This window comes from Pezoporus wallicus, unplaced genomic scaffold (assembly GCF_028554395.1).
Source record: "Pezoporus wallicus isolate ANWC-B61680 ecotype Strahan unplaced genomic scaffold, APGP_CSIRO_Pwel_v1 contig_4901, whole genome shotgun sequence".
Lineage (NCBI taxonomy): Eukaryota > Metazoa > Chordata > Aves > Psittaciformes > Psittacidae > Pezoporus > Pezoporus wallicus.
Genome location: NW_026640354.1, coordinates 2,992,142 through 4,145,574, shown reverse-complemented (window position 1 = coordinate 4,145,574; position 1,153,433 = coordinate 2,992,142). Strand labels below are relative to the sequence as shown.

At 38.0% G+C, this 1,153,433-nt stretch overlaps 1 protein-coding gene and 1 long non-coding RNA gene across 9 annotated transcripts; one reads left to right on the top strand and one right to left on the bottom strand.

Annotated features, from left to right (window-relative positions):
- Window positions 1–561,063: 561,063 nt before the first annotated feature.
- On the bottom strand, window positions 561,064–589,831 carry LOC130604382 (uncharacterized). The gene is made up of 3 exons (XR_008973441.1): window positions 589,713–589,831; window positions 568,356–568,476; window positions 561,064–562,947 (listed from the first exon to the last, which is right to left on the bottom strand). It is a non-coding gene; the product is annotated as an uncharacterized LOC130604382 (long non-coding RNA).
- Window positions 589,832–589,955: 124 nt separating this feature from the next.
- ADGRB3 (adhesion G protein-coupled receptor B3) lies at window positions 589,956–1,058,094 on the top strand. Of its 8 annotated transcripts, XM_057418849.1 has the most exons (33): window positions 589,956–590,192; window positions 592,939–593,707; window positions 777,405–777,515; window positions 779,773–779,802; window positions 782,568–782,729; window positions 789,182–789,346; window positions 792,936–793,100; window positions 793,931–794,095; window positions 800,426–800,527; window positions 801,069–801,175; window positions 818,799–818,993; window positions 824,868–824,936; window positions 829,672–829,780; window positions 859,035–859,181; window positions 859,807–859,882; window positions 868,279–868,381; window positions 873,495–873,538; window positions 956,064–956,190; window positions 957,853–957,956; window positions 961,238–961,340; window positions 1,016,364–1,016,514; window positions 1,017,081–1,017,150; window positions 1,022,009–1,022,075; window positions 1,024,258–1,024,343; window positions 1,027,794–1,027,892; window positions 1,028,222–1,028,393; window positions 1,032,678–1,032,773; window positions 1,034,166–1,034,205; window positions 1,036,377–1,037,020; window positions 1,037,179–1,037,292; window positions 1,048,119–1,048,154; window positions 1,055,276–1,055,380; window positions 1,057,295–1,058,094. In XM_057418849.1, exons 2-33 carry the CDS (start codon window positions 592,954–592,956, stop codon window positions 1,057,481–1,057,483), a joined length of 4,707 nt encoding a protein of 1,568 aa, XP_057274832.1. In that variant the 5' UTR covers window positions 589,956–590,192; window positions 592,939–592,953; the 3' UTR covers window positions 1,057,484–1,058,094. The 8 variants fall into 8 exon arrangements, with proteins under 8 accessions (XP_057274832.1, XP_057274833.1, XP_057274834.1 ...); XM_057418850.1 differs by lacking the exon at window positions 779,773–779,802; XM_057418851.1 differs by lacking the exon at window positions 1,027,794–1,027,892.
- The last annotated feature ends 95,339 nt before the right edge of the window (window positions 1,058,095–1,153,433 follow it).

Here is a 1,153,433-nt window from a genome sequence, read left to right as displayed (position 1 = left end):
GGTTGGCAAACCTTTTTCTTTTCCCCCTTATAAGACTGCAGATATAAAGAAATACAGTCTGAAAAAACAGATTTTTTTTTTTTTTTTTTTTTTTGCACATTGCATGATTTTAGATGTGTATTTTGACAATCAAAACATTGCGAGTTGAAGGTGTGTGGGTGAGAATTAAGGGGCAGGCTGGCAGGGGCGATACTGTTGTAGGTGTCTGTTACAGACCACCAGATCAGGGTGAGGAAGTTGACGAGGCCTTCTACAGGCAGCTGAGAGCGGCCTCACAGTCACAGGCCGTGGTCGTCGTGGGGGATTTTAACTTCCCTGATGTTTGCTGGAAGGACCACTCAGCAACCCAGCCACAGTCCAGGAGGTTCCTCCAGTGTATGGGTGATAACTTCCTCCTGCAAATGGTGGATTAGACAACCAGGAGAGGAGCACTGCTGGATCTCATCCTCACTAACAAGGAGGATCTGATTGAAGCAGTAAGGGTTGAGGGCTGCCTTGGTTGCAGCGACCACGAGATAGTGGAATTCAGGATCTTGTGTGGTCGGACTAGTAGAATACCAGGTAGAATTGCAACCCTGGACTTTAGCAGGGCAAACTTTGGCCTTTTCAAGCAATTGCTAGGGGAAATCCCATGGGCAAGGCTGCTTGAAGGTAAAGGGACCCAAGATAGTTGGTTGACATTCAAGGATTGCTTTTTCCGAGCTCAAGATCGGAGCATCCCGACACGTAGGAAGTCAAGGAAGAGGGCCAGGAGACTTGTGTGGCTAAATAGGGAATTGCTGGGTATGTTGGTTGACATTGCTGGGTATGTTGGTTGACATTCAAGGATTGCTTTTTCCGAGCTCAAGATCGGAGCATCCCGACACGTAGGAAGTCAAGGAAGAGGGCCAGGAGACCTGCGTGGCTAAATAGGGAATTGATGGGTATGCTCAAGTGGAAGAGGAGAGTTTACAGGTCATGGAAGGAGGGGCTGGCCACTTGGGAGGAATATAAGGCTGCTGCTAGAGGATGTAGGAAGGCAGCTAGGAGGACTAAGGCCTCCTTAGAATTAAACCTGGCGAGAAGGGTCAAGGACAGCAAAAAGAGCTTTTTCAAATACATGGCAGACAAAACTAACACCAGAGGCAATGTAGGCCCACTGATGAAAGGGATGGGTGCCCTGGTGACAGAAGATAAAGAGATGGCAGAGTTACTGAATGCCTTCTTTGTCTCTGTCTACTCTGCTGCAGGCAGTCCTGAAGAGCCCTGTACCCCTGAGACCTTAGATGAAGTCAGGTCAATGGAGCGGTTTGCCTTAGTCGATGAGGAATGGGTTAGAGACCAGTTGAGCAATCTGGACATCCATAAATCCATGGGTCCAGATGGGATGCACCCGCGGGTGCTGAGGGAACTGGCGGAAGTCATTGCTAGACCACTCTCCATCATTTTTACCAAGTCTTGGGAAACGGGAGAGGTGCCTGAGGACTGGAGGAAAGCAAATGTCACTCCGGTCTTCAAAAAGGGCAAGAAGGAGGACCCGGGTAACTATAGACCAGTCAGCCTCACCTCCATCCCTGGGAAAGTGATGGAACACCTTATTCTTGGTGCCATGTTAAGGCATATCAAGGATAAGAGGGTTATGAGGGGCTTCACCTGGGGGAAATCATGTTTGACCAATCTCTTAGCCTTTTATGAGGAAATAACACGGTGGATGGATGATGGCAGAGCGGTGGATGTGGTCTACCTTGACTTCAGCAAAGCATTTGACACAGTCTCCCACAGCATCCTCACGGCTAAAATGAGGAAGTGTGGACTGGATGATCAGGTAGTGAGGTGGACTGTGAACTGGCTGAAGGAGAGAAGCCAGAGAGTTGTAGTCTATGAGGCGGAGTCTAGTTGGAGGCCTGTAACTAGTGGAGTGCCTCAAGGGTCAGTACCGGGACCGGTATTATTTAATATATTCATCAACGATTTAGATGAGGGAATTGAGTGTACTATCAGCAAGTTTGCTGATGACACTAAGCTGGGAGGAGTGGCTGACACGTCAGAAGGCAGTGCTGCCATCCAGCGAGACCTGGACAGGCTGGAGAGTTGGGCAGGGAATAACTTGATGAAATATAACAAGGGAAAGTGTAGAGTCCTGCATCTGGGCAGGAGCAACCCCAGGTTCCAGTATAGGTTGGGAAACGACCTGTTAGAGAGCAGTGTAGGGGAGAGGGACCTGGGGGTCCTAGTGGACGACAGGATGCCCATGAGACAACACTGTGCCCTTGTGGCCAAGAAGGCCAATGGCATCCTGGGGTGTATTAGAAGGTGGGTGGTTCGTAGGTCGAGAGAGGTCCTCCTTCCCCTCTACTCTGCCCTGGTGAGACCGCATCTGGAATATTGTGTCCAGTTCTGGGCCCCTCAGTTCAAGAAGGACAGGGACCTGCTGGAGAGAGTCCAGCGCAGGGCAACGAAGATGATTAAGGGAGTGGAGCTTCTCCCTTATGAGGAAAGACTGAGGGAGCTGGGTCTCTATAGTTTGGAGTAGAGGAGACTGAGGGGTGACCTTATAAGTGTCTATAAATATATAAAGGGGGAGTGTCACGAGGATGGAGGCAGGCTCTACTCAGTGGCAAACAATGATAGGACAAGGGGTAATGGGTACAAACTGGAACACAAGAGGTTCCACTTAAACATGAGAAGCAGCTTCTTCTCAGTGAGGGTGACGGAACACTGGAACAGGCTGCCCAGGGAGGTTGTGGAGTCTCCTTCCCTGGAGACATTCAAAACCCGCCTGGACAAATTCCTGTGTAACATTATCTAGGTGTTCCTGCTCCGGCAGGGGGATTGGACTAAATGATCTTTCGAGGTCCCTTCCAATCTCTAGCATACTGTGATACATGCAAGGTTATCTCATCAGACAGAGATGGAGAGACAACAATTTGCTGAATGGACCACTCGGTGGATAAATACTGGCTGGATGGCTGCATGCAAAGTGTTGTGGTCAATGGCTCATTGTCCGGCTGGAGACCAGTAACGAGTGGTGTTCCTCAGGGATTGGTGTTGGGACCGGTCTTGTTTAACATCTTCGTTGCTGACATGGACAGTGGGATTGATTGCGCCCTCAGCAAGTTTGCCGATGACACCAAGCGGTGTGGTTCGGTTGATAACGCTGGAGGGAAGGAATGCCATCCAGAGGGACCTCGACACACTTGTGAGGTGGGCTGATGCCAACCTCATGAAGTTTAACCATGCCAAGTGCAAGGTCCTACACCTGGGTTGGAGCAACCCCAGGCACAGCTACAGGTTGGGCAGAGAAGAGATTCAGAGCAGCCCTGTGGAGAACGACTTGGGGGTGTTGGTTGATGAAAAAATGAACATGAAATGGCAGAATGCGCTTGCCCAGAAAGCCAACCGTATCCTGGGCTGCATCAAAAGGAGCGTGACCCGCAGGTCGAAGGAGGTCATCCTGCCCCTCTACTCTGCTCTCGTGAGACCTCACCTGGAGTATTGTGTGCAGTTCTGGTGTCTTCAACATAAAAAGGACATAGAACTGTTGCAACAAGTCCAGAGAAGGGCCACGAGGATGATCGGGGACTGGAGTACCTCCCGTATGAAGACAGGCTGAGGAAGATGGGGCTGTTCAGCCTGGAGAAGAGAAGGCTGCATAGAGACCTCATAGCAGCCTTCCAGTATCTGAAGGGGGCCTATTAGGATGCTGGGGAGGGACTCTCCATTAGGGATTGTAATGACAGGAGAAGGGGTAACGGGTTAAACCTTAAACAAGGAAAGTTTAGATTGGATATAAGAAGGAAATTCTTTCCTGTTAAGGTGGTGAGGCGCTGGAATGGGTTGCCCAGGGAGGTTGTGGATGTTCTATCCCTGGAAGTGTTCAAGACCACGTTGGACAAATCCTTGGGTGAGATTGTTTAGTGTGAGGTGTCCCTGCCCATAGCAGGGGGCTTGGAACTGGATGATCTTAAGGTCCTTTCCAACCCTAACTATTCTATGATTCCATGATCAGAAACATTCATTCAGAAGCCATTTAGAAGGCTTCCTTGTATATTTAAATAAATAACACTTGCTTGTCTTCTCTATAATATTGTCTACTAATAGTAATACATGCAGAAAATACAGAACTGGGAAGCTGAGGCAACAGGAAAAAAATCTTGCATTTGGGTTTTTTTTTTTTACCTTTCAAGGTTGATACTTTATCAACATTTCTGTAGTAATATATTTTCCATATACATAAACGAACACTCAAAATAAGGCTAATAAGCTTTTACAAGATGAGTCTTGACCCTGACAGTTTCTAACAACGCAGCCACATCTCGTTCAGGAAATTGCAGCTACTGCAAACATTGAGCATCCAATCACACCGAGAATTATCTTTTGAGATAAATAAGGAAACATACTGGTGAGGCATAACTATGAGCCTTACAACCACAACCAAACTGTTCATATTTGATGTGTAATGGATGAAAATTGATCTCTAGTCACAATACAGGTATTATTAAAAAAGATGAAACTAAAATTAATTTTACCAGTGCCATAGTTTTTAGTGTTTCTAAAATTTCAGATCTACGCTTCCTGTAGCAAAATAGATCACTATAGTTCTACTCATCATTTAAAGACAGGATGACAGGTGCCTTGTACATTGATTGCATTTCCCAATCCACTCAGCAACCTACATGTTGCAATAATATGAGGAAGGTTGCATCGGAGTGAAGTTGTGAGCTTCTGATATCACTCATCTCTTTGATGGTCTTTGTTAGTTAAATGCACTGCAGTGAATCTCAGGAGCAAGGGAGCAAATGTCAGACGTTATTTTTAACCCTGTTTGCAATATCTCTCTCTAAAAAACACACATACAAAAAAGAAGAAACTTGCTAGAGTATTGTCAGATAAAAGATTTTGGAAGTCAATCATCTGAAGCCTATAGTCATCCCAAAATGATAGGATACTGCTATATCAGTCTGTCATAACTGTCAATAAAGGGAAAGTACTGAGTCAATTTTAACCAGTAGACAATTGTAGTGGACAAGTCCTTATCTGGCAACTGTGACTTATGCTATTCTAAACAAGTGAGAAAATGCTCTATTTGGTTATAGGAGTACAAATCTTTTAACTTGAATTCATTTGAGGGAGATACAGTTGGGAATTTTTTTTTTTTTTTAATTTTACACAAGGATGGGAAGAGGAGATTTAATCTGCGCAGAGTTCCTAAAGAAAACCAAAGACAGGAGCAACTGTAATCTCTCAATCTTTTATTAATTAAACTTAAAAAACAATATATGCAGAAACAGAGTTGGACTAGGTCATTAATTTATGTACTTTCCAACTGGAAGTATTCTATTGTAGAAAGTTCATTCCTGAAAAGGCCATGTCAAGAAAACTTATACAGTCAGTTTATTGTTAAAAAGAAAAAAAAAAAAAGGAGAGAGACTTTCGGGGTGATTTTTGTATAAATAATCAAAAATTCTTTAACTTCATCTTGAAAAACAGCTTGCATTTGCGTTTTCCCTTATTTGAAATAGAGTTAGGATGATTTCAACTTGACAGTAAAGAATTTCCTATCTCTAGGTATACCAAATCTATAGAATGAAATGCTTAGACTCTTCAGTGTGGGAATGTCTCTAAACAGCATAAGTGCATGCTTCAACAGATGTTGTGCAAGCTATCTTGAATGACAGTATAAAGTAGAATAGAGAGTATTTTGCAGTGGCTGTGGATAAACAAATTTTGCAGGAAATAATTTTTCAGCAACATAAGCTTACACATAACCTTTGATACTATAAAGTAAATGAATACATGAATAACTTGACAGCTAATGTATTCAATCCACTGTAGTTCCCAAATTCAACTCTCCACACAACTGTTACAGAATTCATTATTCAGACATGATGATGCTGATCAAAAATGTCCAGAAAGTTTGCTCTGAATTGATCAATTTAATTCAGGTACCATGTCTCACTTGCTTGTTTTCCTTTCTGTGCTCATCATAACAAATTCCTAACATTATATTTCATCAGCTTTTATTGATGCTAACAGGAAGAGAATTCATATTTATTTAGCTTTGCTCAGATGGTTTTAAGAAATTATTAAATCTCATTAATTTTCAGCAGAATTTAGAACTATTTTATTTTATAAATCATTAATGTGTAGAAGTTTCCTTATACAACTAATCATAGTCTTATTTATTGTATGTTATTTATTTCTTTGTGAGCAACTTTCAGTGCAGATTTTCACACTTGTCCTATGAGCTGTTTTATATTATATTCATATTTGCAGAAAAAGGTGTATTGTGTATAAATATGATCTGATGTGACTTGTTAAAAAATTAAGTGTTGAATATTGGGTTACAGATCCAAGGAGTTCAGATTTTCTTGTAACACTGCTGTATTTATACTTTAGGTTCAAAGTGCAATCTGAAAGTTTTGAAAGGTTAAGTAATGCAGCAGAATAAAAAGAAAAAAAAACAAAACAAAACAAACAACAATTTACAAACTAAGAAGGTTTTGAGATTGTCCACTCAGTAGACAAGGTCTGTTGCCCTGTCCCTGGTGCCCATCTATTTCAGTGTATGAGCTTGGAATTTTAGAGAGCCCTAAACATGATTAAATTTATTCTTCTTTCATGATATTGTTTGGTGACCTTGAAAAAGTAAGGCAGTGCAGGAAGCTGCTAACAGAGGGCAACTCCTTTGGGGGGTAATGGTCATGTGATGTATCTTTGAGAATGATGTAAGATCTGATGGGCTTTTGTCTTCTGTACCCAACTTCTCTGCTCTGCTTTTCTCTCTACCCCATCCCCTGCCCCAAAGAGAATCTCTTTTCCCCAGCAGCCGCATGGGAAAGAGGAGAACATGGCTGGAGTCTCTCCATTAATACAGCTAGCTGGTGTAGTAATTCTGAGCAGCCTCTCTCCTTCAGATTAGGCGATACCCTCTTTATGCTTATGACCCAAGCCAGCTTTCTGTATATGTATCCAAGTTGTTTCTGGTCCTAGGGAAAATGTTACCATGGCAGTACTGTATTCGGATTTATAAGACAAAGTTAATTCAGATATTATGGGGCTGAATTACATTATATAAACATACCCTTAATTTTAGAATTAAACCTGCATCCACATGAAGGCTGATTTATCAGTTTCCTGATACCTGAATCCTGTGCTTGGGAAAGAAGAGTTGAGCAGTTCAGAGAGCACTGACAAGAACCAGCATCTTAATCAATGAACTACTTCTACTTAGAAAGTGAGGAAACTCAGGGAAGATTTGTCATTGCTAATGACCTCCTGAGGCCAACTGCCTTATTCAAGGTTTTCATATGAGATAAGCTCCTCAAATGCATCAGCTTTTGTAATATGCTACATTTTGAATCAGCTTTCTGAACTTCTACCTCCAAATTACCTCCCTAGGAGATTTGGAAAACCAGAAATCCTTTGATCAAAATCACTTAGGCCGTGTAGGACTTTTCAGGCCAGATAAGGCAATACTGAAATATTATAAGGAGAAAGCTATATTTCTGTACTTTCTATTAAAGCATCACCAGGGTAAAAAAAAAAAAAAAAAAAAAAGAAAGAAAGAAAGAAAGAAAGAACTTTTGAAGTTAGAAATAGCCTATCTTTCACCTGTTCTTCACGAGTCTCTGCTTTCATGCACCACAATTTCAGTAGGAAAGGAAGAAAATATATTCATGAAAATCTCTTCTTTGTTTGATCTGTGCGTGGAAGAAAAGTTCTCATACTCCAGGATTGCTGAGAATTTAACCCTTTGGTTTCTAGGATAAATATCTTACCAAGTGAGAAACCAATACTTGACACAGGTTGAGTCTCAAAATTTCACCCATCTAAGATCAAATGAAATTCAAATCATAATAGCACTTGTTTCTAATCACATGCAGACACTGGCTGACACTTTGTGATGGAGTTGTGATGTGGTGTCACAGGGCATCGATTTGCTCATTTTCATGGAAGCATAGCATGAATGATGATTTATAGATGTAGGCTGGAGAAAAAAATTATGAACCCAAACAAGAATTTTGAAGCTTACTGAAATGCTGACTGGGGCTATGGGACACAGCTGCTTTTCATGTAAAAGTCTGGATGTAGATCTCTATATTAGAAAGTATTTCAGCAGAAATATGAAATTGAAAGATCTGTTTTTACCATTAGCACTGTTAAGAAAGCATCAATGAATCCTCTGTTTAAAATCTTCAGTCCAATATATCTTCAAGTCATTTCTGACTTTGAAACACTTTAATTTCATTTTATAGTCAGCAGTATCTAGCAGACCTGAGTTAAAAATAGAGAGCAGGGGAGGACAGGAACAGATGAAATTTCCTGATCCGAGGTTTCCCTGATTCTAGTTAATGTTCATTTAAGAAAAATGAATGTAGATGGGTAGTCCATGTCATACACAGCCAGGTCCAGCCAGCTCCAACAGACCCACCACAGGTCAGGCTAAGCCCCGCAGCAGAGGTGGAGGTGCCTTGGGAAAAATATATCTAAGAAAGGATAAAAAACATTGCACTGGAGTTATGAGAGAGAAGTGAGAATATGTGAGAGAACCAGCTCTGCAGACACCAAGGTCAGTGCAGAAACAGAGGAAGAGATGCTCCAGGCACTGGAGCAGAGATCCCCCTGCAGCCCATGCTGCAGCCCATGATAAGGCAGGCTGTGCAGCCCAAGGATATCCATGATGGAGCAGACAGACACCTGCAGACCGTGGAAGACCCTATGCTGGAGTAGGTGGGCATGCCCTGAAGGAAGCAACAGCCCATGAAGAGGAGCCCTGCTGGAGAGGAGGAAACGCAAAAGAGAGAATGAGCAGCAGACAAGAGCTGTTATGGACTGACCGCTACACCCTTCTCCATCCCCCTGCACCACTCAGAGTGAAAGAGTGAAGTTTAGACTGGGAAGAGAGGGACGTGAGGTTTAGTTTTTATTTCTCATCATTCTGCTGTTTTTTGTTGGAAACAAAATTATCTTCCCACAGTTGAAGCTGTTTTGCCCATCATGGCAAACAGTGAGTTATCTCCCCATCTTTATCTTGACCATAAGCTTTTCCATCGTACTTTTCCCTCTGTCCTGTTGAAGAGGAGGAGTGAGAGGGTGGCTGTGTGGGAGTCAGGCAGTCATTCAAGGTCAGCTTACTTTGCTAAATGGCTTAGCCAGACATATAGCATATCCAAGCTTACAAAAAAGTTCTCCTTCCTACATAACTACATGTTCCCACTGAAAATAGCCAACACCTTTTGTTCAGGCAATTATTTTTCTAGAAGAACAGTAATTTTGAAAAACCTGTATGTGTCCCATTTAGATAAAACATAATATTTGTTTCTAAGATATTACCTTACTCACTAACTATTCTTGCACTGGGTGTCCCTCTCTTCTCTTCTATATCACATTGAACATAAATTTCAACAAAGACTTCAGCAATGGCTCCTTTCATAATATGCACGATGGCAAGAGTTCCTGCTTCTCTTTTTTTAGTCTTGCTTGTTAGGATTGTTAAAGATGATAGTTCAACACCCCACACCTTCATATATGTTATAAACTCAGATGGATGAAGGACTGAAGGAAAACCTGACAATATCCAGACAGAAATAATGATGTCTTGGCTGTTGTGCTACTTGTCTGAATCAAGTAGTGAAGACATTTGAATTTGATGCTTTCACATGTTAAGCAAGTGCTCTTAGAACCATAATGTTGCTGGACAAACAGCTGGCCATGAATGCAGGAACTCCATATTTGTCCTGAACTGTATACATGAAGGCCAAATTTTTTGGTGAGTCAGTCTGAAAAAAATTGTAAGAAATCCACAATGCCATGAAACTGTGATAGCAAATGAAGGCAAAGAAGAACAAACTTGATTTCAGAGGGTAGTTAGCTACCTGAAAAAGCAGGCAAGCCTCCAAGAACATTTTTATTATGCCACTAGCCTTTCATTAGCCTTACTGCTCTTGCGGTGACGGTTAGAAAACCCTGAAAATCTCACCAGGCACTTACCTGCCCATTTAGACAACTAAGTATGTCTTATAAGTCTGTGCCAGAAGTTGTAATTGTAAAACCAGCATGATCTCAAGTTGCACATCATTATTAAATAGGCTGCACAGTAGTAAATCAAGTCAGAGTTAGGTGTCTTTTTATCAGACTTTTTATCTATTAGTGATAGTACACATCACAGAAAATACAATGTACATGAGAAGAGCACTAGACTTCTTAATCAGGCTTCTTGATGGCAAATGCACCCAATAGACTATAATTATACCAAAATATGTATACATTTCCTTTACAGTCACGCCTCTACATCTCTACAATGTCTATTAATCCTGTCAGAGGACAAAAAGAAGGTGAAAGGAAGTGTTAAAAAAAATACAATCTGTTCATCCACTAATGCAAAATAATTTTATTTCCTAAAACACATTCTTCAATGTGTTAAAATGTGTTCCAGTTTTCAATTTAGGAAATTGGTAGTGTAGTTTTAACCACTTAATAATTGAGAGGATTATCAGGCTTTGGAAAATAAGTGATAGGAGGGAGAAAAGAAAAAAAATAGAAAGTGTTTTGAACACAGCTCTGTAATCTGTTAAAAATACATAGTCTATTTATGTTTTAAATTTTTGAAAATTCAATAACCACAGATTTTGTCTATTCGGAAAACAACACATTCAGCAAGAAGGCCTAACCATTCAGTGAATGATTTTTAACAGATATTTCGCTCACTAGAAATGAGCCATGGGGTAGCAAGCTGCTGTTGGAATCCAGATCCATAGGACAACTTAAATGCATTTATGCCAATGCCCACAGCACAAGAAACAAACAGGAGGATCAGGAAACCACTGTGCAACAGGGAAATCATGACATAATCACCATCACAGACACATGGCGTTTCTGTTCGCATGATTGGAGTGCTGCAACAGATGGCTACAGGCTTTTCAGAAGGGATAGGCAAGGAAAAAGAGGTGGTAGGGTTGTGTTGTATGTCAGAGAGTACATGGACTGCCTTGAACTCAATGTTGTAAGTGAGAAGGCTGAATGTTTGTAGGTAAGATTGGGGGAAGGCCAACCAAGCAGATATCCTGGGAGTCTGGTGTAGACCACCGAGTCAGGATGAAGCTACAGATGAAGTGCTCTTCAAACAATCGGGAGAAGTTTCATGATTGCTTGCCCTTGTTCCCGTGGGAGACTTCAATCTATCAGATGTTTGCTGGAAGTATGATACAGCAGAGAAGAAAAAATCCGAGGAGGATCTTGGAGGGTGTAGTGAAGGGTGTAGAGAATAAGCCTTATGAGGAAAGGCTGAGGGAACTGGGATTGTTTAGCCTGGCAAAGAGAAGGCTCAGGGGGGACCTCATTGCTCTCTACAACTACCTGAAAGACAATTGTAGTGAGGTGGGGGTCACCTCACCCCACTACAAAGTGGATGAGGCCCTCAGTGATATGGTTTAGCTGTGGTCTTGGCAGTCCTGGGGTAATGGTTAGACTTGATGATCTTAAAGATCTTTTCCACCCTAGCTGATTCTATGATTCTATGATTTAATGATTTTATTTAGATGATAAAGGAGATTCATCAGTATTAAATGTTTTTCAATTATTTAATAATCTGTAGTTTGGGGTTTTTTTTAATTTCTTTTGGGAGTCCAAGAAACCTTAGATTTTCACCTGCGTTTTATTCAGCAGAAGATTAAAAAAATTATGAACAGTAGATTTTCCGTGATATTTGGTGGCATAGCTTGTATGACTCAGTCAGGTTAGCAGCCTATACTAGTAGCATTCTTTTTCATGAGTCATGTTTTGATGAATAATATTCAACAATACAATAACAAAACCTCAACTACTGTCAAAATCAGATTTACTTGCTATACCCTAAGAACTCATGGTTTCTATACAAGTAGAACCTATAGGAGTGTCTAGCATCAGCTTCATTAGTTATTTTTGTTTTTTCATTATGTTTGACATGGTGAGACTGATGTTTGCTATGGATGGCCAGCCATATTCTAAGGAGAGTAAGATTTCAGTGAAATATAAAATGTACAATGAGTCTACAGAATCTTAAAATGAACATGACTGTATTGGTAGATTATCCCAGAGCTAATTTATTATTTGCGACCAAGCGCAGAAGATACATATCTGCAGAAAACTTTCACACTAAAGATTCTTCTTCGCTATCACAAACAACTGAAAAAAATCATAGAACTTAAAATGTTTGAGATTACTCGTTAATTTCATGGGTCAAAAATTGCAGTGCCATTTGAATAAAAGTTTTGTTTTAGTCACACATGCGTGTTTATTTTTCATTTGTGTGTGATGTATCAACTTTTTAAATTAAATTTAGAATTAGGAACTTAAATGAAGTACATATTTGTGTAACCCTTACTTGTAAATAACAATTTGGCAGCAAAGTATTTTATTTAGTCATAAAAAGCAAATAGTATCCTGGAGGAAGGCTATTCAAAGAGGACTCAACAGACTGGAGAAGTGGATAGAAAGAAACACTATAAAGTTCAGCTAAAGGAAATGAGAAGTCTTGCACTTGGGATAGAGTAAGTAGGTGACAGAAAAGGTTGGGCACTGAACAAAGCAGAAAGCAGTTTTGTAGCAAGGGACCCAGATTCACCCAGATGGTGAGCATCATGCTGAACATGAGCCAGTAGTTCACCCATGCAGGGGTGAAATAAAACCACAGATGGGGCTGAATTAATAAAAGAATAGCTTGCAGATCGACTGATGAGACAACCCAGCTTTATCCAGTCTGTGTGAGACCAAATCCAAAGATCCATGTCCAGTTTGGGGATTTTCTGTAAAAGAAAGATACTGGAAGACTGCAGGAATCTCCAAGGAGGGCTGCCAAGGTGATAAAGAGGCTGGAGCACAGGAGGAATGAAGCGAGGCTGACTTTTTACAAGGGCATGTAGGGACAGGACAAGAGCTAATGCCTATAAACTGCAAAAAAAGTAGATTTAGATTTGTTGCAGAATGACTCTAAGAGCAGGACCATAGAGTTCTGGAGGACTGTGCAAGCAAGGCAGGGGGTGGCCCCCACAGGTAGCCGGAGACCGGACATGGGAGGAGAATGTGGAGGAAGCTGTGGGGGGCTAACCAATACTGTTGTGCCAAGAAGGAGTGGCTAAATACCACTCCTATATATGTGTGAACTGTGTCACAAATAAGGTAGAAGTTGCTTATCACCCACATTGGGTTGGCCTGTCTGCTTCTCCTCGCCGCTTACAAATGGCGCCCGAACAGGGACGTGGACTACAGGGCCCTGGTCACTGGGGACCCGGAATACAGGGCCCCGACTAGCAGGGACCCGGATACAGGGCCCCGGTCACTGGGGACCCGGATTACAGGGCCCCAGTTAACGGGGACCCGGAACGGCGAGTGAGCAGCACCGGCGGCAGCGGCCGGGAAGAGCGAGCAATGCTGCTGCGGTGGCGTGATGCACCCGGGTGCTTGGACTAACTGAAAGGAGTCCACCGCTGGGGCGAACCAGACACTGCTGCGTCGGGAGGCCGATCCGGAGACTGAGGTTACAGGACGACCCAGAAGAAGATGATCCGGAAAAGGCTGGCCATGAAAATGGACCGAGAGGTAGCCCTGAACTTTTTATAGTGCTTTTTTTAAAAGAGGGGAATTGAGCCTGAGACTCTAATGCAGCTAGCAGGTCTAGTGGCTGTAGGGAAGGCTAAGGGATTTTTTGTAGATCCTAATACAGTTTTTTAGGAGAGTGAGTGGCGAATGTTTGGTGAAGAACTATTTGACTCAATGCTCAATGATGATAAAACAGCAAAGAAACTCGGTAAACCACGGAGAGAAGTAATAAACTGTATAAAAAGATACAAGGCACAAAAGAAAACTGCTGCGGTAGCAACAGAGAAACTAGGAACAGACGTCCCTGGTCGGTTGAAACCGGGGGAAGATTACAACGCATTTCCTCCAACTCGCGGGAGCACAGGGTTCCCCCCCCCCCCTTTTCTCCCCCCCCATCAGAAGGTGCCGCGGAGGAGGTGTAACCCCCTGCTCCCCCACCACCCCAGTTCCAAAAGTAGGGACTTTGAAAAGGACAGAGAAAGTATATTAGAAGGTATACGCATGATAAATGTCGAGGAATCCAAAAGAAAGAGGGCGGTGCCTCGGCGCTGGATCGATTGCGGCGCCATTTTGAAGCACGCAGTAGAAAATAGGGATCATGCGTGAGCGGGAGATTTAAAGGAACCGCGAGCCTTTCCAACCCACTATGCCCTAGAGTGAAAAAAATTTTTAACTCAGTCACAGAGGAGCCAGGTCTGCAGATGGCTACATACCGAACGAGAGACATCTGACAAGAAAGACATAGCTGCGAGCAACAGAGACCCTGAGTTCGGCGCAGGATCAGCCCCCGAATCCCCTGAATCCAAGCTAGATTCATATCCTCTGCTTCCAGACCCTGACTCTTCGTCCCCCAGGTCGGTCTGCTTGGACTCACTGGCCCTGGAGACGCTCAGTTGTAACAATGGGTAACCAAGGATGCGAACATTACTGGGGAATTTTCTGCAATGGGCATCTTTGCATATCCTGTGTTTACTACACAGCAGGGGGCTAAAGAGTGGGAAGCTCTTGATCTCAAGGTAGTTAAGGAGGCCTGACAAACAGTGACCACGTATGCGTTAAAATCCTCTTACACTCAAGCTGTATATGTTATGATTTTTTCTTGCAATTGACAGGGGGAGCCCATACAGTTTCTCTGTGATACTCATGTACTAGAAGTTGGTAAATATAAGTATGTCTAGCTTTCTATCAACCCTTGGAGACCTTTGTAGATACTGCTGGCCACTTCTTCCAGCACAGGCTGGCCACCTGTGTCGGAATGAGTGTGCATTTTGGTCAGTATAAAAGCCCAAGCCTCATACGATGTGGGGGAGGCAGAGCCTCTGCGGGGATGCCCGCTAAGGTTGAGCCTGCCACCTCGCACTGCAATGATGCTTCTCGGAGCTGGTTTGCTGTTAGTCTCCACAGGGTCCTTGTGCCACGTTCTGTACGTGGGACTGTAGTGGGAGTACTGATGGCTTTTGCAGGGACTAAAAAAAAAAAAAAAAAAAAAAAAGAAAAGAAAAGAGGGGGAGAGAGAGAGTGTAATGATGCTGCACTTAACCTGTCTACTTCTCAAGAACTGAAGAACTGATAACCTGGGGGAGGAGGTATATTTGTGTCCTCCTGCCTACAGGTCCATGGTGACTGCCTGCAAAGTTTGTCAAGCCTTGCCATGAGCTGGACAGACGAATGGATAAACCTGATGCCTCAGCTACAGGAGCTGACCGTGATTACCCCAAGCAGAATGAGATAGAGGAAGAGAAAGAATGATTAACTGCAAAACATCACTTGGGGACAACTGAAAAGTAACATCCTGAATATGTGTGCTTGTAAAGTAGCTATTATTAGAGGTTGTGATTTTGTGTATAAAACCACCTGTATTTACTAGCTAGTTGCTAATAAGAAACTGCACCTTGTATTGTATAGATTTGTCACTTGTAAAAGAGATGTTAGAGTATGGAAATTTACAGTAGCTGCTAGAAAATGCTAAGGCAAAAGCTAGAAAAATTTTAATACAATGGTAGTGTTATAAAGCAGGTGATGGAACAAATTAAGAGAGGGGGAGAATTCCACCGGTAAGAAATTTCTTTGGCTAGTCCCTCACTGCCATCAGCATCTTCAACATGCTGCTGCACCCTGTAATAGTTACTCTGCTAATGTAAATTTGTGTGTGCCTTGCTGTAGTAGCGACTTGTTACTGGATGAAGCAGGTGAAACTGTGCATTGACAACAAGGTGTAAGGACTGAGGCTGACCAAATGCCTGCTACCACAATCAAGGGCAAGACTGGGTTGGCTTCTGTGTTTGCCACCAAGAAGAACCTTTAGCTCCGCTGTTGGCTGCAACCCAGCAGGCGTGGAGCAGTGGGGACACATGCCATGCCAGACCTTTATGTGAAGGATCAGAGAGCTATACAGCCTGTTATCAGAGAGCCATACAGCAGAAAAAAGGGGCAGGCCCAGGCAGCCTCTAGTTGGCATATGTTGGAAATATAATCTAGCCCAGATCCCCTGCTCAAGTAGGGCCACCCAAACCATATATAAAACATAAAGGGGGAAGATGTGGAGACAGTGTTCTCACGGGAGAATGCATAAGTGGTACATAAACTTTGAATAGTCCTGAAAGATACAGCAAGGCCATGGGAGGCCCGAAGAAACTTAAGCAAGCAAGATAAGAGGCTGGAATTCACCAAGTTAATGAGAACTGTGGACTGTTGGCAAGCTTTCAAGGTTGAGTTCTCACACCTGTGTTTAACCAATTATATGTTAGTCACTAAGGGTCTTCAAAACATGTATCCAATCATAATACGCCAAATCACTGTAAGTGCTTCAGCCGGGGCCTTGGCTCAACTAAGCAGACTGGGTTGCTGAGTTGCTAAGCAGACAATTCTACATCGAAGGCAATTTCTGCTTTGTTTTAATGTTGACTCTATAAGACATGCAACACTGCAGAACCTTTTGTTGTTGGAACAGGGACACGGATCTGAGGAGTTTGTTGGAATGTGTTGTATGAGTCTCTGATTATGCTAATTCGATGTACCCACAGCTGAGAACCCTGGCTCAGTTTACCCAGCAGTAGTAAATGAGCAGTATTCTAAGAATAATTAGATGGTTGTCTTCACGGGGCATTACAGGTTGAGTCAAACACTGCGGTTTAAAGTATTGCACTTATGTATCATTGATTAGGTTAATCATCGTAGCTATTAGACTTGTCTATAGTTGTGTGCTAAAACAGGTGAACAGAATAACCCATAATGCCTTGCTTGCACAAAGAAAAAGGGGGGAATTGTTGCAGAATGACTCTAAGAGCAGGACCATAGAGTTCTGGAGGACTGTGCAAGCAAGGCAGGGGGTAGCCCCCACAGGTAGCCGGAGACCGGACATGGGAGGAGAATGTGGAGGAAGCTGTGGGGGCCTAAACAATACTGTTGTGCCAAGAAGGAGTGGCTGAATACCACTCCTATATATGTGTGAACTGTGTCACAAATAAGGTAGAAGTTGCTTATCACCCACATTGGGTTGGCCTGTCTGCTTCTCCTCGCTGCTTACATAGATTAGATATTAGGAAGAAATTCTTTACTGTGAGGATGGTGAGACACTGGAACAGGTTGCCCAGAGAAACCCTATCCCTGGCAGTGTTCAAGGCCAGGTTGGATGAGGCTTTGAGCAACCTGATCTAGTGGAAGATGTCCCTGCCTGCAGCAGGGAGGTGGAAATTAGATGATCTTTAAGGCCCTTTCCAACTTAAACCATTCTATGTTCCACAATTCTATGATATCTAGACAGGACTATCAATATTTGTTGAGAGAAATGGTCTTTGATGAAACATTTATCACTGATATTTGTTATGTGGGCTCTTCTAATGTCTTTAAAATAGTTAGAAGTCTTTATACATGTATATGAGGACGTATACACACTTGAGTGATTTATATGGACATGTGCACTTAAGCAACAAGTAGCACGTAACTAAACATGGGATAAATATCATGATATAATAAGTCAGAAAATATTTTTATCTTACCTTATGATCTCTACTCAATAGTCTATCAATCCAGACTATGTTCATGCATCAGACGTCCACCTAGCTTGTAACACACTCAGTAGAAAGCAAAATAATCAGTTTACAGTTGATGTTTCACTGGACTGAACTGCCCAGAGATACCACTTCCTGTTAAAGGAGTAACAGTGGTCACAGATTTCTAGAGTTCAGGACTTCGTAATGGATATGGCAGTGGGCACTGCTCACCCTAACCATGAATGTCTGGCTTTTTTTTGTTAGCTATCAGAAACATGAAAAACAGCACGCAAAAAATGACACAGCTCATAGTGATAGTACTAGAAGTGATCCAGAAAAAGATTTTTGGTTTTGAAGTGTTATTCTTCTTGATTTAATTTAAATATTTATGATCTGGGGAAGATACGTGCTAGACGAAATCATTTGAAGGCGTGTTGTTACACTCAAAGTCATGTTATAGGCCATAGTCTTATTAATAATGCAGTTAAATTGTGTTCATTTTTGTTTGATTGGAGGTTTTTTAAGTCTTCCTAATGCCTATTCCTTTCTTCTGATGCTACGATTATCCTTCCAGGGTCCTGGGTCCTAATGTTGATATTTCAGCCCCTCTCAAGAAGGATGGGAGACAGGGAGTCACAGTGGCTTGTCAGCTTATGCACGTCCCTGCTAACAGAAGTGTGACATTAAAGTATTCTTTCTACTCAATCTTGGACTTTGCTTAGTGCTATATTTATAGTTTTCCCTGTCACACTCCACTTTCTTCTCCTCAGGCTGCAGCTGCAACAGTGGCCCCCAGCACCCCTAGCAGGGGAGCAGCAGTGACTGCCTCTGGTGCATGGGTTAAACAAGTGACACCCAGCTCAGGCTGGGTAATTCTCAATTTATGTGCCTACTGAGAGGGTATATGAAGTTGATGTGTGTTGGATACTGTCGTAATCATATACTCAGATAATACCATACAAAATTATGACCTGAAAGATGAAATTAAGAATTACTTATACAAGGAAGGTAGGTCAATAAGCAAGGAGTCTGGAATTCAGGATTATAAGAACACAGAAGGGAGAGGCACAAGTATTTCATCTAGGTGTACTAGATTGACTTTCACTGCAGAATGTAACTGAAGAGTTGCAGTGGATAAGAAAAAAAATACATGTTTACCCCCCAGAAATAAGGTGGGAATGGCCTCAGGTCACTGTTGATTCTATCCCTGTTTCATTATGAAAATGGACAGACTTCTGTGTCATCCTTTACTAACGTTTGTCTACTTTGTTCTGAAAGACCTTGAGTAATAAAGGCTTTCTAGGCTCTCTGGAGAATCTGTTCTAATGCTTCACTACCCTTCTTTTTATGGTGGTTTATCTCATGTTCGAACTTCAATACTCTTGGGTTTTTTCTCTGTTATTTAACCCCTTTTTTCTATATTTTCTATTATTCACATGGAGCATATAATTTTTTTTTTGCAACCTTTTATGAACGTATAGACCCTTTGGCATGCTTTTCCTCGTATACTTGCAAGTCTTTTTTTTTTTTTACAAGATAGCAAAATCAGTTTTTCTGGTCTTTCTGGGCTACTAACAGCTCAAGCTGCTTCAGATAATCATTACCAAAGCAATGTTGGTCCTGGGATCACTGGGATGTTTCTATGAGGAACCTAGAGGCTAATAAAATTGGCATTAATCAAGTTATGCTAGGACTTGGCTATTGTAGCAATCCAGGCTGTTTCTGCTGTGGGCTCCTGTAGAGACTTTGCTAACTCCGATCTATAAGATCCCACAAGGAGTCCTATCCTTCTCTTTTCAAGGTAAATAGTACATATCTTGCCACTCTTCACTGCAGAAAGGGATGAGATGCAGCAGACTAGAGGCTAACTAGTGTTATAATAAAGTGTATAACTCTGGGGCACAGGAAAAAAATAACTGATCTGTCAACCCAGCAGGTCACAGACCTTCTCACTGGAACTCAATAATCTCTAATGTTAACTTGTTAACTACAAACATAACCCTAAGCTTTCTTTGAGTTGGTCACACTAGTCTTCACCAAGGAAATTCCCAGGCACAGTTTTAGGGCTAGAAAGGGTCAGGTACCATTCCCAATAGGCAATTTGGATATAGCAACCCTGTTACAAAGCCTTGGGGAATTAATTAGTGTGAGTACCTAGATTCTTGTGGGTGTACCTCAGGGTCATGGAATGAACACTGGTTCTCTTCAGTTGACTAACACAGACACAAGTGTGATGCAATTCTTCTTTTTTAACCTACCAACATATGGGCACCTCACTTCAAAAACATGTCGGATTAGGTACAGCAGAAAACTGTATTCTAGAAAATGTGTCCTATGCAAAATCTAGTATTAGATATTGTACCTAGTGTAAGAGCTGGTATTATATGACTCAAAATAGATTTCAAAATTATACAACAAATTGTGTAATATGTTGTATAATTCCTTTGTTGTGGCAAAGGAGCAAATTACTTTATACACTAAGAACAAGTCAAGAAATAATAGGCAAGGAAGATTAAGCCTGGACAATAAGAAAGGTATCCTGATGTGAAGATAGCTAAGCACTCGAGTTACTTAAGCAGTCTATGGAAATAAGATAGTTAAAGATTTTTAGATATAGATAAGAAAAAACATTTCTCTAGTTCAGTTTAAGCAGAATAAGAAGCATAAAATATCCTGGCTGATATCCAACTATTATCAAGTCCAACTGCTGACTCCACAAATGGCAACCTAAAATGATATATTTAGGAGCACTTCTGAAACATGGAGAGGCCATGCCATGATTACTTCCCTGGATAACTTATTCCAGTGCTTGATCACACTCTCAATGAAGAGCTTTTTCCTAATATCCAATCTGAACTTACCCTGGGAAGATTTAGGCAATTTTCTCATGTTCTACTAGCAAACACCTGAGAGAAGACATCAGCATGTCCCTCTCTGCTCCCTCACAGGAGGAAGGATAGACAGCAGTAAGGTCACTCCTCAATCTCCTTTTCTCTAAGCTGAAAAAAACTTAATATCCTCAGCTGTTTCTCAGACATCACACCCTCTAGTCCTTTCACCATCTCCTTTCCCTCCTTTGAACATATCCTAATATTTTTACATCTTTTTCATAGTGTGAGACCAAAACTGCACACAGTACTAGAGGTGAGGCTGTACTAATGCTGTGGATAGTGGGAAAATAATTTCTTTTGACTAATTATCTATACTGTGCTTAACGCACCCCAGAATACCATTGGCACCTTTAGCTGCCAGAGCACATTGTTGAGTGATATTGAGCTTAATTAATCCTGATTTGACATAGGGGATGCAGCAGATCACCTAGGAATTCTTCTTCCTGTCCTGTTTTCTATGGTACTAACAACACAACTGTGAAAGGGACACTAGGGATGATGCAAGCCCTCCAGCTCTACTGATGTACTTCATGAGAGATTACTGACCAGCTAACAACTCAGTGTTATGCCATTCCAATGCTTCAGTTTATGCTTTGGATCTGATAGTATGCTACTATAGATTTAAGACTACATGAGATTATCTGGTTATGTCTTGCTAGTAACCACTCTTAGTGTGGAATTTCAAAGACAAGAACAAAGTGCTTTGTTAGATAATAGCAGGGAAAATATTTAATCAATGTGGAGGAACAAGAGAGGAGGCGTGGAAGACCAGACAAGCCTGTAATTAACATTGCTATGGCTGGAATCAAGAAAGACCTGTTAAGCCATCATGTTAATCTAGGTTTCAGGAGAATATGAAAACCTGGAACAGAAACTTGAAGTAATGTCGTGGTTTAAACCCAGTCAGGTAATTCGTTCACTCCCCCCCCCCCCTTCTTTCCCTCCCCCTACTCCCGGAGGGACGGAGAGGAGAATCGAAAAGAATGCAACTCCCACGGGTTGAAATAAGAACAGTTTAGTAACTAAGGTATAACACAGATCGCTACTGCTACCACCAATGATAATAATGATAAAGGAAATAACAAGGGAAGAGAATACAACACCTCAGCACCAACCGACCGATCACTCGCCCCCCAAGCCCGACCAAGCTCCGACCGATACCTCCTCCAACCCTGCAGTCCCACAGCCCTTCCGGCTCACTCCCAGTTACATCCTGGGCATGACATGCTGTGGTATGGAATACCTCTTTGGTCAGTTTGGGTCAGCTGTCCTGTCTCTGCTTCCTCCTGGCTTCCCCTCCCCCCTGGCAGAGCATGAGGCTCACAAAGTCCTTGGCCAAACCAAAACATCCTTGTTATGAGCTCTGTTCCCGAGCTGAAATCAAAACACAGCACTGCACCAGCTACCAAGAAGGAGAAACATGATTGCTACTGCTGAACCCAGGACAAGTAAATACAAGGAAAAGATTAATTTGGGCAAAATTTCAAGGCTTTTTTAAAGAAAATGGTTTCTTAGATTGCTGTGGTGGTGGCAGTATAGACTAGTGGGTCTTAAAACTATAAAGAATAGCTTGTTTTTCTGGGTGTCTAAATTAAAAAAAAAATACTTTAAATAATTCCTCTATCCCTGTTTTTCACCATGGAGAGCAACATGCCACTATCTGACATTAAACTTAAAAAAAAAGGGGAAAGTGGATTTTTCTTAGCTTCCTGAAAAACTAAATATACACCCATATTTTAAGGCAGTTACTAATTCTGAGAATATTTAAACCATAGCAAGAGAGACTATTTTAGCCTATTTAAGGTTTTCATCTGAAAACCAGAGATTTCAATGAAATTTCTTAAATAAAATAAAAAAGGAGTTTTTCACCTTCAGAACAAATATATATACATCTTATTTTCTTTGACTAAAAGGTTTGTACTGACTTTGTGGAGACACTGAAACAAGTTATAAATGATGTATGAAATGAAAGCTCACTGCCCATTGCACAGAGAGAATACAAACACAACTTTTCAATCATTGCTGCCTTAAGTTTTATAATTTATTATACTGTTGGATTTTTAGATTCTGTTTTTTTCTCTTCTGAAATGGAGCCACAAAACACCACTGAAAAGAGTCTGAAAAAAAAAATCAGTAAAGTTATTTTTTAAAGGTATATTCTTATATATTTCTTTCCATTATTTTTCTAAGGGCCAGAAGAGCTAGTTCTATTTTAAACCACTTCTGATGTTGCTGTTACTAAGGGAAGTTATAATTAATCATACACATAATTTTTCCACATTCATTGAGAATAATGCCTATTAGTTGACTCTCATAAAATGGAATTTCTACAAGGCATTGGGGAAGTTGATGCCTGACAGATCATATGAAAATATTTAAGATAAATTTTTAGAATACTTGAGGCATTTCTTTTGTACAGAAGACAAATACACTTGTACTGTATTGTTGGATTTTTCTCAGTTAAATGAAAGCAAATCAAAAGTAAATCCACTGAAAATGAGAAGTTTCTAACAGGTTTGGCCTGTTGTATAGCATACGAATCAAGTCCTAGCAAGAGTTAAACTAAATATCTATCACATGTGACTTAAAAGTCTAATGTGCTTATTTTATCATTTGATTCCCTTTTATTTAATTTATGCTTACATAGGAAAAAAAGAATAGAGAATATTCAGAATGAACAAATCAAATGTTTGCTTCCACCTCTCCTATGAATGCATTAATTAGCAAGTTCTGGTGTCCTCAACATAAAAAGTACATGGAACTGTTGGAACAAGTCCAGAGGAGGGCCACGAGGATGATCAGGGGACAGGAACACCTCCCGTATGAAGACAGGCTGAGAAACTTGGGGATGTTCAGCCTGGAGACGAGAAGGCTGCATGGAGACCTCATAGCAGCCTTCCAGTATCTGAAGGGGGCTTATAAGGATGCTGGGGAGGAACTCTTCATTAGGGACAAGGCGTAACAGGTTAAAACTTAAGCAAGGGAAGTTTAGATTGGATATAAGGAAGAATTCTTTAAAGGTGGTGAGTCACTGGATTGGGCTGCCCAGAGAAGCTGTGAATGTTCCATCCCTGGGGGTGTTCAAGGCCAGGTTGGACAGAGCCTTGAGTGACATGGTTTAGTGTGAGGTGTTCCTGCCCATAGAAGTTGGAACTAGATGATCTTAAGGTCCTTTCCAGCGCTAACTATTCTATGATTCTATAAGTATTTTGTTGCTAGAAAAATGATTACTTATTTTATATAATGTAAACTGCTTTCTTATATCAGGATAATTACTTTAAATAAAAAAATATAAAGAATGTTCACATAATCTTTATTGGTTTAGGCACCATGTTAAAACGAATTCCACATTGAAGTTTTTCAATACAATACCAAGTAGGAACTTGAAGAAGAGAATAAAATACTTATAAACATCTCTAATCTATATCCTATAGTGAACCTCCATATTCAATATTTAAATTCAGGTGGTGTCCTAAAAAAAGAAATCCAGGCAAAAATATTTTAGTTGTAGAAAGCCTTCTAGAAACATCTACTTCACTACACAAGAAAGCTATATGCTAATTTCAGAACCTCAGTAAGGCGTCTAGGTATAGGCAGAATGGACTCAGATCTTCCCAGAATTTTTGAATGATAAGTCACTTTAAGTACCATTGTGCCCTTTATGGTATATAGAGTTTGGATCTTTGTGGAAGTAATTCTTTTTGTAGATCTCTTGGGTATGTTAGGAATAAGTATCTTTTTCCTTGCAGCTACTATATATGGCAGACAGGTCTTTTAAGTAATACAGATCTTGCCCATCTCATTTAATACTTATAAAGCATCCAGAATAATAAGGAAACTAGTATTAAGCAATGATATGTGTGATAAAAACTAAAAACTAAGCTGCTCAGAAGTCTAGATTGTCCTTATTTCTTCCTTTGCCATCTAACTCAAAAGGAATGTACCCTGCTCCTGAAACTGGTCAAAAGAGAAGATAATAAAACACTTGATGTGTATGGATTAAATGTAGAATGGAATATATGATCTTGGTTAAAAAAAAAATCTGTAACATTTGTCACACCCATAGAATCAGAAGTGTTAGGCTCCTTATTAGCAACAAAATAAAGAAATTTAAAGAATTAGATCAAGTACCAAAACAAGAATAGCCTTTTTTCACCAGCCTGGATTAGATATTTACACAAGCTATAGTATTTGAATAGCAATGTCAATGACCAGCTGGATTGCATGGAGCTCCACTTGGGGATGGATGAGGACCTGACTGAGGGTTTATGGGTCAGGATTAAAGGGAGGGCAAGGTAGGTGACATTACAGTGCATTTCTGCTACAGGCCATATGACCAGGAAGACTCAGCAGATGAGGCTCATAAAGAACCTCAACCACCCGGATGTCTGCTGGAGGGACAACACAGCACTGCATAAGTAATCCAGGAGATTCCTGGAATAAATTGTTGATAACTTCTTTTTCCAAGTGATAGAGGAGTCAAGGAGGATAAAAAGAATCATAGAATAGTTAGGGTTGGAAAGGACCATAAGATCATCTAGTTACAACCCCCCTGCCATGGGCAGGGGCACCTCACACTAAACAATCTCACCAAGGATCTCTCCAACCTAGACTTGATACTAAACCATGTCATGCAAGGCTCTGTCCAACCTGGCCTTGAACACCGCCAGGGATGAAACATTCACAACCTCACTGGGCAGCCCATTCCAGTGCCTCACCACCTTTACAGTAAAGAATTCTTCCTTATATCCAATCTAAACTTCCCTTGCTTAAGTTTTAACCTGTTACACCTTGTCCTATCACTACAGTCCCTAATGAAGAGTTCCTCCCCAGCATCCTTATAAGCCCCTTCAGATACTGGAAGGCTGCTATGAGGTCTCCACGCAGCCTTCTCTTCTCCAGGCTGAACAGCCCCAACTTTCTCAGCCTATCTTCATACGGAAGGAGCTCCAGTCCCCTGATCATCCTCGTGGCCCTCCTCTGGATTTGTTCTAACACTTCCATGTCCTTTTTATGTTAAGGACACCAGAACTGCACACAATACTCCAAGTGAGGTCTCACGAGAGCAGAGTAGAGGAGCAGGATCACCTCCTTCTCCCTGCTGGACATGCTCGTTTTGATGCAGCCCAGGATAAAGTTGGCTTTCTGGGCTGCAAGCACACACTGCTGGCTTATGTTCATTTTCTTATCAACCAACACCCCCAAGTCGTTCTCCACAGGGCTGCTCTGAATCTCTTCTCTGCCCAACCTGTAGCTGTGCCTGGGATTGCTCCGACCCAGGTGTAGGACCTTGCACTTGGCAAGGCTGGCAAGGTTGGATGCTATGCTGAACTTTGTCCTCACCAACAGGAAGGGGCTGGTTTGGAATGTGAAGCTCAAGGGTTGCCTTGGCTGCAGTGATCATGAAATGGTGGAGTTCAAAATCTTTAGGACAATGAAGAGGGTGTGCAGCTAGCTCACTACCCTGGACTTTGGCGTCTTCAGGGATTTGCTTGGTGGAGTACCATGGGATAAAGCCCTGGAGGGAAGAGAGACCCAAGAAAGCTAGAGAAGAACTTTTTTACAAGCACATGGGCTGTTAGAAGGGCTAATGCCTTTAAACTGAAAGATGATAGATTTAGATTAGATATTAGGAAGAAATTTTTTACTATGAGCATGGTGAGACACTGGAACAGGTTGCCCAGAGAAGCTGTGGCTGCCTGGAAGTGTACAAGGCCAGGTTGGATGGGGCTTTGAGCAATCCAGTGTGTAGGAAGATGTCCTTGTCCATGGTAATAAGTTTGGAACTAGATAATCTTTAAGGCCCCTTCCAAGCCAAACCATTCTGTGATTCTAAGATTCTAAATCAGTAAAGGATAACCCATTCTATGATTCTAAGATTCTAAATCAGTAAAGGATAGCAAACAGGCATGTGAGGCAGTCTAATAAATGAAATTTTTTTTCTTCTTTTAAGCATGGATTTTAACAGGTACATTGGTGAAGCTCATCATACATGAGCAGTGAGAAAAAGACAATGGACTACCAGGGAAGGGAGAGACTAACAAAGGTTTTAAACAAATATTATCAAAGCCAGAGGGAAACAAATAGCCTACACAGGTGCTTACCTGCCAAAAAAATGCAAATAATTAGGAAGCTTCTATCTAACTTTTGTGCCTTTTGTTGTTGTTGAATGTTCTTTTATTAGCTCTTAGGAAATTATATCACTAAACAACCAAAGAATTGCTACACAATAGCTGAGCATTGTGTAAAAAGTGGAAATGTAATTTAACATTTTACATAACAAAAACACTCCTGAAAGGAGATAAAATGTACTCAGTAATTAATTTTTTGTTTATATACTTGTGCTGCATTCCAATGCTTTATTAAAAAATGCAAAATAAAATACTTCCAGAACAGCTATTATGGAACTAATGGAAGATACCAAAAAAAGAAGCAAAAAAATAAACAAGGGGTACAGAGTAGCATTGGTCATCCTATTTTTACTTTAAAATGTGAACCATCTAAGAAAGACAGAAAGGTTTCATTGCTAAACACGAGGAGGGCAATACAAAGTGAAAATACAGCCAGGTGCTTCAAAGTTCAATGTAAAAACTATTCATTTATTTCAGGAATTAAACTTGTCACAGCAATGAATGATGTCCATTGTCTGGTGCACCTCCCTCTTTCATTCATTAAATGAAAATCTAACATGAATCAAATCAAGGATCTTCAACATGGAAAGAATCAAATCAAGGGATTCATTTGGCTTTCTGGCAGATTAATTTCAGAAGCTCTGTGGATTCAGGTTTAAGGAACTGAGCAACATACTGTTTAATATTGGCAGAGAGCACATTTCTATAATTTCCCACGACAATCATATCTTTACCAAACTTTGATTATGTTTCAGTTTGGATAGACTACTTGAATGAACAACTGCTTAATATTATCTATAGAATGTGCAAGGCCACAGGTGGGAAAGGCATGTGGTCAGCCATCCTTTGTATTACTGGATTCATGTGGCTATTGAGCTATTTGAAAACTGCTGCTTTTTGTTAGCTACTCAATCATACCATATTTAATTTTTTAAGAAATAGCATACACTCAGAAATAAACTGAAAAATAGGTATTACCATGTTCTACTGTCAATGCTGTCAATGCACATAAGTACGTATGTATTTTTAAATTTATTTATATGTGCCTGAATGTATGCATACATTCCCTAAAAAAAAAATAAAAAAATTAAAGGTTACAGCATTTCATTACAATTTCTCAAGTATGATACAGATTTTTGGTCACTTCACTGCAGTGATGGGGTAGTTAAAGTGAAATGATTAACATATTTTTTTATTAAACTAATCTGCTTTCTAATGATGAGGTACAGCTGAGTACCAGAACATTTAGTGTTTTGAATGGACCACTATTAAGCATAATGTACCCTCTGTTTACAATAATCAAAGACATTCTCATTGATAATATATATATAATAGATAATATAATAGATAAATTATTTTTCACGACTGATCTCCATATATCAGCATTCAGTACTGATAAGTCATTAAGTCAGCAACTCAGCATGAACTCAATACAGAAGAGCAGATGAAATGTAGCTGCCTTATGATGAACTTACAAATGAATAATTTATTCTGTTTATTGCCTCTTCCAGTTTAAGTCACTCCACAATAAATTATCTAGTAACTCTTTTACAATTCACACAGTTTAACAGCAAAATATAAATGGGCTGTATTTGCAGTGTTATTTTCTTCAGTTTAATTTCCATGGCTAGAGTCAAGACACTGTATTTTATTAGTGACTTGTACAAAAGTGGGAGAAACAGATTAAAAAAATCATGAAACCACATTACTTAGATTAGTTCTTTCTTAAGAATTTATTTATAAATCAATTTCAGGACTTGGAACTAAATTGTTTCTAATTGTTTAAAATTCTTCCAATTGTGAAAACGAGTAAATTTCATTGTTCGATTGTTAAAACTGATCTAGCTGCTTTCAGGCAAGAATGCCAGGAGGCCTGCGTGGGTAAACAAGGATCTCCTGAACAAACTCCAGCATAAAAAGGAGGCCTACAGAGGGTGGAAGAAAGGATGGGTGGCCTGGGAAGAATACAAAGAAATAATCAGAGCAGCTGTGATCAATGGATCAATGTCCAAGTGGCATTCTTCAGGGATCAGTACTGGGACCAGTGCTGTTTAACACCTTTGTTGACAACATGGACAGTGGGATTGAGTGCACCCTCAGCAAGTCTGCCGATGACACCAAGCTGTGTGGTTCGGTTGATACGCTGGAGGGAGGGGATGCTATCCAGAGAGACCTTGATATGTGGAGAGGTGGGCCAATGCCAACTTCATGAAGTTCAACCAAGACATGTGCAAGGTCCTACACCTGGGTCAGGGTAATCGCATGTACAAATACATGCTGGGCAGAGAATGTATTGAGAGGAGCCTTGAAGAGAAGGACTTGGGGGTGTTGGCTGAAGAGAAGCTCAGCATGAGCCAGCAGTGTGCACTCACAGCCCAGAAACCAATCGTATTCTGGGTTGCATCAAAAGAAGGCGTGACCAACAGGTAGAAGCAGGAAAATCTGCCTCTCAACTCTGTTATGGTGAGACTCCATCTCACTCACCAAGTGAGTACTGCACTCAGGTCTGGGGTCCCCAACACAAGAGTGATATGGGCCTACTTGAGTGAGTCCAGAAGAGGGCCACTAAGAAATGTATTACACATGATGAATATCATGTTCTTTATTTTATGGTTCCAATGAAATAGCAGATTAATAAGTCTTTAAACCCAAGGAAATTTCTTGACAAGAAGCTATCAGCCAATGCAGTGTTTTATATATTTGAAAATGAGACGAAAATGCGCACGAGCATTATTCTACTTTTCTTTCCTTAAATGATCTCAAATACAGTTTAACACCCATTATGCCTTATTTATACTGGAGTATATTACTTTGTCAAAAAGACAGATGTCTGTCTTGAAGTGGTGCACAAGTCATTGTGTTCAAGTATGAAGGTGTCCAGCCCAATTGTACTTTCACTGTATTGTCTTCAAAAGGATTACAGAAACGCAGGAAAGTGGTATGAGTTGGACAAATATAAATTGCTTATCATGTAAAAACATCATAGAAAGACAATTTGAAATTAAATAAAATATATGAGTTCAAATGTATTTGGCAATCTATTAATAGTCACTTATGAAATTTTTCAAGAAACAACCAAACATGTAAAGAACACATCCCTCCATAATTCTCTTCTGAAAGGCATTCTGTCAGTTAACTAGAAGGCTCATTTTTCAAGTCTATGTCAGTGATTTTGAATATATGAAACCAGTATTTCTTCTCTCAGTGAGTGATGGTTTATGATTTCATACATATATATAAGATACATACTTCTTCCATTAAAAGAGTATATTTTGTTTCCACAACTAAAAATATTTCTCTTATAAGCAGTGCCTAAGACGATGTGAAAGTGCTCTGCTTTCTTTCCTAAGAGTCTAATATAAATCTGATTGAAGTTAAATCTTTAAGCTGGAAGAAAATATATAAAAGGAACTTTCAAGTTCCTTCCTGATTTGAAGGAAGAAGGCTTTACAAGTGCTTGAGCCTTGGAAACTTCTTTCCATAGAGCATGAGACAGATAGGAATATATTTTCAACTGAACCAATGGTTCTCAAATCTGATGTGGCCTTCTAGAGTTAGTCAATGATTATTTGGTCATAAAAGTTATCAATAAGAATCCTAATCAGAGTAAATTACTGTGTGCAGAAATTTATTTGCAAATATCTATGCTTTACATATGTAATGGTCTCAAGCTCCCACTACCCAAACTGCAAATGTGAGCCCTTGTTAATACTCTGCAATCCAAATATATTCTAAATATAAAACCATGTCCTCAAATTGAAAACAGCTCTCATACCTATCTAGCACCCACTTGTCTCAGTTGATACTATTTCCAAAAGGCGTTTGCAGTAAGATCCTTGCAATCCTTTTTGTTGAGCTGAAGAACTGTAAACTATCTTGGATCCATAGTAACTGGCTTTCTCATTTTAGGTATTTAAATCTACCTTCCAAAACTCAGCCAGACCACGTTTTGCCTTTCTTTTTACTGTTAAGAGAAGAATTAATGATTTATACACTATTCATATGGAGTCTTTTAGAAACAGTGACTGTACTGCATGTCAAGCAACACACTTTACCACTGGTTTATTATACATTCATTCAAATGCTGCATGCTTACTAAAAAGTTGAGTTTCCATACACTCTTTTTGTTCTGGGTAGCTCAGCAGTGGGTAGTTATTATACCATGACACTTTGCTCAGTAAATTTGAAACCAAGCTTCCAAAGTATGCTGAGAGCTACCATGAGTCTTAACAGTTTTTAGAACAGTGGCCTTGCAGCGTAATTCTTGTTCATATTCATATTCACATTCACATACTAGAAGAAACTAAAGCAGGTTAGTAGGCAGGATGTTTTATAGTTTCATTGTTATGGTCTTATATTTAAGTTTGCTTATGCACACAGTAAAATGTGAATTAAAAATATTCTTCCTTGAAAGTATTCATTACAGTAAATTAAAACATAATTAGAATCAGGAGCTCAGTGAGAGTTCATAGTACCTGTGAAGTGGTAAAAAGTCTGAGGAATTTTTCCACCCATTCTCTTTCAGATAGAACACCATTTGTGAATTTATCCTCTGGTGTGTCTCTTTTTTTCATAGCTCTTTGTCGCTCAGACTGTACTTTCCAGAAAATCCTGTAACAGCACCTGCAAAGTCCTGCTCACAGAACCATCTTATCCTGAATACACACATTTTAACAAAAAAATCTGGGAATGTCATCCAGGGATAATGAACATTAGTCATTCCCCCTTGAAACAAGTGTCTGGAGGCATTTCTTAGAAGAAGAAATTCTTGCTTTATAGAAAAAAAAACCAAAATAGTGCAAGTATTGAAAAAGACCAAATATTTCAAATGTCTATATCTACTTTAAAAATGGCAATCAGATAGAAATATCCTTGTGAAATATTTAGGAAACATGCAGTTTGTAACCTTAGGTTTATCTTATGGAGCTCCATGCATGCAAGACCTCTAATAGAACAACAATTTATGGTGTGAACTTGTTTACACCAGGCAGATCATCCTAATTCAGATGAAAACCATGATGTTATTAAGAGATTTCTGTGCTGTTGAGACAGAAAAATAAAAAATAAATGTTGTGTAAGTTAAGGAAATTAAAATTATGGCCTTTGAAAAAGCCCCTCATGAAAAGAAGTCGTAAAAAAATCACAGTTATATGGCACATGCAACATTTATCCTAACTTCTTTTCCAGGTTCCAGGCTCAATATGCACGAGTTGGTTAATTAGCCATTATTATTGGTGCTTTTTATAATACATCATAGGAGGATCCATCAATCCTGCATGGTAAGCATACTTCAAATGCTGAGATTTGTTTTTTTTTATTTTTTATTTTTTTAATTTTTTAGTATCTAGCTATCTGTATTTTCAAGAAAGACAAAAAGTAAGAAATACTGTACCACTTCCTGATAAACACTACTTTGTATAAGCTGAATTAAACAATAGCTGCAGTATTTAAAGTCATTGCAATCCTCAGGCTAATAGCCTCTGGACTGCAACAATGCAACATTAAGCCTTGAAATCACCTTTCCCTAACCCTGAACCACCTTTCCTAACCTTCATCACCTTCACCTTTGTTATGGCATTTTACCTGTAAATTTACGAGGAAATTCCAAATCTAAGCTAAAGTAGCCTTTACTTACACTAAAAGCTAACTGATCCACTTAACCAATGATAGATGCAGCATAAGGCTAAGTAGAAATAAGAAAATAGACATACTGATAGTCATGTACTCTCATATTCAGATTTCATCCTGTTTATCTTTTTCATAGCTCTTTGTCACTCTGACTACACTTTCTATGTCCGGAAAATCCTGTAACAGCATCTGCAAAGTCTTGCTTGCATATGAACCATTGATTCCACCAAACTTGTACATGCATATGCACATAATTCCCATTCACATATTTTTGTAGTCAATCGTATTGCTAGGTAGTATGAATTTATAGCATGTAAAATATGCCTTTTCGATAATAAAAACATTCTTTAGCACAAGAATCTCGAATTTATAATTTAGAATTTTTTTACCCTTGTACAACATAATCATCTCTGCCTCCATCTTTGTTCTTCCTGGTGTACAACATTATTAAAACATTTCCAATTTCTATGTATTCTTACTTAGGAAAGAGTGTCTCAGCATTTCCACCAAATTAGCCTCAGATTAAATTAGTGAGAAACCTACATACTTTGTAATGCAAAATAAAAAGAAAAGAAAAAAGAAAGAAACCCCCTCATAGGTTTTTTAATGGCTGTACTAGATGATTCTACTGCTTGTTCTATTAGCATTTAGACAACAGCTTAATGTAGTGGATTGATAGTATGACTCAAATTAGCACAAAAATTTAGATTTATAAACTAACCACATTTAGCAGTCCCCAAAATATTCTGCCAAGATGGAAGTGTATTACCTTTCACAATAATCTCACTCCTGTACTGCTGAAGGGGATAATCTAACGTTAGAGTATATCTTTTACAGTTACTTTGAAAAATCAATTCTTTTTTGCAAATGTGCGATGGAGAAAATCATCATATTGTCAGGGTTGCATCTATAGATGCAGGCTGCATGGAGACCTCATAGCAGCCTTCCAATATCAGATGGGGGCCTACAGGGATGCCAGAGAAGGACTCTTCATCAGGGACTGTAATGACAGGACAAGGGTAACAGGTTAAAACTTAAACAGGGAAAGTTCAGGTTAGGTATAAAGAAGAATTTCTTTCCTGTGATGGTGGTGAGGCACTGGAACAGGTTGACCAAAGAAGTGGTAAATGCTCCATCCCTGGCAGTGTTCAAGGCCAGGTTGGACAGAGCCTTGGGAGACATGGTCTAGTGTGAGGCATCCCTACCCATGACAGGGGTTTAGAAATAGATGATCTTAAGGTCCTTTCCAACCCTAACTATTCTATTATTCTCTGTTCTACCCAAACGGCAGAAATTTTGAAATTAATCCAGAAGCTATGAGCCCAGTCCAGATAATGATACATATTTTCAGGCTAAACTCCTACAAGTTTCTAAGATCAATTTATTCCTGTTAGCATCCTAGAACGATATATTACCTCCTCCTTTGGATTCTCTCTTTGGTCAGTTATATTTACAAAAGAAAACCCAACATTTTATTAGTGTTACTTCTTTAAAGTTGAAAATGTCATTCCACTGGAAATCAATGTAATTACTGTAGATACCATTCTTAAATTATTTACTTACGGAACATACTATTTTCCAGAAAAATGTTGAAGAAATTGCACATACAACCAGATGTGTAGTTTTCTTATGTCATATTGATATTTTATATGCTATTTATTTATTTAAGCTTAAACACTTGAAAAAAAGTATAAAGCTGTATATTGCATTGGTTTTACGTACAAGTAAGCAGTCATAAATAGATTTTGCTGAATTATTCTATTTAAGTTTGTGGCAAAGAAATCAGAACCTCACTTATTTTATTTTGCTAGTCTGATATAGCATTTATTTGAAACATTTCATTTAATATAGCATATTCCCCCCACCCTCCATAGTCCTCCGGAAGGGTGCTCTGCTGTGTTACATTCAGCTTGTCTGCCTGGAATCTGGCTTCTTTCCTGCAAAGCTACTTTCTGTCTGGTCCCCAGCTTTTCCTCTTGCATGGCATTATTCTGTCCCAGGTGCAAGATTTTATATCTACTTTTGTTGAACTATATGTTTCTTTCTCCCCACTTCTCCAGCCCATTTGATCCCTCTGAATACCAGCCATACTCCGCAGTGTTATCAGCGACTTCTCCCAGCTTAGCAAGATCTCCAGATTCACTGTTGGTGTGTTTGGTCTTATCTTCCCGACCATTAATACGGATGATAATAGTTTGATGGCTGTCACTACTTGTCATCAACTGGATAACAAATCTTTGAGCCCAGTGGTACAGCCAGGTTTCTACCAAGCATGCAGTCCACATCTCGTCAACCTGGATGTAAGAATACTGTGGGGGACCATGCCAACAGCCTTGCTTAAATCACAATAAAGATTATCCACTGCTCTCCCCTTGTTCACTGAGCCCGTTATCATATGAAGCTACCACATAGCTTCAGGCTTGACTTGGCCTAGGTAAATCCATATTGGCTATTCCAAATCACCTTGATGTCCTTCACTGGCTCAGAAATAAATTACAGGATGATTTTTCTAGAATTAATCTTCCCAGGGGCTGAGGTCACTCCTGTAATTCCCCTAAACCTTCATATTTCCATTCTTGAAGACAGGGTGATATTTTCCTTTTTCAAGTCTTCAGGTGCCTCGCTGGTTATTATAGCTGTTCAAAAAGGATAGACACGAGTCTTGCAGTGACAATGGCCAGCTCCGTTAGCATCCTCAGACATACCCATCTGGTTTCAAATCCAGTTAGTTTAAGAAGTTTCTAAATCAGTCTTCCTCTTCCTGGGGGCAATGTTTTCTTCTCACAGACTCTGGAAACAGCTCAGGACCTGAAAGGTTTTCAATTAGAGACCTTACCAGGTCCTAACTAGAAAAAATACTTTGCTGTGAATCAAATGTCAAGTAATAAACCATTTCAGCAAGGGGTTCATTTAGGTTTTCCACTTCCCTAGGTGCCTCACAGGAGATGTACTGACACAAACCATTCTTCACCTCTATTCTTTTTCAAGTGATTGCGTTAGCAGCACTGCAGTTAGTCTGACTTTCTTATTGTGCTTTATAGAATACTACTGTTCAGTTTGTAAGCAAAACATTAGGATTATATTTCAGCTTGGCTGAAATATGGGAATCAAGAGGTAATACACATTTTATTTGAGATGTTATCCTTTGGGTTCACTGTTAGGAAATTAAATACATAGATACACATAGTAATGCATCTGTAAAATATATGCAGAGATACGCATAAAAAGTGGTAGTTTTATTACAAAACCTTTTTTTTTTTAGTACTTCTGGTATGCTCTTTGTTTAGACTACGAATATCTTTTCTGGCTTGCTTTGTGTATCTTAAGGTAAAAGCGATTAGTCTACAGAAGAAGATATTTCACATATTGTAGAAAAATATTCAATAACATTATTGATTACATAAAGTTGAGATATCCATGCAATGGAGCTCTTTGAAAATCTTCCTTATTTTACACTTCAAATACACAGATAGCATAGTCTCAAATCCATTACACTCATTCACTGAAATTGAGTGAGCAGCAGGGATGACAGATGAGATAAACATCTCTGAAACACAGTATTCGCCTGAATACCTGCATTATTGGGATCCAGGAGATCATGCCTCACACACAGACAAAATACTTGTGTATTATCAGATCAGGAGTAATTTGACTCAAATTCAGCCTCTTGGAACTCCTGTTGACTTGTTATTGGTGTGTTTAATTGAGGAAAGAAAAGTACAGGTTGGTGTACCACCTGGGAAAGATAGGTGACCCCTGCTTTGAAGGGTGAAGACATAAAAAGAAGGAAGTCTGCAGCATAATGCAGTCACATTTTATACCTGTCTTGGAGAGCTATAACCTCTCTGAAGCAAACATTCATTTTGATACATTTCATACGACTTTTTCAGGTAGGAAATTCAGTTTGTCAAATGACAGCCACTTTCCCTGATGACATAGTTTTATTCACCCTCCTTAAATGCTCAGTAAGGAGCTGGAGGTTTGTCAGTTAAATATATGACATTGTTATGACTCTTGATGACATGTGCAATGACATGACTTACCTAGGGTTTTAAAAGTCATCTGTCTGTCAAGGATGTGAAGCGACGCAGTGCTCGTTCCACTGCTGGTCTTGCCTTTCCTTAATGAGTATTTTTGCACTGGTTGTGCCAGTGATATGCTTTTGCACCTTTTATGCAGCTCTCATTCAGGTCATGTGATGGCATTGTGAGGCACCATCATGAGTATTTACCTTGCAGAAAAAAAAAGAGGAGTAACTACTCCACTAAATACCCACCATAAAAATTTCAATTTCATCTGGCCTTTACTTATTTAAACAGAAGTCTCAGAGACAGCAAGGTCAGACTTTTTCCTTCAATGCCAATGTTTTAACACTTAAATCTTAGGAGAAAAACTTCAATTAAGATTTGAAAGTATCTCTAAATATTGAGTTTGCTGTGGGTGTGCATATCCCACAGATAGTTTTGAGAATGTAAAAAACATTCTATTATAAAAATTCTACCTTAAATAATAAGATAAAACCTTAACCTAAAGAATAAACATTTTCCTTATAAAAACAATAGAATATTTGATATGCTTACAGCTATAAGAAATCAAAAGGTTTGCTGTTTATTTTTGTTAATGCTATCTGATAGATGAATTAAAATAATTAGAAAACTTGAGCTGATTCACATAGGAGGTAAAAGTAATTTTTGTGCAATAACGGAGAAATGGTTAAAGGATTACGGAATAAACTCCTGGGAAAGGGAGAATCATACCTGCAGTTAATCTGCATGTTTATTGAGGATTTCATCAGTGCTTTTGGAAGCACACTGCTTACTACTTATAACTGTCCTTTGATGTAATGTGCATTGGTAAAGATCCCAAAACATACGTAAGCATTGTGATGCTCAGCACTGAAATATCTAGAAGTCATGTTTTTCTCAGCAAGGATGGAATTTATAACTTTTATTCGAAGCTGAAAAGAGAGAGGTGCCTAAGCATGGGACTCATTTTAGACAGAATACAAAGTGGAAGGGGAAATGTTCCCGCATATCTGATTTTCACCTGCATTTAAACATGTATCTCTAGATTCTAATTAGGAAGTAAAGGAAAAAGTTGCAGCATCTACTTTCTAGACAATAGCAGAACAATAGTAACCCTGTAGATTTCACAGACTGATACTGACTCATGTTTTGATTATGTATTTAAATTTCAATTTGCTTTAAAATTAAGAGAAAGGTTAGAGAGAAGTTTAATAGGTACACTGAAGAATGCATTTGTATTTAGATATCAGAAATATCTTCAAACATTTACAAATATTGTAATTCTGTTCTAACATAAATGTTTGTCAAAAGGTAAAAACACCACAGTGTACCAGTCAACACATATTTACATTTTTAAAACTAAATGGTGTGGTAGATATACAACATGATGTCTAGTGTAATTTGATTTGAACAATGCCCTTTAGCAACACTTGGCAGCAGCTACATAAAAGACAGAAAGAAACATGGTAACTTCTTTCAGAGTTATTAAACAGCTTTCCATTAAGAAAATACAAGTGTATTCTAAGTATGGATCAATCTACTCAGAGGTAAAGTGGTTTCTTGAAACATAAAAGGAAATAAAAGCCTATTTTATTATTACATGGTTTCTATTTATACAAGACAAAGCAAATGCCAAAGACAATATGAAGGGGAGGCCTTTTGACAGTTAAATAATCTGTGATAATAATAACATGAATCAAAAATGCTTTAAAATTATTATTCAGGCATGAATACTGTTGATTTACAGAAAAGATATGTCCCAGATATTCTGGGAAGAGGTACATAATGTGCTATAACACAGGGACCTTGTATAATTTGAGGAATAAAATCTGTTCTGTACAAGGTCAAGTGTGACTCAAACTTGTTCAGAATTATTTTCTAGCAGATATGTTTCATCTCTCAAGATATAGTTAACTAGCAGTTTAGTAAAATTTACTGAAATATTTGGAATATGTTAAGTAGAACCAGGTGGCCAATATTATACAATAACTGACTGCCCTTGATTATACCCTGTAGTTCTTCTATCTCTCCCCAAAATTAGAAAAATAAGACCATGCATTTCACCTTTTGTTTTTGTTATCTATCACATGGAGAGGTATTCCATGATTTTTTTATATTTTTCTGTGTAGGCAGAATCCCTGAGTTAATCCATGCATATAGATCTTAAACTTATTTACCTTTACAGTTACAAGGTAATTCAACCGCATATAGTGCTTAGTGTTAGTCTTATTTACTGTGCTACAAATGTACTTTCTGTACAGGTGGATATAACTTTATTTGCAGGCATGTGAAAACAACATCAAAAATATTAATAAATTCTGAAAGTGACTTTCACTTTCAAGCTCAATGATACATGTTAAAAACTACAGTAAAAGACTACTGTAGCTGCAAAAAAAAACACTCAAAAGTTGGAATAGGCTAGAATGTTAGTATTCTCTGAAATCTTAATTTGTGCTCCTCTGCATTAGTATAAGACAGATTTTAATTAGATACTCATGTACTGTTTTGTCTATGGGACTGTTGCATCATTCAGCATACGTAATTAATTGTATTCAGTAAATAAGTAGCTATTCAATTTTTTTTTTTTCATCATTAGTCACTGTGTTGCCTTAGGCGACTATTCAAACATTGTGAGGGAGAGAGAATTATTAATTTCCTCATGTTTTTTTTTTTTGATGGCAGTGATCATTGTAACATCTAATGCTTCACAAATAGCCATTAATTTACTTTCACAAAACTCCTGTGAAGTGAGAGGGTATTCCTGTTTAATAAGTGGGCAGGTGAGGCACAGATGCAGTGAGAGCTGTACATTACTGGAAAAACAGATTCTAAGGCTAGAAATCAAATAATGAAATACAGATGTCTATACTGCAGATGACAATAGTTGAATTAGTTACATCTGACTTTTTCTAGTTGGTAGAGAGATGTTTAAGGTTTGGCTCATCTCATCTTGAAATAAGTCAGATAAGTCAAATGTTACAAGTGCCTATTTTTCTCTATCTAAGATAGAGTTCCTTTGTAGACAGCTCAGATGAAGATGTCTAAATGTGAGATGAACACAATTAAGTGACAATAAATCCACTACAACACTTCTGTCTGTGATGAAATGATGAGAAATATACCCTGAAAAACTTTATCTGTGATTTGCTTGTCTTGTGGTGCTTGTAGCAAAGCTTGCTCTGCTGGTGATTGTTGTAGCAAAGATGTTAAAACTACTATAGAGTTTCTCAGAAAGGGCATGAGAAAGGATATTCAAGTGATTTAGTCATAATACCTATTTTTCCCCCCCTCATTAAATTTCAGGGGTTTTGCCTTGGTCTTTACTGGCAAAGGCTCTGACCACACCACGTAAGTCTTGGAAAGCAGACACAGGGACTGTGAGAATGAAGACCCTAGGCCAACTGTAGGAGAGGATCTGGTTCAAGACCATCATAAGAACCCTAACGTACACAAGTCCATAGGACCTGATGAAACCCATCCTCGGGTCCTGAAGGAGCTGGCAAATGAAGTTGTTAAGTCACTCTCCAGCATATTTGAAAAATCATGGCAGTCAGGTGACGTTCCCGATGACTGGAAAAAGGGAAATATAACCCCCATTTTCAAGAAGGGAAAATGGATGACCCAGGGAATTACAGCCCGGTCAGTCTCACCTCTGTGCCTGGCAAAATCTTGGAGCAGATTCTCCTGGAAGGCATGCTAAGGCATATGCAAAACAACAAGGTGCTTGGTGACAGCCAGCATGGCTTCACTAAGGGGAAATCCTACCTGACCATTTGGTGGCCTCTTATGATGGGGCTACGGAACTGATGGACAGGGGTAGAGCAGCTGATGTCATCTACCTGGACTTGTACAAAGTGTTTGACACTGTCCTGCACGACATCCTTGTCTCTAAATTGGAGAGACATCAATTTGATAGGTGGACCGCTCAGTTCAGGAGAACTGGCTGGATGGCCACACACAAAGAGTTGTGGTCAATGTCTCAGTGTCCATCTGGAGACCAGTAACGAGTGGTGTCCCTCAGGGGTCAGTGTCGGGACCGGTCTTGTTCAACATCTTTTATGGGTGAAATGGACAGTGCGATTGAGTGCACCCTCAGCAAGTTTGCTGATGACACCAAGCTGTGTGGTTTGGTTGATACGCTGGAGGGAAGGAATGCCATCCAGGGGGACCCCGACACGCTTGTGAGGTGGGCTGACACCAAGCTTATGAAGTTTAACCATGCCAAGTACAGGGTCCTACACATGGGTCGGAGTAATCCCAGGCACTGCTACAGGTTGAGCAGAGGAGATTCAAAGCAGCCCTGTGGAGGACTTGGGGGTGTTGGTTGATGAGAAAATGAACATGAGCAGGCAGTGTGCGTTTGTACTTCAGGAAGCCAACTGTATCCTGGGCTGCATCAAAAGGAGCGTGTCTCTACTCTGCTCTCGTGAGACCTCACTTGGAGTATTGTGTGCAGTTCCATAAAAAGGACATGGAACTGTTGGAACAAGTCCAGAGGAGGGCCACGAGGATGATCAGGGGACTGGAGCACCTTCCGTATGAAGACAGGCTGAGAAAGTTGGGGCTGTTCAGCCTGGAGAACAGAAGGCTGCATGGAGACCTCATAGCAGCCTTCCAGTATCTGAAGGGGGGCTTATAAGGATGCTGGGGAGAGACTCTTCATTAGGGACTGTAGTGGTAGGACAGGAGGTAACAGGTTAAAACTTAAACAGGGAAAGTTTAGATTGGATATAAGGAAGAAATTCTTTACTGTGAGGGTGGTGAGGCACTGGAATTGGTTGCCCAGGGAAGTTGTGAATGCTCCATCCCTGGCGGTGTTCAAGACCAGGTTGGACAGAGCCTTGCATGACATAGTTTAGTGTGAGGTGCCCCTGCCCATGGCAGGGGGGTTGTAACTAGATGATCTTATGGTCCATTCCAACTCTAACTATTCTATGATTCTATGATGCTATAGCTTTTACATCCCAATCTCTTAAAAAAAAAAAAAAAAAAGAACAAACAAAGAAGAAAAAGAATCAAAAAAAAGACAAAGAAAGAAATAGACAGGATTTCTACAGGCAACAGCTTCTACTTAAATACATCACTTGGTAATATGTACTCCATCTCAGCATAAAAGATTAATTTCAGTATCTCTTGTACTCTCTTGTAGATCAAGGGCCTGTATGGACAGCTTTACCTCATCATCATATCCTAGCTCATCTTAATGCTCGTTCTTTTTGCCTCTCTTATTCTAATGCCTTGTAGAATCAGGGTTATTACCCTGCATATTCACTTCCTTTTGTCTAATGAACAAACACTGACAGACCACATAACTTCCGTATGCTAAGATTCTTCACTCAACAGATACCGGTAATCAGTAGTAATAAGTAAGTCATTCACAATGCTAAATTACAGAAAAATTGATAAGGATGGAATTAATTACATAGTTCGCTAAAAGTATTTAATTAATTTTGCTTCTAAGCTTAAAAAATTAAGGCTGTGACTATGCTAACAGATACTTTGTCATAACTTAAAATAATAGGGTAGCTTTTCATGGTAAGAAATGCCTCCTTGTTTTCACAGTTCCTCATGTAAAATTAGTCCCATAAAAAAGCTTCAAAAAATGATTCAAAATAATCTAGAAATGAATCTTTAAGTTCAACATAAATTTTAATTCAATAAAATCTATAACTCCATGGGATCAAAGACTTAAAGTTTATTTCTAAAAATTAAATTTCTAGCTTTATGGTTTATACTTCATTAAGCAGGTTACAATGTTTAGTTCTATAATCCTCTTGTTATATCCGAAATTTGAAACCCAGAGTGTAGTCTAAATGTTACTGAATCTAGTTGCAAAATCTAACCAATCTAATAATTGTTTGAAATTCATAGAATCATAGAATAGTTAGGGATGGAGAGGACCTTAAGATCATCTAGTTACAACCCCCCTGCCATGGGCAGGGACACCTCACGCTAAACCATGTCACTCAAGGCTCTGTCCAACCTGGCCTTGAACACTGCCAGGGATGGAGAATTCACAACTTCCTTGGGCAACCCGTTCACTGTTATACTTACTGTAAAATTCACTGTTATACTTACACATGAATGTTTCATGCCTGTCTACCTTAACTTGCCAATTAATGGAATTAATGGAGCAATCAAGAATTACATTTCTTATATTGAACAGCAATTTTTAGGGTGGCAATTTGTGCTGGTTTTGGCTGGGATAGAGTTAATTTTCTTCATAGTACGTAGTGCATGGCTATGTTTGGATTTGTGCTGAAAACAGTTTTGATAATTCAAGGATGTTCTAGTTACTGCTAAGCAGTGTTTACACAGAGTCAAGGCCTTTCCTGCTTCTCTCCCCACTCACCATTGTAGACAGCTGAGACAATATTGAGTCTTTTCACGAAGTTAACAGTTCTAGCTGTGAATAGCAAATGGAAACATTTTCCTTCATTCTGGATTTTATGTTCTGAAGTCTTCCCCAGAACACAGTTATCTTTGATACTAGATTCCAATTACTAATTCCAAAAAAAGTATTGGAAAATGAAAAATTAACAACATATAGAGCCTTAAGAAATTTAGTGGCTTGTATAAATACAGATAAATGACATAAATTCAATCCAAATAGTCTTTCAAATGCATTACTAAAATGAATATTTAACACTTCAAAACAGGATTGTATATTTGGAATATGAAATAGATTAATGAAGACATAAATAACCTAGGTGTTTTTACCTAAAAAAATCTACCCAGAAATACTGAGTAAGTATGAAAAAATATTCACCCTAAAGCAGAAAAATAATAGATGTTTTTGTACACTGAATTGTTTAGGAATATCATCTAATCTGAGGGTGAATATACTTAAGACTGATCCCTAGATATGCAGAAACATTTTGTCTGAGTTAGCCCTATTATGTTTTAGTATTTGATTGACCCATCGGCAGTTAAATAAGAGACCAATAAAGTGCGCACTTCAAGAATACAGAGGAGCAGCTAGCCTTACTGTATTAGAGACTAATATGTAGATGTTGGTAAAAAATGGTGACAGATTACCAGACATTGCCAACTTAAAACAGTGGTTTTCCTGCTAGACCTGGAGAACGCCATGACTACTTCGCCACAGACTTTAAACAATGTCAAGCTTGTTTTGCTTTGATAATTTAGACTCTTTTATTCAGATATGAATAATAAAATTAACTTGGGAAACTAAATGGCTCGAGTATCAGTTTATACTTGAGCTGAAACGAAGTGTGACTAGCTGACAACAAGTTACTTGTATTTAGAACTCCTACCTGGGGTAAAACACAGTCTGATGTTAATCAAATATCACAGTGATAATGTCAGTTCTCCCAAGACAGATCCACTATTTCTATATTCTTTACTGAGGCTGTTAATCCCTTAATCACTCTACTCTGATTTTCATACGATCACATCTAAAGCAACACTACTCCTTATATTATGAAAGGAAACCCATCATTTTCTTAAATTGTACTTTTAATTCTATTAACATGTGATAAATTAATTCACTGTTCACAGACAAAAACAAACAACTGTCAAAATGGTAACACACAGCAGTGAGGTGAATGTGTTGGCAGATGTCGGAAATAATGTTCCGATGTGTCTAATCAGTTACTGAAGGGCAAAGCAGAGTGAGACTACACTAAAGGAGTATTTATAGCCTTCGACAGTTGTATCAGAATTTAGAGTACCTTGTTTTTTGGACTACAGTGCTGTACATTTGTGAATGATTGGAAAAACAATAGTGAGGATGAGGACAGTGGAAATTCTAAGTAATTATTTGATGTGCTTTCACATTTCACACGACTATGACATATTACATGTTGAAGTCTTACAAATCTACATAAAGCATCGAGAAACATAAAAAGAATATGAATTCAGCTGTATCTGTAATAGGAAACTCAAAATTGCTACCTCAGTTGAGCATACATATCTATTCATGGTGCCTCAACTAATATTTGGACAATACTGTTTTCAGAAAACTACGTAGAAGGTTCAGGCTTTGTCCAAAGGTAATTTATAGTACCTACAATTTCATCTGTTGATCACCAGAGATTATGTTTATTATAAGATAACAGCAACAATAAAATTTTCTCAATGCAGTAAGGATATTTATACTTTTAGTAACAGTTTACATTAGAGCTGCTTGAATAAATCCCTTTTAAAGGCCTTTAAATCATCAACATTACTAAATCAGAATTTGCACTATGACTGTTTTAATAGCATTCTAAGTACATCGAATAATCATGAGTGAATGTTGACATAGGAACCAGGAGTGAAAGACAAGATAGGCACCATCTCACTAATACTAATACTGCTATTTTTAAAGACAGGAAGGTAGAATGAACTAAAAGAAAGAATGGTAGAGCCTTAAATCCCAATCATTTTCTTTGAACCATTCAGAAGGTTAAGGCAGAGATTTAATAACTTCTTTTTTTGTAAGGATGAAAACAAAATCTCTACAAACATTCATGACAGTCACTTCTGAGTACAGCATAGATTTTGGTGTTGCAATTTTGGTGCTACATGTATTCAAAATCTAAACTGCCCCTGACTTGGACAGGACTTAGGAGTTCTGAATTTTAAATGAGAATCAGATTTTGCTTGCATAGGTTTGGTTTATAACTTACAATTTTGCAATGGTGCCTATAGACTCTGACAAAAAAAAAATTAACACAACCCTTTAGTCTGTAACATTACAGTTAAAACAATATAACCTTCTTATTGTAATAATTTTATAGCTCATTCTCATGTGGGAAGATAATATATATATATACAGTTATTAAGTACTTTTACTTCTGTTTTACTTGACTGTGAGAGTAGTGAGATACTGGAACAGGTTGCCCAGAGAAGCTGTGAATGCCCCATCTCTGTAAGTGTTCAAGGCCAGGTTGGATGGGGTTTGGTTCAACATGGCCTACTGGAAAGTATCCCTGTCCATGGCAGAGAGGGCTGGAACTACATGATCTTTAATGTCTCTTTCAACCCAAACCATTTGATTACTACATTCACAGCAGATTTTGTATTGATTGTGGTTAATTTCATTTAATAGTATTGTTTCTCTATGCATATATCTCTGCTATCATAATAAAATATCATTTAAAACCCAAAATGTTTGGGCCAACAAGAAACCCTTGTGTTTGGCTGCCATAAGTGTTATGAAGACAGTGGACCCAGGACTTTTTGTTGGAAACAAGAAGGTAAGGTTTCTTTCAAACTATTAGGTGGGGTTAGGCAAAACAGATGCATTTCAGGGTGTTCATGAATTCCTAACTCGAACTGAATTGAAATAAACAGTGTGGCTCATCAGCAGAATAAACTATAAATATTTCTGATCCAAAAAGAAGATTCAAACTGGTATTTAAACATATTCATTATAGGCAATATAAAGTTTAACTTTAATGACATGGCACTGATTTACTCCCATTGAGCATCTAACACAACAGTTTACACAACTTTGCATATATGAAGAGACTGTGTCCTGAAGATTTTACACTGGCAATATGAAAAAAGTAACGAGTATCACAGAAAAAAGTAAACAAAAAAAAACCAAAACATGTTTTTTCGTCAGAAGTCTGTTCCTGGATGAGGTAAAAATCAATAATTTAGCAGCACTCAATTAAAATACTGGGTTTAGGCAATTCTTGTATTTTAGAGTTATCAGGCCTCTTGCCATCAGTGTGATACCATAAATACACAGGACCTATAGATGTGACATGCATTAAATTTTTGCAGTGTCTTTTATGTATTTGAAGCATCCCTGATTTTCACTTATACAGAATTCTTTGTAGGGATTACTAGATTTTATTATAATTTTTCTCTCTGAAGATGGATATTTCAACCAAAGAACTGTTGGTCAAAAATACAGGCAAATAAGTATACTAAATCAGACATTTAATTAAAGCTCCTCACCAAGAAGGTGGAGAAACGTTGGTCCTTTTCCTCTTTAAATTCTATTACTCCACAGGGAGCATTGTAATGGATTATTCAATGGCTTCCCTTTCTATTTTTCTAGCCCAACTGGGTTGAACACCATTATGTAACACTAACACAGCTGTAATTCCCTGCATGAAGAAATGGTTCTTGATCTTTCTTCAGAATTTCTTTTCTTTCTTATCAATTTATGTCATTATCCTGTCCTCTGTAAATAATTGAGTAAAATAACTCAAGCACATATGTTTCCTAGAAAAAAAGCCTTTATTGTGCAGTTCAATATTCTTTTAAATGTCTTATTCTAAGGCATTTTCAGGTGTTTAAAAAGGTTGACTACACCAAGGAAAGAAAAATTCCACACCTTTTACTACATTTTGCACATTTTTTTTTACAAAAAGTTAATAAAATAGTGAGATATGTAACATATAAAAACAAAAAGCTGGGAAATATAAGACTGTAATTTTTGCTTCTCTGATATGAAAGTATTAATTACAATGTTCTTACAGTCTTTCTACCCTCCTTTTTTTTTTTTTCTCTCTGTGCAGACAGTAAAAAGAAGGTTCAAGAACAGTGTTAAAGGAAAAATTTTTAACAGTGTTCTATGTCCAAGTTGGAATTATATTGTGCTACTACTACTAGATGCAATTTAACATATTCATATATCCAAGAGCTTCTGCTGCCCTAAGTGGCACTTTATTTCATGGGGTTTTCTCATCCCTTTGACTACCTTTAAAAATAAACTGCTGATATACCAATACGAATATATTTATTAATGCCCTGATCTTGATAATTATATATTTGCATATTTAGCTATTCTTGTCCACTGAGCATAGCTGTTTATGTAATCCTACAGTGAGAATTAAGCTACAGGGAACTAAGGCCATCTTATGCAGTGCCCCTAGGCACAGATGGTCTACAAGGAATCAATGAAATTGAAAAACAACAAATGCCAATATCTCAAAAGAATACATTCCATGAAGTCCACAGTAAAACTCTTCAAAAGGTTTCTGCAGGTTACAAAATACTCTGTCAGTATCCAAAACATGTTGTATGATTTGTAAAGGTAATAAGCATACAGTCACATTCATAACCAGAAATTACTTTGGTCCCATCTTGCTGATAAGGAAGAACTGGTTGAACTGATGTAATGTGTCAGTCTTGCTTCCTGAATCCCAATTTTCTAAATCAGTATCAAGGTTTCAGAACCATCCATCAAAAAGAAGTGTGATCCTCTGAGATGTTTTGTTGGTCTCAATAAATTTGCTTACAGATTTAAACTCTTTGCCAAGTGGGACCAAATTAGCTATGGCTGGCCTGCAACAGATGAGGACCTGACAGATAAATTCTGAAGAACTAAAGCCAGGTGCAAATAAAACAACAAAAAACCCTCAAGCAACAGACCAAACCAAACAACCTTAAGGTTAAATCTGCATTAATGCATACAATTCAAATCTATCCCTTCTGTTTACCTTCATCTACTTGTGATTCATAACCATTGTCCCCTTTCTGAAATTAATTAATTGACAGAGTCAATTTCTTGTATTAAAAGATGCTTATGTTCTCCTCTTCATATCAGAGTAACAATGAAGGCTGAGTTTACACTAAAAATGTGAGACATCTGCTGAATTTCTCCCTGTACCTGATAGATACCAAGCCACCACAAAGGTTCCCTAAGGATGAATCCTTAGGCTAGTGTGAAACATTATCCACTATGAAGGAAGGAGAACAAAAGAATACAGCTAGGGGTCAGGGCCCTCAAAGGACGTAAGAGTGCTTTGGATTCCAGTCATTTCTTGTGACTAAGTCATCCTTCTTTTAAAGCTTTGCTGTATGTTTTAGTTTCCAGGGTCATGCAAAGTGCATGGAATTACATTGCCTGCATATGCAGCAGATTAATAATACTGCTCAGCAAGCAGCATATCGCTGAAACTCATTTTGTTCGGCAAAAGCAAGTTTATTTTTTATAGAACTGTCGGAGATAGAGAGAGCAGACTAGGCTATTGGGTTTGGGGGGAGAAAGATTTTTTTTTTTTAGTTGTAAAACATTTGAAGTATTATCTGAAGAAATCTTTCATATTTAGTTCAGATCAAAATAGTCATAAAGGCTTGTGGAAAAAAATTGACTGAGGCAATGCAAAAAATAACCTTGAATGGTAATGTTTTAAGATGAAATGAAGTGTCATACACTGCCACAGGGGTCAGAATCAGTTCTTGTCTTATTAAACATCTTCATTAACAATCTGAAAGTGAGAGTAAACAGCATATAAATGAAACTTGTAATTGAAAGTGTAGTAAGTATCCATGAGAAAGAACACAAATGTAACTAGAAAGGTACAGAAGCATTAGAAGAAAAAAAATGAAAAAAAATCCAAAGTTAAACTGGAAAAAATCTGAAATAGATAGTTTGTAGGAAGATGACACATGGATGATAATAGTAATGTTAAAACAAAGAAATAGTTAAAAATTCATTTCCAATATGATTAAAGATCATCAGAAAATTTCCACTGAATTTTTTTCTTTAGATGAGTTGAATTGTTGATTCTATAAATGTCCTGGGAAAAAATGACTTTCAACATCTTATTGCTTCATACATCTTCCAGAATTATTAAAATATCCTATTTTGACCTTTTACGTACATTCAAAAAGATTATTTTTCTACGTAAAAATGATAGTTAATTATAGCTGGCTTGTCATTTAGAAAGCTAAAATTGCAACATTTGGAAAATGTGAAAATGAAATATTTCAACTGACTTAAACCAGTATGGGGGGGGAGGGGGGTGTTACTGGTTCATTTTTTTAATTTTAATTACTTGATTTTTAAAAAGAAAACCTTTTTCTTTTGAAAATTTTCTGGGAGTATTGGCATTTCTCCTCCAACTCTAAATGTGATATTTAAGTGGAAAAAATAATACCAGTTTTTGAACTTTGAAATTGTGTAAAAAAAAAAAACACAAAACCAAAAACCAAACCAAACCAAACCAAACCAAACCAAACCAAAAACAAACAAACAAACAAACAAAAAACCAAAACAAAATGCAGTTTTTGGTATCATATGCCAAAATGTCAAGTAATCAATCATGAAGGTATTAGTCACTGTCTATCAGATCTGTTATGATTGTGTCTAGAATACTTTATACATTATCAGTGTCTTGGTACCTGACTGGAAAGGGAAGTGAGGGAAAAGGAAATAACTGAATGGAGATCAGAGAAGAACAACCTACATGGCTAGGTTGCTTGAGAAATTAATTTAAGAGGAAAGGTCACAAACACCTAAATATTCACAGTTTGACCAACAATATGCATAGCTTGGCAACAAACTAAAAAATTATAAATAGAAACACTTATTAATACAATTGCCTAATTAACCTATAGGTCACACTCTAACAAGATAATTGATGCTAGATGCCTGAAAGAAAAAGGAAAGAAAGCCCAACATTTCTTGAACAATATTTTACAGCACCAACCATAGAAAGCATACTAAAAGCAAAAGATGAAAAGATTGCAGAATTTCTTTATGTAAGCCTGGAACTTCTTTAAGTATCTGATCCTGGCTAAGGGCAGGAAAAATATGTTGGACTAGAGTCCTTGGTAGGAAATGTCTCTGCTTCTGCAAAACAAAAAGAGAGACACTGCAATGAATATTAATAGACACTGTAACAAATAGTCACTCTAGTGATTATAGTGATGGAGGACAAGGTTTTCTGCAAACCCATAAAGGGAAAATACAGGCCTTGTCAGCCAACAGGAATTCCTGAGGCTCAAGGGCTTCTTTAGGCTCAGTTTTACAAGGTGTCGGGGAGCTACATAGTGTAACAGTGTGGCAGTGTGCAAAAGAGTGTAGACTTTCCCCTGTTTACCCCTTTCAGATGCACAGAGCTATGTTATTCCTTGTGACATTAATAACCATGAACCTTCTTTTGAAAAGAAGTCCACAGAACACAGCTACCTTTCAGTGATGAAAGCTTACTTACCATTCCCTTGTGGTTACAGTGAGCTAGAATGTAACCCGTGATTTGGAAAACCTCACTTCCCATTTCCTCCTTATCTACTAGTTAAACAGGATTGTTTGTTTGTTTTCTTTTTTCTTTTCTTTTTTTTTTCCTCAAATCATTATCTTGGATTTGGAAAAGGAAAGTTCCACCCAAGTCAAGTCCATTATTTCAATTCATTTTAAGATTTGGCTGCTTGTTCCCAGGGAATGAAAGTTGCTGTAGGTGCAGTTGTGCTGATTTTTAAACATTCAAAAGACAGTCAAAAAAAAAAAAAAAATTATAAGCACAAAATGCTAGAAGTAAGTTTAGGTTTCTATCCAGTTCCCTCCCACCAGCTGAAAACTGCTCTTTTCTTTAACTTCCTGGTTCTCACACTTCTGTATGGTATTTTCTGAACGAACTGTTCCCACATATACAGTGTACTATATATTTGGCATGAAATAAATGCAAGTCAGAGACATACACCCGGCACAGGTGCTTTTCTTTTGCAAAATTAATTGGTCACATTAGAAACACATTGGATTCATACTGAGAGGCGTTAGTAAGATTTTGGCCTGAAGGAACTGGAAAATAGCAGGTGTATTGCATCAACACTTGTCCTGGGTTCAGCAGTAGCAGTCATGTTTCTCCTCCTTGGTAGCTGGTGCAGTGCAGTGTTTTGACTTTCGGCTCGGGAACAGAGCTGATAGAGATGTTTTGGTTTGGCCAAGGACTTTGTGAGCCTCATGCTCTGCCAGGGAGGAGGGGAAGCCGGGAGGAAGCAGAGACAGGACACCTGACCCAAACTGACCAAAGAGGTATTCCATACCACAGCACGTCATGCCCAGGATGTAACTGGGAGTTAGCCGGAAGGGCTGGGAGACTGCAGGGTTGGAGGAGGTATCGGTCGGAGCTTGGTCGGGCTTGGGGGCGAGTTATCGGTCAGCGGGTGGTGAGGTGTTGTATTCTGTTCCCTTGTTATTTCCTTTATCATTATTATCATTGGTGGTAGCAGTAGTGATTTTTGTTATACCTTAGTTACTAAACTGTTCTTATCTCAACCCGTGGGAGTTGCATTCTTTTGATTCTCCTCTCCGTCCCTCCGAGAGCAGGGGGAGGGCAAGAAAGGGGGGGGGAAGTGAGCGAACGAATTACCTGACTGGGTTTAAACCACGACAACACTTGAATGTTAATATCTATGTGCACGAGGAGTGTGTTTAGGATTGTTGGTTCATAGATGTTAAGCAATTGTTTATATATTATTGGCCTGGTTATTTGGTGCTGTAATGATTAACCTACTTGATTACCTGACTGGTAGTATTAATCATATTGCACCATAATGCATTCATTTCTTTCCCCAAACAGATTACTGTACTCAGAATTTCAAACTCCTTTTTTAACTATAAAAGTTTTCTATCTTGGTTGTTAAGTGAATTTCTATTGCATCCTTGACCTTGCTTTTGTGTACTTTTCAACCAGATTTCCATTTTATAAACCTCAGAATGCCTGCATCAAAGTTGAAAATCCTGGCCTCTATGACAGTATTTCACATTGATAGATCTTAAGTCTCTACAAGAAATTAGTGACTGCCCCTACTGTGATAGGAGTACAGAGAAAAAAAATTCTAGATTGAGGCCTAAGATTTTACTATAAGTCTCTTTTCATCTCTTGTGAATACTATTTTAATTAATTCCTTCAGGTTTCTTTTTTCTCAGATTTTATTTATTAGGTTATTATGCTCTTAGACTGATGTATTATGTCATGTAATACATAATTGAGTAACCTTAAGGATAGTAGTAGTAATGTTATAGTTGAAGTTAAATTGTCTGTTATATACTGGAAGTGTGATTAATATCTGGGCAATTTCCAATCTCATTTGGAAGAAACTTGAAATAGAAACTGAAAATATAGCTGTAAATCTACATAAAGAGAAAATACTTTCAATCTATCACCTTTTCTAAGACCTGTCTAGGAAAACTTTTCCCCTCTGTGCAGACAAGGAAACTCCCAGCCAAGTTCAACTTTTTTTACTTCCTGGGTTCTTTGGAGCTATGGAATGCTCACACTAACTATATATTTTCTTGGGTCATGTTTTAGGACAAGTAAGATCTCACAAACATGACCTATAAAATTAGAAGGACTTTTGAAATTAAAATAAGGGACGCTAACAGTTTTCCTCTATGAAAGGAAAAAGGAAAAAAATATCTTCCATAAAATTTCATGTGAAGAAAAAGTATAAAATTTTCTTAAACATTGGTAGAGCATATTTGCCTAAAAAGTTCACTCATCCTAAAAGAAGAATAAAATAAAAACTTATAAGTTACTACATATTACAGTACTTTATGATTTTTTTTAATAAAACTTGGAAAAACTTTGAGGTCTTCGTAACACTGTTGAGATTTTAGCAGTCATGTTCTACTAATTATACTAAGAAATAGGTGTAAAACTAAAATCTATAAGGCCTTTTTTTTGAGGAAAAAGCCAATTCCTAAAGTCATGATAGCTAGAGAAAATAATAAAATAATTCTTACGCAGTGATATGTAAGTGATATACAGAGAAGTTGTCTAAAACTTTTTTATTTTGGCTTCTTCTTCAAACAACAAATCAGGAAGATAACCAATATCCATATTTCTTCTCTTCTGTCTCCTTTCCTTGCATAAGGAAAGGCTGCAGATAAATGCACTACAGTAATTCTAAAATCAGACCCATGTAACTATTTTTTTCCCTTTAAAAAATTCTATAATTTCAAATAACCTTTAAAAAAGGAGTAAGTAGGAAATTGTTTTCCTTTCTTAACTGCTTAAGTGTTCAGAGAGTAATCCAAGGAAATTATTTCTCTGAAATGTTTACCTCTAAATGTAAGTTTCCTGTAACTTTGCTATATATCTAGTATGTGTGTATTTACAAATATAACAAGATCATTTCCTATTGCTAATGAGTAACTGATCCCAGTATAGAATATTTAATCTAACATAAGAAATAGTCATGTACCTGTAAATCATAAAGTATTTCTTATAATTGAAAAATAAAATTATAATTTTTAAGAAAACAAACCTTTAAAATAATTTAGGTAGTGTCTCTGGGACTCCCATAGCATACGCTCATTAGGCTGGAAAGCTCTTATATAAAAATCCAGTGTTTGGAATATTTTTAAACAGAATTTTATATCTTATCGGTAAGTGCATTGGATTAAAATATCTTAAAACAGAGATAATGATAAACACTGTAAAGATTTCTTTAGACTTGATTTCACAAGAAGTCATTCTCTTGCGTGCCTATTAAGAGATTAAATTTGTATGAGTTGAAATTGCAACCAAAACTGTCAAACACATGTTCACCAATAAGAGTGACAGCAATAAAATATTCAGTCCAGACCCAGTTTAAAAGAGTCATGTCTTCCTCTTCCAGTGAAGATATGAAAGGAAAGCAAATAAATCTCTCTGAACCAAGGAAGCAACTCTGCCAGTACTCTGATCCTGTTTCTGAAGTGAAAGTTCAAAAGTCTCTCTCATCTTCTGATCTCCTTTCTTTTAGAGAAGAAAACAGTTGAAATAAGCAAGAGGCAAGGAAGATACCAATAAAACATAAGAAACAAACATGGTCAAAGCTCTTTTGCAATTTTGGGATTTCACCAAGCATTCAATGTGTTGGTGATATGTTTGTGGGAAAACTTCTGACAAACACTTCTTGTTGTTCTTTCCTGTAATGTCTTCAATAGGAAATTGATTAAAATCAAATTGCATTTAATAATGGAAGAATAAATACTGGGAATACTTGTTATTTGTGGCAGACCTGCTTTATGAAATTTATTTTTAGGAATAACATCTTCAATAATACACTTTTCTCATTCAAAAAATCCCCACCTTTTAGCATTTTTCTGTATTATAACAAATAGATTTTAAATGCCTACAAATTAAGCTCATCTACATCCTGTTTTAACTGTTCAATATACACTTAAACATATCTGACTTCTAAGGGTTAAGGTAAGATACCACAAGTTTAAGTGGGAAAAAAAACTCCTACTGTTCAAGACCACTCTTGACATGTAATTCTGAGGTCTTTATAAAGACATATTCAGAAAATTGCGAAACCGAATCATGATGTGGTGCAATTACTCTTCTTGACTTTCAGTGTAGTGGCCTCACAGGCATTAAAAATCTTCAGGATTAATCATTGCATTAGCAATTACATTCATGACTCAGCATGCAGAGACAATAATTTTGATTTGGTTGCCATAATTTACATGTGTTTGGGTAAAATAGAAATATAATATACAGCCACTTCAGAAAGGCAAAACTGCAGACGCTGCAAGAAAAGACAAGGTGGGCAAAGAACAGCAGATTGACGTCCAGTTACCCCAGTCAGGAAATTTATTTCTTTTTGTTTCCCTTCCCCTCACCCACCCTCCCTCCATCCCCCCCCCCCCCGAATCAACATTGAGTGAAGGCATTCTAAGGCTTTCTTTACTGAAGTGCATGTTCTTGCTTGAACAGATCATTACAGAGTAAATAGGGGGGCTGTTGTCATAAGTAGGAATTAATTGACAATGATTATGCCAATACCATATTTCTATATGACTAACAATATAAGAATCAATGTGAACGCATGACCTGTCAGGCTAATGTTGAAATATTGAGCCTGGAGGGAGGAAGACATTTTGATGTGGTCCTCTGCATAATACTTATTGCAGAAGTTTTGTCTAAATCTAATATTTGAATTACTTCTATGAGGTTTTCACCAGTCTGCCAATTGCTAACTCAAAGCATTTGCTCTGCCTCAGAAAGAAAGAGCCTGAGGGTCATCCACCACTCTCATCACACATGGCTTTGAAGCAAGACTAGCACAGTACACATGACCAGTGTCATCTGCAAATTCTTACTTTCCTGTGTACTAATGATTTTAAGATAATTAAATAATGGGTTAAATACACCAGAAGATAGAACAATACTCTGATGACCTATGTCAAAATCTTTAAAGAGGGTAAATTATACATTATCTGTGTAGAATTGTAATGGGTCTATAGGTTACTAGCTGAAAATTCTGTATTCTATTTCTATTATAAGCAAAGTATAAGCAAAACATGACTGAGATTGCTGTAATGATCTATTCCCATAAACTAGTTTATAGGTTTACTTCAGACAAAAAACTTTCAAACCCATAAATGGAAGCATCTAAAAAATCAGCCACGATCTACAGATCAAAAATTACTTTTGTTGGTCCAAATCTTACCACTGGAGGTGGGTTGCATGTTTTCTCAAGTTGCTAGATTAAAATCAGCCATGCAAAGGCAACTTGCTTTGTACAAATACATCTCAGTATTTCTCTCCATTAAACATTTAAAAAGAGGGTCTTTCATCTTTTCAGGAGATTGCCTGTATTCTGCAGTTGTAAATATGTAAAAGCCTTGAGGATAAGGTTTACTTAAGATAGAAAGGGTATATGAGAGCATTCCAGGGAACTTCATATCTCTCCTGATGGTTCTCTCATTTCAGACTTCTATTCAGCTTTTCAGTGTGCCGATCAGATGCTAGTTTGGTCTTATGAACCAGTTTAACAGAGTACATAAATTAATCCCCACACATATCCCCAAATCTGATGTTTACATTCACAATCATGATATACATATTTGAGTGACATATTATGAGCTATATTTTGAAAAAAATATAAGTTATACAAAATCCTGAGGAATGATAGAAGAATTACAGTGCTTCTTATTCTTGGCATTTTGTTGCAGTTCGTAGTGTCTAGAGTTTGTGATGAGGACAGCTCATGCAAAAGAGCAACAGTTCTTGATTGCAAAGCTTGACAGTCTCAATGAACTGCATGTGTAGAGGAGAAAAAGAGAGTAAACAGTAATAATTAACAAGGTGATTTTAAGCTAAAAAACTCGGAAAAATACGTTAGAGATAAATGACTATTTCAAGTAAGACTGTTTAAAAAAAAATCCTATCATTAAAAGTACTTTGGTCAGTTTCCTTCACCCTGCCAAAAAAAGTTCCTTTTTTCAGCTCAATATTTCATTTTAATTTCAGATAAGAATTTTTAAACCAAACATCTAAAAGAAGTTAGGTCTATAATGATACCTACATGCTGTGTGATGGATCTATTGAATTGGCTAAAGATGTAAAATAATTATTGTTATAACTTTTGACACAATTCATCTGTAATAAAAGAATCCATTTCATAAGTTTCTGAAAGAGTATTTACAAGTAAAAAAAAAATTTGTAAAATACCTTTATTTACCTTTGAACATTAGAACAACATCCCTCAAAGTATTTTTAGATATGAAATTAGAGCCTAGTAGAACCCAGATATGACAAAAAAAATGTTAGTGTCATTGAGCCAGACTTCTTTTCTTTCAGATGAACAGAGGAATTTGGGATGTTTCTGCTGTCAGTGAGCCAGATTCACTTTTTTTTTGTTAACAGCTATTTGAACACTCAGAGAGTGTGAATACATTTCCTGGTTTTGTCAATATGGAAATACTCTTCAGTAGCTCCCTGCTCAAGTTTCTTTTATTCTTTATGTAAAGAGAACTGTAAAACCTGATTTCTTAAAAGTGGTCCTATTTCTTCTGGGTATGACTGTAGAAACTGAGCTTGAAAGCCTTTTTTTTTTTTCTTACACTTTTTAAAACTATGTGGTTTTGTGTTTCTCCTATTTTTTCTCTCTCCTTCACTTCTCTCCTGTCCTGAAAGGTGTTTGGGAATAGCCAGCATGCCAGCATGTATTCACTGAGGATAAATCATGCTTGACTGTGTCTAGATTGCTATGTCTAGTTTTGAAACACAAATAAAAAAAAAAATTTATAAAGTGTAATGAGTTCAGCCATCTGAGGTGGTCAGGGAGTGCTTCAATAGGACCTAATTGCAGCAACAAGGCTCTAAGATGGCGACTGGAAGGTTGTAAGAGAGAACGGTTGCTGGCAAAAGGCTGGGTGCAATAAAACAAAGCCTAATATTGCAGTACCAGGAATACGGCTAATGTTAGGAAAACCGTCATACACAAAATATTCTCCAATATTCTGTGAACAGAGTTACTGCTCTCATGATCATAGCAAGTAGATTGAGGGAAAATTTTATCCTCATAACTTAGCTTTTTTTTTAAAATACTGTGGCGAGTTTCAGGCCTCCCAATATATGAAAGACATTTATCAGCTGGAGCATGTTCAGTGGAGAGCTACTGAAATGGTTGAGGATCTAGAGCAACTCTTGAACAGAAAATGGAGCTTCATTAGCCTTAATATTAGCTTTTCAACACCTAAAAGATGCTTATAAGCAGATGAAGTCAGACTCTTCACAACAGTGTACGGCAAAAGGATGAGAGATGAAGGGTATAAACTGAAACAAGAGAGGTTAAAAGTTGTACTACTGTTGTACAGTCATAAAAAAGTTGTACATCAGTCATAAAATGTACATAAAATGACTGGTGTATATTACTATAGCTTTTAGACAATTATATATACCTATGCTAGATTGCTTCAACACAGTTTACCTGGAACTAATCCTGAAGGTCACTCAGAAATTCTAGCAACCGAGAAATGAAGCTGTCCACATTCTGAGCAACACAAATCACACACGCATTTGCCATTTCACGCTGAATGCAGTCATATTCCAGGTGAATTTTTTATCATCTTACCTATTTATTGATAAACGATACTGAATATAGCTTTTTAATAGGGTGCTAGCTACGAGTCTAATCATACCTCTAGAACAACAGTGTTGCAAACAGTATTTTTTGCATAAAGGTGCTTTCTAAAGATTTATGTCAAGCAATTAAAGTTAGCGTATTCTTTGAGAGCTCACCAGTACATGAGTCTGGTAAATCAATAAGCATAAAAAATAAAACTAGAAGATTTTAAAAAAGTCATAAAAAAATTAGAAAATTCACTTCTCTATCAAGTCTTTCTTCATGCTTGGGAAGAAAGGGCAAATAGAATGAGTTCTTTGAAACAAAAGAATGACTATTAGTTTTGCAGGAGCCTCATCTGAACATCGCAAGAGCCTTAATTTCACAACTTAAAATTATATACCGGAGATGCATCACCTGAGGTATAGGCATAGGTATAACTGGAAAGCAGTCGTATTCACAGCAAAGTTTGAAGCTTTCACAGTTATTACAAAACAAGGATTTTTCCTGTTAATATGTACATTTTCTAATCTGTAAATATTTAAGCCTGTACATGTGTCTATAAAACTTCAGAGGACTGCCTAAAAAAGCATAGCTGAACCAAACTCTTCCAATTGCAAATGCTGTTTTCAAGATGTTATCAATAACAAATACAACCTTAAGTGTGTACTAAACAATAAAGAACAAACAAATCATGATCCTTGCAGCTGTATACTCAGTTGTTCATGGAAATTTTACCATCTTTAACTTTTTTTCATCCTGCCAATGTAACAAATGATAGCAGTAGGTGCAGTCTCTCTTGATAATGTTCCTTTGTTCTTTGCTATTAACAAGAGTTCCAAAATACATCTGAATGCTCTATTATTTTGAAGTATGGGAAGACCATTGACTCAGTGCTGCTGTTCACTGGTTTAAACCACAACAGTGGTATGTAACAGTAAAGTTGTGATATTTTTAAAATGTTATAGCCAAAATTCTGTTTCACATGAGAAAACGCTATTATTCTAAAATCATAAGTGATTCTCATGAAACAAGTATGTTTCCATAGTGATTCAAAATGTCATAAGGGACTGTTGTGGTTTTAACCTCAGCCAGCAACTAAGGCCCACATAGACAACTGCTCAACCACCCTCCTCTTCCCCCTTCCTAGGCAGGATGGGGAGGAGAACCAAAAGAATGTAAACTCCACAGGTTAGGAACAGTTTAATAACTAAAATAGAGTACAACATAACACTACTACTACTCAGAAAAATAAGGGGAGAGAATACAAAACTAAAAGGGGAAAGGGAAAGAAAAACATGCCAATAAACACAAGTGATGTACAACGTGATTGCTCACCATCCACTGACAGATACCCAGCCCTTCCTGAAGTGCAATCCATCCCTTCTGGATAACTCCCCCCAGTTGATATACTGGGCATGACATGCTGTGGTATGGAATACCCCTTTGGCTAGTTTGGGTCAGGTGTCCAGTCTCTGCTTCCTTGAGGCTTCCCATGCCCCTCCTCCCTGGCAGAGCATGAGAGACTGAAAAGTCCTTGGCAGGGGTAAGTGCTACTGAGCAACAGCTAAAACATGGGTATGTTATCAGCATTGTTTTCAGACTAAAACCGAAACAGAGTACTGCACCAGTTACTAGGAAGAAAATCAACTCTATCCCAGCTGAAACCAAGACAGGAACTTAAACAGTGAAGTTACATGTGCACAGACCAACAGGTTCCCTGGCAGCAGTAGGGGCTTCCAGAAGTCTAGCGTAGGGTCTGGCAGACAGTGCCTGTTTTAGCACCCCAGACAGGGCCAGGGTAGGTGGGGCCACCAAGGACAGCCCCATCCTGAGCATCAGGTAGCTACCTGGGGATTGGGATGGACTGAGACCTGGCTGGGATGTGGGTCTACAGGTAGGGTCAGGATCAAGCCCCATGAGGGTACCCAGGGTCTGGATCTCACATACACCCAGAGTTCAACTGTAGATGCTTAGCCTTAATTAACTCCCACAGGAAAGGGGCTGGCCCTGGCTGAAGACTACAGTCCCACAGCATTCTCTGGGAGTCCCTATCCCAGGTAAGCAAAAATGTCCACCCTCAGCCTCAGCAGCCGCATTGCCAGGAGGGCATGGCTGTCCAGGTAGTGTGAACAGAGTTGAGGTTCACTTGACACTGGTCTGCGTAACTGTCCCATAAGTTTTTGTAGTCATGTTATAATGTTAGGATGATGTTCTGCTTTCAATACTTCTTAACTAAGCTGAGTACAGTAGAGGCTTGATGCAGCAATAGCTGCAATTGCCTGTTCATGATGCTGGAACTGACATCCTATCTCCATGCTGATGACCTGGAGTCAGAAGAAGTAGCCTTCTAACATCCTGGCAGACAGAAATTTTATCAACTTTGCCAGTAGGACTTGAAAAGCTGCTCACCCATGGCTGTGTGTGTGTGGAGCTGACTCTCATCTGCACTACCACAAGGTTAAAGTCTCAACAAAACTTGTCCTAGGCTACAACCTCTCCATCCTCCATATAGAGGTCTCAAATCTACAGCTTTGGAGGCAGAGAGGTTTGTGCAGTTACCTTAGTTTATACAAGTTGCTAGGTTTTTCTGACCATCATCTGTTTTGTATTGATGTGTATCAGCTATAATTTGTAGAAAGAAAATTTCAACTTAAAAGTGGGTTGAATGTTTAAAGGTCAACTTTAAATTAATTATCCATGCATCTTTTTCTCAGATAACTGAACACTTTGAGGTCAGCAGACAATATGGAGATCTTTTTTATGGGCATGTGTTTGTTGCACAGCAAGTAGTTCTCCAGGAAGAATTTCAAGGAGAAGTGTAGATAAGTCTTGATTTTTTATTCACGTACTGGAATAGCATAGAAGAAAAAACAGCAAGAGCTCAACTGGGTGCAAGACCTGAACTTCTTCAAAACTGTTCATAATCTTTAAATTGGATGTACAAATTATGCACATGATGAAATGGATAAAAAGAGTAATGCAAATTACAAATCAAAGACGAGAAATAAATTTATAGCCATTTATAAAGCCATAACTTTGAAAAGTTTGATTAAACATTTTTCAAGTGCCAAAGTTGAATGAATAGAGGTACCTCAGGGTATAACTTGACCTTTATTTTCCTTACAGCTGTCAGAAATACTGAATGAATTTGTATGCTATAAGATAGAAAAACTGCTTTAATTTTGCCCATAGGAAGATAATGCTAGTTTAATCTGTTCATAGCACATGCAGTACTACATTCAGAGCTTTAGGGAAAGTTATATCATAGAGCTGAACTATGACTTATGGTAAATTAAACAGCTTTATACTTCATTAGAATTCTCCTAACATTGTGAAATATTTTGCAGAATTCATTTGGGCATTTTTCAGTGAAAGATTCAACCTATGGGTAAGATTTCTTTGTAAGTGTATTTATTAAGCATAAGATTCTTGTAGTGCCAATGGCTCAGTGGGAGCTTTGCCTGAGTAAGGCTCGTGGAATCAAATCACACTGTAGTGGAAATACACACATGTAAACAAAAATAGGTACATTTCATTAACTATAAAAGAGATGTGTTATATCAAGGGTAAGGAATGTTTTTAGTTACATATATTTTCTATAGTTTAATCCTAGTTTTTTTCTTCATCTCCACATTTCTTTAAATAATATATGTGCATTTAACTTACAGAGAATCCTAAATCTAAAACCAAATTATATAATTTCTATAAAGCTCCTGAAGCACACCTGGCACAGCTGAAGTCCCGAGAGTAATGATTTTTAGTAGAAATACTGCTTTTAACAATCTGAAAAATGTAATAAGTGTAACTGAATGAGATATGAATGGAAAGAGGCTCCTAAAGTGTGCACAAAACTAATTGTTATATTGCACTCAATTTCAGTTTAGTGAGAAAACTAAGCTACAAAATATCTTCCCAGTGAAATACTTGACCAGAATAGAAACAATAATGAATGAATGAATGAATGGATGAATGGATAGGTGGGTGAATGGATGGATGAGGTAAAGAGAGAGAGAGAGATGTCTATGTAAATCAATGCAAAATATATTGTTCAATATTTATAAAACAGTATTGAACAAATAAAGATTTCACTAAATATACTTTTTATGTAAAAATCTGAATTAAATTTCACCAGATTCTGAATGTTGTTTCCCTGAAAATTCGATTTGCTGCTGAAAATTAGAACACAATGGAGACTTTATGACAAATACTGCTAAAGTCTTTATCTTGGTATAACTGAAAAGGCATTTTAACAAATTTCTTTTGATGCCCATCTGATGTTTCAAAATATATGCCACCTAGTTTTCTAATAACTTTAGAGTTACTAATGGAACTTCTCAAATTCTTATTCCATGCTTTCAACATCAATATATTTCTTTCACTCATGTTTCCATGACACTTCAATTTCCTCCTGTTCCTCTTTTCACTTCCAGGAACTGGATCCTATATTTTTTCACCTCAGCATGTTTTCTTTCAATACCTGTCTTAGAATAAGCTCTCCTGAATCTTAAAATTGAATAACACAAGAAAACCTTTCTTTTCTTTCCCATGTCACAAGTAAATGAGTATGCCTTCTCCATCCACCCTTAGCACGCACACACAGCCCTCCTTTCTTTTCCACTCACCTTCAGGAACCAACCCATTTTTTTTTAAGGTGTAATAGCATTGGAAAAAAAAAATATATATATATATATACACACGGTGAAGCCATGGTTATTCTGACATACAGGTACTTGAGGGATCAGGGTTTTAATGAGTGCAATTACTTACAAGGAACATTCTTCAGTAACACTCTTTCTTCTTTAAATGTTGTCCCTTATCAGAAAGGAAGAATGTCTATCTGAACCTAAATCCTGCACTTCCATTTGCACAAGCTAGATAATCATCTTGCAGTAATAGCTTCTCTTACAAGCCTCAAACACAAGATTTCAGTCTTATGGGGATCTTCCTTGTTCACAAACTGATCAGTAGCAATCAACAGTTCTTCATAAGGCCTCACACTGTTGAATCACCTCTAGCTTTTACAGAAAATTCATGCAGCAGTTCTCTTACTAATGATCATTCCAGTTGAGGTGATGGATACCTGGCTCACTTTCAAAATTCTTTTCATGAAAAAGTTAATTGTAAGCAGAAAATGCTGCTCATCTTCTGAATACTAACTACGGAAAACCCACATGATACAGGTTTATTCCCTTTAAATTCTGTGAATGTGTATTTATACATTGTTTTTTTGTTATTATTACCATAACGATATAGTGTCATTTTGTCTACCTATGTGTATTTACAAATAAGTTTAGTTTATCATTTCCCTGACTGGATTAGTAAACCCCTAAAAAAAACCCTGTATGATTACATCAACTCTTGAAAATAACAATGCTACTGGCCACAAGCACAGAAGGAAACAAAATAATAAATTACTTAATTACCACATACTGGAGGAAAAAGCTGCACTGTCAGACAACCTCTGAGGGATGAATACCGAGGTGTCCAAATGCCAATTCAGAAAAGTTCTTGAGATTTTTATATTAAAAAAAAAAAAGAAAAAAGGAAACATCTGAATCTTTAATAGGTAAACATCTCATCTTAATAAATAGAGAAGATTAAGTCCTCACAGCTAGAAAAAAGTACAGGTAAAATTATTAACGCCTTGACAATTTTAATTATGTAATCAACTACACTACAATAGTGTGGCAAGAAATAGCCAACATAAATAGTAAAAAAAAAAAATTGCATCAAAGAAAGATAATGTTCTTCTATGACAGAAAAACTAGTGACTAAGGATGAAGCAGCAGGCATGACACAGATTTCATGTAATAAAAGGCAGTTCAGGCAACATTGCCATATGTTGCAAGCTAGTGAAATGTGAGATTGATTAAACTGCTCTGTGGTGGGTATGAAAGTGATAGAAAAGCCATCTGTAAGAAGTGATTTAAAAAAATCATTTCTTAACAAATTCTGAGACCATTTCAACAGCAAAACCAGGAGTCTGTATGACTCTCGCCTCTATTTAAAATGTTTGATTTGAACTTTGAAACACTGCGCTGAGAAATTTTGTCAGTCGCTCCAAGTTACACACATTCAGGAAGACTTCTGGATGACAGAATAAGAATTCAAAACAATCTCACAGTGCATTGGAACAATGCTAACAAATCAACTAAAAATTTTGAAATAAAGGGAAATATAGAACACTGTATTCAGAAAGAGAAATCAAGTGTCCACATATAAAGTGAATAATGACTATTGTGGCTTGCAAAAAAATGCCATCTCATTCCAGGATGAGTTAATAGGAATGTTTAAGCAAGACACTAAGATAATTATTTTTCTGTTTATCAGTGTTCCTGAGACCACGTCTGATGTTCTAGATCCATTTTGATCCTATCCACTTAAGAAGGATATTAATAATATATAACTACAGAAACTAAGACAAAATTTTTTTGAGAGCAACTGGTTTGATCGAAGGTTAAGAAAGCATAATCTATGAAGAAAGTCAATTAATATTTGTTTTCTAAGGAAAAAATACTGAAGGATTAATATAACAAGCAAAATACTGTAATAAGAAAGTGAAGAAGTTTTATCCATTGTGCTATACAGATCAATAAATAATTATCTTAAATTTCAGCTAAAAAGTTACAGATTAGAAAATTGAAAATATGTTCTCACTGTAAAATTCATTACGTACTTATGAGGAACATACAGTTATGGAATCAAAGCTTCATTAGGTCTTTCCATAAATAGCTTAGACAAGCATTCATCAAGTATAATCTAGGTGTACTGATATTACAGTGCAGGTGTTGGACTAAATGACTTGAGATTTTTTTGAGTCCTCCATTTTCCTTATTCTTATGTTTTATCAATTTTCATAGTAAAGGGAAAACCGTAGCTAGGAGCAATGAAGAATGATAATTCCAATCAGAAAAGAAATTCTCTGTGACACATTTAAAAACAACCCCAAACACTCAAAACTAATCATGGGCATTCTTATTCTCCAATTTGAAATGGATTTGCTTAGAAAGAATATTTAATAATTTGTACTGTTCCTAGAGCAGTCTGTCTGAAATACAGGCTATTTTCCTGTTTTCCAGATGAGCACTCTATACAATTAATGGGAGAGACAGCGTCTTCCTACTCTTTCTCTGTCCTTCACCAGTTCTTTCCTACATAAAGTGCTATCACTTTATTCATCTGAGGAAATGCACTACACTCCTTCCCACTTTCCAATCTAGTCTCCAGCTTGCTAGTTTGTTTGAAACTCCTAAGGCACAGGAAGCACTCTATTTTCATTTCACAGATGGGAAAGATTGCTCCAGTGTCATGACTATGATACTATTTCCTTATTCATCTGTGTTTTAAAATGAATGAAATAATTTATAGCATGTTGTGAAACTTTTCATCTGCTTTTTATTTTTTTTTTTTTTCTGGTTATACTCCAAGAAATCCTGCTGATAGGACTTAGGAAGAAAACATTTTAGCTATTAAGAAAAGATCTGGAGAAAATTATACATATGTTCTACACATGGATATTCAGGTCAGAATGGAAGCACAGAAAGGGACCATGCCTGTTCCAAATGGCTAAGCTATAAATGTATCCAAAAGTACACCCGAAGACCATACAACCTTAAACACCTCCTTCACTTCACACATCACACTGCTGTATATACAGGTTTACTTAGCTATGGAAAAAAAATTATAATTAAAAAATGTGTGGGTTTCAGACTATTGCAGGATGAGGTTGAAAACAAAACAACTAATTTTATTGTAAACTTCCCTAAAGCTGTGTCAGGAGGCGGCACATTCATATAGAAAACGCAAAAGAGGAAAGAAAACGGAGAAAGAGACTCACTACCCTGTAGATCCAGCAACATTTTCTCAGTCAGTGAGTGGTAACACTTTCCATTATGGTCCTTGGAGTCCTTGTGATGCACTAAGATCCAGGATGAAGGAACACATACCCAACACCTGCAGGACGGTTTTGACAGGGTCAGGGTCTCTTGGGACCCTCCCACAGGTGAGACTCATCTGCAGCAGGATCTGGTGAGTCCCAGACTCAGTTAACTCGGTGCCTGGCAGGCGCTGCAGTGTCTGCCGTTGTCTCCGGGCACTTTGTTGCAGGGGCAGTTGATCTTCGTGGCCTCAGGGCAGACAACACGGAAACCATGTCCCCATTGTGAGCAGGGTCCTGCTCTGTCCCCGGTCCTGGCTGTCTGTCCAAGTGAAAGCACGTGGTGAGTTCTTCCTATCGTTTGAGTTGTTTTGAGATGAACAGAAAAAGGGGCTCTTGACTGTCATAGAGGTCACACAGAATTATGCTTATAAAAGGTTCCTTCTCTTCTGAAGTTTATTTATTTTTTGTAAACAAAAAGAACTTATATGTACCTTTTTTTTCAGACTTTGAAACCTATATTGTTTTATCCAGAGGCTAAAGTAGTTCATCCTCAGAACTGGACTCTGTGTAGTTTTAATTATCTTAGTGTATGAAGTCCGATTCAATAATTACTGGAGAAGTACATTTCTTTATAAACTGAGGAAGATGTGCTATAATAACACAAGGTTTTATTCTCTTCTTCCATTAATCAGTCATGTACTGATCTGAAAAAGCAAACTATTGGAAAGTTTTCAAGGCAAAAAAACAAAAAAAATATTCCATAGTAGTGCTTATTTGCAATCAGACTTGGTCTATTTCAGTGGCTTTGTTTTTAAGTATATATTCTGAGGAAGTTAAAAGCCTTTACTATTTCATAGCATGGAAATTAGATTGGTTATAGATGAAAAAAGTTAAATATTTTGAGTAAAAACAAATTTTTGCATTCACTGAATTGTCTTTGTCCATCAAGTAGTCAACTTGAATCAAACCAGAAAGTAAGTAAAAAGCTAAAAGCAGTCCATGATAGCTATTTAGTAATCTAACGAGTTTGTGGTTTAAAGTTTTTACCACAGTTGTAAATGTGATCTTGTAAATGCCCATCTGATGCAGTAGGAAAATTGGACGTTGCAAGAAGTTTGGAATTGAAGATCTGCTTCATTTATGCACACCTCAAGCTCATCTCTTACTTCTTCCATCAATCATAACATCAGTAAAATTGTGACATAGTTTGAACTCCTAAATGATGTAATATACTATGAAACACACAAAGGAAATATGTTTGCATTCACTAAACCTATAAAGCCAAAGAAGCTATAGTGTCAAATGTGATCCTGTATTCAAGATAACTGACTTCTTTGTAACAACCTGTCACGTAATGCTATCTCTTCAACTAACACAGAGATACCAGTATGCCTTCTCTGACCACTCTTTCTGCCAACTTTCTTCTTAAAGATTACAAGAACTTTCATTTGGTCTTCATGTTCAATTTTTCAGCAAAACTCAGCCAGTTCCAGATACACTACTTTGTTAAATGTCATTCTTTAGTTATCAGACTTAATACCCAGCATGTCACTGACAGCATCAGCTATAATAGTGTAATTTACTGGATCCAGAATTGCACAGTAAATTTGTTTTCATTACTAGGGAAAAGAATTCATACTGAACCAGCCAAATCAAATACAGATGGTTGGCCAACCGTACAATTAGAAGTCATAAGCACGGCAGACTTCGGTGTTCACCCTTCTGTCCACTCTTTGAATTTCAGAATGGATATTAACTAAGTAGTTGATAAAAGGTGTCTGCTCTGGAAACCGTTATGCTACTGTATCAATATGTTCCTTCCAGGCTAATTTAATTCAGCTTGTTACAATAATGTAATGTCAGGCATTATGCATTTTGCAACAGAATTAATTCTGAGTACATTCTCTGACTTTACATAGAAAACATATGATCCAAATATTTGGCAGGTGGCAGTGAATCCTATGAATTATTCATGAATGGTTTAAATACATGAACTATTTATTACCTGCTTGATACAACTCTATTTAAGTAGAAATTGTAATTACTTTTTCTTCATTTAATGCCTTCCTCAGAAAAAAAAAAATCTTGTGCCTAAAAGTAAGAGCCTGGTTGGTTGTTGTTGTATTGTGTGTAAGCTTTTTATCTAATAAGAAAAAGAAAAATATGTGGATGAGAATTTGTATGTGCTTTCCCTTTCTGTTTGTATTTTGAACAGCTTTCATGGGCACTAGACCAGACTCAGAGAGGTCAGTGACGCATGTAACATAAAGATACTAAAAAGGTATACTAAGTCATCTTCTAGTTCCAAAATTTCTCATATGAAACAGTAATTTCAAATGTCATAATTACAGTTCTAAATATCAGTGTGTCAATTTAGAATGCAGTCATTTTTTTATTGGAAATCCAACATGCATGTACCATTCCTCTGTGGAACTTTATCTACTTTATTGACAGTAAATCAGTGTTGACATTACCATTGTCCCTAGTGATGCAAAGTTATTAAAAATAATGTCAATAAATCTCTCACTCTCTGTTATACTATAACCAGCAGCTTCAGTTGAGCAAACCTCTCGATTGTGTATACAATGTTCTGTATAGAGATTGTTGTCGTGCCTTTGTTAAAGTCAATGACATGTCTCTTGATGAGCTCAAAGAGCATCTGAGAGAGTCCATATGAATTTTAAATAAATTAATGCTATTACTTGGGTGACTTAAAGTAGGGAGAATTTTCTGTATTCCTCCAAAACCATATTTCGGAGAGTGCAATATTATGGTAGTAATTTGGCAAAACACAGGCTTTACTCTCTTCAGAAAGATGAAGACACAGAAGATAAAGTGGATTTGGGAGTTTCCAGAAGAAATAAAATCCCCTAGCCTAGCAGATATAATAAAGTAGGAACAAGAAAAAGTCTCAGTCCTTACACCTTTTAAGGTGAGGACACCAAATGAACTGAAATAAAAATTCTAGTTTCAATTAAGGTGAGATTTCAGAGAGTATTATGCGGAAAAAAATGAGTACAATTTTCCTTTGTGCTTTTTTGGTTACCTTCTAACTCAAGAATATTAAAAGAACTCTGCAGTGTAATATAAAATACATTCTAATCTCTACATTTAATTATGAAGGGTAGTAAATTGATAAGAATAGTCTACGATTAATAAAAAGAAGAATTAACATTCAACTAAGAAGCTGCCAAATTTGCAATCTGAGGACAAAAGTACTTTGAGACATCAGAACTAAGTCTTTTGATTGAAAAAAAAAAGAATAATGCATTTTCTGCTTTCAGAAATAACCTAAAACCTTTTTGAAAACACATTTTTAAGGATCTATATTCTCCTTTAGGTTTATTTGGAAAGTTCCTAAAAAAATTACGTCAGTTTGATGTTCTTTTTGAACTTTAATGTAGTAATAGTGAAAAACTTTGTGATGTTTGTCTTCAACATTTTTTAAAATTTAGCTGACACTAAGCCTATGAACGTTGGTATTCATACTGCAGTTGATGATATCTGCAATCCTATATCAATCAGGGAATTTTAACCCTTGGCTAGAAATATGTAAAACTGACAAAAGAGTGTACTGACAGCTGAAATTAAAAAACGGAATCATAAAACTTACTTCTTAGACACCCTTTTCAAGCAAAATCCTGTCCATATTTTCTCACTGTTCTAAAGAATGTATTTTTTTTGCTTATTAAAATATGTGAATTCACCTGTATGAAACACCTGTATGAAACATCTATTGCAGGTGCAAATAGTGAGACTGTCCATGAAGGAAAGCAAAGTATGTATAAGTTACATTTTGGTTACGCAAAACCTCACTTTTCAGTAAATTTAATCTGTGTTAGTATTTTATTCAGAATAGTGTGGGGTTTAGTAGTTCCTACTTTGAGTATTTTTTTTCTCAGACTCCAGAAAGTATTTTAGGCAGGAAAACTTGATATCTTTAGGAGGAAAAAAAGCTGGAGGTGCCATATCAGATATAAAGAAAATGCTCTATAAACTGTGACAGTTCATGAGATTCCAAAATGACTGGTCTTTTGATCGGTATCAAATTCCGTGTTACAGGGAAAACAATGGTTCAATAAACCATATTAAATCTAGTTTAATCTAATCAATATCTGTTTCAATCCATTCCTGTTGTGCCACATATTTATAATATAGTAATAACCAGGTTTGTTCACTTGCAGAAACATGCAGACATGAATGGCATCTGTAGATAAGCAGTTTTTGACTGCTAGTTCGAAAAGCCTTTTAGTTTTCAAATCAGTACTACAGAGTTGAGAGGAAGAGAGTGCACAAAGATAAAAAAAAGTGACAGAAGGAAAGCGGCTAGTGGTATATTACTACCTTTATATTTATCAGTTGGCAAGAAATGTATATAGGTATGGCCAAGGTGATGTTATTCTTTCTTGTCCATACTTTGTTTGAAATAAAAGTGTGAGTCCATGGGCTGTTTGCTGAATCTGTGAGGACATCATTTTCTGCAACATTTCTTATGCCTAATGTCAGTCTTCTTTAGAATACCTTTTTCCTTTTCCTTTGTCTGTTCTTTTTTCTTTTCATTTTCACTATGATTTGGGAAGCAACACTCAGAAAGCAGTCAGTAAAGTGAAACATCTGTCTGCACTTACAGTGTATTTGTTTCACAGCTTGAAGCTTAGACTGGAAACATCTCTTTATGTGTCAACAGCACAACAAAAATTATAGCCACCAATTTACATCTCTTTAACAAATAGATATATTCCTGTTGTTTACAGGAATCTTTCTTGGAAATATTTTAGTATTCTTACCAAGGAAACATGTCTTCCTATACTTTTTTTTTTTAGTATAGAGAAAATTTTCTATAGCTTGTTTTGAAAGGTTACCACTTACCATTTTCTGTGCTTCCTACCCCTAAGCAAACCAGTAGTTTTGTAAGCCAACACAGATACATCATCGTTTTTGTCAGAAATTTAGATACCAAAAACAGTACAAATGGCCTTCAGAACTAGTATAGGCTATCATAACTCAGTGTTGTGGTTTAAGTTCAGAACCATGCAGCTCTTTGCTCATCCCTCTCCTTCTCCCCCATCCTGAGCAGGATAGGGAGGAAAGACAAATGTAAACCCCACAGGCTGAGATTAGAACATTCTGGTAATTAAAGTATAATATAAAACTACTAACTACTAATGATGATATGGGAATTAACAAGGGGAGAGAATATAAAATTAAAAGGGGAAAAGTTCACAAGTGATACACAATGCAATTACTCACCAAGCACTGACTTGATACCTAGCCCAGCCTGAGTAGTGATCTGGGCCGTCTGGACAGCTCCCCCCAGTTTATATATTGGGCATGATGTGCTATGGTATGGAATAGCCCTTTGGATAGTGTGGGTCAGGTGTCCTGTCTCTGCTTCCTTGAGGCTTCCCATGCCCCTCCTCACTGGCAGAGCTTGAGAGACAAAAGTCCTTGACCAGGGTAAGTGCTACTGAGCAACAGCTAAAACATGAGTGTGTTATTCAGCATTGTTTTCAGACTAAATTCAAAACACAGCACTGCACCAGCTACTAGGAGGGAGAAAAATAACCGTTACAGCTGAAGCCAGGACATTCAGCTAAAACACTGAACAGTTCTTATTATTTTACCATTTGAGAAAAGACTATGGCATATGTCACAGCTACTTTCATTTTCAGGAAACAGAGTTTATAAGAAAAACAATGCTTTAGCTCTTCTAATGTTAGCTCTTCTAACACAAAATATGAAATAATGCAGATAAAGATTAAAAATTAATAGTTGATGTGTTCATTCATGTAACCCTGGATGTCAGGCCCGTATGTTCAGTTTTCAGAATGAGTATTATCTGATTTGAATAAGGGTTTCTGGTGAGAATCTAAACCCATAAACTCTACAAAATACATATTTCAATGCCGCATAAACTCTACTGAAATTTACAGCAAACTGATACCTCTAAAAACACTAAAGTATTTCACCTACTTTAATGGGATTATCTATATTTATTTTTCTGGAATATCCAAGGCCATGGAATGTCTGGCTGTGGCACTTCAGTGTGAATAAAATGAATGTTAGTTTAATAATTCCAAATGCCCAAGTGGGTCATCTAAAAACCAGACATTTAATTCTGAGCAATTCAGCACAAGTTTTCTGAGTGCCAGTCAAGAGAAATAAATCTTCTAGAACTACTTTTATAGATTATTATGTTAAATCTCTTCTAAAACAAATGTGTAGGATAGATCAGGTGAGTAATCCTTTTGAAGTGTTGTTTTCCTCACTGATCATTCAAGCAATAGAAGATAATGAGGTACCATGTGGGCATCTGAAATGATGTATATCAATATAATTCTAAAAAAATTGTTTTCCTCAAAAACTAGGTACCATTAATAAAAGACAGTTTGTAGTTTACGTTCAGGGGTTAAATATGCTTAAGACGAGCAAAGTATATTGTTAATGAAAGTATTCTTCACAAACTGAAAGTATTTTTTAAAAATGAAAGTATTCTTAATAAACTGTTAAAAACATGTTTAAACATCTGTGAAGAGGTTCATGAACATCAGTGAAGAGTCTGAGCTAAGATTTAGTTAAGTTCTGTTAGCTTCCATGTACATCAACAATGGATTTGAGTTTGTGTGTTGACTTAAGTTACTTGTGTTACCTCTGACATCTCCGATGTACAACTTACCTTCTGCCTCCAGCAACTTGACTCATCTTTTTTAATAATTCTAATGTAATTAATATTGGATATTATTTTCACAATGTTTTACATAGAAAGCACAAAACCCTTGCATTTTCATAAACCAAGTAATTCATTAAAGGACTTCTCATCATTTGGGAAGCTGTTCTCTCTTTCTGATGAGCACATTCCACAATCTGGTTGTCCTCTTGAATATTTTACAGCAATGAAAGTTTTTTAAAGATGGAATACTTTCATTTACATAAACGTGTTTTTCTATCACTTATAAATGTTAACTGTATTCTCTCGACTTATTCTTCCCAAAATTCTTTTCTAGGTAATCAGAAGCTGTGATTACCCAAGCCAAGATCTAAAATATAGTATTTCTGACTTAACAGACAACACCACTTGGTATTCAGGTTGCTTTTGGCAAAACCTGGCATATGTCTCCTTTGTGTTAATTTATTTCAAAGAGTAGTGTTTATTCATGTCAAGAAGGAGGAGACTGGAAACATTTAAAAATATTTATGTCTGCAATGTTTTTGGGGAATCCAAATTAGAACCCAAATGGCCCAGATTCCATGCATGAAAATTAAAAAGCGTGGGTCACCCTGAAAGTTTTTGAGACAAAGGTCACTACAACTTTGCATACAGCCCACAGTTACTAAGCCAAAAAGTTCAGATGCTCTAAGAAAAAATAAAAAATGTTTAATATGGTGCATTTAGTAGAAATATTAAATCAATCTAAGCCTAAGTACGGGAGTCCAATATTTAGGTCTCTGAAAACTTTTCTTCTGTTTTAAATAGGACATGAATTAGATTGCTATATCCTTTATAAAAACATTTTTGTTATTTTGATGCTGCAAAACCCAGCCTTCACTTTATTATTTCACAATAATTATGATCAAGTAAAGCTTTTTGAAAGAAAAGATTTTGGGTTTTGTAGTTGGTTTTAATTGCAAAAGTATTTAATACTTATTTCTATATTAAAAGTGCAAAGGAATAGCAGGAGACCTACACAAGCCAAATAATGTATGAAAAACATATCCACAAGTAAAAACAACACAAAAGAAAACAAATAGACAAGCAAAAAAAAGTGAGAGTTTCCCAGGTGATTCAGTTACATAGAGAAACCATGATTCTGGTGTCACAGGATTAGAATTGGAGAGGAAGATAAGGCATGCTTATTGTGAATATGACAATTGACAGCAGAATCATTTATTTTTAGTAGCCTGGGAAATTAAAAACTTACCCGAAGTTGACTCAGTAAATTGTTGTTGTTATTATATTATTTTTCCTAAATGTAACATAATGAATATTGACATCAGCAATTTATGTTTGCCACCATTATCTAATAGCCACGGGATGTGTAGTTCCCCAAACTTCCATACAAATTTGGACATGTGAAAAATCAAATATAAATGTTGAATAAGATGAAGTAAAAAGCCTTACCTATAACATACACGAGCACATACATATCATAAATATATGATTTATCAGTTTTATTTTGTACTGAACACCGGGGAAACCATTTTGTTCTTAAGTGCAGCTGTACAAAGTGTGTAATCCAAACATAATTTTTTCCCACTGTTTATAATATTTTTGGTATTATGCTGTCTATATACTTTCTGGTTCTGATTCCTAATTGTTTCATTCAGATGCAACCTGATGATATATCAATGACATTTGAGGATTATTGTGTACATGTATTAATTTGTGTTTAATATGTGACAGTATTAAACACATTTTTTCCTCTCAGCTTTGATATACATACATATGTATATTTTTATAATTTGTGTTCATATCATTTCCTTCTGAAGTGTTGTTGGTTGTGTTTTTGTTTTAGTTTTTCTTGTTTGTTTTTTTCATTTCCTGGAGAAAAGCAGGATATCTGAGATCTTCAGCTCTTCCTGGTAACTAAGTGAATGAATGAATATCTTACAGATAGGGATCCATTTTTCTCTACTGAAATAGTTGTTCTAAACAACAAGACAAAATTTAAAGGAAAAAGAAGTAACCTAATGTGTAAAGAGGGACAGAAGACCTTTTGAGGAAGGACACCAAAACAGGCAGTTCATGTCAGAGTACAAGAATTGTCCATTTTACAGAGAGATGCAAGACCAGTGTAGCTATAAATGATGACATGGACAAAGGCCATCATTTAATATAATATAAAGATGTCTTATACTGTGCTTATTAATCATGGGAATGAGACCTGAGAAATCTAAAAAACAGTCAAGCTGCTTCCAGGTTTACTTGACAGTGCCTGGACAGCAAGACAGTAAGCAATGCCCAGAGTTCCCACATATAAGGATGTGGTCAGAATGGGAAATTCCACAATGTGGCTCCACAGATAACTCACAAAAGCCAGAGAGGAGTAACTATTTGGGAATATTTTCTCTTCTGTTGGCACTTTTTTTTTTCCATCTAGAGAAAGAAAATCAATACTCATGGAAAGATGAAGGATATATCCCTGACAAGTGCTAGTACACAGGGAAGTCTTAAGCACTCAGTGAGAACATAACATCTGGGTGAGTTGTGGATCAGTTAGGAGAATTATCTGAGTGGATTGCAAAACTAATTGCACCATAGTTCTGGTAGGTGATACATGAACTGTTATTTGGTGACTAGTGGTATCTTCACTGCTCTGTTTTGTATAAGGCCAATTATGTCTTTATCACATACCTGTTTAAAGCCATTCAAAATAGCATTCTATCTGTGCTAATTAACAACAGCCCCTTTCCCCTTATTACATATCCACCACGTGTTCCACTAAATAAAACAGTGGTGTCCCTTAATAAATTTTCATTCTTCAAGTACATTTCTTTTCAAAGATTATCACTGTTGGGGGGGGTGAGGGGATTTGGAGGGGGGTAAGAAGGATTTAGAGGGCGAGGGGGTGGGGAAGCAGTGGAAGGAGGGAAGTTGTATCCAGGCATAAAATTCTCCTTAAAGTACATAATTTAATGTGTTTTAGAGATCATCATAAATTCATGGTGTTCACTAGAGAATTATCCTGAAGAGCACTTTCAAAAGTTCTATATTCAGAAAATAATGACAGTTAAAGAATAAAAAGAATAAGAATAAAGTAACGGAGAATGTATTTTATTAGATCTCCATTTCATTTTCTTCCTCCTAACTTTTACAACAGGAATTTAGAAAACTTGCAAAAAATGGATTCTGTTCACAGCTATGTGCAATTGCAGGTAATTATGACCAAGTCATAGATTTTCAATTTGCACTATATTTTCTGGTTTACTTCAGGGTAAGTCAGGGTTGTGCAGTATCATCTCATATGGCGAGACTGGCTACACAAATGTATGCTTAAATATTTCATAAATACGATACAGCAATTCATGCAATTCATAAAATACGAGCTTTTCAAAATGCAAATGTATCTAAAGAAAACTTAGAAAGATATGAAACAACCTATCCACTTTTTTATATTCAATAAATAATGAAGTATCTCATGATGGTTTATAATACAGCACAGTGTTGTACAAATGATGCTTCATTCCACCTTTTTTTTCATCAGATAATCAGTTTGCAACATGCTTTGCATTAAATTTTATGCTATTATTCGACAATGAACTGCACATTTCTGAAAGGTCCTGCAGACAAATATCTCACAGTCATTGCTGAATATCAGAACTATGGCCAAGAAGGAAAAAAATAAATCAGCTACCCATCCAAAGGTAACACGAAGTCAGCATAAATATGCACAAGTTTCATAGGTTCTGCTATTACTGACTTCTCCCTGAAAGAAAAACCTCAGAAGGACATGTAAAAGAGAAATACTAATGTTTGTGGTTGAAAGAAAGGCCTGAAAGTCTTAAGGTTAATCAGAAGCTGAACCACTGAGTGAAAGATCACTTTGAAGGCATTGGTTTGTATATGTGCTTTGTACAATTTGCATATGAAGTCATTGTGCAAATTCTTGTAGCTTTAATTGCAAAAGGAATTTTGCCTGAGGAACATGGGGAGATCTAAAATGAATGGGAATCTGGAAGGTCAAGGGGGCTATAAACATTGGTTATTCACACCTTTATCAACAGGTAATACTCTTTGCTCACTAACAGTATGTCAGTAATTTCTGGGAATTTATTTGACCTGTACAAGGTGATGGGAATTGGAGACTAGAAATGTGTAGGATTTAGCTTCAGGTTCACAGTGGGTAAGGAAGTAACTAATAATGGCAGCAATTCAAATGTCCAAATTGTTCCAAAAAGCAGAAGCTGCATGACAGAATTAACATGTCACAGAAGCAACTTGATGATTTCCTTTATCCATATACTGAGGTAACAGACTCCTGGATAGATAGAAATAGCTTAAGTAGTTCATGTCAGTCACTGCTGATCATCTGATGAAGAGTGGTACAAATAGATCTCTCTAAGCAGGAAACAGATTTTTCTTTCTTGTATGACTGTTCCTCTGTAGATACAATACCCATTTGAGTTATAAACTACTAGGTAAGGGGCTCTCTTAACCCAATCAAAGCCTTTACGTGATGGCTCCATCTCCAGATTAGGACATATAACATGATGTCTCCCAAAATTTGTCTACTTGTGAATGAGCAAGTCAGTCTATGTAAATCCAGTCAATACAGTCAGTGTATTCCACTAATAAGCCAGAACTATTTCACTAATCATCCATCAGATTAATTGCCCAAAGTCAGGGACTTAGTGCCAGCTGAGACAATCTAGAGTATGCAAGACATACATGGGGCATAGGTCTTCTAGAATGGCAACTGACAGTCAGGTGGGACACCCTAGCACATTTCAAACAAATCAGATGCCAGATTCTGTACAACTGATTCACGCATTAAGGTACTATTTTTTGATAAACTCAATTACTTTCCAAGTTCCATGGACTGTACTGAGATGTGTAATGATTGTAATGGGGTTTATATGTCACACAGAAGTTTTAGAGAATTGGAAATATAAATGTGGATGCTGTAATCTTGAACCAAATCCAAAATGGCTGTGAATCATGTGTCTAGAAACAGACACGTAGTGCCATTTCAGTATCTTGTCTAGCTCCCAGTTGCCACTTCAAAGGAAAATCTATCTGATCATGACCTGTGTTACATCTGTCATTTTCTCATGGCTCTCAGACACCTTCAAATATATCAAAGGATATTAGATAGTTAGGAGACAGATGCCAGCATACTGTTGTATCTTTAACCTCTTATGTGAAGAAAGAAAAAAAAGCAAATTCAAGAAAAGTAGTTACAGATTGCTCTAGAGCAAATTCTGGTAGCAAATAAAGAAGAAAAGTAAAATAGTGTAAAATGAAAACGATAATGATATCTAACATCATTATGCTAGATATCTTAGTACATCCAGAAGTCCTCTAGAAGGATTTGTGAAGTTCCTTTTGTGTTTCTTCCTCTCAGATAAAAGAAGATGTTATGCAGTAATCAGAATATTTAAATACTTTACATATTTTCAGTACTGTGAATTTTATTATTTTTATTAGTAATATTAATTTAAAAATATTCCATATATTAAATAATAAATCTGATATTAGTTATATAATTCTTTCAAAGCTTCTTAATTTGTAGCTCGTAATAATGAATGACATTGTATGGTTGGAATAAAGCTATACATTGTTTTATTCAGAATTTCATTGTTTTGAGAATTTTTTTTCTTTAAAGCTTTTACAAACTGTGTTTGGATTACAATCAATGGTATATTAAAGCACATGTACAAGGCAGTGTTACAAGCTCTTAAAAAGTACAGACACTAGTCTTAGTAGATAAATTATACATGCTTGATGATACTCTACATCTGTTGATTTGCCAAATAGCTAATTAAAATGCTTTAAAGCCATTATACCTTTTAAGGCACATTTTGTGATTTCATAAAATGACATTTATCTGGTGAGAACCATGCTTGTATGAAAATTCATTCCACAAAGTGACAAGGACATAGTTTCTTCATGCAAATGAAACTCTCAGGAAAGGTGCCTCAAACAAGTTTGACCTAGAGTGGATAAAAGACAGTGGGTTACCTCCACCTATGTACAATAAAAACCATTGTAACACTGTAACAAGATAAATTCCAGTGATGTATTCAATACGGCTTAAGGGAAAAAAAAAACAAAAAACATTTGCTTATATTTACCTAGAAGCCTTTAAGTTCCCAATAATGGCAAATTCAATTATGCTGTGACACACTTTCTCCTCTCAGGAAAAAAAAAAAAAAAAGAAGAATTAAAACCCCACAAACCACAAACTGAAATAGGTTAAAAAAAATAAAATAAAAGAAGGAAGTGTCGTCCACATTCATCCAACAAAACACAGCTTATGCTTTCAGGAAGAACATATATGTGATAATACTTTCCTTCATGTAGTATTTTAATCTTCAAAGGACTGCAACAACAATAACTAATTAGTCTCCAAAGTAATCCTGGGAATTAGAAATTGATTTCTTCATTCCAGATGTACAGAAAGAAGACTTGGAGTCAAGTAACTTAATTTGCTGAAACTGCAGCAACCTACACAAAGCTGAATTTGGACAGAAAATATTGAGAGCCAGACTCTCAATGGGTTATAGGAACTATGACATGCAACACTACAGCATACTAAAAATAACCATCTGGTTTTGGAAGGACAGTTCATAGTCATAAGTAAAAACCTGCAGGGAAAAGTTGGAGTGAGATTCACAGAACCCAAAATGAAAAGTGAGAACATGCAAATAGGAACTGAACATAAGGGAAAAAGGGAGTGTCTGAAGTTACCAAACCATATTCCTGCAGAGAGCAGCTGCCCCGTTTTGCAAGACAGCCTCTTGATTATGGAATTTAGCTGGGAAGTGGAAATATGAGTATATCTTAGTCTGAAGAGATTTGGACTGATGGCCAGCAGCGTTCTCTAATGCAAGCCAAAACTAGAATAAAATAAAGCTCCTTCCCCTTAGTTGATGTATAGCACTCTGCAAACAGAAATGCGAAATTCATAGCAGTTGAAAGTGAATAATAATAGACATTCTTATACTACAGTCCAGCAATGAGGATGATTTTTTGCTTGGATGTCAGATTAGCTTAGCTAGCTACTACAAAGTTGAAATTGTGGGATTTGATGCAGTCCTACCTGAAGAGCTGTCATTTCAAAGATCCTGTTTACAAGAAGACTGAAGACAAAATTTACATGTGTTTATTTTACAGATTACAAAATTGCCTTTGTCTGAGATAGCTGTTAAGTACCTGACACACAGGGTGGGGTTTGTTACAAACTGTAATACCTAATTTTAGGAGTCTAAGTATCTATATATGTTCTAAATAGCCAGGCTTTCAGTGGAATCAGTAGATGCTCAGTTAACACAAAAAAAAATTAACTCACTCTAAAATAAATGCCTAGAACTTCACTCAGCTCCTGAAAGACAGACATCTATTCCCAAATAAAACTCAGTAGGATAGTTAAGGTATTAATATAGTTCTGGTAGGAATGACGCTGAACCTATGTGAAAACATGCCTTTCTGGAATGACAGCTGAAAAACTGTTGGGAGACCATAGGTCACTTCAAATCCTATTAGTATGCCCATATAATCAAGTCCCTGGTGGTTAGGCAGATTAATTTCTTTTTAGAAATTTAGTCACTCTTGACTGTATTGATTAGATCCTATTGACTATAAGAGAAGCTTACAGTCAATAAGATGACATCGAAACCTGTCAGTAAACACTTAGGCAATAAAATTTCACCCTAGTAGACACATTCACTAAAACAAAAAATTGGTGTGTAAGGAAATCTTGGGGAAAATACTTAACAATTAAGTGTCATTTCTGTGAACAGTAGGGCACCTATAACGCTTTGTGGATCTGAACATAAGCTTTACCGAAAGACCAGTAGTAAGTTGTTGCTGGGAAAAACTGCTCAGCAGTTCTATTTAAACTCATTTTACAGAGTTTAAATCTCATCAGGATTGATTCATCCATTTATTAATGACATGTTATTAACTGGCAATCAATGAACTATATATTCAGGATACAGCTGATAATCAGCAGTACTTTCACTTAAAAAATTATAATAAACACCTACTGTTTGCTAAACACCTTTATATAACTAATCCCACATTACAGTCATGCACCATAAACACACACATTTATATGCAAACACAATAGATGTGGGTTACACATACCCTGATTGCAGAGTGCAGAGATGCGACAGGGTGACACCCAGCAGTGTCTAGTCATAAGGTTCAGTCTTGGCCACTCAGTATCACTAAACCTGTATCATTTCATTCTACTGTGTTGGTGAGACAGTATATTCAGCTATATCCATCTGTTTCACTACAAGGATAGAATGCAAGTTAAAATCACGTTCTAATTTTTCCACAGTATCAGTGAGGTAATGCAACAGAAATTCAAGCTGAGCTCTTTTCAGTTAGAAATGGCAATGAAGACATCGCACTCTTAATGTACTGTGATTTAAAAATATATCATCAGAATATACAGAATTATAACACTGCACATAAAGAATTTACACATCCAACTCATTGAATCACAGCAAAAGTTTATTCCTCAAATTAAACTTATAAAACCATGGATTCTAATTCCATCTCTAGCAGGATCATATTTTCCATCTGTTTCTTACTTATTTTACTTAATTTTATAATGTCTTCTCTTGAGGTTATTCAGGTAATTTTAATCAATTATTCATATTAATTTCCCATAAAAATGGGTTTGGAACCTGTACATTGTAAGATTTAATTCTCAGACATGCATTTCTCTCAGTTTCTCAATTTGGTCATATATGCAGTGCAGAAAACTGGACTTGGTAGCATAGATGATATCGTACCAGTGTTAAAATAGAAAAATTAATATGTAGTAATAACATGTTGACCATTTCACTGCTTCAGGACAGGATCACTTTAGTGATGCAAGATCGCAGATATTGTGTAACTTCCAGTCCTTTTATAGAGAAAGCTATCAAGTCGCTTTTCTCTGTCCCTGTCTTTATGGAAGTGATTATTCTGAACTGTACTACACTCCACTTTTTAAATTTATTTCAACCTATCTTTACAGATATTTCTTCACTTTTTAAAAATTGTGTTGATTTCCAGCAGTGTACTCACATATGGCATCAGCTAACCCTAGTACTGACAGGTCAGGGACTGATTCTGCCTGCTAGGACCAACTGCCCATGTATGCTGTTTCCAGCTTTCAAGCAAGGAAGTAAATCGAATTGTTCTGAAATCCCATTTCAGAATATGTGTCAGAAAGTGTTAGCTTACCATAATCATATGCTTACTATCAAATAAACTGTTTTAAATAATACTCTTCTATTAATTTCAAATCATGTGGATTAAAGAGCTGAGAAATGAGTTACACTATTTAACAGAGGTAGAAAGTTCATGGGAAGTGTGTAAATCTAATACTAAAGTGAAAAAACTTAGAAAAAGTAATAAAGAATACAGTCAAATACAGACAGAGCTGGTTAATGAAGATTTCTTTTTTCTTACAAATTCAATAATGATGTCCTCTTCCAGAAATAATAATTAAAAAAAAAAAGCCTAAACACTATCAGTGATGTTGGAAAAGCTTCGGCTGCACTTCGTCTTTAACTATGCATTTGTACCTGATATACAGTACAGTCCTTAGTCTCCTGTATCCAGCAGAGACTAACATGCATTAGTTTTAATGAGAATGAAAGCAATTACTCCTACTGTTGGAACAGCTCATTAAACTTTTTTTCTTCTTTTTCCCTTTTTTTAACCACAGAATTGAGTGGTGTACCATTAGAACAATTAAGACTTTGGTGTATTGTATGCGATTATCTGAAACCTCTTTGTACAGACAGATATAGCAGGACATTCTCTCATTTTTCTTTTCTGTCCATGTTAATACCTCCTATTTCTGTTCAAGCATTGACTTGATTCACTTAATTAACTGAAACTTTTTTAAGGCCTCAATAGTTTCTGTATAACAGACATGACACAGTGTATTTGATTTGTTATTCTTACATTCATTCTAATTAAAATGTACTTATTCCTTTTCTAAGAGGTTACTGTTATATCTTCACATAACTCTTATTAGAACACTATCCACATGTCACACAGACACAGGTTTAATGACTTGCAACTTAAAAGAGCTGTTCAAGCGTGTTTTCAGTGTATCAGATATGTCATGAGTTTAGTTTGCCCACTGTGAATAAGAAAACATACCAAAAAAAGAAAAAAAAAGCATCAAAGAGACTCATAATGTTTACAGTTACATTTAAAATATCATTTGGCATAAATAGATGATCATATTTTCATGCTGATTTCTCTTGGGTACATATGGGTTCCAGGAATGAAAGACATTACATTAGAACACTAACAATATTTTTGACATGGAGGAAACCTTTGAATTAATAGTACATACATTTTAATTGTAAAGTTAGTCAGTTCTTTCCATAAATGTGGGAAGTTTCCTACTACGTTATCATTAATGGGGTGAATTCCTTATGTCCTAGAGTCTCACCCTACAATTCTTGCCTGTAAAGCTTCATTACATATAAAGTTGTACAGAGATGCCTACACTAGCATAAGAATCAGTCTCACTTAAGGCTTAGACACCACCTGTCTGTATACACATACACATTCTACGTACACATGCCGGTAATATTCTCATTTCATCCTGTATACTCACAAAACTTGATTATTTAAATTTGGTGGTTCTTTTGATTTCTACAAACCTAATAATGGGCAAACTCCCAAAACCTAAGCTAGAATGACAGTGGTTTGGCTTCATACTCCTCCATAAGGTGTACACTATTGTTACTGGAGTACACTTTCTGCAACTCCAGAAAGGAAAAGGTTGATTTTAGGTCCTTCATCATGTTAATACCTTAAATCACAGATCGAGACAGTGGGATTGAGTGCACCTTCAGCAAGACTGCAGAAGACACCAAGCTGAGCAGTGCGGGTCACATACCTGAGGGGTGGGATGCTGTCCAGAGTGACCTGGAAGAACTCAAGAACAGGGCCCATGTGAACCTCATGAGGTTCAACAAGGCCAAGTAAAAGGTCCTGAATAGGGCAATCCCTGATATCAATACAAGCTAGTGGATAAAGGGATTTAGAACAGCCCTGCAGAGAAAGACTTGTATGAAAAGCTGGATGTGAGCTGGCAATGTGACTCACAGCTTGGGAGGTCAACCACATCCTGTGATACATCAAATGAAGTGTGGCCAGCTGGTTGAGAACAGAGATTCTGCCCCTCTGCTCTGTTTTGGTGAGATCCCACCTGGAGTACTGTGTCACACTCTGGACTGCTCAGCAGAGGAAAGACAAGGACCTATTGGAGAGAGTCCAGAGGAGGGCCACAAAGATGATCATATGGCTGGAGCACCTCTTCTATAAGACAGGCCAAGAGACCTGAGCATGTTCAGCTTGTAGAAAAGAAGGCTCCGCAGGGACCTTACTGCAGCCTTAAAAGGGGCTAATAAGAAAGAGAGGAACAAAATTTTTAGTAGGGACTGTTCTGAAAGGAAAAAAGGTAATGTTTTTAAACTAAGAGAAGGCAGACTAGATATAGGCAGAAATTTTTTATGACAGTGGTGAAACACTAGAATGAATTGCCCAGGGAGGTGATAGATGCCCCACTCTGGTCTGAAGGTCAGGCTGAATGAGGCTGTGAGCAACCCCATCTGGCTCAATTAGAACTAGAATTGTCATAGAATTGTAGAATCATAGAATGGTTTGAGTTGGATGGGACCTTAAAGCTCATCCAGTTCCAACCCCCCTGACATGGGCAGAAACACCTTCCATTAGATCAGGTTGCTCAAAGCCCTATCCAGCCTGACCTTGAACGCTTCCAGGGATGGGGCATCCACAACTTCTCTGGGCAACCTGTTCCAATGTCTCACCACCCTCACAGTAGTGAACTTCTTCCTAATATCTAATCTAGTATCTAAATCCTCTTTCAGTTGAAAGCCATTCTCCCTTGTCTTATCACTACCTGCCCTTGTAAAAAAATCTGTCTCCAGATTTATTGCTTTATTGCCATTATTTATTACTATTTAAGGCTATTCTAAGGTCTCCCAGGAGCCTTCTCATCGCTTCTGGCTGAACAAGCCCAGCTCTCTCAAGCCTGTCTTCACAGGAGAGGTGCTCCAGCCCTCCAATCATCTTTGTGTCTCTCCTCTAGAACCACTCAAGCAGGTTCATGTCACTCTTGTGTTGGGGGCCACAGAGCTGAAAGCAGTGCACCAGGTTAGGTATCAACAGAATGAAGTAGATGGAGAGAATCATGTCCCCTTGGCCTCATAGCCATGTTCCTTTTGATGCAACCCAGCACATGGTTGGCTTTCTGGACTGCAATCACACACTGCCAGCTCATGATGAGCTTCTCATCAACCCTAGTCATTATAGACTTCCTTTACAGTCAGTAGAGAAAAAAAGGACATCTAAAATGAGAACAATTCTGCTGATAGCAGTGTCCAGAATTGGTCAGACCAATCACAGCCTAAAAATGCAAACTTCTACTGACTATAGGTAATTATTAGCTCAGTCCAGAACATCTTCACAGGGAGTATCTAAAGGTAAATATGCTAATTCTCTGGAAAAATTCAAGTATGGAGCTGACTTTAAACACTTGATTAAAATTTATCTGCTGTTTCTGACAGAACAAGTTGATTTTCTTAAGCCAGTGTCATAGATTTTCTTCATACATTTCATGAGAATATATTGAAATGTTTGAATATCAATAAATTTTAAATGTGATCAGTCATCCTCATAGCAAAAAAAGTGTTTCCTGATATTCTAAAGGAATCTACTGTGTTTCAGTTTGTTTTCTGTGCTTCTGGTTCTGTTACTGGGCTTCACTGAAAAGAGCCTGCCTGCATTGTCTTTGCATGCTCTCTTCAAGTATTTATTTCCATCAGTAAGATCCACTCTGAGTCTTCTCTTCTCTAGGCTGAACAGTCCCAGCACTCTTAGCCCTTCCTCACAGAAGACATGCTTCAGTCCCTTAATCATTCTTGTGGCCTTTTTGTTGAACTCTCTCTAGAAAACTGTAGCATATTTAATGACAGCAGTATTTTGTTTGCATTTGTCTTATTTCAGGGTTTTTTTTAATGACCTGTGTAACAGCCTGATATTCCACAACATAATTAAATTCATTAAGTTCCCTGTTTATAAAATCTCTTTGTTCATATTCTTTGTGCAAACCTTATATAATGATTCAAAAAAGAGTCTTTTGAGTAAGTTATCAGCATCCTCACAAATTCAAAAAGGATACCAATAAGTATGGATGTCAAACTTTTTCAAGTTTAGTTGTCAGCTACTTGTTCTGTCAAGATTATGGAATTTACAAAGAAACTGAAAAATTGCACAGTCAGTTCAAATAATTATCTTTTTTTCTAGACAGGTACTAATGAAAGATTTCTATTGCTTTATGATGGCCAATGACACTTCTTGTTTTCAAAGCTACAAAAGGCTGAACAAAGTAGGAAGTTAATTTTATTTATGACATTCTGAAAGCCCAGAACTTCCATCTTTACCATGTTTTGAAAAAGCAGAGACACACACACACAAAAAAAAAATTGTCCAATGCCATTGATGTTCCGTGATTACAGTGACATGAAAAGGAAAGGTAAAACAACCAATTATATTATTAGCAGACCAATATACTTCAGAATCTTTCCTTTCTAGACCATCCAGGTAGATATTTATGGTAGCTTAACCTTGACTATCTGCCAGAAGCCCACAGAGCTTCTCCCTCCCTCCCCTTCCTCAGCAGGACAGAGGGAGAAAATATGATAAAAAAGCTCCTGGGTTGAGATACAGAGATCACTCACCAGTTACAGTCACAGGGAAAATAGACTCAACTTGGGGAAGATTAATTTCATTTATTGCTGATTAAAAATAGAGTAGGATGGTGAGAAATGATAGCAAACTAAAACACCTTCCCTTCACCTCCACACCTTTTTCCAAGTCTCAGCTTCACTCTTTAGATCCTGACTCCTCTACCTCCTCCACTCCCAGCAACGCAGGGGTGAGCAGTCAGACCCTAACAGCTCTTTGCCATTTCTTGTTTTTCACACGTTTCCCCTGTTCCTTTCTGGGTCCTTCTCAGAGGATACAGTCTTTCAAGAACTACTTCAGCATATGCTATCTCCATGGACTGCAGTCCTTCAGGATAAGACTTGCACAGTGTGAGTTCTCTGTGGGCTGCAGCTCCTGCCAGGAGCTTGCTCTTGTGTGGGCTTTCCAAAGGCTGCCACTTCCTTCAGGATACAACCATCTTCTCCAGTTCGGGCTCTCCCATAGGCTACAGTGTGGATATGTTCCATAGTTGTCCTCCATAGGCTGCAGGGGTCTAGATCTACTGTGATGGATCTTATACATTTATGAGATGATTATTTTGTATTACTTGAGTAGTACTGCAGGATGCAACACACTGATGTTAGGCTTAGGTTAGTAACTCTCACTAAATTCCTGATAAAACTAACCTCTCAGATGTCTGTGAACTCCCAAGCGCAGCCAAGAGTTTATTCTCTTCCCATTTAATTCAATTTGATACTGGATTATGCTTCGTCTTAGGAAATCATATTCATTTCAAGCTTAAATTTCCTTGACTTCAAAATCAAGCCTTCCACATCACCTCAGAAGTCTGTAAATAAAGAGTGACAGGAGAAATTTTCTAAAGCCTAATTAGAAGGGTAAATAGGTCACAATTCCAAAGTCTCACACTTTTCCCACAGCTTTTCCCACTTTTTTTCCTCACAGCTTTTCCCACTGTGCATACTGAACTGTAACTATGTTTCTAGCATAAATATTTTCCAGGAGTTTCCCATTCATTTCAGTGAGCTGGCACCACAAGCAGGGCCAGTATCCTAGAGGCTGTCCATTCAAGTGCTACAGAAGGAAAAGCAAAATTGCTATCTCCATTCATTACCTGTTTCTCTTTTTTTCAGCAATTTCATTAGTGTTTGTTGCCATTGCACATCACTCAGTCTGAGGAAGATATCAGACTTCCCATAAAAATTCTTACATAGACAGCTTTATCTAAGACTGTGATCAAATTACCAGATGATTCAAACCATACTCATAACAATAATCTGTTCTTTTCAATGTTTACTATCCCACTGGCTTAGCTTTAAAAGCAAGTACTTTCTACAATCACCTATAATTTTTATTACAATTACATTCAACTGTGCTAAGGAAGAACTCTCCCTAGAGTACTGCTGCTTCTAATGATGTTCGATTTCCTTGATTCGATAACTGATGTTTTCCCACTTAAAAATGACATTTTGGGATCTGCCTTGTGTATTATGAGCAACATAACTGTGCTTTTACCTCTATTCACTCAAACAAATCTTATCACTAGGTCAAATGTAAAGTACTAATGATTTTGAAGTGAGTACGGGAGACATAGAGGGTGAGAAACAGAATATCATAATAAAATGCCATCTTTTTGTCAGCTATTGAAGTTTATCATTATGGAGGGACTTCCTAACAAGTTGTGTTTCTAAAATACAGAATAACTGCCAGGGCCCTGAGGGCACTACAAGGACATCATGTCCCTGCCCAGCTCCTGTCTCAGGGCTTGCCCACCTGCCCAGGACCCCATGCCAGACCCACTCTGGGCTGATCAGTCCCTGCCCCAGCGATACCACAGGAGAGCCTGTCTACCGCTCCCCACAACCCTGCCCTCAATAGTCATGGGCCGAGCTGAGTTGAGCCCACCTGTAGGCCCATCCCTGGTCCAGCCTCATCCCAGCCCCATCCCCAGAGAGCTCCCCTATGCCCAAGGCTGGGGTTGCCCCAGTGCTCCTGGCTGCCCTAGTGCTCCTGGCTGCCCTGCTCCTGGCTGGGGCAGTGGGATGGGCTCTGATGCCAAGCTCTGCCCTGATGGACCCTCCACGGATAGCCCCTAACCCCATGCAGCACCTTCCAATGTAAACTATGACAATAAACTGACATACTGTACATCCCTTGCAAAAAAAGTTTCTTAAGTGGAGTTTGGCAGAGAAAAGAGTAGGAAAATCATAGCTGTTTTGCACAATCCAATAATCAATTAGTTCATCAATTTTTATTTATATTTTTATTTCATTCCAGAAATAGTAACTTTGTTTCAGATCATGAACATCTACCACTGCATAAATAGAATTCTACATTTATAGTTTGTCGTGGTTTAAACCCAGTCAGGCAACTCGTTCACTCACTCCCCCCCTTCTTTCCCTCCCCCTACTCCCAGAGGGACGGAGAGGAGAATCGAAAAGAATGCAACTCCCATGCGTTGAGATAAGAACAGTTTAGTAACTAAGGTATAACACAAATCACTACTGCTACCACCAATGATAATAATGATAAAGGAAATAACAAGGGAAGAGAATACAACACCTCAGCACCAGCCAACCGATAACTCGCCCCCCAGGCCTGACCAAGCACTGACCCATACCTCCTCCAACCCTGCAATCTCCCAGCCCTTCCGGCTAACTCCCAGTTACCTCCTGGGCATGATGTGCTGTGGTATGGAATAGCTCTTTGGTCAGTTTGGGTCAGGTGTCCCGTCTCTGCTTCCTCCTGGCTTCCCCTCCTCCCTGGCAGAGCATGAGGCTCACAAAGTCCTTGGCCAAACCAAAACATCGCTATCAGCTCTGTTCCCGGGCCAAAAGTCAAAACACTGCAGTGCACCAGCTACCAAGAAGGAGAAACATGACTGCTACTGCTGAACCCAGGACATAGTTATACTTTAAAAAACCTCTGGGTTACACTGAGATTAAGCAGGCTGAAGGGCTCCGTGCAGCAGTTAACCACCCTCCCCACAGGTTAGAAGAGGAAACTTTAACACTGTACCTAGAAACACTGTCTCTGTGACTTGTTCAGGATATTCCATGTAGCACTAGGTTTTCCTAACAAGTAAAACTGTTTGCCTGTTATCGTGGCATGAGACTTTATTTTTCTTTCTTTTCAAACTTCGTACAAACCAGTTTCCACAGTGAGCAACCAGTATCCACACTGAGCACAGCGAGTCTCCACAGTGAGTATCAGTGAAGGATAATAGTTATCAGTTTCATCATAAATAGGGCATCACTGGCAATATCCACCTTATCTTGGATAATATTTTTAACTTTTTTGGAAATAGTAGTGACTGTTAGAGGTCCACAGTGCTCTAGAGCAGAGTTTGCCTCGGAAGTTAAGAACTTTGATATGAATATAAGCTTCACTATAAATATCCAGGGAAATACCAATAGTTGTTGCTTTAGCCATACACTACTATGAACTTCCTTACCAAAACATGATTCTCACAGCCATGGCTGGGATGCTGAGCACAAATACTTAGGATTACAACCATAACACCAGTTCTGACCAGTCTTGTGAAAATCATAAATAAAAGCTACTCTCTTCCCACTTAAATCATATACTGACCTGTTAACAGATCCTGTCACTGACATGATATTATTTAAAAAAGGTGAAAAACCTTACTCTCTACATCATTTGGAACATCCAGAAGAAGGTAGCATAGGTATAGGAGTTGACTGTAAAATTGAAAACTACAGCTTTAAAGCTTTTTTTGTCTTTGGAGTAAAATGAGGGGGGAAATAACCATTCCTCCCTGCCATTAACAAGAATGTAATCAGTGTGGTAGTTTAATTCTATTCAGATTTGTTCTGTAAGGCCAGGTTTTCCCCAGCATGTAAATTGTCTTCTCTTTTTTTAAGTTGGTGCAAGAGGAGGCATTGGGGTATGCAAACATGCCTTACTGCTTCTAAGCTCAGAGAACACAGGGGTTACCTCTTCTTTGGATGAAGAGCCATCATTACTGATCATAGAATTATAGAATAGTTAGGGTTGGAAAGGACCTAAAGATCATCTAGTTCCAACACCCCTGCCATGGGCAGAGACACCTCACACTAAACCACGTCATGCAAGGCTCCGTCCAACCTGGCCTTGAACACCGCCAAGGATGGAGCATTCACATTGGAGATATTCAAGGCCCGCCTGGACAAGTTCCTGTGTGATGTACTCTAGGTTACCCTGCTCTTGCAGGGGGGCTGGACTAGATGATCTTTTGAGGTCCCTTCCAACCCTTGGGATTCTGTGATTCTGTGATTCACAGCTTCCCTGAGGAACCCATTCCAGTACGTCACCACCCTTACAGTAAAGAACTTCTTCCTTATATCCAATCTAAACTTCCCCTGTTTAATCCTTACACAGTTTCATGCAAGCAAGCTCTTGCATTTTAGTCCCTTTGAAAACCAGTCCAGGTTCAAAAGGCACAGCTAAATAGGAAAAGTAGCCATGTATTTGGCATGTTTTAGTGTAGAAAAACCACTCTGGTTCAGGGAAGATAAATGAAAAATGTAATGTTGTGATAGCGTGTGGAAAGGACCAGAGTCTCATTTTAAACAAACACAGTTCCAGTCAGATTTCTACCAGAAAACTTGTGAATCTAGCCCAAGATACTGAACAAATTAGGTGGGTACAATACAATAACATAAGTTATTCATTTCACATTATAAAAAAAAAAATAGTCACTCATACACTGGTGACTTACTTAGAAAAGCTGTTGTAAGTTTTTATTATGGTTGGGTTAATCCTCAGAGGATTTCCCCCCCCCCCCAAATTTATTCAAATATTAAAATTTCTGGCATGTTTACATTTAAAGTGACTTTGAAAAGCAGGCAAACATACCCTTCTCTAAACAACACTATTTTGTTGCTCTTGTGTCTTGGGGAAGTTCTTTAAAGCACAGTCACTTAGAACCGAAAGAGCCAAATGAGCGTTCAGAATTCAGTGGAGGATACCAGTGATCAGTTTCATCATAAATAGTGCATCACTGGCAATAACCCCAGAAAGAGGTGCGAGATAGAGATATGTATCGGTGCCAAGAAAAACACTTATAAAGCACAATGGGACAGGAATATTTCACAGGCTTTGTTCTGTTTTTACTGCATGTTTGGGAAATTAAAATGAAGGGGTAAAAAAGACAGCCAACCAAACAAACAAAAAACAGAGCAGTGAAAGAATCAAACACAGATTTGACAGTGAATAAGTTTGAGGTCTGTACACCAAAGAAACAGTTTTGGGTTTTTTTAGTATTCCTCATAATAAATTGAAACAAAGAACCACTGTTGGTTTTTTTTTGAAAGCAATGCAGAAACCTGCAGTTTTAACCAGATGTATTAGTGCCTTAGAGACCAGGACATGGTTAAGTCTTGTGGAAGAACTCTCTCAGCTAGTCATGACGTATGACTCAGTAAACTCTAATCAGAAACCATCTGGTTTAAATTCATGACCCAAAGTATGCAAAATTCTCCCCTTTACTACATATTTGCATCAAGCACAGTATCAAGGTGCAAATTAGCATTGACAGAATCAGATATCCGTTGACTAAAAAAAGAAATGGCTAAGAAGATTTTCCTGGAGAAAAACTGAGATTCCTGTGCCTAGATATTAATACTGGGAGATTGATCCCAGCCCCGAAAAAACTGTAAAAAAAACTGTAGTAAGATTAATTTTAAATTAAGCAAATATATCTTCACAGAAATTAGGAATTGAATCTATTAGTACTTGTATATCCATTAAATATATTTTTCAGCTCCTCTGCCGTGATACAATGTTATTGCTTACTGTGCATTATAACTAAATTAAATGTGGTAGTGGTCTGATCATGTCCTCAAATAAAATGTAAAAATAAGCAAAGACAAAATATGCTTTTTAGCCACAGTGATTTATGTGATGGTGATCGATCTCAACTTATCCATAAGAAAAAACTACCAAGAGTAAATCCCCAGCTAATTACTGTAGAACTGTAGATTTATAAAAATAACATGATGTCAGCTACAAAAATATTCATTCTTGTTATATACTTACTTGCTTTTTAACTGCATCTGTTTCACACAAAGTTTTTAATGAGGAATAAAATCTGTGATTCATAGATAGTCAGTAAAACTTCAGAATTTAGTGTGCAATTCAAATTCCTGCAATTTAAAAGAAAGATTATTTTTCTGAGAGGCTGGAAGAGTCAGGTTATTTTTAGATTTGCAACTTCAGATTCTGAAGCTTGAAACCTGATGAGGCTTTACAGTTTCTAACCCAACATCCTTATTTGCACATTGGTCATATACTTCAAGTACTTTGAGTGAACTATAGTAGGTAACGTAACAACTATCTAAGGCAAAGGGTAATAATCTTGTCACTCCCAAAGGTAAATGAGTACCAGAGATAATGTCTAACCAAAACCAGCAACAAAAATAAACTTGGTAAATCACAGAATTTGCAAAATTTACAGTTCAATATAAACTAGTTCCTTTATCAAATGAAATAACATTATTGTATGGTAACACATAATTGTGTAAGGTATAATTTGACTTATTTTCAGTTTGAGTGGATGCTTGGATATATAAACAAGAAATATTAACTCTCTGCGTGACATAGTGGGTCTGTTCCTGGAATATTTTGTTTTGTTCTAGTGCCTTTATATTGTAATGGAAGTAAACAAATTGGAAAGGAATCTGTGAGCAGTAAGAATTGAAATTTAAGATTTTTACTTTTAGTTTCTTCAAGAGATGATGGCAATTGTGATCTTATAAGATTATTTTTTGCTGCTAGACAGGGTTTTTATTAGAATAAAAGGCCGTTATATAGCCAAATAGCTGTACGTTCCAGTTAAAAAAAAAAATCCTGGACCGGGAATTAGAAACTTTTAAACACTCAGTGGAATCAGAACCTGGAAAATCTTTATGGAGAAAGAAGTAGACATACCATTAGTCAAAGACTTTAGAGAAAAATTATACACCTCAGAAAAGATATGCTACAACTGAAACCTAAGTTCTGATACTGACAACATTTGGTACTGAAATTACTGCATGATGGTTTGATTACTCAGGAGGTCATGCAAGATTATATCATAGCAACTTTCTCTGCCAGTAAGACCTGCCACCCACTGTATGAATTAGCAGAGGATGCATGTAGAAAAATAAAACTGAAGTTTAGGTATCAGCTGCTTTCAAAAGCTTCAGGAGGATAAATTACTCCATATATTCAGGCCTAAGCTTATATAGCTAACATGTCCTGAGTGATAAGAGTTGTATATTCTCACAGCCTGGTGAATGAATCTGCTTTGCATCAAAGTAAGAATAGAGGCTTTTAATTTGGTCTTAGGAAGTTAAAAGGATGATTAGTTAGAGTAACAGCTAAACCTGCCAGATAGGCTTTCCTTGTTAGCCAAAGGCAGGAAGAGTTATTCAGTAAAACCATTTATGGGTTATATTACCTAAACTGAAAAATGACACACATTCAATGCTACTTTGGATGAATTTGTAGAAGACTGTGAATGTAAAGACACTATCAAACAACTGCTTGATGTTGATGAATTATGGCTACAATCACAGTAAAGAACTGGATTCATTTGGACATTTTTAATTGAATTTTGAATATTACATTTGATACCTTCTCAATATTTCATATTATCATTTGTAGATTATTGCTACAATTCAGTCATCTTTTTCTTGTACAGACTGTAAACAGCTCACTGGCATTTTCATTGCCACTGGGCCAGATCACTGCAGAAACATATTTAGCTATCTGTGAGCATATATAAATTCAATTTTCTCATACTTTCACTTAGAAGGGTGTTACTTATACACTGTACCGAGAAGCAACATTATTTATCATCTTTCTACTTGTTTGTATAGGGAAACAAATTTTCCCATCTGACAAAATTTAAAATAAATCCATAAAACAGCTACAACATAACTACTGTGAGTAGCAGCTATTTTCTTCTATACTGGGTTGCTTCTTAGGTGAAAATGTGCCTTACAGATCTTTTCAGCAGACTGGGGAATTATTTTCTATGCCTTGGAAGTCAAAATAACTATTCTTCTACATATTCTTGGGTATGTACTTCAATACTTTTCTTGACAGAAAAGTCTAGTTACAAACTAGACTTCCTCCACTATTTTGGAGAATGTTGCATTCATGAACAGACAAACAGATTGGTTGTACAGATTATTTTTTTTTTAATTTTCAAATTAAAAAAATATCTATTTTACTCAAAGAAGGGTAGCAAGCATCTGACAGGTGAGAGAGATATCAGATTCTCTTTTGATATATCTTTGAAGAAAGATCCCTTCTTAATATGCAAATGGACACTGACTCAGTTTCCTAGCTAATTCTGATATATTATGTGCCTTGAAATACAGTGTTAATTGTAGGCTTGACAGTGAACAGCAACGTAACTGCCATCCCATCATCTAACTCAAAGGCTACATCAAGGAACTTCCCTGAGGCAGTAAGTGTTTGGAAATGCTATCTAAATGAAGAAATAATAATAGCACCTTATTTCTATACAGTTGAGAGAATTAACTTAATTTCATTAAATGTCTTGGAAAAGACAGACTTTCACACTGACAAAAAGCACTCTTAGGATACATTTACCCTATTTAGTGATATTTATAGCTGAATTAAAAAGAAAACGATTATAAAGTCATTTTAACTTGTACAAAAATAGGCAGGGAATAGAAAATACTGCCCTGGCTTGAGAGACATGTTATCCCACCATATTTACATGGTTCTATATGACATAAAGCTTAGTACAGTGTTGTCCATAATGATGAGTTTTAATAAATCTGTCTGAAGTTAGTGCCCTTGAAGTTACTGTGTCAGTTTTACAGAAAGTAAAGTGCATGATAAATTCAAGTTGGTGTAGAGTTTTGAGCTATAACCCACTGAGAGACTGCTATATTTTCATGGAGTTTTGTTTGGGTCTTTTTATCTTCCTCTGAGTTTACAAAAAGTAAAGCTAGAACTTGGGTGCAAAATTCAGAGTTAATGATAACTTGTGACAACAGTTTTCAGAATGGAAGGTGTCAGGACCTGAAGATATGGTTCGTATCCACCTCTGAGACATTGTGTTAACATCACTCTAACAGGAAGTAATCTAATAGGAATTTTTACTTTAAGAATAAGAACTACTGGGCACTGCTAAACATAGTGGTAATTTTTTCATTTAAGTGAATTTATCTGACATGATGAAGTAGTTTAAATTGAAAGCTTTTAATTGATAGCTGACAAATTTTATTTTGCTTCCTCTGTTAAAAGCTACAACTATATACAAACAACTGGGCTTTTACAGGAAGGATTAAGAAAATATTGTCTGACAGAAGTCTTGATGCTGTTTGGCTTCCTCTTGATCAAAATAATTAAATACTTTATTTAAGTATTCAAGTTAATGAAAACTGGATTAGGTTTGGTAGTGAAGCAGTGAATTTAAGATTAAGGTTATACAAATAAATTCTGGTCTTGCTGTGTCTTTATTAAATCAAAAAAATAGCTACAAGTGTATACATGTGCATATAAATTTGTTATTCAATTTGAAATTTTTGACATTTACTTTTACAAAATATCCAGAAATAATTTATGGAACAGCCTTTGGGCCTAGCAGTATCATACATATGCATAATAAGAAAGATTCATTCTAGATTAATTTTAACTATTTTCTAGGTTGAGACTTAAGGAGATTTTTTTAATTAAACATTTCTAAGTTACAAAAAAAGGAGGAAATTACTACTGGATCAGATTTAATCTACAATAGAAAACTATATATATATATATATATATATTTCCAGCTAGGAAGGTCCTGAGATGTGAATTTCAAATTTCTCCTCCTATCACAACAGGCCCTGCTGAAAAGTCTCTCCTCATCCTTCCCATAGGCCCCTTTTAAGAACTGAAAGTCTGCAATGAGGTCTTTTCACTCTTCTCCAGGCTGAATAACCCTAACTTTCTCAGCCTTTCTTCATAGGAAAGGTGTTCAATCCCTCTGACATTTTTGTGGCCCTCCTCTGTACAGACTCCCACAGGTCTGTGTCTTTCCTGTACTAAGGGTTTCAGAGCTGGATGCAGTACACCAGCTGGGGTCTCACCAGAGCAGAGGGGCAGAATCACCTCCCTCGACTTGCTGGCCACGCTCCTTTGGATGCAGCCCAAGATATGATTTGCCTTCTGGGCTGTGAGTGCACATTGCCAGCTCACATTCAACCTTTCATCCACCAGCACCCCCAAGTCGTTCTCCTCAGGGGTACTCTCAATTCCCTCATCCCCAGCCTGTATTGATACTGGTGGCAGCCCTGACCCAGGTAAGGAAGGCGTTGCACTTGGTCAGGATTTTAACAGTTAATCTGGGATCCTAAGAGTTAATCTGAAATTGTCAACCTTTGAAACTCTGTAGAGTATATGCAGAAGTTTGGAAGTAGGTCAAATATCATATAAATCTTTTTCATGGCTCTCCATCCAATTATGCTATTTAGGATTAGCTGTCAGGACTCTAGAGCTTCAAACAAATATTGATTATTTGTCAGATTATGCTAATACAGTCAATGCTATGGCAGATAAATATTTGTACAGCCAAATAACAATTGACAGCAAATACACACATATTGTTTAAGACATAAATGTCAACAAATTCATTCTGTTGATTGACATGGAAGTGTACAGATCATTAAGATGCACCCTTCCCTAATGGTGATGGGAAAATAAAATGCAAAACATGATCAAATTCCCATTTTCTTATCTAGGCTTGTCTGAGACCAAAAAAATAAACTGTAGCTCAACAATGTGGAAGCACAATATTTAAAAGGGAGAGGGAATGAAGCATGTATTTCATACGTTTACACTGCTGCATAGTTAACCAAAGCTACCTAGATCACTTCTTTGCAAAAATTAAATCCTCAAAAATACATTATGTATATTTTTAATTGCCTTTTTTTTTTTTGGTAGCCCTTCATGAGAACTACATTAACAATCCTGCATGTAAAAAAATTTAAATGATACTTCCTTCTTAATTTTTTTCATAGGTTCTAGATTACAGGTTACTATCTTGAAAAGATTTCTTTAGCAGCACTGTACAGCAGTGTTTCACACCTTACAGTAGACATACTTTTCTAGGACACTTTAAAGTTTGTACTTTCCCCCCTCATGAAAAAAAGTATACTAATCAGGTGGTACCTCCTCTGTAACCCTGTTTTTTAGTGTGTATTTTGTACAGTATAAGGTAACAACCAGAGCATGTATTGACTATATGCAATTATTCACTAACAGTTAGTGTAATAAAGCATTATGTAGACTGAATAATATACCTATTTTTGCAAAATATAACTTTTAAAATAGGAAGATATGAAACCAGCAAAACACACAGAAATGCACTAAAAGTTCAATGAAGTTCTAGGCCTCAAAAGTCACTGCAAACAAAATTATTCATAACAGAGACATTACTTTTGCATTGTTGAAGATTTTACCCTGGACTTTTAAATACTTCTACTAATGGACTGAAATATAAAGCTAAGAGTGAATTAACCAGAAAGAACAACATTGAACAAAAGTAGAGAATGCAAAACTGTGATCTTGGTTCTGAAAAAGATTTGGCACTTGTACTGAATAATGAGATCAATATGAATGAACTCCTACAGTAAGGTTTAGGCCCAAAGAGATATAATGATCGTCGGATGTACAAATTCTAAAATATTAACAAGCCTGGACATTAGCTTTGGCTTTGGCTGTGGAGTAACCATTACTGGAACGCTGTTGCAGTGTTCATAGTTCAAGAGGGTGTTAATAAACAGGAGAAAGTTCAAAGAAGAATGCAATAACATTTGATGGTTGAAAAGCATATTTGATACTGAAAGACAATGAGCCAAATCATTTAATTCAGTAAGAAGAGTGTCTAGAGTCTGTTTAGTTCAATATCCTACAAATATTTTTTTTTAAATACCCGAAACAAAAGAGACATGAGGCTCATAGAATCATAGAATCAAAAAATCAACTAGGTTGTAAAAGACCTTTAAGATCATCCAGTCCAACCATTACCCCAGGACTTCCAAGACCACCACTAAACCATGCCACAGAGAATGAGTAAAATGATCCCTCAGGGATCCGTGCTGGGATCGGTCTTGTTTAACATCTTTGTCGCTAACATGGACAGTGGAATTGAGTGAGCCCTCAGCAAGTTTGCCGATGACACCAAGCTGTGTGGTTGGTTGATATGCTGGAGGGAAGGGATGCCATCCAGAGGGAACTCAACATGCTTGTGAGGTGGACTGATGCCAACCTCATGAAGTTTAACCATAACAAGTGCAAGGTCCTACACCTCGGTCAGAGCAATCCCAGGCACAGCTGCAGGTTGGGCAGAGAAGAGATTCAGAGCAGCCCTGCGGAGAAGGACTTGGGGGTGCTGGTTGATGAGAAAATGAACATGAGCAGGCAGTGCATGCTTGCAGCCCAGAAAGCCAACCATGTCCTGGGCTGCATCAAAAGGAGCGTGACCAGGAGGCTGAGGGAGGTGGTCCTGCCCCTCTACTCTGCTCTCGTGAGACCTCACCTGGAGTATTGTGTGCAGTTGTGGTGTCCTCAACATAAAAAGGACATGGAACTGCTGGAACAAGTCCAGAGGATGGCCACGAGGATGATCAGGGGACTGGAGCACTTCCTGTATGAAGACAGGCTGAGAAAGTTGGGGCTGTTCAGCCTGGAGAAGAGAAGGCTGCGTGGAGACCTCATAGCAGCCTTCCAGTATCTGAAGGGGGCCTATAAGGATGCTGGGGAGGGACTCTTCATTAGGGACTGTAGTGATAGGACAAGGGGTAACGGGTTAAAACTTAAACAGGGGAAATTTAGAGTGGATATATGGAAGAAGTTCTTTACTGTAAGGGTGGTGAGGCACTGGAATGGGTTGCCCTGGGAAGTTCTGAATGCTGCATTGCTGGCAGTGTTCAAGGCCAGGTTGGACGAAGCCTTGGGTGAGACGGTTTAGTGTGAGGTGTCCCTGCCCATGGCAGGGGGGTTGGAACTAGATGATCTTAAGGTCCTTTCCAACCCTGACTGTTCTATGATTTTATGATTCTATGTTGTTTTCTGGGAATTTCTACTCAACAGGAATTATTTAATTTATTTTTTTTTACTTATTTAAAAAAAAAAACAGTAATACAAACCTAGATTACCAATGCTTCTAAGGAAAAGCAAAATACTGACAGGAAAATAATAAGAGCTTATTATGGAAATGCATCCACATTTATCTAAAACCTTCAGGCTATTATAATCGTGACCTTATGCAAATTTAACTGTTAATCTGATAACACTGTGACTAGTATATAATCTCAGTAGAATATTTTTTTGATTTCTTTAGAATCACAGAATTATAGAATAGTTAGTGTTTGAAAGGACAAGATCATCCCGTTCCTACCCCCCTGCCATGGGCAGGGACACCTCACATTAAACCATATCAGCCAAGGCTTCGTCCAGCCTGGTCTTGAACACTGCCAGGGATGGAGCATTCACAGCTTCCCTGGGCAACCCGTTCCAGTGCCTCACCACGCTAACAGGAAAGAACTTTCTCCTTATATCCAATCTAAACTTCCCCTGTTTAAGTTTTAACCAATTACCCCTGTCCTATCACTACAGTCCCTAATGAAGAGTCCCTCCCCAGCACCCCTGTGGTTCCCCTTCAGATGCTGGAAGACTGCTATGAGGTCTCCATGCAGCCTTCTCTTCTCCAGGCTGAACAGCCCCAACTTTCTCAGCCTATCTTCATATGGGAGGTGCTCCAGTCCCCTGATCCAGTCCCTTTTTTTGATCCTTGAGATAAAAATCACTTATACGTTATGGTTTTTGAATCAAGTAATAATAATGTTTAGAGCTAGCTTCCTCAATCAAGTACACATTTATTTTAGAATAACCCTACTAGGCTAGCTTTTATGCTCATGACACTGTTTCCCCATGCATTTCCCCTACATCACCACCTCTTTTACATAGTTCTGTAGAAACAATTCCATCAACAGATGAGATTAAGGAGTCCTGTGACACAAGCAACAAGACCTATTGTCTCTTCTTTATGGATCTTACTTTATAATAATACTACTACTACTACTACTAATAATAATAAATATTTATTTGCCAAAGTTACAAAGCTATAAAAAAAATGTTCTGTGTAAGAGTGTTTAGGAGCTTAACTTTCAGTTTAATTCTTTTACAAGGCTTTCCTATTTCTCTGCTCATTACCAGAGAAAGACAAAAAAAATGTCTGGCAAAATAAAGTGTGTTTCATGAAGAAGATAATGAAGAAGATCCCATACTTTACGAAGTAAACAGTAGGACTCTCATCCAGTGAAGTACTTGCAGTGATACCTATAATTCACATAAAACCAGAACAGGTCATACTGCTCCTTTGAAAGGAGCATTAACTCTCCCTTGTGCTAAACTTTTCAATTGAGAATCTCAAAACAGGTTATGAACAGGAATTAATTCAGATTTGGCTTTTGACATTTTGACAGCCAATGTCTGCTGCAAGAGCATAAAGCAGATGAAAATGTTTCTCTTTGTGCAGAAGGGTTAGCATTCTGTATAAGCAGTGCTGTTAATGTCAGCCTTTGGTTTATCTGTCATTCAGATAATAGAAGTGCCTGAGTACTTGAAGGAAGCCATTTACAGCTGGCTTTAAGTTGTAAAATACTATGATGTTGGGAAATAAGAATTTACAAAAACTCAAACAGTCGTCCTCTACTGTAGTAAAACTACAGTTCTCTGCTTAGTTGGGGAAAAGAGTCTTCGGCTTTCTCATACTGAGAACAGAAGGACCTAAATAGCAGACTCCTTTGGACAGACCAAAACCCACATTCTAATTTAAAGTTTTACTAATTAAAGTTTGGAATAAATTAGATACTCAATATAATTTACAGGCTTACTATAAGACATATAGTTCTGACATGCAGTTCTGAGATCTAAAGGTGGTTTCTCCATGGTTGAGATTCATATGCTATGAAATGTTAAGTACCTGTTTCAAGCATTATATATTTGATATTCACAAAGAGAACACTTCAGACCATAGGAGGTGTGATACTGACAGCTCTCAAGCATTAAATTCTCTAATTAAATATAAAAGCCAGTACTGTTGCAAATAAGAGGTATCCAAAGAATAACTTACCTACATATTTTAGCTTCTGTGACCCATTTTATGGGAAGACAATAGCACCATGCCAGTAGATCTTTAGTATTTCTGTCATGCTGATTAATATAATTGGAGAAATACGGATGAGCCTCCCCTGAGGAAAAAACAAGTACAATCTTAATGAGTTTCCTTAATACTGCAACTTGGTTAAATAACATAGGAATATAATTAAGCTTATTCAAATGTAAGACTAAATCAGAATGCCATTAACTATTGTTCAGTGCAGTGAAGTGTGAAATACATGCTTTTATGTTTGCTGCAAAAACATGCACTTTTAACATTAAAGACATGGGATGGAGTAATACAACAAAGAAAGGAAAAGATAAATAATAGATAAAAATATCTTCAGTCTGTGACTTACATGCGTAATATAATACATGAATGCACATGACTAAGGGGAAAATAAGAACCCCAACAAACTACTTTGAAATTGTCGTGCCTTAAACCCAGTCAGGCAACTTGTTCACTCACTCCCAGTGAGTGGTGCCGGCCTGAAAATAATCGAGCCCCCCCCCCCGGGGCTCTCCCCTTCCCCGCTCCCAGAGGAACAGGGAGGAGGATCAAAAGACTGCAACTCCCACGGGTTGAGACAAGAACAGTCCAGCAAGCAATGTACAACACAAATCACCACCGCTACCACCAACTACAACAATGATAAGGGAAAATAACAAGGGAAGAGAATACGATACCACCAGCCAAGAAAACGAGTCCCACCTGGAAGCCCGTGTCCTTCAAGGTAACTCCCAGTTACCCCCCACCCCAGGCATGACGTGCTGTGGTCTGGAATACCTCCCTGGCTAGCCCGGGTCAGGCGCCCCATCTCTGCTTCCTCACAGCTTCCCCTCCTCCCTGGCAGAGCATGAGCCTCACAAAGTCCTTGGTCAGGGTAAACATCACTTAGCAACAACCGAAAACATCGACTTCACCAGCACTGTTCCCAGGCTGGAAGTCAAAACACAGCACTGCACCAGCTACCACAAAGGAAAAACATGACTGCTACTGCTGAACCCATGACAGAAATCCCAACAGAAAAAACAGGGCAGAAATCCTAACTGAGTTATTTGGTCAGCTAAGCTTCTGATACTTCCTGAATTTTATATGTATAACACTTCAAACAGAAGGACATACAATTCAGTAAAGACAATCCCATCCTGCCATCCTATCCTAATGCTCATCAACACCTACCCAGCTTAGGTTTAGACTGGTTTAGCATCTGTGCTCAATATCAGGCTGGAATTATCAGAACTAGATATTGATATGGTCATGGGTCTGTTATAAACAAACAGGCACAAATCACACACACAGAGCTAAGAATTTATTATTAGCCCAATTGATGTTTTACAGTCTAGTAACACTAAAAGTGTCAGTTTGGTTACACAAACATTCACTCATAAGGAGGAGCTGGGGAACAGGTGGCCACCCACTTCCCAGAGAGTCCGTCCCTAGAGCTCCAGAGCTGAAGCTGGAGCAGAGGAGGCAGCAGTCACTGGCCACAAGCAGGAGTTAAACTACTGACTCCCAGCGCAGGCCAAGGTAAGGTGTAGCCACTGCACTGCTAGGCCTGCACATAGCTGGGAGCCTCAGACAAGCAATCATATCTTATTTTCTGGGTTACAGTGTCTCAGACCACTTACATTCACCTTATCAGCATAGCTCAAATGTGAGCTGTTTACCTTTGATTTAATATCTCTGCTTAAATTCTCTAGTTGGCCAGCTCCATCCTGATACCTTAATGAATGTCAGCACAGAAACTGCCAAGAAGTGTGAGCTGGAGGACAAGCTTGATCTTTAAGCTGCCATGACATTATAGACACAGTTTATGATGGGATAGAAATCCATCATCCAAATGAAAAAAGAAAACATCAGATACTAAAAGATAAAAACAGTGATGCACCTCTAAAGACATCCATTGCAGGTAACCTGAAACTAGATACATTTTTCAAATAAGTCATGATGGATGGCAACAAGAACAATTACAATCATAGGCTACGAGAAATTAGAAAATGGTAGTCTTAACCAGATATTTAGCATAAATGTTATGAAGCTTTTTGCTTGAATTTTAACATGGCCTAACATCTAAAGATGAAGAGTCGTGAAGTTCTAATAAAAGCTACTTTAAAAGAGGTTCTGAATAAGTAGGTATTAATTTTATGCATCCATATAGTTTGAGAGACTACCCTTCTGGTTTAGAAAATCTGGTTTTAAGTCTCTGGGAATGAAAGGACAGCTTGAGATTATTTTTGAGTGAAGACACAGGGAATGGAAGAGGTAGCTGGAGTCATGCCACTATTTTGAGAAGCAGAGGCAAAAGAGATGGCTGACATGAGGACAGAAATATTTTGCATCTTGTAAAAAGCTGTAACTGTTACATCTCAAAGAAGAGGTACCTGTGGGGTGTACCTTAAATCCATTATTTCTTCTGCTACAATGCTGAGACATCAACAGACCAACACATATCAGTATATTTTGCACTACAGTCAGCAGAACTTTTCCCATTGACTTGAATGAGCACTAAATTCAGAAGTTCAAGCTGAAGCCTTAGATTATGTCAGGCAATTATTCCACATGTCTAATTAACATTAGACATCTAGTAATTACTTCTCAATCAGGTGTGAATTTGCGGGAAAGAGATGCAACTGTTTTGACTTTATTTTCATGTATTGCTTGTAACCTAAACATTAATTTCTAAGAAAAAATTATGTCTGCTGTTGATTTCTATAGACTGGTATGGTCTTAAACATCCAACTGCAATATACAGTACAGCGGTAGATAAGAAAACTAATAGGAACTTGGAAGAGAAGGGAAAAACATGGCATTCAGTATATACACAAGTCTGGAAATAAGATAACAGCATAAAATTCTTGAAAACGAAGAGAATAGAAATAGAACTGGCAAGGAAAAGGTTAACAGCAGTTTAGGACTTTAAATGAGCTCAATAGAAAGATTAGCAGAAAAATCAATGTACTGAAATCATTGCCCAGAAGAAACTCCTCTATTTACATGGAGAGGTGGCAGGAAATGTCTTGCAAAACCATTCTGTATTAAAAACATTAACATTAAAACAGTAGGAAGCCAATGTGTGGTGTTTAGCACCCTTTTTTTTTTTTTTTTTTTTTTTTTTTTTTTTTTTATTTTTTATTTCCCTCCTCTGACTGATCAGAACCATCAGGTTCTCAAGAGGCCTCAAATTTTTTACAAAGCATATACTTTACTGCTTGCACTTATGAGGCAGCACCAACTCAAACTCCTCCAGAGCCCCAGGTTGGCATCCACAAGAAGGATTATGTTGACACACCTTGCTGCCAGGTGCCCTCCAAGCCATTCTCTTACTTTCCCTCCTCAACAGGACAGGGGGAGAGAATAAGATAAAAAACTCATGGGCTGAGATAAAGGCAGTTTAAGGGAAGAAAGCAAAGGCCACATGTGGAAGAAAAGCAAATACAAAATATTTATTCTTTACTTCCCATCAGCAGGTGATGTCTGACTGCCTCCAGGGAAGCAGGGCCTCATTACAGCAGTTGTTTCAGAAGACAAACACAGAATCACAAAACAGTTTGAATGAAAGCCTCAACCACACACATCACCACCACCACCACACCGCCCACACCCCCCCCTTTCTCTTAGCTTTTATTGTTAAGCCTGACTTCATATGGTATGGAATATCCCTTTGGTCAGTTTGGGTCTGCTGTCCTGGCTACTAATCTCTTGCCCACACCCAACAGAGTAGCCTGCAGGGGGAAGGTTGGAGAGGCAGCCTTGATGCTTGTGTGAGTGCTGCTCAACAACAGCCTAAGCATTAGTGTGTAATCAACAGGATTCTAGCTACAGATAGAAAACAAAGCACTATATGGTCTGTGATGGGGAATATTAACTCCATCCCAGTCAGATCCAATACAGTGACATTTTAATTCTTTGATTCCTCCTTCGTATTAAAACCACTCTGAACCCCAAGAAAAAGAGATAAGAGTATTACAAGCCCAACACTTCTTTTGCAATTAAATCAGAGTTACTGGGACTTTGATGTATATGAGATTTTTTAAAGAAATTTAACCAAAGTGCTTTAAAAAAAAAAAAACAAAAACACATGTTAGATGTGATTATATTACACAAGGATAGGATAGCTTCTAGAAAAATGAGTTTGTAAAAGTGTCAGGAAGTAAATTACATTGCATTTATTTCTACTTACTGTTCTGTTTTATTTGGGGATAGAAGAAGTAAGATATTAATTTTAAATACCCTTCAGAGCTGTGGATTGCAATGCCAGTTGTTTTATATGTGTATCTTCTTTTTCTTAAGTGTTAAGTTATAAGCATTTGGTAATGTGGTTTGATTCTTCAATATAATTTCTAAGTATATGGGGTAATTGTGAAGTAGGGCAGAAAGGGAATGGCACAAAGCTTTGATAATCCAGGTGAACTAAAGATCACAAAGATGTCTGCTTAACACATTCCACCTTCCTCCAGTCTCTCATTATTTATTTTGTCATTTGCCAGTTTTTAATCTGTATTTGATTTTGAACCTATTTATGCTATCACCTCACACCTGCATCTCAAAACATGGACTAAGTACCTGCCTGATTAACTCCCACAGCCACTCTGAGACCCTGAGAAGCCCATTTCCATTAGACTCTCCTGCTGGGCCTTACCCTTCTGCAACCCCCATCCCTCCCCGTGTCACAGTGACTTCACAGTGACTCACACAAGAGCAATGACTCAGTGAGCTCACAATGACTCACAGGAAAGACATAAGGAAATTTTACTCAGCAGAGACGTAAGGAGAGTGCTGCATTTCCAGCCAGCTCCTGTGGATGCTGCAGAAAAATTGCACCAGACTCCCAGCGTATCATAGAGAATTAGACTAGAAAGGACTTTGGGGATTATCTCTTCTGATCTAATGCCTATCTTAAACCTGTAGAAAAATCAATGTATTACAGCATATTTACCCCCAATCCTTACCCCTCTTTTCTTTTCTGCAGCAGCAGAAACCTACATGTACTTCTCACTCCAGCAATAATTTCCCTGTACTTTCATTAGATTACTTGCTTTCCTGAGCTGATTACTTTTTGTCTCATAAACAGCAGATTTCCTTTCTGCTCTTTCTCTTAGGGAAGGGAAATGAAGAAACATCACATATAGAAATAATACAGATTTTTTTTTTTTTTTTTTCCTGGGATTTCAGTCTTGGTACAAATTAATTACATCAGCCCAAGTATCTTTTTCTGAGTCCTAGCTTTGTTGTTGTTACAGATGGATACAAATGCTTTTAGACCAGAGGGAATATTCTTCTTTAATCTCTTATTTCAGTCTGAAACCCATTCTCAGTGTCTGAAACTTTACTTTGGAATTGCTTTCCTCTGGCTATGGTATCTGTCACCACAACCTTCACTAAATCCACAACCTTCACTAAATCTACCAATAGTTAATCCTATTTCCTATCGATACCAGTGAGCTTAACAAAGGAAAAGGAAGCTTCATTCCTGCAAGAGAAATGAATAATGGAGAAGCTCAAGAGTTTGGGTCTCTGTTGTTTGCTTTGCTGCAAGTTTGTTGTATAACTTCGTGTTGTCTTTTTTGAGACATTTTGCATGTTTGAGTTTCTCTGTAAAAAAAAAAAAAATAAAATCTTGATATTTACAGTGGTTTTTAGACGACCATTTGCTTCTCTGTTTTCTAACACTCAGCAATATAAAACAGTTTAATTTGATGGCTACATGTCATAAACACATATATAGAATAATGCTCTTTCTAATAACATTAATATCTCAGCTATCAGAAGAGTGGACACATTAAAATGTATTAAGCTGCAAATAATATAACTGTGAAAGCCATTTTTCACATTAAATACTTCACAAAAATTCACAAACTTTTAAAGGACTTCTAAAATGTTTTCTATGTTTAATCTTTACTTAAAGACACAAAATATTAGTAGGACACAAAATTAATAGAAGCATCAGGAGTAAGGTGAAAGACTGTAAGAAACTGGAAAAAAGATTTAACAAAATACTCTTATTACAAAAACAGAAATAAGGACATACTTGGCAAGAATGGAAATAACTCTTTGCAAAAGAAATTATAACATGGCATCTTTTGTTATTTATTCTCCTAAGAAAATAAGGAGAAGAGAATTGGGTTTGATTTTTTTGAGAGTGGAATGTTGTGTGAATAAGCCAGGTAGTAATGATAGTCTTCCTCTAAGTTGTCTGAAGATAGTTCAACAACTTTGTCTCAGATTTTAGTAAGGAGAATAACACAGAAAAGACAAATGGGCATTGAGTCCATATATTAAATATGTAATGAGAATAGAATTTAAAGGGTTTTAATAAATTTCATTTGATGGACCTGAAAATCTCAATCCTATACTATTGTAAGAATTGGCAAGCACAACCACAGGTTTAGCAAGCAATGATCTTTAATGTGTCTGCTGAACCGGGGTAGTTCTGTATGATAGTAGAATAGTATATATGCCACCTACATTTATGAAGCACCAGACAATTCATAGAATCATAGAATAGTTAGGGTTGGAAAGGACCTTAAGATCACCAAGTTCCAACCCCCCTGCCATGGGCAGGGACACCTCACAATAAACCATCTCACCCAAGGCTTCGTCCAACCTGCCCTTGAACACCACCATGGATGAAACATTCACGATTTCCCAGGGCAACCCATTTCAGTGCTTCACCACCCTTACAGTAAAGAACTTTTTCCTTATATCCACTCTAAACTTCCCCTGTTTAAGTTTTAACCCCTTACCCCTTGTCCTATCACTACAGTCCCTAATGAAGAGTCCCTTGCCAGCACCCCTGTGTTTCCCCTTCAGATACTGGGAGGATGGTATGAGATCTCCACGCAGCCGTCTCTTCTCCAGGATGAACAGCCCCAACTTTCTCAGCCTATCTCCATACGGAAGGTGCTCCAGTCCCCTGATCATCCTCGTGGCCCTCCTCTGGACTTGTTCCAACAGTTCCATGTTCTTTTTATGTTGAGGACACCACAACTGCACACAATACTCCAGGTGAGGTCTCACGAGAGCAGAGTAGAGGGGCAGGATCACCTCCTTCAACCTCCTGGTCATGCTCCTTTTGATGAAGCCCAGGATACTGGGAAATCCTGCCTGACCAATTTGGTGGCCTTCTATGGGGCTACAGAACTGATGATCAGTGGTAGAGCAGGTGATGTCATCTACCTGCACTTGTGCAAAGAATTCGACACTGTCCCACACGAAATACTTGTCTCTAAATTGGAGAGACATCAATTTGGTGGATGGACCACTCGGTGGATAAAGAACTAGCTGGGTGGCCGCATGCAAAGAGTTGTGGTCAATGGCTCAATGTCCGGCTGGAGACCATGACAAGTGCAACATCCTACACCTGGGTTGGAGCAATCCCAGTCACAGCTACAGGTTGGGCAAAGAAGAGATTCAGAGCAGCCCTGTGGAGAAGGACTTGGGGGTGTTGGTTGATGAGAGACTGAACGTGAGCCGGCTTCAGTGTGTGCTTGTAGCCCAGAAAGCCAACTGTATCCTGGGCTGCATCAAAAGGAGTGTGACCAGCAGGTTGAAGGAGGTGATCCTGACCCTCTACTCTGCTCTCATGAGGCCTCACTTGGAGTATTGTGTACAGTTCTGGTATCCTCAACATAAAAAGGACATGGAACTGTTGGAACAAGTTCAGAGAAGGGCCACGAGGATGATGAGGGGACCGAAGCACATCTCATATCAAGATAGGCTGAGAAAGTTGGGGCTGTTCAGCCTGGAGAAGAGAAGGCTGCATGGAGACCTCATAGCAGTCTTCCAGCATCTGAAGGGGAACCACAGGGGTGCTGGGGAGGGACTCTTCATTAGGGACTGCAGTGATAAGACAAGGGGTAACAGTGGAGGTTTAGATTCAATATAAGGAAGAAATTCTTTCCTGTTAGCGTGGTGAAGCACTGAAATGGGTTGCCTAGGGAAGTTGTGGGTGTTCCATCCCTGGCAGTGTTCAAGGCCAGGTTGGACAGAGACTTGTGTGGCAATCTTCAGTGTGAGGTGACCCTGCCCATGGCAAGGGGGTTGGAACTAGATGATCTTGATGTCCTTTCTAACCCCAACTATTTTATGATTCTATGATACAGTTGACTTTCTGGGCTGGGAACACACACTGAAGCCGGTTCATGTTAAGTTTCTCATCCACCAACACCCCCAAATCCTTCTCCAAAGGGCTGCTCTGAATATCTTCTCTGCCTAACCTGTAGCAGTGCCTGGGATTGCTCCTACTGAGGTATAGAACCTTGCACTTGGCATGGTTAAACTTCATGAGGTTGGCATCAGCCCACCTCACAAGCATGTCAAGGTCCCTCTGGATGGCATTCCTTCCCTCCAGCGTATCAACCGAACCACACAGCTTGGTGTCATCGGCAAACTTGCTTAAGACCCCTCAATCCCAATGTCCATGTCACCGACAAAGATGTTGAACAAGACCGGTCCCAACACAGATCCCTGAGGGACACCACTTGTTATTGGTCACCAGCTGGACATTGAGCAATTGACCACAACTTTTTGTGCGTGGTCACCCAGCCAGTTCTTTATCCACCAAGTGGTCCATCCATCAAATTGATGTTGCTCCAATTTAGAGACAAGGATGTTGTGTGGGACAGTGTCAAACGCTTTACACAAGTCCAGGTAGATGTCATCAACTGCTCTACCCCTGCCCATCAGTTCCGTAGCCCCATCATAGAAGGCCACCAAATTGGTCAGGCAGGACTTCCCCTTAGTGAAGCCATGCTGGCTGTCACCAAGAACCTTGTTGTTTTTCATGTGCCTCAGCATGCCTTCCAGGAGAATCTGCTCCAAGATTTTGCCAGGCACAGAGGTGAGACTGACTGGGCTGTAATTCCCTGGGTCATCCATTTTCCCCTTCTTGAAAATGGGGGTTATATTTCCCTTTTTTCAGTCATCGGGAACTTGACTGCTATGATTTTTCAAGTATGATGGACAGTAACTTATCAACCTCATTCACCAGCTTCTTCAGGACCTGATGGATGATGGATTTCATCAGGACCCATGGATTTGTGTACGTTCAGGTTCTTAGGATGGTCTCAAACCAGATCCTCTCCTACAGTGGGCCCAAGGTCTTCATTCTTGCAGTCGCTATGTCTGCCTTCCAAGACTTAGGTGGTGTGGTCAGAGCATTTGCCAGTGAATACTGAGGCAAAGAAGTCATCAAGAACCTCAGCCTTCTCCAAATCCAGGGTAGCCAGTTCTCCTGATAGCTTCTGGAGAGGGCCCACATTGTCCCTAGTCTGTCTTTTATTTGCAATGTTCCTATAGAATCCCTTCCTGTTATCTTTAACATCCCATGCCAGTCTGCCTTTAGTAGTAAAATAGGCTAGATGTAGCCTTAAGTCCCCTGTTTTTAATGAAATGGGCCGAGGGATAGCATTTGCTTTTTGGTCAGTGCTATGTATTTTACAGTTGTGTATGACAAGAACACAGAGCCCACTCTTGGCAGATGGCTTTCATAACAGCAGCTGATATGACAGAAATGTCAGGGTAAGACTGTATGCGTAAATCAAAAATGAAAAACTGACAGGAGGCTTGCCTCTAATTTATAGAGATAAAAAGGAAGTTGATCATCAGCCATATTCAGTATTAGCCAGGGAATTACAAAGAGATACAAAGGATTCAACCTGAAAACAAGTATAAGAGAAACAAAGAAATTTGCAAAATGTGGGGGGAAATGCCTTGGAGCAAGATGAGGAGCAGTGATCCTGGTTAGGCATTGCTGGGCATCACCCTGTGGCATCCCCATCCCTGCCTGGGCCAGACCCAGCACTTCTCAAGGCACAGGAGCAGCTTGCACCTTGCCAGTGACCCACAGTGTGGGAATGGGTTCACATGGGGCTCCTGCCCAGAGCAGGTGCCTTAGGGGGTGCCAGCAGCAGCAGAGGTGCATGCTCAGCTGTAGCACCCTGATCTCTGCAGACCAATTTGCATGTAGTGGATGCTCACCCACACACTAGGTGGGTTGCATCAGTCTCTGTGTGTGCATGTGATTGTACCTTTTGGGGATGATGTACAGAGGGGTTGTCATAAAGCTGAAGGTGTCTAACATTTTATGTGTCAAGTATTGTGGTGTATCCTTTGTACTGCTCCTATTTGTCCTAAAAATATAATTCACTGATTGAAAGATCATTACATGTTGTGACTAGAACAACAAATTACCTCTATACTGATTGGACTGAGCTATATGGACTGAGTATTTTTTTCTGTGAGAAGCAAATTCCAGGAAAAAATGTTGCATATATTGTTTGCTTTTCCTTCTCCGCTTTCCATTTCCCCCTCTTTGCTGTCTTTCAGGAACAAAAGTAAGTATGAAGGGCAAGGAGAGCAACTGCAGAAAGGATCTGACATGTAAAGGCATGACTGTGTCTAGGAGAGGTTGAAGGAAACCAATGACAAGGAACAGAGGTATACTCAGTGACAGTAAGTCAAAGTTCTTTGTGGCTTGACCTCTTACCTGCGTTGTAGGCTCTGGCTTTAGAAAAGGTTTGAACTAAAGGTTGAAGACATAAATGAAAAATGTCATGTAGATTAGTGAATGTGGCTCACAACTTACCAATTTAATTCATCTTTGAAGGACACCAGTGACCTTTTTTAGATAAAAGGAGGCAGCAGATCTTATCTGTCTCGATTTCAGATAAACACTTGCTATGGTGTATGCAGGAAAAACTAAGTGAAGCTGGAGAAAAGCACTGAAAGGGAAAGGGAGCATAGGGAAAGAATTAACTAAAGAATATGCATGGATATGTCATACTGAAAGACAGCTACTAACATGGACAGATAAGTCAAGTGAAGTTTTAATAGTTAAAATTTTGTTATGGAGAAATATGAGTAAAGATGAGAATTCATTTTTAGTCTGCTTAAAAGTTTTAACAATGTAGCCAAAATGCAACAAATACTGTTATTAGTCCAGTTATAGTGATATCGACACTGTGAAAATTATGTAATTAATACAAACCAGATCTTATTAGTAATACTGAAGGTAGAAGCTGCTATAGTTGACAATCTTCCCCTTTTCTGTCGCTTTCCTCTGGTGGTGTGTTCATCTTTCCAATATTCCTCTATTTCCTAAGGATATTTAGCTGGGGGAGGAGGCATGTAGTAAGTTTTCAGTATCCTGATGTCACTTCAAGGAGGCCTATGATAATCAGTGTGGAGATTCCTCCTGCGCACACTTGGGCTTTTCCTGGCGGTAGTTTTCTAAGGTTCTTCATCACAGCCCACTTACCTCTGCCACTGCAGCCCGCAGTGGCTCCCACACCCCCTTCCCCAACAGTCACTGTTTGTCCAGCAGGAACTGGGTATGATGGGGAGGTGTGTGTGTCACCGCCTTCCCAAAGAGACCATATCCCAGAGGGAACAGGGGAGGCAGCAGTCTCTGCACGTCAGGGCAGGGGTTGAATCAGTGAAGCCCAGCTCAGGCCACAGAAAGGCTGAATACTGGCACTGCTGTATTAAAAGACATGCTTTTTTATTGGTAATGGCAAACCTGTATCTCCTAGCCATGGAACTCCTTGAGAAATAGCCACAACATAATTATATTCTGCTTTCTTTTTAATTTTCTTGGCACAAATTTTAGATATGGATTGATAAAATTTCCTGATAGATTACATTAGGAGGAAGAATCTGTTATAGCTGAGAACTGAAGAAACAGAATAGAAATAAACACTGAAGACTACAGTGTCTTTCATTTAGGAACTAATTAAAGGAGTTTTTTCAGTAAGTTGTGATCTCATTAGTTGGAAACTGCTGAGAAATAGAAAAGTCTGCTTGTATTAGTCACTGAAAGTCTACAAGATGCCGGTGTGACATAATAAAAGTGAAAAAATGATCCTGCAATTTGTCAGACTAGGTTTTTCTTACTGAAATGAGGAACCATTAATTTCATTGTCTGTAGCATGAATCTTTTCTGCAATACCATACACAGTTTTTGACCTGCCAAGTAGTTTGGGAAGATTACTGCAAATTGGAACCAGGGTAAGAACACCTCACGGTTGCAGCGGGAGCTTGTGACAGTCAAGTGACCCTTTTTGTGTGCATCTCAAAACAACTCAACCGATAGGAGGAACTCACCGCATGCTCCCACTTGGGCAGACAGCTGGGGTCAAGGGCAGAGCAGGATCCTGCTCACCAAGGGGGAAATGGTTTCCTGTGTTGTCTGTCCTGAGGCTGCCAAGATCAACTGCCCCAGCAACAAAGTGCCTGGAGACAGCGTCAGGACACTGCGGTGCCTGCCAGGCACTGAGTTAACTGAGTCAAGGGCTCACCCGATCTCCCAGCCACCAGCTGGAAAGTTCCAGAACAGGTCATGACACATGTGCAAGGGTGGAAAAGAGTCTCACCTCAAGGAGGGTTTCAAGAGAGCCTGACCCTATCAAAAGGCAAAGATGCCCTGCAGGGGTAGGGCTGAGTGTGGCTGTGGCTGTGGCTGTGGGTGTGGTTGTGGGTGTGGTTGTGGTGTTTGTCTGTCTCCCTACATTCACTGGCCATAACGATGTCACTAAGGATTGTTAAGTACCTCAAAGGACTACAACCGAATTTCAACGGAAAGAATTTCCACTCAGTGACCAAGAAGATACCACTGAATCCACAAGTTGGTAAGCTTATTTCTCTGTTTTCTTTCCTTCTTTCTTTACTTTCTCCTTTTCTACCTCTATTTCTGACTTTTTATAAGAATAAGAGCTTGCCAAGGCTTTTGTTCCCCCGGAGCAGTTTTAGGGAAGTTTACAATAAAATTGTTTTGTTTTCAAACTGTTGAGAGTCTGTGGTTTCTCACGCAGTGTGCAGTAAAAGATCACCTCCTCCCGGCCTGCAGAGTGGATGCGACAGAACTTGATCTTGGGATCAGGGACTGAGCTCAACATGTTGGCTTGGTGAAGTTGCTGTGCAACCACCTATGAATCTGCATGGGAACACTATTGAGTACTGAAATGTGCTGGGAGTTGGTAGTTGCAAGACTCCCTGAAAGGAGCAGCCTCTTTCACCTGCAGGTAGATGGGCTAACTGCAGGGGAGAAGTACTCGGTGACAAACACTAGCCTTGAGGCCTCTCACCTCCCACCTGAAAGCAGTGAAGACCTGTGAGAGTGTGGTGTTTTTCTCTAGTCTCTGTGCAAGCAAAGGCTGCCTGTTTACAGGCAGTTGTTCCCGGCTGCTTTCCATAGCTGAAATCACTACCTATTCCCTTCCAGCTGTTAGATACTGTTGCAGCGAGCCATGTTATCAATATCAAATTCTGCCTGAGTGTAGAAAAGCTGATTATGCTAGTGGTCAGCAGTCTCAACCTGGAAAATTAACAAAACCTTCTGAAATAAGACCCCATGGAAATGTTCCTCTTCTCTGTATCTGGTAGGGAGCAATGAACAGCACTGCTTTTCACTGAGACTTGTATCAGACTATGAATGGCATGATGTTCGGATATTTAACAGCTGCTTAAACAGATGGCTAAGGAACAACAGTTCTTTGAACAGTGCTCAATCATAGTTTTTCTTAATTATTCGCCATTGTGGCTACAGTGTTTATCAACACAGTCCTCAGCACTGCTCAGAGGAGGCTACAACACAGTGCCTCTGACCTGCAAGAATTTCATGTTAGGGAGCATCTCAGATGAAGGTAGAGGCACAAAACTCTTGGGCATAAGCCTCAGTCAAATACACAGTCTAGGAACAGCTCACCTTAAAAGAAGAACAAAAGGCTGACATAAGGTTACTATTTGCAAATGCACAAGGACTTCAAAGAGCTATTTCATGCTGACAAATGAACAAGTAGGTATAAAATTACCAAGAGGAAACTTACCCAAGAAATTTGTACCCTACAGCAAGCCTTTAAACCATGTAGGAAATGTAAAGTCTTATATGCATGAAGACATCTATGGGTCAGACAGCACCTGAGTAGGAAACTTTCCTGAAATGGTAAGGTAAGATATGGGAGATAAAATCCTTTTGTGGGTTTAATCCAAAATCCTTTTGCAATTCTCTCTGAGTTATAAGTGGGGAAAAAATTTAATTCCCATTGCAAAAGTGATCCAAGGGCTGTCATGCTTCTGAGAACAAAGCTAGAGCAAAACCACCCTCAGTTCAAAAACTTGACATGGGCAAAATCCTAGCTGATAATTTTTTGAGTGGATTAGAGGGGATTAGAGAAGAGAGAGAGGTAGAATAAAAATAACAAGATAAGAATTTTTTCTTTCAGTCACTTCTGAGCATGGTAAATTGGTAGTGCTAAGATTCTCACAGTGCCAAATGAAATGCTGTCCTTTTTGACACTTCACAATCCAAATGTCCAGACTGAGTAGCACTTGCATGCTATTCTTAGACTGCACCCAGGGCTCAAGAGAAGGGATTGAAAGTGAAACTGAATACTGGTATTTAAAGATTTTGAAATGACTGCTTGTGCTCTTCTGGTATTGTTTTTGATATTTTCTTGATTTATTTTCTGTGTATGATTAGATAAATCTTAATATTGTGCTGGATGTAGACAGTTTTCTGTCTTAAAATCCCATATTGCAGTCATTAAGGAATGTTGATCTTCCATTCATCATGATAACACGGAAAATTCAGTTCATAGGTCTGCTAATACTGATTTCTTGTTTTCTTTGTGTATGTGTCAAGCCTACTTGGTATCTTTAAACAGTTCCTTTCTATTTGTATGTATGTGAATTGTGCATGTGTTTAGCAAATGAAACATGCTTTTCAAATGTAGACAGACCTTTTTTCTTTTTTTTTTTGTTTTTGTTTTTTTGTTTGTTTTTTTCCCCTTCTAAATATTTATTTCTATTCAAGTTATGGTATTATTTCTTTTCTTTAAAACTGGTGGAGGCCTAGGCTTTGCAATAAATGGAAGAAAAATAATAAGCTGTGGAAGGATGTATAGCAGGTAGATGATATATATGAGGTTTGATATTGGTTAGAAAATACAGAGAAACTTTTTTTTTTTTTTTTTTTTGTTGGGAATCATACAATGGTTTGGGTTGGAAAGGACCATCCAGTTCCAATCCCCTTGCCATGTGGAGGGACACCTTCCACTTGACCAGGTTGCTCAAGGCCCCATCTATACTGGCCTTGAACACTGCTAGGGCTAGGGTGTTCAGAACTTCCTTAGGCAACCTATTCCAGCTCCTCACCACCCTCACAGTAAAGAATTTTTTCTTAATGTCTAACCTTAATCTCCCCTGAGTTTGAACCCATTACCAGACTGGATGGTGCTTTGAGCAACCTGGTCCCTGGCCATGGCAGTGGCATTTGGACTAGATGATCTCTAAGGTCACTTGAAACCCTAACCACTCTACAATTCTGTGATCAAATGGTAGGTCGCTCTGGTGAAGGTGTGCTTGGACTAAATTGAAGTGGTTGAATGGGAAGCCAGGATCCAGCTCTGTTGACTTGGTTCAGGGCAACCTCTGGCAGAAGAGCCATAATAAGTAGCAGTAAAGCAGAAGAAAACAAAGCTTCCAGTTGTCTTTTCAGGGAAAATGAATCAGAGTAGCCTGATGGCTAAGAGTATGTTCAGGAATTTTTATTGTACTCCTTGAGATGAATTAACACACATTTTTGCTTAAATGTTCATATTTGACAAGTACGAGTGAATGATGCATTGGACAGAGTCTAGAAGGAGTCTGGAAAGGTATGTCAGAATCCATTCCAACACTTGCATTAGTGTCAGTCCGGAGAGTGTTGGCGTAGGGTGCCTCAGCCTGGCATTGTGTCCATCCCCATTACCACTTCTGATGCCTAAGGGTGGCCTCTGAACTCTTGCATTCCAGAATGGCTACAAGACTATGCTGTGCCCATTTCTTATCACCAAAGGAAACTTCACTGTTACAGGGAGTAGTTCTATCTCTGGCTTTCCTGATTCCAGCTTGTTTAATTCCTTTTACAGTTGGGCCCCCTTTCTCTCCCTGCCAGATGATTTCTTGGTCAGAAGTTACTACTGCTACTACTACTACTACTACTACAATTTTAATTTCCCTTTCAGGTACCCGGTGTGTACTTCCCTGTTGGTTGATTCCAGTGTTAAAATAAGGATTCCTCTTATATGGCATTGTGTCTGATATTAGCTACACCTGATAATCAGTAAGGACTGAAGACAGGTGGAATTTATGAAGCTCATTTTGTGTCATGTGGAGCCTAGTACTTAATTGCACACAGACCACTTGATACTGAATTAGGGTTTCATTTGTGGTAGAGGAACTCCCTTGCTGTGGTGTATTGAAATCAATCATTGACAATGGTCAGGGGCAGAAGCCTAGGCAAAGACTGTAGGAGATAGAAAAGTGTATTTGTTTGTTTCCTTAAGTAGTTCTGTGATTTAAACTGCCCGTCAGATTTTTTTTTTTCTACTATATGTAGACAGCTTAGAGGTGCCTTAATAAAGGAAGTCCAATACCCTTATTCTTTCTGCTTCTATTAGAAAGGACATTGGAAACACTCAACATCATATTGCAGTGCTCTGGATTTAAAACCTATGCAATCGTATTAAGAGCAGTGAATAGCACATGGGAGCCTTTCCTATGGAAAGGAGACAACAAAAAAGCACCACCTAATAAACAAAACACACATTTGAAACACGCTGTAGGACATCTGCAAAGCAAAATCAGAAAACCTTGAGCAATGCAGTGAAATGGTAGGCCTAATTTGTTTGTTCATAAAGAAACAGAATTATTGACTTTTGAATAAAAATTCCAAATGTGCTTCTTTAATTTATGAAGATTTTTATTGTTCCCACTTTGCAGTGGTGGTGTTATGCTAGAGGGAAAAGAAACAGATTTTAAATAGGAAAATAAGCCTTTTTTCTTTATTTCTGCTTGGCTGAATACTTACATCTTGCTAAAATTCACCCAGTGGGAGAATACGTACATTTTAACTTTAATCTTCAACACAATAAGCTATTTCAGAGAGAACTAACAGTTGATCTAACAATCTATCCATCCAAGTTTGTATCCTAAAATCTTCAGTAAAGTATCCAAAAGCCTCTTTCCAGACATAAAAGTGTAACTATTATGTTTTCTCATTCTGTCTTTTTCCATACCCACTTCATTGCAGTATCAGTAATGGCTATGTAGTTATGAATCATTTTGTTGGGTGGTTCAGATTATTAGATGGTACAAACGAAAGGACTTAGTAGAGCCTTTACTCATAAAACTGCTGAATGCTATTTATACCTGGGGAGGTGGCATAACTAATGCGTAAATGTTTTTCATCATCCATCTATAAGTTCACATATTGGCAGTCTTCACCATATTATCTGAGTGCCTTCATAATGCCCGAGCACTCCTTACTATATTAGGTTATTAATCCTAAGTGTCTGCAGGTTAGATTCCAACCTCACTCTATTTTTTAGGCGTGTTTATTTTTGCAACTTTACTTCAGTAGAATTGTTCCAAGTTAACGTTTGCCTTCACTGGAATAAGCTCTGCATGGATACAAGTGAGAGCAGAAGCATGCTACCCAATATCTTTTTAATTACTCTCATGTAGTACTGCACTCTGAATTTTTTTTTTTCTTACTTATCTAGAAAACGATACATAAAAAATACTAAACTAACAAATAAAATGTTATTTTATGTAAACAAAGTATGTGGGAACATGTGTCCTACAAGGACAGTAGATAATAAAAGGGTGTCCTGGGTTCAGCAGTAGCAGTCATTTTTCCCCTTCGTGGTAGCTGGTACAGTGCTGTGTTTTGACTTCCAGCCTGGGAACAGTGCTGGTGATACCGATGTTTTTGGTTGTTGCTAAGTGATGCTTACCCTGACCAAGGACTTTGTGAGGTTCATGATCTGCCAGGGAGGAGGGGAAACTGTGAGGAAGCAGAGATGGCGTGCCTGACCCAGGCTAGCCAGGGAGGTATTCCATACCACAGCATGTCATGCCTGGGGTGGGGGGTAACTGGGAGTTACCCAGAAGGATACGGGCTTCCGGGTGGGACTTGTTTCTTGGCCGGAGGTACTGTATTCTCTTCCCTTGTTATTTTCTCTAATCATTGTTGCAGTTGATAGTAGCGGTGCTGATTTGTGTTGTACATTGGTTGCTGAACTGTTCTTGTCTTAACCCGTCGGAGTTGCATCCTTTTGATCCCGTACCTCCGGGAGCGGGGAAGGGGAGAGCCCCGGGGGGGGGGGGGGGGGGGGGGGGAGCCTCGATTGTTGTCAGCCCGGCACCACTCACTGGGAGTAAGTGAAGAAGTTGCCTGACTGGGTTTAAACCACGACAGTTCTTTTTGGCGCCCAATGTGGGGCACGAGGGGTTGAGATAATGACAGATCTGACTGGATTAATAGTCATTTGTCACAATGCTGATTTTTGGCTCTCAAGGTTGTTCCTCTTGATCTCACAGTTTCAGTATATCGTATCTTACTTCCATCCGGTATTTGCTGTGTTCGTGTTTTTCAAGTGTGGGGCTTGGGCTAAGGTTTTTGTCTCATTGTACTTTATGGTAATGACTTGTAATACAATAGAATCATTGATCATGAAACTGGTCTGGCTTATGTTCCCAGTGTGGTCACCACCTTTATACTTTGGGAGGTATATGATGGAAGTGCTTAGCAATTACACATCATTTTCTCCTTCTCAGGTGCTCAACCTGTGAAGGAGACATCCTTTTACCCTCCCAGTCCTCCCCCCAGACCATTTACATTTGAGAGTTTTGAATTTTTTGAATGGCCTTTTAATGCTGTTGAGACTTGTTTGCTGATTGTGATGGGGATCACCATGTTGGCAGGCATACAGAGTGTGTTTTGCTCACGACTGATTTCAAGAGTTAAGCAGATTCAGGTTTGGGTCTTGTCTGGGGTCAAATGACGATGTAGGAGGCACAAGAAATTTTCCCTGAGGCTGGAGAGCCATGAGTGGCAGGGTGTGTGGGATAGTATGGGCAGGTATCTAGGTCAGTGGGCCCCTCCAGTATTTTGGAATTTCACCACCAAACAACTTCAAAATCCAGAAGAATTAGTAAAACACTTAAATGAGGTGTGTGGTCATTCTGGCCATACCAGAGATGGACAAATCATGGCAACGTGCTGGGGCTTGGTCTATGCTTACAGGGCCTTGTTCAACACTATCCAGCACCTTCAAAAAAAAAAGTGTCGGTGGATCTGAGGGCAAAGCAACAGTCAGTGCAGCTACTCCAGCTCCAGGCACAGCAGCTTCACCACCCCCAGTGAGAAGTACAGTTGCTACTCAAACGTTGGCTGCAATGAACAACGCAGCTACTCCAGTGGGAAGTACAGCAGCTGCTCAAACTTTGACTGCAACAGACAGTGCGGCTACCCCAGGTCCAAGCACAGCAGCTACACCACCCCCGGCAACAAGTACAGCTGCTACTCAAACCACAGTGATAGTCACTGCAGCCAAACCAGAGGACCAATTCGTACCAATATCAGTTGCTTTTGTACGCATGAGAAAAAGCAAAAAAGAGGCAAGAAGGGTGAAGCAAGATGAAGAAACAATGTATTCACCACCCGGGCCAGCATCTGATCAGGAGTCATCATCACATCACAGTATCACAGTATCACAGTACGTTAGAGATTGGAAGGGACCTCGAAAGATCATCTAGTCCAATCCCCCTGCCGGAGCAGGAACACCTAGATAATGTTACACAGGAATGCGTCCAGGCGGGTTTTGAATGTCTCCAGGGAAGGAGACTCCACAACCTCCCTGGGCAGCCTGTTCCAGTGTTCTGTCACCCTCACTGAGAAGAAGTTTCTTCTCAAGTTTAAGTGGAACCTCTTGTGTTCCAGTTTGTACCCATTACCCCTTGTCCTATCATTGTTTGCCACTGAGTAGAGCCTGGCTCCATCCTCGTGACACTCCCCCTTTATATATTTATAGACACTGATAAGGTCACCCCTCAGTCTCCTCTTCTCCAAACTATAGAGACCCAGCTCCCTCAGTCTTTCCTCATAAGGGAGATGTTCCACTCCCTTAATCATCTTTGTTGCCCTGCGCTGGACTCTCTCCAGCAGCTCCCTGTCCTTCTTGAACTGAGGGGCCCAGAACTGGACACAATACTCCAGATGCGGTCTCACCAGGGCAGAGTAGAGGGGAAGGAGGACCTCTCTCGACCTACTAACCACCGCCCTTCTAATACACCCCAGGATGCCATTGGCCTTCTTAGCCACAAGGGCACAGTGTTGGCTCATGGTCATCCTGTTGTCCACTAGGACCCCCAGGTCCCTCTCCCCTACACTGCTCTCTAACAGGTCGTTCCCCAACCTATACTGGAACCTGGGGTTGTTCCTGCCCAGATGCAGGACTCTACACTTTCCCTTGTTATATTTCATCAAGTTACTCCCTGCCCAACTCTCCAGTCTGTCCAGGTCTCGCTGGATGGCAGCACAGCCTTCTGGCGTATCAGCCACTCCTCCCAGCTTAGTGTCATCAGCAAACTTGCTGATAGTACACTCAATTCCCTCATCTAAATCATTGATGAATATATTAAATAATACCGGTCCCAGTACTGACCCTTGAGGCACTCCACTAGTTACAGGCCTCCAACTAGACTCAGCCCCATAGACTACAACTCTCTGGCTTCTCTCCTTCAGCCAGTTCGCAGTCCACCTCACTACCTGATCATCCAGTCCACACTTCCTCATTTTAGCCGCGAGGATGCTGTGGGAGACTGTGTCAAATGCTTTGCTGAGGTCAAGGTAGACCACATCCACCGCTCTGCCATCATCCATCCACCGTGTTATTTCCTCATAAAAGGCTAAGAGATTGGTCAAACATGATTTCCCCCTGGTGAAGCCATGTTGACTGCCCCTCATAACCTTCTTATCCTTGATATGCCTTAAGATGGTACCAAGGATAAGGTGTTCCATCACTTTCCCAGGGATGGAGGTGAGGCTGACCGGTCTGTAGTTACCCGGGTCCTCCTTCTTGCCCTTTTTGAAGACTGGAGTGGCATTTGCTTTCCTCCAGTACTCAGGCACCTCTCCCGTTTCCCAAGACTTGGTAAAGATGATGGAGAGTGGTCTAGCAATGACTTCCGCCAGTTCCCTCAGCACCCGCGGGTGCATCCCATCTGGACCCATGGATTTATGGATGTCCAGATTGCTCAACTGGTCTCTAACCCATTCCTCATCGACTAAGGCAAACCGCTCCGTCGACCTGACTTCATCTATGGTCTCAGGGGTACAGGGCTCTTCAGGACTGCCTGCAGCAGAGTAGACAGAGACAAAGAAGGCATTCAGTAACTCTGCCATCTCTGCATCTTCTGTCACCAGGGCACCCATCCCGTTCATCAGTGGGCCTACATTGCCTCTGGTGTTAGTTTTGTCTGCCATGTATTTAAAAAAGCTCTTTTTGCTGTCCTTGACCCTTCTTGCCAGGTTTAATTCTAAGGATGCCTTAGTCCTCCTAGCTGCCTTCCTACATCCTCTAGCAGCAGCCTTATATTCCTCCCAAGTGGCCAGCCCCTCCTTCCATGACCTGTAAACTCTCCTCTTCCACTTGAGCATACCCAGCAATTCCCTATTTAGCCACGCAGGTCTCTTGGCCCTCTTCCTTGACTTCCTACGAAGAAGAAGAAGAAGAAGAGGTAACTTCTCGCCCTCGAACCTCAACCGAGCTGTGGAATATGCGAAAAGGTTTTACCCGTCAACCAGGGGACCACATCATCACCTGGTTACTCTGATGCTGGGACAATGGGGCCGATGGTCACGAACTAGAAGGTACAGAAGCCAAGCAGCTGGGATCACTTGCTAGAGAAGGGGGAATTGACAAAGCAATTGCAAGAGAGAAAAAGTCCCTCAGGGTTTGGAGGCGGCTCTTGGCAGCTGTGAAAGAAAGGTTTCCATACAAGGACGATGTTACGAGTCGTTTGGCCAAGTCGACTACTATAGACAAAGGCATCCAGTCTCTGAGTGAATCAGCCATCATAGAGATGATCTATCACATCAAGCCGAATAACGGGGATACACCCATAGATCCAGATGATGTTGAATGTACACGACCCATGTGGCGAAAACTTACACGGAATGCACCGTCATCGTATGCCCATTCATTGGCAACAGTAACCTGGAATGACATAGTACCACTAACAGTGGATGAAATGGTTCATAAACACCGAGAGTTCGAAGACAATCTCACCCCTTCCATCATCTCAGCTGTGGAAAAACTGTCCCAGGACCTCAAACAATTGAGGGACGATCTATCTGATTTATCCAGCTCCTCACGTGTACCAACGCACATCTCAGCTATTAACAAAAGGCGTCCTATTGTTCGAGAGAGGAGATACAGGAGGTATACGCCACAGGCTACCCTATGGTTTTACCTGCAGGATCACGGAGACGACATGACAAAGTGGGATGGAAAACCTCCTTCAGCTTTGGAGGAACGGGTGAGTGAATTGAAGAGGGGAGCAAGGGTCAAGACAGATCATCCCATGAGAGCTATGGCTTCAGTCTCTGGTCAGCAGTTTCCCAGATGGAATGAAAGAGCTGATTTTCCTCCAGCTCCTGTGATAATGAAGAATAATCCCTTTTACCACGACTTAAGTGTCCAACGCTGTGATGACCATTAGAGGGGCCCTGCCTCCAGCCAGGTGGAGGTAGGGGACAATCGGATTTACTGGACTGTGTGGATCAGATGGCCTGGCCCATCAGCCCCACAGAAGTATCAGGCTCTAGTAGATACCGGTGCACAGTGTACCCTGATGCCATCAAGCTGTTAAGGGGTGGAACCCATCTGGCAGAAAGCTCCAGGGGAGACTCAGTGTCAACCCCTCAGCTTTTGGAGTCGGGGATACAGAGGATCTGAGGCCAGCTATACCCCAACTGAAAAAGAGATACTGGCAGCCTATGAAGGGGTTCGAGCTGCTTCGGAAGTGATTGGCACTGAAACACAGCTCCTCCTGGCACCCCAGTTGCCCGTGCTGGGCTGGATGTTCAAAGGCAGGGTCTCCTCTACACATCATGCAACTGATGCTACATGGAGTAAATGGGCTGCACTAATTACACAACAAACTCGAATAGGAAATCTCAGTTGTCCAGGCATTCTAGAAGTCATCATGGACTGGCCAGAGGGCAAAGATTTTGGAATGTCACCAGAGGAGGAGGTGGTGCGTGCTGAAGAGGCCCCACCATATAATAAACTGTCAGAAACAGAAAAGTAGTATGCCTTGTTTACTGATGGGTCCTGCCATATTGTGGGAAAGCATCGGAGATGGAAGGCAGCTGTATGGATTCCTGGATGACAAGTTGCAGAAACTGCTGAAGGAGAGGGTGAATCAAGTCAGTTTGCCGAGGTGAAAGCCATCCAGCTGGCCCTGGACATTGCTGAATGAGAAAAGTGGCCAGTACTTTATACTGACTCATGGATGGTGGCAAATGCCCTGTGGGGGTGGTTGAAGCAATGGAAGCAGAGCAACTGTCAACGCAGAGGTAAACCCATCTGGGCTGCTGCACTGTGGAAAGATATTGCTGCCAGGGTGCAGAACCTGGTGGTGAAGGTACGTCATGCAGATGCCCATGTACCCAAGAGTCGGGCCACTGAGGATCACCAGAACAACCAACAAGTGGATAAAGCGGCTAAGATTGAAGTGGCTCAGATGGACTTAGATTGGCAACATAAAGGTGAATTATTTTTGGCCCGGTGGGCCCATGACGCTTCAGGCCATCAGGGCAGAGATGCAACATATAGATGGGCCCGTGACCGAGGGGTGGACTTAACAATGGACACTATTGCCCAGGTTATTCATGAGTGTGAAACATGTGCTGCAATTAAACAAGCCAAGCGGTTAAAGCCTCTTGGTATGGAGGACAATGGTTGAAGTATAAATATGGGGAGGCCTGGCAGATTGACTATATCACACTGCCACTAACCCTCCAAGGCAAGTGCCATGTGCTTACCATGGTGGAAGCAACCACCGGGTGGCTGGAAACATAACGCTGTGCCCCATGCCACTGCCTGGAACACTATCCTGGGCCTTGAGAAACAGATTTTGTGGCAACACGGCACCCCAGAGAGAATTGAGTCAGACAATGGGACTCATTTCCGAAATAACCTTATAGATATTTGGGCCAAAGAGCATGGCATTGAGTAGGTATATCACATTCCCTACCACGCACCAGCCTCTGGGAAAATCGAAGGGTACAATGGGCTGTTAAAAACTACACTGAGAGCAATGGGTGGGGGAACTTTCAAGCACTGGGATACACACTTACCAAAGGCCACCTGGTTGGTCAACACCAGAGGATCTGCCAACAGGGCTGGTCCAGCCCAGTCAGAACTTTTACATATTGTAGAGGGGGACAAAGTTCCCATGGTGCATATGAAGAATTTGCTGGGGAAGACAGTCTGGGTTATTCCTGCTTCAGGTAAAGGCAAACCCACTCGTGGGATTGCTTTTGCTCAGGGACCTGGATATACTTGGTGGGTAATGAGGGAAGATGGGGAAGTCCGATGTATACCTCAAGGGGACTTGATTTTAGGGGAAAACAGCCCCTAATATCCATCAAATAATGAGAGTGCCATATGAGTTCTGGGTCCATGTCAACATAGCTTGAGCAGAAGTTTAAGGAAATATTCACAAAATGGAGCAGTCACTGTTTTCCAAATATAATGTGCAGACTTACACAGGACCCCGTCATACAGTTCTACTGCTGTTGACATCCTCTTAGAAAAATAGAACTGTTTTTCTGGGTAAACTTTTGATAGCAGAAGAGCTTATTTAGCAAGCTCTTAAGCTATATTTGGCAGTAATTCCATAGTAAGATTACCAAAAGACTAGTTTGGGAGCACAGCCTGGTCCTTGAGAGTATCTGGGATATAGATAATAGAACAGCCTGCACAGATAAATGTAAACCCAAAAAGATCTCCTTGGGTTTGATTGTTTTGGTTTCCACAAGTTTTCTCAAGTACAAGAAACAGTTCTGAAGCAGTTCAGAGAAAGGTAATCACCACTAATGACTTCTTCACTCTAGTTCAGAGGATGTAATTTAACTTAGCCTTCTCACTTATTTGGGAATTGCTTATCCTCTGGGTTCTCAGACTAGTTTTTCTAACTGTAGAAGGTCCAACTCACTTAAATATTTAATAGACATCAACCTCATAACTATAATCCTTTTTGAGGACTAACTGTGAGAGAAAGGCAAAGCTGAAAGTTACTTTCCTATTATCCACTTCTACCTCTCCGTCACAAGCCATCGTTATTAGGAGAGGAAATGGTTTCAGCAAAGTAGTTTTTTTTCTGTTCTCTCTCAGTTGAAGGTTGTAGGCACCAACACATAGTTAAAAGGCTAAGATAGGTGTAGTATTTGCTTTCTCATGATAACATCTGAAGTGTTTTGGTTCTGTTTCCTATCTCACTGGAAAAAAAATAAACGAACCAAAAAAAAAAAAACAACTCAAGACACCCCAACATATATTCACAATATAGAGAATATTCACAATCTAGAGAATGATGTAAAGCAGCTAATTGATCTTCTGTAAACAACAGTAGATAAAACTTCATTATATTTATTTGAAACAGGATTACTAAGTAGGTATCAGTGCTTTTGTGCAAACTATGCTCAGCCTTTACCCAAAACAGAAGTCTTCACCACTTAGTGTTGCCCCTACAGGTTCTAGCAAAGCAAAGACTTCAGGAGAGTAATTGAAGAGTAATTACTCTTCAACGTAATTCCTACATACCACATTTGGAGAGAGAATCTGATAAGCATGCCATGGTTTTCTAGAAGCATGACAGTTACAGCATCTGTTCGTTGTCCCAAGATTATTTTTGATCATTATGTGTGTACAAAAAATACTGTACTTTTGGAAAGCAAATGGGATTCTAGTAGTTTATGATGTCACTCAAAATAGAAAAACAGTGTGTATCTCTACAATCACAAAAAAGGTCATTTTAATCTTTCTATTGAAGATGCCTTTTCCCAGGTGCTCAATTGCACTTGTCATCTGTTATTTTGGAAAATGCACAGAATTTAATAGATGAGGTATATCAAACTAACTACATTAGGAACATACCAGCTGTCAATATGGCTTCAGCCCAACAGCATCTTTTGGGAAAAGCAGATTCTGAAGTGCAGACAGTATACTATTAGTCTGATAGAATGATTATAAGTTTTGCCATCTGTTGCATATTTCACAATTGATTGTGATTTGTATCAACAGTTATCTTCTAAAATCCACATTTTCTTTTTTATATAAGAAATAACAAAGCAGAACAGCAACACATTGTTTCAAGTAATGATTTACCAATGCTGGAGCTAAATCAGATAAGCTTCACCCTGATTTAACAAGGTATATATCTTGGACACTAATTACAGTAGATGTATCTAAAAACATCAGTATCAGCGCAGAAAAATTGCAAACCAGAATTATCCATCGTTGCTTCAAAATTTACTGATTTTGCTTTTCAAGGCTATTCCATTGTGCAGTCATACACTGCTTATATTTAACATTTTGAAGTTCATCAGTTGAATGCTATTAGATTTTAATTACAGGAACCTCTTTAATCAAGCATAAATGTAAAAGCTGCAAACATTTCAATGTTCCATAGCTGTATCTAAACTATAGGGGAATCGCTTGCATGTAAAAATAAATGCCTTGTCAATGCATTTAATACAAAGTATCATGACAGTGTTCAAAGTTACATCAGAAAAAAACAAAACAAAACAAAACAAAACTTACTTAGGTTTGAGTTTGGGGGATTTATTTGGGGTGGGTGTGTGTTATTTTTTCCTTACAATTTTTTCTTCACCTCACAGCCCTAATTTGTTTCTTTTTCATTCTTTCTTTATTTCTTTCAGTGTGATCCACATCTGTTGCCAAGTCAAAGGCCTGGTTCTAATCCCAGCCACTATTCTTTGATTTTGGCTTTTTGCCTATGACATTAACAGGCTCTGTACAGGGCAATAGGTCCATTGCATTTATGTAGACATGAGAAAAGATTCATAGAATCAGCTTGGTGATCAGACAAGTCTAAAATTGTAACATTGAAGCCATAAGTTGTAAAATTTTGAAAGAAGTCCTACAAGTGTTGTTTAAATTGTTTCATTCTCTTAAAAATAATATTTTGCTTCACCTGAAGATAAACCATCAGTCATGTCAGCTTTGTGCAAAAAGCAGGACTTAAAACTAAAGGAGAAACTGTAACAACAGATGCTTCATATTCCTAAGCCTTAAACTGCATTTATAAAAAAACATTTACTTTTCTCTAAAGCTTCTTAGGAGAGGATCCAAGTTACCTCAAACATGGATCAGGGAGAAGAGTACTAATGTCAGACTAAAATGCTATCAGAGATATGCTGTCATTTTACCAAGGACTTCGTATGAGTTCTGTTTTTTTTACTAGCACCAAGTTATGTAGAGCTTTACACAATAAGAATAACATCAGTCTTACCCATTGGTCCATACGTAACTGCATCACTTTCAGGTAATAAAAAAAGAAAGAATAAATGTGTATGGTATGCACATGTGTGTGATATCTTCCTTAATAAGCAAATCGGTGCATTTCACATAGGCCTTAGTTTCCAAATTACTCAGTGCGTAAACTCAAGTAAGGGGACACTATAATAATCTAGGCAGATGACAAAAGCAAGAAATGCCGTACCAAGGAAAGGACGTCAGACAAGAGATCACATCATCTAAGCCAAATACAAGTATTTAAAGCTGCCACATCTATTTTTCAACAATAATTGTGAAGGTTATCTGAAATCTGATTTGCAGATATTACTTATGAAAGAGGGGGAATCAGCTGGATGCATTCAACCTTTGTGATATATTTCTGTTGCTTTATCACAGGATGGTTGAGGTTGGAAAAGGACCTCTGGGGGTTATCTGGTCCAACCCTTAGAGCCAGCTGCATTGGACAGTGTCCAGACTTTTTAAAATATACTTAAGAGAGGAGATTTTGCAACCTCTCTATTTTGCCCATCAACCCCACCTCTATTTTCTCATTGAACTATAGGCAGCTGGCTTTTATCTGTGTTCCAGACAAAACTATAAATGGAGGAATCACTCAATTGCAGTGCTCCAGAGATAAAGAAAAAAATCATTGTCTTGTATTGAAAGAACTGTAATTTCTGCTTCTTCCCCTGTTATTCTCATAGTTCATTAACTGGTTAACAAAGTGAAAATAAAACAGAACTTCACAGAGCCCAATATGAGAGTTCCTTCACTATAGGAAGAGACTGTCCAGTATTCAGAAGTCTATGGAAAATCCAAGAAATAAAAATGAAGCCATCTTAACACAGTAAATTCACTTGTTCTCAACTCGACAGCCATATCAATTTGTGACAGCTCAGATCATTAGACACATTTGACATTTAAACTAGTATAAGGATTTTTTTCATTGGATTTCTTTTTTCTTAGTTTTTCTGGCACGGTTTGTTTTCTTAGATTCTGATATGGTTTGTGGTTTTTTCTTTGCTGTTTAGCAGTCAGTGCAGCAAGTGTTATCTTTTTAGGACACCAGTTATTAATCTAACAACTGTCCTGGGTTCAGCAGTAGCAGTCATGTTTCTCCTCCTTGGTAGCTGGTGCAGTGCAGTGTTTTGACTTTCAGCTCGGGAACAGAGCTGATAGCGATGTTTTTGGTTTGGCCAAGGACTTTGTGAGCCTCATGCTCTGCCAGGGAGGAGGGGAAGCCGGGAGGAAGCAGAGACAGGACACCTGACCCAAACTGACCAAAGAGGTATTCCATACCACAGCACGTCATGCCCAGGGATGTAACTGGGAGTTAGCCGGAAGGGCTGGGAGACTGCAGGGTTGGAGGAGGTATCGGTCGGTGCTTGGTTGGGCTGAGGGGGGGCAAGTTATCGGTCGGCTGGTGCTGAGGTGTTGTATTCTCTTCCCTTGTTATTTCCTTTATCATTATTATCATTGGTGGTAGCAGTAGTTTTGTGTTAGAAACTCAGAACCAGATGAAAAAACTCAGAACCAGATGAAAAACAGGCTTTCAGTTCGCTGGTGAAAAAAAGAAGTGTCCTTTCCAAGATATATGATGAAAGTAGATATACTGACATTAATAGAATTTTTGAGCATTTACTGTGACAAGAACTTCATAAAAGTTCGCATAATGTCCATTAATACAGACCTAACTTCCCCAATTGGTCTTTAAGCTCCATATGATGTTCTATAAGAAATAGAGAATTTGATAGGAAATACATAGAGAAATATCTATATTCCTTTATGGTTTCCTTTACGTTTATAAAAGATTTGATTGACAGAGGAGATTAAGAGGGGTGGCAGGTTCTTGCGTAAGGATCTGTGGTTTCTGCAGTGGTCATTAGGAAAAGTGGTCATTAGGAAAGATCTGTATGTTTCACAAGGAAAGTCACCAGGTCACTAGTGTGTCTGAATGGATGTGGAGAGCTTATTACAAATGCACAGCGGATTTTTGTCAAGCAAAGTTACCTAGACACATTTCAAATGAATTGCCAAGGTTATGGCATTGCTGGCATACAATCAAAAAGCTTTGCTTTTGCCCAGTACTATAAAACTATCTTATAATATTAATTATTAAAATGCAGCATCAACTAAAATTCCATATATGTGTATTTTTGTTTTGGAGAAGATACATTTACAACAGATCTTGAATAATTCTACATTCTGGTGACAAATTGAAACACTATAGATAATATTCTATATGAACGAGACTCCTACTGTCATGCTCTGTTTCTCTAAGGCATTTTGTTTCCCATTGATTGTTGAAATGTCACATCTTTCTTTTTAATTATCAAGGCCTTTAGATTAATATTTTAATTCTTGGTCATTATTAGAGCTACCAGTCAACTGAGATTCATATTCTGGCAACAGTCTTCTCTTTCTGTTCAAAAGCTCTTGAATTCAAAGAGCTGTATCTATCATATTTTCAAGACAGTTACATTAATCTGCTCCTTTTGAATGCCCTTAACATATTTCTGAAAATGAAAATATGTCAGCTCCTAGGAACTGAATCCAGATTCCTTACTTAATGAGAGAACCTGCCAGGGACTTTGCTGCCTCTTGTCACTCTTTTTATCCTTTGCTCAAAAAGCAGCTCCAGTAATGTTACTTGTTCTTTTCTTTCTGTACCTGTCCCTGCTTATGCTACATGGGAATTTCCTTCTTGCCCTTTAGTTTGACCAGCAACTCTCAACTCAGCCCTGCTGGTCTCCAGCCTTCCTTTATTTCTTAAACCAGGGGATTGAGAGCTCTTGCTTTATGGAAAACCTCCTTAAAACATTTGTCAGCTTTGCTCTGCTCCCTTGTCCCTGAGGGCAGTTTCCCAGGTGGTCCTATTGATTAATCCCTTGAACATCTGTAAATATTCTTTCAGGGTCCTGACTTTATTCTTTGCCTGTCCCACCTCCCTCAGGGCTGTGAACTCCACCAGTGTGTGATCACTGCAGCCCAGGCTGCCTTCAATGTTAACATCACCAATAAGCACACTTGTGTTGGTGACCTTCAGGTGCAGTATTGCATCCTCCCTGGTAGGGCTATTACCTGGCTTAAGAAGTTACCCTCAATGCACTCCAGGAGTCTCTTGGATTGGCTACAGCTCGCTGCAATACATTTCCAGCTTATGCCAGGGTGGTTGATGTCCCCCAGCAGGATAAGAGCCTGCGAGTGTTATGCCTTCTGTAGATGAGTGAGAAGGCTTAGTAGGTTCCCCCTGATTGGGCAACCTGTAGTAGACACTAACACAAGGTTCCATTTGTTGCCTTGATCTCTGATTCTTGGCCATCAGCTTTCAACCTGCTCATGGCTGGCTATTCTTCAGAAACAGGTCTTCACACTCAATTTCTCAATATAGAGCGCACTCACTTCTTTGCCTGTCCCTTGTGAACAGTCAATATCCACCAATAGCTGCACTCCAGTCACAGGATTCATCCAGCTTCGTGTTGTTTTCTGTTCTTTGAATCTGTTCTTCCAGGGATTCGCAGCAGCCTAGGCTTTAATTTTAAATGCAGAATTCATGCTTAGGTAAGGCATAAAACTAGTGGCCTAATTATAACTCTGTCTTTTTTTACCTGAAAATCCAAGTGTCCTGTCATTGTCCTAAAACATTTTAGTACTATAACCATGTATCTCACCCATTCTATTTGCAAAGAAATTACAGTGCTACTGAATTCTTGTCCTAAATCACAGCAAGATATTAAATATTTTATTTCACTCTGTGATGAAACGAGTTCTGTAATATGCAATTTAACAGGTTTTGCAGAAAAGGGGACAAAACCCCCCAGACAACTAGGTAAATATAATTCAGAATAGTAACTTAGTTCTTTGAAATTTGAATTGTAAATACTTTTATACCTGAAGTCCTTGGTAATGATTGCTCTTGTATTTTCTGCTATTTTTCAAATTTCTTGCCAGAGGCTGATGAAAGTCCAACTTGAATGAACTGTCAGAGTGAACTTCCCTTCCCTACAGTACATTTCCTGTCTGTCACTGTTATAGCTAGCAAGGAGGTGTAGCTAGTAGGAGGCGCAGCCATTCCACTTTTAAATGCATGACTCCTGAAACTGAAGTAATTTTGTGCATGGCTGCCACTGTATCTGGTGGTGAATCAGGGAGCTTGGATTCCCTGGTCAGAGCTAGAGAAGTTTATGTGTCTGAGTAGGATCAAAAAGTCAGCATGACTTACAAGCAGCTTGTGAATTAACACCAAAACCAAACTGTTGCAGAGCTTCTACTATGGCAGCTATCTCTTCTGCTCCAGTTGCTTAGGAATAAGCAGGATCTGTTTTTAAACCCTACTGCTGGTGCTATTCTGCATTTTTATGCAGCAGATGCCAGAAGCATTTCTGCGGGGGTTTACCTCTGCTCAGTGGTATTTTCAAGACGTGTATTTTCAAGCCTACCCGGGGAGAAGCTTGAGCACTCAAGTGCTGCCAGTGCACAGGAAACACAACATCTGAGTGAAAAAACACAAACTGTAAGACAGAGGCAGAATCTGGAAATAAGGAATCTTTCAGCCAAGCAAGGGCTCAAGACAATATGCTTCTATTAAGATTCTTCTTATGATTGCTGTCCTTGATCTGAGGATTCTTGAGCTGATCACTGTGCAACAACAGCTCAGGTTCAATGAAGACAGGGACAGAAACTGATCTTCTCCCCTCTTCAAATAACAGCCTTAATAAAATTGCATGGAAAATACTCACTTGAATGTTCTCCTCTTTACATTGCATTGCTTTCCATCAAAGCTATAGGAAAATACAGACCTAGACTTCCTGACTGAACTTCTCCCCTAGTAGAAATACAAGTGCTTTTTATTTAAGGATGAAAGAAAGCTGTATGTTAAGTACTGCACCATGATATTCCATAATTCCTCAAAAAAGTGCTGTCTTCCAGGAAAAACATGCTCATATCAGTTTTGGTCCTTCATTAAGGTTGTCAGGGCTAAATTCAGCTGGGGTCAACATTAGGGGTGGGGTAAACAAACGTGGCATTCAACAAGGCCAGGTTGGACACGGCTTTGAGCAGCCTTGTCTAGTTGAGGGTGTCTCTGCCCATGGCAAGGATTTTGGGACTAGATGGTCTTTAAGGTCCCTTCTAACCCTACCCATTCTATGATTCTACCAAGATACAGTGTGGCTTTAACTAGTGATCCAGTGTAATCTATCCAGTGTAATGTGGAAAAAAAAAACACAAACAAAAAAAAAACCCCACAGACCACCTACCTTGATCATTATATCAGCTTTTTAGTCTAGTGTAGTGCCTTAGTGTTTTGTCTATCCCATGAAGTGTCAGTTTCATATGTATTTCTACAGTCCTGTGTTGTCACCAGTGTTGCTTTGATACCTCCATATCATCATTTTCTCCCTGCATTTGGTGAGCAAAGTGGTCAGTGGGAGCCCTTTCAGCCAGACTTGCTAGACACACCTCCTTGTGGGTTTTGATTTCCAGCAGGGATAAATATGCTGTTGAACCACAGACCTGGGACAAAGCCTTCTATTTAATGTCTAAACAACCTTTTGATGTCCCGGTATTTATCTCCATGCTGTCTTTAAAACAGAATGACTCCATGATATTGCTCTTTGATTTATAAAACAGGCTGAAAACCAAATTGAAAGTGAAAAAGCTACCAGCCCAGTGGATACTGGCTTTTCAAACAGAAATTTCATTTAATTCTAGTAGTTCCTGCATACTTGTCTAAGTACGTTTAGAAGTAAAGTTTTGCAAATGAATAGAGAGGCATGAATTGTGACTATTTGCAGAAGCTTCTATTTGTAGAAGTCGCTATTTGTAGAATTCTTGCTGTATGCATTCTTCTGATCAGGAGCAACAGCTGCCAATCTACTTTAAATGTGAACTTGCATATTACTCATTTAAATAACTAAAATGCCTAGCATTTTCCTGGAATAAATGTGTATAGCTACTTAAAATGCTATTTGTAAGAAAAGATTTCTATTTTAAGCTTGTTTACACCTTTAACAGAGTGCTGTGGTATTATGTGTTTTCTTTATATAGGACTTGATTTATCAGTTCCTGAAGCTTCTGTATGATGGAGATCTTACAAATATCATCAATACATCAGGTATTGAAATGATAAAGATGTCCAGCACACCTAAATAAATTCTCTTTGATGTTGATTATAGGAGCTGGAGAATAGAACTCTTGGAGACAAATTTATGAAAGCTCTTCACAGGGCAGTGAAAATATGCTTTAAATATGTAATAAATTTTCCTCACAGATGGTAAAAAAAGCTGCTGCTGCTGCAGAGATAGAGCAGAATAGTTGCTGCTTTTGTCATTCCTTAGAGCCAGCAGTTGTGGTGGGAATGGCATCACCAGCAGTGTCGCCACCAACACTGCTGATAAACATGTGGAGCTGGAAGGAAGCATGACAATATTCAGAGGGAGAAAGCCTTTGAAAAATTAACAAGCCCCTCAACTGTTGGAAAAGGAAGTTTAATGAACATGACATTGCATGAAGGAAGCTCTTATGAAACAGATTAAATTTAGTCTTCAGTCCATGTTTCAGTTTAAAAACCAAGAAGCATGTGTATTTGCAGATGAGATAAAATACCACAATTTTAATGTTTTTCATCAACTTCTGTGGTTACAACTGTGATGGCTTAAGGGTACAGCAGCGTAGGGTTTGGAGAAACAGTAGTACTTTTTGCTAGACCAGTGACAGCTTGGAAACAAAAAAAAAACACCAAATAAATCACCACCATCACAGTTTCAGCCACTCAAGACTTTCTCTGAGCTTTCAGATCTGATTTTTTTTTTAAGACAAGAAACACTAAAATGGGCTTGAACAAAATACGTATGGTACAAAATTAAATATGGTGTTTGTAGCTCATTACTAAGTATTTTTTTTAACATTTTTAGGATAAGATCCTTCTGTGTTCTGACATATAACTATGCACAGAACAACAAATGTAAGAAAAATGAGAATGTAAGTGTCTAGTATTTAGGTACAGTTGCCTTTAAGAAATTGTTCTTACTGCAAGACTAGCTGGGATAGTAAAAGAAATGCTGGTGTTTTATATCTGTGAAATAAGACAAAGTTCTACTATTTTCCTGTTTAATGTTTTATTAATGTAAGGTAATGTTGTGGTTTAAGCCCAGCCATAAATCACAGCTGCGCAGCCTCTCCCTCAATCCCCCCTCCCCCCACCTCCCTTCCTCCCCCCTGTTCCCAGCAGGATGGGGAGGAGAATTGAAAGAATGTAACTCCCACAGGTTGAGATAAGAGCAGTCCAGTGACTAAGGTATAACACAAATCACTGCTGCTACCACCAATAATAATAATGATAAGGGAAATAACAAGGGAAGAGAATACAACCACTCACCACCCACCAACCGATACCCAGCCTGACCCAAGCAGTGATCTAGCCCTTCCGGGTAACTGCCCCCAGTTTATATAGTGGGCATGATGTGCTGTGGTATGGAATACCAATTTGGTTAGTTTGGGTCAGGTGTCCTGCCTCTGCTTCTTTCCCACTTCCCCTCCTCCCTGGCAGAGCATGAGACTCAGGAATGTCCTTGGTCAGACTAAACATTACCGAGCAACAACTAAAAACATTGGTGTTATCAGTGCTGTTCCCAGGCTGAAAGTCAAAAACACATCACTGCACCAGCTACTAAGAAGGAGAAAAATGACTGCTACTGCTGAACCCAGGACAGGTAACAATTGTTTATTTATCTTGTCATCTGCAAGCTTTTTTTGTCAAGTACAGCCGTCAGCAGCAGCTGTCACTGCAGATCAGTTGCAAGCAGTGATATCAGATATACAGGAGCAAGAGCAACTCTCAGCTATACAGGACTTTGAAGCCTTGCTTTCCCCAGTAGTACCTGTACTGCAGTTTGGATCCTTCATTCTAGCCCATTCAGTCTTTGTTGCACCTATAATATCCCTCATTAACCAGCATGTGACACCTTTCTAGAATTATGTTTGGCGCTGTGTAGGCACTTGATATATGAGTAGTGTTATTTATACTTTTCTTCATTTCCCTCAAGGTCAAGCTTTTTCTTAGCATTCCAGCTACTTTCTGAATTCATAATCCATCTTTCTAGCCACTTAGCTGCCTTTCCAAGATTTTATCTTGGTTCTTACCAGTGCACTATTAGAATACATCATGAGGGTATTTATAAATGATGCATATAACCCTGTTCTTTCCTTAGTAATATGAGGGTGTCCTGGGTTCAGCAGGACATGACTGCTACTGCTACTGCTGAACCCAGGACAGAGGGTCAATTTTTATTTAAATGCATATAGGTGAAATCGAAGCTATGGAAAAAAAAATAAATAAAAAATGTTATTACTTAAGTAAGGTTCCAGTGAGATGGACAATTTGGTTATTACTTAAATAAGGTTCCAGTGAGCGATGGGATTTGCATTTAACTGCTTCAGCTTTACCCATATTTTACAGATATTGAAAAATCCACAAAACTAGAAATTTATCTGTCTAAACAAATATTGTGGTAAGTGGTAGTTGTTAATTTTGTTCTTGGATGGTTTGGGGCTTTTTTTTTTTTTGTTTGTTTGTTTGTTTTCCTCGGGTGCGGGATGGAGTTTTCGGTTTTGCTTGTTTGTTTGTTTGTTCGCTTGGGGTTTGTGTGTGTTTGTGTGTCTGTGTGCTTTGTGTTTGTCCTAAGCAACCTCATGGGGCATGTACATACCTTAGCTACATTGGATGTAGGTGTGCCTGTGTTCAGCCTTCTCTCTGGCTACTGTCACTTACTGAATGGCCTTCTTGGATACCATTCTTGATCTGTTACCTTGCCTTACTAGGACTGTGATAGACCCCATCCATGTCATGGAGACAGGGGGATTAAACATGGGTGTCCTGCCCTGGCCTGTTTTGGAGTGTTACCCTTAGCTTCTGGCTTTCCTGTCTTTGTGGAGCCCCACTCTTGCTTCTCCTTGACCCTTGTATGTTCTGGTTTCTTCAGAGCAAACTGACAGATTTCTGCATTATACACCAACTGGAAGAAAAAAAAAGGCAATATAAATGTAGAGTGTATGACAGGAATTCAAGAATAATGTCCCACAGATATAGTTATTAGTCATTTACTGGAAAGTAAATAAAATAGCTAGCAGAACCTTTCCGATCAAGTCAGTCACCCATAGTATTTATTTTGAAATAATTACTGAGGCAAAAAGAAATAATCCTTTTTTGTATTCATACTTCTAGCAAGTAAATGTCATGACAGATATAATGATGATACAAACCACAATAAAAATAACAAGATGATAGTATCACTAAGCAATGCAAAATTAAGTCAGTTATTCATGACTACAAAGCACTAGTAGGTCACAGAAATGTTCTGACAGAGAGTGACCAAAACAGTAGCAAAAGAAACTTAACAGACAGTTGCAAGTACAAGTACAGTCAGAGCAATTATGTTGCTTGCAGTCTTGCACAAGGTGCTCTAGTTGACTGTGCTATGTGCGGGAAGGTGAACTAGGTGATTTCCAGAGGTTGCTCGAAACTATTCCTTTCTGTGATTCTATGATTTCAAAGTTTCATAAGGAGATTCCTCATCCTTCTGACTCTTCCAAAAACACTGGCCTCTGACTACCCAGGTTTCATTTCACTTCTGCACGTACTGTGATGGATATGTACACCTCATACACATGTATGAGATGTGCGTGTAATCACATGTGCATCTTGTATGTTTCAGTTTCTCCTACCAAGCATGTCTAAAGATCTCTCCCTACATCACACCCTTACATTCACGTTATTTCTGTACACCTGATGTGCTGCTTGCTTGCTTTCTGACCCCACCCCTTCACATTAGCTCACATTCAGGACCTAGATATATAATCTTAATTCCACTCAAAGAAAAACTGTGGAAGCTCTGAAATGAATACAAAAATATCTGCACATAATCTTAGCAGTGATTTTTATTTCAAGATCCAGCAGTAACAAGGCTTTATTTATTTCTTACTTGACTCATGGGTAGAGGGAGTTTTCATCTGTTCAATCTTAATTCACAAAAAAAAAATAAACCAAAGATGCAACTTCAGTCTCAGGATTTTGCTGCACTACAGATCACTAGTAAGTCAGAGACCATTCTAGACATATGTCGCCAAAAGTTTTCCATGTTCTTATAAACCTGTAAAGTTATGTTTTTTGGCTACTGTTTAATGATAGGATACTGGACTACAAGGATCTTTGAATTATCTTATGTAATTGGTTTTACAAGGAGAACTTCTTAAATTATAATATGTATAATGTATATGTCTTTGTTTATATATGTATATACCTCTATATAGGTGTAATAATTAATATCTATTCTACTAGTAACATGAGGCTGTCAATACCTTCCCCTAGCAGTACTGGAAAGAAATACCTGTAGGAACATACAGACAACTAGAGGCATTTTTTTAAAAAATAAAATCTTCTTAAAGTCCCAGTATATTGAATAAATGTCCATTCCTTTTTTATTAATTTCTCTATTATAAGTTTATTTAAGGTAAAGAGATTATGATTTTATCATCGTTGTGAAGTACTTTGATATCTACATATGATAATGAGAGATACCACAAAAGACTGTCAACTACATATGAATATCTTAAGTCTAAAGATGCACAATTGTTTATGAGTTCAGCCACCTATCCTTCAGTAAGGAAGATTTTGGATCAACAGGAGCACCCTCACTCACTCAAAACTACCAATCAGCCACATTGCTTTAGTTACCTCAGTTAAAATAGAAGTATACAACAAATTCTGCCCCATTAATGGAATATATAGTTAGAATTTTGTTTGTAGATAATGGATTTAATCTCTGAGTGTAGGACTAATTTTGCTTAGCACCTATCTTCTGAGTTAAATGTTTCTATTCTCATTGCAGAGAAGAGGAAACCATCTGTTTTTAAACATTTGTTCTTGGATGGGAAGAATAACACTATAAAAGTACCAGATTCTCTCTACTGAGTGTGAAAGGTCTAGCCAACTAACAGAAGTGTGTGTACCTTGTAGATGTTAACATCTGTTCAGGTAATAATTTAAAGGCCAAAATAGAAACAAACCTGAAATTAGATAAAAATATTTTGAAGGTGTTTGCTATTTATATACTGTGTCCTTTGCTCTTATGCGAATACATTCAAAACAATCAGCACACAGTTTTATTTATTACTTCTTAGAATAAAGACTGTAGTACTCATTGATTTCCTGTGGAGATAATTAGGACCACCTTGTGTACTACCCAATACCTAGTTACTCCTATGTACACAGAATTAAATGGAATACTGCAGATGAATAATATAAGCAAGGCTCCATTCAGTATTTTATAGAAACAGTTTGAGGTCCTAATTTGAGTGACTAATTCATGTAGACTGTGACTTGAGTTTCAGGTAGTCTCCCAGGTTCACCAGTATACAATGCCTATCTAGCAAAAAGGGCAGGAAGGAGGACCCTAGAAACTACAGGCCTGTCAGCCTGACTCTTAGTGCCAGAGAAGGTCATGGAGCAGATCATCTTGAGTGCAATCACAAAGCACGTACAGGAAAACCAGGGGATCAGGCCCAGTCAGCACTGATTCGTGAAGGGGAAGTCCTGCTGACCAACCTGATCTCCATCTATGATATGGCAACTGGCCTGGTTGGTGAGGGAAAGGCTGTGAACATTGTCTATTTGGATCTTTAGTAAAGCATTTGACACTGTCTCCCACAGCATTCTCCTGGGTTTGCTGGGTTAAAAATTGGCTGCATGTCAGAGCCCAAAGAATAGTTAGAGAGGAGTCTGGTCTGGACAGACAGGTGTGGCTGATTGTATGAGGTTCAACAGATAAAAGTGCTGGGTCCTGCATTTGGGCCACAACAACTCCGTGCAATGCTACAGGCTTGGGGAAGAGAGGCTGGAAAGCTGCTCAGCAGTGCTGGGGTGCTGACTGATGGCTACTGAGCATGAGCCAGCTTGTGCCCAGGCAGCCAAGAAAGTGAACAGCATCTTGGCCTGTATCAGCAATAGTGTGGCCTGGACACTGGTGAGGCTGCACCTTGAATCCTGTGTTCAGTTTTGGGCCTTCACTACAAGAAAAACATTGAGGTGCTGGAGAAGGTCCAGAGAAGGGAAACAGCTGGTGAAGGGTCTAGAGAGTATGTCTTATGAGGAACAGCTGAGGGAACTGGGGTTGTTGAGCCTGAAGAAGGGGACTGTTTCAGTGTCTACAACTGACTGAAAGGAGGATGGAGCAAGGAAGTGGCTGGTTTCTTTTCCTAGGTGGCAAGCGACTGGGTAAGAAGTAATGGCCTCAAGCTGTACCAGGGGAGGTTTAGGTTGGATATTAGGAAAACAAACATTCTTCATTGAAGGGGTGGCCAGGCATTGGAATAGGCTACAAGTGTTCAAAAGCTGTTACAGAAGAGACCCTTAGTGACATGATCTGGTGGTGGACTTGGCAGTCCTGAGGTAAAGGTTGGACTTGATGATCTCAAAGATCCTTACCAGTCCAGCTGATTCTATATTTCTATGACTGGATTTTAACATCCTAGTGAGGAGAATTTCTGATAGAAAAATGTCATTAGTAATTTGTACACAGTAGGAAAATAAAGCATGTTTCTAACTGGCATAATCAGTGTTTCATTATGACTGAAAGCAGCAAAAACATTTAGGCATCTGAATACTTACTCATGTACTTAAACCTTAAAGTGTAGGAGTGTCAAGATTGTGATTAGACATCTTAGGTTCCTATATTTATGTGATTCCAAATATGCCTTTGATAGCTCATCTTGGTTTCACAAAACTTAAATAGGCAGCTGTCAAGAGTGGTTTTGTACATCCTACATACAAAGGATCCCTGATTTGTTCCTATTAAAGGCATATTTCAAAATGTTGAGCAGTCATACTAATCTGATGTATCAGGATTGTTCATTATCATAGTCTGTTATTAGCATATAATATGATTTTAACAACTTCCTTAGTTTAATTTTAAATTTGGATGTTCGTGGGCTGTATTATAAATTCTAATCAGAATGATGACTATTGACACACTTGTTCACCTCCCCATATCACAATTTCTGGTGTTTGCTTTTGCACCACTTACAGAAATGAGGGGAATGATGTGCCTTCACTTGATGCTCTGGCTGTAAATGTCCTATCATTAAGCACCTGACACTCTCCATTTGTGGTACAAAGAAGGTGCCAGATATAGGACTGTGAATTCCATGTGTTTTCAAAACCAGGTGTCTTTAAGTTTTATGCTCATCAGCTCTCAGATACTGAACTAATAGGCTATACATTTATGGCACACGAAAAAATCATTATTTGAAACACTGACCATGCTAATGTCACTGAAGGAGAGTAAGGGTGATTTGGGGTATAGAGGAGTATCTAGATATGTAATAGCCAGCATGAAAGAGGATGAGCATGTCAGAAATTGCGCAATTTTTGTAATGAGTGAAATTATAAAATTCCCATTGACTCCTATGAAATGAGATTTTTTGCTTGTTTGTTTTCTAAAGGTTTCCCCAAGTAACTAAGTTTCTCTGGAAATCATCAGTTCTGAATGTTTTTGTACATTCATAAAATAGATTGATATTTAATATTTGGGGAAAATACATCTGTTAACATTTTCTGCAAAACATTAGTGAAAAGTGTTTCCCAACTGAAGTTTCTAGTTTTCAGAAGAAGTAATGGAGACACCATAGATAATTTCCAGAGACTAAAAATCTCAGCAGGTGGAAAATGTTTGGTTTGTAATTAACATTATGTAGTTATTGTTAAGGAATGTGATATTTTTTTCCCCAAAGCTGACAATTGCATTTGCATATTTCCATTTAAATTTTCTAGTGGGAAAAATTGGATGCTTAGATAAGGATTTGATTCTCATCGACAGAAATTGTTTGCCTGAAAAGATTTGATTTTACTGGTGATATTACATGATGAATAATGGAAACATTCTCAATATACCTTGAAATATATGGTAGCATGTAGCAGGAAATCCTACTTGGAAAAATTCAAATGGGCTTGAATAGAAGAGTAATGGGCTTAGTTGTACTCTACAATCGCTGTAAGAAATGACAGAGTATAGTCAAATTGCCTAACATAGAATTGAATCAGTTAAATTCAAAGGTGATTTAAGAAGCAGATTATACATCATAGAATCATAGAATCATAGAATAGTCAGGGTTGTAAAGGACCTTAAGATCATCTAGTTATAACCCCCTGCCACAGGTAGGGACACCTCACACTAAACCATCTCACCCAAGTCCTCGTCCAACCTGGTCTTGAGCACTGCCAGGGATGGAGCATTCACAACTTCCCAGGGCAACCCATTCCAGTGCCTCACCACCCTAACAGGAAAGCATTTCCTCCTTATATCCAATCTAAACTTCCCCTGTTTAAGTTTTAACCCCTTACCCCTTGTCCTACCACTAGAGTCCCTAATGAAGAGTCCCTCCCCAGCATCCCTATAGGCCCCCTTCAGACACTGGAAAACTGCTATGAGGTCTCCACGCAGCCTTCTCTTCTTCAGGCTGAACAACCCCAACTTTCTCAGCCTATCTTCATACAAGATCATCATCATAACGTCATCATGTTATAGAGTGGAAGAAATAAAAACAATAGTACAAAAGTACAAAATACAGCTATTGCTGATTTGATCTGATCTTTAGTAGAATTTGACATTGGTCTAAAATCTAAAGATGTGAATTTTTGTCACTGATGTCTAGTTTACAAGATTCCCAATTTTTAAAGATTTTTTTGGTTGGAGGGGCTGGGGGGAAGAATATCTTAAGTATATAATGACATGGCTACTTAAATTTCACTGGAATTTCACCTCTGTTGCACTCAAAATATATTTTTTTCTGGAGGAAAGCGAGCAAGCCATTCATGCAGAGAAAAGATTGTAAATCTATTTAAATTCATACTACTCTAACCAAATTGTAGAATCATAGAACAGTTTGGATTGGAAGATACCTTTAAAGATCATCTAGTTCAATCCTACTGACACTGATGGGGACACCTTCCACTAGACCACGTTGCTCAGAAGCCCTGTCTGTCCTGCCCTTGAACACTTCCAAGGATGGGGCATCTACAATTTTTCTGAGAAAACTGTTGTAGTGTCTCATCACCCTAGTCATAAAAAAAATTCCTCATGATGTCAAATCTAAATTTACCCTCTTACAGTTTAAAACCATTGCTTCTTGTCCTGTCAGCAGAGGCCTTGGTAAAAAGACTTTCTCCAACTTTCTCATAAACCCCCTGTATATGTTGAAAGGCTGCAACAAATTCTTCTGGAACCTCCTCTTCTCCAGGCTGAAAAAAACCCAATTCTCAGCCTTTCTTCAAAGTAGAAATGCTGCAGCCCTCTGGTTGTTTTCACAGCCCTTACCTAGATCTGTTCTCACAGCTCCATGTCTTGCTTGTACAAGAGCTAAACATGGTACTCCTCATGGGGTCTCAAAAGAGCAGCGTAGAAGAGCAGAATCACATGCTTCAGCTTTCTTGGCCACACTTCATTTTATGCAGCACAGGATATGGTTGGCTTTCTGGGCTGAAAACACACATTGCTGGACCATGTCCCATTTTTCATCTGTCAGTACATCTGAGTCCTTTCTTTACAGGGCTGTTCTCTATACACATCATCCAGTCTGTACATATACCTGTGGTTGTCTTGAGGCAGGTGCATGACCTTGCACTTGGCTATGTTGAACTTCATGAAGTGCGCATTGCCCTGTTCATCAAGCCTGTTAGGATCCCTCTGGATTGCATCCTTTTATTCCCTCTAGCATACCTACTGCATGATCATAGAATCATAGAATCTATGATCTCTCTAAATTGCATCCTTTTTTTCCCTCTCGCATACCAACTGCATGATTCATGTCATCTGCAAACTTGGAGAAAATAAACCAAAAATGTACATAGGAAATATAGAACAAAGTTATAATACTGTTTATGTAGAAAATATACAACAAAATTTAAACAAAATTGCATGTGTTTATCAAACTGCTATAGATAATATACCTTTTTTTTTGGAGATACTGTCTTTCTGACTTGGAATTTTATCATCAGAGCTAAGGATGTGCTTTCCCAGATAACTCTCAGCTGCATCATAGTAAATGGGTCCTCATTCTAGTTTTTTTCTAATCCAAGTTAAGGTCCTAGCCTCCACTTTGTTAGTATTAATATAAATATCTCTGGAGGCTCAACTAATAGTACTCTCAAAGAGGGTTTATACATTTGGGTGATACTATAGTGGTCTATAGTAGACTTCTACTCCAGCCCCCAGTTTTAAGTGTTTAAAACTGTAATGTCCCACAACAAGAAGAAATTACTATTGTTTCAAATTTTACAATTAAATGGTTTGTATAAGATTAGTTCTTTATTTCTTTAGCTACTTAGACTTTCTAAGCATATCTCTTTCAGGTTCTAGACTTTTTGTTGGGAAAGCAGCCCTGTCTGATTTGCAGCATGCTCAGTTTTTCTCAAGTACCTCAGCCTTTCAAAAGACTGATAAATTCTGATCTCACATTTCAGCATTTGCAGAACAAAGCTCCTAGAAGAGTGGGAGCTAGAAAGACTCTATTCATAGCCACAAGCTACACTGCCCATCACTTCAGTCTTTTACTTTGTTGATAGTTTTGTTTTTCTTTTAAATACAGATAAGCCTTCCTGGTTATAGATTAAATTAATTAAAATTTAATAGAGGCATTTCCTTTTTCATAGGGGACTTTAATAAGCATAAACAAGGACATTCTCAATAAGATCACTCTTCAGCTCCTCTGTAAGACTACCTTAAGGTAGCATATGAAAATCTAAAGTGTTTAGCAGTTACCTGGTAGTGGAAAAGCCACATATATTTTTTATTTGTTGGCATAGTGTATGTTAACATGCTGATAAATAGCATCTTAACAGCTAATAAGATTTTTTGTCTCTCCTTCATAACATTGAAATATTTTAGTATATAAAATATGAGGAGGGTTTTTCAATGTAAGAGTGAAATAGATTAATGAAACATGTAGAGTTGCCAAACGTAATTGAATAAGAAAGGATTTAGAAACCATATAATAAACCCTCTTTTTAACAAAGCAATTTTAACATGATAATACCATCAAGTCATTCGTATAGCATTTTATTTAAATACCTATACTTTAAATCTTAAAATTGTACCAAGTTTTGATATAAGACTACATAATAAAATAGAAAACTAATTTATTTTTTCAAATTGTAATTACTCCATGTTAGTTGAATAAATATTATTAAGCGCAAAAACATAAGGTGGGAGCATATAGTATTAAATATGTCAATGGAAGTTAAAATAAAAATCCCAAAAAGCATCACCTTAGAGTTTTCTGCATGCCTATAGAACACGCAAAAGGAAACATTAGTATTTTTGACTTGATGGTTTTGCAGGTCTTTTCCAATCTAGTTGATTCTATGATTCTGTGATCAATGGAGATGGCAAAGTTATGAAGTTATCCACTATATAAATAGGCATATATTCTCTGCCGGAATTAAAGGAAATATATTTACTTGGTTAATGTACCTTTTCCCTACATACTCAGTTGCACCAAATTGCTGAGTAAGACGTATACATGACTACTTCTAGAAAAATGAAAGACAGTAACTTTGGTCTGCTAATGTTCAGTGAATCTAAGCTGTAAGCTTAGAAGAAAAATTGCCAGATATGGCTGCAGGCCTAGTGGAGATAAAGAAAGCAGAACTATATCATCTATGTAAAGCAAGAAAATAGCACAAGTCATTGAACAGCTGTGATAGAAATAAAACAAGAAATATTTCATAATACTTGTGCTTACATGCTGTTCAGCTTCAATTTCTATGTAAATGATAAGAAACCTGCATGAGGTAGTTACAGATTTGGAAACATGCATCTTTGAAGAGTCTGTGAAGAATCAAAATGATAATAATGTACCTAATGGTTTCAACCTCCAAATCCTTCAGTTATTGGACCATAGAAGCTACAGGCCAAAGCCCTGCCAGTATGACCATCTGAAATGAATTATGTTTTGTTATCACAGCATTCCCACATTTACTAGAACAGTTCTTTCAAGCAGTACATATGTAAATATGTATACTTACTTTTGTGTATTTTTGCTCATGAGCAAGTCATGAGCAGCTCTTAAGTTACTGTTTATTGTTCTATACCCTCCAAAAGGACTGAAAAGCAGATATTAAGTCAGTTACCAGTTTTTTCAGTGATTCCTTTCTTCAACACATGAATCCTGTAACTTACTTGGTATGTGTGACCTTTATCCAAATTCTGCAAAGAAATTGCCCATCTAAATTTCCCTTACTTGGACTTTGATGTTTCATGTGTAGGCTGCTTCTCTGAAGAAATTTCCTGATTCACTGGTTTTTACTTATCTAACTTTTATAAACAAGAGTACAAGAAAAAAATGAAGACTTTTTGGATGTCTTGAGGGCATAAGTGAAACCACCTTTTTGGGGATAAATTTATCTTTACTTTCTTGTGAAGTATTTTGGCTGAAAGTGCAGACACTCCAGATTGTGGTGCTCCACATTTAGAACTGAAAAGAGAATGAAAATAGTTTCAAAAGGTGGGAAAGAAGGCATGAAAAATAAGGAACTGTGATTTGTAATATGGCTTGTAATCATAGAAATATCCAAAACTAAAGAAAGCTATGAATAAAGGATTAAGACAATTCAGCAGTGGAAAGTAATATACCAGCAGATTATGAACACAGTACTCCCAAGAGACTCTATCATAAACCAGTTTTCTTAAAACTGTTTTTAGGATTTTGTGTTACCTTTGGAATTGCTTTCAATTCTATTATGATCTGTGTAATTTAGAACTGCAGCTTTTCCATCTTATCTTCTACTCTATTTTCCACGTTGACATCACTGTAACTGTTTTCATCACATTGACTCATACTGTAATCTGTTGTGCTTTGTTCCTTCAGTAATAGCTATTTCAAAGAGGCTATGAATTATGTTTCACTAAAATGACAGGTAAAAATGTTAGGATTTTTTAATTCTTTAATGACACTTAAATGACTCATTTACTGGCCTTCACAATAGTAGCCAGAGGTCTCTTCCTTGTGCTGTATTTGGATAAGCTTCAAATTAAGCTTAAGGCTAAAGTCATGTTTTGTGTAGCCTAGCAGTTGCCAGAAGAAAGTTGCCATAGTTCTTAGCTGTCAATAAGAAGTTCTTACTTTTCTTTTTTAGTAAACATGAGTTTCTTTACTGGAAAGCATGCAAAATAGAACTGGTTCACAGTGGGTTGATATTAGCTGGCCTCCAGGTACCCACCAAACTGCTCTACCACTCCGCCCTCCTCAACAGGACACAGAAAATATGACAAAAACCTCATTGGTCAAGATAGGGAGATCACTTAGCATTTCCTTCATTGGCTAAACAGACTCAACTTGGGGAAATTAATTTAATATGCTGCCCATCAAATCAGAGTACAATAATTAGATAACAAATCTAAAGCCACCTTTCCACCCACCCTTTACTTCTAACCAGGCTCAACTTCACTCACAACTCTTCTACCTTCAGAAGCAGCGCAAGGGATTGGTGAACAATCGTTGTGATCAGTGCGTAACACATTGTCTCTGGCATTCCTTCCTTCTCCTCCTCCTCCTTTCCTTTTCTGGTGCTCTAGTTTAGGGTCCCTCACACAGGATACATACAGTCTTTCATGAAATTCTCCAGTGTGGGTCCTACCCACTGAGTTGCAGTTCTTCCACAGCTGCTCCATTGTGGGTCCTTTCTGTGGGGTGCAGTCCTTCAGAAACAGACAGCTCAGTGTCGGTCCCCTGTGGGGTCACACGGTCTGTCAGAAAGCCTGCTCCTGTGTGGGCTGTCCATGGGCTGCAGCTTCTTTCAGGGCACATCTGCCTACTCCAGCATGGGGTCCTCCACTGGCTGCAGGGTGGATGTCTGCTTGACCATTGAGGGGACTTCCTTCATCACCATGGTCCACTCCAGAGGATGCCTGGAGCTCCTCTTCCACTTCCTTCTTCACTCATCGTGGTGTCTGCATAGTTGTTTCTCATATATTCTGACTCCTCTCTCACAGCTGCTATTGCATGGCATATTTTACCCTTTCTTAAATATGTTACCGAAGATGTACAACCAGCACCATTGACTGGCTTAGCTGTGGCCAGTGGTAGGTCCATCGTGGAGCTCTGTGGATCTGGCTGCATCTGATATGGGGGCAACTTCTGTTTTTTTCTCACAGAAACCACCCCTGCTACTCTCCCAACCGCCTGCAACCAAAACCTTGCCACATAAACTCAATAAAATAGTTTGGGGGGGGGGGGGGGGCAGGGGGGCAGGGAAGGAAACACAAAGCTGGTTTTTTTTCTGATTTTTAAAAGAAAAGCCCAAACTTTTAAGTCTTAAACTCTTTTGGAGTTAGATTAGTATTTATCCTGCAGCTTGGCAAATAATTAATAAATTTTAGCTTTCAAGGAATTTTATTAACAAATATTGAATGTGATTATAAATATTTGCAAATTAAAGATTGTGTAAGAATTTGGAATCTTTTACTTCCCCCTCTCCTTTTTTAAGTGTCAGTCCTTGCTTCTTGTATCTTTGTATGTTGATTTTCAGAAATAATTGTAATGGAAGAAAAAAAAGCCAAAATGAATATAGTGAATGTACTGTATAATTGCTAAATACATAATTCATTTGTTAAAACCAGTTCAGTCTAAAACTAAAATATTTTCCTCACAATCAGCTTATGCAAAGATACAGAGGGTAACTACACAGGTGATGCAAATATATCATAGGAAACATTTATGAGCTTCAGCAGAGAAAATGTCAAATAACTCTAAAGCAAATTAAAATAAATGTGGATTTTGGCTATTTTTTGTTTGTTGTTGTTTTTTTTTTGTATTAAATAATTTCATTACATGGTGGTATTTCTAGAGCGTGGCAAAATTGCCCATAATTTGGAGAGCGTAGAGATATTAAAGGAAAAGTGGAAACAAGTTAAAATTGCTCCTTTTCCTCATACCTTATAGCAATTTTGTTTTTAGAGCTAGAAAACTTTAACTACTATTTTAACATCCTTTCTTAATATATATAACATATATGTATACGTATGTGAGAAGAATAAGCAGACTGTGTCTTTTACATATGGATCTTTAGAATATACATTTTTCCTAATATGAGATTTGGGCAATGATTCTTAAGTAAATATTCTTAACTTCATAAAATAAAAGTACATTATATATAATACAGTATTTGCAGAATTCATATAGGAATAACATTTTTAGGGGTGCTGTTAAAAAAAAATAGAATTACTAAATAATGAATGTTCCATCTTCATTTCACTGTGTTTTTTGCTGATTACCTCAAAGGAGCATTTTGGTACCACTGAGAAGCTTTTTAATAACAGTGATTTCTGGCTGGTCCTTAGAATGTTCGTTTCATGTGCAAAACGGCATTTAGCGAGAGTCTAATGTATTTCCTCCTTGGAATGTAATGGAATGTATTTTGCTTAGAAATTATAAGAAGATGTGACTCTAATTTGCAGGATATATTATTGGAGTGAATTGCAACATATTTTGTTATTTGTGGAAACATCTACACCAGATCTTCTGAGCATGACTTCATGATATTATATAACAATGTGGGAACAAAAAGCACAACTGCCCAAGTATGATAATTATTGAATACCAAAAGGACAACAGAAAGATTTTATAATGTGCTTATGTGAACAACTTGTTGTGAATAGCTTTTTTTTTTCCCTTTGTTTCTGAAGAGCACTGACTAACATTGAAATACATAAGAGACAGTGAGTATCATAGGATGCCTACAAGCTTTGAAACTTTAAGATGCTAGAATATTCCTTCTGGGAAAATTTCTGTGAACTACAGATTGTAAATTTAAGTTTACTTTGTTACAAAGAGCAAAACCAAACAATGCAATAATTTCTGTATCATCAAATGTAATTTTGTTAAACAAACTACAGCTTCTTTAGTTGGCAGTGGCAGGCAAAAGTGATGTTTACGCAGGTAGCCTTGAGAAACCTTCATGTTTTGGTTAATAAAGGCACAAAGACATGACATAGCTGCTGAACTCTTTGACAATAGTCAAGCCTTTGATATGTCTAATGGAGAATACATTTGGTTACAATGCTGTGCTTTATATCATGACCTTAAGTAAGTGGAAGTATATTGTTTGACCAGGATAACGTATTTGAAAACAAAGATATTAATAGCAGCTAATTAGAAAAGCAGGTTGAGTAGTGAGAAAAGCAGATTAATTATAACTGAAGAATTTAGGTATAACCTCAGAAAACGTAAGTAAAATTCATAGATGAATTCATTAATACATTTCAGTTGACCAGTGCTTCAAGCCCTTGGTTTAATCAAGGATTGGTCAGTATTTTTCTGAACTTCCTTGTTAACATAGCGGTGCAAACATGTTTCATTTTGTTGTAAATCAAGATGAATTTCATGTTCACCTTCCCCGCTCCTCCCATTTGTTGTTTTGTTTTTGTTTTTTTTTCCTTGTTCTTCATACCCTGCCTGTTCTCTGTTGGGAAAAAGCAACTGTGTTATGTCTTGAATACCTTTAGGCTGACTGATATAAGTTGTATTTGATAGGATATTGAAGCTATATGACAAACAGGATTTAAGTTTTTATTGCAGTTAGGTGGGATTCTTTTTTTTGTTTCCTTATTTATATTTGTGTAGAATTAAGAAGTTGTATGTTCTACTTCAAGGATGTGTACTTAGTGTATAGGACAAACTAGACAGTGGTCCCTGCAAAACAGGGTAAAAAAATAGGCCCGAAGTATTTTTAACACACTTGACAGTGGCAAAGAATAGAACACTAGGAAAAAAAACAACCCCGCAACATTAAAAGGACAATAAGTTACTCATTGTGTACAAAGGTTAAATACCACACATAAAGAGCTAATTAGTGTGTTACAGTTTTTAACCAAAATTTGATAGTTCTAGAGCAAATAGTGATAAATCTAGTGTAGAACTCATTCTTCCAGACTGAGAAAACAGCATTCAGAGGCACTGGAAAAGTAAAATAAATTAAGAGTTCAAGAACAATTAATACAAATGAAAATATTTACATTACAGCACTAATCTTTCTTAATGTACATATGAGAGGTTGCAAATCACTGAACATTTCTGAGCAGTGATTTATATAGTTGCACTGTTCCATCCACTGAGCAGCCACTCCACCTAGCATGAGTGAAGGGTTTATAATACAGCCTCTAATTATTACTTGAAAAACTTCTGTCTCTTAAAGGTCAAAGTTAGGACTGTGAGGCAGAAAAGATTATCCTAATATTTTTTTATTAGTGAATCATAGTTAAGTTAGCATAAGAACGAAACATTAAAACTGGTGCTCCAAAAAATAAAACAAACCAAAGGAGAAATGAAGGAAATGGCTGAGAAGGGAATGAAAATGTAGAATAAAAATCAGATTATAAGAATGCCTTTTCACAGCTTTAGTTCATTGGTTTTGTAAAATTGCCTGTTTACTATTTTACATAAAATAATACAAATCAGAATTAGGTTTCACGAAATCAATGCATTTTCAATAACATTAACTTAGTTAAAAGTGACCATCAAAATCAGTAACTTAATTTGGTGTTCAAATTGACATTACAAAACAAATTTCAGCATAATTTCTGTTTAGGAAGAGTAGAATTTTTGACTTGCAATTTGCTGGTTCACATTTACAGCCCTGTCTGCCTGCCATTTTTGCAGTCCAGACTTAAATCTCAAATATTACAACTAATAACTTTAGTAAGGGGGAAAGGGGAAGGAGCAGGAAAGATTAAATTTGTGATACTGAAAAGATACTCGCATAGGAACAATGTGCTCATGCTAGGCAGAAGGAAATAATATAACTAAACAAAATATGTAGAACTCAAACTTCAGAGAGTTTTTTGAGAATTTACAGATGAAATATTGACTGTGCAGAAATTCAGAAAATTTTGAAGAATATTCCAGTCAGGCCAGAATTGCACCCATTTTTAGTAAATAAAAGTAAACTGTTTAGTTCTCTATTGCCCTCTGCTGAAGTGAATTCAAGACTGGCACACATATGCTAATGTCTTGCCTACTATATTACCTGCAATATAGATAACAGAAAATTATATTATCTAATAGAGACTTTCCAAATAATGTTTAGATTACCATTTATCAGATGTTTGGTCATCACATCTTGACATTCAACCAGATATTTAGGGGCATTACAATTAAATCTTGCAATAAACATAAATTTATTCTTATGAAAAAAAAAAACAAAACCAAAAACCAGTATCTCTTTTAGGCCTTTGTGAAAAGTGTTATTTTATTAAAAGGAAAATATTTAACTCCAGTTTCATCATTTTGAATTTTTAATATTCTGTGTTATGAAGCAAGAGTTTGCATCAAGGAATAAACCCTGAAATGTTCTAAAAATGTTGATGTGAACACTGATGATTTCAAAAGACTTCATTGTTCACTAAACAAAAGTGTCAGTAATCTCAGCTCTATTAAGAAAAAAAAAGATATAAACCCTGATTCAAGAAAATTATTCCATTGTGTATATATATATACTGAATCACAATTCAAAGTCTAAACTTACAGCACACTTTCTTTTGTGCTTCTTGTATAGCATATAGGTATTCTACATGGGTCATTTTCAAGTATGGCTGCTGAAATATCCTAAACATATATATTCAATAGTAAACTTATTAACTCAGATGTTTCATAAGAAGATACACTAGACATCAACAATGGTGTAGTAATTTGCATTATCATAATGTCCTGGGTTCGGCAGTAGCAGTCATGTTTTTCCTTTGTGTTAGCTGGTGCAGTGCTGTGTTTTGGCTTCCAGCTTGAGAACAGTGTTGGTGAAGCCGATGTTTTCAGTTGTTGCTAAGTGATGTTTACCCTGACCAAGGACTCTGTGAGGCTCATGCTCTGCCAGGGAGGAGGGGAAGCTGTGAGGAAGCAGGGACAGGGCGCCTGACCTGGGCTAGCCGGGGAGGTATTCCATACCACAGCACGTCATGCCCGGGGTGGGGGGTAAGTGGGAGTTACCCGGAAGGACACGGGCTTCCGGGTGGAACTCGTTTTCTTGGCCGGTGGTATCGTATTCTCTTCCCTTGTTATTTTCCCTTATCATTGTTGTAGTTGATAGTAGCGGTGGTGATTTGTTGCTGGACTGTTCTTGTCTCAACCCGTAGGAGTTGCACTCTCTCTATCCTCCTCCCCGTTCCTCCGGGATCTGGGAAGGGGAGAGCCCCGGTGCGGGGGGGGGGACGGACACGGACCTCGATTGTTGTCAGCTCGGCACCACTCACTGGGAGTGAGTGAACAAGTTACCTGACTGGGTTTAAACCACGACAGTTTTTGGATTAATAAGTCCCAAGTTCTAGTCTGTTTTTGAAGGCATAACTCCTGTGTGATACGGGGTAAATTATCTCATCCTAGATCTTTCAGTCTACTTAGACATCCTTCTTAAGCTGCAGAGGACCTGATTTTACCTTTCCTGTGTTTGAAATGAAGAAAATATAAAGGTTCTGCATTACAGAAGAAATGGTTATAAGGAACAATTGTCTGCAACAATTGAGAGAGATTTAAAAACTATTAACGTACGCCTGCATAATAGTTAAAATATATTTTACCTTCTCTACTTCTCTTTCTGTAAGTACTCACGTACCTGTGTACACATTTACTACAACAAATTAACTGTAAAACAGGTTTAGCCTTTCAGCTAATGTGGATGTGCTGGGTTTAGCAGTAGCAGTCAATTTTTCTCCTTCTTGGTAGCTGGTGCAGCGCTGTGTTTTTGACTTCCAGCCTAGGAGCAGTGCTGGTGATACCAATGTTTTCGGTTGTTGCTAAGTGATGTTTACCCTGACCAAGGACTTTGTGAGGCTCATGCTCTGCCAGGGAGAAGGGGAAGCCAGGAGGAAGCAGAGACGGGGTGCCTGACTCAGGCTAGCCAAGGAGGTATTCCATACCACAGCACGTCATGCCCGGGGTTGGGGGGGGGAGGGGTAACTGGGAGTTACCTGGAAGGACACGGGCTTCTGGGTTGGACTCGTTTCTCGGTGGGTGGTATTGTATTCTCTTCCCTTGTTATTTTCTCTTATCATTGTTGTCGTTGGTGGTAGCGGTGATGATTTGTGTTGTACATTGGTTGCTGGACTGTTCTTGTCTCAAAGTTGCACACTTTCAATCCTCCTCCCCGTTCCTCCAGGGGGGAGCTCAATTGCTTTCAGCCCGGCACCACTCACTGGGAGTAAGTGAACAAGCTGTCTGGCTAGGGTTTAAACCATGACAGTGGATGAATTTTTTAAAAAACCTAGGAACTAACCAAGTCCATTTGAATATGTTCCTCTGAAAGTTAATCTATCTCTTTGATTTTCTTCCCTACAAGATCAAGGAAAAATTTCTTTACCAAAAGTGTGGTCGTGCACTGGAACTGGCATCCTAGGGAAATGGTGGAGTCACCAACCCTGAAGGTATTTAAAAGGGGTGTAGACGTTCGAGTGTACTTTGCCGTTGAACTTAAGTCAGGCTTTTACAAATCCATACTAAAACTATTGTCTCTAATACCTTTGGTGAGACATGTAGGCTAAGTTTTAAGACCTTAAACCACTAATTTTGCGACTTCCTTAAGGATGTGGTTTAGAGGTGGACTTGGTAGTGTTAGGCTAACTATTACACTCGATGATCTTAAGGATCTCTTCCAACCTAAATACATGATTTTAAAATACAGACTTGTTAGTTTATATTATCCACACCTACTTCTTTTGGTTTCTCCTTTTTGTTTCTTTTTCCAAAGAAAAAGACCTTATTTTGCAAGGTCCATCATTTTATTCCTTTCCTTCTGTCATTTCTTCTTTAAAACATTCCTGAAATATAACGTACAACATTTTTTTTCTTTATATCCAGTATCTCTAATGCAGCCTGCCAGTTTGTGTGTTAATTGGTGAACAGAGATGCAGAATTTAACTTCTAGGTACCTCTTTTCCATTTATCAACAAACTTCAGCAGTGTGTAATATCAGTTGCACCAGGTAGCTGTAACTAGACTCTTGTTTTTATTTTTTCCTTAGTTCTTTTCCAGCATCTAGTTTTGTTTTCCTTCTCAATATAGGGTTTTGGTTTTTTTTCTCTCTGTTTCTATTTAAGAGTCAATAAATCAAAATATTTCAGTTTCCATGCTGAAAACAAAGGTCTTAATAATGTACACAAGACTGCCGTCTATTTTCACACCCTGAAGCTCTGGGAAGCTATGAAGAACAGTAGGAGCACTGTAGCCATCTATTCTGATTACTTCCTAATTCTCACAAGAAACAGGAACCATTAATATTAAGGTGAATAGTTAGTGTTTTAAGACTAAAGCTGATAACAAGCTGATCTTTGATACAGAAGAATATTTCAAAACCATATGAAATTGTTGGGTTTTTTTCCAGAAATTTAATACAAATAATTATCTTTTCCCAGGAATCTGAAGCTGCAAGCAACTTTAACCAACAATACAAATGTTTAAGTCTACTTCTGAGAACTGATATACTGATTTTAATAATAAATAAAAGATCAGTTCTGTAAGAGCTAAAAGCACCAATTAATATATAGAAAAAAAGGGTAAATTATGGAATTATGGAAAAAATGCTATACAGGTTAAAGATTACTTGCCTGGTTTCTTAAATAAGCAATAATTATTTTTATCAGTTGCAGTCTTCATTAATTTAACAGTGAATGTTGAGTCTCCAGAGGGAAGCAAACATATTTCTAACTGCAAATTGTAGGATTAACTGAATCAAGGAAACCTGTTAATTAAAAAATATTTTTGCCATCTTGTCAGTTACAAAAGTAAGCCTAAAGCACCCTTGGAGAGTGCAAAAGAGAAGAGAAGAAAATCAGTAAGCTTTGAGTAATCAGAAAGAGCTCCAAAACAAATCAATCTGAATAATGTTTTTTTACAAAACTTGGAAAAAACAAGCAAACCACTAAGATGGAAGGCTTCTATAATTTTATTTTTTCACTCCTTTGACCCTATAGTCTTATAAAAATCATTCCAAAATTGGACCAAAATGAAACCCATGCAAATACCCACAAAAACACATCCTGATTTCAATTGGGATAGAGTCAATTTTTCTCCTAGTAGCTGGTACAGTGCTGTGTTTTGGCTTTAGTCTGAGAATAATGGTAGCACTGATGTTGCTAACAGTGCTTACCCTAATCAAGGACTTTTCAGTTCCACTGATCACTACTTGTAGGAAGGTTGTGTCATTGGTCAAATGGTGGTAGACAATTGTACTGGGCATCACTTGGTATTTTGGGGGTGGAGTGGCCTTATTCTTTCCCCTCTCTATTTCCTATTATTATTTTATATTTTACTTTTATTTCAATTATTAGACTGTTCTTAACCCATGGGTTTCTGATTCTCCTCCCCATCCCTCTGGAGAGGTGGAGGGTGGGTGAATGAACAGCTGTGTGGTGCTTAGTTTAACTGGCTGGGCTTAAACCACAGCAATGTAATACAGAGGCACAATGGAAACACAGACCCACAGATTCAGTCATTAAAGTATTTAAATAATTGAAGTAACTCATGCTAAATAGCATACTCCTTACATTAAAACTCAGTGATGAAAGAAAAACACCGATTTATATGGAGCACCAAGAAAAATCACTAGGGTTTAAGTCATATCTCCAAAGGTATAAATGTGTTTAATAATGCACATACAAACTCAGAAATAAATCTAGTATGAAATTGTTTTACTTTTACCTTGTGTAAGATGTTTTGACCATATACACTAAGACAAAATTTGAAACAGTATTGTAAAGGTGAGTTATCAAAAAAGCTAATTATTGTAATACAAAGAGAAGACTAATAGGATAAGCCATCTGTACAAAAAATATGCTTTTAGGATGAGGGCAGGTGAGGGCATTATAGCCGTTAGTATATTTTTAGATAAATGTATTTCTGACTGAGTACTTAGTGATAAACAAACTTTTAACATAGCCCTGGATCAAAAGGAGAGAGAATGTTAACAGGGTCATAGACAAAATCTTACTGAGTAAACATGCTGCCTGAGGTAATCTGGTATGCCAAATGGTAATGTTCAGCATTAACACAGTGCTTACATTTCTCACATATGCTGCATTCAAAATTATACTGTGGGTAAAATGGGACCACCTTATATGTATACTTTTAATCTAATCAGCGCTTTGTTGCAATCAACAAACAGCTAATTAAAGTATAACAATACAGTTATTATTAGTCCTATAAAGATGATATTAATACAGTCTGAATTATACAACTAATGAACTAGTGTCACCTTCAGCTAAGTTTATCACTGTCATACATAAGCAACCCTTTTCCTATATTTACCTTTTTGTCTCTGGTGCTATATTCAACATTCCACTGCCTGAGGCATCTGATGATACCTGTCTTACCCTAGATGAATACAACGGTTTGTGAAGAATTGCAAATGCCAGAGCTTCCTCACTGGGAGATTTCAGGTTTGAGAGAAAGGGATTTCTTCCCTCTCTGTCTTTGGTATGGTTAGGGTTTTTTCTATGTTTTTGCTAACACAGACTGCTTACTTGCTCTTTCTTCACTGATCCCTTACACAAATTTGTTAAACTTTTATCTTATATGGTATTCATGAAGATAACCAAAACCCCAAAATAGTCAGTCCTTACCTGATCACTAAGCAATTGCTATGACAGCTTAACCAGTCTAAAGTCATCTCAGACCAAGACAAGTCTAGACAATTCTTCAGGCTTCAATGGTTGTCAAAAGCCTTTATCTTTTATTAGTCACAGAAATGACATATTTCTTGGGCTAAAAGAATACAATTCAGATATTAATGAATCCTTTAAAATACCCATTTTTCCTCCTCATGAAACATAGGAAAAAAATGCATTACTAATGGCCTGCATCCACAGGGCAGTGCTGTTAGTATTTTGTGGGTTATTTTTTATACAAACAATGCAGAAGAGTAACAGCTCTTTGAAGTACCATTGCTTATAGCATTATTTGGAGTTAATCTGGTGAATTAAGTCCATATAAAGTGCTTTGATTTGAAAGTTTGTCTTATCAAACTTGATGTTCCTAATAACATCAAGTCCCTGAATTTTGCGGGTTTCTGATAACAGAACTAAAACTGAAGCTTTTGTAGTAGTCTTGCAGTCATGGGATCATAATTTTAGATATGCAAATACACTTAAAATTTTTATCAATCACACAGAATGATTTATCAATCCTATCTCATCTTCCATGTCTTTAATCTGCAGATCGCAGTAAGAAATTAAATCATTAGGAGTAACAGTCTACCTTATTCTGTACACATAAAATTCATTGAGGAAGATAGGAGTTTATGCTGGCATCTAAAGAATGGCCCTTTAGGACTGAATTACACGTTATTTTCAGTCTCTTTTGCCATCACAGTCTCAATGCTATGATTGTAATTAGCCTTCTTTTTACTCTTGACAAGTTATAGACCATGTGAAATCTGATCTCCAGCTAAAAAGCCCAATCCTCTATCACTTAATTAAACATTTTACTCGCAGTTTATATATTTGCATTCTCGTGACTGACCTTGAGAGATTAAATTTAACTCAGTTTAAAATAAAGCTGTCCTGAGAATAACAAGAATTCAAGAATAAGCAGGGGTTTGTGTGTTTAAAGAACTCTAGATTAGGTTTGTAATAACCTCAGGATTTTTGATGTTGGTGTTTCTTGGTTTACATTATATAGTCATGAGTAAATAGGGTTGTTTTTTTCATAGTTTTTAAGGACGACTTATTGTTGACTCAGTATTATTATATAATTATATCTATTATTAGATATATATTAATTAGTAGTGATTAGTTTGGAGTGAACAAAGCTGATCTATATAAATAGCCAAATAAGACAGAGTCTAAGTGCAGTAAATCTGTTACATACAAATCACTAGCTCTATATTCAAAGTAAGTTTAGGTTTTGTTTGGTTTTTTTTTGTCATTGTTGTTGGGGTTTGTTTTTTGTTTGTCTTTTTTTAAGAATATAGTAGAGAAACAATGTTATTACATGCAATAAAGATCCATAGTTCATAGGCAAGAGATCCTTCCATACAAAAAGAAGATACGATGTATCAATATATGACAGAAAAATAGAATAAGATCAATTAATTAAAGACATCAGCCTCATGTTGTCTGTATTCTGTGAGGTTTTGTGATAACTCTTCCCTCTTTTAGAACTAATGGATTTTTAATCCATTTTTAAAAGTCCTACAGACCCATCGCTGTATCTTCGTTTAGGCTATGGAACCATGTACTATGGCGTTATATCCGAGACAGGTTATGACATTGTCTCAATAATACAATCTGGAATACCATAAGCGTAACTTCAAAAGAGTGAAGGATAACAAGCTAGTAAGTTAGCAAGAAATTCAAGCATAAATTGGCAAGTAATAAACATTTTCTTTTTTCCTTTATTTTTTGTCTTCACACTGATTGTCATCCTTAATAATTATGACAAAGAAAGGTCTTACAGATTATAGTAATCAAAATTGGTGCATTCAGTCTTGAAAAGGTAGTACTAAAGTAAGTGACTGAATCTTGTTTCACGAAGCAAGAATAGAGAAAATGCCTTTACTTGTTGCAGGTCTTTCAACATTTATAGGTTGAAGTTCTACATAAAGCATTGGATAGAAAATTATTAGAGTCTACTGGAAGATAAGATAAACTGCTCTTTAAATATCTGTCCATAATATATGAGAATAATACCAGTAGTGAGATTTAATCCGCTTTATTCAAGTATGTATCTTCTCCATTCAGTCAATGAAAAGATTGTTGTCTTTTAGTGCCTTCAGACCTGGACTTAAGCAAACACAAAGGTGTTTTTTAAATAATTGATAAACTTATGAAAATAAAATCTACAAGCATAGGAAACTCCTACCCTTATTTGTAACTACTAGTTCATTAATACTAATTTATACATTTGCCTATAGTGTTGACCTGTCACACTGCTTTCAGATTGTGTTTGTACTAGAGGATCTCCTGAAATCCATTCCAACCTGAATTATATAAACCTTCAATTTTACTCTGCAGAATAAGGTGTGTATTATAGGTGCCTACACCCTCACTGTAGTCCATAAAATCTGGTCATTGCAGCCTAAAAACTATTTATCTTACACCAAATTGGGTATCTACATTTGGTCAGCTTAATAGTTCCTTGAACTCCACTCACTATACTGATTAGATCTCCACTGACTGTAGTAGACAGATAATAAGCATGATCTCTCCCTGTCCTTATCTTGACAGGGACCATTCCTTTTTTTTTTCTCCCCTGTCCAGTTGACTAGGGGGAGTGATAGAATGGCTTCTCTGGAGACACTTGGCATCTAGCCAGGGTCAACCCTCCATGTTGCTCAACATCATTGCTTTCTAAATGTGGGGACAAAGAGCTGTGGCAGCCTTGTAACTGTCAGTTTACTGGGTTTGGTGTCTCCTAAAATAGATGACCAGTGAAGGGAGATAGAAATATTGTATTTTAATTCTTTACGAAAATCAATATATTTAGCTTTTAAAATGATAAAAACATACCCATACTATTGCATCGTAAAATATAATATGCAATTTAGCACAAACCATACTAATTCTTCTGAGTTATAAAAGAAACCCAATATAAAATTCTATTCAGGAATGGCTCCTTTGCTGTGCTGTTCCTCTGGAAATTTTTAGATCCACTTTCATTTTACAAATATGAACACAAACACATACAGGCTACGGCTAAAATGGTAGTGATAATCCTGTTTTAGCTCATCCACAGCTTGTGAATATATCTCCCATTTCAAAGCATTTTATAGATGGGGAATCTTCATATTGCAACTGGGGACATGAGTAAGTTTATTCTGTGATTGGTAAGATGTGAAGCTTGAATACGACTAGACTTTCAGAGTCTCTGTACACACTTAACTATCCTCTTAATCTTTAGGGTCATAAAAAAAGACAGCTGGCAGAGGTCTTAAGAGAAAATATTATTAATTTACTTATTTCCTGCCAGTAAGCTGACACATCAAGAATTTGTATTCAGCAAGGACAAAGGTCAGACGTGGAACTGAAAGCTAAATATTTGGAAACTAGCTGAGCAGTGTACCATAAAGGTACAGTGTGAATATTTAAGGCTTTATTTATCAATACAAAATATAAGCTGTTTGGTTTAAGTTGGCTTATGTATGATGCAGGACATAAGGACTGTTGTACAACAGATAATAAGTCCACAGGGATCAACATAGTATCTCTGATAATGATCACTGAGACAGCTTAGAGAATTCTTTAAAAGACAGAAATGTGATGATACTTCACCAGAAAGTTTTCTCACTCTCAGTATTTTGTGGATCATGAACATCAAGGAGAGCTTCTCTTTCTACCTGGGAAAGTTAAAACGCTTTTCATCTGTCTATTTGTCTAGCTTTTTTTCCTCAGAATTTCTTGAAACATTAGGGACATTTTGTTGGGTTTTCTTTTACATATAATAAAACTTAAATGAAATAAATGTAATTTTTAAATATCTGGTGTTATTGCAGTAGAGTATCTTTCTGCTAAAAACATGCTGTGAACTTTTATGATGTTTGGTATGGGCAGCACAGTTAGATACTTTGTTTCCTGTAGTAAACTCATGCTAGAGTGAAGCTACTGAAAGAGTAATATTTAAAGTGAAGAAAAGGGAACTCGGTGGTTTACTAGAATGATGAAAGTAGTGTTAAGTGAAAGAACATGGAAAGTTTCACTGCGCAATGGCTAGTACCAGTGTATGGGTTTGTAACTATAACTTCATATATTTTCTTCATGTAGATCAACTATACATAATTTGGTGACGTGAATAATATAAGTGGGAACAATAAGTGCTTCAGAAAACCCCATCCCTAAATCCTTCTGTGAAATCTTCTGTGTCCTGAATGAAGGCAACCCTCCAGGCTGAAAGCAGATTCAGATACAGCAGGCTGCTCAGGACCATGTTCAGCTGGAGTTAGAGTATCTACAACTCAATGACTTGTTCCTGGGCAACCTGTTCCAGTGCTCAATCAACCTTAAAGTAAAAAATTACCTTCTTAATTTAAATGGACTTGTGTTTCAGTTTGCGCCCATTGCCTTTTGTCCTGTTACTGAATACCACTGAGAAGGGTCTATTTCCATCTTCTTTACCATCCCAAAAGGTATTTGTACACATTTCTCCATGCTTCTGTTTATTCCTCCCTAATCATAAATAAAATTTAGGAACCTTGTTGCTCAGTGTTTTTACAGGTTACATTGTTATTTTATATAAATACCATATGGTACGTTTAAACAACTCTATCCTGTTCAGATCAAGGAGTGATTAGAAGGTTTAAAAAGTGTTGTGAGAAAATGATACTGGTCCCAGGATTATGTCCTGTAGATGCTCCATTCAAACTTTATTTATATACTTACTATGTATTTATGTACATTTATTGATGTTTTAATTAGTGAAACATTTGATACAATTTCTGTGATTACTTCCACCATTTAATGCTGAAAAATGTACCTCCAGTTCAAAACAACGTGTTATTTCATTAATTTTGACAGAAATTTAGCACAAAATTATTTCAATTAAGCAGATCTACCTTAAAAAAATAGTAAAGAGAAGATGACAGACTGTAAAAATCTGTAGGTTTTTGAAAATTTAAATAATTATTTTTTTGTGCTTGGGAATGTTAAAGAATGCTTAAATCCAATTATAAAAGCTTGAAGGTGCCATTTGAAATCTTATATTTTGCAGTATTTAGCATTTAATTTGCCTAAAGTAAACCAGAGTGCTGTCCTAGACAGGTATGATGGATTCATTTACTTAAATGTATTAGGAGGTGTCTGTAAGTTTACTGTATTCATAGGCAGTTTCTTATGTATCACCCTTTCTCCACTGAAGTTACTCTATTTGCATTTTTATTAATAAGAATAGAATCACAGAATGGCCCTCTGCAGGCTTCCTATTTTGTGTTCGGGGTTATCCAGGAGCTCCTTGTTCATACACGTAGGCTTCCTGGTGGTTTTGCCTGACTTTGCTGGTATTATTAGCTCCTGAACTTAGACAATGTGATCCTTGAATGATCCTTGAATATTAACCAGCTTTCTCAGATTCCTCTTCCCTCCAGGGCTTTATCCCATGGTATTAAGAGGCCAAAGTCTGCTCTTCTGAAGTCCAGGGTAGTGAGCTTGCTGTGCGTCCTCCTTGGATTTTGAACCTAAGGATCTTGAACTCCACCATTGCATGGTCACTGCAGCCAAGGCAGCCCTTGAGCTTCACATTCCCCACCAGCCCCTTCTCCTTGTTGGCTTCTCTAACAGAAGAGAATCACAGACTGCAGGTTCAAAGGGACCTGAAAGATCATCTGGTTCAACCTTTCTAGGCGGTACATGGCCTAGCACCCTGTCCAGTGAATCTTAAAAGTGTTCAGCACTGGGGAGTCCCCCACTTTCTTGGCGAGATTGTTTCAATTGCTGATTGATCTGTAGCAGACCCTCACTATAATGTCACCTGCCCCTGCCCTCCCTTTATGCTGACCCATAAGCTCTCGGTTGGCTTCTCATCCATTCCCAGATGGAGTTCCATACACTCCAGGTGGTTCCATACCCTCCATTGACACAGAGAAGGTGGCACCCCATCCTTGCCTTTTCTTAAAGAGTCTGTACCCTTCCATTCCAACACTCCAGTCATAAGAGCCATTCCAGTACATCTCTGTGATGCCAGTAAAGTCATAGTAGTGCAGGTGTGTGCACGTCTCTCATTCCTCTTGTTTATTCCCCATGCTATGTGCATTTGCACAGAGGAATTTAAGCTGCCTGTTTCTGCCCCAAGAGAAAGGTCTGGGCACTCCCTGTAGCCTGAGGTCTGCACTGCAGCCTCACCCTTCAGCAGCTTCATCTGGGTGGAGACCTTGGACGCTGCTGAAGTAGATGGTGCAGACCCTTCAGCCAGAGCTGTATCCTTTGCTCTTAGATGAGTGCCCACCATTCTGCCTTGAGGGTCAGATAGAAAGAGTGTCCTTGACTGGTGCAAATGGTCACAGAATGGTGCCTGGTTGCTGAATTATATGGTCTTTAAGGCTCTCTACTTGAGCAGTGGAATTTCCCTACTTCAAAGAGGCACCCCCTGTGTGAACACTTAGAGAAGGCACTTTAAGAGGTGGGAAAACAGGCTTATATTTAGCTGTAAATATGTATTTATATTTATTACAGGAAAATCCAACCCACATCTGATTGTTGTTTCTTTTTCATGCATCTATGTGGAGACAGTGTTCTCACAGGAGAATGGATAATTGGTACATAAACTGAATAATCCTGAAAGATACAGCAAGGCCATGAGAGGCCCGAGGAAGCTTAAGCAAGCAAGATAAGAAGAAGCTGGAATTCACTGAGTTATGAGAACTGTGGACTGTTGGCAAGCTTTCGAGGTCAAGTTCTCACACCTGTGCTTAACCAATTATATGTTAGACACTAAGGGTCTTCAAGATGTGTATCCAATCATAATATGCCAAATCACTGTAACTGCATGTAAGAAATAGTATATAAGGAGTTAAGGCTTTGTAATAAATTTGGCAATCGCTTGATAACATTGATCATCTCAGTGTTGTCTGTGACTCCTGCATCAAAATGTCTAGACCCTCATGTCTCTGGCACAATCTTAATTAAAATGTACAGCAAGGTGTGCTAGAAATGACTGCTTACCTTGTATTAGTTACCAGATATTCACTAGCAAACACATGCTTTTTGGTTTTTAATCGGCATGTGGGGAAAGGGATAGCCTTTCTAGCATTCATAGAACAGCAAAGTAGGCTTTGATGAGTCACAGTAAGAATGACAACTTGTCAGTAATTTCCTCCCACTTAAAACTAGAAATGCCAGTTGCTACTGGCATCAACTGTAAGATTATGTTCATGAGAGAGTGAGCAAAACAGAGAAGCTGGGACATAATAGGTATATTTTAGATTAATACAAAGACCCTGTGTAGCTTTTGGAAAGCCATTACTTTTCAGAAAGTGATGTAATGTAATTAGAACATGAAACTGCAGTGAACAAACATGATCAACAGGTTGCTTCATTCTCCAAGTAGCCTCAAGTTGGTGACCAATGTGTATTTCATTACACATGTATAATAAAAGGCTAAAAAAGACATGGGAACATGTGACAGGGTTTCAAATAGACAAGATGCATTCTTGTCACTACACAGATTAAAAAAATTGGGCTTGCCTACAGTTATTTCACCATGAAGGAAAAGTCCTGAGTACATCTTGCAATACTACTTCATCAGCTTAAGCCAAAATAAGGCTGTCTTTTTTTGTCAAAATCATACCCTTGTTGTTCTCAGCTACAGCTTTTGCTGCCTCCCTTCAGCCAATACTAGCAACCATGTGGCTCTACAGCAAGCCAGTATTAATTATGATTGAAAACTAATTGTGGGGAAAAAAACACAATACCAAAGCTAAATGATCTGATTCACCTGATGGCAACTGCTGATGCAAGACTGAGAACAGTAAAGAGCCTTTTTCAGCTTCAGGCAGAGTTTACTTAGCTTAAGACAATTTTAAACTGATAAGTAGCTTTTAAAATGGTATATTGTTAAAAATCTACCAACTCATATATCTGTTTTTCCCAAATTACCCCCACAGTATCTCTGTTGTTTCAGAACGGATAGATCTCTGGGAAGTTCCTACAGGCTCAGGAAGATTTCATAGATGCCTGGTCTAAATTGAATGAAGAATTTCTTAAGTATAAATTCCAAACATAAGCTTAGCTCTTCATCAGGAAAAGAGATAAACCCATATCAACATTAGACATACGAACTGAAGATAGCTATATGCCAGGAAGAAAAGACAGAAAACAAAACTGTCGTGGTTTAAACCCAGTCAGGTAACTTGTTCACTCACTCCCAGTGAGTGGTGCCGAGCTGACAACAATCAAGGTCCGTGTCCGTCTCCCCCCCCCCTGCACCGGGGCTCTTCCCTTCCCCGCTCCCGGAGGAACGGGGAGGAGGATCGAGAGAGTGCAACTCCTACGGGTTGAGACAAGAACAGTCCAGCAACAAATCACCACCGCTACTATCAGCTAAAACAATGATAAGGGAAAATAACAAGGGAAGAGAATACGATACCACCGGCCAAGAAAACGAGTTCCACCCGGAAGCTCCTGTCCTTCCGGGTAACTCCCAGTTACCCCCCACCCCCGGGCATGACGTGCTGTGGTATGGAATACCTCCCCGGCTAGCCCGGGTCAGGCGCCCCGTCTCTGCTTCCTCACAGCTTCCCCTCCTCCCTGGCAGAGCATGAGCCTCACAGAGTCCTTGGTCAGGGTAAACATCACTTAGCAACAACCGACAACATCGGCTTCACCAACACTGTTCTCAAACTAGAAGTCAAAACACAGCACTGCACCAGTTAACACAAAGGAAAAAACATGACTGCTACTGCTGAACCCAGGACAAAAACATAAAGATGGATTCCACCAGTGATATAATGACTATGATGGTTACAATTAAAATATATATCTTTTTTAAAATCCCTGAACACTGAGCTATGGAGGTGGTCTATGAGCAGTCCTTCTAACTCACCCTTCTTCCAGAGCAGTTGACAGAAGTTTGAACTCTGCTAGTATTAAACCTAAGCAGTTTTGCCTGTGTTGCCTGACTTAAATCTTCACATGCAGACATACTCTGACATACTCTGACTCTTCACATGCAGACGTACTCTGCTGTCTGACAGCAGAAAGCAAAGAATTTCATCCAGACAAATTTCTAGTCAGGGTCAACCTGTGCAGAGTCAAAACAAATCCATGTATATCCATTTTTATCTGAACAGCAGAGTGGTATAAATTACACAATCCAATGTAATGCTTATAGCAATAATAAATTAACTATGCAAAGTATTACATTATGTACATGTATAAATTCACTTCATAAACAAGCAATCTGTCATACAAACCTTGAGTTCCTTAGCTTTAATTGAGCTGTCACAAGCCATTAAATTTTACACATAGACAACAGCAGAATATCGTGGACTGATCAGGCCATGAATTCCACTTTTCTGTAAGCCACTAGTTCTCAGTGGGGTCTCAGACATGGCAGTAAGGTCAAAAAGAGCTTCTGAATACAAATAAATCCATATACAGGTATCTAAATGAATCCATCAGCTTTTCAAAGAAATCACAGATTCCTCAACTTTGACTAATACTGCTTTGGGTTTCTCGTATAACTGTCAAATGCTGGAAGCTCTAGGTAGTCAAAACATTTAAAAAATAAGGTCATTTCATTATATAATATGGATATTAGTGCCTGAATTCAGATAGTTGGGGGAATACTGATCTTATTATTAAATCAGTGTATTTATATATTAGAGGCACTAAGATTAAACTGGCTTATTTGTTTTTAGTAAATATATTTATCAGTATTTAATCTGTACTAATTTTTATCTGTATTTCATTTCTTTTATCTGTATTTCTGAGGAACCTGTACAAACACGAGTCCACAGAGCCCAAAGAGATGCATCCCAGGGTCTTGAGGAAATTGGCTGATACAGTTGCAAAGCTGCTCTCTGTCATATTCAAAAAGTCCCCAGTGACTGGAAAAAGGGACACATCATACCCATTTTTAAAAAGGGTAAAAAAGGAGGACCCTGGAAACCATTGACCAGACAGCTTCACCAGTGAGAACCGTTAAGAACATGAAACAGATTCTCATGGAAGCTACGTCAGGTCATGTACATGACAGGGAAGTGATTAGAAACAGCCAACATGGCTTCACAATGGGTAATCGTGTCTGACTAATTTGATAATCCTTCTGTGATGGAAAGACTGTGTTGGTCAATAAAGGAAGAGCAACTGTGATGTCATCTACCTTGACTTCTGTAAGGCCTTTGACATAATCCCACACATCTGTGTTGCTAAATTGGAGCTGTATGGAGTTGGTAGCTGGGCTATTCAGTGGAGCCCATGCTGACTGGGCCTGATGCTCCAGTTTTCCTGCACATGCTGTGTTATCTCACTTGGGATGATCTGCTCCATGACCTTCCCCAGCATTGAGGTCTGTACTTCTGGAATCTTTCTTCCTGTCCTTTTTTTAGAGAGACGTCACATTGTCCAGTGTCTAATCCTCTGGGACCTGCCCACTGGACCAGGACTGCTGATAAATGATGGAGTGTGGCTTGTCAAGCTCCTCTGCCAGCTCCTTCAGTGGCCTTGGATGTAACCCATCCAGTCCCATAGACTTGTGTATGTCTGAGTGGAGCAGGAGGTCACTAACCATTTCCTCCTGGATTATGGGGACTTCAGTCAGCTTCCCATCTCTGCTATCCAATTCAGGAAACTGAGTGCCCTGAAGATGCCTAGTGTGACTATTAAAGACTGAGGCAAAGGCAGCATTAAGTACCTTAGCGTTTTCCTCATCCTTGGTCATTAGGTTTACCCAGTAAAGGCCAATTCCCCTTGGCTCTCCTTTATTGCTAGTGTATTTGTAAAAATATTTATTTTATGGCAGTGGTCAGATTAAGTTCTAGTTGTGCCTTTGCTTTTCTAATTCTCTCCCTGAATAACCCAACAACATCCTTCTAATCCTCACGGGCCAGCAGTCCCTTCTTCCACAAGTGATAGATTCTCCTTTTTTCCCTGAGTTCCAGCGATATCTCCCTGTTCAGTGAGGCTGATCTTCCATGCCAGTTTGATTTTCTACACATGGGCGCAGCCTGTTCCTGCACATTGAAGATTTCATCCTAGAAGAACATCCTGCCTTCCTGGACCTGTTTGTCCTTCTGTTTCCCAAGAGACTCTCTCAACCAGCATACTAAACAAGCCAATGTCAGCATGCCAGAATTGTGCAGATTGTCCCTCCATGTTTCTGTGATGGCAACTATGTCATCATGGCTTTCCTGCTGCAGAATGGTTTCAGGCTCTTCCTGTTTATTACCCATGCTATGGGCATTAGTGTAGATGCATTTAAGTTGCCCTGTGGATCTGGCCTCCCAGTTCTGGGATGCAGTCCCGCAGCTCATTTCAAGTGAGCCTGGTTTTATTCCCTTCCCCCCTTAAAACCTAGTTTAAAGCCTTCTCTATGAACCCTGCTGGCTAGGATCTTTTTCCCATTTTGGGACAGGTGCACCTCATCTGCTGCCAGAAGGCCTGGTGCTCTGTAGACTGACCCATGGTCAAAACCCCCGAAATTCTGGCAGTAATACTAATCCTGGAGCTGAGAATTAATTTGCATGATTTTCATGATGCTTCCATTGAATGACTGACTCACCCATGGCAACTCTTCCAAGCTGGGTGATTCCTTGTCTACTTCAGCATCTTCCTCATTTTCCTGTTCTTCAGGTACCAGAGCCTTGTATCTGTTGTAGGTGGTACTTGGGAAGATGACATAGGCTGGGATGCAATACACCATCCACTCTGAGGACTAACCTGCTTCCAACCTCCCCTGTCTCCTAGGTCCTTTCCATCTGCCTGGTTACAAGAGGGTAGGGGATCCTTAATTTATTTTGTCTTGGGTGGCTGGCTTGCTGCTCTTAGGGGTGGTGGAGTACTGGTACACTTAGTCCAACCGAGCTGGATTTCTGAAGGCTAGATCACTGAATATTAATATTGGGACAAAGAGATGATGATGAAAGCTATTTCTTAAGTTACTTCTTGCTTCCCTTCCTTCTCCAACTGCTTTTTATTTTATTGAACCTTCAATATTAAATGTATCACTATGATATTTAATATATATTTATGTACAGCCAAAGGCATTTCCACCGACACTTCTTATTCTTTTCTTGTGCTTTTAATTTCCCCCCATATCTTCTCACCACAGAGAAATCAAGGAAAGGAAATAGTAGTAGAAAACCTTTAAAGATTAATAACCTAAAAGTCACCTACATTATTTTCCCATTTATAATTTTCTTATGTGCTTTTTTCTGTTGAATTCCCAGCAAGTACTTTCACATCAATCACTTATAAAAAGTCAAAATTTACTTTATGTTAGCAAGCACTGGAATTTGAGTTACTGCAGCTGTTTCAAATACCAGTATGTCTTCGTTAACTTTTGTCAGACATTGACTTTCTAGTGACAGCATTATTTATTTCAGAGAACAGGTCATGCTTAAAAATTCAAATTTGGATTCTGTTTTTCATTTTGCATAGTTTGGAAGGGTTAAAATGCAAGATACAGCTTTGGCAGATTATAAGGATGGTGTTCAAGCAACAACTAAGGATAAGTTCAAACAACAGAACAACTAATCCATAAACTTAATAACTGTCTTTGGAACACTCTAGACAAATGTTAGGTGATTCCTGTTGACTTACGCCTATTGCTGTCTGCTGTAGCTTACATATGTTTCTAAGAAATAACTGTGTGTTCCAGAAGTCTAGAAGAATTCGTTTCTGTGAAAAAAGAAGGCCCTAAAGGAACCATCGCTTTTTAAAGCTGAAGGCAATGGTTTTAAGACTGTTGTTATTTTTAATTCCTAGTTTGCTCTTTGAGAAACCAACAAATTTCAAACTAATTCAAGGTTTTCTGGTTCTGTTCATTACACAGTAAGCTATCTTTTTTTATTTCAGAGACCGTTAACAGAATTTCACTGCTGACCGCAGGCTTGAATTTATCCTATCTCTTATCAGACACATAAAGAGCTATGGTACTTACAGACAAGGACAAGTGAGTAGAAGAGGACTTTCTGGTAGTGTGAGTTATGCATAGGATATGTTAAGTTTGAAGTCACTCAAATCTCATTAGTAATCAAAAAGAAATAATTTTGTTTTTTATTGTTATTCAGATATAGTTACAAGTTGATGACCAACAAGTATTCTTTATCTAGGATACTGTGAAGGCCATGAGAGAAAAGAATTTGTCATATCTGCTTCTCTGCTACATCACCAAGAAGATATGCACTCAGGCTGAACCGAAAAAAATATTGAGTTTTTACCACTATATAAAGACTAAATAGCAGTGGTCTACTGACAAGCAAATTCTTCTTACACCTTTCTGCAGTATGGTTTCCAATGTCTGTGGTGGTAGTCCTCATCTCCATTCAAAAGTTTTGTAGCAGCTTCCTGAAGATTCTTGCTCATATGACTTAGGGTGTTTTAGAAAAGAAATATTTTGTATTTTTTATTAATCTTTTTCAGTGATCTGGTTCTCAATGTTTTTAAAGTACCTACAGCAAAATTTACAACTAATCAATATCCATCGCTATTTTACTTCTGCAAGGATTGTTTCCTCATCAGGTCATACTGCACTGTTCTATTTAATTTGCAACTCTGTGGAAATTATTATAATTTTCCAGTATTGAGTCTAGTTTACTTATGGAAAATTAAGAATTTTAGCATGGTTGGTTAATGTGGGAGAACTTGCTCATGCAACCCTGCGTGTAATAAATGCCACAATAAGCTTTGCATTTAACCATCATATTTTGTAATCTGTCATAATAACAGTTTTCATAAAAGTGTAGTATGTCCTGAAATCACAGAGCTACATTTAGAATATTTTAATCATTTAAAATAATTTAGCTTCAATACTCCTTTGCGTATTTAGATTACTAGGTTTAAAAGTTTAGTTTAACGAGATCTGCTTCTTACAGTATATCCACTGTATGCACACAGCATATAGAATGTATAGAATGAGCTCCATTATTGCAAGTGCATTTTGAAATAGGACTTAAATATGCAGGATTATTTTGTTACTCAGTTCTGATGATATAAATGTCCTACCTGCAAATATATATTTTTTTTACTTATTATGATCAACACAATATAAATGGATTTTAATGTATTTTTTCTACTATTTTACTAAATGAGCATTAGTACAAACATATAATTATTCAATAATTTTTTATTCCCTCTACCACTCTCTACAGAATATCTTGCTATAACTTAGCTAGTCATTAAAATTAACTGTGTGTACACGTGAAAGTGAATCTCTGAATCTTCCAAATTATATTGTCTGAAAACGCTAGCAAAAAACCAAAGGTGATAAAGATGGCGTTGAAAAATTAGTCTTTGCAACCAGAATAGCATGAGGCCATTTAATATTGTAATACACTACATGTAACTACGGATGCAAAGGTAGAACAGGAAGGATTGTTTTATACCATTTTATCTAAAAAAATAAATGCCACAGTACCATGAAGAGCATGTTTGATATAATTACCGGTGCAATCTTCTACGTCATTAATACTTACTGTAATGATTTGGGAATAAATGGGAAAATTTATATTTAGGCATCTTAGAAGTACAGCAAGTTTTCATTCCCAGGAGATAAAATATATGTATATGCAGTGATTGAGTCAACGCTCAACTTTTTCTCTACAAAGTAGAAAGTCTTGACAATAGCAAAATATAGATGATATCCTCCACTCAGGACTCAGTGGGGATTCACATAATTGCCAAAATCTGTGCAAGCACGTCTGATTGAAAAGTCTGGGCCAGATTAATAACAGTAGGACCTGATAGTATTGATTTGGTAATTCAACAATGCCATGTGTTCTACTACTAAGTTTGAACATATAAATAACACACTAATTCATGTGGATATCTTCAGCAGCTGTCAGCCACTGGCAATATAAATATCTAAATTAAATTTTTCTTTAGCAGATGAATACCTGTAATTTTCAAAGAAATTCAAGTAGAGAGGTAATGTAGATATACATACATCCCACAAGAGAGTCTTTCTTATCAAGAAATCTAGAAGAGTCTGGGAAAAAATGGCAAAATTTGCTCAAAAGGCATCTCCTTTGTCCATCATAATTATATGGAATCCCTTTTGCAAGAACTTTGTTAACATTATTAGTCTCTGTTATATCAGTATAGGGAAATTGCCCTTTTCACAGTGGCAAGAGCAGAATCATTAGAAACTGCTTAACCTCTTGTTTCTTTTCTACAGCAACAAACTGTCAGAGTACATATGTATTAGTTTAATCACAGTCTCTAAAGACTGTGTTTCCTATGACACAATATTAAAACAAAAAAACGTTAGCACAGAACTAATCATGTAAAATGGTTGTTTTTTCCTGCAAGAGGCATTGGAGGAGGTGAAGAATTATGGAAATTCCAATAAACTTACTTGTTTCTTAGAAAGAAAGGGCAAATTCTTCTGACCTAGGAAACACAGTCTGAACTGCCCCTTTATTGACATCAGGGAAAAGAAACTGACCAAAGTTTTAAACAAGATACAAGAGTTTTTCCATTGCCTCTATCATCTACAATAGATGCATATACACCTGTAGTTGAATCTACCTGCCATATCTGTTTTTCCAGATTTGTTCTGATTTCTTTCCAGTTGCAGTAATTGGATAGACTGTGAGGATCTTTATAATAGAGACATATACAAAGGAAATAATTGATTGAGAAAGACTCAAATCTTGGAAAGATAAAAGACAAAAAAGGGAAGAAAAAATAATCAGCCTGCAAATTAAATCCCAGCATTTATTACTAGTAGATCCTTTTCATTTAGGATCACAGTTCTGCAGAGAATATTGAATGACTCGTTGGCCAAACATGCTTAAAGACACAATACATTACGTAAAAGCTAAGAAAAAAGTAAGGACTTATTAATTTATTTAGTTATTTTGCTACAACATGAAGTTTAAGAACATAGAAGCTACACTGATTCACTCCCATGTCCTGTAAGCTGCTTGACTATGGTAGTCCAACTGTTTATGAACTGTCCTGAGAAAAGAAGTAAGCAATAAGTGCAGTAAAAAACCTTATTTTTCCCCCTTTTCTTGCAGATTTTGGAGGTACACTTTCTAAGCTAAATACTCACCACCCTTGGGATGAGTATTCTAAACTGTAGACACATATTTGTTGGCAACATGGACAGTGGGGTTGAGTGCACCCTCAGCAAGTTTGCCACCAACACCAAGCTGTGTGGTACTGTTGATATGCTGAAGGGAAGGAATGCCAACCAAAGGGACCTTGACACACTTGAAAGATGGCCAGTGCCAACCTCATGAACTTCAACAAGGCCAAGTGCAAGGTCCTCCTCCCAAGCACAAATACAGGCTGGGAGGAGGATGGATTTAAAGCAGCCCTGAGAAGGACTTGGGGTGTTCAGAAGGCCAGTGTGAGCTGGCAGTGTGCGCTCACAGCCCAGAAAGCCAACTATCTGCTGGGCTGCATCAAAAAGAGTATGTCCAGCAGTTAAACTATTTTATGATTCTATCCTTCTATGATTCTATGATTCTGTTTCTCTACTCCCCTCTCGTAAAACCCCACCTGGAGTACTGCGTTCTGCTCTTGGGTACCCATCATAAGAAGGACAGGAACCTATTGGAGTGAGTCCGTCAGAGGGCCACAAAGATGATCAGAGGGCTGGGGAATCTTTCCCATGAAGACAAGCTGAGATAGAATCATAGAATAGAATCATAGAATAGTGAGGGTTGGAAAGGACCATAAGATCATGAAGTTCCAACCTCCCTGCCGTGGGCAGGGACACCTCACGCTAAATCATATCACCCAAGGCCTCGTCCAACCTGGTCTTGAACACTGCCAGGGATGGAGCATTCACAACTTCCTTGGGCAACCCATTCCAGTGCCTCACCACCCTAACAGGAAAACATTTCCTTCTTATATCCAACCTAAACTTCCCCTGTTTAAGTTTTAACCCATTACCCCTTGTCCTGTCACTACAGTCCCTAACGAAGAGTCCCTCCCCACCATCCCTATAGGCCCCCTTCAGACACTGGAAGACTGGTATGAGGTCTCCACGCAGCCTTCTCTTCTCCAGGCTGAACAGCCCCAACTTTCTCAGCCTGTCTTAGTACAGGAGGTGCTCCAGTCCCCTGATCATTCTCGTGGCCATCCTCTGGACTTGTTCCAACAGTTCCATGTCCTTTTTATGTTGAGGACACCAGAACTGCACACAATACTCCAGGTGAGGTCTCACAAGAGCAGAGTAGAGGGGCAGGATCACCTCCTTTGACCTGCTGGTCCTTTTGATGCATCCCAGGATACGGTTGGCTTTCTGGGCTGCAAGCGCACACTGCTGGCTCATGTTCATTTTCTCATCCACCAACACCCCCAAGTCCTTCTCCAAAGTGCTGCTCTGAATCTCTTCTCTGCCCAACCTGTAGCTGTGACTGGGATTGCTCAGACTCAGGTGTAGAACCTTGCACTTAGCATGGTTAAACTTCATGAGATTGGCTTCAGCCCACCTCACAAGCATGTCAAGGTCCCTCTGGATGGCATTCCTTCCCTCCAGCATATCAACTGAACCACGCAGCTTGGTGTCATCGGCAAACTTGCTGAGGGCGCGCTCAATTACACTGTCCATGTCAGCGATGAAGATGTTAAACAAGAGCAGTCCCAACACAGATCCCTGAGGGACACCACTTGTTATTGGTCTCCAGCCAGACATTGAGCCATTGACCGCAACTCTTTGTGTGCAGCCAGCCAGCCAGTTCTTTATCCACCAAGTGGTCCATCCATCAAATTGATGTCGCTCCAATTTAGAGACAAGGATGTCGTGTGGGTCAGTGTCGAACGCTTTACATAAGTCCAGATAGATGACATCAACTGCTCTACCCCTGTCCATTATTTCTGTAGCCCCATCAGAGAAGGCCACCAAATTGGTCAGGCAGGATTTCCCCTTAGTGAAGCCATGCTGGCTGTCACCAAGAACCTTGTTGATTTTCATGTGCCTTTGCATGCCTTCCAGGAGAATCTGCTCCAAGATTTTGCCAGGCACAGAGGTGAGACTGACTGGTCTGTAATTCCCCGGGTCATCCACTTTCCCCATCTTGAAAATGGGGGTTATATTCCCTTTTTCCAGTCATCGGAAACTTCACCTGACTGCCATGATTTTTCAAACACAATGGCCAGTGGCTTAGCAACTTCATTTGCCAGCTCCTTCGGGACCCGTTGATGGACTTCATCAGGACCCATGGACTTGTGCATATTCAGATTTTTAAGATGGTCTCGAACCAGTTCCTCTCCTATAGTGGGCGCAAGGTCTTCATTCTCACAGTCCCTGCATCTGCCTTCCAAGACTTGGGTTGTGTGGTCAGAGCCTTTGCCAGTGAAGACTGAGGCAAAGAAGTCATTCAGAACCTCAGCCTTCTCCAAATCCTGTGTAGCCACTTCTCCCGAGAGCTTCCAGAGGGGGCCTACGTTGTTCCTAGTCTGGTTTTTATTTGCTATGTACCTGTAGAATCCCTTCCTGTTATCCTCAATATCCCTAGCTAAGTTTAATTCTAACTGGGCCTTAGCTTTCCTAACCTGGTCCCTAGCTTCCCGGACAACATCGCTGTACTCTTCCTATGCCACCTGTCCTTGCTTCCACTTATTATAAGCCTCTTTTTTCATTTGAATTTTCCTCAGGAGCTCCTTATCCATTCAAGCAGGTGTCCTGGCCCTCCTGCTGTACTTCCTTCTAGCTGGATGCAACACTCCTGAGCTTGTAGCAAGTGATCCTTGAATATCAACTACCAGTCTTGGGCCCCCCTGCCCTCTAGGGCTATATCCAATGGAACCTTACTACGCAGGTTCCTGAAGAGGACAAAGTCTGCTCTCTTCAAGTCCAGGGCAGTGAGCTTGCTGCACGCTCTTCTCACTGTCCTGAGGATCTCAAATTCCAGCATCTCATGATCGGTGCATCCAAGGCTGCCCTGGAGCTTCACATTTCCAACCAGCCGTTCGCTGTTGGTGAACAAGAGGTCAAGCATGGGACCTCTCCTTGTCGGCTCTATTAATTGCAGAAGGGAGTTGTCTTCCACACAATCGAAGAACCTCCTGGATTGCTTGTGCCAGGCTGTACCATCCTTCCAACAGATAGGGTGGTTGAAGTCACCCATGAGAACAAGGGCCTGTGAGTGTGAGGCTTTTCTTATGTGTCTATAGAGTGCTTCATCCACAGGTTCTCCTTGATCAGGTGATCTGTAACAGATCCCCACAGTAATGTCTCCCATAGCGATATTCCCTTTAACCCTGACCCACAAACTCTCTGTTAACTGCTCACCTGTCCCCAGACAGAGTTCCATACTCTCCAGCCTATCCCTAACATAAAGAGCAACTCCCCCTCCCTGCCTGCTGAGCCTGTCTTTTCTAAAAAGCCTGTAACCTTCCATTCCAACACTCCAGTCATAGAAGCCATCCCACCATGTTTCCGTGATGCCTGTTATATCATACCCCCGTAGATGTGCACACATCTCTAATTCCTCTTGTTTGTTCCCCATGCTACAGGCATTTGTATAGAGGCATCTGAGCCAAGCTCCAAATGAAGCCGGCTCATTGGCTGGAGTGGCTGGAATATCTCTACATTGCTCCGAGCATTTATTATAGGTGCTGGAAACTGACTGGGTGTGTTGGGATGGAATGATGCCCCCTTCCCCCAACACATCTAGTTTAAAGTCTCCTTGACCAGTCTGGCAAGCCTCCTACCAAAACTGCTCTTTTGCTTCCTTAGACCAGCTCCACCAGCCCCCACTAGACCTGGCCTACAAACTTGGGTCCCGTGTTCAAGACACCCAAGCCCCTGACTGTGACACCACCCTTTTAACCATTTATTAACCTGGCCAATCCTCCTAGCTTTTTTTAGGTCCTCCCCTGTATCCCAGAGAATTGATGAAAAGACTATTTGAGCTTCAGAGCCTCTAACCACCTCCCCCAGGGCTCTGTAGTCCTTCTTTATGTTCCCCAGGCTACTACTATATCTAGATAGTTGGGCTTGTTCAGCCTAGAGAAGAGAAGGCTCTGGGGTGACCCTATATAGCAGCTGCCCAGTGCCTAACGGACCTACAGGAAAGATGGAGAGGAGCTTTTTAAAAGGACATGCATTGATAGGACAAGGGGAAATTGATTTAAGCTGCAAGAGGTAGATTCAGATTAAATACTAGGAAAAAAATTCTTCAGTGCTTCACTGTGAGGGTGATGAGGCACACTGCCCAGGCAAGTTGCGGATACTCAGTCTCTGGAATTGTTCAAGGCCAGGGTGGACTGAGCTTTGAGCAACTTGGTTTAGTGAAGGGTCTCCCTGCCTCTGGCTGGGGTGTTGGAACTAGATGATCTTTAAGGTCCTTTCCAACCCAAACATTCTATGAGTCTGTGATTCTGAGATAGGCAATCTATGTATGTGAGCGATGCCATTTCAGCTTTTTGAGTTTCAGTGAACACCATAAATTGTTGATTTGATTTTTGATGATGTAAAGGTCAGTAGAGGAGTGGAACTTCAGAATTCCAGCTCCCTTTGGTGCTTCTTATGGTCTGTCTGCTTTGGGGAACCCCACCATGCCTTCACTTTCCCACTATTCCTGTTGGGAAAACCCATCTAAGTGCTAATGCTCTCACAGTTAGGTGTCAAAGCCAGCACTGACTTTTACTGACAGATCTGAATGCTTTATTTTTAGGTATTCCAGAGCTTAACATCACAATCCTTAGCTTTCTGTATTAAAAGTCTGTTTAATGCTTATTTAACTGGTTGTAGCTCCTGGCATGAAATGGGAGGATAGGAGTAGTGACATCTCAGCCTGTTTACCCTGTGAAATAAAGATAGATGGGGCGAAGAAATTTGCCTGTAAGGGAAGAGCCGTAAGAGTCTCTCCTGTGCGTTTAGGGATAAAATTAATACATGCTCTTCCATAGCACAGGTAGCTGCTTGCAACAGTGAGCTCACAATTTTCACATTCTTACTTTTAATTTGCTTAAAGTACCTGTTTACTCAATATCCGTCTTGACATATAAGACAGAATTCTGCTAAGAGGCTGGCATAACGAAAGGTAAAGCAAATACCTGGTGGAATTATTCTGTGGTTTACTCATGTCTTAGCTACTTGTAAAAGACTTCATTCACATCTCTTGTTAATAAGTCAGACTGAACACTCTGGTAGCTTAAACAAATTTGTTCCATGTCCTTCCTGTAGCCTTCAGTTACTAGATTTTTTTTCTCCCTTCCATATAAAGCTGGTACCTCATCTTTGGCAGAGTACATCATGTATCTGAACACTGTAGAGGAGTGTATATAACGTAACTTACATTTTTTTCTAGTTACCATTTCAGGTTCAAGGTCATTTGACTAGTAGGAACTTGTATAATGCCATCAACAGCCTCAGCTGACAGCACAACTTGTACCAAGTATGCTGGCGTTTTCAACATCTTCTTAACAGCAGAAATAGCAGAGATATTTTCTTTTCATGAAACAAAGTAAAAAAAAAAAAACCCTCAAAAGGAACCTGGAGATGTTGGTCCCATTTCCCAACAGATCTATTTGTTCCCTTGCTGTCCAAACTCCAGCTGAAATACTGCCTTGAGATTGTCAACACCCTGCAATTCCAAACTGTCCCTAAGATCTGTGAAGCAAATTCTCTCTTGGGAGAATCACCCTTTTCTTTACTTCTTCACTGCTAGCTGGTAGTTTACGGTATCAGTATAAGACGTCATTGTAGTCAAAATCCCAACACACATAGAAGAATTACAATTTGAACTCATGCTTCACACACAGAGGTTTAATTTTCCAGCACAAAATCCCATGTAACCCTGGATATTAAGCAATTTAATTTCTTCAACTAAGTGATAGTTTTTTAAAAAACAAAGCTTTAGAGCTCACCCTCAATAAAATCAAATAAGTATCTCATGGTTTAGAATGTTCTATTGTAATGCATAATCCTACAGAACAGCAGCCTATATAGCCTGCTTGAATTCAGCCATAGTAAATTTTCCCTGATATATGAAAAAGAGAAATTCTACTGATATAAAGTACATTAAGAAACAAATTCTGATTTAATTTTGGCTGAGAAAATAAAAACCAGCAAAGAATGAAGAATGTTTACAGTGAAACTTCCTTATGGATCTTACTTTTATGATTGACAAAAGTTTTAAATCAAGAATCATTGCTGCTAAAGGGTCTGCAGCTCAACAGTTTATTACACAGAGCAGTTTGTATTACACAAAATGATTAACCAAAACAGAGTTTCATGATTAGTTTATCTGCTTCTGGAGTACTGTAAAGACACACCCTAAGGACATAGCTTCTTAGCTGGAGAGACACAAAAAACACCTGTGAACAGTCGATTAAATGCTTGCCTTGCCCATAAATGCTATGTATCTCAGTGTTTGTACACAGTATGTATGTAATATGACTGTGCATGCCAGATAAATATTTTTTCTTATGTTAAATCAGTTAGGACAGTAGTAGAAATTACAACACAATCAATACTATATTTTCATCAGATAACTGTTGAATGCTTTCCCCCAGCTGTTTTTCATTGCATTACATACTTGTTACCATCTAAGCATTATGATACATAACACTAAAGTATCCTTACCCTTCAGTGTGCTTTTTCAGTCATGAATGGGAACAGAAGCAATCTGAAACTAAAAGGACTAAATGTCCTTTATTGTGCATGTAATTCAAAGCTATCAGAATGTAGGCTGTTCCTTACAGGCCTGTCTGAATCACACAGAAAAGGATGCCCAGTAAACCATACTGTGTTACAGTCTTGCTGCCATCAACCATGTAATGCTCCTCATCCAAGAAGAAGAAACAGTTTTCCTATTTGTTTCCTAATGTTATTTCAGGGCTTGCTGCCTGAACCCACACCTAATTCCAAGCTGGTCAACATCTGTATGAAAATGCCACTGTTAGGGGAATGGTGGATTCTTGGAGAATACCCCAAGTGAACTTATTCTGGTAATCTTAAACTGCCTTTTGGAAGAGAAAACCCCAATTACTTTATGGAAATTCCTACTTCTGCGTGTCCTGGGTTCAGCAGTAGCAGTCATTTTTTTCTCCTTCTTAGTAGCTGGTGCAATGCTGTGGTTTTTGACTTTTAGCCTAGGAACAGTGCTGATAACACCGATGTTTTTAGTTACTGCTCATATGTTTGGTCTGACCACAGGCTTTGTGAGTCTCATGCTCTGCCAGGGAGGAGGGGAAGCCGGGAGGAAGCAGAGACAGGACACCTGACCCAAACTAGCCAAAGAGGTATTCCATACCACACAGCACGTCATGCCCGGGATGTAACTGGGAGTTACTGGGAAGGGCTGGTTCACTGCTTGGTCAGGCTGGGTTTCGATGGATGGTATTGTATTCTCTTCCTTTGTTATCTCCTGTTTCATTATTATCATTGGTGGTAGCAGCAGTGGTTTGTGTTATACCTTAGTTACTAGACTGTTCTTATCTCAACCCATGGGATTTACATTCTTTCGATTCTCCTCCCCATCCCTCTGGGAACGGGTACGGGGCGGGGAAGAAAGGGCGGGGGAGGGGTAGACTGCGTGGTTCGGATTTATGGCCTGGGCTTAAACCACGACAATGTGACAGCTTTGAAGGTGATAAAGAGGGATTCTGGATGTAGGATACAAATTCAGGCTGGTAAGATTGCATCAGAGTGGGACGGGCGCAAACTTTCATGTCTGGCACACACTGAAAGACTTCATTTCCCTATGGATCACTCATGTTTTTCAGCCTGCTCAATCAAGGATTGATGGTAGATTTGATGCAAATCAAATGAATCTAGCTTTTGTGCCTCAGAACTCCTTTGTGACTCAAGAAGTATCTCTGTAAAGAAGGCCACTGGGCGGCAGACATTTTGGAACAGCTCCAAAACAAAACATAGCTATCGATATATAATGAGAAAATGGTTTTGAAGGGCTTTCTTCATTATTTTTGTTTGTTTTCTGAAGAAGCTGGAGTGTTTGTCTTCAATTATTAAAAATGCATGCAATAATCCCACACGACATCCTTGTCTCTAAATTGGAGTGACATCAATTTGATGGATGGACCACTCGGTGGATAAAGAACCGGCTGGATGGCTGCACACAAAGAGTTGTGGTCAATGGCTCAATGTCTGGCTGGAGACCAGTAACAAGTGGTGTCCCTCAGGGATCGGTGTTGGGACCGCTCTTGTTTAACATCTTCATCGCTGACATGGACAGTGGGATTGAGTGCGCCCTCAGCAAGTTTGCCGATGACACCAAGCTGCGTGGTTCGGTTGATAGGCTGGAGGGAAGGAATGCCATCCAGAGGGACCTCAACACACTTGTGAGGTGGGCTGATGCCAATCTCATGAAGTTTAACCATGCCAAGTGCAAGGTCCTACACCAGGGTCGGAGCAATCCCAGTCACAGCTACAGGTTGGGAAGAGAAAAGATTAGGAGCAGCCCTTTGGAGAAGGACTTGGGGGTGTTGGTTGATGAGAAAATGAACATGAGCCAGCAGTGTGCGCTTGCAGCCCAGAAAGCCAACCGTATCCTAGGCTGCATCAAAAGAAGTGTGACCAGCATGTAGAAGGAGGTGATCCTGCCCCTCTACTCTGCTCTTGTGAGACCTCACCTGGAGTATTGTGTGCAGTTCTGGTGTCCTCAACATAAAAAGGACATGGAACTGTTGGAACAAGTCCAGAGGATGGCCACGAGAATGATCAGGGGACTGGAGCATCTCCTGTACTAAGACAGGCTGAGGAAGTTGGGGCTGTTCAGCCTGGAGAAGAGAAGGCTGCGTGGAGACTTCCCAGCAACCTTCCAGTATCTGAAGGGGGCCTATAGGGATGCTGGAGAGGGACTCTTCATTAGAGACTGTAGTGACAGGACAAGGGGTAACGGGTTCAAACTTAAACAGGGGAAGTTTAGGTTGGATATAAGGAAGAAATTCTTTCCTGTTAGGGTGGTGGGGCACTGGAATGAGTTGCCCAGGGAGGTTGTGAATGCTCCAACCCTGGCAGTGTTCAAGGCCAGGTCGAACGAGGCCTTGAGTGATATGATTTAGCATAAGGTGTCCCTGCCTCTGACAGGGGGGTTGCAATTAGATGATCCTAAGGTCCTTTCCAACCCTAACGATTCTATGATTCTATGATTCTATGATAATAAGCAGCTATGTGAAGTTCTGTTAAACAGTTCTGGTAAATTGAGGGTAAAATGCGTTAGAGTGCACTGTATCATTTAAAAATTTGTGAAAATACACAAAGTCTGGAGCTTTTTAGAATTGCACTGTAATGTATTTGTATTCAAAATCATCAAATGGAAATAATAAGTAAGCATGTTCTATCTTTATTTTCTTTTTTTTATAGTTATTACTTCTGATTTATGTATTAATTTCAGCACAGTCTACTAAGATGCATCTTTCTATGTATGAGTTTCAAGTTTGATGACTATTTCTGTGCTGTCATGATAATTTTGTGGTCTAGATAACTTTGTAGTGATGCCTGTAAAATAGTTTAGGATTTCATTTCACTTGCATGAACATACTGATAAAAATCTTGTAAGTAAAATTGATAGCAAGTTTGAAAAAAAAAACACCAAACCAAACACAAACTACCAAACCTACAAATAATTGACTTCTTAATTTATTAGCGTAGTTCCAAGAAACTCTCATCCTAAATAAATACTCTTCTTTGTAAGCCAGAACAAAATTTTGTTTCCTTCAAAATACTGTGACTGTGTAAAATGAGAAGCAGCTGTATGGGACAATACAGAGTAAAGATGATATTGGTTAATGTGAGTCATAGTATCAATGAAGAAATGGGTAAATGTTCTTTGTTTCTCTAAATACTGTTGTAATGGAAAATTTCAGAGAGATTTGTAAGAGAATACCAAAGGACATTTTTGTGTGTCTTTTCAAGAAATTCCACACAACTCTGAGGTTCAGCACCAAAACAGTGTTTGAAGTTAAGAAAGTGATCAGTTAAACTATATCTCAAGGCCAAGGAAAATAATATGATAATATATGATGACTAGCAAATTATTTGAACATAAACCCTAAAAGAGATCTAGAAATCATAAAATCATAGAATATCTCAAGTTGGAAGGGACCCATAAGGATCACTAAATCCAACTCCCTGCTTCTTGTAGGACTATCTAAAACTAAAATATACGACTAAGAGTATTATCCAGATGCTCCTTGAACTCTGACAGGATTGGTGCCATGACCACTTCCCTGGGGTGCCTGTTTTAGTGACTGACTGCTTTCTCTGTGAAGTACCTTTTCCTAACGTCCAATCTGAAATTCTCTGACACAGACTCATTACATAATAGATCCTTCTAGAAGCTGTCTTGGATCTAGAGTAGACTGATCATATTAAAGGTATTGGCAGAATTCTGTGGCAAGATTTCATTTAAACAGTTTATGAGACTGCACAGGTTATCTGGAATAAAGGCTTTGTAAGGAAGTTTGTGAAAATACTTCTTTGAACAGATCCTTAAAGCAGTCTTTTATCTGAAGACAGGCTATTTTTTCTCATATCTCCTTTAGCAATCTAAACCCATTCAGCAACAATTTAAGTTCTGCAGTAATATATACTTAAGGAGAAGAGGAAGAGGGTTAGAGAAAATTACATGTAGAAATAAGAACTGGAACTGTGAGTGTGCTTATAAATCATAAAAATGTTACCATAACACTTTTCTTTTTTCTATATATTCATAGTTTTGTTCCGCATAGGAGCACAATGTCTACCCTAATCTATCTATAAAGTCACTTTTATAATAATTGAAACTGACCTACCCTCCCCATTTGTCTCCACGTGACTTATCCATAGTTACTATATTAACACTTTCTGGGGCAAGCCTCTGTTGAATAAAAAGACAATTACAAAACTGCTTCCCAAGTCAGCTCTAAGAGAAAGAAATTCACAATGCATTGCTTAGTGAAGCTGCTGCTAAAATAAATGGAAAACAAAGAGAAAAGGTTTAACTTTTCATATTATTTTATTCTAAAATTGCTTCTTAAATAATACTTTATTTCTGTGTCAGATGCACTGACCCTAAAAAGCCCTAACAAATATTTGACAAAAACCTGTGAAAACTTCCCACTAGAGTTACCTGACACAAACCCACAAAATCTCCCAGCACAGCTCTTGTCACATCCACACAGTGGTCAGATTCAGGTCAGATTCAACCAGAGTGTAAAAGGAGCTCTGCCATAGAGGCATTTTGAGTTGTTCCTCCTTGGAGCAGCAGTTCTGCAGCTGGGAACTCTTCCTTTGCTCTGGGATGTCATCCATAGGAACTCCTTAAGGCTGAGAGCCCTCCCTTTATTAGATGAGTGATTGAACATTTTGCATTGTTTGCCGTAAATCGTAAGAATTAATTACTGAGTCGGCAGTACAATGAGAAATCCATGTGATATCCTGAATCTGTAGTTGATGTTGATGTAGCTTTAATTGAGTTTGAACAATAAATCTTGTTTGGTCTCAATTAATTGAGACCAAATTGTTCTTAATTAATTAATTAATTGTTGGTTCTGCAACAATTTCACAATGAAATTGAATGATGAGTAAATGTGCTAAATTAACTGATCACAAGTTTAGTGTTTTGATACCTTCAGTAAAAACAAAAAGTCAGTATCTTGTAGAAAGCTAGTGCTGCATGTATGTGGCAGGCATCACAAAAAAATTCAAATCCATACTAAAACAATAAAATCAACCATATATAAGACCTTCTTTATGTTGAGGGCAGCAGAGAATTGGAACAGGCTGCCCAGGAAGGTTGTGGAGTCTCTCCAGAGACATACAGAACCTGCCTGATGTGTTCCTGTCTAACCTGCTCTAGGTGGCCCTGCCTTATCAGGGGGGTTGGACTAGATGATCTCCAGAGGTTCCTTCCAACTGCAATGATTCTGTGATTCTATGATATTTTACAATATGCTGCAGTCATTGTATTTAACTTTTCCTAGAATATGGATGTTGTCATGGCTATGACTATAGACTACAAAACTCCTGGATATTCTTGGGTGAGTGTCAAATTATACCTAATTTCCCGTTGTTTTTGTCTTTAGAATATGTTATGCATGCCTTATGAAAATTAAAAAGAGCATGTGTGTGTTTACTTAGAAAACAATAAAGAAATGTGGTCGTAACTTTAATATTAGCTAACACAAATGTATTATTCCTACCCCTGTACTTGAAAAATATTTTAAAATCTCTTGTACATAAAGTAATGAATGCGCACATATTGTGTGTTTGTAACATAAGTGAGAATAGCTGCGGCTCTGTGGCTTGCAGGTGTTTTTAAGGTGGCTAAAAATTAGTTGTGTATTAAAAATGGTTTAGGTATATTTCTGCATTCTTGTTTTTGAGTAACATGCAGGTGGTTTTGGTTTGTTTTGGTTTGGGTTTTTTTCCTAAATAAAAAGCACAAGAAAAAAATCTGCACAACACACAAAATTGAAGAAGAAAATGTCTTCATTGGCTATTGGGAGTTAAATAGATGAGGACTGAAAATTTGAAAAGGAGCTGGAGGTAAGAACTGATGAGAAACAGAAACTCCAAACCAACTGGAAATACAGCCCAAACAAGCAGCTGCAGTACAATAACACAGAGAAGTAGAGATCATCGGGAACTCAGTTTTGTCTTATCCTAGACAGGACATTAAACAATTCATCATTACACATCACATATCATGCAGCACTAGCAACGTCCTTGGGCAAGATGTGAGACTGCTGACTCATGTATTCTGCTTCCAGGAGCTCCTTGGAGGACTCTAGTATAAATACTGCTCACACCAGCTTGTGTAGCTCATGGTTCTGCCTGGCAAAACTTGACAGATATTGACTGAAACAAATCCTATTCCAGCTACTGTGTTGTCAAAATTCAAATGTAAAGACACTGAAGTTTATGACACTTTTTAAAAAACATATTTTATCTCTTTTTTTTTTTTTGCTGGTTACTTTATTGAAGGCCAGCCAGAGGTCTGATCTGTGCATTACCAGACAATAAGACTCTCTGAACAAGATGGTAGCTCTCTCTGCTTTATATTTTGCCAGCTTGCAATATATTCAGGAACTTCTTATCAAAACTCAGTAAGCACTGTGTGAATCATTGTGTTTTCAAAATTTGATAAAACCTCTCAAAAGCCCTGCCTCCTAAAAAAAAAATAACAAAATAAATAAAATGTCTTTTAACAAATAGATATTTCTTTCAGAACATACTATATGTACCATATATAGGGACTTACTATTTGTCTTCCTTGGCAAAGTTTCCTATTTAATGAAATCATTGTTTATTTTGCTTTGAGAATTATTTTCTTCATAGAATAAATATTGAGGTATAAAATGCTGATGTCACTATAAAGCATTTGAGATACAGCAGATCTGGGAAAACATCCAAAGTGCTTCAGACTGACTTTTCTGCCAAGCTCAGGCTTTTTTACCCGAAGCTCCCAGTCTTTAAAAACACAGAGTCATCTTCAAAGATAATGCAGGTGTAATCTGAAAATATTAGACTTGATGTCAGCTCCTTTCATCACAATAGAAAAATGACCTTTCCAAAATCCACTGCTTAATAATTACGTGGACATTTATGATCTAGAAACATAATTTTGAAGCTGTTTGTTTTCCTCACTAATACTAGGTGTTTATAAGTCTCTCACAGCACTGTGCATATTTCAATGAAGGTATGTGTATGGGGAGGTAGCAGGGATACCTTTCATCAAGCACTTTCTCTTTAGGAAACAGTTTCAAAGTGCAATCAGCAAAACTACATGCAGAAAGCAATTATTTAAATTCTACCATTAGCAATAAAAGGGATGTCAAGTAGGGGTCTCCTGAGAAAAATGGTGCCCTACTAGATTTCTATACTTCAGTTGTAAGTCATGCAGCCAGAGAAGGCTTCAGATTTTAAGCTAACCTGTAGAAAACTGACACAGAAAATGCAAAAACAGTTATAGACTGATTCTCAACCAAGAACTTATTTTTTCTGGCTTTAGTGAACAAATTAAGAAGAAAAAAAAAAAAATCCTCAACTGTGAAACTAGGAAATTGACAAAAAAAAAACCAGAAAAATAAATAAATAAATAAATCTCAAGATCCATGAGGGAAAAAAATGGAAAAAGAAAGTTGAGAAAAATATGTTCCTGTGGAGCATGTTTCTAAACTGTGAATTTTTAGCAGATTTGGGCGTACCTGTAGCTGTTACTACCTTTCTTCTAAGGTCTTCTTCTCAGAGATGTCTAACACCCTACCAGGATCTCATGGGAAATGCTACAGAAATCTGCATTGGGCTCAGTAGTCATTCCCTGAAGTGGTAGCATTTATTTTGTTTGTTGCTTCTGAAGAGGAATTGCATTTGTAGTCAGAAAGGATTTCACTTTCTATCCAGTAGCAGATTGGGTCAAGACATTTACTTAATGTAGCTTATATAGAAGGGATGGGGAGGAATTCAAGCCACAGTCTGCCTGTGGTGATGGCACCATCACTCTAACTTTAGTTCAGAGGGATTTCACCCACGTTTGGGAGGTATCTCATACTGGAGCAGGGCTTCATGTTCTGAAATCCTGGGTGTGCAGTGGGCACCTGCTAGATTCAAACAGACCTGTGTTCCTTGTATTTTGTGTTGACTGACAAGTGGCTGGAGCTGTAAGCTCCCAAGATTGTCCCAGAACAGAAAGTTCAGCGTCTTTCTTACTCTGAATTGATCTACCAGGGCCGCTGTATAAGCTCAGTATGCAAACAACTGCTAAACAAATGTGAGAACCTAGGTCAGACTGCCTGCCTGGGACTTACTTTCTGGCATTACAAAATCTGGGATACTTAATTCATCTGGCTTCTAACCCCTCCAACCATAAAATCTAAGGGTGCTCCCATGTTCCATGCTTCAGGTAAATACTAGCGGAAAAAAACGAGTGCTGGGTGCATTGTAAAAGGTTCAGAGGTCTAGTTTAGTTCCGCAGAGCTATCAGAAATCTGCATCCTTCTTTGCACAGTGAGCCTGTGCATGGTAAATAAGTATTTGGTAAGGTTATATCTGAAAGGAAAAGGTTAGATTTGTTCTTTTTTTGTCTCTTTATGATGAATAAAAGAAAAATACAGGATTTTTTGTTTTAATCTTCTCTTTGACTTTTAAATTAGAAAATCACGCCTTTTATAGTTAGTCAACTAGCCAACCAGTGAAGTAGCAACATCATAATAGCAAGAGAGTAAAATTTGAATTGCAAAGTAAAAAAGCTCCAGTCAGGAAGTTAAAATGCAGATTTTTTTTTCTCATTTGTTTGTTTATTTTCATCTACACTTAAATAAATTTTGGAGATTTAAAACTTCAGAAAAAGTTTAAATACTCCAACTATTCATTTAAACAGGTAAAATTTTAAACTTACCACTCTGAAGTTCCTAAGAACTTCTAAGAAGAGAAGGGAATAGCAGAGCTGCTTGGCACTCCTGTTAGATTTCAAGGATTAAAAGCTGAAAAACATAATATCCTTTAAAAAAATTAAGTTCTCCAGATGTGATATAAAGAACTTTGAAGGAAAAGGACCTAAATGTAGGTATAAACTTTTATAAGCCAACTTTCATATTCCTTGTCTGCAAAGTCAGATTGAAAAACTTCCTTCAACAGATTGTCATAGGAAAGACTACAGTGAACATGAAGATATTTAAATCAGGGGCTTAATCACTATCTCTCACAGCTGACAGCCAAATTGCCCATAGACTGTATTGGTATGATACCATCTCTGCTGATTATAAAATATTACAAATGTAGACATATTCATTTGGAGTCTTCCTCTCGAAATGAATTTCACCCTTTGCAACATTATCTGAAGGTCTCTGGCCCACTTACCACCTTAAGCTCTTCCTCTGGAAATACTGAGGGAGAGAACCAAACCAGAATCCTGAAAGGCTCCATATACCTTATAGGTACAGAAGATCACGAGCAGATTCAATTCTTAATCACACTGTATTTATATTCAGTCCTAGAAGGCAAGCTTCCACCAGCCCATCTCCACCCACACTGTTCAACTGTATATGTAGAGGCTGTTTTTTCCATTTGCCTTTCTCTAATTTCTATCTCTTGAGATCAGTTTTGTCATCATCTCCTTTTTTCAAATCTTAAAGTACAAAAACTCCCTGAACAAAACCTCCTTTCCTCAAGTGGGACCCACAGACTACCTTTAGAGTAGTAACTTAAACATTCCTTGCTACATCCCCAGGCACTGAGTGCAGCTGGCAAAAAGCAGTCTGTATCTATGTTAATAAAATGATTTAACCTCCAGAAGAGTGTAACTGCATGCTAAATGCACTGGAAATGGTCTAGAGTGTGTTCTAGCTTCCAAGCTATGTCCAAGAATCATTTTGAAGAGTTCTAGTTTGCACAGACTGAAAACATCAGAGCTTCTTAGCAGTTTAGCAACAAAAATGACTGAGTTTCAGCACCCAGGAGTATTTTAGACAGTGTTTAATCTACAAGTAGAACCACAGCCATATGGTCTCCAACAAGAAGTAGTGCCTAATCATTCTGTCTTGTTAAACTGACATGTAAATCTGCTTACACTGACCAGAAAGACCTGGAGTTTGTTAACCTTATGTTTCAGAGTAGTCTCTGGAAGACTAGAATAATCTTCAGCACCTGTACATAACTAGATAGACTTTAAAAGGCAATATAAAAGTAGCACACAAAGAAGACAAAAGGGAACGGGTGAAAAAAAATACAAAGCAGAACCAACAAACAACAAAGAATGCTCTGAAGATAGTCCCCTGAAATTACTAAGAAGGCAGCTGAAGACACTTTTCCTTGCCTAGCTGAGCTTAATATTTCACTGAGCTCATTAGAGGAATACAAAAATGCTTTAAGTTCTAGAAATTTACTGGCAATTCCTTCTGCTTTAATGAAAACATTCAAAACAGCATATCTGAAAATGGAAGGTGAGCTTCCTATTTTTCAAGGGATAAGCATGGCATATGTATCTATACATAGCCTAAGGCTGTACTTAATCTGATCAGTTACATACTTGTCACCAGTTTGTCATATAATTCTTTTCAAAGAAACAGTACAATTTAGGTTGATGTTAGCAACATAAATTTTCCTATTGAAGGCCCCATGCTAATTCTAGAATGTAACATTTTACTTTAAGCATGTGGGACACTTGTACAATAACTTAACTTCTCAGGTCACCACTGTGTCTCTGGTTGTCTGAGGTACCTGTGTTTTCATTTACAAAAGGAAACTTTGGGAATAAATGAATTAGTTCCCTATACAATGAAAATACTGTATTGTCCAGGGACAGTTAACATCTCCCAACAGAAGGATGAACATAATTCTGCCAATTTTACCTCTCTGCTCTAGTCTTTCAACATAGGAGGATGCAACATATATCTTTTTCTGTGGTACAGAAATACTGCTCTTGTAAACAGCAGCCTATTCCTGAATTGATCAGGAAATCCCTACAAATTGCATTTTAGGGAACAGCACATAAACTCTAGAGGAAATCTGAATGAAGTGCTGCACTGACTTCCTTAGAGAATGCAGAGAGTAGCCACATTTTACACATTTTAACATATGGAGCCAGGAATCCCAGAGTATCAACCCCTAAAATACAAGCATTGCCTGAATATTGTGAAGTACAATATAGATGGTTCACCTTCAGTGACAATGAAAGAAATTATTCTTAATTAACAGCCAGGCTGGCATTTATGGTCTAGTAAGATATTAACTTTATAAAGCCTTTTTTTTTTCCAGCTGAAACAAGATGTATATTTTAAAGGACTGGCTCCAATCTGCTTCAGTATCAAAACAATTTATCTAAATATGCATCAGATGCTTAGTTAAAAAAGAAAAGCAAGATGTGTATATTTAAAAGTTCAATTACCATCCTGATAATTTAAAAAAAAAATATTTAGTATATTTTTTCTAAGACTGAGTATTAAATGAAACTTGTTTTCACCATTCTTTCACAATGTACTGGCTACAGCAGTTTTTTTGAATGCTGTATGATTCACAAAAGCAATGTTCCTTTTTCTTTTTAGGTAATGGAGTAACAGCACTAGTCACGGAGAAAGTCTTCAATCCTAGGGGAAAAAAATATCTCATCTGATATTGAACAATATGAGGTTACTACTGATGAAAAAGGAAGTGTTTAGTTTTCAGCAGCATTGCAAATCCAAGTAAATATGAGCAAGCAAACTTCCAAGTATCTTGCACTTTTAATAGTGTAACATTATATATTGTGTTTGTTAGGGTTTTTTTCCCTGTGTAAAATCAGGCCTATAAATGCTCAGTTCTTGAAATATGTGCAATTTGAAAAGGAGAGACAAATCCTAAGCATAGTATGTTGGTCTTTCTTGTTCTCATCCAATACAGGTGATTTGTTTTGATAGTTCTTTGGAAGTGGGGAGGAAGGTCATTATTATTAGCATTTTAAGTAACTTTGGAGATGCAGTCTTTTCACTTTCCTAAATGTAGGGACTTCAAATGTGCTTCAGGCTATGGAGGTAGAACATGGGGAATTGAACTCTCTTACACTCTGTCCTGTCATACATGACATTTTAGCCTCAACCCATTTTTAACTACTAATCTATCCTGTATCTGACTAGTACTTTTTTGTGATACTCTTTCCAGCGAGAAAAGGTTTCTTGTTTTTTCTGAACTTCCATACTTGTATAATTACTATTATTTTAGTTTTAAGTAACATGAAGTTAGTAACATCTAAATGTTTTTAGTAACATCTGAATGTTTTAGGCAACCTACTAAGAAAACCCAGAAATACAGTTTGTTTACATGTATTTCTGAAGCTTCAAGTTGATGTCATCGATTCATAAGGTTGATCCTGGTAAAATCTTGATGCAGAAATGCATCAGTCTAATTACTTAGATGAAAAGGCAGTGCAGAATCTGCTGTTCCAAGTGAGAAATTCCAAAGACAGATCATGGCACAGCATCCAAAATATGAATGTGTAGTGAAACTATATTTGTGTAGACTTCAGTTTATATTCTTTATTTACATCAGTGTATATGAGAGACGAAGTTGAATCACAACTTGCGCCTTTGAATAGGTGAGTATAAATGAATTCTTGCAACAAGTGAAAGGAAAGCCGTTCAAATACATTTCAACACTTCTCAGTTTGCAAAAGAATAGATGTGCCCAAGTGCAGTGGCAAATATTTCTGATTCAAAATTCATCTTAATATTTGAAGTCTATCTGATCTTGCTCATTAATCAGAAATGATTCCACACGTTCTCAATAATTTATTGTAGTGATATATATTCATCTGATATGTGGGTGCCACAGTGCAACCTATTAAAAATTATTGTACTGTATGTCTAACATTTCCTACAGCTATATACCCTGAAAACAGCATAAAGGAGTCCTCATTATCTTCTGTTTCTCCATATCATTGAAGCTTTAATTTTCCTTTAGAAAGAGTCTTTTTTTTTTTTGTTAAACAATGTTTGTTTTGACAGATTCTTGTACATCATGTTTTCTTTTAGAAGATTTAACTATACAATGGAAAGTATTAAATGGCTTTTTAATGCTTCCTCATTCTCATACCATACCTAGTATTTCTGGCGCTTTGAAATACGTGCATGGTTTTGGTTTGCAGTATCTTTCTTCTGGGGAAATATTTTTACCTACTATTTTAACATACAGTTGATTTGATTATCTCATAGTCTCTAAAATATTTTAATATATATATAAAAAAAAAACAACCCAACACAACCTCCAGAAAACAGCCATAGATAGCTCGTATAAGAAAGAAGCTTCATAATTATAAAAAAACTTTTTAATAATTGAATTTATGAAGATGATTCATTTAGCCTTTGGGAGACATCAGTGGGTTGGAAGGCAGCACTTGTATTGTCTTCGTAACTATATGCAAGTGACAGAATCCTGTACCACTGTACCTCAAGAGACATGGCAGAGTACACGTGGCAGATGTGCTGACAACTGCACAACATCTGGATAAATATGTTGGTACTAGGGAAATGATTCAGTTAACAATGTAAAAAGACAGCTTGCTTGGTCTCCTTGTGTACGGGTGGTCCTCTATTGGAAATCTGTAAGTTGAATCTCTGGGCATTTTCCGAATTATCCCACCACTTTTTTGTAACACTGGAGAATAACATGTGCCCAGGAGCCTGGCATTATCCATCATCCAGACAGTGTGTAGTTGGGAATGACATGGATTTGGTGCCCAAAACCAGTGTCTGACTAGAATAGAACCTGGTTTCCATTCGTCAAATTCTTAAAGCATTATTCTCCACTTACTGAGCAGGTGGGTGAAGTATAAAGGAAAAAAAAAAAGGCACAGATTCTGTGCTAGTTGTATTTTAGCTGTGTTATAAATCCATATAAATAACTTTCATCTCTCAGTGTGGCAGGAATAGGTGATGGTGAGATAAATTTCCAGCACAACTGTTTGCACTTAAAATCCAGCTTTACCACGATTCAATAAGCAGTATAAGAATTCAATTAGAAACAGCAAAAAAAAGTGGGAGAATAGGTATATGAAAATGTAAATTATTGTGAACATTTGTCTTCAAAAATAGCAGAAAATTCTTAGCACACTTTTTGTGGATAAGGAAACTATCCAAACCAAAAATTTAACATTTATTGTTCTTGCTTTGGAATGTCCAAGACGGAGGTTTTTTTACATGTAGAAACATGTAGGAGCTTTTTGGTTTTGTTTAGGTTTTTTGTTTTTTTTTTCAGGACAAATACTAACTCTTCATCTCTGGCTGCTTGTATCCTGTAGAACTGAAACTTCCAGAGACCTAATGAACTTCATCAGGTTCTTCTCAAGCCATTTCTCCAGCCTATCAAGGTCTATCTGAATGGCAGCACAACCCTCTGGTGTTACCAACCACTCATAATGGTTTTATATAATTTGAAAATTTTAAAACTAATTCCTATAGAATCATAGAATAGTTAGGGTTGGAGAGGACCTTAAGATCATCTAGTTCCAACCCCTCTGCCATGGGCAGGGACACCTCACACTAAACCATATCACCCAAGGCTCTGTCCAGCCTGGCCTTGAACACTGCCAGGGATGGAGCATTCATCACTTCCTTAAGTAGCCTGTTCCAGTGCCTCACCACCCTTACAGTAAAGAACTTCTTCCTTATATCCAACCTAAACTTCCCTTGTTTAAGTTTTAAACCGTTACCCCTTCTCCTATCACTACAGTCCCTAATGAATAGTTTCTCCTCAGCATTCTTGTAGGTCCCCTTCAGATACTGGAAGGTTGCTATGAGGTCTCCACACAGCCTTCTCTTCTACAGGCTGAACATCCCCAATTTTCTCAGCCTATCTTCATACAGGAGGTGCTCCCGTCCCCTGATCATCATCATGGCCTCCTCTGGACTTGTTCCAACAGTTCCATGTCCTTTTTATGTTGAGGACACCAGAACTGCACACAATACTCCAGGCGAGGTCTCATGAAAGCAGAGTAGAAGAGCAGAATTACCTCCTTCCACCTGCAGGTCATGCTCCTTTTCATGCAGCCTAGGATGTGGTTGGCTTTCTGGGCTGCGAGCACACACTGCTGGCTCATGTTCATTTTCTCATTGACCAACACCCCCAAGTCCTTTTCCGCAGGGCTGCTCTGAATCTCTTCTCTGCCCAACCCATAGTTGTGCCTGGGATTGCTCTGACCCAGGTGTAGGACCTTGCACCTTTCTCGTTCTCCAAAGGGCTGCTATGAATCTCTTCTCTGCCCAACCCGTAGTTGTGACTGGGATTGCTCCAACCCTGGTGTAGGACCTTGCACTTGGCATGGTTAAACTTTATAAGGCTGGCATCAGCCCACCTCACAAGCATGTCAAGGTCCCTCTGGATGGCATTCCTTCCCTCCAGCGTATCAACCGAACCACACAGCTTGGTGTCATTGGCAAACTTGCTGAGGGCATACTCAATCCCACTGTCCATGTCACCGACAAAGATGTTAAACAAGAGCGGTCCCAACACCGATCCCTGAGGGACACCACTCGTTACTGGTCTCCAGCCAGACACTGAGCCATTGACCACAACTCTTTGCTTGCGGCGATCCAGCCAGTTCTTTATCCACCAAGTGGTCCACCTATCAAATTGATGTCTCTCCAAGTTAGAGATAAGGATGTTGTGTAGGACAGTGTCGAATGCTTTACACAAGTCCAGGTAGATGACATCAACTGCTCTACCCCTGTCCATCTGTTCTGTAGCCCCATCATAAAAGGCCACCAAATTGGTCATGCAAGGCTTCCCCTTAGTGAAGTCATGCTGGCTGTCACCAAGCACCTTGTTTTTCATGTATCTTAGGACATATTCCTGTATAAAATTTAGAGTTTTTTTTACATTAATAGTCAACAATCTTCAAACAGAACAGCACTCATTTCTCTCAGTGGGCAACAGAAAAGGAGCGTTATGCAGCAGCTTTTAAAAAATTCTGATAGCAACAATGTAAACTGCCTATTTCTCCTGTCTTAACCACTAAACACAAAGCCGTGAGGTATTCTATCAAGGATTTCTCTCTTTCCTAGCTCAGCAGGAGTATTTACATCTGCTGTTAGAGCTGGCCCATTCTGGATGAATTCACTTCAGTGTCTGTAAGTATCCACAGTGCTCTTGGTATATGCTTGTTCTAGCGACACAGGACTGTATAAAATCGGTATCTAAGTGCATTAAAAACATAAGCATGGCAAACGAGGTGAATATTTTTTTCTTTTCTTACCTTTGTACTTAATAGAAGGTTAGAAAAACAAAAGTCACAAAATTTACATTTCATATTGTTTTTAAGCAGAAGTCATCTATATACAAAGGGCTACCTCCCGGTCTATGCACACATTCTTATACAAGTCATGTAAGTGAAGTTTGCTGTGCTTTGTGTCTCATGTGTCTTATTTCTTTATTGCTTTCTTGGTGGTGGTTCTGTGCTATACTTTATAGAGAGAACCTTGTTTTCCTGTCACTTCCACAGTATAGAGAAGGTATAATTGCAGGTATTTCAGTAGAGGTATTTCTGATTTATCCTGCCACCAATCACTATTGTTAAGCTCTGAATTTCCCTTAGAAGCAAAAAACTGTCATGATTTTTTTATCTCTTAAATCAGGGTAACTAAAGCTAAAAAGCAAATTTCAGTAAATAAAAAGGCAGACAAGATTCTTAAAGGATTTCTATTTTTTTTCCCCTTTTTTTCTTTCCTTCCAGAAAGAGCAGCAGTTAGAACAGTTGTTACTTTACTAGGGAAATAGGAAGCATGGGAATGTAATCTAAACACAATTTTCAATATCAAAAATGCTGTGGTGGGTTTTTTTTTTTCTTTCGTTCTCTGCCAGCAATTTTAATGTAATAAATGTTTTTGGTTTTGTCACCTAGGTGTGTAAAATGATGGCACATTAGTTTATAACTTCAGCAAATGTTTCACAGTTTTTTGCCTTATAGTTATGACTTGCTATTTGTATTTCAAAATGTAGAATGCCATTTATATTTTTAGCAATACCACTTCTGGTTTTGAATATTATTGGGGAAGTTGGCAGGTAGAGAGACAACTGATGTTGCTGATAATTTGCTCATAATTTAGTAGAGCTTGATCCATAATAGCTTTTAACAAGAGTAACTGAATAATCTCGCAAATCATATCTTAATGCTAACCATGTGTATGAGAGATTATTCTGGAGGTGGATTCTACAAAACTTGTGTATCTTATTGGAATTATTTTTTTTTTTTTCTTTTAGAAACAAAAAAAAAATTTCTATCTTTTTAAATGTTGTTGTTTAAATAATTTTTGTGAACTCTAGCTTCTAATAAATGTAACATATTAGTATTTCTTTCTGAAGCAGAAATGTTTACAATTTAAGATTTTTTTTTCTAGAGAAAAAGAAAGGATTCTGTGAAATATCAAGCAATCAAATTACATTTGTGCATATTTAGTATGCTGGATATCAAAAATATCAAAGATATAAATATCTTTAGAAAAGTTTTCAACAAGCCTACTGACTTCAGAATTTGGAACCCATTAGATACTAATAGGTACTGCATGTTAGAAACAGATATTGGAAAGTTTGTTTATGGTATCCTTCTGACTGTATTATTTTTTTGCAACTTTCTTGTTTATCTTAAGAAGTCAATCAATGTAAGTTGAATTTACGAAATCTTAAATGTATTTCTTTCAAATTTTAGTTCAATTATAATGTTTTACAACTTAGTTTTTGCCCTGAGACATGTTCTAGACATTAAAGGATGAATGGACAGTGTAAAGTGTAGGAAATCACACTACCATTCCCATTAACAGCAACAGCAGCTACACATTTAATTCCTCATTCACCACACTGAAAACTTCACCCTCGAGTCATGAAAGCCAAGAAACCTACCATGAGAATAAAACCCTTGTAATGGACTATATAACTAGGTTTTGATACCCAGAGAGAAAAGAAAATGAAATTTCAGGAGCTGTATTTAACAGATAACATACTACATTCCAAAGAAGGCTATACAAGAATAAGCAGTAATATTAGAAAAATGGTGCTAGAAGCAGTGGTTGTAAAGAAAGATAAAATACAAGGGATAAAAAGAGCCAGTTGTTACCTTTGGGACTGGAAAGGTACATTACACTGCTGAGGGCTAAACATAAGAGCAGTTATTCTTGGATCCCCATTCATGACAGGAGGGTCTCCTAAAGGAGCTTATTTTAAAAAGAGGAGGAAAAGGTGGAAAGCTAGGGAAGGAGGTACAGCAGCCTGTAATGTTGATCCACAAAGAGAAGGAAGGTAAAATGATTCTGCCGATCTCTTATAGGTATATGTAGAAAGGATAAGCGTAAGCAGCAGTAAAGGACTTTACCTGCAAGTAAAAGTGTTAGGATGGGCAATGGGGACCTGCAGTAATGTCTCTTACTTTTACAGACTTTGGATGGAATGCTAGTCCTGTGAAAGTGTAAAGCACTTTTGTAGGTAGGATTTCATCTTATAATTGCTCCTAAGTCTTGCTTTTATCTACACGCTCACTGCATATTCACCCTGTGCATTCTTGTCCAGATTGGCACAAGAACCTCTCCTTTGCAGTTGCATTCTTACATACCACTTCTACCTTATCTCAGTGTTTGAGTTCTACTCATTTAAAATGGCAGTGCAAGTATTTTTCCTTTGTCTTTGATTGCACCATCTGTTTTATTCATTCTGTTTTATTCATTCTGTTTTATTCATACTGTTTTACATTTACTGTTGATACCTATTCTATTTTTTATATACAGTTAACTGAAAGTTACTAGAAAAATAAGTGCAGATGTGCTCATCTATACATAGACATAATTTATTAAAACATAAAATTACAGAGACCAAGACCCATGATTAACCCATCAAAGTATGTTCTTACTTTAAATCTTGAAGATCCTTGGAGTTAACGGCAATATTTGATAGGGGACTTAATAACCAGATTAAAGGTCATTTAAAATAAAACCAGTGCCCAAAATTCATTTGAATTATGTAATAAAATATGTATTATGTTAAAAGAAGAGGAATGTCAAGTCATGAGTGTAGGAACCTCTGATAAGCTCCTGGTTTATTTTAAGGTAGAGAAACTTTATGAGTACCATACTGTATTTATTTTGAGATTTACTATAATTAGTTTTAAATTTCCAGAGTATGCTGTGAGTATCCACTAGTTTCCCACTAGACGCTGTATCTACTAGACAATGATGATCAATAAAACATGCAGATATATACTTCCCTGTTGATTCTCAGCAAGGTAATCACATCATGCAATTTAAGGCATCTAATTTATCTGCTTGGAGTCAACTGCTGATTGTATTAGAAACAAAAACTTCTTAATTTAGGTATTCTGCATCGCATTGAAATGAAACACAAAGTGGGTGATAAGAATAACCTCACTCTTTGGTTTGATTAAGCCAATTTTAAAAAGTCAGTGAGATACCATCAAAAGCATTCAATAAATAACTACCTTGCTTCATGTAAAAACCTGTTCTCTAACATTTGTTTAACAGTGAGAAAATTATTTTTTCCTTAAGAGTGTACAGCTTTCTTAAGTTTATCTAGAGACTGGTGTCTGACTTGACACTGGTGAAGTTATCACTGGTTTTAGGTGATAAGTTCCATGTTTTTTTTTCTGAATAAAATTCTGATTCCACTGAAGTCTCATTATTTTGGTCATTTATTTCATCTTATGTGTTTTTAAAATGTGTTACTCTTTGCTTTTAGTTCAAGAGTAAATACTTCCTCTGGGATCAAGATGGAGCTCAATATCTAATTCTCTCCAAGCAATGGAGGTTTCATCAGGAAACCAAAGAATTCAGCTTAGCCACATGGGAATAAAAATGTCATTTTTTATTTTGGCACATACTGTGCAATCGGTTCCACTGTTTTTGTTACAGATAGAGGAAAGAATCCCTGTATGGATACAAAACAAATCATTCCTATTAGGTAATCAAGATGGGGAGCTGATGCTGTTGCTTGTTTTAATCAATCCGTGAAATGAAAACGATTATAAACCACACCAGCACAATGTATCCTCATGAGCCTCTTGTAATTGGAATGATCATTTAATTGGCACATTCTGCTTCCACTGGGATGTGCCATTTATGAGGAATCTAGTTTACTCTGCAGTTACAGGGCTTGTTATATGAGCTCCTCAGCTAATATTACTTGTACTGAAGAAAGATGAAAAAGATGTATAGACAGTTCATCTTTATTTTGTCAGCTGATTGAACTACAGGAGCTTTGGTTCTCACACTGAGCTGAGAAAAAAAAAAAAGAGACAATTATGCTGTTGAGAAGGAATATACATTTTCCCACTGTGTTAAAAGGATCAAAATCTTCAGTAGCTGCACAATCAGCATAGCTGTATGGCTCAGAAATGAACAGGGATAAACTCAAAGAAAGAGTAATATAAGGGAAAATTAATGAAAAATAGGTAATTTAAGGTAAGTACTGATTCTTGTGCATAGGATTGGATTTATTTATTTTTAGAATTAATATTTATGGGAATAACAATCTATTTTAGGTATGTTCCAATAATGTTAAAAGCATAGGGTTAGATGACTTGTTCTCCTAGCAAGGTGGGTGATGGGGTATTAGGATAACCAAATTAATCTCACTTGTCAGCTTTCAAGCTCTAGTGAATGGACAGGGACTTCTATAGCTAACATAAATTCAGGTATTCAAATTGCCTACCAAGAAGCTTCCAGTTGACAAAATAAATATGTAGCACACACGCATTTTCTGTTCTCTAGCTCACACATTCGTTGCAAAATTAAAAAAAAAACAACCACAAACAACAAAACAAAAACCCCAACCAAACAAAAAACCCACCACAAAAACAAAAAATGCATCTTCTTAAAGTACTTTTCATTCATTACATTCCCCAAGATATATCCTTCTATAGAACTGTGATGACTTACCATTCTATTTGTGATGGAAATAAATTACAGCTAAAAATGTCTGGAATTTGGCTTACACAAAAGGTAATTTAAAAGTAAAGGAAATAATAACATAGCCATCTACATTTCCTTTATGGATAAATTTCAACATTCCTTCAAATGTTTATCTTTTCATTGTGTGTACTACACTTTTATTTTGACAAGTTAAAAGACACCTTTTTCCAGAGCTCTATTGTGAATTGGGAGAACTCCACAACAGTTTATTTTATATGCAATCTGGATAATCTGTTTCCAGGAATACAAATAGAAAAGAGAGGGTTTTTTTTTTACATGCTTATATGACTCAGTAAAGTAATTATGCAATTTTCAGCTGAAATGAAAGTTCAGATCATCTCTTGAAGAAATATCTCTTGGTAGAATTAGTATGGTATTGCCAAACAGACTATAAATTCCAGTGTGTGAAAGGATAAATGCATCTTACAAATACACATTTGGTATATACTTCTGAAAGGTGTATGCTAATGTTTTTAATCAATTTCAGTCTCTAACTGTCACTGAAGCCTATTAACCAGGCTCGTGTCACTGCAACACTATGTCATTTGTGGCGACTGAACTTCAGTGGCTCCCTATAAGCCAGACTACTTGTCTCTTCTGCTCTGAAGATATGCTGGTAAGGAATTCGATTTCCCACACTTCCAGTAGCCTACTCTGCCCTGCTTACATTTTTAAGCTTAAAAACACCCCAAACCCTTCACTTCCCAGTGTTGGCTTCTGTCTGCATATCAGTCACTCCAAGGACTTTCACATTCCTTCTCCAATACATGTAAAAGCCATTATACAGATTTTGTATTGTAGCAGCCTAGAGCTTTATGTGTCATGTTTCTGTAAAAGTAGGTGATATCTTAGCAATATGTCTTTAGTGGATGTTATTCACATGATTTTCATCTCTGTCTAATTCATACCTAACTGCAGGGTACACCACAAGTCCCTTCTTTGTTGCCTTGATTGTCACTCTCACCTTCCCTCATTTCAGGTTTTCCCTGCCATTTCCCATTTGGACACACTGCCTTTTGCTTTTTGCTTTGTTTTTCTTTCACTTGCTTCACTACACAGATGCTTTCCCAACTATCAGTTATTTTGCCTGGTCCTGACATTCATTAGCAAAGAAAACATATCTGTGAAGGCCAGACTCCCAGAATCTATGCAATCTAAAATTTCCAATGCTTTAACAAAAATGTCATTTCAGAAATGTTGAATAGCAGCACTGAAATCATCATCTATGCCTTCTCAGTAGCTAAAAATCAAGCACTGAAGGTAGATTTATGAGAATAAAGCTGTGTATATGGCTTTGTAAACAAAGAAACAAACAAGACCGGAAAAAATGTAAGATGAAAGCACAAAAAAAATAAAATATCACTATTGTGCCAGCCTTTATTTCTCAAAGTTATGCCATATGTTTAGTTTTTAAGTGTTTTCTTCCTCACTGTCTTTAATTTCAGCCTTTACATTTTCCAGTACATTGATGACATCCTATGCCATTTGGAGAAAAGTAGTTTACTGCTAGATTAATATCAATGTCAATATTATTTTTTAAAAAAGGTTGGATTGGTCGCATGAAATGTTGTTTATCAAGAGAGATAATAAATACAAGATATTTTCTCAGTTCATTAATATTAAGAAATAGTTTTTATTACTTAAACCAGGTGTACCAGCATTTTGTTAAATAGTTCCGAATAATTTATCTTTTAAAATGGAATATTATTTCAGATTGATAGGGATTAAGTTGAGTCATATTGGTAAATATAGCACATAATGACCCGATGATATTAGATAGAACTATTGATTCAGCAATGATGTTCACACTCATACTGGAAGGAACAATATTTCCTTTGTATTTTTGCACCTGTTCCAAGGTAAAGTGTCCTTAGCAAGCAAGTATTTTGCATTTTACATGTGAATACATGTGATGTTTACTATTTACGAATTTGTTAAACACAGATGAGCGCACATATTTGTACAATATTTTTTCTATACCTAGACTTTCATTTAAATTTTATTATATTTTATTATTAATTTATTATGAAAATTTATTATATATCTGTTAAAAAGTTTTATTAACTTTGACTGAACCTCATTATTTCTCCAGGAGAAGTTGCCCATTGTGTTTACTCACTCAAAAGCACTCTTCAACTATTTGTGTGATTTATTTATTTATTATCACTAAGTAGTTCAAGCATTGAAACGTTCTTCTCTCCCTGCCCTCCCAGGTTGCAGCTTTTCTCCATATCCTTGTGAAGGAAAACAAGGTTGGATGGTGTGGGAGGGAGGTTGCCTTTCAAACAGTCCAGTATCTTCTGCTGATACAGACATCTATTAAACTGCCTACCTAACTTCTCTACTAAGCCATGTTTTCATAGGGCAATATAGACCAGCTCAGGTCAGGCAGCATTCTGCCCTGCAGTTACAAAACTCACTTCAAAGAAAGAGAATAATGCTGGCACTGTGGCTGTTTTATTGGAAAAGGCAAGACAAGAGACCTTGGAGTTCTATAAGAAATGGTAGAAAATTTGGATCCACCACTGCATGCAATGACTTAAGGTGACAGCTCCTTTACTTCCAGGTCATCAATAAGTTTTAAAGTTAAGCTTTCAATGTGGTATTTTCCTTGTCAACTGCAGTGATGCAATTCTTAATTATTGGGCAGACTGAATAAATATTTTGCCTCCAAGTAATGCAGGGATAGGAGTGGTTTAGTGAAAAGGCTGTCAATTATCCATCACTAGTCCTACCAGCAAGCCAAAACCCTTACAGTGTCCTTTAAGATTTCCAATATAACACACCATTCTGCAACTTGAAGACATGTCTGTTAACTGCTGCATCTCTGCTGGAACTCAAGAAATGGTTGAGAGAATGCCTTGTTCTGGTTAAGGTCAGTGAAGCCAGAATTTGCTCAACTGATTTAATTATCAGATAATTTGATTATACTTTTCTCACGGAATACATACAAGCAACAGTCTCCAGATACTTGTAACTAAAGGAAATTGGGTAGGTGTACCACTGACAGAGATGTTCTTTGCACTGGGGAGATCCACTGCCACATTCCAGATAAAAAATACAGATGTGCTAGAACTCCATGTATAGATGCAAGACATCTAATACTGAGAGTAAATATATCCTGTCTGTCTGTCTTCTCACTAATAATGAGTTTATGGGATGAAGAAATATTTTTGGTGATTTTTTTTTTTTCCTGTAACAGCGCATGCTAGCGATCAAATGCAGAAAATGTTAGCTCAATAGATTGAATTCTGGTAAAATAATAAGCAAATAAAAATTAATTATGCAGTTCAAAACAGGACCTTTTACAGTCATTTACTGGCCCAAGTACAGAATCTCTATTGTTTGGAGAAAAGTGGAAGTTACATTCTAATAAATTTTTCAGTTGGTGAAATTATTGAAGTTCAACCTAACAAAATTATTCAAAAGCAAAGTGTGAATCTGGAAGGACTGAAAGGGTTAAGATAAAACCTGAAACTTTGAATTCTATCGCATTCTGGGACAAAGGGTTTATTCATATCAGGCATTGCTCCCTCTGTGTTGAATATCCTTTAAATAACAGACAAGCTTCTTATTTTATGCAGTTTTATCAAATATCAGTATTAGTGGTTAATATTTTGAGAACTGTTATTTAGTGACTGGAATCTGCCATGACACATTATATGGAGATGTACCCATTGAGTTGCCTTTGACGGCAGCAATTTCCAGAAGGGCTTTAATAATTTTATGACCTCAGTGTATTTAGGGTTCTGGTAGACACCAGCTCTTAAGCAGAAATGCATGGAAATTTGGCAACTATTTGTTGATACATTTCTCCCAGCCACCCCTTTTGTTTTTGAAAAACATGTTGTGTCTTAGGACTGTTCCTGACTACCAGAAAAAAACCTTTAAGTAAAGGCATGAGGGAAGCATAGGCAAGCTCTAGGTTATGATCTGTACTGCTAAATAATAGCTGGAGTGATTAATAAAACCTTGCAAAAGAAGTATATATATATATTATGTTTGTCCCATTAGAAGCTGTGGTTTATTATCCTTCAGAACAAATATGACCAAATACTAATGTTTAGTTTGATTCTCCACAGGATCTGAATGAGCTGAACATTTCTTTAAAATACCCACCAAAGATAGCAGAGCCCCATTTATACACTCTTCATATGTATATGTACACATCTATGGTCTATTAAATTTCACTAGGCTTTCACACCATGGCATAACAGTGAGAGAGGCTCTGAATTTAAAGCACACCGAAGACCTTTGTATGTGTTATTAGATATTAATTCGTGGACATTTGTCACTTTCATCTTCACCAGCTAATGTCTATCCCTTATTCTTTGGCCTTGTCCCTAGCATTTTGTCCTTAGTCCTTTTGATTACTCTTTAATGGGAAAGGACACCCCCATCCACAGCAGTTTTGGCTGGGGTCATATACAGAGGGGAAAAGGAAGAATTAGCACTCAGAAATTTTTTACTTTTCAGCATCTTGGCTAAAAGGCTGTGGGATTTTCATGACTTTTGAAGCAGTCTGTGAGAATATGATCCAACTGGGTACAATACGGTGTTTAGTAAGAGTACTTCCTTAGATGCCAACCTATTAATTTTGGTGGTACTGTTTATTCCTATAACGCTTCAACATTTTTATCTCTCATTTATTAAGTTCGAGACCCTTTCCTTGTAAGTCTGGTGTGTGGGATCAGAGAAAGTGGCATTTCCCCACTTTTTTTTTAGTTAGTTAATTAATTATTTAATTAATTTAATGATGAAGGATTCACTTGGCATAGACAAGTAATTTCAAGAAAGCTTGTTTACAGAACCGTGGACCTCTTTTTCCCTTACAGACTGATTCTTATCAGTTTGGTAGCTAAAGCTTGTAAAAAAAATCCCAGCCATCTCCTTGATGTTTTCTGTTAGTTAATACAAAACTGGAAGGAGTGGCTGACGTACCAGATGGTTGGGCTGCTATTGAGAGGGACCTTGACAGACTGGAGAAACAGGCTGACAGGAATGTCATCAATATCAGCAAAGGGAAAATGCAAAGTCTTAAACCTGAGAAGGAACAACACCAGGCTCATCATATTCTGGAGGCTAACAGACTGGAAAGCACTTTGCAGGAAAGGACCTAGGGATTGCAAGCCTGATGGAACACAAGCCAGCTGCATGAAAGAAGGTTAATGGTGTCCTAGTCTGTATTAAGAGGAGAGTTGTCAGCAGGTCAAGGGAGGTGATCCTTCCCATGTACTCCGCACTGGTGAGGCCATACCTGGACTGCTGTGTCCTATTCCAGACTCCACAGCACAAGATAGATATGTGCATACTGCATAGAGTCCAACTAAGGGTCACAAAGATGATGAAGGGACTAGAACATCTCTCCAATGACAAAAGGCTGAGACCTGGGACTGTTTAGCCTGAAGAATAGAAGGTTTACATGGGATCTTATCAATGGATATAAATACCTGAAGGGAGGATGCAAAAAAGACAGAACCAGGTTTTTTTCAGTGACACCAACAGAGGTGATGGGCATAAACCAAAAGAAAAGAAGTCCTGTCTGAACATCAGGGAACACTTTTTTACTGTAAGGGTGACAGAGAACCAGAACAAGTTCTTAGGGAGGTTGTAAGAGATATCTCCCCTTGGAGATATTAAAAAGCCATCGGTACATGATTGCAAGCAATCAGCTGTAGGAGACCCTGTTTGAGCAGGAAGGTTGGAGCAGGTGGCCTCCATAGTTTCCCTCCAGCTTCAACCATTCTGTGGTTCTGTGATTCTACGACTACAAGGCTCCCTGATCAGTTTATGGATTTGTTATTGTTGCAGTAAGGACCCAAATATTTCCATGCATCATATACAGAATTTCAGATGTATATTTACCATGGTAGATAATATACAAGAAAGGAATGGATTTCCATGCGTTTCCACCTCCTACTTGCTTACTAGTTCTAGAAACTCGTATTCTCCCATCAGATTAGTATGATTCCTTCTGACTGACCTACCTGCTTCTTGAATGCAAGGGACCGGTTACATTTCACTGATCAAAATCAAATAAGGACTACATGAATGTTTGTATTGGAAGGCAGTGGCTAAGAGACTTAACAATCTCAGCATAGGCTTCTACTTTAATATTAAGAGCATTAATGAGATTACTTGATATAAAAAAAAATGGGAGAAACATTTATACACAGGAAAATACTCCTATTTTAGTAATTTGTAGCAAAGCTATTGCATCCTCTAAAATACCATACGATACCATAACTAATTTTTATGCCCATTCTGTCAAGGAAATATGGAATATCAGAATGATTTATTTATGTTATGAAAGAAAATGTTCTTGGACTTACAAGTCTTACAAGTTTGATGTTACCAAAGAGAACTTCAAGCAGTGACTCAATAACTAAAGGAACACACAGCAAAAAATACTAGTGAACAGAGATTCTCTGTGGCGATGACAAACATGTAGCAAGATCCAGGGGCTGAAAACTAAAAATTCTACAAACTCAACTTTGAAATAAGATGTTATTTTCTAGCTGTGAGGTAATTAGATATTAAATAGAGTGCTAGGGAACTAGTGTTATTTTCAGCTGAAATCTTCCTAGAACAGATAATATCTCTTTATCAAAGAATAAATTTTATTCCAGTTTGGGAATAAAAAATGTTTAAAGATGCAAAGGATTTGGGTCCTTGATTGTGATAATCCCTTGGTCTTCAGCTGTGTGTGTGCGTAGGTATTAATCAGATATTCACTGTTTTGTATAAAAGCAATTACTGTAAATAAATTTCCTGTTGAAATGTCTTCTAGCTGTCTGTAAGTTTCAGAAATCATTTTTCTCTTGATGCAGAATTGATCAAATAGATCTTATGTACTTTTCTCCGTCCTCTTTCCTAACAAAGTCTAGTCACTATCAGACAGAAAACATTTGCCAGAGGTAACTAATATGCGGGATTATGTAGACAATCCTGTTTCACAGAAACCTAATCTTGCTTACATACTAAGGCTTATGTTAATCAGTTAATTTATGGTTATGAAGGGATCTTTTAGTCTTGAGTAAGAAGTTGCCTTCAACAGAGAATTTGTATTGCAGTTTAGGATCATTTTTGCATATCTAGTATAAATGAAACCCTGCCATAGAGAGATTCTGGGGATTAGTAGCATCTTGATCTTTCATTTAATTGACCAGACAGCTGCTACTTTTTTTCAAAAAGGAATATACAGTGGTTGGTCAAATGTGAGCACATTAGGGACCTTGGTGTGTAAGAGGTCAGTGGGACTTTGATGTATAGAACATCAGCTTAGATGATCTAAAAATGTTTTCTAACTAGTTTTTGTGAGCTATGGACAGATAGTTTAAAATTTAGACTTGCTCTGACATACATATTACATTCCTTGAACAGACTAAGGATTCAAAGTGTAAGTATGTTGAAGAAACAACATTAGTACAATGATCATATATGTTGAGTATTGAAAGAATAAAAATGCAGAGATTTTTAATAGAAAAATTATGCAAAGCTATCAAAGCAATAATGGAAAAATGTCTAATTCCATTAATTACATTATTTTATTTAAATTTACTATTTTTTTTTTTGGCAATAGTAAAAAAAACAATAAGTAGAAAAAAGAGCGGAAAGTAAAGGATTTAAGAAAGCTTTTTTTTCAGTTAATTTCTTTTGAAATTAACTTTTGACTCTTTAAAAGACTGTAAAGTTAATGCCATAAATATTTTACTGGTTTTGACCCAAAATATAGTGAAGCCTTTACAGATGTTTTCTGTATTGACATTGACTTCTAATGGGTAACTGTTGGTTCACCATAGTTCTAAATAATGGCAAGCATGCACTTTGCAGTGTTGTAATTTTAGTTCAGAAGCTTGCTGTCACTAGGCCCTCAGGCTTACTCTTCATGTGGAATTTAAAGTGTTCTGTTAGCACTGTTAAAAACAATCTGAAAAATGTAAAGAATATCAAAGCACTCAAATGGCTGAAAATTTGTATAAAAGAGTTGCTCATATATATTATCACTGAGAACTCTTTTTAAATGAATATGTTTTTCTTTATGGATTTAGGGTTACTGAGGCACATTATCACATAGGAGGAAACGCAAGAGAAGAGGAGATGGTGTACATGCATAGGAGATGGTGTACATGAGTAGGTACAGAACTGCATCCCATCACCTCACAGAGTTGTGAAGTAGAAAATCTGGAATTACTCATTACAGAAACTACAGGGATTACCTTGGACACAGGTAAATACGGTTATCTGAACTATATAGTTTACATACCATTTCTGGGTAGCAAATATAAAGATAGCAATTTTTATCAGAATCTGTAAGCTTCTCTTCAGTCTCTCTAAAGTGAGAGAAGAAGGAAAGAAAGGAGCTGAAATTAGTCCCTCTCATATTTATAAGAGGAACTTCTGACCATCTTTAATTTATGATTTATGTCCAAATTATTTTTATTTTTTTTTGAGTGAACAATTGAGACTTGTAGACTGCCTTTCTTCCATCATAGATGAATTGCACTACATCCTTATCCAGGGAGTATTGCAACAAGAAATAAAGAAAGGATGGCAAGGCATAATGGAAAGGAATAGATGTACCCTGAAGAAGATTGAGAAGTATCTAACAGAAATAGATAAAACCAGGATTGAATGTAAAAGCATGGAAAATTAAGAAAAACATTATTTTTTACAGTATCTTCAAGTGATTAAGAGCATATATCTCAAATGAGATATTCTTACTTTGAGAAAGAGGGAATTAAAGTGAGTATTAAAAAATTTGCTGAAATTTCAAACTCTCACTGTTGGGTAACTATGCTAAAGAAGGCAGAAGGAGGACAGGACTTCCTTTTTTTTCCCCCTCAATGTCCTTTTGAGGACATTCCTCAAAAGGAGCTAGAAGACCAGAAATATACTGGATCTTAAACACAAAATTTATAGTAGATTTAAAAATTAAGAAATTTCCTCTCTTTCTTTCTCTGTCCCCTATCAGAATGACATCTTCAGTTTAGAGTTGGCAGTAATAGCTGCAGAACACTAAAAGTTACTTTATCAAAAGCAACAGGGGAGAAATGTGCCTGACTGTGATAGACAGTGAAGAGACTGCATAAATTCTAAATCTAAAAAAAGACAGCAGCAACCTAGTAACACAGGTAATAAAACCCAAATGCATGGTGTAACCACATCCAGAGCAAGGAAAGATGAAAGGAGTATAAAGTGGCAAGTATATCCCATCTCTGGTGGCAGATTTGGGGCAGTCAGGAAACAGAGCATCTCATGTAGAGATACTCACCCTGACAGATACTTAACTCTTCCTTTTTCTTTGAAAATGCATGGCCCTGTTCTACTGAAACAAGTTCCCCTTATCTGCAGGGAAATATGTGAAGAAGTTTACAAGCTTCCCTACATTTATAGGGTGTACCAAAACTATCCAGAAAGGGAAGCCCTTTCAAATCAGCCAATCACTTCAGATAAGGTTATTTCATTGCCAGGATATAGACTCAGCTCAAAGACACACCACCAAACAGCTAAGCGCAAAACTGAGCTATGTAACCTTAGGATTATAAGAAAAGGTTGTGCTTCTCCAAAGAGAAATGGTAATAGAGTTGCTCTCAGGAGGAAGCTGATAAAAGTGTGCTAGAGAACTAATAAAGCAGTGCTGTGCAGAGACTTTCTGTTGTAGAAATCATCCTTAAAAGATCCTTTTTTAGGAAAGTCTGAAGAGACTAAAGAGACTGTAGCTGTGTATTCTCATTGCAGTAATTTCATGAAAGGAAAATGTAGGGTGGGTCTCAAGGGCTATTCAATCATGACTTTTTTTTATATGCACTGAAATTGTCACACTTGGTATAAGCTCATAAAATAATGTATACTTCTGGGAATAACGTTGCATTGTACTTGGGATGTAGGTTTTTTGCTTATATCTCAGAGGGATCAGCTGACAAAGAATCTCTTGAGCATCTAAGCATCTCAGGCAGCTTGCAGCTTTCTCTTAAATTTTATTTATACACAACAAGCAGTTTGAGCCTGAATTATTTACACTGGATAGGGAAACAACAGGAAGGATATACAAGTAAAAAGCCTTTGCATACACATGGATACTGGAGGACCTTATCAGGAAGACTATATTCACCTGGAGAGTTCATTATCATGAAGATGACAGAAAATGGATCAAATAGGTGTGCATCCTCTTGCAAAGTTGTTGTAATTCTGAGGTCAAATATCTGTCAATCTCAAACTCCATACAAAGCTCTGAGAAATTAAAATGGGTAGTAAGTATACATTGCTGCAATGAGGCCTCGTTTTAGCTGTCTTTGAAAATAAATCTTCCCAAGACAAATACCCACTCACCCTAAGCAGTCTTAGTCTCATCAGTGACAGGACATATATACTCTTTCTTCCCCAATAACTGATGCCTACATTGACCCTGTGGAGGAAAACTAAACTACTAAATACCTTTATGGACTAGGCCCTTGGAGACTTAAAATCTTGCTTTAAATCTAAACCCCCTCTTCCTGTTTGTATGTGCATTTCAGCCAGCTATAAATTGCCTCAAAGTCTCTGAAGTCATTATTTACAAGAAGGGATTTCTGGTGAAGCAAAGATTTCTCAGCATCTACGTAAAAACAATTTACAAGAAATTCTTCTGTTTTTTCTTGGAAGGAAGGTAATAACATTTAAATTGTACATTTTTCCCATGGGTCTTAACTGTTACAAGTTGCTGAATCTGGTACTCCAACAGAAGCAAGGCTGCCACAGCTCCATGTCCCCAGCTCCAGCTAGGAGTAAATCTGAGTGTGCGCTCCCAGCAGGCACATGTACACATATGCACAGTACATATATACATGGTTAACTGCACAGATAAACACAGACAGAAAACATGCAACTTGTTCAAATGAAGACAGCACCAACACCTTTGTGTTATTCCCTTCTCTCAGCACAGAGATCCACTAGTAGAATATATATTCCTATATGAATATATATATAATGTGGGTGCCTTCAGTAACCGGCCTCAGAGATGCAGCAGCTGGCCCCTGGGTCCTCTGGTCTCCCAGTTCCATGGATATTCTCTCCATTATCTGTCCCAGACCTGTGGCCGTACTAGGAGCTGAACTGCATATTCCACGGTCTCTGGTCCCTTCAGTAGCCAACAAGCAGGCCTTTTGTTCTGTCCAGCACCCAGCCCAGAATTAGGACACCTCCAATATCTGACTCCCAGGTCTCTCTTCCTGCTTGCTGGATACTCCACCCTGATGTTTCCCAATGCTCACACACTGACATAAGCACCCACACCATGTACATGCACCTCAGTCTCTCCAGCTGCTGACTCCCAGACACATGGTCTCATTGCTGGCACTCAGATCAAGCCCCATCTTGTGTGTCCCTTATCCAGGAAATTAGAAATGGAGTTTATAATAAGAAGACAATGCCGATCAGGTTCAGGCATAGCCACACATAAAAATCTCATTACCAATCTTGTTCAGTATCCCAATCCCACAGTACCCCAAGTCAGTGATGTCCCACAGCTTGAGAGATGCCTTTGAAAGCTGTCTCTACTAAATAACTGATGCGGAGTGCCCCCCAGTCCTTGGGGCTGAGGCTTCTCTAGGATAGACCTGGGGGTCAAGTGCAGGGGCTCACAACTCTGGGACATCGGGATGCCCCTGCTCACCACTAGAACCATGTGCTCCTTCATGTGTGTAGATGCAAGCCTTTTATCACATAACCTAACAGTGTCGTGGTTTAAACCCAGTCAGGTAATTCGTTCGCTCACTTCCCCCCCTTTCTTGCCCTCCCCCTGCTCTCGGAGGGACGGAGAGGAGAATCAAAAGAATGCAACTCCCACGGGTTGAGATAAGAACAGTTTAGTAACTAAGGTATAACACAAATCACTACTGCTACCACCAATGATAATAATGATAAAGGAAATTACAAGGGAACAGAATACAACACCTCACCACCCGCTGACCGATAACTCGGCCCCCAAGCCCGACCAAGCTCCGACCGATACCTCCTCCAACCCTGCAGTCTCCCAGCCCTTCCAGCTCACTCCCAGTTACATCCTGGGCATGACGTGCTGTGGTATGGAATAGCTCTTTGGTCAGTTTGGGTCAGGTGTCCTGTCTCTGCTTCCTCCCAGCTTCCCCTCCTCCCTGGCAGAGCATGAGGCTCACAAAGTCCTTGGCCAAACCAAAACATCTCTATCAGCTCTGTTCCCGAGCCGAAAGTCAAAACACAGCACTGCACCAGCTACCAAGGAGGAGAAACATGACTGCTACTGCTGAACCCAGGACACCGTGGTGATGGGACCTGCAAACCATTTGTTAAGGTCTCTAAATAACTCAGTCAAGAAAAAAAAAGATGCTTTTTATGGTAGCTGACTTGTTCTTATTTCAGAATAATTTGTTAGTTGGCATAGTATAATCACCACTCCCTTGCCTGCTATATTTTTTCCTAGTAAGTATAATAAATTAATTTAACTTTATATCTTTTGGAATTTTTTTGACTTCCATTCAAGCTGCTGGTTTTGGGTTTTCAGTAATCTGGAGATTAAAGCACACACAAGAATCAAGTTGTGATCACAAAACTGAGACTACAAAAGAATTTTCTTAAAATTTTTGGGAGGCTGAAATAAAATCTGAATATTCTTATTAGCTGCAGAAAAATATTTTTGTACAAGAAAGTATTTTTACACAGACTGTTCTACTCAATGAGGCTGATACACTCATTATCACATCTTGAGTGGTAATGGTGCCATCTCTGACTCTGCAAAGCCTGTAAAGTTCCCAGAGTAAATGCTTCACTTCCATCCCAGAGATAAAGATTTAGAATTTCTGAATATGGTACATATGATGAGCAAACTTCTATATCTTTAAGAATATGCATTTCAGATTATTTAGCATCTCCATAGGATGATCAATAATTTTCCCATTGGTAGACAACATTGCCATTAAGTTTCTCAGAAGACCCTCACGCACTGACAAGGACCACCTGACAGCATACAGAGAGCTCTTTCCTCCCATACGTAGTGTATGAAAAAAGTTGTGCAACATTCCCAGTACAACAAATCAATTCATGTGAAAAAAATATATCTGTAACAATACAGGAGTTGAGAGAATATGTCACATCAAAGGTTCAGCAACAAACAGTCTATTGAACAGTCACCAGTAAAAACTACTTCAAAGGAAGTTGCAATAACCTAAAATTATCAGTTGCGAAATAGCACATACCCAGGAAAGTTTAGTGTGATTGCCAAGGTTCACATAAGGATGAAGTTGTGCTGTAAAATATGAGCAAAATAGAAACATAAAAAGTTTTAAAATAGTTCATTATTTTTTGCTTGTCTGAAAAACATTGTTTGAATTTAAAGTATAATCAGGTTTCTTCATGTTTCTTCATAAATTATAAGATTAATAAAAATTTCACTGAAATGCATTTTTCAGATCATAATTTATGCATTTTTTACTAAAGACACGTTTTCCACCAGCTGAGAAGATTAAAAGGGGAGAATAGTACAAAAAATACTGCAATATAAGACTTCACTCTTTTTGTAGGACCACAGAGAATCTGAGCAAACCCATGACCACTCAAACCTTCCCCCAGATCACTGCTAACTTTTTATCCAACATTAATAGCACGATATCAATTAACAATTATTGAATTAAGAGTTGTTCTTTGTCATCATTATCAAGTTAAGACTGTTATTAATGCACTTTCAGATGAATGGCAAAGACTTTTAAAAGGCCCACAACAAAGTCTTTAAGATAATGAACCTGAAGTACTGAAGTAGCTCTTGCCTGCAATCATGTTGGAGGTATACATTCCTAGAGATTGCTTGGACTTTTGTATTTGATTGTCCCTCAGTATAATGCATTCAGGATTCACCATCAATATGTCATTATTTACCAGTTGTTACCATGGAGTCACTATAGGTACTTTTTGTTCATGAACTGATATAGGGGAAAAAAAACCAAAACTCCCTCAAAGAAACTACCCCAAAAACCCCAGCCACAAAGACACTTATATATTGTAGGAATTAATGTGAGGAAATGCTGGCTTTTTAACAGTGATGTTAAACTTTTTTTTAAACAATATTTAGCAGCTACCACAAGTCTAAGTGGTAAGCACCTGCGTGTGATGCTACGCAAGGGCATTCTGAGGAGTGTTTAACACTTCCTGAAACAGTAGTAAAATCTAAGAAAAAACAGGTGTTTTCTGTTCACTTTATAATATTCATCTAATAAGCATGGACAATTGATTTCTTCCTTTTTTTCTTTTGATGATGCTCACTCTAGATCTTAAAAAACAGGAGCGCAATGTCATCAATCAAATTGATTTTCTTACTGCATAATTATAAGGTAAGAATTACTACTTGTATGGTTTTTGAATCATTTTCTTTATCTGTCACTTTTTTTATTGTCAATTTGTTTTTTGCTTTACAACATGCAAAAAAAAAAATAATCTTCCAATCCATCCGGTTTGTGGACAGCTCTAACTATTCTTGGTGAGGATTTTGGAAGTAAGCATGTTGGGCGTGGGACTGTCTCTCTCAGCTAGAAGAGGGAGCAATGCCTCAGCCATTTTCCTTATCACTGACAGTGCAGTTGGTGGACTGTGCCACTGAATTAATCAATACATATTTAATGCTGTGTACTCTCCACAGTGGGCTATCACTGAGCCTGAGGTGCAAGCCAATGACTTGGCAGATTTCCCCTTTGCTCTCATGTTAGGCTGTCAGCCTTCTTATTTGAAAAAGATACTAATAAATTATAGTACTACTGACAGCTGCTTCTGCCTACTGCTAGGCTTGTCAGACTCCGTTATATCATTGACAGATAAAAGAACTGTACAGTTTTCAAAATAGTTTCCTCCAAATAGAAACCACAACCACTGCCACCCACTCGTCCTTCCTGATTTCTCGTCATCCTCCCCTTTGCAAACTAGCAAGTAGGCAGAAATGCAAAGCAGTGCACTGAGAGCTATGCCGAAGCAGGCCCTTTTTGAGTCATCCAGTGCCGTGGGGGAAAAGAAAATGTATCGTTCTTATAAAATAGTGGATTTTGGATTAACACTGGCTGTCATTTAAGCCTCTGGAAGTGCAGGCAGGAGTGTGCATGTGCATATATGTACATGTGTATGTGTGTAGAGAGAAAAAGAGGGCACAACACAAACACAACACAAACACAAGGGGAAAAACATGTTTCACAAAATACCATTCTTCAGAAAGACTGATAAATTTACTGAAAAATTACTTCAGTGCAAAAAAAGAGAAAAAAGCATACTTCTCTGTATAAACCTTATCAAAAACATAATAATACATCAATGCAGTTGACAACTGCTTCTGTTTATACTTTAGGCACGTCAGAATTTTTTATGTCAAAAAGTGAGTTGAGGAGCTAATCTTTTAACTGTCTGTTTTTCTTGAAAGCCGGCCTAAATAACCCTAGCAAGGAATTCCCCAAATACAGCCTTTTTTTCACTGGAAAATATTGATTTGTCAAACAGAAATGTGTTGTGAGAATGCTCTGGAGTCCATTAACTTCTGTAAAAGTGAAAACTGTAAACAAACCTCTCCTGCTGGAGGAGCACATTTCTTGGGATGCTAGGTCTTGAGATTGTTTCTTGGTCTCCCCCTTAAAAGTGCTTTCCAGGTCCTCTAGCTCTCAACAAACCATTCTGAATCTTTTTTAGCCCAAGGGAAAAGTGGATGGAGAGAAGGGCCATAGTCACAAGAAATATGATTGCATATATCTGATGCTGTGGAACAGACCTACAGCACCTGAAGTCTGTTGTGGTCTCAAGACTCCTGCTGTTGCAGTGGTACTATGTCATGGTGCTGTTTCTGATTTGGTAAATGCTGTCCTTACTTAATATTTTCTTTATTTTACAAAATATTCTTTATTCTTCCTTCTTGTACCTGAATTTCCTGCTATCTTGGTATTCTTTCCTTCAGTTAGATGCAAAACAGACGGTCAGATTAATTTTTCTTCCCATGTGTGTGTTCTTGTTCTTATGATTCAGATTCCCTGCTTTGCTTGAGGGCAAGGTAGACATTAAGAACAGCCACAGCCAGTTAATAACTTGTGTCTTGATTTTTATTTTCGCATACACTTTGATAATGTGATCCATCTCCTAGGAGACAGTGAGCACTATCAAGAAAGAAAAGTGTACCTGTTCAAAAGCCAGTAGTAGAAAAACTGTTATACATTTTGTTCGCATTAACAGTAGCTGCAAAGCAGGAATGATCAACCTCATTTGTGTTCCACTACTTAAAAATAAAGGCTTCTTTTTCTGTGAGAAATTATAATATCAAATGTTGGTGATAGCATAGATTTTGAAACTGACTTTAAATTTTCTTTCTTGTTTGTAAATTAACATTTAGTCTTAGTGAGCACACTCATGGTGCTAGTGAACACCAAGTTCTGCTAAATACAAAATTTTCAAGAGTTTTGATAATATTTTTAAATAAAAGCACAAAAACATAATGAAAATAGAAAAAAAAAAAACGGTGAATTCTGATACCACAGACTTTTAGGCAAAAAAAATCTTTCTGAAATAAACATTTTTTGATGAAGATACTTTATGAAAAAATTCATAGTTGCTGATGATATTAATGTACTTTTTTCATTTGCTTAAAATTGAAGAAGGAGTCATAAAATGGAGTTATACCCCATTTATTAATTTTTTTTTTTTACAGTATCTGAATAGCAGAGTCTGACCAGACCCTTCACTGACAAGGAGTTTCTTTAAAACGACATGCTGGAACAACATCTTGGTCCCATGATCAGGAAGTTCATAAAATATTTGCATTCTTACAATGTGAATGTTTCTGTAAATAAGAAATTGGGATTTAAATGCTTGTGAAGTACTTAGCAGCTGAAAAAAAAGTCCCCAGATTTTATTGACAAAACTCTCAAAATTAGTGGATTAGTCTTCTGTGATTTTTGTTACCTAAACAGCAGGGTAATGAATAAAAGTTTTGTTCAAATAGGGAAAAAATCCCCCCCACACACACATTCTTTTAGCATTCAGGAACCCTGGTCTATGTAAGAAAATGTGGTACAGTTCTGTGTTGGCTGGACCCAAACGTGTTATGAAGTGTTAAATATTTTAGGGGGGAGAATTTTTAATCAGAAATGTATGTCAACCACAGAGGTTTACATAGATGTGTAAAAAGGCAAAATTCTTACATTCTCATGTATTTCAAAAAGTAGTAACTTGGAGTTACATGGGGTTGCATGGGGACAATTTGTGCCTGTAGTGCAGTATAAAATTTTACTATCAAGAAATTAAAATCTTTTTTATATCTCTTCCCTTCCTAAGCTATTGCAACTTAAACTTCATTTACTGGTGTATTTTATAGCTGCCTTAGCAAATACTGAAATATTTTAGCAGGTACTTGAACATATTGAGCAGATTCATTGCTATATGTAGAAAACACATAATGATGTGACATGGCATACTGTAAGCGTTATGGAATGAGTCCTGTAGTGGTTTCTGCCTGCAACATCTCACCATTTCAGAGTGTTAGAATAATAATAAATACAGTAGTCTATAACTTACTGGAGTTATAGAATGGAGTTGTGTAAATTAAAGAAAATTACAGAAAATGTAGACGTGTTTACAGTGGGCAGTTTAAGATTTTGCCACTGTTCATAAATATTGACGACAATAGTAAAACATTAGAAAGTATAAATAATAACACTATCGTAAACTTTGAGATTTCAAATAGTTTGATATTTAGATGATGCAACTTTACAGTTCTATATAATGCATGTCAAAGAATGTAAAATAATTGTTTTCTTCAAACTATATAAAAAACTCATACTTTGATTTAGAAATTTAGAAATATGAAGAATATTCTATGGCCAACTAATTTACTGGTCTGCTGTGCTCATTGTTTCAAATATGACTCTAATTTTAGTCTGAGATTATCTGCTTCCTACTCACAAATCTTCAGTCTTGGTGTCATGGACTGTTTGACTTCTCAGATGAGCGTTGTATCCTAAGGACCAGAGGAAGCTGAAGAGACTTTTCTGAAACCTAGAAGGGCCCTTATTTGACTGAAAAAAGAACCTATAAGAGTGCATCTCACAGACTTCATTGAGAGACATCACTGCTAGCTCACAATGAGTCCTTCATCTGCCTTGTGAAAAAGGCAGGATGAAGACTCCTAAGTGATTCACTGTGAAATAGCTCTGTAAGTATCCAGCTTACACTTCTCAAAGGAATATTTTTTTATTTGTTGAACTAGCATGAAAGAGAAAAGGTTTAAACCAATCTGAAGATCTTTAGAAACTTTTTGTATGTGTTCAAGAATTTTCTTATGGGTTATATTTGGATAAGTATAGCTCCCTCTGATATTATTCCAATGCTCATTCTGTCATGCACAAATAAGAAAATGTCAATTTATAGACTATTATCTGTTAAAAACAAAAATATTTTTTCTGTGCTTTATATAGGAATTGTTACCTTAGAGTCTTAAATGCAACTATTCTTTCTCTAGGCCTGTCTAGATTTTTTGAAGTGGAATATCTTTATATTCGCACTTTTACAATTACCCAAATTAACTATTCACTTTTAAAAAAGTTTTCAGAAGGAAACTGGTCCTACAAATATATAATCAACCAAGAGTCAATTATTTAATATATTCCAGCCAGTTTTAAATTTATCAATACCACCAAGAGGAATCTCAATGGGGTCTGTAATGACTTGATACCACATACTGCTTTTCTTCCTCATGCAGCTTTTATTCTTGTGCTCTCTTACTGTATTGACTTCCATGGAGCACAGAAGGCATTTAAGCCTTGCTCATTTTTTAAATTTCCCTCCAAATGCACCTGGAGTTAATAATATTCTTAATTGTGAAGCTGTCAATATGTTATGTTCTTTATTCTCTCCCCTCTGTAGTACTGGATAGTAAAAATCATGTCTTCAAACACAGAAATTCAGTTCATACAGCCACCTGTTGTTGTTTATTCCTTCTTTTGTGAACAAAATTTTACTGTTTAGTATTATGTATCCTGGAAGTCATACTAAATCACATTTGATATATTAACAAATGACCATTATTCAACCTCATCTTTCTCACTGCAATACTATTTATAAATGTAAATTACTGTGTGTTAATACTTTTCTGTCCACTGTTTTGCCATTTCTCAATATTCCTCAAAAAAGATATGCATATTTTTCTCCCTCGGTAATGCAGATAAAGTCAGTTAAATAAAATACAGCTCTAGAATCTGTACAAGATTTATCCCTTAATAATCTCTGTGACAGCTTACCTCAGTCAACATGTAGTATTTTCTGTTGCTAAGACAGCATGAAAAAAGCTTGACATAAAAAATGAGATAACTATGATGAAATAATGTCTTCTTCCTTTTTCTATTCCTCTCAGATTGTGTTACTGTTGAAATGAGATTATGGTGTCCCAGTTGTGTACCCTCCTAACTTTTCGTGCACCCCCAACGTACTCATTGGTGGGGTGGGGTGACAAGCAGAAAAGGTCTTGATGTCGTGTTAAGCACTGAGCTGTGAGCAGTGTAAGCACTGCTCAACAATAACAAAAACGTCCTTGTGTTATCAACACTGTTTTCAGGAAAAATAAAAAACTGTGGTGGTTTAAACCCAGCCAGACAGCTTGTTCACTCACTTCCCCCGCTTCTTGCCCTGCCCCTACTCCTGGAGGGATGGAGAGGAGAATCGAAAAGAATGTAACTCCCACGGGTTGAGATAAGAGCAGTTTAGTAACTAAGGTATAACACAGATCACTACTGCTACCACCAATAATAATAATGGTAAAGGAAACAACAAGGGAAGAGAATACAACACTTCACCACCAGCCAACCGATAACTCGCCTCCCCCAGCCCGACCAAGCACTGACCTGTACGTCCTCCAACCCCCCAGTCTACCAGCCTGTCCTGGGTTCAGCAGTAGCAGTCATGTTTGTTTTTTTTTTTTCCTTTGTGCTAGCTGGTGCAGTGCTGTGTTTTGACTTCCAGCTTGAGAACAGTGTTGGTGAAGTCAATGTTTTCAGTTGTTGCTAAGTGATGTTTACCCTGACCAAGGACTTTGTGAGGCTCATGCTCTGCCAGGGAGGAGGGGAAGCCGGGAGGAAGCAGAGATGGGGCGCCTGACCCGGGCTAGCCAGGGAGGTATTCCATACCACAGCACGTCATGCCCGGGGTGGGGGGTGACTGGGAGTTACCCAGAAGGACACGGGGCTTCCGGGTGGAACTCGTCTTCTTGGCCGGTGGTATCGTATTCTCTTCCCTTGTTATTTTCCCTTATCATTGTTGTAGTTGATAGTTGCGGTGGTGATTTGTGTACATTGGTTGCTGGACTGTTCTTGTCTCAACCCGTGGGAGTTGCACTCTTTCGATCCTCCTCCCCGTTCCTCCGGGAGTGGGGGAGAACCCCGGTGGGGGGGGGGGGACACGGACCTCGATTGTTGTCAGCTCGGCACCACTCACTGGGAGTGAGTGAACAAGTTACCTGACTGGGTTTAAACCACGACACAGCCCTTCCCAGTAACTCTCCAGTTACATCCCGGGCATGACGTGCTGTGTGGTATGGAATACCTCTTTGGCTAGCTTGGGTCAGGTGTCCTGTCTCTGCTTCCTCCCAGCTTCCCCTCCTCCCTGGCAGAGCATGAGGCTCACAAAGTCCTTGGACAAACCAAAATATCATTGCTATCAGCTCTGTTCCCAGGCCGAAAGTCAAAACACAGCACTGCACCAGCTACCAATAAGGAGAAATATGACTGCTACTGCTGAACCCAGGACAAAAACATGGCTCCATATTAGCTACCATGGAAAAAAATGTAATACTCCCGTCAAAACCAACACATCTTACCAGAATTAGCAGTGTTGTATTATCCGCTGTTCTCCTATAAATAAATAGTATGGCTAATTGGGCTAGGTAGAAATTGTAAATAATATAATTAAAGACCATTTAATCTTTTATCACCAAGTTTGGGAAAAAAAAACAAACATTTAAATTTCTGTGGAAGGTTATCTCTATACGCAATAAGTATGTAGTGTTTCTATCTTTAATTCTACTGACTTTGTTTCTGAAAAATAGCTGAGAACTGCAAAGACAAATCTGTTTTTCCTTCTAACATTCACATGTAAAGTTCCAAACAATAATTGTTGTATCAACTTGAAGTTCTGTTATCTAAACTCAGCATTCTACTGTTTGGAAATTAGGTTAGATGATAAGGTTTGCTTTTTTTTTTGTTTGTTTTCTATTTTTCCTCTTGCCATATGGTACTGTAACCATTTCACATATGAAGGTTACATCAAATAGCATTGTTTTATAGCTCTGTCTGTAAGGTAATCTGTGAAGTACAGCAAGAGAAAAAAATAATAAGAGAAACTTTTTCTTCTGACTTTAGTTGATTTACATGGAGTTTCAAGGAAGTAAATCATCATGCAACTAAGCCTCTTCTCATTATTAAATCAAGTAATATCGATTGACTGTAGTAATTAGAGTACTCTAGGTTCATTCCAGATACTAAAGAAGGAACAATATGTGGAAAGACAAGCATTGATAGGTTGGGAGAGAAAATTATGTTTTTCTTGGTTCACTGTTACCAGTAGCCAGGAATACATATTTTATTAAAACTGAACTATTAACTACGATGGGACTGTGGACACTGATCAGAAAGATTGAATCAGTAAAAAAAAAAAAAAAAAATTAAATAATTTTTCAGATCAGATATCTGTGATATCTGTGAAAGCAAAGAATAGAGAGGTATAGAGTGTTGAGTTAAATATATAATGGCAGATTAGGTACTAGTAGAGAAGTTTTAATAGAAGACAGTATCATTCAAACTGACAGGCATAGGGGTTTCTGATGAGGTCATGAAGTGGGGATAAGCTTAACTTTAAACACAGGTGAGATAAGCAGCATAGCAATTTCCATTCATACTTTTATGGTGTGAATAAAATATTCTGATCATATCTTCAGATTCCAACAGGGAAAAAGTCTTTCTCAGCCCTCTCAGACTTTTTAATCCTCTTCACTCTTAGTCTGTTCAGCTGAGAATAGAGTTTATAGAAACATAGAAACTACACAAATCATTCATCATTCATTTCTCCAATGTGACGAAGAAAAGAACAACAAACCACAAAACCAACCAACCAAAACAAAACAAAAAAGGAGAGTATTGTCATAAAAAGAATTTTAAAAGAGTTCAGCAACATCTTCAAGACCTGCCCTGACAATTCAGTTCAACTGGAACTGCAGTAAGGTCTGCTGGATAACCTCTTCTTCATAAGATACTGAACATTAGTTCATGTAGGGCTACTTAATAAATGAGACATAAGACTTATGACTCTAAACACTTTTTTCTAATTTCAGAAGTTACATGGGTAACAAGAAGTAAAGCCTGACATAAGTAGAAATTCTGTGCACGATTTGCATATGCCTTGGAAAATCCTGATGGTCCCATTTCCAATAACACTTTGTCCTTCTCCATCACATAGTGTTTAAAACATAAGTCTTGTATATTTGAACACTGGCTAGCTTTACACAGAGAAATACATCCTATCAATCAGTTATGACCAGTCTACCCTTTGGTGAAATTCCCTATTAATCTACAAAAGCAAACACGTTCTAAATTATAAATACCTATTTTTGAGGAATAACACATGATTTATTTTTCTGATGTCAGTTTATTTTTTGCTAATATATTACATATGTTAAGTGAAATTATTTGAATTTTAAGTTTTTACATTTTAGCAACATATTGTGGTCAACTATCAACTCTGATTTATTTATTGACCAGAAAAAATCTTAGTGAAGTTCTAAACTATCTTTTTTTTTAAAAAAGTATTTCATATATGGTATAGATGCAGAATAAAACTTTTATTGAGCATTATGAACACAATTAAGTAAAAAGAAAATTAAACACATCAAAAAGTAATAGCTGTTCACCTTATTCTTGAACCTCTTTCTTCATACAAAGGATTTTCTAGTATCCTTTGTAAGAAAAGAAAAGAAAAGAAAAAAAAAAAGAAAAGAAAAGAAAAGAAAAGAAAAGAAAAGAAAAGAAAAGAAAACAAAAGAAAAGAAAAGAAAAGAAAAGAAAAGAAAAAAAAAAAAAACAGCCTAACTTCCTGAAGATATGTGTATATAAAATAAATTCAATTAATCCAACTAATTTCTCCTTCTTTCTTCCATCTAATAATATTCCAGGTAGACTTGAATGAAACTTCTTTCATAGCTCCTTTCAGACTGTGAATGAGCAGTAAGACAGCTGTTCATTTTTTCCTCCTAGTATCTGTAGTTTACATTATGCCTGGCATACAAACCATATTTGTTTATTAGTCCAGGAAAAATAAAGTGTATGTGTTCTTTGTTTATGAATATGTTGCTGCATTTTTCTGAGTTCTTCTGTAAAGAGATTATTACAAATTCCGAGTTGGAAAAAAAAACAAAAACAAAAACAGAGAAAGAGAATTAAACCTCCAAAGACTGTTCCGTAGTTGACAAACAAAATGCATTTACAAGAAAAAAACAGAATCCATTATGTTTATTTTGCCAAGGTAGGGTCATCTGGATTCTACCTTTTCTGGGACATGGGCACAACTGAGTGCGTATGTGAAATGCATGTAACACATGCATCACAAAGAGCAAATAGGAGGAATTAGAGGACAGTATACTGTGGCAGGGCTACATTTTCTTGGGATCAGGGAGGTGTGGCTCATATGGTTGGAACGCTACCAGAGATAGGTATGAGCTTTGAAGGAAGGAGAGACCAGACAGCCAAGGAAGGGTGTTGACCTATATGCGAGAGAGCAGTGTGGCTATGTGTGGACTTCTGCCCAGAGGCAGATGATAAGCCAACTGAGAGAACAGGGGTGAGGAATGAAGAGGAAATCAAGGTTTGGTTGTCTGCTATGGATCACCTGGGCAGAAATATCTGGAACAACTGAAAGAAGCATCATGTTTGCAGGGCCTGGTCCTCATGGGGGAGTTGGACCATCCTAATACCTGAACAAAGGACAGTATAGAAGGGCAAAAGTTGTCCAGGTTTCAGGTATACATTGATGGCAAGTTCCTAATACAGGTGATAGAGGAGAGGACAAGGAGAGACTTGCTGCTGAAGCTCATGCTAACAACAGAGGAAAAACTGTTCAGCGATATGAAGGTAGGCTGCAGTGATCATGAGATAATAGAGTTGAAGTTAGAGGAGGGAACAAGATAAAAAGCAGGATAACAACCTTAGATGTAAGGAGAAAGACTTTGGGCTGTTCAGAGGTCTGCCTGGAAGAAGTCCAATGAGAAATGTGTCTCTTGACTGGGTTATCAGGGTTCTCAAGCCTGCCATTGTGCTTCTTGCCCCTGGTGTTTTTAATCATGTAACTTCACTGTATTTCCTTTTTGATAGGAAAAGTGATGGTTTTGGAAGTATATGTTAACTGGCAAGAAGATGACAAACATGAAAATGCCACTTTCCATGGTTCTCTGAAAGCCAATAACTTTAATTCGTACCTCACCCAACTTCACCGCTAGTTAGTTAAACACTGCCAATGTGGTCATATAATTTGGGTGGTGCTACATACAATATTTTTCCCCCACAACATTCTTGTGGTAGAGTCAGAAGAAATTCAAAAAGATGCCTCTTACTGCCTATCTCCTTTTCTTCCCACCCCTCTCTTAGGCTTGTAAATTAATAGAAAAGAAATTTCCCTGTCATATTTCAAGCCTTTGCGGATCAGCATGACATCTTATTGCTGTCATTAATTCCTGTGCCAGGTTTTTTGATGCTCTTATTCCCACAAGTCTTATCCAGCCAAAGAATGTACCCAGACAAACATATGCCCTGTTGACAGGGATTTCCCATCCAAAAATTTATCTCACTATATCATCTTTTTCATGTTTGCAATATAACTAATACAAGCCCTGTGTTGTCCATGAGCCCTATAGAAAACCAGTGCAGGCACTTGTACATTGTCTCCACTGTGTTACGCAGTAATAGCACCTATTGCATGATGCCATAAATGAAGTCATTCACTGGGAACATCATTGACTTCCACAAGAACTTCCTCAATTACTGCTTCAGCTGTTCTCCAGTGTCACAGCAAAAATGTTGTGCAGGCATTTGAAAACAAAGTGTTATGTTTTTTTCTTGTTGGGCTCAAGGTTGGTCCTGTTCATATGCTATTTCCTGCAGAACATAAGGGAGCAGGTGGCAGAAAGCTGGGAGCAGGAAGTTGTTCTGAAACAAGCAAGGCTTCCTGCCACTCATTCTTGCGCTTAGGAGGCTGGCAGGGCCAAGTTTTACTTAAGGCTCTGGCAGTTTATTCCATTCAAGGTCCATGACCATTGCTATGCATTTTATTGGTTCTTAAGAAAAAAAGGGTTAAGAGTCTTTTGCACCTTCCTGACTAACATCTTCTGGGTAGACAAGCTTTAGCTCTGACAAGATAATTACCTATTGCGTTTAATATGAATCTGTATGTACTTCAGTATTAAGATTTTTTAATGGCTTATGAAATCAGAACTGTTCTTTCATACAATATTTCTGGTTGGTTTGTTTCACTGAATGAATTGCAGAATAAATGTGGTCCATAAAGTTATTTTAAAATCTTTTTTCCTAAATCATTTTTGTTAGTTTTCTTCCTGGTAATCATTCCTCAAACTCTTGGTTCCTGGCTCAGGTCCAAGGGTCAGCAGTCTGTATACCAACAGAAGATGTTATTCTTCCTGCAATACAGACACAACATCCTAGCAGTCCAGATTTATCAAATCCGTATCCTAATAACTGTGTATAGAGACAACATAATACATTGTCTTATTCTTCAAACTCTACAAAGTTTTTCTCTTTAAGTAGGTCTTCTTCCAGCGCCTGTTATGAACTAATACTTGAGTCTAGATGGAATAATAAGGGTGCTCAAATCCTTTAGTGGGCAATTTCTGTTCTGGATGATTCTGGCTGTTCATATGGGCAAAGCAGAAGTAGTATTATGCCTTTAGGTTATAAAGACATATAGGTCTGGCTGTTGAGCTCTGAAGCAATAGGCATTGAGACAGTTTAGGGAAGAAAAATCTTCCTGCAACAGAAAGAAAGAATTGGACCCAAGTGAGTGAAGATGCAGAAGGAATATGTTCTTGAAAATGAGGGCAACAACATGCTGCTGATGTAAGAGGACTAGATTTTTGAAAAAAGGAAGTTATGATGCAACAGGCCTGCACATACCAGGGGAAGTTCCAGCTACGAATTAGGATAAGCACATAATGGATAAAGTGTTGGACAGATCAGCCCTTCAAGAAACTTAGATCAGTTTTGGTTAAGCAGAACTCCTTAGCCCATTTTGCATTTGCATCAGGGCTTGATCAAACAACCTGGTGCCATGACTGCACATGGACCTGTGACCTTCTTTTGTAAGTAATATAAAAGGCCCTGATTTTTGTATCTTCCTAGAGCATTGATTTCTGACCAGTTAATAGCTTAACTTTATTTTCAGTAACCTATTAAACCATTTGTATGCTGCAAAGGTTTTATGCAAGCATATTTTACCTTCATATTTATTTCTTATTTATCTAAAAAAAAAATCCAACTAGTACAGTATAATTTCTCTAAACTTCCATTATTAAGCATGTGTATACAGTTTAAAAATGTCAGTTTTATTTTAGTTTTCACTTATCAGTACTGAACTTATAGGCTAGGTCAAATAAAGGTATAACAAAATTAAATTTCAAAGAAACTTCTTTTACACCTTATGTGACCTTGGATTAGGTTGGTTTTATTACACTCATTAAAACCTGAGTACAAATTCAGTTAATATTATGAAACTGCTGAAAACCCTGGAAGAATATGGATGCACCTAAACCCATGTTTTAGCCTGTAATACCTGTGAAGAAAAGAAAAATGGGGTTTGATTTCTTTCTTCTTTTTTTTTTTTTTACCATTGTTTTCCCTCTGCATAGTGATAAAAACATGCAGTGGTCCCAGGAAGAGAGGCATTATACATATTGGAACACCACCCTTTCAAAAGCCCTGCAGGGATTTATTGAAGGAAAACAGAAGAAACACTTTATTCCCACCCTTAGTAATATCACCTGCTTTCCCTAGATCATAAACTGCTTTAGAAGATTTTTTCATTTGTTTCCGTCACATATTAAGCCCCCTCTTTAATTACCCATTAATTCCCTGTGACATTTGCACAGCAGGCCCTTGCTCTAGTCTTTATCTGTCACTCTAAGAAAGAATAGGGATCCACCCTCCTATCCTGGAAAGCCTACCAAAGCAGCAACCTGAAGGAAGTAGTTCCTTTCATCTCCTGCTTAGGAAGAAAAAAATTAAATGCAAAAAATACTTAGATACAGAAAATCTGACAATTGGAAAGGACTCATCGGGACAGCAAAGGGAGCAGGAAGGAGAGGTCCACAAAAAGCTTCAGGCAGACTCTAGAAGACTGAGACAGCTCCAATCCTCTGAAACAGAAAAATCAATTGGATACATCAAGCAGAGATGCGATGCACCAGGGGAAAAGGGAAAAAAATCCTTTTTTACACAGAGATAGATGCAGAGGCAAAGGGAAGTAAATACGCACCCGCATCTTTCTCATCAGGAGCAGTCTGAGGGAAATCCACGCTAATCACTCCAAAAAACACAATCAGATTCTTGTGGACTTCTGCCTGAGTCTCAATAAATTCACAGTTCAAGATTTCAAACCCTGAAAGGAATGAATTCCTTGCAGCCATCACATGCCTTCATTCTTGAATCCACAGAAAGACAAGCTAAACTCTTTATTTGTGGAGGAGGTGGTAATAAAAGTAATTAGATCAGGCAGACAAAAAAATCACTCAGTTGGATAACTTGCATGGCATGCAGAATTCTCTGTAACTCCCTTCTCTACTCAGAAGCTGTACAAAACCATGTTAGAGCCATTATCCCCTGAAACTTCAATAATAACAGAAACTTGGACAGAAACTTAAACAATAACAAAACTGCTACTGACAATTGTTCAGTCAGGTATCACAAAGAACTGAATGAAGAATTTGATAATAATTGACCCAGTGAATTTAGCCCCCTTCTACATATTGAGAACAGCTGCAGAAAAATGTTTCAATACTGAATGTTAAAGAGACTGGAAATGGAATGGAAATATGTAACCTTAGGAGGAACTCAGGGATGGAATGGCATCTCCTTATAGCTGGAGATGGTAAATTACTACAGACTCAAGACATCTAATGCATCCTGAAACTCCTTGGGCTACAGTGAGAATTCATCCTTCACCCAGTATAGAATTCTGCATAGAGTTTGGATTCTCTGTGATAGAGACTTGCAAAAATTAAGATGCAAAGTCAGCAACTAAGTTTCCTGGGCAGAACACAGCTACCTACAGTCTCCTATGGCACCAAGTGGGTCTGTTGTTCCTAAGAAGCAATCTTTTTAGGTGTCAAAGGTCTGTATCTGCAGATAACCTACTGCGCAAAAAAGCTGATGCAACTATCTTCATAAGGATGTTTGAGGTTCATAGTTTAGGCATTTGTTAGTTATGTTAGTTATGCTCCCTCATGGGCCCCATTGACTAGGAATGCTCTGAGCAAAGCTAACACATATTGACAATGCTGAGTTCGGCAGAAAATGCAAGTCACAGTCCATTTTATTCAAAGTATGGACGGACATTCTTGTGGTAAAGGTCTTCCTGCCTTGTGAGCAGAAGCTATTTCCAAAATGAGTTTAATAGGAGAGAAAGCCACAGCAAACAGCATTCCAATTTTGTGCTATAAGCACTTTCTTTTGAGAAGGAGATAGTACCCATGTTATGGATTGTAACTGGTTTTATCTTGTATTTGCTTAATTTAAAATACATAAAAGACATTTTTGGCACACAAAAAGCATTTACACTTTTAACTAGATATCCTAACTTTAAGGTTTCTTTATCAGCGTTGTTTTGTTTTTGTCCGTGGAGGGTTGACCTTGGCTGGCTGCCAGGCACCCATCAAGCTCTATTACTCTCCCTCCACATCTGGACTGTGGAAGAGACAACATGACAAAAGGCTTGTGGATCAAGAGAAGGATGGGGAGATCACTCAGCAATTACTATCATGGGCAAAACAGACTCAACTTGGGTAAACTAATTTCATTTATTGCCAATTAAACGGAGTGGGATAATGAGAAAAAAAGCCCATCTCACTCCCAATTTCACTCCTGCCCTTGAACAGTACAGGGCAATAGGGAATGCGAACTGTGGTCATTTCATCACATGCTGCTGGCATTTTTTCAGAGAAGCCACCCCTGCAGTGCCCCTGCTACCAAAGCCTTGTTACCTAAACCAAATATGCTCTCAACAGAAAATGCATTCATTCTTTAGGAGGACAGTGTCTCTTCCCAGTTCCACTAGCTCTCAAAATGGCATTTAGGGTGCTCTCCTGAAAATTTGAACTCGTGTATTAAAATTCTCCTGGAGTGGGAATTAAGACTGCTAGTTGAAAAGCACTTACATTATTAAACATGTACATATACATATGTATGAATATGCATACACATCTATATTGCAAATACCTGAGGATATTTAAAATATGCAGGAACAAACCCATATTCAGAGGTACCAAATTGTCCTTACACCTATTCAAGAGAGACATTTTAAATGCTTTCACCTTTTTAACGGTTTGGGGGGGATTTTTTTTTTTTTTTTTTTTTCTTTCCAGTGTCTCAACCCACAGCTTGCAACTGTTGCTGAGAACTGTATTTAATCTGAAGGAAAGAGTCAGGCATCCAGCTGAGAGCTGTGAGCTCTGTTACCAATCCTGGAGACCTAATTAACAGTTTAGGTGAAAACTGGCATAGCAACATCTAAATCCCCTTTTATATTTGGCTTAAGGCATTAAGGCAAAGCAAAGTGTCTCACTCCATTTTTAACTTCTGACATTCACTCCTTAATGACTTACGAAAGTGTATCAGGAATGTACTTTGCACACAGTAGTGTATAGAAACAAAAAGCAGGAAACATTTCAAGGAACAGTCTACTCAGCCTAACAAGGTACCTAACATTCCCAGTCTTCCTCATTTTCCATTTGCACGTTAATATCATACATAAGATGTAAAAAAAAATACATATTCTTTGGCAGCTTTGTGCATTTAACTAGTGTTTAAGGGGCCTCTAGTACTAATGAATGTATGATTTTTAACCACTGTGGTAAGTTTTAGCATTTATTGCCTGTATGACATAATATTTTGCAATACTTTGCAAACAATTAATAATTCCTCAAAATTAAATTAATTCATTGTCTTAGGAGATGTAATACTGAATCAATTTCCTTTTTCAATTTATATTTCTCTACTTAGCCTGTATAGATTCCAGACTCATTTATTGTATTTATAACTGAATAACTACCAATTATATGTGTAGTATTTGAATTCATTTAATTGGCATACAAAATGTAAACCAAATTGTAAACCAAATATTAGTAAATTAACTCACCAAAAACATTTCAGGATAAGGCCTGACTTATATATAAACATATAATATGTTTCCTTTTATTTTTTCCCTTTTTTTTTCTGCCTAAATAAAAGGCTGAAGTGAACTTTTTTAAAGGTAATTTGAGTTGATCTGCCAGCTGTGAATAAATATTTGCTATCTGCTGTACAGAAATACCTATATCTATATCTGCCCTTCTGTAGTTTTGTAGAATGAGACGTTACTCATAAATGTGACAGCTGGCTTGAGTAGCTAAAATATGGGTTTTTTTATTACTTGCTAGGCAAGACAGAACATAAAACCTCCACATAAGTCACCAAGAGATTAGTTACTTCAGCTTCAGGTTGCAGCAACTTCTGTTACTAGCTTTTGTCAGAATCCTTCCACCTTCTCCCTCTTTCCCACACACATATACATTTTATGTGGGAACAAAAGCTTCATCCATTTTTTATACCTTTCAACTCCGAGAATTAAATTTGAGCAGTGAATACATGATCTTCAGGAGTGTTGAAGACAATTATTTTTTGCACCCTGATAAATGAAGGGATCAAAATAAGGATGATTCTCCAAAACCTGGTAATTAAGTTAAATGTTTACAATGTTACAGTGGCAGTGTACATGTGGGATCCTCCCAGTCTGCTTGCCATTGCCTCTCGCTTCATTGAAGGCAAGTATCTGTTGTCCAAATGTATTTTCATTAAATTGCCATCTAAAGAAACACACAAGGCTATAATACCATTATCAGTGCAAACATATACTTGAAATTAGGACACTATTTCCCCTTCAATAACAAGTTTAAGGAAAAGTTTCGGGGAACAGAAGGTGTTAAATGGTGATTTGGAAATACACTGTTGAATTGTCAGAAAAAGTCAAGTTTCTTTTTGTGAAATTTGCACTAGTAATTTGCCCTTTGCTGCTTTAGACTGAATGGTGTGGAGAGATGAAAACTACTTTTCTTTCACTATAACCTGGTTCCCATTTAGCATCATCTCACACTCTTAATTTCAATTGCTCCTTATAAAAGTTTAAAAGTTTGTTTTTAGGGAGGAATAAAATATTCTAGAGATCTTTTTACAAAGAAGCTCCACAGAAAAGGAGCAAGCTAATCAATAAATTTATAGTTTCTTTTTATTATATTGGCAGATAGATTAAAAAGCTTTACCGGCAAAAGCTTATAGCAGTGGACTGATTTTAGTTAGGAGTCTGTGTTTTCCTGCTTCCTACACTGCTGAATAGATGGTCTAGAATTGCTTAGCAATCTCTGCCTTTACTTCTTAACAGAACATTATTTTAGCTAAGATTTCTGCACTTTTTTTCTATTGTCTGTGTGATATAGCATTTTATTACATGACAGCATCTTAAAGAAAGCCACTAGAATTTATTTATAAGCTTATTTTTATGTATGTGCAACTCAGATCCATACAGCACTTCACAAATCAGATATTAGGGCTCTTACCTTCTTCATTAGCACTGTTTTTTTCCTCACCTTGTTCTCTTTTTGTACCTTTTCCCACGTCCCCTCCAACTTCATGATTATTTTCCTATTTATTGCATTAATCCTAACCAAAGCCACGTATTTCTTAGATATTTCCTTTCATAGGTCTCCTGGTCAACTTAAAAGTAATAGAGCTCCAAACATTATCATACCTTTTTCAGTACTTTTTGCATTAATTGACTTCTGCTGTTCTTGACAGCATTGCATCTTCTCTGTTCTATTGTCTTCTTTTAAATTCAAGGAGCCCCTACTCAACAGTAGATCATTTCATACAGCCTGCTGCTAATGCAAGAAAGCTCAATGAGCCCTGGGTTGTCCACTATTTATACAGTAAGATAATTGATTCGCAGTCATATTTACCTTTCTTCAAAACCTGGCTTGAGTCAGACCTTCACCAGCACTATGGTACATGGGCATGTTATTCAAATCAGCTATTGGCTGTTATGTTGTTACCTGTCTCCCCTGAATCCACTTTGAGTTAGGTGCAGCCATCATGACCTGACACACTTGATACCACTCGTGGTTATCACTTGAGCAGGGTTATAGGAAATAAAGGTCAAGCTGGGGGCAAAGGGATAGCATACTGCTGTAGTAGCATGGACTAATACTCTGCACTAACACCTCCCCCTTTCAACCCAGAGGTGGTGTTTATTTTCTTTGTGTTTCAGTTCTATCTCTAAAAAAGAGGGATGAAATTTGTCCTCTACACCACCAAATATCTACAGCATAAATATATATATACATAGTATGGAAATGATAATATATAAAAATATTGTAAAAGAGGTCATACAGATATATTAAAATTCAGTTAACATCTTTTCTTAATGCCACATCTGACCCAATTTTTGGTCGGTGTCATGGCAACAAAAAGATTAAATTCTATATTTCTGTGTTTCGAAGTAGAAAATAGCAGCATGGTATCCATTAATCTTCAGTTCTATAGAGGAGGATGGGATGTGTAAAATAAAAACAAAACAAAACAAAACACTCCAGATTTCACCTCTCTTTCCCTTGTTTCCTGTTTGGAAAAGATCAATTTAATAGCTCTTGCTCATTTAAGAAAATATAGGAATTAATTATTTACAAGAATGCATTTTAGAAAGAGAAACTCACTAATAGAGTAGTAAATGACCCTTTAGAGATCATTTGGATTACCCTGGATTAACCAACATGTTATTATTTAAACCATAGAGTGGAATATCAGTCTGTCTCACACATCTCAATAATCTGCTCAAACAGAACTGTTGAACTTGGTTGGGTTAAACGGGACAAAAAAGGAAGAGATCTGTTAATTATTTGGGAGCAATGCTTACTCATGTCAGAATCCTTCCAGAAAGACAGAAAAATCACGTTTATTTCAGTGTCTTCAGCTCTGTTTTTGTAGAGGAGTTCTTGTCTTCTTACCCTTCCCAAGGAGCTCCTCAGCACTGGTGTATGCTCTCAACTTTTCCTGGTTCTTTAGTACTTCAAAATAGTGTTACTCCAAGGATGCTTGTGAGAAATGCCTGAAGACGTGATTTCCCCTGGAATTTTTACCTCAATATTTTACATAATTATTCTAGCATACAGCCTTTACAGTCTGGCTGCATGAAAGGGCTTAAGTATAAATTTCCAATTCATCCTGTTCTTAATTGCCATTATAAATGAATGAGTTTAGTCGCTGTATTTAAAAAAAATAGGTAATTAGTTATAATATTCAACAAAGTATGAAATAGTGTCCTGGGTTCAGTAGTAGCAGCCATTTTTTCTCTTTCTTAGTAGATGGTGCAGCATTGTGTTGTTGACTTTCAGCCTGGGAACAGCGCTGATAACACCAGTGTTTTTAGTTACTGCTCAAATGTTTGGTCGGAACAAGGACTTTGTGAGTCTCATGCTCTGCCAGGGAGAAGGGGAAGCCGGGAGGAAGGAGAGACAGGACGCCTGACCCAAACTAGCCAAAGAGGTATGCCATACCACAGCACGTCATGGCCAAAAGGTAACTGAGAGTTACCCGGAAGGCCTAGATGACTGCTGGGTGGGGGCGAGATATCAGTCGGCGGGTCGTGATGTGTTGTATTCTCTTCCCTTGTTATTTTCTTTATCATTATTATTATTGGTGGTAGCAGTAGTGATTTGTGTTATACCTTAGTTACTGGACTGTTCTTATCTCAACCCATGGGAGTTACATTATTTTGATTCTCCTCCCCATCCATCCGGAAGTGGGGGGGAGGAAGTAGGGAGTGAGTGAATGAGCTGCATGGCTGGGTTTAAAGCACGACAAAGGGTGTATTGAGTTTTTGTGACAAAGTTTTGGTAACAGGGGGTATTACAGGGGTGGCTTCTCTCAGTAGGTGCTATTAGCTTCTTGTATGTCAAATAGAGCCAATTCCAGCTGGCTCCATGAAGGACCTGCCACTGGCCAAGGATGAGCCGATCTGTGATGGTGGTAGCACCTCTGGGATTACATATTTAAGAAGGGGAAAATGCCACTGTGCAAGGGGAGTTACAGCCAGAGAAAAGAGTGAGAATATGTAGGAGAAACAGCTCTGCAACCACCAAGGTCAGTGCAGAAGGAGGGCAGGAGCTGCTCCAGGCATCAGAGCCGTAATTCCCCTGAAGCCCATGGTGAAGACCACAGTGATGATGACTGTCCTCCTGCAGTCCATGAAGGTCCACAGTGGAGCAGATCTGCACCTACAGCCCATAAAGGGCCCCACACCAGAGCAGGTGAATGTGACTGAAGGAGAAACTCTGAAGATCTGTTTCCCCTGGGAGTGGACCCATGCTAGAGAGTCAGAAAAAAATGTGTGATGAACTGACTCATTCCCCATCCCCCTGTCCTGCAGGGGGTAAGGAAGTAAAGAAGGGAGTAAAGTTAAGCCTGTGACAAAGGGAGGGGTGAGGGGAAAGTGTTTTTAAGATTTGCTAATTATCCTACTCTGATTTGACTGGCAAGAAATTGAACTAATTTCTTCAAGTTGAGTCTGTTTTGCCTGTGAGGGTAACTAGAGAATGATCTTTCCCTGTCGTTATCTGGACTCATGAGCCTTTGGTTATATTTTATCTCCCTTATTCAGCTGAGGAAGGGAGTGATAGAATGGTTTTGCTGGGCACCTGGCAACTGGCCAGGGTAAAGCCACCACAAAGGAAAAACCATAAAAGACATTCAGTAAGATACTAGGCAAGGGAAAACATTCCTGGAGTTACCATAATATGTCGTGACTTTTACTACTTTTCAGTTTTAGTACATCCACATAAATCACAGTAGCGCCAACAGCTTCAAGAACAAACCTGAACTGCGCTAGGAAAAAGGAGGCCTTGGATTTTCTAGGGGTATAATTTTCCTTTTAATGCACCATCTGGTTTATAAAAAATGCATATATATATATATGTATAAGAAACACGTCTAGTTATTTTCCCCTCTGCAATTACCAACTTCAGAGAATTAAAAATACCCAATATAATTCATTCCTAGGCTAATCAGGAATCCTTACTTCTCTTGCCCTCTCGAGCAACATCTCCACTCTATGTCTACCTTGTAACTCACTCAAGTCTCTCTAGAGCTTGGAAAACAATGTTTTCCTAGCAGTGTTCAAAAAATAAGCAGGAACAAAGAAAGAAACAAAAGAGAGAGAGAAAGAGTGAGATTTATAATGGTCCCTGAGACCAGATCTAGAGACTGGAACTGTAACTATATCCACTTGAGTGATTTCAGTTCAACTCAGAACTGGTGTAAATGTGTTCTTAAATTGATTTATTTGGAAAACTTTGGTGTATCATTAGACCACCCTGTGCCTTGTTTATGCTTTTAGATTGTGGCTGTCTGCAGTTAGGGTCTATGTATGTTTCTCAGTCATACAAAGCATAGAGCATGTTTTTGGTCCACAAAGGTTTACAACTGAAAGGGTACTTTAACCCTTAAATTCTGGCATCCAGATTTTTCATCTATAACCCACTAGTGATAAGAATGTCTCTATAAATGAGAAATTTGCCTTAAGAACCCAACAATCAAGTGAAAATAATCACTTTTCATAGGTCTTCATTTTGGTCAAACTCTCAGGAGCTGTGGTATTTTAATAACTGGATGACATTTAGAGCACAAGTTTACTTTTGCAGTGATATATGATTGTGCAGTATCTTTTCAATTGAACTAGAGTAGCCTAGTGGCTTCAGAACACTTATCAAAATCTGCGTGTATTTCTACAACGTGTGTTGAACATCAGGCTGTGAAGCTTTTAAAAAACATTTTTATTTTCTAGGTGGAGAAAAAGAAGAGGAAAAAAAAATTATAATGAAGCCTTGGGTGAGATATTTTAGCGTGAGGTGTCCCTGCCCATGGCAGGGGATTGGAACTAGATGATCTTAAGGTCCTTTCCAACCCTAACTGTTCTATGAGAGAAAATCTATGCCTGATATTAAGTAACACATTATGGCAGTTATACAGAATGAAACTGGATTTGTTTTACTTAATCTCTATTGGTATATGGCCAGCTTTTTGGAGGGGTGGGCTGTTTTTTTTTCCCCCATTCTGTTCTTTGTCTTCACTCTTGCCTGTCAAAGGGTGTCAGAATTCATTCTGATGACCTGTTTCCAGATGGTCCTCTGCTTGGCAGATTTGATACGCCACGTCACATAAAAAGCTCATAAAACTGAAGTGGCATTCACTCCATATAATGCTTTGATTATCAGCATACTTACAGGGAAAGGCACAGCATCTCACTGCCAAGCACTTAGTGCCCACTGGTTCCATCATCCAAGCTGAGCACAACACAGTTTAACATTTTAAGCGTTTTTGTCACACTTGTATCTACTTGGCTTCTTTTTAAATCTAAGGACAGATATATGCAAATAAATGTTTGGCATACAAAAAAAAGAAGAAAGAAAAATATATTCCAAAGAAATGTCAATTTAAGCAATGCCATTTAAAACAAAGAACTATGAACTTTCAAATTTTACCTCCATTTTCATTTTGTTTTAATATTTATTGTAATGTTTGGTTATATACCTCAGTTTGACCAGCACATAATTCTGCAAACCTTATAGACAACAGGAATACTCTAATAAAGAACTTATTATTTTTGCTGCTGACATTTGAATTAATATTTCAACATACAATAACAGTAAGAGAGTTCTTTCTGTTGACTTTACTTAAGCACTATCAGCAGTAGGCTGGTTACAACAGCCTGGAATTATTTAAGCAGTATAATTCACTACAGATACTTTTTAAAAATATAAGCCCATTCTTTATATGCAGAAACTACAATCTGAATTACATTCTGCTGCTAGAACAACAGCGGGTTTACCATTTTGTAGATGTACACAGTCAGTGCCATATTTAACTACCCTTGTCAAAGCTAACAAGAATTAAAACAACAATGAAGAGTTAGCTTTCCAAGTGAATATAATAAGTACATGAGTTTTAATTCATCTGAGTGGGTTTTCTGTGTTTTATAGGTCTGACCTGGAAAGTAAGAAATTTAAATGACATCAGAAGATTCCTTCTGAAAAACACTTGGATTATTAGCCCCCAGGATTTAGCTACCTGCCTGCTTCTTTCTCTTTTCATTTACCTCTTTAGGCTATGAGCAGTAGCTCTAAAAATAATGTCTCGATTTGGTGGATTTGCAGGCTTTTTGTCATTTTACCTTGGACACAGACATAAATGCCTAATCTGGGAAAATGACATATAGCGCCCCTGGGAAGTTCTCTCTAATATTACTCAGTTCCTAGAAAGTCACACACCTTGTTCTCTCTGACTTGACTATGTGCACAGCAACTGGGCTTCTAAAGGAGGTATTTCAATAAAATGCCTAAAGTTAGAGGCAATAAATCTAAGTTCTGGAATGTGAAAGTTTAAGCAAAATTATATCTTTCATATCTGATTGTAATCTGCAAGTCTGAAGAGGGAGACAAATAGTCTGTGTCACTGAAATTTTGTCACGTTCATGCTTATGTAACTAAGAAGAAATTTATTTATTTATTTGTTTATCTTTTTATTTACTTAACTGTATTTTGGGAGGAACCCACAGGGGATGATTTTTGAGGTTTCTGTATATCAAGGAAGCTCTCACAGAGCCACAGTGAAACAGCTTACAAATAAGCACTATATTTTGCCCAAATAAAATAGTGACTGGGACAGCAGGAAAGAATAAAGCAAAAAAAGCAGAATCTTAAACGACACTGAGAAATAATTATGTGAGCAAGAAGTTAAGACTAAATCCCTGAGTTCTGTTATTTGTATGTTGCCTTGAAATTACACTATAAATTTCTACTGCACAGAATGGAGAGAAAGAGCTTCAGTTGGTTAAAGTAGGTGGATTGCAGTTTTTGATTTCAAAATTATGGATGGGTTGCTACCCAAGAGGTGTTGCCAGCGATGTTAAGAGTTCTATGCACAATGAAGTCACCATGCAGATATGAGATCAATGCCTCATCCTGCGCTGTTGTTATTACGATCTGAATGAATCCAATTCCAAAGTTCTGAAATCTATGTTGAGGTAACACATTACATAATAAATCACTGTTATTAAAAATTAACTACCTATTTCTCCTCCCCTTTCTTTTATGTAATTGGATGAACTGAAGAAGACCAGTATTTATTACATGACCAAAACCTAAAAATAAAACAATGCATAGCTAGCAGCACCATCTGTGTCCATCAATTCTAAGGCAATCTAGTCTTTTCCCTGAAAGTCTCCAGTTGTGGATAACAGAAGGCAATCTGATAATAACCCAGTTATAAGCAGAGAGAAAGAGCTGCAGCCTTGGCTAAAGTGCTTACGTTCTTATTGGTAAGAAACATTGCAGCTACTGCCTACAGACATAATTTTATTCCTGTCTGCATCAGCTTTCACTTGAAAATTTGGCTGTGTAAAAAACTTACAAGCAGCTATATTCCAGACAGGCACAACTGTATGTGTGCCACTGCTGATATATCTGTCGATTGTTCCTTGTGCCAGCAGAATTTTCAAAGCTGGATTTGGCATCAAGAGGCATAATACAAGTATTCTAATGGACAATTAAGAACACAATTTTTCCTCTTCCTCTTTCATCCATAAGTTCTTAATGTACCAATGGATGCTTAGGCTCACAGATATGCTTTAATTCCCTGTGCTGATAATTCCACATGTAGGAAATGCCCATGGTTATTAATCAGTTATTATGCACGGGGGATTTTCCCTTTACCCTATCTTTTTCTTGTCATTTCCTACAAGAACCTCTTTAGTATTAATGATGGTTGCTCCCCAAATTTTGGCAGATAATTCCACATTTTCTCAAGTGCGTATACAAGAGGAATCTTAAGTTCCTGCCAAAGATAGCCATCAGCAACAGGTCTACAGTAGTTTGTCTGACTATGTTAGAGTAAGGGAGCCATGCTTTAACTCTGGCTCATAATAGTTCCCACTTGACATTCCCTATCTGTAGTATATCCCTTGTCTTACATCAGTAATGACTGTCTTCACATGCCTCAGGCTTTTCTTAGACTACTTTCAACTCCTTTTTTTTTCATTTCTCTCTAAAACTTTTTGTGACTTTCAAAATTATCTACTGACTGCAATTACATGACTTCAAACCTTTTAGCCTGTTTTACCTGGAAAGACTTTGTGATTGTATACAACTACTTTACTTCATTAGGTGTTTTAATATGTAGTGTCAGATATACCTGTCAACACAACAGTTATTATTACCTTCAGAAACAGAAAAAAAAAAAAAGCAGTAGGAACTAAGGCCCTATTATATCAGTGAGTGACTTTTAGATACAGAATGAGAAATGTAGAAGCCAAATAATCCAACATTTAAAAGGCAAGTCCAAAAAGCTCCGGGAAGGATTTCACAATACAATGTTTCTGTCTACAGGGTATTTCACCTATGGAAGTGAAATTCAAGGTAGATTACATAAAATATTTCCATATTTGCCATACCTTTCTAAAGAATAATCTAAAAGAAATGCAATTGTGTCAAGAGACATCCAGTAATATTTGAAAATTATATCCAATTTTGGTTTGGTTTGGTTTGTTTTGTTTTTTTTTTAGAAAACTATATATTAAAGAGAGCTGTGAGTTTAATAAAGAGAATGAATACAAAACCAGTGAAAGTATACAGTATACATGTCTATAAAGGCTGCCACTTTTAAAAAGCCATTTTAGCAGCAGCGATTTTTACCAACTCTTATTATTAAACTATTGTAATGTAAGCATCACTTTATGGCAGTCTATGTTACGTATTGTTCAGATTTGATACCAACACAGATAGTCTTCTGCTCTTTTTGATCTGTGGAGACAATCTTCTTTCTTGTTTTGCTCAGCACCTGTAGAAAATGCTTCAGATTTTGAAGTGATGAAGTTCTATCTGATGATTATTACTATTAATCGATATTATGGAAAGATTTAAATTATTTAGCAAGATATCAAAGTCTGTTTCTGCTGCTCCCTGCACATCATTGTCATTAAATATATCCCTTGCACCCCAAAGTTATGAAATTAGAGTAAAATTGGGTGGATACAAGGAATAGTTGAGGAAAGCACAAGGTAACAGCACGACAGTTATGAGAAGGGTAAGAAGCAAAGGTCACAGAACTTCAGCTGCCTAGATAGTTATACATGTCTTCTTTCCCCATATTTCTTTCTCTGTCTTTTAATTAAAAATAAGTGGCCTGATTTTCAAAGGTCCTGAACACTCAAAAATTGCACTGATTTCACAGGCAGCTGTGTGTGTCAGCACATAGGAAAATTAGACCAAAAGTATTATTATCTTTGGAGACTTCATAAGATTTATCCTTTAAATGTGACTAAGGGAAAACCTTGATATCTATAACTTAGAAGAGTAGAATAGTGCAGGCTTCTAAAAAGCATAGTAACTTTAGTATGACACAGTCATCTTTTCTCTCAGGTCTCTCTTTCTTTCCTGGTGTTGCATCTCCTGCTTGACACATTTCTTATCCATTTTGATTAAGGAAAGGGTCTAATAATCCTGGGCAAAGTTCATGTTGTTCTCTCCCATGTCAGGGCAGTGTGGTGATAGGGTCATCCTATGTGTTTTCTAACTAGTAGAACTCACCAAACACTGACAATCAATGTTCATGATTATTCATGCAAGTAAAACATAAATTAATTTCAGTTGCACTTGAGTCACTTTTGTGTTCACTTTCTCTAAACATTGAAGTAACTAGTCATTGATTAATTTTTGGATGTGAAGTTACTGATAACCTGTCTAAAACAAGAAAGAGACCCATATTTATATTTCAGCCTTATGCCATGTATTTTCAATCTTTTCATGTATGCTGCTTACAAAGTGTCTGTTTTACTTTCTTATTTCAGATACATACTAGTTGATTGAGCAATCTAAATAAAAAATATTTGTTTGTTTAGTGGCCTGGAAAATTCAAGTGGCTTGTTTCTTTAAAGTCTGTAATCAAGAAAGGAGCAGGTATCTCCCAGAACTGAAGATGAAAACCCACATATCTCTGTATACAAAGTCTAATTCCACGACGTTATTCAAAGCTATAAATATAATTATTTTCAATATAGATTATTGAGGACTAATGAGAAATGTGGTTTGCAAAGAATTTTTAACATTGACATAAAAATCTGTTGAACTCAGGCAAATGAACAAAACTTCGGTTAAATTATCATCAAACTTTTTATATTGTTCTCTATTCAGTTATTAAATGTCATAACATGCCAGTTCTCATTACACATTTGAATTTTTCTTTTTTCATCTTAACTGCAAACAGGATATACTGAAAGGTCACAGAAATCAGCTGATCAGCATTACCAAAGGCCAATTTAATTCCTTCTGCAGTCAAATGAACTTAGAAGAGAATGGTATTTAAAGCCCATAACCCTTTGTGATTCTCTATCCATCCAAAATGAGCATCTACTACTTTACAATCAAAAAATACAGAAATCTAAAACACAATTAAAAAATCTTGATATGTGTTTATATAGTGCTTTGAACAAAATGTCAAAGAATTAGACGATGTTACAAACATTGATGAAATTGGCATGTTTTGTGTCATAACTTTTTCAAAAATACAAAGAGGTGAGTCACAAAGTTTGTTTTGACTCACAAATACTGTAGAATGGGTTCACGTTGGAATGCCAAAGGCAGGTGGTGCATTCATGAGAATACCATAGAACTTACACAGTTTTCAAAGAATTAGAACTATTTAGATGTTTTTGTTTTATTTGCTTATAATCCCCACTCTATCTGGAGAAAGAAATTCAGATTAACAAACTGGAGTTAATGGTGGGTATTATATTGCCTTGTGCTTTGGCCATTTCCTCAGAGCAAGACATTAAACCAATTTAGTAAAAAAAAAAAAAAAAGCAAAAACCAAAAACAACCAAACAAAAAAACTCCCAACTTTTATCCATCCATCCATAAAAATATTTTTTTTCTATTTTACAAAATATGTATTCAGTTACTGAGAATAAGCTTCATATTTTCACAGGTGAGAAAACAAATTAATTTAGTACTTGGAACTAGAAAAGTGAGCATAGCAGTATTCATAATACACATAATTTGGCACATTCTATTTATTGCAACAAGAAATAATCTTTGAGTTCCTGAGAATGGAATTTTGATGTTTCATGCAAATGTAAAAAAAAATTGGAATAAGGGAAAGTGAAAAAAATATTCTGCAAGTATCTTTTTTTGTTAAAAGGTGCTTAGATAGCATTTATTTCAGACACATATTGAATTTAAATAGATTCTAATGTCTGTTTCAAATCCACTCTTTCTCAGGGGTATTATTAGTAGTAGTTCCACCAAGCAATATTTCTAAAATTTAAGTTTTTAAGAATCCAGCATTAGATCAGTTTGATGGTACTCAAAAGACTGAAGAATCCTGTCTAACTGCATGCACTGAACTGAGTAATTTTGAAACAAATAAAGGACCATGAAGGAACCGAAGATGACTTTATTTCTGTTCCAAGCACCATTGTTAGCTGCCTAAAACAGAGATAGGATAAACTGTCACCAGGTGTTTCACAGTACCTGGAATTCTTCCTCTTTGAGTCTTACTGTTATTATTTAAAAGTTCGGTGTGCTTCCCCTCTGATTTATCCCGCATGATATGCTGTCTTCCTTTAATAGATCTTTCCATTATCAGTTGCTGTATCATAGTTGCACCAGTCTATCTTCTCACATTTGTTCACACATCTATTGTTTGAGTACTGTTTTAACAGAAAAGGAGAAGCAGTAGATCTACTAAGTGCAGTAAGACATTTATTCAATTGTTAAAATAGCACAGGATATTATAACAAATGTAGTGATTGGTAATCTCCACAGTACTTCAGTTTGATGCCACAGGCTTGTACAAGTCATTATATGCTTGAATAAAAGTTAGATGCCATAGAAATTGTCTGTTCTATGGCTATTTTTATTATACTAAAAGGACAGTGACAAAGTTACTGAGCAGCACTCATATGCTGGTGAGAGACAGTAAACAAAAAGTAACATCTTAAACTGTTATAATTTGGATTAACATATGGATGTGCAAAAGTTCAATACAGAATCCAAAATACTCAGGAAACATATAAAAGGATCACTTTAATATGACTTCTTTTGGTTTGATTTATCCCCAGTTTACTGTTTCATTGAACTGAATGGCCCTGTTCTGAGGTTTTGTCTCTTTAGTGTCACCATTGATACCCAGACCACTTTCTCAAGAATAATTATCACTTCTGATTTAAATTAATGCAGAACTTCCAGAATACACTTGAATAGTATGTATGTCATCAACAATGCATGCCTTTGGACTTCTATCCTGGATCTGTAATTGTGAGAATTAGACTAGTATTAAAAATGACATGGTGATTTTTTCATGTTGCTTGATTAACTACCATCAAACTTATGACAACTAGAAAATGTTTTAGCTTTGATAGAGGTGATGATGAATCATTATGAGGTGGCAGGGATCCAATAATGTCATACTGTGAGTTTGTATTGATTTTCTTACATTTAGTGGCTTGTGTTGCTCCACTTATTAATTTCTGTACTTTGGTCTGTGTCAATGTGTGCAACAATTTTATATCTCCCTGTGTTCCTGTTCTGACCACAAAATATTTCTGTGAAATATCATCCTTATATGACACACTAGCATTCTGTTTCCTGCTTTAATTATGGTTCCTGGTTCTTAGTAGGTGCTTGTCACATCTCTTATTACTTAAACTCTGCTTGAATTCCTGTGTAGGGCCTGAAGTCAGAAAACAAGACATTTAACAACAAATGCCGCTGCCCCATTTCACAGTAAACAATAGTAATAATCTGACCATCTTAATCAAGAATTATTCAGGTATTTTATGCAGTCAGACCTAGGAGAACTTCTTTTTTCTGAAAGAGAAAATTTATCCTTGTCATCACTAAAAATCTTCTGTATCTTCATAGCACAAGTTTCCCAACAAGATGGTCAGACTTCTGCTCCAGAAGTCTGTAAAGGAAAACATAAATTACCTTCGCCTCTTAATTATTTTCATCATTATTTAGCATGCAGCAGTGTGATACAACGTAGGTTTATACACACAAATTAAGGTGTCTAGATATAAGTGCCTACAAACACCACAGGTACCTGGGCTTCTATTACAGTCAGTAGGTCTCACTGGAATTTCCTACTTGTAAGTATTTTAGATGCAATTTTAGATGCCCTTCTTTATCAAAGGTGTGCACATGTTACAGTGTGATACAAAGCAAGATCTGTACCATCCCAGTGTTACAGCTGGAGCTGTATTCTATGGCATCTTAAATGTCACTAGACTCTGACGGGTGAACAGTGGAAGACAGCACAAGAGACCTAGTCAGCGCAATCAAAAAGTCAACAAGTCTCGGGACTTTTTCAGCAGAATAGACTCCAGATGTGTGGTTCAGTTGCTCACACAGTGTTGTCTAATGCCATTTGAGCTACTCCAGACTGCCTGTCCTGTGTTCAGCAGTAGCAGTCATTTTTCTCCTTCTTGGTAGCTGGTGCAGTGCTGTGTTTTTGACTTTCAGCCTGGGAACAACGCTGATAACACCGGTGATTTTAGTTGTTGTTAAGTAATCTTTATTCCGACCAAGGATTTTCTCAGTATCATGCTTAGCCAGAGAGAAGGGGAAGTCAGGAGGAAGCAGAGACAGGACACCTGACCCAAACTAGCCAAAGAGGTATTCCACACCACAGCACGTCATGCTCAGTACATAAATTGAGGGGAGTTACCTGGAAGGCCCAGATCACTGCTCTGGTTGGACTGGTTATTGGTTAGTGGGTGGTGAGCAGTTGTATTCTCTTCCCTTGTTATTTCCCTTATCATTATTATTATTGGTGGTAACAGTAGTGTTTTTGTCTTATACCTTAGTTACTGGACTGTTCTTATCTCAATCCATGGGAGTTACATTCTTTCAATTCTCCTCCCCATCCCTCCCGGAGTGGGGAGAGGAGGAAGAGGGGGAATGAGCAAGCGGCTGCGTGATTCTGAGCTACTGGCTGGGCTTGAGCCCTGACACTGCCTGAGGTGTCACATATGTCAGTCAAATATGACACAGGGCCTGTGGGAGACTGCTGCCTTTCTAAGTTTCTACTAAAAGCTAGGCAGCATGCTTAAAGAATTTCAAATTATTCTAGACACCTACACATAGGCAGATGAACCCCTGTGTGCCTGAGGGCCAGCTGAAATTCTTCCTGAACTGCACAGAGTTTAATGACTAGTACTTTCATGACTATGACAGCATGTTAGACTCCTACACGTTTGTAAACCTCTACAAAGAATTAAAAAACTGCTTTATGCGTGTATCTGTTCTTAGACACCATCCTGGTAACATTTTAATTTGCTTAGGTTTTTTCAATAGTCTGGATAAATACTAAACTCTTGAAAATATAAAAATAATAATTGGCTGAGAGAGAAAGATTCTGTTATTTTCTACTGAAGAAATTTTTTTTTTTTTGCTTTAAAATCTTATTTAATATCAGGGAATCATAGAATGGTTAGGGTTGGAAAAGACCTTAAGATCCTCTAGTTCCAGCCCCTCTACCATATAGGCAAGGATGCCTCACACTAGATCATGTCAGCTGAGGCTCTGTCCAACCTGGCCTTGAACACTGCCACAAATTCACAGGAAACTGAGCTGGTTCTGCTACTCATGGTCCTACTTGCTTTTCATATGGCTCTGGAAGTGCTACAGTGCACCTAGTTGTGTGTTACTGTTGTGTCTACTTTGCCATCACTTTAATGCTAGCTTCCCTACCACACAGTATAATGAATAGCCTCTTACAGACTTGATTCCTTATTTGCAAAATTTGCAGCTGTTGCAAGATCTTTGTATTTCTGTGGTTTCCAAGATAACAGTCTCACTTCAAATACATAAAACAAGAGCAATCATTGTTGTGCAGTATGAGGAATAATAACTGATTTTTCTGTAACAGAGAACACAGTGATGGATTAATATTCTTTCTTGGGTTTCTTGAAGAGTTCGTTCAACGTAATGAAACAATTTTTGCACAACTTCTGAAATATCAAGCTGTGTGTATTCTTGAATTCCAGAGTTAAAATACTTTGCACAATTTTCCTGTATGAAAAACACTCAAGTGTTCTTTTATCTATTGTTTTACTATAATACTTCTCAGAGAAAAACCCCTCCGCTAACTGGCTTTGTCATTTCACAGAGAATTTATATGAAGATATTAAAAATCCTAATCAACCCACTAGAACACTAAGCATTTTGAATAATGTTTGTCATTAATGCACACCGTAAGATGTGCCAAAGTCTTCTAAAATATGCATTGTCTGTGTGTATGTTTTCATAGATCTGGTTTCAGCAGTTATTAGAGTGGTTCACGTTAGTGCTGGTATAAAAGTTCAGTTTCCTATTTCCACCATGATGCTTTTTTTGTAAGTTTATGACATGGCTTTTTCCCCCTGATTTCACACATAGTGTCAGCTCCTTTCAAAACTAGGTGATATTCAGTGAAACAATTACCTAGGTAAAGAATTGGGGGGGGGGGGGGGGGGAAATTCTATAGTTTTAAAATGTCTACAAAGAAAAGACATAACATTAGTATATTGAAAATACTACTTTTAGATTTCATTCACTTCTCCTGAACCATTGATTTTTATAGATGAAAAGAATTAAGGTGGCTGTTATTTAGTGTCGAAAAATAGCTTCTGGGCATAACAAGCAGATAGCTTTATGCTTTACCTCCTGCTTTAATAGTTACAATAAATCAGAATGGAACTGAAATAATTCCAATGACATGAATTACCCACTTACTCTAAATCTCAATGGAAAAAGTATGTTTTCATTTTAAATTTCAATTATACAAATAAATGTACAAGAAATAATTGCACTGACTAGCCAATTATTCTAACAATAAAGGAACACAATATTGACTTTTTGATTGAAGGGGGGTCAGTATGCTAACAGTAACAGAACACAGTTCTTATTCTGAGATGGTCCTTTTATTTCATTTTGTGTTTCATACTTTGGCATCGTTAAGACATAAAAAACAGAATTGTAAATGTTATTGTGTAAAGTAAGGTTGGGCATGATTAAGAGTGAAACAAACACTCAGCATAAAACTATTCTCTTACTATGTAGATGATGCTTCCTTGCCCCAAACATACTTGTACTCATGCTGACTGACCACAAGAAAAATAAAACATAGTGAGGTAGTTTAACATAGGAGGTTAGAGGGTGAGGGAGTCAAGATAATTTTTCTCCAGCAACCACTTTTGGCTCCCTGGCAGATTTCTCTGGCAATGATGTAATTTTTCTTTCACTATGACTTTTCCTCTTCCATTTTTTGATGGAGGCTTACTTGCAACTACAGCTTCATAAGATCTGTGTGTGAGATAATTTTTATCTGAGCTCTTTAATAGCCTCATACCAACAAAATACAGCTAAAGTGATCATTTGCTCACCTAGTTTTCTTGAGAGTCAGGAATCTGGTCTTCCATTGCATATTGAGATGCCTGTGTAGTCGTGCAGTCAGGTAGTCTGCAGAAATAAATTATTTTGCTGTGGGCAGAGGCCCAAATCTTAGTAGATGTAGTGTATTTACATTCACATTTTGGACTGGATGAGTAGTCTGATGTGCTTCTGACCACTTTTGAACTTAAAAAAAAAAAAATTAAATTTGGAAGGATCATTTGCAGGGACGTAGATAATACTGAAAGATGTAAATAATGTAAGTTTCCTAGTATGACTGCATCAGTTAAGTGGAACTGTATACATCTATGTTTCATAGACATGACAGAAAGGACAACCCTAATGGAAAGGTGGAAAACTGTAGCCATTTTCTAACCATCACTTAGGTGGTTCAGTCATCTTCATAATCTTTTCTCGATTTTATTCTTAAATATGTAAATTCTGTTGCTCTCTTCTTTTTTGTATATATATATATATTTGTTTGCTACTTACATTAGATTGTGGTTGCATTAGATTGTTATTTAATGTTAAACTCAGTAATAGGAGATAAAATGGTGTGTGAATCCAGAACAGAATAACAAAATTTCCAAATAGATGCCTCACAATCCTCTGCATGTCTTCTTTCTTAAACACAAGAAATCTCTTGCTAAAGGTTCAAGTAATAGCATGTTCTGATGTCAGGATCTGATTCAGATGAGAGAAAACCATGTTACAAGGATGAAGATTATTAATCTTCTACACAAAGTATTGTAGTAACAATGGAGAGGTTAAATGGACTTTTGTTCTTCTACTAGAACCTGTCCTTCCTTTTTTTTTTAGATTACAAAAATAAAATTTTACTCATACTGGCTGTTGTGGTTAAATCAGTTAAATTCACTGAAAATCCTGTGGTAAATTTTGGTGGTTTGCTACAAATTAGTACTTGGCTGAATATCTGAGACTGTATCTGACAAGAAAGATAAATAATAATAATGTCTTCCTAGAATCACTGAAGCATTAGAGAGGCTTTTAGCCAGCTGGTCCACAGGATTAGAGCAAAGGAAAAAGAAAATTAAAAAAAAAAAAAAAAGAAAAGAAAAGAAAAACACATGGTCTTTTTGAGGCAAAGTGGAGAGATATAACAAGGGTAGCAGATCTAAAGGCTATGGGGAAATTAAGATAAAGGTTAAGGAGATGGACTGTAGGTCACATACAGCTTACTTGGGGAAAACGTATCAAAACAGTACTGTTTAACTATGTTGTCCTAATTTAACTTTAAAAATGTGTGCTTCTATTACAAAAAGAAAGGATTGCTTGATCCAAAGAAGAGATTGTAAAAATTGGGAATCTAATGAGACAAAAAATGATGGGAGCAGAGGGCAAACTGAAAGACAACACTCAGCATGAGCTCCAAAGTTAATGTTACAAGGAAAAGATTAATTTAACTCTTTTATATGTTAGTGGGAAAACAGAGTTTAGAAAGTAAGTCTTTTTGCCCAGCAACAGAACTTCTGAGCTGATATGTAAAACCCTTTCAAGATCAGTAGCAAAAAATTTTAAAGCCTGTGCTGTCACTAAGGAAGCCCATTAATAAATACAATTACAGGTACACTTTAGGGGGTGCAGGAAAATCTTTAAGGTTTAAAGAATTGATATAGTTTGATAAGTTTTCTTTAATAAGCATGCAATTTAGAAGCGTCATGATAGCATAAACAGTCTAAAAAATTTCAGCATTCAAAATCTAAACAAAATATTTCAATTTTTTTCCCATTGTGAAGCACAGTTGGTTTTGGTTTTATTTTACATTTCAGCCCCTTTCATAACATCATTCTTTTGAATTTTTCAAAATGATGAAAACTTTTGTGAAATAAGAAAACAATTTCCCTGCCAGGTCTAATAACAGTGCAGAAGCACTTCCATGTGTAGAAAGCACTAAAGCTTTTATTAATGAAACAGAGAAAAGTGTAATAAGAATCTAGGGCTGGAAACTGAAGCCAGACAAATTCAAATACATGAGAAAACAGAGTTTTTTAGCAGTGAGGATAATTAACTGCTGAAATAAACAGTCAGCAGGAGCAAGAGATTTTCCATCACTTAACAGTTTTTTAAATTACCATTAAGGTCCCGATTCAAACTGCCTCCTTTTTTTTCCAAGCCTGTAAAGACAACCTGCCTTGTGCACCATTTTAAAACACCCAACTGATTGTCCTTTCTATAATGGGTAAAAATACCACAGCCTTAGATATGATTTGATGGACTTCACACAAGCCTTCAAGTTTTAGCCTCGTGATCCAGAGTAATATTTAACATGAATATGTAGTATGTTGCATGACTTAGTCAAACAACACAGTACTGATGTGAGGGTTCATTTTGCAGAACTGAGAGGAGCTATTTGATACGATCAACAGAAAACTCAGAGGTGATTGTGAGCATCATGCTAAACTACAAGATTTTCCACCCACTTCAGATTCAAAAGACCAAAACCCTAACCCTTTCACTAGACCAGGTTGCTCAAAGCTCCATTATTGCTTTTTGTTGTTGGGGCTTTTTCTGAGTATAAATGCCCTGTACGATATGAAATAACTCTGGGAAACGGAGACCCGATACCTCAAAGACTGTTTTTAGCATGAAAATATAGTGTTTTGTCTTTGCCTCCTCCCTAAAACATTTCCCTCCTGCCTAAATTAGTTGGTAGACCTCCTACTGAAGAACCTTTAAGTTTCCCCTAAGTAATTTAAAAGGGTCTTTTTATTTTCTGTATCTGTTCTGATATGATTTTCTGTTGAGGCTGCTGAGGCAAATGTCTTCTGTTTTGCTTTAGAATTTATTCACTAATAGCATCACACCTTTATGTAGATGAGGCCAAGTCAGGCTTCTGCATCCTTTTAACTATCATCTGAGCATTGCACTTCAGATTTTTCTCAGCTAAGTCCGCTGATCGGAGTATGCCTCAAAATGACTATACATCATCTTTGAGATGCATTTTACTATGAGTTAAAGGTTAAAAGGCAGGGATTTTTAAAGGAAGTAGGAAGCCCCAGTGAAGAAGAGATGGTTAAATATTGTTTTTCTTTTGTACTATATTATTGCTGTTTTTTAAAAAATGTATTGAAAAGTAGAGGTGTTTAGATCATCAGAGTGAGCCCCTTCAGCATCTACAAGTTCAAAAACTACTCCAAATCTCTAAAGTGAAAACTACTTTCAACATTAAGGACAGCTCAGAGGCCCAAGCCTGACTTGCACTACACATTCCTTTAAATTTTTCAAACACAGCTTGTCTTTGCTGTTACTAATGAACAGATTACTGTAGGATAGTTGCACCCAAAGGCCCCAGTGAGGATAGTGTAAAAATACAGACAAATAGACAGCTCTCACCCAGCACAGTTTATGATCTGAAAGGCACAAAGAGGTACAGGGTTAGGTACGGAGATGCAACTTCCAAGCAAATGAAAACAGTAATGTTTGGCAGAACTCTGTTAGCTGAATCCTTTCTTGCTCATTTGTCTTTTGTAATAGCATCAGAGGTCAAATAAGGAAATGCAGGAATATGAAGGTTAATAAAAGGACAATAAAATAGGAAAAGGAAGGAATAATTACAGTATGCTGTCTGTCTGGTCTGTTCTACCTACAGATTAGGTAGACATGAAATCAGAGGGAGTTTTAAGCAATTCAAAGAATTTTTTCAAGTTAGTCTTCAGATGTGAGCAGATTCTTTCTTCAAAATTATGGAGGAGATGTGGGAACAGGTTATCCTGAGCATTCAAAGCTCTATGCAAGTATTTCCTTAAATACATAGTTTGGTAAAACAATGGGTAAAAAATGTGTCTAACCAAACCCTCAGACTCTACATATGAACTTGCCATATAGCTGAATAATACACTCCTTCAGGTAGTCATTTACTCCAACTCAGTCTACAGTTAAAACCAAAAGTAAAATAAAAAGTAGAACTGATGTAATTTTTAATATGCTTGAAAAGGCAGAAACTGTTAGCCTAGAAACACTAAAGAAGGGCAAAACCTTCTAGAGTTAATTCAGAAACCTGTGAATGCCAAGAGGGATTGCCATCTCTTCTGTCTTACCATCTGGTTTCTGTTATAATTTCTTTAAAGACACCTCTTCTGTTAAATTGAAGATGTGGATTGTAATTTAGAAATATATCAGAAGTGGGAGGGCATACAGCACTGCAACCCACCTGGCATTCAGAGGAGAAATCTACTTAGAACTAGCCAGTAGAAAAAGTTTAAAGAGCACTTCCATTCACTACATAGGTGCCTCAGTGTATTCAAGTGACAGTAATGACTCTGTCCTTGGCAAAGGTCTATAATCCCCTAAGTGAGGTTTATAATTTTTCAAAAGCTATTCATGCCTATCGTTTTAATATGACAGTGGCCACAGTAGCCTGTTTTCCCACTGCTTAGAGTGCCTGTTTAGGATGTAGTGCACAAGAGCTCAAGCACTTCTCATGTCTGAAGGGATTTAAACCCATATTCCCTTCTTCTCCAGTGAAAACACTGTACATTGTCATAAAATTGCTTAGGCTGATGTGACAAAGAGGCAATCTCAGTACTTTCTCTAAATCTTCTTCACCATGCAGAAAATACAAAGACAAAAAAACGTCACTGTTAAGTTGGACTGAAACTAGCATCTGGTGTAAAATTTCAGGAGTCATTTCAATAGATATACTGTTAAAAATTGGATTACATACATTTTGAAAAATTATCTACTTTAATACAAACAATAAGCACATTGATTTATTATGTTAAATAGCAATAATTGCATATTAGCTACCTTGTCTCTGGCTTTAATTTAAATTGTTAATATTGACAGTAGAGGAATGAATTAGCAATTCCACTCCATAGTAAAATTGCCTTAAAAGGGATCTATTTACAGAACAAATAAGCAAAAGAAGAATTCTACCTTCTTTTGTACACATTCTTGTGAAAACATATAACGTGCTCTGACACTGTGGAAATCTTTGTTATCATGAGTGGGTATCTAAGGTATTTCCTTATAGCCTTCCTCTCTCTACAGGAAGCTAACCACTGGCAGGGCAACCATTTAAAATTATGTTACAGATAAAGGAGCAAGGGTTAGAAACAATAAAGAAGTTAAGGGAATTGGACATACATCATGTTAAGTGCTGAAGAGTCTGAAAGTTAGACACCCACCTTAGGAAATTAAATCCGTAAACCTGAATTAAGAGCCTAAGGGTGGTGTTCACTGGTGCTTTCCTCTAGTGGCAAAAGCTGTAAGAGCTTTCTGCTTCCTCCTCTCTCCCAGTTATTCTTAGCGTATACAGCAGTATGCTATTTTCTCAATCTGTTCAGACGCAACTGTCTGCAGAGAATATTGTAAATGGATTCACTGGATTTTAAAAACACTGGAGCTGAACAACAGTAAAGAAGATCCTGTTTTTTAACCTAACCCAGGTCATTTCAGTGATCCTATGTATAAGAGAGACCTTAGACCATCTGCCAAGACAGTGAACTGCAGAGTCAAGATTCATGGCATTTTTACTTTCTGGGCTGAAAGAGAAAATACGTTCCTGAATCCACACCTAAGAGTGGGATTTAAAAGAGGCAGACGTATGAAGGTGTGGTCCTGTAGTAATTTGTGTTTTGTCATTTCATAATAATTTCATACTACATCTATTGCTGAATCAAAGAACTGCAGAAGGCTTGGAGTATAGGACTGTATTTCTGTTCAGGTAATCAGAGCAGATGATGTGAATTTTCTGCTGACTTCATACTTTTAACCAAGGTTTATGCTTGCTTTAAGTTGGTAGATGACACCTGAAGCAGCATAAAAACAGAGTGGTACAGACAGGTAATATTTTATCTAGCATAAGGCCAACAAAAAAAAAAGTTATTCCTTCAAAGGCTTATAAACCTGCTTGTCGATATAGTCATGTGGCTGAAGTCTTTTGTAGTAGGTGCTGTAGAGTAGTAGGTACTCTAAAACCATATTCATCATCACATCAAAATCCAGCATGAAATGGCTTAAGTCAGCACTTAGCTCAGCCAGTCCAATGTGTTAAAAAGGGATCTGGTTGACTTTTCCAACACACACAGCAAGCTAAATCAGCCCTGTGACTGTGAAGAATTTTTTCACTCTTTTCTTTGTAAAAATAGACATCAATGATATGCTTTTCCTCTGCTTTGCATGTAGCCTAGCTGTTAAATTATTTGATTAGAAATTTGAAACTCTGTGCTCCAGTATATCCTCTTGATAAGTACTAAAACTCTTCAGCTGAATGTTTACCTACAGCCCTAACAAAGATGCTGCTGAAGATTCTGAATGGACTGTTTCAGAGTGGGACAACTGGGCACCCAGAAATTATTCATTCAACCAGACAGGAAAGCAGATCAGATAGCATGCATCCATAGCCTAAAGATTAATGAGCTCTGAATGGCTACTTGGGAGTACTTGTTCTTGCTCCTAACAGACTTTGTGACTTTTAATACAGTGATTTTTAGAAGCATAAGGCAGTCTCTGGATTTTCATCCTTTCCTTTCTGCAGTGCGTGACCTGCTAGTATGCTGGTACTCTTTGTGCAGGATTCAGGAAGTCATACTGTGCCTGTTTTCAAGCAAACAAACAAAATGCACGAAACCAAACCAAAACTAAACTAAATTAAAAAAAACAGCAACCTAACACTTTTTATTTTTTTTATTATTTTTTTTTTAATTTATTATTGGGCAGTCCTTAAAGGACCAATAATTTACCACATGACAAACAGAAGCAAAAGATGATCTATTCTTAGTACAGACAAAATTACTTTCCCAAGTTGTATTCAGTGTTCTTCTGGACACAGTAAGGGTGGATGCAATGCTAATCCCTTTTCCTGGCTAATCCCTTTCACAAAACTACAGACAGTTATTTTAGCTGCAGCCAGAAGTGACTCCTTCCAGACCTCATTAGCGCCTTCATAGGTTGGACAGGGGTGATCCATAGCAATACATAGTGCTTATTTCTGACACAGACAATGTGAAGATAATGCTTTTCTTCAAAAGGCGATTTATGACTGCCTAGAGTCACTATCTTAGACAGCACACCAGTGCATATGATATGAAAGTTCTGTATTAATACGATAATAAAAACTTTATTCAACCTACTTACCTGTTCTTTCTTAACTACAGCAGTACATGGGTCTCTCTCAACCTCACAAAATCTTTGCCCAGCTTTCTCGGGCAAAGAAATATAATCAGCCCAGTTTACAGATGAGAACTGCATATCTGTTTCTACTAGAGTGAAATCCATAGCCTCATGTCAAGTATCTAAACTCCCTATTGTGAGTTAGATGCTCAAGAGTAAATTTAAACATTAATTTTGCAACTTGAATGGTAAACAGGAAAACATGCAAGAGGGCGATGGGTCAGACAGATCATAGAAATTTGACTTTAGCATTAGCATGAACCCCAGTAACATGTTGTTCCTAATAAATTCAATTTACATTCAGAACATAGCTCAATCTGCAACTATTTTGTTGTAGAGTACAAGGCATTGTTCTTAACTGTTAATTCAGTGATCTGAATACTCACATAGTTTGAAGGAAAATTGAGTACATCAGTTTCCTCTACCAATGTACAGCTTTAGTTTCCCAGAAAATAATATATAACTTCAAGACTAGACATGTTCTCTGTTCACCAAGAACGTGTGAGAATTCTTTCAATTCTCCTCCCCATCCCACTGGGAGGGGGTGGGAGGGAGAAGGTGGAGAGTGAGTGAGCAGCTGTGTGATTCTGTGTTAGTGGCTGGGCTTAAACCATGACATACATAAATCTTAGTTTTCAGTAAACCTATGACCAATGTTTCCTACTATTGGTATGTTTATTGATGCCAATAAAAGGAAAGCAAGTATAAACTTGAGCAGAAATTAAAATGACTAAGAGGACATCTAAAATGCAATTTACAAAAAAGCACAGGATTTTTCTGGGCAAAAGTAGAGTCCTATATTTGAGATAGTCACCTTAGACTCTATTTGTAGTCAGTGGAGAGAAACTAGTACTTTAGTGGAGAGAAATTAGTACTTTCAAGTAAGTTTTGTCTCATAATTACCACAGAATTGTAAAATACCTCAGGTGATTCTTCTATTTACTGTGAAGGTGATTGCATCAGATGTAAATGCCATCATTGCAGACATCTAAATTTTGTTGATATGAATCACACCCAAAAATGAATTGAAAAAGCACCATATCTTCTACTATTTCTAGTATAAACAATAAGATATTATGTTAACATAATATGATGTGAAAAGATTTGCTGTTCACTTGGGCTACCAGGGAGAAAAATGAATAAGGAAAACACAGGAGCACTACAGAGACTGGTACTGGAAACATGAAGCACCTGGAATTACTCTTCAGAGGTAAAATATATGGGCATTATATCAAATACTGAATCAGCAAAAACATTTACTGTGAGACATTTTCATTCATTTCTGACCATGATGTTGATGCAATTAATGAATTAGTCAGTGCTGCTGGTGTTGATAAATCATTTCTTTGGGCAACAGCCATCCTCTCAAATCCCCATGAGTTGCTGATTAGACAGGTTCCCACTTATTCAAGCCTTGACAGCTTTTCTAGAAAAGTTCCAAGGAAGTTTTGTTGCCTAAGGAATGTGGATATAGATACTTTTTCGTCTGTCACAAAAATGTTTTCACAAAATTCTGGGAAAAAAAAAAAACAAACAACAATCTGGAATTTTATCACATTAGCAAGCCTTAATAAAAAAAAAAAAAAAAAAAGAAAACAGTAGTGATTTCTCAAGTCTATCTAGATAGTTTCCAGAGTCTGAACATTTCCCACCACTTGGGTTTCATAGAATAGAGCCACCTCCTACAAGCAAGTGCTTTTGACTTTTCTTTCAAATGAAAACCAAACAGTATTTGCTGGTGAAGTAGAATGGTACGTGGAGCTGACACTAACGCTTTTTTGATTCCACACAGCAGTTGAACAGTAGCATTCTATTTTAGATCATGGAAATGCTAACTTAATATCTATCTTTACCTTACTGGATTAAAATTCAGTAACTCAAAAAGCACTTTAGCCACCAGCTTTGACTGAACTCTGGAAGATGGACCAGGGCATTTTTTTCACTTCCTTTGGAACTGATCTAAACCAGTTTCAAAGAATGGCTTATCTTTTGGTGCTGGCTTTAGTGGTCACTTATACGTTTTACCTGTCAGTCCTCAGATGAACATACTGAACAACCATTAGACATGATAGCTAGGTTTACATCACCTCTGCTTCCAATACAGAGGACAACAGACTTTATTTTTTTTTCCCTGATGTTGACTTAATAGTATTGCCACCTTAGAATAAGACATTTGGAGATGTGGAACATAAATATTTGAACTCCTATCCACAGCCAAAAACTGAGCTTAGGTTTCTTGTCTGACCATAAGGCCATGGTAAAAAAGGAGCCCTCCATATCTTTGCTTTGAAAAGACAGGTTTACACTTCATCCACAAGGACAAATATCTCCTTATCCTTTGAGAAAGAAAGACTTTTCAATTTAAATTTAAATTTCAATTTTCAATTTAAAATAATCTGCAGAGTTTACTTTTGATACAGCCAGGTTACTCTGTTGTCAAGACCAAGGTATTTATATATGTAGATAGCGTTTCTGGAACCTAAGCAACTCAAATGTAAACCTGTAAGAATTTATGTGCCTACCAGATCTCTAGGCATCTACGTAAAAACTCCTAACAGTTTTAAATACTTTGGTATCTTGAAATCATGAATCTTAAACTTGAATGGTCATATGTAGCTGTCTTTTGTTTCACTGGATGTTTAAGCTTTTATTGATGCTCTCTTTACATAATTCCCACCTTTCTCATGGGCCACTTTGCTTGGGCATCTTTAGCCAGATATGAAGACAGTTTGCAAGTAAGATGTATACAGTCTAAAAGTATAAAGTAACTATGTGCTGGTTAATACACATAACATAAAGAGGATCTAATAAGCTATGAGCATACACTCTGGCATGACACTCAGTGAGCTTTCACTGGCTGGATAAGCATCAGTGAAGAGGGCAGGATCACTGGCCACAGCTCTTGGGAACCATCCTCAGGGGTAGCTTTAATGGTTTGACCCCAACCCAGTAACTCCTGACTGCTTAGTCCAGTGATTCACCCAAGCCACTGCTAGTTGATGGTAAAAAGAATCAGGGAAAGGGAATAGCAGGAAAAGTCTACAAGTTCTGCTTGGTTGCTGCACATAACTCTTAAACAAAATACCACCTAATACATACAAACACAGCACTGTTCATCATACTGAAAGTAGTAGTATGTCCAGAGCCCAGAAATGGCTCACTAGTAAGGCATGGATTGCACAGTAATAAAACCTAAATAGCAAGACAGTGCTAGCTGTCCAGGCCAAAAGGGGAAGAGAAAGGAAATACCATGTTTGTGATATTACCACTGTGGCTTTCTGTAAATGTGTAATTAATGTAACCTTTTGCTCCATTGGGAATTTAGCTCATGAGCTTTTCTTGGAAATAAATGCTAGTCTAGCAATGTCATTGCTCCAAAAGTTGAGAGATCACCACCCTGTGTGTCCAGTAGTTTGTGAAGCCATACATCATATGTGAGGATACAACAATGAATCTTTCATGGCCTTGTAAGGTATTTGTTAACAGACTGGACCAGCTCCCAGCTGAAATGCTTTCAAACTGTGTTTGCTAAAATGGACTGTGAAGAAGTCCTATTAGGTCCAGTAAAGTAATCATTACTTCTATCTGTTGTTTACACAAGTCTGCACTAGAAGAGTGTTCACTCTTTGGATAAGTAATAAAAACTCTTTGGAGTGTCCACTCCAAAGATAAACACATGAGCAGGGATAGACTGAGAATGGGGGATACTCCTCAACCCCTCCTGCAAGGAAAGTCTATAAAACCTTTTTCCCCACCTAATTTGTATGGTAGTTTATTAATTTTTCCACACCAACATACACTTCACTAAGCTGCTTAGACTCAGTGTATTTCTATCCCCCAAAGCTGTCACATTTAATGGGAAAGAATTTGTTTCATTCTAGACAGCTACACCAAATGGAAGTAAACTACCCAACATGCTTGCTGATAAGTTTTTCATCTCAGTGTATTGATTTTAAAGCTTGTACCTATTTCTCCCAAATTCACCTTTTATTTTCTTGAGTTATATAAATAAATAATGTGAAAGAAAGCAAGTGAAACTGAAGAGAGAAAAATCAACAGCACTATTTTGAGATACTGAGCAAACTACTTTGAGCTTTCTTCAAGGAAAAACACTTCTACGTCTCTCATCTCATTTTGCTTTTAGATGCATCAGTTTTACTGATTCCAAGAATATTAACCTGATCAAAATTTAACTAAGATAAACAGAGAGATCGCATCATACATAATACATAAAATAAAAATGCATAAACTACTCTACTGGAATTCTTTTATTTTGATATAATTCTCTGATATTCTTTAACATGCTCATTTCAAATGTGGGACAGATAAAGGATTTATGATCAAAACTCTAAACCTTGGCTCCTACGTCTTCTGAGATACCCTTAAAGAACTGATTAACAGCACTTTATCTTGAAATAGTCACTGAAATATAAACAATCTACTCAATATTGTGTCCAGTGCTGCTGTAAATTCAAACTAAGAAAAAAAAAATGGTGATTATGTTCTCTATGGTATGCTTGGTAGAAAAAAAAAAATAAAAATGCTCTGGCAAAAGTAGTTTAACCTCTTACATTTAACTCAGTGGTGGATCCAAAGTATCTGCCATTTCTTATAGACCTCCAAGGTCTCTTGTCTTGCCTTTTCCAATAAAAGAGCCACAGTGTCAGCTGTCAGCATTTTTCTTCTCTTTCTTTGAAGAGAGTTTTGTTACTGCAGGGCAGTATGGTGCCTGACCTGAGCTGGCCTTATTGCCCTACGAAAACATGGCTTAGTGGAGAAGTAGGTAGGCAGTTTAATAGCTGTCTGCATCAGCAGAAGATACTGCACTGTTTGAAAGGCAACCTCCCTCCTACACCATCCAACCTTGTTTTTCTTCACAAGGATATGGAGAAAAGCTGCAACCTGGGAGGGCAGAGAGAGAAAACCATTTAAACGCTTGAAGCACTTAGTGATAAATTTGAGAGGAACCAAGAGTTCAAGAAGTAAGTGAAGGCAGAAAAAAAAAAAAAAAGGATTTACTTGACTGGTCAAGAATCAGCCACATTTTATTATTTTTATTCTCCAAATTACCTCATTTTTTCCTGTCTTTTTGCATCATCTCTCAGTTCTGCCTCGTTCTTATAATCATTCCCCTGCCAAGTCTGAAGCACTTCGCACAAGAGGGTCATATTCATATAATTTTACCCTTTGCCTAATGGTCTGAAAACTTTGCTGCATCTGGCTCATTTCAGGATCCCCATATATATTTTCCTCTCTGAGGTAATTTCCAGACTTGCAACCACACTCCTGTTTACATGGTTGTAATCATTACCCTAAGTGGGATCATGACTCCTTGTGTTTGAGAATTCCTGTTCTAGGAACTACTGCAATTTAAAGGATAAGTAATCATGAGGTGAAAAAGGTAATGACAAAACTGTCATTGAAAAAAGCAAGGTCATATTAGAACAGAAAGAAGAAAATTACTAAATGAACCAAAACGCAAGGAAGATGAACAAAAAATTAAAAATGAAAAAGAAATTATATGGAGGAGAGTATGTAACTGTCGTGGTTTAAACCCAGTCAGGTAACTTGTTCACTCACTCCCAGTGAGTGGTGCCGAGCTGACAACAATCAAGGTCCGTCCCCCCCCCCCCACCGGGGTTCTCCCCTTCCCCGCTCCCGGAGGAACGGGAAGGAGGATCGAAAGAGTGCAACTCCTACGGGTTGAGACAAGAACAGTCCAGCAACCAATGTATAACACAAATCACCACCGCTACTATCAACTACAACAATGATAAGGGAAAATAACAAGGGAAGAGAATACGATACCACCGGCCAAGAAAACGAGTCCCACCCAGAAGCCCGTGTCCTTCTGGGTAACTCCCAGTTGCCCCCCACCCCGGGCATGACGTGCTGTGGTATGGAATACCTCCCTGGCTAGCCCGGGTCAGGCGCCCCATCTCTGCTTCCTCACAGCTTCCCCTCCTCCCTGGCAGAGCATGAGCCTCACAAAGTCCTTGGGTCTTTGTTACCCTTGGTCAGGGTAAACATCACTTAGCAACAACTGAAAACATCGGCTTCACCAACACTGGTCTCAGACTGGAAGTCAAAACACAGCACTGCACCAGCTGCCACAAAGGAAAAAACATGACTGCTACTGCTGAGCCCAGGACAGTAACATTTTTTAAAAGTGCTATGAAAATATCTCATAATGTAAAATGTTTTCTAATTAGCTCCCAAAACAAAGAATTGCGCATCAGTATCCATAAATATGAAACTTCTTTCATCTTATTTACATAGAGATAAACTATATTACCTTGAATGAATTTGATTCTTGCTCTGGAAAGTGGTTTTTTTCTGAAAGTAAGATGCCTGTAATCCATCTTAATTCTACATCACATCACTTTTAAGAACAAATATATTTTTATTCATCCTTTATTAACTGATACATACTTTATTGACATATTTACAGTATGTTTCTGATTCTGATCAATATTTTAAAATCTAACCCAAATGTGCGCCTTGACTGAATGAAGTTAAGACACTGTTTCACCTCAACAAAATGCAGATCTCTTCCTGAAAAGAGATATTCTGAAAGACAAAAGCCCCTCTGCATCTTAATCTGCACCGTGTAAGAATGTGTGCTGGTTTGTCTTGTTCATATGCATTTCACACTGGACAGTGTGTTAGCTCTAAAAACTGACAGTATCTTAGACTGACCTATTCTCAAAACCTGAATGCTCAAGGACCATGAAAAGGATGAGAAGGATCCCATCAATGTTGTATAGAAAAATTTCTAAATGAACTGTTGTGACTGTTCTCCCTGCCGTACTAAATAACTGTCCAAAAGGGTGAGATTTCAAAACTCTGTTTTTTGCAAAGGAACAGCTAGCTAGGCATTGAAAGGAAATCTTAACTGAAGGAAATCTTGCCACATGTTCCAAAGTTTGTTGAGCCTGTGCTTACTTACTAAGTAACCTTACATTTTATTTAAGGAAGACACAAGCAAAACAGAAGGAAAGCAATAGTGAATGAATAAATTTATCATTCCTGCAAGCAGTTACAAGAAAGTGATCTCTATCCTTAACTAATTCTAACAACAGCCAGCTCTTGAGTCTGACCCCATCCTCTATTTAACAGCCTTGGAAGGGAAGTCTGCCTGCCCCTCTTGTGCAGTGACCTGCAGAGTTGGATCCTAAATACTAATAGACAGGAAGAAAAAGAATATGCATAGATGATAGTGAATTTTGTTTATGTTGAGAAAAGCTGGTCCTATTATACATGCTGCTTCAGTTAACAAAGCAACTGAGAGCATGACAAAAGCCTTGTCCAGCCTGCAAATGAGTCTTCTCAGATTAAGAGGTGAAATATATCTTGTCCAGGCCAAGGATAATAATTAACAATTCTAGTCATAATATTGCAATAAGTATGATTTACAACTTTATATGCAGCTCTCTACATCTTCAGGTATTCAGATAGTAAGTAATTAATTCTCCTGGCAATCCTTTGAAATAGACAAACAGCTCCTTGCTACATATAGGGAAACCAGCAGACACAGAAGCATGATATGATCAGCTAGACAGAAACAATGAGGTTTTGTAGTTTAAGAAGTTACTGGCCACCTCATCTCAGAAGAGATAATTTTCTTCATCGACACTGCTCATTGATTAAAAGTATAAAGTTAAGCTCTAACTCTCACAAAGCTAAGATGAAAAACAGTGAACATTGTGGATTATTCACAATGACAATGACAATGAGCATATCTTAATTGTAAGGTAATAATTTCCATTTGAGGTACACTAACCTGAAATAGTTCAATTGTGTTGATTGTGTATAACCTATGTGTATAACAATTGATTGTGTATAACCTATGTCAGGTCTTAATGGTAAAAATAAGAATTCATTTCTGCTACCCTTCATTTTCATTATTAGGCCATCTAAATGACAAATGTAGTTTTAGAATTAAATATAAAAGTATAAATACAAATGGAAAAATAAACATAAATAGAAATAGAATCATAGAATCAAATAGGATGGAAAATTTCTTTAAGATCATCAAGTCCAACTTTTACCCCAGGACTGCCAAGACCACCCCTAAACCATGGCGCAGAGGGTCTTGTCTACACAGGTTTTGAACACTTTCAGGAACAGTGATTCCACCAGTTTCCTGGGCAGCCTGTTCCAATCAGAGATCACCCTCTCCATGAAGATTTTTTTCCTAATATCCAGTCTAAAAATAATAAAATCAGAAACAGAAATAGAAATAATAGAAATGACACACACATATAATTTAAAAAAAGGACAAACTAATTCAGAGCTAAAAGTTGTTCATTTACACACACAACATACACTAAGAAAGTTTCCAGAGAAGCTTGGAAATTATGAGTAATGCAAGGGTATAGAGTATGGAGTATGCAGTATGAAATTAAAAATTACATATAATTTCTATTGCATAATGTGTATCTCCATATTTACAAATAACAGCACTGTGCCTTGCAGCCTAACTTATACAAAGCCAACTGTTTAATTCGGTGTTAAGCACTGCTGAATCAAAACTAAGACTAAATTTTAAAGTACCTTCCTGTCCAGAGCTGAAATGTAATGTCTTTGTTATTTCAGTCCACAAGTGCAAAATCTCAGAGGTTTGTAATGTCTTTCGTTATCTTGTTATACCTTTCCAAGCAAGCTCGCAAACTGATCCAGTGTCTAAACAGAGCAATGGCACTTTGGAAAATGGTGTTAATACACAAAAATTATATGTACCTATGTTGTGATCCGGATCAGTACTGACCTATATAACACCTCAGCATTGTATTTTTGGTGCCTGTTCCCCTGCAGCTAATATATTTTGGAATAAGTACAAAGAGAAGCTCGGCATTCCTTGGTGTTTTGGTTAAGACAGAGCATATTATTCAGCTGTTCCAAGACCATGTGCATTCAGAAAAACCCCAAATATATTCCTGATATATCCTCTTATTCAGTTGAACAGAAGAAATCTGCCACATTTAACCTGCATTAGGCTACAGTTCAACTGCAAGTGAAGTGAAACTTAGGTATTCTTTATCCAGTCCACAGAATTAACTTAAGTTTCAATTAACAGATGCTAGTATGTGACTGAGAACATTAGGAACTATTGCTCTACAGATGAAGAAATGATGACTAATTTACCATAACAGCTTTAAATACTAAGCAATATTATGTCAAATGTATAGTTTGATCCATATATCAAGACACTTGCGAGTAATTTATGATGTGATATGTCTTCACCTACACTTTTAGTTATATATTAAAAACAACGCCAACAAAAAAAGCAACCCCCAGAAAACCTGCAGTTACCTGCACAAATTCAAAATTGCATTAGTAAGAACAGAATATGCTTTTTTTTTTTTAATATAGATACAGACTTTGACAGTATAATATTGGAGCACTAATAAGTGAATGTTACTTCTAGTATTTTTTATTTTAAGGAAAGAATGCCTCATTCCCGCTGTTGTAGATATGAGATACCAATGCTCTGAAAGAAATTTAAGAATGTCTAAGTCTAACCATAGGAAAAATCATGTTCAGTACACTTGACTATCCAGATATGCAAACATGGATGCTCAAGAATCTGGATGAGTCAGAAGCTAAATGATCTGATAGTAGAAAATTTATTTGTCATAAAGCCCATTTACTTTAGATACTTCTGTGATCCACTACCATTTTATCTGAGTACCTCACAAAACTTAATTATTGTGGTGTCCACTCAGATTCGGAATACTTCAGTCACATTCACACAACATTGTATTTAGAGAAAGTCACATTTGTGTACTCACATCAGTGCGGCTATAAGGTTCCGAAGCTCAGAGTCATGACTGCTGGATTGATTTCAGTTGTTGATTTCCCCACTATCAACTGACAACCACATAATCAACTTTTCACAAGTGAATTTAGCACTCATTAACTGAAAAAGAAAAAAAACCAAAACAACAACAACAAAAAAAAAAACAACAAACCAAAAGAAGAGGAAAAAAAGATTCTATCCACATTCACCTCTGATACATTTTCTACCGCCAGTCTTCTGATGTCTTGTTATCTACCTGTAGGATTAGAACTCTTAAGAAATGCCATTAAAAGGCTTTTTGGCATTTTAAGTAATACTGCCTATCAGGTTTGGTGACCCGCTGATGTGTTTTGCTGTCTGCTTGACATACAACTGTTACTTATGGAAGACAGTATAAGTTGTTTACCCTAGTGTTGTCCTGTATCAACACCGTTTCATTCAATAAAATGATTTGAAGAGGGTGTCAATAACCTAATGCCTAGACAGCTACCATTTGTGCTTTACGCAGTTTTCTGCTATTTTGTTATGAATAGACAAAAGACTCATGAAATTAAAAATTTGTCAGAAGACATCCACATTCCAGACACTGGAAAATATAAAAAGTTTTATGGAGAAATTACAGATTCTCCATCCTCTGTAAGAGGAGGTCCTAATTCTCTTTTCACTTGTGGTGCGGTATTTAGAAACAGTTTAAGGGAATTTATTTATGCAGTAATAAAAAGAGAGCAGATTCCAGCTCAGTTTCCTCCTGTCAGTTCCTTCTCTAGCCCATATACTTTCCCATGGACTTTAAGACACATAATAGAGCTTACAATGTATCAGTTCCTAAGACCTAAAGCTATCTGGAAAGCAAACCTCTTATCTCTTGACTAATTTTGAAGTTTCTTTTCATTCCACCTCAGAACAAAATGTAGCTCTTTTGTAATTTTCTAAAAAGAAGGCACAGAGAATGTAAAATGGATATGCATACATACCAGCAGCTCAGCTGCCATGGTATTCTGAGAAAATAATGAGTCTTTCACTGAAAACTCCTGGAGCAACCAGTATGGATTAATATCATCAGTTTGTTGAATAAGTCTCCATGAACAGTTTAACCCTGGACCTGTAGCTGGTTTGATTTCAATGTCATTTTCCAGCACATATTTGTCAAAGAGGTCTCATTGAGGGTTTAAACATTTTAAACTCCTGTCATAGCTAAAAGAATCTAATCACATTACAAAAGCCTTTAAGTAAGTGTAATGATAGGTGGTTCTTTAAGTGTCTGGTCTCTATAGAATGATGAGAAGGTAACTGTTTATTTTGAATTATAATTACATTTACATATTATAGAGCTAGATTTATATTCACAGCTTTTTCTCTTTTTTTTCTTTTTTTTTTCTTTTTTTTTTTTTTTTAATAGATAAATCCTTGGGGAATTTGTTTCATTTCACACTGGTTTCTTCCGCAAATATATTCATTAGTGGTTTTGAAGCATTTTGCTGCAAAATAATTCTCTTACTTCAGTTAGTGAATGAGATTCTATCAGTGATGTTGAAAGACCTGAAAGCTAATTTCAGGGTGGAAATGCATGTTATTCAGAAATGTCTCCTTTATAAAAGCTTTGTAGCAAAGCATATCAAAAAGATCTAAGAGTCAGTGTAATGCCAGCATGTAGTGTTTATGTGTGCTGCTCCAGCTTTTATTCAACAGCCTTGGGCAGGTTTGCTGTAGACAGCCAGACAATGGTCCAGGCAAAAAAGAGAAAATCCAAAAACCATGTAACCACTGTTACTAGTTTCTCATTCCAGAATTGTAGCAATAAAGCACAAAAATATTTCAAAAACTCCTAAGTTCTTTTTTGAATGCTAACATCTGAGTTGAGCAGTTGAGTTCAATGAAGTTAACATCTTAGGAAATTTTTTTAAGGCTTCTTTTATGGCTAGACAATTAGAAGGTTTCCATACAAGGAGGAAGGTACAGTATATAACAGCTAACAGTTACTCAGCACTACTCATTAAATAACCTATCCACATAAAAAAATATAAGTTTCTAAACAGCATTTAAGAAATACAGAATGTAAGTCCATTGATTCTCCCCTCTGCATGGGCACAGTTCATTTCTGAAGTGGATGGCTTTTTATGTGAGAAATGCAAAACATTTTTAAGAATTTGTTTGTATTTACAAGCAATTAATTGATAAGATATTAATTATCTATTTTCTGATTTATTTTTGTCTGAATGACCACATCAGTTTTACTTATGACTGCCTTAAAAACTTAGTAAAGATTCAAAACACATCTTTTCAATGTATAGAGATTTCCATTTTGAGTCTTATTTACCATCTGCTGCAGCAAGACCAGAAAAGTCAGAACACAGAGAAAATAGAAAGGGAAGGATTGTTTCAATATTTTTGTTACATTTTTTAATTCATCCTTAAGTGAAAGTGCCACTGGTCTCCAATGCGACGCTACTGCTGTTCATTTTGGGAGAAAAAACTTTATATTGCCATTTTAAAGATGGATGAACACCTAAACTGGAAGATTGATATGTCTGAGCCTTTATATTAGAGAAAATGATGGCCTAATGGTAGTTCCAGCCACATCCCAAACTGTATAATGTGAATAGTACATGCTGTAGACCCTAGACTCAGGCTGCAGATCTTTCAAGTACTCTAATACACATATGGCTTTTTGAGCTTCAGCTTGAGATGCATGAAACATGTGGGAAGTTTAAACCAGCATGCACTGAGATGTCTGATGCTATGCTATAGTCCTCTATACCGTAAATTCAGTGATTCAGTGAGAGTAAAGTGCCCAGGAAAATACCAGACAAACTTGTAATTATAATTACAAAACAGTAAGCATAGAGAGAAAAAAAATGGAAAGAGGATATATTTCCCAGAAAAAAGAACACTTACTTTCAATACACTGCCTCTTATGCATCTATCTTCATGTTTTGACAATAACTTACAAGCCACAAAATTACCCAACCCAAACTCTGTTCCACAGTCAACTTTGAACTAGTGAACACTAGTGTCAGAAAATACTTTAAAAATCCTATACTTTTACTGCTGTTTATAACTTTATTAGCTACCTTAGACACAAAAGCTTAAGGTCTGAGATATGCTTTGATTAGAGGCTGAACATAATATTTGGAGGGGAAGAACACATTAATAAGGAGCTTTATTTAAAGGGCAGAATTTATATGTCAAAACCATGTAGTAATTGATCACTTGGAATATACGATCTTAAATAAAGTGTTAGAATGCCTCTCAAACCTTCTGTCTAGAATGACTTTTAGTAAAATACAGAAACATAAAACAAAACTACTGAAGCAATTCTATTGAATAAATAATTCTGCAACGGCACAGACTCTAAAGGGGAATCAAATCAAAGCAGAAAAACTGATATAGTCATGGTGATTTTGATTTGGTTTGGAAGTAAATGTGCAATTCTGGATAATTTTAAACCTTGTAAGACAGCAAACAAATAAGCTTTCTCTGTTCCATTGATTTAGAAAGAAGAAAAAAAAACAACCCGCAAACCCAAACAAGACCTAAATAAGAATCCTGTTGTTCATAAAGGAGATTTGCCAAATACGTAATTATTGTTTCCCATTTTCCAACTTTAGAAACTAGAATTTATCTGTGTTCTGTATCTCCCTTGCTTCTCTTCAGCACTTCAAATGGACATGGCAGATGTAGTTAATCCCCCTTCCAACCATCTGCATCCACAACCATGTGCACTTCTGGAAGAGGACAGAGATGTTTCCCTGTCATTGGAATATGATCATAGAATCATAGAATCAGCTAGGTTGGAAAATTCTTTTAAGATCATCAAATCCAACCTTTACCCCAGGACTGCCAAGACCACCACTAATATAGTATTCCTGATATACAATGTAAACCCCTCTGGCACAGCTTGCGGCTATTACCTCTTGTCCTATTACTTGTGGCTTGGGAGAAGAGACCATGATGGTGATCACATCCTTTCATCTTCTCTCTTGCACTTCTGCTGCATCTGCTCATCAGTACAGCACACTGTGAAACTGGCATTAAGCCATCACAAAGAGAATGATACTGTAGAATTGGAGGTTATCTGCCAACCACTTTGTACACACGTACAGTATTAATATTGCTGTCACCGGCCCTAAAGCCAACTCTTTGGGCATTTGTGGTATATATTGCACATACCACTTCTGAGAATCTGGGTTGGTCTATACATTTGTTCTTGTAGTTCAAAAGTCATTAGATGAAGTAAAATTAAGAAGTTTGTGATTGTCAGTAGGTGATATAACACTTGAAAATCTGGTGCCTATATAAGTAAATATATGGAAATTATTAAGCTGTACTTGTCTGTACCAAATAAAATATCTGTCTGGAATAAGTTGGGAAAGATACCATTTGTTTATTTGACTTCAGATGAGCAGAATACCTTTCCCATGATGACAAGCTGAGAGTTTGGCTTGTTCAGCCTGGAGAAGAGAAGGCTCAGGGGAGACATTAGAGCAGCCTTCCAATACCTGAAGGGGAAATCTGGAGAGGGACTTTTTACATGAGCATGTAGTGACAGAACAAGGGGGAATGGCTTTAAGCTGAAAAAGGGAAGATTTAAATTAGATATTAAGAAAAAAGTTCTTCAGTACAAGCGTGGTGAGATACTGGAATAGGTTGCACAGAGTTGTGGTTGCACAGCTCGTTGTGTTTTAGCTCCCCTGCTAGAACCTCCAAACAAGCTCAAGGTCCAGTTGTGGGAGAACGTAGGGGAGTCAAGCTTCCAAAACTGCAGACACGTACAAGTGAGGCACTGCACATGGCAGTCTGCCATTCTCTCTTTGGCTACTTTGTGTCAGGTGACCTGTCTTTGCTTCTTCCCAGCTTCTGCTCCTCCCTGGCTGAGTATGAGACTCGGAAAGTCCTTGGTCAGAGTAAACATTACTTAGCAACAACTAAAAACATCAGTGTTATCAGAGCTGTTCCCAGGCTGAAAGTCAAAAACACAGCACTGCACCAGCTACTAAGAAGCAGAAAAATGACTGCTACTGCTGAACCCAGGACAATGCCCCCTCCCTGGAAGTATTCAAGGCTAGGTTGGATGGGGCTTTGAGTAACATGGTCTAGTGAAAGGTTCCATTTCACGCCACTTCTATGAGTTATCATTGGTCCCTTCCAACCCAAACAGAATTCTGATTCTATGAAAAGTAAATTAAATTCCCATAATTAATTCTGTTACTGGCACAAGTTACATATTTCAGTAAAAAATTTCCTCAGGTACAAATCAAAGAAACAAAACAGAACTAAATGAAACAGGCACATGTTTTCTAAAGTTAATACTTAAGTACTTAAAGTGAATGACCTAACTATTATTCCTGAGCCTTTGAGGTTGTGTCAGAGAGTATATGACCTCCAGAGTGATCACATGGATGATTCTGCACTACTGACTTTTTAAGCGCTGGTATCTACTACTGCACCTATAACCAAGTAGCATTTTTAATACCCTCTAGCAAATCAGTGTGCTGGGAGGCTACTTGAAAGCAGTAACAATAGGGAAGTTAGAAGTGGCAATGATTTCCAAATTTCTTGAACTAAACAAAAAGTAATTCCAAAAGTGTTTTTACATCTCGGTTGTGTCTGTGTTCACTCTTTTTCACTGTTACACATTTGCTAATAGATGAAATGAGATAATCAACTTAGCTTACTGAAAATGCATGTTTTATGGATGGAATGTGGAATTCTCTATCTTTCACTTTGTATAAAATATTACTTCCTAATAAATATTAGGTTTTCATAGTTAATACTTGTTTTAATTTTCTTTTAATGTAGACCTCACAGATGTAAATTCTAATTTGTATTGCATCCTATAAAATTAATGTTTCAAAGCTGTGATTATAATAGCATGTTACTTATTAAATGATTTTTTTTTGTGTGAATATTCTTAGCACAACTATGATTAGGAAACTATACTTTACATTGTCACTATGTCAAATATAACCCATAAAATAATTCAGTGAAAGCCAGAATTATGATTTGCCTTTGCTCATCCTCTTTGTCCATTAGTAATGCAGAAGCTTCTGGATTCTTTTAACAAATTAACACGCCAGCTGTAATACCTTGTGTAAATATAGCAGAAAAAAAAAAAAAAAGAGAAGAAAAATAGTCATTGTGTATGAATGTGTAGGAGGAGGGAATGATAATACCAAAACTATGTGACTTGAAATTGGCTGAATACTTATATCAAATGACATGGAGAAAAGTCCAGAAAGCCTAACTTCTTAACCTCTGGTGCTTGGAGATTAATGCAAAACAAATGCTACATCACTGTATCTCTGTGGACATTGGATCTCTGAATACTCTATTTGTCTCCCACATTCTCTGTAAGGGTGGCTGGCTCTGTGGCTGCTGTGCTGTGGTTTGCAGTCCACATGATACTCAACAAGTCCATGGGACCTGATGAAATCCATCCGCAGGTCCTGAAGGAGCTAGCAAATGAATTTGCAAAGACACTGTCCATTACATTTGAAAAATCCTAGCAGTCAGGTGAAGTTCCCGACAACTGGCACAAGGCAAATATAACCCCCATTTTCAAGAAGGGGAAATTGGATGACCCAGGGAATTACAGACCACTCAGTCTCACCTCTGTGCCTGGCAAAATCTTGGAGCAGATTCTCCTGGAAGGCATGCTAAGGCACATGAAAAACAACAAGGTGCTTGGTGACAGCCAGCATGGCTGCACTAAGGGGAAATCCTGCCTGACCAATTTGGTGACCTTCTATGATGGGGCTGTGGAACTGATGGACAGGGGGAAAACAGTTGACGTCATCTACCTGGACTTGTGCAAAATATTCGGCACTGTCCCACACGACAACCTTGTCTCTAAATTGGAGAGATACCAATTTGATAGGTGGAATACTCAGTGGATAAAGAACTGGCTGGATGACTGCATGCAAAGGGCTGTGGTCAAGGGCTCAATGTCCAGCTGGTGACCAGTAACGAGTGGTGTCCCTCAGGGATCGGTGTTGGGACAGGTCTTGTTCAACATCTTTGTCGCTGGCATGGACAGTGGGATTGCATGCGTTCTCAGCAAGTTTGCTGATGACACCAAGCTGTGTGGTTTGGATGATATGCTGGAGGGAAGGAATGCCATCCAGAGGGACCTCGACCTGCTTGTGAGGTGGGTTGATGCCAACCTCATGAAGTTTAACCACAACAAGTGCAAGGTCCTACACCTGAGTCTGAGCAACCTCAGGCACAGCTACAGGTTGGGAAAAGAAGAGATTCAGAGCAGCCCCTTGGAGAAGGACTTGGGGGTGTTGGTTGATGAGAAAATGAACATGAGCCAGAAGTGTGCACTTGCAGCCCAGAAAGCCAACCGCATCCTGGGCTGCATCAAAGGGAGAGTGACCAGCAGGTCAAAGGAGGTGATGCTGACCCTCTACTCTGCTCTTGTGAGACCTCACCTGGAGTATTGTGTGCATTTTTGGTGTCCTCAACATAAAAAGGACATGGAACTGTTGGAACAAGTCCAGAGGACGGCCTTGAGGATGATCAGGGGACTGGAGCACCTCCCGTTTGAAGACAGGCTGAGAAAGTTGGGTCTGTTTAGCCTGGAGAAGAGAAGGCTGCATGGAGACCTTTCTTGGTTTAAACCCAGTCAGAAAGCTTGTTCCCCCCCTTCTTTCCCTCCCCCTACTCCCAGAGAGACAGAGAGGAGAATCGAAAAGAGTGCAACTACCACAGGTTAAGATAAGAGCAGTTTAGTAACTAAGGTATAACACAAATCGCTACTGCTACCACCAATAATAACAATGATGAAGGAAATAACAAGGGAAGAGAATACAACACCTCATCACCAGCCAACCGATAACTCGCGCCCCCAGCCCGACCAAGCACTGACCCATACCTCCTCCAACGCCGCAGTCTCCCAGCCCTTCCAGCTAACTCCCAGTTACATCCTGGGCATGACGTGCTGTGGTATGGAATACCAATTTGGCTAGCTTGGGTCGAGTGACCTGTCTCTGCTTCCTCCCGGCTTCCTGTCCTCCCTGACAGAGCATAAGGCTCACAAAGCCCTTGGCCAAACCAAAACATCCTTGTTATCAGCTCTGTTCCCGAGCTGAAAGTCAAAACAGTGCACTGCACCAGCCACAAAGAAGGAGAAAAATGACTGCTACTGCTGAACCCAGGACAAGACCTCATAGCAGACTTCCAGTATCTGAAGGAGGTCTATAGGGATTCCAGAGAGGTACTCTTCATCAGGGACTGTAGTGACAGGACAAGGGGTAACAGGTTAAAACTTAAACAGGGGAAGTTTAGATTGGATATAAGGAAGAAATTCTTTCCTGTTAGGGTGGTGAGGCCCTGGAATGGGCTGCCCAGGGAAGTTGTGAATGCTCCATCCCTGGCAGTGTTCAAGGACAGGTTGGACAGAGCCTTGGATGACATGGTTTAGTGTGAGGTGTCCCTGCTAATGGCAGGGGGGTTGGAACTCAACAATCTTTAGGTCCTTTCCAACCCTAACTATTCTTTGGTTCTAACAGCAGGCAATAGTTCAAAATAATCTCATCTGATTCTGGTGTTCTGACTGTATTGTACTGCCATAGCACAAGAACTGTAGGCACAACAGAAATGTTTGAAATCTTAAATTCAGGAAGTGAGACAGAGTCCTGAGTGTTATGCCAGCTGAGATATTCCTGAAATATTCCTGAGAGACAGAGAGAGGGAAAAAAACCAACATCTGCTTAGCTTGTTAAAATCATCAATAAAAAAGTGAATGCTACAGGAACAGAAAAATAAAAATTAAAACCAAGATTGGGTGATGTGTCTGGCAAAAATAATAAAATATGGAACTATTCCAGAACAAACAAACAATATACTGCATTTTATTAATCAGGAAAAGTATTCAGTGTATATAGTACTGAGACTGAACTTTGAATCAGTTTGTCAGTGTTATCCACTGTGAATAGGTTAGACAATTCTCTGAAATGATTTTTACCTTTGGTTGATTTAAAGTCCTGAAGTGACATTTCAAGTATTTAATGTGTTGTGGATTTAAGCACAAGGTGACACAGATGTTAACATGTCAGTTAGGCATGTGTTTATGTCTTTTTTATTGGATTTAAACCTCATGTTCTATGACTGACTTGAGAAATTTCATCAGTTGTCTCTGAAGCATGTTAAGCAATGTTATTCAGTGACAGACCCTTTTGCTGTAAGAGCTATCAAAGAAATCTTTCTTTTCAAATTGCCATGAAGATGAGTTATTTTCTGTTTGTCTAAGTGTTCAGTAGCTCACTGAAAAATAATGTTTCCTAGGCAGGGCAAACGGGGTACATTTAACATCCTGACCTTTTCATTTAAGAATGAAGAGTTTTAAATTGATGGTAGGTTTTTTTGTATAGGGTCTCTGCTTCAAGTACTGCTTTTATGTAGTGGAATACTCCAGACCCTTGTCTCTGAGGAGAATTTGTAGAAGGAAATATAAAGCCTGGACTCTTTAGACTAATTTCCCTGGATCTCTTCTTTAAGCAAAGGGAAAAGATGTGTTTTCCAGGACAATTCTTAGTGGTTGATTTATATGCCTTCTCTGAATCACTCTTCCAAGGACTTATCCTTGTCCATGGATTACTGAGGAAGCCAAGGGAGGTTAGCCTTATGAGGCCAGTTAGTCTTTATGATTACTGCCTGTAGCCTTATATTATATCTATATATCATGAATCACAGCTGAACCAGTACTGCCAGGTGGTAAGACTTGGACCATTAGTTCCGAAGACAATAAAATACTTACACCTCAGATAATTTTCTTCGTACCATTTTATGAATGACTTCTGAATAAATAAATACACATTTCCTTTATTAAAATATATACTGTGTTACAGTTTATGCAGAAATTATGGTAATATACAGTTCTGCTAATGTCAGAGTATGCTACATGGTTTAACACCAGCTGGCATGTAAGTACAATTCAGACTCTTTCTCACCTCCACCACCACCACTGGTGAGATAGGGAGAACAAAACAAAACAAGCAAACAAACTGACCTTTGGTTCTTACAAACTCTTGGAAAATACAGTTTTTTCATACCATGACACTGATAGAGTATCTCTATTTTTAGACATTGTATTGTAGCAACAAGCTACAAATGTGGAAAGTATCTCTCCTCTTTGGACGCCTATATATTTGATTCAGATAGCTACTGACCTGTTCAGGCAAATTGTCAACCAAAATCATGCTGCCCAGTCAGATGATCTTTTCCTTAATCCTGGTAAAGTCAAGAAATAAGAACCAGTACAGACCATACTGAATAGTGATGGAAATAATTTCTAATGGAATGTACTTATGAGATATTGCAGAAATATGTACATCATTCACCACTAGAAATATATTTTTTTCCACAGAGCAAACAGCATCCTTTAATGAGAATGACCAATCCACTTTGATCTCTCTGTATTCCGTGCATCACACAGCTGCAATATTAACTTGATATCAGAAAGTATCAACACTTTGAAAAACGGTGTTTGAAAAAAGAAATAAAATTGTATTCTTACCTGCAGGACAGGTAATCAAATGTCACAGCTCATTCCTTGTGTATGAGGTGTCCATGAAAAGGAAGACTGTTATTTTTTATTTTTATGCAAAGAGAGTGCACAAAAAAAAAACACACAAAAAAAAACACATTCTGTACAAGCTGGACTGATATTAGCAAACAGTTTAGAATTACTTTTGCAAACCATCCAGCTGAAGTGTTTGCAGTCTCACATTGATTAATGTCCAACATCTGTGTCAGGCAGGCTGTAAAACAGTCTTCTGTTCAAGTCCAGCTGTCATACTGACATGCAAGATAAGAAAATCATATTCCCTGAAAAACGGCTTTATCAGTGGTCACTTGAACTGGAGTTTATCTCCCCACAGAATCCAGAAGTTGATAATAATGTTCCATATTACAATTCCACATGGAACTTCACAAGTGGGAGTAGTAAAAAACATTTTTTCTTTGACATAATCTGATAGCTTGACCTTTATTTAAGATGAAATTTACATGAATGACCGCAGTACTTTGGGATTCCACTTTATCCCACAGCTTCTGTGCATATTTTAAAATCTAACTAATTCATTCTGTTTCAAGTTACTTTGTCATAGCTTGAAACTCCACAGGAAAATTGATTTACTAACGTAAGTAAAAGATAAACAAATTATTTTAAGTTTTTGCAATAATTGGAGTTTTAAATCAGAAACTATAGAGATTGTGGTTAAATTTAATGGTCAACTCTGTAGCATGGAATTCAGAACTGTGTTTTAAGTTCCAGAAGTCTGTAAATTATTTAAAATGAAGTGAAATAGAATTAATAATGACCCCTACAATTGACATTTCCTTCTAAACACTAATATCCTTTGCAGTTAATGTAATATTAGCCCAGCTTTTAAATTATCAGATGTACTCTTTGGTAAATGATTAATCACTTCATATTAAATTACCGATATTCAGAAAAAACAAAATTCCACCTGTGCATATGAAGAAAAGATTTGACTGTAAGACAGAATTTAATTAAAAATAAGAGAACAGTTTTACTTTTAAGTCCTTTTTTGCAAATTAAGATTGATTTTTCATAGAATCTGCCGACTACTCATACAGCTAGTTTATTTGCATTGGAATCTTTGTTAATACCAATAAGAGAAACCTGCTAAGTCATCTCCTATTCTGTTTGCATTGAGATTTCTGCAGAATTGAATCCTGACCCTGAAAAGAATCCGAATGTCAACAGAACCGTTCATAGTAATGTCATTAGGACCATTCATTCAGAAAGCCAAGCATGTCCATAAACATCTGTAGATTCAAATCTGTAAAAAGTCAAAATCAACCCTTCTCCAATTTTTAGCATTTTGCCTAGCAGACCATCAAACACTCAGAAAAAAATGATTTATAAAGTGTGATGGTGGAAAAAAAAAACAAAACAAAAAAACAAACCAAACAAACAAACAAAAAAAAACACAAAAAAAAACAGAAAATAGTGCTTGCAGAATGATTAAAATCCTGTACTAAAATTAATTTATATTCAGATAAAGAGAAAAGAATTTGAGAATAAACAATCTATATGCTTGAAGAGTCAAAAAATAAACATTTAGACATCATCATGAATTTTAGAGGGTTGTTGAAGTTGGTTTCTTGAACATATGAAGTTCTTCCATGCTGGACAATATGAATTTATCTATTAGCTGATAAAACTGCATCAAATAAAAATACCTCTGTCAAGGACACTTTGTCTCCTTTGTGCAAGATAGCACAGAAGTGAGACATTCCTAAAAACTGCAGTGTGTCCTGAGTTATGTAGCTTCAGGTTCATGATATATTACCAGTGTGTATGGAATGGCTATGAGCAATAAAATTTAGAAATTATCTGCAAATGGTTTTCATAGTGTTTTATTGGCAAGTGATTACACTTCTCAACTTGGGGGGAGAAAAAAAACAAAAACAGAAACTACAATTTTTTTTTTGTAAAAGGACAACAGTCAGTTCAGCCTTTATAACCTTTTTTTGCCTAATTTTGCTATCAGTAGTATACAAACCCATTATAAGATTTTCTATTTTATTTATTTTTGATTTTTATGACACTGTTGCATTTAAAATGCACTCAAACCTCAAGGGTGGAATGTTAAAGTAAACACAGGCATTAAATGTGCATCCCTTTAAGGATAATTAAATTATAAATAAACAAATATTGCAAGATAGCAGTGTCATAGTTTCACATAACCATTTCTGGAGTGGTTACACCTGTACAATTAAATGTTGTTGTCTTAAATATTTCCAACTATGCTATCAGGTATGGGCAGCTTCATTAGGTTGTTACACCATTCTGTATCAGTAACTGACCATTTGTAACATCCTGAGATGTCTGGCACCATCCCTTGTCTGTGTACTTGTCTGCTACTTTACATGCTGGGTCCTCAAGCACAGTCCTGAGATGGTTCACTTTCACATTTGTCCTTATTCTGGAGTATTTTACTCCAGTTTCATCCTACATACTAAGGGTTTCTAAACTTTTTTGTGTGTACGTCTGTAGCCCTTTCTCCACTAACTGTTATTTATATGTAATTACAATAATATTAATGGCAATCATCAAAGTTGTTCACTTTAATTAATTTGATTCTCTTCAAGTTTGCAACTCGCTTTATTAACACATTGAATTCACAGTACTAATGAAAGAAATCATAATAATCCTATGGGAGTGAGCGCTGTATAATGAATACTGAAGCAGCTGACATTTGTAATGTTATAAAACTACTGTCTAAAAGCTGCCATTTCTCCATTCTCAAAAGATTATACTTACACTCATTTCCAGCTGATGAAACAAGAATTGGATGCTAATGACAAAACAAAAACCAAACATTAGGAAGATTTCACTTTTGCTACAGAATTACCCCAAAGCATCCAGGATACCTGACCAGTCTAAGATATATTTTAAGAAATACTTGCAAAATAATCACCTAACTAAATCCACATTTTTTTTGTTTCTTTTCTTTATGTCTACATCATTTGTTTTGTGAAATAGTTCACCATAAACTGCATGAGTTGTTGTTTCTAATTAAAATTGTGATCCAGTCCCTCCAAGGTTAGGAAGACCTATAGGTATTTGCTGCATAATTCTTGCTTTCTACAAGATGGAACAACCTGAAGGTCAATTAGTTTCTGAAACTCATTTTATAGGACCACTATATACTGTATATTAGAAAATGTAACCGGCTTATCATAGGTCTAGTACTACTCCCACTCAGCTAGGCATTTACCCGTTGACTCCAGTGGGAGTTCAATGGGACTTAAAATAATTTTGATTCTATTTTCTTAATTTTTCTGTCCTCCTCTTAGGTCAGATCATCCTCCCTGCATAATGAGAAGCTGAAATACTTTCAAAAGTGTAGGAGAGATGCTACAGATAATGTGCAATTTAAATAGCATGGTCCTCTGATTTTAGATTAAATCTTAAGACAATGTCAATTACTTCAGAAAAGAGTAATTTTAACTCTTGTTTGAATACATTAAGTTGACTAAGTAAAGATTTTATCTTTTTTTTTTTTTTTCTGCTTCTCTGTTTTGTAAACATTCACTTTTTTATGATTTTAAAATGAGTTTAAAATTAGGGAATTTAAATGTTTCTGTTTTCATAGATCATTTTTAATTACAGTACTGATGGAGAGAGTACACGGGTTATCAGTTTATTTGCACTGATTCTGATCTCAGAAAAGGCATGGAAAGAAGTAGGTTTTTCATCTTTCCCATCTACAAAGTTTTTATATGGCACAACCCATTCTCATTCTAATTCTGCAGGAATAGCCAGTGCAATTTTCTTCTGTTTGCACAATTACATAAAGACAGGCATTTACATTTTTCTCCAGTTATAAAAGAGCAAGGAGTATGGGAAATAGCCTAAAACCATTGAACCATAAAACCTAAAACCATAACACCAAAATCCTCCAGACTGCCCTAAACATGGACTAGTGGTTAGTACAGGCCAAGTGGTGAGCTGGATGCAGCTGCCCTGTTTTGACATATTAAGACTTTGGCTCACGGGCTATGTTGTAATGTTGTGCCACTTGGTCTCAACATAAGTGAGCAGTACCTGACCCATTTAATGTAATAATCCAAATGTATCCAATGCGTAGAAACAGGGTGGTGTCCCCTGGTCGCTGCTGTCTTCCCTGCCTGGTGGCACAGGGTACTTGGAGTTGTTGAGCCCCCATATCCTCTCCTTGGGGGCGAATGGGGTCTGCTGCCTGACTGCAGAGCAAGGTCTCTGCCCCAGGTGAGTTCCTTTTGTGTACCCCTCAGGTATGGGTGCTCCAGCTCAGGGGGTCCCAGGGCCAGGCAGCACCCCTAGGTGCCTCTGGGCAGGATAGGGGGCACATATGCAGAAACAAAGCAACATTGCAGGTGTTGTGGGAAGCATTAGAACTGCAATGTTGTGGGGATTTGGTGCTGAGACCCTTGTGGGGTTCTGGTTATCCACCCCTTATTCCATACCATTCACGTCGTGCTCAGATCCCACATTTTCAATATACCATCACTCTCCCACATATATACATCCATATACACACAGACCAAGAGAAAGAGATCATTTTCTTAGTGCATGCACCAATCCCTATAATGCTGCCGAGTCCATTCGGTCCGTGATGTCAGGTTCCATCTCTTGTAACAATCTTTCAGGGCAGGAAAGGCTGTGTGCAGTATTGGATCGTTGCCTGCTGATGCTGGTCGTTCCTTTACAACTAACATCTCTTTTACAAGTGACAAATCTATACAATACAAGGTGCAGTTTCTTATTAACAACTAGCTAGTAAATACAGGTGGTTTTATACACAAAATCACAACCTCTAATAATAGCTATTTTACAAGCACACATATTCAGGATTTTACTCTTCAGTTTCCCCCAAGTGATGTTTTGCAGTTATTTGTTCTTTCTCTTCCTCTATCTCATTCTGCTTGGGGTAATCACGATCAGCTCCTGTAGCTGAGGCATCAGGTTTATCCATTCGTCTGTCCAGCTCATGGCAAGGCTTCACAAACTTTGCAGGCAGTCACCATGGACCTGTAGGCAGGAGGACACAAATATACCCCCTCCCCCAGGTTATCAGTTCTTCAGTTCTTGAGAAGTAGACAGGTTAAGTGCAGCATCATTACACTCTCTCTCTCCCCCTCTTTTCTTTTCTTTTTTTTTTTTTTTTTTTTTTTAGTCCCTGCAAAAGCCATCAGTACTCCCACTACAGTCCCACGTACAGAACGTGGCACAAGGACCCTGTGGAGACTAACAGCAAACCAGCTCCGAGAAGCATCATTGCAGTGCGAGGTGGCAGGCTCAGCCTTAGGGGCATCCCCGCAGAGGCTCTGCCTCCCCCACATCGTATGCGGCTTGGGCTTTTATACCGACCAAAATGCACACTCATTCCGACACAGGTGGCCAGCCTGTGCTGGAAGAAGTGGCCAGCAGTATCTACAGAGGTCTCCAAGGGCTGAGAGAAACCTGGACATACTTGTATTTACCAACTTCTAGTACATGAGGATCACAGAGAAACTGTATGGGCTCCCCCTGTCGATTGCAAGAAAAAATCATAACATATACAGCTTGAGTGTAAGAGGATTTTAACGCATACGTGGTCACTGTTTGTCAGGCCTCCTTAACTATTTTGAGATCAGGAGCTTCCCACTCTTTAGCCCTGGTGGCCGGAAGATATCGCGCTGTACGGAAAGATAGGGCCCCCCGTTTGAAAACCAATAGTATGTAGCTTGTGATGTAAGCAGACGGAAGTGACTCTGTAAACCCAGAGTATATAACGCTGTGTTGCGCACTAATAAACGCCATTTGCCGTCCACCACACTGGTGTCTGTGAGCTGATGGCCCGAGCGGCCTGGGATTGGTCGCCGTGCTGCTCCTGAACCAGGTCGTCACGCCTTGCGAAGGCAACAAGTGGTGCCGAAACCTGGGAAACTCGCCTGGACGGGTGAACGGCGGCCAGAGCGGCAGGACCAGCCCGGCGGGGAGGACGCTCCCAGACCAACAAGGAGGATGGAAGCCCTTGTGAAGGTCGTATCACAATTACATAAACACTGGGGTATTGATTGCAAGTCTAAAGATTTTTCTCTCGCTGTTGCGAGACTCTTGCAAATCGGAGTCATTGACCAGCCGGTGGATATACTCCACCCTGAAGTGTGGGATAAATGTACTAAAGCGCTAGCTGAGAAGACGAAGTCCTCGGGTTGTGGGAAAAACCTTAAGTCATGGGGGAAAGTAGAACGGGCCCTGCAGAAGGCAATACAAGTGCAGGAGACCTGGAAGGCGGCAAAGAACTGTTTATTGGCCACCCCCAAACTGGGAGTCGGGGCGGCCACACAGACTTTGCACTTCCCAGACGTGGATGATTCTGCTGAGCCCTGAACCTTTTACAGTGCTTTTTATAAAAGCAGGGAATTGAGCCTGAGACTCTAAAGCAGCTAGCAGGTCTAGTGGCTGTAGGGAAGGCTAAGGGATTTTTTGCAGATCCTAATACAATATTTGAGGAGAGTGAGTGGCGAAAGTTTGGTGATGAACTATTTGACTCAGTGCTTAATGATTATAAAAAGGCAAAGAAACTCGGTAAACCACGGAGGGAAGTAATGAACTGTATAAAAAGATACAAGGCACAAAAGAAAACTGCCGCGGTAGCAACGGAGAAACTAGGAACAGACGTCCCTGGTCGGTTGAAACCGGGGGAAGATTACAACTCATTTCCCCCAACTCGCGGGAGCACAGGGTTCCCCACCCCCCTTCCTTTTTCTCCCCCTCAATCAGAAGGTGCCACGGAGGAGGTGTAACCCCCTGCTCCCCCACCACCCCAGTTCCGAAAGTAGGGACTTTGAAAAGGACAGAGAAAGTATATTAGAAGGTATACGCATGATAAATATCGAGGAATCCGAAAGAAAGAGGGCGGTGCCTCGGCGCCGGATCGATTGCGGCGCCACTGTGAAGCACGCAGTAGAAAATAGGGATCATGCGCTAGCGGGAGATTTAAAAGAACTGTGAGCCTCTGCAACCCACTATGCCCTAGAGTGAAAAAATTTTTAACTCAGTCACAGAGGAGCCAGGTCTGCAGATGGCTACATACCGAATGGGAGACATCTGATAAGAAAGACACAGCTGCGAGCAACGGAGACCCTGAGTTCGGCACAGGATCAGCCCCCGAATCCCCTGAATCCGATCCAGATTTATATCCTCTGCTTCCAGACTCTGACTCTTCATCTCCCGGGTCGGTCTGCTCAGACTTACTGGCCCTGGAGACGCTCAGTTGTAACAATGGGTAACCAAGGATGCGAACATTGCTGAGGAATTTTCTGCAATGAGCATCTTTGCATATCCTGTGTTTACTACACAACAGGGGGCCCTATCTTTCTGTACAGCGCGATATCTTCCGGCCGCCAGGCCCTAACTACGTACAGGGGTGTCGGGTCACTACAAAATCTGTTTCTCAAGGCCCAGGATAGTGTTCCAGGCAGTGAAATGGGGCACAGCGTATGTTTCCAGCCCCCGGTGGTTGCTTCCGCCATGGTAAGCACATGGCGTTTGCCTTGGCGGGTTGGTAGCAGTGTGATATAGTCAATCTGCCAGGCATCCATGATGACTTCTAGAATGCCTGGACGACTGGGATTTCCTATTCGAGTTCGTTGTGTAATTAGTGCAGCCCATTTACTCCATGTAGCATCAGTTTCATGATGTGTAGAGGAGACCCTGCCTTTGAACATCCAGCCCAGCACGGGCAACCGGGGTGCCAGGAGGAGCTGTGCTTCAGTGCCAATCACTTCCGAAGCAGCTCAAACCCCTTCATAGGCTGCCAGTATCTCTTTCTCAGTTGGGGTATAGCTGGCCTCAGATCCTCTGTATCGCCAACTCCAAAAGCCGAGGGGTCGACCTTGAGTCTCCCCTGGAGCTTTCTGCCAGTACATTTTTTACATCTGGCCCGGTCTGGACTGGTCCAAGGGCTATTGCATGAACTATCTCGCGTTTAATTTGCTCAAAGGCTTGTTGCTGCTCAGGGCCCCATTTAAAATCATTCTTCTTCCGGGTCACATGATAGAGAGGGCTTACAATCGAACTGTAATTTGGGATGTGCATTCTTCAGAACCCCACTGCACCCAAGGAAGCTTGAGTTTCTTTCTTATTAGTTGGTGGAGACATTGCTGTTATCTTGTTGATCACATCTGTGGGGATCTGTCTACGTCCATCTTGCCATTTTATTCCCCAAAATTGAATCTCCTGTGCAGGTCCCTTGACCTTACTCCGTTTTATGGCAAAACCAGCTTTCAGCAAGATTTGGATTATTTTCCTCCCTTTCTCAAAGACTTCTTCCGCTGTATCGCCCCACACAATAATGTCATCAATGTATTGCAGGTGTTCTGGAGCTTGCCCCTGTTCCAGTGCAGTCTGGATCAGTCCATGGCAAATGGTAGGGCTGTGTTTCCACCCCTGGGGCAGTCGGTTCCAAGTGAACTGGACACCCCTCCAAGTAAAAGCAAGCTGTGGCCTGCACTCTGCTGCCAAAGGAATTGAGAAAAATGCATTGGCAATATCAATCGTGGCATACCACTTGGCTGCCTTTGACTCTAGTTCATACTGAAGTTCTAGCATGTCCGGTACGGCAGCACTCAATGGTGGCGTGACTTCATTCAGGCCACGACAGTCTACTGTTAGTCGCCATTCTCCATTAGACTTTCACACTGGCCATATGGGGCTATTAAAGGGTGAGCGGGTCCTGCTGATCACCCCCTGACTCTCCAGTCTACACATCAGCTGATGGAAGGAAATCAGGGAGTCTCGGTTGGTGCGATATTGCTGCCGGTGCACTGTTGTGGTCGCAATTGGCACTTGCTGTTCTTCGACTTTCAGCAACCCCACACAGAAGGATCTTCTGAGAGACCAGGCAAGGTGGACAGCTGCTCAATTTCCTCAGTCTCCAAAGCAGCAATACCAAAAGCCCACCGGTACCCTTTTGGGTCTTTGAAGTACCCTCTCTTGAGGTAGTCTATGCCGAGGATGCATGGAGCCTCTGGACCAGTCACAATAGAGTGCTTTTGCCATTCCCTCCCAGTCAGGCTGATTTCAGCCTCCAGCACAGTCAACTCTTGGGATCCTCCTGTTACTCCAGAAATATAGATGGGTTCCACCCCTTGACAGCTTGATGGCATCAGGGTACACTGTGCACCGGTATCTACTAGAGCCTTATACTTCTGTGGGACTGATGTGCCAGGCCATCTGATCCACACAGTCCAATAAATCCGATTGTCCCCTACCTCCACCTGGCTGGAGGCAGGGCCCTTCTAATGGTCATCACAGCGTTGGACACTTAAGTCAGGGTAAAAGGGATTATTCTTCGTTATCACAGGAGCTGGAGTAAAATCAGCTCTTCCACTCCATCTGGGAAACTTCTCACCAGAGACTGAAGCCGTAGCTCTCATGGGATGATCAGTCTTGGCCCTTGCTCCCCTCTCCAATTACTGTATCACTGTATGCTAGAGATTGGAAGGGACCTCGAAAGATCATCTAGTCCAATCCCCCTGCCGGAGCAGGAACACCTAGATAATGTTACACAGGAATGTGTCCAGGCGGGTTTTGAATGTCTCCAGGGAAGGAGACTCCACAACCTCCCTGGGCAGCCTGTTCCAGTGTTCCGTCACCCTCACCGAGAAGAAGTTGCTTCTCAAGTTTAAGTGGAACCTCTTGTGTTCCAGTTTGTACCCATTACCCCTTGTCCTATCATTGTTTGCCACTGAGTGGAGCCTGGCTCCATCCTCATGACACTCCCCCTTTATATATTTATAGACACTTATAAGGTCACCCCTCAGTCTCCTCTTCTCTAAACTATAGAGACCCAGCTCCCTCAGTCTTTCCTCATAAGGGAGATGCTCCACTCCCTTAATCATCTTCGTTGCCCTGCGCTGGACTCTCTCCAGCAGGTCCCTGTCCTTCTTGAACTGAGGGGCCCACAACTGGACACAATATTCCAGATGCGGTCTCACCAGGGCAGAGTAGAGGGGAAGGAGGACCTCTCTCGACCTACTAACCACCGCCCTTCTAATACACCCCAGGATGCCACTGGCCTTCTTGGCCACAAGGGCACAGTGTTGGCTCATGGTCATCCTGTCGTCCACTAGGACCCCCAGGTCCCTCTCCCCTACACTGCTCTCTAACAGGTCGTTTCCCAACCTATACTGGAACCTGGGGTTGTTCCTGCCCAGATGCAGGACTCTACACTTTCCCTTGTTATATTTCATCAAGTTATGCCCTGCCCAACTCTCCAGCCTGTTCAGGTCTCGCTGGATGGCAGCACAGCCTTCTGGCGTGTCAGCCACTCCTCCCAGCTTAGTGTCATCAGCAAACTTGCTGATAGTACACTCAATTCCCTCATCTAAATCATTGATGAATATATTAAATAATACTGGCCCCAGTACTGACCTTTGAGGCACTCCACTAGTTACAGGCCTCCAACTAGACTCAGCCCCATAGACTACAACTCTCTGGCTTCTCTCCTTCAGCCAGTTCACAGTCCACCTCGCTACCTGATCATCCAGACCACACTTCCTCAATTTAGCTGTGAGGATGCTGTGGGAGACTGCCAAATGTTTTGCTGAAGTCAAGGTAGACCACATCCACTGCTGTGCCATCATCCATCCACAGTGTTATTTCCTCATAAAAGGCTAAGAGATTGGTCAAGCATGATTTCCCCTTGGTGAAACCATGTTGACTGCCCCTCATAACCCTCTTATCCTTGATATACCTTAAGATGGCACCAAGGATAAGGTGTTCCATCACTTTCCCAGGGATAGAGGTGAGGCTGACCAGTCTATAGTTACCCGGGTCGCCCTTCTTGCCCTTTTTGAAGACCGGAGTGACATTTGCTTTCCTCCAGTCCTCAGGCACCTCTCCCGTTTCCCAAGACTTGGTAAAGATGATGGAGAGTGGTCTAGTAATGACTTCCGCCAGTTCCCTCAGCACCCGCGGGTGCATCCCATCTGGACCCATGGATTTATGGATGTCCAGATTGGTCAACTGGTCTCTAACCCATTCCTCATCGACTAAGGCAAACTGCTCTGTTGACCTGACTTCATCTAAGGTCTCAGGGGTACAGGGCTCTTCAGGACTGCCTGCAGCAGAGTAGACAGAGACAAAGAAAGCATTCAGTAACTCTGCCATCTCTGTATCTTCTGTCACCAGGGCACCCATCCCGTTCATCAGTGGGCCTACATTGCCTCTGGTGTTAGTTTTATCTGCCATGTATTTGAAAAAGCTCTTTTTGCTGTCCTTGACCCTTCTCACCAGGTTTAATTCTAAGGAGGCCTTAGTCCTCCTAGCTGCCTTCCTACATCCTCTAGCAGCAGCCTTATATTCCTCCCAAGTGGCCAGCCCCTCCTTCCATGACCTGTAAACTCTCCTCTTCCACTTGAGCATACCCATTAATTCCCTATTTAGCCACGCAGGTCTCCTGGCCCTCTTCCTTGACTTCCTACGTGTCGGGATGCTCCGATCTTGAGCTCGGAAAAAGCAATCCTTGAATGTCAACCAACTATCTTGGGCCCCTTTACCTTCAAACAGGCTTGCCCATGGGATTCACTCACCCGTTCCTCCAAAGCTGAAGTAGGTTTTCCATCCCACTTTGTCATGTCTTCTCCATGGTCCAGCAGGTAAAACCATAGGGTAGCCCGTGGCGTATACCTCCTGTATCTCCTCTCTCGAACAATAGGACGCCTTTTATTAATAGCAGAGACGTGTGTTGGTACACGTGAGGAGCTGGATAAATCAGATAGATCATTCCTCAATCGTTTGAGGTCCTGGGACAGATCTTCCACAGCTGAGATGATGGAAGGGGTGAGATTGTCTTCGAACTCTCGGAGTTTATGAGCCATTTCATCCGCTGTTAGTGGTACTATGTCATTCCAGGTTACTGTTGCCAATGAATGGGAATATGATGACGGTGGATTCTGTGTAAGTTTTTGCCACATGGGTCATGTACATTCAACTTCTTCTGGGTCTATGGGTATATCCCTGTTATTTGGCTTGATGTGATAGATCATCTCTATGATGGCTGATTCACTCAGAGACTGGATGCCTTTGTCTATAGAAGTCCACTTGGCCGAACGACTCGTAACGTCGTCCTTGTATGGAAACCTTTCTTTCACAGCTGCCAAGAGCCGCCTCCAAACCCTGAGGGACTTTTTCTCTGTTGCAATTGCTTTGTCAATTCCCCCTTCTCTTGCAAGTGATCCCAGCTGCTTGGCTTCTGTACCTTCTAGTTCATGACCATCGGCCCCATTGTCCCAGCATCGGAGTAACCAGGTGATGATGTGCTCCCCTGGTTGACGGGTAAAACCTTTTCGCGCATTCCGTAGCTCAGTTAAGGTCCGAGGTCGAGAAGTTACCTCTTCTTCTTCTTCTTCATCATGTGATGATGACTCCTGGTCAGATGCTAGAATGAGTGGCAACATGGTGATCCCCATCACGATCATCAAACAAGTTTCAACAGCATTAAAAGGCCATTGAAAAAATTCAAAACTCTCAAATGTAAATGGTCTGGGGGGAGGACTGGGAGGGTAAAAGAATGTCTCCTTCACAGGTTGACCAACCAAGAAGGAGAAAAAAGATGTGTAATTGCTAAGCACTTCTATTATATACCTCCCAAAGTATAAAGGTGGTGACCACACTGGGAACATAAGCCAGATCAGTTTCATGATCAATGATTCTATTGTATTACAAGTCATTACCATAAAGTACAATGAGACAAAAACCTTAGCCCAAGCCCCACACTTGAAAAACACTAATACAGCAAATACCGGATGGAAGTAAGATACAATATACTGAAACTGTGAGATCAAGAGGAACAACCTTGAGAGCCAATAAATCAGCATTGTGACGAGTGACTATTAATCTGGTCAGATCTGTCATTATCTCAATCCCTCGTGCCCCACATTGGGCACCAAAAGAAATGTAGTGGTTTAAACCCTAGCCAGACAGCTTGTTCACTCACTCCCAGTGAATGGTGCCGGGCTGAGAGCAATCAAGCCCTCCCCCCGGGCTCTCCCCTTCCCCGCTCCCAGAGGAACAGGGAGGAGGATCAAAAGAGTGCAACTCCCACAGGTTGAGACAAGAACAGTCCAGCAACCAATGTACAACACAAAGCACCGCTGCTATCACCAACGACAACAATGATAAGGGAAAATAACAAGGGAAGAGAATACAATACCACTGGCCAAGAAACGAGTCTGACCCAGCAGCCCCTGTCCTTCCAGGTAACTCCCCATTACCCCTGCCCTGGGCATGACGTGCTGTGGTATGGAATACCTTTTTGGTTAGTCTGGGTCAGGCGTCCCGTCTCTGCTTCCTCCCGGCTTCCCCTCCTCCCTGGCAGAGCATGAGCCTCACAAAGTCCTTGGTCAGGGTAAACATCACTTAGCAACAACCGAAAACATCGGTATCACCAGCACTGTTCCCAGGCTGGAAGTCAAAACACAGCACTGCACCAGCTACCATGAAGGAGAAAAATGACTGCTACTGCTGAACACAGGACAATTGCTGAAGACACCACCTATCAGACATGACTTCTTCAGAGTGGGGTTGGTTTTTTTTTTAGCTGATTTAAGAATTGCAGAACTAAAGAAGTTGGTTGTTTGGACAAGATTCCAAAAATTCTTGGCAAATTCTACAGAAAATCCTGTATTTTATACTCCAGATCTGCAGCATAGCTTTCACATTTGAGTGTTGATTCTGGGCTCCATTTATAGTAACAAAAAGAGGGACACTTTATGACATGAACCATCTAACGTCTAGATTGGGATGTTTTGAATTGTACCCTAGAAATTCTACTTTTGCTTCACTGGTTATAGACAGAACAGAAGTTATCAGCTCAGCTATCAGTATCTACATCAACTGTCACTTAAGCTTTTGAAGCTAAGAACCTATGTTCTGAATTTTACATGCCTTTTGTTACTTGTTGACTTTGTTCCTCAAAGCTCACAAGAATCAACAAGGTCACACACAGACTTCATACACAGACTTTGGCTGTGATCATGTCTATGTACCATGAGCTGTGAAAATGTGAAAATACTAATGCATTTCTAGAACTTAAAGGGTTTGCCATTTTTATTGAAATAATGTGCTTAGGAATTGAATTGGAATATTAGAACATAAGTGAAAATGAAAACACACAAGTTGTATCTTTCCTATTCTGTCGAAACCAGAGCTGCTTAAAAAAAATACCCCAACATTTTGAGGAAAGTGTTAAATGTCATTATTTTTTTTTTACCAAAGGAGGACAAGGAGTATCTTGGGAATAAAAATGTTTTAAATAAACTCTCCTGTTGGAAGCATAAGGTGATTTTAGTCAGGGAAGGAAGAGTTAATTTTAGTGTTTTTATGATTCAGTTAAAGTAGTGACAACAAAATTTGCACTCCTGATGTTTGAATTAAGTGTGCTCTTTACACTCTATCAGGCATATTCTAACTCAGTGGTTTTAATTGTTTGGAGTAGCATTTTATTTTTTTCACATAACTGTATTTTGCATTGTGTAGGTTATTTCATTTTTAAAAGATCCATTTCTGTGAGCTCAAGTTTCTCATAAAGCCAATATCCATAAAGCACTGGTTTCAGTCCTTCTGTTTTCTTGCAGAAGGATACTTCCTTTATAAGGCAGAAGAAAAAGAGGAAACATTCCTTTGCACTGTTTTTTTCCTTAGCAATCTGGAGTTTCCCTCCAGAAGAATTATGTAAACAGGCTCCAGACATTTTGTGGAGAGTCATTGCCTCTTTCCCTTTGTGGCTCAGTTTTACACAACAGTGCTTGGAGCCTACATTATCGCCTTTGTTTCTTTTTAATGAGATTAACATAAATGGGCTCATGCACGACTTGTCAATCTCCTGTCTCTTGTCCCTCATCTGAATGGAAGCTAAACTCTTGCATACATTTTATATTTTAGTTAAAGTGGCAACATTATTGAGAATTCTGATTTTTACATTTAATCCTCAGTAAATTACTGTCTCTTTGGAAGACAAAATGGTCCGATAATCACCCTATAACGTCTCATTGGACCACTTCACAGTTTCCAGAAGATTGGAGATTCACTGTTGCTTTCACTAATGAGCATCTCTGAAGTAGGCAAATGTGTGCACCAGTGTTCAGTTATGAGGAAAGCAACAAAGTGAAAAGAACCCTTTGGCTCATTCAAGAAACCCCCAGACAAGGTGGAGCCACATTTTTAAAATATGCTGAATGAGCCACAACTGGGATGGACTTATAGAGCACCATATCTTTGTAGGGAAAACAGAGAGAAGAAGTTTCATAACTTCATTTTGGAAACAGTAATGCTTTGGATGTGTTTCCAAAATGTAATCACTCAAACTTCTCCAGCTTTCTATCATCCAATGGTATGGCTATAGCCTCAAATGCAGGAAATACTTATTTCAGAAAATTTTTATTTCCATTGTCCTACCTATGTCTGTAGGGCTGACTAACAATGAATTTAGTAATTCACAGTCCCAGATTCTATATAAATACTTTCTGAATATTTACACTGCAGTTGAAAATCCAGGGGGGAAAAAATGTATTTACATAAGGAAAATAACATTACAACAGAACTATAGCAATACTGCTACAGTAAATACTGCTATTAATAATAACCCATTAAAGACAGCTTTGTTTATGAGTAATTTCAGTAATTTCACTTTTCATGGGAAATACATTGCACCAACAGTATCTTACCTAAAAGCTACTGTCATATACTGTGGCCTGCCATTTAATAATTCTAACCCCATGCTTGTTGCATGTTACTTTGATAGCTGACACCATATTGTTTAGAGATAAATCTAAAAATATCTTTCTCCAAAGCTCATTGTCTTTTTGAAGAATATAGCCTCTCCTCGATGCATGCATGTATTTCCTGGTACTGTTAATGGTATTTTGTGCATTCATTGATAAAGAATATAATTTTAGGACATTAAATATTTTCATAGTGTATAGATAACTTCCATAACTCAAAGTGCTTAATCTAACTTTATTTACAAGGCAGCTCTGAACTTAAAGTAGTTTGACATTAAGATGCATTATTCAGCTACAGAAGGAAAAATACTGGCTAGGCTATCTATAGAAAATATCAGCCAGCCTGATTATCATGACCTCTATCACAACCATCTTTCAGACAAATTCTTAATGTCATGAAACTGGAACACATCCTTAGCTTAGGGGAATCAGTCTTTTTCAACATAACACATTTCTCATGAGAATATAAAGGAGAGAAAAGGGAATCCAAAATATGGTAGTATTTCATGTTTTTTTTGATCCTTCCCAGACTGCTTCTAAGCTCAAAAATTTGATTTTAGGTGCATGAATATGACTCCTGTTGAAGTCTGTGGGATACTTCAATCCACATACACTAAGGAGCACCCTTTGCTTACTGTCTTATCTTTACTTTTCCACCTCTTTCTCTTTATATTAATGGACCTTTCTCATGCTTATGCTATTCCTTCTCCTACCTGTGAATCAGAAATTCCACTTCAACATTATTTAAAATGCCACGACTTAAATACTGCAGATACAGTAGAATTCCTTTGGATACATAATGTATTTCTGCATGGTTGTGCATAGGTGCATGTCTGTGGTTGAGGGGAGCCTGCAACTCGACTGGAACTATGGGTCTTGTGGACTCATGATACACAAGATTCAGCAATCGGGAGTCCTAGCATCCAGGGGCCAGTTATTGGGCAGACATCTGTGTGGTAGATGTGGACATGTATTTCCCTCAAAAGGATCTTCATTCTCATCAGCTACAGAGAGGTACAGGATGAGGCCATTGGTGCTATTTGTGTCTGTGTGAGTGCTGAGTGTGTGATCCATGTTAATCTGTGTGCTTACTGGGAACATACTCAGTCTCACTACTGGCTGGACCTGGAGACATGTGATAATCTCGGCTCATCAACCTACTGGGTTCAGTAACTCCTGACACTTTTTATTATTGATTTTGCAGTATTTCTATATAAGCACCTGTAGTGCCCATAGCCCAATCCTAAAGAATTAATATTTATCCATTAACCTCTGCAAGAAGTGCTGCAACTTTTGCATCTGAATAACAAGCATTTTTCAGTCACCATAGGTTATTTCTTCTTACGAAATAGCCATAAAGTAAATCAAGAAAATTGCTTTTCACTAAATTATTTTTCCTTTCAGTAACAGTGTTAAGTTGATCTCATTACTCTGAACCTTCTTTAGTTATTTACCTCAATACAATCTGAATGTGATGTAGATTATACATGATGCTAGATCAGAATAGCAGCAGTCTGTACTTACTTTGCACAGCAGATGAAGAAAAATGGAAATAGAATCTATGTGTTCATACTTTATTCAATAATTATGAATCCAATTTACCATTTGTTTTAATAGTAGCAGGCAATTTATTTAGCTATTATAGCCTTATAGTTGTTACAAAAGAGACCTCTAGCAGCATCTGTAAATATTTATGCAACTAGTATGCACTTGGGTTTGATGTAAACAGGTCTACTCAAGCCAGCCATGGATATTTACTTCTGAAATTACATATTATTTCACTATTTTTTATAGCACTCTAACAGTCAAAGCTTGAGTTCTTCTGAAGATACATTAAATCAAGATTAAAACATAAGTATTTTTTGGTAATGAAACGTATGATGACTCCCTACATAAATTTTACAGTGTGGTGAATTCTGTGCTGATGGCTAATGTGAAAAAAAAAAACCCTGATCCCGCAACAACAACCAAAAAACAACACACAAACAAAACCCCGGGAAAAAAAAAAAAACAAACAAAAAAAACCCCAAACAAACAAACAAATAAATCAACAAAATAACGCCAAAACCCCCAAAACCAACAAAGCACACATGCACACAAAACAAAACAGAGAAACATCTGACAGGTTAGGAGGACAGCACATTTTTCCTTCCTACTTCTCTCTGGGAAAGTAAGAGAAAGATAAAAAACACATTCTTGAAGTACAGTGTATTCAGGTAATATTTAAAGTGTCAATCTATTCGTAATACTACTGCAACCTTGTTGATATAAAGTTTTCATGTAGCTCCATACCAAACCTTTAGGAGCTATTTATTTTATTCAAAAGGAATAAATGGAAGTACAAAACTATAGCTTTTATGCACTGACCTCAACACTCCACCCCCTCCTGTACTTCCGGGGGGGGGGGGGGGGGGGAGGCAGAAGGAAGTAGGAGAATAAATGAAGGAGTGAAGCAGAGCCTAGAAAAAGAGGGGCAGGGGGAACAAAGAGGAGGTGCAGGCACGGTCTTTTTGCCACAGAGTGCATGCAGCCTGTGGAGAAACCACACCAGAGCAGAAGAACAGAGCATGAAGGATGGAACAGCAGAGGGAAACCTCTACATGCTGGCCTCAACCACCCACTGCACCATCTGTTGTCTCACTGAAAGCACTGAGCATAACTTGTGGCAATACAAGCAGTGCCAAGAGGTGTCTGGACCAAAGCTGAGCCTGGGAAAGGAAGAGGAAAATCTATTTTCCGTAAGGGTGTAAATGGGTTGCAGTTTTTGTTTGTTTGTTTTTCCTGTTTGTTTTGTTTCCCACTACCTGAATCAGTAATTAAATATTTACTTTAATTGGCAATAACTTGAATAAATTCTTCCAAGACTAGTCTGTTTTGAGTACAACAGTAACTGTAATCTCCCTTTCTTTATCTTAAGCCACAAATGTTCTCACTCCCTTCCTTCATATTTTCTCCATCCTGTCTAGCTAAAAGAGAAAATGAGTAGATGGATGGGTCCTTGGTTGCCAGACAATGCTAACCTACCACAGAGTAAGATTTTTCTTTAGAAGAGGTATCATTTAAAAAGCAGACGCTGAAATATTTTGCTTTGATACTCTGCTGAAATAAATTCAGCTACAAAACACAAGGCAAAGGAAACTGTCTGGGGAGCAACTTGGCTACTTACCTGTCCTGGGTTCAGCAGTAGCAGTCATTTTTCTGCTTCTCAGTAGCTGGTACAGTGCTGTGTTTTTGACTTTCAGCCTGGGAACAACGCTGATAACACCGATATTTTTAGTTGTTGCTAAGTAATGTTTACTCTGACCAAGGACATTCTGAGTCTCATGCTCTGCCAGGAAGGAGTGGAAGCCAGGAGGAAGCAGAGACAGGACGCCTGACCCAAACTAGCCAAAGAGGTATTCCATACCAGAGCACGTCATGCCCAGTATAGAAACTGGGGGCAGTTACCTGGAAGGGCTAGATCACTGCTCGGGTAGGGCTGGGTATCAGTCGGCAGGCGCTGAGCAATTGTATTCTCTTCCCTTGTTATCTCCCTTATCATTATCATTATTGGTGGTAGCAGTAGTGGTTTGTGTTATACCTTAGTTACTGGGCTGTTCTTATCTCAGCCTGTGGGAGTTACATTCTTTGGATTCTCCTGCCCACCCCTCTGGGAGCAGGGGGAGGAAGGGGGTGGGGAGTGAGTGAGCAGCTGTGTGGTTCTGAGTTGCTGGCTGGGATTAAACCACGACATTACCCTAATCAAAGCATTCTTACTAATGATAAGCAATAGAAGAAAAAGAATCAAACTAATTAAAAAAAACCTTTAAACAATGGAGAAGTGATACAAAACACAAATGAAACTTTCAGACATCCAGCTTCTGATTAGCGAACACTGAGTAGACTGCCCAAAACAATATATGAAACACCAGTATTTTTTGGATAGACTGTGAGAAAGCCTCTAGGTTTGCTCTCAAACTTATGGAAAGAGGAAATAATGAGAACAGGAAGGACTGCAAATAAGATCACCAATTACTAACCTAATTGTAAGCGGCGAGGAGAAGCAAGACACACCAACCCAATATGGGTGATAAGCAAACTTCTACTTTATTTGTGGCGCACTTCGCTTATATCCGCGTGGTGTTTAGCCACGCCTACTAGTCAGAACAGTATTGGTTGTTTCTACACAGCTTCCTTCACATTCTCCTCCCACATCCGGTATCCGGTTACCTGTGAGGCCTACACCTTGCTTTGCTTGCACAAAGCCTCTAAGGATCCATGGCCTTGCTCTTACAGCCATTCTGCAACACCTAATTATGAGCAACTGGACGATAGATACTTTGCCATAAGTAGCCACAACATAAACATTGCTTATATATACCAGTGACCCATGGAAAGTGCAACATTTTGCTCCAGTGGATCTTCCTTTTGTCTATGTTGTTGAGTTTATGCCTCTTATCAGTCTTCACTGCTTCCGATTAAAGCAATCTGGGTTTAACTGTTAAGAATATCACTATTGTCCACATCTCTTGTATGAACAATTCTTGTAATGTGTAAGTCTTCCATGTTGTATCACTCTGAGGACCTGTCTGACTCAAACTACAAGAGGAAAGATTGTCATCAGAAAGACCATAAGAATAGCTCATTAGATCAGTGAGGATGGTACTTCCCTTAGGATACCGATGGTTTGCATTTTCCTTCATTATTCAGAGCTGAGCTTATTGATTCTTGCTAGCACGCATAGCTGAGTTCTGAAGTTAAATGTATAGTTTTCTATTCTTATTGTATTTTCACTAGATATACTCTCTACTATTTTCCCTTTTTCCTTTTTATTTATTATCTTAACATCAATCCTCGAAACCAAATGTCTCGTAATACTGCTCCATGAATTCCATGTATATCAAATAACTCCATTTTATATATAAATTAAAAAAGAAATGCTGTGAAAACCTAAAATATTTTGCATTAAATAACTGTATCATTGTATTCAAAGATATGAGTGTTTTCCCAAGATTTTACTTTAGAAGTATCCTGTGTGCTGTTCTTTTTCCAAAACACACTATTAGGAAAGTGATTACTTTTTCATGCTTCCCTAATGAAACAATAGGCAACAGAAAAGCTACAGATGTCATCTACCTGGACTTCTGTAAAACCTTTGATACAGTCCAGTCCCCACACCCTTCACCCTAAACTGGAGATACAGATTTGATGGATGGACTATTAGGATGAGGAATTGGCTGGACAGTTACATCAGAGAGTAGTCGTCAATGGCTTAATATCTGGATGGAGATCACTGACAAGTGGTGTCTTAGGCGTCTCTGTTGGAACCAGTACCATTTAGTATCTTCATCATTGACATAGTGGGATTGAATGCACCCTCAGCAAATCTGAAGATAACTCGAAGATGACTGATAAGGTTGACATGCTTGAGGGATGCAGTGTCGTGCAGAGGGACCTGGAAAAGCTCAAGAAGTGGTCCCATGTGAACCTCATGGGGTTCAATAAGGATGAGTGAAAGATTCTGCACGTGGTTTGGGGAAACCGCTGCTCTCGGTACAGGCTGGGGGACTGATGTATTTATAGCCCTGTGGAGTACGTGAGGATACTGGCGGATGAAAAGCTGGGCATGAGCCAGCAATATGCCCTTGCAGCTCTGAAAACCAACTGTATCCTGGGCTGCATAAAAAGAAGTGCAGCCAGCAGGTTGAGGGAGGTGATTCTGTCTGTCTACTCCACTCTCATGAGACTCCACCTGGAGTACTGTGTCCAGCTATGGAGTCCTCAGCCCAAGAAAGACATGGACCTATTGGAGTAGGTCCAGAGGAGGGCTACAAAAATGATCAGAGGGTTGGGACACCTCTCCTATGAGGACAGAGTTGGGGTTGTTCAGTTGGTGAAGAGAAGGTTCTGGGGAGACCTCACTGAGGCCTTTAAATATTTAAAGCGGGCCTTATGGGAAAGATGGGGACAGAATTTTTAGTAGGGCCTATTGCAGTAGGGCAAGGGGTAATGGTTTTAAATTAAAAGTGGGTAAATTTAGACTAGATATAAGGTATTTTTTATGATGAGGGCAATGAGACACTGGACTAGGTTGCCCAGAGAGATGGCAGATGCCCCATCACTGGAAATATTCAAGGTTAGGTTGGATGGGGCTTTAAGCAACATGATCTATTTGAAGATGGGTCCACTCATTGCAGAGGTGATTGGACTAGATGACCTTTAGAATTCCAGTCTAATCCAAACCATTCTATGATTCTATGGAATACCTCAGGAAATTGTCACTTTCCCTCTGTGCATTGCTCCTGCCTGCTATATGTTCACTAGTCTACTCACTATATGACTACTCATGTTTATAGGGTCATAATACAGACTAATACAAAAACTATCCAGACTAAAAGGTGTATATCTACCTGTGCCTGGAAAATGGCCTTCACAGATTGTGATTCTGAGCTCAGACCAGAACACACACATGATTTTTTCAGAAAGCACGCATTTTAAGTTTGCAAAGCAGAAGTTATTCCCATTGTCTCTTCTAAGATCCAAAGCAGCAATCTGTGAACACTAAGGAAATATGAAACATATTCTTAGATCCTGATCCTGCCAACAGTTCTGCATAAACCTAATGCTAAAATTGTGCATAGTTCTGTGTATTGATGAGTAAGTTTTTTACAGACTGAGAGCTTATATTCCACTGCCTACATCACTTGCAAAGGGGACTATCTCTCCAATAATTACTCTATTTTTAAATATTTACCATCTACCATTTCCCTAACAGAAGAATTAGTCTGATTGCATTTTTACATTACATTCATTCACAGCAATAGACCCGTCGCCAGCAGCTGAAGTGATTTTAAAGGATAAGGTTTGTGGAAAAGTAGGTCTTTACGGTTATTCTTTTTTTTCTCAGTACACAAATCAAATTGTCCTCCCAGTTACAATTCTTTTTGATACCCCAATGAGAGAATTACTCTTAATTATGGGATGCAAGGATAGAAACAATGTAAAATATAAATGTGTAATACACATCATTATTATCCATAGATCAAACTGTTAGACAGGATTTATGTTAATCAATACATGTGCTTTATATAGTACCTTCCAATGTAAAATTGAGCATACTGCAATAAATCACAGTCTTCATTAATTACAGGATTTTAAAGTTTTCTTCTGAGGCATTCATCTTCACAGAATGCTATCTTTATCAGTTTGGTATCCATTAGCGTTGCTATTTCACTTGTATTATGATGTTGGAAGCCAGCATTCTTTGTGGGGCTTATAAGTCAGCTAGACAAGTTAAGTTAAAGTTAAAAACCTGTCATCAGAGCCACTTGCCTGCTAGATTATCTATTTTCCTTGTTGATTTTTGCTCAAATTGGCTGAAGATGTAAAATTCAGGAGCTGATCCTGACTGCATTTATCTTATATAAGAGACACCTTATATGTCAAAAGTCAACCTGATTTCAATTTACATTTTAAAACATTAGAATTAATTAATTCTGATTTTCCTAGCTTTTCATTTAACCCTTTTCAAAAGTAAAAATGACAGATAGCGAAACACAGTATATTTTTGGACTTTTCTACAACATCACTATAAATAGGTTCTTATTTGGTGATTTTTCTTTTTTTTTGTCTTCAGCAATGCTAAATTTCAACTGCAAAGAGAAAATACCTGTCATTAGAAGTTTGTGAAACAGACAGGCTGCATAAACAGGCTGTGCAAAGGACAGAAGGGATATAGTAAAAGTCTACAAATCTGTGAGTGGCGTAGTGGCATGGAGAATCTGTTCAGCTGTCCACTCAGTTTTATTGCTCAAGATTGCGACCTTCATTTGAAGCTACTAGAAGCAAGACACAGAATAATCAAAAGCAGCTGATTCTCCACATTATAACAAGCATATCTCTAGTAATCTTTGCCAAATCAAGCCAAAATAAAAAATAATGTATGTAATTATAAGGGGAGATAGAATATGTATTTGAGAAATGCTGAAGGCAAATTTAGGTTGGCAAAGTGTTGACTGTCCCATTACAGCTGTACGTTTTCCCAATTTATGCATCAGAAACAATACACAGTCAATTGCCTTAGTTGAAGTGCATTTCCAATAAACTTTTTCTATTATACAAGAGCTGACTGCTGTTTCACTAGCAGTATCTGTTGTTATGCAATTCAAACATGGTATTTATTAGCTCTTTTCACTCTGAAATACAGTACACTGAAAAACAATGAGCTCAGACTGTGAAAGTTGGCTTATCTTTAAAAGAATTACAATTTCCACTTTTAGCATACTGGCACTGCTACCATAATTTGTAGTTGACTGCTTTCCCCTTGAAACCTGTGACTGATTTATAATCTGAAAGTCCTAGAGGTTCAGAAGAATAACCTTTCAAACTTGAAATTTTAAGGTTTTATTTCCCAATGTGAGACATATGTTTCTGTATCATCACCTTTTGAACTACTTCCAGTTGTAAAAATTTTCATGTGGTCACCTACATATTATTAAGTGTTTTGGAGGTTAAATTTACTTTCCATTTCCACCTTCTGTTATTTTGTTATCCATTAATACTATTAACTGGAAAAATTATTTTTTTCTCCAGTTCTGAAATGAATAAATGTAACACTCAGATTTTTATTTTTTTCTTAAATTTGGTAATCTGTACTTACTCTCTGTATAATTTTTTAAACATATTTGTGTTAATTAATTCCAATTCATTGCTCGGGTTCTTGAAATTGATCATTTTTGGCTGTTTAATTCTCTTTAGTCTACCTCCTTGTAGCCAGTTCTGATCCATTTTTTTTCAATAGTATTCCGTAGAATGGCCAAATAAAGAGTTTTCTTACTGTTGAACCAAGACCTCTATTTACAAAATCTTTCTTTTACTCAAATAGGGCTAAACCAGTGTAATCCCAATATAAAATAAGAAAAACCTACAGCCTTATTCTATATCAGTTTTACTTTCCTCTTCATGTACTGTGATCTGGTTCCTACATTTCATGTTGCCTCTTTGCTGTAAGATTACTTTTTGTCCCATATCCAGATTCATAAAATACTGATTTATGTTTCTTAGTATGTAAAATACTTGTATCCTGGATTTCCTTTTTCCCTGGATTCCATAAACTCTTCATTTTGTAAAATTCTTAATAAGTCATGAAAAGAGCAGACATGGAAAAGGTCATAATAATAATAATTTTCCCGACACTTTTTTAATCATGTTTAGTAAGGGATGATTAACACAGTGTCATAAAAGTATCAGGAGAACTATGGTCAGAATGAGCTGGATATTTAATACACCCTAAATATAATCCTTAGGTACTTGAAATAGCAAGAAATAGGGGTTTTGCTAACCATGTCCATCAGCCAAAGAACAGATTTCCTACTATTACCTACAAATCTCAGCCTGCTTTGGAATGTGAAAGTGCATTAAAGGATTATATGTTTGCTATTTCATTTAAGTATTCTTGGTCACAAGCAATTTATATTATGCTGTTCTCCAGACCATTTTGAGTGGCACTTTCTAAGATCAGAGTTGTTATTATTGTATTTCATGAACAGATTGTGATTTGTAGAAAAATTTAGCCCATCAGATGTGTCAAAAAATTGATTTCTCAGAATGTTAGGAAGGTAGAAAAGCCTACTTGAGTTTTGTTAAATTCTGCAAGTTCTGGCTGGGAGATTGGAAAGGATAAGAAATATACAAGAAATAGGAAAAGTCACTAAATACAGGGAGCAGACATTTCACATGGAAATTATACAGCAAGGAGGGAAAAGTTGGAGGATATTTGTTTATTGACTTCAGATTAAGGAAAAAAAAAACAAAATGGTTGACAGAAATCATAAGGGAAGAATCAGTAATGATGCAGATGTAAATCCTAGGTTTTGGTGCACAAAGGAACTGAACCAAAACCAAGAATCATTGAAAAAAATGTTTTCTATAAGTCTTACAAAATTACACTTGATAATGTAACCAGGGAGCATTGAGGATGCATTTTGACAGCCAAAAAAAAAGATGACAATTTCTTTGTTCAGGCTAGATTTGTACAGAAAACCAAACCCAAACCCAAACCCAATACTTATTTACTAAGCAGAAAACCCATTTCTACCAAAAGGAAAAAAGCCTACAATTATATTTATTTATTTACCATTTTATTTATTCACTTTCACAATTTCTTCTGACACTGATAGAGACTATCCAGACTTTGTTTTTATTGATAACTTATGAGTTGTCGTAGAAATCATACACAGTTACTGGTATTTCAGAATCAGCACAACTGACAATATCTAAGATCATGCATACACTCAACGTAGGAGAGCTGACAAATAACTATTAATTTACCGTAGTGCAGAAAGACATCTGAATTTTAACTTGCAACTGTCAAAAAGGTTTATATTTAAAAGTAAGTCATGTTACTTAGTTTCTAATAAAAGAAGCACACTAGTGAACTGAAACATTGCTGCATTGAAGCATATGGCTTCAATTATATATATATGCATATATATAATCATACAAAACACATGTGTCTACATAACAGTAGGTCAGCTAGTTCACCCCATTAGCCTGGAATGATCAGCTAGTCCATATTGTTCCTATCTTCTTAAAAATATTCTGGCAGTGATAGCCTGTCTAGCAAACGTATCCGAATTCTTAATTACTCTTACAAAAAAAATTCCTCACAGAAATAGTGCTTGATGTAATGTAAATCTCTTATTTCTTAGCTTATCTACAGGTGACATAGAAAAAAACAGTTTATCACCTTCTTCTTGGCACATACCTTCTATATATAAAGGCTGTTATACTATCTCCTTTCTTTCTTTTTTTGTCTAGATAAAATAATCCATTTTCTTCAATAACAGCCAACTGCTCTTCATCCTCATTTCATTCAGCTGATTATTTTCACCTTATAAACACCCTTGTAGAATTGCATCTTTTTTTTTTTTTTTACTGTTTTCTTAAAATTATTCTGAATTCAACTTCAACATTCTTACAGGCTCCAGAAGGTTGATGTCATCTATAAATTTAATCAGTGTATTTGCCATTCATCAGCCAGGCTGTTAATAAAACTGCTGAACTCTACTAGAGCCATCACAGACTCCCTTGGAATTCTGCTCAGTCTACTCTTCAAGTTTAGCAGTAAACCTTTAATAACCATTCTTTTTGTACAGCTTTACAATCAGTTTTTTGCTCACTTGATAGGAAACCTATGGGCAAAATATTGTATGCAGTATCAAAAGAATTGCAAAAAGGAAGCTGCATGGCATCTCATACTTCTCACCTGCGAATCCCTCTTGCTCATTCTTTGAAAGAAAGTAGCCAGAGCCTGAATAGTTGACAGAAGGAAATTAGTCACGTAGTCATCTTTGAAATGATCTGAAAGTTTGATTATTTTGGGTTGTTTTTCTTTTTTAATCATAGGCACAACACAATGAACAAAGCGTTCTTGTATAAATATGTTCTTATAACTTAACATTATAAATTATAGGATCCTTATAACTAAATATAGAGCTTCCGAGTATGTATTTCAATAATATACTTCCAATATGACAACTCTCCCATTCCTTTTTTTAAAATCAATTTCCTTTTAATTATATGTACTACAAAGGCCTTTCCAGACTTTGCTACCTTGCTAATCTTCCACATTTTCATAGGTAACCATTAAGTATCATCTTATAAAATAGTCTGTCAACACAATATGTCATATTTGACCCTTAATAGCAGGTTTTTATAACTCCATAATTAGAATTTATACTGCCAAAACTACAAATGCAGCAAATTCACTTAGCTTACATATTATGTCATTATATGTCATTATTTTCTCTTTGTTGGTCTGTGTATAAACCAGAGGAAAAAAAATAATTAATATGACATATTTAATATGACAGAATATTCAATTATTCTTTGCAAAATGTACTCTAGAAAAGTTAAAACCACTTTTGGAAAATCCAAAGTTTTTTCAAGTGCATATTACCACATAGAATGCTAAGGTGCTTTTTAGTATTTTAAAAACTTGGGGTTTGTTTTTTTGGTTTTTGTTGTTTGTTTTTTTTTTTAACAGATAAGTAAATTATTTCTATATACTTTCTGGATTGTTACTTATAAGATTGGTTATCTCACTAATATGGACAAAGAGAAAGCAAAGAATTTTAATGCCTTCTTTACTTCTGTCTTCAACACAGATGATGGGCCCTGCTATCTCTAGAGCCCTGTATTGGAAGACCATGACTGGGGGGATGATAAATTCCAGCCAACTCTGAACTTGTTCAACACTTTCTGCTCCATCTGGATGCACATAAATCTATAGGCTCCAATAGGAGTCATGCCAGGGTACTGGAAGAGCTGGCTGATGTCATTACATTATTCAGCAGCCCTGGGAGGCTGGTGAGGTCCCAGTTCAATGGAAGTTGGCAAATGTCCCCATTTTCAAGAAGGATAAGAAAGACCTTGGTAATTACAGGTCTGTCAATTTCACTTTAGTGCCTGGTAAAATTATGAAGAATGTTATTCTGAAAAACACTTGAGAGACAACATAGTCATCAGTCACAACCAGCAAGGTTTCATGAGGGAAATGTCCTACTTAATTAACTTAATTGCCTTTAAGGACAAGGTTACCCATTTAGTTGACCAAAGGAAGCCAGTAGATGTGTGTGTGTGTGAGGGGGGGGTCATTATTGTAGTAAAGCTTTTGACACTGTCTCTCACAGTATCCTTCTGCGCAAAACGTCCAGCACACAGCTAGACAAGTCTAGAATATGATAGGTGAGCAACTATCTGATTGGTGGGGCTCAAAGTGTTATAGTAAGTGGGGTTATAGCAGACTGGCAGTCAGAAACCTCACCACTGAGGTTTCTCAGGGCTCAATTTTAGGGCCAGTGCTCTTTAATGTTTTCCTAAAATATCTGAATGCAGGAATCAGATGTACAGTAAATTTGCAGATGACAATAAATGAGGAAATGCTGTAGACTCCCTTGCTGGTAAAGAGGTCTTACAGAGAGGTCTGGATGGACTAGAGCACTGGGCAGTAACCAACTGCATGAAATTTATCAACAGCATTTGATGTCGAGGATCATCTGGATGATGGTCCTAGTCATATAGTTTATTTTTAGGGAGTCCTGCAAGAAACAGGAAGCTGGACTTGATGATCCTTATAAGTGCATTCCAACTTGAGATATTCTGTGATTCTAACTGCAAAACTTTTAGGGACAGTTTGTGATCACTGTAACATTTAGGAATAAAATAAGATGAAAAATCATTTTGTATAATGTATATTCCATAAGTCAGCTCATAGATAAGGTCCCCAGTTTTGTTACGTGTAGCCCTGATTGCACCCCCGAAGGAGATTACACAAAGAGATTGCCTGCTTTTGTAATGTTCCAGCTCTCAATAATTTGCTACATTATAACATAGGTTTCCAGATTGATTCTCAGTATTTTCTGTCTTTATCTGAACTCTACACTGAGTTCTGTAATTGGATTTCTGCTGGTGTCTTCTTTTTCTTTCCTTATTCTAAAATCATTAACCTCAGTCAGAGAAACTGTAGTAAAAATAAGGTATTATATCACCTACTATTTAGTAAAAGTTTATTTGTAATACCCTACAGAGAGCCTCACTGTATAATTAAGAGCAGAACCAGCCCTTGGCATAGATTAACTAAAGAGATGAAAACCTCTGCACTGTTCTGTGGCAACTTACAGAATGTCTGAAAAAATGTAGTGGTCATGAACTCTACTGGATAGTACCTTTTCAAATTTTCTGTGCAACATCAACTTGGCATGATAAATTAACTCTAGATCATGGAAAATTTATCAGGCACTTCATTGCTCAGTAGGAAGCAACTGTTCACATCACCATCCTTGTTAATGCTTGACTTATTGATCAATATAATTCTTTCTGGTTTACTTGTACTGAGAATTTTTTTATGAAACAGGGTTTTGTGATACATTTTTTTATTGCTCAAGCAGATTATGAATCCATTCTGAATGATATTAAAGCCATCTTCTGTTAGACTAGCACAGAAACAGAAGTTCGCAGTCTCACTCTCCCATTTTCTTGAATAATGCTAATGCAGTCTTAAACTAAAATTTTTGGTTCTTCAAGATTTCCTTCCTTCCAGACTTCTTTTTTTTTTTGGACATCACTCCCTTTTACCTGTATTTCTGCTAATACCAATACAAATACTTACAGAAAAAAGTAACTAAAGTGTAACTCTTATATTAAGTGATTTATAATACATGCTAAACTCTGTACAAACAGCAAATAATAAGAGTATTAAATCTACTGAACCTCTTCAGGCATGCTGACATGCTCTGAAATTAAAGATATGGAGAAGATAAAGTCTGAGGGATATAAGGACTGGAACAGACTGTGATGAAAGGCATTTTACAAATATCCTGACTCTAGTCAGATATTATACAAGATTATTCATTGTGAACCAAAGCACCATAACGTGTTCAAAAGACAATGCACTGGATTTAAAAAGGAACATTTTAAATACTTAATAGATAAATATAGGGAACAGCTTGTTGATACTAAAACATACAAGACTAATTTGGTCATGTCTCACAGGGCATCTCTGTGAATATTAAATACACTCTTCATATGCTCTTTAGAAACCAGTTGAAAAAAATTACAAGTCTAGAGCCACAAGAGATCCTATTCACTCCTTTCCCACTGGTCAAAATATGTTCTTGTCTGAGCACCACTTTTAATTCTGCTATTCCTATGCACTTGACAGAACAGCTATCCCCAGATTAAAATGCGCACTATACTAGACACAGATCTGTCAAAATAGACTCTTTCCAATAGGAAAGAGACCATAATCTCCCTGAGTTACATTTTCTTCCTGAGGGGCACTGAAAGCAATGCAAAAATATGGTGGTCCTCACATGGCACACACCATAATCTTTCAAGCTGGCTAACAAATCATAGAGGAATATATCTGGGCACATATTCAGTGCTCTCTTCTGTGTATATTGGCATACAATTTTAAATGTGTTCACTGCAGCTGCTTTCATGCCCCTGCCTGCAAAAACACTTGAAAAAATTAATAAATGTTGGGCAAATATTAATACCATGAAAGAAAGAGAGGAGTGATTTCATAAAATTTCTTGGTTGGTGGCTCTTCCACTCAAGAAATTAGTCTCATTTAACTTGAGAATAGAAAGATGCCATGTGACCTAAACCATTGAATCAAAATTAGACAACGTAAAGCAACGTACACACTTAATAAATTAGACGGTACTAAAAAATAATTAAGAATTATCTTACTGTTAAAAAAAAAAAAAGAAAGGAACAAACAAAAGATCAAGACAGCCATACAGAAGAGACATGGACATCCTGGAGATAACGGACCAAGTCCATCAAAGGGACAGGAATATGGTCAAGGGTCTGGAACATCTCTGATATGAGCAGGGGTTGACTAAGCTGGGACTCTTCAACATAGAGAAGAAAATATTTGTGAGAAGCAAGGAAGACAGACCCTGAAATTTCTAAGTAGTGCCCAGTGACAGGACAAGAGGCAATGAGCACAAACTGAAATACAAAAAACTCCACCTAAAACTTTGGAAAAAATAGATTTAATGTAAGGGTGGTCAAACACTGGAACCGATTGCCCAAACAGGTTCCTGTTTGGACAATACCTGGACAGTATGTTTTTCAACCTTCTGTAGCTGACCATGCTTGAGCATGGGAGTGGAATGAGAGGATCCCTCAAGTTATCATCCAGTATTAGTGATTCTGTGAGTAGAGTTGCACCAGAGCTACCAAATTTCCTGAAACAACAAAAAAATTAGGTCAGAAGTAGAAAACAGATATACTGTTGAAAATTAATGTCAGTGAACATAGATGAATATATAACAGGGGCTTATCTGTAAGGGGAAGCAGCATATAGTCTGCTCTGCCATGTTGTGTTGAAAGCAGTGACCCATGTGGGCCACCAGACTGTGTAAGACTATTGTATGGTTGAGAATCTCGTAAAACATGGTGACTGAACATAGATAATCTAGATCTCAGGAATTATCCAGAGGTTTTTTTTTCTATGAAAAATTGTATATCACAAGAATACCTTGGGTTTATTGCAGTTTATTTCAACTGAAACAATACATGAAGAAGGGTCTGTTTTTACAGTTCTCATGTCCAGCTCCTCAGTAAGTTCTTTCAGAAAGAGGTACACTACTTTGGTATTTTCAAAACGGAATATTCATTTTTCTGTTCAGTAGTTCCCAACTTCAAAAACCTGAATAAACATAACAAATAATGAGATAGTAAAAACCAAAAATGAAACTTCCCTGACATTATTTTTTCGAGATAACTAGTATTTTAGTGTATGTATTTATATTTGTTGTTGTTCCTGTTGCTACTTAGATTTCAGTTTTGATACAACTTTATTACATAAAATAATACTATTGCAGAAAATCTATTTCACAGAATTACAGAATCTCTGAGGTTGCAAGGGACCCCTGGAGATTCTTTAGTCCAGCACCCCTGCTCAAGCAGGTCCAGCTTCAGCAGCTTGCCCAGGGTTATGTCCAGTCTGGTTGTTAATATCTTTCAAGTGTGGAGACTCCATAAACTCTCTGGGTGGTTTGTCCTGGAATTTGACTACTCACAGTAAAAAGGTGGTTTCTTGTGTTCAGACTCAATATGATTTGTTTTAATTTGTACCCATTAATAAGACATCCCTCCAAGCCTTCTGCAGGCTAAGCAGTCCCAGCAGTCTCAGCCTTTCCTCAGACTGAAGATGCTTGTGAGTGCATTAGGCCCTGTAGATTTATGTCATCCATATATAAAATAAACTAGTTTCTGCATAAACAGTTATGAATTACTTACTCAAACATAAAAAATAATGAGTAAATGAAAAATATTAGTTTAATTGATATAGAAAACCTGTAGAAAATATAATATGATACACTTTTTGGCAACAGATTATTTCAATTCCTCGAAATTATGTTGCGGGGAAAAGAGGTGGTTTGTTTTGGTTTTCGGTTGTTGTCTTTTTTTTTTTTTTTGTCTTTGAGATAAAAGTTTCGATTATACTGTAGTTTTTGTATGTGTGAAAGCCTGTGAATACAAATTTAAACTTGGTAGGCTATCATATCATTTGAGGTCATCCTGAATAGAAAAAAAAACACCACTAAGATTTGCTTAAACCAGCTTTAAATACTTTTTTTATAAACTCTTTAAGAATAATCCTAAAAAAAATATTATATCAAACTTAATTATATCACATTTACATTTTATCAGGAACTAGAAGTGACTGATAAGCACTGGTACTCACTAGGCAGTGATAATCACTGATCTGAGCTTATCTTACAACCTGTATGTTAAAAGTCTTCCAGTATCTCAGCCAAAACAAAAATGTTCTATGACATGTGAGTGTATAATTACCCCCAGTCAGCCAGATTTCAGACTGCTCTTGACTTGATCCCTCCTTATCCCTGCATATTTCTTTCTCACACCAAAAAATTCTCTTTATTTTAGAATCATAAAATCATAGAATGGTTAGGGTTGGAAAGGACCTTATGATCATCTAGTTTGAATCCCCCTGCCATGGGCAGGGACACCTCACACTAAACCATGTTGCCCAAGACTCCTTCCAGCCTGGCCCTGAACACCGCTAGGGATGGAGCATTCTTCACTTCCTTGGGCAGCCCATTCCTGTGCCTCACCACCCTCACAGTAAAGAACTTCTTCCTCATATCCAACCTAAACTTCCCCTTTTAAGTTTTAACCCATTACCCCTTGTCTTATCCCTACTGTCCCTGATGAAAAGTACCTCTCTGGAATCCCTATAGGCCCCCTTCAGATACTGGAAGGCTGCTGCAAGGTCTCCACGCAGCCTTCTCTTCTTCAGGCTGAAAAGACTCAAATTTCTTAGCCTGTCTTCACACAGGAGGTGCTCCACGCTCCTTATTATCCTCATGGCCCTCCTCCGGACTTGCTTCAACAGCTCCATGTCCTTCTTATGTTGAGGAAACTAGAATGGTACACAGTTCTCAAGCAGAAAATGGCATGGAGAAAATACAAGGACAGAAAAATATATATGAGACAAAAGGGATAAAAATGTGAAAGACAGAATGACTATCCCAATAGGAATGGGGCCCAAGATCTCATGGGAACAGTAACATAATATTTCTTTACATGTTGGCTTCTTCTCTATTACAGAACAATTACCATACAGATACCAGTCAAGATTTCAGGTATAAAGTGCTTAGAGTTTTGGATATAATACATGTAAAATGTCTGAAAGACAACAATGGCCACAGGCAGATCAGGCAACAGAAATGATGAATATTAAAAAAAAAAAGAAGAAAACCACACACAGTTGTGCTGTCTGGTACTGGGCTCTTTGTTTCTGCGTGAACTACACCGATTCACTTCTATCTCTGCCCAATTTCATGATTCATTGTCCTTGCTAAAAGAAGACTGGTTCCAACTTCAGTGTCCTGTACAAAAGAACAGTCCCTCTTTCCAAACATAACAAATGACTGTTAGCCCTTACTGTAAGTACTAACACTAAAGACACTGGCAGGTTCACAGTTGTGGAGCAATGCAAATCTGTCATAGTCATACTGGGGTTGGTCAGTAGCTGTTATTTTTTCTATCACTGTCAATCCTAACACTCTAAAGCAGATGATGAACACATAGCCTAAAAGCAAGCCAACATTAATTTACAGTTTCTCCTCTATCTGTTTCTATTCTACTATTACATCTTCTGCAAGACAGTGCATATTTTGAGACAGACGTAATGGCTGGTGGATGGGGAGTGCAACATTTGGCTGTTTGAGACTGGGTCACCATTAGTATCTTCGCAGAACAGAACCATATCAGGGAGATGGTGTCTGAAAGAGGTTCAGATATACCAGGAAGAATTGAGGATCTTGGACTATTGTAAGAAACACAAGAAAATGGAGATATGATTGTTGCCTGGGAAAAACTTTTTCCTTTCTCATTCTTGAAAGAAGCAGACAGACACTGTAACAGAATTGAAACAAGTTTGGAAAGAAGAAATGTAGCCAGTATCACCACAGTGTGGACATGGGAGGTACAGGAACCTGTCTCCACATGCATGTGATCTTTCAATGAATAAGCTGTTCCTTCCTGTGCAATTTGCATATGGCTTTCCAACATGACCGATCCCCTTTTTGAAGAGATTCTGGTAGCCTCCTGTGTCTTAGAACAATTCGGAGGCAGTAGAGGGTAGCATGTCTCCTGCCCCCTCATTTGTTATAATTAATATAACTGAATAACTTCATGTGTGAGGAACAAAATAAGTAATGTATTACTACGAAGCAGAAAGCAGAAGAGCAATGTCAGAGTTGAATTTCTGTGGAGAGAGCAAAAAGTTTCTTATTGCTAAAAATGGAAGAGTGTTTCTGTAAGAGCATATTTTTACACTGTGGTATCATTTTTTGTCATTGTACTCTATATGTTCTCTGCAAAACTTTGGTGTGCACAAAGTTAGTGCACTCACTTTGGTGTTCCACAAAGTTAGTCCATCTCAAAAAAATATGTAGAAAATTCAGAATAAAGAGACTGCCTCTTCTTGGCTTTTAAAGAAAATAGAATAACAATGTTTTTAAACTCACTGGTGCTAGACATTGTCACTTGGCACCAAACTGTATACATAAAATGCGTTTGAGTTAGTAGAACCTTTTTAAAATGTGTATATGTAACACCAGCAACAGATAAGTTGGATCAGAAATAACAGTGCAACATTGAGATTGCTTTTTAAATTTTTATTTTAAGCAAGGGAAAGAGTTTAAATAGCAATATATGAATAAGAAAGAAGATGAAAAGATGGATAGATGAACTACAGCACAGATTAAAAGTTTTGGATTTAGTATTTCCATTAACCTAAAAAACCCTTATTCCAGTAGTTCAGAAAAGCAAATGTTTTGTGTTAGGGTTGTTTTTTGTTTTGCTTGTTTGGTTTTCTTTTGTTTATTTGTTGGTTTGGGGTTTTCTTTCTCTCATCTATAAGGATATATCTGAGAAATTATCCTAAGCAGTGTAGTGTATAATGTATTGGACTGCATAGTACAACCTAGTGTATTCCCTCTAAAAGCAAGATCTGTGCCTGAAACAATGCAACAGCGTAAAAAATAATCTAGCCCACATTGATGAGGTAGTCTCAGGACCCCAAACATATTGAGGTCTTATCTAACAAAAGAAATGAAGACTGCATAAGGAATTCTGGAAAGACAATCTGATTCTGTAAGGAGTGCATAGTATGAGAAAAAGGAGGTGACACAGCAGTTGGCACAGTACTGAAAAAAATCTGGAAAAATGCTGCAATATGATAATCACTTCGAATATGTAATTGAACTACTTATTCTGACCTTGTCCTCTTTCATTTTAATTCTTTTGGAAATCCTTAAACAAAACATCACTTTCTCTGTGCAGTTAAACAGTCCTCTAATATTAAATGGACACTAGTGTTTACTAGAGTGGACCAATGGCTTGGCTTAGAATTGTAAATATATTATTATATAATCAATAATATGACATTTAAAATTTCAGCTTTTGTTTCCATTTGTGGACTTAGAAAGCAAAGAAACATTGCAACACATAAGCCGGAGTGGCCAAACATTAAAATGTAAAAATAATGTTTTCCTGTTGCTGTTATTTGCATCATGTAACCCACACATTCCTACCTAAATCAGTACATCATTAAAAGAAGTAAGCTGAAGGTATTTCTACAATCTATTAACATTTTGGCTTCATATATCAAGTAGAGGGACAGTTAGTCAAAGATGGGTTCAACTAATAAAGAAATAGAAATTTCTCTAGGTTTAAAGTTTCAGTATTGGTAAGTAGTGCATGTTAACTGCTGAACTGCCTAGGTAGCTTGCAAGCAGGTATGAATCACACTAATCTGGACAAGGGGAAGAAATGGTTCACTGTGGATAAGGTAAAGGATAATTTAATCTACTTTATGGAAGGTTTTAGTTAGAACTTCCAGTGCCTGGCTGGAAGGACTGCTAACTTGTGCAGACAACTGGGTGAGGAATCACTAGGACAGGATGATTTTTAAGAACAGATTAGACAAATATCAGACAGTAATTTATACCAAATGCTTTCAAATAAAGACAAAGAATTATTACAATCACTCAAAGATCAAATGATGAATCAGCCCTCACCTGGCAAGTTTTACACAAGTTTGGTAATGTTGATTCATGGAATATGTGTGAAGAAGATCTACTGGGAAGATTTGCACTGTGAATAGAACACTTCTTTTAAGACAGGAGAGGTTGTCCTGTGTTCAGCAGGACCCCATCCCTCTGGGAGTGGGGGAAGGAAAAAGGAGGGGAGTGAGCAAACAGCTGCGTGGTTCTGAGTTACCTGCTGGGCTTAAACCATGACACAGGTATTCATCTTTCTGAATGGAGAAGAGAGAGCTTAGGGGTATCTTAGCAATGTGTATAAATATCTAAAAGGAGGGAGTAAAAAGATGGAGACAGGCTGTTTTCAGTGGTATTCAGTAACATGATAAGAGGCATATATAGGCAAGAGGCAAGAGGCATAAATTGAAACACAGAAGTGCCACCTGAACATAAGGAAACACTTTTTTACTGTGAGGATGACTGAGTACTGGCACAGAGAACTTGGAGATATTTAAAAGACATCTGGGCGTGATCGTGGGTAAATTGTTCTAGGTGGCCCTGTTTGAGAAGACGGCTTGGACAAGATGACCTCCAGAGGCCTCTTCCAACCCCAACCATTCTGTGATTCTGTGATACATATCTAGGATAAAAGGATCCATTTAAATTAGAGAATTAAATATGAATATTATTATAAGGTCAAGCAGATGGCTGTAAGAAAATGCAGACTGAAAACAATTGTCAACAACAAAAAAAGTTAAGTTCTGGAATGATCTTCCATACTGGACATTGTAAGCAAACAATCTACTTAAATTTAAAACAGAGTTTAACAAGCTTAGGAAAGAAACTATATTAAAAAGGAGTATTCTTTGGATTAGAAATTAAGATATCCAATATATCAGCATCATCAAAGGAATCTGTTGGTTTTAGCCCTACTTACACTGAGTTAAACCATGATTTGGGATTTTTACTAATCATGTATAGAGGCCATAAAATACTTTATTTCCCCTACATAGTTTTCCTTGTATCTCTCACCTTATTCTGACATCTTCACAGAAGTTTTCACAGATGAAAAAAGAATAGATGGACAGATGTATGACTATTTCTGGTAGCACTTACATTTCTGAAGTCTCTAATATTCTCTCCTGTTAATATACTTAAGTTAAAATATATCATTAATGTGGGGTAAATTTTTGCCTTCCAGACAAGATTGACAGGGTACAATAGACTATTTTGATTCCATGATTCTATGATCTGTTGTGTATTGCTGGATATGGTTTACTTTAGGACCAAGATTGCTCATGATTCTGTCACATCTTTCTGGCATTTTACAGTTTGGTCTTGTACTATAGTTCTTAATATTGCTAAAGGATCATAGGTAGAATTTGATGGTCTGCAGTATATCACATAGCTATGAACAACATAATGAACATCTATTTTGTGTTGTCTCCAATGATAAAGACAGCCCTTTTACCTCCCAGTCTTATGTTCCAAGGAACAGCAAGGAGTGGACTACATGGCCTCTGTTAATCATCTCCAGCCTTAGCTTGTAAGACTTCGAAAGACATACAAGAATTTCAGCATAACCAAATTTGGTCTTTACTCTAAAGAGTCCTGCTTTGTGCTCTTCTCTTACATTTCCTTGACCATTAAAGACCTGTAGCAGTCCTTCATAACTGGAATACTAAGGCTTACACTAAATGGGAGGTGTTAATTAAAAAAGAAGTATCTGTGTCCAGTCTTGAAACTCATATACAAGTTTCTGTTGTACCAGACCCTACTGATGTTACAGCACCCACACTATTTTTTATTTCTTCCTCATAAAGACTACACAGCTTATAGTAGGAAAAAAAAAAAGGCACAAAATACACTTATGTCTAGGTAAGTGAAATATTGAGCAATCAAGATTAAAATGGTGCAATATAGTTTTACCTCTCAACTCTACTACTGTAAAGAGTACTTGATACATCCACAAGAGCCACTCCTCCTTGGCACAACAGTATTGGTTAGCCCCACACAGCTTCCTCCACATTCTCCTCCCATGTCCGGTTTCCGGTTACCTGTGGGGGCCACCCCCTGCCTTGCTTGCACAGTCCTCCAGGGCTCTATGGTCCTGCTCTTAGAGTCATTCTGCAACAATTCCCCCGTTTTTCTTTGTGCGAGCAAGGCATTGTGGGTTATTCTGTTCACCTGTTTTATCACACAACTATAAACAAGTCTAATAGCTACGATGATTAACCTAACAATCATACATAAGTGCAATACTTTAAACAGCAGTGTTTGACTGTAATGTCCCGTGAAGACAACCATCTAGTTATTCTTAGGATATTGCTCAGTTACTATTGCTGGGTAAGCTGAGCCAGGGTTCTCAGCTGTGTGTGCATCGAATTAGCATAATCAGAGAGACTCATGCAACGCATTCCATCAAACTCTTCACATCCATGTCCCTGTTCCAACAACAAAAGGTTCTGCAGTGTTGCATGTCTTACAGAGTCAACATTAAAACAAATCAGAAATTGCCTTCGATGTAGAATTGTCTGCTTAGCAACTCAGCAACCCAGTCTGCTTAGTTGAGCCAAGGCCCCGGCTGAAGCACTTACAGTGATTTGGCATATTATGATTGGATACATGTTTTGAAGACCCTTAGTGACTAACGTATAATTGGTTAAACACAGGTGTGAGAACTCAACCTTGAAAGCTTGCCAACAGTCCACAGTTCTCATTAACTTGGTGAATTCCAGCCTCTTATCTTGCTTGCTTAAGCTTCTTCGGGCCTCTCATGACCTTGCTGTATCTTTCAGGACTATTCAAAGTTTATGTACCACTTATGCATTCTCCCGTGAGAACACTGTCTCCACATCTCCCCCCTTTATGTCTTATATATGGTTTGGGTGACCCTACTTGAGCAGGGGATCTGGGCTAGATTATATTTCCAACATATGCCAACTAGAGGCTGCCTGGGCCTGCCCCTCTTTTCTGCTGTATGGCTCTCTGGTAACAGGCTGTATAGCTCTCTGATCCTTCACATCAAGGTCTGGCATGGCATGTGTCCCCACCGCTCCACGCCTGCTGGGTTGCAGCCAACAGCGGAGCTAAAGGTTCTTCTTGGTGGCAAACACAGAAGCCAACCCAGTCTTGCCCTTGATTGTGGTAGCAGGCATTTGGTCAGCCTCAGTCCTTGCACCTTGTTGTCAATGCACAGTTTCACCTGCTTCATCCAGTAACAAGTCGCTACTACAGCAAGGCACACACAAATTTACATTAGCAGAGTAACTATTACAGGGTGCAGCAGCATGTTGAAGATGCTGATGGCAGTGAGGGACTAGCCAAAGAAATTTCTTACCAGTGGAATTCTCCCCCCCTCTTAAATTTGTTCCATCACCTGCTTTATAACACTACCATTGTATTAAAATTTTTCTAGCTTTTGCCTTAGCATTTTTCTAGCAGCTACTGCAAATTTCCATACTCTAACATCTCTTTCACAAGTGACAAATCTATACAAGGTGCAGTTCCTTATTAGCAACTAGCTAGTAAATACAGGTGGTTTTATACACAAAATCACAACCTCTAATAATAGCTACTTTACAAGCACACATAGTCAGGATGTTACTTTTCATTTGCCCCCAAGTGAAATGTGGCACAAGGACCCTGTGGAGACTAGCAGAAAAGTGGCTCCGAGAAGCATCATTACAGTGGGAGGTGGCAGGCTCAACCTTAGCGGGCGTCCCCGCAGAGGCTCTGCCTCCCCCACATCGTATGAGGCTTGGGCTTTTATACTGACCAAAATGCACACTCATTCCAACACAAGTGGCCAGCAGTATCTACAAAGGTCTCCAAGGGTTGATAGAAACCTGGACATATTTATATTTACCAACTTCTAGTACATGAGTATCACAGAAAAACTGTATGGGCTCCCCCTGTCAATTGCAAGAAAAAATCATAACATACACAGCTTGAGTGTAAGAGGATTTTAACGCATATGTGGTCACTGTTTGTCAGGCCTCCTTAACTACCTTGAGATCAAGAGCTTCCCACTCTTTAGCCCCCTGTTGTGTAGTAAACACAGGATATGCAAAGATGCTCATTGCAGAAAATTCCCCAGTAATGTTCGCATCCTTGGTTACCCAATGTTACAACTGAGCGTCTCCAGGGCCAGTAAGTCTGAGCAGACCGACCCGGGAGATGAAGAGTCAGGGTCTGGAAGCAGAGGATATAAATCCGGCTCGGATTCAGGAGATTCGGGGGCTGATCCTGTGCCGAACTAGGGGTCTCCGTTGCTCGCAGCTGTGTCTTTCTTATCAGATGTCTCCCGTTCGGTATGTAGCCATCTGCAGACCTGGCTCCTCCGTAATCGAGTTAAAATTTTTTCACTCTAGGGCATAGTGGGTTGGAAAGGCTCGCGGTTCCTTTAAATCTCCCGCTCACGCATGATCCCTATTTTCTACTGCGTGCTTCAAAATGGCGCTGCAATCGATCTGGCGCCGAGGCACCGCCCTCTTTCTTTCGGATTCCTCGACATTTATCATGTGTATACCTTCTAATATACTTTCTCTGTCCTTTTCAAAGTCCCTACTTTCGGAACTGGGGTGGTTGGGGAGCAGGGGGTTACACCTCCTCCGCAGCACCTTCTGATGGAGGGGGAGAAAAGGAGGGGGGGGGGGGGGGAACCCTGTGCTCCCGCGAGTTGGGGGAAATGAGTTGTAATCTTCCCCCGGCTTCAACCGACCAGGGACGTCTGTTCCTAGTTTCTCCGTTGCTACCGCGGCAGTTTTCTTTTGTGCCTTGTACCTTTTTATACAGTTCATTACTTCTCTCCATGGTTTACCGAGTTTCTTTGCTGTTTTATCATCATTAAGCACTGAGTCAAATAGTTCATCACCAAACTTTCACCACTCACTCTCCTCAAATATTGTATTAGGATCTGCAAAAAATCCCTTAGCCTTCCCTACAGCCACTAGACCTGCTAGCTGCTTTAGAGTCTCAGGCTCAATTCCCCGCTTTTATAAAAAGCACTGTAATAAATCCAGGGCTACCTCTCGGTCCATTTTCATGGCCAGCCTTTTCCGGATCGTCTTCTTCTGGGTTGTCCTGTAACCTCGGTCTCCGGATCAGCCTTCTGACGCAGCAGTGTCTGGTTCGCCCCAGCGGCGGATTCCTTTCGGTTAGCCGAAGCACCCGGGTGCATCACGCCACCGCAGCAGCATTGCCCGCGCTCCCCGGCCGCTGCCGCCGGTGCCGCTCCCTCGCCGTTCCAGGTCCCAGTTAACCGGGGCCCTGTATCCGGGTCCCTGCTAGTCAGGGCCCTGTATCTGGGTCCCCGCTAGTCGGGGCCCTGTATCCGGATCCCCAGCGACCAGGGCCCTGTAGTCCACGTCCCTATTCGGGCGCCATTTGTAAGCGGCGAGGAGAAGCAGACAGGCCAACTCAATATGGGTGATAAGCAACTTCTAGTTTATTTGTGACGCAGTTCACACATATATAGGAGTGGTATTCAGCCACTCCTCCTTGGCACAACAGTATTGGTTAGCCCCACACAGCTTCCTCCACATTCTCCTCCCATGTCCGGTCTCCGGTTACCTGTGGGGGCCACCCCCTGCCTTGCTCGCACAGTCCTCCAGGGCTCTATGGTCCTGCTCTTAGTCATTCTGCAACACTGCTCCACAAAAAATGAAATCCATCTTTCAATCAATACTATATTTATTGACTAAACAAACCTTAAAACTGAATGAACAGCTGTTGAAAATGGTAAATGATGGAGCACATTTTATGGATCAGGCCTCTCATATGTTTTAAAGCAGCCCCACAGAAGCCTAAAGTCTACTGGTTCTCAGTGTTTTTTAAAAGCCCTTTTATAAGCCAAATTAATGCACTGGAATAGGAGGATCTGTATGTGTATCAGTGCTATATTTCTAGTTTCAAAAGACATCTGTGTAAAAAAAGCCTTAAAATATTAGTCATTTGATAGGACTTTATATCACCACATAAAGTAAAGCTATTAGTTACCATACAATTACATACAAAATTTACCCCTAACTTCAATAATGTACAGAAACAGACAAAGACTATCTTCAAAGACTAATTAAGATAGAGTGTAATAGCTTTAGGAAGTGAAAATCACTTAGGTGTGTAGAAAGAAATTATAAAGTTATCTCAACTGTGAAAATAATGTTTTCTTCAGTTTCGCCATCTATTTTATGAATCAATAATGATCTGCTTTCCTGATACAGGTAAGTCTAGTCCATCAACTGCCAAATCACAGTCTGAAAAATACTTTAATATCAAAAGCTGTGTTTGCAAACTTTGGAGGGCTAACAAAAGATAAAACTCTATCAGTGAGAAGCTTCACTTTGTTACATTAAAGTGACTCGGTACTAATGGACTGACTCAAATGACTGACTCAGTACAAATGGAATTGGACGTAGAAACTTGTCCATCCAATTTATCTCCACAAAAATGACTGTTATTTACAGAACTGCCTCACAATTCTTACCACAGAATTAAGAGAGAGAATTCTGGCATTTTAAATAAAGACAAAATTGCTTTTCCTCTCTCTAGTTGAATAAAATTCTTGGGAAAGTTGTATTTCCTCATAATTAACAAATGTGGGACCAACACATTCAACTCTCCTAAATTTAGTTGCTTCACTTAGACATTTGAAGTAAAATCTCTAGTCTTAGTTGGAATGAATCTAAGTTTGGTAAACATTTTTAGTTATAACTGGAAACAGAATGCAGATGAGTTTTACTTTCTTCTGTCTGTGCTTGAACAATTTTTATGTGCAAATTTACATAGCACATAACGCTTCAATATAAATTAAATATATATGTACTACGATGCCCTTTTTCACCTCCTTTTCTTGAGTCAATAAGATCAAGAACAGTTTTCATGCAAATTACAAGAAAAACTGTAAAAGTTGAAAATACAGCATATCCCAAACAAAGGAAGTGGTTTTCTATTCCTGCAATCATCCATCCTGAATAAAAATGACAATATAGTTTTTTAAAATTTCAAAGCTTTAAGCTTTCTTGCTCACTTGAATTCCCTTGTATGTGTCTCCATTCCAGTTTAAAAGCATAGTCCCATTGTACAGAGATAATAGGCTTTGTATCAGTCAGTCCCACCCAGATGGTTCCATAAAACTAATTCTCCGACTGAATACTGAGCCATCTTCTCTCCAGTTCATCATTTATTTTCAATCCCACACCTGGTTGTTTACAAGCAGATATCTAACTGAGGGGCAGCACTGTATCATTATTATATCTCCTAGTAGGAAGTTTAAGCACCTCATTAAAGCTGTCTCCCCACAGTCTGTATAGCAGTCCAAAAAAAGGATTATGACCAGTCTCCAAAGTTTGGTTTTTTTTTTAAATAAAAATCTCAATTTCTTGTTCCTTCTTCTGAGCTTCATAGATGAAAGTAATATCAGCATTCTTCACTGAAGCCCTATTTTCAAAGAATTATTCTTACAGAGAAAATTCTCCTCTAAGCTAAAACTTTTCTCACAGGTTTCCAGTCCAGATATGAAATTATTCTTTAAAATCTAAACTATCACTACATATTAGAAGTGAGACTATCGCTGCTTTTCTTTTAATTCTCCAAATCCATGTAGCAGAAGAAAATATTTGTTTCAATAAACTCTATACATTCGAGTCCTTATTTTGTGCTCTTGCATTTTCAGTAATATAAAATCAGTTGTAACAATGGTAAGCTGAAGTTGGCATAGTGGCCAGTAAGAACACATCACTGATCACTAGTTAAGAATTCTTTTCTCTTGTCTTCATATATTTTTTCTGCTGATTTTAATAAATGTTTCTGTGATCAAAAAACAGATCATACATTAGACCAAAACACAATTCCTGCTACTAACAGAATGCCTTTGGTTTATGACTGAACATATTATAGAATCAACTAGGTTGGAAAAGACCTTTGAGATCATCAAGTCCAAGTGTTATTACCATAGGATTGCCAAGACCATCACTAAACCATACCACTGAGCGCCTCATCTACACAGTTTTTTGAAGACTTCCAGGAACAGTGATTCCACCGTTTCCCCATTTCAATACCTGATTACCTTCCCTGTGAAATTTTTTTTCCTAATATCCAGTCTACACCTCCCCTGGTGTAGTTTAAGTCTGTTACCTCTTATCCTGTTGCCCATTACTTAAGAGAAGAGACCAATCTCCACCTCACTACAACCTCCTTTCATGCAGTTGTAGAGAGCACTAAGGTCCCACCTTGAGCCTTCCGTAGACTAAACAACCCCAGTTCCCTCAGCCATTCTTTATCAGACTTGTTCTCCAGACCCTTCACCAGCTTTGTTCCCCATCTGTGGACCTTCTCCAGCACCTCAATGTGAGGGGCCCAGAACTGAACACAGGATTCAAGTTGTGGCCTCAACAGTGCCCAGTACAGGGGGATGATCACTTCCCTGGCCCTGCTGGCCACACTATTGCTGATGCAGGCCAGGATGGTGTAGGCCTTCTTGGCTGCCTGGGCACAAGGTGGCTCATATTCAGCTCTGCCAATAAGTACTCCCAGGTCATTGTCCACCAAGCAGCTTTCCAGCTGCTCTTCCCTAAGCCAGTAGAGTTGCATCGGATTGTTGTGGCCCAAATGCAGGACCCTGGCACTGAGCCTTCTTGACCCTCATACCATTGGCCACAGCCATATCACCTTTCCTCAAAAAAGCACTCACCTGCCTTCTCACACAATGTTTTTTCATTCATTTTATTTACTTCAGGGCTTGAAGTGTAACATTTACACTTTATATTGTGTACCAATTGAATGTTCCTGCACTAGACCGTAACACCTTTACACAAGTAGGTATTTTCTTTTGATTCTATTCACACCACCTGAATCTTTCACAACTCACCAAAGCAATGAATGTTTTCACAGTCTAATACTATAGAAGGATTTTAAAGTCTACTAATTTTCATGGTTGCAGGAACCATCTCATACTACATGCTTTGGTCCATTCCTTTAAAAGAGGGAAAAAAGTTTCATTAATACTCCATTACAAAAAAATAAGTTAAGTGGAATTATTGCAACACCAACACTACTAGGCATTCAAGTATCAAAGAAAAAGGCATGTTGATAAACCATATTCATATTTATACTTTATTTAACAGTGAAAAATTTATCAACTCAGTTCTTAATATTTGCATATTTAAATGTATGAATGTATTATGAATTGTATTTTTCTCAAGCATGGTGTAATTTCTGCTATTTGCTCCTATGAAAGTATAAAACACTAATAGCTCACATATTCTGATGCAATTCTATTTGTAATTGATATGGCTCTACAGTGTTTTTTATCTTTCTATTCTGGACTTTTTTATTTCAGATATGTAAATATCTTTCAAATACATTTTCTTTAAGATCTATATAATTAAGAAAATTAGTATTATTTCTTCTCAATTGTAAATTAGATGATACACACAAAGAGAACTGTGATTGTTTTGTACATATTTTAATGTATAAATTGGGTGATATCCTGTTTCTGGTCATAGATTTCAAAATTCAGCACTGGATCACACAATCCTGACTAACAAAAAGCTGAGTTAAGCAATGAACATTTTGTACCTAATAAGTAATTTGAAATTTGAGATCATAGAATCATAGAATGAACTAGCTTGGACCTTTAAGATCATCAACCTCTACTCCAGGACTGCAAAGACCACCGCTAAACCACGTCAATAAGGGCCTCATCTATGCAGTCTCTGAACACTTCCAGGGACAGTGATACCACCACTTCCCTGGGCAGCCTGCTCCAATGCCTGAGCACCCTTTCAGTGAAATTTTTTTTCCTAATACCCAATCTAAACTTCTCCTGGTGCAGTTTGAGGCCATTACCTCTTGTCCTATCACTTGATACCTGGGAGAAGAGATTGACTCCCATCTCACTACAACCTCTTTTCATGCAGTTGTAGAGAGCACTAAGGTCCCCCTCAAGCCTTCTCTTTTCCAGACTAAATACCTCAGTTCTCTCAGGCATTCTTCATAAGACACATTCTCCATACCCTTCACCATCTTTGTTGCCCTTGTCTGGACCCTTTCCAGCACCTCAATGTCTCTCTTGTTGTGAGGGGCTCAGAACTGAACTCAGGATTCAAGGTGCTGCCTCGCCAGTGCAGTACAGGGGGATAATCACTGCTCTGGTCCTGCTGGCCACACTGTTGCTAACACAGGCCAGGATGGTGTAGGCCTTCTTGGCTGCCTGGGCACAAGGTGGCTCATGTTCAGCTCCGCCAATAAGCACCCGTGGGTCGTTTTCTGCTGAGCAGCTTTCCACTCTTCTCCAAGCCTGTAGCATTGCATGGGGTTGTTGTGAGCCAAGTGCAGGACCCAGTGTTTTGCCTTGTAGCATCTCACTCTTCTCCAAATTGCCACCATATTCATGATTTGCTCTGTGTAAAATAACTGACAGTCTCCCTACGACATTGTCCAATGTTATTATTTAGTTATTACTTTTCATTTTGAATTTAATATGGTTTGTAATAGGACACAGAACCATCCAAATGCAATTAAAAGAATCTTAATGGTTAAAATAGTCTAAAGATTTGTTTTTACTCCTTTTTTTTTTTTGTCCAGGTGAAAGAAAACAATTTTGACATATTATCTAAAAAATGTAATACAGTTTACATAACTTGTGATGAGTAATGTGGAATTCTTACATTTTGACCTCTTCAAAAATAGGGAAAATTCATTAATGCATTTTATACCTACAGAGATTGACACAAAGTAAAGTTACTCATACGGAAAATGCACTCTAAAAATAGAATTCACACTCTCACTCCTACTCACTGCATCACAGGGACTTGTGCTAAATAATGTCAATATCCTGTCAGCAAGACTGTTTTAAGATTATTCAAATGGTAATGATAAATACATTTAATTTATGATAGCTAACTTTTGAATCATAAATCAACAGAAAAAAAGTGCAGGCATGTTTGCACCACAAGAAGGGTACAAAATCCTGTAAAACCACTAAACAGGTTTTTTTTGCACAGGCTTCAGTGCACAAAAGTTATGCATTATGCTAAAATATGGCAGTGGAGCATCTGAGATAAAGATTTTCTGAGTGTTTCTTAGGACATGGATTTGCACTCGTAGAGTGACTACTGACATAGCAGCTTAACAGCTGAAGTTCCTTTCCCGTATATCCTTTTGATTGTACTTTCTAATTACAGAGGGGTTTTATTTGGCTTATATGAGGATTTGCACCAACCAAGTATAGTTTTTTTCACCTGTTACTAGTTTATTTTCTTAAGTTAGGAATAATTTGCTAAAGTAAGCTTTTAAAAGCTCAAATACAGGATGTGTGCAAACTCTCCAGACAGGCTATTTTACAACCTGAAAGGATGCCTTGTCTTTTGTAATGTTTCCTTGTAATCAGTCTACTCCTTTCTTTGTTCAGTGTTATCCAGCTTAATCCTACACAATCTCCTGTTCTTGCTACTGTCATGTTTATACCCTTCAATTACATGCCAGTCTTTCTTCATTGATTATGCTGAGGTTTCACAGTGCAGGTGTTGTGATAATATAAAATTGCCCCTTATTCTGAAAAGCTTCTGTGAATAAGTAACTCCAGGGCACAATAAAAATATTAATAGATTATTTCTTACAACGTTCTGGTGGTCAGTCAATAAATATCGTTGTTTTATCAAAAGAGAAGCTAAGACACAGGATGTCAGATATTTGTTGAGTTCCCTGAACAGAATTTTTCATAACTTTGGATGGTGTGAACAAGACCAGAATCTAGTCCCAGGATCTTCAGTTACTGGTTCAAAGCAGTCAGTAACATAGACAACTTGAGGATACTTATTCTGCAGCTAATTCACAGCCCATTTTACCATGCTGCCACTAAAATGTCTCACTAAGAAGAAAGCAATTAAAAAGAGTAAGAAGAAATGGAAAAAGGAAACAACAAGTGCTGTTTTATATTTTCAAAAATAGTCTTTGTCAGTTTATGGACCCTTCAAAAAAAATTTAAGATTTCTAAAATTGAGCATGTGGAGGGGTTTAATTTTTTGCTTTCTGTTCTTTTATAGTCTCATTGCTTTATGGACAGTATAGCGAATGTACTTGAGATTATCTTTGGTTAGTCTGAAGTATTTTATGAACTGACTCAAAGCAATTAAAGAGAGTAAGTAGCATGCTTAGAGCTACATAACCTGTTTATTTGCTTTTATTACATATTCAATCAAGGTTTTGAGGACAAGAACTTCTCCCTTGAAGAACAACCAGGTGGCTAGTTGTGTCAAGTCAATGTAGACCAAAATTATGCTTATAGACAATGTTGGGAGAGAGAATTAAATTCAAGAATCTCCATGCTGCTCTTTTCAAAGCAGAATAGAGTTATTCATTTGTCTGCAAAGTAAGGAGTTTCTGTACAATACTGTATCATTATAACACTTCATTAAACTATTTTGTCGAGTTTAAAAATGAAATTTTATGTGCAGAGAGGTATTGAGATAAATCAGAAAGGGAGAGAATGAAATAAGCATGAGCTTAAACTATTACTAATATTTTTATTTGCATTAGTCTCTCTACTATTAGTACAGGAGTAACTGCAGAGCCTAACAAATTGTGCTACATTAATGTGTTACACTTGCAAAGTACGAGACAAAAATATGTAGAACATCGGTGCACTTTACGTCTAAACTAAAAGCATCTGCTTGGAAATAAAAGAAAAACAAAGGAAAATACTAGTAAATCCAGCAATCTTTACCTCCAAGTCCTTATTAAATCAAAAATTCAATTTAATCTGTAAGCAACACACTGGACACAATTACTTTGTCATTCTATGAGCCTGACTGATGACTGTTGAAGTCTCTAATGGTGACAGAATTATTATTGAATGATTTCTTCTGAATTAGGGCTGATTCAGGTACATATTGAAATTTTTTTTGCCAGTCTAAACAAGAAGAAAGGCCTTGACAATAACCCAAATTACTTTTCTGGACATTTTTAGCCAGATAGAAACAAGTACTCCTGCACAGAAATTAAAATTCTTTCAATTACACTATTTCCTCTCATTATGAGTCTTGCACCAAGAAAGTCAGGAATAAAGAGCATGGTTTTTCCACTTAAGTATATATTTTATTTTACAATCTCCTGTAATATTAAATAAGTATTATGAAAGACAAGGATTGCTGCCAGGAACAACACAAAGTGAGGATGTACTCAACTGTGATGACTCAGTAGCCCACACACAGTTGTCTAATGCCGTTTGAGATGCCTAAGGTACTGTGCCTGGACTTCATGTCCTGCTTTCGAGTCATGTTTATTAGCCTTCCTGATATAACATCTCAAATGCCACTTAACACTGACATTTCAATAAATGTATCAATCAATCAAGTTTGTTCTGTAGCCTGTACAAAAATTCCTGGCATGAGTTCTAAGCCAGATGTCATTTGTGTATGTTTAGTAACTTCCCACAGCCTCAGTGGCCAGTAAGTCAAGGGACGTGATCCTTCATGTCTACTCAACACAAACCTGGAGCACTGGGTCCAGGTCTGGACTTCCAAATACAAAAGAGACATAGACATACAGGAGTTAGCCCAGCAAAAGACCGCAAAGATGATGAAGGAACTGGATTATCTGTAATATGGGGACAGGCTGAGTAAGCTGGTACTGTTAGGCCAGGAGAATCATAGAATCATTTAGGTTGGAAAAGACCTTTAAGATAATCAAGTCCAACTATCAACCTACCACTGCCAAGACTACCACTAAAACATGTCACTAAGAGCCACATCTACACATCTCCTAAATACCTTCAGGGATGGCGACTTAACCACTGCCCCAAGCAGCCTGTTCCAGGGATTGACAACCCTTCCTGTGAAGAATGTTTTCTTAACATCCAATCTAAATCTCTGGCACAATTTGAAGGCTGTTGCCTCTTGTCCTATCACTTGAAAAAAAAACTGGTAAGTATTCATAAACTAAGCCTATCCTTAGAAAAGTTTTGAAAATCACAATACAGTTATTGACTACAATGATCATATGTAAAGAAAGTAAAATATGTTTCTAAATGCCTGAGGAAAACTTTGCAGTTCAGCTCACTATGAAGACAGAGCAACTCAATTGACAGTAGACCAGAATTTGGCACTTGGTTTAGGGTTTTTCAACACCCAGCAGCATTTTTTAATTTTATTTTTAATTAACTTTCTGATGGAAAATTTGATTCAAGAAAATAATTCTTTTGCTTGATTCTTTGCCATCTGAGTCTGCCATTTGACAATGGCTCACCATATTCATCACAAGGGGTAAAGCATGTGTAATGAAGCAGTTACAAGCTTGCTGGAAACTACTGTGCCAGCATTGTTAGTGAAATGTAGGCCAATCCTCTGATTACAGTTGTCTGTATTAGGGCATTGAATTTGTTCAGAGCCTCTGTCTTAGCTGCACCATTATAGTTCTCAATATTACTATAATAATACTACAAATGTTTTTTCCTCAAATCAAACTATGAAGCCTTGCTTTGTTCACATGCCAAAAGAAAGTTTTTGCCTCAAAGAGCGCACCAATAAAGACCAAGGACAGAATGAAAATTAGTTGATCTACTCATGGAATACTGACACATATTCAGGTTCAACTTCTATCATTTCAGAATCACTTAATCTTTTAATAATCAAAATTGTTTGCAGATCATTTACTCTTACCTTCCCTATTTTAATGAAATCAGAATTTAACTAAAAGAAACTTTAATTCTGCAGAAATATTAAGCAGGGAAAGATTAAGGCAGGAGACACTTTAGTTAAGTGTTGTAGTTTGAGATGGTCTATGCAATAGACAGATTCAGCAATGATCTCTTCTGAGCTGAGGACAGTACATAAAGGTAACATTTTTATTCCCTAATCCTACTACTCTTCTGAATGCTGTTTTCTGTTGAAACAGTTTTGAGGGACATGTTACTTTTACAGAGACTTTGTAGTCTAATGATTATGAATCCTATATATGTTGCTGTACAATAATATTTACTGATTCAATGTTTCGTTTGAACTTCTCCAAAAACTAGGGAGTTTTAAAATGAGATTCTTACAATCTCCTGTACTATTAGGTGCATTCTTTGAGGGGAAAAGATCATCTGAGAAGGCATCTGAATTACCAGTTTTGCTTAATCTTTTGTGATTAAGTATTCAGTAAGTACTACAATGATTCACACATTACCAAATATAGTAAAAAAGTCACACTTCTGACTCATTAAAAAGACCAACAAAGCATTATCTGATATTTGTTAGAGATAAGACACAAATTAATGCCCATTGATATTATTTTCTCTTTTTAACACTTTGCCCCACCAACATTCAGTCTTTTTTTTTTTAAGAGCTAGCAGCTAATTCAGCCCATTGCAACATTTTTATCAGTTAGTTTCCAAATGAAGCTCAGATTCTGATGAAGATGAGCATTACATAATCTAATAAATTTGTCTGAGTGTACAGTAAATAAGATAAGATCTCCAGCTACTATTAATCACTGCCAAGAGAAATGTTGATTTTTATTAAGCATGATTCTGACTAATTATTTGATTTTAAGAGGTGAACAGCAACTACCAGTCTACATCATGCAATGGTACAAGACAAAATAGTGCTACCCTTTTATAGTCTGATTTTGGGAACCTATTAAAATCTCTTACAGAGATAAGAGAAAAAAGAACAAATATTCAATGTATTTAAAGCATAAAATATAGCACAAATTCAGATATGATATCAAATGGCAAGCCAATGAAGAAAAAAACTAGTAAGCAGATTTGCTATCAAAAAAGTATAAAAATTACCTCAACATGATCCAAAATAATCAGTGTTAATATCAGACTCCTCCTGGCAAAGAACTTGAGATGATCATTTGCTATGATCTGCCTCTTCTTCCTGAAAAGAGAAACTGGTTTAACCTACTGTACAATCTAAGGAGTATGAGAAGCATGACCACATGTTACCAGTACCCCCTGCTCCTGATCCTTGCTAATGTGGTTAGCATAACTAACTCTATTATATAAGGCAAGCAGCCATTCTCTGTGAAGGAGTGAGTCATGTATTAGTTCCTCTGCCTCTCACTATCCATCCCTGAAGGTCCTGTGAACCAAGTAGACAAATCAAACATATTTCTTCCTCCACTCTCTAATGGCCTCAAGACTGCAGGGATCCAGGACGATTACTCCATTCTTTACCAGCTTGGAAGGTCCTAGGCACTCGGCCAGCTAAGTGGTGTTGATGACCACATCACAGAACAGGGGAGTGTAACAACACCCAGTGCACCCTCTATAAAATCAAGCAGTTACCAGTCCCAAGTGGAGAACTTGGGTGCCTGGAGGCAGCCTTGGGGGTAGCAGTCAGCAGAGGGGAGGTTAGCTGAACTACAACCTTGGACTTCCAGAAGTCAGACTTTGGCCTGTTTAGGAGACTGGTTGACAGAGTCCCTTGGGAGGCAGTCCTAAAGGGCAAAGGACTCCAGGAAAGCTGAGCATTCCTCAAGAAGGAAATCTTAAAGGTGCAGGGGCAGGCTATCCCAGTGTGCCAAAAGATAAGGTGGTAGGGAAAACCTGCCTGGCTGAACAGAGAGCTTTGCTGAAACTGAGGACAAAAGAGAGAGTTTATCACCTTTGGGAGAAACTTCAGGCAAGTCAGGAGGACTATAAGGATGTCATGAAGGTATACAGGCAGAAAATTAGAAGGGCTAAGGCTCAGATAGAACTTAGTCTGGCTGTTGCCATAAATGATAATAAAAAATGCTACTTTGAATACATCAGCAACAAAAAGAGGGCTAAAGAAAATCTCCATCCTTTATTGTGTGTGTGTTGCGGGGGAACCTAGTGACAAAAGATGAGGAAAAGGCTGAGGTACTTCATATGTTCTTTGGCTCAATTTTTAATAGTAAGACCAGTTTTTCTCTGGGTACAGAGGCCCCTGCAGAGACAGGGAGCAAGAAGCCCCTATAATCCAAGGGGAAACAGCTAGTGACCTGCTACATCACTTAGACACACACAAGACTTATGGGGCCAGGTGGGATCCATTCAAGGGTACTGAGGGAGCTGGCAGAAGTGCTCACTGAGCTGCTTTCCAACTTTTACCAGCAGTTCTGGCTAATCAAGGACGTCCCAGTTGACTGGAGGTGAGCAAGTGTGATGCCCATCTAAAAGAAGAGCCATAAGGAGGATACAGGAAAGTACAAGCCTGTCACTCTGACCTCATTGCTGGGAAAAATCATGTTGCAGATCATCTTTAACTCCATCATACGGCATGGATAGGACAAGCAGGTTATCAGGCACAGGCAGCACAGGTTTATGAAATGAAGGTCCTACTTGACTAACCTGATCTTCTATGACAAGGTAACCTGCTTAGTGGATGAGGGACAGGCTGTGGATGTTGTTTATGTGGACTTCAGCAAAACCTTTGACACCATTTCCCACAGCATTTTCCCAAAGAAACTGGCTGTTTATAACTTGGATGGGTGTATTCTTTATTGGGTAAAACTATGGCTGGATGGCTGATTCCAGGCAGTAGTGGTAAATGCAGTTAACTCCAGTTAGCAGCAAGTCACAAGTGGGGTTCTCAGAGCTTACTGGGGCCAGTTCTGTTCAATATCTTTATCAATGATCTGGACAAGAGGAGTCAACGCAGATGACACCAAGATGGGTGGAAGTGCTGATCTACTTCAGGGTAGGAGGGCTCTAGAGAGGTATCTGGACAGGATGGATCACTGGGCCAAGGCCAATTGCATGAGGTTCAACAAGGCTGAGCGCTGGTTCTGTAGAACAATCTGTAGTTTAAGAGGCAAAGGCATATTTTCTAAATAGTAAGTTTCTTTAGAAAGTGTGGAATTTCAGGACATATTTTATGCTCTTAAAAGTGATCCTTAAAGCGATCTTTAAAATGGTCACAGTATGACCAACACACTCTGCAGGAAGGGATCCTTATAATCAGTATGTGAATTCTGCTCTTTCAATTTTTAATCTGGAAACTTTCATTGCACCTAATGAAACCCAAGCATAAGTTGTTCAAAAACAAAACAGAGAAGTTGAAGCAGAGTAATGAGTTAGAATTTCCAGGTGGTCTGTGGTACCTGCACATGTACTCAGCTTCAGCCTGTCGTCTCAGTGAAGTAACTGAGGTAAACATTTGCCCCAGTGGTAGAAGAGTCTGTTACTCTGACAATCCACAGTGAATCGTTATTTCATATTGATCATTATGTGATACCAACTCCTGTGTCTTGACCTGTCAACATCGTTTTTGGCCTTGTCCAGTGACTGGGAAGAAAAGACATATACAGAGACTTCCTAATCTAATAATACTTTCAAGTGAATTTGGCTAAGAATGTGACTCAGATAATAGCAGCTTTTTCTGTTAGATTCAGAGACTCTGGTTTTAATACCTGCACATAATCCAGCTAGAATCAGTGTTGTATTCATAAAAGAACCTCAGAATTAGCATACTGCTCAATACTGAATATTTTTACATCTAAAATCATTGGTAGATGACGTATAAAATATTTATAATCACCTGTCATCTTGATTTCAATGGGCCATCTCACACCAAATAGAACTTGTAAGCATTTAGGATCAGCCCCAGGCTCTGTCTCTAAACTTTTGTTATGCATAATCAGTGTCTCACAGGCAGAAACATTAAGAGGTTTTTCAATTGCTGCAATGTGTGAAGTAGCGTACATTATTTTTTAATCTTGTTTCTAAGAATTATAAAATCAAGGCCAACTTGTAAAGCTAAAATGTAAATAAGCATTGAACGGATTGCTCAAAGAAGTTATGCAATCTCCATGACTGAAGGCTATTAAGAATAGGTAACACAAACAAGCTTTGGCATAGCTGATTTTACCCTGGGATGAGAGCACTGACTACATGGATTCCTGAAGTCCTTTCAAGAGCTGATCATTTTGATTCTGACATTGAGAGAACCAAAGAAACATAAAGCACTTCTTGCTTCCCCTGTCAGGGCTGCAAACCTGCAGATTTCAGGACATCATTGAGGAGAACAGTATCTCATGGTCAGCAAGTTGTCATGAAGAAGCAAGTAACTATCAGAGACATAATTCAGTTGCTGGCTGTTTCCTCCCTAGAGCAGGAAAGAAATAGAAAATTTATTGCAATTCTGAATCAGAACTAATTCTCTAGCCCGGTCTTGAGCTCTGGTCATATTCTCATTGCTGAAAAAAGCTTTAATGTTGCAACCTATCCCATAGAAAGAGTGTAAGGGGATTAAGGATACATTAAATAATGGTTATATATGGCCTTATAAAGGATGAGAGTAGATATTTGACTACATCTGAAATCAGATTTATTGGAGATGGATGATTAGGAACTAGGATATGTACTGACTGTGTCAGATAGGGTTATTATAAGTTGAAGTGGCTTTTAAAATTGATAGGGCCACGACCAAACAGTATATGTCCAAAAGGGTTAAGGAAGTAAAGAGTGAAATTGAAGAAGCATTGGCAGACATTTTTATATACTTCTGCTCTTCAAAATATATCAAGTGAAATCTAAGAGGACTGGAAAGTAGCCAACATAATGGCATTACTTTAAAATGGCCTAAGGAGAGAAAAGGGAGGTAAAGACTCACTAACTCATTGGAATTCTCAGAGGATATGGCTGTCAACCTAGACAAAGGGGATATGCACATCATATGCACTTTCAGAAAATGTTCAGCAAAATACTGCATTGTAGCTACTGTCTCGGTTGTAGTCAAGAAATGAATTAAAATCAGACATATTAAACTGAATGGGGTAAACCAGCTATAATAAATGCATACTGAAAACAGAAAACAAAGTTCATGAGCAAGTTTTTGACTAAGAAGACTGTTAAAAAAATGCAAAAATAGAAAGTGACACAGACTAACTGCACTTCTCCTTTCAAAGAGTCTTCCCAAAGGCAGTTACTTGCTTGAGATTGACTTGTTAATGTAGCTCCTTTCAGGTTTTACATGTTTGCAACACTGTTGTTCTACCCGCTGATGTCAGAGCTCCCTCCACCATATTGTTCTTCTCCACTTTATTAAAACAGGTGAATTTTCATGTTCATGAAAACACTTTCCTGTCATCTCCAGAAAATAATTACTCTTTGTTTGCACCATGGGGAGCTGCAGCATAAAGTTCCCACACTGTCCAGTGAGACTATGAATTAAAAAAAAAACAATCCTCTATCTATATGCATTTGTTCCATGACAACTTCACTGATAATACTAGCAATGGAATAATTTTACAGGTGAAGACTGTGCCATAGGCTGAGGTCACAAATAAACATAACAAATAAACATATTCCATTGAATTGTTCTCTAGCAAAAGACTCCGGTAACAAGTCAATATAGATTTTGATTAGTAGGAAAATAAAAAAAGGGCTATGAATCTGGCTGCAAATTCCCTGAGTTATCCACTCCTACTATGTTGGTTACTTTTGTTTCTAGACTGCTTTTAAAAGTGGAAGAAATGAGTGTGATACATCAGAGTGATATGTCAAAAGCTTTTATACCTAGTCTTGGTATCACCAGCCTTGCTTACCAAATAAACTAGCAACAAAGAAAGGAATTTATTATCTGCTCAATATCTTTTTATGGCGGTATGCTTGACTCCAGCCTAAGCTTCATTTTCTGTAAGTCTGCTCAAGTGACAGCCATCAGTGGTGGTGGTAATGGATGCATCTGTGTCATGATGGCTGCATTTGACTCAGTTCCGGGGGGACAGGTAACACCATAGACAAGTACTAATATGAACAGTGTACATCGCCACCTCCAGCCATAGTCCTGGTCAAGGTCTGACTCAGGCCAAGTTTCTGCAGTCAATATGCAAACATGACTATGAGTCGATCATCTTTCTCCATAAACAGTGTACAGCCTAGGGCCCATTGAGCTCTCCTGCATGACAGCAGGCTGCATGCCAGGATATCCCCTTGAGTACAGATGCCTCTCAAGGCTACTCCTCAAGGTTGAGAAAATAAAAATATTTTTGCTGGATTTGTGCTCTGAGATAGCTATCTGTCCTTTATAACAGTAATATCCTTTTTGAGGATGGTCAATACTGGTTAGAGAATCATGCTTTTATGGAGGTCTTCTTTTAACATAACTTTGCATTGTGAATTTTAACATTCTGTTTGTATCAGAAACTATAGCAAGGTAAAAAAAAACCAAACACATATAATATATATCAGTTCCCATTCAAGTGATAAATCATATGTTCTTCCATTCCCTTTGAAGAAACTGTGTTACTGACACCAGCTTTTTTGATCTGCAAAGTCATAGAATCATAGAACGGTTTGGGTTGGAAGGGATCTTAAAGACCATCTAGTTCCAATCCCCCTGCCATGGGCAGGGACACCTTCCACTAGGTGAGGTTGCTCAAAGCCCTGTCCAACGTGGCCTTGAACACTTCCAGGGAGGGGGTATCTACTGGGCAACCTGCTCCAGCCTCTTGCCACCATCACAGTAAAAATTTCTTCCTAATATCTAACCTAAATCTAACCTCCTTCATTTTAAAGCCATTACCTCTTGTCTTGTCACAACATACCCTTGCAAAAAAAGTACAATCACCTACATGCAAAATAAATGCATGGGTTAAACTTTTAATTTGGCTTTAATCTAACAGTTTCTTTTTGGCTTTAATCTTACATTTTTTGTGGAGCTGTGTACATGCTATACACATGCAAGTATAGTTCTATGGCCCTAAAAAGTCCTCTCTACAAAAAAAAAACACCCCATCACATACATGTTTAGGGACTCTGTCTCTTAGAAACTTATTCATGTTACCTATCTTTAACCATCAAGATATTATGTTGTACTGGACATAGTTGGCAGGTATGAGCAGTGGAGGGGCTGCAGAGCAGTCTCTGTGAGAACAGCTGGTTCCAGACAGCCGCAAGCAACACATTGCAGGGCACAGCCCAGCCCCGCAGACAAGGTGGTGGTGCCTTGGGGAAATACATACAAGAAAGGAAGAAAATACCACAGAGAGAAGAGGTTGGGAAAAAAAGTGTGAGAAACAGCCCTCTAGACACCAAGATCAGAGAAGGAGTGGCAGGAAGTAATCCAGGTGCTAAAGCAGATGTGGGGAAGACCATGGGGAAGAGATATCCATTCACATTGCAGCCTGCAGAGTACCCTACACCAGAGATAGTAGGTATTTCCTGAAGGACTGACAGCCAGACAAGGTCGACCCACCACATGTGTGTGTAGCTTAAAGTGAACTTCCTGTACTGACAAGAGAGAAGCAACTCTGACTACATGAATAAGCAGAAGAAATGACTCCCTTAAGCATTTCTATCTCTTTTCATTGTCCCTAGAGGGAGCTAAGATTAAACAATCAAATTATAAAGTCTAAGGTTAGGCGATGTGAATTCTACTGTGATTAGCACAACGAGGGTTAGAAAGGAAACAGAAATAGAATGAGTAAATATAAAAAGTGCTTCAGATTTACCTGGTAAGATATGATGTAATTTTCCTATAGCTGACGAATGTTGTAAGATTACATTAATAAGAAAAGTGTGCTAGGTAATGCATTGAGATGTGTCAATAGAAGTGATAAATCAACAGCTAAGAGATTTTCAGTCAGAGAACATATGCTACATTGTCATGGTTTAAACCCAGTCAGGTAACTCGTTCACTCACTCCCCCCCTTCTTGCCCTCCCCCTGCTCCTGGAGGGACAGAGAGGAGAATCGAAAAGAATGCAACTCCCACGGGTTGAGATAAGAACAGTTTAGTAACTAAGGTATAACACAAATCACTACTGCTACCACCGATAATAATGATAAAGGAAATTACAAGGGAAGAGAATACAACACCTCAGCACCAGCCGACCGATAACTCACCCCCCAACCCGACCAAGCACTGACCCATACCTCCTCCAACCCTGCAGACTCCCAGCCCTTCCAGCTAACTCCCAGTTACCTCCTGGGCATGACGTGCTGTGGGATGGAATACCTCTTTGGTCAGTTTGAGTCAGGTGTCCTGTCTCTGCTTCCTCATGGCTTCCCCTGCTCCCTGGCAGAGCATGAGGCTCACAAAGTCCTTGGCCAAACCAAAACATCATTGTTATCAGCTCTGTTCCCAAGCAGGAAGTCAAAACACAGCACTGCACCAGCTACCAAGAAGGAGAAAAATGACTGCTACTGCTGAACCCAGGACATACATACAATGTTTTGTGGAACACCAACCAGCAACAGAAAGTTAAAATGTTTCTCAACTCCAAACTACTGCACTGAAATAAAACAGCTTGTGCTCTTTACAATGGAGAGATCAAATACTGGAGTTAATGCTGCAGTAAAACAGAAGATTAAAATTTAGTTCTATTTCAGTCTGTCTTTGTCATTAACTCCTCTTACTAAGCAGTTATTTTAGGAATCCCACACTACCACTCATGCAGTTATTCATGTCTTGACCATCAGTGTTCCAACACCCAAACTGAAAAGAGAAAGGTTATTAAGAAAGTTATGTAGTTTTGTAAATCAGCCTTCTACACTGGAATTCTCAACTGCCTATGAATTGCAGATCTCTTTTTTATGTTTTCTTTTTTTTGGCAGATAACTATCAACAGATGTGACTATTTTTCTTACTTGTTTAAAAGGGTCTCTCAAGTGATAATTTTTAATACTTTCTGACCCAGTTATTATGTCTGCTTGCATCCTTCTGATTAACTCTGTGGTTTTGCAACCAGTTTTCAAATCAGTCATCCCCTGAAGATCAATTCACCAGCCGTGAACTCTACTAATAGAAAATCCCAATTCAGTAGTGTTGCAATACCAAAATGAATACAGTGAAGGAAGTGAAAATAATTTCTTAAAGAATGCCACATTTCCAAAAGTGTATTTCATCACTGTTACCCACGCCTTCTAAGGTCTGACTGTTAAAAAACAGTATTTCTTTTCAAATTATCTTGGGAATTTACCCCAAAAGAACTAGAAAACCAGAAATATCTCTTTCCAGTTTTTCTTCAATGTGCTAAGATTTGTTTGTAACTCATTCATAAACATGATCTTTTTGTACACAATACAGAAAAAGATAAATAAAACTTTGTCTTCAGCCATAAATATATATAAATTGTTAATCATTAATTCCCAAATGGTAGCCTTTCAGTGCTGTATGCTTAAAAATGTGTCTGAACCTCAAACATTATAGCATTATAGCCCTTGGGAAAAATATACTGACTTTTTATTTTTATAAGATAATATTATCATTAAAGCAATGACATAATAATATCATCTTTATCTAAATGGGAGCACTGGACTGCAAAAAGGGATGAGAAGATGGGTCAATTGCTGAGGTGAGTAGCTTGAGAGAGGACACCTTCAACACCGGAGCGGGGAAGAGATCAGCACCCAGAAGCCTCAACTCAGAGCGACAAGAGCGACCGAGGGAGCCTCAAGTCCTCGACAGGACCTGCCCAGAAGCCAGCAGCTCAGCTGACGAGAGCGAGCAGCTGACTCACAGGGGGCGGAGCCTGAAGCAGCGGCACCAGCCATGACTGGGTAAAAACCTGTCCCAGGGAGCACGAGCGACTAGGAGTGCGGCGAACAGAGCGGGTCGAGGCAGTTCGTGCAGGATGGTGAGCGGGATGGTGAGCGGGATGGTGAGCGGGATGGTGAGCGGGATGGTGAGCGGGATGGTGAGCGCGATGGTGAGCGCGATGGTGAGCACTCGTCCTATGAGCAGGGCCCGGTCCGGGATCTCTGCTCTGGCTGCCCCAGCGGTGGCCAGCGTAGGCCCCCAGACAGAGCCGATGAGAGGGGAGGCTGCAGTGCAGAGCTCGGGGTGTAGAGAGTGCCTGCACTGGTCTGGTGAGGGGAGGGTGCACAATGGGCAGGGCTGCACCCAGTGCTCCCTGGTGGAGGTCCTCCTGCAGCAGGGGCTGAGCTGCGGGATGCTGTTAATAGACTGCAAGATTTTAGGAAAGCTGAGAGGAAGCAGGACTGCTTACTCCTGGCCCAAACTGTGCAGGGGCCTCAAGCTTCACCTCTACCTCATGAAGGAAAGGAGGCCGTTAACCTGGGAAGCTGTGAATTAGTGACAAAAAAAAAACAAAAAACAAAAAAACAAAAAAACAAAAAAACAAAAAAAAAAGAAAGAAGGAAAAGGACAACGAAAAGCAAGGGGCTTCCCGCTAAATCCCCTGTCCCCACGCAGAACCACTTTCTGTCCTGCAGGGGGCTAATGAGGAAATGCACTCGAGCCAGAAACAGCCGGCTGATATCCTGGTAAAGACCTCTACTGGTGCTGCTAGGAAAAACTGGCGGGTCGTTGTAGTAGGGGACTCAGTATACTAAGGACAGAAGCACTTGTCTGCTGGCCAGACCCCGTCTCAAGGGAGGTGTGTGTTGCCTACCGTGGTCACGGATCAGGGATGTGACAGAGAGGCTGCCTGTGCTAGTAAGTCCCGCAGACTATTACCCACTCCTGGTGATACCTGTGGGTGCTAGGGATATAGATAGTAGTAGCCTGGGGAACATAAAGAAGGACTACATAGCCCTGGGGGAGGTGGTTAGGGGCTCTGGAGCTCAGATAGTCTTTTCATTAATTCTCCAGGATACAGGGGAAGACCTGAAAAAAGCTAGGAGGATTAGCCAGGTTAATAAATGGTTAAAAGGGTGGTGTCATAGTCAGGAGTTTGGGTATCTTGAACACGGGACCCAAGTTTGTAGGCCAGGTCTAGTGGGGGCTGGTGGAGCTGGTCTGATGGTAAAGAAGGGAAAGAGCAGTTTTGGTAGGAGGCTTGCCAGACTGGTCAAGGAGGCTTTAAACTAGTTGTGCTGGGGGAGGGGGGCATCATTCTGTTCCAACACACCCAGTCAGTTGCCAGAACCTATAATAAATGCTTGGAGCAATGCAGAGATATCCCAGCCACTCCAGCCAATGAGCTGGCATCATTTGGAGCTCGGCTCAGATGCCTCTATACAAATGCCCGTAGCATGGGGAACAAACAAGAGGAATTAGAGACGTGTGCACATCTACGGGGGTATGATATAATAGGCATCACAGAAACATGGTGGGATGGCTCCTATGACTGGAGTGTTGGAATGAAAGGTTACAGGCTCTTTAGAAAAGACAGGCCTGGCAGGCCGGGGGGGGAGTTACCCTTTATGTTAGGGATAGGCTGGAGAGTATGAAACTCTGTCTGGGGACAGGTGAGCAGTCAAGAGAGAGTTTGTGGGTCAGGGTTAAAGGGAATATAGCTATGGGAGACATTACTGTGGGGATCTGTTACAGATCACCTGGTCAAGGAGAACCTGAGGATGAAGCACTCCATAGACAGATAGGAAAAGCCTCATACTTGCAGGCCCTTGTTCTAATGGGTGACTTCAACCACCCTGACATCTGTTGGCAGGACGGTACGGCCCGGCACAAGCAATCCAGGAGGTTCCTCGATTGTGCAGAAGGCAACTTCCTTCTGCAAGTAATAGAGGAGCCGACAAGGAGAGGTGCCATGCTTGACCTTGTGCTCACCAACAGGGAAGGTCTCGTTGGAAATGTGACGCTCCAGGGCAGCCTTGGATGCAGTGATCATGAGATGGTCGAATTTGAGATCCTCAGGACAGTGAGAAGAGCGTGCAGCAAACTCACTGCCCTGAACTTCAGAAGAGCAGTGTTTGGCCTCTTCAGGAACCTGGTGAATTGCTTAGGAAAAAAACAGCAAAGGAACTGGATATAATATTAAACAAATATCAGAAATTCAAGTAGAACTTTAAAACTACCTCTCAAGGTTATTTCTCCCTTAGCTTTTTCACATTCCTAATACGAAAATAGGAAAAATTTTAAGAGTTTGCATTTATTATGTTCAATATTTATGAATACTGGCACAGAGTTGCCAAAAGTCTCCAGCCAGAATGATTAGAAAGAATCCTGAATAATGCTAATATTCTGTCAGTGGCTGTCATCCAGCCCCTTCTCACTCTTGAAGTATAGACTTTATATATCTTGACTGTGCCCTTGAATGTTTTTCACTTGGAGCTTTGACTTCTCAGCTATTTGAGTAGCAGATACAGGGGTTATTTTCCAGCACACTGAAAGGTCCATATGAGCTATAAAGAACCCATGTATCATAATAACCCCTGTGAAGTGTTATAAGACACAAGACAACACCCCATCAGGCAATTAGGTTATCAAGGTGAGTCAGCAGCCAGCTGAGCATTATGTTATGTGTTTGTTTATTTTCAGCAATGACAGTAAAAGAAATTGATCTCATCCTTGTTCCAGGAAGCAATTAAAGCTCTATCACATTCACATTGAAAACAGTACTCAAGAAATCCTGCGGACTACTGTTTTGTTCTTTGGTAGCCATTAAATAATTTTACTAATCTTGCCTTCAATGAAAAAGTGAAAAGTGAATAACTTCATCCTTTATTATACCCTGAATACTTAAAACTAAAAAAAAAAAAATAAAAAATATGAAAGCTCATAAAGCTCACCAAATAAACAACTGCTAAGAAATAGTACTTTAGTCGAAATGATACATAGAAGTGAATTTCTGTAGAATATCGAACACAATTCTTCATTTGTCAAAAATGTCTACTGAGTCTAGTAATGTGCTATATTAAAAGTGTCCTGATATTACTAATATTCTCACAAAATGAGCATTTCCTATGTAATTCTAAAATACAAAAACAAAAGAAAAAAAAATCCCACACAAATCCAACCAACCCCCCAGAAATGTCAGACAGGCTTAGGTATTTCTAGCTCACACATAGATAGGCTTAATTTTATTCCAGAGCTTGCTAAATTTCTAATAGTTGAGTTTTTGACAACTAAAGATGTTCATGCAGTTGTGTCACTATGGTATGAATTTTTTCCAAAAGTTTAATAATTTTATTCTTATTGCTTGCTTCTACTGCTGTCATATTTGTGTGTGCTTGCCATAAAGTTTTTGTAAAAAGTGAATCATTTACAGTCCATTGTGAATGGCCACTTCAGTTTTTTCTGCTATGCTATGCTATGCTACAATTTCAAGTTCCCCTCTCCTATTACCCTACATGAATCTTATCTTCAGTATACCTTAGATGTTTACTTAAATTATCCAGAACATCAGCACTCATACAAGGTCAGCCCATCACCTGAATGTGAAGCTGAACATCTCCCACAGAGGCTTACACATCATATGTGAACAACAGAAGTTGGAGATGTAACTGTAGTCTATTTCAAGCCTTTCAACTCTTGCTCTAGTGGTACAATTCAATGATTTGGCTCATCATCTGATAGTTATAGCTCCTCCAACGTACATCTGCCTCTTCACATGCCTTGACAGAAGAGTCATCCTTTATTTAGGCAAACAACAAATAAAAGTATTGGCATGCAACTAATCAAATAGAAAGATGTAGAGTTCTATCAATCACCCATCAGCAATGGCTTTCCTTATGCATAATTAAAGTCATACATATACTCTTAGATGGGTTTCTTACCACATTTTTTCATCTGTCTTCCACCATCTCACTGAAATTACATATGTGGAAAACTTCTTACCCTCATCATTATTTCTTGCTTTTTTAAACTCCAGGTGCAAACAGCTGGTTGGTTAATTGGAGAAGGCATATAAGGAGTTGATCATATTTGGAATTCATGTCCTATCAGCAAATACACCTCATGTTGCATAGACTGCTACAGGACAGCTTCTAATTTTATTTTATTTAACTTGGACAAAAATTTTAAACTGCCTTTCAAGCATGGTCTGTAGCACAAGTGACATTAATATGTCACTTCATAATACACCTGACCTACACTAACAACTTTGTGTAAATATGAACATTTATTCATATTCTCATGAGTGCTCTTTTCTTTTGTGGGCACAGTATAAGATGCATCAGTTGATAATGTTTTCAGTAGAATTAAAGAAATATTAATTCTATTGAATATATGCACCAGAGTACAGTCCTGGTCAAGCAAGTTTATGAAACAAAATAAGTCTAAAGAAATCAAAGAGTGGAAAGAGATGGTGTAACCAAGGGAATGGAAAGAGAAGAGAAACTTGGCTTGTTTAACCTACTAAATGAAATCTTAAGAGTTGTATGCCACACGGAGGTAAGACAATCATTTAACTCAAAATAAAACAGCACCAAAACCAAACCAAAGAAGCAACCAAACTCTAGCTGCTTTTAACACAGAGATTTCTGTGTTTATGGGAAGGATAATTTAATGCCAGAACAAGGAGATAGATACAGTGAATTAAGCTATCCCTTCGAGGTTTGAGTTACCAAATGGAGAGTCTGTAGAAATTTGAAACTATTAAATAAAATCACGCTGGATATGTGTACTTAACCATCACTGTATAGCAAGGATGATAATCAGTTTTACATACCATGTGGAAGTTCTAAGAATATTTTAAATCATGGCTTAAGACTTAAGTTACAATAGCATCCATGTGGAGAACTTAGGTAGGAGATGCATCAGAAATGCATAGACTTTTGACAGCTCTCTACAATGAATTCCAAACAAACCAAGCATATTAAATAAGCTTCAATTGAGAGAGGTTTCTTTAGAGTGTGTTCTATAAACACCTTCAAATCTTTCATTGAGGAATGCCCCTTTTTAATTTGCTTCATTTTGCTTTATGTTTAATATGAAAAGAAAGCTAGAGAGGTAAGTCAACAAGATATGTAATGGTTTTATGAGCAGAACCATAAAGAAGGTCTGTAGGGGAAAGAGTCATCTCAAGTAAGTTTACAGTGCTAAAATTATTCCTTTGCTAAAATTATTCAAAATGCTGAGCAATGCATTATTAACTGTATTCAGCTGGGTGCTCCATAAAAACATTCTTCTAGTAGAAATAATGTTACCCATGACACACCAGTCTATAAATTGCAACCAGCTTTTTTGAATGGTTATATGATTTGGGAAACATGAATCCATGCTGCAGTGAGTGAGCTATTTCTTCTTTTTATGGGTTTGCTGAAAAATGACCACATGAAAAATACAGGTGGAAATAAATTGAGTCATAATGGCCTAATCTGATAGGTTCATCGAGACACCAAAAAGATGCTATGGGAGAAGACAAGGCTAGAATACACCATTCTGCTAAATCTTCAAAATATTAAAGCAGGTTGGGGAATCTCAACGTAGGTTTTACTGGAATACCAAATACATTGTAGTTATTTGCACGATAGTCTTTTGCTTGAAATTATAGAGCACGTCTAGCTCATTCAGGTGCTGTTCCACCTCCTTTGATCTTTATAGGAAAGGCAAAACTGTTGTCAAATAAGGTATCCTCAGGGAAAGTTCATTTTCTCTTTATTTTCATCCTGTCAAAATAGCTTTCTAGCATCTTCCAGAATCAGAACCTTCATCTCTCCTTCTGGTCTAAACAGAACAGATATGTCTAACAGGCTGGAGTCTGAAAGAGAGCACTGGACAAAGGATTCAGGTGAAACTGAAGGTATATTAAAGGAAATAAGCTGAGACTGGAAAAAAAGGCATGATAGACTTGTCCAACTGATGTTCCCAAGTAGATATATATGGTACCAACGAGATTTTTTTAACATATATATTAAAAATGAAACCAAAATACAACCAAACACAACAACCGAAAAATGCCTCACTCAGGAAGATGATGAACATGCAGCAGATTCTTTTCATTTAATCCTTTCCTTTATGTGTTCTTTCTTTCATGTGAAATAATATACATACCTTTGTTTTGAAGATACTGATACACATTTTTTGTAGAATCATAGAATGGTTTGTGTTGGAAGGGACCTTAAAGGCCATCTGGTTCCACCCCCCCTGCCATGGGCAGGGACACCTTCCACTAGATGAGGTTGCTCAAAGCCCCATCCAACCTGGCCTTGAACACTTCCAGAGAGGGGGTATCTGCTGGGCAACCAGCTCCAGCCTCTTGCCACCATCACAGTAAAAATTTCTTCATAATATCTCACCTAAACCTACCCTCCTTCATTTTAAAGCCATTACCTCTTATCCTATCACAACATGCCCCTGTAAAAAAAAAAAAAGTTCCTTTCCAGATTTCTTGCAAATCACCTCTGGGAACTGGAAGGCTGCTCTAAGGTCTCCCCTGAGCCTTCTCTTCTCCAGGGTGAATAACCCCAATTCTGAGACTGTCTTCATAGCAGAGCTGCTCCAGCCCTCTTTCTGGTCCCCCTCTGGACTCACTCCAATAGGTCCACAACCTTCTTGTACTGGAGGTCCCAGAGCTGGACACAGTATTCCAGGTCTCACAAGAGCATAACAGAAGGGAAAAATCACATCTCTCGACCTGCTGACCACTGTCCTTTTGAAGCAGCACAGCCCATAGTTGGCTTTCTGGGATGCAAGTGCACACTGCCAGCTCATGTTGAGCTTCCTGTCAACCAACACACCCAATTGTTTCTCCTCAGGGCTGCTCTCAATCCATTCTCCTCCCAGCCTGTGCTTGTGCTTGGGATTGCCCCAACTCAAGGTACAGGACATTGCACTTGGCCTTCTTGAACTTCGTGAGGTTTGCACTGGCCGCTTCTCAAGTCTGTCAAGGTCCCTCTGGATGTGTTGTGGTTTAAGCCCAGCCAGCAACTCAGAACCATGCAGCCACTCGCTCACTCCCCTTCATTCTTCCTCCCCCTGCTCCCAGAGGGATGGGGAGGAGAATCGAAAGAGTGTAACTCCCACGGGTTGAGATAAGAACAGTCCAGTAACTAAGGTATAACACAAATCACTACTGCTACCACCAATAATAATAATGATAAGGGAAATAGCAAATGAAGAGAATACAATTGCTCACCACACACTGGCCGATACGCAGCCCAACCCGAGCAGTGATCTGGGCTTTCTGGGTAACTCCCCCCAGTTTGTATACTGGGCATGATGTGCTGTGGTATAGAATACGCCTTGGGCTATTTTGGGTCAGGTGTCCTGTCTCTGCTTCCTCCTGGCTTCTCCTCCTCCCTGGCAGAGCCTGAGACTCAGAAAATCTTTGGTCAGAATAAAAATTAGTGAGCAACAATTAAAAACATTGGTGTTATCAGTGCTGTTCCCAGGCTGAAAGTCAAAAACACAGCACTGCACCAGCTACTAAGAAGGAGAAAAATTACTGCTACATCTGAACCCAGGACAGAATGGAATTCCTTCCCTGCAACATGTAAACCACACCATGCAGCTTGGTGTCATCAGCAAATTGCTGAGGGTGCACTCAATCTCAATGTCCATGTTGCTGACAATTATTTTGAATGGTGCTGGTCCTAATGCTAATCCCTAAGAGGCACCACTTGTCACTGATCTTGGACATCAAATCAGTGACTGCCACTCTAAGTGTTGCCATCCAGCCAATTCCTTATCACCCAAGTAGTCCATCCATGCCTCTCCAACTTAGAGACAAGGATGTTGTATTGGACAGTGTCGAATGCTTTGCATAAGTCCAGGTAGATGACATCACTTTCTCTCCCTGTATCCACCAATGCTGTAGCCCCATCATAAAAGGCCACCAAATTTGTCAGGCATAAGTTGCCATATTGACTGTCACTGATCACCCCCTTAATGTCTATGTTCCATAGCATAGTTTCCCGGAGGAATGTATAATAATATGTATTTTAAATGTATAACCTTAGCAGGAGGCAACAACAGTACTTTGTCCAGTAAGTCTCAGCTTGTGAGGAAGATCACTGCAAGATAAGATCTGGGAGTAGGAATCTCCCTTCTGAAACTGAGCTTGAGTTGTTGGGGAGTGGTGAAAAGGAGGAGCCAAACAAGGTTGCTAGATTGATTTTTAGAGTTTTTTAAGTGTCAGTCCTAGTGCCTCTCAGATGAAACCAAGATGAAACCACTTGCGGTAGTTATGGTTCTGCACCTATATATAATTAGGTAAGTATTTTAAACATGTTCATCTGATGAAATGTACATGGGTTATCTCTGAGCTATTCAGCATAGCTCCTTCTACCTGTAAGCAGAGATCTAAATCATATTAATGACATCTCAAAAGCAGGTTTTTAGGATTTTTTTTTTACTTGGCTGATAAAAAACTATAGTGTGATGGAATTCAATATAAGTATTTATACAATTAAATTAATATAATTGCAATTATATAATTAAGTCATATCAGTCCCACTGCTTTGGACCTTTGTGTTCAAATCTTGAAATGTTCAGTATATATATATATATATTCAGTCCTATTTCTCAGTTACTGGTTTGAAGAGTTATGCTCTTAATTCTTACAATCTCTGCCTCAGGTCTTTATGTAAAATGGTGTAATTAGTATTTTATTTAGTATTTACAGTGTGATAATTTAAGAAAAATGTAATATTCTTAATGTCTGTCAATATTGGGATGGGGTTAACAATGCAGTGGTTATAACCTTGGAATAAGTATATGCATGGAGTTTCACTCAGCATATTCATATGAATATAAATAGAAGTAGTAAAACTTGAAAAATATTTCTATGCATTCTTCATTTTTTAGTTCGTTTAATATGATGCACACTGGCTTTTCTTGTTATGTCTTGAAACAAGTCATGATACTCTTTTTTTATCCTTTTGCTTGTTCACCTGAAACACTGCTGGTGCCAATATTGCTTCAAGATCTTTAAAAGCAATGGTTGAGGGCCAGAATAGCAAAGACAAGGACAAAATACCACTGCTTCAGGGCTCTGGTCAATTCTCTTTAATCAGGCAGAGCTGCCATTGAAATCACTGACAGCTTTGCTTGAATAAGAAGGGCCAAATAGGGATTTCAGTACTTTTAGTGTGTAACTTAACAACCTGCCCTACATGGCAGGAAAGAACTACCAAAGGAAGTACAAAGAGCTTTTCTGTGTTAAAAGCCACTGCATCCATCTTCTCTGGAATTGAAATAAATTATTACTTTGGTTTTTTTTTGTGGATCATGTTCTTTTCTCCGTTACTCCTCTGCACACAAAGTTCCCATATGGTTCACAATTTATTGTAACTAAGCAAAAATCCCTCGCCCCATCCCCATACATCTCCTACCCACTGCCATGCCCACTTTTGCACAGATGAGTTGCCCCATGTAAGCAACAATCCTATCATGACTTAGTAAAGGCTATGATGAAACCTAAGTGTGCTAATAACATGACCTGATGTAACCAAAGTATTCTGATTATGTACCCCATAACGTTATGCAGGAGATATAGTTTTTAAATCTTTCTTCTTAACAGAAAAATAAAAAAGCTTTTTCCTAAGATATCTTTTGAAGTCTGGGGATATTCCCCAGCAGATTGCTTTGAGTGTCATTGAGTCATAATATTTGAGTCACTTCTTTAGAAGACTCCTAACTGGTAACATGGGAATAAACCACCAATAATTTATTGCCAGAAAATACAGATAGAAAATTGGTACTCTTCTGGGTTTAATATACACATTTCTGCTACCCTTATATTTACTCAGGCATAACAGGATTTGGTGAAAAATATAGTAGCCATAAAACACTGAAAAAGAGTGTGGAATCCACTCAAGTGTGGATTTCCATGCTGCTAAATATATTGTCCTCATTTACTGAAATGACGAGTCACTTGACACTCTCTGGTGCAATATAATTACAGATTTTGCAATTCTTAATCGGCTGTGTAATGCACCGGTCTTCCTCACCCAATTGTACCAATTCAATTTAGGTCATTAAAACTGCCACAAGGAAGCTTTCTTCCTCTGGCATTGACTCACATCTGGAAAACCATGATTTTCTAGCAGTACAAGTAGACAGTCACCTACTGAGAGAGCTGATGTAGCTTTTAAAATCTGGTTCAGCACAAGAACAAAAAGACAGCTGACACTAGCTGTAATTGTCAGAAACTCAAGCACTGTGCTTTTAAATATCTGAGAAAGCCAAACTGGAAAGAGGAGAAAAAAGAATAAAATAGGAGAATAAAAAAAAAAAAAAGTGAAAAAAAAAAGATGTCTAAGAAAGACAACAGAAGGAAAAAAAATTTTTAAAAAAAAGAAGAAATCAAAGCAGAAAGTCCAAGTCTTTACTCCTTGATAGCAAGATTTCAATAATGCAACACTGACTTTCCTCCCTATTTTTTTCTTTTAGTCACTGTCCCTTGAGATAATTTGGTTTCCTCCCCCCCCCCACCTCCCCCTCCCGTGCCCCAGTATTTTTTTCTCCTCTTCACTTGGGGACAGAAGACATTTAATATTTTGTTGAGATGATCTATTGTGTGTTGCTGCTAATGGGCATTAGTAATGGGGACTGTCAAAGGCATTCTGCCTAGCCCTCTATCTGGTACCTTCATCTGGGGGTAAAGGTCCAACTTTATGGACTAAGGGAAACACCCACATGAACACTAGTAAATGAAGGTGGCAATGTGAATGAAAAACGATTATAATAAGGAAAGACAAATACTACTCTGGCTCTGTCCTCCCTGTTTACACAGTCTGTGGCTTAGGGTCCTCCACCCTATTCCCAACTTATGTTTAATAACCTGTAACAAACTTCATTTACCTTCCAAAAATTTTAGCTCTGGAGAGTGTTTGCATCCAGTCTTTGTATGAGAAAACGTCTCAAAATCTAGTGTCACCTTTTCATTCAAGAATATTGAAGGCTAACATGCAAAGAAGTTCAAACAAATCCATAAAGTTACAATGCTAAAATCACCTAGCAGACCTGGAAATATACAGCGCCTCTTTGATGTTTGCAGATGATGCACTAAGCTGAAGAGAACGGACTGGGGCATCCAAAGGAATCCAGTGTATATATAAATCATTCTTTGTTCTTTTATTTGTAATTCATCCTGGTTCATCCAGCAGATCAGTAGACTAAATTTGCTGTAATGGGCTAAAGATAATAGAAGCTTCCTGATGCTGAGGTCTTTTATTTAGAATAAACTGCAGCTTTAAGATCTGTGTAGTGTGGTGTGTGCACTGTGGTGTCCCAGGTTCAGTTGTAAAAGTTATCATCTCACAGAATACCATAATAGCATTTTGACGGCAATGAAAAAAAAAAATAAAAAAAGAATTAGCACATAGAAGATGTTAAAAACAGACTTCAATAACTATCTGTGTCAACTACAAGTTGATTCTCAGGTGATGACATTTCTCGATATGTTTAACCATTTAAAGTTTATAGAATCAGAGAAAAACTAAAAAACAAATTTTCTACAGTTAGATATTAGCAATATATATATATATACAGAAAATTTTATCCAAAGAAGAATGAAGCAGTATCTTGTGTAAGTAACAGAATGCATTACAGTCTATATGTTTCAACTTTTGCCCTGAGAAAATACCAATCAACATTTGTTGCAGTAAAATCTGTTGTTCCACAAAATGGCCCTAAATTTACTTACTGACTAACAATCATATCAACAGCAGGAGTTTAAGGGACCAGTTTTGGGCTTTAAGATATCAAGGAGAAATCTGTAATCAAATAATTTGTTGAGATTCTAAAGAATAACAAACTTACTTCCACAATCCAGGAGGTAAAAATAGTTAGCTGAATATTGTGATTTAACCCAGTAGGCAGCTAAGCACCACACAGCCACCTACTCACTCTCCCAGAAAGGACTGTGGGGAGAGAATTGGAAGGGTAAAAGTAAGAAAACTCACAGGTTGAGATAAAGTCAGTTTAATAGGAAAAGCAAAAGCTGCATGCTCAAGCAAAGCAAAACAAGGAATTCATTCACCACTTCCCACTGCAGGCAGGTGTTCAACTATTTCCAGGAAAGCAGGGCTCTGATGTGTAATAGTGACTTGGGAAGATGAATGCCATCACTCCAAATGTCGCCTCCTTTCTCTCTCTTTTTTTTATTTTATTTTCATTACTGATCAGGATGTCATTTGTCTTGAATATCCCTTGGGTCAGTTGAGGTGAGCTGCCCCAACTATGTCAACCCCCCAGCGTCTTGTGCACCCCAGCCTATTTGCTAATGGGGTAGGATGAGGAGCAGAAAAGACCCTGACTCTGTGTAGGCAATGCTCAGTAATAACCAAAACACCTCTGTCTTGTCAACACCATTTTGGTTAGAAATCTAAAACATAGCACCCTACAAACTGCTATGAAGAAAATTAAATCTATCCCAGCCAAAAACACACTACAATGGAGTACTGCTTCGGCCAAGTGCCTTTTTAGGACAGTACCAAGAACACTGGCTCCAGAATCTCCCATCCCTCCTAGTGATTTATAGAACACCAATAAATAACACCAGCTTTCAGAAGCTGTGGGTATAAACTACCTCAATCTATCAGATCTTGGCAAAGAAGTAACTCTTTCAGACCCCTAAGACTATATAGAAATACTTAAAAAAAATAAAAAAATAACCAAACCAAAACCACAAAACACCAAGCCAACATCAAACAAACCAATCAACCAAAAGCAACAAAAAACCCACCACCACTAAAAATACCTCAATATGTTGCTAGAGAAAATGTAATGCTGCCCTCAAAAAAATATTACATGGCTCCGAAACAGAAAACTGGCCTGGCTCTTAATTAAAAGAATCAGAACCCTGTCTTAGATAAATCGTGAGAGTTACTGGTAACCTACTGAGCTGAACAATTTCTAACTTAGCTACGTTTTGATTCAGCATTTACTGCAACAGATAACCATGAAAACAGCCTAAGTGCCAGATGGATGTAGCACTGACTTCTGAACTTGAGCTTGGATTCCCTGAAAACTGACATATCTCCTATTCTGACTGGAATGGATGACATCTGTTTTATACAAATCACAAAGGACCTGACATTTTGTTGTGGTTTAAGCAAAGCTGGCAACCCAGCTCCACGCAGCCCCCTTCATCCCCCGGCTCCTGAAGGGATGGGGAGGAGAATGGAAAGAATGTAACTCCAACGGATTGAGAAAAGAACAGTTCAGTAGCTAAGGTATAAATCAAACCACTACTGCTGCCACCAATAATAATAATGATAAGGGAAATAACAAGGGAAGAGAATACAACCACTCACTACCCGCCGACCGATACCCAGTCCAGCTTGAGCAGTGATCTAGCTCTTCTGGGTAACTGACCCTGGTTTCTCTACTGGGCATGATGTCCTGTGGTATGGAATACCTCTTTGGCTAGTTTGGGTCAGGTGTCCTGTCTCTGCTTCCTCCGAGGTTCCCCTCCTCCCTGGCAGAGCATGAGACTCACAAAGTCCTTGATCAGAATAAACATTACTTAGCAACAACTAAAAGCACTGACTGCTAAAGCTGAACCCTGGACACATTTCTAGATGCTTATTAAAAACTCTTAGTCTTTAAAAACAAATTAGGAGGAGGCAAACATACACAGAATTTTGGTTCCCAGGGGTTGACTGATTTGGTAGGAAAAAATAAGTAAACCGAGAAGATCCTGTAATAGATAAATCAAATACTACTCTTTATCCATTCTAAGTTATTAAGGCTTATATAATTTTAAACACCATAATCAGCAGATGTGTCATAAGTGGTCACTGTCTATTGGCAAATCTTTGGCATGTCCGATATATCCTTGGTATTAACTAGTCAGTCCTCTTCAAAGTTAACTGAAAACACTGCAACTTCTTCACTTTGCATAGAGGAAGCAATTGTGATAACTTACAGAATACACAAGGTATATGGGCCCTCTCCGGAAGCTATCAGGAGAACTGGCTACACAGGATTTGGAGAAGGCTGAGGTTCCTAATAACTTCTTTGCCTCAGTCTTCACTTCAAATGCTCTGACCACACCACCAAAGTCTTGGAAGGCAGACAAGGGACTGTGAGAATGAAGACCTTGGGCCCACTGTGGGAGAGGATGAGGTTTGAGACCATTCTAAGAACCTGAACATACACAAGTCCATGGGACCTGATGAGATCCATCCGCAGGTCCTGAAGGAGCTGGCAAATGAAGTTGTGAAGCCGCTGGCCATCATATTTGAGAAATCATGGAAGTCAGGTGAAGTTCCTGACCACTGGCAAAAGGGAAATATAACCCCCATTTTCAAGAAGGGGAAAATGGATGACCCAGGGAATTACAGACCAGTCAGTCTCACCTCTGTGCCTGGCAAAATCTTGGAGCAGATTCTCCTGGATGGCATGCTAAGGCACATGAAAAGCAACAAGGTGCTTGGTGACAGCCAGCATGGCTTCACTACGGGGAAATCCTGCCTGACCAATTTGGTGGCCTTCTATGATGGGGCTACAGAAATGATGAACAAGGGTAGAGCAGTTGATGTCATCTACCCGGACTTGTGTAAAGCGTTCGACACTGTCCCACATGACATCCTTGTCTCTAAATTGGAGAGACATCAATTTGATGGATGGACCACTCGGTGGATAAAGAACTGGCTGAATGGCCACACATAGATTTGTGGTCAATGACTCGATGGCCAGGTGGAGGCCAGTAATGAGTGGTGTCCCTCTCTCAGGGATCTGTGTTGGGACTGGTCTTGTTCAACATCTTTGTCACTGACATGGACAGTGGGATTGAGTGTGCCCTCAGCAAGTTTGCCAGTGACACCAAGCTGTGTGGTTCAGTTGATACACTGGAGGAAAGGAACGCCATCCAGAGGGACCTTGACAGACCTAGGACACAGATATTGTGGGGTACTAAGCATAAACCGTAAAAAAAGGATATTGTGTACACATGTTCCTGCTGGTGTACTGAAAATCAAAAGGAGCTGTAACCAATAATTTTTAAATGAAAACATATTTTTTTTTGTGTAAAGAAACCCTGACAAATAAAATACAGCTTATACAAAAGAAATCAGCTGTGATACTTGCAAAATGCTCCCCAGGTGGGTGTTCTTCAGGATAAAGTCTGTAGACATCTTATGGCCTGGGGAATGCCCTTGATTCAGAGGAAATGCCTCTGAAAATGGACATTGCTGGTGAGACAGCATCTAATGTGACCCCAAGGTCTCCATAGAATCATAGAATAATTAGGGTTGGAAAGCACCTTACGATCACTTATTTCCAACACCCCTGCCATGGCAAGGAACACCTTGCACTAAAAAATATCACCCAAGACTCCATCCAACCTTACCTTGAACACTGACAGGGATGGAGCATTCACAGCTTCCTTGAGCAACCCATTCCAGTGCCTCACCATCCTCACAGTAAAGAACTTCCTCCTTATATCCAACCTAAACTTCTGCTGTTTAAGTTTGAACTCATTACCCTTTGTCCTACCATTACAGTTCCTAATGAAGAGTCCCTCCCCAGCATTTTTGTAAGCCAGCTTCAGATACTGGAAGGCTGCTATGAGGTCTCCACACAGTTCTCCAGGCTGAACAGCCCCAAATTTCTCAGCCTGTCTTCATATGGGAGGTGTTCCAGCCCCTTTCAACTTTCATTAGCTGCAAGTATGGCACACTGTCTTAACAGTAAAAAATACAGATCTAGAACCAAAGTTCCCCTTCCTAGCACTAAGAGACAGAAACTGAAAAGGAACTACTGCTTGCACACCCTCTCTGTGACTCTGGAGCACTCTGAGAATATGCTGTGCCAAGCACCTCTGGGGTGCTTCAGTGGGCAACACTCATGACTTCTCTGCACATGGACATGTTTGAGTCATCCTAGATACATTTGTGATACATCATGAACTGGATTTTGTCAGAAAGTCAAATATGAAAGCATCTCTGAAAGAGAGAAACCTCTTTCACAGATCATAACCAGGTATCTTAAATGCCTTGGTTTGTTCACTGACTGCATAACTTTGAATGTGCAACAACACTTCTTCTATACTCTACAGAGGTTCCTTATCAGCATGGCTGAAAAGACCCTTAAGCAGACTTCTGTGTTTAAATCAGGTAGCTGTACATGGTTGCTATGTTGTCACAACTGTTCAGTGGGTAAACATACACAAGAACAACAAATAATACTTGATTATGCAAATAATTGTGCCTGACTCCTCCCTTTCATCTGAAGGTCCTCCTGGTGTTTGTGATCACTACATTTTCAAACTGACTTGCATATCTGTGTTTAAATAACAATGTTAACATTAAAGAGGTTTACCAACATTAAATTACAAATGTGCACAACACTGCAATGCAGCAAGTTTGAGCATGTACAAAGAAAAAAGGATACTTGTAAATTAAAATATTTATGTAAGAACAGAATCTGCAACATCCTTTAATAATATAGATTCACAGTGCCTTATTTTTATGACAAAATATTTCAAATGTTTGTTACAGAGAATAAGTCTCATGTTTCAGACTTTCAAAATAGTATTTTTTCATCCATTTTTTTGATTTTTAAAAAATCCTACAGTATATTTACAGTAAGAGAGCGTTACAAGTGATTCTTCAGTCCCTATTAAAAATACATGTGAGATCAGGAACCCTCAGATACTGTCAGTTTTACAGCCTGCAGTCAAATAAGTCTCTACTAATCTTTTATGAAGGATCCTGTTCCATGATGCCGAGTCCCTCATGATTTGAGGAGTTTCTGAAACACATGCTACTAGTCCAAAAGGCATCACACGCAAAGCTAAAAACAAGGACCTTAAGACCACCCTGGAGAGTCTCAGACTTATTGACTGCATTATACGGATCAAAAGGCTTCTCTAGGATCCATGAATTTCCCTGGTGGTTTCACACTTAAGCCAAAGCCTCTTAATGGATTCTTTCCATTTAACAATTACAAAAAATTCAAACTAACAAACACACAAACAAACCCCAGCATTCTCCCCTGCTCCTTGTTTGTTGGACTAGATCCAAACTAAGTCAAATAGCACTTAAATGGTGGAATCAGTTTCTATTAAAAAAAGCAAGATAGCAACTAAAAGCATTAAACATGTACTCACTAATTTTTCATTGTATATAATCATCAACCTTATTGTCAAGAGTATTAAAAGACTTTTAACCCAAACATGAATGTTTAAGAAGCAATCCAGGACTGTAAATTTGGAAGTAATTCATAAGTTCATTTATTTATTTTGTTTATTTTGCAGACTCTGTCTTTTTCCAAGGATTTTGACAAGGCTTTTTCTCATAAAGATGCTTTTAAGTAAGCTGATAGCATGTAACTAGATAGTCAACATGGACACTCATTGCTTAAATTTAACTGACTGGAACAATGAAGAAACAGTAATCCAACAATGATTTTATCCGCATGATCTATTTCTTGTCTGTCTTCCATTTCATGCCTTTTTATTGTATATTTCCTGTGACTTGCGAGAGGTCAGACTGTAAAATTTTCAAGATGCAAACTAATTATTATTGCTAATGCTACTCTTACCTTACTCTTACTTAACCTCCAGTAACAGCATTATCTTGAACTTCTAAGCAAAATTTAAAGAAGTCATTCTTCATTCATCACTTTCTGTAAGTGGAGTTTCCATTAATACTGCTATGAGGAAATTCTGTTAAGCCCTCACATGTATACACAAAGAGCTGCAGAGAATTTTAAAATTTCAGTTCCATTTTATTTTGCTTAGCTTTGTCTAAAAGATATTATCTACCTTGGTTGGAGGCATAATGTAGGATCTGATGTCATATTGTATTATAGCTTTACATATGGATCAGACAAAGTAATTACAAAGATCTCTTCTGCTTTTAAGATCTCCCTTAATTTATATACTTTATATATGCCAAAGATATTGATACATTTTCTTGCACCACTTTATCTTATCCCAGAATACTTACAATATAGGGACCTGAAAGAGTCCTTTGAAGTCATCAGTTCTTGGGCAAACAACAAATAAATACTGAATTTCATGTTCTGTTCCAGCACTATATGTAACTAGCAGGACTAATGATAGACATATTGTTGTCATCAGTGATGCTAAAGCACCAACAAAAAAATCAAATTATCCAAACAGCCTTTTTTTTTAATATATGTAAGAATTGTACCCTTGCAGAATCTGTTCTTTATGTCTGTGCAATGTTCCTTAAGTTTGGAAAAAAATCAGATTAATGTCTGAAGGCAGTCTCACTTCTCTGTGTGTATTCAGTCAGCATTCTGTAGCAACACCATATCCAAAGGCTAAATAATGAATCGCCCTGCTATCTGGAAATCACAATGCATATAATATAAAGACATTTTCCACAAGAGCTCTTTAAAAATTGCCATGAGGATGTCAACAGGAGATATAATATTCTGCATGTTTTTGTACTGATTGGACTGGAAAAAAACCCTCCAATATGTATTGATGCTTAATAAAGAGAAAAATATAAAAATGTGTGGCTTAAAAAGGGCAACTCAAAAACCTACTGTTTTGGTGAAGCCTGTCTTTAAATTATGACTTTTTTATGCTCCATATTAATAACTGCTTGCTATTCACTAGAAACATTATTTTCTTCCTTTCTTTTGCATGCCACTGCCTTCTGGTTTTCTATACAAGTAGTTCACAGCTCTTCTAAACTCCAATGTCGTATTTGTATAGCATTCAAAAAATTTGTGTGGTTATTTTTGGAATTCCCATTTGAGAGGTCACTACTCAGTTGCTTTATGCAAGATATTCCTAAATCATGACATTGAGTAAGAGGATTTGGAAAATAAAGAACTGAAATAAAAATGTGAGCCCAGTTCTTAACTGGCGCAGCTTCATTGACCAGTCTCTATGATAGTCAGAGGTATCAAATACTACATTAGTGTCGTCAACACAGTGTCTTTATCTGTGAAAGAATTCTGGAATTTAACTTCAATGTCTAGTTATCCAGATCAAAGCAGTATATTGCATACATATATTTGCTTTATGTAGCAACAGTTCACACATGTGACCAGATAATGGGCATAAAGGCCCATGCAGCTGGAAGCTGAATGAAATCTCTGCATAGTAATGGAGTAGCAACACTCACAGTGTTGTTGCAAATTGAACAGTCTGCAGAAGGTTGAAAAGCAAGCCCTCTGGGTATGAATTCATCAAGCCATTTCTCTCACCATGCCTGTGTCTGTCTCATATTCTCACCTTCAATGCAGTTAAGATGCAATCTCTTGTATTCATAGCACTGAGATGGAACTAGGTACTATGGCACAAATAATTACTTCTGTAGACTAAAATTGTACGATTTCCATTCTTTTTTGAGGGTAAAAAACCCAACCAAAACAAAAAATAAAACTTTGCACATATACAGTTCTCCCTCCAGAGTAATAATGGCAATTAGACATGTACATCAAAACAGCAATTCAACTCTGGGAATAAATGCTTCCATTTCCCTCTTAATTTCTACATAAGCTAATAGAAACCTACATGAGGCCTTAAGATGGAAATGCATTGTGCCAGACTGGAACTATGGCTGTGATAAACTGCAACACTTGAAAAATATTTGCCACAATACAATTTTTTTGTTGTTGTTGAACTTGTTCCCCAACATATTCTACATACAAATCTGCTTGGTTAAAGGAAAAACAAAACTTACAAGCAGCAAGCACAAAAGCTCACATCTGCAAAAGCTATTAAGGCACTTAATTCCATTTGTTTTGACAGGTGTTAAGTGTTTAAACACTTGTGTGTACCTTAGACTTAATATTTACATAGCACTCTACTTGTTCAAAAGTACCTCAGAATTTTCACCTAATTAAACCACAAAACACACGTATATTTTCCAACTGATAGCCAAGTAAACTGTAGCACAAAAAAATTACTTGAAACATACACAGATAGGTAGCAGGTACAAAATTAGTACTCAAGACCTGGTTACGCTACACCAAGAACATTCTCCCAAGTCACATAAATTTCAATCATTATCTTTCAATTCTGTAACTGAAAGATAAAACCAATAAAAGCTACAAAAAAAACCCGACACCTTCCCTGCTTCGACCAATATCTAGGCACAGCAGACTTCCATGTTAATAGATTTCATAGCGTGTAGAGTGACGTTTACAAGTTAGAAAACACATGGAGTGTTTCATTCATGGCTGGATTTCCTTGGGTTGATGTTTGTTTCAGTTGTTTTTCTAGCACTCAGCTTTAAAAGTCTCCCTCTGTGGGGTGCGTTTTGGTTTGGTTTTTGTTTTTTGGTTTTTTGTGTATGTGTATGTGAAGATAATTACAGACAGTTTTTGTTATCTGAGACTTTATATTTCATCTTCTGTAATGCAATTCAATTTACAGTTCTTAACAGCAAGGGGTGAGTTTTCTCAGCAGCTAAGTAAAGAGGCTGATAGACATGATTACTCCTAAAGAGAAGGAAAGAAAGAAGAGATTCTGGGAGTGCAGTTGTTTGTTTCTAAACAAGGAAAGTCATGATCCATAAAGCTAATCCAACACAATACAGTTATGAAGAAAATACTTTTGATCATGTTTATGAAGAGTTTGCTTTAAAATTTAGAGCACCAACAGAGAGAATCTCATAAAGCAGGAAACCAAGTTAATTGCAGCAAAGAGAATAAAAGTCGTTCTTGAGCAAAAGACACTAGGACATGAAAGTGCCATTTCCCGACATCAAGAGAATTACCTATTCTGCAGTATAGAGCAGAGACATCTCACCTGGTAGACTACCTAGCACAAGTATGAGGGTTATCATAACCATAGCTACACTGAGGTCTGCACAGGTTGAAAAAACCTGACTGAAGAGTAAGTAAATCAATCCATCCTTAATGCTGTATACATACAGTTAGAGGGCACCAAGACATCTGGCTTCACTTCTTTAGCACTGTTATGTTGGTGTTAAACAGATTTCATTGCTATGACTGCACTAAGGTTACGCATGCTAATTTTTGTAATACAAACATCCCTCTTTTCTGGTAGCTGAATCAAACTGGGATCAAACCATACAGAATCTACAGCATCACTAAATGACTGAGTGAAAAATGTACTGAGGAAGTATCAACCAAATCATCCATATTTTTTCAGACCCTTCTGAATATTGCATTAATTATACCTAAAATCTAGAACTACAGTCTTCTGTTTGATTTTTCACAGCCATAACAGCAATGCTGATCTAAAGGATAATGGGTGATCTGTCAGTGACATAGCTAAGCTGCCAGAAACCCTTAGCAAAGATAAGTGGTATCACCAAACCGCACTTCATGAAGAGACCTTGTTTTATTTGAAGTGGTATAATTAACAATTACAGGGCAAAGTGCAGATTTCCTGATAGAATTTCATGTATACCAAAAGACTTCTTTGCTTGTATCACACACTAGTGTGTTACAGTGTATTTCTAGTGTAGGTCTGTCCAACAAACAGCAGTGATTCTGAAGGATGAAGTGGCTGTGAGGGAAAAATATCAGAACACGTTAAAAACTGTGAATATTCTCAGTTTTGCAGTCCACTGTTTCACAGCTCAAACAAACTATAATTTTTGAGCAGTACTGATGAGTTTATTCAAAAAGTCACAAACGTAAATATTTTATATTCATATATGTTTAATGTTTTGCACATCTCTTACAACACTTGTGAGAAAAGATGTGGAGTGCAGAAACAAAAAGTCCTGATCCAAAAAGATCTAATAGGTACCTTAAATAGGGTTAATGGTAAATTAGGTAAAAACGCTTCCTAAAATCTTAAGAAGAGTGTCTCACCCAAAGTCTTTGACAGTGACCAGTAGGAAGGAAAATGATACAGTGCAAGTATAAACACATTCATTTCAAAGAGAATTCTCTCAATTCTTAGCCCTCAGTCCAGACTTCATTATGGAAATCACCAAAGCCTATAATCAGAAATGCCATTAACTACTTAAATTTTGAACTGAAAAGCTCTCTAGGCCCCTAGATTTAGTCTATGTATGAAAGAATCTTATTTTGGTGGACTGGACACCAAGTGCTTTCCTAACTTCTGTTACAGTTCAGATATAACACTGAGTAACACACAAAGTGCCCCAATTGCAATGGCAGGCATTTTGATACATATTTTCATATCATATCATAGAATCACAGAATATCAAACACACTCCAATAGGACAGAGCCTCCCAGAAAAAAAATATCTCTAGGCATTGCTTTTGAAAGCACATTGCCCCTGATGTCACCAAGACTTTTGGAAGGTAAGACAAGTTTTGAAATATTTAGTTGCAAGAGACACAAGAAATGCAGAACAGTACAGAACAGTACTCTTTCTCACATATACACAGTTTTGGGTTTGTTTTTTTTTGTCTTAAGTCAGCATTTAGGTAAGTCAAACACATCTGTCCTGTCCCACTTGGCAGGTTTGGGGGGAAGCTGACCTTTTCCCGTACTCTGCACAGTTCATAGGAGAAACCACCAGCCTTCCAGAAGCTGAAAAATGAAATAATTAATTTTATTGCAAACTTCCTTAAAACTGTGTCACGAGGTTTCAGGTTCTTATTGTTATAAAAGATATGAAGTAGAAGAAGGAAAGGAGAAAGGCAAGAAAGAAGGAAAGAAAATGGCTCACTCACCACCCTGTGGATCCAGCCATGCCCTCTCCGTCTATGAGTGGAAATTCTTTCAATTGTAGTTCTGTCCTTTCAGTTGTGTTCTTTTTGTCAGATAAGGCCACCAAAATCCAGAGTAGAAGAGGGCATATCATGTAGCTGTGGAACCATTTTGCCTTTTTACAAGGTCAGGGTCTCTTTGGACCCTCCCACAGGTGAGGTTCATCTGCAGCAGAATCTGATGAGCCCCTGACCCAGTTAACTCAGTGCCTGGCAGGCATCGCAGGATCTGTGCCGCTGTCTCCAGGCACTCTGTTGCCGGGGCAGTTGGTCTTCAGCCTCGGGGCAGACAGCACAGGAAACCATCCCCACCTTGGTGAGCAGGATCCTGTTCTGCCCCAGCCTGTCTGTCCAAGCGAGAGCAGTTTCTCCTGTAGTTTGAGTTGTTATAAGATGCACACACAAAAGGTCTCTTGACCAACACAACGTTAAACAGTGTAGTGGTTGCATATCAATACCAGAATTATTTTTTTTCTGTGTTAGTTCTACCCTTTCCAACCCTAACTATTCTATGCTTCTATGATTCAATTCTATGATTCTACTTTATGCAAACACTGGTGCAAGAGCACGGATATGCATGTGCTTGTGAGTACTGTTCAACCTTCACAATTTTACCATATGTGCCACTTGGCATTTTATAATACTGAAAGTGCAAGACATTGCAGTCTAAAGTAATGTGTTGGTCTATTCTGCAATCCACCCAGGCTACTCCCTCAATGTTCTGCTTAGGAGAAGGGAGAAGGGCCTTGTAACAGTTTTAAAATGCAAAGTCAGGAATAAACGCTTTGAATAAGTGGTACTTCTACTAAACTGGTATAATGTATGCTGTAAAGTGAACAGCAAATCTTTATTTTAGGTCATAAGCTTCTGTAAAATATTTACTAAATGGGGGACCACTTGTCTTTTGACAATGTTTAAAACTATTTACTTAAAAAAATTAAAGTCTTTAGTGTGATTTTTTTATATTTAATTCAAAAATAATATATGATGTGCTCAGTACAAGCTACATATTATAAATAAGCATCTATTTTATCACATACTCATACACGAATGATGAGCTGAGAGAAGCAAAAATGGTTCGATAAGGTGACTTCTTAGTCATTTGTATTTCAGTTCTTTTGCCACAAAAGCTACGATTTCTTGCAGTGGAAATAAATGGGGGAAACAGACAATCCACCCACTTTTATCCATGTGTATTGCATTTCAGAAAGAACCTTCTGTTCCCTGGGGCAAATTAATTGTTGTTGGCAATATGTGCTGCTGTTGTTGGTACAAAGGGCAAGGTAATGCAGTAATATTTTACTAGTGTCAGATAGTGTTGTGCAGTAAGAAGCTAGGGCAATTTAATGCAATGCCATTTATTTATAATGTAGGCCTCCATCCACTAAGCTATAAACTTGTATTTTGCTGGATATTGAGTCTATTTCCCTAGATCACTGAAGCTATTAAAATCTGAAGACTAAGTTATTGATATGGAAACCTGTTGCTGAGTTCTTTAGATCTATTTACTTCCCTAGCACGTATATTTTGGAGGTCTTAAATGTTTGTTTCTTTTCCAGGCTTTATGATATACTTAAGCCTGCCATATAGTCACTGTTTATCTTATTCATGAAGTAATAGAATCATGATGTAATAGCTTAATGGGATAGAAGTTCTTAGATGGTACAAACTGATTTCAAAATTAGCACATTCACACTGACCCTGCATGTTTTAAGGAAAAGGTCAGATATGATTTTGCAAGACAAATTTTCACTGTCAGAATCATATTTGTATTCTACAGTGGAAACTGGCATATAATTGTCATCACTGAATTGAAAAGTTTTGTATTAAGTAATATCTAGAAACAATGAAATAAACAATCAAAAACTGTTTTTGCACTTTATAAAAATTTAAGTTATGTAAACATGTAATGCTCTCTCTCTCTTCAAAACACATTGCTACAGAGCATCATTCAAGCACCACAGAGAATAGAGATAAATACACATCTTATTTTGATAGGTGTAATGTACTCATACCCACTGGACAAAAAACTGTGGCTACAATAAATCACACACCGATATGATTTCCTAAAAGAGTTTTATTGTGTCTCACCAGATCCTTAGCAATACCTACTGCCTATGTGGTTTTCTTTCTCACTGCCAAGGAAACTGTTCTATCAGGTGATTCGCAGAAAACTCCAGGAGCAAACTTGCCAACAAAGTTTTCAAGCTCACAAGCAGGTATTCTTTATCGTGGCGCTGGGAAACACAGGGGATAGCTCCTCCTAACGTGTGTCCCCCTATTGCTACACAATAGTCCCTGGGCATACATACATATTCATGAGGCTACATATGGATTCCATCATCTTCCAGAATGTTCCTTGCATGCGCACAGAATTGTGGTGGTGGTCTCTGAGGGTTGTTTACTTCTTCCTGTAAGCGGCGAGGAGAAGCAGACAGGCCAACCCAATATGGGTGATAAGCAACTTCTACTTTATTTGTGACGCAGTTCACATATATATAGGAGTGGTATTCAGCCACTCCTTCTTGGCACAACAGTATTGGTTAGCCCCCCACAGCTTCCTCCACATTCTCCTCCCATGTCCGGTCTCTGGCTACCTGTGGGGGCCACCCCCTGCCTTGCTTGCACAGTCTTCCAGAACTCTATGGTCCTGCTCTTAGAGTCATTCTGCAACACTTCCAACAATCTTCATCACTTCTGACTGTCTTTGGAGCATGCACAGTAGATGCTTATACCAGCTTAATTGGTTTGTTAGCACCAGAGACATAATAATCCTCCTGTCCTCCTACTTATCAGTTAGTTTAACTGTAGCCCATCCTGGACACCTGCCATTCCCAGATACTCCTTATCCCTGTGTCCTGTTCTTCTAGACTGTTTTTCTTAAAACTATGTCAACTATAACGATTTGTCTTGTACAAGAATTCTCAGTATATTCTCTAGCTGTAGTCTACATTTTTCTCTGTGTACCATGCACCTCAGTAATTTTCCACTGCTACTGTTACAAAGCCATCAAACTTAACATTACTTAAAACTGATTCTAAAGGTTTATATATTTCATTTTGTGATTTTGTGCTCCCCCTTGTCTCACAGGTCATTTTTTTTACTTAAGGCAGGGTATGCTTCTTTAAAAATGCCTGCGTGAAACAGAATCTATATCAGAATATGTAATAGGTAAAGATTTACTGAAGTGGGTTTAATTCACAGAGATACTAAATATACCAAGGACAGAAAATTTCAAAGAATGGAAGTAGTAGCAGATGTGTGTATGGTATGAGGACAAAATAGTCCAAAATGCTTTTCCTACAGGTAGAACAAAGGTTTTTCCTACAATGCCAGGCATATCACAAACAACAACATTTTGGATGTTCTTCCACTAGTTCTCCTGTCAGCTAGGTAGAATTCATCCAAATCTGCCCACAGTCTTAAATTTAAAAGCTGGCTCAAATTCCACCTTGGCGAGACCAGAAAATATACCAAAAACTGAGCAAAACTATCTGTTATTACTACCTCCGATGATGCAGGTGGCAGATTGTCCTCAGATCCTATTGGGGTCTACAGTAGTTCTCTGCATGGAGAAAGTATGGGGAAGAACTGTAAGCAAATACATACAGTGTATATTCACGCTCTTTTTTCTCTAGTTACAAAGTTTTTTCCTATTGAAAATGTTTAACTTTTGGAGCAAGTTAATTTTTGGTCTAGGACCATTAGACTCAAAAGAACTGGAAAAAAAAAAAAGATGAAAGTTTGAAAGCCTCTTAATGTTATGCCTAAGGCTGAATCATAGTCAATTGTTACAAGAGAAAACAGAACTCCTACATTTGTCATCATGAGTCCTTAGCTTTCAGCCAACATTAAACAGAGCTGCCTCTTCCCCCAAATATTGGTTAATGGGCTTTTGTTTTCACCAGGACTTTCCATGTCTGCATATTCCATGTCAATGGTTACAGCTCAAGGATGTTGCCCAGAGAAAGGTAACATATACTCCTGGATAATACAAACCTATGAAAATTAAGGACAATATCATTACGAGGGGCAAACTGTATCTGTGGAACCATTTCTGTTTATATCAGATAAGAGCTAGTCTAATGTGCAGCGATATGATTCTATTATTCTATCATATTCCCAAAGGCAATTACCAGCTGTGAATTAAGAATGTATATTCTGTTCATGCAGTGCTTTGCTCCCGCAAGCAGAATTTGGGGTTACTACTCTTTAAATACCTTTTCAATTGTTCATAGCAATTACAGTAATAGTGGTATGGACAAAACGAAAAGCAAATGGAAATGTTATTATATCCAAGTGCATATTTAGCAGGGAAGTAAAAGGGCTACAGATACTTTTCCTCTACCCCTAGGTAGTAACAAGTGGTTCAATATTACTGCTCTCAGAAATTTACTGTGGCTGTACTCACCAAATTTTGCAGCTTTCTTCTTCTTATCTATATTATAACTTCATATACACTATTATAAATCATAAAAGTTATAAGTCACAACCATGCCACCTATTCAGTAAACAGACTTCAGTCCTATAAGATCCAAGCTGTGAAACAGACTGCATGGTTATCATGCCCTGCAATTTTTACTCAAGGCTGGGTACACCTATTTAAAAATGTTTAAAGCCTTTCAGTTGCTAGCCTTGCAATTTCTTTGGTATCTCAAGTTAAGCACAACTCTCCAAAACTGATAGTGGTGAAACTCCTGGGTTTTGTACTCGATCAGCACATGTCGGAAGAAAAAAAGGCCTGACATCTCCCTATCAATGGAGCTGAGACAATAGATCCCATACCTTGGCAGAAGGAAGAAATCAGTAGCGCAGAAGATATGTTAAAATTAAGTAGGTGCAACTATTCTGATTAAGTTAGGCCATCATGTGATCATATATGCAGGGAACACAGGACAAAATGGAAAAAAGGCGCAAAGGAGCAGGGACTCATCCCTGAAAGTTAACTCCTTCAGTTAAATGATGAAGATTCCAGTACTTTCTCACTTTACAAGGAGAAGCAGGCCATCATGTTCTGGGATTGTTTCTGTTTTCAGTGAATACAGACAAAAATCCAGGATTCCTGCCTTTTGGGCCTCCAGACATTCTAGGAAGATATGAATTGATATGAACATTATGAATATTATATCACATGGGGCAGAACTGCCTTGTATTCAGACCCTAAAAAGCAGGACACTTTGTCTCTAATGAAGACTGTAAGGTATGATATAAATGATTCAAGTAAGAATTATTCAGTGTTCCACATTCATTAAAAAAAAAAAAAAAATCCCAATATTGTTCAGGCATTTTTATTTGAGACATTGCTTAAGATGAAGGACTTTGCATAGTGTATTCTTATAAGATCAAGAAGTTAAATCCATTTTTATTCATGCTTAAATGAAAATGAATCAGTCCGTGCATTCTTAATTTTATTGGCAGAATGTAATAACTCTGTAATCTTAAAATTTACAACAGGAATAAGGCCAAATATTTAATAATAAACATCTCAATTGGCATTATAATTTTAAAGACCAGAGACAGCTGTATTCCATCAAATTTTCTTTTGTGTACAAAGAAAGATGTTAATAAAGAAGAAAAAGAACAGTTTAAAATCAATGCTTGTCTAATTTTGTGAAACTATTGGGATCTCTCAGTACTTTGATACTTTATGCATGAAGTCACTCTAAAAGGTCACAATGCTTTGTGGGACATTTCAAGGACATAGTGAAGGAGAATTAAATTATCAAGTAACGTTACTGCTTGTTCTTATGTTTACAAGGGGGGGAGGGGGTAAAGAGAACCATACATCACACTAATGCAAAGTCCATGAAAAATTTGTCCTTCATGGTGTGACTGGACACTGTCAAGCAAGGTTGACAACCTTTTTATCTGTATCTAAGCAAAGCTGCAGTATTTAGTTACCTCAGTTGTCACTACTTACAGTATTTTTCCCTTGTTTATATTTATGAGGAAAAGGAGGAAAATAATTCATCTGTTAAAAAGAAATAACCTCTAAAGCATAACCTCCAGAATCTGATGTACTGATTCTCTTTCCCCAGACGGCAAAGTGGCGAAACAGAATGAAGAACACCCAGAGGCAGTTGCTGCGGCTCCTCTGTGGAGGATTGCAGGAAGGAGAAACTTATGCTTTCGTTGTCCATAGTATTGCTTGGGTTCCTTTTACATTATGTGCATACAAATTCCCCTGTGAAATCTATGAGAAATGAGATTTAAAATAGACTGCAGTCGTGACAAAAGAGCTGTCAGTGAAACCTCTGGTCTTAGTGCAATGCTGTAGAGTAGGTACACACACTCAGATTGAAATTGCACTGACGTAGAACAAAACAGCACTGTAGAGCAGGCTGCTGGACAATAAGATTATGACAAATCCATGATGTTTTATTTTGCAAGAAGGAGTTAATTTAAATTTAATTTCAAGAAAATTTCCTATGCAAAAACTTAATCTTATTTTTACTGATATTCTACCTATTGTAGAAAAGGCCTCAAGCCACATTATTTCCCACTGTTTTTTCCAGCAGCATTTCCATCTCTGTCATTTCATTGCAATAGCTCTGTCTGTTTCAAAGGCAGGAAAGGCTGTTTTATCCCTGCTGCTCCACAGAACTCTCAGCTGTATGGATTGTCCCACAGAGACCCCTATGGGCTCCTAGAAAGGCTTTGCAGCCCACATATGGTCTTTTTAAAGCTATTCTGATCCTTTCTAGACCCACAAACCTCATAGGTAATAAGAAAAAAAAAAAAAATCCTCAGTGCTGCTACAGATCATAAAGGAATATAAACAGATGGTCTTCATGAATATCCTGTTTATTAAGAGATATGGAATCAATAGGATCAGTTCACCTGTTAATGAATCTGGAAGATGCTTGCTTTTCTTTTTTCCCTTTTTCCTTTCTTCTAACAGGGCAAAGAGGATAGTAACAATAGTGAAAACATTCAGGCATTATACATTGGGTACATTTTCTTGGCCAGAATTATGACACAGTTCTGAGCAAAACCTATTAAAATGTGGGAAAAGGATCAAAAGGATGCAATATATCTTGTGAAAACACTTTGGGGAATTTACACTTTTTAAAAATATTTTCATTAAGATAGGATCACCTTTTATTGAAGCATCTGTGCTTAGTGTATTTTTTATCTAAACTTTATTGTGGAGCATCACCTTCAGAAATGCAGCCATGTATCAAAATGTGCAATACAGGGAACTGCTTAAGGAGTTGATTACTAGTTGTAAAACTCAATAGAACCTGGCACCTCTGAAATTTAGCAGGTTCTCCCTTAGCTGTATTAGCTTACTGGTTATGCAGAATTACTATCACCTTTTCCAGGGATTGCATACTTCTCTTACTAACTCCTTTTCCTTAAAGTTCCTTCCCAAGTAAGTATCTGGGTTCCCACTCCCTAATACTTTTTATCTCTGTTTAATACAGCTCAGTATCAGACTGTAGAGGTTCTGTATCAATTACACTTTTCAAAAACAACCCTTACTGAAATTTTACCTTTATATTTCATGGTGTGAAGTCTTTCATAAGTATTTTAGTAAACTATTATCCTGGGTTCAGCAGTAGCAGTCATGTTTCTCCTTATTGGTAGCTGGTGCAGTGCAGTGTTTTGACTTTCGGCCTGGGAACAGAACTGATAGCGATGTTTTGGTTTGGCCAAGGACTTTGTGAGCCTCATGCTCTGCCAGGGAGGAGGGGAAGCCAGGAGGAAGCAGAGACAGGACACCTGACCCAAACTGACCAAAGAGGTATTCCATACCACAGCACGTCATGCCCAGGATGTAACTGGGAGTTAGCCGGAAGGGCTGGGAGACTGCAGGGTTGGAGGAGGTATGGGTCGGTGCTTGGTCGGGCTGAGGGGGGCAAGTTATAGGTCGGCTGGTGCTGAGGTGTTGTACTCTCTTCCCTTGTTATTTCCTTTAGCATTATTATCATTGGTGGTAGCAGTAGTGATTTGTGTTATACCTTAGTTACTAAACTGTTCTTATCTCAACCCGTGGGAGTTGCATTCTTTTCGATTCTCCTCTCCGTCCCTCCGGGAGTAGGGGGAGGGAAAGAAGGGGGGGAGGTGAGTGAACGAGCTACCTGACTGGGTTTAAACCACGACAACTATACAGAATAATAATTTTGATCCTTAATCAGTTTTAATACTGCTTATCTATCTCTAGATTACCAGTAATTGTCATGGTTTAATCCCACCCTGTCACTCAGGAACCACGCAGCTGTTTGCTCACTCCTCACCCTGCTCCTGGAAGGATGGGGAAGAGAATCGAAAGAATGTAACTCCCACGGATTGAGATAAGAACAGTCCAATAACTAAGGTATAACACAAACCACTGTTGCTACCCACCAATAACAATGATAAGGGAAATAACAAGGGAAGAATATAACTGCTCACCACCCGCCGACTGATACCGAGCCCGACCCAAGCAGTGATCTAACCCTTCCAGATAACTTCCCCCAGCTTATACAGTGGGCATGACGTGCTGTGGTACGGAATACCTCTTTGGCTAGTTTGGGTCAGGTGTCCTGTCTCTGCTTCCTCCCAGCTTCCCCTCCTCCCTGGCAGAGCATGAGACTCAGAAAATCCTTGGTCAGAGTAAACATTACTGAGCACCAAATAAAAACATCAGTGTTATCAGCGCTGTTCCCAGGCTGAAAGTCAAAAACACATCACTGCACCACCTACTAAGAAGGAGAAAAATGACTGCTACTGCTGAACCCAGGACAATAATCTAGCTACAAAACATGAAACAAAAATTGTATTGGCCAGAGCAGATATTTTAGGAATCTTGTATAAGGGATGCTGGAGCAATTCTGTGGGAAGTATCACTAATCATCTATCACCCTTCTGGACAGACAACACATGTAGATGAACATCACAGCCTCATGGCCTTTCTCATACTGCACAGCAGTAGTACAGCCATAGGAATAGTATAGGAGCACAGACTTACCAACAGGCAGCCATTCTCTGATCCTTTGAGCAAATTTTTTACTCTAAGAGAGTTTTATATCAGCGGTGGCACCAAGAAATCCTGTTGTTTTAAAAGTAAATTCATCAGACCTTAAAAGTCTTTGGATGTAGACCTACTATAAATTCAGAATGTTCATTTCAAATTCTGTGTTTACTTTTAATGTAACAGTACCATGGAAATTTTAGCTTGATATTTTTGCTGTCTGACACTTCAACAAAGTCCTAACTTGCTGTGCATCAATTTATATAGAGTACCATTCCTTCATGACCTGTGTGCAGAATTGTCTTAATAGACTGCACTCACTGCTATCAAGAGAATATCCCCTTATAGAACCTAATGCCATAAGTGAATGAATGAAGAACTTCGTATATCAAAATACTAGATAGGTCATATGTACCTATGCAATATGTAAGCAATGTTTTGTATAATTAGCTGTCATGACATTTGCATATTTATATATAATTGTCTCATTGTCTTGGATTTTTAACTTATGCTCTTCTGTGGACTCCTCAGACATGTTGAGAAGGGAATAGATAAGTAGATGTGGTTATTCCACATCAGAACATAGATCTAAACCTAAACCAAGGCAGAATTTTTACCCTCCCATTCTGTAACACCAAATTATTCTCTATCATCTCTGTAATTCGGAACCTTAAATTTCAAATATTCTCTGCATGAATTAATTAGCTTTAAAAATGCCTCTGAATCTGACTTGTGGCTTGAGTTCTTCTTCAGATAAAATTTCCATTTTGTACAGCTTGCTTTAGTCTAGTTAATAATACAAGAATGATCTCTAAGATGAAGATATAAATTAGGATTGAGCTGCAATATAATTATACAAAGCTTTTAAATATACTGCACTGTTTCCAAAGTGTCATAATGAGATCATATAGGAAACAAGAGAAGATTACAGATGATGTATCAGCAACTGGAGCAAAAATAAATACTCTTCTCATAAACATATGGTGGAATCCCATATAGTATATTTAACCCATCTGAGAATTATAACATGAACTAGACTGTTTTCCAACTTTATTAGAACTTTATTAGTAACTTTGGTAAAAATTTCTCTATTCACAGTGTAACAGGTATGTCTGAACTCACATGTGAATCTTGAGCTATGTGATGTGATTTTTACACAGGTAGGTAGACAACAATTTCAAAATATATTTTATACTTCTCTGTAAAAAAGAAGAAATAGATGCCTGATTATAGAAACCCATGTGATAATACAGTCAAGGTCAAATCTTATCTATTGCTCTAAAATGCTAAAATAAGTTTTTTCTTGTTTGTTCTTTATGGTTAACGGCAGCCAGCAGGATATCCCTTCTTCAGTTTGGCACAATGTACATTTCCATCAGAAATAAGAAAGCACATGTTAACACATATTTCAGGGTGGCATTACTGGGCTTTTCATTGATGGGTGATCAATTGTCTTGCCCACCTCTCTCATCTCCACTAAACTGAAACACTTTTAAATCTCTTCTGATAAACTTTCAATTATTAAATTGTTTGCCTAGAGAGGACTCCGGATTTCCACCAACCATCCAGACACTAAATACTGTCAGAGCAAGCAACAAAATAGTTCTGGATGTGTTTATGCTGTGCTTAATGCCTCCTGAAGCAAGGTTGCCTCAATTGGATCAAGTAAAAGGAGGAAAACTTTGGAACGGTCAGTTTGACCTGATTCTCTTTTCTGAGTTTCTTGTAGTTCCATATTTTTCTACATCTAAATAGTATTCACACCATTTATGTAAGTTCTTTGGTATATAATCCCAAAATATTGCTTAGGAATAGGCATAGCTAAATAATTTCTAATGTTGCCATTGAATGAGCACATAAACCAAGTAAAGTGAACATATCCTCACTGATTTACCATGCACATCACATAAGGCTGATAAATTTAATAAAATTCTGAAAATAGTTACTCAAAACCACTATGGTGAAAGATCATTTTATTTGAGACAGATACATGGTGTGACTCTTACAGTCCCACAGCTGTAATGAGGATGCCAAAATGTCCTAACTCCACTGTGTCCTAACTCCATGTCCTAACTCCATATACAAGTAACAGGACAACAATGACTCATGCAGACAGGACAGGACTTGTCTGTAAAATAAGTGTCTTCAGCTCTAAGGGAGCCCCTAAGTATCAAAAGTATCCTTATGGGGCTAACAGATACAATAGAGAACCTGTGGATGACCCATACCTAAAATGGCATGGGATGTCCATATTTAGGCACCTGAATCATAGAATCACAGAACCATAGAATAGTTAGGGTTGGAAAGGACCTTGTGGAATGACACACAAGGTGTAGGAAATGCCTGGACAAGCTCCTACAGTAATAGATTTTATTATACATATACAGGTTTTAAAACTTTAAATGATTCTATACAATTGCCTGAAATGTATCTTTATAGCTAATAGACATCATTACAAAAATAAACCTATTCCACCATTTCTTTAGGAAAATATTTGCCAACCTTGATCGCTTTTGTAGCAGTTTAAGTAATGAAAGTGAATACTAGACTTGAAAAGCTAGAAAATGCCAAATTTCCCACTGGAAACAAAAAAAACAGAGCAGGCCTTTTATGGAATTTCTGTTTCACATAATTTTATTAATGCTTCCACTTTTTGCACAATATAACTACTATTTTTGTGCACAATGTACACAGAACATGGATGTATTTCATCTCTGCTACGAAAGCAAGCAGTTCCTAATACATTCCACTTGTCTTGCCAACCCTAAGCCCCTTAACGCTAAAATGGTCTGCTAAATATTTATTATTATAGTCCAGTTTGGTATCTATACTCCAATTCTAATTTTACTTCAAATGTGGTACCTTTTGGAAGGTACTAAGTAAAGGAAAAGAAATTAATCTCCTAGCTGCAGACTAGAATAATTTATTTAGCTTTCCTAATGGCAGGTTCTCTTGTAACCTTTTGTTTCTAGGAGGTGCAGGGGGTATGAAGTCTGAAAAGACACTCAGCATGAGGACTGAGAATTAATGGTGGATCTACTACCTCAGTTTAAAGTCTAGATGTTGTATTTATCTTAAATATATATAATTGTTGAGCTTATTTTGAAGACTTGTATAAAAATGTCTTCCTGGATATATAACAACTGAATTTTCTTTCTGTATTATCCTAATGTTTACAATAAAGACAGAATTTACATTTATTTGCCATGGTGTGCCCTGTTTAATTTATGCTGATTATTATATATCTCTATTCATATACAATTATTAGGCAACATTTTCTTTTTCCTGGCATAAATTGAGTTTAACTCCTCTTGCTTTGATAGACCTTTTTCTGCACATACCGTGGTGGCATAGAGAACAGCGGTTTGCTCAGTGACACGCTGCAGATGCTGTCAAATCTCTTCCTGCATGGAATCAGGACACGGGCAGAGCTTGCAATCTGCAGTTCGGGCTGGAAAGCTTTTGTGGTTTCTCCAGGAGAGAAAGCTTTAATGCTCCAGTTGAACCCTCTCTCCTGACTGGCTTCGAAAGTGCCACAGAGCTTAGAGGTAAAGAGTCCCGACGCACTGAAAATATCCAAAATATTACATGGAATATGATACACACAAAGGCTAACCTTTGGAGATTTCTATAGAAAGGAGTCAGACATGGGTTTCATTCCAAACGATAACTTTTCAAGCCAAACTAATATCAAAGCTTCGTCCAAATGTTGAAAAATAGTAAGTTACCAGAAGAGAGTAAAAGAAACTTAAACAATTTGAAACTGTCTACCTGCTCCACAGGAAACTGCCCTCCTGAGATATTAAAACGGATGTGAGAAATACAGATGTGAGAAATACAGCTCATGCCAAACACAGGACCAGGCTATGAATTTGAAGTATTCATTTTCTAGTAGAATGCAAATAAATTTAAAATAAATAATAAAATCAGTTATTGTAATCTTTAGGATTATTCTGGTTTTGTTGCTTATTGGAAGGAAAGGATGTTTATGCTGCTTATGTCATGGGATGGTGTCCTGGGTTCAGCAGTAGCAGTCATTTTTCTCCTTCTTGGTAGCTGGTGCAGCGCAGTGTTTTGACTTTTGGCCTGGGAACAGAGCTGATAAGAATGATGTTTTGGTTTGGCCAAGGACTTTGTGAGCCTCATGCTCTGCCAGGGAGGAGGGGAAGACAGGAGGAAGCAGAGACAGGACACCTGACCCAAACTGACCAAAGAGGTATTCCATACCGCAGCACATCATGCCCAGGATGTAACTGAGAGTTACCTGGAAGGACTAGGACTTCAGGGTTGGAGGAGGTATCAGTCAGTGCTTGGTTGGGCTGGGGGGGGGGGCAAGTGATCAGTTGGCTGGTGCTGAGGTGTTGTATTCTCTTCCCTTCTTATTTCCTTTATCATTGTTATTATTGGTGGTAGCAGTAGTGATTTGTGTTATACCTTAGTTACTAAATCGTTCTTATCTCAACCCGTGGGAGTTGCATTCTTTTTGATTCTCCTCTCCGTCCCTCCGAGAGCAGGGGGAGGGCAAGAAGGGGGGGAGGTGAGTGAACAAGCTGTCTGGCTTTGTTTAAACCACCACAGTTGGTGAGAAACAAAGAGAAAAACTGAAACACCTTAATCCCACCTTCCTTCTTCCCACCCTCAGCTTTATCTTCCGAGCAGAACAGGTACATGGGGAATGGTGGTTTGTAGTCAGTCCATAACATCTCCTCTTTACTGTTCCTTCCCTCTCACACTTCCCCAGCTCTGGTGTGAGCTCTTCACGGGCCACAATTCCTTCAGGACATACTCACATGCTCCAGCATGGGGTCCTTCCTGGCTGCAGTGTGGGTATCTGCTCACTGCCATCTCTCCATGAGCTGCAGGGGAATCTCTGCTCTGTTGCCTGAAGCACCTCCTTCCCTCCTACTTCACTGCCCCTGGTGTCTGCAGAGCTGGCTCTCTCACATATTCTCACTTCTCTCTCACAGCTCTAGTGCAGAGTTTTTTTATCCCTTCCTAAACACATTTCTCAGAGGCACCCTCACCTTGGCTGTGGGCCTCAGCCTGTCCTGTGATGGGTGGGTTGGAACCGACTGTGTGCAGCATGCAGCAGCCCCAGCCTCTCCTCACAAGAGGAGACCTGCAGACCCCGCTGCCAGTGCCTGGGCACACGCACTCGGTACAGGCCTCACAAACTTCCTTGATTTCCTCTAATAAAAGGTAAAGGTTTTTTCTTTCAATAGTCTCCTATTTAATAAGTCTCCTAGTTAATAAGGACTAGCTTTAGATCTGTGCCTACAATCGGAGGATCCTGTTAGCAATCTCACTGAAATTAGGGAGGACTTAAGCATCTAAATTTGCATATAAAGCTACTTCATAAAAAGTACCTATTTTTTTACTATTTTAAAAAATATTAGATCCATTGCAATTAGCAAAGAAATCGCATGAAACTATGCATATGTCTTGTGAGTCTCTTGGTGGAGACCTGATTTATCAAGGTCTTTTGTCCCATCAGCTGAGTCATAACTGTGATTGGGAAGATGGAGTCAGGGAACAGTGTGAATTCCTTAGACACCTGGGCTAATTGGAAAGTTCTTGTATTTGCTGATTAATTCTTAAAATGCATCATTACATGCAGCATTTTTTATTACAACCATAAAGTATAATGTTGGCCTGTCACCAGAGATGAAGAAATATTTTAAGTCCAACTGGATAATTCTATTCTCCCTAGAAGTATCGTCTTCTGACATGTCTTCATTATGCTTTATGACATTAATTAGAGATGCAATATAGAAAAATATTTCAACTGTCTCAGACACTAGACAAAAGTAACACACTTTTCCCACTAATGTGTACTAACCTCTATATTGAAAGTGCTGCTGGAGCATATGAGAATACTCCTTGGACTATCTAGTCTCTTAACTATTTAAACAATATAGTACAGGTTGTCACTGTTTTACTGGATGGATGTCTTTTACTGTGAAGCAATAACCTACAATATTTCATATTTCAGATGAAGGAAAAAGTCAATTTATTTGGATGAACTTGGTGTCTTTCATAACAATAGAAATCTCAAACACTTATTAACAATAAATCAATTAAAAGTATTTTGAACCCATGTTTACTTAGGGGAATACCTCCAACTTGTGGAAACAGGGCAATTACAAGTAGTTTTTGGTCAGAATAAGATAAAGTACAGTTACCTAGCTGAGCTAATCAAACCTTCAGATACAATACTCTTTCCCTTTAAAATATAATTGGTCTCTAACTGTGTATCACAATGTTAATTGTCTGGCAGCTAAGGTGAAAATATCCACAGGGCCAAAGAACTCTCTGCAGTGAACACTTTAACCTTTTGCAGCTCTCCCCAGGCTATACCTGCAGAATAGCTGCTATAGTCCAAGTGACCTTAATGCTGGATAAACCCAGCCAGCCATAATTGCTCTTTTGCAGCTAGAAAACATTCAGTTATTTGTGTGGCAGATTTTATGTAGAAATTAGCTGTCAGATGATCTGGACTGTGTGGCACAGACACAGATAGAGTGTTAAAAAAATAAAAACTTTTTTTTTGTGATCTTGACACTGGACAACTTTAGCACAGAGAATGAGACTTTGAAACAGGACAGTCAGTTGCTTTACAGGTGGAAAGAGGAACATGTGTTGCAATGCATCTTTGCAATGGAGTCTTCAGCTGGATGGCAGATGTCTTCCTGAATTCCTGTTCTGCTTAGTTTGTAAATTCCAGCTGGTCCATGGTCCTACACCACCACTCCAGCTGTTAGCTATCTTAACTACACATATAAACTCTTCTGTCTTCCATATGTACAAAAGGATGCCCTACATGACTATTTCTGTATCTGCTGCAATCGTCTCTAGTGACCATTTACAGGCTCCTTATCTATGTACAATTTGGTTAGTTCTACAGCAGGAAACACCCAAGAGAATCTCTGGAAGGGTCAGATCCTCCTCTTGGGATTTCAATCAACTTATTTGAGCAGCTGAAATTAGTACAGTCAGAGCAGGGGCTGCCTGGGGGAAATATTCCTGAAAACCTTCTTGAAACCACTTTGAAATCTTCTGCAAAAATTACTCAAATACTTTGTTTTGAAGGATGTGGGATCTCAATCACATTCACGTTCATACGAATATGAACACTCATATTCACTGTATTGTTTCCGAACAAGAATGGCTGGGGACCTTTCTCACTCCTCAGGGAATTAAAGATACAAGTTAACTGAGTATGTAAGAGGTACTACTCTGATACCAGGTTATACAGCAATTATAACAGAAACTTGAGTTTTGTACCTTTAAAATTTATGTACTGTTTGCTGTATTTGCAAATGCCTCATAAAATAGACTTGAAATAACATCAGTATTCCAAGTTGGTTTATAAAGTAGACTATAACTACTTTTCTAGCAGAATTAGAAAATTAGAAATTAGAAAAAAGAATTAGGAAAAAAAAATCAGAATCAATTATCCATTCCACCTCCTAGATGCATTTAGCTTCCATTTGTAGCATATTCCTAAAGTTCTGCAATCCAGTCTTCTTATGCCTATAGAGAGGATATACATGGACTCTCTGCATAAAAACAGAGGAATACTTTGCAGAAGACAATGGACATGAAATGAGGTTTAGCTCATACCTTAATTCCAGTAGACTTGGTACATGTACATGTTAATAACAGGGACATAGTCACATCTCTGCAGGTCTTTTACATCCAGTTCTTTAACCTAACAGTACTGCATACTGCATACTGACAACAAAAAAGCTTGAGCCATTTAAGTTCCAGTGGCAGTCAGTAAAATAAATTACATAACACATGAAACAAGCATGTTAACATGAGGAACTCTTACATTATGTCTGAGCTGAGAAGTTCTTTTCTGTTCTGATTTTTTTTTCTGGAAGTAGCTTGTGATCCTAAGGCCAAATGCTTTGCCTCTCCCACAGTGATATTTTTGGTCTCACCCCTGTCATGGTTTAAATCCAGCCAGACAGCTCGTTCACTCACTTCCCCCGTTCTTGCCCTCCCCCTACTCCCAGAGGGATGGAGAGGAGAATCAAAAGAATGCAACTCCCACGGGTTGAGATAAGAACAGTTTAGTAACTAAGGTATAACACAAATCACTACTGTTGCCACCAGTAATAATAATGATAAAGGAAATAAGAAGGGAAGAGAATACAACACCTCACCACCAGCCAACTGATAACTCCCCCCGCCCCTCCCCCCCATCTCCCCCAGCCCAACCAAGCACCGACCCATACCTCCTCCAACCCTGCAGTCCCAGCCCTTCCGGCTAACTCCCAGTTACATCCTGGGCATGACGTGCTGTGGTATGGAATACCTCTTTGGTCAGTTTGGGTCAGGTGTCCTGTCTCTGCTTCCTCCTGGCTTCCCCTCCTCCCTGGCAGAGCATGAGGCTCACAAAGTCCTTGGTCAGACCAAAACATCAGTGTTATCAGCTCTGTTCCCAGGCCAAAAGTCAAAACACAGCGCTGCACCAGCTACTAAGAAGGAGAAAAATGACTGCTACTGATGAACCCAGGACATTATCCACCCCTTATTCCATACCATTCACGTCATGCTCAGATCCCACATTTTCAATATACCGTCGCTCTTACATATATGCATCCACATATACCCACAGACAGGGAGAAAGAGATCATTTCTTAGTGCATGGACCAATCCCTATAAAGCTGCTGAGTCCATCTGGTCCATGATGTCAGGTTCCATCTCTTGTAACAGTCTTTCAGAGCAGGAGAGGCTGTGTGCAGTGTTTACACTCGTGAATAACCTGGGCAATAGTGTCCATGACTAAGTCCACCCCTTGATCATGAGTCTATCTCTATGTTACATCCCTGTTCTGATGGCCTGAAGTGTCATGGGCCCACCAGGCTCAAAATAATTCACTGTCCCCTTAAGCAGTTTCTGCAGCTTGTTGCTGGGGACTCCATACTGCCTTCCATCTCTGATACTTCCAAAGCACTGGAGGGGCCCAGTGGACTAGATACTTGCCCATGCTGTCCCACACACCCTGCCACTCATGGCTGTCCAGCCTTGGGGAAAATCTCCTGGTCCTCCCATATCGTCGTCTAACACTAGACAAGACCCAAACCTGACTCTGCTTAACTTTTGAGATCAGACAAAATGGTTGTGGGTAAAACACAGTCTGTATGTGTGCCAACATGCTGATCCCCATCACAATCAGCAGGCAGGTCCCAAGGATACCCAAAGGCCATTCAAAACCTTCAGAACTCTCAAACGATGCTGCTGTACTTGTCACTGGGGCTGGTGTAGCTGCTGTGCTTGCTGGCTCTCCCACCACCAGCTTCTCTTTTTCTGAGTCCAGCTCTTCTCCCCTGCCTTGGCAGTAAATGCTGCCTGGTCTCCTGCATCCTCCTGGGGCTCGGCGGACGGCTTCTGGGGGATGCTCTGGGCCATCATGGGGCTCGGCTCTTCCGCAGGGCTCGGCTCCTCCGCCGCCTTCTCCCGCTGCTCGGCAGCCGCCTCCTTCCTCTCCTCGACCGCCACGGCCTCCTCCACCGGCAGCCGTCCCCTCGTGGCCTCTGGCCCCGCTTCCACCACCGTTTGGTCCCCGGGGCCGCTCTCCCAGGCCGCTTCAGCAGCCGCCGACTCCCAGGGCAGCTCCCCCTCGTCTCCCTGCGGCCTCCCGAAGACGGAGGCGAGGATGAGGGCCAAGACAGTGAAGAGCAGCCGGACGGCCAGGTACAAGTCCACGGCCACGTCCGTCCCGCCCTGCTGCTGGAGCCCACCCATATTTCAAGTCATTGACATAAAGTACAGTGAGACAAGAACCTTAGCCCAAGCCCCACACTTGATAAACACTAACACAGCAAATACCGTCTCTAAGTAAGTTACAACATTCTGAAACTGTGAGATCAAGAGGAACAACTTTGAGAGCCAATAAATCAGCATTGTGACGAATGACTATTAATCTGGTCAGATCTGTTGTTATCTCAACCCCTTGTGCCTCACGTTGGGCGCCATAAAAGAACTGTCGTGGTTTAAACCCAGCCAGCCAGCTCGTTCATTCGCTCCCCCCCTTCTTGCCCTCCCCCTACTCCCAGAGGGATGGAGAGGAGAATTGAAAATAATGCAACTCCCACGAGTTGAGATAAGAACACAAGTTTAGTAACTAAGGTATAACAGAGATCACTACTGCTGCCACCAATAATAATAATGATAAAGGAAATTACAAGGGAAGAGAATACAACATCTCACCACCAGCCACCCGATAACTTCCTCCCCCCCCCCATCTCCCCCAGCCCGACCAAGCACCGACCCATACCTCCTCCAACCCTGCAGTCCCAGCCCTTCCGGCTAACTCCCAGTTACATCCTGGGCATGACGTGCTGTGGTATGGAATACCCCTTTGGTCAGTTTGGGTCAGGTGTCCTGTCTCTGCTTCCTCCTGGATTCCCCTCCTCCCTGGCAGAGCATGAGGCTCACAAAGTCCTTGGCCAGACCAAAACATCAGTGTTATCAGCTCTGTTCCCAGGCCAAAAGTCAAAACACAGCGCTGCACCAGCTACTAAGAAGGAGAAAAACGACTGCTACTGATGAACCCAGGACACCCCTCAGAAAAGGTAGATTGGATCTGGCTATTGAGAACAATCTTTCACGTAAGATATCACTAAGCTGTGCATGGTCATTGTCCAGAAAAGTGGGAATTAATAAAACAAAACAATACCAGGAACTATTTAAGAGCTGAACATACACAGAAGTATTAATTAAAGAAAAAGAGATGGAAGTTTTTAGAGGACTGATAAATTAAGCCAGTTTCAAACTTTCCTGGACTAGCACTCACTAATAATAGCCTTCCTGCTAATGGCTAGTTCTTATTATCAGTCATTATCATTATCACTATGTATTCAAAGTAGTTGGTCCTTAACCGTCACAGCTCACACTAGCTGCCAAAATGCAATACCAAGGACCTGATGCCACCTAATTATCACTGATGACTACAGTCCTGGATATTTTAGTCTCCACAGTGAGGGTAAAATGGATATGAAGTAGATCCTATCCATCAAATTTGCAATCTTTTATAAGGCTAGCTCTTTCCCAGCCCTCAGCCTCCACCCCAGACAACATGCTGCCTGATCCTGGGGGGTATGTTGCTTTTCCAGGCTGTGTCAGGTGCCTTATCCTTCTGCTCATCTGATTCTTTCCTTGCTCACCTGCTGCTGCTTTCCTAAAGCAAAGGAAGTCTTTTCCTAGTTCTCTAAGGTTGAATTTCTTCAGTGAGCAGTAACTGCCCACCAGTTGTTGTTAGTAGCTCTGGGGGTGCTGTTCTCAAGCAGTGCTCATATTTTTAAGGTCTTTGCTATTAACCCACACTTATAATGCACTTCATAAAGAGACACCTGGCATCAAGCTGAGTTCACCTCACAGTTTCTTGTAACAAGCTGATAACAAGCCTAACAGGCCAAGACTGGAACTTCACACTGTTTGCATAAGGCATAATAAGCATAAGGCTCTTTGCTAGCAATGACAGTACTATTTTTACTGGACTGGGTAAAAAAAAATGTTTGTGTGTTTTTGCTGTATTAGTGTGTTCCTGTTTGGGTTCAGAACAAGCTACTATTAACGTCTGCTTTGTGTGCTTCTACATTATAGGTGCAATATGCCTCTGATTTAGCTACAGCTGTTTTATTGATTAGTATACTGTAGCACTGGGGACTAAATACTAGTCAATTTTGTTAAATTTATAGATAAGATCATTTAGGAAAAGGAGAATCTTCTCAGGCTGAGTTTACCAGCAGGGAATCCCTTGATTATATTGGTGGCGTATTCCCAGTGTTGACTAGGTCATCTTCAGAAATAAAGCTGATCTAATTTCATACATCTCTAGAAAATCCTGTAAAAATTAAGTCTTATTCCAAACCTCAGGTTTGGACTTTTCTCTAGGTCCTGCTATACCTTTATCAAGCAGCTACAAGCGCCTTCTGCCTCTTCTGTTACTCACTATTAAGCAGACAAACTTTCACAGACATCCTTGTACACGTTAGTTGGCTTCAAGGTACATTCTTCACTTCTTTGCTGTGTTTCAGTGCCATACCCAAATTCCATACTATACATACCCTTTTGTGACTGAGATTGTCAACAGCTATTGAAAAAGCGAGTAATGAGCTGCTACTCTTGTTTTTTGAGCTACATATCCTGCATGATAGTTATGTCACATTTCAAGTATTCACTAGTTGTATCCAAGCATTTTCTCAGCCTCATATATTTAAAACTCTGTGGAATGGCTTAGCACTGTGCAGCTGCTTAGGACAAATTCCAAAACCATCTCTTTAGGGTTCTAAAAATAGGCATTTAAATTTACCTAATTACAAAACATTAGAAACCCCACAGTACTGCAGCTATGTAACCCTGAAGGCAACAGAAATTCCCTATGCAGGTTGATTTAAATTCCCTCATCAGATCACCCAGGCAGAAAGTATGTAGAGGAGTCCAGGCCATTGAACTGTTTCCTCTTGCTTTCCTGCAGACTCTCTCTCATTTGATTTATAATTTCACAGAAAACAATGACCTGGCTTTCATACTCAAGCTTGAGAGCATTTTTACACACAGACTCTTTGATTGCCTACTTGCCTGCATCCAGTGTATTGCTTCATCACTGAATCACTGTACAAAATATGTGCTTTTTTTCTTAGTTTTACACAAAGGACAGAGGGGCTCATCTAGTTAAGGATTTTTCCTCAGAAGACGAACTTCCACATGCTGGCTTCCCAATAGACACAAGTTTTTAAGTCAAGGTTCAGGCTCTGGAGTTGAGTTTCTCTGAAATTCAGTCACACCTTGCTCTTAGTAGTCTTGGCTTCCCAAGGAAGCTCATGTATCAAGAGGGACAATTAATCTCTTAGAAGTATCTATTTTTTTCCATCCAATTTAGCCACCTTGTTTCATCATTTTGCCTGGACAAGCTGGGTGGCTAACACTACCATAGTACTAAATATGGAAGTTGGGGGTACTCATTTTATGAGTTATATCATTAAACAGGATACATGATCTGAGTTAAGGCAAGAATAGCCACAGAAGGAGCATGCTGCAAGCAGCCTTCCCATTAATCAAAGAATGGTGTATTGCATGTTTTCTTTTGCTGATCAATGCATAGCCCATCATTACTGCCTCCTAATGAGTACTAATAATCTTATTCACTACTTTATCTCCACTCTCCATTAAATAACACAACTTGGAAAACATTTAGTCTGCTTTAACTTAATCTCATGTATATAAAAATGACCTTGATTTAATGTGGCAGTCCAGGAGACATGTTAGAAGTTTAAGAGGAAGAATTGTAATGGTCAGCAAAAGGAATCATTCCACACATGTGTTTCACTGACATTAAGCCTATTTTCTTTGTAATCAGGATTGTATCAGAATCCTTTTGTTCTTGTTTTGTTATGGCTCATCTTAATCAGGCAGTCTTTTTAGTATTCACAGAGATCTAGTATCAATGTTTAGCTCATGCCAGATAAAAGTAAATGGATTTCAGTTAGCTTCTCAGATGCCAATCTAATTAAACACTTACTGTAGAAAATTAAAGTGACATATGTAACAGAGCATAGAAGTCTTTATGTAGTTTACGTAGCAGTTTTCAGGTGTAAAACAATGATTAAAGCACTACATTGTGTATTTACTCGAAGTTAAGTATCACTCAATAATGAGCATACAGAAAAAAACCTGCTAAAACAATCGAGCTACAAATTAAACAATTCAATTATCCTTTACAATAGCTGGGTCAAGACCAAGTGTTAATGGGCACTAAATGAGAAGGTGACTTTTTTTCACTGGCTTTGTTGGTCATATTCCATTACTCTTGTACTTTGTTGTTCAGGAATACTGAGGTTGATTGCTAGCAAATGGTTAAGAGTTTAGGCAAAAATAAGAATATCTAGAGTCTCAAACTTGAGTCACAAGCTGCCTGGCATGTCAAGTGGCTTGGTATGATCTAGCCATTACTGGTTGTATAAGAAGCAGAGACAGGAAACCAGAAGAGATTAATAGATGCTCTTTAGAAAGGAGCAGATTGGTTCTAGTTCACTACCATCTGGGTCTCCCCCTTCTTTTAGACTCACTAAATATTTTGCATATACAGCAAAATCCAGTCATATTAAGAAGGAGGCTACCCTTCTGCATCTTTCAAACTCCCTCTTTCCTTTTGCCTTTGCTGAAGCATGTATTTTGTTTGTCTCCATCAGGAGTCCTACCTGTCTCCAGCACAGCATCTTGCTCTCCAGGAATACACTGGGTTCATTTCCACTTTCTAATCAAAAGCAGCAATTTAAGACACCTGATCTTCTCTCCAAACTATGCAACAATTCATTGCTAGTTAATTTGTTCTTCTCATTTATGGCTAACCATGGGACTTTATCCTTACTTTTGTTTTCTGGATTATTTAAAATGATGAATGTCATGGTGCCCAGTTGTCTCAGAAAATTTGTCTCTTATACTCTGCAATCTTCAAACAAAACCAAATGGTCTACATACAAAACTGACCTAGAACTCCCCATTAGCCTTTGAAATTCACAGGCGTGTTTTCTGCTGCAGCTTGTCCCTGTAGAAACAATTTTACATTTACACCTATTGCATCTTTTCTCTTAGAAAAACTGTTCCCATGCTGATTCCTGAAATATTTGAATTGGACTATGCACAGAGCCAACAAATCTGTGCTCAGAAAGCCTTGCACTCACAGATGGTTATCTTCGTTGCCTGACAGGGCTAGCTTATTCATTTCTCCAGATCACCTTCAGTTTGAATAATTAACACATTAAATATAGAAAAATTAAGAATGAATATTCCACACATTCTTATTTACTAATGACTTTTTACAGTGGGCTATCTAGCATAGCTTGGGCTGTTAAACATGAGCACCCCTTCTTTTAGTAGAAAATACAGATTTAATTTATTTTTGTTCCTCTGTACATCAACCTAAATTTAGTCCAGTCTTGGATCTCTTGGAGCATTCCTTCCAGATGTTCTAGAAGGTTTTTTTTTCTAGTGCAAATATAAAGGTGAGTATGCAGCTGATTACTCTTTATATCTATTCAAAGAATATTCATTAGTCAATGGAAGATTATTGAAGTGCCTTGTAATCCAAATGAGAGGACAGTAAATAAATAGTGCCCTTTCCTAACTCTCCAAGTGTTAAAGGCTAAAGTATTTTGACACTTGAGAGATAGGAGTCTATAAGTAATCTATATTTAAATTCAGAGTTCTGGACCTCCAATCTATTCAACTACTTGTCTATAAAATTTGGACATTCTATTTAAAGGCTCTTCATCATCATAGTACATTGATGAGTAATCTATACTTTTACGTTTTTTGAAAAACATCTCCCTCATATTTTAGTGCTCCATACCCCTCCAGGTTTTCAGTTGCCATTTAAGTTTGGTTGCTTGAGATGACATGGCAACATGCTAGTCAGAAAATGCTTCAAAATAATTTCTGAACGTTCAGGAATCTTTCCTATGACTTCTGAGTTCTGACTTTCTGCTTCCTGATCCTCCAAATGATATTATACCTGTTTCAGGTACAGGCTCCTAACACTGGACTAGATCTCTTTCATGATTTATACTACACTTTACAGCCTTCCGGAGCTCTCATTCCCTGGGTACAGACAAGCAGAAGAAGCAAAGAAACAACTCCCGCCTTCCAGTCTCTAACATGTTAATAAAACAAATGCCATTTAATACTGATGGGCATCAAACAATTCTTCCATGTTCACTTGTTTTTCATTTGCAGCTGTCTTCTTTCTTCTGACTTTCATAGACCTTTATATATATATATAAAAAAAATAATCAGAACCATTTCTCTCATTTCACCCAGATGAGCTCTCATTTTCAGATGTTAATTATATGTCTGTTCTACTCATCTGGCCTTAGCCTCCAAATTTCTCCTTAATCTTTTATTTAATTTTTTTTTTTTAATGATACCAAATGGAGTTGACACTGGCCAAAGATAAGTTCGAGTAATGAAAAGTTTGATCACGCTTATACCTATATATAAAAGTGAGAAATAACTTTCTGCTTGTGTAAGTTGATCCTGTGTGAAAGCAATGTTCAGTGATTTTAATTTATTTACTTTTCTATATGTGTTTCTCCTTGAAGAAAAATTAGATGATCTCCATGAGTTTTTGAGAGAGAGCAGGAGGCTCAGAATGGGGGGGGGGGGGGGTGTGCTGTGTAGGCTCCTAACACGATTATACTATGAAGGCTTTCCAACTGATTACTTTGAGCATTCTCTGGTGCTCCAGCCCAGTTAAGATTACCTCAACATATTGGTGATTTATGTCTCTCATAGGATATTCTTCAAAGTATGAAATAGCATAGGATTTGGAAAGTAAATAATAGGAAGGCCTTTCGAGCTCACTTTTAGACAAATTTGCTACAGATGATACTTTATTTTCATACTGTAGTAACTGCTCTGTCTGAAACTGCAGAGAAAAGAACAATGGAATAAATTTTGCTTACTGGGGCTGCTTTTTGATGCATAAATTATTTCCAAAAACCTACCAGTATAGGTATGTGCTGAGTGATGAAATGTTATGTTTGCATCAGGTTCCTTTTTTCCCTATATATTGCAAGCAAAGAAGTGTATGTCCTCCTGTAGGGATTGTTTCTGCATGTACTTTTGTATGTTACCATTGTGATGATTCTACATTAAACCATTTTACTTGCAGAATAGATTCCTGTTTTATAGTCCCACTTATATTTTTTATTCATAGCATGAATATTTGGATTTTCATCGCTTTGAACTCTCGTAGTTTGAAAGGAGTACTCTTCACCTTAAAACCCTTCTTGTAATACCTGATTCCACAGAAATTCTGCTTCTCAGTTTTTTTGCCTTAAAAGATTTTTTTTTATGTTTTTACACCTGTATCTTACTCTTTCCCAGTTGTTCCCATACTCCCTCAAAAGATCCTTGCTTAATTTGTTTTGAGCTTTATTTCAGTCACCATACAAAGACAATTTCTCTGCTAAAAGCTTGAAAATAATGTCCTAAAACACAAGTCCTGTGGGAGATCTGCAAATGACAATCATCTGCTTAAAATATCAGACTTCTTATGCTAAGTGTTTCAGTTCTGAATAATGTACTCCAGTCTTTGAGCATGCAACTCAATTTGTTACTTCTTTCTTGTTTTAAGTCATTCACAGGAATCCACTGACCAAATTCTGTTTCTGCTTTCTTGCCATTCAGTTATCAGAGCGAAATGTCATTATTGCATTTGTGCAAAACAATTTCTTCTTGGATTGTGCAAAGTAACCTTTTTATTTTTTTAATAAAAATATCATTCTGTACATACAGCAAGATCCAATAAATCATTAAATTAAAAACTAGATACTCCAGTATACTCTGGTGTTAGCAGTGCTACTGAATATTCAAGGAAATATTCAGGGCTCAGCTCTGATTAAAAAAATTACTTCTTGTGAAAAAGTGAATACAGGCGTTATACAGATGGGTTACTACAAAGCAAATCTTATTAGGTATATGCCTCTATAGTCTGTTTTTCTGATGGTGCCCACAACATAATTTAAGAATTGGTGACGGTGTCTGGTAACTGGCAGCTGCCTTCTTTTCCTTCTTTTTCTCCTTTGTTTTCTGACTTACCCCAAGGCTGTACAATTACTGATCTACTTTCCTATCACCAATCGTTATCTATTTATTTCATGATTAACAGCTTTTTGCCATTTACAACACTGTACATGTCACAATTTTACACAATCCTTATTGCTACATTTTGCCCTGGAAATTTCTTAGATTGAAATGGGTGCTGAAGTAATTTAGGCTAAGGCAGTAACAAAATGAAGGGAAGATGATGGAGAGATATCATAATGAAGACAATTGTGAGTAACCTAAGGTCAGACTTATTAAATCTCAAATATCACAATAGACAGAAAGGAACCTTGGGCACAATTCAACTTTTATTTCTGTTTTTTCTTAATCATCCTTATATGGAACATTAAATTTTTCATACCACAAAAACCTGAAGAGAACTTAATTAAATGCTCATGCCTATTTATACATATTTGTCTTCATGTGTGTGCATGTGTGCATCTACCTTATAACTAACAAAATCTGTGTGCTTAAAAATATTTGTCTGTTTCTCTGTCAAATTTAATTTCTCTTGTCTTGAGTGAGGCATCATCCAATCTTTTCATCAGTGATCTGGTTGAGTAAGCACAGGGTGTTCTTATTAACTGTTCCAAAAAGCTTAAGCCAACAGGGGTAGTCTAAATGCTGCTGGATTGAAATTAAATTCAAAATAATTTTGAATTTGAAGAAACAACTGGATGAAATTCAACACAACTAAGTGCCAAGTGATTAATCATCTGCATAAACTTATTTCAAAGGCATCTGGTTAGGTAATAGTTCTGCATAAAAGGATGTAGGGGTTGTAGTAGATCATGATCAGAACATGAGTCAAAATGCTGGCAAAAAAAACCTGAAAACAAGCAAAACAAGCTACAACAACAAAAATCCAGAGATTATCATGAGGTATATAAAAAGCAGAATTGTCTGTAAGATACATGTAGTAAGTTTTTCCCTTTGTTATTGTTAGACCTCAAGGCTTAAACACTGCGTTCAGAGGGTATGGAGGAGATCAATGAGAATGATCAGATGTCTCAAAAACATGACCTAAGAGAAAACATTGAAAAAAATTAAATTGTTTAGCCGGAGGAGGAGGAGGACTGGGTGGTTTGAGATAGCCCTCTAAAACATAAAAGGCTGCTGTTGAAAGGAAAGGAATACTCTGTTTATAAACACAGTGGTTAAAATAACTAATAATGGGTTTCAGTTTTAAAAAAAAAATAAATTAAATTTAGGAAGAAAGTGTTTCACAGTAATATTACTGAAGTCTCTTGTGGGACTGTGGCATCTCATCACTTTTTTTTTTTCTTCTTTTTTTTTCTTGTTATCTCTTAGAAATAATTGAGGAAAAGTTGCTGCTGTCTGGGGTATTAAAACCCCAGATGACCTTCTTTCCCAGTGATGAAGTTCCTTCCATCACTATGAATGCACAATTAAAGGATGATTATTTTTCTTTTTACACATTTGTTGTTTCTCTGAATACAATAGATATAACATGCAGAGATGTTTTTAGTAGAGTAGCAGAGCCTTTAAAAAGAACTGCTTTGGGACAGGTGAATGACAAGAGCATTTAAATGTTTTTGCCAGATTAATGTGTGAGCTTTACTTTGTGTTGTACCTCTTAAAACTCAAAAGATCAGGCTGCATCCACAGGCTGGATAGTTCACACATTAATACACAGCACTAGAGTATGTAAAACTTTAAATAAACCAGAATTTACAGGAAAGAAGTATCAAGTCAATCCTTTTCTATCTCATGAATTCTCAAGCTTTTTTTGAACTTCTTTAAAAGTTCACAAGCCTTTGAGCCAGGCTTACATGTCTCCATTTAAGTCCCTGCTGTGTTGAGCATGTCAAAATCCATTGAACTTCTGATGCTTTTGGCTTGATAAACTGAGCTGTTTGTGAGAATTTTATGCATTTGACCAGTTTCGCATTTTTAATGAAATGCCTATGGCTTAACACAGCAGAAAACAATAAAGTAAATGACGCTGATTCTCATACTGCTTACATCAGTTTGTGTCTGAATTAACTTCACAAGTGTCAGTGGAATTTCTTCTGGATTACGCTAATGAAACCAGCTAGAATCAGGCATGCCTTTTAAAACAGAATCAATCTGTGTTTATTTTTTAAAAAGTCTTCATATCAGCAAAATGCTGTAAATACATAATTAAACACCAAGTTAATAGCACACAGCATTGTTCTTCCAACCCCTGGCTCAATTTTCTCACTCTGATTAGCTCACAATTTGTACAATTACACCTAAATGGATGCAGTGCTGATTTCACTGCTTATTTTGCTATAGACCAAAGGCAGGTAGAGAGCTATATGTAATGCTTGTTTACAATATTACTCATATACTCAAAAATAAAGAATTATTTTTCATCACTGTTTCAATTTCCTAGCTTGATTAGCTACCAATCTGCATTAAAACACTGAAGTCAAAAGGAAAAACTAATTGCTCTGAGTTTTTCCAATCGCTTACATGCAACACAATTTATTCATGCTAATGAACTCCAGAACAGGATGGCTTCTCTCTCATAGCTTTTTCTGCCCTTCTACTTAATAATTAAAAAATGCCAATATGAGAAAGTGCTTGTAGATCTGTAGAGTAACTGATCAATCTGACAATACCCTTAAGTCTGTGAAAAAAAAAACACTAAAATCAACGGAACTTTAGGAACTCTAACTGAAAAACATATTTCAGCATTAATTATTCAAAGAAAAAATATGCAGTTTCAGAAAAAAATATCCTCTCCCAATTCCAGCATATGAAGTTGCTCTTCCTACCAAAATTCATCTGATTTTAATGTAAATCAGACTTATTAATTCAAAGCTTCCTGGCTCATGGCTCAATTTTACAGTGGTATCGATGAGTTTGGAGGTTACATTGCTTTTTCCTTTTTTTTTTTTTTTTTTCCTCTCCTTCCCCCAACTCCTTCCCACCCAGGGGAGAGAAAAGTTGGAAATGTTAAAGAAGAGCTCATGAATACAATTTTTGCATGTTCTAGTTGCTGTAGTTTGAAATATCCCCTGATAATAGTTTGCTCACTTCAACAGACTATTTTCCTTGCCTAATGGTTCTTCCTGTTTTCTGCCTTGCCTAATATGCAATGTTCTGCAATGCACAACATATTTTTCCTGCTGTGCAATTTCATACTGGTTCAAGAGAAGGGACATAAGCCTCCCACCAGCCACAGCAGAGTTCATGGCTTGAAAAGGAAAGGCTGCTGAGCCTGGAAAGGCAGAGGCTGGGGAAAACACAGAAATCAGGAATTGGACAAATACCCTAATCACTAAGCAACCGTCCTAAAGCCTTGTACTGATCCGTCTTGCAACACTCTATTTGTGAATCCACGGGCTAAAACATATATAAAACCAAGCCAGTTTTCTCAGTGTTTCAGCTTGCCAGAACAATGCACATGTCAGATATGCAGTCCAGATATAATGAGGGAGAAAACCAAGAATACAGTCCAAAAATGTGAAGGGGCTGATCTGCCTCTGAGATTCTCTGCAAGGGAATTAATGGGGAGGCCACCATTTACCTGGTACACTGTTTGCCTGAAAAGTGTGAGACATGACATCTAGAATCATCTTGGGCTGATGAAGTTAAAAGCTGTAACTTCCTGCAAACTGTCAGCTGTCAGTTGTAGCTACCTTCTACTTTTCCTAATGGAGATGGAACGTTATGAATCAAAATTTTTAATAATCAGGCCCAGAGAAAAATAAGGGAGAATTTTACCTTTATCTTGGATCTGGCTGGAATGGAGCTAGTTTGTTTGTTTTTTTTTTCATAGAAACTGTTATGTTGCTGTGTTTTGGATCTGTGACCAGATTGGTGTTAACATTTTTTTGGTTATTGCTGAGCTGAGTATCAAGGCCTTTTCTGCTTCTCACATTCTTCCCTCCCCAAAGAAAACCTATCTTTTTTTTCCTCCTTTTTTTTTTTTTTCACTCTGTTCCCTGAGCAAGTAGGCTGTGCGTAGGCAAGATATTGGGAGAGGACACAGCTAGGACAGTTGACCTTAATTAACCAAAGTGATATTCCATATCATGTGACATCATGCCTAGAAAAATAAGCTGGGGAAAGGAAGAAGGAGGAGATGTTAGTGGCTTTCCAAAGTGTAAAAGCTTTTTAAAAAAATATTGTGATGGCATTAGAAATTAGTATGATGCATTTTCAGTAAACTTCATCCTGTTTAAAGGTCAACAGTTAGGCAAAGAAAACTAACCTATACATGTTCTATAATGAAATTCTACCCAGAATGAAACTTTAGAGTTTAAATATATTTCAGAATAACTCTTTTCAAGAAAAACTAATTGTAATTCTATTTGGAACCCTTACTTTTTTTATGCTTGTCATGCTTTTTCACTTACATTAAAAAATGGGCATTCTTTTAAAAATCCATAATAAAATTAAATAATGATAAATATTCTAAGCAAAGACTAGTTAAAGATGCTATGATAAAGAATCTTATAAGAAATGGGCTATGGCATCTATTATAGAAGACATCAAAGTAGAAATTACTTGTTTCCCCAACCTTCAAAAATCCCATGATTTTATTTATCTTTAAGAAAATGTAAAAGGAGCTTAAAGTTCCAGCATGTTGAGGTTGTTTCAGGAAGCATACAATCATACAAGAAACAATAGAAGCTAATATTCTTTCTCAAGTAATTCATCACAAGTTGTACAGAGCAACAGACTTGATCTACCAGTTTTATGGAAAGAAGAGTCAGATGTAAGTAGAACTCAATAATGTTGAGATGCTAAGTGTCAATAAGAAAAGATGAAGAAAAGAATATAAATAGAGTTATTGATCCTCTGTAATATCACCTTATGTTAAGTCATATAGGGAATTGAACTCCATGGAATCTGAGCTTTGCTCACTAAATGTTAAATTCGGACTTGGAAAATAAATATATGCAGCCACCCCTCTTCACACGTACCCTAAAAGCAGAGAAATTTTTCATGTTAAAAAAAAAAAGGATGATTATAATGAAAATAACTAATAACATTGAAGACTTCTGAATTTTTCATTTCTGTATAGAAAGGGATTATGAGAAAGTAGGTTTGTACCAAGAGAATGAGAAGTATAACGGGATATTATCAAAAGGCCTGTGTAAATTAACTGACAGCAAGATCAAATAAGCTTGGGAAGGAAAAGTTGGAATATATCACTGAACTGGGTGTCACAAAAATAATTTGCTTAGACATTGTAATAGCACTTTACAAGCATCTTAGTCAAATGGCACACATTCAAAAACAAGGTTTTCTTTGAGAAGAGGCCCCTTCATTGTGATATAGATCACAAATGGAGTCAAAGTTTGTCAATGAGAAAGAAATAATCACTTTTTCATATTAATTACCCAAATAGTGTAGAAGATTATATACATGCAGCTGGGCTACTTCAGCACCCCAGGACAGAAACAGTGTTATCCTAGAATTTGCTTCAGGGCCTTAGTTTCAAGATCCAATTTATTCTTCAAACAGAACAAATCCAGAAGGAATACAAATCAATGCAGTCTCATTAAAAAAAAAACACAAAAAAAACAAACACAAAAAAAGGCTGTAGTCTCTGCAAGGATTTTCCACTTGTTTGTGGTGTCCTTTCAAAATAATATATCTTACTGTAAGAGTTTATAGCATCCTATGACAGGCAGGGAGAGCTTCATCTTCTTTGGTGCTATTTTACCCTGTGCAAGAGGGTATGTCTTCTTTGCAAACAAATGTAAAGGTGTGCTTTTAGCTTTAAGTATTGTAACTGCATTATGTAGCTTAAGCTAAATTAAGAAAGAACTCTTACTTGAAGCTTATAGTATCCTTAAGTATTAAAGAATCTAAATATAGAAAAGATATTTTAAATTAACTCTAGCTGTTAACCCCCACAGATGATCCCCTAGTGAACATTTTCTCATCTTTTGTCCATTTTAATTCAAACACTCCAAAATATAATGGGTTTCCAATAGAATATATATACAACAAAAAGTGTGGAGTTGTCCTCCTTAATAAAAGCTATTGGATAGTAAAATGCATCTCCATGTATTTCAGAGGCAGGTGCCTAAAACCCAATAGTATACTGATAAGGAATATTTCAAAATGAGAAGAATAATGTGAAACAGCATATCTGTGTTCAGAATATGATATCACTGAGTGTTCTTGAAAACATTGTTTATCTACAGGTCACTGAAAAGTAACAAGATCTCCAGTGTGTGTGACAAAAGGCTGTTAGAGACTTCTTGGCATGATTCAGTGCACCATGCACATGGAATATGTGTCTGTTAAGAGCCTGATGCTGCTTCTCTGGTATTAGGTGCTGTTGAATATGATTCATCTGGGAACCTTAGAAATGGTTGTGGAAATGAATACTTACACTAATGCACTGTTAGTTATCTCACTGGTATCAAACTATCTGAAGACAGAAAAAGACACAGCACAAATATGCCGAAGTTATATTCTTTGCACATTTAAGATGGGAGGAAAAAAGCTTTCAGGGTATAATGCAACATTATTTCTTCAGAAACAGGGCAGTTGGTCAACAGAAATACAATAAATTTCTTTTTGATATGTTTGTTATTATAGTGAAGGAGAGGGAGGAAAGGAGTGTGAACATTTTAGCTGTTTAAAAAGAATTGCTTTTAGTCATCTTTTAAACTGCTGGAATTCTAACTTTTGATGAAAAAAAAAAACAAAAAGGGAAAAAATATACATTGGGAAATAATTCTAAAACAAAAAATTGTTGGCTGTTTTGTCAAGAAAATCAGTCAAGCCAACATAGCCAGGAGAGTAACAAAACTGACAAGAAATAGACGGCTGTGGATATAATTTACACATGAAATTTAAGCTTTGTATCCTCTGAAGGAAGCTCTACATGCATTGCTTGGCCTAATCGTAGATTTAACACCTCCTAACTAAAATAATTGAAAACTCTGTCATTATTTTCTTTAAAAAAGAAGAGAACAGAAGGTTAGGAGTGGTCTTGTGTTTTAGTAAATCTTCTGTATAATGGAATGACACAACTATTATAGCAACCAAGCCTTTTCTTTGGACATTCAATTGTATTCACTTAATATGTACAGTTTGATGATTATATTTTATATTTACTGTCCACTAAACTGTAGGTTTTATATTGACAATATAGAACTGCATAAGAAAGTTTTTTGAAAACAGGAAAACTGGACATCTGTCAAAGAAGTAGGAGATTGATGGATTTTATGAAATTATGATTGTGTTATCCAAATGGTATTCTCAAAATAACTGACAGTAATTCACAGTACTGGCTTGTACTGCTGAAACTTTAAAAGGTGGCACTGGGATTAGATTCCGAGTTCCCATTGATACCCTTATACCAATTTTTTCAACTTCTTTTGAATTTTTTTATTATTTACAGTCAACTTTATACAACAAATAAAATAAATGAAGCATCCCATAAGAAAATTCAAGTAGATGGCCTTCATTGATTTTTTTTTCCTTTTAATTATCATTTTCAGTGTTCTCTATACAACCAGAAAGAATTATATTTTCCTGATTTACAGGGTTTCTGATTAACAGCTTTCTCAGCAGTGCAATATGTAGACACACGTTTTCAGAATTAGAAAAGTTTTAGTCCTGCTTAGCTTAATTGGTAACAGAACAAGACCAAAACACTTGAGCAAGTCAGCAGAAGTAGCTCTTGAACACAACCATTGTATAAGTACAGATGCAAACTGTATATTGGAAGAACAGTTTGATGGCAATTTATCATTCCCAGCTCTCAAATTCCTATGAATTTTCTGCTTTCCTAATGGTGTTTTCCTGTCCTTCTCCAGAGACATTATGAATGGGATTTCTTCCACCTAATTATAGATCTGTGTACTGTTAGGCATGTTAGAATCACTCCACTGCTAGTAGCCAAAAAAATTTAGTTTTGATAAAGAACTTTAATCTCTGCTTTTAAATAAGATGATTTTTTCCTTGAGTTTTTCTGCTGATGCTCACCACTGATCATAATGAGATCTTTATGTGACTAGTTCATACACAGAAATGTCTGTGTTTGACCAGATGTGTATGTCCAACCTTGATCCAAAAGAACTGCAGTTTCTAAATAACTAGATCCAATTGCACTTTCAAGAATCAGCTGAAAACATGACATCATCCTTCCTCTCCAAGTGCAACAGGTCATGCTCATTGATCTTACTTGTTGCTCCTGGCAGCAGTTTTTCTACAACACTGTGATGCAAATATTTGTGTGGAGGATACAGGATGCACTCAGAAGGACCCTCAAAAGCAGGTCATATGCTCTGTCAGTACAGAGTAGATGAAACAGTAAAGAAAATTTAAGCTTTTGAGAACAGTAAATAATTAAGCAGAGATTGATTTTTTTTTTTTTTTCCTGGAAAATAGATTAAAAAATTGATTTTGAACTATTTTGTTACAACTATTTGTAGTGTTGCTTCTTAGACAGCAAGCTTTCTGGAAGCTATGAGCCGTACTTAATGAGAATAATAAATTATATTCAAGAATTTCAGTACAATATGATAGAAATATCCTATTTGCTTTTAAATAAAATTAAATAATTTGCATTTCTAGAATGCGTGCAGCTATAAGCAAGAAAAAAATTAACAAAATGGTAAATTGAGTGGTATCAGATTAGACATACTAGAGAATGAGCAATGCAAACCAATTTGTTAAGTAGCTGCATGATCCTATAGCGGATGATAGTTTGGAAAGAAGAAAAAACTAGACAGAATATCACACAGAAACTGCATAACAACAAAGGTTTTAATTTCCCTGTCATCAGCATAATCAACTAAATTCACTCAGGTTGTTTCAATGAAGTTAATGGAACTGTTCATTGAAGACTGCTGTCTGCAAGACTGGGGCCATAGAAGGCAATTCTATTTTTTTAATAGACCAGAGAACAATTTTATTACACAGGCAGAAACTGGTTCCAAAATAAGTGAGGAAGACTAGTCTTCAGTTGCCACCAGTTAACATGTTATAAGTCATCTTGCAAGACTGATTTTATTTTTCTCTTTGCTTTTCGTAAATATTATTTAGTTATTGTTTAAGTTTTTCAAAGACCAACTCAGAATTTTCTGGTATAGTAACTGCTGCAGAGAGGCATAAGGAGATTCATTTCAAAGAGCATATAGTCCCCTAAAGCAGAGAATGAAACAGAAGGAAGAAACATACAAACATATGGGCTGATAAAAAATTGCCAAAGCCTGCACTTAATAGAATAAAACCAGTAAGTGACTAAATGAATGTGATTGAGCAAAATATTTCTACTGGAATAAATATTTATTAACAATATTCAGAAAGTTTGGAATTGATGCTAGAAGTGATTTCTTGCAAGAGAAGCTGCAGGAGCATATGATTTATTTACAGTAAATACTTTTTTTTCAGAAAATTTATAAAGTAAAACATTAGAAGAGCTTATAAACAGTTTCTTTAGTGGTCAGTAAATAAGGTTGAGATAATTCTACCATTACCTCCTGGTTTCGCTTTCCAGGGTGGAAACTGAATGCATCACACTTAACTCATTCATTTTGAATGATGAACATCAAACCCCAAGGCTTTAGTCATTCTGTCCTTTCAAGGTAGCGGAGGTAGAAAGCCATGCCATGAGTAACTAGTGCCATCTTTCGCTGAATCTGCTGCTGCCTAGGATGATTTTAGTAGCACAACACTGTGAATCTCCAAAAAGCATTGAATTTTAGCCAGGGAGTAAACTGTTTTTCTAAATTAAGGATTACAGAAAGGGTGGGTGTCATAGACGTACTTTCTTAATGCTGTCCTGGTGAAAGTGCATTCCTCCGTGCAAGCGGAAGCAAACTGCCTAGGAAGTCCCTGGGCCTGTTCCTTCTAGGCCTGAAGTCTGGAAAATAAAAAAAAAACTTTATCTACTGTTTTATAATGGAGATAAAGTTGTGCAGTGTTCATAACTGTTTGCCAGTACTGGAATGCAGCATGAGGACTTACTGCAGCTTGATTGCTCTGCAGTTTTTGGGGGGAACTCAGGAGTATCTTTCATTTTTAGGTTGATCACCAATCATGCACACTTGTCCGGGATACCTTGTGGTGTTACTCCCTGACATAACAGTGATGGTGTTTCTGTACCCTTTCAGCAAACTTATAAGAACCTTGGAAACAGTTCCTATAAGACAGATGGGCACAACCCTTGGGCCCAAATTCAAAAACGAGAAGATGCACCAGGTAGAAAAATTATTTTTTTAGATTTTTTAAAATAAACCTCCCCTAAAGCTAGAAATCACTTGAGAAAGTTTTGACTACCATCTATTTTTCCTGGGTATCCCAGGAAGCAGTATCCTGGGCTTTGACAAAGATATCTCTAATGCTCCCTGACTTCAAGGGTCTCTCTTTGTCTTTCCAACTGTTCTCTGATTATTCTCAATGCTTGACTACTTCTCTTAACTACTCACCACCATCCTTTGTGATAGACCCTCTGTCTTTGAAACTGTGATTTTCTGCCATGTCTGTTTTCACCTTTCTCACCACTCTCAGTCTCAAGGACTAAACTCCTCTCAGATTCTACCAGCAGGGATTCAAGGTTTACATTCAAAGAAAATTATACTCAGATGAAGGTGAAGCATCACTTAAGCTCTTAATGTAGACTAAAAGCTACATATGTGTAAAAAGACTTTCCCCCACACAACCAAATGATGCTTTCAGTAAGCACCGCAATAGGTAATTTAATAGGTAGCATAAGTTAATGAACAGAAATTATGTGGTTTTGTTTCAAAGTGCTAATCTTTCATGCATTGGCCGAAAAAAGTCCCAAAATCTCCTAGAGGATGTATCTTCCATTAATTGCAAAATGTTTCTTTCTTTTGCAAGCTTCTGAAAGCCAGACAAGGAATCAATATCTCTCTCTTTACCCAGCCTTTCCAAATTCTCTCCGTTGTCATGATCACGTTGCTTCCTCAGCTGCAGCTTTCAAATACTGATAAGCAAAGTCTAGCCCCATGAAACGGTTATTACTGTGTAACAGACAGGGCCTAGGGTTACCATAAAAACACTATAGGGGATTGCATTTATATTTTCAAGAAAATTTAAGTAATTGTAGTATTTTTACTGTGCAAGAGAGGCCATGTCCAATCAATGTCAAAGGTAATTTTAGGGCTGCTACAGGAAAGGATTGTTTACACTTGTGTATACTTATAGCTGATAGTTACAAGTTCAGTTTATTTCCCTTGTAAGTAACTACTCTACCTGTGCATGAAATTTTTTCATAAAAGAGAGAGACAAATATGTTTTTATCTTGACCTACTTTAGCTCTTAGGAAAATGAGTAACTTCTCTAAACACACTTTTGCCTGTCCCCTGACAAACTGTTCTTGCATCTGCTAAACTTCATCCAAACTTACTTTTTCCCTGTGCCTTGGATGACTGCTAAAGCTTGTGTTTGTGAGATCAAATGACGTCCTCCACAACTGCACAGTATTATTTTCTTTTTCTTTTTTCTTTTTTACCTTCCTGCTTGGAAGGTTTTTGTAGTACTGTGTTACATACTTACAATTGACGCTTGTAGTGTACACAGGAACATAAAAGGTAACAGTGGCTCCCTTTTAGCCATTTTTTTTAGATTTAATTACTCCTTCTTAAAAAGCAATACTTTTGAGAGGAATTTTCAAGTTTTGAACCTGACACACAATGGTGTGGATTTCAATCCCTGCATCCAAACTTTCCTGTGGCTGCCATGGGAATTCTTACTGTACCATGTTAGCCAATGTCAGCAGTAGTAAAAAAAAGAAAATACAAAGTCAAAATTTTATTTAAAATCTGCACTCACTAGATATTCAAGCTCTGTCAGACATCTGGGGAAAACAAACTATCCCTGGGCACGGTTAGCAGGCAACAGGTTCTCCTTCTCCTGGCGCTTGGGACATTCTTTACTTCGCAAACTGTTATCATCAGAGATTTACTCTTCCGTGAAATGCAGATTTTACTTTTTTTTCCCTCTCACACTGTTTGCTTGATTCCTTTTTAAGCTTCATTTACCCACTGATACATAACTAAACTTCTGTTATAGAGCATGTTTATTAAAATGCAGTTGCCTTTTATTAGGGGTAGTAATATCTCAGGATCTCAATGGTCAAAAGCTGCACTTATTCTAGCCCACATCCTCCTCTGTGTAATAGATCTTGGTCCTTTAAACTGAAATGGTTTAGTTAATGTATGGTTATAGATTGTTTTTTCTCTGTAAGAGCTTTAGGTCACAAGATTATACAAGGAACACAGACAAAGCCACAAATGTTGCTTCAAGAAAAAGAATACCATTAGCATAATGGTATAGGAACATGCTATTTTTAAAATGGAAATGATCTATAATTGCTGAAAGAATAGTTAGGATGTTAAGTGCAAAAACATAGAATAATTTCTGATCCAGAATAATTCAGTTCACTTTGTCCGACTGCCTTGTGCCCTATTAAATAGCATCACACATCTCTCAGATTGGCCATTTTAGGATAGCTACATACTTGGAGAATTCTTGACAAAGGCAAAGACTGTGTAAATAACAGCCATTTCTAAGTCCTCCAGAAAGCCCACAAAAATGATGAAGACATGATTTTTTTCTTGAGTTCCTGTTTCTCTCTACTGCCCACATAACAGATTTAGTCTCCATCAGGTTCCTTGTTTTCTTTCTTCTTCCCAACATTTATTTAAGATCATCCTGAATGAGCTACCCTCAAAATTCATTCTTGTTTCTTCTGTCTTACATCAGCTTCAATCTGTCCAGAAACACTAGTATATTTCTGGACCTTAGTATCTTTTCTAACCCATGCACTTAGAACTTCCCTTTTCTCAAATCCTGTTTCTATCTAAAGAGATATTTTCAATTTCCTTTGTTAATTTGATTCTGTGTTCTTGTATGTACTGAAAGTAATTTATTTCCTTCAGATGTTCCTCTATGATATTCTTCCTCAGTTATTTAGCTATGCTGCAAACCTTGAATGTGATTATGAAACAACATTTATCTGTGCATCCAGTCTAATTTATAATCCACTCATTATTTTAAACACCCAAACCTGACAGTAAAAAGAATCCCAAACAAAAAACCCCAAAGAAAGCCCAGAGTTTACGAGCTTTACTTGGATTATAAATAAGCGTTAAGTGACTTAGATAGTATTTTTTTTTCATTTAAATGGCTCAATAGAGTCTGACCCAAGAAGCAAGCAAGGTATAAATGAAGAAAAGCACTATAGTTCCTAAGTCTGGTAGCTAAGGGAAAGGAAAACAAAATACATGCCAGTTTCTTCAGATAACTCTGAACTTTTACCCCATTCTGGAAGAAGACAAAAGATTGAATGTAGAGAGAATGTATTTCTACATCCATGGGCTTGAGCAAAGCATCATGGGGTTTGTGTCCAGCTTTAATAAGAAATTAAATATGAGAACCTTATCAGAAGTCAAAGAGGAAACAAACAAATTTTCAGTCCCCTGTTTTGCATACCTCCATTACCATGAGCTCATATCCTCAGACACTGCCCTTGTTGTGTCCCTGCCTTCCAATAGGCTACAGGTGACCAATCCCCCATGGAGGTGAAGGCTCCACTGACCATGGCGAATTCTGTACAGAAATCCAGTCATAGATAGTGGTTCTGTTTTCTCCTGAAAACAGAAAAAAAAGAAAGAGTTCTTAATGAAGGCTTAAGCACATATACCGAATGATTTCAAAATGAAGACAAAGTAGTATCATCAATTATGATTTGTAAAAGTTGCAAATGTGATAAAGATTATGATATCAGCACAATAACCTAATGGTACTACACAGCTTACATCGTTACCAAAGTTCAGTTCCTCAGAAATAAGAATTAACTGGAGAGTGTAAAATAATTGGAAAGAACACGTATACGCATGCCCACACAATCACAAACATACACATACAGGCAGTACCCATTTGTTTCACTTACCTTCCACTTCCCTGTCTATCCCTGTTTCTGAAGAAACTGACTTATATTTAGCCATGGGAAGAAGAAAACGATACTTTTGCAGGATGACATGAGCCTTAAGTGACTTTTTAACAGTGACAGCAGTATGTGTAAAGGAGACTCTAATGTGAAACTGAAAACAAGATGAGTATGGGTTTAGCTGTGGGCTGAGTAAAAAGGAAACAGGGAGTCTGTGGCTCAGTGGTCTGCCAAATACAAGGCACATGCATTCCTAGAAAAAGAGAGCCAAGTGTGGTTGACCTACTTATATCTGATCTGTTTTGATACTGTCTTGTATCTAGTTCTTGAAAGTGTAGATGCTTTCAGGGCCCTGAGTGGCTTGCCTGCAGCCGCCAGGGTCCAGCTGTAGCTTTGTAGATGCTGCTCTGGCTGTGAGAAGACCCAGAGCTGACCTGTCCCCCTGCACCTAGGAGTTACTTTTAAGTTCAGGCTCTCGCCCTTGATCTCAGCCTGAACAGTGCTGCACATATGCCTATGCCCAGTCCTGGACCACCCTGACTCCAACCAAAAGCTTAACTTGCAGGTGTGACTTCATGACTTTTTAGCTTGACCTTGGACCTGCCTCATCACTTAGGACCTTCTTGACATTTCAGACTCTTGGCTGAACTTAATGACCACTGCTAGAGCTGCTTGCCTTTTTTTGTCCTGTGTGGCTCCTGCACTGACACTCTTGCCTGCCTTCAGGTCACCCACCCTTGCAGGAAGGTCTGTCTGCTCTTGATGCTTCCTGACACCTGTAATAGCTGCGGCAGCATAAGCATCTGATTAGCAAGTGCCACCACTTACAGAGCATAAATGTCCTATAAATGGCAGGTGGAAGGTTAATAATAAAAACCCTATAAGAAAAAATAACCTGATTTACTGTAAATAGAGCACTTGAACTTTGTGCCTACTCTGTGGCTGACTAGCCAATAGGAATACGGTTGGGTCGGTTTGGTCTGATTTTGCTTCATTTTCTACTTGTCATACTGCCTAAATTAAGGAGACTTAGCAATGAAGTCATCGTGGAAGTGTTCTGGTGACTGAATGTTTTGGGGTCCCTGAAAGAGATGGGAGACCCTGGAGCTGTTGGCCATTGCCCAGTGTATTGAACAGCTGTGCTCTGGTGTAGGTGGCAAATAGAAAGGTGCCTGCAAGATGCTGAAAGGAGCAGCATATTAGAAAGGCCATATGTTTCAATGTATGGCACATTCTGCATCATGCAATTATATCGTATCTAGAAAAAAAGAGATTCTGGCAGCCCCGACATTTGCAGTATTGAAGAGCCTATGACTCAAGAATTTATACAAAAAGAGAAAAGAGAAGCCTTCTTTTGAGAAAAAAAAAAAAAAGGTGCAAGTATAGAACACCCTGTGGCAAAATTGTCTCATTAGGGCTGTGTCCTCGATCCAGTTGTGTAAAACTATTTGATTCTCAGGGAATTCCCTGCAGTCCTCTGCAAGCTCAAAGTCTTTTAACTCATGGGTCTTCTGCCAGTGTACTCACTGGAGTTGTCTAGCCTAGATCTGGGCAGTAGTCTTCATTTGGCTGAAATCGCTGGCTGTGATCTCTGCTGCTGCGCAACCATAGTGAGGAGTTCAGTGAGAGTGACAATAGTTCTATATTCAACCTAAAGAGGAGAAAATATGAAGAAGTTACCATAATGATAAAAGAGTAGAGAAATCCAGGTAGGTAAAGCCTGCAAGGGAAGGCATTTTTTGTTTCTTTATTCTGTTCAGGGCTATTGTTTGGGAGAGAAGAGGATATTTTCCTGCCTTTGGACAATGTTACAATGCTGACATTAAGAATAAAATATCTTTCTCATGGTAGTGATTCAGCCTAGCAGTCTGACGGGTTAGGCACACATATATAGTGCAGTCTCTGGAAAACAATCCATCTGATGTCAGGTCACATGAATGAGTCATGAGTATTTATCAACATGTCTGAATATTTGTAGTAGAAAAACAAGGTTTGTTTTATATGGTACAATGGTTTTTGTCAAATAAACCTATAAAAGTAATATTGTCATTGCTGTAGATACCTAATTTTACGCACAATGTACATGCTATATGTTACTAAAAATAGCATTCTATTGTCTGGCTTCAGATACAACTTCTGATGTAGCCTGTAATGGATTTATATGAAACCTGAATGTCACTTCCTTTAATCCAGCAGTAACCTTAAATTACTTCATGTCAAGTATGTTGAGAGTCCTCTATGGGTTTCATTTCATTATTTGGCTGTGTATATACCTGCAGCAGAAGCAGTCTTCAGTTACCTGGGGTAATTTTCATTCATAGGTATTCTGTAGACCTGTCATTTATAAATATCTTGGGTCCTTGTACACTCAAGCATAAACCGTTCATTATAGCCTCAATCATTTCACACTTATTAAAGTCAATAAAATGTTGTGTAAAAGATATTGCCGGAGAAAAATGTACACCACTAATATACTTAAACTTATTTATAGTCTTTTTAAACATTCAAATAAGCACTCAGTGCCTGAATTAAATATATCTTTTCTAAAGGCTTCAGAGACTTTTAGATGTCTACATGAAAAACAGAAAATTCTAGTTCAAATTCATGCACAAGTTGCCTAGGCTTGTCTTTGAGATTTAAAATCATAATCTACTAAATTAGAATCATAGAATAATTAGAGTTGGAAAGGACCTTAAGATAATCTAGTTCCAGCCCCCCTGCTGTGGGCAGGGACACCTTACGCTAAAATATCTCACCCAAGGCTTTGTCCAACCTGGTCTTGAACACTGCCAGGGACGGAGTGTTCACAACTTCCCCAGGCAACCCATTCCATTGCCTCATCACCCTTACAGTAAAGAATTAGAATACAATCAAAACTTCCCCTGTTTAAGTTTTAACCCATTATCCCTTGTCCTATCACTACAGTCCCTAATGAAGAGTCCCTCCCCAGCATCCCTATAGGCCCCCTTCAGATATTGGAAGACTGCTATGAGGTCTCCACACAGCCTTCTCTTCTCCAGGCTGAACAGCCCCAACTCTCTCAGCCTGTCTTCATACAGGAGGTGCTCCAGTCCCCTGATCATCCTCGTAGCCCTCCTCTGGATTTGTTCCAACAGTTCCATATCCTTTTTATGTTGAGGACACCAGAACTGTACAAAATACTTCAGGTGAGGTCTCACAAGAGCAGAGTAGAGGGGCAGGATCACCTCCTTTCACCTCCTGGTCACGATCCTTTTGATGCAGCCCAGGATATGGTTGGCCTTCTGGGCTGCAAGCACACGCTGACGGCTCATGTTCATTTTCTCATTGACCAACACCCCCAAGTCCTTCTCCACAGGGCTGCTCTGAATCTCTTCTCGGCCCAACCTGTAGCTGTGCCTGGGATTGCTCCAAACCAGGTGTAGGACCTTGCACTTGGCATGGCTAAACTTCATGAGGTTGGCATCAGCCCACCTCACAAGCATGCCAAGGTCCCTTTGGATGGCATTCCTTCCCTCCAGCTTATCAACAGAACCACACAGCTTGGTGGCCTCGGCAAACTTGCTGAGGGCGCACTCAATCCCACTGTCCATGTCACTGACAAAGATGTTAAACAAGACCGGTCCCAACACCGATCCCTGAGGAACACCACTTGTTACTGGTCTCCAGATGGACATTGAGCCATTGACTACAAGTCTTTGTGTGTGGCCATCCAGCCAGTTCTTTATCGTCTGAGTGGTCCATCCATCAAATTTATGTCTCTCCAATTTAGAGACAAGGATGTTGTGTGGGACAGTGTCAAACACTTTACACAAGTCCAGATAGATGACATCAACTGCTCTACCCCTGTCCATCAGTTCCACAGCCCCATCATAGAAGGCTCCTCCTGCTGCGCTTCCTTCTAGTTGGGATGCAACACTCCTGAGCTTGTAGCAGGTGATCCTTGACTATCAACCAACAGTCTTGGGTCCCCCTGCCCTCTAGGGCTGTATCCCATGGAACCTTACTCAGCAGTCTCCTGAAGAGGCCAAAGTCTGCTCTTTTGAAGTCCAGGGCAGTGAGCTTGCTGCACGCTCTTCTCACTGTCCTGAGGATCTCAAATTCAACCATCTCGTGATTGCTGCATCCAAGGCTGCCCTGGAGAGTCACATTTCTAACCAGCCCTTCGCTGTTGGTGAGCACGAAGTCAAGCATGGCACCTCTCCTTGTCGGCTCCTCTATTAATTGCAGAAGGAAGTTGTCTTCCACACAATTGAGGAACCTCCTGGATTGCTTGTGCCGGGCCATACTCTCCTTCTAACCGATGTCAGAGTGGTTGAAGTCACCCATGACAACAAGGGTCTGTGAGTGTGAAGTTTTTCCTATCTGTCTATAGAGTGCTTCATCCACAGGTTCTCCTTGATCAGGCGGTCTGTAACAGATCCCCACAGTAATGTCTCCCATAAATTGTATTTAGAAAGTTCTACTCAAAGTGAAGACTAAAGAAATCAGCTGTAACAATTAAAATTCCATAAGACCTTGTCATTTTTCCAGTGCTTAAAGACAAAAAAATGCTGAAAGTCAATTAAGCGTAGGGAAATAGTTTAATAGAATTAGGGTAGATGTGTTCAGTTCTTCCTGAGATCACTATTTGCTTGTGAACACTATCCAAAACTCCCTCATATCAGTATTTCAGCTATTACTATTTGCCTTAAAAATAAGAAAAAAAGCCTGCATTGCAAAGAAAAGTCACATTTAAGCAGGAAAATTTGTGAACAGCTTTATTTATTAAGCTTTAGACATACTGTCTCCAAGGTATCTTAAAACATATGCTTTTACAGACTTTCAACAAATGACAAAACAGATTATTAAAAAAAAAAAATCACCATACTTTTGTGTTCTATTCATACCTTCCTTTGGCTCAAGATAAGCCTTTCATACTACACACAGGTTTTATCCATGACCAACTGCTGACAACAACCTATTCAACCTCCCCACAGGTTTTTCTTCTTCCTTACCATTTTACTTCCATAAAGAATTATCTGCTATGAAAAAATTCAGGCTTTCTGCTTTGGTCTTTGTTTCCTCTTTTTGTTTTGTATAACATAACCATGCTAAAGAGGCATGGTCACTTATGACTGCAAAGTTCCACCTGGCAGATAATACATTCATGGTTATAAGGACCATTTTAGGACATCTCATTCGTTTCACAGTAGCAGAATTTCCTTATTTTGCTAACAGCTGCGTTGCTACTAGTTTAAACAAGACACTTCTCTTCTTCAAATATCAGGCTTAATGCTGCCTCAACACATATGTCCAAACCCTGTATTTGGATAGGAAATTATAAATTAAACCCTAGATTTCTAAACATAATTTTAAACACAATTTTGTTACACCTGTAAATGCCATGTCATAGCCATTGCACTTTATTTCATTTCATAGGTTGTGGGGTTTAGGGTGTGTGTATTGGTTGTTATTACTTACTGTGTCTGTCAGAAAAGGGAAAATGTGAGTGTAAAATGGAACCCATTTTCTGTATTATCTTATGAATCATAAGTTAGACTTTACGTCTTAACTTTTCTGTGGGGGTGGTCAGTCCCAGCCTTAATTCTTCTTGATCATGGCCTAGCACAGTTCACGTACTGCTTTTCTCTCAGTCCCAATGACACTTTTCTAAATGTCAAGTTTGCCATTGGCTATAGAGAATTAACATGCAGATGCTCAATATCATTTGTAGGACTTTATGTAATATGATGATAACAACAGGAGAGGTTTTTGCAAAATCTTAATTACCTGCTGCAAAAATACACAATAATATAGGCTCTTCTAGGTTCCTAGAAATCTGTATAGAATTATTGCTAAAGGACAAAAGTTGAGAAGAGTGAAAAAAGTCTGCTTAAGGATAACTTTTGAGAAAAAAGCCCAAACAAACTCTGTACACCACAGAGGTTATGCCTACTGTATGTCTAGAAGCAGCTGCAAAACAATGAAAAATTTGTTTCCATTCTTAGCCAAGATATCAGATCTGTTTGTCTGGCAAAATGTGGATGTTCCACTTTCAGGCTTGGTTTTCCTCTCTGATATAAATTAAAATGAAATATTGTTCCTGTTTGTAAGAACATCTTAAGGCATTTCTTAACTCTATATATTATAATATGAAGAATCTTGCCATGGTTTCTTATTCTAGCTCTATTATTTTTCTTCTGTCTGCATCTTCTTTGGTGTTATGTATTTCATTCTGTTTACACTTTAATTGTAAAAGCATTTGTCAACATTATCTTAAGAGTGTGGGTCAAAATAAAGTAAAACCTGTAATGATTAAATTAATACTGTGGATAATATTTGTAATTTGAACAATAAAGGCTGAGCATAAAGAATAGCTAATCTCTAGCACTGTCTCATATGGACAATAGAATTGTATATGTAGCATATGTGCAAGGCAGATAATAGGTTGATGAGACTGGAAATTATTATATTCTCTTCCATTAACACAAGGTTATTTATTACTGTTGAACACAGAAAGGAGTATGCTTAAATACCTGTGAAACCACATACACACACACACACACACACACACACACACACACACACATACGCACAAGCATTCCAAAAGGCAAATCTACCCATATCCAGTCACAGCCATCTGTTCAACTTCAGAATTACTGAGTTTGCCTGTAGAACCATTTTGATCCTTCTTTGTTTTCTCTCCTAGTCAAAGGCATAAATTGTTTTCCCCAGGAAAGAACTCACTGTCCAAATTCACTGTGCAACAAACTTATTTTAAGGTGAGTCCCATCACTGGTAAATGAAACAGCTGCAAGAACAGAGACTGAAGCTGTTTTCGGATGCTTCTCTGAAGGCAAGTAAGCAGCAGGACCAAGAAATCTGTCAGTACTGTTTCTAAGTGAGTCTTACAGAGATGTCTCAGTAAATATTGGAGTGTCCCAAAAGGAAATTACATAGGAAAATGTATTAGTTCTGTTTAGCTGCCTCTCAAAGTCAGTGCTTTTGTGGTTTTCCCAACTTCTTTGACTGTAAGCTACAATTAATAAACAACTCTGGTGTATTGTGTTGTTCATCCTACGTGGTTATACCTGTACAGAAAGAAGATTAGAGGATCTGATTCAGGGAATCTTCTTGCGTCCTAACAAGAAGGAAATGGAGCAAAAATGCTAGCAAGCCATGAAGGAAGTTTTTAAGGTTCTTTCCAACCCTAACCGTTCTATGAATCTATGATTTTGTAACATCACATCAAGAGCACTTGGTGATTTCCAGCTTACCAAGGAAATAGCTTTTTTCTTTTCCTAATCAGAGTTATTTGAAAGTAAAGTTCCATTTTTTCTCTGATGTGCTGGATCTCATTTGGGAGTCTGCCTCTGGCTCTTCCTTGCTCCTTTACTAGTAGTCATCACTGAACAGTGTTGATGCCATAGGGGCAACAGTTACTTACAGTATGGCTCTGGATGAAGTTCGATTTATACAGACCACATTCGGATTGTTATGGTCTTCCTGAATGCATCTCTATTGTTAGGGTATTTCAGATTTTATTACTATGCATATATTATCAAAGAAAGTGAAAGATAATGTCAGCTAGAGACTGAAACTGACAATTTTTTTTTAATTATTAATTTGGAGCTGCATACCTTTTTGGTTTTGTTTTTTTTTTCTTTAATATTGTGATTTTAAATATGTAAGAATAGGTGTCAGCTTTGCACTGAAAGTAGCATCCACTAAAACACGCTGCATGTTACAGAGGAACATATGCAATGGTTTCTTCTGTAGCTACTCATCAGTATAATAACCCATTAAAATAATGCGGCATAGGTAGAGGTCATTAATATGTGCAGTTGTCTTTTATATATAGGAAGAAGACTGAAGGAAGAAAAGCCACAGCAAAGATAACTGTTAGATGCTGATGGTGGTAGTAGGGGAAAGAAAAATATTTAGAATTTATATATGTAAGACCTAGGCACTAGAATTGCACTTTCCACTTGAAAGTTGCATCATCTAAAACACGGACTGCAGGAGCACGTATTTCTAAATTTCTGCACTACTGAGGTGATCACTGCATTCCTTGGCACTTATTGCTACTTTACATGCTGCTACAATGATGTGGAACCTGATTTGGGAAAGGTTGCTCAACACTCTTAAGAAAAATATCTTGTTGGATGATAGATTGAATTGAGAAATAAGCTGAGACTGTATCCATAGGAGGAGCTGATTAACAGCTGTTTACCAACTGACCATCTCTGTTCTTTATATGGGTACCTGGCTCCACCCCAATAATTTGTTTCTATGTTTAGTCTATCAGCAGTTTATATTACAACTGTTCCTGAAGATGATTTTCAGAAAGAGAACTCTGCATTTCCTCTTCTTGGAGTTTCTTGTCTGTGCAAGAAAATTCAAGTGTTCAGGAAATGCTTGCAGTATTTCTGTAGACCAATGCAGAGCAAAGCCATTTTTATTTCAACTGACTGCAGCGTCTTTAGCTTAAGTTTCAGTATATCTCTTTTGAGAAAAAGAGAGCAGTAATTTACTTTGTCATTATTCCCTCTTGTTCGGAAAAATACACCACCATTATTACATATTCTTAATATTTTCCTCAAATGGGCACATGTCCTTATATAAAGTAACCTGCACATATACATATCTTTTCCTTCTTTGATACTTGAATCTGGCTTAAACCATATTTAAAACAACATTGACTGCCTGTCACTGGGACTAAAAGCAGGGGTGAAAGCTCATGGAAATGGTGTTTAGCTTCAAAATGTGGAATGCTATCTGATGGAGCTGTTCCTGTTTGAAAAAATAAAGATGTAAATGCAAAGGACACACATGGATTGAAATGCTGGATACAAACACATGCAGACTTGAATAGTACCCTGAGAAAAGACCTTTGGGTAAGTGCTGGCTACAAAATGTCTTGGAATCTGAGGAAAGAAATGTTCTCCAGCTGTTTGATTTTTCTTATGGGAAAGAAACGGGGTTTTGTATATACATTTTTTTAGAATATAATAAATATCAAAGACCTACCTACTTTTAGCCATTCCCTCCAGCAATGGGCAGAACAAAACACAGGAAACCCACTTGGATGTACATGTCAGAATTCTGGAGGATAAATGCCATGTATTTTTTACCTCATGGTATTTTGTGTCACATTTTTGTTTGTTCGTTTCTTTTGGTGTTTGTTTCTTTAATCTGGATTCTTATACTGTATTTAGTAGGTAATCACATCTACCAAAGACAAATTTAAGTACTGATTAAATACATTTATACGGAAAAAAATGTGATCACAGTTCGCCTATGTCAGCATGATAACTTCAGAAATAAAGCCTACAGGAACTACAAGTGAGAGGGTTCTGTCAATTATCTATGTTTCTAACTCAAACACTGATGGCTTGTCCAAGACCAAAACAGTAAACAGGGATCAAAGCTACAATCAAAATTCAGGAATTCTTGTTATTTCTATGCTCAAGCAGGAAATTACAAATTCATGGCAAAAAAAAACAAGTAGCGGCAAGTTAAACTATGGTCTTCTGTTTATAATGCGTTGAATCTGTAACAAGTGGAATTAGACTCTAGATTCCAGATTGTAAAGCTGCACATGGCAGTGCCAATATCTTATTTCTAATTATGTAAACAGATTTACAGCTTTGCATGATACGAAAATAATTTTAGAAAGTCTATCTCATATGTTTGGCTATTATGGACATCCAGTATCTGTTGACTGATTTGAGCTGCAAATCTGACCCTTTCAAAATGTTTACAACTGGCACAGAAATTATGGATGCCTCTTGGATGCCTTGTTGTTGCTCTTTAGGTGGCCTGACTTCACAGATGTTTTTTGCTACCTCAGGAAAATAAAAGGAAATTATAGGGATTCTGAAGCAAGGGCTCAGAAGTTAATAGAATATTTTAGAGCACAGAAATATACTTCCTGTTAGAAACATGTGTTCAGACCAGATAGCTGAACAACAGGACAAGACTACTGATTTCTTTGGGTATGCATTTCGTCCCTGTGCTATTTAAGATCACCATGTTGTATCAAAGATTTGCACAAAAATAAACTAAGAATTTTCTCTAATACATCTTTCTGGAACAACATTTCTGAATTGCAATCATATTTTGGAAAGACAGGCCACACCTGATATAAAAGAAAAAAGTAATATGTAAGTAAAATTATTGTGTCAGTCTATTATCAAACTACTTGTACTCAAAATTTTCTCTTAAGACTATGATGAATGGACAATAAGGCAAGCATTAAGGAAATTAAATGTGCAAGGTTGAATTTTGAAAGGCAAACTTTTTGGTCTAGCATATTCAAAATGGGATTAGTTATTGCATATGTTTTTAAAAATATTAGAACAGAAAAGTTCAAGGTAGGTATATTAAGAAATGTTAAATAGCTGATGTGCTAAAAATGTGTATGATACAAGAGAAAAATATACTTCACTGAGAAATACAGAAATTAGATTTGTGAATCTTAAATAATATTACAGCACACATTTCAATTTGCCAGTTAACTCCTGTGTCTTTTCAGCTCTGTAACTGATACTTACTTTTAGGAAATTCTATAAAGCAAGGTTTAACAGAATTAAGGAATGTGCTTTGATGACTTTTCTTGTTCTGTCTTTCCCTTAGTTTCTTCTCTGCTTCCTGTCTGCTCTTTTTATCTAGTTCATTTTTTTTCCCCCTTCATTCAGATCACACCACCAGAATAGATAGGCTATGTGACACGTTTCATTGTGTTCTCCACCCTCTATTCCCACGAAGCTAGTCTTCACTTATCCTCCATTTTTTTATATTAATAAATTCATTGTGGTATTTTAGGTCATGGTTCTAGTTTTGTGGTTCATAGCTCCTAAATTCTAGTTCCTCTAGCCAACATCTTGTTTCAAATACACCTTAAAAATGGCTTCCTAAATACTTCTTCAGTTAAATGACCATAACATAATATAATCAATTTGAACACGATGATCAAGATGTGTTCATATCATAAATGTGGAACTGTGCTATTTTACTGATATTTCTTGTCCTTTTCCTGGGTTCCAAAACCCATGAACCGTACTGACTCTTCCTCTGGACAGGAGGCAGCTTCCTACATGTGGCACTGATACTAATAACTTCTTCTTCCTTTGAATCTGTTCAAATTTCAACAGTGCAGATGTTCATGCATTTTCTAAGAAAACAAAATCTTTTCATAAAAGAAGAATTATTTTATTGTTTGCTTTATTACAGTGAGAATATGTCAGCCCCAGAAGATGTCCCCACATTCAGTTCAAGGTTCAAAGTTTAGTAGATCAGATCAGAATAACTCAAAATAGGGAACTCCCTCACTTCCTCAGTTAAATGGGTATTTTCAGCTGATTAAATTTCACTTTCCTCAGGTCATGAGGATGTGCTTAATCAAGTTTTGTGGTGGGAGAGCAAATAGAGTAGCAGATAAAGTGGCACAGGTAGAGAGTCACATGTGGTTAAGTGATGAGAGGTTTTAAGACACACAGCGGGCAAATAGTATGTCTTCTAAGGGATTTTTTTTTTTTTTTTTAGCATAACCCCTTCCATGAAATGCAGTGCCCCAGCTGTTGTACAAAGCCCTGGTTTCTTGTCCATCCCTTGACCATGTGCAAGGAGCAGCTGGTTACCAGATTAACAAACCACCAACTAACTCTCTCTGGCATGTGAAGTCATGGAAAAGGAGAAAGGCCAAGGCACTATGTTAGAAATACAGGAGAAAATTATGAGAAGGGAGTCAACACTGTGCATCTGACAATCAGTGCGCGCAGTTTGACAGGTTTTGCATACTTGCCAGTATCACAGCTCAGAGCTCATTTCTCTGAGCATCTGCAAAGTTTGGAAAGCTTCCAGCTCACACAGAATTTCAGATTTTCTTGTTTGTTCATTTTGAGTTGATTCAGAACTAAAAACTTTTTTTAGAAGAAATTTTCTGGAAACTGTAATGCTGTGTTTTAGACAGCTCTGATTCATAAAGTACTACATGGCAGCATGGTACACCAATTATTGATACCCTCAGTTTGGCTTGAAAGTGGAATCTAAGTGCTGATGACTATAAATGTCACTCTCAGGAAACACTGCTCAAATAAATTTATCCAAACGAACTATCTAGGCTGCCCGCAGAGTGTTCATAAATTTTAATAGGTATTTTCTCTTGATGATTTAAAAAAAAGAAATATTGTCAGGTGCTCAAATGGAAAAAAAAAATAAAATCTTATCTTTGACATAATGCTTTTAATTTATTTTATCACAGGAGAGTAGTCTAGACATACAAATTCAGCTTTGCTGTAAATTGGTTATTTATAAGTAAAATAAAAAAAGAATATATTGGCATAGATTCTCCAGCAGTTTTGCCCAGGCCAACAGAAATACAAAGCAGAAATGTAAAACTTTCTGGTATATCACCTTAAAATTTTACAGGATTTGCACTGGAACTTTTTTCTGCAACCTCTCTTTTGAATGGTTTTACAAGAGTAGAAACACTCATCAAAATTTGCCACTTACAGGGTAAATTCAGTGTGTTTTATCACAATTTTAAATCAATTTAATTTACCTTGATTCTGAAAAGTCACTGGTGCTTGTAGTGCCAATGTCATATATTACCATGAAAGTATTTAAACAAATGTGCATTATAACCCCAAACAAGTACCACTACCATAGCATTTGTGTAAGACATCGAAACTGCTAAGATATTTTGACAAAAACTAATGTAGTAATTTTCAACACAGCCCAGATGAACACAACTGAGCTTCTTAAAGTATGTCCTGCAAATGGGAAGGTGAATCAGAGAATAGTTGAGGTTGGACAGCATCTCTGGAGATCACCTATTCCAACCTTTTTGCACAGTAGGGTCAGGTACAGCAGGTTGCTCAGGGCCATGTCCAGTTGGGTTTTGAATATCTCCACAGATGGGTCAGCCTTTCAGGGCAGCCTGTTCCAGTGTTTGGCCACACTCATAGGGAAGAATTTTCTTCTCATGTTTAGGTAGAATTTCTATATTTCAGTTTGTGCTCATTGCCTTTTGTCCTATCACTGGCCACCTCTGAAGAAAGTTTATCTCTCTCCCCTTTACTCTTTCCATCAGTTATTTATAAACATTGATAAAATTTCTCTGAGCCCTCTTTTCTCCAAAATGGTCTCATCTCCATCTTTATATACCAGGTGCTCCAGTCATTCAGTGTTTTAGCAGTACTTTGCTGGGCTTACTCCACTGTCTTTCACTCTCCACTGCTAATATTTCTCTTGTACTGATGAGCTCAGAATTGGACACAGGACTTCAGATGTGTCTCACCAGTGCTGAGCAGAGGTAAAAGATCATCACCTCCCACAGTCTGCAGCAACACTCTTACAATAGGTGTCACAGTAGCATATGTATCTTAGTTTGGAAACCACTACTACTTCCTTTGTTGTAAAACAGTTCCTACAGCAGAAGTTTTCAAAATCAACTGATGTACAGTATTTTTATTAACTGTAATAAGAATTCAATGTCTATGAAAAGTAGGACTACTTACATTGTAACTAAACATGTTGTTATTGGAGTCTAGACAGAGGCATAGAAAACTCATGTTTGTAGACCTCCCTAATCCTCCAAACTCTGCCTGCCTAATATTGGCTTTATTTTAGCTTAAAAAATAGGAATTAGCTTCAAGCTTACATAAGTGTAGAAAATTTAAATCAAATCATAAAGTTAAAATTTCTCACTTTTCTTTTTTTTTCCTCATCAAATAAAGATATTCCTTCCACAGTCCTTGAAGCGTATGAAATCTGCTCAGCAGTTCCTGTTTTGGCTGGAGAATGACCTCAGATTATTCACATCACTAGAAAAGTGAGCAAGATGTAGCTGTGGGTCACACTACCGCCATAATACCATGGCCACTACCACTCCTGACATCATCCTGGTCCCAGTCTCAAGTGTGCACATGATCTCAGTCATCTCCTGATTCGCTGTTACTAAATTGAAAATGCTGCTACACCAGAAAGCACATATCCCAGGTGCAAGTTAAGACTAACAGGCATGCAAAGGTTTTCTAAACTTTCACTTGGTTATCCTCTTAAACTTGCCTGTATGTATTAGAAGTGCTTGCATTATTAGACATAATTTTGCATAGCTCAGCATTAAATAGCAGATAAGAGGTAGGATGCTGTACATGCCTCAGTTCTAGTGAAGTGGTGACCATTTCAGCCTGTCACAAAAAATCAAGCAGATTTGGTTAACCTGATTAAGGTTTTTCATCAGCTACCTTCAAAATACTAGGTGTTTTCCCTTCTATCCATTAGCTCTCAGGGAACTAAGTCCAATAAGCTTGGCATATGAATCATATTCTTGAACATTCTTCTTTGGATTCTCCCTAATTAATTGTGGGATTTTTTCAGAATAATTAAAAATTCTGAAAAAAGTGAAACAAAATATGCCATTATAGATTGGGATCATCTACTGTGAATGTAAATTTTTACAGGAAAAAAGAAGAAATGGGCCCTTTTTTGTTGTTTGTTTTGTTTCTCTAGTGAATATAGTGATTTTCCTTTCCCTGATGTATATTTCTCTAGTACAATTACAGGGATTTGGAAATGTCAGTTTTATTTAGTGGGTTCTCATTTTATCACTGATAAGAAAGGAAACAAACAATTTTGATTTAGTTTAATTCTATTCCCATTGATTCTAGACAACACTCGCATCATTTCAATAAGCTTTTGTGCTGTTTTCTAGTGTCCTGGTTACAGGGAATCAAATTTTAAAAAGAAAAAAAAGAAAACTTTTATAAATCCATAAAAAATAATATACTAGAGAAGAACCATAGTCAACCATAGAAAAAATAGTAACCCTTAGAAAGCCAAATTAAGCAACCTGGTCTAGCAGAAGGTATCCCTGTGCACGGCAGGGAAGTTGGAATTAGACCTTATTTAAGGTCCCTTTCAACCCAAATCATTCTGTGATTTTGCTCCCTTCCAACCCAAACTTCTACTTTCCCAACTTTTAATGCAAGAAGAGTTGGGTCTGAAACTTATGTGACAACTTTCAATACTGTTATAAATATTCATAAAAAAAAAAGGCTGATGTTGATAGAATTTTAATTGATTTAATGACTTCCAAAGTCTGATTACACAAAAAATAAACAAAACCCCTGCTTTATTTAATACATTTTGTATTTATTGCTTTTTATTTCCTTTGAGTGTATTCCTTTGTTCGTACTTGACATGAATAAATATCGAATTTTCCTCTTTTTTTTTTCTATTTTGTGCATTAGTACTGTCATTTCACATTTTTATACATAAAATAAACAATCTCAGATTTTTATGAGTCAGAGAATAATAATATTTAAATGCTATTTATCTTTATTTTAAAATGCTGTACAAATACTTTATGTACTGGCTGAGGACAACTCAGATAAACTTTCATACAAGGCCAATTTTTTTTCATTTTCTTATCTTTCTATTACCATATGGTGTTACAATTCAGAATGTAGTAAATTGGGTAAAGAACCAAAGGGGAAAAATCTCACTTCTGAAACGGTATTTAACACAATGAAACTAATTGGTAGAAGTTAACTGAAGCAGTATCCTTATCCTAGATTGTTAGCAAGATATTCTTGTTCAGGATTTTGTTAGTATTTCATTTGCTAGTATTTCAAATTTTGTGTTGACAAGCATTTACACTAGGCATGATTTTACCTAGTGGGGAAACAAGCCTCTCTTGTTTAAATAGACAGATTTGTGCTACTGTATGTTTCTCAAAACAAAAAAAAAACCTAGAAACTCTGATAAAACCTGTCAAGCGTTCAAGCTCTCTTTTTTTGTTTGTCAAATAAAAGTATATTTTAGTTTTTTTATTGTGCTTGCAGTAAAACAATAATTGATGAACACCAGAAAGGCTTTCTGGGACACATTACACATTGGACAAAGTCTAAGTAAGCAAAATAAGAAACCACAGAGCATATTGATTTTCTCTGAAAAGACAAGACAGATATTTCTTTATTTGAAGGTTTTGCTTTTCCACCGAATACTGCAAAGGAAATCCATCATATAAGAAAAGAACTTAAGAAAATGGTATATCATTTAAAAAAAATATTTCAGAACTAAACCACTTCACATGCCACCCTACTGCCCTTAATGGGAAGAAGCCCATTATGTACTTCAAAAAAGACACTTAACACAGACAAATTAAGCCACTTCACATGTGTAAAATTATTATCTTTTCTCTGCTTATGTCTGGACTAACAACCAAGGAGATGATTCTAAAGTGTTCAGAAGTGTTTTCCTTTAAGTAAACAAATATCAGAATTATGAATGGCAACTTTAACACCTCTAACGTGGTTCCAAGCAATGTACTTTTTCTTGGTAAAGTTTTCATAGGTAAGGTAGAATGTTATTGGAGAGACAAATAACAAGACTGTTATGTCTGATGGCTAGGATACAAACATATGGAAGGCTGAGAATCAAGTTCTTACACTGCTCAATTCAAAATAATTAAAAACCCCTCAGACACAGGGGGATAAGTACACTCACCCCACACTGAAAGCTCTGGATTTGTCCTGTATATCAATCTAATATTGTGCTCGACAAAGCTTTCTGTTTTCTATCCAGTGGAGAACAAAAGCAAATTTCAGAATCTCAGAAGTCACCATGCAACAAGATAGTCACCCTGCCATCAGTTGCATAGGGAACAGATTTTCAAAGTCAAAAAGTAGGACACCTTATGCCATCTCCTTTTATAGTCATGAAATACTTACATGCTTGGTCTTTTGGTTCATTTTTTTGAGTTGGTTAAGGAAATCTTCAGAGAAGCAAAGGCATCAAAGACAGTCTCAGCTCTCCAATTTTTCCAAATTTTTTCCTGGGTCCCTGTTGTGTATGAAGTTCTTAGTGTCAGGGAAGAAGAAAATAGAGGACATGGAGATCAGTGTCCTTTTTTAGTCTAGTTCTTCTTTTTCCTTACTGAATGGCCACATCAAGAATTCTGATTAAACTGAGCTTCATCACCGTACTCAAATGCTAATGTTTAGCAGATATTTTTCAGGTATGAAAAGTTCTGAACAAAGCCTGATGCAAAACTTAAACTTGCTACATGATGAATTGTTGCTGTAGGAATACAATAACATAATGGATGATCACCCCAACTAATTTTTAGGAAAAGTAAAATGAGCAGAAATAGAAAATAGGGATAATTTAGCTAGCCTTTACTTACCATAACCTCATATAAAAATTGGAAGTGACTGTAACAAAAGTAGGCCATAGAGCTTCTATGCCTATAAATAAAGTTTCATATTTTCATTACTATTTATCATCAGAACGGCCTTTAAGTTACAGATTATGCTTTCTTAAAACACTCAGCTCTGGCCTGTAACTGTAAAATACTTTCTTCAGCATGAGATCAAACAAGCAAATAAGTTGATTGGGCTATGGTGAAGAATTGCTTCTAGGTAGTCAAAAAGAATCATACTAATTATTTCGTACCTGGCAAAACAATACATTCTTTAAGACATAAATCTGAACGGTATCCATAGCACACTGAGCTGGTGCTTACCCAGTGCTTTAAATGAGGAGACTGCTTTTGAAGCGAATCTGCAAATCTTCCCCACTTACTGGGGGGGAATACCATATCACCCTGTAGTCTTAAAATAAATGGACTGGATCCTCTTCAGATTAAACTTAGCTACATACTCTAGCAGTGCACCTCCAGCCACTAACGAGTGTGCTGGCCACGTGGCCAGACTAGAGCTAGTATAAGCACGACTACTGGAACATGTGCATACTGTAGGTGTCAGGTACTCAGTCCCAAATGTATCACTCAATGTATCAACTTCCACTGCACAGCCCAACTTACTGCTGCAGATACGGCCAGAATCACTATTTCTTTATTTTCGTATCCATCTGAATTCATCATGCTTTCTGCAGCTTAAACCTCCATTGATCACAGTCACAGATTCCTTTATAAAAGCACCCAATGTATCTCTATACTATAGCACAAGAAGCATTATGAAACCCAAGAATTCAGGAAACTGGTTTGCAAACTAAATCTTTCCCTCTGTCAGCTGCTTTGTGATGATACCTGCAGAACAGCATTTGATGTACAATTTTGTATCATTTTGACATACCCCTTTTTCATAAAACCAATTGCCTTATTTTAAAACTTATTATAGTAGAATTCCTGCATAATTTAAATTTCAATATAGGGGGAAAATGTTGCAATCTGTATAAGTTTTAAGGTGTGCATTTACCTGAAACTAGGGGGAAAAAAAAGAAGGAAAGAATAAAAAAAAAAAAAAAAAAAGGCATTTTTTAAATGCTATGCACTAGCTTGCTTTCAAAACTGGAATTCATGTTGGTATGATGTTTACTGGCTTTTCTGTAAAACTCAGTAGCATTTGCTGAGTGCTTATAAAGATTTTCAAAGTTACACTCAGCAATAATATAAATGAAATATCACCAATTTTACCTTAAATAGCAATTTTTCATGCATGATCTCTGCATAATTCTGTCATGTATATGTAAAGAACACTAACTGCTCAAAATATTGCTATTTTTATGCAAGACATTTTGAAAAAAGTCAATAATGTAAGTTTAAAAAGTAATTACAAAGCAATGCTGTATTTATTCCACCTCAGGGATTATATAATTTGAGAGAAAATATATTTTACAAAATTATGATTTTTTTTTTCTTTACTATGTAAGTACTAAAGGTTAACTACATTTAAAAATGGCATTTCCTATCTCAGATTTCTCTTGGACAGTTTTGAATTTATTTTTACTTAAAATGTAACAAGCTACATATGTAGAAGGCAACTGCATGACCTTTCACTGCTGTAACAGCTAGCTTTAGTACTTCATTCTCATCATTGTTTATTAATATTACACTGATTCAACCTAAGAGCACATCTCTCTGCTCATGCCATGTGCACACAAGTGAGCTAAGGTGCTTTGAGTCACCATTCCTGGAGATATTTAAAGGACATATAGACATTGCGCTTAGGGACATGGTTTAATGGTGGAGTTGGCAGTGTTAGAATAACAGTTGGATTTCATCTTAAGTGCCTTTTCCCACCTAAATGATTCTGTGATTCAATGAGAAAACTCACCTTATAAAAAAAGAAATAAAATGAAGTAAGTCTCTGAAGATTTCTGCAACTATTTCCCTGCTTCATTTAAGAATATGGAGTCTTAATGAGTTTTTGAAGTTTTTACAAAAGGCCCAGAAAAGTCTGAATGTGTGGCACCTAACTTACTGTGCAAACTTATTTTGAGGCTGCTTATATCAAACTTACTTATCCTTATTATTATATTCAGAGGGATACCACTAAGTAACCCTGTACATCTACTGTAAAGAAACTATGCTGATCCTCAAAAAGCCTCTTTCTTAAGGCTGCTTCTACATATGGAAAGTACAAAGTTAACCTTACTTTTGCCTATAGTAGTTGAAGAGATCTTCCAACTACTCAAAATCCCCATGATTGCTATAATTATAAAATTGGCATAAAACAGAAAGTCTTGGATTATTCCCTACAAATCAAGAATGTCCTGGGTTCAGCAGTAGCAGTCATTTTGATCCTTCTTGGTAGCTGGTGCAGTGCTGTGTTTTGACATTCGGCCTGGGAACAGAGCTGATAACAATGATGTTTTGGTCTGGCCAAGGACTTTGTGAGCCTCATGCTCTGCCAGGGAGGATGGGAAGCCAGGAGGAAGCAGAGACAGGACACCTGACCCAAACTGACCAAAGAGGTATTCCATACCACAGCACGTCATGCCCAGGATGTAACTGGGAGTTAGCCGGAAGGGCTGGGAGACTGCAGGGTTGGAGGAGGTATTGGTCGGTGCTTGGTCAGGCTAGGGGGGTGAGTTATCAGTTGGCTGGTGGTGAGGTGTTGTATTCTCTTCCCTTGTAATTTCCTTTATCATTATTATTATCGGTGGTAGCAGTAGTGATTTGTGTTATACCTTAGTTACTAAACTTGAGTTCTTATCTCAACCCGTGGGAGTTGCATTCTTTTCGATTCTCCTCTCCATCCCTCTGGGAGTAGGGGGAGGGCAAGAAGGGGGGGAGGTGAGTGAACGAGTTGCCTGACTGGGTTTAAACCACAACAAAGAATTATTCACGCTTAATATCAGCATCCAGAAATGCACTGACTTGTGTTTACCTTTCTCTAGAGCACAAAAAAGTAAGCTGAGTATCTAGGAGTGCTACCAGGACTGGCTAGAGCAGGACTCTAAAGAATCATTCAAAGCAGCAAAAACTGAGCAAGATTTCAGAGAAATCTATTATCAGACACTGGGAAAAGAGACCTGAAACTCTACCTCTTCTACAGAAATGACCAGGGGTTCTTAAGGAAGTCTGGAAATGGATATTACTGTATTTTATGATATGTAGACTTTATCTCACAGGTAACTGAGAATTTTGATGACAGAACCTCCAAAATAAGAAACAAAACCATGAGTACTCAAATCCCAAGACCTAATTTGAAAACAAAGAAAATTATGCATGCCCACCGCACACAATCTGAAGTAATGAAAAACTGAAATTAAGCAATTGGATGCAAAGTCCGTAAAGTGAGTGAATAGTATGATTCACAAGTCTAGCAGCTATACTTGTGCAAAACAGGGGCATTCGTTTGAACTCACTGGGTTTATGACAACTTACATCAGATGTTATCTTTGGTATATTTAGTTACTATTGTTTAGATTGAGAACAATTTTTTTTTTTCAATACAGAATAATGATAAATTTAAGGCAGAGAACATGTACCTATGATTTTTGCTTAGTTTTATACATCATTCCTATTATCACTTTTGATGGATCCATACTTAATAAATGAAGTTCTCTCATAGATAGGCAGATAGATGGATGAGTGGATGGATGGATGGATGGGTGGATGGATGGGTGGATGGATGGGTGGATGGATGGATGGATGGATGGATGGATGGATGGATGGATGGATGGATGGATGGATGGATGGATGGATGGATGGTTTCTGTGTGCATGTGTGTGTGTGTTTTTGCAAAGTAAAACCTAATACAGCTATTGAAATAGGTAAATCTATGTAACGTTACATATGAAAGTTACATATGGAAGTAGACATTAGCTAAGAATGATATGGAACTCACTGAGGATCTGAGAAAAAATGTAAGTCCTGTTAAAATTTACTACCATTTCTGTGTTATTTTGAGTTAAGCTTTGAAAATACATGACTGTATTTGAAAACACATGTTTTGCTGAGATTTTAAGTAGTGTATAGAATTTATTGATTTTTACATACTTGGAAGAACTATGAATCATTTTTAAGAATAAATAATTCATAATAATGAACAGCTCTCTAATACAAATGAACAGGGATTATTTATTTAGGGAGAATACCAGTATTTGGTATTATGCTTTTTTTTTTTTTACCTGGTCTTGCATCTGAATTCAAAAAAGACTTAGGTATGAAGAAACTATAGTGTATTGATCTTACCTTTCCCCTTTTTATGCATTATGGATATAAAATCCAGCATCATAGCTGATGGGAGATCATTTTAAGTCTAGTACTTCACTGAAACTGGCAACCTGTTCAGGAATGAGTAATAGTTTATTTTGACTTTAGATTCTAGTAAACAGACATCAGGAAATTTAGAAGTTGGAATAATTTTTGTGCTCGTCTGAGTTTTTCCTGTGTAGTACCTCCATCTAGTACTGTTGGAGATTTATGACATAGTAAAGGAAAATTTCTGAAAAATTGTGGACTGTTACTATTACAATGTATACAGCAGCTCCATATGTTGAGGCTTTAATGTTAATGACTACTTTTATATACTCCATTTTTTTTTACATCTGAAGCATAAGAATTGGCAGAAATATTAGGATCCTGATGTTCCCTCTTTCTTAACTGTATTGCTCCGCTGGTAATTTTTTTTTAATACTAATTAGTGTACTGTGTTTTAAATATTTATTAATAACCTTTATTTTCATTCTCCTCCAAGAACCTATGAATTGTAAGATCAAAGACTGGTGAAACAATTTCATTTTGAAGGGACCTCCTGAGACTCTCTAGTTCAACCTTTTTAAGCTCATCCTGAGATTAAAAGTCTCATTTTGAAATTATTTTTATTTCTCAGTATTACTTAGTAGTTCAATATGTATATGTTCATATTGTTTATTTGAATTTTAAATAAAAATATTTATTACAAAGTACCTATAAGAAGAAGATATGCTTTCTCCTGATGACTAAGTAATGTTTTAACAACATTAATGTGAATAAATAAGGCAAGATTCCACATCAGCCTTTGTCCCTTTTAAAATATTTTTTTGTTTATGGATATTGTGCAAATATCAGATAAAGTTACATATTTTAGATTTTTTCCTTCATAAGTATACATATAAAACTCTTTACCTTTTACACATTAAATGTGTTCCAGATCCACATAACATACAGCAGAACTCAGACCTAAAATACATTGTGTCATTTTCTTAGAACTGTACTAATGATCCAGACCAGTAGACAGGTAAAACACTAATTGGTATAGGTTAAAAAAAACAAACAAACCAACAAACCCAACCAAACCCAACCAACCAACCAAACACTACCCCCCAACAAAAAAACAACAGAAACTTAGGCATTTTGCATGTAAAATATACATTTGACCAAGTAAAATTTAAGCATCTAGTCTAGACTAGTCACCCTCTTGCCTCTGGTAGAAAGGAATTCCATCTGCAGGGTAAGTATTTTTCACAAAACTTGTCATTCTTTGAGGCTGTTACTGTTCAGTAAATGAACTCCTAATGATACACAGTGATGTCATATCTGCATAACTGATTTAGAAAATTCATGGTGTGTCGTATGTTTAATACAAGGGGAAGATAGATTCATCATCATGCAGAAAAGTAAGTCTATTAATTATTATCCATTTACAAAGAGTACATTGGCTTCCTAAGGATTTCCCACAGGATTGTTTTCAGTAAGTTCTAGTTACACATGTATACAATTCTTAGCACTGCCTCATCTTTACACATCAAAGACATTTGTAGATTTTTTTTTTTCCTCACTGAATTGCTTTTTAAAGAAGTGTTATTTAGTAAATACACTTTTTTCAGACAGGAAACAAAAGTACTGAGTAAAATAGATTATTACTCCAAAGCTGCTCTTACGTCTGTGGATCAGGTGGGTATGACAACTTAGTTTTCAAAATCACTAGTAAATACATTGATTTGCAAATGTCTCACCCTTCATCCCAGGATTTGAAAAAACATTCACAGTAATATCAAAGCAGGTTAAAACATTTTCTTATATTAAGTCCTTTGAGCACTTCAGAAGCCAAAGTAGAGAGAACTAAGAGGATGAGGCAGAAGACAGGTGCAATACCTGAGAGTAAAGGAGGAAATTTCTGTGTGAATCAGCAGAGCATAGGAGTGTCTGTTTGTTTATTTTTTAACATGTTAGAAGGTATTGGTTTCAAATTGAGAAAATCCTTCTCAGTTCATGGATCATTGACTGGGTAGATTGTAACAGCTCCTTTGGAGCCATTATGGTGTGTCCTTTCAATCCAGCCACTGAAAGTCAACATTCAGCCTCGCTGTTCCAACTCCACAAAAAGTGTCAGTGAAATCATTGCTCTGTGTGTTCAGCATATTGTTTTCAAACTTTCACCAAATATGCATTTATTTTTTTTAAATATCATAAGCAGTTAGGCCAAGCTGTGAATAAACTGTTAAAAATGCATGTTTTAAAAGCAAAATAAATTGTATAACTCAAAAAAAAACAACCCAAACCTCTAGAACAAAAACAATCCAGAAATATTTTTAAATTGTTATTTAAATTTAGAAGTATCATTAAGAAAGTAGAATCACCTTTTTTAGACTAGAGGACTGCCATGGTTTAAGCCCAGCCAGTAACTCAGAACCATGCAGCTGCTCTCTCACTCCCCCAACTTCCTCCCCCCTGCTCCCAGAGGGATGGGGAGAAGAATCGAAAGAATGTAACTCCCATGGGTTGGGATAAGAACAGTCCAGTAACTAAAGTATAACACAAATCACTGCTGCTACCACCAATAGTAATAATGATAAGGGAAATAACAACAGAAGAGAATACAACCGCTTATCACCCACCGACTGATACCCAGCCCTACCCAAGCAGTGATCTAGCTCTTTGGGTAACTGCCCTTGGGTTATATAGTGGACATGACATGCTGTGGTATGGAGTACCTGTTTGGTTTGTTTGGATCAGGTATCCTGTCTCTGCTTCCTCCCAGCTTCCCCTCCTCCCTGGCAGAGCATGTGACTCAGAAAGTCCTTGGTCAGAGTAAACATTACTGAGCACCAAATAAAAACATCAGTGTTATCAGCGCTGTTCCCAGGCTGAAAGTCAAAAACACACCACTGCACCAGCTTCTAAGAAGGAGAAATAATGACTGTTTCTGCTGAGCCCAGGACAAAGGCCTTGCCAGGCTACATGGATATGGAGCTGGTTGTTGTTAGCATTCTGAACATGCCTTAGCTCTGACCTTTTTGCTAAACCTTACAACTAAAGGTAAGATCAGTTTCAACAGAGGAAGCTTAAAGTACATGAGAGAAGCCTCAGAGTTGATGAGCATTTAGGAAATATTAAAAAAGTAACTGAACAGTATTTTGGGTAGAAATAATGCTCCATTTGCAAGCAGTGAAGACTGTCCACAAAAAAGATAATTCAGTCTAAACTAGGCCAACAATATGTGTAAAGTATATTGCATGAAATAATAATTCCCAATTTCGTCTCCTAGAACACCTATCTCAGGGAACCTTTCTGTGGTCCAAGTTATATTACAGGATAGCAAATTTCCACTATGACAGAAAAATCAATCACAGCCCAGAATTTATATTAATATTTCCAAGTTTTAGCATGCTATCTTAGGATGCTTAAACAGCAATTGAGTTTAAATTCTTTTTCTTCTCTTAATAAAAAGAAAATGAAAGAGAGAGCATTAACACCAGAAGTGTGTGGAGGTTAAGTCTTCCCATGCACATGTTCATTTTTTCAACTGTTAAGTAGATTCTGGTTTCTAACTGACAAATATACCCAGTACAAAAAAAAAAAACACCAACTATGAAAATTATGTTTTATAATATGAATAAATATTTTCTCATAAAATCTGACAGCAAAACATAGAAAAATAGAATCATAGAATCATAGAATGGTTTGGGTTCAAAGGGACCTTAAATATGTAATTCCAAGCTTCCTGCCATGGGCAGGGACACCTTCCACTATACCAGCTTGTTCCAAGCCCCATCCAACCTGGACTTGAACACCTCCAGGGACAGGGCTTCCACAACTTCTCTGGGCAACCTGTTCCAGTGTCTCATGACCGTCACAGTAAAAATTTCTTCTTAATATCCATTCCAAATCTACCTTCTTACAGTTTAAATCCATTCACCCTTGTCATGCCCTTATGTGCACATGTAAAACTTCCCTCTCCAGATTTCCTTTAAGCCCTTCTAGGAACTGGACGGCTGCTCTAAGGTCCCCTTAAAGCCTTCTCTTCTCCAGGCTGAACGAGCCCAACTCTCTCAGCCTGTCTTCATAGGGGAGGTGTTCCAGCTCTCTGACCATCTTCATGGCCATACTCTGGACTTGCTCCAACAGGTCCACATCCTTGTGTTGGGGCCTCCAGAGCTGAACGCAGTTCTCTAGGTGGGGCCTCAGAGGAGTGGAGCAGAGGTGGAGAATCACCTCCCTTGACCTGCTGGCCACACTCCTATTTGTGGCAGGTGCACATTGCTCAGTGTCATGGTTTAAACCCAGCCAGATAGCTCATTCACTCATTTCCCCCCCCTTCTTGCCTTCCTCCTACTCCCGGAGGGACGGAGAGGAGAATTGAAAAGAATGCAACTCCCCTGGGTTGAGATAAGAACTCAAGTTTAGTAACTAAGGTATAACACAAATCACTACTGCTACTACCAATAATAATAATGATAAAGGAAATTACAAGGGAAGAGAATACAACACCTCACCACCAGCCAACTGATAACTCACCCCCCTAGCCTGACCAAGCACTGACCAATACCTCCTCCAACCCCCAGTCTTCTAGCCCTTCCGGGTAATTCTCCAGTTACATCCTGGGCATGACGTACTGTGGTATGGAATACCTATTTGGCTAGTTTGGGTCAGGTGTCCTGTCTCTGCTTCCTGCCGGGTTCCCATCCTCCCTGGCAGAGCATGAGGCTCACAAAGTTCTTGACCAGACCAAAACATCATTGTTATCAGCTCTGTTCCCAGGCCGAATGTCAGAACATAGCACTGCACCAGCTACCAAGAAGGAGAAAAACGATGGCTACTGCTGAACACAGGACACTGGGTCATGTTGAGTTTCTTGTCAAACACCAAGTCTTTCTTCTCAGGGATTGTCCTGACCCAGGTGCAGTACCTTGCACTTGGCCTTGCTGAACTTCATGACTCCTGCTGAGGTCCCTCTGGACGGCACTCCTTCCCTCCAGTGTGTTGACCCCACCACACAGCTTGGTGTCGTTGGCAAATTTGCTGAGGGTGCACTTGATCCCACTGTCCATGTTGCCAACAAAGACATAAAACACTGGCAGTAGCAATATTGACCCCATGAGGAGCACTACTCATCACTGGTCTCCACTTGGACATTGAGCCATTGGCTGTACGTCTTTGAGTGCAGCCATCCTGCCAATTCCTTCTGACAGAAATTGCTATCTTCAATGAGTCTGAAATAAAGAGCTTTAGGAAAAAATAAAAAAAAAAAATTCAAATTTTATAGCTTTTGCAAAACAAAGCACCTTAACCAGAACACAATTCAAATTCAACTTTGAAATAGTTTATATTTTCCATTAGCTGCCATATCTTTTTATAATCCATAAGAACTGGCCTTGTGATGTGGTTCTAAACTGTTGTATTTACAAATGAATCATGTATTTTCTATTGATTAGAGAAAAAAATCCTAATAAAACACAAGCTGAGTTACAAAAAAAGAGCTGGCATAAGCTGTGTATGACCTGTCTGCTTCCTCTCTCTCCCTGAACTTCCCAACCCTTCATCCTTTCACTGAACAAAGGCAATGCTATTAGATTCATATTCTAAAGAGTTAAAAGTGTACAAAATGTTATGCTCTCAGAAAAAAAAAAAACAGGGCTTTTACTTGTCTAGAATTTAGAGCAACATTATAAATGTGGCTGCTTTTCTGAAGCTGTTACAGATACAACTTCCGATATTCCTTTGAGACTACCATATTATTTCTGCTAGACCTTAGAGCAGAAGCCCAGAGTCATTTATCATCTCTCAATATGACACCTCTCTGACCAATAAGTCACTTAGCAAAATGTCCCATCTGGTTGGGAGTGTTATATGCAAAGAGAGAAGCAAATCCCAGGGGGAAACAAATTCTTTCCTTCCTTTTCTCTTGTCTGAGCATAGATTGCCTGGAAAACAGTTCTTAGGCATCTGTAATTGAATGTGAGATGAACTTCCACAAGCTTTAATGAGGAGTAATATTACTGCCCAGGCAGCAGAAGTTAGTGTACTGCTCCATGTTCCAAATTATTTCATTAATATTAACCAAGGTTTCCAACTCTCCCCAGGCACCAATGCTGTAGCATGGAAGAAAGATGCAAATAAATCTCACAGCTGCCCAACTAATCACCAGAACATGCAAGAATAACAAGTATATAGAAGTGATGTTTTTCAGGTAAGGGAAATAGGTCTTTTCCACAAGGAAAAGAGCTCTTGTTACTGTAGTTATAAATAATATCCTTTTGTACAGTATTTTAGCATTGAAAGTGTACTTTTCTTTTGTTCCCTTTGGTACTTCAAGGAAGAAAAATAATTCCAAATAAAAAGAAGTCATTAATACTATAAACCTTATATTGGAGAGTACAAGCAACAAGAAAATTCTGTTTCATGGCCTGCCAAAATACTCAGTTCAATGATAGAGTGATATAATTTAATTTCAAAAGTAAATTTGAATGTAAATATAAATATATAAATAAAAAAATTATAAATACATTATTTCAATAGATGAAGATAATACACTGTATATATTATTATCTTCATATATCTTATGTATAAAAATATTGTCTTCATATATATTAAGTATAAAATCATAGAATCATAGAATAGTTAGGGTTGGAAAGGACATTAAAATCATTCAGTTCCAACCCCCCTGCTACAGGCAGGAGCACCTCTCACTAGACCAGTCTGCTCAAGGCTCTGTCCAACCTGGCTTTGAGCACTGCCAGGGATGGAGCATTTACAACTCCCTTGAGCAGCCTGTTCCACTGCCTCACCACCCTCACAGCAAAGAACTTCCTTATATCTAACCTAAACTTCCCCTGTTTAAGCTTGAACCCATTACCCCTTGTCCTATCACTACATTCCTGGATGAAGAGTTCCTCTCCGGCATCCTTGTAGGTCCCCTTCAGATACTGGAATGCTGCTATGAGGTCTTTCCATGCAACCTTCTCTTCTTCATGATGAAGAGCCCCTATATATATGTATATATAATGTATATATATTTTGAAGTCAGAAGTCAGGAAGTGCCATGAAAAGTAATTTGACGGGCAAGCAAGTGAGCTCTCAAGGGCAACAGAAGACCCAAATTTGTAAAGTAGATGTGCAAGTTGTTCAACGTGGGTCTGAGACATCCTTGTGCTTCTGAGGGCCCAAATATACACTGGTACTGTATATGATTCATGCCACACTGAATAGTTTCACACTAATCTCTGTGTGAAAGTGAAAATCCTCAGTAATTTATTAGTATAATTTTATATAGATATGCATACTTCTTTAAAATTCTCTTTCTTTTGTCATCTTTCTTAAAACGTGTTTGTTTTTAGACAGTAATATGACTGCAAATCCAGTTTTTGTGAATAGCCTTAATGTCTTACAATTTTGAATAGAAATATTTGACACTACTGGTAACCAAACATCATATGTTTATAACGCAAAGTCTCAGCATGACAGGTTAAGAGTATCTATCCATAGCATATAGCAAATATATATTATTTGTATAGTGAATGTATACATACATTGCAAAAAACTGAGTATAATAGGCTAATATTTATTCCATTCTAGTCATAGAGGGCTAATTTTCTTTGGCATTAATATCTAATTACTTTCACTGTTTCAGAAGATTCAAATATGTAAGGATTTTAAAAATTCTTTTATTGTACCCAGTTAGCCTGCCTTGGAGGAAAGAAGTGGTGACCCTACACAGTAGCTGGCCAGATCCACTGGATATTTCCAAGCAGAGTCTGATTTGTCAAGCCATAAATTAAACCAAGACCTTCTTCCACCAGTTCCTGGTGACTGTCCAAATCTAAAAAAAAAACCCAAACCAAAAACCGAAAAAACCCCACCAAACAATTAAAAAAAAAAAAAAAGCATGATTTGTCACAATAATTTTTTAGGGTTTTTTTTTAGTTTAATACCACTGAAGCCGTTGTCAGGAGTAAAAAGTTTTGCTTTTCCCCCTGCATTCATTTTTCTTCTTAACTGATTACAAAGTTTGGCAATGTTTTTATAGAAATGGCTACTAAACCATTCTACACTCCTACCCCCAATTCTCATTTTCCATGAGAATAGACTGGGTTTGGGAATAAAGAGAAAGGGGAAGGATTTATTACCAAAATGTTCTTCAAAATGGATTATCATATATGTTAGATAAATTGTCAATTATTGTGAGGTCAGTGTATAAAACTAAATGACTCTTGGTTAGACCAGGAGCAGCAGGAAGCTGTTCTAATTTTGCATCTCATACAGGAACTGTTGTGTGTCTCACACTGCTGTTACTGTCTCGCAGTTTCCCTTAGACCCTCTGATTCCTACGCCCTTCTGAACACTCCTTCAGTTCCTTCTCTTCATCCTGTCCCAGCCACATTTTCATCACTGCATCTCCCTGCTGATTTCTACGAATCCCCTGGCAGCATATCACCCTTGCACATGTAATTTCTTACCCTCTCCAGTCTTTAGAGTGGATGAGTATACCTGAAAACTTCCTTCTTGGAACAGATGTAATAAAACACTTTGTTAAAACATAGAGAAATACACATATAAAAAGATAAATATATCAGCAATGAAGAACATAATATTTAGCTTAAAACTGTTGGTCACTGTGATGCTGTGGAAACACCTAACCTCTAGGATCTTCGCTCAGTATCTGAATTGCCAGCTTTCAGTCAGGTGTGGAGACATGAAGCATGAAAAACATCTAGAAGAAGCCACTGTGCTAAGATGGAAGCCAACAGTAAGGAAACGTAAAGGAAAAGGCCAGAAGAGACTTTTCTTCTACGGACAGAGTCCCCTCTCTCCCCAGTGGTACCTCTTTCTCCCTCACCCTGTATTTTTAATACAGAACTAAACAAATTGCCATGGTCATTCTTTTAAAGAGCCTCTCACCTGGAAGAGGACTGGAGGGTTGGGACACTTATGCTTTTGTCCCCATAAAGCTTTGCATGACGCTCAGTATGATAAAACTTGCTCAGACTATGCTCTCTTCTCTAAGCAAGGTGAAACAGCTCTGATTGGAGCAGGTGAAAATGTTCCTGTTTCCTGAGCAGTTTGTAATCTGGTAGTTGGACTACTCTCCAGAGCATTAAGAAATACAGGTTTTCTTGCATAGAAGACTTCAGCCAGGCAAATTCTTTTTTTTTTTTTTTCCCTTTTCCTTTTATTCAGATTTTGAGTTGAGCATTTCCTTCTCTATTATTAAGCTAGCATCCTTGCTATTTCATCCCACAAAATCTTCACTCTACTCTAAACCTAAGATGAAACTATTTCTCCAACACCCTTAACAGCTTTTAATCTATTATTCATTATTAAACCACATAATTGTATTATTTATAGCTTTTCTTGTAAAGTACTGTGGGATGCATTTGTATGAAATACAATTCAAAATAAAACAGTACTGCACTATAGAACAGTTCTCATTTATTTTTTAATAATTATTTGATCTTGCCTTGATTTACTGAGTCACTAAGGTATCTTATTCCTGGTGATTTAAGGGATGCTGTGAAGTTAAAACTCTCATAAACTCACATCCTCAGCTAATGTAATCGGCGAAGTTCCAATGCAATCAATGGAGGTCTGCCAATCCACACTAGATCTGTCTTACAGTAGTTTTTAAAAATCTCTCATCTATGCTTTAAATGACACTTTAGATGCCAAATAATTTCTTTTAATCTACATTGCTTAGCACTATGTAGACTTTATTTTTTACATTTCATCATACTTAGGTAAAGCAGACTGGTTTATTTCTAAAATCCTTCCAGTTCCGCCTCTGATATAATACTATAATTTTGAAATGTTTTCACTGCTAACTCTGCAAGGAAATGTTATAAAATTGAAGCTATATGTTTTGCAAGTTTTATGGGAATGCTTTCATCAAATCATAGTCACTGAGAACTTCCTTATTAATATAACATTATAGTGATCATTCTCAAACACTAGAAGAATATCAAATAATATATACCTATGTCAATCGACATTATTGAGTGAATTAATAATTTTAGGTGCTTCCATTTCCATATATGCAGGTTAAGAAATCATGGGGACACCTGATTTAGCAAGGTTCTGAAAAATGACATAAACTGTGCATGCAAATAGAGAAGCTCAATGTGGAAAAAATAGTGAGGAATCTCTGATTCTGTGCATGAGAAACAAGGCAGGTACTATTCAAATTTTTTTCCACCCAAACTGTTTTTTACATTTTTTATTAATATTGACAGTAAGTTGGTCCTAGTAAGAGATGGAAGAACAGAAATCCTAACTAATCAAGACATCTAGTGATATGAACTACAGCTTTGCATCTTGATAAGCTACATAGCTACTTCAGCTGAGCTCTACATCTCCCTCCAGTATTAATCCTTTACTTTCAGTAGGATCCCTAATTATACCCTGAATCACTATGACTATGCATTTGTAATTTCAAGTGATATTATTTCAATTGTACTTGTGAATTAAAAATAAACAAGTTCAGGTAGATAATACACGCTTCACATGGAGATAGTAAAAATTCTTCACTAATAAAGTTGCTTCCTGGTTATTGTTATTTTTAAATACTTTAAATATTTTATTATGCTGAAGTGCCACAGTTATGTATAATTGGAGTTGGTGTTTCAATTTAACATAAGGCAGGAAAGAAACTAAATTGCACCATGTATCTTCAGACTAGTTTCAATACAAATATCTGGGGGCTTTTTGCTTTATAGAAGGCATATTCTTGCCTTCAATTGTATCATGGTTTAACTCTAGCCCGAAAGTAAGCCCCACACAGCTTTGTTCACTCTCCCCAAGTGGGATGGGGGAGAAAGTTACAATGGTAAAAGTAAGAAAACTCATCGGTTGAAATAAAGACAGTTTAATAGGAAAAGCAAAAGCCACACACACAACCAAAGCAAAACAAGGAATTCATTCCCCATTTCCCATTGGCAGGCAGGTTCAGCCATCCCCAGTTAAGCAGGACTCTCATATCTAGTGGTTTCTTTGGAAGACAAAAGCCATCACTTCAAATGTTCCTCCCTTCATTCTCCCAGTTGTTATTTCTGAGCCTGACTTCATATGGTATGGAATACATTTTTGATCAGTTGAGGTCAGTTGTCCCAGCTGTGTCCCCTCAACACTTCTTGTGCAGAAGAAGTTTTGCACTTCTTCTGTTTTTTGCACTTCTTCTGTTTTTTACACTTCTTCTGCACCCCAGAATTTTTACACTCCTGCACCCCTGACTGCTTGCTGGTGGGGTGGTGTGAGAGACAAAAAAGGCCTTGACTCTGTGTAAGCACCGCTAAACAATAGCTAAAACATCCCTGAATTATCAACACTCTTTTCAGCACCAATCCAAAAAACAGTTTTACAATTTTAATAATTTGCTTTTTTTAAAAGAAGATTAATCATAGAATCATAGAATAGTTAGGGTTGGAAAGGATCTTAAGATCATCTAGTTCGAGCCCCCCTGCCATGGGCAAGGACACCTCACACTAAAATTATAATACATTAATGTCAGCAATAGTGCATTTCTGCATTTGTTGCTTTTGTGGGTAAGGTGGGCTGCTGGTACAATTTTGACTAGCTCTTTTAACTGGTTAACATCAAATGTAAAAATCTGGTAAAAATCTCAGTAGGTCATTTTTCAAGTAAGAGAAAATGGTAGAGAGCAGAAATATGCATCCAAACAGTAGTTCCTTTTGGTCTTGCAAATTCTGTGGCGAGAAAAAAAATAAATTAACTTTTCATATTTTACTTTCTAGCGTATTAGTGCAGTTGGGAATGCTATTAAAATTAAGATTGTGAGCCATCTTAATGATAAAGAACCACTGACATGGTAAATTTCAGGAACTAGTAGATATTAGCAGCTAAGCTAGTCACCCCAAGGTCACTTTACAGTAAAAGAGAGAAATAGGTGCTGCTGGCACATGCTTCACCTAATCAAAAGCAGAATTCTAAACTAGATTTACATTTTCCATTCACTATAAAAAACCCTGGGGTGACTAGCACAGGTGCTAACATCTAAGAGTAAATATCTAGGGCAGGATACAGTTCAAGATTAAAACATTTATATTTAGGTGTCTACATTAATGTGTCTACAAGCACATGAGGTATGAAGACTTACATTGCAGACAATGGAGATCTAGTAAATGCAGCTGATGCATTCAAGAGATCAAGCTAGCAGTAATATGGTGTTTATTTTAGGATCACTTTTACAATTGAGCCAAGCTGCTTTCCATGTGTTCTTTACTGTCTGATAAGGAAGCTTACTTAACTAACTTGTATGACTACCCACTATCACACAGGTACTTACATCACTTTATCTCAGATTGAATCTTGTACCTTGGAATAAGGTTCAGTTATCTAAAGATGGGTGTTTATGCCATTAAAGCACCCTTGAATATACAAGTCTAGCTGCTGATGGACTGCAAGGTGCAATTCGGGACTTGTGGGGGTCTGTGTCCTTTGGGAACAGCATCTGGAAACCAGGAAAGTACCCACTTACATGTGTACCTACTACACATCTGTGTTTAGGCAAACTCTTGAGGTCTTTGACTTAAACCACACACTGAATCATTGTATATTATTGATCCCCATATATCATTAGATGAGAGCTGTAGTAAAGGATAAGCGTTCCAACTCCACTTCTGAAATCAAACTTTATAGCTTCCCTGCTGAGAAACCTGAGTCTCAGTAGGTCTAGCCTATGCTATGGAAAGGGTTAAGCTATATATCTCACAACCACATTCAGTATTATAAAAATGGCTTTATATATTTTTTTCTTTTTTTTTTTTTTAACTATGGCTGATTTTCTGCATTCTGTGTACAGAAGACTGGAAGAATGAATGAATGACTGTAAATTGTAGCTGTGTGAAGCAGCCACACATAAATAAAACCCAGCATACTGGGGAGGAAGAGGGTGTCCTGATGTGTATTATAGCATGTTATTTCCATATTTGAAGTGGGTTTAGATTTCATCAACTGAGACAAATATATTTTAGTTCTTCTGTCTCTAGAGAAGCAGCTAATTGTCATTTACGGAAGGAGATAATAATGGAAAATCAGATAAAAGCGCTGCTAATATATTTCAGAATTACATATCTAAAATTTATAGTAAAGTGGCACAGTCAGTTATTGTCGAGCAGAAAGAAGTAAAATGTCCAATTGTATTGGGTACTGGACAGGAACTTCTCGCTCCAGGCTCTGTTTCTGCCTTTTCCTTAAGTGCTGAATAAACCAGGGTCTTAAGCTTTGTTGGTACACTAGCACAACTTCCAGAGTAATCTTAAAGTTTGTGTACACATATGTACACCTGTTTTATACTGCACATACTATATATATATATATATAAGCATAGCCAAAATTACTTAGAAGCTTATAACTGAGTCATCAGCTTGTAGCTAAGCATTATGTATGGTGGTATCTAAAACTGTGATCCATGTGTGAGTTGTTAATCTGCAGAAAATATGGATGAGAGAAAATGTTTCTTGCCAAGTTTTGCCTCTACCTGTTCTGATTTCCATGAAACAAATTATTCTCTTTCAGTATTCTCTACAAACAAAGGTGCAAGATGGAGCCCCTGCAGACATGTCTGTGCTACCTTTTGGTCAGCTAATCCAGGTATCAATTAGAATAAATATTAGTCTAATATTAGTATAAATATAGCCTAATAAAATAAATTCAGCAGAATTCTAGTGGGACTTGTTTGTTTTTTAGTTAACTATCTCATGATGAGTTCTCTTCTATTAGGCAAGACTATATCTGGTACACAGACCAATAAAAACTAAGTCAAGATATCTACACAAGATTCAGGCACACATTTGACTGGATCATTAATATGATTTTAATTTTGCCTACTGATAGTGCTCTACTTTGCATGAAGAAATGAAATATCCTTTCAGAGAGTGTGAATTATTTATTTAAAACAGCCAGCTGGCAGGCATGGGTTCAGCCCCTACTTTTGCAGGCAGTGGGATGCCTGTTTCGTGAAAGGGTAGAGGTAAACACCGTAGTGTTCAAAATTTAGCATCTAACTATTCAGTTTGACAGATGCTTAAGAATATAAAGTGCCATAAAAGCTTTTCCTTCGAGGTAAAGGGACCTTTTGTCTGCTTAGATGTAGACAGCCTCTGAGTGATGATTTAAAATCTCTATGTTTTGGATTTAGAAGTACAGTCTGTACTTTATAGGTACCTCAACCTTTTTTCCCTTTTCATCCTCTGTCTCTCCAAACTATTTAAACAATAAAATTTCTTGTTTAGTCAGCCTTCACCATATTGATAGATATTACCACAGTAGCTGATAATGGTAAGAATTCCATTTATCTCTGGTAGGGATCTAAGCCCAAAGCCATAAATTTGGCCCAAAGTGACCCCAAAGATGACTGCAGTCTGAAGTTCCCAAACAGTGTTATAAAAACCGTTAAGTGTCTACTAACTCCCAATTAATCTTTGATTAAAGCAGAATATCAAAACAGATACTTGTGGGAGCAGCATTACTACAAAATTAGTTCAGTCAGATGAGTTCTCTTGCTATGCTTATAAAATGAACTCATTATGACAGGATACTTAAGTTGTTACTGAAGTATTTCTGGATCTGACTAAATACATCAAGAAAACAAACAAAGGCACCTATAGCATACGGAGTAATTTAAAGTTTATCACTCAAGGGAGAAGATGTAAAGAACAAAGGGCCATGGTCAGCTTTCAGTGATATCAGAATGAAATTACAAAAGTTACACCAACTTTAGGGGTGCTACAACTGTATTACACTAATGATTACACTCCTTATTTTCTTATCCCAGCAATGCAAGCAATACTTTAACATGTAAAATTGGAGCACTGAAGCATTGGCACTCCCTCAGAGGTCCTTTCCAGGAATCCCAATTTTCAGCCTGGAAGACTGGCTTACTTTGAGAGCCCTGAGTCTGCCCATCTGTGGTCCAGAGATGGCATGACCTGCACAAACTTCCGTTGCACTCTGTCTCACACATGGTGTCCATCTTCAAAAAAGGGCATGGTGAAGATAGGATGAATGACATTAAATTATATTTCCCATTGTTTTAGCCAGGACATGATGGGTTTTGTTCTAAAAAAGGAGCAGAATATATTCCAACTAATGTTTCCATCTATTTTCCAAAGGGGGGCATTGCCTTTCCCTCTTCCTCTCTTCAAGAAGCCATGCTTCCAGGGAAAAAGTCTGAAAATTCTTTTTCCAAGCCACTTGTACATCAAACAAATGAGCAGGTAGAGCTTTATTTGTTTACTTGAGAAGAAAAAATTTATGAATCAAAAGAAAGCTTGCTCAGAAATTTCTGTGTTCACTGTAGAGTTCTAATCCTCTGCTAACAAGGAATAACAAAGTTAAATTTGACAAAATTTTAATTATAACAGCACTGCAAAAGCCCCCATCTATTTCACTAATGACTGTAACTGAAAACAGTGTTTGCTTTGCTCTCACTATAATTGTACTTCTTAACCCCAAGGAGATAGGCATTCAGCTTGTGAAGATGTGTTTTAATAAAAGAGAAATAATGTCAGAAAAGGGAATAATACATTTAGCTTTAGATAGATAAGCTATGCTCCAAGAGCTGCCCAAGCCCTTGGTTAGCCTGGGTACTGCAAGTAAGAATCTCTTGGCACTAAAAGAAGTATAGTTTCCTCAATGCTCTGCTTGAGCATTGCTCAATGCAACTGACTCCACCAGTAGCTTATTTTAAGGGCATGTTTGTAAAGGCACCTTGCTGCAACAATGGAGGTTTCAAATCCTTTGTAATTTTACCATAAAGTCATATGCTATAATACATTTCACAAAATTTTGTGCTCCTAAAAATTCTCAGATACTAACAGCGCTATCATGATAAAGATATTTTTTTACATAACAACAATGCCATTTGACAAAGTGAATTCACAGGATTTTCTATTTAAGATGTTTGTAAAAATATATATTAGCAACATTTATGATTACAAAAGCACATGTCCTATTTGTAGGGCATTGATAAATAGTATATAAGTACACAAGTGAGAAAATGCAAAGATCTGTGGGGTTTTGCTTCCCCAATCTATTCTGCAATTTATACTTTGGAATCCAGTTATAATTCAGCAAGACCTGAAGTTTTATACCTAAAAGTTCTTTGCAGCTTTCTAAATACCAAAGTATATTTTAAAGGATGGCTTTTAGGAAACTAAACAGTTAATTATGACTTAGTGACTTCAAGACACTGATGACCACAGTACTCAAGGGGAAAGTAGTTTTTAAGACCTTGAAGTCATAATTACCACAAGATTGCAGACCTAGTCCTGCTCTCATATAAAATAAGTGTCAAAATTCTGCTGAGAGGTAATGGGAATCTAATCGGGTCCTAAATTTACTGGTTAGGAGATTGGCTGGGTCCAAGAAGCATTTTTATAGAAGAGATAACAGAGCAAAGGGATTTTCAGTCACTTCAAGGAATTAAAATTTAAATCACTTAGAAAATTCTGCCTTTCAGCATGGCACATTTTATACTGGTTTGTAAAGGGGACAGGATTCTTTGTTCAGTAGCTTAATGACTTCCTGGGTACAGTTATCCTCCTGTGCTTCTCCCCCCCCCTTATTTTCAGTTCTTCTAGAAGATAAACTCTGAAACAAAAATCCTTCTGTTCAGATTTTCTAGACAGTAATTTCCATCCATCACTTTTTTTTTTTTTTTTAAGAAAACAAAAAATATTCCAGGCATTCTGGCTTTTGAAGAAGCCAAGATATGAGTGAATATATGTTAGGCAGTGCATCTAACTCAATATCACTTAAAATAAGGTGAAGTTTCTTTTTCCTCTGTAGGAAAGCTTTCCGATGTTCAGTTACTAGTTTTTTTTGATTGTATAAAAAGCAGTTCATGTATTTACCATATTATTCTTGCAGTAGAGGTTTGCTCTTTACACTTCTGAGGAACCTTCAAGCAAAAATGGGAGGAAAAATGAAAAGAAGAGGGAGCTGGAATGACTCATAAATGCAATGCTTGTTTTCCCTCATGATAAATTAAAAAAGAGGGTCGCATAAATTGTTCATGTGTGCTGATGGGATACCAATACAAGCAATGTATCTTATAAATGTACTTTAATTCTTGTAAAATTTGTTCATTTATAACACCTTAATTTTTTTTACAATTAAGAGTAAGAAATGTTAGGCAGACTAGATTTTAGGTTTAAGGAGGAAGAAAGACAAGCCCAACCTGGCATTAGACCAATATTTTTAGATGCTATTTGTCAGTAAAAAAACCTTTTTCTTTACGAGATACTGTTTTTATTGTTTTCTCTTCATGTCCATCCTGTCTGTTACATAGATACGTTAACATATGAGCTCACAAAGTTAGTTCATCTGACCAAGTGCTCCACTTTTCATCAATGCAGTAATTTGAGTTGGAGTGTTAAAATGTAATAGTTTTGTATTAAGAGCTGATGAAAATTATATTTAAAAAAATATAGAAAAGAAGGCTCCAAGGAGATATTTTTGTAGCTTTTCAGTACTTAAAGGGGTCCTATAAGAAAGATGGGAACAAGCTTTTTAGCAGAGCTGGTTGCAATAGGACAAGGGGTGATGTGTTTAAACCAAAAGTGGGCAGGTTTAGACTAGCTATGTGGAAGACATTTTCTGCAGTGAAGGTGGTGAAACACTGGAACAGGTTGCCCAGAGAGGTGGAGACATTCAAGATCAGATGTTCCTCCTCATTAAAGTTGGGTTGGACTAGATGAGCTATAAAGGTCCCTTCCAACCCAAACTATTCTATGATTCTATACTATCACTGAAAATGACCTTCACTTACTTTAATCCTTTTAAGTTGAAATTCAAATATTTTATTCATAAAAAAACTATCTGAAAAAGCCCTACAGAGTTTATATCGCTAATATCACTTGTCTCCAATCAGCAATAAGTACCATTCACACTCCTCCTACACTGTGACCGTCCCCTCCCATTACTATTTCAGGCTTTTGTTCTAGTCATAAGGTTGTTATTCATCTTGTTTTGATCTTATACAAATTTATTAATTTGTTTTATTCAGCTACTATCATGTGAATTGCCATTCTTATTTCACATTCTTTCTTGAAAGTTGGTTCTATTTGATTCATTCTTTGCCATTCCTGTCAGGGTCCAACATTAGACTGGTATTAGATGCAAAAAAAGCAGCAAGGAAAGTCACATTGTATATTTCTCCATAAAGGTTTTAAAAAATACATGTATGTGATGAAGCTCAGGTTCTGGTCCTCCAAGTCAAGGCTAGTTTAAAGCAAAACCACACTTTATTATACTAATTTATTCTTATGTTTCCTTAGTTATTCATGACAATGTTCCTACTGCTCTTGAAATTATTATATTATTAAAAAAAAACACCTCAGGTTCTCTTCAGGGACATTTTAAAATGAAGGCCTCATGTATAACTACAATTAGTAATGTATCAGGCAATCTCTTAAAGACAGTAACAGTACCCGATTTTTATTTAATCTGTTTCTAAAACCATTAATTTCTGAAATTGCTCACTTGTGAATTACTCTCAGAGCTGAAATTTCACAGAGCACCTCAAAGACAGACTCTATTGGATTTGCGTGGAAAGGTTCTGGTAGCTGGGGTCTGCCCAAGAGGTTTCTGTGAGAAGATGCTAGAAGCTTTGCCCATGTCTGATAGGGTCAATGCCAGCTGGTCCAAGACGGACCTGCCACTGGCCAGGGACAAGCCCATCAGCAGTACTGCTAGCACCTCTGGGATAACATATTTAGAAGGAGAGAAAGTTACTGTGAAGGAGCAATTGTAGGTGAGAGAGGGTTGAGAATGTGGGAAAGAAACAACTCTACAACGGGCAGTGCAGAAAGGGGGGAGGAGGTGCTCCAGGTGCCAGAACAGAGATTCCCCTGCAGCTGCTGGTGCAGCCAGTGGTGGGGCAGCTGTGTCTCTGAAGCCCATGGAGGTCTATGGTGGAGCAGATCTCCACCTGCAGCCCAGGGAGGACCCCACACAGGAGGATGCCTGAAGGAGGCTGTGACCCTGTGGGTAGCCCACACTGGAGCAGGCTCCTGGCAGGACCTGTGGCACCGTGGAGAGGGGAGCCCACACTGGAGTAGGTTTGCTGCAGGACCGGTGACCTCGTGTGGGACCCACCTGGAGCAGCTTATGAGAGAACTGCAGCACACTGGAAGGACTCGCATTGCAGAAGTTCATGGAGAACTGATGCCCATGGAAGGGATTAAATGTTGAAGCAGGGGAAGAGTGTGAGGAGTCCTTTACCTGAGGAGGAAGGAATGGCAGAGAGAATGTGTGATAAGCTGATCGCAATCCCCATGCCCCATTCCCCTGTGCTTCTGGATGGGAGGAGGTAAAGAAAGTTGGGAATGAAGTTAAGCCCAAGGAGAAGGAAGGGCTGAGGGAAAGCATTTTTGTTTTTAAGATTTGGTTTTATTTCTCGTCATCCTGATCTGATTTGATTGGTAATAAATTAAACTTATTTCTCCAAGTTGAGTCTGTTTTGCACTGATAATAATTGGTGAATGTTCTCTCCCTGTCCTTATCTTGACCAACAAACATTTCATTGCATTTTCTCTCCCCTGTACAACTGAGGATGGGGAGTGATAGGCTTGGGGAGTGCCTGGTGTCCAGCCAGGGTCAACCCATCACATGTGCACTTGATCAACTGATATTAAGCCCTTTATCATTAAGGGTTCAGAATTTGCATAATTCTGATTCCTGATGCTCAATGACAACAAAATATTTCCTGAATGCAAATTTCAGATTATAGTATTTTTCACCATTAGTGAATTGTCATTAAATTGAATCCATCATGGAATGGAATATGAGTTATGCTACTAAATCAAAGTGAAAGGGCCCTACAAGAAAAAGTAAAGGTGCTCAAAAATGGGAGACTGACATGTTTGATAACCCAAGTGACTAATTTTCAATTTGCAAGGTACTGATTGCAATATCTCCTGGTGGTAATAGATAATTATGCTCAAAATAGAAAGTGCAAATATATTACAAATCAGTGAAAATTTTGTGGTTTTATTACATTGTCCTGTACTTCAGAAACTGTGCTAGTGAAATGGATGGAACTATTTTTTTAATCATAGAATTGGAACTTAGTTCACAATACACACATTTCTGGCAGTGTGAGCTCTCCAGCAGCTTTGCAAAGAAAAAGCTGGGAAAAACCAAATAGAACTTGTTAATATACTCTATATATCAAATACACTGTTATCCAAGAAGCCATCACAAGCTGGGATATATGACAAAGTACTTTGAAAAGGTTGTTCATCTACAAAAAACTATTCAAGGGTTTATAAAAATACTAAGTATTATTTCAGTGATATTAATTTCATTCAGTGTCCCCTGACCTTGAGAGAGAGGTTCAGATTCTTGTCTAATAGAGTCATAATTCTGCATCCCTGTTCGACATTAAAAAAAAAATTACAAAGGTAGAGTTGTATTATAGACAAAGAGATAGTAACAAATCTCAGAAAGTTCTGGATTTTATTTAAAATGGTTGAGCTTGCAAATATTTTCCATTTCCACACTTTCTTTCTGACACACATCAGATAATGAACTGTTCACTCTTGGCAACTTCATGAGTGAAGAATATTGGACTACTGGAGGAATACCAATAACTCTTTTTTCAACCTCATAACTCATCTTTTAAAATAATTTTCAGAGGTGAAGATGGCCCTAGAGGTAGGTTGAAGGGTGCTAATTTGGAAAGTTTACAAAGTAAGCAGCCACTCAGTCACACAGACAGCTCCAAGGCCATTATCTCTGCCATATCAATGAGAAATACTGCATTTCCCAAGTAAACCATTGTTCAGAAGTTGGATCAGTTGTGTAAGATGTGCTCACCACCACTGCCATGCTCCTGACTGTGCCACACATAGCGGGCATACCTGAGAAGGGCAGACAGAGGGATATGGGACAAATATGGATGAAAAAAGCCTGTTATAATGGCCACTAAAATCTGCTGGTTTTTAGAACAGTGCTGAGAAATTGAGACTAAATATAGAGGCTGTTCTCACTTCTTCCCTAGCAACTTCCACTGTTCATGGCTCTTCAGAAAAGGACTTGTGAAATCAAAGCAACAATACAAGGAGAGCTGTGTAGGAGCATAACTGACTAATGAAGTAAAATGTTTTATCAGTTAAGCATTTAGAATGAAAAATTGAAACACTGATATAGGGAAAAATGAGACAAAACCTTTGTTCTTTCAGAAGCTGAGATGTTTACTATAGAGGTTTGTTTCCTTAACCTGCTAAGTGACTCATTGCAGCAGAGAACTGAGCTCTTCACCTTAAACCATCTGCAGTGTAATAGAGTGGAAGAATTAATAGCTGGATGCTGTGATCCAAAGTGATAGTTTTCCCTGTAGTACCAATATATAGGAAAGTTTTTTGAAAAAAAGTTTTAAAATAGCTGAAATTTTCATGTCAAAAGTCTCCACATAAAAGAAAATTATTGAGTACCCTAAACACAGAATAGATAACAGTTATTCAAGCATTGCTTGAATAACGTTTCTTGCCAAAAAAGAGAATGAATATAGAGGAATGTAAGGTAAAACCAAAACTTGATCCTAATCTATACAGTCTAAAGAACTGATCAAGAAATGTTCTTTTTTAAAGAGTGTGTATTCACAAAAAACAACAAATGAGCCAAAAAGGAAGCTTAATTTTAATCTTAATTTTTTATTTCTTTTGTTTAATCTCTTTTGTTTCCAGGAATTATATGCTTCATATAGAAATATTACTCAGTAGACAAACATGCATTACAGGGAAACACTTTAAAAAGTTATTATGATTGTAAAAAATATACAGCATATGATTCTTCATATTTAAAGCTGATGTTTTATCTTATTATTGCATCATTCCCTCTCAGTAATCAGCTTTTTTTTCTCAGACTAGAAATTACCCTGGTGCTTTATCTCTTTATATAGTTTGTATTTAACAAAAGTATCATGTAATAGGATTGTATCATTAAAAAAATAATTTCCAGAGGAAATATTCCTTCTTTAAAAAGCATTTCTATCTTCAGATGTTGATTGCTTTCCCCAGATTTGCCATTTGCTTATATATACTCCTAGCAGTAAGCCCTGCCTAGAGAACTTTTATGTGCAAAGAACTTGAAAATATTCCTCCACATGAAATCCAGTCACAAAATATAATTTAGAAAGTCTTCTGATTTTTGCAGTTGATATTCAAATGACAAATTCTATTCCCTTTTTTACCTGACTCAAAAAAAACCTGTAGCATTTGCTTTGCACAAGAATATTTGATCAAAAAATCTTAAAATGTAAAAAGAATAAATTCAGTATGTGTTATGATTTCAACAGAAGGCTCATGGCAGGCCTACTCTTTTTTCTGTGTTAGTGAAGGCCTCAAAATTTAATTTCATATAATTACATTGGAATTTAGCTAAAAAAGAGTTTTTCATGATTCATTAACATCTATAACAATATTTCCTCATATGGACACGAATATATGCGGACAATAGAAAACAGTATGGGTGATAATAATTCCTTTGGAATTACTAAATAACTGGCAGTTATTATAGTCTAGGACTGTCTTGTCTATTGTACTGGGTGTAGGATTTAAGGTCCTGGCAGTGGGACGGTAGAGATCCCATGCTGGAGCAGAGGAAATGCATGAAGAGAAAAAAGTGGCAGAGAGGAGCTATTATGAAGTGAGTACAACTCCCATCCCCCATCCTCCTGTGCTGCATGGTGGAGGGAGGAGGTAGAGGAATCTTGAGACTGGGAAGAGGGAGATGGGGAGAAGATGTTTAGATTTTTGTTAGTTTTATTGTCATCAAAATCTGTTTGAATTGGCAATATATGGCAAAATAAATGAATTTTCCCCAAGTCAAATATGCTTAGCCCATGACAGTAACTGGTAAGTGATATCTCTCTCTTTTGTTGACCCAGCAGCTTTTCCATCCCATTTTCTCCTCCTGTTGTGTTTGAAGAGGTGGAATAAGAAACCTCCTGGGTGAGCATCTGGCAAACAGCCACAGTTAACTCACCAAAACTGCACAGCCAGGATTTGTGAATGGTTCATGCAGGCACCAAGTCAACTGGATGATGCTATGGCAATCACAGGAACTTTCTGGAATTACTGTGTGATGACAGAGCTACATCAGAGACCCACAGGATATCTAATGACCAGTCATGCTCCAAGGAAAATGCCGTCGCTTTCTGTGATGCATGACTTCTTAGCTTTGTTTGAAGATCTGTTGTACCACCTCTAACTCCTATCCTGAAAAATTCCTTAACACTGAGACCCTAGAACCTCCCTAGGTAGTCATCAAGATGCCTGGTAAATTCAAGTTAAAATCTAAACAAAATAATGAAATAATTTTGTTGCAAAATAAGCGTTTTTTCTCTTGTTCCATTAGTAGACATGAGGTATACTTAATCTAACCCCTCCTTTCCTTTACATTTTATATAATATTTCAAACCCAGTGTCACTTCTTTCCCTTGATGTTTTTATTTTACATCTCTAATGATTTGTATTGCTGTCCTCTAAACTCTCGCCTATTAATCTTTTTTCTTAAATCCACTGTCCAATCCTGAAGGCATTATGCGAGATGTCTCCCACACCAAACAAAGTGTCATAATTACCTTCATTGTCTTACATGCATTATTTCACTTAATGAAGCAGAGGTTGTAGCGAAAGGTGTTTTATTAGCCCCATGAATATAATTTAGATTATCACAGCTGCAATATTACCGTTATGCACTTTTGTAATGCACTGCAGAGATTTCCCCTGTAAAGGAATTATTCCTGATTTATTTGGGCAGAAACATAAATAATGCTGCTAATTTACAGTAAGTTTGCAGTTCACTGGAACACCCTGTTCTTGTCTGCCATAATACTGTCTACTCAATCTCCACTTTTTATTTTACTATTGTATTGCACATTTTTCCCTTTCTTTTTTTTATGTGTTTTGGCTTTTTGTAAGTCTTTTTAGTTTCCCCCCCCGCCCCGCCTCCAGCTGTGTTACTCTTTCTTACTAATCCTTGCCTTATTTAAAGATCATTAGGAGGTCCTAATGCACTATTTAGTTTCTCATTATCTTTCTCCATGTCTGCATGCTTTTGTACGTTCTCGAGCTTCTGAAACTTTTTATTTCACTATTCTGTAGTATTTGCTGATTTATTTCTTCTATATCACTTACAGGCAAGGTATCTTCAGGTCAAAGATTAACCCGTCCTGCCTTTCATTTCAGGTAATTACTCTGCTGTCTGAAGCAAACTTATTTCATATGCAGTGCAAGAACTCATTGAACAATCTTTCATTCGTATTGCCAAATTTTAGGAAACCAACATAATGTCCTTGAGTTGCCTTCTATAGCCATTAAAGGGAGTTTAGTTGCCATTGTGCCTTCTGATCTATCTCTGTGGTAGATATCCATAGTAGATGAAAACGTGTTAAATTCCATTCTTATTGGGCTATATTAGTTTCCTAGCAAATATCCATAAGAAACAGATCCTGTCCTTTGGAACTTTCGTTCAAAAAGAAAAAAAAGTCATGATAGGTAGGTATGACAAGCTTTTCAGGAACAGACAAGACATTGTAAACTTCCCCAAAATGACAATAGCCATTTAGCATTTTTCACCTCTGAAATAGACTACTTTGTCTCCTACTAGTGATACAGGTAGTCACAATCAATTTATTGACTGTTATTTGGAAGTTTCTTTCCCTCAGTAAAACAATAGTGCTCCCCCAAGCATGATTTTATGTCTCTTTTTGATGCCATTAAGAAAAAAACACCCTGACACAACCTTACACAGTTATATTTCAACCTGAAGTGTAGTACTTTTCAGGCAAAGAACATTAATAATTCTGAAAGTTTGCAATACCCCTAATCTCTGACGATGCAGGTACATGAAGCGTCTAGATCTGCAACTTTAAGCTTTAGTGGTTTTGCTCTGGAACCACACTCAAGCTTATGGGTTCAACTATAAATGAGCCCGGATGAAGTAACTAAATGTATCTCCAAATTTTTTTGAATGACTCATAATCTGGACCTATAAAATTTTTCCTGTTGAAATAATTTAGCTTTAATTTTATTGCAACCAATCTATTTCAATCTTTTATCTTTTTTAATATGTATCTTAGTGTTTCTCATATTATATCTGTAAGATAATTAGTTCTGTACATTTGCAATTTTTTTTTAGAACTTTCAATCTGTTATGGATTATTCCTAGTCCAAGAACAGTTTGTCCTACTTGAAACTTATGTTAGAGTCTCTCATTTTTAAATTGGGATGTTTCTTTAATTAAATCATATTTTCAGAGATGCTTTCATATATGAACCCTTTACTACATTTACTTTATTAACATCACCTTTATATTAAATAAAGATATTTGAAGTAACATATTCATGATAATTTATAATAAATACCGCTAAATAATACGTTTACATATTACTATAAATATAGCACACTGCTTTTCAGAGAATAGAGGTACAGCCTGCCATCTTGTTGAGCTGTGATTCTTCTGCTATTTTATTCAAAATAGCAGCTACACAGATATTAATATACTAGGTTTATGAGGATATGTATGAGCTTGTTTTATGTATAATATTTATGTGTATATTTTTGAGAATATTTTTAAGAAGTACATGCTTTGTGAGGATTTTTTTTAAACAATTTTGTAGTCTGAGCCTCAGCAGATGAAAGGTAATGTGTATCCAGTTTCCACTTTTAATTGATAACCTAAACCAAATGCTTTGAAATTTTCAGACCACTTCTTGCTATACGAAAATGAGGCTAAACTCCAATTGTATACATGTCAGTTGTATTTTACCATTGCAACACACCTATATTAGAGTAAATTATTTCCCTCTCCCTTTCATTTTTTTTTATTTTTTTTTTAAATCTCAGTAGGCAGACTATTTGATCAAGCCATCCTCTATGCAGACCCTTTTAAATTTTTTTTTTGGGGGGAAACCACTTATATTTCAAAATTATCTTAATCGTTATGCTAGGTCAGCATAGCTCAGTATCCAGTCCTTTTTTTAATAATGGGTGAAGTTACATTTATATTCAATTCCTGTCCATCTGTTATGATTACCTGGCTTTATATTAGCAAATACTATTTTACTGAAGCCAGCAGAAACATCACTATTCACTAGACTTAGATCATACAGTCATCAACTATAAAACACAGCAACTGGGTTTTCTTCCATTGAAAAACTCAGATAGTAATAACTGTATTTTACATAAACAGTTATATGCAAAGAAAGCAGAACACCAAGCATGCCCACCTGACAAACGCATATTTTTTTCACTTTGCAAGAGTATTGTTCAATCAGAGGATATAAGATATCTCCATGTTTGGTTCAAACTTAAACAGGGGACATTTAGGTTGGATATAAGGAAGAAGTTCTTTACTGAGAGTGGTGAGGCACTTGGAACAGGTTACTCAAGGTAATTGTGAATTCTATAACCCAGACAGTGTTGAAGGCCAGGTTGTATGGGGGCTTGAACAACCTGTTCTAGTGGAAGGTGTCCATGGGAGGGGAGTTGGAACTAGGTGATCTTTAAGGTCCACTCCAACCAAAACAATTCTATGATTCTATGGTTCTGTATTTTTCATTTCACCACTGGAAGAATCATGTAGAAGAATAATGGCTTCTACATCTTGCCTAGTTGTTAGACTATTTAGTTGACAATGAAAATCTCTATTCTGAGAGCTCTTCTTTGAGCAAACTTCAAGTGATAATCAGAGGAAAGAACATAAGAATGCTCACTGGACTATAGTGTGAAGTTCACCATTGCTAGTACTTTCTTAGCCCTAAAATACTTCTTAGAGTACAAAACTATACAACTGTAGAAGATAATCTTCAAATATCGAGTGACGTTGTCCTTCCTGTCCAAAATTGGTATGACCTAACTGGTAGTCTACAGACTTTCTCTTCTGTTCCATCTTTCTGTTTGCTCTCTGACCAAATGTATTTGTATTTCCTGCTGCACATAGACGTATCTTCAGCACGTAACACATAGAGTTTATTCTACTTACTATGTGTAGGGAAAGACAGTAGGAGTAGTTAGTTTTGGACATTTAATATATGAGTTTTGTTACTTTTCAGTAAGAGAAGCATTTGTCTACCAGCTTCTAAATAAAGATTTTTAACAAGCAAATCATCATTTAAAATACATATTCATGTAGCAATTTTTTTATGGATTAAAAATTGTAGTACCGCTGTAGAATTAGACCAAATTTTATCAATGTATGTGAGAAACGTTTTAATAGATTTGTGCCTCTGGAAGCTTAGGATAAGGATAAATACTGTGTCCATTGATGACAGCGCTACATGATGAGGATGTGCAGCACCTACAAATGGGATGAATTAAAGATTCCTCAATTTACACATATAAGGATCTTGCAGGAGGAAGAAAAATGTATCTCAGGTCTAAAGAAAGCAGCAGTGATAGTCTTGCTGGACTGAGAGAGCACGCAGGCACTTGAAACAGGCTTCAAGTAGCACAGTATGGGCTCTGGATCTGTTCAGTAGTACTACAGAAAGTAAATTGACAGCAATATAGTTACAGAATTCTACAGTATGAATTCACAACATGACTTCTTTGCCATGCAGAGCTGACCTCAGGGTACTGTGATTTCCCTGCTATGAAAGAGGTAACTACAGAGCTGTAGATTTCCATGAGAGAACGGTAGCACGCTGGAAGGACTCACACTGGAGAAGGTAGTGGAGAGCTGTTTCCCCTAAAAGGGGCGCTATGCTGTAGCAGGGGAAGTATGTGAAGAGTCCTTTACCTGAGGAGGAAGGAGCAGCAGAGTGAATGTGTGATGAAATGACCATAACTCCCATTCCCCATACCCCTGTACTACTCTGATTGAGGAGGTAGAAAATTCAGGAGTGAAGTTGAGCCCAGGTGGAAAGGAGGGATGGAAGAAAGGTGTTTTTAAGATTTGGTTTTATTTCTTGTTATCCTAATCAGATTTTTTTTTGGTAATAAATTAAACTAATCTACCCAAATCAAGTCTGTTTTGCCTGGGAAAATAATTGGTGAATGATTGTCCTGGGTTCAGCAGTAGCAGTCATGTTTCTCCTTTGTGGTAGCTGATGTAGTGCTGTGTTTTGACTTCCAGCCTGGGAACAATGTTGGTGAAACTGATTTTTTTGGTTGTTGCTAAGTGATGTTTACCCTGACCAAGGACTTTGTGAGGCTCATGCTCTGCCAGGGAGGAGGGGAAGCTGTGAAGAAGCAGAGATGGGGCGCCTGACCCAGGCTAGCCAAAGAGGTATTCCATACCACAGCACGTCATGCCTGGGGTGGGGGGTAACTGGGAGTTACCCCGGAAGGACACAGGTTTCCGGGTGGGACTCGTTTCTTGGCTGGTGGTATTGTATTCTCTTCCCTTGTTATTTTCTCTTATCATTGTTGTCGTTGGTAATAGCGGTGGTGATTTGTGTTGTACATTGGTTGCTGGACTGTTCTTGTCTCAACCCATGGGAGCTGCACCCTTTTGATCCTCCTCCCCATTCCTCCGTGTCCTTATCTTAACCCAAGAGCATCTTGTTACCTTTTATCTCCCCTGCCTCACTGGGGATGGTGAGTGATAGAGGTGGGCACCTTATATCCAGTGAGTGTCAACCCACCACAGAAGGGTAGAGGAAAAAGTAAGAGGAACTCAAAAATCAAATAAACAAGATAAATTTACTTAGGATTATACGCTTTACCAAGTTAGTTATAAACCACAAACATGTCTTACACCGTAACTTAAATTAAGCAAGATTATTTCCAGTGGAAAAATTTTCTGCCTCCAAATCCCCTTGAATGACAGTTTTTACCTCTGGCTTTCATATTCTTCATCTGGGACATTCTCTAAGAGAAACTTAATTCTTTAGAAAATTGCAAAGAAGGACATTATATTCAAGTGGCTTGAAAAATCAGGATTTGGACAACTCTAGAAATGAACAAAAGTCAATAGACAATGCTAACAAGGTAGAAAAGATATTTTGCTCTTGATAAGGGTAAGCAACAGCTAAACCTGTCTGTTCCTGTATGTACAGAAACCTAAAAGCACATGAAAAAATTGGATATTGAGAAGCAAATACGCCATGTTGAATTTGTTGCAGTTTTATACTTACATGTGTGTGTGTGTTGTATCTTCAAAAATAAGTGTAAAGTAGCATTACTCTTTATCAGAATATTTAGAGTCTTATACAGAACATTGAGCTTAGGACAGTTTCACTTAATTGTTATTGTGCAGGTACCTCTGTACATTTAAAGAAATGCTAACATGTGCTAGCAAATTCTATATAATACTATTTGTATCCTGATGATGCGGGAAAATATATGCATTTTCCTCTAGAACTCTTGGCTTATCAAGAGTATTTTAATTGTTCTTTTCAGAAAATGGGAGCATTTGCATATCTATGGCAAGGTATTGGTTTAAGACATATCAAGCTAAGCTATGTGAGTCATAACATGTCAGAACACAAAGCACAAAGGAATAGTAAGTAAATGCTGCAACCTGACATTATATGTCAGAATCAGATTACCAAGGTAATCCAATCTAAGACAACCTCATTATCTAAAATTTTCAATGCAGAGAAAACTTCTTAGCTATGGATTGCAAAGGTCTCTAGTCTTAAAGCCTCTGTTTCTTTGGTGCTATACTGTAAATGATTTATATGTGATGCTCAGAACTACCCTTGTAGGGAGGAAGGTAGATTTTTCTTTACACAAATGAAATAGTTACAAAACAGTAAGATATAACACTGAGATAATGTAACATTTCTCATACATGAGAAATCTTCAGGATCATCAATGTGACACTATGAGAGACTTAAAAAAAAAAAAAGTTTAACAATTGTACATAGTCAAATGTAGCCTTGCCTTAATAAAACAAGAAAATATTCACACAGTTTTATTTGGAGTATTTTATTTTGGCTGCTATTTTAGGTACCTATGATTTATTTATAGAGTCTCTAAGGCATACAGAATACATTTAGAAATCTAAAATAATACCTATTGCCTTTCTCAGGGCCCATTGCTTTTATAGGAAAAAAAGGCCCCTAATTCATCCACCTAGATAGATGTTTAAGTATCTTCTAATATGTTTTGTAGTGAAGTGTTGCTTTTAAAAAAAGACATTTCTCGTTTTTCTGTTATTATAAATTGTTACGACTTTATTGGATCAAAATATTGTAGTATATAGGAATAATCTTAATCAAACACATCTCATTTGGCATGCTTCCACATAAAAGATATACCTTTCTGTATGCCTTCAAAGACTTTATTTTGAGACAGTGGGTACTGAGTACATGAAAGAAAGCTATTTCATTTTACATTTCTCCAGTTAGAAAACCAAGGTAAAAATGCACATTTTTTAAAAATAACCTGGTATGATGACAGTGTCTAATCATGGTTTTTAACTGCTTGCTTTGGACAAGTCCTGCAATTCCAGTCTGAGAAAGAAAATTCCTGAGAAAGCTTCCCAATAGCTCTTTTGTGAAATGAACTTTGAAGACAATTGCCCCCTTGACTTAGAGAGAGGGAGAGAGAGAACATTCTTCCCAACTTTGCTTGCTTGTTTGTAGTTAAGTTTGTTCAGCTGGCCATTTGGATTACTTATTTTTTATGAGCTATTTCTCCCATTTTAGTATAAAGTTGCCATAATTTGGTTTTGTGAGAGCACTGGTAGTCTGAAAACAGGTATGAATCCAACAATAAATATCAATCAAAAGAACAGTCCATATAACTACGTGTACGCCTTAGGAAATTCATACTCTCTCTGAGCATGACAAGTTCAGAAACTGCAGCATGGCCAAACTCTTTGTGAAATTAAACTGTTTAAGTGTAGTGCTCCCAACTCTGTGGAAGTTAGAATTAGGCAGAGAAATGCAGCAAATAAGGTGCTGCTCCGGAGAACTGCAGTGGCTGGTTTAACAATGCTGAAGTTCCTGCATGAAGAGGGAAGAATCATTAGGGACGAATTGAAAAGGGTCTTGCTTATTATTTAGGCTTCTGTTAGGTTCTTGATCCCCTCAGTATGACTACCAATGCATACGCCTCAAATCTCATTACAGACTGCGTTGTTGTGTTCATGGTTTTTTTTTTTACACTTTAAAAATTAACTGACTTTTTTATCTGGGTACATTTGGTACATGTGCCTATACCTTGTACAAACTGGTTGTCCTGTTGAGTGATGCTTACTCCCACTGACGTCTGCTGTGATAAGATGGAATGAGTCACACTAGGTGTTTGTAAAGGTTCAAGAGTAATATATTGAGAGCTGCAGATAAATCACGATGCCCTTCTATGTGGCAGATGCTACAGAGCAAATTGCTAAGAAATGCCTAAAAGAAGGTAAATAAATAGGTAGAATCAGGAGCTCTAAAATAACTTTAAAGGTGAGCTTTCAAAAACCTGAGCATTATCTCTGCACAAATAGCTGCATTGTGAAAGAACACTGAATATTCATTGTTAAGAATCTGGATACACTATAGAAAAAAAGACTTTTTTAGTGCTTTGTCACTGTGCACTAGCAGTGTTAAATGCTGTTCAGATCCTGGTCTTGATCTTTTTACACCATGCCAGATCTGCGCCCTCTCCACAGGATTTTCTAGCCAAGACAAACAGCATAATGGGTCTGCTCTAGCTCCCTGCCTCTCTGCTACAGGAGTCAGAGAGTCAAAATACACTGGGTCTTTTTCCTTTCTTCTTTCATTTTCTCTTTCTTTCTTTCTATATCAAAGGAGCCAGGGAAATCACTGATCATTCCATGAAGGATTTGGTAACTCAGTTTGTGGTATATGCCCTCTAAAACAGCACTTAAGAAAGACTTTAGGTCAATCTGGAGAGGTACTATCAAGCTTAGTAAGGAAAACTTTCAGAAATCATGCAAAAGTGATGTTCTTGTTGCAGCCACTATAGATGACTGCACAGAATTAAACTGGACATTATCAAAACTGTTACCCAGTCTCCTTCCTACAAGGAGTCAAATAGTTCTGACATGAGTACAAGTTGTTACTTTCTGTCCTTGTGTGGCTCTATTTATTAATAAAGTACTAACTCTCCTCCATCCTTTCTTGACATGGGAGTAAAAGATATATAGTCCAGGCTCTGAATTTGCTATGCTGATGTAATGGCCTATTGAAAATTATTGCAAATGGCTAGGCATCTGTTCTCCAAAGCAAGGTCATCAGTAAATTCTGAGTGGAAGGAGGAATATTTACTCCACATTCCCATACGCTACTTGTAATGCACTCAAAACCCTGTATTTCCTATTGGCTTGGTCTAAACAGGTCACTGTGCAGTCTATGCAAGTATTATATCACTCTGTGGATGTTGCTATCGCTGACTGTCTAAAATTGTTCTTCAGAGGCACCCGCTTTCTCTAGTGCTTGGAAAAGGAGTCTGTCTGTTTATCTAATGTGCTATGAATCCGGCTGCCAAGACAGAAGTTCATTCATCAGATATTGTAGCATTTTACATTTCAAAATTCTGACTGCTTATAGTGAATATAAAAGCTTTTACCTGTACAGTTGTAGGATTGTAACAAAGCATTGTAAGTTGACCAATCACTGTATATATACTATTGGTGTTTCAAGTTGTATCTGTTCAGCCTGTCTTTTCAGCTTTAGCCAGCTTAAGATAGACATCTTACATTATGCTTTAGTTCCTCATCAATGGCTTACAAATAATGAGTTATTAACGCAACATAACTGAGTTTACATAAAATAGACATAAAAGCAACAACAATAGTATTTCTAGATGAAAATACTTTTCTAAAAGTTTATTACATAATATCAGAGAATACAAATGAGTTAGAATTGCAATAATACAGTTCTAGTAAGAGTTGTGTTGCTTTATATACAGCATAGTTCTTAGAGAACACATTTTTTTCAGAAATGTATGTTTGTTTCATTTTTTTAATATTTAGAAGAGATACTTAGGAATTTTTATCCTGAAAATGCAACTGAGTCATCTTAGGTAAGTATAAATAAAATAAACAGTTGTTTGATCATTCTTAAGAAGGCACATGCAACCGGATTACTGCCCAATGTAAAATGGTGGGATGATATATCTCTTATAATCTCTTATGAGTCACTGACATCAATGAGAAACTGAACATGAGCCGGCAGTGTGCACTAGCAGCACAGACAGCCAACCGTACCCTGGGCTGCATCAAACAGAGGGCTGCGTCAAAAGGAGCATGACCAGCAGGTCAAAGGAGGTGATCCTGCCCCTCTACTCTGCTCTCATGAGACCTCACCTGGAGTATTCTGTGCAGTTCTGCTGTCCTCAACATAAAAAAAACATGGAACTGTTGGAACAAGTCCAGAGGAGGGCCATGAGGATGATCAGGGGACCGAAGCACCTCCTGTATGAAGATAGGCTGAGAAAGTTGGGGTTGTTCAGCCTGGAGAAGAGAAGGCTGTGTGGAGACCTCACAGAATCATAGAATAGTTAGGGCTCAAAAGGACCTTAAGATCATCTAGTGCCAAAACCCCTGCCATGGGCAGGGACACCTCACACCAAACCATCTCACTCAAGGCTATGCCCAGCCTGGCCTTGAACACTGCCAGGGATGGAGCATTCACAACTTCCCTGGCCAACCCATTCCAGTGCCTCACCACCCTTCAGTAAAGAACTTCCTTCTTATATCCAATCTAAACTTCCCCTGTTTAAGTTTTAACCCGTTACCCCTTGTCCTGTCAGCACAGTTCCTAATGAAGAGTCCCTCCCCAGCATCCTTGCAGGCCTCCTTCAGATACTGGAAGGCTGCTATGAGGTCTCCACGCAGCCTTCTCTTCTCCAGGCTGAACAGCCCCAAACTTCTCAGCCTATCTTCATACAGGAAGTGCTCCAGCCCCCTAATCATCCTCACGGCCCTCCTCTGGGCTTGTTCCAATAGATCTATGTCCTTTTTATGTTGAGGACACCAGAACTGCACACAGTACTTCAACTGAGGTCTCACGAGAGCAGAGTAGTGGGGCAGGATCACCTCCTTTGACCTGCTGGTCACGCTCCTTTTGATGCAGCCCAGGATACGGTTGGCTTTCTGGGCTGCTAGCACACACTGCTGGTTCATGTTTACCTTCTCAGCAGGGCTGCTCTGAATCTCTTCTGTGCCCAACCTGTAGCTGGGCCTGGGATTGCTTTGACCCAGGTGTAGGACCTTGAACTTGGCATGGTGTCCTGGGTTCAGCAGCAGCAGTCATTTTTCTCCTTCTTGGTAGCTGGTGCAGTGCTGTGTTTTGACTTTTGGCCTGGGAACAGAGCTGATAAGAATGATGTTTTGGTTTGGCCAAGGGCTTTGTGAGCCTCATGCTCTGCCAGGGAGGAGGGGAAGCCAGGAGGAAGCAGAGACAGGACACCTGACCCAAACTGACCAAAGAGGAATTCCATACCACAGCACGTCATGCCCAGGAGGTAACCAAGAGTTACCCAGAAGAGCTAGGGACTGCGGGGTTGGAGGAGGTATCGGTCAGTGCTTGGTCAGGCTGGGGGGGCAAGTTATCGGTCAGCTGGTACTGAGGTGTTGTATTCTCTTCCCTTGTTATTTCCTTAATCATTGTTATTACTGGTGGTAGCAGTAGTGATTTGTGTTATACCTTAGTTACTAAACTGTTCTTATCTCAACCCGTGGGAGTTGCATTCTTTTCGATTCTCCTCTCTGTCCCTTCGGGAACAGGGGGAATGCAAGAAGGGGGGTGGGAGTGAGTGAAGGATATCTGCCTGGTTTTAAACCATGACATATGCTTAAACTTCATGAGGCTGGCATCAGCCCACCTCAGAAGCGTGTCAAGGTCCCTCTGGATGGCACTCCTTCTCTCCAGTGTATTGATCAAACCACACAGCTTGGTGTCATCGGCAAACTTGCTGAGGGCACACTCAATCCCACTGCCCATATCACCGGCAAAGATGTTTAACAAGAACAGTCCCAACACTGATCCCTAAGGGACACCTGGTCTCCAGCCGGGCATTGAGCCATTGACCCCAACTCTTTGCACGCAGCCATCCAGGGTCAACTGCTGAGGTGAGTAGCTTGAGAGAGGACACCTTCAACACCTGAGCGGGGGGAGATCAGCGTCCAGGAGCCCCAACTCAGAGCGACAAGAGCCACTGAGGGAGCCTCAAGTCCTCGACAGGACCTGCCCAGGAGCCGGCAGCTCAGCTGACGAGAGCGAGCAGCTGACTCACAGGGGGCGGAGCCTGAAGCAGCGGCACCAGCCATGACTGGGTAAAAACCTGCCCCAGGGAGCGCAAGCGATCAGGAGTGCGGTGAACAGAGCGGGTCGAGGCAGTTCGTGCAGGATGGTGAGCGGGGTGGTGAGCGGGATGGTGAGCACTCGTCCTATGAGCAGGGCCCGGTCCGGGAGCTCTGCTCTGGCTGCCCCGGCGGTGGCCAGCGTAGGCACCCAGACAGAGCCGATGGGAGGGGAGGCTGCAGTGCAGAGCTCGGGGTGTAGAGAGTGCCTGCACCGCTCTTGTGAGGGAATGGTGCACAATGGGCAGGGCTGTACTCGGTGCTCCCTGGTGGAGGTCCTCCTGCAGCAGGTGGCTGAGCTGCGGGATGCTGTTAATGGACTGCAAGATGTCAGGGAAGCTGAGAGGAAGCAGGAATGCTTGCTCCAGGCGCAAACTGAGCAGGGGCCTCGAGCTTCACCTCTACCTCATGAAGGAAAGAAGGAGGCCGTTAACCTGTGAGGCTGGGAATTAGTGACAAAAAAAAAAAAAAAAAAAAAAAAGAGGAAAAGGACAACCAAAAGCAAGGGGCTTCCCCCTAAATCTGTTGTCCCCATGCAGAACCACTTTCTGTCCTGCAGGGGACTAATGAGGAAACGCACTCAAGCCAGAAACAGCCGGCTGATGCACTGGTAAAGAAGATCTCTACTGGTGCTGCCAGGAAAAAGTGGCGGGTCATAGTAGTAGGGTACTCTACACTGAAAGGGACAGAAGCACTCGTCTGCCGCCCATACCCTGTCCCAAGGGAGGTGTGTTGCCTACCAGGGGCATGGATAAGGAACGTTGCAGAGAGGCTGCCTGCTCTAGTAAGTCCCACTGACTATTACCCACTCCTGGTGATACCTGTGGGTGCTAGGGATATAGATAGTAGTAGCCTGGGGAACATAAAGAAGGACTACATAGCCCTGGGGGAAGTGGTTAGGGGCTTTGGAGCTCAGATAGTCTCTTCCTTAATTCTCCAGGATACAGGGGAGGACCTAAAAAAAGCTAGGAGGATTGGCCAGGTTAATAAATGGTTAAAAGGGTGGTGTCATAGCCAGGGGCTTGGGTGTCTTGAACACAGGATGCAAGTTTGTAGGCCAGGTCTAGTGGGGGCTGGTGGAGCTGGTCTGATAAAGAAGGGAAAGAGCAGTTTTGGTAGGAGGCTTGCTAGACTGGTCAAAGAAGCTTTAAACTAGTTGTGCTGGGGGAGGGGGGCATCATTCCATCCCAACACACCCAGTCAGTTGCCAGCCAGCACCTATAGTAAATGCTTGGAGCACTGTAGAGATATCCCTGCCGCTCCAGCCAATGAGCCGGCTTCATTTGGAGCTCGACTCAGATGCCTCTATACAAATGCCTGTAGTATGGGGAACAAACAAGAGGAATTAGACTTGTGTGCATATCTATGGGGGTATGATATAATAGGCATCACAGAAACATGGTACAATCGAAAGAATGTAACTCCCACAGGTTGAGATAAGAACAACCCAGTAACAAAGGCATAACACAAAACCATTGCTGCTAACACCAATTATAATAATGATAAGGGAAATAACAAAGGAAGAGAATACAACCACTCACCACCCGCTGACGAATACCCAGCCCTACCTCAGCAGTGATTTAGCGCTTCCAGGTAACTGACCCCAGTTTATATAGTGGGCATGATGTGCTGTGGTATGGAATACCTCTTTGGCTAGTTTGGGTCAGGTGTCCTGTCTCTGCTTCCTCTCAACTTCCCCTTCTCCCTGGCAGAGCATGAAACTCAGAAAGTCCTTGGTTAGGGTAAATGTTACTTAGCAAAAACTAAAACCACCAGTGTTATCGGCGTTGTTCCCAGGCTGAAAGCCAAAAACACAGCACTACACCACCTACTAAGAAGGAGTAAAAAATGACTGCTACTGCTGAACCCAGGACACCTGGAAAATTCACAAAAAGACTATCTGAGCTCCAGATCCCCTAACCACTTATCCCAGGGCTCTGTAGTCCTTCTTTATGTTCTCCAGGCTACTGCTATCTGTATCACTAGTGCCCACATGGATCACTAGGAGTGGGCAATAGTCAGTGGGACTTACTAGAGCAGGCAGCCTCTCTGCAACGTTCCTTATCCATGCCCCTGGTAGGCAACACACCTCCCCTGAGACTGGGTCAGGCCTACAGATGGGTGCCTCTGTTCCATTCGAAGTAGAGTTCCCTACTAGTATGACCTGCTGCTTTTTCCTGGCAGCACCAGTAGAGATCTTCTTTACCGGTGCATCAGCCGGTTGTTCATGGTGCGTTTCTTCATTAGCCCCTGCAGGCCAGCAAAGTGGTTCTGGGTGGGGACAACAGATTTAGGGGGAAGCCCCTTGATTTTAATTGTCCTCTTCCTCCTTTATTTGTTGTTTTCTCGTTTGTTTTGTTGTGTTTGTTTTGTTTTGTGTTTTTGTTCCTATTTCACAGCTCCTTGGGTTAACGGCCTCCTTCTTTCCCCCATGAGCTACATGGGATGCTTGAGGCCCCTGCTTAGCTTGGGCCAGGAGCAAGCAGTCCTGCTTCCTCTCAGCTTCCCTGACATCTTTCAGCCTATTGAGAGCCTTCCCGCAGCTCAGCCCTTGCTGCAGGAGGACCTCCACTAGGGAGCACCGAGTGCAGCCCTGCCCATTGTGCACCCTCCCCTCACCAGACCAGTGCAGGCACTCTCTACACCCCGAGCTCTGCACTGCAGCCTCCCCTCTCATCGGCTCTGTCTGGGTGCCTACGCTGGCCACCGCCGGGGCAGCCAGAGCAGAGCTCCCGGACCGGGCCCTGGTCATGAGGCGAGCGCTCACCATCCCGCCCGCCTGCCCGCGGGAACTGCCGAGCCACGCCCTGTTAGCCCGCGCTCCCTGGGCAGGTTTTTACCCAGTCAGGGCTGGTGCCGCTCCTCCTGGCTCCGCCCCCTGTGAGTCAGCTGCTCGCTCTCGTCAGCTGAGCTGCCGGCCCTTGGGCGAGTCTTGTCGAGGACTTGAGGACTTCGGTGGCTCTTGCCCTTCTGAGTTGAGGCTCCTGGACGCTGAGCTTTCCCCTGCTGCAGTGTTGAAGGTGTCCTCTTTCGAGCTACTCATCACACAATTCACCTAGCAGCCTTCCAGTATCTGAAGGAGGCCTATAAGGATGCTGGGGAGGGACTCTTCATTAGGGACTGTAGTGATAGGACAAGGGGTAGTGGGTTAAAACTTAAAACAGGGGATGTTTAGGTTAGATATAAGGGGGAAGTTCTTTACTGTGAGGGGGGTGAGACACTGGAACAAGTTGCCCAAGTAAGTTGTGAATGCCTCATACCTGGCAGTGTTCAAGGCCAGGGTGGACAGAGCCTTGGGTGAGATGGTTTAGTTTGAGGTGTCCCTGCCCATGATGGGGGGGTTGGAACTTGATGATCTTAAGGTCCTTTCCAACTGTATTTTATATTTCTATGGCATAGTCCCTTCTTCTGCAGAATTGTCCAATCTCTTACGTTTTCAAGCAGTCTCTTGCTATTATATGCCACCTTGTGCTACTGCTACAAAGCTCTGATTCTGAGAAGCATGAATTGTTCTACTGACTAGAATCATCCAAAAATGAGAACTTGCTCCAGTACAGTTAAATGTGTTATCTTTTGGTATATTATTTCTTGAGATACAGATTGCCAAAATGTTGCAGAATATACTACAAAAGCATCTTCAAAGGCCTTTCCTAATCATGCTCTTTCTGTGTCATCATAGGCAAGATCCTTGAACAGATGAATCTTTATGGTTTTTAAATTAAACCTTTCAAAATTGCCTCATTTCATGAAAACTTGGTCTAACACATTTTTTACCTTTTCAGAAGTACCTAAGCCCTACTTTCAAAAGTGACTTAGATATTTTAGTCCTTAGTGACCTATAGGTATATAGGTGATTCAACAGAAGATAAACACTTTGGTTTTTTGGGGAAACAATGTTAAAAGATTGTTGCACATGCTATACATGTGCAGAAATATTCCAAGTGAAGAAAAAAGAGCAAAAGGAAGGGAATTTTCAAGAGCTGACTATTACTGTTTCACTAGAAAAGTGATAGACTGTAGAAGAGGTTCCTTTCCTTGCTTTTCAGGTATGAGGTAAAAAAAGCAAACTTAGTTAATACGTATAGTGGTTGGTTGTTTTTTTTTTTTACATTACCTAATTATTATATCCTGTTTGTTAAGGCAATAAACAAATGCCAGCCAGATAAATTTATCTGCTAACTTAAGGCAATACAAGAATTAAAGCTCTTTTTCAAGAGCTGTATTTTAAAGCCAGGTGTGAACTTGCTCCCACATTATGTCTATCAGTGCTTCACAGTCTACCAGAAGAGAAACTGTCTGGTCATGGTCATGCCCTATTTAAAGTAAAGGTGGTGATGCTCAGGTTTGCATTTCTTCTTCAGTAGGTGCTATCAGTGTTGTCACATAGAGGTCACATTGTCTGCTAGAGATAAGCAGCTGAGGAAGACAGCAGTCTCAGCTGGGAAGGGCCTAAATAAGTGCTATTTACAATAAGAGATCCACTTTTCAGGGAAGCTTCATAGATCTTGAGACTACTTCCTCTTCATCTCAACTTTCCTAACTTCTCACCATTCTCTATCCCATCACATTTAGTCACTTGCTGCTACTTAACACCCATGCATAAAAACAATGTTAGGTCACAGAATACGGTTAAAACCACCTTAGTCTCTGAAGTCCAGCTGTTGTGCTTTAAGCCCAGCGTGCAGCTCAGAACCGCACAGCCTCTCTCTCACTCACCCACTTCTTCCTCCCCCCGCTCCTGGAAGGATGGGGAGGAGAATTGAAAGAATGTAACTCCCACAGGTTGAGATAAGAACAGTCCAGTAACTAAGGTATAACACGAAACCACTACTGCTAACACCAATAACAGTAATGATAAGGGAAATAACAAGGGAAGAGAATACAACCTCTCACCACCCGCTGACAAATACCCAGCCCTACCTGAGCAGTGATTTAGCCCTTCTGGGTAACTGCCCCCAGTTTATATAGTGGGCATGATGTGCTGTGGAATGGAATACCTCTTTGGCTAGTTTGGGTCAGGTGTCCTGTCTCTGCTTCCTCTCAACTTCCCCTTCTCCCTGGCAGAGCATGAGACTCAGAAAGTCCTTGGTTAGGGTAAATATCACTTAGCAAAAACCAATAACATCAATGTTATCAGCGTTGTTCCCAAGCTGAAAGTCAAAGCCACAGCGCTGCACCAGCTACTAAGGAGAAAAATGACTGCTACTGCTGAACCCAGGACACCAGTTTACAATAGAGATTCTTCTACAGTTAGAGAGGATGACAAACTCTTCTAAGAGCAGAAGTTAACACAGTGCTTTCATCAGGTCATGCAACTGTATTCCAAAACTGTCATCAAGGGCAGTCAGCAAATCAAGTTCCTCCAGCTCTACAGATGTCTGTTATTTCAGAGCAGAGCAGTACATACCGTCATAGAGCTATTTAGACCTCCTGGATCTAATTAAAAGGTTCAACACATGAAGTCGTCAAAGGGAGCAAAGAAAGAAAAACCCTACATTGTTTCAGAAACTTGATGTCACTCTCAGGGTGAGGAGGGAGAACTTCACATTTTCCTGTCTGGGAGCAGATCAGTCTCAAAAGAAAAAAATACACTTCCATTTTCGTTTGTGAGGAGAGAGCACTATTAAAGTTATTAGAAGGCTGTTAGCAATACAGTCAGGGAGGGTAAGTGATGAAGGCAAAAATCACCCTGTTACAACGTATTGTGACAGGGTGATTTTTGACTTTTGTAGGCACATTCCTGGGCTTCTCTATTTGAGTATAAAATTGATTCCATGAAAGAAAAAAAAAACAAAAAACAACACTTTCAACACCAAGTCTTGAAGAAAAGAGCTAAAATAAATTATGTATCTTTTAAAAACAACAGTCTCTTGTTCTTGTCCCCATCATAGCTGCTTTAAGAAGGTCATCTTAGGCTGTCTCTTTACTCCTTTTGGCCTAAGATATTTTTAGTGTTATGTAGTCTTCTGTCATGCTTATCTTTAGCCCTTGAATTACTAGCCACAGTTTGCTCCATTTCTTTGATCTTGCAGATGGACGAATATGACAAAAACAATAAGAGATCATTCCGTAAATTAAATATTTGCCTCACAGTCTGACTGTAATTGCTCAATCAAACTTAATAGTGATTTTTCTTTTTTTTTTATTTTCTTTCTGGAGCCTCTCAGGGTCCTGTTCAGGGACTAAGGCCCATGGTTCAAATAGACATACATAAAATTTTTTAATCTAAATAACCAAAAGGACTTTGAAATTTATAATTTTTACAAAAATGGTAAAACAAAACAAAAACAAAAAAACAAACAACAAAGAAGAAGAAGAACTATATGATCTGAGAAGTCTAAGTCCATCATCCTTGGCTTATCACCTTTTCTCCCATTGCAATTTTTGGTCATGGATTCACTGTACTTGTTCTTCAAGACAAAAGTCTCAATAAATATCAGCACCATTCTTGCTAATTTTGAAACTATGTCCTGGGTTCAGCAGTAGCAGTCATTTTTCTTCTTCTTAGTAGCTGGTGCAGTGCTGTGTTTTTGACTTTCAGCCTGGGAACAATGCTGATAACACTGATGTTTTTAGTTGTTGCTAAGTAACATTTACTCTAACCAAGGACTTTCTGAGTCTCATGCTCTGCCAGGGAGGAGGGGAAGCCAGGAGGAAGCAAAGACAGGACACCTGACCCAAACTAGCCAAAGAGGTATTCCATTCCACAGCACATCATGCCCACTATATAAACTGGGGTCAGTTACCCAGAAGGGCTAGATCATTGCTCGGGTTGGGCTGGGTATTTGTCGGCAGGTGGTGAGCAGTTATATTCTCTTCCTTTGTTATTTCCCTTATCATTACTGTTATTGCTGTTAGCAGTAGTGGTTTTGTGTTACACCTTAGTTACTGGACAGGTCTTATCTCAGCCTGTGGGAGTTACATTCTTTCGATTCTCCAGGAGCGGGGGGAGGAAGAAGTGGGTGAGTGAGAGAGAGGTTGCGCAGTTCTGAGTTGCACACTGGGCTTAAACCACAATGGCAAGATATCATCTGCTCTTCTCACTGTTTATATACTGGGCATGACGTGCTCTGGTATGGAATACCCCTTTGACTGTTTTGGGTCAGGTGTCCTGTCTCTGATTCCTCCTGGGTTCTTGTGCCCCTCCTCAGTGGCAGAGTATGAGACTGAAAAGTCCTTGATCAGGGTAAGCACTAGTTAGCAACAACTAAAACATCAGTGTGTTACCGTCATTGTTCTCAGACTAAACCCAAAACACAGCCTTGCACCAGCTACCAGAAAGAAAATTAACTGTTACAGCTGAAACCAGGACACTGGTGTACCTTGTGGCAAGGAAAAACATTCAATTTGCACTGATTTCTATGAATATTCATAAACAAAATACATATAAACAAAGTAACTTTCAGAAATGGCCATCAGACTTTGGCCTTTTTTTTATGTAAGGCAGTGACCGTATTTCCATGACGTTTAACTACTTTCCATTTAAAAGCCTTTCTAAAAAGTATGTTCTCTGTTTTGAATAATGGTGTACAAAAGCAATCCACCTCAGCAGTTTAACATTCTAAGTGAAACAATAAATTTGAATGACAATATTATTCACCCATAAAATGTATTAACTAATGAAAAATAGACATTTCTCTACGTTGCAGTTACATTTCAGTAAAAGACTTAAAACAGTTGTTTTAATACCTCACAAGCTTTAGGTACGATTAAATATGTGTATGGCTAAATCAGCAGTAAGTGAGTTGTTTGAAGTCTATCAGGGTTGGATGAAATAGCTACATAACTAGAAGTTATGAATAAAATGAAAAAAGACAAAGACTTGATCACTAGTCAGCCAAGCAACAGGATGAGGCATCTTCTGCAGCCTGGAAAATGATCTTTCCCCAGGTTCAGGCAGTGTGTAGCCCAGGGTAGAGGCCAAGGGCTGGGAATTGCCTTGAAACACAACTGTCTTATAAAGGACAAGATTCTGAACTTGGGAATGGGATGTTTACTTCATCCCTGGGTCTTCGGTTGAACAGCTCCTGGGTCTGATCACTTTGGTGACTGCAGACAATGAAGAACTGTGGCTATCTCTGCTTATTACACAGGTCAGCTCTGTGGTGTTGGGTACTCACACCTAATGTTGGGTATAATTGCTAAATATTGATGGCTTTGAGTATGTATGAATAATGGTCGACGATCAGAACCAACCATTTACATGAAATGTTAATGAGTACCAGTCTAGAAAACCTTTGTTTTGTGGTTACAGTCATGATTTATTTGTTTTTTTTAAACCTGCTCACAACAGTGATGTCTGATTCCCTGCCTAAATGTTCTTACTGTGATACATGTATGTATTCCAGTATCTGAAGGGGGCCTATGGGGATGCTGGGGAGGGACTCTTCATTAGAGACTGTAGTGACAGGACAAGGAGTAATGGGTTCAAACTTAAACAGGGGAAGTTTAGGTTGGACATAAGGAGGAAATTCTTTCCTGTTAGGGTGGTGAGGCACTGGAATAGGTTGCCCAGGGAGGTTGTGAATGCTCCATCCCTGGCAGTGTTCAAGACCAGGTTGGACGAGGCCTTGGGTGATATGATTTAGCGTTAGGTGTCCCTGCCCACGGCAGGGGGGTTGGAACTAGATGATCTTAAGGTCCTTTCCAGCCCTAACTATTCTATGATTCTATGATTCTATGATTCTATGATTCTATGATTCTATGTATGTTCAATACATAGCAGCATATTCAGGTGCAACAAACATTTCATCACTAAAGTAAGACGCATTGATAGTAAAATGAAGGAAAGTTGGTCCATGCTGTGCTCCTACATGGTAAAGAGTGAGTGAGTTCTAAGAAAAACTCTCATTTGCTTTATGTGAAAGAACAGTTCTGTAATTCTCATGGATGTCTAAGAAAAACTTTCATTTCAATAACATTTGGATCAATTATAAAATCAATTGTGCAACTCCTTTACAGAACAAGACTGTCGCTATTTTAAAGTATTTCTAATTGACTCTTCTATGAGAAGCCAGGAGCTTGTTAATATTAGAAGGGTACTGTGCATATGAACTGTACCTGTCATTACGGAACAGAATCATTATTGGACAGATTTCAGCTACCATTAATCTGTGCATCTTCACTGATTTCAGAGAAGCCATGCTGGTTTACCATGGTTATGAGTACAGCTTAATGATTCTAGAACTATAAGCCTAAACCAAGAAAATGGCAAGGACTTTGAGATAAAAAGATATGCCTGTGGGCATGAATGATGTGACAGAATTCAAATGCATATCTTTTGGACTACACTTTCTAGTGTATTTTGTCTGAGGTTTTATGATAGTCCTTTGTAATTAATCATCAGCCTTTAAAATGTCAATACATAAGAAGCAGTCCTGTACTGTAGTCCCTCCTGATTCTCCTAATATTATCCTGAAACAGGTTATACTGAAGATCTTCAGAAACAGTTTTATGGTTGTAAGCACAGAATTTAGCACACTCACAAAATAAAAAAGTAGTACGTAACATATGATAGCAGACTTAAGGTATATTCCCCTTAGCTTTTTATCCGCATCAAAATTATTTTACTAATTCTATCTTCTGCAGTATAGTATTTTCCCATAGCTAACCACTTCAAGTACTCTCTTGAAAGATAAGTTAGACCTTCAGTGCTCCCATACGTAGGGAAGCAGTAATTCTATCAAACAAAGATACCAAGTTATCTTGGTATTACCTATCTTTCTAAAGAAGTTATGTTGCTTATTTTTCATTCATTTCTATTTATGTAAGTAATTTCTTCATAATTTATTCCAAAGGTTTCTATTCTATTGAAATCAAGAGATAGGCTCCTATTTCTCTGGGTTATGTTTTTCTTTATATTAATTATAATACAATATTTATTATTTTACAGACATATACTCCCAATTTGATAAATCAGCTATTCTTATAAAAAGTTAGAAGTGTGTTATTTTTTTCATTATTCTGCAATGACAACCCTTAACTGTCTTGATCTGAGCACATTAAACTCTGTTTCCTTCTCAGATGTGGTAATTTCCATTTCTATTCTGTCATTGCCATTAGCCATCCTATCTTCACTCCTGGATGTACTTTGTTCTTACTGAAAGTGATGCAAAGTACAAATAACTTTAATTATTAATAACTTGAATAATTTTAATCTCCTTCCAGACTTCTTTGAGTCTCAAGCCTCTATCTTCCCTTTGTATATCTATCTCTGAAAGACCTAACAACATTAAATGGAGACCAATGACAACTCTAAAAAGTAACTCACCCTACCTAAGGTCATCAGGTACATGACCCTTGGAGAAACCTAATTTTATCTGTTAATTATTGGGACAACCTGGTGGCTGCTTAACTGTTAGCTGACATAAGTTTATCTGAAGGGGTTGACAGTTGAATAAAAAAAAAATAAGAACACAGAAAACTGTTTACTTGAATTTTCCAGTTCTTGTTACTAGTGTTTCAGTCCCAGATGTCATGGGCTCAGTCCAGCTGCCACTGAATTCAGTGACAAATGTTTTTTATGAATTTCACTAGCCAACAAATTGGGATGGAAAATAGGTGTAACTTTCCCAGGGTTTCAAGTAGATTGCTATGCATTAAAGGAAATAAATGGCAGGGAAAAAAAATAATTTAGAGTCTTATATAATTTGTCATTTGAAGCAACAATTCCCCGCTGAATTTCACATGGCACTATGTAGGTACTTAGAAGATTGCATCATAGATTTTGAACAAAGAATGTTCATTTTTCTATTATCATTCATCTATTATATAATAGTTGCTGACAAAAAAGAAAATGTGCTTGAGGAGTAGGATAAAAACAGTAAATACATGTACAGTTACTAGCCATATGAATTGTATTTCTGATGTTGACACCATTAAATTTTGGCAGTGAAAGTGGTGCTAAAGCGACTACTGCAAGCAACTCTTTCTTAAATATTCAAGGCAGATTTTTCTTTTCACAGAGAATACTGATCACAATATACAATGATGAAAGTATTTGAGTAGAAGTTGAGATTGCTTATAGTATGGTTTAAGTCAGTTTTTGAAACTGAATAAGAAGGGTTCAGATTGAGGGAAAGACCAATAGTATGGAAATTATTAGAGCTTTTATTCTAACATTTTGACGAAAAATTCCAGAAGGCAAATGAGATGTGTTGTTCTGGTAAGCACATTTTGATTCTGACAAATTGAGGTCTCATAAGATTTGCTTTCCTGAAAAACAACTGCTACTGGAGGCCAAGATTTTGTTATTAGTTATTCAGAGCTTGTCTAAATTAATTTCATTCTATTCTGAAAGTGACAGTTAAATCTTCTCAACCTCCTATTAAAGGCACCACTAACCTGAGTTTTCCTGTATAGGCACTGATTCCTTATTATCTGATCATTGTGATCTACTCGATACATTATGGATTCATTAATGCATATTTGTATACATTCCACTCAGAGCAGTTCTCAAGGAAACAGTGATCAGAATTAAATAAGCTTAACCCATCAGCTTCTTAGCTAAAAGAGCACTTGCACAAGCCTGTTTTCAGTTCAGCTAATTGCAGTGGAGAGGAAACAAGATCAGTGGAAGAAGACACCAAATAAGTCAGCTGAACTAAAGCAACCATTTCCTATGTTCCTTCTTATCTGCCCAGCTGGACAGTGTTGAGTTTAAACAATTTCCCAGCTGGGGGTGGGGCATGAATTTTCAACTCTTACAAACTTCATGTTCACTGATACATTTCCTCTTAGGTTTATGCAAAGTGTCTGTCTGGAACATCCTGGTCTAAGGTAACTACTATTTAAAAACCACAATTAGGTATGCTGACAAGGAGTGGTAAAAATAATAAATTAACTAGAGAGTCATGTGCACCTGCCACCTTATGAAACATAAATTTTCTTCTGTGTATGCTTTAATTGAAATGAGAATTTAATAATGACAATTGAAAGATCACTTTGAAATTTGTAAGTGGGTAAATAACTCAGTAGGAGACCATCCTAGAGAAACTGCTAAAAAAAAGGAATATGAGGCATCAGCATGTTGACTATAGCAATTAGATCTTAAAATCCATTTGATTTTATTATTAGCGCTTGTCTAGCAGCCTCTCAAGAAGTTATATTGCTTATGCTGATGTAAAAAAACATTCTATTGTAGTCATGATTTTACAAATGATAAGCATAATCAAACTCTACTAAGAATAGCAAATCAAACAGAAAACATGAACAAAACCCCCTGTAATGTTACAGGACCATGTGTCACAAAGACCATATGGTACACATGCAAAAACACTGCAAAAAACACCTTATGGATAAATCTATACACTTATTAATATTTATAAATTTATAAATAGCTGTACAAACAAGAATATACTTACAAAATTCTTAGGCAATCTTATCACCTTGACTAAAAACACAGTATAAAATCAGTTTTATTTGGCTTCAGGGGAGCCAGGTATTAATCTAAGGACAAATAAATTAGTTATACTTTTATTAATAATAATTGTCATTACATATTTCACACTTACTGCAGCAGACTCTTATTATTTTTCTAGACTTCACATGTTGACTCAAAGATAAAAATTAGTGAAGGAAAAAGGTAATGACATAATCTGGAAAGTAAAACCCAGATTATGACTATGTTAGTGGGGCTGATTTGCTCATTGTTCTTGTCGAGTAAGTACTAGAACGTATTTATAGCTTACTGATAGTTCTGTATATGCAGAAGAATTTCTCTTGTCCAGTGCAATATGACTTATGTATTGTAGAAAATGTTGGTCCTCCTAAGGTTTATTCTGATACCACAATAATGAGGGCTAAATAAATTCCATTTTCTATTCGAAGTACATAGGAGCTCTGCTGGAATCTGTCATTTTTCATGTTATAAGACTTTCATTGCAGAAACCAGATCTTCAGGGATGAGCAATGTGAAATCTTTTTTTCTTATACATATATACATATATGTAAGTATGCTGTTGGGCATAATTTAGCGTACACATGCACATACACAGACCCACGTATACCTTGGCACATTTTGCTAGCCATGAATGACTCTTGAAAGTAAATTTTGGTGAATCTACGTTTTACAACTAATTGAGGTAATCAAGCTACTGAGCATTATAAAGTTGTGTCTATTGCTTCCAGAAGTGATCTTCTGATTTCATTAGCTTTTAGAATTAGTACTCATCTCTGATTTTAAATAGACTACAAGCTCTGTACCTTGCATATAAATGTTCAGTGAGTCTGTTTAATCATTCAGCTTCAGTATTTTGCATGATGCCATATGTTCCTGTGACTAAACAATCTGCAGTTACTATTCAAACTGGCTTTTATTTTTGAGATCTCTGAGATTTAAAATTTCTTTACCATGAGTGCCATTTCCTCCATGCCCTCTCAGTTTTACAATCAATGATCCATTTTTGTATTCCCTAAATGAGAACATGGATGGTATCATTTCTTCACTTGATGATGTTAATTACTGTCACCCCATCACACCCATTTGTTCATAATGGAACCTGCAGAGCTACATCTAATTAACTTCCTCCTCTCCTGTATACCTATTCCAAAGCCAAGCAGTGTTATTTCTTGATGATCTCATCTTAGTGTAAATATATTTACAGGATTTCAAAGAGAGCTATTAAAATTTGGAATGCTTTTTTTGTTCTATTTAGCTTGCTTTTTTTCTTTTTTTAAATTAGAATTTATGATATTGTGGGTTGACCCTAGCTTGACATCAGGTGCCTACCAGACCTGTCACTCCCCTCCTTAGCTGGACAGGGAAGAGAAAATATAATGAAAGATCTGTGGGTCAAAATAAGGACACGAAGAGATCATTCACCAATTACTGTCATGGACACAACAGACTCAACTTGGGGAAAATAGTTTATTACCAATCAAATGAGATCAGGATAATGGGAAGTAAAACTAAATCTTAAAAAACCTTCCCCTACGCTTCTCTCTTCTTTCCAAGCTCAGCTTCACTCCCAGCTTTTCTCTACCTCCTCCCCTCCAGCAGCACAGGGGGTTGGAGAATGCAGGTAGTGGTCAGTTCATCACACTTTCTCTCTGCCACTCCCTCCTCCTCAGGTAAAGGACTCCTCACACTCTTCCCTTGTTCCAGCATGGAGCCCTTCCCATGGAAGACAGCTCTGCACAAACCTTTCCAACATGAGTCCTTCCTATAGGCTGCAGTACAGGCTCATTCCACAGTGAAGTGGGGGATTATGGCCTTCATTTGGGGTTCCTGAGGGGAAATCCCAGGGGAGTGCAGAGACTGCCCAGAATCCATCCGCTATAATAGGAGCACTGACAAAGCAAGGACAGGGCCAGGAGTAACAGTGTTCACCCCCCACTCCCGCAGAAGGCAGCCCTAGGGAGTGACTAGGAGCACTGTGAACAGGACAAGAAACATGGCATGGTGTGTCAGCCAGGACATGGTATGGTAGGTTGGAGGGGGTGCATCTTTGAAGTGGGCACATGCCACTGGCCAAGTGGAGAGTCTTGAAGTCCATGTAACCCAGCAACCAGGCTCCATTCTGTGACCATCTGCACAGGTCAAGGGCACTCTTCTTACCTGACCCTCAAGGCAGAATGGCAGGCACTCATCTGACAGCAAAGGTTGCAGCTCTGGTTGAGAGCTCTGCACCATCTACTCCAGCAGTGGTTGAGGTCTGGTCTAGTGGGAGCTGTCCCTGCCCATGGGAGGGGGCTTGGACCTAAATGATCTTAAAGGTCCCTTCCAACCCAAACCATTCTGCGATTCTATGATTATTGAAAACATTTCCAAAATATTCCCCCAAAATCAGACTTTTTGTGATTTGCATTTTTATGCAGAGAAAATTGAAGGCAGTTTTACAGGCCTTAAAAGGAAACAGTTGTCTGACGTTCAAAGGTAGTTTACTCACCAAGGGCAAAATTTACACATTTTTTTTATGATCAAGAAATCAAGAACACGTTACACTGGCAGTTTCTAAGGCTCATTAGACCAACTAATCTGATGCCTTTCTAAATTAAGTTAGCACTGATTATTTCTTAATATCTTCCTTATTCACTTTTAAAATAACCTTTTTTTGGTTTTCATTGTCCTCTGAAATCAGTTTCTGGTTCTGGTAGTACTTAATTCAGCAGCAATGCTTTCTGAGTTGTATCTTTAATCCTTGTGTCAGATTTAACAGCTTCACTTAGTGTTTTAGTTAACTTCTATTTTCAGCTACTTTGCTGTTTATAGTTTCTTCTGCCTCCATCTGCTCTGAATAAAGTTGCAGTAAATCTGGCCTCTTGCCTTTTTTGTCAAGTTCTAAGTGGAAAGAAAGTCTAGAGGGCAGCAGCCCCAGACTTGGAAGGCTTACTTGAAATCCTTGCTCCCTCACAGACCCATGATACATTGAATGAGACAAAACCAGCCTATTAAGGAATTAAGATGCTTAAGCTTTACCATGTCTGGTAAGGATGTGGGGAAAGGAGAAGAAGAACTTGTAAAAGAAATTTCATGAGGATAGGAAACTATCTTCTGCATATGATTATAAACCAATTAGATACCTTAACCTGTCTAATTTGCTGATCGTCTATAACTCAAGTTGGCTTCAGTTATAATAACTCATGTTCCTCTCCTTGTTACTTCACATACTCAAAGTTTTAACCTGACCACTAGAACTAGCTTCTAAAAATTCAAATCTAATTGTTTTGAAAATTCAAATTAAAAAAAAAAAAAAAAGGGAAACCTTAATTATTGATTTTTCTAAGAATGTAAGAAAAAACCTCTTCTTGACTGTGGAGGGTATTGAATATTGCTTGTATGGTTTATTTACTGGAATGTAATCTGATGAAAACAAGTAAGTGCTCATTTAATCAAAACTTTGTTTTCTTTAATCAAGAATGGGAATCACTAATACCTCAGGATGAAAGGGAGAGAGAGAAAAAGCTAAATATCTGCTTTCAATTGTGAAACTTTTTGTACTGGTTACTTCTCATTCTCTCACCTATCCTGCTGAGGGGGAGTGAGCAAGCAGCTGTGTGGTAAATATCTAAAACTAGACAGTTAAGAAAAACCCTCTCATATCTTCTTGGTGCAATACAGTTCTGTGACAGGACATGTAGGATAATAATATGTTTGTCTTACTAATCGCTAAATGGCACAGGGTCAGGCACCATTAATACTGACTTTGAGGTACTACTTTTGTTCAGTTGCAAGCTGCCAAATTTCCATTCATCCAGCAAAGAACTGTTGCAAGCCAGAATTAGTTTTATATTAGAAAGCTGAATGGGTCATTACAGTGATACCACGAAAAACTGAATTATGCCTTGAAAGCATTACACAGACTCTTTACAGAGGCTGTTTAAACAGTTAACTAACAAGATGGCTGTTAACAAACAAGGCTGTTCAGCCTGGAGAAGAGAAGGCTGCATGGAGACCTCATAGCAGCCTTCCAGTATCTGAAGGGGGGCTACAAAAATGCTGGAGAGGGACTATTAGGGACTGTAGTGACAGGACAAGTGTAATGGGTTCAAACTTAAACAGGGGAAGTTTAGATTAGATATAAGGAAGAAATTCTTTACTGTAAGGGTGGCACTGTGAGGCACTGGAATGGGTTGCCCAGGGAAGTTGTGAATGCTCCATCCCTGGCAGTGTTCAAGGCCAGGTTGGACAGAACCTTGGGTGACATGGTTAAGCGTGAGGTTTCCCTGCCCATGCAGGGGCATTGGAACTAGATGATCTTAAGGTCCTTTCCAACCCTAACTATTCTACGATTCTATGCAATATACCTTGTAGAAAACTCATCTACATACCTCTGCTAGGCCTAACAGAGGAACAGCTTCCATTGGGGAAACCTGGCAAAGGAAGGGAACTGAATGGGAGAAGCTGTGATTTGAGTGAGCACCAGAAAATACTGTTCTCTTCCATCTTCAAAAAGTTTTCTGTGCAAGGCAGAGCACTCTACATCTGGAACTTCTGTTTTGATCTCGGATTCATATGTATAACCTAGCTATGCTTCATGTTGGTCCATGTCAGACCTAGTGAGATCCTCATTGTCACTGATAGACCCTTCTTTCCTTTGAAGTAATTCTAAGAAAGGGAAGGGCTGCTGTTCACTGTAATAGGTTCCTGAGTGCGGGCAATAAAAACATCACTGTTGTGGAGCACACCCCAGACTCTACATCCACCTCACAGTATACACATGCTTATTCATTGAGCAGCCTTATTTTAATTCTTTTCAACCAATGTCTTCCTTATATAGAAAATTAAGGAAATTATAGTTAAGCTTTCCTGTAAGTAGGTTCCCTTTAACACTAAGAAAATGTAACGTGAAAGTACTAAGTATTCTTATGCAGGAGAAAGAAGAGAATGAAAAGAAAAAAATACAAAAGCCTAGAAAAGAAAAAAAGGAAAAAAAATCACATGGGAATTAATCTATTAAAAGAAAAAATAGTATGGGCATTGATATAGGGGAAAATATGCTTAAAAACCTGTCCTGGGTTCAGCAGTAGCAGTCATTTTTCTCCTTCTTGGTAGCTGGTGCAGTGCAGTGTTTTGACTTTCGGCCTGGGAACAGAGCTGATAGCAATGTTTTGGTTTGGCCAAGGACTTTGTGAGCCTCATGCTCTGCCAGGGAGGAAGGGAAGCCAGGAGGAAGCAGAGACAGGACACCTGACCCAAACTGACCAAAGAGCTATTCCATACCACAGCACGTCATGCCCAGGATGTAACTGGGAGTTAGCCGGAAGGGCTGGGGGACTGCAGGGTTGGAGGAGGTATGGGTCGGAGCTTGGTCGGGCTTGGGGGGCAAGTTATCGGTCAGCTGGTGCTGAGGTGTTGTATTCTCTTCCCTTGTTATTTCCTTTATCATTCTTATCATTGGTGGTAGCAGTAGTGATTTGTGTTATACCTTAGTTACTAAACTGTTCTTATCTCAACCCGTGGGAGTTGCATTCTTTTTGATTCTCCTCTCCGTCCCTCCGGGAGCAGGGGGAGGGCACGAAAGGGGGGGAAGTGAGTGAACGAATTACCTGACTGGGTTTAAACCATGACAAAACCTCAAATACTAAGCTCCTTATATGCATTACTGAAGAAACTATAGGGGAAAAAAAAAAAAAAAAAAAGGAGGTAACATGATAAACCACCAGAAAAAAAAATGTATTAGATACCCAAATCCTGCTAAAAAGACATTTGATATGTTAGACTTGGACTACGTGGAGATGGGATATCCATTCCTATCCCTCATGAAGTGGGGTATGCTTTTCTCTGGTATGTATTTTAAACATAGCAGAAAATAATTTTGGAAGTGTGATTAAAAATAATCTCAGATGCTCCATTATGATGTAATAAAGCATCATATGAAACTGAAATAGAGCAAGTAACTCATAGGACGTTTCTTAAAAAGAGGCAAATGCACTGGACGTTCTGTAGAACATTTCTTTAATAGATGAAGGGGAAAATTTAAATGCTGCAACTACGTTATTAAATGGTCGTCACTAGTCCAACTGTGAAAGAGTCTTCTATACTTGCAAATGACAGAACAGAGCACAGCCACTATTTTTTCACCATAGCAAAAGACAAAGCTTATGATCCAAAAATAAATTCCACAAGCTCTGACATGCTTTTTTAAAGTGAAATGTATACACCTGATGAAAAATATTCACACTGACAACTGAATAGTTGAAACTGAGGGAAATAGATCCAGGTATCTTGAAGAAATAAAAAAAAAAAAAAACAAAACAAAAAACCCTCTAAGAAATGAACAAATTTATTGTGACAGGAAAGAATGTGTCACAGAAGACTGAACAAACTGTGGGAGATCTAATTTCCATTCATGGTGTATGCAGACATAGGTATTTGAGAAAGTTGCACAGCATTTACTGCCGTGATAGATGGCACAGTTTTAGCTAGTTCTGTTAGACTGCTAAAAAAAAGTCAGTTTTTATGTATCATTACTTCTACAGATAAAGCAAAACAAAATCTCAGAAGAGGTGAAATTGAAGATAAGGTTTAAGAAGTAAAATGTTATTTGATGTCTTGTGGAAGAAAAGGAAGAATTTCAGAGAAATGGGACAGTGGAAATGAAAAGGTGATACCCAACTGTGATTTGTCAATGAGTAAGATGCCAAGAGTGCATAAACAAGGTAAGAAGTTATGGACCAAGGTTTATTATATGAGATCAGACAAATGGATAGCGGTTCTGGAAAGAAATGATGAACCATTTCTTGAGAGGTTAGAAAGGATAAGAAGACTGAAGAAAAGAATGTTGAGAAAACAGCACTGAATGCAGTTTCATTCTTTAAGTGATCAGTCATTCTAGAGCTGGAAAACTAGATTTGCTGAAATTTCTTCTAGAAGTGTTTTTCAGAAAAAAAGTTATACTGATATCTTCAGGAAAGAGGACTATAGACTATAGTGGAGGTGCTGTTGCACTGGAAGGAAAATGCCAGAGAAATATGTACACAAATATCTTAAAAATTAAAGCAGAGGAATAGGAAATATGTGCTAGATAATGATCTAACCTTTAAGGGTGCACTGAAACTACTCATTGTTATCTGCAAGCTAAAGCAGTCAGTATTTTTATAGACAAAGGCAAGATTAGTGCTGCTCAAGGAAAAAAGAAAGTAATGACACTGAGCAGCAATAATGAATGAAGGAGTATGAGAGACAGAGTTTGACATCGTAAATACTACTTTGCAACAGCATTGGCTGTTAGAAACAGTATTAGAAGGGAAAAAGAAATGCAACATGATTTTTCCACAGAGATGTCTCTACAGTCACGACCTTCAAGCTGTGTTTTTTGCTACTTGGTATTATTTCTTTTTAAAAAGAAATGGAAGGACTGGCCACTGTTTAATTCAGTATTTTCCTACTTTAACAGCTCTTTACTCCACAGCAATGTTAATTTATCATGATATACACACAAGCACACATATAAAACAAGCACACACGTTATTAGCATCTAATTTTCTGTTGTTATTTATATAGTAGCTATTGACAAGTCTCTTCTTATTACACGTGCTCCATTGATTATTCTATTTTTAAAACTTTTAAAATACTGTTTTATGACTGTTTTAAATCATGAACTATTTCTGTTTTCAGCTCAAAAATTTTAAGTCTACCTTCTTACTATTCATTCTCCTGTACTGTTTGTAATGGTTAATTCTTTTTCATATGACTAAAAAAAAATAATGCAAGCAAGAAATAAGTATATTAAACGTAGTGAGAGAAATATATAATCTGAATTGATCATACATTTAAAATTAAGAATTTCTTCACCAAGGTATGATTACGGTTTTGGGACACAATGTTTTAATTTCAACAAAAATGGAAGCATGGAAAGTTGCATTCTAGGGTTCCAGGAAGAATTCCTAAACAAGACCTGATCAACTAGTCTGACAGTATTGAAGATTCAGCAGTAGTCTGCTGGAGTATAGGAAAAATCAGAAGGGACTTTTTAAGGCCTTTGATTTGATCAAGCACATGAATTTGAATCTTCTATATCCAAAGTTAGTATTCCAAGTACTGGATATTTTGTGCTAATATCTGTTTAGCTCCACGGAAATAAAGACATTAAAATTAATTCAAGAAAGAAAAAAATATTTCTTGCAAGACCATACAATCCATTTTGTACCATCTGTTGAATTCCACAGCTTGTTTACTACAATCTTTTTGTTGTTGTTGACTGAAGTCTACCTACCTGACTGGCATTCTTCCCAGTCTGAAATGAAGGGTTTGTCATCCACTTCCTACTTGTATTTGCTTTCACTTGCTCTTCCTTCTACAAAAAAAAAAAAAAAAAAAAAAATTCTGTGAAGCTTTTTTTATTACAGATTTTAAATTCAAATAAAATTAAATTCTGCCACTGTATACCAACTAAGGATGCTGGTAAGACTTTGAGGCTGTTATTCAAATTTCAAAGGTTATGTTTTGCAGGAAATTCTCCTTTTTGGTATTGTTGGCTTCCCACATGCTTTTTTGTATGGATAAACATACAATCAGATGCTCAGCTGCTATCAAAGGATGAAAAGCCATCCATGTCTCCTAGGTAATGTAAATATAATGTAATTTAGAAATTTAATTTTTCTGATTTGAACTAAATAAATAACAGTTGAGACTAAAGTTATCTCCAGTATTGCTAGAACAAATTTTAAGTAAGCCTTCTATAGAAGCATTTCTCTAGAGATACTCATCGCAAGACTAAAAATAGAATCAGGGACTTTTGTCCACAGCAGCTACACCTACACCAGCAGTGTGTGCAGCCTGGCAAAAGTGGATCATCAGGATGAAAATGTGGTCCCAAGAACTCTATGTGCTTCAAGGACCTAACTTCTGATGAAGCCTATTCTGTTCCTATTGACTGATACCTTGCTTTGAAACAATGAACGTCCAAAGATGTAACACACATAATCATTTTCATGACATTAAAACAGTACTGTCCAAATGAAAAGTACCTGAGTGACACTTTGACATCAGTTTGCAAAAGAGTGGGGAACAAAAGTGAAACTGATATTTTTTTATTTTACTATCATTAGATTTTCCAGTCATGACAGTATGTGAATACCTTTTACAATCTTGAATCATCTTTGTTTTTCTTCTTTGTTTAAGAATGCTGTTTAAATGTGTAGATATATATCTGGCAACATATCATGAAAAATAAATGTAGAAATATATGACTATGATAAGAAAAATGCCTCATGCTCTTTCTGTGGAGGAAAAGCTTTAAGATGTGAATCTCACTTTATGGAGGGGAAACAGCTGTCTGTGAAAGATTTCCATGCAGATTGTACCACTCAACTCCAGAAATCAAATTAAAAGATGGGTTTACTCATGGCATATGAGAAGAAAATAATAATTAGAAAAAACAAACAAACAAAAAAACCAACCAACCAACCAACCAAAAAAAAACCCAACAAGAAACACCCCCAAGCGTATCCTATTTCTATTTAGGTAACTCTCCACATCTTTCTGTAGAATAATAGAATGGGAAAAAGAAAAAAAAATTTGGAGGAAACTGTGAATTGATCTTCACCCCCTTTAGAGACTTTTTTCAAATTCTGCAATTGCTCCAAGGACTTGAGAAAAATATAAGTAAAAGATTTGAATTAAACTAGTCAAAAATCTTGATGTAGTTTGAGGACTGATGATTTTTGTTGTTTATTTCAAGAACTAATTAATTGTGCTAATTGTAGCCTTAAATGAAAATGCTTTCCAGAACAACTCAATAATCTAATTGTAATGTGTCAGTGACAAATCATGGATAAAGCAATAAATAAGATAACTTTTAATGAAAAAGACAACATTGCACCCTGTAACAAAAGATTACAAACTATGTATAGTGTTCTTTATTGTAAACATAAGTGGTTTAATCAGGTGTTAAACAGATTCATATATTTTGAGCTCTGAGCATGTATGATCACATACAATAATTCTTTGTAATACTTATATAAATTTACATTCCAGGTAGAATCTCAGTCTGAGTAACTGTTTAAATGACAACCCATTAGAAAGTCAATAATAATTACCTACGAAAATAACTTTATTGCTTCTTCATCTTTATAACATTAGCTTGTGTGTCACTGGTGTTTTGATATTATCTGTGTCAAGTTTGAAAAAGCTCGTGCAACAGACCACCTTAAGTCAATCAAATGTAAAAAAAACGAACACAATGTTCTCAACTTGGTTTCGTTCAATTAGCAAACTACACTTGAAAGGACTGTAACACAGAAGTGACCCTTTTCTATCTTTAATTTCCACTTTCAGCTACCAGCCTAAAAAAACTTTCTGAAAATCAAGTATTGTTGAGAAAACCTATGTCATTGCAGAAATAATGCAGAAATTATATTTTAATATTTCTATCTTAATACATTTTGAACTAGGAAAATATAGTCTAAACATGGAAGAAAGTTTTTCATCATTAAATAAATATAAAAACTTTCATAAATTTAAAACTGGGGAAGTAGTTTTTCTCAGCCTTCTATTAGAAACATAACTCCTGTGCTCTAAGAATAGCTACTTCATGAACTTAAATATGTCAGTATGCCATACTAACATGTCAGGTACATTTTTCCAGTCACTGATCATATAGATGAGGTTTCTTTTCAAAATACTATGAATGCTGCTAGGTATGATACGTTTGTGCTTAAAGCAAGGATTGGTTATATTCCTATGGTATTAACTTCCTCTCACACCTAGGAGAACGCAATTATACCTTTAATTGACCCTGTTTACCAATCTGAGAAATCAGGACAACATATTTGGCTGTCTTTATAATGCACTTTGACATCAGTAAGAGAAAAAAGCTGCATACGTGCAGTTCACAGAGTTGCCACCAATGCATACATCTCCAGGGACACACAACATGAGGTGTGTGACTGTTCTGTTTACTTCATGTAAGCTTTTTTTTTTTTTACTTTTACCAATTTTTAATTATGTACTCTTATAAAATATGACTGGAAGGAACCTCACTGGGTTATTTAGTACACAGTTCTGCCCCAAGCCAGAATTAGTTGACATATGATTTTCTATCTTTTTCTTTCCCAGTAGCCACAGAGAATTTATTACCTCTCATTTTTTGACAGAATGATCAGAAAAGGAATCAGCACCAAGCAAATTTTTGCTAATGATGTTTTGTAATTATTGAAATTACCATGTTACTGGACAAAATTACAACTCATTTTTCCTGTGTGTTTCGCATCGAATCCTTCCCGTCCTGTGAACTTCTTTAGCAAGATGCTTAATTTATATAAACAATCCATGAGTCTTAATTTATGTAAAATATCCTTGCCTGTTGTTTGGCATTACTTTTGCCTTTAATAATTTTTTTTTTGTTAACAATAGGCAATATTACCATGAACTCATACATTAAATGCTAAAAAAGGAAAAGCTCTCTTTTTTTTTTCAGTTTTGCATATTACTGCTTATTGTGAAAAATATATTCTATTTCAGCATATTTTTTCAAGTACTTAGTTGCATTATTGCCCCGTATGATGCCTTTATAATAACTAGATTTTACACCATCCTTTGCGCAAAAAGCCCCAGCTGGTAATAACAGTAGTATTTTTATGCCTAGAACAGCAATAGTACTTAGCTAAGGTTAATTAAATATTTTTAAAACTATAGTTGCTCAAGAATCATATCTTAAAAAGACAGCATTTGCCCTGAACTTTCATAGATTGATTTGCTATTTGATAACACATCCTGTCCTTTCTATAACTTGATGCTGAATGATTTTCCTGGAGAAAGGAGCTGCAATAAGGGTGAACAGTCACTTTATTAGACTCTGAATTCTTCCAGTACACCTAAGTAGCAACTTAGGTTACCTCAAAAGAGGACATTCAGTGATGGCCTCTATTAAGAACACTAGCACAGATGAGAGATCTGTCACTGGTTATAGCAACTTTTAAGAAAGTCATGCCATTTTGGAAAATAAATACATAAAAATCCACATCTATGTGTCTCCTTGTTATCTTGTTTAAACTGCAAAGAGAAATATCAAATGGTTGAAGTAGATTTCTTCACAAATACAATAAAAAGGATTTTGTCTCTAGTAAAAATAAGGCACTTATTAAACAGTGCAAACTATTTGTTTCAGAGTACTCCATAAAATTAAATAATTTTGCTGCACACCAACACTGACAAATATTATTAAATTTGCATCACACCCAGGGAATTTGAAGCCAATGCTCTAATGTGATTCATCTGCAGAATTCAGAAAGTAAATCAAAGATCTCAGAGGATTCCAAAGTTCCATCTCTAGCCATTAGGTCATCCTCAAAATAAACCATAAATATCTCTGCTTCATATTAATCAAATTTATGCAATAATTAAAATTTCAAACAACTATTACATCTAACAAAAGTAGTGGCAACTTACAAGAAAAATTATTCTCTTATAAGTAATTATACAGAAGTGTAATAAAAAAAAAAAAAGCAACCCAGACCAATCTTAACCAGACTGTATAATTATTTCTATTTTTAAGAAACAGAGATTATTCCATGAAAGGTTACACAGATAAGGATATTTTTCTAAGCATTTTCAGGGATTATCCTGATGTCTTCTGTTAATGTTTACTATTTGATGCATATTTTGCATGTACTAACAAAAGGCTGAATGATCTAATGAGAATTATTTCACTAAATTTCTTTCCAAGGGGTTGGAAAATGTATAATTTGGGTAAATTGTTATTACTATGTACAGACTATTATCTGGATAAGTGTTGTTTACATAAACAGAAATTTTACAACTAACTGTGTTCAACGAGCTGAAAAGTGGCTCTAAGCTATAGAAGAAAACTTATGTGCTGACATTAGTAACTACAAGGAACTTGTCTTTAAAAGTTTCACTTATAGCAAGTAACCTGAAAGTACCTTGAAAGTCTAGGGATTAATTCTGCTGAAATCTGTTACAGCTCTAGGTGCGCAATATTACTGAACATGTGTTAGTGCCACCAGCATTTTTAGTTCTTTCAGCGGATTGTTGGTCGTTTGCTTTTCTGCAAATCATGCTATTTCTTCATATTCTTTAAGAAGAAATGGAGAATTCTTCATCAGAATAACTCCTGTGTGGTAAAAAGATCATCAGCACTCATAAAAGAGCACAGGGTCACAATGGCAGGTGGGGAAGGCCAGATAATACCCTACCTCAGCTACTCCAAGGCCCATCCCAGGAGCCACCACCTTGCTATAACCCCATCTCCCAATCCCAGAAGACCATACATCCCAAAGGCAGGCAGGAACTCAAATTATAGACTCAGAGGAAAAGACGCCTTGACTGGGCCACTCCCAAAACTGTCCCAGAAGAGCCCTAGTGTCTACATGTGACACCCATCACCATGAGTCAGTTCTGGAGCACCTTTTGAACAGAGTGGAGTGACTGTCATGGGGTATGGGACACATTATGGATGCAGGGGGAGAGCATTTTCAGACTGTACAAGATTTATTATGATCCCATAATTTAAGGAAGGAGCCCAAGGTGTAAGGGAATCTAGAGGATCTGGGTAGGAACAAGTCTGGGAAAACATGGAGGTAAGGAAATAAAAAGGGCTGGTTGCATGTAAATAGCTTGCTGGTCAGTATGCTTTGTCCGGCCATACCCTGTATTTAATCAGCAAAATCTTTGATGTCTTGTTATTAAACTCTGCTGCTAACTGGTTTTCTGTGTGAGAGACTTCCTCTTCTGTGTGTGGGAGGGGGTCTGAATGCCAGCTACAGGCATGGGACCAAAGATCAGGGATGCATGTGCTACTGAACTCGGCTGTCCACAGTGAGTAAAACCCAAGTGCCAGCGCTGGGGTGAGACCAGGGTCAGAGACATATGTGTCCATGGTGCAGCACCTGGAGTGACTCTAGGTGTGGGAATACGTGTGTGATTACTAGTGAAGGTCCAGCCAGATAGCCTGTGACCAGGTGACATGGCCTGAAAGCTGGAGGGCACAGGGTGTCTCCAAGGTTGAGACTGCAGTTGGTGCTCACTTTGAGGGAAAGGGGAAATGCCAGCAGCTAGTGGAGAGACCATAGGGTCTGGAGTCTCTAAGTGCTGGGGTGTGTGTCTGTAAGGGTGAGAGCCTGGGGAGCTTTGCTCCTGGGGACCAGGGGAGTCCCAGTCAGTTTTGGGTGCATGTCTGTATGCTTGTGTGTGAGTGAGGTTGTCTATGCCCGCAACTGGAGGGGAGCTGCAGCCTCAGGGATTTGACCAGGTGCCAGAAACCAGGGACACTGGGACCCAGCTACTGGACAAACTGCACTGAGCCCAGCTGCTGGGGCGAGGTGCAGGGGATGGTGGTGTAGTGTGGATGTTGAATATGTGTATGCATAGATTCCTATTAGCAAACTTCCACCCTGCTCAGCTAGAGACAGGAGCAGGATGAGGCTGTTGATGCTGTCTCTGTGGGAGTGCTCTGTGTGTCTGTGGCCTGTGTGGCCATCTACTTGTGTATACGTGGTGTATACATGTGCTTTGTGCATGTGTGCCTGCTGGGATCACAAGCTCAGCTTTGTTACTGATTGCATCTAGGGAATGGAGCTGCAGCAGCCTCAGCACTCTCTTCAGCTTTTGGATACAGCATGATGTATTTTTCTGTAACAATAAATTTTTAGAAAACAATTTTTTTGCATATTCCCCATATTATCCTGTTCTCTAGAATTAATTTATTCAAGGCTTCCTTTTAGATTGTGTTTTCTAGATCTCCAATCTGTATCTGTGACTGCTTTAATTTGTAAATCTTCTCTTTGGTATACATACTTGTGAAAGTGACCTGCCCAGACAGTACTCTACCTGTTACCCCACTAAGAAGTAAAGTAGGCTTACTTAATACATCTTGCAGACTACACTTTTGATTTTACTTTAACTATGGTGTTTGATTTGTTCACAACAGGAGGATTTTACAAATTCAATTTCATTTTATGATCCATTATAATCCTTGGAAAGGTGGGGAATTAATTTCTGTCCAATCATTTGTTTTTTGTCCAACTTTTGCTATTAATTGTATCTGTCTAAATGTAGTTCCTTGCACTCATGTCTGTTGAACTACATCTGCTTTTTTTCCAGACCATTTCTCCAATTTGTCAACATCATTTTGAATTCTAATCCTATCCTCCAGTATGCCTACAGTCCCTCCCAGCTATGTGTTGTCTGAAAATTTAATCATATGCTCTTGATTCCATCATCCCAGTTGTTAATGGAAAAAACAAACAAAGCTCCTCTCTGTACATCTTTTCATTCTGGAAGTGAACCACAAATAACAATTTTCTGGGTATGGTTTCCCAACCACTGTTTAAGGCATCTGTGGAAAAGTCAACAAAATTCTATTTCCTCACCTGGATTATTAAAAAAAAAAAAAAAAGGTAATAAGAAATAATTTCAAAATACCATAGGCTTATATACAGATTTTTCTATATTGCCACAGCCTCTGATCTTGTAATGAATAAAAAGAAATTAGGAGGGTTGGACCAGTTTGGTTTTTTTTGCAATCTCAGATTAAGTCAGCTGTTTATTATCCTTTAGATACTTGTCCTAGTCTATTAATTCTGAGTTTTTTCTTTGTATAATTCTGTGTCCTTCTCTTATACACCCCTCCTCCCAGATTCTATAATCCCCACTGCATATTGTCTTTTCTTCTATGGTAGGATATATTTCAATGCTAAATTTATAAGGGCATATTAACATGTTTTCATATTTACATATAAATTTTCACAAATATCCAAAGTGTCTATACTCTCAATACTGAGAAAATAGATCCCCTGTATGTTAAGTTTTCCACACAAGTGTCTAGTATCATTTGAGGTCATGCAAGGCTTCCAAGACAGACACCTGTAACATAATACCAGATTAGTGTGAGACCCATGTTCTCCTTAGCTAGCCTGAAGATCTAAAATGATACTAGAAGTTTAAGTTTAAGCAACTGAAATGCACTTTAGGTTCCATTTACTACAGTGGGAATTTAGGACTAGTAACATCTATTGCTGCTTAAGATCCTGTAAGGTATTCTTACCATGCCCCAAATATCTGTTTCAAAAGGAACTGGGCTATTCACAGGTCCAGTATTATATCTGAAGGGCGTATATAGAAATCTGGATACTGAAGAGAACTTCAAAGGGCAGTAGATGCCTAAGTGTGGGTATTTGAATCAAGTACCTGGCACACCTTCAAACACCTACATACAGAAATCTGAATTTAAGGGTTCTGATTTCAAGCTGAATCCCACTTTCAGGCATAGATCCTCCTTGAGATGACAGTGAAATGCACTGAGATGATTTCAAAACTTCTGTGTTATGTAAGCAGTCTCTAGTCTAAATTCCCTAGTCTGATGTCTTGACCTAGATTCAGTTTAAATGAATTGTCCTTGCTCAGACTAAGCATTAGGTATCTATTGCCACTAAGATACTTCTAGGTGTCCTGACTCACCTCTAGATGCCAGTCTTGGAGGGCTTGTGTCATAACTGCTAGGTCCATGAAGATATCACAGATATCCTAAAGCTTATCAAACAAAATCATAATCTGTATTTGGGTAACAGAACTGCTTGTCTTATTCTTTTACAGATTTGTTAAAACATGCTTTTTTGAAAAACCTTTTTTTAATTAGGTCAAACTTTAACAGCTAATTTGAAGTTGTTTTAGCAGATTAATATGTTATTTTAAATATTTCTCATTTATTTGATTTATAAAATGGTACAGAGCTAGTGTGTCCTAGAGTTAAACCTGAGACAGCCTTCAGAATTGTCTGTCTGGAAGACAAATCTGTCACATACTATTCATGAAGAAAAGGCCATACACGTTAGATAGACATGTGTTAAGATATTAAATACAGGCTCTTATAAGAAATCATATTCCCCAGTGATTGAAAGCTAGAACTCCTTCAGTAAACAGGAAGCCAATATTTTCTTGAATGATTGATCACTTGACATCTCCAAGAGGGCTTCCTCTGCCTCAATGACAGAATTCTGGCAAAAATAGTCGCAAAGGCTTCTTGAATCTAGTCACATAGGTCAACAGTTACATCCTCAAAACATTTTTAAAGTGCCTAAGGAGACCTGGCAAATGGCAAACCATCATTGGCTTCATTGTTTCAGTTCAATCCCACTTTATTTGTCCAAATTCTACCGCAAAGAGAATTAGCTCCATGCCTTCTAGGAGAATCTGCTCCAAGATTTTGCCAGGCACAGAGGTGAGACTGACTAGTCTGTAATTCCCCAGGTCATCCATTTTCCTCTTCTTGAAAATGAGGGTTATATTTCCCTTTTTCCAGTCGTTGGGAACTTCACCTGACTGCCACGATTTTTCAAATACAATGGACAGTGGCTTAGCAACTTCATTTGCCAGCTCCTTCAGGACCCGCAGATGGATTTCATCAGGTTCCATGGACTTGGGTACATTCAGGTCCATAAGATGGTCTCGAATGGTGGTACCATAGTCAGGGGTTTCGTTATCTAGAACATGGGACTCAATTTAGTAGGCCAGGTCTACTAGGGGCTGGTGGAGCTGCTCACAACAAAGGGGAAGAGCGGTTTTCGTAAGAGGCTTGCCAGACTGGTCAAAGAAGCTTTAAACTACATGTGTTGGGGGAGGGGGGCATCATTCCATCCCAACACACCCAGTCAGTTGCCAGCATCTATAATAAATGCTTGGAGCAATGTAGATATTCCAGCTGCTCCAGCCAATGAGCCGGCTTCATTTGGAGCTCAGCTAAGATGCCTCTATACAAACGCCTGTAGCATGGGGACCAAACAAGAGGAATTAGAGATGTGTGCATGTCTATGGGGGTATGACATAATAAGCATCATAGAAAAATGGTGAGATGGCTCCTACAACTGGAGTGTTGGAATGAAGGTTACAGGCTCTTTAAAAAAATGGAGAGCTAGCTACCCTGGATTTGGAGAAGGCTGAGTTTCTTCACAGAATCCCAAGAGTTGGAAGGGACCTCAAAAGATCATCTAGTCCACCCCCCCTGGAAGAGCAGGGTAAACTAGAGTATATCACACAGGAACTTGTCCAAGTGGGCCTTGAATATCTCCAATGTAGGAGACTCCACAACCCCCCTGGGCAACCTGTTCCAGTGCTCTGTCACTCTCACAGTAAAGAAATTTTTCCTGATGTTTGCATGGAACCTCCTATGCTCCAGTTTACACCCATTGCCCCTTGTCCTACCACTGGACATCACTGAAAAAAAACCTAGCTCCATCATCCTGACACTCACCCTTTACATATTTGTAAATATTGATGAGGTCACCTCCTCTTCTCCAAGCTAAACAGACACAGCTCCCTCAGCCTCTCCTCATAAGAGAGATGTTCCACTCCCTTAATCATCTTTGTGGCTCTGCGCTGGACTCTTTCAAGCAATTCCCTGTCCTTCTTGCACTGAGGGGCCCAGAACTGGACACAATAATCCAGATGCGGCCTCACCAAGGCAGAGTAGAGGGGAAGGAGAACCTCTCTTGACCCACTAACCACACTCTAATGCACCCTAGGATGCCATTGGCCTTTTTGGCCACAAGGGCACATTGTTGGCTCATGGTCATCCTCCTATCCACCAGGACCCCCAGGTCCCTTTCCCCTTCACTACTATCCAGCAGGTCAACCCCCAATCTGTACTGGTACATGGGGTTGTTCTTCCCTAGATGCAAGACTCTACACTTGCCCTTGTTGAATTTTATCAAGTTTCTCCCTGCCCAACTCTCCAGCCTGTCCAGGTCTCGCTGAATGGCAACACAGCCTTCTGGTGTGTCAGCCACTCCTCCCAGTTTAGTATCATCAGCAAACTTGCTGAGGGTACACTCAGTTGCCTCATCCGGGTTGTTGATGAAAATATTACACAGCATTGGTCCCAGCACTGACCCCTGAGGGACTCCACTAGTCACAGACCTCCAGCTAGATTCTGCCCCATTAACCACAACTCTCTGCCTTCTTCCTTCCAACCAGTTCTTGATCCACCTCACTACCTGATCATCAAGCCCACACTTCCTTAGCTTATCTATGAGGATGCTGTGGGAGACAGTATCAAATGCCTTACTGAAATCAAGAAAAACCACATCTACCACTCTACCATCATCCATCCACCTAGTTACTTGCTCATAGAAGGCTATAAGGTTGGTCAAACATGACTTCCCCTTGGTAAAGGCTTAATGACTGCTCTTAATGACCTTAATGGCTGCTCTTAATGACCCCCTCATCCTTGATATGTCTAGAGATGGTGTCAAGAATAAGTTGTTCCATCACCTTTCCAGGGATGAAGGTAAGGCTGACAGGTCTATAATTACCTGGGTCCTTCTACTTGCCCTTCTTATAGACTGGCGTGACATTTGCCATCCTCCAGTCCTCAGGCACCTCTCCTGTTTCCCATGACTTACCAAAGATGATGGAGAGTGCCCCAGCAATGATTTCCGCCAGCTTCCTCAGCACCCGCGGGTGTATTCCATCCGGACCCATCAATTTATGGATGTCCAGATTACTTAACTGATCCCTAACCCAATCCTCATCCACCAAAGCAAACTCCTCCTTTATCCTGACTCCTTCTGGGGCTGTAGGAATCTGGGTCCCCCAGGGAGAGTCTGCAGGAGTAAAGACAGAGGCAAAGAAGGCATTCAGCACCTCTGCCTTCTTTATATCCTCTGTCTCCAGGGCACCCACCTCATTCAGCAGTGGGCCTATACTGCTTCTTGTGTTAGTTTTATTCGTTATGTATTTGAAGAAGCCCTTTCTATTGTCCTTGACCCAACTTGCCAGATTAAGTTCCAAGGAGGCCTTAGCTGTCCTAATTGCCTCCCTACATTCTCTAACAACTGTCCTATATTCCTCCCAAGTAGCCAGCCCCTCCTTCCATAATCCATAGATTCTCTTCTTCCGCATGAGTTTGCTCAGCAGTTCCTTGTTTAACCATGCTGGTCTCCTGGCTCCCCTACTTGACTTCCTACTCATTGGGACACTCTGATCCTGAGCTTGGAAGAAGTGGTTCTTGAATGCTGACCAACCATCTTGAGCCCCTTTACCACCTAGTACCCTTTGCCATGATACTTCCCTTAGCAATTGATTGAAGAGGCCAAAGTTGGCCCTTCGGAAATCCAGAAATGTGGCCTTGCTAGGTATTCTATTCCTACCACACAGGATCCTAAACTCCACCATCTCATGGTCACTGCAGCCAAGGCTGCCATTGACCATCACTGCTTCAACCAGACCCTCCTTGTTGGTGAGTACTAGATCCAGCAGCGCTCCTCTTCTAGTTGGTTTGTCCACCATTTGCATTAAGAAGTTACCATCAGTGCACTGGAGGAACCTCCTAGACTGTGAATGACTGGCTGTGTAAGTCTTCCAGCAAATGTTGGGGTAGTTAAAATCCCCCATGAGGACCAAGGCATGTAGTCGTGAGGCTGCTTTCAGTTGCTTGTAGAAAGCCTCATCAACTCCTTCACCCTGATCAGGAGGTCTATAATAGACCCCCACAACTGTATCACCCATACCAGCCTGTCCCTTAATTTGTACCCACAGACTTTCCACTTGCTCCTCATCTGCAAATAAAAACCAGACTAGGGACAACGTAGGCCCCCTCAGGAAGCTCTCAGAAGAGCTGGCTACCCTGGATTTGGAGAAGGCTGAGGTTCTGAATGACTTCTTTGCCTCGGTCTTCAGTGGCAAATGCTCTGACCACACCACCCAAGTCTTTGAAGGCAGACACAGGGACTGTGAGAATGGAGACCTTGGGCCCACGGGACCTGATGAAATTGATCTGCGGGTCCTGAAGGAGCTGGCGAATGAAGTTGCTAAGCCACTGTCCATCATATCTGAAAAATCATGGCAGTCAGGTGATGTGGATGGATTTTTAGCAAAGAATGGCCAGGTTCCCAAGTCAGCCAGTGCCTACGTGGAGCTCGACATGAACCAAGGATGAAGGAGGACGTGGGTAAGGAAGCAAGAGTGGTGGTGCAAGCAAGATAAGAAGAAACTGGAATGTGCTAAGATACAAAATAGCGAACTGTTAGCAAGTTTTAAAGGTTAAGTTCCCATGCTCTTATTTGACCAAATGTATACTAGTTGCTGTGTGCTACAAGTATATGTATCCAATTATAATACAGCAAGCTATTTTAAGCAGATGTAGACAACAGTATAAAAAGGATAGATGCTTTGTATTAAACGGCTTTTGTCTGATCACATTGATCTCTGACTGAGTCCATTTTCTGTGGCAAAGTGAAGTTCCCGAAGACTTAAAAAAGTGTAATATAACCTCTCACTATAGCAAATTGAAATATAGGGCTTAATTCATTCTCTAAAGTTAGAGATCCCATAGCGTATGTTGCCTGGCATTCATCTGTTATTTAAGACCTTTTGTCCATAACCTTTTGCAGGCATGTTGTCATAACTGCCAACACATGCAGATGTCAGGATCCTCTTAGTCATCTCAAATGGCAACTTTCAGGGAACTGAACTGAGCTCCTAATGGCAGAAACTTGTATAAAGGATAGCTCAAGCAAATGTATGAAATAAATGCAATTCTTAGGTCAAAAAAGAACATTAGGATTTTTCCACAAAATGGTTTAATCCCATTTCTCTACAAAATGTAAAGCAGTCTCAAATTCAAGATAAAATTATTAAAGTTACTCTTTCTACATTACTTTTAGAACACTTTAGGCTTGACATGATTCTCTTTGGAAGCCATAAGATTCTAGGTTTTGATCTGTTTTTCTTTAACTCTGTTGCATTCCAACACTTCTCAGTTCTGTTGCTACATCGATCTGATCACTATAGCCTTTTTTCATACACATTTCCTATTATCTTCTCTTGAAATGAACTACTAAATAATACAGCATCTTATAGCTTCCCATCAAGAACCTATCCCAAAATGGCAAGTGGTCAAGACGAATTAAATGCATTAATAGACTCAATGAATTACAAGTATTTTAGAGTCACATTTTAAGAGGTTCTATTATTGGCAATTTTTAGCAATGCATCAAGTAACTTTATCACTGAACACAAATAACTTTAGTACTGGACAATAAAATGCATTATAGCAGAGTTGCAAATCTGACCCCTTGTATAACTGAACATCTTCTAGATGCATTGACTATGTGTAAGTGTTTATATTTAGTAATTAGCCAGGAAATGTAGGAAGCCATTAGTCTTTTTGGTTTGCTGTCTGATTGTCTGGGGTGTTGTCTGGTTGCTCACAAAATCCAATCACTTTCATTTCTCATTCTTGCCACTGAAAAATCTCTGTTGGCTTATAGGCCTATATGGCATTTATGCCTTTAGAGGTTTCATGCTCAGAATGGTTTGCATACTATCAGATGTAATATCATTTAGGTACCCTTCATCAAGCCAGGTGCTATGTATCCTTCTTAATATTTCTTTTTGCAACTTTATATTGCCGCACAGTGTTAACTCTTCCCCTTTGCTCCTTGTGTAGGTTATTTTCTGAGTATATTCTACCAATTCTTTACTTGGGTGTGAAGCACCTTCACTGACTTTTGTCTTTATCATTTATGTTGTTTCATAGTCTACTTTAAGAATGTGCCAATTATCCATTTTAATAAGAGAAATCTCTATTCTCAAATTGGATGACAACTAGATAATACTGGAATTTTGATGTCTTCTAATATGCCTAGAAAACTCTAAGTTACTGAGCCTTACTGCAATGACCTGCTTTAATTTGATAGCTATTACTATTATTAATATAAACCCATATGAATTTAGTCTAATTTATCCAGTCTTGTCTCTCCCACATTTTTAAATTCAGTTGAAAGATTTAAAGTGCATCTTCATAGCAATAGTGCCACGCAAATATATCTACTGAATACTTATTTTGAGGTTTGATGCCATCCCAACATGAATCAAGGACATTTGAGAGCGATGATGCATATTCTAAAATAGCATATATATAGAGATATCTTAATTCTTGTAAACAGAAGTTTAAGCTTGGTTTGAATAAGTTTGATTAGTTGATGGAGCCAAGATGTAAAAACAGTCCTTTGGGATAAACTACGGTTCTCCTGACAAAGAGATATGTGGATTTGCGTATCCCAAACCTACTAAATCATTATCTGTTGTTCTCTACTAAGACAAGGCCTCAACATCTTCTCATCCGTTCCATGCTGAGCTTCCTTCTCTCATCTGAGATCCTTTCTCACCATCACCAGCTCTCTCATCACACCCCAAACCACTAATAACCGTACTTTTTCTCCATTTAATCTCCTGCCTACACTTCTACCAGTGCGAAGCATCACTTTCTCCACTTTGTACAGTTTACCTACCAGATCCTCCCCAGAAACGCCACAGGACAACTACTAATCCCTGCTTTCTGAATGTTCCTGTTACCTACACATAGTCAGGTGAGAAAAACTGAAAATAAATGTTTAAAGAACTTGAGGTACAATTCAGATGCCCAAATACAAGCTTCTGTTTCTAGGGCCCCTTCAAAAACCTTTGGTTATCTGAGGTATCTGCAAGGGACTTTTGCATATGAAGTGTGACTTGCAGGAGACATCTTCTGAACAATGGGAGTCTAGACAGAATGTTACATTTATTGTGAAAAATGCTACTGAAAGTCTGTATTTAAGTAACAAAATCTCCTGGTTTCCAATATGTTTCTACTTAGGCATCAACTAATCTTAGACAGGCCAATATCTAAATTGTTACCAATGTCCCTGAGGATATCCTCTCTGACTCTGCACTCCTCTGCACCCCCCTTGAGAATTGCTCACATTTGCTATACGTAAAGTAACAAGTAAAGCTTAAAAGTTCTTACTTATTCTTACTCAGTTTGATGCCAGAGATAATATTACAAATAGATAAAACAAATGAAATGTAGGTGAAAAAACAATTAGCAGTGTTCAGCAAAGAAATGGAAGTTTAAGTTTGTAATTTACAGAACCAGTACCAGGTAACAGTGATTTGTTGACATCCCAATCTTCTCACATCTAAAATATATATATGATGCCCATAATGTTACAAATGTCATTTTGTTTTGAAATATAGGTAAGTTTTCTTTCTCACAGTCACTCAGGGTTTACCTGATCCTAGAGCAGCTCAGTATGCCAAAACATAAGGTAACTCTGCATTGCATGATTTAGTGTACTTAAGCTAAAGCTCCAGGCTAAATAACCTAATTCTTACTGAAAGATGAATAACCTTTTTTTTTGTTTTACCCAGTGAGTAGTGTATAATCCTAGGGGGCAATGCATCAATAACAGGTCCTGCACAGGTGTGCTAGCAGAGTATGTTTCATTTATGGCACTGGGCTAGAAGTCTGAAGTGCCTGATTTAATTTTTTTACTTTAATATTTGTGTGGTTTGCAGTAAGTTTTTCAGTGATCTTTCTGTCACTGCTGTTAATATATACAATGATGAACTTGTTATTTTTAGTTATAGGTATCCCTAATTATAGAAATTAATTTTCTTCCTTACGCCCTATAACTGTACTTCCTGTATTCCCTTCAAATGTGTGAACTCTCTAAAAAAAATACTGCCTTCAGCTTTACCTAAGTACCATTTATGAAAGAATGAGGTCTCATTTTGTTTTGGGACCTGTAAGTACTAGTGTAGGGTGGATGTAAAGATCACATGTCTCTCTTTTGATTCACAACTTTAGCAATAATTTAAAGTTTTTCATTGTGACCTCCTTTTTTTCTATTAGAGCTTGAAAGGAGATTTCAGCAAGGTGTCATGTCCCAAGTAACAAGTGATAAGGCAAGAGGAAATGGCCTCAAGTTGTACCGGGGGAGGTTTAGCTTGGGTATTAGGAAAAATTTCTTCACCGAAAGAGTTGTCAAGCATTGGAACAGGCGGCCCAAAGAAATGGTTTAATCCCTCAAGGTATGTAAAAGAAATGTAGATGTGGCACTTCGGAGACACATGCCTTAGTGGTGGACCTGGCAGTGCTAGGCTAACGGCTGGACTTGATGGTCTTTTCCAACCTAAACAACTCTATGATTCTATGATTCATTCATTTACTAAATCTCCATAATGTATCAGCACTAAATCAATAACTTCAAGTTAACTATTTAAGCAAATAGAGAAAAAAAGCCCAAAGCAACAGAAAGTAATAGAGTTCTACCATTCCGCATTGTGCCTGTCACTAGATCTGTATATGTTTCTATGGCCTTGTATAATACTGTGAGGTAGGTGTGCTCCTTGACGATCCCTTCTTGCATATACTATGTCCAGACTTAAGAGATATACTAAAGCATGGCCCCTTCTTTCCTGCACACCCTAGTTTTCTGGGATACAAAACACCACTTTTCTTCCACAGAAAAAAAAATTACACAGGGACAATGAGCATTCTCGTTTCTCCATTGAAGCAAGTCAGAGACTGACTTCAAAATCTGCAACCTGTAAACCTCACAGCATTTTTCTGCCTCACAGTGCAGATATAGTTTGCTACATTCAAGACCTCATTATGGGTAACAGGAATCCCATTACATGTTTAGGACCCAAGAATTTTAATTAATTAGCCTAATTAAAATATTGTCAGTTTCATTAAAATAAAAGAGCCAGCTATTATTACTCCACTTAGAAGAATGCTGGCAGTCATAACACAAATCAATACAGAACTTAGAAATATTCGTACATTTATTGTATAAGAGAACATATGAGTATCTAGCCCCTTTCTTTTGTATTAGCCTTCCACCATCCTTTGGGACTCCAAGATCAACTTGTTACAGTCATCCTAAAGAAGGATGATGGGAGGAGGTATTTACAAGAAGTCACCAGCATTCTTGAGGTCTCCACCGGTAGTAGTATCATGTCCATGGTGGTTAACTATCCCTTCTCAGCCCTGGGACCTGCTTGCATTTCTTTATTACACTTTCTTAATCCATTCTGCTTTCTTCTCAGGTGTGCCTCAGCCACACCTGCCCCAGGCACACAAAGGGCTGTGTTTTGCCAGGCAGTAACAGGCAGAAGGTGTCACGCCCTCTGCAGCAGGGCCATCTCCATAGCTGAAGCTGGACCCGGGGGGGCAGCAGTTACTGGGCCCAGTGCAGGGGTTGAACTGAAACATATGTAGAAGGTTTTTCACTGAAGGGGACAGCTTATATTAGAAGTTTCTGAACGTGTCCTTGCCAGCAGCACAAGGCACTGTGTAAGATTTTAATGATTCTTTGCTATTCTGATTGTCTTAAATTTGAAGAGAGATGGAGCAGCATCAGTCTGCCTGTTCAAGGCTGCTATATAAACCAAATAAAAAAAAAAGGTTTAAAAATTTATAGTTCTCAAGATCCGTCAGCATTTTGTTTGCATGTACTTTGTTTATTTGGCTATTATTGTTGCTTTGCATGCATTTCCCTCTCTTCTTATTTCCTAGAAAATGAGAGGTTTTTCTACTTCAACTGAGAGGTGCCATTCTTGATTGGAATATCAGGGACACTTTGGAAAATGGGAGGTGCTTTAATGGCTTATAAGCCTCTCATTTTATGACCTTTGTGGAATAACTGTTTGCTTGTAATTGTACCTCAAAGGTTGACCCCACAGACACTGTAGAAAGCTTATGAAGGAATCAGATCCCTATTAACTCCTTATTTGATTGTTATGGCAACTGCTATTACCATGATAAGCTGCAGGCAGTCCTGGAGTAAAACCAGTCAACATTTTCTCACTTTTTCTTGCTCCTCTTCTGCTCAAGTTTTTGTTATGGCAGAAAGCATACCTTATATATAAATCCAAGATTTTACGTGCAATATAAATCATAGAATCATAGAATAGTTGAAATCTTAATAGTCTAGTCAAAGAACTGTTACTAATCTAGGACTTTTTCTTACAAAAAAAAGAAATGTACAGGGTGCACATGTCAAGGAATTAGCCAAGAGGGCTTCAGTGTGGCTTCCACAAGGAGACACTGGGGCTGCCCTGTGCTGGACACAGCCAGTTATGGACAGATCCAAACTACCCACTGCAGAGCATGGCTGAGTCCCACTGCAGAGGTCGGGGTGCCTCAGGAAAATATTTAAGGAAGGGAAGAAGGGAGGGAGGAGGGCGGAGAAGGGAATAATGAGAAGCAGCAGAGGGAACACTAAGGTGGGAGAAGAGGGAGGAGGTGCTCCAGGCACTGGAGAAGAGATTCCACTGCAGCCCATGGTGAAGACCAAGACACTAAAGACAATGCTGTACAGGAGCCTGCTCCAGAGTGGCTCCTTTGGACATCCCCCTGCTCTGGCATATGGCCCCCCATGGGCCGCAGGTAGACAGCCCGCCTCACCATGGGCTGCAAGAGAATCTCTGTTCTGGCACCTGAAGCACCTCCTCCCTTTGCTTCTGCACTGACTTTGGTGTTTATAGAGTTGTTTCTCTCACACATTCTCGCTTCTTTCTCCAATTTCAGTTGCCAGTTGGGTTTTTTCTCTCTTAAATGTGTTATCCCAGAGGTGATAGAAGAATTGTTGATGGACTCATCCTTGGCCAATGGTGGGCTTGCCTTGGAGCCACCTGGAATTGGCTCTCTCTGACATTGGGGAAGCAGCTGCTTAGAGAAGACACCCCTGTAGCCTCCCCCTGCTACCAAACCCTTGCCATTCACACAATATATGTGCGACTAGCAATGACAATAAAGGATTACTGGCCTGCACTCCAAAGAGATAACACAATAAAACTTTGAACAGAAAACTAATTTTTCTAAAATTCTGAAGTTATTCATATTTATTAAGGTTTTAATTTTAAATAACCTGGTTTTTTTTTAGTGCTAAACAAGTGAACACAAGAGACTTGCAATCTACACACACCTACTCCCCTTGACTTAGCCACTCTCACAAATGTGATTACAGAATGGACATAACTCATTCTGCTATTAACTGCTTTGCCCTAACAGGCAATTTCTTGCCCAGGCAGGAAATCTCTAAGACTAAATCTGTTCCAGGTGTTAATGTGTGAATGAAAAGAATAGCTTCTCAGAGACACTAGCCTGAACTGCAATAGCATATATATTGTCTGTGGCCCAAACAGTGATTAGCATTCACAAGGCTTTTCTTTGTCCAAATTGAACACAAGATATTTATCACACTGTTTTCACGAAGGCAAAACCATGTGAAAAGAGGCAAAACAAACATGTCAGGGCTGTATCACTGAAATACCTGTCTTTATATCATCAGAATTATCTTTGTCAGGTAGTGTTTTTTTATCACTTCAGTATGTGTGAAGACTGATTAGCTCACAAAACCTAAGAAATTATAAAAAGGAGCATACTTAGTTTTCCAAAAAGAAATGTTTTTTGTTTCAGAGGAACTTTACCTATATTTTGTTGGCCTTTGATTGATTTTTGGGGTATTTATGCAAGCAAATAAACTGACTATGCTTTTTATCTCATTAATGAGAGAGGACACAAGTGAAAAAATAAAGTTTTCATTACCAAATGAATAGCACAGCAGGGTATGATTTGATAAACAGAACATTTCATTTTACCACATGGGCCCTCCTACTCGAATCCACGTCTCCTAAGTAATTTAATGAACTGCAATGGTTGAACCAGGGCCAGTTTTAATATTCAACATTTTAATCAGCTAGCAAAATAGGTTATAACAGAGCAACATTTGAATAGCAATTGAATGTGTAAGTTATATGTTGCTGAGAATGATGCTAGTGACTCTGGATGAATAACAGAAATTGCTGTCTCTGCCAAATTAGGTAGTTGGACATTTGTGGATTTTATTATTCCCTTTGTGTCAGTCATTTGAATTAGCTCTCTGTAATTTAACCAGGTTTTCTCTGCTGTTCATCTAGTCTTCCTCTCTCTATATTATCTTCCCATTATTTTCTTACCAAATGCTGAATATATTGTTGGCATCCAGTGTTGGTCTGGAGCTGCAAACATACTCATATGTGTACATATGTCCGTTGGTGTGCATGCTTATTAGCTGCAATAATCCAGGCTTCTAACTGCTGCAATAGTAGCATTGTTCAAGAATACCTCCACAGTAGGAGACATTCTTCAGAAGGAATGTTTTTTCTGTCATGTTTTCTCATACTCTTAGTTTCCTATAACTTGAGCCTACACTATTCTCTCTTGTTGCTGGGAAAGGTTGGAGAAAGGAGAATTCATTGTTCTCTAGTGGACGTCTCTAGTTCCCACAATGAACCAAGCTGCTGGATGAAGTTACTGCAGAGAAGCTGGAGCGTGGGTGTGGGGGTGGAGAGGGTGTGCGAGAGGAGGAAGCTGGGGTTGATAGATCTCTTCTTAAATGCAAGAAACAGAAAGAGCAGCAGAACTAAGCTACTGAAAGCCAGTGGCCTTCCAGAAAATTATAGACAGTAGATTCTGGCTTTCTGCTCTCAACCATTCTTTCACTCCAGTGATGGAAATTGCCATGAGAATGACCTAGAGCCTGTTAAATTTGGTATAATCATTTTATGAAAGACTGTCCTACTTTTCCTCCTGCTTGTTTTAGAGAATAATATGAAGAGGCGGAGGGGGAGAGGGGAGAGGGATGAGAAAGAACTCTGAGAAGACAGTGTCTGTCTCTCCAAGTAGGAAATTAACAGAATCCATTTACACAGCTATTTTCTACTTTATGTCTTAGTCACTCCAAGAAAAGGGAGGGGTGAGGAGGAAAAGTGAGAAAGAGTTTTCATTCAAATTAATTTGGAGGGATTATAGTAAATCTATCCCTTTGTCCTGATTTCAGCTGTAAATTTTTTCTCCTTCCTAGTAGATGGTGCAGTGCTGTGTTTTGGCTTTAGTCTGACAGCAGTGCTGATAACACACTGATGTTTTAGTTGTTGCTAAGTAGCAAGGCGGGAGCAGAGAAAGGACACCCGACCCGAACTAGCCAAAGGGGTACTCCATACCACAGCATGTCATGCCCAGTATATAAACTGGGGGGAGTTACCTGGAAGGGCAGATCACTGCTCAGGTCAGGCTGGGTGTTTATTTTTTTTTCCCCTTTAGCTTTATATTCTGTCCCCTTGTTATTTATTTCACATATCATTAGTATTCTTCTTATTATTAGTAGCATTATATTATACTTTAATTATTAAACTGTTCTTAGCTTAACCCATGAGTTTTACATTCTTTCGATTCTCTTCCCCATCCTGCCTGGAGGGGAGAAGGGGGGTGTGAGTTTCTGGCTGGGTTTGAACCAGGACACCCTTATGTTTGTCGTGGGAAACTGACAGGTCCACATTTGATATTTAGCAAATCCTAGGGAAAATGCTTTCCTTGATGAAAAAAAACAAATACTTGTCAGATAACAGCACTTGCTGTTAATTTTGACACATCTCACATTTCAATTCTAAATAATTACATTGATCAAATACTATTCAACCAATAATTTCTGGGATTTATTTCATAGCTGTTTTCAATGATCATTTCTGATACATTACAAAATTACTCGAATTGTATATTTGGACACCTGTCTGACAGCTGTAATAACATATCATAGAATCATAGAATAGTTAGGGTTGGAAAGGACCTTAAGATCATCTGGTTCCAACCCCCCTGCCACAGACAGGGACACCTCACACTAAACCATCTCACCCAAGGCTCTGTCCAACCTGGCCTTGAACACTGCCAGGGATGGAGCATTCACATATGCATTTCCTATTTAAAAGGCCATGCAACTTTATTAATTCATTTAAGAAATACATTTTTTAAAAGTTAGAAATTTATGTCATATTCACAATAGGCTTTTTACAAACAGCCCTTTGGTGTAATACCGAAACCTTCACACAAGTGATAATTGTACTGTAGCCATAATTCATTGTATATTTATTCTAAATTTTCTCCTCCACTGCTTCCCTCTACCCTATTATTTGTCACTTTATTTAATTTCTATGTTTGATAAAGTGCTTATTGTTCTAATGGAAGGTTTCTAATAGCCTTCAATGGGTGCTGGGTTGCACTGTGAGCCTGTGTGTCTGAACAAAAATACATGACAAGTTAATTTGTAAATCAATAACTTCAGAAAAAAACATTTTAAAACCTGAGATTAAAATAATATTTTTATAGATCATGAATGATCATACTGTTCTTATTAAGTTACTAATCTATGATTTAGACAAAGAAAAATAGTCTATTGAGTGTTCACTTTGTAATTTTAAGTATAATTTCAAATTCCTGTTTAAAAAAAAATTGTTTGTGTGTTGGTGCTTTTAAGGATATATTTAGCAGGAATTCTGCCATTGTCTCAACTGCATTGAAGTTCTAACTTCAAAATTAGTCAATTTCTTCAAGATATTTTAATGTAGATAGGTAAGCTATTGTGATGATACTGTTGCTTCTCATGGTTTGATTATGTTTAATACACAAGGGACTTTAGCTCATGTATATTACAGGCTATTAGATTTCACATGGTTACTGCCTAATTGCATCCATGTGCTTCAGCTTACTTATTGCACATCGCATGTTTAACTAAAGCATATCTTTGAAAGCTCCATTTTGGTAGACATCAAAAATCCACCACACTGAAAATTTTCCATACTTTCAATATGTTTAAAATTTGCCTACATTCTTATTTTGTTTTAGTGAGCTTCTTATCCTTAGATTGTTTTATGCCTTTCTCCAAACAGCCCTGAGTCCTTTTACACCCATATCTACTTTTATCCTTGTGAATATACTTATCATTGCAATTAGCTTTGTCTTCGATAGTCAACAAGAATGCATACTAAGAATATATGCAATGCTTCAAAATCACTCATCAGGGTCAAACAGAGCAACAAAACCACCCCTATGATTTTTTTTGCTTTTCCATTTGTCTCTTCTTAATTATATTGCTAATGACCAGTCAAATTTATAATTTCATGAGATTTACCTGACAAAATTTACTTTTTGCAAAGCCCTACTCACTCACTTTAGCACAGTGCTTCTCATCAACCTAGCCCTACATTTAGCACATCATTGTTTATTTGTTTTTTTTTGTTTGAAACTGTTATCTGGAATATTGGCCAGTGCTGTATTTGAGCTGATCAATCACCTGGATTGTTCTTTCTCAGCAGTTACTCAAACATAAGTTCTCCACTGTTTTAGATGTATGTTTCAAGGTGTATGTCGTGGTTTAAACCCAGTCAGGTAACTTGTTCACTCACTCCCAGTGAGTGGTGCCAAGCTGACAACAATCAAGGTCCGTGTCCGTCTCCCCCCCCTCCCTGCACCGGGGCTCTCCCCTTCCCCGCTCCCGGAGGAACGGGGAGGAGGATCGAGAGAGTGCAACTCCTACGGGTTGAGACAAGAACAGTCCAGCAACAAATCACCACCGCTACTATCAGCTAAAACAATGATAAGGGAAAATAACAAGGGAAGAGAATACGATACCACCGGCCAAGAAAGCGAGTTCCACCCGGAAGCCCCTGTCCTTCCGGGTAACTCCCAGTTACCCCCCACCCCGGGCATGACGTGCTGTGGTATGGAATACCTCCCTGGCTAGCCCGGGTCAGGCGCCCCGTCTCTGCTTCCTCACAGCTTCCCCTCCTCCCTGGCAGAGCATGAGCCTCACAGAGTCCTTGGTCAGGGTAAACATCACTTAGCAACAGCTGAAAACATCGGCTTCACCAACACTGTTCTCAAACTAGAAGTCAAAACACAGCACTGCACCAGTTAACACAAAGGAAAAACATGACTGCTACTGCTGAACCCAGGACATTATCCACCCCTTATTCCATACCATTCACGTCGTGCTCAGATCCCACATTTTCAATACACCATCGCTCTCCCACATGTATACATCCATATACATACAGACCAAGAGGAAAAAATCATTTTCTTAGTGCATGGACCAATCCCTATAATGCTGCCGAGTCCATTCGGTCCATGATGTTCCAAGTTCATTCTCTGTTGGGATGATGGCTGGAGGGAAGTCAGGGCCAGTCGCTGGTGACCTGGAGACATCTAGTTGATGGGCTATAAAAGCATTACACAGCAGGCAACAGCATACAATTGAGTTCACTGGCTGTTTTCCCCTAAAATCAAATCCCCTTGAGGTATACATCGGACTTCCCCATCTTCCCGCATTACCCACCAAGTATATCCAGGTCCCTGAGCAAAAGCAATCCCACGAGTGGGTTTGCCTTTACCTGAAGCAGGAATAACCCAGACTGTCTTCCCCATCAAATTCTTCATATGCACCACGGGAACTTTGTCCCCCTCTACAATATTTAAAAGTTCTGACTGGGCTGGGCCGGCCCTGTTGGCAGATCCTCTGGTGTTGACCAACCAGGTGGCCTTTGGTAAATGTGTATCCCAATGCTTGAAAGTTCCCCCACCCATCGCTCTCAGTGTAGTTTTTAACAGCCCATTGTACCGTTCGATTTTCCCAGAGGCTGGTGCATGGTAGGGGATGTGATATACCCACTCAATGCCATGCTCTTTGGCCCAAATATCTATAAGGTTATTCCGGAAATGAGTCCCATTGTCTGACTCAATTCTCTCTGGGGTGCCGTGTCGCCACAAAATCTGTTTCTCAAGGCCCAGGATGGTGTTCCGGGCAGTGGCATGAGGCACAGCGTATGTTTCCAGCCACCCGGTGGTTGCTTCCACCATGGTAAGCACATGGCGCTTGCCTTGGCAGGTTGGTGGCAGTGTGATATAGTCAATCTGCCAGGCCTCCCCATATTTATACTTCAACCATCGTCCTCCATACCAAAGAGGCTTTAACCGCTTGGCTTGTTTAATTGCAGCACATGTTTCACACTCATGAATAACCTGGGCAATAGTGTCCATTGTTAAGTCCACCCCTCGGTCACGGGCCCATCTATATGTTGCATCTCTGCCCTGATGGCCTGAAGTGTCATGGGCCCACCGGGCCAAAAATAATTCACCTTTATGTTGCCAATCTAAGTCCATCTGAGCCACTTCAATCTTAGCCGCTTTATCCACTTGTTGGTTGTTCTGGTGTTCCTCAGTGGCCCGACTCTTGGGTACATGGGCATCTACATGACGTACCTTCACCACCAGGTTCTGCACCCTGGCAGCAATATCTTTCCACAGTGCAGCAGCCCAGATGGGTTTACCTCTGCGTTGCCAGTTGCTCTGCTTCCATTGCTTCAACCACCCCCACAGGGCATTTGCCACCATCCATGAGTCAGTATAGAGATAAAGTACTGGCCACTTTTCTCGTTCAGCAATGTCCAGGGCCAGCTGGATGGCTTTCACCTCGGCAAATTGACTCGATTCACCCTCTCCTTCAGCAGTTTCTGCAACTTGTCGTCCAGGACTCCATACAGCTGCCTTCCATCTCCGATGCTTTCCCACAATACGGCAGGACCCATCAGTAAACAAGGCATACTGCTTTTCACTTTCTGACAGTTTATTATATGGTGGGGCCTCTTCAGCACGCACCACCTCCTCCTCTGGTGACATTCCGAAATCTTTGCCCTCTGGCCAGTCCATGATGACTTCTAGAATGCCTGGACGACTGGGATTTCCTTTTCGAGTTCGTTGTGTAATTAGTGCAGCCCATTTACTCCATGTAGCATCAGTTGCATGATGTGTAGAGGAGACCCTGCCTTTGAACATCCAGCCCAGCACGGGCAGCCGGGGTGCCAGGAGGAGCTGTGCTTCAGTGCCAATCACTTCTGAAGCAGCTCAAACCCCTTCATAGGCTGCCAGTATCTCTTTCTCAGTTGGGGTATAGCTGGCCTCAGATCCTTTGTATCCCCGACTCCAAAAGCCGAGGGGTCAACCTCGAGTCTCCCCTGGAGCTTTCTGCCAGAGGCTCCAGATAGGACCGTTCTCCCCAGCTGCAGTGTACAGTACATTTTTTACATCTGGTCCGGTCCGGACTGGTCCAAGGGCTACTGCATGAACTATCTCGCGTTTAATTTGCTCAAAGGCTTGTTGCTGCTCAGGGCCCCATTTAAAATCATTCTTCTTCTGGGTCACATGATAGAGAGGACTTACAATCAAACTGTAATTTGGGATGTGCATTCTCCAGAACCCCACTGCACCCAAGAAAGCTTGCGTTTCTTTCTTATTAGTTGGTGGAGACATTGCTGTTATCTTGTTGATCACATCTGTGGGGATCTGTCTACGTCCATCTTGCCATTTTATTCCCAAAAACTGAATCTCCTGTGCAGGTCCCTTGACCTTACTCCGTTTTATGGCAAAACCGGCTTTCAGCAGGATTTGGATTATTTTCCTCCCTTTCTCAAAGACTTCTTCCGCTGTATCGCCCCACACAATAATGTCATCAATGTATTGCAGGTGTTCTGGAGCTTGCCCCTGTTCCAGTGCAGTCTGGATCAGTCCATGGCAAATGGTAGGGCTGTGTTTCCACCCCTGGGGCAGTCGGTTCCAAGTGAACTGGACACCCCTCCAAGTAAAAGCAAACTGTGGCCTGCACTCTGCTGCCAAAGGAATTGAGAAATATTCATTGGCAATATCAATCGTGGCATACCACTTGGCTGCCTTTGACTCTAGTTCATACTGAAGTTCTAGCATGTCCGGTACGGCAGCACTCAATGGTGGCGTGACTTCATTCAGGCCACGATAGTCTACTGTTAGTCTCCATTCTCCATTAGACTTTCGCACTGGCCATATGGGGCTATTGAAGGGTGAGCGGGTCCTGCTGATCACCCCCTGACTCTCCAGTCTACAGATCAACTGATGGATGGGAATCAGGGAGTCTCGGTTGGTGCGATATTGCCGCCGGTGCACTGTTGTGGTCGCAATTGGCACTTGTTGTTCTTCAACTTTCAGCAACCCCACAGCAGAGGGATCTTCTGAGAGACCAGGCAAGGTGGACAGCTGCTCAATTTCCTCGGTCTCCAAAGCAGCAATACCAAAAGCCCACCGGTACCCTTTTGGGTCTTTGAAGTACCCTCTCTTGAGGTAGTCTATGCCGAGGATGCATGGAGCCTCTGGACCAGTCACAATAGGGTGCTTTTGCCACTCCCTCCCAGTCAGGCTGATTTCAGCCTCCAGCACAGTCAACTCTTGGGATCCTCCTGTTACTCCAGAAATATAGATGGGTTCCACCCCTTGACAGCTTGATGGCATCAGGGTACACTCTGCACCGGTATCTACTAGAGCCTTATACTTCTGTGGGACTGATGTGCCAGGCCATCTGATCCACACAGTCCAATAAATCCGATTGTCCCCTACCTCCACCTGGCTGGAGGCAGGGCCCCTCTAATGGTCGTCACAGCATTGGACACTTAAGTCGTGTTGAAAGGGATTATTCTTCGTTATCACAGGAGCTGGAGTAAAATCAGCTCTTCCACTCCATCTGGGAAACTGCTCACCAGAGACTGAAGCCGTAGCTCTCATGGGACGATCAGTCTTAGCCCTTGCTCCCCTCTTCAGTTCACTCACCCGTTCCTCCAAAGCTGAAGTAGGTTTTCCATCCCACTTTGTCATGTCTTCTCCGTGATCCAGCAGGTAAAACCATAGGGTACCCCGTGGCGTATACCTTCTGTATCTCCTCTCTTGAACAATAGGACGCCTTTTGTTAATAGCTGAGACGTGCGTTGGTACACGTGAGGAGCTGGATAAATCAGATACATCGTCCCTCAATTTTTCGAGGTCCTGGGACAGTTTTTTCACAGCTGAGATGATGGAAGGGGTGAGATTGTCTTCGAACTCTCGGAGTTTATGAACCATTTCATCCACTGTTAGTGGTACTATGTCATTCCAGGTCACTGTTGCCAATGAATGGGCATATGATGACGGTGCATTCCGTGTAAGTTTTCGCCACATGGGTCGTGTACATTCAACTTCATCTGGATCTATGGGTGTATACCCGTTATTCGGCTTGATGTGATAGATCATCTCTACGATGGCTGATTCCCTCAGAGACTGGATGCCTTTGTCTATAGTAGTCCACTTGGCCGAACGACTCGTAACATCGTCCTTGTATGGAAACCTTTCTTTCACAGCTGCCAAGAGCCTCCTCCAAAGGCTGAGGGACTTTTTCTCTCTTGCAATTGCTTTGTCAATTCCCCCTTCTCTAGCAAGTGATCCCAGCTGCTTGGCTTCTGTACCTTCTAGTTCGTGACCATCGGCCCCATTGTCCCAGCATCGGAGTAACCAGGTGATGATGTGGTCCCCTGGTTGACGGGTAAAATCTTTTCGCATATTCCGCAGCTCGGTTGAGGTCCGAGGTCGAGAAGTTACCTCTTCTTCTTCTTCTTCGTCATGTGATGATGACTCCTGATCAGATTCTGGACCGGGTGGTGAATTCATTGGTTCTTCATCTCGCTTCACCCTTTTTGCCTCCTTTTTGCTTGTTCTCTTGCGTACAGGGGCAACTGATATTGGTACGAATTGGTCCTCTGGTTTGGCTGCAGTGATTATCACTGTGGTTTGAGTAGCGACTGTACTTGTTGCTGGGGGTGGTGTAGCTGCTGTGCTTGGAGCTGGGGTAACCGCGCTGTCTGCTGCAGTTGAAGTTTGAGCAGCTGCTGTACTTGCCACTGGGGTAGCTGCGCAGTTCATTGCAGCCAAAGTTTGAGTAGCGACTGTCACTTTGCCCTCAAATCCGCCGACATTCTTTTCCTTTTGAAGGTGCTGGATAGTGTTGAACAAGGCCCTGTAAGCATAGGCCAAGCCCCAGCACGTTGCCATGATTTGTCCATCTCTGGTATGGCCAGAATGACCACACACCTCATTTAAGTGTTTTACTAATTCTTCTGGATTTTGCAGTTGTTCGGTAGTGAAATTCCAAAGTACTGGAGGGGCCCACTGACCTAGATACTTGCCCATACTATCCCACACACCCTGCCACTCATGGCTGTCCAGCCTCTGGAAAATCTCTCGGTCCTCCTACATCGTCGTTTGACCCCAGACAAGACCCAAACCTGAATCTGCTTAACTCTTGAAATCAGTCGTGGGCAAAACACACTCTGTATGCGTGTTAGCATGGTGATTCCCATCACGATCAGCAAACAAGTCTCAACAGCATTAAAAGGCCATTCAAAAATTCAAAACTCTCAAATGTAAATGGTCTGGGGGGACGACTAGGAGGGTAAAAGGATGTCTCCTTCACAGGTTGAGCACCTGAGGAGGAGAAAAAAGATGTGTAATTGCTAAGCACCTCCATCATATACCTCCCAAAGTATAAAGGTGGTGACCACACTGGAAACATAAGCCAGATCAGTTTCATGATCAATGATTCTATTGTATTACAAGTCATTACCATAAAGTACAATGGGATAAAAACCTTAGCCCAAGCCCCACACTTTAAAAACACTAATACAGCAAATACCGGATGGACGTAAGATATGATATACTGAAACTGTGAGATCAAGAGGAAAAACCTTGAGAGCCAATAAATCAGCATTGTGACGAGTGACTATCAATCCAGTCAGATCTGTTCTTATCTCAACCCCTCGTGCCCCACGTTGGGCGCCAAAAAGAACTGTCGTGGTTTAAACCGGGTCAGGCAACTTGTTCACTCACTCCCAGTGAGTGGTGCCAAGCTGACAACAATCGAGGTCCGTGTCCGTCTCCCCCCCCGCACCGGGGCTCTCCCCTTCCCTGCTCCCGGAGGAACGGGGAGGAGGATCGAGAGAGTGCAACTCCTACGGGTTGAGACAAGAACAGTCCAGCAACAAATCACCACCGCTACTATCAGCTAAAACAATGATAAGGGAAAATAACAAGGGAAGAGAATACCATACCACCGGCCAAGAAAGCGAGTTCCACCCGGAAGCCCCTGTCCTTCCGGGTAACTCCCAGTTACCCCCCACCCCGGGCATGACGTGCTGTGGTATGGAATACCTCCCTGGCTAGCCCGGGTCAGGCGCCCCGTCTCTGCTTCCTCACAGCTTCCCCTCCTCCCTGGCAGAGCATGAGCCTCACAGAGTCCTTGGTCAGGGTAAACATCACTTAGCAACAACTGAAAACATCGGCTTCACCAACACTGTTCTCAAACTAGAAGTCAAAACACAGCACTGCACCAGTTAACACAAAGGAAAAACATGACTGCTACTGCTGAACCCAGGACAGTGTATGAAAACTTGATTTAAAAAGACAGATGTTTCTGAAAGATAGGTATAAGTTACCAGGACCTGTCAATGTATAACTGTAATGCTGTTCTCCAGCATTTTACAAAGACACTAACTGTCTTGAAAGTACATCATTATGTCTTAGATATTACTAGTAAGCAAACAAATAATACATAATTTCTTCACAAATTTTACTACAATATAAATAATAAATAATGACAGGACAAACAAACAAAGCAGAGTAGAGCCCAATTTCAAAGGCAAGTATTTTGCAATGTGACAGTTGTAGAAATCTATGGCCCTGAAACTTTTTGTTGGCTTCAGTGATGATGTCCACATAACCACTCAGATGAATATCTAAATATCAGTTGCTCATTTGTAACACACCTATTAAGAGGAATATCGAACACTATATAAAAGAATGTTTCAAATATGTTCCAAAAGGATGCTGATGTATTGTGAGAAACTATGGCTTTTAAGGTTATGTCTGAGGTAGATATCTCCTGATTGTTTATCTAAATCAATCTAAAAGAAAGGACCATGTACAATTAATATAAGACAATCTCTCACTTCTAACCTATGACATTATTTTAATAGTAGTTGTTGTTTAAAAAAAATAAGAAAAAAAAGCAGATATGGTAATCTTATTCAAAAGAAAAATATATTTTCCCCCAATATTGTACAAATTTGGCAGAGCAAAATGCATGTATATGTCATTTGCCGAAGAGTGAAAACAATGTGGCAAGGACTGGAAGTTATTTATCCTGATACAAAAAGCATGGAAGACAGACCAACAGAGAGTATTGTAAAATTCCATGCAGAATCTTTGTCTGATATAATTTATAAGTTGTTTACTAAAATATTAAACCTTTTTATCTTGGAAGATAAAAGACAGCCAAATTAGATTCTGGCACATAGACTTGTAGAAGAATTAGATAGATTTGTTATTGTCATGAGATCAGAAATAAAGTTTTCTGGGTTTTGTGAATTGTTAATTTAACTCTTGAGAGCAGTTTATATTCAGAAACATTCTGCAGTCCCATTTTTAGTCCAAGCACACCCAAATATGTTCTCTTTCTTAAAAATATTGCTTGCAAAGTATACAACTATTTGGCTTACAAAGAATGAACTTCACTGGGGTTACCTAACAGCTGTCAGTTTTGGATGAGGAAAGAGGATCAGTAATTTAGAAATGAAACATCATAATGTTGCTATGAGATCTTGCCATTAAGCTTTTTGAAAGCTTTTTTGACTGTAAAACTGATTGAACTTTCTAGACTAGTAAAACATAGGTCTTGAAAACATGATCTCTGAATTATTTATTCCATGACACAAGTGATAAAATTACTTTGCTATCAAAATTTTATTTCTGAAATGAACATATATCCCCTTGTCCCATCCATAACTATAATCAGGCAAAAGAGCTCTATCTACAGTGGAACGGTAGGGAGAAGATAAAAGAATCGTTTGGGGTTTTTTTTTGTTTGTTTTTTTTTGGTCTTTCCTGCACGTTGTACTGTGAAAGTGTGAAAGAAGATGACCATCATAATGTGTTTAAAGTGATTTCCCAGTCTCTTTGGTCACTGAGGCTTTTTCCTTGGAAGTCAGCTTTGGAGGGCTTATATGTGAGTGTGTATATTTGTAAATGGGAAGGAATTACACAGCTTGCATACAGCTTGCCCTATATTGATCCTTCTGAAATCTCACAAAGATTTCAAGAAGATTGTGCATTGGGCTTGTCTTGCCTTATGAAGAGATTGTAATCTTTGTGGCAGTGCCACACAGAAAAACCCTATGGTTGTATGCTGCTTCTATGCACAGGTCTCCGAGGAACAATTAGAACTTATAAGATAAGGTGTTCAAAATATTCATCTATAACTAGTAGATATGACAAGATCCATGCTACCTTTTGCAACTAAAGGCTAAGTAAGATATTCTAGATTGTGTTTAATGGCACAAAGCACTTGAGTTCAGGCAACTGAGTCAGTCTTTTCAGCTGCTAAATCCTGAGAGATTACTGAGAATAAGAATGATCAACAAATAACCATCGCTTTCTATATATGTGTTGAATAATTATTTGATGTCAGTGCAGCCTTAATTGGCTGATAGATACAGAAAATATAATATAAAAAATACAACAATAATTCAAACGAATAAGATTTTCTATATGGTAATGGATGGAGTCTCAACTCATACGGATGCAGGGCAACTGGTGATCACTTTTCTAAAAAAAAAACAAAAAAGTAAAATGAAACATCAGATCCATAAATCACAGGTAGAAAAGTCACTTTAAACTGCTTATTGTACTGGCAAGACAGTCTTACTCTAAACTGTGTCTCCCGGGCAGAGATTCAGCTGTATAATTACCTAGCAAAATGCATTTAGCATGCACTGAGGCATGTGAAACACTCAGGTGTGTAATTCCCCAAGGGGATAGATAGAAAGTGCAATAGAGATCTCCAGGAAGACCCCTGCTCTTCTGGAATGGCAGCTAGGGGTCAGGCAGGATACAGGCAGTGTTTACACACCTGAATGCTTCCTATAGTGTTTTTCTCATTCTCATATAAGCATCTCAGATGATAATTTATCAGCTTGGACTATCAGCTAATACAGAAATTCTGCAATTCAGTCTGATTTTCAAACTCCATGTTATTGTTCTTTTCCTATGTTCTTACATCTTTTCAGAATAAGTTTGATCTTGCCTGCTTTAGACTGGAATGGATGCAAAAGACTAGTAGCAATTGAACATAGCAGCTTTCATAACAGCTCAAGAAGCCAGACAGTCTAGAAAATATAGGCACTCCTTAACCCCTGCACCTTGCAGGGAGAATTTTTACTTACTGCTCTCAGCATGTTTTCACATTGTTATTTGTCTTATATAATCTGTGCCTCAGCCTCATCCTGATGAAATCCCTTCAAGAATTTATCATCAAGGTTATAATATTCTCTTTGGCCACAAATTATCATTAGAGAAAAGTGTACCTGTCCTGGCTGCATAGTACTCAGTTGCTGGCTGCTTAAACCATGTCAGTACCTAATAAGGTCAACTGAGACCATGCTGTAATATTTTCCTCAATTAGTTTTTCACTTTTGTTTCCTCAAAAATTGTTATGCTTTCCTGAAAAATGGCTAAACATCTGCCATAGCTGCTACAAACCTATGAAGAAGCAAATTAATTTCTTATTTTGCTTTGCTTAAGCGCAGAGTTTTTGCTTTCCCTATTAAACTCTCTATCTCAACTAATGAGTTTTCTCACTTTTACAATTGTGATACTCTCCCTCATCCCACTATGGTGGAATGAGCAAGTGGCTGTGTAGGGCTTAGCTGCCTACCAGCGTTAACCCACAACATCATCTTAAGAAGGTAGCTTGGGCTTCAGGTAAAGCCAGTACTTTTGATTTAGTTATCAAGATCATTGTCCAGAGTTCTACAGAGAGTGAGATTAAATATTTTCAGAATATATCTGTAATGGATTTACTTTCTTATGTTCTGGTGCTAACAGGTAAGGGCAAAACCATCTGAAAGGAAGGGAGAAATCCAGAAGACATGCGCTCTTTCCTGGAAGAGAAAAAGTATATTCTTTTTTACCTATGCTTTTTGAGTTCAAAGAGCTTGACACAATATGTAAAGTGTGTTACAGGCCACCAGAGCTGTGCTTTGGTAGCACAAAACAATGCACATGCTGGGGCTCTAGGATGTGTTACAGGGATAGTATAGCAGCACTACAGAAGGAAGGAGCAGCTAAAACTAGTGTTGACTCTGTGCTAGTTTGTTTGGGTTTTTTTTTGTTTGTTTGTTTTTGTTTGTTTTTTTTTTTAAGAGGAAATGGGGAAACATGACTACCCCTTGTCTGGCAGAGAGCTAATTGTAGTGAACTGGATGACAGCCGGGAAGCAAGCTGACAATTAGGCAGCGTGGATGGACCAGGGTTCAGTGCTTTCATTTACTCCCTAGTGAAAGTAATTGTCATTGTAGATCTGGAACAGCTGTTTTCCATGTGATTTCTGAAGTGCAGAAACCTGGCTATTACTTACTAACTTTCTTTGAATTCCTTCTTTATCCTCTTCCCCTTAGCCATGAGGACAATAATTCTAGCAAATATTTTAGGATTTTTTTTTTTTCAGGTGACTCTCAGTGACAGCTTTAGATTTAAGAAGCATTCCCAGGAAACCATCTTTACTCAAGAGCTCAACAGTTTTTGTTCTTCCCTTAACAAAAATGCACTCTGCAAATTGTGGGCTATGTTATTTATTCTATAGCAGCCAGGTTACACAGGGGTCGGATTTATGCCACATATGTAAACTCACATGAGGATCTTCCCTGACATTACAATGAGACAAATTTCACACTGAATGGCAAGCATGATTAAAATGTGTACTATGAGCACTTTTCACTGTTAGCCACTTATCAGTCATCAACTTTCACACAAAATTAAGAATCAGAGAAACAGACTTAAGCAGATTTGATCACACGTTTAATAAAAGGATGTTCATCTATTCTTTAAGCAAGCTTAAAGGGGTGAGGAAGCAGTCCAGTTTTATTAAAGTAAAATTCAGCACTTCTTTATGATGGTGAAGCTGTAATAAACAATATATGAATTTACAACATTGCAGACAGACAAAATATATTTAAAAATCATGTTAGTAATTATTCAACAGTGATTTTTAAAGTGTTAAAATAACCCTACAAGTGTAGTCTTTATTCAGTTAAGGTCTTATCTACTTATTGTAGAATTTTTGCTGCATATTCTTGGTAAATATTATGGGTATGATAATATGATCAAATGCACTTGTATTGCCATGGCTTCACAAGCTACTGCCTAGCAACTGAGACAGCTGACCAAATTCTTGATCTTAATCGGTGCCAATTATAAGTTCATTATATGTTACGGCCTTCATTGTATTTCATTATATAATGTAAAGGCGAAAGAAGTTTTGAGATTGTAAATACACTTGTAATAAAATGAAGAAAAAAAGACCATATCTTTGGAAAAAGGCAGAGCCATTTACTTGGCTAAGCTGAATATCAAGCTTAAAAATCTGAATTTTACATCGAATAATAGCTTTTGTTTATTTAAACAAAATCAACATGATTTTCAAAAGCTTAGCAAAGTAATGTTTTTTATTATTATGTAAGTTTCATATATGAAGGAGGGTGTAACCTTTGTACAGGGTTTGCTTTACTTCCATGAGTAGTAACATTTTTTAATGAGATCGCATACCTACATGAATACAGGATTAGAGGATGGCAAAAATTGTATGTGATTTTTCTTTTATTTTCCCCAAGGCAACAAAATAATATAATGCAATGAGTGATAATAAGAAACAAATATTTATCTGTTATCTAAGCTTAAAAATTATTCCCTGGCATCATACACCAAAACTAAGGAAAAGTACACATATGAAAGCATATCTCAACTGTACTTCACATTTAACAGAAACCAGTGAAACCCCCTGCTTGGCAACTTCAAATGTCTACTCAAAGAGATCTGATTTTCTCCAGTAAGTGGTGAGTAACTATTTGAATTTTAAAAGGTGGTATCTAAGCCAAATATGTAGTTGTATATATTATTTATAAAAACATTTTGTCTGACATTGAGGGATATGTTAGTACAATGATTGTAGAACATGTAAGGCAAGTAATCACTTCTCCTGTAAGTTTTTCTATCAAGAAAGCTAAAAATTTAAACACAATTTCAAAGATCTTCACTTTGCAGAAAAGATTCTTAGCTATTTTAATTAAAAAAGTCTTTAGCCATAAAGATTTTACACCACTTACAGGATTATTATATCTGTGACTTACATAAAAAGCATTACACAACATATATTTTATTTTTATCTACAGCACACTGTAGCACATTCAGCCCAAAAACCAGGGGCAAGAGCAAGGAGAAGCAACAGGGCATATGTACTGCAAAGGAAAAATTATCTGTGTGAAAGGAAGTTCTTACCAAATCAGGAGATTAAGTGCCCATTGTACCTGCACTAGCCCTTCAACTTCTGACACATGCACCTTCATGTTTCTATATATGATGTAAAGTGAAGACATAATTTTGCATCAGTTTTATCAGAATACGAGTTCTCCCTTTTTTATTCCTTTACACATCTTTTTAATTATTTATTTAACATAGGCTTTTTAATATCATTTACTACGCAGTTCAAAATGTATTTCCTTCAGTATTGCTCTGTGTCTTCTCTTTTTTAAGCTTTTTTTTTTTTCTATATAGGACCACCAAATGCACCTTATCCAGTATTTTGGTATTAGACTTCTTTTCCATCCATTCTCTTGAGCTATATTACAAGTGCTACCTTACAATTTGATTGTCCTAAATCTTGAAAGTTCACCTGTGTCAAAACCAAGTTCTCACCAACTATATTTTGGGAGCAATTTCTATGGTGTATATGGTCCCCACTGCATATTACCAATAGTCCCTCTGCAGCAGAACTCTACTTCTGGTTCAGACTGGTTTTTTGGATCTTCAGAAGAATTTGCAAAGTCAGCCTATGTCACCTCATTTCTCTCACTTTATGTTATAGCAAGAGGGATCAAAGTGGCAAAATATAGGGAGTAATAAGTATTACAACTTGTGACATCCAGATTGTCAGGGCTTTGGCAGATCTTTTAACCTTCTATCTGAAAGACAATTTAAAGACTTTAAATATAATTTTTTGGAAGATTACATAGTGTTTAAAGAATTTTAGTCACATATTCTGACCAACCAAAGAAAAGGAATATTTCAAATGTTCAGTGACACGGTTAATTTATCAACTCTTCACATCCCCAGTAATCACTAATTCCAATAAATTTACCAGCTACTACTGATAACTATTCACCTACATAATGAACTCTCAGAAGAAGAAATATAGGCAGCTTTAATGAACAAATCTGTTAAAGATATTCCTAGAAAAATGTGACTTATTTAAGTACGGTACATGAATGTTTTTAAATTAAGTAATCTCTCAGGTCATAAGTATTCTGACATTTGAAAATTGTTTTCTTGGCAAAAGACACTTTCCTTCCAATTCAAACAAGACAAAATTTTGCTAACTGTAAATATATTGGCACAATCAATGAGATATTTCTTTGAAAGAGAATGGGCAACTTTATGTACTTTCTGGAGGAAAAAATTTTAATATAGCTTATGATTTGTGCCATGGAACTCTTGTTAATGTAGGTTTACCTGTAAGCTGCTTTGTAGGATCCTGCAACTAATACTTAAGGGGCTCTTCCACTTAAACAGTTTTGAAACTGTACCTTTCTTCCCATTCCTATCTGTAATTTTTCACCAATCTAGAAAGTATTAATTCCTTTCTCACTAATTTTACCTATTTAAATAATGTTATCTCCTCCCACCTCACAGACAGGAGCTATGAACTTGGTCCATGCCAGCTGGTAGAATCTCTGGTGGCTTTTCAAATAACTCTTTGGAGATGCTTTTCCTCACACAAGTTCTACTTCATTGGACATCAATCATCTGGTAAGTTAAAGCAACACATACTTTATTTTCTGAACTACTTGCCAGGTCCCTAAAAATAAATGACACATTTGTCCATAAAGATGCTCTGTGCAGGACAGGACAATTATGTATCTCCCTGCCAAGTACACAGTGATCCAATGGCTCACCTGAGCTTCTCCAGCCAGTTCCTCCTTAATGTATCAATCAAAAAAAAATGAGGCTGCTCTTAATGGGGACACAGCCATTTATTCTTACCAAAATAACTTATCTTCTGCCATCGAGGCTATTCTCATTTACTCAAATTATAGCTTTGTCATAAATCATCCCAATTAAGGGACCTATTTTCTTCCTTTTGTTATATAAAGCAGAGGGATTTTTATTATAATAACTTGCAGTATAGATTTGTCTTTTTTTTTTTCTTTCTTTTCAGCTCCTTGGTACTCCTCTGGATGCTGTTCACTCATGCAGGATTTCTGAGAACGATACAAAAAAGTAGCATGTGCAGTCCCACATGGCACCTGAGATTACAAAAAATTCCTGCTTTATACAACTCGAGAAGCCAGTTTTATACAGAGAAAAACCTGTGACATAGTTTTCTACCTTTGAAAGCATAAAGACAAGCTTAACAATCACAATTTGGCCCCATCATTAAGATAAAGAAATGTTTACAGCTGGCCATGGCAATTTATTACTGTCATTACATCTAACTTTTCTAGTACCTCTTGGTCTGTACCTTTGCAAATGTTCTGTGAGTTGAGCCTTACAACATCCTCATAAATCATGTAAATATCTCATTTGAAAGATGAACAACCTTAGGCACAAAGCTACCAAATGATTTGCCCAGTCACATGACAAGTAAGTGGCAGAGAATAAAACCTAGGAATATTGATTCTCAATTCTGTATTCTAGCTGCTAAACTCACTCATTCATTTTGATGCACTTAAAGACAATCACCTGATTAAATTTGAAAATACTCAGATTTATTTTCTTCTTCATGTGTAATTTTGTTCCTTTTATGTGCATACAAAACATTTACTACATTGTTATTTATTAGCAATGTATTTATGTCCTAATATGCGACTTTTTCAGAACACAGTTACAAAAAAATGGTTGCCAGTAGGGTCCTGTTGCTAAATACATTCCCTTAAGCATGAAAGCAACAGTATGTTCAATTTTTTGAAACAAACTTTCCAAAGATATAGCTTAGCTTTTGAGGGCCATTTGTCCACCACAAAACAAACCCCAAACATTTTTAACACTTCCATTTTGTGTGGTGTGGAGAAGCATTCCATACTTCTCTAAGTAGTAACCTTGTATCAGTGTGAACATTCAGATAGTTTTTATTTTGAAGAAATTTATTTTATTCCTACACATTGGAAGTTTATGGTCATTGTATTCCAACCTTATATTTTGTATAGCAAGATTTACCAGTCATTACTGATGCCCACGCAAAGAGGTTTTAGGATCAAGCTACTTGGAGTCAGAACATTTTGTAGGACTTTAGCAAAACCCAAGTTTATTGGCATACCTAAATAAATAGTGAGACAGTCTGACCACTTTTCCACTGAGCTGAGGCCTAGGAATAGTTTAAACAAGATTTTCTGAGACTTGACCCTTTTTTTTGCTTGCTAAGCAGATATAAACTATAAAAAAAAAGGCTTGTTCACATTGTGTATGTCTCAGTTAGTAGTGTTCTATTTTCTACAGTATCTCATCCTTAGCAACATCTAGATTTCACACTGACTACAGCAGGAGGGATTGGCTGCTCTGAAAAGCAGTAGAGATTATAGAAGTAACTAAATCACACCTTCTTTGGTAGTTTTTGCGTAGTTTTTCATTTCTCAAAAAAACTGCTGGCATAATAACAAATTAAATATGTCACTTTCTTCTCAGATTAAAAATCATGAGTTTGCTGACTATAAAAACAATACACTATGTAAACCAGAGTAATGTTTGGTGGCAAAATTTCTTTTAGCTTTCATTATATTGCTTTTCAATTACTTTCTCATTTACTCTATTCCCACATGGATGAAAGGCAGGGAATAGGAAGGTAATCATCTGAAAAATGAAAGATATTTTTAGGCAGAGACAATAGTTCCTTTAACTTCCTTTTAACAAGAATTTCATGTAAATGCTAACTAGTTTGTTCTTTGCTTATTTTTACCACTGAGCAGAAGCATACATTTTATACCTTCATAGTTGTTTTAATTATTTCTCTGCTTCTATTACCTCCTTCTTTGTTTCCAGACATTTGTCTTTTATCACTCATGACCTCAGGAGAGTATTTTCTTTCTTAATTCCAAGAGTATTGCTATCACAGAAAGCATGGGGGTGAACATGGTTCCTGTATTTAGGAAACTGTGATTTTTAAACTCTTAATTTAACACATACTTCATAGCTAAATTATCTTTTAAGAGCTGCAAAGCTTTGTCACTCCTCATCAGTAGAACTCAAAAAAAAAAAAAACCAAAACAAAACAAAGAAAAACCAAAACAAACAAAACAATAGTGGGTTGGTGGTTGGTTTGTTGTTGGGTTTGTTTTGTTTTATTTTTTTTATGTGGTTTGTTTGGTTTGGTTTGGTTTTGGTTTGTTTGGTTGGTTTTCACTGTGGTCTTGACCTGCGATGAACTTTTATTTGGCAAGAAAAATCTGTTATGTTTTTAGGGGCCCCACAGTTAATGTGTGTAAAATGTTATATTTCTGTCTCTCAGACAAATAGTATGGCCATTGATGCAGTTAGGGACAAATCCTGAGAAAGCAGGTGTTGCAGTCATGTATGTCAGCAGATGCACTCTCTGCTCCGCTAACGTTGCCAGCCACAATAAGATTCCACCAAAGAGAACCTGGGGAATCTGCACTGAGTGGTGCATAATTTAACCCTGCCACTGATTATTCGTTATATGTGTAAGCGTTATATGGATAAGGGGCTGTGAGATATGGGCCAATGTTAGAAACCAGAACTATAATCCTTTAAGCACTATAGAAAGAGATTCACAGATCTTTTGCAAGATTCATAAACCTTCATTTATCTTCAGACTCTCTCGCCTTCCTTCCTAACACAGTTAACAGAGGATTTGCAGTTTTGGTTAGGGTTGTTATTTTATTCTTTTTTTCTGTAAAATGGTATCATATCCAGCCAGAAATAAGATATGAAATATTTTGAATAAGATATCCCAGTGTAAACTTCTATTACAGTCGATTGCAGAAGAAATATTTATGTGTATATAAGGGTAAGATGTCTGGTATTTTCTTCTTTCTTTCCAAGGTGTGGAGAATGTTGAAACATAAACCTTTTGAAACTAAGAGAATAAACTCTGAAGGAAATGGAGGTAACTGGAACATAAATGGTGCATTTTCTGCAGTGCAGCCACAACTGCCGATTCTCAGTCATACCAACAGCTTCTCACTAAATCTGACTAAGATATGTGCAGTTCTCTTGACTTAAGGTTAGTTGCAGCAGATGTCTGGTACTCGCAGTGTCCTCTCATAGGGCTTTCAGACAGATGAAAAACAGGCGTAAAGCTTACAGGGCTGTTTTATGGAAGAGGTCAGAGTAAATGATCATACTAGTCTCTTTTGACCGTAAAACCTGTGAGGCTTTGAACTGTTTCTTAACATCTTCCAGCAGCTCTCCATTTTCCCAGCATATCCTCCACAGTGTAGAGAGAGCTATAATATTACAATATCTCCAAAGAACTTCACAGTCTAGTGATCAAAGGAGGGCAAAATCGTAGGAAAATATTAGAAACCCTACAAAGACTGTGAAAATGAGTTAAGATGTATAAAGTATTTAAAAGATTCCACTGCATTAACCCTTCCCATTATTTCTATCTCTTATTTTGTTGGAAAACCGTATTTCTGTGATCTGCCACAGGGAGTCATTGGTCCATTGCCAGAAGGTCTGTGTCTTCTTAGCTCCTTGATAAATGCAATGGGTCTCTCTCAGTCCTCTTCTCTGAAACTACCTATACAAGATTGCTGACACATTCCACAGGTAAACAACCGAATTCTAATGCTGGCAAAATCAGTATTATAGGAGAAACAGTGCTGATAACACATAGACACACAAAAAGAAAAAAAAAAGAAAAAGAAAAAAAAATCCAACCCAGTTTATTTGCTCACAGAAGAGACCTCAAAAAAATTAACCACACAGAAAAAAAGGCAAAGACACAGCTGTAAAACTGGCCATTGATGCATTTTAGGACACATGTTATATCTATCTCCTTTTATCTCTGAAACATTCAAATAAGGCTCAAAGTCTAGTCTGATTAGATTTCTGCCATTCTGTGAGACTAAAATGGACTGAACAAAGATTTAAAACTTACAGCTAACTAAAATATGAAGTAGCATCCTGTGATAACTTTAAACAACACAAGTTCTTTAAAGTCTTGGTAGAGGTGAAAATTTTCCACATATTACAGAGCCAAAAGGTAGAAGGGAATCCATGTGATACAAAGAATTTACAATTGCAAGAAGGATCTTAATACAGAATTAATGTAATTTTATGAATGTTTTTCCTAAGTCTGAAGAATAAGAACAGATTTTTTTCCTGATTACTTTCCACCTATTTCCTTTCACTGTTTCCTCATTGATAGATATATTTCTCCACCCTGCTGCTCTGCCTCCTTAACTTGTCAGATGAGGGTTAGATCTAATTATTGATTCAGCCAGTTAGGTGCCAGCATAGCACAGGTGGAGGAATGGTGTCCAAAATCAAGAATCAGGCACCCAGACTCTTACCCAATGCATGCCCCATCGTAAGCTGTGCCCCTGGGCAGAAAGGAAAGACCCTGGAGCAGAGAAAAAGTGCACAGGAGAGACACCCAGCTCTACTTGAGGAGCACCAAAACGCTTTCAGAGCTTAAAAAAATTAAATATAAATAAATAAATAAATATCAATGTATTTTAGCAGGGAAGTAGGGGGAGGGGGAAAGATGGACACCAAGAGAAAATAGATATCCTGTGAAAATAATTACTGTAGAAAAATCTTCATCAATTGTCTATGGAGAGTTTTCTAAGAGAAGAACTTTCATTTTTTCTTGTTGCTGCATTACTATAAAAATGCAGACTTAAAAGAAAAATAAAAATTATGACGCCTTAGGTTATATGACATTTTATTTGTTAAAATAGCCCTATCAAGGTCATTTTGCATTAAAAAGAAAGGAGTGATGAAGTTAGAGAAACTGTATGGAGAATTAAGTTTATTTGAAGTATTCTGGGCGCTAGCCCTTTGAAAAACAACTTATCGCAAAAGGAAGCTGTTGCTAGGATACTGTAACCACTGTCATCAGGATAATGTGGTGGGCTTTTTTTTCTCTTTTTTTATATATATTTTAAACAAGAAATCTTGATTGATGAACACAACAGACAATGAACATTGGTATCAAAGCTGCCTGATGTGTTAAAGACTGAGTGGAGCATTCAATTTCATGTTGAAAAGCCAAAGCAAAGTTAAAGTCTTCAAAGTGAAACCTATCAAAGAGTGTTACAAGAAATGAATGGCTGCAAGGCTTGTTAGGTGCTTAAATAGAAGAATACAGACACAAAGCTCAGAAGTAAGCTGAGACAGAGAGACTAAAGAAGTGAACAGATGTTGCTGTGGAGGTGAAGGAAGTCTGCAGCCATTTCATTCTGCTGGAGTCAAAGACAACAAAAACCATAAGGAACAAAAGTGACCGGAAATGGGTGCTGAATTAGTCTTTTGTGTGGCAACAGCTTGCTAGTTGAAATTATAAAAATAGAGGATCAAAGGGGTATGGAAACTGTACAGATCTGAAGACAAATTAGGTTTATGGGCAAAATTAAGTCTGTTAAGTCATCACTAAACCTCCCCTCAACTAGAAGAGACCTTTTGATACTTTTCTATGCATTTTCATGTCAAAGAAATTGTCCAGGGTTCCCTGGGTTATTCAAGTATCTATGCTATGAATTTCAGTGAAGTTTTGCCTTGGAAAGTCTGGGCCAAAGTCAGAGCAGAACAGTTCACAAGCAGCATCAACTTGTATGACAAATTTCCTACTCTGCCTGTCGAAGAGTGCAAAGGTATTCTCTCCTAATTAAAATATGAATGCCATCATCTAATAATCTTCCTTGTGAGAAATAACAAGCTCGCTAATTAAATGTGCAATTTCTTGACATTTAAGCAGGTCAATTTTTTTTTCTAGGTGTCTGTCTGATCATTTATTTGAGGTGCTTCTTCCAGGCATGTTTCTTATACCAACAGTAATTAATAACCAACATAACAGACCCTTCTAAAACAGGAAGGTGAATAATGTAGTTTTGTCCTTTTGCTGAAGTCATTTTTAAATAGACAATAACAATAATTAAATACAGGATAGAGCTTTTATTCCTATTAAATCCTCATCATCTTTCCAGTCTTCCTGTGTCTGTCTTCTGAAATGTATCTTTCATAAAGCCACCTCTTTGTTCCTTTTGGCTTTAATGAATGTTATTGCATAAAACTCCAAGAAGATGGCAAGACGGTCCTGCTTTACTTTACTGATATTATACATGGAAAAGGTGCTGCTGAAGATAGATTTTAAGTTTTGGTATGGATAGAGTGGAAGGCTTGTGGCCACAGACTCTTGCTTTTAAAAGCTTATGTGATTTCCACAACTGTAATAACTGAAAACATAACTTGATTTTCAGCACATTAAGTATAGCATTCAACAAGTCAGTCAAAAGGAAATTTTCTATTTCACAGAAACTTCAAGTATCTTTGAAATTTCCTTTAGTCTGAATGGGATTGAAGAGTACAAGTTTCCATGCATTCTGCAAATCAAAATTCTCAAAGTATTCTCTTTTGGAAGGAGCAAGCTCATTCCCTGTGAATTTACCAAGGTATTCATCTGTCCTGGGTTCAGCAGTAGCAGTCATGTTTCTCCTTCGTGGTAGCTGGTGCAGTGCTGTGTTTTGACTTCCAGCCTGGGAACAGTGCAGGTGATACCGATGTTTTCAGTTGTTGCTAAGTGATGCTTACCCTGACCAAGGACTTCGTGAGGCTCATGCTCTGCCAGGGAGGAGGGGAAGCCGTGAGGAGACGGGGCACCTGACCCAAGCTAGCCAAAGAGATATTCCATACCACAGCATATCATGCCCGGGGTGAGGGGTAACTGGGAGTTACCCCGGAAGGACACGGGCTTCCGGGTGGGACTCGTTTCTTGGCTGGTGGTATTGTATTCTCTTCCCTTGTTATTTTCCCTTATCATTGTTGTCGTTGGTAGTAGCGGTGGTGATTTGTGTTGTACATTGGTTGCTGGACTGTTCTTGTCTCAACCCGTGGGAGTTGCACCCTTTCGATCCTCCTCCCCGTTCCTCCAAGAGTGGGGAAGGGGAGAGCCCGGGGGGGGGGGGTTTAGTTGTTTTTTCCCCCCAAAGTGAGATGTCTGCCAGGGTTTTGACATGTTACCTTTGTATCTATGTTGTGATTTATTAAGAGGTTACAATACTCAACTTTATTACCCTCCTGCAGGGACACAGAATAGGCAATGTGTCTATTAAGTGGTATTGCAGTTCTCAGACTAAGATGATAATTGCAAGCAGTGATCATCTGAATTCATGTGCCAGGTTATGAACTGCAGCAGAGAGAAACAGATATACTGCCTGCTTAGGAAAGAGAGGGAGGTCAATAACCTCATACACGGCACCAGTGGGAAATGACAAAACATGTCAGAGCTCTCAGAAATTATAGTTTTCTATGTGTATCTAAGGTCAACAGTCAACTTTAGTATAATGAAGAATGAATTACTGAGAAATAAAATAATGGTTTCTCTTGATTTTTAATTCCTGTTTTTAATGTGTGATAAGAGACTGAACACTTTACCATCTTTGATATGCTTCAGAAGTATCACAGTAGCAACAGTGGCCAGAAGGTAGCTCTGCTGTTTTGACAGTGTCAGTGATTTAGCCACTACAACAGTAGACATTTTTCATCCAATAGTCTTTGCATTAAAGTGTCTATTATAAAATTACAGTTTCTAGCTTAAGACACTTAAATTGTAGAAGTCTTTACTTATAATCAGGAGAGTTTATTGGTTTCTTTTGGTTTTGTTTTGGTTTTTTTTTAATCCATCTTGGGAAGCATTTTTGTTTTCCAAGAACAGAAAATGGTGAAAAAAAGAAGAGGATTTATTAAGATGAAAACTTTGCCAAGAAAGACTTTGAAAGAAAACTCTTTTCATTTCAAAAAATTATAACATTTAATGTGTAAATTTACTGGTATTGAGCCACACTACAAGTAATAGTACTGTCTTTTCTAATCACACAAGAAATAGTCAGAAATATGAATTTATCTTATCTTTCTTAAACTATCTAAAACCTAAGTATTTTGCTTTGGACATTTAAACTTATCTTAAACTTTTAAGACTTTCCCTATAGTCTGGTGAGTATGAAAGAATTAATGACAGCCTAAACCAGATAACCAAATAGGGCAGAATGAACCCAATAGGTAAATGAGCACTGGCATGTGCTGAGCTGCATTTAAGTCTCTATAAACTAGGCTTCATTAAGAATCACTTTCCTTTATAGCTAGGAAATCCTATCTTGTACAAGGTTAAGAAAATAGTGATTTATAGATATCTGAGTATTTCGTCCTGTACTCTTGGTCATTCATTCCCCTATTTAATTTGTTAATGATAAGTGTTATTTTCCAATATTTCCCTTCACTATAGAAAGATTACCAGCAAAGAAAGAGTTGTCAAATCTGACTGAAACAAACAGGTCATTAGTAGCTAGGAAAATACAGTCTTAGAGTGGTTAATATGATATGGAATGCATAGGAATGCATTATTCTTGGATTCTGTTGACCACGCTGCTCCTACAGATCACAGCCAGTCTGACACAGAAAACAAATGTGGTCTTTAAAATAACTATGATTGAGCACATTCAGTATTTGAAAAACAAATCTGATAGAGCAGTGATGTGATTGCAACAGTGAGCAGTGATGTCATTTGTGGGAATATGCAAAGGAATTGTATCAAAATCTAAGATAAAAAAAATTAAACAAATGTCAAAATTATATTCTATATGCATGCATCCACATATAGTCGTATGTGTATACATATATGCACATACATAAGTATTTAGAATAATTTTAAACTAAAGTCAAAATCATAGCTCCATGTCTGATTTCTTTCCTTATCTGAAAAGTATGTGCCTCCAAAACACGTTTGTGCTTTTTATCACTAAGCTCCATTTGTTAATCTTGATTTGCAGTTGCCAAATGTTTAAAGCTGGGAATGATTAATTTTGTAGGATCATATTTTGAGCTAAATATTGGTTGTAAATAATTAGCTGTTTAAGAAAAATTAAAATATGTTTAATTGAACTCGCCTTCCTACATACATTAGTACATTGGTTTTATTTTTATCTTACAGTCTTTTTGAGAGCCTGTGACAATTCTTACTTTCTCTGCTGTCCAGCTAGAGCTTAGTGATGATGAAAGCACATTTCAGTAATGACATTAATACAAAAGAATGAAACACTGTGTGAAAGTGAACATTCAGGGATGCATGCAACTGACAGTTTGTGGTGCAAATCCTTCTCAAAAGTTAGCTTAGCCTCTTCACTGATAAAGTGATATTCATCTGTGCCGCCCCAAAAAAGGGATTCAAATACCTTACTCTTGGAAAAACAGTTACTGTTCCTGTTTATTTCCCATTGAATATAAAAATTGAAAAATTTAACTGAAAGTAATTTAATTATGTGAATACACTCCATTGAGCTACCAGCTTTCAGTTGCTGCCAGACATTGTTTGTTAACCAATACCCAAATTTAGATCAGTCACAGTCAGTAGAATGCTAATATACAAAAAATATTAGGCTTATTTGCTAGTTGAGCTGTTTGTGTGCTAGAAAGTATCACAGGAAATGGGCAGTGTATATGACAGCTGCAGTGATGTCCATCTCTCAGACAAAAGGGAGTTAGGCAATGCTGTGCCAGGGCTATGATTCCACTACCAGATTTTGAGGTCTATGAGACTAAACTACTTCCTCAGTTCCTTGTTATTGTCAGTATTTCAACATTACTGATATTCATATGCTTTGCTATACATTAAATGGGACTCTAGAGCAGTGTTTAAAGGGAGCATCCAGCACACTCACAAAAAAATTGTACATGTGAGTCACTCCTGAGCTTTCACCTGGAAGGTGCTGGGGAGTGGGGGGGCTTCCTTCTGTCCAAGGGTTACTATATGGGTATAGAGTGCTTCGTCCAGTAGGCTGCTGTGCTGAGCTTGGGGCTAGTTGCTGCTGCTGCTGCTGAGCTCAGTCAAGGGGGAAGCATGACACAGAGAGACTTTACCTACAGTTCAGTGGGAGATGGACCCCCACGAGCCCCAAATTCAGAGTAGCCCCTGCATACATTAGTTCTTTAACTGTATGTGCATGAACACATAAGTATGTGAAGGCTAGAAAACTTACAAAATTGTGAAACACATTCATGAGGTTTGATGCAATATGCAGTTTTGCCAGTGGATAAAGGATTTAAAAATAAAACACGTTTGGCAAGTTCCAATTCCTACTTGCCAGCTTGGAAGGAAGCAGTGTATTCAGGGTAAAGTAATTAAACATTTTTAGCCTTCATTTTCCATGTTATTGTCTTCATTTTATTGCTCAGTGTTAAGCTAGCCTAAATATTGCTTCAAAACATAAGCACTGAGGTCCTCCCCTTCTTGCACTCACACTAGGGGTTCCTAGCCACAGTCTCTAGTCACCATTTGTGAGTAATCATGGACTGCCAAAACTACCATTAAAAACAACAGAGCACAAATCTGGTGTAGAAAAGACTACACTTTATAGCCTTTAGCTCAGCAATAAGATGTTTTTGAGATTCATCGTACAGTGCATTGTAATAGGCTGTGTGATTAACAAGCACCACTGCCAGTGGAGTCAGACATCAGAGCAGAACACTTCCCTGCTCTTGCCAAGCAACAAATTTAGGGCCCAGTTCAGTCTGAGGACAGCCAGTTTCCTTGTTATAGAAGCTGGCTGTGATTTTTACTGAAATAAGCCCCCTGCTTTCAGAATGAAGATGAGAATTCAAGACAAGCTAATTAAAAACATTAATGATTTTGTTTTCAATTGGTGTTTGCTTCTGCTTGACATGATTTAATGTCACATAGCTCCAAGCATCAGAGCTCTTCTAGATGTATGGTTATAGCAAAGGATTCTTCATCCATCCCAGGGACACTTACTGTACCTCCTGCTAGATGGTGTTGGGTTTTTTGGTCTGCTTTTTTATGTAAATCACTTCTTCCAAGATCATGTTCCTTTCCTATTATGTTGCTACTTTCTTAAATATACATCCTGGCTTCCCAGCATAATAAACTCACCTCTTAACCTCTACAAAAATTTTTTATAGTCATTTTGTTTGGGCATCATTAGGCTGGCACAAAAAGACTCTGCAAGCAACTCACAGATAAATCATGAGGACAAAGCAATTGTTTATTGGCCAATGCACATAAAAGACAACTAGTATTTAGTGAGCTAGGACATTAAGCACTGGTGTGCCCACACTCTTGTAGAGCCCCTGGAGAGCCTTTGCCATTTGGGCAGGTGTTGGTGAGGAGGAAAGGGTTGGTGACCACAGCTCCAAAGAGCCACCAGAGTTTTTGCCTTCCTCCTACTCTGTCAGCGCTGCCAGCCCTGACAGATCAACCACAGAGTGGCAGTTCCTGACTGTCCCTGTCTAGACCAGCCTCCAGCTACCCTCTCTGCATTTCTTTTCTTTAAGATTTTATCTTTCAGGGTTGATGTTTTCTCTCTTAAATCCTTGCTCTCCTAGCAATTGTAGATCAGCAGTTCCAGTAATTTTTACCCTTCTTATATCTGTACAGACAGTCTCACAGCTCTGTCTCAGCAGTCTGAGTCGAGGTTCCACATCTACGGTGTACGAAAGCTGGACCCCTTACATGAGTAGCTAAAACCCCGGCAGTAGGAGGTGAACTGACAGCAGGGGCTACAGAAAGAGGGTTACAGTGTGCCATGACATCATCTGTGCTTCTTTCCTGGACACCACTTTATTCCACTCAAACCTCATTCCTGATTATTTTCCTGATCCTTCTGACTCCACTTTCTGTTTTCTCCTTCACTATGGAGTTCTGAAAAACAAGTCTAACTATTAGCTTCCTTCAGAATTCTCCTTTTTGTTTACACTTGCTATCTGGAGCTGACACCAACTATTGTGTTTCTGTTTTCTGGTATCAACTCGTGATCTACTATTTATAAACCCTTGCAACAGAAGAAATGTTTGGCACAAGTTTCTCACTGTAGAGTTATAATGCTCTGTCAGTAGGGAAAGGATATAATTCTGGATATTTTCCCCTACAAATGAGCAGAATTTTAGCCAAGGAAATACGTTTTCTTCTCCTTTAATCCTTTTCATAACAAAGCTCAAGATGAAAGTCCAGAAAGGACACCATATGCTTGAGAATATGCCTTCATATACTTTGTGAGGCCTGTAGTTGTTCCTGCCCTTTAGCCATTAAAAACGGCAAACAGCAGTGTATCTAGATAGCCAGATGATGTTTATTACAGTACCTAAATCCTGTGTGTCCAAACTACCTGATCATGAAGTACAGCAGTAATTTCTCTAGGACTTCCTGAAACCTTTAGCAAGTCAACAAATCCAGCTTTCCTGGGCAGAAAATAAACAATAACAATAATAATAATAATATTAATAATAAAGACATGATATATTTAATATATTTACCTACATGATAAATGGGGATATATGCTTGAATCTAGTTGCAGGAGAGCTTCCAATCTGTTTTCTGTAGTCAGCCAGGATATAACATATATTCAGAGAGGGTAATTTTGATCTGTAGTGGTACACTGTGAATCCAGAAAATTGTGATTTACTTCCAGCATTCCAAACATAAAACTACTCAGGAAAAATGCAACTTATATTCAGATGCTTAATTCAAGAGTCTAAAAATATTCTGGATAGAAACTACATCAAAATCAACAAACTGATTTACTATTCTTGAGTTTCACAATTTTGTCTCTGTGCACTCTGTATACAGAATGCAAAAAAAGCAGAAGAGATATATACAATGGAAACATTAAACTAAATTTATGCCAAAAAATGAATACATAGTGCATAAACATCAGCCCAAATTTGACTGTTTTGCTCATCTAAGCAGAAAAAAGCAGTGAGTAAGAACTTTCAGGAACAACATCCATTGAGTAATACAGCACACAGCTATGCCCAGGGTCTAATCTGAAGGTCATCTTCACCTGATTTAAAATGCAAAATCCACACTTTTGCAGCTTTTACTTTCGGACAACCCTACAATGGTCCACACTCTGCTCCTCAGAGTCCTTTTATGAACAGACCTTCTTTCTCTTTCTGCACTTGCTCTAAACACAAACAAAAAAAAAAAAAAAGAAATAAAAGATTGTAGAAGGCTAGAAATGATAGACCAAGGAATTGCAGAATCACCATTGCTGGATTTACTTCATTTACAACTTTTGGTACATGGACAAATTCCATACACAGCAAGAAGGGCCAGTAGACATCCTTATTCTTGCATTTGTACATTTCTCATAGTGCTGAACTTGAGGTATGGCTAGCTGTTGGGGTTTGATCTCAGGTGCTCTTATTACACAAGATCAGCAGTTACAGGCTTAAAAGTAAATTTATTATTAACCATGACATTTAGTATAGATGTAACTAGAGGCATACAGATGAGTATGGTCTTAGGGAAGAAGTTTCTTCAAAACCATAACCTTTTAAACAATCTATTCCTTTTTCCCCAAATTACTTCTCAATCTAAATTTCCTACATAAATTAAGGTGTAATAAGTTAGAAGAAAGATTACTTAGAGCTATAAATTCTGGAAGATTTTAGGCTTTTTGCTTGTTCTGTGAACAGAGCATGCCTTCAAGGGCAACAAAGAATTTCACTTCCCTTTTCCACTTGAGGGAATCTGAAACCACATCTCACGCTAGTTATGTGGATTCCCTAAACACCTACTGATTGCTCAGTCATTGATCAGTGCAGGAAGATGAACCACAAGTTCCTACCTCTGTACTAAATGTGCTCACAAGAAAACTATTTACCATTATGTGGCTTCCTCAGACACTGAGGTAAAAATTGGTCTTTAAAAGATACCTAAACATTGTTGAGATAGATGGCAAATATAGAATCATAGAATCATAGAATAGTTAGGGTTGGAAAGGACCTTAAGATCATCTAGTTCCACCCCCCCTGCCGTGGGGAGGGACACCTTACGCTAAATCATATCACCCAAGGCCTCGTCCAACCTGGTCATGAACACTCCTTTTGATGCATCCCAGGATATGGTTGGCTTTCTGGGCTGCAAGTGCACACTGCCGGCCCATGTTCATTTTCTCATCAACCAGCATCCCCAGGTCCTTCTCCACAGGGCTGCTCTGAATCTCTTCTCGGCCCAACCTGTAGCTGTGCCTGGGATTGCTCCGACCCAGGTGCAGGATCCTATAACCCAGCATGCAGAAAGTTCCCCCTAAGCACAAAGTTATATTAGATAGTTAATTATTTCAGAATATGAAAAGGAAAAAATTTCTAACTTTTATCAAACACTTAGCAAGCCTAAGGAAATTTCTTGTTTAGAACGGCTCACTGAAAGTTTACAGATTCAAAAAGCAGTTCTGTTTCGTAGTTAAAAATACTAATTTCAGTATTTCAAAAGGAAATATTAAAAATGGACATAGTTGTTTTTGTTCTTAAAGAAAAGTTTAACATTTTATGTTTGGATATCAACAGAAATAAAAGATTTCTCCGGGATTTTAATACATATTCTGCTATAATATTCCATGTGTGCATGCATTCTAGGCTAATAGATGACAATGAAATAAATCAAAATTTAAGCAGTACTGGTTTGTGATTTCATTCCTGTGTGAAGAGCTGATGAAATTGAGCTGTTATGTATCATGCCATTTTGCCTGCATAATGTAATAACTGCTTTATGGAAAATAAGTTGAGAATTTCATTACTTGACCTAGATTTATGATGGAACTTATAAATGTATTTGCTTTCAATAAATCTGACAGAGATTGACCACCATCCTTGTTAACATTTTGATAGACATCCTCTTTTAAGGGCACCTAATTACAAAACAGACAGTGCAATATGCTACTGAGATCAAAATTCAGCCTAGAAATAGTAATAGCTACCAGATTTAACTCATACATTTCTTTTACAGAAATCAGAAATAGCACTTCTCTATTCATATTAGGAAAGCTACTCAAAAAATATGAGAAAATCCATCCCATCTGTCTGTCTGAATTATCCCTAAAGCACCTACTTCCATGATGTCAAAGTGTGAAGAGCTCCCCTGTCTGTCTCCTAAGGAATTCATACTCTTCCTATTACTATATGATACAGATTGTTGTGGTCTGCAAGTGACCCATTCCTGGAATGGCAAAAAAATGCCGGTCATATATTACCTGAAATATCATAGAATTGTAGAATAGTTAGGGATGGAAAGGACCTTAAGATCATCTAGTTCCAACCCCCCTGCCATGGGTAGGGACACCTCATACTAAACCATATCACCCAAGGCCTTGTCCAACCTGGTCTTGAACACTGCCAGGGATGGAGCATTCACAGCCTCCCTGGGCAACCTATTCCAGTGCCTCACCACCCTAAAAGGAAAGAATTTCTTCCTTATATCCAATCTAAACTTCCCCTGTTTAAGTTTTAACCCATTACCCCTTGTCCTATCACTATAGTTCCTAATGAAGAGTCCCTCCCCAGCATCCCTATAGGCCCCCTTCAGATACTGGAAGGCTGCTATGAGGTCTCCACGCAGCCTTCTCTTCTCCAGGCTGAACAGCCCCAACTTTCTCAACCTATCTTCATACGGGAGGTGCTCCAGTCCCCTGATCATCCTCGTGGCCCTTCTCTGGACTTGTTCCAACAGTTCCCTGTCCTTCTTATGTTGAGGACACCAGAACTTCACACAATACTCCAGGTGAGGTCTCACGAGAGCAGAGTAGAAGGGCAGGATCACCTCCTTCGACCTGCATCCAATATTATATATTCTGTAGATCAATGTATTTTACTTAGTTTCCTCAAAATCCTTTTGTTTCTCAATTTGTTTCACACTATGAAATTGGAATTGGAGCATACCCCCATTCCTCACTGTGGCTCTTATCTCTGCTAAAGGAACTGGTGCACAAAGATCAAAGCCACAAACCTGCTTTTAGAATTTAAGCTTTTTCTTAAACAAATCTTCTGTTTTATCAATACTTAGGATGCCAGACATAGACAAAATTACAACATGGTAAACCAGGTAATAGATATTGTATTGTAAATTTATTTTGACAAGTGTTCAGCAAAGCAACATTAAGAGCAAGTTAAATATATTTGAGGGTTGTACATAAAGTTGTTGAAATAACATCATTTAAAATGCACTCTAAGGGCATATGTTTAAAATCCTTTATTGCAACAGTTCACAATGGAAATAGATCAGTTCAGTAACTGACAAGTGTTTCTGCAAGAGAAAGTCTGATTCAGATCTTCCAATATCTTTATACAAATATTTCCAGCACTTCTACCCTGGTTCACACGGATTGAATGATCAGGAGTTGTAGAGTATTCTGGGTGAATATAGAAGTAATAAAGAATGAGATGTTTTAAAAAGTGAAAAATATAGAAATAAACACAGACTTTTTGGACTGAACAACTTCTTATGGAATTTATCAAGAAAACCCATATCTTGCACTGTTTAGGGACTAGTTTTACAGTATTTCAAAATTTGTCATCCATACCATCAAGTTGTATTGGATTGTCTTCAGTTTTTATTTTAGTTAAACTATTGTATATTGTATATCAACATTTCTATGGATGTTTAAACCTCATTTCATCAGGACAGATTCAGATGTTTAACTAAACCATGTTTAATCATACATCTGATTATACTCCTGTACCCTTGAGCATAGATGAGGCCTTAGCATTTTGGGGACTTTGTTCTCATTCCCCATGAGTTATTTTTCTGCCTCCTGCCTGACATCTACTTTACACAATCTCAGGTTCAGGAAACCATTTCTTATTATTCTGTGGGGGTTGAATTTGTCTAGCTGCCAGGTGCCCACCAAACCACTCTATTACTCCCTCCTCCTCAACTGGACAGCGGAAGAAATATGATGAAATGCTCATAGGTCAAGATAAGGAGAGAAGATCACTTACCAATTACTGTCATGGGGAAAACAGACTGGACTTGGGAAAAAGTAATTTCATTTATTGCCAATCAAGAGAGTCAGTTGCAGTCAGCTCGCAACACTTTGACTCTGCTCTTCCTTCCTCGTCATGCTTTTGCCCTGGTCCATCATGGTTTCTCAACCACAGGAGACAGTCCTTGACAGACTTCTCCAATGTCAGTCCTTCCCACTGGGCTGCAGTTCTTTAGCAGCTGCTTTGGCATGGATCCTTTCCACAAGGTCCTTCAGGAACAGACTGCCCCAGCGTGGGTTCTCCATAGGGTTACAGGTCTGCCAGCAAGCCTCCTCCTGTGTGGGCTTCACTCCATGGGCCACAGTTCCTTCTAGGAGTTCCAGCATGGGCTCTTCACAGGCCACAGCTTCATTTAAGGGAAATCTACCTGCTCCAGCATGGGGTCTTCTACAGGCTGCAGGTGGATATCTACTCCATAGGGAATATCCATGGGCTGCAAGACAAAATGCATCACCATAGTCCTCTCCACAGGCAGCACAACAATCTTCTCTGGAACCTAGTGTACCTCCTTAACCACCTTCTTCTCTCACCTTGGCATATGCAAAGTTGTTTCTCTCACATATTCCCACTCCTCTCTCACAGCTGCTGTTGCACTGCAGTTTCATTCCTTTCTTAAATATGTTGTCAGAGATGTGCTCCCACTGTTGCTGATGATAGGCTCAGCTTTGCCAAGCAGCAGGTCTGTCTTGGAGCTGCCTGAATCTGACTCTGTCTGACATGGGGGCAGCTCCTTGTGTATTCTCACAGATCATAGAATCATAGAATGGTCAGGGTTGGAAAGGACCTGAAGATCATCTAGTTCCAACTCCCTCCCATGGGCAGGGACACCTCCCCCTAAACCATGTCACCCAAAGCTCTGTCAAACCTGGCCTTGAACACCACCAGGAATGGAACATTCACAACTTCCTTGAGCAACCGATTCCTGCACCTCACCACCCTTACAGTAAAGAACTTCCTTCTTATACCCAATCTAAACTTCCCCTGTTTAAGTCTGAACCCATTACCCCTTGTCCTATCAGCATAGTCCCTAATGAAGAGTCCCTCTTCATCATCCCTGTAGCCCCCTTCAGATGCTGGAAGGCTCCTATGAGGTCTCCATGCAGCCTTCTCTTCTCCAGGCTGAACAGCCCCAACTTTCTCAGCCTATCTTCATACGGGAGGTGCTCCAGTCCCCTGATCATCCTCATGGCCTCCTCTGGACTTGTTCCAACAGTTCCATGTCCTTTTTATGTTGAGGACACCAGAACTACACACAATACTCCAGGTGAGGTCTCACGAGAGCAGAGTAGAAGGGCAGGATCACCTCTTTCGACCTGCTGGTCACGCTCCTTTTGATGCAGCCCAGGATACAGTTGGCTTTCTGGGCTGCAAGCGCACATTGCCTGGTCATGTTCATTTTCTCATCAACCAACACCCCCAAGTCATTCTCCACAGGGCTGCCCTGAATTTCTTCTTTGCCCAACCTGTAGCTGTACCTGAGATTGCTTCAACCCAGGATGCCACACCTGCAAGCCCCTCTGCTGTAGAATGCAATGAAACTGTTTCAAAACATCTGCAATACGCAAATCTACAGACTGTAACACCAGACAGTCCTATTTTTTCTTGCAGTCTGACTGCTAGTAAAAATGGTCACATAATTTCAGCTTTTGCTCTGAAAATTCACGTTCAGTTCCTGACATAAAGTTGCTTTGTTTTCAACTCAGACTTAGCAGTTTTTTTATTATTCACCGTACTTAACCATATTGAACTATTCCCAGTGACTTTTGACAGCAGCCAAATCTCTCAGATTCCTCTGCAAGCATCAGGAGCACTTCCCATCTTGACTGATTTCAAGCTCCACTGTAGCTGGCCTCCATTGTATGGAATAAGATTCATCTGACATAACTTTAGCTGACTAGCCTGGTCCTGGAGAGAAACAGAAGCTTTCAGGTGGGAGTTTATCTGTCTTAGATGCCATGTGCTTTAGATTCCTCTCCTTATCTTACAAAGTAGTTTATGAGAATAGACTATGAGAATAAGATGATTAACTTCTAAAGCTCTAAGGTTAAATCCATACTACAGATGGAAAAAGCATTGCCCAGTGGTAAATGAAAACTAGCAAATCAGTGGTTCATAAAACAAATTCTTTTAAATTTCCCAATAAATAGAATTTTACAAATGTATTTAAGTTCATATGTTAACAAAGCAGGTTTCATGTCAAGGTGCTACGGTGAAAGCAGAAATATTTTTAGTACATCAACAATAGGCTATAACTAGCAAGTGGCAGTCCAATCTACTTGGAGTATAAAAAGGCTATGCAGAATTGCAGCAGACACATACACCAGATGGCATGTGGACTATACAGGCACAGAACAGAGCCTCAGAACTGTCCAGAAATGCTGCTGACTATAGAAAAACATGGGTATCTTGGTCAACATTTTTTTACACTGTAGAAGTTTTAATATAAACCAGTAGAACCACAGGTATGTAGGACCCTGGATCTCTGTTATGTGTACCTTATATGTGTTAGACCTAATGTCAGCATAGGTCTACTCTGTGCTTGGTCACTAAAACCCTTTAAGATTATTAGGCATAATTCCACAATTCATCTAATCTGTTCTGGAGTTTAATGCAAAGCCTGTTATGTTCAAAACATCCATCTTTTTCCAGTGCTTTGCACATTAGGATGACTAATTTTAAAGCTAGCACTTCCATCTAACATGCAGCATAAGTAAGAAAGTTGAAATATGAAAGTACACAGATCATTTACAAAGGGTTTATACTGTAACATATTAAGTGGCAGTAAAAATAGAAACTTTCTGTCATTTCACCCTTATTACGATCACAGGCATTACAAAGATTTCCTTTTGATTCTGATTTTTACCCTTTAAGCCAAAGGTTAAAGACTAAAATCAACAAAACAATTTTGGTAGCTAAATGAGCAGAAGCTACATGCTAAAGGGGTACCAGGTATTTAAATGTCTTGCAGATGAGACTATGCCCACAAATGTAACAAAACAATTTCCCCAGTTCTCTGAAGATTAGAATTGATTTAAAAAAAAAACACATGATTTCTGTTTCTTCTTTCAGATCATACATCTGCACACTGAGAGTGGTATTAGGTATCTCAAGACAGTCCCATTTTCCTTAGCCCTCATTTTCATTAGCCCTCATTTTCATTTCGCACCTTCGTTTCCATGAATTAAACAGATAAAATAACTCATAAAAGGACAAACCACTGTGGAGTTATACTGCTTCTAAAGCTTTTAACAGCTGCTCCAGGACACTTGCCACTTTGCTGTGCCAACCAATATGCTAGGTGCTCCTGGAGCTGCCTGATGGGCTCTCTCTGCAGGGCTTGAACTCTTTCAGAACTGAATCAGTCACATATAGGACTCTCACAAGTTACTGATGAAAAAGGTAGGGTTCTCAAACAGAGTTTTCCCTTCCTTTCAAAAATACAACAGAAAAATTAGGACTCTTTTTCTAGCTGAAGCACCTTCGTGAGAGGGCTGTAACACTGGGTTAGTCCTCCAGCACTCCCAGCATGAAAAGGTGTTCTTGAAAGTTTTAGCAAAAAAAAAAAGAAAAAAGAAAGTGATCAGTGCAGAAATGTTCATGTTTCCATTTTCCACAGTTTTCCCAGGATTTTTAATTTAATTTTATTTTGCATTTATCTAAAAAGAATTTTAATTGGCTTATTTTTCATGCAAGCAGTCTTCAGTAAAAAAAAAAATTGATCATGACAATTTTGAAAATATCTTGTTTGGAAGTAAGTTAACACTGGAATTCCTCGGTCTATTTAAACTTGTCACCTTCAATTGTTCACAGTGACAGATTTCCTAATGCTCACTAGGCACTCACGCATTTTATGTTTGTTGGAGTGTGCATCTTGTAATGTTCATAGCTTCACCAATTCAATCATTCCTCTTTTTTGCTACTGATTTGGAAAGACTTCACAGTATGGGGGAGAATGAAGGGAGTGAATAGGTGATGCTGACTTCATCCAAGCATTCTTTCAGGATTCATAAATATACAAAAAGCTTAATCTCACCATTTTCCTGAAAGTGATTTAATTTTCATCATTCCCTTGTCTTTTATCAGATTTCCTTTTATTATTACAGAGCATTGAGTCTTAAAAAAGGAATAAAAAGTATACAACAGCCTCTAAGCTCTAGATAAGCAATTGTTCAAGCTGTTCAGCTTTGTCTAAATAGTTCCATACCCACTTTTTGCAGCGACTTCAAAGACAAGGACATTATCAGCCTTTGCCCCTGCCCCTTCAATGAACACATACTCCTTCCCATGAAGCGGAACAATTTCATCCAGTAAACACATGAGTTTCAAAACAGCGTGAGAAATAAGACACCATCAACAGTGACTTGTTCAAATTTCTAGTCCAGTGTTTTTCAGTCTTTTTCAGCTTGTTTAGATGCATAAATTTCGCAAAAGACATGTGGACCCTGTCAGAAATTTTACATGTCTATATAGATCTGCAGCATATATGGACTTGCCTCTTTATTTGCTGTTTTGCAAACCACAGGGTTCAGCAAAGGCTGAAAATCACTCTTCTGGTCTAAATCAGGCATAGGAGATATGCAAACATGCATTTCCCCATTTACGCAGCAGTGTCTTCCTCATCAAATGTTCACAGAGACTGTGCATGAGGACAAGATTGTGAATCAAATAGTCGAAGGGCAGGGAGGAAAATGTGGCTTATACAGCAACCATGAGAGAAGCAAAATGTCTTTACAGTTTTATTTTCCTAAGAAACAACCAAAGGTTGTAAGTTCCTATGATTCAAAATGGGTAAATATTTATATCTTTATAACAAATAGATATAAACCTGTCTGTCAGATCTTTTTATGATCTTGTCACATAATTTGATCTGGTGAGGGCTTAGAAATTCAGAGATCTCCAAAGACAAGAAATGCATGGACTAGATTGCAGTCACAGTATAACTTAAACTATTCCTGGAATTTCTTTGGACTCTTCCATTTTTAATTATTTACTTATAGAATTCGGTTTGGAGGAAAAAGAAAGACAAATACAGATTAGGAACTGCATCCAAAAGTGACAGTGACTTCCAAAACAATGCAACTAAATAAAGACATTCAAGCCTCACTAGGACATTTTATCAATGCAGTGTTCAGGTTTTGACTTTAAGCTCAAACAAATTGAGGCTTTTTCACTTAAGATATTTATACTTATCATTCTTCCAGCTGAAAACACCCATTACGATCTATCTTTATTATTTACATTACCACGCAAACATGTAGACATATGGGCCATATCCTCGAATGGAGAGATGAGAAAATGTTTTGACTCTATTAAGAGGAATCCTAAAGGAGACTGTCATGACAGCTGTTGGTGTATTACCTATTCTGAGGGCTGTCTGTAAGATCTTTGCTTTTCACCATTGCACATAGTGGTCCTCTCAGAATTCCAGTGAAATAAAAGGTTATGGAACTCTCAAAGACGCACTCAGAATCATGGAAGGCATTTTTTTTATCTAACTGACTTATGACAGTAAATTTCTTTCATGCACACAAACTCCACTAACACACCCCCTACCTAATTGCACAAAACTCAGTCAAAATTATCTAATCAAACACTCAGATATCTCAAAACCCCAAACATGTTCAGTACCAGAACAATAAGAATAAATCAACAAAAGGGTAACAAATAATGCTGCCATATGTACCATAGAATGTCAAATGATCATAATGCAATACCTGTATCATGCACAAGGCAGTGTAAATACACATAATAAATTAACAGTTAAAAAACTCAGAAATTGTTCTCTTGTTTAAGAAGATTTAACTGAAATACATCTTAAACAAAACTACAGTGTTTTAAAAAGCAAGCTTGTTATTTACAGAAAGCTCAAACAATATATTTTCTTCCCCATATGCTTTTAGTGCATCATTAGGAGAGTTAAATGTAAAACAACCTTTAAGGGAGCAGGACTTAGCCAAGGAGTTAATGAAAAAGAGCCAAGTAGCTAGCAATCAGGAGAGCAGTAAAAAGGAAAGATTCATCAGGGATCTTACCTAATAAAGATGAAAAAGACCTTGGAGTACCTTGAGTAGCTGTTACCTGAAGCTTTCAAGGACAGGTTAGTAAGTGTCAGCATTTGTCAACAATGACAGGTACAAATGATTCTGCCTTCTATATGAAGTTTGCGTTAGGTTACTCCCACAGCCCTTTCCAGCCCTCTTTTTCTAAGAATCCATGGAGTTGGACTGGAAATTAAAGAGTCTTCATGTCATAACAAACGCTGAGCAATCTTCCTTTTTTTGTGTCTGTTGCTCCATTCAACAAGGTATTAGAGTACTTGAGAGCCTGATTTCTCACCCACACCCAAGCAGGCCTCAAGAGAAATGCCAGGAAACCAAGTTGGTTCTGTGATCCCACACCACAACCAATGAACAAGATAGGACTGGTTTGAGTTTCTAGATTCGGGTTATTACATTGACTGAGACAGTGTACAAAGGTAGAGTGACATGTCATAAAGTCCCTCCTCTATGGTGGCCCTTGGACAAGATAGTGCCCCTGCACACTCTGCTTCTGGCAGGAGGAAAGAGGTAGGAGAAGAAATGAGCTATGCTACCCTCTATATGGATCTTTTATATGAATAAATATAAACTCTTTCTATTTCCTCATGTTTATTTTAATTTATATTTCTTTTTGAAGTACTCCCCCATTTTCAACCCCATTTTCCCCAGGTATTTGAATATTTATGAACCTATATAAATAAGACTATATGGAGACTGAGCATTCCTTTATACAAAAGCGGTGCTAGGATTGACAGAATATTTGTACCTTTCAGTGACTGATGCTGAGAATTGCAAATATAATTTTCCCAGAGGGAACATATGATTCCTGCAAAACCTGCTAGATTTATACGTCACATTTGAGGAAAAAAATACTAAACAAATAAATAAAACCAAAATGCAGAGAGGAAAGCATTAGGTAGTTTGTGAGGCTGCAGCTAGTACTTGCCCTTTCTCAAGCACTTTTCCTGATGCCATTTGAGAAGCAGAGACTGCACTGCATAAAAAGTCACAGTGTACGCAGTTACAATGATCACCATCAGCGTCAGTTTTTTTAAGATGACAGCCTCACACATCCTTTCATGTCATCCTTGTTAGTAATAATCCAGCAGTAGAGCACTGAATGTACAGTTATGTGTGTGGCAACAAAACTATGATTTTATTTCTTTTTTCCTTTGTGTTGCACCTTTCAATATCTACAACTTCCCTGCAACTATCTTCCAGTTCTCTACCGTGCTATCTAAGCACCATGTAAAGAGTTCAACTGCCATTTCATTTTCAGAGTTACTGCTGCCAGAAATTAAAGAACACAAATTGTGCTCACTCTTGAGTTGCTGATTTAGTGCTGGTACAATGATAATGACAAGGTAAGTTCCCCTGTAGCTAGGACTAGGGAATTTTTGCCCTGTGCTATAAAAACTCTGCTCTTTTCCAGGGAAGGTCACTGCTTAAGCTTTTGCTTATAACAGTGCTGAAAATTTGGCAGATTTGTTCATGCAGATGCAGCCACAGAAACCTTGCTTTTGTGTTTCATTATCACTATTTTCCTTAATTCAAAAATAAGTCATTCTAGACTGAACGTAAACATTTTATTCTTTGACTATGGAAACAATGAGATGACAAACCAGGACGAATCACATTTTCAGTAACAAGAGCTGAATCGGTTTACTCAGCATGCATATATTTTAAAAGGCAGTTTCGTAACTGCATTTTACTAGAGGGCAGTAAAACCTTCTGCTTCACTGAGCAGATCCTGTGTCCAAATCTTCATTTACATCCCTGTGTGGGCTGTAACTCTGCAAACTTGGATTTGAGTGCACTTTCCTCCCACTTTCATCTTCTCCCAGCCATTAAAGTTTATCTGAAGAATAGATAGATCTACATTAAGCTAGAAACAGTACCGCTACTTTTGGGCATCTTCTGTTTTGTTGCAGTCTTAGTTAATCTATATATGTGAATGCATTTATTTTTTTCTCTTACTTTTCGTGGATTGCTTGTCCATTTTTGTTGTTGTTGGTTTTGTTCTAAGGATCTTTGTGCTGTAAAAGACTATTTTATGAAATGCACTTTATTTCTAAAAGCAAAAATATCTGTGAGCCTGTTTTATATATAATACATTAAGGAAAGACATCAGTTCTCTTTTCCTGCACTACAAGATGTAGTTAAGAACTAAGGGAATCCCTTTTTACAAAGGTAGATTACTGCCATTTTCTTGCTTCTAAAATGTTGGGCAGTTTTAATCAAATACAGATTTTCTGATTAAGTGACTTGTAATATTCACCCCACACAGAATCATAGAATAGTTCGTGTTGAAAGGGACCTTCAAAGACATTCTCAGTTGTGCATGATAATCTTCTATTAAGATATTTTTCCATTATGTAATAGCCAGTGCTGCATTTGCAGTGTAACTATATTCATTAGCAGAAAAAAAAAAACAACAACCCACAGTTGTATTAGTGAGAAAGATATATTTTGGAAGCATATGGTTACTTAGCAACAGCTTCAGGTATTAAAACTTCTTTCACTAACACTCAGAAAAAAGGATGCTGCTTACTACAGTACATTAGATCAGCATGCTTTGTGTAAAGGATTTTAACAGTCAAGAGATGTGACTGTGTTTAAGATTCCTTTTTCCAGTCACTAGTTCATTGTCAGCAGCAGCTACAGAGCAGCTTTATGTGCATTCAGAGACAGCCAGGAAATTAGTTCTGCATGGCTGACTCAGCTCTGTAGGACTGAGAACAACTCTCACCCACTTCCTTAAACAATTGTTTATTTCTTGGTGTGATAACAATGTTAAATATCACAATGCTGGAGGAAAAAATCCAGAGACTTCGTTTGCATTCAAGGTAAAAAAGTAATAGCACTAGCAAAGTGAATTCTTAGCTCATTTCTGACATTACAACGGCTAGGCTTTTTAAAAGAAATTATTATTGAAAGTTCAGAATCATTCCTGATTGATAGCTTGCTTAGTGCTTTCTTTGAGTCTAAGTGGAACCAAGAAGCAAAATGTCAGCAAATCACAATCAAGTGAAATTAATGGAGCATTTTTAAAGGGAGAAATCTTAAATGAAATAAAATCCTTGAATGGAAAAGAAGGTTTATTAGGCTTTTTACAACAGGAAAACAAGAGAGAGAAGAGAGAAGGAGAACCTTTTAAGGCCTGTACCGATTGAGAATTAAGATGATTCATGGCAAAAGCAAAGATGGATCAGAAGAGAGGTACTCAATAGATTTTTTTTTTTAGTTAATTTTTGCTCAAGATCCTTGGGATTCCCCAATGCTGGCATTTAGCCACCTGCCCCAAGGTAGGCACTGAAAGACCTAGGCAGAGTTTGGCACCTTTGAACATGTCCTGGGAAGGCAGTTTGCTGCCTTCCAAACGCAATGTGAAATAAAATGGTCGCGAAGAAAATACTGAGAACAGGGTGCCTCCAGTACCTCACTCCTCTACCCAAATGAGTTATGAAGACACACAAAGCACTCAGCATTTGTAACACTGAAACCTCCCCTAAAAATATGACCTCTATCCTTGATCCTTGAGCACTGTGATGGCTCACTCATTTCTTTCAAAACCCATCCAGAAGAAACCTTCTGTTTTCCACCGTCAGGATAGTGGTTACAGTAACCATTCAGGAAGGTACAAAGGTGCAACTCTTAAATCTGGGAAATCTTAAAGGAAAAAAATATGGTGCATGCAAAGCTTATGAAATTCCAGAACTAAGTAGCAACTGAGTGGTTTCTCAGCAACACCACTTTTGATTTAGGTAATGCATTTTCTATAAGGCCTGCTGAAAATGCCTGAACCCTTTCATTCTGCTTCTTTCCCAGCTATGAAGTTCAACTGAAAACATGGTCTGTCAGTATTTTGTATTTCTCTTTTTAAACAGAGAGTTCTTTTTCTTATGAGCTTACATAATGTATTAGTGGATAGTGCTGAAGGACACTTAAAAGCACTATGTTTTCTAGTAAAGCTCACTATTACTGATATAGTTTGGCTCCAGACACATGCAGAATATTTTTCAGTATGTTTCTTACCTAAAACAAAAAAGTCTGCTCTTATTTATGGATTTATCTATTAAGTTGGTTACATTTGTTTCCTGTAGCAATGTGCACTGCTTTTTTATTAGAGAATGAAAGAATATTGCTTGCTGTTGTGATAATTTTGCATTTTCTTTGATGTCTGATAAGAGGTGGGTTTTTGTTTATTAACCTCTGGGACAGCAAAGCAATTTTGTGCTGTCAGTAAAATACTGACAAGATTTGGCTTAGAGTTTCCTTTTTTCTACCCTCTTTCACAAAACTAAAAGCAAAATAAAATAAGTCTCTGACTCATAAATATAAATTTCATGACAAATAGAGGATATTCCATACTGGCTCTATGCAGGGAAGAAAGATAATGATGCTTTAGTTTGTTTTTTTTAAGACAGTTTACTAGTATGAGTAGCTGTGTAACCTCAAATACGTCAGTAAGGAATTATCAAGTGATAGAATAAGAGTGATATGTGAAGGATAAAGAAATGTTTCAGTGCAAAAAAATGTGTTATGTGGCAGGAGTGAAGCTATCAATTTGAAATTTATACCACTCTGTCCAGTCCACAATGTCTCCTCTGAAATGTGTGTGTAATGTGCCTTCTTTCAGCAAGGAAGACATGTCATGACAACCAACATGACCACCATCACAGTTATTGCAGGTAAATGTACCTATCAAGCAAAATGTCAATAAAAAGCCAGATGGAGAAATAAAAAGTTTGTCAGATCATCATACTAAACCTGTATTCCGTGCATGGTTCACTAAGGTCATACATGTCCTTTAGGAACTTTAAAACAAATTGGGAAAAAAATACACTTGATTGTAGACATAATAATGGACACCTCTCAAAGTCCTCATTGTAATTTTGAAGAGAAATACATGAATAAGTTTTACCACCAATTAGTGAGATACTACATTTGAATAAATGAAATTCTTAACTAAGTATCCCAATGTAATAAGAAATTAATAAAATGAATCAGCCATGTGCTCTGAAGGAAGAAAGGTCAACAACATCCTGGGCTGCATTAGGAAGAACATTGCCAGCAGGCTGAGGAAGGTGATCCTCTGCTCAGCACCAGCACCTCGCATCTGGAGTACTGGGTCCAGTTGTGGACCCCCCAGTAAAACCAAGATATGGACATAATAGAGCTAATCTAGTGAAATGCCATGAAGATGATAAAGGACTGGATCATAGAATCATAGAATCATAGAATAGTTAGGGTTGGAAAGGACCTTAAGATCATCTAGTTCCAACTCCCTCCCATGGGCAGGGACACCTCACACTAAACCATGTCACCCAAAGCTCTGTCAAATCTGGCCTTGAACACCGCCAGGAATGGAACATTCACAACTTCCTTGAGCAACCGATTCCTGCACCTCACCACCCTTACAGTAAAGAGCTTCCTTCTTATACTCAATCTAAACTTCCCCTGTTTAAGTTTGAACCCATTAACCTTTTCTCCTATCAGCACAGTCCCTAATGAAGAGTCCCTCCCCAGCATCCTTATAGGTCCCCTTCAGTACTGGAAGGCTTCTATGAGGTCTCCATGCAGCCTTCTCTTCTCCAGGATCACCTGATATGTGAGGGGAAGGTAAAAGCTCTAGGACTGTTCAGCCTGGAGAAGAGAAGGCTCAGGGGGGATCTCTTCAGTGCTTATAAATAGCTGATGGGATGGAGTGAAGGTGAGAGAAACAGACTATTCTCTGTGGTACCCTGTGACAAGACAAGGGGCACTGGGCACGAACTGAAATACAAGAAATTCCACTGAAACTTTTTTTTTCTTTTTCTCTCTTTAAGAAGGAATTATGGGATAGGTTTCCCAGAGGGGCTGTGAAGTCTCTGTCCTTGGAGCTATTGAGAATACAACTGGACATCCTGTTGTAGCCAGCCCTAGCTGTGAGTGGAGTGGATAGACTAGGTGATCTCTAGAGATGCTGCTCCACCCATTGCAGATAGACCTTTTAGTCAGGCCTGTAGCAATAGGGAAAGAGGTAATGGTTTTAAATTAAGAGAGGGGAGATTTAGCTAGATGCAAGAAATAAGTTTTCCATGATGAGGGTGGTGGAACAAGTTGCCCAGAGAGGTTATAGATGCCCCATCCTTGGAAACTTTCAAGGTCAGGTTGGATGTGGTTCTGAGCAACCTAATCTTGTTGAAGATGTCTCTGCTCATTGCAGGGGGGTTGGACTAGATGACCTTTAAAGGTCTCTTCCAACCCAAACCATTCTATGATTCTGTCTCTGAAAATGGAGCCTCTGCTTAGGGTTGTATTTAGAACTCATCAATCAGTCTAAAAGTTAATAACTAATATAAGAATACATGCAAATCATACAACACATGACTGATTTCTATGTAGTACTAATTGTGCTAATCTAAGGAGTCATTCCCTGATACAGGAATTAGACCTTGAAAATCTGCCATTTATTGGCTATCTGATATTTAAACCTTTGTCTTCTTGCTTTAATTTAGATACAGAATTATCATACTTATTAGTTTTACCTAGTTCTGAGCTGGTGTTGCACATGCCCTTTTACAATTCAGGGTGATCTGAGGTTGAGTTTGTACATGCCATTACCTGGAAGTATAGTCCTTCATAGTTTTAGAAGTGTTATTAAAAGATGAGCACTTATTTTGCAGTGGGGGTCGAGCTACCACTTCCTATTCAGATCTAGGAAATTCTCTAAAGGCATACAGAATCAAACCACAGAAGCCAGTATCCCCTTAGCATGTTTCATCTACAGGGGGTGAGCAAGAAGAGCCTTTCAGAGAGCAAGAATAAAAGCAAAGAGCTGCACAGTGTAACAAAATTCCACATTTATGTATGCATCTGGCTGTGCAGTAAGGGTTTATATAGGACAGGGGCCTGAATCAAAGCCTCAGTCCAGACCTTGATTCAACATGTAGGTATAGGAGCCCAGCCATTCACAGTAGTGTGACAATTTATGGGGAGATGAGTAAAACTCAGGCCACATAGAACTAGGGGATGCAGCAGTATAAATGTTATAAAATGGTCTAATTCCCCCACTTACTAGCTATCATAAGAGCAACTTCTGTGGAAACAGTTAATCAGACAGCAACAGACCAAATGAGAGGTGGTTGGCTTTGTGGGAACTTAAAGTGTGGTCTAGATGGGAAGCTGAATGAATTCAAGTCCAGGAAAAAAACAAGCAACTTGAGTATACCACAGACAATGGTAGGTAATGATCCAGAAATGTTTTTTAAACATAAAAATCTTGAGATTGCAAGGACTCTCTCTAAGTGGTTTAGTCTACATGCAGGATCAACAGCAAAGTAGATCAGGTTGTTCAGGGCCATGTTCAGTTAAGTTCTGAGTATCGCCAAGGCTGGAGTTCTCACAGCCTTGTGCTTAATCACCTTCCCTGCAATTTTTATTTATTTATTTTTTTTAATATAATTTATGTATCCATGTGGAAGGCCTCTTGCTGCAGTTTGTGTCTATTGCCTTTTGTTCTTTCACTGTGCTGACAGAAGTCTGGTTGTGTCTTTTTCATAAACCCCTTTAACTTTTGGCAGACTGCAGTTAGATTTCCTTGATCTTCACTTTTCCAACTTGAATAACTCCTATTCCATCATCTTTACCTCCTGCATCATGTGACACAGCCCCTAATCGTCTTGGTAGTTAATTGTTGGACTTTCTGAAGCTTGCTAATCTCTGTTGTACAGGAAAAGGTGATACTGGGTAATATGCATGTAATATGTATGACCTCAAAGCATCAAAGTGAAAGGAACAGTTGACTTGCTGATTACACTGCTACTAACATAGAGTGCAGTTAGCTTTCGTTGCTGCAAGAGGATTTTGCCCACCAGGGCTGCACAATCCTTTTCTGCAGTGCATCTTCCAAACTGGTAGGCTGTAATGTTCCATGGCTTTATTCCATCTCAGGTGGAAGGACATTTTATTTGTCTTTGATGAATTCTTGAGTTTCTATTGGTGTCTTTCTTGAGCTTGTCAAGGTCTTTCTGAATGGCAACCCTGCCATCCAGTGTATCAAGCAGTTGTCCCAGTCTGAGGTCTCACATTTACTTAATAAAGAAATATTCTGTCCCCTAACTAGGCTGTTAAGATGTTAAACAGCATCAACTTCAGTACCATCCAATGAACATGGCTCATAACTGGTTGCCAGTTAGTTTTTGAACCATTAATGGTCCAGCCATTTTTTTTCCTGTTTGTAGTTTACCCATGCAGTCCATATCTCCCCAACTTGGATATAAAAATATGACAGGAGACAATGTCAAAAGCTTAGACACTGCTAAAGTAAAAGTTCTTCACTGCTCTCCCTAGTGCCATCAATCTTCTCAGAGAAGGCATAGCCATTGGTATGTCAGAGCTTGCCCTTATTAGACTTACGCGAGTAGTTCCAAATCACCTTCTTGGCCTTGATGTGTCTTGAACTAGGTTCTAAGAGGATTTCCTCCATAATCTTGTAGGGACTGAAGTGAGGCTTACTGCCCTGTTCTTTCCTACACCCTCCTTTTTTGTTCTTTTGAAGATGTCTTTTTTCTATTGAGCAGGAAAAATCTACTAGTCACCATGACCTTTCAAAAGAGGAAAGCCTCAGAATTACATGGGCTCTCTCAGCACCTTCAGATGCATCCTATTTGGTTGCATGGACTTCTGCATATTAACTGGCTTAAAGAGTATGTAACTCATCTTTGCTATGGCTAGTACCTCTCTTCCTCATGCTCCAACTACAGAAGATCACAGAGATCTAGGAGGTCTGAGACTGGTCTTTACCAGAAAAGATGAAACAAAGAAGGTAGACATTATCTCAATCTTTTCTGTGTTTTTTTGTCAGTGACTGACCATACCATCCAGCGGGCCAAAATTTTTTTTGGCCCTCCTTTTGTTTCTGATGTCTTTTTACTAGTCCTCCTTATTTTCCTTCCTATCTTATTCTCCTTCCTATCTGTCTCCATTTTAACTCCATCTGAATTTTCATCCTTCTAATTCCATTTCATCATATCAGAGCATGATTTTATATCCCTTCCTGCCATCCCATCTGTACTTCCATTTTCCATAAGTACCTCCACTTCCTGCATGTAGAGGCAAATATATCCTGTGGGTGATGATTAGCTTCTTTCAGACTAGCCTTAAGATAACAAGATCTCAGATTATAGATCTTCTTTATAATAGTCATGAGAAGTATGATATCTTATTTATGTCTTTATTTGTGAGTGTAGGTTGTTTTTTTAACAGTAACTCTCTAAAGAACTTCTGAACAAATGGAACAGAACGTGTAATTCTCTCTCAAAGCATGTTAAAATCTAGGCTGAAGGATCAAACTTTACCTGCAGTCACCATAAAATTAAAAGAACAATCAGATCTTTCCTTTGGCAATTCTGACATAGTATCCTTTTTAACTCTGTAACAGATGTGCTTCAAACATAGCATGAAAGAAACAAAAACAGTTTCCCAGGTAAAGTTTCAACTTCCTACATCCTCACTGAAAAACAGCTGGAATTCAGATAATGTACACTTCTCTAGTTTCCTATACATTCTCATTATGGTTAATGACCTACTCACTGCAATTTTAAACTTTATCTATACTTTGCAAATATCCATCCATTTCTTCATTTTTTCAGCATTTCCTAAAGTATTTTTATCTTCTTTACTTGCAAATAAGTCCTTATCTGGTCACAGAAAGACCACTTCTGAAAAACAGTCCTGTGTAGTTCCATTACAATAAAAAAAATCTACGTTAAAGAAATTAGGATATTTCAAAACAAGTAAATTGAAGCTTATATGCACTGAACTTTATTTAAATAACCCTTTTTCTTCACATCATTATTTTCACCTTGATGTTGTCAGAGAGCGATGATTCAAAGGGCATGAAACATAATCACGAGATGCATACTGAAATAGATATGCTGGCCCACACATTAGGCAAAGCAACTTTCTGGTTCACGGCATTTCCTACTTACAGATTTCTGAACAAACATAACTATTTGATTCTATGGAACAGTTTTTCTGATTCCCTTCCAGCTCCTTTGAGACAACTTAGAGCTTCAGACTGTACTGAAGGGAAAATTCAGTGAACTGTCCAAATCCATACTTGAAACTACATAACCACAGCATTTTGTACAGGGTCATGACAGTGGTGAGATATTTTACCAGTTGGATTTTAAGTGCTTCATTGGCTTAGATTTTGTAGAATGCAAATGCAAAAAAAAAAAAAAAAACCAAACAAAAAGAGGGAGTTAAAATTACTGTGACAAGAAGTTCAATGTTTTGACAGTGATCCAGAGGAGGCAAATTAGATGAACGTATAAGCAAAATTAAGAAGCTTTGGAATTAAATATCAGAAAGCTGATCTGGGATCAATATAGAGGTCAAGATCAAGAAAAGTCCTAATGGGATTAATCTCATACTCAGAAAGACTGCATCCTGAAGGATCAAATAGGAATGTTAGATGCAGTCAAACAATGAAAATGAATGAGGTACATTCTTGTAAAAATGGAAGCAGAGACTAATTAGAATTGAGTGCAATGATGTTTGACTTCCATACACACGGGCTGCTCTCCATCATAAAACAACCAACACCGAAATAAACAAATGAAGGTGTTTCACAGTTTGAAGCATTGCGGGATACTGCAGATGAGAAAAACTGTAAAGTTGTCCTTAAATTTAAAAATAATAAAAAAAATATTTGTATGAAATTAAAATTCAAAGTAGGAAATTAAGTATTGTCATGTTTTAAAAATAAGCAGAGAGAAGAGCAGCTTTAAATTGGAAATTTTTAAATGAATCAAGCTTTCTAAATATCTGCCCAGCAAAACGAAAAATATTTGTTTTATGAAAGCTCAGGTAGTTACATTCAAAATAGCCTGGAAGACCAGGCATATATGAAGACAAGGAATGGCATTATATCTCATGACTCTATAAACTTGCTTGAAAAGGGTAGTTTAGCAATAGCATAATCGCATCTTAAAGATTATGAAGATTAAAATGTGCTTGTTCAGAAGGAATTTGAATTAACCTAATAGATAACTCGATATATAATTGTGATAAGCCAAAGAAAAAGTGGGTAGAGACAGACCTATTGAGTGTGGAACCTTTGACTGTTATTCAAAAGGGAATCGGGAATTCGCTAAAAAAGATTCAGAGGCCAAATGTCTGGGGAAGTGTCTGAAAGATCAGACAGAAGGAGGAAATGGTTTAATAAAAGCAAAGTTAAGTTAAAGAAGAGGAAGCTCATTAAATGGGAGACTCAGAAATCAAGTCAATGAACTAAGGTGAAATACAAGGAGTGAGGAGAAGAAAAATATGGACTGTGAGATACTGATGAATCTTGCTGTATCAACTTACTGCCAGCTGATCATATTAACCATACACATCCAGCACAGTTTTCAGTTATTTTGCTCACACACCAAAATTGCTTTTCTAAGATAACATTGATGTATTCTACAGGAGTACTGAGTATAAGCTTAAATTAAACATTTTCCCTTGGAAAAATAATTAAACTTCTTATTCATGTTAGAGCATATCATAGTGCATTTTAATTTGGAAAGAAAAAAGGATAACACCAAATTACACTAATAAGCAAAGTAATGCTTAATTAATGCTAATTAATTTCAAAATGAAAAGGATAAAAGTTCATTGATTGTGTAGCACGAGGTTTCATTCACTGAAGAATTTCTATTTTGTGCCTTCCAGGGATTTAGAGTATTTATGTTTAAATGAATTTAAAAAAAATAAAAAAATCCTGAAGTGTCATAATGTGTATATACATAATGCCACAGTGAACTTTATCCTTTCCCTGTCTAGCCTCCACTTCCTCTGCCACCCTGACTGCATACAGCACTTTGCTTGCATGGTTTCTAAAAGGAAGCATCCAATTCATTTTTCCAGAAACAGTGCTCACACCCAGGTAGTATTCCTCAACCTGAACTCAAAGATATGTGTACCTGGAATCACCAAGATCACATATGAACACCTATGATGGGGGATGGGTTGACTTTGGATGGTGGCAGACCTCCACCAGCCCCTCTATCAATCACTCCCCCTACTCAGCAGGACGGGGTGAGGGAAATAAGATGAAAAGCTCATGGGTTCAGATAAGGATGGATCATTTGGTAAGGGAGATCCTTTACGAATTACCATCACAGTCAAAACAGACAAAACCTAAACCATCTTCCCCTCACCCCCACCCCCTTCTCCAACTCAGTGTTCACAGGGCTGTTTCTCAGCTTCCTTTTTATTAACTCACTCCTCTCTGTTGTGCAGTGTTTTGCTCTTTCTTAAATACTTTTTCCCCAAGGCGCCACCACCTCAGCTGTTGGATATCTCAGTGGTGTATTCTACACCCAGATCTTCAAGAAGAATTAATTCATGTTTATGATAAGAATATGTCATGAATTCTCATATGCAAACTGGAATGTTTAAGGTATGAACCCCACACAGATGGGCAAGACTGCATTGTCATAACCACTGTATGTGGTCAGTCACGCTAGTGGGGCACTTATTTGACACCCATTTCTACCAACTTCCTCAAGATACCTTAATGCCTGAAGATTTCAAATGCTGCTCCCTAAACCACACTGCCTGCAGAACTTGCCAAGCTATGCAAAATTCTGCTGCACCCTGTATGGCAAGACAACATCTTCTAATAGTTGCTTCACTCATTTCAGCAACCCAAATGATGGCTTAATTTTCATTAGAAGGTAGACAGGCAAAAAGTCTTCTTTAAAGAAAAATCAAGCTTCCTTCCATATATCCAGCAATTGTAATACTTCTGTCAATATCTCATGCAGTTGAGCTCAGAGTAGAAGCAGATACGCACTGGACATAAAGGTTTTACATGGAGACAGTTAGGAAGAATAAAACAAAGGTTAGAGCTGAGAATAAGCTTTTATGGGACTTAGGCTGAGCATGACATCACTGTAGCAATAGTGAGGAGAATGACAGATGTACTGCAGTAGCTAAGAAAGAAAATTAGCTTCCTCAGGATATAATTTGAGTATACTTGTTTGTTTTACAAGAGATATGTTATAAATACATTCTGAAGAGTGCCAATCACTTGTAAAGCAATCTCAGAATTGTATGCTTTCAATTACAAAACAGTGTCCTGTTGTGAAATCTAAAAGACTTTTTCTTAAGCCATTTAAAACTGGACTATGTAAATACCTAGACAGCACTTTGCAGAGGGAATCATACCCTGAGAAGAGCATTATCTTAATGACCCAGTAGGTGTTTTCATTTTCTAATTTGTATGACAGAATTGTCTCATAGTGTACATAACTAGAGGGCTGTAACAAATACATGCATTTTACTTACTATATTTAGTAACAGCCTCTCAGCAACCTGGAAACATTGATTTCCTTATTCTTCTGTGCTTCTGAAATGTTTTTTCACCATATTTCAAGGGCTGTATTTACAAATGAATTATCCAGATCTAATCTACATTATTCCAGTGAGAAATTAATTCCTCTTTTACTAATAGCAGCATTCAAATATTTATAGAGCTGCTACTCTTTAATCAGTGATCTTAATTCCTCAATTCCTATAGTAAAGACTGAGAAACATATACCAAAGGTTCAGGCACTAAGGATAACCAGGCTAAGGCTACAGTTAAAAGCAATTTGCTTCCTTTTCTTGCACAGCGACACTGCTGGCAATTTCAGCAGACGTCTATATTTTTCTAATGGTACAACAGCCACTGCTGGAGGACAGTTCACTGCTCTTACAATTGGCAAATAGTGCTGCATGGTAGGAGTAGGTTGGCAGAGACAAACAGTTGAGGTTGAGGACTTGATGTTGATACTGTACATGTTTCAGAGATTGTAATGCTAAAAATAGTTTGGTCCGATGAACCAGACACTTCTAAGCAGCCAGGGTGCCTGAGGTATGCAGGCCAGGAGCACATAGGTTCATTTCATCCAAAGGGAGTTTCATATGTGTGCAGGGTGACTGCTCCATGGTGCCAGCAAGTGTAGTTAAGGGAGCTCACTGGGAGATTCACTTTGAAAGTGCTTCTCTGAACTTAACTAAAACCCTAATGTGAACATGTCCTGGCAGAGATTCCTCACACATTTTCAGGTTGGTTTTTTTTTGTTGTTGTTTTTTGTTTGTTTGTTTCTATATGACAGTATCATATGGTCACTGTTAATTTTGTACTTAGTTTCTTGGAAACATAGCTATAGTTAGGGAGTAACAAGGTCCTTCATATAAAAGATCACATAACATTACCCTGTTAGAAGGGCATGATAGCGTGGTGTTTATAGTATGAAAAAAACAATAAAAAAAGACAGTATTAGATGAGGTCAGGCCCATGCATATCCAGGCTTAGCACAAAACATTCTTGGTCTCTAGGTCAAAATAATTCTTGTTCTAAGTCACACTGCAAATGTTACTGAAACTCAGAGACTACAACAGTGTCAGTAACTGCTCGAGGGGAAGCATTAACAAGTGTGTTTTGCCTCTAATACTCCTTCAAAGGCCTGTTGTGCTGGGATTTTCTGTGGAGTTGCAAAACTAATCTGGAAGGGGCAACGAGATGAGCTGTATAACCTTAATGACACCTACATGTCTAGAATGAACAGCCCTAGGTTGGCAAGTGTTTCCATAACATGGAAACAAAAGTGTAAGATTTGCCCTGAAGTACTAAACTAACATGGAAAGTTACTTCAGTACCTCAAAGGTTAGATAATGAAAGCAAGGAACAGAACAAAAGAGGGGAAGTGAGTTGATTTTTTTATTTTTTGCTTTATCTAACCAGAAAAGAAGGATTTTTCATGTTCTCTGCAGCCAACACTGCTTAGGCCTACAAATGCTATTAAAACCAAGAATTTCCACAGGACTTATCACCTCAGTGTTTGCATATTTTTCATATTTAGAGTGAAAGCAATAGGAATTCCTTCCCCAATTCAGTAAACATTAAGAAATATATGGAAAGTAAAAATTCTTAAAATTTGACATATTAAGATATCTTTGACTTATTGCCATCCTGTAAGATTATGCTTTCTTGCATACTATTATACATGTGTGGATATACATACCTTACAAATACACAACCATGTAATACAGAACTATATATTTTATTCGTGCATTACAGTTTACGAACTACAAGATGTGCCCATTCAAAAATGTTTATGAGTTCAAAAGCTTCAAACCTTGTCCAATCCAGACTATTTTTCATGCACAATTCCATTTGAGTTCTTAGTCAATACGGGAATGACCTATGAGAGCAATTGCATTTGTTTGTCTTTGTCTTTGGTAAAGACCCTGGTGGACATGTAATAAATATTTAACCCTTACAATTGGTGTGAGAATGTGACTTGCTTGAAAGATAGATAGTGCGTAATTCTCTCTTTAGGTCTCTTTAGGTCTTTTCTAAAAATTAAAACCTCTAGTTCTTGTCCAGTGTAGAACCTTTGCTTTGCATTAGGAATTGCCAACTTAAGTAAAATTTTAAGACTCCATCTCAGTAAAATAGGAGTTGCAGTATGTGCATAAATTCTTTGGTTTGTGGTTGTTTACCTAACTTACCTATTTAGCATAAGCGGTATGGATACTTCTGAAAAGGAGCTAGTTAGCAGTGGGTTGAGAGGCTGTAAATATTTTGCCTACATATATTCCATATATGAAAAGATTGCCAAAAAGGAAACATAATATACAAGCATCTCTCTTTTTACATATAGCTGCAAGATTTCAGTCTGAAGGCACAGTGGTTTTAAATTGTTAACTGTAATTCCTTTCCATTCTTCATAGAATAATGAAGAGAAATAAAAAGATAGTTCTGTAAAATATTTTAATTTATGCACATTTTAGAAACCAATTTTGCAAATGAGAAATTGCAAGACATCTTCTTCAGCATATTTTCCAACAACTCCAGGGCAAACCTGATGCTGTTCATCATCGCTGCAAAAAGGGTAATACAACCCCCATTTTCAAGAAGGGGAAAATGAATGACCCAGGGAATTACAGACCACTCAGTCTCACCTCTGTGCCTGGCAAAATCTTGGAGCAGATTCTCCTGGATGGCATGCTAAGGCACATGAAAAACAACAAGGAGCTTGGTGACAGCCAGCATGGCTTCACTAAGGGGAAATCCTGCCTGACCAATTTGGTGGCCTTCTATGATGAGGCTACAGAACTACAGAGAGGGGCAAAGCAGTTGATGTCATCTACCTGGACTTGTGCAAGGTGTTTGACACTGTCCCGCATGACGTCCTTGTCTCTCAATTGGAGAGACATCAATTTGATAGGTGGAATACTTGGTGGATAAAGAACTGGCTGGAAGGCCGCATGCAGAGAGTTGTGGTCAGCAGTTCAATGTCTGGCAGGAGACCAGAAACGAGTGGTGTCCCTCAGGGATCAGTGTTGGGACCAGTCTTGTTCAACATCCTTGTTGGTGACATGGACAGTGGGATTCAGTGTGCCCTCAGCAAGTTTGCCAATGACACCAAGCTGTGTGGTTTGATTGATACACTGGTGGGGAGGAATGCCATCAAGAGGGGCCCTGACACACTTGCAAGGTGGGCTGATGCCAACCTCATGAAGTTTAACCATGCCAAGTGCAAGGTCCTACACCTGGGTCGGAGCAATCCCAGGCACAGCTACAGGTTGGGCAAAGAAGAGATTCAGAGCAGCCCTGTGGAGAAGGACTTGGGGGTGTTGGTCGATGAGAAAATGAACATGAGCCGGCTTCAGTGTGCACTCGCAGCCCAGAAAGCCAACCGTATCCTGGGCTGCATCAAAAGGAGTGTGACCAGCAGGTTGAAGGAGGTGATCCTGCCCCTTTACTCTGCTCTTGTGAGACCTCATTTGGAGTATTGTGTGCAGTTCTGGTGTCCTCAACATAAAAAGGACATGGAACTGTTGGAACAAGTCCAGAGGAGGGCCACGAGGATGATCAGGGGGCTGGAGCACCTCCCATATGAAGAAAGGCTGAGAAAATTGGGGCTGTTCAGCCTGGAGAAGAGAAGGCTGCATGGAGACCTCATAGCAGCCTTTCAGTATCTGAAGGAGGCCTACAAGGAGGATGGAGAGGTGCTCTTCATTAGGGAGTGTGCTGATAGGACAAGGGGTAACAGATTCAAACTTAAACAGGGGAAGTTTAGACTGGTAAAAGTCTAAACTGTGTAAAACTTCTTTACTGTGAGGGTGGTGAGGCACTGGAAAGGGTTGCCCAAGGAAGCTGTGAATGCTCCATCCCTGGTGGTGTTCAAGGCCAGGTTGGACAGAGCCTTGGGTGACATGGCTTAGTGTGAGGCGTCCCTGCCCATGGCAGGGAGATTGGAACTAGATGATCTTTAGGTCCTTTCCAACCCTAACTATTCTATGATTCTATGATCACCTCTACAATTTAACACTTACTTCCTCCAACTTTCTCCGTACTTTCGCTGCTTTGTGTATATACATAATCTAAGTATGCCTTACATTTGTTTCTTTTATGCTGATCTTATCAGTCATTTCAATTAATTTATTCGTGACAATAGCTCCATATAATTTTCAGTAATATTGCAGTTATTCCACTTGCATCCTGTTGGAAAGAACTAGAATTCAGAAGGATAATGCTGAGATGTTTTAAGAACTTACTTTTAAAAATATGTAGAGCCAACATATTGGCTGATATTTCAGCACAGAAGTCATTGAGAGGTATCAATTCGAGGAAAAATATTTACGATAAAACATCTTAAAAAGGGAAGAAATATTTTTGAAAAACATATTTTAAGGACCTGGAGAGCCTGAAGTAGAGGGAAAAAAAAAAAAAGAATTGTGCTCTTTATCTCAACATCATTGTGAGAAGATGCAAAGACAATTTGCATCACCTCTGTAAAGTCATCGCCTACAAATCACACAGAAGATCAAAGGTGCTAAAATAGATTTTTGAAAGAGGCATGATACTTTGATCATCCTTTTTTTCTAAAAATTCAGACAAAGATTTAAGGTTTATTCAATCACCATCAAAGGTAAAGAGAATCAGAAAACAGAAAATACAGGAAAAAGAGATAGTAAGCACTGCAACAGTTTATCTTCCAATTTTATGCATACTCTCATTTTAGATTTGGCTTGCAGATAGGAGATGAGTTAATTTTCCTTTTTTATCATAAGAACATTTATTACAAGAATTAAATAATAAGTACTAATCTTTCAGTGCTTAAATCCTTGAAAATTAACATTTACCTTTCAGACTTCTGTTCACTTTTTTTTTAAAAAGGGGACCTTCCTCCTTACCACCCCCACCAAATTCTGACAGAATTGTACTCACTTTTAAAGGCAATGAATTAGATCTAAAAATTTTGCATTAAATCGAATTTACATTGCATTTGAAAAATACATATTTGTAGGATTTCATTATTAATCCTATCACTTATCTACTCTGAAATTAGTCTGTCACCTTTTGCCCATCTCAGATTGCCAGTAACTCAACAAAAACTCCAGTAGATTTTGCAGTAGCAGAAATTTCAGTCACTTGCCTATTAAATAATAAAAAATAAAAGCACTGCTTTGACACAAAGTTCTGAAAATTACCAGTTAATACGGTACCATTTACAACTCCTATTAATGCTGTTAGGTAGCTTTTAATATTACTGCAGCACCAAAAATATTCTCAGTGTTTCCCAGTCAATTAGCAATTGCTAAATCATCTCTCCATGATATATCACTGTACACATTCAGATAAATTGGCAGAATTATGGAAATGTATGCGATAAAAGAATGCATATGAACATCTATGTACATACATCGCTATTGGTTCTATAAAATGCCTTTCAAATATGTTTTTTTATGCCATTTTGTCTACTTTTCATAATTACCAGAACTTTTTTTAAAAAAAGAAAACCTCAAAGATTTGACTCTCATTTGAATAGATGTTTAACATTAAGTTTTTTCTTTAGCCAAACCAAATTTCTAATTACAACTATACAGAGTAACAGTAAAAGAACAATACTGACAAAATACCTTCATAAAAAGTTTTATGCAAACAGCAGCTCAAGGATGCTTGAGTTCATGTAAATTCTAAAGAACTACCAAGTCATTAAAAAAAAAGGTGCAGTTCTACACTTGTATTTGCAGCTTGTTAAAATTAATATTAAAAACCTGTTGAATTGTATTTTTTCATATTTGTTCACTGTAGCTGTGGTTGCACAGATGTGGGGAATGGAATGGCTGTGACCATACTCACATGTTAAGTTTTTTTTCTTGAATGAGAAAAAAAAAATAAAATAAAAAATTGCACACCACTGAATAGACTGCTATTAACTAGTCTTTTTGTTTATTTTAATCTGTCAATGAAGGGATGACTTTGATATTATTAATTGTGTTTGATCAGAGGTATATGTTGCAAGAGATCATATTACATGTAGATCTAACTAATTTGACTCATTTTATAAAATATTTTTCAATTTCATCTCATTGTATAAGACATATTTTTGATCTACTTGGTAAAATCTTCTGGGTGCTAACATATGTGGACGTCTTTAACACAAGGTCACCAAATGTGAGGTCCCTTTCGAAAATCTGATTTCTGTGATATATAAAAACATAAAAAAAAAAATCAATGGGTCAGAGAAAAGGGTCCTTTTTATGCCCATTTTGTGACTGCCAGTCACCAAAATCCTTTTTAGGGAACCACTGATCCTGCAAACTCTGTTTCTTCTAAAAACTCAGCTGGTATCCTTGATATTTATCTATGAATAGTTTTCCTGCTTTGTGCAATAATGAAAGGATCAAGACCTTGGGCTGTACTGTTAAAAAGTGGCCGATTCTATTGCTCCCAGTAAAGCTTTAAAACCACAGTTGAGACATACTGCACAACTTCAAAGTTGCTCCCAAAATGTCCTCCCAGGATGCAGAGAATTGCAATAGTAGTAAGACTGGAGAATGAGTGGGAGTATCTGGATGTGGAAACAGCAGAAGGATAAAAGAAAAGAGTGTTCATGGCACCTAGATGAGCAGGTCCATAAAATCCCTACATTGTTACATGCAGTGTATTCAGGATAAGACAATTAAGGACAGCCCAGACCCTGAACAGGTGAGCACCTTAAGACACAAAGGTAGAGACAAAAGAAAGTGAATCAGTCCAAGTGATAGAGGTTGGATAGGACTGAGAGGAAAATAAACTAAAAAAAAAACCCAAAACAAATAAAAAAAAAAACAAGCCCCCGAAAAGAACCAGAAAACAAACAAACAAACAAACAAAAACCCAAACAAATTGAGGTGAGTTCCTAGGGGATATAAAAAGGATGTTCAAAACTATCATGGCTGCTAATCTAGGAAGAAGCCAAGAGACATGATAATGGCTCAATAGACGTTGCTCCTTGCCCTCCATGTCACGACAAGGAATCCTGGCCAGCCTGCCTCATCCCGTGCTCCTTAATCCTTGAATGCTGGACAGATTACTTGGACAAACACATGCTCTGCTGCTTATGAAAATGTGTGCATGACAGTAAATGAAGCATTTTTGGTTTAAAATACAACCATGTTCACCCTCCTGCAAAGCCTCATGATGAATTTTGTTACACTGCTGTTACCAAAATTTAACATTATTTCCTACAAGATCACAAGGTGCCAAGAGCTAAAAAGTTGTAATCACCTGGTACTAATGATAATGTAGTGGTGTTTAATTAAAATGCTACTTCCCTGCTTATTGCAAGGCCATACCAAAAGATCCCATAAATAAATATCTGTAGAGGGTTGACCCTGGCTGGATGTCAGGTGCCCACCAAAGCCACTCTATCACTGCCCTCCTCAGCTGGACAATGGAATAAAATATGACAAGAGGCTTATGGGTTAAAAGTAGGGAGAGATCATTTACAAATTACCTTCACAGGCAAAATAGACTGAACTTGGGAGAATCATTTTAATTTACTATGAATCAAATCAGAGTAGGATAATGAGAAATAAAACTGAATCTCAACCCTCTACTCCTGAAGTTCTCTACCTCCAATCCCTGAGCAGTGCAGGGGGACAGGGAATGGGGGCTGTGGTGAATTTACCATGGGTTGTCTCTGCTGCACCTCCTTCTTCAAGGGGAGGAGGGAGGGCTCCTCACACATACCCTGTGCCACAGGGTTCCTCACATGGGAGTGAGTCCTCCACAAACTTCAACACGAGTTGTTCCCACAGGCTGCAGTTCTTCATGAACTGTTCCAGTGTGGGACCTTTCTTTGGGTGCAATTCTTCAGGCACAGGCTGCTACAGTGTGGGTCCCCTGTGGGGTCACAAGTTCTGCAGCAAACCTGCTCCAGTGCGGGCTCCTCTCTCAAGGTCCTGCCAGGATCCTGCTCCAGCATGGGCTTCCCACAGGATCACAGACTCCTTTGTGCATTCCCCTGTTCCAGAATGGGGTCCTCCACAGGCTGCAGGTAGATATCTGCTCCACTGTAGAACTACATGGACTGCAGGGGCACAGCCTGCCCCACCATGGTGCAGCTCCTGACCTGAAGTACCACCTTCCTGCCCTTCTTCACTGACCCTGGTGTCTGCAGAGTTGCTTTGATCACATATAGAATCACAGAACACCAGGTTGGAGGGGACCTCAAGGATCATCTGGTCCAACCTTTTTAAGCAAAGCATCACCTAGACTAGATTTTCCAGCACACGGTCTGTTGGAATCTTAAGTGTCCCAGATTCTCACTCCTCTCTTCCAGCGGCTGTTGGGCACAGTTTTTTTCCCTGTTCTTATGTCTGTTATCCCAGAGGCACTACCACTGTTGTTGATGGGCTCAGCCTTTGGTAGCGGCAAGTCTGTCTTAGAGTCGTCTGGCATTGGTTCTATCAGTCATGAGGGAGCTACTAGCAGCTTCTCAAAGAAGCCATCCCTGTAGCCCTCCCTGCTGCCAAAACCTTGCCAACACACTTCATTTTCTGAAGAGAGCCTGCAACTTTCTGTATGCGTCTGTATGGAAACAATCATTTTAATACGCAAAATTAAAACCCATAATTCTTCTGAGTGTCCAGAAGAGTTCATATAAAGCAGTTGTGTAACAGAACAATCTGACATCATGCAATGGACGTTTTAGCAACTGACCCTATTTGCATACTATTTTTGAGCCATTTCTTTTCCACTATTAAAAAGTTCCAGTATTTGGTTTTATTTCTTGTAAGTCTATATAAAATATTAGGTACTTAAGAACAACAGGGGCACAAATCTATTACCATTTTTGTTTTTCAGGGAACAAATACTTCACTAGTATTTTAATGTTTTGATTTAGAACTTGGTTTTGCATGTTATTTATTTGTTTATTTATTTCAAGCAAGAAAAACAATAAACACATGCATTCAAATGCCTTTTGACCATGAAAAAGATAATTTATGGTTTTTGAAAAATATCTTGAAGCGAAAATGATAACATGTAAATAGGCACTATTCTTATATTTTACATGAACACAAACACAGAATGAAGAATGTTTTACATTTGGACTGCAACTCCACCTGATATCTTCAGACAGCTGTGGATAGCCTATGTATATAAATAAAGAAACAGCAGGATCAATTTTGTTTCAGATGGAAGCGTTTTACGCACCGATCTGTGTAACAGAATTGATGTACTTCTGAGGAGCACCATAAAGCAACAGTTCGACAAATAAACGCCTAGCTGCAAAGCTGTGATATGAACAAAAAGACAAATACATGCAAATTAATACTTTTTAAGTGAAAAAAAGGCAAAAATATTATACTCTAGCAATAATTCTTATCAACCTCTTCTAAGAGAAAAGAGAAAAAGCTTTTACAAACATCGCCAGTAACCAGGAAAATGGTCCAAAGTTCATTTATGTTCGCTTAGATTAATGAAAGTGTTCAAGGCCAGGTTGGACAGGGCTCCGAGCAATCTGGTCTCATGTAAGGTGTCCCTGCCCATGGCAGGGGGGTTGGAACTAGATGATCTTTAAGGTTCCTTCCAACCCAAACCATTCTGTGACTCTATGATAGTTGAATCTTGTATATTTTCAAGCTTTCCTGAAAAAAAAAAAAAAAAAAAAAAAAAAAAAGAAAGTAAATAAAAGTCTAAAGGTGGAGATATACAGTCAGCTAAGATCACATTGCTCCATGAAAACCAGAATTGTCTCAAGTAGCACAAAGCCAATGGAAATAGTAAAGATACTACCTGTAAAGATACAAAGAGACAGGGACAGAAGAGATTTTTGTTATTTCCAATGCTAATTAGTTTCAGGTCACAGAGTATGCTTATACCAGAAGTACAGACCTTGCTGTCCTCATCCTGCAAGTGCAACTTAATCTGGAGTCAAGCAGCTGATGCCTATAGACCTTTTAATGCATTTCCTTTGAAAGTAATTAGGGTTTTTTCTTTCTAATAATAGGACATATAGATAGGAGCAACTTCACAGCAGCATTTTTCTCTCAGACATACATATGCAGACACATAAGTACCACTGTCATCCCAATAATGCGTATTTCCCTCCTTTCTCCTGAAATTGCATCCATTCATAATCACAGAGCTAGTGAAGTTCAAAACATAAAAGAACTATTACATTATTTAAACTATCCTTTTGCTAGTGCTGGGTTGTACCTTGTAAATAATTTCCTTTTTTGTTTCAATGTTTCTTTTTTGTTGTTGTTTGTTTTAAAATTTCAAGTCCAATTGATAACACCATGAGGAAACTTTCTATTTGTTCAGTCTAAATTATATTTTTCTTAATTTCACACTTCCATATTCATTTATAATTTCTGTTGTTATACTTTTAAACCATTTTTTTGCTATGAATTTACGACTTGCAGACAGACAAGCTGTCTCTTTTCACATCTGCCTTTGAAAAAATGCTGAACCAAATGAACCAATTTTGTTACAAAAGCATCAGTAAAGCTTTTAAAGATCAAAGGACTTTAGACAATGCATAGAATCAGTTCTTCATAGTCACGTCCTGACTGTCACAAGACAATTTTCACTTTTCTTTGGTCAAAAATCATAAATTATTGTACCTCTCTACAGAGACCCTGTGGTCCATACAAAATTGAGGATTTATTAACACATTATGAATGATATATGCCATGATTTTACCATGAATCCAAAACCTCTTTTTCAAAATGTTGGAAAAAAACAAAGGATGATTTTATTTTATTTGATGAAAACATAGCTCATATATGAACTGTTGATCCACCACATTCTGTCATGCTCTGGAGAGCAAGAGAGTTGCTTTATCTCCATATCATCTACATTTGTGATGGCAAATATCTTAAAAGGAATACACTTTGACAAAAGGTAAAGGAGTTTCACAGAAAATCTTGTTTTTGTGATATCATCTGAAACAGGCAGATCTGGAACCAATTTATTGAGTGTAAATTACTGCCAACTTTGCTTTGAATAACAAAATACTCCAGAGATTTTCGAGATATTTAGCCATAGGGAGCTGTCTAGCTACATAAGGATTTTTATACTTTTTTTAACACATCTTTCAACTTAATCATACACAGTTGTACAACCTAATACTCAGGGAAATTATGTGGATTTGTCACACTGCCTGAAGGACTGTGGGATCAGTGAACCAATGAATGGATTACGCTGAACCATGAATGTGATTTGTTCACCTGTAACAGAAAAAATAGAGATATTTGCCATATTAAAGTTTAAAAATATTGGAATCGTAAATAATTCTAATGGGATTTATTTTAATTTATTCATTAAAAATTAATAATATTCTCTTTATTTTCCAAAACAAAGTAAGATGCTATAAACTGTGTTTATATGAAAACTAGCAGCTGGTAAACTGTACTGCTGAATTATTATGCAACTTCTAATTGTAATGACTCAAAACCTAGGATGAAATGTAAATGCAAATCTTTTATGCGTTAAAATACCAGGTAAAAAAAAAATGCACTGACAGATCTCTTTTCTCCCTGTAATGCATGCTTGGCATTGTTTATCACTGATACAATATTAATCATATTCATATGCTGGTCTATGGTATCAGAGATTAAAAAAAGGAGTTTATAAGTCTGTTCTGGGCCACACAGAATAAGACATCTAGTTGACTTTTAAAAAGCATATAGCAATCTTGCAAATTGGCAAAGAACAGGGGAAAGGAAGGGAAGGGAAGGGAAGGGAAGGGAAGGGAAGGGAAGGGGGAAGGGAAGGGAAGGGGGAAGGGAAGGGAAGGGAAGGGAAGGGAAGGGGGAAGGGAAGGGAAGGGAAGGGAAGGGAAGGGAAGGGAAGGGAAGGGAAGGGAAGGGAAGGGGTTTAACTGAAACAAAAATCCAAAACCAAAAAACCTTGAAAAAAAAAAAATCCACAGGGGAAATTCAAAATAATTTGACTTTGCTTTGCTCTAGAAAAGCAGAAATTTAAATTTTTCTAAACTCCCAATTAAAATTAAAAATGTGGTTTCCAAAAATGATATACCGATACACTTTTTACAACATTTTCTCCCCTGGAATAATGAAATCTCTTTATTTTTTCCTTTAAGTATTTATTGGCATTTCAAGTTTAACTGTTAACTAATATTTCTCAGATACACTGAAACTTTCTGTCCTTGGCATTGCGTGTTTTCTGTTGACCAGGGAAGGAAAAAACCTCTTTTCAGTGAATTATGGGACATCTTTGGATTACTACATTGGTTCAAGTATCATAGAAATCCTTTCCACACTACCCTTGAGAACTTCAGTCTCACAATATACTTTTGTGTCACAGTCACTAGATTTATTTTTGACCAAGGCCATCAAAGTGTATGCTAACTTGAAGCTGAATCTCCAGCTTATTTTCCACACCTTCACCCAAAAGCACTGATGCCAGTTTTAAAACAAAATATAAAGTGTAACACTTAGAAAATAAATACTATTTACCTAATCTAGAAAAAAGTCCACATAATATTTCAATAGTGTCTGCAGATGTTCAGGTATATATGCATTACTTTAAACTGAAAAATTAAGCATTACTGGTTTGCAGAAAAGACTCTGCTGTACAAAATCATTACAGTCTAGCAGAGTATTTAACAATCTTTTATGAGTCTGAAATGACCTCAATGACTTAAACCTGTTAGTCCTGGTATCTTAAATACGAGCCATAGCTTGCTTTCTTCTTAGAAACCTTCCAGCCTACTGGAAATATGATTCATACAATATTAAAATATCACTGCCAAAAACTAGTTAATGGTAATGTAACACAGAAAATCATCTGATCTGTCTTTCAGTAAATCTAAGATACCACAGAAAGAAAAACCTGCCACAGTGCTATTTGTTCTAACTTCTTCACTTCTGCATAAAAGTCAACCTATTGACTGGCTCTGGGCAGCGAACACTGAACAGCATCAGATGAGCTGCTCTGCCACCAAGGTCATGTTCAAGAAACTGAAGGAGACCAAGGGTGACCTCCTTAGAGAAGATATCCTGAGAGGAGGGATTGGCAGAGCCTCAGTTAAAGTAAGAGCTCTAACACCACACACATGGAGAGGAACCCCAGCTGGTGCAGAGATGGGGATGTGGAGGTGACTCAGTGGGAAGGATTAACTGAACTTCATTTTTCCAGGAATCACACATTTCAAGATGTAGGTTAATTTGTGAATTCAGCATCAAATCAGTGAAACCTGAAATGTAGAAATGTATTATTTATGCTTCCTTATATTAATATTAGAGGTATTTTACAATCGTCTTTTGTCTCTTCACCTGGAATAATGCTCATGTCAGGAATTTTCATCCTTCTGCCATCAGAAGGAACAGAATAATTAATCCTAGATAAGTGATAAATGCATTGTCTCTGGAATTTCCTGTGTAGCTTAGAAATCGACAGGAGCCCAAGCCCAGAAGCTCTGCCTCTTACAGGAGCAAATGTGTTGTTTCTGTAACAGTTAGACATTCATGGCCTCCAGCTACCAGTGACTTCAGCAGTTCTAGACCTCATGCCTCCCTCTTAGACAGAATTTTACCTATGTGAAAGTGGGTGTCTAGGCTCTCAGCTTCTTCTGACTGCACTGGTAGCCAATTCCTGCTGAGTTTGGAGTCATACCTGCCTTTTTTTTTTTAACTTGAAGCCCTGAAGATAAGGCACAATTTGATCAAACCTAGCCAAAATTGCTATAAAAATACCCAAAGCAAATTATGTATCAGAGCAGGGGCTTTTTTTGTCTTTTTAATTTTTTTTAATACATAGAAGGCAACCATGCTATAACACTATTCCTTCTTTGATTTATAAGACTGAATTATAGAGGATGGTCTGTGCAGCTTCAGTTAACGTATTGCTTATACTAATTGTGTAAACAATGTCATCTAGATGGTAAGTAGGAGGTCTCACTCCTCTGGCTCTTAAACCTTTGTGCAACTATAACGACAACACAGCCATTAGGACACTAAGAATATTTCTCACCTCCTGAAAAATAGTTAGATAGCCACAGCCCTGCCTCCACTCTATCACAGTTAAAAAGCTGTAAACATTTTTTACCCATGTATTTTACTTGTATATTTAATTTACAGCAGTGCATTTTTACCTGTGAGATGAGCTGTGGGAAGAATATAGTGTTTAACACAGTCTCTGCTAAATATCCAGAGATCCAGCAAAATAGTGCAACACTGTGGGGATAGGCTACAGTATTTTATTTCAGCAGTGAGTAGCAGTGAACCATCCTTCCAACAGAAAGAAGGCTGCTATTTGGGGAAATGCTATTTGCTAACAGTATTCTGAAATACTTCAGAAAGGACAGAGGTGATGCCTTACTTTTCAAGTTCTCATTTATCATATACATACTAGTTGCTTTTTAAAGACTGAATCAGATCTTTAAAAAAAAATCTGTCAGACAAATGTGCTTGTATATGTGTTCATGAAGACACACGCATGCATGTGGGCTGAAGTCTACAGGTTATATTGAGGCGTTATATATGGATAGATACAGAAACAGAGAGGAGAAACCTGTGGAAGGAGAGCTGGCAAATTTTAGGCATAGCTTATCTTGCCTCATTTCAGCCATCTAAAATGTTGGCATCTGATCCAAGCTAGTTGACTGGACTGCCATTGGGGTCAATGGACAAAAAAGGGAGCCCAGGGAAGGGAAACATCCTGTGCTGGAGTGGTTTCTAAGGGATACAGCATGAAAGAATGAATGTAGGTGACTAAGTAGCACCAGAACACCCTATTTTGCCCAGAGTCAGCCAGGGTGATTCCCACCTTCTTTATTCATCAAATAGCTAAAACTGCTTGGTGTCACTGTCATGTTTTCTGACACATCAAATATTTAAACATTTATTAAAAGTTGCCTTTGAACTATTAACAGCCATTTATCAAGGTTTTCATACACAGCATCACACTGAAACTTACTCCTGCAGGACATATCTACAGTCCAAGCCACTGAACAATGTTTGTGCTGCAACAATGGGTTAGACTGGCATGCAGTAAGAGAAGAATTTTAATAGTTTAGCCTCCTTACCAGAATGTGAGGCTCTCAGAATGCATGAAGGCCTCCATCTTTCTGCTCCTGGAGCATTCTCCCTTTATCTTCCTGTCAGCTTGTCTCCCTAAGCAGTTTGTAACAACTGACCTTCACTTTCCTAGAAATCAAAACAAATAAAAATATTTACTAACTGCTTTATCTTTTTGAAGACTACCTCTGTCAAACCAAAGTTTGTATCTTCTCAAACTCAAAATCGCTGACACTAAGAAATTGCAATACCATCCTTCACTTGTGTCTTGGGAATGCTGACAGGGATGGATTGTGCACTTGGTTAGTTTATTTATTTATTTATTTGCGCTTATTTTGCACATAGCTTCCTATTAAGTTAATCAGTGTAATACTACAGGGACTGTTCATAACTCACCTTAGATATAAAGCAATGGAATGTCAGTGACAAAGGCAACCTGATCAAATAATGTAAAAATAATATGAAATGCCACTAAAAAATGCAATGACCAATAATTTTTCATTGGTATTTTAAATTAATATATTAAAACATAGTAATTCCATATCTGTCATAACTTTCAGTGTGATTCTAAGTCACTCATAGAAAGTGAGCTTATAAAGAAACCTCTTAAAAATCCAGTTTTGCAAATCCTTCATTATTATAGGTGTTTATTAATAAGACAATGGTAGACAAAATGCTGAGTGAATTCTATCGGTTCTTATCCCCTCAAGTACAACTAACCCCCTCAAATACTGCTATAGTGTGTATCCTACAAAAATCCCTTCTACATCTCACCAGGGGTCTTAACAGAGATTCAAAATTATGGCAAACTTATTTACAAAATTAATCATAATCAGCAGTTTGAACTGACTTGTTAATCTAGATTTTTACGCTTATTTAATTGCATATTAATGTTGTCATGTAATATGTTCATGGGCTTTTTAAATAACTGCATACCAGATGGTGTTCCCTTAAAACTACCAGTTTTAAATCACTTACATTTAATTTTTTCAAAGGTAAATTTAGTTATACCAATTTTTACCTGGAAAAATGGCTTGCAAAATATAGTAAAGTTGTAAAAATAGACAAATTAGCAAGAAGACGTGAACAAGACCTCTGTAAAAAACCTCAGTATCTATGTATTTAAATAATACTTATTCTTTATACAGAAGCCAGCAAAGTCTTTGATGTCTTGTTTGTTTTAAGTATAAGCTGTAACTTCTCTGTATTCATGGATTTTCATAGTGCATGTTGTTTTTCATCTCACTCTGTCTATTTTCATCTGTTTCAGATGAAATTGTATTCACCTAGTACAGAAGACAAGGACTAGTTGTCCCCTTGTCTTGTTAGAGTTCTTTATGAAGGACATCAAATAATTAACAAAAAAAGCAACCCAAAACCAAACCAAACCAATGTCAAGAGCATGGAATTAGAAAGAAAACAGAAAACAACTCTGATAATGTTGATGTTATCCACAATAAGTTCTCACCCTGAAGGCACTTACATCTGTTAAACTTTATGCACCAAATGAGTAATCCCATTGAGTTCTGAGAAATTACTCCTATGAATAAAATTAAACTTCTACATAAATGTATAAAGAGGTCAAGGCATTCATTTCCTTTCTACTACAGAAGATTTTAATTTTCTTAAATGTCTTATGTAAACACATCCCAGCTTTTTATATCCAGCGTCATGGTTCTGCACAAAGAGCACCACAGGTTGTAGTTGAAGGATAAAGGAAGAAAAAGTTCTATTCTCATTTTTATCTGTTACCTTGGCAAAGTAATTTGACATCTTTGTGTCTATAGAATAGTTACTGTGCTATCTTTTGAAACACTTAAAATCCATAGTTAAAAAGATATGATTATTCAGTGTAGTATCATTAAATATAAGAGTGAAGAAATGGAAAAAAAGAGAAAAACCAAAAATAAGCAATTAGAAAAAAAATGGAGGTGTAGGAGTAAAATAAGGCACATTTGCTTCATTTACAGTGTCTGGAGGTTCCCTCACTCATAAAATCAAACTTTAGGGAATTGCTTCCACTCCCATCCTCATTCCTATTGAAAGAGATTATCATAACACAAAAATACAACAGCACAAAATGACACTTTGGCAGTGGTAGAGATATGTCAAATACTGAAAAGAAATGAGGAAAAGGTACATCTGCAGCACATAACAAGTAGTCTTCAGACATCATACCTCTTCCATAAGCATTCACAGTGTGCCTGCAAAAACCTGTTTGGGGATATATCTGACTGATCTACCCTGTATCACTGCATGGGAGGCAATTTTGTACCAGAGTATTTATTTGGAGGAAGAGACCTGGGCTGGTGACTTTTGCGTGCCCCTTTCCACTGACTTCCAAAGGCCTGTTGGTGCTGATGTCTGAAACTGAAGATATGCTTGTATCTGCAGACTGCAAATTCATCTCACCTAAACATCTCACCTGAGCAGAACAGGTCAGCCTCCATCCTGAACTCTTACGTGACTAGGACACACCAGTGTACCCTGTGGTTGCCTTCATTACCTCCTCTGAATCAAGACTAGGAAGCTGCTCATGCAAACATACAGAGATGCAGCACAGAAGAAGAAAGTCCTCTCTAGGGTCATGTGAATGAGCTGTGTGTGTACACATGTTTCTAGATACACAGAAAGCAAAATATGAGAATCAAGGCATTACTTCTTCCTGTCAGTTTAGGAAACAATACTATGTACATTTATTTCTCATGGAATGTAAAATATAGTACAGGATAAAATACCTTTGCCATTTTCACTCATAGAGATCACGGCCAAAGAACAGGCTGGAACTGACAAGACAAAGAGCTACTTGGACCCAGTGTACATCTCCTCAGGGCCCTGGGGTTCTTCACAGCAGCTACACAAGGCATCCGGCAGAGGACTCTACTGACTCATGCAGCTTCAGCAATAAAGGGAGCACTTACTGCTGAGTCAGCAGGGAGAATGAAGATTAGAAGAAAGCCAACATGATCAAGAGACACTTTGCTAGCAGTTCCTTGAATCAATTTGTAGCAGTAGTATATGTCCATAAGCTTAGAGACAATTGACCAAAAAATGTCATAACCCGATCTGATCCTTCAGATAATGCCACAAATCAAGACAAGATTTGTGAACTCAGGTGTTCACATTGAGAAATTGTAATCATTGAGAAAACTGCACAGGGTAGCCTACTTTCTTTAAGGAAAGACAAACAAACAAACAAGAAAAGGCCTTTCCCTGTGCTTAAAGTCGTTTTCCTGCACTCTTGGTTCTCACCTCACGGAATATTCTGTATTTTAGCTCCTCACTCATTGCAGGGCTGGGCCTTTCAGCAGTTCACTTTAACACTGGTCCAAGACAAATCTGCCTTCCATCTGTACCTGAGACAGAATGCAATCCACAGCCATCTTGGTCACCTACTGCCTTGGTGAATAAAGTGGTTGCAGACCACTTATCAACTCCCATTCCTTTGAGTCATCTTACTTGGAAGACATATAGAGCTGAGGCAAAGCTAGAAATATTTCATTTTTTAGCTCCCTGCTGTAGAAATATAAACAATGGAAATATTCAGGGTGGAAAAGTCTGGAACAGGTACTTCGCTGTTATCCTAGAAGATGGTCTCATTGATTTGTTAAGTGGGAAGGGAAAGAGAGGGGTCCTACTTTACAGTGGCCAGTAGCCACAATCCTGCTGATGCAGTTTTCCTCAATGTCCCCTTTTCTGTGTACACAGGACCTACACATGTCTTTGACATTGCACTAGAAAACGCTGAAAAGATGAACACTGTAATAAGACACTGCACCTGCAGCTGCAGGGAATACTTCATAAGTCAAAAATTGTTTGATGTAATCAGGATAGGGTAATACTAAGGATATTAAGTACTTGCCAGGACTGCTAATCCAGTGCTTTCCAGACACTTTGATTGTACATAAGTATACTCAGTTCTTTCAAAATACTTGTGTCTTCATTGATGCTTTATAAACTGTTTGGTTGCTTTATAATTGGTGCTTTATAAACTGTTACTGACCACTTTCCTTTCTTGTATTTCTGACTGTGGCATTTTGCCTTGTATGACATGCAGTACAAGAACTCCATGAATCCAATGCTTACCAATTTATTTGTCTACTGTTACGGTTTAGTCGAGTAGCAACTGTCAAATCAAACAGGGAAGGTCATTACCTGCTAATTTTGTGTCATTGTCTGAATGTGCAACATTATCTTTTCAAAACATCTTTGCAAAATGCTTTTGGGAAAAAAAAAATCTGACATTCCTACTTAGGTGAAATATTTTTGAACTACTCCTTTTCCCTTCCCATTTCAGGCAATCATGTCCCTTTCCATCGTCACTTATTCATCTGATTTAGCTAAAAACATATAGAAATAGTGTATATTCTAAGCCACGTCTTTATTTCAAACTGCCAGATTTTACATTTATGTGTACCTTACTACCAACCAGCTGGAATAAAAAACAAGTGAGCATCTGTTTAAACTTGCCAAACGATCAGTCAAGATGAAAATGGAAAAAATGCTTTTCTTCAGTATGATAAAGCAAGTACATTAAAAGGTAGTCTGGCAAGAATAAATACTTCATAAAAAATTGAACTGAAGTGTACTGGAGCATGCTTTGATATTCTTTAAAGGTAACGAAATGCATGAGCGCCTTATACCTCATCTGCTTTATTAAATGGCTTAATAATAGAAGTATTAGCAATTTTATTGTAAATAAATGCATATCATTCATAAATGAGCTTTAAAATTATTTTCATTTTCAGCCTATAAAAAATGTTAAGATTTCTTATGTTCTAAACTTCCCTCTATTACTTCTCTTTGCACCAAGTAAAACGTTAAAGTTTTTTAATTAATATTCAGTGTCCAAAAATGAAACAGGAAGAAAAATCTATGTGAATATTCTAAAAATATATGTTTTCATAAGAGACATGGCTTCTATTTTAAAACCACAGCGGTATTAGGACTTTAGTGCAAAGTTCAGCCTCAAATTAATGCCAGTTGGTACCTCAGAAGGCACACCACCCACATCTTTATTTCTAAGTGCCTAATAGCAGTTACTCTACGAAAGCTAACTGCTCAGAGTTTTTCATAATAAAGATCAGACTGAAGAAAAATGTGCAAATTCAGAATCAAAAAGAGTTAATTAATCAATAAACCATTTCGATCAGTATTTATCAATGCATCACAAACCAAAACTTTTAAACTACCAAAAGAAAAGATGAATTTATGGTGAAGTTTCTCCTTTCTATCAGTTACATTTAAAATGGGAAGATTATTACTAATAGTAAAAAGTGTAGCTAGAAGGCCAGACCTTTGCAGCCAGTGCAGCTTATTATGCAAGCATCAGTCTGTTCTGCTCTCAACTGGACATTCCCGACTGTGGCTATACATGTAAGTTGAGAGTTTTATTGTATCTCATGAATATTTTTACATTTTATGCTAGCATGGTAAAAATCACTTCTACAGCATTTAAATTTTAACAAGAGATGTCCCTGGCCCCAAAGGGTTCATGGCTTAAAAGAAACTTGCCAAGACATGTTGGAAGACAGCAACTCAGGAATGGAGAGAAAGGCAGAAGAGTACTGCATTAATGAGGACAAGCAGAAAAGAGTTTGAATTCAGAATATCACCTAAGTTTCCCTAGACCTAGCAGGTAAAAAGCACACACTGACTTCTGCAAGTCCTTCTACAGCAGAAATTGGGAGAGTAGGTATCAGAAGGCCTCATGTGAGCTGGTATATGATTTCCTGGCAGAGGTACGTCACATACCTCCTAAGTTTAGGAATATTTCTAAAGGCTCAGCTTAAATCCTAACAATTCATTTTCCCAAGCAAGTGACAAAATGTCACTCTTCCATACTTATGATTTTTGATAATTTATGGGCAGGGCTTCAGTGACAGATTTTGTGCAGGCATGGAGGACCCCAGAGCCCAGGCTGAGCTTCCCTATACTATGCCAAGCCTGTGGCTGACACCAAGGACTGGGTGGTATTTTCAGTCATGTACCATTGCCTTGCTGGAGGAGTAGGGCTGCAAGAACTGCAGCAACACAGAGATCCTAACTGAGCCTTAGCATCCCGCTGGGTTTCTGCCAGGCACCAAGCCACCAAGCTGGCATGCATCCCTCTGTGTCTGCACCCACCAGCTCCCTGGAGACAGGAGTCAGATTATGGAACCTGCCGAACACAGACAGCAGCTTGCAGGCCATGGGACAGTGACTCCACTGCTGCAGTGATGCCTTACCCTGACTTGGTGTGGGGCCACCAGAAACACCAAGGGGTACAGAGCAGAAAGAGAAAATCGAAACAGGATGAATGAAACCATGGTTCTAAAAGGACAAGATACAGAGAGAGACGTGAACATTTTTCTGATTGCTTACTAGGACTTAAGAAGATTGATCCTCTTTCCCAGACTGACAGGACAGGATCACATATCAGGTCAGAGACCCTCCTAGACAGGTTCAAAGACACAGTTTAAATATGTGTTGTTATACATGGCAGGTGTCCAGCAGAGAAATTTTATAAAAGGTTTGACTTCTGTTCAAATTAGAGACAGAAACAGACCTAGGGAAAGGGGACTCCCAAAGAAACTGAGGACTTTAACAGAGAATTACCTCTACCAGCCCACTATACACTACAGGCAACAGCAGAAATAAGGAACATCTCACATAACTTAAGACATTTACAGCATGTGAATCATCTAACTTCAGCTTCAGATCTACAGCAAGATTAAATGACAAATATTGTAAAAGCACCTGTTTCTATTTGTTGACCATACCAGGAGACTAAGCAGCCCAGATACAGACATCTACAAATAAGACATCTTCCATCTGTCTACATTTGAGCAATCTGTCCAAAACTGAATAGATTAGTTGCAACCCATATCACATTGATGGGCCAGTTTTCTGAGGAATGGTGGGGAGAAAGGGACTAAGAAACACCTCCATCATGCAGAAACACTCAAGGAAAGAACATTGCTCTTCACTGTCTGACATTTTAAGGTAAGTTAAGTTGCTGTTTAAATAAACAATATATTTCACTTCTTATCTGTATTTCTACACAGCTGAAACAATTCTGTGGGGATAGAATTCAAAGAGCAATTATTAGGATGCAAAATTAGAATACAGAAAACTTTCTTATAACATAGATGCTTATGAGAAGCAAGTAACACAGGAGCAAGAGAAGCTGGAGAAGAAACACTGAGCAATGGAAATACATGGTTGGAAGAGGAAAATGAATGCAAGAACTACATAAGAAAAAAGATATGTCAAGGCTCTGTAAATGGGATGAAAAGATTATATTAAATATACTAAGAGAGAAGAAGCCAGCAGAGGCATATAAAAGAAAGGAGGAGAAGAGATTAGAACAGCTTCTTGTCAGTGTATTTGAATATCATATTTTAGTAGTGCCATCATGAAATATTTCTCAGTCTCTTTCGTTCACATTTAAAATGGGCATGAAATAGAGAGCTGATCATATCTAAGCATTTTACTGAAAAGAGGCTACTGATTTTTTTTTTCAACCCTGTGTCACTTTTGAACATACCGCACAATGTATGTATTTAAACTATTTACATTTGATGGCTTCCTTTCTGTATGATATGCTTACTTTTAAAAGCCACGTATGATACACAAAAAATAAAGCACAAAAATCTATTATTACAAATATACAAAAATAATATTACAAATAAACAAAAATAGTTTATGAAGAATAACTTTTTTAATGCATTACTTAAATACATGTATAGTCCTCCTACTTGTGATATCAATGTATAGCCTCTGATCTCATGTTCTCATGATACAGATATTCATAATTGCATTTCTTCCTGACACAGAAAGCAAGCATTAATGTTAATACTCTTCCTTGCCTACTTACATTTATATATATTATACAGGTACTATGTGCATTCATATATATATGTGTATATTCTATAAGAATGTTTACTTCAATAAGCACAAACATCCATGTATTCATGATGCCTAAAATATGAACTTGTAAAAGCTTAAAATCTTCAGGCAGATTCAAACATCTTACACTCTCCTTCTAGACACGCCTATATTAGGAAACTGGATGTGTGCATGCAGAGCGATCAATAAACGAAGAGGAGTTGCCAGTGAAAGAACCCACGTTCTGGTAAAGGTACAATTGGAACACCTCAAATTATCCTAAACTGATGGGAGATCAGATAATCATTCTGGTATCTATGCAGTGGACACTTGAAATTTCATGTGGAATCTAATATTAAATTGAAACCTGAACAGCTCCCATGTCATAGAGACCAAGACTAAGTAAATTTTGTGTCACTTAGTGTGAAGATGACACCCTATAAAATAAATTAAATGCACACTCTGAAGGAACCTATATATAAAGAAGAGCAACCTCGTATCATCTATCTGGACTTGTGCAGTTAGCACTGTCCCACATTATATCCTTTTCTCTAAACTGGAGGGGCATGTATTTGACAGATGGACTACTCAGTAGATAAGGAACTGGCTAGATGATTGCACTCAAAGACTTGAAGTCAATCACTTTGAAGTCCAAGTGGAGATCATTGACAAGTGGTGCTCCACAAGGGTCTGTACCGGCACTGGTGCTGTTCAACATCTTTGTTGGCAACATGGACAGTGGGACTGAGTGCATCCTCAGCACTATCTCTTTCTCAGATATTTTAATAACTTTTATAATATGATGTTAAAAGTGTATATGACACTTATGTTCATAAACTTAACAACAACTTTGTCAACGAAACAATTTACTCTGGATGTCCACCATGGAGCCAAGGAAGTGATTTGGTTAAAAGAGTATACTTTTGCCTTTTTCCAAGTATCCTCATCTGAAATCACAAAGTATATCACTCTGACCTATATGCTTTTGTTCCCAATTCTAAAACATTCCTTTAGCTGAAGATAACCCTTGCCATGTTCAATCAAATCTGAGATACTAGGCAATTTAGAGAAGGACATAACTCTTTCCTTTTTTAAAAACATTGGGAAATGCAGCTAATGCTAAGTATATGTTGTGTTCACATTTCATTATTACATTTACAGAACTAGTTCAGCAGGGAAAGAAGACCTTGAGATTTTCCTTCCTGGGCAACAACTTGATCTGAATCTTAAATATATGCTGCAATTTTTAAATGTGTGCACACACTTTAGGCAATTATAGGCACTCAGCCAATGTTTTAAACCTGAAATACTGATATCTTGACATCCTGGATATTGATGTCCAGTGCTTGACTCCAAATACCAACAGATTCCATGATCTGCATCTTTGAAAACTTATCTCAGTTTTTCAGTATTATAACATCCAAAAAGAGTGAAGATGAAAATGGTTGTCCCAGACCAAACTAAAGGTTTACACAGCCACCCCATAGTCAGCTTCAGAAGTGACTGTAAGTAAAAGCTGAAGGAGTAAAAACAGGGCAAGATTCTCTCCTAATATTTTCCCAACCTCCTTATTTTCAGTTCAGGAAAATTCCTGGATATGATTTTGCACACTTTCTGATACCCCCCCTCACCACTACCATCATTGAATTTCTCTTTCATACACTTGTCTAGTATTCCCAAGACTATGAAAAATTTTAATTATGTATGTCCCGGGTTCAGCAGTAGCAGTCATTTTTCTCCTGCTTAGTAGCTTTGTGCAGTTAAGTGGTTTTGATTCTCAACCTGAGAACAGCGCTGATAACACCGATGTTTTTAATTGCTGCTTAGTAATGTTTAGCCTGACCAAGGACTTTCTGAGTCTCATGCTCTGCCAGGGAGGAGGGAAAGCCAGGAGGAAGCTGAGACAGGACATCTGACCCAAACTAACCAAACAGGTACTCCATACCACAGCACATCATATCCACTATATAAACTGGGGGCAGTTACCTGGAAGGGCTAAATCACTGCTCGGGTTGGGCTGGGTGTTGGTTGGCAGGTGGTGAGCGGTTGTATTCTCTTCCATTGTTATTTCCCTTATCATTATTATTATTGGTGGTAGCAGCAGTGTTTTGGGTTATACCTTAGTTACTGGACTGTTCTTATCTCAACCACTGGGACTTACATTCTTTCGATTCTCCTCCCCATCCCTCCTGGAGCAGAGGGGAGGAAGTGAGGGGAATGAGACAGGGTTCTGTGTTATGGCTGGGTTTAAACCACGACAATCTACAACACCCTTTGACAGAGAATTTCAAAGGTCAATTACCTGCTGCATGAAGAATCACGTCTTCTGTTTTGAGCATGACTCCATCCAGATTTATTTGATGCCTGCTGTTCCTTTTGCTAGAAAAGACAGTGAATAATCTATACAGGCTTTCCTTGCCACTGATGAGTCTGTAGTACCATAGTCTCATAACATGTCCTTTTCTTCCTCCCAGGCGCAAGGTTTCTCGCAGACTCAGCTAATCCTTGAATGGCTTTTCAATTGAAATACTGGGTGTTTGAGAAAATGGTCTCTTTAAACACACAGCATATTAGTTTATTTTTATGAAAATGTATGCATTTGGATCAAAGAAGCATGCAGAAGAGTACTATGGTGAAACTTCAATTCCCATTCATTCACATGGAATTTTGAAGTCTGAACTCAGATGAAGGTTTTCCTTACGGTATGTCTCTTGGGAAGAGTTATGTGCCCAAGAAACCCAGCTTAGTGCGGGGCAACCTAAAGCCCCAGATAACTGGTGATATTCCCACAAAAGATCTGCTTGAAACCTCCCTAAAATTAATTTCAAACTACCACTTTCCAGGTTTATGGAAACTGTGTTTTGAGGAAATGAGCAGGCCATACTTTGTCAACAGCAGAGATGGCAGTAATGGTGACACCTTACTTTTTGTACTTTCACTCACTAGAACCAAAGACATAAGGGAACAAAGGGTCACTTGGATTACGGTCCTAGTTTAGGAAACTCTTTCTATATTTTGTGCTGATTGGTCATTGTGGACTGAGTCTCCCTGAAAGAGGCCTAAGAGAAATAATAGAAATTGAGGATACCCTTGTTAGCCCTAACTAAACACTCCTATCCTTTTTTTTCTGGCTTAACAAGTTATGTGAAGAAAAAACTGCATGTTTCAGAATCTCAAAAAAGGAACTTGAACCCAAGTCTCCATCTAAGATCTTTTTTAAACAAGATTCTGTACTGTTACCTTGAACAACATCTTAAAACGGAGGCCACAGCTGAAACTGGTGAGAAACTAACAGCATGTTTTGTGAATTTTAAACATGAAACTCTTCCTAAGAGCAGAAGGCTAAGCTCTAGGCAGAATTATCAGTCCTTTATTTTCACTAATGCAAGGAAAAATTCAACACAAGACACCATCTTTTAACACTGCTCTTGCAATTAGTGATCTCAGTGACACACAAATGCACAAAATCACTCTTCTCCAGACCACATAAGCAAAATAGAAGACATTAAAGATGGATTCAGCATTAACTCTGAGTTTCTTTCTTTTCAGTAGAGTGAGCCAAAACAATACGGGGTTTTTTGTATTTGTCACAGTTCAATTTGATTAATGACTAGGCAATATCCTAGAGTAGATTAATAACATCAGAGATGAAAGGGCATTTTAAAAATATTTTCCCTCCTCTCAGCATAAAGAGGATTTCAGTGCATTTAGATAATTAACATGAAAACAGTGGCCTTGTTTTTATTCTGATCTTTGCATAAATATTCTCCAATTAATTTGGTAAAGCTTATGATATAGCCCACATGTAAAAACTGGGATGAGTTCTTCCTAGCTTTACAGTCATACAACAGTGCAACTAGTTAGAATCTCATCACCAGAGTAAAAGAAACCCTGAACCAGTGATCAAGGTTTTTTTAAATGACAACCCTTATATATGCAAGATATAAAGTATTGAAAATACAGATTTCATAGATTAGAAGACCAGAAAAAAAATATTCTGATCACCTAATAAACAAGAGCCAAAGAACATGAAGTCACCTAAAATGTTATCGGTAATACAAACACTTCTGAGTATCTATGAAAAATGCAACTGAAGAAGCACAAATTCAGGAGAGATGCCACAGAATGACAACTGGTCAAAATAAAGAGCCACAAATATTTATGTGAAATTATGGCTTAAAGTAAGTGAAATAGATGTCTTTCCAATAGAAAAAAGCTTTATGTTATTGTCACAATGAAAGTGTTGTAGCATAGAAAAATTACTGGATAAACAATTTAATAAATAACATAAATGCAAATCAACAGTGCTTTGATACAAACTATGGTAGAATAACAGAATTGACCAGTCCTGCACGGAATTTTGCTCTGTACATGAGATACAATAAATTCCAGTGTGGAAAAAAAACCCTCTAAGTGAAAAGGGACATATTTGAGAATGGAGTTCTATGAAACAGGAAGGCATGTACCAAAGAATGCAGGTCACAACTAGGATATTAAGTGTACAGCATCAAAAATGGAAAAATGCAAGAAAACATAATGAAATGGGATAATTGTAGATCTTGGATAACCCAATGAGCAACAACTCAAATCTGTAAATGGCAAATCTTGAAGATATAATCTTCCAGAACAAGAGGAAGTTACTTCTTGAAGCATCACAGAATTGAGAGAAGACTATTCTGGGAAATGATTGTCACCTTGGAAGACAAATAGCCTTAAAACAGACAGTTCAAATTCATAGGCTGGAGACCCTTGTTAATTCCATTTTAAACATATCTTTAGATTTCAATCACAATAAGCAGAAAGAAGTCAGGATTAAGAATATCCAAACTAATATGTAAAGTGATACTAAAATAATGAGGTTAAATGCATTAAGTAAGACATAAGATATATAAAAAATGTCATGAGTGGCAGGGACCATACATGTAGCATTCATTTTGCTCTGAAAACCAAGAATATTTCTGCTGATAAATGCACATATAGGGGAAGGGAGGAAAGAAACAAGGAAGGTAAGATGCAAACCAGTGGAGTGAAAGGAAAGGATCTGAGATACTACTTGAGATAAACAGGGAGTTGTCATAATCTACAAAGGCAGCTTTCATCAAATGAGGGAAACAATTGAGGAAAATGAGGGAAAATTTTGTTATTCAACATCTTTGTTGGTGACATGGGCAGTGGGATTGAATGCACCCTCAGCAAGTTTGTCAATGACACCAAGCTGTGTGGTTCGGTTGATATGCTAGAGGGAAGGAATGCCATCCAGAGGGACCCTGACACACTTGTGAGGTGGGCTGATGCCAACCTTATGAAGTTTAACCATGCCAAGTGCAAGGTCCTACACCTGGGTCAGAGCAATCCCAAGCACAGCTACAGGTTGGGCTGAGAAGAGATTCAGAGCAGCCCTGTGGAGAAGGACTTGGGGGTGTTGGTTGATGAGAAAATGAACATGGGCTGGTAGTGTGTGCTCGCAGCCCAGAAAGCCAACCGTATCCTGGGCTGCATCAAAAGGAGTGTGACCAGCAGGTCGAAGGAGGTGATCCTGCCCCTCTACTCTGCTCTTGTGAGACTCCACTTGGAGTATTGTGTACAGCTGTGGTGTCCTCAACATAAAAAGGACATGGAACTGTTGGAACAAGTCCAGAAGAGGGCCATGAGGATGATCAGGGGACTCGAGCACCTCCTGTATGAAGATAGGCTGAGAGAGTTGGCTCTGTTTAACCTGGAGAAGAGAAGGCTGTGTGGAGACCTCATAGCAGACTTTCAATATCTGAAGGGGGACTATAAGGATGCTGGAGAGGGACTCTTCATTAGGGAGTGGTGATAGGACAAGGGGTAATGGGTTCAGACTTAAACAGGGGAAGTTTAGATTGGATATAAGAAGGAAGTTCTTTACTGTAAGGGTGGTGAGGCACTGGAATGGGTTGCCCAAGCAAGTTGTGAATGCTCCCTCCCTGGCGGCGTTCAAGGCCAGGTTTGACAGAGCTTTGGGTGACATGGTTTAGGGGGAGGTGTCCCTGCCCATGGGAGGGAGTTGTAACTAGATGATCTTAAGGTCCTTTCCAACCCTAACTATTCTATGATTCTATGATTCCATGAATTGCAAGCGCACACTGCTGATTCATGTTCATTTTCTCATCCACCAACACCCCCAAGTCCTTCTCCGCGGGGATGCTCTGAATCTCTTCTCAGCCCAACCTGTAGCTGTGCCTGGGATTGCTCCGACCCACGTGTAGGACCTTGCACTTGGCATAGTTAAACTTTGTAAGGCTGGCATCAGCCCACCTCACAAGTGTGTTGAGGTCCCTCTGGATGGCATCCCTTCCCTCCAGTGTATCAACTGAACCACACAGGTTGGTGTCTTCGGCAAACTCGCTGAGGGTGTACTAAATCCCACTGTCCATGTCACCAACAAAGATGTTAAACAAGATTGGTCCCAATGCTGATCCCTGAGGCCACCACTCGTTTCTGGTCTCCATCCAGGCATTGAGTCATTGACCACAACTCTTTGTGTGTGGCCACCCAGACAGTTCTTTATCCACCAAGTATTCCACCTATCAAATTGATGACTCTCCAATTTAGAGAGAAGGATGTCGTGTGGGACAGTGTCTAATGCTTTGCACAATATAGAAGAGGGGTAAGAATAAAATCTGCATAGCAAAGGTAACTGCTGAAAATCAAACATAAATATATAAAAACAAATTGAAAGAAATCCCTTAAATTTATCAAAAGCAAGAAGCTTATGAGAGTCATGGTATTCTGGGAACTTCAGAGTACAAAGGCAGCAATTAGGGAAGAGAAGGACATTGCTAGGAAGACAGAAGATTTATTTGCATCATTCTTCACAACAGAGGAAGTTAGGGAGATATCTACTCTTGGGTAATAAAAATGAGGTACTATCAGATGAAGAGGTGTTGGACCAAATCAATCATTTGAAAAGCAGGAAGCTTTTAGGACCAAACACTCTGAACAAGAAGTCATTGAGCTATGCAACCTCCAATTGAAAAGCAACTCCTGTACTGGAAGGTTTGAGAGTAGCAAATGTTTCACATATATTATAAAAAGACTTTAGGATGATTCAGGAAATCAAAGATTTATAAATCTTACATCTGTACCTGACAAATTCAAAATAAGAAAATAAAACACCCCGAAGACCATGAGATGATAGATTTGCGCAAAGGAAGATGATGCCTCGCTCATGTGTTAGAATGTTTTCAACACATCAGTAAACTACCACAGTGGTCAAAGGACAACCAATTGACATAATTTATTTAAATTTCCTGAAGGCTTTGACAAAGTTTCTCATGGGAGACTGATAAAAGAAGAGACATGGACAGCTGACTGAAGACCTCTGTTCAGTGTAACAGCTACCAGAAGCAGCAAGATATTAAAATGCATCAAGAACAGGACCGAGATGATAAAGAACAACGTTATATAAAGTGCTGCAACCTCATCTGAACTATTGTGTGCAGTGCGGGTTTCTACACATATAGAAAGATATCAAAAAACTAGAGGGTATTTAAGAGGAGCATGATAAGAAAGATAGAAAATCCTTAAAAATCATGGTTTTGTGACAATATCTTAAAAAGGAAATTAAAAAGAGGCATGATAAAAATATGTGACATAATTGCTAGAAATTAGCCAGAATCTCATTTCTCCCTGCTTTAATACAAGGCTACAATGACACCTAATTACATCAAAAGGCAGGAAATTTAACAGAAGTGATACATATCTGTTTTCTACGTAGTATATATTTATTCTCTGGGACTCATTATTTGGTAAGGTTGAGCTAGAGAAAATAAGATTTAAAAGAACTAGATGTTTACATAGGCATCAAGAATGTACGGAGTTAAGAGTATTGCTGGGAAACTGAAACTTATTTGGAGACTTAAATAGATCTCTAAATAGTGCAGACTAAGTATCGTGGTTTGGCCCCAGCCAGTAACCCAGAACCATGCAGCCACTTGCTCACTCCCAGCCCCCAGCCCTTGTTCCTCCCTCAGCTCCCCAAGGGATGGGGAGGAGGATTGAAAGAATGTAAATCCCAGTGGTTGAGATAAGAGCAGTAACTAAGGTATAACACAAATCACTACTGCTACCACCAATAATAATAATAATGATAAGGGAAATAACAATGGAAGAGAATACAATGGAAGAGAATACAACTGCTCACCACCCACTGACCAATACCCAGCCCGATCCAAGCAGTGATCTAGCCCTTTCGGGTAACTGCCCCCAGTTTATATACTGGGCATGAAGGGCTGTGATATGGAGTACCTGTTTGGTTAGTTTGGGTCAGGTGTCCTGTCTCTGCTTCCTCTCAACTTACCCTCCTCCCTGGCAGAGCATGAGACTCAGTCCTTGGTCAGATTAAACATTACTAAGCAACAACTAAAAACATTGGTGTTATCAGCGCTGTTCCCAGGCTGAAAGTCAAAAACACATCACTGCACCAGCTACTAAGCAGGAGAAAAATGACTGCTGAACCCAGCATACTAGGTGAGATTTTATGATGTCAAAAATATTCCTACCCTCAGGTTTCTGCACATTCCTCAGGAGTGTTTAAGGGCCACTGTCCAAGGTAGGATGCTGCACAGGCCTCAGATATGACTCAGGCCCCTTCTGCTCATGCACCTAGTGTCACATATTGCATGAATTCCAATGTTTCTAGCCCAGTAATTGTGATTGAATAACAACATCAAACTAGTTAAACACAGTAGAAGAATCTAAAAGTTTTTGTAAAAATCTTCACTGAAGAATCCAAAGAAAGAAGCAAGCAAATCACTGACCATTTTCAAGTTGAAAACTCTCACCCAACCAAAGGGTTGCTTGAAATCTGGAAGGAAATGTCATTTTCTCAGGAAAAAAAAAAAAGTTCTCAAAAGAAACCTGGCATTTTCCCTGAAATTTTTCAATTTTAAAATAGAACTTTTTAAACACCCTTACCTCTGATTATGCTATATATTCTTGAGCACCATCTAGTGGTGCTGCATTATTAATTATTTATGAAAATACAAATCACTTCTCTAATAAAATTCAAATATAATCATATAATCTTTCAAAAGGTACCTAAAATTGAGAAGGCAGAATTTAACCTATTATTTATTGAATTCGTGTTTTCCCTTCAACAGAAAAGAAAAATTGCTATTGGTGAAATTGATTTAGAATCTGAACTAAGTAGAGAAATGCAATAGTTTTAATGGTTTGTAATGTACTAGGTCAGTAAATGTATACAAGGCGATGAAATTATTTCCAATTTACACCTGCTCCCAACCTGCTAGTCCCTGTTAGACTAACAAAAAAATTCCCTTCTTTTCATATTCAGGTATTTATTTAATTTCATACAGCTGTGATATGGCCAGCATCTTCCATTTTATTTCTTCACATCCAACCAAATTAAATAGCATTTCTCTTGAGATGGTCATACCAGCTTGGGATTTAAAATTTGCCCTGACTTACAGCAAGAAAATACTGCTCTAACAGAAATTTGGTGTTATACTTCAGAATCAGTGATGCAGTTACAGGGTCTATGCTTGCCAAAGGGGATTTTGAAGGGCCTGTCTGAGTAAAGCGACATTTGGGGAACAGACCAGTGCCACTTCTATGAAGCTTAAGATGCTCAGTAAAAATACCATTTAACCCTTACCTGAAAGTTGACTCTAAAACTATGGTTTCCATTATTGTGTATAAGGTGACATATCTAAGTGTCTGCAACTCTGTAGTCAATTAAACATGAGGATAACAATGGAGAATGAAGTATGAAAGTCTTTGCTGAAAAGCCTTTTTATGATTTCTTTTGTTTGTTTAATGTGTGACTTCTGTGTTGAAGACAGATTGTCTTATTTGCACAAAGGAGTGACAACTGCAGGCTACAACAGTGACCTTGACTTGGAAAAAGTCCCTCTAGGGGTGACAGGTGATTGAGTGAGAGAACAGTCCACTCTCCAAAGCCACTTGCTTTAAACTGTGGACTCCCTCTAAAAGTTGTACAAAAAATGTCAGTGAATTGTCATTCCTGTTAAAATTGTGTTGAATTCTGTGCTGTGTTCGCAAAACCCGGCCTGAAATCATCAACCTACTGTGACCAGAAGAACCAAAAATCTCAAAGTGCTGCTGTAGATTGGAAGGGGGAGGGGGAAGGGGGGGGAAGGGACCCAAACCAACACTTTAACTTATTCCATTCAACATATTAAATCGGGTAACCCTCATTTTTCTCACTAATACAGAAATTACTTAAAAATATTACTCTCCTTCATCTTTCCTAGTTTGGATAAAGCCCAACGTTGACTAAACAATCACATCAAGTATAGAAAGCAGCACTATAAATTTAGCATTCACTATGTTGTGCCTATCCCTACCACACTACTACCAAGCAACATAACACTTCTTTCAGTGCCTTGATACTTTCTTTGTAGTACAGATGGCATCACATGTCCCATGCAGTTCTAAGAACCCTCCCATGAAACAGTGTGGAATTGTATTAATACCTTATTCTTAGGTTTTAACAGAGGTACTTAACAATTTGGATCTACTCAGTATTTCTGAACGATGTGCATAGATTGACTTTACATCTGCCCTTCAGACTGCAGTTTAGCACTAAATTTACACACAAAATAGCACCATCCCAAACACAAATTATCTGTATGACCAATTTAAACAAACATATTGTTACATTTCTATTTATATATATATTGCAGACTTAAGCATATCCTGACTCTAACTCCTAGACTATCAAAATTACAGGTTTTTGTTATCTCAAATGCAGCGGCATGACACATAGCAAACAATTTCTGAAGTTGGCCTCAGTTCAAGTAGAAAGGGACCTAGAAGCGGATCATGGGTATTTGTGTACTTAAAAAATGGTGTAAAGTTATTTCCAGTGATTAAACCTCACATTGTTCAAGTCTAACTGCAAGAAATCCTGACCAGAAATTCGCGGAGTGCTCTCTGCTGCCATCCCATCCCTGTTTCTCAGCTCCCATAGTTAACCTAAGGATGAGTTGTGCAACTTGCATTATTTCCTAATGTTTATAGACAAGGGGCCAAGGAGTCTTCCCTCACCCATTCCCTCCAGCATTGCCATGTTTTCAGAAATTAGAAAAGTGGAAGTTAATCACCGGCTTGGGATAATTAGGAGATTGCTAAAGACAATGGTTTACCATACATTGTATATTGATTAATTTTTATTTCCACTCACAATTAAAGGAGCCACAACTTGCCAAAACCGCTAGCTTCGTTTCCCAAAAGGGAAACAGGCAAATGTGTTCATTCATAACTTTTTTTTTTTCTGCGACTTACCCTCAAGTTCTTCATTTAATATAAAGGGGGTGAAAAAGATACTTAAACTCTGCATTGCATGTACAACTTCTCTTGAAGTATTTCAGGCAAGATGATGATCACCCACAGATAACATCAAGTGTCACCGAATGTGAGAGAATATGATTCTCCCTAAGCCAGTTTTCATTGCATTGTATTTGCTGGGTGTAGATCATCCACATATCTCACATTTTCCTTGGTTTGGATAGATATTTTTTTGGATTATTTTTACAACAGGGACATAAAGTATTTATGTTTATAAAAGCTAGCAGGAATGTGGTTTATAGCTCATACCTATGGAAAACACACTAAAAAGCTACAACCGTACTTTCCTCTACTTTGGTCACAAGTGGTTTGTGACCAGTAATACCTCTGATCAGAATTTGTGCAGCATGTAATTGTTACCATAAAAGCTCTGTATTACTGGAATCCAAACCTTGCAGGGGCTCGGGTGGAGGTGTGGGGCAGAAAACGGTCTGTTTCAAGGACGGGTTGGTTTGGACCTTGTCCAGAAGTTTAAACTTTGGTCTCATCAGTGTGGGTGGGAGGGCGCATTCAAAGCCACGCAGACGTGTTTCACGTGGACTTTGAAAGCGCAGAGGGGCCGTAGCAGGGAGCCGGACCACACAGGCTCGGCAAGGCTTTGTTCTCCTGGCTGAATGGCAGTGGTGGGAGCGCACAGCTTCCAGGCTTCAAGCCGGTGACTGACAGCAGCATTTATTAAAATGTCATCTCCTAATTTTCACGCCGGATATCTGCTGTCGCGTAGACTGACCCGATCTCTCACGCCAGCGGGAAGGGCCAGAGGACAACCCAACCTGCCGTGGGGAGCAGAGGAAGCGCAGCCAGAGGGGAGAGAGAAAACGCAAATCCAGCCCTACCTAGCTGTAACAACATAAAGTAAAAAAGGAAGGGGGGTCGTGGGGGTGGGGGCGACAGGGGGGAGGGGAGTCAGCCTTCCTTGTGGCAAGGCTCTTTACGCCTATCTCCCCAGTCTTTAGTCCCTCACCCACTGCTAACCGTGATACTTCAGCCGCTGTCGCCTCGCTAACTCTGCTCGCAACCGGGCAGCGAGAGCCTCGCGTTCCGGACACACGGTTCCAGACACCGAGTTCCGGGCACGCCGCCTCAGGCATCGGGTCCCCATCCCTCCCGGTGGTGGACCCGGTGGCACTTGCCGTGCAGAGCGGCCGGAATGAATGCAGGAGCTATCTGGGCACAGCCTTATCTCTGTCAGAGAACAAATACAGCGTTAATTACAGCCTCGCGAAGAAAATTGCTATTGTTTCCAGTCAAAGACAGGCGACAGTTTGAAAGCGTTTATTCTCGGAGCCCTGTATCAGTTAATCTCCACCGACCGCGGTGCCGAACTGACAGCTCTTGGGGCTGCGACAGCGGGGCGTTATGCTTTAGGCGAAGGAACAAGAGGAAGGAGATCAAGCGCGGGCTTCCCCCGCCGCTACCCTCCGCCCCGCCATCCCCGTTCGTTTCCCTGGCTCCCTGCCCTGCGCGGGGGCGCAGCCACCCCCAGCGCTGGGAACGGCAGGCAGACACCCCCCTCCAAACACACACACCCCGCACGCCGAAAACAACGTTTGTGAGACGTGCTGGGCGCCGCGCGAGCAGCCGTGACGCGCGAAGCGCTCGGCGGGCACTAACGCCGGAGCCGGGAGGGAAGCGCCCCACGCACACGCGCACTAGCGCGCACGCACACGCGCGGAGCGGGGCGCAGGCGCGCGCAAGCCGCCACCCTCTCTTCTCCCTCCCCCCCCCCCTTTACTCCAGGAGAGCGGGGCGCGCACCATCCCCCGAGCCCGGCGGAGGGGGAGGCGCGCAGGGGGCGTGCGGAGGCGCGCAGAGAGCGCGCACAGGCGCGCACTCACGCAGCGGCACCCGCGGAGGCTCGGCGCGGCCGGCCGGCTGGCGGGCTGGCTCGCACACACAGACACGCGTGCACATACACACACACACACACACACACACACACACACACACACATACAGAGGCAGCGGCAGAGCCGCGCTCTCTCTCCCTCCGTACTCCCTACGCGCCCGGCGTTCACACCGCTCCCAGGGATCGGCAGCCGAGGACCCCCCACGCCGCTGTCCGGCCACCGGTGTCTGAAGCGGGAGGAGGAGTGAGGAAAGAAGAATAACTCTATTAGTAACAACAACAACAAAACCCACCAATAAATCTGCACTAGCGCCTTAGTCTTCCTCTCAGACCATCGCCTGGCTGGCATCGCCGCTCATCGCGCTGCTGTGCGGAGACTTTGTTTCAAGTAAAAAAAAAAAAAAAAAAAAACCACCAAAAACCCCTTCGCTTGCTCAGCCACTTCCATTTTTCCCCCCGCAGTCTTGCTGGTTTGAGGTGGTTTTTCTTCTTTCCCTTCGTGTGGTTGGATTTGGTGGATCAAGCACCAAAGCTGCTTTTTTTTTTTTTTCCTCGGTAGGGTGTGTGTGTGGCGTGCGGGGGTTTTCTCGCCGCGTTTTTTATCTTCTGCTCCTGTGCTGATTTTTTTTTTCATCTTGGTTTTGAACCTGAGCCGGGGAAAATGGGAAACGGTGCTTCCGACAGAAGGGGAGTCTCTCCATCACTGTTGTTGGGACGTGTGCCTATGGTGCTAGTGTTTTAGAGAAATAGCCTGACAGCTTTCGGAGTGGAAGGTAAGGGTGCCCGGGGCATTTCCATTTCCAGGGATTACGACCGGACAGCATTTAGTTTGGGATTCCGGGGAGGAAGTGGCGGAGGAGGGGGACAGGCTGTTGCTGAAGGATAGAGACAGCACATACATAATGATCTCCGCATTTACTTCAGCGCTGCAGTTTAAAAGTTAAGAGAAGTGCGTTTCGCGACAGGTCTGCTTCCCTGAGAATAATTTCCAGCGAGACCGAGAAAACCTGAGGTTTGTGCAGGATTGGGGTAATTTTGGAGGGGGGAGTGTGATGATGCCAGGTTAATAGGAAGTTAAAATAAGAGAAGTCAGCGGGTCTTCTGTTGGGGGAAAAAAAATAAGTGGAGTGATGGCGCCGTCTATGTTCGGCTAAACTACAGTGTCGCCTAGAAAATCAGTTTGGGGAATATCCAAACTAAACGCCCGTTTGCTTTTCAGCAGAAGAGGATTCTCCCCCTTCCCAAATGGGCAACCTTAAGCCTCTTTGGCCGTTTTTTTAACTCTTTCCTCTATGGAAATGAAAAAAAAAACCTTTAAGTGCCCAATCCTTTCAGTTAGCAGACTGCTCTAGTACTTAGCGATACTGCAAACTAACCGAAATGCTGCCGGCACGCTCAATTGAGTGTGTGTGTGCATCTGTGTGATGCACATGGGAAGAGAGAGATTAAGACAATGCTGTGTTTCTGTAGCCTTGCCTGAACAAATGCACAACTGAAATGTGGGCTATTTGATTACGTTTCTTCATAGAAAAGAGCCTAGCACTGCAGACGTCTTTATTTTTTTACTGCAAATATTACACAGGATGGGAAAAAGTCAGAGGCTTTTTTCCTTTTTCGAACAGAGCAGCAAATAAGCTCCCTTTTTGCTTTCCAGATTGTAAAATTAATCCTTTTTCATGGGTGGAATTCCTAATTTAGACACTTATTGTCACATTGGCTCTCAACGCCTACACCATCCTGAATAACACTGCGCAGAACTGCATTGCCTGCAAAGTGCTCCAGCAAAGGGGAAATTGTTTCCAGAATTCCCAGTAAGTTTCTGTTTTTTAAAACCTGAAATGCTGTACCGAGCCTACTTGGAGACGGAGGACCGTGGTGTTCATTGAGACGGACGCTCAGAAAGGAGGAAATCCGACCGTGTGGATAGACCCATGAGCAGCTCTGCTTTTTTTTTTTTTTTTTTTTTTTTTAAAAAAAAAAAACAACACCTCCACCATAAAGAGGGTTAGAGCTGGTGCTGCTTTACCCTCTTCAAGATCCAGAGTTCGAATTATAATCTAGGAGATACGGAAATCTCTTCAAGGGAGCTTAATCCAGTGATTTGCTGTGTGTTACGCAATGGGAGACAGAAGATGCCTTGCTGTTTGGTGAGGAGATGAAAAGCTAGGCAAAGACACACATCAAAACTCAGTAACAGTGCCTCTGTGTGTGTGTCTGCCTCTGCTTACAAAGCAACAGTGGAAGAGACTGCAATCTAGAGAGTTTCGAAATTGGGTTGGCATCACTCCTGTCTGCTTGCATTTAAAAGGAGAAGGTGAAAAGCTTCTCATTTGTAAGAGATAAGCAACTTCTTAAAGGTTAATGCTGAAAACGTTCAATTTGATTTTTTTTTAATAACATTACAGAGTTAAATATAACTAAGATTCACTTTATTAACCTGGGCCACTGTTAAAGAGAATAGAGCATGTGGAGGCTGTGGCAGTTGACAGGAGCAGGAAAACAGCTTTACTTGAAGATACTAGCAGAGAAAATGTAATATGTCTTTCATCATTCAAACACATGTCTAAAATGCAGGAGCTAATCAGACAGTACAAGATATTTGTAATAAGAGGGCAAGTGCAGTTCAATAGGTGCAGAGATCCTACTGTAGCATTGACGGCTATACAGAGATACTGCTTGTAGGTACTAATACAGTGATCCATTTTATACATCCTTAGGAGTTGAAGCACATTGAAATTCATATCCAAAAAAGCTGGCACTTAGTGGTGGTGTCAGACCAGCACTAATTTCATCCATCTTTGTTTCTTTCTCCAGTAGCCTCAAAATTTTAGCAATACGTTAATCTCAGCATTTCTTGCCTGGGTTTTCTTTTCATAGGGACCTCTGTATACCAGGTGGCCAGGGTGAGGGCATGCAGGCATATTGGAGATACCCTCCCATGTGTAGCAAATAATAATTTGTGTGGTTTTAGTTATGGCTGTAATTCTTCACAGCTACTTCACAGATTTGATAGAAAAATAACACATAACAAGAGATGCTACTGGCTTTCTTATTCTGTGTTCTGTACCGGTGTAATTCTGCATGTGCGTATTGTATATGCAGATATATGACTATAGCAGGCTACTTATTTACTTTTTGAATAAATAAATAAATAAAAAGCCCTTTTATCAGTCTGCGGGGTAAGGCGCTTGGGCTTTTACCTGAGCTGAGCCCTTCTGGTCCTCGCCATGATGACAACAGCCTAGACAGGAGAGGGCATTCCTATTAATAATCTAATAGATGTTGGTTTTGTTCAATTTGACTGTAGAGGCCGTGGCTGTTGCGATGGCCACGTGATGGCGCTGCGCTCACGGCAGCGGTCCCGGCCCTCGCCTTATAAAATACAAATTACCTGCCCTTCTTTCTGAAAGGGGCTCGAACTGCAAGCTTGAAAACAGCTGGCTCGAATATTGGAAAGAGTTTGGTTTTCTATGCGTGAAGAATTCTACTTGCATTTTTATTTCATTTCATCTCCTGCAGGCCAAATGACATAGGATGAAGGCTGTTCGTAATTTGCTGATTTATATATTTTCCACCTATCTACTGGTTATGTTTGGATTTAATGCTGCCCAAGACTTCTGGTGTTCCACGCTGGTGAAGGGGGTCATTTATGGATCGTATTCTGTAAGTGAAATGTTTCCTAAAAACTTCACAAACTGCACTTGGACGCTGGAAAATCCAGATCCCACCAAATATAGTATTTACCTAAAATTTTCCAAAAAGGACTTCAGCTGCTCCAACTTTTCCCTCTTGGCTTATCAGTTTGATCATTTTTCCCATGAAAAAATAAAGGATCTTTTAAAAAATAACCATTCTATAATGCAGCTCTGCGATTCCAAGAATGCTTTTGTATTTCTGCAGTATGATAAGAATTTTATTCAGATACGCCGTGTCTATCCTATTGATTTCCCGGGATTACACAAAAAAGAAGATGACCAAAAATCCTTCTTTGAGTTTTTGGTGTTGAACAAGGTGAGCCCAAGCCAGTTTGGGTGCCATGTGTTATGCACTTGGTTGGAGAGCTGCTTGAAATCTGAGAATGGGAGAACCGAGTCCTGTGGGATCATGTATACAAAATGCACCTGCCCTCAGCATTTGGGAGAATGGGGAATAGACGACCAGTCCCTGGTGTTGCTCAACAACGTTGTGCTGCCCCTCAACGAGCAGACGGAGGGTTGCCTGACCCAGGAGCTGCAAACCACTCAGGTCTGCAACCTCACCAGAGAAGCCAAACGGCCACCTAAAGAAGGTAGGTTCTTCCTGGGGGAGGGGGGGGGGTGGGGGTGGTAGTGGTGTGTGTGAGCTAAATCCCACACCAGTGTGTAGGTCCAGCTACCAGCTCTCCTCAATACTCACATCCTTTTGACCTGCTCTCCACTCTAGCTTGCCTATAGATGAGGTGAAAGGGCTGGAGAAGATGCACTTTCCCTCAGGGCATGGAGGGCTGTATTCCCATTTCTAAACTGGCCTAACCTTCAGTATATAGTTCTGCTAAGCACTGTTGAGGCTCCTCGTAAGTAGATCCATCTGTTTTCAGCTCCCACTTACAGTAATGCCCACAGGTGGTGAGACAGGAATCTCTCTCCCCCTCACCACCTTTTTACTGCAACCACCCGACTACAAAATCTTGGCACTTTTTATATGATCCCTTGACTTCGCAAGGAAAATGTTTCCAAAGGCATGTGGGCAATCTGACTAAAAGACAAAGAGATTTACCATGGTGAGGACACCTGGTTCCAAGTGGGCCAAAGCTTAACAAATCTAAAAAAAAATCGAGAAGAAAATGCAGTTCTTCAGAGTAAACTCTGTACCTAAGATGTCTAGAGACGTGAAGCACTGCACAGTCAGGACATGCTGGGAGCTCTAGAAAGGGGCTACAGGCTGCTGCTGCACCCCTTCTCCAGGCAGCCTTGGCTCCAGGAGACAAGGCTCTGACTCTCATGCAGTATTAGTGTGTGGGAGTTGGTGTCTCGGGTCCCAGCAGCTGCTTCATGTCCCCACTGGAAACATGAGGGTTATAGAAGTGTGGGAAGGCAAAGGGTCCAGCAATTAGAATGGCAGCCATCTGCCTAGCCTCTCTGCTTCATGCCTCCTATTTTGGCCTTCTGACATTTTGGGGAGGTCTGGGGGTGATTTTGGGAAGAACACTCGGGATGGGAGGCAGGGTAAGCATAGGCTGAACCTGTGGGTGAAAAGGTCCTTCAGAGCAGCCATGTGGGAATGGGGGAAGGGGGGAGGGGGATGTGCCCGTGCGGCAAAGGATAAATCATCGAGCCCAGGGTGTTGCATTTTAATGCAGGAAATGTTCTCTCTCTCCTTGTTTTCTGCATAGCCACAAAGCTCCCAGTCTGTGGCGAGGCAGTGCCAAGCTCCCAGCCCCCCTAATAGAAGTTGCTTTGTGGAGGAATGTAACATTGACACGTTGTTAGGAGAGGATTTTCTTTAAGGGCAGCCAAGCCCCAGTGCTGTGGGAGAAGAAGAGCTGGACTCGCTCCAGCTGCCGCGGTGCCAGCGGCCGCGGGCAGGGCCGGAGGGAGGGAGGGAGGGAGAGATGAGGGACCCTTTCGATGCCTTGCGGGTCATCGCCTCTCAGCACCCAACAGCTCGGAGCCCAGAAAGCAGGGGTCTGAAATGAGGGGCGCTTCCCCCGCCGTTCCCCTTCCTGAGCGGCCAGTGCAGCGGCGGGAACGGTATTTAACACCGTTCAGAACTAACGAGCGCCCTGAGAGGGGGAGGAGGCAGCTTCTGCCGCGGAGCGCTGGCAGCAGGGCTGGGTCTGTGCGGGAAACCCAAACGTTGCGAGGGTGCGGGGCTAGGAACTTAAGAGGCTCCCCACCTCCGTCGTGTTTGTCATCGGGGGCACGGGGAAGCCGCGGAGCCCGTTATAAAACACAAACGCCGCAGCCCCAGAGGCGCGGAGGAGGCGCAACCGCGGTGCGCTGCCCACTCACTCCCACGGTGGGAGGAAGGCGCATCCTCCATCCTCCCTCCCCGGCCCTGATTTCCATCCTAAGGTGCCACCTTGTCGGTGGGGCTGGGCAGGAGGAGTGCGAGAGCAGAGGGTGCACCGTGCCGCTCTCAAAACCACGCCGAGTCCCAGGGGGATGCGTGTCTCCCAGTTAAAAGCACCTGTTTCTGAAATGTGCTTAGTGGAAAGGACAGAGAAAGCTTAACGGCAAACACTTTCTTTTCATTTTTTTTTCCCTTATATTTTGAAGCACATTTCCAACATATCTTGCTTCCAATTTCAGACATATTTTCATTCTTGCCCCTACTTGTGGGTTTTCCTGGGTATGAGTTTGAGAAATGGCTTTGTTAGAGGGGGTGAAAATGTTTGATAGCTGGAAGGTTTCCTTCACTTGTTTTTCACTGTACTCAGTGTTTTTCTGGTGTTGCTGAGAATTTGGACATTAATATAATTATTTTAATGTTTTATTTAATTATCTTAATGCACTTTGGAATTTGTTCATGAGATTGTTACTGAAAGTTATAATCAGCAAATTAATCCTCATTGTACTTCTCAGTAGTAGTATGCTCTTCATCTTCCACTCACTATTTAAAGCATTTTCCCCCTTTCCTCAGAATGCTAAAAATCTTCAGGAGAGGTATGTTGAGTCTTTGTTTTCTGTAGATATATACAGTCGCACTTATCAAGCACAAGTCAGTGCATTTGTATGTATAAAGCTGGTTTGTGGTTTGGTTGGAGGTTTGACTGAGGGACCAAACTGTAGAATATTCCTGCTGTAAACATAATGTAATTCATCACTTGTGTCAGTAGACATTTAGGCAAGACATGAAAATTTTGTTTTCACAGGCAGCCCATTTCAAGTTAGATCGGCACAGTAAGCAAAAATAAGGTTGACCAATAACTAAGAGAATGGTTTCTTCTTGTCAGAGTTCATAGTGGCAGCTGAGAGTACAGTTTTGTTAGTGTAAGTTGAGTCTGAAGGGGAATGGAGGTTGCCTAACACAGTGAAAGTGCTCCAGACTTGGTAAGATGGTATTCTATGAATTCATGTATTACTGACATTGCCTAGCAATGACTTTCCAAAAGGAACTGCGAAGACCTGACAGCTTTCTGCAGTATTATGCATACCCTTCCATCCTTCAGATTTGCTTTCATGGAGCTTGCGTGTATGACGTTCAAAATCTTTTCCTCAAACTACTTTCAGTCACATTTTTGAACCATAATGTAAATAGAGAGCATTCAGATTAAAACTTACTGTTTCTTTTTTGAATCTCTGAAGATTTTTACAGCTTTGAATATGATAAATGGCTTAGGAAAATGGTTGAAAGTCAGTATTTTTCCTTTTTAAAGATGTGTTGCATTTTGCAAAAGATGTGACAAGCATACAATGGTTGATTGTGTTTCTAACAGTGCTGAAGTGTTGAACAATAAAAGGAACTAGGTCAAAAAATGAAGCTTTTTTCTTTTTCTTTTTCTTTTTTTTTCTTTTTTTTTTTTTTTTTTTAATAGAATGGTTTGGAAATACACGGTTTAGTCAACATTTTTTCCATAGACAGATCATCTGTGGTGTCACTGATTAAAGCAGTATTGAAAATCGCCACATTTTCACTAAGACTCAGTTTCATTGTAGCTTGATACTTTCCCATAGCTTTACGTCTGAGATGCTTAGACTCGATCAAAGCACTAGCAAATAGATCTCAGTGAACACTCTGGAAGGGTCCTGAATTTAAAGACTTGGGGGAATTTGTCTACTTGATCTTCAGTGCTGTGACTGAAGTATCTCACGAAGTTTCTATCGATAAGAGAGGGCTCAGTTCCAGTCCTAGTGGATCTGTAAGGCCTTTGCATGTAGTCAATCCATACAATTTTCTGAACGATGACACTAAGAATGTAAAAATATCTTTTCTTATTGTGACCATTACAAAGCCATAATATTATTGCGGGGTTTTACAATAGTTAGAAACTAAGACAGCTTCCCCCTGTGTTTTACTGTCATATCTGACAGACAATGAAAACAATTTTTTTGGCATCTTACTCACCCAACAGAAACAAAGAAGAGAGGGGGTATTCACATTAATTCAATATTGCATTTGTCATTCCAGCCTCAATCTTACATATCTTGTTCAGCCAGTCTAAAATAACTGTAGTAGGGATTTCTTAATATGCTAGAAATGCAGCATTGGTCAACTTTGTCACAGATTCTAGCAGCTCACTGTCTACTAGCATCTCTGGATTCAGCAACTGATTTTTTTTTTCCTGATTTCAGATCTGAAAACAACAGGGATACCTTAACAGAAGATTTACTGTAATAGATGTCTCTTTAAAACAATTTATGATACATTGTAGAATAACAGTAAAATTTAGGATGCAGAGAGTTTTTTTTAAGCTTTCATGGCATGTGTGCATTTATTTGTATGTCATTCCATGAATGCCCACTTCCTGTTGCACGCATTCAGGATGAGCTTACAGTATTCATCACATACTCAGAGGTCACTAGGTGGCTGAGTAGGCTGGACATCCCTAGTCAGAAAGTCATAGGCACAAATAATATAGCATGGCTCCATCAGAGGATTAAAATTGTTAAATCAGTGCAGAATTTGTCTGAGAAGATAAAAAGTTACAAAATGCCGTCTAACAACCATATACTTCTACAGGGATATTTAATATTTAGTGTGCAGCAACTATTTGAGACTAAATCAAAATTTAGAAAACCCAAAATAAATAAAACTGTTGTCCAGAATATTGAATGAGTATCGTAACATACTTGGAAGTCTCTTAATAGTATTTATATCCTGCTGCTTGCAATGGTTCTTTTATGCATGAGTTCAAAGGGACAAAGGAAGATGAGCACTAATAGAACAGGCTTTTTAATTTTGTGTGAAAGTTGTTTTCCATTATGAGTTATTGCTTTAAAACTTAAAACTGTTATACTAAAATAACCTGTTACCATGCAGGTCATGAGCAGTTATGAGCAGTTTGACCTCAGTGAAAATGTAGAATGTAAAGCAAAATAATTTCTCTTTAAATATTTTTTTTTTTACTTGGATATTGTTCTTCCTAAAATGTTCATGACCAAAACCATAATGGAAACTAACATAAAATCAGCTAGAGATATTGTGTTTCTTCTTTATAGATCTGGTTCCCAGTTTAAGGAAGTTCCTTCAAAATCTCCTATGGACTCCACTGTGCTTCATATAATTCCCCTTCTGACTTACTTTGCCAAAAGAAAACAATCACCCAGAGCATTTAGGTTCTTAGTACATATTTGGGTCACTCTGGACCACTCATAATAGGATGCTATATCAGAGCCATGCTAGTTTGATTTCAGATTCTCTTTTTTTTTTGTTTGAAGTATGCACTATAGAAAAAGCATTAACTATCTTTTAATCAATACGCCCTACCTTTGTTTTCAGGGATTATATGATATTACCAGTAATGATTGTACTTCAGTTTGTGCTGTATTGATCATTTCCACCTGATTTCCTTCAGTAAACTATGAAACTTCTTGTTCTGTTGCAAAATTTAGAAGTTTATGTGCAAGAGTAATCAGCACTTCACGTATGTGTATTGAGTTTGGTGGGATTTGGATCAATCCATCAGTGAATTTTCTGATACTTTCAAATACTTTCTTTGATACCCAGAGAATTTCCTTTTTGCTAGGAAAAGCCTGTATACATGGCCTTGCTCCTAGTAAATATACTTGGTTATATATATAATGTATGTCTGGGTGATTAGCTTCTTGATATCACACAGATTCTATCAGTATTTTTTTAGCACCTCTCACACTAGCAAGATGGAGTATTACTTTGTGGGAAAGGTCAGCCTACTGCATTGAAGTGTTTGCCTTCTGAGACATCACAAATGTACTGTATAGGATCTGAATACGCAATTTTCATAAGCTCATTTCTTGCTTAAATCATTCATGGCTTCTATGAAATATGATGTTGGAAGCTGTGTTATGACAAAAACCATGATTTTGGTTCCCCAAACTGCCGTTTCTGGTTAAAACCTCAATTTATGTGCATTATTGTACATCAGACGCATTTTCTTTAAATACTTCTACTACATTTTGTCTGGGTGGGCAGAGTATACAATGTGTTCATTGTATTTTAGACCTTGCTCTCTTGATTTGATTGTGCTTTTGACAAATGTGGAAGCATTCACAGGTAGAACAGCCATTAACAGAAGTTAATGGTGATTCTGTTTACATAGTGGTATTTCAGTTATTGGGTCTTAGTGACATTACATGTAATTATATTATGACATAGTGCAGGTACTGCATTTCTTATTATTATGCAGTGTTTTATACCTATGTATTTCCATTTTCTACATTTATTTAATACAGCAATTATATGATCTATTACATTCAATATGTTCTTGTGCTCTTTTTAAAGCAATTTATCCTCTTCTGTTCAAATCTATCCATATTGCTATTTTGTTTAGTATTCTATTTGCAAAAGCATGGAAAAATCTGCTTTGTGTGTTGGTATACACAGAGGAATTTTCAGAGGAGACTTTCTCTCTTCTTAGGGAATTACATTTATGAAGTTTATTCAGTTGTGTTTTATCAAAGGATTCCAACTCAAAGTTGTAGTTTTCAAATTGAAGTGTAGCTGTTCATTTATAAATATGCAGTAATTGTAATAAAACAAAGGTCACTGCAGAATTCCACTGAGCGTTATTTGCATTCACTGTTAACAAGAAATATAAAATGCTCTTTAGGATAGAGAAAGTTGTACATAATATGAAGTACAAATTTACAAATGATGCACTACTGAGTTATGAATATTTCAGTTTGAGCCCTAGTTAAATCTCAAGAGGAAGACAGTAAAATTTTTCAAAGTCATTCTCAGTTTTGTTAATTTCTTAGAGAAGTTATAAATAAAGTTTTGTCAAATTAGACATTTTTTCTGATGGACTAGCCACCATCGGGATTAATAAAACAACCTATAATAACAGTGTATGAGACTGGTGTTGTTATTTTACTCTGCAAAGGCCAAATTTTTGTCCATACTGAAGGCAAATTCCCCATGCTATCAATATAATTCATTCTAAATGAAGATTAGATCAGAACCCACAGAAGCGATGTGAAATAATGGTAGCATGTGTTTCTTCTACCAAAAGCAAATAATTTCATAGTTTGAATTAATTAAGATTTTTTTTCTCTGTAGTTTTACTTTTGAAAACATCCTTGACATTTGGTTAAGTAAATCAGATCTTTCGCTTTTAGCTGGTTAGCCTATATCTTTATGTGCTTTGCTTCAGTTTCTCATTTTTGTTCTCTGAAGGGGAAACAAGGCATATGACTACTCAATATTTCTTTTATGGTCCTGAAAATATGTTCAGTCCAAATTTTATTTATACCTTCTTGAAATGGCAACACCACAACAAATACTAGCTTAAATACCATCCATTTTTTTGGTAGCTTTATAGAAAATTGTCAACAATGGGGTGAGCAATGTGTCATATCCTTTTGGGCAGTTTTCACCAGTTTGTTCTCTTTTGTTCTTCATGAGATGTAAGACACTTTGGGAGCTGACTTCAGTCAGGGAATTGAATTTATGCTATTTATTGATTATCAGGAATAATACTGTACATGATTCATGCAAGAAGACTTAACAATGAAAGGGTTTTGTAAAATTGAAAGTCTGTAGATATCATGTGCAATATTTCTTTGAATCCTATGATTCACTTTTTCATATACAGTGTTTGCTTCTCTATCTTATGAATATTCCTTTTAGTCCCCTCTGTACTCTCTGTACTGTGTATGTGGATTTTAATTGTCTGCAAAGCTGGGCATTTCAGCTTGAACTATAACAAGTTATATTTTTATCCTTGGAAGTGTTTCGTTTGTTCTGTGGCATTTACTGATATCTGCAGTGATTGGCACACATACAGATGCTCCATACTGGTAGGCTTGAAGGTTGATAGATGTACTTAATACTGACAAAAGACAGCAGGAAAAATGTTCAGCACTGCAGGTGTAATATGGGGACAGAGCCTAGTCCAGCTGGTCCCATCTGCACCCAGCGTCTAGGAAGTCACTGATAATACAGAGAGTATCATACAGCTTCACTCTCCTTGGAAGGGAAGAGGGTGCCAAGGCTGGAATATTGGCCAATCCCAACACCTGATAAAGTATGTATAGGGTCATAGGGCTTTAGCTGATGATGCTATTATTTGGGTTCATAAATACAATAGATAGAGGTTTCACTTCTTGAAGCAGGATTATGATCAGAAGAAAAGTTTGATAGTGTTATCCTGGGAGAATGTAATATACCTAAAAATAATTGGAGCTGGGCCTGGAACCAGTGTTTTCCTGTCTCATAAATGAGTGCTCAAAATATTATATATCCATTCTCTTTAGTCCACAGAATTTTTAATTTATCTACAAAAATTGTGGCAGCTTCAGATTTGGGATATATCAAGAATATTCCTCTTCCTTGACCAGACAGAACATTCTGAGAAGCAGAGACACTGAGTCCACATTGCCTCAGGGGCTGCTGTTATTTACAAGGTGTCCAGGTCTGGGTTGACAGTATATACATGGAAGATTATAAAAGGAGGATGCCATTACAAGAGGAGGAAGCCATCTCTGTCTGCGGTTTATGCAAAGCTTGGTCAGGGAGTTGCAATCCAAAACCCCCTTGGACCTACTAGCAAATAGGCACAAGTGATTCTTAGGAGTTTGCTGCTTATCACAGCTAAGACTGCCCATATCTCTGTGTGCACCTTGTGCATGTTGCTTATGACTCTTAAGACACCAGCAGGTATGGGATGCCCAAGGATTTACATTTCGGAGCTCTCCATTTTGGGAGTAGGTCTTGGAAGTGATGATGAGGCATGTAAATGTATTTGATTTCTTTTGTAAGTACAGCTTCTGTGCATGATGTCTTTTCCCTGTGGTATTGTTAGCATAGTACTGCCCTGGCTTCTGGTGCTATTATGAGGATAAATACGTCAACGTTTGTAGTTTGCTCAGTAATTAGCATCATACAGTACTTAAAATATACAGATTATGCTATCACTGCTAGGCATGAAGGATTTTTTTTTCCCCATAGTTCTGATAAAAATAAAATCCACGTTGTCTTCAGGTATTTTCTGGTGCTTGAAGTGAAAGTGTGATTTTATTGGCTGTTTTGCAGATGAAATATATGAAGGGAATAAAGGACCCCTACATTTATTTCCTACCCCATGCTATTTAAGGTTTTGAATAATGTTTTTTTGTCCATGTGAAATCTGAAGTGCTGCAAAAAACCACAGATTTTAGTCTGACAACCTAAGATGTACAGTAACTTTATGATAAAATAATTTATATCATAAATATAAGACATGAAGGGGAAACCACGTATGCCAGGATGTAGCAACTAAATATTTTTCAGATGTGACTAAATTTTTTCTTTTATGTTCACTTGTACATAATTAATCTCATTGAATCAAAAGGATTATTCATGTAAGTGGGATTTAATTAAAAGCAGGTTTGCCAGTAAACATCCTCAGTTAAAAACATGGGCACCTTAGGTAATCAATATTAGAACAGGAAACCATCATTCTGTTATTAACAATATTTCTCTAAATATTATTAAACAAATTAATTCTAATAATAGTAATTACCATCAAAGAAACCAATATTAAAAATATTCATAATAAATTAATAAAAAATACTATATATGTACAGTCTTAAATAAGTTTGATAAATAGGATCATAAGATGGTTTCTATGTTGGAAGAGACTTTAAAGATCACGTAATTCCACCCCCGTGCCACAGACAGGGACACCTTCCATTGGAGCAGGTTGCTCAAAGCCCCATTCAGCCTAGCCTTTAACACTGCCAAGGATGAGGCAGCCACAGCTTCTCGGGGCAACCTGTTCCAGTGTCTCTCCACTCTCATAGTAAAGAACTTCTTCCTAATATCTAATCTAAGTCTTCTCTCTGACAACTTAAAGCCATTCCCCCTTGTTCTGTCATTATGTGCCCTTATCCTAGAACTTAGTTTTGTCCAGTTCCCAGATTTGTAGTGCTTAACTGATTGTCAGTATATTCTTCAATTGTCCTGGGATCCCCAGTGCTATTCTCTGCAGTTCAGTAATCCTGGCTGACCTATACTCCCGTGCACCTCGTCCAGTGTGTACTTCTTGGACACCTCTGCTCTCAAACCATTCTGCCATTGCCATGACTGTTCTCTTCTGGTTTGCATCTTTATGCTGTGAATAACAAGTACATAATTTCATACAGAATAATTGCTTGTTGCTACCATCTATAAAAACAATATGGTTCTACAAAGATAAGCGGAAGTTAAACAAATCAGGCAATATCTGGCATGTCATTAAACAAGCTAAGCAGCTCCCGGAAGAAGAAAATAAGTTCAGACAATAGTTGACATGTTCCGAGGCTTTTTAATGGCAGTGGTGGTGCTGTATTTCTTGGGATATAGGGCTACATAAAAGAACATTTAGAATTAGTCAGCAAGAATGGCACTGGTGATCATCACTGTTTTTTACTTTTTCCTTTCTTATGAATGTGGCCAAGATGATCCATGGAGTTTGTTATAAACTTTCATCATTCTATAAGCCTGTCTCTTTTTTTAGTAGATGAAAGAATAAGTAGTTAATTGCCCTGTTGATATGTGTTTGACAAATGGTATCACACTAGACTTCTATCCAGAAAATGCTTTAGGAGAAGCTGGCTGATGTTTTGCTGTGACTGACACAACTACTCTAGGAATAGATGCTTCTTAGTTCTTGTTCTTGTGTAAATTTGGGTCTGTATTTATCTCAAATTTTTTCTTTCACCAAACATTTTAAGTACATGATATATGTTTGAACACAAAGTTGATAGTCATTTGAGATGGCAGCCACTGTCAGGCAGTTTCTTCCTTAAGAAGGAGAAGGCATTAAATTATGAAGTATTAGAAGGCAATATTCATTGTATCATTGAGCTGTGGAAGAGCATGTGACCCTTAAGGATGTGAGTGCAGATAATAAAGGTTATCAAAAAAACATGACAAGAAGATAATCTTAAGAACAGAATTTATAATTTACTTGGATAGCATGAGGTGAAAACTGCAAAAGCAATCATGTAGGACGTTTTGGTGATCTACCAAACCACTGTCCAGCAATTATTAAATTTCAGAGGTTGTTAATTACCATTTTTTTTTAAATCCCAACTGAATATCTTGCAATAATGCTGTGGCATAGTGTCGAAAGATTTTTTTTATATTTCTGAGGTCTATCTTCTGTGAGGCATATACTTTAGCCGTAGCATTTCAATTCAAATAGTTGGGTATGGAAGAGCTTAGAGAATCATTTTGCATTAAAATGAATTGTGAATATTTTCAATGACCTGGTTGCTATTTTTCTGACAGAAAGAGATCAATTAAAAAATACAGGCAGCAGCAGTGAATGTTGTGAATTGAGTAGCCATATTAATATGGATCTTTGTTACATGTCTAATACCAACCAAGGATTTACAGATTTTGTCCGTTCAGTCTTCCCTCACAGCTCAGTTATCATTACACATTTTGAGCTTACATATTGTGACTGCTTACAGTCTTCATACATTATCAGGGTGAATACAATTAAATAAAGGTGATCTTTCTGGCAAATTAAAAAGAATCAGGTCTATGCGAACCTTAGAAAAAATTAGATTGACAAATTGGCTGAAAAGATGAAAATTTATAAAGCATTTCTGTCTGTTACATAGATTAATTCAAAATGCATAAATAGTGGAGACTAGGCATAATATACTGGAGGTTTCTTGAGGAAAAAATACTGGAGATGTATTTCTATGGAAAGACACAATTGTGATACGACATCAAGATGGCGTCTGGTACTATGATATAGCCCAGAATCCCACCATTTCAGGACAGGGATCTTTCTGGCATGCAGGCAAAAAAAGCCCTGGTATTCTCCTTTGTTCCTTTGGCAGACGCACATTGCTCATCGTGGTAGTGATGTGCTGGCGAAGGCACAAAGTGCTGTGTTGATCAGAGAATACGTTATGTGCATGCTAACTTGAAGGATGATCACACACTGTTCCTCTCATAAGACAGACCCTCAGGCCACAAAGTCCATTTTGGCATATTTGGTATTTGTAATTTGTAGCTCTCTGTTAGAAATTGTCATGTTGCCCTGATGGAGCTTACAGCTAAATACTGAGCAGGCTTCCTGGTTTGCAGCTCATAACACAAAGTTTATACATACTTAAGCTTCCCTTGAAGTTACATTGTCTCTAAGCGTGTTTTTTGCCCTTTTTTTTTCCCTTGTCTCTGCACTTTTTTCTTTTCTCTAGGTTGTTAGCTCTTTACAATACTCTTTCAGCTCAACCCTCAGATTTCCCAGAAGCTTGCACTTTCACAGAACTCCAGTCTTATTAGTACTCTAAGCTTATAGTTTATCCCTTCTGGGACATAAAATAGGTGAAGTAAACAAAAACAGAAGCTTTGTAGGGATTGCAAATGAAAAAAAAAACCAAACTCAGCCAACTAAAGCAAAAGAAAAGAAAAAACTGTCTTTAATTCAGCTACCCCAAGAAATGCACAGGCTTGGGCAAAGAAGTAAAATCCCTGGTTTTAATTTAACCACCAATAGAGTGTGGTTTCCTCTGAGTTGCTTCTGCTGACCCCATAAAACTTGCCTTTGTATTTCATGCAGTGCTGTAGTTTCACAGGGATATGAGAAACATACCTTTGCCTACTAGTGAGGGCAGTATTCCATTAAAGAGAAATAATGGGCTTAAGGTTCCTCAGCCTAAGGATGACTGTGAGTTTGTATCTCTTCCTTCTTCAGAGATGCTTACACTAAGCAGCATATTTATATGTGAAAGGCATATTCCATCTTCCTCCCTATCTGGTATTTCTGAATAAAAGTGAGCAAAAAAATCTTTGGATTCAGCTCAGTACTGTCTCAGATATATAACATTGCCCAAGAGCGTGTAGAGGTTTGGTCATCAGCAGGTTAGATGTGTTTTGGGTTCTTGTCAGTTTAAACACAAAAAAATACTACAAAGAACCACACACACTCTTCAGTTCTCAGTGAAATTTCTAGATTTCTTTATAAAAAACTTTCTCTGTTTACATAAAAGTACAGTTACAAGTTAGTTGCTAGTGTAGGAAAGATGAAAGGGACAGGTGTTATTTAATCAAGATTTTATTTTTCTTATTGCAGTGGTTTCACTGTCACAAATGATTACTAAACTTTTAATAGATCTGCTGTGTGTAAATGCCCTGAAGTCTACTCAAATGTGACTATACCTTAATCTTAGTGGTACAAAAGTCTTTGAAATGGCACGAATTATAAACAACATTGAAATACTTTCATTTGTGGATATGAATTTGTAACAAAGTTATTAAATAGTTGAATGTATATTGTACATTTTCTTGTTTAAATTATTCATAATAAACCACACTATAAGCTTAGAGAAATGGAAATAATTGTCTACATAGGGACAGTACAGTCTAATGATATCATAAGTTATTTACACTTTCATTTGGAAGTTCTAGCTTATCAGAAACTGTTGAAATCAATGCTTTTTACTGCAGAATAATGACTGTCTTCCTTCTAGCTCACTATGTCTGCAATAGCATAGAAATGCTTTAGGTTGTACCCTGGAATTTTATGGGATTGTCTCTGTTTTGTTTGAGGATTATGGAATATTAAATACTGTTAGGAGAGAGTAATCCGTGTAGGCCAGTTGTCACCTCTGCCAGAGAAACAGATGGACTGATGACCTTTTCTGGGCAATGTTAGATCTATGTGCTTTTGAGTGGGAATGGTGCTGGGAGCACTCTTGGTCTCTGAGCTGTCGTTATTCAGGTAATCTTAATTTGTATCACTGAGTAGCTTTAAAGACCAATCACAACATTATATTCCGTTTTTATTTGTTTTGTTTTGTATTCAAGGAAATGCTGATAATTAATCCCTCCCTTTTTTAGTCACCCTGTCTCTGGCATGTTTGCCAGACCTGAATTTGTCCTAGTTCTCCCAGGTGAACATAGTAGCATGAATTTTGAACTCTGGCCAGATATAAATGTCTTTGTCCACACAGGTGTGCCTTACAGCCTTTGAGTGCACATTTCTATTTTCCAAGAAATTTCATTTTTGTGTACACTACTCATTAGTCACATGATAAGCACAACCACATGGAAGTCAGTTTTGTATCTCTTAACGGTTTTTTGTGTTCCATTCGTGTACATATCCATGGTAATCTGGAGCAAATGGATGCCACCTGACTGAGGAATATGTAGTTATAATATTCAAACAATGTCCTAATGACATTAAACAATATCTTCTGAATTGGTATTTTTTTACTAAATTTGCATAGATGGTGTCTATTTTATTCCCATAGGATTGTTTCTAATGTTTTTTGCAGAAAAGTTTATGAGAACAAAAAGAACCTGGTTTGTGAGGCTACCCTCAACCATTTCAGCACTACTAGCATAAAGTAACAAAGTGCTGGTGTTCTTTATAGCAGCCCTTCTATATTTCTCCATTTAGAAAAGAATGTTTATAAATATATGAGCGTTACTTTTTTTTTTTTTGTATTCTGCTCTGAATGCATAGAAAATAGTTGTAAAGTTAGAACTGGGAAAACTCTGGAAAGCATTTGTGAGGTTGGAAGCTGGAATCACTTACAACATGAATTGGGTGAGAACAGTTAGACAATTTTGTTGCAATTTAGCTTCTAGAACAGCTTCTAGAACTAACAGCAGTCTCTCGAAGATCACTTAACTTAGTTAGGAGACCAAACTCATGGTTTGATTATATTTTAGTGTTCCCCCGTTATGATGAGGTGTGCAAGATTCAGATGTCGAACAGTCCCAGAAGACTAGAGCTTAAACTTTTTGACTAAGCATATGATTGAAATAGGGGTGTTTTTTTTTTTTAATGTATGAAAGCATATTAAGGTTTTAATATTTGAGATCAGTTCATTGCTTTCATGTAACTGGATGTAATAATAAATTCAAGAGATTTTAAGCGTGGTGCCTTCAGGCTAATGTTTTCCTTTCAGACCAATTTTTGTGAATAGATTCCAAAATACTTTTGAAATTATGTGAAATAGACTCAAAGATAGATTTAGGTTTGAAGGGACTTCTGAAGTTTCTTATAGTCCAGTTCCTTGCTCAGGGTAAAACTAATTGAGTTGCATATTTCTTTTCAGTCTTTGTTTCATAGTTAGGGTTTCTTGATCTCTAATATTTTGTACATACATCAGTACTCAGCTGGTAGCTAGACCACGACACGGGTAATCAGAGCTAGTGTGTATGTCATCAGTGAGTTTTGCTATTCCTGTCAATCACTGTAATGGTCCATGGTTTTATTTATTCTTTAACTTTAGGTAGTAGTATTCTAATTAAGGGTAAAATTATCTAAAATACAATGACAGTGTGCGGAATGGCCAAAATAGTTAATCTGAAGAATAGCTAGTAAATAATTCTATGGAAGGTTTTAAAAAAATAATTACATCTATGTCAGCCTTAATCTATAGATTTCTGAAACAGTTTGGTGTTTAGCAAGTTGGGTTAAGTGTCACTAAGAGGTTGTATTAAAAAAAATAGCTTCTTACAGCATTTTACTTCACTCACACAAAGTAAGAGCATGTTTGCATGCCTTCCCTTTTGCATGTGATATGTCACAGCTGTACCCTGTACCATGCTGTTGGTAGCTTCTGGCACTGAAAGACAAGATAAGGAATCACTATTGAATAGTGTTCTGGAAAGGGAAAGAGAAGAGGCAGCGAGACAAGAATATTCGAAGTCAAAGCTTGTAGAGGAAAGATAAGACAGTATAAAAAGAAATAGATTAATTCTAGCCAGAGGGGTTAAGATAATAAGGATTTTCTTACAACATCATAGGGAAAAAACAAATACCAGGAAGGGGATGATATTAATCTTATTTAAAATAGCTGAGTTAAAATGCTTCTTTTTAGGAAAAAGAAATTAAGGGCGATTCTAGAATGATTAAAAAGTAAGAAGAACTTCACAAACAAGAAATAAGGTCATCTCTAAGAAGTCTGAATATGCACGAATCCAGCTTTACAGGAAGTATGCATTTTAGACTATAAAAGTAAGTAAATAATGCAGGATTGAATTATCATTTCTTTAACAAGAAAATAGTTAACTTTCATGTGCTGAGAATCTGATTCCTAGACTAGTAAAGCTATTAAAACAAGCTGAAAGGATAATAACAAAATGTTAATAATCATGATTTTCTGTATTATTTAATTTATGCTGCTACTAAATTTTACCCATTATATGTATATATATTTAATTCTAAAATGGGTAAATTGAAGTATTAGATGAGAATGTGTGGATTTTACTCAGACTTTTGTTATGTCCATTCAAAACTTAGTTCAGATTGGTTTAGTTTATCACACATTTTTTAAAAGTGGATTGTCAGCTATACAAAAGATTGTAAATTAATAGCAACAAGGTACTGACTTTTGCATAAACTCTTCACTAGTAATTGAAGAAAGGAAATAATCTATTTGATGAAACTTGCAGGTCAGCAATAAATGAGGAAAAAATACAAATGCTAGTGGGTACTGGGAGAAAAATAAAAAAGCAAAAGATCCCTGCATAATCCAACTGAAAAGGTGGCTTTCAACCTAAATTTGTTGTTCATGGACAAGATATATGTAGTTACAAGTCTTTAATTTTTATACAAAAAAGATCATGGTACATCACAAACTTCAGAGAAGAGTAGAATCATAGAATAGAGTCATAGAATAGTTAGGGTTGTAAAGGACCTTAAGATCATCTAGTTCCAATCTCTCTGCCATTTGCAGGGACACAAAGAAGAGTAGCCACAATAAAGACCCTGAAGTGAATTACTTAGGACAGAAGATTAAAACCAATAGCAAGTATATACTTTAATTAAAAATACCTAGGCAGAGCTAGGAGTATATCCCCAAATATTTGAACAGTATTAAAATACCCTTTCAAGTCAAGGAGAAGATTTATTTATGGAAACACCAAGACACAGAATTAAAAGTAATTAATTGGATAAAGAAAGGAGAAAATCTAGTCTGAATACCAGAACTAACTGCAACATCTGTATAGAAGTAGTATAATTTTCAAAGCCACAAGCATGAGTATCATCACTAGATATAAATAATTATAAATTAAATGAATTATTCTTAGTATATTCAGGGGGCCTGAAGCACTTACAAGGGAGGGTTATAAGACAAAGACCACACTTTCTGAAATATATTGCCTGAATATGCAAGACTGGTGCATGGTGGGATGGCTCCTATGACTGGAGTGTTGGAACGGAAGGTTGGAGGCTCATTAGAAAAGACAGGCCTGGCAGATGGGGAGGGGAAGTTGCTATTAATGTTAGGGATAGGCTGGAGAGTATGGAACTCTGCCTGGGGACAGGTGAGCAGTTAACAGAGAGTTTGTGGGTCAGGGTTAAAGGGAGAACAGCGATGGGAGACATTACTGTGGGGATCTGTTACAGATCACCTGATCAAGGAGAACCTGCAGATGAAGCACTCTATAGACAGATAGGAAAAGCCTCACGCTCGGAGGCCCTTGTTCTCATGGGTGACTTCAACCACCCTGACATCTGTTGGAAGGACGGTATGGCCTGACACAAGCAGTCCAGGAGGTTCCTCAATTGTGTGGAAGACAACTTCCTTCTGCAAGTGATAGAGGAGCCGACAAGGAGAGGTGCCATGCTTGACCTCATGCTCACCAACAGGGAAGGGCTGGTTGGATCAAGTCTAGAAGAGGGGCATGAGGATGATCAGGGGACTTGAGCACCTCCCGTATGAAGACAGGCTGAGAAAGTAGGGGCTGTTCAGCCTGGAGAAGAGAAGGCTGCATGGAGACCTCACAGCAGCCTTCCAGTATCTGAAGGGGGGCTACAAGGATGCTGGGGAGGGACTCTTCATTAGGGAATGTAGTGACAGGACAAGGGGCAACATGTTCAGACTTAAACAGGGGGAGTTTAGACTGGATATAAGGAAGAAGTTCTTTACTGTAAGGGTAGTGAGGCACTGGAATGGGTTGCCCATGGAAGTTGAGAGTGCTTCCTCCCTGGTAGTGTTCAGATCCAAGTGGGACAGAACCTTGGGTGACATGGTTTATTGTGAGGTGTCCCTGCCCATGGCAGGGGGGTTGGAACTAGATGATCTTAAGGTTCTTTCCGACCCTAACTATTCTATGATTCTATAAATCTCTGACTGAAGAGACAGTGCTAAACATGAGCATAAAAGAAGAATATTCAATTAGAATCATGGAATCATAGAATTATAGAATTATATAATATATGGTAAAGTTTCATGCAGAACTTTTTTTTCCCCAGTCCATTAAAGAGAGGCATTATTGTTACACCTTATTACTTAGAAAATACATTATGATGAATTGCATCACATACCTTAAAGACTATAATACACATTTTTTATTGTATATATACACACATATATATTTGCTGTGCTTTTTCCATTCAAAACACTATGATCTGATAGTGAGGGATTTGTATAGTCTAATAAATAAATATGTTCATAAGAGAAGGAAATTTTTGTCCTCCTGAACATGAAATAATTAAGACATGGTAGGCAAACTAGGCTAATACAGTGGTGTTCCTCAGGAGTCAGCACTACTTAACATCTTTGTTGGCACATCTACAGTGAGATTGATTGTGCCCTCAGTGAGTTTGCCAGTGATGCCAAGCTCTGTGGTGGATATGCTGGAGGAAAGGGATGCAATCTAGAGGGACCTTGACAGAGTGGAGAGGTGGCTGGTGCAAACCTCATGAAGTTCAACAAGGCCAAGTACAAGGTCCTGCACCTGGGTTAGTGCAATCCCAAACACAAATACAGGCTGGGCAGTGACTGGATTGAGAGCAGCCCCGAGGAGAAGGATTTGGCTGACGTGTTGGCTGACAGGAAGCTTAACATGACTCAGCAACGTGCCTTGCAGCCCAGAAATCCTGGGATTCATCAAAAGAAGTATGACCTGCAGGTTAAGGGAGGTGATTCTCCCTTTCTGCTGGGGTCTCACCAGCAGAGTGAGTGAGACGCATTCTCAAGTACTGCACCCAGCTCTGGAGCCCCACAGCACAAGAAGGGAGTGGACCTGCTCGAATGAGTCCAGATGAGGGCCACAAAGAGGATCAGAGGGCTGGAGCACGTCTCCTATAAAGACAGGTTGAGAGAATTTGGGTTGATCACTGTGGAGAAGAGAAGGCTCTGGGAAGACTTGTAGCAGCCTTCCAGTACCTAAAGGGGGCCTACAAGGAAGCTAGAGAGGGACATTTTACAACAGCATGGAGTGATAGGACAAGAGGAAATGGCTTTAAACTGAAAAAGGGGAGATTTGTATCAGACTTTGGGAAGAAATTATTTCCTGTTAGGGTGGTGAGACACTCTCACAGGTTGCCCAGAGAAGCTGTGGCTGCCCCATCCCTGGCAGTGTTCAAGGCCAGATTGAATGGGCTTTGAGTGACCTGGTTGAGTGAAAGGTGTCCCTGCCTGTGGCAGGGGATTGGAGCTGGATGATCTTTAAGGTCTCTTCCAACCCAAACCATTCTATGATTCAATGAATTTAGCTCCTAAATAAATGTGTTTTTTTAATGACAGATAAGGTTGATTTGTGAATGATAGAAGGACCAGTGGTTATGAATCAAACAAACCTAAGTGTGGGTAGGAAGATTTAATAGCCCATGGGAGAGCAAATTGGACCAGCCAGCCATCACCACTGCCCCAGAGTGAGCCTTTCTGTTCATTGAGTTTTCCGAGTATTAAACTGTCATTTATTTCAGAATGGAAAAGCAGCTCAAGAATTATATATTTCATTGCTTACAGAAAGCCTAAAATGTCTAACTGGTACATAGTGGTTTTCCTGATTCTTTGTTGTAAGTTGGATTCTATCCTAAATATCTCCAGAAAACGTTTTGGACCGGAAAAGCAAACAGCCTTTCCAGAGATCAATGTTTTCGCATTTGAGAAGCAGACATACTTCACCCTGGAGGGATTCTTAAGGGGTCACAGGATGTACAGCAATCCAGTTTTCTTTTGCAGTAGTTTCTTCTGTGCTATTAAGGTTAAGGCAGTCTTTCAGTTAGCCTCCAGCACTTTTTCTTGTTTGTCTTCTCAATTTCTCATTGCAGGATTGATTCCTTGAAGACTAGAGAAGAATATACTCTGGGGAAAGCCTGCAATGATTTCCTGTGTCACCCCTAGATTGTCTTAGGGCTAAATACACCAAGCATGTCACACCAAAGCAAAGAATTAATTCACTGAGACTGAGATCTTGGTAAAAAGGATTAGACAGCTATGGGAATAAAAGGGAACCTCCCCAGTTATACAAGAGAGGAGTTTAATTCCTTTCTTATGGCACAAAATAATTACTATTTAGATGTTTGGAAAAGGCCTGTCTGCCTTGGATTTCTTCTGACATCATAAGGCTTATCTTAGATTTCAAAGTGTGGTTAGGAGGTATATTCTTATGTGTTCCAAAACTCAATGCTGAAGAAAACTTTAAATTCTGACGTACGCCTGTTGAGTTGTATTGAACCCTAAAAGGCTCACTTTCTTAGCATAATGACAGTTCAGCAACTTTAATACATGCTTTATTATAGTTTGAAGCCACACTTGACATATTTTAAATCCTAGTCAAGACACTTCTAGTAATAAGAGAATACTAAATTAGCTATATCCTTGTTAGATCCAGCATGGTATTTCCTACACTCCTGTGAACAGATGCATAGTGAAGTTGTATTTGAAGAAAGAAGAAATCTTTATTAGAAAATACAATAGATTAAGGTTGTATGTTTGTTCACAAAAACATGGCTTTAAAAAGTATATGTATTTTCCCCCTCAAGGGAATGTGAAATGCCATTTATGGCCTCTGAAATGAAAGAGGAATAAATGATACAAGAATGAGGCCTAGAAATAATCTACTTTGGTACTGTAAGCACAGAGAGCTTCTTTCTATAGAAAATTTTATCTTTTCTGTTATATTTACAGTACATCTTTTAAAGGACCTGCATATTTTTCAGCTCTTCTCATACACAAGAAATAAACAAAAAATACTGGGTTTCTTTCAAAAAAAGCTGGAGTCTTTTGCACAGTAGTTTGCTGGGGAGACATAAAAATAAACTTTGTGCCTGGAGGAATGTGGTAGAGTTTGCAAAATGTCAAGGAAATATTTTAATTTTTTTTTCTTTTTTTTACCATGCTGTGTTCTCTACAGAACAGCCATATAGAAATTTCTTAATTTAAGAGAAAATAGATCTTTCTGAAATCTTTGCTACAGATAAATGCCAGATCTCATCTTTTTAGCAGATGTTATTGCAAAACTCTTTCCAAAGAGAATTATACTTTATATTGAGTACCACATTTACATACATAGCTAATTAAACCAGTAGCGAAACGTTGAAGCAGTGTTTTGTACATATTCTTGGTTTGCACAAGACAAGTTATCTTGCATTTTTTGTTCTTCGTTTATTCTTCTGTAGCTCAGGAGAATACAGAACATGGGTTTATGGAAAGAAAGAAACAAAAATCCAGCGTTATCTTAGATTAAAGCAATAGATGTGTTCTTGCCAGAATTAAACATCATTCAAAGGTTGGTTCTTTTTTTCTGTGTATCAGTAATCGTAACTAGAATTCCACTTCTGCATTGTTAATGTCATCTCAGGTATATCCTACCTTGGGCTCTCAAGGTAAAAGTATGAATTGCATTTCTACAATGATTTGTCTGCAGGAAAGTTCTGCCTTTCAATTTAGATTCCATTAGGTCCACAAAACCAGTAGAATAACAGACATCTGTATCTTAAGATGCTCAAGTGTTTATGTCAAATATTATCATATATATATAAAAGAACTCCACTTCATCTAAAAGCATCAGTAGATTTATTAATTTTTAATAACAATTCCAGCCTCTCGAATATGTACCTCCTGTAAAAGGTCCAGTTTCAATCTATGCTACTGTTCGTGATACTCAATCCAAGAGAAACAGGCTTTGAAATAAAACAGAAGTGTGACATTAGGTTTTATACAACAAAGTGTAGATGTATTTCTTCACCGTTTTACTGAAGAGCATATATTAAAACCACAGTAAGTATACAAAATTAATCATCAGAATAGTGCACAGACTGTAAGCTTACATAATGTTGTCTGCCTGCATATTTTATTTCTGGATAGAGTTTTTATCAAAGCTATTGCTGAACAAGCATCTTTGCCATCATTTGATTGATTCATAAACAGTTTATGTTAAAATTCGTAGCAACTCATGATTCACATTTTTTTATTCTGAAAGGTTTTGCATCCCCTAGAAGTATTATATAATCCTTTTTTTAATAAATCCCAATCCTGTTGTAAACTGCTCAGTCCTCTTTTTCTTCCCAGTAAAGACAGGAATAGTGGGATTTAATACACTGAAGTACCAATAACACAATTTAATTTCTTACAGATAGTATTTATTAGCACAATGCAAGGAATGTGTTTAATGAGCAAGTTAATAGATAAATTTAACCCACCCTTTTCAAAGCAAACTTATGACCCAGTCAGGATTTTAAAAAATGTATTTTTTGTAAATGTTGTATTATGATTTTTATTAACTTTGAATCTTTTTTTTTTTTGAGCCATTTTCCCATTAGCGATTGCTTACATAACTAACATGTAATTTCTTCTGTTCCTTATTTGAAGGAAGAATTTAAAAACTGTTCAAAAATAAAATCAAATCATTTCAACCAAATCCTTTAAAACTCAAATCCAAGAATGTGTGAATCACAGTATCTGTGTAGAAGACAAGTGTATTTTTATTTCACAATCTAAATCTTCATTTCTGTTTGTGCAACTTGTCTGAAAATCCTGAGATACATGAATTTTCATGGCTGTCATTCCATATATCTGATTCTGACTTCTAAATAAGCAGTAGCAGAAGGAAATCTTCAGTTTAACCTTTAGTCTGGTTGAATTAAATTGCACTGCACCTTACTTTATTCAGAATACCAGTTTTTTTAAACTTAGACTCTCAGTACCTTCAGCTTTGTGTCTGTATTAAAAAAAAATTATAAAAATTTTGTCCTTGAAAAAGCAGCATTGATAACTCTACTCTTGCACCTATAGGACTCCCCTAGTCATTCCCTGTCACTCTATACATGGTGACGCTTCTCAGTGTTCAGTAGATTTCCAAAAAAACCAAAAACTTTGGACCAGATTTTATGTTGCACAATGTCTTTTTCTTTTCTTTCTTTCTTTTTTTTTTTCTTTCTTTTAACATGCCTATCCCTTATTTTATAACAATAAAGGCATCTACGTCAAGGAGTTTCACACTAGGGGAAAGACGATAACACTGTAGTCCAACAATTAGGTGATTTGCTTATGATGAAAAATACTAGCAATTTAAGGATGTGAATGTAGCTTCCCATATTTTACAGGAGTACTACAGTGAAATGTAATAAATTCTATACTGTCTGTCTTTTATGGAAAATCTGGGGATGCTTAGGCCCCTCTTGTCCTCATGTACAAGTTATAAGAAAAATATATAAGGTTTTAGTTTTGGGTTGGTTCCTTGTCTACAAAATGCTCTGCAGCTGGATGATGATTTCATTTTATTGAGTGAGATTTCTCATAAAGTTTGAATCAATCAGTTGATTGTCTGAGGTCTCTTAGATACAGTTTAGAAACCACAGAGTAAGGGTATAATATAGCAGGTGTATTATAATGTTGTTCTAAATTCCAATTTTTATTTGTCGGTCGTTTTCTAAAGAGTGTATGCAGGCATGTTATGGGATCAAAAGTTTTACCCTCTCCATCGTAATTAATACTTGCATGTCATGGAAGTCACAGGAGAGAGGAGTTCATGGCATATCAGAACAAACTGTCTGTACTTATTTTCTCAAATTGTCATGTTTGCAGTTTTGACTTGGCAGTTATCATTATACATATTAAGGTCTGGCTGTACTACAGGGCAATACACTTTTTACATTAATTTTGAATGGAAGAAGCACATCTGCAGTTTTATTTTTACAAAAGATAGAATATCTTTCACATCTCAGATTTAGTACTTCATACTGTAATTACCAAAGTGCTTTCACTGAGTGAGTTGATTTAAACTGGATTCTCTGAAACTGTATTTAATTAAGAAAAGAGCTTGGGAAGTCTCTATGTTTCCTCCTTCCCCCCAGAAAAATCTGAATTATAGCTAAATCATTGTTGAGATATATACATCTAACCTGTTCTTAGGCACTGCCAGGAACTCGGATTTCTCAGGCACCTGAGACAAGCTTACTAGCTGTCCCTAATAAAAGTTTTCTTTTCTTTTTTTTTTCCCTTTTTTTCTTTTTCTTTTTTTTTACTCTTTCTATAAAATGTTTCATGTTAATCAGTTCTGTTATTAATAATTTTGAGATACATAAAAAAATACTCCCTTCTTCTTGGTAGATACCTTTCATGTAAGTGAAGACTGGGATCACCCTGGACAGAACCTTGCAAAAACATTTTCAATAAACCCTTCCATCCACAACTCTTCCTTTTTACAGGCAAATTATCTCCAATCAGCGTTTCCATCTTTATGATTTCTGAGTTTTTTTCTTCTGGATTGCCACCAAGTGAACAACCTTCTGCAAGAGCAATTCCCAAAGCAAGATGCAGAACTTATACCAGCTGTTAGTTCAAACAGATTATTCCTCATGTCTCACAGATAACACAGGTGACAGCTATAACATTTAGCTTTCAGAGAAATACTAGGTATTGCTAAGTCTGGTTTTCTTAGGATTCCAATATGACCTCCAGATTTACTCCTGTAGAATTGCTACCTAGTAAGTTGTTCCCCCAATGTCTGTGTAACTGCTGCTTAAAGAACACTGTACTTGCTCTTACTCACCCCAAGAAAACTGAATTCTCATTGTTTTCTACCAGCTCAGAATTACTGAATGTAATCTTTAGAGTATTGTTATCCGCTGTTATTAAAAATATGAATAGAACCAAAGCCCAGACAGGACCCTGCAGAATTCTGCTTAATAAAGGCTTCTATTCTGAAAATGATCCTCTAATCCTTTGAGTACTTTTCCCATTAAGTGTTGCATCTATTTTACCATATGTTACGTTTATCTGGACCTTTTTCTTCAGCTAATTTATAGAATTACAGAATCACAGAATCATAGAAAGGTTTTGGTTGGAAGGAACCTTTAAAGGTCATCTAATCCATCCCACCCTCTGCTGTGGGCAGGGACATTTTTCTCTAGATCAGTTTGATTAAAGCTTCCTCAAACCTGACCTTGAACATTTCCAATGATGGGGCATCCACCTGCTCCAGTGTCCCACACCCACATCAGAAAAAAAATCTTCCTTATGTCCAATGTAAATTTACTTTCAGTATAAAACAATTGTCCCGTGTGCTGTCACTACAGACTCTGGCTTTCTACTTCCTTCAGGGTAAGATACTTAACTAGCATACAGAGACCTGGCTAGCATTTGACACTCCTAATTGTTGGCAAACACTTCAGAAGGTACCCAATTTCCTCACTCTTGCAATTAGTGTGGTGAAATAAACAGCATGTAGAACAACATACAAATTAAAAAAAAAAAGTCTAATAGTATACAATATAATAATATAGTTTGAACTATATTGTACCCTTGTTGCTCTCCAGTGAAAAAAATCAGAGTTTTACTGTCAAAGAGGAGAAAAATTCCGTATGACTTCAGGCACATTCACATAAACGGGTGGAGGGGGAACTGAGCATCTCTGCTTACACTCTGAGCTCTCTGGATATGAGCCAGCTCTGATCCAAAAACGGTGTAACCACATTAGTGAATTTCTGTGCCACTTTGTAAAGCCCCTTTGTTGGAAGGTGGCAGTTTTGTAATGTGACTAAGTGACTTCGGGCCCAAAACAGGCTTATGTCTGACTGTATGGACTGTGAATGGCATTCTGTCTACATTTATCTGTACAGATAAGACCTTAGATTTCCAACCACATATGTGGAGTAGCAAATTGGGAACAGAGCAAATCCTTTTCAGAACCTATTAATCAGAAAGTAATGAATATAAAACAGTTAACTGAGTCCTATGAACAAAAGTGAAGCTTGAAAAGAAAGTGTGATGGTCTTGCATCACTGCTCACAAAATACATTTTTTCTTACACTTGTCACAAAAGCTTCTTTTATCAGGTTGTATGGATATTCCAAATATAATCAAACATGATTATTTCCTCCATTGATATTTGTGGGCATGGTTATGATGGGGCTTTGACTGTGCTTGTTTATTCAAATAATCTGTTTGGGTTTGATTTCTTTATACATAGGAAAAACTGAGCTAGAGTTGTTGAAGGAAAGGAAAATATTGCTGGTTTTAAGTGCTCCTGCTTGTGGTACCAAATACAAAGCCATTTCTCTAACTTACAGTCTTCATCACCACTGTACATCTTTTTAGATAGGAATTGTCAACAACAGTGACAATTGAAATATCTAAATAGAGTTTTGCTCTTAACAGCTTAAAGAAAGGTAACATAAATTATGGTTGGAGGCAGGATTTTTTTGACGGGTGTTCTTAGAAGTTCAAGGGTTCAGGAGCTAAAACGCCACCATGATGTTGCAGCTGAATATATGTATAAATATATATTAGAGATCACTGTGATGGAAGTATTCAGAAGAGCAACAAATCAGAACAGCTTTCATTTGTAAAACTGAACTTTAATTCATTAGCAACTTCTCACTAATGGTCAATTCTTACATAATATTAAATTCATCTTATCACTGTGTATACCAAACTGTTAGTCTTTAACACTTGTATTCTAATTTATCTGTGAATATACAATACCATGGAGCTGAAGCTGTTTAATTAGAGTTAGTCTATGGCCCTTGGTCTCCACACTGGCCCAGGAGATCAGTCTTGAGAGCTCATTGACAAGAAGAGTCAGAACTGAAGTGAGCTTTTCTTCTTTTTTCCTTGCCTGAACCTGATATTTTTAAGCTATTGCCCTCCTCCTGAAAAGGCGGTCTCCTCTGCTCCTGATACTGCTTATCTCGAGATTTTTTTAATCTTGTCAGTCATCATCCTTATCTCTATGGGAACATACCCTGCCTATTTGCAGTCCCTTGTGCTTATTTTGCCCACTCTAGCAACATTTGTTACATAGATGCCTCCTATTTGTAACTACTCGTGCCTTTTTTTTTTTCCCTCTCTGGTGATGACACTGCTCACATGCTCTCTGGCTATGCCATCACAAGTTACCTACATGCCACTGTTAGCTACACTGCTTTTGTATACTCCTATTCAGAACCAAGGCAAACAAATATTAATTATGTCTGGATTAGTAAATTTATAATTCAATGCTGTTACAGGCATCTGTGTCGGCAGTAGTGAAAAAAAAAAAACAAAACAGGTAGTTGTGTCATCAATCTCATCACCAGTTAGCATCTGTGGTGTGGACTGCATGGGATAGATGATGCGATGGAGCAATACCAAGGATTTGTCTCAGATCAGCAGAGACCAGACTTTTTGACTCCCAATTGATGCCTGCCATGCCAGGAAAGACTCTTGAGGTGTTATATTAGGTGTGGTGAGTATATTGATGCTTAGCTTGATAGCATATTAAATCTGATCTATCTTTTGCATCTGTAAGGAAATAAATAGTTACGTTATATTTTCAAGCTGTATGGATTTCGCTTGCTGATTTTTTTGCACATGGTTAAAGATGTCTGACCAAGCCAGTCCAAGCATATATGGATCATAACACATCTCAGGAAAAAAAATCCTCTGAAGAATTTAGCCAGCTAAAAATGTGAACCTAGTGGCTTTCATTTGCTACCAGGTAAAAAATGAGGGGACTAATACTTTTTTCTGTGGCTCACCTATGATTTTTAGATAACCAGTTCTTAAAGTTGCTGATATTTCATGAAGTAGGTTGAAAGGACTTCAGTTAATGAAGGATGTTTTCAGCCCTTCTTTTTTATAAATTTAGTGGAGTGGTCTGCAAGCGTCACTATCAATGTGGTGAAAAATTAATTTGTTATAATTAGACCTTTATGAAGAAAAGAGAAAATAATATTATAGTCTAATTACTGTTATTTAGTAGTGTTGAAGTAATGTTGAAGGGTTTTATGGCAAGTGAATTATTAATTTATTAAAATCAGGAAATTTCAGAAATAAACCCCTCATATTTTTGGAGTTTCATAAATTCAGTTGACTTTTCTATGTTAATTTAAAAAATACACCATCAACAACAAATACAACTCTTGTCAGTGTTCCCAGAACTCATAAACAGAAAGGGTGATTTAAAAAAATGAGAAAATGAGTGGAAGAGGTCAAAGTTTTGGTGATTTGTACTCTATCTATAGGGGTCTGTCTCTTCCTGAGATGTGCTCACCAGCATGTCAACAGCTCACCAAAACTGTCTGTGGTAGAACTGGTTTGGGACAAGGTCATGGGGCAGAGACAGCTGACTGATCAGTAAAATGCTGTCACGGTTGAGTGGCACTGCTTTACAACAACAAATGTAAGAAAAATCATTGAAACACAAAAATACCATTTCAGTGCAGTTTACTTTATGTGAATATTTTTTCAACAGCTAGGGAAATATATTAACATTTTAAGAACTGGCACTGTTTTGGATCCAAACAGGAAAATATTAGAAGGGAGATGACTCAATTTCATTGCTCATTCACATCCTTTTTGTTTTGTCTGTGTAGTGGTTAATAGCCAACATACACCTCTTCCTAATACCAAAATCCACATTCCTTCCCTTGTTTATATATATAAAAGAATTTCAGTAAATTCTTTGTATTACTAGAGCTATCAAAAGTGCTATGATGAGATATACTCAGCTATGAATGCATGAGTAAAGCCTCTTAATGTATGCAGCAGAGCTACACTTCAATAGCTTGGTTTGTGGAGCTGTCTTAGTGAAGTGTTTGACCTTCTGCTGCTCTCAATTCTGTCACTGTCCTGGCTCCCTGATTCTGCAGCAGATTATCGCTGCTCCCCACTACTGAATTTAGTTTCTGGGAAACTAACAGCAGTTCAGGTGAGGGGCTGCTTAAAAGCTCTTTTATATTCTCCTGGGATAAGTATTAAAATTGGCAGGTATGTGCTGGCTATATCATGCAGGATGATCCAGACAGCTGAGCAGTTGCTTAAGGATCTGAATGACAACTGGGGACAGCTTAATGGATGTTGATGTTACCGCTTCCATCTCTTTTCACCACCTGCACTGCACAGATACTGGACTGTCAGTCAGCTGAGGAACTGTCACAGCTTCCATCATGGTATTTTACACTGAACTACTGCTATAAACCACTGGGGTTCAGAATATGACAGCTGAACGCCTCAGAGACCCCAAGAAAGCTCAGGCTGAAACCTCACCTGTCACTGCAAGTTAGGCTGCCGCTGTCACTCAATCCTCAATCCTGGTCATCAAAGAAAATTGTTATTCTAGACTAGAGAAAGTTGTTTTGGAGGACAGTTAGGTATTTCTGCCTTGCTTATCAGAACAATAGAGACAAAAGGGGTGATTTTCATAGAAGCCATTTTATCTCTTAAGAAGCTTCTAACTCATCCAGAATGGAAATCAGAAATTAAGCTATGGCCGTACTTTCGTGTGTATTTAGAAACCTCATTGAGAAATCTGTAAATTATTAGAAAGTAACAAAATGTCTGAAGATTTTAGAGTACTGTGAACTATTTTATCCACTCTACCTAATAATTTTTATAAATTCCAAGGTACTCAGACTAAAACATCTACAGTAGGGAGATTTCAGTGCAGTTTAATTTTCTCTAAAAGCACAAGAGTCAATAGCAAAATTGCACTGTCAGTAAGTTTTACTTGAAAATCCTTTCAGGAGATAAAAGGATTGTAGAGAAACTAATGGAAGATTTGGGGACTGGTAAGAATGTTAGTTATGTAACCTAATTTGATGAGGTACAATCATACAAAGCAAATGTTCAATAATGAAATGCATTGTTTTGACTATTCAGTCTGTTCTAAGATTAACTTGGGTGATGTCAGTAATTTCCATTCATCAAAAAAAACAGACCAGTCTTGCATAGACTAAGCTTTAAAAAAAAAGTGATATTTTAGCTTCTCCAAAAATTAGGAACTTTTTTCACTTTTATTTGGAAAAAAAAAAGGGATAGCAGTAATATTTCAGATGCTGGACTAGGAAAATGGTTCATAGACACTGACTTTTTAATAATAGCCTCTGTACAGACCAAAATGCAGTTACATGAAAGATTTTATCCTTTTTTCTTTTTTTTTTTTTTGTACTGTTGTTTTTTTCCTTTTATCAGCTTTAGACTACCCATAGGCTATTCCAGGATAATTTTTAATCCTCTATTTTTCTCTTGTGGAAGAGCAGTGCAGCAGTTAATAGTACCATGGCCTTAATTAGAAAGCTGTGTTTAATTGGGGGACTTTTTATCCCTATTAGCAGTAGTGACAAAATAGCAGAAGGTGGTATTTTAATATTAGTATTTCTGTAAAGGTAACTGCTGAGTTGCAGAGAGTCTTCTGAATTTTTGTAGAAGTGCAAATGGATGTAGGAAAAAGACTTGAATCCATGCCAGAAATTGAGTGGCTTTTGTGATATTCCTGGCAATTTGCGCTACTGTGTGTCTGCTAGCTTTGAAAGAGAAAACAGGATCAGGCCATATTTAGGTGATTTATACACTTTTAGATTTTATCACAACAACAGAAGCATCTATCAAAGAAGTAAATAGTCTGCAGGAGCATGACAGGGAAAAAACCCCTACAAAACCAAAGCCAGATAAAACCAGAAATGTTAACAGCACTGTGAGCTTACTGACAGTGTCTCCATTAACTGGGGTTACCTTTTCTTTTTAGCAGACACTGTTTATAATCAGACTTGCATCTTTTTCACTGAGAGAAAACCTAGCTAAAAGGCTTTCATAGCTAAGACCCAAAATCCTAAGGGGAGTCAAATGCTCCTATTACATTTGATGGCAGTTACACGTTTCCTGTCTCTCCAGAAGTGTTGGCTAATTCATCATTTACTTACTTTCCCTCTGAATTTTGCTTTCTGAGGAGGTACAGTGTTTTATTTGGGAATGAGATAGAGCATACTCTTAGAAAATTGAGAAAATAAATTTGAGTTAGGAGTGATCTACAAGGTAATTACTGTGCCTAAAGCAAATCAGGATGTACAGTAAATTTAATCTTAAAATACCTTGTGCACCTATACTGTTTTCTTAGGGAAAAAAAAGGATTCTTGCTGTTATGAAATTAGTAATAGTGAATAGTTACTGAAGTCTCTAATCCTAGCTACCAGTTATCCTTAGTCTAAGTTACCTTTTAAAATAGGTTCAGTCTTAGGGTGTTTCCTGAAGATGGATCCATTAAGGTATCCAGTGGGTCCATTTAAACACTATAACCTCAGCAATGCCATTAGCTGTGTTAATGTGACTGCAAGGTATGCTGCCTGAATTGTAGAATAAAATCAGAGAAACCAGATTTACATTTTCTCCTTTAACTGATACAGAACTTTCTTTTCTTGCCTTTAAGTGATACATAAGAACTGTAGGATTTCAATTTCCCTGATGTGAGGTGAGGGCAAAGACCAATCTATTGAAAAGTAGGTGAACAGGAAAAGGGAAGGTAAAGAAGAAAACGTGAGTAGTTGGCTTTATAAAGCTTTGAGATGAACCTATTTATCAAAGATCAGGAAAAGAGAATGAACAAAACTGTTGATAACCTTGTGTGATCGCCTGTCTTCAGGAGATTTCCCAAATATATTTGTCAGCTTTGGATTCCTGAATAATCATGGGAAACTTAAAGAAAATGTAAACAATTGATCAGAAGGCGTATTAAAAAAAGAGGAGACTTTTTTCATTTCCCCTCTAAACCTTCCTTGTGAATCTCAACTCATCAGCTATTGAACCACGGAATGAAGAATACAAATGAGACTAATTTATTATGGAACTAGTCAGGATAGGATCAAGACGGATGAATTAAGCGCTGCCTCTAGGCAGGAGAGAGAGAGCACCTGTACTAGTTATTGTCATTTAGCGACAAGGACTCCCTGTGTATCTGGCATGAGAAAATCAGTTTGTCCAAACAGGCACCAATTAGGATATTTGATCTGCTGGAACTCTGTTGCTATAAATTTCCTTGACTGCATACATGGCCACAGCAAGTAATTGTGTGCTACAAACCCTGTGAGTGTAAGAACCTTTGTCCTTCTGCCAGAGCTCAGGGGAAGATACTGCTATGCTGGGAGTTGGGGTACTAAAGGTTTAGTAAAGGTCAGTAGGAAAGTTTGGAAGTAATTGCTGTTGAGACAGGAAAGACATTGTGCAGGTGTGTGAGGGTGATGATGAGTCTGTGCTATGGAGTTGTGTTTTTTGTTTTTTAATTTAACAAGGAAAAAAGGGGAATTAAAGGCTTTGGGAAGAAAACAAGCAACAATTACTCAGAAATCTTTAAGAGTGTGCCTTCTAGTTCAACATGTAGACATATTCTCTGTAATATAAGACTGAATGAAGAGGAATGTTATTCTCTGTCTCCCAACTTGCGAAAATGTTTAGTCTGTGCTTGGAGGTGAATTCTGGTAATCAAGGCATTACATATATAATACATATAATCATGTAAGAGCTGCAGTGCCTTTCCAGGCACAGGTGATGCAATGGCTTGACTTAGGTAGAATAGTGAGAAACTTCAGTGGGAAACAAAACTAGTTGAGTAAGTATTATGACAGTTAATAGACATGTTAATGCAGGTTGGGAGGAGTAAATTGAAACACTGTTTTAATTTGTTGCATTCTAAATGAACTATATCTGCTAAGAGTAGAAAAAAATCCAAAACTCTAGTTCACAAGTGAGTAGTGGAAGCTTCTGACGTTCTTTAGTACAGAATCAGGATACTGGACTAAGGGGATACTTGTCTCTGTGCCAGAAAGTCTACCCTACTCTGCCATACTTTATTCCAAGGAAATACCGAGCTGTTAGGCATGCTGTCACCCATTAGTGGCAGATCATCTCAGATCACTTTGAAAGTGGTGGTTGTGCTTTTCCTGCTTGTCCCTCTATCCCTTCAGTTCCTGAGAATTGGCTTACTAAGGCAGAGCATGCCACTGTCCACTCACAAAAGCAAGCAGACAGAAAGATACTACCTGCCACATTATCATCATTCTTCGTTAGTGCTCAACATGAGCAGCATGATGTGTTTTAAGCAGCTGAATGTACCACATGCATGCAAGCTCCTGACTTGTACAGCCACATGTTCCTCTTTTGGGTCCTTTGCAAAGTCTCACCCTTTTCCCTTTTCGCACTCCTGATGTGACAAACTGTGATGGTGTGAGGCTGCAGAGTATTTGTTCCTTCTGTATTTGTTCTCTCAAGTAGATGGGGGTTAAGTAGAGTATCAAACATTAGGAAATGTTGTAGTGCCATGATAGTCTCCAGACAGCAGGGGAACTGCAGAAGTACAAGGCAGCATGTTTGTAATTCCTAATAGGGGACTACATCTTCTCTTTTGATCACCATCTTCAGGAAAAAGAGAATTAAGATAAGGCTCTCTCTGGTTGACAGCTGTAGCTCAGTGACCGGCAGGAACAGAAACCTGCTTCTTTTGGAATAAGGAAAACCTTTTGTAGACTCATACAGTTTGCATTCACTGAGATACTCTGAAATTCATAATGCGTACCCATTAGCTATTCTCTCCTTATATTTAGTGTTTGAATAACAAATACGTGTGAAATTGTTACACCAGAATTTATTTGATGTTATAAAATCAGGTAATTATTTTAACTGATTAGCTTCTAGACAAGTGTATGATTAAGTGGTACTTCAAATACATTTTAGTTTCCACATCACATCTGATATTTAAACATCACATTTGTACTGTATACCGGCATCTTTTTTTCTTCATTTAAAAGCTTCCATTATCTTCAACAGTTTAGGAATTTACAAAGCCTTTTCTCCTAAGGAGCATAATGTCATGTTGCAGTCATTAATGAATCATGCTTACAGCAGGCTGAGGTTTTTTTGAAAGGATAATTTTGTACATTTGCCAACCAATGGAAGAGGACCTCCTGAACCAATAATTAGAATGATTGTTTTGTTATGCAGTCATTAAGAATGTGTGCTCTCCAGGGGTATTCTGATTTTGTATGTGACAGATTTCCATGTTTCTGTTTAAGTTTTTTTAATGGCATTTGTTTGTTCCTAGCATTTTGTGCCTGTTTACTTTTCTCGTTTCTAATAATTTCTAACTATATTTTTTTCAGTCTGGCCTACATATGTTTCCTTTTTCTTACTTTAATCTTTTTACCGTTTGATGAGTTGCAACATCTAACATTACATAAAAGTTATATTATTAACATATGATAAAAGCTTATGTGATGAAAGAATAGCAAAGATTAATCCTTGATCTTCCTGGTTAAAAATAACTTCAGTTATATGGATGATGAGATCGTATACACATGCAAATGATATACTGAGGTAAAATAATATCCTGTCAAACCTTTTTTCTATTATTCATCTTAATCAAAGTTTTCTGAACTCCATATTCTAATATCATATGTCTCATGTAAAGTAGCTGAGCATATTAAGCCTATAAGAGTAGATAGAATTTTTCTACAGTTCATAGTACTGGTGTCTGAGGATATGAAATGCATTGCATCCTGTGAATATAAAACCCAAGAAATACAGTTTTGCAGAAGTTAGTGTAAATATAAAATATTCATAACAAGTTCCTTAATGAAGAGCACTGGACATAAACTCTAAATAACAGGTTATAGTATCAAAAAATTGTGAAGTAACTGGCTGAGCTTATACTTACACAGCGCAACACTGCTGACCCTATGCAAGGAGTACTAACATCAGTTACCACTGCCTTATTCTTATTCAAGCTAGCAATACTTCTGGTTTGGTTTATACATTTGATTTTTTTCTGTAATGAGTATGTATTTCAAATACAAAGGTAGGAATGAGAGCATGGGATTATGCGCAGTTAACAGTTTATAAGCAGCACTTAAATTACCTATGGACTTTTAAGTAATTTTAGTGTCAATTTTTAATTTGAAGGAAGCAAAATACTGTTCCTTTTTATGTGTGAAGAGATGGAGATATGTTAAAGATACTCATACTAGGTACATTTCTAATTAGCTAGGTCCATGTACCCTTCAGTGGGACTGAGGCATCTCAATGACAAATACACTTTTCAGGTTTGAACTTAGAAGCTTTTGAAATTTCTTCCCAGCATAAAACCAGTATTTTCTTTTGGAAGGACTCAGATCATTATGAGCTAAGTTTATAGTGCTGCTGCTGTTGATTCACTAGAAGACATTTTGCCTCCTAGAGGTGTGACATCCTGTGAAAAGGGAGGTGTGTAGCAGTGGTCTTGATCGTGGCAGGCCAGTGGCTATCAGTGCAGGGGCATGGGACAGATATTGTTCCATATTTGTTTATTGTTCTTGGTTTGTAGTTTGCTCTTGAATAGAGAACTTGGCAGCAATCCATATACTCCCTTGAGTGCTGGCTAGGAGTGCTGCAATTCTGCATTGCATTTGCAGAGGCCTTGGAAAAAAAGGAGACCCCTTATTCCGTTCCCACTTGCAATTGCTTGAGGGTTCGCTGGATTCCAGATGTGCAGGATTAGTAGTGTTTGACCAGGCATTACATAACACTTCATATGTGTTTGTGGTTTGGTATAATATTTGAAATCATCTTAACGGCAACACAACAAAAATGCTAAATTATTTTCCTTAGATTTGGAATAAATATTTTTGTCAGCAAAGTAATCATTAAAGATCAGGGCTGAGATGAATTGGTGACTATTAATTCTGAAGAAGTAGTACCTGATAGAGAATGGGTAGGATATGACCTGTGCCAACACCCCACCATTGATAAGCCTTTCTATGAGTCAGAACTTGCTGCAGAGTTTTTAGAACTGGATTCTGTATGTTTCGAATCATAAGGAAATAAAACACATCCATGCACCAAATCAGAACAGATTAGATCATTTCTCTGTCTATAAAGGAGCTTCTGTAGTGGCTTCTGTGCCCAAATCCGTGGGTCTTTCAATACCTTCATGTCCTGCTATGTGCAGGTCCTTTTGGGCTGTTTAAAACTAATTAAATGCAGTGAACTGTGTTCATGTCAGAGTCTATTAACTTTCCAAATACAGATATATCCACTGAATGAAGAACAAAACTAATTTTTTCTTAGCACATCTGATTAATTCTGTCTCTGATTTGCTCTGCTTTTGCCTTTTGCTTTATGCTCCATGAAGGAGACAATCTGGCTCCTTTAATAACTTTGACTTTCTTTGTAAATTATTTAGTCTCAAGTGTAGCAGAGTTATTGATGAGAGTATCAAAAGATTTTAATTGACTCCATTTCAGCACTGTCCAAAAATACTGTTCAGAAAATAAGAAGGATTCTTTTTTCTGACTGTTTGAGAAGTGAAAATTAACGCTGTTGATCCTGGAAAAAATGTGATAGCATCATAGCATACTAACTTTTGCTCTAAACTCAAGCCTTTTACTGTTTCAACTTTTATGCAACTTCGTAGATCCATGTGTGCATTTCATCAGAGAAGCAGGTTTGGTGGTGTGAATAATATAATGGAAATGGCTACAGAACTGATGACCAAGGAAGCTGTATGCAGCACTGTCAGACCTACAAACACTGGTATTTCTCCCACTCTATATATTCTATGCATGATACTTACACATAGGATTGTTAAAAAAAACAAGCCAAAACATAACAAAAATCCAACAACCAAACAAAAAAAAAATCAACATATTATTTGTTGTGCATTATTGCACTCCAATGTTTCAAATGGCTTAGTTTTCAAACATGCAGATGCAGACATCTCAGAGGGACATGTAAAATCATTGTGTAGATGTAAGGCATTTATAATGCTCTATTTCATGGAATACAGGCTAAATTTATGGCCATTTTTAATATTGGAAGAGTTAAATGATAATAATTTCACTTTGAAAGCTTGGACACAATATTTCAAGCCTGTCATTTTATAAACAGTAAATATTGTCCATTTTGGCACTTTTAGTTGAAGTGTGGTGTTTTATTTTTTTTTTTTTTGCTCCATTTGTTCATTTGTTTTGGGTTTCTTAAGTTATTTTGGTTGTATGTTTGAGCACTGGAGTTCCCAGCTGGGAATAAAAGAAGAAATTCTATGTTAGTGCCAGTTTTCCCTAAAATAATGTTTTTGAAGGACCAGCCCAGATGATCAGAATATCAGACATCCCTACAAGCAGTGGGCAGACTTTAGGCAAGATAACCAAGGAGACATGAAAAATCTTCCATAGAAATACCCATGTGCATTACATGATGTATATATGGACTGTAATTTTCTTGTGACAGAGCTAGAACTCCATCTATAATATGCAACAGATAGTTTTCTATGCTGTTATGATAGCCATGCCAAGTGCAAGGTCCTACACCTGGATCGGAGCAATCCCAGGCACAGCTACAGGCTGGGCAGAGAAGAGATTCAGAGCAGCCCTGCGGAGAAGGACTTGGGGGTGTTGGTTGATGAGAAAATGAACATGAGCAGGCTTCAGTGTGCACTCGCAGCCCAGAAAGCCAACCGCATCCTGGGATGCATCAAAAGGAGTGTGACCAGCAGGTCAAAAGAAGGTGATCCTGCCCTTCTACTCTGGTCTCGTGAGACCTCATTTGAAGTATTGTGTGCAGTTCTGGTGTCCTCAACATAAAAAGGACATGGAACTGCTGGAACAAGTCCAGAGGAGGGCCATGAGGATGATCAGGGGACTGGAGCACCTCCTGCATGAAGATAAGCTGAGAAAGTTGGGTCTGTTTAACCTGGAGAAAAGAAGGCTGCGTGGAAACCTCATAGCAGCTTTTCAGTATCTGAAGGAGGCCTACAAGGATGATGGAGAGGTACTCTTCATTAGGGAGTGTGCTGATAGGACAAGGGGTAACGGTTTAAAGCTTAAACAGGGGAAGTTTAGATTGGAAGTAAGGAAGAAGTTCTTTACTGTGAGGGTGATGAGGGCACTGGAATGGGTTGCCCAGGGAAGCTGTGAATGCTCCACCCCTGGTGGTGTTCAAGGCCAGGTTGGACAGAGCCTTGGGTGACATGGTTTATTGTGAGGTGTCCCTTCCCATGGCAGGGGGGTTGGAACTAGGTGATCTTAAGGTCCTTTCCAACCCTAACTATTCTATGATACTACGTAGTATAGCCTGACATGGCAATCCAGTAAACATGTGAAAGGAAAGGTGTTATAGCTCAGAGATAGCAAGTCACCTCATTTAAAATTGTAGGTAGAAGAGACAAGGAAAATTATATCTAACCTTAGGGGTTATTCCCAAGTGTTATTTTGGGTTCACTGGATTTTTCCATAAAAGACATATCCAAATTACATATTCATTACGGCATAGCTTTTCACAGTGGGTACCTGTAGAGTGCGTGGTAGAAGTCTCCCACAGCATGTTCATTTTTAATGAGAACAGACCACTTGCATTCTGTATCACAATCAAATCACTTGTCTTTCTGCAATAGGGCAACTACCCACTGAGCGGTTCTCACAGAATGCCTCTTTCCTTTGGGCTAACAGGTAATCTGTGCAAATCACTCATCAGGTCTTAGTTACGTCGTGTGCACAAATTGCAGGTCTGGAAGACAACCATACCATCAAACTGCTGATCACTTTTCTTATTACTTAGGGTTTTCTGGATAGAAATTAAGGTTCTCATGTCAGTTTTCAGATATTAATCTCTTTGCTGTCTCTTTCATGTATAGATTGTGATTGCTTCTTATGACTGATACTAGATCATGCATTAATTGTGCAACCAGGGCTAGCCTTTTGCTGGTGTAAATTGATATAGTTCTCTTGAGGTAGTAGGGCAAGTTTGTACCAATGGAAAAAAAAAACCTGAATTTAATTGTTTTGTAAGATTGTGGATCCACAAAGGGATGAGACACAGCTGCATAATATCATTGTTCCTAACTCATAAACTGTCTAAATCTATGTTACTAAAATACAAAGGCTTTCTGTACAATGTATATCAGAGTTAGGTGTCTCAGAAAACCATTTAGAAAAAGCAGCATGCTGAGCTGAGGGCCTTTAAGTTAGCCAACAGTAAATGCTGAACACAGAAACACATCTTAAATTACCTATCTCGGTGATATTTACGCACCTTACTCAGCACTATTGGAAGACATTACCATTCTGTCAGGATTTAAGTCCTGACTCGATTTCCTGACCTAATGCTTAGGTCATTTTCCTTAGCCTAATATTTAGTTTGTTTAGATGTCAAAGAGATTCAAACCCATGTTTCCATTTTTCAGGATAATGGCCTAATCATCAGGCAGTAGATGTGTCTGGGGTGGGGCTGAATTGTGTGTTTTGTACCCCTTCTGATGAAGCTGTTGCATTCCACACAAAGGAGTTAAAGGTCTTTTGGTCAAAAGAAAACTGTTACGGAAGACCTGCAGTCTGAGAAGACCTTTCAGGTATCTGCATGAAGTAGCGTTTCATTATTTTGTGATTTCTGTGATTTCATCATTGTATTCAATAAATAGTAGTGACAACACCAGTATTTTTCAATCTGCTTTCACTCTCCATATCATAAAACCAGTATAATACCTAGAGAAGAAGAAAAATCTCCTATAATGTTTCTAAACCCAGTATCTATTCCCTTTTCTCTTTTTTAATCAGTGCAATGTACTACAGGCCTTGAACAAAACCCCCTCATCTCTTGCATCCCAAACATGCAGAATTGTCTGTACATCTTTTCTAGCAGTAGGTAATTAAAACTTCAGTCATGTTCTTAGCCCCACGTTGATTTACTTACAGAAATAAGTTTACTAAATGACCGCAGGAAAGCAGTTTTCCACTGAAGTCAGTAGAACAAGTTAATAGATCTGTCCAGAAATCTTATGTAGAAGCCTATTGAATACTCTTTTCCTTGGTATCCTGACTGCAAAATTGGATGCTTACTGAAAAGCTGTGACAATAAATGCTTAGACAATTAGGGAATTGCTGTCTTCTCAGGAGGTCACAATGCCTAGGCAACCTATGCAAACATGTTATAAAGAAAGCAAAACAAACAAAAAATCTTTTATTGAACAGACTTTTTCTTATATGCCTTCTAATACATATTCCGTTATCAATATCATACTTCCAGAGCTTGGAAATATAAATATATTGAAAATTAACATTATGAAGATTATTAAAGTAGCATGCAAGAAGAGTTCAGCTTCACTTTACATAATAAACAATGATTTTTTTGTCATTAGACCTGTGCTGCATTATTCTGTCATCTGGCTGGTGGACATGGTTGTGCCAAGATCATTGATGTTTCTTGTTTTGATTGAGCTGGTATTTTCATACTGCTTCTTTAGACAAGGAGAACTTATAGCTGATACTTTGCTATGGCAATTTTGGCTGGAGGACCCAAGTTTTACCCATTGTGACAGAAGACGACATAAAATCAAGCCTAAAACAAGAATGAATTTGCCACCTTGTTTTGCTTTGTTTTGATTCTTAATGTCGGTCAAAATGTAGTTTTGAAGACACAGGGTTTATGGTAGTTACAATTTACAAGGGAAGATATTTTCAACCATTTAGGAATGAGTAGACCAAACCAAATTATTACCATTTTCTGTGTGATTACTTTCTCACTTATCAAATGGTGCATAATACACTAATGTGGGGATCTTGAGGCTCCTTAGCTAAGCAAAATTCCGTTAAATTTAGAGGAAGTTTTTCTGTGAAAGAAGTGAGCAAATTTTTGGGGATATGAACTTAAATGCCAAACCATTTGATGGATATTGAACCACTACTCACTGAACAAAGCCATAGCAAAGGTTTTCAGAAGTACCATTATGCAAAAGCTTTTTATTTTTTTTTTAGGATATTGGAGTTTCAGTAATTACCTATACTGTTTAATTTTAAGGCAGTGGTGTCTGTTATAGCTGTGTATCAGAATGAAATTTCTTAAGTAAAAATATTATTACCTTTGCTCAATGTGTTGCTAATTTAATGGCATACGTTTTTGCTTGTGTAGCTCATTCTTACCATGATGTTTGAGCAGTATAATAAGTCCTATAATAGGATATTAAATGGATGATCCTTGAGCCAGGTAGACCTAATCTTAGTAAAGCAAGTGAATGAAATGCTGGAGGAAAATATGGCACATATTTTCCCAATACAGTTCAGTTCAAGATATTTTTAGCAGATCATATCTACTAATATTTTTCATTAATTTTAATTATACACAGATGATTGATTTCTTACATATACCAGAAATGAAATAATCTTGAATATATTAGCATAATGTAAGAAGTTACTGTTTTAGTTATTTGAGGTATTAGTTTTGCATCCTTTTTACAGGCTAAGAAGCAGTTACTGACTGCAACTAATTGTAGATCTACTATTGAGGGCTCAGCTATAAATTATAGTGTATCTTCAAACGATTAGTGGCATTTTGACTTTTAAAGGAATCTCTTTACTTACAAACAGTTTTTTAGAATATATTATAATAACACCTGGAATTCAGCCAGCAAACAAGATGTTTATAGACTGTCCTAAGTAAGAATAGCTTTCTGTTGTTTGTTTTGGGGGTTGTTTGTTTTGGTTTTTTTTAGTTTATAGATGTTTTATGGTTTGAAAAGTTATTTCTATTGCTTTATTTTTATGAAGCACCCGTAGTTCTGTGTTCTGACAAAACAACCATCTTATAACGCAAAACTAATTTCTTGCAAATAACTTCTTGCCTTTCTGTCCTTGGTGGTGACTAATCTTGGGGAAGAAGTGTCTGATGGGGTCACTGTCTCAAAGTATGGAAGATTCCTTTCAAAAGAAGTAGTACAAGTCTTGAATTATATTTCTCTTTGAGCAGAGAAACTTCATTATAAAAGTGGTAGTCAGGTCAAACCTTTTTTGTCAGTCATTAGGATATATTGTGCTTTCAAAAACAGCTAAACTAAACCAGCTACTGAATCCTTATGTAGGGACAGACAGTATGAAATCAGTGAAAGTAATGGAATTGATTTTATTCTACCAAATTAACAAAAAGGTAACAATAACTGTTAGATTATATTTATTCGTTTGAGATATGACTTCAATGTATTTTTGCTTTCTTGATGCACAAGCTATCTGGGGATTGATTCTAAGTCATGAACACCTCGTCTGCTTCTTTTAATGAGCTTCCAATGGCTTGCACCCTGTTCTGGTTTTTATGGTATTGCCAGCTCAGGATTTAACTTGCAGAACAGATGGAATTTGTGACAACTGCAACATTTGGAAAGTGTATTTCAATTTAATTTTGCTAGTCCCAGGAGTAAATTTTACTCCTATATATTTGTAAATTGGATTGTTTCCCCTTTTACCAAAGGAAGTAAGGCATTACTTTTTTTAAGCTGCCCTTTCTTGAGAGAAATACAATATTGATAATTCAGTTAGTTAGGACGTTTTCAGAAACCACAGTGTAACCAGCTGTGGGCTGTGCTGAGGCCCTAACTTAGAGGAAATGAGTATCCAGTGAGATCCTTGTATCTGGCTTTACTGGAACTCCAGCAGCAATACATCTTATTACCTCATATTAAGCTTTCTGTTCAATGCTTACTTGTCCGCAGGGTTTTAAAACTTCTTATATTTTACCTTCCTTTTCTGGTCCAGATAAGCACTCTGAGCCAGCACCAGGTTAAGACTGTTTCTGAGAAATGTTAAGCAGGGCTTCTGCAGCACCCTGCCTCCTGCCAGTGCTACAGCAAGAGCAACCTTCATGCATGATTTGTGGAGTTAAGGCTCACTGATTATAGAATGACCATTCCTGCCGTGAGGACTGGGAGAAAGCAGCTGTTGAAAATCAGACAGCCTCCTGCTTAGTGTTAAATCCCCAGCTGGAAGTTGCACTGGAGTTGCTCCTGCTTTAGAGAAAGAGGGCAAATGACAGATGTTCTTGGTCTCAGTCATTACAAGCAGGTTGAAATTTGTGGGTTTTTGTCTTTAGTTTTGTGTGTTGGTTTTTTTTTTGTTTGTTTTGTTGTTTTTGTTTGTTTGTTTGTTTTAAAACACAGTTCTGGCTATCTGCTGAAATTATGGCATAAAATACCTGGGAAAAAAAAAAAAAACGCAGAAGTTCTCCCTATCCTTCCGTGACTCTTGGTTCCTGTTTCCAGATCTGCTCTAGATCTAGGCAAAGGCTCAATTGCTAACGTAGAATATAAAAGCTGCCGTCAGACTACTGATGCTGCTTTCTTATCTTTTTGCTACTATTATTTACTACAGGATGGAAACAATAAACAAGCTGTGCCCAGGTTGTAAGCACTGACAGATCTGCAAGTGGTTTTAGCAGCAGCCATGATAACACTGTTTAAGTCTCTAATGGCTGGTGACTGCAACATCCTGATTTCTGCCAGTCTGAAATGTCTCAGAACTTTATGACATGTTTGTGCATGAAAAACAAAACAAAACCCTGAGTAGCAGAATACTGCTTGTGTTTGCATTTCCCCTGAATCACCATTTTGACCACTGCTGGTATCAGTGCAGCAACAGTTTCCATAGCAGTTAATGCTGCAGCTAATACTGTTAAAAATCTGATACAAAAGGAGAGACTTTAAAAAGGCTACAATACTTCTGCAGAAATCCTGTACATTTGAGGGTTTTGTTTATTAGTTTTCCCCAGAAAATGATTAGGGAGGTAATTTGGCACTTTGGTTTTTGCCTAGCTGCATCATTGAGAACTGCGTGCACTCAGACCCCATAGAAATTTGCATTAATTACTTAAATATTGTTACACTCAAAATCTTGTCTTGGGCAGAAGGAAATGAAATGGGCTGGCAGTGTGCACTTGCAGCCCAGAAAGCCAGCCATATCCTAGACTGCATCAAAAGGAGCATGGCCAGCAGGTCGAAGGAGGTGATCCTGCCCCTTTACTCTGCTCTCATGAGACTTGATTTGGAGTATTGTGTGCAGTTCTGGTGTCCTCAACATAAGAAGGACATGGAACTGTTGGAACAAGTCCAGAGGAGGGCCATGAGGATGATCAGGGGACTGGAGCACCTCTGTATGAAGATAAGCTGAGAAGTTGGGTCTGTTCAGCCTGGAGAAGAGAAAGCTGCGTGGAGACCTCATAGCAGTCTTCCAGAATCTGAATGGAGCCCACAAGGATTCCAGAGAGGGACTCTTCATTAAGGACTATACTGATAGGACAAGGGATAATGGGTTCAAACTCAAACAGGGGAAGTTCAGGTTATATATAAGGATGACACTCTTTACTGTGGGGGTGGTGAGGCACTGAAACAGGTTACCTAAAGTAGTGGTGAATGCTCCATCCCTGGCAGTGTTCAAGGCCAGGTTGGACAGAGCGTTGGGTGACATGATCTAGTGTGAGGTGTCCCTGCCCATGGCAGGGAGGTTAGAACTAGATGATCTTAAGGTCCTTTCCAAACCTAAGCATTGTACAAGTCTATGAAATGCATCATATATACGTGGAAACAAGGTTTTATTGTTAGCCTACCTGAAAACTGAACAATTAGACTTGAAATACACCAAATGGTTATTTTATCCAACTATAGGAATGCACGTGGTTTTACTACCCAAGTAGTACAGTACAGCTTCATTAGGAATAATATCCTCAAAATTATTACACAGTGGGGCTGATGAATATCTACTCTCCCTATGCTGCTATGCTGGGTCTTCTAAAGTCCTCTACGTGCCAAGATCAGGAGTACCAGTGCTGCTGGAGGGACATGCTGGGATATCTCGGGGAGCTAGGTCTTCCCCAGGAGAAGCTCAGCAGCCTTGCTTCCACCTGCAGGTATTTTCACGTTTCCCTGTCACAGCCTGTACACACAAAGGGCCATTGTTTGTCAGGCAGTGACTGCCAGGAAAGTGAGGATATTGGCATCTTCTGAAGACCTCCAGGAGCTATTGTGATAGAAGATGTAATTATCTGTGGGTAGTCTGATAGAGTTGGTAGCTTTTGCTCAAGTGAGGACTCTACTGCTGGACTGGACAGCTGTAAGTCAAAACCATGGGATACTGGAATCAAAGTACAAAAATGAGTTTAGCATCCATTTGCAGTTATGACATTAATTTTTGCCAGGTTTACCCTATTGTGATTCTAGTACTCTTGACAATTTAGGCTTGTATTTGTCAGATATCTGATACATTGTATTGCTTCTACTGACTAAGCAAATCAAATGTATTCACATCATCCACTCTTTCAGAAGTCTGGTTAGGTAGTCTGATTCCCTGTCCTACAGGCACTTCTGTCTTTCTGTATGAGGGTGCAGGGAATTTAAATTCCTGATTTCTTCCAGTATAGTCTGTAGTAAGCCATGTGAATGCCCCTTCTGCCTCCTCCTATGAGTGTTTTATCCAATTTGATAGAAGTTGCTGAGGTAACATTGCTAATACCTTATAAACTTTGCCAAATAAATTTTCCTTAATTAATTCCTTAAATGACCATTCTATGCAATTTATATATATGATATTGCATTTTGAAACAGTGTGATGGGCCTGTGCATTTTTGTAGAGCTTCAGTGAATTCAGAATGAATTGAAAAGTGTATAAATGAATAAAGCACATCTTTATGGATCCATTGGAAAATTGGAATGAAATTATTTGAATATTGATTATTTTTAATTCCTTATGAATGAACATGTAACTCGGAAATTGTATTAACAACCTGGGACAGAATATGATTGTTTAGAATGTCTCGATATTTGGAATTTCACCAAAATCAAAATTAAAGCAAGATATTAGTGTGACACAGAATTTAATATGCTGCTGTAGCAAAAATCTGGGAAAGGTACTACAAAGGTTGTTTTAACTTGTCTAAAAGAAAAAGGATTAATTAGCTTAAATGTGGAAAAACTGTTTCTTGCCAGAAACTGTATGAAGTTTTATTTCAACAGGTCGCAAAAGGGGCCAATGCCCAAAATATTATCCTTAAAAGAAATACTCTGTGAAAGAAGGGGGAACAGAATATAAAAGATAAGAGGAGAAGATCGCTTAAAAAAAAAAAGCTAGACAATGTTTCTGACAACATGAAAAAGATAGCACCTCTTTTAATGATGTCATCTTTGGGGATTCAACGCATCAGTATGCAATGTCTAACAAACCATGGAGACATTCATCCAAGAGAAATGTCATGCCCAGAGGTGCTGCAGTTCTAACAGGATGATAAAAAACATTGAAAGTCAGACAGGTCCAACTGAGGTCCAGTGCTCACTGCCATGGACCAATAAACTTTTTCCTTTTTAGCTTCTCTTCTTTATACTTAATAGGCAATATTAAAAATATGTAAAAATTTAGAATTTTATGCACTGTATTTGTAATGGTTATTGCAGGTTATGCTTGGAAGTTAAAGTATGTTACTTACTGAGATTAAATTTTGTGTTTTGGTAGATTGCTGCCATTCATGAAGGATAATGAAATTTTGCTTTAGGAAGGCAGAAAAAAGGTGAAAGAGTCATCTTTTTTAAAGTCAGAGCATGTGTGTCTTTACTGAAAGCCATGCCACAAAGTTTTTAATGTGAGAAGTGGGTTTGCACAATGGAGTTCTTTTGTTGTAACAACTACATTCAGCTATTCACAAAAGAAGCTTTTTTGACAGGGTTTTGTTTGTTGGTTTTTTTTTCTCAAAAGAGTTTTGAAAAGGTCAAAGCTTTTTGACCTTTTCAAAATGAAAGACCTCACTTTTTTTTCACCAGTGAATGACATTTTGAAAAATAAGCTAATCCTAGTGAAACGATTGCCTTAAAGGTCATAACCAAGTGACCTGGGCCAAATTAAAAAAAAAAAAAAAACAAAAAAAAAAAAAAAAAAAAAAACAAAACACCGAAACAACCCCTAAAAACTTTGTAAAAATTTTAAATGTTTTCTCTTTTACATTCTATTAAAAGGTAAGAAAAATATTTGAAAATTTTGAAGGATTCATAGGATGATGAGAGAATGCCTTTTCCAGATGAACTTTAATCTGTTGAAGATTTAGGTTTTATACATATTAATCATTTATCATTTCTGTATTATACCAAGTTCCTCAGGGACTTTTACAAGTGAGTTTTTAATATCTCCAAGGGCTTAACTTCACCCAGTGTTTGAATAAGCTGTTCCAGTGTTTGACCACCGTTATGGTGAATTTGTACACAATGTTGGAATAGCCCGCGTTTCCTATGAAGAAAAGCTGAGAGAGTTGATGTCATTCAACCTGGAGAAGAAAAGGCTGTGAGGAGACCTTACAGCAGCCTTTCAATATATAAAAAGGACTTCTAAGAAATATGGAGAAACACCTGTAGTAGCAGTCATTTTAAACTGAGGGTAGATTTAAATTGGCTACAAAGAAGAAATTTTGATGATGAGGTTTGTGAGATGCTGGTTGTTCAGAGAAATTGCCCAGTCAAATTGTGTATTTCTTAGGGACAGGGAGCCCAGGGAAATTGTGGCTGCCCCATCCTTGATAGTGTTGTTCAATGCCATGTTGGATGGGGCTTCGGAGCAACATGATCTAGTGATAGATGTCTCTGCCTATGGCAAGGGGGTTGGACTAGATAATCTTCCAACCCAAAGCATTCTCTGATTCTGTATTGCAACCTGTGTCTGTTGTTTCTCATCATACTGCCATCCACCTGCAAGTCTGCCTGTCTCTGGAATTGTCTGTAAACTTTTCAAGAGTGAGCTCTAACCCACTGTCAATCCCAGGGATGCCTCTAATTAGCCAGCTGCCAGCCAAAACTTGTGCCACTGACTGCCCTGTAAGGTCAATATTCCAGTCAGGTTTCTATGCACCTTTTTATCCACTTAACCAGTCTGTATTTCAGTTATGTGATGACAGGGATATTATGGGAGTGAGTGTCAAAGCATGCCTTCTTAACATCAAGGCATGGGACATCATGGATCACATAAGCTCTATTCAAGAGCATGATAGAATATTATATCTCTTACAGTAGTTTTGAATGAGTAGTGCTGCACTGAAACAGTTTGCTGAAAGGCAGTTAAAGTTTTCCTGTGTAAACCATTATAACTCATTTCAGCTCTCTAAAACATATATTTTTAATACAGTCCATTTAAAACAGGACCTTAAAGAAATAACCTTTAAATATTTAATTAAACTGATTCTGAGAACAAGTGAGCATTGGAACTATTACGACAGTTTGTAAATTTGTGAGATATGTATAATTTTATAGCGGACTTCTTAAAGAAGGTTAGCAGAATAAATTTCTGCTGCGATGAGAACTGTGATATTGCCAGAATTGTAACAAGTGTTTTACTGTTCAGGGCAATTTAATTCTAAGTCTGTATGGCTTTTGTGTTAGATTACAGCAGTGGCAGTGTTCATTATGATCCTAATAAGAAATGTACTCAGACTCCATAAGATATAGCTGAGAATACCACTGTCTTGGTTTAAGCCCAGCTGGTAACTCAGAACCACGCAGCCACCTGCTCATTCCCCCTTTCTTCCCCCGCTGCTCCAGGCGGGATGAGGAGGAGAATTGAAAGAATGTAAACCCTTCTGGCTGAGATAAGAACAGTCCAATAACTGAAGTATAATACAAAACTATTACTAGTACTAGTACTACTACTACTAATAATAATAATAAGGGAAATAACAAAGGGAGAGAATATAAAAATAAAAAGGGGAGGGGGAAAAAAACCCAATAAACAGAAGTGATGCACAACAGCTCACCACCACCCAGCACGACCTGCGCAGTGATCTGGGCCTTCTGGGTGACTGCCCTCCATTTACACACTGGGCATGACATGCTGTGGTACAGAATATCCCTTTGCCTAGTTTGGGTCAGTTGTCCTGTCTTTGCTTTCTCCTGGCTTCGTGCCCCTCCTCACTGGTAGAGCATGAGATTGAAAAGTCCTTGATCAAGGTAAACATTATTTAGCAATAACTAAAACGTCGGTGTGCTATCAGCACTGTTCGCAGACTAAAGTCAAACCCACAACACTGCACCAACTACGAAGAAGGAGAAAAACAGGTGTTGTATCTGAATCAAGGGCAACCATTTATTGGCACTAACAGAAAAATGAAAAAGAGGATAGGTGATCTCATAGAATCATAGAATGGTTTGGGTTTGGGTTGGAAAGGACCTTAAGATCATTTAGTTCCAATGCCTGCCATGGCCCGGGATGCCTCACACTAGACCATGTCATCCAAGGCTCTGTCCATCCTGCCCTTGAACACTGCCAGGAATGGAGCATTTACCATGTACTTGGGCAACCTGTTCCAGTGTTAATGTCCCTCTGGATGGCATCCATTCCCTCCAGCATATCAGCTGAACCTCACAGTTTCGTGTAATTTGCAAACTTGCTGAAGGTGCACTCAATCCCACTGTCCATGACGCCAACAAGGATTTTGAGCAAGACCAGGCCCAACACTGATCCCTGAAGGACACCAGGTCTCCAGCTGGACATTGAGCCATTGACCACAACTCTCTGCATGCGGCCATCCAGCCAATTCTTTATCCACCAGGTGGTCCATCTATCAAGTTAATGTCTCTCCAATTTAGAGACAAGGATGTTATGCGAGACAGTGTCAGACACCTTGAGCAAGTCCAGGTAGATGACATCAACTGCTCTGCCCTTGTCCATCAGTTCTGTAGCCCCATCATAGAAGGCCACCAATTTGGTCAGGCAGGATTTGCCCTTAGTGAAGCTATGCTGGCTGTCACCAAGCACCTTGTTGTTTTTCACGTGCCTTAGCATGCCTTCCAGGAGAATCTGCTCCAAGATTTTGCCAGGCACAGAGGTGAGACTGAGTGGTCTGTAATTCCCCAGGTCATCCATTTTCCCCTTCTTGAAAATGGGGGTTATATTTCCCTTTTTCCAGTCATCAAGAACTTCACCTGACTGCCATGATTTTTTAAATATGATGGCCAGTGGCTTAGCAACTTCATTTGCCAGCTCCTTCAGGACCCACGGATGGATTTCATCAGGTCCCATGGACTTGTGTGCATTTGGGTTCTTAAGGTGATCTCAAACCTAATCCTTTCCTACAGTGGGCCTAACTTCTTCATTCTTACGGTCCTTGCATTTATCTTCCAAGACTTGAGTGGTGTGGCTACAGCACTTGCCAGTGAAGACTGAGGCAAATAAGTCACTGAGAACCTCAGCCTTCTCCAAATCCAGGGTAGCCAGTTCCCCGATAGCTTCTGGAGAGTGTGCACATTGTCTGTCCTTTTTTTGCAACATACCTATAGATGTCTTTCCTGTTATCTTTGACATGTGTGGTCAGACTCAATTCTAACTGAGCTTTAGCTTTCCTTTTTCCTAGCTTCCTGGATCACGTCTGTGTATTCCTCCTTGGTCCTTCATGTAAGAGAACCCCAAACTATGCTGTGTCATAAGGTGGACCTCCAGTCTGGACACAGCAGATCTTGTCCATGGAGGGGTTCACCAGCATTGTAGTCTCTAGAGTTCTAGTATTTTCTTGAAAGAAAACTACTCTATTCATCATTTCTACAATGAAACAAATGGATATTTGCATAGGAACTCACTGCTTCACTGTAAGAAAAAGACAAGGAGACCCAGGTGACATCATCAGTGGTACCAAGGGTGAGCTGCCAGCAGCTTCCTTTGTTGCAATTAGCCGTGTAAGTTTATCCTGCAGCCAAGGAATAAGTGCAACACTACGTAGGCCTAAAAGCCATGCTGCGTATGCAGTGTAGTATAGGACAGCACAGGCATGTTTCCTGTTATGTGGATCACTAACCCTTCAATTTACAGTACTCTTCCGGGTGGAATTACTACACCTCCCATGTTCTATTTCATATTCTTTGGGCTGCTTCAGACATTGCTGTGAAATAGGTGTCCTTTTTTCAGCTGGAGACAAACAGGAGAAGCAAATGAAATTGAATTGCATAGACAATTTGTAGTCTTCAGTCTTCTCCTTGGAGAATGTTCTTACATCATCTTTGCTGTATCTTGTCTTTGTGTGAAATGTTAGAGATACCTGGAATCCAGAACAAGGTGTTTTTCACCTCTGTGGAAAAGGAATTAATACCAGTTAAAAGCCACAGCAGGTTTTGGCACTCCACCATCTATAGAGAGGATTGGATGCACACTGAATTGCTTCTCCAAAGAACAAGAAATGTTGAAATGAGAAAAAAGGAACTGGAAAAGTTCTATCATTTTCCAGTCTGTAACGCGAGGGTAGTTACCAAGAATTCCGATAAACAGACACAGATGAAATTCAATAAAGTAGAAAAAGTGTGGGCTAAATTTTTATTATTCCGGTATTACTGTGAATCTACTCTTGTCAGATTAGTCACTGTAATTTACAGACTATGGGGAATAGAAAAAGGAATAGTTGGAATCAAGTTTAGCTGGTAGTAGGTTTATTTGTCTGTCTTCTCTTTTGCTCCTTCCAGTCCACTTTTTACTTTCCCAGTAATTAACTTCCATGGGTATTTAATTTAATTCTCTCAGCATCAGCCTTTCTAGATTATTGGTTTTCCAACATTTACTCCCTGTATGATGGCAGTCCTGGCTTGTTCAATTATCGTTAAGGGTGTTTCAGTTTTTCTTACTTTTTTTTGTAGTGCTTTACAGCCAAGTACTACAAGTTTGATTAAAGTAATAGTTTGGTCTGACTCATTTATGGGCTTTATATGACTTTTTCTCCAAGTGCTACGTCTGAAAGCTTTTTCTGGAGTGGGAAGGGGGGAGTTGTCTGTTTATTTTGAAGTGTAAGGACTAAATTTGGCCTTTATGCAAACAAACTTTAACTGAGATTGATGAGTAAAGACTGCATTATTTGTATCTAAATCAATGGATTTTTCATGTTTGTGCCGTCAGTTCCTATTAAGAAGAGTGAAATAAAGTGTGCTGCAAATGAAAAATTGTATAAAATATTTAATCTTCCACCCTTACGGTTTTGATGTCTTACGATGCCATAAATTCCTGTCAGAGGTACTGAACAGGGAGAAATTAAGGACATTATTAGGCAGGAGCAATAAAAGTAGCTGCAGAAAGAACAGCAAGACAAAGGCTAGCATGAGATTCAGTAGATCACAACCTCCCCTCAGATGTTTTTGGTGACAGATACTTTGCATTGTTCATTCTGGAATGAAAGCTGTCCCCTTCCATTAGGCCCATGGATGACAATCCCTCACTCAAAAAAGTTGAATTGTTAATATGTCTCTGCATTAGATTCTCTGAATTAAGAACATTATGCTCAAATAAGAAAGAAAGGCTCTAATTTTTTGTCATTTAAACAATGGTAAATGAGGAATAATTCTGAAGGAGGAACTGCAAGCACAAATGTCCGAGAAAATAGACGAGTTTTAGCTCTTCAATTTTAATAAAATATATATGCATTTACAGCTTAAACTTATCCTAATCTCTGCATGTACTTTTGCTTATTTGCTTAAGTTTCATTTTTTATTACGGACAAGATTTTGTAGTGTGTTTGTGAATTTCTGATTTTTGTCTTCTTAAAAGACTGTCTGTTGTGTAGCAAATTCTGAGAATAGTCTCATTCTTAATATCTGAAAAGTACTACTTATGAAGAAACCAAATCACATCTGCATATTGTGTCCAGAGGCTCAAAATAATGACTTGGCATTTGGTTGATTGGTGGACAAATGTTGAGTAACTGAATCATTACCCCTTAAGTTAAGAGACAGAAATACTGCAGATGTAGCTTTTGCCAGTTATGACTTTCAAATATTCCTTGGGACTCCTGTGCCACCAAAGGCAATTGTCAACTGACCCAGAAATTTCATGGCTGTTTATGTAATTAGGCTGTTCACTCATGATGGTATTAAATGCCACAAATACAATAGCATATGGAATGATCCTGTTTGGTTTGCAGCTTTAGCAAGGGATCCTTTAAGTAGCATAGAAGAGTAGGGGCATTATTACGTATCCACAGATATTTTTCCATGACAGATCCTCTTACAGACATGTACAAGCCAAGCAACATTTTGGCCAGACCTCAAAGCAGAGCTTTTCAGAGAATAAAAATAAAATACCACAGAGTTTCTCAGGACTTTATAGTTTGTTTGAAATAATGAAGAAAAAACACATTTTGTGTGAGAAAAATACTGAAAAAAAAATCTTTTGGCAGTTTTACATGTTTAGTTGTACTTTGACCTTGATTAAAATTCTGGGCAGAAAGTAATTAAAATAAAATTGAAAAGCTTGGCTTAAAATATATGTTTCAGAATTGTTGATTTGCCTTTTTCATTCTCAAAAACGTTGCAGTAACATTGCAAATTATGGTTATTGTGAAGAGAATTATTTATTACCAACTGCAGTCCTGACTCCCTTATGAAGAAAAATAAAGAAAATGTTATAAAACATTAAATTAAAAAAAAAAGTAGTGTTTTTATTTACCCACAGTAGAAAATATAATTAATATAAAGCAAAATATATAGAGGAGTGTATGAGACTATAAAGAAAGTTTAAGGAGTAATTATTCTAAATGATGGTGAAGCTCATGTATGTTGAAGTGCTTCCTCATCAAATACAGATCAGTCTTAAAAGTGTATGTGAAAAGCAACCACCAGTTTTTGCCAAACATGACATCTGAGATGGGTATGATCTGTAACTTAGGCTGTATATTCAAATCTCTCCCACATCATCCAGGGAATGGTGTGTCATCAGAATTTGTCTAATTACAGAACATTACTGATCAGCTGTGCTCTCACACCAAACAGTACTGAGGTCTCTGCCAGGTGGACTTGGAAGGAAAAGTAAGGTACCTTGAAAATACATGGGACTTTCATGGCCATGACATATTTCATAACTGAAGTTTGTGGAATCAAGGAGTAACAGCACTGATAGTCGCACATACTGATATCTGAAAACTTTACTAAAGCTTATGATATGTCTTTAGGCAATGACTATGTCTTCTATCACATTTTGCAGCGTGCATTTTATTCATCTTTTCATGTTTTACATTCCCAATTTTATTTTTTTTTAAAGAAAGTTAGAAGATGTTGATGGATTTAAAAGAATACAAAAGCTGGAGCTTTAGAAGAGAAACTATGATGTGAGACTCCCTGTAAAACTGCAAGATTTTTAAAAACAGCAGGATTAATGAATAGCCTAATTCTCATTTTTGATGGCAGAATCTATCAAGGTAGCACTTTTATATTTGCTAGGGGATTTTCTAGGCTAAGGAGAATATGTTACAGAATTACTGATGTGGATTTTTCAAAATTATGATCAATGGGGTAGCAGTAGAGTTTGGTCTTTTTCTCCAGGCTCCACCGGCACTACTAGCTTCCCAAGGGAGTTCAGATGTATTACTCAGAAGTAGACACATTTGCATATCCTGATTTTGAGCTGAGCCTTATGCAAAGTGCTGAGAAATCCTAACCCCCTTTTTTTCTTGTTTTAAACATTACAACGTGTGACGCCATTCACTGTTTCACTGTGGGACCCAACCTTGCTGTTCTCCTTTGTGTTGGACTTAGACCCTGCATATTTTGCAGTCACTTGTAAAGGAAAAAATGCCTTCTAAAGTATATGAGGAAGGGAGTTTTTTTCCTTTTCTTTTTGCCATTTCATTTTTTTGATGCATTTTAGCAGTGAATATGGATCAAGATTTTCCTGTAATGTTTCATTAGTTTTTGTCAAGTGTGCTTTGTGGTTTTCATCTGTTTAAGGTTACTCAACCAGAATGGCTCTTTACACAAAAGAATCATTTCCTAGGGCTATGAATAGCAGGACATGGACCTTGAACTGGACTCTGAATTCAGAGGGAATTAGCACAAAGAAAATGAAAAAGTGACATGTCTGTGACAACCCATTTTGCTTAGCAAAATGGATTGCAGTTAAACCGCAATGTTTTGTACAAAGTGGAGCTTTTTAAATAAGCTTGTCTCCATTTTTGAGTGTGAGGTGCAGTAATCAGATCTACAAACCAAGAATGAGTGGATCAGGCTGTGACGTATTATTTCTGAGTCAAGAATATAGAGCAGAGTTCTGTATAACGTGCCTTTTTCTCTCCATCATGTCATCTCATCTTTGGTATGCTCAGTATTTTTAAAAAGGTGAAATGTGTTGGAACAATGGAATAGCTCTACATGTCTGGCGTTCTAGCTTGTGTTATCTCATCATCTTTATTGGCTCCTGCTCTTATCCTACCTGCCACAGAAAATATATGGACTCAGTCAGAGATCAATATGATCAGACAAAAAGCCGTTTATTACAAAGCCTTAACCCTTTAAATACTATTTCTTACATGCACTTACAGTGATTTGGCATATTATGATTGGATGCATGTCTTGAAGACCCTTTGCAACTGGCATATAATTGGTTAAGCACAGGTGTGGGAACTTGACCTCGAAAACTTGCCAACAGTCCACAGTTCTTATTACCTCAGTGAATTCCAGCTTCTTCTTACCTTGCTTGCTTAAGCTTCCTTGGGCCTCTCACGGCCTTGCTGTATCTTTCAGGATTATTCAGACTTTATGTACCAATTATCCACTGTCCTGTGAGAACACTGTCTCCACATCTCCCCCTTTTTGTTTTATATATGGTTTGGATGACCCTACTTGAGCAGGGGATTTGGGCTAGATTATATCTCCAACATATGGCAACTACAGGCTGCTGGGCCTGCCCCTTTTCTCTGCTGTATGGCTCTCTGGTAACAGGGGGTGCCATCCTTCACATCAAGGTCTGGCATGGCATGTGTCCCCACTGCCAACAGTAGAGCTAAAGGTTCTTCTTGGTGGCAAACACAGAAGCCAACCCAGTCTTGCCCTTGACTGTGGTAGCAGGCATTTTCTCAGCCTCAGTCCTTGCACCTTGTTGTCAATGCAGAGTTTCACCTGCTTCATCCAGTAGCAAGTCACTACTACAGCAAGGCACACACAAATTTACACTAGCAGAGTAGCTATTACAGGGTGCAGCAGCATGTTGAAGATGCTGATGGCAGTGAGGGACTAGCCAAAGAAATTTCTTACCGGTGTAATTTTCCCACACTCTTAATTTGTTCCATTACCTGCTTTATAACACTGCCATTGTATTAAAATCTTGCTAGCTTTTGCCTTAGCATTTTCTAGAATCTACTGCAAATTTCCATACTCTAACATCTCTTTTACAAGTGACAAATCTATACAATACAAGGTGTAGTTTCTTATTAGCAACTAGCTAGTAAATATAGGTGGTTTCATATACAAAATCACAACCTCTAATAATAGCTACTTTACAAGCGCACATATTTAGGATATTACTTTTCAGTTGTCCCCAAGTGATGTTTTGCAGTTATTCGTTTTTTCTCTTCCTCTGTCTCATTCTGCTTGGGGTATTCACAGTCAGCTCCTGTAGCTGAGGCATCAGGTTCCTCCATTCGTCTGTCCAGCTCATGGCAAGGCTTCACAAATTTTGCAGGCAGTCCAGGTTATCAGTTCTTGAGAAGTAGACAGGTTAAACTGCATATTTGCAGCATCATTGCTCTTTCCCCCCCCCCCTTTTTTTTTTTTCTAGCCCTGCAAAAGCTGGCCTGCTGGGCAGCAGCTACAGCTGCCTGCCTGCTTCAGCAGCAACTATAAATACCTGCCGGCAGCCGCACTTTTACATTAACTGTTTCATGCCCAAAATGTTAAACAGCTACCTGTTAAAACCTTTTACATGAACCCAACAATACACAAAACATCGATTGCCCTCAACACGCACACACACATGTGGGATCCCACAAGCACACTCCACACAAGTACAATATTTGAAACACAAAAAGACAATTATTACTCCCACTACACGGTCCCACGTAAAGTACGTGGCATAAGGACATTGTGGAGACTAACAGAGAAACAGCTCCAAGAAGCATCATTGCAGTGCGAGGTGGCAAGCTCAACCTTAGCGGGCATCCCCGCAGAGGCTCTGCCTCCCCCACATCGTATGAGGCTTGGGCTTTTATACTGACCAAAATGCACACTCATTCTGACACAGGTGGCCAGCCTATGTTGGAAGAAGTGGCCAGCAATACCTACAAAGGTCTCCAAAGGTTGCTAGAAACCTGGACATACTTATTTTTACCAACTTCTAGTTTATGAGTATCACAGAGAGACTATATTAAATGAGTCACAGTATGCCAAATACCCCTGATAAGAACATATGAAAGACCTTCCCACCACCGAAAACGCACACAATAAGCCTTTATCCCGTGTTTGTCTCGCTGTAGGTTCGGGGGGGTGGGTGGGGGGTGGTGGGGGGTGTTTTTTTTTGTGTGTGGTTTTTTTTGTTTGTTTGTTTTTTTGGTGTTTTTTTTTTTTTTTACTTTAACATAAAAAAGGTTGCTCCCTTCACTTTTAGAAGGACTGAAAACATCCATAAAACGGAAGTCCTAAGCTGAAATTTCAATTAATTCAATCACTGACAAGGCGGGTGTCCTGGAGCAGTGCTCTTTCCAGGGTTTCACCCACCGAGCTGGCACCCACTACAAACCGGAATCTGTAATTACACACATATAACCTCAACCAGTTAGTTTTACTTCCGCAGGACCTTTCCAAATGCCGGTTTCCAAGTCCTTATACTGGACCAGAATACCCGGAGTTTTAGTCATATAACCTGAACCTAATGCCTGACCATGTATTATAGTGGGGGGGGGGGGTGTCATTAAAGTCTCCTGTCAATTGCACAAAATTCATAACTTATACAGCTTTCTGTATCCTTGCTACCGGTGTACGTCCTTCTTCCCCCCTTTTTTGTTTTTCCAACAGTTGTTTCAAAGTTTGAAGTGTTCATTCAATAATAGCTTGTCCTTTAGTACCCCCACGATCACCCTGACCTTGTTGTAGAAGGGGTTTAACAGCAGCGGTGAAGGCAGTAGCCGTGTATCCAGCCTTTTCCTCTGCTGTGTCCACTTTAGAACATGCATCCATCATTTCTTGAAGACCAGTAGATTTTGGCAAAACCTGCAAAATACGCTTACAAGCTGGGTTAGCATTTTCCATAGCCAGAGACATAAGCATCGATTCTTTAGCATTAGATGCCAGATCAATATTCTTTTCAATAGCCTCCGTCAGTCTGTCAATAAATTGCATATATGGCTCAGTAGGTCCCTGCTTTACTGATGTATATGAAGGATTAGGTTTTCCTGCTTCCAGCACAGCTTTCAGAGCAGCTAAAGCCAATTGCTGAGCTTGCTGTAAAACTTCAATTTTCATACAAGCTTGTACTCCATCAGGGTGAAATTGTCCCTTTCCCAATAACATTTCAGATGAAACACCGTGCAAAGGGTGATGAGGATTACACTCTAAATTCTCATCTTCAGCCCTTGCAGCAAGCTCCTCAAACCCACTTTTAAAATGTAGGAGCTGTGAAGGAGTTACACTCTCCTCCTCAGGAGACTCCCACCCCGGCAAAAATTCTTGGGGACTAAGTTCAGGGGCAGTAGCAGCACAAAAAGGGTTAACATCAGTTTGTTTCGGTTGCTCAGTAACCACTACTGGCTCCCGAGTATCAGCTGGAGCTACTGCCGGTAAAGGCGATGTTCACACAGGATAGGGGAAAGGCGCAGGGTCCTCAAACTTTCGTACTGTACTGCGCGCCGTTTTTTGGCCAGAATGTTTTATGCCTGAAGCAGACAACACTACCATGGCTGTAGCACCAGGTGCTGAATCTAATGTAGGTGCCGAGCCCTGCTGTTGTGAAGGCGAGTCAGAGAGAGCTGTAAAAACGTATTTTGCCGCCTGTTTCTCAGCCTTCGTTGCGGCTAGAGTCCCTTTTAGTAGTAACCAGGGGGCAGCAAGAGACTTTGCATCTTTAAACCCACAAGTAACTTGATCCCACAGGTGTGCCCCAATTTTTTTTCAAGTCCTGAGGTCAAAAGCTTCGTTAACACCCTGGATCAGCTCTTTTTCTTTACTCCAGAGCAACAATCTTTTTAACAGATTATTGTCATATTCTATCCTTCTCACTGAGAGGATATGCTGGAAGAGCTTAAGGATAACCATTTTTTCCTTACTTAATTGATTCCCCATCCTAACCCTCTTCCAGACCCCATTGGCTGTTACCTTATTTGCACTGGGCAGTGTCTTCTGGGCTCCGTTCCGAGGCGACTACCTCCCGATCCTGGTCCTGCCAGATCGAACCCAGCCGACATCCCTGCAGCTCCACGTTTTCCACTTTCTTTGGTGCCACGCACTTTAATTCCTTCAGTTTCAATATGAAAAATATGGGGGGTCCCTGTTCGGGTGCTATTTGCCACAGAAAATATATGGACTCAGTCAGAGATCAATATGATCAGACAAAAAGCCGTTTATTACAAAGCCTTAACCCCTTAAATACTATTTCTTACATGCAGTTACAGTGATTTGGCATATTATGATTGGATGCATGTCTTGAAGACCCTTAGTGACTAACATATAATTGGTTAAGCACAGGTGTGGGAACTTGACCTCGAAAGCTTGCCAACAGTCCACAGTTCTCATTACCTCAGTGAATTCCAACTTCTTCTTATCTTGCTTGCTTAAGCTTCCTTGGGCCTCTCACGGCCTTGCTGTATCTTTCAGGATTATTCAGAGTTTATGTACCAATTATCCATTCTCCTGTGAGAACACTGTCTCCACACCTACCCATCCTCCTATCTATGAGATACACTGATCTAATTCCAAATATGAATTATCACCAAGAAAATAAATAGGTTCTCCTTCTCAAATGGGAGTTTGAGTGTCTGCTGCATAAACGCCTATTTGGTTTGTATTGAAATTTTAGGCACATGCATTTTACCTCACATTTTAAGATCTTTCTTTCATTTTTTATTAGGATAATGTCTTTCAGGTATGGAATGATTTTATTTTTTTTTGTTACAGTGTGGGTGATGACTATGTTCAGTTTAATGGTATTCAGCCAAAATGTACCAAACTTAATCAGTGGGTAGTGAGCAGAAACTGTTTGAATTAATTAGGAAATAGGTGTCTAACCCTGGTGATGCTGCCACTTTTGTTGCCTGAAGCATACTACCTGCCTGTTTTCTGCTGCTGTATCTCTGAAGTGGGAGGGAAAGGGGCATGCAGTGGATCTTCACATGCTGATTTGATGATAATTAATCAAAATCTTGTAAGAAACACAGCTTATGTTGACTAATATCGAAAAGAGTAGCAATGGCCTACTAAGTGCCCCAAAATACTGATAACATTGCAAGATACACTCTATTAACAGAATACACTGAAATAATATCCAAAGAGGGAAATATTCAGATTTTTAAACCAGTCAAATCTCAGTTGTTTCAAATTTCAGTAACGCTGCCTTACTGTGCCTGTATTATATTTGTCAAAGACAAAAAAAAAAAAAGAAGAAAAAAAAATACTGGTATATATTGTATCAAAGGAGTACCTCTAAGCCTGACTGAAGAAACTGCATTTCACTGACCCTCAGAATGCTGCGAAGGACATCTAGTCATCCAGCACTCTGCTTCTGTGCTACAGCCATTCATGCAAATTAATGCCGCCTGCAGGCCTGCTGCAACTTGCAATATGCACATAGCTTTTCAAAGATTTCTGAATATGTGCAAGTAGATTATTTGGGTTAACTTTCTTTTCTAGTTCTTCTTTTATTTGTCAGTTTGAGATTCATGTTACCTCTACCCTTCTTCATCTCGTACCACACACCCAATTTGCACATTCTACAAGAAAGAATGACTTTTTTTTTTGATTTAAAGTAAGATGTGGTCAAAGGGAAAAATTACATAAAGGGAGGAAGAAAACCTAGAGAAAGCACTAGTATGCGGCTGCCACAAAAACGTAGTTTGTTTGCTTGAACAGTTTCAGTGTTTGTTGTTGCTCTCATAATTTTGTTATCACTGCAAGCAGCAATGTAAGCAGCATTTTGAATTTCACTCATTATGAGCTGTGTTATAATTGTGTTGTTGCTCATTTGTGGCTGCATAGTAACTGAAACAGATGTGGCTTTTTGGGGTGAGCATCACTCAGAGGCTTCTATATTTATGATGGCTCAGGGGGATGATGGATTCAAAGGAGGTGACTCAATGCTATGGCAAAAGAAGGAAGAGTGAGGGCAAAGAAAGAACAATATAGCTGTGAATGTTGTGGCTATCTATGTAATATGTATTCTTTAATCTATATATGCATTCATTTTCTCATGTCCCTGTAGAGCTTCACATGCAGTAGAAATCATAATAGAGCTGCATTCCTCAACAGAGCTGTCAGGCAGCGCAGCTCAGCTTCTTTTGTGCCATTTCATGAAACTGTTGGGACTAGCTGTCAATGAGCTAATCAAATCTTACCTTCCAGAGAGGGCATGGTAACCTTAAGGGCACTCCATGCTTTTTTATAGGTGAATGAGCTTTCATTTTTGTCTAAATCATACAGTTCTGAAAACTTACAAAGCCAAAGTCACTCTCCTGTCATCAGCCATTTTTTTCCCTTTTTGAAAAGCTGGGAAACTAAACAATATGAAAGAAAACTAACACCAAAGAATGGCAAAACCCAGATACATCCTGTTAAGAAAACAGACTCTTGGATGGAGGTGAAGGTTAGACAACCTTAACCATCTTGAGAGAGAAGAGGTTTAATTTGTTTCTGACTGGACATCTGCTTTGAGCTTCCTCTGTAGCTCATGCATCTAGACTTGGCATCTCAGAGTATCTTAAGATGGAGTAACCTTCTGTTTCTCATTTGTGACTGTTATAAAAGCACTACTCAAAGCCTTATTCAAAGCCCTATTTCCTTCAGAGTCATCTTCCTGCAGTGAATATCTTGTAACTGATGCAGAGACATTTCTGAAAACATTTTAAGTTGTTCTTGTCGTACTTTGCCTAAGTAATTTCCAGTGATTTCTGGCATATCTGTATGTAAAGTGATCTCTACTTATAAACATAGTCAAGAAACTGCCAGCATAACTTCACAATCTGAGCACAGCTTCTTGGGGGTTTTGTCAGTGTTTCGGAAACAAGCTCTTTTGCCTTTGCCAGGCAAGAAGTCAGCCCCTGCACACTAGGAACATGAGACTGGTTCTCTGCCTGCTCCCCTTCTTGGTACTTGAGCTTTCAGGTAGCCTCCTTTCCTCAGATTTTACCAAAAATTAAGTTGGTTTCTGACTGCTTGTAATACAAACTGTAGCAGATAGGAGACTTAAGGGAAGATTTGGGGTTTTAAGTCAGATGGAAGGCAAGTTAAATGTTTTGACCTGATATAGCAAACTGAAATGCTTTACTTTAGAACAGTTAGTCAGTTATTTATTTCTGTTTGAGCAAGTACTTCATGAGAGCTAGAGCTGAGGTGCCTGGATCCCTGAACTTTACCTGTCAAAATCCATTGTAGTTTTTGAACTGGTTGAATCCCTTCTATGGATTAGGGGAAGGTAGTGCCTATAATGCAGCACAACTTTTGCACTTTTCCAAACACACTGAGATCAGCAGCATAAATGGATCTGACTCTGTGTCATTGTTAGTAGCTATCTCATTTCTGCTGTTTGTTGTAGAAAGCCTGAAGACAATTAATGACACAAAAGTGATCTACATGGTTTCAGAGCTTGGTCTGTAGGAGAGAATGAAAGTATTAAGAGCCATGGTAATTGAGGCTGACTTGAGCCTATACCACTTGAAGTGGAATATTTGAAATTGGAAAAAAATTTCTTTCAATCAAAAATATCAAAGTGAGATAGCTTGTCATATCCCTACAGTCATTAAAAAAATAAATAATAAAAAAAAAAAGATTAAATAAGATGTCGAATAACCAGGATTTCCTACAGGATGGCAGGTCTTACTCCTGATAGATTCCAGTTGCATACTTTAGCTCAACTTGCTGAGACTAAAGAAAGCTGACCATAGAAATAACAGTCTATTACTAAAAAGTTATTGTCACTGGTGTCAGCTTTTCTGTTCAGATGGTTTCATGTATGTCATTCAAAATTATTTCATAAAATAACTAAATCTGCTGCAGTTTACATTTGCTACTGTTGGATGTTGTGAAAAATACTACAGATTGAAACAGCACACAAAATCACACATAGCTAAAGAGATTTTTAATTTAGTTGTGCGATGGGTTGGGTTTTTTTTTTTGCGTTATTTATCCTCCTGTCTTGGGGAGTACTTTTAGTTGATCAAGTGCAGCCAGTCTTCACTCAGATCCCTAGTTCCGCAAATGCAACAGACTGAGTTTGAATAGCTGTTTTAGGTCCCTTACTGAATTACTGTTAGTCTGTACAAATAATGTAAATGGTATGGAAGACATTGTCTTCACTTAAAAAAATATTTGCAAAAAATGACTTGACTGTTCAAATTTGCAGGTTCATCTTAAGATGTGGTCAGATGCCCATACCCTTCAGATTAATCCGTTTGCTTTTTTGTTTTTAGAGAACAGCGGGACTTTACAAGTTGCACTAAGGCAAGATGGAGAGACTTTCAATTGTCCTGGAGTTGCAGGAAGTGTTAGGTTAACAAAGTCTAGCAACTTTGCTTGTGCTTCATCAATGTAATTCTAAAAACAAGCTAATGTAGACAGTCTGATTAAAATAAATCTAACATGGTTTTGTTTAAATGACAGTTTTGTACATTTAGGCAATAAATTCTATCTTTTAAAATTGAAGGCTTTCTTACACAGTGGATAAAATGTGTCTGCCTTGTAGACATGTACATCATTATTTCTGCTACTTCAGCAGCCCCTGTAATTTAGTACTCTCCCCAGACCTCTGCTTGCATCACCAGTGATGTTTTATTCACAAAATTTAATGGACCTTTCCTATTAAGGTACAAAAACACTTTCAGATTTTTTTTTCTCTACACTCATACTTCCAGATCAAGCACAATACACCCACAGCCTTTCTACACAGAGAGGAGAATTTGGCTTATCATGAAAAGCAGAAAAAAACCCACAAAGCCAGAGCAGTGCAGTGAGGGGGAGTGCTGAAGCTGTCCGGAAGAGAACTCCAGCAAATAAGTGCTTCCCACGCTCAGTCTGCTGAACTCCTTCTGCTCAATCCACAGGGGAGAGACAGCGATGGGACAGCTATGGCTAGGAGGGAGAATGGTAATGTAGAAGAAAAAGTACCTTATTACAATATCATAGAAGCAAAGATAATAAAAATGCTAAATGTTAAATGTTAAATAGTGTCTAAAATAATAGTTGGAAACTGTGGACACTATCATTTTCTAAGTCTTTAAAAACCCATGCATTTCTGCTTTGATGATACTCTACTCATGCATTAGTACATTTGTGCCAGAGTTACCCAGTAGTGCTTTTCATCTGTTTCCATGCTGCCTAGGGCACTAAATGAGTCCTGCAGAAGTTCTCTTCACTGTTTCATTGAGTTTCCTTTGTGCGGGGAAACTGCCCATATTCCACAAGGCAAAATACATTCTTTGTACAAAAATTCAGGAAAAAAAGAAGGAAAAAAAAAAAAACAAAAAACGCTTGATGTGTAGGAAGTAAATGATGTAATCCATTTCTGCCCTCTAATTTGAAGCTGTTAGGAAAAAAGGCTCTGATGTAGCTAGTGACAATCAACAGTCTGAAAATGGCCGTACACTTACTAAGGCTTATTATTGTCAGAGTTCCAATTACCCTTTCAGGTAAGAAAATTCTCAATTTCGGGCCACAATTCTGTTGTAGGAATCAGTAAACTAACTAAACAGAGCCCAGTGAGCATAGGCAGCCAGTTTCCATCTTTCTTAGTTCAATAAGCACGCACACATTTAGCAAATCGCTGTGCTGGAGCCTTGACAGTCTAGGGATAGAAAAGTGGGAAGATTTGTAGGACAAGGTTACAACTCTCACTGTACAAGCTGAGGGGAGTTGAGGGGAGGAGGGGGTGAAAGGGACGGCAGAGATATTGCTGAACTACCAGGCATACAGGCAGGTGTAAGTGAAGATGGGAAATGTTGCTGTAAACTCACCTTAGATTGATCAGAAAGGCAAATCAGCATGCATTTAAGTGGTCATTTTAGTACAGATTAGGTGTAAATTTTTGACTAGGATCTCCCAGTCATCTTCACTTACTGTGCTTGATCCACAGCAAGGAATGAGCTCAGAATTCATGCCAGCTATTCCTATACAATAAAAGCACAAGATGAGCTCCAGGAGTGCATCTTAATACTCTGGGCCTTCAGTTTTCTGGATCATACCAAAAATAATCCAGCGTGGTGCTTAAAAATTCATAGAGTGTGGACACTGAGTCCTGTGCACCAATTATTTTCTTCAATAGATCAGTTTCTACTAAGTTGCTAAACTACATTAAATAGTTGTTAATATCATAAATTTTAGTTTTAAGCTTCTTGCCTCTGCTTCCAGACAAGGCTTACATGCCTGAAAACATTAAGTTAGGGGAAGAAACAGACATCAATTTGCTGCATCATCATCATCATCCTGTCTGCTGACAAACTTTGTCTTGCATTTCTGATTGCTTAAAAAGCACTGTTTCAAATGTTAATGAAGAGCAGTGGTGGAAGGGTTAAATATGTACATTCACAAAAACATTGGCATCCTTCAGTCTGTGTTCTGAGACATGCCAAGGTAAAGAAATGTGTGAATTATCTTTCTCTAGTGTGAAACTAGCAAGAAAAAAGAGGACAATATGTTCAAAAAATCAGTTTAACGAGATTTGGAATCACAGGCTCTGAAAATCTTAACAGAAACCGAATGGTTTCTTTGTGGTGTTACTACAGTACAAGAATTTAGATTGCATAGGGATTATGCTGTATGTTTCTCTCTTAACGTACTTTAATTTGTTTTCAGTTTAACCTTCACATTGACTTTTGGGGATATTGAGACAATTAGTTTTTCTATCATGTGCTTTATGCTAAGTTTCTGATATGCACTCTCAGCTGTAACTGACTTTTTATTTTCTTTTTATTTTCTGAGAGAAGGATAACAAAGGTTACAGCAGAATTGAAAAAAGGAACAGTTTTCATGAAGGACATATATTAGTGTGGACTAAGGGCATAATTGAAGTTGGCTTTGATGTAGTTGGAAACAGCAGTCTGAGCCTGGTGTACACACATGAAAGCTCTGTTTCTTACAACTGTGCTTACTGCAGCACTATTCATTGCAGCACTGAAGAACTGGCATGTCTGAAGTACTGAGATGTCTGAATTTTACAGCAGAGAGAGAAACCAGAATGAAGATTTAGTGGACATGGGAGCCTGGGGTCATAGATCTCGCTGTGCAAAGACGACTACTGTAAGGGGGAAGTGTGTGTTTTTCCAAAGTTTGCCTTTGCTTGGGTATTAGGAATTGAGAGCTTGAAGTACTTCTGTACATCCTTAAAAGAATCCTGTGCAAGTATGAAGGAATAGATCTGTATATTGTGAATAGTTCTTGTTACATAATGTGGGCATTTTAAGGAAACTGGTGTAGGGGACACCATTTGAACCACCATCTGCTCTGAAAGAGGGATCTAATCTTAAATCAGTTTTAATATACAAAAATATAGAAAGAGAAGAATAAAAATCCTGGAAAGACAAATAACTAAGTTTAGCTATGCATTAGCTTAATTCCTAGTATGTATAAATGACAGTCACAAGTACATGTTTGTAGAAGTAAAGTTTGCTATGACAGATGGCATGAAAAAATTGAAGTGCCTTGTTGGAGTGAGAACTACTGTAGCCTCAGGTGTAAAAGAGACAATTTTATGTGGAAAGCATGAAGGATCAGAGTGGCCTCAGTCCTAGAACATCCAAAGATTAAATACTCTGGACAGGAAAACAATACATGACAAAATTCAAAAAGTAGTTGTAGCAGTAAGACACCATCAGGTTATGCTTCAGCAAGGCCACCGAGTGTGACTCCTCAAGGATTAACTAGAGCCACATACAATTATAGAAAAAAAAAAACTGTAAATCCAATTAAAAAAAAAAGGAAAATAAAGAAGAAAAAAGAAAAAAAAAACAAAGAAAAAGAGAAAAAGGAAAAAGCTTTCTTACAGCGAGTAACAGCCCAATGGCAATTAACAACAAATTCTAGAGAACTCCAATGGGAAATGAATCCTGTAAACTAGACTAGAGACAGCTCATGAACTTCATACATAAAGTGCAAGAAATCATCTCTGTACAACCAGGAATAAGAATCCATTTCAAAGGGAAATACTCTTCATAGCAAAGCTGTGATTTGAAGTCTGTGAAAGATCATTACTGTAGAATCAGAAGAAAACGTTACTGCATATTGGCTAATCATTATGGTTGTTGTGAAACAACTGCACAGCAAATTATAGATCTGCAAACAACTGAAGGTACTGAAACGGACACTGTTGTCACTCTCTGCTTCATACGTTGATGATAATCTTGCATGACCTTTCCAGAGATGGAATATTTATATCCTGTCATAAATCTGGCACCTGACATTTGGCTTTTGCACATAGAGCTAGATGAAATGTTCAGTACACTGATGACTTCTGCAGTGCTATTTTGTCGCTACAGATGGTTCTGCTCAAGCACAGAGGAAAAGAAAAATTCCCGTATGTTCATGAGGGTATCCACATCCATGCAGGAGAGGCTCAGTGGGATGAAAACATTATAACATCTTCCCTGCACATGGCATAAACTGTGACAGTGAGACAGAAAACAGAAAAGGATGGTAATACTTGTAAAGAGAAAAGGACAAAGAACTAAAATTAGGGAAACTTTATTCCCAAGATAGTAGGATTTGGTAGCCTATTTATCAGAATGAACAAAGTGAAGGCTGATTCTATTGGGTTAGGGCAGATAAAAATAATGCCTGCCCCAGAAGTGGAAGTAGAACAATAGTATAGCAATATTATGATACCTGTCTAAATTTTGGCCTCATTTGTGGCCAGGAGAATGTAGACCAGTTTCTGGGAGAGAAAATGGAATAACAGACCCCAGTAATACAGAATGGAGCATTTCAAACTGCAAGATAGGTGACTGAACCCATGATGTTTCTGCTCTGAGCTCCTGGACAGGTGAAGACATAGAAAGAAGTAACACTGATGGAAGGAAAGGTAAAGGAATAGCTGGATTCTTACAGAATTGTACTGTTTAGTGGGATTCAGTGTGCCCCTGTGGCTGGCTGTACCCAAATATAGAAAGAGCTTTTGGCTTAATCGTTTGGGATGAAGTGGTACTACCAGCTTAGCAGTGGTTATCCTGCTGTTAAAATTGATCTCTCAGAATTACAGATGTTCATTAAGGATAACTATTGGAAAGGCCTCCAAAGTGATGTCATAATATGTTGCTATAGCTCAGTTCTAGGAGATTTGGATGATACCCTGTGTCTTTATGATAGTTGCTCCCCAGCCTGAACATTTCTGGACAATGGTAAGCTGCTAAAAAGGTTACTGTGCATCATCTTGACTGAATCAATTTTTCAGTTTTACAAACTAAGCAATAAGGACTCAAAATAGCTATTGAGCGACATGACTGATTAGCACAGCAGGTATAAGTCATGTAGAGTAGAATATGCAAAAAGAGTATTATATTTGCCAAACAGAGAGCTGCAATTCTGGGACATCTTAATCAGGCAAAAGCGTATGTGTCCCACTGGGATTTGCAGTTGCTGGTAACAGATTCAAGAGGGTTAGCATGAGTGCGTGCAACAGATTTTGATGGGCTGTTTGAAAAAAAATAAAAAGCAAGTTTTATGGTAGCCAAGTTAGAGCAGGGAAAACCAGGGAAAGGCAAACACATAAGAAATTTGAAGGGGGTCTGTTATAGCTAAATGCTTCATGAAATTACAAACCAGAGCTATTCAATAACCAGTAGAAACACAAAAGTGATTGCATACAGTTTAACTTTTGGTTTTGATAGGGTCAGAGAAAGACACACGTTTGAGTAAAACAATTGGAACTTTACTGTGGTATTGGCATATTAGATGCATAAGAAATAATCTGTGTGATTGCCATAACGCTTCTCTCCTCGTAGATTAGTTTTCATGCAAATTCTGTAAGTTTAGAAGAGAATAAAATGGTACCAGATAGTGATGTCTGATGCAGTCAGAAAGAGTATAGCAGATGTTCACTTTAAAGTTAACTGAAGTAAAAAAATAAAATTCTGACATTCTGTGGCTTGTAATCACATTGTTGGTTTGAAAATAAAGAATGGGGAAAGGATGTCAGTGATGAAGACACAGCTAAAAAAAACCCTCAGGTTTCAGGAGGGAAAATATTTGGAGAAAGGACAAGAGTTAAAATATAAGTGTAATAGGAGAAAAAGAATGCAATCATTTAATGGAAACCTCACCATATTTTGTAAAAGAAATTGTATTTAAACCATCTGCCTGTGCCTGTTTCCTGATGCTAAAGGAACAAAGCACTCTTGCTGTAGTCCTGACTCATCTTAAACTCTGTGTGTCGAATATGTGATGTTACATCTGATTAAAAAACTTAAAATGTTGACAGTCTCTAATGGCGAAATAAAAATTGTCAACTTGCAAACACCAAGTGTTTCAGGATTTTACAGGCAGCAGAAATGGCTTAGCAAATGGCACCAATCAGTTTCAATGCCTCAAAGTAATCCTTAGAGAAATAACTAGCATAGGCTGAGGTGCTTATAATAGGTTACTTAATAATGACAAAATACTGTCAATGACATAAAAAAAATAATTTACTTTCTCAGGGAACATCTTATCCTAGGTTATGGATATGAGTGTTTCAGGGCTATAACATAGTTTTGCAGGAACTTCTTAGGCTTTTGGGAGATTTTTAAATTGCAAATCAGAAAAATAATAATCTATTTTGAAGTTTCCAGAGAACACTTTATAATTCAAAATCAATTATAAATCATTTTAAGAGTATAATTTTTTAAAATAATATATGTTGAAGGCATATAATCCAATAGATATTAGTCAGAAAATGCCAATGTTTGTAGGCAGCATTATTGAAAGAATGTTTTTTGCCATCTAAATTATAAATAGACCAGAATACTTTTATTAATGTAGAAAAGAACTGAAGGCTTGCTGTGACAGACTTTTCTTCTTTCTTTTTCTTCAAATTAAATGAACATTTACATTTTAAATCATGGTCTGATACAGTCTAAATGACCAAATGCAGCAGAAGAACTCTTAATTAATGCCTGCATTTATTACCAATTTTTAACTTAAAACTGCTGCAATTTGTAAAAATTATTATAAATCACTTGGGTTTATACTCTGTATAAACTCTTATACTGTATTTGGGAGAATGAAAATGCATTTAGCTTTCAGTGCTGATCAATTTTTAAATTAGTTTGTTCCACTTTAAAGCCCAATGCTATGGACATTTTCAACCTATTGCCTCATTAACTGCATTCATATTAAAATACCACTCTATTTAAATGAGAAGATAATTATAATACCTTGAAGCAAATGAGATGTTATTGGAATAATTAAATCTGAAATGAGATGCAAATAGTTTGGATCTTCTGCTTTCCTGGCTCTTTAGTACTAAATACTATTTCCATTGGTCACACTGAATTACAATATTGCATACCAATAACCTGTTAGATTAAAATTGCTCCTGGAGACTATAGGATGAGAATTTATTGACCACTGGATATTTTGTTAACCATTTATAAAACGTCACCTTTTTGTGTGTGTAGATTTTCAGTTGTATATTCCTTTTAGAATATAGAAGAGGGAAAAGAAGCAGAATGCTGAAAAGTTCATTCTATTTCTTTCATTTCTGTAGTCATAGTGATGCATCTCTGCCTTGAATGGTTAAGGATGACATTGTAGGAAGAGTCAAGGAAAAAATCACTTTTTATAAGTTGTTCCCACTGCATTTTCTCAAGACAGAACATACTAATCGTGTCTAGCCCAGGCAGCATTTTTTCCTGCCTTTTTTTCCCACCTTTTTTCCCTAGCTTTTAGTCATAGTAATATGGGGTTCAGTCAAGGCCATTTTTATGGAAGAACAGTAATATATGCATTTTTACAATCAGTTGATCTCATACACCAGAAATTTGGCAGTTCCTTTTATCCATATTCTACCTGTAAATGGCTTCTGTCTTCAGGAGAGGAAGCAACAGAAGATATTGAACATAAGGAAAGGAATTTAGCATTACAAAAACTTGCATCCACCTTTTTTTATGCTTTTTCTCATACAGTTGCACTAAAAGGTACAGACAGATAACTTATATTTTATACGTTAGTCATTGATTGTAATTTTAAAGCTACTGATCAGCATTGCATAAAGACACTATAATTTTGCCATTTTATTGCCCACATATCCCCATAAGAGTACTTTATAAATCAAAATCCTATCAGATTATAAAACCAAACATTGCAGTAGCTTGCATTAGATAATCATAACTTGATTTTTATTTTTTTTTATATGACTGGTTGTTTAAGTTGTGCCACATATAGGGCAGACACATCAAATAGGAAAAAAATGTGTTTTCTATTTCTTGCTTTCTATATACCTTTTATGCTCACACATTATTGTTTAGCATGAAAGGTAGAATAAAAAAATAAAGGAAAAAAAACAAGATGAGATTAAGTGGACAATGCAGAAGGGGATTTTCAACAACATGATTTCCATTTGGCAGAAGGCTATTGCCTTAACAGAAGATGAGATTTTCCCCAGAGGCAGTCTGCTATAAAATCAATGTTTGTAAAAATTTTATCATGTCCCAGTTCGTGGCAGAACTGTGACTATGCGGGTGGTATATAAACTGTGTGTACTACATTTATACTGCTTTAACTAATAGGCAATCTGTTAACTATCAAAGGAAAATTCATATCAGGTAGGCAAGCACATTCACGTCTTGAGTTCCCTGGCGACACAGCATAAATGGCACACTGAGACATCACAGAGAATTAGCTTTCACGTTATAAGCCAGTTACTTTAGGTTTAAGGCTGTATCTAGGCAATACAAACATGCCTTGTCCAGCATCTGCCTGACCTGGGAAGTGCTTAAAACTTATTATGTGTCTTTCTGGTTGGTGTTAAAGGTCTCTAGCAGTTGGTCTGAAGCTGTGCTCTGCTTCCTGTCCAAACATCGTCATCAGGCACTGCCAGACATTCTCCTCCTACTCAAATTTCATTGGGGTACATAGGATGGGTAAAATGGATGTTGCTTCTTGGCCTCTCAACAGGATAGGACCTCTCTTAAAATTCACCTTCAGCTGGTTTCGTATTGCAAGTAGATTCAGAGACATAGGAGAATTAGCTATGCCTATGCTGGAACAAAAGAGTAAAAGTTAGTGATTAAAGGGCTCCAAGGCCAAGAAGAGCTTCAGGTGGGACTGATGACACATCCCAGAGGAGAGCTGGTCATTGCAGCATGGAACTTGGCGTGCTAGGGGTTTTCCTCCACATCGGGAAACAAGGCTGCTTTCCAGAATGGCTGTGGCATTACTGTAAGGAGGAGGACAGGACAAAGACTTCATGGCTGGTGGTTCAGGATGTGTTTGTAAAATACCCATAGATCATTTTACTTCTGCTGCTTTTGGTGACTGGAGAGTGTTTGTTTAGGGAATCCCACTTTTTTTTCCATTTATACACTGATAATTGAAATTGTTCTAATCAAAGCCAAGAGCAGGCAGAGGCATGTGCTTGGATTGTCTTTTATTCTTTGTAGTAACCGTGCACTCTCTTCTAGTTTCTTTCAGACCATTGGCATATATATGACAGATTTTGTGATACTGCACAAGGTTACAGACTTTGTTCACTTGTCTCCCTTTCTACTTCCACAAATCTCATATTCCTTTCACCATGTTGCTGCAGCTTTAACAGAAAAAAAAAACAAAAGAATGCTCTCCTATGCCCAAAACCGTAGGATCACTTGGTGGAAAGTCAATGCAATGGATTAACTCCTGAGTGGACAGAGGTACCTGTCTTCAGCACTCGGTCAGGCACCTGAGTGAAGAGGAGAGCAAGCAGAAGATCAGAAACACTTGCAGTTGACATTTTTTACTGGCTGGTGGAGAGGAGTCTTCACCACAATGTGTTTTTTTATTCAGACAAACTCTTCTGAAACTGTTAGGTCTCCCCTATGTCTTGTGACAATGCTTGGAAGGTAGCTCTGGAAGCTCAAACCCACTTCACAGTTTCAGTGTCTGATCAATTTTGCAGTTTCAGGCATGTAAGCCTTTCATTAGATCTATCTGTGTGTCTCAAGACAGGGTCAACATAAAGATTTATTTTATCTGCTGGAGAGCTTAATTGGATAATCCTAAATGATGAAATACGTAAAAGACTAAAAGGGCTCTCTGAAGTCAACTGTCATTATTTTAGTCTGTACTATGGTATGAGGATTAGAATTTTATATTTTAGGGTCCAGTTCAAATTATAGAACTCTCTGAGAGCCTGTACTCCTTTATTGGCAATGTACAAGTAACTTGCATTGATTGGAAGGGGGTGGTAGAAAACCTGTGCATGTTGTCTTTTGATTCAGCTATATTTGATATTGCTGCTTCTTGGACCTTAAAAACCTCAAGACCTCAAACTTTGAGGCATGTCACCTTTCTTTTTTGATATGAGTAAAGATTTCTTATGAAAACATAAAGTAAATGTACTTGTAGTGAACAATGAAACTTTAAGCTGGTTTTAGTATTTTAACCTCCAAATTATTTTTAGTTTAAAAGAGTGAGTCCCCTGGAAAGATAGTTACATTATTTATAAGGAAAATAATAATCAGGAATCTTAGAATTGGTTTATAATTGTAATGGAGGCCCTGTAATGCAATTCTGCCAAAGAGAACATTTGTGAAATTGCTTTTTTTTGAGGTTATTTCTTAGAAATGTTTCTTTGGCTCAAACATACATGGCCAGGTGGATACAATATGAAGGAAGGAAAGCATACTTTCCTGAACTACAAAACTGATAATGAAATACTAAAATCTCAAAGCACACAAAATATACTTTTTATCGTGTACTTTTCACAATTTCAGTCTAGGACATAGTAGGAAAATGAAGATCAGAACCAAAATCTTAAAGGAGTTTTGGGTGTGATAATTGGTGTTTTAGTGAGAAATGGTTATGAGAATAAGGCATCTTGCATTTATTTTGATGTATCACACGTTGTGAGAGTTTTGATAATTCATATATCTAAGTTATTCCTTTAACTCACAGTTGGCTCCTCTGTGCATTTCTAGAATTTATGTCTTAAACAGCTCATGAAATTAGAATCTCTAAATGTTCCCTCAGTGAAAAATGAAGTGTAAATGATTATTACTTTTTAAAGTAGGATTTACGTCTATTACAATAAGCCTGATACCCACAGATAGTAACCACAACAGGGGCCTATTAATTGTAAACCAGCCTTTACTGCCCCTTTCCTCCTCATCCTCTTCATTCTTTATCCCTATCTTACTCAGCTGGCAAGGAGGTACTACAATAAAATGAAATTTCAAAGCTAGCCACAGTAGGGCTGAAATCTTTTAGTTGTCAATGACAGGAAGGGTGGTTGTACTGAGATAGACATTTTAGCTTGTATTCATATATATTATGTAAGTCAGGATTCTGGCATGAACTGTTATCACTCAGGCTTCCCTACAGGAAATATTTGTCCTAGGTCAGAATGAGCAAACAAACAAGAATCCATGTAGTATGAGTGATAGCAGCATTAAATCCCTTCTGCAGAAGTGTAAAGACTAACTTCACAGTATGGAGGCACCTAATGAAGACTTATCAAGTTGTTTAATAGATCCATAGAGAGTCGGTAAGTGTTATTGGTCTGTTGTGTGTTTGCAATGTCAATTTTAATTTTAATTATTTTAAAAACTTTTAGAAATTAATAATTAAAGTCAATTTACCTGATGTGATTCTTAAATGAACAGAATTCTTTTACTTTGGGCTCTAAATATCATCTGTACCCATGGCTGCAAAAACATGTCAAAAATGTTACTCAGAATTTCATGTCTCAGCATACCGCATGAAGCAAGAGATAACCAGATTTTTCTTACAGTTTTGCTTACAGTTTGCTTACAGTTTTAAAAATAGGCTATTTCCCACTGTGGATCTTTACCTTTTGAAGACTATCCTGTAAAAAGCAGCTGCCCTTTATGTGAAAAATAGATGTTCTACAGTATTTTTCTCATGGGATTATTTTTTTTTTCAATAGGTTTTTCTCCCTAAAATGAAATCAGTAATTTGGATATGAAATTATGCCTTGTATATGGGGATGGGGGTGTGGAGGGAAAATCACTCGTATTTTTCTTCTTTTCACATATCAAATGCTCTTGGCCATTGATAACTGATTATCCTATTCCAGTCTCAGTCCTTTCTACTCCTGTCTGCTTTCACTAGCTGTTTCATCAGCTGGTTTTTACTGTCACCTTTTGTTCGTGTTGCAGCAGCTTTGTTATTTGCAGATGAGCCTCTTACCATTCAGGATATAGGTGCCTTTTTATATGTTTGTTTTAATTCTGAGACTGATAAAAGCATATTAAGGTTAATGGATGCAAAAATTCTCCATCAGTTTTCAGAGATGGGAATGTCAGAGGTTCAAATTGGGTAAGCTCCCTAGTAACAGAGAAGTAATAAACAACATTCAAAATAATATAATCTGAGGCTGAAGTCAGTAATGATAAATTTATTGCAGTTCTTTAAAGTGTAATCTTCATCTTTCCAGTAGCCTGGATATCTTTCTTTTCTCCATCTTATTTCCAGATAGTTATTTGTACTTCAGTATTCATTACTAAATTGTGACAATACCAGTTACTATTTCTACCTTTGTATTAATGTGATTCGAAGCTTTTTCCTGAGCCATTGTCATCTCTGAACAGATTGTTCTGGAACCTGATAATACTGAAATTCTGATGGCCATACCTGCTGCACATTTTGAATGTACCAGATTTTACCAGCTCCCTGACTGGTTTATGGTTCTGTGGCCTCTATACACAAATATATGGTAGCAAGAGGTATTTTGAATAACATGAAGTAGTAGGGAGAGTCCATTGAAACAGTGTTATAGCAATGCAGCTTTATGGAATATTGATGTTTAGACCTGTTAGCCGCAGTTAAAATAAAAGTTTCTTAATTGTCCTAGATAATACACTCCATCTCTGTCTATGTATATATATATCTAAATATGTATATATATGATACCATTATGCCTGTTTTTCCTGCCTTAATATTTAATAATTGATATTGCTAAATTTTCAGAAATTTAGAAGTCCAATTAAAATTAGAAAGCTGAAAAATAACAATTGAGGAAGGCAGGAATTGGAGCAGACATGTTAGATGCCTTAATACATTTTTGCATCCTTCTAGTGCTGGCCTGCTGGTAAAACCGTAGTGATTTAAAAGTAGTTTAGCAAACTCAGAAGGATTTACATGATAAAACTACTGAAGGCTCCCTACCTAGCAGATTGCCTGTAGCACCACACGGCTACAGATATACCACTGGGGTACTTTTTCTTTTATTGTGTTGTGCACCCTTACATCTGTTCATCACGGCTGGCAGTGTGGAGTTCAGAGGTTAGTGTTCAATGGTGTCCCAGCATAGCTGTCTGTTGGCCAAAGTCCTGAAAATTGGAAAGCCTTTTTACATGAATGTAGGACTTTTAACTGAGATATGACTGCTGGAACAGGAGTGAAAATGCTAACGCTTGTGTCAGTATAAGCCATGAAAACAGCATAGTAAATTACCCTTCTGGTCAAGCTGAAAATAGTAAGAATTAAGGCTCTTTTCTCATCCTATGAGATACCAGAATGCCTGTTTCAAGACTAAGATGAAATTAAGACTAAGATGTACAGCTGTGCACAGTGAAATAGTCTCCATTTAAAAAGAAAAAATAGAAAATTATTTGCTTTACTCTAACCAAAGTTTTCAACATGGAAAAACAAAGGCTTACTTTGACTGTTCATATTAATCTCATAGCAGCCTTACAGTATCTGCAGTGGACCTACAAGGATGCTGGAGAGGGACTCTTCCTCAGGGCCTGGACTGCAGCGATAGGACAAGGGGCAATGGGTTGAAACCAAAATGGGAAGTTCAGGTTAGATATAAGGAAAAAGTTCTTTACCTTGAGGGTGGTGAGGCACTGGAGTGGGTTGCCCAAGGAAATTGTGAATACTCCAACCCTGGCAGTGTTCAAGGCCAGGTTGGACAGAGCCTTGGGTGACATGGTCTAGTGTGAGGTGTCCCTGCCTATGGCAGGGTTTGGAACTTGGCCTTAAAATCCTTTCCAACCCTAACCATTCTCTGATTCCAGGATTCTATGATCTTTTGCCTTACTATTAACAGCAGCACTGTACCTTTTTTTTGTTTGTTTTCTTTTAGTATAAATGGACTGTGAAGACATGTCTCACAGTGAAAATCTATCGTTGATTGGCTAATTTCACTCATGTTTATATAATAACCCCAATTAAACAAATATTACATAGAAAGATTTCTCTTTCATTTTACTTTCAGGTTGCTTCTGTTATGGATGATAGGAGACACATTTCATCTGGTCTTCTTGTTGTCCAAGCTGACAGCTTTATCTGTCTAACTTCCTAACAAGCCTCTTTTTCTAGATAGCTAATAATTCATTTCAGTACCTACAGGTGTAATGTATTGGAGATATAATGGATGGACATAAAAATAATTTTGAAGAAGGCATCAGAGCCCAGATAGTTTAAACTAGGGAAGAAAAATTTAGTTCTTGATGGGTTTATTTTCTTTAAAATGAAGATTAGCAAAGTCACCTTCTTGTGACAAAGTCTGTTCTTCATCACTTAAGGCGTTTTCAAGGTAGACGAGGTATTCCTCATCCATTGTCACTCAAGCATGACACCGTAACCTTGAGAAGAAATTTTAAGCTAAGGAAAGTAAACTGGATTCTGTATCAAAGCCTGTACATTGGTCCAAAACCAGGTCAATTGCAGATCAGCTCTTCACATCTTTGTGACCTGCGGGCACAGAAAAGGCATGCCCGATTTTGAAACATTGAATCCACTGGCAATATATGAGCCACTGTGGGTGTTTTACTTCAGTGGTAATACAGTCATTTGAAATAAGAATTAAAAGCAAAATGTCTTACTGTGTTTCATCAATACAATTTAATGGATAAGATTGCTTTTGTCTGGTTGAGAGGCACACCTGAACAGCCAGAGTTAGGTTTATTTGATTTAGCTTTTTGGTGTCATTTTGTAGCAGTGTGACAGCATTGTCAGGCCACCCTGACAAGCATATAGGGCTTCAAGAATCCAGGAGGTGCAATAAAGGTGTTAGTCATGCCACACAAATAAGTGTTACATGCCTAGTTGTGGCCATCAAGGAAAAAAATCTGACTTGGTAGTATTTCGAAATTAAGACCTTCGGTTTGAATTCTCAGCAGTTTGGATACTACAGATAAGCAACATTAATGACAGAACAAATCTATGGTACATAATATTTAATTATGATGTGTATGTATTTGTAACTTCATTATTTATATTTTAAGCCTACATGTTCCCTGGAAACATTCAAGGTAAGGTTTGACAGGGCTCTGAGCAACCTGATCTAGTTAAAGATGTACCCAGTTACTGGAGGTGGGGTTGAACTAGCTGACATTTAAAGGTGCCTTCCAACCCAGCCATTCTGTGATTCTACGATTCTGTTATGTTTGTTGCTACTAATTTTTTCAGTGGAAATACAACTACTTACAGAACTCAAATGGGAAGAAGTTACATCATACTGATAAAATTCTGTTGCTTTTGGATGGTCATGCTATGTGGCAGGCTCTCAGACTCCTTTCAAAGAAAATGATGTAACAGACCACCAAGAGCTCTGAGTATTTACATAGATAGCATCATTGTTCTTTTCTCTGCAAAAAACTTCAAGCAAAGGTCAAGCTAGGTATGAACTGCAAAATCTTTAAGCTGTCCCATTCATAAAATGCTACTTTCTTTCTTTCTCCACACGTGCAAAGAAGAGAAATATTTCATAATAGTGTTAGTTGATATTCCTGTTATATATTTCATGATAGTGTAAGTCGATATGCCTTTCAAATTAATGAAAAACTTTTCAATAATATAAAGGTTATGAAAAGCAAATCTATTTTTAATACATGCAATTTAATCTGAAAATCAAGTAAGAAATTGTCTTAAATACTGTCTTGTAGTTTCTGCATAATACTATGACTCAGGATTAAAAGCATTTCAATCTTGCAGATGCATTTCTGTATCTTGATGTGTTTAGATTTCTGTAAGGGTAACCATTATTCTGCTTTGTAATGGCTGGTATTGGGATAATTATAATAATATTTTTTCCCTCTAAATTATTGATACTCTTAAGTTCATGCAAACACACGTTTTTGCTGGAAGCAAATTACAAGCATGGGTAGGTAGGTCAGTAATCATCTCATTGCTAATGATTATAACTGTATATTGTGCTGGGTCTGGCTAGAATGGAGTTAATTTTCTTCACAGCAGCCCTTACACTGCTGCACTTTAGATTTCTGACTGAAACAGTATTGGTGACACACCAGTGTTTTGGCTATTCCTGAGCAGTGCTTCCACGGCATCAAGGCTTTCTTGTTTCCTGCATTTATGGATGTAGCCATTGCTCAGAGACTGTCTGGGCATCAGTCTGTTTGTGGGAGGTGGTGAGTGATTGCCTTTTCATCACTTGCTTTGTTTTCTTTGTCTTCTCACTTTTGCTTTTCTGAATCTATCCCCCATCCCTCTGCAGCAGGGTGGGGGGAGGAATGAGCAAGCAGCTGTGTGGTTGATTTTGGGTTGTATGCTGTATCTGTCTTTATGTAAGCAGAGGAAATACATACATGTATTGAAGATGTCAACAGATTTCCAAGGTTTAAAAAAAATCCCAAACAAAAACCACCAAACAAAACTCAGCAGCCCTCCTCCTCAGAAACTACTGGAAACTAAAGGAACTAGATTTGTCACAAATAACTATTTTCATGAGAACAGCAATGGCTTATCATCAAAATTTTCCAAAAATTAAGATGGTTGTTTTTGGACATATCACTGTGGGCTTTCTATGGCAGTGCTACTTAAAAATATTAGAAGGAATGTACAAAAGAAAGTAAGTGAAAGAATTTGTCTGTCAGTACTTAGGTATACAGAATGAGATTCATGTCTTCAGTTCAAAGATCTGACTTGATCTTCTGGATCTTTTATTGTCAATGTGTTACGGGAGAAGAATAAATGTCTAGAACTATAGAACAGCCCAGATCAGAAGGGACTTGGAAAGATCATTTGGTCCAGCCTTTAATTCTGAAGTGCCAATCTTCCAAAACAGGCATGTAAAGCAGTTGAGTTGCACTTTAGAACACCCCATTTCTCCTTCTTGATTGTAAAAAAAGACTAGGCTGTGAAGTTGAGATGGAGCTATCTATAGAGTAGCCATTTAATGGTAGATGATATGAATGTTATCTTTAGTGATACAGGGCAAGGACAAAGGGATACTGAGTCTTACTCATGTGTTTTGATGGTGAATGGAATATCTAGACTTCTGTTGTCTATGTGGGGTCATTGCTGTTTGAATGTTCTTTGGACAGCTACAAAAAATAATTTGTTATTCTACATCTTCTCACTTCCCTGTTTTCTGAAATTAGTTTTCTGAGCTTTTTTTTTTAGCTAGGATCTACCAAATTCTCTAGATGTAAAATTTAGTGAGAACTTTATTTTTAGCCTTGTAAAGTGCTCAGTACATTGTTATTATTCAATAATACATATTAATAATTAAAAAGACATGTCTTCTCATTCAAGAATGCAAAAATAGACCTATTAAAGTGGGACTAACAAGCCAAGTGACATCATAATAAGAGAAGAGCAGGTTGCTATCTCAGAGTTCTCCAGTTATGACTTAATTTGTTGTATCACAGCTACATTATTGATGGTTCCCATTAGTTGTACTAACAGAGAGAGTTTTAAAGGAGAGTGTTGCAGATAATACTTTCCAGTAGGAAGTTTAAAGAAGACAGGAAATTTAGTGATACAAAAGTATCTTAAAATAAAGAGCAGTCTACAGACATTGAGAGTAATACTAGAACCATCTTAAAAAACCTTTCTCTGAAAACAACTTTATAGAAAAATAAATGTCCAACATAAAAGATAAAGGAATAAGGAAAATTTTTCAAATTACTGTCAGCACAAAGCTAATCAAGGTGCTACAGAAAAAAGGAAGCTAATTAATCTGGAGCAGAAGTTCAGATGTTTACTACTGAAAATGGTTAAACAGTAGGGAAAGAAATCTATCTGAGCCTCTGATGTTAAAAATCCATTGGATTTTTCTTCAAATTAAGTTATAAGATTGATTTGCAGAAGCAGCTTTGGAACAATAACTACTTAGGGTTTTTTTTAGTTTATCTGCAAATACATGAAACTAAAGAATGCGTATTTCTGTGTGATTTTATTAAAGTACTTACATTTTGATAAACACACATAAATAATAATAATTTGATATATTTTATTGCTTAAAACAGTGTTTTTAAATCCCCTCCAAATTTAAAAGATGGTGATAGGTAAAGATAGAAGATACATATTTAAATCTTAATGATTTTTAAAAAAATTAGTTTCATGAAACTTTTTCTTTTTAAATGAAACAATTTCTAGTGTTTCAGGAAAACTAAAAATCTGAAGATGTAAACAGTGACATAATCGTTCAGATTTCTTCATTGAAAGGTGATTTTTTTTCTTTATTCTAATGTTATCTTTTGATTTCGAATTTCTGCTTGACAACAATTTCACCGTAAATGGATGCTCAGTAAAAGAAACAAAGCTGGATGTTTCCAATAGATGAAACAAAGCTGCTGTTCACCATAGTGTGTTTCAACTCAACTGTCATGTGATCACAGACACTGAACAGATCATGGCTGTGCAAAATGATCCTGAAACACAGGCTAGTATTTTTCATTAGATTTTTATGGCTCTCTGTGGTTCTTTTGATATCTTTTTATAGCATGAGAAAGGCTGATGCGTTTTCTTTTATATTGCATATAGATGAATTCAGCACTTTGTGCAAGTTATCTTAAAGATAACTACTGAAGCATTAGATAGTTTATCTGGGCTTTGCTCTATCTCAAGACCAAAGTTACCAAAGTCATATTAATAGATGTAGTGGACACTATATTAGCCATGCATCATGCTTCCTACTTGTTCATCTTCTCAGTACTTCTTGAAGCTCTTGTCTTATCATCTGTGAGGGCAAGCTCCTTTTTAGGGCTGTATCAATACCACCAAGTGGGGCAGGAGCTGTTTTCTGACCCGAAGGCTGACTGGCATAGCAGTGTTCATATTCATACAGGTAAATCTCTTACTCTGCAAAGCATGGTGGATGCATAAACACTATGCAAAAAGAATGTCTGTTAACACAAGGCAGACCATTATCTGGGTTGAACCAAAACAGTAACAGTGTTGGTGCTGTCAGTATGGCAGTGTAGATAATCATAGGGATGTGCTTTTTTAGGTAGTAATGTTTCTCCTTAGGTAATTATTGTAGATGCTTTCTAGAACTCCCAAGTAGCCTCCATGCTTTGCATAGCAGTGCCCCCTCCTCCACAGTTTTGTGGCACCTTTCTTTATTGTGAATAGCCTCTTTCCAGTCAAAGAGATGTAATTCCTACTGACAGCATTAAACCCAAGAAGTATCAAGCACAGTTTTTCTTACTCCCACTGAATTAGAAAATCAGGCTCAAGACTTACTTTTGTTGCCATGGGTTCAGACTGAATAAAGGAAGTAATGCATAAGGATTTGTGTCAACATAAGCTAGATCATGTCAACTAAATAAACTCCTTTAAATCACATGGAAAAAAACAGGTCTTAACATGCATCATTAACCAGATTCCTAATTGAGTGTTGCCTGTATCCTAGAATCAATTAGGTTGGAAAAGGCCTTTAAGATCAAATGCAACTGTTACCCTAAGACTATCAAGTCCATCACTACATATATTATGTTTTTAACTGGTTCAAATACAAAATTAACTTGTTTACAGAGTTGCCTGTAGTATTATTATGTCATTAGATTTGGATTTTTCTCTTTTTTTTTTTTTTCCTTATTACACATAATGAACATTCATCCTTCTTGCAGTGATAGGCTAAATTCATTTTCTATTCCAATTACCAAAATATTTTTTCTAAATTTTATTCCACTTGTGAGATGGATCATAAACTCAGCAATTCACTGCCATATATGTATTAAATTAGATCCTCAATAGATAGTCTCACTTGGTCTTTCATGCTTTATTGGTACATGCTGACCATCAGGTGCAGAAAATAACGGCATTAATATCCTTCTTATTACAATTACTGATGCATGTATGGAGTTTTTGTCCTCAAAAAAAGAGCATTACTTATGAATGAAGGTCAACAGTTGCTCCCCTTCCTAATTTCCTTCTCTGTGACCTGAAATCTAAACCCATTCCTCTGTTCTTTTGACGTTCTAATCAACTAATGATATGGTATTACTCTCTAATCCTTTCTATTATCCTTATCTCCATTCTTCCATCAGGTTCCCTCTGGGCAGCATGCATGCATTTTTTCATTGCCTGTAACACAGAAAGTAGAACATTTGCTTTAGTATTTTTTAACAAAAAAATCTGGGATATTATTGCAACTATATGATCTTGAGTTACAGTCCCATCCTTCTGATTGTATTGAGATTAGCTGTCATGAAATCTACCTAAATACTATCGACAACTTCAAAATCCAAGATATCATCCTTTGCCCAGTTTTCAGGGCTGTGAATCACATGTATACCTAGATTGGATTGATACATCGCTATTCTGAGAAAACACTTCTCCCAGGTCTGTTTTCATTTTGTATTTAATACTGTGAAATATATAACCTTTAGAAGAATTGAAGAGATGAACATTATGTGCTCACTTGGTGATTACTTTTACCACTATACTAAGATATAGGCCAGCTTGTGTCATAGTGTGTCTGGACCTATGATTCTTGTATTTTAGGTTGCATATTGCTTTAGTTTCAACAGGAAAGGAGAGAGTGACTCCTAATGCAGGATTTCCATGAACTTGTATTTAGGTACTTAGGAAAAATACATGTCTGTTTGGTCTACAACTATAGGACAGAACTCAGGGCATCCAGCTCCATAGGTCAGGCTGGGATCAGATATGTTTGATTTCAAGAGGATGGAAAACCTCCTGTTAACTGTCTGTACTCATGCCTGAGTAAGCTGGCCCCTCACTTTAGTGGGCTGGACTTATTTCTGGAGATACCAGAATAGTACTTGAATCTTAAATCTGCAGTTGTAAATTTTCTGGGCTTTTCCTCTGACTGCCTAGGGAATTTAGACCATTTGATTAGGCAAACAGTATACCTCCTTCTATACCTCCAAGTCAAATCATTTAAGATAGAGCTGAAGTGCCAGCTAAATTCAATACCACCTAGTTTCTTCAGGGAAAGTTTTGAAAGAAAAATGCAGGATTTGATCCATAAGATTGAAATTGTTATTCTGAAATAGGCAAATATTTGGATTAAAAAAAATAAGTACAGTTTGATGCAAAAGTAACAAATAATTGAGTTTCTTCTAAATTAAAACTTCTGAGGAAGACTGTTCTTGCCTGACTGGGCATTAGTTCAAGAAATAATTTTAAAGGAACTGCCTAGGTGACAATCCCATTCAGCCCATATTGCTTTAGCTTTAAATTATCCTGAAATTCATCAATTAAGGTAAGTTTTAATAGCTGCAGTGTTCTACACTGCAGTACTGTACAGTACCCTTGGTAGAAAAAGCTGAGTTAATGAGAACTCATGACATAGAAATTACTTGCTTTAAAGCTACTCTTTTTTTTTTTCCTTCCTTTGAAAAGTCATCCTGACAATTTGACTCAATAGGTCAACTTGATGTAAAACTAGTTTTTCACTAAAGATAAGAAAATTCCATAAATATGGGGATGGATTGGACCCCAAACTTTGATTGCCTGTATTTTTTAAAATATGAATTGTTATACAGCTGAACAAGAGGAAAATCAGTTATGGTGTAATGTCAGTGGTGTATAAATAATTTATACAAACATATTTTTTAAAAGGGAAGAAAGCTTTTTAGGCTGATATGAATGTATCTCAGCATGTGGAGCCCACTAACTGAAAAAAGAAATGAATCAAAGCAGTGAATCATGTAGAACATTCTTTTCTCTGACTCAGGCACTTGGTCTTTCTGAGAATACTACAGGCAATAACTTTAAACAAGACAAATATTCAAGAGATCATCTGAAGATTATTTAATATATATATATAAAGCAACTCATAGGCTTGAACATGAATTTCATGAACCATATTTTTGCTTTATTACAGGGTAAACCAATTTTTTTTCATTTTACAGATCCATTTTCTTGTTTGAAGAATAAAAAAGCTGTATGCAACATGTACACTTGACCTGTGACTTACTACATATGGTTCAGATTCCAGTGACCATGGATTACTGCAGCCAGCAATTTATTCCAGTGGCCATTAATTATCACACTCCACAAATAGTTAGAGCCTTTTCTCAGATGACAAGATTTCAAGTAAATTAGAATGTTAAAAACCTAGGTAACAAAAAAAACTATTTGTAATTTACCAGCAATAATACATTGTGTAGTAGCTTTCCAGTATACAGGTGTTTAGTATCTTTCTTACCTGTGGTTCAGAAATTTTACATATGGCTGTGAGAGAGCAAAGCAAAAAAGGGACATGCCACCTTTGAATAATTCAGCTTCACCAAAGGCTTTTTCACAAACATGCAGCTATACTCAGCACAGGATTGCATAGATCAAAATGAGAGAAATAACAACTGAGGAAAGTCAAGGCATCATATACTAGACAGAAAAAAAACAACTTGGCGAAAGGTAAAACTGCATCCTCAGTCTGAAGAATAGACTCTGTATTGATGATTTTAGCACTGAATCACTAACCTTAACCTAGATAATCATGCGAGGACTTGAGTGTCATGTCAGAAACACATTTGAATAACATTCAAGCTATTAAATACTTCATGTTATCCTGCAACTGTTGAGAGAAGACTGCAAACAACAGTAATCATCTCAATGAGAGAAAATTCCCTGGAGACACTGAGAACTCAGGAGAGAAAGAAATTTAGGGGGAGGAGTAAGGTTGAAGCTGTGTCTCCACTAACAGAAGCAGACACTGAAGCGACTGTTAGATACACCTTTGAGATTTCTGATGTTGTCAAGCTATTTTCTCTTTATTCTTTCCCCTTGAACATGCTTATCACCTACCAGCTAGCTATTCATTCTGATGGAAAAGCTTGTTACCCCAAACTAACTCCTCCTTTCATAGTGTGCTTTTCCTTCCTCATTCCTTTTATCTTCCTCTATGTTTTTTTTCAGAAACTCATAGAATTACTTAGGTTAAAATGCACCTGTGAAGGTCATCCATTACACACTATCTCTCTCCCCCATCCCCCTCAAAGCAAGGCAAAGATCAAAGTTAGATCAATAAACTCCAATACAACATTTAATTTATTCTGTCCTTGAAAATGAGTTTTGATAGACAGTCAACACCTACTGACTGTAGCAGTACCCTCAGCCTTCCTGTCCTGTAGGAAATTGTCTTATTATAGTCAAAAGGAATGACTATTCACTTGGCAATGTCCTGTTTCTTTTCTTTTCATATAACTTTTATTAGACACTTTTCTCAAGTTTGTCAGTGATAAAGGTATTCAACAGAGGACAGTTTGAATGGTCTAAATAAACGTATTCAATAGAAGACAGTTTAAATGGTCTAAATGCTAAAGATTTTGTCATATGTTTGAAAGCCTAAGAAATCTAAAAGATCAGTATTAGCTTAAAGACTTGCCAAAAGCTGAAATGGCTGTTTGAGCACTTGAGGTTTTTGCTGTCATTTTGTAAAAAAAATCAGTTTTACATTTCTGTTGGTGCTGCTGTACTCACATTCATGAGTGACTAGTGCTGGATTAGTCTTGAAAATGAACACATTATAAAGTTTGAAAGAATGTCTATTTGGCCAGTTCAGCTGGGATAGTCAAGGAAAAAGTTGTAGCACAGAAGTATCATAATTCATTGTAACGTAATGATTGCAAGAAGTTAACATAGTCCTTTGTAGAAGCTTCTGTGTGCTTTACAGAAATAGTATGTTTAAGAATGACACAAAATTTCTGTTAAGACCAGTCAGTCTCACCTCTGTGCCTGGCAAAATCTTGGAGCAGATTCTCCTGGAAGGCATGCTAAGGCACATGAAAAACAACAAGGTAATTGGTGACAGGCAGCATGGCTTCACTAAGGGGAAATCCTGCCTAAGCAATCTGGTGGCCTTCTATGATGGGGCTACAGAACTGATGGACAGGGGTAGAGCAGTTGATGTAATCTGCATGGATTTGTGCAAAGTGACACTGTCCCGCACGACATCCTTGTCTCAAAATTGGAGAGACATCAATTTGATGGATGGACCACTTGGTGGATAAAGAACTGGCTGGATGGCCACACACAAAGAGTTATCGTCAATGGCTCAATGTCCAGCTGGAGACCAGTAACGAGTGGTGTCCCTCAGGGATCAGTGTTGGGACCAGTCTTGTTTAACATCTTCATCGCTGACATGGACAGTGGATTGAGTGCGCCCTCGGCAAATTTGCCAATGACACCAAGCTGTGTGGTTTGATTGATACACTGGTGGGGAGGAATGCCATCAAGAGGGGCCCTGACACACTTGCAAGGTGGGCTGATGCCAACCTCATGAAGTTTAACCATGCCAAGTGCAAGGTCCTACACCTGGGTCAGAGCAATCCCAGGCACAGCTACAGGTTGGGCCAAGAAGAGATTCAGAGCAGCCCTGCAGAGAAGGATTTGGGGGTGTTGGTTGATGAGAAAATGAACATGAGCCGGCTTCAGTGTGCACTTGCAGCCCAGAAAGCCAACCGTATCCTGGGCTGCATCAAAAGGAGCATGACCAGCAGGTTGAAGGAGGTGATCCTGCCCCTTTACTCTGCTCTCATGAGACCTCACTTGGAGTTTTGTGTGCAGTTCTGGTGTCCTCAACATAAAAAGGACATGGAACTGTTGGAACAAGTCCAGAGAAGGGCCATGAGGATGATCAGGGGACTGGAGCACCTCCCGTATGAAGATAGGCTGAGAAAGTTGGGTCTGTTTAACCTGGAGAAGAGAAGGATGCGTGGAGACCTCCTAGCAGCCTTCCAGTATTTGAAGGAGGCCTAAAGGGATGATGGAGAGGTACGCTTCATTAGGGGCTGTAGTGATAGGAGAAGGGGTAACGAGTTAAAACTTAAACAAGGGAAGTTTAGATTGGATATAAGGAGGAAATTCTTTCCTGTTACGGTGGTGAGGCACTGGAATGGGTTGCCCAGGGAGGTTGTGAATGCTCCACCCCTGGTGGTGTTCAAGGCCAGGTTGGACAGAGCCTTGGGTGACATGGTCTAGTGTGAGGTGTTCCTGCCCATTGCAGGGAAGTTGTAACTAGATGATCTTCAGGTCCTTTCCAACCCTAACTATTCTATGATTCTATGAATCTATGATTCTATGATTCTCTGAAATGTAATAAAGTGCATACACTGAAGGGTCATGAGTAAATATAACATTATAACATTGAACTGAATGGTGGATCAACTTGGTTTGTCTCAATATAATGATGTGGTTGCAGATATACACCGTTTATAATGAGCAAAGCCCAAGATGTTCATCCACTTCATCAAGCTAGCAGTCAGCTCCAGGGGGAATTCCCTGAGAGTGCTCAACAACAGGAACAAGGGTAGCCATCTACGTGCACAGCTGGAGAAAAACATTTTTGGAATTCCCATTCTTCCTGCCAAAAAATAGCTATTAGCTGTTCAGTCAACTGTTTTTTCTGTATAGTTAAAGCTAGCCCTGGTGTTTATATTTCCCTGTTACAAAAGGAAGTAGGGTCTTTGGAGAGGTTTATATCTTGCCTCAGATACCGCTGCTGTGATCGGAAATACTGTCTGTCCCTATTAGCACAGAACTGGGATGTGAGGAAAGGCATAGCAATGGAAAGGTTGGAAAAGTTCATTGGCTTCCACCTTTATCCTAGGCAGGTCTGCATCTTCTCTCATTAGCAGAAGGCATGAATATTATGAGGCAGGAAACAGTATTTTAAGAAAACACAGGAAGAAGTATTATTGACTAGAGTTAAAATTTCGAAGTTAGCAGTGTTTTCTTCAACTGAAGAAGAAACAGGCAGTGGGAGACAAGGTTAGAGGAGGGAGGGAGAGAGAGAGAGCAGTAACGATCTGCATAACAGAAAGAACACATAAGCTCTTCTGATAGTCCAGGTACTACATTAGTCTTCAGAACTGAATGAAGAAAAAGTGGTATTTCTCTCAACCAGGAAGTAGACGGATATAGCTATTTTAACCATCTGGAAAGCTGAGGGGTTGATGGAAGGCAGCTGGATGAATGGGTAATTCAATGCAATAGCAGCTGTCTAGTGCATTGGTTTGCTTGCTACTCCTTGATCACCTGATGCTGGATTTAGGGAAAAGGAGCACTTTCAAATAGCTATCGTTTTTTTCATGTAATGAAGAGGGTATTCCTTTTCCTTTGAACCATGACACAAAGTAAGAGCAAAACAGCCTTGTGCTGGATGAGGCCAGTCGTCGATACGTCATGGGCTGATGATAGCCTCTGATGGAGAGGTTTGATGATTTGCACTGTACAAGTTATTGCTTGCTAACCCTTAGGTGAATTAAGTTAGTAAGGTTGTGAACCCACCTAAACCACATCTTCATATGGTGTCTGTACTTTGTGTGTCAAACTCAGTGATTAAGCTGCTGCTAGCATTTCACAGATTTGGATAGCCTTTCATTTTCAGCTGTTCTGTTTCCCATCAACTGCTGTACAGTGATGTGTCTCAACATGCAACATGCAATGTGCAGTGTAATTAATGAATGTGTGAGAGCCCTGTATATATTACTGCTATTTGTAAGTAACAGATTAATGAATAAAATCCAGTGGTGATGCAGAGACTACTGTGCCAGGCTTTTGTACCAGTAAAATCTATGACTTATGTAGAGTTTCATGTTGGTCTTGGTCTGTAGAGAAGAATCTATGCTATGCTTTTGGTCTGGAAATTCAGCTGTTAAAACACACAGATATCTGCTTCTGCCTAGCATAGTGACTATTCCCCATTATGAATGATGAACATTACATCTTTAAAATGTTTCTCTGACTGAAGATATGTAAAAAAAAACAACAAAAAAACAAAACGCTATGGAAAGGATTTCAGAATTCAGAAACAATTGTTTAATTTAATTTGAGTTGTATTTCATACAGCATTTCTGCATTTAAAATGTTTTGAAAATGTGTACTCATACATGTATGGACACTACAAATTTTTTTTGTTACTGTTTGTTGACAGAAAGAAATGAGCCAAATCCAATTTGTGTTATTGTAAGGAAATGTCTACTTGTACTTAGAAAACTGTCCAGTATGTGCGGTTGCAGCCTACCATTTTAACATAGATGTTGACTTAACTATAGCTCTTTAGATATCTTCCCATTCTAACAGATCATACATTCAAAGCCAAGAATGCCTCTGTACTTGATAGAACGATGTCAGAGAAGACCAGTGTGTGAGAAACTGAGCCATCCACTGCAGACCTCCTATACCAACCCCAGAGAGCCACACCTTCTCCCTCATCCCCCAGGGCATCAGGGACTGATAAATAGCTCCTGCACCATATGCTGAATGCAGAACTATAGAGCTTTGGTAATTCAACAAGGAAATAAAGTCTTGAAATTGAAGAACCAGCATGAAGAACATCATCTTTGTAGCACCCTCCTAACAGAGGCAAAGGGCTTAGAGAGTTTGCACTTCTCTGACTTGATGCTGGCACTGAGTGCTGCTTCAGCAGCATCCTGTGTACTGACACACAGAATGCTGCTGTAATTTGTTACTGAGCTACTGCTGCAGTTCATAATGTGATGCTGTTCTTTTTGTTTTACTTATCCCAGTGTACTAGTTCATAAATTTTATTCACATTTATTTAAAGCACTGCCAAAACAGAAAAAAACTTTTGTAACCTGTATTCCAGTAACTCCCTTGCAAAATAGTTACTTGCAACGTTTGTTTGTACTATGCACAAAAAATAATGATTTTTTTAATATATACCTAACTCATACATAATTTCTTAAAATTTATGCACCTAAATTTCCCCTAAATTTCCTATTCAGGGAAAAATCATGGTTATCATGCCAAAGAAGGAAATTGTATTTTCTATTACACATAATAACATGACTGTTGCCACTGTTGAACTAAAGCATGTACTAAAACATGCACTAATTCACCTCTTCTCTTCATCCTCCAGTGCATTAGGCTTTCAGGTGGATAGCAATTTGGCCTTTTAAATTTTTGCAGTCTTTTATCGTTATAAAAATCTCAATGCTTAAATAGTATATTCTGTCACTAGTTATAAATAGTTCAAGACTCATAACACCATCAAAACTGAGAATTAAGCTGAGACACATCTATTAAGTTTCCTTGACTCTTACAAAGCTGCTTGTTTAACGTGAAAATCTCAAGGACATTCATCCCCAGGAGTGGTTGTCTTATGCTCCCGTAATGGAGAATTAAATTTGTGGTAGTTAGCTAGCTAGCTCTTTTTCTAACAAGGAAACTAAAATTCATTAAAAACTAATTAGGAATGTATAGGAGGTTAATACTCCATGTTAAGCCTTATTAATGTGAGATAAGTAATTCATAAAGTATCAAAGGACTGCAATGGACAGAATTAAGAAGAATTATACCACCAAAAACTACATTCAAGTGACATTAAGGGTCTTGTTTGAGCCTGAAAAAGCCAGGAATTTCAGAGTTAAAGCTAAATCTCTGTCATTAACTCACTTTTTTATGCACATGATAGTCCTCCATTAAGAAGACTCAGAGTACATCATCAGGTGTTCTTTTTCTGCAACTGAATCTTCACTATTAATTAAAAGAGAAATAAATCTTAAAGAATATGGATGATTGACCAAATGGTTTGACATGCAAATTATTGTCTAGACCTGAGAAATGTATCTTCAGATCATGCTATTACAGTTGCTTTCTAAGCTACAGTTTTAGCAGTCAAAAAAAGCTGTTAGGCTTTAATACTTGTTTTCTGAAGCATATTCTTTTGAATCCTCACGAATTTCTAAATTATAGAATTAATGTAATTTACTTTGAATTCTGTTTTATTTCATAATAGGTTTCCTTCAGTCTGACTTCACTGGATAATTTAAAGTGAATAATATTTCACAAAATTATGCAATAATATCTAGAAAGTTATTCTGATTGTGGTGCTCCAACCTCTGCCTATATCCAGCTTCAGCCCTATAGCTGCAGTGAGGGCCTGTATGCTAATACTCCCCCCCTAAGTACTTCTTCCCCCTTTTAAATCACAGAAGGTGCTGACATAAATGTCAGCCACAGTCCCATCACACTAAAGTACTTAAGTAGTAAGTCTTGTACAAGCTTTCTTCAGCAATGAAAGAATTACTGAAATGACATTTGGGTGAAGGATTAGAAAGCAGCATTTGTGGCATCCTATACTTAGTGAAACCTTGCAGAGTGGGAGGAGAGTGAGGAGGAACAGGGGAAAGGAAGTCTGTGCATAATGAAGCCTTGCATATGTTCATTATCATTCTGGTAGCAAATCCTGAAAAGAAAACCAGACAAATCCAAATTTCATTTTTGACCCCAGCAAAAGGATATTTAGTTTGTGAGTCAGTCAAAAGAACTGCTTTCTGCTGCACATGGATAGAAATGCCAGGGAAAGCTGGCTCACTACAGCATAATGCATAAGTAAGATTAAAGGGGGTATTCTACCCAAGCACCTGCCTCCATTAAAAAATTATGTGCAGGCAATAGATTTTTAATTGAAGTGAATTAGCATTTGTAGGTTTCACTGCAAAAGTGAATTTTAAAGCTGATTTGAGTGATAAGAAAGTAAGAAGATTTGACAACTTAAATACATAAAAAATACTAATACCTTACACCTTTAAGTGTTTTTTTTATCCCAAAGGGACACTAAGTGCCTTAGAAGCTGCATAGATTAATTACTTCATGCATCACTGAAATGCAGCTACCTCTTTCAGTAGAAAACAGGAGCAGCTTTACAGTGCACAGCTTTATGATGCAGCATTGCTAAACAGGCAAAGGAGGATGCTGTAATGGCTCTGAATTATTTCACTTCTTCCCTATCTGCTCAGACAAGAAAATCTTTCACACATCTGTTTTTGTTTCCATCTCCTAAATGGTTCAGTCCAAGGCATTATTTTCAGTACTGACTGCTCCAATATATGAGCATGTGCTTCAGAAGAGAAAATTCAAAACAAAATTTCATTAAGAAGCTGAGTGGCAGCTGCCTGCAGATATATGTTCTGTGACAAGAAAGCATACAAGAAATTGTCTGAACTTATATAGGTGGACCAGAGCCTCAGCTATAGACAGTCCTGAACTTCCATGAGAATTCTTGTAAGGCCAAAGATTTTGCCAGTACAGAAGGCAGGTGAAATGAGCTGTAGTGAGTTTCTCAGGGGGACTTCTCATCTTGCAATTTGTTTTTCTTTGTACTGTGAAGTGTTTTATGTACATTGCTTAATTTCATCTATAAAATATTTCAATGTGTTAACAATAATCTGCATGAAAAGTGGAAAAATGAGATGTCTTCAGACTAAAGAGTAGGAAGATCTAAGTCCACATCATTGGATTTTGCATATTTATAGCCATTATAACATGTAAAGAATCTACGTATAGAAAAGAAACAGGATTTCTTTTGCCACTGAATAGAAATATTTCATTTGTGAATCCAAACTGGCCAAATGGATTTATTTTTCAAAAGGATGCAAAAATGTTGACAAATTATTACAGAATTTGTATCTTTTAATTATTAAAAGATAGTATAATATGCTTTATCGTATTAACAATATGTACACCACACCCTGTTTGTTGTCTGATGTGGAACTGAATTGCTGCTAGCATTTAATAGAAAACCATAAAGTATCCACAGATTCATTTTTCACAACTTTTGCAGAGGAAATGAAGCAGTATTTACTTCTTGTTCCTGCACGGAATCTAATAAATAGATCTTTAAAGAAAGTCTGTTTTAGGGAAAAAAAAAAAAAAGCAAACCAAAACCCCCCAAAACCCTGTGTCATCCTCATTAAAAAAATCCCCCATGATACAGAATCCACTTTGTCACGATAAATTACCATCTCTTTACAGGTATAAGCATCATTTCTAGACAACATTTGTCTCTCATGACCTGGAAAGTCCACAGGGACCTCTACTTTATAATTCTGTAGAGCATGATCAAGTCATCTTTTAGATGGTGTTCCTCAGCATTTTCATCATTCTTATGTCATTTCTCTAAACCCTGACCAATTTTTCAGTATTTTTCCACAGATCAGGCCTCATAGAAGCATAAAGTATACCAGATATGAGCTCACTAATAATGCATACAGTAACATCTTCTCTCATTTTCTTATTGCTTTAGCCCTTTCAGTTTCAGTTTCACACAAAGGGATGCATTTTACACAAATATGCGCATAATACATATGCACAAATTTCTGTTGACAGTAGTAATTTTGCTCATGTTCTGGAAACACAGTTACTGAAAATAAAGCCAAAGAGCAAATCTTAGTTTTACAAACACTTGATTAACAACCTTCCTAACCCCATAGATTTCTCCTACGATTGACAACATGGCTGAGAGTTTTTGCAGCATATTGAGGAGCTCTCCAGAGGACCCAAAAACATACCCATTTTCCTCAGCTGCGCATACAGAGACTTGTCTTAAATAATGGCTGAAGGATACAGCACTTTAAGAGGCCTCAGAGGATCTTAAAAGCTATTAGACTGGTATTCATGGGATATGGTAGGGGTGTCTGTAGAGTATGGCTACAGGAAACATTCTTCTTCCAAAGAAGACTTGCAAAGGTATTCGTCTTCAAGAAGCAACAAATGGTTGAACAATTTATCATACTGAACAGTTCATTATGTGTGTCCAATAAATATGAGATTTATAGAAGCAGGTGATCCTAAATTTGTAGCTTAGGGCATAAAAAGATAAATGTTTAATATTTTATTCCATCCTAAAAGGAATGGTTCATTCATATAAATGTCCCTAGCAGATTGTTTAAATTCCATTTTTGTTGTGGAATATCCAAGTGAAAAATAACAACTATAATTTGTTTATATTGTTTTCTTAGATTTTTACTATAAACAGTACAGAAACTCAGCAGAATGAGAGAGAAGCCCCCCTAAAGAGATACAGTAAACATGAGCTGCTTTGTTTCCGTTGATCGTGCCATTTACAAGTCGACACAAAATGTACTATGGCACATAACACTGTGCATAGCACTGCCTAGCTACCTGAGAAGCACAGGAAGCAAAATTCGCTTAGAATATGCTTGAAGTCTTAAATGCAGGGCTAGTTTACAAAAAAGTAAAATGATGCAGGTAAGCACTTTTCTTAGACATGTTGGATACGTTATCGAAGTAGAAACTCAAACTATTCAAGGACATTTGTCAGTCCTACTGTGATCTATCTGCATTTTCAAATACCTCAGTAACTTTGAAAGCCAATTCCAGATGAAGCGAAGCCATTGTATTAATAAAATAGAAATTTAGGAGGATTTCTTCTTCAGAATTTACTAAGTACCCACAAGACATATTCTGATTCAGTCACTGAAACGAAGGATTTTAGAGAGAGAATATGAAAAGAATATTCCAAATTAAGTTTAATCTCTCCCTTGGCTCACTGAGAGCAGACAAATCAATACTTTTCTCAAATTTAAGTAAGATATCGACTTCAAATTAGGTAGAACAGCTCACTGGGTCTTTGAAATCCTTGTAAGGAGCAGAAGATGGGATAAATATGCTCTCAGAAAAAAAAAACAACTTTCAACTTAAATTCTCTCTTTTTACCGTAGAAGCCTTGCCCAAAGTCACATTCTCAGAAGGAAAATCAGCTGCCACAAGAGCTATTGGCTGGATTCAAAGTTTGAAATTAATTTGCTGTCATGACATGCACACAAAGTATTGTGTGGGGTGAGCGGTTCTTACTGCAAGGGGTGTTGGCAGAGCCTTGAATGTCTCATTTAATTGCCTCTGCATCAAGGGCTTTTGGTAACCCTGTCATCAAGGTGCTTTCTATCTTATATGAAATATATCACCATTCAGTGCAACAACTCAAGTTCCAAGTCTAATGTGATTTCTTTGACATCTCTATGACTAAAACTCATTTGCCGAAAATTGAAACCACACTGCAGAATTCCCTGAGTATCTCTAGTATTTTGGTTTTGGGTTTGTTTGTTGTTTTGTTTTGTTTTTTTTTTTTGTTTTTTTTTTTTTTTTTTGAAATCATTCTAAGCAGCAATGCGCGTAGAAGTGAGGCATCTGACTTTTGAATAGAAATCAGAATACTGACTAAGGAGAATTTAGAGTAGAAATTGCGCAATCTCAGCTTGAAGAGTTGACCTCTTAGCCAGAGTATTCACAATAAAGTTAGCTGACATGAAATAAGGCAGTCAAAACAGCTCACAGAAAAAGGGAAATTGTCCTTTTCTCCCAGTCTTTTCTCCGCTCCTGACATGCACTTTCCATCTGCTCTATAACTCATCAGGCTGAGAGATATCCTATTTCATTCACTATCCTGAAAGAAAAACAACCCAACAAGGAAAGAAGGCCAGTTTTCCTGTAATTCAGTGAGTTGAAGTAGCTAAGGATGGACCTAAAAGTAAACCAGGGCCAATGTGAGGGAGGAAGTCTTGACAGCATGGCCACGAGCAGAGAAGGAGGCATGGGAAAATGAGGTGGTATGTGTTGGGAGCAGCCGAAGAGACACATCACTTTCCCAGCTGGGTTTTTCCCAGTTTCCCAGGGCTGCAGCTACTTGCTTTTGTCAAAGCCTTTCCAGCCCTTAGTTATTTTTACCTTTCTATTCAAATACAGTCAAGTAAGAGGATAGAGAAGCTATGGTCCTGATGTAGTTGGTAAGTCAGCTTTTTTACCAGGTACAGGAATACCTACTTGCACAATCCTGAATGGGTTTAGGGCATAACTAGACTCTCCAGATAGTATTACTTCCAGACAGCAATATAGTTCTAACTTCTTATAACAGATTATGCCAACTAAGGCCAGATACCAAAGGATTTCAGGTTCCCAGGAAGTTTATGCCTTTTTTTCTAATTTATTTTTTTACCCTCACCTCTTTTTAATTTTTAAAATAATTTTTCCTAATTTTTTTCTTGTCTAAATTTCACTTTAGCTGCATCCGCTATTTAGGTCTTGTCCTTTGCTCTGTTTATAACTCTCCTGAATTGCAGAGTAACAGGATGTAAATCATACTGCAGAGACCTTTGGAAGGTAAAAATGCAGTTCCCTATTTAGAAAACATCCACCTAGCCTAGAACATAAGATCTCGTGATAGCAACTAACTGAACAGTTCCTGCTTGTTACCTGCTAAATACCTGCTGAGGGATCTAGTCACTGGTAACACAGAAGTTTCCTGTGTGATCAAGACTGCAATTTATTCTGAAATACTCAGTTGTATCTCTGGGTACAGGAACCTACATATTTTGGAGTATGAAGTACAGCCTAGCATCTCTGATATTTTTAACCCTCTCCCTTTAGAGTCTCAGTAAATATGAGTACCTTCTGAGTTATGTTTTATCATTAAGGTGAGCATTTTAGGTATGGTGCATTTATTTTGCTTGAGAAATGAGCAGAAGAAGCGACAGAGCAGCAGAAAACTGGAAGGTGCCTCAGTGTAGTACCAAGAACAGTCCAGAAGTCACTAGGAAACCCCCTGGAGGCTCCACACAGAGCCCTGGCATACTCCAGCTAAGTCATTTCCCTGCAAGATGTGGTATAATTTTCCCCCTCTACACTGGAAAAAAAAATAGCTACCTTTTATCTCACTGGACACTTGCTGTATTAGCTCCCTCAACTTGAGCCATAAGGGCAAATTGCTGTTCTTTTATAATGATCCAATATTCTTCAGTGAGACTCCCTGATCAGCTTTCATCAAATGATAATAGGCACCTGACAAACGCCTGTTACCAGGCAACCTCCAGGCTAATAAACCAGTTCTCCTCAGCTGAGGCTTCTTTATTATCCAGGGTGATTATATTTCAATGGCCTAACACATAAGTCAATGCCTTTCCGTTGTTAGCCCTGTATGAGACTGTGTATTAATTTTAGTCTGAAATGGAGAGCGGGAAGGACCGATTTTGCAGTCCAGGTAGAGACTGCTGTTTGCAACAAGATAGCATCCATCAGCTGCTCTACACAATAGCCAAGGTGATAGTAAGTGGGACTAATGTGATTGGTACAAGCTAGTTTTGATATCAGATCTGCATTAACAGCAAGCATCAATTAAAGTTATATGCAGTTATAGAGCTGAGCATATGTTTATGCAGTTGACCTCCATGTTTGTCACCTTTGGTACCTGGAACCAATCTTTGCCTGTGGTACTTTTCTCATAAGGGCAGTGACAATTATCACATCATTTGGCTGGTTCCAAGGATAGCCGAATTTATATGAGGGAGCAATTAGAATTAAAAATAATTAATGCAAAAGAAAAGCAACAGAAAACCTGATTAAAAATCACTAATGATCTGTGTGATTTATCTTTCTACAGGCATTGTATTTTGCTTAGTTTGATGGCAAGCTAGAAACTACATGGCAGACTAGGAACTCATTTTTGGGTTCACTAGCTGTCTGACACTTACAAATGCATGAATTCTGCACAGGTGTGTGCTGCCTCAGCCTCACCATTTCCATATCCATTCAGCCTCTCAGCTGAAAGGAGTTAACAAGTACCACTTGCAAAGGATTTGTGTGTGTTTTGTGAAAAATTGTTTTCTAGGGCCTGAGACCACAATCAAATTTCACAATCTGAACTGCCTTCTGATGAGCAATAACTTTTGATTATTACTCATGATACTGCTGGGGGGTGGAAGTAATGTAACACATCATCAATCCAGTCAACTCTGAAGCATTTTTATTTTTTCAGATGCAAAATTAGACAAGCTAATGTAATTTAAGTAAAAATGTTCAGAATAAATCAAGAATGGGAAAAAAAGAAAAAGTCTTAATTAAGGAGTTCTGATCTAAGCAAAGCCAGGGGGAGGAGAGTAAGTTTCATTTCTTTCTTTTAGCTCTGCTTCAGTAACAAAGACCACTTTATCCATGATGGTAGGACAGGGGCTAAGCTTTAGTTGCTGACTTAAAAGCCGACTAAGTCTGAAATTTGTGCCAGCAAACACTTCTTTTTTCAAGAAAAGTGGTTCCCTGTATTATATATGCATGTTTGGAAGACTGCCAAAGCATTAGATGTCTATGGACAGATAATAAAGTGCTTGTATACTCTGCCAACTGTAGATCTCTTCTTTGTAACTTTTGTGTTGTTCTTAGGGAAGGGCAGAAAAGTAAGCTTCATTGTTCTCAGTGCCAGTTATCTCAGCAAGTGCTTTTATTGTTAAGAAATACTTGTGCCCTCTTTGCACCCAGCTAAACTTCAGACATGTTGGATGTTGCAGAAAGGGAGAGATGGAGGGTTTGGATCACTATCCAAATAGTGATGGTATATAAGCAAGGACAAAAGGAAGCTGAAAAATGTAGTTAAAGTTTTATCAACCTCATGTTTGTCCTTAACACAGCAGAGAACTTCATGCTTTTTCTTCTCTTTTCTTGATTATTCTTATGCACATACAAAGTCTTCACATGCACATGTGAAAATGCCTAAGTGCTTGAGTATTCGCAGCCTATATTCCCACAGTTAGTTGATCACAAGATGTGTTACGTCTTCTGATTTGTGAATAAAGTGATTAAATCATTCTACAGAGATAAGGCAGTTTTTTCTTAGCAACAGTAAAATAATAAACTGAAAAGTAAACTAGGAAAGCCACATATAATATAAATTAGTATGTTAAAATTTCAGTTTAGAATTTTCATAAAAACAGAACTTTGGTTTCTAGTATTTGTGCATTTTTTAGGAAAAAGTCTTTTACATTTTATATTGGAGTATAAATAGTTCAGAAAAAGTATCCTGGCAAAGGTATTACTTCTTTATTAGCCCCTGGATTCGTATTTAGTTTGCCATCTTACTGTTACAGCTAGAAACACAATAAAGAATTAACAAAACATGTAAGACATAAACATTTTTTAATTTAGTGACTCAGTGTCATTAATTTTGACAATAGCATTGCACTGTTTTGACTTATTTCCACAACTGCTTACGTGTTTCTAAAGGTATAATTCAGACTTTTCTAAAGAACAGATTTAGCATGTGGAAAAATTACCATAGGTAGTTGTAGACTTTCCTACAAGGATTTCTTATGACTGTATCACTTTATGTTGAGGAAGAAAGGGATTGGATGACATGTTCATAATCCTATGTTGCCTAGGCAATTATATTGTATCAGACATTTTTTCTTGGTTTGTTTCTCTTTTTTAATTACCGTTGTGACTGTAAGAATAAGCTGGTACATTTATTTACCTACCTGTAGACTTTTTATCTTTACCATAGTACAGGGAAACTCTACAAGTTGCTTAAAAGAGTATTCAGGCTTAAAATATATTTTTGAAACATACATGGATTATGTATGAAATAGCAAACTCAGAGCAAAATAAAAATGCTCCCTCTAACTTCATTGTGTAATGCTAGAAAATAAAATTGTTGAGCGCATCACCAGCCATCTGCCAGAGCTGAGATAACAAGCTTTAAATTCTGATTTAGGAGAGTGTGGAAAGTGACCATCTCTAGGTAGAATACTTGATTTATTTATTTTTTTTTAATCTACTTATTTATGTATTGCCCAACCCCCATTAAAAAAAAAAAAAAAAAAAAGATCTTAAGCCTTGTGGTGAAGCACGTATCTGTGTGAATGATGACTGAGGCAGTTTGTTTAATTTAAAGTGACACCCGCAGTTATCATGTGTCTATTTTAAAATGAGGAAGGTCAGTTCACCAAGAGACAGCTGTTTTTTTTCTAATCCTCGGTTAAGGCATTACAACTGGGAAGAAACTAGAGGTAAAATGGTAAACCACACCACTACCAAAAGGGGAAAGTTAAAACATCAGTTAAAGCAGCATCAGGAGGAGAACAAAAGCTGAAAGCGTTGTCTACCTATCTGTTGCCTGGGAATTTTTGCATTTCTACTCCTTGCTTCACCATATGTAAGATATCACTGAAGGAGAACCAAGAGAGACTGTAAATCTTTTCATTCAAACCCACAGCAGACAAAGATAATGTTTTTCTTTTGATGAGATAAAGGAAATTCAGTAGAGACAGGTAAACATCATACAGAAAATTACTTCCTTTTAGCATGAAAATGTTATAGGTGTAGGAAACATCCACATGGTACATTTTAAGTGCCTTTATAGGCAGCTTTGCAGTCCTCTAAAGTGCTTGGTTATGTCTGTTTGAAGATAGCATCCTTGGATGCTTTCCTACCCTTTATCCATTTTGCCATCAATCCTTGATTACTATCCAGTTCTGCTTTTAAAATTAACAAAATATAAAAATATTATACATGACAATATAAAGTGCAGCTTGTTCGCCTGATTATAAAAGAATTTGTAATATAAAAATAAATAAAAAAAAAAAGAGGACAACAATTTGTTTCAAAGCAGAAGACTCTACTGCACATATATATATATACACAAAAGCGTTTTCTATATTTGAACAGCATATTCATGAGTTATCCTGAATATACCTTCTCTTGAAGTCAGAAATCCCTCAGATCCAGACCAAAAGGTCCCAGCTGGAAAACTTCAAAGGTGCAAATTGCTAACTAACTAACATTCAGGGAATGTGAATTTCTGAACTGTTTTATTCTTGTCACATGCATGGGGAATCATGGATTCTATAGTTTTCATTAAGCTTTTTTTTTTTTTTTCTTCCCTGAAATGCAGGAATGCAGGTGATTTCTATCTTCTTCCCTGAAATGCAGGAATGCAGGTGATTTCTATCACTGTAATGTACAGATGTGGTCAATTTTTATGAACATAAAATTCTTTCAGATTCTTTCTAAGAGTACCAATATATATAAAATTAATACTATTTTTTTGTTCAGGAGCAAGACAATAACTTTTGCTGCATACAAGATTTAAAAAATGTGGACATGAGAACACAGAAATTGCTCAAAGAGAAAAGGCTGTAAATCATGCCCATAACTTCCTGTAAACTTGGAATTTTGTACTTGATTCTTGAACTGATTGAACTACTGAATGGTATGAGAGTTTGGTTTCTGATTATAGGAATTCTGTCTACAACTGGAGAAAATCCTAAATTAGAGACATATATTAAATCCATGGAATAGCATCCACTATGCAATCCCACTGGCCTCTTGCAGGACTTCTGGAAGTATTTATTTTGAAATAATTTCTTGGACATATGAATTAGAATCAAGAATACCTCCATAAGCTGCCAATTTCTAATATTCCTAGAAGTGTCACCATAACACTACAGAAAGTGACACATTTCTGTAAATGAGTTTAGGGATTCCATCTGCAGTAACTGGACCTTTCAATCAGTCAGTGGAACTTCCTATTATTGCTAGATTTGTTTCTTCTAGAGATGTTCTTGATTACAAACCTCTAAAGACATTTAAATTTAGTCTGGCATATTCCATCCTAAGCAAATCAGTGTTAGTACATAAAATCTCAGATTTGTTACAGAGTGAAGAGGTAGAAACCTCGAGTCTTCAGGCAGAAATTCAGTCTAATTTTGGTATAAACTTGCTGCTTTTGCTGACTGTTTTATGCTAGAGATTTAAGCATTGATGTATGTAATTTGGATTGAAAGGCCTTGACACCTGCTTGTGATTATAGAATCATAGAACAGTTAGGGTTGGAAAGGACCTGAAGATCATCTAGTTCCAACCTCGCTGCCATGGGCAGGAACACCTCACTCTAAACCATATCACCCAAGGCCTCGTCCAACCTGGTCTCGAACACTGCCAGGGATGGAGCATTCACAACTTCCCTGGGCAACCTATTCCAGTGCCTCACCACCGTAACAGGAAAGAATTTCCTCCTTACATCAAATCTAAACTTCCCCTGTTTTAGATTTAACCCATTACCCCTTGTCCTATCACTACAGTCCCTAATGAAGAGTCCCTCCCCAGCATCCTTATAGGCCCCCTTCAGATACTGGAAGGCTGCTATGAGGTCTCCATGCAGCCTTCTCTTCTCCAGGCTGAACAGCCCCAACTTTCTCAGCCTGTCTTCATACGGGAGGTGCTCCAGTCCCCTGATCATCCTCGTGGCCCTCCTCTGGACTTGTTCCAACAGTTCCATGTCCTTTTTATGTTGAGGACACCAGAACTGCACACAATACTCCAGGTGAGGTCTCACGAGAGCAGAGTAAAGGGGCAGGATCAGCTCTTTCGACCTGCTGGTCACGCTCCTTTTGATGCAGCCCAGGATACAGTTGGCTTTCTGGGCTGCGAGCGCACACTGCCTGGTCATGTTTATTTTCTCATCAACCAACACCCCCAAGTCTTTCTCCACAGGGCTGCTCTGAATCTCTTCTCTGTCCAACCTGTAGCTCTGCCTGGGATTGCCCTGACCCAGGTGTAGGACCTTGCACTTGGCATGGTTAAAATTCATGAGGTTGGCATCAGCCCACCTCACAAGCATGTTGAGGTCCCTCTGGATGGCATTCCTTCCCTCCACCATATCATGTGAACCACACAGCTTGGTGTCATCGGCAAACTTGCTGAGGGCGCACTCAATCCCACTGTCCATGTCAGCGATGAAGATGTTGAACAAGACCGGTCCCAAGACTGATCCCTGAGGGACACCACTCGTTACTGGTCTCCAGCCGGACATTGAGCCATTGGTGATAACTCTTTGTGTGTGGCCATCCAGCCAGTTCTTTATTCACCAAGTGGTCCATCCATCAAATTGATGTCTCTCCAATTTAGAGACAAGGATGTTGTGTGGGACAGTGTCGAACGCTTTACACAAGTCCAGGTAGATGACATCAACTGCTCTACCCCTGTCCATCAGTTCTGTAGCCCCATCATAGAAGGCCACCAGATTGGTCAGGCTGGATTTCCCCTTAGTGAAGCCATGCTGGCTGTCACCAAGCACCTTGTTGCTTTTCATGTGCCTTAGCATGCCATCCAGGAGAATCTGCTCCAAGATTTTGCCAGGCACAGAGGTGAGACTGACTGGTCTGTAATTCCCTGGGTCATCCATTTTCCCCATCTTGAAAATGGGGGTTATATTTCCCTTTTTCTAGTCGTCGGGAACCTCACCTGACTGCCATGATTTCTGAAATATGATGGCCAGTGGCTTAGCAACTTCATTTGCCAGCTCCTTCAGGACCCGCAGATGGATCTCATCAGGACCCACGGACTTGTGCATGTTCAGATTTTTAAGATGGTCTCGAGCCAGTTCCTCTCCTACAGCGGGCGCAAGGTCTTGATTCTCACGGTCCCTGCATCTGCCTTCCAAGACTTGGGTGGTTTTGTCAGAGCCTTTGCCAGTGAAGACCAAGGCAAAGAAGTCATTCAGAACCTCAGCCTTCCCCAAATCCTCTGTAGCCCGCTCTCCTGAGAGCTTCCTGAGGGGGCCTACGTTGTCCCTAGTCTGGTTTTTATTTGCTATGTACCTGTAGAATCCCTTCCTGTTATCCTTAACATCCCTAGACAAGTTTAATTCTAACTGGGCCTTAGCTTTCCTAACCTGGTCCCTAGCTTCCTGGACAACATCCCTGTACTCTTCCCAGGCCACCTCTCCTTGCTTACACTTTTTATAAGCCTCTTTTTTCATTTGAATTTTCCTCAGGAGCTCCTTATCCATCCAAGGAGGTCTCCTGGCCCTCCTGCTGCACTTCCTTCTAGCTGGGATGCAACACTCCTGAGCTTGTAGCAGGTGATCCTTGAATATCAACCAAGAGTCTTGGGCCCCCCTGCCCTCCAGGGCTGTATCCCATGGAACCTTACTCAGCAGGTTCCTGAAGAGGCCAAAGTCTGCTCTTTTGAAGTCCAGGGCAGTGAGCTTGCTGCACGCTCTTCTCACTGTCCTGAGGATCTCAAATTTGAGCATCTCGTGATCGCTGCATCCAAGGCTGCCCTGGAGCGTCACATTTCCCACAAGCCCTTCCCTGTTGGTGAGCACAAGGTCAAGCATGGCACCTCTCCTTGTCGGCTTCTCTATTACTTGCAGGAGGAAGTTGTCTTCCACACAATGGAGGAACCTCCTGGATTGCTTGTGCCAGGCCATACCGTCCTTCCAACAGATGTCAGGGTGGTTGAAGTCACCCATGAGAACAAGGGCCTGCGAGCGTGAGGCTTTTCCTATCTGTCTATGGAGTGCTTCATCTGCAGGTTCTCCTTGATCAGGTGATCTGTATCAGATCCCCACAGTAATGTCTCCCATAGCTATATTCCCTTTAAACCTGACCCACAAACTCTCTCTTGACTGCTCACCTGTCCCCAGACAGTTCCATACTCTCTAGCCTATCCCTAACATAAAGGGCAACCCCCCCCTCCCCATCTGCCAGGCCTGTCTTTTCTAAAAAGCCTGTAACCTTCTATTCCAACACTCCAGTCGTAGGAGCCATCCCACCATGTTTCTGCGATGCCTATTATATCATACCTGCATAGACTTGCACACTTAATGCCAGTTTCCTATTGAAGCATAGTGAAAAAGTTAAAAGTTAACATGTATGAGTTTCAGGTTTATGCATTATCATTTATTTCCTCAAGGGTCAAAGAAGATTGAACCTGAATTTAGCATTCTGTCTGAAGTCTATTCCTACCATGTCATGTATTTGGACATTTTGCTCAATACCTCCTAGAAAGGATGCTAGTCACAACTGAATCCCAGTATCAGTTTTTGGAGACTGAACGGAGGTTATCACAAGGACTTTGCTTGCTCTATTTGTCACTTTTGCAATTTAAAAATATCCATGCAAAAAGTGGAGTGGTTACTGTTGTGTAGTAATATAACTCTTGGAGTGATCATCTCTAATGTGTTTAATTACCTCACAATCACTTTTGCTGAACAATGTATCTTTCTCTTATTGATGTTTTCTTGTTTTCCTAAGCATGAATAATAAATGTTGCTATGCCAAAGATTTTGCTCTTTTCATCTTTTGCTGTCTCTACTAATCCTCTAGTTTTGAATGTTTGGGTTTTTTTTTAAGTAAGTAGTCGAACTATTTGAATTCTGTAGCTTTACATTGCTTCCTCTTGATCAGTAGTCCTCATTTGGTCTGTAATCTTGTCTTTGTTGTTTAGCCATACAATTTATGGGATAGATCAGAATATACCAATAGCTTTAAGCAGTGACATTTTAATGGTAGGACTTTGGTGTAAGAGATGACATAGTTGTTGCTAATTCTATTAAAAAAAAAAACAAAAACAAAAACAAGTTTCCTGTTCTTTCTGTTCTTAAGAATAGTACAGTAGAAACCACAGTTTTCCTCTCTTCTTAATGTACTATTTGTCTCTACTAGTTTAAAGAAATGTGCAGCTCCATGGACATATGTCGTCTCAGACATATTGTCTCAGACAATACTGTACTTAATTTTAGCCCAACTCTTCCTCATGCAGTATTGCACTTTAATTCAGTAAATAGCTGAGTCTGCTAGCTTTCTGTTGCTGTCTTGTTCTTCAGACACAAAAATCCATGTGTGCATATTGCCTAGGATAAGAAAACTGTCCTCTCACTGCTAATGGAAGCAAGTGCAGTATGCTTTCGGGTACCTTACATTTTCAGGAGAAATTTGGTCTGCTTTAAAGTACTGATATCTCACATAATTTTTCATGCATGTGCGCAAAAATAATTTTTTTAGGTAAAGTAATGGTTGCAGTTTTAATTATCTGTCCACCAGTGTACTTTACCTTTGACCCAGAATGTCTTTAGTGTCATTTTAAACAACCATCCTTTAGGTTAAGATTTTACTTCTTCTGACAAGAATTGCAGATCCCTGTTCTTATTTTTGAGCATGAGAGCGTTTGTCGGTAGCATCACCAATCTGGAGATAGGAATATTATGTGCTTTTATTCCTTCATGCACTGTGGGGGAAAGAAAAAGTAAATTGTTCCTGGCAGCTGTAGTTCCAGGAAACAGAAGTCTTTGTGAAGTTACATATTTATAATGGTGTATCAGCTGGCCAGAGGGCCTGTTAGTCGTGTTTGTTCCTATAGTCTGATCCTGCCTCATGAAAATGTACAGAAAGGCTTATATTGACTTGAGAAGGAGTTAGCTTGCTGCTGTAATGACACTGCTGACTAAACAGCTGCAGTTAAATTATCAGGAATAATTATAAAGAATGAAGGAGGGAAAAAACCCTGGAAAAATGTGATCCAATGTGGCGATGAGATGCCTCCTGCAAAGTGCGTACACCATTTGTAAAAGTAATTCTCACTATCAGAGCTCTTAGAGGTACATTGATTTCCCCATGAATTCAAATATTTTCTAATCACAAAGAAATTTTTCAGCTTTCTATTGCAACTAGCATAAATATGTGAGAATGAGATTAAAGCGCTATATGCACGGATAAAATTCAGTCAAATTTTTAAATTGCCCTTGGGCCAGTAAACTAATAAGATATAGTGACCCACTTAAGCAGCTTGTAGGAGAAAAAATCCTGCATAAAGTCAGCAAAACCCCCTTTCTTTGCTGAGATGGTAGTTGTAGTTTGCTAAGCCGGCTTTTTTTCAGCAGCACTGACTTCTTTAAATGCAGGGTTTGGCAGTCTATTGCACAAAAGCTATGGAGATAGGACACCGATATTTACCAGCTGTGAATATGTTTAATTGAAAGATTTAACTAAATTTGGACAATTTATATTCAAGTGCTGAACAAAAAAATAAGTTTTTTGGTTTTGTTTTTTTTGTGATTTTTTTTAAGTATGATTGCTCATTTATTACTAGCTTTCTTTATTTAGGATGAATGAGATCAATGGTTAGTGGAAATTTCAAACACAAACACAAATACATTTTCATACAAAATTCAATGTTTGTGAATGCTTACTACTTTGTGGCACCAGAGAAATTACCTACTGCAAAAATCCATGATGAGCTGGCCTAATGGCCAGACTCTGAGTATAGCTGTGAAAATAAGTGACACAGTGTGATAGCTGCAGACAAAATGCAAAAAACAAAAACAAAAAAGTGTTTCATGGGTAAAGAAATAAAACATCACTCTCAAATGCTCTCAGACGAAATAAACACTACCTATCCCCTCCTGTAAATGAAGTTTAAGGATGACTGGGATTAAATGCCAAGGTAACATTTTCTGTATAGCAATACAACTTATGTTGTAGTACATATAGATACTAAATGTTGTAGTACATATAGATAGATGTTAAAACTGTTTAACAGTAGGCAGCTAACATGGTTGCTAAAGGGCCTGAACCTTGCATATACTTAATGGAAATAGTCAGAAACCTTGAGAGCATATTCTAGCTAGTCAGGAGTCGCAGTGTGATATGAGTAGGACCTTAATTTTTACACTGGACAGACAAGCGATGAGAGGCACACACACTGAGTCATATCCATAGATCATACTGGATTTTACCTCAGTAAATTTTAAAGGGTAGCTATTATCTATCATCTTGTCTTCTGAGGGGCATTTGTAGAAGGAGGAGGGGAGATTGTAAGGAATTGAAGTCCCTGAAGCAAGCACTGTGGTATCTCAGCTTGCCAGTAAGAAAGAATCGTAAAATCATCATAGAATCACAGAAGGGTTAGGGTTGGAAAATACCTTAAAGATCATCTGGTTCCAACCCCCCCGCCATGAGCAGGGACACTTCCAGGGATGGGGCAATCACAACTTCTTTGGGCAACCTGTTCCAGTGTCTCACCTTATAGGGAATAATTTCTTCTTAATGTCTAATCTAAATATGCCCTCTGTCAACTTAAAGCCATTCATTTGTATTCATACAGCAAAAGTAACATGAAAAAAAATGTCCATAAAGACCTTCTAAATGCAGCAGTGCTTTCCAGATGGAAAATTACAAGATGAGATCACCCAAGAACTAAAGAGGACTTTAAAGAACCATGAAATACAACTTCATTAAGGTTCATCCATGTAATAATACACAAGATAAGCTCCTGATGTTTATAGAACACTCTCAAAAATTATCTCTTGTACTGCAGTATACAGTTTGGTGGCATCATTTTAAAACAATGTCTTAGGGGTTATATCTTTTACTTGGCACATAGAGAATGGAGCATGAAAATTCCAGTAACAATAATCAGAGCTGTATGCCTAATTCCTCATTAAAAGAGTTCTGGTTAGTGTATATTCTTTAATGTTAAGGTATGGGTTAGTGTAAAGTAAGAAATGCTCTCCAAACCAATAAAACCTTTACAACCATTAAGTGCTATACTTTTAAAAAATAATTTACCTGTATATAATGTAATTTGAAAACTTTTCCTTTATAGGCATTAAATCACAGGTTTAGGTACTTCAAAAGGTTGATGTAAGAACTGATTTTAAAGTTGGTCATGTTAAAAAGCTTTGGTTAACTTTCTTGCATCTTAAGCACAAATTAATTTGTAATAATCTTTTAATTTAAAATTTTTCTAGACATCATTTAGTCATTTGAAATTCTGTGTTTAATATGACACAAAGCCTAAAATATTTGAAGTGCAGTTGTAAACCTCTGTGTGTAGATACGGGTATACATGTATTGTATCTGTCATCCCCTTATGTTCCTCTATGTGCTTGAAAAATATTAATCCCTTCTGGAAGAGGAAGGAGTACTTACATATCTAATACAGTCTTCCTTAGTCACCTTTTATTTATGAGACCACTTTAAGCAAGTGTTTTCAGACACAGCTACCTACAGCTAGTCATATTTTCTGTTTGCAGGCAACTTGACAGTAACCTTGCTTACAAAAGTGCATGTGTTGCTTTTGGTGCACGAGAAAGTAAGAATTATTTTGTCAGAGACCTTCAGGCTTGGACTTTGGGCTTCTAGGTCCCATCGGGCAATTTATACATTTAATATGCCTGAAAACTTTACATTGCTTGTTAACTTCATTCCATAGAGTGTAAAGAGCTTTTGGAATAGGAGCTCCTATTTCAAACTACTGTCTTACCTTTTTATAGCTGACAATTTTATTTTAATTTGGACTTAAGAAATAGTGATGATAATGAAAGGACAAGCATCCAACTGAAAGTTAACCAGTCAATAAAAATATAAGCAATAGTGCTGAACTTTCCTAAGAGGTACATAACACTGCATCATAATAATGCCTTATTTTTATAACATCCACCAGCATATGCCTTATTTTTATAACATCCACCAGTGTCTTTTCAGATAAAAGGCTGAAAAAATTAATGTGTCAAAAGACTATGTTTTGCAGCCCATAAAGCAACAAAGCATTTCTTCTGAGGGTCAACCTTATCCTATATTGTAGATAAAATTGCACTGACCTTTTATCTGTATTGACAAAGATTTCATTCAATAGAACTGATTCCTGACTTTTATATTTGAAAAACTTGTATACTTTAACAACATGACAATCAGACCTTTTCAGCCTGGACAAAATACACAGGCAGCTGGGGGAAGACGTTAGATGCTCTCTTTGAAGATCAACAGAGAAAGGTACTTTAGAATATTGACAGACTTTTAAGTTTTTCATACCACCGTATTTTGTGGTTTTTTTTTTTTCCAGATAAGACATAAATATACTATGTTTATCAAGGTTTATATGAAACTTCAAAATCTGAAGTTGATCTAACTGTTTTTTTAAAGATCTTTATGATAATGGCTAAAAAATAGCGTTTCTTATTCCTTGGATTTCTTTCTCAGGTATTCAGCTATTCTAACTGTATCAAAAGTGTAACTAAATTGTGAACCAGAGAACAGACAGAGACTGTCATCCATCAGTTTGTCACTAGATACCAAGCAGAGTTGAAGCATAATCTGCTTTACGTGCTGCTAGCTTGTCTGTTGTCAATCCAGTGTCTACATGCCCTGTATTAATGAGTCAGATGAAGCCCTTTCTTTTGTGATACCTGAGACCCTAAATTTTCACTTTTTATATGCTTTTAAAATGTATTTTAATGATATATGGATTACTCAGTTTCATGGAAAACTTTTTTTAGTACGTGTCATCATATGTACAAGATTAGTTTGCCTTCATCCCTGATTCACACTGTTACCTTAGATATAGAACTGAACTACTAAATAGTAGACTTTCTTATTTTTTTTTAAAAATAGAGTAATTCTGGAAAATGTTTACTACTGCAATTTAATGACTATAGATTGGATCTATCATAGAAGTATTAGATATTAAGCATGGTTAGTTTCACCTCATCAAAACTTGCTGATTGACGAAGAACACTCTAGGATGCAACTTAACTTGATATATGAAGTAGGAAGTTGTGTTAAAAACATTATTAAGTTAGGTCTCTCTTAAAAGCAGACCCTCAGCATATGAATATTATGCAAATCAGGTCAATTCTGTCCAAGCAGTGAAGTCTAATGTCAGAAAATACATATTTTAGCATAAATTATTTAGTGAAAAGTTCAGTTCCTTTATAGTAGTGTGCCTGAAGCATTGGAATATGGGCATTTCGTCTGGCCATCATTAAAACATGCCATAGGAGATTTCACTTCCTTCCAGACTTTTGTTTCAAGACTTTCGCCATTTGACATGTTTTTTTGGAAACACAACTTTTTTTCCATTATATTCTCCTTCTCTGTCAACATTCATCTATTGTCATCTTGCAACGTATATCACCAAGTGTATTGGCAATTGCATTTTAAATTGTTCAGCCATTTGAAGGTCTGTTGCAGAAGCACTCCAAGTCTTTCTGGGAGAAGAGAAGAATGGCAGAAAGAATAACTTGATGGTTGCAGGGATAATTTATGTCCTTCCTAATGCTTGCAGCAGGAAACAGTCTTAGCTATACACTCAGTTCTTAGTTTAAGAAAAAAAAAATTAAAATAATTACATTTTTATTTCCTCTAAATAAGTAACTCTTGAATTTCTAAAGTGCACAGATACTTGTATCTGGGAATTTATTTTTAGTTACATCTGAAGAATTCAGCTGAAAATTTCAGCCCAGCAAACTTTAAAAAAAATAATGGGGAAAAAATGTCCTTGAATTCCTGGGGATTTTGTCCCTGGGGAAAAAAAATCCACCCAAACCAACAAACAAATCAACATTATATATTAATAATATTAAGTCTGAAAGAGACCCTGCAAAACCATCTAGTCTACTTCAAGCTAGATTCTGCTGTGACTCTCATGTTTGACACGTATTTCCTGAGCCTGTCCTTTATGATGCCACCATTACCACCACAACCCCATTTGAGCTTTCATGGGCAATATATTCCAGCACTTCACTACCCTTTCCATGAGCAATTTTTTACTAGTTTTTAGTTTGATTCCTTACTGCTGTTTGATTTCTCATTGTAATATCAGCTATAGACATAGGAAAAATATTTCCACCTTTTTGGCAAGAATTTTTTGCATCCTTGCACCTAGTGTCATCTGTGGTCTTAATAAGCATTTTTAATTTTCCATCATCAATGCCATTAATGAAAATATTTTAAAAAGCAGGCCTAAGTTGAAGTGTGTCAAGAACCCTTTGATACTTCCTTCCATGTTGATAATAGACTACTGATACTTAGTGGATATGGTTATCTCACCAGTTTTATACCCACCCATACAGCTAACTTTTTTTTTTCTGTCTCCCATTCATCTCTTATTCATTCATCTACTAGACACGGTTGTGGTTTTTTTCATGCACATCACTTATTTCAATTATGTCAATATTATCATTCTTACTTTTTTTTTAATATTTTGTGACTTTTTTTTTAAATTCATTTGCATGCCAGCATCTAAGACATTGTAAAAATCACTGTTGTCTTCTTGACAAAGTCTCTTATTTTGTCCTCCTCTTTCTTCTTTCTACGTCCATTTCCAAGTTCATATATCTTATACCTAAGAGAGGAAGGGAAGAATATAGCATATAGTTGTGCCTGGTGAGTTGTAGGTACACACTCAGTACATTCAATTTACTCGGTCAATACAGAACTGTAGAATCATTGTGTCAGAAAAGCTGCTTGGAAGGGACTTCTACAGATGTTCTAACATACCCATCTGCTCAAAGCAGCAGCATCCCTGCACTAGGGCAGATCAGTTATAGTTTTGTCTACCTGAATCTTGGAAACCACCAAAGGTGAAGTTTCCATAGCCTCCCTAGGCTGTCTGTTCCACAGATTTTAATGCTTGTTTGTTTGATTGCTTGCTTGCTCGCTTGCTTTCTTGCTTGCTTGTTTGTTTTCTTCTAATGTCACTAAGACTCTCAAGTTTCACTTCTGGGGCATTGTCCCTGGCATCAAAATGAGTTTGGCTCTAGCATCCCCTTTACTGTGTTTTGGATAGTCATAGGCAACTGTCTCTGAAAATACTGGCATTTCTACTAGCAGGAAGAACACACTGAAATAAAATCAATCACAGTTCCATATGTTAAAATGGAATTGTACTATAAAATCCCCTAAATCCACAGTTTAGGGTTTAGATGTCGTTCCCATTTTATAAAGACAAAGCATTTACCAAACTGGACAATATTTCTGTTTATCCATTGACAAAGGGACAATTAAAAGATAAAATTGTAATGTAAATGTAATTGGATGTGAAGAAGCTCCACCCTTCACTGGAAAATGATGTTTATTTTTGTGACTTTTTATTTAAAAGCTACAAGGGTTAGAAGTCCTTATTTTGAACTGAATTCCTTTCTGGTGACCAGACTACCATTTTTTTAAAGTGGGAATAAGTTAAATTCAATTTTATAAATGTATGTGAGACTCTGCCAATATAGCTTTCTGAAATTGTTACAAAAACATCATAAAATAACTTATGATAAACATTGCAGGGGATTTTACTGTGCTAAAATAGTACAGTTTAAAACTGGCTATCTGCAAGGTAGTGATAAAACTGAGCTAAAAATTAAATTCTAAAAATACAGCTTGAAGAATATTAATATTTATATTGAACTTAGTGGCAGAAAAAATGCCCTGAGCAAATTTCCTGCTTAAACATTTATGTCATAATATACCTTCAAGGTAGGGTCTCAGACAGTACTTTGAGTTCACACTTAATGATATTAAATGTAACAGGATAAATTATGTACAGATCTGTAAAAAATAGGAATTCTGAGTGTATTTTAACTGTCTGATGTCAATCAGAAAAGATTCCACAGACTGTATCAGACATACGTCAGTGTAAAAAGAATGGAAAAAAAAAGTTGTTTTTTATTTTTTTAATTTAGATTGTAAATACCTTTCCTAGACCTTGCAAAAATTTTGGTCTGAATTCTTGAAATAAAATATATATATAAAAAAAGAAAATAATATTCCCAATTGCCAGTTACTTTAGTGTTTCTCTGAATGCTTTGTGTACTGCCTGCATTCAAAAGGACCACAGCACTTACTTTAGAGATAAGCTGATGGTAAAGCAAAAGATTTTCAGGAATACACAGCAAAGCTAGGCAACATGAAGTGTAAAATATTTAAATTGTATTTCAGGACAGAAGCTGATGGTGGCTATTTTAACTTTGGAAAGCTACTACAAGAACTTTAACCACAGTAAAAAGAATGCAAAGTGGAAAAATATTGTGATGAAAATGAAAAATTACAGAGGATGAGCAGAAATTTTGGTCATGGTAGATGGATCTGCATGAATGAAGCCTGAGGTCTAATGTCTGATGATAGAAGTTAGGTGAAGTGAAATTAGTAATAAATCACACCTTCTTAGAGTGAAAGTAATCAATCATTGTAATGGTTTATTGAATAAGGTAGTGAACTTATCACTTGGTCTCTTTACCTGTAGTAAAATTTATTTCTAAAACTATGCCCCGTGATGTTGGGCTTGATAGTATTTACTTATGTCGTAGAGAAGAGTACTTCCCTCCTGTGCAAAATTTATGAACTAGAAATGTTGTGTAAGAAGTAAGTCTAAATGACTTTTTCTTACTCCATTTAAATTCTGTTATTCTGAGTGGTTTTTTCAAAGGACGTTAAGATAAAACTAAAAAGCTGTGTTTTTTTTTTTTTAATTGTTCATTTGAGTCTTTTGAGATGCACTTACTTAGGCATACTCACATTTTTTATTGTCTTGTATATTGTACATATGTAGAATGTTTTTCCATGATAACACTACTGATTGCTTACATTCTTATGAATGTTTCTTTAAACAATCATCTAACTGCTTTATTAAAGTTTCTATGTCCATATATATTTGAGCATGCACACATACACTTTCTTTTATAACAGCTAAGGGAATAAAAATAATAAAGGGTTATGATTCCTTGCCTCTTTGTTGGGTTTCAGATCAATGGATATTTCTGTCTTCCTGAAATAATTAAAAGTTGTGCTTCCCTTGGTGTATGACTCAATTCTTTCAGGCTTTATAAATTAGATGAAGGTTTTTAAGATTGTATTGGATCACATATGATGCTATTTACAGTCTATGGAAGGAGTCTGGCAGCTTTCTGTATTCCTTGAAATTAAAATTCAAGGTACTGATATTTTAACAAGTTTCATCTCATTTTTTTTCAGTTTAGAGCTTTAACAAATTCTGTTACTGCTCCACAGAGGAAGTCCACATATACATTCACAGAGGGGTTCTCATTTGCCTTGTCACTCAAATGCAGAATTTTGCTTTTTAACTTTGTGATATGTGCAGGGGATTCCTCACTTCCCCAAGCTTGCAGCCTAAACAAGTTAAGCCAAGCACACAAAGTGCCATGACGGATCCTATCAGCCACTTAGAGGAGTTCTGCATGATCAGTGCTTGTGGGAACCCAAAAATATTTTATGGTGGAGTTGGTTTTCCATCTAAAATTCTTGTTACAAAGGTCCTTTGCTATTCTTTCCTCCCTCTTTCTTCTGGTCTTCTGTTGGTTTTCTTATCCACTGCTACAGCCTCTTTTGTTTGGGTTTCTCATCTGCAGTGTGCCATATACCTTGTCTTCAAATAACAGAATCTACGAAAAAGCTGTAAAGCCCTAAAAGATAACACTTGAAAAAAAACCTGAGAGTTTCTTGACTTCAGTGGCCAAAATAGTGCTGAGAGTCTGTCAGATGTGTTCCTGGATTTGTGATAAAGCGGACAATTCTAATTTTCCTTTGACAGCTCTGAGTCTAAAAGCCCTGGTCACAGTATGCCAGCAAACGGCACTGATGATACTGCGTAGGTGAAAGAACTTTTGTATCTGAGCATCTTACAATCAATGAGGAGTAAAGGGACTCAGCTAGTGCAGGCTACTTCACTGTGCAAATTCATTTTGTTCTGCAGCATGGTACAACTGTAGATGGACCTTACTAATGGACAACACTGATCCCTTGTGGAAAGGTTCCTATTAGGCTTAGCAAGAATCATATGTCTACCTGGCTAAATGCTATGCTCTTTTCCTTATCTTTCCACAAGTCATTTTCCCACCAATCTTAAGTTAATGTTACCCTTCACTAAAAAAATGGATTTTCTTCTCTTTAATTAACTTCCATGTATCTGCCTGTATCATGAGTCTGTAGTTACAGTTTCTATCCTCAAGTCTCAAAAAATACTGGTTAATATATTACTCCAATGCCAACTCTGTTCTCCAGCAGAATCTGCCCCCAGAGCTCCCAGCATCTCTCTCGTTGTGTTGCTGGCACTTTGACCTTGTTGCTCTTCTCAATCAAGGTATTCTTGCTTGTTACAGTTGCTGCTGCCAAAAAGATGACAGAAATACCAGTCCTATGACTGAACCTCGCCAAAACCAGTTATCTTAAGATAGGAAATTATTAAAAAATCATCTGAAATTTTTCAAGGGGGGGATTTTTGAGTTCCACATTAAGCAAGATATTAATATACCTATTTGTTGAGCTAAGACTGTTGTTCATACCCTCAAAATCAAGTGATTCTTGGATCTATATAACATTACTACACCAAGTATGGACTGAAGTCTGTGATGAAACTTACATAATAATAAAATGACACTTAGGTGTCTTTGTATTTCAAGCTATGCCTATGGCTTTTATGAGAAATGTTTTGAAGACTTATTTTTCTATCAGATACTTATGCCTATTATGCCTCTCTGTGGTATGCAGAGCTAATGCAGCTCTTGCTGAATTGTTCCTGTAGTTGTGACTTACATGAAGAATCAGAAATTCCATAATTACCAAATGTATGGGAAGTACTGCTGGGAGTTTTGGAGAGTCTGGATGGAGCTGTTGGTTGGGAATGGCTAAAAGATGAAAAGGGCATTGTATTCACCTGCTATTCCAAAAAGCATGTTGTTCACATGTTGATTTATTTCTCATAGTCTTCCTCCTGTTCTTCAGAATTCTTCTCAGAATTTCTCTCTTAACATTTTGCATTAGAGAGGAAACTGAACTGGTGTTGTCTATACTTTGCCTTATGTGGCTGTATGCCTGCAGAGAGGGCCATAAGGGCTGGGAGAAATCTGCCTGTCAACCACGTATCCCAAAGGACTCTAGTAACTAGTCAGTAATCTTCCCTTAAATAACATCAGCTTGCAGTTTATATTTTGCAATATGTTCGTAAATGCTGAGATGATAATTCATAGTACACTCTGAATTTTGGAAAAAAGATTGCAGTGATTCTATAGGAACAACATGTACCTGAATTCCTCAGATAGCTTTGAAAAAGTGTGCGTGAATCCCATTGTATCATTAAAATTTTAAATATTAAAGCCAGATTCTGCAATTCTGTCTAATATTTCTTCAGCAAGCAATCATCTGGTTTTTGCAGGCTTGCAGGATCTGGACTTCAGTGCTAAAACATCTGTATCGAGCAATGATACTGTTAACTTAAGGGTTATTAGAAAATATTGCTGAGGATATTAATATCTAATTATACTAAACTGATTTGTAATTAACTCCACAGGAGCACAAGAGTAATGCTTGCAGAATTAATTAGGACAACATTAAATAGAAGACATTTTTCTATTTGTTTGGTTAAAGAGATCAATATTGTTATTTTTGGAGGGTTTCAATGTTTTTATGTCTTTAAGCTTCACAGACATGCAGGTTCCAAAGGAAGAAACTATTTCTTTTCTTCTTTTAATCTACCCATTTTATTTATGATCCAGTTTGGAACCAAACAAGTATAAGGATTGCAAGACAGGATTTATTCTTCACCTTAATTAAAGATTCTCCTAGTCTCTCAATAAATGTCCCTTAATTTGTCCTATGTAAGATAATGACCGTTTAGGACCTGAAGGGTTTTTTAGCTGCTCTTCTGGGCTGCTTAGCTTGATATAAATGCAGTTAGGCATGACCTGGTTTACCTCTTGTGGAAATAGATAATAGTGGCAAGATGTCAGTCCTTTATTTAGCTGGGTTTATGCCAAGTTTTAAGGTTTTTCTTCCTCTTCACTGCTGACCTTCAGGATATGATGCAAAACCCTACCTATTTGCCAGGTTTTCCACAAGGGTGGAAGATAAAACAGTTAAGAAAGGAGTGGGAAAGGTCTCGTTTTCTGTTTATTAAGGAAGGACTTTGTTGGTGGTGCCTCAGCTCCTCAGCTGCAGCTGGAGAGATCATGGCACACGGAAAGGATAGATAGTTAAGAGATACTTCAGGACACCTCTGTGTTTTTTTAATCCCTTATTAGCTTGTATAATTTTTCTCAGGCCCCACAAGTTTCAAGGGGTGTGCACAGTGCGCACAGATGTCCTGATCATCTTCCAGGGCCACAAATAAATGCCCACTTTAGGGTTGCTTAGTTCCAGCTGTGCATAGAAAGTAGCTGTAAAATGTTCCACGGTCTTTGCCATATGATTAATTTACATGCACTTCATTTTGTAAAATGTGTTTTAACACCTGTTCATTAACTTAATTCCAATACAGTGTTTCCTATAAAAATTATTTATCTGTATTGCTATAGTGCACAGAGGCGTAATCTTCATGGGGCCTCACTGGAATAAGTTGCTCTACATGTAGAATGTGGTTTAATCCTCACATGAAAGATTTCCCTCTCAAATAAACAATATTTATATTTAAATGTGAACATTTCTAATGTCTAAGCATGAATCCTCTCTATATTCCTTTGCTATTTAGCAGTAGACTTCTGAGATTGGGAAGTGCACAGATCAGATGTTTTCTTGGTTTCTGCTTCCTCTGGTAGGAAAGACAGCAGTTGTTTACAGGTTCCACAGCTCTGCACTAAGATACAGCTGCCTCAAACTCATTTTAGCAAGTTAGAAACACTTTGTGCTTTTTTGTCTGAACACCCCTATGATTTAAAACCTAATGTCTCCATAGTCCCAAGCAGTTTGGCTCACTTGTTTGTCTAGAAAAGGTAGCCATTAAATCTAGTTTTAATGCAAATTGATCAGCAAGAAGAAGAAAGCTCAGAAATGTGGAGTAGACCAGATAAAGCATGATCATTGTGTCATGTCTTTTCATGAACTTTTGAAGATGTCTTCGTTCATGCTGTCTTCAGCTCTTCTTATGGAGAACTTTGTCATTGGTGATTGACCAGGTTGGGAACGAAAATACCCTTTAGAAGAATTGAAATATGGCTGTACATTCAAAACAGTCACTTATAATCACCAATGGTGATAACAGGTAGCAAAGTTATTTACATTTGTCATCTTTTAGTACAACTTGCATCACAGAGTTCAAAGACAACGGACCTCGATTGTTGTCAGCTCGGCACCACTCACTGGGAGTGAGTGAACAAGTTACCTGACTGGGTTTAAACCACGACAATATCTCAAAAGAAAGGTGGTAATTGCCTCTCGTAGATGGCATAAGGATTACTTGATGTTTTGAGGTAGGTTGAGTATGAACAATCCATAGCAGCCTGCAGCAGAGATTTTTCAGGGTATGGTTTTGTCACATTTACAGACTATAGTGCTGACTACACAAGCTACTACTACAGCTTGAAGCAGCTAATGTTGTACATTTGTAATGCCCCCAAAGCTAAAGGTACAGCATTGTCATGGTTTAAACCCAGTCAGGTAACTCATTCGCTCACTTTCCCCCTTCTTTCCCTCCCCCTACTCCCAGAGGGATGGAGAGGAGAATCGAAAAGAATGCAACTCCCACAGGTTGAGGTAAGAACAGTTTAGTAACTAAGGTATAACAAAAATCACTACTGCTACCACCAATAATAACAATGATAAAGGAAATAACAAGGGAAGAGAATACAACACCTCACCACCAGCCAACTGATAACTCCCCCCCCCCAGCCCGACCAAGCACTGACCCATACCTCCTCCAACCCTGCAGACTCCCAGTCCTTCCGGCTAACTCCCAGTGCTGTGGTATGGAATACCTCTTTGGTCAGTTTGGGTCAGGTGTCCTGTCTCTGCTTCCTCCTGGCTTCCCCTCCTCCCTGGCAGAGCATGAGGCTCACAAAGTCCTTGGCCAAACCAAAACATCAGTGTTATCAGCTCTATTCCCAGGCCGAAAGTCAAAACACTGCACTGCACCAGCTACCAAGAAGGAGAAACATGACTGCTACTGCCGAACCCAGGACAAGCATTTAGAAAGAATTATGGTTTTCTATAAATAAATGTTCATTTATTCTGATATTAGTAGCATTACTGCTTATGTGACATTGCATTGTATGTGATATTAATGGGGTTGGGAGTGAAATATACTAAAGTGTGTACACATATGAATGTGTATATGTGCATAGGTGTGTGAAAACACATACATAAAGAACCTTCATATGCATACATATATGAGGGTAGAAAGTGATAATGGAGAGAGTGTAAAAGGTATTTTGCACATTCAATACGTACAGAAAAAGCCCTTCTCTTGCCTGAGAAGCCCCTGTCTTGCTGCCCATCTGCAGTATCTCACATCTGCACTACCTCTAGAGGACATGTTTGCTGTCTATTAGAGATGGAGCACCTAGTCCAGGGGGAGGCTGTGAAGATAATGGAGGAACAAGGGCAGTGGAGGGGAGTGAGCAAGAGGCTGCATGGTTCTGAGTTACCATCTGGGCTTAAACCATGACGCAGTTCTGACCAGAGCACGATTATTCAAAATAGACCCCATGTTGCTTTGGTTAATCTGCTTTCGGTACTCTAGATTATCACCCTAAATGTTGCTTCAAGATAACTGTGTTTGCGCTTCACTTAGTGGTGCTGACATATGGTAAGTTTGGCCATTAATTTATTTTCTTGCTGATGTTTAGTATGATATGTCCTTTCATTTTTCTGGACTGCATTCATCTTTTGTTCTTGATAAAGTTTATTATTTCTTTTGTTTACCTTCAGTAAAATGGCTGTTGTGTTCCTTGGAATTATTTTACCCATCATATCCAAAAATAGTTTGAAAATGTTGGAAGGATATTTGAGACCTGCAATGAGTAAGAAATTGCAGGATAGATGTTCTGTGGCCTATTTCTAGTTTAAAATGCTATTGCACAGGTGCCTAACTGAAGTGGTATACTCAGTTCTGTTGTCCAGTTGTTTCCTCTGAGGCCTATGATCACACAATAGTCTAAATAAAAAAATAAATAAATTACAGTTATTTAATGTCCTGGTAGTTTTCATGTACTAAAAATGTGGATTATGGTAAGAACTTTGAAATAAAGTTCTAATTAAATTCTAAGTATCATTCTTGAGGTTTCAGTCAAGAAATTGCATATAAAAATATAGAAGCCATTTTATTATTGCAATAGCTCTGAGTCTGACAATTTAATCTCTTTCTCATCTTTCAGTAGCCAAATTGTTGTGTGTTAGCTAAAATTATGCATTTATAATTAATGAAAGGAGGATCAGATCTGAGGGAAATGTGACCAAAATACCATCCTACAGTTAAGTGAAAGAAGGAAGTGCAGACAAAATATTTGGAATATGTATTGGAATATGTATAAGCCATTTTTTCAATTCATGTAAAACCTATGTTTGCTCTCTAATAATTACCCCCATTTGAAAAAAGTCTTTAAAATGCTGCCAGAAGTCCTATGTTATTTTGGCTTTTTTCCATTCCCTTTATTCTGTATATCCTTAACCACTTTCAGATATTTTGCGAATTGTTTTTTATTTTCTGTACATATTTCCACACTTTCAGCTAGGTCCTCTAGGACTGCTCTTCCTCTAATCACATTGCCTCTTGCCTTCTACTAAAAGGAAGTGGAAGTTTTTAGTTTTACTGCCTAAAACCCATGCTATGCAGACAGTAGTCTGCGTTGTTAAGGTTCTCCATAGCACTCTTCTTCAATAATTTTTTAATCAAACAACCATTCTTCCAAAGCACTATTTTTTAAAGCAAGATTCAACTCTTACTGGTAAAAGTGAAGTCAAGAGACAAAGGGTCACGAAAAGGGCTAATACAATTTTATACTATTTTCTGCAGTATTCAGAGAAGGTTTGGTGCTTTAGAGAAGAGTATAAAATCACAGAGCACTGCTTGTGGCTGCTGGAGATGAGAAAGTTAAAACTGAAGTTGACAGGGAAAGGAAAGTACGATGTTGCCTGCAGTATATAAGTGCATTGGTATTTTTCTTCACAGGAAGTTGGAGACACTCCTCTAAAGGCTTATCTGATAATGGCTACTGTCAGCTACAGACAATCAATTTACAGGAAGCTCTTATCTGGTGTAAGGCAATTCTTAACATTCAAGTTTCTGAGTACTTCATTCCCTGTGTTGCAATTTCTTAGGTGCCAAAATATGATTCATCTGATTCTGGAATTTAAAAAGTGATGTTACTGAGGAGGGAGAGAAGGGGAAGGCTGAAACTGGATGCCAATAACTTGTGCATTATAAACTATAAACCAGGTCATATTTATTGATGGCACACTAAGCTAAATCAATGAGGAATTTACTTTAGTTAATGTTTTTACTCTATAAGTGCCATTTCTAAGCTGTGCTAGAATTCCTGCTCTCCTTTACACAGGTTGTAAATATTTCTCCCAAACCTCTCATGTATTCTTTATTTGAAATGCTTGGTTCATTAAATGAGTTTCTAGGTTTTGAAGCTGACAGCTATTTATTTATCTCAGCGAGGACTGACAGCAAATTTTGAGTTTCTTCTGCTCCCCTAACCTTTCCATCATGGACCTGACATGATAGCACTGTCCTCAGGCTCCTTAATGAAATTGCAGCAATTTACCTCTAACTTATGGAATAAATCTGTTTGGGGGGCATTTGGATTGTTTGCTTTATTTGTGTCTTAAAATAATAACAGTAGTAATTTTTTATGTTATGGTTTTCTCAGACATTACAGAACAAAACAAAGCAAACCAAAAATCCCACATTTTTTGATGCAGCAAGAATTACATGAAATTTTAAGGTCTATTTCAAGAATATAACTAATCAAATGTATAATTTAGGTGGACAAAAGGAAATATTTTCTCATTAGGTCTTTCTTAATAATTGCTAAATTTGTTAAGGAAAGTAACTGGTTTATGAATAGCCTTTTTATAAAAGTACTTTCATTTCCCTGGCTATGAGTGTGCTTGAAAATGAAATGTGCAAGGGACCATTCTCTCTCTGTCTGGTAAGGTGTAGCTCAATTCTGTACAGTTGATTTTACCTCCCAGCACAAAGCAGTCACACCTAAGCTGCCTACTAGAAATGGATCCTGGCCTCCCAGTCCCTAGCCTTACTCTGGATTCTCTGAAAAGTTCTTCTAGTTGATCCAAGCGACATCTTTGCCAGAGAGTCCCCTAACAATTTAAAAATGGGATAGCTATATTACAGAGCTTAAGCCCTTGGTAAACTATTGCTGTAGTTGTTGACTCCATGGCACACACAGCTTTCAGCAAGACAACAGTAGCTATTTTCCTTATTTTTTCAGTACTTTTTATCCTTCCAAACCAGCATGGCCATAATATGAAATGTATTCTTTTCAGTACCAGTTTTCTCAGTCCTGTTTCCAAAACACTGTGATTATAAATTAATGGTATGGATGCCATAAAAAGACTGAATACATTTCATCTGAAAGGCTATCCTAGTTCTCTGTAAAATAAATGTACACATCATTGGTCTGACAGTACAAAGCAATATTACAGCCTAAATGATAATTTCTCACAATACCTTTTTGTGCATGCTTCTCAGGTACAGATTGCAAATGTAAAATCAGGACACAATCATTATCAAAATTACTACTGGGCTGCAGAGAAGTACTCATACAGTGATATGCTTATTTTGTTCGATACGGTGTTTTGCTGAGATAAAAATGAATTTCTTAGGTTTTTGTCCTTGTGCCTGAGAACCAACAACTATGCTTACTAGAACTGTTTTCTGGGCAGAATGTACCACCTAGGCAGATGCTAGACTCTCCTTATGTCAATATTTTTGAACCTTAAAAGTCATTTTCGGAACCATTAGACAGGTTGAGAACTCAGTTACACCTGTAGCCAATTGCTTCAACTCCTCTTTTTCAAAGTGTGTGTTCACCCAGACATTCCAGATCATCAATTCAAGATAAGTGAGAATCAAAACAAAAAGTAGCTAGCACACAATGGGAGAATGATTACTGTGTGAGCTTACTGTGTGAGCAAAGGTTTGGAAGGAACCTCTGGAGGTCGTCAGATTCATTCGCTATCTCCAAGCAAGGCCAATTTCAAAGTTACATCAGGTTGTTCAGGGCCTTATCCAGATAACTTTTAAAATATTCCAAGAGCTGATGTTGCACAGCATCTCTGAGCCATCTGTTCCCATGCTCCACTACCTTCATTGTACAAGACTTTTCTCCATGTCAGAGCTTCCCTTGTTTCTGGTGATCATTGCTTCTTATCCTTTCACCATTCATCTCTGTGGTCTGCCTCCATGTCTTCTATAAATACCTTTTAAGTAAAAATCTGTTATAGATTGATGATTACCCTTACTTTATCCTGGTCAGCTGAAAAGCTACAAGTGAATGAATTTAGTTTTTTTTCATATCCCATATTTTTCCTATATCAAAAAATTCAGAGCTCGGCTTTATTCGGAGCTTGGCTGAGATGCCTCTATACAAACACATGTAGTATCTGGAATAAACGAGGAACTAGAGATGTGTGCACATCTAAGGGTGTACAATATTGTTGGCATCACAGAAACATTGTGGGATGGTTCCTATGACTGGAGTGTTGGAATGGAAGGTTACAGGCTCTTTAGGAAAGACAGGCCTGGCAGGCGGGGAGGGGGAGTTGCTATTTATGTTAGGGATAGGCTGGAGAGTACGGAACTCTGTCTGGGGACAGGTGAGCAGTTAACAGAGAGTTTTTGGGTCAGGGTCAAAGGGAGAACAGCGATGGGGGACATTACTGTGAGGATCTGCTACAGGTCACCCAATCAGGAGGACTATGTGGATGAATATAGACAGATAGGAGCAGCCTAACACTCAGAGGCCCTTGTTCTCATGGGACACTTCAAACATCCTGATATCTGTTGGAGGGACGACACAGCCTAGTACAAGCAATGCAGGAGGTTCCTCGATTGTGTGGAAGACAACTTCCTCTTGCAAGTGATATTCAAGGATCACTTGCTACAAGCTCAGGAGTGTTGTATCCTGACTAGAATGAAATGTGGCAGGAGGGCCAGGAGGCCTGCATGAATGGATAAGGAGCTGCTGGGAAAACTTGGAAGGAAAAAAGAAGCTTAAAGAAGGTGGAAGTGAGAGCAGGAAGCCTGGGAGAAGTACAGGAGCATTGTCTGGGAAGCTAGGGACTAGGTCAAGAAAGCTAAGGCCCAGTTAGATTTGAGTCTGTCCAGGAATGTCAAGGATAGCAGGAAGAGCATCTTTAAGTATGTTGCCAACAAAAGATATACTAGAAATATGTAATCCCTCTTTGGAAGGAGAGGGGAGAACTGGCTACCCTGGATTTGGAGAAGACTGAGGTTCTCAGTGACTTCTTTTCCTCAGTCTTCACCAGCAAGTGCTCTAACCACTCTGCTCAAGTGTTGGAAGTCTATGGATTGCAGGAGAACTAAGATGCAGTCAAGATTAATTTATGCATAAATATTTGAATAATAGAGAAAAATAAAATGCTACTTAAGTTTCAGAATGTTACTAAATTAAAAATTATTTGAATCCATAGTTCAGCTGGTTTAGATCAACCAGTATGTTCAGTTTTGCATATGTTTGTTATTCAAGAATTTTCTAACCCTGTCTTTCTTTCTTTATGTGGATGTATTTCTAACATCAGAATATGGAAGCTGAGGGATTCTTACTATGATATTAGTGCTATTTTCTTTGCTTTTCTTTTTACCTGCAAGCTTTTATTTGGTGGATTGTTTTTGGTTGGTTGTGTTTTTTTTTTTTCATAATTTTCTGGTTTTAGAGTGAGTCTCATTTTGAACTCGGTGCAATTTAGTTTTACTTTTACAGGTCAGGCTTTGCAGCTGCATGTCAGACACTGGAATAACTCACTGTTATCCAGCTACTAATAGATAACATTACTTGTGCACCAAGGGAGGCAAAGTCTATCCCAAAAGATATCTTCATGGGCTAAATAGGAGAATGAGGTACTCAGGTGCCAAAAATATTCAGTCATTGCCTACACTTTTTCACTGAAAAACTAAACTTTTTCATATGGAAAATAAATTTTTTATTGTGATAAACTTAAGCCATTATATCACACTGGTATGGCAATGATATTCATATCCATGAAATAAGATTTTTTTTTATTGATTTGTACTAGAATTAGGCATAGTGCAGGTAATTAAAAAAGAAAAGTTCTTCTTTCAGAGTGAATGTACTGTGAAATTTCTCTCTAAGGGTTTTTAAGAAAAAGAGTAAAAAAGCCTCTTTTTTTTTTTCTTTAATATAGGGTTAATATCAAACACTGATCATTTACAGAGGACAGTGTTTAGAAAACAGTATACACTACCTTCCAGACACAGGCGGCATGACTCATGGTAGCACCTTCTGTATAAAGAAGGTGAAGAAAAATTTATGAGTACACTCATTGCATTTTTTTTGTTTTAATTAATTTTCAGATATGGCCAAAATTGCATTGAGCAGCTCAGCTTTCTAGTACACTTCCAGTAAAATTGCTTTAAGGCATAACACTGTAATTGAATATATCTTTCCTTGGTCTACTCTTTATAAAATCCTATTCCAGGTGCATCATATGGTTAGCATCTTCCAGTATTATGCATGTTAAATACATTCGGAGACTTGGTGTTTCTGTAGAATATTAAATAACTTTTTTTTTTATTTTAGGTATCATATATGCACACACACCTACAACATATATAATGCTTATAGTCATCATATGCATTCATAATATATATTCATATTTATGTATTAATGTTACAGAAGTCAACTTCAGAAGGTCAAAGAGATCAAAGAGGTTTTTTGGTTTTGGTTTGTTTTTTGTCCTACTTAGAGAAAAAAGTGGCAAGTCTGCTTGTGATACTCTGCTTTCTGTGGGAAGTACCACACACAATTTTAGTCTATGCCTTCAAAAAGTCTCTATTGTAGAAGGTTTCATGCTGTCATTCATATGTCTTTTGTATGATCAGTTTTAACTGCTGGTTGATAAAACAGTATTTTTTAAAAGACAGAATCTCTGAACAAGATAAACCATAAGAGAAAGCTGAAGGAAAATTTTGTTGGAAGTAATACTGCTTGCTATCTTTAATTAGACTGGAATAAAAAATTTCTATTATACTTTGTCCAAAACATAAAAACACTTGGGAAAAAAATTACCTTGCCGAAGGTCAAGAAATAAACAGTACGAGGAGCCAAGAAGCACACTGAAGAAATAGATGTGTTTAAAAGCACTTAAAAACTGACCTTCAGAAAGGATAATGGCAGATGATGCTTTTATTTAAAACAAAAGGTTTAATCTTTTTATGAATCAGATACATTATCATAATCAGCATCAGTTCACAGTCTTCACTGATAAATATTGGTTTGACATTTCTAGACTTAGCCTAGTTTCAGCACATAAATAAAAGACCTTGACTTCCATTGCCTTTGGAAGAACAAAAAATGTATCAAAGGAAAAATACGTATGAAAAGTTACCTAATAAACAAATAAATTAACTTTGTAATTCCTCTTAAAGCAGTTCTTAAATATTAGGTATTATAGCTACTGTAATTCATACTAGTCTTTAGTGTAAAGATGAGCTCTGTTAGTACAGGTCTGTAAACTGCAGTCACTCAAACTTAACTAGTGGACTTTAAGATGCAATTTTCCTCTGTATTGTGAGATCAGGTATGTGACTATATTCCACTTCCAAGCCGTAGTTAATCACTTTGATTTCTAAAAGACTATATGCTTAATTCTTTAGTTTTTATATCCTCACTGAACTTTGGTTTTATACAGGTCAAGGCAAGTGTCTGTCTTTTTTTTTAAAGTTTGCTAGCTCCCTGTTTATAACCCAGTCACACTTTTTGCCAATTGGATGACAGCGTTAAAATGCAAAAAGTGAAATACAAAAGTCAGAGTTCAGCTTGTTCTGCCCACTCAGACAAAAGGACAGTAATGAGAGCTGACATGTAAGGAGTAATTGAATACCATAACTGATAAATACAATAGAACTATGCTTCTCTGTCTTTCTTTGGCTATTCTTTTAATACCGATAATTTTTATTAGAAAGTTGGATACAGTCTGAGTACTGCAAAATTAAAACTGTCTAGTTCTGACACATATGTTACAAATTCTTTCTTCTGCTGCTTGCTGGTATTTCTATATTTCCGAGGTCATAAACATGAGCAGAATCATGTACCATATTTGTTCCTGCAGCTCCATTAGCAAATATGGTACAATTGCCAAACTGGGTTGTCAGAGGTGATTTTGCTGGAGTTTTGAGAGAATATTAAAATAAACCATCTTTAATCTTTAAGGAGCAGGAAAAGAACAACAAATACATGTATTTGTATATACAAATACACTTATAACAAATATATGTATCCAACATTTGTGGATTATTAACAGAATGTTTCTCTTGTATCTACACAATGTTTTCCTAATTAAATCACAGTAGTCTCCTGGTGTGGCGTCAAACAGATATTCTGGAGAAACAATTATTTCATACTCATCATAGATCTGCAAATTTATTCTATCATCTGTTAGTTTCCTACATAGAACATTTTCAATCATCCTGGATTTTCAGTGAGAAAGAGAAGGGAAAAACATGTACCTAAGGGAAAAGCTGTACTGGAAATTGAACCTGAAATCTGTTAAATTCTAGCTAAGAAATCACTGTGATGCTGCTTAACAGACCCTGTAGAAGCAAAGACATGTCTTTGAGCAAGACTCTTCACAGTGGTAAATTGCAACTTCAGTTCTCATTTCCTTTATATGTTGCATGATGACATTACACACTAAGAATTGTCAGGCCTACATAGAATATAGCATCACTCAAATATACAGAGACCTCTCCAGACAGTATAAATTGCAAATTAACCCCAGAACCAGAGTCATGTCTTTCCCAATATCTTGCTTATTTCTAAAGGGAAAAAGAAAAGTGTAATTGGACAAAAGCTACTGTGAAGAATTACCTCCCCAAAATAAGCTGATTTTAGCCTGTATAATTTTAGTGATTCAGGTTGTTGCACAGCTTCAGAAACAACTGTACAAATGTGGAAGAGGAAACTTTAATCACTGGAGCAGGAAAAAGGAGACTGGGGCAGGATGTAATGAAGAAACACTAATATGTTTGGCCAGCTTCACTGTCAAATCCAGTATCTATTTAAGCTGTGCTCCTAGAGACTTGCAACATTTAAGACTTTTCCAAATGGCTCTTGGGCTTCAAGCAAACCCTCTGATGCCTCACTTGGGAAGCTTTTCTAATCTTTAAAAATGAGCTGGTCCAGGCTCAAGACTGTCTGGGTATAAACCAGCTGGATGAGGCACCAAGCTTCCTATCAAACTTTAAATAATGTCTGTGGACAGAACTACTCATCCTTTCTAGCACAAAGACATAGCAGGGAGGAAACAATTCCTCTTTTTTCTTTCTCTTTTTCTTTTTTTTTCCCCCCACTATATTTGGTCACTGCGTAAGAATTGTTAGAATTGATACCGTGAATAAGGGACCACTCCTGTCAAGCAGAATGACAAGGGACTACGCTGCTGGTTTTATGGACATGGGAGATTGGGAAATGGATTTTGCCCTATACAATGTAGCATGGAATCATCATTTATTTTCAAAGCAAAATATCTGAGCTACCTGCTATGTGGCTTGCTGATCAGCAGACTATTTCAGAGTGGAGTCAAGCCAACAGAAAATAAATCATCCAGGAAACAAAATACAATCTTTTCTCAGCTTCTCAGAACTTTCTTTTTAGAAAGATGTTGCTAGAGTAATTTCTGTTTATTGTTTTCCCTGTTTCTAGCTGTTCAGCTTGCCAGATGAACATAATTACAGAGAGAAAATCACATTTATTTAAAAGTAAAATTTAATTACCCTTACCATCCCCTCCCAATCTGTATCTGAAAGGATTGGAAGGGTGTAGATTACAGGCCACTGTACCATTATCGTAGAAAAACCCATGTTTCTCCTTCTTCTACAACTTCTTTCAGATTCCCCTTTCCAAATATCATAGTTTCCATTCATTAACTGGTTGGTCTAGTTATTCCTAAATATAATTGTGCTGCTTTCACTATTAAGGGATGTTAAATTGTGCGTTCTTGGCAGACCCAGTTTAAGCATTTGCCAAATGTACATCTCACCTGAAACCCAGCTAGCTATTGCTAGGTGCAGCACTTGCCTGCATTGCAAACCTGGTTATGACATATCTTATGCTCTGAAAATCTGTCCAAAAAGGACAGATAATAAATAATTTCCTGATAGGTTACTCATTTTTTGTACTTTTTGGTCTCAATAATTTTATGGATGTAAAATGATTTTTGGAATTCCCATATCTTAAGTATGATGGTATTAACTTATTACATTATCAGATGTTCATATTGATAATGTGCAGTTTTGAAAGGTAATAAAGGAGCATTCTTCCAAACGATGAACTGGTTGGATATTTGTATCCATGATTCCTGCAGTGAATAACATGAAGCTCCATCAGTATTCCTTCATTTATGCAGCAGGGACGCTGCCTGTTTACAGGCAGGGGGAGGTGATACCTGGACTTTCTACCCTGCAAATTACAAGGTATTCAGGTTCATAGTTTTGATTCTGATAGCTTAACTTTTTTTTTTTCTTTTTTTTTAGTGGAGCAAACAGGATTGTTTGCATCAGTTAGAGTTTCTCTATGAAACTAATATGAAGTGTTCAAACCTGGAAATGGAAGAATAGAGATCTTGTTCCAGATATGTCATGAAAGACTAAACCCTAGATAAGAACATCAGGCTAGCCACCGTTACCAAATTCTATTTCTTGTTATGGTATAAACAATGGAAAGCTGCCATGCTCAGAGGAGTCTTTAATCTCGTGATTTTCTGTTTAATTAAGGGTTTAAGAAGGTAAAACTTTTTACTTTGAAGGAATTCTTTTCTCCTTTCCTGAAATAATTTTTTCATATCAGAAATAATTAATTCACAGGACTAGGGCAAAGCAAATGTAAATGCGTTGGAGACAAGCCAATGAGTTAAAGATGTGCCTATAAAAATTACCATGTTAGAAGAAGTTAAGATATTGTAAAGTATAGTAATAATGTACCTTTCGTTTGTGGGACTGAAAGTATTATAGCAACATCACTATAGGAAATGTTTACAATTAGATTAAGTGTGGTGCATATTCCCTATAACATTAGAAAAAAAATCTACATAGAATTTTACAGAAGCAGGTAAATTTTCTCAGGTGAATACATTCATTTCCTGCATAAATTACTTTAATTTTAACTGATTGTTTTCAATTCTTTAATAATTACTAGAGCTAATAAACACTAGATGTTCTTTTGAAAGAACGGTAGAGATGAAGTGTTTGGGTCTGGATTTACCTGTACAAGAAATTTCCTCCATCCATCCAATGCTTTCGAGTCCATTCAGTCAGAGGTTTGAGTTATATTCTTTGTTTAACCACATAACCTCCTTGTGTTCAGGCTTTAAGATATTCCCCTAGAAAATTATATAATTTTTTTTTTTTTTGGTGAATAAAAGTTACTTAATTGGTCATGTTGGGTTTCACTCCCCTATTTTAATGTGAAATTGAGGACTACAGAAAATCTAGGAGTCCTAGTTCATTCATAATTGTAAGGTGTTTAGTGATCTTAGTCATTTATTTTTGTTGAGATGGTATTATTGGAAGAAAATTTTATTTTCTTGAGCATTCCCCACCCCTGGCAGTGTTCAAGGCTGGCTGGACGGGGCTTTGAGCAACCTCATCTAGTGAAAGATGTCCCTGCCCATGGCAGGGGGCTTGGAACTAGATGATCTTTAAGTTCCCTTCCAACGCAAACCATTCTGTGATTTCATGATTCTGTATGTGTAAGCCCCAGCACTAAAATTTAACAGCCTGTGTAACATGGGAACATTTGATTTAGGTGTGTCAGGAGCACAAACACCGACTCTGGCTTAGCAAATGAAAGTTACTTCTGTATAGGCCAGGACTATAGCCATTGTTACATGAAATACACAATTTATTTTGAGAATAATTTAAATCGTATTTGAAAGCAATATTGAAGTACTGTTGGCAAAGCCATTCTTTATTTGACATCGTCCTTTCCATCACGATCTATGATCTTGTGATATAAGGCAGAACACTTACCCAAGAGCAGTGATTGTTTACAGAAATAAACTATTATAAGAATGATTTTTCAAAAGAAATTATGTAATCATTAATCATTACATAATTGTACAGTATTCTAAATTATTTTCTATCTTTCTAATTTAGGTTTTTCTTCTGGAATAACAAATGTTTTTCAGAAGATATTATTTAAAGTTTGTATAGATTCAAAGGCATAAATGGAGACCTTCCTGAAATTACAACTGAAAATAGGAGTTTAGAATTAAAATTACCATAAATAATACAGTAGATGCCTATTGACAAAATTATCACAAAACATTCCTTCTCCTTAGTGCTGCATTTTGAAATTAAAGGTAAGAATTTCATATATAGGTGTCACATCTGAATTAAAAATGCTAACACAAAAAAAGAGAACTCTACATGATTCACTTTTCAAAGCAATGAAGATTAAGTTAAATGAGTCACTCTCCTTCTACTGATACATCTTGTCTGTGCTGCAATGCAGCACATATGAGCCACAAGCAACTGTCTAGACATTTACTAGTCCATCAATAGGAGACCATTAAGTGCATCAGAGCCCAGTCTCTGATTTGTCTCCCCAGTAAAGGAGAAGGGAATCATTGAAACCTGTGGGGAATCTGAGAAGAAAATACTATGGATTTCTGTCTAACATTATTGATGAAAGTTAAATGTCCGTTCAGAACCATAATCAAGCTCAGGAGGTGACAAAACATTTGTGAAAGCTGTTTAAGAACAATTGAGGTGAAAAGGAACCCTGTTGTGGAAAAACGGGTTATTTCAGGGTTCGGATCTGACAAATACCTGGTTCTTGAGAAAAGGAAAGAAAGACTTGAAGTCATGGAATGCTTTAAAGAAATTAACTGCTTTCAGCAGTGTACCTTGTAATTGATTCCCCCCCCCACCCCAAATCTTGTATCAGCTGTGAATGTTTTTAATTCAGTGTTCAACAGGCTAGCCATCATAATGAACCTATCCTTGGCAGCACAGCTGAGTTTTTCGACTTCAGCAGTTTCAACATTTCCAGCAGGCTACAGTGTAATACTCTTTTTTTTTTTTTTTTTTAAACAGTCTGTCAATTTGAATGGTTAAAGACATAACACCCTCATTTTTTGCTTCTCAGGGCTGACTGCTTTACAGTACAGATTGGAATTATATGTTCCTTTCTGACTTTTTTAAAGTTTTTTTAATCTGATGGTTCCATTTCAGACAGATGGGACAGCCAGACTCCCATGACTGAGCCAGATGTTGATTTGGATCAAGTTTTTGGCAAAGACTTCATATAAACTTTGTATTGACTGATTCATCTGCATATCATCCTCAGTAATAATGTATAGTATCACTGTGGTGAATAACCATGACCATCTTTTCTGTATAATTATTTCATATGGGCTCATCACTGTCCTATAAGTGTACTGATTCCTACAGATATACTAAGGGGCAATGCCACTTGGGGTCAACTAAAATTAGACAGTAAGATCTTTTAATCAGTTATTTTAAACCTTTACGTACTAAAATCTAGAGTATCCTGATTTTAAAGAAAACACACACCTGCATTAGATGTATTCATCACTGCAAGCAAAGGAACCCAGGGCTTAAATTACATGACTTAGTCAGAAAGGGAGAAATCAGCTGCACAGTAAGTCTTAATTTTCTCCTTCCTTGTGTTGTCTGAGACAAATATGGTAAGGTATTCTTTTAGTGGCGTTCTTATGGAGCATTGAGAAGAAATGGCAGTGTTTGCTAGACTGAAAATTCATTATAAGTCACATGGAGGAATATGGATAGAACACAGTTCAGGGATGCTGTTACACCCAGGCATTCAAGCCATCTGCTGGGCATCAAATATCGTGGTCAGCTTGAACGTTGAGCATTTTGTTTCAGTCACTTTTTAAAATAATACAGTTGGTATTCTGTCTCTGGTTTCCAAAATTTAGAGTGTGAACCTAAGTTTCAGGTTTCCCCCTGTATCAGTGAGAGCTAGAAATTTAATCCATAACTGAGATTCTGACAGGGCACAGTCTCAAGAAGCTGTAGCTTAAAAACTCACAAGTATAGTCATACACAAAATAAAAACTGTTGATAATGCTGCTAGGCAAGAGGCTCTGTAATGTACCACATATTGAAAGGTTCAGTTAGCCCATGAACTGAGCTTATACATATATTTCGGTTTTGGAAGACATAAGTCTGCCTTGGAAGTTTGCCCGAGTTTGCCAATGATTTAGTTTTTAACGATAGGGTTGTGGTTTTTTTTTTTAATGCAAGACTTACATTACCAAGTGTTGTTAGGCTTCATAACACTTGGAAATGAAACAGTTTCAGTTCTTTCTAGACTACAATTGCTGAAATTATTTTAAATAATATATTTATCTCTCTGACAGCATATATGGATATGTCCAGATTTGAGGGAAGATATGTTTTACAGTGCCTGAAGTCCTGAGCTCCTGATTGTTCAGATTAGGGAATGCTTGCCATTTTCCTTCAGGTTTGGTTTCCTTTCCTTCTGTCTGGGAGAGCTTGGGAGAACAGGGGTGTTGATGACTGTTGATGTCCTGTCCCATCAATTAGTTGGGAACATGGCTAATGAATATGGATATGAGAACTGGGAAGTATGCATATAGTACGTCTGCCTACAGTACGTCTGCCTACAGTCAATAGTTTCTCACATTAGATCAGCTGAAAATGAGACTTAACAAAGTTTGGGGCTTACAACATGTCTTCATGATCAGTTACTCCAAAAGTGGAAGCCTATGATTAGTTTATGCCACAGCAGCCATCAACTAGAAAAAAAATTACTATATTCCTCATCTAATATGCCTGACACACAACTCACTGGAAAGATAATTGTCCATGCAACCCTGCCATAATACCCAGATCAACAAGATATTAAATGGGAGAGTAAACTGATTTTGTCTAACCACGACAAGCATGTGTGGATGAGCCGTCAGTGAGCTAACCAGGCTGATAATTGGTGCTGTAACCAGAGGTAGTTTACTGTATTCTGGGGAGTAATAAGGGCTGTTTTCTTTTTCACTCAAACTGTTAAAATATTGGCTTTCACACGCATGCAGTTCAGATTAAACTTTTCTTCTGACATGATTCCAGCAATATCCTTTTAATGAAGGGTTAGAACTAGCAGCTTTTGCATCATTTGACAAATTGGAAGCTCAGTTTTTAATTATAATAGTGCAGTATTGCTATAAAAATATTCTATAGCTTCAGATGAGTCAATTAACCCATTGTTTCAGTTTCCATATCTGAAGACTGGAATAGTAACTTCACAGGAATGTTTAGAGATTTGATTAATTAGCTACCACGGAAGTGTAAGCACGAATTCTCCCATGCCCATCTCCAACAGTTGAATAATTCCTTCAGAGAAACAAAAATCTCATTATTTATTCAAGTTAGAGGACAAATATAGATTTGCAGATGTTCACACATTAGAATTTAGTCAAGCCAGTATGAATAATACTTCTATTTCTGTAAAAAGTGCATATTGAATTGTAATACAGGACCTTTGTTTTCTTATAACTTGGCTTCATTTCAGTTGATATGTACACAATTCATATACGATATGCAATTGTGGCCTATCGATGTATCATTAAACGAATCTGCATTTAAAATATGAACACATTTATTTTACTTCATATACTAGCACAGAAGTTGCTTTGTTCATAATATGTAGTGAGAAAACCTAGATAAAAACAATTTGTATAAAATTTTTACTTACATAGGCAACTTTTCTTCAGATAGGGAACTTACCATCAGTGAGTTCTTGTGTCTTTCTGTCTTTTCCACTGAATTGAATGAAATTTAATAGAATAAAGTGTAATAAGAACTGTTGGTCTTCTGGTAAATTCTCTATTTTAATAACTAGATCTTCTAGTGGGAGCACTGTAATTTTACTTTTCAGATAGTCTTATGTTTCCAAGTCAGGAAGGTATTGCTAAATTTGCTGAATTGCTAACTTTACAATTGATATTTTTATAATGGACTCACTAGTTGCAATTTTCCTCCTTCTCTACATCTCTATTTGAGAAATAACTGAGATGGCAAGCCAGCAGTGAAGACCTTTTAATTGCAATTTAAAAATGTCTTATCTGTGCAACATGCATAGCAGTAATATTTATATGAGAGATAAAATAAATAATTTCTTTTCATTATTGTACTCCATTTATGGAACAAACTAAAGAAAACTTGAAAATAGTTTATAAAGATATTTAGTAAAAAGTTGCAAAATATTTTTGGATTCTATGGGAGGAAAAATATACATATAGTTTTGTGAAGTGATAAAAGTATTAACTTTCAGATATAGTGTCTGTGTCCCTTGTTTCTCAAGTTTTGATGTAGGTTGGGATAAAGTTTTATGAGAGGAAAAGTGTTGTTTGTCATATGGTTGCCAAAAGAATCCCACAATAGCTATCAGGAATTATATTTCAGTAGAGTTAAATAAATATATTTAATCTTCCTCGTAACTGAGTGGTATGGATTTTCTCTTTTAATAAAATTTGAAATGTAGATATAATCCATTTGTGCTAGGGCCAATGCCACATGACACCTTTTTAAAGTGCCCTACTCTGCCCAGAATGCTGTCTGTGCATATTTCAATAGTAAAATATCTCCCCTCCCCCCGCTTTTTTTTTTAGGAGTTCTCCTGCCTGCAGCATTGCACACAGAAACATGCTGTCAAAACCTGGATTACCAATTTACTTGGAAAATGAATTAATGCTTTCCTCATCTGACTTTAATTTAGTTGGAATTGTATCTCAAGTGGAAAATGTTGGCTTTGAGTGCGGAATAATAACAGTTACTTCTTCAGACTCAACAGGCTGAAATGCCAGGAATGGGAAACCATGTCCCCAGTGTGACTGGAATATCAAGTGACAACTTTGGTGGGATGTTTTACTCATGCTGTTCAGTCCTTTGAGAGAAAGAATGAACAAACTCATCAGGATTAAAATTTGTAGTGCATTAACAAAATTTAATGATGAAGGAATCCATATTTGCATATATTTGCATGTTGCTTCATAGAACCTAGGACATACTCACTAGACTGTCACTAATATTTTGTGGTAGGTCTCCAGTTTGCATGAAGACACTTATTCATGAGTGAGCAGCTACTGCTAGCTCTGTAATGTTGCAGCTAGGAACGTCTGTAACTGGCTTATTTTGAGTTGTCCTGTGAATAGTGCAGCAGTGAGCATGGGGCAGTTTTTCTGTACTGTATGCACCTCCCCTGGAGAGGTATTAGTTTATGTGCATTTAAATCATCATTTATTGAGCATTTTCATCTGCAAAAATGTTCTGTGTGTTTTTCAGTTTAGCCCTTGAAATCTCATTTTTACACAGACTGGCTTTTTCAATACCAAATGCTACTGAAGTTTTTACTATCATATCCTTTTTTATGAATACTGGCAATATTTCAGGTGCTACTTAGCAATGTGAAAGATGACAGTATTTCAGAAGATGGGCAAATTGAAAGTGCAAAGCTTCATGTACCAAGAAGAAACAAAGAAAGAACTGCAAATTTATATTTAGCATCATCTGACTCTTTTTATGTTGGTAAAGGATAGCTGACTTTCTAGTTGAGCAATCTAGTTCTTCAGAGTACTTACTCTGCATGTAATGCTTTTCTTCCAATCCTGAGTGCTAATGGCTGTGCTCATCCAGCACGTTGGGGCAGCCAAGAAGGTCGGTTAGGGTGAGTGTCAGAGGAGCCACTGAAGGACTTTTAGGATTGAACTTGGGTGGGCCAGAAAGTTTAGTGTGTAAATAAGAGAATGACAGGAAATTTCTCTGCAAAATTCTTGCAATTCTATCCATTTATTACCTTACTGTCATTAAGACTGTAGCATATACTTATGTCATGAGAAAAATCAAGAAAATTCCTGGGGATTTTTTAAATGGCAAATTAGCGTACAGTTTCACAGATTGATTTTCTCCAAGTGCTTTAGAGCACTGTATAATTTCAAAGCATTTAAAATTAAGTTCTGGACAAAATGGTAATAAATATACAGCAGATTCAATTTGACTTACGTAAGAATAAACTGATGTCTTGTTTGGGTTTTTTAATAGTTTATTTACAAAAGTATGGTTCATAGACATCTGTAAACTACAGGTGATTCACAGAAGAATTCCAAGAGGAAAAAAAGGTACACAAATGAATGAAGAAGATGATGTTTCTCACTCAATAGCTTATAAATTAGAAAATTTGTTCCGTCCTTGTTAATGGTTTTAACATACCTTTTTTTTTCTACAGAATTACAGTAACACAGTACAAAAAGCTATATAATGCTGTAAACGTTATTACAGTCTAATAGGCTTTAAGTAAAACTGTGACAGGTACGTCTATGTAAACATAATAATCTATAACATATGTCAGTTGTCTATGTGCTAGAATTTAGATTTACACTTAAGGCCTCCAGCAGGTGGGTTTTTTTTGATGATGTGTGGTTCGCTTTTTTCAACACAAAATGAATCACAAGATGAATCAGGTCCTAAAAATGCCCATTTCTCTTCATCGATTATAAAATAAGTCTAGTTGTCTAGTTCATTTAGAGATACCTATTTCATGTAGATAACCCACATTTAATCAGTTTCATCTTACTCTCGCTTCAAGATCAAAAAATTGTATATTGTACTAGCACATCTAGGTTAAAGTGTCAACATACTCAATTTGCTGGTCAGACATTTTTGCGTCACAGGGATGATGTCTCAGCAAATTACTTCAGACATTAAAAACGTCTTGCAACAGAAAGAGTTCAAATCTATGAATTTAAGCAGTCTGGATGCCTGCATTTATGTCCCTATCACTTTCTGTATTTGCTGTTTCTCAGTGTTCCTTCTTGTTTTCTGGGAATCTTCAGGCACAATAACTCATAATTTTTTTACATTTTTTTTAATGGATGAGTAAAAAAATATGAAGTGTGCAGCAGTGTTTTCAGTAAAGCTCATTATTAGAAACTGAACTGTATGGTTTAATAAATTTCACCCTATAACGTACAAGTGCTTAACAGTTTTGTTATTGTATTTGCAGCAACAGTGTAGTATAATTTGAAGTAATGACACAAACATGCTAGTCTTAACTCTTCAAAATTACATACTCAGAGATCTGTTTAGAAATTGTAGGGAGTTTATTTTTATTTTTCTTTCATACCATAGTGACTAATGACAACATAGATAAAGTAATCCCTTAGTATTTGAAGGCATGATTTTTTGTCAAGTGTGTTTAGCATTAACATAAAATGTGAGATGGATACCATTGAAAATGGAAGACTTGTACTGTATTTATCCCAGCAACAGACTGTGCAGCAATGCAAATGATAAATTTCTACAATACAACATCTCAGACATGCCCTTGAAAGATTATATGAAACAGAAAATAATTACTTTTGCCAATTGAAACATTAAACCTTTTAGGAAAGTGGCTATTTAAATGTGTTTTTTACTGACCTGATTATCAAATAATTTCAGGTGGTAACATGACCTATTCAGAAACATTCTTAAATAATGTACTTAATTTAAGGCATATGTTTCAATTCTAGCCTCTTTCACATGAAGTAATCATATCCTTGAACGTTTTAGTACGATGGGTTTTTCTCATGGCTGACTTCAGCCAGCCATCACTCAGCAATTGAAATGGGGAAGGTGCCCTCTCACCTGGTCCTTTAGCTCCTCACTCACTGCTACAGAACACACTGTGCTTCTGTTCTCTCTTCTGGGAATTGGGTGAGCATGGTTGAAGGTAAAGGCATAAGGAAAATGAGGGCAGGAAGTGGATGTTTTTCATAACTTTCAACCTATTTTTAATTATTGCCTGCAGTAGTATCCAGATTACTTGAAACTGAGGCCTTTTGCTTCAGGAGATGCCAAATTCTTTGACTATAGGAAGCCATGGACCTTCCTATAAAAGTACTCAGAGTAATTTTATAGTTTTTTAATGATTAATGAACCATTCTATGATTCTATTGCTTAAAAAAAAAACTGTAAGTAAAATAGATGTTGCAAATAAAGCTGAACGTATATAGTGTCACTAGTGTAAAGAGGTGCTAGTGGTTATAGGTTAGTTTGGTATACAGAGGACCCTTAGTTCCATCATCACTGACATATTATGACATTTTGGTATTTTGCAAGATATGTTATTTAAGACACTGTGTAAGAGCCATGGTCATGCTTGCATGTTCTCTTCTTGCCTCACAAATTATTATATGCACAGGAAATAGCTTCAGCAGTTACAGAATGCTTCATTTTTTTCTTTCCCTCTTACTGTATAGCTATTGTGTAAAATACTTTCATGGGAGATAAGAGTTCAGAATCCCCCTGACAAGTATAGAAAATAAAGCTTTTGTAAACCCTACTGTGACTGAATGCTTTAACTCTTCAAATCCCACCTCTCATACTCAACTTAATTAGAACAGAGCACAATAGATCTGCTCCGTTAGGGGTTAACAGATTGAGTCCTTTCTACAAGCATTGCAGGGAAGTATAGAGTTTGTGAAGCCTGATAGGACTAAGTCTAAGATCAGTGCTTCACTCATTATCAAATCCGAAATTAGAACTTTAAGTACCATGAGAGCTTTAATTTTGGAAATTTAGGGCTCTGCAGACTTCAGACATGAGTAGGCAACAGCAAAGTAGGTATTTCAAGAATCTGTGTTTTGTATCTCAGTTCCTAAATCCTGGTTATGTCCCACTTTGGATGGCTATGCCCTTTTTGCAATGTCATGTATAAAACCCATATCTCAAAGGTATAGCTCTATGACAGTATTATTCTCTTACTGGGTTCAATGGAAATTTGCTATCTATCTTTGGGTATCACAGTTTTAGGATGCTAAATCTTATTGAAAAGCATGAGACTTAAATTCTTAAATACCCATGTGCTTCGTAAAAAGAAAGTTTAATTGTGCAGGAAATTTGTGGTAGTTTTACATTTGTAGGTATCCCACTAGCTAGCAGAATCCAATCATTAAAACTGAATTAGATGTCCAGAGTCCCTGTACAATGCCTCACAGGAGAGAGGCACCTGAGGAAAAGGCATATCTATATTACGTTTGTATGCTGCAGAGATTTCCAGTGTAGAAATACCTAGCTCAGGTACTGAAACAGTCCACTGTAAGGCATCATAGCAGCCTTCCAGTATCTGAAGGGGGCCTATAGGCATGCTGGAGAGGGACTCTTCATTAGGGACTGTAGTGATAGGACAAGGGGTAACGGGTTAAAACTTAAACAGGGGAAGTTTAGATTGGATTTAAGGAGGAAATTCTTTCCTGTGAGGGTGGTGAGGCACTGGAATAGGTTGCCCAGGGAGGTTGTGAATGCTCCATCCCTGGCAGTGTTCAAGGCCTGGTTGGACAAGGCCTTGGGTGATATGATTTAGCGTTAGGTGTCCCTGCCCATGGCAGGGGGGTTGGAACTTGATGATCTTAAGGTCCTTTCCAACCCTAACGATTCTATGATTCTATATTGTGCAGACTAATGTACCTTGAGAATATAGGCTTCCTACAGTACAAAGCTAGATCATTTAAAGTGGACTTTGATATCTTCACACAGCACTGTCAGACTCTGCAGTAAATCCAAATTCTGACAATGGGCTTGACAAAACTCAGTGTAGTTCTGAGTGAGGACCTGATTAAACCATTTTATGGAAAATACCATGAAGGGAAGTGGGAATAAACTCTGCACCTTGAAGGTCAGAGTAAAATATGTGTTTCTGCTCAGGGTTTTTGGATTACATGTGAAAGCCAGGTAATGTCTTTCCTGAGAAATGGGTAGTTCCTCCTTGTTGTTCCCAGTTGTAAAAGATGTTAGTTTCCAAATGCTTCAGTGGCCTGATCTCTAAGAGGTTTGCAGCCACCAGACAGCTGGACTACTCAGTTCTGTTGGAGTCATCTTTTTTTTTTTTCCCCTGCATTTTTACTGTTGTTTTTTCTTGCACAATTAACTATTCACTGAAGCAAGACTTTGGTTCTGATTTTCTTCTCCCTAGCTGTTCAGTTTAACAGGTGGATTAGAGTCAGGCAGCAGTACAATATTAAAATTACTATAGAGGGGAATGTGTTTTAGGAGTTTATCACAACCCACCTCTTTTAGCCATGTTTTCCCACCACGTGTCCCATCTCACCCCCTCTCAGTTCTGTCTTTGCAGTTCTTGTGTGGCCATGCTGCAAACAGGAACATTGGGGCACTCCAAAACCTACTTTTAACTCCTGTAATTTTAGCAGTGATGTACTTCGCAGGGCAGTCCCAGACAAGCTACACCAGAGTAAAGGAGGGGGGAGAGCTATACAGGGTGCAGAAGAGGATAGAGTGAATGCCCAGAGGCAGCCGTTGCTGCAGGTAATCCTAGCAGACTGACCAAGAAACAGCTCATGTGGAGTGAGTATGGAAAATGAATTGACTCAGTACTACAGGGAGTGGTTTGTCCAGGGTCAAGATTTGAAATACTTTGGTGGCGAAGTGTATGCTCTCACTGTTCAGGCTGAAATTTTCTTCAGATGAAGGTGACTTTCCTGCCTAAGGCTGTCAATTCAGCAATTTCCCATGAACTGAAAGTGAAAAAAACCCTCAACACTGAACCTTCTAAACTTAGTGGTGTTACCTTCCAGACATATCAACTGACTTTCAGTTTGGAGGTTTTCTATCTTGAAAAGAGTTGAGGTTATATTGGTGTCAGCATAAGCAATGAAATGGAAGCTCATGCTTTCATTTTAGTGTCTTTTAAATTTTTTTGTTAGTGCTTTACAATGAATTTCTACAAACATCTAAGTCACTAGTATATACTTCTTGTGAACTGTTTTTATATGCGGAGTGGATACAGTTCAGCAAAGAAGAATGTGATTTCTGCATGTAGGCAGGAAACAATTAAGTGGATAGAAGTTCTGCAGAAAAAGATCTTAGATTTGGAGTGGATGACAAATTCTGCATGAGTCAATGTTATTAAGCTACTGCAAACAAGGCAGATATCCTACTGGGATATGTCAACAAGAATATAACCTGTAGGAGTAATCCTTCCATTCCGCTTAACATAGGTAAGGCTTCAGCTCAAGTACTCCATCAAGCTTCAAGAAAGATGTAAAGCAATTACACAGAGTCCAGGGAAAAGCAATGAAATGGGCCAGAAATACAGCCTCTGAGAAAAGGTATTTTTAAGAAAGGTATTGTTAATTCTTGAAAAAAGTGGAGAAGATATGATAATATCACATCAGTCTTTGAATAGGTAAATAGAGGCTATGGTGAGAAATGTGATATACCGCTCTCAAATAAGAGGCTTCAAGGACAGCATGGAACACTGTGAAAAACATTCTGGAAGAAAGACTGATTGGGTGTTTGAGAGGAGAGCACTGATGTAGGATTTCTGTAACTGGATGTTTTTAAGAAAAGGTTAGACAAATACCTGTCAGGAATTATTTAGGTCACTAGGACAGACAGAAGAGTGACTTCTTCTGCTGCTTTTCATAACTATGATCTCTATTTCTTCAAGTAAACAGTAGATTCTTTGTATATATACCTCAAGAATAAAATGAACTAATACAATTTCTGCACTGGGGAAAAATACATATATTTCTTAAATACAGTATTAAATAAAAATCTCACTACTGTCAGGTCTGTCAAATAATAAAGGTGAGAGAAAAACATACTCAAAGGAGTCATTCTGTATACACCAGAACTCTGTGAAGGCAAAGTTCTTAGTATATCAAAAATCTAAACTTAAATACTGGTATTGTGTTAAATGTGTGGGAGGATTTTTATTGGATGTGCTTGATAAAATAAATTTTCTACAAAAGAAAAATTAAGAGGATAAGTAAAAGGAATAAAGTCATAAAGCATGATACACTTATAACTGAAGACATTAAGATGATCTTTATAATGAATCATAGAATCACAGGATGGTTTGGTTTGGAAGGGACCTTAAAGAATATCTGGTTCCAACATTGCACAGAGCAGTGTGTTGAGTAACGTGGTCTAGTGGAAGATGTTCCTGCCCATGGCAGGGTTATTGGAACTAGATGGTCTTAAGGAGACTGATTTAGTGTACTGCTATATGTTCAATGCATTCTTAGGTACTATAGCAACGTGGTTAGGAAAAGAATTATATGTCACAATTTGTAGTCATGAACTATTTACTGAAATATTTGGGCATTTTGTTTTTTAAGACTGAAGTACTGAGCTTTTTTATTTTAATATTGGGAAAAAAGAAATACAGCTCATCGTTATGAAACTCAACATCACCTTAGGGGTATTCTGCAGTTTGAGTATATCCTGGTTTATTTGGTCTCGTCACTTTGTGCTGAAGTAAAAATCAGAATGATTTATAAAGGAAACTCTAAAAAATAAACAAAGATCTATTTCAACTGTAATTTATTCAGCACCATTAGGTAGTGTTTACGAATGAGGGTTAAGCTGCATGTGACAGAGCAGTCTATACCAACTAAGCAGCCTATTTCATATATGTGTCAATGAAAGAAGCAAGCAGGAAGGATCCCTGTCTCAAAGTCAGTAGGCTGGTTGTCAGACAGCTGCCTGGGAGGGTTGTTTTCTTGGTCAGTGCACAGCTGTCTCAAAACTTAATGAATGTTTTCAAGACATTGGATTCTTCTTATGTAATATGCATATTTATACGTATATAGAATTATCTATTTTTATAGCAATGACCTAACTCCTCAGGCATGCCTGGAAGAGGGAAAATACTCGTGTTTTAAACCCATTACATAAGAGTTTTCAACTAACAAATTTAAGTAGAGAGTGATTTTAAGGTATACAAGACAAATTATTAAGAATATATTAGTCAGTCATCATGACTATGTCTGTACTAATAAACTCTAAAAATCAGGGTCTGCCCTGGCCGGGGTATAAAGTGGTATGGGTGTTTTCATCCATTTGGCTGAATGCTCTTCCCTTCAAAACTGGCATCAGCAGAAACAATGGGAAAACCCACTGGGGACCAAACCAACATTGAGACAGAATTGCTCATGGCCCTGCTCAGGTGTACGTATGGGAGGCACCAGGAGCCATGGATTTGCATCTTGACATAGGGGTATGCACACCCCTGGTGACTGTGGCTGTGGATGACCCATGCCAGGAGAGGGACAAAAGGAATGGGACGTCAGGACACCCTAGGAATGGAATGCCAAGAAGTAAAGGCAGTAAACACAATGTGAAAGACTTAGCCATAGGGTGGAGGAAAATATTTTGCTCAGAGCAGCAGAAAACTGTTATCCATATATCACCTCATCCTGCCAGCTACCTCTCCCCTCTGCAGTGAAATTTTAGAGGACTGAGCATAACTGGTAGAGAAAATACAGCAAACTGAGACTGTAGAGCAGGAAGAGTAGATTATTTATGTGCCTGTTTAGTTGTTTGTGCTCTTCTTTTTTCTCGGTACCTAAAAGAGTGATCAGCAGTTTGCATCAGAGTCACAGCCCCACCTCAGAGCAAACACCTAAGATCTAGTGAGTAGCTATAATTTTCACTAACAATTTCAGAATTCCTTGCCCTTTCTCAGGACAAGCAGACCTTAAAAGCTCATTGGAGATTTACTGTAGGTTTTCTGTTAAACAAGAGATGTTTAAAACCTCTTAAAACCATAACAGTGCAAACATTTCAGTCACTGTGATGTTTTAGGGACTTTCGAGATAACTTCTTAAGTATTCCCCTCATGCAGGTGTTCTTTTATTATCACTAATATATTGCGGACTTGTTTTAAGCAAAGAACAGATGTTGCATGCCTTCTTTCACCTCATCCCTGCACTGAAATTTCTCATAAGATTTCTATGTGCCTTGTCTTCCTGGACTTTCCTTTTTGTACTTTTTTTTTGCAACAAAATCAAGCTAGTGTCTCCCTAGTATTATAACAGAAAAAAAAATAGGATTCTTCTATACATAGAATGTCTCAATAATAGTAATAATATAGTTTAAATTGTAATATATGCACTTCTCAGTTTCAACCCTTTTCCCAGTGTTATGCTTATCTTTCTGTTCCTCCTCTGGGTCTTAAGGCTAGAATTTTCGGTGGGGTGTCTACGTGAAAGGAGTAACAGCTTGTTAGTTTTTTCTGCATGTAACAATGTGTTATAAAAACAAAAAGAGAAAGAAATATAGCCATATCTTCCTGGTTTGCTGGAAAAACCACTGTAGACAAAAAACTGCTGCAGGCAAGTCAGGAAGTTTGAACAGGGCAAGCCAGAGGCCTTGCAAACTCAATACAAAGCTTATGGTCTCCTACTGTGTTTCAGGCTGCAAGATAATACTAGCATCTAATTCCCAAACCCTAATTCTGTTCTGGCTATTTCTTAAGCATAATTTCTTCTTTGTACATGCTAGTGAAAGCATTCTTAACAGAAGTGTCTGATTGTCTCTCCTAGAAAAAATATCAGAGACTGTGACATGTTTTCTTTTGTAAACTCCCCTGCTCCATTTCCACACATACTTCATACTGATTTTTTTGTTATCTGTTGTCTCCTAGCTCCATTAGTCCTTAATTCATACCCAGCTCTGATAATTCTTTTACATTTTAAGAAACTCTCAGATTAAAATAAATATATAAATAAATAGAGCTTTTATGTTCCATCCACGTGCATGTGAAAATTGGAAATAAATATCTTTCATTACTGCTTTTAAACAACATTTTTATTCCTGGCAACTGTATTAGTGAGGCAAATAACTGAATATGAGCTAAAAATAATATTTCTCATGAACATGTTAAAATGAAGTGCTGCAGTTAGCAGATTTAATTTCTAAAATACATGATTAGAACAGGGCACCTGAAAGCCAGCTTGTGTTTTTATGATGGCAGATTTTATCATAGGAATTGTATTAAAATTTATATTGAGCAATTACACTCATGTAGCTCTGGCTGTGGCCAGCCACGTTTTCAAGCTACATTTTTTCACAACTCCTACATAAAATCTTGTAAGAGTTTTGGGGACAAGGGACAGTATAAATTAACAAAACCTTCTGCAGATACTAAAATCTATACTGAATTCTGAATATACTTTCAGTAAACATCAGCTGTCATGCTATTAACACTTCAAAAGTTAACGAAGTATTAAATTAACAGTGGGCCAAATTCTGCAGTAAGGACACCACCTGGGGCTTCAGCAGAGAGTTGGATCCTTACTAGGACTGATACCACACTGGCTGAAGTTGTGGCACTGGAGCACTGAGATGCTTTAATCCTGAAACAAGGCTAGGGAGGGAAACATCTAGAAACCGCTAGAGCTGACATGGCTCATCGTAAAAAAGGAAAAAAAAAAATAATCCTCCAGTTGTGAATTCTTTTTCAGGCCATAACTCTCTAATTATGAAATGCCAATCTGTATTTTGCTCTCAGATGCTTACGGACATGAGTGCTCCAAAAGTAGTGAGAAGAAGGGATGCCGCGTTCTCCTGCCCAGGAGGGCAGGCAAGCTGGCAGGCAGGCAGGTAGGCAGGCAGGCAGGAAATCAGACAGGGATGGAGACGGGCAGGCAGAGAGGTGGGCAGGAAGGTGGGCAGGCAGGGATTGAGGTGGGCAGGGATGGAGGCAGGGATGCAGGTAGGCAAGCAGCGATACAGGCAGACAGGCAGACAGGCGGGAAGGAATGTGGGCAGGCAGGAAATCCGGCAGGGATGGAGGTGGGCAGGGATGGAGGCAGGCAGGCAGGCAGGAATGGAGGCTGGCAGGCAGGGAGGCAGGCAGGCAGGAAGGCAGGCAGGCAGAGAGGCAGGAAGGCAGGCAGGCAGAGAGGCAGGCAGGCAGAGATGGAGGTGGGCGAGAGGCAAGCAGGCAGGGATGGAGGTAGGCAGGCAGGGATGGAGGCGGGCAGGGATGGAGGGGGGCAGGGATGGAGGCGGGCAGAGAGGAAGGCAGGCAGGGAGGGATGGAGGAAGGCAGGCGGGCAGCCGCTGCCGCTGCCTCATGCGCGATCCCCCGGCTCCCACTAGCGGCGGACGGGGAGGTGGGGGCCGCCGTGGGCCGCCCCAGTGCCGCGGGCAAGGGGCTGTGCCGGCAGCCCTGCGGTTCCCCCGCCGGTGCGTGGGTCCAGGTTTGCTGGCGACGGCTGTTTCCTAAAGAGCCGAGCCCTTTTCCTCTGCGAGCAGATTGCGGGTTGGGTTTTTTAATGGAATAATTCTGAATTTCTCTGTAGATGGATTGCGCAACTGATTATTCAGTTTATGGTATTTATTTCTTGCAATGACTTCTGTGAGTTGTGTGGCATAGTTACTCTTTCTGACTGGATGGCCTCAGCTTTCCAAATAGAAGAGGGATCCTTCTATTTCTCATTGAACTGAATGTTCTTAATCAGTTAATGAATTTATTGTACAAATAATAAAACAGCTCCTCAATATGCTAGTATACTAGTGCAAATACTCTTACATACATGGGTTTACAGAGATTTTGGTAACCATGAATATTCTTTTGAAGTAAAATTGTTTACTGAATTATTCATGAAGAGTTGGAGGAAAGAGAGGCCATGAATATGAACAAGTCTAATTTGGTGGGGTTTCTTTGCAAAGGAGAAGGCAAGCATTCTATTTCACTGTTGTCATGCAACTCTATTTTTCCACCTACAGTGACATTCACATTTAATTCAGCAACTACAAGGTTTACTAGGAAACTGAAACTCAGGTGTTTACCTTTTTTAGTAAATTACCAGTGTTTTTCTGCTGAAGGCTTAGCATATATATGTAACATTATGCTGTCTTTTCAGGGAAGTGTGCACAGTATTGTCCATAGTTTCTTCAGTCTACGAGAATGAGACAGTTATTTAAACAAAACAAAGTACAGTTGCACAGAACTCCTTCTTATTTAAATATATTCATTTTCTGATGAAAGACGTGAGAAGAAATGTTACAGACATCTGTAATTTCTGATAGTTTTGGAAAATTTGGAGCAACATAAATGTCCACTTGATTTAAAATTTTAATACAGTATACAGAGATACAGTGAGAGAAATGAATGAGTTAAAAATACTCCATGTGTTAGAAAAGGTTATCCTGGTCAAACTTGGTATAACATAATTTGGATATATTTAAAACTCTAAAATAAAGATATTTTAAATAATAGAGAATACATTTAAGACGATAAATGGCATCACTATTTACATCACTAAGTCCTGCTCACTTTCCATGGCTACTGGATGCCCATGTGTGATTTTTGAAAATGCCTGCCAATCTGTTTAATTATTTTTAGCAATTAAGGTTGTAATTTGTGGATGTTGCTTCAGCTTCTTGCCATGTTGACTGATGCCTCAATGTGTACAATCTATGTCATGCCATATGTTCCTTGCTAGCTCTTATTAGGCAGAATGATTTTTTCTTTCTAATCAGGTTTTTGCTGGTACATTTCAGGAGAAAACAGAAAATCAAAATGTACTGGGTCTGTTTCTCCACTTCTCTGCTCCTTGTGTCTCTTTCTCCTCAACATGGCAAATGAATTCAAATTGCCAATGAACAGAAAATTCTGGTTTGCATGTTTTTCTATGCTCACTTTGTCCAGGTAGAAGTAGTTCAGAAAGTAATAAGCCATTAAAAGACCAGACTTGTGTGGATCCACTAGCTTCAACAGATTACTCCCAAATTACAGCCATAAACCGCTAATTTTACTCACTCCATAGAAGAAATAAGAATGTCTTTATGGTTTTTATACCCACATTATGAGTAAACTCAGGTATGTTTTTCAAGGTGGCATGCAGTCTCTGTTTTGACTGTAAAATAGAAACAATTGAAGCCAGAAGATGTATACCTACCTGCTGTGGATAAATGAGTGTGCTGGAGCAGACATATTGAGAAGAGAGTGGGTTTAGGAAGTTTGCAATTCTATTAGCTCAATTATTATTTTTGTCAGTGGAATAAGTATCTGGTTCCCATTTTTAGCATGTCTATAAGAACAGAAAAGGGGAATATGAAACCTGTCTCAGAGTTTTTTTTTTTACTTTTCTGGTGAAAACTAACTGCATCTTTACATGCTGATACAGTGTCTGCTACAGATGGTTGCTAAATTAAATTTACTTGATGGGCTGCTGTTTTTATTTGTATAATGGTGTTTTTGATCAAAGATACAGAAAGATAATACATGTGATGATTTTGATTGGTGAAATATAGGAGGCACTTCCAAATGTTTTTCAGGCACCATTTGAAAAAGAAAAAAACTGCAAATATATTAATAACACTAATTAGTAGTGTGGAGCCTTGGATTTTCTAGGATGGAAGACATTTTTATCATTTATTTAGAAGCTTCAAAGTTTGATTTGAAGTGCGTAACTTACAGTGATATGAACCAAAAGGTGACAGTGACAAAGAGTAAACAACATTTGCATAGCAAACCCAATTTGACAACTAAACTTATAAATATTGCAAATAAGAGGGAAAGCTCGTTTCATTTTTAAAGCAAGATCTCCTCCAGAATTTAGTTGTTTTTTTTTTCCTAGTCTTCTATGAAGGGAATTTTATACTGCCCTTTCATATGAATATTATTTCACATGTGCTTTATTTGAAAAGCAAGCTTAGGTATTGAACTGTAACGCAGATCTACATTTGGTAATTGTTTGTGCCAAAAGCTACTAAGGATGAATACATATTCTCAGTTGCACACTACAAATGTTTTTTTGCACTAGTCAGTATCTCTTGAGCATGTTCTACACCTGTAGATGTGTGGGTGCACATGCAGACCTCCCACAGTTTTTTATTAAAAATCCAGTGCTGTGGAACCATATCTGACTAAGATCTACAGTGAAGACCAAAGAAGGTGACATTGTTATGTTCTTTGCATTTACTTTCGTTTGTTGCTGGCAAGATAACCTGGAAGTAGAGGAGTTACTTCTTGTTAATTCAAGTTACTGTTAATTCAACACCTGTAAGCAGAAAGAAGTCTTATGTATTTTTCAGAAGTAATTTACCCCAATCTCAGAGTTATGTTGCAATTTGATCAATAAGAATTGTAATAGAACTATAAATATAAATAATATGAACATAAATATTCCAAGGGGTCACACTTGGTTTTGAGGCAGAAGGCACTCAAGACGTTCCACAGAAGCAGTCTGGAAATCCCCAGCCTAACTAGTCTGGCATACAAGGTCTTATTTCCAAACCTATAACTAAGTCTAGACTATTAAAGTCAGCCAGACTCAAGAGTTTGCTTTGAGATAACACTGACATTCACACATAAAAAAGGCTCTTGAATATAGCTTTGACAGCCACTTCATACTTAAAAAGACAAAATACCAGGGTTGCCTTTCTACTGCCTCCTGAGTAACAGATATGTTTGATGCCATCTCAGACAGCAAACTGCTATTCTTGATCTATGGGCTGTTTCACTGCTGTCCTTGGGTTAGCATGAACTGTAATGTTTCTATTTCCAACACTGCTTCATGAAATCAGAATTACTTGGCCAGCTATAAAATGAGCTTAACGTGTACTGTGCTAATGATTAACTATTAATCAAGTGGATTGTGGCAGTGCCTAGGGACAACTGAGATTCAAGCCGCATTATGTAAGGCACTGTGCAGTTCTTCAAGAAGGCCGTGGATGGATTTTTCCTTCTAAAACCAGCTGTGCTGTTACCACATCAGGCTGGTTCTGCTTTTTACCCTTCTGTCCATCCTTACAACTTCAACACTTTTGGCGCTAAATTCGTTTTGTATGGGTTCATCTGCTATTTGTTTCCTGAAGCCCTGTAAGAAGGGAAAGAGGTGCTGCTGCAAGATGCATCAGCCTACTTGAGAAGTATTAAAATGTAAAGTTCTGATCTATTTGATATCAGATATTGTACTGTAGTTTTAAGCAGCCAGCTTTTCCTATGTCATTGAACTTTTTCAAACAATAAAAAGTTGTAACCTGAAGTCTGATAGATTTACTCCTTTATGGTGCATTTTGGCAGCTGGTATCACTGTCAGCAGGAGAGAGGCTTCCACAAAAGATCCTATGCGCAGTACATTTTTGGCACAGTCAGGTGGCCATCATGAGTCACTAAAGCACCTGCTGCAAATCAGCCTGTTACACTGGCATTCTCAATTGCCTGTGAATTCCAGATCTCACTTTCTTATGTTATCAGATCTTGGCAGATAACGATCAACAGGTGTGATTATCAGTGATGGGGAGCATGTAGGGATGGGGGTTAAAGGCTTTCACAAAGTCCTTAAAAGGACTTTTTTCAAAGAGGGTGAGATATTTTATGGTTAACAGTTGGATTTGATTAGAATCAGACTCTCTCCTCCTGCTGCTACCCTTCCCACTCATCCGGAATCTGAAAAATAAGATGAAAACTGCTGGAGAATACTGACTCTGATGTTATTTTCATGAAATACCGTGGGAACAGTTCCATAATAGAGCAAGTGACAAACAGCCACATTGCAGCTGGTGGGAGGAAAAAAAAGATGGACAAGAAGGGAAGGTGACTGTCTTCAGAAGGAAATATTAAATGAAGAGGGAAAAGAAGAATAAGAAACAAAGTGCAAAACACTGGGGGGAAGCTATGAAGCACAGAATATTGAGGATGGAGAAAATAAGAGATAAGTGAACCAGGTAATCGCAGAGTTTTTTGTGAGGAAAATCATCAGTAGACTTCACACAAAGTACTTAAAAATTGAGGAGAAAATGTAAAAGCAACAAAAGCTCTTGGAAAATTATGTCTAAACAGTCTTTGAATACAATCAATATTTAAAATAATAATAAATTGAGAAGCTGATTATATGTTTTGGGGAACTGTTATAATTGAGATGTTAAACTAGAATAGGAGACCAGAGAAACTCCTCAGCTCTTATTCACCACTTAGGAAATGTTTCCCTTCTAAACAGATCATTCACTAGCATCTAAGCAGTCACCTTTCATTACTTGACACCTATACCCCAGGGAAAGGATCTGATGAACTTGTAAACAAGCACTGTGCTTTGAAGTTGAGATGAGCATGAGGTTAGACAGCAGACATCACATATGTGCACTGACTGTAGAAGTTCATAATAAGACTCCTGTCCAAAAATGTAAATGACTGTTTACAAGGATGTGCCATTTTACTTTTGCTTTCAAGTGCATTAGCTTTGAGGAAAAAAAAACAACGACAAACTAACAAGAACAAAAAAATCCCAGACAGAACAACCACAAGTCTAACAAAGCTGATCAGAGCTTCATTTAGCTTGTATTTCCTTAGAGAGGTGTCAGTTGTACCTGTTCTTTCAAAAAGGTATATCTGTTGACTGACCCTCAGCAGTGCCTGAGGGATACCTGAACACACAGAGTATGACCAGTGCTTGTCTAGATATTCCCAGGGCCTCATGAAAAAAAGCTATGACAAACACTTCTGATACCTCAATGTGGATCCCTTAGCCAAAAAAGAGAAGTTGTAAGAATGTATTTTCTGAGCCTGGAATGTAAATACAAATCTGCTTGAAATCTTTCACAGTGCCAGGGTCTTAACTCCCCAGAAACAGTATTGAAGTGTAATGAGAATAGGTTTCTTGGTAAAGTTTAAGATGTTCTCCACGATCAGTATAACTTCCCTCATGGGTTTTGTTCTTGCTTTAGGTTATAGTTGAAACTAGTAAGATAAAAGAGAGATGATAATTTTGAAAAGTTAATTGAAGTTTAATGAACTTCAGAAGTTTGAAGTGAAGCTGAAATTATATGCAGAATTTTCTGGCTACTTTGTATTTTCTTTTGAATTGCTTATCATTCGAAAATAGATGAATACTGGAACAAAGTATTTGGGTAATGCCTATTGCAGATATAGTCAGCAGAGATATCTTCAAATTTAAAAAATGATGCTTGCACCACCCTTCACTTCTCTCTCATTCTCAGCTTCGTTGCCAGATTCTGTAAGTCCACACTGTATGATATGACTGAGTTTATAGGAGTATGAAAGAGATGCAACATCCTTCTGCTCTCTCATTTCATGGTAGTTAACAGTTACTAAGTTTACATCTGCCACCAAGCGCTAAAAAGGTATCTTCCAAAGATGAGAACACCTGCTTCCATGGTTGAAAGACACAACTGAGGGAAATAAGATGATGTTAAAGATGTTGTCAGTAGCTTTTTGCAGTTTGATTTCTCACAATACTGTAACTCGAGAGCAATACTATAAATTGAGAGCAATTCAAGCCACACAGTTTCAGTATCGTTCCCAACATCACTATAGTTTGGAGTATTTGGTTGCAGAATTTCATTTGGTTTATGAAAGTGCCACAACTTATCTCCATACCTGTATCTTTGAAAAATTCCTTGGGAAATTTGAGCACAGTTGTATACTACTGGAGTAAGCTTTTCTGTTTCAACTAGGATGAGATCCAGTCATCCAGAATTACTTGGGGCTGAAATAAAGGAGGCAACTGAAAGATTTCCAAAGTCAATTCCCCAAATGATTCTTTCATCAAATTGTGCAAGAAGCAGTTTAAACTAAAGCACTTTAAAAGATCTTTTTCTTTTTTCTCAGTGGAAAACTTGGAAATTTGTTGCTTTCTATTCTGACTTTGATTTAAGTCAGACTGAAATCTCCAGAGTAGTACTGTAAGATGAAAAGAAACCTAAAGGAACTGGAAACATTTCCTGGATCATTGAGCCATTGCCCTGTCTTCTCAGGCTGTATATCTGATAATCCTGTGTGAAATAAAATTTCCATCCTTCACACAGCTCTGCCTAGGAGCAGTTCTGCGTTCTGGCTCACTTCTAACAAAACGTGGTCAGGAGCTGTAAGAGAGTGGTTAATCCTTCAGGTCCCTGCTTGATAACAAAAAGACTGTAAAGTATGAGGAAAACATAAAAAAGAATGAGTAAAAAGGTGAATAGGCTAGTATCGTAGTGAGCTGTCACCTTTATGCTGTTAGTTTGGATGAGACGTTGGTGTTCTGCTGCTTCTGCTGCTGAGAGTTTTCTGAATGGTAACGGTTTTGGTCCCTGAGGGACAGAGTAGAGCAGCTGAGACAACATTTAATCCAGCAGATGAAGGTACAGTAAATGCCACAGGCAGTGTTCAATTTTGTGTGTTAGCAGCAAGAGACAGACATTTAAAAAGTGGAGAAATGGCAACCTTGTGTGATGGGATGTGATTGGAAAACATTGTATTTGTCCTGAGTTGGCCTCTTATATAATTAACTACACTTTCTGCTGCTACTTCTTTGTGATGGAAATGGCTAATGAGTAGAAAAAAGAAAAAGTGGTGGCATAAACATGTTTCCCACACATAATTAGAAGGGTATTGTATGACACTTGGAAAAAATATGTGAAATACATCTAGGAGAATCAGACAGAAAGTCATGTTTAGTGCTAAGGGCCTAAAGGACATTCCTTCTAAACCACAAGGAGGGTTGCAGAGTAAGGCTACTAGAATGCTAATTGGTCTTTCATAGTACATTATCAAAACAATTAGAGTTTTACAGAAAAAAGCTTACAGGATAAGATGTCCAAAGTAAACATAGCAGAAAGCATTTGCTTTTTAGTTTTGCTTTGTTTTCTTTAGTCCTCTGTTAGCTTTAAGAACTTGAAACACCTGAAATCTCACAGTGGTTGTCACAAAAAGGAATCAGATCAGATCTATTTTAGTTGTATATTTCCCAAAGAACAGATTAGGCCTTCTTATTCTTTCCATTAGATACATACACATGCAGCGCACCATTCTGAAATCTGTATGCTGAGTTGTGTGCAAAGTGTCCACATAATTCTTCCTGAGCACCCTCAGTACCAGAATCAGTAGGGTAGCATTCATAAAGCATCCACACTACTTAGCCTTGCAAAGGCAGCGTTTCTTTAAGTACATCTAGATGCACACTGGTGTATCTGTATGTAGCTGTGCTATATTGTGCAAGCTTAATGAGCTGGATTGCTGTTAAAATGAGGATCTATGTGGTGCACACCATTACAGACTGTAGAAATGTCCTGTGCTGCACAGCATTATCAGTTGATTGTTACTGAGAACCTTGAATGAAATTCTGACCAAATGAAAGCAGTGGAAAATAATGCCATTAACAAAAATAATGAGTGCCATACATAACCAAAACTTTTTTTATTGTCTATTTAGATCAGTTCCATAAAAAAATACCATGTTCTAGGAAGAGCATGCAGCATTAATTTCTCTGAACAATATTAAAGAAAAAACCCACCCTGATTGTTTTCCCAAGTTGCCAGAGTAATGAATTCCAGTTTTCATAATGCTCAGTTCTGTCCAGACTATTAGAACTCGGGACCAGATTCCAGATCCTGAGTCTAGATTTGTCCTCTGTCTATAACCCAGCCCTGCAGGGGAGGGAAACAGACACAGAAGCCAGAAGGAAGAACAGAGACTTTTCAGACCAGAACTGGAGATACATCTTGGGTATCCTGCTGTACCAAAATTTATCATCAGTCATGTCAACTGCATTGCAGGGCAGCCCCATCAACTAACTGAAAGGACAGCATCTAAACCTATGTATTTCTTTTGGTGGGGACTATTAGCCAGGGTAATGCCCTAGGAGAGAAAACCAGGACTGGAATAAAACTAAACCACACACTCCTTGGCAAATGAAGGACACCAGGGTGCCCATATACAGAATGGCAGGCAATCTTGTAGAGGCTGTCATCACTGAAGTGATTTAATACAGGTATTCAGTAGATATGCTAAAATAGTAACATTTTCTGCTAATAAACAAAGCTTTTAATAACTTTTCATGAAACTTTGTTTTCCATTGATTGGCTGTATGACACTCTTTTTTTTTTTTTTTTTTTAAATGGCTTTGCCTGTTATGTTGATTTTGAAGCATTTACTGGAAATAACTTCCTAAAATCAAAGCCAAAGCAAGGAAATAAAGAGGCACAGCCAATTAAATCTCACGTCAACCTTTCTTCATACAAACTTACATACAGTAAGTTTACATTACGTATCAGCCTTTCTTCATGCAACATTTCATTTTAGCCCATAAGTAAATATATCTGGATACATTAATTCCTAAATTCAGTTTTCACATGTCAGAAAACTAGCAGCTAAGGTCGCAAAATTATACACATTTGGCAAATTCCTTAAGACCAATGCAACTGGGTAATTGGTATTGTTTAACCCTAGACTGTAGCTAAGAAAGTACCACACAGCAACTCAGTCACTCTTCACCTTCCATTCTGGTGGGATGGAGAGCAGATTCGGACAAAGATAAAGCCCACAGGTTGAGATAAGAACAGTTCAATAATTGAAATAAAGTAGTAATAATGATAACAATAGTAATAATTATTACAACAATAACAATAGGAAAAAGAGAGGGAGGAATAAAACCTAATAAACCCGAGTTACGGACAATAAAAGTGCTTACCACCCACTAACTGATGTCCAGCCTGACCTGAGCAGCAATCAGTCCAGGTAACACCCCCAGTTTATATATTGGGCATGACATGCTGTGGTATGGAATACCCCTTTGGCTAGTTTGGGTCAGGTGTCCTGTCTCTGCTCCCTCCTGGCTTTTTGTGCCCCTCCTCACCAGCAGAGCATGAGATACTGAAAAGTCCTTCATTGGGGTAAGCATTACTTAGCAGCAACTAAAATATGGGTGTGGTATCAGCACTGTTCTCAGACTAAATCCAAAACACAGCACTGCACCAGCTACTAAGAAAAAAATGAACTCTATCCCAGCTGAAACCAGGACAATTAAAAGAAAGAAAAAACAAACAAAAAAAAAAACAAACCCCCAAAACAAACAAAAAAACCCAAACAACAAATTATTTTGTTTCACTCTTTTCATTTTGGCTTGCTCATAGTCGAGTGACCCACTGTGCAGTAGAAAGACACTGACAAGTAGAGGTGCAAGTCAGGGATGGAGGAACTACTACTATGAATGTCAAATATATTGGTCTAAAAAGTATTGCCTGTGCTAAGTGCATTGAGATTTTGTTGGGGGAATGTATTAAATCAACTTACAAAATTGGGAGAAAATTATTTTTTTCAGTGCAAAACCCCAGAACTGTATTTTCTTTTTCTACCTTAATTAGCTGGTATAATATGAGGTACTGCTTTTATCTGCAGAACTTGCTTTGCTTTTATTCTCAGACCATGAGGGCTGCAGTGGTACATGAACTCTATACTTTCAAACTTCTCATCCATTCATTTCTTCCAATCCTGAAGTCTAGGTTTCTTCCTTTCATTCAGAGTCTAGTGGTTATATAAGTAATATCTGACAAGTTAAAATCTGCAAAATATTACATCTGTTAATTATAGTATTCTGTTACTTGATTTTAAGGTAGTTTAAAGCATTAATGATGCTTCCTATGTTATAGAATACCTATCCTATGATATAAACCACCTTTCATCAGGTTAATAAAAAGATCCACTTAATTTTAGTGACTGTTTTAAAGCCTCTCTCTTAAGAGCTATGTTGTATGGAAAACTTATCTAGCTCTAACAAAAAAATGTTAGGCAGCATTTTTGGGTGTTTCTTTTCATTACTGAATCTTTAACTTGAAAACATTTAGAGCCAAATCCTTGTTTCTCCCTGCTTATGATATTTGCTTTCATATATAATAGATAATCACAATTATGATTGTTCAAATATATTGTGAATTCTCTGGGTTTTTTTAAGGAATTTACATGGATTACATGTTCAAATTAGAGGAAGCAAGTTTGGAGATTTTCAGTGGTACCATAATTCTGAGTCATGCAGCTCATATAAGTAATTTTTGGCTTGCTGGTTTTTTTTGTTAATTGATTTATAAATATAATGATGTTTCAGTGATATGACTACTGAAGATGAAAACCTTAATGTTGTCCTGTCCTTTGAAAAAAATACATCCCCAAAGTATTTTCCGGTAATTTTCCATGCAGGATTAAAGAAGAATGCATTTTTTTTCTGTGATATTCAAGCAATAACCGTAATGTTGTATTTTAATTCCAACTGTTGCACAGTTGTGAACCTTTTCCCATTTGCTGATTTTTTGCCAGGTTTGGTTCTATTAACACATCTTGATCGTTGTGCTTCATTTTAGCCTTTAGGTGGCAGCATTTGAGAAGAGTTGTGCCGCCATCCATATTATAAGTAGATAGGAGCAGGCAGTAGGTACATTGCATACTCCATGCTCTTCAGTATGCAATTCACAGCAAAGTTTATTCAGAAGCATTCAAAATGTAAATAAAGATAGGTACATATGGCCACTTCCTTCTTAACACTTCTGGAAATATGCTTTTTTAAATAGAAAGATGTGTACTTCTATACATGTGTGTATCTGCGTATGTTTTGAAAATGCTTTGAATCAAAATGGAAATTTGTTCTGATTCACTTAATATGAAACCCTTTATTCCATTCCTGCATCCTCTCTCTTTTCTTTCTTTTTTTTTTTTTTTTTTTCTAAAAAGGTACTTTTATCTAGGAAAGGAATGAGAAATAAAGGATCTTAAGTTTAGCCCTCTTCCACTTATCTTTTAGTCACTTTAGGATACCTATAATCCCAATAGTCTGAATATGATGTGATCAACCAGAGTGTTTTAAAAGATACACAAAACTTTTCTCCATTTTAATTCACTGGAAAACAAATGTATATCTGATGTTGGTTTGTGTATTCCGTATATCTACAAGATTTATTTATTACTTCTCATATGTAGTTAGAAACTCTGGGCTTTATGGAGATTGGGATGTCTCTGTGTGGCAGACAGCTGTGGTGGGATGAGTAGAGTGAACATCAGTACTGCTGTGTTTCACTCTTCAGATTTCTTTAAAATAAATATTGAGAAATTTTATTTCCATAGACTAGCAGAACTCCTGTTCCAGTATTTACACTCTTTCTAATATCTACCCTAAATCTGACTTGTTCTAAGCTTAAATCTATTAATGCTTCTTGTTCAAAACTTGGTAAACGTGTCATCAACTGACCACTGTCATCTTTATACTAACTTTGTATGGTTTTGAGGGCAACTGAGCTAGACTAAAGAAATCCATTTCTTTCTTTTTGTAGGTTATGTTCATTCAAGGGCCACATGATCACAACTCAACCATGCAGCATTCAAATTAGTCACATTTGCAAATAATCCCGCAAATGCCAAAAGTCAGAAACCTGACTAGTTTAAATAGCTGCAAAAATAGTAATGGAAGCCCTTATTATCAAAGTTTCTTAACACTCAGGTTACTAAATTATGAAATTACATATGTCTGTGCTAGAATTTGCTTACTGAAGTACACAACGAAAAAAAAATATCCAAGGAAATTCCAACAAGATTCTGAGAATCTGCTTCACAATGTTTCAAACACCACTGGCCAAACACCAAAATCTTTCTGAGAAGAGTATGTAGGTATTCCACAAGAAACAGGAGACAAGGAGAGCCAGGTCAATCTGTTAAGATTAAAAAAAAAAAGAAGAAAGCCAACCTGCTAATCGAAGGCAGTAGTGTTTCTATCTGTTCCATTGATATACTTTAATTCAAAAGAGAAAGGCTGAAAACAGACTTTCTTCATATTCTTGGCCTTACTATTATTTTCTGCCTTTGTGCCTGTGTTATGTTGGGTCATGCTGAAAAGGCTCTCACTAACTGATGAGTTCCTTTATTTGGATCTCAGAAGAGAAATATTCTGATCATGACAAAATTATGTGATTGGTACACTGAAGGTTTGATCTTTTTCCTTTCTCCTAACTCCTATTCCCCATTCTACGTGGGAACCTGCTACTGAAAAAAGGGAATTTTAAAGATGACTATTCAGCTTAGTGTTGTTCTCTTGAGAACCGTCAGTATCCTGCAGAAGTTTCATTGCAATGAAACTAGAGGTTGCATAGGGAAAAAAAAAACCAAACAGCCACGTTACCCACTGGTTGTTGGATACCTACAGCTTTACTGCTTTGCAAATTACAGAAGTTTAAAGCCATTGAGATGTCCAATACTTACACTTTTAAGAGAGAAGGAAAACATTAGAAGAAAAAAATGTAAACATCTAGTTGGAAAAAAATTACTGCATGCATGGGATGGGGAGACAGATTCCAGGCTTGGTTTTGTGAGAATGCCATAGAAAATTCAAAATCAGCTGAAGATGTGGCCCCAAAGTAAGTTAGTTATTCTACTTTGTGGACAAGTCTCATTCAGAGTTAATGGTTTTATTTTTTTTATCTTAGTTTACCAAGTAAGTGAAAAAGAATTAGGGCCACTTTAATTCTGAATGAATAATTTAGCCCACCAATTTAAGTAAAGCACTTTGGTAGTTATTCATGAGCTAACCCAAGCCTAGCATCTGGACTGTTTAATGGCCAGTGTATTTGTACCTTTCATTTGCATGTGCAGCCACAAAAGCAATCTAAATAAAGCTGAAAAGTTATCTCTTCTGAATTATATTTTTCCCATGAGTGGTTAATATATGATATCCCAGATATGTGCTTAACAAGTCTAACATGCATTGAGGAACCTGATACACACAAATGAATGATTAATACAGGTTTAAAAGCCAACATTTTATGTCATTAAATATAGTACTTCACATTATCTCTAATTCCATACTCAGTATCAGCATATACTATTACTACAAGAGAATGCATAATTGCATATTTAGAAAGCCAGGATGATAAATCAAATGGAGTTATGAGAAGGAATAGGGAGACAGGATCAGAGCTGCATATGTATTGGAATAACAATATACAATCTTTTTACTCACTTGGTCACACAGAGATGCACATCTAAGTACGATAATATGCTTATGTATTAGACGTTTTCCTTTTAATTTAGATAATAGTGGTTCAGAGAATGAGGTTGATATTGACAGCTTCATTGCCATGTGGAATGTGCAATGTCTTGATGTCTCTGGCAATTTTAAAGACAGCCCAACAGAGACTAAAGATGGGAAGCCCTCTTATAAAGTAGTAAATATTGCTAAGGAATTTAGCTTCAGTATTTGCATTTATCTTGATTACTTACATATTTATAAAACTATCAATCAGTCCTGGCATCACTGGAATGAATGTAGATATATTGACAAGTATGATATAGCGCCATGCATAATGGGTTAAGAAAACATGATTATAGTTATTATTATATCTTGGGGTTTATTATCAGAATCACAGAATAGATCTATCTTAGGATCTGTTTGTTTAATAGGGTTGTTCAGAAGCTTTGAGGAATTTTTCCTGAAAATGGATGTGTTTATAAGCAAGCATCTGCCTTTGAGGTCAGGTTTGAGGGAATACTTATTTAAATAAAGCTATGATTCAGCTACAGAAGTCTTAAGCATGTTTGTACCATGATTTCAGTAGAAGATGCAGTAATATGAGAGACATTTCCAGTATGTGAAGCAAAAAATCAGTAATATTTTTTTCAAGTCAAAGTGAAGTACTGTGTTCTTCACCTACACAGCTGCTGTGCTGTAGTTTTTGTTAATCTGACTGTCAGCTCCGGCTCACATTATGACATGTATAGTTTGAATAGTCTTAAGTAATTAGGGTACTTACTGATCCATAACGCCTTGTGGAGCTATTTATCATATGATGTCTTCGTGTTACAGTAACTGCCCCTGCAAAAAACAAAGATTCTAATACCAAAATTTCTGCAAAATATATTGTAGTATGATAAGCATTGCAATTTAAGTGATAGATATCTAAGATTCTTAAAATTGAAGTCTTGGTTGTTGTCTACCTTTTGAAAGAGGGGGTTTGATTAATTTCTTAATGCCATGTTAGGCACACTTCTTTGTAATGCTAAAATAAAATAAACCATGGTCATGGAAGAAATATATAATGAATAAGACAAAAATAGATAAAATTTCTCAAAGATGTGCTCTACTTTTATAAAACAGCAACAAAATCCATGTAATTTGAAGTTATAAAAACTATTTATATATTTCCTAAATATAAACACACAATGGCTTTGTGTGAAGGAGAGATGTGAGGCAAGAAATTGTACATAGAAGGTCATAAAGAGAAAACTTAAAGAACACAAAAACATACCATCTTTGGAAACTGACAGCTTTGTTCGCATGAGATTGCTCCTTTTCCTTTTAGTCATCTGGGCATAATGGTCTTGACTAAGGTAGGTGAGACAGGGTACGAGAAAAGAAAGGCTGAAGAGCTGCAGAGCTGTCAATGTTACTTTCCAACCAGGTGCATTTATTTGCTTTAAATGGCCTATGTTGGGAAAGATCAGTGGAAATTTAATAGACATTGTTTTACATTGCTTTTAGTGTATCAAATGCCTAGTTGTCCACCCTTTATATTTCTTTGTCTGCTTCATAAGTACTTCCTGTTCTCCACTTTCGTTGCCTCACTTTTTTTTTTCTCTGTTTACGTAATGTGTTTAGGTGTTCATATTTTGGAGTAATACAAGACTAGAGAAGATACTTTTTCCTTCTTTGGGAAACAATTCTGCATACCTGTAGAGCAGGAAATACTCAAAAAATTAAATTCTTCCCATTTGAGGTGTCCTTCTATCTCATAGGTTTACTGATGGCTGCAAATGTATATGCTTCAGTATGTGTATTTTTTTAATTACTGAGCAGCTGAAAGGAAAGTTACAGCTCTGTCTAAATTTTCTCTACTGACTGTTTCTCTGTTTCTGCCTGTTCTTGATGTACATTACCGTGTTAAGCTGCACTATATAAGCTATGTAGAATATAAAGGAAGGAGGTTGTAGAAAGCCTTTGTGGAAATGGAACTGAGAGACCAAGAATGAATTTTGGCTTAATGTCTAATGAAGATGTGTCCTAATGCTTATTTATGGATTGCTACATGAGAATTATTTATCATTAGAAAGTATTTTAAAAATTTTAGTAGAACTTTCCTGAAGTCAGTAGTAACTTGGGTCAGAAATGGATTCTGCCATGGGAGGCTTTAATTAGATGTTCATATGCTGTAAAAATAATAGACTTTCATACCTTCCTTTTCCCTCTTGATACTGAAAATCTCCTCTCATCCTATTCTTACATAGTCTAAGTAGTTAGTATAGAGTTGGCCCTTCTCCACTTACTGCCCTAGTACGGTGACATTTCCTACTCTTTTCAGAAAGCCTGTGCATTCCAACTAATTTATTTCTTGTATTTTGGGTGCATTCTAACAGTAATGCAATAATTTAAACTGTTTAACACACCACTAACTTAAAAATTCAGATTTTACTTCATCATCCCTACCTAAAGTAATTTTAGTATTTTTCATGAGTATTCAGTTTTAGTAGAAAACACAATTTCCACCTAATAACTTATTCTATTCCTGATTTATATTTTAGCAAGTGTACTTGGTCCCAGTCTAAAATACCTTCAATTAAAAAAAAAAACACAAAACAAAACAAACCAACCAAACTTCTAAACTAACAGAATATTTCAAAGCAGAATGCAGAAATGTAATATTTCATTATTCAAACATAAATAATGAAATACTACAACTTTGGCACTGAGATTAAAGGAAACATCTGGAACAAATCTGATGGGAAAAAAAGAGAATTTTGTATTACTTTCTTTTTCTTCAAATTTTTCTTACGTTGCCAACCAAGATTTCATAAGTCAAAGTGTCTGTCTGGACATGTTAAAGAGATTTATATCTCTGAAATACTATATGTATTTCCCAAGAAAAATGCAGAAATAAGTATTTTACTTTAGAATTTCTAATACTATTTTCTCTACAGAAATACAACTAATGCCATTCAAAAAAACAGAGACACAAAACTGTTCCTTTTGCTGTTATCCATCTTATGTTGTTGATAAAGATAAATGCATAGATGCATTAAAATGAAATAAAACACAGCTTGACCCACCAGCAGATCTTAAAGTAATATGGTTGAGAGTGGGTTTTCCCAGTGTTTGGTATTAAGTCTGAGTCTTGTTGACTCCATGCAAACAGCACAGAGCAGCTTTTATGTTCTGTCCTTCCTAACATAGCAGTGACAGCTTCCTGCAGATGTGAGCATAGCTGAAGGGTGGCCTCTGTTGTCCTGGTGCAGATGCTATTCAGGCATCTTTGACAGCTCCAACTGAGATTTTACTTATTGAAAAGGAAGATAGTGCTCTCTTCCAGAGCTTGGGCAGTCTTGCTGTCTCCAGGTGAAGACCACTGGATTTGCCAACTATTCCTTCTCTATAAGCAGGACCATGAGCCCCTCTTCACAATTTGAGGTCTCAGTGGCTGAAAGTCTTATTATGGTTTTTACAGTGACATAGAGATCTCCAGAACCTTGCTGTGCTACGATTGATCAGACTTTGAATAAAATATCTACCACCAGCTCTCTAATAAGCACACCGCAGGCCTCATCTGTCACTGGTTATTTATATCAGTGACCTTGGAGTGATGTACAAGTGATGCTTAGGGAACATTATATTGATGATCAAGGAAAATGTCCTACCAGGCTGTCGGTGGCTGCAGAACAAGCTCCTTGAGGGCAGCCTGGCACTCAGCCATAGGTCTCCCTATGCAGAGCACTGCGGTAAGTCCCACGGCCTGTCAGGATCACAGGTCAGCTCTCGGCTCAACTCACCAAAGGCAGCAGGAGCAGTGCAGAGAAACATGAGCTATTCACCCCTGCCATTATAAAACCATTCAAAAAATACTATTCGGAGAGATTAGATTGGAAGGGTTATGAAGATGCAGAGGTCCTGGTTAGGAGCAAAAACTGAAGAGCTGGATTACTTTTCTGCCCTGGACCACATCCAAAAAAGTACACCATATTTAATTTGATGGGTTTTATTCTTTACGAACATGTTGAGTGATCATGCTTTATAGTCTAATAGCTCTGGTTTCATGTGGGTTTAAAAATAAATCTAGTATGTCTGCTTTTACTTCATTGCAGCAGTTTTGAACAGTAACAGAATATTTATGAACTCCTACAAACCCTACTGTCAGCTGTAACTTCTTTTTCCTAATGAAAACTGCAGCTGACAGGCATCATCATCAATAGATTGGACATGAAAAAATTCACAGCCATGAAGCAGTATGTTGAGTCTGAAGCAGAATAAGATGCCTGGTTTTAGGTACTCACTTTCCTGGTGGCTCAATTTATTCATCCTCAGCACATGCCGGAAATATCAACAATTTTTCCATCAGTGTGTAAGTATGTGGAATAGGAAATACAAAGAGATACAGGGGCTGCAAAGACTCTTAACTAGTATTTCATATTTGGTATAAATTTAGAAATGTTAATTTCTTAACAGCCTTATGAGAAAGGGGTGAACAGGGTTTGGAGTCTCTTATTGTTTTGTTACTGCCTTTAACATTTTATCCTCATATGTGCTCAATATAATTATGTTTCTTGGATTACATTTTATGTAACTATTATTCTTTAATTTCTTTTTTCACAAAGTAAAGTTGCTGTTATTTTTTTTTAATGAGGAAGCCTAATGTAAGAAGTAATTTTTAATGTAAAGGAAGGAAGTTTTAATATAAAATTAGTGCACTTGAGTAGATGCAATTGTTTAATTAATTTCCATTTTCAAAATTAATTCACTGATAAAGTTTCTAGAATAACTGATTCTTTGCTTCATGAGACAGACAAAAAATATTTAGGGCTGAATCAAATGTGTAACTCAGAAAGTGCTTTTTTTTATTTTTCAATGTTATTTTTCTAATTAGAATTCAAATTCAAACTATAGCTATAATTCAAATAAAGTAAGCTATTTCAAGTTTACAAAATGCTATTCTTCTTGCTTTCTTCTTTCTTCTTTTTTGACTGAAACTTGTAATTCAGATTAATCAGTGTATCTAGCTTTGAAACAGCTATTTTGTGAAGTTCTTGATATAAAAAAATATCAGCTACTCCCCACTGTAATCAGTACAGTCAGTCCTGAATTAGGTTTAATATTTCCCTGTTCATTTGCTACCTATTGTTACAGTGAACCAATATAATCACTTGCAACTGTTCATGACATTTTTCTTTTAATAACAGTTATGTAGCTTAGAGGCAATAGTAAATAGTGATATAAATAAAATTGTATGTATGTATATAAAATATACTAACTTTGGTTAAAAACAGAGCAGCTGAAAAACAGTACCTCAGATTATATACCCTGAGGATGCTCTGAATTAAGTTCAGAAACAACTAATGGAAACAGAAGCCCTGATGTTTAAATTTTCCTCTGCCTTCCTCAACCCTATAGAGTCCTCCTCCAGTGAGCAGATCCAGACTGACTCTGATCGAGCAGGAATGCATATGTGATTTCTTTCCTTCTGCAGAGATGTGCTTTTGTTATCTTTTTTTTCTCTTTTCTTTTTTTTTTTTTCTCAATTTTTCTGCTGGGCTGCCATTCTTCTTTAGACATTATTCAGTTAAGAATCATAGGACTCCTGCTTTTCCTGATGCCCTAGAGCCTGCAGCAGTCTCCTTTCTGCTACTCCAAATTCTGTGTCCTAAAGTAACTTTGTGAGTTTTCAAAGACATATGAGAGGATCTAATCCTTGCAGAGGCCATGAAAGGAAGAAATTCCCTCCCAAATATTTCTTCCTGGAAGTAGTGTTGTTTATGCAGGTTCTTTACAGCTTGGTCAGAAACTCCCCAGATCCTCAATTTTTAAGTCTTTTTATTTAGACTCCATAAGCTGTGTTTTGACTCCCAGAGTTAGGGAGCTAAATGGCCAAAGAAATATTGCACCTCTCCAACTATTAGTCCTATTCTGGATCTACAACCATTTTGTGAATTTGGTGTGGGACTCAAAATTTGTTTCAAGTATAAATACCAGCTAAGGATTTTGTCTTTCCTCATGCAAAGAAAGAGCTATCTCTAGGGCTAGCAAGAATTACCTTATTTAACAATTCATCTCTAATTTGTATACTTTGAATAGCACCTCTTTTTCAGAATATTTGTACTTATTGATCACTACAGTTGTTTGTCCAGAAGAGCACCAGCAGTCCGGTGATCTCATGCAATATTTTTTCTCTCCACAAGTGTGTTACTATTTTTTATAAATTCTTGCTTTTTTTAGCAAACTACCCAGGTCCTGCCACAGGAATGTGAGAAAACTGTAGTGCTGACATTCCTAAGTTCAGGTTAGTATGTACCCTATGCATACAACCATAACATTTCACACCAATAACAGTGATGGACAGAGGGCAACAATAACAGCAAAAGATATTTTCCCAACTGGACCTTTTTCTCCTGGATTATTGTACTATCCCATTTTTTATATTAGGAATAATTCATTGTTATTAACCTTTAAAAGAATGCCACTTAGAGGCAAATCCAAGCTGACCTCATCACGAATAAGGATTTAGTGAAATCACACTTTAACTAGCTGTAATTGTTCCTATAGTCTAAAGGATTTAATTGTGTAGATATGCTTAAGAATACACATGGTCTAACAGAACATAGAGAAAGGAGCTAGAAAGTCATTACTTATTCTAGGTCTGTCAGTCCTGTGTGCTGTTTGCACCGCAGGAATTAATCCGTCTGGAGCTAGTTCTGCGCACGTAGCAGTTATACACATTATTCCATTATTTCGTGACTTTTGATTTACGCTGGTGGAGGTAAAAGTATCACTGCTTGTAGGTGATGATATTAAAAAAAGTATTAAAACCACAAAATGAGTAGGTGCTAACTGTAACTACCAGTATAGGGGGTTGTATATATATTAGCATTAATGACTTATTTTTTGACAGAATGTGGTACATTGAAAAATGCTTCTTTATGTCTTTTGGGAACTTGTAATGATTTTTTACAAATATAAATTACATGGAAATAAGAAATGGGAACATCTGCTCTATGGCATAAACTCTATACATGTGCTGCCATGTGGCACCAAGCCCTTTTCCCAGAGGTAGATCTTCTGCACCCAGACTATCCTTTTGAGATTTTTTACATATGTTAGCATGTGGTCATTTTTATAACCATGTCTTGCATCATTGGGTTCTGCAGTTATCCTGGGAAATAAACTGCTCTGACTGTCGATATAACTACCTCAGGGCCCCAGAGTCAGTCCTGGCACAGCACACTTTGGTTCAGTCAGGCTTTGAAGACCTATTGCTGAAGGACTTTCAAACCCTTCATTAAAACTAATGAAATGTTACCTTTGAAACCTAGGATTCTTTGAATAGATTTTGGTGGCGTTCACTACTTATATGTCAAGCAAATAATGACTTTTAGAAAACAGAACTTTATTCTTACTCGCTGAAAGTTGTTTCTAAAATCATAGGTTTTAGAAGTACTGTAATTATTTTGAGATATAAATGAATAACAAGTTTAAGTAACCCTTTTTTCTTTTTTCTTTAATAAAAAAAAAAGATTATCTTTTTTTTATTTAAAAAAAAATTAAATTTAAATATATACTTGAAAAATCTAAAATTACATGTGGGTGCTAGGGATATAGATAGTAGTAGCCTGGGGAACATAAAGAAGGACTACAGAGCCCTGGGAGAGGTGGTTAGGGGCTCTGGAGCTCAGGTAGTCTTTTCATCAATTCTCCAGGATACAGGGAAGGACCTAAAAAAAGCTAGGAGGATTGGCCAGGTTAATAAATGGTTAAAAGGGTGGTGTCATAGTCAGGGGCTTGGGTGTCTTGAACACGGGACCCAAGTTTGTAGGCCAGGTCTACTGGGTGCTGATGGAGCTGGTCTGAGCGGTTTTGGTAGGAGGCTTGCCAGACTGGTCAAGGATGCTTTAAACTACATGTGTTGGGGGAGGGGGGCATCATTCCATCCCAACACACCCAGTCAGTTCCCAGCACATATAATAAATGCTCGGAGCAATGTAGATATATTCTAGCTGCTCCAGCCAAGCTTCATTTGGGGCTCGACTCAGATGCCTCTATACAAACGCCCGTAGCATGGGGAACAAACAAGAGTAATTAGAGATGCGTGCACATCTACAAGGGTATGATATAAAAGGCATCACAGAAACATGGTGGGATGACTCCTATGACTGGAGTGTTGGAATGGAGGGTTGCAGGCTCATTAGAAAAGACAGGCCTGGCAGATGGGGTGGGGGAGTTGCTATTAATGTTAGGGATAGGCTGGAGAGTATGGAACTCTGTCCGGGGACAGGGAGCAGTTAACAGAGAATTTATGGGTCAGGGTTAAAGGGAAAACAGCTATGGGAGACATTACTGTGGGGATCTGTTACAGATCACCTGGTCAAGAGGAACCTGCAGATGAAGCACTCTATAGACAGATAGGAAAAGCCTCACGCTCGGAGGCCCTTGTTCTCATGGGTGACTTCAACCACCCTGACATCTGTTGGAAGGACGGTATGGCCTGGCACAAGCAATCCAGGAGGTTCCTCAATTGTGTGGAAGACAACTTCCTCCTGCAAGTAATAGAGGAGCCGACAAGGAGAGGTGCCATGCTTGACCTCATGCTCACCAACAGGGAAGGGCTTGTTGGAAATGTGACTCTCCAGGGCAGCCTTGAATGCAGTGATCATGAGATGGTCGAATTTGAGATCCTCAGGACAGTGAGAAGAGCGTGCAGCAAGCTCACTGCCCTGGACTTCAAAAGAGCAGACTTTGGTCTCTTCAGGAACCTGCTTAGTGAGGTTCCATGGGATATAAGCCCTAGAGGGCAGAGGGGCCCAAGACTCTGGGTTGATATTCAAGGATCACCTGCTACAAGCTCAGGAGTGTTGCATCCCAGCTAGAAGGAAGTGCAGCAGGAGGACCAGGAGACCTCTTTGGATGTGTAAGGAGCTCCTGAGGAAAATTCAAATGAAAAAAGAGGCTTATAAAAAGTGGAAGCAAGGAGAGGCGGCCTGGGAAGAGTACAAGGATGTTGTCTGGGAAGCTAGGGACCAGGTTAGGAAAGCTAAGGCCCAGTTAGAATTAAAAATCTGAACGTGCACAAGTCCATGGGTCCTGATGAGATCCATCCGCAGGTCCTGAAGGAGCTGGCGAATGAAGTTGCTAAGCCACTGGCCATCATATTTGAGAAATCATGGCAGTCAGGTGAAGTTCCTGACGACTAGAAAAAGGGAAATATAACCCCCATTTTCAAGAAGGGGAAAATGGATGGCCCTGGGAATTACAAACCAGTCAGTCTCACCTCTGTGCCTGGCAAAATCTTGGAGCAGATTAGGCATGCTAAGGCACATGAAAAACAACAGGGTGATTGGTGACAGCCAGCATGGCTTTACTAAGGGGAAATCCTGCCTAACCAATTTGGTGGCCTTCTGTGATGGGGCTATGGAACTGATGAGCAGGGGTAGAGCAGTTGATGTAATCTGCATGGATTTGTGCAAAGTGACACTGTCCCGCACGACATCCTTATCTCTAAATTGGAGAGACATCAATTTGATGGATGGACCACTTGGTGGATAAAGAACTGGCTGGATGGCTGCACACAAAGAGTTGTGGTCAATGGCTAAATGTCCAGCTGGAGACCAGTAACGAGTGGTGTCCCTCAGGGATCAGTGTTGGGACCGGTCTTTTTCAACATCTTTGTCGCTGACATGGACAGTGGGATTGAGTGCGCCCTCAGCAAGTTTGCCAATGACACCAAGCTGTGTGGTTCAGTTGATAAGCTGGAGGGAAGGAATGCCATCCAGAGGGACCTTGACATGCTTGTGAGGTGGGCTGATGCCAGCCTTATGAAGTTTAATCATGACAAGTGCAAGGTCCTACACCTGGGCCAGAGCAATCCCAGGCACAGCTACAGGTTGGGCAGAGAAGAGATTCAGAGCAGCCCTGCGGAGAAGGACTTGGGGGTGTTGGTCAATGAGAAAATGAACATGAGCAGGCTTCAGTGTGCACTTGCGGCCCAGAAATCCAACTGTATCCTGGGCTGCATCAAAAGGAGCATGACCCGCAGGTCGAAGGCGGTGATCCTGCCCCTTTACTCTGCTCTCATGTGACCTCACCTGGAGTATTGTGTGTAGTTCTGGTGTCCTCAACATAAAAAGGACATGGAACTGTTGGAACAAGTCCAGAGGAGGGCCACGAGGATGATCAGGGGACTGGAGCACCTCCCGTATGAAGATAGGCTGAGAAAGTTGGGGCTGTTCAGCCTGGAGAAGAGAAGGCTGCGTGGAGACCTCGTAGCAGCCTTCCAGTATCTGAAGGAGGCCTATAGGGATGCTGGGGAGGGACTCTTCATTAGGGACTGTAGTGATAAAACAAGGGGTAACGGGTTAAAACTTAAACAGGGGAAGTTTAGATTGGATTTAAGGAGGAAATTCTTTCCTATTAGGGTGGTGAGACACTGGAATAGGTTGCCCAGGGAGGTTGTGAATGCTCCATCCCTGGCAGTGCTCAACACCAGGTTGGATGAGGCCTTGGGTGACATAGTTTAGTGTGAGGTGTCCCTGCCCATGGCAGGGGGGTTGGAACTAGATGATCTTCAGGTCCTTTCCAACCCTAACTGTTTTATGATTCTATGATTCCACGATTCTATGATTCCACAAGATCAATACAGAATGAGTAGTTTCTGTGTTAAGTCTACACCTAGGATTCTTTCTCTGTTGTCTTCTGAGAAGTGGTACCTTGCAGTCTTCAACGTTAGGTTTTCAGGCTACTTAACATACTCTTAATTACTAGATTGAAGCAAATAATGCAGGCTGTATAACTTTTGTGGTCAATATAGTGTGATATTTTCTGAATTTTCTGATTTTATAATTCCATTTTTGGAGTTAACTGTTAACCCCTTAACTGAATGTGAAATATGCCTATATTTTTTAAATTGTGGTAGTAGTGCTGGGGCCATAGGATTCAAAGTACATGAGCAAGACAAGGTTTGTACATGGCAGTAATAAAACACATTGCTTTGCAGTTTGATGTTTCTGCTTCAGAGTTGAAAGCTTGTGTGCCCAAAAGCTGCCTATTTTTCCCCAGTGCTTCAGCTGTTATAAAAGTAAAAAAAAAAAAAATATCATTATTTCCACCCACAAACACTCTATTCCTCAATACTAACTGCTTTTATTTAAAACTCACAATACATATCAGCTAGCTGTAAGCAGACATACTACTTTTATAGTTCTGATTCCTGGCTGGATAATCAAAATATATACTATTAAGTTTCTGGTGAGAATTATTTAATTCATTGATTCAGGATTTCCTTACCATAACTATTCCATTATACATGCTTACAGTAGGCTGAATTTGAGAACACTTCTTTCAGGTAACTAAATCATTAGAATATTGTCAGAGAGCCAGCACACAAAGCAAAACTATAAGTTGAAGCAAATATGATTCTTTGTTTGAAAGTATCTCTGTATAGATTTTTTTTAGCTGTTTTACTGAGCTCCCAGCAAACCTGTTCTTTTCCATCCCTTTGTCAACAGCAGTGTAGAGGCAATAGGAGAGATATATAGGATATCTGTGGGCAGATGTGCAAGCAGCTCTGCAGAGAATTCAAAAAAAGATTCATAGTTAGGAGCAGCATAATGAATTCCAGTCTTAAGCCTTTCTTAGAGAGCCACAATACTTATCCCAGTTGTAGGTCTCCAGTTGTTAAGAGGAATTATGTTTGTACTAAGAACAGCACTAACTGCAGACTTCTCCATGAAAGGTAAGAGTTTATCTATGTCAAACAATAGGTCATTCTGAAATTGCATTTACATAAATTAGTCAGAATTCCCAGCTTAGCAAGTATCCTGAACTCTATAGTTGTAGGTCCAGAACTAAGCACCTGCACTGAAAAATATCACTGCTTGAGATCTCCATTGGTGTATGTTGACTATTGGCATCATTTCTTCAAATGATGGACCGTGATGAACAGACAGATTTTAGATAACCACGTCGTGTATTAAGTTGACAAGCTGAAATGAGTTACATGAGATGTATCTTGTGCAGCCATCAGGGAATAGATGTTTTTAATGGTCCTTATTATTGACATCTGTAGAGGAAGCAGCCACTATTCTCCATAGAGTATAATTCCATTAATCATTCTGGAGTTCAAAAGGTATAGATTGCTGCAGTAATATTTGCAGGCGATACATGAGAATTTTAAAAGTGATTCAAGTGCCTAACATCATGTTGGAATGTAGAAACAATAAAGATTAAAATCAGTTTCTTTGATGCTTATTGATGAAAAACAGGTATGTCCTTCTGCCTCTGAGAATGATACCACTTCAGTAGTGTCAACCCCATTGTTCTCTCTAATAATCAGTGTCAATGTCATGTTGACTAGACTGTGTTTGGTATTACTTTATAACTTAATCAGAGAAATGGAGAAGGAGGCACTTTGCCATGACCAAGTAAAAATCTCTGTCCCAGCTACAGAACAACTTTTTTAAAAGTTTTTTAAAAAATATATATTGAAAAAAAAATACCGATAGCTCTCAGACTGCTCTGTGTATTTTGTAGACCTGTAGAGCTTCATAATCATTAGAAGCTCACCAGTTCTAATGGATTAATTTTCTCAGCCCAGTAACGTGCTGTTCTTACTGCATTAATATTAGTACATTATGATCAGATAGATTATACCCATCAAAAATGCCTGTTCTTAGGTCAACTTTTATGCCATAACTTTTTATATATTGTCATAAGGTATTTGATATGGTATTAAATAGTGGAGGAATCTTGCCCTTGCTGTTCTTTAATGAAGGCTTCAGGGTGAACTTCCCTGAGAGGTGCTTGACAAATTATGCGTTGTTTAGCTCAGCTCTGCAGTTGAGCAGTTCATTTGCCTTTATAGACACATTGCATGGACAACACCTGCCAACTTAACCAACCATGTGGTCATGTCTGACACCATGGGCCACAGAGATAGGAAGGATGTGTTAGCAGATGAGCTCAGATATGTTTTATAAGTGTGCATTATGAAGTAAGAGTGAATGAAAACACTCAGTGTGCTATTTGGGTCCTTAAAACCATTAAATACATTGCTTATTCTGACCCTGAAGTGAGAATCTCAGAGACCTAGAAAGGTGTGCTTTTACTGAATCCAGTGAAAGCATCTAATGGATTTTCAAAAAATCCTGAAGGATCTAGGTCTAAGTGATTTTCATTGATAGATTTTGGGTAAATCCCTTATGTGCTTTCCTATTAAAATCCTATACATGTATTTCTGAAGGATGGATTTAGTTATTGTGAAAATTTGGTCTTAGTTTCTAATTTTGAATCGCTGAGTTTTCTTTCATTTATTTCATGTTTTCCCATTTAATTTTGTTGACTAGAGAAGAAATACTTATGAGTCATAGTTGTTAAAATGATAGGTGTCACCATAAGAGTCCAGAGAGAGACCCTTTGTCACTGTAAGAGACTTTTTAAGAGTTCCGGGTCCATTCTGGAAGTCATTGCAACGCTGTGCTTATCAGGGGCTGTGTCATACATACATATCCCAGGCTGAACTGCGTGGAATAGTATGTTTGAAATTGCATGTGTATGATCATTAATGTGCCAGTGACGGTTAGCAAAGGCTACATATCCTTGCAAACAGGTTATATAAACCTCTTAGCTCAGAGTAGCTCTGTAGTTTTCAAATAGACCTTCTAGTCCACAGCCTCAGCTGACACAATTTGGCCTGTCTGGGTGGAACCAGGCCAGCTTGCAGCAGCCAAGGCCATCCTTCCCTCCTTCCCTCATCTGTATACAAACAGCCAGCTTTGTGATGCCACAAATGATAAAAATGTAATGTGCAAAACTTACATCCAGTGACACTTCCTCCATTTTTTATTATTCTTTCATAGAAACAATTCAAGAGTCTTAAAAAAGGACAAGAAAATGCTCTTTAAAGCATGCAATATCATTTAGCTTTACCTGGAAGCTTTATCATACTGAAAAAAAACCCTTCACAAGTTTAACTGTGCTTGGTGAGGACAGTTTACAGTACCTGTAATTTAAAATATTTTTTCTTGTTCCTTCTCTTCATGCAGCTTCAAAATCTTTCACAGATGTAAATTTCCATGTCATAAATTCATAGATAATTAATTTCTAATTTTAATGAACACTGCTATCATTTAGAAAAGAAACCATCTGCAGGAATGCGTTAAATAGTTGCAGGGCAAGGAAATAGTCTTGATGTCCTTGTGAATCCTGCTTTCCAGAGTTAATTTTACTTACTTTATAGTGTTTCTCGAACAGAAAATAAAGATAATGAAGTTATTGAATTCAGCAATAGCTTAGAAAATTATAGTTTATGCTCAGTCATCTTCTCTTCAGTTGTAAATGTATAGAGCAATAAAGAGGCACATACTAGCCTGTGTGTAATATTTAGGTAGCTTGCTGGTGTTCAGTAAAAAGAGATTGTTTATATAAAATGCTACTACTCTGAAATAATTACTGCACTGGCTAGCCATATCAATAATTCAATTAATTAAATATATGACAAAAGAAAAATATCTAATGCAGAAGTAAAACAGTATGAAATGTAAAAAAAGCAATGAAGGTACCAGTGTGTTATTATCATACTATGATTTAAGGGCTACACATGAATAAGTTATTAGAACAGAAACATTAAAATGATGAGAACAGTACAAGAGAATGCATTAAATGTCTTTCATTTAAGAAAAAAAAAACAAAACAAAACAAAGAACCAAAAATAAATAAAAGTAATCCCATGTGTTTTCATTCTTTAATGGGAGAATAATATACTGCTGAATTTAGAGGATTTTAGTGTTGAACTCGATAACATAGGTTTTCTTTATTGGTTTTATTATTTTTATTTGAATAGAAATATTTTGGTATGGATTGCTAGGGAAGTATTTAAATGGGAAAAATAAAAAGAAGTACAGAGTATCTTCTGCATACTGGCCAAGATAATGACAAAATGTGTCAGATTTAGCAGAGATATAAATAGGTAAAGCTGCAGTTTGGGCTTTCAGTCACCCCTCCTTTTCCTCTTTGCTTAGTTATAATTCTGCAAAGAACATATGAAAACACACTACCTCCTGTGGTGATATTTTACATTCTTTTTGAACAGGTATGGGCCACTTCACTAGATTCACATGCTCACTTTCTTCTGCGTAGGTGTAAGATGATGAGCAAGTAGACTCAGGGAGGCAAGTAATAGAGCTTGCACAGTTTCAACATTCTGTGCACAGACAAAATGAATAAATTTTGCATCTTTATGATATTCTTCACTGACCAAATCTGTAACCATAAATAAACAGATTCACATCCCACCAAATATAATGGCTGGCCAAGGGAATCGCTGCAGAGACACACAGAGGAACAGCAGATTTTATTGCCACAAGAAAGTGTAACTCATCAGGATTTGTGTGATCATTTATAGTTTAATTCAGTAATATTTCACTTCTTATGTCACTAAAACTAGCAGCAGTAGTATTAATCCGACATTATTTTCTAGAAGCAAATGGGTCTCCCTAGAGACAAACACAAACTAATTACCTATGTACAATATGTTGATGGTTTAAATACATAATTGTTTTCCCCAATTTTTTGAAAGATGAAAGAATGCATATGTATATGTATTAGGATATGTCTGTTTGCAAGAGAAAGGAAATCTTGTATCTAATTTTCTAGAAATGTTAAGCTATCTTTTTCTTGATAAAAAGCAAGAGTGTATTTTAATAAAAAAAATTACTTTGTAAGTACAAATACTATTGCCTTTCATATTTCCACTACTATTAAAATCCTCTCCATGTTTTCATGAGTAATAGGATATCTTTCTCACTGTGTTCATGAATACAGCTCAGCTCAGACCTTAATTCACTGTAGTGAAAGAAAATATTCCCTTCAGTTTGAAAATGGTCAAAGCTCTTTGTAGAGCCAAAAGAGGACTTTTTATGGGACCAGGATCTACGTAGGAAGTAGGCAAAGACTGTTTTAAGAATGTTTTCCACATTTGCTGAGAGGTTCCCATGGAAATCTAATTCAGCTAATAGCTATGTTACCATTTTGGCAACTTGCCTCCCTGGTGAGGAAATACCATTTTAAGGGGTTCCCATAGAAAGCCATAGCTTAAATATGTGTTGCAGAGTGCTAATATTCACTGATGCCCTGAAGCTCTGTGTCCTGCCAACAAAGCATTGGAGGACAAGTGCTTCCTTGTGGGACCTGAGTGCCCTGCTACAGCGAAGCAGGGCTGCAGGCAGGCAAGGGAATGCTCCTGGGATTTTAATCTTTTTTTTTGTCACAGGGTTTACTGTGAAGGGAAAACAACTGAAGTTCATGTTTTGTTCGGTTTAGGTTTGATTTTGTTTTTTAGGTTTGGTTTTTTTTTTTTTTGGTTTGCATTTTTTCAGTTTGTTTTGGGGTGATTTGGGGGTTTTTTGTTTGTTTGGGGTTTTTGGTTTTGGTATGTTGGTTATTTTGTTTGTTTGTTTGTTTGTTTGTTTCGGTTGTTTTTGTTTTTCTTTTTTTTTGATCTCCATCCCTACAAAAGAAGACCTAAAGAAAACCAAACAAAAAGAAAAAAACAAAACCCAGAAAACACCCTCAATCCTTTGAGTATAATGAATTTTATATATATATGTGAGAGATAATTTTTATAGTGAAAAAGAAACGGAAAGTCATGGCTTCTCCAGTCAATGCAAAATTGTGCTTCTGTCAACACACATTCTGCCATCTAGTGACCAGAAGAAATTGTATTGTCCAGCTGCAACTGTAACGAGAAACCCCAAGTACTGCTGCTACTACTGCATATTGCCCTAGTATCTTTGTGGGAGAAACTATGGAATGGACTACAAAGAAATTAAATGGGCAGGAAACATTTTGAAGCTCCTGGAAGTCTGCAATTAATCAGATATATTGAAATCAGTTAATAGCTCGGCCCGTAAATTAGTTTAAATAGACTGGTTCTTCACATATTTCTATAGCCCCCTTCTTTCTTCCTGTCCCTGTATGCACTCCTTCCTTCCCCTTCACCTGGACATACTTCAGCATTTTGCATAATTTCTCAGCAAAACATTTCCGTGTTTGTACAGAGAGGATGCCATGCTACTGTACGTGACAGTCTGCATTAATGCACATTCTGGCTGCAAGGCCTTTAGTATTCATTCCGTAGTCAAGAGTAATTGAAAACACTCATTTGACTGTTTATAGTTCAGGAGTGGGTGGCTGAGAGAAGAAAATGACAGTGACTTTGGGGAATTGATTGCCTGTTCTTGCTTTTGAGGTTCTGATCACCCTTCAGGGAACTGCTTGCCATCTCACCTTCCAGGCAGTACAGTACATGCTGAGGACACTCAGCAGCTCTCAGGGGTTGCTTTACATTTTACATGTCCTGAAGCAATAACATTAAAGGCCTCAAAACACTTTTTTTACCTGAACAGGTCATTCACAGTGTTGTCACCAACTACTGGCTGGCTGATAGTTGGGCTTGTGCAGCCTGGAGAAGAGAAGGCTCCGGGGGGACCTTACAACAGCCTTCCAGTACCTAAAGGGTGCTACAAGAAAGCTGGAAAGGGGCTTTATACAAGGGCATGTTGTGATAGCACAAGGGTGAATGGCTTTAAACTGAAACAGGGTAGATTTAGATTAGATATCAGGAAGAAGTTCTTCCCTGTGAGGGTGGTGAGACACTGGCGCAGGTTGCCCAGAGAAGCTGTGGCTCCCGCAACCCCAGGCAGTGTTCAAGGCCAGGCTGGATGGGGCTTTGAAGAACCTGGTCTAGTTGAAGGTGTTGTTGCCTGTGGAAGAGGGACAACTATATGATCTTTAAGGTCCCTTCCAACCCAAACCATTCTGTGATTCTACTGCACTGAAAGAGGCTTTTCTATGAACACCTGTGTGTTCTGTGCCATTAATAGCATAATTCTTAGTAGATGGTACACCTATAACAAGATCAGTACATTTACACTGTGAAGCTCCCATGAAATGTGACATAAAAATAGTCATAAAAGCCAAACCAACATTGTTTATAATGTCAGCTGATGACTAGGATATATATGTAACAAGCTTGCAAATATTATTAAACAGCCTACGCATAAAATCTGTTTGACATGTACCTTAACTTTAATGATTATCTACTTGTCAAAAAGCAAAGACTAGCCATTGGTGAGTAGAGCCTTGCAAAGCCAGTGTTTTTCTTTTGTATTGCTCAGTCTTCCTACTTTGCATTTTTATCCTGTTAACAGATGTTTTTTCTTCTTTGTTCCAACAGAGAGCACATGGCACCTCTCTTCTCTCCTAAAAATGTACACCTACATTGGCCGCAAGATTTTAGCTTCTCCTTTAAAAACTAAAAAGGTTACTCAATAGGAATAAAAATTCCCATAATATAACATAAAAATAAAGGTAAAGCCAATGGGACTACAGATAAGAGTTGTTGTAAATAATACTCAACTGTAAACTTTGGAATTTCAGAAATTATTGTTCGGGTTGTTGGTTGGTTTTTTGTCACTACTGGAAGGCATGGAACATATTACATGCTTCAGAGTTATATGTAAAATTAAATGATAAATGACATCCATATTAAGATATATGCATTGCTAAAACAATTTCAAGTATTGATCCATTGTGTACAGCTGAGGAGAGAAAGAATATGCGTCCTATTGCAGGAAACTACTGTACTTCCATAGCCACCAAAGGACCGCTGGCAGCAGGATAAATTCTTCTACCAGATTACTAAACCTTGGATTTCTACCACAAGTGTTTGGAATATGTTATAATTTGATATAAATCATGGTCTGGATAAAATGACCCATTCAGGGTTCCCTATAATGCTATTTGTTGTTTACATATCCAGGTATTTCTTTGAATTTATTCTCATGCAGGTAGATTAAGCTTTAAAAATGTACCAAAAAGCATTGAGACCTTTTCATGTTTTCAGACCTAACTTAGAGTCACATTGGTGAATTCTGGATCAGGCTGTGTACCTGTCTGCTGCTGAGAAGATTTCTTGCCCCTCTTTATTTAGTGAAATAATTTATTTAATACCAATGTTTGAGGTAAAAGCAGAGAAGGACTATTTTTTTCACCCAAGGGAAAATTAGGACAGGCGTCACCAAAAAGTCCTGTTCAGGAAGTGGTATCTGCAAAAAAACCCTTTTCTGTGTTAGAAAACTTATTTTCAGCAAGACATAAGTAAGATGAATGAGAATGCAAAAAATTCTTTTCCTCAGAATCTCAATTCAAACATGCAATGTTACATCCCAGACATCAGGTCTTGAATCATGCTGACTTGACACTTCAGAACACCTCTCGCCAGATACTGTCTAGAGTGACATGGTTCTTATCACCTTTTCCACACAAACAGGTGCTTGAAACTACTGTGCTGTTTAGTCTGAGTTGGGTTGAATTGCTTTCCCATCCCAGAAAGCATTTAAATACTTCTCTCTGAAATATTGAGGTAAAACAAATGCATAATTGGTTCATCTTCTGCATTTCTTAGCTAGGATATGAAAATGGAGGAAACTTATATTCTGCTTAGTATTTATTGTAAACTATGGCAGTCACTGAAGTAAAATATTTTATTATAAAATGCTTCATAAAAATGCATTGCTGTTGAATTTCTTAGATTAAACAATTTTGAGAACACTGTTTGTGCTTATACACAGAAACTGGACACTTCTGATTCCATTATGAAAATTTACTTTACCTTTATTTTATTTTTCTTATGAAGCCTGAATTTTAATGAGTCCTTAAAGTCCTCACCCATGCCAGTACACTGCATTTCCTGATACCACTTTTGTTCTTGTGAGGCATTTGGTTAAATACTTTAGTGAATATGAAAATGAGAGCACTCCCTAAGTCCAGTTCCAATTTTTGATAGAACTTATAGAGAAATATTTTAATCTTTGTTATGAACATCTTTACTATAAACTTATATATTTACATATATTTATATAAATGCTTAATATATTAAAGGGAGATTAGTTGAAAAGTGCATCTCAAAGAGCATCAGCAATAGTTGAAGTGAATTGAATGTGAAAATTTAAAATGTGTTGTGGAAAATGAAAAAGTCAAGGCATGATTAGATCCTGTATCAGTGACTTGTATTTTATTTTCTTTGGTGATATTTGTGAGTAAATCCATCGTTGTGAATGGAATTACTCTGGGTATAAACCACAGCCCTGAAAAACTGATCTCCCAGACTTCTTTTTCTCTTCACCAGAGGCCTCTGTCCTGCAGGACACTGCATGTGCCTGCACCCTGATTGGGAGGCTGCAGGACTGGGACTGGAACATTCACCATCTCCCTATATGCTTCTGGAAAGCCTTCCTCTAGCAAAGGTCTCCCATTATTGCACTGTGTTTGTAACTTAAAAAACAGATTAAAGTCTTTTGCGAGAATGGTGCCATATCCTTTAAATTGCCTAACAAGCAGGCAGTGTGCAGGCAGAAATCTCAGAGCAGATATGCTTTGCTTTCACAGCATTTCTGAGGGAAAAGCTACGTGAAGTCTCTTGTCCTTCACCATGCTGTTATTTAGGTTAAATGCTCATCTGTACTGCAGTTTACATAAACTGTGAAAGTATCATTCTAATCTTAATTTGCATTAAAAAATTAATTGTAAAACTTCAATTATAGTGAGAGATTTCCTACAAAATAAAAAACTATCTCAAATCTGAGGAGCTGTAGAAAAGGTCTATTTTGTAAAAATATATTCATAAAAATTTGTAACACACATGTATGTATACACATACATATATGTATATATATTCATGATCTTTTACATGTATTTCTGGAATGTATTAAAAATGTTGATTAATTCTCAAAATATATTTTATTAATTAAATTTTCAAATATTCTCTTTAGAATGCAAACTTCATTGCCATTCTCAAATGAATAATTACATTTATATTTTAAGTGGTGCCATTAATGAATATTACAAAAAAAGAAACACTAATTTGGAGAAATATATTCTTAATTTACTGGAAAGGAAGAAAACCTCTCTCTGCTGATTGACCCCTTACAAATATATTTACCTTTTATTATTATTTTTTTACTCAAAGTAGAAATTAAAATGTTTAATGATGTATCAAAACAATGTATTAGTAAATAACATTTATTAGTAGCCTTTAAACCTTGTTTTGCATCTTTTGAGGCAGGATGGTAAGTTTCATTATCTTCATGATTTTACAAATTGGGGAGAATTTTGAATTTCCCGTTTGCAAGGTAACTTTCTAGCAGAAAGATGTTTACCAGAAAGATGTTTATATTCCTAGTGCTTCAGTCACCTTCTGCCTCATCAGAAACTTCATGTGGTTGTAGTTAAAGCAGTTTTAATGTTAAGTCATGGTTCCCAGCACACGATTCCTAAATTAGAGTCCCAGTAAAACCTGAGTATTTAGCACCAAGCTGTGCCTGGGAGTAGCAGAAGGAGCAGTGCTGAAGACACAACAGTCGCCCCTTAACTGCTAAGGACCCTGCACATTTTTTCACAGAAAGAAGTGGAGTCTGAGGTAGGAGGCAAGGAAGTTTGTGAAGGATCAGAGAGGGAAAATGACTGGAGTGATAGGATAAAAAAATTAAGTACTCTTGTCTCCCACACTCTGAGCCTTTATATCATTGATTTTGTCTTTTTTTAAAGTAATTTCCCTATTACAATTCATAGGGGCTTCTTTTTATATGCTGAAGGCAAGATAAAAACTATAGGTTTCATAATTGAGAGGTTTCAGAAAGAAAACAGTTCACAAGCATTGTTCTGCTGGATTCAGCCTAAAAAAATATAAGCTGTTGCCTAAATTGTTATTTCACCTTGCCACCATTCTGAAAGATGACTTGTTATCTCTATTGAAGGCTTCATTAGCCTGAAAGACGTGCAGAAATAGAAGTCCTTTGGAAGAGCAACAGGCTTTGCCATAGAACAGCAATGTCGGACACTGTCACGATCATTTTCTGTGTGGTTTGCACTTATACAAAATATAGGTATAAAAATGTCTGCATTTTAATAATTGTTTTTATCCTGTGTCATACAGTTAATTTATAGTATGCGTCACTACACTTAATGTTGGTTCATGCAGTAAAATCATGTTTGAAAATCTGCAGACATAAATTTAAGTATGTGTTAAAAGCTGAGTGTAGCAAAGATAAGTTGATGTTAACTGCCATGATCACTTGCCTGACTCTTGCCAGCAACTTCCAGGTATGTTTAGGAACATATTGCATGAGATAGTATTTGACTTTTGAGAAATGTCTACACACAAGCTTTCATAAACCTTTATTCTGTCTTTAGAATTTGGAATGATGGGAGATCATACAATTAAAAGTCAGCGACCTCGATCTGTTCATGAAAAAAGGGTCCCTCAGGAACAAGCTGATGCTGCTAAATTTATGGCACAAACTGGTAATACATCAGTTACATTTTTCTATTTACTGTTGTTAATTTTAGCAAAACCACTGCATGTTTCCATAATCTTTTGCTGCATATTTGTCAGTTTTCTAAGCTGATAATTTTTTTGAATCATTTATTTTTTTATTTATTTTTTCACCAGTTAAAGTCCATAAATAAAGTAGCTGAGAATTAGGTAGATTACACAAAAAACATGCACTGTGAATATAGATACTGAATTATTTAGTGTAAGCATGAATTTCTTCATTAGTAAAAGCAGTATCATATGTAGAAGACACAGGACATCTTACTGTGACATGCTAACTTTTGTTTTTAAAGATGTTAAGAACATGCTTCAGAATTTCTTTATAAATAGACGGAGGTCTAATCCCACCTTTAGACATTTATCAAATTAATTGCTAGGGTGACTTTAATGTGCATACATTCAGCATTTACTATCTTTGGCCCAGCACAACACTCTATTCTCTAGTTTCCAGATTCATAATTGCTAAATTAAATTGGCTGTAAGTAATTTTTAATTGGATGTGCAAATTATCTAACAGGTTTTCATCTAAAACATATTTTCTAATTTTGTTTGAGCAACTTCATCTACTTTAGATAGAGGTACCAAGATAATATTACAAACCTAAAGCTAAAATAAAACTAAACAAACAAAGCCTGCTTACCAACAGTTACCACAGCTGCCTTTGAGGTCAATGATAAAATTTCAGTGGTGAGTTAAATTAAGCTCTCATACACCAAAACTGCTGCCATCAGTAATGATTGGTAAAATTGGTAAAATCTGTTGGTAAAATCTAACTCTTCAGTGGTTCCCTACACACTCCATTCCAGTAAGTTACTGCGCTGAAAATCTTGTGCTCCATAATTATTGTATGGATTTGAAACAACTTACTCTGTATTCCATAGTTACTAACCTAGAAAATATGCCTGCATCAGTCATACATAATGCTTCCAGTTTATATTCACTTTAGTAAAAGAGCTATAATTGCTTCTATTTCTGTTGCATGTTGACTAGGGTGCTTTACTTAACAGAATTGCAGAAATCAGTATATTGAGTAATCTAAATATGTGTACAGCCAATCACTGTTGATCTGTTTGGTAAAGAATTTAAAGGGGGAAAAGTCTGTTTCTCTCCTATTAATTTATAGGACTACTTTTATGGCTAACTCGCAGTTGATAATACTGTAAGAAAATGTAATGGAAGAAGGGAGCCTAGAATATTCTTGGTCTCCATGCAGCTTTTGTTTAGGCAAGTAGAACTTACTACTTACATACCTAGCTCAGTATGTTAGTTGCTTACTACATAGAATAACACCTTCGCTTTTATGCTGGTTCTTGAATTCATACAATTACTCCAAAAGATAAGAAAGATGATCTATTTTATTTCCTCATACAAATCCCTGAAACTTCCATGTTATCATGTAAAACTTGTATTTGATAGTTTCTAGTCATGCATTGCAATGCATCTATTATGGGTGTTAGAGAACTGCATTATAAATGCAGCACTTATACCATCACCTTCTGATAGATTGTGTGTGTGGAGTGGGAGATGAACGTTCAAAATTATACAGGCTTGGTTTTCAAGGCCCTGTTCTGAAAGCATGTGAGATATATCAGCAGAGCATATAAATTTACATGACCAGCTTTGAGGAAATCTATAATTTCCATACGGTAGGTTTAACACATTATAAGTAATATTGTGCTCTTTTTGGACATACTTACTAATATTCATCTCTTCTTCATTTTGATTTTCCTTTGTAGTGATCATTGCATATTTTCTTCACCTCTAATGCATTCATTTTTTTGCAATACCATCTTAAACTGATTCATAAGTTTTTTTTCTAACATATCTATCTCATGAATTTACCCACATACTGAGAATTCTAATAGCCTTTAAAGTGAATGGATACTGTTTATGAGGTTTCTTATATTTTACGCCTGTTCAATATTTTATTTTGTGTAATAGTAAAACAGATGCAAAAGTGCAGCAAAATGTTTGCATGGTTTAAAAAGGCAGAGAGATAGGAATAGAGAGGGATAGGAACAGAGAATTGTCCTGGAAAAAAATATGAGAAACATTTAATACTGTTAAGAGTAGTGGACTTAATCCACTAAGTTTTGCTGGAATGGAAGACTTTAAAAATGTGACATGAAAAATATGCATTATCCTGTTTGTGAGTGAACCATTTATGTGAATAATTTATTGCCCTGTATTTGTCATTTTTTATGTTTGGGCTGATCCTTCTCTTAGGTGTTATGGGATTTAGAGAGTATAATACAGGTAAGTGTTACACACATCAATGAGGCCTTCAATACAGTAAGTTATGTTTCCTCTTACATGTAAAGCAGCAGCGGAGAATAAGGGCTTGGTAGCTTGCCAATAGTTAAGTTGAGGTTGTAGATTTAGTAAAATAGATATAAAATTTTAAGACTTCTCAACATAAATCTGGAAGTAAAATAAAAAGTAGCCCTTTTGAAATTTCATTTCAGAAAAGAAAAAATACAAAATAAAGCAATAGAAGGTTTATTTTCAGATTACCTAGGCAGTCAAGATTTATTGTAGGAAATAATGAAGTCTTTATTTGCTTTAATTAAAAATTGTTAACCATGGTATAATACGTCAGTGAAGGTGTTTCCTTCCTTCAAATTAATTAAATTAATTAAAATTAAAATTTCATATTGACAACAGTACAAAATACTCTGAAAAATTACATATTAACAAAAAAAAAAAACAGAATGCATTGTGCAAAAGGAAGCAAAGGAGCTGGTAAGAAGAATTTGCTCTTTATTTGCTCTGTTTTCACTCTTTTTGCATCATACATCATGTTAATGTGGAGAATCTTGCTCCAGTAAATGTTTAAGCCTTCTTTACATATGCTGAAGTATATTGCTAGATTCTGATCTTTGTTAATGGACAGTACATATATGCTCAGAACTTCTAATATTTAAAATTAATTTCAAAATTCACTCAATATAATCACACTTATTATGTCATTGCTGGTTTTCATCATATTGCAGGGGTTAAGGGCAACTTTTTATAGCGTTAAGATATCAGAAATCTAAAATTTTTATTACTTCATTTCTGTATTCTATTATCTGTGCACTGTCACCATTTCTGTGTTGACTAGTGGACAATTTACGCTGAGTATATATGACTGGTTTACCTAATGAGGAACATCTTGAGAAACATAGCTTTGAATTTTTCTGCTGTTTGACCTTTTATCTAAACCATTTTAATGAAGGCAAACTCAAACTTCAAACATGTAGGAAAAGACAAAAAGATATTAGCCTAGAAACCCATAGTTTCCAAACCCGTACAAGTTTCTGTACCCATACAAGTTTCTATACCCATACAAGTATTTTTACTATACACATGGAGTTTATAGTACATATTATGTAATTGTTGATGTCTTCCTACATATTAGCTATACTTACCATATTATATTGTCTAATCTGAACCCAGGGCAGGTAATAGCCTCATCAAAATACTAAATTCATATCAGAAAAAATTATTAAAACAATAATAAGTGTTTAAATTTCTCCTTTTTTTTTTTTTTCACTTAACAAAGAAAATTACTACAAAAATCAGCGGTTAATTTTTTTATGCAAAAAAAATCATCATTTTATACTTGTCAATAGAAATTGTAAGAATTTGGTATAATATTGTGAAAAGCAGGGGGATTTTTGTGCTAATTATAAATCATTTTATCTTCTTACTGAATAAGAAGCACACTTTTTTTTAAGCTTTGACTAGCCTTAGAATTGTTTCTGAGAGGACTCTCACAGACAAGCATTTTGCGAAAGTTTCAAGCTCTCTACTAAAACAATTTCAAGAAATAGTATCTCACTTTCTGCACTCTTGAAAGAGTTTGGTTTGCAGACTTTCACTTGATTGCAACCAGTATCAAAGCTTTTGAAGAACAGAGGTATATTGAGATAACTGACATTTTAAGCAGCTATTCAAGACTGAAGTTTGTATCATGCCACTGATTTTAAAGCAGAAAATCACATTTGTTTCAAAAAGGACTTAAGTTTAAAAATCTTGACAGAGCCTTTGGCATGCTATTTTATACCGATTTTTATGGGAGAACATAAATAAGAATCCACAATTATTTACTCAAAGTGTTCAGTGAGGTTCATCACATGATTTTTGCATTTGCTTTCTGAGAATACTCAAGGGATCCAGTTTGCTGAACATGAAGGCATTTGGGAAAGGAATTCCAGAATTTTATTTGTAGATGTTCATGGAAACTAAATTCAAGTATCCTTTCCTGAGCATCCATGGAAGAAGACTTTACATGTTACTTGTTTTCATAAAATAGAAATAATACAGTGTGCTATCTCTCAACAATTAAAAAAAAAAAAAAGGTATTCAAATGTACAGTATTGATAAACCACATCTGACAATTTTGAAAATGGTGATATGAACTATATGCAGTCATAAGGTCTAGCACACCAAATTGTTTAGCACACCTGTATGTCTAAAGTGGAGCAGATCTGTGCAGTAAATGATCAAACCAAATTTTCCATTCCACTGTTCAGGTCAAAATTTGGTAAGCAAGGTGCTTCTGTTCGTCAGGAAACTAGATAACTCCCTTGAGAGAAAAGATAAGAAGTTAGGGTTTAAGAAACAAAACAAAACAAAAACCAGAATTCCATTACATCTAGAGTGATAAGTATAAATATCAAAGACAAATCCTTTGCTGTTATATAAAGAGTTGTCTATGTTCTTTTAGGATCCTTAGGGCAGTGCTGTTTCTGAAGTGTTGAAGGATAGTAGTTCTCATAAAGTTGTAAATGATGCTAAGTGATCAAAGTGTTTCTCTCTGACAGGCATTATGTGACTGCAGCATTGTAGGTGTCTTTATTTTCTATTCATTGCCCATTTTCACAGCTGCTTTAGTCCATGAACTTTTAAATCTTTGTTTTGGTGTGGTACTTTTCTTCTTTGATTTGTAAGAGCAGACGATAATGAGTTTCACAAAAAAAAAAAGTCTTATTAATACTTATGCCTATATTCATGTTTGTTTGTTGTCTTGGATACAGGTGAATCTGGTGTTGAAGAGTGGGCCCAGTGGAGTACGTGTTCAGTTACTTGTGGTCAAGGGTCGCAGGTGCGAACCAGAACTTGTGTATCACCTTACGGGACACACTGCAGCGGCCCTTTAAGAGAATCAAGGGTTTGCAATAACACTGCCCTCTGTCCAGGTAGTGTTAGCAGCCAATAAATAAAATTGTGGATGTTTTTTAACTGTATAATGATAAGAATTTGAAACTATATCTTTCTTATTGTTTTTAATATGAATTTCATAAGAGCATTTCAGTTAGAGCAGAGAAGTTTAATTCTATTCAGCTATGAAATTTTTGTTATGTAGATTGTTATTTAACTTTCCAAACAGTGAAGATATGAAACAAGAGTCCCTTTTTTCTGACAGTTTCAGATTCTTTTTTAAAGTTTGTGTTCTCCGATTTCCACTCAGAAAAGAGAAGGTATAGCATGAGTACAAAATACACACTAGGGAAGAAATCCAGATCATCAATACCTTAAAAAGCAGAGACTGATTAACAGGGTGGTTTAAGCTATTCGTCACTGCAATTGTTTTTTGATTTAGAATACTGTCTTTTGGACAATGGGCCAAACAGTGTCCTCTGCAAAATAATGTCTTCATGGAGTTTCAGCTACTGACCAAAGGAAGAAAGATCTTGTTAATTTTATTTTGCCTAAGAAGAAAGATGCCTAAATCACCTAATTTTACAGGATTTTATCTTCCTTCTCTCCAATAAGAAATGGGAACTTTTCATATAAAGCCAAAAATATTCATGTAATTCAAAACCCAAGGTAATTAATTTGCTGTCAAAGTAAAATGGAAAAAAGTTAATTCTTAAAATTCACATTGTCTACCAAAGTTTTAAACAAGGTTCACACAAAATGACTGTTCCAGGGTGCGGCTTTTGTTTCTGGATACCCAGTATGAGCAATGGCTACCAGTTCTCAGTGGGTAACAGTGATACTGCCAAGATATTTTCCCTTTTGGATCACCACAGATGATTCTGATAATCTTTATGTATCTAAAGATTCTGATAATCTTTATGTATCTGATAATCTTTATGTACCTTTTCTAAATAATTAGTCTTCTGGGCTAAATCTTGCATATTTTATTGTTTCACATGATTACAATAACATTATTAATTTATGTTGGTCTCTGTCTGATTACAGGATCACTACTGTGTGGCAGTGTATGAGATTAACAGTTTAGAAATGAACTTTTGCTAGTCACAGCTCCATTTATTATTCAAATGTCCCTTCAATTGTTAGTCTAAATATTCTCTGTCCTCATTACATTATGTATCCTAATTCAGAGAGTTGCATAGTTCAGGATTAACCCTGGTCCATGAATAACAAAATGCATAATTTGCATAGTAGTATAATTAAACCATACTTTGAAAAAAAACAATCCAAACATATGCATACATAACTGGGATCTTGCCTGTGTACCCAGACCTGTACCACTCATTCCATACAGCTTTTGGACTCTGTCAACAGAGCAAGATTTTACATCACAGAGCATAAACTAGAAACAATAAATGTGCAGAAACATAACAGTGGTCCCAGGGGTGCCAGGGGTAGCAGCATTCTGAGAGCTGGAATGTTTCTTCATCACAAAGTTGCTCTTTCAGAATAAAGAAGTATGCAAAATGGCCTCCTGGACTATGCTTCAAGCATCTATCCACAAACTTCAAAGGAACCTGTTAAAGTTGCAAATATTAATGCAAGACTTCCAGAGTATTTTAATCTACTGCCTTCATAATACTTCCTTTATTGTCAAAGATACTCTCTATTATGTTAGGGAATACATCTTTCTCTGATCTGACTGTCCTAGCAAATGTTGAGAATGGGATTCATCAGCTTCATCATATATATATATTTGTATTGATATTAAACTTTAAGTTTCAAAATAGTACTTCTGATAATTCAAAATCATAAAGGAACCATTTTTAATGTAATTTTTGTTTATTTATATTTGTTCTGGACCAATACTTTTTCAGCAGCAGAAGTCCATTAGGTAATTCAGTCTGTCTTGCAGTCAAGAGCCCTCTAGAGAAGTACAGCATAGCTGGCAACAAAACATAGCTCAGGTAACTGTTGTTGTTACTGCTTCTTTTATGAGCAAGGATATCTCAGGATCCAGTACTGTACTGCCTGTGATTCATTTCAGTGCAATGAATAATTTCCCAAGACAGCTAAAATTGCAAGGAGAAAGAACTTAGAATATCTCAATTAGTTTCTGTTTCTTCATTCACTTCAAGAACTTTTAACAAACTCTGTAATTTAATTTCAAAAAATCCTTTCATGTAGCATCTGATTTGATTATTGAGCCATTTTAAACTATGATACCATAGAATCATAGAGTAGTTGGTTTGGAATTGTCCTTTAAAGGACATTTAGTCCAACTTCACTGCAGTGAGCAGGGACATCTTCAACTAGATCTCCTGTCCAAACTGGCCTTGAACACTTCCAGGGATTTGGCATCTGCCACCTATCTGGTTCCAGTGTTTCACCACAATCATTGTAAAAAAAATTCTTCCTTATTGCTAGTCTAAATCTACCCCCTTTTGGTTTGAAACCATTACTTCTTGTCTTATCACTAAAGATTTTGTCACCATCTTTCTTATAAGCCCCTTTAAGTATTGAAAGGCCACAGTAAGATGTCCCCAGAGCCTTCTCTTCTCCAGGCTGAGCAAACCCAACTCTCTCAGCCTGAATTCATAGTCAGTCCTCTGATCATTTCTGTGGCCCTCCTCTGGGCTCACTCGAACAGGTCCACGTCCTTCTTATGTTGTGGGGCTACAGTGGTGAATGCAGTACTCCAGGTGGGGTCTCACCCGAGCAGAGAAGGAGAATCATCACCTCCCTACGCTTGCTGGCCATACTTCTTTTAGTGCAGCCTAGGATATGGTTGGCTTTCTGGGCTGTGAATGCATACTGGTGGGTCATGTCCAGCTTTTCATTTACTAGTACTCCCTTCTTGGCACGGCTGCTCTCAATCCCTTGATCCCCTAGCCTGTATTTGTGCTTGGGATTGCCCCAGCTCAAGTGCAGGATCTTGCACTTGGCCTTGTTGAACCTCACACTGTTCACATGGACACACTACTCAAGCTTGCCCTTGTACCTCTGAATGGCATCCCTTCCCTTAGGCTTGTCAACTGCACCACACAGCTTGGTGACTTCCGCAAACTGATGAGGGTGCACTTAATCGCACTGTCTAGTACTGGACCAGTACTACTTACGTTGAAACTTCGGTAACAGTAACTTTTCAATTTCTGCTCAGCTTAAAGCTGATCAAATCAAAAGCATTTAAACCCCAATAAAAGTCTCCCAAAATATACTTGTAGGATGAAGGCCAGCAAGGCCTCACGCCTCCTCCCAGTTCACAGCATTTGCGTATTGTGAACACTGTGGGTGTTCACTTCAATATGATTAGGTTCACAGAGTGGCAGAAAGAAGGGAAAGATGCTTTGCAGTAATCCAGACTTGTTGTGGTAGCAATGTTTTTGACAGATAAGTTGGCGATAATCTGAATATTTTTGTCCCAAATAATGAATCTTGCATCTGAAACTGTGTTATAGAAAATAGTAACTCCTCTGTGGGCTAGCTCTCCATCTGGTGTAATTTGGCATGCCTCATCTAGCTATATAATTCATCAGATATTAATTTTTTTTTTTGCATTTAGCAAATGGTATTAAAGAAAGAAAATGTAATTGAAATGTCAAAAAAATATTCAAAGATAAGAAATTTTAAATTAGGATTTTTTTTAAAGTTTATCTGGATAATACCATATGCTTCTATAAAGCATTGAACAGATTAATTCTCCTTGATATTTGTTTGCTGACAATAGTTGTTTTCTTATTGTTATTCCTTTTTCACTCTTGATTTCATTGGTTATCTACTAGTTTCAGATATAAAAGTCGATACATACAAGAAGTCTTTTGCGTAATGAGATAAAAATTTGTCATAGAAGAGGATTTTGGGCACAGAATAATTTAAGCAACAAACAGATAGAGGCTGCTGAGAGTCTGAGTTCACCCACAGTGAAGCATTTTGGTTTGGGCTATGTTCAGATTCAAAAATCACAAAAGAATTATTGAATGTTGCTATTAACAGGCAGGCACTTTTGGCAGAAGAGATATACAACCTTTTGGTTCAAGACAGTATCACTAAAGAGCCCCTCAGCACATGTTTTTGTAATTTTAAAATGAAGATAACTAACAACATTTTGGCAGCATTTTAACTTCAAATTAACCAATAAATGCATATGTACCTTAAAAAAAATCAGTCTGTTTCTACGTAGCATCAAGGCCTTTCTAATTAATTATTTCTTTACAGAATAATCTTTTCCTAATTTACATTATTTTTTCTTTTGCTATGTTATGTACTTTTTGAAGTTCTTGTTGCACCTGAGCATCTTAACCATTATTGTATCAGAAGATGAAACTATAACATTATTATTACTGACCAGTGTTCGGAATCTGATCTGACAAATTGGTTTCTCATTAATTTTTCTTGTATGATAATAAATTTGGAGCCTTAGAGATACATCAGGATTCAGAATCTAATGCTTTGCCAATGAGAAAAAAATTCTTCAGATCATATGGCTAGATCAGAGTAGCTGTTAAAGTATAGCACCTGTGAGAAAAGATGAAATGTAAGGGATTCTATGCATATGTAAGCATCAGTTTGCTAGTTGTAGATGAGTTAGGTTAGCTGGTTTTGACCAAAATCTCACAGTTACTCAAGGTTTCTAAAATAATTAGACTGTAATCTGTCACTTTAACATTAATTTGGAATGTTCCTGAGATTTAAGTTGTTTTGGTTTTTCGGGTTTTTTTTTAGTTAATATAATGCAGATTGATGTGATACTTAGAATAAGATAATTGTAATAAAGCTAACCATGTAGGATGTGGAATAAAAACATTATTTTAGACCACTTCTATATGACCAACTAAAAACTTTCCAGCAACTGAGCTGTTAACTAGTGTGTTAAAATATTCCTTGTATAAAGCTTGACGTCTTCTGTCAGGTACAATTTCTCAGAAGTTACCTAACAAGCTTTTTACCTCAACATGGAGTCTGAAATGATGTTTTTCCTTACTTTTAATGAAATGCAAAAGAACTTACCTACATGCAGAATTCCCCTTGATCTTACTGGTGATTTTGTGATAATTTATCAGGGAGCTGAACATCCTTCTGCACCCTTGCAACTGAATTTCACCTCAGGAAATGTTATTCTGATCCCTACAAGAAAAGTGTTTTATTTGTAGAAACTGGGCAGGTGGTATGTGCCTTCAGGGCAGAGGAAACCTATATACGAGTTCTTTCACAGTGATGAAAAAAAGTGAGGAAAAAGCAGAAAAATCTATTTCTTCTGTAATGTTGTGAATCATTACCAATGATACACTGAGATGTTATACACTATTTCACCCTCCAGACACCCTTCAAACAGACAGGGTTGCAGAAACACACAGTTATGTGATATGGAGTGTGATGCTCAGTCTGGGTAGTAAGTGTCTGTATTTTTCTTAAATGTCTAGCATTACTACAAATCTCATTATTACTTTCCTTTCCTCATAAGCCTAATTTAAACCTGTGCAACTACTTTTATTTAAGCAACAGAAAAATAACTAAAGGTTGCTTTTCAGTATTTTCCAATTTATAAAGAACTGGCTTACCAGTGCATGTATGGAATTTGTTTGCTAGTACATGCTTAACTGTAATATAGAAATTTCTGAAAATTTAACTCTGTTTATGGAAAGGGAATGTATGTAGTATATAAGCACATATGGATATAGTATTTTAGTTTGTCTTGCAGCTGGAAAAACATCTATGATTCTTTATAATATGTAATACTTGTGTATAAAAATATTGGTATGTGTTTGTAATTTATTGTGTATCCTGAAAGTATTTGAGGTTTGTTGAGTGAGCATTTAAGATGAAATGGTGCATGTATTACTGAGTATATTAAATCAATGATGTTCATGTAAAGAAATACCACAAATCTCTTTTGCTTCTGTGGTCTTGGAATTTTTGAGGAAGACAATCAAGCAGATCATACCATTTTTCCACCAGAATTTAAACAAGTGAAACAATTGTTTTAATAATTGTTTTTAACAATTGTTTATGATGTTGACAGTAAGAAATGATTGCATTTTTTCTATATTTTCAAAAGAAAGCTTAATTTTGATTGCTTCGTGTTTTTAGAGCTGTCTTGTTAAATCATTATATCCCTGATATTCAAAAAAACTAGTCTCCTGAAAATCAGGACTGTTAAACATGTCTCAAGTCAGGCACCAAAGATATTGTAACTTTCTTTTGAAAAGGGAAACCATCTTTCTTAAAAGAGTAAAAGAAAGAAAATATGGTAGTAAGATTAGTTTAGAAAAAATGGTTCAAAGTTAATGATCTCTTAGAGAAAATATACTTTAAAAATAGAAATTAACTATATTTTATAAGGGATTTATTTCCCAATGGTAAATATTACCTATAGTGATTTATTTGGCATTAGCAAAATAATTCCTATTTAAAATATTGATCTTGTTTATTTTTAAAGCCTTCTGTTACTTGTGTGTCTGTTTCTGGTTAAAATCTGTTTGGTTTGTTGCAGTACATGGCGTTTGGGAGGAATGGTCACCTTGGAGTTTGTGTTCATTCACATGCGGTCGAGGCCAAAGAACTAGGACAAGGTCATGTATACCTCCCCAGTACGGGGGAAGATCATGTGATGGACCTGAAACACAACATAAACCTTGCAATATTGCACTCTGCCCTGGTGAGCTCATATAGGAACTCTTTGTTTTGTTACAGTGTATTCAATGTGGGTTTGTGATTTCTTTTATCACCCTTCGCACAGGAAAAACGGTTATGCACAGTGAGCAAATGGGGTAATGTTGTTCATAATTCAGACTGTACTGATTAAAGAATATAATCAGGATTGTAACTCTGCTCGAGGTACTACACAAGCAGATATCTAATTTCTTCAAGATACTCTCCCTCTAGGGTGGGGTACGCTGTGTAGGAAAGCTTGATTCAGGGTGGGTCTTGGAGAACCAAAAGGCAAACAGCTGAGTGTGGCTTAAAGGGAAACAATCAGAGGACAAAAGGTTTGTGTCCACTATATCTGTTTGCATTATGTTTATTAGAGGTTCACTGTAAACATTCATTATACAACAAACATATTTGGGAAACCACCAAATTTTAATTTACATTAATTTATTCAAGGTAGGTAGTATTTACTTGTGTGCAGAGAGAAAGGCTGAAACAAGCTAGGGCATTATTTGAATCCCACCATTACAGTAAAGATTTTAAGCGACTCGTGTGTATTTATATGCATGTATAGATGTAGACACGTATGTATGCATACATCATAGAATCATAGAATGAAACCATAGAATGCAACCCCTTGCAATGGGCAGGGGCATCTTCCACTAGACCAGATTGCTCAAAGCCCCATCCAGCCTGGCCTTGAACATTTCCAGGGATGGAGCACCCACAACTTCTCTCAGCAGCATGTGCCAGTGTCTCACCACTCTCACAGTAAAGAACCTCTTTAACATATCTAATCTAAATCTACCCTATTTCAGTTTAAAGCCATTACCCTTTGTCTTGTCAATATCTGACCTTATAAAAAGTATATATATATCTATAAATAAAATGCATATTTTATATACGTGTATAATATATAAGTATTAACATAAGTTTAATAACCATAAAGATTATATATATTATGATAATTTATTGTTATTGAACTCATTGTAAGACTTAGGTATTGTAAAGGTATGAGGTAGCTGTAGTGTAATTTCTTTCATAGGTTCCGTCTGACAGTGTGAAGGTTGCCCTCGCAGTGAGTTTGTTGAATATCCAGAGTTAACAACACTGCTGTAAATAGATTCTCTGTGGCTTGAGCTCTTCCTGAAAATGGTTGATGGGCATTTCAGTAGCAAATGGTTGTCTGATGATTTAAAAACAGAGATAAAGGAAAAAATGGAACTTAGTGCCTCAAAGAATTAAAACTAAATTTCTTAGATTTTTTTTTTTTCCTAGTCCACAAAGTCTACTACAACTTTAGGACAATTTTAAAAAAAAAAAAAGTTTTAGTGCTGAATGTAGCTGCAAAAATTTCGAATTAATCCAATTTTTGGCCAAGTTGGTAGCAGTGCAATTGTACATGTGCCTACGCAGAAGTAATTAACATGATATATGAACATGAAGCAGAGTTGACAACAAAGTTAAAAAAAGGAATACCAAATAAAATAGCAGAGAAGAAATTAATGCATTCAATTCACGTCAATATTGCAAAGAAACAGAAAAGATATTTCATCTTAGCTGTCAAAATAAGAAGTTATTTGAGAGTTCTGGATTTTGAACTGTCATTTGTACATAAATGACTTTCACCAGAGGTAGTTATATACTGGTTACAGTCCTGCAACTGTTTAAATCTTTGCTGAATGCTAAGATTTGCTGTAATTTGAATGTTCAATTTTATAAAGGAATCTTCTTGCTGAATTCTTTAGTCTTTTAACAGTATTTCTGAAATAGAAACCTCACACGCTGTTTGCTCCTAAAGGTAACAAGAAGATATGCAAAATACATACGAGCAGCCACAGAATGAATTTTCACCAAAAACACTATAATAATTGATTCAATCTTTCCTACCCTAAATAATACTATATAGCAATGAATAAAACTAAAGAGGTTGCACTGAAATATAATTTCCATAATGTTTTCTTCTTCACATAAAGCTTTTATGATTAATGAATGCAAGCAGCTTCCATGTTTGGAAAGATTTCCATTTTCTGCTGAATAAATTATCAGGACACAGTTTCATAGTTTCAGAGGCATTTGCATCTAGAAGTGGTTCACAACCAGGCATTACATAGAATATTTAATATAGAATTTTAGGAAAAAAAGCCTCTTCAATCCACTGGTTGCCAAGATCCTAAGCATTAGAGATGCCAATAGTAACTGAACTGTTTAAAATGTTGTGTAGTTACGATCAGACAACAGTAAAATAGTTCACCTCTATATTTTACTAAACAGCGGTGCACCCATGCAGACACAGTATGTTCAATCACTAACCTAAAGATTCTGCTTCCTCTTTTAATTAGTACCATTAACTTAGGAAGCTGCTATTCCACCCCTCCTTTAGAAGAACCCTGAAGTCAGGGGTTAGCAAATGCACTAAGTAAGATACTACAAAATAATAGTTATATAAAACAGGTTTTCAAGGACAAGTATTAATCAAAATTATATCACAACCTACATTTTGAATTTATATTGGGTAATTGCAGCTGCAGTGAGGAACTGGTGATTGCTGAAGTCTGTATGAACACAGGATTCTGAATTATCACAATCAGTAATAACACATTTCATAACACCCATTTTCAAAACTACCATGTAGTCCTAGTATATATTTAAGACCATATGATTTTTCACTTCTATGGAAACCTAATCAATCTGTATTTTTTATTATTTTGGTTTTTAATATTTTTATTTACCTCAAGAAGCTTTCTGATATGTAAAATAAAAAAATACCAGCCCTAAACCTTTACCCGTGGGAATATTCTGTCAAACTCAAAATGTATAGACTAATACAAAATGCTAAACACAGAACTGGTCACCATATCTATAGTGTTTAAAAATTCAGCTTGACAAATTCAAAAGGAAGATTATGCAGTATGCGTTCTGCACAAGCAGACCTGAGGAGGAAGGAAAGCGATTTTCGTCCTACATTTTACATCAATAAATGTCGAAGAGCTGGGATCATTTACGTTACAGGGAGGATTAATGCTAAAAGTATGCTCAACAATATAAAAGTGCAGAGAACAGAGCCTGTGTAAGACAAAGTGGTAACTCCTGTTTTCCTATTGCTATTTGACTAAAGAGACCTAATTTCATAGTCAAGACCAGTAATCTTATAAACTGATGCATCTGAATGATCACTGCATCTACAGTAAATTGCTCTGAGGGGCTCAGGGTTTAAATGATACAAGATTGGCCTCCACTTTTGCCTAAAAAGACAAGACAAGTCTCTTATAAGGCCTTGTTTTTAATAAGGCCTTTCAAACTGCATGGTATGTGAACAAAATAATTCAGCCTTTTTTGTATCAGTGTACATTTAGAGGAGATGCAGCGTTCTTTACTTGAAGAAAAAGGAAAACAGTTTTAAATTATTTTAAAGTAGCTCATAATGGCTGTACTTGATTGCTGCCAGAAGTGAACCATCTTCAGGCTAGGCACAGTCCGAGGGTCTGCATTCAGGTCTAAGTTGAAACTCTCTAGCCTAGAAAGATGTCACAAAGCCCTTCCTGGCTTAGGTGATAACTCTGCTGTATTCATCTCTTTTTTGCCTGCTGTGGCAGTCGACGGACAGTGGCAAGAGTGGAGCTCGTGGAGCCAGTGCTCAGTGACCTGCTCCAACGGCACCCAGCAGCGGAGCCGGCAGTGCACAGCAGCAGCCCATGGCGGCTCTGAGTGCAGAGGGCCCTGGGCTGAGAGCCGGGAGTGCTTCAACCCTGAGTGTACTGGTGAGTACCAACTGGTGCAGGGAGCTGCATCTCTGCTTCCCCTGCTCAGGGGAGACTCAGGACAGTCTTGCCAGTAGTTCTGAGGCACTAACTGGAGATACACAGGCAAGTTCCCATGCTACCACAGGACTCGGCAGGCTGCAAAGGGCCAGAGAAGCCACCTTTAGAGGGAGACCTGGGGCCTCATTCACTTTAACTGATAAGACAAAAGCCGAAGGGTAAGTCCAGAAAGGCTGCATGATGGGCTGTGTATCAGCTGTTTGTTTTTTTATCAACTTTTAAAGGACATTCCTCAGTTTCAAAGAGATATGTTTGATTCCCTTTTACACTGAGACTACTTCATGATACTCTGGCAAGTATAAAAGAAGCCTTCCAGGGTGGGTAAATTATATTTATACCATCTTTCAAGCCTCATTTGCACTGTCGGAGCATGTAAAAATCAAGCTGCTAAAATATCACATGCAGAAACGTTTTAATTTAGTTTTTTAAAGGGTACTTATGTGCATTATAAATGTCTTTGATTACCCTACAACAACACTATGCAAGTGTATAAAAAAAAAGTACAAAAGGGACAATATATGTTTTGCAGTCTAAGTGAAAGTTGATGTGCACCAATTCCTTTTATTTTATCCAAAGATGCAAGTCACTTAGACAGCAATCCTATATTCAGGAGCCAAGTAAGGACTTCCTCATCTTCCCTGTGTCTACATCTACCATTTCTGTTGCTATCAGTTATATATGGGGAGGTTTTCCTCAAGTAAGGAGTAAACTATATATCCTCCTTTATGACTGTCATCATGTCACCATCATAACTGTGTTTTTCTGAGCAGCAAATGGCCAGTGGAACCAGTGGGGCCACTGGAGTGGCTGTTCCAAATCCTGCGACGGTGGCTGGGAGAGGCGAATAAGGATCTGTCAAGGTGCTGCCGTGACCGGGCAACAGTGTGAAGGAACCGGAGAGGAAGTTAGACGGTGCAGTGAGCAGAGGTGTCCTGGTGAGATGCAAATATAATCGCTGTTATTGTCTACACTGCAGTATGGCTTACTTTAATGGTCACCTCCAGCAGAGACAAGTCAACATCCATAGAGCAGTAGCTATAGAGCCATATCTAGCCTTGCTTTAGACAAGTCACTGCTGGTTTTCTTAGTAGAGTTGTGTTTATGTAGGTAGGTGTAAAATAGCCCCATTGGATATATGAGCAACGCATCAATGTTTTGAATAAATCAAAATGCCATAGTAAAGAAACTTATCAGAAAAATATTTCATTGCATAGGTATGCCTATATTGTCTGGGACAGCCATTCTTTTTGAATTCACTGTTTCTCAGAATATCAGGGCTGGTTTTGTAAATCGTATGATTCCTTTCATCCAATAGGCAAGAGACATCTTTGTCATATATTTGGGATAAATTCCATTGCAGGAAAAAAGTGAACCTTACTGTATTGTATATAATGAGTGAATACATGTGAAACATTTTATAAAAAGTAATTTAAAATGAAAAGGCACATCTTTCCCATTTTAATATAATGCTTAAATATATTTATTTGCAGCACTTTTTACTTTGCCCTCCCAACAGAATTAAGCTTTTCCCCCTGAAAGCTAATAAAGGTGTACTTTTGAGCTTCTTCAAAAGTGATGAATAAAGATGACAGCTGGTGAATCTGATCATGTATAAGTGTAAAGACACATTGTCCTAAAGTAAAAGGATACATTGGTGGATAGGTGTAAGATAACAAAATAAGGTGTAAGGAGTATAAGATGTCTTGGCCATTCACTTGGGAAATTATGTGTTCTCACCTGCAAGCCAGGAAGCAGCAAAAATCAATTTAGCAATTTCTTTTACTTCTGGATATTTTGATGACTTGTTCTCTGATAGTCAGAGAAAGGCCTTAAATGGCAGGGATGATTTGGTTCAGGACATGAGTAATACATCAGATGTGAATTTTATATTATCAAGTTATGTTATATTTTCATAGGCAGCATGTTTATCCCTTGACAGCCATCAATGAACAGTTCTCAAGGTGTCTGCAGTACAGTAGAACAATGAATCTCATTGCATTTGAAGAATAACAATAGGACTATTTGTACTTACTAGGTTATAATACTACACGGGAGAAGTTAACCAAACTTAACTTACGTCTCAAATGATCTCTTTAATTTTGATAAAATATTCATTATTTGAATAGCAGTATGAAAGAGTATTTGTACTTAATTCCTGAAAAAATATAATTTCCATAGTTTATGCAGACTTCCTCTATAAAAGCACAGCACTAAGAGAATGCTAATATGAATCTTCTCAATAAGCAGACGTTCCTATCAACCAGCTTCTGCTTATAAAACCATTCTTGAAATAATTTGCATTTATATGTTTAAAAGTAAAACCATGCTGCTGCAGTCCAATTTACAAAGGTTGCCACCTGCTGTTAATAAAATACTTTACAGATGTATTTACAAGTCAAACGCACACAGGGTTTTATTTGCCATTTGGTAAATTTATTTATTTACTTGATTAATTCTAGATTAGAATCAGTGTGATTATAGAAACCATAACCTAAACCACCTTTTGATAAGCTATACTTGTGCAGAAGATTAAACATGAATAACAGGTTTGATTTCTTTGTTTCTAGACTGACATTTAGGAAATCAGCTTTACATTTTATCAACACCAAGCAAAACTCAAAAATGCTATACAGAAATGATCAATCAAAGTATAAGCAAATTTCATTACTCGTATGATTTTCTTCAATAGCGCTAAAATAGTTCAGCAAAGCTATTTTTGTCTCAGTGGTTTCTTTTTCTGTGTAAGTCATTGAAAACATGACAGGCTGAGATGTTGTTTTTTTTTTTCTAATATTAGAATTGCTTTGCCATTAGCGTAAGACCAGATCCTTAGCTCTGTATATCTGTGTAATGCAGAGGTCTATAAGCTTACAGAAAATTAAATTATAGCTGACTTTAAACTGTGGAAGCAAAAGGATAATTAAAACTTTTTTCTGTTATGCTGGCTGCTGTTAAGAAGATACTTTGCAAACAGAGCTGTCTGTTTCAGACTGGCTGAAGATCTCGACTGGACTTTTCATAGTTTGAGTCCTGTTTTTTTTGACCATTATAAAGTATTTTCGTTGTAGCTGATCAGTGATTCTCTGCAGATGGTTTGGGCAGGGACTTAATTACATCAGACACTCATAGAAGCTGAATTTAAGCAGCACTAAGAAAAGCAGGCTTAGAAATATTACATGAAAGTTGTTTTCTCAAACATCTTGACTTATAGAGTCATAGAATCAACTCGTTTGGACAAGACCTTTATGACCAAGTCTAACTGTTACCCCAGGACTGCCAAGTCCACCACTAAACCATATCAGACCATGTCACATTTCTGGACAAATGCTGAGTATCTTTGTGATTTATTTCACAGCTATGAACTTTAAAACGGTTGTTTCCTTCTTATTAATATGCTGGGAATGAAAAACAAATATATAAAGATGTTTTGGCTTCAGCCATTGTTCTGCTGTTACATTCCAAATGTCTAAAATTAGATTTAACTCCCAGTAGGTCAGCAGTGTTAAGGATTTAGAACTCTGAATTAGAAGCATCCTTTTGGGAAGGCTAACTTCAGAAAATGGGAAACAAATCAGAGACAGGAAAAAAACTTCCAGATTTGCTAAGCTGCTAGCCATATAGGAGTCACTGCAGAAAACTTACACAGAATGAAGGAACAGTAGCTCTTTCTCATAGGAATAAGGGAGACAGCTGGCTAACAAAAGAAAATCCAACCTGTGACTGATAAGGAGTTACATGGCAAGTTGATCAGAAACTTTTAGAGAAATGTGTGAGAGAGACAAGCTAACTCCCATCGAATGTGTCAGTAAAAACTTAAGAGCTGTGAGAACTGAGAACAAAGTATGGTATTATTCAGGAGAGAAGACTTCCATAAAATTATTTTTAAGATAATAGGACCATGTTCTCATTAGGTTCCAATAATATAGAATAGGTTTCCAGAAATACTGAATTCTATAATAGTTACTTCTATAAGAATTCTATACATATCCCAATATTTATGCTTTACCAAGATTTTACATAAAACAGATTCTCATTTTTTTTCTCATAAGCCTATTGTCAGTGGTAGAAAACATAATACAGGAATTGTTTTGACCAAAATGTTTCTGAAAACAATGATAGACTACCTTGTTTGCTAATAAAAAGATAACAGTGCACAACTTCTGCTGAAGACTAGCTCATTATTTCCTACTGAAAGTGGAAGTTTTCTTCAGCATCACCACTAGCTACATACAGTAGAATATGAGAAGGGGAAAAAGAGTCAAATAATTGTCAACAAGTAATTAAAATTAAACCTGTATGGTTTGGTTTAGCTCTGATTACAGCACTATTCTACAAGATGTTCAAAATCTTTTTTCCATTGCCTTTTTTTGAAGATAATTTTGCCTGTGGCATTGAATTAGGATTCAAGAGACTAACTGTAGTTCTAGCTTTATTTGTAAGCTACTGTGTTGTTGACTAACTTGTTAGCTGCCTAGGTAGATCATATACTCTATGAGGTTGTGTTTCTGTTGCTTTGTGTGTTGTTCAGAGCTTCCTTATATTCCAGGTGGTTTGATTGCCTCTTGGAGATTTATGTCCTCTCACCAGTAACATCAGAAAAAGACTGCTTCTAGACCGCAGACTTTGTTGAGTGTTTATGCTTAGGTGGAATGAATTCAGGCCTATCATTACAGGGGTGGTAAATCTGAGTACATGCTATGTGTGGGAAGATACTGATGAATCACATCATTAGTGAAGGAGAGATCTGCTATTTATTTGCCAGTTTTAGCAAATTTACCTCGGTATCTGCTGTTTGCTTCTAAATTTTAGCAATTCTCTATGATTTTGTACAGCTAGCTTACATTTATCTGTGGGTGTGTTATGAATTAATTGTGCCATAGTTAGAGAAATACTTGAACTGGTCCTGAGCAGAGCCAGAAAGGTCAGCAAAGCTTTTTAACTCAGATATAATACCACTGCAGTGTGACTGTAATGTCTTCATGGGCAACATTGGTTGGAGCCTCACAGATGCTTTAGTGTGGGTGGATGCCTGATTAGTAATTTCTGCCAGCTATACTTTAGCTTTGTGAAGAGCTGGTTTGTTTTTTATGTGCAGCAGTGCTTGATCTAAGGTATTTGTACAATGCATAGTCAGCCTGGGACCAGGAAAGCTTCTTTACCTGGGCTAAATGATACCTCTTCCAACCTCTGACTTTTTCTCACATCTCTTTCCTGGTAACTCAGTCTTGGAAATGCCTTTTACTCTGAACACAATGCACAGGTGCACAGATTATCTCTGGCACTAGGCTAAAATTAAAATATAATCTTGAGTTCTGAAAAGTGTGACACAAAGGCACACAAAAAGTACCCTTCCAAATAGATGGGAAATCTCTGATACTACCTGTGATGTGCTAACATAAAAGAGAAAATATGGTGTATATAAGTATGCATAGTTTTGGTTTGGGTTTTGGTTTTGGGGTTTGGTTTGGGTTTGGTTTTTTTTTGGTTTTGGTTTTGGGTTTTTTTAATAAAATAAACCACATTTAACATTCAGTGTTTGGAGGGAAGTAAGAGTTTCAGCTCTAAGAATCAGCACGTAAAGTGTTGATTAGTGAACACAACACATTTGAAATGGCCACAGCTGCATGACAAATACACTTCTCAAAGAGCTCTAAGCTTTAGCAAATTTATGTGATTTATAAGATTACCTCCTCATTATGTTAATTTACACTCCCCAAATCAGAACATTTGTTTTGTTTATAAGGTCATAATAGAATGGAAATTCCATTTGCTTATGTCACCAGATGGCTTATGTTTATCAAAATCTGGCTTTTCCCATTTTAACACTGGCCTGATGCATTCACTTTTTGGCCATGTCTAAACCAGTGCTAGTATTCTAGATTATGAATATAACTGACTTTCTTTGGGTTTTGCCATTAGTGGATCTCTTGATTTTTTAGCAGCACCGTCTTGATTTACGATTCAGGAATGCTGATGGTGAGGCAGATTTAGCAAGCAATTTTTCTTCCCGACTGTGATTCATATTAGTATTACTGAGCCATCTGCTAGGTATTCTTTGTCCTCCACAAAAAGAGGGTACATCTTTGTGTAGAAGTCTGCTCACTTCCCTTACTCACCGTAGAGTCAGCAGAAGAACAAAACGGGAAAGATGGACAGTTTTGTGGGTTAGGAAATGGGATTGGCACAATCTGTGGTATGTTCCTGCTTCTGCTAGAGATTTCCCATGCAGCCATGGGTGAATCATTGAATTGCTTCCTGCCTTATCACCCCATCTGCTATAGCGATAGACTTTTATTTCTCGCTTCCTTTTTCTTGTTTTGTAGCTCCTCTGCTGTAATACAGTGGGGTTCAATTTTCCTGAAATACAAATAATAATATTCATGGCTTTTCTCTGCTGAATTTGGGATTAATTAGATTTCAGCAACTAGTGTTTTTCAATTGTGAGGTGACTTCAACCAGATGTTTGCTGTGTTAATTTACTCAAAAATCATAAACCGGGAATCTCCAGTAAAAAGAAAAAAAAAGAAAAGGAAAATGAATCTGTAAATCATGACCATGTGAAAAAAAAAAACACGAAGCATTTGCAGAAGCTTTTTTTCCCCATGCAGTCCTGTTACTACAAAATTGTGAAAATATTTTTCCCTTTAAATGGCATTGCAATTTTGTTTTGTAGCCCCTGTCCTGGGTTCAGTTCCACATTATTGACTATACTTGCTTAATTACCAGCTGGCACTGAAACACATTTCAAGGAAATAACCTCCTTTTTGGTCTTCAGAATATACAGCTCTCATTTGATACCTTTCACACATTTAACGTTTCAGCTGTGGTCTCAGAACAGATTCTTTCACATACAGTTAATTTTTAGAAAAATCTTTAAAAAATTTAGTGTAAGAAAGATAAGCATCACTGCTTATTACATTTTAAGAGTCATAATTTTCTGATAGGTGCTTAATGTTATTGATCAAAAGAGAGCAACAAAAAAGATACAAACCTATAAACATTGAGACTGAAACCTAGAGAATGTTTGTTTGCTGAGGAAAATAAAAGTACAGGTTATATGAAATAAATAGCATCACAATGATATTATAAAAAACCTACAAGTTTTGCATTTTTCATTTTTGTGCTTCATTCTTAAAATTAAACCAAATTATATTAACATATACATCTCAGGAAAAATTAGGATAAGATTGAAGACATACAGTTCTGATATAAAATATATTTTTAATGTTAATGTTTCTATTTAAATTCCCATTTTTAAATGGCAGCACCGTATGAAATATGTCCTGAAGACTATTTGATGTCAATGGTGTGGAAAAGGACCCCAGCTGGGGACATGGCGTTCAATCGATGTCCTCTCAATGCCACAGGTACAGTATTATTTTGAAATTTTATGAACAAAAAAAAAAACTTTTGCATTGTGTTCTAGACATAATCATCATTACTAGACTCCTGTACATATGTATATATGCATGTACATGAATATATCTATATGAAATGCACATATTTATAGTGTACATACATAAATATAGTGTATGCATGTACATATACTCTTTCTCTTATAGCTTACATATAGTCTCTGTGGTATATATGTATACACATACATATATGCATTATAGCCAGAGAGAAAAAGCTCAGAACAAATCAATTTGACATAACCTATCAGGCAAAGTGAAAATGAAGCAAAACATAAAAATCTTTGTAATTAAGAAAAGACTGCTATAACCCCACCAAGTGAACACTGAAATGTATTTCAGGGTCTTATACTACTGTTCTCTGTATACTGACAATCATTGCATGAAATTGTTTCTCTGTGTGCTTTTGAAATAGCATGGAATGTAGTTTAAATAAGGTTCATTCTTTCCAGTTGCTCTCACTTATATAAATATTTTCTGTCTTTGTGAATTACAGGCACCACTAGCAGACGCTGCTCTCTCAGTGCTCATGGAGTGGCCTTCTGGGAACATCCAAGCTTTGCTAGATGCATATCAAATGAGTACAGACACTTGCAGCATTCAGTAGGTGCAAAGCCAGCTTTAGTACTTGCTCTGTTTATTCATTACTAATCACTGGTGTGAAAAAATCCCTTACTTATTTAGTTTCAAGTAAAATTTCTGATAATGACTGCCAGGAGGTAAATAGACCTAAGTAAGAAGAATTTGTATTAATATATATTACTCTAATGTTATATATTGCTGGGGTTTGAGTGAAAAAAAAAGCTGTCTTACTGTAAAAATGGAAAAATTAATCAGATTCCCTTCTTTCATGTCCACTGTGAAATTTTTATAGAGGTCAGAGGTAAGACATATTTTGGTTTATTAGAAAATGAGACGTGAATAAATGAGGTTTACTGGAAGAGTGACCTGATGAGTAATTTTATAATACCTTGAATTCTTTAATTGCACGCCAGGAAGTCAGAAATAATGTTCTCTTTGTTATCAAATTTATAACTTCACCTTCAAATGTAACGATAGGAAACGATTATAGTTTAAAGCTACTGCTCTAGATGAAGAAATATTATGGGGGCTTTTAGTATGCTTAACAAAAAGTTTAGTTGCAAGGCACATGCATTATACATTTATCTACTACCTAAGCATGTTTATATGCATAGATGTAATACATTGTATATATTGCATTATAAATATACTACCATGGTATATTCTAGGTATATTCATTACATTCTATTTCCATAACCAAAGCATTCAGCCAGGTTAATACTATTTGTGGGATGAACTTACTTGAAGAAGACTCATGGACAATGAGTTTTGCCTACATGATGTATTTTACTGACACTTTTATTACTCTGCCTCCTTTTCCAAAGGCCACTTCTCCATTTATCATTTAGCAGAGGAGCACTTCTGTAGCATGTCTAAAAATCTTTGGTGGCTTGAAAAGTAGTAGCCTGGCTGTCATTCCTTAAATCTGTCTTGCCAGATAGAGGACATTTTAATAAATTCCTTTGAGCTGCATTTCTGTTTCATTAGATTCCAGTTTAATTGAGGTCCGGGATTATTTTCAGGGTAAGACAAAGTAAGCATTACTTTTAAAATAACATAGTGTAAGTCCCTAATGAAAAGAAACTTTCCTATTTTATATAGCTGTCTGTATATTGTTCTATTTCTTTAGTGTTCATGTTTAAAGAAAAACACCTTAAGTTGGCTGTAAATACTTTGCATTTTATATTTTTGATATTGTATTATTGTGCAGCAGCTGCATATAGTATGCTGAAACATACATTGTGGGCATTGACCTCAATATATTTGTATTTGATTTTCTCAGAGTCTTTATTTTGATAAATAGCATAATAAAGGCAATGACCACAGGCAATACATATATATATGCATACACACAGCTTTAAATACTAATAATGTCATAAGGTAGGTCAAAAAATCACTTTTCTGTGATTGAAACATTGAGATATATCAAAGTTAAGCAAATCACTTCCTTATTTTATTTAAATATTCCAATCTTCTGAAATATTTAAAGGATTTTGAAATATTTTGAAGTATTTAGTCATCTTGACCCGCATGATGAGAAGATGGTCCTTTTAGAGTTTTTTTCATCTGCTCTTACCTTTTCAGATTTCGTATTAACATTTATTCATAGTGTTGATCCTCATGTCACTGATTCTCTAGTAATATTCAGGCATTTCTGTTTTTGCTATTGCTAGAAGTCTGTCATAAGCAACTCAAACAGTGGGACAAGCTCTTTCATGTTATTCAGTGGTTTGACTTACCTGGCTAACTTTTGGTGAGGCACTGACGTTTTTTGAAGAGCAGCAAGTCTGCCTGGCAGGAGGGGGTCATTGTTTGACAAAAGAAAACATTTTTAACCCAGATCAGATTTATCTAGTTTTCTATACTTTTTTTTTTTTCTAAATATTAAAAGTATGATTAGATCACACTGTGAAATAACTTTTGCCAAAGAACATTTAAAAATACCTAAGGCTTCTTTAAAATTATGCAAGCATCTAAACATCATTCAGTTTTGTCTATATGCATAAAAATTAAAGGAGAAAAGTTGATTTCTTTTACACTTTGAAGCTGTTCACAAAGAAAATCAGCTTGGTTTACATATTACTCCTTCTCCAAGTGAACAACACAGCTTATTTAAAGAATTGTAGAAAATAGAGTAAAGACCTATCAGGTCATCGCTCTGCAAATGTAGGCTTGTCCCCCCACGATACATATGTCCGCTCTATAAATCCCTGAAAATAGGGCTTTATAAGGAAGCTGCTGACAGACGGTGTTGCTATAATAAATATGTGTGCTTATGAAAGCACTTGTGAGATGCCTCAGTGTGCTTAACTTACCAATAAAGTTACTCTGCCAACTCAGACCAGGAGTAGTGGGGGGTGTAACTCAGTTCTCTGTATGTTCCTGTAAAATCTGAGTCTGAGCTGAATCCCTTTCATTTCTTACCTGAAATACATAAAACAAAACTAGGCACATAGTCTTCAAAAATGATATTTCTAAAGTTGAATTAAAGCAATTGATATACATAAAATACTTAACACATTAAAATATACCCATGTGGAGGAACGCACATGGGTACCTGTTTTTTTTCCCTCCAAACAAACCACATATGTTCCAGAAACAACACAGAAGTCACATATTTGAATTCACATGGGGCTGTGCCCAAGCACATACTCTCTAGAGAAAAGCATTTCATATGTTGGGAGCCAGAGAATGCTGCCTTGGCCACAGACCCTACTAACCTCACTACACAATTTCTGAACTGGAAACTTACCAGTGAGCACTCTGCCAAACACTCACTAGCATCCTTTAGAGGATAGCATGGCAGGGAGACCACTTCTAGCAGGCAATAAAACATTTTTTTGTGGGGGACAGAAAGGCAGAGAGTTTAACATGAGGATTACAAGCTGTCTATGTTTCTTGGCCTCAGGGCTAGACAATATTCCCATAGCTATTTTATTTACCTGTATTTACTCTTTGTATAGTAGAAACACCTTACATTTGGGCAGCTTGAACTGTGAGCTGAGGGATTCAAGGGTATATGTATTACTGGAGCAAGTACAGCAAAGGGCCACTAAGATGAGCATCTTTCCTACAAGAAAGGGCTGAGAGAGGTGGAGCTGTTGAGCCTAGAGTAGGGAAAACTAAGGAGGGATCTTAATATATATAAGTACTGGAAGGGAAAGTACAAGGAAAACAGAGCCAGGCTCTTTTCAGTGGTGCCCAGTGACAGGACAAGAGGCACTGCGGACAAAATGAAATACAGGAGGTACTCTCTGAATGTCAGGAAACATTTTTTTACTTCTTCACTGTGAGAATGACTGAGCAATGGCACAGGTTGCCCAGAAAGGTTGCAGAGTCTCCATCCCTGGAGACATTCAAAAGCTGTCTGGACATGATCCTGGGCAACTTGTTCTACATGACCATGTTTGAGCTGGGGGATTGGACCAGATGACCTCCAGAGATGCTTTGCAACTTCATCTATTCCGTGATTCTATAGCTACCTGAAAGAAGGATGGAACAAGGAAGTGGCTGGTCTCTTCTCCCAAGTAACAAGTTGGAGGACAAGAGGAAACAGCCTCAAGCTGTGCCAGGGGAGGTTTAGACTGGATATTAGGTAAAAGTTCTTCACTGAAAGGATAGTCAGGCATTTGAATAGGCTCCCCAGGGAAGCGGTGGAATTGCTGTCCCTGGAAGTGTTCAAAAAATATACCTATTTTTAGTGAACCTTAGTGGTGGACTTGGCAGTCTTGGGGTAATGGTTGGACTTGATGTTCTTAAAAGTCTTTTCTAACCTAGTTCAGTCTATGATTGTATGATTCTGTGATTCTGTGACTCCCATGATTCCAGAAAATTGGAAATTTACAAAAGGCAGAAATCCTGAAAAGTTAATTTGTAGACTTCCACTCTTAACATCAGGATGAATAAAATTCATGAATGAATAAAAACATTTTTCCTAAAGATAAACTTTTCCTAGAAATGTTAATACAGGTTTTAAGCAGTTCTTCTCATTAAGCCAGAATTCTATGCTGTATGTGGCGTAGAATTTTACCATATAACCACAGGTAGTTGACTGCTGAAGACTGTTTCCTCACTATATGTACCTAGAGTAGGTTCACTGCCTCATGCACAAAGCTTCTTGTATTTGTACAGTTTTCTCTAATACTCACCTACAAGTGACATAGGACAAATTTCAACCTTTAATAAGCAGTATTTAAATATCAGAAACTCAGCTGTTCTGTGTGTTCTTCAGCTTGAGTCAAGATGTCTGTGGAGACCAAGATGGTGGTTATGTGAATCATGCTAAATGGCATTATCTTTTAATCTCAAAATCTATTTGGAAGTCTGTTTGAAAAGATGAAGAGTCAGTAAAGTAGAAAATACACTTGTGATGCTAAAGATAATATACTTTGCTCATAACCCCCAGCATCATGAATAATTTAGCTCTTTCGCCAGATGCTTACAGAATGTGCTACGCAGAATTACTGCCTCTACTCAGATAGGCATGTACTGGCACTTCAGATGCAGGGTACTGGCACCTCAGAAGAAATCAGGGTTTTCCACTTTTTGATACATGCATCAATATTATACTTACTATTTTATTGCAACAGTTTCAGAGTAATTCAGAATCTTTAATCAATATATCTGCTTAACATATGCTTGAAATCAGGTTCTGTTCCATTTCCAGTTTTTGGTTATGGAGAACTGAGTGAGACTGATTAAGCAAGAAATTTACCTGTGGTCATCTGAGTTAGTGCCTAGACACTGTTCCTTCTTAATGATCATACTTCTCCATATGACAGCACAAAATCCCTAGCATGGTAAAAATAAAATGACTGCAAGGCCTCTGAAGAGACTATTCAGTGGAATATGACGAAACAGTGAAGGGGAATGGTTTAGCTTGTGGAATGCAGATTGACAGTCAGCTTACATCTTTCAAGGGCACTATGCCCTATACTATTCATGTGTAGGAGCTTCAGTAAAAGCAGTTAAGAGGATGATGCACTTCAGCTATGCAACAAACGCACAGCCTGTACTTTCATTAGTTTAATTTACCTTGTGCATTATGAATACAGGCCCCTTTTAAGACTAGGTATGATAATTAGATCATTTTGAATAATGGAACCAATTAGTTATGAATAATTTATCCAACATTTGGTACAAATCACTTATCAAATGAATTCAACAAATACTATTTGACCAGCTTATACACCTAATTGACTAATATGAAAAATTATTCACTGAACAAATTAAAGGACAAAAATGCCAAAATCCATGACATAGACCCTTGGGAAATTATTTAGTTAGCTATAATAATAATACTTAAGGAATCTAATTACAATTGTTCTAACTAAAGCACTATAAGTGGAAAATGCAAAGTGATAAATAGGTGCCTTGCCTTCTGGAATCGTGACCTAGAGGATCAAGCAATAACTTGATGAACAGAAAAAGAAACACTGCAGATTATATATCACTTTTTGTTCTGAATTTCTTGTATTACCCTAGTGTGTTTGCAGTGCCTGTGGCTTTGCATTAAGAAAACACTCTTGGCTAAGCGTGGTGTTTCAGCACTATCGCCAGTCATCTCTGCAACTAGGGAGGGATATTTTGCCCAATAATGCACAAGTTGTTAAATGTGTCCTTAAGAAAGAGGAAATTACAGCAACGAAATTCTTCCAAGTGTCTGTTTTATTGTGAATGGAGGTGAAGTAAGGTTAAGTAAGATCTACTGGCAGTGGATATCCTTTCTTCAGTTCCTTCTGGATAGTTTTTGGTCACATACTCATCACCAGATTTTGGTTAGGAGGGAGAAATTTCCCTGCTTTCTCAAAATTTTGAGGGGTTTTTTTCCACTCATAGGCATAGTTTGAGTTTCCATTTTTATTTCATTTCTAGCATTTCAACTGTATATTAGTGAACTATTAATTAGTCTTGCTGCAACAATTATTCCTGCGATATCTAATTTCTGGTTTGGTCTTTATTGATTTCTAAATGTTAGATCCAGAAGGAGGCTGTCATGATTAATAAGTATGACTTATTTTATGACCTTTTCTTGAACTACTGTATCTCTTATAAGAAGATATCTAGTCTCTCTTGTAAAAGGTAATGGGGAATGCATTCTCCAATTTTATTTATTTTTTTTTAAGTTTCAATCCTCATCTTCTTTCAAGTTTCAACCAGCAAACCTCAAGTGGATTTGACCTGATGAGAAATTTGTTTTGGTGCTTTGATTTTTTTTTTTCTTTGTTCATTTGTATAAACAGGGTGAAATCTTTCCTGAGATATTAAGAAATCCAATTATTTGTTCTGTGACTGGATGTGAGTGACTGCAGGACCAAGAACAGAATCAGTGATTAGGAGTCCATAGGCCTACCTCAGATGGTATCCAAGAAAAAAAAATGCTTCAAGAGTTAATTATATTTTCATCCTCTCTTGAAGCCTGTAAAATTTGGTAGGCTACAAGAAAGAAGACTAAGAACTAAGACCCCAGCATTCGGAATATCCTATATTATCATTTGTATGAACAACTGCTTCATACTTAAAGGCTTCTTCTATATTCTTAATCCAGTCCATGGATGATGGGCACCTAAATTAGGAAAAAAACAAACAAACAAACAAACAAACAAACAAACAAAAAAACAAAACCAAAACCCAAAACAGAACAAAACCAAACAAAAGAAACCCAAACCGAAACAAAGAAACTCGTCACCCTCTGCCCCCACAAAAATCAAACCCAATAAATTAGAGCCATGGTAATGCAGCAAATGAAAATGGGATTAAAATAGTTTGTAAGGAAGAGGAATGATGTTTCATAGTTTATGAGATCTCTATGAGATTAATATCTGAAGGCTGCATGACCAATTTTAATGAAAACTGTTAATGAATAAGATCTTGCCGCAGAGTATTAGAAACTGATTTTATGTAAATGGAGAAAATACTTGACTATACAGGGCTATTTCTATTTTTTACTGTTATGCATGTGTTCTAAGTTAGAGGATTTATTGAATCAGAAAAAAAAAGATTTTTGTGAGGGATCTACTTAAAAAATAAGAGTAATATATCACTGACTCGCCACACACTAAAATAGCCTTTTTGCCTAAAATAAGAGTTCCTCTAAAGATTTTGGGCATTCTGGTTTGAATGAGAATAGTACCACGCTCATAAATAGTGAGGAAGATTAAAGCCTGTCATCAAAATGCTGTTTCTGAAGGTCATTGCCAATATTATAAGAAAAGCTGTACTGATTGATAAGCCCATTTTCTAAACCTATGTAGTACAGTTTTTAAACCTGGATGATGAAATTCTACATTTAGTTGCTTTGATAAAAATAAGTTACTAATTTGTGACAATTTCAGTGATATAACACCTAAATCAAACATGCATTTGTGTGAGCTGGGCTGCTTTTCTATCAGAAAGAAGTTGGAAAACCAAAAAAAAACCTCTTAACTCTTGAGAGTTAATAAGAAAAAATTTACATATGAAATATCACGCTGGTGTCAAAATATTAGCACTTCTGAAGGATTATAGGAACTTATGCAGGTGAATCTTTGCATATCAAACTGATAATACGGCCATAAAAATGCATTTCTGCTGCTTCTAGCTCATACTGTAATTTTGTTTCCCCTTTTTCTGCAGCAGTGTTATTCACATTTTGCAAGTGCTTGGCTAAAATATAATTTGATAAAAAGAACTCTGAGGTGAATAATTATTTGCTCAGTGCAGCTCATTAGAGATGATTTTGTTTTTCCAAATCATATTACAAGGGCAGTGTATCAGCCTGTCCATGTACTTCTCACTGAAATGACTGCTATACTCTGGGGAATGAAAGGACTCCTCCTAAAAAATTTACTGCTCTTTTTTTGCCTGTTTAGTGCTTCATTTCTTTTTATATAGCCGCAGAGTAAAGGAACCAGGCTTAGTTTCATAGTTCTGAATGTACAGGCCTCAGGTAACAACTTTTTTTTTCTGCTTCAGTCTGCCCTTATATTGGTATATGCCAGCTCTTCACCTTTGCAGCCTTTGATGGGAAGTGAAGTTATATTAGTAAATGATCTGCTTTCCTTACCTTGCCTCCATGGTAAGCCCAGAATTGACAAGTCTACTCTGTTTTGTCACCTTCAATTCTTGACAGAAGGATGGCAAACTGTTTTCTCTCACATCACAAAGCAACTGATCAAAAGATTATGGCAGGTAACAGTTTTCCCTTGCCTCACTAATATTTTTCCATTCTGCACAGGGGAAGATTAAAACTTCAGATAAAAGCTAATGACTTCTGTACTGCTGTTTGCTTGATGGTGAGGGCACTCATTTGGTTTTGAGAAAGTTCTGCCTGCTTTGCCCTGCCAAACTTCTTGCATGGATTGAAATGTTGGATGTTAGAGTGCTTTTAATAACTTATTATAAAGTTACTATCTCTTTCTCAATGTCCTAACAGATCTGCTTTACTGTGTGTAAACAAATATGCACTTTGCCAAGTAGAGGAAATAACCTTATACTTCAGCCACTCATATGAAATATGTAGGCTAGAAACCAACTGCTTTATACCAAGTGAATGGCTCCTTTTTTTTAAACTGTATATTACAAACGGCACCAAAAATGAGGAACTTAGAATGAGGAGAGTGAAATGTATTTAAAGCTTCTGTGGTACCTTCTCCATTCATGAAATTACAGTGCTTGATCCCACCGATATAAATCTGCACCTCAAAATGGCCTGGCTGAACAGAGAGCTTTGGCTACAACTCAGAAAAAAAAGGAGAATTTATGATTTTTTGAAGAAGAGGCAGGCAACTCAAGAGGCCTACAAGGATGTCGTGAGGTTGTGCAGGGAGAAAATTAGAGGGGCCAAATCCCAACTAGAACTTAATCTGGCTATTGCTGTTAAAGACAATAAAAAAGGTTTCTTTAAATACATTAAAAGCAAAAGGAGAGCTAAGGAGTATCTTCATTATTTATTGGATGTGAGGGGAAGCATATTGACAAAGGATGAGAAAAAGCTGAGGTACTCAATGCCTTCTTTGCTCAGTCTTCAATAGTTAAGACCAGTTGTTCTCCAGGTAGCCAGCCTTCTGAAATGGAAGACAGGGACAGGGAGCAGAATGAAGGCCCTGTGATGCAAGGAGAAATGGTCAGCAACCTGCTCCACCATTTAGACACACAGAAGTCTATGGGGTTGCATGGGATTCACCCAAGGGTATGGACAGAGCTGGTGGAAGTGCTCACCAAGCCATTTTCAAGCATTTATCAGCAGTCCTGGATAACCAGGGAAATCCCAGTTGACTGGAGGTGAGCAAATGTGATGCCCATCTAGAAGGTCTGGAAGGAGGATCTGGGGAACTACCAGGCTGTCAGTCTGACCTTGGTGCCAAGGTTATGGAGCAGATCATCTTGAGTGCCACCATGTGGCATGGACAGGACAACCAGTTGATCAGGCCCAGTAAGCATCAGTTGATGAAATGCAGGTCCTCCTTGACTAACCTGATCTCCTTCTATAACAAGGTAACCTGCTTAATGGGTGATGGAAAGGCTGTGGATGTTGTCTACCTAGACCTTCACAAAACCTTTAACACAGAATTCTCCTGGATAAACCAGCTACTTGTGACTTGTACGGGTGTATTCTGCTAGATAAAAAATTGGCTGGATGGCCAAGCCCAAATAGCTGTGATGAATGGAGTTAACTCTAGTTAGCAGCCAGTCACATCTGGTGTTCCCCATGGCTCAGTACTGGGGCCAGTTCTGTTTAATATCTTTATCAGTGATGTGGCAGAGGGGATCAAGTGCACCCTCAGTTTGCAGATGACACCAAGTTGGGTGGAAGTGTTGATCTGCCTGAGGATATAAAGGCTTTACAGAAGGATTTGGGTGGGCTGAATTGATGGGCCAAAGGCCAATTTATGGGGTTTAACAAGGCTCAGTACCAGTTCCTGCACTTGGGCCACAGCAACCGTATGCGACACTACAGGCCTGGGAAAGCGTGGCTAGAAAGCTGCTCAATGGAAAAGGATGTGGGGGTGGTGACTGATGGCTGCTGAACATGATCCAGCTTGTGCCTAGGTGGCCAAGAAGGCCAACAGTACCCTGGCCTCTATCAGCAATAGTGTGGCCAGCAGGCCAGGGCAGTGATCATCCCCCTGTACTCAGCAATGGTGAGGCCACACCACAAATGTTATATTCAGTTCTCTGCCCTCACTACAAGAAAGACATTGAGGTGCTGGAGTGGGTCCGTAGAAAAGCGACAAAGCTGCTGAAGGGTCTGGAGAGCAGATTTCATGAGGAGGTGCTGAGGGAACTGAGATTGTTTAGCCTGGAGAAAAGGAAGCTCAGGGAGCACCTTATCTCTCTCTACCTGAAAGGAGGTAGTAGTGATGTGGGTGTCAGTCTCTTCTTGCAAGTAACAAATGATAGGACAAGAGGAGCAGGTCTCAAGTGGTGCCAGGGAAGGTTTGGATTAGATATTAGGAAAAACTTCAACCATTGGAACAGGCTGCTCTTGGAGCTGGTGAATTCGTCATCCCTGGAGTTATTTAAAAGACATGTAGATGTGACACTGATAGACAAAATTTAGCGCTGGACTGGGAAGTGTTAGGTTAATGATTGGACTCAATGATCTTAAAAGTGCTTCCCAACCTAAATGATTTTATGATCTTTCCAACATATTTCATGCATCTCAATCTTAGAGATGCTATACAAAGTTTTCTCCAAACATTTACCTGGTTTTCTGCTTTATCACATCACAACTATAATTCAATAGGTAAGTTGTTTTTCTTCCTTTCTGCTTTTACATATCTGCTTTTTAGTAGCTAACTATTTCCACTTGTTAAATTCAGGAAATGTCCCCACTATCTTCTAAGCAGCCATAATCATCTTTCCATGTCTGGTTTACCGAAGAGTAATCTTTGTTAAATGAAATGGGCTCACATGGTTTCTTGCTGCTGCTGCTGCGTCTGCTGCAGCAGCCAGAGCTGTTGCCTGATCGCTACAGTGTTGCCAACTCTGTAGCCAACAGATGAACTCACAAGGGTACGGCCAGAGGTAAAACAAGAGATGAAGGCCATTTAAGAATTCAATAAAGAAAGAATTCCTCTAATTTTTCCCTTGAAGTCTATGAGAACTGAAGGAACCTTCACTCCAACAGAGCTGCAGAATGACTGCAAGAATTTGGCTAGACAGCTAGAGGCATAGAAATGGCCACAGCATTTTACACTTACACTCATTCCCCTGTTTTTTTTTTGTCCACTACTTCATTTTCTGTATTCCCCCACCGTGTTTAAGCTCAGATTTAAGTATATGAGGGACAAAATATTTTTCTCTTGCCCTGCTACTTATTGCTGTACTCCCACTCAGAAATTAGGGCTCACAGTAATGCTAATTCTCTTGAAGAAACCGTGCTGTTTTTCCCTGCAAGCAGAAGTGAGTATTGTTGGGATAACTGTATAGAAACAAAAAAAAATAAGTAAATCTAGAAACTGGTTAAAATCAAATAAACATATGAATGGAAGCATTTAATCTGAGCTTTAAGTTTTAGGGTCACATACTTACTAGGATGACCACATACTATAATAAAAGAAAGACAAATAATTTGTAGCATGTTCCTTTGTCACCCCCTCAACCTCAGCCATTCAGTCAGTGTGGAGAGCCAGGAGACTTTACCTCAAGCAATGTTATGTTTGCCATAGAATGAAAACAACCCTGTCAGAGTCATAATTCTCTTTTCCTCTCAACTCTTGCTCTTGTCGTGTTGCGTTATACGTAGATAACACAAATCTTGAAGACATGCCCTCTGGTTAAAAAAGGAAACAACAATAACAACAACAAAATCTCTCCAACAGCATGCCAACGTGAGCAGGATTTAATCATAGATAATTGCAATGTTTAATAGCAGCACTTAATAAAACAATAATAGAAATCCTGGTCAACAAAGTGATAAGAAATAAATCAATAAATAAATAAAACCCCACCTAAAGACATGATCTGTTTAATTATTATTCATTTCTCATCCCTAGAGGCATTTGTTACTCTTTTTTCTGTCACTTAATTGGTGGTTATATCTCAAAGACTGGATGATACTGATTATGTTGATTAAAAAAAAAAAAAAAAGGTACTATGGAATCATTTAGAGAGGAAAAAAAAAAATCTCTTGAACAAATAATAGGAGTTCTTGTGAAAGAGTGTAGAGAAAGAGGGTGTGGACAGAACCAAGCAAACCTCTGAGCTGGTCACATTCTTCTTTTAAAAACACGTTTGACTTCTGCAGATACTGGATTTTTTTTTTTTTTTTTCAAAGATTCTCAAATCACCTCATCACATATAGAAGAGCACTGACTGCTTCTCTGACATCTGTGAAGAGATTTAGATTGCCTGAGGTGAATGTCTAGAAGAGCACAGGATTCTGTGTAATTAAGCTGGCTTCTTTTCTCTGAAAATAGAACAGTTTTGAGGAGTATTTTGCCCAAGCAAATGTAGAAGCGTATGACAGCGGGAAAACTGTTTGTATATAGTGAAACAATCCTAATTTTTGTCTTCATCAATGTAAATTTGGAATAGGTTCCTTAAAGCACAGGGTTGCAGTGGTTTCAGCAGAGTGCACAGAGACAGACTGCAGCACAGTATCTGCAGAAATTTGGTGCAGCAGATTGCATACCATGACAGTGGTAAAAGTTCAGTTTCAGGGCACTCCTTAAACTTTGACATTTATGTTTCAGGTATATTAGAGGAGGCTCTAGTCTGGGTTTCAGAATATTTAGAGGGACCTGTTACAGAATCATAGAACTGGAAGGAAATTCGTAAGACCATCCAGCCCGAACTTCTGTCCCATCAGAATCAGCTATACTTGCATTATTGCATCATTTTGTTATTCTTGACTGCTATTAAGGCCTCCACTATAGAAAACTTCATAGTCTTTTCAGGTAAACCATAGTATGTCAGTTCCTTTACAGCTGAAAAGCTTTCCTTAATATATATCTTTGATCTTTCTTAAGACAATGTATACCAATTACTTTTTCCTTTTCTATTATAAGAAAAGGGAATATATGATTTCCTTTATTTCTGCAGATACTGTTTATTTATTACGTTATCATGATCTAGACTGAGACTACTAACTAATTTCACTGATGACAAAGTGAAAAATTATTTGATATTTCTTTAGCAATCTCCTTCATAAAATGTTAAATGTATAGAAAAGGAAAAAGACTCTTACACAATATTAGTTTATAAATATTCAGATGCATACCTGAACATACATAATTGTATCTTCCGACCTACTCTGTTTCTTTTAAAAGACAGATTAAATAATATTCCTGAACACTGAAACAGACTGAAAATAAACAAATACATTGTAAATAATTAATTATACTAAGGAAAAGTAAGTGACATTTCTAGATTCTGCATTAAAATAGATAAAACACCGTCTGGTGATAATCAGAAAAGAACACCCTGTAATGAATTTTTTTTCTCAAATCTGAAAGGAAGAGCTTTCTCAAAATGACATCATGTTATAGTTGTGATGTGAATATTTCTTCCTGTTCTGCATCTTAAGAGCATTATGAAAAATATTTCATGAAATAATGTTGGGTTGTGAAAGCCCAAGGCAAAGTGGTTTGCAGATTATAAGCAGTTTCAGGATAAATTTTTATTTCAAACTATCTTTCTTCACTTCTATATAAGGCTTCCTAATTTGAGTTCTTATAGGCCCCACTACCATAAAATGTATTAATGACATCATTAGTAATACCTTGCCATGAATCCAACATCATCTTAAAAAATAATGAACAAAGGATGATGGTAGTTACTCCTCAAATTAATAATTCTTTTCAATATTTTATAGGTTTCTTGAGGGTTCATTGTTTTCTGTCCTTTTAGAACATGTTTAGATGTTAAGTTTGCAGTAATTATTATGCAATAATAAATTTGTACTCCAATGTGAAGGCTGAGGAGCTCTGACTTTGTAAAGAGGCATTTTTATTATATTGTACTTTCTGAAAAATTGAGGGACAAAAGCAGTTGGACCCTGAGTCAAAGTCCAGTTAAACATCTCAGTAATTTTTCAAGTATGCAACCATATAGTGCAGGCGGCTAGAGGTTGAGATGACAACTGAAGAATCACTTTAACAGCTGCTTCATTTCACTATCTCTTGGCTCATAAACTTTATTTTTAATGAGCCTGCCTTTAAGACCACTAAAAAATGACCTTCACAGAGAACTACAAGGATCTACAGTGGTGACCAAAATAGCTTTCTTAGGCAGTGCGTAATACCACAGTGACCGTAGCATAGAAAATAAGCAGTATGGTGAGAAAGACATGCTAATTACTCATGAGAATATTCTGCATTTTCACACTGACAGATTCTTGTGGTAGATATGCAAGTACTCCATTACCTCCAACTCATACTAATCTAGATATCTTCATTGGCTTTAATAGTTTTATACCAGCTACCAACTGAGTGAATGGCCTGTGATTTTAAAGTCACATTTAGCAGCTGTATGCTTTCTTACAAGAAAATACGTTATGTAAGAAACTAATAATTAAAGAGGCTTTAATTCTTACCCTGTCCTGCACTTTGCTTGCTGATTTGTAGTAAAAACTTTCTAGTAACTATCTCTAATTTTCACCCGCTTTCCTTACCTAAACACATTTCAACCTTCTGTTTTGCTGTTCTTCATTTAAGGGTATACTGCTAGTCTAACTCAAGGCAGTGTGGGTCTGGAAGGGCATCTAAGGATCAAGCTAAAAAACTGGAGCTTGAGAGGGTGAAGAAAAGGTGCTCACAAAGCTGTGTATGAACAGTGTGGCCTTTGGGAAGAAGGGTACCTGTGCTGGGAAGCTGAGCTTTCTGAGTATGCCATTTTTAAAAAAAAAACTCTTCCAAATTGAGCTGTAATTTTAAGAGCCAATTATTCTGAGTTACTTTAAACCACCCATACCACAACCCTGTCTGCTTCTGAAGTAGATGTAATAATTTAGTCCTCTGACATTGCAGGCACTTGCTAGACCTTTTTTATCATTGTGTCCAAAAGCAATCAAAATGTCTTGCTGAAAGCACTAAAAAGTATACTAAAGCTCCTGCTTCTGCTGTTACAGATCTGTAAAATTTTTCACTGAAAACAGACCTTTGCTTGCTCAAAAGTCTAAAAACCAGCCAAAACAATAATGATTTTATTATTTGCATTCCAAAAGCAGCTGAGACCAAGAGTTCTGTATGCTACACATGGTCCAAAACCAACAACAAATTGGTCATGCCCTCTTTAAAATGTGATTTTAAAGTTTAGCAGGAGCATGGGAAAACAAACAAGAGCTGAACATAGCGATGGAGCAAAAGGAAGCAAAATAATGCAATATAAAATAGCATGCTAAATAGTTTGACAGCTTTTCTACTAGTGTTTTAAACAAGCATAAAAGTACAGTAGTTTTTGTGAGGACTGATCACGTTGCTGCTGCTACTGGAATTAAAAGAACATCTTTGTTCTTTGTTAAGCTCTGCCTTCAAGTGATGTCTGCCCAACAGTACACCCTGAGGCACATGTTAGATTTGAAAGTTCAGCTTTATGGACTGTCTTTTATGTTGTATGTCTTTTGGGCTTAACTAAAGACGCAGTGAATGTTGTTAATCTTCAAAATCTGGAAATATGCTCTGGGGTCAGTGAACAGCTGGACAGGTTCCAGCAAAAACTCTACTGTTCTGTGCTACTGTGCTAGCTGATGCCCTTTTAATTTGCTACCCAGACACAATGTGAGCAGTTGAAGGAAATGGCAGCATTTCACAGGAAAATACAAACCAAGCTTTGCTTGCCTTCACTTGTTCCCAAGAAAGTAGTTCAGAATGTTATGCATACAATATCACAAATTTACTCAAATGAAATTTCTTACACCTTTTTTCTCCACTATTATTCTCCTACAACATTACTTTCAAAGCCTTCTTCTAAAATGAATAGAAAATACACAAAAAAACCTCTGCAAGCAAGCTTCTTGCTTAATTACTTATTACAGTATTCTGAAGGCTAGGGGAGGTATTGCTGCTGAAATATTTGTTAAAAAAAAGTATTGTTAAAAAAATAAATTGCTGCCTGAATTCTACTTACTGAATTTTATCTATTTATTTTTCTTAATATTGGATCATACAGTTATACTTGTACCTCTGTATGGGATAGAGTAGATTCAATCCCTGCCCGTGCTGCAGTGGGCGTGTGTTCTCCTGAGTCTTAGGAATTTCTAGGTTTTGGGAAAGCCTGTTGTCATCCATAACAATCTCCAGCTGCTAGAAGGATGACTTAAGGCCATAGACATAACTTGAAGCAGCCACTTTGCTCAGCCCCTGCTGTGTTTCATATATCTAGTTTATCTCAAGACTGGTTCAGAATATAACCAGGACCCAGCAGCAGGAAAAAAAAATATTTATTTAGATTGTGTATGTCAGATGATAATTGCATTTTTTTAATTGCTTTCATGAAAGTTATTTTGAACCCTTTTAATAAATGTACTGTTTCCATGATATATCCTATTTTTTTATTTGATTTGGTGGGCTTTATTTTGTTTGGGGTTTTAATGAAGTTCCTCATAGCCATACAAGGTGGCTGACAATATCTGGAAGTAAGAAGAAGTATCTTTACACTCTTCCTTCCACTTCACTATCAAATTATGTTACATTAGTCATTCTTCCATCTATATGTCATTAATAACACCAAGTTAAAACATAATTGAAGACACATTTACAGAGATGGTGCCAGCATTTTGGTTGCCAGTTGCATAGAATTTTCTTTTCAGCCCTCCTGCTTCAAGTGAGGTCTGTCTCAGGTAATTTATCTTTAATTTATATTCAGTTTGGAATAATTTGGGTTTTTTATACATAAATTCATATGCATATTTAAAATAGGTTGTATAAACCATGCGCTCTTTTTCAGCCTTGGTTGGCCTTCTGACATCTTTGATACACTAGGCATCTTCCTGGGATGCTGAGTCAGCTTTAAGAATTAATCATATCCACAAGTTCAGCTGATTCTTCTACCAGTATATATGTTTTGGATTACCTTTATCACTAGCCCTGTACAGATCTGCTGGGAGAGCTACCACTAAAGTATTCTCTCTTGTCAGGTACACAACAGCAATTAACAATTTAATTTGCATTTCCTGAAAAAACAAACAGGATTGCTCCAAGTTAACACTTTTGTTAATAGAAGAGAGCACCATAATCAGCTTCCACCTAAACCATTATTCTTGTCTTGCCTAGCCAAGCTGGCCTTCCTATAGTGAACTAGATTATAACAAGGAGTGCCTTATCATTTACCTTTTTCAGAGCTCTTAGTTGTTTATTGGGTGCCAACAGTGGTAATAAAGCTGTTCCTTGCTACATCCTTGCAGTAGATTAAGGTTGCAGTCCAGCCCATTAAGTTCCTTTGAGAACATGGATGTTGAGAAATTACTGGTGTCCAAAGAGAAGAAAATGGGTGAGACATGAAAGCTTCAGAGTCTTTCAGTATAAAATCCATGATTCCTTAATAAATGTAATAACTGCCATCATAGACTATTTTGCCTTCTCTTTAACATTATGAACTTTGTTAGAATTTTTTTAACATTATAATGGCTTTAATATTTAATACTTTTGTCTGTATTTACACTTTATCATACCTTTTTCTCAGTAAAGTAGGTTCTGATATTAATTTTGTTCTTCTGGTACAGATTAAAGAGCATCTCGCCAAAGGACAGAGGATGTTGGCTGGGGATGGCATGTCCCAGGTAACCAAGACACTACTGGATTTGACTCAGAGGAAGAATTTTTATGCAGGGGACCTTCTGATTTCTGTGGAAATTCTCAGAAATGTTACAGACACATTTAAAAGAGCAAACTATATCCCTGCATCTGATGGGGTGCAGGTAAGGGATACATTTTAAGGTAACGTTTCAGTTGATGGAGTTTATGTCAGTATACTGCGTGTCACTTATTTTACCCATAAGGAAATGAAATACTCTGAATGAATAAACGTTGTTCAAATAAAACTAAAATGGAAGTGTAAAATAGGAAAAGACATGGCTACGTTTAGTAAGGGAAATAAGCAAAATAATGCAGCAAGTAAAAAATGAAAATGCTTTCTTTGGAACATATATTTTAGTGTCTTTTTCTTTCAAGGTTTGATTTCATTTGATTGATATGTTGGTGTTTTTTTTGCATTAAGCATTCACTAGTGTTGTTTGTCCTAGCTTATTTCAGTTCAAAATCTATCCACAGTATTTAGTTATGCAATTCTGACATTGCTTCTTCAGTTCAAATAAATAAACTTAATTAAAAGTGCACAGGACTGATGGATAATACATTTGATATGAATTTTCTATTACATGTGTTAGATTAAAACTTCTTGTGCAAGAGGCCAATTAAAATACTGTCAGAGCTAAAGCTACTATGCTTACTTGAGCATAATGGGCTGTACAACTCAGTGTGTAATGTTTATTAAAATAAGTATTTCTCAGAATTGCTAGACCAGGGTATTGGTACGTTTTTCCAGAGTTAAGTTTTCATAAGCCTGCTATTAATATTCAGTTTTCTTGGTTTTCTATGCACGAAGAAAAAATTAACTTCCATAATAAACCCACATTTCTTGTTGGCCAGCTGAAAGGAATATTTTTTTAAGTTCTTTCATGCTTTCAGCAATCTGATAGCCCAGTGTTACTTCATCATTCACAGCCACTACAGAAATCTGGTAGAATAAACTTTAAAAAACTGCTTAGTACAAGTGGTTTTGTTCATGGGCTTAGCAGATCAGGTCATTTGCACTTTACATACGTTAGAGAGAATTTGACTCTTTTCCCACTAGTGGCAGTGCCAAAAGTTCTGTTCACTTCAGCAATGTAGAACTCTTTCCAGAATTTGTAATAGTGTTCTGGCAGAACCTGGCAAAATGGTTAGTACTATTTTAATATTTTTGATTACTCATTTTAAAGTGAAGGAGAAAGGAAAGGCCATATTGTGAAGGAAATAAGGAAGGATTTCCCAAACCAAAGAAATAAATGTATTTCATGTTTGGATGCCTAAATATAAAGAGGTTTTAAATCCCAGATGGAAAAAAAATACAAAGAAAGAGAAAAAAAATTCTTTACAAGTTGCAAGCTAAGGTAAAATCTTAAAACCAATCCATAATGTTCAGGAAAGTAAGTGAAATTAGAATTAAACGTATGCATTGCACAGGATATATTAAGCAATGTTTCTGTTACTGACTTCTGTTTATATAAAATGAAATCCTGGATCAGTTAACATCAGTTCAAGTTTTACTGTCAATTTCTGAGAAACCCAATTTTTCCCATATGTAAATGTATGTCATATGCTACCATACTCTGGAGGATCATATTTAATTTTTATTTCCACCTCACATATTTTCATGCTTTCTAGACCATCATCAAAGTAAGTGACAAAAAAGTGAAAATTAAATTAATTTGCACAAAAATACCAAGATTATTTTTTCTGAAGATACTCTGTGTGGTGTTTTAATTCCACTCAAATTTTTGCACTAGATAAAGGGTAGAATTTCTTAGTGTTATTTCTTTCTTTTAAATAAATTATTAGAAAAGCATGAATGAAGTTTAAAATCCCTGAAAGTAGTAATTTATCATTTCGTGTGATGTCAGAACAGTATATTATGAATTATGGGTGATAGTATTTTTTTAAGGTCCATACAAAAACAACAATTCCACTAAAATCGAGAAAGAAAAAATGTGTATGTCTGTTTGTTTCTTATATGTTTCATCCATCTGGATAGTCCCTCAACTGTCTATAAACTGTTTTATAGCCAGTGTGAATTTCCATGAATAGTACCAGAGATGTGATTCAGAGACTCCATAACAAAAAGAATGACCAGAAAAGTGAGATCAATTTTGAAAATTTCAGGCTAATTACTCAAAACAAAGATGCCACTGCCTGGTGTGCTGCATAGAAAATGCCACTTGTTTAGGAAGACAGATACCAAAAGCAAAACAAAGCTGCTAGAGTATGCATGTCTAGTGCCAAGTTATTCATTATATGACTGGTTTTCTTTTTGCATATTTTAACCTTTTTTTTTTTTTGCAACAATATTTATGTATACATTGCGCATACAGTGTCAGGCTATGTATGAGGCAGTTAAACAGGGAAGTTATTGTGCATCAAGATATAGCAGATATATCAGAATAGCAAAAATAACAGACATATAGCAGAAATAACAGATACAGCAGAAATAACAGAAAACAAAAGCCATGCAATTATTCTACAAGCAGGATCTTTCTCTTAATATAAGAATTATTTCAAAATGCACTGCAGGTACACTAAGGCTACAAGATGGCCACTTTACTATTACTTGTGTAAGAAGAATTCTACCTGGAAGATAATTAAAGTTTTATATAAGCATAATATAAGTAATATTTTAGAACACTTTCCAGAGCTGGTCTAAGAGTGCTTGAAGTACCTTGTAAGGGCAGGACAGCAGGAACAGAACTACATTTCAGGAGAGAATGGCAAAGTAACTCGTACAATCCCTGATCCAGCGACCAACAGGAGACAAGGTTTCTCCCAGAGAAGTTAGAGTGGTATAATCCCATCTATATTAGCCACAGGGACCATTGCTGTCAGTCAGGGATTAATGGGATTGTGCAATGCTTTCTTCCCCTCAACTTCCCCCTTCCCTCCCCACACACTCCCTATGCTGAAGTCCAAAAGTGGAGGTGACTTAAGGCTATCCATTAATTCCTTGTAGCAAGGAATTCTTATCTAGCTGTATAAAGGGATTTATGACAGCTTTATGGCTGCAGATAGGGTCAAAGAATTTGTACTGCGGAAAAAAAAAAGACTGAAAGGAAGGAAATTAAATTAGGAAAACATAGTTGTCTGTTCCTGACTGTAACTGGCATTATCCTCAAAAATCCTGGGAAAAAATAAAGGGGTTTAAAATTTGACTCAGAATAGTCAAAATAGGTGAAAGACTTTTTAACCCCTATTATCCTGTCACATTTTTGGCATGCATCTCATATCTGTTCATTATTGAAGCAGCAAAGCCATTTAATTGTCTCAGTTTAACCACAAAGCAGTGTATTGCCGACTGGACAATCTTTATGCATCTCAGCCTCCACAGCTACCATAAATATGATATCAAGCAGAGTTAGAAAGAGAGAAAAAAAGAGTATCTCAAGAAGCAAGATGTTCTTATCACTGTGTTCATATACATCATTTATGGTTTATAGGCAAGTACAAAGTATATGTCAAATAAGATATTGCTTTTATTTGTACTTGAGTCTAGGATTTTTTATAAGCTTTTTCACATATATTTCTGTTAATTATTGGTCATTTTAATGCTTTCATATAACTAAAATAAACATAAAATTTAATGAGCACAGTATTAGCAAAACCATATAATTTATCATCTGCAAGAAACAGTTATAACTCCTGAGTGTATTTCAGTCAATCTAGGCTGCTCTCAGATATATCTCATTACACAGACATGAATACTTTTGCAATTAAGGCTTAAACGGTTTCTGCAGGGAAATCAGTGGCTGAAATGTAGTGCAAAACTAGCTCCTTAGTATGATAAATTTTCCCACAATGGGTCCCATTCTACAACACAAGGCTGCTGCTGGCACCCTAACAAATTAAAGTTAGCTAAAATTTCAGTCCACTGGATCTCCACAGTATTACACTGGAAAAGCACAAAATTACCATTTTTCTAAAAGTGTTTTCCTTACGCAAAATCCCCTCAGGCCGACTCTTCACCAAAATCATAACATCCTAGAGTAGATGTGGTTATAGTGCCCTGAAAGTGTTTTGGCCAGAATAGTTTATTTTACTTGAGGGACCAATAAAGCTGTACATCTTTCCTAGCTGAAGTTGCATTTGCACAATTATCATTTGCCAACCTGGTTAAACTGGCAAATCCTTTGTAATGAATACTAAACATAACTCTTTTCATTATACTTTATTTTGCTACCAAATACCTGAAAAAGAGTAAAGATATTCTTGGAGTATATGCGATACATAGCTACATTTTTCTCTTATTATCTTCAGCTTGACTGGAAATTTCCCTTTTGTGTCACTGCAAATTGGATCAAACCATGATAATATTTTTTCTTTTATGCCCTGTCATTAATCCCAGTCATCCTCTCCCAGTGCATACTTATTAGCCATTTCGTTTCTTTCATGGAATTTCATGTTACTGAAGCTTATGGATATTTTGCTCTTGACTTCAGTAAGAGAAGAATTGTGCCCTTATTAATGTACAGGATTATTTTGCCCATGTTCACAAAGGTGTCAGTCGCCTCTATATTGAATTTGAAAAGTTACATCAGTTTTTATCTGTGTCAATTTTATGGTTAGCATAATTAATTTCCAAATGATAAGGCAAAGATCTGTCCTCTCACTTGTCAAGGAGTTAGTGTTAGGACTAGATTAAACTGAAAAAAAATGGGTTTATGTAAAAATAGTTTTCATGTAAAAAATAATTGTCTTAATTTTTGCTTAATTTTGTTTCCTACAATATTTTACTCATATGGTTGTGAGACACGTAGAATATCTGTGATATCTCATAAATTGAAATGAACGTTTTTGCATGCATAGCCACAGTATCCATAGTACTCCAAGTGTGGAAGTTACTTCTGCTCTCATTTCAGTCGCTGTGCAGTAGAATGCTTTGTACTTTCATTAATAGTGAATTAAAGTTACTTTTCACTTAAACCTTTTTTAAGCCCTATTTATCCTCCCAAAAATGGCTAAAAAGTAAGGGCAGGTGAAAGAATGACTATTAATCCGAGTTCCAGTAGGGTCCTATCATTGGTATTCCACTTAAAGATTTTTTAGAGGTTGCAAGGATCTTAATTGCACTTTTCAACTAAGGTCAGTGGAAACTACATGTATCTTTTATGAAGGGACAGATAAACTGTAATTGGCAGGGTGTAGATAAAATTGACATTCTGCACAAAAAAATGATATGGGCCTAAGAAGAACAGACTGCATAAATTCTTATGTTTTAAAGATGAAGAAGTTGAGAATACAAATTGGTAGAGAGAGCAGACAAAATTAGAAAGGAAAGTTCTCCAGAAACAGTTGGAAGAAAGTGATTGTTAAAATGTGTGATTTAAAAGCTAAATTCCATGAGGGTTTTTTTTCTGTATTTGTGTTTTTCTTTGTTTCTGTTTGTTTGATTTCCTTATAGTTAATGAATAGGAGAATCGAATAAAAAATTTAAAAGTTTAAGGTAAAAAACCCTATGAAATTATTTATTCCCTTTCTTTTGAGATTACTAAAGCAGAGGCAGACGTAACTTTTTAAAAGTAAGGTGCACTTGGTTTCACATAGCATTTACCAATGAAATACCATTGTATGCCCTATTTATTGTCATTAAGGATCATAATCATGTTTGGAATAGAAACTAGTGACCCTGAGCCTGATGTTTTCTAAGCATATGTTATTTGCAAAATAGATAGCTGTCTAGTTTCTGTAATAAGAACAATTTGAAAATAGAACACTGTGACATTTTGAAGTTTAGCAAGTTTAAAACAGTTCTTGTTTTATACAAAGCAGTACTATGGAACCTGTTTATATAGCCAATTAATTGTAAAATATTCATGCCATTTTATTGAGCTGACATAGTTTGTTATACCTTCCACTGACAGAAAATAGGCTGCAGAATTGCATCTATAATAGAAAAAGGAAAACTTTCTTAATGTCAGTTTAGGGATAGGACTGCTTATGTCTTTGAGGATCATTTTACTTTCTCTTTTATTTAATTGATTTTTCAGAACTTCTTTCAAATCATTAGTAACCTCTTAGATGAAGAAAACAAAGAGAAATGGGAAGATGCACAACAGGTAAGATTTGCATTTTCTAGCTCATCAGTTTAAAAAATTGGAGACTGTACATATTATGACATTCACTGTAAGAGAAACCACACATTAGGTCAGTAAATGATGACAAAATGAAATGTATGGTTTCAAAAATCAGGTTAAGCATACACCCAGGTGTAGGAGAGAGGAAATCCTAAGTGAGACAATATTTTGGGAATAAATGATCCTTTTCAAAAAAGGAGCAATTCCAGCATCCATTAGCTAATTCCTTATATTTTCTTACAATTAAGAATATAAGGCACTTCTCTTGATGAATGGATTTTCATTGCATTCTATGGGATTATTCATTATGTCTTTCCTTTTGGTATAATGAAGTACATACAAAAGCCGTAAAATGCTGCAAAGGCCTAGCTGCAATTATTCTTTTATTAAACAGAATATATAGGAACTCACCTAAAAGAACTCATACAACACCACCAAAGAACTTACAGAAATGTAAACAATAGACCTTTTTTAGAAGCTTATATTTAGATGAACAGTTATGATTCTTAAGATTGACAAATTTCAGTAGTAAGTTAAAGAAGATGATAACACCTTATAAAATAGTATAATCTAACAAAAATAATTAATTTAAAATACAAAAGTTAAAAATTCAAATTAAAACTTTTTTTTTTCTTTTTCTGCTTGGATAGAAATATTTCCTACATGCTTATACCAAGAACATTATAAAGTTATGTTAATATTTTTGTTCATGAAGATGACCATAGAACTATCAGAGTTATTCAGATACAAATAACAATGACAATGTACAGATAATTATCAACAGACTAAAATACATAGAGAGAGTCAGAGGGAAGGAAACATTTCTATATAAAAAATGATTAAAGAAAGCAAGATATTCAGTAGCTTGTTTTGGGTTGATTTTTTTTTGACACAAAAGTGCTAAATGCTGGACAAGAATTCCAAAAGAAGTATCCTTATGAGCATTCCCCTTTATACTATTCCTTAGACATCTACCTGTTTGCCACTGTCAAAGGCAAGAAAACATCTTATACAGATCTTTGGTCTGCCCTTGTAAGGTCATTGCCGCTGTATTAAACAGATACTTGAAATTTCTTCACTTTTAATGGGGTTCTTAATAAATCACTATGTGTTTAAAGGCCTTTGAAACTATTCAACTTCAGTTTTGTAAGTTCATCTTTATAGCATGACTAGGAAGGGAAAGATCACGACTTTTCACCATTCATTCAAACCTTGCAGTGGACATATGACGCTGCAGCTGACACATTGTATTTTAGACAGAAATCATATTTTTCTTTTGTTGTTTTTCTGTTCCTGTATGTAAGAACCAGCTACAAAACCAAAGTATGTCATTTTCCTTAGTGATGTGGACGGAAGCAGCAAAATCACATGGGTGTGAGCAGTTTCCATAAACAGCACCAAGATATTAACCAATATTAAGCAGTTATTTCAGCCCATTACTGAACAAACAGGGTAATACTCCTTATATTATCAGCCTTGTCTTCTTCTACCTCCACCCTTACTCATACCATGTCCACCATCCACAAAGATAGGTGATGACAGCGCCTAAGAGGTAGTTATGAGAATGTGAAGGTAAGAGAGGGAACAACAAATCTCCAGTTCCCTTCACTCATGGCTGCTGGTAGAAGTGGTGTTGAAAAAAGGGAGAGGAGGGTATTTCTACTTTTCTTTATCTCTTTCTCTCTGCCTGGTAATTCATTGTCTCGCAGACCAGAGTACAAGACTGGTAGGCAAGCAGGAACATATGCAAGCACCAAGATGGGCTGAATGTAGGAGTAGCTGCCTGCTGACAAAGGTGGGGAATTCACTATATCTCAGATTCCTCATCTGTGGCTCCCACAGAAGTCATACCCCTGGTCTTGTTACTGTTCATTGGCAGTTACACAAGCAGACTCTAAAAAACTGTTGAAGCAAGCAGCACTTTATACCAGCTAGGAAGGGTGAGCTGGATTCTTAAGTACTCATAAGATTCCTTTTTTCTTTCATTGCTGAAAAACAAAACAAAACAAAACAAAGCAACCCCCCAAACCAAAGCAAAAAGTCAAACATAAACGAAAACAAAAACAAAAAAAACCCAAACCAAAAACAACGACAAAAAAAAAAACCACAAAAACCTTCCTATACAAAATATTATTTTCTGCTATATTTTGCATGTAACACTGAAAACTTATGATTAACCAGATTTGGATTTTAAGCCAGAAACAATATTCTTTGAAATTATTAAATCCTGTGTGAAGACTTTTTAAGTTTTTATTTCAAAATCAAGGTAAGAATTGAACTTGAAAAAAAATGTGTGCAAGTAATTACGTGCTTTGAATAAAACCTACTGCAAACACTCTTGACTCATTTAAAAAAGAGTAAAGGTTCAGCCTGTTTCTGGTTCAGCCACTCAGCTGGCTTTATTTTTAATTTTTTGGCAATTAAACATTACAAACCAAGGGGCAGTCTAGCCATTTTTTTTGTCAGTTTGTATGATTTTCTTGAACTCCACAACTACTGTTAGCATAGACCACTAAGCCTGTTTTCTGGATTCTTTGCTGGAAAGAAAATCTTACCCACTGTAAGCAAATTGCTGACTTTCTATCAAGTACACAGCTGCAAAGCCTCGGCATATCTTTTTTGGTTTTGTTTTTTTCCTAGATTAAATGCTAGCAGTTTATACCATTAATTGCAGGTCATATATCATTCAGGTAAGAGGCACTCACTTTAATACTTGCCTTTTGTTAAGAACTGGTGTAAAGCACTGCACACAGGAAACCACTTCAAGTCTACAATACCTTAATTTATACTGATGTTTCAAAACACAGGGGCTATTCTGCATATTCTTCATCACCTTCTGCTGGCATCTTACTGATTGACTGCTACTTCAAGTATATAAAAATTAAGAGTACCTCTGTAACACTGACTGTTCAATGGTTTCTGCTGATGTTATTAACTATAAAATTTTTTGCACAAGAACCAGGGTGAAAAAAATCTTTTACTGAAATGTATACTTAATACATAATGTGTGAGTGTGTGTGCTATGAATGAGATGGATGCAAAACTCACATTTACTACCTCAGTAGCTCGTCATTAGAAAAACAGAAATTAAGTCTCTTTCACCTGATGCAGCATTTACAACCTGTTAGGGTCATAAATGTCACAACAGATTCTTCATAAAAATGGTATTGCTGCCTGACCTTTTATAAAAAGATCCATGGAGAAAACAAAGCATGTTGTGAAATTCTCTGTCCTGAAATAGGCACTATGGATCTAGACAGATAAAGCAAGATGAAGATGGAGTGCAGCATGCTGGAATTTATAGTCTTTATAGGCATTTTTTAGAGTCTGTGGTTGTGATAGTGGAAAGAATGGGTTGAATATTGCTCATAAAGTGAAATTTGGGCATCTCACTGATACGAAGAAGAAAGCACTGTGAACAGGTTATCCATTCTTTTTTCTATCACAAAATACTGTATTACTGAAAATTGTCCTGTTCGTAGCAGCCCATAAAAACTAAAAGTGTGGGGTATTTTTTATGTATGTTATATGAGCAGATTTTTTAAGCTTATTAATAACTATTTTGATATTTAATGCAGTTTTGATGATGCATCATTATTGTTGAGCATAAAAGTTTTTTAATGCTTTTGTGATCACAGTAGCTTACAGCTTTGCAGATAAACTGTATTTCTTGGAAATGTGCTAGTCCTTACCATTTCGAAAATTATACTGAGAGGCTGTAATAGCAATGCAAAGGCAACTGCAATTCATCTTACTTTACTGTGCTGAGTTCCGGGCTCCCCAGTGCAAGACATGGACATAGTGGAATGATCCCAGTGAAGAGCTATGAAGTTGTTTAGGGAATTGGACCATCTGATATGCCAGGAGAGGCTGAAAGAGCTGACACTATTTTGCTTGGAAAAGAGAAAGCTCAGTGGGGATCCTATCAATATTAAAAATTCCTGAGGGAACGGGGAGTAAAGAAGACTGAGCCAAACTCTTCTCAGTTGTATTCAGTGACAGGACAAGAAGCATGAGAGAAAAATTAAAATACAGCAAAAAAACACCCCAACTTTTTCACTGTTAGAGTGATTGAATGCAACTGGCTCCAGCGGTCTCCATTCTCGCAGATGTTCAAAATGCAACTGCATGTGGTCTCAGACAACCTGCTAGAGCTGATCTTACTCTGAGCAGGGGATTGAACTAGATGATTTAAAGAGGCCCCCATATCAGCAATGATAATAGTATTACGAGTAAAAATTTGTATTATTTAAGTATTTATGAAAGCAGCAAAAGTTTATCATGTGAAGAGGCCATGGTAAGATTCACTTCCAGCTTTTTGTGTAAATAGTTCTGAAGTTACTGAAGATATATTCCAGAGGAAGGAAGAATATTTTAATTAGAATTATGATGGAATATAAAATGCTTTCACCATTAATGAAAATAAAGTCCAGTAAAAATATTTTTTTTGATAAATGCAGTGAGCTACAGCAAACATTCCACAGTTCAGTGCAAAGCTGATTTCATGTAGTTGTATGGGAAGCAGAATCTGTTCACATGAGGATCTAATGACAAAATGGCTGGTTTACAGTGAAAGCAACTGTTTGGTATTGAAACATGGGAAGAGCAGTTTGACTATTTTCACATTTCATTTGATTGCACTTAGACTTTATTTGAACTTGCTACTGCAAAGGTTTTGATATTATACTTAGTGACATGTCTGACCTTCCTTTGTTAGATCTATCTGGGTTCAGTGGAGTTAATGCAGGTGATTGAAGATTTTATACACATTGTTGGAATGGGAATGATGGACTTTCAGAATTCATACCTAATGACTGGAAATGTAGGTAAGAAATAGGAATTTCTTCTATCAAATTTATGACCTATTGAAAATCAGAAATTGCAAGTATGTACTATAAGGTTGCTGCTTTGATCACAATCCAGACTGGGCTGCTCTTCTTCCTCCAGATTATCTCTGTTGCTTGGTTATCTCTCTTCTGGTTTAACACATTTGGTATGCCTTACACATTGGACTTCTTTTTAATTGAATCTGAAGACCTAATCAAAGTTTCAGACTCTAAAGAAAAATCAGAAAATACTCACCAGAATATATGAACTGGTATATTGTCCTGGTTTCAGCAGTAGCAGTCATTTTTTCTCCTTCTTGGTAGCTGGTGCAGTGCAGTGTTTTGACTTTCAGCTCGGGAACAGAGCTGATAACAAGGATGTTTTGGTTTGGCCAAGGACTTTGTGAGCCTCATGCTCTGCCAGGGAGGAGGGGAAGCCAGGAGGAAGCAGAGACAGGACCCCTGACCCAAACTGACTAAAGAGGTATTCCATACCACAGCACGTCATGCCGAGGATGTAACTGGGAGTTAGCCGGAAGGGCTGGGAGACTGCAGGGTTGGAGGAGGTATCGGTCGGAGCTTGGTCGGGCTTGGGGGGCGAGTGATCGGTCGGCTGGTGCTGAGGTGTTGTATTCTCTTCCCTTGTTATTTCCTTTATCATTATTATCACTGATGGAGCAGTAGTGATTTGTGTTATACCTTAGTTACTAAACTGTTCTTATCTCAACCCGTGGGAGTTGCATTCTTTTGATTCTCCTCTCCGTCCCTCCGAGAGCAGGGGGAGGGCAAGAAAGGGGGGGGGGAAGTGAGCGAACGAATTACCTGACTGGGTTTAAACCACGACATATATGTTAAAGAATTTCCAGGATATACAATGTTTCAATGGTAATTTAGAAAATCATGCCAATTAAGATAATAATTATATACGTAATAGCTTGAAAAATGATTTTTTTTGACATTATCTCTTTTAATAGTCTGTTCTCCCAAAGAACAGGTTTTTCATGTTATGATGTAATATAATCAGCGTAGACAGGTAAACAATAATTAAAAATTTAGTTTCCGGAATAGTTAAAGCCTATAGATTCTTACATCAGTTCTTTCTATGTATGACAGTTTCAAAATTTTATTCAGATTTGGTTTTCAAACATTTTTTTTTGTCAGTGGAGAGTTGCCAGGAAATATAATCAAATAATAACAAACATGAAATACAGAAATACTTACGAACTGAATTCCAATTATTATAGCCAGAAATGCTTCTGCAATATTGCAGCATCTTATTAAAAATTCAACTAAAATAGTTAGTCTGAAAAGCTATTTTCTCAGCATTTTGTCTTTGCTTCTTATCTTCTTTATTCAATTAACTTTCTATAGCTGCATTTTCATGATGCCAAGAAAGTATTAGGTAGCTCTATGAAATGGACAAATTCAAGATATGTTTTTCTGGTAGGAAAGCTTCTGGTTTCAACATATTCTTTCGGATTTTCAGTTAGCATCTTCCTGCATCTTTATGTCAATCAGTTCTTCAGAAAGTCATTAAAGTTACTTAGAAAATACAGTCATTTAGAAATTAGTTGGCAGAATAAAGAAGAAAATTTTTTCAACTGTCCCTATTGCAAATATAACGTAATGTGCAATAATAAATATTTGTTATTGTTCTCCTGTTCATATTTACAGTGACAGGCTTGGAAACACTAACCCGTGCAAGGCATAGCCTTGTATTGGAGACATGTCAAAGAACTCACCAAAACCAACTCTGGCAGTCTTAAAATGTTTAAAACATTTCAGTAGACAGCATGGGTATCTTCAGCTTTTAACCAGTGATTTTTTTATTTCTTTTGTTTACTGTTTGTGCTGTAATAACACTTAAAGCTTCTTTCAAGTTGTCAGTCCTTCATTATGCTAGACCCAGCAAGAATTTATGAAGAAAAGTATCTTTATTGAAATGCTTGTTTCATGGCAGTTTTATGACAAAATAAAAAGATAAGATTATTTAAAGAGCACAGCCCATTATGCTTGCCATGTTGTCCTGATCTGTTTGTCCTTTGGCAAACGGAAAAAAAAAACACTTCACTGGAAAATATTTTAAGAAGATACATTCCAATAATCTGTGTCTCTAGATATTCATGGTTTCAAACAGTTAAAAACAAGGACTTTCCAATTGAACCAGAAATTATGCTATGCTCTGTCTAGTTGTCCTGGGTTTAGCAGTAGCAGTCAATTTTTCTCCTTCTTGGTACCTGGTGCAGTGCTGTGTTTTGACTTTCAGCCTGGGAACAGTGCTGATAACACTGATGTTTTCAGTTGCTGCTCAGTAATGTTTACTCTGACCAAGGACTTTCTGAGTCTCATGCTCTGCCAAGGCGGAGTGGAAGCCAGGAGGAAGCAGAGACAGGACACCTGACCCAAACTAGCCAAAGAGGTATTCCATACCACAGCACATCATGTCCAGGGGGGTAACTGGGAGTTACCCGAAAGGACACGGGGTCTTCTGGGTCAGACTCATTTTTTGGCAGGTGGTATGGTATTCTCTTCCCTTGTTATTTTCTCTTATAATTGTTGTTGTTGGTGGTAGCGGTGGTGATTTGTGTTGTACATTGGTTGCTGGACTGTTCTTGCCTCAACCTGTGGGAGTTGCATTCTTTTGATTCTCCTCCCCATCCCTCCAGGACCGGGGAAGGGGAGAGCCCTCGGGGTGGGGGGGTGCTGTCCTCGACTGTTTCCAGCCTAGCACCACTCACTGAGAGTGAGTGAACAAGCTGTCTGGCCGTGTTTAAACCACAACACTAGTCTAGATAACTGCATAATTTTAACAGTCCCTTTTTAATTATCTTTCTCTTCGCACATGTAAGTTATTTTTAGGCACTCAGGAATAGGTCTGTTCTTAACTATATAACCATCAAAGGAATAGAAAGAAACTGAGAAGAGTAAATTAATTTATAAGTTTATTCTTACTACCTAGCTCTGTGCTTTGACATACTGGTGTGTTTATCCTCTCATTGCTGGTCAACCATCAAAAAAGGACAGCTTCACTGCTGTGCAACTCATTGACCAGAATACTTGCACTCAGGTGAAATGATAAGATGGGGACTCAAGATTGTTATCAGCAAGAATTTCTTATTTTTGTAAACAAAGAAGGAATGTGTCTGGAATAATTCAGTTTTAATGTAGTTATCCTCAGGGGGGCTGGCATAATTGTATCTGACTGACTATGTACTCAGAACTTGGGGAATGTTTATGTTGATCTCAACTGAGAGGAATGAACTGTGCAGTTGTTGTCTTCATTTTAATTCTGCTGTACCAACAAGTGTTTAAAAATGTCTGTGGTCTTATTTTATTATTTGTAATAAAATAGCAAACACATTTCATGCAGGAAGAAGATATGTGCATAAAGGAGGCCCAAGTTTTATATATTAATCTTTAAATAGAACTATCCGATACTTACTCCATAGTTATTTGACATAAAATATTCCTTCAGATATTTTAAATGCCTTTTGTTGTATTTTCATTTTAAAGTCACTTTACAATTCAGATATATGAGAAAAAGGATTCTGTACTAAAGATGAAATACTGCTTCTTGTCAGAAAAAAAAATCCAGTTCTTCAGCAAATTTCACACTATATTAAGCTTTTGGTTTCCTTCCACTAATTTCAGTTTACAAGTTCATTTCTAATTGATAGGCACTATAGTGATTCATATACAATTTGAACATCTAATCACGCTTGACAGATATGCTAATCTCCTGTGATCCCACACAGATGGAATTGTATTTTATCCTTTCAAGGTACAGAAGCAAGTTTCAAGACACAGAAGCAAGTAGCTGTGTTTTAACAAGTTACTACACAACAGCTACACTGCAGTGACCATCCACTGCATAGTCACAGCTCATGAAACATGGGAAGTTATGAATGTTACATTAATGGTATGGTAGGCTAGACCATACCACATTATTATACACCTGAAAATAGTTAAGAAATTCCATAAGGACATTTGCCATGCTACTGTTAAACTTTTCAGTGTGGTGGCCTTTATCTCAAATTTTTCATTGCTTCTGAACAAAACATCGGAGACCAGTTCCAAGCCCAGATGATCTGTGCTTTGGGGTTCATTTAAGCAGCTCGATCAAATGAAATGTATTACCATTAACGTGGAGCCCATGTCCTCTTAGATCTTCTCACAAGGACTGAGAGTATGCTATAAAAATATTAACAAATGCAAAAGCAACAATTTGCTTTGATTGATAGTGCACGGCTGGGACAGAGGGTATTTGTTTTCTTTGTGTGCGCTCAGTTCTATATTATATTCCTCTAGGAAATGATTAGGTGAAATAAAAGCCTCTGATAGGGGATGAAAGCCTCCTTCCTCATCCTGCTCCTTCTCTTCTTCCTCCTCCTCACCCTCCACCTCCTCCTCTTCTTCAGGACCTGCTGAGCCCAGGAGAAGGATAGTGTGAAATAACAGCATCTTGTGCTACCACACAGTGTCCCTGAATTAGCTGAAAGCACAGACCCACCTGCAAGGTTACAACATGCAGGGGGAGAAAAGCTTTTAAACCATATTACCATTCTATGTTAACTACTTGCTTTCAGATTTCTCTGTTTTAAAAGGTGAGTTACTGATTTTAGATCAAAGAATTTATCTTGGCTTTTAACAGCCTTTTGAACTTTTTTGGAGAGCTAAAGGCCTAAATAGATCCACCTAAGGGCTTTGGGTGATTTAGGGGTCACATCACAGTATACTATTAAGAATTTTGAAGAAATGTACTAAAAGATGGCTAAATAGCTATCAAGAAATATAAAGGGAGCAGTAATTAGGAGATACATATTTCTATGGCAAATTAGGATTTTTTTTTGTAAAAAAAAATTTCCCTCTATTGTGAAATAAATTTCATTAGAAGCAGACAAAATAATGGAGTGTCTATCTGTCAAAAATAAAGCTTACAGCTCTTAGAAGATATTAGAAGGAACACCAAATAATCTTGAAGTGCAGTGTGTTTTCATGGATGTTACTTAGAAGTGACAGAAAATAAACAGAATTTTTAGCATGAGAAAAGCCACTTTGTGTTAATGTTAATCTTATGAGTACTGATGTTTGAGTGATAGTGATGTTCCAAAATTGCAGATATCACCAAGTTATTTAGACTAGTCAAAGAGAGGAAAATCTGAAGATCTGCAGGAGGTATAGCAAAATGAAAAGAGAGTATCTACTGACAGATAAATTCAGTGTTGACAAAGTATGTAAGAGGGACTATTTCAGACCATACATAAGGTAGGAATCCAAGAAAATTCAGTAAAATTCCTGTTGTGGTTTAAACCGAGCCAGACAGCTCGTTTACTCACTCCCAGTGAGTGATGCCGGGCTGGAAGCAGTCAAGTCCCATGTCCTGCCCCCCCTCCCCCCAGGGGCTCTCCCCTTCCTCACTCCTGGAGGGATGGGGAGGAGAATCGAAAGAATGCAACTCCCACAGGTTGAGGCAAGAACAGTCCAGCAACCAACGTACAACACAAATCACCACTGCTACCACCAACGACAACAATGATAAGAGAAAATAACAAGGGAAGAGAATACAACACCTCAGCACCAGCCGACTGATAAGTCACCCCCCCCAGCCTAACCAAGCACCGACCGATACCTCCTCCAACCCTGTAGTCCTAGCCCTTTCGGGTAACTCCCAATTACATCCTGGGCATGACGTGCTGCGGTATGGAATACCTCTTTGGTCAGTTTGGGTCAGATGTCCTGTCTCTGCTTCCTCCTGGCTTCTTCTCCTCACTGGCAGAGCATGAGGCTCAGAAAGTCCTTGACCAGACCAAAACATCAGTGTTATCAGCTCTGTTCCCAGGCCGAAAGTCAAAGCACAGCACTGCACCAGCTACCAAGAAGGAGAAAAATGACTGCTACTGCTGAACCCAGGACAATCTCTCTTTTGAGCAGAGCTCAGAGAAAAACAGAATTTGTGTGAAAAAAAAAGCAGCCTAAAGAAGGTACAGATTTGGGAGGTTGAGTTTTTTGCTTTGTTTTGTTTTTTTTGTTGTTGTTGTTTGTATGTTTGGAGTTTTTTTTTTCAGTAGCCATCACCTGCAATGCCCTTCTCAATTGAGATTATATGGTTGTGATTCATTGCACTTTCTTTAAGCATCACAAAGTTTACCAAAGTTACCCTAAGCTTCCTTTACATTCAAGGGAAACTGTTGTTCAGGAGAGCAATTCATATCATCTCAGACATCTAAAGTAAGGGCATGGGTTGCGTTCTGCAAGTTTTTCTGCTGGCAATGAAAACCTCCTAGTGACTAGCTTAGGCTTGAATGATTCATGCCATCTAAAGCAAAGAGGAGTGCTACCTTGTGAGTAAATAAAACCTGTGAAAACAGAAAGGTTCAGAGCTTCATGATAAAAAAATGTAACAGATTGAGAACTGAAATGATTAGAGTAGATATTTGAGAAGAGATTGTAGAAAAGGACTAGATGTACATAACTGAAAGCTGAATGAGAAGAGAAACTAGGCTGACATCTCTGTTTAATCTTGCTCACAGGAAAAATGACGTTTCTTAACTAAACTGTACATTGGAACATGTAATTCTGAATGCGCATGAGGTCAAAGTCTTAAAAGCAATAAAATAAAAGCAAGTAGACATCTACATGGTGAATGCAGCTAGCTATGATATATGAAAAAATGAAAAGTTATAAGATATGTTTCCAGGCATAAATAATTTTCTAACTAATTTATCTCTACTTCAAAATGGCTTCCATGACACTGGTACTCAGATGATTAACCTTATCCAGTGTAATAATATAAATTTTCATTCAAGACTTCATACTTAGCTGCTTAGATAAGATTTATAAGTATTGGCTGAGAGAAAAGTCTGACTTCTGCTTTTGCAGACAGTCTAGGACGCCACAGGGGAGAAAATTATTTTAAACGAGAGTCTGTTGTCCACTGTCTTTGTATACTTTCTTGTTCCCCCTTCAATTTTCCATTCCATGTTCATATCCATTAAATTTATCCCAAAAGGTTAAATAATCCAGCAGGCTTATGGAGGCTATCTTAAAATCTTCCAGTCCTAGCTAGAGATACATAGAAATGTTAGTGGTGAAAGGAGTTTTCAGAGATGTACCCACTCTAGTTGTAAGACAAAAGCAATGATAGACCTGCTGAGCTTTGGGAATCCTAGAAAATGAGCAAGCTGGATTTTTATCTCTTACTGTGGGTTCTTTCACCTTTTCCCAAGGTAAGACTTGTAGGTCTTGTAAACGGTAGATCCTGTTCATACTGTCTAGAAACTTCTCCACATTATATGGTTATTATACTATCCTAATGTTGTCTTCCTAGTCTGCTTATCTTTTTTGTATCAGAGTTAGTCATGTGTATCTTAAATGCAGCACTGGACTAATATATACAAAGAGACTAAATTTGTTTTAATATTTGAAAGGGGTTTTTTTCAAATATATTAAAAAAAATTAAAAAAGACCCCACAACATTGGTGCTAATTTGTCCAAAGGTGTAAAGAAACGTTTAACATTTTCAGTCAGGAAACAAATATTTTAATAACTATATGGGTATATACTCAGAATTAATTTGTAATGAAATTGCTACTTGTTCTGAGGATGCATAATGCTAAAGCATAGTATTGTGAATTTAGAAGTGGATATGTGTGGTTATTAAAAATTCAGCTGGCAAATTTTCAACATTTTATCCCCATAGAAAGGAAATTGGACCTGTCAGAAAAATTAAAGTGCAAATTCCATAGAATGGCTCAAAACAGCCATTCAGATCTCTTTCCTGTTTCCATCAAGTTATTCCAGAATACCGTATGTTTTTGCAAAGCAAAATTTAGGTGGACAGCCTTATTGTACTTATAATTTTTAAGAAGGTGATTGGGAATCATTTTTGTAGTGCATCATAGTTCGTGTGTAATATCTCTGTAATAATTATTATGTTTGTTTTGTCAGAACAAATTTTATCAAGAAAAAAATTAAATGATTTTGCAAAGCAAATACATCCCTAATAGATATAAAGACATAAGTCCCCTTCAGTTCGCAGAGTATTTGTATTCTCTTCAGATTTCTACATAGCTTTTGAATAACAAAATATTTATATTTAGCTAACAATAATTTTTTATATTTTATTACATAATTTTGCTATATGACTTTTGCTACTTTTCTTTATCTTAATATCCAATTTTTTCTCAAAACAGCCTGAAAGAGTCAGTGCCCATCATCTTTCAGGCTAGAATCAGCTTTTATGAATGTGACTATAAACATGAATCAGAAAGGACTAAGTGCATGCTTGAGAACTGTCCCACAGTTGTCCATACTTTTTAATTCCTGGCACCTACCCAAACAATGTCGAGGCATGGTTCAAGGGGTAGTCCCAGGTAAGAAACCAGTCCTGGTAGGCATAATTAATGTTTTTCTCATTGTACTGTGCTGCATAATTGGTTAAACTTTGTTCTTGTATAGCAGGCATGGTAGTCAGAGCAGTTGTAAGTAAGTCTCTTTTCACTTATGTAAGTCTCTTTTCACTTATGACTTTGGCTCCTGGTCCTAATCCTCTGTTTCACACTGAGATGTAGCCCACCAGTCTTTCCTGCCCCAAACCTGCATTCTGTCAGTTGAAATGAAAGTGGGAATCTGTCACATTTCTTACTTCACTCCGCAAAAAAAAATCCACTTCAGCTCCCAAGACTCGTACACAGCCAGTGTCACCCACCTCTTTTCCTATTCTTCATTTCCCCTAAAAATACATAACAAGTTTCTTGTAGCGAAAGGCTACCAGAAGAGACAGTTTTCAGAGAAAAATAGACAAAAGGATAGAAAAACTACAGAGAAAGGTCAATTGGAATTGTTTTATTCTCCTTTATACTCCTACTTACTATATATTCATATAATTTCATTTGCAGCAGCCTCAGGATTTCCTTGATCAGATCAATATGTTGTCTTTCAGAAGACTCAAGCTTTCTCCACTGATTAAACAGGAAAATCTTCATGCACGCTTTGAAGGTCTCACTCATCCTAGCACCTGAGTGTCTGAAGTAAATGCTTGAGAGCTCGTATTTCTTTCTCAATATCAAATAAGCTCATTAAATGATTCCCGTTCCCTGAAAAATTATCTGTGAGCAGTGCATAAAAGGGTGGATTTTTTTCTCTCTTTTTCTAAATCTGCATACTCAGTGATCCTGAGGAAACGCCTCAGTTACTTAAGATTAAAAATTACTAATATCAAGAAAATGTGTATATGAATCTTAGCAAATGATCTTCAAAATGTGGCTAAAAAAAATCTAACTTAATTCTATTGTTATATTCTAAGTAATAGTAATAGTTCAGGAGTTAGTTTTGTGTATTTTATTTATTAATGGTAATTTTATTTATTAATGGTAAAGCTGAATAAATTAACCATTCAGTGTTTTTAAATGGGTGCTGTAGAAAATGTAGGAAACTGGAATAATCTAAGCTGTTTCCCTTAGCTGCTTTATACTAAGTAAGATACAGTGGAGTAAAAGGTTCTAATGAAATGGAAACTATAAAACATACAGACATCCAGGATTCAGTCTAATTAAAGAAAGACAAACACCACCACCTGAAACAGAAAGCAGTGTCTGAAGCCATTTGTGCAAATAACTTTTTACAGATTTTAAGTATATGTAACTTAGATTCTTGTATCATTCCTAAATTTCTATCTCTAAACTCTTTACTGAATTACTCTGTTTATAGACCCCTTTTTACATGAGCAATTGACAGCTGATATTTTCTCAAGGGATCATGTGTTTTATGACAGGCCATTTTTTTAACAGGTGAACATAAGTGTTGCCCTGAGAAACTAATTATCTGATTTTATTTACTCCTTTGCCTCTGACAGCTGCATCTTTAGGTAACTCCCAGCCATTTCCAAGTAGAAGGAGGCTTAAGAGGGTAGAAATTAAGAGTTGTTGGTGGTAGCTTTGCGTTAATGAAGTAAATGCACACCGAGGAGGCAATAGTCCAGTGTCAATACATTCCAGACAATACAGTCCTCCCCTTAAACAGGGGAGGCACCAGAGTGTCAGTCAGATAAGATGCAATTCTGCACAGATTGATGACTCATTATGGGATTTTGTGTCTTTGTAAGGCAGACACCACAAGAACATCCAGCTAGCATCTGGTGGTACACCAGCTAGAGGTGGTCAGCTAGAGGTGGTGTGGCTAAGTACTGTAAATAGCAAAGTTCACCATCAGTTTTAATGAATTCTACAGGGTTTTGTTACTCAGTCACTACTGAAAATGAAAGAAAATTACACAGAGCGACATTAAAAATCCACAAAATATAAATTAGTTAAAATAGGAATAAAGCCAAGGAAACATACTTTCATCTGGTAAAAACTAGCAAAAAAAAGTGGAAATAGACTGATTTCCTACCAAACAAAGCAGAAAAGTGAGAGAAAGATCTATCTAGACTAATAGACAAATCAGCCTGCTGCGATGATTTCCTCAGTGAAGACTGTAGGTTTTATTTCCAAACAGCAGTACCCATCTGCCTTTTTCAAAATGTATTGATGGCTTGGCTTCACAAGCGAAGATTTGGGAAGGGCTTTAACCACGCTTACTACAAGCACGATGACCAAGGGCATGTGGGATATGCAAATCTGGTTGGAAAAAGGGTGCTTAGGCAATCAGGAAGTGTCCGACCAGAACTGTCATCTCCTGAGCAATCTTGAGCTACACATGCGCCGGTCCGCCTGCATGCAAGGTTGGAGCTGCAGCTTCCCATGCACCTTGTCACCTACTGTTTTAACCCTCGCCTGTTCATACAGATAAGTGAAAATAAGCCCTTCCAGCCTGCACAGTGGATTTTTTAGGTGAGGTGCATCTTGCGCAGAACTGGCCCCACCCTTTACACCTGAGATTTAACTGCCAGGGCCTAGCTAGCTAGGACGGTGACAGCAAAGTCCGCAGGTCATAGGTTTTGTAAGAGTGTCCTTCTCTTCGATGGAGGACCATACAAAGCTAGATGAGCTCCATCTGCCCGGGTTTGAAGATAGGAGTTTTCCTTCTCCTGTGAGAAAGGCCTGTCTTCACTAACGAAGATTCAGGAAGGGCTTTAACCCACACATTTTGAGCAAGACTGTCATTTCCTGGGTCAATCTTGAGCGACCGATGATGCAACAGCACAACATCAAGTGTCTAGGGGGGAATCTCACTGAGAGGCGTTCAGACATAAGCCTGCAGATGGTAGCCTCGTGCCAGTGGCTTCTCAGCCAAACGCACACACCAGGGGTCTGAACCTGCAGTTCCTCTTGTACTGAGCAGGATTACTATTGAAACAACACATCAGCAGTATGGTAAAACTAACCTGTCTCATGTATACCCTGGAAGTAACATAACAGATGCTTCCTGGAAGTTGCATAACAGCCAGGGAAGATTTAGATTGGATATTAGTAAAACATTCTTCACCAAGAGGGTGATCAGGTACTGGAACAGGATTCCCAGAGAAGTGGTTGAATTACTGTTCCCGGAAGCATTAAAAAAAACATGTAGATGAGGCACTTGGTGACATAGTTTAGTGGTGGTCTTGGTAATGGTTGGACTTGATGATCTTAAAGGTCTTTTCAACCTAGTTAGTTCTATGATAACGAGGTAACAAACTGGATAAGCCTTTTGTATTTTTTTCAAGCTTTGTGAGTGCGTTGTTGGATTATTAATAGCAGAGAAAAATATTTTTATGGTAAATAATTATTTTAGCAGTGGAGTTATAAGATATTGTTGAGATCAAATGTCAAAGCCGTGTAAACATATGCAGATATAATTCTGAGTAATTACGTTTCTGCCTGTGTAATTATTATTTTTTTTTAATATGTAGAGTTGGAGAGTATATGGACCACAGATACTCTGCAATTCTATTAAGATCAGGTTATATAATGGTGACAGAGCTAACCATGTCAGTAAGATCAGTTCAGAGCATCCCAAAGCACCCATGCACTTGATTGGCTAAAATCAAGAACAGGGTCTGAAAGTTATGAAGTGTCTTTTGTACCTTGTGATTTCTAAACCCATAAATTCATTCATTTCATGGTTTTTGTTTTGCTTTCCTTTGACTTCAGCTGTGAGTTTGAGGACCCTATTTGCTGCTCTGTCTCAAGGCTGAGATAGGGGATCTTTGAGAATGTTTGTGATATAAATCAGAGGACTGTTCTACTATGGGTGAATATAGCTTCCCCTCCTTCTCCCCCATTGGAAAATTTCAAGAGAAACTCTGATAAGCGTTTTTCTTTTTTTTTTTTTTTTACTCCTCCTCCTCTAAGTCTTTACAGTGCTAAGAAAAATGTTTTCTCACTCAAAAAATTTGGTACAACTCTGTGGCCTGCAGTGTTTGAATGGTACCAGATGCAAGGAGAGCAAATGCTTAAATTGCCCATCAGTGGTACCAAATAGCTTGATATTGTTGTGGTTCTTTTTCTTTTTTTGTCCTAACAAACACTGTCCACATACATTGAGATATGCAGTCAGCCACAGGTAGAATTTTTCTGTAAAATAAGAATATAGTTTGGGAAATGATCTTACAGAAAAGAAATCTGATCTCATTACATGAATGACTTTTCATATAATCTATGGGTCAAAGCTTATGCTGTTCTTTGATGACGATTATTTTGTGGTCATTTTTTTCTAACTTATAAGGTCTTCCACTTTGTCATGGTTTCAGCCCAGCCAGTAACTCAGAACCATGCAGCCACTCTCTCGCTCTTCTTCCCCTTCCTCCCCCCTGCTACAGGAGGGATGGGGAGGAGAATCAAAAGAATGTAACTCCCACAGTTTGAGATAAGAACAGTCCAGTAACTAAGGTATAACACAAAACCACTACTGCTATCACCAATAATAGTAATGATAAGGGAAATAACAAGGGAAGAGAATACAACCGCTCACCACCTGCCAACCGATACCCAGCCCGACTGAGCAGTGATTACCTTACGGGTAACTGCCCCCAGTTTCTATACTGGGCATGACATGCTGTGGTATGGAATACCTCTTTGGCTAGTTTGGGTCAGGTGTCCTGTCTCTGCTTCCTCCTGGCTTCCACTCCTCCCTGGCAGAGCATGAGACTCAGAAAGTCCTTGGTCAGAGTAAACATTACTGAGCAGCAACTAAATACATCGGTGTTACCAGTGCTGTTTCCAGGTCGAAAGTCAAAAACACAGCACTGCACCTTCTACTAAGAAGTAGAAAAATGACTGCTACTGCTGAACCCAGGACACACTTTTAGTGCAAATTTCATTAGTTAATAGTTAGCAGTGTTAGTTATATGCCGTTTTTTGTAATTTGTTATAAAAATCTTATGGCCTCACTGTCTTCCATTACTCAGTAGTCAAGTGTCTTGAATAGAGGTAGATTTCAAGTACATCCATGGGAAAATAGTATATTATTATAGTAAGTTGTCCAGAAATTACTGTCTCTGGTCTTGTTGTAGAGCAGCATACCTGGAATGTGAGCTGATCTCAAAGGTAAATAATTGGAAACCCATTTCTATGTGTGTAAATTGTGCCCTTTGGTGAAACATATTTCTTCCCTATATTGGCACCAAAATCTCATCGCCGATAAAGCAGAGGAATGAAAAGAGTCTGGCTTGCCCAAGGGGAAGGAACTGTGGAACAGTAATCAGGATGATCGGATCTTCAGGGATTGGCAGTCAGGCAGGCTGCTGCATCTGTGCATACAAGATTTCTCTCATTTCTGAGGGAAACATTTATCAAAAATACAGCAAGCTTATCCCCTCCTTTCTCATTTTTACCTCAAGAGGGTACAATATGTTCATAAAGATTAAAGGGAATATCTCTTTTTGCCATTAAGTATCTTAGATTCTTCATTGCAGAACCATAGAATGAAAGTTTTTAATGCTCATTTAGCTTTGAAAACTATCTAGGCAATGAAATATAATGGTCTCCATTCACAGTCAACAATCACAAAGAAAAGTTAATTTTTGCAAAATGACTGTCATTTAACTTTGCCAAATTGAACTTACACCTGTTTCTTGGATGAATAGTTCCACTACTACAAAACATGGCCAGTGATTTTATACTACATCATCTATTTTACATTCATGGTTGCACTTAGAAATAATTTTCAGAAGTTAAAATTATAGATATCCAAATCTCTCATAAACTGAAATGGGAGAGACTCTACATCAATAGGATAAGACATTCAAATATGACACTAGTTCATCTACTTAGAAATGGTACTCAACAGCAAAGCTTAGAGAAGGTTGAAGTGTTTATGTTTACATTGTTTATTATTTGATTTGACAAGGTATTAGAGGGAGTTTGCTGAATATATGTGTTTGTTCTTTAAATGTACTTGAAGTGTGCATTTAGGGATTTTCTTTTAAAGCTTGGAAAATAGGGAGGCAAGTGACTGTGTAGGAATTTAGCCATTTTTCATTCTTGTAGGCATTTGTTAGAATATTTTCTTGTGCTTGTAATTTTTTAATCTGTCAACTATCAGCATATTTGTTCATGAGCTTTTTAATGTATGGTTTGAGGGATTCTCTGTCTAGTGAGTCACATATGCATTCTTTTATGATTGTTTTCTTTCCGCTATATATATAATTTCTCTTGATAGCATCGGCTGCTGAATCCAGATTTTTACCTGTCACTCAGCATTCTCTATTCTCACATTAATCTGCACTGTCACTGATGTTAGCATTGTTTAAAGTCTTTCCTAGCCATAGCTGGGCATGAAATGGTATTGTTCAATCTGCGGTGCTAGGAGGGGAGGAGTGGTTTTGTTTGGGTTGGCGGGGGGGTTCGATTCCATTAAACCAGCTTAAACAAAGTTATGTTACCTCCCAGCTATGGTGGAGTTATCGCAGCTAAGCTAAGAATGGCTAAATTGGCAAAACACTGTTTTGTTTCTTCACAGCATTTGAACCTCTTGGTGGTACAAAACAGTAAGACCCAGTGTTTATATTACCATCTTAATATTTTATGGTAAAATAGTTTCCTTTGGTAGAAGGTCCTTTCCAACTCTTAACTATTCTATGATTCTAATTATCTAAATGGGTAGGATTTTTTTCATTCACATCAAATCTGTCGAATATTGAGGTTTGGGCTAAAGCTGAAAATTATTCTGTAGATGGTGACTACAGTTTTCTCAGGAATGTAAGAAAAACAAGGCCAAGATGCTGTTCCAATGAGGTGGTTTTGTTCTCAATTTAATCATCTGGGCCCAGGAATTTAATCTGTGGTAGAAAGAACGAAACCTGAAGAAAGGCATAATATAAAAATTCTAGAAACATAACCTAAACATAGTAGTTCATTATTAAAAAGCCCCAGTAATTACTTGCATGGTAATTAATTAATTAAATAATTAAATAATTAAAACATACTTGCAGGTTTCTGTCCCACTTTTCTCCTATTTTATATATGATTTCCAATCTTATATACCTCTGCTGCATAATAAATTTTGCTTATTCCTATTTATATGATTAAACTAGCTGCTTCACTTAACTGATTTTACTTCTTATATTGCTTGTGCCAGATTCTCATCAGTTCTATTTTTAATGTTTACATAAATGTTGGTGTAAGTTTAGGGAGAAAGTTCTTCTGTGTCCAATTAATTTCTTACTGCAAGCAGTGCAATCAGAATCTTGTCTCAGCACATGTACTGAAAGTCTCATTTGCTGAGTGATGACATTGAGCACCCTTTGAAAATGCTCCATTATCATTCAAATGTCCCTTTGCAATAAAAATAGTGTAACTGTCGAACTCAAATTTTAAAATCTTCAAGATTTAATTAATAGCCACAGTTCAGATCAAGTTAGGTCCAGATTATGCTCTCCACATCTGTGCTTTGAAATATTATTACATAACTTAGCATCCTTACACTGACCCTTAGCTTTGTTCTGCTTTCATTCAGTTTAGAAATTTTGTTATGAATGTTTGCCACCAGAGTCCAGTTAGTTTGGTTTCCAATAAAGCAACATTCAGATGTTTTGTGAGTAAGGACAGAAAACACATTTAGTACATCAAAAATACCCTATAAAAGTAATAGCACTGTAAAAACTACTCAGACAGGGGAAAAAAATAAAGAGAAAAAAAAAAAAAAAAGAGCAAGCAAGTTTCTGTCCAGCATCCTGTAAAATACTGTTTGTTGGGTAAAAATGCTGTAAACAGGCTATGGTGGGGAAAAAGGATAATATAAAATGGCACTTTTTGATTGTCCAGTTCTTTAGGTATGATTGGAGCTAGGAAAACCACCTTGACAGTGGATGTTAATTTGTAAGTGATCAAATAGTATTGGAAGCTAAGATTTTTTTTGTTTGTTTGTTTTTTTTCTGGCTATGTCCTAAAGCTAACTGTGGAGATAATGACAGTTATCTTGGACATGCATGGCAGTAACAGCAAAACTAGACTTGAGTGTAGAATACATGCTTCTGAATGATTTTGCAAAAGTATAGATTATTTTCAAACAGAATTATCAGAAATTCTCAGCAAATTAATAGCTTCTCTGGCATTTAAATTCAATCAACAGTTGATAGTGCGTTCAGGTACAAGAAGTTTATTAAAGCAATTATGTTGTGGTGTTGGTTCCCAAAAACTAGAGTTCAGTAGAAACCAGAAAGTCCACCACTGCTTCTTATTTCCTTATTTCACATTTAAAATACTCCATTTAAAAAGAATTTACCATGTTTTGTTTTTTTTTTTTAATCAACTAACATGCACAAACAGTCAGGAGTAAACTCTTTCTTTCCACTTTATATCATAAGTGTAATTGAGTTTTCTGGAGTATTGCACACTGTAGAATCAGATTTTAACTTTATAGAACTTCTACCTACAGGCAGTATTTCCAGGAAATAAAGGATATTTAGCCAAAGCAATATAGTTTCATTTTGGGGCTCCTATTCTGAATTTATATTTCATAAGGATACTGTGATGAACACCATAAGAAATGAAAGAAATAACAATAGCATTAAAACTAAAATTTATATTGGAATAACTGTAGCAGAAAATAGCTCGCATATTGGATGTTGTGCCAAAGAGACAGCAGAGTCATATCAGATGTATACATTAGTATTGCAAATGTCGCAGAGCCAGGCCTGGTGATAGCTCCTTTTGATGGCATCTGTTGTGCCTCAGGAAAACCAGAGATGTTTTCTTATTCACAGTAGTTTCTACAGATTAACTGTTCAAAGTGGTTGTTCTCTATTGCATGCAAAAAGCAAAAGTGAAGGCACTGTAAGGGCATCTGAAAAGTTGACCTGAATGAAAACAGATTTTTTTAAGAATCAGGAGACTATCTTCTGCAGGTGAAATGCAATGTCATATCTTGATTTAAGTATTTTGACCAGATTCTGATTGGCTTTGACACTGAATTCAAAATAATGTACTTGCATTTTATGTACTTGATTGACAGCAAGGGTTACTCCAGTATTTCTAAAATGCTGTTTAAGTTCACTATGCAGTATATACAAAATTCAGATGATTTTTTAAAACCCTGAGAAGGCAACACAAAGAACCCTTATTAGGCATCTTTACCTTTCTCTGTCAAATACACTCAAAATTAATGGCCATGTAAGGCAACTGAATTCAGACAAAGGAAATGGGAATGGTATAACATTTTTTCAGCTGACTAGCTGACTCCTAGTTTTCATTCCTTTCTTAGCTACTTGGATCTTTTTGATTCCTCCTTCTATAATTTTGATAAATATTAAAGGCCTCTCATCTGCAGGGAATGGGAGGGAAGAAGCAGGGGGTGCTGGAGATGGGATGACCAGAACTGGATAACAAGAGCTAAGCACAAGGTTCATGTGCCATAGTAATTCATGTGATTGTATTATAACAGCTCATAATAACCAAGTTATGTCATTCTTCATAGGCCAAATTTTCTAGCTAGATTTTTTTTTAAAGCATCTCCTCATTGTGCGTTTTTTTTAATTGAAATGTCTATAATTACTCTGAGATATTTGTCCTGAGTTATTAAAGTTAATTTAGAATTCAACAATGTTAACAAGTAAATCAAACTCAGTATAATTAGTATTACTTACTACTTATATTGGATAGTGTCTATATGTCCCACTGAGGTACTGAATTTTTGTTCTGCCAGGCAGAATGTAAACAATCTAAATAAAGCATGTGTGCATTATCCTGACAATTAGATTTCACAGTACCCCAGGACAACTTTTTACAATCCCTTAAACAAATCTTAATCCTCTTTATCTCCTCCATGGAGAACATTCAAGATGAATTAGACATGCCTCCACAAAACAAAGATCTAGTTATGAATACCTGTGAGGAAGGTTAGACTCATAGCTTGAACACGAAACTGAGACACAAGAGACCTGTGTTTCTAACAGTTCTGTTTCAGATTTTCTGTGTGACTTTGCTCAATCCTGTCTTGAAAGCATTTACCATGTAGACATTTCAGCACCACCTTATCAGGTGCTAGGTTCAGGGAGAAGCAGGGATGCCCTGTGAGGGAAACCAAGAGACGACAGGGCATGCACAGTGGCCTTGCTGGCAAAGATGAGGTTCCACAGCACGCAAACAAGAAGAGCAGAGGAGGTTTGTGATGGAAACTAGGCACAGCTAATATGCCAGATCACCAGGCAAGCCCATGGTGATGAATCAGATCTGACATCAAGCCAGGAAGTCAAATCACAGCACCACAGTGAGGATCTGGTACCTGTGCAAGCCCTCAGTGATAAGGCAGGTCCTTGACTTTGGCACCAAATCCATAGATCAAGGCTCAGACAATCAGAATGTATGGCCATGCACAACCACATCTGGTTCAGCTTAAGTGTAACTCCTGAGTGAAGAGGCACAGACCCCCACCTCTCACAGTTCTTTTGACACTGGTCTGATCTAAGTTACAAAGTCACATTATATTGGAGCCTATAACTGAGTAGGGGCAGCTAAAGCTGTAGAGGTGTGTGTGGTGGGGGTGCACTGGCTTATAACAGTTTAGTCTCCAGACTGAATGCAAAATTCAAAATGGAAGATGTCCACTAGAGAATTAATTTCACACTGACCAGAAAATGCTAATATGAATTCTTTCTGTCTCCTATATTAGTGGAGTCAATAATTTAGCAACCACTAATTTGAGGCATCTCTCTGTTACCTGAAATGAAATAAGCAAACATACCTTTCTTTTGAACCCTAGGCTTATGTATTGTGCCTGTTGTCAAACTAATATATTCAAATACAGTTTTGGTCCTCCTTTCCTCCTAGATAGCTCAGGTTTTGATGGTGATAGCTTTGAATCTTAATAGATATCCTTGTCCAAGGTGAGGAAGGTATGGTTTATCATGCCTTCAGATGGGGAACTCCTCTTCTGAGAGGGATCTAAAATTGCATGCAGATCTTCCTAATTCAAATGGTCAAAACATTAGCTCAGTAATCTAACAGTCTAACAGTGTTAAGCCAGTAGTGCTTTCTCTGCCTTGATCAGGTTAAAAAAAAACAAAACAAAACAAAAAACAACTTCAGATGCATTTAATGAGGGAACCAGTCTGGTCTGTAAACATAGCTACAGGCTTCAGCTTTTTTGGGATCTTACCTGCTGCTCTAATTTCTCAATCTTAATGGAGCGGAAATATAAAGCAAGTGCTGAAAGGCTCTGATAGGAACAGTTCTGGGAAGGCAGGTGGATAAATTTGTACGTGCCTGGTGAATTGCTGTGAAAACAAGGGACACTTGCAAGCATTTCTTTTATACCTACTGTTTTGCAGGATATGGTGTTTAATCAGGCTTCACTTTTTAGGATTCACTAACCACTGTTATAATATTAATGTTCTGAGATTCTATGACAGAGTTCTCTCAGTCTTGATTTGCTCATAGTTGTATCTGGAAGTTCTTCAAGGTGCCATTTGGTATGATCAAAAAAGATGCTCAGTAATAAGATATAATAGAGATCTGTTTCTGTAATTAGAAACATATATCAATTCACATGCTTTGTTTCCTCTGTGTGTAGGTTTATACATCAAATCTCCTATTTCCATGCCTGAGAATTCACTCCTTATATCAGCTTTCAATATCCTGCATAATTTAGTTCACATCTTTCTAGATTTCTGAATTATAGGATTTAGTTGTCATTTCCCTACAGGTAATACAATGGCCATCTTGCCTTTGCTTCAATTTACTACTTCTGGGAAGCAATTATTCTGCCTCTACTTTTTAATAGTTCTTAGTGGATATCTGATCAGCAGTAAGCCTGATAAATAAATATAGAAATGAGCAATTTCTGTCAGTTTTTCTTCTTTCTCTTATTCTGATGACAGCTTCATCACCATCCCCACCTTCTGAGCTCACTATCTTAACATTATCTTCACTCTCACTCTTTTTCTTTAGCTATCAGTTAAAATCACCAGCAAAGACACTTTCTCCAGTCACCTTAGTGATTAGAAAATGCTTGGTTTCAGTGCCTTCCCTGTGCAGTCAATCTAAATTAGTGCTGCAGGTGCCCTTGACCCCTCAGTATTATCATGGTTTTCACGTTTATGTCAATAACATTAAACCTCATGCAGTTAAATGCCAGCTCATTCTATCTTCTGCATCAGCCTCCATCTTCCGTCTTGCTTTATGCTTAGTCTTTCTTTTCCTTGAGAAGGGCTTTGTGACAAGGCAAGAGTTGTTAAAGGAGACCTTAGTTTTATTAGTATGAATGCGCAGCAATAATAATAAAAAGGAATGGAAAAAAATAAAGCTGTTTCAGAAACACAGAGTACCTTGGATGAGGCTCTGGGTCTCTTTGGCTCTCCATGACTTCGTCAGTATAACTCCTAGAAGATGGAGTTGTCTTCTAGTTATTGAAATACGTCTTCCTACCATGTTTTATTTAAAGCATTTTTCTGAATAACTATGTATTTCAGGAAGCATTCCATTCATCATGAGACCACATCTTCTTCTGACTTCTCATAGAAGGATTGTTCACCTTTTCACTAGTTTAGTTGAGTTTTCTTCAAAATTGTGCATCAGATTTTAAAATTTAAAAGTGATTTTGTTCATGTTCCACATTGGAGAGCTGCAAATAGCCATATTCATCTTCAGTATGCATTAATTGTAAGAGTAACAATGACTAAAAATTATAAAAATGCTGAGATTATTATATTTTTTTCACCTAGTGACACATACAGAAATAGAGTATAGAACATGAAACAAATATATGATTATATCATATAATGCATTTCTGTACACAAACTATTTCTCAAGGAATAAACTTTAGTAGCTTCCATAATCTTTTTTGTTGTTTTTGTTTTTTTTTTTACGAAAGATTTTATTGTCCATAACAACAATTCTTAATGCTTTAATGCTTTATTTTACATTTTTATTTCCATGTCTGGAACAAGGAAAGATTTGGGAAAAAAAAGAATTGTAATCCTATGCTTAATCTGTTTTATCACTTAGATTTTTTATTATAATGAATGTACAATAAGGAACCACTCATGAGAATGTATAAGCATATGCGATGTTTCATGAGTCTGCATAATCAATATATTCCTGAGTTATTCCTTAAATACAGAATTTGGTACTGACCAACAAGAGTGCAGAAAATCAAAGGGAAACTTGCCTGCTGCATGTGAGTTTATTTTTTTAAAACTTATGTAAGTAGCAGAAAAGATCTGAGTGTTTATTAAATGCATCCTGATAATTGCCTGAAGCCATGCTGATTTCTAACTCATTCTAAATATTGTACTGGTCATATTATTGGTATGGTATCATAAACCTGGGACTTGTTACAGGCTTTTGGGGGCATATTCAGACATCATGCAGTTATGTGACTGCTTGTGTGTATACTTATTCTTTATATCATTTAAAGAACTGCAGTGGCTTGCAAGCTTAAAATACAAATTAGTTCACTAATTCCCTAAGGTGCTTATCACAGATAAATGTACTATTTTACAACAAAAAGGGTGACGGGTATCTCTCTTAGCTATTCCATTGCCTATGGAATGCAGAAGGGAAATAATCAGGCATCCCTGTTAAGGTAGCTTGATTAACCTAAAGCATTACTCTTATTCTTCAAACAGCAAGCCCATTTAAGGCAAAGTTTGCTTGATACTAAATGGAGGACTCATGCATATTTCATTCCTGACTAGTTAAAATATCTATGAAATGTCTACTTCTACTTCTGCCTACATCAGTAGTGTGTCTTGCTGCCCAAAGCTTGAACAGTCAGAGGGCAGCTCCTATGGGCTGATGAACTTCAGGGATGCAAGGGCACAGAAGGGTTATAGGAACATCCCTTTCTCGTCTGCCGGTGAAGAAGCAGGCTAACAAGGTTCTAATTTAAGAAAACATAATCTCTGTGTTGAAATTCATAAGAAGTAGTACATCTGTCATAAGAATTAGTAGGGGCGTTTTGACCATTGTTTGCTGTTGGCTAACTGTGGGGTGATGTGTATTATTTACTAGAGGGAAAACTACCTTCCTATGTTCATATAAGAGGATGCCACTTCACCACAGTCCTTCTGTTATACATAATCTTGTGGATGGTAAGAGGTGGATTTATCTTTGTACTGAGAGGATTTTAAAGGCCTGTTCAGATAGATGCAGAGTTCTGTAGCAAATCTAGAGATCCACAAAATGGTCTGCTTGAAAAGGGGGTTTCACCATTTGTGTTTATTGCAGTTTGTCTTTGAAGTGGCTAGAGCAAATCTGAGTATCATCTCCAATATGTTTATGTGGTTTTTCTATGATGAGTCAGGCAAGACTTTTTTCCCTGTGTATTGAACATAAGCTGAACTGAATGAACTTATTTATTCTGTGATAAAACCAAAGGTTTTACATTTAGGATTGATTGAATAATTCTGTATTGTATAAATGTGATTCTAAATGGGTGTTCTTAAAAAAGATGTTTGCAGAAATATTTAGTATTCTGAATTTTAATAAAATTCTTCCCATATTCTTTATTCTGAAGATATCCTTGACTATGGCAATTCTAATCATCACTATTTTACCCAGAAATAAATTTAACAGTAGCTGTTCTAGTAGAGCATTATAATATCCACTGTCTGAAATATCAAAACTGTTGTGTGGTTAACTCAAGTTTACTAGATGCTGAATAGTATATAGAGAATCATAGAAACATAGAATAGTTAGGGTTGGAAAGGACCTTAAGATCATCTAGTTCCAACCCCCCTGCCATGGGCAGGGACATCTCCCACTGAACCATGCCACCCAAGGCTCTGTCCAACCTGGCCTTGAACACCATCAGGGATGGGGCATTCACAACTTCCCTGGGCAACCCATTCTGGTGCCTCACCACCCTAACAGTCACCACCCTATCTAGTATGCTGTCAATGGGCAAGTCAAAATAGGACAGGAAAAGAGCAACTGATGCATACCAATTCTCTTTTGTCTGTTCACTGAAATGCAAATTCAGAGTTCTAATTTATTGCTCTGACAGGGAGGGTTAAACAGAAGTTGACACCTTATGCTAGTCCCATAAATTTCTGTATCTGGTTTTCCAATTCAGTCAAGGCACTGATGCCTTTTAAAACAATTAATTCCCATTCATCTGTGTCATAAATAATTGTAAATTAGGCATCAACATAGTTACTGTGATGGTAACAAACCCAGAATGTTGCCACTTATGAGACAGGAGATTCAAAACTAGTGTTGTGCCTCTTTTGTAAATACATGAATGCTATAGAATTCAGACTCAGATTTTGAGCATCTTTTCTAAAAGTTTTGGTTCAGTCTTTGATAAGGAAGGAGATCAACTGTTTAATTTGGCTTGTGTTATAATTTTGAAACTTAAATCTCTACTGTGAGACCTGAAGTTGTATTCATCTCATGAGCAAACGTAGTCATTTTTTTTGTCATGCCTTTCAGTGAATCTGATTTCCTGTTTTAAAGTGATAAATATTATTCAAAGGGCTGATTCTGAAGTGTTACCAGTTTTTGTTGAACCGGTTGAACATGGGAGGCTCATGGGTGGGTAGTAAAGAGAAGGGGAAGATGATTCATGCCACTTCTTTAATTTTTTTTTTTTTTTTTTTTTTTTTTTTTTTTTTTTTTTTTTATTTAGCAACCCAGGTTGGTCAGAGAGCTACTGGAAGTTGCTCTAACCAGCTAATACCTCATGCAGGGTTATGGTGATCATGGCAATACATTTCAGTTTTTCTATTGTAGGTCATGATCTACAAAGGCTACCACACAAGAACTATGCAGTTTTTATTTCCCTCAGAACTTTTTTGATACATAAATTAACCACATTTCTGCTGCTCCAAATAAACTGCTTAGATATCATTCACATATTATGGTGTGCAATCAGCTTATTTGAATAGTCATGGAAAATTCTCCATTTCTATGAGTTTAGAGATAATTCCAAAGATGATTTATTTTACTCTGTACGTAAGAACAGTTAGTAGTTGCCAATTCTGAAATTTTCAACAAAGCAGTACTGAACAGGTTGTCTGCAATTGCTGCATGAAAATGAAATAAAGGGAAAATGAGATGTATTTGTAAAGGATATTAAAATGGATCCACTAGAGGTCAAAGCAATCACTATATTTATTAAACTACACTACTTAAATAGGTTTTTCTGGATCAATAATTATTATGGAGTCATCAAATATGTATGTATTCTCATGTGTAACTGAAGCATTGCCTTGCAATTTGTAGCAATGTGCATCAAAAGAATGCTTGAATCATTCTAAAAAATAAGGACCTTTTCTTCTGTGTTCCAGCAAGTTTAAACTTTTGGGAATCTCATTAAAATTGTAATTAAAAGAATATAGGAACCACAACAAGAGAGGCTGCCCAGAGAATAAAAGAACACAACGTATTCTGCACTCTAAATATATTTCCCTACATTCAGACTTCCTATTTCTAAAGTTTTTTCATGCCATAAGCCTGCTGGGTGGCTTTTACATTTTTGTTTCACGCAGGTTAAGTCAAAACCAAATACTTTTTCCAAATTAATGCAAGCTCTATTTTATTTTATTTTTTCCAATGTCTGGAATATTATAGGAATTCCCTTAATGCAAGTAAATAAAAATAAGCATAAGAATTTTTCATATTGGAAAAGTTTTGATTAATTTTATCTACCGCAGGGTATGTGCAACCTGTAAGAATGATCTGAGGAGTAACCAAGCTGGGTGTTTGTCACTATCACGTCTTCCGCATAAAAAGTCCAAGTTAGATTAAAACAGAGTAATATATTACAGCAGTAACTCAAATAAGTTTTTTATCTAAGACAGTAAGACATGCTTTGTCTGGTGTATATGGGAAGTTTTAAGGTCCCTTGATTTAAAATGACACATGGCGATTTTTTTCAACTTCCTTTGACATAATTTTCATTTTAGTTTTTCTTCTCTTTTTTCATCTTTTTTTTTCCACTTACAGTCTCATTAATATTTCCATTAACTGTTTCTGCAATATTATACAACTTCTGTGTGTGCATAAACAAGCAAAACTTTTGGTTCCCCTATTTGGAGCGTTGTTTTCTAATGCAAGCCTAATGTTAAAATAATACAACAAAGTACAAAGTGAATGACATGCCATTCTGTCTTATTATATATTTATAAGAAGCCTAAATTTTAATTTCTGATGTGTGAAAAAAATCTGTGTTTCTGACCCAGCACCTGAATTATACATTCCCCTCTAACAGGCCTGTTGATTTTCCTGCTCATAATAAATAATTATTTCATGCTGCAGACTAAAACTGAGTTAAAAACTAGTAAAGCCACATTTCACCATGGAGATACAGCTGGTCATGCTCTAAGATTTCATTAAAATTAGTTGTAGAGCAATATTTTATATAATAACTTCTTTAAAAAGATAAAATACAATTCACAGTGGCACTGAAAAGGTGAAGAGATGGGAGCTGATTCATGTATCCACATGCCCATTTTGAAAGACTCAACTAGTTGCCTCCAGTCAGATTCCATTAAATTATCTTATACTTTCAAACATCAGTGCCATGCTGGAAATTAGTAGTGACATCCTCTTGGAATCATTCAATGAAGTGGCTAAAAAGGGATATAATAATCTGTGTGGATCAGTAAGAGGCAGACTTGGCAGGACATTTTAACAAATCCGTTTCAGTTATTGGTTTATGTGGGCTGTGCACTGTCTCTGTCTATGCAGAGATCCAAAGTCTCCAGGATGTTAAGGTTGCATATTCTGTGAAATTAAATAAAGACACTTCCATTTGATTGTGAGTAGAAGAAAAACTTATATGAACCATGACTGGGAATTTATAGGAACATCGAATCGTTTAGGTTGGAAATTACCTTTGAGATCATTGAGTCCAACCATAAACTGAATATAAATATCTTTCCTGCATATAAGCCGTAAGCCAAATGTTTAGGTTTTATAGAATCATAGAAACATAGAATAGTTAGGGTTGGAAAGAACCTTAAGATCATCTAGTTCCAACCCCCCTGCCAAGGGCAGGGATACCTCACACTAAACCATGTTACCCAAGTCTCTGTCCAAACTGGTCTTGAACATTGCCAGGGATGGAGCATTGACAGCTTCCTTGGGCAACCCATTCCAGTGCCTCACTACCCTTGCAGTAAAGAACTTCTCCCTTGCATCCAACCTAAACTTCCCCTATTTAAGTTTGAACCCGTTACACCTTGTCCTATCACTACAGTCCCTAAGGAAGAGTCCCTCTCCAGCATCCCTATAGGCCCCCTTCAGATACTGGAAGGCTGCTATGAGGTCTCCACGCAGCCTTCTTTTCTCCAGCCCCAACTTTCTCAGCCTATCTTCATACAGGAGGTGCTCCAGTCCCCTGATCATCCTCGTGGCCCTCTTCTGGACTTGTTCCAACAGTTCCATGTCTTTTTTATGTTGAGGACACCAGAACTGCACACAATACTTCAAGTGAGGTCTCACGAGAGCAGAGTAAAGGGGCAGGATCACCTCCTTCGACCTGCTGGTCGCGCTCCTTTTGATGCAGCCCAGGATACGGTTGGCTTTCTGGGCTGTGAGCGCAAACTAAAGCCCGCTCATGTTCATTTTCTCATCAACCAACACCCCCAAGTCCTTCTCCGCAGGGCTGCTCTGTATCTCTGCCCAACCTGTAGCTCTGCCTGGGATTGCTCCGACCCAGGTGTAGAACCTTGCACTTCTTATGGTTAAACTTCATGAGGCTGGCATAAGCCCACCTCACAAGTGTGTCAAGGTCCCTCTGGATGGCATTCCTTCCCTCCAGGGTATAAACCGAACCACACAGCTTGGTGTGATCGGCAAACTTGCTGAGGGCGCGCTCAATCCCACTGTCCATGTCACCGACAAAAATGTTGAAAAAGAACAAAGATGTTTAGGTTATGTGCTAGGTTTTAGGTTTATGTTTAGGTTATGTTTAGGTTTTGTGCTATTCATCACATAAATTAACAAATAGTTTGGAATCTTTGGTTCTAAGTCCTTCTTAGATACCGTGCTGAATGGTCCAATTTAAAATACAGAGACAGGCATAATGTGGAGACATAGTATCCTAGACCTTCACTATTTATCCAGTGTTTTTCTGTTTTGGATAGTGAATTCTTTTGAATAACGCTGATTTCCTATTTCAGCAAAGGGAACTGTCATCTGAAAGATGAATGAAATATTAAGGCTCTACTAGCTAATTAGATAGACAGACACATATTGTGTAAATAAAAATAAACAATACTGTCTTATAAAGGCTACATTTAATTCTAAAAACTGAATAATTGTGGGTTTAATTTTATGTGACAAGTAAGTAAAATAAAATTATTCTTACATTTTAAAAGCTATGGGAAAAAAATCCATTTTTACGCTGTTAATATATTCTGTGTAACCATTGATTACGTGTGAAAACACACAATTCATCTTACGCCCCAGTAATTTTGAAACACCTGAACTCTTCCCCCTACACACACTACCTGAAAACTCACAAGACTTATCATTCCTTTAGGCCTGGGAATGTATTTGCCAGTTCCATCCCAAAGGGGCTTAGAACTAGCATTGTGAAGTCCTGATGATAGCTGTGTAATGGAATGCCTGAAATAACCTGAAGTACCACCTCACTAATGTGATTCTATAATACATAACCAGTCTAATTTGCAACTAAAAGTCAGTTATCAAAGAATACATTTGTAGAGTTAACATTGTTAACCTCTTAATTTTCCTTTTCTCTTAGATTTGAATTACAGTTTCCTTTCAAATAAAATTCACTGATGAGATACATAATGGTTTTCTACTTTAATTTTGCTGTTCTGATTGATTTTACAGCTGTCCCCCATTGTCTTTATATTTAACCCCCTTGCAGAGTCCTTGCAGTGGAATCATTAAGCAGATCAAAGTATAGTCCTAATGTTCAAAATCTTCCAACTACATTAGCCTCTTCATAAATTGATTAGGAAGAGCATTGTGCAGGAAATAGCTATCAACATGGCTTATATTAAGAACAGAGCTAGTGCTTCAGATGTGTTGTTTGTCATCTCTCTGAGTGTATGTAAACACTGACAGCCCTGTCAGTTCATTACAAGTTTAGTCTTAGTAGACACTGACAGTGTTGCCATGGAGTCATACTTAGATTTTTACAGCAAAGCTGAAACTTATTTCCTGATAATAGTTGAGTTAGAAAACAGAGAGAAAATGAGAGGAGGTAAACAAAATTCCAAACTGCGTATTCTTAGATTTGATACCTACTTCTGTCTTTCTATATCTATTACAGAGATACTAGTGATGTTGTTTGGGGCTTGGTTGTTTGGGGCTTGGTTGTTTGCGGCTTTTTTGGGTGGAAAAAATATAATTAAGAATTCAGAATGGGGATTATTCTTCAAGGAAAAGAAATCAAGTGCTATTCCACATTACTCTCATTTGCATGGAAACAATGAGGTCTTTTAATATGTGAATCTCCTTAATGGGCCTATCTTGAAATCGTGCCTGTATAGCGGATAAAAGCTCTGTTATTGCTTCATTAGTCTGCATCTAGCAGTTATGATTCCCAAAGCAATTTGCAGCATCCTCTTCCTTTCGTTGTCACATTTGATCATTTTAAAATTTGCTCTGAACATACAATGATGTCTTCTTATGTCCAAATTTCCAGGTATAAGACAGAATATTCAGTAATCCCTGTTAAGAAACTTGATCAGAATCTGGCTGACAAATGATAGAGTTAATGCCACACAATTAATCTGTAGTTGAACTGCATAATAAAGAGAAGACTACACTTTCTCTTAGTTAGTGTCCTGTAAATTCCTGGTTTACTTCAAATGTATTATTAAACATTTTTGTTGTTGCTGTACTGTTATCATCATATGATTATTTAAAGCATGCAACACAATTTCATTTCATTCTGTAATTTCTCTTACTAGTGGCTAGCATTCAGAAGCTTCCTGCTGCATCTGTTTTAACCGACATCAATTTCCCCATGAAAGGAAGAAAAGGAATGGTTGATTGGGCACGAAACTCAGAAGACAGGGTTGTCATTCCAAAAAATATCTTCACCCCTATGTCAACAGGTAAAAAAGCATGTCAACGTGTTATTTTTCTGTTAGCTTTAACAAGGGAGCTCAAAATCTTTGTCTCATAGGACTCCTGTATGATACAGAAGTAATTTTGTCGATCTTCAAAAGAAATCTTGTGCACAAGAATGTAACTATGATGGCATGAGGTGACCTGAAGTGCAGCTCTGCTGAGCCCCCTGAAGGTGCTTCTCTGCAGCAGACCAAAAGGTCACCTAACTTCTACTAAAGGATGCTCATCAGGCAAATTAACCCTTATTTCAGATACAACTTACAAATACTCTTGCAGTGCAGATATCTGACATTAGAGAATTTACTTGCTAGGCATTAAACTCTAAAGACAGTCTTGAAGAATACTTAATTATAAAGGTAAATGAACTCACGTGGACTTCAGTACAGAGTTATGGATTTTCAGAAAATTTTGGTTTCAGTGGTCTAACTCTTTTGATATATTCCTGACACTTACATCTTTATGACAGATGTCCAGAATAGAATTCAGAATGAGAATGGTTTATTTAAAATAAAATTCCTATTAGAAAGATAAATGGTCTTGACAGTTTTTTATGCTAATGAAGGCTTGGAAAAGAGAGTTTAAAAATCTTTTCTTCCTTACTCTTTCCAGAACTAGATGAATCAACTGTATTTGTACTTGGAGCAGTGCTATACAAAAATTTAGAACTCATTTTGCCCACTTTGAGGTAAGAAATTTCATAAATACAATATGAATTAAAATATTTTGGAATCATAGCCACACTACATGTTGTGTTGAAAGCAGACAACTAAGTCTGCTTGTATTGGTATTGTTTGATTTATTTTGTTTTTCTGTTAGTTAATATTTTTTTTCTTTCCTGCATGCTTGGTCATTTTTATGATAAAAATAGCCTTTTTATCAAATTAGCTTAGTTTATATTTTATGTAGTCTATATTAAGCCTAATTACAGAAATACTTGGTTAAAAGTATGCCCACTGATGTGCATTAATGCTCAGACTATTTACATTTGTGCTTCAAACTATTGTTTGTCCAATTAGTAAAGTGATCTAAAGTGTGCAGACAACTTTAGTTATCAACCTACATCTACAGATGTCTCTAGTAGTAGTTTTACAAGTATGTTTTCAGTGCAAGTTCTATTCAGAAGCCACAGCAGAGCTGTTGAGAGGACTGATTTTAGAAACAAGATATGCATGTGCCTAAACAGCCGTGGTATGTCAGTTATGAGGGCCATACACATGCATAAAGAAATAGCCAGGTATCTTGTTTCACTTTTTCCTGTCTGTACTTGAAAACAGAAAATTTGGAAATAAACACTTCACCACCTCTTCTCAAATAAGATCATTTCATAATCCATTAATACTATCTTATTTCACGTTAGCAATAACATGCAATATATGCACCACCGGTCTACTAATGTCCTTTTATGGTAAAAGAAATGGGCGCAGATTATGTCACAATAGCTGCTAATGAATTCACAATAATTAGAAAGGGTGGTAATCAGGAAACCACCAAATCACCTTTCTCTACTCTGTTTAACCAGAACATCAGGATTTGAAACAAAGGATGCTACAAAACAGGGGTTTGCCAAAATTCATTGGAAAACAAAAAAGACTCAGTGTAAGCGGCGAGGAGAAGCAGACAGGCCAACCCAATATGGGTGATAAGCAACTTCTACCTTATTTGTGACGCAGTTCACACATATATAGGAGTGGTATTCAGCCACTCCTCCTTGGCACAACAGTATTGGTTAGCCCCCCACAGCTTCCTCCACATTCTCCTCCCAGGTCCGGTCTCCGGCCACCTGTGGGGGCCACCCCCTGCCTTGCTTGCACAGTCCTCCAGAACTCTATGGTCCTGCTCTTAGAGTCATTCTGCAACAATTCCCCCCTTTTTCTTTGTGCAAGCAAGGCATTGTGGGTTATTCTGTTCACCTGTTGTATCACACAACTATAAACAAGTCTAATAGCTACAATGATTAACCTAACAATGATACATAAGTGCAATACTTTTAAGCAGTGTTTGACTCAACCTGTAATGCCCCGTGAAAACAACCATCTAATTATTCTTAGAATACTGCTCATTTACTATTGCTGGGTAAGCTGAGCCAGGGTTCTCAGCTGTGGGTACATCGAATTAGCATAATCAGAGACTCATACAACACATTCCAACAAACTCCTCAAATCCATGTCCCTGTTCAGGCGCCATTTGTAAGCGGCGAGGAGAAGCAGACAGGCCAACCCAATGTGGGTGATAAGCAACTTCTCCCTTATTTGTGACGCAGTTCACACATATATAGGAGTGGTATTCAGCCACTCCTTCTTGGCACAACAGTATTGGTTAGCCCCCCACAGCTTCCTCCACATTCTCCTCCCAGGTCCGGTCTCCGGCCACCTGTGGAGGCCACCCCCTGCCTTGCTTGCACAGTCCTCCAGAACTCTATGGTTCTGCTCTTAGAGTCATTCTGCAACAACTCAGTCCTAAGAAAACAAACAATGAAACAAACAAAACAAACAAAAACCACTTCCCAGTAAAGTTCAATGCACTTTAAAATGAGTAGCTGCAATGCTGGGAACAGAAATCTGTCTGAGAGCACAATTTGAGCAGTGCTGTCCTGGCAGGACACCCGGAAGACTGGGAAGTGCTGTTGAGAGCCATCTATGCTTAAGGCACGATCCACTTCTGAATGTCACTAAGCCCTTTCCATTTGTTGTGGCACTTTCTGAAATTTGCCAGGAAGGGATGTTTGTGACAGGTATTTTTTAGTTCTTTTCTCCTCTATTCAAAGAAACAGAGCCAAATGGTTATTTGTCATGGTTTACCCAGGACACTATTGTAGTCAGTCTTTTTTGGCAGATCTTAGAGCTAATCTGCCAGTCCTTGGAGAGCACTGAGGTGGCTGTGTGCTTTCAGATCTTAATGTTGTAATGGACAGGTGATGATCATGCCTTTTCAGCTCTCACAGGTCAACAGCTTCAAATTACAGAAAACAAGTGTGAACCTTGAATGCTGTATATTTGCTTATATGAAAAGTCTTTTAGGCTGTTTATTTCATCCATTAGGAGAGTGAAATTTGTGGCTTACTTACTAGATTTTCCCTAAAATCAATAGCATCCTAAGTAGCAGGAGTAGGGGCAGAACAGGGACATAAAAGCACAGCACCTTAAGTGCAATGGACTATGAGAAAGTGCATCTCAGTTTGCAGATGCTTTGTTTTAATCTGTTCTACTTTCAGCTGGTTACTGATTTGCACCACAAATTTGGCTATTTTACTGGGCAATTCAGTTCACAGGCAGGTTTTATGAGCTTCTGAAGCAGAATGGTCTAAAAATATATGTATACTTATTCACAAATAAAGTCTTTAGAAATTCAAATACTAGGATATCCCACTTTGCCTCTGAAGATGTTCAATATTATTTGAATCCAATTCTTAGATGCCCAAGAAAAGGATGTATGTGAATAAGGAATAAAAGTCATTATTAATCTGTGATATAAAAGTATAACACTTATTCTCAGGTACCTCTATCCTCTTTATTTAGATTACAACTCCTCAGTAATTCCCTGCATTTCTTTAATACTTATAATGATGTTATATTGAAACTTGTACAGCTTACATTTCTTACCTCCTCAGGAAATGTGTAATGTTGGATTTCTTTCCTTATGGCAGTAATACTGAAAATTTGATCTCATGCCTTTAAAATAGCAAAGGTGGCACAATTTTAAACGGTTTTTATAGAATCATTGACCAGTTTGAGTGGAAAAGGACTTTCAAAGATCGCCTAGTTCCATCCCCCCTGCCATGGGCAAGGACACCCTCCACTAGACCAGGTTGCTTAAAGTCACATCCAGCCTGACCTTGAACACTTCCAGGGATGGGACATCCACAGCTTTTCTGGGCAATCTGTGCCAGGGTGTCACCACCCTCCCTGTAAAAAATGTCTTCCTTGTAACTGATCTAAATCTACCTTCTTTCAGTTTAAAACCATTGCAACTTGTCCTGTTATTACAGGGCTTGGTAAAAAATCTCTATCTTTCTTATAAGACCCCTTTATATGTTGAAAGTCTGCAATAACGCCTTCCTGCAGCTTTCTCTTCTCCAGTCTGAGCAACTCTCTCAGCCTCTGATCATTTCTGTGGCCCTCCTTTTGGACCCATTCCAACAGTTCCATGTCTTTCCTGTGTCGATGACTCCAGAGCTGGATGCAGTTCTCCAAGTGGGATCTTACAAAAGCAGAGTAGAGGGGGAGAATCACCTCCCTAGATATCCTTGGTACACTTCTTTTGATGCAACCCAAGATATGGTTGGCCGTCTCAGCTGCAAGTGCACACTGACAGCTCATGCCAACTTTTCAGGGTTCTCAAGTCCATCTCCACAGGGCTGTTGTCAATCCAATCTCTTTATCCCCTAGCCTATATTGATATTAGGGATTGCTTCAACTTTGCAGTTGACCTTCTTGAAATTTAAGAAGTCCAGATCCCTCCTCAAGTCTGTCAAGGTCCCTCTGGATGGTACCTCTTCACTCCAGTGTATCAACTACAGCACCGAGGTTGGTGTCCTCTGCAAATTTGCTGAGGATGAACTTGATCCCACTGTCTATGTCACTAGTGACTGTAGTGATAGGAAAAGGAGTAATGGCTTCACACTTAAACAGGGGAGATTTAGATTGGATATAAGGATGAAATTTTTACTGTGAGGGTGGTTAGAGATTGGAACAGATTACCAGTGGATACCCCACCCCTGGAAGTGTTCAAGGCCAAGTTGGATGGGACTTTGAGCAACCTGGTCCCGTGGGAGGTGTCCCTGCCCATGGTAGGGGTGTTGGAACTAGACGATCTTAAGGTTCTTTCCAAACCTAACCATTCTATGATTCTTTATTAACTGCTTTTGAATACATTTTTATGCATTCAAACAATTTTAAATGTTCATTCAGATGAAGTTCTAAATTAGAAGAAAGCTGCAACTCTGGTTAGTGCTGTATTAGTTGAGCTATTATATTCTTCAAAAATTAGAAATGCAGTGGGGTGGTTTATCATTTTACAGTCATTCAGGGACATGAATGAAGTGAAGGTTTCTGTATATCCCACTGAGTTGGGAAAAGTTTTATTTGTGTTTCCTTACATTTTGCATTGAAAAACTGTCTTACATGGGTTTATATTAATTACAATTTGTACTAATCTTATTTTACTGTAATAAACAGTATCATGATAACCATATTATTGATGAACATAGTGAAATGCTTTACCTCAGTAGCGTTGTGTATGAAGCAAACACTGTAGAATGCGAAGGCAGGCAACATTGTTTAGTTTTTAAATGATGCCTAGAAGTGCGGTAGCTATGCACAATGCAGGAATTAAAAAAACAGTCTGGGTAAGTATCTTATGTGGTGCTGTTCTAAATAAAATGACAGTTGACAAAATATGTTAGTGATGGGAATAAAGATAAACAAAACAATAAACCAAGGTAAAATCAGTAAAATCAGATCATGTTTGAGTTCAAAGGCCACATTATTTACATCTTAACAACCTGGTAAAAGAGGTGATTTTTACTGGCTGTAGTAAAATATCTAGAAAAATCTACCAATTCCTATGTGATTTTAGTCCCTGGCTTTACAGAGATTAAAGTGAGAGTAAAGTAAATATGTGATTGTAGTTCTCAGAAGAACAATGGTAACACACATTCCGATACTTCCCTCAATATCAGCACTAGAAGGTATGGAAGCTTCTGCTTCATTCCAAGGAACTTCTTTGTTTAAAATAAACCAATAGATTAAAAAAAATCTCAGTATATCTTTTGAGAAAATCTGTCAAAGCACCTAACCACGGAATCCCCATCTGGTACATCACAGGTGTTCTGTGAGTAAAATGAGGATTTCATTATCTAGGACAGCCTACACAATATATTTCACAAACTCTAAAATTAGCTACATTTTACCAGTTGGGCTTGATTTCTCTTGTTTTTACCAGCATAGAGTCCATTAAAAGTAAGCCTTGTAAACACAGTGTGAGATGAGAACTTGGCAATTTCATTATTATGGAAATTTTTGGACAATGTGTTTAATCCTAGTGGTACACGTATAATATTAAAATAATTTTGACAGTATGGTTTAAACAAGAGGTTAGAGGAAAGTAATTTATTCTTCCTTATATAAATAAAGTAATTGTAGGGTTTTTTTCCATGCACAAGTAAATAAACTTCGTCTAATTCTATTTCTTAATATAATATGCTGCAGTGTGCTGCTCTTATAATGTCATGTGGATTTTTAAAAATTAGATATTGAAATACTGAATATTTTGAGCACTATGGAATGAATATTATTTCAATAGTTTTTGCATCTGTGAGCACGTTTATGTTATTTTAGGTTCACAGAATATTGATTCTCAGTATAACACTCATCTAAAAGATATTATATACTATTCCTCTGTGAGCACTCTGAAGTAATACATTGCATATTGCCATATTCTAAGATAGTTTTTTCCTTTGAAAAATAATAACAAAGGATCATTGATTTTACTACAGCAAGCTTTTTTTCACATCACTTAAACAACCATTGTACTTTTTCTGCTATAATTTCCTGCACTGAAATGTTCTCTTTCCCAATATCCTAACACCCTCCTTCAGATGCTGTACAGCCAAAAAGACCCTTAAACTTCCTTAGGTCAGCTTTCTTAGACTGAGGATGTAGTACCTCAGATGGGCTTTTCCTGCATTGCATTACTGCTATAGCATACGTAATTTTTCTGTAATATATACCACATTCACTCATTGAACTATAACTTCTTTCATGTTGTCTTGAGATAGCAACATGCTTTATTCATAAGTTCATTTTTCTTGAGCAAGAGAGTAATTCTAAAAAGAAAAGAAAACCTGAATGTCATATCACATAGAATCAATATGTATACTCCTATAAAAGAATGCACTCAAGATGTATACCCAGGTAGAAAAAAGGCTTAGCAAAGTAACCCTATTATATTAATAGCTATTAATTCAGACTGGAAAAAACACCAGGACAGCAGCTCTGGAAGCTCTTATTGAGCCTTTAACAAACTCTGTCATCTTGAATCTTCAAATATTTATTCGACCATAGGAAATTCTCATGACTACAATGTTTTGATATTTAATTCAGTGGCATCTTAACATGCTATGTGGCTTTAGAATATACCTGCCAGACTGTACTCTTCCAGGGACTATATAAACAGTTAAATACAAGCAAGCCCAGGGCAGCAATGAATGACACAGATTTCATTGCACAGAGATATAGCCAGTTACATTTGTTTTCTGGTGAAACAATCTGGTAGGGGCTCTTGAGAATGTAAGTGGATTGGTAGAGTTTTAAAAAGGCTGAAGTAAAATTGAGGTAGCAAGGTTACAATCTAGGCACCTCACGTACTCTTTTGTATCTCACCCCATGACCATCAGAAGTGTACCAGAATTAGATACAGGAAGGAGATATTTCTCTATCACAAAGACTGACTGTGATCAAATACTGAAGTATTAGTATTTGCACTAGATTATGTGAATTTCCGAAATGGACAAAATCTTTTAATAGCTAGTAAGCTCTGCTTCCTCCCATCTTGATCTGTTAATCAGTATTGTATTGATTTGGAGCTTCGTTCTTAAGAACACAATTATGTCTTACTTCAGAACGTTTATAGATATTCAGCTACTGTGTATACATAAAGGTACAGCCACTACCCCCCCCCCCCCGCAGAACACACTGGAAGTTTGCTGAATGTTAATGGCATTCTAGTAGGTATGTTTTTGTCAACAATGTGTGAGATTTTAAAGTGAAAACCAAATGGAAGAAATAGGAATTAAATAAAATAGAAAGCCACTTCCATTATATTTCTGTTATATGAATTGGCTGAGTAAAATTAAACTAGAATTCAAACCTTGCCCCAGAAGAATAATTTCCTTCCTGTGCTGAGTAAATTGCCCGCTGAGTTAAGTTTCTACTACTGTAACCATGGCAATTTCTGTTTCAGTGATCCAGCAAAATGGAATCCTCTCCTAAATACAATTTCCCTAGAGAAAATAATCAAGTAAACAACAAAAATAACAAAAGAAAATTTATACTCTCTATTGTAATTACATCTAAACTGCCTAGTTTCTTTGATAACATATATCTGTGAATATATCTTTCTGTGAGACTTTATGTTTGGGGTTTTTTTTGTGCAATCACCAGAAAGTGTTGAAAGCAGCACTACATACAAAGGAAAATGGTAATGATCATGAGAAACAGTCAGGCTGATAACTGGTGGTTGTTCTAAGCCTGACAAGGTCATCTGAAGCAAGGATGTCACACATGAAAATACTTTCAACATGTCTTTATGCCTGTATTGACATAACCTCGGCAATACTAGGTCTATCCTAGAAAGGTAGATGCAAAACGTAGTGATGGAAAGAGAGACTGATTATGAATTATATAATTTAAAAGAAAAGTATTATTTTAGTAACCTCCTACAATAATATGAGACCAAATCTAATCTCACATATATGAGAAAAAAAAATCATTTGTTTTGGTGAGATTTCTATGGATTATATTTTTAAAAGCACTTAGATGATAAAGTTGCTCACTCATATAGCAAATGCAGTGGTTTTTCAAAAACTGGAAACAGGTAGGTTTTTTTTTCATGAGCACAGAACTGACAAAACTGTAGAATCTCCCATTGCACTCATCTATCTTCACAATTTTACAGTTAACAGTCAGAAAAAAGTCCAACACAGCACTTTGGAAGAAAAATGACTGTCTCATAAAACACAGCTAGTCGGTCTGTGTTGAGGGAAGCGAATGATATGCATTCAAACATTGGCAGAATGTTTGTGTCATCAATACATCTTTCTAATTAGTAAATCATAGTTTAAGGAATGGCACTTCTGCCACCATTATTGCTCTTCAGTCTTTAATGTGTTGAGTAAGGTTGGCAATGAGTGAATGTTTTCACCAGTTCCAAACAAATATATTTTCTCCCTGAATATTTGTCAGCTAAAGTAATGGAAAATACCCATGACATACTTCCTTAAATGAAATACCAGAAGCCTCATTTAACCTCATATTAACTGAAATCTTACTTTTTTACTTATTTTTTTTTTTTTTTTCTCCTCAGGAATTTTACTGTTGTTAATTCAAAAATCATTGTTGTAACTATACGACCTGAGCCCAGAACTACCGATTCTTTCCTGGAGATAGAACTTGCCCATCTGTCTAATGTAAGTACAAGCATAGTTGATATGCTTTTCCAAGTGTATTTATCAGATCCTATAGAGTAAGAAGTGAGGTTCTTTTAAATACCAGATAATAAAATCCGGTTTAACCGATAAAAGTTAAGCGCAGGAACAGTCTAATGTACTTTGAAGGTAATATGTTCGTATTTCATGCATATTTTATGCAACACAAAATTAATTGTTGTTCTGTGAGTTCTGAGGTTTTCATTTAAACAGCAATTCCTACCAAAACCTCTCCATTAGCTGCTTTGATGGACACAATTGAAAGTGTAGTGTGTTGAATGCTTAACCTCTTGCTCCCTGAATGAGTCATAAAGCTCCATAGTTCTTAAGGCCTTCTCTGTCATTTTATAAACAAAAGCCAGTTTTTACATAACCTATTGTAGCAGCTTTTAATCTCACATTTAAAATGTTTTAAATCTGAAAGAAGGAATTCTATGTTTAACTCTATGAAAAATATTAACAGTTTTTCTTCTTGCTGTCAGCAATCTCCCAGCAGCAAGAAGGAGAATAAAATATCTTTTGCAGGAAATTTTTGTTGTGTACAATATCAGGAAATAATGTTAAATAACAAGCATGGGAGTAATACATGTGAAGGCATGGCATATAAATTCCGTTTATGTTGCTGAAAGAGTTTAGTAAAAGCATAAAGAGATGATTAGAAAAGACATAGTTACTAGAGCTTTAGTAAATAGTACTGTTACGCAAAAAACTGTAAAGCTGTGATTTTTTTTTTATAAACAGTTGCTCAAGTGGTCATATAGGTACAGTTCAGCTGGAGGAGTTTCCAATATTCAGTCAGTAGTAAATCTGGATTCGTGTCTCTGGGCAAAAGTATGATGAAAACTCTTTAAATTCTTGATCTTTGATTTACATTTTACTCAAGAAGAAACTGTCAATTTTGCCATCAGTGATCACTATGACCCACTATTAAGTTCCCAGACAAATGATACTGCAAATAACATCTCCATGAAATTTACTGCAAAGTCAAGCAGAAAAGAAAGGACTAAAAGAAGCATAAACTAATCTGACTCCTTACATTTCAGTAAGAATAGAAGTTTATTGATGAAGAACTGTGGAGATTTCATTTTTTTATGGTTCTCTGATTCTATTTAATTTTAATGTTTCAGGATGGGTAGTTTTGGGGTTTAGTTTTATTTTATTTCCAACCTAAGATACATCATATAATGATGTAATTTAATATAACTTTTGTCCCTGTCAGAATTTCACTAAAAATTTGGTAAAGTATTTGCTGAAGTAGACCACAAATTAATTAATCCTATATATCGGGGAAAAAAGAAAAACCAAAACAAGACAAAACCACAACAGAATTTATTTTCTTTTTTTTTAATCCATCCCTTTGAGTCATTTAAAAAACAAGTTTTTCCATGTTTCAAAATCTTGGAGAAGAGATTAAACTTTATTTTTACAAAAGGTTATGTTAGAAACACAGTTTTGCACCTTGCTTTGTCAAACTTTCAGTAATAGAATATTAATGAGTATTATATTAGCTCATGTCTTGACAAGGTAAAAGGACAATAACTATGCAAAAAGCTATCAGAATTATTTTTTTTTTTTTGGCTAATTTTTTTTTACCTAGAATTTAATCCCAAGAAGCATCAAGTACTTGGAACAAATTTCCTTTCCTTAAATTGCATTTATATACATCGTACATTTATATAGGATCATGATCAGGCTGGATGTAAGAGCTGGATCGGCATATATTGATCTAGAAAATCTGGGAATGGAAATGAGTTTTAAAATTTTAATATCTTTCAATGTTTCATGATTTTTATATTCAAATTTTAGCCTCCATAATGCAAGTTTGGTTTAAAGAACTAAGGCTCTAGATGCATAAAAATATTATTTTGTAGGTTTGAGTGCTCTTTGCTTTCAGAGTGAATATAATTCTAATCTTCTTTGCTATGAGGCTGGTGAGGCACAGGCACAGGTTGCCCAGAGAACCTGTGGCAGCCACATCCCTGGAAGTGTTCAAGGCCAGGTTGTGTGGGGCCTTATGCAACAAAGGTCTAGTGGAGGGTGTCCTTGCCCATTGCAGGGAGGTTGGAACTAGAGGATCTTGAAGGTCCTTTCCAACACAAACCATTCTTTGATAATTTTCTACAATAATTTTCTCAGATGAAAACAGGAATTTATTACTATAGAACAAGCCTTATATGTTACATTCAGAAATATATACTAGTATTAATTACATAGATTAATTACTAAACAGGAAATACATTCTCTTTCATCTCGATATCTGGGGCTTTTTTTGTTTGGTTGGGGTTTTTTTTCAGTGGCTCTTGATGTTTTGTTCTTTTCAAACCTTTGTTATTGAAATGTTGTTAATTTTTTGTTTGGAAACTGTTTCCAAATTGATTTAATGACTAATATTTTAAGCAACTTGTAGAGCGTGCCTGATCATGTATAGGAGTATTCCCACATATTTCTTCTTTTACCTTCCCATCCACTAAGTTAAGTAGATAAGAGATTATGAAAAAAGATGGGCAAATGTGATCATTTAATAAGAGTTAATATGTTAAATTCAAATTAGCCTTAAAATATTAATTCATTCAAAATTTATCATCATTGTTTCATTTTACATCAAAATTATCCCATTTATTAATAAAACCAGAGAATTATTTTTTTGCAGAAATGTAAATCACAATTACAGTGCTGTTTGGAATACAGCTTGGTATTTGGATTTGCAGATTAATTAACACAGTTGACTACAATGAGAATGTGAGTTGCGATGCATTATTTAGAGAAGATGATATTTGGTCTTATGAACTGTGAACACGTTGATGAATGTGATCACATTTTTCCAGTAGTTTGATTAAAGAGACACCAAAGTAATCTTTTAAAAGCTCAATAAAATCCTACTTGCTCCAGAGAGAGACTATGAACTCTCACCTTCTGACAGCACAGAAGTTTGCTCCAGGGACGCATAACTAACGCACCAGCAGCAGCATCAGACATCAAGCTTTCCATGAGACTCAAAACCCTGGCTTCAAAACAGAATTGGCACTGTGCTTCATAGCTGTCAAAGTTGCCAATAGCATCTCAACAGTTTGATATGCCAGGCAGAAATATAGTTACATATACGTTCACACATTCCTGTCCTTTAATGTATAAATCAATACTGCAACAGTCTTAAACATTTATGACCACAGTAGCTGCTTCCTTAGCTGCAGCTAGGTAATTAAATGGCAAGAGCTGTGTTTTTTTTTCCATTTGTATACATTTCAAAGAGAGTGAAACATGATCTGGCAGCTGCAGTCTTACTGTGTTTCAGCTCTGCAAAAGCTTTTATTTCCCTCTGTTTTGTAGATTTACTTATAATGGACATTATTTGTGAAAGTGTTTTTGTATTCTTACTATTTGCACAGTAGAAATAGCAAGCATAAACTGCGTAATACCTGCTGCTGCTAGGAAAGGCAGGTCTCAGATCTCAGATATGCAATGTCTTTTGACAATTCAGCTATAGGAATGCTTTTTTAATATGCATATAACTATACCAGATTGCAAGTAGAATTTCTTCACCCAGTCTTAGGATACAAACTAATATTTTTTATAAAAATCCATTTTTTAAAAAGGGCTGATTCTGCACCATTATTCCATTGTTCTTAATTTTTATCTGTGTGTATGCTGTTCTATCAGTGTATCTCAAAGCTTTTGGCTAACGATGCAGGACTTGGTCTTGGAATCTCAGTGTGCTTGTCATCCAGTATTTTGTCCTATCCCTTCTTCCTCTTCCTCTTCTTTATATTATAAATACTTCAGGGAATGGAACATCCTTTATTTATGTTTGTACAGAGGTACGTTAATATAAAGTGCCATATGTTGGTTTTAAATATTTATAGTTTACTCACAAAATTCAATGCAGTCAGCAAACTACTGAAGTACAGGGTGAAAATTTCCCTAAATATATCTCTCACAAGCATTTTCAGAAGGACCTTTTCTATCTTTGACAAAAAAGGTGGATGGAAAAATTTAAATATTTAATAAAATTTTACTTCACAGGTTGCCATAATTTTTCTATAAATAATTTTTAGAATAAAATACCAAGGTGTGTTTTGTTTATATGAAGCTATCTACTGTACCAACACTGTTCATGAAAGAACTACATTAACATTGACTTAAGAAAATACTGTATTCCACCTGTTTCTTCAAATCACATGTGATTTTTATTAAAAATATATTTTTATTTTCTAATTTGCATCTACTTTGTTTATATAGTTCTGACTTCAGGAAATATCCAATATCTATGTTGAATGGGAATACAGTTTTGCAGGTTTTAGCCAGTCAAGTACTTTTAAGTCAATCTGAGTTTTGATAAAGAAAGATTTACAAGATTAGGAATAAAACATGAATTTTAATTTTGTCACAACTTTTCCCAGGCAGCAAGATAAACATGAGTAATAATAAGGATGTTTCAATTTCCCAAAACATTACCTACAGTTTAATGATGTGTAATAAACTTAGATTCCCATCCTGTTTTAAATCAAATCAGAAATCTTCAACTGAGTTTGAAGAGGTTGGAGCTGGGATTATAAAGGTCAACACAAAAGATAAATAATTTAAGTGTAAATCTCTGCTGATTTAGAACCTAACTGACAGAAGGTCTTGTGTATTGAATATGGGGTCATCTTAAATCCCAGGCTCCAGATATTTTGCCCAATACATACTTAAATTTTTTAAAGGCATAACTGGTTCTGACATCCAAGCTCCAGAGGGGCCTAAAGTTATGTTTCTGAACATACCCAGAAATGTTTAGTCAAGTCTAGTCTCTTAACAGATTAACTCTTATTTGTTACATCTTATTTGTAACTCTTCCAGTTTTCCTAGGATATACCAAATAGACATTTTTATGCTTACCTTATCTAAGATAGAGAATGCAACAAACACTCTGCATTTTTCAAGTGCTTTTTAAATACTCCCTAAGAATTAACCTTCAGCTTTTGCAATTTCAGTGGCATCAATTCATTAGAGTATAAGTGTTATTGTGTAGGAGGAGACCCAGGTAAATGCTTTGGTCAATCATGGCATGTTTTTTTGTATACCAGTAACTAATAGGTTTTATTTATTTTTTATTTAGGGCACATTGAACCCCTACTGTGTGCTGTGGGATGATTCAAGAACGTAAGTGCTTTTATTTGTTATGGCTCAAATATTACAGAGTACCTAACAATATTTAAGCAGTTGGTTAGGAAATGGTTTGGTACAAGTGCAGGGAAAATGAACCTTTCATGGAGTGAAAATACCGGATTCTCCTCTCACTGGGCTTCCTTTCTGCAGATACTTAAATTGAAATAATACAATATCTCACCAGAAAGAGATTACATACATAGTACTTTTAATCTTTCTCAAGATTAAAATGAGGATGTCTAAGAACTGTAGTTCCTTGATGGTAGTTGCTGGGCAACAAGCAAGCGGATAAATGATCAGGTAGATAACTAAGGAAGGCTTCCATTTCTGTTACTGCAGGGATAAATATAATTTTCAAGGTTGATATCCAGAGCAATCTTCATTTTAGCTGGTGCAAATTTTCATTTTAGTTTAGTAAAATATTAGCTGTATACTAAACAGTGAAAGCTTGCTAGCAGTTTTCTGCTACTTCTTTTTCAGTATGTGTGCCTTCAGTAGCAAAACAGAAAATGATGCTGTGAAGAGGTAAAGCAGTAAAAACAGTGTGGTTTGAAAATATTTCCACATTTATACAGTTGTAATTTGATGTGTTAATCTTTCACAGTAAATGTCCATTAAAGTCAAGGTGAACTTTGCCTAAATACAGATTAAGTGTTTCAAGAAGTATCCTTATATGGTTGCCATATTACTTTTTTGAAGATGATGACAACTTCATCTTGTCCAGGAATAGTATGTATGTCTTATTCTATAGACTCATCTACAGTGTTAAAAATTGTGTGTCTGTGATTGTGTGAGTGCTTTTATCCTTGAGCCTGGATTTATATCAATACACTGATGTCTGAGACACAACATTGTAGTGCAGAAATGAGAAAATTTGTATATTATACTAGAAATCACTCCAAATACAAGTAGTGCCATGGTTTATACCTCTATGAAAGAATCATAATGCAGTTATTTGAAAGCTACATCATAACATTTCATTTCTGTAAAGTGTGTGGGATAAAGTGTGTGAAAGATTTGATATTATATGTGATTATGTGCACATGGAATGCAAAACATTTGGAATATGTTCTATGTTTCCTCTTCACAATGTTCTGCTTACACAGCAGTAGTACAGTGTTTTATTTACCTTTTCTCCATGCAGTACTTTAAGCACTGTGTATTTAGAGCACATGACCTGATCTCACTGCAGAATATCAAAGTCATATTTGCACAGAGTTAGACTAGCACAAAAAAAAACAAACCAACCAAACAAACAAAAAACACAACAAAAACCCAGCATGCAGTAGATTTAACAATGCGATTAAAAGATTTCATGCAGGTATCCTGGATTCACAACATATGTATTTTGAGCTTGCCACTTGTTTTGCATACATTTATCTTAATATTGTTTATAGGGAAGTTTAGTGCTACATGTAAGTAGTGGTTTCAGCATCCAGAATCTGGATGGAAAAATTAATTTTTGAAGCATCTAACATTTACATAAAGCTTACATAAAATAGTCTGAGGTTTATAGGGAGAAACAGTTTTTATATTCTGAAGGATATCTTTTATTGCCATACTAACTATTGAAGATGTTAAAATATTTGAAGATTGGGGGTATACTTGGAGGGTTAAGTATTTTGAAAAGTTCTATGAGCCATCAAATACTCACAGTAAGATATGATGTATCAATAAGGTCTGCATGGACACCATTGTCGTTTGTTTTACAAATGTAGGTGGTTTATTTTATAAGAATGTTACATTATCTCTTACCTGAGTGTGTAAAGGCAAGCAAAATTCTGGGTTTTTTGCTCCATCCTTTAGGAAAAAGTCCTTAATGTTAGCTGTGGCAGCATTAGTTAATTCATAATTTTATGTTTGTAATACGTATTTTTTGTTTTGGAGTATTTTATATGTATTTACTCAGGTATAGGTCAGAATTTGCAGTCTGGCCCTATGAGTTTTAAATTATCATGAAAGCTCTATAATGCTGAATAGGTTCCTGTCATTTATAAATCTTAATAAATAATTATGTAGTTGGCTAGGTGCCCAGGGTGATGTTGGGTTCTTGGTGGTGGCTTGTCTTTATTTTATATTTTCCACTTTTTTTTCTAAGTGTCAGGAATTAGCCACTCTCAGCAGCAGGCAAATGGAGTTGATGGATTAATAGCCTCATCCACATAGCAAATCCTACAGATCTGTCCTTCCAAACTCGGTACTTGTTGCATAACCAGGATTTGGCAAGCATTTTGGAATAAACTCAACAAAAAATAGTATGCTTTATTTGAAGGTACTTAACTAATCAGTAGTCTCTGCTGAGATGGGTGTTTTAAATTAAGTGGTTTTCAGATAAAAACTGTGCTTGCTTTTATCATTGGCATGCAGCCAGCAGTACCCTCTAAAGGTTTTTGCCACCTTTTTAGTCACTTCTCCCACGTCTTTATCTGCATGCATTCCAAGTTCACATTTGGTAAATGATACTTCCTCCACTGATCTTGTCAGTTTAATACTTGTCTAACAGCAGGGGAAGCTTTGTCTCCCTGGGTTTTGGGCATGCTTCTCAGGAGACTGATAAGTAATTATGGTTCCCTGTCATCCATCCTTGAAGAAAGTTCTGGATCTGTGAGCTGCCCAGTCACACCAGATCATCAAGCTTACTTACTGCCATTGCTATCTGTGACAATTTGATTGTCATAACTTTGGCAAAAGCTGTTTTAATCCATTCTTTCTATAAGATTTGATGATTCTTCCTTGTGATGATAATTTATAAGGTTTTACATTTATCAAGCAGGCAGGCTTGTGCCCACTCCATAGCCAGCTAGTGAAATGTGTGTACAATATTGAGATAGTGCAACTAAAGAATAAAATATTATGTCATGTATTCTAAAGGGCAAAGTCAAGTCCAATAATTCAGCATTTTATTTCAGTTGATTCTAGCAAAACATAAAGCATCTCTGCCTGTGCAGATTTAACCAGGCTGGTTTTGAGTTCTGGTATTTCCTTTGATATTTCCAGCTTCTCTACATGAACCTGGTAGCATCAATGGTATTGTCCTGGGTTCAACAGTAGCAGTCATTTTTTCTTCTTCTTAGTAGCTGGTGCAGTGCTGTGTTTTTGACTTTCAGCCTGGGAACAGCACTGATAACACCGATGTTTTTAGTTACTGCTCAGTAATGTTTACTCTGACCAAAGACTTTCTGAGTCTCATGCTCTTCCAGGGAGGAGGGGAAGCTGGGAGGCTGCAGAGACAGGACACCTGACCCAAACTAGCCAAAGAGGTATGCCATACCACAGCACGTCATGCCCAGGATGTAATTGAGAGTTACCTGGAAGGGCTGGTTCACTGCCCAGTCATGCTGGGTATCAATGGGTGGTATTGTATTCTCTTCCCTTGTTATTTCCCTTATCATTCTTATTATTGGTGGTAGCAGTAGTAGGTTTGTGTTATACCTTAGTTACTGGACTGTTCTTATTTCAACCTGTGGGAGTTGCATTCTTTTGATTCTCCTCCCCCTCCCTCTGAGAGTGGGGGGGCGAGGAAGAAAGGAGGGGAGTGAGTGAGAGGGATTACTTATGGCCTGGGCTTAAACCATGACAGGTATGTAAGAAATGATTTTTTCCCCCTCAGAAGTCTGAGTGATATCTTTATCCATTCATTTCTGAAAATAGTCTAAATGTTCAGTGCATTCCCATACTCTGAAAGGAGAAGCATTCAATCTTAGGATGCTGAATGCTTCTCCTTTCAGTGCATGGGAAAATGCATGGAATATTTTTAATTGACATTCTGAGGAGAAATAATTTGATTCCTTAAGTGAACCAAACAGAAACTCAAGAAAAAGTTGTATCTTTTCTGCTTTGCATTGTCAGGCACAAACAACTATCCCTGCTGTCAGGGATTGACTCTGATACGTTACTTCCAGTGTCTCAGTCCACAAAGAAAAAGAAAAGAAGTCAGTCAAGTACTAGGGCTGACTTTCCCACCCCACAGAAGTGATTTTAAAGATTTTAAGAGGAAATGAAACTTCTACCTTTCTGGAAAGGAAAAGAATAAGGCAGAGGAAGACAGAAAAGACAGTCTCAATCAGAAATTAATCCAATGGTTAGATCACTTACTTGGGGATTTCAAGGACCAGCCCTTTAATTTTTTCATTGCAGAAGTTAGTTAAGGAGTTTGAAACACACTTTTCAGCCTTTTCAGGAGGAGCCCATGCCCGCTGAGCTGCCAGGTCTGCTGGAGTGTGTTACTCACATCGTGTCCTGCTGGAACTCTGCCATATTATTTAGGAAAATATTCATGGGTTGGGGAGCTGATTCCCAGCACCTCTATATTTAATTTTACCAGTCTTTCCATGTGTTTATCACTATGCCACACTTCAATCTTAGCCATATCACTAGCAATGTTTTTTCCTAGCACTGTTTTGCTTTATGTAAGTCTGGGCAATGCTGTGTAAGCCCAGGGGATCAAAAAATGCTTATATGCATGCATACATTTCCATTTTAAAAATGCCAGTTACTGTAGCAGCTTTGTAGGCTGTCTGAACAGTTCTCTTGAACTTTGTCGCCTTTCCGATGCTTGTACCTCTGATAGGGGCCAAAGCATGCAGTCTCTATGGAGCTCTAGGATCCATGAAAGTTTGGCCTGACAAAACTAGTCACTTGTCTTAGAGGACACAGCCCCTAGACTCTTGAACCAGGGTCAGAACACAGTAAGAGGCTGGAAGCTGGTGCCACTGAGCATTGCGAGTACCACCCTCACATGCAGCCCTTGGGTAACCCCATCATGATGAGGGTGTAGAAGATGGGTAGACGAGGTGGCAAGAAGGTGATTTCTCACATTGGAATTTCAAGAGTTACCAGCTAATTAGCAAAACAATGCAGATGCTGCGTGCATTGAACATAATGTGGGCACGTGTTCTCCACAGGACAGTGTCTGTTGCTGCTGGTGTGCTCCACAGCTGTACATGGTGCAACATGACATCTCACAGCACTGGGTAAAGAAAGGGCTTTAGTATTCCGGGGCTCTTTTCTGCCAGTTGCTGCAGAAGGATGTTATAACAGTATGATGATGTTGTACTTGTCCATATGTGTACTCTGAGCAGTTTGCTCCTGCTGAATACACAGGTGGCAGAAGTACAGTGCAATTAGCTGAAATTTTTAATATTGCAAGTATTTTGACCTGATTCAGTTTTAGTTCATGGTAAGTGGTAGGTGTATTCTACTTTTTTTTTTTTTTCCATTGCCATATAAATTTACACTGACAGTGGTTTAGATTTTCTATCCTGAAGCTATGTGAAAATATGAATATCTGTATATCAGAAATGAGAAATTGTATATACACTTACATAACTTCAGGATTTCACTCCAGACATATATAACATCCACCATTATAAAGAATATTAAAAAAAGTTTGCAATTACTGTTTTTAATTATCCCCTAGAGCTTCTAATTATTTTTATCCCATTGTCCCTTGATAGAGTTGTCGAGAAATTGTCCATAAAAGAATTTGTTCAAAGCAAATAAAGAGTCTACCAGTTAAATGTGATGTTCTCACAGAATTACCTATAAGGCAGATCGTGATTCAACTTTAGGATATAAGCTTACATGCATAATATTAGCAAAACAGGTTTTGTTTTTTTTTTCTGTAAGTAGAATAATTGAATTAGAGTAATTAATGTAGATATAGTTTGGTAAAATATGGCAGCTGAAGCTTTGCTTCTGGACTTAAGTCAGACTTGTTGGTCCAGCTTTTCAGTCAGACTTTGCTTCTTTCGTGTTTAAGCCAGAAAATTTTCTTTCCATGCTAGATTCTATGGTTATGCTTGTGAAATTAATTGAGGAGTTAACATTAATGAACTTATACAAAAGATAAGTCTCTCTTGGAATACCTACATTTATGCTGAACTTTCCATAATAGAACGTGTGCAGTAGCACACTACTTAATCTGTTCCCGGTTGTCTTGCATAAAGAATTGACTCTACAGAATCATATTCTTTTTCATTAAAGCAATACAGAATGAAAAACCTGATTCAAATTCCTTAGAAGACATTGAAAAAGGCTTTGGCTGATTTTCATCATATCAGATCAAGTGGCAATCCATTTCTCAAGTGGTGAAAGACCTAAATTTAAATATTTTTGCATTCATAAAGTGCTATGATTACACTGTAGTGCAGGAGTACATAGGTCTGCAATATGTAGGTATTGTGCAGTATAAAATGGAGTGTCTTTATGTTGAAAAAGAGTCAGACTAAAATTTTCTTTGCTTAAGTCATACACAAAATGAATCATTATATATGGGAGGAATTTATAATTTAGGTCTTTTTTATAACACTGCTCTTCATTAACACCTACACAGCCATGAACAGAGCTTACATGGCCTGGTGAGATTTATAGAAAAAAAAAGGAAATCAAATTAATTCTTGCTAATAAGTTTGCTTTCTTTTTAATTTTTACTGGATGATTAATCAACTCCATTTGTTGAGAACTGAATCACTATTTATTGCCTTTCTGTAAATGTAGATTTTTCAGAAACTAAAAATAATGGTTTCTTGTAATATCAGGCAATTATGATTCTGAAATATGAATAAAAAGAACTAGTGATTGTATCTTTCTAATCAAATTTAAAGATTTGAATTGAATTTCTGACAGATTTCTTTTTTAGTACATAGTGAGGCCAGAAGATAATCAAGCAGTCTGAATAAATTTTAAAACAGAAAACAAATTGGTCATAATTTTGTTTTGTGTGGATGTTTCCAAAAAAAAATTCATGGATGTTGCTAAGTCAAATAGAATGTGATTATTGTTTTCCCTAGTAATAACTCACCAAGAAATACAGCAAATGGGATCTGTGAATCCAGCATGTTGCTGGACTTGAACTCACTCTTGTAGGGAAAAACAGTGTTTGCTAAATCAAATACAGCTTCCAAAAGTACAATATAGCAAAATTACAACTGCGAAGTTGTAACTCTAGAAAGTGTGTTATACCTGTAAATTTAAAAACAATTTAACACAGAGATTTGTACTGTCCTGCCTGGTTTACAGACAGAGGAAATAAGGGCATAATGAAAGCAAAGCTGTTTGTCCATGATCACTCATCAAACCCCGGTAGAGTTCCAAATCCCTGAGTCCTACTTGAGAATGCGCTCTAGTTGTTCTCAAAACCAGTATAATTTCCCTGCCATAATGCAGATATCTAAAGCTTAAATAGCTTTACTCTCATTCATTCTGATGACTGTTGCCTGTCCTGGAGAATTTAGTTGTTTATCCAACAGAAGGAGTGCCACAGCACTACAGGTCCTTGTATTATGCCATCCTTAAGCAAAAAAAGAAATTTACTAACGTCACCAAAGAAGATGAAAGACCTGGGTAATATTGCTTATCCATGTGAGCAGGAGCTTTGGAAAGTACTCTTCTGCTATTTTTACCTGCTCCTTTGACAATAGGGGCACAGATTATGTACATAAATGGCTTATAAGTAAAACATTTTGTTTTGTTCAGATATGCATTTGTTACTTTCAAATTTACTTGCAGTCATTACAAAAAACACAGAACTGCAGCCAGTATAAATATACCTACTAGACTAGACTAAAGCACAAGAAATTTCTGAGCATTTTCAATTTATATGGTTGCTTGACTTTACTTCCAGATGCATGGATCTAAATCTGAATGAAGTCTTCTGAATTAATAACTGCTCTCTCTGAAGAGAAGTCTGGTCTGTCTTTCTACAGGAACAGTGTTTATATTGCAAAATGACCTTAAAGTAAATGCTTGGAACAGTGTTTTGAAATATATGGTAAAGTCATCCCCCAGTTCTTGAATTGTCAAACTCTGAAATCGTGTCTCTGCCTGATAAAACTATAAAACTTCATCAAAACTAGTCAAACACGTGTCCAGCTTAAATCTACCATATTTTATCAAGCACTATCACAAGAATGCACCTTTAATACTGCATCAGTATCTCTGTGACCTCATAGCTATCTTTACACATAATTGACCTTATGCTGAATCTCTGCCATAATTGAGCAGCATGAATGGAATCAGTTAAATCTCTTCCTGGACCAGTCACTAGAGGGAAGCAAAGACCTTCACGTGCTATTCATGACGTCAATCAATGTCTATGTCCTCGCTGACAAAATCTGGTCAATATTCAATCTAAAATTTTGAAAAAGGCAATTTCTGTGGAAAGCCACTCTTCAGAAAAAAAGAAAAAAAGAAAAAGACAAAAATTTATTCATGTATGGTTGACTTCCAGAGGCCACTGTCATTAAAAATAGAGTTATTTTAATGAATGATGTTTCGAGTATTTGAATCTAGACAAGAACCTCAGTGCAGAGTGGATAAAGAAAGTGGGTTTAAGACTTTTATTCTTTGAAACGTTCTAATAATCAGAAAAATGCATTGCAATGTAGGTTACATAGCAGATACACACTTCCATCATTTATATGTGACAAAACCTAAGACAAAATATACCAGGTTTTTTGCTATCTTTTTACTGATCTTACCTTAGTTATCCATACTTCCATTGCATAGTGTTTTGTCTGTGGGACTAAGAATCTCATCCTGCATAAACAGTTCTTTGGTGTGTACAGGTGAACAGATGAAGAGAACATCATTAAAAGCAGACTAATTCATCGTGCACTCCATTTCAACACAGAGGAAACATAAAGTGAATATGAACTTACACATATCTTCCAGTTTATGAGGAGTTACATGTGAAGTAGGGTTACCGTATACTAGTTTTTTACTATATTTATTCAACCCTATTCAGTTCATGAGAGTAAAACTCAACTTAACTTACCATTCTCTCCTATGAGCTGTGCTGGTTGAATTCCTTTGAAACAGAAACAGTAGAGGCTAACATTAAATTTTCTAACATTTTATTAAAGGAATATACCTCGTATGAATGGAATTTACCATAAAATTAAAATGCCCAGAAACAAGGATAAAATATTTAAAATAATGGTTTGGGTTTTATCAGTTGAAATTCTAAACATTTTAAAGCTTATAAGGATAATATTTATACTACTTACCACTTAATTTGAATAGAAGATATTTTATTAAGCTTAAGCTATGCAGGATGGCCAGACCTTAGTAAGAATAATACAAATATATATCAGAATTTAAACAAGTTAAAATGGAAGTTAATACATAGATGAACAGCTCCAAGCAAAGCAATTTCATGAAAAAAACCTGCTGTGTTGAATAGCTGCTAGATTATAGCTGAATAGATTTTTAGCTGAAAGCATGGTATATTTGTGATGATTTTTTAATGTTATCATCATCTTCTCTGATAATGTTGAGTGAGAGAGATTTCTTGCATAGCTAGTTAACTAAATGTAATATACATATGCATTGAAGTGCATGTGCTGGGGATAACATCCTGCAATCCATGGTATTATTCTAGGCAATGGAGAATATAATGTAATTCTAAATTTCACAGGCTATGGTTATGGTTCCCAATGTTATCCCAATGTTATCCTAATGATGCAATTTGCAGTGGTTTTCTTCTCTGTTCCATTTAACCATAACTCAATGGAAGCAGAGAAAAATGTTTGTCTTTCAAATTACAGAAATATTTTTGCACATATCGAAAGCATGAATTAAAATGCCATCATATTGCTATCAGTTCATGACTTAACAGAAGTATGTTGCTGCTGTCAATTTTACCAATAAACCCATTGAAAACTCAGGCTTAATTGGCATGCTGGACTGGGAACATAGAACTAGAATCACTCCACAGGTATTGGCACAAATCCAGGGATTACTCTATCAATCAACTTGAATGACAATAATAAAGGGATTGCATATAGTGACATATAGAGCAATACAGAACCAGAAAAACATAATCGCTCCTCATAATGAATTTGATATATTTGTACTCTTCGCCTGTTAAAGAGGACACTATTTGACCAGACCAAAAACTAAATCCTTCAGATTTATACTACTTCATTATTGCATTTTGACTGCAATATGAACCTGCAATGTCTTTTTAAAATGACAGTGAGTACTTTTTTGATATCTGCGCAGTTTTAAATGGTTATTCATAAAAAGAAACTATGGGTTTAATATAATATCAGATTAGCTTAAAATGTAAATATACCAAATACCAGATATTAGATTTATTACAAAAATAATAATAATAATTATTTGAACAACTTCTGATTAAATTTAACCAGCACAGTGCCATGCAGCTAGTACAGGGATTCTAAAATGACAGCCAGCAATTTTCAGTAGATAGTCTAATATTTTTTTAAGCAGGTTATACTTTAAAATTTGTAACGTACAAAAAAAAATCAGTAGTATTTTTTCTATGCACATCACTCATCTTCGGCCCATTCTTCCCCTCCTTTCTCATTTTTCTTGTAAACACCTGATGTTTCAGGTACACAAATTGTGTGTGTACTCACACACATACTTCATGATATCATTTACACATGCAGATTAAAATATTTGAGGAATAAACCACGTAAAACATATTTAACCACCCCCCACCCCAAGAAGTACAATTGAAAATATGGAACATCATTTTCTTTATTGTACTACAGAGCAAGACATGGTCTGCATAGTGCGATACATATTTATCTTGTGTCAGATTCTATGTGCTTTTAAAGTTATTTATATTAGATAGCATTTACCAATCTCAAATTAAATAGCATAGACCTTACTGTGAATTACACTGTATCTTCTTCGTTCTAAATACAGGAGAATAATTATGCTAAATTAAAAAAAAAAACACATTTTTTTTCTTTCTCTCTCTCTGCCTCTCTCTCTCCTTACTTACTCTCCCTGTACAATTGACTCTTGGGAATATCTTTTATTTTTATTTTTCATCTGAAGCAGACCATTTTTGTGGTTTTGTGATTTACAGAAGAAAATTCCAATCAGTCACAACCTTATTTTCCTCTGAGGTTTTTGCAGTAAATAAATAGAAACATTTTCATCACAGTCAAGAAAATATACAGATGTCTACATATCATAGTGAGTCAGTGTTTCAGCCAAAATTAAAGAATAAGGGGCTCCTAGGTCCACAACTCCATGACCTAGCCACCAGAATTACCCATACTTCTTTAGTCTAGAAAATGTCAAGCACTTGTAAAAAAACCTCATGTGGTCCTGGCTTCACTCTCACCTTCCTGCAAAAACAGCACCATCTCTTGTATGCCATTTTAAGGAACCATGAAAGACTAGTGTGTAGGTGCACAACTATCAAAGAGTGATGATACAAGTTGAAATCCCAGACAAAAAGCATCTTAATCTCAGGAGAACAAAACAACTGCTTGTTCAGACAATTTTGGGAAGAACCAGGGAGGACTGGGAGTGGAATGAGGTGAGAAGGTATTTTCTAACACATTCTGCTGTGTATGGAGTTTCTATATATACTGGGCATGCTATTTTAGAGATACTCTTCTTTTACAATCTCTACTTACTCCTGCCAGCTTAAACTGTTAGCTACATGTCATTTTATAACGTATACAATTATTTTTCCTTTCGGTTTATCTAGGCCTTTATATTTTCTGTTAATTTTCATTAATGCAATTGTTTCTAAGAAAACATATCACAAAACCCGAGGAACACCCAGGATAGTGTTCTGGGGATGTCAATAAGTTTTTGTTATTATTTATATTTGATTTTAAAGTATATATCAGCAGCATCCAATTTCACAGCTGTTGTTTTTAATACTTTCCCTTCTGGATTTTTTTGTTTGTTTTGTTTAATTTTGTTTAAGAAGTGTCATTTTACAAGTGCAAGCTGATACATATGCGAGAATGATATCTTGGTAATATGAAAACAAAACAAGCACCTTTGTTTGCCAGATTTACTGCATTTCAAGTATCCAAATTAAGTGTAGAAGCCTGAAACATGGGCCACTGAAAGTATCAGAATTATTTATTTTCCTGAAGCTTGGTGTCAAAATGTCCTGGATAGCCAAATGAGAGGTAAGAACTGCAAGAAGTGACTCACAACAACTAAACAAGACACCTACCCTTTTCTGTTAACTCTACTGAGCCCAAGATCTGTGTAGAGCTAGGAAATTGGAAATAACTGATATGTAAATGTGTTTGAATAAGGCCTAGAATTAAGGATTAATATTAAACGCTCTGTTTAGGTACCTTAAGACAGGCATGTAGAGTATTTTCAGGATATACCTACAAGAGACAGGAGAAACCTATGACCTTCAAAGTAGATGAAGTCAAAGGCATCAAAAGATATCTCTAGTAGTAGTGTATATAGAAAATGGATTCAACTACTAACAGCAGCATTAACTGCAAAATTAAGGAAATTAAAGCACTCAAACATATATTTGCCAGGGCCACAGTCACCAGGTACTTACTACAGGTAAACTGTCCTCTAGGCTCTATAGACTGTACTGGTAAGATCTCCATTAGCTATAAGGGAAGCTTGGACACCTTCCATACTCTAGGTACTTAAATTTGCAAGTTTCAATGCCAAAATGAATCCTGCTGTCTGTAATAATTTCTACCTCAGGATATGGATTGCCAAAAACATACTTAATAAAGAGAGAAGGATGACATTTGCAAAATAACCTAAGGTTAAAGTCTTTGTGCAGTACTAGTGGTTCTAAGCCCTCTTCAGTCTGAAGGGGTTCAAACCTAATATTTCTCTTTCCAGGAGATACCCCTGACCATCAGACTATAAGCAGTGATCTCGTAGAGCTGCTTTATTTGCAAGCAAAACTAAAAATAATAAGCATAATTAAAAATATTGAAAATATTATTAAGACATTAAACTCACAAAACTGGATATAGAAGAATAGAGTTCAGAAGTAAATTAAGCTATAAAGCTTGTAGGTTTTGGACATGGACATTTTTCAAGTTTGTTCAGTTCATAGTAACAGCCTGTGACTAATGGAGAAAATATCCTCCAATGGCAACATACAAGTTACCAGTATCTTCTCAGAGGACAGGAAATGCATGAGAGAAAGTAAATATTCGAAACATAAAATTAAATTGATAGACATTTTTAATGAAACAAAATGAGAAATGAGCCCTCACTGGGACTAAGGTGTAATCTGAAACAGAATATTTAGTTTCTGAGAAAAAGGTCAGAATGAGAATCAGGTGTTAACAAAATAACGTTTTACCTTATTTGCAGTCTTGAATAAGATTATAAAAAAAATGGGTATTTGTGATTCTACAAGGTTGATTTTGTTCCTCAAAGTATTTTTATGTATTTTCTGCCCTCTTTGGATTCTTGGTTATGAAGTAAAAGAACTTTAATATATTATCAGCCTTCCATGCTTTTATCATAGTTACCAAGCAAAGATTATTATAAAGGCAGTAAGTAGTACAACAGCAACAGAAGACAGCTATAATGAGAACACAAAATGGTCTGATGTTTAACTTTTCTGGCATTTTGAAAACTATAATCATACATAACTTTGTGAAAGCCATAGTGGGTATTAAACAGACTTCTTAGTATGTGTTTAAAACCAGTATAGATCCTATAATCTAGATCACCATTGTGCAAAAAGGCCCAGGATTTCATCTTTGTCACTTTTTTTTTTCATTTTTTTCCTTTTTATTTTTAACTGCAGCATAACATTTTGTGTGACTTTAAGCAGTTCTGTTTTTCAGATTTCAATTCCTGCAAAATGCACATACTATTTATTAGTTTGCACAGGCAAAGAATCAATCAGGTTAACTCTTCTGGCTATATGGTTCCTCTGCCATATATTTTTAATAATTAGGGGGTCTGAAATTTGTGAAGCAGAAAATCTAGTCCCATTCTGTGTAGTGACACAGAGTACAAACCTGTCATGATTTATTAATCCCAATTGTATCTCAATATTTTTTATTGCCTCTTAAATCAGTTCCAAAAGGCTAAAAACCTAAAAATAACCTTTTCACTATCTTTCTTAATTGTAGTGGGTGATGTAAACTACTAGGGTGATGTACTCTAAACCTTAAAAGCTAGAACTGAATGGCTTACATTACATTTTCCTTTCCCCTCACTCGCTGACTGACCTGGCACTTTTCTCATATGTTGAAATTAATTTAACAAGACAGATAGCACTCACACAAAAAAGTATAACCCATTTATGTGCAAACATCCTGTTTGCAGGGACTACCTGTGTCAGCAGACAGGAATGTAGCAAGAAAACTAATTATTAATAAAACATTATCTGAAGCACTATAACAAGAATATCATGAATTTTGTCTTAGAAATATTCAAAAACTGGTTTCTGTACCGTGAACTGCATAGTTCCACATGCTATCAACTTTGGGTTTTGCTTGCTCTCATTTCACCCTTAAACCTTTACTTCAGTATGCTGTACAGGATGCAAGTTCTGATCATCATTAAATCACAGTTTTATACTTTTTAGGCAGTCTTTCCAGAAGGATGTGTAAAAATAATGAAATTTTAGTCTGAGGGATATTTTTCCCTTTACAAAAATGTAATCAGTGAAACATGTAGAAACTCCCAAGTAGTTACTTGAGTGGTGAAAGGCAATGAATAACATAAGGATCATATTTGTTTCCAGAAAAAAATGTCCTGCTTACCAAATAATTCAATATTTACTTATTTTGCTCTTGTGCAAACAACCAGTTAACTTTGAAATATCCATCTAAAGTTAATTTTACTTCAACCTGTGTGCATTTTCTCTTAATCTTTTGGGATATTTACTTTTTAAATACTGAGGTTAACGTACTTTGTGTTTTTAACTTGCTTCCCAGTTGGGTGAAACTTCTAGAATTTTTACAAAATATGATGTCAATTACACTTCTAATTTTTTTTCATCACCTATGAGAAATACAGATTAGCCCCTATTGCTACTTTTTAGTGGAAAAATGTGAAACAAAAGCATAACGTAACAAAATGTTATATAGAATGTCTTCAAGTTGGTTATATAAGTAGGTTCATTATCTTCAATCTATGTGAGTTTAGTTTGATATCTGCACATTAAATGATCTTGTCTGTTAAATTTTTGGCACTCTTTCTCTTCATAAATTTAAGCTTTTGCTTTCCTGAACTGAAAGTCCCTGTATTATTTATCTGCTGAAAGAAAACTTCAGTAGATTGTTAAAAAGGTCACAATATTGCTGTGGCTAAAGTTTAAAAGAAAAAAGGGATCTCTTTAAGACCAAGAGCACTCCTTGGTCTTAAGAAATACATCTCAAATGCAGCAGGAGGACCAGGAGACCTCCTTGGATGGATAAGGAGATGCTGAGGAAACTTAGAGGGAAAAAAAGAGGCTTATAAAAGGTGGAAGCAAAGACAGACACCCCAGGAAAAAGAAAGGGATGTTGTCTGGGAAGCTAGGGACCAGGTTAGGAAAGCTAAGGCCCAGTTAGAATTAAACTTGGCTAGGGATGTGAAAGATAACAGGAAGAGATTCTACAGGTATGTTGCACATAAAAGACAGATTGGGAACAATATGGGCCCTCTCCGGAAGCTATAAGGAGAACTGGCTACCCTGGATTTGGAGAGGGCTGAGTTTATTAATGACTTCTTTGCCTCAGTCTTCACTGGCAAGTGCTCTAACCATGCCTCTCAAGTCTTGGAAGATAAATGCAAGGACTGTGATAATTAAGACCTTGGGCCCACTGTAGGAGAGGATCTGGTTCGAGACCATCTTAAGAACCTGAACGTGCACAAATCCATGGGACCTAAACAAATCCACCCACGGGTCCTGAAGGAGCTGGTAAATTAAGTTGCTAAGCCACTGTCCACCCTTCTTGAAAAATTGTGGCAGTCAGGTGAAGTTCCCGACAACTGGAAAAAGGGAAATGTAACCCCCATTTTCAAGAAGGGGAAAATGGATGTCCCAGGGAATTACAGACCAGTCAGTCTCACCTCTGTGCCTGGCAAAATCTTGGAGCAGATTCTCCTGGAAGGCATGCTAAGGCACATGAAAATCAACAAGGTGCTTGGTGACAGCCAGCATGGCTTCACTAAGGGGAAATCCTGCCTGACCAATTTGGTGGTCTTCTATGATGGGGCTATGGAACTGATGGACAGGGGTAGAGCAGTTGACCTCATCTGCATAGATTTGTACAAAGTGACACTCTGCTGCACGACATTCTTGTCTCTAAATTGGAGAGACATCAATTTGACAGATGGACCACTCAGTGGACAAAGAGCTGGCTGGATAGCTGAATGCAAAGAGTTGTGGTCAATGGCTCAATGTCTGGCTGGAGACCAGTAACAAGTGGTGTCCCTCAGGGGTCGGTGTTGGGACCAGTCTTGTTCAACATCTTTGTTGGTGACATGGGCAATGGGATTAAGTGTGCCCTCAGAAAGTTTGCCAATGACACCAAGACCTGCTTTTGCAGGAAAAATATATTTTAATAGTCTTGATTACCATGGAAGTCTTCTTTTTGGTTTTACTCGTACACTTCCTTTCTCACTATAACTACAGAACAGCCATCTACAAGCCCTTGAATAAAGCCTAAATTCTTAAACAGATACAATGGAGAAAATGCACTGAAACCCTCAAGTAAGGGCAGTACAAGTACAGCACTTTTCCGAAAAGAGCCTATGTCTGAATGGCATTATGGAGTGTCATATTTTCCTTCAGTGACTTCCATTTAACTTTGAATGGGTTTAAGACTACAATCGAACAACAGTCTATTCTCACTCAATCAGAGACCTGAAAAACAAGCGGTGTCCTTTCTGACTCTCAGGCTTGAGAATTTCGTTCCCAATGTAATGATTGGTATGTTATTTAAACACATGGCTTTTTATGCCTACCACCCAGCAACAGTTTTGCTGGTCTCTGGGCTGGAATCACTCCAAATCAGAACTTAATAAGGCCTTTTCCTGCTAGTCATTTGGTGCCTTTTAAAAATCAGAACTCAAAAAAGATTCTGTTTTAGTTCATTAAATATATTTATATATTTAGTTCATTAAGAAATAATTCTCAAAGATGATTTTACTCTTTCACAGTTTCTCCTGACACCCAGATCTCGCCAAAGTATTAGATTAAGATTGCTTAAGCACACATCCTGTGAATAGTTTAACTGCAATCTACAGGGGGGCAATATTCAAGAACGTCTGTAAGTCTGCACACCTCAAGTCTTCTTCAATTTAGCACTAGAAGTTTTGAGATGCTTTTAAAAAAAAAATAAGTTAGAAGAATTTCTGAAAGATTATTTAAAATCCTCCATCATATATCCTCAAACCTCCCACACGTGTACAGAGATGTACAAATTTTCTGAATATATTTGCTGGTATATATTGTGTTGTTCTCCTGTTCTGTGTGGTTTTGAGAATAAGGAGTAAACCCCTCCCTTTGAGAGGGGAATTACTAATATAAAGATGATGATTTTTAAATTGGAAGATGGTTTTCTCCTCATTTTTAAGTTCTTGTGTGCATAAAAACAGTAACAAGTATATATGACTACATGTGGCAACATTTTAGTGTTGTACTTGTGATGAACTGCAAAATAACACCTACCAAGAAGCATCCCACATTTTGCTATTTCTAGTTTCCTTAATTTTCCTATCCAGTGCTCTGTAACATTGATCACAATATTTCAAGTATCACTGCAGATGCCAGCTACCTCCAAACGCATCTATATGCAAAGGAAAAAATAACATTCATAAACTATTTCTGTACCTAGTCATTGAGGTGCATTGCAGCATTGATGTATCTACACTGCCTTCATCTAAATGATTTGGATACTGGTATCAGCTTATCTGTGATCGAAAACAGAACAGCACAGGCAGGATATTTTCTCTGATTCTATAAACTAAACCAGATAATTTAAGGAACTGAGACAAATCACTGCTATATCAAGGCAAAGGAACAATCTTTCTCAGACTAAAATAAAAGCATTGTGGGGTCATGGTAATTTCTTAACTATACCTGCTTATGACATATCATTACAAGACAGTGATATATGATGAAGATTTTTGAAGTGCACATTCATATAAATTCATTTAATTCAATATTAAAGGTTAAAATAATGGCAAATTTTGCTTTGCTGAATAATCATCAAATAATTTATCTTCTACATACATGTGCACACACTTTACTCTTACATTAGACACTTGGCATCTGAATACTTGCTTTTTTGGGGAGGAGGGCTCCCAATAAGAAAGCCAGTGGTCCTAGTCAGTATTTAAGTGCAGAAGTGGTATACGTTAAAGGAAGAATCTGGCTGCAGATGCTACATGTAGACAATGAAATTGCCTGACTTCCTTTAGCCCTTGATCCAGAGTATTAAAGGTGCAAGAATTATATAAAGTTTATATGAATTAGGACTCAGAAGTTAGAAATTTATTATGCCATAATACTTGTCTGTTTTCCATTTAAAATGTGTAAGAGTGTCGAGCAAATATTTTCCAGACTATCAACAGTGATTTCAGAGAGAAGTTTGGGAGTAAAAAAAGTTACTTTGACGTTGCAGTTTATGTCCATGTTCGTACTATAGGCATTCAAAAAATATCTAAGAGTAAGCCTTAGGTGGAATTTGGACAGATTAGATTTTTTTATAAAGACACTTTCAGGCAAGAAAGCATAGAAAACCTCTTGACTCAGCAGTTCTTTAAAAAGTCATCTGTTTCAGTCTGCTGCTAGTACAAAATATACATTTACTTCTTCTGGTCAGCAAAAGTTCCTGTAAGCAATATTTTTCTCCTGGTATTTCAGTTCATGTTGCATTTCTTGAATCTTCCTATTTCAAGAGAATTATGTTACCTCTCTGCTACAAAATACACAGATCTTCCAAAATTTTTAATTGTTTATTTTTGCCTCTCATACTCCAACCATTTGTAATATTGAACTTTACAATTTGATTAAAGGCCAGAGCTTGTTAAAAGATATATATATAGATAGATATATATATATATAGACATATACATATGCTAAGCAGCATTGTTGTAGGCCACTTCTATCCCGTTTTGTATATGAATAGACTAAATCTGGTTCATTCCTTCAGAATATAAAACATTTGAGTTACTTCATTTCCTAATAGATTATAAAAATATTAATGTATTTCTGTTTGCTACTACTTTCTAGAAAGGGTCATATAAAAATCTGAGCAAAAACTGTGACTCAAGTAACTATGTGGAATTTTCTTTCTCTGAGGAAAGCTAATATTTCTCCTTTTTTTTTTTTTTTTAGCTTTTTCTGTAGTAACCTTTTAGGTTCCCTCTTCCAAATATTCCTCCACAGCAGTGAATACTTCTTTTTTATTTTTGTCTAATTATGGTAATGCTTTGAGAATTCAAATATTTAAATTATAGTCTCTGCCCTAGTTTAAGTATGTGTTAGTATTAACCAGACAGTGCTAAACATCAGTGTCCTTGTGCTCAGAACAAATATTCTGTATTTCCTATCACTTAAAAAAAAAAGGTGTTAAAGAGTTATTTGACTTCTTAAATTGTAAACACTGTTCTTTCGTTACCTGAACCAGGCATATATTCATCTATCAGGTTTTCATGTTGATGAACAATATATTTGATCAGAATGTCAGTGCCTTTAAAATATGCAAATGCTTAAAGCAAAATATCCCTGCATGGCCACATCACACCTTTTTGTTATGGTGGGTAAAAGACATGCCAATGAAAAGACTGGGCTAAGAGTTACTTACAGATTCGAGTAATTCCAGTAGCTGAACATATTCTCCTAGCTAAGTCTTTTGGGATTGTCATAATGTTGGAATGTTTTATTTTTTTTGCCTTTACTTTGTCATACGCAAACTTAGTATAACAATTGAAAATAATTAAGCAAAACACTTCATCAGGCAACCTGCTGGTGAGCTTGGGGTTTGTTACCAGGAGGGAGAGTTGCAGAAAGAGAACCAGCTACAAAATTGTCACTGTGACTCAAGATGTCTTAAGCAGACATAACATCAGAACAAAAAGTATGTAATTCCCAACTGAGAAATGTAAAGTTAAGTGAATATAAGTATTTCTATAAATGGTGGACTATATAAGGTACCCAGTTGATAATTTTGAGTCAGGGAATATTCACCATTTATAAATGCAGAAGAGAGAAATTAAATCAGACAGCTATGTATCCATAGCACCATTCTTCTAATATTCTATCTTTCCACCCAACTGTGCTCTTCAAATGCCAAACTCTCAGATGTATAGAGATGAGATGTAGGCATATCTATTACATAACAGCAGGTAAAGCTAGGTAAAAAAATAAGTGGAAGCCTCTTTCCTTAAATATGAGATACTCTATAAACTGTCTGTTCTCCATGCTTGAAAGACTGCTATCTGGACTTCTACTACCAAAGTTAGTATAGTTAGCAGAAAAATTCAGAGAAATTAAAATACTGTTAAGTTTTTGTCTCACCAATTCAGCCCCCTTTTTTTTTAATTCTAAGTCTCTTTACAAGAGAACTAAAAAAATCTTTGCTAATATGATATTCCTGTGAACGTCAGTAAGGTGGGATTTAGGTGGTTTTCATCTGAATTGTAGAAAACCTGTACATTATGTGTGCATGCAGGCAAGTTCTGATAATGTCTCCATGTAGGCCATCCCTTCTTCATTACTGCCTAAGTGCATTTAAAACTATTTCCAAACACATAAACAGCTTTTCTATATTTAGCAGGCAATTGAAGGCAGAATCCAGGTTTGTCTGCTTGTATCATATCCTGTAGTGCTTACAGTTGAGCTGCAAAACTCCATACTGCCTCCTTCCCCCAAAATCTCTCTCATGTATACAAATTCACATGCAGAACATGATTGAAAATTCATGATCCAAAGACCCATCCAAAATATATCTCTTCTAGGTGTTGTAAAAGCATCTGGTTCTGTGGCCATCTTCTCTTTGCTGGATGTGATGGTACTTACAACGCTGCCTCTGGTACTGTTTCAGGAGCAGGCTGCTACAGAATTGCTCAGGCAGTGTTATGCTTCCCTGTACCACTTTCTTTTAATTCACCTTTGAACTTTACAGGTGCATACAATAACTTGTAATTGAATATATATCTATTCAAAATGGAAGCCAAAGACTGTGACAAATATGCAGCTTTCACTTCTCATTTTCCTCATCCACTTTCATGCAAACATTTTATGCGTGCCGCAGCCAACTACATTCGGGTGTCAGAACAGAGGCCTAACGTTAGGTTGTAATGCATATATTTCTTTTGCAAGTGTTCCAATGAAATGAATTTTGAATCATTTTGAATCCAGGTGTTCTGAGTCTCTTTAATAGTGGACTTTTTTTCATAAATTTCACTTAAGTGTAAGAATTTTGAAATTATTTTTAAACTTCACTTAATTTATTTATTACACAAACCATGTGCAGTGGATATAAAAAATTTTCACCTGCCTCATGGATGCTTCAGGATAGACTCATTTGGATTTTAAGGTCATATGCAACAGGATAATATGGTTTACTTTCAGATAACTGCTTCTCTGAAATGCAGGTACATCTTTGAACAAACTAACATTTGCTTTACTAAAGTACATTATTAACAAATTTCCTACATACATGGTTTATTAATTATTTTTTTTTTAATCTTTGAAGAAGTGAAACACAGAAAATAACTAATGTACACTACAGGTGTCTTTCCAGAATCATTCAGGAGAAAGTTGTGCTTGAAATTCAAAGTGCCGGTGAGAAGTAAAAGAATCTAATTCCATCAAAACACTACCACAGTGGTTTCTTATTCTGTGTCAAGCAGGATTGTACTGGGCCTCCTGGGTCACTGTGAATAGCAACCAGCTTTGGCAGGCAATCACATCAGAAGATTCTGTTATTAAAGTCCTATCACAAAACCTGTTAGACTGTGACTTATCCATGTGCCAGTGTGGTCCAGGTTAAAACGCTCTTTTCCCTCATTATTTTTCTAGTGGATGCTTGAGAACTGCTGTTCAAATATCTCCCAGTCTTTGTTTTGTTAGATTTAACAGTTTAAGGTCTTTTTGCTTCTCTTTCAAAATGAATAGTCAGGGAACAGAAAATGCAATAACCCTTCTTTTGTGCCACTTTCAATCTGAATTCATCATCCGTGAGCATGAGTGACAGAAGTAGGGCACATAGATGTAATATTGCACATTAATGATGTGGAGGAGGACAAAGAAGTAAGTGGTAATCTATTTGAGTCAAAATCAATTTGGGAAAAGCTGGTAAAGTAGCTTCTAATGAAATAGAATTAGATATTCTTCTTAAATACAAATGTCAGATTTGACCTTTAATGAGGCTATTTTAAAGTTACTAGGGAGATAAATATGACTTAAAACTGTACTGCACAAATGGTAGGACCTCATTAGTTCAACACATCAGACCTGATAGAAATTTTTATTTTCACGAAGTAAATGATCTATATTACATTTCAAAAGTTGGGTTTGGTAAGCAATAGAGCTGCAAAAGAGCTGCAAACATGAAATAGACTTGGATTTAGTGATTATAAATTTACCCAATAAAATCAAACTAAATAGCGATAAAAATTCTATTATTTTCTTAAAGTTTCTCTTGTTGAAATTGAAGATACGAAAGATTCATACATGATCCAAATAAATATTCACCCGAGTATTTAGTCAGATTTGAATGAAAAGTTTTCTCCCAGAGAATGAAAAGTTTTCTCCCAGAGAAAACTTTCACCAGAAACTTCTGGAGCAGCTGTTCTGCTGAGGGTCCAAACAATAAAACATGAAGCGTCAAGTCTTAAAATTATTGAATTACCTCTTTTCTCTTTGCTTTCCACAGGAAATAGCTCTAGAGAAGACTAATATCTAATAAAAGAGATCTGAAATAATACAAATATAGCAACCCATGTGTTCTCGTGCAGAAATTACTTTTTCGCTATTTATTGACTAGTCTTCAATAATGATGCTTTGCATAATTAGTTTTAATACACATGCAGAAAGATTCTCATCTGCTATAATTAAGTGTAATCTCTCAAGCAATACCAGACCATATCAGATGAGAATGTGACCTATAACTTTTGTGCTGAGTATGTCTGAAGTGTAATCACATATGTCTGAACTTTGTATTCCTTTCCAGGTACATTTTTCATCACACAACATGATTTTATATCATCAAGATGACATTCAAAAGAGTATTTTAGTAGTCATGGTATGTGTGGATATTAATTGATTGATTGATTGATGGCTTGGCTTCGCAAGCGAAGATTTGGGAAGGGCTTTAACCACGCTTACTACAAGCACGATGACCAAGGGCATGTGGGATATGCAAATCTGTTTGGAAAAAGGGTGCTTAGGCAGCCAGGAAGTGTCCAACCAGGACTGTCATCTCCTGAGCAATCTCGAGCTACCCATGCGCCGGTCCGCCCGCATGCAAGGTTGGAGCTGCAGCTTCCCATACACCTTGTCACCTACCATTTCAACCCTCGCCTGTCCGTTCAGACAAGTGAGAGTAAGCCCTTCCAGCCTGCACAGTGGATTTTAATACTAGAAAATCAGGAGCTGTAAAATAAGATTAGTGTTTTTCACAGACTTAAATAGTTAGACACAGAAATGCCTTATCATTGTAACATTTTGCTTTCCAGTAGCTGAATCACAGAATCCAAAGTTCTCTATAGATAATAGGAGGAAATAAATCCTTAACCCAAATGCACCAAGGTGCATTTTAGCAGACCTTTACAGACACTCATCTTTGCTGCTTCAGGAAATGGGGTTCATGATCACACTGGGTTTTTAATCTCTGTCCGAGTATCTGGATGTGTCCCCATCCTGAGCTAGCTGACTCACTTCCTAGAAAGTTCATGTAAGGAAGTGACAGGCTAATAAGAGCAGTGAGATAAGATCTGCCAGGAGCAGACTTAGAAAGATATTTAACACAATAAAGATTCAGCTGTATCTGAGAATCAGCCACCAACATACAAATCATAAAATTCATACCTTTGAAGTTCCATGCTCTTCATATTTTTTCCTCTGACCAGAAGAGTAGTATCATCTCCCTTACCCTGTCATAGCCCTTATGCATGTTTTGGGTCTTCCTCCTGCTGTTGTGCGCTTATGCCTCTAGGTGGAACTGAAGGGTTGAGAAGACTTTCTGGTAGGACCTATATAAACGTACCTCCAGTGTTTCACAATTAAGATAATCTTTGCGTTGAAGAGTTTCTGTCTAAACAGCCGATATATGTTGTTGAAAGAGAAATAAGCCAGTGAGCCAAACGGCTTGTTGTGAGTAGAGAAGCACGAATTTATACAGACTTCAGGGTGTATTCAGTGACTAATTTCTTCAGTGTCCACCAGCAGCAGCTCCTCCTGAAAATGATGGCACTGTCTTATATCACTTTCTAGCACTTATTTCTCTTGAATCCCGTTTAACCCTTAGTATATATGAAAAAGTTTTCAATAGTTATATAGATTTTGGTTTTTGCATAGTTTCTATGATTTAGAGGTGGTAACTGCACTTTTAAATAAATTGCACGAGAATGGACAATAATTTTAAAGTGTGTGGACTGATCATGACATTTTATCTTCATTAGTTTTTTTTTCTGTTCAGTAAGGATTTAAAATTCATTTGGAAACACTAATGTTACTGGTATCTTTTAACTTATGCAAAGTAATAAGCTATATTAAAATATTTGGGACTTACTAAGCTGATTCTTGTTAGTGTTCTTCATTTCCATTACTCTGTTTGGAAACAAACTCAACTATATACAGATTTAGTGTATTGCTTTTTTATTTGTGATCACATTCAGAAAAGGCAAAGATATTGCTACTTCTGCTATAGTTTGCAGGAAGAATCTAGTGAATTATTTAGTATCGATGCATAGCTGTCTACAAGAGAGATTTTTATGATCATTTTCTATTGCACAGTTCGTGTGAGAAAGGGACAGAAAGCAAGATGACTTAACTTTGTTTTCTTTATAGGACACATTCATCTTCCGGCATGTCAACATTTTTCATGGAAGTGAAATTCACTTGTTGGCCATTTCTCCTGTCTTTTTTTTTTTTTTTTTTTTTTTTAGTGTCTCCTTCCCACAGAATCCAAGAACACAAGTCTTTGTTGCAGAATTTTGTATAACATCTGCAACACAATTAGGAGAATTGTACAGACCCATTTATAGTGTCTCTCTCAAGTATACTAAAGTCGCTCAGGATTATTCTGCTGCTTATACTTTGGCATTTTACCACAGTGGTGCTTCTTTAATTTCTGACTGAGTGGGTCACAGAAAAAATATCAACTGTTCCATCATGTGTCTGAGATTTTTCTTGTAATATGTCAGGAGTAGGAGGTGGAGAATAGGAGTGGGAGGAGAAGGAAAAAGTCCCTAAGCTTTTTTTCTGAAATCAGAAAGTGTTATTAACTACAGCATCTTGAGATCAGACCCTTTCAGTGTAGCTCTTCAGTTCGCAGCTATGCAGTATGTTTGTCCATGTTGTCCTAAAGGGTCTTGGCTGTCAGGTGAAAGCTGAGTTATTACAGATTTAATTATATCTCCTTCATCAGAAAAGTTGGTAGTGATCAATCCTTGTGAGGTTTAAAACTCCGCTCTCCACTCCTAATTTCTCCAAAGGGAAAGTGGCATTTCTATTTTTCTTGTCAATCTTCCTTTACTAAGGGCATCTTTTCACTGCAGTCAGGAACTTGAAAGCCTGACATGGCCACTCATAACAAATGTAGGCTGCTGAGATGCAGAAGCAAATACCTCGCTTGCCTGTGGCCTTGGGTAAATGAGTAATAACCTGGCTGTGATAGCAGGTGTCAGTGTGAGACACACTAAATGGCCGGGGTTATTCCTAAATAGCTGGACAACACTGACAGTGACATTGTATTCGTATGTTAGGCTAAGATAATGACTGTCATGTACTGCTATTTCATAGTTGCAAAGACATATTCTGGTGATTCTATAAGGTTGTTTGGAAATAATATTTCAAGCTGCTATTCTAATTTGGTCCTTCTCTGGGAAATACTCACTATAGATTCAAAATCCTCTGTCTATAAATGCAGTTCACAGCTTCGCCCCACTTACTTACACCAGTTAGCACTGAGACGACAGAACCAGAAAGCTGAATAAACGAGATCTTCATTTCTCTTCTCTCTGCCGTAACAACTGCATGAGCTGCTGCAGATAGAAAAATACAAAATCCATTATCCTTGCTAAAAAAAAGTAGACACATAATCTTTGCAGTGATTCAGACTACAGTCATCTTAGATTATTTGTAATTCTGTATTAACCATGAAGTCTTGATAACTTTTTTTCAGCTATCAGAACTTTTCAGGAAACAATTTACTGTGTATTCATCAACCCATTGTCATGTTTCCTCCTGAGGGGTTCCTAGCAGAATGATTACCCTCCCTGTCCAGAAAGCAATAAATACTGTTACCATTAGAATATGCTGCTGTGCATCTAGAAGGAAAACCACTTAAGCTAGGTTTATTTATGAATAACAGAGATATCACACACACACACACAAAAAAAAACCTTTACCTTACCTATTAAATAAAATTACTTTAAAAGTCAGGCTGGAATTAGGAAAAAAGTGTGATTGTGTTATGTGTGAATGTGTAGGTGCATTTTACACTTTTGATTGAGACCCATACACTTTTGATTGAGATACATATATAATCAGAGTGCTTTGAAACTACTTTCTAATTTCTTCCTGAAAGCAAGATATTAAAAACAACATAAATGATGCATTGCATTGACCTTCTCCTTATTTATTATGTTCTGTTTATGTCAGGAGCAGGAAAATAAGCATCGTGTCCAAGCACATCATGGTAATTGTCTGTAAGAAGCTTTCCAATGACTTCTTGCGCTTACGAGTTTCTAATATTTCCCTTTTATCACTGAATCTTAGTAAACTCATTATTTCTGCATCATCCATACCATTCCTCAGAGCATGAAATGCATGAGGCAGATTGTGTCTTGCTTTTCTTACCTTTCTGAGAACTTTAAGGCTCTGAAGAAAACAACTCTTACAAACTCTGATTTGTTTCCAACAGAAGAAGTAAGTTTGACCTCGCTGCTCCCTAAAGTTTCAAGACTTTAATTAACAAGGAGAAGGGTGCAGGCAGTGCTGCTGCACTTGGTGTCAGGACGCAGCTGCGGCCAGCAGCTCCCTGGGCTTGGGGGCTGGGGCCAGCATCAGGGCAGCCAGGGGCACCAGGCTGTCCGCAGCCACAGGCATCAGGCACCTCCCTGGGGACAAGGACATGCTGGGATTGAGTGAGCCCAGCTCAGCAGGGGCCATGACCAGTCTGGGCAGGCCTATGGGAGCTGAATACCAGCCCTGCCATAGCATCGTTGGGGCAGGGACTGACTCCTCCAAAGGGGTGACATGGGGTCCTGAGCTGTAGGCAGGCTGGGGAAATCCCACAGCCGGGAGCTGGGCAAGGACGTGATGTCCTTGAAGTGCCCTCAGGGCCCTGACTCTTACCAGTCTTCACCTCAGATATGGTTTCTCCCCAGGTATTTTTTCTTTCCTGTAAGGAGAGAAGCTAGTCCTTCAGAAATGGGAATTTGAATTCAACAAACTATGGTACCTGGAAGGCACTGAAAAGATGTTTTTAGCACTGCTGACCTCTGCTTCTGCTCCCTAGAAGTTCTTGGGTGTTTGTGTAGGGGCAGGCACAGCATGGAAAAGTCATACAGATACCTACAGAAGGTAACACAGCGTGGAAAGGGGTGGTTACTGTGGGTATGCATTATGGGACACAGGTAGCAAACATATGATTTTAAAATTGTAAACCTAGGTTTTCATTTGTTTAGAACTTTGCCTAAATATGACTGAACTGATTATTGCAGGTGCATCAAGTATTGGTCTCTGCCTGAGACCAAAGAGGATAAAATTTCAGCTAGGTTAGCTGTCATTTCTTACAGTAGAATTTTCAATTTTTTCCCTTGTACCTAAAGTTGCCTCTTTGAAAAGATTTGGGTCTTGCACACTATGGCAGTGGCATCACTGTCAACTACACACACGTAGGCACCTCTGTGAAAAAATTATCCTATTTGCAGTCAAGACAAGAATTTATGAAAAATCTCAGATTCTGTATATTGTGTAGACTTTTATTAGAAGTTTGAAGACTGACTGTGTCCTAGGCCTTTCAAGTGTTCTTGAAATGATTTCTGATAAAAAACGAAACATTGTTGTGGAGCTTGGCTGTAGGAAATAAAAAATACTCCTCTGACTTGGTGCCCAAGATAAAAAAGCAGCCTAGCTACAAAACCTGGGAGTGAAGAAGAAGACTTGGGGGATTTGTAAAGAGGGAATATTGGCATGATGAGTAGGGGGGAGAGAGATGCTTGTAAGTGAAACCAAGTGGGCAGATTTGAAGCTGTAGAGGAGGAGGGAGTAAAAGGTGTTTAGGGAAGGGAGACTGCAACAGACGTGGAGAGAGGAGAGGTGAAAAACAAGTGCATTGAAAATAAAGCAATATAAAGTGAAAGGCTCTGACTACTGGAATACACTCCCCTCAGAACCTGAGGGAAAAAGCCACACGATTCCTGAGTTTTAGAGTCAGTAAAATATATTGGGATTTCAAACTGAGAGGTTGAGAAGGAGTCTTGCTTGCTTATCTTTTAAACCTAAGAAGCTCCATAAACTCAAAAAGCCCTAGAATATTACGTATTTGCTCACTTAAGTTCCAGGAAGTGGAAACTTCAGCCCTAGAAAATGCCAGGACTGAAGTTGTCTGTGTAATCTTAATCCAGTAATTTTACACATATGTGCTTTGGTACTGTTTTAAATTACATAATCTTGTACATCTCATTTACTTTGAGACACCTACCTCACTCAGTGCACAGACATGTCCTCTGCAAATCAATGAAGGTGTTTAGAACATCACTTCTTCCATAAACAGAGCATATACATCTCATGGGGCTTTCCTTGAAAAGAAATTAAATCCTTCTCACAGGCTTCATGAGTTTACAAAGCTAGGGCTCCAGTTGACAAAAATGGTCCAAAAAGTAACAAAGAGCAAAGGAAAGAAAAAACATGCAAGGGGCTCTGAGAAGGATATAGAAGAGAGCGCTGCTGATTGCCAAGAGGATCTGTAAGTGCTGCCAAGGAGCTGGGTAGTGGCTGTAGACAGAAATACTATAAATGGACAAGGAAGCAATCATAGAAAGTATCATATGATTTCAGCAGAGGAAAGAATAGCTTCATATCTAACGGAGTTGGTGGTTGCTATGGAGAACTGGATTCTTATCCTCCCTGTCCTCCCTGAGCTGAGTAATGTAAATCAATAAAAGTCTTCACAGGTGGGGTTACTTTTATGGTCCTCAACCATTGCTCATTGCAACTCATCCTCAGGTCCAGATCTTTAAAATAATAGACTCTTACTTCTGCTTGCCAGTTATGTGTTTCAAAACTCACTCTATTATTATGATTAATTATGATTAATTATAATTATTAATAAGTATTTATTACAAAAGTACCTAGAGACTACTGTAGGCTTCATTGCGTTAAGAATTTAAAAAGTTATAAAATGATTTCTCTACTCTAAAGAGAGATTGCCACTTTCTAAATACCAAAGACCACAGGAGGGGAGGCAAGGAGGGTGGTGGGGTGAAGAATGATTTGTTCAAGGTCACTCAGGAGGCATTTAATAGCAGTGCTGGAATGAGATACTCTTAGAATCACAGGAGTTCTGCTGCTAGGAGTCATTTTTTTAAAAAGATTGCTATGCATTTAAACAAAATTATTTGTAATGGAAGCCTGTCACCTGTGATCTGAGCAAAGTAATTTACTATGCAAGAACCATACAGATAATTTACAATAGTTGTTCTGTGCCTTTGATGTATAGTAACTGTAATCATGGAATTGCTTCTGAAATCTCTTTTATGGTACTTGGCACGCCATATGGTAGTTGGATACTGCAGGAAAAAATGTCCTCCAGGAATGATTGAGCCAGGCTTTAAGCCAGGCAATCTCCTCTAACACTTTCAGAGCAAGCCATGCTATAAAAATGTAAATGTGGTAGCAATACTTCTTTTTCACACCATTTTTCAAAAGGTAAATGTAAGTGTTGTTCAAACCACAGTGCAGCTTCAGAGCATTTGTAAAGGACGTAAAAAATCTGACTTAGTCTGTGTAGGTGGCTTTACACACCTGTGACTGTGAAGGCTCTCTGATTCAGACATATATCATCCAACCACATCAGTAAAAAGACTTACAGTAATTGCAGCTCCATACAATTTTCTTTCCTCTTTCTCCTCTCCCCCTACTTCTATCTTACACATCTTTATTTGAAAGCATTCAGGCATTCTCCCTTCCTGAGGCATTTATGTAAACATTACCTACTGAGAGATGTGGTTTTCTAGTGTGTTCACTACCATAAGTGAAGCAGATTAAAACAAACAAGTAACAGATGAACTAACAGGCGGTTGGTGGGGGGTGGAGGAACAGAAAGAAAGGACACAAACAGGAAAAAAGAATAAGGAAGAAGATACATGAATACTGGGAAAGGAAAATCCAGCAATAGAGGTAAAATGAGAAGGATAATTGGGGGAGGGAAAACAGGAAATAAAATTAGGAAAAGTGGGCCAGAAATGTGGTAAATGTGAAACAGAAAGATTCAGCCTTGAAGAGTTGAACAAGAATTGTAGCTATGGAGCAACGGGATTGGTGCCTCAGATCTGCTTTTATATATATAAAAAGAACAGTTAGTGCAAATTTGTCTTTCTTGTGTTGTGAGGGACTGGAAAATTATCACTAAACAATCAGATACTGAAAGACTATATGTCCATGTACAATCCTAAAAAGTAGGAAAGAGAAGAAAGGATGTCAAAAGGGAGGTGCAAAAGAGAAATTGAGACTATAAAAGAGAATGGAGGCTGTTGAACAAGCAAGAGATAAATAGAAAAAGAAAGAGTAAATAGAACAGCATTAGGGGAAGGAAAGAAAGAAACAAGACCCTAAAGATTTAAGAGGAAATTAGTGAACAGGATATGAAGACTAAAAGGACTGCTCTCTCAGAAAACTGAGAAGCAGAAGTGGGGAGTTGAAGTCTTACTTCCTAGAAAGCAAAAAAATTTTTTCTAAGTTTCAAGCCTCCAGTTTAGGCATATGAATGGGTTTGACCTTAGTGAAGTCGGAGCTTTTTTTCTTTCCTTTTTAGCCTGTAATTTACATATGTAGCATTGATAGGAATCAGTACTGGATTTAGACCCTATTGCCTAAATTAAAACGTAGTAGTAGTAGCTAATCACTTCATTGGTACTAGTGCAACTGTGTTTTCCTAAGTAAAATACACAGGTTGTATTCTAGAGCTTGAACTGGCAAGGCAAACACTTAGAGGATCTGCCCTTTGCCCTGTGCTATCCCTGATCCCCTTCTCTCCCTGTCCCTCAACCTCCTTCTGGACTCTTATGCCCTGAGTTCTCCTGCTTGCTTTCAAAAGTCTTTGTTTTATGTAGATGTGTACCAAATGAATATGCTCCTTTTCTTTTTTGATATTCTCATTTTGTGGTTAATTGCTTCTTAATATATGAGTATTTGTTGTATCTGTAAGCATCTTTACAATTATTTGAAATAACCTTTAAATAAAGGAATACAGAACAATTTACAATCCTAGTAATCAACATAAATAAATTTTAAATGCCCTGTTTATTTCTTTGAAGTCAAGCAATCTAATTTGATTTCTTAATCAAGGCATATAGCAGGAATGTTATACCCTTCATATATGCTCAGTTAGTTTTGGCTAAATTCAAATTCAAGCTCAAATTGACACAGGTCAGGAAGCAAAAAGTTGGGGGTGGGGAGCAGATGTGGGTTTACAATTTTTTTTTAACAGCATAGCCTCAGTTAAAAACAAAGGATCTGAGGAACACAAAATATTGTAGTGGTATTGCCCTGCTTAGTTTTTGTTCTGTAGCCAAGGAAACTGTCAAATAGTAAGGCTTATTTAAGTACAGTTATCCTGATCAGGATTTGACTAAACCACTTTTGGTGCAGGGTGTGTCTAGTTTCAGCAGGCAGCACTAGTTCTGCGTTTCCAGATGTTTCAAGTGTGTTTCTGAGGTGTGTTTCCAGCCCATGTCCTGTACCAAGGACAAATATGGCCATGCACACATCACCTGCGCACTCTGCTCCTCATTGTGGAAACCATGTGAATTCCATAAAGGAGCCATGGTTCAAGCAAAAGATTCTCAGTCTGGATTATCAAGGTACCCAGGCACTAGGTTATGCCAAGACTCACCTCAACAACCAAGCATAGGTGCTGATAGACTTGTGTACTTGGGCCAAGTGGGATGTGACAGTTTTGTGCACTGCAGCCTTCACCACTGTGACTCTGCCTGGATTTCTAAGGTGAAATTTCATGTGTAGAATCTGTCTCACTACTTCGTTGTTAGCTGCTGGGACCTTAAGGGTTTTGCTGCAGAGTATTGAATGCCTTTTGTAGTATTTAAAAAAGATCAGTTGCTTTTAAAATGAAGTTTGCTCTTCGCACGTTCATTTCGTAATTTGCTTCCTTATTTTTTTACTTACATTTGGACGTCTCTGAAATATGACTCTTAGTGTGAAATATTACCTTTGAAATGTACCTTACAATATGCATTTTTTCAGAAATTTTCACTGTAAAAGTCCAATAAAATTTTTAGCACTGGCAGTTTTGATCAGATTTAATGATTTATTTATTTATATATTAAGAATGGGAATTATTCAGTAATATAAATTCCATCTGGAAACAGATTAGGTTTGGTATTTAATAAGCACCCAGACCCATCTTTTGCATAATTCTTCTGATTTCTTGTAAGCCTCATTATGCTTTTGAAGGAGCATATTTTTTTTTTCCACATATACATACTGAAGATTCAGATATCAAGAAGCACTTTTGTTAGTTACATCTGGAGTAAAATGCACAGCAGTGAAAAAGCATTAAAAAGATTCTGTAGATTAGTGTCATAGATTTTCAGGTCTATTGCTAATAATTCACATGAACTGCTGAGTCCACAAGTTCATTGACTTTGTGTAGCTTAAGAAAGGGTCCAATAAATGCTTAACTTAGTTTCTTAAAGAGAACCTGATCATTTTCTTCTCCTTTTTAGATTTATTTCTACTGATCTTAAAATTTCCACATACTAAATTATGGTATCAGTTATACTTATGTTGTTGCTAAATAAAAGGTATATAAAAATAAAATAGGATTCAGTAATAGGTAATCAAATACAATACATATACTATATTTTTTTTATACTGACTTTTCAGGACAAGACCATACTGTCAGGACTTTAGTCATTTAATTAATTTTAATGTTGGGGAAAATATTCAGCTGTAGGTTTGCAGTCTTAGTTCTCTAAGGACACTACAGAGATCTTCTGTGTCACTATGATACTATTACTCCTTTCTTGTTTTAAAACTTTTTAAATTCCAGTAATGTAATTATAATAGACATGTAATTTTGCTTCAGATAATATTTGACCTGTAATGAGTGTAACGAAAACACACTTTATTCTTCAAGTATTATAGCTAACATTTTAGGAATCTCTTTTAATTTGTATATCCAGTCAAAGCAGGTTTCATGGCAGGTATGTGTCTGAATGTTAAGCACAGAGATTCCGTATAAATGTAAATGGGTTTGCTTTAATATGTGCTTTTATCCATGATTACATTGGTGAGTTTTAAACAGTCTGCGAATCTCTCCCTGGACATATAACTACCTGGCTTGCTAGAGAAGCATTTTAAGCAATTTTAAGCATCTGAATTCAATTGTTTGTACTCATTACCAGATGCATAAAACCATGTCACAAAGGTGATTGCAGGTGTGAATTAGAAGTCAGTTGTGAAGGATTGGCGGTAAATGTGGAGTTTTTTTTTTTTAAATAAATTGCAGAGTTCCTGTCAGGCTTTAAACCTTTAATAAATGTGTTACAAAATGAAATAAACAATTGCAGGTATACTTAGAAGTGCAGTAAATTAAGTGATATGGAAGTAGCTGTTGTTGGGATGAGGAGTATGGTATCATACTTCAATGATAACTTCATTTATGCTTCAGCAGTCCTGGTTTTCTTTCAAAGTAGATGGTATGGAGCTAACAGTGCTAAGTTCTCTTCTGATGTAAATTTGTGCAAATGACTCAGATCAACTGCACATACTTGCAATAGATAAAGCTTAAGCCCAAAACTTTTAAAACTGTTTAGTTCTATTCTTCCACAAAGATAAAGAACAAAGAGCTGTATTAACACTGTTTTCATTTGAGAAGCCTAATGAGTTACCAGCAAGCAGATGACAGTGGAATCAGCTCTGAGAGGACGGGATTGACAATATAACATGCATATATAAGCTGATTGGAAAGAAAAAAGGGCAGAGATAACCAATTTTTCCTGTTTAAGAAGTTCTCTGATTATAACATAATCTAGATTTTGAGAACTGTTAATAGGCAGATATAATAATTACTCAGGAAGGGGTCAAGATATTAAATAGAGAGCCTGTCCATCATCAGTTCCAGGGAAAAGACTTGGAAAAGTGCCAGACAGTTTTGCACTCTCTGGTGGCACAGTCTGGCTAGGACCAATGGCACAGGACAGTAAAACTTATTAAGATTATGGAATTTTATTGCAAATACTGCAGAGTGAAGAGGTCTTAATTTGCTTCTGTTGAATAAGAGAGTTTGATTGCCCTACCCATCTACAGTTTCTGTTGGCTTGGAAACCAAGGAGATCAGTAACCTCTTGCTTTGGCATGGCAAGATTCTGTATCTAGCTTATTATTTTGATTAGTGGATCAAATCATACTTGATCATCAGATAGAAATCCATTTGACAACTGGTGCAGTATGCCACAAATATGTCTTCTCACCCTAAAGAAAGCACCTAACTAAGCCAGTTATTGATTCAAAGTCATGCTCAAAATGTATAATATAGTTAAGTAAATCTTTTAGAAACAATTGGCATATTCAAATCTAATTTATTCACACATTAAATCTCTTAAGTGTGTAATGATGCACAAAATTAGATGGGACTATAAAATATCAGCAAATTTCAATTTGCCACATTTGAATGATATATACTCAGGTTCATGTTGTATTCTTTTCAGCCTGTTTTCTCAGCCAATTGTCAGTGATTTAAAGTGATTAGTAGAGATTTTTCTAACAGAAAAAAAATGTTGAGGAGAAAGGACATTAAAAAAGAGATGAAATTAATAATGTCGAAAACCCCTGAAACGGCAAACACCTTTCTAAAAACCTGTTATTACAGAAAATATGTATAAGCCAACGCTGAAATGATCTGTCACTGTATAATAGGGACTAAAGAACTAGAAAGGAGTAGCACTGTATGTGTGAGAACACTGACACAAGAATAGATTATTATAGAAAGTTAATTAACATTTCAGATAGAAAATAAAGCATTCAAGAAATTAAATTCATAAAATCACAAAATCATGTTGGAAGAGATCTCCAGAAGTCATCTAGTGCAACCCACTGCTCAAAGGTATCCAATTAAAGCAGGCTGCTCAGGCCCATATACAGCTAGGTTTTGAATAGTCCTAAAGCTGGAAACTCCACAGCCTTTCTTGGCAAAGTGGTCCAGTGTTTGGTCACACTCATTTTCTTGAAGAGCCATCAAATTTGAGTGATTTTGTGCAATTAAGAGTAACAATTAGCATACTTAGTATCAGTAAGTGTTGATATATTTGTACACAGAACCAAACGTTTAGAATATACCACCTGATCCTGTATCCTATATATCTATGAAATGAGGCTCTCTAAAAGCTCTGCTCGTGAAGATATTAATGATATACTCCAAACGCAGGCAAGAGTGGTGTGCTGTCTTTGAGATCAGAAGAATTAGTGACTTCACTAAGCCTACAGTTTCTCATTTCAAAAAACTTGTAGATGAAGGAGAATGTACTAGATGTCTAGAGAAAAATAAATGTAGTACATATTTCCAGAAAAGAAAAGATTGATGCTGACAACTATGATGCCATAAATATTATTTGAATGCCTTGTAAAGCAATGAAATAAATATTCCATCATTAATATCTAGGATAAGAGAGCCATGAACAGTAGGCAATGAGGCTTTATAAGAACTGTATCTCATCAGTCAAACTTCATTGCTTGTTTTGATGCAATTACAAAATTAATGGCCAGTGGGAATGAAGTGGATCATACATATTTGGATTCTAGTGAAGCACTTGATGTGGCATTTTGGAATTCTCAGTTTTAAAATTTGATTCAGTATTGCCTTCAGTAAGATCATGACCATGCAGGCTGTAAACTGCCTAAATGAGTACAATAATGGAAATAATAAACAGCAACATGTCAAAAGGAGGAATCTGAAAGAGTTGGCATTTGTCAGCAGGAGTTGGCAAGAGTTAGATTTATTTAATGTCTAAATTAATAAGCTGGAACAAAAAGTAAAGAGCACACTAATGAAATCTGAAGATAATATTAAATTGGAAGGAGTGTGCACATCATTAAAGAAAAAGGTAAAGTGGAATTTGAGAAATGACAGATGCGGTAAAACTGAAAAAATGTCATAAAAATATGAAAGCCTGTTTACCTTGAGAAAATAATCAGAAACACTGGTATGCTGGAAGATACTGGTATTTGTAAGTCACAAGAAAGCAGATAAATTCAGAAGATTCCATAATGTGCTACCATTGGCACATATAAAAGCAATCTTCCTGGACAGTAACAATAGTTTCTCCCTATGTGTATGATGGCAAGTTTCAGCTCGGGTGATAGAACTTGGCTGGAAGAAATATTGCAAAACTAGATGCATTCAGAGAAAAGGGTAAATAAGGAGACTAAGAGGAATGATGTGCAAGCTGTGACTAAAAAAGGAAGAGATATCAGCTGGTTCACTCTAAAGTATTAAAATTAGAAGGTGATAGAACATACTTAGGACAAAGGTGCCACATTTTATGTATTTTCCAGTGATAAGAGCAACCTTTGAATGGACATTGGATCTCTTGACTAATCATTTTATGATTATAGGGACCATTCTTTTATTGTTCTTAAAAAACATGGGATCTCAAAAAGGCATTTTCAGGAAGAGCAGTTATGAATCAAATACCAGTCTTGTGCTCTAATCAATGAAAATATCTACCCTTAGCAAGGGGAATAAAGTGAAAGAGAAATGTGTGATATTAGCCAGTGCAAGAAATTAAAAAATAAGAACTAAGTAGAAAAGAAAAAGGCAAATGCTCCATTACAGGAAACTGTAGTTCTTTCTGGGCACCTAGGAAAAGTACTTTCTAAAAAGTCACTTCAGTGTGTTAACTGTGCATCTGCTCATCCTCTTTTCAGGAGTCTGTAAATATTCAGTCTTGGTTCAGGCTGCCTGCTAGCTGAGCTCTCACACTCTCTGTCACACCTTAGAAGATGTTTTAGCTGTGTATGCCTAAATGCTTCTGGGCAATAAGTGATCATCCTTCTTTTTAGATACTCTCTTTCCACCTCGATTGCTAGGGCAAAGCAAGCAGTCACATTTTTGCAGGTTGACCTTTCTCATTCTCATAAGGAAACATAACATATAATATGCTGCAAATAAATAAAAAGGAAACAAGGTCCATCCACCAAAATTATGAGCCCATTCTTGTCTGTATTTTCTACAGTTATACAGTGTGACTGATTCAGAAGTACGCATTACCTTCAGCCAGCTACTTAGAATATTCCTTCTCCCCTGCAAGTACTACTAATATTCAGAAACTTAGTCTGTGGATAATACCAGGAGTGGGCCTTTGGAAATTTCTTCAGTTTCCAATTTTGTATCTATATTAGCACTCAGAATTTTGTTGCAGGGAAGAAGGAACAAACATATGTAGAGGTAAGGGCATTTTGTTAGTCTAATTTAAATCTTAACAGGCTAATCAAAAGATGAATATTTTTTGTTAGTTCAGTTACAGAGTTACCAAAAAATCATCAAATTGATACAGAAAAGTTTCATTAATAATACAGGTAAAATTGTTATAGAAAAGCTTCCTAGTATGTGCCCCTTTTCTCTGGTATTGCACTCCCTGTACTAAATTCCTCCGTGTCCTAAGCTGATGGTGTCTATTTTCTTCAAGCAGAATGGGGTGATGGGTTACATTAAGACATCAGCATCCTGGGGCATCAACAGGAAAAGTGCAGTGTTCAGGGCGGAGGCTGCTGTCTCCTTGGTGTTGAGTATGCTTGGTTTTATTTTTATATGTGTTAACACAGTCTGCTCACATGCCGTTTGTTTTCTTCAGTTCCTGATCGATCAGTTTTCTGTTAGCTCTGCAGCTGGTTTTAATTGATTTACAAGGTCACAAGCACATAGTGACCACTGATTGACTGTGATTTGTTTTGTTTGTGATTTGTGGTTGCATTATCTGCAGTTTGTGTTTCCTGCGGGTACCTCTGGTACTATGCTGTGCCTGCACTCTCCCACATTGCATTTTATTCTGCAGTCAGAAAGTTCAGTTCACACACAGAATGACTACTTGTTTTTACTGTAAACTAAAGCTAAACTAAAACACATTTAGTGTACTATATAACTGCTGTCACAACTGAAACAAATCAGTACAGTTAGGTAAGTCCCAGGTTCCCACACTGTCAGGTCAACACAAACCTTGTGGCCTTTATTAGTAATGGCATATTTACTGAAAAATATCACCACAAAAAATTATGCCTTCCATACTTCAGCCTAACACACTACAGCCAAGGTTACCAAGCAGATATGGCTTTTTTGCTCTGCTTGACAAACTAAATGACAGCACTTCTTGGAAAGCTTTCTTAGCTTTGCATAAGATATAGTAACTGATATTATGCTGTCACTAAGTTCCATAAATATATCTGCTTTATAAAAAAAAAAAGGTGCTTTGCAGAAGTGCTTTATAAACTCCACAGCATAAAGAACAGTCAGCTGTCACTTGATTAAGGAAAAGGCAATAAAGGCAAAAGAAAAATTGAGACATTACTGGACTGTGTGTGTAGAGATGTTTCTATCAATCTTACTCAGTCAGTCTAATGGTGGTATCTAAAAACAACTTCCATGAACTCTGAAGACAGCCATGGTTTCTCATCTGACACTCCTAAATATCATTTATGATCTGGTACTTCATATCCTGGCTTTTCACCTCTTTTTTTCAGTCATATGTACTATCTGGTGCACTACTGGATTCTTAAGACACAAATTGTGAGTTTCAAAAAAGAAAGAGGAAGATAAATGGCCATATATACCACCTCATTCTTGTCCATCATGCATCTGAAAATTTTGGTTATATTACCTATAGTTTAATTGCCTGCTCCACTGTGGTCAAAAGGATGATTTCAATAACATATTTATTTATTTATTTATGTGTCTGGTTTTTTTTTTCTTTTAACATTAATGTTCATCTTCCTTTTTAGTCTTGTAATTATTACAGTTGCAAGTGGCAATAGCTATGAATCATTTAATGTATGAATGCAAGTGTTCCTTGTCATCTTTTCACAAGACAGTGGGCTTTAGGGTATTAAATAAATATGGTTCAATGTAAATTTTAAGAAGAGAAAAATAGTCTGCTTTTATTTTTAAGTTAAAAAAAATTAAAACTTTTTTTCAAAGGTAAATATTGTCCTCGACACATTTATAACACTGGAGGAAGCCCACTGATGAAAATTATTAAAGTGGACAGATTGTGACTAACAGTACCAAAAAAAGGAAGACAAATACCCAAATACCATGTTGCAATGAAGGACCACTAAGACACTTTTCTTCCTAATGTGCACTAATATTTCTTCCTCCAAGCCAATCATGTTGTGCTTACCAGCCCTTTTTCTGCTTATAAATGGTTGATTTACATGGTAAGCCAACATCACTGCAGCTTATCCTTGTCTTGTAGAACCTATTCAGTCAAAATGCAATGGAACTGAATCTGCCGTTTGGTTAATAGGCTCACCATAAATGGAAGGTCCATATTGCCTCTTTCACTTCCTTAGAACACTCCTAGGCAGATTTTGTAAAATGTTGGAAAATTACTTTTCTTTTTTGTTCTACATGCTTCAGACTTCCAGCTATAAGATACTGGAGTGTAATAATGAAGCATTCAACAAAGCACACTGGACTTTTTAAGCATCTCTATAGGATTAAAAGAAGTAGAGTTATTGGCCGTAAAAAAGTAAAATCTTACACATGAAGAAAAAAGGCAGTTCATTTATTTTTAATTCATATCAGTAGAAGAAAAACATGGAATCATTTGCCTCTCAAGTTCAAGAGAGAGTCTTCCAAAACTGTTAAAACCACATAGGAAACATAAAAAAATATTATTTTCTTTTTTGTCATAAACTATTTTCAGTGGTGCTAGAGAGAAAAACATAAATTTAATACTTTTCTCCCAAAGCTGCTTGAAGACATTACTGTATCTCTTTTGTTTCTGAACTGTTATTCTGAAAATACTTTTAAAGAGTTGGAGAACACACAATCACCTTCAGAATTAATTTGTTGCTTTCACTGATGAGAAGAGTGGAATATCTGTAGCATGTTTTAAGTAATCAGTATAACACAGTTTAGAATAGACTGTATAATTTGAAATCCAAGTAAAAGATTTACTAAATAAAAATTATTTTGTGTATTTTTGCATCACATGCTTTCAAATTAAAAGTAATTAATAAAGCCTCTCTCCTTCCTGACTTTTCCAGTTTTTGAGGGTACCACTACCATTGCCCTTAGCATTTCATGAACATCAGATAAACCACAATATCAAACCAGCATTTTACAGTTCTATTTTATGGCATATGTCAGTGTTCAAAATACCAGCTTGTAGTGAATCACACCTGAGATCACAATAATGTAATATTTTTCAGTGTTGTGCAAAAATATGCTTTCAAATAATGGTGTATTTGTGTGCCTGGGTAAATATGCATATTTCTAAATAAGGGGAACAAATACTATAGTACATGTGGCAGGCAATTTAGTTCTGAGAAACAGGGAGCAAAAAGGTTTGAAGAAGTAGCTAAGTAAAACTTTGAAGAAAATCAGGGAACAGGCTGTATTCCAGTATAACAGTCTCAGGGTCAGTAAGGAAGAGGAAAATACAGCAGCATGTGGGTTTAAAAGTAATATGGTCCCATAGAAGGGCTCCTAAGGAGGGTCCTTAGATTAAGGAAGTTCTATATATTCTTGCACTATATGTACTCCATACATAGATGTCCTGGGTTCAGCAGTAGCAGTCATTTTTCTCCTTCTTAGTAGCTGGTGCAGTGCTGTGGTTTTGATTTTCAACCTGAGAACAGCGCTGATAACACCGATGGTTTTAGCTGTTGTTCAGTAATGTTTACTCTGACCAAGGACTTTCTAAGTTTCATGCTTTGCCAGGGAGGAGGGGAAGCCACGAGGAAGCAGAGACAGGACACCTGACCCAAAATAGCCAAAGGGGTATTATGCACCACAGCATGTCATACACATATAAACTGGGGGCAGTTACCCAGAAGGGCTAGATCACTGCCCGGGTCTGGCTGGGTATCAGTCGGTGGGTGGTGGATGGTTGTATTCTCTTTCCTTGTTATTTCCCTTATCATTATTATTATTATTGGTGGTAACAGTAGTGATTTGTGTTATACCTTAGTTACTGGACTGTTCCATGGGAGTTGCATTTTTTTGATTCTCCTCCCCATCCTTCTGGATGGGGGGCGCGGGGGGAATGAGCAAGCAGCTGCATGGTTCTGGGTTGACAGCTGGGCTTAAACTACAACAGTAGATTTGAACAGAGAGGCTATATAACTATGTAATCAGATTATCTGTATCAGTGACAAAGACAGTTGCTTGGAGTTTTCAGTGATGACTGAATGACTGTACTAAATGAAAATGTGCTGGAGCACCCAAGGCATTTAGACTTCATCTTCACAGGGAACTAATCACTGTAATGAGTTTGGTATGTATGGATAACTGACATAAAAAAAAGAGTAAAAGACAAGACCCAGAAGTAAAATGTTACCCAAATGTAGGCCAAAGATGAGAATTTCCTTTGTAGCAAGATTTGGAATGTTCCCAGTTTCATTCACATCATTTCATGATGTAGGATATCAGATCACATGTAGGGAATCATCCACATTTTTTGTAGGAGGATTTAAGAACTGGAAAAACATTTAGACTGAACCCATCCAAAAGACACAGACTTCATCTAACTCAGAATAGGTTGGGCTACTTACACTTCAAATTACAGGGAAGGCTAAAATGTATGGAAAGTTGCCAGATATAGAACAGCATGTATTGAATATGACACATACCTGAAAATTGAAATTAAAGCTTTCTAACCTAGGAAAATAATAGCAGTGAATAGCTACCCAAACAAATGTAATCCCAATAAAGATTAAATGGAATAGGTAACAAAACAGCACCAGAGGTACCAATGATCTTCTCTCTATATATATATATTCAAAGTCTGAAAAATAAGATGCAACTGTGGCATTTCACAACACAGACTCAAGTTGATGCAGAGACTCTAGTCTGGATACTGCATCTGGAATATTTTGTCCAGTTCTGGGCCCCTCAGTTAAAGAAGGACAGGGACCTGCTGGAGAGAGTCCAGCGCAGGGCAACTAAGATGATTAAGGGAGTGGAGCATCTCCCTTATGAGGAAAGACTGAGGGAGCTGGGTCTCTGTAGTTTGGAGAAGAGGAGACTGAGGGGTGACCTTATTAGTGTATATAAATATATAAAGGGGGAGTGTCACGAGGATGGAGCCAGGCTCTACTCAGTGGCAAACAATGATAGGACAAGGGTAATGGGTACAAACTGGAACACAAGAGGTTCCACTTAAACTTGAGAAGAAACTTCTCAGTGAGGGTGACGGAACACTGGAACAGGCTGCCCAGGGAGGTTGTGGAGTCTCCTTCCCTGGAGACATTCAAAACTTGCCTGGACACATTCCTGTATAACATTATCTAGGTGTTCCTGCTCTGGCAGGGGGATTGGACTAGATGATCTTTTGAGGTCCCTTCCAATCTCTAGCATACTGTGTGTACTGTGTGTGTGTAAAGGCAGAAAACATAACAGTAATGGAAGATGAGGAGACACTTTTTCACTTAGTATGTAATTAAATTGTGGAGCTGAATGTGCTGGATGTTCTGGAAACGAAAATCTAAATGAATTCCAAAACCTCTCAGGCATGTTCACTGATGACAGGTCTATAAGTGCTATTAAGTGTAGTGGTCCAAATGAAACCTCCAGGTCAGGAAGTCTCCGAGTCCCTGACACTTCAAAATAATACCCAGGATGTATCACTGTAGGCTTGCCTTGTTACTTTGCTTTTTTCCACATCAGAGACAATGCTGAGCTAAATCAGACCTTTTTCTTTTCCACTATTGTAGTGCTATGTTCTTAGAAGTGTGGTGTGAGATTCCTTCTGGAGTGATTCCCATCTGCAATATTTTCCTTTTCATTTCAAAATTACTTTGTCTTAAAGAAAGAAACCTGGGGGTGGGGGGTGGAAGGTGTCCCACTATGTTAATAGTCACAGAGAACTTGTTCTTACTTGATCCTAATGACATGAAAGTGTTGGTAAAAAAAAAAGTGATTTTTTTTGATCATTTAGTTATTGAGGAAAGCGGTAGCTTGATTTAGAGGGAGAGAAGCTAGTTTGCAAATTTTTTTAACCATTTTATCCTGTCTGCACAGCCAGCCTAACAAGTGCCTGTTATATGCATGCTGATAGTCAATGAAGCAGGTGAGTCCTCCATAGTTTTTCTAGATTCAAAAAATGAGTGAGGTGACTGCTGTGCCCCACTGTTTTGTATCCTTCCAGCAAGAGAATAACTATGAAGCAGAAAAGGTTATTTCTTAACCCTGATGATATATATATATTTACACATATATCTCTGTATGTGTGTATATATATATATATAAGCATAATTGTAACTTCAGAGCTCAGTTCACTGGTATGCTCCATCTGGGTTGCATTGTCTCAGTAATGGAGAACAGCTTCCTATAAAGTCAGATCTGTGCAAAGTAGGTGGAGTGCATCTCATCTGGTTTGCTCTGAGTAGAGAACATTTGCATTTTTAAACTGCTCAAGAGCAACTTCAGCTCTGTAAATGAGGATACTGAATTTAGTTCCATACCACTGCGGTACAGCAGTATGCTCACTTCCGCAGTCTTTGGCCTTGTGCTCATGGATGCACGGAAATCACTCTGTTCTCTAAAGGTACCAAATGACCTCAAGAAGAGATCACTCCTCAAAGTATTGCCACAGCAACTGCACTCATGCTGTCCAGTCCAACGCATCCAATGCTTTTCAGGAAGTGATATGGAGAGCATGGTATGAAGAAGCCTAAGAAATGCCTAGCTAGCTTGTCTGGTCACACAGGTGTGTTTACTACATTTGGGAAAGTAACTCTCACATGTAATGGTGCAAGCGCAATTACGTGATGTCAGCACAGTTATACTAGATGTACACATCACTGGAGCTGCTTCAGCTAGAAATGATTTTTGAGAGAGAAGATGGTCGGTTCCCTTGAAATTATATTAGATTTGGCTGACACTAGTTTAAATTGTTCTAAACTTATTGAAGGCTAACCTAAAAATCAAGATAACTCATGCTGAATTCCATCAATCTTAAAAAGACACTTTCTATTAAGAATTTATCAAAGCAAATATCAATTGAGGAACTGATAAAACACTTATTTAAAGCCTTTTTGATAACTAGATGAATGCAAAAAGTTAGGGGAAACAAATATAACCATTTCTGGCTGCAGGAATGTTCATAGCGTATTTCAGCAAAAACATTTCCTTGATGTTCCAAGTACAAGAGAGCAGGCAGAATGCCTCTTACAACTTAATTGTATTGCTGTGCTGTCCACCAAACCTCTTCATGCAGTTTTCTGACTAAATGCTACAAGGACCTAATCAGTAGCTCCTGTAGAAGGAGGTGACAAAGATCTTCACTTTACATAGGAACAGGAAAATTGTTTCATACTCATGATTTCTGTTAACTGGTTCTTCTGTTGTGCTGATTCTTCTGAATAGGAACATCAGAGACATCAAATGTGTAGTTTCATTTTGATCCATTATATGTCTGTTTCGTTTTGGTCACAGTGTGGTTACAACTAATAAATTGAGTGCAGTCTCCAAAGCTACAGTAAACATCTTCTGAGCACAGAATAAAAAAACAATCTGAATGCAAGAAAATTTGCATAAAATGCTGTAGCAGTATCTATAACTAAAGACAGGTTATGCTTATATTTTTGCCATCCAGCCAGCTTTCTATCACAAAACACCAGAACATGAAAAGATGAAATACAGCTTGTGTGAATTTGTCATTACAAGTTTGTATCTTTAGATATGGGCATCTTTGGACAGTGCTATTTCCCCATGGACATATAATGAAATAGCTTGATCTTTTTGCCTTTGTGTGAAGGAAACCTTTGTCTCCTCTACAATGTACATCACTGTCAGCAAGCTGGATTCTGCTGCAATGAGTCTGAATCCTGCAGATTCCCAGAGTGGAAGAGCCGCTTTGTCAGTGGGTGAAATTGAAGCCAGTCACAGTGGAGTGATACCCAATTACAGCTTTCTGATAATTGTATAATGTTACACAGGCATATTACAAAGCTATCAGATGTCAGTGCTTTCACTCAGAAGTGTTGAACTGCAATGTCAAGATATCAGTCCGTGACTGTTGTTACATTGTTTCACTCTATTTCACACAATCTTTCTTATGAAGGGAAAAGTTTCACAAATTTCACCATGGTTACAAAAAAAAAAAGCAGAAAAAAAAAAAGGGGGGGGGGGGAGGGAAGAAAAAAAGAAAAAAAAAGTGAAGTCTGCAAATTATGCTAACGTGGAGTACCGTGAAGGAATGCAGGAATGCGTGCTGCTGCTAAGTGACAAGTGCTTTTCTATTTAAAATAACCACACTTTGTGGGTGATCTCATAAAAACCAGCAATCTGCTTCCCAAAAATTCTACATCTCAATTACACAATGGTGAATTGAATTAGGACCATGATTATATTTTGAGGCTGGAGAAGGGAGAAGAGGTACTTCTGTAAATGGAAAAGGCAAAAAGATGTGTTTCAAAATATAAACAGCTCTTACTGAACTGAATTAATGGAATGGAAGTGGGAAGATGATCTCTGTGTCAGCATTGGTACAGCTCTGTTTCAGACCTATGATTAAAGATTCACCCAAGAATAGACTATAAGCTCTCCCCCTCTAACATGGGAAATTACCTCCCTCCTAACTCCTATGTAAAAGTGTCTGTGATATGTTCCAGTTATCTGTCTCACTGACTCCTAATGTATTTTTCTTCAGCTTGAGGGGCTAAGAGGGTTTGGTATGTAATTCTCTTCCAGAAGAGTAAGGCACTCTGTTGGGAAGTAGGTCAAACAAATTCATATTCCTCCCAAAATACGTAGAGATGAGATCCAAGGCATTCTGTATCCTATGGCAGTGCTTTAACCCAGGGGATAGAAAAAAAGACTGCATCTCTTTGACTACCATTTTTGTGAATTTTCCCCAAAACACTTTTTCCAGGCAGATCTACTCAGTAAATTCAACCTGCATTTGCAAATAGCTTCAGGATATTTTCACTGACTTTACATCATAAAAAGAAAGAAAAAAATGTTCATACTCATCTGAATGCATATCTCCAAGCATCATTAATCTCAACCTACCTTACGGCTTGACAAAACTGTGCAGATAGTGCAATAATAGCCACATGAGAAAAGTCTACTTGAAGTTAATTGAGTGTTTGTATACCATTTGGTGTTCTAAGACTTTTTACTTTACTAGGTGTAATTTTGGTTAGCTCACTAATGGAAAAAATATGCTCAAGCTGGAGATGATCCAGAAAACCTCAATATAGTTAATACGAAAATAGAGGGAACAACATGAAAAGGGTGAAGAACTGCATGTGAGCATTTACATGTTTTCCAAACACTCTAGGTTCACTATATTTTCATTTTGATCATCTATTTCTGCTTCTTGGTCACAACCCTGTTTATATAAATCACTGTGCTTGTGTAGCAGAAAACTAGTATACATTGGAGAGAAACTGTATAGAAGTCATTCTAAAGAATCTGTCCTTAGCAATAACATGTCCTCTATTATATTTCTTTGAAATAACTTGGATTTACCCAAGATATTATATTTCTTTGAAATAACTTAGATTATATTATTATTATATTTCTTTGAAATAACTTGGATTTACTCATAATATTTCTATATATTATATTATATTTCTTTGAAATAACTTGGATTTATCCATAGTCACTCAGTTTCCTGTGAACATTTCTTTTCTGCTGCTAGCACTGAGCTTGTCCAGTGACTCCATCACCTCTAAACTATTGATCTGTCTGACATCTGATTCAACCTTTTCACAGTTATCTGAGTGCTCCATAGATAGATCAGAAGGATTCATTATCTACTTCTCTGGAAGTCTGGAAGTATAAAACCTTTCCCAACTCAACAGGCAAATTAATTTTTGTAGATTTGGGTATACTGGATTTTTAATTATTAAAAAAAAATTCATTTGAATAGCAAAATGGTAGTAAGATATGAAAATTAACTATGTAGATAGAACTCTATGATGGGGTCATGGCTCAATGGGGTATGTACTATGTATGTACTATGTACTTCTCTAAGTAAGTTAGATGCTTAAAATGAAGTTGGATCACCTTTGAACAAGAAAAGCTAACTAGAGTCTTATTAAAAATATATATATATACACACACAAAAAAAAAAAGAACACCTTTTAGCTCTCATGAGTACTGAACTGTGCTTATTTCAGCGCAGGGTTTCATTCCACCAATGTGCGTAAATGGATATTTACAAGCATGGATGTAAAGGTTACTGCTGACTGCTGTGGAAATTTGCTCAGATCTTCAGTGACCTTGTATTAGAATTCATTCATTTTTAAGTTCAGTTTATAACTTTGAGGTAGGCAGAATTTGTGCTTTCACTTCAGAGGTTAAGCTCTAGAATTCCTGAAAATCAAGATGATATATCTGCATTAAAAATGAGGGAAATAAAATTATTCTTAGCTTCTCCCTTCAGAATCGTGTTTAGGTCACCTGGAAATACTAAACTAATTTCAAATGGGCAGGAGCACAAAAGAAGTGGCAACCAGTGTCTGTAAATCTTCAAATGAGTCTCCAAATGAATTTAAATGGCAGTGTGAAATACAAGTTTTAGGTCACTCAGAAGCCTAAGTCACTCAGAAGTTCTAAGTACCTAACTTCTTGTAGAGATTACAGAGGATAACAGAGGTCTGATTCTGGTGTAAAAATGTGTCTGTCACTGACTTCAGAGGGATTAGACCTACATTTTTGACTTTGTAGTCAAACTCTCCATTTACTTCTAAAATTAACTGAAGTTGTACTCTAACTTTGATAGAACTGTACTTACATTTTTCACTACTTCTATTGTATTAGTACAAGACTTGTAATGTATGTGTTGGTCTTCTTGAAAAGATCTTAACCATCTTAAACACACATAAATAACATTATAAAAAAACTAAGGGTGTTTTTATGTGGGAGTTGAGCAGAAACTACTCAGGAAGAAAAGGTTGAGTCATCAATATTTAGGTCAGTAGAAATAAAAGCACAACTCATTGTGGCAGACATACAGGAGGAAAGGAACAGAGGGGGTTGGTGAGTCTGTACAGACTCAGAGTAAGACAATAGGCTGGACTTACTCCAAACACAGCATGGAATTCACCAAGCATAACACTGAGAAGATGCATTGGAATGTTTGCTGATGTGCTAGAGGCAAGAGTGAGAGCCCGTCTCTGTGTGAAAATTGTCTTATACTTTAATTAAGCAGGAAGCAGTCAGGAAAAAATATTCAAAGAAAGGCTGAGATTTTTGTGGAAAAACAGACTCTGCTAGCTAGACACCTAAATTAATGTGTTTTAAGCAATCTAAAACTATCAATTGAATTACTTTAAGTTGTTGAACCAGAGAGGCAATATTTATTCTCTTATACTGGAAGATTTTGGAAGCAGGACTATTTTTCTTTCTAAAACACTAATATCATATATTCAAGAGGTGCTCAAAGTATAATGACATAGACTTTCCTTCTTAGTATAGGTCACACAAAAGTCATAGACAGGGGACACATAACTTTGAAATGAAAGCAACTCAAAGTAAATAAAGAGACATTGGTGGAATAGAAGTGAAAGCTTCAGCACTAACTCTGAGATGAGATATGTAGAAGGGGGAGATCTGAAAAAGAAATCTTAATCAAATAAATGTAAGAGAGAAGGAAAAGGAAGTTTGTAGTTATCCATTGTAGTTAGAAACTGGAATTAGGAAAGGTAAGAAAACCAAAATATGGTTATGAATTTTGCCCTGATCCTGCAACCTTTGCCGTTTGGAAAATGTAACATACATAATAAGGGAAATTTAGTGGTTTTTTTTTTAAATGTAACTTTGTTAGTAAATTATAGTGTTTCTCAGAAGTACAAAATCAGTAGATTATTATGCCTATCAAATCCTTCATTAATATACTCCAGTCCTTTTCTGATTCCGTTCCCCCCAGCATAATGAAAACCAGGTCAGTATTACCATTCTGGTTTTGGTCTTTCCCTTGAGACTTTTTGAGCATCTCAGGTATTCATTGTTGAATGCAGTGAATAAATTTTCACTGTATGCTTTTTCTGTCTGCTTTCTCTGAAGCCAGTAATTTTGCTGGTGATATTGATAGATTGCAATGAGAGAGGGGGAAACTGGAAGCAAAGCTGCTGAGCAAAGAGGTCATTTGTCTAGGAACACACTCTATATTCCCAGCAATACTGAATGACCCTGGGAAAATCACTTTTCTTTCTGTACAAAAGCTTTACCACCTCTGAAATTAAAATAATGTTGACCTCACTTTCAGAATTCTTTTGAGATACACTGTTGTACAACTGTGTATTATTTTCCCTCATTTTTAGAGACTTCAGTGACATTTTGATAACCGGTTTGCCTTAAGCTCTCACTGCATTTCAATAGCAACTTATTTAATTAGTTACAAACTAAGTCTACTCAGTGATCTACTAGTGATCAATTTCTTCAGGTCAATTTTGTCTATGGCCCACTTTGAGTGTTTTGGCCTTGTTACTTTTTCCAAGTCTTTCTCTGATCATCTGTAAAGGGAAAAGGAACTTAATTGAAAGAGGTGCAAAGTCAGTGTGATCTGTATGAGTGTGTTATTCAAAATTATGCATGCAGGTATGACAGAAAAGAGGAGAGTTTTCAAAATTTTCATAATTGATGGGGCAAAGAAAACAGGAGCACTCAAGAAACTGACAAAAGAACAGTTATGTGAGGCTCAAAAACTATGAAGAAGCTGTAGGTATTGACCTTTTTGAGACACTCAGGAAGGATCAATAATACTGACAGCTACACAGAGATCACACACAGTGGAAGGAAAAAACGAAACGAAACAAAACAAAGCAAAACAAAAATAACCAAAAACCTGAAAACTATAACCAGTGTCACATGGTAGAGCATAAAAAAAACTGTAAAAGAAATGTTCAGAGCAAAGTGAGGACTGAAACTGATGCTTAAAAATCATCAAGGAATCTGTGTTGCAGGAGCTAGTCAGGGGACAGGGAGGGTAAGATCATTGGTTTTGCATAAAAAGAGGTTAGAGATGATGAGATCAAATATAGTTTCCAAAACTAGAGGCATAGTGACAACTCTATACGGAGCAGAAAAAGGTTAAGTGGAGGTTAAATGATTAATTAGTAATGAATGATATAGTTTAATATGGCAAGATAATAACCTACAAAATAGAAAATATGATCATGCTGATTGAAAAATGGTGTTTTCCAAACAAGGCTAACCCAGAACTAATTGCAGCAGGCATAAGGCAGGATCAGAGTTTGTCATTTTGCTGCTGAAGCTGTCAGGTCTTAGACTACAGTATTTGGACTACTTTATCTTTCTGTTTCCTCTGACTTATCTTTGATCCATGATCATGTCCCTGACTTAGTATCACTCAAATGCATATAGACTTGTTTCTCATGCTTTGTATTATCAGTAGGCACCAGGACCACTGTACTTTGTCTCCCAACAGTAAAATAAAAGTGCTTCTGTTTTTACGCATATATGTATAAATGTGCACATCATAAACTTAGACACAGGTACATTTTCTTGGAAGAAAAAAGGTCACTGACTAGGCTGATCTACTGAACTGACTTTCTCTATAATGGAAATAAAGACAAATAAGAAAACCTGTAAATCGGGAAAAAAATCAGTTCAGTGTGTGTTCAGTTTTGAAGAGAAGAACTTCTTTGACTTGCTGATATTTTTAAGATTGAAGGTCTTCCATAAAAGAAAGCTTAGCACTTCAGTGCCTTAGGATGGCTCTACACCATACTCACTGGTTTGAAATTATTGCAGCACTTTACTTTTTGTTATAAGTGTCTTTCTTTGTAAATGGTAGGGGTTCTGGGCTGGCAAACTAGAGAATAATTTCAAATTATTGGTATGCTTCACATTTTTAGGAGACCTTCATTCTTCCAAATTAGAATTCCAATTTGTGAAGCACTCCAATAACTTTAAATTGCTGTGTACTCTAGATCTAAAGCCTAACCTTTCCAAAGTGAAGAGCTTATAATACAGTTAAAGTCCTTTAATAATTCTGAATTAGATTACAGATACATGACTGGAATTTTAATTTTATTTTATTTTAAATACTTAATTTTAAAAAACTCTAACTTGAATCAACCATATAAATGTAAACTCGTATGATGTCTTCAGTTTCTGATATTAGCTTTTGAATTTTTAGCAGTATTATGATAAAAGCCTGGTGTTTAAGTATTGTGAATGACAAAGTATTGTAAGGAATAGCTGGACTTTTCTCTGAAGTCTTTAATAATTTTTTCAAAAATGACACTGTCTTCATTTAGTATTACACAACAAATATGTGTAGACCTTGGACTACTTGCAGGTTATTAAGCTTTTCTATACACAGTCCACAAAAAACCCAAACAGCTGTAGCTGTCATTTAGAACCAGCTAATGATCTGCTGTGCTAGGCTGGGAAAGCCAGAGGCAGCAGCTGATCAGCATTCGGAGAGCCAGCTGTTTCCACATTTCTTTCTTTAATCTTGTACATCAGCAAGAATGTGTTTTGCAAGTTTGTTTCTAAGGCTTACGATACAAGATGAGGTCATCTATGTGTATGATTTCTGCTGTCCAATCTACTCTGAGTTAGGAAGGTCTAATATGTAGTGTACCAGTGTCTGTGCAAAAAACAAACATAAAGTCAGAGAAAGCAGTTTATTTATTATTCAGATACAATCTGCTGGATGCTCGATCCAGTTCTGCATACTTTTTGTGTTAAATCATTGACCCAAAATTTTCTGGATATTTGCAAACCAGATACTGGCACAGCATCCCAAGCAAAGCCAAGATTTTATGCACAGCACCACTCTAATTCCATACCAAACCATCTGAATGCTTACAAATGTGAGGGAACAAGAGCAAAATCTGTGTGCACACTTTGATGAATTTATTTATTTACATCTGAATTCTATATAGGCGCACAAAAATATAAAAAAGTCATAAATATGTCAAATTCCCCAAAATTTCATTCAAATATAAAGATACTTCCATATTCTCGGGAAAAAAAAAAAGAAAAAGAAAGCAAACCGCAAACAAATATGTGAGTTTATTTATTTTTAAAATTAAGAACAACATGTTTTTCCTTTAGCCTGCTTAAGAGTTGGAGGGGAGCTCAACACTTGACACTGATTTTTCAAAGGGCCACATTTACTGGTACATTCTGTTTCACAGTGCTCCATTGATGCCAATCACCTTAATCAGCTGGCTAAACTCAGCTCATGCCTGCTGTGCATAACTGAAGAGGTACAAACAAGCAAAGCAAAGCATGCCAGGGAAAGTGGTTCAATATGTTATGAATAAAATTAACAAGCATTAGGTTTAGCAGCTAAGCAAATAGAATCAGAAATTAGAGATATGTGGGTATCCTAGTATTGAATTTTATTTGGCCCTGCCTAAAAATGGATTTCTATGTCTTTTTTGACAAGCAGTACTTGGAATAAAGCATTGTTCAGCTGTTAAAGCTTCTTTTACATGAATATGTATACTTAATTACTTTTTAAAAAATATGCTGACATAAACCCAAAAAATTGCTAAAATCTCAGTTCAGATTTTTAATCTGAGTGAGTGATCCAAATGTAGTGAAATATTTTCATCTTGGAGTATGGAGGAAAGCCCCTTTCTTAGCTGTCTGCCCATCTTTTCAAGCCTAAACTCTAAAATAGCTCTGAACAGCTTATGGCTAACTTAAGAATGTGGATGGCAAAAAATTAGTGCAAAGATATTTATTGCAGTGCCATAGCTGCTACAGGTTCCTGTTATTAATAAATTCAAGCATATCCATGCATAACCTGAGTATTATTACAGTTTTCATAGAAACTTTATGGTCTAGGTCTACTACATGAGAGCTATACTTTTCATTTATTCAACGACAGTTCTGTACACCAAAGTGTAAACCTTCAAAATGCTCACAGTTCATCCTGGAAGTGGAGATGACTATCTCTTTTAGAACCACATCTGTAAAGAGTTAGGATTAATCAGTTCCCAGCTTTTAGTTCCACCTCTCTTTCCTGCGGAGACCAGCTTCAGTCAATAACCATGTTACTCACTTCATCTTCTAGCAAGCATCATGTTATAGCTGTGGATTTGGCCCAGAGAATCTTCCTGATTAGATCCTGAGCCAGCTGCCATCCTTACCACCCCTGGAGAAGAAAGGCAAATTTTGTATTACTTTAGGCTCTGCCACTCTGCTGACCTGCCAGTGAAAGTCCCCAGCCCAGCTGCAGGCCACCACTGCCACCATCAGTTCTGTTTGAACAGGAAGCTCCTCTTTTAAAACCAAGTTCAACACATTTAGCAGTGGGATGTAAGATATGACATGCAGGCAGTATAGTTATTCCAGGGATAACTTTTTTCCTCTATTTTCTAGCCATTTTTTTCCTTATTCCCAGCTACAACGAACAATTCCCAGCATTGAGAAAATGAACAAAACAAATCAGATGACCTGCAGAAGAAACAAGTACTTAACAATCATAACATTTGCTTCTAAAACATTGCTACAGCAGTTTTGGGTTGGAAAGTTTGAATAAATTCATTTTCCTATGTATACTTATAGAGCTTAGAGCCAATGAATAGCATCATATAGCTAGAGAATTTTGGCCTAATTTTAGTTATATTCAGGCATTTTAGGTCTGCTAGGAAAAACCTGATTTCCCTTAAATACTTGTGATTCAAATTAAGAAAGGAAATGCCATGCTACCAACAATGAGGAAATCACATAATATACAAAAAAAAGTCTTGGCCAGAATTCAATAAACTTATGTATTCAGTAAGAGTGTGAGAATGTGAAAATCCTGTTACATGAAAAGTACATGCTATGTTTATTCATAGCAGACAATCTGAACACACTGTTCTTGTCCTGACACATCAGATGATCAAGTGACATCATTTCGTATAGTGCTAAGAGATTACTTAATTTTCAGATATTGTTTATAGGAATTACTTCACCTTAGGAAAGATAAGGCTGGAAATGAAGGTTGTATAAATTTCATGCAAACTTTCACTTTGCTTTGAATTCCTGACCCTATTGACAAAAACATAGACTTTTTTCTGAGCTTTTGCCTGGTTTCCTTTTTTAAAATTTGAACTGATTTTCACCTTACTTTGAGAAAGCAAGACCCCTTTTTTTGTCAAAACTAAGTGACTGTTCATTCAGGAAGACAATCTCAACAGACACAAGTGCTTGTCTTGTGTTCCAAATTCGAATAAAACACAAACCCATCATACTGGTTTGGAACTCTAGGGTCTTATGTTTATACATCAGGCTTTGATGTATAAAAATACATACATGTTTTTGGTATGGGGAGAGCTCAACTCTCAGTCCTTGCTCTTACTGAATTCTTTATGGTGAGCCCACAATGACGGGTGTACAAAAGAACAATGATTTTAAATGGTCTCTATTCACTCTGAAGCAATGCATATTTTGGAGGCATTAAATTGTACAAAATTTCTAAACATCCAAATCTTGTCATCAGCTTTGCAAGCAGGCAGCATGGATGTGGCAGAAGGAATATTAAGGGATAATTTTATAATATCAATCTGTTTATCATCAGCATTTAAATGAAATTTAGGCCCACACTAATAGATCAGATTATGGGAGAGTAGCAGGTACAGATTAAAAGTCGGGGACTTGAGAAACCTGTATGACACCTGCAGAGAAGTTTCATGGAGTTGATCAAGCCACAGGAGGTAGGCCAATCTCATTTGAATGGAATGAAGCAGAACCAAGAAATAACAAAACACTTCAAAAGAAAATGCTTTTACAAAGCATTTGAGGAGACTCGAATTTCTGCTTAAGTCAAAGACAGCTATAACACATAGGAGGCTAACCAGAGAAATTCTGCTTGGATTCACAAAGAATTGCTGATGGTTCTGATGATGGGAGTTTGTTACTGTATTGTGGTCTGAACACAAACTAGTCTTAGAACAACAAGTGCTCATCAGAAGACAGACAGAACAACTATCAGTTCAAGAGAATTAGCAAAACAAACTAAAATAAGAAATAAATCCAATTACAAGAGAAATTTATAATTGATAACTGGGGGGCATATGACCTGACATAGTGAATATTTCCTTCATTTTGAAACATCATTTAGTTTAGCTATCTGCTTGAGTACAAGAAACCAGAAAAAACAGAAATGTGAAGAGTAATGAGGACATGATCACCTTCTATTTTGAACAGAAAAAGGACCAAATTCTAACTTGAAAAAAAGGGATATCAGTGAACATGTTACTTTATTACATAAAAGAATACAAGAGATTTGTTACAGATGCCAGAAGGCACTCCCAAGTTACATCCAAGTTTTTACAAGAATAGCAGAGGAATCAATCAACCCATCTACGTGTATGCCCCAAAGTGAAAACATTTTCCCCTGCTGTAATTAGTATAATTACTGATAATATCCAGTGGTAACGCATTGATCATAGGTAATAAAGGGCTGATTATTGAGCCCTGGGGATGTCTCGTGTCTTAACTCCACATGGATGATTAAAAGTTGACCGCATGATGTTGTATCTATTAGAAGCATTCAAGTGTAATGCAGGTCATTCCCAGGCATGTTTCAGGAGTAGCAAGCAAAATTTCATGGTTTGTAATACCAAATGTTGCAGTAAACTTGCAGAGAAAAGAAAGGAAAACCTTTGCCACAGTTTGCCAGCAGACCATTTTTCATTCTCTAGCTATTCGGAGGGATTTCAAAGCAAGCTTGAAATATTCTTCACCAGCTTTGTTCCGATTGAGCAATAGCAAAGCAGCAACATCATGCCTAAGAACTTCAATAAAAATTAGGAAATTTGAAATTAATTTTTGTTACAAAACCCACCTATTTCTTAGCCCTGTAAATTAAAGAAAAGGGTGGTTGATTTTTCTTTTTTTCTTTTTTTTTTGTTTGTAGGTGGTGGTGGTATTTTTTTCTTTTCAGAGTACAGCTAGTTGCAGCCATCTTAAAGTACAATCCCAATTGCAGCATCTGTGACAAAGAGAGAAGGAAAAAAATGTGTGTATTATTTAACGGATAGTAAGTCTATAAATGTAAAAGTTAAAAAAAAAGAAAATCGGTTACAGACAGGTTCCTTCGAGTGATTAGTCTTAGTAAGTGCCCCTACTTTGTTCTTGTGATAATGTTTTTAAAGGCATTTTTTTCTTTGGCTTTTTTTATTTATCTGTTTAAAGAATTTATACAGTGAAAACAAACTAAATACTTGATCTGTGGCTCTATTGCGTCACACAGGCTTTAGTTTATGCCTATAGTGGAGTCAGCACAAGCAGCTGTGAAAATTTAGAGCACATTTGCCCCACATGAATAAAGGAAATGGGTTATGAGAAGCCTTCCTCAGTGTGTCATTGATCTGCAAAGAAAGGGTAGAACTAGGTTCCTGAAAGTGTGATTCATAATAGGCAATGCTGTGAACAGAGGATAAAGAACTGGCTGGATGGCTGCACACAAAGAGCTGTAGTCAATGGCTCAATGTCCAGCTGGAGACCGGTAACGAGTGGCTGTCCTTCAGGGATCGGTGTTGGGAACGGTCTTGTTCAACATCTTTGTCGCTGACATGGACAGTGGGATTGAGTGCGCCCTCAGCAAGTTTGCCAGTGACACCAAGCTGCGTGGTTCGGTTGATACACTGGAGGGAAGGAATGCCATCCACAGGGACCTCGACACACTTGTGAGGTGGGCTGATGCCAACCTCATGAAGTTTAACCATGACAAGTGCAAGGTCCTACACCTGGGTCAGAGCAATCCCAGGCACAACTACAGGTTGGGCAGAGAAGAGATTCAGAGCAGCCCTGCGGAGAAGGACTTGGGGGTGTTGATCAATGAGAAACTGAACATGAGCCGGCTTCAGTGTGCACTCGCAGCCCAGAAAGCCGACCGTATCCTGGGCTGCATCAAAAGGAGCGTGACCAGCAGGTCGAAGGAGATGATCCTGCCTCTCTACTCTGCTCTCATGAGACCATGAGACCTCACTTGGAGTATTGTGTGCAGTTCTGCTGTCCTCAACATAAAAAGGACATGGAACTGTTGGAACAAGTCCAGAGGAGGGCCACGAGGATGATCAGGGAGCTGGAGCACTTCCTGTATGAAGATAGGCTGAGAAAGTTGGGGCTGTTCATCCTGGAGAAGAGAAGGCTGCAGGGAGACCTCATACCAGCCTTTCAGTATCTGAAGGGGGCCTATAGGGATGCTGGGGAGGGACTCTTCATTAGGGACTGTAGTGATAGGACAAGGGGTAACAGTTTAAAACTTAAACAGGGGAAGTTTAGATTGGATATAAGAAGGAAGTTCTTTACTGTAAGGGTGGTGAGGTACTGGAATGGGTTGGCCAGGGAAGTTGTGAATGCTCCATCCCTGGCAGTGTTCAAGGCCAGGTTGGACAGAGCCTTGGGTGATACGGTTTAGTGTGAAGTGTCCCTGCCCATGGCGGGGGGTGTGGAAATAGATGATCTGAAGGTCCTTTCCAACCCTAAATATTCTATGAATCTACATCGGACAAGAGAAGATATTAGAGGGTGCCTGAAATATTTTCCTCTTTGCTTTTGGGTGCCTAGTAAGAAATAGATATGGAGAATCAGACATCCCAAGTAATTCAAGACTTTCCAGTTGTAGATGACATCTGTGTGTTTACAGACAATTGGCTTGTTGATTTTTTTTGAGGAGGATCTCTGAGGCACCCATCTATTACATGATGAGCTAGTGATTTGTATGATGGACTTTTATATGATGAATTATATGATGGCCTTCAAAAGAATATTCTTTCGAAGCTATAACTCAACCCTAATTTTCCTCCTGAAAGCCTGGAGCTTTATACCATCTCTTGCATCTCAGAGAAGAAAATTTCAACTATAACACGTTTCTGTGCTGTTGAAGTTAAATCATTCTGAAGAAAGGTAAAAAATTTCATGGGTGTAAAGGGATCAAATTAAAGAAAGCCTCTTTCTGTTGGCAAATTGATTTTCACCAAAAGAGAATGTGGGAAAGAACATTTTGCATTCTGGGCACATTTGCACCATGTTTGCATTCTGGGTATTTTCTGAACCAACAATATTGAGATAGCCCTGTGTCGTGGTTTAAACCCAGTCAGGTAAATTGTTCACTCACTCCCAGTGAGTGGTGCCGAGCTGAAAACAATCGAGGGCTGCCCCCCCCACCGGGGCTCTCCCCTTCCCCGCTCCCGGAGGAACGGGGAGGAGGATCGAAAGAGTGCAACTCCTATGGGTTGAGACAAGAACAGTCCAGCAACCAATGTACAACACAAATCACCACCGCTACCACCAACTACAACAATGATAAGGGAAAATAACAAGGGAAGAGAATACCATACCACCGGCCAAGAAAACGAGTCCCACCCGGAAGCCCGTGTCCTTCCAGGTAACTCCCAGTTACCCCCCACCCCGGGCATGACGTGCTGTGGTATGGAATACCTCCCTGGCTAGCCCTGGTCAGGTGCCCCATCTCTGCTTCTTCAGAGCTACCCCTCCTCCCTGGCAGAGCATGAGCCTCACAAAGTCCTTGGTCAGGGTAAACATCACTTAGCAACAACCGAAAACATCGGCTTCACCAACACTGTTCCCAGGCTGGAAGTCAAAACACAGCACTGCACCAGCTACCACAAAGAAAAAACATGACTGCTACTGCTGAACCCAAGACACCCTGGAAGGAGACCACAGTCCAGGATCATTCCACATTGCAAGAAAGGGGTCTACCTCTGTTTCTACAGACAATCATCATCTATTTCACTGACCAGTTCCATAATTCTTGTGTTCCATCTGTGGCTTTTTTCAGCCTGAGAAATGCATTATGCTTAATGTCTAGGGCCTTGTTTGCAGCCTGGTGCTTCAAGGCTTACTGTGCTGGCAATAAGATAGGGGCAGCTTAGTCCCCTCACACAGCACAAACCAGGACAGTTTATATTTGCCTCATAATACACATGTATTAAACTTTATATACACAAGTTTTGAAATGCTGTTTTTTGTGCTAATGCCAGTGAAAATTCTCAGGGGCACAGCAAGATCACACACTCCCCCACCCCAAAACTTTATGACTTTGTGTCCAATTTTCTTCTTGTGGTAAGCACAGTAGTAGACACGCCAAGACCACAACATGCATACCCTCTGCCTACACATTAGTCCTGGGTCAACCAGGATCCACCTCAACCAAAAAGCTTTAGATCTGCCACAGAAGGATGAGGGTGCTAAGGACTCTTCAAGCACTCTTAAGGGGCTAAATCAGAGATGCCTAGTATCTACATTGCATCCCACCATGTTTTAGTAGGAAAAAAAAGGGAAATTTTCTGATGCTTATCTCATCTCAATTAGAAAAGCAGTTCTTTTTTACCAGTGCTGAATCTATCAGTGGGATTGCTTGAGGTCATCTTATGTTGGAGCCCTCCAGTTTTTGGAGCTGCCTAGAACCAGCGTTCAGGAGAGGAGTGTAAAACATGAATGGTAGAGAAGATTCTTCTTAGATTAAGAAAAAGAAACCTCTCCAGAGGTTCCTTCCAACCCTGACAATTCTGTAATTCTGTGAAATACGACTTTTTAAATAACGAAATTTTAAATTACTCTGGGGTCACCTTACAGAATAAGTTGTCTTGCAAAGCAATCATTGTGCTGCTACTATGCAAATCTGTAAAGCTCTTTCATCACTCTAGGCTGATGCACCCTTTTCTGCTGCCTGGCCAAGTCTTCAAAGAATATATATGAAAGAGTCAAACAGAACTTGGATGTTTCCTTGTGAGATAGGAGAGAAGCTGTAATTAATGTAATTAGCTAATGGATGTTTTTAAGCCATTCTTGTAATACCATAGAAAAAGACATCTCAAGGTCCTTCCCTGTTTAATGTATTGCACATTCACTGGATAATAGAGTTTTTCCCAAAGCTGGTTAATAAGTTTCACAGCCTCTTCAGAAAGATGCTGAAAATTTGATTGCCCTCAGTGGACTGAGGCAAAAAAAAGAACTTTCATTCAGGGCCTCTATCATCAGACTTTTCCCCTATTCTTATGCACTTGTATCATGGTACAGCACCTTGACATCAGGGAGCAGCAGGAGCTGGCAGCTCCACAAGTGAAGATAAACTGGGAGCTGAGACTGACAGCAAGACCTCAGATGAAAGGGTGCAGTCCCACAGATGCATAAAAGAACAGTAGAACTGGTCAAAGGTCAGCTACAACCCACTGGTCACCAGACAGCCTCTAGCAATGTGAAAGTTGTGAGGTCAAGCTGGGAAGTCAAATGAGCAAGACAAGGTCAGGACTGGCACAGTGCAAAGCCAAGTGTAGCATAGATATAGTGTAGCACAGATACGGACCAAGGACAGAGGCCTAGGCTTGAATGCAACCCTTGAACCATGGATGATGCATGTGTGCATGGAGGCCCAGCTTTTCACAACATTTTTTCGTATGGCACAGATGTTTTCACAGTGGGCAAATAAAAGGTTACACAGTTCTGGCAGATCAAAAGTGACCTGCACATAGGAAGCCATGCCTCTGGGAGGGGGTGAGAAAAGAGGTCACAGAGGAAGGTTATGGAGAAAGATGGTTGTAGACTTGTCATGATAATCAGAGCCTGTTGGTGAAATCAGGGTCCTCATACTTGATAAAAAAGTACAACTTTCTTAAAAGGCGTCCTTTCTAAATGTGGGTCACTTTGGCTTTCTTTTTTCAATTGTTTATACATAGTGTTCAAGGCCAGGTTGGACAAGGCCTTGGGTGATATGATTTAGCGTAGGGTGTCCCTGCCCACGGCAGGGGGGTTGGAACTTGATGATCTTAAGGTCCTTTCCAGCCCTAACGATTCTATGATTCTATTAGTGTGTACTTTCTTTGGTCCATAAAGCTTCTATTTAACTCCACAAGAGTCATATGCACAGATCAATGATAATAAATAAAAAACAAAAAAACAAACAAACCTGAACAACCACATAATGTTGGGGTTTTTTTTGAGGAATTATGAAATGTACAATGTAGGGCCTCATCTATCTTCTGGGAGGTGGTATGGTTTGTCAACTCTAAATAACTTCACAGAGAACATTGTACCTCACAGGAGGCCACTGTGTATGAAACTCAGGGGTTGGATCAGTGACCCACGTCATGATTCAGTTTAATAGCCCAAGTTTAACTCTGTGGGGGAAGGAACTTTCCTAATATTGCTTGAACTATTTATTAGTTCTTTTTAAAGATCTCACATTACTTTCCACTATGTTGAATGCAATGCTTAACAGGGGAGCTTTTCCACAGTAAATCAATTTTTTTTTTTGCAATATTATTGCATGGAACAATAAAACACTAAAAAAAAAAATGATAAAACTGTTTAACTGTTTCTTATTATCATTGATTTGAATATGGCATGCTTTATAGCTTGGATTTCTCAGTATGTCAACTAATTAGCTTCACAAATTGCTAAGAAAGTTCTACTGCTTCTAATTGGCTGTTATGAACATATAAAACAGTTTCTGCATCATCTAAAAATGAAATATGACCTTTTAAACGTTTAACTTTACTTCCTTTTTCTGTGAGTCATGATAATCTGGTTTATGTTCTATATTATGCTCCTGTTGAAGCACTGTTCAGGTACTTAAGATAACCCTAATGCTTAAAAACGTGTTCAATTTGTTTGTAAAGTATGTATTCAAATTATAAGTGTTTCATATAAGCACAGAGGTCAAGTTTCTTCACTGAGGAGCCTGTCCACCCCAGAGGTAAGGCATTTTCACTTTTTCTGTCTTGAGCCTAAATACCACAGTCATTTCAACTCCTAAATTAGGCAATTTGAATGCATCCCTGAGTCAATTACGCAAAGCCAACATTTCAAAGTCAGGGTAAGTGGCTGCACAAATGTCTCCTTCCTCATCTCCCCAGCACACTCACAGAGACACACATATGACCTTGGACGCACATAGACACACACACACTCCAAAGCCATCAAAGCCGGTTGAAACTCTTCTGCTTACTTCAGCTGGCTTTGGATCTTACATTTGCATTTACATAACAGTTCTGCTCAGTTCTGAAATCTAATAGGTCACATCTGCTCAAATGCACAAAATGCAGCACAGTCCTATTACAGTCACTGATAGTAGGAGGCACTTCAGCCTTTTCAGTAATTTTCAGCCAACACAGCTCACTTTAAAAGAAACAACTCGCTTGTAGAACGTAGTGAAAGAGGTCACCCAAGAGATCACTTACCCTGTCCTCTTGCCTATTCCCAGTGGACTGTTCTGTAACTCTTAAAAACTTGAGATGATGGAGATTCCAGAGCTCCCCAAGGCAGAATGATAAAGGCTTTACTGCCTCTACAGTTGGGAAGTTTTTCCTGTAGCCCCTGTTTCACTCTAACCTCAGCCTTTTTTTTTTTCCTTTGGAAAAGAACAGAACAGTAATTTCTCTTCCTGGCAGCCTCATATATGTTGTGATGTTTTCTCTCAGGTTTTTTTTTTCCCCTCAATGAAATATGTCAGTTCTTAGAGCCTTTCTAATCAGCTGTGTTTTCTGCATCTTTGATCCTCTTTGTTACCCTCTTCTGTTACATTCAGTTGGTTTGCCTTTTCATCAAACATTGTGTGTTAAATTAGACATTGCCCCAATTCCTGGTTTCAGTAGAGTGGGAGGATTAAACTATTAAAATACTCTTTAGACACAGACATATTTCTTTTTTTATTTTATTTGTACAGGAATAGGAACATTTAAGGTCATATTTTTTAGGACACTAACTGAAAGATACTGTTTGTCAAAAGCATATAACAAAATAGGTCTGGTTTGGCATCATAAGATGCCAGTAACCCAGTACAGGCTGCCCTTGGTTGTAATTCAAGACTTAATTTCTTTTGCATATGCTCCAATCATCCTATCTGTTGTATGTTTGATTTTGCATGTGTGTCAGTCGGATGACTTTGAAATCTGTGTAGTTTGCTATTTTTTGTATTAGTCTTAAATTAAGATACCTACTATCTTGTGACACAGAAAAGAAAGTGGGAAGGAACAGATCTTTTCTTAGCACTAAATATTTAAAATACTTTAGAGGAAGTGGGTGCAAAAATGGTCTTCCTTTCATATGTTACAGGGGTGACTCAGAAGCTGACGAAGGTGTTTGAGAAATATGATCAAACAATGTTTTAATGACCTATTATTTTAATGAGATTCCAAAAAGAAGCTGCAAGATGAAAGATTAGCTGGAAAGAGCAGCAATTGTGGTTGGTAGTGAATACAAAATGAAATACTGTGTGTGGCTATAACTTCATAGAGTCATAAAAATATACACATTCTGTTTGCATGAGCTTTTAGTATAATTCCCTTGGGAGGTAGTGAGGAATTTGCTTTTCCAAAAGAAAGCTTTGGTAGTTTTATATTCTGTCTGTTCTTTTATGCAACAACTTCCTTTTATTTACCCCAAAGAAAAAAAGAACAGTTAAAACAATGATTCTACTCCTCCAGCATATAAAGCATGCTGTGCATTCATGAAAGGACCCAAAACTGATAAAAGGAAAAATGCAGGAGTCACAAGTTAGCTGGAGGCCTCTTCATTAATATGTTTACTCTACTTGTCATGGAAATCAGTACTTATAGTACATACGTTTATGGCAGTGTTTGATATGTTGGTTCATGGACACAGAGATAACATACCCAGAAACACCTTCATAGAATTTAATGTGACCTTTGTAGTTTCTGACAGCAATTTCTCATGAAATCTGTAAACATGAGTGCAGCTAAAGAAGCAGACTTGTATGCTGTCTGTTTTAGCATATACTCAGATAATTTTTCATATAAATTCTGTGACACCATCCACAGAAGTAGCATCCTCCAACCAGGTTGCTATTGTAATTTGCATTTCAGCTGTCAAACCATGATTTTATATACATGGAAGCATTAGAACCAGATCTTTCAATGACTTACATATGTAAGGATGGGACTATCTACATGCGTAACATTGCACTGTGAGTGCTCAGAATCTCAGTTGTATGATCAGTGATGTGTCTTATATAACAAAACTTCTATAACAAAGTTCCTTTTTTCAGTTTAAGGATCAAAAATACTATGTAAACAGTTTGATTTCAAGAGGAAACAAGATTTAATGGCAGACTATTTTTTTTGAAGCACCAGTGAAGTCTAATATTGCAGCTCGTTTTCAGTCTTTGCATGTATTTCTAAAGTAATTTTTACAAAGTTGATTAAAAGCCTACATGTTTAAAGTTGTTTAAAAGCCTACAAGTTCATGTTTAAAGCAGAAATCAAGTGTTTTGAGGAAAATGTTTTGCTTAAAAACACACCTGTTTTCCATAATTTGAGATAAGTTCTTATTTATGTAGTTTTGTTATTTTTTCTAATTAAAACAATCCTCTTTAATATCTTTTTCTTCTTAAAAAAAAAAAAAAAGTATATTGCCTACAGACAAAAAAGGCATATATCTTTATAACTCATTTCAGAAATTATTTTACCTTGTATGAAAGGAACTCTTTGCTGCAGGTTTCTCTTTCTCTGTGTGTGAACATTTTATTTTCAGTGGACCTTATGCCTTTTTTTAAATTGTTTTAAGGGGGACAAGATCAAATACGCTAAGTTGTGACTGAAAATGCTAAAATCAGGGGCATCAACAGCTCCTTTAAAAATATTTCCTTACATAGGAGATGAATCAGTATGTGCCTGCAACATAAGCTTGCAATGTAAAAATTGTTATTAACCTTATAAATATTCACGGCTTATTTATCATAAATCCTAAATACTTATTCCAAGACAATTTTTCCTCATGTTCTTATCCCATTCTTCACTTTTGCCTTCACATTTTGTGTATACCACGGTTAGTAAAGGGTTGACCAAAACAGATATTAACATCATGGCAGGTGGTGCTGGATTCACCCTTCATTTGTGGAACAGAAGCTCCCATGCATCATTGTTAAATAAGGGTGAAATATTTGAAAACCTGTTAATTTGCAGCGGGGAGGTACATAAACATGCTGAACACAGAAATCACAAAGATGATTTGGGAAAGTTTACAGAACCTTTAATTAAAGTGCCATCTGCCTTGTACAGACATAAAAGAATTTGTTGGACAGAATATACAGAGAAGCATTATGCAATAAGCTTCCCTTTCTCCTGACACCCAGCCCAAGTACTGCAGTGCTTCTTTTCCTCCGAGCTGCTCCAGTATCCTGTCTATGGTCTTTCTTGAGCTTCATCCCCATCCATGTATCCTCAGAAATGACCTGTCAGTAAATTCTCCCTTTCATGCCACACTTGTCACTTTTACACCATGGGTAACACAAGGGAAGCTGCCTCAATGATATTTTCTCTCAGAGGTAAGAGTTCATTTTTCTAGTAGTTACTTCCATGGAACTCTCTCCAGGAATAATTTTACACAGGTAGTGAAACATTTCATGAGTTTCACATGGTTTTATTAATGGAAGAACTATGGTATCCAGGTAGAAAGTACTGCAACATGATCTCTGTTAGAATCTGCTGACTTCTCCCAGTGAAAATACATTTTCTTTCCCAATGACATTGAACAGTAATGACTGACAATTAGGTGGGACAATGTTAGCTTGAACTTTGCTTAACAAAGAAACATTTTTTGCAACTGCTAGCAAATACTTAATTGCTTATTGATGTTGTCAACAAATAAATAAATATTCAGCACAAGTTGCACACATGACCTTGTATAGGTACTCTGGACTTCAGGTGACTTCCCTTAGGAGCTGTAGTATTTGAAAAACATCAAGCCAAGTAGTCCTAGGTCATGAAAATGACAAAATGTATTATCAGTTATTTTTCTTTCAGAAATTGAAAGGGAGGAGCTGATAAGGGACAGGAATTGCATTACATCTACAGAGGGACATTTTAAACAGGTTTTCATAGAGAATTATGTTTCTGTGATTATGATTGATACATGACAAAATGTACTATCAGTTATTTTTCTTTCAGAAATTGAGAGGAAGGGGGTGATAAGGGAAAGGAATTTCATTACATCTACAGAGGTACATTTTAAACAGGTTTTCATAGAGAATTATGTTTCTGTGATTATGATTATTATTTGCATTTTAGTTGGAATAGATTCTTAATTCTACTAATTGCTGCAAAAAAAAAGAAATTAACATAAATCTGTTTACATTTTTTATTTGATGGAGTATGAGTTCATAAATACTAATTTATATTATTAATGCAAATTATGCTGGTAATATAGTAATAAAATATTTGAATAAATTATTAATTCAAGAAATATATTCCATAGCCTAAATTACAATGCGTAATCTTTATATTTTTTAAGGGTTGTTATGATTTAAAAAACAGAAGAATCTGTTCTGGATATCTAATATGAGTAAATCTGCTGAAATCAATAGCATGTGAAGTTATAGATGTATTTAAATATTATGCTGAACTATGACCTCACAGGAGCAATGAATTATGACATTTCTGAATTCCATTTCCTGCACTAAAAATCTGAATATTAAAATAATTTTGTCACAGAGAAGTTATTCCAGAGTAAAAATTGCCAAAGTTAAAAACAAACCAAACTTTTATGGAAAATAGTTCACTAGAAATAGAATTAATTATGTTTAAAATGTATTAATTTTGATTTGCTGTCTATGTTTGAGTTCAAAATTGGAAAGTTGTGAAATGTAGAACTATAGTTCAATAAAATATCTGCAGTTTTAAAGCAAGTGAACTAATACTTTTCCAAAGCAGATTTTTTTTACCATCTCAACAAGAATTAAAGTATTAGTGCTGGTATTGTTATAATTCTATTATAGGAATCTGTAAGGAATTTCAGTTTGAATTGTAGTACATGCTGGTATTAATTAACATATCATTGAAAATGAAGAATGGCTTTATTCAGCTAATGCTGCAGTCACTTTAACTGATTTTAATGTGAGATGGCCTGAAAGATAAAAAGGCACTAGACATTAAAACACAACCATAAGAAAAGTTGCAGCTGAGGCCATTATTTAAGTATTTCTGTTTCATTTATCCATTTTTCCCACAAGTGCTAATACCTTTGTATGAATTTATATCATACAACCTTTAGAATAAGTTAGACTCTTTAAAGCGTTTGCTAGTACTACTTTCATAGGTATCCACCTGTATCATCTTACTCACTAAAAGCATAGGGCAAAAAAAAGCAATACAAATTTCTAAAGTAGTAAGTTAAAAATGGGTTTCTGTTCCTATAAAATATCTCCTCTGTATATTTTCTTTAAAATGCCATGACTTCAAAGTTTGATAGATGATAGCCCTGCAGGGCTAAAAGCAAGGTCTGTGTGTCCAATTGGAAAGTTGAGAATTTTTCCCTTTACAAGTTGTTGCCTCTAGCCCTGCAGGACTACTAGGTATTGGACTTAAATGCAGTGACATTTTTAAATACAAAATAGATGTTGCTGACTTGGGATTAAAACTTGACCATTCTCAGAGTTAGAGGTATAATTTTATATAGAGAAAGGCAACACTGTGAAGAAGCAAATATATGTGCTCAACAGTTAACACACACAGAATAACAAGTGTGAAGCTAACGTTAGGGTAAACATAAAAAATAGACCTTATGAAGTGTATAAAAATCAGATGAGAAACAATAACAAGTATCAGCATTGCAACACATTATCTATGTAAACTGCATATAAGCACACATACATATTCTAGCTTGATAGAATATTATGAGGTATTTCGGGATGCGAGTACACTTGTAAAATCCCAATTCTATGATATAAAATTGTGAAATAAGAAATTCTCTTTCATCTGAGATAAAATGTTAATACAAAGCAATAAAGATTTAATTCAGTTCAGTATCCACTCATGTGATGTCAAGAAATTCAGCTGATAAACGTAGGATGCCATTAGTAACTCAACATTATAGTAAGACTCAGATAAGACATTGCTATCTCAGCACTATGTTTTGGGTTTAATATGCATACAGTATCATAGAATCATTTAGGTTGGAAAGGACCTTTAAGATCATCAAATCCAACCCTTAACCTAACACTGCCAAGTCCCACTAAACCATGTCCCTCAGCAGCACATCTATATCTTTCAAATACCTCCAGGGATGATGACTTTTTGCTGGGCAGCCTCTTCCAATGCCTGACCATCCTTTCAGTGAAGAAATGTCTAAAGCTCCCCTGGCAACAGTTATGTCCCTTTCCCCTTGTTAGGCAAAGAGACTGAACACCACCTTGGTACAGCCTCCTTTCAGGTACATGTAGAGAGCAATAAGGTCTCCCCTGAGCCTCCTTCTCTCCAGGCTGAACAACCCCAGTTCTGTCAGCTGCATCTCATAAGACTTGGTCTCCAGACTCTTCACCAGCTTCATAGCCCTTCTCTGGATGCACTCCAGCACCTTAACGTCTCTACTGTAGAGAGAAGCCCAAAACTGAACACAGGATTGAAGGTGCAACCTCACCAGTGCTGACTACAGAGGGATTATCACTGCCCTGGCCCTCCTGGCCACACTACTGCTGATACAGGCCAGGATGCCATTGCCTTTCTTGGCACACTGCTGGCTCATGTTCAGCTGTCTGTTGCTCGCCTTGCAGCCTGACGCCTCGGTGGTAGCATGTTCCCGCTGGAGTTCTGTCTGGGCGGCTTCATCCTTTGTGGTGGGTGCAGAGCTTAGAAATGCCATGGCTTTTGGCCAGGTGGATACCAGTGCTCACTGGTGGAGCTGGCAGAATTTCAGAGCCCTTCCTGCATGCTCTTTTGTGCAAACTGCTGCACAAACTGCTGAACTGTGGTCTGTTCACTAGTATTTCCTATGGGCTTCTTGTGTACACTAAGAGTAAATCATGCCTGACCAATTTGGTGGCCTTCTATGATGGGGCTATGGAACTGATGGACGGGGTAGAGCAGCTGACGTCATCTACATGGATTTGTACAAAGTGACACTCTCCCACATGACATCCTTGTCTCTAAATTGGAGCGACAATGAGTGGATGGACCACTCAGTGGATAAAGAACTGGCTGGATGGCCGCACGCAAAGAGTTGTGGTCAATGGCTCAATGTCCAGCTGGAGACCAGTAACGAGTGGCATCCCTCAGGGGCTGGTGTTGGGAACGGCCTTGTTCAACATCTTCGTCAGTGACATGGACAGTGGGATTGAGTGCGCCCTCAGCAAATTTGCCGATGACACCAAGCTGCGTGGTTCGGTTGATACACTGGAGGGCAGGAATGCCATCCAGAGGGACCTTGACACGCTTCTGAGGTGGGCTGATGCCAGCCTTAATAAGTTTAACAATGCCAAGTGCAAGGTCCTACACCTGGGTCGGAGCAATCCCAGGCAGAGCTACAGGTTGGGAGGAGAAGAGATTCAGAGCAGCCCTGTGGAGAAGGACTTGGGGGTGTTGGTCGATGAGAAACTGAACATGAGCCGGCTTCAGTGTGCGCTTGCAGCCCAGAAAGCCAACTGTATCCTGGGCTGCATCAAAAGGAGCGTGACCAACAGGTCAAAGGAGGTGATCCTGCTCCTCTGCTCTCATGAGACCTCACTTGGAGTATTGTGTGTAGTTCTGGTGTCCTCAACATAAAAAGGACATGGAACTGTTGGAACAAGTCCAGAGGAGGGCTACGAGGATGATCAGGGAGCTGGAGCAGCCTTCCAGTATCTGAAGGGGGCTATAGGGATGCTAAGGAGGGACTATTCGTTAGGAACTGTAGTGGTAGGACAAGGGGTAATGGTTTAAAACTTAAACAGAGGAAGTTTAGATTGGATGTAAGGGAGAAGTTCTTTACTGTGAGGGTGGTGAGGCACTGGAATAGGTTGCCCAAGGAAGTTGTGAATGCTCCATCCCTGGCAGAGTTTAAGGCCTTGGTGACATGGTTTAGTGCGAGTTGTCCCTGCCCCTGGCAGAGGGCTTGGAACTTGATGATCTTAAGGTCCTTTCCAACCCGAACTATTCTATGATTCTATGATATGTGGGGGATGGCTACATTACCATAATGCCTAGCCCCACCAGGTCCCATCAGCAGCTGTGGTGTAAGCTGTGTGCTCCTGTCAGCTCTCTTGGCTTCCCCTGAGGTTCTCCTGATTTGGGAAATCCTCGTGTGCACTGCACTGGAGCAGTCCTCTGTGGGTAGTGCAGGCACTGAAGCTGTTTGCCTCGGCAACATGTATGCAATGTGGAACAGCTTGGAAACTGAAATGTGATTAATTTGAAAGCAAAAGTTTAAACCCAGTAGTAATAATCAAACTAAAAGCTGGGCTTGAATGAGCACAAGATTGGTCCAGCCCCAGCATCCTGCCTGCCACAGGAGTGCTTAAGAACAAAGTACTTATTTAGTAGATATTCTTCTGGTGTGCTTTCCAAATACCAGCAGGTCTGTGATGTACAGGCAGATTTCTTTATCCTTGTGTGCTGTAGCCTTAAAAGATTCTTTTGTCTGTGAACTTATCTAATCACACTTTCAGGTCGCATAATCTTCTGTCATTTATAACCTCCTGTGGCAATGATTTCCACAGTTTAACTATGCACTGTGAGAAGAAAATGCCTCCTATTGTTTGTTTTTAATATATTCCCTAGTAATTTAATGTGCTTAGATCTTATATTATAAGGAATGACAAAAAAAAAAAACAACAATATTTGTGGTTCATATTCACTGTGGCACTCTTACAGACCTTTATCAGACATCCCTTGACCATCTTTTACCCAGACCGGAGGGACTTACCTTGTGGAAACTATCCCATATCTTTTTTTCACTTTGTTCCTTTCCCTATAGCTTTCCTAGTTCCCCTAGATGTGTTTGAGTTAGGCAGAGATCAAAACTGCATGCTACATTCCAAGTGTGGACATGCTGCAGACTATTTTAGAGCAGCATAGTCACATTTTCTGGTTTGCTATTTCCAAATACCTGCAGAAAACTAATAGAACTGAAGAATAACACATCATGTGCTTGACATGCTCTAGCATCTTTGAATTAAAATATACACGTAAGTTTTCTCCAATGCATAGTCAATAGAAAGATGTTTGCTTATATGCAATTTTGGATATCATTTAGCTGTCTGAGAGATCAAAATATAGTGCCAGGTTCTGATGTGAGTTATACTGTGGATACTCCATTGAAGTTGACAGGTCCAATCAATATACAGCATGCACTGACATGAAGTGGATTCATGACATTCCCTGAATGCTATATATACACAGAAAATTATTGCAAGTGCACTCATTGTGTAATTTCTAGGAGATATATTCTAGCTAATAAGCTTCATGCAATAAGTAGTCTGTATAAAATTCAGATCAAGTAGTGTAATCTAAATTAATTGTATTCTTCACTTATTGCACTTTTAAAACATGAAGTAGCATGAGAACATAACAGAATGCAAATTACTTCAAAATTTAAGAAGACTGTAGCAGTTTCTACTTGCAGCATGATGTCTGAAGGGACAGGCATTTCAGATTTGAGTTTTCAGCTAAAGCATGCCACATCTATGTGACACACCACAGACAGATAGCTTGTAATATTTCATGCCAATGAGAGATGATTCCATTCTGCAAAAACTGCAACACTCTGACAAAATGAGTGGTTTAAGGTTTCTCAAAGAAGGGCCATCAGAAGTGTTAGCAAAAGTAGTTTTGATATGATTTATGAAGACATGATTTAACAGAATTCAATAACAAAGTTCATTCTTTTACTTATTACATGGATGGAGGCGAATCGAGGTAAAATCAGCTAAAACCAACTGATACAGAAACCAAAGGCACAAAGAGTGAGAGAGACCCTGCCATTGAGTCATAAGGTTCGGAATAGACCCCCTTGCCTTCTGAACTCCTGAAGGAGCCTAGTTGTGGCTGGGTCTAGTCTTTGTCTCAGATGTGGTCAGTGGTATATATCTAAAGGTTTGCAAGTGTACCACTTCATCGCAGAGGGAATTTTTAGTGTTTCCATTTAGCAGCAGTTTGTGGGTTTAAGGGGAATCTTATAAACTGAGCGAATAGAATTTGCTATAATTGCTATAGCAATCCATACACACATACACACACATGCGTACCCCATACACACATACACACACATGCGTACCCAAAGACATGTAAAGGTACCTGTTCAAAATTCCCCCTGAGGTCAGTGAAGTACTCATGTCAAATGTCTCAGCATTTCTCAAAAGCTGAGGGTTAAGTCTCAAACAGTAGCGGGACTTCAACCCAGATCCTGTTTTTCGGCAACAGTTTGAGAGTCTGTGGGCTCTGAGGGGTGACCCACTCAGAGGGAGCCTGCAGTGGTCCAGGAGAGCTCAGAGGGCCTCACTTAGAGCCACTGTTTATAGGGTTGCAACATGATTGGCTTTAGTTGTTAGTAAGTTTTCATCCTGGTCACAACCCAAGGTAGTAATTAGTAGAAGTTTTTCAAAACTCCAGTAAAATGGGTACCATTCCACCTGGGCTATGATCAAAGGAAGGAGTGTTCTAGGGCTGTCGGGGGATAAATGATTATACCCACCCTTCCTTGGCCAGGGATCAGGAGTCCCTGGTATGATCACTGTCTCCCACCTTAGCTGTGCAAATGTCTGTTAAGGGATGCTTCACCATACAACTCCTTACACAAAGGCCAAGGCCTGACGGGAATTCTTGACATCTTACAGCAGCTTAGGGGATGTAGGGGGAGATGCACCGCCGCAAACCTTAAATGAATAATGTTACTATATGTGTTTTACATCCATGTACTTTCAATATTCTGTATGATACAACATAAGCATCAAAAATATTGTATGAGACCTCCATATAGGGATAGAAGGAAATAAATACACTATTGTATTTAGTTGCATTTTCTTTAAGTCTGGAAGTAATTTACCTTCACATTCTTGTTTTGGCCTTGAGTCCTAGAGATGTCTCTTAATTTTCTTATGCCTCATGTTGAGATTCAGGATGGCATTGTCCGTCTCTGTTTTAAGACTATCATCTGAAAGGTACTTCATAATGGGTAGACAATTAGTTTATTAATATGGATTATTTTGGGACACTTTTTTCAGTCCTTTTCTACCATACCTGAAGGCTGAGTACACCAGCTTTGTCAGTCAACAGAAGACAGGCTCAGAATCACAACCCCTGTACCCTCAGAGCACTGGGAATTCTTGTGCTGTTTCCCACAGCGAAGCCACACACAACCAAAAAATATTCTCAGGAGTTGGAAGAATGTGGATTGCCTAGTAAGTTTTTCTCATTTGTTCAGACAGGCTTTTTTTTGGCATCTAGTTGAGGCACATACTCCCCAACACTTCCTCTATCCCTCTTTTTATTTAGACTGCGAAATAAAAGCACTTATCCAACCCTTTAACCAATGTACACAGTTTTTACTGCCAGCAGTCACATTTGTCTAAACACACAATCTAGCTAGCATGTGACTAGATGAAATGGTATCACTACTCTTCACTGCAGTGAATTTTTCTGGGACTTCCAAATATACGGTTGTTACAAATGCAAATTGTCTGTTGCTTTGTGAGTGCATCCGACATACTGCACGTGTGCAGATCTAATTCAGAACATATACACATGGATGAATCCATGAATCTGCTGGAACTTGTGCACCACAGTGGCCTCCTGTGCAAAACATGCCCTTATGCTATTGAGTCATCGCAATCCCTGGTACCTAAAGTTCACTGTACAGATACTCAGAGTGCAGACCCTTATTCTTTTTCTGGCATTTTTCAGATGAAATATGGAAACATCTGCTTTGCATGCGTTTTGGTGCAGTGTGATGCATACCTCATTCTTCTAGCCACTGTACTAGGCACTCCTAGCAAGAACCATAGTGGAACAACAGAGATGTTATCTCTGGAGATAATCATTATCAGCTGACTTTGTTTTAGACAATACTACCATTACAGAGGTGTGAAGTGGTATTAAAAACCATGTTAGGTAGTTAGGTGTAATTTACTTTACTAGGCAGTTGGTCAGTAAATACACCCACTAAGGAAGATTCAGAAGAGTAGTAGCTCATATAACTGTGCTCCAAAGTGCCTGCATTCAAACCATTTTGAGTCTGGAAACTGAGCAGACATATCAATAAGTCCTAAAGTAGTAAGCCTGACTGAAAGGCAAGAACATCAGGGCTAAAACCAGCATATGAGAGTCTAAAATACACATTAAGGAAGTGTCTCTTAAATCTTTTTCTTTTAACAAAAGAGCCTTAATTCCCTTAATCTGTGCTTTATTTGACTGTAATCACAACTACTTTTCCGCATCTTAAAGAAAAAAAATAGTGAAAATTATTAAGACAAAAAAAGATGCATTACTTTATAATGTCAGAGAAGTTAGGTCTGCGAATATTGCATCTATCAGCTTTAGCAACATCTGGGTTGTTCAGTTTTAGTTTTTAATCAGATCATAACACTGTAAAAAAGCTTTGTGTTTAGCTAAACTGTATCACATTTTCTATGAGCTTCACATATACAAAGTCACTGCATCTCAACTGCTTACACAGATTTGTTGCATTGCCTCATTTTAATAAAGTCTCAGTCATTCTGTGAGTTAGGTAGATACCCAACAGGTACTTCAGTCTTTAATGGACTTTGTCAGACATCCTCTGAATCTCCATACAACTTCAGAGAATTCTAAATCCAGAGGTTCTTATGAGTTTTATGGCAAGCCATTTGGTCACCAAGTTTTCATTCTGATGAGCTCAGAAAAACCTCAGCATTAATTCTTATGAAGATATATGAACAGGTCATCCCTCTGTCATTCTTGAATGTGGCCTTTACTTGGCAGTGAATTGACTGCTACATAAACCATGCACAGCACCAGTACTATAGTTCTTTTGTCCAATAGTTCAGTCCTCAAAGCCTGGAGGAAGTTTATCCTCAAAGCCTGGAGAATTTATCCTCAAAACACAGCACTGCACCAGCTACCACGAAGGAGAAACATGACTGCTACTGCTGAACCCAGGACAAATGGTTAGAAAATTTGCCCAGGACAGGACAGATTTACTCAAGGTGAGGTTTCGTCTGTGTTCGCATCTTTTCAAGAACAATGATCAAATCTCCAGACTATAGGGCATTTTGGAATAAGGAAGCTTCTTTAATTCCCTCTGTTCACTGTTACTCTCATTCTGACATGTTATAATTACATTTATTGTCTGAAAGGGGAAGACTGCTCACTTTTGCAACCTGTAGTTAAAGTTTTCACTGAAGAGAAGATATCCAAACAAAAATGTTACGCATCAGTCACTACAAACCCTCTGTCACTTCAAACTGGTTCATTACTGTGTCTCACCTCAGTCAAGAGCCAACAGCAAGCTCTATGCCTTTGTCTTGTTGGGGTATTTCTATCAATCAAATGTGTTTTTAATGTGCAGTGTGATAATCAATATAAGATTTGGTACAGATTCAGCCAGGGTGCACGCTGACTCACCAAAGAAAATAGGGAGATAAGCATTACTATTATTGAAGCAGTTGTTAATTGGCCAGTCATGTGCACAATATAACCTCTGATCTAATGAAAAGATGTGTCTAAGGAAGAAGAAAAATACTTATTTTAATTAAGAGGGATGGTCAGATTATCTCCCAAATAAGAAAAAAAAAATCAATGCGTTTGAGGAAAACCGGATTAGATCTGTTTAGGCTCCTGGGGAGGACTTACAAAAGAGGATTGATTATAAAAAACAAGCGTCTAACACAAGGAAAAGGACATAACCTGAGGCCTAATGTATACAGGAAATAGAACTCTTTATAAACTGACTGTTTAGGAAATCTTGCAGAATAACAGCTGGATAAAAAAGGGAGATAGATACTGCTGACGTAATCCCCATGTCAGTAGAGCAAATGTCAGTTTTATTTCTTTTTTTGTTTGTCATATAAACATTTGTAACTGTTTCCTATTTTCTCATTTGTTCATTTGTTTGCTTGTTTTATCTCAGCCTGCCTTCCATTAAGTTTGTTTACAAAGTATAAGCAGACAGAAAAAAATCTTGACTTCTTCCTTTCCAATTGGACACTGAGACAAATTAGTTCCAGTTGTCATAGCTCCACAACATGTTCTTCAGATAACCCACAGGTAACAGAGTTGTAGGATACACAGCAGGATTGTGTAGGAGCAGTGGGTGGTATCACAAGAAACAGGGAAGGAGAGGGTGAAAACCAGGAGGGTTCTTAGTTATGCAGCTAACATGAAGGCACATGTAAGAAACCTGAGGCTTCAGAGAATGTGTAACACGTTTGAATGCTCAGTCTGCTGAATAAGTATTACTGAGTAGAGCAGGAACTAGAATGCAGGTACCATTCCCTGTCTTCCTGCAGTATGGCTACTGAATGCCTGCTTTGCTTCATCTTCTGGCCAAGTGCAGCGTTCTTTTCACTAAGCACCTGCTTCAACAAGAAGTGTGGAGAGTACTCTCACACCAGGATATACTGTAGTCTGGTATTAGGTCAACTGCTGCAAATGTCTATGCATTCAACACCTTTCATGGAAAGAAGGAAATTGAACTCACCTCTTCTATCTCACAGCCACTGAGTTGTTAGATAAAAGGGGGAGTCTCAGCTGGCCATCTTCAAGGTGAACTTAACTTCGGATTTTGAAAGGTAGCTTGTAACATCTAGCTCTAAGCAAACTCAGGTCTCTTATGCATCACCAGCACAACAAACAGCATTTCAGTACCTGACCACTTAACATGTTTGCTTCTGCCATTCTCATTTTGTGACTTAACTTTCTACATTATGGTTGGCATCTCTGGAGCCTAATTCAAAGCATTTTCCAAGGAGGCTGGTCATGTACTGTTTTTAACATTATCTGTCCATTCAGTCTAGAATAGCACAGGATGTTGTAGCAGTAACAGTGATGGAAGCCCGGCATCTGTTCTTCCCCTCATCAATTCCCATTCACACTTGTTCCTTTCTCTGCTGGTCATACCTGGCCTTGAAACTTGAACTAATGATACTACGCTTTACTGCTAATCTTGTCATTTGGAAGAAACATTAATGATAGCTACAACCCTGATCCAGGTTTTGACATTCTTAATTTCCAAGATAAACTTCTGAGCCTATAATCTTTTCCAGCCCCTGGCAGTATACAATTTACAAGGATCCTTTTTGCTAGGAGTCCCTGTGAATTAGTACAGTGTGAAGTATTTTATAGGCTGACCATTGGCAAAACACTACATGACAATCTTTTCTTAGATCATCATAAATCTACATAAATATTGATAGTCTGAATAAACAAATATGAATGATTTTACTGATTTTGTGAAATGAAAGCTAATAAAGTATGTTTTGAACTTTCTTTTTTCCTGATATCTGATAATGTTAATCTATAAAATTAACTTGCTTAAAACAAAGCAATTTTATCCATATACAAAATGCTACTAAAGTCACTACTGCAAACTTTGAGAATATACATTTTAATGTAGCAAGTGTCACTATGACTTTACCCCAAGAAACCAAATATGTCATATAGCCACTTAGACGAAGAGCCAATCTCTTAAATATAACCACAGTTAAGTAATGCATGCTTGCAAAATGTGACATGATCCTTGTTCCAATCATTTATATCTCCCTTTTACAGAACAAACTTAGCAAAATTTTATTGAAATGAAAGAAAAAAAATAAAGTATAGGCTGATAATAAATGAGAACTCATCAGGAAGGAAGGGAGACAACAAATCACTGTAGAATTTGTAGTAGAGTTGACCAGTTTGCTTCAATTATTATTCTTATAAAAGTGAGAAATATCCCTCTCTTACTTCCTGCAGTTTCTAGGAAATCATCATCTTGGTACAAGATATCCTGGAAAGGAAGCATGTCTTCTTGTCTGCTTCTTTCATTCTGTAGGCCCATGGGGAAAGAAGTCATAGTTCTCACAAATCCTCAGCACAAATTTTGGCAGAAGTACATAGGAGTTACTCCTGGGTGTTACTGCTTTCACTGAGAGTATCTAGAGTGACAAACAGAAATGACGCTGTGGAAAGTGTCTGCTTTCCCTCATTTTTTTTGATGCACCAATACTCATCCTCTTAGGAGATTTTTCTGTATAATCTTGGGAAAGAACGGAGAATACACTTGTTCAAATGTCTATCCATTAGGATTTTTAAAATACGGAAATGGAGTTGAATGACTGTAGTTTTCCTGGTGTTGTTCAGAAACGTAAATGGATCCTGTAACTCAGATAAAGGTAAGTTTGCTTTATTGCAGTAGTACAGAGCATCAGTAATCAAGAACTATGCAGTAGGAGGCAGGAAACTCCTAGCATTTGTCTCATCCTGGTTTTATCTTATCATTCCATTAGAATTTCTTTCTTTTCCTTTTACACTTTGCTACACCTGCATTATACTAATGACAGGGTGACTGTTTATTACAGTACAGTTTATGCACACTGTGCACCAGATCATGCCCTAAACTGTTTAGACAGGAAAGTTATAAATAATAATAAAATATTCCCCCAAGTATCAATACTCACTTCCATAGCTCCCTTTTTGATGAATCATTTGTAGTCATATAGTAGTCAAACTGATAACCAATGCAACTTTTGATCTTCTTTGGATCTTCTCAGACCTTTCTATGAGTTGTACATTATTGGAAAGTTAATGCAACAATGTATGCATATATCTACAATGGCTCTGTTATAAAACCTACTTTTTGCGGTTTAATATCTCATCTGGTTTAAATCACATTGGAATGAAACTTGGTTTCCAGCCAGGACACACATTTATTTTACAAAAATATTATTCAACTAGGATTTTTGTTTTTATATAAAGATCAGCAAGAAAATTAATTTTTCAAAAATTTCTACTTTCTTTTCCAAAAAAAAATAAATACACAAGTATGTCATTGAGCAAAAAGAAACAATTCAATGTCTGAATTAGAAAAGGTGCCTTATTCTTTAGGAAAATGAACTCTTCGTAGTATTCTGGTTGGGGATCCAATTGCAAGATATTCATCATCCAGCTTTTTCTTCTGATACCACAGAAATTCAGACATCCTTTTGAGGACATTTGCAGTATTTTAGACATGTAGTCATAAGGCAGTTATTTTTGTCCATTCTATTTCTTTTCATTTCCATGATTTCATGCATTAGTTTTTCTAAATTGTGTGAGAGGAAAAAAATCCCTAAGTCATAATGACATAATATTAATCATATTAACAATTTCAAGGAAAACAATACCTTGTTAAACTACAGTTTCATGTGTGACATTATTAAGAAAAATGTGTTTGCCTTGCATCTACCTTTTCTTTGTGCTGGGGTGGTTTTTTTGTCTTTTTCTTTTTTTTTTTCTTTTTCCTTGCTTTAGGGAAAAGATGTGGAGATAAACCAGATGTTGCCATATACTGCTGGTGGAGATAAGATTGATCTCACTAGAAATTGTGCATACTAAAAGTTAGGTCATGTCTCAGACAGATGGACATGCACAATGTAAAGGAGACTCCTGCAGTTCCCTATGGCTTCCCTGGGATTTTAGGTCCAGGTGCAAAGAAGTAAGCAGGTGTTAGAAGGACTTTATCATCAGTAACAGGCCAGCCAGCACATCTGAACAGGCACAGTGTTGTACATAATCTGCTAGCCATAAGGGCCATGAGCTTCATTCCTATCTTTTGCTAGGTTAAAACATTCTTATGTCTGTATTTTCCACATTCTTCTCATTATTATATTTCATGCTCTACTGAGAATGGAGTTGGCACGCCAAAGACTGTCCCAAAGGAAAACCAGCACCTAACTGAACAATGGCAACAAAAAGTATAATGCACATACCCAAGAAGTAGGGAGAATTAAACTTATCTCAGGAGAAATACAATTTCCTAACTTCTGTGTACTTTGCTGATATTAAATGATTAAATAACAACTTCTTACTATTATTTATGTAACTTACTGGATGAAAAGGTTTCCTATCCTACTTCAAGCACAAATATCAATCGTCAAAAAAATTACTAAATTAAGCTAACGTCATATATGTATACCTAAAATGTCAGCTCTTTGTTCATGATTATCAAAACTGAGGCTTGGATCACTAGTTGCCAGTATGGAAAAAAAAAAACAAAACCATTCAGTAGTGTTGTTAACTTCCTTTTTCGCTGTCTCACAGGATATCCCTAAAAAAAAAAAATTAAAAATATCTTGCATTAAAAAAAAATCTTCCAAATAGACTAGTAAGGTGGACAGTGTAAGATATGAAGTCCTTTTACTAAGTTAGTGGTTTTGATAACAATGTCATAGCTGATTTTTATTCACCAATATGTTAAAGCAGAAAAAACAATGCTATTAGTAAGATATATGTATTACTAATTTTAACAAAATATGCCAATCGTAAGTGCAAACCATGTCATGAGACCCAGAAAAATACTGCAAACTAAGGGAAGCACAGTTGTTAGTATACTAAGTGTGGCTTGATCACCAGTCTGTATCAGATTGGCAGTTATGTCTGTGAATGAATTCTTTATTCTACAAAAATGCTCCCTATCTTAAAAACTACATTTTCATTTCAATACCTGTGAGAGTCATATCATTGCTTTCAGTAGTGAGCATCACTTATATGTCATGCAATATTACATAATACATTACTAAAGAGTAAAAAGTACATTATTTTTTCTATATCATACATGATTAAAATACTTTTCTGTACATCATTTGGCCATCATTCTTATTGCACAGTATGTTCCCAATTCTTGTTTAAAACTAAGAATTTTACATTAAACTCTGAAATGGTTTCAAGAAGACATTCCAGCATTCCTCTAACTGTAAGTCTGCTCTGAGGAGACAACACTTGCAGGTAAATGTAGAGCTAAGGGGGGTTTGGTGCTTACAGCTCATTGGCCATATATCTATGGCCCAAATTACATCCTACTTGGGGTTAGTATAACAAATTGCCTTTGCATGTGGGCCCTGGAATATAGAATCACTCACAAAGATGGGTTGTCAAAGCAGAAGAGGTGAAACAATGGTGATCACAGGGACTGGAAATTATTATTCCCCCACCTTGTTTCTTCCACCTTCGATTTTCTTTTTTTCAAGTTGTTTAGTGACCTGAGGTGAAATGGGAAGGAATTGACAGCTCACATGCTGCTGCTGGCAGCAGAGTTGCTGCAGTTGCTTCCTGGACATGAAAGGAGGGGAAAAAAGAAGAAAGAAACCCAATTGTTGTTCTCTAAACATAACATATGCACAGGCAGTAGCTTTACTGTAGTTAAAGCCAACCCCTTTTTCCTGTAGAAATGATTTTCCCCCCACTGCAGTTCAGGAAAAAGGGGAGATGCTTTTTGTCTCTCCCTCTCCCTCTCCTTGCCTCCACAAAGAAAACGTGGGTTGATACCATTTTTATTGTTCTGCTGGGGTGGGTTTCAGACCTCGCATTAGCATACTGAATGTCTAATTGAATTCGGGGGCTGTGTTAATCATCTTGTTTTGTTTAGGGGCGGTTGGTGAAAGGTGCCAGGAAACGATCACTTTGGCTTGGGGTTAGCGTGGTGCTGCCACCCCAAGAAAAAGAAATCGAGAAGGGGGAGGGAGCTAGGGAGAGGCGAGTTGACTGAGTGATGTCTGAGGGCGAACTCGTGTGTCTCTTTGGTGATGTTGTGTGCTGCTGTACTGAAATCCACCCCTCTGCTGGAGCTAAAGCAAGAGTTGGAGGCATCTGATGTTGCCGTTTCCAGGGTGAAATTTCTAAGGCTTAAAAACAACAACTGAAAAAAAATCATCAAAAAAAAAATCCTCAGCAAATAAAGCCATCAGAACTGAAGAGCCGGCATCTCCGTGTCCAATTGGCATCACCCCGACAGACGTTTGAGAACCATATGCCTTTAACCTAGCCACACACACGAGGGGTGAAATGAAGAAAAAAAAATATAGAAAAAAGGTAAAAAATAAACTACAACTACCCACCATCACGTCTTCCAGAAAAGGGACAGAAACAGAGCCGGTAGGAAAAGGGGAAAAAAGAGAGAGAGATAGAGAGAGAGAAAAAAGCCTCCTCCTCTTCCCCCGATGAGTTTTTCGCAGTGCTCTGGTGAAGCTCGGAGGTGGCTGGCAGCGCAGGGGGCGGCTGCTGCCGCGGCTGGCGGGGCTCCGCGCAGCGCAGCGCGCCGGACCGTCAGCACCGCCGCGCCGGACAGCTCTACGCGCTGCTCCAAGCGGCCGGCTCCTCGCCCGGCCGCGCTGCGCCGCGCCGCGCCGCTGGGGCCGGTCCTGCCCCACAACAAGTACCTCTGTGCTGTCCGGGAACTACACTACACTCTCCTCTCGGTGTAACTGCATTGTCTCCTCCTCACGGAATTGGCCGTCAGGCGTAATTATCCCCATTCCTCCCCCCCTCCCCTTCTCTCCTTTGCAGGAACGACTCTTTGGGAACCTGGTCCACCCAGGGATGTAAAACTGTGCTTACCGATGCATCCCATACGAAATGCTTATGTGATCGTCTCTCTACCTTCGCCATTTTGGCTCAGCAACCTAGAGAAATAGTAAGTAACAAAGAGAAGGGGGGGGGGGGGGGGGAAATCCGGTTTTAATGCAAAAGGCAATAGCGAGGGGACTGCTTGGGGGAGGGGGAGAGGCTGGTCGAGCTTTCCTCTCAGGTATATTTCAGCCGTTGCACTGAGGAATTGTTTAATATTGCAGGTAGGCAAATGTTGGTCTCCTGGTGTCTACAGTGTCTCAGAGAAATGAATTCCAGATTCTAACTAAATCCTGATGAAATTTGCATGTTCTCAAACTCTGCATTTTTCAGAGAAAGCCTCCTAATTGTGATGCAAATGTGTTGAAAACTTTTGTATTGAACAATTATCAACTTAACAAGCTTTTTAAAGGTTGCAAGCCTTTCCAGGAGAATGTGCAGGGCTTCATTATTGCTCTTGGTAGGAAAACCCTAGATACTGTAGTTAAACAGATTGCAGATCTGCATTGGACATTTTCAGCACAGATTTTCTATGTAGTCTGTTGATATGATGTAAGGGAAATAATCAAGTTTTCACGAGAAAGAGGGAACATCAAGTGTATGAGCAGACACTCCCAATATTATTGAATGTGCAAATAGCCAAAAAGCAAGTATTTGTGAAGTTATCCTGCTAAGGCAGAATTTATTTTTCCTGGGTTTGGAAGTGTATGATCAGACTCTTTAACAGCAAAGTAGATCAGTTTGGAACAACGTGTTTGAAATAAAACATTACTTTCTGCCTGAGATCTGGCCTAGAAGTACATCAGTCTTATCTCCTCTGCGGGTGACAAAAGATGTCTTGATAAATGTAATTTACAATACATCCATGAGGCTTTAAAAAGCATTTTGGTAAACCAGGCACAGTATCCTTTCAAACTTTTAGATCTATTTTTTTTTTGTATTAGTAAATACCATGACTATTTCAGAACACAAGCATATACACATATGGAGCAAAAACCTCACCTGATTTCTAATGATAATAGTTTAATTTACAGTAGGGAAAGCTAGTTGGTTTTCAAGGTCATTTATTTTCATATTTTATTAAAACACTAAGAACAAATGAAATAAATCTAAATTTGTGGTTTCTTTTACGGAAGGCTTATGATATTGTTGCCATAGATATCTTGCCATTCCTTCTAGACAGTCAGAGGCCCAAGGAAATTAAGTGTGTGAGAATAGTGGATTAAAGTCAAAGTTATTAAAAGTCAGAAAGTTTGATAATCCTGCAACAAGCATGAATCAAATTCTGGGACAGATTACTGGATGATCTTTAATATATAAAGTGAAACTGCGCTGCTTGTTCAATACACATTTCTAAGTATTGCTGGTTTTCATGAGAAAGATACCTTTTAATTAATTTTAACTAGGGAATAGTTTAAACTTGTGCTAATGTCATGTCTCCTATTATATTATAATATTCATTCTTCATTTTTCAAAATATCATGCAGGTGTTATAAGGCATTTTAAAGCTCAGAGGCCTCTGAGGAATGTACCAGTAATTAAACAGATCTCAGAGTATGGATCAGTTTTGGAATTCAGCTGATTTCTGCTGAATAAGTAGTATTACTAAAACTCTCTGTGACAGCCATGGGTGCTTTTATAATTTTGCTTTTGTTGCTTTTTTCTTTTGATTTGTTATTTTAATTGCTGGAGGATGTTTTTTCTTCCTGTTGTCTGTTGTAACCTACAGATCATGGAATCATCTGGTACACCCTCAGTGACCTTAATAGTAGGCAGTGGTCTTTCATGCTTGGCCTTGATCACCCTAGCAGTTGTCTATGCAGCTCTATGGAGGTATGTAATGGATTGACAAAGCTGAACATGTGTACATAGCTATATTTAGTTGAACTGCAATTTAAAGAGAGCATTAAATGCAACATTTGCTATTATCTGGGAAAGAAAAACAAAAAAGCAAAACGTAGTACATGTTTTGATGCCTAAATTTGTTGATGTGACTGATAAGTTTTACTTTCCTGGCCTACTGGTGATGCTATAGCCTACTCTTTCCCCTGCTCAGTATAAATGTAATCGCTCTTTCAGTGAGGTCTTCATAGTGCTAGTAAACAATTTACAGGATTATTCTATATGATATATTTCATGTGAGGCTTCTGGCCTATGCCTTTGTCTGCTTTTCCTCCATTTACATTTTAAACAAAAACTTCTGTGTGCTAAAAATGACATATCAAAGTGCCACATAAGATATCACAGATTTAGGGAGGTTTAGTTAGCTGGTTTTGTGTTTGTCCACTTCAGTTATGAGTTTCAATGAAGACAATAAAATTAAAGTAGTCTCAAGTAGTGTAGTGGTACATTCCCGTAACAGTCTTTCTTTCCATCTTAAGTTTACTATATTAAAATATTATATTGACTGAAAAGTGCAGTAGATATTTATGGAGTAAATTTGAGAAGCGATGTCTTAATGTAGAAGAAACAGAAAATGAAGAGGAAGAGTGACATAAAATAGTAAATATTTTTTGAAAGTGAGCATGGGTTCTCGTTTCATCTTTTTTTTTCCATAATTAAAGAAAAATAGGTTTATACGGAAGTAAGAAGAAACACAGCAGAAAAAATAGTATTTTTTAGAGTAATGTAAAATCAGATAGAATTTTGCTTTTAGAAGCCGCTCGATAATTTTACACCCTTTTCCCCTTCACTCACTTATGTAGCCACGGAGACTCACAGGATTAGATATATATATTATAAATATAGAATATCTAGTTACATAAGTTATAATAAAGAGTTTACAAATTATGAGTTCTTGACTGTAACAAAACTGAGAATGAGAGAGTATTTCAGGATATAATACCCATCTGAAGAATTATACCATTATGTTTGCACTCCCCGATATATTTATCACTTGGATGGAAATACTGTCATGCTCAGTGGGGCTGGTCTTCTCTGTTATTTAAATCAGATATAAGGAAGAAATTTTTTATGGTGAGAATGGTGAGGCACAGGCACAGGTTGCCCCGAGAAGCTGTGGTTGCCTCATCTCTGGTAGTGTCCAAGGCTGGGTTGGATGGGGCTTGGAGCAACCTGGTCTAGTGAAAAGTATCCTCACCCATTGCAGGGGAGGTTGGAACTAGATGATTTTTAAGGTCCCTTCCAACCAAAACCATTCTGTGATTCTGTGATTCTATGATTATGGTAACTTCCAAGCAGAGAAAAAAGGTAGTGTGATGTGTTATGGACCTAGTGTGGGCTCTGCATCCCACTGAAGATAACTCATACAGATCACAGTGAGGTATTTTGCAAATATTATGACAACTGAGTGGCCTGTCATTTGAATAATTAAAATTTGTCTCCAACATATTTCTCGAGAGCACATAGTAACCAATTACAGAGAAAAGATAGACACTGAAACTTATATGTGTATATACTTGTTTTTATAAATCATGGGGTAGGGAGAAATTTGGTATTTTGACCCTACGTCTTTATTTATATTTTGGAGCCCCACCTTCCCTTTTAATGGCAGGGACTGTTTAGAAGTGATACGAGGTAGAGGTCTGAAGAAGGCCTGTGCAAGCATTCTTTGATGGCTGATTGATTTGAACCCCCCAACTGAAAATTCAAACTGAAAGACAAATTTAATATCAGTCAAATACTTATTTTCCCTTCCCTTCTTTTCTGTTCCCTTCACCAGCAGAAAACTGGAATAAAAACTAAAACCTTCCTAGCCTAAGTCAAAGCTATGAGCTCCTCCTTGCACAGTATTTACTCAACCACTAAGATCCTTTCTACTCCATAAATGCACATGACTGGGAACTGGCCCAGCTGAATCAGTAGTTAACAAGTTAGAAAGTAGCAGCATACTGACAGTGTAGACAAAGGCACCAGACTTTCTTCATTTGTCTGCAAACACATAGAACTAGCCTTAATAACATGGGTATATTTTAAGCAAAAATGCATATTGTGGTATCAGGGTTGTTCTGTCTTAACTAAAAAAATGTAATGCTGTATTTCTTAATTGATTGTTACCTGGGCAAGAGGACTACAATTCATTTCATGTCCAAAGCTCAGCATTCCTTGTGGGTTCAGGACCCCTTGTTAAGACCTCCTCAGTGTCAGCTATGGGGATACAGCTCAGGAGGAGACAGCGATATTAAATAAGCTCCAGTGAGAAGCATATGGCATAGGTCATATAACATATGACACAGTCTTCAGTGGAACTAAGCACCCTCAACTTTAATTTGCTTTTGTAGTCAACATTTATTCTTTTAGCAACTATGAAAATCAAGTCAGTAAGGTACCTCACTTGAAACCGTAATCATTCTCTTTCTGTCCCGTAGCATATAGAAGACTATACATACATAAAAATGAGAATATCTGCATCTTGTAAGGGAATAGGTGATAAGAGTATTTGACTTTTTCATCCTAAACATATTTGTAAAATGTACATGATAAGTTTGCAAGACAGACTATGTGATGCTCACTGCTGTAATTGAATCTTTCTGCACAAACTTAACCATTTTTGGTGTTAGGACTTATGAAGATAAAGATATTATGGTATCACTGTTTTTTCATACAAATTATTCTATAAAGGTTGTGGAACTTCAAGATGAATGCTACCACTATCCCAATAACATGTTTAAAAATGCAGTGCCGTAGTATCATCAACCAATCTGCATCTTATTTATGCATCATGCACCAGATGATCTGTTTATGTAAATTACCATATTTTTGCTGAAGTTAGTTAGTGGTATATACCAGCTATGAATATTCCTGGGGATGAGCAGAGAGCATAAGAAGTTCCTGACATGAATGTATGCAAGTCCATTATTATCAGTATGATGTCAGAACAGTGTTGCCAACCGGCTTTAAACGAAGCATTGATAGATTATTTTTTTAGTATACAAGGTACTAAGAGGGAATTGCAGAATATCTATCAAAATATCATAGTTCCAATGTTTGTAATATGATAGCTCCCTGGTACTCTTTTGGAACACTTGAAAGGGAGTGTCTACTTTTCAGAGTGTCTATGATATTTAATACAAGAACTGCATCAAAGCTTTTTATGATTTACTAGTTGTTTCCCTTTTAGAAAAGTTGTTCCCTCTTTTTGTTTATTTGAACAGGTACATCAGATCTGAGAGGTCAATAATTTTAATCAATTTCTGCCTGTCTATTATCTCATCAAATATCCTTATCCTGGTTGGACAAACTCAGACACATAATAAGGTATGAGAATAGATTATATTAAATTTGCACTTAAATATTAATATGTTTGATTTGTGATTAACTTAAAATATTTACATCTATTTAGTCCTGTACTCACAGGATTTTGCATTTTTGGTAAAATATTAACAGACAAGGAAAAATATTTAGCATCTCTCATAATCTCTTTTTCTCCTCCAAAAATCACTCTTGGTATTGTTCCTGCTGGATAAGCTGTGTTCTCTGTGGTAGACTTGTATATTTTATGACTAAATTTCAAAGCAAAAAAGTTCAAAGACTCAACATCAAAAGGACAAATTCTGGTTCATTATAATAGTTGTAATAGGGTTGTGCTACGGTGTTTTTGTCTTTCTATTAGCTCACTGGTACTCGAAAGGCAAGTAGAAATTGCTTAGAAGTCAGAGTACTACTCTTGAAAATGCACAGAAACAGACATCATAACAAGCTGTAGAACATTTAAATGTCTGACTGATGTAGTTATAAGAAAGTGATAACCCTGCATACCTTACTTAGTAATATATTGCTGATTTATTACTAAGGTTTTCTCAGACTCTTTCTGAACATAGTAGTTATATGTCCCTCTCCTATAGAGCAGGGCTGTGTTTTGAGGCATCACCTAGTGCCTAGTGATGCTAGGCAACTTTCAGAAGTGATAATAAGTGGTTTCTTAAAATTAACTATACATACATGACAGCCTGGATTAGAAAATAGGGTGTAATTTGTGAATAGGGCAGTGTGCGCTAGAATGCTGTTAAGTTTTGGAGTGAGCAAGTATCTGTAAAGTAATTTCTTACCCCACTGTGTTAAACTACTTAATGCACTGCTCATCTTAATTTTTCTAGTATCTAGTGAAATACGTTCATCATCTGCTATAGGATAACTAGTGTTTCTACAACACACCTACAATTAAACATTTGTCTTTTCAAACAAATACTTAGAAAATTAGCTGCCAGAAGTCTCGTAAATTCAACAGAAATCACATAGCTGAACTTTGTAAAACATACTCCATAGTAATTTCCATATAATTTAACAGAACTATTAAAATTAAGATATTAACGTGCTTAAAAGTTTTGAATGCATGTAGAGGTACCAGGGAACAAAATACACATTTGCAGAAGAAACCCACATGACTCACAGATTTTATTCAGGGGAAAAAAGTCAGAAATGCAGAAGCAACTTCAGACTGCCAGAGTGCAGAAGCATTAAGCCTCTCTAGAATTTCAGCACTAACATGAATAGTAATATATACTATTTTATTATGTATTTCAGGAAAAAATATGATTCAGTAGCTGAAAGTTCCTATATATGTTGCCACTGTGGAGTCAGGGTTTGAGGGCATCAGAACAACTGAGTTTGATAATATGATCCCTGGGCATGCTGGCAGCCATTCTCTGATGACTCAGGGAACTCTGAACAAAAACACACCTTAATCCAGTTCCTTTCTTTTATTCTTAATCTCTTTGAGCTCCCTCACTTCTGCTTTCTGAACTCCAGAAGGTAGAGATATTATACTGACTTATTTCTGAGCCATCAGATCCTAAAAATGTAAGTATTCAGAGGAAACAATTGAAAAAAAAACCAACACATCACTAAGTTTACATTTTGAATGTAAGGCCTAAAAGATCACTCTCAAATACCACTTTCTACTACACTCATCTTGTTTTTGAGTCTGCATCTTGCTTTTGGTACATGTACCACCTGGGAGTACCTTTAGTTGATCAAAGGCAGAAGACATTTTTTATACCAAGGAAGATGTTCCCTGTTACAGACCAAAAATCTGGCACTATGTCCACAGATATATGAATATATTGTAGCTCCAAGAGGCTAGCATTGGAGCGCACCATCAATGAAATAGCCAGCTAAAGCCACTGTTTAGCAAAAACTTATTTAAATAAGCAGATCCAGGTATGACTTCAATATGTTTGTAAGTAGGTATGTGTTTTGGTGCCAGAAGTATTTGAATGCAAATTCTGAATTCATTTTCAAAGATCATACATGACCAGACAGTGTTTAGTCCATAGATCTAGATTGCAGTACTGACATCGGTAAGAAAAATTGTTTTTATTTTGTTGAGCTGGAAAATTAAATCTATAAATGGGAACTCTAGAAAAGAAATCGGGTTCTTACCTATGGATTAAGACAAAAACTCTTTTAGATTTGTTTCTGAGATTTTATTATTTACTAGAAATCAAAATATTTGAGTTCTTAGTGCCTGAAAATTTTGGTAGAAAACCTGGAAATGTTTTATCAAGACATTGTAATATGCAAATAAGCAGAAATTGTTTCCTGAAACAAAGCTGAGGTGGCAAGCATATAAGCTTAGTTTTTTTAATGCATCAGAGAAAAATTGAGAAATACAACATGCCAAGTTCAAGAGTTTAATTATTCTGTTTTCATTCTTCATACTATTCTCATATCATTGGGGCACCTAATTAATGTCCATATGATGATGCTGGTATTCACTAAAATTGAAGAATGTCCTTTTTTTCCATTATTTAGTTTGACTTTGCTTCTGAGTTTAAATTGTTTTCAGCTCTATATTTGTGTATATTCCCTTTGAGAACAGGTGCTTATAAGTATCATCAAAGCTGAATTCCAGTATAAAGTTGAACAGTATGTAAATTGAAGATACTGAAGATGTAACAGCATGTTGCCAGTCCTAGCAAAAAGCATATCCTGAGCACCTAAAACACATAACATATACAATTAGTAGTTTTGCTAAATGCACTGTAAACCCACAAAAAAAAACCATAAAATTTTGTTGATGATAAGATTAGAATGTAGTTTTCTCTATCTGCATTAAACACTGCACCAACTACTTTTATTCGTTTCAATGCTATTTTATCTCCAGGATATTTCTGTGGTTCACTTTATTATGCCCATTGACAGCTGAGAAAAAAAAAAAAATTGAGTCTTTTGGTCTGTATAAGTGTAAGTTTTCTTTCTGTTTTGTGTAAATAATAGACACTTAGCCTGTTAGCTTTAGCGCTACTCTTCGAAGGCTGAGGATATCCCTAATGTTTTTACAAAAACTTCTTTTAGTACGACTGAGTTTGAATATTCCACTCTCTTTGGTTCAACTCAGTTTTGCCTTCTTCCGTAAAAAGTACCATGACAGATGGCAGAAATGGATTAAATATTTACAGAGGACATGGAGAAGCAGTTTAAATTCTTCAAAGCTACCACAGTGTTTCCATTTCTAATACTCCCTGTTTAAAAGTGATTTTTTCCTCCAGTTTCAGTAACTCGAGGATACCGACATTAGATGAGAGGTCGAGGTCATGGGGCTTTTTAGCTTGTTTTAGAATAGATTGTGATGGGAGGCATGAAGGGAAGAATGGTTTCTCTTGGAAGGTTTGGATTGGGATAGCAAAAAAGCCTTTTATCAACAGAAAAGCCTTGCTCCCGTATTCCTTCGTAGCCAAAAGTGTTGTGCATTTTATTGAAGGACCCAGCTGAGAAATGTTCTGCTTTTTTCAGTATGTTTCCCCAAGCCTTTCAAAATGCAGAACTTTATTCAATGCGGTTTCAGACACTGTAAGAGATTTTTGTTTTGTCAGTTCCTGTTTTGAAATACAGGTCACTGAAGCTTGAATTTATGAGAATATTATTAAATTAATTATGTGTCTTTTTTCAATATACTAGATGTTGTATTAGGCATGAGGAGCACATTAACTTACTTTGATATCTCTGTATCTTGTTTTCCTTCTGGTATTAAATGTTAGCCATATAATCATATTCAAATTTGATGATATACAATATACGTACACTGGAGGTAGCCCTTTAACAGCTGAATTTAGGTGTAATATTGAAATTAAGTCTCCTGAATCAGGAAGGGTAATACTTTTCATGTATAACCTAACTGTTCAAATATCTGTTATTTCACAAATGCTATGAGATGTCCCTAACATCTACAAAAGCATTACATATTTACTTTGAAGACACTGACAGTTTTCTTTGAGCACATATCTAGCAGTGATTTGTAGGTTTACCTGTAATGTAAATCTTGCTATACTATGTTTTCTAATGTTCTTCTCATCAAGAAAAATGGTTGTATTTCTTCTATATGTGGACCTCAAGCTATAAATCTTTACTGTGGTTCTGATCCCATGTAATGAATAGATTCTCTACCCCCAATACGTTATTAATTAATATTATGTGGAGGTTTTCATAAATTCACTTTCCTTTTGAATACAGCTGGAAAACACATTGATTTTTTCACAGTTCTGCCTAACTAAAAACACATTAGCTGTTTTATGTAAGCAACTCTTGTTTACCTATTTTTCCCATGATGAAAACAAAGGTTAATGCTACTTAAAATAAACCATAGAATTCATTATACATATGAAAAAAAAAAAAGTTATTTTATACATTATCTGTTTCTGAGTGTACTTAAGAGTTCCTTTCTGGAGTTTGGGTCACCTGTGAGAAAAAGGCATATTTTTAGGAATGTCATAAGACTGCATATTTTGTTAGCCATAGTCAGGTTTCTGTGTGCCTAGCAAGGGAAAATGCTAAGGCACAAGGCAAGATTTAGCAACCCTTATAGCCTGTGTCATCCCCATTTAATTGTGGTTTTCAGTTTATTATGCTATTACGTTTTGGAATTAATCTCTTAGACCATACCTGAAGGATATGCAAAAAGCATATCCTGACCACCTAAAACACATAACATAAGCAACCAGTAGTTTTGATAAATGCATTGTAAACTCACAAAAGAAACCTTAAAAATTTGTTGATAAGATTAGAATATTCACTAAATAACTGACTGGACAAAAATAACCCCACTGTAGTCTTTTCTCAATAGAAGGTTTAGAGTGAAAGAAGCAAACAGAATTGGAAACAAACTGAGATGCCACAGCATCTCATTCCCATAGCACTCTGAAGCAGCTGACTGTGTAACTAGAGCTCCCTCAGGTTTTGAGAAACAGTGGGTGGTGGGATCCCCTGAGAACCCTGCAAATGTTCAGGTGGTACTAATGCACTAATGCTGCCTCTAACCATGCGGCTCTTGCCCCATATCTGCCACTGCCTTACAGATGCAGGCATTGTGGCAATATATCTCCTAGGAAACAGCGGGGGAGTCCTAAGAGCAGATGGAATGAACAGAGAAATGATGCTAACACAGCATTAAGGTTGTGTTAGAAAATCAATGAGGAAGCAAGGAATTTAGTATGTCAGGCAGTAGCACTCTGTGTTTTAGGTCTTGCCTGGAAAACTTCTGAGGAATACCCTCCATTTAAGCAGCTGAAACCTGTGAAAATATGTCCTCCTGTTTCAGCTAGTACCCACCTTCCAAATTAACACCTACTCTGCTGATTGTCATCTCTTTCTTTGTGTAATAGGTTTTTGAACAGCTGATTCAGGGGCTCTGGTATAGGTTAGCCATCACAGAAACACACCAGTAAACAGGTCAGCAGGCAGTGTGCACTGCATCAAACACATCTGCCCGCCTCTGTATTTGGGAACTCAGAAACCATTAATGGGAGAAGACCTCACTTAACTGAATAACTATTACAGGAGTAGGTCTGTTTAAGCAACATTTTTTTACCATGTCAAATTCTGGCAAAACCCGTTAACATCACCTGAATTAACTACTATTAACTTAGTTTGCACTCTAAGCCAATGATCCAACTAGTTTTTCAGCACTTAGCTGCCCATTCACCCAGCTGTGACCTCCTAGCCTGGTTACAAGAATATGGTGAGAGAATTTGTTGGAGATCATTTTAGTGAGCTATATTTTGAAAAACAAAAGTGATGTTGATTTGGAAATCCAAAATTTACCAAGGTTTACCCATGAAAGACTTAGGGTGTGTCTGACCCATGACTCATACTGGTGCCAGCTGTAGTGTCTCTTGGTTGTTGAGGGTCTTCTCCCATCCACCCAAACAACCACACATTGAATGCATGTACTGAGAAATGTTGCTCAGGTGTAGTCTATTCCTTTTTCCCTGGTTGTGGTGCTGGTTTTTGTACTGGCATGTGTGTCTCTGCTGTCCTGCCTTAGCAAAAAAAACAACATAGCTGACTTTCCTGAGGTAGCCATATGCTGTGTTGCTCTTCCCAAAATGGTATCATTTTAGCTCCTTGCTCTTCAGAACCTGTTTAGAGTAGTTTTTCTCTTCTAGAATTCAACCCCACGGCCCTGAGGAAAATAGCTCATTCTCTCACAAACACCTGTTTGAATCACTTCAGACAATCTGTTGATGACTCAGGCAGCTATTTTGGGCTTCACACCTTTTTTATACTTCTCTTTTGCTTATTTGTTGAATTTCAGTGGAAATAGAAAAGCAGTCAATGGGAAGTAGATCATCCTACAAACAGTTAAATGTTAATGTCTTTCAGTTACATAATCTTGGTATTAAGAAAGAGAAAACCACAAACTCTTCTAAGTGACAATAGTAAAAAGGATTTTTAAATGAAGATACCATAGGACTAAACTGCACATGACTAAATGGTTTAATTAATAACGAGAACAACAGCAACACCAAAAATCAGCATTAAGCTACTTTGTTGTTTTCTTCCTACTATGAAAGCCGAATTTCCTTCCCGGATTTTCATGTGTGAATTACCATTTATAAGAATGTAGGCATAAGAATCCATTTGTCACATAAACCAAAACAGATACAGAAACGCAGTTAGATGTTTTTGATATAGATATCTGGTAAAAAAATACAACTCTGAGATAAATGCAATGTAAATCTTATGACCTACTACAATAATTACATCATTACTTCTTCTGCATAAAAAAAATAAAACCTGTTAGAAAACACAACCTCTTTTAAAATACTATCAATTTAAGGAACAATAGTGTAAATTTGGTGCAAAGATTATCTACCAATTGTATCAGATTTTATTTAACTTCCCTATAATTCCCCGTTGTGTCTGTGTATTTTTGGGAACATATGGTATGGTTTAACCTTGGCATGCACTATGAAGTTTATTTGTACATTTTTTACCTTGTATTCTCCTAGGTCAGAGTTTTTAGGCCCCTGTATCTTGCAGTCAAGTCAGGGAGAGTGTTTTATAAGGGAGTGACTATTGGATCAGTCTGATTCTCAGGCTGGCCTCATCAGAAGCTATAAAATGAGTATGCTTTCCTTAACACTACATACCTTGCTCTGTAAAAGCTATGGGTCTCACTCCTGTGATCCTTATACATGAAAGTATTCTCTAGACCTACATTTACTTTAAAAATTTAGAAAAATTGTAACGTAGATGTTGGGAGAATCAGGCTCAGAGGTGGTTTAAAAGTCAGTATGAAAACAAATCTTGGCGTTTGTGTTTCTTGCTTATGGCTGAAGTAAGCTCATTTCTGAAAACAGAGCTTGCTAGTGAATCAGCTCACTTTTTATGCTGGAGTCCCTCTTGCTTTTGCAGCAACTAAAAACAAAACCCAAATGTGAATCATGTTTTGCTAGATTCAATCAAAGTAGTCCAGGGTGCTGTTTGAACAGCAGCCCAAAAGAGTCACTCCAGAAGTACAAGAGTCTCTGCCCTGGGGAACTGTGAGTTCACCTACCCTGTATCTTATTAATTTGTGGTTGATTTTTAGTCATAAAATTCCCATGAAATGATTATTGTTCTCAGGTGCTAAGATTAAGGTCTGGGTTCCAGTGCCTATGCCCAGACCTGTTTATTCATTTTGTATTTGGAGGCCTTAATAGAAAAAAAAACAAAAACAAAAACAAAAAAACAAAAATGAAACCAACCAAACAAAAAAAGTGTGACAAGAGTGCAAGAGTGGATTTCAAGTTTCTCTTTCTTTCTTTCTCTCTCTTTTTCCCTGTGAATCTTTTTTCCTGTCTACAAGGAGCCAGGCTTCAGTGGGAAAAACAGAGTTTCTTTCCCATTTCTACTTTTTAGCTCTTCTACAAGGTGAGGTTAAGTGAAATTTCATGGGATGTGGGAGAAGCAGGATGCGAATCTCTGTTCCAGATCGAGGCCAACAATCAGATGGAAAGCCAATGATGATCATAAAAGATCTGACCTTTCCTGCTTTTTCTTTCTGAGAAGAAAACTGTGGTCACTCTGTGCTGAACTCATTGAAGTCAGCATTCACTAGATATAGTCTAAGTGTATTTATTGCATCATATGAAAAAGCAATGTTGTTAGATGCTGTGGATCGTATCAGAACCTTGTGATGAGACAGATGCTTAGCTTACCAATTAAAGGGACTGCTAGTATGCCTAGGGACCCAAAATTATGTACCCAGAGATCCTTTTAGTGCTATTGAAAAATGCATGTAGTGCCTTTAATTTTAGACCTCTGCCAAAACATGACCCTTTTATATTTATTTTCATGGACATACATGCTTATTATGTTGAGTCGCAATGAGTCACACCTTCGACATCAAGCCTGGTACTGAAAAATTTGACAGGAACTGTGGTTTAGTATTTTTCTCTTTTGATGTTTTTGTCAAAATTTATATAAAACTGACATTGTGGCTGAATAAGTAGGTATATTTAATAGAAAATTATGCTCAGAATAATCTTTTGAAAGAAAACTATAAAGGTAAATTTGCAAAGCATGCATTTGGCTATAATCATGGACATTTTTAACAAATGTAATTGTGAGATTTCCAGAACCCTGCAGGGAAGTGTACATGTTTTGTAATAAAAAGGCCTCAAGCTGTTTTAACTGATAGAATTTCTGAAATGTCAAGAAAGTTCAGTTTGCACTAGACTTCTGGGTTTAAAAACAGGATGGAAAACATGTTAGTGTCTCTCTCTTCTGAAGAAAACTGAAATGTATCTGGCACAAGGAGTCCAGCAGTTGGAAGGAAGTATGAATAAGGTTGGCACAAAATGTTGTTCCATTAGTAAATGGTTACATATCTGTCTCTAATTAGCAGTATGGCATATAATTTTTGCTCTATGCTCTTCATTTCATAAAAAGTCACATCTTCAACCTACCCCATATTTACTAAATAATTCCTTTAAGCTAGGAAATCTAAATGGATTTATTATTCTTTAAATATCACTTAAAGTTAGGTAAAGACTTAGAATGAGAATGTCTTCCTTAACAAGCTTAGCTAAGCCATACAGGATATAAAGCCCAATGTGTTCAGAACCTACAGCTATTGAAACTTGTTTTTTAAAAAGATGGAATTAATTGTAAAGCCGTTGTTATTTGCATCATGATTTTACACTGCTTATATATAAGAGGGTTTTCAAGGCTCCGTCTTCAACTGCATATCCTCTTATGTCAACTCAATCAGAATTCAGGCTTGAATGTCAGCAATTTCATTATTGCTATAAAACCTTAATTTTGGCACTTTGTTACCTTTTAAAGTAAATACAGAATAATACTAATGTTTCACTGAATTGAATGATCCCACAAGGCATTGCAGTTGTACTACAGTGGAAGAAAAATGGTTTTGCTAGGAATCATTGTTGGAACTCAGTATCAAGGCAGAATTAATGATGGACAAGAACTGCTGCTAGACTCAGTTTGCCTCTTGTAGCTATTCATAAACCTCGCCCCATAAAATCTCTCCAGAAAAGAGTTTGTAGGAGTTTAAGCCTGATCAGGTGTCTTGTTTCCATTTGTTTCTAAAGGATTCTGCCTTCTGGATAGAAGATTCAACAATAGTATCTAAGACCAGTAAAAATAGATTTTAGTAAGATTTTTAAACCTTAGTAAGATGGCTCAATCACATTCCATAAATACCTAAAGAATATTATCTGTCCTAGTTAAATATTAGCCATTAAATGATCAAACATGTCTTTTAATTGTAGGAAATTGTCGATTGCAGGTAGAAAGATTTCAAAACTTCAAGTTGTGGCATTAATCCCTGTGAACACATACGGTCAGTAGAAAATACAAAGCCTGAAATGAATTAGAACTAAGCCAGATTTTATTGTTTTGCAGTTGCCATGGTTAGGAGCATGCATGCAAGTTATTGATATCGCTCAGCTGACACTTGTTATGCCATGATAACTTGGTTGTGTGTTTGAGCCCCTGGAGGTTTCAATTCAATACTTAAGTGAACAGGTATGACAAATGAAGCAAAGCCAAAGAAGCATTTTGAGTTTTCTTTGTCAAGGAAGCACTTTGCCGAATTTCCATTCAAGATACATGTATACTGTACCCTGCACAACTGGACTTTGATATCTCTTAGCATTGCACTATATTAGTGTTAATTATTCATATGGGCTTTGCTAATCTCAGGTCATGCTCCTTCTGTTCTCTACATTTAAACCTGTTATCATGTGTCAGCTAGAATCATAGAATCAGGACTGATTTGGGTCACTTGGATTCATTTGTCTCCCCTAGAAACTGGTGAACAGAGATCTGCTGGTGTGCTATGAAAACTTAAGCTTCTGGAAGGAATTTTTCTAAGTGGTGTTGAAGGAAAGGGAATTAAAAATGGATTATAATGAATGCACAAAGCAAGTAACCTTTCCATGCAGTCCCTAGCACGTTTCTTCTTCTTGTTAAGCTCACATGCGCAATAATCCCCTATGACAGTATGGTTCTGTCATTATGGTCTACCAGAGGCTTTTGTTTCCAAGAGCCTCTAAAATATAAGAATAGATCTATCATAAAACATTACCCAGTTTCTAAATAAAGTAACAAAAAAAATTAAGAAATCTCGTGCCTTCCAGCATCTGAAAGGGGAGACTGCTTTCCTACAATAATCTAAACCTGTCAGTACAATTGTTTTAGAGATGCTGCTGTGTGTACAGAGGATGACACTGATTTTAGTGGTTGCCTCTGCAGGCAAAGTTATCTGATCTGTTCAGGTCACAGAGCATCCACTAAGGGAATTCCCACCGCAGGAGCAGAGAGAATACAGATAACTTTCCAAAGGTAATTTGGCTATGTCATGTCATCCAGGGCATAACAGCTATGGATATAGTCTGAGAGATTTTGTATGAGGAGACATCCATGCTAAGTATATAATTCATAATATAGCATTTTATACTTGATAATTCTAGTTGCCAAGAGAGACATTTAGCATTAATTATTAATTATTGTTGTTGTTGATAAAAATAAACCTGTCATTGAGGTTCTGGGAGTATTTCCAACATCAACAAATTTTCAAACTGATTTACTAGCAGATATAATCATTTTATATTTCTCCCTCCAGTCAGAACCCCAGCTTATTTCTTGCTTGCCCCTCCCATAGGGAAACACTTGAGTAAATATATCAGCCTTTCACTCTGTTCTCAGTGTCAGCACATCCAGATCTGTTAGCTTGCCTATAGAAGCAAGGAGCGAGGAAAAGAAGTGAGGACTACTTCAGCTGTAGTAAGACTTTTAAGCCTCCATTTCTGAGCATTTTAATCTTAGAAATACCTCCTTATACCCAATCTAAACTTCCCCTGTTTAAGTTTGAACCCGTTACCCCTTGTCCTATCACTACAGTCCCTAACGAAGAGTCCCCTCCCCAGCATCCCTGTAGGCCCCCTTCAGATACTGGAAGGCTGCTATGAGGTCTCCACACAGCCTTCTCTTCTCCAGGATGAACAGCCCCAACTTTCTCAGCCTATCTTCATACGGGAGGTGCTCCAGTCCCCTGATCATCCTCATGGCCCTCCTCTGGACTTGTTCCAGCAGTTCCATGTCTTTTTAATGTTGAGGACAGCAGAACTGCACACAATACTCCAAGTGAGGTTTCACAAGAGCAGAGTAGAGGGGCAGGATCACCTCCTTTGACCTGCTGGTAATGCTCCTTTTGATGCAGCCCAGGATACGGTTGGCTTTCTGGGCTGCAAGCGCACACTGCCGGCTCATGTTCATTTTCTTATTGAGCAACACCCCCAAGTCCTTCTTCACAGGGCTGCTCTGAACCTTCTCTGCCCAACCTGTAGTTGTGCCTGGGATTGCTCCGACCCAGGTGTAGGACCTTGCACTTGGCATGGTTAAACTTCATGAGGTTGGCATCAGCCCACCTCACAAATGGGTCAAGGTCCCTCTGGATGGCATTCTTTCCCTCCAGCGTATCAACCGAACCACGCAGCTTGGTGACATCGGCAAACTTGCTGAGGGCACACATAATTCCACTGTCCATGTCACTGACAAAGATGTTAAACAAGACCGTTCCCAACACCGATCCCTGAGGGACACCACTCGTTACTGGTCTCCAGCTGGACATTGAGCCATTGACCACAACTCTTTGTGTGCGGCTGTCCAGCCAGTTCTTTATCCACTGAGTGGTCCATCCATCAAATTGATGTCTCTCCAATTTAGAGACAAGGATGTTGTGTGGGACAATGTCGAATGCTTTGCACAAGTCCAGGTAGATGACATCAACTGCTCTACCCCTGTCCATCAGTTCTGTAGCCCCATCATAGAAGGCCACCAAATTGGTCAGGCGGGATTTCCCCTTAGTGAAGCCATGCTGGCTGTCACCAAGCACCTTGTTGCTTTTCATGTGCCTTAGCATGCCTTCCAGGAGAATCTGCTCCAAGATTTTGCCAGGCACAGAGGTGAGACTGACTAGTCTGCAGTTCCCTGAGTCATCCATTTTTCCCTTCTTGAAAATGGGGGTTATGTTTCCCTTTTTCCAGTCGTTGGGAACTTCACCTGACTGCCATGATTTTTCAAATATGATGGCCAGCGGCTTAGCAACTTCATTTGCCAGCTCCTTCAGGACCTGCAGATGGATTTTGTCAGGACCCATGAACTTGTGCACATTCAGATTTTTAAGATGATCTCGAACCAGATCCTCTCCTACAGTGGGCGCAGGGTCTTCATTCTCGCAGTCCCTGCATCTGCCTTCCAAGACTTGGGTGGTTTGGTCAGAGCCTTTGCCAGTGAAGACCAAGGCAAAGAAGTCATTCAGAACCTCAACCTTCCTGTGTAGCCAGTTCTCCTGAGAGCTTCCTGAGGGGGCCTACGTTCTCCCTAGTCTGTTTTTTTATTTGCTACGTACCTATAGAATCCCTTCCTGTTATCCTTGATACCTCTAGCCAAGTTTAATTCCAGCTGGCCTTAGCTTTCCTAACCTGGTCCCTAGCTTCCCAGACAACATCCCTGTACTCTTCCCATGCCACCTGTCCTTGCTTCCACTTTTTATAAGCCTCTTTTTTCATTTGAATTTTCCTCAGGAGCTCCTTATCCATCCAAGGAGGTCTCCTGGCCCTCCTGCTGCACTTCCTTCTAGCTGGGATGCAACACTCCTGAGCTTGTAGCAGGTGATCCTTGAATATCAACCAAGAGTCTTGGGCCCCCCTGCCCTCTAGGGCTTATATCCCATGGAACCTCACTAAGCATGTTCCTGAAGAGGCCAAGTCTGCTCTTTTGAAGTCCAGGGCAGCGAGCTTGCTGCATGCTCTTTTCACTGTCCTGAGGATCTCAAATTCGACCATCTCGTGATAGCTGCATCCAAGGCTGCCCTGGAGAGTCACATTTCCAACAAGCCCTTCCCTGTTGGTGAGCATGAGGTCAAGCATGGCACCTCTCCTTGTCGGCTCCTCTATTACTTGCAGGAGGAAGTTGTCTTCCACACAATCGAGGAACCTCCTGGATTGCTTGTGCTTGGCCGTACCATCATGTTTCTACTCAGCAGCACAAGTGAGGGTATTATAAGACTACAGGGAGAAGCTGTGCTAGAAACAGTAGTGCTGTGGACAACTTTTACTGATCACACTTGAGTCCAAACAAAGAATTAATTTATTTTTTGCAGTAGCAGAAGCTCCCAACTGGTCTGGAAGTGTCACTCACCATGCATTTCATGTGTTGAGTTGATTAGAACAGTTAAATATGTAGGTCTCACTAGCTCGTACGCCAGTGAAACAGACTAGAAAAGACAGGTCACAACTACATTCCTGACATTTAGGCATTTAGGGACTTCTGCACAGGACTTCGCCATTTTGAAATAGAGAAGGTGGCCTACAGGATGCAAGCTTTACCTTCCAATCATGTAGGTTTTCCTCAGTATTTGAATGTCACTGGTGTGATTTTCTGGTCATGGCAGGGCACTGGAACTCATAAGAAATAGAGGTGGCATCTGACTACAGTATTCAGTTCTTCAGTGGCTTTGGCCAGCTGGGAAGGTTTGTTTCATGGTCATTTCTTACACAGGAACCCATCATGTTCATCATGTTCCTAGACCACTGGAGGGGTTTGCCCAGTGCTTCAACCTGGAGTCTGACCAAAACAACTTCCTCAAGGATTTACAAGTTAGGAGTTATATGTTAAAAGGCCACAGATGTGGCCAGGCAAGTTGCCACAATGAGTGAAACACATTTTTTACTTTCCCTAATATACTCTCTGCTTTGTATTAGATGTTCACTGATTTTAGTGCATTTCATAGAGATAGCTCTGTGCCAGATAAAAATCCATCTTCTCCCACTGAGATACTTTTTTTTCTTTTCTGCAGATATTCTCTTAGTACATACTGTTTTTCACGGGAACTGTTTGCATCCCTTATACATTATTTTTTTAATATGAGACTCAGTGAGCTATAGAGCCAGGGGTTAATCATGTGGTTAGCCATGTGGTTAATAATTTAAAATAACTGAAGGGATTTTGTTTCCTTTAAATTGTTACTAATGCATTATTTATTGTCATAATTTGTATATAATAAAATGACTAGGCTCAGTCAATGATAATTACGTTACTTAGGAACAATTTGAAGTCACGCACATAGAAAGCAATATAGTAGCATTTGCTTTGAAGCTTTATGCTAAACATCTATGTTTCTTTGAGCTTTATGTGCAACACTGCATTTTGCTTAATATTTTTATGGTTATTTACCTTTCAAAATAACCAAATCTAAATTGGAACAAAGCTCAAAGCACTTTGGCAAAAGATATGCTAATAATTTCCAATTAGGAAGAAAAAATTGCTAAAAACTAAGATAACGTGTTACTAGCAGTACAATTACACTGTCTTTAATTGTATGCAGTGCCTTCCAGGCCACAAAGAGTCTGAGGGGAGAACAGCAGACCAACATGTTCTGTAGGCAAGACAGCTACCCATTCTTCTGCTCTTGAACACCAATTCCAAGAGAAAATCTTCCTTGTGAAAACATAGCTGTGGTACCGCTGGCTTTGTGGAGAAGCTGGTCACAGTAAAATTATTTCCTAATTGCTGTGAAAAATGCAGGTCCCTTCTTAGGCAGGATTAAGATGCTTCTTGAATTCCATAGGCATTATGTCTGTCACTGACTGTCAGAAAGGAGGAGAGGAGGAGATTCTTCCAGCCAGGATGTCTTTAGTTAGAAGCAAAGAACCACTTTAGACAGCCCCTGTTGTGTGGCATGGGAAAGTCCTAGTTTTGAAGACTGCATTTTCTTTTCGTGTTGCCTTCTTGCAAGAAATATTCATAGTGAGTGGGGATTTTCCCTTCAGGCCTTCATGTGTAAAAAAAAAAAAAAAATGCTGTTTGTTTTGAAATTAAAAATTAAGAAAGTAAAATGGTTGTTGCACCATTTCTTCTTTCTTCAGTTCTCCTTTCTTTATCTTTTCTTCCCTTCATTTCTTTTATCTTCTTTCTTCATTCATTGTTTGCCTTGCTTTTTGGATTTATGATCTACTTTTGGATTTATGATCTACTTTTGGCCTTTCCTTTATTTGGCTTCCCTGATGCTGTTTTCTTGCCATCCAACATTCTGATCAAAGCCAACATTTGGGAATTCAGGGAATTCTACACATTTGCAAATAGAGAAGGCAGCTTATAGGATGCACACATTACTTTTTGATCATGTAGGTTTTCTTCAGCATTTGAATTTCACTAGAGAACAATTTTCTGGTGATGACAAGGCACTGAAACTCATAAGAAAGAGAGGCAGCATCCGACTACAGTATTCAAATCTTCAGTGGTTCTAGCCAACAAGGCAGGTTTTATTTCCAGATCATTTCTTACAGAAGAACCTACCCACTACATACCTGGACTGTTGGAGGGTTTGCCTAATGCTTCAACCTGGAGTCTGACAGAATCAACTTCTTCAAGGATTTACATGTTAGAAGAAGGAAAGGTCCTTCTCTGTTCTATTCCAACCCCCCTCCTGCCCCTCTTTTGCTTCCTGAGAGGCAAAGATATTCCTGCTGATTTTGTCCCTCTACAGTTCTTGTCCACTTTTTCACCCCGTTGAAGTTCTCTGCCTTGACTGTCAAGCTTCTCAAGAGATAATATCCTTAGAGTACTCTCTTCTGTCATTACCTTTGAATTATCAAATTCCCTTTCTCAAGGAGGATAAGCTGAACATTTCAAGCAGAGTCATAACACTTGAATGCAGTGGTTCTGCCGCATAGATAGAAAAATGAGAAATAAAGGAAAATGTGGTTATGAGATGTGATAGCTCAGTAAGACTCTCATCATGTACCAGTGGGACTTACATTGTGTGCAAGCAGTTCTCCATTGCTGTGCTTCTCAGTAAAAATGCTTTGCCTTTCTTTCTGTTATTGAACTTTAAAAGACAGCAGAGAGAAGAAATTGTGTTACTATATATCTATTATAGAATTATATTATGCAATGATGTTGTATATAGCATTTTTTACATATTGTCATAATATTATTCTTATTAAAGAGGCTTCCACTCAAAATTCAGTAGCCCTAGCTGGGGGTTATATCCTAAAACAGACGTCAATCTAATGCATCACTGACACTCTACCAGCCCCATGGCACAGAGCAGGCTTGACAAACAGTCTTGTGCACGGGTGCAAGAGCAACCAATGATCTAAAGCCTTGCTCTGAAGCCCCTTTACAAAACCATTCTGTCATGCAATTGCTCTGTTCCTGTGTGGCTTTATGCTGTTATAGGAAATTACAATATGTAGCTTTTTTTTTAATTCCCTTTAGTATGCTCAATCTCACTATCATCTCCTGTGCTATCCTGGTATTTTGAGCTCTCTGCCATCTTTAAAAATAGGCTGGGCAATTTTTCATTAATTTATGACTAATATTTCCTTTTAAAAGTAAAATCTATCTTTACAAAATTGTTTTTTTTTTTCCATCAAGTAAAAGAATCAAACATTTTAAACAGATTAAAATGAACTCAGTAAAAAAAATAAACAGATTGTTCATTACACATCCACCTTCCAGTCTGATCTTCAGCCTCTTTTTATCTCTGTGCTGTCACAGACTGAGAACATCAGATTGATGCGCAGAACATCATGTCATTTCCCTGTATCTAGCGCTGTATCTATGTTGTATCTACCAAATCTACCTTTAAAAATTCATGAGAAGCTATGGGCTGGGTGAAAAACATTAAATGGGGCTGAGCTGTCAATTGGCAGCCAGTAATGCTTGCAAAATGTTAAGTATAGAGTAATAGCAGAACCACTTAAAACCATCACAATCAGCACACATAGGTATGAGTCACTAGATAAAGTTAAAAACAGTGAAAATCAAGCCTGAAGTCTAATTCAGGTCCTTTTCTTCCTTTCAAAATGCAAACAGGCCATAAACCCTCTCTTGCCTGCTTAAGCGGTTAGTTTACAATTGCTTTCTATCAAGTGCTCAGCAGAAAGTAGCTCGAAAATACAAGCAAATATATCCTTCTTCATTTCTTCCAGCTTCTTGTCAAAGACTAATAGAATAGGTGCTGTTCTTTTGGTTTCTTTAATTTCAAATATGGGATTCATTCCCTTCCAACTCTCATTTAGGGGTAGACTTTCCATACAATGCTTTTTAAGCTGCACAGTGCCCCCAGATTACAGTGGGGGCTGTGCAGCATAAAATCCTGCAGCGCTTTGAAATTAAGTTTAAAACCCTGCAGTGCTTTGGAAAAGATAGATATTTATTCAGCAGTATGCATTGGCACCAGAGTGAAGAAAGCTGAGAGGAATTTCACCAATACAGCTGGGACATAACCAAGGTGTTTCACGCAGGACCTATCAAAGAAACACCATTTTGTATTGCTAACACCTGCCAAAATAACATGACACATTTGATATACTTTTAGATAATGTCATCAAAGACTAATTGTGGCAGATCCGACACTGAAGCAAAATTTCTGTTTGTCAGAATATTAACCTCTTTGCTTGTGGGATGCCCTTTGCCTTGTATATAGCAATCCCTAACTGGTTTGGTCTTTTTTTTTCAATTATTATCTTAAAGCTATCTTTTCTGATGGGAAAGTTTTCAAGATACTGAAATGAAAAGGTCTAACAATTTGTTACACAACTGTAGTATACAGGACATCAACAGTATTTGATAGATGATAGTGCCTGCAACTGAATTAGACCCTAATTCTGAAGTTAATTCTTTGGAGCCCCACCTAAGCTCTGGAAACTGTGCAAGAATTCAATTTAAGAAAAGCTTTTTGTTGTAATGATTGTGGCATTGTAAAATAGCTAAAGTAGCCATTATCACACAGCTCTGTGGATCAGTTAGTTTTTAAATGATTGTTCCTGATCAAAAATTATGGAAAAGCGCTGTATATTTCATTCAAAATGGTATTGCCATTATTAATTTGTTGGTTTTTTTTTTTAAAAGTAATTTTATTTTAGACTTTTGGAGAATATTCAGTGCATCTCTGAAAAATACACAGTTCCAGAGCAGTTTGGAAAAAAATCTAAAGAATTCTATTAAGAATATTTCTTTGTGCATGTGTGTGAGAGCATTCATGAGTGCCTCTGTGTGTATGCTGATAAATGAAGGATTTTCCAAATAGGAATCAGTCGTATAGTAATTTTGACTTTCAAATACATCATTTCCTTTGATTGTAATGGAATCTATGAGTATGTGTGAGAGTAGAATACAGTCCATTAGCGATTAAATCTACCAGCTTCATAACCCTCAACTCAAAATACAGCATCTTATTGACGCATTTCCAATATGAGCAAATAATGAAAACAAAGGGAATGTGACAAATACATAGATAAAGAAATTAATGAAAATATCTGAACACAAAAGGCATGAAGAACCCACAATGTATGCTACTGAATCGAAAGGCAATATGTTTTTTTGTATGTTTGAAGGTATGTTTGAAAAATATTAAAATGGTTATATTCTTTTGAAAACCTAAAAATATATCCAATACCTGCTTTTTTTTAATATTAAAATATTCTGATTGCCTTTTACAGTGTTACAATAATTACAATATTGCTAGCTTACCTCATTTGAGGTAAGTTAACATTTGTTGATTTAAACAATTAAATTAATAATAATCCTTCCTTACTTTAGAAATATTTCACAGTTAAAAATAATGTTTAGCCTTTTAATAAGGCTGGCAGTGGTAGGTGGTGTCTTTAGTGTAAAAGCGCATTGGTGATTTGTGTGCATTTTTGACATCTGGTTCATGTGATTTCCTGTATCAGTTGTCTCACATTCATGACGTTTTTGTTAGAAGTATCAGCAGCTATTAGGGCAATAAGAAGCTGTGAGCATATTACAGGTCCCTTAAGCAAGCAGCTTGAATTGGATTTTATTTTCTGCAATGATACGGTTGCGTTTCAGTGAGCTGAAAATCAAGTCACGTCTTAAGAATTCATGACATTATATTCAGCTGAATTTATTACTCTTTCTATTAAGTTTTTCTGTGAACAATCACAATACTGACAGGGCTGCCATGTTAACATTTTTAAGCAGCTAGTGGGGTTGATTTGCCTACAGGCTCCCAGGGGACAGTGGGTGTTCCAATCATTTTACAAAAAGAAGTGACAGGTTATGTTCTCATGAGTGACTGCGCCACTTTCTTTATGCCTCCAGATTCTTCCATCTCAGCAGGAAACTTAAAATTTTATCAAAAACATTAGTATACATTTACAATGTAATATTAAACTGATTTAACTTTGCAGCTCTTCACTTACTAATTTGCCATGTATAAGCGCAAGTCCATGTGCCAATGAAAGACTTAACTCAGTACCTTCTCTACCTTTAGGGTAGAAAGGATTGATTTATTTCCCTGTCTAACTAGAGGGTTAGGCATGATATTTAGCATTTAACCAGAGACTTTTGCTAATAAGACTACACTAATAACTTCCCCTTTTCTTAAAAATACTAGCATGCAAGCATACTAGTCATCAACTCTGTTTACGTCATAGCATCATAACTTAAAGCAGTTGAAGATATTACAGATGTTATATATGGATACAGATAATATAATACAGATATTATGGACTATTTTTTTAAATTTTTTTCTATTTTAAACATCAAACAAATTTCCACGGGGTATCCTCCCAATGATAAGTGTGAAATATTGTTCAATACGCAGTAGTCTAGACTACTAGAAGTCAGCAAAAATTCTGTGCCAGCTTTAGCAGCTTCATGGGTTTGCCCTTTGTGGTAGTATTCAAACACCTGAAGTTGCTGCCTATATTCAAAAATTAAATCTGGATAGACTTGGTTAAAAATATGTATATACGTATATATATTTTTAAAATCTCAAGACTTCTAGAATTAAATTTCAGACTTGCTGCAAAATGCACCCTCTCTATGAAGCTGAACTGCTCAGGATGTTCCTTGCATTCAAACCCATGCATGATAATAGAAACCAGATATTCCCCCAGGTACCAACTCTGAAGGGCCTGATATGTTCCGTGTTCTGAGAGCACATCTAACCTGCAGTGACAGAGCCAGCTTCCTAACAAAAAAAAAATAAAAAAAAAACAACAAAAACCTTGACACTGCCTTTTTTTTTTTTCCATCTGGGAGCCAAGCTCTGGGTGAAGAAAGTATAAATTCATAAATTCCCAACATCAAGCTTTGTACTCAAGGTCTTCCAGTTAAAATGTGGTGAAGTGTCTTCTGCTTTTCTGAAACCAGTGGAAAGTAAAACTCAAGACTAATTTATACAAAGCAACATTTGTGGAATTCAAATGCTGGCTTGAGATAATTTAAATTTTAAAAAAATGTTTTCCCTTCTGATCCTGTGAAACCAAACTGCCTGTCAGTAGCACCTTCTTAAGCAAAATTATAACATACCAAGCATTTGTGCATGAAAGTGCTGATATTAACTATCATTCCGTAGCATGAATGTGCAGTTGAGTAGAATGCAATCATGTTTAGAGAATTTTCAATCCTGCCTAAATACACATCAGCTGCACTCCTCCAGCAGCAGTTAGTCTGGTCCTTGGTCAGAGACTTGTGTGGAACAGATGATGGGAGTATGGCATTCATACAACCCCTCTGCTCCCAGTGACAGAGTGGTGCATCCAGGGATGCCTTGGGATCAATCACAGCTTTGTCTCTTGCCATGAGGAGGAAATAACTGTAGGTCCCCTGTTTTTCATGCCAACTGGTCTGAAGCTTATCTTAAGTGGTCTGTTCTCTGACAGTGGTTTCTATACACATTTGTAACAAAATATGACCTCTGAAATAGTACATTTAACACATACGTCAGATAGATTCCTCTAGTGCATTGATGATAACTTCTTAATGCAAATGGTGGACAAACCAACTAGGAGAGGAGCGCTGCTGGATCTGGTACTCACCAACAAGGAGGGTCTGGTTGAAGCAGTGATGGTCAATGGCAGCCTTGGCTGCAGTGACCATGAGATGGTGGAGTTTAGGATCCTGTGTGGGAGGAATAGAATACCTAGCAAGGCCACATTTCTGGATTTCCGAAGGGCCAACTTTGGCCTCTTCAATCAATTGCTAAGGGAAGTATCATGGCAAAGGGTACTAGGTGGTAAAGGGGCTCAAGATAGTTGGTCAGCATTCAAGGACCACTTCTTCCAAGCTCAGAATCAGAGTGTCCCAATGAGTAGGAAGTCAAGTAGGGGAGCCAGGAGACCAACATGGTTAAACAAGGAACTGCTGAGCAAACTCATACGGAAAAAGAGAATCTATGGATTATGGAAGGAGGGGCTGACCACTTGGGAGGAATATAGGACAGCTATTAGAGGATGTAGGGAGGCAATTAGGACAGCTAAGGCCTCCTTGGAACTTAATCTGGCAAATTGGGTGTCCTGGGTTCAGCAGTAGCAGTCATGTTTTTTCCTTTGTGTTAACTGGTGCAGTGCTGTGTTTTGACTTCCAGTTTGAGAACAGTGTTGGTGAAGCCGATGTTGTCGGTTGTTGCTAAGTGATGTTTACCCTGACCAAGGACTCTGTGAGGCTCATGCTCTGCCAGGGAGGAGGGGAAGCTGTGAGGAAGCAGAGACGGGGCGCCTGACCCGGGCTAGCCGGGGAGGTATTCCATACCACAGCACGTCATGCCCGGGGTGGGGGGTAACTGGGAGTTACCCGGAAGGACAGGAGCTTCCGGGTGGAACTCGTTTTCTTGGCCGGTGGTATCGTATTCTCTTCCCTTGTTATTTTCCCTTATCATTGTTTTAGCTGATAGTAGCGGTGGTGATTTGTTGCTGGACTGTTCTTGTCTCAACCCGTAGGAGTTGCACTCTCTCGATCCTCCTCCCCGTTCCTCCGGGAGCGGGGAAGGGGAGAGCCCCGGTGCGGGGGGGGGGGGGGGGGGGGAGACGGACACGGACCTTGATTGTTGTCAGCTCGGCACCACTCACTGGGAGTGAGTGAACAAGTTACCTGACTGGGTTTAAACCACGACATTGGGTCAAGGACAATAGAAAGGGCTTCTTCAAATACATAGCGAATAAAACTAACACAAGAAGCAGTATAGGCCCACTGCTGAATGAGGTGGGTGCCCTGGAGACAGAGGATATAAAGAAGGCAGAGGTGTTGAATGCCCTCTTTCCCTCTGTCTTTACTCCTGCAGACTCCCCCTGGGGGACCCAGATTCCTATAGCCCCAGAAGGAGTCAGGATAAAGGAGGAGTTTGCTTTGGTGGATGAGGATTGGGTTAGGGATCAGTTAAGTAATCTGGACATCTATAAATCGATGGGTCTGGATGGAATACACCCGCGGGTGCTGAGGGAGCTGGCGGAAGTCATTGCTGAGCCACTCTCCATCATCTTTGGTAAGTCGTGGGAAACAGGAGAGGTGCCTGAGGATTGGAGGATGGCAAATATCACGCCAGTCTATAAGAAGGGCAAGGAGGACCCGGGTAATTATAGACTGGTCAGCCTTACCTCCATCCCTGGAAAGGTGATGGAACAACTTATTCTTGACACTGTCTCTAGGCATATCAAGGATGAGGGGGTCATTAAGAGCAGCCAACGTGGCTTTACCAAGGGGAAGTCATGTTTGACCAGCCTTATAGCCTTCTATGAGCAAGTAACTAGGTGGATGGATGATGGTAGAGCGGTAGATGTGTTTTTTCTTGATTTCAGTAAGGCATTTGATACTGTCTCCCACAGCATCCTCATAGATAAGCTAAGGAAGTGTGGGCTTGATGATCAGGTAGTGAGGTGGATCAAGAACTGGTTGGAAGGAAGAAGGCAGAGTTGTGGTTAATGGGGCAGAATCTAGCTGGAGGTCTGTGACTAGTGGAGTCCCTCAGGGGTCAGTGCTGGGACCAGTGTTGTGTAATATTTTCATCAACGACCTGGATGAGGGAACTGAATGTACCCTCAGCAAGTTCTCTGATGATACTAAACAGGGTGGAGTGGCTGACACACCAGAGGGCTGTGTTGCCATTCAGCGAGACCTGGACAGCCTGGAGAGTTGGGCGGAGAGGAACTTGATGAAATTCAACAAGGGCAAGTGTAGAGTCTTGCATCTGGGGAAGAACAACCCCATGTACCAGTACAGTACCTGCTGGATAGTAGTGAAGGGGAAAGGGACCTGGGGGTCCTGGTGGATAGGAGGATGACCATGAGCCAACAATGTGCCCTTGTGACCAAGAAGGCCAATGGCATCCTAGGGTGCATTAGAAAGGGTGTGGTTAGTAGGTCAAGAGAGTTTCTCCTCCCCCTTGGTGAGGCCGCATCTGGAATATTGTGTCCAGTTCTGGGCCCCACAGTTCAAGAAGGACAGGGAATTGCTTGAAAGAGTCCAGCGCAGAGCTACAAAGATGATTAAGGGCGTGGAACATCTCTCTTATGAGGAGAGGCTGAGGGAGCTGGGACTCTTTAGCTTGGAGAAGAGGAGACTGAGGGGTGACCTCATCAATATTTACAAATATGTAAAGGGTGAGTGTCAGGATGATGGAGCTAGGTTTTTTTCAGTGATGTCCAGTGACAGGACAAGCGGCAATGGGTGTAAACTGGAGCATAGGAGGTTCCATGTGAACATCAGAAAAAATTTCTTTACTGTGAGAGTGACAGAGCACTGGAACAGGTTGCCCAGGGGGGTTTTGGAGTCCTCCTACATTGGAGATATTCAAGGCCCGCCTGGATAAGTTCCTGTGTGATGTACTCTAGGTTACCCTGCTCTTGCAGAAGGCTTGGACTAGATGATCTTTTGAGGTCCCTTCCAACCCTTAGGATTCTGTGATTCTGTGATTTGTTTGGATTCTTAACCACAGTGTTAAGTTTAATTTAAATGAAAAAGGTCACACTGATAAAGCTGTCTACATTCAAATTCTTGCTAAGTTTTTTGTCATTGCACTCTTTCCCTTGTGATTTACTTATGACGTATTGTGAGGTGAAGAAATATACTTCAAAACTGTGAACTTTCAGAGCTGCATTTTGAGCCAGAAGTCTTACAGATTTCCAATAACTTAAATAGTTGAAAAGTATCATTTAAATCACAGAAAGATAAGTTTGGCTATAGACTATACAATTAAGCAGATGAAAGCAATTAACATTATTAAACCTGATCTTCATATATCACATAGCATGAAAGGCACCATTTTGTCACTTTTGTATGGTCTCACACTCATTCCAGGGTTACAGGTAGGATTACAGATTTTGAAAAATTACTGATGGGTTTAGGATGTTTAATGAACACGCAATATATGGCTTCTCAGCCTTGGCTGACATTTTGAAATCAGACTTCCAGCAGTGAAATCTTGTCAGGGATGTGTTTTAGATTACTCAAGCTTTCATGATTAGAGTTTTTCATACATAATGTCAAGTATTATAGTCTGTTAAATGCTAATTGAGCATGCCATTGTTAATGCAGTAGCAGCACAGAGAATAGAATCTAGAGAGTTTAATTTTTTGCTGACTTGGAATTTAACTTTATTATGAACTTTATTCATAGTTCTATTCCTGAATGTATAGAGAAAGATCTCTGCAGTTTTAAAACGTGTGTTTTAAACTACTTACAGTGTATATATTAGAACAAGTTACTTAATTGAGTTATCAAGAAAATAAAATATTATTTATATATTAATTTTCTGCCAGATTATTTGCCATATATACATATGCTTTCTATATTTTAGTTATATGTTTGTGCATGAGTGAACTGTAACTACTATACGACTTTTAAAAATTTGGCTTTTTAATACTTCTGTCTTGCACAGCAACTTTAAAGTTGATAATTTACTATTATGACCAATCTAAAACACATTTATATATTTTAGAGTAACAGACATACATAGACAAATGAATTTACATATGTTTTCTTATGTTACATACGTTAATTTGTACTGAGTGAATTCAATGGCTGTCTAAAATCCCACTTGGGTCTTTCATAAAGACAAAGCAGTGTTTGAGCCAGCTACATTCCCAGGCCCAGATCCACATTAAGAACTTAGGTGTTAACTCAGTAGCAAGGAAGATTTTAGTTAGGAAAGCCGTAAAATATAATGCCATCTGTGCCCTTACATAAGATTGCTAGACTCCACTGTTCAAAGTATAGAAAAAATAGGATACTTGAAAAAAGGTGTGCATAGATATCAGTGTGCTAAGGCAGCAATGGAAACGCTAAAAATGAGAAAGCATTGAGGAGAGGTTTACAGCTCACTATTGCAAGCTTAGCACTTCTACCTGCTTGAAAATCATAATCAGGGATCCCTCTCCAAGTTCAGATCAGTCCTTCCCCCTTTTTTTATGGTGCCCAGGAGCTTAAGTACTTGGGTGGTATGTGTAGAATGGATTCATGTCCTTCGTCCACTCAATTAAGAGCAAGAAACACATGTTCATGTGCCAACGAGTGACCAGATTATTGTTGGGTATTTTGAAAGGATTTCTTCTCAGTCATTTTTGTGGAAGTTTCTCTCTATGCAAAAAACTTAATTAGTCAGAACGAAGCTAGAGAACAAGTCTCATGGATAAGTGTCCTATTAACAACTTCAGAGTCATTCTCCTTCCCTTCTCGCTATCAAACTAAAAAGTTATTTTTGTCTCACTGAATAATTACCATTGTCAACAGAGGAAAAGTCTCCATAGAAAGAGGAAAAGAGTAAAAGTCTCTGCCAATTCTGTCAGTTCTTCACATCATACTTGAATCTCCTCACTGGGGTAGCACCTTTTCTCTGGCATTGCTAGAATGCTGGGCAAGCACAGTGTACAATCTATAAGGCTTATTCCCAAATTTTAGGAAGACAAAATTCAAATTTGTGAAGCCTTGTTTTCAAATTTTGGCCAACATCAGAACTTACAGGGCTTCTGACAGAAATCAGTGCACCTTGAGAACTATCCTGGTTGCAAATTAGTGCCTTCTAAATTAGGCAGCAGCAAAGCAGGGACTGTGGAAATCTGCATTTTGGTCCCTGAAGTGATAGGGGCCTAAGTAGCTTTGTAAATATGAATTTAGTTTGCCTGAGTTGTAGTATCTACTTATGCAATACCTTTAAGCTTTATCCTGTTGATATTAAAATTAGATATATCTAAAATAATTTCATGTGCTTTTTACTGGATACACTATACAAATGAAAAGTTAAATCTAAGTAATTTGTTTCAGTGTTTGCCATACTCATATGTGAACAGGAAGAGCAATGCTGGATACGTAGACAAACTGATCCAGTTTTCAACATTTTACTATGAAATGGAATCCTCCTGCCACTTAAGAAATAAACAACAAGACTTTAGAAATGTGTTAGTTTTAAGATGGTTTCTATTTTTTCTCAAGTTTGGGAATTGTTTTATTCTGTCCATAGCTCTCATCTTGCCTTGACATCACTGTGAACATTTGAGTTCCAGTCAGACAAAACATCTTTTTTTTTAACTAAAAGATTGATCTTTGTTTTAACTGTTACAATTCCACCATCCCAGCACCAATACATTGTTTTGTTTCTTTTTTAATGGGTTCATTCCTCAGTACAGTAGAAACTAATTAATGGTTGAAGTATTTTCCTACTGGTTAGTTTCTTATTTTGAAAGCAAATATTCTCAGAATTTATCTTTCAATGTGAGACCATTATCCAGTGACAACATTTTAATCCACTGAAATCTCTTAATTGCCTTAAATCTTTAGGTGTGTTTGCTTTTACCAACTATTACCAGCCAATGTAAATATTTTTTCTATGTTCTCTTTTATGCGCCATTTGGTCACAATGTGTTTTTTAGCAATTCATATCTTCCACTTTTGTATATGATCGCTATTCTTTAACATGTAGCAATTCTTAGTGCTATAAATTCCCCATGATGCAAGACTACAAAGTACTGAGCAAAGTACATTATTGGAATAAACAGGCCAACTTCCATTGACTTTGCCAACTTCAGTCCAATTTGTACTAGTGTCAGATTTGGGTTATCTCATTTCATCTGACAAAGAGCATCCCATTGGTCTACATACTTTGCTTTGATTTAACAGTTTTAGGTTAGTAACTGACTGTGGCAGAGCATGCTTTTTTCTTTTTTTTTCTGAAATTGTGCAGTCCTATGATGTCAAGCTACAGAGATAAAATGGCGAGAATGCTATTTCAGGTAGCCCTTGGAGGATCATTCCAATGAGATCTTCTCAGCCCAACGTAGTAATATTGTGATAATGTAAGACCAATCTCAAAGCCAACAATTGGACCAGCTGAGACTATAGCAACAAAAAAAGGAGACATCATTCTGCGTTCCTCTCTCACACCCATCCAGTAGTGACCAAGGGCTCCATTGCAGCCCTGAAATACACCAATTCTCAGGATACTCCAACAGCAGTCATGTGTAGACCAGCAACAAAGTTACTGCAGTGAAAAGATCTTTTTGTGTGCGTATTTATCTGTTGCATATTACTTCCTCAGTTGTGCTCTATGCTGTATCACCACTAAATACTCATGGGAGTCTAGTGACCAGGGGAACTAAAACACAGTGCTATAGTTTCACCTGATGTAAAATAAGGTAATTCCATTGACTTCAAGACAGATACATAGGCTGAGGCTGGTCTGGTCTCTGCTTTCTAAAGCAAGACAGAATTCTGAAAAAGAGAGAAAACATATAATAATTTTCCACCTTCTTGAAAGAGTGCAGGGAAACATTTGAAAAGCTTTAATTACGTAAGGGTGTACTATTCATTGTCGGTTTGTACTGTGCTGGCTCTAAGATTAAACCACCGTTCATATTTTGAAAATACAGTGACAAACAGGGAAATGTAAGCATGCTGTACAACCAGCATGCAAGTCATTAATATGTCAAAGTATTTTTGTCATCTTATTTTGAGTCTGAGTTTTGAACAAATGACCGTATGTTTTAGGGTAATCAGTGACTTCATGGTGCCTCTTAGCACTGATAGATACTGCAGAGTTAAAGCACTAGAGAAAACAAATAACCTATTTGGAAAACAATTTAAAATCTTTAAAAATCAAAAAAAGATATTGAAGGCAGTGATAATTTCAGATTCCAAAGAGAAGGTCTTCAAAGTGTCTACATAGGCTGTTCTGGATCAGAATTCATCTCTTACTGGAAATTTTTGTTAGCAGAAAGTTAAACAGAAATTAATAATGAAATTCAGCACATTCTGTCTCCCTTTGTTTGGCTGCATTCTTGGATATCTATGGAAAACTGCCTTTCCTACCTCTTTTGGAGAAGGTTAACAAATTCCCCAGGAAGGCTCAGTCTCCCAGGAGGCACAGCAGAATAAACCAGTCACCTTCTTGCAAGTGAAGTTAACAAGAAAAGTTGTATTGCAATTTCAGTTTAAATCATTAAGGTTGGTGAGACAGAAGTAAAACTAGAAAATTATTTTGTAGGAAGCACAATATTGTATCTCCAGTTTTATATTTCTAGGTTGATTTCAAGATTCCCTGGATTCTAATTTGTTCATTAAAAATATCAATCATGATGTTCTCTGAGGTTTCCAATATCTCTTCCAGGTATAAGAATAATGAAGATTAAAACATTCTGACACTTAAGGGGGGGAGGGGGCGGTGGGGGCAAGGGAGGGAACTTTGAAAGGATCTTTCTCAAAATCAAAATTATTCAGTTACTGCCTGAATATTTTCCGTAAATGTCAGATTTATTCTCAAATTACCTTAAAGACAAGTCTAAGTATAAACAACCGAAACTATAGGAAGACTATTGCTTTTACTGAAGATCTTCCCAGGCATTTATGGCTAAATCAGATCAATGGCACCATGTTCCATTCAGGACAGTCCCCAGAATCCGCTACTTGCTTTAGCAAATACCCACACTTAGCTTTCAAATGTTACACAAGCAGCCCTAATTTATTTTGGAAAGCCAACATGAAGAATTTTTGATGTTTTCAACTTGAAGGTGACTTGTTGCAACACCAAAACCTGAATGAAAATTTTGCTTCATAGAGAACGCAACCAAAAGAAGGAAGTTCGGTACCCATACCAAAACATGCAGAGCAAACATACTGGAGGTTGTTTGATATCTAGAATTCAGGATGCTGAAAAACAGTAAGATACAATACAATAAGGCTTGTATTGTATTTATCAGTAAAGATCCTGATCAGTGTTACTAAACCAGAACTTTCTTACCCAAGGCAAACTTATGTAATAAAACCCTATGACCCTACATCATTTAGATTAATCTCTCAGCATAGCAACATCAGCTCTGTTCAGGAGGACAACTGAAGTCTTTAAAGCTTTCTTGAGTCTCCAGCAATTAACTGAGATTACGTTTATGCATTTAATTCCATTCATGCTTTCCAACATATAGGATAACACAATAATGGACAGAAGTTATCAGTTTTTACCCAATTAACAGAAAAATGGAAGGCCTGAACTCATCAATGCCAGAACCAGATACTATGATATATCAGAATGGACCTGTGCAATGAGAGTTTTTGTTATCCACTTCTGTCCGGGCAGAAAGGCTTCTTTGTTTTCTTAGGTCATCATTACAACTACTTCCTGTTCTATCACATCCAAAGACAATTAGATGATGCAGCTAGCATGACTTTAATACGTCACTAGCTTTTCTCATTCTCCTTATTTTCCTGCCTTCATCCTTTGTTAAGCCAAGCAGGGGAAACTCATTTAGTGACCTGTCCTGATGAATATACACACAATATACGCAAATTTGTGAAAATACTGGTTTGGGACTGGTTTATAGATTTATTGCTAGTATATATATTATTACCCTGCAGTAATAAAGCACATGTTCAAGCTGCTTCCTCAAAATATCATTTTTCACTCTTCTCCATTGAAAAAAAAAAGACCCAGGTGTGAAATACTCACTGAAGACACATAGATTCAGACTCTTTGTAAGGGCACACCTCTGACAAAAGAGGAACAAAAGACAAAAGAGACAATCTCCCCAGTGGAGCCTTCAGGGTAGAAGGAGATTCCTCAATCCCAAATGGAATCAGAGAGCCCATTAAGGACCTGTAGATTTTTGAAGCTACTGGCTAAGCCTGCTAGTAAATGAAGTTTTGAAACTCCTCCCTGTTACACTTGAACCATTAGTAGTGTCTTGGTTTAATGGATGAACACAAAGGAAGCTACAAGTAGTCTATCAGCTACACTGAATTACACTCCATCAACTGCTGGCAATTTTTTTTTATAGCTGTATTCTGTATCTCAGTTTTCTCTTTGATCAACTGAAAAGATATCTTCTTGTAATAGAAGAGAGTTCCCATGCTTGTGAGTCTTGCAGAGGAATCTCTGTAGCAAATCTCTCTGAGCTAACACTGGGCACTGACAATTTCTTAAAGTACTATCAGATTTTTTTTTTTTAATAGGAATTATCTTATTCATGCATTTATATAGCTTAGTGATGAGATCTGCTATTAGCTTTGCTGTGTTTCTTTCATATAGCAGTCATCCTTTACAAAGTAGAAAATGACAGTTGCTCTTTACATGTTCAAAGACTAATGACAGCCACTCAGAGAGAAGCATCTGCCAATGATGAGAATATTGAGCTCTCTCTGATGCCTATGAATCCCTGCTTATAAGTCTTTGTCCTTATCTTGACAAGATTGTACAAGCTTTTCTGCTTCATGATTAAGACTTTCATTTTTCTCTGCTTCTCCGTATGTGCTGTACAAGTAACATCCCTTGTATCTTTGTCATTACAAAAATTCAGATTGTTCATATAAGAAACCTATGAGTGAAAAGTAGCAAGCTCAATACTTGAAGTTTGGTCTTTTGGAAATTATGATATTAAAAGATTTCCCAGGCTGGCCTTACTAGCTGAGGTTTCATCATAGCTCATCATTTATAATGACTAAGAAGTAAATACAGGCTTTTTTGGGGGGGAGGGCAATATTTTCATTCTATACACTTGCAAAAGACATAATCAATTAATATTTTAATGACTTGTTCATACCTGCCCCTGAAGTTTTACCACATTAAGTATTTTTTCTAAGAGTCATCAGTGGAATGGTAGGAGCAACTGAAGGGTCTTACAATACCAAAGACAAAATTTAACAGATGTGATCACTGTGAAATAGGATGTTTTTTTTTGTTGGGCTTTTTTTTTTTTTTTTGTACAAGTCACTCTGAACACTGTCCACATTTCCATGTGCAAAGCAAAAAGAGAGTCTGCTGTACGTCCGCATTTGCTTGACTAAGTTTCTGTGTCTGGGGCATGATATGATGCATTATTTCTTTCACTTCTCATTTACCCATTTATCTTAGAGAATATGAGTTACATCATTTCCTAATGAGCTCATTACAAAATGTTGTGTAGATTCTTCATTGTATGAAAATAGCTATTCTGATCAATAAGGAAACTTAAGGGGTTTGAACTTTTTAAAGACATAAGATATAAATCTTGATTTTTTTAAAGATTAAAAATACCTATATGCATTTCATTATAATTATATGTAAGTAAAGAGCCCTACAAGGAATTGTTTAAAAAAAAATATGCTTTTTGCATTTATCAGTTAACCTGCACAAATCAAGCAAGGAATAACTTAACCTCAGGACAGTAAAATTGATTGATCAGACAGAAGTCCATTTATATCTGTGCAGTTTTCTAATATCTTATGCAAGTTTTCTAACTCTGAGGCAAGGTTATTTTTGATCAGTGTCAGCACATCATACAGTAGTATTTAAGCCACAAGGCAAGCCAATAATTAGCAAATAACCAAAAACAGATTAATAGAAACAGCCTAAATTCCTACCTAAGTAGCAAGGTAATCTTCATAATTGAAAGAAGCCTAACATAGCATGATGACACCAGTATTTACTGACAATGGGAAAGAAATTCAAGAATTTCAAGTGAAAGCAGGGAAGAGGGTGAAGAGTACAATGGGTAGAGAGTACCAACACACCAACTAGCTGACTTGACGCCTGGTGCAATGATTTATTATCCATCATTTATGAAACCTGGTTTCTGGAGTGAATACAATAATGCACAAAGAAGAAGAAGCAACTAGCAGCAGAATATGCAAGCCTTAGGGTTTTTGGACAGAACATTAGAGTGACAGGGTATTGCCCTTCTTTAATGATACAGGAGTGGATTGCCAATGGTCATATCTCCTGCATGGTAAAAGATGAGTTCTTTGTATAGGACATAAATAGTAAATCCATCTTCCAAGAATGAAGCTTTAGATAAACGTCCAAATATACCCTTTCTCTATGATCTCCCTCACTGAGATTTCCATGATGCATACTAAGGTCGGTTAAGTATGACAGAGAAGTATGCCTGGGGCAAATGAGGCTGAAAGGATAATACAGAGAAAAAGAAGAGTGGCAATACCAAAGAATCTATTCAAAGGAGATTGATAGCTGTAACAGAAATAAAAGAAATAATACAACAATAAAAGTTAAACAAAACCTAGAAAGATTAAAGGAAAGGTAATTGAAAATATAGAAAAAAAGCATAAAATTCAATTTAAAAGTTGAAGTAAAAAGCATATAGAATTACATTTATGCTTTAAACTGTTATTAAACCCTTGAGAACATACAGATATCAAAAGTGATGAAAGCCGGATATCATTTTTTGTTGTTTTCAAAGCCTGTATGTTTCTCCATGCAGTGGAGAATAGACAATATAAATTTCTAGACATAGGAGATAGGAATTTCAGATGAAATAGCAGTGGAACTGTATTTGCATAAAGTAACCAATGATACCAATGATAATAACAGTAATAGCCAAAAGACTTTGATCATTGTACCTTTTAGTGCTGAGTAAGCCATTTATTTTTTAATAAATTGGATATGTTTTCAATGACTGTACATGAAACTTTTGCATTAACGGAGTATATATATATATATGTATATAAAATTTGAAATGTGAAGTTGCTAAACCAGCAATTGAGTTCAAGCAAAAGTAATTAGAAGAGGATGAAACGATGTTCCTATATTTCTTGTGTAACAGAGCCATCTGACAGAACTGTGGTTTGCCCACCGATATGGAGAAATAAGTTTGTAGCAAACCCAAAAGTAGCATCCATATCTACCCACACGTACCTGTCCTCCAGAAAGAAGCAGATTTGCATGTGCAGCTCAGGAAGGCACATCAGATTCTTTAAAGTCAACACAAAATTATTAAAGGTGTTTAGGCATCTAGAGGTGGAGAGCGATTATAAGTGAAAAGCCTATAGATGCAGACTTGGTCTTCTTATCTCTATTTTGACTTGCTTACTGTCTTGGGTTTTTTGTGAGTTGTTACTGATACTGGTCATCCATTTCAAATATAGAGAATAGCTTTCAAACAAGAATACTACTGCACATTTTAAGATGGGCTGTACATGCAACTTCTCACATAAAGGCTTTAATAATACTTCAGTTTTTTGTTTAATGTTGTCTTACCCATCAAATTACATCTGGAATGACTTTATTAGTCCTGAATTGTGACCTGTAGAAACAGTCTATATTTGAATATTGATGCTTCTGTAATATCCAATGGAATGTGTTACGTTACCGAAAGCTTTTTTCTATTAGATGACCTAATTTTTTCCTGCATTCATATAAGCTTTTTTGGTCTGTCTGCAGTCAATAAAGAGAATAATTGACCCCTGATATTTTAATAGGAAAGGTCAAAGCACTATGCATAGTGACCCAGTTAAATTGCTTCTGTAGTAGTACCTTAATACTTTTTGCATAGTACCAGAAGTTATGAGGAATAATAAACTGAAAGAATTCAGACAGTGAGGTTTACTATATTACCAACCCCTACTTAATTCTGTGTGTTCCACACACAACTGTGCAAGGGTGAAAGAAAAGTCATGTTAAACTATGATGATCTGCCAAATACATTGTGGACATCCAAAATATTTTAGTTGAAAGGTACTACACTATGAATAATTTGATGCAGAGTTATTGGGAAGCCTTAAAAGAAAAAAAAAAAAAAGGCTTGCCTCTACTGCCAAAGACCCCATGTAACAATTTGTTTCTGTGCAAAGAAGGTCTAAGTGCCACAAACCTAGAACAACTCCCATTTTTCACTCATATTAAGCAAGTGTGAACAAAATAAAATATATATACAAAAAGGCATGTAGTGTCGTTTCATCAAGTGGATGGATAAGGCATGCAAGCGCCAGAGAAGTTCAAGTAGTAGAAAATATGAAAAGATTCCAGCTTTAGCTGAAGCACACACATGTAATGCAAAGTTAGGGTAATGGGAGAAGTAGAAATTTTAGTACTGCTGAATCCATAATCCTGAAAATGGATGTGAGTCTTTTACTATAAAACCTTTTTATAAAATTATGTAAATGTGATATATAAATAAATTATTTTGTGACATCTTGTCTGTGGAAGAGGACAAAGGAAACTGTCTGGTTTTATAACATTTTCTAAAATATATTCATGTTAATTAAGAAATGCATTTAGTTTTGTTTACAATTCCACATCATTCTCCAACTCAGTCATATATATGTGGTTCTCATAACTGAGTGTCTTGGAATTTTAAATCCACCACTCTGTTTGTCCTGTCAGTGCTTCTAGAGGGAAGTATTAGTTTTTCCACTTCACAAATGCAGGTGGCAAGAGGGACCATATATTTCATATCATAGCTGCCCAGGTATGTTTGGAAAAAAAAAAAAAAAAGGAAAACTTTCTGCAGTTTTTTTACTTCTAAATTAAGCTTTGATGCAGGAGGAAGCATTAATCAGAATGTTTTCAGAGAGAGAAAAGGACATCTATATATCAATATTTTGATACAAGATTTGGAACTAGATCATCATAAGGTCCTTCCCAACCCTAACCATTCTATGATTCTATGATTCTATTCTATGGTTTCAGAAACTCATGGCTTTGTCTGTACATCTTTAATTAATTTAATGGGCCAGTAAATATTCTTTGGCCCTGATGACAATCTGCAAACTCTTGCCTTCCAGAAGAGGCAGGCTGCATCCACGCTGCCTGTTGACCTGTGTTGTCCTGTGGAACATGATGCACAATACCTTGCAGAACATTGTTGCTTGGCAGAGACCACGGCACCAGTCATGCTAGCAGTTCAGCAGTATGGTTAATACCTGCCAGGTGCCTGGACCCACAGCTTCTTAGTTTGCTAGTATAGACATTGCCTGCATTTTGCAAATATTGACTTGAATTTGGTATAATATGGTGTGATGAAGTCTTGAAACTGTAATGAAGTTGCTCTATCTTGCAAAGTCACTGGTACAGGAACTTCCATATGCCCTTCTTAGTGGGAAAAAAAAAAAGAACCCAACAAAAAAAACAAAACAAACAAACAAAAACCCCACCAAACCAAACCAACAAATCCAAAACCAACGTCTAAAATACACTGAAACAATTGCATACACTTTGTCAAAGAGTTTTCTAGAATGTGGTAAGGTGTATTTCTTATTTGCTCTCTCAACACCTTATTCTTCTAGTTTCTGAACTTAATCAGAGCAGAGGTTATTATTTTTGGTGCACCGACTTTGCTTGTACCCTGGTGTCACTCAAATTTTGGAAGAGAACTTTGCCTGAAATAAATACAATACACATTTCTGTCTCTTCAAAATTCGGTCATCAGTTGTGTGCAAATCAGTTCAGTCCTTCGAATACAATAGTAAGTTTGTTAAATACTGACTTCACTGATACGTCCTTCTTTGGCAGAGTTGGACAGGTTTTTGACAAGTCTGGTCCATTAGTTAGTTATCTCTAATTTGTTTAAATTAACTGTCAGATTCTGGGATTGTTTCCAGGACAAGGTCAGTGTAGACCTGAAAATCTTACTTTAAAGCCTTTTCTTCTTTTGTTGGTAGCTGCTTAATTTAAGCAGAGGATAGTGGCCACTGTCATGAGTATTTTTTGCCTTTGCATTCAGTGCTGAAAAAAAAACTAGCGAAAATCTTGGAGTCTAATGTAGAATGTCATGCAAGAATTTTAACCCAAGAATTCCACCAAGTGTTTATGGCTTTTTCAATATTGAAATGCAAGAGAAAAAAAAATCAGCTGCAAATGTCTCCTTTTTCACTTGTGAATATCAAAGAATGTCAGACAATTTCTGTAAGACCTTTTCATATGACCATAACCATTGCCTGGTCTTCTTCCGACTGTTTGATGCTTGTCTGTAGCATGCTGACCACATGAATCTGTGCCCAACATTACTGTTGTTATAGAATGACTCTGTAAAAAAACACAGAGTCTTAAAATGGTTGTTTTATTTTGTACTTTTCTGTGACTTTTTAGAGTCATGTATGTGACTCTACATATGTAAGAACTAAAAATGATCTATGAAAATTCCTCCATTTATTTGTCATTGCCAGTCATCATCTTAATTATAAACACCCTGGAGAGTAGATGCTTGGTGAAAAGTGCTTGAATTTCCTGTATTCACATAATGTTTATGAATTTCTCAATTCATATTCTCATTAAAACAGATTGATAACTTGTTGGACTTCAATTTGCATTTATTAATCTACCACATTTGTTAACATCTCTACTGTAAATGTACACATCCTGATTGAATACTCGGATATCTAGATGAAACTGTCTCTGAGACACAACCAGGTCCTCTTAAGAAGGGTAGAAAGACACTGGCAATTTGACAGTCTGTTCTGAAGGTGCTCAGGTGTGAAGATCAATGACCAACATCCATTGGATGCACAGCTTCCTGACAAGGGCTTTGATGCAGGTGTACAATGAAACATTCTTTAGCTAGGTGGATTTGCCAAGAGACTACAATTGAATCTGACTATGATAATGTTTTGGCCACTGGTATTCAAATTAATGCCTAATGAGCTACAGACATCACAAGTTCTTGTCTGCATACCCTTACAAATGTACAACTTCCCTGACGGGCTTCAGTTAATTCTTTCACAGTTGTTACTTTCTCTTTTCCTCAATATTACCTGATAAAATCCCTCTTACACTGCTAACATGTAAAGCATGTTGCTATTTTTAAAGACTTTTTGAGACCTCACTCTTCCAAGTGTGACCTCTGGGTCTAAATAAAGCTGTACTGGTAAACTAGTATCTCTGATGCTGTCAGGTATCTTGGCTTTTATTAGTACCTTCTTTTAAAGTTCTCTGCTTGCAGGATTCAGCAAGACTGAGCTATAGGAGCTAAAAGCTGCGTCTTTGGGGTTTTTTTTCCTCTGTTGCTCCTGGAACCTTCCAATAAATTTGGCCTTATCAAATCTAACATTCTTCCTGCCTAGTCTATTAATATGAAAAGTTCCTTGTATTTTGTTGCATCCTTCTTTCTTGGGAAAGGACACATGGTGTCTTCAGCAATATTAATACCTATGACATGCATCAGAATGTTTTGCCTTAGTTGCTAACTATACTGCAAGCTGTTGATGCTGCTGAAGTCTCTAGACAGAGTAAGGTCCTCACAAAGTCCTTTATCAGACAGCCATTTGCAGTCTTGGCTTCATTACTGTAGAGTTCTAGAGCTGACTTTCCTCTTCACTCCTGCAGCAGTGTTACAAGGCTTCTTTTTCTTTATACTTCCTTTAGACATCATGATTCTTTCCACTCCTCATGTCACTGTGGGTGGCCATGTAAAAAAACAAAAAGCCTAATATTTGAGCTTCAGCTGAAAAATTCTCAAATGGGGATATTCTTCCTGCTTATTGTCCTCACTGTTCTGCAATTTTGACTCCTCTCCTCTGGACAACTGCACAGACTACTGCCCAATGCACCACTTCCACTGTGAATATAGACACAGCTCATTTCTAGTGGTCAAACTGACATTTCCCAGCATCAGAAATACCTGTCAAAACAAATCTGTTGCCTAGAAAAAAAGAGGCAAAAAAACTGCTGATCAGGATGAGCTTTGCCCTTACACTCATATGGAACTAGCAGGAAGATCTAACCCAGGCCCAGCTGCAAACATACCTTGACCAAGCCTCAGCACTACACAGAAAGTGGATGAAATGTCTATCAGTATTATGGCTTTAGAATTTCCTATGGTGAAAAACTCCCTTACCAGTACAAAAAGGCACACAGAGAACAAAGATCTGGCCCATTCAGTTCCAGTTGCACTAGGAAGATTATTTCATTAAAATTTATCACCATGTTTTGGCAGATATAATTCCATTAATTCTAGCAGCTTTGCTAACACAACAAAATAAATGTCTCAAATCCCTCACCTCTGGAAGAAGAGGTGTATAAGTATGCCTGTTGTATCAATTCCAAACCAAGTACTGAAAAAAACAGGATTAGAACAAGGTGAACCAGTCCAATGGTTAGGATAAAATAAACAAGTGCAAAGCTCACACAGTCTTGTTTAACAGGTTTAAGCTATCAGAGTGGGAAGCAGTGTAGCAATTAGTCTCAACTGTGCTTTTTTTGTTGCAGACATATATGAACCTCCTTCTTTTTATTTGTATCAGAACTGTTTTTCTGAAGATGTCTATTTCAGTGACTGAAATATTCATTCCCTGAAAACTTATTTTACAAATGAAATAAAAAGAAATTTTTTTTTTTTTTAAGGTAGGATTCTAACAAATGTGCCTGGCACACACGAGAAAGACTGGACAATGATTCTTGTATCAAAATTCAATATTTCTGTTAGCAGAAGATTACTCCTAAAATAATGTACTGATCATCAATTTGTTAAATTCTCATTGCTAAAAAAATAACCAAACCAAAACTCCAGATAGCTTGTGCTGGCTACAAATGTGTAATGAGGCTATAAGAGATATGTATTTCCAGCCAGCAATTTTAAGAATGCTATGTATTTTTTCGAATCACAGAAAACCCCCACCAAAAGTGTAAGCACATGCCCAAAATAATTTTTAAAAAAGCAATTTTGTCCCTAAAAAAGACTCTAGTGATTATGAAGGGACAGAAAAGTGATTTTACTATTTTTCTTTTTCACCTCAGAATTGCCAGGAAGCTGCTATACAACAAAACAGCTGTAAAGAGCCATATTTCTTGGCCTGACTTCCAGGGGCTGTCTTACTAGATTTTGAATCAAGTAATTTAACTCAGATTTGCAGATAGATAGCCACAGATTCAAAATAGCCTATGAGGTCCTCCATGGATTTACTACTTTGCTTTTGATAACACTGGGCACCTTGCTGAGGCTGTTGGCTTCTGTCAGGTAGAATACCAGAAAGCAAAATAACAGTAACACATAAAATTACTCTATAGTGTCTGAATCAATCTCTATGGCAACATTTTTTTAGCCTATTTAGATTAAAAAAAAAAAAAAATCTCTGTCCCTCTCTCCCTTTTCTTGCATTTTTCTGTTGAGTGACAGGTATTGATAGAAATTTAAAACATAATGTCCACATACAAACATCTGTTGAGCTTGGAAGAGCACGTGGTTGTTTGCTTTATACTTGACCTTCCCTTTTAACAGTTCTTTAAAAGACATTGCACTAAATTTCTTTCCTTTTCTTTGATAGAAATTTATAAGGAAAAAAAAAGATATATTCAACTTAAAATGCAATTACTCCAAATATACATAGATATGTAATTTTTCAAGCCTACGTGTTTTATGAGAATGGCGTATGTGTCATCATTACTGTTTTATAGCTGGGGGGAGGCAAGTACAGATAAGAAAATAAAAAAAATAATGGCCCAAGGTCAGTCAGCCAGCTGACAATTTCACTGACTGTAGTAGCAGATATACAGATTTTCAGTACCTTAACAAGTGGTTTCTGATACTATACTTTATACCGAAGCTCTCCTTATTTGAAAGGTTTATATCTCTGGCTCATTAAACCTTTGCCTGTCTCTTGGCTGCTGTAAAAAAAAATGTCCAAAACAATCAGAAAATGGGAATACCCGGAGAACTGCAAAACTGACTGCCTTAAAAGGCCAGTAAATTATCTGAGAACAAGAAACCTGCATGAAAGTACAGGAAATCCATTTGTATGAAATACTGTTTATATTAAAACAAAATATTTCATATAAGAACAGTAGGTCTGAAACTGATGTACTTTATTGTTGGAAAAAAATAAGTAAAACTAAAGAGTGATGGCTATTATGAAGTAGGGATGACATTGATGGTCAATACAGGAGTGAAAGCAGCTGGTGCTGGTTTGGGCACCTGTACAGATGAGTTTTACTGAGGATCTTGGAACTTTTTGTAAACAGACCAGCAGAGGAATGTCTGTTCTTCATAACTATGTAGATGAAGTGTGGGGTTTTTTTCACATGATTCACATGATTTCACATGATTTATCCCTCATGATTTGACATGATTTTGTAAAAATTATATGATGCAATTTTGCTACCTCTCAGATTCAGAACATAAGAACAGCAGTATCAGATCAGCTCAGTGATCTGTCTTGTTCACTGTGCTGTCTACATTAACTAGACATATAGGAAACAGTATAGGAACAGGGAATGAATGATCCTACCTCTGATATGCCTTCCTGACTTCTTGCAGTCAGCAGTTTAAAGGTTTTCTGAGTCAGGACTGCATCCAAAGCATCCAACAGTCAGCCTGCTCTCTAATCCATTTTAAACTCATTTAGACCTTGTAGCATCCTTCCAGTACCTAAATGGAGACTACAAGAAATCTGGAGAGGGACTTTTTATAAGAGTAAGTAGTGACAGGACAAGGGGTAATGGCTTTAAACTATAAAAGGGTAGATTTAAATGAGATATGAGGAAGAAATTATTCACTATGAGGATGGTGAGACACTGGCAGAGGTTGCCCAGAGAAGCTGTGGATGTCCCATCCCTGGCAGTGCTCAAGGCCAGGTTGGACAGATCTTTCAGCAACCTGGTCTGGTGGAAGGTGTCCCTGCTCATGGCAGGGGGATTGGAAATGGATGATCTTTAAGGTCCTTTCTAACCCAAAACACTCTGTGATTCTATGGGCTCTTTGCCTACCTTCAAATACTAAAGCAGTGAGTTCCACATTTCAATTTTGTGACGTATCAATGACATAAAAATAATATATTCAGCATCCTACTTCTAACACTTAAAATTTTATTTGAATGCAAATCACATTATTTATATCCTGAGCAGAACTGTTTGTCTTTACAGTTTCTCACAATAACTGGAAGTAAATTTTAAAAAGCACCACAGATGAGACTGATTCATGTGTATCCAACACTCAGACAAAATTGCAGATGATCGGCTGCATCCTGTTGGCTGTTATGTTTCATGCAAAAAACAGTGCTGTGATACAAGCCAAAGTGTCATTATTTCAACTTCATCAGAATGTGCTTATATTTTTAAGCACCAGCAATTTTCTTACAAATATAATAAACTCTGCAATTTCTTTAATTGAAAACTTAATATTAGGTGGTTTGTGATTTAGAATATGAAAGTGTAAGATGAAGTTTTGAATTGTATATGGTGATAGTTTATTGTGATCAATTGAGTAATTAGAATGAGTGTTTTCACCAAAAAAGTCTTTTTTTTTTAAATTAGTAATGTCAACCAATGCTTTTGTGCTACATACAGACAGAAAGCTGCCTTACTATTGGCCAGCTAAATGTAGAATAAAATAGTAAAAAATATTATTTAAAATTATTTTTTAAATCTAAATATAGCAAAGTTATTTATGGGAGACAGAGAGAGAGGGAAAAGAAAAAAAGAAGCCACAAAATATCCGCCTCATCTGGCTGAAGCTGATTCAACAGTAATTCTAAAATAATTACTAGCAAGCACTTACCATAAAGCCATCACAGCATTTCCACCTTCAAAAGCTGGAAACAGTTTATCTTTAGAAACTATGTGCCTAGCATGGATTGAGAAGGTAATATTCGTGAAGGAAAAAAACAGGAAATAGCAGCACACTTAAAGCTGACTAGAGCTAAAATCAATGACAAGAGTCAGCCAGAAACACATCAGTAATTTATTAAGCAATGATAGATTTGTATAAGTAGCACTGCAAAATCATTCCTTCTTCAGATATGTGGGGTGAAGATAAATTAGCAGTTTTGTAAACTGAGCAGTTCTGTTTGCCCTTTGACTAACACATAAAATAAGCCTTCAAGAAATGCATTTGCTCTATTTCTACCTTTCACTGCTGTACTTGTCCCCAAAGCTATATTAAATCTCCTGGGGTAAAGACACTGATAGAAATAGAACTCTGTTAAGGCATCACCCTGAGTGATTATATTATTAGCAATCATGTTTTATGAGGTGTCCCAGAGTGCTCAGCTAAGTACCAACACTGAGGGAGAGCACTAGGGGTTCCTCACTCAAGAAGACTGCACTCTGACTCAGGCACATGCTGAGTATATGCATATGCATATCAAAACACTGAGCTAAAAGCAATAAAGATGTAGTTTCACTTAAGTTCAACCTCTCTTTGGTAAAATATATGTTCATTCACATGGTGATCTCATACCTGTTATCAGGGAATACAAATCACCTTAAGAAGCATTAATATCTTTCCTGTGCATATGCAAGTATTATGAGTGGAGCAGAAGATTAAATAGCCCAAATAAATATGTAAATCTCAGAATAACTTCGTTGTTCTGAAAAATGCACAGACACATGAATAAAGTACATTTTGAAGGTGTGTTCATAATGGGGGCCTTGTACACTGTCTGCTTCTTCTTGTTGCTGTTTGTATATCCACAGCTGAGAGACCTTAGTCAAACCGATTGTGTAGAATCTCTGGTTCTCTGCTTCTCCCTGAAACAGCAAACTTTGAGACACACTTTTATTGCTGTAGGCATCTTTAGTGAGAAGCTTTTCAAATCTTTAGCATGCATTATCTAAGAGCATTGCTAAAGCCCACCTGAAGAAAGCTATCATGTTGCTAGGCACTAGTTCTCCCTGTAGTTTATCTTGCTGAAATCTCTGTGCACTCTTCCCAGTGTCTCTACACAAATTTTTTCCTTCCTCATTTAGAAACCCCTTTTTTTCTCCAGCAGGAGGCTTATTAGACTCCCTAGGAGTCAAGCAAAGGTGAAACCAGTACATATGAGGCCTTGCAGAGAGCCTTGGGGTCCTAACAAGAGTCCTTATAGCTATTCCCATAGGAAGAATATATTAGGGCATACAGGAAGAAAACCCTTGTGTTCTCTGATATCCATGAGGAATCAGTGCTATCCAAATAGTAGTGATGTCACAGCTCCTCCTCCAGATTGTGTTGACAGGAGTGGATTCACCTTACCTTGCATCTCAAGTATGGACTAACTCAGCTTTTCTGTGGCTTCATAAGAATCAGAGGGAAGTGGCATACAGGCAAGAAAGCCAGGCCCAATTAGAAGATGGCTGTTTTCTTTAATGAGAATTCTGGCTTGAAGTAATGTAATCAAGGAGATTTTAGTAGTTATAACTCCTTCCTCTACAAAACTATTTCATTCTTTGTCCCTTTAAAACACACAGGTTATTATAGTGTTCCCCTTTAATAATCACAGCTTTACAATTTTTTATAATCACTCTAAAAGAATCATTGTGAAAGATTCAACACTGCTTTGTCATAAATACTATTTTGCCATTATCACAAACCTTTTATCCTACTGGTTTAACACAGCAGATAAAGACAATTTCCTCCTTGCTGGAAGAGAACGCAAAGGTGCATAAGTGGTTTCACCTTTTATAAAAAAATGTAATCTTGACATTTTGCTTTCTTGTGCAGGTGATAAATGGAAGTCAATGTTAAAATATTGATCAAGTGGAGAAGTTTACTTTCTTACCTATTATTCTCATTCCATTCTTAGTCAATCTTCCATATACATGTATGGTCACAATTGGTTGTGGATACTGTTGCTTTTTTGTTTTAATGTCCATAAATTATCTGATTACCCATCATACCAGTAGCCACAGTATGCAAACACCAGAACTGATGGTCAGACAGAGATGCAAAGTATCCCAGGGAACTGCCTCCTTTGATTTCCTCAGTGTGCATATGCATCCATTGCTATCCAGTCTTCCATGTGAAAATGGCTGAGATATCATTAACATCTTTAAAGCCCATAATTACTGCATGTTTTCCCTCTTATCTTTAGAGGGACTCTAAAGTTTATAATCCTTTTTTTTTTTTGCTATGTTTTGCGTAAGATAGAGCCCTCTATTAAAAATTTCTTTCTTTTAACCAAAATTTCATCTTGTAAATGACACAGCTTCATTGCCATTACGTCAGTCTCTACCTCGAGTGAAGAAAGAGGTGGATGGCCTCTAAAACAACCCATGGCTTTACATCAAAGCATTAAACACTTTACAGATTAATACCATGATCATAAGAGGAATTAATGAGATTCATTATGCTGTGGTAAAATAAGTTTGTACTGACTGTGTTGTACATGAACTAGGGCACTTTCAGCTGTCCAAATTAAAGATTCTGCTCTTCAGCCCTTTTCTTTCACTTTCAGGTGCACAGGTTGACGTGATCTGTTAGAGGTCTAAAGCAACCTCCTCTGTCTTCTGATGAAAATATTGCTTTGCAATCCATAAGCCCTCTGCCTCCATTTGCTTTTCTAGTGTGACAATGTGCTCTCTGATTCTAAGGCTACAGGGACAGAGTACCTATTTCTGGGGAAAAAAAACAAAACAAAACAAAACAAAAACCAAGTTTTCAATTAAATGAAACATTAAAAACTAGTAAACCACATGCATACACATATGTATCATATTAACAACTTTCAGGTACATTTGCACTATTTTATTTTTTTTTAAGTGCCTGTCTGTGTGTGTATGGCTATTCATTATGTGAACATTGCTTGATTCAAAAGCCTCTGTTCTCCTGTCCTCATAGGCATGTGTGGACAGAGACGCAGAAATACAAACATGCAGACACAGACACACACGCATTCCACTTCAATTCAGTGCTACATTCCTGTACTGGCTGTGGCTGAGATGGAGTTCATTTTCATCACAGGAGCCTGTACAGTGCTGTGGTTTGGATTTCTGACTAAAGCACTGATGTTTTAGCTATTGCTGAGCAGTGCTTACACAGCATCAAGACCTTCTCTGTTTCTCAGCTGCCCTGCCAGTGTGCTGACTATGGATGGGCAGGAAGTCAGGAGCTGAACCCAATTGGCCAAAAGGACATGCCATACTATATGACAAAGTACTCAGCAGTACAGCTGTGGTAGTTGTTGCTTGGAGACTGACTGGGCAACAGTCTGCTGGTGGGAGGTGGTGAGTGATTGCCTTCGCATCACTTGATGCAGGGTTTTTTTCCATCACTTATTAAACTGTCTTTATCTCAACCCACAAGTTCTTCTCATTTTTGCTCTTCCAATTATCTACCCCATCTTGCTGAGGGAACTGAGCAAGTAACTGGGTGGGTGCTTAATTACTGGCTGAGGTCAGTCCACAACATTTGCTCAAACCTGCAGCGTGTTTCATTAGATAAGAGAATAAAGCCAAAGTGTTCTACATGCCACTGTAGGTGGGCATGACCCCAAGCATTGGCATGAAATCATCATCCATACCCTGGAAACATTAGCATGCCTTCTGGCACAATTTTGTCCCACTCTAACTAGTCAATGCCCTGAGTTTGGGATAGATGGAACTGGCAAGGGACCACTGACAGCAGGCTGTTTGGATGTGGCCACCTTATTTTGGCATACAAAGAAATTTACTAATATAGTCATTTTCTGCATCATTCCAGCTGGCCACAGGATGAATGAATGCTTTCTAACCCACTTTGTTTGTAAGAACAAATAGATGTAGCCAAAATGTATCTTTAAAAAATGTACTTTATCAATTATTTCTCAAAAATGAACTGTTACGTGGCATGAGAAACTTTGGATGACCACAATAGTGTGGATACTATCTCTCTTTCCTGGATTATTTATATTTTGGACTTAAATTAGTTTTCTCAGAAGGGATCATTTCTTACTGTATCCATACTGCTAATCCTAAAAGACTCTGTCCTTTGAGAAAACTGGGCATGCTTGAAACTAAGGGTGCTCTTAGGGGCAAAATCATCCTTTTCTTGTAATTATTATTCATGTGTAAAGACTTTTAAGACCTACTTATACAACTGCAATTAAAAAAAATAAACATAGAAATATGGTCAGGTGATTGGCAATGTGATAGTATTGCAAAGCTATTGCTTCAATGGTTTCAGTCAATTGTGAAAAGGGGTGGAACTCATACAGTTCTGCAGAGAAGAAATATTTGCTGACACTGATATCCCAGAGAAGAAGTTGGACTGGTTTTATATGTCACGATTATAATCATTGCAGTCAGTCTAAGTGAAAGGCAACCACAGGCTTTGTTGTTGAGCTTCTTATTCCAGCCATCGTTTTGATTGCTGTGGAAACTCCCTCAAATTATAGCAATTTTATTGTTAGCAAATAAGAACAAACCTTAGAATAGAGCAAACAGATTATCTGATTTAAGAGTATAGATACTCAAGTGACAATCACATTTTCCTAAAAGAAAAAGATTCTTTGGTGGCAAGTTTTTACCCATGTAGCACTGCAGGGCAACACAAGGTATTATTTTTTATCTACTCAGTGAGGGCTTTTTATGATTTTTTTTCCATCAGGACATTAGTTTATACTGGCTGCACTTGGATCCTTCTATAGGAGTATGAGGCCTCACATATCAGGCTCTACTGACTTGAACATATCAATATCCATTCTATTACCCTTTTATGTTATGCCATCTCTTCAAGGAAGCTCCTTCAGTTCCTTTCCCTTGTCAGTGCCTGGACACCTCCTTCTCTTATTCTCAGAACTCCATAGAGAGCTCCCTCTCAACTATTCTCTGAACTACTCTTTTCTTTAGCTGCAGTCATTGCTGACTCATGTGTAACCCTTGTGCTTAGCTCAGCCACCCCTTCATTATCAATCCTGGCTTATTGCCCCTAGCTGCTCATGCAGCGCCCGCAGTGAACTTTTAAATAAATTAAAGTTAGGAAGACTCAGGACCTTTGGAACACTCTAGTATGGGTTGCTCATCACAGTAATTGACTGTTGGCTCTTGTATCCTCCGTTCTTCTCCAAACAGGTATAGCCATTAGTATGCTAATGCAATCAAATATTTCTACTTGCATAAGGCAGTGAGAGACCTAAAAATCTGGATATCTTTATGTAATAAGTTCAAGTGAACATACAGCACACTGATGTATGTTACAGCAAACAGCTTTTGCTTCATTGTAAATGCAGTTGTTTCATTGTTATATCTCTTCAAAGCTGCCAAAAATGTTCTTAATTTAAAACAGCACACTGCACATTCAATATTTTAAAATTAAACCAATATGGAATTTTCAGTCTAAAAACTGTTCCCCAAAAAACAACTGTCCTGAAAACCAAAGTGTAACAACATAAGTGAAGCTTGTCTATTATTTTCCTATAATCTCCACCTTAATTTGCATTTTTCCCAAGTAAGTAGGATTGTTTCTGACAGCCCAGTAGAAACACTGACAGCCAGATTCATTCTCTTTTTTTTCTGTCATAGATAGTTTCAGAGATTTTTCAGGCCAAATTTCACTTTCATCAATACCAATGTTCACACTGTACCTTCAGTTCTGCTTCTATAATACTATTACACTCAATGATGTACAAGAACATTCTTTAGAACATCAGCTCTTCAATGGGTTTCAAAGACCAGGTTAATTTTGCTTCTCCATCAATTCAAAAAACAAATCTATATTTCAATCACAAATCTGTATTTTGTTCATCTTTAAATAAGAAAGCTTTCAGACTTTTGCAAAACTTTGAGGTTTGCAAAACTCACAAAACTATTTTTATAGAGTAATTTTTCAGTATAACATCACCTTCAACTTAATTTTTTAATTGACATTCCTCAATAGCTCAGTAATAAAGAAGTTGTTTTAAGGAAGCATGCCAGTGATTTCTCCTTTTTTCACCTGAAGTGAGCATGACCACTTTATACCCAAAAGGACTGATTTTTCAGGAAAACAAAACAAAACGAACCCCAAAATCCAACACCCTCCCCCCCCCCCCCCAAAAAAAACACAAACAAAAAAACCCAACAAAACAACAACAAATACAAGGAAAATAAGAGAACAAGGGAAGACTGGTAGCTGGCACAGTGAAACATCACTATTACAACACTGTGAGAGCAATCTGAAATCAATTAGTCAGGAAGTTGAAAAATTTGTATTTAAATTGATTTTATGCTTCAGAGTTGCAAAGCACTTCTTATTTTCATTTATGTCTGCCTGAAAAAAACTGCTGTTCTGAGCTTCATAAACTTCACAACACATTCATGTGAGGACGTAGGTTATTTTGTCCTGACAGGTTTGACATTTATCTTGTTTAAAGGGTTTAACATCAAAGCCAACAGAATAAACTGATAATGTGAAGTAGGCCATATTCACTTATCAGGAAAATATTCAACACTTTGTAAACATTTAAAACACTCAGGATAAGAAGAAAAGTCCCAAGCCTCGGCTCATGCACCTTTCATCCCTTTTTCTGTATCTATAACACTTAATATAAAGCCCACTTAAATTAATAGAAGACTTTCTACTGGCTTTTGAACTAATCCTGTAAATGATTAGAGGATTCTATTCCTTCATTTCCTGCCTGCCCAGAAAAATATACATGTTCACAGCTTCTCTTGCCACATTTTACAGTCAAAGAAATTAAATTGCTTCTGAGTAACCTGTTCCATGGTATTGCTGTGCTGAACTCATTTGCTTGAATATAACCTAGCAATAACAATCCAAACCAGGAGGAAGACTAAAATGAGTGTGAGCATAACTGTATAAAAACTGTCCTCCTTTTTTTTCAGGCTTTTCAATTTAGAGTAGGCATGCCACCAAGAAAGCAATTCTGAGTTAGCACATTACAAACCTGTGCATTGCACTGACAATCTCCAGAGAATCCTGCAAGCAGCACAGAATGTCTCATATGTTAGCAATAGCTGAGCGCATTATGAATTATCCAGCTGGACTACTTGCCTCTATCCTGACCAGTAACCTAAAAGAGCCACATATATTTCTATAGCCCTGAGGCAAATTAGCACAACATGGCTCGCATCCATTACAACCAGCACAGGAGGACAGTTGTATGCAGGCTGACCATAAGGCAGGGTTCCTGGCCCAAGCTGTCTTTCAATCTGTGCATGGCCTGGGACAGGAGAGCATTTTTTGGCCCATGTCAGTACTGTGCCAAGGAATTCACTATCAATTCAACAGCCTGAATCACATGCCAGTGTGTAAAGGATGCTTTTACTGTTACAAGCGTAGACAGATTCTGCCATGGAAATGCAAGGAAGGTTTGTATATACAGTAACTTTCATTAATTCTTTTCCATCCCAAAAAATAAGCAGCCTATCCCTTAACATCTACTTGATAGAATGATTCTGTACTGTGTGCATTATAAGGTCTAGAGAAGAACACTGGCTAGCAGAGGAATTAGTTCGGATAAAAACTATCACTCATATCCATAACTTCTGCATTTAAATCTGATATTCAGCACCCCTCAGTTATGTCAATAGAAACCTGATAAAGGTGACAACTATCAAAGAAGAGCTTTGGAGAAAAATAACTGCAAAGAGTAGAAGCTATAAAGAAGGCTTCATATACTCTTAGCGGATCAAATATGAGCAGCACCTCTGTTGCTGGACTCTGAATCAGGGGAAAAAATGGGAGATATTCTGACTGATCTTCATAAGTAAGTGTCAATAAAAATTGTGAATGCTTTACCCACAGAGAGGCAATTTTTGGAAATACCTTTGAGGTAAATGTTGGGAAAAGAGGAGCAGGAATTGAATTTGTCAGTAAAGAATCTAGAGAATATTTAAGTAAAAATAAGAGAGATATTTAAAGTGTGTCTGGAAAATGCAAATGCAGGGAAAACTTACAGTTTAAAGTATATTTTTTCTTTCAGTCCCACTTGCAGCATTGCACTAGTATCACTGACGTTATACTGCCAGATAAGAGGACAGACTCCAGAGGGAAGACAATATATGACAGACAATTCTATGATTCTATGATTCTACTTTTGTGGGGCAGATCACATAACTACTTGAAACCCACTGCTGTTGCACTAATAAAATGGCTTGCTCAAAAAATCCAAGTAAAGGGTACCATTCACATTGTACTGCTTACAGAATCCTTCAGTATAGTAATTAACTGTGCATATCTCTTCACATAAATGCCCATGAAGTCAAATGCTAATTATTTGGGGCTATCATGTCAGATATCAGAACACAGTGTAATGAAGGTAAACCACTTAAGCCTTCAATTTTTAAGAGCACCAGAAAAGATTTTTAGATGATCTGAAAGTTTGCCTGTAAGTTAAAGCAAATAGTTTCATAGCTGTTGATTTAAAACGTGAATAAAATTATTTTAGAACACCTCCTTCCACTGTAGTGCTATTTTCAATATGGGCATCAGATTTCCTGATTTTTTTTTGCTTGAACAAGTGCTCTAACAGTACTTGAGCCTGGAAAAAGAAAAGAACATGGGATTTTTTAAATAAAATAGTACCTTCAGAGCTTTAAAGTGCCAGTAATATTAATGATCCTGGAAGAGAAACATGAAAGTCTACATCTATGATTTCTGAGGTGTTTAAGGTCCTAACAGTTTCAAATATGTTTCTGACTGAAGAGACAGCTTTTCTTGCCATATTTTTTTGTCATTGAAAATTTGTCCCCCTTCAAGAAAAGCACTCCTGAGATGCAAGCCCTTACTTCTTTGTCCCACAACCTCTGGAAGTCCATCTGCTATTTCATGACAGTTTACTCAAGAAATTAGTATTTAATCTACAATTCAATATTATCTGACCAGGATACTGTATCCCTGTATTCTAACAGGTTCTGCAATTCCTGAGACAAAGGTACTGCATTGTGCATATCAGTTTAAAAATAAATAATAATAATAAATAAAATAAAGAATCATAAGCAGTATTTTACTTTATGAATTTATATTTTTAATTTAAAGAAGGAAAAGAAACTTTTTTAAAGCTAAGAACTTGAGAGTCACAAAAAGTGAATAAAATGTACCAGTTTTGGAATATAATTATATTTTTGCTCTTAGCTACATCTTTTGCATTCTCTCTGCTTTGTTTGTTCTTTGTTTCCTTTATTCTTTTCTGCTGTCTTCAAGTGCTCTTTGTGTATTCAGTGCATGGTCAGAACTTCGTAAGCGTAAAATTAGCACCCATTGAATTTATTTCCTTAAGTTTATCTTCTCACAGCTAATTCAAGGGCAAGATTGTTTTCACTTCCAAGAAATTTTATTATTTATATAACTTTCTAGTAGTTTTCATTTCTACTTCATGATGTAATCCATCTGAGTGGATTTTAGCGCTATTCATTTTACTGTCATCAATACAGATTTCATTTTCCGGTAGCTTTAATTCTTGTATGATTTATCAGAATCCAGAAACAGGCAGCTAGTTTGTTGAAGAGAAAAGAACCTGTTTCAAGGCAAGAAGAAAAATCATGTGTCCTTACTTAACAGTCTTTTTCTTCATGTAGAAGGTCTGCTCACACCACTATTAAAAAAAAAAAATCAGTTTTACTTAAAAAAATGCAACCAACAACCAGATGTTCCAAAAACAGTGATAAATTTTTATTTTGAGATTTCATTTATGACCTACCTTTTGTAATTTTTATTTTGAGATTTCATTTATGACCTACATTTTGTAGGTCATGCAAATGGACAAATGTTCTCTATATCGTTTATACATTAAAAATATTAATCACTAGGTTAAGTAGCTTTGAATTTCCACTGTTCTTTACATTTCTCAGCTATGCTTCAGTACTCTCATTTGCAGCTTCATTATGACAAGAATGAAAGAAGAAAATAATTTGATACCTGACATGTGCTCTTGCTTTCAGTAGTATATTGTTTATTAAAAAGGGATGAATGGTCTTACTTCGATATTCAAGGTAGCAAAACGTTTGTATTCAATGAAAGCTACACTTGTACTCAATTAAAGCTCATGAAATTATGCATACTGCAGACAGAAAAGCTCCCTTTCCCTACTTGTAATTAGAATTAAATATGGGGAACTGAGAATAACACAATGGGAGGAAGAGGAGGTTAGAGTAACTGAGTTGAGTTAATTTCAGAAGCTTGAAGAAATAATGAATAAATTAGGTTGTTAAAATTCATTTGTTGCAAATTGACAGATGCTTGCCACAGGTAATTAATTCATTATGTTTTAATAATTTAGAATTAGAAAAAAAAAGGAACACCTTCTCCTAAAGCAATGGGGAAGATTTGTACCACTGTTGGTGCAGGCAGGTTGACACACTGCAGCTTTCTCTGAGTAATAGGACCCAAAGTTTTAGTGATGCTGCTGCATGTGCATCAAGGCAAGGGGATGTGGTGGTCCCTTGGCAACACAGAAGTGGAAATGGAGAAGGACAGACTGGAGTAGTCCATGACCTGGTGAGAAAGAAAAATATTCTAATAAAGTTCTTGCAAAAATTATGGCTCCCTGGCTAGAGATACTCAATGCCCCATTTAATAACAGCTTTTGGTGAAAATAAATTTTTGTTCCTATTTAGAAATAGACTTCCCAGATACAGCGTTTTCCCAGACAAAAAAAACCCACATTGTTCATTCATCGAAGGGAAGAATACAGAATTGCATAAAAGCAGATTTCCATGGGAGATATTGTTCAGCTGTACTTAGCCCATGGCTATACCTGGGATAGGAAACTCATTTGCCATGACTGCTTCTCTGGCTGGGGAAGGAGTGACTGACTTCATTTCAAGCACTGTCTTCACATGATTCTGTCATGATCCCACAGTGGTTGCTAGCTGATACTTTGAGGCTGATTTGCATCTTTCTGATGGTATATGATGAAAGTATGCTGTTGTATAGTGATACAGACTTATCATTTGTGTTCACTGAAAAGCCCTGTCTGCCATTTAGAATAGTTATAATCAGCACTCATATATTGTAGCTAAAGCACAGGTCACTTCTAATAAAGCTTGCTTCTGTCTTCTCATTTTGTGATCAAAATGACCATTAATATTTTTATCACAGTTCTTTCTTCCACAACAGCCATGTCTCAGACATGTCACATCTCTCATCTCTCACATTTGTCTCAGATTATCATCATCTATCTTTCTTTCAATACAGGGAATAAATTATGAACTAAATCCTACAGTCTATACTCAGTCAGTCAAAAGTTAGCAATGTTTTCACCAAAAATATCAGGATTTGTTTGTATTTGCAGTATTTATAAGGAAAATTCACTTTTGTTTTCCTTTTTTTTTTTTTTTCCAGGATAATACTGTGTTTTATCTATGCATTTTCTCCTTAAAAGATTCTGTATTATTTCTCAAAAGTTATTTTATTGTAAAATTCTTGTTTCTACAAGACATGCTTGCTTTTGCAGAAACATTGATAGGAAAGCAAATTAAACTTGCATAGTGGGAATTCATAACATATGAGCCAGCTAGCAAATGAAAGGGCATTTCTATATTTTCTATTATATTTATTGTGTAGTTCGCTGCATAGCTTTCCTTTTAAATAAGTATTTTTCATATCCAGGAAATACAGCTATCAGTCACATACAGGAGTGAATTTATGAAACCACATACTTTAGGGACATATTCCTCCCAGATTTCTGGATAATCCAGCCTTGATTCAACAATGTATATATGTGAGCATCTATATATAATGTCGTGGTTTGGAGATACAGGCCGAGCTGGAAACCTAGGACACAAAGGAAAAACATAACTGCTACTGCTGAACCCAGGACATATAATTATGATATATATAAAATATATTAGGATATATATATAATTAGAATATATATATATATATATATATATATATAATTTTCTTCCTAAATAATTTGCTGAACTGGGATCTGAGTAAAAAAAAATACTACCCTTTTATTATGTGTGTGGAAGATACCTATTAGATGTCTACTTTTCACAACTACGATCTTAAATTTTAATATTGGCTGTATGGGTTTATTTTGTTGTTTTTTTTTTGTTGTTGTTGTTTTTTTTTTTACCTTAATGTGATTTTGACTCTTAGAATTGTGATAGGGATAAGTTGTGATTAGGTTATTCTCAAAATTACTGTTGCGGTTTTGGTTCTGGAGTACAATGCATACTGCATTTTGCAGCCCGGGAGCCTGCAACTGGTATTTTAAGCAACACAGTAGAGGGTAGATCATCATTTACACCAAAACGCTCATTTATATAAGCTACAATGTCAAGTTTAATTAAAGACTACAGTGACAAAAGAAAGCCAAATGCACGAGCTCAAAATACTTTTCAGATGACAAAGGAATGACCCCCATAAAAATGATATCCAGGGTAATTGTTAAGGTTCTGATATTAAACCTAACTGAAAACATCTCAGGCAGCATATTCCAATAGGCTAATGTTCTATAAGATTTAAATGTAAAAATAAAATAAATCAAACTTCATATATTCTCTAAAATCCAGATTTACAGTCAGGATCTTTTGGCATGGAGGGAAAAAAAATATAACTGGCAATTAAGAGCATTTGTATTCCCATATTTTCTGTGTTCAGCTTTGTGAGATGTTAGAATTAGTAACTTTGTAATTTGCTTACCACAATAGCTTTATGATGATCCCTGGTCAAAGTAAACGTGCAGAGAAAAATCTGGTGTCATATATTATTTTGTGTTCTTTGTCCCTGCCCAGCACACAGTCAAAACCTCTTCTGCTTAATCCCCATCAGCATCTTTTTTTCTTTCTCTCTCTCTTTCTGGCCACCACATCATGATGGGGGAGTTGATGCTAAGGATAAAGGTCAAGATGATAGAATATGACAACTCTTTGAATTGAAATGAGAAATGAGTGTCCCTAAGTATTCAGCATGAGTTTCTCTTTGCTCCCTGCAGGGCATCTGCACCACAACAACCGCATTTTTACACTTCTTCTTCTTAGCTTCATTCTGTTGGGTTTTGACAGAAGCGTGGCAGTCATATATGGCTGTTACTGGGAAAATTAGGACACGACTCATAAGGAAACGTTTCTTGTGCCTTGGATGGGGTAAGTCCATAAAATTAATTCCCTCAGAATCATTGGGATGAAAGCTTTAATGCAGCAACAATGTCAAGAATATCATAATATTTTTTAGTGAACCCAAAAGGTAGTAGACAGCATGTTGCTGAAAACAAAACTAGGTTAGGACCCTTTCCACCTTACCTCAAGCTCAAGTTATGCTGGCGTGTGTTTTAGCTTTATTTTTTATATATATAAATATGTTGACCAAAAATTTAGTTTTTTAGCAAAGTGGTGTAATATCAAAAAATCAAAATAAAACAAGAAAAAACATTCACTGAATATTCATGAAGCCTCTTCCTAGTTCACTTTAAGACCTGTCAAATGTACCAGTACTTTAGCTACATCAAAGCAGTATACCGTAGGTAGAAAACAGTGCCCTTCTTCCTGCCAGTGCTTCAGGAAAACAAACCTTGCAATAGAACTGTGCTCCATTAAATGATTCGTTCCATGGAAAATTGGCCATTTTGCATTAGCGTGCCCTGTCATTTTTGTCCAGGCGTATTTTGCTTAGCATTTAATGGTTATTACTGTTTTGTTTGGTTTTTTTTCAGGTTTACCAGCATTAGTGGTTGCAATATCAATAGGCTTTACCAAGACAAAAGGATATGGAACAGCCCACTAGTAAGTCAATCTGAAATGATAAATTGTTCTTAATTAACAAGATTGTCATACCCATCAGGAATTACATAGAATAGTCTAAAGGCCCTACAGGTATCCAGTCACTCTTGGAACTGTCTTAAGAGTCACTGAGTGCTCCACAGAAGAGCAGAGAAAAAGATATATGCCAGCCTTGGACTGAGCTCATCAAAGCACCAGGGATCCTGGATTTCTTGCAAGGTTTTGCAGGAGCAAGGCATTTAGAAACAGTGAGGATTTGGTCCACTTAGACACCTGACATTTAAATACATTTACCAAAGAAATGTTAAATATTGTGGCTACCTTTTGCCAGCACCTAAACGTGACTAAAACTGAATTGGCAAGAGTCTCTTTGGCACCCGGGTTTCTGCCCACCAAGCACATACCTCAGCTTCAGTGCCCCTGAACTGCTTGAAGCCAAAGCCCTGCAGAAATCTCAAAATAGCTCTGCCATCCATCCCCTCTCTCCCAGAGTGCGTGATCCAGCCTATTTCCTGGACTGGGCTGTATTTGAAGGGCAGCGAGGAAGAGATTGGTGTATTTCATTTACACTTTATTTATACAGTTACTGTTTAGTTACCTGACTGGTTCCAGTGCACATTTAGGACTCTGGAAAATTCACTCCTCAATGAGGCTCCCTTTGGTTGTCTTCTGCTGAAGGAGCTTGGGCTGAGCTTCCTTCCTGCCAGCAGAGCACTTCAAGCACAGAGTTATGTTTGCAAAAATGTGTTTCCTTCAGTTCTCCTGTTTGGAGCTCTCCTCACGTTGCTTAAGAAATTAAGTATGCATCTGTACGGAAAGAGAGGAAATATGACTCTGTAGCCTGGTAATGAGGGCATTCATCAGAGATGTGGATGAGTTAGGTCAAGTCCTTGCTTCAATGAATATTTAATTATTCTCCTTAGTATCATCACTCAGTGAGATCAGGATTCCCCCTCTCTACCCTGTGTCCCCCAGTCTTGGCACATGGTGAGGGAGGCTTCAAGCCCTCACTCCAGCTCTGGATGGGTAAGGATTCAAAATTGAATCTCCTCCTGAATATTCTAACCACTGAGCTCTTTAGTTTTAAATTGTGACAGCATACATATTGCATTTTTTTAATGAGGACTGGATTACCTAATTGACGTGTTTAACTTGCATGTATAGCTGGCAATCATTAGTGAAACAGTGGTCTTAGCTGTCTTTTGGGAATTATATTGAGGATCTGCTCGTCCTGAACATTTTTTCTAGCTAATATGTGCTCATGTTGCTGGCTTTTTAATTATTTAGTCCCTGAACCAGGACTGGAGAACCATTTAGGCTGTGAGAATTACAAATCACAAGATTACAATATCCAGACCCCACTGGGAAGGTAGCTCTGTGCTTTGAAGGATTAATCCCATTGCATTTACTCTACTAAAATTATTCATGTATGACTACTTGCTTTACTTAGTTTTGCTTCCTACTTCCTTTCTGGGTTGAATACATTTTTAAAAGAGGATATACTGAAATATTCAGACAAGCAACAAATCTTTCATTAAGGGTAACCTGGAAAGTAAAATAGAGCAGGCCTCTGTACATATAACAGCTCATCTCCCGGGATTCAAATTCAGCTGACACAGTGCAAAAGAAAGTGTACAAGGGACAAACAGAATCATAATGCAGCTTTCTCATCTTGTTTGCAAATACGTTTTCTTGGCATTTGACATTTGAATTGTATAAGGAAAACAGGGAATGCGGGAAAGGGAGATTCTTCCTCCATTAGCAGTTGATGTGCTGTCCCACTCCAGACGGCAGCAAAGAATTATGCCGCATAATAACCATTGGGCAGTATAAAAGCAGAGCTCCTGTCCTGCTCATTCTCCCTTAACTAAAGCACTTGTTTGAGGTTTTTAACTGCTTAAGCTATATTTGGCCTGTTTGGCTGCAACCAATTGCACACGTGCTGTCATCAGAAATGGGTCCTGTTGCAAATTATTCCTGGTCTGTAAGATACTATTTTTGAAAATGATGCTTTCAAATGGAGGAAATTAAGAGTGAAAATGAAGGAATTTATTCCAATCCCATAGTCCTACACATGATGAGCTTGAAAAAAAGGGAGAAGGCCCAAGGATCTTCAAAGCAGATCGTAGTTTCATACAGTATATGTATGACTGATGGGGGTGACATAAATTGTTCACACTCAAACCAGTTCTGTGATAAACAGTCTCTGATCTCTGTCTTTATCTTTCTGTCTTTTTATCTTTATCTAGCCCTAATCATTAAACAATTATATAACTGTACATTTAAAAATACATATGAAATACATTTCACACAGTCACTTGTACTGATATATATACAGAAGCTGACGGGGCTTTCATAAAAACGGTAAAAAAATGACAGTGACAAGTTTTTATATATTTCAGGATATCTGAAAAAGATTCATGCATCTGAAAGTTTTTTTTTTTCCAAGTATCTCTGTGAGTCTAATAAATATTGTTGCTACCTCTCTTCAGACAGCAGGTATGAAAGCACCACTACTATAAGTTATAGTTAATAAACCTGTGTGACAGACTCGCATTTACAGAAAGTGCTATATATTAATAAGCAATGAAGATAACTTACAGGAATTCATTACACCAGCAAAAAATAAAATTCTGACATAGTCATGTTCTTATAAGAGAAGGAACCGATCTACTGAAAAGCATCAAACAACTTGCAGAATCTCAGGATACAGGAGCAAGTCTGCAGATACTTCATCAGCAGAATTTTATGACCATGTAACTTGGTCCCATAAAACCACCAGTGGATGCTTTCAACACTCATCAATTTCTATGGCTTTTTGCTGTGTGGGGATCAGGGAGAAAGAAGAAAGAACAGGAAAATAAAATAAAAACAACCATGAAGGATAAGAAAAATTGCTATTAGAGCAAAGAAAAAGAAGAAGAAAAAAAGTAAAACTTTGACAATTTACTTACTATATAAGAAGGCACCTGAGAATCTGTCTTCAGAAAGTCTTCAACAGAAAAAGATTGGGAAAAAGCACATTTCAGAGTCTTCAACTAGCAGATATTGAATACACTGCAATAATAACATTACACATTGTTGAAAATCCAGATTGTTGAAAACTCAGATTGTGTAAATAAAATAGGAAAACTACATTTTTTTCACAGCTCTGCCTCTACATGGAAGCCACTCTTTTTAACAGCCATTTTATTGAGGCCATGGGAAAAGAAATGAACAATTCTCCCCTGGTCTTAAAGATTTTTTGTGGTAGAAACTGCTTTTATTAAAAGAAACCCACCAACAACAACAACAAAAAACACAAAAAAAAACCAAACCAAGCAGCTAATTTACTGACCCCCTTATTCAGCACAGGTAACTGAAATTATGTTACAAATACAAAACATAACAATTTTTATGAACTGATATTTCTGTCTCCCAGTAAACATTTATTACATGAATTATTTACACAGAGTGGTCATCTTCATTAGGTTTAAAAGTTTATACTGGTAGGGAAATGCTCTGTGAACAGATTTCCCCCTCTCAGAAGCTCACAATAAATAACCTGGCTTTTGGAAAAATAGCAAGAAAAATTGCAGGAAATATTGAAAGCATTTTTCTTTGACATTACAAAATACATTGAGCATTACTGCTGTAGCTGGTTTTTGAGGTAGGATGTAGGATAGCCTGACCTGTGTTACCTTTTTAACAGTGAAGAAGATATAAATTATTTGCATCAATTCATCATTCCAGAGTTGAGCACAGATGCAGTTGTTTCCCTGTGGCAGATTTCACATGGTTTCAGTGCAATGGGAAACACTTCTATTCTTTGCAGTCAGAATTCCAGCCCTAACAGGCCATTAATATTATGATGTGCTTGCATTTAATTTCTTTGGTTTTCAAAAGTATAAAAAACAGTACTGGAAAATAAGATTTGTATAATTCTGATGTGAATGTTTCTGCAAGCGAGATCCAAGTAAATTATTTGAATGCATATACTTGAGCTTTCTTATATGTAGGTGTGACCATGCATTCAAATAAACATGCAGTTCTTTGAATGTGTAATCACTGGGAAAATAGCACAGCTGCATTTACTTCAGTGTCTGAAGCTCCTGATCTTTTGCAGATATGGAAAGCTTTACATCATGGTGTATCAAATATTTAGCATTTGATTCTGTAAGAGCTCTGTTTGGAAATCTGATGGTTTTCAGTGAAAGCCCTGATGCAATATGACAAACTGCAAGATTAGTAGATCACAAGAAAATACAGTTTTCAGATGGTTTAAAATATACATTGACACTGTTTGCAAAATATTCCAGTGAATACAGAACAGTTAAATCATATATGATTTTTCTTTAATGGGAATATTGTCTGTAAGGCATCGTTCTAATTGCAATTACTAAAGGATACATGAGAATATCTGTAGAAGCCTGTTTTTTTTATGAAGTTCTATGTTATAGGTACTTGAGCTTTCATTGCTTTAAGTATAGTATTCTCAGATACTATAAGCTGAAAATGTTTCTAGATACCTACCTGGCAAGTGCTGTTCAGTTATCTCATCATACATGGTTAGAGGAAATTCAACAGAGATTTACAAACTTATTTTCTATTGTGCTCTTAATACATTTTAGGCATTTCGTTATATGTATAATTCATATTAAAACTTTTGAAACATTAGCAGTTGGTAATGGAAATAATTTTCAACTTTCTACATCATCATCTCAACAAAGTAATTTTTTTGTGTGTGTGCGCATATGAATCCCAAAAAGTAGGATTGAACATGCACCAAGAATCTTATGCTGTAGTAGTTACTAATGCTTTCTTGGCAATGCATTATACTTATTTGTAATTTGTGTTAGTTCTTCTCTAATGTTCTTTCCAGCTGCTGGCTGTCTCTTGAAGGAGGGCTACTTTATGCTTTCGTTGGACCTGCAGCTGCTGTTGTCTTGGTAAACATTAATATAATTTCCAGTATTTTCATATGAAATGTGGAATGTGCTATTTAAATTAAGAAAATTTTAGCTATACAGTAGCATTATCTTTTGCTGTAAATACTAAGATCAGCACTTTTAAACATACCTTCAGTATTTTAAATGCATGATTCTTTTAGCTATATCACTTCTTTATGCCAGTTATCTCTCCATGTTTGTGCAATAAGCTGTGAAAGAGTAATGTGCTGATTAGTGGCACAGAAAACAAGCATCAGTTAGCTATTACCAGTAGCATCTATGCAATTGTCACTGCCTTGTGAAGTTCAGTGGCAGTCTTGATAGAGTGCTGCTTGACAGTGTATCACTGTGCCAGCTAAAGCAACAGAAGGAGTGGAACCAGCCAGCAAGTTCTTCATGGCTCCTGCTTTTGAAGGAAAAGAAAACATCGTCATAGCTTCGAAATGTTATTAATTTGTGTATTAATCTTCCACATCTCTAGAAATGCATTTAGATGTAGGATTCACTTTGCCTAATTGTAGACATCTGCAATGTAGATTTCTGCATGTAAGCTAGTTATACCAGCCATATTTCATTGTCAGTAGAGAAAAATATGCACTCTTAGTGCTCAAACCATCAGAAGTATTTCAGGTGCCTACTTCAGGCTAAGATGAATTGCATTCTACATGTGCCATCAGCTACCAGTCATCTGCTCTGCAGTCTTCATATGGATTTTTTACAATAATTTGTTTGGCATTTTTCCCTTACAGATTTTGAATCTAATTCTTTTCACTCCACCACTTTTATACTAGGATAGCTCTATCACCGCTTAGTTCTGATTTTCCCTTGCAAAAGGGAATAGGTCTTAGGAGTCATCACAGATACAGGCATTTAGCTACATAAATTTTCCTGAAATGGATGTTTACTACTCCCATAGAGTTTGTCTCATCATTGCCTGGAGTCAAGCCAGGATCCTTTTGTACAACTCACAGTCCCTGTCATGATAGAGGAGCCAAAGATGTTTACAAAAAAGCCAGTCATCATTTTCACATGGAACTGTATGTTCTCTGTGTAATTGGCAAGCTTTGTTCAGAGACATTTGAAGTTCACAGTTGCATTTTGCCCTACTATTAGCTGGTAGCTGTGGAAGGAGCTGTTCCATGCAACCACTTAAGCCTAAGTGTACAAAGCAAAAGAATTATATAACATCAGCTGAAAATAAAGTGAGGATAAGAAAAGCTGGAAAAGAGTTGGCAGGACAGACTGGCAACAATAAGGTATTTTGGCACAGGTATTGAAAAATCTGTTTGAAAGGAAGACTACCCTTTGCTAATAAAAAAAAAAAAAGAAGGAAAAGAAAAGGGATATTTATTTAATAGGTTCAAAACTTGGTATGACCTCTTTGCATGGTTATGCAGAGACAGGTTCGTAGAGTTCAGCTCAGTAATACAAATGGATAATAACAGTCATTAAGTTGTCCATTAAATGCCGTTGCTATGTCCAGTAAGTGCCAAAGTCTGACTTCTGGAACACTTGCTTTTTTTTTCTTTTAAGTTAGGTCTTCAACCCATGTATGTGATCAGGACATTTACTTTAATGGAGCTAAACAGACTTAGCCCAGCATTCATCTTGTCCACAAGAAAAAAAAAAAAGAAAGAAAGAAAACTACAGTGCAACAAGGCTCAGGACCCACATTGGTCAATAGCATAGGTAGTGACTAATGGAGGGAAGATATGGAAAACCACAGGCTGGTTTTGCATAAGTGGAAACACCCACATGGTCCATAAATGCTTAAAAAGGAACATGGTCACAGTCATCATGTGTTCTGACCAGCTCTTCCCTGTGTGCACAGCTCAAATGCACTGGTTTTCTTTGAGCAGGATATACAGTTGCAATTAAAACTGAGGCAACATTAAAGATACATTACTTAAGCTTGTGGATAGCAGACATGTACATGTACAACTTGATATATATAAGGCATAACTCAAGATTCAAAAACCTGTTGCAGTGTGTGTATTTGTTACTCATTTGAGAATATGGCATTTGTTGTGCTCAGGGATGGTGTTACACAATTTCTGAAGGAACACTTGGATATGTAGCAGGAGGCATTTTGCAGGCCTGTAAGTGCCTTTTTCTGAAGAAACAGGATAAACCATTTTCTTTTAGGCCTTGAAAAATCAACAGTTTGTTTTCTGTTTTACAGGTCAACATGGTGATTGGCATTTTGGTATTTAATAAACTTGTTTCCAGAGATGGAATCCTAGATAAAAAGCTTAAACACAGAGCGGGGTAAGCAAAAAACAGATTATTTTAAGGCATATTAAAATTGTATCACCAATTTTCAATTATGGATATTCACCAAAAGTGCTTTTGATTGTGCTTTGAACTTTTATATCTGTGTAACAGTGTGTCTAACAGATTCCATTCATTGCAAAAGCTGCTGTTGCATTATCCCGAGAGAATGCAACTGAACACAGTAAAGATAATAAAACACAAGTACAACAGTATTAAGTTAACAAGAATGAAGATCTAACAAGTCTGAGTGAAGGTTTCAAAAAACTGTCATACGTGTAAAGCTGCAGTTAAGAAGAATTTTATGAACTGTGTGTACTGGAGGAACTAATTATTTTGTCTAGCTGTCAAATGTAATTATTGTGGTGGGAAATGTTACTCATTAGTGTAAACTGTTAAAAAATATGTTTTACAACAGTATATTCCTTACTGAGGTCAATGTTATTCTGCCATTCTGACTATGCAAAGAATTTGCCGCTGTTCTTACATTCGTATCTACGTAGAGGTATTTTCTCAATTAGTGAAGTAGAATTTCAAAGTAAAAAACCTCATGTTTTAAAGCTAAAAAAGAAAAAGAGTAAGTGGAAATTCTGTGTTATTGATTACTTACATTAACATTCAAATTCTGTTTGTTATCATGAGAAGAAAGGGTTGTGACAGTGGTGGTATCAGAAAATGCTTTTCAGTGGATTACAGTGATATGAAGAAATGCAGCAGCAAACCTAGATTCATTCCATATCACAGAAAAATATTTCACGAATGTATCCTCACCTTCTTAGCACATATGAGAATATATTTAAATTTTGAGTAATTTTTTTTGCAGCTACATGTTCTAGTATTGTCTTTTGGGCCAGTTTGTAGTATAAAACCACCAATATCTGCATTTCTAATTAGGATAAGCAATGACATCTTCATTGTACTGAGTATTACTGCTATGGGTAAATTTATTACAGCTTCACTTTGAATTACTTTACGATTTCCCTAACAGCAGCATTCCTAATAAGTTCAATTCATTGGTTAGATGAGCAAATTTATGATCAGTACTTCAGCTGGTGTGATTTGCATTTAATATTAATTCGGTTAAATCTTTCAGGTTTTCCAGGTTTTCAGCTCTTTCACCACCATTTTGACAAATATGTACCGAAACCTTTCATTTTGTTTCTTCTCTTTTCCTTCTTTTTCATTAAAAAAACATTAATTTCTGAACTTTGTCTACATTGCTCCACCAACACTGTTAACACTAATGAAATCTAGAATATTATAAATCTACTCAAAGTATTACAAGAAAAGTAATAACTTAGGAATCACAACTTCAAATTCACATTTGGTCTAATGCCAGTGATTTTAAGAGTTGGAGCAGCCACAGACTTGGCTTTGTACATTTTCTAAGGATATCCAAGCTTAGATTTAACTCTTTTTTTTTTTTCCTTCAGCTACTCAATTGTAGGGTATAGAAATCTATTTCCTTATATTATACTTTCCTGATGAAACAAATAACTTGCTTTCTAGCTGCACAACTTAGCAAAGAGGTATTTTATTTTAAAATAATGGATAACGAGCTATAAATTATTCTATCCAGCTATTCTGGGAAGGCATGTATATACCCTAATGAGAAACAATCTCAACTTTTGTGATAGTATAAGATGGTGGCGTGGCAACAGCATTCCTTGATACTACTTGGCATATGATGTGTATTGAGTCATTCTTTGGGGCAAAGAAGTTGGTGCAGCATTTGATCTCTTGTAGAAAAGGGATTGTCACCCATTTCTCAAGTATCTTTTGCCAGCCATGCTCAGGAAGGCAACTTAATTCTTTCTGGCAAACATTGGACTTCACACCTGTCAAAAGTTCAGTCAAAATTCAGCTGTAGGATTCATTTATGTGGGATTTAAAGAAGTGAATGGGGCAAAATACACTAAGTCCATATGACTCTTACCACCTTAAATAAGCATACGGAGAATCAACAAGTGGAAAAAAGAGGTGTTGTTTTCATGTATCTCAATCATTTTCCTAAAATAAGAGGTAGCACACATATATGCCCAGACAGAAAGTTTATTTTTGGTTTATATACACATCAACTTCTATTATTATTTGCAAGATGCAAAACAGATCTATAGAAATAAGAAGAATAGTCTATTCTGATAATGTTAAAGTACTACCGAGCAAAGATAGAGAGTGTTTCTTTCCTCAAGCTTAGCTAAGCTCACCCAAGACATTTTTCTATTTCATTCATTAATGTAGATCTTTAATTGATGTAAACTGTTGTGGATTCACCGAGTTCTTTTTCCACCACACAATCACCCTATACAAAGTCATGGTTCTCACTGTTTTATTATGGGAAAAAAATAATGCTTTTTAATAGAAAATATACTGCACTTCTTTCGTGGAAAGCCATCATTTGGTTTATCAAAATGGAAACCTCTGGAGTTCAATGTTGTTTTGAGCAGTATGTTAAGAATCTTGTGAATGCTGGGTTTGGCAATAAAAAGGAGTTCCGCTGGTTGAAATAACTGGGAAAAAGCTGAAGTGTTACCTACCTACACCATGTTGACCACTTTCCAGCTGGGAATAGGTAAAGCACCCTTCCTTGTCACGTCACAGCTATGGTTATTCCTTGTTCTGACAGCAGAAAGAGAAGGAAGAGCAAAAGTCCTTATTTAGTCAATTCAAGAAGTTGAATGCATGCTGTATATAAAAGAAAATTTAAATTCCAGGTTTTGCCCCTTAACTCTTCTGACAGGTGCAGAGGTACAATTGTCCATACAAAATGCTTTGAGCTTAATGCTTGTGTACTGTGTTTTATTAAAATGCAAAACAGGTCACCCTTTTTTCAGTAGCAACTGATACTTATTTCATGAGATTCCATACATTTCAAGCCCTGTATTCAGACCTTCATATGGCATGAATAAAATCACTCCAGATGTTAGTGGGCCATTCAGATTGCTAGTACAAATCTGACTATACAGTACGCCTACACTGATTTGCTGCTTGAATAAATTTTGAGGTTTCTTTCCCTATTAATGTTTTGTAATTGTGCATACTTCATACTCCTCCTTTAAGTGTCCTATAGTCTTTTCCAAGTTTGGATACAACAGACTTCTAACAGGTCTGAATAGAGGGATTTCACTTTGTGTGTCTATCCTAGCACGTGCTTATGTTTACTTCAGTGTACTAAGCAGTTTTGATCACTGGACATCTGGGGCCTTTTTACTTAAATGGAAAAAAATAGGGACTGCATGAAATGAAGCCCCATAGCATTAACATATAAAGGTAACAATAATGTAAAGTACAAAGTACAGTTTTGCAACAACATAGAGCATTCATCCTGAATACATCTACTTACTTTTTCTGCATGACAACATATTTAAAAGCTAAATTTCAGTAGCAACGTTTTTTGGTGACAATTCAATATTTTGTTCTTTTTGTGGGTGTTCTGTTTGTTTGCAGTCAGATGAGTGAGCCTCATAGCGGTTTGACGCTCAAATGTGCCAAGTGTGGAGTAGTTTCAACAACAGCTTTGTCAGCCACCACCGCCAGTAATGCCATGTTAGTCCTGATCATTTACATCTTCTTGTTACAAACTTATACAGTGCATGTGAGACAATACTTTGATGATAACTGTATTTGATAACACTGTATAGAGTGCTAAGCATGTTTAAATATTTTTTAACAAAAAAAAAGAAATTACAACTGTGTTTATTAACTGAATACAGGATATTCTTTAGAACATAAAGTACAACACTGTTACATTCTTGTTTGTGATTTTCAAGTTAAATTGATAAAGTGCCATCCTTAAATATGTTTTATTTTAATAGTGAGCTTTTAACCATTTTTTTACAACATTACAATGCTGCTTTTCTCTTTTTTTTCAATAGGGCATCCCTTTGGAGTTCGTGTGTGGTGTTACCACTTCTAGCTCTGACTTGGATGTCTGCAGTCCTGGCCATGACAGACAAAAGATCAATATTATTTCAGATACTTTTTGCAGTATTTGATTCATTACAAGGCTTTGTTATTGTCATGGTCCATTGTATTCTCCGAAGGGAGGTGAGGAATGGCTTCCCAGTTTTCTAAAGGGCTGTGCTCCTGTTAATCTCTCAACTGCTCTTTAGTATCATATACAGCTTGCTCTGTGAAAACATATTTCATAGAAAGAGAAAAGTATTTTGTGTTGCGATGTAGAGGAGCAAGTGAAAGAGAGGGGAAAGATCAGATAATTCCAGGCTCAGAATGTCAGTTTCAGTATAAAATGTACCCATTTGATTAAAGGTGGTTTTTAATGAATCCCAAGTTCAGGCTTTCACAATATTGTGCATATAGGTGAATGCCTACATTCTTATTGAAATAGGTTTGAAAGCCATACCACATCAGCTTTGCTGGCGGATCTGTGGTAGTGGGATTGTCAAAAATGAGCAGGTGAAGCCAGACTGGAGAGCACGAAGTATTTCACATTAACCATTTATCAACTTTAGGATATTTACAACACTGGTATACCAAATTGCATGATTCCCTATGATTGGCAAGAGTTATTCAAAAGCTTTCTGGACTAAAAAAACCAAGAAGGTGAAAAGTTTATTGTCAACACTGAGTGATCAAAACACTTGAGAAACTAATCAAGGTAAATTTTTTCATATGGGAAAATAAAATGAATAAAAAGTAGTTTAAGAACAGCAAATAAGAAAAAATAATGTGCTTGAAACAGTTTTTGTTTCAAAAGTCTGTATGGTTTGCACTTCTATGGACTGGTTTGCAGCAGCAAAAACATAATCATTTACTGCAGCAAGTTCCTACACAGAAAAAGACATAGCTCCAGTTATAACAGTCTGGCTCTAAAGAGTATGGCTTTCTAGCTCCAGAGACCTTTAGGTGAGTAGAAGCCAAGGTAGTAACCATCATGCACAGTATGCAATGCAGCCTTTGCACTTCACAGGGTACCTCCTCAGTCTGTTGGTTTCAGTTTCCTGCATTTAGCTCTGACAGTGCTTGTCAGGGAAATCCTGCCAACGTGTTTGTCACTCTTGATGACAGCTAAAAAGTTATCTTAGTTATCGCCTATAGCACTGATCTAATATTTATAGCATGTCAGCACAGGCAAAACAATAATCCTGACTGTCAGGACAAAAAATATGAGGTGGGGTATATCACCATAAAATTCAAGCAAAGGAGAGGACACCCCTGCTTTATTATACTCTTATAGTCATTACATTACAAAAAGACACAGACTTTCACAATTATATACATAAAACTCCTGGTTTTCCTCTTCATTATATTGATATAAACATAAAAGTTAGAAACATTTATTTCTTTCTCTAGTATGCTATATCAAAGATTTTGTGTGACAAGGAAGCCAGGGACATTCACTGAGTAAGAGATACAACTAGTAAGACATTCAACTAGAAGGGCTGTGTTGTGTCTATTTCTGTCCTCCAGCCATTCCGGGTCTTTTGGAAAGACATCCAATCTTTCTATACTTGTATCTCCTAAATTCTATGACAAATATAAAAAAAAATATACTACTTAATCATGAGACCTTGCAGACCATCTGGAAATTAGGACAGAAAAATGCAAAATAAGAGTTAGGTGTTGTTCCTTTATGTTGCCTTCTTAGCCTAGAGAGCCAAGTATTTTTTTCCCTCTCCTTGCTGTTTACATACCTAATTAGGCATTGGAAGATGGTAAGGTATGTGTCACAGTACAGAGAATGATAGGAGAGGTTAGCACTGAAGCTTCTTGATCACAGTAAAATGGTTTGCCTGACCTGCTTGAGCATGAGATGCTCTAAAACTAATTTGAATCTCACTGAGTAACTCCTGTTAATGCTGGCAAGGGGAGGAACCCACATGTATTTTCTTCTTTTGCTGTGCTCTGCTGACTAGAGAACATTTGGGTTAAATGCATTGTTGGCATCTAAAGCCCACATTTCTGTATTACAAGAGAAAAATAGAGTACATGAGTACGCAGAGGGTAAGTTATAAAAGCTTGGAGTTGGTTATTGTTGCTAAGGAAACTACTTCCCTGGTAATCACACGTTCATCACATCTGTCTCTCCTGCTCTTCCTGGCTCTAAGAAAATCTTGTAACTTGATGTTAAAAGACAGAAGGGAAAAGCAAGCTTCTCTTTCAAAGTGAAATGTAAAGACAGCACAGTCTTTACATAAACAAGGTTGAACAAGCAGCAAAATAAGCTGGTATTTAGGAAGTTCAACCTTTTTGTTTCTGACTTGTGTGAGGACACCTAGAAGTTGCAACATATGTCAATATGATGGATACAGCTACAGTTGACATGCTGTTAACATGTTACAATCATCTGTTTGCACTTTAGAAACATTGTAAGAAACATGCACATTTAAGAATATCCTAAAATCAAAATTCACTGCTTTAATATAGAACATAGTGAAAGTAGGACATGAGATTCTCGAGATCTCTGAAGCTACCAGAACTGGGGAGGCTTCATGAACATAGAGTCCCAAACATATGGAGGCCCATTGCACGCAGTATGTTCTGAAGTAATAATGCTTTGGGGTCAAGCATCATGAGGCTTATAATGATATTTAACACATCTGGGAATGCTATGAAGGGAGGGATTTATTTTTTTTTAATCAAATCCCTGTGCCAGTGCTTCTCTGATAGCATAAAACTCTGAAGTGTGACCTGACTTCAGCACTGATAAAGTGCAAGAAGACTTAGATTAAATTATAGCAACCAGGAGATGCCAAATTAAACTAACCTCAAACATGGAAAAACACAGCAAGAGTAATGCCTAAAATCAGAATCTGAGTCATGATACAGGCCAAGCGCACTTTACGTTACCACGTTTGGGAAGACTTGATGTTTTGAAATCAGCGCAGACATTCTCACCTTGCTCCATTCTTCTTCCTGCTCTATATTAGTCTTCCTCAACCTGCAATAGTCACTTATCACGACTGCAGAGCATTCCTACTCATTTAAGAGTTGAGCACATTAAAATAATGCTAATTCCTTTTTTTTCTATTTATTTTGTTTTCCCTTCTGTGAAAGCTCTTAACAGCTTGCAGTAGAATACGATGTATTGAAAGGGGACAGCTTTTCACCAGCAACAATTAATGATTTATCCTTTTCTGCTGTTCACAAAATGTCCATGAGTAGAATACAAATTTCTTCCTTTTAATTATTCTGAATAAGATAACAAGTGTTTTCTACAGATAAAGAATGGAATGTAGATTTTTGTAGGCATTTTATTGAAAGTACTTTCATATTCAAACAAGAAATGATACTTATTTGTTTTAATTGGAGGTCACCCAACCATGTTCCTCTTTTCCAAATCACATCTTGTAAATCAGATTGCTAATAGGGATACTTGCATTTCTAGAAAAAAAAAACAAACCAAAACTTTCCATTCCAAAAGGTGCCTAGCTGTCCTTTCCGTGGTATGTGTGAGAAAGCAGCAAAATATGTTTGCATTCTCCTGTCAGCAAACAGGAACTGATTTTTCTTTTGAATGTGCCTCCATGTTGAATCACATCCTTCTGACAAAAGTATTACAATTTCTTTAAACATGCATTCTGCCCAAAATCAAAGTAAATATAGACTTTCCTATGAAAAGATAATTCCTCAAATATACCTGTGTTTCAGGGACAAGTCTTCAAACGTACTGTACGGATCATACTTGTAAACAGCAATTTCTGCAAAGTTGTTTTGTTTTTTTTTAGAGAAACCAGACTCTGTGCAAACAGTCCACTTTTCTTCTTGTGATCACATTAAAAATATTTACCTGATCTGAAGACTTTTACTCTCTGAAGAGATGCATGAGATTCCTTATACATGGAATTATAGAAATTTTGATTGGAATCAGTAATGTCTTTCAAATTGACTTATTCTTTAAAGTATAACTAGGAAGCACTATATATCTGATTATAGTAACTATTAAGAACTGTCTTTCAAGAATCTTACATTTATTAAGCAAAAGATAAATTTTATTTTGCAATGGTTAATAGTATATCTACTAATTCTGCTATCAGACCTGTGCCAGACTGAAGGAGAAGACAAAGACAATCACTCAAGACAGATTTGACTCGAGTACCAGATCATCACTGACTACTAGTTAATTCTGTCCCCAGGCAAATCTAATTCTGTGGTCTTAATGTGATGATAGACTGACAGATTTTGCAGCAGCCACAAAATATAGGAAATGTATGAACTGGCAGGAATAGCCATTTATGTTTATTGCTTCTGCTTTATTAAATATGCCAAAGAAAAGTCATGCATTGTATTCCATACATTTTAATTTATTCTTTAACAGGAGTAGAGTGTGTGATGTTGCACAAGAATCAGTATAAGATATTGTTTTCACAGGTTCAAGACGCATTTAGATGTCGACTGAGAAATTGCCAGGATCCAATCAATGCAGATTCTTCAAGTTCTTTTCCTAATGGACATGCTCAAATCATGGTTAGCTTTTATTTCTTCTTTGACTATTAATTTAGTGTTCCTATGCAAAAGAAAAAAATGGTGTTGTAGGTGGCAAGCACATACAATACAATGCACAGTATGTACAGCTTAAATATTAACACCATTTTTAAGCATAAGTCTGTTTAGGTCATTATCTGCTTGCTTTAATCTCTTAGCAAGTTTTAAATTAGTGATGTGATCATTTAGTGGAGGACAGAGAATTCCACCACTGTTCTTTATGACAAAAAGTTGTTACATAAGAAAATGAGAAAGTAATCTAAATATATCATGACTTTTTCTAATATTGATGCAAAGAGAACTGATGGATTTCAGAGTTTTCCCTTCATTAGGCCTGGAAAAATGTTCCCCTCAGACTAAGTCAGACAAGGAGAAAGTGGTAGAAATTCCAGAGGCGCAATCTATTTAGTGGCTTAAATCAAGGAGATGATAATGAATGGCTCAGTATGTCAATTTTTATTTACTAATATTGTTAAGTAGTATACCAAGACAACACATTGGTTCCTTCAATTTCAGTGACAGCTTTTCATTGACTATAATGGGGTCAGGATCAGGCCCTAAAAAATGCAAGTGTCAGCAGGAAGATGCCCTTCCAAAATGACGACACAAAAAGAACCCAGTGTTTGGACTTCGCAAGGAGGAAAGAGATCAGTTTTATTAAACATTTTTCATGTAATAAACATATTGTGGAAATAAAAACGTTAAGAATTACTTGAATTCTATAATATGATAAACAGCTTTATTTCACTGGGAAAAGTGTGCTTGGATTTTCAACTGTTAAAAATCATTCTTAGCTCTTATACTTAATTTTTTGCCCAATAAAATAAATAATAGTTGTTTTCAGAGAGTACAAGGTTTATGTGATTACATTAGTAGCAAGGGTGGACAGAATGTTGCATAATAAATAACCACTTCATAACAAATTAATCAAGTTCCAGACAGGGTGGACTAATTGGATTGCACTTATTCACAGTAATTTGTATTGCAGACTATTTTCCATACTTCTTTTGATAAAATCACTATGAAAAGCTTCCTGAAAGATGATCCTTCAATGAGATATAGAAGTTACTCTTCCACATACATAAAAATGTATACACTGTATCATTTTATTAAAATTATATACTCTATTTCCACCTATTTTATTTTATTTTTTCTGGTCAGGCAGCATACTTTGAAAACCACCCACTTATACTTTAGGAAACTTTGTAAAGTTCTGCTGTTGTAAAACAATACACTTCACCTTCCCAGCAACAAGAAACCACTTTTAAGAGACTATGACTCTGTAAGTAGGACATTTTGGAAGTGCTAGTTGACAAAAAGATATTGTGGTTTTCAGTTAATAATGGTTGACCTGTTCGTTGTTTCTTGTTACAGACCGATTTTGAAAAGGACGTGGACATTGCTTGTCGGTCAGGTAAGAACATCAAGAGAGCATTTAGCCAGCACAAAGAAGTCTTGTACTAGCTCCTTGTGAAGGGCTTAAATGTTTACAACACATAAATGTAGAGAAAAGTGATACTACTGTATAAATACATTTATTTCATTTTCTTACAAAAGCCTTTTAGAGTTCAGCAGCTGGGAAGTAATTATCTATTGAAGGCAAATGGAAAAAAGATCAGTCTTAACACACAAAACTTTCCTTGCTCTGCTACACAAGCTAATGTGAAACCATCATTTTGCTATTAAAAAAGAAATAATGTATATATATATATATATATATATACAGTGTATCTTAACAGCTATGTCTATAAAGGATGCATCAATTGGTGTTAGTTTTTAAAAGGGTAAGTTTTTTTAACACTCTAAGTGATATCAACAGAGATTAAGCAACAGGGTATCAGGAAAACTAAATTTGATTCCACTTTACTGGAACAAGTTGGGGTCCTTCAAGACATGTCAGTAGTGTAATCTTTACTTAGTCAGCTATGTCTGTTTCCACATACCTTAAGTAACACTTTTTAAACAATTTATTTTCTAACCTTGCTTACAGAAAGTACAGGACAAAATAAATTACCATTTCAACTGTATAGACATTTTTAAATCTAAGAGATATTCCCAAAGAACAGTTTTTCCTAGGGAGGCAATCCTACCTAGACACCCTCATTTTTGAATGAAGAGAGAAAGAAAGAGAGAGTGACCCTCTCCATAGGGTGAGTCAGGGCAGAGGCTGATCTGCATCACCTGCCTGAAGCACGCTGTCTCCCTTCACTGGCCCTATGAGGAGCCAAGAAGGCTGATCTCATTAAGGTAAAGTTTGAATTTCCAGTCACCCACATTTAAAAAACTGCCAGTTCAGTTTCTTGAAATATAGTAATAGCTCTTCCATATAGATTAGTTTTAATATGCACATGTATTTTGAAGGGACCAGGGTAGTGCATTGCAACTCTATCACATGTCTGTCATCATCCAAAACAAGTGCAAATCCAGCATTGGTCCATGTAGCTCCTACTCCTTACCTTTGCCAACATGGCCTTGCAGTAGGGAGAACCTTGCCAAGAGCATCCTTAACGGGATGGACTTTGAATACAGTGAGGATCAGGCTTTACTAGATAAACATTTAATCTCAGTTTCTTTTACTAAAAGATTTAAGAACAGATCACTTAACTGTCTTAACAAGTATGATTGGAAACAATGGAGCAGCCACACTTAAGTCAGGTATTTGCACTCTGTTGTTTAAAGGCAAATTGTTCTTTTCATAATGGAAACATGAGAGACAGTTTTTTTGTGAGGCAAGAGAGTGGGAAGCCTCATGAGCTTCTTGCTACAGAATATGGCACTAAGCTGACAGGTACTGGGGATCTGGATCATTATATCCCTTAGGCTGCCAAAACGGATGTAAATGTAATACCAAAGATACTTCAAGTTATCTTACTGTCTCAGCCCATGAGCTGGATTTTATTGCACAAACTAGCACTGGTACGAATTAAAATATTTTCAACTGGAACAAATAAGTCCTTGCAATTTTTTCCCAATATAGTTACTTTTTTGTCACTTTTTATTAAAAAAAAAAAAATAATAATTTAACACAGAATAATTTTAAAAGTCATTATAAAGGAAGATTTAGGAGCTCAGAAACACATGTTCATGGTTATAATCTTATGGTAGGTCATTACAATGGATTGACAAAATTATTCTGCCTTACAATCTGTTTGACATTTTGGAGGAGGTTATGCGGAGTTAATAATGGCAGTACAGATGTCATAGTGTTTTGGTTTTATTTTTTTAAAGCTTAATAGGGTTTCACATGGCAGGATTTTGTTTAAGCTGTAGGTCACCTAAGATCTATATAAGGCAGTAGGAATAAAGGAAGGAGTGCTTTTAACTTATATAAATGATGGAGGCTTAGTCAGAGATCTGTCAGTTATACTGTGCAGATTAAGAGATGTTGATCTAAAAAAAAACCCAAAAGACAACAAAACCAAACCTTCCCATAACAATGTTTATGGAAAAAATTATTAAATGAACAGAAAAAGAGTTTAAGAAGATGCACTGTTAAAAGGAGCACTGCTAAATAAAGCCACAAGAAAAAGTAGTGTTAGGCAGACATGGTGTCATGTCGTAATAATTTTGTTCTCTGACCCACAGTTCTGCATAAAGACATTGGACCTTGCAGAGCAGCAACTATAACAGGAACACTTTCTAGAATTTCACTAAATGATGAAGAGGAGGAGAAGGGACCGAACCCTGAAGGAATGAGCTATTCTACCTTGCCTGGAAACATTATCTCCAAAGTCATCATCCAGCAACCAACAGGTCTCCATATGCCTATGAGTATGAGTGAACTGGCCAATCAGTGCCTGAAAAAAGACAACAGTGAGTTGCGAAGGACTGTGTATTTATGCACTGATGATAATTTGAGAGGTGCAGATATGGACATAGTCCATCCTCAAGAACGCATGATAGAAAGTGACTATATAGTCATGCCCCGGGGCTCAGTAAATACCCAGCCATCACTGAAAGATGAGAGCAAAATGAATATAGGCATGGATACACTGCCTCATGAAAGGTTGTTGCACTACAAAGTTAATCCAGAGTTCAATATGAATCCTTCTGTAATGGACCAATTTAATATCAATTTAGACCAGCACCTTCCTACCCAAGAACATATGCAGAATTTACCATTTGAGCCCCGCACAGCAGTGAAGAATTTCATTGCCTCTGAGCTAGATGACACTACAGGATTATCAAGAAGTGAAACTGGATCCACAATATCAATGAGCTCCTTAGAGGTCAGTGGTGCATAAACAAATTGCATGCCCTGTTGTTCTAATTATTTGATAAGACAATAAATTGTGTCTTTTGTCTAAGGGGTGAAACTAATGTTTTAATTCAGTATAAATTATTGTTTGGGATCATACACTGCTGTTCCTATTTCTCTTATTATCAGAAGTGTTTATACCTAGAAAACAAGATTAAATTTTCCGAGCCAGTCTGTAGGAAACTCTATAGTCCTGGAGATTTAACATTCCACACGACTGCAAAGGATTTCGTGACCTACCAGGTAAAGTTCACTGGAAAATACTGTGTTGCTATGAGAAGAAAAGCTATTTCTGCAAGATACAAGTGATAATCACTTACCCTACCTGCAAGCACATGCAGTTGAAAATATTTGCCATTTTATTGCTGACAATCATATCTCTCTCAGATATGATAGGTCTGAGTCTGCTCTTACTCATGTAAATCTTGGATTTTTCCAGCCAATAGTTTACCATTTACTGATTAAATATTGTTTGCATGTGTGTGCAGGCATTGGTACAACTGATGTGTGCAATAGGTGCAAGTGGACATCATATCCTAGATTCCAGTCAGATTGTAAAAGTGAACTGAAAAACCTTTGAAAGGGATTCAGTTCATTACTACAATCTCTCTGTAGGATTTGAACACTATAAAAGTGAAAACAATTTATATTGTTTCTTCAGACCTAAGTATCAAACGCTGCCATTCCTGTTCAGCTTTTACTTATGCAAAACCACTAATGAGGTGGAATTAATTTCATAATTAAACCCCCTTAAGAATTAGAAATACATTTCACCAGCATTGGGTGGGAAAGAAAAAGACAAATGAGAAAAACATGGAACATACTCATCCCTGAAAGAACTTACAGATGCAAAAAAAGTCTACTGTGTATGCAAACTTACTGCCATTAACTTTTACTCAACAATATTTGGACCCGTCTGTGTAGAGAAACAGAGACTATACCTGACTTTTCAATTGTCAGAGAGAGAACTGTAGCAAATGCTTCATAAATAGGGGATATTTATGTATATTTCTTTTTAAATGGAGTTGAAGTTTTGTGTGTGGATTGACTGAAGAGTTTGGGCAGAAGATCAAACTTGGTTTATTTTCAAGAGATGCCTTTACCAGCTTTGAATGTGAAATATTCTCCATGCTGTTTATATTGTGTGTGTACTACCATAAGTTTCTACAAGACATAATTTAACAAAAAAAAAAAAAAAAATTGAAAAATGAAGTATGAGGCTTTGCAAGTAGTCAAATAGTATCTACTTTTTGTTTATTGCTAAAGTGAATATGTAAAATCTTGGGGCAAATTTTCAGTCATTTCTAAAAGATAGTGCAAGTGCTTGCCCACTTAGTGCTCAGGCAGACGGACTCTTTCAAAGCAAGTTTGCATTGTTAAAGAAGTTACTTCCTTCAGCTCAGGTATATTAGTTAATAGATATCATGTGGTGCAAAGGAGTGCTTCTCCAATTTAATGCAACCCCAGAAGGAGGATAGCTAAGATCACCTTCCTGTAGTATCTTCTCCTACCTATCTACCGTACTGTCTTTCAATTCATTTTTGTCAGATATAGGGGCTCAAATCCAGTCCAGTTAAGATTGGACATATGGGTGAGGTATCTAGGGAAGATTCATAATTCCTTGACAAGATAAATGTGCCACTATATCATCCACTCCACCTAAGGTCTGAATTACTCCTGGTGATGCCTCTCTCTTCCCATTGGTGATAAAGGCCATCTAGGAGACCTAAAAAAATAAGACCGTACTTAATTTGTAAAATTTGGGACAATAATCACTTCATCCTACACAGAATTTCAATTCCTGAGGCCATCAGAAAACATGGCTGAAAATCTCCGAGTATAGTGCACTGCTCCTTATTCTTTTTTTTGACTGCATTTGTCTCATATTTTAAACTTGCCTCTGAGATGGGATTTAGACACCAAATTTGAATCATTGTTCTGTATGTAATTTTTATTCTCAGATGGGACCACTAAGTATGAAGTAGAATATGTAGTAAAATATAATAAAATATGCTAGCAAATATTTAGCCTCTTCTACCTTTGTAAAAATATTAGGTTTAGAAAGCTGCATTTTGGTCCAGAAAGCTGTAAATAGTTATGTTGTTAAACCTTATTGAACCTAGCATAATTCCAAAGTATTAGGAAAAAAACAGATTTTAGGCAGATCAGAAATGAAAGGAACTGCTTTGTCTTTTGTGTCTGCTTTTGTGGTTCTCAACACTACTTGATTATATAACATTACTTCATCTTTTGATAAGGGTGCACTTCAATGAATTGAAGGTAGGAACATGAAAAAAAAATGTACATAGAAGAAAATCAATGTCTCAAGCAGATTCAGATGAACAGATCCAGCCAGATAAAAACTGTGATTGTATTTTACATATGTGCAGTGCGTAAAAAGCAAGGCTTGAGGTAAAGCCCCCAAATGTAGTTGGCTAAAACTGACCAGCTGGATTAAATTTACTGCTGCCATAAACAAAACAAAGAAGGGAGGGCAAGTTTTTTTTTATGTCCAGTACAATATAACTTTAAAAGATTTCAAGACCTTTCAAAAGACAAGGCTTTATCAGCCACTACGGAAAAGCAAACACTGCAGCAGGAAATTCAGATCATTCTCCCCATGTTTTTGCAGACAGAGCATGACAGGACAAAATAAAGGAGATGATGTTGAGCGGTAGGAATCCTCTCACTCATTCTGCTCATACTGCTGTCCCAACTGAAGTCCAACATAAAAGTTCATGGATTTCTGCTCTATAGGGACAGTTCCCCTTTCATTTTCCTGAAGAAACAGAGGTGTCCCAAGACAGCTGGTGAAGGCCTCCTTTTGTGTCTTCTGCATAATACAGGGAGTTGGGTTCTTCCACTGTGTTCCACTTTATGTTTCCAGGTGCTTTCTCTGGAATTAGCGTTATACTATTATTTTTATCATATAACTACACATTAATTGTCAACTACCATGTGAGTAAAATGCACTTAGGTAGTTGTGACCTCTGTTAACACAATTCTTCCTTTTTCTTTTAATTTAATTTAAGGTCAGTAACTATTAAGAACATAATAATGGGAATAGTTTATATAGCAGTTAGATAATTTATCATCTTATCAGAACACCTTAAGATGTTGTGTGACTCATTTTCAGACAAGATCTGACCCAGCTTCTGATTTCAAAAGTGCAATTATGATGCCACAAATACCTCAAGCCACAAAAATGCTGCAGGCATAACTGTTTGCAACTGGACACCCAGTAAAATACAATATATTGACATATATACAATAGTTCTTATATGCCCACTCGCTTTGTGGTGGATGGTAGTCTTTGTGGCCATAAAACCAAACCAGCAGAATTAGAGGACCCTTCAAAAAATATAAAGCTTATTTTTTTTCACATCTTAAAATAACATTATTTCTTTAAAATTTCATTTCCATCTTACTAGTGAAATACAAGAGTACTGTGTTTGAAGGAATCAGTTTACAGACCTATGTGCACTATCATTCAAAGAATCATGTTTGAAAAAAATAGCTTTTGAGTAATATCTTTACCTTTCTACATACATTAAATTGATTATTTTCTGTATTTTGCACATTCAAAGAAATAATCAGCCCTTAGAACATTGTGTCTATTCAAATAATTAAAAAGTGTATATAGTAATAAAAACATAGCCAAGAAAACAAAGCTGTGTAAAGTGAAAGCTAAATTATTTTTATGTTTTCTTTTTATGTTCTCTTTTATTTAAACTTTGTATTCATTATGATCACTGAAGATGGATGCTTTGGAATAGAACTATAGTATCAGTACAAGAATATATGTCCTGACTTTTAACTCTGCAGGGAGTTCTTTCACCCCTACCATTAGATATCTAAATGTAGGCATTCCCCTTCTGATATGCAAAAAGAGCTTTATGTATTTGAATCCCCTTTAGGGTCAATGATATGCACTTTAAGACCACTTTTAGACATCTACTCCAGGACAAAGAAAATCACATGCCCTCAGTGCAGATGTTTCTTTTTAGGTGTGATAAAGGAAGCCAGAATGATTAGTTTAGATATAAACATCAAAAATTATGATGTCCTAAATTTAGTCAGTTGTATCCTACAGTGTGTCACAAACTTTCTTCTCAAACTTTCTCCTAGTTTTTATATCTGCATATTTTTCTCTCAAGAAAATACTTCATTGGGAACAATCAAATGCTTTATTACCTATGAAGTGTATATTACATATACACTTTCAAAAGACAGTCTGAGAATGCCATAATATTTACATGCAAGTATTGCATACATAAGTGTAAACTTAAGGACCTGCAAATTCCAAATGTGCAAATCAGTGGGGTTTTATGTTATTTGGTATGTACCCAAGAGAACTCCTGCAATTATAGGCAAAGGCAGGCATATTAGTACATCATGGAGTTTCTTAGGAGGAGTAATTGAACATCTGGCTAATCTCCTATACATCCCTTATATGCTTGGATTAAAACTGGCTTTGCTACCTTGGCATCAAAGTGGAGTGTGCTTCTTCAGTTCAAAGTGTTTCAATTTTAATGAAGAAAGCACTCCCTGTACACTCTTCTGGAACAGTTTTTATTTTGGAAGTGCACACTCAAAGTGGTGTGCTCATGAAAATGAAATTACTTTGAAGTGAAGTAGTGCATTCCCAGCCACTGAGATGCAGAGAAAGGTTAGAAGGTTTAAATATAGGGGAAGAAGGTGCAACAGATAGACTGCCAGGATAAGTAATTAACTTCTTTTTCTTGTGTAAAGAAAAAATACAAGAGGAAGTAGACACCTGCTGCCTGAGTATGTGAGGAGACTTGCATCATTACCCTTGCAGAAGAAGAATGAAGGGTTCCTTCACAGGAATTTTGGCTAGTGTAATGTGAGCAGAAATGGAAAAAAACCTGAATGGAGACAAAGACTTTTAGCTATTTTTAAGATGAAGGCTATGCAAAGGCAGAAAATAAAACTATTTATTAAAGGGAAGAAAGAGCATCTGTTCTGTAAGAACAGGAAGGAAAGCACTTCCCAAATTGTTTGCCAGGTAAACAGCTGGAATTTTCTTTCCAGTCTCATATCTTCCTTCTTTATTTTCTTTCTGAGTTTCTGCTATGAGATTTTTATGTGGATGAAGACATAAAGCCCTTAGAATGGAAGCTGATTGTCTGACCCAAATAATCCTTCTGTATTCATTCATCAGAGCACTTAAGACATTCAAAGGCAGTCAGCTCCAGAGGTCCTTGGCCATATCACTGGCAGGGGACTTCAGGAAAAAAATACTGCTACAGCCAAGAAGATAAAGGGTCTAAAATTAAACAAATAAAACCCCCAAACAAGAAAATGAAAAAAAAAAAAAAAGAAAAAAACCACTCCCCCCAAAAATCCACAAAAAAAAACAGAGCAAAACAACCAACCAAACAACAAAAAACTAAAAAAAAAAAACAAAACAAACAGGAAAGGAGAGAATAAATACACAGTCAAAACAGTCAAGCTGGTCAATAAAGTACCAAAGCATCAGGCAGAACAAAACCAAATTGATGTGAAGTCATTTTGATTTACGATATGAGAAGTAAAAAGAGAGAGAAAAAGAGAACAAATATAGAAGATGAGCACCACAGGAATTTCCTCATTGTCATGTTTCCACATTGCATTTATTTTCAGGCATTTGGTATCTCAGATTTCTCTGCCTCCCATTCCTCATTTCATTCTTCAATAAGCTGTGGAGGCAGTTCTTGCCAATTTTGTGACTGTCAGTGAAATGAAATCTAGCCCTATAACAACACTCTCTTTCTTTCACTTGAGTGTGTAGGTTGCAGAGTCCTCTGACTTCAGAAATTGATGCACCTTATTTTCAGGTTACCATACAGGCGTGGGGGCAGAATCATGCAGAGTTGAGTCTCGTAACTGAAGATATAAAGAACTAAAATTTTAGTCAGTATTATGAAGGGTAACATATATTTCAGACTTTATATTATAAGCAGCTAACTTAACTATATATGATCCTTAAGAAACATATTTTCAATTGCTTGTATATTTAAAAAATGCTACGTGTTTCCCCTTCAGAAACACAAAGCAAGTGGGTTCAGCTGATTGACTAAATACATTTGCAGGTTACTGTATAAAGAAAAGGAGCAGCAAAGCAGAATAATTTTAAATTACTTTTAAATTGAGATCTCTGAAATTACATTTGTGCTGTGTGTTGACGTGCTGAATTCACTAGTATATTTTAGAGAATTAATATTCCCACATTAAAAAGCTATTTCATTTTTTCATGAAAATTTACTTGCTTTATGTCTAGCTCATGTTATGAACTAATAGCCATAATAATCTTCTATGGAGAAACTAAGGTATTTTTCAGTTATATACACGCAAAAGACATTTTAAATCAAAACTGTCTATCCACATTCCATTTTTATATCTCTGAGGGCCAAAAAAGATTTTCCCTTAATTTTGTTCTAGGAAAAAGTCCTCCCCAGGCTAAGATCTTGTATGTCAAATCTAATCTCAGACTGAATTGTAAACTGCAGATAATAAGGCTTTGTATTAATGGAAGCATGGTTATAGCCCTCACTATAATATGGTATCTCTGGTTTCAATTATGTGTTGCACAATGCAATATATCTTCAGGAGCATCTCATATAATTAATCAGGTAGTGCTGTAATGCAGACTAGAATAAGGAGAAAACCAGGCATTTGTCATTTTACAGAGATGGAGAGGAATTTTATTAGTCATTTAGTAAAAGCAGCTCTTTCCTGGTGCCAACAGATTAGTGCATGTTGGTGTATGGAAATTATTCTTCAGTATTCTATTTTCGTCCCTCAGCGAGCAGTTTAAAGTTGCTCTGGAATGACACAGAGAAGCTATATATGATTAGCACAAAGTAAAATTGGTTTAAAATAAATTACTACTGCAACCCTCTATTCACAGAATTTCACTTTGGTCCTGGCATGAAGGGCAGGGTTTGGTTTTTTGCCCCATGAAATTGATTTTATCAATTAAGACCAAAGAGCTGTAGAAATCAGAGATGGAAAAAATCCTGTCAGGTCATCTCTTCTATCAATGCAAGTACATTTTCTACAGTATATTTCTCTAATACATACTCAAACTTCAACACTAGAATAAAGGGCTGCAACTTTTCCTTAGAAGATTATGGTATAGTTGCATAAATTTTCTTTATTCCTTTTCAAAAAATTTCTCTGTGAATTACAACTTTTCAGGTTTTTCTCACACCAGCTTTATTTACTGGTTCAGAAACCTTCTTAGGTTTCTGAACAAGTATCTGTGCTTTCCTTTTCCAGAGCCAATATTTAAACAAGCTGTATCACTTTTTTCTCCCTTCCTCTTCATCTAGTGCTATTAACTCTTTAAAAGCACTTTCTGCTGTTCTCTTAAATTTTCCCAGTTTACAGGCATGATTTGGCTTCTGTCAGTGTAGAACTGATGCTGGAGTTGTTTAGAAGGGGCTCCCTGTTGCTGAACAGTTGCATTTGTCTTCAGCTTTTTAGGTAGTCCCTGTATTTGTTACCCTTGCAGGTCTCCAGCATTTAGGGCTCTTCCGATTGAAGAACAGATGACTGAGTAGTGAATAGGGAGCAGTTATTCATATTTCCTATAATATAAAAACCAGAGGCATCAAATGAAATGACTAAGGAATAAAAAAAGATGTAATTTCCTTTGTCATGTTATACATATTTAAATTATGGAATTCACTACCCCAACATATTTTGTGTGTCATAATTAGGAATAACTATAAAACATGATTAGACTAATAGAATGCTGTAAAAAAGTTGTATTAAACTCAATAGAGTAAGTTCCTCCCAAGGAAATTCCTAAAGTTCTTAAGGATTAGGGAGGGTATTGTAGCAAAATGTCTCTCTATACTTGTCCTCATTCCTGAAACACCACTGCAGAACCTGGACAAATACAAAAGAAGATATGAGGCATACTATAGATATTATGCTTTACAGATATTTTTTTATTTATATTCTACTAATGTTAATACTAAAGTGGACCCCAAACTGATCTTTGAAAAAAACACCGGCTTCTGGTCAATTTTTTATGTTGGCTAAAATAATTCTCATGTTTGCAAGTGGGTAAAAGGAACAGCTTCTTGAAAAGAAACATACTGATGCAACCAGTTCAGCAGCTCATTTGATGCAAGAGATTCCCCCACACACCTTTACTCCATTCAGCTGATACCTTTTCTTAATTTAAATTGTGGAATGAGCCAGATGGTTGATTTCTGAAATCATTTAGGTATGTGTGGAAAACCCCATTTTTCTCAGACAAAAGAGACATAACAAATAAGCTTCATATAAGAAAATAATTTCTTATGCGATCACAATTAAAGTAATGATTTGCATAGTTTACGCATATCATACAGAAACAGGGGAAGAATTGAGTAAAATGACAATTTTCAATTTGGACCGAAGAAAAACTATTCCAACCTTGTAAGATTCCCAACTACTTAATGCTTCTGAATATGTTCCCTCTCTCTCAAAAAAAAAACAAAAAAAAAAAACAAAACAAAACAACAAACAAAAAAAACCCCAAACCCACCACTGCAGTTATTTCAAGGCCAGGTAGGTAGCCAGGAGGACCTGATCATATACGTCATGGTGTCAGCAACAATACTGCAAATAACTTTCACTGGTGCGGGATCACCTTCATAACCAGCATCCTTTGTTTTCCAGGAACTCACAGAACTTGGCTTGCTACTGTTCGGACCTGTGGCAGTTACATACTTTTCATGTCTTAGGAGAATAGGCTCTGATAGCACTTAAACTGCAATTCACTGTATGCAGCCATGGAAAAAAGTGAAGCACAAGCACAGAACAGATGTTCTTCACTATATAAATTTAAAATAAATGTGATAGATTCTTGTTGAGCCTTAGAGAAATCCTCACTGAGATAAACCTGTGGTATGACCTGCTCAGTCATAACTGGTGTGATCTAACAGCAAAATTGCAATAGTTGCCTCTTTCTGACAATAGCACAGTTAAATATGTTGTAGTCTGTTAAATATGTCCTTTTACAGTGCTAGAGATGTCTGATGCAGAACCTAATAATCCAACTATGCCAGGAATTTTTCACTATGGTCAAGGAGATCTAAGGCAAAATACAAATGTTCCAGTTTTATAAATCACAGTATCCAGCAAACTACACATTTCTCTTAAATCTTCCATGTTTTCACTTAGAGTTCTCAGTCAGACAGTTCAATGGTATGAGGATTATTACTAAACTGTAGCTTAGATTTTACAAGCATTTTTCAAAGCTACTCCTGTAAACTTCACCTCATTATCTGCTGTGCATTTCTTTTGAAACTACTGAGCCTTTACAGTAGTAGATGTGCTCTAATTACACATTAAAAATAGATCCTTCATCATTACAAATGTATACATTTCTTCGGGTGCTGATTTACTGATGGATGATGAAGGCAGATGTCAAAGGTACACTAGTACCGTGGCTCTTTTACTATGAATAAGAAGTAAGAGCTTAGCTGGTTTGAGAATCCGGGCTTTTGAGAATCTGGCCCTCATATTTTTCTTACCCCGAAGACCTTCGTCGTTTTTGTGCTTTCATTACTTTTGAAAATTTTTTTTTTTAAATAATCTCTTTAAAGTGTGCTAGGTTAAATGAAGCCTTGCTGATTAAATATTACTTCTCAAAAGCTTGGTGGTGGTGGTTGTGCTAATTGTATTATAGACTGTGCTTTTATACTGCCTCCCAGCTCTTTAGGCATCAGAGTCTGTCAACAGTGCTACAGTGATATTCTTCATATTATTGTGGATTGGAGAATCAAAATTTTAGTACAAAACCAGACAACCTATGACAAAGTGGTATTATCAAGGGATCAGAGACCATCCATTTTCTGCAACTGAAAGACTTGTAAAATTATTCTTTGAATTGCAAGGAAAAAAATACAGCTTACTAAACCCTCCATATTTGTTAAGCCAAACAAAATCAGTCTAACACAGTCAGTAACATTACTCTTCATGACTTAATGGGTTTGACTTGTATCTTACTGCAGAAATTAGGTGCAATTTTTTGAAAAGGTTCCTTTACCATGGCTTAAAGTCATCCTATCCTACCACAAAAATTAGGGTTAGACTGTAGCAGCGAGCTTTTTTCTTTTTTTAGGGTACTTTTCCTTTCCTTTAACAATCCTTCCTGAAGTGGAATGTATCTTTTCTTTCCATTTGCATGTTCTTTGCACTCCTCTCAGCTCTTCCAACTTAGCTGCTTCTTTCTACATCTTTTTAGTCTATTGCAAGCTGTTCAATTTCCAACCTTAGGAGAACAAATATATTTTTATCTGTTCTTTATAATATTTCTGCTTCTTTCTGATATAATTTGACTTTATAATTGGGGTTTTTTAGAATCTGTACAAAAAAAAGTGCTAAATTATTTATGGTATGTCTAAGCAATCATATTCTGTTGCATTTTATAGAAGTGATTACTTCACTAGTAAATCATTTTTGCTTTATATCAGATGCTTTGAATCAGATTTGTCATAACTGTAAAAATATCATTGCTTTCTCCATCTAGATTGTCATTGCAAACAAACAAGCTGAAGCTATAGAAAGTGTAGATGGCTTTGGCTTGATTTTGCTTTCATTTATTCCATTAAAATCAATGGAGTTGTACCAATGTAAGCCTGATGTAGGAAAGAATCAATTTCTATGTATCTATAAAAATCTATATCATATATATGTATAGATAGCTGTGTAAAAAATATAGATATGATGTTAATTTGCAAATACCAAAGAAAGCATAGAAAGAGATATATTTTATAAACCAAGAGGTTCAATTGAATGCAAATAACATGTGTATTATTCATCCCAGTGAAATGCAGTCTGGTTTATTTCAGAAAAAAAGAATATGATAGTGGTCTAATAAACTCTATGCAAAGTCATGCATTAATCTTAAATTATCAACATAAAATCTACAGCCTCTTATAAAAATACCTAACATATACCTGAAACGAAAACAAGAATGTTATTTAGACTCATTAATATAATTTGGTGAATAGTCCCCTTGTTAATACAACCTCTTTTTTCTTTCTTTTTTTATTGCTTAATAGAGAAGAAAATCACGTTATTCGGACCTTGACTTTGAAGTAAGTTTTACTGAATTATTCCTGATTATTAAAGGTATTTCCCTAAAAGTAAACATGAAATCTTCAGCGTAGTAGGTGGCATAGGGTTGTTCAATTGGTACTGTACAGAACATGATGAACAATTCATTAAAACTACTTTGGTGCAACTTGTTTATAAAATATTCTGAGATCAACCTGTCATATTGCAATATTAACCATCATGGTTTCAGTTCTTAAATTTTCTGCCTCTTCATTTTCATCTGGGTTGGTTGTTTTTTTTTTTGTTTTTTTTGTTGGTTTTGGTTTTATTTCAGTTTGTTTTTTGCTGGCTATCTATCTATTGAAGTGTGACACTTCTGTAGGACAGGCCATGTTGCAGAAGGTGGCTTTGTTCAAGAGATTCTCAATCATTTGTTCTATCTCTTTTTCCGCAATACTTATTTACTGGCATATGAGATCCAAATACAAATAGTGATTATGAAGGTGACAAATTCTGAACTATGAAGTGCTGCCTTCGTTTAAGTTTATAGATCACATGCTATATAAAAAAATCAAGCTCAAGTAAGATTCTTTAGGTCGGACATGTACAATTTCAGACACAAGCCTTGCTGAGTGAGAAAGTTTTATTGTGTTAGTTAATGACCATTTTGTTCTATCTCAGTAAGTATGATTAAATCTGTTAGAGTTTTTTTTTTGTTTGAGGTTTTTCCTCTCTACTCTCTACCAGAAGAATACATGAATTAGTTTTCAAGGGGATGTTAATTATTTGGGGGTTTTGCACAGGTTGTCTGTTCATATGTATTAATAGTTTGATATAAATTATGGGTGACTCCAGAGAAGCTGATCATAGTTGCATGGAGCCTGCAGATCTCGGGCTAAACTTTAATATCCAAAGATCAGTGGGTATCAACCATAACTTTAAAAATTACCCTGTCTGCATGTACAAAGGCACATTTTGTTATTATTATTTGGGCTGTAAGCACAATAAATGTAATTTCAGATTTTACATTCTAGTCCATATAAGAGAAAGAGGCGGAACTACCAAAATTCAGTCATAGCAGTGGTAATAGAAGCCTTGCAATGAGAGGAGGGTTTGCTTTGGTGACCTGCTTTTGCTGACCAATACTGAAATGCTGACCATCCATGTCTGATTGTGGCTTCTTGGTAGTTTAACATCACATCTGAAACCCTTATGTAGTTTTCCCTGAGAGACTATAGCTACTTTAAGCCAACATGCAACATCTCAAATAATACACGGAAAGTTTAAGGAAAATAAAATTGAAAGCTTATTCTAAATATGCATTAGGATAAATGCATAGAAATGAAGAACATGAATCAAAAGCAAAAATCTGAGATGAAAGCAATTCTAAAATCAAACTAAGCAATGTGAACAGAAGTTTTATAATTATAGTGATATACAGAATTATGGATTTTACTGTTCTTTATTGAAAGGTAGGAATATCATGCCATTGACTATGAGAACATTCTCTGTGGCAACAGATACTAAAACATTCTTCCTCTCACTCAGGAAAGCGTAATCCAACATGAAATAAACACTAACAAAGCGGTGCACATTCTGTTCTTTCTTGCCTTGCTTGCACTGTTGTTGCTCCATGGCCTAATATTTTCAGAAGTATGATTATAATGCAGGAAAATGCATTTGTTTGTAAAAAGGGAAGGATGGGGCCATTGGGAGTGACTGCTGGGGAACTGAGAGTGGCAATGATATTGCACCAGTTGCTGCTGTGTTTTAGAAGTACTGATTTGGACTAAACCTATCTCACCTCCGTGTTTTATGGGTCCTCTGATTAAGCCTGCAGGCTTTCCTGTGTTCTCACACACAGCATGGCTGTCTCTCTGAGGTAAAGTAAAAAAAAAAGCTACAAATTGTTCAAATAGCCACATCCTGAGGAAGGGAATTGAGATAGTGTTGTGTGGCCAAAATGCTGCTATACTAATACTTCAGAGGAGCTTGACTGCGAAACAGAATGGAACCTGGAGGTGAGGTCAAGCTAGAGTGATCTGCCATACTACTTAAATGTTTAACACTTTCTCTGCTTTGTCTCTGATCAGTGCCAGCTGGCACTCTTTGAGATAACATCCTTCCACAATTCTGAGGACAACATATGCTGTGGATGTGGTTCTGAAGATAACGAATGCTAAGTATAAGTATGGAAAAGACTGTGTCAAGCTTGGCTCCCTGCTTCCTTTTTCCTTTTAACACTCAGCAGTCTCTACAGCCTCAACCTCTCACACTTCTTTCTACATCCATACAAGACAAACCCTCAGGCTACACCAATCTTACTAAATTAGACATTTGGAGAAATATTGCTGGCTGCCAAAATGCCAGGTCTTATATGGATGAAATTTTAAAATGATCTTCACCATCTTTATTCTGGACCACCCTTGTCTCTCCAAACAGTTCCTGTAATGTCCTTAGGAAACCAGTGCAACCTACGTACTGTTCAAACTAGGCAATTTGCTTGTAAGCTTCCTATTTTAGAGACTAAGAGAATTTAGTGGCATTCACAGAGAACATTCTATGCTAGATGGAGCCGGAGAATAGTCTTGAACATGTTTGACTTACTACTGCAGAGTCACAGTTTCATAGTTAAAATAAAAAAAAATAAGAAAAAAAAAGTAAATACTGTGCCAGTGGGCTGTAGTACAACACTCAACATAGACAATTTGAGGTAAAAACTAAGAAATCAAAAAAAGCCATTTTTTCCTGAGGGCCACAGATGAAACTCAAAGCCAGCTGCTATATAGTATGAACAGAGGCAGACTACAACTGTGCAACTTACCCAAGACCATAAAATACTCTTTTTCTCTGTTATCTCCAATATATGTAGAAATACAGATGCAGTTCTAAGGCCCTTTGCAATGGACTATAAATAATAGAAGTCGTGTAACTGTGCCGGGTAGTGTTATAGAAAACCTACGTCTCCAGTCAAACAAATAGGGAGAGAAAAAGATGATATCCAAACTGGCCAGCAAAACACTAATATAGTTGAACTTCAAAGTTTGCTAAAGTGAACAGTCAACATGTAACTGCTTTACAGCTATTTTCTTGCTATTATCAAGGATTAGTTTAGACTTATACATGCAGTTCAATATCAAAAACTTGACCAGGATGGGGCAGTCTGGGTTTTTTGGATACTTGCTTCTTCTGCCTGTTGTAACCCCAGAGAAGTGCCCTCCAACTCCAGCCATTATTTTGTGTTTTTTCCTAAAACTGGAAAGGTAGCTCTTTCATGAAGTCTTAGCACTAATACTTAGCAGTCAAATCAAATAAAATTCATTCTAATTATTTGAAAAGAAATACAGATGGTGTGGAAAATCCTGGGAGGGCTTTTTAATAGGTGTGTACTGACACTTAAAAAAAAATGTACAAGAGTTGAACTGTAATATTGGCATGTATTTTGAAGATTCAAGATCATAATTACCGTTAAATTCTACAAGATGATCTGAATCCTGGATATCCCCCACCATGCCCTTTCTATGAGGCATTCGTAGGATCTATTATGGTAGTAACATTTATGCCAAATAATATAGAAAAGTGCTTTATTGCCCTACTCCCCAGGATTCAAGTAATCTGTATCTCTTTTTTGTGCTCCACCCATAAGGGAGAGCAAGGATACACAGAACAAGTGTGAATACCAGAATGTCTTATTTTCTTTCCACAGAGCAGTAGACTCTCACCAGCAATAATACTAAATTGATCATTAATGGCCAGATCTGCATTCTTTCAGAATTTTATCTGCAATAGGTGTTTATTGTAACAACATTGCGAACTCACATGACAGTTATAAAATCATTCTCTTCCAAACCTGAAGATATCTCTTGAAGATAAAGGTGAAAAAAAATATGCCTTCAGGGAAAAATCCTTTCCTGTTCCTAAATTTGGCAACTGATCATACCTATAACATCTTGAAAACACAGCAGGTTTCCATTGTAGGGCTGGGAAGGCATTCCCCCATCTGTTCTTTTCTCTTAGCTGTTTCATACAATATTTGAGAGCATTTTTACCTGTGGCAATACATAAAATCTCCAAGTCAAATTGAAGAAGAATTATTAATATTATTGTTATTCATAAGATTGACCACAAATCTCCATGAGAGTATTTGTGCTTGATCTAGAGTTCAGCTAAAACCCTGTCACAAATAAAAAAAGGATGCTGGGTACAGAGTCATATTTAAGTCCTTCCCTTCTTGATGATAGCCATTCACACACTGAATACTCTTCTGAAAGTGGATGCTCGTCACTAAGGCTTAGTCTTTCAAAACACATATCTGATGTTACTTGTGAGTGGATATAGAAACGTGGAGGGGGTGTCAGTTCAGTCTGACCCCTTTACAGGTATGGGGCACAAGAGTTATAAAACCTGCAGGAAAGACCACAAGATGTGTGTCTGTGGTCTAACTAATTTTGCTGACTCGGGTGCTTCTGTAGGGGATGTGTCATTAATGGACAAATTAATGTCCGTTAGGTGCACCTAAAGAAGGTGTGCTTTCAAAGGACAGCCTTAGAAGCATCTTCACATTCTGTTCAGGTTCTGATGCTACAACAATCAACCTAGCATATATTGATCTAGATCTCTAGCTCTGTATTGATAAAACTTAGGTATTCCTAATATTAGTAAAGCTGTATTTTCCACATAAACCATGTAACAGAGAAAACAGATTAAACCCCTGCAAATACTTTGTGGGTTTTCTCATAATGGAGAAGGAATTACACAATAGGAATGGGTTGCCCAGGAAGCTGTGAATGCTCCATCCCTGGCAATGTTCAAGGCCAGGTTGGACGGAGCCTTGGGTGACATGGTTTAGTGTGAGGTTGGGTTGGAACTAGATGATCTTAAGGTCCTTTCCAACCTTAACTATTCTATGGTCCTATGATTCTATGATTTTCTAAAAAGGAGATAACATGGTGCTTTCTAATAAGGAATTTTAAAGGAATCTATAAGAGTTAAAGAAAATTTAAGGTACTGCACCTTAAGGTACTTAAGGTACTGCACCTGAACAAGAAAGATTGTTCTTTATAAGCAGTGGGGAGAGGTGGGTGTCAGTGGGTAGGAATTATGGAATGAAAGCCAGGAAAACACGAAGAAACCAAAAGATCCATAGGTACGTGTGCATACGAGTCATTCTGCTATTAAGAAGAAAATTTAAAGCCTTTTTCTAGCAGACTTCCCACTGCAAGTGTTTAATTTCTCCTCCCACCTGCTTCTCCTCAGGAATAATGTAATGAACTGAGTAAGACATTTGCATTATTCATCTTTGCTATTTAACGAATTCTTGGGTACACGATTCAGAAAAAATATCAGAAAGCATCATTCTCTATATTCCTAGCCTTCTATTAAAAAGTTTCCAACTGGAGGCACTTGTTTCACTGTCATAGGCTATTTCCTGCTTCTAGAGCCAGTACTTTAACCTACCAAATCCATTTTATCCCCATGAGCATGTCTCCTTATTTCAGCCAATAATAATCTCTGAGGCAGAACCTTTCTTTTTTCAATTCTATGTATATGAAATTTGCTACATATCCAAGTCTACCATAACAGCAATAGCTTAAAAGAATCACTAGGAAGTCACTTAAGTGAAACTCCCCTCATAAATTTAAATCAGCTATCTTTAGTTAAATTACATTTTGCAAATAGTTCCTCACCAAATCCTGCAAAATTGTTTCCATTATTCACCCCACAACTCTTGTTAAGTTAATAGGTCTTTAATTGCTGCTGTATCTCATGTCTCTTTTGTGAATAATGGTGCCAATTTCCTGTTCTCAGAAGTGAAACAAGTTCTGAAGTTACGGTGTAGCTATATTAAGGATTATATGGCTACTACAACATAGCTGTAGAAATGCATGGCCAAGGGAGCAGCCACATTTCATGAGATTTATAAACACAGAATGAAAATAAAAGATAAAATTTAAAATTGGTATTGGTTAAACATTATTTGAGGGTCAGCTACTGCCATTCCATATTAAGAGGTAGCAACACAGACTTGGCAGAAGCGTTACTTGCTGGGAAGGGTCACATTCAGGCACTGCATAAGTTTTCAGGGTTTGTCATGTACAATGCCAGGGAAAAATCAGGCTTTACAATTAGTAGACATGCATAGAGACTGGTGTCCTGCATCTTTTCTATGAACAGTATTGGCTGCTGCCCTGGCTGTAACTCAAGTTTAAGCAGTTATAAAAGCTTAAGAAAAGCCAAGTTAAGCCTGTCTGCTGTTGGACTGCGGTGACACATCCTCAATCCCTCCTGTGCCCTGTCCACCCAGACCACAGAACCATGAGATTGCTTGAACAGTAAGCAGCCTTCAGCTTTGCTCCAGAGGCTGGTCTGAAGCCATAGCTGAGCGTGAACTTGTTTGGAAACAGCTTACATAGTATGCTTGACAGTCGTAGGCTTGAAAACTGGCTTCACTCTCTATGTAGCTGCCAAGGCTGAGGGCTCCTCTAACTGTGGGCACTGTCTGGAGTCCCCACCTCTTGCATATGGGTGCCATATAATTAGTTTCTGTGGAAGAGTGCCCTGTGCATGGGCTGGAGGGAGGGTGGTTTCCAATTGGCCAGACCATGAAAAAGAAATCAAGTAAAATTGAAAAACTCTGTCATTCCAACTGCATTTTAGGATGATCTGAATGACAAAAGATGTCATAAAAAGACATAACATTTTGTGCTTTTCCATTTTGGACCAGGATGTCCAAGTTTAGTGCTCTCATAAAAATTATTCCCGTAGGAACCATTACTAACTTCTGTTGTATTCCTACAGAAATTAAAAAATAAGCATCCATGCTGAAAACAGAAATTCTAGAAAATACTGCTAATGTGCAAGAGAAATAGCCATCTGAGAAACTGCCATCACTTTCAAAATACATCTAGGCTAGCACAAACCCAGCGTCCCTTAGTTTCAACAACACAATAAATATGGGGTAAAACCAGCCTCTTGTGTACAGGAAGAACATTAAACAGAGAAGAGAGAAGGCTTGGTGCAATTCACTTCCATTGTTTGAGTCTACTGGGAAAAGATGGCCCTGCCAAATTCAATTTACTTTATTATGCTGGGGAAAATAATGCTTCCCCTAAAAAAGCCCAGATTTGATTATAAATATGAGCAATTATGTTTCATTTTGCAGAAGGTCATGCATACCAGAAAGAGGCACATGGAATTGTTTCAAGAGTTAAATCAGAAATTTCAGACACTGGACAGATTTCGGGATGTACCAAAATCAGGCAGTATGGTAAGTTTTCCTTCTTAAATATTTAAAATATGATATATCCTTGACAAGAGTCCCTTGAATCCAGTGTATTTCCCAAGAAGACCTCACTCTGTGCTACCTTTATATAGCCTCAGAAAGTAGAACAAAGGATATTTTCAGTAATCTAACCTATGACAACACTCATTAAGTTTTACAACTAGACCACAACTCACTGACTGACATCATTATAGAAGACAAGTAACTGAACTGTAGGGAACACATTTCAGATCTGTATGTGCCTACCAAGTCTACAGGACTTTGTGTAGAGAAAGCAGCTCACTAATGTAATTTGGCCAATAGGGCTTTTCCTCTAGTTAGACAAGCAGATATTAAATTAGCTACTATAAACAAGTCCAGCTAGATTTACCTGTGCATGAGATGATCCAGAAAGCACACAGGGTCTCTGCAAAGCTGCATCTTTTTCATAGCAGGTTTATAAATATTTACCATAGAAAAAGCAAAAATTAAATTCATCCTGAGTTGACTCTGCTATCATCATAACTCAAATTTATACACACACACTCATACACGCATGCATAACACCCTGACTACACCTGATGAGAGCAAGGAAATAGTTCATTCTGCCTAATTAAAACTGCTGATTTAGTGTGACATATTTGTTAGCTGTAATATTATCATTAGTAATAAATGTATATATAATTTTATAATGCGAAAACTGTATATTGAATGGAACTGAGCTAGAATCATTGTATTCTATAACTTTTTCAGAAGAGCTGCTCTCAGACATGAAGAAGAGATATTAAGCAGATGTGAGGCCAATGGATATACATCATTTACATCATCTTAATCCAGCAGAAATTTGGCCCTGATTCCTTGATGAACCTTTAGCTGTGATATGTGTTATTTTGCACCCAGTTCTCACTCACTCCCCCTACTGACATCCAAAGTCTGTATTTGCCTCCCTATTTGAGATTTGCCATCCATGTTAAGCTTGAATTAATTCAAAATCTCAAAGGGAATCTCAGTGGAAGAGTTGTGTTTACTCTGTCTCACATCAGCGCTCTGTTCTTGAAAGGTCTGCTAATAAAAGCTGTCTAGAGGAATGATCTATCTGTGAGAATCAGAGAGTGATCCAGGTACCTAAATATAGGCATCTTAGGCTATTTTAGATGGCCTCAAGTATCTTAATCGATGTTATGATACAGGCAGTGATGACACAGGAGATCTGCACCTCTCATGAAAGATAGAGATCCAGCAGAAAATTCAAAGTCATCTAAGATGGAGTAAAAATTATAGGGTTTGGCAACTAAGTCCCACCCAACATTATACAGCAGAAATCACTAATTAAATTAGTCTTAGTCCATGATGTCTTTTACTTTATAAAACTTAGCATTCAAAAAAAAATTCATTCAGTTGAAAATAAACAGCTTTCAACACATTAATCCTAATACACATGAGCTCATCAGCCTGTAAAGCAAGGTGACTCTCACAGCATTTTCAAGGACTAGGTTTCAGTGGTTCTGTCATGCACCTGCCCCAATTTAAAATCCAGCTGGCAATCTCTGTTTCAAACCACTCTATATTTCAGGCAGCAAGCTCTTCTCAATTACCTTTCCCTTCTCTTCTCCCACTTTTCTAGACAACTGCTATTAAAGAGATGGCTATTGGTACTGGATCACTCTGCCATTCCTCACATACATTGGCTCTTGTGAAAGAAAGGGTTTAGCTGGCAGCTCAGGTGAGGAGCCTGCCAAAGTGTTGATTGTTCACAGAGACAGTCACAAGGGTGCTGAACACTTGCCAGCCTGGCTCCCTGCAAATCCATTTCCCCTCTCTGCCTTCTGTGTCTCATGAGACCGCATTAACAATCAGCCGTATAAGTGAAAAACACCTTAGTTCATCCTCGGTTTTAATTCTTCTTTCTTTGGTCTTCAGGAGAACTCAGCACCAAGCAAGGCTCCATGGGAGAGTTTCAAAACCACAGGTGACTACCAACACTATACAACGATAAATGTATTAGACACAGAGGCAAAAGATGCTTTAGAACTCAGACCAGCAGAATGGGAGAAGTGTCTGAACTTGCCTTTAGATGTGCAAGAAGGTGACTTTCAAACAGAAGTTTAACAAAAACAAACTGAACAAAACAAAAATAATTAATTGCACTGACAATAAAGAGACTTTGGGAAGCCTGACACTCCTGTCTGAACATTGTGACTACTTTATGTCAGGCTCTTCCTGTGCCAAATGTCAGTGTTTTTTTTCGTACAGTATATTCCCACTAGTGCAGCTAGTGGAGAACCAGGTGTACAATTCTTACCATCGTGTGTTGTAAGTACCCGTGGAATGGATTTGTAAGGTAATCTTTATAGATAAACCTCAAGCAACGATTCATGTTGTAACAGCTTCATTTGGTTTAGTTTTCAAAAAACTTCACCATGAAGCACAATGTATATATTTATGCAGTTTTTAAAGTTTATAACAGTCTGTTTGGCCATTACTACACTTTTTACTTTATAATATAAAAGCAAAGGTTTTGTCATTAAATGAATGTCTGTTGAGCTACATTCTTCATTGCTTTAAATGCAATAAAGTAATAATCTCACTTTTATATGAATAATATATTTCACATCTTTATTATTGCAGTTTTCTCTGGAAAGCTCAGAGTAGCTTTCTCTGCTGCAGCTGTGTATAAAATATTTAAAATGTTGTATGGTGTAAATAAACCTTTGTCTACATATCAGTTTCTTAGTGTATTTTATTCTGTATTTGTTTATCTTAAATTTGCATATTTATGAAGTTTTATTTAAAAACACACATATTGAATATATATTTAGAGTTTTAATAGTATGTTGTTCTAGCTCCTGCAAGGAGTTTCAAAAGTGTATGAGTACATTTAGATAGCCATTCCTCATTTTCTTACATATTCTTTTGTGACAATGCGCCGTATAAATTGGACTTGTCAGAATACTGTTACAACTGTTCTGTTCTACAAGAATTTTTATCTTGTTGCAGGAAGACAAATAATGGAAAATAAGTTCTAAAGCACAGCACCCAAAGAAAATGTTGACTTAGAATCATTATATCTTCTGCATGGCCTTGTTTCTGTATAACAAAAAAGTCTGTAAAGATAAAAAATTCTGAATTATTTTAGACAAAAAAAAAGTGTGTTTCATATTATAAATCAAGAGCAGAGCATGGTTTATGTTGAAAATACAGTTAAACAATTACGAATAGAAAGAGTAAATCCTCCTTTCCATGCTTAGAACAAGATGCAGATCTTCAAAACATTCCCTCATCTACACCATAGCTGGGGGGGGCAGAGATGAAGTGTCATCTCAAATCTTCAGATTCTATATTTCTAACAGAAAGTTTTCAAACTGTTTCAGTTTCTGCTGTACAGAATTGAGTATGCTGCAGCCTACTAGCTGGAAAGCTCTTTGAAAGGCAGAAAATGTGATTGCCAATCTACTTAGGAACAAAAAAGACTAGAATAGAGACAAGTCAGTGAACTTAACCCAGAACGTTGGTACAAGGAGATCATCTGTTGAGAGAAAGCACTTAGGATCAACCTTCAGACCAACCCTCAGGAAAGTGTTTCTCTCTGTAAACCCTTTATCCAGGTCATAATAAGGTAAAGCCACAAAAAGGAGTCTGACTTTGCCTGCTTTGAATGAGCATCTCATGCAGAGTGCAGATTTCTCTAATTTAATGCTTCAGTATCTAAATCTTTACAGAAATACAAAATATCTAGCTAACAACTTGATATCAAGTCTGTCAACTAGTTTAAGTGCCTAGAAGTTAGATGATGCAGTACTTCATATTGCAATACATCAATCAATCAGAACTAGCCCTTATGTCTGGTGCAGGAGACTGGCTATGCAACCTGCTAACATCACACCTCTGAAATCAGATAGTGGACCAAAAACCTTTCTCTTGTTTTACATCAAGTTCTAATCTAGAAGGGACTTACGTAATGATACAACAGAAACTGCACATTTTTAGAAGATTTCATTCAATATGGTAGGCATCTCTCAAGCAGAACATGTTTTACAAAATTTCTGATTCTTGAGACTAAGGAAGTTTAGGCCCCTGGATCCAGATGTAAGCCTTAGCATCCTCCTTGATTGATCTAAACATAATATAAATCCATAGCATCTTGGTATTTCAATAATCATACTGCAGAGATTATTTGCATAAGCTTTATATCACCAAACTCTTGTTCAGTGGTGGTCTAGTTACAACTGCAGAAAGCTTAGTTTAAGTTGCAGACTTACCCAGGAAGCATGATAGATCAGTCTATACTCAAGACACTGCTGGCCCAGTGCTGTTATTAATAACCCAGCTGATCCAGGTTTAGCACTAGCCTGGGGGTTTATGTGCCACACGGCAGTCACAGATGTGCTTTCAGTGTATGAGCAGCGATGTTCAGTGCTTCTTTATTTAGCGCTTGTACTGCCCTTCCCAGAAAGTTCTAGATATTTTTATTTTTTTATGTATTTCGTATTTAGAAATATTAAAACCAGGCTAAAACCCACTGGTTTTGCCTACTGATTTTAATGCTTTATATTAAAGCAGAGCTTGATTTCCACAAGCCAAAGGCTACAGTGTACTTAGAGTTTGCTGCTTAATGTCTCTGAAATGGTGCAAGCCAGACTGGGTCCAGCAGGAGAGTACAAAATTGTGTCCACTGGATTAAATGTTGGTAGAGTACTGAGGAGATGTTTAACATTACATTATATGCAAATAAAAATTGAGTCAGAACTCCCTACATTACACTAGATACAGACATGACAAAGGACCCTACATTTGCCTTCCAGGGCTGGCTGGTGCCATTTGATGTGCCCTATGCTACTTTATATGCTCTCCAGGTGTAGTTACAGAATGATTCAAGTGTCTTCAGGTGTCTTAGGGCTCAGCTAATCAGTGCTGCTGCAGCTGGTGCTAAGGTGTATCGAGGGAGTTTGGCTCAGCCTAGAGTTTACCTTGATCCAACTTAAAACAACAAACTTAAAATACATATTCCCTAAATGTGTAGAGAAAAAAGCAAATACTTTTTTTGGAAAGGCCTCATTTTCTCAACAGTTTAAATACACATTGGCAACTGTATAATTCCATATGCAGTTCCTCTGTGTTCTTCTTATATTTTTTTTCTGCAAAAGATTTTTTCTAGCAAGTCAATGCTAAACAAAAAGTGGCCTGGACTTTTCAATATAGGGTAGCAGTACATACAGGAAATCTAGCTGAGCAGCCATAGATCACTTATACAGCAGTTCAGGATATCCATGATTTCACATCCAAGGCTGCATGCAATCACATGCAAGGCTGCATCCAAAGCAGCAAGGTTTTGGTGCTGCAGGAATTAAAGTACTAACAAAGTTATTTGCCCTTGCCAAAGTGATGTTATTTTAACCCAGAATTTTCTGTGGAGGGAAACTATGAATTAGTCATTATTGAACTTCAGCTCTTATTCTGCAATATAAAAAGAAAGAAGAAGAAAAGAGAGACTAAATGCTGCTACAGAGGATGAGAGGTAGAATAGCAGTGCTGCCTTGCTGATTCACCTTTGGAGTTTCATGTGCTTAAGGCTGGCATATATGTAATGCTAATGACTCCTTATGATGAAGATTTAAAGCAAAGTTGTAATAAAAAACACAAACAGATGAGGGTCTTTCCATTTCATTCATTACTGGGTCTGAATCTCTTCATAATCAGTAAATCAGTGCTTTTCTCTGGGAGATGCTGTCCTGACACTCCTGTGAGAGCAGTGAGAACATTATTTGCGTCTGTGATAGTAAGACATAATCACCTAATACTGTTTTACATGGGATTAAGCTGGGGTATTTTCTTTTCAAAACAAACAAACAAAAAAAAAACCTCCATGCTCCAAGTTGTACTAGGTGAAATGTTTTCTGATGCTTTGATTTGCCTCCATTTCCCATAGTTGCTAGGCAATGCTGTACTTAGTTACCAGATTTAACAAACGGTCTGCTTCCCCCTTGGAAGCAGGCATCCATCTGTCACAGCATCAGCAGTGTGCTTTCCATTGGATTATGCAAAAGGATATGGAAAACTCTGTGTTAGCAATCAGCAGATGGAGACATTGTGTATTGTTACTAGATCTTCAGCTCCTCAGGCATTAGCTCAAGGCTGTGCTGTATCTCTGGATAAGCCACAAGCAGCAGTTTGTACGAACAACTTTATTTCCCTCTCTCAAAAAGTGCTATATGGATCTCTTGTACAATCAAGCTTGTTCTCATATGCTGAGGGAAGTAAAAAGAGAGCTACCCAGTTGAATATGTGTTTGGGGAGCTGTGATTCATTTTGAGCCAGGTCTCAACCAGTGCAATGCTGTAACATTTTCTACTTACTTTCTAGAAAAATCTTTCTTTGCAAGGAAAGCAAAAAAGGCCTCACTAAGAAAAATTTAGTTTCTGATAAGATAGGCATGACTACTAACCCTAGTTCCCACTGCTATGTTCTGTTTCTCAATTAAAATTGTAAAGAAGGAGCCATTTATATGATTTTGACAAAATTTTCTCTTAGGCTGCATTGGACCATCATGTGGCAATGAAATACTCAAAATAGCTGCACTACAATAGTGCTCCTCTTTTTGTTCTGAACTAGTTTAATACCTCACTATTTTGTATGAGGAACAGTTAATAACTATTACCATTTCAACTTCCTGTCTTGACTATACGGTTATAGGTCCCACAGTTAACTCTTTTTCAGGATTACAAACCCACGCTGACTTAGTACTCATACTCACGTGGAAGTCCTTCCCTGATTTCTACCACCTTTCTCTCCTTAACTAACCAAGTTCTTAAATAATTCGCAGTAAATCCTGAACTCATTATGCTGTTTGATCCCTGCAAAAAAAGGAGAAACTCAATCAGGAAGCTTCTAAAATTCCTTTTTTACTTAGTAAAAAAAAAAAAAAAGAAAAACAAAGAAAACTCAAAAATACTTTAAGTTTTTTATCTAATGCTCTAATGGAAACTACTGTACCATCTCATTCCGGAAGAGATGGGCACCAGGCAGCTTCTTTTAAGTAATCATAATTTCCCGCTTCTGTTTCTTAAGTAGCACTGCTGCAGCAAGAGGGATAGAGAGTTATCTACACCCTATCGGCTGGGGTTTACAGTCAGAAAGTGAGTAAGAGCTATATGAATCCTTTTGGATGTAATAGTGGTTGTTTCCCACATCCTGAAAATGTGCTGAATTGTGAGCATTTTTTTTTCCGTTTTTTTTGTAACCCTCCTGCCTCTAGCTCTGTGTTCAGAGTGACATCCACTCACTTCCTGACTCTCTGCTTTAAATAAGTTTTAAGTTAATAGGCATCTTAGCTAGGGAAGGGCTTGAAAGCTGCTGCTCATGACTGTTCATCACTGTGACTAAGATTTAAACACCTGTACTTCAAGAGACGTGGGTTGTAAGAAATAGTTCTTGTTGATTAGCTTGGGCAGCTATTCGGAAGCCCAGCTGGAGATTACACATTATAACAATATATCTACATTATAATATTATACAATGAGATATCTACTTGTCTGTGTGCATTGTATACATGGATAATGTACCTCATTCAACACATAGTCAAGCTTAGGAAACAGGCACCTAAACCTATGTGATGCAATGCTGACCATCAAAAAAATAATCTATGTCCTCTTGTGGATCAAATCTGTAGGAATTGAAATACTTTTTAAAATCTGGTTCCCAGAATCCTATTTTAAGAACAGCAACAAGCTATTATTTTTTCCCATCATCAGTTCAATGATTTATTACATTATGTCCCTAGGCTGTTGACTCAGGAAATTGCAAAAGGCGATGTCTGAAGGACCTCACAGTGTAAAAAAGAAACTGGAATTGATGAGTATGTATGTTCAACTTCTTATTCGATGTCCCCTTGGACCTAAACACTTTATTTCCTGCTCTTCTCAAGAACTGTGTATTAGAAAAAGAGATTAGAGCTCTATTTTTAGTAATTAGATTCTTAAATCTAGCAAGAATTCACTGTGGTTTCTAAAGACAAACAGGTAGAATCTATTATATCTAATTATATCTAGAATTCTAATGAAAACACTGTCTGCCAATATTTCAAGCACAGAACTCTGCAGGGCAATTTAACTCAGCCTATCATAGCTGTCCACGTTTTTCCCATTGCATAAAGAAAAAGGGAGGCACCTCTGAAACACAGCAAGACCCAGCCATTCTCCAAGTACTAACATCTTGCCATTGATTGCACAGAGAATTTAAAAGCCTTCAGAAGGCAATAAAATTCTCCTAAATTAAGGACCAGATTTAACTAGATTTAGTCATCAACATGTGAGCTAATGTCTAAACTCCCAGTATAATCCCTGGAGAGCAGGTCAATATAGTCAATGAAGCCTAAAGACCAATTTAGCTTACCTGCTACTAGAAGCAGGATGCAGTTAATATGAGATGTCCTACAGTTTTTGAAACATTTGCAGATACTAAAAAAACTTAAGAGAGATCTACACCCTTCTGGTCCAAGCAGGACCCCACACTGCTCTTAAAATGATTCACTTGTGTTAGGACACATGACTCCAGCTGCAGGGGAAGATTCTCTGAGATGCTCTGAGATATCCAGCCTCTAGCTATCATTCCAGAGAGGCATGGAATTATGGTCTAACGTCAGGTTTTCCAACTTCTAATGAATGTCATAGATACCCTCAGTATCACATATTGCCATCACTTACTCAGAATCCACCTTGCCTCCTCCTCTTACGAATATTTATGTCAGTTGAAGGAGAGGATTCATCTTCTCTGCAATTGATTGTTAGACCTCTAAATCCTGTATGTCAATTACCCAGATTCTCATCCTCCTGAGACGTAAAGGACCCACAACTCAAGACAACCTAAGCCACTAAGTATTAGTAGGCTGTGAAAAAACACATTCTGGAAGATCACATACAGGTCAACCAGGCATGCAGGTCTCAAGAAGCCAGGAAAATTACAGCATTATGCTTTGAGCTGGTGTAAGATTTCAGCCACAAATGAACTGATGTAGAATACGAATGCTTGCTATACTGACCTGGTACAGGTCTTGCTTTCTCATTCCATGAGATTCTTCTGACTATTGGGCAACAGTCAAGCTACTTCTATTTTGTGCTCTTCTGACATTATGATGCTCTTATTTCTGGTTACACAAAGTATTCTGGCTATACAAGTATTAGGAATACTGTCTGGTCCCTTCATGTCCAGCCTTTTCCTAAAACATAGAAGGTGGTGGTTCAAACCTCTCTAAAATGAGAAGGACAGGGAAAATTTCCAGCTTCCTCATGCTAGCTTCTAAAAGAGGACAATACACATTTTTCTATGTTAGGCCTGCAAAGCAAAAAAAAACCAAGCTTAATTCTTGGTCTGAAACAACTCTACATAGTTACCATCATACATAATTTAAAAAACAAAAAAGGTTCAGAATCATCTGCCACAGCACCATCCTTTAGTTATAACCTGATGGCTATCTTTTGGAGACAACTAACCAGCTGATTAAAAGGTATTATAATATTTACTTGTATTCAAAGTGAAAAAAAGACTATTAAACTTTGACATGGAAATTTTATTCTCTGAAAAAAGATCACTATGTGTATTGAATTAAAAGAAGATTTGAGGTAGTTTATTGTCTTTAATTTACCATGGCCACTTAAGACCCTGTTCTTCTAAAATTGGGACAGCAATAAAGAAGTTGATTAATTTTGGTAAAGGAAAGCAAGATCATCAAGTTCCCCCATTTTAATAAAGAAACATATTTGAGGACTACAGCCTTCAAAGTATGCATCAGAACTTCCAATATTAAGAACTCAGTATAATGAGAAAATATCCTTTCTTCATCACAGAAAGAATTCCAAAGACAGGGTCCTGTTTTTGCATCTAAATAGGAGGTTGCAACCTCTGCTAGACAACCAGGAACAAAGACAGTTTTCTTCAGAACAAGTTCCAGTTTTCTTCCACATAAAATCACAAAGTACTGGAGAACTCTGAAAACTCCAACAATCTGAAGACACCAGAGATTTCACTGCAGCTACTGAATCAATAGCACATTTTGTGTTCGGTATTAGCTGGAAGGTACTTTGCTACAAAGTCCTGGACTTTCAGGTCATTTTTTTATGGTTTTACTGTTTTGAAAGTTTGAGTACACAACATTTACTTCCAGTCTTGACCAGCCATTGCCACAGCTATTATGTCAGCAAGCAAAGACTTAAGCAGATTACTTTATGGAGAGATGTATTTTCCTAAAGCTAGTCCCTAAAAAATTTATTCCTCAAGATATGTTGTCTGATTGGGAATAATCTGGAATAAAAAGAACCCAGGAAACTGCAGGAACAGCTGCAGACTGCTGTTGGCCCAACCCCCCCGTCTCTTTGCATGGCAGTCCAGCTTGGACAAACCAACTGGTCAACCTAGTTTGATGTCCTCTTCAATCCTGGTAAGAATGCACTATCTTGCATCTTTGACAGTGTTCAACTGGACAGGTCTCAGAAGAGACCCCTGCAGTGCTGCATTTATAATTTCTTTGTAAACCCACAAACCCCCTGAGTCCAACTATTTTTTTAACCACTTGGTATTCCACCCATTCACTGCCATCCCGTGAGCATTCTAAATTGGTTACAATCCTGCTAACAAGAGCAAAAACTACCAACTCCTACAGCTGTCATGTCATCAAATCCTTTCAGTTCTGCAAGGATGGATCTCCTGAGCTAATATTTGGAATTTAACAGGCTGCAGCTCGCACACTGAGGATCTTTTCCATGGAACAGGCAAAAGTATTGAGCAAGTGAGATTATTTGAGGAAACCTGCCTGAATGTATGTGTTTCAGGTAATTAAGTAGCTGTTGCTATACCAGCTGCTCTATCTGGAAATGCTTCTCAGCTTGTGTCCACATTTGACTTTATCACACAGCCCAAAGACAACAGAACATATTTATCTTTCTTTAATGGCTGCGTTTTGACTACTTGTGACCTGTGCTGTAACTTAGATATGGATTTTAGTCTTTAATGGGATAAATATTGATACAGTTACAACTTTCACAAAGCTTTCAGCTTGCCTTTCTACACAAGCTTGGTGACTGGTTTAAGCATTCATTAAATTGTTGATTAAGAAAGATATATTTTTACAGTGAAAGTGAGTGATTGAAATATTCTCCATTGTTTCAAAATATTTCATTTAAAAAATGCTAACCACTTACTAAAATTTAATTATGAAAGCCTGTATGAATGATATTTCAGGATGGTGATATATTTGTTTTCATATTAGATGATAAACATTTTGGAATATTATTTTAAGACAATAACAGTGTTGCATCATATTGCTATTACCCACAACTGACTATTGGAGTACCTAAAATTGATGTAATGACAAATTCATTCATTTTACTTGTTTTCTTGTTCCTGAGGGGGAGGGTGAACACACATCTTACTGTCCCCCAAAGGCTTCGCAGCAAGACTCCTGCCCTGGGCTCACTGCAGCTACTTGCTGCCCACCAACAGCAGCTGAGTTACAATGCGGTGAGAAATGCAATAGCTGGGCTGAGAAATCTTTTGCTCAAGGCCACCAGAGCCTGTTCTGGGGTGGAGCAAGTATATACTTTGGGTGATCCTGTGTCCACCACTCATGACAAATGCAAGGTCTGAAGCATACAAACATGCTAACTGCTTGACTTTCCTTTGTTCAACAGCAGAAGAGAGCTCACAATGTTTTTTTTTATTTCATAGCAGGATGCCAGGCCACAGCAAGTGAAGGAAGGTGCCATGGTTTAAACCCAGCCAGCAACAAAAGTACCATGCAGCCACTCATTCACCCCTCCCTTTCCCCCTCCCAGGGCAGGATGGGGAGGAGAACAGAGAGAATGTAAAACCCACAGGTTGAGATAGGAACAAATTAATGACTAAAGTACAATATAATACTAGTAATAATAATGATCATAAGGGAAATAACAAGGGGACAGAATATAAAATTAAAAGGGGAAGGGAAAAAAAAAAAAAAAGTGATGCATAATACCACCCATTGACCAATAGCCAGGCTGACCCGAGCAACAATTGCTCCCTCACAGGTAACTCCCCCCAGTTTATATACTGGGCATGACGTGCTGTGGTATGGAATACCCCTTTGGCTAGTTTGGGTCAGGTGTCCTGTCTCTGCTCCCTCCTGGGTTCTTGTGCCCCTCCTCACTGGCAGAGCATGAGAGACTGAAAAGTCTTCCTTGATCAGGGTAAGTGTTACTCAGCAACAGCTAAAACATGGGTGTGTTATCAGCATTGTTCTCAGACTAAAGACAAAACACAGCACTGCACCAGCTACTTGGAAGAAAATTAACTCTACCCCAACTGAAACCAGAAGCAGTATCATACAGAACGGATGGCCCAGCAGCAACATTACAGCCCACTGCCTGGACATGGCATGACCCCTCTTGATCATTTTACCAGAAACTGATTCTTTCTCACAGCTTTTTAGGAGCTGTACACTGCTGCCCTCCCATACTCAAACTCCACCAGGAATACAGCCTAAGCCAGAGATGTATTCAGGGGGAATCTGTCAACGTGTCCTTCTCTATCAGCACTGAAGTAGTTTCACCCCCAGCATTAAACTCCTGACCTCAGTGTAGGGATGCACCTAACTCCACATCCTTCTTCCTCTGTAGACCCATGTAGCTGTGAGGCAATTAGCCACAATGTAATTCCCTTGGATAAGAGAAGGGGAAAAAAAAAATCCCAATTCCAGTATATCCTCCCATTGTACACCCTCATTCATCTGATCCCAAAGAAGAGATAACCAGATAGCATTGTTGCACTCCAGCATGAAGATCATGTAGTGCAAGTCTTTATTCTAAATCATGAGGGAAGTCTCTACTCCTCCATCCTCCTCTCAGGCCTAAGACTAATGAAGGATGTATGTTACTCTCTGATGAGCACTGTTGTTCTCTGTGATGTGCTGAAGAAAATTGATGGCTCTACATCTGCCGTTGACCTTCCTGCCATACATTCTTGACAGTAGTACTGATTATCTAGACACAAGAAGGATGAGAGAACAAAGTGAACTGACTCAGCCATTTAGCAGATAAAAAGAATTAAATATCCGATCCCCTTTTCTGAAGAATTAAGAATGATGAAGTCACTAAGGGCTTTGTTGTGGATTCTTATTTGCTGAATTGCTGCCTGAGGAAATGTACTAAGAAGATTGAGGTGACTGTAACAGAAAACAGAAAATCTAAAATAGTTTGGAAAGGGACAGGATGACTTAAGTAAAGCTGATAAAATTGCCTTGTTGTCTCAAGAGCCTCTCCAAAAAAACTTTTAGCCATTCAAGTCATCAAAGGAATTTCACAGTGATCAGAAACCAAATTATTACAATTCATTGATTTCCTAGCTTAAGGAGCAAGTACTGTAAAGTTTACTACCATTTTAAAGGGATGTCTCAGCAGCTGTTTTCTGTGTCTCTCTGCTCTCTCCATGAAATGAGAGTCAGTGGCATGCTAGCCAGTCCCACTTCCACATCAAAGCTAGTAAAACAACCTACAGTTCTCTCCAGGATGTGAATGTTTTATGAAACACCAGTCACCAAACTTGACTGACAACTCCTCCTGCAACCTGCAGCATCTATTTGTGAAGCCAGCAGGCTTTTTAGCTTCATGCTACACAACCACAGTGTCAGAGTCAAACCTCATGAAAACTGAATTAACCTGAATGAGAAAAAGACAAGCCAGTGAGTTCTTCTTGCCAGGGAATGCTTCAGCTTTATTGCAGCTATGCTGTGATCTGTGTCACCACAGGTGGATGCAAACCAGAAAAATGTATCCCCTATTGCCTAAGGAATTCTGGACAGGCAGAAAGGCTGGTGGAGCATTTATTTTGGTGACAGCTGGAGATGCCTGGAAGGCTGTCAGCTCTATTATACTCAGGTTGAGGATTAATTCCCACATGCAAGTTGTAGGTATAGGCATGCAAAATTTGGAACCCACTCAAGCAGAGAAGCAGCAGTGTCTGCTCTGGTCAGCAGGGAATGTGACATTTGCTACTGTACTGTCTGAAATACACTAGTTTGGGGATTCCTAAAGTGCCAAGTATTCTTGGAGACATGCCTTACCTGAGAGTTTCAAGTTCCTGAGTACTGGAAAATCCTTCCCTTTTACACGTGAACAAATTAGATTTACTCCCAAATAAAAATGAAAGGTTACAAATGAAATTACCTTAAGTGAAGGTAAATCACCTTACTTGAAGAGATAAGCAACTTAGGCTGGGTTTTGTTCTTTGTTATACCAACATATATCTGGAATAAATCCATGGGTCTCATCAGAGCTCTTATTCACAACAGCGTAAGCAAAGTAACGTTTTTGTCTAGCTAAGCCTTTTTTTCCTCCTGCTAGTGAAAACATAGATTTACATATCTGATGTGTATGTAAAGTGATTAAGTCTCTTCTATTATACTATATGTGTATATGTTTCTCTCGCATAAGTCAGGAAAATACGTCTATACATTTGCTCTTTTTACCTCTTTTACACAAAGACTCTGGTAAGGGCAGGCTGTTGGCAAGAAGTAGAAGCTGAACTCTAGCTGTCATTATCAGTGTATCCCAAATACTGTATGAAACATTCCAGAAACTTTGAGAATTTCTGTTTTGCTTGGAACTTTGCTACAAACCGTCCTTTTGGGCAACATCAAAAAATAATCTACATTACCTGCAGTTTGAGCTTTACCAATTCTTTACACTTATTAAGAAGAATAGATTGGGGTTTTAACAACTAGTCATGAGGTTTTGCTAACTGGAGTGTTTCCTAGATACATTATATCACAGACACGTTGTCTGTCTTTAAAAATCAGAAGACGAAAAAGTAACACCTGCCCAGCAAAGCTGTTTCTCTGAGTGTCAAGCATTAAGCTTCCCACAGCTCATGAACCTGTAGTAGGTATAAAAACGTTTATGTGGAGAGTCTGATCCTGAATACAGTCACTCAGCCCTCTATTGATCACATTTTCAAGAGCTTGAACAAAGAGAGACAAAAGTAGTTTTTCACCTGAACTTCTGCATATTTGAGATATCTTTGTTACAATCAAATAAAAGTTGAGATTATTGGAGTTCAATTTGAGTTTCTCTTTGAGAGGCCTGATCAGTGCATGTATCATCTGAAAAGTCTGAAGGGAATATATAAGGGGCTCCTTCAGTTCTGCAAAAGCACCATAGAGCGGAAATTAACCCAGTGTGCCTCCAGCACACTGATAACTGTGGATATGAGTTGCTCTGAGGAGGGAAAAGTTTCACTAGTATCCTGATCCTTGCTTTGTACTAATCTTGTCAGGGTCTTTAATTTCCTAGAACGAGTCTGACCAGCTTGAAACTGTGCCATCCTAACAGATTGGTACAAGTTCTGAGGACATGAGACAATGCATGATATGTGCACGAAATGTGGCGATCCCCACATAAGGTGTGAAGTGACTCTCTACCTAAAGTCTCCATAACTCTTACAGAGAGGATAAGTGCTCAACAACTGCAGCAAACTGAAAAAAAAACAAAAGACAATGAAGCAAAGAAAACTAACTTCCAGAGTTGCAGGAGGCTTGACTCTGACCTTCATATGTGTGTGTGGTTTTGAGCATGTGTCTTTGCAGAAAGACATTAGGAAAGTAACTAAAATGTGTTTTTCTAGCCCTTCCACATCTGACAACAATTTCATTATTACTGTGCGAAAAGCTGTTCCATACCCTTTGTCAGCTTGTGAATGAAGAACAGATGCATTTATTGTAAGCGTGGGTTTAATGACTAAGAAATAAACCATTTTTTTCTGTAAAAACAAAATTCATTTGTGTCCCTACCAAGTGAGTTAAAATTTTGAAAGAAATTCATTAGCACTTGACCAACGGAAGAAAATGAGAAACACATCTTTCTAAGGGAAAAAGTTTGCTCCACAAGTAGCTCCAGAAAGACAGATTCTGGTACGCCGTCACTGGGGCTCTACATCACAGTCAAGGTATAAAAAAGAGCATCAGGCACACCATAGCCAGCTACTTCTTGACTGCTGCAAGCAAAACAGTGAGCACCAAGCTAGACAGAATCTTCCTAGCTGCTATGCAAGATATTGCCACTGAAATTCTGCATTTTTCTTTGCCCTTCCAATAAGTCACCGGGGTGCTTTTAGCAATAAATATATCTGCACTCAGCCTCTAAAAATCACAGTTTTGTACTCCTGCAGTAAATTTCATTTAAAGATACACAAATTAAAATATTTATTTTGAACATCATCTTTAAAGGTTGTGATTTTTTGTGTGTCTTTATTTGGCTTTTGTCATCTTTGTGGGTTTTTTCAATAAAAGTGGATCTAGTTAAAATTGAAGACTTTGATAAATTGGAATCATATCTTGAAAAGCAATTTACCATCCTGCCTGGAGAGAGAGGTTTTCAATCAGTGTGTCCTTCCAACAATGAATTATGGATTAGAAGACCAGGAGCTCTTACAAAACAAAACAAAACAAACAAACAAACAGAAAGCCACAAAATACCCAAACCAAAACAAAAAAAGAAAAAAAGGCAAAAAAAAAAGGCAGTTAAGTGAAGGTGACTGTAATAAGGTGTAGGCTGAGAATAGCACATACAGACAAGAAAACAAATAAGTGGTTCTGCCAGGAAGATTCAATGGAGAACAGTCATCGGCCAGACACTCTGCAAGACAACATGATAAAAGTTATATCAGATGAGGTACATGACAGAGCAAGATGTAGATACAAAAATAACGGACAGGTGATGTACAAGTACAGGGACAGTCAGTGTCAAATAGGTCTGCAAAGGACTAGGATACTGCATAACTGACAATTTACATTTGTTTCCGTTGGTTACTGTTGCAACTCATACCTAAAATGTCCATGATGTGTATTTCATGTCAATTTAAAATTACTGGAAACAGATGATGCTCCACAAAAAAAACATGATCTTTTATAAAATATATCATTAAAAATATATAAATAATAAATTAATATTTTTGTTATCTAAACTTATTATATAAATCACAAAACTTGCTATAAAAATACACAATTGTTAATTAGGAAAGAGGCAAACTAATGTTTGGGGCAGTCTGCAGTGAGAGATCCACAGCCTGTGACCCGAACTCTCAGGGTACAGAGGAACTCTCTGTTCATTCAGCATTCTGTTTTTATAAATGTGTACACTGCCTGCTCTTGAATACATAAATAAATTTCTTCTTTTAATGCTACACAAAAGATGCACCTTAGTTCAGCTAATGTAAAAATGATGCCCACGCTGGCAGTAAGAACTGCATCCTATGGACCTGCTGCTATACTGTGAGTTCATACTATGTTCAGTTGTGTTAGGCATAACATCTTAAGAACACTCAAACGGGCAAGAGAAGACTGGTTCATAAAATAATTACAGTCTTATCTGCTTACTCCTGGTAACTGAATATAATCTTTAGAAATTCAATTAGTGCCAAGTAGTCATGTTCTTTTCAGTATCCAGCCTTTGTCTCAGGTGATGCTTAGGAATAATTGACCTGCAGTAATTACAACCACTTGAATAAAGCAGCCCACTTTCTGCTGGGTTGTTCCAGAAATTACCTGCTGCTGTGCAAGTGGGGCATCTGGAAGCCAAGACAGAGCAAATAGAGCTCTAAATGAGGTATGGTAAATACACATGAATATGTGAATACGGTAAATACACCTCTCATAGCAACAGCAGTCCTGTTTCCAGAGGACTCTTCTTGACCTACCTCCCAAACACACCACAGTAGGAATATATTGTCATGGGGCCATGGAAATACTGGGCTAGCTCTAAACTTCAGAAAGAAGTCTGAAGCAGTCATGGGAAAGAAAGAAATCCATATCATAAAGATAAGAAAAATCAATACCAACTTTGAAGAATATTTCTATCACCCTCTGGACCTTAGACCTGTGAATAAGCAATGTGGAGTGCACACATTAATCATGGGTACAGTGGAATGACTATTGCCAGACAGTTATTTTTACACAGCATCCCTCTTGAACCAGAGGGGACCAAAACCAAGCATTTGAAACTTAGCACAATACAGTACAATACAATATAATAATGTGTCTTTTGGCACAGCTTCCTGGGCTCCTTTAGAGCTACTACTCATGACAATGCATTCTTGTTGTATTGAGTTATTTTGGATGAACTTGACTACCCTTTGTTACCAAGGGGTTTAGCAGGCTTAGCCTGATGATCACTGATCTGAAAGACATTATTCATCCCCATTTTCTCCAGGTGCAGGCCTGCAGAAAAAGGCACTTCTAGTAGGCTTAAAGCAAGACAATACTGCTTAACAAATCTGCTGGGGGTGGTGTGTTTAACATCACTTACTTCTGAAGCAGGTGATGATCAACACTCAGTTTGTGAGGGACATGATTTCTGACAGGTATAATTATTAGTGTTCTCAAATGCTTTGGGAACACAAATCAGGGTAACAGACTGATATTCTTGAATGTTAAATCAAACTTCTGGATGAAAGTAGAGGTAAGTGACTCTGGCCATTTACATTATTGACAATTTTTCTATAGTTTAAAAATCAAGGTGACAGTTATGCTTTTAGGCATTTTTAAGGACTATTGCCATTTACTTATGACTGCTGAATAATGATTCAAATTATAGGAAGTTCAAGGGACATGAAAAAAGATTCACACTAATCCATCTGTTAATACAGTGCTGATGAGTTTTCTTTGGGCAAAGAGTTTATCTTCCATATCAACTGTTTCCAAGCCAGAAATTATATAAAGTTTCACTGTCAACATCACCTGTCATAGAACCCTCACCACATAAAAGAAATCTACTTTTTTTCTTAATGCAAGTACTTGTTTTTTCCTCAATACCTTTTGCTCATGTCAGCACCTGAAATCTTCTCAGAGGACTCCCAAAAGTTCTACAGTCCATTTCAATTCTTCTTTAATCAAATCTGACGTATGCTAAAACTGACGAGAAATTTTTACTACATTTTTTAAATTGAAGCAGAATTGTACCTGGTTCTCTTATATGGAACAGAATTGAAACATCCGGCTAGTATGACTGGTTTTGATTCTTGTTTCCATCAACCCCATCAAGATGCGAAGCCACAAGGCAATGATCTCACCAAAATAAAAGAAAAAAGTGATCAAATTTCTCTTCTAACTGCATTACTGAATTTTGTGTTAACCGCATTTTCAGTGGTTTATTGAGTTGTGCTGTCAAAATAAGATGATCAACTTAATCTCTTTAAAAACAAGGAAAGAGAGATTTATTGCTTACTTATCTTTAGTTGGGTACATAGAGCTGCATATCCCAATTGCTAGATCCTAAACTGGTGAAGTAATAAGAGAAATACTGCCTTCAGTTACAAACTCTTCCATGTCAGATACCATGAATGACCTTTGAAAATGTTATCTTACGATCTAATCCTGAGTCTATTGAAATCAATTTGCTTTCTGCAGAATGAGAATGAAGCTCTTTTATGCACCCTAGACCTTTTCAAGATTTCTAGAAAGATTTGCAGAGATAATGTAATGGAACAGATAATATGCTAAACTGTTCTTTAAATCCACACAGCAGAAAAGACTGGTGCTTGAACCCACCTTTTAAAACAGCAATTAAATGAGCTCAGGCAGTACTGATTTTCAGATATTATGACAATAAAATTTGTTGCTGTGGATGCAGGTAAATACAAACAGATACGTATTGTCATAATGCAGCTTAGTTTGCAGCTATTTTCTGTACTATAATGTCACAGCTATATTAAACAAAAAATGGTTTAGTTCCAGCATGTATTTTCTCATAAAATTAAAATAAGCCTTAGGAAATGAGTAAATATCTCATCCACTTTATTACAGCCTAAGTTGATTGTGAACCATTAGCCTGACAATCACCTTTCCAGGAATTTTTATGTAAACTAGCATGCTTTTAAATTTTTTCTGGTTGAAGAATGTGTAGTACTCCCTACCACTGAATGAGAGGAGAAGCCTGGTAAACTAGCTATGAGTACCTGTTAATGCAGGCCAAGAATGACTGGCAGTGAAGCCAGGAGTTAATGGAGGAGTTAATGGTCTGAGGCAATGTTCAACTGCTAGGATAGTCATTAACTGCAAGAATCTACCTGACCCGGGTCATTACTGCTTGCGATAATTACTGCAATGACAAATACTCCATATGACACTACCATGTCTCCCTAAAGTACTTTCTTCACCAAAATCTTCCTGAGATCTCAGATCTATGGTAACTTTTGGAAGTCAGGGACAGCATGTGTAAACTCGTATATTTTATCAAAGATAAAACACCAAATGTTTGAACTGAGCAGAACCACCAACCTGTTGTCAGGCTCACCCTGTAATTTTCTCATAACCCTAAACATGCCTTCCCACATAGTCACTTATTATTAGCTACAGATCTCCCATACTTACATTGTTCACTAATTACTGTGTGTGCTAAAGCCTTTATGTTTGCCCAGCCTGAATACTGTTTTTCAATCAGATATAGATCTGCTAGTTGCTTCATTAAATAGATTAAGGTGAAATGACTCAGTGCTTACTTGAAATTAACTACATCAGGGACAATTGGAATTACTATTGCTTATCTGACAATAGAAGCTGGGAATAGCCACTATACCTGCAATTCATACCCTTGCAATACCTGCATCTCATCAGAGGTCTCTGCTATGAAAATATTTGAAACTTCACAGGTAATACAAGCAAAGGATGGCAATAAAACAAGGTCAACCTTTAAAGCCTTTACAAAATTTGACCTAAAGGAATATGCTTAGTATTAAGTATAGAGTGAGAGAGACCTGAAACCCATGTAACCTCCAGAGACATAGTCAATAGCTCACACTGTTGTTGCAGTCACAGTGGCGTTCATTTCACTATTCTAAAAACATTTTATGAAACAGCACAGCCAAGGTCAGGAGATACAGCTAGAACTCTTTCCAACTGTCCTTTATTTAATAGATTTGCATTGTATTTTGAATTGTTTATGGTATTATTCTTCAGACAAACGAAAGTTTATGACTTCCTCATGTCCTTAGTCTCTTATGGGGACCAACTCTTTGCCTATTATACTGTTTGAAGTCAGAGAGCCTATCCCAGTGAGCAGCTGCTCCCTGCTATGCATAAAGGTTGACAGCCTGGCACATGCTAGTAGACACCTGAGCCCTTTGCAGCAACCCATTTCTGTTTTACAGTGCAGTGCATTGCAGTACTACTACATAAATGAAAAGGTCTGCTTTCCTTCAATTAGTTAACATTATTTGTATCTTTGGATTATGGATACCAGAACTAAAGGTAGTGTGTAAAGATAACTATTATCAATATGTGAATTTCGAGAGTTTCCATTTATCTATTTCCAAGACTGTAGATGTCAATGCAAACAAGGTCTTTTTATTGGATATAATAGATCAAGTGGGCAGTTTCTGCAAGAAAATATATGGAAGAAAGTAAAAACCTCTCTAAAGGATCATTAATAAAAGGCTGAATATTCTTTCAATATGTTTTTTATAGTAGTCTTATGCACTGCTTGCTACATGTACCCTAAATGCAAAATTTGGAATTCAAGGTTCGCCTGTTCTACGCATGTTGTATCATAAATTATAATAAACATCTCCAGTGCTGTTGGTAACAGTGTGAGCTGCTCTCCTGAGGTATTGACTGTAGATATTCAAAAAGTGCTATGATGTGACTTAAGGGCTTGACTTTTATTACGGCCAATATGCTTTACAGGAGTATGACAAGGTGTCTTAGTAGTACACTTTTGAGTGTTTAGTAATTTAACAATGGTTTGCACTGAGCGGCTGTACAGCCCGAGAAAATTACTGAGGTTATAAAAGACACCAGGGAATTTTACTAATAGCATCTAATGTTTTTCTGCAGGTTAGAGGACCTAACTCAGTCAATAATTACATCCTTTCTCTGATTTCATGCAAACAACAAAGCAATGCCTTATAGTCAGGCCACATTTTCATGCTTTGCCGAAAACCAAACAATCAGGAGCAGCTACAGCTATTTGAAAACCTCCAGGCCTGTTATTCTCAGGCAAGGTGGAAAGGTGAATGCAAGCAAGACTTTTATCTTGACTTTTCTGCTTTAAAATATAAATGGAAACAACAATGTGCATTTACATTTTAAATTAAAGAGAAACTAGGATCCACTTAAAAAATATACCTCTTAAATCATTTGTTCCTTGAAATAAGAAATTCAGCAGTTAGATCAACATAGCGTAGCTTCAGTACACAGTGCTTCTTTAAAAAGGCACAAATTACACTGTGGTAGAATAAACCTCTAGCAGGATACTTCAAGGGTAAACATAGAGACTTTTGGGCACAGAAAGAAGTAATTAGATAAGTAAGGTGAAAAGGAAATGACAGAGCAAGGTATCTAAAACTGCACATTAGCTTTAGGGACTTGAAAGAATGTCACGTCTGATAGTATCAGAAGTCATATAAAATGCCTGGAGGATGAGAACAAAAGAGCCAGGGTCAGACAAGGAAAGATGATTCCTATCAAATTATGTACAAGCTGTAGGAGAACCCGAGCCTGGATAGAAACCAAAGGGTGAGGTAGAAGAGGGATTGCATGTATTTACCTGACATTTCTTAAGGCTTTGTACTAGATGCCTGGGTGAAAGGCATTACATAGAAGGGAAAACCAAAAGACTGTCTAGAAAGGAATTCCTGAAAGACAGACTGTAGCAGACAATCTTAAGATCTTCTTGAATGAGGCTAAAGAAAAAGCAAGTGTATTTTAGAGCTTTGTCTCAGAGATGTATCTGAAACTCAACAACACAACTGAGACAAATCCAATAAAAAGTCTGGTTGGTTTTTTTTTTGCTTCACAAAGATATTTGAAATGTCACAAACATTGAAAACCTACTTGGCTTGTAATAGGAAAAGCTTCATCTGCTATAACCTTTCAGAATACTAACTTTATTCAGCTAGAAAAACATTCTAGGTGAGTTGTCCTGTATATTCATGCCTGTCCTATTTTGGAGTTATATGAGTACGACAAAACCTTTAAGAATTGCATACCAAGACATATATTATTTTAAGGTCTTTTACCTCTTATGAAAGTTCAAAGAGCTTCAGACTTTTTCACCACCAATATTTCATGCCATTTTAAGATGAAAAATATTTTTAAATAATGTAAGCTAAATATAGGTTTATTCTTTAATTTTGCCATCCACATTTAATTAGAAAATGTAGGGGCTAGGCAAAAAGAATTATGTTATGCTAGAAGGATTTTACAGACAAATGTTATTTCACAGTTATGGCAAATAATATATTTTTCTTTAATGTTTGTAATATGTTTTCATGATATGCTTTTGTGGAGATTAGAGTATTATGTGTGTCTAGGCAAGATGCTACTAGCTGCTGAACCGTGGGTCAGGCAAACTGATCTGAGGAGACAGGGAGATTCAGCCTTACTGCGAGCATCTGAGAAAAAACATCTTCAGGAAAAGCATGAAATCTCAGCAAATAAGGGGCTTGCAAAAGGTGTCAAAGCCAGTAGACTGGTGAGAAAGGTGAAGAGCAGATATACAAACAAAGCTCAGAGGGAGCTGTCATTGAAAGGCTGTTGGCCTTAGAGAACACCCAAAGAAAAGACCTGTCTCTGTCTTCCTATGGGCAGGTGTCTTCTTACTGAAACACTTTATTTCTGGTCTCACTTCACATTTTCTCCAGTGCATAAAAATTTCTCAGAGATTCAAATCCTACCTGTGTTTTCAGAGGAAATAGGTTAAGAAATAAATCTCCCTCGATACTGTAGCTAGCTCAAGGTCTATACTCACAGGTGTAGTTTAAATCCTTTAGTTAAACTTGAAACTCCATGGGAATTATTTTCAAATATAGGTTACCTGACTAAGGAAAACATTTCATTTTATATGCACATTTCATGTCCTTTCAGGATAATGTTTAGAATTTGAAATAAAATCCTTCTAATCTCATTTATCCATTCCTAAATTCATTATTTGAATGCAGTGAGTGGCGAGTCTTTGGTGAGTCAGGAAGGTGCACTGATGTGTAAATTAACTGGCTGCTTTGCCTGTGATCTTCCTGTTGCTCACCTCTTGCTGTTAAGAGTTGAGAAATAATGGAAGGGGTTAATGAAACAGGAACTCGTCCAGGTAGCCAAAACTTCATTGCAGCTCTTGAACATTAAGTGACATCTGGTCAGTAGCAAGAGGGGTGAAAGTGAACTGCCCTCATCACACGCCACCTACACTACAGAACACTGCAGACTGCTGCAGGACTCGGGTTTCCTTGCAAATTTCAGAGAACAGAGGTAGGCTAATGTTGACTGAGAAATATTGTCAAGCTGACATTGCCAAAAAAAAAAAAAAAAAAAACCAAAGGAGAGAAATGGTAGCAGTGCAACAGCTGAGAAGAAACAGGCAAAACCAGAGTCTTCTACCAAGACAACCCACTGCTTCCCACCTTTTCCAAGGCACAGAACTGTCCCATATGAACTGTTCACACACCTAGCCTGTTACCTATCATCTACCACAGTTTCAACACATTTGCTCTTATAGAGATAGCAGCTATTCATGGATAGCCCCAGCTTCCTCCCTTCCAAACAGAAGGCCTTTCACCTCCAGCTAGCAGCTCTTTACAGTAGCTGAAAGGAAAATTTAGAGGTAATTTTATCCCCATCTTACTGTATCCTCAATAAAACCTTGCACTGTCACATGGGAGTTCTGTGATGGGTATCCTGTCATCAGCTTATGCTCAACATGGATGATGCAAAGCTGTTATTTTTTCTTCTAAGACCTTAATTCAAACCTATTTTTCTACCATGAAAGAGAACCCCACTCCTTTTCTAACATTGTGATGCCTACAGAAATTCAAAGTATTTTCTGGTACCCTGACAATCACACTTATCCTTCTGATCAGTGTAATTTTACTGTTTCTTGTACTCCCCCTTGTTTTTATATCCATTCACTTCCTGTTTCTTCATTCTTATGCTGAGTAGTGATTGGACCAGGGATTAATTGCTTTGTTCTGCATTTGAACAATACAGTGCATGCAGTTGAAGCAGGGCCTCTGGTTAGTGATTATAGTTCCCAGATGCAACGCTAATATAAATTAATTAAACACTCTTAATCATAACATTAGTCATTTCATTCTAAAAGCTGAACAATATCCAAAGACCATATAGTACCTCTGCATTATTTCTGAATTTCTGGGGCTATTTATGGGGATAAAAATTTGAAATGTTAGCAGCTTGTGTGCAAACCAACAAATATCCAGACTGAAACGAGTAATGACGATCTCCAGTGGATTCATTAATGACAGTATTTGCCAGGCCATCAATCATCCCTGAGCTTGAATACATTTTAATCTACATCTATATACTTTTTGTTTCATAAGCAGTTACATTGAAGGAAAAGCTATATGCTTCACTCTACAGTCTTGTAGGTGAAAGCCTGCCTGAGAATCAGTAGGAAGCATGTCAAGATTATACTTGTCCTAGACAGTTAAAGAAGCTTCTAGGTGCCTGGATAATTTTGAATCTCTCTAATCAACTATCTCTCTCTTTTGGCTCCTAAATTCCTTTGAAAATATGGCTAATATTGGTTGGCTTTGGGCAAATTACCCAATCTTCGTATTTAGGTCAGGTTTCTAAGAAATTAAGGCACAGAAGGGCAGCATACAGTGGGTAAACACAATAATGAAAAACTGCACAGAGTCCAGTACAGGGCTACTGAGATAGTCAAAGACTGATAGCACATGACCTACAAGGGCAGGTGGAAAGAGTTGGACTGGTTTAATTTTACAGAAAAGAGAGGAAGAGGAGAGTTAATTATCTGCCTATCACTCCTTGAAACAATACAGAAATTCTGGAGCTAATTCTTACTAGGAGTGGCAAATGATATAAAAACAGGCACCAACTACAAGTTGTAGTTTAGGAAGTTCACATGGGATACCGCAGGGGAAAATATCACCAGAAGGTCAACGCAGTACTGACTCAGTTTGCCTGAAGAGGTTATGGAGTCTCTGTTCTAGCAGGTTTCAGGGCTTGACAAAGACATGACTGACCTGTTCTGGTACCCACAGAAAGCAGGGGGTTCGACTCCAGGTCTTCAGATGTCCCTTCCAGACAATATTTGTATGGTTCTGCAATTTTATGATGGAATTATTTGAAAGCATAGAGACACCGGACATTTTGGAAACATCAATGTCTTTAAAAAGCATCCCTTTTTACCTTAGTTGATCATCTGTAAAATGATACCATACCTTCCTGCTTCTCAAGGGGATTCTCTGGATGAATCAGTTGATTAATTGTGTGAAGCTGCCATCTACTACAGCTTTGAATGCCAGAGTAAATAAATAAAGAAAGAAATGTGTGACAAAACCCTCCACTGGTCTAAACTGCTATAACGCTAGTGACTGAAACAATATTACACTAATTTACTCCAGCTGAGCTACCAGTCCATGTTGTTTATTCATCCAAATGAGCAATTGTTACATAGACTGCTGCTCAGTATGAATTATTAAAGTGAGGAAATTTTGTACTCTAAATATTGGCTCTCTAAAAAGTGATACTTGCCTCAATTTCATATCACCATTGGGGAAAATTTAGAGAGTTTTGAAGGACTCTAGAAAAAACTATGTTTAAAGGACTATCCTTACTGAAGACCAGTTATAGTAATGGACTGCTAAGGACTAAGTAAACATGCATACTTTGCAAGAAGAAAGGCTGTTTGTCACATTCTGTTAAAACCGCAGCAAAAATTAATAACCAATATTTCTAAGCTGTTATGTTCCTTCAAAAACATTTCTGTTTTGAAGCTGCAATCCCTTACGCAAATCTGAAGGAGAAATAAAGGACCCTTACCATACTTAACTGGCCTCTGTGTCTGCCTGAAAAAACATTGCATAGTCAAGCAAAGCACTATAATTTTAAACAGTTTTCAAACACAGCTCCCAGAAGAAAAGTTCCTGAGAAGGTCAGGACTGCAGTCATCAAAGTAGTGGAATCACTGCCTGAGGAGAGGACCATCATTCATAAAGAATAGAAGTGTGCCAGATAAAGATGCTGCTGCCCAGATTTCTTAAACCCTTCCTTAAGAAGAGGGCTGATTTCTTAAGGAGCCATTAGAGAATTACGTTGTTTCCTTGAAAATGGGGCATCACTCAAGAAATCACTTCCAAAGAAAGAGGAAGTCTTTTCTGAGAAGCCAGGTCAACTTCACAGATAGTCTGGTAGAGAGATTGAATGTGATAAGTACTGTAAAAGATTAAGTTAAGTAACTCTTCATTGTCAAAGAAAGCCAGCTGACTTTTGAAGAAAGAGTAGGTCATTAATTTAATAAAGTAAAAGATACTGCTAGGACCAGTTAGCAATTAATTGAATTGGAGACTAATGCTCAGGTAAAAGACTGAGCAAAATCCAATAGACATAAAAGCATGTACCAGTGAATTAGCCACTGGCAGTTTGAAAAAACTTCCATATCATGTACAAATCCTATCTACTAGATGACCGTTGCATGCTGGTACAGTCCAAGAAGCAGGAGGTAACAGTGCTTCTATCCATAAGTACCTGTAATTTGAAACAGAAAAAGAGCCTCTTCTTTAATAATAATAAACTAAGTTCATAACATAGGATAATAGTATCATTAACAGAGAGAAACGAATGCATAAATACAAACCTCTGTGACAGCTATAACTCTTCTTCATAGGAGGCTATCTAAGGCAAGACAGCCTTACTCTCTGCAGACCACACAACTCTGTCCTCTTCATACCCCAGTAACATAAAGGAAAAAGCAGAGGGGAAAACAAGCAGAGCATGGCTGTGTTGATGAACTGTCAAGCCTGCACTGACAATTTCCTTCGGAGCTGCTATGAATATTTCCACAAGGACAGCTACAGCTGGCCTCACATTCACGTTGCCTTTCTAAATCAATGCTGACTCCAAAACACAGCTGCCCTTAGGGGTTACTGTCCAGTGAACATGCATTCAGCTGGGTTTGCTGCTTTCAGCCCGTACATCTGGGCCTCATGGACACCAACAAACTGAATACACTAGTGTCTACCACATGCATATATACTCAGTATGACTCCGATTGCCCTTTGGTTCTATAATATCTTCCTCTGAGTTTTTATAATTTTCCATACACAAGTCGAACAAATAACGTTTTTAGTTGATTTCTAATACTGTTAGCAAAAATGACTGAAGTGCATGAACTGTAATACAAACTATTTGCTAGCAGGTACTGTGATAGTTATCCAAATATTGAGAAATGGAGGCTATCTATCTGCTGTGTGCACTGAGTGAGGAAAAGTGTCCTGGGAAAAACAGCATGCAATTATGTGTTTGAAGGTTATCTTAATGTACATGCTGACCTTGGGGCCTGGACTGAAGACACCTTAAGGCTCAACCCTCAGAAATGCTGAGACATTTGAATGGATATTTCATTGAAGTCAAGGGGATTTTTTAACATATACCTGGATAGATAGATTAGATAGATAGATCTCTTTGTGTCTGTAAATTGATTTAGATTCTCTATAGCAAGCATAGTTGAATTGCTACTTTTACAACAGCAGATTAAGCTCAACTTTTGCTGATGTCTTAGTGATTCTTCAGGTGATCCTGACTGGCAATAGGTGTAATCCACTGACGAAGTCTGACCTTTTGACATAAACCACGGACCAATATTGGACCTAGTCTCACGTAAACTCTATCAGGAGTTCAGAAAGCACAGGGATCTACTCTGAACCTCACGACTCAACAGAAGGGTCTTCCTTACCCCTTTGCATCTTCAGTCTCTGTGTAAATCATTCAAAATTGATTCTAAATTGATTTTTCTTTGCATGTTTCATGCATGTACTAAGTAACAGGGTGAACCTTGCCATCAAAATTTCTTAAGTCACACTTCTATAAATTCATATCAAAACTACTATTGCTTATATCTTTTTATAGTGTTTCTTTGAGTGACCCTAAACCACTAATTTCATGACAATGAGTCAAGAGGAAAACTATTATGTAGTGAAAAAAAAACACATGCAATTTGAACTGAACAACTGATAGCAGTAACAGGTTAGCATCATTCAAGATTTTGTTCATACTAGTAAACTGGTTCCAGAACATAAGGCACTGACCCTAAAAGGTGTTCATCTGTATTTTATACTTACAGATTGTTAGAAAAGCCCCTTTTCATTTGGGCCGATTAGTGTTCTCCCAGATTGGCCAGTGGAAAAGGCCATGAGCAGCAACAATCTATTGCCAGAATAGCCACTCTGTGCTGGTGCATGAAAGCGTGAAACAGTTTGTATGTGGCCAGACAGTACTTGTTGGCTTCACAGCCAGAGCTTGGACCCTAGCTTGATCAATAGCATGTGCACAGCCTATTAGCTCTTCCTTCACAAGCTGATTCCACCTCCAGTGACATTTTCCCTCCAGCTTTCTCCTCTTTGCTCCAGTTCCACCAGGCTTCCTCAGCTGGTTTTCCCAGTTTATTCCTAGTTTCCCTTTTTACCCATTTACCTCCAAGCTCACCACCCAGTTTTTTTATACAGTGTTAATATCCCAGCTGAAAACAGCTGACGTGATGCAAGACTTGAAGTAGTGCTGAACATGTGAGTGCTTCAAGTATGGGAACATGAAACTCTTGAAATCCAGTCAGGAATGCTGCCCACAGCTGATGACTCAGTCTACATCATACATCAGCCTGCAATATTTTTGCATACCACATACATTGTAAGCATATTCTTTGGCAACTGCAATAGCTCATATAGCTCCAGCAGTCTTCTAATCATAAATCAAAATAAATCTACTTCTTAACAAGCTATTTATTTAGTGGCCAGTGGACCAAGCATTATTTGCTGCAGAAGATCAGGAATAAATGCGCATTTACAAACCTGAGCGTTTTCAGCTCTTGACATCACAAGTTTTCAAATCAAAATGGGGAAAAATACAGAATACACTGTGGTGTTTTCATTTGGGCCTGCTGTAATATTGAAAGTATCCTCCTCGTTTGTGCTGAAGCTGCTTTCATTAGAAAATTAACAGTTAGAGAAGCTGTACAGTGAACAGAGCTGTATTTTCTCTGATACGGAAGGCAGGGTCACAGTTCTCATATGAGACAGTTAGACCATGTTCACATGTGCTCCTGTGAATGACAGTTAAAGTTCGATGCATTTGCACACAGGATGATGAAAATGTTATGCATTATAATCTGAAAATAATGTAAAGTGCAAGTTTATTTCATAGTCTTGGTCTACCCTTGTTTATTTAATCAGAGTTGAAAAGAGTCATGTGTGCCTGTCTACCTGTTTTATAATCATAGAATAATTAGGGTTGGAAAGGACCTTAAGATCATCAAGTTCCAACCCCCCCTGCCATGGGCAGGGACACCTCACACTAAACCATATCACCCAAGGCCTCATCCAACATGGTCTTGAACACTGCCAGGGATGGAGCATTCACAACCTCCCTGGACAACCTATTCCAGTGCCTCACCACCCTCACAGTAAAGAACTTCCTCCTTATATCCAATCTAAACTTCCCCTGTTTAAGTTTTAACCCTTTACCCCTTGTCCTATTGCTACAGTCCCTAATGAAAAGTCCCTCTCCAGCATCCCTATAGCCCCCCTTCAGATACTGGAAGGCTGCTATGAGGTCTCCACGCAGCCTTCTCTTCTCCAGGCTGAAAAGCCCCAACTTCCTCAGCCTGTCTTCACATGGGAGATGCTCCAGTCCCCTGATCATCCTCGTGGCCCTTCTCTGGACTTGTTCCAACAGTTCCACGTCCTTTTTATGTTGAGGACACCAGAACTGCACACAATACTCCAAGTGAGGTTTCACAAGAGCAGAGTAGAGGGGCCAGATCACCTCCTTCGACCTGTTGGTCACGCTCCTTTTGATGCAGCCCAGGATACGGTTGGCTTTCTGGGCTGCAAGCACACGCTGCCGGCTCATGTTAATTTTCTCATCAACCAACAATGTGTTAAACATTTCTTGCCAGGTTTTGTAATATTTCTCACTTATTTTATGAAAGTTTAGAAAGCTTAGAAAATGGATGAACAGTGAAATAAGATTTGTATTTCATCATAAATGCAGAAATATTTCAGTACAACCACCATTTTAAAATATTGGGATAACACTGTTATTTCTTTGGATGAAAGAATTTCTTTTGGTTTGTTTTCTGGGTTATCAGAGGCTCTGGTAATAGATATAACATGTCTCTGAGTACAGAAAGCAGCAGAGAAACATCTCTGTCTGCTACTAGAGGAGACGGATATGACAAGGAGTAGCTGGTGTGTCACAGTGGGGACAAAAAGGAATTGCTACATAAAACTGTGTGTCTATAAATGTAACTTCCAATAAAGACTAGATGGGTTATGCAGAGTGCTGTCTTCATCTCAGAGGGATTCATAAGAGTAAGTCAGATACCAGCATTGTAAATGACTCTTTTGGCAACTGCAACAGCTACCGCAGCTCTGACAATAACTTACATGTTTTAAGTTTTAAAGTCACTTTTATTGGTAGATGAAGCACAGGCCAGGAAAGCTCTATTTTCATTTTCTCTCTTCAAAAAGCACTGAGGGATCTTTTAATTTCCACTTGAATAATCACCAGAAACATGCACAAGTCTGGTTTTGACTTTTTTTCTAGTGCCTTTTTTAAGTAGGTCATTTTCTCAGATGGCTTTTGAAAACTGTTATCTGAAGCATGTCCTGATAACATAGCTGATACCAATTATGCACTCACTGCCCTCTCCTCAGCAATTCTGTTCATTTATGAATTTGTTCTAGAGTGGCTAATACATTGTGCCCTTAACGCCTGAGAGCTGCAGCAGTGGTCTGCAAACTGCTGAATGTTATATTTCACTCTATTCAAAACCCTCTTCTTCAGCTGAGGCACCATCTGGGCCACCCACCATATCTGGATTTGAGAACTTCCTGAAGATCAAGAACAGAGGATTTTTAACAAGGAGGTGACAGCTGAATTTAAAAAACATAACAAAAAATAACACCTACACAAATCCATCCATTTATTTATCTTAAGGACCTGTGAGAAATAAACACAATGCGTGCAACAGGCAAAGATGACAGGTTTTGGCACCGACACATTCCAAAGAGCTAGAGAATGTCAAACCAGCACATACAGCAACCCTAGGCTGCAGCATTCAGAGAGAAGGGCACTGTGATTGACGCTTAATATAGCAGAAGGAAAAGAAGACAGAGGTCCAGAAAAGAGAAGGACATTCTTTTCCCTGTTGTCTTCAAAACTGACCAGAAATGCAATAAACTTTGAAATAAAACATTTTAGCTAGCATGAGATGACAGCTGCCACCCTTTAAAAACTGATAACTGCTAGGTAAAATGACCACAGACATTATGCCAAACAAGCTATTTTGAAGTTAGAGAACAAAAGTTATCCCACAGGACAACATCAATCTCAATGATATTAGCACAAAGACCAGCCCAAGCAGTAGTACACACTAGCAAGATCCAGTCATGCTTGACCCAGCAGTGGCAGTCATTTTTCAGAAGCATCTGTCTTATTCGTGTCATCCAAGTCTCTAGTACCAGCCATCAGTCATGAGGTGACACGAGTAACACTGGTCAGGTTTGAAAGTTATTCTTCTTCCCTCTGAAGAAGGAGAATGTCACAGGCATAATAGATTTCCAGATTGCCAAATTTTATCCATTTGTTTTGTTGCAAAGTATATACGACATATATTTATTCTGGAAAACTGAGGGCATTAAAGCAGTAGCTATAAAGGTGATTCCTTGTTTCTAATAGGTCTTGCTCAAAACAGCCTGTGAGAAACCTCCATCTACTGTACAAATGAGTTGAACAAACGGATTACTGAGTTTGCTTGTACCTGATAAAGGGTATTAACAATAATTTGGCCTTCATATACTGGTAAGAGACCTTTTAGACTATGCTCACTTGGAGGAAAGCAGTGAGGTGCCCCTGTAGGAGACTATATGTATCCATGCCCGGGTATACACTGAAGCTGGTATCCTGAAACGTCATCTTGGACGTACTGTCATATTACCACATCTATTTTTCATCTGTCTGCTAGCTTCTTTGGTGCAAGATGTAGAACCACTGCACTGAGTTCTGCTATGCAGTGCTGGCTTATCCTTAGGTGCTCTGGTCTCAGACCAACAAGGGCTTTGTAAGTAGGGATCAGGATGTTGAACTTAATATTACAAGAAGCCTCTAGAACCAACAGTGATAACGTGTTACTGAATACATGTACCACAGTGCTAGATCAATAAGAAGTTTTTAAATGCTGATGGTGAAATATTGTGATACCATAGGTAACATTCAGTAAATAATAAAGGATTATTTTAGAAGGCCTGATCACCTCCACTCAGATGGGACAAATGGTTCCAGCCACTCAGGCACAGCAGAAAGCATAAATTACAGACACAAACATCATTACCAAGGTCTCTCAGGAGAGAATAGTCATAGGAGGAAACAAATGGGCTGTGACATTCATGTATTATATACAAAACATGCCAGTAAAGAAAGCAAACTCAGATGGGGATCCACTGTTAAACAGATTTAAGTTTGATTTACCAGCATAGCAACTGATAACACTACCTTCTCTTCCTGTTTCTCAAGACCAGTTCTACCTACATTTTCACTTTGTTTTGTGTGGACCTTTCAGTATTCAATATCCATTCATATTTCAGACAATTCTTAAGAAAGCACATCTAATCCCCATGTATGCCAAGATAACTAATGGAACATGGCATTTACCTAGAAGAAAGTGCTTTCGAAAGGAAAACACCTGCTTTTCCCCCTTTTCATTTATTTATGCAGATAATAACACGTGAATGTAAGAAGACACAGTATACTCTCTCAAATAAGAGAATAAAAAATAACACCACAGAAACATGTAAATTTGTCAGCCCCTAAATAATGAATTGTGTCAAAATAATAAATCAATTTTAGTTCTTATAAATTATAACAGATGTGATTTAAAATGTCTCTCCCTTGAAGTACTAAAGGGATTGCTATAATTAATCATCTGAAATCACATACATCATTTGTAAGCTTGTTGAAGTCAGACTACCCACCATACAGTTTTACTGATCATTTCCCAAAGGATTATAGCCTATTTAAACAGCTACACTCTTTGCGTTTAAGAGTTGCCACACTTGACTCCAGAGATAATCTTTCAGGGGAGAGGGTGAATCCATTACTGTATGTTGTGTTTGTTACACATCCAAAGCTACCAGTGCAGGCACAGTACCTTGCATTCTGCGCTCAGATGCAGTGGTATAAATCTGACACCACTATTAAAATCCACACAGTTATTATGAATTTACATTAGTGGAAGCAGGATTTGGTCACAGTGCATATTCCTTTTCATTAAAACTCTAAAGCATTTTGAAAGCCCTCAGACAGAAAGAAATGTAAATTATATTAACAGTTATTGCTGTGTACACTTTCATAATGTCCTGGGTTCAGCAGTAGCAGTCATGTTTTTTCCTTTGTGTTAACTGGTGCAGTGCTGTGTTTTGACTTCTAGTTTGAGAACAGTGTTGGTGAAGCCGATGTTGTCGGTTGTTGCTAAGTGATGTTTACCCTGACCAAGGACTCTGTGAGGCTCATGCTCTGCCAGGGAGGAGGGGAAGCTGTGAGGAAGCAGAGACGGGGCGCCTGACCCGGGCTAGCCAGGGAGGTATTCCATACCACAGCACGTCATGCCCGGGGTGGGGGGTAACTGGGAGTTACCCGGAAGGACAGGAGCTTCCGGGTGGAACTCGTTTTCTTGGCCGGTGGTATCGTATTCTCTTCCCTTGTTATTTTCCCTTATCATTGTTTTAGCTGATAGTAGCGGTGGTGATTTGTTGCTGGACTGTTCTTGTCTCAACCCGTAGGAGTTGCACTCTCTCGATCCTCCTCCCCGTTCCTCCGGGACTGGGGAAGGGGAGAGCCCCGGGGCGGGGGGGGGTGGGGGGGAGACGGACACGGACCTTGATTGTTGTCAGCTCGGCACCACTCACTGGGAGTGAGTGAACAAGTTACCTGACTGGGTTTAAACCACGACACATACATAGCAAGTCTAAGCCACAAAGGGCTATGGAAATAGAAGTCTGAAGCCTCTGAGAGACATAGTACAACTCAGGTCAGTGCTGGGGAATGGAAACACACTCTGTATTCCCACACTTGCTCTAAAATACACTGTGCGTCTAGCTCAGCTTTGACTCCCTCTGTGTATGTCTAGGCTGGAGCTGAAAATCTGGTAGTCCTGCACCAATGTAAAGCTTATGGTTACTGACTTGTGATCACAAAGGTGTGCACATTGACAGCTACTGATAGAGCCTCAGGTTTTATGTTTATTCAAATTGGCATGAATATTCAAGAACATCAAATTTACTGAGCATAGAGAAACACGCTCTAAATTGTTTCACCCCTCCTATGATCTTCCTATCCTAGAGCAGTGGAGCTGCATACAGGTCACTAAAGCATGCCCAGATAAAGGTTGGATGTCTCCTCTTGAGTCCACACAAGTGTGAGTGAGCAGGTGCAGGGATAACTGCACTTGGGGTTGCACAAATACAGATACTGAAATCTTTCCTGTTCACGTCACTTCACATCTAACATAGAATCATAGAATCACAGAGTGGTTTTGGTTGGAAGATCATCTAGTTCCAGCCTCCCTGTCATGGGCAGGTACCATACATAATTGTTCCTTGCAATTGCTTAGCGATGAACATGAATCATGTTTTCTTGCCAGAGTAACTGGATGAATGGAGCCCTAATCATCTTTACTTTCTATCTTGCTTTTCCCTTTACTTCTGTTTATTTCTTTTCTTCTGTAGGACTCCACCATCCCTCTCATCACAAAGGTTATCCCACCCTCTCCATTGGTAATTTCAGGATTTTGTCATCCCTTTTTTCCAGCTGCTTCCCAGAGCTGCCAGATAGGGTGGCTTCATCACTCATCTGTAGATCCCTTGCCAATTTGAATGGACTCCAGCAGTCACTCCAGCTCTCTATATCACGTTGCTAAGCAACACACATATTGGAAGGGCTTTTTATTATTATTATTATTATTTGGAGAGGTAAACTTTTTGTTACAGTGCAACCATTTAAACATACTTTCATGATATAATTCCTTTCAGTTCAAAACACAGAAAAACGTTGCTTAGAGGAGTGAAGGAGCAAAGCAAATGAGTCCTGCTGTGGTGCAGAGATAATGTGACATTTGTCTGCATGGGTACTGCTATACAAAAAAAAACCCTGACAGGTATAACAACACAGCTTTATGTTTTGTGACTGAAAAAGCTTTGCATACAGAGCCTCATCCTGATACTAAGTCTTCACATTTTTTGCCAAGTGACTGGAGGGAGGGAAATTAAAATTAGTCTTAGTTGGAAGCTAAGCTAACAGTGGGAGTATTAATGTTCTAATTAAAAAAGAGGAATCTTGTACACCCAACGAAGCCTCTCTGTAGACCAAGTCCTTGACAGTAGAATAAAAGCAAGCTGTAATAGATGGGTACTAAAGAGATTTCTTTTTTTAGTATTACTTATTTTTCAAATGTTGTTAGATCTAACCGGTAGCTCTATTTTAAATAAGGTAATTTTACTACAAACAGTTATTTATATTAGGGAAAGCTAGCAAGATAAAGGGTTGTGAGATGGGAGCCAGGATTTTAATCCTGGTCCTTCAGAGAGTTTCTGTGTAACCTTAGATAAGTCATTTATCCTCTGTGCTCAGTGCTCTTGATACAATTTTTAGGTGTTACCTTCCTACCTCCTAGAATTCACCACAGTACAATCAATTAGCCTTTCTTCAAAATCTGGAGTTCTTTTGGTGGAAGGTGCTACATAAATATAAAGTAATATTCTAAAGGGATTAGAACTTCCCACAAAAATATTCTCTGGCTGGTACAAGGTGCTTTTGCTCTCCATTTGAGGGATTAATTCTGTAATCATTTCTGCCCCCCCCCCAGTGTATGACTGAAATATTCAAAGTAAATACATGAATTCTGTGCTTATGAGAGATGCTAGTTTGAAAGGTACAAAGGTGGAAGCAATCTAACCACAGGAGAGATCCAAATTTAATGTTAAAAAGGCACAAAGTCAGTTATACCTAACAGACAATGTTGCTCTTAATCTTGACCCAGTAGGTTTTCGCCCCAATGCTTGTATAGTTATCTCTATTAATCCAAACATTTAGGCACTTGCCTCATTTGAAGGTAGTCTTATAGATCTCTAAGGGTCTGTTTCTCTGCTTAGATTTAGGCATGTAAGAAGGAGGAAGGATGAAGAAGATTACAGTCTGTCAAATAGGATTTGTTTCATCTATGAATAAAATGTATTTCTACAAATACTGACGGAATTCCCTTGCTCTAAACAGTTAGAAGTCCAGGAAAAAGAGCAATCACAAGTGATGCAAAAAATTTGTTTATATTCTGGGCTTCACTCATCCCAAAATTAGTGTGCTGAGGCTTAACAAAATTAAATTTAACAATCAGCAGGAAAGTAAGCCAAAAAAAGAGGTTCAATATTTAGTAAATTAATGTATTCTATTCAGCAAGGTCTTATGACTTTCACCATATGCACTAGGGAAAAAGAATTAGGACAAACCATTTTTATCCCTTTGGGCTCAAGAACATTTACAGAAATCTACTGAGTTTCAACAGAGAAGTCCCAAAGGACTGAATAAGGGAATCTTTAAAAAGAGGGGGATGGAGTGTGAGTGGGAAGGATCCAGAGAATTACACAGCAGTTGACTTCAATTCCCAGACAGATTCTGGAACAAACTCTTAAACAATCCATTCAAAAGCAGCAGAAGACAGTAAGATGATAAAAAACACCCCACTTGAGTGTGTTAAGAACTGATGATGTCAAACCAATGCAATGTCCTTGTCTGCCAATATAATTGGCATAATGGATTAAAGGGAAGCAGTAGATATAATGTATCTTGCCTTAACAAGGATTCAGAAACTGTCATGAGACATTCTTCTAAAAAGGCCGAAGAAATATTACATAGATCTATTGTTCTTACACCATAAATACAAATATCAGCAGTGCTACATGAACCATTTCAGAGTGATATGCAGCAGTAACTGCTTCTGCACCAGAAGCAGTAGGCGTGAGACGTGCACTTCAGGCTTAGTTGCAAGAGGAGGGTCAGACAGAAGATGTGGCTGCAGAGGTCAAACAGGTGGAAGTGAGTGTAAGAAATGGAAATGGAAGGTGAAGTGTGATAAAAGGAAACAAGGAAAATTATGGGTAGGATCCTGATTTAAGTACTTAAAGCATACTTAGACAAGGCAGGGCAGGAAGGTATCATCAGGTTGGAGAGGCAAATATGGTGAGTGGATTATAGCTTTGAAATATGGACTGGTAAATAAGGATGTACATGAAGGTTTTTTTGTTTGGGTACTAGACTCACCACAGTAGACTGCGCATCCACTGTAACATTGATCTATGCCTACAGTTTACAGGGGTTTAGAGCGTGGCAACTGATCTGTGGTGGAACTAATGAACTATTGCTCTGTCAGACCTGCCCAAAGGCCAGGAAATCTGGACAAGTGTATAAAAATCCTAAATTTCAAAGGTGAAAAACAGCCTGACTACTATGACAAACTCTTTCATGGACACAGAGAAGTGAAATGTCACCTAGGAAAGCTGCAGAAAAGCTCTCTTTCAAGGCTTCTGACGATTCTGATATACACGTGTGAATGAATCCTTATGCTCTTTCAGAAGAGAGGATTATGCTGGATAATTCTGGGAGGTCTTCTCCAACTCTGCATTTCCATGGAGACATTCTTTTATTGGCAGTTTAAAGTCTGAAGTGGCACTATAGTCTCTGGACAAACTCCAGTGAAACAAAGGACAACCCTGCCACCGAAGCCCAGACTTGAAGGTGAAAGGCAAGCTGAAAAAGCTGACCTCTATTCCTTGGAGCCTCACCTGACAAGTGTGCTAGCAGGAAGTCTGCCTATTATCTCCCTTCCTTTCTTATTCTCAAAAATTATGTTAAGAGTAAAAGGAACCACCTTATATATGATGAGCTAAAATTTAACTGCCAACCTGGAAAGTGCTCTATAGTCAAATAAAAATACAAGTTACTGTTAATCCATTTGCAGGAATACCAACACTCATTGTCCAGATTGATCTTAAAAAAAAAAAAAAAAAAAAAAAGCAGCCCTGTTTAATATGCTTAAAATTGTTATATGGGAAAGCCTACAAATATGGACCCTTTTTCTTGGGTGTCATGCTTGTCATTCCAGTGTATCTTGGCAAATGTAGGCTGACAGCTTCCTGCTCCAGGAGCAGTAGAGGCAGGGGGTGTTATGATAAACCATCAGCATCCTGCTGGACTCAGCAGGAGAAACATGATGCTCATGGGGAGGTTTTCTTCTACCTATCCTGGGGCTGCTTGTTTTCCTTCTTCTAGCCCCCTCCAGCCACACACAAGGCAATATTTTGTAAGGCAGTTACTGGAGAAGGACAGAGGGAAAGGTGTCACCCCTCATTAGCAGGGCCACTCCCAGAGCTGAAGCTGGAGCAGGGGAGGCAGCAGTCACTGGTCCCTGTGCAGGGGCTACACCAATATCACCCAGCTCAGGCCATGGAGAGGCTCAGCCTCTCCATGGGTCAGAACCCAGCCGGGGGACTTATGCAAGCAGGTAAAATAGTCTTTGGTTCTGTCTTCAATACAGGAAAAAGGTCCTTTGCATGGGCCTGCTCTGAACATAGAAGTCAAATGATTCCCAAACCAAACTGAGTAGGATTTCAGCTCTGAAGATGAAGGACTGAGGGCTGAAAGTGAGGTTAAGGCTAGTTAAGAATGACAGAGCAAAGTTCCTTTAGCAATCTGATACACTTTTTACTGTTCTTTAATGCTCTGGGAGACATCCAGCTGTTACAGTGAATGCTCCGTGAATTCCTTCTTCAAATATTTGGCATGATATCTTTAATTGGTCAGTCTTTATAGACTGAGCAGTACGTCCACTTGAAACTGGCAACAACATAGCTTATTATTGAAAAAAAACCAAAAAACCTGTATCTGCTACTAATACCCATGTACATTCCTTAAAAGAAGATTAATCCTTTAGAATAGTATGTCTATACAATTAGTGCTAAAGGAATCCAATTAGAAGGGAAAAAAATCAAGGAATCAGCAAATATCCTTGACACTGACATCTCTTTGGCTGGCGAATAGCATCTCAAGGAAAATGGCGTGCACTCCATCTTTTGTTCAGTTCACATTTAAATGCCCAGAACTTCAATAAATGTTCAATATAAAGCAACCCTGCGCATAGCGTAAAGTTACAGCCTTACTTCACCTAAGTTCTGTTTTCATATCATATTTCTTGAATTCAAAAAAAAGAGAAGTTTCACATAAACCATACAAGCCATTCTTTATATTCTCAATATAGATTGGGCTATAGTCAGAAAGAAATGATTACAGATATTCACAGCAATTCAGGGCCTTTTTGCATTGATTTATTGATGGTTACTCCAGATTTCAGCTGCATTTAAAAATGCAAATTTCCACCTGAGGTTGCAGTTATTGCTTCCAAATCACCAGGTATGTACCATCAATATTAATGGATATTCCCTTCAGAAGAATAAAAATAATACAATGTAAGCATCAAATGGATCCAGCTACAAAGCTGCACTAGAATATACCTCCCTTTTGGCACACACTGAAATGATCATTTGTTGTTTGTATAGATTAGTTATGTCGTTCAATCAGCCTCTTCAGTGACAACCTCTGACCTGCTGGAAATATTGTTTAGAAATGGGTGGCTTTAGCTACTCAAAAGGGACAACCTGTGCTCCCTATTTCACCAATTTATTCTCACCCATAACCAATGAAGTGCATGATTTTCCTGCTGGGTTAATGCCCTCTGGGAACCCAGGACAATTGTGCTGTTCTTGCAGTTTCACTAGCCTGGCCTCACACGATGCATTAGGCCAATACAGATGCAGTCAAGACAAGAAATCCAGGTTATAGTCAGCATTTGTTTTGGCAAAAATAAACTAAGATATTTTAAAGGAGAACAATAAGAAACCATATCAATTATAAAATGCTCTTGAAGAAGAGAGAGTAATTTTAAAATTATCTTCCGAGACAAGATGGTCTTCAAGGGTCAAGTCATCTCATGCTAATGTAAGTAAGCTGAAGTGCAGCAACACAGAAGACTCTCAGCAGGTTAGCAGTGGGTTCCCTCTCCTTGACCCTGCTTTGTTTCTGTGCAGACCTGTAGCTTATTTCACCATAAACAGAAAAGGAGAAAGAAAAAAAAACAAACCTGAGACATGAATCAATTAGTCTGGTAAAATTAGATACTGAACTTCAGGTTTTATAGCCATTTTATATTTCTCATAGACTCATTCGAGCAGAGGAAAGGCATTTTGGTTGAAAGATCATAGAGAACAACAAAGTTCTTTGAAAGTCATGATCAGCAGTAAAATCCTTTCTTAGCTTGAAAATGATGATTTATTTCCAATAAGAATAACCTTAATTTTATAAAGACAGAATTTATGCAAAATATGTGGCAAATGCAGCATGATTCTGTAAGAAAGACCTTGAAATCTAAAGGCATGTATATAAATCAACAAACTTCAGTTAGAAATCTATTATAATTAGAGCTGGAAGACAATTGATGTAAGGCTGACTTCTTAAGCTTAAGATTTTCACACCTTGGCTCAATAACCAGGTCTATGAGCCAACTTGAAACACCTTGGAAAATATGCCATATGCATCAAATGGCAATAGAAATAATTATATGTTTATCTGAAAAAAAAAATGCAGTGCTTCTTAGTGATTTATCTGGCACGTCAGAAAAACAGAAGAGAATGCTTCTATATGAATGTAGTAAATTAGCATCTTCATTGTTCCACCAGCATTTTTTCTCCTTTACCTGGTCTTAATCTAGCCTGGGTGTTAATTAATCACCATTAGATAAATCTTAAATCACATTGCAGGGTACTTAGGATTCAGCTCATTGGTTAGTAATTAACCTACCTTGCCTTTAGTCATAAACCTTTACATAGCAGCCCTGCTTTTGATATATGAGTCAACAAGTCTGAAATAGTGAAACTGTTCAGATTAATAGCTGACCAAATATAAGGCAGATTTTTCCATTTAAAGACACCTCTTACTCTTTGAAACTTACTGCTTTCTCAAAGGTAGGTTAATATAGAATCATAGAATAGAATAGTTAGGGTTGGAAATAACCTTAAGATCATCAAGTTCTTAAGATCATCAAGTTCCCCCATGGGCAGGGACACCTCACACTAAACCACGCCACCCAAGGCTTCATCCAACATGGCCTTAAACACTGCCAGGGATGGAGAATTCACAACCTCACTGGGCAACCTATTCTACTGCCTCACGACCCTAACAGGAAAGAATTTCTTCCTTACATCCAATCTAAACTTCCCCTGTTTAAGTTTGAACCCATTACCCCTTGTCCTGTCACTACAGTCCCTAATGAAGAGTCCCTCTCCAGCATCCCTATAGGCCCCCTTCAGATACTGGAAGGCTGCTATGAGGTCTCCACGCAGCCTTCTCTTCTCCAGGCTGAACAGCCCCAACTTTCTCAGCCTGTCTTCATACAGGAGGTGCTCCAGTCCCCTGATCATCCTCGTGGCCCTTCTCTGGACTTGTTCCAACAGTTCCCTGTCCTTTTTATGTTGAGGACACCAGAACGGCACACAGTACTCCAAGTACATGACACAAACCAGTGACTTAAGGCACCATGAAATTCAAGATTTCACACACAAACAACAGCAATAAGATTTCGATTGATCCCTCTTGCAAGTCAGTATGTTTAGCATATTCCTGCCAGAAAAGCTCTGCGGGTTTCTTCTGGTCTATTGGGGTAACTCAAGGCAACCATCTGCATCTCCTATTTGCTTCTGTGGGTGCAGCCTGACAGTTTAAGAGAGAAAAGAGCACTGAGAAGTGCATTACCTCCTTTTGAGTAAACAGGGGACTCATGTTCTCAGTCATGATGTGTCTCGACCATCCCTCTGGACTCTAAGCACCTCTGTAACCACCTGTGGACCTGCAGGTTAGAGGTATTAGTGAAACTTCTGCCAAGTAGATTTCAGATTGGACTGTTTCTATTCTACCTTGCCACATATCTAGTGACTGCACTTGCACCCCTCCCTTCACTCAGAACAGAGCTGGCTAGGTGCTCCTACCAGGCTATTGTTTCTTACTTCCTTTCCAGAAACCTCTCAATTCTGGTAGCACTAGAAGTTCTTCCTTGCTTCCTTACTTTATAACATGAGGCTGACCTTCTCCAAGACAGGCTGAGCCATTTTGCTGTTCACTTTGTGCATAACCAGCACCTGTCAGTGCAAGCAGCGCCTGTCAGAATTTAGTAAGGCAGTGGTGAGAGCTGACAGAGCTGCATATGGAACTACTAGCAACTGATGTAAGGAATAAGCATACCTGTTTATGCAGTAGCAGCCAGAACTGAAATGGAAACAATTATTTTCCCTGGGTGGCCTCTTTTGTTCCCCCTCTTTGGTATAGAAAAGGGTTCTGGGAAGCACTGATTAAACAGCAGAAGGTAAAGATACATGGGAAAGAGAAGGAGGGAGAGGATTTAGGAAAAGAAATGGAGCTTCAGCTCAAGGCATTTGGAAGATGTCACAGTAGCAAGCCCTAAACAGGGCAAAATCAAAGTATGATCGTAAATGTCTTAATATTTCTGAAACTAGGAATTCTGGAGTCCTAAATGGATCTGGGTGAAACTCTTGTCTTTCTTGATTAGTCAAATTTTAGAAAGAGATCTGTGGCCCATTTAAATTACTAATACCTAAATTACATTTCATTCCCAGTCGACAGCAAGCAATTGATTTGATTTCATCACAATTAAATTACAAAGATTACTTTTAAAAAAATAATTATGGAATGATTTCTTGGCTCCTGTACAGACATTAGAAAGAAAAAAAAGGCATAACAGCCTATAAGCAGTTATTATCTCATCAAATGTTCCTAAAGTGAACTATTTTAAAAACAAAATAAATGCTCGTACAACTAAGGACATTGCACAAGATTGTCTAAGATTGCATATTTGACTATGTCCCTTTAAAATAAAAAAGCCTAATGCTATGAAATAGAGGCTCATTAGATAATTGCTTAGATCAGCTTTTATTTTGACTCTTTATTGATATTTTCCATCTCCCACAGCCTCATTATCAGATTGGCAAGGTTCTTGCTTATGTTTTTCTCATTCCTCATGGAATATATAGATTTCAGGTCATTTTTATCCTGTACTTAACTTCTTCCCATGCTAGAATTAATCTCTTGAAAAAACAGAAAAATACACCACCTCAGATTTACCAATTTAAAGTAATTACCTTCATACCTTCATAATAAATGAGTACATTACTGACATGTAGAGGTGGTTTTGTTTATTTTATATTCTTTGCCTGAGCAGCAGTAGCATAATAGCAAGACTTAAAAAGCAATGGAGAACTAACATAACCCTACTTTTATAGGACAAGTAAGTATTCTTGTGGAAAAAGAGGAAAACTTCCCTGGAGGAAACACGTTGTTGGCAAGGCATTGTGCTGTGACTCAGGGTATCAAAAGTTATTTTCCTGTTCCACCACAGATTTCTTCTGTTATCTCGTAGAGGAATGCTTAAGCTGTGTGCCTGAGCAAAAGTTAAAGATATCTTCCTTCCTTTGACTGCTGTCATGACTATTTATCATATGCTCTTTAAGGGAAAAAATATTTCATCTCTTTGTGTGTGTCTGTAAAGAGAGAGACTAAACTGTCAGGCAGGCAGACATAACCTATAGTTCTCCCTCTGCTCATCACAAGGGGAACATGATATCTAAAATTCACTGATCAAATAAGCCTCACTCTGTGAGTGCTAGCCAGTCGCCCAGGCTATTTGGACCAAACATGTTAGATGCCTACAAAGTACTCACTACAGAGTGTTTTGGTAGATTTTGTAGCAGAGTTCATACAGATTTCTCCCATTTGGAGTACTCAGCCAGGATAAAGAAGTTATTTTTCTTGATATTGCCACAGTTAAGCCTAATATCATATTTTTCCAAAATACGACAGGGAAAAATAACATTGATCAGTGTCCTGGGTTCAGCAGTAGCAGTCATGTTTCTCCTTCTTGGTAGCTGGTGCAGTGCAGTGTTTTGACTTTCGGCCTGGGAACAGAACTGATAGCGATGTTTTGGTTTGGCCAAGGACTTTGTGAGCCTCATGCTCTGCCAGGGAGGAGGGGAAGCCAGGAGGAAGCAGAGACAGGACACCTGACCCAAACTGACCAAAGAGGTATTCCATACCACAGCACGTCATGCCCAGGATGTAACTGGGAGTTAGCCGGAAGGGCTGGGAGACTGCAGGGTTGGAGGAGGTATCGGTCGGAGCTTGGTCGGGCTGAGGGAGGGCAAGTTATCAGTCAGCTGGTGCTGAGGTGCTGTATTCTCTTCCCTTGTTATTTCCTTTATCATTATTATTATTGGTGGTAGCAGTAGTGATTTGTGTTATACCTTAGTTACTAAACTGTTCTTATCTCAACCCGTGGGAGTTGCATTCTTTTCGATTCTCCTCTCCGTCCCTCCGAGAGCAGGGGGAGGGCAAGAAAGGGGGGGGAAGTGAGCGAACGAGATACCTGACTGGGTTTAAACCACGACAATCAGTTCTTAGGAAGCCATGTATTTTTACTGTGTCAATTTACATACAGATGCAGATTTAGCTATAAATGAAGACATGCTTCTCAAACACAGGCTTATTGTTGCTATTAATTTCAGAAGCTGAAGTGAATGCTCACTTGCTGTAATAGTTCAGTTTAATTTCAGATTTTTCCAATTCAAGTTCTATTTAAGCCAAAGAATACACACAAACCTTAACAATTAGTCAGAAAAAATTGCATTTGGTTTGTTTTCTTGTGTTGCACACTAAAGGAGTTATCTTTGCAGAACATACAGAATTTCACATGCCACTGGATATTCTAAAGCTGGAACTGAAAAATAAGATTAGGAAAAGTAGTTCTAGCTGAAAAGTCTTTCTTTTTTTGCTAGGGGTCAATCTCTGCTGGGTCTGACAATGCCAGAACATGATCATGAAAGGCAAAGGGGGATTCAACTCTAAATTAAGACATCTGCCTTTAGATGTCTGCATGACAGTTTCTACAGGTATACTATGTCTAGGTTCCTACTATAATCAACGAAGATCTGCCCAGTACAGACAGTGATGACTCAGGATTACCTCAAATCACTTGAAGTACACATCTGAATTTGGTTAGCTAAACTGCACTTTAAACTTAGCTGTACTGATTGGGTTTCCAATTATTTGGGCTGAATCCTGTCTTTCTTTTAAACTCCAGTTAGAATCCTAGAATCATAGAATAGTTAGGGCTGGAAAGGGCCTTAAGATCCTCTAGTTCCAACCCCCCTGCCATGGGCAGGGACACCTCACACTAAACCATGTCACCCAAGGCTTCATCATCTGGCCTTGAACACTGCCACAGATGAAACATTCACAACATCCTTGGGCAACCCATTCCAGTGCGTCACCAACCACGCATTAAAGAACTCCTTCTTATATATAACCTGAACTTCCCCTGTTGCGGTTTGAACCTGTTACCCCTTGTCCTATCGCTACAGTCCCTAATGAAAAGTCCCTCTCCAGCATCCCTATAGCCCCCCTTCAGATACAGGAAGGCTGCTATGAGGTCTCCATGCAGCCTTCTCTTCTCCAGGCTGAACAGCCCCAACTCTCTCAGCCTGTCTTCATACAGGAGGTGCTCCAGTCCCCTGATCATCCTCGTGGCCCTTCTCTGGACTTGTTCCAACAGTTCCATGTCCCTTTTATGATGAGGACACCAGAACTGCACACAATACTCCAGGTGAGGTCTAACGAGAGCAGAGTAGATGGGCAGGATCAACTCCTTCAACCTGCTGGTCACGCTTAAAAGGTTGACTATTTTCATACAATCATAGAACAGTTAGGGTTGGAAAGGACCTTAAGATCATGAAGTTCCACTCCCCCTGCCATGGGCAGGGTCGCCTCACAGTAAGCCATATCACCCAAGGCCTCGTCCAACATGGTCTTCAACACTGCCAGGGATGGAGCATTCACAGCCTCCCTGGATAACCTATTCCAGTGCCTCACCACCCTAACAGGAAAGAATTTCCTCCTTACATCCAATCTAAACTTCCCCTGTTTAAGTTTTAACCCTTTACCCCTTGTCCTATCACTACAGTCCCTAATGAAGAGTCCATCCCCAGCATCCTTATAGGTCCCCTTTAGATACTGGAAGGCTGCTATGAGGTCTCCACGCAGCCTTCTCTTCTCCAGGCTGAACAGCCCCAACTTTCTCAGCCTATATTCATATAGGAGGTGCTCTGGCCCCCTGATCAACCTCGTGGCCCTCCTCTGGACTTGTGTCATGGTTTAAACCCTAGCCAGACAGCTTGTTCACTGACTCCCAGTGAGTGGTGCCAGGCTGAGAGCAATCGAGGGCCACCCCACCCCCCCAGGGCTCTCCCCTTCCCCGCTTCCGGAGGAACAGGGAGGAGGATCGAAAGAGTGCAACTCCCACGGGTTGAGACAAGAACAGTCCAGCAACCAATGTACAGCACAAATCACCACCGCTACCACCAATGACAACAATGATAAGAGAAAATAACAAGGGAAGAGAATACAATACCACCAGCCAAGAAACGAGTCTGACCCAGAAGCCTGTGTCCTTGCGGGTAACTCCCAGTTACCCCCCACCCCGGGCATGATGTGCTGTAGTATGGAATACCTCTTTGGCTAGCCTGGGTCAGGTGCCCCATCTCTGCTTCCTCCCGGCTTCCCCTCCTCCCTGGCAGAGCATGAGCCTCACAAAGTCCTTGGTCAGGGTAAACATCACTTAGCAACAACCGAAAACATCGGTATCACCAGCACTGTTCCCAGGCTGGAGGTCAAAACACAGCACTGCACCAGCTACCACGAAGGAGAAATATGACTGCTACTGTTGAACCCAGGACAACTTGTTCCAACAGTTCCCTGTCCTTTTTATGTTGAGGACACCAGAACTGCACACAATACTCCAGGTGAGGTATCACAAGAGCAGAGCAGAGGGGCAGGATCACCTCCTTCGACCTGCTGGTCACGCTCCTTTTGATGCAGCCCAGGACACAGTTGGCTTTCTGGGCTGCAAGTGAACACTGAAGCCTGCTCATGTTCATTTTCTCATCAACCAACACCCCAAAGTCCTTCTCCACAGGGCTGCTCTGAATCTCTTCTCTGCCCAACCTGTAGCTGTGCCTGGGATTGTTCCGACCCAGGTGTAGGACCTTGCACTTGGCATGGTTAAACTTCAGGAGGTTGGCATCAGCCCACCTCACAAGCATGTCGAGGTCCCTTTGGATGGCATTCCTTCCCTCCAGCGTATCAACTGAACCACACAGCTTGGTGTCATCAGCAGACTTGCTGAGGGCACACTCAATCCCACTGTCCGTGTCACCAAAGATGTTGAACAAGACTGGTCCCAACACCGATCCCTGAGGGACACCACTCATTACTGTTCTCCAGCTGGAGACTGAGCCATTGACCACAACTCTTTGTGTGCAGCCATCCAGGCAGTTCTTTATCCACTGAGTGGTCCATCCATCAAATTGATGTCGCTCCAATTTAGAGACAAAGATGTCGTGTGGGACAGTGTCAAACGCTTTACACAAGTCCAGGTAGATGACGCCAACTGCTCCACCCCTGTCCATCAGTTCTGTAGCCCCATCATAGAAGGCCACCAAATTGGTCAGGCAGGATTTCCCCTTAGTGAAGGTTTGTGTTTTTTAGTGAAAACGGATGTCTTGCAATCATCTGGAAAACACCAAATAGCTTGTATAACCTTGTAATAAGCAGTACTGCAAGGTTCTACTTCATGTATGGGCTGCACCTATCATAGTTGTTTGTGTTTTGAACAACTTAGACTTGTAGTTATACCTCCAGGGCTAATGTATCCTTGAAGTGTTAGATTCATAGCTCCTGGGGCAAGGTAAGGTCTACACACAGAAAAATTTTAGCACCCTGCCCATAAAATCTTGCCCAGAATGCTGCAAAACTATTACCTAAGGGAAAATAAGGACGAAGTATCACAGTCAGATGCAACATCAAATAACAATCTTGATGAAAAAGCGTCAGCAATCTCATTTCAGCCTTTCCTCCCTGACTGATGCTTTCTTCAACTTGTTTGCATCAGCACAGTATGGTCCCTAACTGGCAAGCTGACAAATGTACCTTGGTCATCTCTGGACACTGGCCTAAGTGTCTAGTCATGTAGTTTGACATGGTGATAGGAAACAGTGTCAGTAGAACAGTAAATTCACTGCAAACCTTTCCACATTGTTACCTTCCCTTGTGATCAATACAGAGCTGGGATGTTAAGCACACAGCTTGATACAAAGTGGGCAAAATATAAATGAAACGTCTGGTAACATTCACAAGCTGTGCTGCGAGTGAAGTAGCACAAACCGTGTGGAATTACGTTAACACTGTCAATAAGGGTACATGCAGTTTGAGGCTTCCACATCAAACGTCTTCAGCCAGTCTCCAAAAGAGATGACATGAAGTCATCATTTTTTTAAGGTGATGAAGGAAATTTAGTTCTACTCCTTCTGGCGTGAGTTTAGCCACTGCTTTTAATGAGAGATTGTGAAGGCCAAATAATCAAGTGGATGTGAAGGAAGGTACTGAGCAGCAAGCATGGGGACTGAAGAGACTAGAAGGCTGTAAGCTTAATAATTATTTCTTCTAACTTGGTGTTTTCTTTGGCGTGCTTACAGAATTACTGTAGTCACCTACTGAACATTCAAAGCTGGAGAACTCCCCATCTGTTGCTGTTAGCTGTGGTCCCAACTGTTCACATTTTCAGGAATGTGCCAAAGCATTGAGTCACTCATTTATTATCTCCAGCATGCTGTTTTCAAAAGCATTTAGGGAACTCAGTCTCACAAAGTCATTGCTGAGGCAACTCCTTGATACTGGGGAAGAATTTAAAAGGGAAGTTTGGAATTTTTTGTTGTTGTTATTTATCTTTGTAGGAGGCGATAGAGCTATGTGTAAGACAGGTTCACAAAAATTATGTTTTCATCCTTGATAACAAATTTATTTTATCTTGCCAAGCAACGCATCTGGAACTTGTCATCTCATTTTAGTTACTTGTCCTCAGCAAACTGTCTTCAAGGACTGTCATTGAATATCATGAATTGTAATTTATATTAATTATATGTTTATGATACTCCAAACAGATGCAAAGTATGAGACACTGTGAAAACAAATATAAGACACAACACCAGAGGGTTGCAAACTAAATAGGCCATTGATTTGCTGTTTATTCTTCAGTATGTTACTCAGTGTCTCACAACATTTTCCTGGTCTGTTTATCATAGTTCTCATTAAAGTATATCATTATATATACTTAGTAACAGATCACTGGCCTAAAGTGTGTACTGTGTTTCAAGATAAGATCTAATACCCTTACACAATGCAAAGACACATAGTCCAAGGAGACATAAACATATGTTTTTGTGGTGGTTTAAACCCAGCTTGTAACTCAGAACCATGCTGCTGCTCGCTCACTCCCCCCCCCCCCCCCTTCTTCCTCCCCCTGCTCCCAGAGGGATGGGAAGGAGAATGGAAAGAATGTTACTCCCATGGGTTGAGATAAGAACAGTCCAGTAACTAAGGTATAACACAAAACCACTACTGCTACCACCAATAACAATAATGATAAGGGAAATAACAAGAGAAGAGAATACAGCTGCTCACCACCCGCTGACCGATACCCAGCCCAACCCAAGCAGTGATCTAGCCCTTCTGGATAACTGCCCCCAGTTTATATACTGGGCATGACGTGCTGTGGTACAGAATACCTTTTTGGTAAGTTTGGGTCAGGTGTCCTGTCTCTGCTTCCCTCCAGCTTCCCCTCCTCCTTGGCAGAGCATGAGACTCAGAAAGTCCTTGGTCAGAGTAAACATTACTTAGCAACAACTAAAAACACCGCTGTTATCAGTGCTGTTCCCATGCTGAAAGTCAAAAACACAGCATTGCACCAGCTACTAAGAAGGAGAAAAATGACTGCTACTGCTGAACCCAGGATAGCTTTTTATATTCAATTTCACTTATATAGCCAGCTATCAGTACCTCAAAAAAAAAAATGAATCTAAATTACTTGCATATGATAGTATAAAACAATCAGCATCTTTCAGGCATCTCTCTTCATTTTAGAAGAGATGAGAATATATTCCCTTCTAATTTACTTTAGGTTAACACTGTTAGATGTACACAGATAAATAACAAAATTTCACTTGCTTTCATCTGTGAAGAGTGATGCAAAGATTCCTGTACCAAGGAAGACCAAGGCTGTCACAGCCAGTATGGTACCATCCAAATTTTATATGGACATCCAACCAAGATCTAAAGGCAGAGTATGCCATCTGCCACTTTCCAAATCAACAAGACAGCTTGGATGTGCATTGTGCAAGAAAGAGATACACGGCTTCTAGATTCCAGACAGTGCATGCAGGGCAAATTTGGATTTGCCTTTACTGCAGAAGTTACTCTATACACATAATCTTGGATACTGGGGTGAGAATAACTTATGAATATTCACGCATTATCATACTATGTGCAGACTTCAATCTTTAATTTACTTTTGTGCTTTTGGTAACTGAAGAAATAAGGCACTGAGCGGTTCTGTGACTTCTCTTAAATCCAGTAGTTTTCAGTTTAGTGAGTAACATCAGCTACTGGACTATCACCTGATAGTTTATCCTCCCCATTTACAAGGAAAATTCAAATTTACATGGCAATGTGAAGCATTTCTTGTAGTTTGGAAATGGCTATTAAGTATTATTTCTTTTGCCTATGAAACTTTCTCAATCAATCATTACAGTCAGTCCTTGTTTCCAGGACAAATATAGGCTTGGATGCAAAAGTTTTCATAGCAGGGAACTTCAGGGAGCTTATCTTTTCTAGCACTGCAAGTTTAAATTGTTTCTTACAGGTTGCTGCATTTGAAGGTCACATATAATTGCCAGTTTTGTGTGTGTGTGTAAGGCAGAGATACTTTAGTTATAATTAGCATAAATAATTACAAGTACATAAAAAGGTGAAAAAAAACCTGTCTCATAAGAAAGCATTCTTTGCACCGTGTGTTCCAAATTGATTTTCAGTTCACACAGCCTCTTTCATTTCTCCAGTTACCAACCTCAACTTAATTTGAAGGAGACATACACAGCAGGTGAAGATAGAAAAGGGCACTTGCTTCTGACAAGCGTTATGAATCTTTTTTATTTTTTAATACTGAACTGTAATCTGCATAGATGATCAGGCAATTAAAGCAAAATGGAATGTAGGATAAATTATAATGACTGGTATGTCTTAGGAAAAAGGTGCATTTGAGAAACATACTAATACCTGAGAGAACTTGAGAAAGTTATTATACCTTACCAGGCCACTGACAGATGGCTACGAATTAGAAACCATTATGGAATTTTTAAACTGAATTGGACACAGTAATCTTCATAACAGAACCACCAAGAAAATTCTTTATCCTAATTAAAACAAAGGCAGACTTGTGCCTCAAAGTTGCAACTTTGCAAAATGCAACTGTCCAGTCATAGGGAAAAAAAGTATTATTGCTCTTCTCCCAGACACTGAATCCCTTCTTAAATATGATCCTGTGTATGCTCAAGAATATAAAAGTTGCTTTATGTTCATCCCTGTCATGTTGGCCTCTAAATTGCAAATTAGTCTTAAACAGCCACCCTTTTCCAAACTCTACAATGATACAGAGCAAACAGCCTGTGACAAGACAACACTGCATGAGACAGTACAACGGCAGCCAATGTGTGTATGCTGGCACTGGTGTTGCTGTCTCAAGCCCTTGCTCAGACTCAGAGGTGACCATATCAAACTCTGAATCCATCCTCTGAGAGGAGGCTTTTAGAACAAGCACAGAAGATTTTGGCTTAGTGTCGTGGTTTAAACCCAGTCAGGTAACTTGTTCACTCACTCCCAGTGTGAGTGGGATGCGTGGTAGGGGATGTGATATACCTACTCAATGCCATGTTCTTTGGCCCAAATATCTATAAGGTTATTCTGGAAATGAGTCCCACTGTCTGACTCAATTCTATCTGGGGTGCCGTGTCGCCACAAAATCTGTTTCTCAAGGCCTAGGACAGTGTTCCGGGCAGTGGCATGGGGCACAGCGTATGTTTCCAGCCACCCGGTGGTTGCTTCCACCATGGTAAGCACATGGCGCTTGCCTTGGCGGGTTGGTGGCAGTGTGATATAGTCAATCTGCCAGGCCTCCCCATATTTATACTTCAACCATCATCCTCCATACCAAAGAGGCTTTAACCGCTTGGCTTGTTTAATTGCAGCACATGTTTCACACTCATGAATAACCTGGGCAATAGTGTCCATTGTTAAGTCCACCCCTCGATCACGGGCCCATCTATATGTTGCATCACTGCCCTGACGGCCTGAAGCGTCATGGCCCCACCGGGCCAAAAATAATTCACCTTTATGTTGCCAATCTAAGTCCATCTGAGCCACTTCAATCTTAGCCGCTTTATCCACTTGTTGGTTGTTCTGGTGTTCCTCAGTGGCCCGACTCTTGGGTACATGGGCATCTACATGACGTACCTTCACCACCAGGTTCTGCACCCTGGCAGCAATATCTTTCCACAGTGCAGCAGCCCAGATGGGTTTACCTCTGCGTTGCCAGTTGCTCTGCTTCCATTGCTTCAACCACCCCCACAGGGCATTTGCCACCATCCATGAGTCAGTAGAGAGATAAAGTACTGGCCACTTTTCTCGTTCAGCAATGTCCAGGGCCAGCTGGATGGCTTTCGCCTCGACAAACTGACTCGATTCACCCTCTCCTTCAGCAGTTTCTGCAACTTGTCGTCCAGGACTCCATACAGCTGCCTTCCATCTCCGATGCTTTCCCACAATACGGCAGGACCCATCAGTAAACAAGGCATACTGCTTTTCACTTTCTGACAGTTTATTATATGGTGGGGCCTCTTCAGCACGCACCACCTCCTCCTCTGGTGACATTCCGAAATCTTTGCCCTCTGGCCAGTCCATGATGACTTCTAGAATGACTGGACAACTGGGATTTCCTATTCGAGTTCGTTGTGTAATTAGTGCAGCCCGTTTACTCCATGTAGCATCAGTTGCATGATGTGTAGAGGAGACCCTGCCTTTGAACATCCAGCCCAGCACGGGCAACCGGGGTGCCAGGAGGAGCTGTGCTTCAGTGCCAATCACTTCTGAAGCAGCTCGAACCCCTTCATAGGCTGCCAGTATCTCTTTCTCAGTTGGGGTATAGCTGGCCTCAGATCCTTTGTATCCCCGACTCCAAAAGCCGAGGGGTCGACCTCGAGTCTCCCGTGGAGCTTTCTGCCAGAGGCTCCAGGTAGGACCGTTCTCCCCAGCTGCAGTGTACAGTACATTTTTTACATCTGGCCCAGTCCGGACTGGTCCAAGGGCTACTGCATGAACTATCTCGCGTTTAATTTGCTCAAAGGCTTGTTGCTGCTCAGGGCCCCATTTAAAATCATTCTTCTTCCGGGTCACATGATAGAGAGGGCTTACAATCGAACTGTAATTCGGGATGTGCATTCTCCAGAACCCCACTGCACCCAAGAAAGCTTGCGTTTCTTTCTTATTAGTTGGTGGAGACATTGCTGTTATCTTGTTGATCACATCTGTGGGGATCTGTCTACGTCCATCTTGCCATTTTATTCCCAAAAATTGAATCTCCTGTGCAGATCCCTTGACCTTACTCCGTTTTATGGCAAAACCGGCTTTCAGCAGGATTTGGATTATTTTCCTCCCTTTCTCAAAGACTTCTTCCGCTGTATCGCCCCACACAATAATGTCATCAATGTATTGCAGGTGTTCTGGAGCTTGCCCCTGTTCCAGTGCAGTCTGGATCAGTCCATGGCAAATGGTAGGGCTGTGTTTCCACCCCTGGGGCAGTCGGTTCCAAGTGAACTGGACACCCTCCAAGTAAAAGCAAACTGTGGCCTGCACTCTGCTGCCAAAGGAATGGAGAAAAATGCATTGGCAATATCAATCGTGGCAATACCACTTGGCTGCCTTTGACTCTAGTTCATACTGAAGTTCTAGCATGTCCGGTACGGCAGCACTCAATGGTGGTGTGACTTCATTCAGGCCACGATAGTCTACTGTTAGTCTCCATTCTCCATTAGACTTTTGCACTGGCCATATGGGGCTATTAAAGGGTGAGCGGGTCCTGCTGATCACCCCCTGACTCTCCAGTCTACGGATCAGCTGATGGATGGGAATTGGGGAATCTCAGTCGGTGCGATATTGCCACTGATGCACTGTTGTGGTCGCAATTGGCACCTGTTGTTCTTCGACTTTTAGCAACCCCACAACAGAAGGATCCTCTGAGAGACCAGGCAAGGTGGACAGCTGCTCAATTTCCTCAGTCTCCAAAGCAGCAATACCAAAAGTCCATCGGTACCCTTTTGGGTCTTTGAAGTACCCTCTCTTGAGGTAGTCTATGCCGAGGATGCATGGAGCCTCTGGACCAGTCACAATAGGGTGCTTTTGCCATTCCCTCCCAGTCAGGCTGATTTCAGCCTCCATCACAGTCAACTCTTGGGATCCTCCTGTTACTCCAGAAATATGGATGGGTTCCACCCCTTGACAGCTTGATGGCATCAGGGTACATTGTGCACCGGTATCTACTAGAGCCTGATACTTCTGTGGGGCTGATGTGCCAGGCCATCTGATCCACACAGTCCAGTAAATCCGATTGTCCCCTACCTCCACCTGGCTGGAGGCAGGGCCCCTCTAATGGTCGTCACAGCTTTGGACACTTAAGTCGTGGTGAAAGGGATTATTCTTCGTTATCACAGGAGCTGGAGTAAAATCAGCTCTTCCATTCCATCTGGGAAACTGCTCACCAGAGACTGAAGCCGTAGCTCTCATGGGACGATCAGTCTTGGCCCTTGCTCCCCTCTTCAGTTCACTCACCCGTTCCTCCAAAGCTGAAGTAGGTTTTCCATCCCACTTTGTCATGTCGTCTCCTTGATCCTGCAGGTAAAACCATAGGGTACCCCGTGGCGTATACCTCCTGTATCTCCTCTCTTGAACAATAGGACGCCTTTTGTTAATAGCTGAGACGTGTGTTGGTACACGTGAGGAGCTGGATAAATCAGATAGATTGTCCCTCAATTGTTCGACGTCCTGGGACAGTTTTTTCACAGCTGAGATGATGGAAGGGGTGAGATTGTCTTCAAACTCTCGGAGTTTATGAACCATTTCATCCACTGTTAGTGGTACTATGTCATTCCAGGTTACTGTTGCCAACGAATGGGCATATGATGACGGTGCATTCCGTGTAAGTTTTTGCCACATGGGTCGTGTACATTCAACTTCATCTGGATCTATAGGTGTATCCCTGTTATTCGACTTGATGTGATAGATCATCTCTACGATGGCTGATTCCCTCAGAGACTGGATGCCTTTGTCTATAGTAGTCCACTTGGCCGAACGACTCGTAACATCGTCCTTGTACGGAAACCTTTCTTTCACAGCTGCCAAGAGCCTCCTCCAAAGGCTGAGGGACTTTTTCTCTCTTGCAATTGCTTTGTCAATTCCCCCTTCTCTAGCAAGTGATCCCAGCTGCTTGGCTTCTGTACCTTCTAGTTCGTGACCATCGGCCCCATTGTCCCAGCATCGGAGTAACCAGGTGATGATGTGCTCCCCTGGTTGACGGGTAAAATCTTTTCGCATATTCCGCAGCTCGGTTGAGGTCCGAGGTCGAGAAGTTACCTCTTCTTCTTCTTCTTCGTCATGTGATGATGACTCCTGGTCAGATGCTGGACCAGGTGGTGAATTCATTGTTTCTTCATCTCGCTTCACCCTTTTTGCTTCCTTTTTGCTTGTTCTCTTGCGTACAGGGGTAACCGATATTGGTACGAAGTGGTCCTCTGGTTTGGCTGCAGTGATTATCACTGTGGTTTGAGTAGCGACTGTACTTGTTGCTGGGGGTGGTGTAGCTGCTGTGCTTGGAGCTGGGGTAACCGTGCCGTCTGTTGCAGTTGAAGTTTGAGCAGCTGCTGTACTTGCCACTGGGGTAGCTGCTCTGTTCATTGAGGCCAAAGTTTGAGTATCGACTGTACTTGTTGCTGGGGGTGGTGCAGCTGCTGTGCTTGGAGCTGGGGTAACCGCGCTGTCTGTTGCAGTTGACATTTGAGCAGCTGCAGTACTTGCTGCTGGGGTAGCTGCGCAGTTCATTGCAGCCAAAGTTTGAGTAGCGACTGTTGCTTTGCCCTCAGATCCGCCAACATTCTTTTCCTTTTGAAGGTGCTGGATAGTGTTGAACAAGGCCCTGTAAGCATAGGCCAAGCCCCAGCACGTTGCCATGATTTGTCCATCTCTGGTATGGCCAGAATGACCACACACCTCATTTAAGTGTTTTACTAATTCTTCTGGATTTTGCAGTTCTTCGGTAGTGAAATTCCAAAGTACTGGAGGGGCCCACTGACCTAGATACTTGCCCATACTATCCCACACACCCTGCCACTCATGGCTGTCCAGCCTCAGGGAAAATCTCTCGGTCCTCCTACATCGTCGTTTGACCCCAGACAAGACCCAAACCTGACTCTGCTTAACTCTTGAAATCAGTAGTGGGCAAAACACACTCTGTATGCGTGCTAGCATGGTGATTCCCATCACCATCAGCAAACAAGTCTCAACAGCATTAAAATGCCATTCAAAAAATTCAAAACCCTCAAATGTAAATGGTCTGGGGGGATGACTGGAGGGTAAAAGGATGTCTCCTTCACAGGTTGAGCACCTGAGAAGGAGAAAAAAGATGTGTAATTGCTAAGCACCTCCATCATATACCTCCCAAAGTATAAAGGTGGTGACCACACTGGGAACATAAGCCAGATCAGTTTCATGATCAATGATTCTATTGTATTACAAGTCATTACCATAAAGTACAATGGGATAAAAACCTTAGCCCAAGCCCCACACTTGAAAAACACGAACACAGCAAATACCGGATGGAAGTAAGATACGATATACTGAAACTGTGAGATCAAGAGGAACAACCTTGAGAGCCAATAAATCAGCATTGTGACGAGTGACTATCAATCCAGTCAGATCTGTTCTTATCTCAACCCCTCGTGCCCCACGTTGGGCGCCAAAAAGAACTGTCGTGGTTTAAACCCAGTCAGGTAACTTGTTCACTCACTCCCAGTGAGTGGTGCCGAGCTGACAACAATCGAGGTCCGTGTCCCCCCCCCCCACCAGGGTTCTCCCCCACTCCCGGAGGAACGGGGAGGAGGATCGAAAAAGTGCAACTCCCACGGGTTGAGACAAGAACAGTCCAGCAACCAATGTACAACACAAATCACCACCGCTACCATCAACTACAACAATGATAAGGGAAAATAACAAGGGAAGAGAATACAATATCACCGGCCAAGAAAACAAGTTTCACCCAGAAGCCCGTGTTCTTCCGGGTAACTCCCAGTCACCCCCCACCCCGGGCATGACGTGCTGTGGTGTGGAATACCTCCCTGGCTAGCCCGGGTCAGGCGCCCCCGGTCTCTGCTTCCTCCCAGCTTCCCCTCCTCCCTGGCAGAGCATGAGCCTCACAAAGTCCTTGGTCAGGGTAAACATCACTTAGCAACAACTGAAAACATCGACTTCACCAACACTGTTCTCAAGCTGGAAGTCAAAACACAGCACTGCACCAGCTACCACAAAGGAAAAAAAAACATGACTGCTACTGCTGAACCCAGGACACTTAGGAAACCTAATACTGGAATAAAGGCTTGGGAAGCAGACAAGTTAATGCATCTGTCCTTTCTTACTCATTTGAAAGCTACAGCTAAATGAAGAGCTCCACAAAGTGGTTTCAGATATGCATAATTAAGTCTAATAAATGTTTTAGTGTTTTATTAGTAATTCTTAGAGTAGGGCTTCAGTGTAATGTAATATTACAATCTTTATTCCATAATCTCTCCTAGTAAAATTTAGCTGACAATCCTATTTTGTTTCTCCCTTTGGCACCTTGTTTAGATTTCCATCTTAAATAGGACTTTAAGATACACTTTGGAAGAAAGCTTCCCATTCACAGAACATCCCATTTAAAAATTAATACTTTGCTGCCCCCGCTAATCAAAGCTGGGAGAGTTTACAGCAGTGTTTTAAGACCAGGGTGCATGGTTCGTTAAAACACAGCTTCGCTGGGCTTAAATCAGAGGTGAATGCAAGAGGGTACAAGGGAGACTGAGCTACTATTACTCCTATTTCTTTCCTACTCCCACAGAATCTGATTCATATATATTGCAACATTTACACATTACCTTTGTATTTTGGCCCACTACACATAAGAACAAAGTTATCTCCACTTTTATATATTTTATATGATCACACACTAAAGGAGAATACAAAAGACTCAAGGACCATTCCTTTAAATTAATTTCATTCTGCTTTGACTATCTCACAGCATTCTGGTAGGCTCTGAACAAGCAAATTTTAAAACCCACAGTGTAAGCACATTGATCCAGTTTAAAAAATGCTATAAAACAAGATTGTAATATACATAGCCTCAGAGATGTAGGTTATCTACTAGAGAATGTTTTGAAGATGTAAATTCCCCTATTTAAACTTCAACAGATCATCTCTGAATCTGGCTTATAAATCCAGAAATATCACTCTCATAATGTATAGATCCACCATACTACTTTCATCACTGTGGATTATCATAATGTTTCTCCCCCATAATTCTAAGTCATTACATGAAACTCCAGTCTATGTGTACTAAAGCTGAAATAATTCTTTGCAAGCATCAACAACAGGCTCAGCTGAGCTATTTAGAGATTACTTCTGAAAACAAAATCAGCTCAAACCATGACTATCTAGAACTCTAATTTACCTTTGTCAGTAGTTATCTACTACACATTCCTTGTCCATCCTGAAAACATTCCAACCCTCTAAGAAAGAATTTAATTTGCTAAATAAGGGTCTCAGATCAAACCACACTCTTCACAGTTGCCTCCGCATCCAATCTGTCACCACCCTGTAGCTGCCTTAGCTATGCAGATTTACTTATGAGACATATGAAACTCCTTCAGAATATGAGAATTCTTCCTCTACAGAGAAGAGACTCTTTCTCTACTGTCCTCCAACTAGAATGAAATTAGACAGGGCTCACACAGCATCTGTTACACCAGATGGATTTGTCTCTGACCAGGCAGAATAAAGACATTGCAAACACTGCAGGAATCAAGTAGTGCATCTACTGCTCAAACACTAGATCTGGCTTCCCAGTTTACCTTGACATGTCCTAGCAGAAAGAATTCATGAGGTCCAGGTGCACTAGTGCTGGAAAAACTCCTTAAAACTACCTTCTTTTTCATAGATATTAATCTTAACTTGTCCACTCCATGTATTAATTTTCTAACCATCTCTTTATTTTATTAGCTAATGCATTGATTCTGATTAAAATAATTAAAGAAGTATATGGTTAATTATGGAAACTGTCTTCACCAAGCTGATGTCAACACATTAACTTGTTGCCATGTCAATATCCACCCTGCAATGTTTTATATGCAAACAATTCTATCAAAATCAAACACAAATATATTGATTTTATTTGTCTTCAAGAGTATCACCCTATTCTAGAAGACAGGGTAACTTATGTGTCAGCATGCTTAATATACAACCCAGTTGCATCAGGTGTTTTTCTTAGGCCTACATTTTTTCTGACTCCACTTCTGTAAAGGCAAGAGTTGAGTTTCTCATTTAAGCTCCCCGATTCAATTGAATAAATTGTGATACAGAAAGACCCTTTGCCAGGTGAGCATTTGACAGCCAGCACAAATAAAACCATTTTATTATTTCAAAAACAAAACAAATTCTTACCTAAAATATTCAAAATAAGAAGGACATGGAACTGTTGGAACAAGTCCAGAGAAGGGCCACGAGGATGATCAGGGGACTGGAGCACCTCCCAGATGAAGATAGGCTGAGAAAGTTGAGGCTGTTCAGCCTGGAGAAGAGAAAGCTGCGTGGAGACCTAATAGCAGCCTTCCAGTATCTGAAGGGGGGCTATAGGGATGCTGGGGAGGGACTCTTCATTAGGGACTGTAGTGATGGGGAAAGGGGTAATGGGTTCAAACTTAAACAGGGGAAGTTCAGGTTATATATAAGGAGGAGTTCTTTACTGTGAGGGTGGTGAGGCACTGGAATGGCTGCCCAAGGAAGTTGTGAATGCTCCATCCCTGGCAGTGTTTAAGGCCAGGTTGGACAGAACCTTGGGTGACATGGTTTAGTGTGAGGTGTCCCTGCCCATGGCAGGGGGGTTGGAACTAGAAGATATTAAGGTCCCTGCCAACCCTAACCATTCTGTGATTCCATGATTCTTTTCAGTGGTGCCCAGTGACAGGACCAGAGGCAATCGGCACAAACTGAAACACAGGAAGTTCCCTCTGAATGTCAGGAAATACTTTTGTGAGGATGATCCAGGACTGGCACAGTTGCCCAGGTAAGTAATATCTCCCACTTTGGAGATATTCAAAAGCCATCTGGATAGGCAACTTGCCATACATTGTCCTGCTTGAGCAGTGATGTGAAACCAGGTGACCTCCAGAGCTCACTTCCAGCTCAGCTGTCCTATAATCCTATGAAAAAAGTTAACAACACATTAAGAATGGGTTGATTAACTGTATAATACAGGAGAAGAAAGGACAGATCTCTGTTGCAGGAAGAGATTAATTCTGCGGAAAGTGACAGCTACTATTATTGAATACCTTAGTTTCACTTTACAGTAGTCTTGCAAAAGTCAATAGAACTATTTGCACAGGAAAATTAGCTAATTTTGTTAGTAAATCTCATTTGCTGGTTCATGTCTGACTCATTTTTTTTATCTGTCAGCACATTATTTGATTTTTTTCTCTGAAATATAGAATTCCAGGGCTCTGAACTTTACACCACTTGCCAAAGTTATTAATCTGCTTTAGAAAGATTAACAATAAAGAGAAATTACTGAATGAAATAATCTCTTTTCCTTTTAATTCCCTTTTTTTTTTGGTCACATGAAACTGTTAATTAAAAAGTATACCAGAACTTTTGTGAATATGATACCACATAGAGCAAGAAAGATGCATGGAAGTTTTTTACATGCCATATGTATATGATTTATTTCCATCTATTCAGATTTGTGATTTCTGATGTCTATTACATATTTCAAACACACATACTAAAAATAAAGATCTCTTTAAATGTCCAAAGATCTCTTTATTAATTTAAACTGATAAATGTTTCATAAATTCATTACCCATCCAGGCACAGAAGTCAAAGTCAGGCCTGCTCCCACACAGGAGCTGCAAAAGCCAGGCAAGATATGCAGTCATGGCACATTTACAGGCCTAAGGAGTCAAATTATTCCATGTCAGTGACAGAGTTTCAAGGGTAGACAAACAAGCTCTTTTTTCTCCTTACCATTCATCCCTGAACACTCCAGTGGTGAGGCATTCTTCAAGGAGATGGGACTGAGATGGAATTGAAACCCTTTTAGTTGACAAACAGAAATGAAACTGAGTCTTCTGCATCTTAGATAAGTTCCTTACATGAAAAGTTGAACTATACAGGGGAGGAAACCTAGCTAGGTTTCTGTGCTAGGAAACAAACACAAAAAATAGATCCTACTTTTAGGACACCTGACCCAAACTAGCCAAAGGGATATTCTATACCATAGCACGTCATGCCTATTATATAAACTGGGGCAGTTACCCAGAAGAGACCAATCTCTGCTTGTGTCGGGCTGGGTATTGGTCAGTGGGTAATGAGCAATTGTGTTGCACATCACTGCTGTTTTTCTTTTTAGTTTTATCTCTCTTTTATGTTGTTTACCTTTTTATTTTTATTAGCATCATTATTATATTTCTTTTAATTATTAAACTGCCCTTATCTCAACCCATGGGTTTTACCTTTTCTCTGATTCTCCTCCCATCCCTCTGGGGGAGGAGGCAGGGGGAAGTGAGTGAGCAGCTGTGTGGTGCTTAGTTGCCAAATGGGGTTAAACCAGATGTGTTTGGCTGTTGCCAAACTAGAGACTGGCCAGAAGTATAAGCTTAGATCAACAAAACCTGAATTAAAGAGAAATCTGTGGCTCAGGACCAAATCTACTCATAGAAAGCTAACTAGAGAATAATATAAAATATAGAGAAAGGAAGAAGGAGAATCACCTGAGCTGAGTGTGACTGGTTTAACCCTTGTGTTGGGGTCAGTGACTGCTGCCTCCCTTGCTCCAGCTTCCCCTTGCCCTGCTGGGAAGGAGGTGATGCACACAGCTGCCTCCCCCCTCAACCACTTTCAGGCTGCATCTGGCAGCCCAGGAGTAGGGAAAGATTGAGGAGAAAAAAAGCCCCACCATGAGTATCATTCTCCTCCTGAGGACAGCGGGATGCTGATGGTTTATCGTACCACCTTCTGCCCACCCTGCTGCTCCAGGAAGCAGGAAGCTGTCAGCTGGTATTGTCTAAGCTACATCGGAAAGACAAGCACGATACCCAAGAAAAAGGGTCCATATTTGTAGGGGTTTCTTATGTAAGGGTATTAAAAAGGGTGTTAAAAATCCTTTTTTTAATCAATGAGGACAATGAGTGTTGTCCTCATATGGGCTAACAATAATTACTTGTTGTATTTCAGTTGGGCTATTAGAGTATTCACTGGCCAAGAGTAAATTCCTAGTTCTATATACGTGTGTATATATATATATATATATAAAACGAATTCCCTTTTGACCATAAAAAGATTTTGATTGCTGCTTCTTGCCTGGGAGAGCTTTCTGTCACCTTTTTGGCCATAAGGGGTCTTATTTTAGTTTCCTCACTGCTTGTGTGAAGAATACCTTTATGAAGGCAGTGGTCTGCTACAGGGATGAGACAAAAAAAATCGAGCCTAAATGAATTACCTGTAAATACTTGGGAAGGGTCCAAAAAAAGCAGGAACTGAACTGAGATCATGTCTGTGCTCATCATAAATTCACCTGAATTGTCAGAGTAGCACGTCTGCATGGAATTTTTCATACCTGGGGCTTCCAAGCCACTTTAACTATGAAATGTGCATGTTAATTATTCATTAAATTCTGGGTTCATCTTCCTGATCTTTGAAACACAGTAACTATTCTATAGGACATAGTAACAGCCAATAGAGAGCTTAGGTAGAGAAGTAAATTGTTAGTTACATGAAAAGTAAATCATAAGGCAGAACATAATTACACAGATTAATGTATTTCCCAGCTCAAAACCAGTAAATTCAGCTATATAACACCTGTGAAACTGTCCCATGTATCAATTTATTAATAAAAAAGTGTGTCTTACTGAATCACTGACACATTTTACAGCACTTTGTACTTGATGGGTATAAAGCTCTTAAGGGGCATGATCTACCAGTAAAACCTTTGCAATGAAAATAATCTTTCCTTTAGATTACTTTATAATGAAAGTCTTCTATTTTGATATTGTGAAGTCATTTTAATACCTGAACTTAAGAATTAACTGAAACTTTCTCAGAGGCCACAAATTTCCATTAAAGAGACAAATTTCAAGAGCAGCAATGAGTCCCTGGCATTTTAGTACAACAGCATTTTAGTATGATTGGACATGCCATGGGAGAAAAAAAAATCATTTCCCCATCCTCAGCTACGAAAAAAAATGAGGAAGGAGAAAGCTGCAAAAGAAGCCAGAACACCAGCTTTGTCAGGGAGAATTTACAGCTCTGCGGTTCTAATTCAAAAGGCTTTCTGCATTCTTCCATTTGCAGATTTTCATGTCTGAGCTGGCAATTTGCCTGAAGGACCAATCCTCTGACAGAATTATTGTCAGGGAGGTCGGCTGTAAATTTCAATAGTCAGTGCAGGGCACAATGAAAACATTGTCAGGAATATTTCCCCACAGCTTGGTATCAGATATAAACATTGAATGTATGGCTCTAAGCATAAATCTGCAAACAATAAATTCACCGTAGAAACAGATAATTTTAAATTCTCACTACAACCTGCTACTTAGGCACAAATTATCCACTGATAGCTGTTTTGCTTTGCTGTGGAGAAAAATTTTTCCACACTTGCTAGAGCCAATGAACATCTTAAGAAAGACAAAGCAAATGTTATTTTATTACAGATATTAAACACCAGGAATTACAGTGATAATCACTTGCTAAGCAGTCAATTAGGAGAAACTATGATTATAGATGTAAGAATTATATTGTGCATCAGTATAATTTACACATAAGACTAACTTACAACATTTGCATCCAATTTTTGGTGCTGCCAGCTCATAGACTTTAATCATCAGCTTCTACCTTACAAACGTTAGATCTGTCATTGTCTGAATGGACCAGAACATTACTACCAATTTAAATAAGTTTAAAAAGAAAAGCCAGAAAAAAATGAGAAAAATAAACCAAAACAAAAAACTCTTCCTAACCCTCCTGATTACAAGGGAAAGCTTGAAAATGGGCCACAAAGCCAGAAGGGCCAAAAGGGTACTGTCAGAAGGCATATATCTGAATGTGTCGTGACACATCCAAATGTATCAACATAAGTAACTCCTATTACCAAACCCATGTCATGATTTCTGCGTTCTGACTCACAGCTTTTAGGACTTGAAGAAGCAGTTTGGGAATTTCAGTCCCCACAGGGCTCGGCAATACTCAGACTTAAAATACTCTTTCAGGCCCATCCTTTCATATTAGCTTCCAAATTACAACCACAGTCAAAATGAGATATGTAGACAAATAGAGAAACAGCATCATTTCGTTTGAAATCCTGTCTTGTTGAAAACATCCCCCTGGAGATCCCACTTTGCTTTGGATGTGGGAAGCAGCTTTCAAAATTCATATGTGAGACAGTGGGGTCAGAAGTGTAATATGGAAGTCTGAATGTCATTGCAAGGGTACACGTAGCAATTGAGCCCATCACTTCTGTCCATCTCAAGACTTACTTCTATAGCAATTCAGATTCAAGACACTGAACTCATTCCAGTTTACTGACACCTTTCCTGTACTGGGGTGCTCAAAACTACTCACAGTATTTCAGATGGGATATAGAATCATAGAATCACAGAATAATTAGGGTTGGAAAGGACCTTAAGGTCATCAAGTTCCAACCCCCCTGCCATGGGCAGGGACATCTCACACTAAACCATATCACCCAAGGCTTTGTCCAACCTGGTCTTGAACACTGCCAGGGATGGAGCATTCACAACTTCCCTGAATAACCTATTCCAGTGCCTCACCACCCTCACAGTAAAGAACTTCTTCCTTATATCCAATCTAAACTTCTCCTGTTTAAGTTTGAACCCGTTACCCCTTGACCTATCACTACAGTCCCTAATGAAGAGTCCCTCCCCAGCACCCCTATAGGACCCCTTCAGATACTGGAAGGCTGCTATGAGGTCTCCACACAGCCTTCTCTTCTCCAGGCTGAAGAGCCCCAACTTTCTCAGCCTGGCTTCCCATGGGAGGTGCTCCAGCTCCCTGATCATCCTCGTAGCCCTCCTCTGGACTTGTTCCAACAGTTCCATGTCCTTTTTATGTTGATGACGCCAGAACTGCACACAATACTCCAGGTGAGGTCTCACAAGAGCAGAGTAAAGGGGCAGGATCACCTCCTTTGACCTGCTGGTCATGCTCCTTTTGATGTAGCCCAGGATACGGCTGGCTTTCTGGGCTGCGAGCGCACACTGAAGCTGGCTCATGTTCATTTTCTCATCAACCGACACCCCCAAGTCCTTCTCCGCAGGGCTGCTCTGAATCTCTTCTCTGCCCAACCTGTAGCTGTGCCTGGGATTGCTCCGACCCAGGTGTAGGACCTTGCACTTGTCATGGTTAAACTTCATGAGGTTGGCATCAGCCCACTTCACAAGCGTGTCGAGGTCCCTCTGGATGGAATTCCTTCCCTCCAGTGTATCAACCGAACCACACAGCTTGGTGTCATCGGCAAACTTGCTGAGGGCGCACTCAATCCCACTGTCCATGTCAGCGACAAAGATGTTAAACAAGACCGGTCCCAACACCGATCCCTGAGGGACACCACTCGTTACTGTTCTCCTGCCGGACATTGAGCCATTGACCACAACTCTTTGTGTGCAGCCATCCAGGCAGTTCTTTATCCACTGAGTGGTCCATCCATCAGATTGATGTCTCTGTTGCTTATATACAAGAACTAGGACAGAAGCTCAGGACCAAAGTTTCCCCACACCAACAAGGATGGGCAGATGGTGGAAAAAAACCAGATATCTTCTTTAAGGATAATTTTCCTCTTTTGGAGCTGGGGACAGGAAGGAGACTTTGCAGAGTTTGGCCAGGATCTTCAGTAGGCCAAAGCCTTGAAATGAAATTATGCCACTTCTATTCACCTGCTGTTAGATACAAAAGACCTTATCGGAATATAATTAACATAATATATCTATTAATAGGAAAAATTCATCTACACAGGGAAAAAATATTTTCCTAAGACTCTTAACAAGCACATTTCCTGCCAACAATGTACTTACATAGAGAGAATGAACTGCAGGGTCCCCATATACTTTTTCTCTCAGCCCATCCTGCCCTGCATTCCAGCATTCCCAGGGAGTGCATGGTCAAATCTGACCTTGGGAAAGGCACGTGCTACCTCTCCCCTTCTTAGGGCTCCCATTTGTAGCAAAATGGTTTCTTCTTCCCCAGGTACATCAGCTTTTTCTTTTCCTTTACATTTTTGTTGTTTGGTTGGGTTTTTTTGTTTGTTTGTTTAAGCAAAACATTTAGGAGTTCTTGCCATCACAAAAAACCACACAGAAAGGAGAAGAGCTGGCACCTCTCACCCAAGAGGAGCTGGGGAGGGAGACAGAGAGGTCTCAAATAATTACAGTCTCATGCAGGTCCCAGCCCCAGGACATTTTTTGTGTAGAGCAAGAGTCCTATTTTTTACAGCAGGGTGCTACGGATTGCTATATGCAGTACTTGAATTAGGAAATACAAACAAATTAAACAGCTTTTATCCTTTGCATAACAAAGTTCCTGAAAAATCACTGAAAACCTACCAGAAAACAGGCAAATTTCTGAAGAAAGCTTTCTCTGTTCTTGCAAGGTGGAAGAAATCTTGGTAACAAAATAATGTCTTGTCATGGTTTAAACTCAGGCAGTAACCCAGCACCATGTAAATGACATTTTACCCCCCACTTTTCTCTCTGCCCGTTTGGGATGGGGAGGAGAATCAAAAGAAAGTAAAACCTGAGGGTTGAAATAAGAACAGTTAAATAACTGAATTAAAGTAAAATATAGCAATAATAGAAAGAATGCCAACAACAACAGTAATGATGATAGTAACAGAAAACAACAACAACAAAAAAAAACACCTCAGAAAACCCAAGTGATATACAATACAATTGCTCATCACCTCCTGAGCAATACCCAGCCCAACGCAAGCAGCAATTGGTCCCTCCTGGGTAACTCCCCCCAGTTTATATATTGGGCATGATGTGCTGTGGTATGGAATACCCCTTTGGCTAGTTTGGGTCAGGTGTCCTGTCTCTGCTCCCTCCCAGCTTCTCATGCCCCTCTTCACCAGCAGAGCATAAGAGACTGAAAAGTCCTTGATCAGGGTAAGTGCTACTCAGCAACAACTAAAATATCTGTGTGTTATCATAGCTATTCTCACACTAAAGCCAAAATACAGCACTGCATCAACTGCTAGGAAGAAAAATATCTGTTACAGCTGAAGCCAGGATATGTTTATACTGTTTTCTTTCTGCTAAAGAGCTCAATTATTAAAGTTGTACTAACAAAGCCCTCATCAAACACCTGAATAGTCCCCTACTAAATCAAGGAACTGATATATCATGACTAATAGTCAAGAGGAGTTAAAAGAAGGGTACTGAATAAAGGAAAAAATCAATAGTGTCAAATACATTTTGTTTCTTTTGCATCACTATAAATAAGACTTCATGTAATTCAAATAAGATCAATTTTAAACAATTATTTCTCTTCTCCTTAAGTGTTAAGTGGTTGTGATGAGGTTAAAACTCTGAAGTGCGAGTTGAGGTTCTGCTGTTAAACCTCTAGCACAGTATTCAGGCATGCATAGCCATGCATGCACAGGTTGTGTTTTACTGGTAATGCACCACCTGAAAAATAGATTAACTTGAACCAAATATGATTTGCAGAAAGGATTTAAGTCTACTGTGTTCATTTCTCCTTCAACAGTAAGAAAACCGATCAGACAGAAAGATCTAGTGGCTATACCTACATTGAAAATTAATGGTGCACAATGGGAAAGATTTATAGAGTGAATTATTTGGTGCAGAGAACATGATACATGTCCACAGTATTTGCAGTTTGAAGGCTTTCCTTCAGACTGCCTCCGGTCTTGTCCAACAGAGTGCACATTTCCTAGTGGCTGGAGCATATTAGATTTGCTCCTGGAGCACACCTTAGATTTCAGTTTAGTTTACATAGTCTGAAACTTCTCCAAAATGCCACTCAAAGCATGGTAAGCAGGAACAGCCAGAAAATTCCCACCAAAATCATGTTACTGATTTGAACCTAACCATTAATATAGTTGCTACCATAAAGTATGTCAGCTAAGAGATTCTGGCATGCAAGAGAATTTCTTGGCTGTTTCCAGTGGCATAGCCAATGCTACTTTCTACTTGGAAGCTAGGCCTCCTACTCTGTTGTGATTAAGGGATATTGAGAGATTGTGCTTGAAAAGAACAAAGATAGGTTTCTGCATCTGTGCAACACATAATTTTCCTGAAGGAAAGAAGTTAAAACCAGAGCTATAGAATTGTAATGCATAGGTTCAAAAAATGCAGAACAGATTTACATGAAAGCAAGCTTGCATGCTATGTAAATGCTGGTAAGCTGAAGATTTGGTTGAACGCTTAAACCAGTTCAACTGCAATGTCTAAAATAAGTCAACACGAGAGTATCAATTATGGAATACACTGCAACACCTGTCTGTTTTATTATCCATCTGCACTCAGATTTTTCTCTTACTCTAGACATTTTTTTCTGTCCTAAAGTCTAAGTCTCAGCATTCAAAGCCAGATCACTTAATCAGAATAATTCACTTAAATATTTTTACTTCTGAAGTTTTACAGGCTGAGAAAGTTGGGGCTGTTCAGCCTGGAGAAGAGAAGGCTGCGTGGAGACCTCATAGCATCCTTCCAGTATCTGAAGGGGGCCTATAGGGATGCTGGGGAGGGACTCTTCATTAGGGACTGTAGTGATAGAACAGAGGGTAACGGGTTTAAACTTAAACAGGAGAAGTTCGGGTTATATATAAGGAAGAAGTTCTTTACTGTGAGGGTGGTGAGGCACTGGAGCAGATTGCCCAATGAAGTGGTAAATGCTCCATCCCTGGCAGTGTTCAAGGCCGGGTTGGACAGGGCCTTGGGTTGCATGGTTTAGTGTGAGGTGTCCCTGCCCATGGCAGGGGGGTTGGAACTAGATGATCTTAAGGCCCTTTCCAACCCTAACTATTCTGAGATTCTATGATTCCCTATTTCTGACCACACAACTCTCTTCCTACATGCTGCAGTTGCTTTTGAATTCTTTTATAAATCTTCAATTAATTTATCCTTAATAGTAATGTATATGTCTTCAGATTTAAAATGTACTGAAGATTAAAAATTCAATTTGAATCTTTCTTTATCTTGTCATCTGTGGGCCCTATAACTCAGCCACAGAGTAAAGACATAACCAAATATTCGCTAGCTTGACATACGAGAAGACTCCTATGTGTCTGACAGTGAAGTCCCTTCTTTCTTCCTCTTCTCCCCACTGCTGTCCCAAAAATGATGGTGTGCCTTTCTAAGAACTTCTTTACATGCACAGCTTCTACAGAACTTGGGTTATATAGCAACATGATTTGGAGCAGAAGTGCGTAATCAGCTTAGCTTACACAACATGCATACATATATAAAGAATATAGTTTTGAGGTTACGACCTTCATGTGTGTACTTTCTTCTTTCCTTTTTGATCCACAAGGAACTGAGGAGTGGAGTTTTGATCAGTGAAGGTCATCAGCAGTGATAAAAGCAAGCATCCCTAAGAAAAAAAATCTAACAGACCCCTGCAGCAGAGGATAGGTAAGGTGATGCCTCAGGTTTCCTAGAACATATTCTATGCTCATTACCAATTTGTACTGAATACTTAGTTCTGTGAAAGTTGCCATTATTGCCATCTTAAACAATACATGTCCAAGAGGACTTAAATTATTACTCAGTAGTAATAGTAAACAGTTGGAGAGAGGCCAGAATTTTTTGCTCATTAGAAGGTATTTGAAAGAAGTCAAGCCCACCACATTAATGGTTTTAATTGTATCACATATTTTAACACTTTTTTAGAGATATATTACCTAAATTGATAGCTCAAAATGACACTATTTACAAATACAAAGAAGGATACATCTGCAAATATTTGTTCTCAACCACACAGCAGAAGTGTTTCTTTTGGAATTTGTGAACATTTTATAGATCAATTTCTTGCTCATATGAAGGCTTAAGAAAAGTCTTAAGCATATATTTGTTCATTAGAAGAATAAAAGGAAAAAAGAACAAAGCTGTATTTAAAAAAAAACAAAACCCTTATCATCATGGTAACTAAACACAGGCTAATTTTGTAACCAGATTTTTCCTGGGAGGGCAGAATAGATTACCTTTATATCACCTAATCCAACATTCAAAAAAACCTCAAAAGATAAATGATAATTTCTGAACAATTAATAACCACCTGAATACATTATTACAAAAAATGTCAAGAAAAGCCGTGATTTCAAACATGTTTACATGGTATTTTCAAACACTTTCAGACAAACACCTGCATTTTAAACCTTTCATAGGCTATTTGTGAAGAAGTAAAAAATGTGAAATTAATGATTACATTGCTTTCAAATAACAGTGTAATGTCTAAAGGCTAACTATGTGTGCTATATGAAACCTTCCCCCAAATTGTTTATAAAGGATCAAAATTGTACTCAGTATCTTGCATGAAGAAAAAAGTAGCAAATGGGTTTGATTGGCAGAAGTGATAATGAGTGATTAGTTGCCCAACTTATCTACACGCCACCTACCAGCCCCCCAAACATAGGAGAAGTTACAGTGGATGTGAATATTTTAAAATGACACAAAGTGTAAATGCCTCAGATCAGTAAACAGGGGGAAAGATCTATCAGACTAATTACTATCAACAGGCAAGAAAGAGACACTAGATTAATTTCTTTGTCTACTTAGGATTTGACCTTTCAGCTGAAGCTACCAACAAAGGTTTCCATCTAATGGTAATGCCAGTGGCAGTTTCTGTGACATGCCCACCCATCTATGGCTGCTTACCACTTGCATCTTCCCAGTAACTGAATACCCATTTTACTATTATTACCTGGACTGAACTAAGCAACACGCTTTCATGAGTTATCACCTATTCAGCACTCACAGGAAGTCTGAACTTCTCTATTTAATTGTAATGTATCACCTGCTGCTCTGTACTTTATGCATCAAAATAATGTGCAGTATAACAATTTCCCCACTAACATAAAATAGCTTTATAGAACCATGGAATGGTTTGGGTTGGACAGGACAAGATCATCCAGTTCCAACCCATCCGCCATGGGCAGGGACACCTTCCACTAGACCAGGTTGCTTAAAGCTCCATACAACCTGGCCTTGAACACCGTCAGGGATGGGGCAGCCACAGCTTCTCTGGGCAGCCTGTTCACTGAAGGGTCTCACCACCCTCACAGTGAAGAAGTTCTTCCTAACATCCCATCTAAATCCACCCTCTTCCAGTTTAAAGCCATTACCCTTTGTCCTGTCACCACATGCCCTTGGAAAAAGTCCCTCTCCAGATTTCTTGTAGCCCCCTTTAGGTACTTAAAGGCTGCTCTAAGGTCTCCCTGAAGCCTTCCCTTCTCCAGTCTGAACAATCCCAGCTCTCTCAACCTACCTTTGTAGGAGAGATGCTCCAGCTCCCTGATCATCTTTGTGCTCTCATCTGGACTCACTCCAACAGGTCCCCAAACCTGCTGATGATGGGCCCCCCCCAGAGCTGTATGCAGAACTACAAGTGGGGTCTCACAAGAGCAGAGTGGAGGGGCAGAATCATCTCCTTCACCCTGCCAGTCATGCTCCTTTTGATGCATCTCAGCACACAATTGGCTTTCTGGGCATGTTGAGCTTCTCATCAACCAAACCCCCCAGTTTGGTGCCCATCACCTCATACCACACTGAAAATGCCATTATTTTCTTTAGAAAAGATGACAAGTTGCTACATAATATGCAGAATATCTTTTTTTAATCTGGTACTGGCCAAGCTGTTATGAATAACTTCTCATTTAAAAAAAAATTTTGTTATGGTCTCATCAGGCCCAACAGAATGAAAATAACTAATACATCTTACATTATAACAAATACTTATCATTTTAAATTCCTAATAAAGCCCCAGAAAGATACTTATGTTAGCACTGATGGCACGTTTTCTTTCAGCATTTCTTAAAAACGAGCTGATTATACATCATGTCAGGTGATGGACCATTTTTCTTCAGGCTCATTGTAGGATTGTCTTCATTTTAGCTTCATGCAATCCAAGATGCTACTTTTTATGTGGTCAGATACCATTTCCACTTACCAATGAATATTGCATTATTTCACATTAAGTATTCATTGGAGCAGGAAACAAAATGATGGCATTTTGCTTCCCTAGTGGGTGCCCTAACGGCTAGCCTGTAAAGCCTCAGTCAGTCCGTCCTGCTTTCTGTCTTTCACTTAACGAGTATTTAAGTAATGTGCATAAAGTGAATTTATTACAAGACAATAAAACTTAAGGACTAGTGGAAAAACACTGTACACTCCGATTCTCTAATCAATAGTCTATAAAAGAGGAAGGGGAGGTAAGACATATGCTTAATCACGTTAGATGACATCTAAATGTGTACCAGAAGACCCCTCTTCCAAAAGCAAATGTCTGCTTTGTCAGTTCTGACAGCACTTTTATATAAGATAGAAGTTAAGTGACTTGAAGCTACCAGAATTTAGGCAGTAATGAGTAAAATTTAGTTGCAGAGTCAGCTTCAGTGACTGCAAGTCTAACGGATATTCTGTGAACATTAGCAGGAGCTAAATGCTATACTGAGGCACTTTGAGGAGCATGCCAGTACATCTTTTTGATGTATACACAACAGGGTATCTACACTCAACAGGATTTATCTGATTGCTACAGAGACAGTAAACAGATTTCTGTTTCTTAATGATCCCCAGTATAAAATTCAATCTCAGGAGCTCTGTGGAGTTAATTTTCACATTTCACTTATTCTTTTATGGATGATTTCCAAACCTAGAAGTGCAAGTGAGTGAGGGATAATGAAATATTTTGAAGGAAATATTCTGAGCTCTTGAATGGAAAAGAATTTTCTCTGGTTTTAATTATTTCTAATTTTGATGACAAAAATAATGTTGAGAATTCAAAATCATTTAATCAGAATGTGCTATCACAATTCAAATCCACAAATCCATGAAACAATGCAGCATAATGTCAGACTACAACAGCAAGTTGGTTTAGCATAGCATTTCAGAGTTTCTATTATGATCTCCAAGATCATAATAATAATAATAAAGAAATAAATTTCATTAGGATTTTGTTTTCAGAAGTGCAAAAGGAAATAAAGCTTTGGAACACAGACTCACTGACATCAAGAAGATGATTTTTTTCTGCCGCTGCAGCCTTATATCAGTGGGTAAGAAACACAGTCAGGGTAGGAAACATTCCACTTTCTTTAGTGCACAACCAAAATGTAGGGCTGGGAGAGAGAATGTCAGGAGTCAAGACTGCTTTATATACAATCAGGAGCTGTACATAAGGAGACAGTGAAGTGGGTGAAATAGTTTGGTTATACAAGATCAGACTCCCGAGAGAGAGGAAGCACCTATAGAATTACCATGCAAATCTACTGAAATGGGAGTAATTTACTTATGCTAAAAGCCTACTTAGTTGCCCAAATCCCATAAGGAGTATACAGCGAAAGACAGATAAAACTTGATGGACAGAAGACCATGGAAAAGCCTTCACATATTTGAAAAGACATCTTAGCATGAAGTCAGTCCTGCTCAGGAGCAGTTTTACAATGAGAAATTACTCTGTGAAGTATCCTTATCAATAGTCAATAGGCAGGCCTCTCAAGAAGGGGAAGATAAACACCTTATTCTCTATCTCTGTACAAAACCATTCACATGGAAGTGTCTGCTCATTAACAGAAAAGATAGCACTCTAATAAAATAGACAAAAGACAGGCTCAGATAGAGCTCACTGACTGAGTCACTGACTGAGTAAACAAATTCCATTAAAAACTGACCTTTTCCTCATTGAACAATAAAGAAAACAAGAATATACATCCCAAATGCAGTCATTTGGCATTCTAATGCAATTGTTTTTCATGATGAAAAGGAAGAAAAGACAACCTGAAGTATGTATTCTCCCTTGGAATCAAAAGAACTGGGTCTGAAAAGGAAGCTGCAGGTCTAAGCAAGTGTCAGGGAAGAGAAAGACAGATGGCCATCGGGCAGATTCAGTTCTCAGCTGCTGTGAAAAGATTAAATGGTGTCTCATCAACTCAGAACCCCATGCCTGGAATGCCTGATTAAGCTGGCTGGAACAAACAGCATCCAGAAAGAGAAATGACAGGGAAGGAATCTTGCAGAAAAGAACTAGATATTGTATGCACTGCTCTTTCTTTTCTTGGACACAGAGGCAAACTCTGTGAATAATATCAAAATACGAAGTGCAATATCTCCATGCGCAGGCAAATGAGAAAAGGTTTGTTGTGCCATGAATTCCTCTATTCCTTGACAGTCAAGAACCGGAGAGCTTCTCTCGAATCTACATCAGGCTTCTATTGCTCCTCTTGCCTAGCTGCAAGAACACAGCCCTTCATTTAGAACACTATACTTTTTAATTTTTAAAACTCCACTTGTGGTATATTGTTGCTGTATTAGATTGAAGACATATTAGTTGAATCATCAAGTTAGCACCGCAAGCGATCTACTCCTACATATTATTAGGGAAAAACAAGGCATAGCCAACTTGTAAAATATTCAGCTAAGTAAGGTCTTTATTTACTACTGTTGATTCATTTCCATAGTTGGGATTCATCACCAAATTATTGCTTTGTCTAATTCACAGCCTAAAAGCCATTTAAATCTTTCTTCATATATTTCAGGTTTTATACGACTGAAAGACCTCTCTCATTCCCTTTCCCACTCAGGTATCTCTAATAGTGCATTCAAAGTAATCAAACAATCCTTACAAATAACGTAGAGATTCCCCTTATATTCCTATACAGATATGAAAAATTCATATTCTGCTTTTCAAAAATACACTTGAATGGAAGGAATTTTCTTTCTGGCACCTTCCTCATTTGGACTGATCAACTCTTCCTAAAAGTCTATATACATGCAGACAACCAAAGACTTTTTTTTTTTTTTTTTTTAACTTTAATGCAAGTAAATGAAACAGAAGACAAAAAACAGAGATGAAAGAGGAATTGAGATGCAAGAAAAAATGATCTGTAAACTCTTCATATCTTTCTGGTTTTGTATTTATGAATGACTCCTATAAGTAGTGCGGTTAATACAAGACTTTATGCTGATGAGATTAGAGGGCAAATGGAAAATATTTGAAGGTTGATACAGCCCATAGGCTGGTGGTACCTTTCTCAGGATAGCTTGTGTTGTGTGCTACGACTTGAATCTTCCCTCTAATTACTTGCTGACCCAATGAACAAAACATTGGTCACACATCCAAGTCTTACCTGTTGTGATTTACTCTGCTTTGGAGCAAGCACTATGCTAGGCTGTTAGACAAATCAGCCATAGCACTTTCTAAGACTGAGTCAATGAGTTGGATGACTGCCAATTCAGAAAGTCCTGCTAAAATTAGCTATTAAAAGTTATTCAGTGGAGCTCCTGCATTTTCTAAAATTATCAGAATCAGAATTTAAAGGTCCCACTTCATTTAAATGGCCTTTGGTACCCTTTTTGAAAGCAAACAAAAAAATCAATTTTTAAGTTGATTGCAAAAACCCTTGTAACAACTGTTTGCTACATAGAAGGCATCTTCTGTCTCATGACAGAAGTTACTGTTTTTACTCACAAATAAGACCATCTGCAACTCTGGACCAGCCAATAAATCCTAGTTTAGCTCTTTGGAGTGATCAGTTTTTCTGAAATATTATTTATTTTAATGAGTTTAACTTTCTGTATATACCCAATTAAAAATCTGATTTCTCTAAGTACAGAATACCTTATCATTCCCACAGGAACTGGAGGAGCTCATTGGTTCTGCCAGGAATCCCTCAGTGTCAGCCAGCCAATTAAAAAAAAAACAATCTTCATCTTCATCAGGAAATGGTAAAATAAACACACTGAACTCTACTGATTTGTGTTTTAGATGCCACCATGACACTCTCAGCTGTGACCTCAGGTACTGTAACATGAACTTTCAAAGCTGTGTCAGCCTCATGCATTACAGGGGTGAGTACAGGCGGTAGCTCTATACAGGACACTTGCATATTTGCAGCTCCTTAAACAAGTACTTTTGAACAACATAGAGATGTACCGATAGGACAAGGGGTAATGCGTTAAAACTTAAACAGGGAAAGTTTAGATTGGATATAAGGAAGAAGTTCTTTACTGTAAAGGTGGTGAGGCACTGGAATGGGTTGCCCAAGAAAGTTGTGAATGCTCCATCCCTGGCAGTGCTCAAGGCCAGGTTGGACAGAGCCTTGGGTGACATGGTTTAGTGTGAGGTGTCCCTGCCCATGGCAGGGGGGTTGGAACTTGATGATCTTAAGGTCCTTTCCAACCCTAACTATTCTATGATTCTGTGATTCTATTTCTCCAGTATTAAAAATACAATCGAAGAAAATACCTGTATTCTTCTGTGCCTCAGAAAAAGAAGCTTCGTCAGGGTTCCTGTAAAAAATAATAAAAAAATAATATCCGAACCAACCGAACAAAACCCTGTAGGAGTCAGATTTGATTTTGAGAAGGGGAATTCAAAAAGGAAGACTTTTTTTTTTTCTCTGAACAAGTAAACATTTCACCTTTCACATTGAACAGTAATTTTTAATACAAAATCTAAGCCAGGCAGCTGAGTACCAATGTAGAATTTGTAAGCCTCCTGTGTCCAGAGTTAGAGCAGATGAAGAACAAGCAATTGTTTTCCTAAATACATGGTTAATTGAATATACAATTGTCATACCGCTATGATTTAAATTTAAATTCTTGCTGGCCTCATGTTTCTAATTTTATTTCTCAATCAGGACTTTACAGAAGGATTATGGAAATCTACAGAGAGAGCCATAATCCTAAACATCCTGCTGACTAATTCAATAGCCACAGATTTTCCATGCCTGTCATCAGTGAAAAGTATAAGCTCTTTTCTTTCATATAGGTGGTTTACTTGGATGCAATGAAGTAATGCCAGTCACTTCAGATAAAGACTATTGTGTTACTCTGTTCTGATTCATGAATTAACAGAAAGAAATTTTAAGGGAGAAAACAGCCAAGAAACTTCTAGAAATTTTAAGAAAATCATAACAAACATTTCTTCCTGGTTAATCTTTTTTTTTTTGACGTTTGACTCGTATTAGAGCAGGGAAGGAGACAGCTGGTTCAGACATGCCTACACAAACTACAAAGGCTATAAAAAGAAATTTTGGATTATTTAATGTCAGTTGATCATTGCAAGTGCTCAAATACTCTTTCAAGAAGAAAAATGATGAATTTATTATATGTGTATCGCTTGTTTCAGTAAAAAAAAAACCAAACCAAACAAAAAAAACCAAAAAAGAACAAACAACAACAACAAAAAAAACCCCACCCCAAACCGATAACAACAAAAGCCAAACTCATCCAGAACTTAAAGTCTCAAGCAGCATTCAGAAAAAAGAAGGATTAGTTCCTCAGAGTGTCAATACTCTTCCTGTGATTCAGAAGTTCTGGTACAATAACAGGGATGTGAAGTATGGCTGAAGGCATGAAAAGCCAAACTTGTGACAGAAAAACAAAAACAGGAGGGGTTTAAATATATATTTTATTTTTTTAATATTAATGATAATTTAGACTGAAATTATACTCAGTAGAAAAGGAGAAAAATTCTTTAAATCAGTATTCAGGTGGAATACTTCAGCATGGCAATAGTCCTCTCACACATGGCTTCTAAGGAGCTATTACAAATAGATTTTTGCATAGTACCACATTTTTGTATCACTTCTGCTTAATACCTTAAAAACCCAACTGTATCATAAAACCTCAATCTAAAGCCTATGATAAGCCATAATGGTGAAGGATGTGAACGAAGTAGGGAAACCCCCCCGTGTTTAAATAACAAATGTGTCATTTACTTAATAGTGAGCAAATATAAATGGGCTTTGGCTTAATTTCTACTTGAAAATATTAAAGTCCTTGCACTGTGGGACTGAGCAATATAGGAGCAGAAACCATTTGTCTATGCTACAGGAATCTTGAGAGATGTAGATCATGATTGGATTCCATTATTGCTGACATTTCACAAAGACATTAAAAGAGAGAGCTCTCATTCCTAGCACTTACAGTCAACCACCGAGTAAATCTAGTTATGTTACAGGTGAAGAGTACAAATTCAGAATGAGATGAGGACAGGAAGGCTATGGGGATATTTAGCCAGCACGTGAGTGATTAGAGCAGCTAACATATACAGGTATACGTAAATATGTGTATGGATAAAGGTATATGTACATGCACAAATATAAAGGCACTTATCCTGAGCATTTGACAGCTAGCTATGGTTCCTCAATTATTTCACCGAGGTCACTGATGGAGGGTTGACATTGAGCATGAGCACATTAGCACCTAAGGAAACCATTTATCTGAAGCAGAGGATAAAACATGAAACTAATCAGATGATGAATCAAGCCCAAAGCGAGGACTGACAGAGAAGGTGAGCAAACAAAAGAAAGAAGTTTTCCAAGAGCTTCACTAGGCACCACTGAAAAAGCCTGGCTCTGTCTTCTTCATACCCTCCCTTCAGATATTTCTGTACATTTATGAGATCACCTTGAGCCTTCCCTCTTCCAGGCTAAGCAGTCCAAGCTCTCTTAGCCTTTCCTCGTGTGAAAGGTCCTCAATCATTTTCATACCCTTTTGGCCATGTAGCCTCTGCAACCATGTTTCTTTTTATTTTTTCCTGTACTGTTTTTCAGAACCATATTTCTGTTATTCTCCTTTTGACAACTGAAGCTTTTTGGCCAGTGGAATTACTACACTATTTTTCAGTTATATGATCAAGAATTACTACACTATTTTTCAGTTATATGATCAAGAAAAACTATCTTAAATTACAGATGTTTTGATGATTTGTTGTTTTGTAACATACAACATTCCTTCCCAAACTGATTTGAAATTGACTATGAAATACAATTAATTCTACAGTTGTCTTCCTTCAAAGCCTTCTTAAAAAACAGGGTACATATATGAGCTCAAGTACATCTTATTTTCAAGTTCTATGAGGAAGAGCTGGGGTTTACTTTTGCGTCTAGAAACGAGAGCGGAAAAAGCTGATGGGAGTTGTATTTCATTCACAGCAGATTCCTGCATGAGCTATGCATAGCATAATGCTGAATGACATTTTAAGATCACTGTGAATCTTTAAATCAGACCAAAACCCAGGCTTATCTTCCCATAGTGATAATTTCGTGTTGTCATTACCACTTTTTAAAATAAATTAGGCTGGCCTGTTGTCCTGACCCTTCAGTTAATATTTTCTGGAATCAAAACATTATCTTGCTACCTCCTTACATAAAATGGGATTCCACAAAGAAATAAAAATTTGCTAAAATTACAAAATAGTCTTCTGCTGCTCGTGAATTCTCATGGTAACTGAATTAAGCACATTTGACTTTTTCAGTATTATATATTTCACTTAAGAGTGCAAAAGTTTTAGCTGTAACATTCATTCATAAAAAGCAAGTAACACCAGCCTTCAGAGTGAAGCTTCAGAGAGAAAGAAAAAGATTTAATAAGAATGTTATTAGACATTCAAAAGGCTCAAGAAAGAGTATTTACAAAGAAAGTGCTGTGTATAAGCTATGGCTTTGAAATGAACAGCTGGATCTACATTTGCAGTAATGAAGTTCAACACCACTAGAAGAAAGTATGACAATTACCATCCTTCATCCCTCATAGCTTCAGCAACTCAGAATAAAGAGTTAAATCATTCTGCAGCATCCAGCAGCACTTAAGACACAGGGATGATGAAGCTGCAAAACAGGCTTCCTTGTTTCCGGTATTTTATTTCTGCATTTCTGTTAATTCTGACTCAGCAGTCAATGATGCTCTGAAATTAAGAGTGGGGACCTGCAACAAAAGGATGCAGCTACTTATCTGTTTCTTCACAAATGGTAAAATACTTAATGGTACAGTCCAGCATTTAAGTCATGATATTCAATCATTAGAGCACCAAGTATAAGGTGCAGACTTACATGGGGTTGAATTACGTATTTTGGCTTCTTGCAATGTAAATAGGATCAAGTAACTTAAGCATGGGACACACAGCTCCTTGCTTTCTGACTGGGTCAATGCAGCCATCCATGAGATGTGCCATAGTCAGTCATACACTATGTATCACTTATTCCTGAAAAATTAGGGTCCCCATGGTAAACAATTCCAGAACCTGGAACACTTAAAATAATCACAAAGATTTTAGCCAGCCACAACCAAGGGCAAAAGAGAAAGTATTTGCATCACCTGCATAAAGTAATGAATACAGGAAAGATGCAACAGACCATGGGTCAGTTCTTTCTTTGGTCTAAGGGCTTCCCAAAATGTACTACTCCAGCAGAAGTTCTCTAAACTCAGCACTATAGCATTAACAGATCAGGGCTGAAGGGAGAAGCACATTTTTTTCCCCCTCCTGTTGGCAGTGAGACACCATGCAGCAAAAAGAAACAGAAAGCTAAAAACCAAACAACCAAAGAAACAAAAATGAAAACCAACCAAAAACCAACCAACCAAAAACCAACCAACCAACCGATCAATCAAAAACCAACCAACCAACCAACCACCAACCAAAATGCACTTTTAAGCCCTATAGATTCCTGGAGCCCAGTCCCAAGTAGGTTCAAGAACAGGTCAGGCAACAACTGTTTCAATACACAAGTGAAATGGCCAAGGGATGTCTTATGGCCAGTCAAGTTTCGTCACACAGTCATTGCACAGTATGTTCTATCACCAGCCAGGTCAATGTGTTTGCACCAACACCAGCCCCTTTAGATCCTTCACACATAGCAGACCTCTCAGAAATGAACAACTCATTTTTATCATTGTCCTGGGTTCAGCAGTAGCAGCCATTTTTTTTCCTTCTTAGTAGCTGGTGCAGTGCTGTGGTTTTGACTTTCAGCCTGGGAACAGCGCTGATAACACCGATGTTTTTAGTTGTTGCTAAGTAATGTTTACTCTGACCAAGGACTTTTCTGAGTCTTATGCTCTGCCAGGGAACAGGGGAAGCCAGGAGGAAGCAGAGACAGGACACCTGACCCAAACTAGCCAAAGAGGTATTTTAATTTCAGGTAATTAAGCACTTGAGGGAATCTTCAACTCCTTACAAAACACTTGTATCTCCCCACAAGAAACCCATAGAAACAGGAACATCTGTGTGATATTCACAGGGAACAATGAGCTGCACAGAGCTGATGAGGATGGCAACTAAGGGGAAAAAAAAGATCCATTTAGGTTTTCATTAGTGTACTGAGGCTGGGATGGAGTTAATTTTCTTCATAGAGGGCAGTGTGATGCTGTGTTTTGGATTTGTGACAAGATTAGCATTAATAACACCACAGTGTTTCAGCTGTTGCTGTGCAGTGCACACACAGCATCAAGGCCATCTGCATTTCTCATGGTGCTCTCCAGTGAGTAAGCTGGGGGTGGGCAAGAATTTGGGAGAGGACAGCCAACTGTCACTGACCAAAGGGATATCCCATACCATATGACATTAAAAACTTGGGGAACAGAGGAGGTAAGAGGACATTCACAGTTATGGCATTTGTCAAGTAACTGCTACGCATGAGGAAGCCTGCTGTCCAGGAAGCAGCTGAACATCTATCTGCGGATGGGAAGTAATAAATTCCTTCTTTTGCTTTGCTTGGGTGCACAGATTTTCTTCATCTAATAAACTGTCTTTATCTCAAGTCACAAAGTTTTTTTTGTTTTGCTTTTCTGATTTTTCTCCCCACCAAGCCAGAGGAGGGTGAGGGGAGTGAGCAGCTGTGTGGGTGCTTAGCTGCTAGCCATGGTCAACCCACTACAGCTAGGCCAGAAAGAATGATATTCTCTATAAGTGGCCAAGGGCACTACTAAAAGAGGCAAGTGTAAACCTGTCCTTTAGTAACTGTTTATTGTAATAGAGTTGTAATAGAGCTTGAAAGAACACACAACTGGGATTATCTGAGGACAGGGCTACAGTAAGTAAGACCAAGAGGAAATCCAAAACCAAATCTTCCAGGTTAGAAGTTCACATACAGTCACACCCAATCCACATCCCCATGTGTCTCTTTACTGTTACTCATGACTGAACAGTAGATGAGGTTAAAATAACACTCCTCTGTCTAGGCTGTAAATCAACTAAATGCCATACAGCTACACTGGACTGGCATTATGTCCAAGCTAATGAAATCAGGAGACGAAAGGAAGGAAAAGAAAAACACCCTAACTCCTCCCATCAAGGTATAGGGACGATGTTAGAGCAAACCAAGCAGATGAGAGGAATAAGAATTATTTTTTTTAAATAATTTCAACCTATTGAAATATTCTGAAATGCTCAACATGGTGATAGTTTAGTAACTACATCTCCCTTGTGGAAGCAAGTACAATAGAATAAATACTTTTTATCAGTGTCTTCAAGTAAAAAATAGTAGACCACCTCTTCCTTCCTCCACGCTGGAGAAAACAAAAGGACAGATTTTTCTTACAGCTAATTCACATGAATTGGAGAAGTTAGTTGAAAAGATGACAGTAAGAGGGAAACTTGCACAGAAATTATTATGGAACGATACTACTAATCCACCTGCAGAAGGAGGAGCACAGATTTTAAGAACGTAGTTTTCAAAACAAATTTGCTAGCTAGGATAACTAGGAGACAAGAAAAAGATTATGGTGGGGAGGGATTTTTCCAGTTCTTAAAGAATGACAGTAAAAACACAGAGAAAAAGAACCCCTGAGCAGATAAAGGACAAGAACTCACATGCTGTTCAGCAGCTAAAATGTGAAAAAGCAGCACATGAAACAAAAATGGGTTCAAATTACTAGGGAAAAAGAGTCAAATCAGAAAGTCCAAAGCAAAACGACATAGATGTTGTTCCTTGTCAATAATCACAAAGAACTTTCCATACATATGACAGTCACAAAAGAAAAAGCAAAGGAAGTGAAAAACAAAATGAGGGGAAAATCCTAGCTGGTAACAGAGGGAAAAGGCAAGACCCGAATGAACCAATGGATGCCGAGATGATGCTTTACAAAGCATCACGACACATTCACCATATTTTTATCTCCTTCCCTGAGCTTTCAGAATCCTGAAAGGTGAACAGGTATTTGGTCTGACCCATACTGACATATCTTTGCATTTATTATCTACTCTTAGAACTAATGAAGATGAGAGCCCTGAAAAGAAGAAATTCAAAAAAAATATGGAAAAGGTTCTTATCTGCCTGTACAAGTATACAATAGGAGTGAAACAAATAAATCATAAAGTAGCTTAAATTCAATTCTCAAGAAAAGAATGGAACATATATGCAAGCTTATTTGTAAGTAATGCACAGACAGCTAAGATGAATCTTTAACCTGTGAAGAGTAAGTCATTAAATCAGTTGCAATGACTTCTACAACTTCTAGCTATAGTTTATTTTAAAAAACATTTTCTTGCTATCCTTAACTGAATAGCTCTTATCAGTGTCCCAGTATGAAAACAGGAACACCAGGATTCTTTAAGAGGGGATGGGTAGGGAAAAGGAAGGTATAACACTGAAGTGCAGCATATTATCACATTTTGATTTTCTCTGAACTATTTGCTTAACTTTCAGAAAGTCTGTCCCCAATCAGCCTGTTTCCATTAGCAATTTTATGTCCCTAAAATTGATTGACAGCTTTTGAGAGATCTATTTTTTTTTTTTATCCCAACTTATTGTTGAGCAGTCACCACCAGGGGACATATTCAGCCTTGGTTTTCCTCCCTCTTAGAGAGGGATCTTCTGAAGTCACAGTTGCAATTTTTTTTCATCTGCATCTGGACAATATTTGGAACCCCCCCTCCAAATAAAACCCCCAAAACCAACCAAACATAACAACAACAAAATGCAAAACACAAAAAAGAAAACCACCACAAAACCCCCAAACCCACAAGAACCCCTAAACCAAAACAAAGACAAAACCCCAAACCCACCCAACCCCCCCCCAAAACCACCACCACCAACAACAACAAAAAAATCAACAAAAAAAAACCACCAACCATGAATTACTTGCTGTGCAAGCCACTAAAATTGGAAATTAGTTTCAGATAGGCCACTTCTTCCTTTGGAGTGAATTCAGCCTCGGAAGCACCTACAACTGCTTTAAATCAAGATGGAAATATTACCATGCTATAAAATATAACCGGCCTCCAATTTTCTTCACATAGATCCTCACCAGTGGAAAGTAACAGATACAACTACCAAAAAATCTTAAACAGCAGTTTAGAAGCATTGCCCGCTACCAAGGGGCTTTTGGAAATGAGGTGTTAGAGATAGGGGCTCTAATGTGTGCTAGTTAAGGACAGGAGGATTTTAACAGTTTAAGCACTCAGAAGTGCTAAAGGTTGTTGCTAAGGAACTTGCAGCTCCTTGACACAGTGAAGACAGGCAGGTCCCTTCAAACATGCTAAAGAACAGGCTAAACAGAGATCTTCCATAACAGACTTCATGACTTTCCTAAACAATGAGCTCCAGTACTTCATTTTTTTTGTTATTAGAACAATTTTTTGAGAAGTTCATGCAGCCTGTCTCTGTAAGTCATATTTTAACACCTAATCATTCCTGGTACCCTCCCGCTTATACCCTTCTGAGGAGCAAATATTCCAGGTCAAGCCTTCAGATTGTTAAGTGGAACAAAGATCTCACAGTTCTTGCAAGTCAGCTACTCTTCTATGTCTTCCCATGAATTTGTTAAGGGATGAAAAAGATAGTTGCCACAAGGTCTACTTTTTTTAGCTCATAATGCAGAGTAATTTCCAGGGCCTTTTCTAAGCTAGGACTGGTAGTCACTTGCTCTTCATTTTTGCTTTCTGCCTGATCACATCACCCATTCCTGTCATTTGTCAAATAGTTTTAAATTTTATTCTTTTATTCTGCAGTGCTTGCACTCTTCCCCAGACTTAAACTATTTGCAAGTTTATTAAAGCTACCATCCATTCCATCATCCAGATTCATCCATAATGTTACCATTGTATAACACTGGATCCAAGACAGACAGCAATGTCTAACCTGTCACATTTTTCCTAGTCTATTAATGATCAGTCAGCATCTTCTGAGTGCAGATCCCCAGTCGCTCTTATGTTTACCCACTAGTAGGTTTCCTGAGATTGCTTTTCAGAATGCCATCAGGACTGCCAAAATGCTTTCTAAAGCCAGAAGCCCTTTTTTCTGCCCACAATACCCATACCTTTCTTAGGCTAGAAAATTGATTTCAGTAAAACTCTATCAATTATTACTTATCTTTTGGAAAGCTTCCAGGTATTTACTAATTATTAAATATTTTCTTAGAAGCTGACTGGACTAGGCTTCTCTCCTGACTATGACTTTCAGCTCTCCAAGTGAAAGAAACACTAGACTTGCCTTTTTTTTCAGTGTTCTGACACATCATCACTGAATTCCCCAGAATAACTGGAAGGGTCTGACATCAGCCTTTCAGAAGCACAGGGGAGTGTTTTATTTTAGGATTAACTTGAACAGGCTTAACCCATTTTAGAGTATTTTAACAAAGTGATCTCTTAATCTGGTTCATTTTAACGAAAGCTAGGTTTTACCATTTTGTCACTGGATTAAATCGAGTCAGTCATGGGACCCTTTCAAGTGAAGACTAGCACAGTAAAAGCATAGTAAATCGTTTGATGGTCTTAGCAATGCATGTTGAGACCCACTCCAAGCCACAGAGGAGTCCTTCCCTGTGTTCTTACTTTATAGGATTTACAAGATTACCTTTTACTGTAATTAAAGCCCTTCCATTTTGCCTTTGTCTCAAAGGTGATTCTGGTCTCCTCTTTGGGGCATGAAAGTCAGCCTGGCTTACTCCATAGCTAGCTGTAAGACCACCTGCTTAAGCAGTGGAAACACTTGTGAAGGAACAGGCAGGTGATGATAAGTCAGCTCATCGTGTGATGAGATGAAGTCCTCATGGACTCCAAAGGAGCAAGCGTATGCACTGCAGTGCCTCAGTACAACCCAGGAACTCTCAGTGACCTGTTGAAAAAGTTCAGCTTCTCCCCCTGCAGGTGACAGCTGCTCCCTAGTCCATGAAAGTCTGCTGCTCTGGTTATCTGGGAGTATCGCACACAGGGGAGTTGGGCACTGCTAAGGCATACCCAAGACTTGCTGCATCTTTGTGTGAAAAATGTCATGTTACCATCTTGCTGTTTAGACCATATTTAATTCAAGTCATGATAGAGCAAAGCACTCTAAAAAGATGTATTAATAGTTAAAAAACAAAACTAATCCCCCCCCCCAGGTGGTATATACTACCAGTTCAGAAGTAAAGACTAAGTAAGATCAGAGTGTGGTAACAGCCAGAGATGGAAAAGGGAAAAGACAAAAGAGGAACCCTTAGTCACCAGACTTCCCTACAACATAGGGCTTCTTTAACTAGGTAAGTGACCTCCAGAGTGGCTAAGAGAGCATCACATCCACCTTAATATCCAAGTCTGCAGCCCTGACATGGTATCCTGGGCTCAGCAGTAGCAGTCATGTTTTTTCTTTGTGTTAGCTGGTGCAGTGCTGTGTTTTGACTTCCAGCCTGGGAACAGTGCTGGTGATACCGATGTTATCGGTTGTTGCTAAGTGATGTTTACCCTGACCAAGGACTTTGTGAGGTTCATGCTCTGCCAGGGAGGAGGGGAAGCTGTGAGGAAGCAGAGATGGGGCGCCTGACCCAGGCTAGCCAGGGAGGTATTCCATACCACAGCACGTCATGGCCGGGGTGGGGGGTAACTGGGAGTTACCCGGAAGGACACGGGCTTCTGGGTGGGACTCGTTTTCTTGGCCGGTGGTATTGTATTCTCTTCCCTTGTTATTTTCCCTTATCATTATTGTCATTGGTAGTAGCGGTGGTGATATGTGTTGTACATTGGTTGCTGGACTGTTCTTGTCTCAACCCGTGGGAGTTGCACTCTTTCGATCCTCCTCCCCGTTCCTCCTGGAGCGGGGAAGGGGAGAGCCCCGGGGGGGGGGGGGGGGGGGGGACGGACGTCGATTTTTGTCAGCTCAGCACCACTCACTGGGAGTGAGTGAACAAGTTACCTGACTGGGTTTAAACCTCGACAGTTCTTTTTGGTGCCCAACATGGGGCACGAGGGGTTGAGACAAGAACAGATCTGACTGGATTGATAGTCACTCGTCACAATGCTGATTTATTGGCTCTCAAGGTTGTTCCTCTTGATCTCACAGTTTCAGCATATCATATCTTACTCCCATCCAGTATTTGCTATATTAGTGTTTGTCAAGTGTGGGGCTTGGGCTAAGGGTTTTATCCCATTGTACTTTATGGTAATGACTTGTAATACAATAGAATCATTGATCATGAAACTGATCTGGCTTATGTTCCCAGTGTGGTCACCACCTTTATACTTTGGGAGGTATATGATGGAGGTGCTTAGCAATTACACATCTTTTTTCTCCTTCTCAGGTGCTCAACCTGTGAAGGAGATATCCTTTTACCCTCCCAGTCCTCCCCCCAGACCATTTACATTTGAGAGTTTTGAATTTTTTGAATGGCATTTTAATGCTGTTGAGACTTGTTTGCTGATGGTGATTGGAATCACCATGCTAACACATATACAGAGTGTGTTTTGCCCACTACTGATTTCAAGAGTTAAGCAGAGTCAGGTTTGGGTCTTGTCTGGGGTCAAAAGACGATGTAGGAGGACCGAGAGATTTTCCCTGAGGCTGGACAGCCATGAGTGGCAGGGTGTGTGGGATAGTATGGGCAAGTATCTAGGTCAGTGGGCCCCTCCAGTACTTTGGAATTTCACTACCGAAGAACTGCAAAATCCAGAAGAATTAGTAAAACACTTAAATGAGGTGTGTGGTCATTCTGGCCATACCAGAGATGGACAAATCACGGCAACGTGCTGGGGCTTGGCCTATGCTTACAGGGCCTTGTTCAACACTATCCAGCACCTTCAAAAGGAAAAGAATGTCGGCGGATTTGAGGGCAAAGTGACAGTCGCTACTCAAACTTTGGCTGCAATGAACTGCGCAGCTACCCCAGTGGCAAGTACAGCAGTTGCTCAAACTTCAACTGCAACAGACAGCGCGGTTACCCCAGCTCCAAGCACAGCAGCTACACCACCCCCAGCAACAAGTACAGTTGCTACTCAAACCACAGTGATAATCACTGCAGCCAAACCAGAGGACCACTTCGTATCAATATCGGTTGCCCCTGTACGCAAGAGAACAAGCAAAAAGGAGGCAAAAAGGGTGAAGCAAGATGAAGAACCAATGAATTCACCACCCGGTCCAGAATCTGATCAGGAGTCATCATCACATGACGAAGAAGAAGAAGAAGAGGTAACTTCTCGACCTCGGACCTCAACCGAGCTGCGGAATATGCGAAAAGATTTTACCCGTCAACCAGGGGAGCACATCATCACCTGGTTACTTCGATGCTGGGACAATGGGGCCGATGGTCACGAACTAGAAGGTACAGAAGCCAAGCAGCTGGGATCACTTGCTAGAGAAGGGGGAATTGACAAAGCAATTGCAAGAGAGAAAAAGTCCCTCAGCCTTTGGAGGAGGCTCTTGGCAGCTGTGAAAGAAAGGTTTCCGTACAAGGACGATGTTACGAGTCGTTCGGCCAAGTGGACTACTATAGACAAAGGCATCCAGTCTCTGAGGGAATCGGCCATCGTAGAGATGATCTATCACATCAAGGCGAATAACGGGGATACACCTATAGATCCAGATGAAGTTGAATGTACACGACCCATGTGGCGAAAACTTACACGGAATGCACCGTCATCATATGCCCATTCATTGGCAACAATAACCTGGAATGACATAGTACCACTAACAGTGGATGAAATGGTTCATAAACTCCGAGAGTTCGAAGACAATCTCACCCCTTCCATCATCTCAGCTGTGGAAAAACTGTCCCAGGACCTCGAACAATTGAGGGACAATCTATCTGATTTATCCAGCTCCTCACGTGTACCAACACACGTCTCAGCTATTAACAAAAGGCGTCCTATTGTTCGAGAGAGGAGATACAGGAGGTATAAGCCACGGGGTACCCTGTGGTTTTACCTGCTGGATCACGGAGAAGACATGACAAAGTGGGATGGAAAACCTACTTCAGCTTTGGAGGAACGGGTGAGTGAACTGAAGAGGGGAGCAAGGGCCAAGACTGATCGTCCCATGAGAGCTACGGCTTCAGTTTCTGGTGAGCAGTTTCCCAGATGGAGTGGAAGAGCTGATTTTACTCCAGCTCCTGTGATAACGAAGAATAATCCCTTTCAACACAACTTAAGTGTCCAATGCTGTGACGACCATTAGAGGGGCCCTGCCTCCAGCCAGGTGGAGGTAGGGGACAATCGGATTTACTGGACTGTGTGGATCAGATGGCCTGGCACATCAGTCCCACAGAAGTATAAGGCTCTAGTAGATAGCAGTGCACAGTGTACCCTGATGCCATCAAGCTGTCAAGGGGTGGAACCCATCCATATTTCTGGAGTAACAGGAGGATCCCAAGAGTTGACTGTGCTGGAGGCTGAAATCAGCCTGACTGGGAGGGAATGGCAAAAGCACCCTATTGTGACTGGTCCAGAGGCTCCATGCATCCTCGGCATAGACTACCTCAAGAGAGGGTACTTCAAAGACCCAAAAGGGTACCGATGGACTTTTGGTATTGCTGCTTTGGAGACTGAGGAAATTGAGCAGCTGTCCACCTTGCCTGGTCTCTCAGAGGATCCCTCTGCTGTGGGGTTGCTGAAAGTTGAAGAACAACAGGTGCCAATTGCGACCACAACAGTGCATCAGTGGCAATATCGCACCGACTGAGATTCCCCGATTCCCATCCATCAGCTGATCCGTAGACTGGAGAGTCAGGGGGTGATCAGCAGGACCCGCTCACCCTTCAATAGCCCCATATGGGCAGTGCGAAAGTCTAATGGAGAATGGAGACTAACAGTAGACTGTCGTGGCCTGAATGAAGTCACACCACCATTGAGTGCTGCCGTACCGGACATGCTAGAACTTCAGTATGAACTAGAGTCAAAGGCAGCCAAGTGGTATGCCACGATTGATATTGCCAATGCATTTTTCTCCATTCCTTTGGCAGCAGAGTGCAGGCCACAGTTTGCTTTTACTTGGAGGGGTGTCCAGTTCACTTGGAACCGACTGCCCCAGGGGTGGAAACACAGCCCTACCATTTGCCACGGACTGATCCAGACTGCACTGGAACAGGGGCAAGCTCCAGAACACCTGCAATACATTGATGACATTATTGTGTGGGGCGATACAGCGGAAGAAGTCTTTGAGAAAGGGAGGAAAATAATCCAAATCCTGCTGAAAGCCGGTTTTGCCATAAAACGGAGTAAGGTCAAGGGATCTGCACAGGAGATTCAATTTTGGGGAATAAAATGGCAAGATGGACGTAGACAGATCCCCACAGATGTGATCAACAAGATAACAGCAATGTCTCCACCAACTAATAAGAAAGAAACGCAAGCTTTCTTGGGTGCAGTGGGGTTCTGGAGAATGCACATCCCAAATTACAGTTCGATTGTAAGCCCTCTCTATCATGTGACCCGGAAGAAGAATGATTTTAAATGGGGCCCTGAGCAGCAACAAGCTTTTGAGCAAATTAAACGCGAGATAGTTCATGCAGTAGCCCTTGGACCAGTCCGGACCGGGCCAGATGTAAAAAATGTGCTGTACACTGCAGCTGGGGAGAACGGTCCTACCTGGAGTCTCTGGCAGAAAGCTCCAGGGGAGACTCGAGGTCGACCCCTCGGCTTTTGGAGTCGGGGATACAAAGGATCTGAGGCCAGCTATACCCCAACTGAGAAAGAGATACTGGCAGCCTATGAAGGGGTTCGAGCTGCTTCGGAAGTGATTGGCACTGAAGCACAGCTCCTCCTGGCACCCCGGCTGCCCGTGCTGGGCTGGATGTTCAAAGGCAGGGTCTCCTCTACACATCATGCAACTGATGCTACATGGAGTAAACGGGCTGCACTAATTACACAACGAACTCGAATAGGAAATCTCAGTTGTCCAGTCATTCTAGAAGTCATCATGGACTGGCCAGAGGGCAAAGATTTCGGAATGTCACCAGAGGAGGAGGTGGTGCGTGCTGAAGAGGCCCCACCATATAATAAACTGTCAGAAAGTGAAAAGCAGTATGCCTTGTTTACTGATGGCTCTTGCCGTATTGTGGGAAAGCATCGGAGATGGAAGGCAGCTGTATGGAGTCCTGGACGACAAGTTGCAGAAACTGCTGAAGGAGAGGGTGAATCGAGTCAATTTGCCGAGGTGAAAGCCATCCAGCTGGCCCTGGACATTGCTGAACGAGAAAAGTGGCCAGTACTTTATCTCTATACTGACTCATGGATGGTGGCAAATGCCCTGTGGGGGTGGTTGCAGCAATGGAAGCAGAGCAACTGGCAACGCAGAGGTAAACCCATCTGGGCTGCTGCACTGTGGAAAGATATTGCTGCCAGGGTGCAGAACCTGGTGGTGAAGGTACGTCATGTAGATGCCCATGTACCCAAGAGTCGGGCCACTGAGGAACACCAGAACAGCCAACAAGTGGATAAAGCGGCTAAGATTGAAGTGGCTCAGATGGACTTAGATTGGCAACATAAAGGTGAATTATTTTTGGCCCGGTGGGCCCATGACACTTCAGGCCATCAGGGCAGAGATGCAACATACAGGTGGGCCCGTGACCGAGGGGTGGACTTAACAATGGACACTATTGCCCAGGTTATTCATGAGTGTGAAACATGTGCTGCAATTAAACAAGCCAAGCGGTTAAAGCCTCTTTGGTATGGAGGACGATGGTTGAAGTATAAATATGGGGAGGCCTGGCAGATTGACTATATCACACTGCCACCAACCCGCCAAGGCAAGCGCCATGTGCTTACCATGGTGGAAGCAACCACCGGGTGGCTGGAAACATACGCTGTGCCCCATGCCACTGCCCGGAACACTATCCTGGGCCTTGAGAAACAGATTTTGTGGCGACACGGCACCCCAGAGAGAATTGAGTCAGACAATGGGACTCATTTCCGGAATAACCTTATAGACACTTGGGCCAAAGAGCATGGCATTGAGTGGGTATATCACATCCCCTACCATGCACCAGCCTCTGGGAAAATCGAACGGTACAATGGGCTGTTAAAAACTACACTGAGAGCAATGGGTGGGGGAACTTTCAAGCATTGGGATACACACTTACCAAAGGCCACCTGGTTGGTCAACACCAGAGGATCTGCCAACAGGGCTTGCCCAGCCCAGTCAGAACTTTTACATATTGTAGAGGGAGACAAAGTTCCCGTGGTGCATATGAAGAATTTGCTGGGGAAGACAGTCTGGGTTATTCCTGCTTCAGGTAAAGGCAAACCCACTCGTGGGATTGCTTTTGCTCAGGGACCTGGATATACTTGGTGAGAAGATGGGGAAGTCCGATGTATACCTGAAGGGGATTTGATTTTAGGGGAAAACAGCCAGTGAACTCAATTGTATGCTGTTGCCTGCTGTGAAATGCTTTTATAGCCCATCAACTAGATGTCTCCAGGTCACCAGCGACTGGACCTGACTTCCCTCCAGCCATCATCCCAGCAGAGAATGAACTTCGAACATCATGGGCCGAATGGACTCAGCAGCATTATAGGGATTGGTCCATGCACTAAGAAAATGATCTTTTCCTCTTGGTCTGTATGTATATGGATGTATATATGTGGGAGAGCGATTGTGTATTAGAAAATGTGGGATCTGAGCACGACGTGAATGGTATGGAATAAGGGGTGGATAATGTCCTGGGTTCAGCAGTAGCAGTCATGTTTTTCCTTTGTGTTAGCTGGTGCAGTGCTGTGTTTTGACTTCCAGCCTGGGAACAGTGTTGGTGAAGCCGATGTTTTCGGTTGTTGCTAAGTGATGTTTACCCTGACCAAGGACTCTGTGAGGCTCATGCTCTGCCAGGGAGGAGGGGAAGCTGTGAGGAAGCAGAGACGGGGCGCCTGACCCGGGCTAGCCAGGGAGGTATTCCATACCACAGCACGTCATGCCCGGGGTGGGGCGTGACTGGGAGTTACCCGGAAGGACACGGGCTTCTGGGTGGGACTCGTTTTCTTGGCCGGTGGTATCGTATTCTCTTCCCTTGTTATTTTCCCTTATCATTGTTGTCATTGGTGGTAGCGGTGGTCATTTGTGTTGTACATTGGTTGCTGGACTGTTCTTGTCTCAACCTGTGGGAGTTGCACTCTTTCGATCCTCCTCCCCGTTCCTCCGGAAGCGGGGAAGGGGAGAGCCCCGGTGCGGGGAGGGGGACGGACCTCGATTGTTGTCAGCTCAGCACCACTCACTGGGAGTGAGTGAACAAGTTACCTGACTGGGTTTAAATCACAACACATGGACATTCCCAATTTCTCTTGCATTCCATCTCCCTCCTCTACACCTCCTAGTCTCTGGTTATTTTTGCTATTACAGTAAGACTGTAGTGCAAACAATCAGCTCACAAACAGATCAGGCAAGCACTGGATGCAGCAGGGCCCCTTTTGGCAGCAAGCTATTAAAGCAGTTCAGCATGACTCAGTTTCATCCTCATCTTTTTCCTCATTACCTAAGGGACAATGTATGATTGTTCTTAATTCAAATGGGCACCATTTCACTTCTGTAGATATTTTTTAGTTATTTCACTAATAAAACCAAAAATAAATCTGTATTCAAGACTGAGATCATGACCCCATCCCAGGTTTTGATAATTTTCACTTCTGATAACTCAAAGTATGCTTAAATGCAAAATAATTTACACTGGACTTTATATGCTACATCAAAATACTTATTAATAGAATGTAACCTAAGTGTCCATATTATGACAATTACACTTAAGGTTCCCATCTCTGGGGCAAGACAAGCTGTAAAAAAAAGTAATTTTAATACTTTGGGGCAACAGTTTCCACATTAGCAATTTTTAAAAATTAAACATCATTGCTGTAGAAGACCATTTTTCATAACTAAGAACTAGTCATCTGAAATATAAGATGCAAACAATATGACTTGTTACTAGCTCGAGAGACTAACAATAGCAAACAAACAACTAGGAATGCTTTAAGGATAGTTAAAACCTGGATATTGGATATGGCTTGCTGGGGCTCGATGACTTCAGAGATACTCTGCCAAACTTCCCACTGGAGCACATTAGAGAGGTTTGGGGGTTTTCTTCTTCATACAGATGACAGCCACTGTAGGTAGCTACAAAGCAGGGTTCTCTTCATAATAGCAGGAACAAGAGCAGCTAGCTGAATCCATTATGGTATGGAGAACAGCTCTCACGCAGCATGCAATTTAATAGTCATGTCCAATACATAAAGTTTTATAACAGCAAATGCTCACACGTGAGCATTGCAGATCTGTGAGTACTGGCATATTTCAGAAAAACAATGATGCTATATGAGCTGTGATAAAATCTAAGGGAAATTAAAAAAAGTACATCTGCCAACTAGTAACATAATCTTTGCAGTTAAAGAGCTGAAGATCTGCAAAAGAATCACTGAGAACAGTTCTGGAAATAGTCCAAAAAGTACACCCATGCCAGAGAGCAACAGCAGGGCACTAGGTACACAGAAAGTATACAGATTCTTTTATCCAAGAGAGGATCATAACTCAGAAGAACCCAACTATGCAATCAGATTTCTTAAATGCAACTCCCACACTGCTTGAATAAATTCTGCAACATTATTGTACGAAATGAGTGGATTCCTCAAAGGACTTAGAGATCATCTGCCCACAGGATTAGATGACAATCCTGAGAAAGCATTTAAAAAAAAAAATAAATTGAAAGACAAAGGTAAAAATCAAAGCCTAAAAAACTGTCACTGAAGAACAATGAGTTAAGTCCTACATTAAATTTAAACTGAATAGGTAAATCTACATAAGAACCTTCAGAAACAGAGTATGATTAAAAATAACACTATCAGCAGTGATATGTCATTTGTTTTTTTTTTCTAATGAGATGAACTCTTCAGTTCAAGGCATCCCCATCGTATCAGACAACTCAGAGTTGCTGCTACAAAGATTTGTTCAGGCACTAGCCTAAAACAGGACACTAATATGGAAACATTTCTATTTAGAGTACATTCCATAAGACAGAAATTGACGTATGTGAAGAGCAGCCCTTCTCCACATTACTCATCCAGTCCAATTGTAGATTTGCCAAGCCCAAATGACGTACTTGTCACTGTGTCTTTGGCAGGAGAACTGGGAGCCTTACTGGGAACTGTGATGACACATCCAACAAGCCTGTCAAAACAGAGACTGTTCACACATAGCTAAGAGGATGAGACAGAACCAACCTCGCATGACTTCTACAGTTGCACCGTAAATCTGTGGAAAGAGTTGAAAGGCATTAAAACAGCTCCTTGCTCCACTGTAGGAGGATGCCAGCTTGTCAGGACGCTAATCTTAAGCTTTTTGTAAAGAAACAGCTCTGAAAGAAAGCAGCATTCCTGTTGGTGAAATGTGGATTTCTATTGTTACTTCAAGCTGGCACCACTTGTCTGCTCAGCAAGTCTTGCACATCAGTGCTGGTTCCATGCACTTCACATGAGTAGCACTGCTTCCACAGCATGATAAATCCTTTGTTCAGTGGGGCAACACACTGGGATGAGACAAATGAGTGCTCTTTTGCTTGATTATGTTACAATGCAGCTTTTTTCAGGCTTGTAGAACCAATCTAGCTGCATTTGGAATACCTCCAAGACCACAAAAATAATAATTTGCTGGCAACCAGGCACATCATCCTCCAGTCAGAACACCACCACAACTCTTGGCTTGTGGACACAACACAGAGCAATTCTCTACAGAAGTTTTTTCTCTTTGACATTAATAGATGTTTAGAAGTCTGCAATATAGATAAAGAGTTCTTCCTCCGAGTGCAATGATGAGAATTCTTGTCCAGGTGTGAAAACAGAATTCTGAGGATAGTGTCAGGATTGGGCAGATATCGCAGGCAGCTGGTTGTCTGCATGAAGTGGGTAGCCCCAGGTGTATTTCAAACAGTACAACTCAGATGCTGGGCACATGTGCAGAGAACATAATCTCTGAACACACAAGGGACCTTAAATACAGAAAACTTGGAAGCCTGGTAGCCCAAATCATGTATTAATAGTTTTCAAAAATACCTGGGATTAGTCTGTTTAAAACTGGGTAGCTCAGGATTTAGATAGGACTTGTTCAGGCTAAGTTCTGCCCACATCTTTTAATCAACCCTTTCTACAAATGCAAGAAAGTTCAAGTGCCAGGTCTAATATCCTAGGTTCAGGCCTCATGCTGCTTCCACCAAACGTTCATCTCTTTGCCAAATTCCCAAATAGGCTATATAACTTTTGAGATCTAAACCATCAAGAGAATGATTGCATGAAGAGAATCATAGATAGGTTGGATTGGAAGGGACCTTTAAAGGTCATCTAGTCCAACTTACCCCACAACAAGCACGGGCATTTTTCAACTAGATCAGCTGTCCACTGACCTAATAGATAAATTAGATTTATCACCACTTCAAGCCTCTTTATAGACCA

Coding starts and splice junctions, on each gene's coding strand:
- ADGRB3 (XM_057418849.1), top strand. CDS start 592,954: ATGAAGGCTGTTCGTAATTTGCTGATTTATATATTTTCCACCTATCTA. Junction 868,382..873,494: donor AACTTGCCCATCTGTCTAAT/GTAAGTACAAGC, acceptor TTTTTTATTTAG/GGCACATTGAACCCCTACTG. Junction 1,037,293..1,048,118: donor AGGATTTCGTGACCTACCAG/GTAAAGTTCACT, acceptor ATTGCTTAATAG/AGAAGAAAATCACGTTATTC.